This window comes from Schistocerca cancellata, chromosome 7, assembly GCF_023864275.1.
Source record: "Schistocerca cancellata isolate TAMUIC-IGC-003103 chromosome 7, iqSchCanc2.1, whole genome shotgun sequence".
In the NCBI taxonomy this organism is placed as follows: Eukaryota; Metazoa; Arthropoda; class Insecta; order Orthoptera; family Acrididae; genus Schistocerca; species Schistocerca cancellata.
Genome location: NC_064632.1, coordinates 179,930,296 through 181,083,728, shown reverse-complemented (window position 1 = coordinate 181,083,728; position 1,153,433 = coordinate 179,930,296). Strand labels below are relative to the sequence as shown.

At 42.8% G+C, this 1,153,433-nt stretch overlaps 3 protein-coding genes, 2 non-coding genes and 1 pseudogene across 5 annotated transcripts; 2 read left to right on the top strand and 4 right to left on the bottom strand.

Moving 5' to 3' along the window:
* Nucleotides 1-37,865: 37,865 nt before the first annotated feature.
* On the bottom strand, nucleotides 37,866-54,557 carry LOC126091879 (prostaglandin reductase 1-like). Its single transcript, XM_049907161.1, has 3 exons — nucleotides 54,357-54,557; nucleotides 42,662-43,018; nucleotides 37,866-38,541 (listed from the first exon to the last, which is right to left on the bottom strand). Exons 1-3 carry the CDS (start codon nucleotides 54,555-54,557, stop codon nucleotides 38,089-38,091), a joined length of 1,011 nt encoding a protein of 336 aa, XP_049763118.1. The 3' UTR covers nucleotides 37,866-38,088.
* Nucleotides 54,558-155,567: 101,010 nt separating this feature from the next.
* LOC126091875 (prostaglandin reductase 1-like) lies at nucleotides 155,568-171,281 on the top strand. The gene is made up of 3 exons (XM_049907157.1): nucleotides 155,568-155,805; nucleotides 166,469-166,825; nucleotides 170,561-171,281. Exons 1-3 carry the CDS (start codon nucleotides 155,593-155,595, stop codon nucleotides 171,011-171,013), a joined length of 1,023 nt encoding a protein of 340 aa, XP_049763114.1. The 5' UTR covers nucleotides 155,568-155,592; the 3' UTR covers nucleotides 171,014-171,281.
* Nucleotides 171,282-232,132: 60,851 nt separating this feature from the next.
* LOC126091882 (calbindin-32) lies at nucleotides 232,133-927,501 on the bottom strand. Its single transcript, XM_049907165.1, has 11 exons — nucleotides 927,315-927,501; nucleotides 608,002-608,087; nucleotides 409,845-409,934; nucleotides 392,739-392,825; nucleotides 323,470-323,526; nucleotides 319,888-319,971; nucleotides 298,120-298,175; nucleotides 295,101-295,146; nucleotides 266,530-266,586; nucleotides 243,681-243,752; nucleotides 232,133-234,290 (listed from the first exon to the last, which is right to left on the bottom strand). Exons 1-11 carry the CDS (start codon nucleotides 927,481-927,483, stop codon nucleotides 234,144-234,146), a joined length of 951 nt encoding a protein of 316 aa, XP_049763122.1. The 5' UTR covers nucleotides 927,484-927,501; the 3' UTR covers nucleotides 232,133-234,143.
* Nucleotides 429,046-429,120, bottom strand: Trnat-ugu (transfer RNA threonine (anticodon UGU)). Its single transcript has one exon. It is a non-coding gene; the product is annotated as a tRNA-Thr (tRNA).
* Trnaq-uug (transfer RNA glutamine (anticodon UUG)) lies at nucleotides 864,817-864,891 on the bottom strand. The gene has a single exon. It is a non-coding gene; the product is annotated as a tRNA-Gln (tRNA).
* A 138,187-nt stretch (nucleotides 927,502-1,065,688) lies between the features above and the next one.
* On the top strand, nucleotides 1,065,689-1,065,806 carry LOC126092993 (5S ribosomal RNA; annotated as a pseudogene).
* Nucleotides 1,065,807-1,153,433: the final 87,627 nt, after the last annotated feature.

The window sequence follows — 1,153,433 nt, the reverse complement described above, 5'->3', positions numbered from 1 at the left end:
CTGGGGGATGTTTCCAGAATGAGATTTTCACTCTGCAGCGGAGTGTGCGCTGGCCCAGGCTGTGGCTAAGCCATGTCTCCGCAATATCCTTTCTTTCAGGAGTGCTAGTTCTGCAAGGTTCGCAGGAGAGCTTCTGTAAAGTTTGGAAGGTAGGAGACGAGGTACTGGCAGAAGTAAAGCTGTGAGTACCGGGCGTGAGTCGTGCTTCGGTAGCTCAGATGGTGGAGCACTTGCCCGCGAAAGGCAAAGGTCCCGAGTTCGAGTCTCGGTCGGGCACACAGTTTTAATCTGCCAGGAAGTTTCATATCAGCGCACACTCCGCTGCAGAGTGAAAATCTCATTCTGGAAACATCCCCCAGGCTGTGGCCAAGCCATGTCTCCGCAATATCCTTTCTTTCAGGAGTGCTAGTTCTGCAAGGTTCGCAGGAGAGCTTCTGTAAAGTTTGGAAGGTAGGAGACGAGGTACTGGCAGAAGTAAAGCTGTGAATACCGGGCGTGAGTCGTGCTTCGGTAGCTCAGATGGTAGAGCACTTGCCCGCGAAAGGCAAAGGTCCCGAGTTCGAGTCTCGGTCGGGCACACAGTTTTAATCTGCCAGGAAGTTTCATATCAGCGCACACTCCGCTGCAGAGTGAAAATCTCATTCTGGAAACATCCCCCAGGCTGTGGCTAAGCCATGTCTCCGCAATATCCTTTCTTTCAGGAGTGCTAGTTCTGCAAGGTTCGCAGGAGAGCTTCTGTAAAGTTTGGAAGGTAGGAGACGAGGTACTGGCAGAAGTAAAGCTGTGAGTACCGGGCGTGAGTCGTGCTTCGGTAGCTCAGATGGTAGAGGACTTGCCCGCGAAAGGCAAAGGTCCCGAGTTCGAGTCTCGGTCGGGCACACAGTTTTAATCTGCCAGGAAGTTTCATATCAGCGCACACTCCGCTGCAGAGTGAAAATCTCATTCTGGAAACATCCCCCAGGCTGTGGCTAAGCCATGTCTCCGCAGTATCCTTTCTTTCAGGAGTGCTAGTTCTGCAAGGTTCGCAGGAGAGCTTCTGTAAAGTTTGGAAGGTAGGAGACGAGGTACTGGCAGAAGTAAAGCTGTGAGTAGCGGGCGTGAGTCGTGCTTCGGTAGCTCAGATGGTAGAGCACTTGCCCGCGAAAGGCAAAGGTCCCGAGTTCGTATCTCGGTCGGGCACACAGTTTTAATCTGCCAGGAAGTTTCATATCAGCGCACACTCCGCTGCAGAGTGAAAATCTCATTCTGGAAAGAAAAAAGTGTTCAAACAGTTAGACTAACAAAATGCCGGTATATGCTCGAGTGTTTGTCGTGGCTTTTTTTCTTCTTTCAAATTGTTTTCGGTGTATCTCATGATATTCTGAAATGGGAATACCTTTCTTTCATTTTCTTGAAGTAAAGCATCGAGAGGTGCGATCAAAAATCAAATAAGTATGTTATTTTCATGATGCTAGACAGGATTTTCGTAGATGATGATGTTCAACCAACCTGCATTGCGAAAGTCATACCACCGAAGTCTACCTCTCTTTGTCAGCCGTGTGATGTTTACTTCTTCTGACAGGTAAAGAATTTCATCACAAGACTTCCAACACATGCGACATCACAGCAGAGCTAAGATTTACAAATACGACTGGGCGGATGCTATCAAAATTCATGCTTTGCTCCATAATCAGTTGTCCGCTACAGTCTTTCAAACTGTGGTTTTATACTTGTACGTTTGGTATTCTCCCGGACTGATATCTGATAGATCTGTCTTTAACAATATTTCTCGCATAGTGCAACACACGAAATAAATCCTGCCACACTGACCCGTTTTCTGGTACATTGTTCGTGAAAATCGTATCTGATCCATGTTGTTAGAAACAGACACAAACTTTGTATTTCTCACGTATTATACTGTCAGCTACACACGTTATGAATAAGCAACAATCAACTTTTGACATTTCGCACAACTTGTAATTTGAAATAGTTGGTTCTGTGCGGTTTCATTATCGCCTTTACGTGGAATCCGATTTCCTTACTTTCACAATTTTTGCTACAATAAAGACCGTAGTACACAATTAGTCACAATACACACTCGGAATTCAGCAGTTTGAAAGCTTTCCCAGATCTCATTTAACTTTATTCTGTGGTGTAGCGTATACGTTATCAGCACTCGGCGCCATTTGAAACGTGCCTATCCCCATGAACTTAGAATGCCACCTTAACGGTACATTCAGTAGCTCTACATAGGTCTGGTAGATTTAATAGGCAAAAAGAGTACCTGTGGACCTACTGGAGGTGACAAAAGAAATTCCTATGACTTTGGAGGGATTAGTGGTTCAAGTATTACGTGCAGTTTGGCACGGCTTTTATAGACTTGGATTCAAATAAGCCGGAAAAATTAGATAATATTTCTCCATAATTTCTAAAATTTTTACAGTAAGGGGCGATCGGCAGAATTTTTTATACGGGGGATATGTTATCCACACAACGTCGAAGACGATAGGAGTAGATCTTGCTAGGTCTCTTTCAAGTAAATTTTCTACGTGTGAATATTTATTTAAATTATTGTACTTGTATGTGCTTTGTAGGAAATCTAAAACTTCCTTCTCAAGACCATAAAGAGGCATACACTAAAGCTGTTAAATCCAGTATCTGAGGTGGATGAGGAAGTGAGAGAGAGAGAGAGAGAGAGAGAGAGAGAGATAGAGATAGAGAGACGAAGTCAGAGAGAGAGAGAGAGAGAGGGGGGGGGGGAGAGAGAGAGAGACTGGATTTAGTTCTTCACAAGGAGATAAAAATAAGGGGAGCTGTCATGACGTCGAAAACCTTAAGCCGACCTCCGCCATCTTAGTTGCCCCAAAACATTACCCTCAGACGTTTCGATTCTTTTGACACATGAAACTTCGTTAATCAAAAATGCTAGCTTGTGTCGTTACTACTTGTTCTGATCGTAGTCTAAAATGTAAAGCAATTACTTTTCATTAAGTACATTTAACCAGGTCCTTTGTGGGACAGTGTTTCGTCGTACGTATAAGGTACAGATTTTCGGGACAAAGCAATGAATATTGAATGAATAAAATGATATATGCCTGCGGTAGTATACTTCACTGTTTGAGATATTAGGAAGCGAAATATCCTGCTGCTAATCTTTCTTAATCACAGATTTTCCAGACTTGAAAAATTTGGAACGTTTAATCTCTTAAGACTTGTCTGCTTTCTTCTTATGTATTTTGTTGGCGACTACCTACACAGGAAGACAAATGGTAATCATTCCTAAATAAGGAGAATCAATGCTCGTACGGAAAGATGTAACTGTTCATTTCTCCTGTCCGGTGTTCGAGAGTAGAACGGAAGAGGAACAGCTTGAAAGAAGTTCGACGAATCCTCTTCCAAGCACTTAATTGTGAATTGTAGAGTAATCATGCTGAAGTAGGTGTAGTTCATTTTAATTCGTTACTTCGTGTTTCTGCTTATTCAAAGTTTGTATTTGACTTATCTGAGTTAATTCTTTCCCGTTGTTTATCTGTAAATCAAGTTTAGAATATTCGGCTCTAAATTTGTCACACACTAAACATGTATTAGTTTTGGGATACTCAAAACTTACGTTTTAGTTAGCCACACAATGCAGTAGTTGTTCATTTGGTACCGGATTTGGACAAATATTCAGTGGTTATAACTGGTGTAACTTCCGAAATTAAGTTCTTCTGGTAAACACGAGTACAACCGTCTGCTACGATGAATGCTGTAACGTGATTAGTGGCGTCTCAGGGACGGTGTATCTCGACGCACTTTCGGGAAGCTTCCTCGTTTAAGTTTTCTTAGCCTAGTGTTATGTTTTCCAGTGGTCTCCACATGATCTCTCCCTGTAGCATACAGTGCTTTTTAAACGTAATAAGACATATGTTGGAGATGTCATGCAATTCCAAGACATACCTGACCATCCTGTATGTGTTAATCTCTGTTAATAAGAAACTTACAGACATAGGAAAAGTCATGGCATCCAGCTTCATCTGGGCGTTCTTCTTCGCACTACAGGATTTACACTGACCATTTCAGTCAGGCGAGTTTTGTACCACAGGAATGCATTTGATTGAATTTCTTCATTAATCTATTCCCTTCTGTAAATGGAACGTTCTGAAAACATCTCAATTGTATTCACTAACAATCGTTACCTGCAGCGTGACTCATGTCCCGTAACCTTTTTGAAGAATCAGAAATACAACCCGGCGCTTTTCTTTTCCTTGGACTTGTGTTCTGCACAGGACTGGGTATGTTCATCTTCATTCTTCAGCATTTCTGATGCCATCATTTCATTTAAGAAATACCTTTATGCACGATCTAGGTAACAGTGACACGTGAGTGTTAGAGCTCAATTTACAGAGTAAAACGCATTTCCATCATGCTTTAAATGCACAATGTGGCGCAACTGTGTTACTAGTTGATGTAACAGTTCTACTTCGTTTACAATGTTTGAGTGACTAATGTGTTATTGTAAAGTAAGTAACGTGAAGTTACGCCATTATAAAATGAAACGTAAAAGAAGAAGATTAAAGCTCTAAGTAGAAAATAGATTTTGATCGTGCGTCCTCAACACCGAATGGATATTTTTAAGTACATCAAAACTCTATACTTAAGCTCAAATTTTTGAGCGCCTAATTCGTTTTTACAAAAGACAAACCTTACTACGTTATAGTACTTCCATTCCTTTATAAGATGACTTATGAACTAAATAATAATATGCACTAACTACGTATCCGGCATGGATGCATAGTATTTGTATTATGATCACTTATATTCGATATTGTGTCTGACAAGTACACTGCACCGAAATTGATCTCTTTTGTTATGGATGATTGAATAAATGAAATCAGTCGTTGTGAGGCTTCCTAGTATTATCACTGGTCTATCACAAAGCTTAACGTAGGCTTACATAATTTGAAAACTTCAAAATGAACTTCAAAAGTAAAAAGAAGAAGGTTATTCATAAAAAACTGATGCAGAGAGGTCCTGGCAAAAAATACACTCCTGGAAATTCAAATAAGAACACCGTCAATTCATTGTCCCAGGAAGGGGAAACTTCATTGACACATTCCTGGGGTCAGATACATCACATGATCACACTGACAGAACCACAGGCACATAGACACAGGCAACAGAGCATGCACAATGTCGGCACTAGTACAGTGTATATCCACCTTTCGCAGCAATGCAGGCTGCTATTCTCCCATGGAGACGATCGTAGAGATGCTGGATGTAGTCCTGTGGAACGGCTTGCCATGCCATTTCCACCTGGCGCCTCAGTTGGACCAGCGTTCGTGCTGGACGTGCAGACCGCGTGAGACGACGCTTCATCCAGTCCCAAACATGCTCAATGGGGGACAGATCCGGATATCTTGCTGGCCAGGGTAGTTGACTTACACCTTCTAGAGCACGTTGGGTGGCACGGGATACATACGGACGTGCATTGTCCTGTTGGAACAGCACGTTCCCTTGCCGGTCTAGGAATGGTAGAACGATGGGTTCGATGACGGTTTGGATGTACCGTGCACTATTCAGTGTCCCCTCGACGATCACCAGTGGTGTACGGCCAGTGTAGGAGATGGCTCCCCACACCATGATGCCGGGTGTTGGCCCTGTGTGCCTCGGTCGTATGCAGTCCTGATTGTGGCGCTCACCTGCACGGCGCCAAACACGCATACGACCATCATTGGCACCAAGGCAGAAGCGACTCTCATCGCTGAAGACGACACGTCTCCATTCGTCCCTCCATTCACGCCTGTCGCGACACCACTGGAGGCGGGCTGCACGATGTTGGGGCGTGAGCGGAAGACGGCCTAACGGTGTGCGGGACCGTAGCCCAGCTTCATGGAGACGGTTGCGAATGGTCCTCGCCGATACCCCAGGAGCAACAGTGTCCCTAATTTGCTGGGAAGTGGCGGTGCGGTCCCCTACGGCACTGCGTAGGATCCTACGGTCTTGGCGTGCATCCGTGCGTCGCTGCGGTCCGGTCCCAGGTCGACGGGCACGTGCACCTTCCGCCGACCACTGGCGACAACATCGATGTACTGTGGAGACCTCACGCCCCACGTGTTGAGCAATTCGGCGGTACGTCCACCCGGCCTCCCGCATGCCCACTATACGCCCTCGCTCAAAGTCCGTCAGCTGCACATACGGTTCACGTCCACGCTGTCGCGGCATGCTACCAGTGTTAAAGACTGCGATGGAGCTCCGTATGCCACGGCAAACTGGCTGACACTGACGGCGGCGGTGCACAAATGCTGCGCAGCTAGCGCCATTCGACGGCCAACACCGCGGTTCCTGGTGTGTCCGCTGTGCCGTGCGTGTGATCATTGCTTGTACAGCCCTCTAGCAGTGTCCGGAGCAAGTATGGTGGGTCTGACACACCGGTGTCAATGTGTTCTTTTTTCCATTTCCAGGAGTGTAAATAATAATATGCACTAACTACGTATCCGGCATGGATGCATAGTATTTGTATTATGATCATTTATATTCGAGATTGTATCTGAAGAGTACACTGCACCGAAATTGATCTCTTTTGTAATGGATGATTGAATAAATGAAATCAGTCGTTGTGAGGCTTCCTAGTATTATCACTGGTCTATCACAAAGCTTAACGTAGGCTTACATAATTTGAAAACTTCAAAATGAACTTCAGAAGTAAAAAGAAGGAGGTTATTCATAAAAAACTGATGCAGAGAGGTCCTGGCAAAAAATATTCTGGGAAAAGAATATGAATCAAATAGCCTGCTGTTAAAAAGATACAATAACGTAGTGTGAAAACAAGTGGTGAAACTACATGCTCTTAATTAAATCTTTATTAAAATGTTTGTAAAACATGTGTTTAAGAAACATGTACATTCTACATAGGTACGGATAACATTACTAAAAATGAGTTTCATGTTTGTTCAAGCAAAATATCCACTTTAGAGGTAGTTATTAAGACCTTTCCTTTATTCACAGTGCGGTCTTTTTCACTAACTGATACATGAGCTGTTAGTTTTAGTGCTCATTAACACCATCAGAACAGCCCACTGGTGACATTTATTGAATCGTACATTACTGAAATCATCATCATCATAAGTCGCGGCGCTCGGTGCTGAGCCTCGTGACCCTATTAACGAAGCGTCTCCATCCCATACGGTTTCCAGCTCCTCTTAGTGCCTACTGAAGAGGTGGAACGGAGATCTTCTTTATTTGATCAATCCATCTGCTCGCTGTTCTTCCTCTTGGTCTCGTGCCCTTGATCTTTCCTAGCAAGATTATTTTCTCTAGAATTTCTCCACATCTTCTCACAATATGGCCAAAGAACTGCAGAATTTTTTCGGTGATTCGAAAAGAAAGGCGTCTGGAGATATAGAGTTGTTCAATAATGGACACATTTGTTCTTCTTTCGGTCCATTTTTGAGTAGCATCCTACGCGTGCAACAAAGCTCAAACGCATCAATGTGCTGTTTGTCTCTGGCCTTCAGTGTCCATGTTTCACAACCATAAAAGAAGACAGAAAACACGAGTGTTTCAACTAGCCGGATCTCCGTGCTATCTGTTATTGCTCTGCTCTACCAGATCTTGGTGAGTTTCTTCATAGCCACTCGCCCTAGCGTGCTTCGTCTTCTTATCTCATCTTCACAACTTCCCGTGCTGCAGATGGTTGAGACAAGACAGATGAAGGAATGCACGACTTTCAGTTTCTTTAATCGACCTGTGAGCTGTATCTGTTCTTCTCGATCACTTATCATGAGTTTGAACTTGCTGAGGTTGATGTCTAATTCATATGCTAGACTAATGTCCTTTATTCTTGCTACTAGCTCAGCAAGTTTATCTTCGTTGTTGGCTAAAAGCACAGTGTCATCAGCAAAACGGGGGTCCTTGATAGTTCTCCAACCAATTGAGATACCTTTGGTCCAACCATCAAGAGCTTTCCTAATGATATGTTCTGCATAGATGTTATACAGTTGTGGGGATAGGACACAACCCTGTCTCATTCTTTTTGATACTCTGAAGGAATCAGACGTGCCAGAACTTGTTTTTACAACTGCGAAGTGACTATTGTAGAGACTTTTGATCAATGTTGTCAAGAGGCGTGCGACACTGAACTCTGCAAACACCTGGCACAACTTTTCCCAGATAATACACTCAAAGGCTTTCCTATAGTCGAGGAAGCAGATGAAAACAGGAAAACAGAACTCTCAGGATTTTCTATTCTTTGTCTTATGTTGAGGATCGCGAGTTCCTTTCCCTTCAACAAAACCTGCTTGTTCTGTGGATATATGAGGCTGAATGTAAGGCTTCAAACGTTGGTTCAGGATGTAGAGTAAAATTTTACTTGCGTGAGATATGAGGGCAATAGTTCGATAGCTAGAGCAGTTCCTGATAAAGTCTTTCTTGTGTAAGGGTATGAAGAGACACTTTGACCGTCATCCGGCCGCTCCCCAGTTTCCAAAATTCTCTTACACAATGAATGCAGCACATCAGTACCTTCCTATCCAATTTCTTTGATCATTTCTCCAGATATGCCGTCTACACCAGGGGCCTTATAATTGTTCAAATGTTGAATCGCATTCTCTATTTCACTGCGTAAAATTGTAGGTTCCAAAGTAAGTTGTTCAGCTTCTTGATTATCCGTACTGTTGTTAATGCTAGAGTACAGATTTTCACAGTACTGTTTCCACCTCGCAACAACGTCTTCCTTGTCTCCGATAGGGTTACCCTTCTCGTCATCTACCACTCACGTACGAGGATTAAATTCACCGGTGCTACTGCTGATTTTCTTGAAGAGATCACGTACCTGGTTAAGCTTATGATACTGTTCTATTTCATTGCAGATACCATTAATGAAATGTGCTTTGTCCTTTCTACAATTCCGTTGTATTGCTCTGTACAGGTTCTTGTATTTATCTTGATCCTGACTAATGTGGATAGCAATTTTCTTCAGGTGACTTCTCTTTTGAATTAATTGTAGTGTGGACTGCGATATCACGGAATGTTTTGCACTCTGCGATTGTTCTGATGTCAGAAGTGACGAGGAAACAACATTCTTCATTCGGCCTCACATTTGTGATACTGGTGCTTCCTTTTCAAATCTGATCTTGTGAAATTTTAGTCTTAAAAGTTCAAAAAATTTGCGAATATATTCCTTGTTTGTAAGTCTTAGCTGTCTTTCTTCGCTCTTCTTGGTAGATTTAAGCTTAATGTACATTTTCATGGATAGCAGAATGTGTTCACTACCACAGTCAGCTCCAGGAAAGATTTTACAATCTAAGACTGAAGTCTTCCAACGTCTTCCCACTAGGATGAAGTCAATTTGGTTTCTAAATCTGTCACCAGGTGATATCCAAGTGTACAGTCATCTTGGGTGACGTAGGAACGTTGTGTTTCTGCTGTACATGTCGTTACTAACACTGATGTCCAGTAAGTTCCTGACTCGTTCATTTCTCGCACCAAGACCATAAAGTCCAACGACGGATCGCAAGTGCGAGTCTTGGGTAGTATCTCCAACTTTAGCATTAAAGTCGCCTTGGATTATTGTTTGCACGGGGAAGCATTCAATTTGATAGAGATGATCCTGTCATTGGTGGGTTCGTAGCCTACAACACAGTTGGTTAATTTCTAGGAACAACTATCGCAACACCGTTCTTACTGTGATCATTACTGCCTGAAAAGTGCACAATGCTCCTTCCTCTCCAGTGAGTCTCACTAAGCCCAAGGATATCCAGGCCATGCAGGTCCATTTCTCTTTTTACTATGGCAAGTTTTCCTGTCTGAATTAGCCCACGCATATTCCATTTTGCAATTTTTCTTACAGTGTGCAGGGTTAATTTGCACTGTGATTTTGGTCTAGTGTCTTCTCTCAATCCTGTCCCACCTTCCTCCCCTCCCCCCTTCCGGAGATCCGACTGGAGGACTTGAAACTCCTGATAATTTAGAACTGAGCAAAGCCATGGGGTTCTCATGGAAAAAGCATCAGTGGTAGTTTCCCGTTGGTTTCCACTGACCTCCAATTCCTGTCTGCTCACCGACTCAGTTTCCCGCTGGGGTTAGTTACCCAACCTTCCTCTTGAGTTGCTCGACTTAAAAGGAGCACCACGTATCAGTAGGAAGGTGGAGTATTGAGTTGACAGAGGCTAACAGAACTCTCTTGCTGAGTTTTTGTAATCTTGTATCAACCCCATTGTTTTTCCAGAGTCTCAAGATGTTCGCAGAGACTCCCCCAGGTCATCTCCTGGGCCCATTGCCGAAATGTGCTTTGAAAAATGTATTTGTTGTTTTTCACAATTATTGGACACTTGCTGAATTTCAGTTTGTAGGCAAGATTTTAAAGTGAGAAGATTTGTAAACCACAATGACACAGACGCGCTGAAAGTATAATAAAACGAGAACTGAAACCTGCATGGAAGTATATCTCCACGCTGTTCTGTTCCTTTCCAGAATTCAAGAATCTTTTACTTTTTTCACATCCACAAGTAGTCACAGCATGTCTTGCTCATTTCTCTCCTCATCGCACACAATTATTTACTATTTAACTGTCGCGTGCAAACTAATGAAATGACGGCCAAAACCCAGTCGTAAACAATAGTCTGTTAGTGTGTTGGGGCATCCAAAACGCCGGCGCCGGCTTCCAAACAACGTATGCCATATCTCCTTATATTTACCTCCATGGTCCTTCATTTCGTCTTCTTTAAAAAGAAAAAAAAACTGCTGTTTGTATTTTAACTGTGAACACATATTCTGGCATACGAACTGAAAAGCAGCAATTGAATGCTGTGTATCGACAGGTAAAAATGCCGCCACTGATTGTTGTTTTGCACTCGTAAGAATCGTGTTTTCTGCTACAACTTCTCTCTGCACTGTTTAATTAGAGCTCTGTACACGGCGATGGACATACTGTACAATTAACAGCTATGTTGCAGAGTGTCGCAAACGCATTTGAACAGTAGCTGAAGTGTAGCTTGCAACATACAGATGTGCTCCGTGCGTGTTTGAAATCATTATTGAGCACAAAACAAATTATATGTGCACCTTAAATAATTAACTAAACAGTTTTTGAAAATTAAGTACAAACCATTGATGTATATCAGGAGAGGTAGTGGTGTATTCCCGAAGAAGAGAACGAATTCGTATATTAAAGTGAGTGAAGTAGCGTGAAATTTTGTAAGACAGATAGATTGAATTTCTAAAATATGTAACCTTGTGTTTCCTGATAATGGCCCAGTCAAATAGCGGTTACCCGTGGCAAATTGCTAAAGTGTTTTTCTCAGTGGTTCCATATGTATTTTGGGGTGCTGATTCCGAATTTCATGATTTCTATCCTGTAGGAGGTCGGCAGCACAACGAAAAACGCAAAAAACTCAAAATTATAGCATTTTTTCGCTTATATCGCGAAATCTTGTGTTTTTTGAAGATGACAATTCCACACAAAATTAAAGTAGACAAAATTTTCTACAAAAATCATTATAAATGTTTTGTTTCCTGACTAGCGGTATCGACGCTGAAATGCGCTGAATAGCAGCGAATTTTTGGCCCTTCGGCGGTATCGGCGCTAGAATACGCTGAATAGCAGCGAATTTTTGTCCCTTCTGCGGAAACGTCAAAAACACCCGCTCCCACCCTCTACAACTCGAGAAATACACCTGTTGGCAACTAGTCCCCTACACCACGTGAAAGGAAATTTCCCACAACAGACGTCTGTAACACTCACTTTTCTCCTAAGGGGGAAGGGTGCAAAGCGAAAATTACTAAAAAGGACTTCTACGCCGTGCAGCGAAATGATATGTCCATATCTCGTCGGAGATATACTTTCGGTATATTATGCTTAAAAACGTTTGTTTTGAATGATTTGATGGGAAAACATGCTTGATGAAACCGATAACAAGTTATGCTAACAACATATTAGATAGATGACACTGAAGAGAAAGGTCAGTATAAAATCTATGTGTATCATGAAATGAGTAAATGTCGAGCCCAAGGTTGGTTCATTACTTCCAATACATTCACCTTTTGGAAATTAATTAAGGCACTTAGTGAAACAATATGGATATAAAAGACATGTAAGCTGTATAATGAACCATCGATTTATCAGGAATTCATGTCGTGTACGCATTATTTTTACTCGCTTCCTTTTGATGTGGCCCAGGACACTAGAAGGTCCAGTTGAAGGGTCTTGGACAACGGAAGGTCCAGGCAAAGTGTTAATAGCTGTGGAAGGTCCAGGCTGAACAGTTAGTTATTGCTGTTCTTCAGCTTAAAAAATTGTAACCAAATGATTGATGTTACGATAGAGAAATATGATTAGTAAAGATGTCTTAATGCTGCAAAATGTTACATGAGTACATTACGCGGATATAGACTAGCAACCGCACATAGCGTATTCGAAGTGCGTGTATTTGACAACACACTTCTACACAGAACCTCCTGGATGGTTATGGAACTGAGAAGCGGTACCTGTCTCTGAATTGAGGAAATCTATATTGGGGGAAGAATTTTGGAGGTGCGTCATTATAATCAGATCAACATCTTCATCCACAATTGCGATTTACTTGGGCGCCGAAGCAAGAGATTCTGCCTTGCGCACTATCAGTGTGCCTGCATCATGAGCTGCCTGCTTGGAGGCGATTTTACTTTCACTTTCACTGATTTCGTATTCGATAGAAAATTTGCTTTTGAAACTGTTGGTGGGTGACAGTGCTGCTTTTTGTTCGAGCTCTTCAAGCGCTCCATGGACGTCTTCTGTCCGTTCCGAGTACCCATCGAATACAGTCATCGCATTTTGATTGTATTTACTTCGTATATAATGGATATACGAGTCGCAAATTTGTTCGAGGTTATGACCATTCGACTATACGAAACAGCCCAACAAAGACACCTCGTCAATCGAATATACTGTCCTACTTGTATCCAGAGCAGTGGAGGTGGAAATTGACAAAAAATTGGTTGGCTTCCAAAATCACATGGAAACTCCTGGCTCCCAAGAGCCATCTTCAGCTTCTATCTTACAAATACAGAATAGAGTGCCAGCTCGAAGTCGGTGTAGGCAAGCACGAGTGCTCTGCACTTAACTTGTGCCAGTAGTGTGAAGTGTTGTGCTCCAACATCGACGACAATTTTAACACAGAAGACGAAGAAGACATGACTTCTCAAGCAGCTGAAGTGACAGAAGGTATTATCACGTAGTATTTTGCAGCATTAAGCATGTTTACTAATCATTTTTCTCTATCATAGCATTAATTATTCAGTTACAGGTTCTTCAGCTGAAGAACAGCAGTAACTCATTGTTCAGCCCGTACCTTACACAGCTAGTGACGCTTTGCCTGGACCCTCCATTGCCCAAGACCCTTCAACTGAACCTTCTACTGAGGACACTGAACCTTCTACTGCCCAATAAACATAATGTGGCCCACCAACATTAAACGGGAAAGAGTAAAAATAATGCGCACATGATATCACTTCTTTATACATCGGTGGTTCATTATACAACGTATATGTTTTTTGTAACCGTGTTCTGTCATGAAATGCCTTCTTTCTTTTCCAAATATAGAGTCTACTCGAAGTGATGACTCAATCTTGGGAACGCCATTTATTCATTTCATGATACATGTACATAACTACAAAGAGATTTCATACTGCTCTTGCTGTCCATTGTCATGTACCTAATACGATGTAAACTTAACTTGTTATCAGCTTCATTATATAGGTTTTCCCATCAGATCGCTCAAAACAACCTTTATTAAGTATAATGCACTGAAAGTATATCGACAATTAGATATGTACGGTTCAAGTGGGAGGGGTCATTTTTCCGCATGGTACAGCAGACCTTTTTAGTAAATTTCGGCTTGCTCCCTTCCCCATAGGAGAAAACTGAATGTTACTGATGTCTCTTGTAGGAAATTTCCTTTCACGTAGTGCAGGGGTATAGTCGACAACAAGGCTATTTCTTGAGTTGTAGTGGATAGAGTTGGACGTTTTTCACGTTTCCGCAGAAGGACCAAAAATTCGCTGCTATTCAGAGCACTCTAGCGCCAATAGTGCCCGTCAGGAAACGAAACAATACTAATAATTTTTGTAGGAAATTTTGACTGCTTTAAGTTGTGTGGAATTGTCATCTTCAGAAAATGCACAGCTTTTGAGATATAATCGGAAAACCGAAAAAAAGTGCGATAATGTTGAGGTTTTTGCGTTTTTCTTTGAGCTGCCGACCTCCTACAAGGCAGAAATTACGAAATTCTGTATCAGCACCCCCAAAAAACGTATAGAACCATAGAGAAAAATATTTCTGCAATTTGTTTCGCAAATGGCTGTTTTGAGCAACAGTTGGCTGTGCTATAAAACCAGGTGAGAATTGGAAAGTGTGGTGTAGGCTACTGTGTAATCGAAAAGTGCTTTCCAAATGTGGATCGCTGCACACGGGTCGCCTTTATGTGACATGTCGTCCACATGTGAGAATCACAGTGACGGGGCAACAGATAATGTCATCACTTAGATGTTCTGTAGATACCGCGAGAGGCCAGATTACGCTGCAGAAAGAAACAAACCGATGATGTCAGCATTACCGACGGTTTTGTTATCTGTGGTTCACTGATTTCGTGGTCTTCTGTAGAACAACATTTACACAAAGCACAATTCATGAGTTTTAACGTAAGATGAAAAATGGATTCGTTCCTCACCACATGGAAAAAGGGTTTTTATTTAAGGCTGAAAAATAAACTCCATGTAGATCCTCACACAGTCGTTTTTATTTTGAATTGGTTTTTCGCATATTAGGTTATCATCACGTGACAACTGTCTAGCATTCACAAGAGATAAGTACTAGTGCAAAGATGTATGTAATCAACATAGAAAGGCTGTCCATATGTACAGCGAAAGAGAGAAAAAACTATAGAGAGACAACACAGGCGACGAGAGGGGAACAAATTGAACATTTCTGCGCCATTTTTTGTGTTGTCAGGACAGACGGGCGTGGTGTAGGATAGTAGATTAGATTAGATTAGATTAGATTAGTACTTGTTCCATAGATCATGAGTACAACACTTCGTAATGATGTGGAATGTGTCAGGTTAATAAAAGGTGTCTATACAAGATATTACATTACACAAAATATTACATGACATTTAATATTTTTAATTTTTTTTGTGGGGCTTGGGAAATTACCCACTTACTATATCCAAAAATTCATCTAATGAGTAGAAGGAGTTGCCTTTAAGATATTCTTTAAATTTCCTTTTAAATGCTATATGGCTATCTGTCAGACTGTTGATGCTATTAGGTAAGTGACCAAAGACTTTCGTGGTAGCAATATTTACCCCCTTCTGAGCCAAAGTTAGATTTAACCCTGAGTAGTGAAGATCATCCTTTCTCCTACTGTTGTAGCCATGTACACTGCTATTACTTTTGAATTCGTTTCGATTGTTAATAACAAATTTCATAAGTGAATCTATATATTTTGAGGCTACAGTGAAGATCTCTAGCTCTTTAAATAAGTGTCTGCAGGATGATCTTGGATGAGCTCTACCTATTATTCTGATTACACGCTTTTGTGCAATGACCACTCTTTTACTCAATGATGAGTTACCCCAGAATATGATGCCATACGAAAGCAGAGAATGAAAATAGGCGTGGTAAGCTAATTTACTGAGATGTATATCGCCAAAATTTGCAGTGACCCTAATAGCAAAAGTAGCTGAAGTCAAACGTTTCAGCAGATCCTCAGTGTGTTTTTCCAATTCAGCCCCTCATCAATGCATACACCTAGAAATTTTGAATATTTTACTTTAGCTACCGATTTCTGATCGAAGTCTATATTTTTTTAATGGTGTCATTCCATTTACTGTGTGGAACTGTATATAGTGTGTTTTGTCAAAGTTTATTGAGAGCCCATTTTCAGAGAACCACTTAATGATTTTCTGAAAAACATCGTTTACAATTTCACCATTTAATTCTCGTCTGTTGGGTGTGATAGCTATACTTGTATCATCGGCAAAAAGTAACAGCTTTGCATCTTCGTGAATAAAGAATGACAAGTCATTAATATATATTAAGAACAGCAGAGGATCCAAGACCGAACCTTGCGGCACCCCACTCTTGATTGTTCCCCAGATTTTTGCATATTATGTGAACTGCTTATTTCAACTTTCTGCACTCTTCCAGTTAGGTCTGATTTAAACCATTTGATCACTTTCCCATTCATACCACAGTACTTGAGCTTATCTAGAAGTATTCCATGATTTACACATAGTAGATATGATGTCAGGTAACTGTTAGATTTGAGCATTTAGCAATGACTCTAACACATACATAAGAATACTCTAGTTCTAGACGCTGTTGCTCGATATTCAGAACAGAAGGCACGGTTTGGAAAATTCAGTTCACGATCAAACATCGTGCTGATTAGTGTACCGTTTACTATAATTAAGACACTTGCAGTACAGAAAAAATCCGAATTCATTTGCGGATGTGTGACCTTTAATTTCCGGAGAACAGTCTGAAGAGATAAACATTCTAGAAAAAGTTTACGTTAATAGAAATTGTATGCAACATATTGAAACGGATCTGTAATAATCCACTTCATGTTATTCATACTGTCCCTTTTTCGTTTCGTTTGGCAAGTCTGGCTGACGATCTTTTCTTGTCATTTGGTTGAGAAGAGGTTAAGTACTTGAGAAAAGGATGCGGTGGAGCGTCTTTCTTCAGTTTATATAAAGACGGCAACCTCTTTCCTCCTGCCCCAGCCCCTGAGTAATTTTTACGAAGTACAGTTGAGTAAATGAACGTTTTTAATGGATCGGTGGAGGTCGGAAATAATTATCCGCACAAGAAGTAGTACTAACTTGTCTTGGCCCTTGCATGCGTCCTTTCAGGGTGGTCCCACTATTTCTGTGTCTGCGTTTGCCCAGATTCAAGACAGGTAAGTTTTCCCTACCATTCGAAAATAATGTTGGACTCGCCAGCGGGCAATAGTTTACCTGCATTTCGGACACTGTCTCTGGGTGCCGACGTGTAAGCACTGCTGTTCTACGGGATATACGATGATTTAATTGTGGATGTAATATTTTATACACAGTTGCTAAATTTGATTCGGGAACAAGTTCATTCATTTAAGTTATGCGGAAGGAAACATTTCCCGAATCATTTTACTAAAATCTAAGCATAATGAGTGAACCTGTAACTGTGCTTTGTTTCTGGTCAAGATATGACCATGTGTTCAATCCTTGGTTATCTTTAATTATTTCGCTTGGTTTGATACATAAAGTATCTCGTTATGCAAATTGCAAGACCTGTGAAATAACTGATTTCTTTGCACTTTCTGAATCTCACTGAGATTCAAGATCAGCGAGTGATTGGTTTCTGCGCGATGTTCATAGGATTTAAAATTGTGAAAGATCATGAATATTTAGTAGCTCGATCACCCTCGGCAATTTTCACCTAGCATTTCTGCGCTATTTGTGTGGACCTTGAATTAGATTTGTAGTGAGTTGCTTTATGTTCCTCACTTTTCATCCTTGTGAACGTGCATCCAAGTATACTCTGATGAGAGGTTAGCTCCGTTCAACAGAACAGAGTACTGCGTACAGACCTAATCCTTATACGTGCGGTGAATTTTCACCCATTAATTTTTTTACAGATTTTTAACCATTTTCGTGCAGTCTAATTCCTTTGGGTAAGCAGATACCATAGCCAAGTGTAGTCAAACCAATAGTGTGCCAAATGGAGACCAGCTGCTTTCAGTAGTACGGATAATTTCGAGCAAAACAAACACCTTTACGAACCAAGAAATTTTCATGAGTAAGGATTGACCAGTTTTAACATAATTTTTTCTGGTTGGGTTTGAACTGTGACTGCACACTGAACCAACAGTTTTCTTGTAATGCTGTAATGAAGCAGAAACACTCGTAGCTTCCCTTGTATGAGCGATCAGGTAAGTTGTGAAGCAAAGTTACTACTTTCTTGGAGGCTTTTAAAGTCTGTAGTCAAACCCTCTCATGAAGTGATCATGCTGATGAAATAATTAATTTTAATTACATCCTACACCAATGTGTGTCAAGGGACCTGTTGTTGTTGTTGTGGTCTTCAGTCCTGAGACTGGTTTGATGCAGCTCTCCATGGTACTCTATCCTGTGCAAGCTTCTTCATCTCCCAGTATCTACTGCAACCTACATCCTTCTGAATCTGCTTAGTGTATTCATCTCTTGGTCTCCCTCTACGATTTTTACCCTCCACACTGCCCTCCAATGCTAAATTTGTGATCCCTTGATGCCTCAAAACATGTCCTACCAACCGATCCCTTCTTCTAGTCAAGTTGTGCCACAAACTTCTCTTCTCCCCAATCCTATTCAATACGTCCTCATTAGTTATGTGATCTACCCACCTTATCTTCAGCATTCTTCTGTAGCACCACATTTCGAAAGCTTCTATTCTCTTCTTGTCCAAACTAGTTATAGTCCATGTTTCACTTCCATACATGGCTACACTCCATACAAATACTTTCAGAAATGACTTCCTGACACTTAAATCTATACTCGATGTTAACAAATTCCTCTTCTTGAGAAACGCTTTCCTTGCCATTGCCAGTCTACATTTTATATCCTCTCTACTTCGACCATCATCGGTTATTTTACTCCCTAAATAGTAAAACTCCTTTACTACTTTAAGTGTCTCATTTCCTAAGCTAATTCCCTCAGCATCACCCGACTTAATTTGACTACATTCCATTTTCCTTGTTTTGCTTTTGTTGATGTTCATCTTATATCCTCCTTTCAAGACACTGTCCATTCCGTTCAACTGCTCTTCCAAGTCCTTTGCTGTCTCTGACAGAATTACAATGTCATCGGCGAACCTCAAAGTTTTTACTTCTTCTCCATGAATTTTAATACCTACTCCGAATTTTTCTTTTGTTTCCTTTACTGCTTGCTCAATATACAGATTGAATAACATCGGGGAGAGGCTACAACCCTGTCTTACTCCTTTCCCAACCATTGCTTCATTTTCACGCCCCTCGACTCTTATAACTGCCATCTGGTTTCTGTATAAACTGTAAATAGCCTTTCGCTCCCTGTATTTTACCCCTGCCACCTTCAGAATTTAAAAGAGAGTATTCCAGTTAACATTGTCAAAAGCTTTCTCTAAGTCTACAAATGCTAGAAACGTAGGTTTGCCTTTTCTTAATCTTTCTTCTAAGATAAGTCGTAAGGTCAGTATTGCCTCACGTGTTCCAACATTTCTACGGAATCCAAACTGATCTTCCCCGAGGTTGGCTTCTACCAGTTTTTCCATTCGTCTGTAAAGAATTCGCGTTAGTATTTTGCAGCTGTTACTTATTAAACTGACAGTTCGGTAATTTTCACATCTGTCAACACCTGCTTTCTTTGGGATTGGAATTATTATATTCTTCTTGAAGTCTGAGGGTATTTCGCCTGTCTCATACATCGTGCTCACCATGAGTTTTGTCATGACTGGCTCTCCCGAGGCCATCAGTAGTTCAAATGGAATGTTGTCTACTCCCGGTGCCTTGTTTCGACTCAGGTCTTTCAGTGCTCTGTCAAACTCTTCACTCAGTATCTTGCCACGGATTAAAAAGCGTGTATCAGGCGCCCTCTAATCTGCGTTGCGAGGACGCCGTCGCCGTAGTAGCAGCTGGTGTGCTCATATGGTGTTATCTTTACCCTGGCGACGGCGTTCGTTGCCCTGGCCACGGCGTTCGTTGCCGTGGTAGCGGTATGTCATGGCTCTTCATCCACAGAGAAGGTGTCACTTATTTGAGGTTAGGGAAATATTGACAATCAAGGATAACCCAAAAAATCTAAAGATGGGATAAAAGTTTACAACACGTTTCTAGTACCCATTAAAGGAATTAAAGTATGAAAATAATAAAAGAATAAGTAGCATCATTGTATACAAAAAATATTTTCGAATAGTTTGAAAATTTTTTTATCATGACTCTCTATGTGTTCATTCAGCATCGCTGCCTGATTCTGTTTATCATGTATAAAAATTTCCAGGCTCTCTAGAATATCCATCATAGGTTCTTTTTGGGTTGCATGTAGTCTCTTCAGATTTTCCCTTATATTGATTTCTGCATGTTTTTCCATATCTAAATGCTGTCCGTAGAGTGATTTATTACATGCTGTTCCAGTAGTATGTTCTTTAAATTTGGTATTAAAATTTCTCCCTGTTTGCCCAATGTAAATTTTGCTACAATCTTTACAAGTCAATTTATAAATTCCTGATTTAGCAAGCATCTTGCTTTTAACATCTCCTATGCTATGCCTAAGACTATTAGCTATGGTATTTGTAGAGAAAGCAATCATAACATCCGATTTCTTGAACAGTTTGTTTATCTTATCTGATATAGTGCCCATAGACAGAATCTTCGCAAAAGTTCTCTTTTCGGGTATTTTCGCCTGTCTGGCGTGTAATTTCTGTTGTATCGTCTCTATTTTATTTGTTATATCCATTAGATATTGCAATTTGCTTTAATATGTTAATCTCCTTCTGTCTCTGTTCCGGTATTAGTGGTATTGTATTCAATAATTGAGTTCAATGAAAAATTGAGTTCATTTGTATTCCAAACATGGAAAAATCATCTGGATTGTTCTTCAAATTTTATTCTAATTTGTCTTTAGCTAATTGATCAAGGATGACTCAAAAACTCACCAACTTTTTCCATTGTTCCTTCTTCTCCATACCAACTTCTTCCAAATTATAAGTCATATCAAGCAAATACCTTAAAGTTCCAACTCTATGTCTCTTGTTATTGACTAATTATTGGGCCTCCTTGATGACTGCTACGTCCACTGAGTCTACGGCATATATGAAACGTATGATTTTATCAAAGTTTTAACACAAGAAACCTGCGCATCCATACCTTGAAATGACAGGAAACTATGAATGGTAATCCTGCCATTTCCTGATACAACACTTTACCAGACTCTTATTCAGGGCAGCAATTAAACCATTTACCTTGCAGTAATCCTTCCTGATACTTTTGCAAACACAGCGAATATCACGCGCAATATGTGTAATGCGATTGAGGTAGGGGTACATGCCTTTCAGTTGTTGGAAAGCCAAAAGCATGCAATGTTCTTGATCATTCACCACAAGCATGACTTTTTCGTACTGTATTCCCCTAGCCACAGGTTCATACATGAGTTGTTGACTAATAGCCTTATCGTGGGAGCATTTGTCTTTTCGAGTTGGTACATTTTAAGAAGCATAGGTTTTATCCGTTCGCCAGATAATGGAATAACCGACACATTCAAAAAGTATTTTTGTAACTCATCAGTAGTTTTATCTGAAACAAATCCAACTTCCTGTTTGCTGACCACCTCTTTTATTTCCTCTAAAGCGTTCTCATGAATGAACTGCATGTAACTTTTTCTCAGAGTGCTCTCATCCAGTTGTAAGGTTGCTATAATTTTGCACTCTACAAGCACTCATCTACATACTTTGCCATGATTTACAACCGGAGTTAGGTATCATTTGCTAGGTTGTACATCGTATATATGAATATTTAAAGAAGACTGACATTGTCACGTCCACCCTGTAAATAGTTGTTAATGCTTATTGCATGAAAGGTGATGAGGTGTCTTTATTATCAAATTGGTGTAATGAATGGTTGCTTGTACCAGCAGAGGTTGGAACGCCAGAGGAAATGAAGTGGCAGGCACAACTCAAGCCATGACTGGAAAGCCCACACAGATGTGATGGTCCTGCTTGACACAGGAAGTTGCCAAGACGGATGGTCAGAGCACCTGAGCACTGAAGCACAATACAGCGGCGGCCGGCCGGTGTTGTAGCGGCGCCGGGAGGATAACTCGATAATACATCAGGAACTCTGAAATTCTTGGAGTAACGAGCAGGGAGGAACGAGGAAGCGTTACCTTGGAAATCATGCAGGCTTGGCTATTTTCAAGGATATTTACTCTGAGGAGCGTACCATTGCATGTATTAATTAATGGGGATAGGTATTTCCTCACAGACTTTCCTCGCTGGACGACAAAATACTAAAATATGATTGGTTGGCATTCGGAAGAATCTGTAGAGAGGGAGAATAATCCGTGGTTTCGAGAATATGTTTCGCCTCCTGCAGTTATGAGGGAGGGGAGCCGAGCTTTGCTGGGAAGCCAGCAGTGGAGAGAAAGTAGGCTTCCATCTTGAGCACTTGTGTTTGACGATCACTCGGTATCTGCTTTTGTTGGTACAGACGGACTGCTGTCTTTGCTCTCAGGAACAGTTTATAGTTGGAGCAGTTAGGCGATCTTACCCGATTTTGGACTTCACCTCCGGGTAGCGAGTCGTTGTTGAGTATGCAGTGTTCAGTGATTGAGAGCACTTCTTCTGCCTATACTGATGTTGAGACGTTATCTGAACTTTGTCCTTGTGGCTGAGAATTCGCGTTTCTTGTCTGTAGAACACAGAGAGGAGAAGACAATATTAGATTATAGTAGTCAGAGGACCGTCTACTGCCATCATAGTGTTTGAATGAGGGCTTTTTTTATAGTTTGTGGCTGAAGATCTTCCATCGTCACAGAGGTGTACGAGAACCATCACTCCGACACACCGGACGCAGTACATACGGTGACATCGCTAATTGCTTCCGCTTATCAGTGCTATAAAGCTAAATAGCTGTGATTACGTAAATTTTATTTTCACTAAGGTTGCACACCACTGTAGATCATCTTTGAAAGTAGTGTCTTCTAGTGTTGGGTATGTAGGTGATGTCAGTCATCTCTCATTATTTATATTAGATAGCGTAGCCATAAAAAGGGGCAGATTTAGGCAATTGATCAATCATATTACTTAGGAAATCCATTTGCTTCTCTTTATGTCAACTGGAAATTGATATATAAACATTTGTAATATATAAAGGGGTTTTAATACACAATAAATCTATAAGCAGGTACAGCATTTACCTTTTGTAGTTACTAGTTCCCTTAATTATTCATTTATGTTGATGTTGTAATTTATATGGTGAAGAGCAAGAAGGAGGAGATAACATCACCATTAAGAGATCCTAAGATCTGCTTCAGGGGGTAGTCAGACAGGGTCAAATCTTCATTTTCGTGTTCAGTATTTCCGTTGCGCACATTCATTTTACACCTACATGGAGTAGCATCTCAGACAGTTTTGAACTTAGCATGTACTTCTCAAGAAATTATTTGAATGTAGGATTGTAATCGTCATCGCCTGGAATTCGTGATTAGATTAATGTAAGTGGTGGCTCGTGAGTATACATTCTGGGTACTGACAAATTTTTAGATTCAGATAGATTTGAGAGTGCTGACTTAAATGCTTATCAACAACATTATAGAACTACAACGACTGCCAATAATAATAACAGTAATAAAAATAATATGCGTAACATATATGACAAAAGAAAGAATGGTTTTTGTGAAACTTTGTTGTTTTATACATAACTAAGTGCAGCTTAGGGCAATAATGAAATAATGTGTAAGCTTTTGCAACTCTCCATTTCGCATATCTGCGTTAAGTGGGAGTTTCGTGATTTTTCATTTTCCCCAGCAAATGTACAAACTCCCTAACAGGTATATTAGTTCGCGAATTTACTTCCAGGCTGGAAATAAGTTATTCTTGCGCTGCACCCACACAACAACTTGGGCTAACTGCACGTGTCGTTGTCAAATATTCGCTTGTCGTCATGCTTATTTGATTTCGTCAATCTCTCAATTAAAGTATTTGTTCTCGGAGGGTCTAGTTCCTTTGCGGCTAACTTCTGCTGGTAAGATACTATTCTGTTCCCCGAGTTAGAGTTTCACTCAGCAGTGGGGTGTACACTGATATGAAATTTCCTGGCAGACTAAAACTGTTTGCCAGACCAAAACTCGAACTGGGGACCTTCGCCTTCCGTGGGCAAGGGCTCTACTGCCTGAGCTACCCATCTGCAACTCACGCCCCGACCTCTTAGCTTTACTTTTCTGTTAGCATTTAAAAAGATGAACACACAAGCTCTTTCCCACACTGTAAACAACTGACTCCAAACACAAAGTGTCATTTTTGGATATGATTGAATTCAAGTAGTAATGGCTATCGACATGGTATCGACATGGTAACTATAATACGAATAGGCACTGAGATCCATAATAACTTAATATATTATAACCGATTCACAAAACCCACAAAATAGTTTTACTGTCAGTACAACTTTAACATATTCGGACATCAGTTCAAATTTTACAACGATATGTAGTGAGTGAATTAGAGTATCTGTGGAGTGTGCTTTCATCTAGCAGGATTTATGCTGAGCGAATGAGAATAAACGTCATTTATGGCCGCTCTATCCACCTCACTCCTGCCCTCAAATTCCTTCGTCTCACCCTCGACTGCCACCTCTCCTGGGCTCCCCATATCCTTACAATCCGACACAAAGCCCACAACTGACTCCACCTCCTGAAACTCTTTTACAGTTGGACATAGGGACTGCAACCTTCCACCATCTTTCACACCTACAAATCCTTGATCTACTCCATCCTTTGTTATGCCAGCATCAGTTGGGTTTCAGCCACTCCCATGTTCTATAAGGCCCTCCAAATCCTAGAACGCCATACACTCTGCCTCACCTCCCATTTCCGCCTTCCATCCCCCACATGCACCCTCTACAACTTCTTGCCCTTCCCTACCTTCTCGTTTTCCTTGAACACATCTGCATCTTGTATACTGTCCACCGACTCTATTTCCCCCACCCCCTGGTGTCCCTGTTCCTCTTCACCCCCAGCACATTGCCGTGCCTTTACCATTGTGTCCTGTCCTGCCTCCATCTCCGAACCCTCCACCTCCTTTCCCAATGCAACTTCCAACACCTACACCTCCTGGATAGTGAACAACGCCCAGACATCTACCCCTCCTACCAACTCTAACCTCACCTTCCTCCTCCCTCCTCCTCAGGGCTTCCTTTCCTTCCTTCCCTTGAGTGGCTTTCCTCCTCCTAGATCCCCTCCCTATCCCATGCTCGACTTCAGTGTCTTTGCATTTCCCCCTGTCTTGTCTTCCCTCTTCATGTCCCGCCCTGCCCATCTCCTGGCTGTTGGTGTGCCCCTTGTCCCCCCATTTCCTCTTCCTCCCACCCCAATCCTTCCCCCCTCTTTTTCCCTCCTCTCCAACCTCCAGTCCCTTGGCAGGTCTCTAACAGTGGTTTTTATTCTTTGTGAGTGTTCCGTCATTTCCAGTGGTTTTGTTTTTTAAGTATCTCGCTCTGTGTGATTTTTGTACTGTGACCGACTTTTACCTTGTGTTTAACTCCTGTGATTTTAGGTGCACAACCAATTGCCAGCTGTGTTCTTTTAACTTCATGTCGACATTTTAACTATTGCCTCTTCGCATATCCCTGTACTAGTGTATATCTTAAATCCCATCATTTCCATTTGCTGTTCTTTTTATGTCATCCTCTTATCACCCCTTTTCTGTAAGCAATCCCCTTTCATGTATGTTCTAAAACCGTTTGGCTGAAGAGCAGTGGACTGTGCCACTGCCACCAGCCCTCGCCATTACAGTAAAGAAAAGAAAAAAGAATAAACAACTGCTGCAGTGTGCTATCGTCTGGTGACACTGAAGTAAATTTCTAGTTGAGTTGCAAGGGCTAGCTGTGCACATCATTAAACGTGCACATTGTTTGTCAAATCCGTATGTTTTTGTCCCCCCAAAGGCAATTACATTGCTTGAGTCACGCATATGCAAGAGCTCCTTAAAATGTGCACAACTGAGTGCCAGAGTTTAGCGCGAATTTCAGTTAGCGACAGCGTGATCTCTGCTGGAAAGAACTGCACTCTGGGCTAGGTTTTGGTATGGTACAGACACTGATTTGCCATTTCATCACGCTTTATTACTTACTTCACTGATGTGATTACAAGCTGTTGGCTTTAAACCGTGTCATCATGAGTGTTTCGCCAACGTTACTTGCAGAATTATTTTAGAATCATATTTCTCACAGCGTAATTTATCATGTAACATTTTGTTTAAGTACTAATGGACAATGGTATTCTTTTGTGTTAGATTTGGAAGCAATGGCTCATGGAGGTAAAGATATCCAGTTGTGCCTCTCATATTCGTGGGCCCTCATGCAAATCAGACCTTCTCTCTGATAAACGTTCACAGGTAGTGTTGACCATGAAACATTTTTGCTACTGTGCTGCAATTACGAATTTGTCGTTTTTGTGTAGCATTTGTCGGCTGCCTGTGATGTTTCCAAACTACTTTAACATTTAATTGACTTTACAAGAAGTTTCAGAATTTGTCTTTTCACTATATAAAATTGCATTTTTGTGAACATCAAACAATGTTGCTTCACTTATTTACGACCAGTACTGATTTCTTCGTGCCTCTTTGTCTCGTTGAACGGATCATTTGCTACAAGTAACGCACTGGCTTTATACTGACACACACTAGGTTTTATCCTTGCAGTATTTTCACATCTCTTATATGTATTGCTGTTGCATTTTGTAACTGAATGCAGTTCCACTGGAAGCCACAGCTCACATCAGTCTTCTACGTAATTTTTTCGGTAATTGTTAGAGTCTAAAAATTTATTTTCTTGTATATTTAGGTTCAGATCGTACAAACTGCAAAGACATTGCAACTGCAAGAGTCTTCATCTATAAAATGATAGTCACTACATGAAACAATCATTTTCTAAGCAGAAATCCACGCTAAGTTAAATGTGTCAGTTTCCTTCAAAAGCACACATATAAAAGTCACATTGCGCTTGTGAAAGTTCAATGATCTGTCGATAAAGCATTCCAAGTAAGATAGAATTATCACAGGGTTACGCCTAAAAATGGCCAATAATCTGTTTCAAAGTTGTTCCAAAATTTCTATTCAGCGCTATCGTAATGTTTAAAAGACAGAAGTTAGCTTTCAAATTGCTACCACTGAAGCAAATATATCTGTGTCTTGTGTTCTCTGTCAAGACCAACACAGCTTCCGAATCATTTCTGAAGAAGAACATGAGATTCACTTTCTGCTGTTGCAGTTCCTGTCGTCGAAACATATCATTCTGGTATCCACATGAATGAAAGCCGGGCGTGGGTCAGTGCCTTCGCTAACTGAATATGGCGATAAAGAGCATGAAAGATGCCACCTGTTAAATAGAGGAAGACGAGGGGGTGACCGGCAGTGACCCCACGTTGAGGAGTACGCACATCATGGCTACGTTTCCTGGCAGGCTACTAGCCGGCCCCAAATTGAGCGTTATATAACAGCAACTTGGCGTCTGTGATGTTCTAGCAATTTGTACGCCGTCTCCACCCCTGCAGTGGACGAACATTTGAGTACAGCCCCAGAGGAAAGTTGCTAGCAGAACAACTTCTCGGGCTGTAGGTACGACTTTGTTGCCATCACAATGAGGACTGCGCCACGTTACCACTCTACGCCACATCACATCACGCCAACCATTATGTTAAGTATTTATTCTTGCAGTTGCTTAACATATCTTTAAGAAAACAGCTGGCAGCAGCATGTAAAACAAACTAATGAGAATAGCGTTCTGCGGTTGAAGTGTAAGAAAACTAACTCTCAGACTAACGAAAAAGAAACGCAGAAAGTGTAGGTATTGAATCATTTGGTCATACTACAGAATAGACTATTATTGTTGGCGAGGAAAAGAAACTAAAAATTAATAAGCATTGTGTAGTACAGCTGTCAACTATATAGCATATAATTGAAGCAGCCATCGCTAGTTGACCCTTCACTTGCCCAAAAAATTCCAAGATGGTTGAGGTGGGAAACTGAAAAAGTCAAGATGGCGGTGACAGATATTTTAAAAGTGCAAGATTGGGGTAGCAAGAAATTTAAAAATCTACGATGACAATGGCAGGAAATTTAAAAATCCAGCCGGCCGCAGTGGCCGTGCAGTTCTAAGCGCTGCAGTCCGAAACCGCGGGACTGCTACGGTCGCAGGTTCGAATCCTGCCTCGGGCATGGATGTGTGTGATGTCCTTAGGTTAGTTAAGTTTAAGTAGTTCTAAGTTCTAGGGGACTGATGACCTAAGATGTTAAGTCATAGTGCTCAGAGCCATCTGAACCATTTTTTTTTTTATCCAACATGGCAGTGGCAGGAAATTTAAACCGTGGAAGACGGTGTTGGCAGGAAATTAAAAAAAAAAGTCCAAGTTAGGGTAACTAGCCAAGCTGTGCTAGTGGCTATTATGGTACCATATTCAAAAGTATTAGAATTATCTGTATTAATCAAAATTTTTCGTGTCAAATACTGTATTTATTAACTCACATACGCAAGAAACAAAGCTTAAAAAAAGTATTCCCAGTATTACAATATTTTTCAAAATTCACTAAAAATTGTTTGTGGCAAATACTATACTGTTGAACGAGTAAATTTCATTTCATACTGCCTCATCAGTAAACTTCATCTCTCTCTCTCTCTCTCTCTCTCTCCGGTTTACACTCTACATCAATAAATTTCGTTTCTCTCTCTGTCTCTCTCCTCTCTCTCTGCCACTCACCCCGCCCCCCCCCCTTCCCTCTCTATCTATCTGTATATCTCTCTCTGTATTATATTTCAATAAAAACGTTTACGTAACATTTTATTTCTGTCCTTGTCGCTGGTTACCTGAATGAGGCTCATTAATATTATACGCTACGGAGGGGAATGGGGGGAAAAACAAAACGAAAAATTCTACGTACAAATTTTATTATAAAAGTCCAAAAAGAGTTAGATTTTACATTTTCATATATACACTAAAATCGATGACAAGCCACACTTACTGTTTTTACATTTTCAGGTGGTAGTGACTCCAAGGTAAGGGAATCACATCAATTATATTTTTCACACATACATTAAAGTCACAAGTCACATCACATTTTACAGGTAATAAGGACCTCACGCTAGAGTATTCACACATTTCGCGTCATTTACATTGTACACATATTAAAATCAGTTGCAAAACGCACTATGCACGTCAGTAGGTGCTACAACTCGTGAGCAGGACTTTCAGCCACTGATTTCATAGTAATTAGACTTACATATTAGGGCGAATAAATCAGATCAAATCAATGACGTACGTGGAATAAAATAACCTTCTCCAGCAAAATTAGCAACGATCACATAAACTTCAGTTATGAGAAACTCAGTTCGAACTCTTGCCACATAACATTATCAGCGCCACGTACAGAGGGAAACAAGTTGGTTCAGCATCACTAAACCTCTAAAAATACGCTTTTGTGTGGGGTATCTAATGAGGTTTAGAAAATTGAATAGAAATCTACCTGACAAAACTTAGCATGCTGCACTGGATTAACCCCTTACCGCATAATGTGCCAGATATGGCACATACCACTTTTCTCTTTGTCAATCTCATATCTGAGAATATATTTCCAAACTGCATGTTGGGACAGTTATGGCGCACAGTCAAGAGCAGCTGTGCAAGTAGTGTATGCCATCTGTTGGGAGAGTAAGGAATTACGTGTTATGAATCTTTGCTTTGTGGTGCTAGCTGTTTACATCCAAGTTTGGTCACACAAACAGTTGCATCAGTTACAGTAAACGATTGATTTCAGTGTTTATATTATTTGCAGAGGGAAAAGGACATCTGTGGACAGTTATAAAGAGGTAAGTTTATATACACTCCTGGAAATGGAAAAAAGAACACATTGACACCGGTGTGTCAGACCCACCATACTTGCTCCGGACACTGCGAGAGGGCTGTACAAGCAATGATCACACGCACGGCACAGCGGACACACCAGGAACCGCGGTGTTGGCCGTCGAATGGCGCTAGCTGCGCAGCATTTGTGCACCGCCGCCGTCAGTGTCAGCCAGTTTGCCGTGGCATACGGAGCTCCATCGCAGTCTTTAACACTGGTAGCATGCCGCGACAGCGTGGACGTGAACCGTATGTGCAGTCGACGGACTTTGAGCGAGGGCGTATAGTGGGCATGCGGGAGGCCGGGTGGACGTACCGCCGAATTGCTCAACACGTGGGGCGTGAGGTCTCCACAGTACATCGATGTTGTCGCCAGTGGTCGGCGGAAGGTGCACGTGCCCGTCGACCTGGGACCGGACCGTAGCGACGCACGGATGCACGCCAAGACCGTAGGATCCTACGCAGTGCCGTAGGGGACCGCACCGCCACTTCCCAGCAAATTAGGGACACTGTTGCTCCTGGGGTATCGGCGAGGACCATTCGCAACCGTCTCCATGAAGCTGGGCTACGGTCCGGCACACCGTTAGGCCGTCTTCCGCTCACGCCCCAACATCGTGCAGCCCGCCTCCAGTGGTGTCGCGACAGGCGTGAATAGAGGGACGAATGGAGACGTGTCGTCTTCAGCGATGAGAGTCGCTTCTGCCTTGGTGCCAATGATGGTCGTATGCGTGTTTGGCGCCGTGCAGGTGAGCGCCACAATCAGGACTGCATACGACCGAGGCACACAGGGCCAACACCCGGCATCATGGTGTGGGGAGCGATCTCCTACACTGGCCGTACACCACTGGTGATCGTCGAGGGACACTGAATAGTGCACGGTACATCCAAACCGTCATCGAACCCATCGTTCTACCATTCCTAGACCGGCAAGGGAATTTGCTGTTCCAACAGGACAATGCACGTCCGTATGTATCCCGTGCCACCCAACGTGCTCTAGAAGGTGTAAGTCAACTACCCTGGCCAGCAAGATATCCGGATCTGTCCCCCATTGAGCATGTTTGGGACTGGATGAAGCGTCGTCTCACGCGGTCTGCACGTCCAGCACGAACGCTGGTCCAACTGAGGCGCCAGGTGGAAATGGCATGGCAAGCCGTTCCACAGGACTACATCCAGCATCTCTACGATCGTCTCCATGGGAGAATAGCAGCCTGCATTGCTGCGAAAGGTGGATATACACTGTACTAGTGCCGACATTGTGCATGCTCTGTTGCCTGTGTCTATGTGCCTGTGGTTCTGTCAGTGTGATCATGTGATGTATCTGACCCCAGGAATGTGTCAATAAAGTTTCCCCTTCCTGGGACAATGAATTCACGGTGTTCTTATTTCAATTTCCAGGAGTGTATTTGTTCATTAGAATACATATAATATTGAAAAATTGGTCTGTGGTGGATATGGCACAACATGCAGCCTTGAAAGTGTAGAGTAAAAATTGAACATAACCTAAACTTTCCTACTAACATATAGCAGTTCGTTTTCTTTCTTTTCAGCTCTGTTACTGCAATGAATGTAAGAAAGTTTTATGGCTCTTCGCCAGAAACACTGCTCTTCCTCAGGAAGTATTGGAACTTGACACTCCAGTGGAATATTTCCAATATTTCTTCATTAAAGACATAGTGCAGTACATAGTCGAACAATCTAATCTGTATTCGATACAGTGCCGACCCAATAAATGTGTAAATGTTAGTGCTGGAGAAATTGAACAATTTATTGGTACTGTCTTGTTTATGTCAGTCATTCAACTCCCAACAACAAGACATTATTGGTGCAAATATCTTGGCCACCCTGCTGTGGTTGACATAATTAGTTGCAATCGGTGGGAAGAAATAAAGTGTTTCATACACTTCTGTGATAACAGTAATCTAGTTGCCGCTGGTGAATCCAACCATGACAAACTTTTCAAAATTCGCCCTCTGCTAGACCAACTGCGTGAAAGACTGTTGCGAGTACCAAAAGAGGAATTCATAGGTGTGGATGAACAGATTATTCCAACAAAAAGCAGATCTTCACTAAAGCAATACAACCCCAGTAAACCACATAAATGGGGCTTCAAAGCTTTTGTTCTCAGTGGAATGTTAGGCTTCAGCTATGATTATGAAATTTTTGCTGGAGCTCAGAGTAATATCATAATACCTGGTGCTATGGATCTAGGAGCTAGCAGCAATGTTGTTGTGCGTCTTACATAAACAGTCCCACGACATGTTAATTGTTGTGATTTGGCAGGAGCCAATTCACGGAGTTTGGAGGAAGCCGAAAAGCACGCGATTAAGCTCACGCAGGCGGGCGTAAGGTCTGGAACAGGTCAGAGAAATAAGACTAGCAAAACAAGAGTAACTGGTAGAATACTTAACTTTAATCCACAATTGTAGAACATCGCTCTTGTTACTGTACAGGCTTCACAATAATAATTATCAAATGCTATGGCGCCTTGCTAGGTCGTAGCAAATGACGTAGCTGAAGGCTATGCTAACTATCGTCTCGGCAAATGAGAGCGTATTTGTCAATGTAGCATCGCTAGCAAAGTCGGCTGTACAGCTGGGACGAGTGCTAGGATCTGTCTCTAGACCTGCCGTGTGGCGGCGCTCGGTCTGCCATCACTGACAGTGGCGACACGCGGGTCCGTCGTATACTAGCGGACCGCGGCCGATTTAAAAGCTACCACCTAGCAAGTGTGGTGTCTGGCGGTGACACCACATGAATCACAAGTTATTTTTTTTATAACTGGTTCACTAGTGTACCCTTGGAAGTGTATTTGCACAAGGAAAGTATATAATCACTAAGGACAGTCTGGTCCAATCGAGTAAGTGGTTGCATTTTACCTAAGGAGGCAGCAATGAAGAAGAATGGTCGAGGTAGCATGGAGGAAAAGATAGCAACAGTAGACGGCGTGCAACTGTCAGTAGTCTCCTGGTTTGATAATAAAGTAGTCAACACTTTGTCAACTTACATTGGATGCAAACCAGAAGGTGAGATCAAGAGGCTTTTCAGGAAGGAAAAAGAATATAAAATGACACCTTGTCCACACTCTGTGATGATCTACAATGACTACATGGGGGGGATGTCGATCTATTAGATTCTATGCTAGGATATTACGGAATTCAAATCAGATCAAAGAAATGGTACTTGAAGATATTCTTTCATCTAGTTGACTTGGCTTGTGTGAACAATTGGCTGTTATGGAGAAGAAGAAATACGGACTACACGCCCATTGTTGATTTCAAGGTCGCAGTTGCAGAGGCCCTCTGTAAAACTGGGAAATCCTTATCCAAGAAACATCGTAGGCCAAGCAGTGAAATACAAAAACATCTTGACAGCAAGAAGAAGAGAGGCCCTACAGCAGATCTTCCACAGCATCAGGTGCGACTGGATGGGATAGATCACATGCCTATGTGGCTGGAAAACCGTGGTCGTTGCAAGTATCCAGAAAGCAAGGGAAAATCCTACATAGCGTGTATGAAGTGCAGTGCGACATTGTGCTTGAATAAGGAGAGAAATTGCTTCATCAAGTTTCATAATAAATAGAGAAAAATGGAAACAGAATTTGGTTATTTTCTCAAAATATGTATATTGTAATGAATAGAAAGTGTAATTGTTTTATATAAATACAGTTCTGCTAGTTCATGTACGTATCTTATTGTATATTTTCCACATTGTGCATCATCAATCCCAAAACTGGTATCACATGGTATTAGTCGTTACTGCATGCTGTCCCATATATGGCACAAACCCTTCATTCTAAAATAACCACCCCTACATAAGATTTACAATTTTTAAGCATTTTTTATGAAATCAGAACATTGAACTTAACATGTAACATTTTTTTCAGAAAAATAAAAAAAATCATGCAGTATGGGCTTAAAGTCATCTACGGAAGGTATATCATGTGTGGCCTAAGGGAGAGCAACACGGCCGTGGCCGTTGTGTTTTACATTAATAACTAACAGGAAACTATTGATTGCAATATGAGGACTTTAACAGACGAAACAATTGACTTGCTATTTCTGCAGTCAGATCTACTTTGATTTTGCGGTATAGAGCTGGGACATCAAGCAAAATATAATTATATCAGTGAACATAAACATTTACTTGTGAGAAGGGACTTTTGTTTTAATAGAGTTACCAGTTTATGCTCTGATGGATTCTGGAAATTCTTTGAACCACACTGAGCAGATAATATGCGGACTATGGCGTGCTAATTTTCATAAGTGCTCTTTGCCTGAAATTACAATGGTTATTTCGTGTGCTATAGTTATGTTTCATAGCATTCTGGTATGTCATCCTGATGTGTGTATATACAGGGCTATTACAAATGATTGAAGCGATTTCATAAATTCACTGTAGCTCCATTCATTGACATACGGTCACGACACACTACAGATACGTAGAAAAACTCATAAAGTTTTGTTCGGCTGAAGCCGCACTTCAGGTTTCTGCCGTCAGAGCGCTCGAGAGAGCAGTGAGACAAAATGGCGACAGGAGCCGAGAAAGCGTATGTCGTGCTTGAAATGCACTCACATCAGTCAGTCATAACAGTGCAACGACACTTCAGGACGAAGTTCAACAAAGATCCACCAACTGCTAACTCCATTCGGCGATGGTATGCGCAGTTTAAAGCTTCTGGATGCGTCTGTAAGGGGAAATCGACGGGTCGGCCTGCAGTGAGCGAAGAAACGGTTGAACGCGTGCGTGCAAGTTTCACGCGTAGCCCGCGGAAAATTGGCTCATGCCACAATTGGAGACCGACAGCGCCGACTTCATCTTTCAACAGGATGGCGCTCCATCGCACTTCCATCATGATGTTCGACATTTCTTAAACAGGAGATTGGAAAACCGATGGATCGGTCGTGGTGGAGATCATGATCAGCAATTCATGTCATGGCCTCCACGCTCTCCCGACTTAACCCCATGCGATTTCTTTCTGTGGGGTTATGTGAAAGATTCAGTGTTTAAACCTCCACTACCAAGAAACGTACCAGAACTGCGAGCTTGCATCAACGATGCTTTCGAACTCATTGATGGGGACATGCTGCGCCGAGTGTGGGAGGAACTTGATTATCGGCTTGATGTCTGCCGAATCACTAAAGGGGCACATATCGAACATTTGTGAATGCCTAAAAAAACTTTTTGAGTTTTTGTATGTGTGCGCAAAGCATTGTGAAAACATCTCAAATAATAAAGTTATTGCAGAGCTGTGAAATCGCTTCAATCATTTGTAATAACCCTGTGTTCTTCATTCATATTAACTCTGCTTGTATGAAGAGATAGTGTTTGGGCTCAACACTCAGCGTTACTGTTAAGTCGAAAATTACGAGCCCTGCCCACTATGAGATGGAATGCCTCCCAATGGGTTTGCGGACACGTTACGCGGCATGGAAAGTATGTTAGCGGATTAGGGAAGAATGTGGAATTATTCTAGCAACAAATGGGGAAATCCACTGACATAAGTGATTTTAATAAATGCCGGATTGTTATGGACCGGCGAGTGATGGAACGGTCATCTCGTAAACGATAAAGTTGGTCAGCTGTTCGCCTACTACTGTCGTGAGCGTCTCTGGAAAGTGATTGAAGGGCGGTCGAAGCAAACACTTGTTACAGAATACGGAGTTCATAGGCTTGCTCACACTGTAAAGCAGGATAAGCCGCGATCTGTGGCAGATCTCGCGACAGAGTACAGTGATGGCGCAAACTCAGAGGTTTCTGAGCGCACTCTTCAATGCACATTCTTGAACTTGAGACTCAGCAGAAAACCACTCATACGAGTTCTTAGTTGAACCAACGATAGTCGGTTACGATTGTGCTGGGCACGGGATTATCGAGATTGAACAATGGATCAATGGAAAATTGTCGCCCTGTTCGATGAATCACGTTTCTTGATACAAGAGGTCGATAGTCTTTTCTGCATACGCCGTCATCCAAGTGACCAGCTTCTCGAAATGTGCACTGTGCTATGTACTCAGGCCGGTGGGGGCAGTATTAAGTTATGGGGGACATTCACTTAGGCTTTAGTGGAACTGTGGTAGTAGTCACAGACACCATGACAACTCTGGACTACATTAACATTACAAAGCATGCCACCTACACCCCTTCATGATGATATCTTCCCCAACATCGTGGCATCTTTCAGTAGGATAACTGTCTGTGAAAGAAGATCCGCTACACTTTCTTGAGAAACACGATAGCCACCAATTTTTCCTGATATGAGCATGGTGGAACACATCTGCGGCGCCAAAGGGCGCGAGCTCCACATCCAAAATCAATCGGTTCGTAATTGATGGAAATTTTGTGATCTGTTCGTATGCATCCGGTACGATATATCTCCAAAAACTCTCTATGGGCTTGTCAAATCCGTGCCACACAGAATCGCTGAAATGTTGCCTTCTAAAGGTGGACCAGCGCTATTAAGTTGATGGTCACTGTGTTTTGGCTATCTTTTCTAACACTGATGTTCTGCTCCAGTGCACATGGGCAGCACAAATCCACAGTCCACTCCATAACATGAGCCATTTGAAAATATTTTGGTGCTTCACATTTGATGTTTGTTCTTTGGGCCGGTGAAGTATCGAAGTGTTCAGGCAGATGGCAGATCCGTAGTGCAGCGTCAAAATAGTGTCTACACACGACTCACGTTACAAACAGCGTGCTATTTTGAATTCTTCTGTGCAGAAAAAGAAACCGTGGTGAACATCCACAAACGTTTGTGTGCCGTGTATGGCGATGCTGCTGTTGACAGGAGTACAGTTGGGCGATGGGTAAAGAAAGTTACAGCCTCAGGAAATGCAGAAACAGAGCTCCATGCATGATCAGCCACGCTCGGGACGTCCTGTCACAGCCGCTGCTCCGGACATGCTGAATCGTGCGAATACCATTATTCGTGCCGACCGCCGTATCACAATTCGACAATTGGCTCTACAGTTTTCGGTCAGTTGGAAGTGCGTCTGAAATGATCGAGACCATCTGATATTCAAAGAGATGCTCACGATGGTTTCCACGAATGCCTGCAGCGGACCACAAGAATCAAAGAAAGATCATTTCGTCCGAATTGTTAGAGTGTTTTGAGACAGACGGAGAGGCTTTTCAGTCAAGGATCGTTACGGGGGACGAAAGCTGAGCGCACCACTTTGCGCTGGAAACAAAAAGGTAGTCCATGCGGTGGCATCATCCTCATTCACTACAAGAGAAAAAAATTCAAGACAACCCCCTCTGCCGGAAAAGTCGCCGTGACGGCCTTCTGGTACTGTAATGGCGTCATTCTCGTGGATGTGATGCCAAGAGGCTCAACCATCAGTTCAAAGGCATACGTGAAAACTCTGAGTAAACTCAAGAGCCCGTTCCGACGTGTTCGATCGGACAAGAATCCAGCAGAAATCTTGCTTCAAGACAATAATGCAATCCCAAACACAAGTCTGAGAACCTAGGAACACATCGACAAATTGAGTTGGGCATCACTGCCTCATCCACTCTACAGCCCAGACCTGGCACTCTCGGACTTCCATCTCTTGGGACCGCTTAAAGATTCTCTATGGGGAACACACTTTGAAGACGACGAGAGTGCCAGTCAATCGGTGAAAACATGGCTACGCCTGCAGGACAAGAGCTTTTACCAGCATGGAATACATTCTCTTCCACAATATCGGCGTGCAGCAATAGAACGTAGAAAAAGATGACATGGACAATACATGTTGATGTATATTGTCACCAAACTCTGACTCTTAACAATAAATATGTTCTGAGAAAAAAATGTGGGGCACTACTTATTGAACGACCCTCGTATTTCATCTTGTTTCCAAAATAACCTTTAATTCACAATTCCGTAAATACTTTGACATAAATAGGCATGTCGTACATTGAAACTTCCTGGCAGATTAAAACTGTGTGCCCGACCGAGACTCGAACTCGGGACCTTGCCTTTCGCGGACAAGTGCTCTACCATCTGAGCTACCGAAGCACGACTCAGGCTCGGTACTCACAGCTCTACTTCTTCCAGTATCTGGTCTCCTACCTTCCAAACTTTACAGAAGCTCTCCTGCGAACAAATGTCGTACATAGTTTGTAATGACTGGTAATGGCAAGGTACTTGTTCCGATATATTAGATTTATCGTTTGTATTTTATTATAGGTTTCATATTTAGTCAAAACATATGACATACCTTTCAAATTTTTCACATGTTTTCAATTAAATTAATGAGGCATTTACGCGTTAACAAATAAACTTTATTCAAATCACATACGATAGGAAACTGATAGTACAATTATTACTATTTCTCTAAAACTGCGTATGATGATGTTTCGAAATTAAAGTATTAGAGACGTAATTTGTAGCGGAATAGTTGAACTAAATCGTGCACTTTACATTTCATGTTCCCCTTATAAAAAGTTCAAGGAAACTGTCTCTGTATTTGCTCTGGTATCCTCATCTACTACAAGAGCATTGTCACAATTTGACAACAGCTTTCCCAAAATTTTCACCTCGCAGCATACCGATGAAGGCTTTTGGAGCGTTGTGGAAGCCGTCGGTCACCGTCTCCCTGTACTTGAGTTTCCCCTCTCGGACCCACTGCATCAGCTGGCTGATGCCCTCGTCCCAGCGGTCGTGCCATCGCAAATAAGAGCAGCCCTCAATCCGCAGCTGATTGGCTAAAAATGAAAACGGCAGAGTGACCAGTTTTTGGATCTCTGATTCGTTGTACTGGGAGATGCCGCCAATACTAGCGATGCGGCCGCGGTAGCGCATGTTGCTGATGATCTTAGTGCTCATGTCTCCTCCCACGTTGTCGAAGTACACGTCGACGCCATCTGGAGCAGCCTGCTTGAGGGCGGTGGACACGTCTGTCGTCTTGTAGTTAAAAGCGTGATGAAAGCCCAGGTCATCTTTCAGCCATTTCACCTGAGAACAAGAGACTTAGGTCACATCAAAACCAGATACTGGATCGACTTATTTGCTCGGTCATTTAGTCTAAAGAATGAATTCTGTCTATAGTATAAAAAAAGTCTGGATATTTCAATAAACGCATTAATCCGTTTCACTTGCGAGGAAACGCTAGTCGCAAAACTAGAAGAACATTCGATAGTTTCAGTGTAGTTTTTTTTTTTTTTTTTTTTTTTTTTGGGCGGACCAACATATTTGATTGTTCTTTCATTCGAGTTGTGAAGTAGTAAAGGCTTTTATTGTCCACATTAATAAGTAGGTAGACATAGCACCTGGATTCTTTCTGACACAAACAAAGGTAAGACAAAAATACGTTCTAGAATTTTGTTTCGGTAAGTATTCAACGGATATGGCACCGCCCGTTCAGAAAGCTTTCTCATCGTTTTCAACTGAACCATGTCATGCTCTTCCCTATGTGTCTATGGCATCTGCAGTATCGTACGAATTTAATCTCCTGTTGTTACAGTTTCTGGATGTTATTCGCTTAATCTGAAGTGTGTTAATATTTGGATTCAGCTGCACTTATGTTAGCAGTTAACAGCGTAGCCTGTCATTTGTGTGACGCGCTGTTTGAAGTAGCTGACTGAACTGAGTGACTGGAGACAGTAACTCTGCCTCCAGAGCATGACTCCATTTGCTGCCAGGGGTGGGAGTGCAGATTTTAGGACACCCCAGTGGATCAGCCCATAGTTCCTCATCACTCGATAGGGTGGGCAGAGTTTTGTGATGGCAGAACATACCCGAATACGTAAGAGACGCTCTCATAAGGCACTTAACTTAGCGCCGACATGTCGAAGAGCTGAGGAAGGAAAGCAACACACAGGCAACGCCAGCTCTATAAAAATGAGAGGAAAAATAGTCTATATCGCGGTGGTTATTTTATTAAAATGACCCGTTTCGGCCTAATCTTAGGCCATTTTCAGACAGCACCATCAGCCGAAGTTGATGATGTCTAGAACAGCCAGTAGACTTTAAGTTGCTGAGCAGTTTCAGCGACTGAGGTCTACTGGCTGTTCTAGATATCATCAACTTCAGCTCATGGTGCTGTCTGAAGATGGCCTAAGATTAGGCCGAAACCGGTCATTTTAATAAAATAGCCATCGCGATCTAGACTGTTTTTTTACTGGTTTTATCTAGTTAACAAGATCTTTGTTTCCCAAAAATGGTACCAAAAATTTTGACACCTTCTCCGCCGGCTACTAAGACTCATATCAGCACTACGACAGTACCTTTAATTTGTTCTGTACAAAATGCTGGTGCACCTAGTTTTGTTAATACGACCGGAGAAATGCTGATGATACGTGCACTGATCGCTATAGTCGGTACAAAATCGATCTCTCAGTTTCGCACTGCACATATCCCAGGATTCCTGACGACTAAACTGCGCTAATGTATTGAATCATATTTTTTTTTCTTTTCTTTTAATATACATAAGCTAAATGTAAACTGAATGAGCTATAAACCTAAGACAACGCCAAAAGTAAATTAACGAGTTGTTTTGTGGCAAGGATAATGTTTGATACATCGTTAAATATCTGTATGAAACAAAGAAGAAGCTCTAATTTATTAATTAATGTATCTTCACCCTTTCGATTCTGGAAGTGGTAGCGTACGGACGTACGCTTGGATCCGTCGTACTAGCATTGTTAAAAATGTTTTTTTTTTAACCGTTCATTAAAAGTATTATGAAAAGTTATTAGAAAATGAATATTTATTCGCACGGTTATAAGTTCAACTCCTATCTATTCATCATTTCACTTGCCACCGAAATGCATCGACATATCACACTCAAGACTAAACACGATAGAACTAATGTGAAGGTAATGACTCAGACTTGATAGACACCTATTGAACTTGGTTTACTTGTACTAAAAATATTGTGCTTCTTGTGTTTAAGAACTTATAGCTAGATCGACAGTTTCAATGGTTGCAGTGATTATTCGGTACCGCACACTACTGCAAGCAGCAGCACGTAATGCGAATTATGTTTATTGATCTCGAATGTAATGATATTCAAGGTCTTTTGATATTGGTATCAGTTAAAGTTCACCCAAGATTGTTCACTGATTCATAAATTACCTTCAAAATTTTCTCAACTATGCTTTCGAACCAATTTTTCCAATTATTCAAGAAATTATTAATCCATTTCCACAGACCTATTCACTGGGTAACCTAGATACCTAACCCACAGGTATATACGAGTATCCGCAACCCAGACATTAAGGTGCTGCTCCAAAGTACCTTACTCACAAGTATATATCCGCAACTCAGGCATTAGAGTGCTATTCCAAAATGTCCAAAAATGACTATACTGTAATAGTGCTAGTTACAGAATACTAATGTAACTTTGTAGTATGTGTCAAATCGATGCTAGAGAGTACAGAAAAACAGCCGTTCGTATGAGAATGTCTGCACAAATAACTAAGAGGACGAACCCTTCATAGAAGGGCGAGAATCAAGTATAGGCGTGGCAAGAGAATAGCATGTATCAGCCCTTCCTACTTCAGCAGTCAGATGTAGATGGTAGCTTGTTTCGCTGTCGAAAATTAGTATGAAAACAACACTTCAACCAGAAGGAACACCAGACACAAATTTCAATCACACTTTTACCAGAAAGAATATGATGGTCAACTGTGGTCCTGAAAAGGACCAAGATGATGTTTCTGGTGTGAAAGGACCAGCTGCCAGAGAAACCTGACGCACAGGGTACGCCCGATTGCAAGTCTTATCTTGGTCGGAAATCATTGCAATCTTCGAGGACGCTCCTTTCATTTACCCCTTTCATGTACCCCAACATCTCTTCAACGTCTATACCAACGACCACCCATTGACCCCAGGCACAAGTAGATTCTTATATGCAGATGACCTAGCCCTTGCTACGCAGAGCTCATGCTTTGGAAGAGTGGAAAGAAACCTGACAACAGCACTTAGAACACTGTCAAGCTACTACAATCGGAACCAACTCAGACCAAACCTTTCGAAGACACAAGTGTGTGCCTTCCATTTAAGGAACAGGGAATCTAATCGTGAGCTACATATTGCATGGTCAGGTATCCAACTCCAGCATCATCACGCACCTAAATACTTGGGAGTCACTCTCGATAGAACTCTGACATTCAAAACTCACTGCAAGAACACCAAAATGAAAATCTCCGCTCGAAACAACCTAATTCGCAAACTAGCGGGGACACAGTGGGGATCACATCCAAAAACTATTCGCTGTTCTGCAATGGCACTGTGCTTTTCTACTGCTGAATATGCTTCTCCAGTCTGGTACAGGTCATCTCATGCCAGACAAGTAGACATTGCTCTCAACGAAACCTGCATGTTGATCACAGGTTGCTTAAGACCTACCCCAACTGATAAGCTCTACTGCCTGGCTGGAATAGCGCCACCATGGATACGCAGAGCAGTGGCTGCCAACAAGGAGAGACTGAAAGTGGAATAGGACAGTGCCCATCCACTGCACGGACATAATCCACCGCAGGAACGGCTGAGATCGCGAAAGAGCTTCCTGAGAACATCCGAGAAACTCACCATTTCACCAGAGAAGGCAAGGCTGGAGTTATAGAAGAAGTATACGCCTCACCTGCAGACGCCAGAAGCTGAAGAACTACCACCTGGACACAACGAGAGCTGGCTGGTGTGGAAATCTTTAAACAGATTACGATCAGGAGTTGGACGATCCAGAGACAACCTGAAGAGATGGGGCTTCACAACAGAAGATACGTCCTGTGATTGTGGACAAGAACAAACCACAAGCCACATGCTCCAGTGCCTTTTGTGCCCTACATCCTGCACGAAGATTGATCTCCTGCAAGCCCATCCTAGCACCTTGGAGGTTGCAAAGTACTGGGCACATGTAATATAAATACAATGTGTGTATATGTATGTACATATTTATTGATGTGTATGGCTAGTGTAAATTTGTATGTTTCTGATTCGAGAATAAAACCATAAAGAATCTTTGATAATCTATTGAAAAGACAATTTCAGGACTATTTGTGTGTTGTAATGAGAAATGTTACCTTCTCTATTGAACACGCACATTTTAAGTTGAAAGAATGTTGCTGCGTACCTTGGCGTCAGATCCGGCGAAGCCGATGACAGTGCACCCCTTGATGAGCGCTATCTGTCCCACTATGCTGCCCACAGCCCCCGCTGCGCCGCTGACCACGACCACCTCTCCCGCCTTGGGCTTGAGGACATCCAGCAGCGGAAAGTAGCCGCTGATGCCAGGCATACCGAGCACTCCCAAGGACAGGGATACTGGCAGATCCCCCAGGTCTGGAGCCAGCATGGGCGGCGACATGTGGAGGGGGAACTCTGCGTTGGGCCCCACGTCGGCCACGGTGCGGTCGCGCCATCCCCAGTAGCCCACCACGTGGCGACCCACCGGGAAACCAGCAGCCCGGCTCTCCACAATGCGCGCCACCTGTGGATAGGCTTGTGTGTTACACTACCACATTGCTACACTGACTCAAGACAGTTGTATCAGTAACAATTTATTTGACTATTCTTGGAAATATACACTACTGACCATTAAAATTGCTACACCACGACGATGACGTGCTACAGACGCGAAATTTAACCGACTGGAAGAAGATGCTGTGATATGCAAGTGATTAGCTTTTCAGAGAATTCATACAAGGTTGGCGCCGGTGGGGATACCTACAATGTGCTGACATGAGGAAAGTTGCCAACCGATTTCTCATACACAAACAGCAGCTGACCGGCGTTGCCTGTGAAATGTTGTTATTACACGTGTAAGGAGGAGAAATGCGTACCAATACGTTTCCGACTTTGATAAAGGTCGGATTGTAGCCTATCGCGATTGCGGTTTATCGTATCGTGACATTTCTGCTCGCGTTGGTCGAGATCCAATGGAATATGGAATCGGTGGGTTAAGGAGGGTAATACGGAACGCCGTGCTGGATTCCAACGGCCACGTATCACTAGCAGTCGAGATGACAGGCATCTTATCCGCATGGCTGTAATGTATCGTGCACCCACGTTGCGATCCGTGAGTCAACACATGGGGACGTTTGCAAGGCAACAACCATCTGCACGAACAGTTCGATGACGTTTGCAGCAACATGGACTATCAGCTCGGAGACCATGGCTGCGGTTACCCCTGACGCTGCAACACAGACAGGAGCGCCAGCGATCGTGTACTCAACGACGAACCTGGGTGCAGGATTGGCAAAACACTCATTTTTTCGGATGAATCCAGGTTCTGTTTATAGCATCATGATGGTCGCATCCGTGTTTGGCGACATCGCGGTGAACGCACATTGGAAGCGTGTATTCGTCATCGTCATACTGGCGTTTTACCCGGCGTGATGGTATGGGGTGTTACTGCTTACACATCTCGGTCACCTCTTGTTCGCATTGGCGGCAGCTTGAACAGTAGACGTTACATTTAAGATGTCTTACGACCCGTGGCTCTACCCTTCATTCGATCCCTGCATAACCCTACATTTCAGCAGGATAATGCACGCCTGCATGTTGCAGGTCCTGTAAGGGCCTTTCTGGATACAGAAAATGTTCGACTGCTGCCCTGGCCAGCACATTGTCCGGATCTCTCACCGATTGAAAACATCTGGTCAATGGTGGCCGAGCAACTGGCTCGTCACAATACGCCAGTCACTACTCTTGATGAACTGTGGTACCGTGTTGAAGCTGCATGGGCTGCTGTACCTGTACACGCCATCCAAGCACTGTTTGACTCAATGCCCAGGCGTATCAAGGCCGTTATTACAGCCAGAGGTGGTTGTTCTGGGTACTGATTTCTCAGGATGTATACACCCAAATTGCGTGAAAATGTAATCTCACGTCAGTTCTAGTATAATATATTTGTCCAATGAATACCCGTTTATCACCTGCATTTTTGCTTGGTGTAGAAATTTTAATGGCCAGTAGTGTACAAGGAAATGACTCCACTCAGCACCTCTATTGTAACATCTGCCACTTGAATTGTGTGAGCATATCCGTGACATTCCTTTTCTTGATAAGTGACTCTTTGGCGAAATGTGCTCTAGCTACAATTTCAAAGACTTTTAATCATAAACGCAAGAGACCATATCCACAAATATTGGTCGAACCTTAAATCTCCTCCAACTTCTATCATGAGGCACATTTTAATTTTTTTCTGCAAATTCACAAACAAATCACCATAGAAAATCCAACACTCTCTGTGTTCTCTATGCCCAATTCTGACACGACATAATCAGGTTCATTACCAAACTCTACATACAGTTTTTTATTTTCCTCAGGCTTTATACCCTTATCCAGGCAAACATAAATTGTTCTATATCAGATAATACTAGATAACCAGGTCAGATTTTATCTCAACTCAGGAGTCACATACTCACACGTCAGATACTTTTTGTAACTGTCTCGATCCGGCACACGGTTTTAATGTGCCAGAAAGTTGCATATCAGCGCACACTCCGCTGCAGAGTGAAAAATCTCATTCTGCATACACTTTGTAACTCTTTATCAACTTTAGTTTAGGTTACCCACTTCCCTACCCAACTTCCTATAGCTCAAATGAGGCGAGAAAAGTCCAGTGTACTTTACTGCATCTTATGCTACCTGGAAACAACTAATTCCTGATCACCGCTGTCTGCATTCATAAAATCACCCATGGATTGATTTCAAACAGAATCTTCCTTGAAACTTGCTGCAGCAGTCAGCTGGTTACCCTGTAATGTTCAACATAGTGACAACAGTCAACCAGCGGCCAGAAATGGCTTTGGTAATGTACGCCTGGTAAAATTTTTTGATTGGTTTGAGTGTGTTAAATTTCACATGTTAGATCGTAAGAATACCATCTATTCGCACCGCTTATTTGTGCTTAGGTTATTGTTACATTTGTCACAAACACTCACCATGTTTCCACAGACGATACAGCATTTAAGTACACACAGCACTTAGGAACCATTACTTTCTGTACACAGATTTATGTGTTACGGAAACATGGGTTGTCAGAAAAATTCTCAGTGATGAACCATCAGTGTTATGTTCAATGTATAAAGGTCTCAACTGTCACATTGTTCAACTTTGGTTGTTCTGTCCAGTTTAAAACATTTTCTTATCAGTTCATAGTGTAGTTCCAAATATTAGACAATGCTATACTTCGATTTATTAGACGGAATTATCTGACGCTCACTCAGCCAGTCTTGTAGGGGATGGAAATCAACGCAGATCTGAGGCAGAATAAGTTTTGATGATACGCTTTTCAATGTAAAACACCTGTCCCGTTCGCCGCGATTTGCTGCTAATTTATTTCCTGGATCCTGTTAAGAAAAGACAGTCTTGAACGACGTTCCTCTTATAGACAATACAGCGGTAAAAAACAGAAAAAGAAATTTAGGTTGTTCTCCTTCTATTTGATTATGATCGAGTAAATTTGGTTTTAAAAGCTACACTACGGATAGCAGTGTTTCTTGTCACAAAATGATGTGGACTGTCTTTCAGGGAGACCAGAGGTTGAACGATCGATCTAAGGTGTTGGGGGAAAACTTTTGCTTGTGGATGCTCCACTACTGAGGTTAAGAAAGTCACGCTCTACGGAAACTTTCAAAAAGAAAAAAATGGTTCAAATGGCTCTGAGCACTATGGGACTTAATTTCTAAGGCCATCAGTCCCCTAGAACTTAGAACTACTTAAACCTAACTAACCTAAGGACATCACACACATCCATGCCCGAGGCAGGATTCGAACCTGCGACCGTAGCGGTCACGCGGTTCCAGACTGTAGCACCTTTAACCGCTTGGCCATTCAAAAAGAACTGAAGGAGTTATATTGTCTGCAAAAACGGGTGGTGAAGAATTTTCCTGAACCTTCCAGAACTAATTCTGGGCTGGTAACAATTTTAAACACTAACGTGTAAACGCTCGTGCGCAAGATTAAATGGATATCTCGAAAATTACGGCCCTAGGCATAATTCTTAAAGTGGGGAATTTGCAAAAGAAATATCGCACTCTGGCTAACGCTCTCTGACTGGAGTAATATATTGGAGATGATTTTGAGCTGATCGCATCTTACACGATATAAATTAAAAGTCTACAACGTAATTTGTAGGGTGCGAACAGAAACAGTGATTAAAATCAGTATTGAGATTTCCTCATAGACAAATTTATGAGATCAGCATAGTAATGAATAATCAAACCCTGTGAAAATTGCCTCTATCCAAATTTATACACTGAAGAGCCAAAGAAACTATTACACCTACCTGCTACCGTGTAGGGTCCCGGCGAGCACGCCGAAGTGCTACGACACTACGTAGCATGGACTCGAAAAATGTGTGTAGTGCTAGAGAGAACTGATACTATGAATCCTGCAGGGCGTCTATAAATACGTAAGAGTACGAGAGGACAGAATCTCTTCTGAACAACACGTTGCAAGGCATCCCGGATACGCTCAAAAATGTTCATTTCTGGGGAGTTTGGTGGTCAGCGGAAGTGTTTAAACTCAGAAGAGTGTTCCTGGAGCCACTCTGTAGTCATTATGGACGTGTGGGATATCGCATTATCCTGAAGGAATTGCCCAAGTCCGTCTGGATGCACAATGGGCATGAATGGATGCAGGTGATAACACAGGATGATTACGGAGGTGTCATCTGTCAGAGACGTATGCAGATGTATCAGGAGTCCCATATCACTTCACCAGCACACGCCCCACACCATTACAGAGCCTCCACCAACTTGAATAGTCCCCTGCTGACATGCAGGGTCATGGATTCATGAGGTTTTCTCCATGTTCTTACACGTCCATCCACTCGATACAATTTGTAGCGAGACACATGCGACCAGACAACAGGTTTCCAGTCATTAACAATCCAGTGTCGGTGTTGACGGGCCCATGTGAGGCGTAAAGCTTGGTGTCCTATAGTTATCGAGGGTTCAAGAGTGGGAGTTTGGCTCCGAAAGCCCATATCGATGATGTTTCGTTGAATGGTTCGCATGTTGACACTTGTTGATGGTCCAGCACCGAATTCTGCAGCAGTTTGCGGAAGGGTTGCACTTCTGTAACGGAGAACGATTCTCTTCAGTCGTCGTTGGTCCTGCTGTTGCAGGATGTTTTTCCGGCCACAGCGACGTCGGAAATTTGATGTTTCACCGGATTCCTGCTATTCAATGTACACTCGTGAAATGATCGTGCGGGAAAAAAACCACTTTATCGTTACTTCGGAGATTCTGTGTCCCATCGCTCGTGCGCCGACTATAACACCACGTCCAAACTCATTTAAATATTGATAACCTGCCATTGAGCAGCAGTAACTTATCTGACAACTGCACCAGACACTTGTTGCTTATGTAGGCGTTGCCGAAAGCGGCACCTTATTCTGCCTGTTTACATATCTCTGTATTTGAATACGGATGCCTATACCGGTTTCTTTGGGGCTTCAATGTATAATGATCAAATGGAAGGCAGAGACACCCGTATCAGTTAATACTTCGTGTCATCGTAAGACAACTATCATATCACATAATGTTTGAGGAGAACTGTTATTGGAAGTTGGTGATTAAAAATCCAGAAGACCGCACATTTTTTAAGCTCACATATTCATTACCACTGCAAAGAAGATGAGACAGGCGAGCGACCTGGATCTCCTGTTGGAGCTGCCAATTACACTAACTCTACATAAGGCTGCAATGTGCCGAGCTGAGCAATGGAGACGTGCAGACACCTTTTGGGGTCCAGTCACCAACGGAAAAATTACGAAGCTCGGCGATCCAGCTAATAGGATTCGCTCCAACACAGAATCCCTAGAAAACTAGCGCTTTTCACAGCCTCCAATGAAATATAAAATCCTTCCCTACTACCAAAAAGAATTTATTTCAACGCTGCGATCAGACGACACTCTTCCTTACACCAACTGCAAGTTTTCCCGCCAATGTCCGTATCCTCATAAGCAGTTTCGAGAAATTCAGAAAGGACCGGTATGAGGCTAGAGCTGGTATCCAGTGTCCTGCGCTCTCTGCAAGGGGCAGATACTATTCTTTTATCCTTCAAAATAAGTCAGAAAAAAAGATAAAATGTTCTTGGTTGTTAGGCCGCGTCATGTTTCCTTCTAAAGTAATCGACGTTTCGACCCCTTTGCTGGGATCATCTTCAGGATGTCCGAAAAATCGACGTTTCGACTCCTCTGCTGGGATCTAGAGTAGTGTTCTAGCAGTAGTGGACACCAGAACACCCGAAGAAGATCCCGGCAGAGGGGTCGAAACGTCGATTATTTTAGAAGGAAATATGACGCGGCCTAACAACCCAGAAGATTTTATCTTTAGTGACAACGGCCACGAAAGCCTGCTGACTTACATAACTCAGAAAAACATGGAAAAGTCGCCCCTGACTACTGCACGCGGTGCCGCACCTCGCAGCAGTTATTGTGGGAGGGCAATGCTTGCCACTCCCTGTTGGTTCGGGCTGACCTCACTTCCAAGAATCTTACGCCACCCAGACTGCGGCCTCGAACACCTGCCACCGATCTGCTCCTCCAAAGCATTTCCTGTCGCTCCGTCTCGTAGCCTCAGCAGTTTTGCATATATCCCAGACACTCATAATTCATTAAAATAGCCTCTGAGATTAAAGGAAAGAGCTATAATTGCACACGGTACCAACTACCAGTCACCACGTTTAATGATATCAATAACATTTTTCATACCGCATTTCCCAGTTGTCAGGCTCATAAAGATAAATACACTGACGGAAAAACATCGCAACACCTAGAAGGAGTAGTCACATAAACCAATGTTGATAGACGTTTTTCTACATCTGAAAGATGATATCTATTCAAATTTCGCACCAGTCGCATAAGAGCGGCTCTATTACAGCCACTAAGACGATGCAAATTAAATGCATACTGTAAGACAGAGATTTAGGAACAAGATTTTAAATTGTAAGACATTTCCAGGGGCAGATGTGGACTCTGACCACAGTCTATTGGTTATGAACTGTAGATTAAAACTGAAGAAACTGCAAAAAGGTGGGAATTTAAGGAGATGGGACCTGGATAAACTGAAAGAACCAGAGGTTGTAAGAGTTTCAGGGAGAGCATAAGGGAACAATTGACAGGAATGGAGGAAAGAAATACAGTAGAAGAAGAATGGGTAGCTTTGAGGAATGAAATAGTGAAGGCAGCGGAGGATCAAGTAGGTAAAAATACGAGGGCTAGTAGAAATCCTTGGGTAACAGAAGAGATAGTGAATTTAATTGATGAAAGGAGAAAATACAAAAATTCTGTAAGTGAAGCAGGCAAAAACGAATACAAATGTCTCAAAAATGAGATCGACAGAAAGTGCAAAATGGCGAAGCAGGGATGGCTAGAGGACAAATGTAAGGATGTAGAGGCTTATCTCACTTGGGGTAAGATAGATACTGCCTATAGGAAAATCAAAGAGACCTTTGGAGAGAAGAGAACCGCTTGCATGAATATCAAGAGTTGAGATGGAAACCCAGTTCTAAGCAAAGAAGGGAAAGCAGAAAGGTGGAAGGAGTATATAAAGGGTCTATAGAAGGGAGAGGTTCTTGAGGACAATATTTTGGAAATGGAAGGGGATGAAGATGAAGATGAAATGGGAGATACGATACTGTGTGAAGAGTTCGACAGAGCACTGAAAGACCTGAGTCGAAAGAAGGCTCCAGGAGTAGACAACATTCCATTAGAACTACTGACAGCCTTGGGAGAGCCACCCCTGGCAAAACTCTCTGGTGAGCAAGGTGTATGAGACAGGCGAAATTCCCTCAGACTTCAAGAAGAATATAATAATTCCAATCCCAAAGAAAATAGGTGTTGACAGATGTGAAAATTACCGAACTATCAGTTTAATAAGTCACAACTGCAAAATACTAACACGAATTCTTTACAGACGAATGGAAAAACTGGTAGAAGCCGACCTCCGGGAAGATCAGTTTGGATTCCGTAGAAATGGTGGAAAACGTGAGTCAATACTGACCCTACGACTTATCTAAGAAGAAAGATTATGGAAAGGCAAACCTACGTTTCTAGCATTTGTAGACTTAGAGGAAGCTTTTGACAATGTTGACTGGAATACTCTCTGTCAAATTCTGAAGGTGGCAGGGGTAAAATACAGGGAGCGAAAGGCTGTTTACAATTTGTACAGAAACCAGATGGCAGTTAAAAGAGTCGAGGGACATGAAAGGGAAGCAGTGGTTGGGAAGGGAGTGAGAGAGGGTTGTAGCCTCTCCCCGATGCTATTCAATCTGTATATTGAGCAAGCGGTAAAGGAAACAAAAGAAAAGTTCGGAGTAGGTATTAAAATCCATGGAGAAGAAATAAAAACTTTGAGGTTCGCCGATGACATTGTAATTCTGTCAGAGACAGCAAAGGACTTGGTAGAGCAGTTGAACGGAATGGACAGTGTCTTGAAAGGAGGGTATAAGATGAACATCAAAAAAAGCAAAACAAAGATAATGGAATGTAATCGAATTAAGTAGGGTGATGCTGAGGGAATTAGATTAGGAAATGAGACACTTAAAGTAGTAAAAGTGTTTTGCTATTTGGGGAGCAAAATAACTGATGATGGTCGAAGTAGAGAGGATATAAAATGTAGACTGGCAATGGCAACGAAACCGTTTCTGAAGAAGAGAAATTTGTTAACATCGAGTATAGATTTAAGTGTCAGGAAGTCGTTTCTGAAAGTATTTGTATGGAGTGTAGCCATGTATGGAAATGAAACATGGACGATAAATAGTTTAGACAAGAAGAGAATAGAAGCTTTCGAAATGTGGTGCTACAGAAGAATGCTGAAGATTAGATGGGTAGATCACATAACTAATGAGGGGGTATTGAATAGAATTGGGGAGAAGAGGAGTTTGTGGCACAACTTGACCAGAAGAAGGGATCGGTTGGTAGGACATGTTCTGAGACATCAAGGGATCACCAATTTAGTACTGGAGGGCAGCGTGGAGGGTAAAAATCGTAGAGGGAGACCAAGAGATGAATACACCAAGCAGATTCAGAAGGATGTAAGCTGCAGTAGGTACTGGGAGATGATGAAGCTTGCACAGGATAGAGTAGCATGGAGAGCTGCATCAAACCAGTCTCTGAACAGAAGACCACAACAACAACAACTGTAATGGTCGTGAGCGATGTTACCTCTTACACTGATGTTACTTAAGAATGCGTTTAAGGTGACAAAGACCACTTTATCAACACGTCTCTGACTATGAACGAGGTCGTGTAATAGGTTATGGTAAGCAGGATGTCCCTTCTGTGATACTGCAGAAAGACTTTACAGCAATGTAGCCACTATACATAATTGCTGGAAGCTGTGGTCACGAGTGGGTGCGGTCGCAAGAAGACCGGGCTCTGGATGGACACGAAGCCCTACCGGGAGGGACGAACATCGTGTTCGGCATACGGCAACGTTCTGCATCTGGAGCAGCAATTTGGGCAGCAGTTGGCACCACAGTGACACCAAGAACCGTTACAAATCGGTTACTTCAAGGCAACTTCGAGCCAGACGCCCCTTTGTGTGCGTTTCAATGACCTCAAACCACCGCCATTAGCGACTTCAGTGGCGTCAAGCAAGACCTCACTGGAGGACAGACGGAGGTGTATTGAATTTCCTGATGAAAGCTGGTTCTCCCTCGTTCCAGTGATGGCTGTGTGGTGGTTATAAGTAGCCCAGTTGAAGGTGTGCAACCATTTGTGGTCTGATGTGCGATTTCGTATGATATGCGGAACACTGTCGTTGCTATCCCACGCACCCTGACTGCAAATTTGTACGTCAGCCTGGTGATTCCACCTGTTGCGCTGCCATTCATGAACAGCATTTCACGTTTGCAATGCCTTATTCGCGCTTTTAACCTGCAATTTTGCAATATTCATCACTTAATTAAGTATGTTTCCTGGACAAATGTATTTCTGGTGTTTTATTATTCTACATTAATTATATTCTCATGTTGATACATGTTTTCTGCCAGTACGTATTGTAATTATTAATGAATAGGCCGCGCAAAATACTTGCCGCGTTTCATTATGACCAAACAAACAGCTAAGCCATATGCGAAACTAGACAATGCTAGATGATGGACCAGATTTTCTTTTACAGCGAGGACGAAGAGTACTTCAGCTCAAAAGATCAGTCAACACCTTGTGACAAAATAAATAAATAAATAAAAATAAAACTAAAATGAAACAGCTGAAACACAAATTTGTCCAACTTAACCAGTTGCAAGTGCAACACATACATCAGAAGAGAGTGTTTCGGAGCTAGGTTCGTCATCAACAGTGCAACGTTTCAGACGTTTTGTGTTTGAGTAAAGTTACTAAAAGTTTTGACGCTGAGATAATCTTTGAACAGAAACTCGTAGAAGATTCCAACTTGGTAATTAAGTTACAAGAACTCAAACGTGTAGTATGATGTTAATTTCATAGGGGAATCATTACTGCTGAATACAGTTTGAATTGTCCTAATATTCTTGTACTGTGATGGTAGACTAAATATGGATGCGTTTTCGTTTTGGAGAATGAAGTGAATTACTCTTTTTCTCCACAATTGATTGTCTCGCCTGGTGTCTTATAACAGCGATATCGCAAGGATAAAAGAGACATGTAAAACGAAGTATCCTTCTGAGAACCCCCTAAATAAAGATTCAAGGCTGTCGGGTCAGCACTACTGTATTTCATGTCTCTCGCCACATGGACGTCACGTTAGGGTCAGAAAGTACCACTGCGTATATTAACAAAAGTTCTCTGGCTTAAATGTACTTTTCAGGGACTGTTAGTACTGTTTAAAGCAGCAGGAAGAATGATGGGCGTATTATCAAAGCAAATTATTGGTATGTAGCCGCCCTTTTAATAGCCGAAATTTGGTTTCTATAATACGAATTGTATATAAAATATTAGTGTGTTGAATTCACACAGTGGACGTTGCATATGGAAACGAAAAGTGCCTCCAAGGAAGAGAGGCCCCTACAAATGCCAGTAAACGATAAGTTTACGATTAAAACAACCACACGATTACAAAGAAGGCAAAGGTAGCAACGAGACATTTATTAGCGCCTTAATAATATATCAAATTTATTTTTGTTTTTAACGAGAACAACAGCGGGTTACCGGTAAAACCACAGATGCCAGGCGTTAATGTCAGAAATGAGGATGTTGGCCATTTACAGACAAGTATACACAGATGGGTGGTGTTTCGCAGTGTAATCACCACGCAGCAGTAGGAAGGCCTTCATCCATAGTTGAGGAAAGCTAATGGCTTCACAGACTTAAACGACTCTCGACAATTTGTAGAGTAGGGAAAGATGGAGCCACTACAAAGATGCCACCAGAATTTGCGTATCGCCTCATGAAAAGTTAGGCAACGGCCTTGCCGCAGTGGATACACAGGTTCCCGTGAGATCACCGAAGTTAAGCGCTGTTGGGCGTGGCCGGCACTTAGATGGGTGACCATCCCGGCCGCCACCATGCGCTGTTGCCATTTTTCGGGGAGCACTCAGCCTCGTGATGCCAATTGAGGAGCTGCTCGACCGAATGGTAGCGGCTCCGGTCAAAGAGAACCATCGTAACGACAGAGAGAGCGGTGTGCTGACCACACGCCCCACCTACGTATCTGCATCCTCAAGTGAGGATGACACGGCAGTTGGATGGGCCCGATGGACCACTTGTGGCCTGAAGACGGAGTTCTCTCTCTCTCTCTCTCTCTCTCTCTCTCTCTCTCTCTCTCTCTCTGTAGATGTAGTTCACCTCACGGGGTCAGATTAGGATCGAAAGCGAATCAGAAATACTTCACCTGGGCGGCTACCATGGTGTCTCCCACTTTGCGCGCTGCCCTGTACCCCCTCTGGAAGGGGTCGACGCTGAAGTAAACAGCCTCGGCCAGGATCTGTCCATCCTTGACAGGCGGCAGGTCCTCCTCCTCGACGCGGAAGTCCTCGGCTCGAGGCTCTCCCTGGAAGTCTCGAACGAGTACGATTTTGCGTGCCTTCACCATGCTCGCTGATGTTGATCTGGTGGCTCGTACCCAGCCGCTATTATAGCACTATCGCCGATGGCTTATCGAGCTGTTATCGGTATCTCTATGACGTATGTCTCTCTGATAAGAAGAGTGTCGTGTGCCTCATGACTAAGCAATACGGGGAATTACTGGTATATCTACATCATAAAATCGTTGCACCGTAGTAGAGTTGTTATCAGTGTCTATGTAGTTAACTTCACTTTTACTGTCCTGTACATTCTGATAAACTGACACTTATTGTGTCCAGTCGATAGTTGAACGTCAAGTAAGACAACTTCGCATTAAGAAGTACGATTGTACTGTTAAGCTCTCATTTTGATGAGCTCTTGTCTGTAGAAAAAGAAAATTGGATTAGTCCAACAACTGTTCAATTGATTTGCCTGAGTTCTGATGATAATGGAGTGTCCTTTCTCATGTCTCCTTTCGTTTTCTAAACTTCTTTCATCGCCGTCCAAGGGCTTAAGGTCAGCCCCAATCCTGCAAGCACTGACACTCAAGCGGGAGAGTAGATAGAGAGAGAGCAATATGGAACACCTCCACAAGTAGAAGTTGCAATATTTTAGTGACTGTAATGGAGAAAAAGTTAGCAATCTGCTCGTACACCAACTGACAGTGCTAATCAAAACAAGAAACTACCAAATATTGGAATCAAGGTGTTAAGTTCGTGAAACAGCGACTATTCCGAAGAAGAAACTTCATCACTGAAATAACTACCTCAATATAAAAGAACGCTACCTAAAATATTTGTCAAGATAACTGCTTGGGTGGTAAATGGGATACGTTTATTAAGATGCTCTTCCTGCTTCACTCGTACGCTGTAAGACAAAAAATGACACACCACGAAGGAATTGTCCGAATGTGACGGAAATCCGTAGATATAATGTATGTGCACAGACAGAGAAATGATTACAGTTTCAGAGAAACGATCGGTATCTCTGTGGCTTATGTCACTCAGACAAGGAGAGTGTGCCACATGACTAAAAATTGTACACAGCATTACTAGCATACTTTGCACAATAAAAAAGCTGGACCGTAGTAGATTTGTTACCTGTGTCTCTGAGACTAACGTCACTTTTAATGTAATGTATATTCTGATAACGTAGCACTGTAGCATTATATTGTTTAACGTCGAGTAAGACAGTTTCGTATCAACAGATAAAATTGGACTCTTCAGCTCTTATTTCGATTATTTTGATTGATTCATGTCTGTAGAAAAAGAAAACTGGATTTGTCCGCCAGAATCTCAGTTGATTTGACTGGGTTTTGATGATAATGGCGCGCCATTTCTTCTGTCTTCTTCCGTTTCCTAAATTGCTTTCATTTCCATCCAAGGACTTAAAATCAGTACCAAACCTGCAAGCACCAACCCCCAAGTGAGAAGGTCTGAAAAGAGCAACGTGGAATAGCTTCACAAATAGAATTTGGAAAATTTTAGAGTTTGTAAGAGACAAAAACTTAGTGTTCTGCTCGTGAAGTGATAAATAATGCTAATTAAAAATTTAAATTACCAAAAGTTGGAATCAAGTTATTTAGCTCCTGAAGCAACGATGATTTCAAATAAGTACCTCCATTGGTTCACTCAGCCAAGTATTTTAATAATATGGGACGCTATCTGAAAGATTTGTCATGAAAAATGCTTAGGTGTTGAAAGGTGCTCTTCCTGCTTCAGCTGTGGTTCGGCTATTACTGAAAGACATTTATCTCTCCTTTTTGTCTCAATAAATGACTTTGATTCGCGTTTCTGTAATTACTTCGTTTGATATAAATATTTGTCATTTGTATTGTCGCTAACTTGTAGCATAAAATATCACAAATTGCAACTTTGATGACCCAGCATCGGATTTGCACCCGTTTGTTACGACCTAGTCGCACCACGAGGCCATCTCTTCATGATCTGGACTGTTGATGAGTCAAAGGGACAACATGTACAGTCAAAAGAGCACAGTTTGTCCAAGCAGAAAATGCGAAGCATGCCAAAGGCATAAATTTAGACCTGCACATGGGTATTGTTGGACCATGGGAAGGTTGCGCAGACTGCTTCAAGGCAGTGGAGCGCTGTTTAATCTGGCCAAAACCAATGCTGGTGAAGGTGTGTGACTTACGTCCGTTACCAATACATTCTTTCCTGGATGGATTGTAGATGTAAACATACATCAACGCCGACAATTTCAAGTGCTCCGAATCCTGCTGAGAATACTCAGATTGAGGAGATCTGCTTACCAACTTTCAGCAAATGTACTTATACAACGCTTCCATCCTCAGTTAAATACTTTTCTCAGTTTGGATGTCTCAGAGAACTGGAGGGAGACACCGATCTTCCTATTTGGAATGCAAAACGCCATCATAGATGACAAGAATGCAACAACCACAGAGATGACCTGTGGACAAAATGTACCTCTACGAGGAGAATTTTTTTAATACCACTCTCAATAACGATTCTGAAGTATCTGTCTTTGTACAACAGGTCCGTCCACAAATCTGCTGGTTTAGACCTACAGTACCCAAAAAACATGAAACTGACCATATTTCTTTCAAAAGCTGCGATCAAGTAAGCGCATCTATGTGTCTCATAGTGGAAACATGAGGTCATTGAAACCATTCGAAGTCATCACACACAGAAGACATTTGATATTGACATGCACCAGTTGCCCACCACTATCTCAAACCATACGTTAAATCGAGTCTTTAGTCTAATGAAACCGCGTAACTACGAGCAATGTCGGGTCGGCTGACAGTGATCCAGTGGTAACACGATGCGGACATCTTTTCCGTTTTAACCTTGAATAAAACTGAAACTTTGGGGGCAGTAGTGTCACTTCGTTAACAGGCTTTTGCTTGCATAAAGCCTCTGTGATTATCGAACTTCTCCAGTAATAAATGAAATGTGTTAGTGCTAGTTGGCGGGTCATGGCCCATCGAACATAGGCCGGTGTGAGGTGGAGCGTACACCATAAAGTAAAATAGTGGTTTTGACTTTGTACATATGTACTGTTTGTGTTTTCCCTTTTTTTCATTTATAAATGTATTGCTATGGTGTTCTTTTAATCATTGACAAAGGTCTTCTTAGACACTTGTGGGTTTTATTGTTCTGAAGAAGGTGTAGTTATCTACGTCGAAGCCTAGGTTAACACTAGGTGCTTTTTTCGCAATCGAGGCGGGTTTCTAGTTTTTTAATATATTAACCAACGATTGCTGACGCGCTACGACGTTGAAGGTTCCTAGTTAACAGTATTTGTATACTGGAATATCTGTGAAAATTACAAGTGAAATTAACGTCTACGTGCCTGTTAAGTTACATCAAAACGTTTGTTTGTAACTTACTACAGTTCCCCCCTCAAAGTGCATTATGTTGCTTTCAAATGTTATGCAGTCTTTTTCAATGAAATTTTTAAATCATTTTTGTGTTGGTGTTTAAATCCAATCCACGAGGCTATTTTCGGATTAGAATAAGCGGAATCAGGATCTGATTCAATAAATTTTTATATTCAGTGTTTAATCACACATGTGATTAATTAAACCACTACAGTAATGGAAGAAATTTGATTATATAAGACTAAAACACGATATTTTATAATATTTGTGGTGTTCTATTCTTATCCGACATCAGTGGAGGGAGGTACATAAAAATAGGTTACTCCAAAATCGTAATTATCGTAGTTGCACAGTTATTTGGAATCTATTTTCTTTTATAATATCAGTCGTTTGGGAAAGAAAACTGACAATCGCACGTGACATATACATTGCAAGCTACAAGCAAAGTTAGAAGTTCTAAAAAGTTATCAGTATTAAATGAAAAAAACTGTAAAACATTTCACGAGTTTGGAATCATGTACATAAGGAAGTTTTAAAGAACCTTCACATCCCTGTTTCAGCTGAGTGGGTGATTATACCACCCAGAGACTATAGAGCCAGTGAATTTAAACGAATTAAACTATTGAGCAAACGAATGTGAGATACCGTTAGAACTTAAGATAGTGCGCTGCTGTCTCCATAGCGAATGGAGGAACTCGGCTTCTTAAGCGCTTACATACTGTACACTTCTCCATACTGATACCAAATTTAATTTAGTACGTTAGTCCTGACTGGAGTAGCTGGTAATATCTGAGGAAAAACTTTTTAAATACGTGTAATAATCTAGATGTTACTGCTAGCTTTTATAAAGAAACTAGCTGAGTACCCCGTGTTGCCCAGGTGTATATTTATTTCAATCTACTATTAGTCCGTCTCTTCCTTCCCCTTCTCGCTCTCCATCTCCTGCTCTTTCCTCTCTACCCATCTTCTGCTCCCCTCTCCGTCCATCCTGCCCTCTCCTCCCACCCCCTAGAGGTCACTCTCCTCCTCCCTCTTCTCCAGCTATCCCCCCCTCTCTCTCTATCTATCTTCGTCTCCCCCCCTCACTCTATCCATCTCCTCCTCTTTTCTTTCTCTGTCCACCTCCTCCTCTTTTCTCTCTCTGTTCATCTCCTTCTCTTTCCTTTCTCTGTCCATTTTCTCCTCTCTCTCACTGTCCTTCTTCTCCTCTTTCCTTTCTCTGTCTATCTCGTCCTCTTCCCTTTCTCTGTTCTTCTCTTGTCTTGCTGACCATTTACTTCTCCAGCTCTCTCTGTCTATTTCTACTTCTCCTCCTCCCCTATCTGTGTTCATTTCCTCGTTTCTGTCCGTCCATCTCCTCCTACCCTCCTCTCTCTTCACGTTGTCATCCCTACCCCAAAAGGAAGTTTCTGTTTATTACCCCCACAGTATTTCATTCGAGACAGTAAGAAATATGTGTACCAAGTTTGACTGAAAACGATCTAGCAATTAGGAGGACCATTTTACCCTTGCTTTGCGCACCCCATGCATATGACTAGTGTTGTAGAAAACAATGTAAAAAGTGACATTATAAAGTATAAACAAACAGGACACATTAATGAGAGGTGTCGCTTACCATCATTGTCAGTACTACAGATCTTGCCCTCTGTAGATACAGAGACTAACCTGGGCAAGTGCCATCCCACAAAAAAAGCACAAACACAGATACAAGCGTAGCAGCCTCCACCGAAGAAGATCCCATTACCGACGGGTTGTCCTCTGCGCTGGGAACACAACTTTAGAAGATCTCTACACATCTCTCCAGCTTCCAGATCTGACTTCCAACACGACAACGTATAATTTTATTCATGGCATCCCTTGTGTGGAACGTGTATTTAAAGAAGAGGCTACTATCCACCAACGAGAAGTGTGAACCAGGTGAGATGTGAAAATCATAGTGAGAACAATAAACTGTAACGATTATCATAAAACGCCTGAATCAATGGTGTATGAACTGTGAACAAGATAAAAAGCGACACTGTGTGGCCTGTGAAATTATATCCCGTTTGAACTTTTATAAGTTTCTTTGAACTGTTAGGCAACAAAATCGATAAATGCCATAATTAATCCGCGTCGCGTAGTCGAAAGTGAAAACTCGAAATCGTAAATCGAAGTGTAAAGTTATAAGCGTGTGCGCGGTCCAAATGGATTACGTTTTACTTCGCCGCTACGAGAAACAACGTTTCAGAGGGCAGTTGGCAGCAGGCGAGGCGGACTTGGAAGCAACACCTGTCACCTCCACCAGCTGCAGTCCGGAGTCAGAGAGCGGCGGCCGGCAGGGATAGGCCTCTGCGGTCGACTACGGCAGCCGAAGACACCCAACACGACGAAGACAATGCGGCGAGCAGCAACATTGTGCTGGTGAAGAAGATAGCGTGTACGCTAATCACTTTACAGCTAGCGAGAGGAAGCTAGTATTAACGACTATAGGAATTTTTAAGAACATTGTTAAACTGTTGCTTAATCATTTTCTTACCAACAAAATGTCGGGAGAAAGCGAAATGTGGTACAATCTTAGAAGTAGAGAGGCAGTGCATCCTCAGGGTAGTGAAATTGAAGAGGCAAGCCAATTACAGGGCATGCCAGATGAAATAGTAATATAAGTAAAGAGGAGAGTGTACAAAATCAAATGGATTATAGCTATTTACCAGCATCATCTGATGTAGAAACTGAAGTTTTTCAAGAAAACACAATTTCAGATACTAGCAGTAGTTAAATTAGGGAGGTGGATTCTGATGTAGATAGCATGAGTGTGGATAATAAGTTAAATAAGGTGAATGGTGATGTCAGAGGTGATGACTCTACTACCATCATTGCTAAACAATCAACAAGTAGAACAAGTAGGTTTAGCTACACCTTTCAGTTACTTCTCTACATAGTTGCCGCTCCGACTTAGATATTCGTCAGAGCGTTATACCAAATTTCCAACACCATCGTCATATGCTGGTCAATAGCACTTAGCCTGCACCCAAGTGTTGTCTTCGTATCCAGCGTTTCTTGTGAACGGAGATGATACTCAGGACCAGCCAATTAGGGCTGTGTTGTGGGTGATCGAACACTTCCCGTCGAAAAGGGTGCAGGAGCGTCTTCACCGCCTCTGCAGAGTGTGGCTGAGAATTGGCATGTAGAAGGAAGTGTGAGGTAGTTGTGTTAAGTGGGCTGCATTCATCAAGGCGGGGCCTCTCAGTGGACCCTCCTACTTGGCGGGAGACATTATTGTTCTAGGCGCCTTTACTTGCTCACAGTGCACTCACAACTGAAAAGAGCGTCTTGATGCCATCGACAGGCATACTAGAGACACTGCCCATAACGTCTGTGAAAAGCCTCATCGGATTTTCACAGTGGTTTCCATTTTGCGACCGATCGTTCCTCACTTTTGGCATAGCCCTTGTATAATGTTCAATGCAACATTGTGTAAATTGTAAAACTGTGTAACATCTGTGTATGAATTTTATGTAGGGACACATATAAGATGATATAATGTACAGTATTTATGAATTATGTGGTGGTAAACAATATACAGGGTGAATCACCTAACGTTACCGCTGGATATATTTCGTAAACCACATCAAATACTGACGTATCGATTCCACAGACCGAACGTGAGAAGAGGGGCTAGTGTACTTGGTTAATACAAACCATAAAAAAAAATGCACGGAAGTATGTTTTTTAACACAAACCTACGTTGTTTTAAATGGAACCCCGTTAGTTTTGTTAGCACATCTGAACATATAAACAAATACCTAATCAGTGCCGTTTATTGCATTGTAAAATGTTAATTACATCCGGGGATATTGTAGCCTAAAGTTGACGCTTGAGTACCACTCCTCCGCTGTTCGATAGTGTGTATCGGAGAGCACCGAATTACGTAGGGATCCAAACGGAACGGTGATGGACCTTAGGTACAGAAGAGACTGGAACAGCACATTACGTCCACACGCTAACACCTTTTTATTGGTCTTTTTCACTGACGCACATGTACATTACCATGAGGGGTGAGGTACACGTACACACGTGGTTACCGTTTTCAATTACGGAGTGGAATAGAGTGCGTCCCGACATGTCAGGCCAATAGATGTTCAATGTGGTGGACATAATTTGCTGCACACAATTGCAATCTCTGGCCTAATGAATGTCGTACACTCCGTAATTGAAAACGGAAACCACGTGTGTACGTGTACCGCACCCCTCATGGTAATGTACATGTGCGTCAGTGAAAAAGACCAATAAAAAGGTGTTAGCATGTGGACGTAATGTGCTGTTCCACTCTCTTCTGTACCTAAGGTCCATCACCGTTCCCTTTGGATCCCTACGTAATTCGGTGCTCTCCGATACAAACGATCGAACAGCGGAGGAGTGGTACTCAAGCGTCAACTTTAGGTTACAATATCTCCGGATGTAATTAACATTTTACAATGCAACAAACGGCACTGATTACGTATTTGTTTATATGTTCAGATGTGCTAACAAAACTAACGGGGTTCCATTTAAAAAACGTAGGTTTGTGTTAAAAAACATACTTCCGTGCATTTTTTTATGGTTTTTATTAACCAATTACACTAGCCCCTCTCCTCACGTTCGGTCTGTGGAATCGATTTGTCAGTATTTGATGTGGTTTACGAAATATATCCAGCGGTAGCGTTAGGTGACTCACCCTGTATATGGAAGGCCTAGTGCTGGCATAAGTAAAAAAAAAAAAGTGAGTGTCATTAGGTAAAAGTGGACGGCATTGCGCCGTTTTTAGTGAAAATAGAACAAAACACGAGTGTTATTAGGTACAAGTGCATGGTACTGCATTGAGATTAGATGGCAAACATGTGTTGTTTAAAAACGGATGGCATTGCATCGACAATATATATTGTTTAGTTCCAATCGTATATAAACATCAATAAGTGTAGTGTGTGTTTATGAGGAGATTTAATGGCTCAGGTGCCAATGTTTACTGTCGAATAACAAGACTACAGAAAACTTAAGGGACAGCTATGTGGTGAAAATCATAAATGATATTTTGTAGTAAGAAGATCATGATGTAATTTGTGTTTAGTTTAGGTTTTTTGATAGAATAAAGATGAGAAAGTGTATGTTTAGTATCAATAAGTCTATGTTTTTGGTTAAATGGGATGATATTTTAGGACCAACAACTTTCTAGCTATTTTTATAGAATTTCTATGAATGAGAGAGTATGGGAACTACTGAGAGATTGGAAACTTCAATTTTTTTTAAATATGGGGCAAAATTTCCTCATTCCCAAACTTATTAGTTGTCTTCGAGAACACGCTAATTTTGGAAATAAAAGCAGGCAGGGGATCAGTGATATTCCTGGCTGTGGCCGCCAGTATTTTATCTCTCTAGAAGCTCACCTTGATGCAGCTTGGTACACGTGAAGTAGCATATGGTACAAAAGTGGAGTGAGGTACAAGCAGCAGATGGTACAGTATGTACCATTCCAGTGAGAAGGGCCCACCAATTATACTGAACTTGCTTCTGATTGGTCGGCACAATCGGGTGTTAGGCGCCAAAACGCCTAACTTTTCTTTATAATTATTTATATACTTTTAATTGCATTTAACTCAGTTTTTGTATGACAATCTGTCATGCTTACCCTGCGAGTCTACCGTTTCAGTTTATTAAATTTCACTAGTTTTGAGAAGAATAAAAGTAATAATATTACAGCCGAAGTGCTTCGGACACCTTTGGGTCGTTTTGGCGAGTCTGGGAGACGAAGTACTTGGGCTGCGCTAGTCACTCTTTTTCAGGTGTTCTTGAGAGCCGGACCTGTATCTCTGTTTTGGAGGGACATGTCGTACTCTATATCGGAAGTTGTCAGAAAAGTTTCCTGTCTATTAAGAAAGTTATGTGTAGTGTTGTAGAAGACACAGTAATAAGTGATATTTTAAAATATAAAGGAACAGGATACATTAATGAGAGGTGTCGCCTACCATCATTGTCAGTACTACAGATCTTACCCTCTGTAGATACAGAGAGTAACCTGGGCAAGTGGCATCCCACAAAAAGAGCACAAACTCAGATTCAAGTTCGAGATGACAGCATAGCAGCCTCCGTCGAAAAAGATCCCACGACCAAGGAGCTATCTTCTGCGCTGGGGACACAATTTTAGTAGGCGACAGGTTGGTGGAAAGAATGGTTAGGGACTCTTATTCAGTCTCTACAGATCTCTACAGATCTCTCCAGCTTCCAGCTCTGGCTTCCAACAGATCAACGTATAATTTTATAACGTATTTAATATGCAAGCTTGTATTATTCAATGGTACTGACTGTCTCAGTAACAAGTTCACCCCCAAAAGCAGCCAGAAGGTATATTTAGCTCGACTGGATATTTTAAGTGTCCTAAACAGTCACTGACCCAGGACTACTTGCGAGTTAACACATTCAGTCGTTCAGTAGGCAGTACTCGCCATAATGTGTCGTAAAGTGTAAGAGGCACGCCACTCAGAATTTATACACGATATGAAAGGTTCAGACGGATGTGCATGTCTTTTAACTTGTTCACCAAGTCAAGCTGAATTAAGGGTACGATGACTAGGTTTTAACTTGGTTTTGATCTTTATCACGTCATTTACCTCTCTGGATAGTTTGTAACATGGAAATGTGAATGAAGACACCGTAGTACGGATGGGGATACTGTGATATCGTCTTTACGGAGTTTAGGCGGGCCACAAAATCTGGGAGTTATAGGATTCGTGTTGGTGAGGAAGTATGTAAAATTCTGATATTATACTTTTACACACTTTTCCTAACAGTTATAATTTTATCATTATAGGATTGTTTTGATCTTTCTGTATCTGTTAGCAGTTGGTGGCATTGAGGAAGTCTTCCACTTTGTTAACATAGTCACATATGTTCATTAAGACAATAGCATTTCGTTTACCTGATCGGATGCTATAATATCATTGCCAATCATTTTCATCTTGAAATTGTTTAATACTCATTATTCTTTAGCTGTTGGGGCACTAGAAACAGGTTAAATGTTTCCATTTCGTCGGCTACCTAGAAAGTGCATTACGTGAGGCTATCGCCACTAAATATCTAGTGGTCCATCTCATTTTTCTTCTCTGGAGATGGAGATACTCCGTACATGCATTAGTTTAATATCTTTGACGCAACGAAATTTCACTGCACCACGTACTTATCTTTCCACCCGATAATGGCTAACAGCCGAAAACTGGTTGTGTATTAAGTAATAAATGTTGTAGAACATTACACCAGTGTTGTATGTGTTTCATTCGTAACGTGCAGTTTACGTGCTTTTCAACGTCAAATATGAAATGGAATGACGAAACAGTTAATCTTCTTACACCTCACTAATTGTTCTGCATGTAAATGATTTTGTATAGTAGAACTGGAATTTAGTGAAGTAGGGACAGTCAAACGTCGGAAATGGTGACATCAACTTTTTGTTTGTTTTGCAGCGTAATCTGACCTCTAGCAGTATCTACAGGACACCTGTGGGAGCGTGAATGGTGCCCTTATCTCTGCCGCGTCACCGTGACTGTCATGCGTGGACGACAAGGAACGTACGGTCAGCTCGTGTACAGCCACCCATATTTGGGAATCATTTTTATCTTACACAACGACGTGCAACAAGGTTTCCATACAACAGTTCACATCTGACGTATAGCACGGCAAGAAAGTCATTTCATACTATTAAAATCAGGAAGCAGAGCATTACACATTTTATAAATATATTTTGTCCTTCTTACATATCGTCACGGTTTTATTTACTTTTACGAAGAAAGTACTTTCCTTGCTCGGTAATACGCCGGCTATTTTCCTGCTGTACATTAATGCTTTGCATTCAGCTGCCTAAAACTATTTCATTTGTTGTTTAACGAGCGTAAAAATTGGTTTTGTGCAAGTATTTGCAATACAGACAACCATCAGCTGTATAATGGAGTGACGACAACCTAATCAACCGCGACAGTGGCTACCATCTCAGCACAGCCTGAGAGCCTGCAATCAGGAAAATCAGAGAAGAACGTTCCGTTCCACGAAAGGCCGCGGACGGAGCAGACAGAGACGGACGCCGGGACTCGAACCCCGAGCAAGCGTCCCCCCCCGCCCCCCCTCCCCCCCCCCAACCACCACCACCATCACCACCGGCCGATCCAGGCCCATCGGGCGATTCCGCGGGCGCGTGATTGGCCGGCCACGGGAAACAGAGAGTGGTCCAGCAGAGATATAAGGCTGCGACCGACGATATCCCGACTGACTCAGTATGGCATAGAGGGCTACTCTACAAGTTGTACACGCAAGGGTTCCCCGGGAGCATAGTTAAGCTGATTAAAAGCTATCTCACGAATAGAACTTTCTCCGTCAAAGTAGAAACTGCCACCTCCACCAAAAGGCGTATTCGTGCTGGGGTGCCACAGGGACTGTGCCCAGACCGATGTTTTATCTTTTTTAACAAACTTTTACCGTTATCTTACGAACTAACGTAGTTAAAACTACAGTGTAAACTGGAAATTATTTTACACTTGATATGGTTTCTTGTATCTTGATGTTCAATACGGAGGGGAGGACCAATTACATGGACACCTCACTTTCGTGATCTCATGCATCTTGATTTTACTTATTTATTTTTCGTTTTTGCATATCAAAATCCTGATGTCCCCGCCGAATGTACACTTCCCGCCAGGATAATTGGCAGCGTTTCATAAGGTCCGTGGGATGAACGTTTTATTGGTACAGTGCGACAGAATTTTCTATGAAGGTGTTATGCCTGTACTGAGTCTGGGACTCCCCATTTTGGATACTTTCTGTATGGTTTAAAAGTGTTGAGTAGCTCGTACATTATCTTTGCTGAACTTATTATGTAGGTGCATTGAGTGTTCTTGTTGTTCCTGAGATTCCTAAATTTTTAATGGCCCAGGATTACCTCCAAGACCATAAGCTCCCATAGTAAAGTTTCTGTCTTTCGATTCCTCTATCATCCTCCAATTTTAGTGCAGCCTTTTGAAACATGCTACATATTAGTATGTGGCGTTGTTAGTTATTTCATCGCCGAAAAGCAAGTCTCTGATTCCGATCCAATTTATTATGCACGCTCAGACAAGTGTTGACTGACTTTCGTATTTTATGGTTGGAATTTGAAACATCTTTGAGCTAGAGCCCAGGATGTGATTGTTGCCAAATTAAAATTTTAAGGAAAATCAGCGAACTGGATTATATCTTCCACATAGAAAACAGATCTTGTTTCCATTAAGACCTGTATAAGCTATATTCTTATGGTATTTCTTAATTACTACATAACAAAACCTGCTCTATTCAGTCGTCGGTTTCTGTTCGTCGCCTTAGAGTCTATGATTTTAAGGACAAGTATTATGTTGTTTTTGTTGTGTCTTCATTCCGAAGACTGCTTTGATGCAGCTCTCCATACTACTCAACGCTGTGCAAGCCTCTTCATCTTCGAACAACTACTGCGATCTACATCCTGCTGAACTTGCTTGTTCTGTTCACCTCTTAGTCTCCCTCTACAACCGGTACCCTATACTCTTCCCTCCAATACTAAATGATGATCTCTTGATGTCTCTGAAACTTTCCTATCAACCGATCCCTTCTTTTAGTCAAGTTTTGCCACAAATTTCTTGTCTCCCCAATTCTATAAGTACCTCCTCATTAGTAACGTGGTGTACCGAACTAATCTTCAGCATTGTTTTATAGCACCAAATTTCAAAAACTTATATTTTCTTCTTTTTTAAACTGTTTATCACCCATATATCAGTTCCATACATAGCTACAATCCAGAGAATTACCTTCAGAACTTAAGTCTACATTCGATGTTACCCAGGGAAATCCTTCAGAACGTAAGTCTACATTCGATGTTAACAAGTTTCTCTTCTTCAGAAATGCTTTTCTTCCCATTGCCAGTCTACATTTTGTATCCTCTCTTCTTCAGCCATCATTATTTACTTTGCGGCACAAATAACAAAACTCGTCAATGAATTTAAGTGGTTTGTTTCCTAATCTAATTCCCTCAGCATCACCTGAATTAACTCGACCACATCCCATTATCCTTGTTTTGCTTTTTATGATGGTCATCTTATATCTGCCTTCCAGAACACTATCCATTCTATTCAACTGCTCTTTCAGTCTTTTGATGTCTCCGACTGACTTACAATATCATCGGAAAACCTGAAGGTTTCTATTTCTCTCCCGCAACCTTAATTCCTACTCCAAATTTTTCTTACTATTGTTGCATTCTTCATGAAGTTTGGGGGTATTTCGCCTGTCTCGTACTCTTCGCACACCATATGGAAGAGTTTTGTCATGGCTGGCTCTTCAAAGCTATCAGTAGTTATGACGGAATATCCTCTAATAAAGAGGTCTACCTGCCTACCACAGTAGTACAAGTTAATACGCTAACTAGCTCCTCAGATGATGAAGAGACTGAAGAAGTCTATGACGAGACAAAAGAAATTATTCCGATAGTTAAGGAAGACGTAAACATCATTGTGATCAGGGACTGGAATTCGATAGTAGGAAAAGGAAGCGACAGATAAATTGTTGGTGAATATGGAGGTGGGAAAGGAATGAAAGAGGAAGCCACCTCATAGAATTTAGCACAGAGCATAGTTTAATCACGCTAACACTTGTTTTAAGAATCATGAAATAAGACTGTACACCTGGAAGATACCTGGAGACAGCGGAAGATTTCAGATTGATTATATAATGGTAAAACAGAGATTTCGGAACAATTTTTTAATTTTAAGACATTTCCAGGGGAGGATGTGGATTCTGACAATTTGGTTGGGAACTACAAATTAAAACTGAAGAAACTGCAAAGAAAAAAAGGAAGTTAAGAAGATGCGATCTGGATAAGTTTAAAGAACCAGAGGTTGTAGAGGGTTTCAGAGTGAGCATTAGGCAACGGTTGACGGGTGACAAGAACCGGAGAAGACGAATGGGTAACTTTCAGAGACGAAATAGCGAAGGCAGCAGAGAACAAAATAGGTAAAATGAGACGGGTTAGTATAAATTCTTGGACAACATAGCAGACATTGAATTTAACTGATGAAAGGAGAAAATATAAAAAAGCAGCAATTGAAGCAGGCTAAAGGTAATACAAACGTATAAAAAATGAGACTCACAGGAAATGCAAAATGTCAAATCAAGAATGGTAGACTACATACGTAAGTGTTTAGAAGCATATTTAGCTCTTGGTAGAATAGATACAATCTACAGGAAAATGAAAGAGGCTTTTGAAGAAAAGTGGACAAGGCATATGATTTAGAAGAGCCCAGTTGGAAAACCAGTACCAAGCAAAGAAGGGGAAGCTGAAAGGTGATAGGAGTATACAGAGGACCTATGCTAGGGAAATGACCTTGGAAGCACTGTTATAGAAAAGATGAGATGGGCGATTGATACTGCGAGAAGAATTTGACGCTTATTGTAACAGTTTCAAATGATCGAATATTTCGATGTAAAAGCAAGTAAAACTTTGTTCAATAGAACACAATAAATTGCCTTCCTTTCTCAGTATTGGCTGAGTTTAATTTAGTTCTTAATTTCTTCTTTTAAATAAACTGTCATTTTAATTGTAACTGAAAATATAACATTATGTTCCGGCGTATCGACCAGAACCGTGGCCGTTCGTAAAAATGGTGTTTGAGACGGCGACAGTCGCAGTTTCTAGATTCGCGGTTGAACTAAAGCTGTGTATACAGGTATATTAGCACTCATGATTAATTCACCTTACATCAGCCATACGTTTAATCCCATACCCAGTCAAGAGGGGACGGCGCAGTTCAGCATTTCACGAGAATTTGGGTTTTGGCTTTGGCTTGCTTATATGTGATCGGCGCTGACTCAAGTAACTTTTAGAACGTTTGCAAAAGTAGAGACTGAGTTTGTCCTGAAAAGGCTCGTTGCCTCTCAGATTTGATATAGCATTTTACTCTTTGGCACCCCTGCGCCAGCCGAGATCCTCGAGCTTTATTGCTCTCGTAAGACCAAGTTATTTAGATTTAATAACAGTTAGTTTCGATCACATTAAAGGTACCACTTTCCTTCGCTTATTCTTTCGGAAAAGGTATAAAGATCGTGGCCGGCCGCTGTGGCCGAGCGGTTCTAGGCGCTTCAGTCTAGAACAGCGCTGCTGCTACGGTCGCAGGTTGCCTCGGGCAGGGATGTGTGTGATGTCCTTAGGTTAGTTAGGTTTAAGCAGTTCTAAGTCTAAGTCTATGTCTAACCTCAGCTGTTAAGTCCCATAGTGCTTAGAGCCATTTGAATCATTTTTGAAAAGATCGTGAGGTCGGGCTGTAACGGTATATTTGTTGTTCTGGCACAATTAATTTAGAGAAACCCTCTTAATTGTTCTGTTTTTCTTTCAAACAGTTTAATTTGAGCGTGTTCATTCATTGTTAATTTCATATTTCCGGAAAGTGGCATAAATCTTAATTTGTTTAATCTAGAATCTTTCGCACTTGTCGGTTGTATATTTTCTGTTTGCGTACATTTAAATTACATTGTGTTGTTTTTACAATAATTAAGGGCTACTGTAACTGAGAGAATGCTAAGTTCTGGCTGTAAGGGGAAATAAATAAGTTTTTACGTTACGTCATATACCTGAAGTGCTAACCTGTAGGCCTAATTTTTGCTGCTCATAAGTAACGAAAATCTGTGTAGTGTAAAGCGTGTTAATTGATTTAATTCTATTTTTAACCGTAGAATCTGTGTTACAATGCGTGATAAGTTTGGTGTTGCCGTAGGATAGTCAAAGGGAGAGTGATATGTGTAGACCGTGGGTTGGAATTTTACTTTTGTGACTGTAGTGGTGAACTGAATCGGGAACGCAGTGAGGCCCTCCCATGGAACTGTAGGCTGTGCAAGAAAGACAAGAGAATCGCTGAGCAGTAATCAAAGAATTATGCCCTTCGGACTGAATTAGATCACGCGTAATTTGAACTAGATAGGTTTAACGGGGAAAAAGGTGTTTGGAACTGGGTAAAGGTAACAAGCAATTGGTGAAAGGGGACTCTACAACTTCATCTACATTGGAGCTAACAGTATCCAAAAAAGTTAACTTTTTACCAGTAACAGGTAGAGGAAAGCCTCTTTCAGCTGTATGACACAGCAGGGTGCAGCAGACTTCTAGTGAAGAGACTCAATGCAGGTTTAGTACCGACAGAGATTAGGAAGAAAAGAGTCTTGCTGCTTACTAGTAGTAGTCATAGGAGGGGTGTAGGCCAGATGTTACAGGACAGATTATGGCAGGGTAGCAGGTACAAGTATTGTGGAGCCAAGTGCTAGAAGAATGAGGTTCTTATAGTTGGTGGAGCGGGGAGCAGCCTGGCTAAGAACATTAATTACTGCATTACGGGTGACCTGGTTGAGATAGACGTAGCAACTTCATTGAAAAATTTTAGTTTTGTGGAAGTCCTGCAGCACCAGCCCTGCTGTGAACCATGTGAATATTGAGTGGAGCTAGCTGCTGCTGACTGAAACGAAATCTCATATGAGTTCCGTGCCTGTTGTTATACTTGGGAGATGGGGACGTACCGGACATGGCTTCACCTGGAGGAAAAGATTGGTTAGCTGAACTTCTTGCAGATGATACATGGGTGGGGGGGGGGGGGGGGGGGGAGGGCACCATTACACGCAGCAAGATCCCTGTGGTTACTGTTGTCAACAGGCATCTTTTTTGGGTTAGAGTATGAATTAAGGCAATAAGGATGTGAAAATAACAGAAGAGCCCCACAAAATTCTTAACAATGCACAGAAAATTTAAGTTAGCTTATTTCATCAAAGCGTTAGAGGAAAGAGTAGTAAGGTACATGAGCTTCTTGTCTGATTGGAAAATTTAGACAGCTCTGAAAAAATAAACATCCTGTGCCTGTCTGAGCACCACATAACCCAAGGGGATAGATAAATTACATATAAAAGGTTACTCCATGCAGCTTACTCATGCAGAACGAGAAGTTGTTAAATACGTTAAGACAGAACACAAGTTCAAAAACATTGAGATAAGCAGATTTTGTAGTGATCCGCACATAGAAGTGTGTGCTTGTGAATTAACCTGAAAATTAGTTCACTTTTAATTGTAACTGTATATAGGTCCCCACAGGGGAATTTCGAACTGTTTATGAGGAATCTGGGTTCCTTATTGTACTATCTCTCAGATAGCAGCAAGCAGTTAATAGTATCAAACAGTAATTTCAGTGTAGATTTCCTAAAGGATTCTTATAGGAAATATGATCTGGAAACCTTATTTGGATCCTACAATTTTTCTCAGTAATTAACCTTGCAACATGGGTGGATAAAGACAGAACGACCCCTAATTGATAATGTTTTCTTTCCTGAAGCTCAAAGTAAGAAAGTAACTGTTTACCCAGCAACAAACGCTATCTCTGAGCATGATGCACAGTTAGTTGGGATAAATAATATAGTGCCTTACAATATGATCACTCCTCAGTGAAAATCAACCAGTTAGAATAATTAATGACTCCAGATAAATGTTTCTAAGGATAGCTGACAGACGATGAAGTAGGATGTAACATATAATGAAGAAAATGCTAATATAAAATTTAATCTATTCTATTGTAAATTCATACCATTATTTGAAAATAGCTTTCCACAAAGCTAATCCGAAAGGACACTAAAGAGACAGGTGAAAAACCATGGATCACCAGAGGGATTAAAGTATCTATCTTTCTGAAAGTAGGGATCCTGAAGTAGCTGAACACTACAAAAAATACTCCAAATTACTAAGAAAGGTTATGAAAAAAATCAAATAACACGTACATAATGTCAGAAATCAATACTTTCGACAACAGACTTAGGCAATATGGAATGTAGTGAATTGAGAGACACTAACACTAGTCACAGAACAGCACAACACCACTATTGAACTGAATGGAAGGGCTGTAAATGATGAGTCACCGGTAGCATATGCATTTATCAATCCTTTCCTAAATACAGTACAAAGCATAGAGAGGACAAACAGTCCAAGAGAAATATCACAGCAGTATGTTGAAAAGGTAATTTCCATAAAATTCAGTCATATGAATATATCACCAACGTATCCTTCTGAAATTAAGAAAATTACGGTTTTGATGGTGTTTCCGAGAAAAAACTAAAAGTTTGTTCCCATATACGAGGGTTGGAACTTAAATAGTGGCAACTATTTATTCACAACCGATACAAAAGAGTTCCTCCGCTGAGGAGGCCATTTAAATGCTCATTCACCAGATTTTCAAGCATTAAATACTAAAAAAGCACCGGTTGGTATACTCTGCGACTTCTCTAAGGCATTTGACTGTCGGAATCACTGTATCCAGCTAGATAAATTAACATTTTACGGGTCTGATGGTATAGGCAACCGAAGAATAATGTCGTATCTAACCAAAGGAATCAAGAAAGTTGTACTTAGTAATTCAAACAATGTAATTAAAGGACATCATTCTGACTAGGGAGAAATCATGTATGGGGTTCTTCAAGCTTCAATTTTAAGTCATTTACTGTCCTCATATATATAAACGGTATCCCATCTAGTATACAACAAGCAGATGACACTAACACTGTAATCAATTGAAGCATGCATATAGAAACAGACGAAATTGTAAACAATGTTCTTAAAAGTATCATTCACTGGTTTTCTGCGAATGATCTCACCCTCAATCTTAAGAATACCTGACATATTCAGTTCTGCACATCTAAAGGCACTATGTCAACGATAAGTGTAACACGTGGTGAGGAAAAAATAAACAGGGTGGGCACTTAAAAATTCTTAGTGGGTCATATTGATGAGAATGTAAACTGGAAAAAAACTCATTTTGGAATTCCTAAAACTTCTTACTTCAGCCACATTTACGCTTAGAATCATTGCAAATCTTGGGAGAGGTAAATCAGTAAGCTGACACATTTTGCATTTTTTTTCGATAATGTCATGTGGAATAACGTTCTGGGTAACTCATTTTTAAGAACGAAAGTTTTCATTGTGCAAAAAATACTGTGAGAATAATATGTTGTGCTCACCCATGATCTTAATGTAGGCATCTACTTAAGGAGTTGGGGATTCTGACTAATACTTCACAGTACGTTTATTCCATCAATATGAAGTTTGTTGTAAATAATCCACTACAGTTCCAGAGGAACAATGAGGTATTTAATTACAATGTCAGAAGGAAAAATGACATTCATTACTCCACATTAAGGTTGTCTTCAGCAGAAAAAATGGTGCGCAATGCTGCAACAGATATCTTTAATCAACCACTGATAAAAAATCTCTGACAAACCGCAAAGTAAATTTTGGTAACGAACTGGGAAAGTTTTCTACTTGACAAGTCCTTCTATGCTGTAGAAGAATTTCTATTATTGCGATGTGTAAAAGGTGGTGGGTAAAAATTACTAACTCACATCTGTATATCTTTTTCTTTCTTTTTGTATAAAAAATTAGAAATGTTCAGAATGTAACCGTCTCTACAAATTAATTTGCGATGTGAATTTCACTCGTTCCACATCATAACGATCTGTCGTGCCAAATAATCCATAGAACATGTTGCTAATTAACTAACTCTTTTTTTGTATGACATGTGCATAGATTTACATGCAGCAAGTGGGTTTCTGCATAGCATTCAAAGACTCTGATAAATGTTTCTTACCGTCACAAATCCAGTTTTGATGAGCATAAACTGGACAATTACACTACAAGATTATTCTGGGTTTTTCGACAGGCGTCCACGACATGTAATTGGTTGGCTCTGGATTGTAAACCTATAGACATCATATTCAAGATAACTAAATTTTACTTGTACAGCATGTACTGAAATCCGCACAGCCAGCAAGACAAAAACAGATTATGTTTTTTCCAGTGATTTTCAAGTAGCACCAAATATTTTGCCTGCCCCTGTACATCGAGCCGCATTGATAAATGTATTGGGAGAAGAAGTTAAAGCCCAGATTAAGTGATAGTAACTGAAACTAACGTGTAATAAGGAAGTTAAAAAGAAGAGGCAGTTTTACAGCAGGAAAGCCTTCGACTGTCACATTTAAAGCCGTAGTTTACCGCTAACAGTCTTCAGATCTTGAGTAAACACATCCAAGAAATACGTTGCAGAGTGCCACCTACTTATTTGCACATTAGTTGAATTTTGCAGCTTAGAAATATATGCAGTACAAAATCGATGTTTACAGTTACAGGCAACTGAGTTCGATCTATTAATCTATGTAAGGAAAAGAGTTGGCGTAATACCAAACAAGGGAAGGGAGATATTTCTGAAAAGTGTAAGTTCTGTTTCTTGATTTTCTTGCTGTTAAGTGACTGTCCTACCATGTTATACATCAGTTGAGTTTTATTGAAACGGTGTTGTAGATCACTGTGTAACGGGAAAGTGGTTTCCTAATATGGATGGCTGCACACGTGTCGGAGGTGCGTCCCACGTAGTCCACACGTGATATTCACAGTTTCACAGTGACGGGGCGCCAGATAACGGCACCATTAAGGTTCCCACAGATATTCTCCTCATACCGCAAGAGGCCAGATTACGCTGCAGAAACAAACAAACCGATGACGTCAACCTTCCCATCGCTTTTCTGTCCGTGCTTCACTAAACTAAAGTTCTTTTACGCTGAATAATTTACGTGCAGAACAAATAATCAGATGCAAGAAAATTAATTGGTTCATCTGTTACATTTATTAGAAGAAGATTTTGCTATTTCAGGTTGAAAACCAAATACACTGCATGTTGTTCCACTACTTCTGTTTTTATAGTGACCAAGTTTTTGGCTCATTAGGCCATCATCAGATGTGAACGAAGTTATGCCGTCACGAGACACTGGTGCGTAAGAAATCAAAGCTTTAGCTATGGACATTATCGTATGACGTAATCTTTAGTTTTTAAGTCGGCAGACAGCGTCAAATCGAGTGCTCATCAGTTGCGTTACGTATCACAAATGTTGCAACAGTTAGCAGCTTACAAGAGGAGGGTATACATCGATTTTGATCAAGTTTTGCAAGCACGTTCTATCTTGAAAATAAAAAGACGCGTGCTACGGATTTTAGCTGGACACTCCCTAGTTAAAAAATGCATAAAACGTCTGAAAGAAATCTAAAAAAGTCTAAAAGGAACATTTTTGATCAGTGTGATGAGGGGTCGAAAGTTAATAATGTGCGAGGTACCAACGTTCTTGTGTTTCCATGCTGTCTGTAGCTTGGGTACCAGTCTTCCAGTGCGGCCAACATAGCGAGGTCGGCAGACGAACTGTGTCTGCTTCCAGAACGTAGTGCTCAGCAAGGCTTATCGTCATTTAGAGGGTATGGGTTCGAGTCTCAGCTCGTTCGGGAATTTGCACCTCCCGGGATCGGGGCGTTTTGTTTGTCCTCATCATCATGTAGCCCGCAAGTTAGTTCACCTCTTTCTTCCAAAGGGCATGCTGCCCCTGTAATGAAAAACTAAGTGAAGTGTTCAACGACACCTTGACGGGGTGTCATGTGACGTCCGCCCAGACCAAACGCCGGCAACAATGATGAACAAAGTGAAGGAAAGCAAAGAAAAAAGTGGTGAAACAGTTAGACTAACAAAATGCCGGTGTATGCTCGAGTGTTTGTCGTGGCTTTTTTTCTTCTTTCAACTTGTTTTCGGTGTATCTCATGATATTCTGCAATGGGAATACCTTTCTTTCATTTTCTTGAAGTAAAGCATCGAGAGGTGTGATCAAAAATCAAATAATTATGTTATTTTCATGATGCTAGACAGGACTTCCGTGGATGATGATGTTCAACCAACCTGCATTGTGAAAGTCATACCACTGAAGTCTACCTCTCTTTGTCAGCCGTGTGATGTTTACTTCTTATGACAGGTAAAGAATTACATCGCATGACTTCCAACACATGCGAAATCACAGCAGAGCTAAGATTTACAAACACGACTGGGCGGATGCTATCAAAATTCATGCTTTGCTCCATAATCAGTTGTCCGCTACTGTCTTTCAAGCTGTGCTTTTATACTTGTACGTTTGGTATTCTCCCGGACTGATACCTGATAGATCTGTTTTTAACAATATTTCTCGCATAGTGCAACACACGAAATAAATCCTGCCACACTGACCCGTTTTCTGGTACATTGTTCGTGAAAATCGTATCTGATCCATGTTGTTAGAAACAGACACAAACTTTATATTTCTCATGTATTATACTATCAGCTACACACGTTATGAATAAGCAACAATCAACTTTTGACATTTCGCACAACTTGTAATTTGAAATAGTTGGTTCTGTGCGGTTTCATTATCGCCTTTACGTGGAATCCGATTTCCTTACTTTCGCAATTTTTGCTACAATAAAGACCGTAGTACACAATTAGTCACAATACACACTCGGAATTCAGCAGTTTGAAAGCTTTCCCAGATCTCATTTAACTTTATTCTGTGGTGTAGCGTATACGTTATCAGCACTCGGCGCCATTTGAAACGTGCCTATCCTGCCTATCCCCATGAACTTAGAATGCCACCTTAACGGTACATTCAGTAGCTCTACATAGGTCTGGTAGATTTAATAGGCAAAAAGAGTACTTGTGGACCTACTGGAGGTGACAAAAGAAATTCCTATGACTTTGGAGGGATTAGTGGTTCAAGTATTACGTCCAGTTTGGCACGGCTTTTATAGACTTGGATTCAAATAAGCCGGAAAAATTAGATAATATTTCTCCATAATTTCTAAAATTTTTACAGTAAGGGGCGATCGAAATGTGCAGAATTTTTTATACGGGGGATATGTTATCCACACAATGTCGAAGACGATAGGAGTAGATCTTGCTAGGTCTCTTTCAAGTAAATTTTCTACGTGTGAATATTTATTTAAATTATTGTACTTGTATGTGCTTTGTAGGAAATCTAAAACTTCCTTCTCAAGACCATAAAGAGGCACACACTAAAGCTGTTAAATCCAGTATCTGAGGTGGATGAGGAAGTGAGAGAGAGAGAGAGAGAGAGAGAGAGAGACGAAGTCAGAGAGAGAGAGAGAGAGAGAGAAAGAGAGAGAGTGGGGGGGGGGAAGAGAGAGACTGGATTTAGTTCTTCACAAGGAGATAGAAATAAGGGGAGCTGTCATGACGTCGAAAACCTGAAGCCGACCTCCGCCATCTTAGTTGCCCCAAAACATTACCCTCAGACGTTTCGATTCTTTTGACACATGAAACTTCGTTAATCAAAAATGCTAGCTTGTGTCGTTACTACTTGTTCTGATCGTAGTCTAAAATGTAAAGCAATTACTTTTCATTAAGTACATTTAACCAGGTCCTTTGTTGGACAGTGTTTCGTCGTACGTATAAAGTGCAGATTTTCGGGACAAAGCAATGAATATTGAATGAATAAAATAATATATGCCTGCGGTAGTATACTTCACTGTTTGAGATATTAGGAAGCGAAATATTCTACTGCTAATCTTTCTTAATCACGGATTTTCCAGACTTAAAACGTTTGGAAAGTTTAATCTCTTAAGACTTGTCTGCTTTCTTCTTATGTATTTTGTTGGCTACTACCTACACAGGAAGACAAATGGTAATCATTGCTAAATAAGGAGAATCAATGCTCGCACGGAAAGATGTAACTGTTCATTTCTCCTGTCCGATGTTCGAGAGTAGAACGGAAGAGGAACAGCTTGAAAGAAGTTCGACGAATCCTCTTCCAAGCACTTAATTGTGAATTGCAGAGTAATCATGCAGAAGTAGGTGTAGTTCATTTTAATTCTTTACTTCGTGTTTCTGCTTATTCAAAGTTTGTATTTGACTTATCTGAGTTAGTTCTTTCTCGTTGTTCATCTGTAAATCAAGTTTAGAATATTCGGCTCTAAATTTGTCACACACTAAACATGTATTAGTTTTGGGATACTCAAAACTTACGTTTTAGTTAGCCACACAAAGCAGTAGTTGTTCATTTGGTACCGGATTTGGACAAATATTCAGTGGTTATAACTGGTGTAACTTTCGAAATTAAGTTCTTCTGGTAAACACGAGTACAACCGTCTGCTACGATGAATGCTGTAACGTGATTAGTGGCGTCTCAGGGACGGTGTATCTCGACGCACTTTCGGGAAGCTTCCTCGTTTAAGTTTTCTTAGCCTAGTGTTATGTTTTCCAGTGGTCTCCACATGATCTCTCCCTGTAGCATACAGTGCTTTGTAAACGTAATAAGACATATGTTGGAGATGTCATGCAATTCCAAGACATACCTGACCATCCTGTATGTGTCAATCTCTGTTAATAAGAAACTTACAGACATAGGAAAAGTCATGGCATCCAGCTTCATCTGGGCGTTTTTCTTCGCACTACAGGATTTACACTGACCATTCCAGTCAGGCGAGTTTTGTACCACAGGAATGCATTTGATTGAATTTCTTCATTAATCTATTCCCTTCTATAAATGGAACGTTCTGAAAACATCTCAATTGTATTCACTAACAAGCGTTACCTGCAGCGTGACTCATCCCCCGTAACCTTTTTGAAGAATCAGAAATACAACCCGGCGCTTTTCTTTTCCTTGGACTTGTATTCTGCACAGGACTGGAATGTTCATCTTCATTCTTCAGCATTTCTGATGCCATCATTTCATTTAAGAAATACCTTTATGCACGATCTAGGTAACAGTGACACGTGAGTGTTAGAGCTCAATTTACAGAGTAAAACGCATTTCCATCATGCTTTAAATGCACAATGTGGCGCAACTGTGTTACTAGTTGATGTAACAGTTCTACTTCGTTTACAATGTGTGAGTGACTAATGTGTTATTGTAAAGTAAGTAACGTGAAGTTACACTATTATAAAATGAAACGTAAAAGAAGGAGATTAAAGCTCTAAGTAGAACATAGATTTTGATCGTGCGTCCTCAACACCGAATGGATATTTTTAAGTACATCAAAACTCTATACTTAAGCTCAAATTTTTGAGCGCCTAATTCGTTTTTACAAAAGGCAAACCTTACTACGTTATAGTACTTCCATTCCTTTATAAGATGACTTATGAACTAAATAATAATATGCACTAACTACGTATCCGGCATGGATGCATAGTATTTGTATTATGATCACTTATATTCGAGATTGTATCTGACAAGTACACTGCACCGAAATTGATCTCTTTTGTAATGGATGATTGAATAAATGAAATCAGTCGTTGTGAGGCTTCCTAGTATTATCACTGGTCTATCACAAAGCTTAACGTAGGCTTACATAATTTGAAAACTTCAAAATGAGCTTCAAAAGTAAAAAGAAGAAGGTTATTCATAAAAAACTGATGCAGAGAGGTCCTGGCAAAAAATAATCTGGGAAAAGAATATGAATCAAATAGCCTGCTGTTAAAAAGGTACAATAACATAGTGTGAAAACCAGTGGTGAAACTACATGCTCTTAATTAAATCTTTATTAAAATGTCTGTAAAACATGTGTTTAAGAAACATGTACATTTTACATAGGTACGGATAACATTACTAAAAATGAGTTTCATGTTTGTTCAAGCAAAATATCCACTTTACAGGTAGGTATTAAGACCTTTCCTTTATTCACAGTGCGGTCTTTTTCACTAACTGATACATGAGCTGTTAGTTTTAGTGCTCATTAACACCATCAGAACAGCCCACTGGTGACATTTATTGAATCGTACATTACTGAAATCATCATCATCATAAGTCGCGGCGCTCGGTGCTGAGCCTCGTGACCCTATTAACGAAGCGTCTCCATCCCATACGGTTTCCAGCTCCTCTTAGTGCCTACTGAAGAGGTGGAACGGAGATCTTCTTTATTTGGTCAATCCATCTGCTCGCTGTTCTTCCTCTTGGTCTCGTGCCCTTGATCTTTCCTAGCAAGATTATTTTCTCTAGAATTTCTCCACATCTTCTCACAATATGGCCAAAGAACTGCAGAATTTTTTCGGTGATTCGAAAAGAAAGGCGTCTGGAGATATAGAGTTGTTCAATAATGGACACATTTGTTCTTCTTTCGGTCCATTTTATGAGTAGCATCCTACGCGTGCAACGAAGCTCAAACGCATCAATGTGCTGTTTGTCTCTGGCCTTGAGTGTCCATGTTTCACGACCATAAAAGAAGACAGAAAACACGAGTGTTTCAACTAGCCGGATCTCCGTGCTATCTGTTATTGCTCTGCTCTACCAGATCTTGGTGAGTTTCTTCATAGCCACTCGCCCTAGCGTGCTTCGTCTTCTTATCTCATCTTCACAACTTCCCGTGCTGCAGATGGTTGAGACAAGACAGATAAAGGACTGCACGACTTTCAGTTTCTTTAATCGACCTGTGAGCTGTATCTGTTCTTCTCGATCAATTATCATGAGTTTGAGCTTGCTGAGGTTGATGTCTAATTCATATGCTAGACTAATGTCCTTTATTCTTGCTACTAGCTTAGCAAGTTTATCTTCGCTGTTGGCTAAAAGCACAGTGTCATCAGCAAAACGGGGGTCCTTGATAGTTCTCCAACCAATTGAGATACCTTTGGTCCAACCATCAAGAGCTTTCCTAATGATATGTTCTGCATAGATGTTATACAGTTGTGGGGATAGGACACAACCCTGTCTCATTCTTTTTGATACTCTGAAGGAATCAGACGTGCCAGAACTTGTTTTTACAACTGCGAAGTGACTATTGTAGAGACTTTTGATCAATGTTGTCAAGTGGCGTGCGACACTGAACTCTGCAAACACCTGGCACAACTTTTCCCAGATAATACACTCAAAGGCTTTCCTATAGTCGAGGAAGCAGATGAAAACAGGAAAACAGAACTCTCAGGATTTTCTATTCTTTGTCTTATGTTGAGGATCGCGAGTTCCTTTCCCTTCAACAAAACCTGCTTGTTCTGTGGATATATGAGGCTGAATGTAAGGCTTCAAACGTTGGTTCAGGATGTAGAGTAAAATTTTACTTGCGTGAGATATGAGGGCAATAGTTCGATAGCTAGAGCAGTTCCTGATAAAGTCTTTCTTGTGTAAGGGTATGAAGAGACACTTTGACCGTCATCCGGCCGCTCCCCAGTTTCCAAAATTCTCTTACACAATGAATGCAGCACATCAGTGCCTTCCTATCCAATTTCTTTGATCATTTCTCCAGATATGCCGTCTACACCAGGGGCCTTATAATTGTTCAAATGTTGAATCGCATTCTCTATTTCACTGCGTAAAATTGTAGGTTCCAAAGTAAATTGTTCACCTTCTTGATTATCCGTACTGTTGTTAATGCTAGAGTACAGCTTTTCACAGTACTGTTTCCACCTCGGAACAACGTCTTCCTTGTCTCCGATAGGGTTACCCTTCTCGTCATCTACCACTCACGTACGAGGATTAAATTCACCGGTGCTACTGCTGATTTTCTTGAAGAGATCACGTACCTGGTTGCGCTTATGATACTGTTCTATATCATTACAGATACCATTAATGAAATGTGCTTTGTCCTTTCTACAATTCCGTTGTATTGCTCTGTACAGGTTCTTGTGTCTGTCTTGATCCTGAGTAATGTGGATAGCAATTTTCTTCAGGTTACTTCTCTTTTGAATTAATTGTAATGTGGACTGCGATATCCAGGAATGTTTTGCACTCTGCGATTGTTCTGATGTCAGAAGTGACGAGGAAACAACATTCTTCATTCGGCCTCACATTTGTGATACTGGTGCTTCCTTTTCACAACTGATCTTGTGAAATTATAGTCTTAAAAGTTCAAAAAATTTGCGAATATATTCCTTGTTTGTAAGTCTTAGCTGTCTTTCTTCGCTCTTCTTGGTAGATTTAAGCTTAATGTACATTTTAATGGATAGCAGAATGTGTTCACTACCACAGTCAGCTCCAGGAAAGATTTTACAATCTAAGACTAAAGTCTTCCAACGTCTTCCCACTAGGATGAAGTCAATTTGGTTTCTAAATCTGTCACCAGGTGATATCCAAGTGTACAGTCATCTTGGGTGACGTAGGAACGTTGTGTTTCTGCTGTACATATCGTTACTAACACAGATGTCCAGTAAGTTCCTGACTCGTTCATTTCTCGCACCAAGACCATAAAGTCCAACGACGGATCGCAAGTGCGAGTCTTTGGTAGTATCTCCAACTTTAGCATTAAAGTCGCCTTGGATTATTGTTTGCACGGGGAAGCATTCAATTTGATAGAGATGATCCTGTCATTAGTGGGTTCGTAGCCTAAATTTCTAGGAACAACTATCGCAACACCGTTCTTACTGTGATCATTACTGCCTGAAAAGTACACAATGCTCCTTCCTCTCCAGTGAGTCTCACTAAGCCCAAGGATATCCAGGCCATGCAGGTCCATTTCTCTTTCTACTATGGCAAGTTTTCCTGTCTGAATTAGCCCACGCATATTCAATGTTGCAATTTTTCTTACAGTGTGCAGGGTTAATTTACACTGTGATTTTGGTCTAGTGGCTTCTCTCAATCCTGTCCCACCTCCCTCCCCTCCCCCCTTCCGGAGATCCGACTGGAGGACTTGAAACTCCTGATAATTTAGAACTGAGCAAAGCCATGGGGTTCTCATGGAAAAAGCATCAGTGGTAGTTTCCCGTTGGTTTCCACTGACCTCCAATTCCTGTCTGCTCACCGACTCAGTTTCCCGCTGGGGTTAGTTACCCAACCTTCCTCTTGAGTTGCTCGACTTAAAAGGAGCACCACGTATCAGTAGGAAGGTGGAGAATTGAGTTGACAGAGGCTAACAGAACTCTCTTGCTGAGTTTTTGTAATCTTGTATCAACCCCATTGTTTTTCTAGAGTCTCAAGATGTTCGCAGAGACTCCGCCAGGTCATCTCCTGGGCCCATTGCTGAAATGTGCTTTGAGAAACGTATTTGTTGTTTTTCACAATTATTGGACACTTGCTGAATTTCAGTTTGTAAGCAAGATTTTAAAGTGAGAAGATTTGTAAACCACAATGACACGGACGCGCTGAAAGTATAATAAAACAAGAACTGAAACCTGCATGGAAGTATATCTCCACGCTGTTCTGTTCCTTTCCAGAATTCAAGAATCTTTCACTTTTTTCACATCCACAAGTAGTCACAGCATGTCTTGCTTATTTCTCTCCTCATCGCACGCAATTATTTACTATTTAAAACAACTGTCGCGTGCAAACTACAGAAATGACGGCCAAAACCCAGTCGTAAACAATAGTCTGTTAGTGTGTTGGGGCATCCAAAACGCCGGCGCCGGCTTCCAAACAACGCATGCCATCTCTCCTTATATTTACCTCCATGATCCTTCATTTCGTCTTCTTTAAAAAGAAAAAAAACTGCTATTTGTATTTTAACTGTGAACACATATTCTGGCATACAAACTGAAAAGCAGCAATTGAATGCTGTGTATCGACAAGTAAAAATGCCGCCACTGATTGTTGTTTTGCACTCGTAAGAATCGTGTTTTCTGCTACAACTTCTCTCTGCACTGTTTAATTAGAGCTCTGTACACGGAGATGGACATACTGTACAATTAACAGCTATGTTGCAGAGTGTCGCAAACGCATTTGAACAGTAGCTGAAGTGTAGCTTGCAACATACAGATGTGTTCCGTGCGTGTTTGAAATCATTATCGAGCACAAAACAAATTATATGTGCACCTTAAATAATTAACTAAACAGTTTTTGAAAATTAAGTACAAACCATTGATGTATATCAGGAGAGGTAGTGGTGTATTCCCGAAGAAGAGAACGAATTCGAATATTAAAGTGAGTGAAGTAGCGTGAAATTTTGCAAGACAGATAGATTGAATTTTTAAAATATGTAACCTTGTGTTTCCTGAAAATGGCCCAGTCAAATAGCGGTTACCCGTGGCAAATTGCTGAAGTGTTTTTCTCAGTGTATCCATATGAATTTTGGGGTGCTGATTCCGAATTTCATGATTTCTATCCTGTAGGAGGTCGGCAGCACAACGAAAAACGCAAAAAACTCAAAATTATAGCGTTTTTTCGCTTATATCGCGAAAGCTTGTGTTTTTTGAAGATGACAATTCCACACAAAATTAAAGTAGACAAAATTTTCTACAAAAATCATTATAAATGTTTTGTTTCCTGACTAGCGGTATCGACGCTGAAATGCGCTGAATAGCAGCGAATTTTTGGCCCTTCGGCGGTATCAGCGCTAGAATACGCTGAATAGCAGCGAATTTTTGTCCCTTCTGCGGAAACGTCAAAAACACCCGCTCCCACCCTCTACAACTCGAGAAATACACCTGTTGGCAACTAGTCCCCTACACCACGTGAAAGGAAATTTCCCACAACAGACGTCTGTAACACTCACTTTTCTCCTAAGGGGGAAGGGTGCAAAGCGAAAATTACTAAAAAGGACTTCTACGCCGTGCAGCGAAATGATCTGTCCATATCTCGTCGGAGATATACTTTCGGTGTATTATGCTTAAAAACGTTTGTCTTGAATGATTTGATGGGAAAACATGCTTGATGAAACCGATAACAAGTTATGCTAACAACATATTAGATAGATGACACTGAAGAGAAAGGTCAGTATAAAATCTATGTGTATCATGAAATGAGTAAATTTCGAGCCCAAGGTTGGTTCATTACTTCCAATACATTCACCTTTTAGAAATTAATTGAGGAACTTAGTGAAACAATATGGATACAAAATACATGTAAGCTGTATAATGAACCATCGATTTATCAGGAATTCATGTCGTGTACGCATTATTTTTACTCGCTTCCTTTTGATGTGGCCCAGGACACTAGAATGTCCAGTTGAAGGGTCTTGGACAACGGAAAGTCCAGGCAAAGTGTTAATAGCTGTGGAAGGTCCAGGCTGAACAGTTAGTTATTGCTGCTCTTTAGCTTAAAAAATTGTAACCGAATGATTGATGTTACGATAGAGAAATATGATTAGTAAAGATGTCTTAATGCTGCAAAATATTACATGAGTACATTACGCGGATATAGACTCGCAATCGCACATAGCGTATTCGAAGTGCGTGTATTTGACAACACACTTCTACACAGAACCTCCTGGATGGTTATGGAACTGAGAAGCGGTACCTGTCTCTGAATTGAGGAAATCTATATTGGGGGAAGAATTTTGGAGGTGCGTCATTATAATCAGATCAACATCTTCATCCACAATTGCGATATACTTGGGCGCCGAAGCAAGAGATTCTGCCGTGCGCACTATCAGCGTGCCTGCATCATCAGCTGCCTGCTTGGAGGCGATTTTACTTTCACTGCATTTCCTTGATTTCGTATTCGACAGAAAATTTGCTTTTGAAACTGTTGATGGGTGACAGTGCTGCTTTTTGTTCGAGCTCTTCAAGCGCTCCATGGACGTCTTCTGTCCGTTCCGAGTACCCATCGAATACAGTCATCGCATTTTGATTGTATTTACTTCGTACATAATGGATATACGAGTCGCAAATTTGTTCGAGGTTATGACCATTCGACTATACGAAACAGCCCAACAAAGACACCTCGTCAATCGAATATACTGTCCTACTTGTATCCAGAGCAGTGGAGGTGGAAATTTGACAAAAAATTGGTTGGCTTCCAAAATCACATGGAAACTCCTGGCTCCCAAGAGTCATCTTCAGCTTCTATCTTATAAATACATAACAGAGTGCCAGCTCGAAGTCGGTGTAGGCAAGCACGAGTGCTCTGCACTTAACTTGTGCCAGTAGTGTGAAGTGTTGTGCTCCAACATCGACGACAATTTTAACACAGAAGACGAAGAAGACATGGCCATTGCAGTATCACTTCTCAAGCAGCTGAAGTGACAGAAGGTATTATCACGTAGTATTTTGCAGCATTAAGCATGTTTACTAATCATTTTTCTCTATCATAAAATTAATTATTCAGTTACAGGTTTTTCAGCTGAAGAACAGCAGTAACTCATTGTTCAGCCCGTACCTTACACAGCTAGTGACGCTTTGCCTGGACCCTCCATTGCCCAACACCCTTCAACTGAACCTTCTACTGAGGACACTGAACCTTCTACTGCCCAATAAACATAATGTGGCCCACCAACATTAAACGGGAAAGAGTAAAAATAATGCGCACTTCTTTATACATCGGTGGTTCATTATACAACGTATATGTCTTTTGTAACCGTGTTCTGTCATGAAATGCCTTCTTTCTTTTCCAAATATATACTCGAAGTGATAACTGAATCTTGGGAACGCCATTTATTCATTTCATGATACATGTACATAACTACAAAGAGATTTCATACTGCTCTTGCTGTCCAGTGTCATGTACCTAATACGATGTAAACTTAACTTGTTATCGGCTTAATTATACAGGTTTTCCCATCAGATCGCTCAAAACAACCTTTATTAAGTATAAGGCACTGAAAGCATATCGACAATTAGATATGTACGGTTCAAGTGGGAGGGGTCATTTTTCCGCATGGTACAGCAGACCTTTTTAGTAAATTTCGCCTTGCTCCCTTCCCTATAGGAGAAAACTGAATGTTACTGATGTCTCTTGTAGGAAATTTCCTTTCACGTGGTGCAGGGGTATAGTCGACAACAAGGCTATTTCTTGAGTTGTAGGGGATAGGGTTGGACGTTTTTCACGTTTCCGCAGAAGGACCAAAAATTCCCTGCTATTCAGAGCACTCTAGCGCCAATAGTGCTCGTCAGGAAACGAAACAATACTAATAATTTTTGTAGGAAATTTTGACTGTTTTAAGTTGTGTGGAATTGTCATCTTCAGAAAATGCACAGCTTTTGAGATACAATCGGAAAACCGAAAAAAGTGCCATAACGTTGAGGTTTTTGCGTTTTTCGTTGAGCTGCCGTCCTCCTACAAGGCAGAAATCACGAAATTCCGTATCAGCACCCCCAAAAAACGTATAGAACCATAGAGAAAAAATATTTCTGCAATTTGTTTCGCAAATGGCTGTTTTGAGCACCAGTTGGCTGTGCTATAAAACCTGGTGAGAATTGGATTACGGTAAGTGTGGTGTAGGCTACTGTGTAATCGAAAAGTGCTTTCCAAATGTGGATCGCTGCACACGGGTCGCCTTTATGTGACTTGTCGTCCACATGTGAGAATCACAGTGACGGGACAACAGATAATGTCATCACTTAGATGTTCTGTAGATACCGCGAGAGGCCAGATTACGCTGCAGAAAGAAACAAACCGATGATGTCAGCATTACCGACGGTTTTGTTATCTGTGGTTCACTGATTTCGTGGTCTTCTGTAGAACAACATTTACACAAAGCACAATTCATGAGTTTTAACGTAAGATGAAAAATGGATTCGTTCCTCACCACATGGAAAAAGGGTTTTTATTTAAGGCTGAAAAATAAACTCCATGTAGATCCTCACACAGTCGTTTTTATTTTGAATTGGTTTTTCGCATATTAGGTTATCATCACGTGACAACTGTCTAGCATTCACAAGAGATAAGTACTAGTGCAAAGATGTATGTAATCAACATAGAAAGGCTGTCCATATGTACAGCGAAAGAGAGAAAAAACTATAGAGAGACAACACAGGCGACGAGAGGGGAACAAATTGAACATTTCTGCGCCATGTTTTGTGTTGTCAGGACAGACGGGCGTGGTGTAGGATAGTAGATTAGATTAGATTAGTACTTGTTCCATAGATCATGAGTACAACACTTCGTAATGATGTGGAATGTGTCAGGTTAATAAAAGGTGTCTATACAAGATATTACATTACACAAAATATTACATGACATTTAATATTTTTAATTTTTTTTGTGGGTTTTGGAGAAATTACCCACTTACTATATCCAAAAATTCATCTAATGAGTAGAAGGAGTTGCCATTAAGAAATTCTTTTAATTTCCTTTTAAATGCTATATGGCTATCTGTCAGACTGTTGATGCTATTAGGTAAGTGACCAAAGACTTTTGTGGTAGCATTATTTACCCCCTTCTGAGCCAAAGTTAGATTTAACCCTGAGTAGTGAAGATCATCCTTTCTCCTACTGTTGTAGTCATGTACACTGCTATTACTTTTGAATTCGTTTTGATTGTCAATAACAAATTTCATAAGTGAATCTATATATATTTTGAGGCTACAGTGAAGATCTCTAGCTCTTTAAATAAGTGTCTGCAGGATGATCTTGGATGAGCTCTACCAATTATTCTGATTACACGCTTTTGTGCAATGAACACTCTTTTATTCAATGATGAGTTACCCCAGAATATGATGCCATACGAAAGCAGAGAATGAAAATAGGCGTGGTAAGCTAATTTACTGAGATGTATATCGCCAAAATTTGCAGTGACCCTAATAGCAAAAGTAGCTGAACTCAAACGTTTCAGCAGATCCTCAGTGTGTTTTTCCAGTTCAACCCCTCATCAATGCATACACCTAGAAATTTTGAATATTCTACCTTAGCTACCGGTTTCTGATCGAAGTCTATATTTATTAATGATGTCATTCCATTTACTGTGTGGAACAGTATATAGTGTGTTTTGTCAAAGTTTATTGAGAGCCCATTTTCAGAGAACCACTTAATGATTTTCTGAAAAACATCGTTTACAATTTCACCATTTAATTCTCGTCTGTTGGGTGTGATAGCTATACTTGTATCATCGGCAAAAAGTAACAGCTTTGCATCTTCGTGAATAAAGAATGACAAGTCATTAATATATATTAAGAACAGCAGAGGATCCAAGACCGAACCTTGCGGCACCCCACTCTTGATTGTTCCCCAGATTGAGAAATCACCAGTTTTTTTCATATTATGTGAACTGCTTATTTCAACTTTCTGCACTCTTCCAGTTAGGTCTGATTTAAACCATTTGATCACTTTCCCATTCATACCACAGTACTTGAGCTTATCTAGAAGTATTCCATGATTTACACATAGTAGATATGATGTCAGGTAACTGTTAGATTTGACCATTTAGCAATGACTCTAACACATACATAAGAATACTCTAGTTCTAGACGCTGTTGCTCGATATTCAGAACAGAAGGCACGGTTTGGAAAATTCAGTTCACGATCAAACATCGTGCTGATTAGTGTACCGTTTACTATAATTAAGACACTTGCAGTACAGAAAAAATCCGAATTCATTTACGGATGTGTGACCTTTAATTTCCGGAGAACAGTCTGAAGAGATAAACATTCTAGAAAAAGTTTACGTTAATAGAAATTGTATGCAACATATTGAAACGGATCTATAATAATCCACTTCATGTTATTCATACTGTCCCTTTTTCGTTTCGTTTGGCAAGTCTGACTGACGATCTTTTCTTGTCATTTGGTTGAGAAGAGGTTAAGTACTTGAGAAAAGGATGCGGTGGAGCGTCTTTCTTCAGTTTATATAAAGACGGCAACCTCTTTCCTCCTGTCCCAGCCCCTGAGTAATTTTTACGAAGTACAGTTGAGTAAATGAACGTTTTTAATGGATCGGTGGAGGTCAGAAATTATTATCCGCACAAGAAGCAGTACTAACTTGTCTTGGCCCTTGCACGCGTCCTTTCAGGGTGGTCCCACTATTTCTGTGTCTGCGTTTGCCCAGATTCAAGAAAGGTAAGTTTTCCCTACCATTCGAAAATAATGTTGGACTCGCCAGCGGGCAATAGTTTACCCGCATTTCGGACACTGTCTCTGGGTGCCGACGTGTGTGCACTGCTGTTCTACGGGATATACGATGATGTAATTTTGGATGTAATTTTTATACACAGTTGCTAAATTTGATTAGGGAACAAGTTCATTCATTTCAGTTATGCGGAAGGAAACATTTCCCGAATCATTTTACTAAAATCTAAGCATAATGTGTGAACCTGTAACTGTGCTTTGTTTCTGGTCAAGATATGACCATGTGTTCAATCCTTGGTTATCTTTAATTATTTCGCTTGGTTTGATACATAAAGTATCTCGTTATGCAAATTGCAAAACCTGTGAAATAACTGATTTCTTTGCACTTTCTGAATCTCAGTGAGATTCAAGATCAGCGAGTGATTGGTTTCTGCGCGATGTTCATAGGATTTAAAATTGTGAAAGATCATGAATATTTAGTAGCTCGATCACCCTCGGCAATTTTCACTTAGCATTTCTGCGCTATTTGTGTGGACCTTGAATTAGATTTGTAGTGAGTTGCTTTACGTACCTCACTTTTCATCCTTGTGAACGTGCATCCAAATGTACTCTGATGAGAGGTTAGCTCCGTTCAACAGAACTGAGTACTGCATACAGACCTAATCCTTATACATGCGGTGAATTTTCACCCATTAATTTTTTACAGATTTTTAACCATTTTCGTGCAGTCTAATTCCTTTTGGTAAGCAGGTAGCATAGCCAAGTGTTGTGTTGTTGTGGTCTTCAGTCCTGAGACTGGTTTGATGCAGCTGTCCATGCTACTCTATCCTGTGCAAGCTTCTTCATCTCCCAGTACCTACTGCAACCTACATCTTTCTGAATCTGCTTAGTGTATTCATCTCTTGGTCTCCCCCTACGATTTTTACCCTCCACGCTGCCCTCCAATACTAAATTGGTGATCCCTTGATGCCTCAGAACATGTCCTACCAACCGATCCCTTCTTCTGGTCAAGTTGTGCCACAAACTTCTCTTCTCCCCAATCCTGTTCAATACTTCCTCATTAGTTATGTGATCTACCCATTTAATCTTCAGCATTCTTCTGTAGCACCACATTTCGAAAGCTTCTATTCTCTTCTTGTCCAAACTATTTACCGTCCATGTTTCACTTCCATACATGGCTACACTCCATACAAATACTTTCAGAAATGACTTCCTGACACTTAAATCTATACTCGATGTTAACAAATTCCTCTTCTTGAGAAACGCTTTCCTTGCCATTGCCAGTCTACATTTTATATCCTCTCTACTTCGACCATCATCAGTTATTTTGCTCCCCAAATAGCAAAACTCCTTTACTACTTTAAGTGTCTCATTTCCTAATCTAATACCGTCAACATCACCCGACTTAATTCGACTACATTCCATTATCCTCGTTTTGCTTTTGTTGATGTTCATCTTATATCCTCCCTTCAAGGCACTATCCATTCCGTTCAACTGCTCTTCCAAGTCCTTTGCTGTCTCTGACAGAATTACAATGTCATCGGCGAACCTCAACGTTTTTATTTCTTCTCCATGGATTTTAATACCTACTCCGAATTTTTCTTTTGTTTCCTTTACTGCTTGCTCAATATACAGATTGAATAGCATCGGGGAGAGGCTACAACCCTGTCTTACTCCCTTCCCAACCACTGCTTCTCTTTCATGCCCCTCGACTCTTATAACTGCCATCTGGTTTCTGTACAAATTGTAAATAGCCTTTCGCTCCCTGTATTTTACCCCTGCCACCTTTAGAATTTGAAATAGAGTATTCCAGTCAACACTGTCAAAAGCTTTCTCTAAGTCTACAAATGCTAGGAACATAGGTTTGCCTTTCCTTAATCTTTCTTCTAAGATAAATCGTAAGGTCAGTATTGCCTCACGTGTTCCAGTATTTCTACGGAATCCAAACTGATCTTCCCCGAGGTCGGCTTCTACTAGTTTTTCCATTCGTCTGTAAAGAATTCGTGTTAGTATTTTGCAGCTGTGGCTTATGAAACTGATTGTTCGGTAATTTTCACATCTGTCCACACCCGCTTTCTTTGGGATTGGAATTATTATATTCTTCTTGAAGTCTGAGGGTATTTCGCCTGTTTCATACATCTTGCTCACCAGATGGTAGAGTTTTGTCAGGACTGGCTCTCCCAAGGCCGTCAGTAGTTCCAATGGAATGTTGTCTACTCCGGGGGCCTTGTTTCGACTCAGGTCTTTCAGTGCTCTGTCAAACTCTTCACGCAGTATCGTATCTCCCATTTCATCTTCATCTACATCCTCTTCCATTTCCATAATATTGTCCTCAAGTGCATCGCCCTTGTATAGACCCTCTATATACTCCTTCCACCTTTCTACTTTCCCTTCTTTGCTTAAAACTGGGTTTCCATCTGAGCTCTTGATGTTCATACAAGTGGTTCTCTTATCTCCAAAGGTCTCTTTAATTTTCCTGTAGGCAGTATCTATCTTACTTAGCCAAGTGTAGTCAAACCAATAGTGTGCCAAATGGAGACCAGCTGCTTTCAGTAGTACGAATAATTTCGAGCAAAACAAACACCTTTACGAACCAAGAAATTTTCATGAATAAGGATTGACCAGTTTTAACATAATTTTTTCCGGTTGGGTTTGAACTGTGACTGCACACTGAACCAACAGTTTTCTTGTAATGCTGTAATGAAGCAGAAACACCCGTAGCTTCCCTTGTATGAGCGATCAGGTAAGTTGTGAAGCGAAGTTACTACTTTCTTGGAGGCTTTTAAAGTCTGTAGTCCAACCCTCTCATGAAGTGATCATGCTGATGAAATAATTAATTTTAATTACATCCTACACCAGCGTGTGTCAAGGGACCTATATTGATTAAATTATTTGTAAAATATTTGGACTGTTTTTTGGAGTAGCCACTATGTGACGATGATAATAAACTGTTACTTTATTTGAATATAATAACATGGATGCTTCCGTCCTACATACACGACGCCTTCCTTAAATTCAGCATTAGATCACCTCTCCAAATAATAGATTTATTTCCCTCGCAGGTGTATGAAAATGCGTACAACTGAATGTGTTCATTCATGACGTCGTGTTAGTTATCAATACATGGTCGTAGGGAAAACAAAGTGTTATCGAGTGTGTAATTCAAAAGATGTTATCAATTTTATTGGAATAAATAAGAAAAGTTACGTAAGGTTCTTCTCAGTATTGCAATTGTAGTGATCGGTATAAAATGAAAAATCTGTGAGCAGTCCACCCCGCTGAAATAAAAAGTGGTCGAAATATTCAGATGGCCAAGTGAGTCTCCATGAGCCAAAGACTTGACAGTCAAAAACAAAACACACAGCTTTTATCTGGTAACATCTGCGTAGGGTTCTTGATATTATTCTAATCTCCTGATTAGTAGTAGGATTACAGAATGAGTAATGTAAAATTTATATCTCTGTTGAGATCATGTAGTTCTCATTGTATGTAGATTATGCCGTTGACCACAACGTTATCCTTGTAGTGTGAAAAAGATATATTGGTTCGTGTTTTTTGTGGGAAAATTTTTGGATACCCGTGTGTTTCTAATTTTTGTGTAGACATGTGAGGAGGTTACTTGAGGGAACGTTGAGAAACTCTTTTTGAGGCTCGCCACAGGAAATTAATTGCCAGTTGCCTGTGATAGGATTCGAAACGCACCAGCGATATTTTTCAGGGTGCGTCAGAATCGTGTTCGCAGTGGCGCGGCTACACAGGGTGTTTCCGAAAGAAGGTGCAAAAGTTGAACACCACATAGAGGATGCTCCACTAAACAATTTGAGCCGGGGAACCTGGGGTCGGGAAGCCAGCTTAAGGAAATAATAGAAATAAAATCACAGTACTGTGTACCTTTTTATGTAGATTAGTTAAAGTTAACTGCCACTGCAACTCCCCAATCACAGGATTCCAGGTCGTACGCAGCTGCAGTCCACCGTCTTTATTGTGGGTGCTGATCTGATATTTCGATCTTTATTGCTTCATTTTATTCCGCTACCCCAGAAGCCGTTGGTGCATTTAATAACAGAAGCATCGTCGAATGCAATTCGGTCCTCCGTTTTCAAGTGCGTGCTAGGCCACAGATGATTTTTCGGGAAGGCGTAGGTGAAAAGACCGTAGAAAGTAGGTTGTCTGTGTGTCTGAGGTAGGAGGATTTTAATAAAACTTTCTTCCGACGACGATCGTTTGAGAAGCTTCGAAGTCTTCCTCATTATTCTGGATGTCGGATCCCGAGTCAGTTTTTCTTACGGCTCTTCCTCCAGCATGGAGGATTTTGGCATCATAGCTTGCTCGTTCCATTAGAACGGCACCGTTACCCCTGTCAGCTGGCAGGACGACAGTGAATGGATCTTGCGGAGAGGAAGGAGGTTCAACTCTGGTCATGTTTGGTGCTGGTGGCTTGGATTTTAAGAGAATGCGGCTTGTTTCTCTGTAATTTCTTCTGTAGTTTCACTGTGAAACCTACGAACTGTTTGTTCAACACCACTTAATACGTCAGCGAAAGGTGGTGAACGAACAAAGTTTAGTCCCTTCTTAAGTGCCGAGATGGCACCTGCATCGAAGTTTCTTCCTATCACGTTTATCAAAGTATGTTCCGTAGTATTTCGTTCTGCCCCACAGTGTTGTAGTGAAAGCCGACTGAATCTGACTTTCTGCTTCTCCGTGGCTCTCTTCCTTGATGACGTTAGTTGTGCAATCATTGCTGCGTCGATCCAGTTCCGGTCTAAAGCCGAAAGTAACCGCATCACTTCTACCCCTTTGGCTGACATATTAAGTGGTATCACTGATCCTGCTGTGGAACTGTTTCATGATCCCGGCCTTTGCGGAAAATTTGACGACTACCTGAATGACATCCTGGTTGACTCGTGGACTGTATGAACAAGAAACTCGTCTCCTGGATCCCATGCACCTAGATGGAACTGTACGCCAACCTTTGTCGCCTCCTGTTGCCAGACTTCCTTGGGGATATGATTCACATTTTACAAGTCAGTGATAAGACAGACTGCGTCACTTGTTCTCTTGTACTTGAACGGTGGACTGCTAGAAGAAATGGCGAAATCACAGTTTACAGGAAACATTTTCTTATATGTACTACCGCACTTAGTGTCAGTGAAATAACTGTATTTGTTAATTGATATACGTGACGTAATGTAACATTCATTATGTGGATTTAAGGATCAAAGCAGTTAAAGAGAGATTATTCGCGACGAACTGTGAATACAATGGAACAGTGATGCGTTAAAAAGCGACTTGCTGAATAGTGTTATCAAGTTAGTGGTGAAAAACTGTGCCAACGCCTCTCAAGGGGGCTGTGTAGTTCAACATGTTACTGTATCCCCACAGATTTCCAACTTCAAGATATAGTAAATTGCATAGTAGCTCAATCTCTGACTCTAAGAGATGCTGTATATAACATAGAGAGGCTGCGGTACGTTGTTCACTGCTTCCTGCGATGCCACACTGCACTATTATCGGCAATACTTTCGGAATTCATTGTGTACAAGCGACTAAAATGAGGAAGTGCTGCCGCGTCCATCCGGAGTTCGGAAATCGGTCACGTGGCGTCAGTTGCTTGCGGTGTGGTGCGATCTTTGTCTAGAGCGCAATTTTACGAAAGGGTTCTTAAGGATTCGATTGCAGCCAAATGTTTGTATCAAATGAGGCTTTAAATATGATTGCTGCTCGTTTCGTTAGCAGCATTTCAAGCTGTGCTCTTAGGTTCCTTACTATCTACACTCTCGGAAATCGTAACAAATTCGGACATAAACAGCCAAGTGTTTGTGACATGCAAGAATATGAATGTCATTGCTGCTCACTTCAGCCACAGCAGTTAGATTCCTGCCTCGCTATCCCCTCTGAAATCGCGAAATATTCTTAAAAAAAGAAACCATCAACTGTCTGCAACAAGAGAGAATATAAATGCCACTGCTTGTTGTTTCACTTGCATCAGCGTCATCTTTCGTTTTTTAATCCGAATGAAGTTACGAAATCGAACCTTCGACTCTCCTATTGTATGTCTTTAACCGCATGACGACAGCGATCGGTTACAGTTTCGAAAAGTATTATAGTTTGTCTTAGAGTATCCTGAGGACTTTTATAGTCGATGTACCCTTAACTGACAAGTAATTATAAGAAATCGTACCTAAAGTGTCTTGTTCGTGATAAATCTTCAATGCACCGTTACTCTGAAACAGCGTATGGTCATAACACGCAAATTGTAATACGGAACAATGAAATACGATGAATCCTCTCCAAATTAACGAGCATGGGGTGTCATTTGACCGATTTCCGATTTCGAATGAACGCCAGTCGAAAGCGGTTGTGGCTTGCTCATTTTAATCTGTGGTTGTTTTAAAAGCGAGAGAGTAGGTGTGCAAACTTGTCAGATATGCAATTCCCGAATTTCTTTTCGAAATGATGCCTAAACTTTGCGGAGTGCAGAATTCCCCGCACAAAACAATAAAACTACGAATAAATCTCATTTCATGTGCACCAAAGGTTTATTATCTTTGGTGGTTTTATTCAGTTGTATTATACACCAGTACAGGAAGATCTTTCGAGTGGTTAACTTTACGTGAATTTATTATTTTAGGCTAAGTTTCGTAATTTTCTTACGCACTGTCATGTACCATGCACCAATGTTCTGATTTCCAAAAACATGGCGGTGACTTGTACAATTTGCTTCAATGTGATCGCGAAGTTGCCTCTCTATGGTATCTGTCTCTTTGCTCTGACTGTATTTCGTTTATTTAGTTCTTGGTTTGTTGTAAAAAGAGCAAATGCTGATGTCTCAATGCCTTTCTTTACTCTTTTGTTTCCTATCCTTCCTCCTCAACGGCTGGATTAAAAAGTGTTCTTGTGTATTGAAATAATGATTGAGTTAAACTATATTGTTATGAATATATCTTCTAATTACTCATTATTATTTAATTTACTATCCTCCTCTGATTTTTTAATGTCTTCCAGCAAATATTCTTTGTTGGTCTCTTAGTACGATGATTCAATGGATCGGCCGCCATTTCTGGAACCTTAATTGCTTATTGTACTTTCCAAAACGAATCTGTCTTCAGTAGCCAGATTACGAAGTCCGATGTCATTTTTCGAATGTCATTTTACTACAAGATCAGTTCTGATGCAAAAGCTTTTAGTTATCTTTCCACGGTCACGTGGAATAAGTACAGCCCTCACCGAATGTATGTCCTCCTCCCATCAATATAATCGCACTTCCTCTTGCTCGTCTTATGCCTTACACTCAAAATTTAAAACAACATTCAGAGGAATGATGATTGTAAGGAAATACTTCCGTTCGTTGTTTCTGATTTTGTAGGTGATATATATATAGGGCGAACATTAGTCTAAACGACAAACAACAGGAACCGATTGCTCACTGGAAACGGAGAAAAGATGGACCTATGAACATGTGACCGTAACTGGACGGTGTGCCTGGAATGACAACAAATCTTCCGGAACGCATTACAGAACTGCGTCACATCCACGTCACAACAGATGTTCGAAGTTGCCTCCGTGGGACTGCACGTACTAGGCACATTAGCGGTTGTCACACAGGATACACATAGCAGTACTTTGGGTTACACCGTGTTGGCGTTCCACTTGCTTGGAGCTTGTGCTAGGGTCCATTTCAATATCCTGTAGAGCCCGGTCCTCCAAGTCTAGTGTACGCACAGTCCGCCTCCTCCCTGCACGTTCGACGGTCTGAAAGGACCATCGATCACACGAACGCCCGAAAAGGGCTTGAAACGTTGCGTGATGTGGTTGGTCTCTGCGAGGGTAATTTCTTTGGTATAGCCGTGCTGCCTTTCGACCGTTTCCTTCTGCTTGAGCGTACTCAAACACTTATCACCGTTTGTTCCTGACATGAACATTGGACCAATCTGCCGCTTACAGTACACCTCGCCAATCACACAGCCTGTAACACACAAGGAACATGCGGCACGTGGTCAGAAAAACTCTCATTCGTGAACGACATCTACCTCGGCAACGATGCATTCCGGACATTTGTTCATAGGACCTTTTTCCCTTCGTTTGCAGTAAGGAATCCGCCCCTGCAGTTTGTCGGTGTTATTAATGCTCACTCTGTGTATTTAGCTCCGTGACAACTATCGCATTGACATCTGAACCTTGAGACGTATGCCTAAATCTGTAATAATGAAATTCATTTAACAATAATTTACAAATAATGTACCAAAATCAAGTACCATTTCCTTACACGTAACCCGATGACGGCAATTCAGCCGAAACAGGCCTCTTGTATAATAAAAGCAATCAAACTTAGCAGCGTACTTTAATTATAAATTATAATTATACAATACCATTAAAAGACGTATACTACACATGGAATCGAGAAGAATACAAAAAATAAAGTCAGTCAATTGACTCCATTCTTTAATCCTGTTGACCTAACTCCGCGTATCAACTGGAACGCGCCCGTACACACACACACACACACACACACACACACACATATATACAAACCCACACATGCATATATATATATATATATATATATATATATATATATATATATATATATATATATTGGCCACGACATCTTGGTAGGAGATTGTTGCAGTGTCTGTGTGTTTATGGGATGCATTTTTTCATATGACTTGTCAAGCCAATGGCAGCACGGCATCTCTTGCCGCAATTGTCACAAGTGTATCTGGCTGCTGAGGCAGGAGCAGTGGTAGCATTGCGAAGCTTTTTCTGCCTTAATCTGTCTAACAAGCCTTCATCATGCTTCGACATTCCAGATGATATATCGTCATGCCACTCTGGTCTCATGCTAGCCCGTGCCTCCCAGCTGTTTGTGTCGATTCCAAAGCTCTCCATATCTCGTTTACAGGAGTCCTTGAACCTCAATATAGGACGTCCTACAGGTCTTTTGGCTATAGAGATCTCTCCAAGCATCACCTCACGTGGTAATCTGTCAGGACCCATACGGTGGACGTGTCCCAGCCAGCGGAGTCGTCTCTGCTTCAAGATAGCTTTAATACTGTTGCAGTTAGTTTTAGATAGCACTGCTTCGTTGGCCACTCGGTCCTTTCACGTTATTCCGAGGATGGATCTCAGGCACCGCATGTGGAAAGCATTAAGGCGACGTTCTTGTTTGGCATAGATAGTCCATGTTTCCGATGCATACAAAAGGATGTTGAGGACGCAAGTTTCATATACAAAAATTTTGGTGGTCAAAGAGAGTTTGTTGTTTTTCCAAACACGTGTAGAGAGTTTGCCAAAAGTTGTCGCAGCTCTTCGAATGCGAGCATCAATTTCCTTGTCAACAGACATGTTTGATTCTATAGTAGATCCAAGATAGCAGAAGTTATCTACGACTTGCAGAGTAGTGCCATCTAGTGTGATATCTGGCTTTGTGTTAGCACCCTGAACCATAATTACGGTCTTACTGCTGTTTACACTCATCGAGAATAGGTGACTAAATCTTGATACAAGCTCTTGCAACTCTTCTGCGCAGTTCGCAACAATTGCAGCATCATCAGCATACAGGAGTTCACGAGCGACTATCTCGTAGCGCTTTGTCTTACTCTTCAGAAGACTGACATTGAAAAGCCTTCCATCTTTCCTAGTATGCAGGTGTACTCCAACATTGCAATTCCAAAAAGTGTAGGTGCCAAGACACAGCCTTGTCTTACGCCACAGTTCTTACTAAATTAATACATACATAGTATGTTATGAGCACAGTGGGCAGAAAATCCGTGTACAGATGTGGGACTTCCGTGAATTACTCTGTCATCATCCTTGGTATTATATTTGCGACACTGCATCTGTGTCGCATTTGATACGTTAGACCTAGACATCATGCTTTTATACTTTCTAAACAAGATAGTTTAGAGTTATCTACTGCCTCTGCATACACGCCATTAACGTGTATCAGGAAAAATAGGTAGTGCGTTACCGAACCAGCAAATCACTTGAACAAAAAAGTGAGTGTCGTAGTGTAATTACGATTTACCTGATCTTACAAAGTATGAAGTGACTTTGGTGCCATCATGTAAAAACCAATTGAGAATTTTTATATTAGGGCGGCTTGGTATGTATTGTGCAACCGAAGAGTGTTTACAAAATGTCGATGGCTGCACACGGCCTTCCGTGTCTTCTAGGTCGTAGACATACGGTCAGTCACGGTGACAGGGCAGTGTTATTTCAGATAACGACGCCATTGAAGATTCCTCAGATATATTGAGATGCCAGGTTAATCTGCTCAGACATACCTGTGATATCACGTTTTGGGGCAGTGATAAGCGTAGATCCGGTTTGAATATTTCGCTTCGTAACTGGTGTTATGAAACTCCCCTAAAGATCAAAACTGTGTGACTCGACAAAGATAAAACCATGTCTCTTACCTTTTGTTGTCACAACCCTTCTACCTTTATTTTTTTGTGTTCCAGTAGAAAAATGTTTAAATATGATACAGGCAATGCTATTCAAGAATTCTAAAATATACTTTTGTCAGAAGCAGTACCCAACACGAAATCAACTGAATTCCATGCAGTGGTCCGTCGCAAGCTTTACCGAATCATGGCCGTGGAGGCATTTTTCAACATAACTAATAACCTGTGTGAATCGACGTATTGTGAGATTATGTATAGCAGTAAGCAAGAGATGTTTTGCAGCTAGCAGAGCTTAATATCCTGGGGATTAGTTTCTCGAATGTGGACATTCAAGTCGTCGACTTGAAAACTGTCGTCCTTATTTTCAGTTTACAACTTCAACAGATCTGTTTCCGTCATGTTGTAGTAATTCCTGTCTCTTTATGACATTGTTTCATACTATTAATATACTTTTTAGCTTATCGTCTTTCTGTTTCAGAAAACTTGATTCAAATCCCACCAATTTTTCAGTGACTAACGTGAGCTGAAATATTCCTCGCTGTTAGTAGTAACGTATCTTGCATAAAATTCCATTTCCTCACAACACGATTTGAATTACTACAATTTTCTGAGAATTCTAATCACTTCGAGTTGTTGAATTTCCTCAGTGTTGTACCCGTGCATTCGGCAAGTATTGCCAACTTACAGATGGCTGTCGTGACGTTGACAGGCTTCCGCGTGTATAGACTTACAGGAGGTACGGAACGTTGACACGTAACGCAAAGTGTAGTACCACAGCAGCCGGCACTGCTGCCAACTTTCGACGGCCAGGCTCCAAGCTTCTCTCAGCTGAAAACAATTGTTTTTGCCGAGTGCGCTTTCAAATTCGTCACTCCAAATGCTTTTGTTACGATATTTCATCAAACATTCGTCTTTGTGATGGCAACGTGGCGAAGAACACACTTTTCGGTTCAATCTCTTGGTAATTTATTACAACATTTGTTCCATAGGATTATTTATTGATTTAATAGTGGCTTCTAAAGTGCATACTTTTTAGCCGTCACAAATTAAAAGCTTTTGCAAATATAAAAAAAACATTTCGCCATACTGATATATACATACATCTCAGGGCAAAAGTTTTTAAATTATTCCATAAATACAATTATTATACTACTACAAATAAGCAAACATTTATTTGTATTGTAATATCTAATTAAATCCTTTTATTAAATTCAATGTGCATTTTTCTTTCAGATTTTTGTGACTTCATGTGGTATAAATGCGGCTATGACATCATGTGCTATCCTAGTTGTATCTCCAAGAATTGGGATAGTGTGGGAGCGACAAGCAGCGACCAAAGCTCCAGAACTCTTTCAACAATTTGAACCCGCATTTCTCACTGCGTTTGCAGTGAAAGACGAAGTGATTAACATCTCTTGTTGTCAAATAATCACTTTCACAATAGGCTGTCCCGAATACGCATATTTTATGCAAGTTGTCAGGAAAAGATCCATGACTGATGATGCATTCTCACAATGGACGTTATTAGTTTCCTTGACGTTTTAATTCTGCAAACATTGGCTGCCTTGGTATGAATGGCTTGAACTTGTACATCTTTTAGCTCTTGTTCTTTAATTTTCGCTGCACTTTCTGACACAACAGAAAAAAATCTCCCGTATTCAATCCCTTGTTCTTGTTTAGTACTAGCGCGGGCTGAAAAGTAATGCCTCTAATTTCTTTTGTGAAAATTGTTAAAGCTTCTTAAATAAAACAGAAGTTATTAATGTACTACATCCTCATTCTTCATGACGATGATGATTATTTTAGGTGAGGGGCGCTCAACATTATGATTATCAGCGCTTTATTCTTCATGTCCACATACTTACAGCTCTTTGTCGCTAGACGACCCCGAATTGTAGCATGTAGCATGTCAGTAAGTAAGGCAACTACTCAGACGGAAAAGAAATCGCAACAATGTAGAGTAATAATATTTCGGGAATACATTTGCCTCGGCAACATATTTAAATGATTAACACATCAAAATCACAATTAATGTAAGTGCGAGATAAGTCATTGCAAATGTGGAATGCTGATACATAAATAACCTGTATATGCGCCAGAGTCTCAAATCCAAGCATTCAAACGTACGTGCATTGCATACTACAGTTGCTGAATGTCAGTTTGTGGGACAGATTTCCATGCCTGTTCCATTTGGTCGATCAATACAGGGGCGGTTAATGCTGTTTGGGTATGAAGCTGGAGTTGTCATCCATGGATGTCCAATATTTGCTCGATTGGAGGCAGATCTGGTGATTTAGAAGGCCAAGGCAACATGTGGACATTCTATAGAGCATGTTGGGTTACAACAGCGTTATGTTATCGAGCGTTATCCTGTTAGAAAACACTCCCCAGAATGTTGTTTATTAATGCCAGCACTACAATGGCAGCACAGTTGACTCACCAGACTGACATACACATTTGCACTCAGGGCTCATTGGAAAGCCACGAGAGTGCTCCTACTGTCATATGAAATCGCGCCCCAGACCATAATTCCAGCTGTTGGTCCAATGTGTTTACCACGCAGACAGCCTGGTTGCAGGCCCTCAACTGATCTTCTTATAACCAACACACCTCAATCAATGGCACCGAGTCAGAACCAGCTTTGATCAGAAAAAACAAAAGAACTCCACCTTGCTCGCCAGCGAGTTCTCGCTTGACACCGCTGTCATGAGTGGCGGTGGTTTGGGGTCAGTGGAATGCATGCTACAGCGCGTCTGTCTCGGAGCTGTCCTTAAAGTAACCGATTTGTGACAGTTCGTTGTGTCACAGTCGTGCCAACTGCTGCTGAAATAATTGCTGCTGCAGATGCAATGCGATGCACCACAGCAGTATTCCGATGGTCTTCCCTCTCAGTAGTACCACATAGTCGTTCAGAGTCCGGTCTTCTTGCGACCGTATATTCTATTCAGCACCGCTGCCAGCAGTCATGTGCAATGGATGCCTTCCTATCAACTCTGTCTGCAATATCGCAAAGAAAAGTTAAAGTTACACTTCTCTAGCCTGATTACACGACCTCGTTCAAGCTCAGTGAGGTACTGATAATGGCGTCTTTGTCGCCTTAAACGTGAACTTGCCTAACATCAACTCACCACGTCCAATCTCAAAGGTAACCAGCGCTCACCGACTTTACAGCTGCACAGTTAAAGGCATCTAGTGCAACAGTATATTGAGCGTCTGGGCACAGAATTACCGAAAAATACATCTCCATGGAAACATATATATATATATATATATATATATATATATATATATATATAATTTGTATGTATGTATGTTTGTTTGTTCAGCATATTCTCGTAAATCACCAGATCGATTTCAAGCAAGCTGCTTGCTACTTGCTATATGAGAATCAGCACTGTTGGAGTTAGAACTGCCTAGCTGCCGAAGTAACAGATGGGCATGAAAATGCTTCTCAACACCTGACACGCAAGCTACTCTCCGTGACAGGCGCTTTGTGCATATGGTATTGACATACCGTCCAGGGGCTACACGTGCAGATGTGAATGGCTGAGCAGGGAGAGAAGAGAGATGGAATGTGAAGGGGAGTAAGGTGAGGTGGAGCAAAAAAGGGAGGAGTCGGGTTAACAGACAGAGGTGGTGATGGACACAGAGAGGGTGAGGAGGATATGAGAGGGACAGAGAGGGCGAACAGAAGGAAATGTGTGAGGGGGACGAGAAGAAGACAGACAGAGAGAGAAGATGGTCAGAGAGATGGGTGGAGGAGACGTACAGAGAGAGGAGGTAGGAATGGGAGATGCAGAAGGTAGGTGGAAGGTGTAGGGGAGGATAGTGGGCAGGTGGAAAAGGAAGAGGGGGAGGGTATGAATGGAGAGAGGTAGAGGAGGATTTGTACAGAGAGGTGGGGAGAAAGATATGGCCAGAAGAGGGGAAAGAAGAAATGGATACAGAGATTGGGGAAGAGGAGGTGGAAATTCGTAGAGATTGGGGAAGAGTAGATGGGCAGATTGAGGTGGGAGGATATGGTGGACTGAGAGACGTTGGTAGGAAGAAATGGACACAGAGATGGGGAAGGAGGGGATGTGTGCTATATATGTTTGGAATGCGTGTGCGAGTCAGGCTGCGGGCGAAGGACTAGTTTTTCTATAAAGAACGCTTGATTGTTATTAAAGGACGCCTCAGGGTCCCAGTAATCTACAAATATACTTCCATGGAGATATACTTTCGGTAATATTGTGCCCAGACGCTCAATATACTGTTGCAGTAGATGCCTTTAGTTGTGCACAAGCAGATTTACCGTGTTCCTCCAGTAGCACTATGCCAAGCAGTAGAGAATTTAATACAATGTGTTTCTGCATTATTTGTCTTAGTTTAAGATTATCCAAAATTACATGGCTCATTCTATGTCACCAGAGTCAAATAATCTACTGTTTGCTTAGGTTGCTCCTATGGCTCACACCTTATGAGAGGGTGAATCAGGCTGACTGTTCCATCACATCAAATGCAGCCAGGGCCAATATCAATATGGTCAGAGATAATCACCATTCTCGCTGCTGCGATCACTTCCTACGCCGCTGCTGCCTGCCGTAACTCCAAATTGATTCAAATGGCTCTGAGCACTATGGGACTCAACAGCTGAGGTAATCAGTCCCCTAGAACTTAAAACTACTTAAACCTAACTAACCTAAGGACATCACATACATCCATGCCCGAGGCAGGATTCGAACCTGCGACCGTAGCAGTCGCGCGGCTCCAGACTGAGGCGCCTAGAACCGCTCAGCCGCTCCGGCTGGCAACTCCAAATTTTGCGGTAACCAAAGTCGCTCCCCAAACTACAGTGATCTTTAGAAACGGACGCGCCAGACCGCAGAGTCAATCTGCTTACTCCAGCGAAATACTCTTCTGGTGCTACCTGCTAGCCACTTTTACTACGACTATTGCTATGGAACCGTTTACGAACTGGACATTGCTTGGGGCTGGTCACGTGCATTTTTTCTGTTGTCGGCTAGGCTATTGAACGTTGATCAGTGTCAATTCTTCGAGTATATTTGCTCTTTCGTTCATTAAATATGGATGGTTGCCTTTTATAGGAAACGTAGTTAGTAGAGATATTAAGCACTGTGAAATTTTTATCATCATTGGAGACAACTGATCGACATTCTCTCAGTTTCTTTGATTTTTCCTTGTCAGATCGTTTCCTAGAGAAAAATATTTCAGCTTTTCTCTTGTGTCAGTTGTTGACTGATACCAGTTTATTTATTTCACAAACCAATCTTTTCATTTCTTCTTGGGTAGGCTGTATGTTGTCTCTGCTTCTAAACTTTCATTTTGACATTGTGCTCATCGCCGGCCGTGGTGGTCGAGCGGTTCTAGGCGCTACAGTCTGGAACCGCGCGACCACTACGGTCGCAGGTTCGAATCCTGCCTCGGGCATGGATGTGTGTGATGTCCTTAGTTACGTTTACCTAGTTCTAAGTTCTAGGGGGCTGATGACCTCAGAAGTTAAGTCCCATAGTGCTCAGAGCCATTTGAACCATTGTGCTCATCGCATACACCAGCTCTTGCGTATAGCAAAGCGACACTGAAGTCCCTACAAAATATGCCTCATTAGGGCTCGTAGCTCACTTTTATATCAGAATATTTTTCATGCTACATTTTTGTAATATTCAGTTCTTCTGAGAGATACAGTTTTGAAGAACCAAGCAAGCTATAGTGGCTGTGAATATATTCAAAAGAATTTATTTGCTAAGATACGTTACTTATAGCCTCAGCATTAAGTTTGTGGTGGTGACTGCTACATTTTCCACACATGTCAATCGGTGCACTGCCTGTTATTTGTGGGTTCTTCACGAGGTACTCAATTTTGTCCGCTTTCATTACATGTATAGTCATAAAAGCTCTGCAACATACTTGATATTCTTATGCAGATTAAGTCCCGTCTTTGTTTTCAACGAGCACGCGAACGTTGAACAAATGAGATGCACCAAAATGCTGAGAAACTATTCCTTTTGTCGGTCTGTTTAAGTGGCAACACAAAAATGAAACCGCAGGTCAAAATACTCTGGTCGCCCTTGATTCAAGCCAATTGAACTGCTTTAAAGTTTTTACCTTTTTTTTCGTACTGATTCAAAGCACTACCTCGTACATTAACAGTCATCTCCCATTTCATATAACTGTAGATTCCGTGTTTTATTCGCAGCAGACAACCTTTGAACGATTTACGTTCTTTTTTCCGGCTCCGTGCTGTATTTCATTTACACAAACTATAGGATAATGAAGTTTCACTCACTCTGCTGGAGAACCACTGAATAAAGAAAACAGACAATATTACATAATGCTAGCGAACAGAAAACAACGATGCGCTGTTACATCACCACTTGCTGTTATTATTAGAAATAAGAATGAAATAAACGATGGGCCCTTTCCTTCCTGTTTGCGTTTTTTCCTTATGTCATTTTTTCCGTAAGGAGTCCCTTTTCACAATAAGAGTAGTAAATACTGATAAACAGATTGACAGCAACACCTAAAATTTAGTTGGGCAACTCGGAAAAAAATGTCGATTAATCCCTTTCTTCCACATACCCCTCATTTGTTACAGATAGTGTTCGTAGTGTCGTCCTCAAATTCCAGTGCAGTTCTGTACTCGTCTCTGCAGTGAGCTACGAATTCTTTTGCGATCTCCCGATTCACCTCCTAAAGTTTGTGCGACTGTACAATTCTCTCTTCAGTTTATCAACCATATTAATGAAAGTACCGAACACTCCGCTGCTGAGATGACTTTGAAAAATGGAGAGGTCTGAGGTCAGGTGATCTTGAAGCCAAGGTACAAATCCCACTCCATTTATACACTTTAACACTGTTGGAGCCTTAGATGTCTGCCATGGATGGGCAAATTTTTAAAAATATCGATATATGTTGTATCGGTATTTATTAAAGACATCTATATTTTCTATATAAAAATATCGATATTTCAAAATGTCGGTCGATATTATAAAAATTTACAGGAATTTTTAAAAAAATTATGGAAGTCACAGAAATTATTAACAAACATTTAAAAATTGACAAATACTTTATTATATCCAAGATTAATCAATGAAAGACACACAGTGTATTTTAAAATCAGTTGTTTACAAAAAAATTATTAATGAAACAAATAATCATCAGTAATATACATTAACAGAACTCTTTGTTTAGTACATTCCCCTGTCAGTCGCTTCTGTTATCTGGCACAACCAAGTTCTCTAAGGAAACCATTCTTTCGGTTGAAACAGAAGAAGCTTGGCACATTAAGTATTTTTTAGCAATTCCTGACAAATAAAGTTTGAAATAATGACTAAACGTTTCAGACAATAGGGTCCATTTTCTATTAAATACCAGTGCAGAACGTGTGTGATTTTTGTGCCGAGTATACCTTACTTTTACAGTGAATCTATCATTTCTTGAGTCAGGTAATCAGGGGTAAGAGGAGCGCACATTCTGCCTCATAGCTGCGAGCAGGGGGTAAAATTTCCACAGTTTTTATACAGTGCTATCACCAAATGTATGCATTTTGCACCCGATACCTATCATTTGCAATGGTAGAAATGAAACAGAATCTTTTCGGACATGCAGTGTAGATACATTCATGTTCAAATCTAGTGCTCATTAGTAGGTACTGAATATGAAATTAAATTAAGTCTATTGTTAGATTGTAAAAATTGGTAGTAGTTGGAATGGGCAAGAAATCAGCTGATGAGAACTATAGTGCCTATGAATGAAGAAAAGACAAACATTAAAAATATCGCTTTCGATGTTCAACATTTAATATCGATTAACGGATAGATAAGACTTTAATTATCGACGACGTGCATCTCCTTTGCTTGGCCCTACTGTCTTCTTACATGGCCCCATATTGCATGTATCGTATTTCCCAACCACGGGCCATAAGTGAAATTTGATGCCATGTAGATGAGGAAATTAATAGAAAAATTTACATTTCAAACGCTCTTGTACAAAGTGGGGTAATATTTCATACTGAAATCAGTATCGTCTCGTAATCACATATTTGCAGCAATCTCGCAAACAGTTCATTTGCAGTCTTCTAAATCAAATTTTCGATTCTAACTATGGAACACACTACATACAATTTCGGATGTATAGCGATTTTTAGCGAAAACTGACACAGGTGAAAGTATGCGATAATGGAAGCAAAAATGGTTCAAATGGCTCTGAGCACTATGGGACTCAACTGGCTGTGGTCATAAGTCCCCTAGAACTTAGAACTACTTAAACCTAACTAACCTAAGGACATCACACACATCCATGCCCGAGGCAGGATTCGAACCTGCGACCGTAGCGGTTGTGCGGTTCCAGACTGTAGCGCCTTTAACCGCTCGGCCACTCCATGGAAGCAAAGTAGTTTCGGTAATCTACAGAGAGCGAACATTAATATAACTGACAAACAGCAGGCACGAATTCCTGATTGGAAGTGAAGAAAAAAGGGTCGTATGAACGTGTGTCCGGAAATGCATTGTTGCCACGGTGGATGGCGCTGACGAATGAAAGTTCCTCTGATCACGTGCCGTGTGTTTCTTGCGTGCTTCAGGTTGTGTGACTGACGCAGAGTACCGGTAAGCAGCAGGATGGTACATTATTCATGTTGGGAACAAGCGTGGATGGTGTTTGTGTACCGTCAAGCTAATGAACCGGCGAGAGGCAGCTCGGCTATACCAAAACAAGCACCTTCACGAGTAGCTACCACATCACGCAACATTAAAAACCCTTTTCGGACATTTGTTGTGATCACAGTCCTTTCAGTCAGACGAACGTGCAGGGAGACGGCAGACTGCGTGCACCGGATTTGGAGGACACGTTTCTGCCTCTCGAACGTTTCCATCTGCTTGGCTGTAGACAAACACCATCTCGGCTTGTTGTCAACATGAATCCTGGACCATTCTGCTGCTTACAGCGCGCTGCGTCAATCACATAGCCTGCAGCACACAAAGAACAAACAGCATGTGATCAGAGGAACTATCATTCGTCAGCACCTTCTACAGTGGCAACGATGCTTTCCAGACACATGTTCATAGGACTTTTTTTCCTCAATTTCCAGTCAGCAATCCATCCCTGCAGTTTGCCCGTTTTATTAATGATCATCCTGTATAAATGGTAATATCCTGTCTCACTGACTCATCACTGCCCACCACAAGCCGCTAAGGATAGAAACTTGAAATTTGAAAATGGTATTCACGTTATGCTCTAGATGTCGTTTCAGAAGGTATTTTTAAAAATTCCTTCACTAAGAGGTTGAGGCAGGATAGGAAATGTTTTTGGAAAATATGTCTTTATTGAGGCAATGTTGAAGCTATACCTATGAAAATTGATATCAGGGTTTTCGATATGAAATAAAGAAATACTTGGTTCAAGATTTTTGGAAATTCGGGAGACGAAATTTGTTTGCAAAATGTTACATTACATTAAAAAAAATTTTGAAGCTAAATCTTTAAAAATTGGGATTTCACTTCTCGGAAAGATATAAACAAATACGTGTGTTACGGGATGAAAGTTTCCATGCAAGTATCACCACAAGAATTCAAAAGGCGTGATTAAAGAAAAACTTGGACTCGAGCTACCAGAATCGCTTTTTGGTTAGAAGTAAATTCAGAAAATACCGTGCTTCTGTGGCCCCAATTAGCGTGAAAAGTGCAGAAGCCGCTGCAATTTGTGAACCACACGAAGATTCGATTAAAGGAAAAAATAGACTATACTTTCTACGCGAGCGAATCAGCAGTCGCTAAGCATGCACAGAACAGGAACAGAAGTGTGACTGGCGTGAATTACTCTGGCTGCCTCAGCGTTGGTATTACGCGCATGAGTGTGTGGATGTATGGTGTATGATAGGTTGAATTCAGAAGCAATACTCGTAAGACCTGGGTCTGTAACTGCATGCTTTTAGCATCCATAAGCGAAGCAGGTTTCGTGTTTTTGTTCTGTCGTTGCAACTACAAAAATGCGTGACTTGTTCACCAAACGCCTTTCGCTTTATTGAGATAAAGCGTCATCAGTGGCCTGGTTGATTTGCTTTTGGATCGGAAAACAGTGTGTTAAGAATTGGTTGATTTGTACTTACGGTGATTTTTCGGCTGATTTCTCACTTACATCGAGAAATGCCGTCTGCTGTCACATCGTTGTTTTTCTGTGTTCGACACTGATCTGATTTTTACATGTTCTGCAGCACTATGCATTTCTTATGTGTTTTACAACACACTTTTATACACACCACTGTATTCTGTTTGTTTTTGTACTTCAAGTATGTGCTGTTGTTTGTGTTTTGTGGTGTTGACAACATAACCTTTCCACTACTTTGTCTTTGACAAAAAAACATTTTTTTAAATTTAGATTATAGCATGTGTGTAATTCTATTTAATTATGTCTATGTGTATTTATGTAATGTGTAAGAGTAGAGAAGGAATGGCGATGGAGGGATTTTTTTTTTAGATCAGGGGACATAAAAGTATAAAGCAGTGTGGTGGAGTGTGAGTAAGAGGAGAAGGTGAGGTGCGAGAAGTGAAATGAAACTGTGAGTGGGGTAGGGGAGGGGGGAATTGTGGGAGAGTGGAGAGTGAGAGGGTGTGAAGGATGGAAAAGACTCTACTCTTTTTTCATGTAATTTCGTCATTCAAAATACAAGGCATAAACATTGCTTACAAAACAAACAATTCCATACAAAAGCACATCCCAAAACTAAAATCAAAACCAGACAGATACCAACAATGTGATATCTATCAGCTCAGTTGCAGAGATTGTGAGAAGATATACACTGGAATGACTGGCAGGACATTCGACACGAGATATAAAGAACACATCAGAGCATTTAAATACGGTACAAATCATTCAACATTTGCGGATCATTTAAAAGATGAACAGCATAGACGAAGAAAGATTGAAAACGATAGGAATATCATAAAAATCACTAAAGACCGACACCTCTTCCCTTTCCAAGGAAATTTCCACATACAAAAAGCATTAACACAAAGCAAACAGTTGCTCAATGACAAGATAAATAATGGAAACCAGACTCTAAATAGAGTAACTGACGAAATTACACGAAAAATAAAAGAGCCTCTTCCATCTTTCATCCCCTCCCACTCTCCCGCAATCCCCTCCCCCCACTCCCCACTCACAGTTTCATTTCAATTATCGCTTCTCACCTTCTCACCTTCTCCTCTAACTCCATCTTACTGCTATATACTTATGTCCACTCACAATGGTTTCCCCCCTACTGTTACAGAGGTAAATTGCTTTTCTAAAGTGTATAATCACGTGTTTCAGTGTATCCTTATTTGCTGTATATGGAGTGGCTGTTGTACATTCGTACGGAAAGAAATGAGATTTGTTTTATTGGGACTGTGTTGCAAGCATTGCGTAATGAAAAAATACTTGAGAAATATGGACAGCTACACACGGCACTCCAGTGTGTCCCAGGATGTGCACACGACACAGAGTGACTGTGTAGTATTGATTCTGATAAAGATGCTATTCAAGATTCCGCAGATACTTTGAGATGTCAGATTATGCTTATCTCACAGAACTCGATGCCATCCTCTGGCTCAGTGATAATCACGCATCCGGAATTAACCTGTAACTCTGCATCTGGAGTGTTATCATAGTGCCTTACAGACTTTGTTTGTTTTATTTGGTCTCCAGAGTTTGTACTGTATTTAGCCGTCGAGAACACAAGTTTGCACAGAACGTATAATTCTACAAAGAAAATATGTAAATGTATATTTACAGAACTGAAAACTCAAGCCATCAACTTCTTTTTCCCACAGAAAATGTTTAACGAACAGAAAGATGAGTAAATTAGACATGTATGTTACCAGTTCATACTACTTCTTGAATTTAGTAATAAGTGATACAGATTTTTCCTTACACTCTTAAGAGAATTGACACTCACTTTATATAGGCGAATATCTAAAGTCCTTTCACGTCATTTGTTACACATAACAGATATGTCCACTGCTTCTAGCTTTTGCCTCGAATCCATTCATCACCTAGACTGCTGTGGGAAAATGGCTTAAGACATGTATTGACCAAATTATCTTTGTTTCTTTGCTGTCTTTTTTCTTTGTTGCGACTTCTCAAATAGCTTGATTTCTTCAGGCGTTGGTAAGCACGATTGTACATGCGATATGATGTTCTCTACTTAACAGGCGCCGTTACTGACAAAATAAGCGTACCATTGTGTTCTTGAGCAGTTGAAGAGGCAGCTTCAACAATCGAACCACAGCCAACGGCATTAGGATCAGGCCTGTTATATACGAAGGCAAAAAGTCATTATGTATGAAAATTTCCATGTTTAGGGGGAAGATTGTTGTCACTTTCAATCCAGCCAATATGTTTCTGGGCGTAATTAAATTTTATAGCATAGTTTTCACAATGTTTCGGAGGTCATATAATGTCACTAGTCATTTGTTTGCTGTGACCTATGCATCGCCCATTGAGTTTACAAACATCGTAACGGAGCCATAAACACTTCGGTCTAAGGTCTGTAGTTTGCGACTACAGTGACGTGGGAAGACAAAATTGTAGCGCCATTTTCCTTTTAATAAAATGAAATGACAAGCATTTTGGACGGGTCAGGAAAACTGCTGGTGAATCCTGTGGATGCCTTGGGCAGATGGAGGGAATATTTTGAAGAGTTGCTCAATGTAGGTGATAATACGATCAGTAATGTTTCAGATTTCGAGGTAGAATGGGATAGGAATGATGATGGAAATAGGATCACATTTGAGGAAGTGGAAAAAATGGTCAATAGATTGCAGTGCAATAAAGCGGCTGGGGTGGATGAAATTAAGTCGGAACTTATCAAATACAGTGGAATGTCAGGTCTTAAATGGCTACACAGTATAATTGAAATGGCCTGGGAGTCGGGACAGGTTCCATCAGACTGGACAAAAGCAGTAATCACACCAATCTTTAAACATGGAAACAGAAAAGATTGTAACAACTACAGAGGTATCTCTTTAATCAGCGTTTTGGGTAAAATCTTCTCAGGTATTGTTGAAAGGAAAGTGCGAGTATTAGTTGAGGACCAATTGGATGAAAATCAGTGTGGGTTTAGGCCTCTTAGAGGTTGTCAGGACCAGATCTTTAGCTTACGGCAAATAATGGAGAAGTGTTATGAGCGGAACAGGGAATTGTATCTACGCTTTATAGATATAGAAAAGGCATATGACCGGGTTCCTAGGAGGAAGGTATTGTCTGTTCTACAAGATTATGGAATAGGAGGCAAACTTTTGCAAGCAATTAAAGGTCTTTACATGGATAGTCAGGCAGCAGTTAGAGTTGACGGTAAATTGAGTTCATGGTTCAGAGTAGTTTCAGGGGTAAGACAAGGCTGCAACCTGTCTCCACTGTTGTTCATATTATTTATGGATCATATGTTGAAAACAATAGACTGGCTGGGTGAGATTAAGATATGTGAACACAAAATAAGCAGTCTTGCATATGCGGATGACTTAGTTGTGATGGCAGATTCGATTGAAAGTTTGCAAAGTAATATTTCAGAGCTAGATCAGAAATGTAAGGACTATGGTATGAAGATTAGCATCTCCAAAACGAAAGTAATGTCAGTGGGAAAGAAATATAAACGGATTGAGTGTCAAATAGGAGGAACAAAGTTAGAACAGGTGGACGATTTCAAGTACTTAGGATGCATATTCTCACAGGATGGCAACATAGTGAAAGAACTGGAAGCGAGGTGTAGCAAAGCTAATGCAGTGAGCGCTCAGCTACGATCTACTCTCTTCCGCAAGAAGGAAGTCAGTACCAAGACTAAGTTATCTGTGCACCGTTCGATCTTTTGACCAACTTTGTTGTATGGGAGAGAAAGCAGGGTGGATTCAGGTTACCTTATCAACAAGGTTGAGGTTACGGATATGAAAGTAGCTAGGATGATTGCAGGTACTAGTAGATGGGAACAATGGCAGGAGGGTGTCGACAATGAGGAAATCAAAGAAAAACTGGGAATGAACTCTATAGATGTGGCAGTCAGGGCGAACAGGCTTAAATGGTGGGGTCATGTTACACGCATGGGAGAAGCAAGGTTACCCAAGAGACTCATGGATTCAGCAGTAGAGGGTAGGAGGAGTCGGGGCAGACCGAGGAGAAGGTACCTGGATTCGGTTAAGAATGATTTTGAAGTAATAGGTTTAACATCAGAAGAGGCACCAATGTTAGCACTGAATAGGGGATCATGGAGGAACTGTATAAGGGGGGCTATGCTCCAGACTGAACACTGAAAGGCATAATCAGTCTTAAATGATGATGATGATGATGATGATGATAAAATCCAAGGCTTCAGCTGATAAATAGGAATTATGATTGTTAATTAGTACCAAGTAACGATGGTTTTTGGAACATCGAACCTATGATACAAAATGTTGCATGTGTTTCAAGAAATTGGTTTCTGTCATTCAACCTGATGGTGAACGAAGGGCTTGAAGTTAACCCTAAGGAAGTTGAGAAATGGAGGCACGTTATCCTCAGTTGCACTAACTGCGAAAGCCATAGTGATAAGTGACTCCCTTTCAGTAAGTGTTATCCGCCCTACTTGATGTCGTCTCCGAGCTATTATTCTGTGAGGCTATATGGACTGTAGTGATTCCAGTGTCATCTTCATTCTAGATGTCACCAGGCGTTAGTTTCATTCTCGTCAAAACATTGTTCAGGTTGTCGAAAAACAATACTGTGTTGTACTTGTTGAAACTACTACATCCTGCCAAAAAAATTGTAGGAGGAGTTCGAATGGAGAGTGTTGGATGTCGTTTCAGAAATCCTGGATATCAGTAAGGTCCCGCTATTCGAAACTCAGTCCTAGATCGCGGTATTTTGCGTTGAAAGGCAACATCGTAGGTATAGACAAACCATCGAACTTCGTTTCGTGAAAAGCCAAAGTACATGCCACTAGCTTTAGTGAGATACTCTTCAAGCAAGATTACCTGATTAGGTTCAGATATCTGAAACATGGATTAGTCTTAGGAATATAGGGCCTATTTCAATACTCCTTCAACAAAAACCTTTCAGAAAGTTATTAGAAAACTTTGTTCTATACATTACTTCTGTTATATTTGATTTTATTATTAACGTAACTAAAATATTAAGTACTTCACTACAAAAGTAAGAAATCTTTTTGTAAATCCAAATCTCTCCCAATATTTCCATTGCGTTTCAGAAGGTTCTAAATGTTTCAATTTTCTACAATATCTCTCTAACGTTTTTGTAGGTATGTTGAACTCTCTGCTCACTTTCCTACTTCATCTTTCATTTCCATTTACTTGTTGCTTTGTTTTTATAATTTCTAACCATCATAAAAGCAAATGCGCAGAACTACGATGAGTAAAAACACGACTATCTTCGAAGGTACACGTGAATTTGATACTTAAAAATATATGTCCCGCAATATCACATAAGTAATGATTTCAAATTAATATGACTTATATATAATTTTAGTTGATAACAAGTTAGTGGTTTTTGTAGGAACCAAAAGAAAAATCAAATATCGAATAATGTTACCAGTTTGAAATCAGTTCAGGACACAATTTTCTTACTTTCACTGCGTTGGATTTTTAAAGTTAATGAGAGTAATCAGTTAGAGAAAAACAACGGGGTAGGTTGGCCATGTGGGCTGATGTTCTTCTATTTAAGTGGGCCATTGTGTCCCGTCGCCATATCGGAAATATATTCATTCGTTTACGAAAACGTTTTAAACATTTGTCACTGTATACAATGTCAAAATAATCCTTTATCTATGGACTACCTTTGAACTTACTTGTTTCGTGAGAACGGTACCTTGGAGTACACAACAAAATATATTGAGCAAGCAAAATTTGCTTTCACTAACAAGAAAACACTAGCGCGTTTGTAGGAAGACGGTGATCTTGCCACCAACCATCTTGGTTGGTGAGGTAATCTAAGGGAAATTTAAGGAAATAATATTAATTGCCATCGTGCCCCTACGGGCAACGTGCCCGGGTCTCTTGCTGTGTTTGAAAATAGGCTAGGTAATAATATTCCGGATTTATGAAAAATACCGGAACCGAGCTGCTGCTACGATTGCAGATTCGAATCCTGCCTCGGGCATGGATGTGTGTGATGTCCTTAGGTTAGTTAGGTTTAAGTAGTTCTACGTCTAGGGGACTGATGACCTAAGATGTTAAGTCCCATAGTCCTTAGAGCCATTTGAACCATTTTTACGAAAAATGTTCACACAAATGCAACCGAGCAATCGGGTGTACTTTTCAACGTAACTAACAATCTGTCCCGCTCGCCAAATTGTGCGCTTATATGTGACTGTAAACCAGAGAGTTTTCACTACTGCAACAGCTTAATATCCTAGGAACTGGTTTGACTAATATAGAGAGTAACATCAACTCGACGCCCGTGTCGCAAGAACGTGTTTTCCCAAAATTGAACTTCACCAGATCTGATTCTGTCATATTGGAGTAGTTCGTGTCTCTTAATGACATCGATTTTATTCATATACTTGTTACCTTATCAGGGTTCTGGTTTTAGGAGCAAGTCTTAACCCCCAGTAGCGGTAGTGGATTTGTAGAAAATCGGTTCTAATTTGGAAATACAGCACTTGCGCAGCGGCGCCTGTATATATTATGTCCTTTTACGAGCCGGCCTGGATGACCGAGCGGTTCTAGGCGTTTCAGTCTGGAACTGCGCGACCGACACGGTCGCAGGTTCGAATTCTGCCTCGGGCGTGGATGTGTGTGATGTCCTTAGGTTAGTTATGTTTAAGTAGTTCTAAGTTCTAGGGGACTGATGACCTCAGAGTTAAGTCCCATAGTGCTCAGAGCCATTTGAACCATTTTTTCTTTTACGAGATGTGCAGGATGTGTACTGGATGTCTGGCTGTACCTTTCTGTTATACCTTGAATGTTATAATTCTAAAATTAGATGCCAGCATAAAAAGCTTCGCTAACTGGGTACAGAACTGCATTTGACATCTTTATCAACATATGAACTAAATTTTTTGGATATCATTGCAAAAGGAAGGATTACAACCAGAAAATGGCCAACCACCTTCAATATCGGCCATTGTGTATCGTGCTACGGCGGACTCGGGATGAAGGGATGCCTTATATGGTGACGGGATGAGCACCACTTACAGGGGAAATGATAATGCGGTTGCGTGAGATAGGGGACTACCAGTTTATCAGCTCTTAGCACTTGAAATCGATTTGAAGACTTTGAGTAAGCTCTAAAAATAGATAACGATTACTCACTTGAGAGCTCGTAGATATTTAATCTTTTGATGAGCTGGAAAAAAAAAAAGTCTGAATTCCTATGGGACCAAACTGCTGAGGTCATCGGTCCCTAGATTTACACACTGCTTAACGTAACTTACGCTAAGAACAACACACACACCCATGCCCGTGGGAGGACTCGAACCTCCGACGGTAGGGGCCGCGCAGTCCGTGGCATGGCGCCTCAAACCACGCGGCCGCGCCGCACGGCGATGCGCTGCAAGCGAGACGTGAGGTGCCTTATTTTGATTTATGTAGTTATGATTCTGAATTACATATTCTTCCAGCAAATGACACTGCTATTTGCCGAACACGCTTAACATTTCATAGATGACGAATATTATGAACAAAATTTTATAATCTGCGCAATAGTTCCAAAGTTGAGACTCATTGTCTTCTTTGTCAAGTGATGAAACAGAGGGCCTGGATTTTATATGTCGTGGTAAAGAACCTTTGTCACTATAACGCTTTGCTTTGTTTTATTTCACATTTCTGTTTGTTGCCATCAGATCAAAAATTTACAGCAAATAGCGATTTTATACTGAAGAGAGTTTCTGCACAAGCGTGTCTTTTCGTGATAACAATATTTCACAGAGAACGCATTTAAAAACCAAAAAATGTTTGCAAATAAAAGCTGACAACTACTAATTGAAACAAAGAAGTGGCCGAGCGGTTGTAGGCACTACAGTCTGGAACCGCGCGACCGCTACGATCGCAGGTTCGAATCCTGCCTCGGGCATGGATGTGTGTGATGTCCTTAGGTTAGTTAGCTTTAAGTAGTTCTAAGTCTAGGGGACTGATGACCTCAGAAGTTAAGTCCCATAGTGCTCAGAGCCATTTGAAACAAAGAACGTCCGCTTGCCGCACGAGTTAGATGCCAGACGACGTCTCAATAACCACTGTACTATGACTGACTGCATTGGCGCGGATTTATTGTAGTTCTATATGCACTGGTGTCCAAAATTAAAGCAAAAAACGGAAATTTTGCATGGTTGCGTATGATTTTACCACAAAACAATATAAATAGGTAATAGTAAAGTAGAAACAATAAAAAGAATGCATAACGTAAATAACTGCAACATGCATAACGATAGACAAAAATGTTCTTCATATTTCGAAATTAATGGATTTGCACACACATTCCGACAACTGGTTAATATGCCTTGTACGGGGTGTGACCACCTCTGTCAGCTATACAGACCTGACAACGATGGAGTGAGCTGTGAATGAAGTCGTGAGTCTCATATTTAGGCAAAAACGCCCATTCTTCCTGCAGAGCTGCTCGCAAGTCTTGAAGAGTAATTGGTGGATGTTGACGCTGATGCAAATCGGCTCCCTAGCGTATCCGAGACATGCTCCATGGAACTGAAATCAGGAGAGCGAGCATGCTACGCCATGCGCGCAAATATTTTCCGTTTCCGAGAAAATATCAATCACCTCTGCTCAATGAGGTCGAACATTGTCCATCCGTACGAAGTCTGGACCCACAGCACCTCGCAACGACCGCGTACAAATCCCAAGATCATTTCACGATACCTGACAGCAGTTGAACACTGCCGATTCATCAGTACAATTGCGTGAAGAGGTGTTCGAGTGGTCAACATAATCATTCACAAGACGTGCACGATGGGAGCGCAAACTGTCGTCCTTGAAGCCATGAAGACGAATGCCTCGCCATTATGCTGCCGATATGGTTGCACTATCGGTCGGAGGATGGCATTCACGTATCGTACAGCCGTTCATCAATATTTACATTCTCAAGTACTTGCACTGAAGTGTGCGAAGGTTGATCTATTTTGATCTATTTGAGGGTGTAATGCCATTTCTGCATCAGCCTGCTCATTCGACTTTGCTTGCTTCTTTGGTCTAACCATTAACCATGTTTGACACACACACACACACACATACACACACACACACACACACACACACACATATATATATATATATATATATATATATATATATATATATATATATATATATATATATATTCAGGGTTATTACAAATGACTGAAGCGATTTCACAGCTCTACAAAACTTTATTATTTGAGATATTTTCACAATGCTTTGCACACACATACAAAAACTCAAAAAGTTTTTTTAGGCTTCACAAATGTTCGATATGTGCCCCTTTAGTGGTTCGGCAGACATCAAGCCGATAATCAAGTTCCTCCCACACTCGGTGCAGCAAGTCCCCATCAATGAGTTCGAAAGCATCGTTGATGCGAGCTCGCAGTTCTGGCACGTTTCTTGGTAAAGGAGGTTTAAACACTGAATCTTTCACATAACCCCACAGAAAGAAATCGCGTGGGGTTAAGTCGGGAGAGCGTGGAGGCCACGACATGAATTGCTGATCGTGATCTCCACCACGACCGATCCATCGGTTTTCCAATCTCCTGTTTAAGAAATGCCGAACATCATGATGGAAGTGCGGTGGAGCACCATCCTATTGAAAGATGAAGTCGGCACTGTCGGTCTCCAGTTGTGGCATGAGAAAATTTTCCAGCATGTCCAGATACACATGTCCTGTAACGTTTTTTTCGCAGAAGAAAAAGGGGCCGTAAACTAAACCGTGAGTTTGCACAAAACACGTTAACTTTTGGTGAATTGCGAATTTGCTGCACGAATGCGTGAGGATTCTCTACCGCCCAGATTCGCACATTGTGTCTGTTCACTTCACCATTTAGAAAAAATGATGCTTCATCACTGAAAACAAGTTTCGCACTGAACGCATCCTTTTCCATGAGCTGTTGCAACCGCGCCGAAAATTCAAAGCGTTTGACTTTGTCATCGGGTGTCAGGGCTTGTAACAATTGTAAACGCTAAGGCTTCTGCTTTAGCCTTTTCCGTAAGATTTTCCAAACCGTCAGCTGTGGTACGTTTAGCTCCCTGCTTGCTTTATTCGTCGACTTCCACGGGCTACGCGTGAAACTTGCCCGCATGCGTTCAACCGTTTCTTCGCTCACTGCAGGCCGACCCGTTGATTTCCCCTTACAGAGGCACCCAGAAGCTTTAAACTGCGCATACCATCGCCGAATGGAGTTAGCAGTTGGTGGATCTTTGTTGAACTTCGTCCTGAAGTGTCGTTGCATTGTTATGACTGACTGATGTGAGTGCATTTCAAGCACGACATACGCTTTCTCGGCTCCTGTCGTTATTTTGTCTCACTGCGCTCTCGACCGCTCTGGCGGCAGAAACCTGAAGTGCGGCTTCAGCCGAACAAAACTTTATGAGTTTTTCTACGTATCTGTAGTGTGTCGTGACCATATGTCAATGAATGGAGCTACAGTGAATTTATGAAATCGCTTCAATCATTTGTAATAGCCCTGTATATATAAATCTTTTGATGCGTTGCAAAAAAGAAAAAAAAAGAAGAAGAAAGTGTGTGAATGCCTAAGGGCCCAAACTGCTGAGGTCATCGGTACCTAGACGTACACACTACTTAACCCAACTTATGCTAAGAACAACACTCACGCCCATGCCCGAGGGAGGACTAGGACCTCCGGCGGGAGGGGCCGCGCAGTCCGTAACATGGCGCCTCAAACCACGCGCCACCACAAAATACCTTATAGCTAACACATATATACAAATAACAATAGCAAAAATGGGTGAGCACAAAATATCTACGAGACAAATATACTTGGAAATATTACACTCGCAGACGGCATACTGAAGCACTGCTACTTACCGCTGCTGTCACTGTCTATTAAATTGCTGCCAAGGTTTAAAACTTTACGTGCAACTAATGCCAATTACTTGCGGGTGGGAATGTTATCCACGAACGTCTATTCCCAAATGCCAGTTGTATGTGTGATAGAACAATATCTTGAACCAATGCTAATTGTGTGTGAGATAGAGCAATTACTTGTCTATTCCCAAATGCCAGTTGTATGTGTGATAGAACAATATCTTGAACCAATGCTAATTGTGTGTGAGATAGAGCAATTACTTGTGGGTGGGATGTTATCCAAGAGCAATTACTTGTGGGTGGGATGTTATCCACGAACGTCTATTCCCAAATGCCAGTTGTATGTGTGATGGAACAATATCTTGAACGAATGCTAATTGCGTGTGAGATAGAGCATTACCATGAACATCTGTTCTACTCTTTTGAGCTGGCCAGCACAGCTTAATTGCTCATAGATGCGATGGAACATTACCATGAACATCTATTCCTACTCTTTTCAGCCGTCCGTGGACAGCACAGCTTAATTGCTCATGTGCTCAGAGATGTTTCAAAACTTTACACGCAACTAATGCCAATTACTTGCTGGTGGGAATGTTATCCACGAACGTCTATTCCCAAGCAACGAATGCCAGTTGTATGTGTGATGGAACAGTATCTCATCTATTCCTACTCTTTTGAGCTGGACAGCACAGCTAAATTGCTCATAGGTGTGATGGAACATTACCATGAACGTCTATTCCTACTCTTTTCAGCCATCCATCGACAGCACAGCTTAATTGCTCATGGGCTCATGGATGTTTCTCGCAACATTTCAGATGACATACACATACGTACGGTGGTAACCAATGTCAATTGCATGTGTGTTGGAACATTACCAAGAATATCTGTTCCCAAGCAACCAATGCCAATTCAATGCGTGATGGAACATTAGCATGAACATCTGTTCGGACCTTTTGTCAGCCGTCGATAGACAGCACAGCTTAATTATTCTTAGATGTTTCTCGCAACATTTCAGATGGCATACACAAGTGTACAGTAAGTTCTACTGTGTCGGATTATCAATGATACATTAAAAGAAAATAACATAAATATTAATATTTTGTTATGGTACACTACACCTGTAAAGAATTACAATATTATAATAAATGTTGTGTATTGTGGCCCCACGTTGGGCGCCAATGTGGCGTGCAGAGTAATATGGTTTGATTACGTGTTGTACAATTTCAACAAGATTACAATAAAACTAGATACTTATTATCAATGTAACATGAGGTTTTATATAAACACTGTTTTTCCCGGCTAATGATAGTTATCCAGTTAAAGAAATCTTCACCTGGGAACGTGTACCAATGTTGTCTGTCAAGCAGTGTAAACGGCACAAAATTTTTTAAAAGAGTGATCTCATACAATTTAGCGAACTATTATTCCAGGTGGCAACATTTTTCCTTAAAAAAAAAAAAAGAACTATTTTCACGCACAATACCACACGTGCACAACAGTAATGTATCCTTTCTTGTGACTTTCCTTTCAAAAATTATTTCCAAAAAGTTCTTACGAAATAACCAGGGGTCATACATTAGCAGAGAATAGTTCCACCACGGAAGATGCTGTTTGGACCATATTTAAAGATAATTCATAATTTAAGTCGAATTTATGATTTCCGTGTTGGTTCTGGGCCACGAATACACAATTATTATCGCGAAAATTGACCATCAAGATTCATGTGTCTTTAGTACTGAAACGACCCCTTTGAACAAATTATACTCTACTGTGCTTAACCTGACACACAATATTTTTAGCACAACGCAATCTGACTATCAAAGATCCCTGCAAAGGAATGGCCCTGAGTAACATTAAACTATACCTTTCACAAATAACTTACCTCACAAAAATCTTCATTACTGGAACTACTGCAATACAGCGAGCGCCACTACTGCCAGCTAAATAAAAGATTCAAACTACTGAAGGCACTAACTACTGATAGGGATAGTTAGCAAATGAAAGATTTTAATAGAGAACAAACACTGTATTTACCTTAATATTCATAATTAACATCCAGTAGCACAAATCATCAAAACTCCGCCATCTCTCTCCCCACATCCACCACTGCTGGCGGCTCACCTCCAACTGCGCAACGCTACGCGCTGTTCACATCCAGCTATAGCAGTTCATGACAACAATGGCAGGCAACAATGCAAACTAGCCACATACTGCACACAGCACAGTCAGTGATTTTCATACAGAGCGCTACGTAACGTTGCCAATAAGAAAACATAAACAGCAAACTTACATAAAGAAAACATAAACAGCCTACTTACATAGAGAAAACATAAACAGCCTACTTACATAAAGAAAACATAAACAGCCTACTTACATAAAGAAAACATAAACAGCCTACTTACATAGCCCCCATGCTCCCCACAAAAAATTTTACAAATCGTGTTGAGCACTGGCCAATACAGATTTGAAAAAATTTTTCATAATTACAATAACAAAGATATCAAATGCACACACTTATTTATACAATGTTGGTCAAAAGCTAAAATTTTCTCACAGTCCATAAAGACAGTCCAGATTGTTCATCATAATAGTAATTACAGTTTTTGTTTTTCACAAAGTCTCATTAGTAAAAAAAATTGCACACAGAAGTAGTGGATTTCCATGCAGTCTCGAAGAAGTAGTGGTGTCCTTCCAACGGAAAGACAGTGCTGACTCTTGACATGTGACAGGTAATGGGCCACAACAGAGCAAACCCACAGCAGAGTCATTCGACGTTTTGAAGAATATTGTTAGGTAGGTCATCACAGAGCAGACCCACTGCAGTCCTGGTAGAGAGTATTGGTGGGCCACCAGAGGTGCAGACCCACTGTAGTCCTTGTAGAGATTGTGGACAGGCCCACTGTAGTCCTGGTAGAGATTGTGGTATTGGTGGGTCATCAAAGAGTAGACCCACTGTAGTCCTGGTAGAGATGGCCAGCAGCCATCTGCTGCGACTATGCAGGTGCACAATCACCATCGAAGAGTGTTGCAGAGAAGATAGCAAGTCCATAAACCACCACTTGTGCACTCACAAAGTTTTATGAATTGTCCTTAGAACCAGCAATGTTGTTATCCAGTACCTTGCTGAATTATTAACACACGTGCAAACACTAACAGTCCCTACTTCTCACAAATTGTCCATATACTATGACCAACATAAACGTGTGCAGTGAAATGTAACTTACAAGTTACTAATATGATGAACTGGTGTCAATTACCATTTTATAACATGAGAATACAATTACAAAGGTACAAAATACATCATTAAAGAACATAACAATACAGATAACATTTGTAGTACAGGCTTTACAACAGAATAGAAATAACATATACATCAGTGTTACAGGAATTATAACATGAGTACATACATAAAAGAACTTTTGAAACATCAACTTCACACATGAGCATTAAAGTAAAACAGAATAAATAATGTCTAAGCATCTTTACAAAGAAAATACCATATTATTAATGCACAGTATATTTGAGGATAACAGTATTCCTCATCATAGTGAATGTAGCTGAGTATTAGAAAAATTCTACAACATGTCTTATCAGATAAACATATAAAGACAGGAAAAACACAAATACACAAGGGTACACAAACATATAGAGGGATGACACAAAAGGAAAGGACAGGGTTTATTTTACTGCAGTATTTTGCATGGAGATCTCCCTTCATTCATCATTATTCTCAAAAAGTCCTATCTAAGCCTGCTTTCTGTATTCTGTTCACATCCTCTGTCAAAAATAGTTTTTCTCCACTGTACACTACCCCTTTTTTTTGCCAAACCTTTTTCGTATAGCTTCTCAATACATTTCTGCCAAGTCATCATAGTTAGTTTCTTATATAGTCTACCCCTCTTAAGCTAACTTAAATCTACTGAGCTCAGATGCTAAACTAAGGGACGAGGCAATGCAGCATCACATAACAAATTAATACAAACAGCAATGCAAAAAAAAAAATGGAAAATCGCAAAGCAAGCTACAGTAAATCTAAATTACCAAGCAATGCAACATTACAACTAATATGAGCCAATGTGCAGCAACAATAAATATGTCAGTAGTAAAACTAGCTTAACAGAGTAACACAATTTAAAATTCAGTAGCACTATGCCTGGCAAACAGCAGCAGCAACTTATATCTAAACATGACAAAGCTCAAGCAGAAAAAATATTACAGTAAAAACAACAATGCAGACAAGAGAAATGTCTATTCACATCTTAATGTCTATGTAATTAAAGTGGTGCACCATAACAACTGATTGTAAAAAAATATTACCATGTACTTGAAAAGAAAATTATGTGTTACTGTTACTAGTTCTTTCTTATTGTTCTTTCCTTTCCAAGTGCTCCTTTTTTAAAGAATGTGGATCATAAAATAATTATTTAATAGATCTGTTGACAGAAAGAGTTCACATTAGCAAATGCATCTAAGTTTATTTTATAAAACTAATGCTGCAACACAGCTGGAAACCAGATATTAAATGAAATAAGCAACTATGAAAAGCAAAGCATAAAAATATCATTCAATAGTCATGTGGCATTTCATAAGTCAGTAGCACTCAACTCTCGGAGAAAGACACTTGTCATAATCAGGTGTGCAGATGTACGAATATTTCCCATCAATTCATAAGCATTTCAATAATTAGCACAAAGTGCGAGTAATCATATGTTTTTAAGTAACGAGGGTGTCGCATTAGCGATGAAAGGCACACCCTAATGGCTTGTTCTCCAGGTGTTTGACACAGCTGTGTGCCCACAACGCATTACAAAAATCATATGTTTTCAAGTAACGAGCGTGTCGCATTAGCGATGCCCTCTACAAAGGAATGTCATTAGCGGGGGAATAGGCTTCCGGAAAGGCACACCCTAATGGCTAGTTCTCCAGGTGTCTGACACAGCTGTGTGCCGACGACGCACGTGCAGGTGGTCACTTTCTTACGGAAATATTTACGACACCAGTTTCCGCTACAGTGACAGTCTCATATACAAAATTTCACAGGTCAAGAATTAGCGTTGCAAATGTGTAGAAACAAAATCTTATGAATATAACAGTGTCCAAAAAATTCTCGCCGGCATTGTGATACATCCACGCATTTACACACATTTCATAACTCTTAAAGTACGATTCTCGGTTTCCAACATCCTTTTTCACAAGTCCGCATCCCTAACCACTATTCATTACTCCTTACCTCATTCGTCGACACTTCTTCAATATTGCATCATAACAGATAAGTAGCATAATCAAATAACTCATATAGCATCAGCCTATTAATCATAAACATACCTCAGCAGCATAATACACATCGTCGTCGTAATAATAACATCATAACACCTCAGTCACGTCTCAAAATAGTCGTAGCTTCCTCCAATAATTTCAAAACCTAAAAAAATTCTCTGCTCATGTCAAAAGTGTCATCTGCCTCAAACGTACTTTAAAATCATACTCCCTTACCAAATACATCATTCAAAGCTCTCATAGTATCACAATGGTTCCGAAAAAATATGAAGAGTTCACACAGTACAGACAAAATACAATTTCTTAAGTGTGAAATAATCCAACTCTGTAATTGCTTAAACATGTGTCACTGACGTAGTAAAAAGATGTTTGTTTCTCTGTTAAATGATCAGATAGCTGTGTAATTTATGTATTAGAGAAATATGGTACCGATGTGTAAAGTTGTATAAGCAAATACCATATTAGCTAGGGCTCCTTGTGCTTGCCAAACACATGGTACACAAAGTAGGCGTGTACCCTCCTGAGGTTTATTGTAATTATACCCTCAGGTGCTACAGATTACAGCAATGGAATTAAATGTATCACGAAAAACATTCTTTGTAATTCAAAAATCTTTAAAAATAAATGTTTTAAGTACAAAATTAATCACTCAAATACGTGTCCTGTAGCCCTAAATATGCGTCTTGCTGTAAGATAATCTCTGGGAAGTGTCGTAGTTATTGTCCTCCGAAAGCTAAGTTCTGCAGAAGGCAATGTACTTACCTCATGATACACAAAAGTGAAATGCTTTGCGTATAGATAACTTAGTTATTACGCTTATTGCCGTGATGAGGAAAGTACTGTGCTGTAACGTATTGTTGTCCTACGGAAAAGGCTGTCTCCTTGTAGCAATAGCACAAAAGTCACCACTAAAACATGTCTCACTTTATAGGAGAATTCAGAAAAAACTGTGCAGATATAAAACAGATACACCGCAAAAGCAACATTGTAAATTGTCACGCATTAGCAGCGTCGTGATAAAATCGTGTAGCTGTCACATAAACTAACCACTGTGTCATCTGGCATTTCACAGAAAGCACCTCAAATCCTGAATCCACTCTCAAGCAAACCAGAATGTTGCATGAAAATTTCATTAGCAGTGCTGGTATATGTTCTAAGTATGTAAGCCGTATATTCGTTATGTAATCGTGCAACTAACAAGGAGGAATGTATAAATAACAACACTGTGTCGTCTGTTCGCAATAACAATGCATTCGCAATTACTTGTCTAAGTTACCTATGTTCTTGACTGGATGGTTAGTTAGCTTTAAAACGTAGTTGCATGTTAACAGTTTCTCAGTGGGACAAATTGTACAAGTAGCGTGAAGTGAAAATTGCAAAGACTAAGTTAAAAAGCAGATTATCTGTCAATAAATGGTTTTACATGAGAAATGTGGTGTAAACCTTTACTCTTCCTAGTACGCAGAGTTTCAACTTCAACGCAATTATCATGTGGTATACGTCGGATTCTGTAAGGTCCATTGTAGACTAGAAAGAATTTGTGACTCAAGTGTTTCTTCTTATGTGACAATGAATGAGCTTTAATGAGAACTTTCTGACCAATATATAATTTCTTTGCATTTGCTTTACCGTGTAGTTTTCTCCTTTTGTCTGCTGCAGATTTTATATTTTTTAATGCCAAATCAATTATGTCTTTGTGTCGAAGTTTACGTGTATTCGGGAAAGGTACAAGCTCTCTGATTCTGTTCGGAGGTTCTTCATTCTTCAGTACAAGAGTAGGTGGTAAAGCAGTGGAATCATGAGGCATTTCATTCAGCACATTTTGAAATAAGTGTAAATATCTGTCCCAATGCTGATGCTTTCTGTGACAATAAAGTCTGCAAAGCTTATTGATTTCTTTCATAATCCGTTCAGACGGGTTACAGTGTGGTGAATACAATGAAACAAAAACAGGTTTGATTTTATGATTCCGAAGCATGCGTGAACAAACAGCAGATCTGAATTGCGGTCCGTTATCTGAAATGACTTTACTAACGTGTCCAACTTCACGTAAGAAATTTTTAACAAAGGCGTTGGATACAGACCGTCCAGTGGCTTTACGTAACGGAGTGAAAGAAACAAATTTTGAAGTAAGTTCAACAGCGACTAGAATGTACGAAAATCCATTCGATGTTCTGACAAGGGGTCCCAAGAGATCAACAGCAGCAAATTCTTTTAATTTAGAAGGAATAATAGGAAACAACGGAGCACGATGTGAGATAGTAGATGGTTTCGCCTTTTGACAAAGTTTACAAATAGACAAGACTCTTCGAATTCGCTTTTCCATATTGTTAAAATAACAAGTCGTTCGAAGAATATGATAACATTTTCGTGGGCCAAAATGTGCGTAGCTGAAATGAATGTACCAAATGAGCTTATTAACAAAATCGTCTGGAATGCAAAGTACCCATAGCTTGTCATCAACAGTGCAGTGTTTGAAGAGTATGTTGTTTCTAACCAGGTAATAATGCCGAATCTGAGTGTGTGTCTTTTCATGCCATTTACTTTTGATATCTTTCCAAATCGGATCTTTATCTTGTTCATGAGCAATGTCCTTTAAAGATGTGGTGATGAAGTTTTCAAACGCGACTTTCTGAATGTAAAGAATACTGAAATTTTTCTCGAGGTTGCCTTCTGTGTTACTTTTCTCAAGCCCAGCCGGTGCGCGTGACAGCGCGTCCGCAACAATGTTCTCCTTGCCGGGAATGTAGACTATTGTGAAGCGGAATTCTTGCAGAAACAATGCCCAACGTTTTAACCTATCATGATTTAATTTTGAAGACATAAGAAATTGTAATGCACGATGATCACTGTATACTTTTACGTGCTTACCAGAAAGAAAGAAACGGAATTTGTTAAATGCCCAAACGATAGCTAAAGCTTCTAATTCAGTAACGGAATAATTTTTTTCAGATTTTGTTAGCACTCGGCTAGCAAAAGCAACGGTTTTCTGAACAGTAATGTCATCTTCTATGGCTTCTTGAAATAAATGGGCACCAAGACCAACTTTGGAAGAATCAGTGCTAAGGCAGAAATCTTGTGACAGATCTGGATGAGCTAGTATTGGCGCGTGAAGTAACGCTTCTTTCAAAGAATTGTATTCCAACTGTGCTTGTTCGTCCCAGTTCCAAATAGTATTTTTTCCAGTGAGAGAACAAAGTTTTGGTGTAACTAGAATTTGCATATTCAGAAAACGACGGTAAAAATTTACGAGACCTAGAAAACTGCGGACTTGTTTTTTTGTGGATGGAACTGGAATGGCTCTGATTGCTTCTAACTTTTCAGGATCCGCCTGAATGCCTTCAGAAGAAATAATATGTCCCAAAAACTTCACCTTTGACCTACCGAATTCAGACTTTTCCAAGTTAACTGTAATTCCAGATTCTGCAAAAATACGTAACAAACTGTTGAGGATGCGGTTATGTTGTTCCCATGAAGCTTCTGCTATTAGCATATCGTCCACATATAAGGTGATGTGACGTTTTAAGGTCTCAGGTAATATGGAATTTAGCCCCCGAATGAATGCCGATGAAGAAATGTTCAAACCAAAAGGAAGTTTCCGAAACTGATAACAAACGCCGAAACAAAGGAAAGCTGTGTATTTTCTACATTCTGGATGAAGTTCGATCTGATAAAAGCTGTATCTGAGATCAATGGAAGATAACACTTTTACACCATTAAAATTTTGAAGAAGTTCTTCCATCGTCTGCGGCCTGTCTGTTTCAGAAATGATGATAGTATTGATTTGTCTCGAATCTAAAACAAGCCTGATCGATCCATTCTTCTTCTCAACAACATGTAATGGGTTGTTGTATGAGCTTACTGCAGGCTCAATAATGCCCTCGACAAGCATAGATTGTATTTCTGTTCTAACACGGTCCCTATAATGCGCCGGAATTACGTATGGTCTAACACAAAATTTAGTATGCTCACGAACACGAAATTGGTATTGAAATCCCTTGATTGTTCCTGTTTTGTGAGTAAAAACTGTGGAATGTGCTTGTAAAATCTCAAAAAGGTCCTGCCTATCAGTGTCATTACAATTCTCAATTGTTTGAATTTTAGTCTGAATTAACTCATTAATTTCAAATATGCCGTCGATATCATCCCTTTCAGTACTTGCAGAGTGATTGTTGGTGTCTAGTTCCGTAGAAAATTCCGAACTGTTGTCTAACAGAACGTAAAGCCGATTAATTTCCTCATCATGGTTTGAAAGCCAGTCTTCAAATTTCAAAGCTATTGACTTACCTTCTTTCTCTAAACTTATTTCAGCATCGTGAAAGCTTAAGATTGCTTTATATTCATTCAAAAAGTCTACTCCCAGTATAATTTCCGTCGACAATAATGGAACAATGAGGAAGTTCATAGAGAAGCTGTGGCTTTGACAAAAGAATTCTAAATTGGTTTGTTGGCGTACATCTACACTTTTTCCAAAGATTGCACCTTGTAATTTAATCTTACGTAACGGAAGTGTGGGGCAATCGTTCGCTTTGTTGCATTTGCTAAAAGCTGTTTCGCTAATTACTGAAATGGGACTGCCAGAGTCAAGTACTGCCGTAAATTTTACGTTATTTACAGTAATGTGAATCACAGGATATGCAATGTTGTTACGTGTTACGTCGTGTTCCTGGAGTAAGATGTCCCTAATGTCTTCCATTTTTACGTAATTACTAGCTACGGCAGCTACGTCATCAGTTTCATAAGTACGTCTTGTGGCTGCCAGTGGTGTGAGTCATCGCCTATTGTCTCTTTGTTGGCGCGCGTCGTTATTGGGATTTGGAGACCTAACTTCTACAAATTCATCGCGACGAGAGTGCTCTGCTCTGTTTAAATGACGCCTGTTTAAATCTCGCCAGTTCTGATGCAATTCAGGTCTGTCGTTACGATCATATCGTCTGTCGTCATGTCGGTAGATTCCATAGTTTCTTTCTTGTTGGTCACGTGGTGGAGAATTTCTCCAAGAATCGTAACTGTGCGCTGGACCGTTGCGTCTAAAGTTATTCTGTCTCCCTTGATAATAATTATTTTGGTTCCCATATTGTCTGTTTCTCTGATTGTCTCTGTGATAGTCATTACTGCGGAGAGGTGATCTTTCCCTGTAATTATTACTACTCTGCCAACGGTTGTCATATGGGTGGTGTCTATTTTGGTCATGATTTGTGTGGTGAGAATAGCCTTGTCGCGTCCAGTTATCGTTTCTGTCGTCACGGAATTGTGACGGATGTGACCAGTAGTGATTGTTTTCCTGTTTTCGCATCCCGCGACTGTCTGTGTCAATTTCTAATTCTTGTAACAGTCCCTGAAAAGCTTCAATGTCGTCTTTGCAACGTCCTGCCAAAATAATATGTCGTAAATTTTCAGGCAGTTTGATTAAGCAAATGCGGATGAGTTCTGAGGGGCTGTATGGGTTTGACAGGTACTGATTCTTGTGCAACATGTCTTCAAAATATTTGACAAGACTGGAAAATTCAGATTGTTCAAAGTGTTTCATCATCATGATGCTATGTTTTACGCGGTCTTGTGTAGCTTGAGACCAATATGCTGAGAGGAAGGCGTGGTAAAATTCTCCTTCACTGTGACAATCGTGAATGACCGATCGCATTCTTACAGCTGGTTCATTCTCCAAGTAGCCGCACATAAATTCTAACCTGTGCTCCAATGACCAGTTGGGAGGAAAACAATGAGAGAATTGATGGAGCCACGCTTGTGGATGAATGTCGTTGGCAGAATTCTTAAATGTTTTGAATTTACGTGTAGTAATGAACAGCTTATAATCAAAATCATCGTGTCGGCGAGTAGCATGTCGGTCATTGTTACGTCGTGTCGGCGGCTCGATCTCAAAATTCGGTGCCCATTGCCAATTTCTTTCATAACTTCCGAAATGCCCTGTGTTATTATTTTGTGGCTGTTCCGTATTTCTATGTCCCTCTTCCCGTATTGGAGCGCGAGTGTCCTCTGAAATATGTAATTCTTGTATTACCTGCGTCAACTGATCTTGTACTTCCCGAATTTCTCTTTTGTACTGTGTGTTGATTTGATTTTGATTTTGTTTGAATTTTCTAATTTGTTCATACTCTTCTGTGTCAGTGAAGGCTACGGGTCTTGTGTCATTCAGATCATCATCTAACTTTGTAGATAAGTTAGTGACCTGATCCGAAAGTTCAGCTACTTTCTCCGATATTGAACACATTTCCTCAGTGTGTTTTTCTGAACCAAGTTTCAGAGTGTCCATTTGCGTTGAAATCGAATCTACTGTGTTCTTTAAGTTTTCCTGAGTTTTTGCCAGTTGCGTAACCGAATCGGTAGATGCAACTGAGTCAATTTTAGCCCACAAGGTCTCATGATTTTCATGAACAATGGCTTGCAGCTCTTTTATGGCTGCTTCGTGATTCTGTAATGCATTTTCATGCCGCGAAAAAATAGGCTGAAAATGCTCACAAATTTGTGTGTTTTACGTCATTACAGACTTTTTGACATTTCGATTCAATGTTATGTAACTCAGTAGTTAAATCTTCACGTGTTTGTTCAAGTGTGGTGTCTAACTTCCGAAGATTTTGTTCCATTGTGTCTAACTTTTGCTGTGTTTGTCTCTGGTGTTGTTCCATTGTGTCTAACTTTTGCTGTGTTTGTCTCTGGTGTTGTTCCATTGTGCCTAACTTTTGAAGATTTTGTTCCACTGTGTCTAACTTTTTAAGATTTTGTTCCATTGTGTCTAACTTTTGAAGATTTTGTCCCATCTGTCTCTGATTTTGTTCCATTTGTTGCATTAATTGCAATAGTAATGTATTAGTGTCTGGAACCTGTTTCTCTATGCTTTTTGGCAGTGCATTTTCACCGGCAACATTCACATTTTGACAAGCAGAAAATGTGTCTTGACTCATTTGAGAAAAAGGTGAGGACCCAAAACCGAAGTCTACAGTATTTGCAGTATTGTGTTCTGTCATTTCGGATTCCTGAGGCAAGCTGTTGCCGACCGATCGATCGATAATGCTTCCCTGTTCACTACCTGTTTCACTGCCTACGCCATTGTTTGACGCCCGCTCCATTTCCCTATGCACAGTTACCAAATTACTACTTTGAATATTAGTTAATTCATTACATGGTGGGACCAACACACTGCTTTCGTCTACACTGTCATTTCTCAGTTTGCTTTGGAGCCGAGTGTTACGTTTTTCACATGCCATCACTGTCACAATATTTCACACGATAACACAGAAAAGCACAATTTGAATAGCAAAAATAAGAGAACACATTAACATAGCACTGAAAAATACTTGGCGCAAAGCCACATGCATGCCACAACCGCCTTACTGTACAACAATGAAAGACTGCAACTACAAAGGAGACTCTCTCTACAATTACGCACTAGCAATAAACAAAAGCTACACTAAATACACAAACTGCAAGAAAAATTCGTAGATTCCAGTGAGGTATCCTAGGCTAAGGGTCGACATATGAAACGACCCCTTTGAACAAATTATACTCTACTGTGCTTAACCTGACACACAATATTTTTAGCGCAACGCAATCTGACTATCAAAGATCCCTGCAAAGGAATGGCCCTGAGTAACATTAAACTATACCTTTCACAAATAACTTACCTCACAAAAATCTTCATTACTGGAACTACTGCAATACAGCGAGCGCCACTACTGCCAGCTAAATAAAAGATTCAAACTACTGAAGGCACTAACTACTGATAGGGATAGTTAGCAAATGAAAGATTTTAATAGAGAACAAACACTGTATTTACCTTAATATTCATAATTAACATCCAGTAGCACAAATCATCAAAACTCCGCCATCTCTCTCCCCACATCCACCACTGCTGGCGGCTCACCTCCAACTGCGCAACGCTACGCGCTGTTCACATCCAGCTATAGCAGTTCATGACAACAATGGCAGGTAACAATGCAAACTAGCCACATACTGCACACAGCACAGTCAGTGATTTTCATACAGAGCGCTACGTAACGTTGCCAATAAGAAAACATAAACAGCAAACTTACATAAAGAAAACATAAACAGCCTACTTACATAGAGAAAACATAAACAGCCTACTTACATAAAGAAAACATAAACAGCCTACTTACATAAAGAAAACATAAACAGCCTACTTACAGTACTCGTAGTTTGATTTAAAACTGCCGCTGCAATATTTCACTAAGATGGCGGCTAACATGAGACAATCAGTCATTAAATCTGGTTCAGGCGTTGTTCACTCTCAACAAATAATGTATATTAAATCTTTTCTGTACCTTAATTACATGCATTAACATTTAAAAGTATTTCTCCATGTTAATCAATCATTATTCAGCATTTTACCAGTAATCCGCGCTGTAAATCAATAGCGCTAATGGCTGCGCTCCATTGTAGCTGAACTGAAAACTTAACATTTATAGAACACGAGATTCATATTAAAACAAAGTTTCAAATACACATATTGATTACACTCACACAGAAACTCTATTTTTCAAACATTACTTAACAACATAATACAGTTTTTTACCGACCTCAGTGCTACAGGACATTAATCGCGTCCGATCATTACAACAGTTCGAAAAAGAAGGATTATTCTGGAAGAATCACTCAAAAAAAAAGATGAAGATTTCCATTATCTTTTTCCATGACTATTGTCTGAGATGTGATTTTCGCAGAAAATTAAATTATATCGCTGACAATAATTATTTATTATTATTTTAGTATCGATGAAGTCCTGTTTTTATTAATATCACGAGAATGTTCGCTCAAATTTCACACACAATGCTGTCGTGAATATTGTTCTGAATAAAATATATTCGTGGATATTACAACTGCGATAACAGTAGTGAACGTCATCCACGCTATGTCGACATGTAGGGCGCAATAACACATGCACAAATGAGTTCCATACCGAGGGTAGCTGAGCACAGCGGTAACTTGTCCCGCACAGCAAGGAACAATGTAGGAAGCAGGTAGCTGGCACCACATTCAAGTAAGTCTCTTTGTTACGGGTGACACGATTGGACACCAGGTTTTAGAGAAATAAATGCGCAGCAACAGTAATGAGGCTCTATTTGAAGACAGGATGTCATTCGATTATGGAACAAAGTCATCGCTGAGCAGCTGCATCACAACGCCGGAGCACCGCCAGACTGAGAGACGACTGGCCAGCGGCAGCAGCAGCCTCTTGTTCGAGACCAGGTTGCGTCTGTCACCACACTGGGTTCTTCATGGGACTCGGTGCCACAGCCCTACCGGCCTGCTGTCTCCGTCTGCTGTCGCCGACACTGAGGCCGAGAGAGGGACTCCACCAGAACGCCAGCCTCCGTCCACCACCCATCTGAGGGCGCAGGTCGAGACCCGCGCACAACAGCCTCTATCATCACGGAACAAAGAGCAGCACGGCCGTCGCCTGGCTTGTTGGGACTGGGGAGCGCCGCCTTAGCAACTGACCGTGGCCTCGCCTTCGCCGATGAGCTGAACTCCTGACGCAGCGTCGCCCGGCGCCGTCCTAGCAGCCGATGCCCGATGCACCGTCGAGAGCTCAAGAGAAAAGGCGTGTCTGCCTCATGTAGAATTGAAGACATGATAAACTGATACTGTAAAATTGTCCACAGCGGTGCCACTGGTTCCCTACCACCTACGTCATGACTGAGGACTCGATACACTTGTAAGTCCCACAGGGTTCCAAACTTGACTCATTACTCTTCCTCATTGTTGTTGTGGTCTTCAGTCCTGAGACTGGTTTGATGCAGCTCTCCATGCTACTCTATCCTGTGCAAGCTTATTCATCTCCCAGTACCTACTACAGCCTACATCCTTCTGAATCTGCTTAGTGTACTCATCTCTTGGTCTCCCTCTACGATTTTTACCCTACACGCTGCCCTCCAGTACTAAATTGGTGATCCCTTGATGCCTCAGAACATGTCCTACCAACCGATCCCTTCTTCTGGTCAAGTTGTGCTACAAACTCCTCTTCTCCCCAATTCTATCCAATACCTCCTCATTAGTTATGTGATCTACCCACCTAATCTTCAACATTCTTCTGTAGCACCACATTTCGAAAGTTTCTATTCTCTTCTTGTCTAAACTATTTATCGTCCATGTTTCACTTCCATAAATGGCTACACTCCATACAAATACTTTCAGAAACGACTTCCTGACACTTAAATCTATACTCGATGTTAACAAATTTCTCTTCTTCAGAAACGCTTTCCTTGCCATTGACAGTCTACATTTTATATCCTCTCTACTTCGACCATCATCAGTTATTTTGCTCCCCAAATAGCAAAACTCCTTTACTACTTCAAGTGTCTCATTTCCTGATCTAATTCCCTCAGCATCACCTGATTTAATTCGACTACATTCCATTATCCTTGTTTTGCTTTTATTGATGTCCATCTTATACCCTCCTTTCAAGACACTGTCCATTCCGTTCAACTGTTGTTCCAAGTCCTTTGCTGTCTCTGGCAGAATTACAATGTCATCGGCGAACCTCAAAGTTTTTATTTCTTCTCCCTGGATTTCAATACCTACTCCGAACTTTTCTTTTGATTCCTTGACTACTTGCTCAATATACAGATTGAATAGCATCGGGGAGAGGCTACAACCCCGTCTCACTCCCTTCCCAACCACTGCTTCCCTTTCCTGTCCCTCGACTCTTGTAACTGCCATCTGCTTTCTGTACAAATTGTAAATAGAATTTCGCTCCCTGTATTTTACCCCTGCCACCTTCAGAATTTGAAAGAGAGTTTTCCAGTCAACATTGTCAAAAGCTTTCTCTAAGTCTACAGATGCTAGGAACGTAGGTTTGCCGTTCCTTAATCTTTCTTCTAAGATAAGTCGTAGCGTCAGTATTGCCTCACGTGTTCCAACATTTCTACGGAATCCAAACTGATCTTCCCCGAGGTCGACTTCTACCAGTTTTTCCATTCGTCTGTAAAGAATTCGCGTTAGTATTTTGCACCTGTGACTTATTAAACAGATAGTTCGGTGAGTTTCACTCTGCGTATCACACACAAATAACATACCTGATATGTTAGTATTTGTGGTAACTTTGTTACTTTCACAGACGATACAATTCTACTACAGTTCTACAATTAAGGACATCTTTAAAGAAACCCTGGAAATAAAAGACAACTGCTGTTGTGGTCTTCAGTTCATTAGCTCCACTGCTCTATCCTGTGCAAGCCTCTTCATCTCTACATAACCACTGCAAAAGATATCCATTTGATATTGCACGCTGTTTTCAAGCCTTGATCTCCCTCTATAACCCCCACTAACTTTCCTATATTAACAAAGGGATGATTTGTTGATTCCTCTGAATTGGAACAATCAACTGATTTCTTGTGCTAGTGAGATAGTGCCATAAATTTCTTTCTTCCCCAATTCCATTCGGTACCATTAATTATTTATCAAGCTGACTAATCTGCATCACTCTTATGTAGCACTACGTTTCTATTACAATCCAAATTTACTTCGGTACAAGATAACACTCCGAAGAAATACCTTCAGGAAAATTTCCCAACATTTAGATTTCTGTCCAGTGGTAACAAATTTCGCTTTTACTGAAATGAGTGTCTTGTTACTGACAGTCAGCTTTTTATACCCTCTCTTTTTCCAGCCTTTTAGTCATTATGAGTTAATTTCCTGTCCAAATAGAGAAACTCATATACTGCTTTTAGTGTTTCATTTCCTAATCTATTTCTATGAGCATCATCGGATTCTATTTGACAAAAATGCACCATTCTACTTTTGCTTTTTTTTTAATATCAGTTACATAACTCCTATCGATTTCATTCAGTTCCTACTCCCATTCCTTTTCATTCTCAAACAGCTTTACTGTGTCACCAAACAAACTTGCTGTCTGCTCAAAGTAAACAGTGAATAATATCAAGGATAGCCTACATGCTTGTCTCACTCCATTTACTACTACCACTTTCCTTTCAGCTTCTTCGATTCTTATAACTGCAGTCAGGTTCCTGTATAGTTTCTAGATAATCTTTCACTTTTTCTACTATATCCTTGCTATCTTCATAATTTCAGAGTGAATGTATTCCAGCCAGTCGTGTCAAAAGTATTCTCTAAATATGCAAATACTATAATTGTTGGTTTGCGTTTCTTCAGTGAACAGCAAGGAGCTTGGTAATGATTCACTGTATGTGTGAAGATAACATTTGTTATCTCTAACGATAATCCTGTAATCAGGAAGTTTATAGTCTATTAGCGTTCCGCCTGCTTCCCCCATTCGCATATTCTTTCTGTTTACAGACACATGATATGCACAGTGTTCAATTTACAGTTACCCACACCAGGACTGAAGAAAAGAAACTATTGCCAAGAATCACACTGCATATGGAATGAATGTAACTTAAACAAAATAAGTTCCTTTCATAAAAAGTTATAAATAACAATGACAGTACATTCATCACAGACCACTGACTGTAACAAGAAGAGTCTGGAATTTGTTGGGGCCTCTCTATAAAGCGACAAAAATTTTCAAAAATTCAGTAAAACTGTCGGTTTCTAAGCAAAGAATAAACTATCACACCAGATATTAAAGATATTCCAAAACAACGACCATTTCTTTATACGTAAGTATTTTACAATGAGATTAAATGAACATCTTGATAGCTGTACAACCTATAACATTTAGAAATTCTCAAAAACAAAATTGAGCAACTCATTCGCATGCTTCACATAGGGACAGGCAGACTTACTTGCAACTCATTCGCTTGCTTCACATAGGGACAGGCAGACTTACTTGCTCAATACTTTCCATAAACTTAAGTTTAATGGACAGCACACGTTGTAAGCTGTTATTGCATGATGTCTTCTTCTACCCCATCAAGAATCAGTTCGTCAGAAAAAGTTTGCAAAAACACTCTGCACCTCTTGCCATTATGATATCTCGTAGCAGGCAGACAGCAATCTTGTTTCTCCTTTCTGTCCTACGTAAGGTGCAGAAGTATTTTCAGCAAATCTGTTTGGTTACCTAGGATGTATATTTTCAGCGCTTTCGGTTTCTTGGCGACAGAGGCGTAATGAAAACTGAACACTTACAGGAATTTCGTCATGGATCACCAGTAAAGCAGTTTCTCTCAGTACGTAAGTATTTTACACTGAGGTGCCAAAAGTCCAATATCGTGTCGGATCTCTTTTTGCCGGGGATAGTGCAGCAACTCGATGTTGATGGACTCACCAGTCTTCAGAAGTCGTCTGCAGAGGTACCGAGTCGTGATGCCTATATAGCCGTCCATAACTGTTGGGTTGTTTTTGGGGGAGGAGACCAGACAGTGAGGTCATCGGTCTCTTCGGATTAGGGAAGGACGGGAAAGGAATTCGGCCGTGCCCTTTCAAAGGAACCATCCCGGCAACTGCCTGGAGCGATTTAGGGAAACCACGGAAAACCTAAATCAGGATGGTCGGACGCGGGATTGAACCGTCGTCCTCCCGAATGCCAGTCCAGTGTGGTAAGCACTGCGCCACCTCACTCGGTCGTCCACAATTGCTCAAGTGTTGCCTGTGCAGTATTTTGTTCACGAACTGACCTTTCAATTATGGTCCATAAATATTTGATGGAATTCGTGTAGGGCGTCCTGGGGGCAAAAATCATTCGCTCAAGTTGTCCAAAATGTTCTTCAAAACAACAGCGACCAATTATGACGCGGTGACATGGCACATTGTCATACATAAAATTTCCGTCGTTGTTTAGGGACTTGATGTCCGTGAATGGCTTCAAAACGTCTCTAAGTAGCCGAACAAACAGAGTACCCAGTTCTTTTCATATAAACGCAGCCGACACAATTATGGAGCCACAACCAGCTTTCAGATTGCCTTTCTCGTTGACAACTGGTGTCCATGGTTTCGTGGTGCTGCACCACACCCGAACCCTACCATCGGCTCTTACTAACTGAAATCGAGACTCAGTTGACCCGGCCACGGTTTTCCAGTCGTATAAGGTCCAAAGAAATGGTTCAAATGGCTCTGAGCACTATGGGACTTAACATCTGCGGTCATCAGTCCCCTAGAACTTAGAACTACTTAAACCTAACTAACCTAAGGACATTACACACATCCATGCCCGAGGCAGGATTCGAACCTGCGACCGCAGCAGTCGCGCGGTTCCGGACTGAGCGCCTAGAACCGCTAGACCACCGCGGCCGACTATAAGGTCCAGCCGACATGGTCACGAGCCCAGGAGAGGCGCTGCAGGCAATGTCGTGCGGTCGTCTACAGCCATAGCCCATTAACGCCAAATTTCACCTCACTGTTCTAGTGATAAGTTCGTCGTACGTCCCACACTGATTTCGCGCAGTGTTGCCTGTTTGCTAGCACTGACAACTCTATGCAAACGCGGCTGCTCTCGGTCGTTAAGTAAAAGCTATCAGCCACTACACTGTCCATGGTGAGAGGGTGAGAGGTAACGCCTGAAATGTCATATTCTCGGCACACTCTTCACACTGTGGATCACAGAGTACTGAATTCCCCAACTATTTCCCAAATGCAATCTCCGATGCTTCGATCTCCAACTACCATTCTGCATTCAAGGCATTTTAATTCCCGTCGTACGGCCATACACCTTTCCACTTGAATCACCTGAGTACAAATAACTCCGCCAATGTATTGCCCTTTTAAACTTTGTGTACGCTATACTACCGCCATCGGTATGTGTGCACATCGCTGTTCCACGTCTTTTGTTACCTCCGTGTATAGTGCTGCATTTTTTTACTTTTTACAAGCTCGCAAACGGTTTCCATTTACATAACAACATCGCATGCTTGAGATAGATCTGCTGCCTCAGAACAAACGAAAATCATCAAGTCAAATTGAGACTGCTCACATAGAATCTTTCGCTCCGAAATACGTATCGGAAACACAAACTAAAATCATGAAATACGTGACATTCGAGTTAAATCATAAAATATATATCTTTCACCATCCCTGTATTCCATATGACGTCATTATGATTTCTGTGGAATTTGCCAAGAGCGATTTTCTAACCATTAATTTTCTAAACAGACTCACACTTGTGCCTATGAAGAGAATGGCTCACTTGAATGCATGATGTTCATCTGCAATAGCCTAGGACATATAAGACCGAGGTTAGGGGAAAAGACATAGGACACTTAATACGCAGACAGGATGAATGGAACTCTATAAACGACGTCCAAGACAAAGTATTGCGAGTGATATATGTGGCATACAAACAGGAGAGACCACACGCTAAAATAAGACAGGCTCCGCATATGACAGATCAGCAGTAGATAGTAAACGACACAGATACAAACGCAGACACTGATTCAGATACTATACCACACACAGGGAATGAAGACGAGACACACAAACACAGTAAAACTAAACTAAGGTTTACTACAATAAATCGAATTAGTCAGAAAGAGTCAGACACTATGTAGTTGCTCGTTATAACTTTTCATAACATTTAGTACTTTCTTGTATTTTTTATTACTTATTTCTTTATTTCATACTTCTTTAAATTTCAGTTAATAATTTTGTGCTGGCACTGGGTTTCACCCTCTCCCTTCTGACATCATCATCGTCATTACTACATACAAATAGCATTAAAAATTATACTAGTAAAAACATTGTATTTGAGAATGTTGTAAATATATAAGCAAAAAATACTCATCCTGTAAACAAACTAAATCACTCCATCACTCTTCTCAGCTTACATTATCTTTAGGTTTGCCATCAGACAACATAATATATAACAATCAGTGTCCTCCAAGCGCCAAAACAACAATTATAATTCTTTATTAATGTATATTTAATAATATCAACTAGAGGCATGCCACATTTGTATTGAAAACTGTCTCATGTACAGTGAAAACTATTGACTTTGCATTTTTAACCACTCAAATTTTTTTCCCTACTGTTGCACCACACTAAGCCACTAACTGTTGTAACATTTAGATACATATCAAGAGTGACAAGAACGCTATTTGACATTTCGTACCAAAGATACGATCAAACATTCTATGTATTGGTAACATCTCCAGTTAAATGTTTCATTTCTAACACAATGGTATCAGTGAACACTAGTCAGTTGTAATCCGATGATGGCCTAATAAGCCAAAAACTAACTCGTAACAAAAGCAAACACGGTTTATTGGCTTTTAAATCGTAAACATAAAATTGTTTCTTTAAGAGGTGACACACGAATCCATTAATCTTCTCCCTGAATCTCGTTGTCTGGGCTGTATGTAAATGTTTTTGTACAGGAGACCTGGAATTCAGTGAAGTGCAGACTAAAAAAACGTCTGTAATGGTCGCCTCACCTGGTCATTTGTTTGTTTCCGCTGCGTAATCTGCTCTCTCGCCGTATGTTGAGAACACCTGTATGGTGCGGTTATCTATTTCCCAGTCACTGTGGATATCACGTGATCACGTGTGGTCGAGATGTCACACAAGGGCGACCTGTGTGCAGCCAGGCATCCATACTGGGAAACAACTTTTCCGTTACGCAATAGCCTACAACACTGTTTCAGTAATGCAAGAAATAACTAGCTCTCTCAGGGAACACAGGATTACACATTTTAGGGGCGTAGGCTATAAATCTCACACAGTCTGACGCTTTTTCACTTGCTTTTACATCCGAAGTGTTTCTCTTGTTCAGAAATACACCGCTTGTTTTCCTTATATAGGTCAACGGTTTGTACTTAACTTTCAAATACTGTTTTGTTAATTACTTAAAATACAGATAAGATTTGTTTTCGGTTGGAGTTTGATTTCAAAGATACGCTGCACACATCTTAACGTTGCAAGCTCACCTTCAACTACTGTTCGTATAATTTTGTGACACTCTGCTACATGTTGTTTCTAAAGGTTTACACAAGAGCAGAGGGCTGTAGTAGTATACTATGGCTATCACTTTATACAGAGCTATACGTGACCCATGCGTCGCGGAGACATCCCTTTCCTGGTCAGACAACACGGTTCTTGCAGATGCAAACTGAAAACTGAAAATCAAGGATGAAAGTGACATCTGTTGTTACAGAGCTTTAAGAGACTACATTTTTGGTTTACCTGCCGGAAAATATGTACTAAATTGAAATAAAAGCTTTTTAGAAGAATAAGAAGAAATCGAGAAATGAATATAGTATCGACTATATTCAGAAACAAAAGGAGTTTATTGTTTTCTGTTCAATAAAGTTGATCTTACTCTTACACTGAATTAGTCTACGATGTGTCTTTGTTCTAAACTTTATACTGATAATCATAAAAAGTCGAAATAAGAGATGTGCAGATCGGGCTTTGCTGTATATTCGGTAAGAAATACCATAAAGACTTAATTTATTCACCCATCAACTAAAGCATTTTTATTTTTTTTATTTTTTTTCTACATAGAAGATACAATTTCTGTATATTTTTAACACTAGACCTAGCACATCCAAAGCTGCAGCCCACAAATAACGCACGCCGGCCGGAGTGGCCGTGCGGTTCTAGGCGCTACAGCTGGAGCCGAGCGACCGCTACGGTCGCAGGTTCGAATCCTGCCTCGGGCATGGATGTGTGTCATGTCCTTAGGTTATTTAGGTTTGATTAGTTCTAAGTTCTAGGCGACTGATGACCTCAGAAGTTAGTCCGCATAGTACTCAGAGCCATTTGAGCCATTTGAACAAATAACGTACAATAATTCCTGGCATAAGATACAGAGGTGACTCAATGCTTCTTTGCAGGTGAATACGAAGTTAAACTGGAAAAGGAAAACTGAAGGAGTAATGGGCAAATTGTTACGCTGATATACTGAAGAAAAATTATCGAATGCGAAAAACCAACGTTTGTACTGGAAACAGTTGAAACACGGCAGCCAGTTCTGCATGCCGTTTTCATCAATATTAAAGATTGATTTTGTTTTGATTTTTGAGACTGACAAAAGACTAAATCCGTATTAGAATATTTGTTGTCTTTGAGAGACCTAGTGATCTAAAAAGAGCACTAGGTCTCTCAAAGACAACAAGATCTAGACTAGTGTACCTGCTAGCGAGAGAGACATTCCTAATTGAAGACATCAGACTTCGATATATGATGCCACACACCAGGGCTTCCAGAAAGCAACTGAAGATCATGGAGGACAAACGAGAAAAAATATGGCCGGAGTTTTATGGCACCGAAGCAATGACGAACCGCTCATGGACAGCACCAAACTTCGAACAGCGACATGTTGTAACTAGACTTCCTACTCACGGCTTTCGTCATGTAATCTGCAAAAACAAAACTTACCACGACCCAACCGCAACATGTGTATGTGAACAGTGTAACGAAGCCTGTGAACGATATCACATAGAACTGTGCAGTAAAAGAGTGAAATCGATAAATGAATATGCAAAAATGTAAAATGTTAAGCAAAGTAACTGTATATGGCTATTTGGCTGCAATTTTATTAAATATTAGAATATGTGTTGATGAGAATCAAATCACAGTGACTGCAAGTGCAGTGGCCTAATTGTCATTTCGTTCCTTTATTAGCACGGCGATCAGTTCACTCGGGTGTGAAAATTTCTGGTGCACATGAGTATAAACAGCGCGTTGGTTTTGAAACGGTAAGCAGGGAACGCAACGGACATACGGAACCAGCTGGGGACAAGGCTCGGCCACCTGGGTTTTGAACACGCCCGTTGTGAGGGGTGTTCAGCTGTTGCCCACCTACCTACTCGACTGCACAGACTAACGTTCGGTAGGTGAGTAGTGCGACGCCGAGTGCGGGGGGTGGGGCGTCTTTCTGTCCTTTGTAGACCTCCTTTGAAGATAGCCATCTACCAGTTGTAGAAAGTGTGTGCTACAAGAAACAAACTCTAGCCTCATAGCGGCTTCTGCTTTATTTCTCGAGCCCTGAGGTGGGAGGCTAACGACATAATGCAGGAGAAAGCGCTATTGGGGTAGTCGTGTGTCGTGTCAAGAACGCAGGTTTGAAACAAACTTTTTTGGTGGAAGAGAAGATGTTCTTGTTGCGATTGGCAACAGAAGGAGATGCGTTATCTTGGCGGAATTCTCTATCTGGAGAGAATCTTGCGATTGGGCAGCACCCCATCTTAATTTTGCAATTGGAAACTAGCTCTGTTTTGGCGGGAAGGAGTTAGAAGGTCATAAGAGAGCGTCATGGGGACGTCACAAGGCATTTGGAAGTGGAGGTGTCCACATCGACTTACGGTTTCAGTGCAGAGGTGTCTGCATCACACTGTGCTTCGGTCGGATCGAATGTTTGGATGGTTGCTATAGAGGACATATCGACTTGGGTTTTTGAAGGACATCATCTTCACGCCAGTGACTGTTATAAGGTTTTACTACACTATTGCAATTTTTTAGCCTTAGGCCATTATCAAGTGCTGATATTATGGTTTTAAGCCATTACAACGTAATTTAAGCTGACACATTTTACATTACGTAGACATGGCTTAAAGCCATAATATCAGCACTTGGTAATGGCCTAAGGCCGAAATTGCAATAGTGTAATAAAAACTTATAACAGTCACTGGCGCGAAGATGATGTTCTTCAAAAAGTTTTTATGACTATGAATCCCAGCTACATCAAGTGTATATCGACTTGGTGTTGCATCGCAGTTGGGCCTGCAACATCTTAGTGCTGCGACAGAATGCTGACGCCTTCACAAAAGGCCTGCACTACTGCAGCTTACAGTTGGCGCAATAGCCGCACTCATGGTGAGCATAATTCGCTGCATCGGCAGCGTCGGGGGTTTACCACGCGTCTTGCCAGATGGATTTCTTGGATTAAATTTGAAACTCGATAGCTAACTAAATGAGTCTTTTTCTAGGCAAAATTCCTTTATACAAAATAGTGGTAGCAAATAGATTATTTCATCTATATAAATAGTTTTCTGAGATAATACAGACAACTCACGTCAGGACTAACCTACGTAACTTAATTCGCCATCAATATGAAGAAGTATACAATATGTGAGCTGCTAAGAAGACTCATGGGATAGTGATGAACTCTTCCACTAGCGTCTTATCTCTAACACTGCGGCTGTCTGAAATTCGTTTGCTCACTTGGTATCTGCATAGGCATGACAATACCGCTAAACAACACTGTCAGCACAAGGTATTGTTCAGGCTGACAGTGACTCGACAAAAAAACAGGGAACAGAACCCTGCAAGAGAAACCGAAGACTCGCAGTGCAATTCAATCTGCAGGGAAGCAGAAAGTACAAAATCGCATAGAGTATGGGATAAACACAACACGTGGCTGGCATGGATGGGTGACAGCTGAGCATACACAAACAACGCCTGATCCGAAGTGCAAGGCGATATCTAAAGGTTTTGAACTCAGTGTTAGAACTGGCCAACCCAGCTTATTGTCACCTCTACGTAAACACTTTCATCAGCAGGTGTGCCCATACAACGATTCACATGTGCAGCCCATTGCAGCTGTCCATGCAAGTCTACTGAGCTATTCGTGTCAGGTCATCTCCCTCGATCGCCATATCTACTGATGGACACACCAAATCCTTCTCCAAGGGAAGGCTATGCAGAACTTGAAATGGCCAAGTTGGGCCGTGTCCTCCAGTGCAGACCCAGATTCGGTGCCAGAGACCTCGACATTGGACCAACCACCAAAGGAGACAACGCCAACATTGCTGGCTCTGCTGGATGGGTGGGAAGGACTGTAGGCTGAGGGACTGGTTGGTCCACCAGCAATGGCAGAGGCGATGCCATATCCACTGGCGAGGGAAGAGGAGGCAGAGGACATGTCAAAATCCATGGGTTCCACATCACTAGGCGCGGGAGCGAACCTTGCTGGTGCCTGAGGCAGTAAGTGAAAGGAGGACAGCAGATGATGTTAATGATCTGGAAGGAGAAACACACCGCTGCAAGTGGAAGCCTGCACCTAGAACAATATCACGCCCAACTCTGACGCCTGGCCAACAAGGAAGTCAGTGCCATAGGCGACCCGATGTGCTGCAGGTGCCACTGATTTGCACGGTTGGTTAGCTGCTACCAACTGACACCCACCACAAATAACTGCTGATCTTTATGGCCGAGCACAACACCTGGCAGCCATCCCTGGTGGGACCTAAAACCTGGCACCCAAATGGCAGCAGCAGGCTGCTGTGGTCCAAGGCACAACACATGCAGGTGACGCCACTGTTGGCACATATGCAAACGTTCCGCCATTCTACACCTGTTAACAGGGATCAACATGGTATGCATCCAGGAAACCCATCAGGGCGTCGTTGTGGGATGAGGCAACACAGACTTCTTCATTTGGACCTTGAATGTACACATGAAGCACTCCACTTCCAAAATGGGTCGGTAGTTAGATACTACCAGCAAAGGGGAGAACTGGCGAGTTGACACAGCCTGGTTCTGTGCAAGCCAACACCAGATGTTCAGTATCGTGATAGGTCACTGACCAGTACAAGTCATACCACAGTCCGATGCAGGCAAAAACTGGAGTATGGGGGGGGGGGACAACCCCTTGGTACGTTTACTCCCCTGTGCTAACCAAGAAGACTTACTGGACTTCTGGACTTCGCTGAGATGATATTGGAGGGGAAGAAACATACACCGCCCTGCTGAACAAAACGAGATCCAATCTGGCCAACACATCTGGGGAACCGACGACATTTTCCGGAAAAGCGGGTCGGCGGTCATGTCGGTCGAGAACTCTCATGCTGTCAACGTCCAACGTGAACACAAGACCTTTCTGCCAATTTAACTGCAGATCGAGCCTGCCAGCGGCCGCAACAGTGCATCAGCATTTGCATGATGAGTATTGGAGTGTTGATTACTGTAACAGCAATAATTACTAAGAAAGAAGGTTTGGCTCTGCAATCGGTGTGCAGTCCTATCTGGTAGCTGGAAAACAGGGTAAAATGAGGAAACCAACGGCTTGTGGTCAGTGATGAGGAGTAATTTTTCACTATGCAAGAAAACGTGAAACATTTTAACACTGAAAACAATAGTCAGCGCCTCTTTATCCACCTGTGAATAATAACTCAACGCTACAGAAATTATTTTTATGTGTAAGCTATCAGATGTTCTGTGCCATCTGCTTTCTGATGGGACAGAACCGCACCAGCGCCTTACTGGGAGACACCACAGGCCAGGGTTATAACCGGATACTCACCTCCTAGATTAGTGAGTCTGCAAATGGGGAAGCATGTATGGGACAGTCAAAACGACACTTGCGTAAGAGACTCTTTAAAACTGGCAATCCAGGCCGCACACGACTGCCTGGGGCACTAGTGGTGCAAGTTAAGCTGATACAGTGCCAACACCACATGGGGCTTAACGTCCGAAATACTAAATAAGAAAGTGACAAAGTTCGTCAAAGAGGAGTTCCGCCGGCTCACTGTAAGGTTTCAACTTTTGCACAAGTTCACAAAACCCCACACTGCTGGACAGTAACAACATGGTATGCATCCAGGAAACCCATCAGGGCGTCGTTGTGGGATGAGGCAACACAGACTTCTTCATTTGGACCTTGAATGTACACATGAAGCACTCCACTTCCAAAATGGGTCGGTAGTTAGATACTACCAGCAAAGGGGAGAACTGGCGAGTTGACACAGCCTGGTTCTGTGCAAGCCAACACCAGATGTTCAGTATCGTGATAGGTCACTGACCAGTACAAGTCATACCACAGTCCGATGCAGGCAAAAACTGGAGTATGGGGGGGGGGGGACAACCCCTTGGTACGTTTACTCCCCTGTGCTAACCAAGAAGACTTACTGGACTTCTGGACTTCGCTGAGATGATATTGGAGGGGAAGAAACATACACCGCCCTGCTGAACAAAACGAGATCCAATCTGGCCAACACATCTGGGGAACCGACGACATTTTCCGGAAAAGCGTGTCGGCGGTCATGTCGGTCGAGAACTCTCATGCTGTCAACGTCCAACGTGAACACAAGACCTTTCTGCCAATTTAACTGCAGATCGAGCCTGCCAGCGGCCGCAACAGTGCATCAGCATTTGCATGATGAGTATTGGAGTGTTGATTACTGTAACAGCAATAATTACTAAGAAAGAAGGTTTGGCTCTGCAATCGGTGTGCAGTCCTATCTGGTAGCTGGAAAACAGGGTAAAATGAGGAAACCAACGGCTTGTGGTCAGTGATGAGGAGTAATTTTTCACTATGCAAGAAAACGTGAAACATTTTAACACTGAAAACAATAGTCAGCGCCTCTTTCTCCACCTGTGAATAATAACTCAACGCTACAGAAATTATTTTTATGTGTAAGCTATCAGATGTTCTGTGCCATCTGCTTTCTGATGGGACAGAAACGCACCAGCGCCTTACTGGGAGACACCACAGGCCAGGGTTATAACCGGATACTCACCTCCTAGATTAGTGAGTCTGCAAATGGGGAAGCATGTATGGGACAGTCAAAACGACACTTGCGTAAGAGACTCTTTAAAATTGGCAATCCAGGCCGCACACGACTGCCTGGGGCACTAGTGGTGCAAGTTAAGCTGATACAGTGCCAACACCACATGGGGCTTAACGTCCGAAATACTAAATAAGAAAGTGACAAAGTTCGTCAAAGAGGAGTTCCGCCGGCTCACTGTAAGGTTTCAACTTTTGCACAAGTTCACAAAACCCCACACTGCTGGACAGTAACAACATGGTATGCATCCAGGAAACCCATCAGGGCGTCGTTGTGGGATGAGGCAACACAGACTTCTTCATTTGGACCTTGAATGTACACATGAAGCACTCCACTTCCAAAATGGGTCGGTAGTTAGATACTACCAGCAAAGGGGAGAACTGGCGAGTTGACACAGCCTGGTTCTGTGCAAGCCAACACCAGATGTTCAGTATCGTGATAGGTCACTGACCAGTACAAGTCATACCACAGTCCGATGCAGGCAAAAACTGGAGTATGGGGGGGGGGGGGGACAACCCCTTGGTACGTTTACTCCCCTGTGCTAACCAAGAAGACTTACTGGACTTCTGGACTTCACTGAGATGATATTGGAGGGGAAGAAACATACACCGCCCTGCTGAACAAAACGAGATCCAATCTGGCCAACACATCTGGGGAACCGACGACATTTTCCGGAAAAGCGGGTCGGCGGTCATGTCGGTCGAGAACTCTCATGCTGTCAACGTCCAACGTGAACACAAGACCTTTCTGCCAATTTAACTGCAGATCGAGCCTGCCAGCGGCCGCAACAGTGCATCAGCATTTGCATGATGAGTATTGGAGTGTTGATTACTGTAACAGCAATAATTACTAAGAAAGAAGGTTTGGCTCTGCAATCGGTGTGCAGTCCTATCTGGTAGCTGGAAAACAGGGTAAAATGAGGAAACCAACGGCTTGTGGTCAGTGATGAGGAGTAATTTTGCACTATGCAAGAAAACGTGAAACATTTTAACACTGAAAACAATAGTCAGCGCCTCTTTCTCCACCTGTGAATAATAACTCAACGCTACAGAAATTATTTTTATGTGTAAGCTATCAGATGTTCTGTGCCATCTCCTTTCTGATGGGACAGAACCGCACCAGTGCCTTACTGGGAGACACCACAGGCCAGGGTTATAACCGGATACTCACCTCCTAGATTAGTGAGTCTGCAAATGGGGAAGCATGTATGGGACAGTCAAAACGACACTTGCGTAAGAGACTCTTTAAAATTGGCAATCCAGGCCGCACACGACTGCCTGGGGCACTAGTGGTGCAGGTTAAGCTGATACAGTGCCAACACCACATGGGGCTTAACGTCCGAAATACTAAATAAGCAAGTGACAAAGTTCGTCAAAGAGGAGTTCCGCCGGCTCACTATAAGGTTTCAACTTTTGCACAAGTTCACAAAACCCCACACTGCTGGACAGTAACAAGGCAGCTTTATAGATTGGATCGACCATACGCCTTGCCTGGCAGTGCAGCAAAACCCGGCGCAGGTAATTCTCCTATCTTTCCGTAGACTCGCAACCGGTAAATGGAGTCTGGGAAAGAAAACTGGACAGCGGGCACCTTGTCCATCACATATGTGGTAAGGGCGCGATGTGTTTCTGCATTCTGGTTTATCAACGCCCGTACCTGATTCTGTCGCTCCTTCTGCAGGTGCAACTGATCCTGCAAGAACTGCTGGAATGCTGGGTTCATGGTGACCCAAAATTGCCACCGTGGAAAATTAAGAAAAAGACAGGGGCGACACACTCGTAAGAACACGTTTCTTCGCCGCTTCAGCATCTGCACAGGCATGACAACGCCGCTAAGTAACACTGTCGGCACAAGGTACTGTACGGGCAGACAATGGCTCCACAAGCCCCGTGAGATGAAACGAAAACTCGCCACGCGAGTCAATCTATGGGGAAACATGAGGTTTGAAACGGTGTGGAAATGAGTACAGAACAAACACAAAAAGCGTCAGATGCGGGCGGCTGACAAATTAGTAGATGGAAATCATGCATGGTTTAAACCGCAACGTGAGCTCAGCGGTGGTTTAACTCAGCGTTAGAAGCGCTCTGCCTGGTTCATTGTCGCCAGTAGGTCGTAGTCTGCAGGAAAAGAACAATTCTGTGTGTCACATACTAGTACAACTTGCCATTCCAAAGCGACTAATTGTCTCAGAGGCAATAACTCTACAACTGCAATTATTGGGATTATATCATACCCTACATTTTTATGTTCCTTCCTACATTGAAAGTAGATAAGGCTAGAAACATCATAAATATTATACATAACTATCGCACTTTAGCTTTATAGAATCAACTCCTTTGCAGCACTGTCGGAGGTGTAAGTTTGAAAACACTGAATGTGTAAAATTTTTGAAGCCTGTTCCTGATTTCACCTACCCTAATCCCAACATACCCACTGGGCGAACTTGGGAGGCTCTGTTATAGTAATTGTCATTTCGGCACACATGCAACTTTTAAGTCTAGGTCTTCCCTTACAACATGATGTGGACTGGATTTAAAAATCAAAACATAGATGATTTTAAAATTTTACTGAAAACAAATGAAAAATGCTTGAAAGCAATGTAATATTCTCTGACGAAAAGAAGAAACTCCAATAAAATGCAAACGAGAGACCTGACGTAACCTAAAAGGTATCTAAACATCGATTTCAGTACATGGTCTGAGAGTTGTTTGAGTGAACTAGTGGAGACACTTCTTCGGAATCGTCGCTGCTTAATACGTTGATTCCAATTTTTGATGGTAGGTTTCTTGTTTATCATTTGCATTAGTTGTCGATGTGTCAGCAGATCACTACTTTCTTTGTGGCTTAAAGTCACTAAAACCTTCCAACTTCTAACTGCCGAGCTGTTCCATATTGCTGTGTCTCCACCTTTCCGCTTCTTGCATGTTTGGTACTGGCCTTACGTCCTTGGATGAAAGCAGTTTAGGAAACGGAACAAGACACAAGGAAAGGCAAAACATTATCTATGAAAATTCAATTGAAAATCCGACGGATAAATTTCATTTTCTTCTTCTGCAGATTCAAATACGGGGTGATTATAATTAAAGTTAAACTTTCAAAACGCTGTAGAAATAACACCAGTGGTCAGAATGACGTCAAATTGCAACGGAATATTGTAGGAGAAGGGGGAAAATGTATGGCAGAAGAAAAAAATAGTGTGAAAATTGATCAATGACTGGCACTGTATATGTCAGAATACTTAAATGAAAACCCCTGTCATGCGCACGACCCATTGAAGATGGTATAAACACGCCGGGTACACGGTTTTTCCTCCTTTCGCGTCTGCGACGTTCACCATGACTGTTTCAATGCAAAGCTGTATTACAAGAATGATGACTGTGCACATGTCGCTCTGCAGAAGTTCCGGACACTGAAGGGTTTGAAAAAAGGCCTTGGTCCGATGACTGCCGTGAATCTGGAGAAAATGATTCGGAAATTCTTTTGGTGTGTAACCTGGTAGAAGGAGGAAACGTATTGATTCGACGTCAGTGGAAGCAGTGGCCACAGCAATGCAGGAGGAGACAAGTGGTGCTGTGCAAATGTGTAGAGCAAGGAGAACTGCGTGAGCATTGGACATACCGTTGAGCACGGTGCATAAAATCCTACGAAACATCCTTCTTTGCAGTCCATTCAAAATTACCCGTGTGCACGAGTCGCTTGTTTTGACCTACCAGCAAGAGAGAGACCTTTGCTTTAGAATTCTTGCTCACATGGAAATGGATAATGACTGGCCGTGGAAGATTTTGTGGCTAGGTGAAGCCCACTTTCATCTGACAGGAAATGCTAATACATAGAATTGTCTAATATGGGCAACGGAAAATCCACACGCAAATCAACCAGTTCCACTTCATCCCGAAAAGTTCACTGTATGGTGCGGGTTTACGACATCATTTATCATAGGGCCATATTTTTTCGAAGAGACAGGTGTTTCCGGTCTTGTTAGCTGTACCGTCACTGGTAAGCGCTACGAGTGTCTTTTGCGTAACCACGTCATTCCAGCTCTCCAACAGCGTGGATGTATGGATGGGATCATTTTTATGCAAGATGGAGCACCTCCACACATTGCAAATCCAGTTAAGCAGCTGCTAAAGCGCCATTTCGGAAATGCTAGAATTATCAGCCGCCATTTCCCAACAGCCTCTCAGTCCCGATCACCTGACCTTAATCACTGTGATTTCTGGCTGTGGGGCTGTCTGAAAGATGTGTTCAGTGTTCCGAATGCAAACTTAGCTGCACTGAAGGCAAGCATTGCGCAACACATTCTGAACGTGACCCCGGAAACACTTCGATCAGTTGTGGAACATGCTGTTTCTCGATGTGATTGATGTTTTTTTGAGGTTTTTGGCTTCAGGTAATTAAAAACCAATATGAGTGAGGCTTTTTATGCGGTTTTTGGCGTCAGGACAGTGGAAAACCGATGATCCCCCTCCACTGTTATATGACCTTGCCGTGGCGGATGGGCTTATTGCGTAACTATCAGCATCACACCTGTACACCCATGCGCACTGAGTAGTACAGTTTGTTTGACGTCAGATGTACACCTTAGGCTTTGTTGTAGGATTCATTTGTCATTTGTAGTCGACCACTATTGAATTATTATGCTTACAGCGACGTCTATTGCTACATTTTGTAACTGTTTATTTTTCTTCTGTCATACGTTTTTCCCCTCCTCCGATAATATTCCGTTGCAATTTGACGTCATTCAGACCAGTGGTGTTATTTCTACAGCGGTTTGAAAGTTAAACTTTAATTATAATCACCCTGCATATCAAAATTAGAATTTAGGTGTGCAATCATAGCCCTTAATACGAGGTTGTCTTAAGTTCCGCAGTACTCTGAGCATTATCAGCACTATTTTAGGTCGTGGGCGACGTTAAACACAGAGACACCCACCAACGCATTTAATAGGCCCGAGCGCTTCAATATCCCGAAATATGCCAGTAATGCCCAGTACTGCTTAGTCATGGACACACAGCAAGCTCTTGCTGTGAGTTTCGCAAACCACAGAGACACCGCCAGCAATTCGACAAGGCCTTGACGGTCGTTGTATTTAAGCTGCCGCGCTCGAGTCGCCAGAGCAGCACCAGCGACCATGGCGAAGGCACGCAAAATCGTCCTCGCCAGAAGCTTCCAGGGAGAGCCTCGACCGGAGGATTTTCGCGTCGAGGAGGAGGACCTGCCACCCCTCAAGGATGGACAAATCCTAGCTGAGGCAGTCTACTTTAGCGTTGATCCCTTCCAGAGGCTTCTCGCAGGCTCGGAGAAATACGGACAGAAAGTGGGAGACACCATGATCGCGGCCCAGGTAAAGGATCTCAGATCTGCTTTCTTTCCTTGTCTGACCCAGTCTGGTAACCAGTATCTCAGTATGGCCACCCATATGCAACGATAGTGACGTCACTCAAGTGACGTCATAAAAGTTTTATGTGGAAACAGGAAGATACTGCAAGTGACGCCCTTACTGCTACTGTACTGCGTTTTAATTTTGTGATGCGTTTAGACTTCCACGGCCATCGATGACCACCGTTTAGAAGTTGCCTAGTCGTTGCGTTTCAAAACACTATCAGTCTGTTCATGTTTACGGTGGGCGCCACAATAAATGCGTGTGAGAATGTTTACTCAGGACTGCACAAGATCAGTGTTTAAGCGATCTGCTTTGAACTGTTACAAGCAGGTCTTCTATCAGAAGCTGGTGTATCACCCTGTTTCCTCTACACCTGTTGCAAAATTATTGAAATACAAGTGAGATAATTGGTGTGATTTCTATAAATATTTGATTCATTTTTACTGCTGGCACAACCAATAGATAATAATGTGAGTATTACATTTAGTTTCTCATTTCATCATCTACTTTCATCAGCATCACCTAATTTAATACAACTATACTCAGCCTTATTTTAGTTGTGTTGATACTCATCTTATAACCCATTTAGGAGAAATTATGCATTCCATTCAAATTATATCTCAAGTCATTTTACTTTTTGACAGAATTTCAATGCCGCTGGCAAACATTAGTGCCATTATTTCTCCTTCTGGAACTTTAATTGCATTCCGAAATATCTCCTTAGCTTCTTTTACTGCTTGCTTAATGCACAGTTTGAATATCATGATGGATAGCCTACAACCATGTGTCCCTCCCATTTCAGTTACGGCCTCCCATTCATGTTCTTCGACTCTTACAACAGCAGCTGATTTCTATACAAGTTGTAGGTGACCTTTCACTATATATACGATATGTCACTGCCTGTGTTGTTCCGAAGTACGATGCACATGCATGCATGTCCGAACGATTATTGCATTGTACTTCGGACCGACACAGATGCTGCAATATCGTATTTATCGGCCGAAACCGGACAAGCAATTTTCAATTAAAATGTCTCCCCTGTACGGGACTATAGTGAATGTACGACTGCAGGCTGTAGATACGTGGTTGATGACATGTGGAAGTTTCGGTCTCGCCGTGAGCTGTGCTCGCATAGCCAAATGGTACGATAGCTCAGCGTGTTCGATCAGAGGGTTAGCTGCTCTCTGAAATAAAAAATAAAAAAATCGGAGTGAACGGATCAACGACGAACCTCAAAAGATGCCATGGGACGTCCGCCCCGAACAAATGCAACGAACTATAACGAACAAAATGAGATCAGAAAAAAAAACGGCAAGGCGTCCGCTTGTGACGCGCAGGAAAGCCGGTTTCGAGTTCCTGTCCCGCACACATTTTCGCTGTCGTCATTCCATTATACAGCTGGTGTCTGACCGTATCCGCAACTGCGAATACATTTCAAGCATTTGAATAGCTATTTTTCATCCCTGGTAACTTCATAATTCTAAAGAGTGTGTTTCAGTCAACACTGTTATATGCTTCTTCCAAATCTACGTATGCAATAAATGTAGTCTATGTTCCCTTTCTACAATCCGTCTTCTAAGATACGTTGTATGGTCAACATTGTTCTGCATTTTACTGCATTTCTCCGGAGCTCTAATTCATCCTTTCTCTGGTCGGTTTCCACCAGCTGTTAAATTCTGCTCTGAGCAATTCATGTTAGTGTGCTGCAACCACTACTTATAATACTGACGGTCCGGTAATATTCACACCTGTCAGCACATTCGTTCTTTGGGCATGTCCTGTATACCAAGTGAAATAGTTTAATCGTGCTTTATTCTTCCAAGGATGTTAATGATTCTGGGAATACAGCCTGTTGTTGTTGTGGTCTTCACTCCTGAGACTGGTTTGATGCAGCTCTCCATGCTACTCTATCCTGTGCAAGCTTCTTCATCTCCCAGTACCTACTGCAACCTACATCCTTCTGAATCTGCTTAGTGTAGTCATCTCTTGGTCTCCACCTACGATTTTTACCCTCCACGCTGCCCTCCAATACTAAATTTGTGATCCCTTGATGCCTCAGAACATGTCCTACCAACCGATCCCTTCTTTTGGTCAAGTTGTGCCACAAACTTCTCTTCTCCCCAATCCTATTCAATACTTCCTCATTAGTTATGTGGTCTACCCATCTAATCTTCAGCATTCTTCTCTAGCACCACATTTCAAAAGCTTCTATTCTCTTCTTGTCCAAACTATTTACCGTCCATGTTTCACTTCCATACATGGCTTCACTCCATACAAATACTATCAGATATGACTTCCTGACACTTAAATCTATATTCGATGTTAACAAATTTCTCTTCTTCAGAAACGCTTTCCTTGCCATTGCCAGTCTACATTTTATATCCTCTGTACTTCGACCATCATCAGTTATTTTGCTCCCCAAATAGCAAAACTCCTTTACTACTTTAAGTGCCTCATTTCCTAATCTAATACCCTCAACATCACCCGACTTAATTCGACTACATTCCATTATCCTCGTTTTGTTTTTGTTGATGTTCATGTTATATCCTCCCTTCAAGACACCATCCATTCCGTTCAACTGCTCTTCCAAGTCCTTTGCTGTCTCTGACAGAATTACAATGTCATCAGCGAACCTCAAAGTATTTATTTCTTCTCCATGGATTTTAATACCTACTCCGAATTTTTCTTTTATTTCCTTTACTGCTTGCTCAATATACAGATTGAATAACATCGGGGAGAGGCTACAACCCTGTCTTACTCCCTTCCCAACCACTGCTTCCCTTTCATGTCCCTCGACTCTTATAACTGCCAACTGGTTTCTGTACAAATTTTAAATAGCTTTTCGCTCCCTGTATTTTACCCCTGCCACCTTTAGAATTTGAAAGAGAGTATTCCAGTCAACATTGTCAAAAGCTTTCCCTAAGTCTACAAATGCTAGAAACGTAGGTTTGCCTTTCCTTAATCTTTCTTCTAAGATAAGTCGTAAGGTCAGTATTGCCTCACGTGTTCAGTATTTCTACGGAATCCAAACTGATCTTCCCCGAGGTCGACTTCTACTAGTTTTTCCATTCGTCTGTAAAGAATTCGTGTTAGTATTTTGCAGCTGTGGCTTATTAAACTGATTGTTCGGTAATTTTCACATCTGTCAACACCTGCTTTCTTTGGGATTGGAATTATTATATTCTTCTTGAAGTCTGAGGGTATTTCGCCTGTTTCATACATCTTGCTCACCAGATGGTAGAGTTCTGTCAGGACTGGCTCTCCCAAGGCCGTCAGTAGTTCCAATGGAATGTTGTCTACTCCGGGGGCCTATCGCACGTATTTATATTCAGGTCTTCTTTAAATTGTTCTCCTAGTATCGCCTCCCTCATCTCATCTGCATTCACTTCCTCTTCACCTTCCATCATATTGTCTTCAAGTTTCTTCTTTGCATACAGTCCACCTACATACGTATCCGACTTCGGAGCTTTCCCTTCATTGAAGTTAAAATCTTCTGGGTTATATATGTTTCTTCTAAAATGTTCGACGTTTCGACCCCTCTGCTGGGATCTTCCTCAGGATCTTTTGGTGTCCACTACTGCTAGATCACTCTAGCAGTAGTGGACACCAAACGATCCTGAGGAAGATGACGCGGCCTAATAACCCCGAAGCTTTTAACTTCAGTGACAACGGCCACGAAAGGCTGCAGACTTACATATTTCCCTTCATTACTTGGTATTGAGTTCCAATATATATCAAATACTCTTTTCTACACCGATTCTTCAAATGTTCTATATGTAGCATCAATTTTTTTTAAAGTTATGCATATTTAACCAGTTTTGTACGAGGCGTATTTAGAAAGTAAGGTCCGCTTAGGCCGAAATGGAAACCACTGTGAAATTGCGATGTAACTTTGCACAGATGTGTTGGGCAGTGTCTTTAGTGTGCCTGCTGATCGCTTCACGTCTCACTTTGCAGTTCAGAGCCAAAGTGATCACGTAGAAATGCCTAAAACAACAGTGTCTCCCGCCAAATATATGGATCTGGTGAGAGAGCCTGAAACTATGCACATAGCATAAATGCCATGCGTTTTTTTTCTTCAAGACAATTTTCAGCCGCATTCTGCAGGGGTAATGAAGACGCTTCTCCAGCGTTTTCTGTGCGAAATGTTTGATCACCCACAATACAGCCCTTAATTGACTGGCTCAGTTGTTCATCTCTGCTCACGTGAACCTCTAGCTACGAAGATAACATTTTGTCACAAATAACAAAAGGCAGACCAGCGTAGAGAATTGGCGGAAAGGACAGGCGGCTGCTTTCTGTGAGGAGGATGCTGGAAAGTTTGTACAACGCCACGATAAATGTCTAAGTCGGAGTGGCGACTATTTAGGGAGGTAGCTGGAAGGTGTGGCTAACATCTACATCTACATATATACTCCGCTAGCCGCCAAGCGGTGTGTGGCGGAGTGCACAATTCGCACCAAAGTCATATCCCCCCCCCACTGTTCCAATCGCGCGAGGGAAAAACAACTGTCTGAACGCCTCAGTACGAGCTTCAATTTCCCTTATCTTTAAATGGTGATCATTGCGCTATTTGAAAGTTGGTGGTAATAATATGCTCTACATCCTCGGTGAAGAGCGGATTTCGGAATTTAGTGAACAGCCCCTTCCGTTTAGCGCGCCGTCTATCTGCAAGTGTGTCCCACTTCAAACTTTCTACGAGATTTGTAACGCTCTCGCGATGGCTAAATGTACCAGTCACAAATCTTGCCGCTCTTCTTTGGACCTTCTCAATCTCTTGAAACAGACCCTACTGGTAAGGGTCCCATATAGACGAACAATACTCTAATACTGGACGAACTAACGTGTTGTAAGCTATTCCCTTTGTTGAAGGACAGGATGGCTTCAGGATTCTACCATAAAGCGCAATCTAGAGTTCGCCTTATCCGTTACTTGTGTAATCTGATCATTCCATTTGAGATCATTTCGAATAGTCACACCCAGATACTTGACGGATGTTACCATCTCCAAAGACTGGGCATTTATTTTGTACTCGTACATTAATGGGGATTTTCGCCTTGTTATACGCAGTAGGTTACACTTACTAATATTGAGAGATAAATGTCAGTCATTAACTGTTAAGAATAAAGCATTTTTGATTTTTCACTGTCGTTTTCATTTCGCGACCGATCGGACCTTACTTTCCGAACAACCCTCCTATTTAGCCTCTAGCTACTCCTTGCCCCGTTTGTCAAGATCATTATTTAGATGTCTGTATTCGTTTTTCTTTGCGTCATTTGCTGAATTTTGTAGCTTCTCCTTTAACTTTTGGTAAAACGATATTGCAATAACAACATAGTCTATTGAGTAGCTCTCATCTATCATGTAGGCTATGACGAAAATGCTGCAGTTGTTAATATCCTTGTTAACTCCCCGAATTTTTGGAACAACATTTGGTAGCGGTTCTCAGCGAACAGGTAGCCTGTAGGTTTCATAAGTTTTTTGTGTTAGTTACATGGATTTCTGAAAGAACGGACACTGCTGACAATGGACAGTCGTACGAAATGGTTCAAATGACTCTGAGCACTATGGGACTTATCTGCTGAGGTCATCAGTCCCCTAGAACTTAGAATTACTTAAACCTAACTACCCTAAGGACATCACACATATCCATGCCCGAGGTAGGATTCGAACCTGCAACCGTAGCGGTAGCGCGGTTCCAGACTGTAGCGCCTAGAACCGCTCGGCCACTCAGGCCGGCAATATAAAATACTTTCGAAATTAATTCGCTGACCGGGATTCATTGACATGGCGTAGTATGTCTGTACCTAATATATCTGACGTCAGGGATTCGCAGTCGGCGAGTTTATTTCAGATTTTGTTTGTATTGCGTATTAATCATTTCTGTTTGTTTTCTACAGTGCGAGCTAGCAGCGACCAAATTGTCTCTAAGCTGCCTTAGCGCTGAAAAGTGAAAGAAATATGAATATACACTCCTGGAAATTGAAATAAGAACACCGTGAATTCATTGTCCCAGGAAGGGGAAACTTTATTGACACATTCCTGGGGTCAGATACATCACATGATCACACTGACAGAACCACAGGCACATAGACACAGGCAACAGAGCATGCACAATGTCGGCACTAGTACAGTGTATATCCACCTTTCGCAGCAATGCAGGCTGCTATTCTCCCATGGAGACGATCGTAGAGATGCTGGATGTAGTCCTGTGGAACGGCTTGCCATGCCATTTCCACCTGGCGCCTCAGTTGGACCAGCGTTCGTGCTGGACGTGCAGACCGCGTGAGACGACGCTTCATCCAGTCCCAAACATGCTCAATGGGGGACAGATCCGTAGATCTTGCTGGCCAGGGTAGTTGACTTACACCTTCTAGAGCACGTTGGGTGGCACGGGATACATGCGGACGTGCATTGTCCTGTTGGAACAGCAAGTTCCCTTGCCGGTCTGGGAATGGTAGAACGATGGGTTCGATGACGGTTTGGATGTACCGTGCACTATTCAGTGTCCCCTCGACGATCACCAGTGGTGTACGGCCAGTATAGGAGATCGCTCCCCACACCATGATGCCGGGTGTTGGCCCTGTGTGCCTCGGTCGTATGCAGTCCTGATTGTGGCGCTCACCTGCACGGCGCCAAACACGCATACGACCATCATTGGCACCAAGGCAGAAGCGACTCTCATCGCTGAAGACGACACGTCTCCATTCGTCCCTCCATTCACGCCTGTCGCGACACCACTGGAGGCGGGCTGCACGATGTTGGGGCGTGAGCGGAAGACGGCCTAACGGTGTGCGGGACCGTAGCCCAGCTTCATGGAGACGGTTGCGAATGGTCCTCGCCGATACCCCAGGAGCAACAGTGTCCCTAATTTGCTGGGACGTGGCGGTGCGGTCCCCTACGGCACTGCGTAGGATCCTACGGTCTTGGCGTGCATCCGTGCGTCGCTGCGGTCCGGTCCCAGGTCGACGGGCACGTGCACCTTCCGCCGACCACTGGCGACAACATCGATGTACTGTGGAGACCTCACGCCCCACGTGTTGAGCAATTCGGCGGTACGTCCACCCGGCCTCCCGCATGCCCACTATACGCCCTCGCTCAAAGTCCGTCAACTGCACATACGGTTCACGTCCACGCTGTCGCGGCATGCTACCAGTGTTAAAGACTGCGATGGAACTCCGTATGCCACGGCAAACTGGCTGACACTGACGGCGGCGGTGCACAAATGCTGCGCAGCTAGCGCCATTCGACGGCCAACACCGCGGTTCCTGGTGTGTCCGCTGTGCCGTGCGTGTGATCATTGCTTGTACAGCCCTCTCGCAGTGTCCGGAGCAAGTATGGTGGGTCTGACACACCGGTGTCAATATGTTCTTTTTTCCATTTCCAGAAGTGTATGTTTTAGTGGACTACGCAAGGATGAATTCTTGACGGGGAGTTGTACTGGATGAAAATCCAGTTGCGTGGAAGATGGGCGTGATTTGATTACAAATCAAGGCAGACTACAGAAATTTCACCTTAAGCAATTTCAAATAATTTTTTTATTCACTGATTTTTTATTTTTCTTAATTCATTCATCAGACGTACAACTAGTTGATGAATACCGACAATGTCAATTGAATATACATCAGAAAACATTCGTGTAGTAATCTTCTATGAATACGGGTAGAGAAATGAAAGCAAAACTAAAAATGTTAATCGGGTTTCGAACACAGGGCACAAAAAGTGTGAATTCTCTACGCTAGCCACTGTACCACTTCTTTGGTTGAAATTATTGCTCTCTAAAAGGCAGATAAAGTACCTTGACCGTCGTTTTTTCAGAAACGGTCCAGTATCTACGTATAAACTGAGACATATGTTCATTTATTTTGACCCCTCTTCCACTGAGCGAATTTTCTAGAAAATCTGGTTATGCCACTTCTCGTTTTATCCTCATAATTGGAGACGGAATTTAGTTTTCGTTCGAGTGTTAGATCAAGATACTTTTATTGAATTAGTTGGTGGATTGGACGGTTGTGATTTGTAAGGTAGAAGTCTTCGGGAGTTCATGCTTTGGTGGATTTTCCTATAATGATTCATGAGTTTCTTGCTGGTTTGTGGGATAAGTAGGTACTGTTCAAGAATGAGATGAAGATGTTGAGATGGACATATCTATTTGATGAATGGAGGGTTGGATATATGGCAAGATAGGCGGTGTCCTTTGGATAATATAGCAGCTGCAAATGGAGTGGGATAAGTAGTGATTTTTGGATATCAGCTGTGCGTACAAAACAAATGAGTGGTGACAAGACGGCTCCATGGAGCACACATGCAGTTTGATGGAGAATTTGAGAGAGTGTACTGTTGCTTGTTAAAGTGGATGGTTGGCTTTTCATAAAGAACGTAGTTATACAAATATAATTGCTTAAAAGCTTATAGAAAACAAGCTTGAATAAGTGACCAGAATGCCACACATGGATAGGAATAGGAAGTGTGAGTATGACACTTGTTCTGGTGTTCGTACAGGAAATGACTAAGTGAATGAACTTGAACATATAAAGATAAATTTTGATGCAAGACATTTTAGATTTAGGAAGAAGGGAATTTCTGAGTTTGACCGAGAATCGAGATAATGACCAATACAAAGTAGAGGGTTGCATAATCTTGCAGCGGTCTATACAAAGGAGAATGTAGATTCTTTAACGAAGGGGAATATCGTAGAGTCACTAGACGAGTGCTGTGTTGTGTTTCTTTACAATGATGGCTTCAGTATCGCTTGCTGTATTGACACATCTAAATTGGTTCATGTTATGGAGTTTATGAATTGTAACTTGGTAACTAGGCAGGTAATCGATGTTTCTATGCCATCATAGACATATGAGGTGAGATCAAATTTGGATTTTCATGGCTAATTACAGTTCTTGAAGGTAGTAGGCGAAAATATAGGCTTTAATAAGATTGCTAAGGTGAAAATGGTGACTTGGAAGCGATAGATAGCGTGGTGCAGGTTGTGAATGGTAAGCTTTGCAATATTTACTTGAGTACTTACTTGAGATTATAGTTCGTGAAGATTGCGTATACCTGCATGACTGAAGACAGTTCCAGATTCGTTTAGCATTAAGTAAATTACCCATCTGTCTCTAAAGTGCAAGTGACGTGTACCATGTCCCACTTGTGGTTCGAACTGAATGAGCGGTAGAGATTCTCTGAGAATTACAAGATTTCATGGAGTGAAAGGAGCTTGGTGAGAGGTAGTTTTAGTTAAGATTTCTTGAAAGAGAGATGCAGCATTCATTATGTCATCGGGATATTAAAAATTGTGCATGGGGGCTTAAGTAAATAAAAAAAGGCAAATAATTTTAATTTTTAGTCGCTGTCTGTCCGGTTACGCAGCCTCGTAACCGGTTGGCCCTGACTAGTATTAGTACGCAATCTGACTGCATAGAATAACAACAAAGAATGAAAGAAAACTTCCGTTAACACAATTAATTAATTAAATCCCCAGCAACTATAAAACCTACAAAACAACAAAACACAAATGTAACTGTTCTGTGTGTGGAAGTGTGATTCAACATACACATCTGGCACGGTACTTCCTCAATAAGACAAGATATTTTAGATACCATTTAGACTGAATTGATTAAATAAAACTGAAATACTATAATTGCACATAGAAACCCGAATTACAGTCTAATACATGAACACGAGCCAGATGCTTTGTTGACTGAACCTGTGACCAAGAGGCATTATTGTTTAAGACATTGAAATATTTAAAAAAAAGGAATTTTTTTACCTTCATATATATTGACGAAAAGTACACTCTAGTCCATCAAAGCAATATAACAATATCTGAACAAGCACTCTCCATGGGATATTCTCAACAACGACACGCTACTGCAACATTTCCACAAGCACTCTCTACCACCGCCTCTCGACAAGAACTCTCCACTACGACATCTCGACAAGAACTGCCAGTGGAGGAGGCTGAATAATATTCTTTGGCGCAATCTCTGGCGCTGTGACTCAGTGTAGCCACCTTTCAATTGGTAGGGTCAGATTGGTTGATCTGGGTGTGGATACACTTCTGGTAACCATTCTTAGGTAGCGGTAGTTATATTACATTAGTTTGGAAAGTACTGGGTATTTTGGTGCGAACTTTGTGTGTGGGTTGGGTCACAGTTCCAGTTGAATATAAGGCATCTGCATTTATACATCAAGGAAGTTTTCAAATGCTTTCATCAGATAAGAGTGGAGTGCCTTCTCTGGTAGCCGTTGCAGGGAACAGTAATTAGGCCACGTATGAGGAAGGCAATAAACTGGCGCTATCTGTTACTCTCGACTTTAGAGAAGCTAAGGATACTGAGGTCAGTATCAATTATACTGGTGGAGTAGGATTGATCTGCTTAGGGTAGGAACTTTTATGGGATCGATATTACGTCTTATTAACGTATTCTTACGTTTCTTATGTCTTGAGAGTTGCACATTTAGTCATACGTTCATTTGTCAAGATTGAGAAATAGGCACGGTACTGCCACTGGTGGGTGAAGTGGGACCCGATATACCATGCCACCAGCAGATGTCGCCACTTGTGCTGGTGCTTTGTGTTATGGTATCAGTGTGGTAGTGTAACGGTGAGGTCTGCCCACAGGTAGCACGGATTGTGGAGAGCCGGGCTGCAGGTTTCCCAGTGGGGAGACACATCGTGGCCTACTGGGGGTGGCGCGACCGCACAGTGGCTGATGTGGGGCCCGACGTGCCGCCCCCCGTCGTCCAGTCGCCCCCCATGCTGGTGCCAGACCTGGGGGATTTGCCGTTGTCCCTGTCCCTGGGGGTGCTGGGCATGCCTGGAATCAGCGGCTACTTCCCACTGCTGGAGGTCTGCCAGCCCAAGGCGGGAGAGGTGGTCGTGGTCAGCGGCGCTGCGGGCGCTGTGGGCAGCATAGTGGGGCAGATAGCGCTCATCAAGGGCTGCACTGTCATCGGCTTCGCCGGATCTGACGCTAAGGTACGTATGTACATTTTGTTCAACTTGCTTATATAACATGTGTGTCTAATAGACAGGAATATCTTCAGTGGATGGGAGAGTGGAGGGGATTGCAGTGCATAGGTGGACAATGGAGTCAGGGTGTAGATGGAAAGCAAAGCAAGAAGTAAAGTGGGTGTGTACGTTGTTGACAATGCGATGTGTGTGCATTGTGTCTTGTATTTTACGAGTCAGTCTGAACAATTCAGCCAGATGAATTTAGTATCAATACTGAAAAATATTAAAAATCTTCTTAAACTGTCAACTTTTTGGCTTTGTGTACGCTGTAACTCTCCAATGTGTTACACTGACGAGCCTAAGTGGGGCGAATGGGAGACACCAGCTAACACTAGTCTTAAATTTCTGAGTGACATGGCACAAAAAACTACAAGTTAGTGCATTTGGGCACTAGCTGAACATTTTACAGAGAATTGAGAGCCTTTCCTGTGGGTTGGGACAAAAGTACACTCCTGGAAATGGAAAAAAGAACACATTGACACCGGTGTGTCAGACCCACCATACTTGCTCCGGACACTGCGAGAGGGCTGCACAAGCAATGATCACACGCACAGCACAGCGGACACACCAGGAACCGCGGTGTTGGCCGTCGAATGGCGCTAGCTGCGCAGCATTTGTGCACCGACCCCGTCAGTGTCAGCCAGTTTGCCGTGGCATACGGAGCTCCATCGCAGTCTTTAACACTGGTAGCATGCCGCGACAGCGTGGACGTGAACCGTATGTGCAGTTGACGGACTTTGAGCGAGGGCGTATAGTGGGCAAGCGGGAGGCCGGGTGGACGTACCGCCGAATTGCTCAACACGTGGGGCGTGAGGTCTCCACAGTACATCGATGTTGTCGCCAGTGGTCGGCGGAAGGTGCACGTGCCCGTCGACCTGGGACCGGACCGCAGCGACGCACGGATGCACGCCAAGACCGTAGGATCCTACGCAGTGCCGTAGGGGACCGCACCGCCACGTCCCAGCAAATTAGGGACACTGTTGCTCCTGGGGTATCGGCGAGGACCATTCGCAACCGTCTCCATGAAGCTGGGCTACGGTCCCGCACACCGTTAGGCCGTCTTCCGCTCACGCCCCAACATCGTGCAGCCCGCCTCCAGTGGTGTCGCGACAGGCGTGAATGGAGGGACGAATGGAGACGTGTCGTCTTCAGCGATGAGAGACGCTTCTGCCTTGGTGCCAATGATGGTCGTATGCGTGTTTGGCGCCGTGCAGGTGAGCGCCACAATCAGGACTGCATACGACCGAGGCACACAGGGCCAACACCCGGCATCATGGTGTGGGGAGCGATCTCCTATACTGGCCGTACACCACTGGTGATCGTCGAGGGGACACTGAATAGTGCACGGTACATCCAAACCGTCATCGAACCCATCGTTCTACCATTCCTAGACCGGCAAGGGAACTTGCTGTTCCAACAGGACAATGCACGTCCGCATGTATCCCGTGCCACCCAACGTGCTCTATAAGGTGTAAGTCAACTACCCTGGCCAGCAAGATCTCCGGATCTGTCCCCCATTGAGCATGTTTGGGACTGGATGAAGCGTCGTCTCACGCGGTCTGCACGTCCAGCACGAACGCTGGTCCAACTGAGGCGCCAGGTGGAAATGGCATGGCAAGCCGTTCCACAGGACTACATCCAGCATCTCTACGATCGTCTCCATGGGAGAATAGCAGCCTGCATTGCTGCGAAAGGTGGATATACACTGTACTAGTGCCGACATTGTGCATGCTCTGTTGCCTGTGTCTATGTGCCTGTGGTTCTGTCAGTGTGATCATGTGATGTATCTGACCCCAGGAATGTGTCAATAAAGTTTCCCCTTCCTGGGACAATGAATTCACGGTGTTCTTATTTCAATTTCCAGGAGTGTAAATGTGGTGAGTGGTGGCCAGATCTAATAACGTAGACACTGGAAAGAGGAGACATCGAACAATCTCAACATGTGCTTACATCATACTAGCACTCAGATGGTGTTTAACGTCTTTTGTTAGTTCATTCGAGATTATTCCTGACAAATACATACTCAGATTACTATACAGCATTCTGTTGGGTTGTATTGAGTCCGTAGGACGCTTTGGAAATGAGGCATGCTTTCATCTTCAGGCGAAAACCGAGGGATGATGGATTGATTTTTGAGATGTATTTTTCAAGAATTCTTGGCTCTCGTTCGTCTATGGAGGGTTGGGCCTCTGGGTCAGTCCAGCAAATGCTCTCGTTGGTCCAATAACTTCATCAATTTTTCTGTGGTTCTGAAGTCGTCTATGTTTCTAGTCGGCATTTTCTCACCAATAAAAATGTATGCTCTAAGTGATAGCGTAATGACAAAAAATTGGCTAAAAAGGGTCTCAAAATGACTGAAAAGAACTTAAGATGACTGCCAAAAATTATATTGAAACTGGAGAGACTGAAAATTTAGTAAAATATTTCTTATAACATTTTTACCCTTTTAAGATGCAGATCATAATTCGCGAGTTTTCGTTGAACTGCGATCGATAACCAAAGCATACAGAAAAAATGAAAAACAAACAGTTATGTGTTAATCTATATTATTTGTTTGTTATTGATATGTATCAATGTGTGTGAATCCGTTGATAGACACAAATAGTCAAAACTTTACTGTTCTACTGATTTAGTTTTATATAAGCAGCACACGCTGCTTTAGCAGGTAAAAGTAGGAAAGCAGAGGAAAAGTGCTCGTGTCGGGGCACAAAAAAGGCGAGTATATTCCTCTTTAAAAGACTCTGACAGAAAAGTGGGGAACAGGTGTCTCAATCCTCATTCCGCCTTCCTCGCTGCAAATTCTGGCATTAGAACATAGTCTGAAAGAGAGCAGCACAGAGACGGTAACAGTAGAAGAGAGACAGTGTCAGCGTGAGAGAAAGTCAGAGGAGACAGTGATGTTGGAAGAGAGGTGGGTGAAGACAAAGGGTGCGGGAATCAAAGGGAGAGAGAGGAGATACTGATGGACAGCGAGAGACAGAGGCAGGTAAAGAAACATGACAGGAGAGAGAAACGGTAGGAGTAAAAGAGAGAGGAGAAAGTGGAAACGAAAAATACAGATGAGTGGAGACCTTACATAGACTTGGTGGGGTGGTAGGTCTGCACCCTCACAGACCGGCCAACTTCAACAAGTAGGTAAAGGGGACGACATATTTTAGATGGAAATTTTAAACTCGGGGTGTGTGCGAAGTATTAAGTTACATCACCAGAACTTTTAAGCCGCTGAGGTATGGTGGACACAATAGCAGTGCGCAAGAAAGACTAAAGGAGACAGTGTAACAAGAGACAGTGGCAGTGGGATATTGTGTAAATCAATGGGAGAAAAAGGAGACAGTGGGAAACAGGCAAATACAGACAGTCGTAGTGAGATGGAAATGAAGTATGAAGAGACCCTGATTAGAGGGATTTATAATTTTCTGTGTGAAACTGGCATGAATATACTAGCATTTCAAATTTTTTTGTGAGGAATGTATAATGAGGACTGAATCAGCTGATTCTCCACTTTATTGTAAGAATCTTTTAAAGAGGCACACGTTTTTGAGCTAGAGCATTTTTCCGCAGATAAGAATATATTTTTTTTACACAAAGACAGGAATTCATTGTTTTCGAAGCTAATATAAGCCTGAGATATGTAAGCAACTTAGCAAACAGGTTCAAGCAACATCTTGTACTGCTATGATACATGTCTCTTGTTCTCAGGTGAAATGGTTAAAAGAGGAGCTGGGCTTCCATTACGCGTTTAACTACAAGACTACAGACGTGTCCACTGCTCTGAAGCAGGCTGCCCCAGATGGTGTCGACGTGTACTTCGACAACGTGGCGGGCGACATGAGCACTAAGGTCATCAGCCATATGCGCCACCGTGGTCGCATCACTGTTATCGGCGCCATCTCTCAGTACAATGAGTCTCAGTCCCAAAAGTTGGTCACCCTGCCGTTCACATTTCTTGCCAATCAACTGCGTGTTGAGGGCTGCTCCTATACTAGGTGGCACGACCGCTGGGACGAGGGAATCACCCAACTGCAGCAGTGGGTAAAAGAGGGAAAACTCAAGTACAGGGAAACTGTGAGCCACGGCTTTGCCAATACTCCCAAAGCCTTCATCGGTATGCTGAGAGGCGAGAACTTTGGGAAAGCTGTTGTAAAATTGTGAACACTCCTCATCTATCAAAAGTGGAAAAGTTTTGCTCGATTTAATTCAAATGTTCACATCTTTAATATATGTGTTAGTATATAAGCTGCTGGTAAGAATTTCGAAGAGTTCTTGACTGATTTATTTCAAATTTTTACGCTAATCTCTAATAAATGTTTGGACAGACATAGGTTATATGTTTTTTGATATATATGTTGAATAAATATATACGAGTATACAACATGCAAACAGAAACATTGTTCACAAATACCTCGAAAAATTCTTCACAGTTTTAAATTCTTCACAGTTTTATTTCTAATTTTTACGCAATGTTCTGGTTATATGATTTTTGATATATATGTCGAGTAAATATATACGAGTATACAACATGTAAACAGAAACATTGTTCGCAAATACCTCGAAAAATTCTTAACAGCTTTATTTCTAATATTTTCGCAATGTTCTAGTAGTATTCGGTCACACATAGGATATATAATTTTTTAAACAATAATGTACATTTATTTTCTTAAAACTGACTGCGGGAAAGGAAAAGTTGTGCTGTGAAAATGTGCTGTTTCGTTCTTTTTCTCGAAGTCAATTTTAAATTAGACAGCAGGGCACTTTAACCATTAGACAAATTCACATCAGACAAGTTGTCTCTTCCACATATTTTCTTGCTCCTTCTATGTAAATTTAAACAAAATTTGTGTACACAGTATTGTGCTGATTTGTTTTCTTCGTCACATTCAGTTTCAAGAGGAAACAGGAACGTTGTTTTTATAGCTTACCGACTTATGATTTGAGTACTACTATGGAATCTGTGTCATCTGAAGGTTTGCAACCCTTCTTGGTTATGGACTAAAACTATGCGAAACACTGTCAGTGAAGCTACCGTCCCCTCTGATCCAGCAGTTTCACACATCTCTCGTGTACCCCTTACTTTAATAATTCCAACCAATTTATCAAATCATTTTGTCTTCATTTCTCTATCGGGGTTCCGTTTCTGTTAACAAGACTTAAGGTCAGAGAGAGAGGGAAAGTGGAGATGGACACAGAGGAGGAGTGCGGAACTAGTTAACTAAAAAGCAAAGATTGTGTTAATTGTGGCTACTTGTGTTTACATTAATTCCTAACAGTCACTTTGTCCCAAGCAGACATGCCGCATTTACTTAATGTTAGATAACATTTAACCCCATCACCACCTTTGCAGCCACTGCATCGATGCTAACACACCATGTAACGACACCCAGAAGCTCAAAGTTGCCCTAAGAAGATGAGTGGATGATACGAAGCTCAGCGTCTACATTGAGAACAGCCACTTTACTAATTATATCAGTGGCGAATAACAAAGAATCGCAGCTAGAGATAGCAAGTTCACAAAAAATCACGAAAACTCGTTAAACATCACAGTTCTCTCGCTGTGTCACACTCAGGTTAATGTGACGCTGCCGCTGGTTGGTGATGACCACATAAAGAGGGATTCTCAAAATGAATTCAGTGCTATTGTCAGTATACAGTACCTGCCAAGATGATTCATGTTATAAAACTGCGAGGGGATTCCAAAAAATAAGTTCCAAATGTCATCCCACACTAAGACCATATATCAAATATTCAAATGTGTGTGAAATATTATGGGACTTAACTGCTAAGGTCATCAGTCCCTAAGCTTACACACTACTTAACCTAAATTATCCAAAGGACAAACACACACACCCATGTCCGAGGGAGGACTCGAACGTCCAACGTGACCAGCCACACAGACCATATATCAACGGGAGTGGCGCATTTCCAGGAGAGCGTACATGCTCTGGGTTTCCTGTTGACACACCTTTGCTTCAGTACCGATAACATGTGTGTCACAGTGTGCGAGTGAAGTGGCGTAGCAAATGGAAGTGTATTCCAAACTTGAATAGCATGTGAATGAACGATTTCTGTGGGTAATTCAGCCAAATAGCACACAGATTCACCGTGAAAATCTGGCTGTATGTGGACTAAATGCTATGCTGCATGCAGCCTTAGAGAAATGATGTCAACAATTTGACCAAGATCGCACACCCTTGTGTGATGCTGACCAGGAAGGAGGGCAATCAACATCGACCACAGATGACAGTATCCAGGAACCGAGGAACTGATGCAAGGCAATGGCAGATATTCTGATGACGAATACCTCCCTCCACAGGATCATGTGGCCACAGTTAGACCCAAGGCTATCCTGATGCCTGCACGGTATTTAGGCCGTGGGTGATGTTGACCAGGAAGGAGGGCAATAAACATCGACCACAGATGACAGTATCCAGGAACTGAGGAACTGATGCAAGGCAATGGCAGATATTCTGATGACGAATACCTCCCTCCACAGGATCATGTGGCCACAGATAGACCCAAGACTATCCTGATGCCTTCACGGTATTTAGGCCATGGGTGATGTTGACCAGGAAGGAGGGCAACAAACATCGACCACAGATGACAGTATCCAGGAACTGAGGAACTGATGCAAGCCAATGGCAGACATTCTCATGATGAGTACCTCCCTCCACAGGGTCATGTGGCCACAGATATACCCAAGGCTATCCTGATGCCTTCACGGTATTTAGGCCATGGGTGATGTTGACCAGGAAGGAGGGCAACAAACATCGACCACAGATGACAGTATCCAGGAACTGAGGAACTGATGCAAGCCAATGGCAGACATTCTCATGATGAGTACCTCCCTCCACAGGGTCATGTGGCCACAGATATACCCAAGGCTATCCAGGTGCCTTCACGGTATTTATGCCATCGCCCTGGTTTTACCGGGCAAATTAATTCCTTAAGAGATCAGGGCCAGGCGCTCACCACAGTAGTGGTTCACTCTAACGAACCACTAGGATCTTCAGTACCGCATTGCAACCAATTCCTCCCTTGTGTGGAGCTTCACCGAGATGTGACCTTTGCATCAGGCACATGTGTGTAATTTAGTATTAGCTATCACAGCGCTACGTGTCATTAACTTTTTCATTCCAAAGAGGACTCCAGAATTAACTTTGATGTTTCCTGGGGCCAACAGTCCATCAAACAGTTGATGTGTCTTTCAAGTGCAACTCTAACCATGTACTGTCAATGTAGAAATTTACTCCAAGGAAGAGATTTGAGGTCAATGGCTGTGTGACCAAGGAGTGGGATTCTAACACCGAGGATTTAAACAATTCGTAGAGTGTTCCAGCCACTGTATACATCGACTTGGTGACTTGTCGGAAAATAATGTAACGTGTCTCGGTCAATTTTAAGAGTGATGCACAATTCAGTACACGTTACTTGGCCTGCCATCATAATGCGTGAGATACTTTTTAAAATAACCTCATATGTTAATTGAAGGAATTCGAAGGAAATTAACAGATGCCAAAAAATATTTCTCACAAAAATTACTCATGATTAGTGCCACTATATGCTTAAGAAACTAGTAATCAAGTCATCAAACAATTAAAAACTATTGTATCCTGTATGCCTTCTATTCAGGTCACCTCAGAATTTACCGAAGGAGAATTATTAGTGGCAGGAAGAGTGAGACAAAGATTCAATAAATTTAAATAAAAGATTCTTCAGGGTATTTCTGTTCTGTAGTTGCAAAAAAAAAAATGCGTGTCTTTTCACCAGAAGCGTCTCTCTTAGTTGTGATAAAGCATCATCAGTGTTCTGCGATTAAGTTATTTACATTTTGATTTGCTTTAAGATCGAAAAACGCTTCAATAATATGTTGGTTTTTACTTACGATGATTTCCGCTTGATTTCTCGCCTACATCGGAAAATGCCGTCTGTTAGCACATCGTTGATATTCTTCTTCTTTGGATACTGATAGCTGTAGTCTAATTTTTTGCTGACCAGCAAAAATACGCATTTTTTGTTTTTTTGTTTTACACAGCACACTTTTTCGCACAATCGCACACCACTGTTTTCATTTTGGTACTATACTTATAAGTAGGTATTGTGGTTTCTGTTTTGCAGCGCTGCCAACATAACATTGCCTCTAGTTTGTCATTGATTTACACACTTTTTTCAGTTTATTGTGTGTGTGTAATTCTATTTAATAATGTTGCTGTGTATTTATGTGATGTGTAAGAGAAGTGAAGGAATAGTGCTGGATTTTCTTTTTTTGGGTGGGGGAGAGGGTGACATCATCATGAGTGGACATAAGTGTATACTAGTGCGATGGACTGTGAGTTGGAGGAGAAGGCGTAGAGCAAGAAGTGAAATGAAATTGAGCGCGATTGGGTGGGAGATTGGGAGAGGTTGAAGGATGGAAAGAGCTCTTTTCTTTTTCGTATAATGTCATCAGTTATTTCATATGCAGTCTGGTTTCCAATATTTATTTGGTCATTGAGCCACTGTTTATTTTGTGGTAATGCTTTGTGTATGCAGAAATTTTCTTGGAAAGGGAGGGGGTGTCCGTCATTACTGATTCTTACGATGTTCATGTCTTTTTTAGTATTGCTTGGTCTATGATGTTCTTGTTGTAGATGACCTGCAAATATGGGGTGGTTTGTCCCGTATTTAAATGCTCTGATATATTCTTTATATCTTGTGCCCAATGTCCTACCAGTCATTCCAGTGTATATCTTTTTACAAGCTCTGAAACTGAGCTGATAGATGTCAGATTGCTGGTATCCGTCTGGTTTTGATTTCAGTTTTGGGATGTTCTTTTGCATTGATTTGTTTGATTTGTAAGCAACGTTTATTTCTTGTTTCTTGAACATGTATTTTATGTGTGAATTTTTTGTGGTAGGTCATTGTATGACCTGTTTTTGTAATAGTGCAGTTTGTATGTGTTGGTGTGGTTTGGTAAGATTTTTTCATTATTTGTGTCTTTATTTTTCCCTTTAGTTTGTCTACCATTGTTTCTTTGTGTCCATTTTTAATGCTTTTTGTATTATAATGGCTAGCTCTTTCTGATAATCAGAAGTGTTTAAGGGGATAATGTTCAGTCCGGTTAACATGTATCTGACTGCAGCCTATTTGTGATTCTGTGGGTCGTTTGAGGTTGCTTTTAAGATAGTGTCACTTGTTCTGGGTTTTCTATATATGTCAAATGTGTGTCTGTTACTGTCATTTCTTATGGTTATGATTAGAAAGCTGTGAGTTTTCTTGTTCTTCTTGTATTGTGAACTTTATGTTTTTGTGTACAGTATTTATGTCTTTCTGTAATTGCTGTATTCTGTTTATATATTCATCTACCGTACATATTATGTCATCCATGTATCTGTATCAGTAGATTATGTTGCCGCTTTTCTTTGTTATTATGTCTTCATATATTAATTTTTCTATAGGGTTAGTGAAAATATTGGTTAATATTCCTGAAATAGGTGAACCCATGGGTAAACCTTCTTCTTGACAATAACACACATAATAATAAAGACGCTCTAAGGTATCCCTTTACCAGGAGCTTAACCACTGCTCAACGCATGACAAGAAAACGTTGTCTGCGAGATTCGATAAACGAAACAGAGAAGCATCAGAATTGTAGTACCATGAAATGCGTTATTACAGACCCGTTTCACTAAGCTGTATACATTTTGAATAAAAATAAGCTTATTCTTTAACGTTTATATACTCATTCTGTTTTCCAAAATTTGTGCAACACATAAATACAAATGATTTTTTTTATTTTTTCCATACTGGATATACATATAGTAAACCGTGTATTAAACCAAATGAAGACTGATCCCCTTACAGAATTTTCCATAAGATGCCTTCTATTCTAAATATCATGCAATAGAATGCATGGTACAAGGTTATTTGTGTGTGTCTGTTACAGTCATATGTATCAAATCTTTGTTCGTCATAATGAGGTGTAATTTCTCTTCTGAGCGTAACTTCTGAATAATAACAACTGGACGATATGCCGTAATTACTTGATACCATAACTACCACTATCCTATACCACGCTCATTTATTTTGTCAGTATAAAAAATGGCGCAGAACTGTTCACTGTTCACTGTTGTTTCGATATTTCCAGTGTATAATATGCTGTCTCTTTGGCTGTACTCACAGACAGCCTCCTCTATGCTGATTACATATATCTTTGCTCTAGTATTTCCTGTGAACTTAAGTCACTTATCACCTGAAGGTACCCTGTACCTCTACAGATATACCAATTTATTGAGCGGTTCTAGGAGCTTCAGTCCGGAACCACGCTGCTGCTACGGTTGCAGGTTCAAATCCTGCCTCGCACATGGTTGTGTGTGATGTCCTTAAGTTAGTTAGGTTTAAGTAGTTCTATGTCTAGGGGACTGATGACCTTAGATGTTAAGTCCCATAGTGCCAAGAGCCATTTGTGCCATTTTGAACCAATTTATTGGCTGACCGACCAATCAAATTCCTGGCAGTCTACACACGTCCCTACCGTTGCACTCAGAGATTGCAGCGCCACCCTGTTGTGGTTCGTTTATCTTAAGTTCATTGCGTCCATGTTCTGCTAGATACCGCTTGGTTCTACACAGAAACAAAAACTAGGGTTTCTCTTGGCTGTTTTAGAGATAACAAGACCACACATAGCCGAGAGAAAGCTGTGGGCAAAGAAGTGACTAATGCAAGGAGAGAAATTCAACCATGTTCCGCTACTTAAGTAGTTGGGATCTGACGATTTTCGTAACCATCTAAAACTGGATGAATCATGCATTTCGGAACCGCTGAACATCATCAAACGACTCTTAACGAAAAAGGATACAGTAATGGGCGAGGCTGTGAGCTGCAAAGAGAGGCTGTTAGCTGCGTTAAGGTTTCTATCCACTGGCAGAAGTGAAGGGGACCTCAATTTCAGTGCTTTTTTATCCCACAACTATTAACTAGAATGATTCCTGAAATCTGCAGCGTGAAATCTGAGGAAATAGATGGCGTGGTGTATGACCGCACGAGGATTCTGGTACAGACGTCGAGATACTGGGACAGCGTTGTTAGAGAGGCCATCGAAATTCGCACCAATGACGACCTCATAAACCGTGACTGTGGCTATAATCTTAGCAAGGCTTGGGAACCAGCGATTGGGTTAATCAAGAGTAAATCGAGCAAACGTATAGTTGTGACGACCACGGCGGACAGAGCCATCACACCGACGTCATCTCAGACGCCGTCGCAATCTGTTCCACCGCGCGACCGTGGCGCGGGGCGCGGACGGCGGAGGGAGCGCGCCGCGGGCGGAGGGTATTTAAATCGGCCGCTGCCGCGACCGAACCCAGTTCCCTCAGAGCAGCCATAGCGTACGGATCTCCGTGCCGGCACGTTCACAGGAGCTCAGTCCGTCAGTTCACCTGATGATGGCGACATGTATGATCGCCGAAATATTGTGCCCGTTGGACACTATAGACCGGCAGCACACCCGTGGATATTTTGATAATCCAACGTCTGTCAAAGTGGCCACCCTACGCAACTAATCAAACTCCATATTTACCCTCCTGACAGAGGGGTTTAGTTTACTTTCCACGTAAACGTGTTTAACTGTACGATGTTGTCGAGCTTCTCATTGGTAACAGCGCAAGTTCGAAGTTCTGACACTACTCGCTCGTTGACAACTTTGGTTAGGTAACCAAGTTCACGTTTGACAGTCTAACAGCTCCGTTGTATAGCCTCTGAGGGTTTCTTTACCAGTGGGGACGAAACTCTGTGCACAGAAAAAATCCTAATAATGCTGTCAAACGACCACAAAAGGAATGTCGCCAAAGTTGTAATCACCAGTCATGAAAACCCGAATTCTATAACCAAGACGTTACTAGAGCTAAATACTGGATGAGTTGTTACTAAATATTAGATTTTTCAAAACTCTCTGTGAATAAGGTGATAAAACAGCCAAAAGTGCACTAAGGGCGCAAAATGCGACACGAAGTTACATGTTCCATGTGAAAAAGTAGGCCTGTCACTGAAAGGATACGAAATATCTGTGAACGGTTGTAAATGTGATAGATGCATACACAGAAACTGTCTTTCAGTAAACATACATTAAGTGCTTAATGATAATAGTTTCACTTCTTGTCAAAATTAAGACACCTAAATGTCGTGTGTTGCCGTGGCAGCTTTCGAAAAAGGTAGTGCTATGAACATCATGACCAGCGTAAAGCAAACAGTGCAAAACGCTCAAAACTGAAAGAGTTTCCGGCTTCATTGCACAATAATAATAAAATAATAATAAGAATCAAATTTCCGCCATTAAAGAGAGGAAAAGGGTTACATTTCAAGAAACCTGTTAAGCTCTGAGGCCGACGTAACTTATACTGTGCAACATATAATGAAGGCAGGTGCACCACTCTCTGAAATGATAAATAACATGTCCAAGCTGGCTATAGATTTCAGCCTAAAAGTATTACACTAACAGTTGTTTAATTCAAACAATAAGAGTGTTATAAACAAAGCAATTGGAAACCCTTCTGTTCACAACAAGTCAAAGACGTCATTGTTAGCTCAGTATCCAACAGACATATTACGAAATACACTCCTAGAAATTGAAATAAGAACACCGTGAATTCATTGTCCCGGGAAGGGGAAACTTTATTGACACGTTCCTGGGGTCAGATACATCACATGATCACACTGACAGAACCACAGGCACATAGACACAGGCAACAGAGCATGCACAATGTCGGCACTAGTACAGTGTATATCCACCTTTCGCAGCAATGCAGGCTGCTATTCTCCCATGGAGACGATAGTAGAGATGCTGGATGTAGTCCTGTGGAACGGCTTGCCATGCCATTTCCACCTGGCGCCTCAGTTGGACCAGCGTTCGTGCTGGACGTGCAGACCGCGTGAGACGACGCTTCATCCAGTCCCAAACATGCTCAATGGGGGACAGATCCGGAGATCTTGCTGGCCAGGGTAGTTGACTTACACCTTCTAGAGCACGTTGGGTGGCACGGGATACATGCGGACGTGCATTGTCCTGTTGGAACAGCAAGTTCCCTTGCCGGTCTAGGAATGGTAGAACGATGGGTTCGATGACGGTTTGGATGTACCGTGCATTATTCAGTGTCCCCTCGACGATCACCAGTGGTGTATGGCCAGTGTAGGAGATCGCTCCCCACACCATGATGCCGGGTGTTGGCCCTGTGTGCCTCGGTCGTATGCAGTCCTGATTGTGGCGCTCACCTGCACGGCGCCAAACACGCATACGACCATCATTGGCACCAAGGCAGAAATGACTCTCATCGCTGAAGACGACACGTCTCCATTCGTCCCTCCATTCACGCCTGTCGCGACACCACTGGAGGCGGGCTGCACGATGTTGGGGCGTGAGCGGAAGACGGCCTAACGGTGTGCGGGACCGTAGCCCAGCTTCATGGAGACGGTTGTGAATGGTCCTCGCCGATACCCCAGGAGCAACAGTGTCCCTAATTTGCTGGGAAGTGGCGGTGCGGTCCCCTACGGCACTGCGTAGGATCCTACGGTCTTGGCGTGCATCCGTGCGTCGCTGCGGTTCGGTCCCAGGTCGACGGGCACGTGCACCTTCCGCCGACCACTGGCGACAACATCGATGTACTGTGGAGACCTCACGCCCCACGTGTTGAGCAATTCGGCGATACGTCCACCCGGCCTCCCGCTTGCCCACTATACGCCCTCGCTCAAAGTCCGTCAACTGCACATACGGTTCACGTCCACGCTGTCGCGGCATGCTACCAGTGTTAAAGACTGCGATGGAGCTCCGTATGCCACGGCAAACTGGCTGACACTGACGGCGGCGGTGCACAAATGCTGCGCAGCTAGCGCCATTCGACGGCCAACACCGCGGTTCCTGGTGTGTCCGCTGTGCCGTGCGTGTGATCATTGCTTGTACAGCCCTCTCGCAGTGTCCGGAGCAAGTATGGTGGGTCTGACACACCGGTGTCAATGTGTTCTTTTTTCCATTTCCAGGATTGTAGTTTCGCATTTTGTGACTATACAGTCACGTCAGCTGTTTGCGATGCATGCAAATGTGTGCCGCATCAAGACTCAAATCAGGATCTCCCGGGTATTTCGATTAGTCACCTTAGCCACTTTGGATAACAGATCACACCTCCATGACCTATTCGAACTTCCATATGTCACGTAGTAACAACCCTTATGCTCGCACTATTAGCAATTCGCAAACAGGGAGACAAATATTATACCATCAGTTTATCCCCTCGAGGTATGAATGAATCACTGATGGATACAATGTCCGTGTTCATACAGTGTCTGTAATTTCTAAATACAGTGTCCTTCAGACACGATTGTTCTTAGAGACATTGTAACCATCAATGTTGTATCAATGCCCTCGACAGTTTAAAATGACGGTTTAATATTTGTCTCCCGGCTGTGGGAATCACGGATTGTGCGAGCAGATGGTCTGGTACTACGTGACATCCAGAAGTCTGGATTTGTCCCGGAGGCATGCTCGTCTAACTGAAGTCGTTAAGGCGAAGCTCGCGATAGCAGGAAATCCAGGTTAAAGACCCAGTCCTGCACAAATTTTCATGCGTCGAAAACAGCTGGAATTTATAAAATACCTTGCGAGTGTGGGAAAGCCTACATTGGTCAGACCACACGCACAGTACACGGCCGCTGCGTTGAACATGAGCGCCACACTCGCCTTTTACAGCCCAGTAAGTCGGCCATAGCCGAACATTATATTTCCACAGGACATACTATGGATTATTCTGCCACGAAAATCTTGGCCCCATCGAGATCCTTCTGGGACTCAGTTGTTAAAGAATCCGTGGAAATATGTTTGGCTGAAAATCTCATTAATCGTGATGGCGGCTTTCAATTGAATAAGGCGTGGGACCCGTTGATTTCTTTAATATCAACCAAAATAAAACTTTTTATGGCTTCTGACACGTCGAGCGACAAGTAATTTTAATTTTAATATTGAAATTTTGCATTTTATTGTTTTGGACACGTCTGCGTGCATGTTTTACTTGTATCACGCATTCGTTTGCGCTCCATAGATGCAGTAATATTGTAGAGGGTCTTGGAATCGACAGGTGGCGCGCATGCAACGGTAACTTGCGCATGCGCGTCTTGCGGCACTTTTACGTATAAATAGAGCGATTTACACTAGCAATCTCCAGTGTCAAACACTCGCCTGAAGATGGCTGTAAGGTTGTCAGCCGAAATATCGTGGAAAGAAGTCGACGAGATCCGGCTGCAATCCCGAAATCTTGTGGAAAAAAGTAATCATTCACATCATACAATACGTGAAAAGTAACAAATTAGAAATAACACAAACCGAACAAACTGCAGATATTCTAACTCAGATAGGTGATGGACTAGACGAGGATAAAATATTAATATTATATTCACCACAGCGTATTACAATATAATGGCCAGATCACGCAAAAGAGAGAGTAAAAATGGAGGAGATTCTGTATTTACTCATAGCAAGACAAGCTCAAACTAACTGTACACATAGTATCAAGTTCTAAAAACTATAATGTTGAAAATGTAGTAGAAGTTGTAGATGTGTAAACAAATTTTAGTGGTGTTGACTGTACATCTATATACCACGAAATCTATGCATAAGCACTTTAACTGAAAACGCCCAAAAAAAGGTAATATCATAGTTAACATCTTCAACTAAACACTACATTATATTTCATATTTACAAACCTATCTCTCAACAAAAAAGTTAAGTTAAGGAGACATCTCTGTCACACCATGAAATGTCTGCGGCTAGTGGTCCAGTGGAACCGGCTTGGTAGCTCAGAGTGTTCTGTCAGAGAGACGATGGCCCTCTGTACTAAGAAGGTGAGCATAGGAATCAACGATCAGCTTGAACGGATATCATGTGACGTCCGCCCGGACCAAACTAGACGCACAATACCGAAAAAAATGGAAAAACGTGGCTAACGTTCGTGTCTCTGGATCCCGGTATACCGGGTTCGATTCCCGTCTGGGTTGGAGATATTCTCTGTCTGGGGGCTGAGTGCTTGTAATATCGTCATCATTTTATCACCATTCACGAAAATAGCGAGACTGGACTGTGAAAAGTTAGGGACTTTGTGAAGGCGCTAATAGCCACATCACTGAGCGCACCACAAACCAAACATCTTCATATCATCAACACCACAAAGTGATAAAATTAAGTTTATATAATTTCAACAGACAATAATGTAAAAAAATAGAAAGCGTCTACACTCCATAAACAACCTTAGGCCTAAACTAAGGAAAATGAAGTGGCAAAAATGTATGAAAGTAACATATTTTGCGTATTTCATTTCTGTCTATATAGACATAACATGTACTGTCACAGAGACTAGACGAAAAGATTAACCAAACACTGGAATAAGGTATTTTAGTATCTACAAACAACATAAAAGTCTTGCACAATGCATGTAAAAGTAGAAATGATGAAAATTCTAAAGCCTGTCACACAAAATATAAAAAGTACAAAAATGTACAGCTAGAAGTCGAACAACTAAATTAAGTAGTGACAAAAATAAAGACAGTTCTTACTGGTCTATTATTTATTCAAATTTTGTGGTATCTACCTCAAGAAACAGAGTAAAAGCGAACTATTGACCTGCATTAAAAGTAGGACACGCCAACATAATATCGTAAAACTCTACAATGACAATTTTGTCGCTGTTTGTCGGAAACTAAGAGAAAAAAAAGCAATCGCTGAATATATTAACACTTGAAAAGCGTTTGTTTATCCTCATGAAAAGACTAAGACATAAATTCAAATAACAGACCAAGAAAAGCTACAGATAACAAAAAAATTAAAATAAACACGAAAACTGGGGGACCTAGCTTACTAAGACATCATTAAATGAAGGAATGTTTCCAGATTGCTTGAAAACAGCACTAATAAAACCAATTCACACAAAGAGTGACGAAAACGAACCAGGAAATTATATACTCATATCTCTCTTACAATTACATCAAAAATATTTGATGGATCATAATGAAACTTTACATTCTGTTCCCAGGCTTGAACAAAGTAATGAAGAATTAAAGAGTCTTTGCCTCCAGGCAAGAACACTAATTTTGGTTTGTTTAATCCCTAGATATAACATAAGCAAAGTCAACCCAGAGGAGAAAACGGCCAAAGACGCAAATAACAAGCTGAAGGTACAAAATAGAATGGTCACAGGAGCAGAGAAGGGGAGAGAACATTGGTTATCAGATTTGGAAGAGACTATACTCAGAAAACACTGAAGTTTGTTAACAGAACACCAAATAATAAGGCTGAAACATGACGCTACCGAAAGAATACAAAGAGACATACAAAAACTATTAAAAACATCAAATCCACCCTCCTACAAGTAAAAACCCAGAAACACCCTACAGCACCAACACTCAATAGCTTAGCAAAATTTCACAGTCCCAGTGAGCCAATCTTATCAGTGACAAATTTCAGACCTGCAAAAGCATGTCATTTTCCCAGACACATGCACACTTTCCTACAAAAGCTCTAAATATATATACGCAAGAGAAGTATAGAAACTCCCAACGGCCTAATCAACAAAATTAAAGACACAAGTATAACTTGCACAGTTACAGTACTCTCATTTGATATCTCACTATGCCAAGGATGCCAGGATTTTGTTTTGGTAACCACCTTGGCTCTACTATGGTTCATAGAGTCACTCTCTGTCAAAAACTACAGTAACTCTCTGCTTCAGAGAGTGGACGGGACTTTGCTGTGAGCCAGCCGGAGTGTTTCTGAATGCAGAGTCCGAGTGGCAAGGGTCGAAGTACTTGGCGTTTGGAATGTGTGGCTCGCTCGCGTTGTGTGAGCAGTTGAAGCTGTTATTTGTGACATATTGGGTAAGCTACCTTATTAAGAGTCACCCAAGTAAATGTATTTAGCATGTGCCTAGACATATAGTGCTTCAATCAGCTGCCATAAGTTGATATTTGGAAACTCTGCCCTCGCTTAGGGATAGTGTTTGCACCTTTGCCTTGCAGGAAAACTGGTGTAACTAGTACATGCCACAGATTACCTTACATGTTTAACGACAGCAACCTTTCAGAACCAGTTATTATTTCAGTCTGCTTAAACTGATATTGCATCTTGCGGAAACTTTTGAACTGTTTCTGGTACATCTTTGAGTAGTTAATTTCGAAGTACACTATACAAGGTGATTTGAAAAAGATCTATGACCATGTGTCCGATTTTCAATCGTTATAGAACTGGAACGGGTTTGATTACACATATCAGTAAATGATTTTGAAGACAAGCACGAATATTACTCATCGATGTGTAAGCGCTGTGGCAGACAGAAGAATGGTGGGACATATGGCTAATCCATCCTCAAACAGATGTTCAAAATGTTCCCCGCCTATCTCAACGCACTTGCGCTTTGAAGGGCTTGTTGTGTTGCTCATCGAACATCGGGCGACAGCATCGGTGGTGTGAGCGACAAGTTCTTCCCCTGTGCCTGCCTTCGTACTGTACACATCCCCTTTTAACAAACCCCATAAACCGAAGTCTTAAGGATTTAGTCAGGTGATCTGGCAGGACAGTTAATGGGCCCACCACAGCCAAACCACTGTTGATAAGATACGTTTTTCAAATACTGGTATACTTGCCTGGCACAGTGAATCAGTTATCCATAGTGACGGAGATGCACTTGCCGTCGTTTCTCTAATGTCATGTCTTTCGAAAGTGCAGGTAGGTTCTCTATCAGGAAATGTGTGTATGCCGTGGCTGTCATGTGATTTGGCTGATTTGACAAGAACACAGGCCCTTTCACCAGGTTATCAATCATACCACACCAGTCGTTGACCAAGAACCTAACTTGAAATCTTGTTCCCCTAGTGTCGTGTGGATTTTCCTTCGCCCATGTATGAGAACTGCAGGCATACGTGATACCATTGCATGTAAATGTAATCTCATCTGTAAATAAAGTGTATTGCACGATGTCTCTGTCTACAGACAACCATTCACAAAATTGTTGCCTGCTTACTGAGTGACATGGATGCAGATGTTGCACAGGCTGCGCGTGGAATGAGTACAAGATATACACCAGCCTCGTGTTTGCGGAATATCGACCTGAAGGCTAATGCGCTGTGTACTAGTTGTGGGACTCCATTGTACCACGGCAATAACGTCTTCCTTTTCCTCAACTGATTCGGCAGCCTCACGTTTTGGTGTTACATATACACAGGGTAGTGTTCCAGATTGACATAATGTTTGAAAAACCCTGTTAAATACCCTGGCACAGGGGGTTCGTCAATGAGAGAAATTTCTCTGGTATTCTGTGACAGCCGCATGGGCACTGCCACCACTGAACATGTCTGAATTCTGCAGGGATGATTGTATGCAGTATGTAACTTCCTGGCAGATTAAAACTGTGTGCCCGACCGAGACTCGAACTCGGGACTTTTGCCTTTCGCGGGCAAGTGCTCTACCATCTGAGCTACCGAAGCACGACTCACGCACGGTACTCACAGCTTTACTTCTGCCAGTACCTCGTCTCCTACCTTCCTACCTCCTATGTTGGTATTCCGGGGCACAGTGAACTTGCTCAGTTAAACAATACTCAAGCACGACAGCTCGCTGATCTAATCCACGACTGCACACTGGGTATGCTTACAGCCATTGCCTATGTACGACGTCACAGTGGTGCCATCTGTTGGAAAACCCTCACACCTCTTGTAGGATGGATCAGTCATCTGTTACACCATCATTCAGTCCACCACAGCGACTGCACAGCATTTTGGGAAGTAATATTCACACATGTCTTAGTATTCATTCATCGATGTGTGTAGTCTTCAAACCACTAAAGTTCTGTAACGTTTAAAAATCGGCCTTATGTTCATAGAATGTTTTCGGTTTATTTTCACACGCTGAATCATTTCACAAATTATGTGATATTCCTTCTGCTGAAAATGGATTGTTATGCAACCAGCCTGCATGTGTTACAGAGCCAGGTAGATGTTTAACAAGTGCCAGCCTTTAGCAATCGATTCAAACATGGAACTATTGCTGTTCTTCCCAGAATGGAAGCTATTGTTATTAATTTCTAAAACTGTGTCAGTTATTTGTAGTTTTTGTTGAGCTATATTTTAATACTTAGCGTTGAAAAATTATTTTTGGTAGTTTGTTTTTACAGTTGTTGGTGTGTTTACATGTTTCTGTCGCAAGACATTTTTAGAATTACTAAAGTCTTTTAAGCTTTTTGTTTATTTGAGCTCGAGGCTCAGCTGCTCTGAGGAGCGAACTGTTAACATTTCTTCTACTGTTACACGAATAAATGCACAAAATTTGCTATTACTAACTGAACTCAAACACTGTAATGTCGGCAATACTTTTATGTTACACTGAGATGACGAATGTTATGGGATACATCCCAATATAGTGTTGGATATCCTTTTGTCCGACTTAGTGCTACAGCTTGACGTGTTATGAACGCAAAAAGTCGTTGGAAGTCCCATGCAGAAATATTGAGCCATGCTGCCTCTAAAGTAGCCGAACATAACCATTTAAAGTCAACGATCTTTTCAGTAGGACAACAGTACTCAGTCCTTACCATGTAAGCACAGCGCACATCATTATGGAGCCACTACTAGACCGAGTCAAGAGAAAAGAAGAGGGTGTCTGGCAGGCATGGGACGTACTTATGAAATCTGATGAGTTCTGAGGTTGACGTAACTTAAGAGTGTGCAAGGTATAATAAAGACAGGTTCACGGCTCTTTGAAATGATAAACATGTTCTACCTGGATACATATTTTCGTCAAAACATTACATTAGCAGTTGTAATTCAAACGATATCACTGCTATAAACAAAGTAATTGAAATCCTTCCCGCGCTGCATGCTCGCTCATAATAACCATCTATGATGTATTCATGCACTGACAGGCTAAAATGACGGTTTAATGCTTGTCTCCCTGTATGGAAATCACGAACTGCGTGAACATAAGGGTTGTGTCTACGTGACATACGGCAGTTTGGATCTGGCCTGGAGGCGTGCTTGGTTAGTTGAAGTCGTTAAGGCGACTGCCCGAGATAAACGGGAAATCCGGGTACGAGTCACGATCCGACACAAATTTTCATGAGTTACAAACAACTGACATCGACGTTTAATTGCAGAAAGCGAAACTATTTCGTAATGTTTACCACAGCTGTAATCTTAGTGACAGGGAAGTATTTGAAGAAATATGCAGTGTATAAACCAGACATTGTAACCATCAATAATCCAACAGGCGCGACACACCAAATCTGAACACTAGTATGAGGGTATTTACAAGGTTACTTGCGTCACCATAATGTGAATGATAATATCAACAAAGACTTGAGAGCAGCTAATTTAATTAGGTAGGTTCCACTTCACTTTACGTGGGCTGCATTCACAATGTTGATGCAAGACAGAAAGATCAAAGCCCTTGTTCTTTGTTAAAAAATAAATAAACCATACAGAGAGAGAGGCCCACTACCTTCTAAACGAAAACATTTAGTGACAGGTGACTTAAGAAAAGCCATGACAAACCCTTTTTAGGCCAAACTCAGATCAGGAAAGTGCTTGTAGACAAATCACAAACAAAGCGCCAGAGCATACAAATACAAAAATAATTCATCACAACATACAGTACATGAAAAATAACAAATTAGAAATAATACAAAACGAAGAAACCGCAGATACTCTACCTCAGACACTATACTATATTAATACACTACTGGACATAAAATTGCTACACCATGAAGAAATGCAGATGTTAAACGGGTATTCATTGGACAAATATACACTCCTGGAAATGGAAAAAAGAACACATTGACACCGGTGTGTCAGACCCACCATACTTGCTCCGGACACTGCGAAAGGGCTGTACAAGCAATGATCACACGCACGGCACAGCGGACACACCAGGAACCGCGGTGTTCGCCGTCGAATGGCGCTATCTGCGCAGCATTTGTGCACCGCCGCCGTCAGTGTCAGCCAGTTTGCCGTGGCATACGGAGCTCCATAGCAGTCTTTAACACTGGTAGCATGCCGCGACAGCGTGGACGTGAACCGTATGTGCAGTTGACGGACTTTGAGCGAGGGCGTATAGTGGGCATGCGGGAGGCCGGGTGGACGTACTGCCGAATTGCTCAACACGTGGGGCGTGAGGTCTCCACAGTACATCGATGTTGTCGCCAGTGGTCGGCGGAAGGTGCACGTGCCCGTCGACCTGGGACCGGACCGCAGCGACGCACGGATGCACGCCAAGACCGTAGGATCCTACGCAGTGCCGTAGGGGACCGCACCGCCACTTCCCAGCAAATTAGGGACACTGTTGCTCCTGGGGTATCGGCGAGGACCATTCGCAACCGTCTCCATGAAGCTGGGCTACGGTCCCGCACACCGTTAGGCCGTCTTCCGCTCACGCCCCAACATCGTGCAGCCCGCCTCCAGTGGTGTCGCGACAGGCGTGAATGGAGGGACGAATGGAGACGTGTCGTCTTCAGCGATGAGAGTCGTTTCTGCCTTGGTGCCAATGATGGTCGTATGCGTGTTTGGCGCCGTGCAGGTGAGCGCCACAATCAGGACTGCATACGACCGAGGCACACAGGGCCAACACCCGGCATCATGGTGTGGGGAGCGATCTCCTACACTGGCCATACACCACTGGTGATCGTCGAGGGGACACTGAATAATGCACGGTACATCCAAACCGTCATCGAACCCATCGTTCTACCATTCCTAGACCGGAAAGGGAACTTGCTGTTCCAACAGGACAATGCACGTCCGCATGTATCCCGTGCCACCCAACGTGCTCTAGAAGGTGTAAGTCAACTACCCTGGCCAGCAAGATCTCCGGATCTGTCCCCCATTGAGCATGTTTGGGACTGGATGAAGCGTCGTCTCACGCGGTCTGCACGTCCAGCACGAACGCTGGTCCAACTGAGGCGCCAGGTGGAAATGGCATGGCAAGCCGTTCCACAGGATTACATCCAGCATCTCTACGATCGTCTCCATGGGAGAATAGCAGCCTGCATTGCTGCGAAAGGTGGATATACACTGTACTATTGCCGACATTGTGCATGCTCTGTTGCCTGTGTCTATGAGCCTGTGGTTCTGTCAGTGTGATCATGTGATGTATCTGACCCCAGGAATGTGTCAATAAAGTTTCCCCTTCCTGGGACAATGAATTCACGGTGTTCTTATTTCAATTTCCAGAAGTGTATTATACTAGAACTGACATGTGATTACATTTCCATGCAATTTGAGTGCATACATCCTGAGAAATCAGTAGCCAGAACAACCACCTTTGGCCGTAATAACGGCCTTGATACGCTTCGGCATTGAGTCAAACAGAGCTTGGATGTCGTGTTCAGGTACAGCTGCCCATGCAGCTTCAACACGATACCACAGTTCATCAAGAGTAGTGACTGGCGTATTGTGACGAGCCAGTTGCTCGGCCACCATTGACCAGACGTTTTCAGTTGGTGAGAGATCTAGAGAATGTGTTGGCCAGGGCAGCAGTCGAACATTTTCTGTATCTAGAAAGGCCCGTACAGGACCTACAACATGCGGTCGTGCATTACCCTGCTGAAATGTAGGGTTTCGCAGGGATCCAATGAAGGGTGGAGCCACGGGTCGTAACACATCTGAAATGTAACGTCCACTGTTCAAAGTGCCGCCAATGCGAACAAGAGGTGACCGAGACGTGTAACCAATGGCACCCTATACCATCACGCCGGGTGATACGCCAGTATGGTGATGAGGAATACACGCTTCCAATGTGTGTTCACCACGATGTCACCAAACACGGATGCGACCATCATGATGCTGTAAACAGAACCTGAATTCATCAGAAAAAATGACATTTTACCATTCGTGCACCCATGTTCGTCATTGAGTACACCATCGCAGGCGCTCCTGTCTGTGATGCAGCGTCAAGGGTAACCACAGCCATGGTCTCCGAGCTGATAATCCATGCTGCTGCAAACGTCGTCGAACTGTTCGTGCAGATGGTTGTTGTCTTGCAAACGTCCCCATCTGTGACTCAGGGATCGAGACGTGGCTGCACGAGACGTTACAGCCATGCGGATAAGATGCCTGTCATCTCTACTGGTAGTGATACGAGGTCTTTGGGATCCAGCAAGGCGATCCGTATTACCCTCCTGAAGCCACCGATTCCATATTCTGCTAACAGTCATTGGATTTCGACCAACGCGAGCAGTAGTGTCGCGATACGATAAACCGCAATCGCGATAGGCTACAATCCGACCTTTATCAAAGTCGGGAGGCCTCACAATAACGTTTCACCGGGCAACGCCGGTCAACTGCTGTTTGTGTATGAGAAATCGATTGGAAACTTTCCTCCTGCCAGCACGTTGTAGGTGTCGTCATCGGCGCCAACCTTGTGTGAATGCTCTGAGAAGCTTATCATTTGCATATCACAGCATCTTCTTCCTATCGGTTAAATTTCGCGTCTGTAGCACCTCATCTTCGTGATGTAGCAATTTTTATGGCCAGTAGTGTATTATTTACATTAATATTACATTTTACCACAGCATATTACAGTATAATGGCTAGATCACGCAGAAGGAAGAGTAAGAATGGAGGATATGCTATATTTACCAATAACAAGATAAGTACACACTAACTGTATACAGAGTCTTAAGATATGCAAAAATATAATCTTGAAAATATAGTAGAAGTAGCAAATTTGAAAATAAATTTTAGTAGTGCTCACTGTAGTACATAGATAACTACAGACCAATAAACAGGGTGAGTAAGCAAGTTGACTGGAAACTCCAAATAAGCTAAAAACCTAGCTAACATCTTCAACTACAAACTTCTGTCCTGCACTAGATTCCATATTTACAAACCATGTCAATACAAAAGTGAAGCTATAAAGACATCTCTGTCACACCATGAGGAGATAAAATTAAACTTAAATAATTTCAGCAGACAATAATGGACGAGAATGGAACATGTGTAAACTACATGAAGATATTCTTTTCTGTCTATATAGATATAACATATGCTTTGGCAAAGACTAGACAGAAAAAATTAACTAAACACGAGACACGGAATAAAGTATTTTAGTCACTACAAATACGATAAAAATCTTGCCCTGCATTTGTGAAACTAGAAATCTTTAAAACCTGTTATATAAAATATATGCAAACGTACTTCTAGAAGCTGTAGTGACAAAAATAAAGTCAATTCTTACTAGTCTATTATTAATTCAAATTTTATGTTACCTACCTCAAGAATCATAGCAAAAACCAGATTATGATTTGTACAAAAACTGTAACAGGCCTGAATAATATCATAAATGTCTTCAATGATCATTTTACCACAATTTGTCAGAAACTAAGAGATAAAAACTCGGAATACGATAAAATTTGGAAATCATTTTTTTGTCCCCACGAAAAGACTGTAGCATTACTTCCAACAACAGAACAAGAAACGCTACAGCTAACAAAAAATGTAAACAAACAAAAAATCGAGTGAAATAGACTTATTAAAACATCGTTCATGGAAGGAGTGTACTAATAAAGTTACTAATAAAATCAATTCATAAAAGGAGTGATGAAAATTAGCCAGATAATCATCGCCTCATACCTCTTCTTCTATTTATATAAAGAATATTTGATGCCTCATAATGGAACTTTACACTCTGTTACCAGACTTGGAAAAAAAAAAAAATAAATTAAGGATGACCTGCCTTCTTGTAAGAACACTATTTTTGTAGTGTTTGAATTCCAAACATGTTATTTACATAACAAGGCAACGACAGAGGAGAAAACAGCCAAATATATGCACAACAGACTGAAGACGCATTACACAGGGCGAATTCTTCAACTGTGTACAAACTCTACGGATTGATCGATGAGAAGATACGAAACAAAAAAGGTCTAATGAACTTATGTCCGGAAATACGTGGTTTCCATACTAGAGACAAGTTGTCCAATCATACTTTGCTACAGAACTGCTGTCTAATAAACGCTGTACCTTGCAACCACTGTTATAGTACGCATGGTTTCCACCTAAAGGATGGTACTGTTCCTCATACACGATGCTCTAGCGCCCTCTCCTGCCATAGTAGGTGGTAATGTTGTGTCCGATTCACTTCTATCGCTGACTCACTTTGTAGTGGATGTGATACAGCGCTGTACACAATGGTTCCATATTCGAATCGACAGGTTGCCGACATTACGTTTACTTACGGAAAGGCAAATGGCAACGGACGGCGGGCAACAGGGTTGTATCAGGAGAACTATCCCCACTAACAACAACCACAGCATTCAATGTTTGCAACAATGTTTCGCCGTTTCTCTGAGACAGGGTCATTTCAGGAAGCAGGAAATCATGAAGGACGTATCCAAAATGTTCGAACACCAGACTTGGAGGAAAGTATGATTAACAGTTGCGTACCAATGAGGGAAAGGAGAGGGGGAGGGGTTAGTAACTGACCTCAACATAGTTTTTCGGCTACAACTCCCATTGTGTCATATATACATGACATTTAGCCTTGTCACAGTGGTAACTCGGTTCCCATCAGATCACCAAAGTTAAGCGCTGTCCCGCTGGGCTAGCAATTGGATGGGTGACCATTTGGTCTGCCGAGCGCTGTTGTCATGCAGGGCGCACTCAGCCCTTGTGAGGCAACCTGAGGAGCTACTCGATTGAGAAGTAGCGGCTCCGGTCGGGGAAATTGATATTCGGCCGGGAGAGCGGTGTGCTGACCACATGCCGCTCCATATCCGCATCCAGTGACGCCTGTGGGCTGAGGATGACACGGCGGCCAGTCAGTACCGTCGGGCCTTCATGGCCTTTTCGGGAGGTGTTTGGTTTTAGTTTCTTACATGACGTTTACCGTAATGATTATTGCTACAGTTGATAATAAGAGCTTTAGGTTTACATTCATTGTCGAGTTGTAGCAACTGTTGTAATTGAAATAGTAGGAACTCAACAATCATCTCCCGCAGGAAACCGGTAAACAGTAGAGATGGGCAAACTGAAACACGTAACTGTTTCGAAACAAATGAAACAGTACAATGTAATGTTTCGATACGCTGTTTCGAAACAGTGAAACAGTTTGTGTTTTGTAATCTAATAAACCTAGACATTTTATCATCTTGAATGTCTACTGTATAGGTATGTCCATATAAACACCAATGAGGTGCGAGAGCGCTAATCATATCGCACAAAGTATGAAACTATCACTTAGGCGTCTTGGCAGTTTCGTATTTCATGCAGCAAATGCGCTGCTTTCATGTCGTGTGACTTTCATACTTTTCAAATGGCTGAGGACAGCCATAGCTGAAGACAGAAGAACCACCACGAATGGAACTGGAGGTGGGAGCGAACTGCAGAAACAACGGATATGGTACTGGGATTCCCACATTCCGCTAGTATGGGAATATACCTATCCTGCTAATTCCCATGCACACAAAGGGAATCATTGTGGATGATAGGCACAGTGACTATAGACTCACAAATAATGCCAAATAATTCGAATAAATAACAAAATATAACAGAAAAAATTTTGTCTTTCAAGGTGTTTCGAACCGTTACTATAAATTCACCATGCTTCCCAGCCCTTCCCGTTCACCATTACACTATCAGTGATATGTCAAACAGATTGCTTGCAATTATACCTACATTAAATTTATGTATATGTGTAATAACTGTCACTCAACGCCTTTTTTTTATTCAAAATGTTCTAGGCTTACTTGCGCTTCTTAATATGATTACTGTACTTGAACAGAGAAACGTATGTTATAAAAAAAGTGTAATTTAACTGTATTATTTTCACATATTTATTATTTTGAATGTGAATAGTATGCGTTGTTTTATTGTTTGGTTAATGTTTATAAAGCAAATGTTACGCCATTTCGGAATAGGACAGTCATCTAGAAACGAAGCTTTATTTTCGGATATCTTAAGCTTCATGCTATTGCTTGTCAAAACGATTTCGACACTCTTGAAAGTGTTTCACGAAGTGGTATGTTGTGTTTCAGTACCTGTGCCGAGCCCGAATCTCGTCCGACACAGAGCGGAATGAAACATCACTGTTTCGATACAATCAGTCCGTTCCAAGCACAGGTGGACTGAAACAGCCTTATTTTGAAACAACGATACAGTTTCTGTGTCTGGCTCGAGATCAAATCTGGTCCGGATATCCAAGACAGAGGTGGAATGAAACACCACTGTTTCGAAACAGTGAACCACAGCCGTTCCGAAACACTGAAACAGTTCCACGTATCGATATACTGTATCGAAACATAGAAACAGTGGCCAAGTCTACTAAACAGTGTGGTGAGTGGAAGCTAATATCTCTGTGGCATATTGACAGAATGTACAAAAAGCTGAAATTCACGGATGACGAAAGAAGAAAATTGCTTGAGAATTCAGACGATGAATTTCATGGGGAACTATCCGAAAGTTCAAGCAGTGAAACTGAAGGTGTGGTCGTGGAAATCCCGGATCAAATAATTTCTTACAGCAGCGGGTTGGATGGAAACGAACAGGGTAAGTATTCATTTTTATTACTTTTTGCAGGTATTTTGGAGTATATTAGGGTGCCTGTCTCGGTAGATGAGTGTTTTGTGTGCTAGGGTTCGGTTCTGCTTTCACATTTTCATAGATATCAAAGAAACAAGAAGTCAACCAGTGCCGAGAACACAAATTGATCACCTTGAAAACGACATGGTGGCCCCATCAGGTATGATATGGAAGAGAGATCGTTACGTAAATTAAAGTAGGAGGCTGCCTGCTGCCAACGTAATGAGGGGCCCAAAAGGAACTAAGCCAGGGATAAAACCTGATACGACAGGTAAAGCTTTTCTCAAGTACCTTGATGATAACATCTTAGATAACATTTTGATGTATTCCAACCAAAAGCCGTGCAATCTTAGGGAATCATCTGAAGATATTTTCGTGAAAAATTCCAAAGCATTTGAAAGGGAAGCAATTGTGTCAGCAATTGAAATTCTTTTTAACTGTGGAGTCCACAGACAGAAAAAGGGCAGTTTACGTGATATATTTAGTAAAGAAAACTTTCGGATGTACGGAGCTTCATTTCCGGAGCATGTGCTTTGATGATGCTCTAAGTCGAGCAGCTAGAAAACAGACTGACAAATTTGCTCCTATCAGGGATATAAGAAACATGACAGTAAATTTCCTGAGTTTTATAATCCTAGTGAGTCAGTTACTATGGATGAAGAACTTGTGACCTTCCACGGACGATGACCATTCAGGCTACATATTCCAACAAAACCAGAAAAATATGGAATAGAAGTGAAGCTGTTATGTGACTCATATACGAAATACTGCTTCACTGCGGATCCCTATGCTGGAAAGCACGGCAAGGAGAAGGACCATAACAGTGTCCCTGAAATAGAAGGTTGATTGAAATGGCTAACTTAAAACCATCAGGAAGATACGTTAGCATGGACAGAAAGTACACTACCGATCCACTAGCATCCGATCTTTTGAAAGAGAAAATAACTACAGTTGGTACTATTAGAAATGACAAACGCGACGTTCTTACAGAACTCCGTCCTGTTTCTATAAACAAAGTTTCACCGGGAACAGCCCAGTTTGCCTTTAGTGATGATACCACTTTAGTCAATTATGTGCCTAAGAAAGGAAAGGTTGCTACAGTATTGTCAACTCAAAATCACGACGTGAATGTGAAGGAAGAGAAACCAGACATCATACTATTCTACAACTGTACAAAGTCTTGAGTGGATATATTCGATAAGTGTGTAAGTATGTACAGCTGCCGTCGAGCAACACGTAATGGCCAGTGACGGTGTTTTTCACCTTGACTGACACTGTAGCATAACTTCGTATGTTGTATTTCAAGATACACACAAGGAAAGAGCAGATAATCATCCAACAAAGTGTTCTGGAAGAAAACAATACCTGAAAGATCTTGCTCGGGAACTTTGCGATCTCAACATGAAAAGACGCTCTCAAAATGCTGTTATCCTACACTCAAAATACACTACAGCACTATCAGCCTTTGGGTATGAGTGTAATCAACATCAAGGTAATCAGAGGAAACATCATTACAGAGTCGCAACGGAAAGTAACGCCTGCAGCTGTGGATAATCTGCCAAAGAAAGGACGCTGTTACTTATGAGCCAAAAGCAAAGACAGTAAGTACATGAAGGCTTGCACTTCTTGCAAGAAGTATATCTGCCCTGCACACACCAAGAAAGAAGAAGTAGTTCGTATTGTAAAGTATTCTGAACGTGATTCTGAGTATCCCCTGCAATTGTGAAATTAATATAAATAAATGTAAAATCATTTTTTTAAATTTATTTAAACACTTTTCTAACGAATTTATTTATAAAAACAAGTCCCAGAAACCCTTTCCCAGCAATAATAATCAACAGTTTTAATTTCTAGTCTATCAAAAATATGGAAATACTTTAGTCATATGGTTTATCCTAGATAGAGGAAGTTTAATGGTAGATGGTGAGTCACTGACCCCTCCCATTGGCGTTGGGCAGTGCAACATAGAGCATTGGTATGCAACTGTTAACACTGTGGTAGGCGACCGCCGTGTCAGTACCTGGCAGTTTCCCATCAGTACAGGGTAAGCCAGACGACTGTGTGGAACATTGTATTGACAACTGTTGCTATCCTCATCACTACAGCGTGTGCAGGGATTACTAGCGACGGACTTTCCACATCTGGAGCAGTTTTGTCAGTGGCTTCTTCACCAGGCAACCACGATTCCGGGATTTGGTCATCCATCCTATTCACTGGTGGGGCCACCTTTACGCAGAGTAATATCTCCAACTTTCATAGCAGTCATCTGTGGGATACTATGCAGAATACCCATATGGTGACAGCGAATTATCAGCATCGATGCAATCGCAATGTGTGGGCCACGGTAATTGGAGATCGTAGTTTGGGGCCAGTCTTCCGTTAACATCGCCTAACAGGCAGGAACCATCCGCGTTTCTTGCGTGTGACTTTGCCTCCCCTGCTGGAAGAAGTATACCATAGATGATTCGAAGGGTTATGTAGATGCTACACGGTGGTGTTACAGCCAACTTAGCCGTTAACATTTTTTTCTCAATCGTGACTTCCCTGGGTGATGGATCGGACGAGGGGGTCCAGTTGCATGACCCGCTCACTTACAGAATCTCAGCGCATATGATTTCTAGTTATGGGGCATCTCAAAAATATGCAGAGCCCATTCCTGATGTGGAGATACTGGAGCTGCGTATTCATGCTGCATCTGACACTGTTCGGAAGAAGCCTGGCCGATGTGAACGTGTGAGACAGAACATGCTACACCGCTGAGGCACATGGAAACCATTTTCACCACATACTGTAACATTGACTGCATGGTACAGCGCGTATTAGACCGCAGTCTCTATAACAATGTGTGACTGAATGAATGGTCTCTTGCATGGAAACCATGCGTTTCTGGACATAAGTTCATTAGACCTTTTTTGATCGGTATTCTCTCATTTTGCTCTGATTATTGCCAGCATCATATTTAAAGTACCAGGGAAGCAGGTTGCTAGCCTTACTTGCCCCGAGTCCCATTGGGTTTTACCCCTAACGGCTGAGGGACTAACCGGTGGATTTGGTAGTCTTTGCCGTATGAGCACAAAGGTGACCACGACTCAGAATATGTCCGAGATGCCCAGGTTACGGATATGAAAGTAGCTAGGATGATTGCAGGTACTAGTAGATGGGAACAATGGCAGGAGGGTGTCCACAATGAGGAAATCAAAGAAAAACTGGGAATGAACTCTATAGATGTAGCAGTCAGGGCGAACAGGCTTAGATGGTGGGGTCATGTTACACGCATGAGAGAAGCAAGGTTACCCAAGAGACTCATGGATTCAGCAGTAGAGGGTAGGAGGAGTCGGGGCAGACCGAGGAGAAGGTACCTGGATTCGGTTAAGAATGATTTTGAAGTAATAGGTTTAACATCAGAAGAGGCACCAATGTTAGCACTGAATAGGGGATCATGGAGGAACTGTATAAGGGGGGCTATGCTCCAGACTGAACGCTGAAAGGCATAATCAGTCTTAAATGATGATGATGATGATGATGATGATGATGATGATGATGATTCTCTCATCGAGCAATCCCTAAAGTTCGTACACAGTGGAGCAGACCAGGAGAGAACATTGTCCATCATAGATGAAATAATCTATCCTGAGAAAACACTCAAATTATACCAGAAAATCAATTAATAAGGCGAAAATGTGACCCTGCCAAAAGATTCCAAAGAGATATACAAAAACCATTACATAATACGAAACCCATCCTCTCATAAAGCCACACTAAAGTACAGAAACACCCTAGGCAAAAGCACACAAGAGCTTACCAAATATTGTCAATCCCAGTGTGCCAATCTGACTAGTGAGAAATTTCAGACCTGCACCGGAATGTCGTTCACACAGACACACACACACACGTTTTGATGGAAACTCTACACGTATAAAGCAAGGCAGTATAGATACACCAGCGACCTACTCCACAAAATTTAAGACACATATATATCTCACACAGTTACACTACTCTCATTTAATATCACATTTGCCAAGGGAGCCAAGATTTTGTTTTGGTAACAAGATTGGCAACACTATGGTTGATGGAGTCACTGTGCAGAGATGGTGTCTTCAGCCTCTGGCAGAAACGGTGATATCTCACTGCTCACTGCTCCAGGGAGTGCACATGACTTTGTTGTGAGCCAAAGAGAGTATTTCTGAGTGTGGAAAGCAAGTGGCATTGCGTATCAGTAGCGGAGGTAGACCTGTGTACTATCTCTCGAAGTACAGAGTTGGCATTTTGAACGTGTAGCTCAAAGCATTGTGTGGGCACGTGAGGCTGTGATTTCTGTCATATTTGACAAGCTACCTTACTGCAAGTCCGCCAAGCAATTGTGTTTAACATCTGCCTGCAGGGGTTGCACTTCGATCAGGTACTGTAAGACGATATTTGCATAACTCAACCCTCTCTTAGCAACAGTGATTGCGTCTTTTGGTTCTATAGAAACAGGTATAACTTGTTTCTTTTTATGTACTGGGCAAGTTACATGCCAAAGATTGTCTTACATGTTTAATGGTTGCAATCTTTTAGAATAAATTATGACTTAAATCTCATTAAACTGATGTAACATATTGTTACGTCTTGCGTCTAACGCAGAACTATTTCATATAAATATTTTCAGTGGTTAATATTCATGCACACTATATGTGCTGCTAATGGACAGATTTGCAACCATTCTACTTTTGTTATGGAACCAGATGGATGCGTAATAACAGCCAGCCTTGAGCAAGAGATTCAAACCCAGAACCCTCGATGTTCCTCCTAGAGGGGAACTATTGTTCTTAATTTCTAAATTTCTGTCAGTTATTCGTACTTTCTCTGGAGCTATATTTAAAGACTTGGTGTTAAGAAGTTTTTTGGAAGCTTAGTTTTACAGTTGATGTGTTAATTGGTTTCCGTCACAAGACTTTTTGTAACTGCTGTAAGTATTTTAAGCAGTTTGTATAAACGAGCTCAAGGCTCACCTGCTCTAAGGACCGTTCTTTTAAGGTTTGATATTCTCTTTGTTGAATAAATGTACGCAAAATCCTATTGGTAACTCAACTCAAACCTTCTACAGTAAAAACTCGATTAACCGTCACTCTTCAAACCGTCAGTTTCTGTTAACCGTCACTGCTGTAACAGCATAATAATACTGTAATAACAGAATGCTCTATGGTGCAGTGACGCGTTCGCTTTGTTTATTTACTCTATATTAGTGGGAAGTGAATGTACTCGCCCGACGTAGAATGGTACAAAAAATATGACCTTCAGTTGACGTGCTGACACATCTCTCCCTTTTCTTGTCTTTGTCTCACTTGTTAGTCAACAATCACCAATGGATCGATTTCCAGTTGTGGCGAGAAGACTGTAATTGTCGCAGTGTATCTAGCGAGCTGTGCCGTGTTACGTGTTTTCCACTTGAATAAGCTTTATTGACTAACATTTTACACTACCGTATTTAGTGCACGTGTGTATGATAGAGTGACTTGATAAAATGTCCGAAAAACGTAAACGTGTTGTTTTAGGACTTAATCAAAAACTTGAAATTATAAAACGCTTAAGAAAGGGCGAAACTGCGGCAAGTGTAGCGCTGATTTATGGTACAGTATTGGAAGAACAATAGTAAACGATGTAAAACGTGATGCTGATAAAATAGAACAACATGTGTCAACAATGCAGAGCATGGATGGAGATGTGCGAACAAGAAAGACAATGAAACCTGCAAAATATGATGAAATGGATACAGCAATGTACCGATGGTTTATACAAGCAAGAAGTCAGGTGATTCCACTTTCAGGGCCTATAATAATAGCCAAGGCTGTTGAAATGAACAACAAACTTGATGGTGACTCGTCTTTTAAAGCAAGTATCGGATGGCTCGACAAGTTTAAATTTCGTCATGGCATTCGCCAACTTGATATCAGCGGAGAAAAACTCAGCGCGGATAGCTCTGTAATTGCTGAGTTCCGGGAACAATTTAAAGAAAAAATGGCTGAATTGAATCTTGTTAGGGAGCAAGTTTACAATTGTGATGAAACTGGGCTTCATTGGAAACCTTTACCACAAAAGACATTAGCATCACTCTCTGAAAAAGCTGCTCCAGGTTTCAAAGTACAAAAAGATCGCATCACTGTTATGGTTTGCGCAAATGCGACCGGCAATCATAGGCTACCGCTACTTGTGATTGGGAAATCAAGAAAACCCCGTGCATTCAAGAATTTGAATTTGAATGCTCTCCCTGCACAATACTACGCCCAGAAGAGTGCTTGGATGGATCAATCAATTTTTTCTGACTGGTTTCACAAACAAATTGTACCTCAAGTTAGAGCACATTTGGCTGAAAAAAAGTTGCCACAGAAAGCGCTATTGCTATTAGACAATGCCCCAACGAACCCTATGAAAAGTGATGACGGCAAGATGTCTCTTCCTTCCAGCAAACACAACTTCACTTATACAGCCCATAGATCAGGGAATCATCGAAAACAGGAAACGTCGTTATAGAAAAGTATTTATCGCAAGTTTGCTCTCATCCGATGAATCAACATCTGTAAAACAGTTTTGGGGGTCTTACAGTATTAAATATGTCATTTTCAATGTTGCCAGTGCACGGAGTGATTTGTCAGTGTCAAATCTCAAGAACGGTTGGAATAAACTTTGGCCTCAACCTAGAGGTGAAGAATCGGAGGAGCCTGAGTGTGTGACAGTTGACGAGATGGTCAATTTGTGCAATAATTTACAAAGCAGCACAAATTTGACGTCAGCAGAAGTATCAGAGTGGTTCGAGTGTGACAAATTGGACGGAGATTTTCAAATTTTGAGTGATGACGAAATTGTTGCCAGCGTAAGTGCCACCAAAGAAGAAGAAGAAGGGGCTGATGAAGACGAGTGTTCAAACCATGAAGAAAAACAAACTATTAGCCATTCAGATGCCGAAACAATGCTGTCCAAGTGTATAGAATGGCTTGAAAGTCAAGAAGAGGCTAATCCAACGTAGGCACTACTGCTCCGAAAAATTCGAAATATTGCCGCGGTGAAAGCTCGAACATCAAAAAGGCAGAAGAAATTGACTGACTATTTCCAAGCTAGATAAACTATTTCCCCTGTAAGTTTATAGCGCAGTACAGTACTTTACATTACGTATTTTGCGACTTTTGTAGCTACTGTACGGATGTTTTTATCATGTAATAAATAGTTTTATTTGCTATTACAATCGTGTTTAATTTGTTTTCTCTCCGAAATATTATTGTATTACTGTGAGAGTGATATATGTCTATACATAAAATAATTGATTGAGGTTATGTTTTGGAGGAATACAGTGTTTCTGTTATCCATCTATTCGCTCAACCGTCACGGCCACGGTCCCGAAGATGACGGTTAATCGAGTTTCCACTGTATCGACGTCTCTTGCTCTCTTTCCTTTGTTGTAATGTCTGCACTACCTTACCACTACAGTCATATGGTCTGTTAACTTTAAAATTATGTGTGTACACGCTGCACTGTTTTCGTAGTATTTATTCTGTAAACAGTAATTTAACGCTGTTGTACACTTACTTTGGCGTTAGGTTACCATCATTCTACACAGCTTATAACAACATATCTCCTCTTAGTGTAAAAACAACAATAATAATTAAGTGTTATTAACTGCTAGCAGTTAATGCCATTGTGCAATTTGTATTGTAACGTGTATCTCAGACAAGGCAACTATTTACTTCATGATTTTGTGTCTCTCTACTTTACCACACTGTTGTGCCACACTAAGCCACTAACTACTGCAACATTTGTCACGCATAACGCGAGTGATGAGTACTCGATTTGAGATTTTCTACCAACTTCAGGACCAAAGATTACACATTTTAGAAATATAGTTTATCTGTCTAACATAATTTGGCAGTATTTCATTTACTTTTACGTACGAAGCGCTTTCCTTGTTTGATAATACATCAATTCTTTTGCTTATATACTTTAATGGTTTGCAGTAATTGCCTACAACTGTTCCGTCTATTATTTAAGGAGCATAAAAAATCAACTACTGTTCAAAAAATTGTGCTCCACTGTGAAACACATTTGTTCGGTTATATTTACTCAAAAGCAGAAGGATGTTGATGACAAATGGTTCAAATGGCTCTGAGCACTATGGGACTCAACTGCTGTGGTCATAAGTCCCCTAGAACTTAGAACTACTTAAACCTAACTAACGTAAGGACAGCACACAACACCCAGCCATCACGAGGCAGAGAAAATCCCTGACCCCCGCCGGGAATCGAACCCGGGAACCCGGGCGTGGGAAGCGAGAACGCTACCGCACGACCACGAGATGCGGGCTGTTGATGACAGACTACGGCATTAAGCATCAAAGTCAACCTCTAAAACGCCCTCTACTTTCAAGTTTCTTATTACACATTGGTTCTAGCGTTTATAGGCTAATCTGGACTTTTTTTTACGTCTTGCTACTCGTGCCCGTTTTAGCACTAACTGTACAGGTAAAATTTAGTTACTCTCAGTACGCTATAGCCGCCCGGTCGGAGGCGTCTAGACACGGTCGGCGCAGCTCCCTCCGTCGGAGGTTCGAATCCTCCCTTGGGCATGGTGTGTGTGTTGTCCTTAGCGTACGTTACTTAAGTTAGATTAAGTAGTGCGTAAACTTAGGGACCTATGACCTTAGCAATTTGGTCCAATAAGGCCTTACCACAAAAAAATCAGTACGATGTCAATAGGTTTATGTTTCAGAGCCAACTAATTACAAGTTCTTCATGGCAGTCAAATATCTCGAATAATCTTGCCATCTAGGCTAATTGTTCAGTTCATGATCATCAAAAGGGAATTCGCGGTGGTAACAAGTACTCACCACAGTCTTATGAATACTACACAAAAATCCACTTGCAGCGTGAAAAACTACGCAGATGGCATATGGAAAAGGAATAAAATGCTATTATAAATTTAGGAGGCAATGAATTATATCAGGGTAAAACCAGTCTCTACTTTTCCAAAGATCGTCAAAGCTATTCATGTCACCGATGATAAGTTGTAAGAAGCAGTAACACAACTAACAACATGAGTGTGCTATTTTTCCAGCACACACATAATCAAAATATTTTTAAAAAAATTTCGCGCACTCGAAGCTAGGGACGAGAATTTGCCTCACTCGAGAGCTTGAGAAAAAAGGCCAAATTCTCGAGAAATGATGAACTGAGTCACCCTCTTTTGACTGGGTATGGAAGTAAACGTACTGTTGGTGTAACAATAATTATTTAGGACTGCGCATTAATGTGTATACAGAGCTTTACTTGAATCATCGCTCGCGAAGCTGTGATTGTCGCTCTCACAAACGCGATTCTAACGCATGGCCACAGTTTTGAGTGATATGCTAGAACGGGTATTTTAAGTTCATGTGAAAATATTTTAGTTATTTAAAAAAAAGCAATGAAGAACTATATTCGTTTTAGACGATACTGAAAAGGAAAGGCAGTTTATTCTGTTCTGCTGCATAAAGCTGGACTTGCTCTTGCATTGAAATAGTTTATGATGTGCGTTTGTTACAACCCAGAGCTGACCAGATCAGGATTTTTTATGTGTTAATTGAGAAATTAAATAAAGCAGGAAGTAATTCTGAGCCAGTAAAAGCTTCTAAACGTTATCAACAACAAGCATAATCAATGAATCCGCGTCTTAAGTTCAGCAGATATAACGTACTGTATATTCAACAGTGTTGTGCCATACATAAGGTGTTCAAAATGGGGCGCACCACTTTCAGTACGGGCATAACATCTTTGTGTGAAATTCTACTTCTCTTTACCAAGTACGCCTTGGTCGCAGGGACCTCGTGAGACACTGTAAGGATTTTGACGAGAAGTGAGAACTGAAGTGCTTCTAATATCCACCCAAGAAAAATAAATCAATAGATAAAATTAAGAGGCTTGAAATCATGCAATTGGTCGTTGCTTTCGGGTTAAACGCTTGGAATATGTTGCACTGGGTACGTAATGTACTTGCACAGAAAAGTGTCCGGGTGCTCTGTCTAGTTGCGTCCACACCTGACGACGCTTGATAAGTGGTGCGTCGGTTGACGGTTCCGGAAGATCATGTTCGATGAAGACCTTGTATCTCACCTCCATTCAAACACTGTGACAGAAGGTGTGATCCGATCGTGTGCTCACTGATAACGCTGGCCAATACAGTCATTGTAGATCGCTGTTGGTGGTGATGTTGGATTGGGAGAAGAGCATTGGTGATGTTGGATTGTGAGAAGAGCATCGTGCCGAACGATATGCTTCTGTTACGACAATTAGAGAACCCATTTCTGATGAAACTTCCCTCGTCTGAGAACAAAACGTCGCTTAGAAAATTAAGCTCACTCTCATAATGCTGAACAACTCATTTACAAAATCAAACACTTAGTCAGAAATAATACGCACACAAACACTGAACTCGCTGGTGATGAAAGGAGTACAAGTGATTTTCATTCACAGCACGCTACATACTACTTTTGAGACATATCCACTGGATGACCGATCTCGCGCCTCCTTTTCTTCCAAGTACAGGTACTTACCATTCCATGTCGACTGTCTGAATACCTGCGGGCGAGCCACATGATGCACTGGAAGTAAGGCACTTGTTTCATCAAGTCGACTCTGAATGGTTTGAAATGTTGTCTGTTTAGATACCGGGCAAACTACGGGCGTTCAGCTTCATGTGCAACGCCAGTGGTTCTACCATACATGAAATACAGGTCTCGCTATTCTGTGAGTGTGTGCCGTTCCTTTTCGAAAAATACTGCATGCATCACAAACACAGTAACGCCACAGTGTGTTCTAACAATCCACAGCAATACTCCTAAGCTAACAACCAATTTGACTCAGAGTGCACAAATGAAAGGCAGATGTACGAAGGGCGTTCAATAAGTAATAGATCACAAGTTTTCCTTGGCCAGTTTTGTCTTGAGAAAATGCGGAATTCGTTGTGAGACATCGTGGAATATTCTCGCTTCAATCCCTCTAGTTCAATGAAGTTCCGATAGATGGGAAGGCTACACGTAGCCTTCAAAATAGCGTCTGTGACGGAGGTGCATTCCACGCAGAAAACTGTCATTCAGTTGGTGGAAAACCAGAGCATGGAAAGTATTCATTGGCAGAGAACAAAAGCACGGTGAGTCGTTGGGCGGGGCGCCTGTCATCTTCGCAACGAGATCGAGCAGGCTTGTCCGATCCCTCGCGTGCCAGCCAGGCCTCAGGAAATTGAAGAAACGAACTCACTGAGTTCGCCGCCACAAAAATACAAATGAACTTCTCCTTCTACATGACAACGCTAGGCCTCACAAAAGTCTGCGCTCCCGAGAGGATCTCACAAAACTTCATTGTACTGTTCTTCCTCATCCACTCTACAGCCTGGATTTCTCACCTTCCGACCTCCATCTGTTTGACCCAATGAAGGATGCACCCCGGTGGGGTCAGGGATTTTCTCTGTCTCGTGATGACTGGGTGTTGTGTGATGTCCTTAGGTTAGTTAGGTTTAAGTAGTTCTAAGTTCTAGGGGACTGACGACCATATATGTAAGTCCCATAGTGCTCACAGCCATTTGAAGGATGCACTTGGCGGGAAGCAACACGTGGATGATTGGTAGGTTATTGATGCAGCAAGACATTGACTCCGACATCGACCAGTAGAGTGGTACCTTGCAGGCATACTGGCCCTTCCAGAAAAGTGGCGTAAGGCCGTTGCATTGAAATTTGATAAAAAATAGGATTTGTAACCAAAACCAACCGGCTTTCAGAACAAAATGCGTTGCATTACTTACCGAACGCCCCTAATATTCTTTTGGAGACTGAGAACAGTACACTGAACAACATTGCATCAGTATATACTACACTTGCGGACTAATAATAATAGCTATTATGGTAGTATATTTTTAGGTTGGTTAGTACCGCCAAGAATGTGTGGCTAGAGAAAGCTATTAATCCTTGTTTTCCGCTGGGCAGCAGGTAAGGAGTTGAAGGAGGACGTCTGGACACGAAACAATTAGTCTATAGTGACAGGCGTAGTCGACTTAGTGGTGCAGCTACGACCATGCAGAAAACATCAGGTAGTAAATTATATAAAGTGTTTGCAGGAAGACTGTCGCACAGAAAGGTCAACAGACTGGAGTGGGTACATATTAACGTACCAATGATCACAACATCTGCAGTTATACCCCTAGACCCTGAATTATAGAATAACGGCGATATTTACTTCTTAGCCAGATTTTTTGACACTTCTTTGACTTTCTCAAAACATAATCATACGCTCTACAACGTTTCTTCTATAAAGTTTTGCGTCAAATTGGATAATTCTCAGATGATGGATGTTTTATAGCTTTTCGTTAAATGTGAAAAATTATCGTTCTCGGACGTAGCTTTCTTTGGCCGGTTCTCAGATACTAGCCGTTTTATAGCGATGAAGCAAGTGTTTTTCGAAAGGGGGCAAAATTATCGATTTCTGGTCTATACTGAATAACATTGCATCAGTGTATACTTCATCAAATAGCGAAATTTTTAATAGTCGATGCAGAATTCAATGCTCTACATATCGAGAATCTAGACTTATTCGATTTTCAGAATAAATTGGAAAAAAGAAATAGTAAGTCTAAGTTTTTTGGTTGTTTTTCATCACAGCTGGAGCCCCACTCATATGTCGGAACCAACTCAGATTGTTCATATCAGAGGCATACTTGCGTGAGCAAAAACAGTTTCCAGGATTCCCTTATTTTTTGGAATGCAACCACCTTTTTGGAACTAACAGTATTGACCTAATGGGGCGGCGGTCGTATTCAACAACCATAGGGTACGAATTCAATAAGTTAACCTTTTTATTTTGAAAGTGGCGTAAGTAAATTCTTTTAAAGCAACGAGAGATCACATAAAATAATTTTACACTAAATTAATCACAAATTATGTGTTACGGTAACCGATTCGTTCAGAAAGCTCTCTCATTGATGCTCATACAATATTGTATTCACAGCTGTCCCTTTCGCCTGGCTAATATGTAATACATCATACGTAAGAGAGTTGCTCGTAGCCTAATAGAGACGCGCGTGAGCCAGTGGTGGTACACACCGGCCGATGCGAGGATCTGTCGTGAGCCACCAGAACGTGTTAGTCGGCAACAGTGTACTTGGTTCACTGGCGGCTACACAGTCCTTTTACTTTCAACAATGGAGCTCTTGTTGCTACTTCATTTCAATATTACAGGTTTACAAAGGTCGATGAGAAAATGCCAAAGCAGATGTTCAGTTTGTCCGAACGCTTCCAATTATTTCCGATTTATGTCGACTGATAACTGTCGAGGAAGCAAGCAAAAAACTCGAATGGCGCATGCAGTTCACTAACCCCTCCAGACAGTTATTTTTCTGTGGAACTTGAGCTCCTTCTGGCGTATCGAATGTTCGAATAACTAGCGTAAATGCATCTGGGTAACGTCTTCGACCACCGGCGACATTTCTACAGACGAACCCTTTGTCATTTTCAAGGCACAACAGAAACGAGAGATTGTTGTTCAAACGGTTCAAATGGCTCTGAGCACTATGGGACTTAACTTCTGAGGTCATCAGTCCCCTAGAACTTAGAACTACTTAAACCTAACTAACCTAAGGAGGTCACACACATCCATGCCCGAGGCAGGATTCGAACCTGCGACCGTAGCGGTCACGCGGCTCCAGATTGTAACGCCTAGAACCGCTTCGCCACTCCGGCCGGCAGAGATTGTTGTGAATGCCAAATGTTGCCAGGAATATGTTTCAATAATGCTTCATTTTCAATAAACAAACACTCTAAGAAAAAAATGGGGCAACGGCATGGCCGCAGTGGATACACTGGTTCCCGTGAGATCACCGAAGTTAAGCGCTGGCGGGCGTGGCCGGCACTTGGATGGGTGACACCCGGGCCACCATGCGCTGTTGCCATTTTTCGGGGTGCACTTAGCCTCGTGATTCCAATTGAGGAGCTACTCGATCGAATAGTAGCGGCTCCGGTCAAAGAAAACCATCATAACGACCGGGAGAGCGGTGTGCTGACCACACGCCCCTCCTATCCGCATCCTCATCTGAGGATGACATGGCGGTCGGATGGTTCCGATGGGCCACTTGTGGCCTGAGGACGGAGTGCTAAGAAAAAATAAGGAAAAAATCCAACGCACCACGAAGGAATTATCCGAATGGGACGGAAATCGGTAGATGTGATGTACATATACAGACAAACTAATGATTACAACCAGAAAAACTAGATGATTTGTTCAAGAGACAGAGCTTTATAAATTGAGCAAGTCAATAACGTCTTGCTCCATCTCAGTCCTTATGCAAGCAGTTGTTCGGCTTGGTTTTCGGCTTGGCATTGATTCATAGAGCTTTTGGATGTCATGTCTTCGACCAGCGTGCCAAATTCTATCCAGCAGGCGAGTTTGATCGTCAAAATCCCAAGCTGGTTGGAGGACCCTGCCCACAATGTTCCAACCTTTCTCAGTTGGGGGGAGATCCGGCGAACTTGCTGGGAAAGGTAGGGTTTGGCAAGCACGAAAACTTGCAGTAGAAACTCTCGCGGTGTGCAGGTCGGTCTTATCATGCTCAAATGTAAGCCCAGGATGGCTTGGCACCAAGGACAACGAAACTGGGCGTAGAATATCGTCGACGTATAGCTGTGTCGCAAGGGTGCCACGGATGACAACCAAAGACGTCTTGCTATGGAAAGGAGTGGCTGAACACCACTCCTGGCTGCATGGTAGACGATAGTGAGGTTGGTATCGAAGTAGGACCTACCACTGAAGACAGTTCTACCTCGGCCAATGAGATTACAGTGCAAAGACGTCTCTGGAGACTATCCAGACAACATTGCGGTACCAGCCGCACTGTAGTTCGCCACCGTCAGACAGTTAAGAGTGATGGTCTTTGGCGCCATTTCATACCATAGCAAGACCCCTTCGATTTTCATCCGTGGCACCTTTACAATACAGCGTTACGTCGACGATATTCTACGACCCGTATTGCTACGTTTAATGCGAACCATCCTGGTCTTACATTTCAACAAAATAGTTCCCGTCCAGACACGGCGAAAGTTTCTACTGCTTGTTTTCGTGCTTTTCAAACTCTACCTTAGCTAGCGAGGTCGTCTTATGTCTCTGGAGATTATGGGCAGAGCCCTCGAACCAGCTCGAGGTTTCCACAAAGTGCCAAATGAACTGAATATGCCACGATATCCCTCAAGAGGACGTCCAACAACTTTATCAATCAATCCCAAGCCAAATAACTGCCTGCATAAAGGCCAGAAGTGAACCAACGCGTTACTGACTTGCTCAATTTGTGAACCTCTTCCTCTTGAATTATTAATTCAATTTTTCTGAAACTATAGCCATTTGTTTGTCTGTTCATATACATGTAAATCGCATCACCGATTTCCGTCGCATTCTGATAATTTCTTCGTGGTGCGTCTTTTTTCTCCTAGAGAGTATTAAAATAATTACAAAATTTGCTAAATATCTAGAAAAATAATTACCGAATGTTAGATTTATTGGGGGAGGGACAAGGGGGAGAGGGCAACAACTTTGGCAGATATTCCTATAGTGCAGGATCGCCTCGGTACTGCTCTGCCCCTCACCCCTCTCCACATCGTTTATTCTATCAGCGCTTCGCCGTCCTAGCATTCAGGCAGAACAAGGTAGGAGGAAATTAAAAACGCAAAATTAAAATTGCTTCCACACTTCATTTGACTATGAATGGTTACAGGATACATTCAGTCAAAGTGTCCAAGACTTTTTATAAAAAATACTGACGGAACTGTACTCGGAGGCTTTAACTTCCACAGTAAAGACCGTCTTACTGGTGACAGGGCGAAAGGTGGGATAGCAGTGTTTGTCAATGACACGCCCCACACCTTAACCACAACTCTGCTGTCATGATAAAGGCCCATGTTAATGTCACTGCGTACTCCGTGCCTCCTACCTCATGAGCCGATTGACGGTGAGAACCACAAATAGTTTATTGCTGAACTGCCCAATCCCTTTCTCCTCTTAGGAAAGAATGATCGTGTGGCATAGATGGCCGGGAGACCCCATCCAGGGAAGTTTAAACCAAATGGTTCAAATGGCTCTGAGCTCTAACCTAAGGACGTCACACACATCCATGCCCGAGGCAGGATTCGAACCTGCGACCGTAGCAGTCGCGCGGTTCCGGAGTGAAGCGCCTAGAACAGCTCGGCCACCGCGGCCGGCCAAGGGAAGTTCGGCCGCCGACTTACAACACAACACCCAGTCCACAAGCGGAGAAAATCTCCAAACTGGCCAGGAATCGAACCCGGGCCGGCTGCATGGTAGGCAAGCAAGTTACCTTTTGCTAAGCAGGAGGACTTTCTCTCAGGATATTTCGATGCACACATTGCGCCTCGGGACTCCAACACCACTGTCCCCAGGGGTCACTATTTGAAAATCTCATAGAAAATGAAAACATCATACTGGTAAACATTGTTCACGCTACTCATTTCAGCACTGCTATAGGATCGTCTACACCCATAGATCTCTCGTTATGCTCACCTGCCCTTTCCAGACAATGTTCAGTGGGAGGTTGATCACGACCTTCAAGGAAGTGAACCCATCACCTTCTGGATCCATCTGCCAGACAGAGCGGATCTTGTAAGACGGTCGCTGAGATGGATAGCCTGAACTGATAACGGTACACTTTACAGACAGTTGGCTGTTTATGAGTAATGTAGATGTGTCCACGACTGAATGCCTATCCCGAAGTCATCAAGGACACCTAGATAGCAGCCTGTCCCTTGCTGGAGTGATGAGTATATAGTTCCACAATCAGCTACAGGCAGGTGCCTATGCGAAGGTTCAAGTGTCTTATGACGTCCGCCCAGACCAAACGCAACGAACTATATCGAACAAAATGAAAATGAAAAAAAGGGGGTAGTGTCTTTGATTCATAATCAAAGAAACATCTTCGTTCCGGGTTCGAATCCTGCCGTTGCTTACATTTTGATTAATAATCAGCATTGGTGGCCGTAGACTTCTGTCCTATGAAGTCACCCTCGTTCTACCAACGGCCTTGTCAAAGAGGGCACAGAAGCGAACAGAGGTTCAGGGCACTCTCTAGTCCTAGGAGTGGGAAACTCCCCCTAAAGGCGAAAGAATCAGCAATGATCAACGACATGAGGATGCAGAAGGCACTGCATTAAAGACACATAATGTGTATCCACAGGACATGTGGCCTGTAATTGAAGAAGTGTCATGATAATCTCTCCATTGGAAAAAGATTCCGGAATAGTACCCCATTCCGATCTCCGGGAGGGGATTGCCAAGGGGAAGGTTACCATGAGAAAAAGATTCAGTAATCAACGAAAGGATAACGTTCTACGAGTCGGGACGTGGAATGTCAGAAGCTTGAACGCGGTAGGGAAACTAGAAAATCTGAAAAAGGAAATGCAAAGGCTCAATCTAGATATAGTAGGAGTCAGTGAAGTGAAGTGGAAAGAATACAAGGATTTCTGGTCAGATGAGTATAGGGTAGCATCAACCGCAGCGGAAAATGGTATAACAGAGGAGAAGTTTAGTGTTTAACGTCCCGTCGACAACGAGGTCATTAGAGACGGAGAGCAAGCTCGGGTGAGGGAAGGATGGGGAAGGAAATCGGCCGTGCCCTTTCAAAGGAACCATCCCGGCATTTGCCTGAAGTGATTTAGGGAAATCACGGAAAACCTAAATCAGGATGGCCGGAGACGGGATTGAACCGTCGTCCTCCCGAATGCGAGTCCAGTGTGCTAACCACTGCGCCACCTCGCTCGGTCGTGGTATAACAGGAGTAGAATTCGATATGAATAGGAAGGTAGGGCAGAGAGTGCGTTACTGTGAACAGTTCAGTGACAGGGTTGTTCTTATCAGAATCGACAGCAAAAACACCGGTAACTATAGTTCAGGTATACAGCCAACGTCGCAAGCTGAAGATGAAGAGATAAAGAAAGTGTATGAGGATGCTGAAAGGGTAATACAGTATGTAAAGGGGGAAGAAAATCTAATAGTCATGGAGGACTGGAATACAGTTGTAGGGGAAGGAGTAGAAGAAAAGGTAACAGGAGAATATGGGTTTCGACAAGGAATGAGAGAGGAGAAATACTAATTGAGTTCTGTAACAAGTTTCAGTTAGTAATAGCAAATACTCTATTCAAGAATCACAAGAGGAGGAGGTATATTTGGAAAAGGCTGGGTGATACTGGAAGATTTCAGTTAGATTACATATTTGTCAGACAGCGATTCCGCAATCAGATACTGGATTGTAAGGCGTAACCAGGAGCAGATACAGACTCAGATCACAATATAGTAGTGATGAAGAGTAGGCTGAAGCTTAAGACTTACTCAGGAAAAATCAATATGCAATGAAGTGGGATACGAAAGTACTAAGGAATGACGAGACACGCTTGAAGTTCTCTAAGGCTATAGATACAGCAATAACAAATAGCTCAGTAGGCAGTACAGTTGAAGAGGAATGGACATCTTTAAAAAAGGGCCATCACAGAAGTTGGGAAGGAAAGCATAGGCAAAAAGAAGGTAACTGCCAAGAAACCATGGGGAACAGGAGAAATACTTCAACTGATCGATGAAAGGAGAAAGTACAAAAATGTTCCAGGAAACTCAGGAATACAGAAATACAAGTCGCTGAGGAATGAAATAAATCGGAAGTGCAGGGAAGCTAAGACGAAATGGCTGCGGGAAAAATGTGAAGACATCGAAAAAGAAATGATTGTCGGAAGGACAGACTCAGCATACAGGAAAGTCAAAACAACCTTCGCTGACATTAAAACCAAGGGTGATGTCATTAAGAGTGCAACGGGAATTCCACTGTTAAATGTAGAGGAGAGAGCGGATAGGTGGAATGAATACAATGAAAGCCTCTATGAGGCTGAAGATTTGTCTGATGTGACAGAAGAAGAAACAGGAGTCGATTTAAAGAGATAGGGGATCCAGTACAAGAATCAGAATTTAAAAGAGCTTTGGAGGACTTAAGATCAAATAAGGCAGAAGGGATAGATAATATTCCATCAGAATTTCCGAAATCATTGGGGAAGTGTCTCCAAAGCGACTATTGACGTTGATATGTAGAGTGTATGAGTCTGGCGACATACGATCTGACTTTCGGAAAGGCATCATCCTACACAACATGGAAGACGGCAAGAGCTTACAAGTGCTAGGATTATCGCACAATCAGCTTCACAGCTCATGCATCCAAGTTGGTTACAAGAATAATATACAGAAGAATTGAAAAGAAAATTGAGGATGCGCTAAATGACGATAAATTTGGCTTTAGGGAAGGTAAAGGCACGAGAGAGGCAATTCTGGCGTTGCGCTTAATAATGGATGCAAGACTAAAGAAAAATCAAGACCCGTTTGCAGGATTTGTCGACCTGGAAAAAGCGTTCGACAGTGCAAAATGGTGCAAGATGTTCGAAATTCTGCTAAAAGTAGGGGTACGCTATAGGGAAAGAGGGGTCATATACAATGTGTACAACAGCCGAGAGACCAAGAAGGAAGTGCTCGTACTAAAAAGGGTGTAAGACATGGTTGTAGCCCTTCGCCCCTACTGTTCAATCTGTACATCGAGGAAGCAATGGTGGAAATAAAAGAAAGGTTCGGGGGTGGAATTAAAATTAAAAGTTGGAAGGAAATCAGTGTTACGATTCGCTGATGACATTGCTATCTTGAGTGAAAGTGAAGAAGAATTGCATGATCTGCTGAACGGAATGAACAGTCTAATGAGTACAGAGTATGGATTGAGAGTAAATCTATGAAAGATGTAGGTAATGAGTAGTAGCGGAAATGAGAACAGCGAGAAACTTAACATCAGGATTGATGGTCACGAAGCAGATGAAGTTAAGGAATTCTGCTACCTAGGCAGTAAAATAACCAATGACGGACGGAGCAAGGTGGACATAAAAAGCAGACTAGCAATGGCAGAAAGGGCATTGCTGGCCGAGAGACGTCTACTAATATCAAATATCGGCCTTCATTTGAGGAAGAAATTTCTGATAATGTACGTCTAGAGTACAGCATTGTATGGTAGTGAAACATGGACTGTGGAAAAACCGGAACAGAAGGGAATGGATGCATTTGAGATGTGGTGTTACAGACGAATGTTGAAAATTAGGTAGACTGATAAGGTAAGGAATGAGACGGTTCTGCGCAGAATTGGAGAGCAAAGGAACATGTGCAAAATACTGATAAGGGGAAGGGACAGGAAGATAGGAAATCTGTTAAGACATGAGGGAATGACTTCCATGGTACTAGAGGGAGCTGTAGAGGGCAAAAACTGTAGAGGAAGACAGAGATTGGAATATATCCAGCAAATAATTGAGGACGTAGCTTGCAAGTGCTACTCTGAGATTAAGAGGTTGGCACAGGAGAGGAATTCGTGACTCGTGGCGGGCCGCATAAAACCATTCAGACGACTGATGAAAAAAAAAAATAATAAGTGACTAAGAGAATAATTAGAGAGAGTACGAGAAGGCCGTGGCAAGAGTTCTTGAATTCCATCAATAGACACGCATCCACAAATAAAGTGTTGGAAGCTATTAGGCCGATTGCCAGGCAGCACTCACGAACTATAATAGCACCTGTATGAGAGCTTGGATTCCTCTTAACAACACTGAGACACATCGCCCAGATAATGGCTGACGTTTGTAAAAACATTACGGCCAATTACAGCCAGGATCCAGCATTCCGTCGCTATCAGGCGACACAGGAGTGGTGTCGTTTGCATCTCCCTGCCACCAACAGACCATTCTCTCTATGGCAGCTGGATTCTGCATTTTCCACTGCTCTTGATGATGAGTCCCCCCCCCCCCCCCCCATATCTGATAACGTACAACATGTTAAAGCAGGTGAACCAGCTGTCGAAGGAGGTCCTCCTCCAGCTTATTCATGAAATTTGGTTATCAGGAGTATTTTCCAACGAGTGGAAAGGAACCTCTTCAATCCCAGTTTTTGAGCCAGTGCAGAATCGTAGTAATCAGATTAGTTATCACAGCGCCAGACTCACTATCTGTGTTGGAAATACACTTGAGTGTATGGTCAACCGACGCCTTGTGTGGGTTCTCGAAAACATTTCACCACTAATTAGCACACAGTGCAGTTTCGGGAGGTATCACTCCACAGACTGACTCAGCTAGAAACGGCAGTTCAAAAAGCTTTCCTACGTAATAACACCTCGTCGGTCTATTTTACGATTTGGGAAAGATCTACGGTACTACAAGGAGGCATCAGATTTTGTTGCAGTTTCACAAGTGGAATTTCCGCGGACGTCTCCTCACTTTCAAACAGTTCCTATCAGAAAGGTTTCTTAGACATATGGTCGGCAATGTGCAAATCTGAACGTTTTAAGATGGCGAACTGTGTCCTTCAATGGAGCGTTTAAAGTTTAACAGCAATACAAATTTTAATAGCTTACTTTCCGTAGTAAGGAGTCCTGTACAGTGTACATTGAAATGTAGTGATAGTATGGCATTGATGGCCGTGTGTCCACAACTGTGGAAGTTCGGCCGCCGAGTTGCAAGTCCTTTCAATTGACGCCACATTGAGCGACTTGCGTGTTGGTGAGATGGAATGATGATGAGGGCAGCTCGACACCCAATCGTCGAGAGGAGACTTTCTCCCACTCGACCAGGAATTGAACCCGGGCCTGCGGCATGGCAGTCACACTCGCTGACCACTCAGCCAAGTGGCCGAACACAATGCTCAAATTGTTCGTGGACGACTGCTCCGTTCTTCTGTGCATCCTGTAACCTTGTAACAGCAGCTCAGCATTTGCATTTGAGGACCAGGCCATCAGAGGAACGGACAAACGCCACAGGTTCCGCTTTATCTTCGGAAAAAGCTGTCTTGTTGATTTTAATCCCTCCCGCTTTCTTTTTAATTTATATGTTTTCAAGTGGTCCATCCTGTTCACACTTTTAAGCAAAATGTGAAATATCTAGGTATCACGCCGGCCGGAGTGGCCGTGCGGTTCTAGGCGCTACAGTGTGGAGCAGAACGACCGCTCCGGTCGCAGGTTCGAATCCTGCCTCGGGCATGGATGTGTGTGATGTCCTTAGGTTAGTTAGGTTTAATTAGTTCTAAGTTCTAGGCGACTGATGCCCTCAGAAGCTAAGTCGCGTAGTGCTCAGAGCCATTTGCATGATAATATACAATCACATCTCCTTGTACATCAATTGTTCCTTCAAGTACTCCACTAATTTTACACCATACATTAAGTCTCTCATCTGCATTTATCTTCCTCCTGTTCCTGGTATACAAAGCAAATGATTTGTCTGTAGTAACAACACATGTACCATAATTCTTGTTTGGTATTACACCTATTCAAAACGTACGGAAAGCAATAATATCTCTCTCATTATAGCTCTCAAGTCCTCCCAAAGGTGTCTCTCCTCCTCGTAGTATGGCAACAGTCAACCAAGAATTACCACTTACAACCTCTGTAGTTGTACAAGAAAAATTAACTTTACATCCTACAAAAGTAATAGGTCCTCCAAGTAATTGCTGTTGTCCTGTTGGCTTTGGAGTAAATTCACTTTTAGTGAAAAACATAAGTGGTTCCCGCACCTTGAAGCCGACATTAAGACACCACAAAGCTTTAAATATTTTAAAATGTGTCAGACATAGTCTTGGAGAGCGGGCAGAGCACTTCTGTTCTCATTTTATAAAGCCTATGTGCATGTGTGGTTTAGTCATGGACGCAATATTTATGAATCATCAGGTGCTTCGTACCTTAAAATGCTGGGTTTGGGAATGTCTGGGACTTACCTCCAAGCCCCGTCTCAAGCTTGTGCGCAGAGGACGGTGAGCCCCCACTGTTACTTCACCGTCTTTTTCTCATGGTTTGCTGTGCACTTACTACTGATGAAGAAAAGGCTGAAGTTTAATAAATAGTCAGGAAGAATAATTGTGCAAAGAAGTGGGATACGGAAGTACTAAGGAATAAAGAGATATACTTCAAGGTCTCTGAAGCTATAGATAATGCGATACTTAACATTTCAGTAGGCAGTTCAGTTGAAGAGAAATGAACATCTCTAAAAAAGGCAATGACAGAATATGGAAAGAAAAATGTAGATACAAAGAAGGTAACTACGAAGAAATCATGGGTGACAGAGGAAATACATCAGCTGATCGAAAAAAGAAGGAAGTACAAAAATGTCGAGAAAAATTCAGGAATACAGAAATACAAGTCGCTTAGGAATGAATTAATTACGAAATGCGTGGAAGCTAAGGTAAAATGGCGGCAAAAAATGGGAAGAAATCGGAAATGAAATGACTGCGATTAAAAGCAAGGACGGTAACATTAAGAGTGAAATTGGAATTCCACTATTAAATGGAGAAGAGAGAGCAGACTGGAGGACAGAGTACATTGAAGGCCTATATGAGGGGCAGGACTTGCTTGATGACGTGACTGAAGAAGAAGCAGGAGTCGCTATTGAAGAAATAGGGGATCCAGTACTAGAATCAGAATTTAAAAGAGCTTTGGACTTAAGATCAAATACGGCAGAAGCGACAGATAATATTCCCTCGGAGTTTCTAAAATCATTGAGGGAAGTGGCAACAAAACGGCTATTCACGTTGGTGTGTAGAATGCATAAGACTGGCGTTATACCATCAGACTTTCGGAAAAATATTACCCACACAATTCTGAAAACAGCAAAAGCCGACCAGTGGCAGAGTTATCGAACAGTCACGTTAACAGCTAATGCAAACAAGCTGCTGAAATGAATAATATACAGAAGAAGGGAAAATAAGATTGAGGAATTGTTAGATGATGATCAGTTGGCCTTAGGAAAGGTAAAGGCACCAGAGAGGCAATTCTGACGTTGCGGTTGATGATGGAAGCTAGACTGAAGAAAAACCAAGACACGTTCATAGCCCTTGTCGCCCTGGAAAAAGTGTTAGTCAATGTCAAATGGTACAAAAAAAATTCAGATGGCTCTGAGCACTATGGGACTCAACATCTTAGGTCACAAGTCCCCTAGAACTTAGAACTACTTAAACCTAACTAACCTAAGGACATCACACACACCCATGCCCGAGGCAGGATTCGAACCTGCGACCGTAGCAGTCCCGCGGTTCCGGACTGCAGCGCCAGAACCGCTAGACCACCGCGGCCGGCTGAAATGGTACAAGATGTTCGAATTTATGAGGAGAATTGGTAAACTACAGGGAAAGACGGGTAGTATGCAATATGCACAAGAACCAAGAGCAAGAACGACGTGCTCGGATTAAAAAGGGTGCAAGGTAGGGATGTAGTCTTTCGCCCCTATTGCTCAATCTACACGTCGAAGAAACAATGACGGAAGTAGAAGAAAGTTTCAAGAGTGGAATTAAAATTCAAAGTGAAAGGATGTCAATGGTAAGAACTGCTCATGACTTGAAAGTGAAGAAGTATCACTGGGTATGCTGAATGGAACGAACGGTCTAAGGAGTGCGGAATATGGATTAAAATAAATCGAAGAAAAACTAAAGCAACGAGAAGTAGCAGAAATGAGAACAGCGAGAAACTCAGTATCAGTATTGGTCATCACCAAGTAGATGCAGTTAAGTTCAGCTATCTAGGTGGCAAAATAATCCATGAAAGACGGAGCAAGGAGGACATAAGAAATCATACTAGCACTGGCGAAAAGGGCAGTCTTGGGCAAGAGAAGGCTACTAGTTTCAACACAGGCCTTAATTTGAGGAATAAATTTCTAAGAATGTACGTTCGGAGCACAGAGTATATAATAGTGAAACATGGACAGTGGGAGAACTGGAACAAAAAGGAATCGAAGCATTTGAGATGTGCCACAAAAGATAGTTGAAAATTAGATGGACTGATAAGGTAAGGAATCAGGTATTCCGCAGAATTGGCGAGGAAAGGAATGTACGAAAAATACTTGACAAGAAGAAGACACAGGGTGACACAACATCTGTTAAGGCATCAGGGAATAATCTTTATGGGACTACAGGGAGCTATAGAGAATAAAAACTGTACGGCAAGACAGAGATTGGAGTACATCCAGCTAACAATTGAGGACGTAGGTTCCACATGCTACACTGAAACGAAAAGGTTGGCACAGGAGAGGAATATGTGGCAGGCAAACCAGTTAGAAGACTGATGGTTCGGAAAAATATCCAAGCGTACAGGGCTCTGTATGTTCCAAAACCGCCAGCATCCATTTTCACCGCCTGACCACCACTGGAACATTACTCCATAACAGTGTGTGAGGGATACCCTTGAGACTGGGATTAAGGTAGGATTGAAACACAAATTACATTTTTGTACTAAATTTTAAATCACCTCCCTGATTTTATTAGTGTCCTTTTTTTCCCACTGTTGTGCCTAAGCAGGGGTCTTTTCAGCTGCTCGGCCGTGTTCCTCGGATGTGATCAGGATGGGGCTCGCAGGGCAGTTTTCACTTGACTATGCAGTATTGTTTGCTATCCTCAAGGCACATGATCAGATGAGGCGACACAGCGGTCAGAAATTTCTTGTGATCTGAATCCCAAAGTGCCCTTCTTGTTACTGGTTAGATGTGTCCAACAGATATTAAGCCTATGGTTCAAGATATCCAGGATACTCTCCCTCTCTTTACAGTAAACCAAGATTACAAGGTTCCTGTGTTGAGTATAATTTGCAGTACCGTTTTCAGTTTAGTGAAAGGTTTGATACTAACTCATTTCTCGGAAATGTTTATTCTACTTGAAGTTATAAAGTACAGGATTCATGTCTACTGGACGAAAGCAATATGCTAACGTAGTGACGAAACTTCCATACTCTTCCAAGCTATTATGAAACATATTGAAACACAATAATATATGTGTCTTTCAATGCAAAGGTTTTGGTCATAAAAAGTAGTTAACTTATGGGTTTCACTTTATATGCGGTATAACGACGGTCGCATGGATCAGTTGCAGCAGTTATTCGGAGATTAAGAAGCTTCCACAAGATAGAGTAGCAAGAAAGATTAGCATCAAACCAGGCTGAAGACCACAACAACGACATGTAATTTACGCAATATTTCTTGTAAATTTAATGTTTACTATACAGAAAATTGTCATTGTTTTCGAAAAACTCAGTTAAGTTTTCGTAAATAATTCAGTATTTTGTAAAAGCTAAATATATACTGTGCTTTACATGTGGCATATGTTAGAATCCGAAAATTTCTGTCTTACAACTTTATAAAGTTGCTTTTACCGTTATATTATTCCATTTATTTTTACAAGAGAGGAGAGAAAATGCTTACACGAAATTGTTAATAATACATAAACCGGACATGACGTCAGTCTCCAGTTTGATGCACAGAAGCTTCTGGAGGTAATACTGCTTTATACAGGGTGTTACAAAAAGGTACGGCCAAACTTTCAGGAAACATTCCTCACACACAAAGAAAGAAAATATGTTATGTGGACATGTGTCCGGAAACGCTTACTTTCCATGTTAGAGCTCATTTCATTACTTCTCTTCAAATCACATTAATCATCGAATGGAAACACACAGCAACAGAACGTACCAGCGTGACTTCAAACACTTTATTACAGGAAATGTTCAAAATGTCCTCGGTTAACGAGGATACATGCATCCACCCTCCGTTGCATGGAATCCCTGATGCGCTTATGTAGCCCTGGAGAATGGCGTATTGTATCACAGCCGTCCACAACGCGAGCACGAAGAGTCTCTACATTTGGTACCGGGGTTGCGAAGACAAGAGCTTTCAAATGCCCCCATGTCAACACAAGCACCGAAGTCAACATTACCTCCTTCAATTGGGCCAACTGGCGGTGAATCGAGGAAGTACCGGTACAGTACACACTGACGAAACTAAAATGAGCTCTAACATGGAAATCAAGCGTTTCCGGACACATGTCCACATAACATCTTTTCTTTACTTGTGTGTGAGGAATGTTTCCTGAAAGTTTGGCCGTACCTTTTTGTAACACCCTGTATATGTACCTTGACACTCACTTCAGTTTAGCCGGCTGCGGTGGTCTCGCGGTTCTAGGCGCGCAGTCCGGAACCGCGCGACTGCTACGGTTGCAGGTTCGAATCCTGCCTCGGGCATGGCTGTGTGTGATGTCCTTAGGTTAGTTAGGTTTAATTAGTTCAAAGTTCTAGGGGACTGATGACCACAGCTGTTAAGTCCCATAATGCTCAGAGCCATTTGAACCATTTTTGAACTTCAGTTTAGCCGCTTCTTGTTATCAGTGTCGGTTAGAATTTTTTTTCGCCGCATATATATAATGTATTTTGTTACATACTATGACAAATTGTGTGTGTAACTTTGTCCCTTTAATACTAAATCTGTGTATTTTATTTTATGATCTACTAACGATATTACAATGATAAAACATCGAAATGAAAGCTGTTAAAATTAAAAGTCTGCTAAGTGCTTCATTCTTATACAACCAAAAACCAGGATGAAACATATTTTAATCGAGGTTTTTATTGGACGACATTCCCTGTAGTTGAGTTGGCATAAATTGCTCTCCGACAGTTGCAGTATGCCGTGCAGGATTAGCCGATTGGCCTGAGGCGCTGCAGTCATGGACTGTGCGGCTGGTCCCGGCGGAGGTTCGAGCCCTCCCTCGGGCATGGGTGTGTGTGTTTGTCCTTAGGATAATTTTGGTTAAGTAGTGTGTAAGCTTAGGGACTGATGACCTTTGCAGTTAAGTCCCATAAGATTTCACAGACATTTTAACATTTTTAGTTGCATTGTGGACTCGGTACGGCAGCTTTGCGTGCCTATCTTAGCCAATAGTGTATCTCCATTATACAGACTGATTCTATACTCATGATAAATATAATCTTCTCCTGGAACACTAAATGTACAACACAATAATAGTGGTGTTCACCAGAAATGCGTGCACGAAGTGATAGCTTAGCTAAGGGGGTTGTTATGTCTTGCCAAGGCAGAAGAAGCAAATAATTTTCTACTAAGTTCCAGGGCAAACAGGACTCGGGTATGCTGATATGCTGATATGGCTGCCTACGCAGCTTGCTCCCTTCAACCTCCTACTTGCTGTCCAGTCTCCCTTCAGGCAGGAACCACATACGTGGCCCCAGATGCCATGGAATGGAGTGAGGCATGATGGCTACAAGGGAAGAGCAATAATCCATATCCAGTGGAACCTAGAGTGCAACTGTGGCATATCACCTTCCAGTTACGGCAAGATGAGAAATAGCCCTTACAGAGATAAGAGTGAAACATCGCCCCATAACATGTGGCTTCTTATGGTGAAAGGAGCCACCAGATGTAGAAGATAGGGATGACAGATGTTGGAAGATAGGGATGACGGATGTTGATACATCATAATTGTGTTCTATTTGATGACCTGAACCTGCCCTCTATTTTAAATGACAGTGAGATGGGTACAGTATGCCTTTGAAGGCTTTGTATGTTCACAGGACTCCTTCCTAAAATAATGAGTGTGGCATTTAAGGGTGTTGTAAAGTGGCTGGATCACCTGTCATTTTTAAGTTGTCACTCAGCCACAGTAAAGCAGTCCCTTTACCCTGCAGTAGATGCACATGGATTGGCAGTCAGCATGAATGTATTGTTTCCTTTCCTTTTCATCTTTTCAAAACTAGGAATCACATGACCTGAGTATCTCCTTTTTTATCAGCAGTACTAGATTATTCCTTTGTTTCATTTGGATGAGATCAGTAGTGGAGAAATGATCAAGAATTGTGGACTGACAGTCTTGCATGAGCAGTGACATTGGATATAATTTGAATTGTTTTCTTTAGGAGGATCCTTAAAAGGGAAGCCATTATAGCCATATTATACTTTATTCTCAAGGGGTTTCTCATTATTGTGGTTTTACTTTCTGCTTGTTGCATTATTTTGTTAGGATAGGTCAGTTAATGGTTCCAGTTATATTACTATATTTTTTGTGACTGCAATTGCCACGTGAACTCATAAAGCCAAGTATGCATCCAGAGGGTTCAAAGCTGCCACCATCTATCCCTAATAAAAACAAAGATGTTGTAACCAGTCTCCACTATGATGACAGCATTGATGGAAAGAAGGGCAAAGCAGAAATGATAGGTATGTACAGCAAGACAAGGTGTAGACATGTGTGACAAGTTGTGTGCAATCTAGAATTGCAGAAAACAAAGTCATTGATTGCCAATGGTCATATTTAATTTCCTGCTGAAAATTGGAGGTATCAATTCTTTATTAATTCATGCTGTTGACAACACAGACAACTGCCCTAGACAAAAAGAGTTTCTGCACCCATTGTCTTATCAGCTTGTTTCAGCACACATGTGAGTACAAGTTGCAATTAAAATTTAAACATAGTATATTAGAATTAATTTTGTTAATTTTAGCTTATAAATCTACATTTATCTCCATGCAGACTGATAGCCTGCAATGACTACTAATGGTACGAATCATGACATGACTACTGCAAGAAGCAGAATTTGTCTGATATTTGTAAGTGATTTTATCTATGGTTATCCTGCTGTGTTTTTATCTGCATTGTCTTTTATGACTCTCTATACATCAATACTGTATTTAAATTTCTTGCTCATTGCACTGTGTTTGTTTATAGAACTTGATTTTAGAATTTCTTGTTGTTTTGATAGATTTTAACCACTTCCATCTATTTATTTCATGCAAGGGTACTGATGACTCACAGTTAGTAGCCTAAAACACTAAACACCAGCTGAATGAGCACTTCATACACAGTCACTTCTCTGGGCTGTAGCCTCTGGTGTGAAGTGCACCAGTGATCCATTTATGGGGACTTTATTGTTTTTAATGCTTTGACATAAGTTAAGGAAGTCACAGCATAGCTTGCCACACAACCTTTGAAGTCTCTGGTTCAAATTTTTCACTACACTCTCAGCAAGGGAGCCCCAGTTGATTCTGGGGACAATTTTTCACATTATGAATTTTACTGAAACTCTGTGAGCAAGGCCAGTCTTCACATGTTTCTGTGCTCATCAGTGTAATGCATCTAGTATGACTTTGGAGCCCAGATGAAAGGCCTCACTTGTTTCAATAGGCACCACGATCTGAAGTTAGTTATACCCTGTTCCCCAATGCTTGCTGGAACAGCCTCTTCAACATCATGCTGAATTAGGCCACCAGGAATACACAGTGCACAGCTGATCCTCCCCATCTCTTCCTGCTATTTCTTGAAGGAGTGTTGTTATTCACTGTAGTTTCAGCCTGGTGATGGCTAACTGAATCTTACCCCTTTTTACTTGCTGCCTTTCCTGACACAGGACACAGCAGGCTTCCATATGGTGAAACGTGTCTTGCTGCCTTATTTTCGGTTCCAGTGAAAGACAGCACCACAAACTTGGTTTAGTGTGTGGGTGTAATACCCTACATTCTCTTTGGTTCCTTTCTCCTCTGTACAGATACCCTTAGACACACAACTGACATGCTACTCACAGTCATGTGTGCCAACTGTGTCAGATCCCATTCTTCCAGTAGATGAGACAGTATTCAGGGAAGAGAATGGTAACATAGGTACCTTTGGTATTTCTGGTGCATGACTCTTGCAGTGTTTATCACAACACTAAACAATTAACTTTAAATGACCCTCACTGTCTGTGTTTTAATGTTAGCATTTATGCTACAATGATTGCCAGTTCATTTAAGATTTGAAGCTACAATACCCAAGAAAGTGTTTTGTGTCAAAACTAGGGAAATACTTGGGACAAAATTTACTAATTCCATTTAGATATCTCTGTGTCCTCAACTTCAGTTGTGGGTATGCTCACAAACAGACTCAAATAACCATATCAAAAACAGAGCTAGTACAGGACAAATGCTGACAATATATGGGAAGTGGTACAAATATGGAATACCATTTTGTTTTCCGTTCATAAATTTCTCAATTTTTCACATTAAGCAAACAAAATGTCTGTGGCACATACTTTGAAATATATTTTAATGCCTCCTATATTTTCGAATACATACTACATTAAGGACATTTCTAAATTAGGCTTAACTTAATGCTTGACATTTTTGGTCCTTCAGATTGTGGGATACAATTATGAAATAGTCCATTAATTTCGATTTTGTTGAAGTTAAAACCAAAAATGGAAAATCTAATAAATTCATTGTCAAAGAAAACACTATAGATCATAATACCGTGATAGGAAAACACATGAAATACACCATTTTACGTTATTAAATTCCTTACTCTAAGTAATTTCTCTTGCAGAGTCACACACATATAGTCCTCTAGCATAACATGTACATTCAGTGAGCACCCACATTTTGTGCATTAGGCACATTACCCATTCATCCCCTGCCTTGCTCTGCAAAAATTTACCTGAGCAAAAGAGACAATTTCTATCTTCATTAGTGGGCACACTATTGTCAGATTGCTACTAAGAGTGGACAAATCATCTCCCATGGTAAAAACTTAATCCTCAGAATAAGGTAATTCTTCATTCCTAGGCTTTTGTGGTGTCTGCTTCTTTTTCTCCACTTTATTTGTTGCTATCATTGATACTTCAAGAGATCTCTTGTATGGTGACGAGGTTAGGCCTACTGAAGGACCTGTTTTGCTTCCCTTCATTTCTGGCCTCTTCTTTCTTTGTGCAACAGGTGAGATTTGTCAATGTGTAATTTGAGATGTGTCAGCAGATGATCCTCCCTTCCTCTCTCGAGTTCAACATTAAGCCTTTTATTTTTAGAAGCCACAGCTGGTTCTTTGGCTGGAATCATGAGGTAAACCCTTAATTTTTCCTTCATTGCTGGCAATGAAATCTGCATCTGCAAAAATATGAAGGTTTAATGGGTATATTGCTGTCACCCTAAACTGATTGACTGCTACATCTTTCCTGTCTGGCACTTGAGGTAGACCTTCTAGGCCTGTTGTTTCTCTCATCCACGTGCATACTAGTTCAAAATAATTGGCTCTCAAAGTACTCATGAAAGGTCTATCTAGTGGTTGCATCTCGTGTGAGGCATGAGGAGACAGACACAAGGTTTTGACATGGTTTCACATGCAAGATTTATAACATCCATATTTCTAGAGTTTCCCATTTTCTTTTCTCTAAAATTTTTAATTGCTATTTGCATAGCATACTCAGCGCACTGCTTTTGAGCTCATGAGGTCATTTCTGAAGCAGTTCCTATAAGTAAAACAGGTTGTGGAAGTATGATACAAATATGGAATATTAGGATACAAGTATGGCAGTAGTAATCCATATGAATAACACAGCCAACTTGAAATTCAGAAACACAAATCAGATCGAAAATTAAACTTAAATTGGCAATAAACACCCCATTTTATGGTTTAATGTCTTAGCTAAACGTATGTTTACAAAATATATTAATAATTTTCTGTTATGACAATAATGAAACTGAAAACCAGCAACCTACAACAATTATACCTTCTAGTGAATTTGTTAAAATAGGTTCACTTACTCACAATAGCTGCCAACTGTAACATGAATGCATCTACAGTTGCTGAATGTAGTTTTCAACGAGCTAACCAAAGTACAACTCTTATTAGGCAAGAAATCATAGTATTCCTTATTACTACCCCTATTCCATATTTCTACGTCTTCCTCTACAACTGCTAAAGAAATAAACTAAATGGAACATGACATAATATTTATAACAAGTACAAAACACAATTTTTTACTGTATCAGTGGTTACTGTAAGAGTTTGTGTCATGATCATAAAGTTTCATTCTTTACCTTCATTTTTGTAAATTTAAATTATTGGTACGGCTTAAATAGCTGTAGACAGTCAAGTTAAGGAAAATATTGTGGCAGTGTATGGTAACAATTTGACAGTAGGCCTGGGGTAGCCATAAGCAAACACAGTGGCTTCATATTGTCCCGCTGAACCCTCATCCAGTAAGCAGTCAGTCTGTTGTACAGGATCTGGCAAAAAGACCTCCCATATTTCAAAAGATAGTTACAGACACAGAAAGAAAGATACAGAGATAATACTTTGACTTGTGAAGAACAAATACTATGCCATTTTACATTAGCTGGTTTTAAAAATTATGTCTAGTAAATGGTGTCCTCCATTGTTGACACATTTACAGAGCCTTCCTAAAAGGTATCCATAGTTCGTTGTATCATTTACTTTGCAATTTTGTGTGGGTACATATGAGGAATTCTGTGCAGGACTCTTTTTACACCCAGACAATCCCAGGGCAGCTGCCTGTTTAAGAGCTGAATGCTTATGAGATTGCTGCACAGACCTTGTAACATGTGCCACATTTTCTGGCAATTTTATGGCCTGAGGTTGGCCAATAGATATTTTTTTTTTAGCACAGAGCCTGAACTTTAACAGAATTATGTCAATTAAGTTCAAAACAAATACAAAATTCTTGCTGAGTAGTAATTACAGAACCACCATTATGAAGATACGTCTCCACAATACATGCACGATAGTCACCTAGCCAAACCATTGCAGCTACTGAAAATAGTATGTAAGCCACTATCGATCAACTTTCTCTCCACCTCTGTATTCTCACCACAGCTCACACAGTGACCTCTCCCAATATGTGAGGTGTTTTTTCTAGATCTAGTATAATGGCTCTAATATTTACTTTATGAGTTGGCACATTGCAAGTGGAACAGTTTGGGGAATGGTATAAAAGTATGTCCAGGATTCATTTCCATGTATCTTTAGGAATGTTCAGTCTGATTTGGATGCCAAAGGTGCTCCTTTACTGTATTAGACAGAAGGTCAAATTATATTTTACTGTCCCCAAACTCACTTAGATGTAAAAATTCTTGTAATTTTCGTTGATTCGCCAACCCTAGCAGATTTATAGCTATGTGTATTGTATTCATAGTGCTTCAGCATATAAGCATTTTACTATTTTTAATTTAACTTGCACTAGTTAACAGCAGCACTATTTCTGTAAGAAATATAATTTAGATGACCAACCTCAAAATATAATAATATTGATTTTTTAGGCATTATTAGAAATTTTAGATGATTGTGTTGGAGAAATGATACATAGACTTTTGCATATACCACCATCATATGTAACAATTACAATGCTGTTTTAAAACTTTCTGAACAATGAAAATAAAAATGCTGCAGCCTATCAGATATGGACAGTGAAGATGTGAAATCAGAGTGGTATTATTTGACAAATTGCATAATTAGGTGCAAGCAAAATAGACTCCAGTCACTTTTAAATATGACTGAGTGAAGGTCATTGGCGATCAGATTACTAAACATAAGATGATAACACTATCAAATTAAATGAAGTGTTGTGTAAATGACCCATAGAGTAAGATTTCACATAAACATAAAACAATGTCTTTGAGCACACTGTGTTTATGTTCAATGACAACAAACATTTAGATGATTTAATTTTTTAGTTTTGAGGAACAGATTTTCACTGGCTTGGAACTCTTCACAAATTTTCAGAATAAATATTTCACTCTGAGCAGAGTGTGTGCCATTATTAAACTTTCTGGCTGATTAAAGCTGTGTTCCAGACAGATTCAAACCCACTCCAGTACACTCTATTAATCTGCCAGGAAGTGTTAATAAGTTGATGTAACTATTCGTATTCTCCCAATGAAAATTATAGCTACACAGTACAGCAAACAGTTAATATGTACCAATAAATAAGTGAAACATTTCATGAAATAATAAAAGATATAACTGCAGAAACACAATCATGTGTTGTGTGACAAGGCAGTGACTAATCTTACGTTCCAGATCAACAGTATGAAATAGGTATCTTAATCTTCATACATACTCTGCAATCACCAAACGGTGCTTGGTGGAAGGTACCCTTTACCATTACTATCCATTTCCTTTCCTGTTCCACTAGTAAATAGAGTGAGGGAAAAATGACTGTGTATGTGCCTCCGTATGAGCCCTTATTTCTCATACCTTATCTTTGTGGTTGTTACATGCAATATATGTTACTGGTAGTAGAATCATCCTGCAATCAGCTTCAAATTCCAGTTCTCCAAATTTTCTCAGTAGTGTTCCTTGAAAAGAATGTAGCCTTCCCTCCAGGGATTCCCATTTGTGTTCCCAAAGTATCTCTGCAATACTTGCATGTTATTCTATCGTACCAGTAACAAATCTAGCAGTTCACGTCTGAACTGCTTCAATGTCTTCCTTTAAACCATCTTGGTTCAGATCCCAAATGCTCAAGCAGTAATCAAGAATAGGGCTAACTATCGTCTCACATTCCTAGATATCTCCAAATAAACCGAAGTTGACCATTTGCCTTCCTGACCATAATCCTCACGTGCTTGTTCCATTTCATATCATTTACAGCATTACACCCAGATATTTAAATGATGGAACTTTGTCAAACAGGGCACTACTAATGCTGTATCTGAATATTACAGGTTTGTTTTTCCTATGCTTCCACAGTAACCTACATTTTTCCACATTTAGAGCAAGCTGCCATTTATCACAGCAACTAGAAATTTTGTCTAAGTCTTTTGTATCTTCCTACAGTTGCTAAACTTTGACATGTTACCATACACCACAGCATCATCAGCAGACAACTGAAGACTGCTGCCCACCCTATCCATCACAGAGGGAAACACTCCACATGGGAAAAATATATCTAAAAACAAAGATGATGTAACTTACCAAACGAAAGCATTGGTATGTTGATAGAGACACTAACAAACACAAACACACACAAAATTCAAGCTTCTGCAACCCACGGTTGCTTCATCAGGAAAGAGGGAAGCAGAGGGAAGGACGAAAGGGTGTGGGTTTTAAGGGAGAGGGTAAGGAGTCATTCCAATCCCGGGAGTGGAAAAACTTACCTTAGGGAGAAAAAGGGACAGGTATACACTCGCACGCACACACACACACACACACACACACACACACACATACACACACACACACACACACACACACACACACACATATTATATATCCATCTCCACATATACAGACACAAGCAGACAGGTATACACTCGCACACACACCCATATCCATCCATGTGTGTGAGTATATACCTGTCCCTTTTTCCCCCTAAGGTAAGTCTTTCCACTCCCGGGATTGGAATGACTCCTTACCCTCTCCCTTAAAACCCACATCCTTTTGTCTTTCCCTCTCCTTCCCTCTTTCCTGATGAAGCAACTGTGGGTTGCGAAAGCTTGAATTTTGTGTGTGTGTTTGTGTTTGTCAGTGTCTCTATCAACATACCAACACTTTCATTTGACCCTTGATGTTCAGGAGGGTGTACTAGTTTCTGTTTCTTGAGAAGTCTTCAAGCCACTCACACATCTGGGAATCTATTCCACATGTTCATACCTTTGTCAACAGTCTGCAGTGTGGCACCATGTCAAATGCTCTTTGGAAATCTAAAATATGGAATTTTCCTGTTGCCCTTTGTCCATGGATCACAGCATATCATTTGAGAAAAGAGCAAGCTGAGTTTTGCATGAGTGACACTTTTTAAAACTGTGCTTTTTGTGGACATAAGACTCCCAGTCTCAAGAAAAAATTATAATATTCAAACTTAGAATATGATCAAGAATTCTGTGGTAAAGTAATGTTAAAGTTATTGGTCTTTGTACATGAGCTGCAAGGCTGCATTAAATCAAATCAACCAAAATACATTTTTATTTATGTGCATCTTTTTTCATGGATCAGGAAGGTGCTGGTGTAAACACAGTAAAAATTTAATATTCCTCACTGGAATGAAGGAAATTAAAAGTCATTTTGTGTATTACAATCAAGGTTTATTTTTTGTACATGTGTAACATAAAGATACAATTCTAAAAGATTATTTCTAACTAATTTTGATGGAGTACACATATATAATTCCAATTTTTTTGACTGGGACATACATTCAGTACGAATGAAGACTGGAGACTTGTTAGCAAGGTGTTCAATTAATTAACTACTAGCTTTCATATTTTATTAATCTTAAAAAGTAAAAAGCATTGCTTCTTATTGTTTTTCACAAGTAAGCAGTCAATATCATATAGAATATCTCACAAACTCCAAACATACTTTATAACATATACTGCATTTCATACAAAATATCATTTATTATAATAATTAACATCGATAAACATTCTTATACAACAATCAAAGTTCCAAGTAAACCCAGCTGATACAACACAAAAAATTATTTTTTCTGGATTTCATTGCTAAACAGCATGATTGCACTAACACCTTAATGTGGACACTTTAAAAATCACTAACAAAATTCTGTTTGGCACAGCATTCCTTATCAGTTATATTTGTATATATCTATCAAGTCATTATTAAAATTTGTGCAAAATGTTTGTGCACATTTTGACAGTAACTTTTAAAACACTTATGCAATGGATCTGTGTGTTAAATTAAAATTGGTGTTTAAAGCCACTTGTCAGGAATGTCTTTACTATTGTACCAGCAGCTACTAGATGTACAATTTTTTTTCTAAATTAATGAAGTCTTGTTCTCAATTGCTTTCAGCTTGTGTTACTTACACTATTATCTGCTTAACTCTATTTAAAGGTAGATCTGTTATGATTCATGGAATTCATCTTTTCTTATCATTACACATTAAATTTAGTTGTTTTATATTCTTGTATTAAAGTGTGTGGCTGACTAATATGATCTGAAAGTCATAATATAGTTAGCATTTTTTATAAACACTACAAAAATTGAGCATAGCAGAAAACACATCTATTGCAAGTGAAGCCAATACATAGTTCTTAAATTGCTTATTCCTTTGTGTTTAAGACACAGTTACAAGTATCCAAAAACCATTATTATACAGTAGATTGTGATGTTTAGAGGCTGCACCAAATGTGGATAGTACTGCCATACAAAAGTTTGACACTTTAAGGGAACAAATCTAGTGTTTTGTTCACAATATGCATCAGTAGTAAGATGTTTAAAAAGTAGCAAACTGACATGAATGGGAATGACACACTGTTACTTATGAGACAGCAGTGAAGTCTTTTAAAAAAATGTGCACCTGTAACTGAGCACTAGACTCAATATAACTCTTTCAGTACCTAAGACATAATAAATTGCAGTAAACATTTTATTTATACTATACTTCAATGAATGTAATTCAACATAGGCTATATCTGATGGTGAATGTGGCTCTATGAATCTTATTGTAAACTTAACTGTTATTTTTATTTTTCAAATGTAACTCATGACATTTTGTATATTGGTGTGTGATGGTGTGTTTGAAATCTGACCAGTGAAATCAAGCACATTAATGCCACTTGTTTCCATTCCTCAAGAAAAAGACACACTTTGGTTTTAGCTTATTGGTATTTTATATAACCTTGCATTAAGATGATCACTATAATACATTACTTATTTGCCCAAACAACATTGTTTTCACCCTGAGCACTCAGGATTTTAATTCATAAAATGTTTTAATCGGCATTAAAATCTATACAAAACATTCTTTCATGAAGTATTCAACCATGTATTTGTCTCTGTAAGGTTATTTTAAAAAATTACTTATATATGGGCTAGTTTTATTTGCTTCACCAAAGTCTTGCTCGACACATGGTACTATGTTCAGGTTAGCTAGATGAGTCATTACCTTATGTTCATCAAAACTGTCATTTAATAAACATTCTAACACTCTATATTACTTATCATTGTTGTTTACAGCTTGCTGGTTTTACTTGGAACATTTATGTGGAACAAATACAAAGTCAGCTCTTTCATTAGTGAACTTCATTCAGTATCTGTATCACCATTCATTTCAAAAAGAATTTTTTTAACAGAATTTAAGCAGCATCTTCCTCCTGGTTATGTTTTGCAAGAGCCAACAGTATCATTGTGAGTTCTTTCTTATTGATCTTTCCATCCTGGTTGTAATCAACACCACGAAGAATAGTTTCCTCAAAGTCTTGCAGGTCTTGAGCATCATAATCCTATAATCATAAGAAAAACATTGAAAATCAAATGTAAGGAATGTAATAGTTCCAAGATGTTCAGTCAGTTAGCTGAAAATATAAATAATGAAGCTATATTTCCACTTTGCTGGTAAGAGGAAGGAGGAGACTATACATAAAAGGGTGAATATCTACATACATGGTATTTTATTTCATTTTGAGACAACAAAATATCTCAAATACTTTGCACTGGACTAAAAGACAGAAAGTATATGTTCACATACTTAAAAGAAGGTCATAATTAGGCAAGCTTTTGGAGCCAGTGGCTCCTTCTTCTGGCAGAAGGGTTGAAGAAGGGAGAGGGGTGAAGTAAAAGGACTGGGGAGGTATACGAGTATTTCAGAAAAGTCACCCAGAACCACACGTCAGAAGAGATTTACTGGACAGGATGAGAAGGAAAGACCACTTGTACAGGACTGCACCGCACGAGATTTGAAAACCAGAAAGCTCACTGGTGGAAGACAGGGTAATATGCAAGACTGAGATTACTGCTAAAACATCAGGTACAAATTAACAACAATGAAAAACTAAGTGCACTGTATGAAACAGAGGTGGGAGGGAGACAGCAAAAAAGTAGGTAAGAAAATGAAAGTTGTAGAAAACTAAAAGGGAGTGAAGAAAGGAGTAGTTACTGTGAATAAATGTGGAGATAGAAGAGTCCATATGGTAAAGACATCCTCAATGTATCTAAACCAAACCAGGGGCTGGAGACTTATGGAACCCAGGAAAACCCCCTCCAAGTGACGCATGAAAAGGTCAGCATATGAAGGAGACATACAAACAGACCAGGGGTGCAGCAATGGGAACCTGGATGGCTCCTTCCTATGTCAACCTTTTCATGAGTCACTTGTAGAGGCTTTGTTGGGATACATAAGTCTTCAGCCTCTGGTTTGGTTTAGATGCATTGATGACATCTTTATCATACGGATTCATGGGACTCATGATGAGGCTGACCTCTTAAAATTTCTGGAATCTCTGAATACATTCTCACAAATAAATTTCACATGGTCCTGTTCTGAATCCCTTGCTACTTTCCTTGATGTTGATCTCATCCTCACTGTAGGGCAGCTACACACTTCTATACACATTGAACCTGCTAACAAACAACAGTTCTTACATTTTGACAGTTGCCATTCTCTTCATGTCAAACATACCATTCCATACAGCGTTGGCATTTGAGACAAACACATTAGGTTGGATACAGCCTCTTAACAGCAGAACACCAGCATTCTCACCTCAGCCTTCACTGGGCAAGAAGCAACTTCATAGCACACAACTGGTTACTCAGTATTATCGTGGTCTGGAATGTATTAATCAGCTACCTCAACAAGGCCATGACTTCCTAAAATTACACCCTGAAATGAGATCCATTCTTCCTGACATTTTGCCCACCACATCTAGAACACCTTTTGTCACCCTCATAATCTCCACCATATACTCATCAGACCCTATGCTCCTTCTGCACTCATCTCCCTACCCTATGGCATCTGCCCCTGTGACCATCCCTGCTCCAATACTTGCCCTATGCACCCTCCTATCATCACCTATACAACCCCTTAACTCTATCAAAGGGAGAGCCACCTGTGAAATGACATGTCATACACCAGCTGTTTTGTAAACACAGTTTGACCTTTTACAGCGGCATGACTACCACCAAATTATCAGTTAGAATGAGTGGGCATTGGCAGAGGGTGTATACTGGCAACACACAATATCCTGTTGCAGAGCATGCTCTACAGCATGATAGTTGTGACCTCAGAGCCTGTTTCACCACATGTGCTGCCTGGATTCTTCCCCCAGACACCAGTTTTTCAGAGCTCTGGTGATGGAAACTGGTGCTACAACATGTCCTTGGTTCTCGCTACCCACCTGGTCTTAGTTTATGTTAATTTCTTCTGTCTCCGCTTTTCTTCACAATAACTACTCTTTTCTTCACTGTGTTTTAGTTTTCTACAGTTTTCATATTATGACCTATTTTTCGCCATCCCCTCCCACCTCTGTCGGGTACAATACACTTAGCTTTTCACTCTTATTAACTTGTACATGATGTTTTAAAAGTAACCTGTCTTGCATATTACCCTGTCTTCCACCTTTAAGCCCTCAGGTTTTCAAATATCATGTGGTGCAGTCGCCAACAATCAGTCTTTCCTTCCCATCATGTCCAGTAAGTCTCCCCTGAACCGTGATTCTGAGTGACTTTTCTGAAATATCCTCCTTTTCCTGGACCTCTCTAGTCCTTTTCCTTCAACCCTCTTCCTTCTTCAAGCCTTCTGCCAGAAGAAGGAGCCACTGGCTCTGAAAGCTTGTCTAATTATAACCTTCTTTTTATGTGTGTAAACATATACTTTCTGCCTTTTAGTCCAATGCAAAGTTTTTGAGATATACTCATCAGTGAGTCTTATCATGGACAGCCTTTTATTTTGAATTTTAATCTCACTCCCGACTCTTTCTTTGATTTCTGTCATTGCTCCTTTGATGTACATATAGAACAGAATCAGTGAAAGCTGCATCCCTGTCTTACACCTTTTATAATCTAAAAACTTCTTTCTTGGTCTGACAGTGTTATTGTTTCCTTTTTGTTCTTATATATATTGTATATTACCCATTTATTGCTAAAACTTACCCCCGTTTTCTTCAGAATTTTGAATATTTCACATCATTTTTCATTGTCAAAAGCTTTTCCCATTTCTACAAATCCAATGAACATGTCTTGATTTTTCTTTGGTCTTGTTTCCATTATCAACCACAATGTCAGAACAGCCTCTCTAGTGCCATTACCTGTCCAACAACTAAACTGATACTCATCTAAGACATCATCAATCTTCTTTCCATCTTCTGTGTTCTACTCCTGTGAGCAAATTGTACACATGAACTGTTAAGGTAATTGTGTGATAATTCTCAGACTTGCTGGCTCTTGCAATCTTCAGAAATGTGTGGATAATGTGTTTCAAAAGCCTGATGGTATATCACCAGTCTCATGCATTCTACACACCAACATGAATCATCATTTTGTCCATTTCCCCCATCAATTTTAGAAATTCCAATGGAATGTTATCTATCCCTTCTGTCTCATTTGCTCTTAAATCTTCCAAAGCTCTTTTAAATTCTAATTCTAATACTGGATCTCGTATCTCTCCCCTATCAACTTCTGTTTCTTCTTCTATCACATCATCAGACAAGTCTTGTCCCTTATAGAGGCCTTAATTGTACTCTTCCCACCTATCTGCTTTCTCCTCTGGAATTATCTGTGGAATTTCCATTGAAATGTTAATGTTACCACCTAGCTTTTAATTTCACTGAAGGTTGGTTTGACTTTTCTGTATGCTGAGGCAGGCATTCCGACGACCATTTATTTTTTGATTTCTTCAAATTTTTCATGTAGCCATCTTAGCTTAATTTTCATGCACTTCTTATTTATTTCATTCCTAAGTGACTTGTAATTCAGTACTCCTGAATTTCCCTGAACATTTTTGTACTTTCTTCTTTCGTTGACCAACTGAAATATTTCTTCTGTTAGCCATGGTTTCATTGCAGTTGCCTTCCTGTACCTATGTTTTCTTTCCAGGTTCTGTGATTGCTCATTTTAGAAATCTACATTCCTCTTCAAGTGAACTGCCTACTGAGCTAATTCTTTGCACTCTTATTCTTACTGACTAGTCTCTTAAACTTCAGCCTGCCCTTCATCATTAGTAAATTGTGATCTAAGTCTACATATGCTCCTGGGTAAGCCTTGCAATCCAATATCTGATACCAGAACCTCTGCATGGCCATGGTGTAATCTAACTTAAATCTTCCCTTATATCCCACACTTTGCCATGTATACATCCTCTTCATCCTGTGATTTTGCAACAGAGTATTCGCTGTTACTAGCTAAAATTTATTGCAGAACTCAATTAGTCTTTCTTCTCTCTCATTCGTACACCTACTACCAAATGCCTATTCTCCAGTAACAGTTTCTTCTACACCTTCCCTTACAGTCACATTACAGTCCTCCATGACTATTAGGTTCTCATCATCCTTTACATACTGTATTACTCATTCAATATCTTCATATACTTTTTCTTCTTCTTCACCTTTTGCTTGTGATGTAGGCATGTATACTTGAACTGCTGTTGTCAGCATTGGTTTGCTGTCAATTGTGATTCACAGTAAGTATTCAAAAATGTCACTGTCCACTTCAATGCACTTATTTATCCATGCACAGAATGATTCATCACAACTAAGAAGTCTTTCCAATTCAATCTGCTGACATGCATTGTTCATATGCTGAATCAGGCTATCACATGTTGTTGGCACTTCATTATCGACTTCACTTTTCAAGTAACCTCACAAGCAAAATTCAGATGAAGTAAGATCTGGAAATCTTGCAGGCAGTCTTACTGGACCGCCTCATCTGATCCACCAATTACTGTCTGCTGTACACACAATTTAATACTTCCTGTCCTCCTACAGAATGATGTGCTGGACAACCAATGTGTTGTAATCACAGTGTTTGTTGGAAGTCCAAGTGAAGGTCTGCAAGCAATACTAGGAGATTATCCCCACAAGAATGTTTGATATTTTTCTCCATTTAAGGTGCCATCAACAAAGACAGAGCCAATGAGTTTGTCACCAATTACTCCACACCAGACATTCACAGTCCATGGACAGTGAAATTCATCTTGGCATAACCATGTAGCTTTTCCACAGTCCAACAATACACATTGTGTTGATTAATTTTACCACAGTTCACGCTGGAGCATTATCGACATTTCTGCCACTTTCTACATAAGTGTTAACTATTTCAGTTTCATTTTCTGTTGTAACAGCCTGCATTCTGACTAATAACAAAGTCAGTTTACGGAGGAACATATTTGAGAAATGGGAGTTGATGTGCCTGGAATGAGATCAGTTCAGATAATGAATGAACTAATGTTTCCAAACAGATACACAGAGAAAATGTGAATACTGAGTCATTCGCACCACACATCTGTTTTTATGTTTTTGATCCCATGAGTTTTCATTGAGACAATACTTTTTGGAACTCAGTTATGTTATTTGCCAATTACAGTGCCATCCATCATGCAATGACAAAAGTGTTACACACAGAAGTTATGTATTTTTCCCATGGAATCTGATTCTATAATAAAAATGGGACATTTCTACTAAGATTTCAAAACTGCCCCCATGCTGCCCTCTGGGGGTGGGGCAGGGGAGGTGTCAGAATTGGTATCACCAGACAGTATTTTTAAAAATGTTGAATATGTATTTTACCATTTGTTAATTTGATGCATAATTTTTGAGATATTTTGTTGTCTCAAGATAAAAAAAAAAACTATATGAGTGAATCAGAATGTGTGTATGTATGTCCGAGATCTCCTCGTAAACCCCTGGACTGATTTCAACCAAATTTGGCACACAAATAGAAAACTTTATGAGTGCCAGCACTAGAATCTCCTAGATTCCATATGAATGGAGACATAGGCAATAACATGTTTTTTTTCAGCCCCTGCTGTATAGGCTGGCCTGCATGACAGGCATGTTATGTGGGAATACTGTTTGCATGTTTCACCGACTTTCTTTGCAAGGCCACCTACATATCACAGATGGGAAACAGTGCTCCATCCCCTGCATGACAGGCAGCAGTATTGGCCTTCTTTATCAACCTTTATTGCAAGGGCTACAACTGTGGATAGACATGGCTGGGGAAAGGTCGAAATGGATAGAGGTAGGTATGACTGGAGAGAGGTGGCAGGAGAGGTTTGATAGGCAGAGAAAGCAGCAAGATGGGAAGGAGAGAGAAGGGGGGAGGAGGGAGGTGGGGAGGGACAGTGAATGAGTGCTGGATTGGGAGGATGGGGCATGAGGAAGTGAACACAGAGAGAATGAGGGAGGAGGAGAGGCCAGAGAGTGAGAGGGGGAGACGGGGAGATTGACAGAGAGACAGGGGAGGAGGAGATGGACAGAGAGAAGGGGAGGAAGAGATGGGCAGAAGGGGGCGAGGAGGAGATGGGCAGAGAGGCGGTGAAGAGCAGGTGGACAGAATGAATGTTGAGAAGAATATGGACAGACAAAGGGGGGAGGAGGAGATGAGAGGGAAAGAGATGGAAAAGGAAATGAACAGAAAGAGGGGGAGGGGGATATGAAAAGCAGGAACGCAGAGGGAGATATGTTCAAAGAGATGGTGGGGGAAGTTGGAGAATATGAAGAGACAAAGAGAGTTTGGAGAAGTAGACTGACAGATAGGGGTGGGAGGATGAAGTGTTCAGAGAGATTTTTAAGGAGGAGATGTGTGCCACAAGTGTTTGTTTAAAGTACATGCAAGCGAAGCTGCTGGAAGAGGGTCAGTACATGTGTAAAATGCACAACATGAGTAGTTAGTTGAACAGCTCATTCTACACTTTAATGTGTAGCAGATAGGTAAATGCAAGCTACTGGGCCTTTAGTAATTAAGTTTGATTAAGTAACCAATGAACATATTGTTTAGGATAAGCAAAAATAGGTGAAGAGACAATTTTTTCTTCAGGCTTTGATGTTGATTTTATGTCACAGTTAATACCTGAAAACAACTCAAGTTGGTAATGTGCTGCTTTTTTCTTTCTTTCTTTTTTATTAATGTGAACATTAAAATTATCAACAGGAGTTAAAAGGAGTAGTACCAAAGCCATTGACAACTTGGCTATATACCAATAAAAAAAAATCACATTTCAACATGATCATAATCCTCTGAATAAAAATATATTATTCAAGGAACAGGTGGATGTAGTATATAGAACTGACACTGTACTCATCAAATGAGAAATTTATTTATTTGTTAAATATATTCCTACAGTGTTTCATTTTGATATTCACGAATGACAAATGGTCATAAAATGAAGATAAACAATTAAACAATTAAATGAAATTCTACTCTCAGATAAAATAATGAGACTGATATCATTCATCCTCAACTTAAAAATAAATTTTCTTTGCAATAGAAGCAATTGTATGAACCAATAACTTTAAATCACTAAAATTTTCTAAAATTAATTGATTTATGTATGTTTTAATTCCAGTTTTGATTTTTGTAAATCAAAGAATTTCACTCACTGTGTTTAATTTGATGTACAGTCTAAGATTCCATTCCATTTATTTTCAATTACACAATGTAATTTTTTTTTAGATTTACAAACTTCAGACACATTAAAATTGTGTTGGGGACTAGATCTTAACCTGGGCACTTACTTGTGGGGAGGCACATCTCATCTGCTTTTCAAATCTACTCAGTTTCACTTAGTAACTTTGCACAACTAAGACTTTCAGAAGAAAACATATTGTAAACAATGGCTTATGCATAATATAGGTCTTGTTTCTGGAAATAAAGTTTCAATCTTTAATCTAGTGTACACTAGTGCAAAAGATTGTGATACATTAATACTTTGTGCCAGATGGAGAAAGCCAAAGATCCAGGTCTGAGCCATGGCTTACTTGGAGAGGGGGAGGGTCAGAGGAGAAGATTCTTCCATGTTTATAATATCATAAATGCCCCCAGCGTTGTTCTACATGGTAAGTATGTCAGGGATATGACTTGTGGTGGCTGGGTACACATTTACATGTTAGGTGTTCCTGAGCTGGAGTGGATTGTTAAGGCCACCAACATGCTGTTACCATGAAATCCATGTGTACACACCAACCACCATTGAGTTCTTCCTAGCTGTTAAGGATCAGTGAAACTGAAATCTCTGTCGACTGTGGCCTGGCTGCAGCAGTCAGAGAAAGCGGCCATGTTTTTGGGAGTTGTGCTTGTGTCAATGTGTGAGTGTTTTCTATTTTCAAAGGAGGTCTTTAGGCCTAAAGCTTAAACTTTTAGTAGTCTTTTCATTGTTCCTGTCTGTAACTCAGCGTCTCCTCCAGTTAGTGGGTAGCAATCTATCCTTTTCATAACACAGTGAGATGACAAAAGTCATGGGATACCTCCTAATATAATGTAGGACCAGCTTTTTCCTGGTGTAGTGCAACAGCTTCATGTCATATGTACTCAAAAATTCATGGGATGCCCCTGTAGAAATATTTAGCCATGGTGCCTCTATAGCTGCCCATAATTGCAAAAATGTTGCCGATGCAGGAGTTTTTTCACAAAATGACCTCTCAATTATATCCCACAAATTTTCAATGGGATTCATGTCAACTGATCTAGGTGGCCAATTAATTTGCATCAAATTGTCTGGGATATGCTTCAAACCAGTTGTGAACAATTGTGGTCCAGTGATATAGCGCACTGTCACCCATAAAAATTCTATGATTGTTCAGGAACGTGAAGTACATGAACGGCTGCAAATAAGCATTTCCAGTCACTGATCAGTTCAATCAGACCAAAGGACCCAATTTGTTCCTTGTAAACATAGCTTACACCATTATTGAGCCACCACCAGGTTGCTCAGTTCCTTGTTGACAATTTGGGTCCATTTTTTCATGGGATCTGAGCCACACTTAAAACCTATCATCAGCTCTTACTAACTGAAATTGCGACTGATCTGATCAGACCATGGTTTTTCAACTGTCTAAGGTCCAACCAATATCATCCCGAGCCCAGGAGAGATGTGGAGGTGACGTCATGCTGTTGGCGAAGGCAATCACATTGGTTGCCTGCTGCCATAGCCCATTAATGCCAAATTTTGCTTCACTGTTGTAATGGATATGTTCATTGTATGTCCCACATTGATTTCTGTAGTTATTTCATGCAGTGGTGCTTGTCTGTTTGCAGTGATGACACTATGCAAAAGCCGCAGCTCTTGGTCTTTAAGTGAAGGCTATCAGCCACTGTGTTGCCCATGCTTAGAGTAATGCTTGAAATTTGGTATTCTTAGTATACTCTTGACATTGCGGATCTCAGAATATTGAATTACCTAACGATTTCCAAAATGGAATGTCCTATGAATCTAGCTCCACATACCACTCGACATGCAAATTCTTTTACTTCCCATTGTGCAGCAGTAATCACATCAGAAACCTTTTCACATGAATCACCTGAGTACAAATGGCAACCCCCGCCAATGCACTGCCCTTTTATAACTTGTGTACATGATGCTATCGCCAACTGTATATGTGTATATCACTATCCCATGACCCCTGCCACCTCAGTGTATTATTGACATTTAATAAATCATTTAAGGAGAGTCAGTATTATAAGGGTTGTGAAATGGCTATTGAAACCAAATGTGTTTGGCTCAGTAGCAATTTCTGCCACAGGGTGGTCAGTTCTACACCATTAAAAAAATTGCTCTACTTGGAAAAATATCAGCTAAACAGAAATTCATAACAAATTCATCTTAAACTTTGTTACAGTTCCAATGTAATGATATTTTTCTGTACAGAATTCATGCAGTTACATTTAAATGAAAATTGTCTTACCTTTTTGACTAGCTCCAATAGGTCTTTCAAGAATCCCCTTAGTTCTTCATTCTCTATTGTTCCATTGTTATCCTACAAATAGGGAATTTCCAGATATTAGTTTAGTAATTATGTTGTAGTCTAAGGAACACTGAGATGACCTTAATGTGATAATACTTAATGCAGCTAAAAAGCAAGTCAGGCCAGTTTCAAGGTTTCAGATATGTGCTAGTGACTCTATATGAACACAAATTCATTATGTATAAGTTAAGATTTACACTTCTCATGAAAAGTGTACATCATATTCAAACCAGAGAATATCATCTGACATGATTACAGAGATAGGAACAATCCACGTTTTTAATCACTATGAAGTGAACATATAAGATGAATAATTACATGACAGGTATGAACAGCATTGAACTATTATGTAGAGACCTGTATTTACTTCTTTGTATTAAGCAGAAGGGTTAGTGTGGTGATGCTACTGAGATGAAAGAGGTTTGTTATACCAGTGGGACTAGTAGAGGACAGAGATTTGGAAACTGTGTAAATACGTAAACAGGTGAAGATGTAGGTACAAACTGAGTTTCAACAAAAATCTACTCACAGACCTAGAGGAACAATGCTTTGATTCAATTTATTTAAGTATTTGGAAGAATATGTATGTATATAAGATGCTGCCAGCCACTGTGGCCAAGCAGTTCTAGGAGCTTCAGTCCGGAACTGTGCTGCTGCTGCTACTGTCGCAGGTTCGAATTCTGCCTTGGGCATGGATGTGTGTGATGTCCTTAGGTTAGTTAGGTTTAAGTAGTTCTAAGTTTAGGGGACTGATGACTTCAGATGTTAAGTTCCATAGTGCTTAGAGCCATTTGAACCATTTTATATATGATGCTACAGCTCTCATGAAACTTTGTGTGTAGTGGGAGATTCTGAACTAAAGGAAGAGTCAGGCAAAGGCAAGTACATTCTATATCAAAAACCTATGCTCAACAAGCCTAGAGTAATGCATGTTCCACTGTGCAGTGGAGTGTGGCTGATATGAAACTTCCTGGCAGATTAAAACTATATGCCAGACAAACTCGAACACAAGACCTTTGCCTTTCATGGACAAGTACCATACCACCTGAGCCACTCAAGCGCAATTCATGATCCATTCTCACAGCTTTACTTCCACCAGTACCTCATCTCCTTCCTACTCAACCTCAATTTGGGAAGGTAGGAAACGAGATACTGGCTGAAATAAAGCTGTGAGGAGGGGCCATGAGTCATGCTACGGTAGCTCAGCCAGCACAGCAGTTGCCAACCAAAGGTAAGAGTACTGGATTTTAGTCCCAGTTTGGCATACAGTTTTAATCTACCAGGAGGTTTCAGTGCCGGCTGAAGTGGCCGTGCGGTTCTAGGCACTGCAGTCTGGAATCACAAGACCGCTACGGTCGCAGTTTCGAATCCTGCCTCGGGCATGGATGTGTGTGATGTCCTTAGGTTAGTTAGTTTTAACTAGTTCTAAGTTCTAGGGGACTAATGACCTCAGAAGTTGAGTCCCATAGTGCTCAGAGCCATTTGAACCATTTTTTTTTTTTTTGAGGTTTCAGTCCTAGAGGAATTTTTCAGGGCCTTGATTTTGGAAAGATGAAGATTCAATGAATGGTAAAGTGACAGAAATGATGACATCATACTGTTTACCTCTAGCACAAATAAACTTCAACAACAAAATTCAAAACTGGCTTAAAAATGAACTGCAAGAAAACTAAAATAATTTATAATAGACATTACAGAAAGAAAAAAGACAAATTACCAGTGAGGTCATAGAACAAGTATATAAATTTGCTGCCAGTGTAAAGCTCTCAGCTCCAGCTGAGTGAGTTCATCAAATTGATGTAACATTTTGATGAGCATCACTCCCATCTTCTTCTGATGAAATATCAGAGCTGGGATCTTGCTTATTCTTGTATAGATGCTGAAATGTGTTGGGCTGCCCACATCCCTTGCTAAAGATAAGGTGGTCATGGGGGGACTGACCACACTTGAGCCCTGAAATGTTCAGCCAGCTTCCACCTTGTGTGTCATAGGAATGTGCCTCAGCTGGGAATACTTAGAGCCTATTGTGTTCATTAGTGGGTCCAAAGAAAAACTTAATTGGTATTCGCCATCTCAGTTTTTGAAGCCACCACTAGTCCTTAATTTTATGGCTTCCTTTGTTATGTTGCCCCAGAATCCACTCTCATCTGTTCAAAATAAAACATATGGGTTTCTTCCAAGATGTGCTCAGCTACCACCAACTTATCTTTCTCCTCAGCTGAAAGTGCAAGGGGTATTTGGAAAGTAAGTTCCAATCAGCCCCAAAATGGAAACCACTGTGAAAATTGTTTTATTTGCAACAGTTAGCTACAACTTCAAGCTACTTATCTACATAGTCAATCATCTGAATTAGACATTTGTGATACCATTGTACCAACTTTCTAATACCCTCGACATAGAAGGCAGCTACCAGTGCTTTCTGCCAATTCTCTTCACTGGATCTACAGTTCATTGTCTTTAACAAAATGCTGTCTTCATAGATATCAGTTCATTTGAGCAGATGGTGGTGATGATGATGATGATGGTGATGATGATGATGATGATGTCTGGCTTGGGGGGTGCTCAACTGCTTGGCCATCAGCACCCATACAAGGCCCCAATTTTAGCACAGTCCAATTTTTACACAATCCAATCTAGCCACTGTCATGAATGATGATGATGAAATGATGAGGACAATGCAAACAACCAATCCCTAGGCTGAGAAAATCCTCAACCTGGTCAGAAATCAAACCCGGGACCCCATGATCCAGTGGCAGCAATGCTAGCTACTAGACCAAGATGAGCTGCAGACCATGTGCACAGAGATGAAGCTCAGAGTGAGCCATGTATGGGCTGTATTTTGAGTAATCAAACACCTCCCACTGAAAATACTGCAGGAGCATCTTCATTGTCCCTGCAGAATGAGACCAAGAATTGTCTTGAAGAAGGATATGCATGATAGCTATGTTATGTGGGCTGCATAGCTTCAGGCAAAATTTCTCACCAGGCCGTTGTAATTTGCAGGAGATACTATTTTCTAGGCATCCTTATGTGCTCATTGTGTGCTCATAACTGAAAAGAGTGACATTATCTGATCTATGGACATCCTAGAGACACTGTCCAACACATCTGTGCAAAGCTTCATTGGATTTTCACAATGTTTTACATTGCACAACTGATCAGAACTTACTGTCTAAATAGCCCAAGTATTTGTTCTGCCTTGAGTAGCACTGCTGGATGCAGCATTGTGTCTAACTTATGTAACTTAAATACCTAAACATTTTAATCGGACCTAATGAGGGGCACTTAACGAACTGTTTGAGACTGCCCAAGATAAGTTTACGTATACCACCTGATCCACACTGAGTACCACAGAGGCTAGGCATGTGTAGTCACACTTGATCGTTGCCCAAGTCAACTATATTTCTAATCTTCTATGGAAGTTGGAAGATTGTTTTAACAACATATGGCGTAAGTATCATCATGATCTATGCTGTTGGTTGTCCTACCTGTGGAAGAAATACCAATAGGTTGTCATCTTTCCTGTGTTATTTCATAGTTGCATCTTGTAAGCATAGCTTTTAATTTGTGTGTCACTATGACCACTCCTCTGGAAGATTTCCCTCAGGTGTTTGACTTCAGTAGACAGGTTTTCATGGCTGCTTATGGCATGTGCCCTGTGAATGAGAGTCCCCAGAACAGTGTTGGTTTGAGCTGGGTGGAGACAGTGAGATGCATACTTTATTTACAATGTGTCCCAGTGTGCCCTCTTGCTTCTTCCATACCCAGACACCCAGGAAGGGGAGACATGTTTCTATGTCTTTACAGTGAGCTCTATGGGCTCTTGTTGAAGGTAATTTGTGTGTCCAAGAAATTCATAGAGGGCCTCCCTACAATAAGGTCACCCAATGGTGATGTCTCCAAACATCTTTAGAAGTGTTTGGATTTGAAGTGTGGGGTCTCTACAGCCATTTCCTCAAAATTTATGATATATTGATTGACTGTTCCTGATCCCAGGGGAGACTCTATAGCCACACAGTCCTCAAGCTCATAAACATGCCTGCTGCACTGAAAGTAATTCATAGTGTGGTGAGAGTGACTGTAAAGTCTCACAGTTTGTGGCTCAAAACATGGTGCCATCAATGCCAACATATACTTCATGTGCACATGGGTCAATAGTGATGTTACATCAGAAGTCACCAGCAGCTAATCTTTTTTAGTTGAATATCTACCAGTAATTTCACAAACTCATACAAATTCTTCATTTGGAGAGTACAGTACCCTAGTAAGGGCTTTATTAGATTTTCCAGGTGTTTGGCAGTCTGTACATTGATGAGCTGATAGTGTTTTCTATTGGATATAGGGGTATTCCTTCCTTATGTTCTTTCAGAAGCACATACAAGTGAGGAGATGCTGACATCTAAGGTTGTACTCTTTTACCTTTCTGGCAGCAAGTCAGAGATCTACAGAAATGCAATGTCATTTTTGTCAAAGCTGCCATACCCTTCATGAGTTTGTTGCCTTGTATGCTGGACTCTAAGGTGGCATGGCGATTTTATTTTATTATTCAGCGGTAAAGATAACCAAGATACCACTGTGACACTTTGCTGAAAGGTGATCAGAGTAAAACTCATGGAAATGTTGTGTCATTACAACAAACTCACTCTGCTAGAGACCTGAGAGGTTTATATTTCTTCAGTTCACCAAGAAAGATAACTAGGGCCAATAAGTTTTTATATTTATGTCACCTGAAGTCAGTGACTGTTTGGATAGGAATGAAAAGATACAATTCAGTAAAAGCACTCTAGTATGATTTAGGTAAAGTAAACAAAGTTTTACAAACTTATGAGATGTTTGAAAGGGCAGGTTTACAATCTATGTGTGTTACTAATACTGACTTGTAACAGTGATAAATAGAGTTTAATGGAAAACCATTAAAAAACAAAGTTCATCAACAAATACTAGAGGGAAGTTGGGGATTTCTGAGAGACATATGGAAACAAACAAACAGATAAGGGAACTGACAAGAGTGGATCCTTTGTTTTCATTGCAATATAAAGTACTGGACGAACAGTTTCTTTAACAGCTGCATTTTCCTGTTGTCTTAAAATTCAGAAAGTAATTCATATTCATAACATAGGAGACAAGGTAAACTTACAGAAGTATGGACCAACCTCTTTATTAAATACACTTTGCTAAATTAAAAAAAAAAGTCTGACAGATTAACAAAATTTTTCAAAAAAAGCACAGTCTTCATTGAAGAGCAGCACAACTTCAGTAGAAATATATCTATGACTTGTGCCAGCTATGACTTTCTAGCAAATACTTTAGTAAAACTGAATAAGACACAAAATTAAATTAGAATTTATTAGACTTGAGTGATGAGTTTGACACTTCAGGCTACAAAATTCTGTCAGAGAAGCTTTAAGACACGACATTAAAGGCAATGGAAAGCCAAGGGTGGAATAACACCAATATTAAGAAAAGGGTAGATTGGTACCATATGGAGAGAATGCACTCAGCAGCCACAGTGACCAGAGACAGTGGCATGTACTAAAATGATTCACCTCATACTTAAATTAGAAACAAGAAGTAGAATAAAAACATGATACAGATGATATCACTAGTAAATCTCAAACACAGAAAATGTACATAAAAGAGAGTCCCTCAAGAACATAGTCTTGGACCCCTCATTTTCCTCCTATATATTAAATACCTAAACATTTTAATAGGACTTAATGAGGGGCACTTAATGAACTGTTTGAGACTGCCCAAGATAGGTTTAAGTATATCACCTGATCCATATTACACTCAACACAACATGTGATAAAACACCATTTGCTTCAGAATTTATGATTAGATGAAAAAGTGTACATTATGTACATGTTTCTGTATAACTAATTAGCTTACAAGCCTGTAAGGTGAAAGTAATTAGCCAGAAGTTGTATTTCTGAATCAGCAGTTTGATAATGCAGTGAACACATAGTGGGTAGTGGGGTGATCACTCTGCTGTAGAAATAATTCAAAAGCCAAGATGGCTTAAATACTGTTCACTGGATAACCGGTTTCAACACACTAAAGGTGCCATCATTGGATCTGTGAAGATATAACACGACAGGTTTGAGGGAGGGCTTACATGAGTTACACTATATACATTACTATTAGTAAAGTACCACATACCTCAATTTAGCTTAACATTTATATACCATTTGGATATAACGATTCAAGAAGCAGACCAGCTGATGTAAAATCATTGTCACAAAAAATAAAAAACAACTGTTCTCATGGTCATTCTTTTCCATCAGATATATAAAACCAAAGTCACAAGATAAAACTATTTGGTACATGATCACTGCTCAACTAACAACGGTCGGCATGAATGTGATGCCGACCTTTGTTTTCTAGGTAACATCCAGTAAGGCAATTTCTCTGTAGCTATCACAAACAAGTGGATCATTCTTCTTAAATGTGGGGCACACAATTGCAGTTTTCCATTCTGCAGAAATGGTTTCTGTCTTCCAGTGTTTCTATTAATGCCTGTATTTCTAATTCCAGTTGTGGGCCTCCATTCTTTAATAACTCAGCATATATCTGGTAGTAGTGTGACATGTAGTAAAACATAATATGAACTGAAGTTTCTTTGTCAAATATCAGAAGCTGATGTGTAAAGGTTATATACTTCCAACTATTAACACCTATGATAACTCTAAAATGTAGCCCACCCAGCTAGCCACGCAGTCTAATGCACTGCTTCCCAAGCGGGAAGGTGCACTGGTCCCTGGCACAAATCTGCCCGGTGGACTGGTGCTGAAGTCCAGTGTGCTGGCCAGCCTGTGGATGGTTTTTAAGGTGGGTTTCCATCTACCTTGGCAAATGCAGGCTGGTTCCCCTTATTCCGCCTCAGATACACATGAGACGTTCCCAGGAGGTACACTGGGGGCAAAACAACACAATAACCCTGGGTTTGATGTTGGGCGATGGTGGGGTGGGTGGACTGCTGTGGCCTGTTGTGGGATTGTGGACCACTGAGGGCTATGGTGGGATGAAGCATCTCTGTCATTTCTATGGCCTCGGTTTAATATATTCATAGATACAAACATACATACATACTCTAAAATGTGCCTCCACATCTTCTCATGACAGTGCAAATATGGTTGCTGCCAAAACAAGTCAAATCCAAATGACTCCAAATTCCATCTCTATATTCTACCATCAAGTTATCAGGAACACTGTACTCAGATCTGACTGCAGTATTCACAATAGCTTCTTTAATTTAATAATTTGCATAATGATGATATATTCAGTTGGGTAGATAGCACAGTATGTGCCACCACTTTCCTAAACTAAATTAAGGCTGATTATGAGAAGTGACTTGAGACTGGTATGCAGTTCACAATGATTTATAGATGCATCTTTGTGCAAGGTACATCATCAACTGATTATGTGTCTACTGCTTTGGCATGACAAATGTTTTCAGATTAGGCATTATATACAGCAAATGAAAAGAAAGGATGAAAGCCATAAATTGAAGGGTTCAGGTATTCGTTCTCATTACTTTGTCCAAAACATTTGTTAGAGAAACCACCAAAATTTTAGGTCACTCTTCCAGCTATGGTGGTATTTTAAACAAAGAGCTAAAATGACATAACTATGTAGGCTTCCACAAATGACTGAAATTCTTCTGGATGCTGCACCACTTCACTGCATAAAACGTAAACTAATTTAAAATATATAAACTCTAATGACATTCTGGTCATGTTACAATAGCTTACTCAGGTCAAGACTGGTTTTACTAGAGGACAGGTGACCAAATTTATTGCAACCAATCAGTGTCAATACATCGTACACACAAAAAAAAAGTTTTGCATCATCTCAGTTCGAAGAGCTCTGGAACCAATATAGAAAATTGGAAAATTTGATCAACACAAACATCATTTCCACACTTTTTATTGCTCATGAAAACCACACATTGGATGTTGTACCACCATATAGCAAGACCTTCATAGGTGGTGGTCCTGATTGTTGCACACACTGGTACCTCTAATACCCAGTAGCACTTTCTCTTGCTTTGATGCATGCCTTTATTCGTCGTGGCATACTATCCACAAGTTCATCAAGGCACTGTTGGTCCAGATTGTCCCTCTCCTCAATGGTGATTCGGTGTAGGTTCCTCAGTGTGGTTGGTGGGTTATATTGTCCATAAACAGCCCCTTTCTATCTATCCCAGGTACGTCCAATAGGGTTCATGCCTGGAGAACATGCTGACCACGCTAGTCGAGTGATGTCATTACCCTGAAGGAAGTCATTCATAAGATGTGCACGATGGGAGCACAAATTGTTGTCCATGAAGACAAATGCCTTGCCAATATGTTGCAGATATGGTTGAGCTATTGGTCGGAGGGTGGCATTCACATATCGTACAGCTGTTATGGTGCCTTCCATGACCACCAACAGCATACATCAGCCCCACTTAATGCCACCCCAAAGCAGCAGGAAACCTCCACCTTGCTGCACTCACTGGACAATGTGTCAAAGGCGTTCAGCCTGACCAGGTTGCCTCCAAACACATCTCCGACAATTGTCTGGTTGAAGGCACATGCAACACTCATCGCTGAAGAGAACATGACGCCAATCCTGAGCAGTCCATTTGTTATGTTGTTGGGCCCATCTGTACTGCACTGCACGGTGTCATGGTTTGCAAAGATAGACCTCACCATAGACATTGGGAGAGAAGTTGCACATCATGCAGCCTATTGTACACAGTTTGAGTCATAACATGATGTCCTGTGGCTGCTTGAAAAGCATTGTTCAATATGGTGGCACTGCTGTCAGGGTTCCTCTGAGCCATAATCCGTAGGTAGCTGTCTTCCACTGCAATAGTAGCCCTTGGGCAGCCTGAGGGAGGCATGTCATCGACAGTTCCTGACTCTCTGTATCTTCTCCTTGTCCAAACAACATTGCTTTGGTTCACTCTGAGACGCCTGGACACTTCCCTTATTGAGAGCCCTTCCTGGCACAAAGTAACACTGCGAATACGATCGAACTGCAGTATTGACCATCTAGACATGGTTGACCTACAGACAACATGAGACATGTACCTCCATCCTGGTGGAATGACTGCAACTGATTGGCTGTTGGACCCCTCTGTCTAATAGGCGCTGCTCATGCATTGTTGTTTACATTTTTGGGCAGGTTTTGTGACATCTCTGAACAGTTAAAGGGACTGTGTCTGTGATCAATATCCACAGTCAATGTTTATCTTCATGAGTTCTGGGAACCGGGGTGATGCATTTTTTTTTATTTTTTTATGTGTGTATTTCTGGAATCTCATTGGCCCTAGAATACAATATACTAAACATGATAAAATGGAGAGGGTAGGAAGAAGGCTATCCATCAAGTATCTGAGTTGTTAATGATTGGTGCTTGTCTGAAAATCAGCACATGACTTCTAGTGGGCATGTTTTCTTCATGGTGTGTGCAGAAATACATTGACAGTTTTACTACAGCTGTTTGTTCAGAGTGTTGCATACATGGCTGGTGAGACAGGACCCTCAGGACCACTCACAGCCCTTCAGACTGGGATGGCTAGCAGCCAGGACACTGGAAGCTTGCAGCCACTATTGTCAGGCTGTTTAAAAATTTCAATAGCCTCTTGTATTTTGCATTGGCACATCCACAACACTTTTGCCACAACAGGAGCTCCCTGGAATGTTACAGTCTCCACAAACATGGTGGTGTTCTGCTATTGCTAATTTACTGTGCTGTTCTAATAACATGTAGAATTCATATTCTGCCATACGTATGCTAACTGGTGTCCCTGTCTCCACTATGAAAGCAGCTCTGCATTCACAGTGTAGCTCATATATTCCTGCAGTATTAAGGTTTTTTACTGCAGCCTCAGAAGGGCACTGTGATACAGCCAAAATGTCATTTTTATAGTTTATACATATATTCAAGTGTTTTGTATTTTATACAATAGTGTGGTACAACAGCCTGCACAATTGTAATCATTGTAACAATGAATTAAAATCTTGAAATGATCTGGTAGCACCCCTTTCTGTTAGCTTTGTAAACAGTCAATGAGTCACATTGTATCTCCTGAAAAACTGGTAGTAACACCTCCTCTCTGAATTATTGAACATTTTTCACATGGTAATCTCCATCAGAATACTAATTTGATCATAATTCTAACTATGGCCTTTTAACAACAGCTAAGTCCACATTGTGTGAAAGTTTCTCTTCAGGGAATGCAATATATAATCTCATGAACTCAGTTCTGGTGGAATTAAAAAAGGCCATTGATTGTGTAGATCATAAAATTATTTTAGAGAAACTAAATTCATATGGTTTTAAAGGCATTCTATTGCATGCATGGAGTTATCTTAACAACAATAAAGAAAGGGTTGCATAACAGATGATATCAACAGAAAAAGATAAAATTTAGATCAAGGACAGATTAAATATAGTGCACCACAGTGTTTGGAACTGCGTTTACTTCTCTTCTTCATCTATAAAAGAGATTAACTGGGACATTGGAGTGTTCAAACTGTAATGGTTGCTGATCAAAAATTAATAAAATATCCGGTCCAAACCAAGCACAACTAAAGCAATAATTAGCAGAACAGACATACAAATGGTTCACAGACAACAGTTTAACCCCTAATCCAGCAAAAATTCATATTTTGCGATTACAGAGAGATAAAAGTGACTTACATGTACCAGGAATAGGAACACTTTGGATCAGACACTATGTGTGGAGGTTTTAGGTGTCCAAACATATAACTGACAGAGGTGACACCAGCATGTGGAAAGCAAAAGAGCTAGGTTATTAGTTCTTTTTTGCACTTAAAAATCCATAGGCTGCATTATTACCACACATCTGTATTGTCAGCACCCACCATCCTTCCCCCTCCCAAGCAGCAAAGATGGGTTTTGCTGGTGCACCACAATATTTGGTATTTTGACTTAAATAAATTGCGTTTTTTATCTCTGGCCCACTAGTGTAGCAAGTGTCACTAATTCATCTAAGTAAAAAAAAAAAAAAACCATGCATTTCATTTCACACATTTATTGAGGTATATGAGTTGAGTCTGACTGTGTGTGTTACATAAGTCTAATTTGAAATGCTAGATTATAATAAGTCATGGTAATGTTCTTGTTGCAAAATCTTTCATTAACTGTGTCAAGGCTATACAATGAAATACCACGTATTTTTCAACATTTGCAAATGTCACACAAAATTTATACATAACTGTAATTTATAAGCTATATTTGTGCTTTCTATAATCTTTTGGCTTCAAAGACAATCATCCTGAATTTCATTGTTCCTTTATGTGAGAATTTTTGGACACTTATGAGTGTTGTGCATAATGTATTCTGTACTAAACTATGAATGACAGTTGTGTGTTCAGTAAATTTTACCCATTATTGCAGTACATTTTACATGCTTATGCACTTGTTCCTTCAGAATCAGAGTTTCAAAATTGACTGTTTTCCCCCCTCTGTAATCTGAAAGAACAAATTACAGAGTAGTTATTTGCTGTGGTGATTCAAGGTGACTGATGAGTAATACAAGATTACTTATTCCATTATGGCATTTTTACCTTCCAGATAACTCATGATGGTGAAAGCATTATTTCTAAAATGTTCAGACTTGGCTTCTCTTTCGTTTTTCCACTAGGCCATGCCCATCCAGTTCTGTTTCACTGGTTAGTTTTTAATATGATTTCACCAAATAAATAAAATTATGTACATCTGCTATTGACTGCTATTATCAGATCATGTCATGCAGCAGTGAGACAAGAAAATTTGTAAACAGTGCCAATTAGAAAATCAATCCATTATTCAATCTCAGAGCATATATATATATATATATATATATATATATATATATATATATATATATATATATATATATATATATATATATATATATAATGCAATGTGAGTGAAACTTATTGTTGGATCCATTATATTTTTGTCATACGAAGATAGTGTCTGCAAAATGCCTTCCTTGGTTGCTTACACACTGTTGGAGATGCAGAGAGAAGTAGTCCATGTAACTGTGCCATATTTGCAATGGATTTTTCCTGGCATCATGTCAAATTTACTCCTTTAAATCCATATATTCGAGGTAGCTCTAGAAGGAGAAGATTAGAGATGACATGACTTGTAAAAGGACTACCTAGTAGAAACTACACTTCCTACCTATGAAGCAAACAGAAAATGCAACCTTAGTAAACATTTGCAGTATGGGCCACAGTTTGTTGTAAGACTGCTTTTTCATCCTCAAGTCCAAACAGGAAAAATGTTACTAACAAGCTTTTACTTTTGCACAAATAATGCAAATTTTGTCTGATGATAGAAACAATCAATTCAGTACAGGCTCTGTAACTCATCTCGAAGTTGGGTTCTTCCCTTCATTTAGTTGCATTAGTACTGATAACGTTATCTGCTGGCATCTACAATGGATGCTACTTTTACATCTACATACATACTTGCAATGTCACCATACAGTGCATGGTGTAGGAAACTTGCAAATAGAGTAATACAAAAATTACATTGATACATCTCTGCACAAGCCCAAATTTCTCCTGGCTCCACAGTGTTAAGCAAGTGATGTGTTGATGGCAGTCGGCTGCTAATGCCGGTTCTTCAAATTTCAGAAAAGTAACATTATCTTCTCTCCAAGTAATCCATTTTCAGTTCACAGAGTATTTCTGTAAACTAAATTGCTGATCAAATCAACTGATAACAAATGTAGCAGCATGCCTCTCAATCACTTTGGTATTTTCCTTTAATCCAATGTGGTGGGAGTCCCAAACACTCCAGCATTATGTATCACAATAGTGTCATACAGGGTGAAGCGAAATTAATGCACTCAGGTTTTGCAGCGCAACTCCCCACATGCCAGCAATAAAAAATGTCTCTCACTAAATTTCATCCAGTGAGTACATCCAGCAGAAAAAGGACATTAAAGAGTGGCAATCTAGCAACACTGTAACCACTTGTATGGTAACTACCTCTGTCAGCATGTATTAGTTGTGCTGTACAGTTGGTGCAGTGGATAGAATTTTCGGTTAGCATGCAGGAGGTCGATGGTTCGTTCCTGGGCTGAGGCATATGTTTCTTATTTGGTAAATGTAATCCAGGTGGTACAGTATCTGTCATTTTAATTATCAGCAACAATTGAAGAGGGTCATCTAGAAAACATTTGCACTTACATACTACAATCGTAGAAATGGAAGACTGGTCAGCTTTGAAAGAAACCATTTTCACATCATGAGCATGAATTTATTTGCACCACTTCATGTACTATGTGTGAAAACTATTTTCTTTGTACCCTCCTCCAGTGGTACCACAGATTAGTACCAACTATTATTCTTGCCACATTCAGGTCCATTACATTTTGTTAGGGCCTTATGTTATCCATAGGACTAGAAATGTGCTTTGCGAAGGAAGTCCAAACATGGTTACTATTTGTATGTGTTATCACCATGGTCCCATTAATTATGCCTTTCAACACTGAGTCTGGTAACCACATTCTGTTTAGTATGTATCTCAATACATTATTATTATTATAATAATAATTATTATTATTATTATTATTATTATTATTGTTATTCTATCAATGGGATTATGGAAACACCATGTCTATTACCATTAGGGAAACAGTGTAATTTGAAACCGAACATTTCACAATTAGTGGTGTTGGGATGAATCATGCAGAACAGTATCTGTCAGAGGGTAACACACATTAGATGGAACAGCATGCAGGATTGACAGCATGTTTATACTGTATGCACTGTCAACCAGACAGGGACTACCTGCATGTGTAACACTGCCCCCTTGACGGACTCTAATGTTCATGCGTATATATATTGAATTTATTCATAGTAAACCTCTAAACCAGTGTGGAAGACATATGGCATACACAAATGATGATTATATGGATATGCTTCTGGTCTTGGGTGCATCTGATAACCGCTCATGAATACACTGTTACATGTCCTTGTTGAAGACATCCAGATAAAAATGTGTTTTGTCATCTGGAGCTGTGCCTTTGGGAGTCATGTTCTCTGCTTCCACCATCGTGTCACAGAGGTCATCCACACACTTGCCATACTCCAGCTACTGAAGAAGCTATTCTGGAGGGATACACCAAAAACCTCAGCAAACTACACATAGCATAGCAAGGCAGCTGGACGTCTCACAACACACGGCCTTTAATGGGCTGCATGACCATTGGTTGCACCCCTACAATTATGTTTTCATGAAACACCTGCATCCTGCAGATCGCCATCAGCAGATGCAATTCTGTGAATGGTTCTAACAACAACAGGATGCCAACAGTGACTTCATGAAAGCCATAATATGGTCAGATAAAGCAGAATTCACTTGTGAGGGTGTCTTCAATATGCACAATGTGCACCATTGGTGAGAGGTTAACCAGCACATCACCTGTGACAGTGGATATCAAGTTTGCTTTGGTATCAATGTCTGGGCCAGAATATTGGGTGACAGGTGTTTGGGCCCCTACATGTTGCCTGACTGGTTGACTGCATGAAGGTATAGTGCATTCCTCTCACACTATCTGCCTGATGAGCTGGAAGATATCCCACTAAATGTTCACCAGAGGATATGGTTCTGTAGTGATGGTGCACCCTCACACACTGGAATTAATGTGCAACAGTATTTGGACAGAACATTTCCAGGGAAATGACTCAGAAGTGGAGGTCCAGTTGTAAGGCCACCACATTCACCTGACTTAAATCCCCTGGGTTTCTTCCTGTGGGGACACCTGAAGGAGCATGTGTACTCTACCCTGTTGGCAAATGTGGAAGGACTGGTAGCATGTGTTCATGCTGCTCTTGTTACTGTGGATGCAGCTTTGCTGTGAAGGGTCCAGAGCTGTACCATCTGGCAGGTTGCGCAATGTTTGAACACGCAGGGAAGTCACTTTGAGCATCTGTTGTTCTGAGAGCAATGTATGAGGGTGAATCAAATGAAAACCTTAAATTTATAATAACAAATTGAAATTTCACACTGTTATCCTGTAAGTTGGTAAGTGTGCTACAAACAGTGTGCAGAATGGTCTGTCATTGGCTGCATAGTGCAGATGCACACATACCGTTGCAGTATCAGTATAAAGATGGCTGCCCCACTTGCGACTTCCACCAGGGCAGAACAGCATTCTGTTATTCTGTTTTTGCATAGTGAAAGTGTGAAACCTATTGAAATTCATCAATGGATGAAGGTTCAGTATGGTGATGCATATTTGTCACAGCAGCAAGTCTATGAATGGAGTAGGAAGTTCGCAAATGGTGTGACTTCAGTGGAAGATGCTCCTCGTCCAGGTGAGGCACAACAAGTTGTGACTCCACAGAACATTGCACCAGTTGAAGCCATAGTGAAGGAAAACTGCTGAGTGACACATAATGACATTGCAGCATGTTTGCAGATTAGTCATGGGTCAGCACACCACATCGTGCATGATGTGCTCCAGTTTCGCCCAAAATGGGTGCCATGGCAGCTGACTCCTGAAATGAGAGAATGACATATTGATGCTTGTGAAGAACTTCTTTGGCACTTTGAACATGAAGGTGATAGCTTCCTTGCAAGAATAGTTACTGGGTATGAAACCTGAGTTCACTTCCAACCAACCGGAAATGAAGAGAGCGAGCAACGAATGGCGCCATTCCTCATCAACAAACCCAAAGAAGTTTTGAACAGAACCTTCAGCAGGGAAGGTTATGCTGACTCTCTGTTGGGATGAAAAAGGCATCATTTTGGAGCATTACATGCCTAGAGGGACCACTGTCACCAGTCCATCATACACAGATCTCATAAAAAATCATCTGCGGCCTGCAATAAAATCAAAGCGACGTGGATTGCTGTCAGCAGGTGTCCTTTTGCAACATAACAATGCAAGGCCCCACACTGCCCGTACAACAGTTGCAACAATCACAGACCTGCATTTTGAGCGTCTTCCTCATCCACCATACCCACCAGACATTGCCCCAAGTGATTTCCATATGTTTGGACCACTCAAAGATGCAATGGGAGGAAAGAAGTTCTGCTCTGATGAAGAGGTACACCAAGCAGTGCATGAGTGGTTGCATGGTCGACCAAAAGAATTTTTTTCTAAAGGAATTTATGCACTTTGTAAGCGCTGGAGGACTTGCATTGACCAAGGGGGAGATTATGTTGAAAAAAGATACAGCTTTGTACCACTTCTGCACAATAAATAATATTTAAAAAAATATTTAATGTGTTCACTTAACTCACCCTCGTATTCTGTTCTGATGGTCATGTGGCCATTAATATGGACATTATTATTGTCAAAGGTTGCTAGTGTGTGACATCTGAGTTTTCATATTACATGTTGTATAAATTACAAGTAGATGTTGTGTTATTGTACTGTGCTATCATCTTTAGCGTCTCGGGATTGATATTGTTTTTGTAGTTATTCTGTCCTATGACAGGTCATTTGTTTCAGCTGTCTGTTTCTTATTTGTCTAACCATGTATTTGTTATGTTCAATGTTACAAAATGTTGTAAATTTAGGATACATGTGACATAAGAAATAGTGTATATTACAGTATGAAATGTCAGAATGAAATCAGCAAATAAAAAAAAATAAATGCAGCCTAACCCAGGGTCGAACCCTCGACACCCTGCATACTAATCCAAAACTCTATCCACTGAACCAACATTTTTATTTTCTTTTTATTTAAAAAAAAATTCATTTAAGGAACAATGTTACACATTCCAAATATATGCTAAGTAGATGCAGTAACCATGCACATGTTATACATGAAATGATTTAAATAAAAACAGTTCGATCGTTGCAATTATCTGATGTTAAAGAAATACAACAGAAGATTGTATTACTGACTAAATTACCAGAAAGAATTCATTTGAATATCAAGAAAAGTTTTTGAAAGACATTCAAACTTCTTCAAACATGAATAAATAAAAAACTGCACTTTGAATTACATGTGTTACAATCTTTACAAAAGTGTAAATAGTACTTTATGGAGGATATCAGCAAGTTTATGGGATAATTTTTAATATATTAATGTACACAAGGAAATCATCTGTGTGAGAGACTGGTTAAGGGAAGAAACTAATCTTTAACGTTCTTAGCTCAGTCAGACTAGCTATGAGCATTTCACACAACTGTATGGAAGTCACCAAAACTTATAAAGAATATGGAAGATTATGCCCATCACACATAAAAACAATTTAATAATCATATTACACAATCTCTTAAATACTTAGAATGGTGGAAAAGATACATTATAAAGTTAACTAGCCTTCCAAATATGCTTTATGGACATTAATGGAATGTTAATTATCTGAAGTGATCAGACCTATATAATGTCTTTCACTGTAAAACTGACTTACACATCACAGTGCAAAAATGAACAGGGAAATTTGTCAGCCATTGAATATTACATTATATCAGAGACAGTCTTACGGTTTTAACCATTTGATGAAGACATTTCCACAAAAAATGTCAACTTTGGGTAGGGGTTGGGTTGATTTCGGGGGAAGAGACCAAACTGCGAGGTCATCGGTCTCATCAGATTAGGTAAAGATGGGGAAGGAAGTCGGCCGTGCCCTTTCAAAGGAACCATCCCGAAGCGATTTAGGGAAATCACGGAAAACCTAAATCAGGATGGCTGGACGTGGGATTGAACCGTCGTCCTCCCGAATGCGAATGTCAACTTTCATATTTATACTATAAACCAATAATGCGGCTTAAATCTTTTGTGTTTTAACACTATTTGACACCCAGTCTAACTGTACATTAGCTTAAAAAATTTCAAAAACTACTTTCTGTAGTAGAAAAAGCAACCACCAAAAATTTACAGTAAAAATTTAAAGAATATCCTTAAGGTAACTACAATACATCAACATCAACACGGGCTTCTTTTTTATATTAACCAATGCCCATTATTTCAAATATAATTTTTAACATATTACCAAAATTTTTCTTGTGATTCAAATACCTTCTAATTTTGTGGTATTCACACAGCATATGTACCTTGAACTCTATGGTGCTGTCAGATCCTAATTTGTTAAGGACATAATTAACAAAATGTCCCTGCAACCAGTGCACAGCGTTATTTTTTGCTGCTGGGAAACAGTGTGCTTCAGGCCTGTTTATCAAGGACAGTTATACACTCTTAGAGGATGTCCAGGTAAACAGAGCTATTTGCTCTCGGATCCACCTCCAACTATTCATGTGACTGCTGCAAGTGTATCTATGAATTATTGTGTCAACTAGATGGCACTGTTGACATAAATTTGTTTCACAGAGTCCAATTGCGTAGTCTTTCATTGGTGCTGACTATGTTGTTAACTATATTGTACTATGACGTTTTTATATTAGACATGAGCCCATTAGAACTAATGTTTTTCCAAATCTCAGTCCAATCAATGTTTGGAAACTGTTATTCTATTTTTTTCCTTCTTTCACTTTTCTTTCGTTCCCGCATTATGGCTCTTGATGTTAAGTGTCGTGCCTGTCTGATTTTGGTACTTACATAACTGAACTCAACATAGAAAACACTCACATGCTGTAAACAACTGTTGATATTCTGCATGTCAATCAGGGGAAGCAGGCTTTAAGGTTTAATGATCTCAAAAAGTTGGCTGGTTATGCTTTCTCACGAGTCTCTTATTAACTTGCCTTGTGATAAAAAGTGGAGAGGCTTTATCCGTTATATCAGTTAATCCTAGTCCACTATTTTTAGGATCTAAAGTGGCTACTTTAGCAGGTACTCTGAACATTTCACCTCTCCACAAAAAGTTTGTGATTTTGGGCATTATTCTTCTCATTATCATTCCTGGTATTGGAAGCAGCTGGGTGGTATAATAAGCTTTAGCAAGGATGCACAAGCTGATGTACTTTGTTCTTTGAACTTGGTTCATATATTGAGTTAAATTCTCTATAATGGCTCCTTGCACATTATCTGCTGAAACTTTCCAATTTAAAGCCATCATTTTCATGGGGCATGCTGTCAGAGTGATCCCAAGTGTTTTATGTTGTCAGATTATTTTTTCCCACTCAACGCTGATATTATCAAAACCTCTGAGATTTAACATCTTACCTTTTTTTTTCATTTGCATTGGCTCCAGATGCTCTACAGTACATATCAATCACTGTTGCTAGTGTGGTTACCTCTTCATTATTCCTTATAATGACCCCTATGTCGTCACAATAGGCTCTTATAACTGTTCTATTTCTTGATAATGGAGGAGGAGGAGATTAGTGTTTAACGTCCCGTCGACAACGAGGTCATTAGAGACGGGTGAGGGAAGAATGGGGAAGGAAATCGGCCGTGCCCTTTCAAAGGAACCATCCCGGCATTTGCCTGAAGCGGTTTAGGGAAATCACGGAAAACCTAAATCAGGATGGCCGGAGACGGGATTGAACCGTCATCCTCCCGAATGTGAGTCCAGTGTGCTAACCACTGCGCCACCTCGCTCGGTCTTGATAATGTTAAGCCTTTTAATCTAGCATAGACATGTCAGAGGAAAGGTTCCAGTAAAATAAGCAAAGAGTAACATGGACAGAGGACTTCCTTGAGGAACATCCCCTCTCTCTTTCTATTTTTTTTTTTTTTTTTAGCCTGGATTGTTTACAATTCACCGCTATTTTTGCATTTATTCCGTTTGCTGTGTTCTTTATCAACTGTATGACCCTATTGTTGAAACCTGTTTTCTTCAACATCTGTAGAAGATATTCATGATTTACTACATCAAAGGCTTTATAAAAATATAAAAAAAAACTAAAGCACACTTTATGTTTGTTGCAGAAGTTATTGCAATGATATCCCTGAATTCTGCTAGATTTTGAAAAATGGTTCTGCCTTGTATGCAGATCTGATGTTGACTAATAATTTTATCTGTAAGTCACGAAATACTCTTGTTTACTATTGTAGCTATTAATTTATAATCGGAATTTAGCATATCTGATGTTGACTAATAATTTTATCTGTAAGGCATGAAATACTCTTGTTTACTATTCTAGCTATTAATTTATAATCGGAATTTAGCAGTGAAATTGGATGAAAATTATTTAAATCTTTGTTTCCATTATTTTTTGGCACAAGAACAGTTTTATTCTCCTTAAATTCAGCCGGAATAAGTTTACCATGAATAACGTCATTTACAATATCCATTATTTTTGCACCCACTATTAGCCAGTAACAGATGTAAAACTCTGGTGGCACACCATCTGGTCCTGGGAAATGTTTTGGTGGTGAGGCGCACATACACGTCCTCTTCACTGACTACCTCGAGAAAATTTTCATTGTCATCTTCTGTCAGCTGTGGGGCCAGGATGTCAAGGAATTCTTCCAAGGAAGCATCACTACTTTGATTTACAGAATGTAGCTCACAACAATAGCAATAAATCTCGTCCATGATATCCTGCTGGTTTCTGAGAACTGAACCATTTTTTGTTTGAATTTCATCAATAAAAGTCCTTCTTCCACTTTTTGTATGCTTCACTAAGTGATGCAGGGAAGTAGTTTCATCTTCTGACACCGAATTTGCCTTCAATTTTATTTCCAACCCTTCCATTTGATTTCTCTTGATATTAAGTAACTTGGCTTTGACTTTTTTTATATCTGCTATCCGAAGTTTGGAACCTGCTGAGACCTGGCCTTATAGATTTCTCAAAATAGAATAGTAATATTCTATAGTGCATTTCATTTCTCTTGTGCTCTGGGCACTGTATTGAACAAGAACTTTCCTCAACTTTGGCTTCGCCATTTTAACCCACCAGCCGATAGCAGTGGCATATCTACTACAAGCACGCCGGAATATTGCCCATGCTTCTTTAATCAGGTCCTCTAAATTATGATTTACTAACAAGGAAATGTTCAAATTCCACTGATTCTTGGATCAGCAAACTGAGTGTCTTGTTAGATTTATGCAAGCTACGACACTTGAATGGTCTGAAAAGTACATAGGAACGGTTTCTAATTTTGTCATGGAAGTTTCAAGATTTTTAGAAATATATAATCTATCAATCCTGCTATGAGATGTTGCCATGATATAAGTGAACTCAACAATGGAGGAGTTTTTGATTTCCCATATATCCTTTGATTCTAAACCTGTAACTAGTTGTTTTAGTTCACTTGAGAAATTAAAATTAGGTAACTGATCTTTTTGATTTAAAACACAATTAAAATCACCTCCAAGTAATAACTGTCTTGGACTTTCCCTTAACAAGTATATCAGTTCATCTTTGAAGAAATGTGCCCTGTCAGCTTCCTGAAGGGGCATACTAGTTGATGATAGTCACATCATAGATATTTAGTCGTATTCCCCTTCCAGATTCCAGTCATTCCACTTCACTTACTGGAATCCCTTCCCCCAGCAAAACAGCTTCCACCACTTGTTTTGTGAGACACATTTATGTGACTGAAATAACCAGGAATAACTAAATCTGACATTAGAACTTCCTGTAACACGGCAATATCAGTTGCAGATTCGTACAAAATTCCTTAAGTGCTGATAATTTCAAACCAGATGTAATTTTATTTGTGTTTATAGTGGTGACAGAGTAAGATTGTGTCTTTGCACTGTCACTATGTAGTTGTTTTGATGAACTAATTTAGTTTCCTGTGGTTCAGGGTTCAGTTAAACTATTAACATTTTTCTCGGAAGGCTGAACATGGAATAACATTTCATCAGTTTATTAGTTACTATCCCATTTTTCTTCTACCTCTGGGGCTTTATCTTGTACTGCAAGCAAACTGATTTCCTTGTAAACTTTCTGATATTTCCTGCAGTGATTTTTATAGGACCATTACATACTGAACATTCTTTGGGCTTGGGTCGCCCTTTCTGGATTTTCCATTCTGTTGTAAACAGTCACAGATAGCTGCTCACTCTCTCTATTAGATCATCCATTCTCTGTCTCAGGCCTGACAGTACCTGATGATCATTTTCCATCCAGGGCAACATACTGTGTTATATTACATAAAAAGTTTTAGAGGCCTTCACATATTTGAGAACCTATTCCATATGTTCAGGCCTTCATTAACAGTCCACAGTGGGGGCACTGTGTCAAATGCTTCCCAGATATTTAGGAACATGGAATCTGCCAGTAGCCCTTGATTCTTGGTACAAAGGATAATGTGCAAGAAAAGGACAAGCTAGGTTACACAAGAGTGATACTTTCTAAATTTGTGCTGATTTGTTGACAGAAACTTTTGCATCTGAAGGAAGTGTAGTGTATTGGAACTCAGACTATGCTTAATAATTCTACAGCAAACTGATGTTAAGGATATATGTCTGCAATTTTACAGGTTGGACCAATGCTGAAGAAACCTTCTTGTACTTCAGTTCCTATGGCTATGTTCTAGTATGTGTGGTGTAGCTGATTTTTCGTGCTTCTTCCTTAGGCATCTTTCAGTTTACCAACGATCTCCTGGTTCTAAGCTGGTTTGGCACTATTACCCCATTGCTTTATTATTCCTGCAGTGGTTTTGAAATTTTGCATCCATGGGCTGATAGTTGATGTTTCATTCATACTACATCATTTCATACCTTTCAGCTGATTGAACAGCTGAATAAACTATTGATTCTGTTGATTGTAGGATCAGCACTCTTTGCAGAGCTTTGGATTCCAATGTCACACATAAGTACTCTCATTTTTCCACATCATCTACTCATTCATGGTACAAATATTACTTTCATATCTACTCTAAATGTGTGAAAACACAACAAATAAGAGTATTAAGTAAGATGGTTTCATATATATATCAATAATGTGGTTACGTACCCTGTCATAAAGTGAGAAGACTCGCTCTATGTCATCTTTTGTAAGTTTGGTGGCTCCCTGAAAGTAAACAATATTACATAATATTATAGTTTTACACTTGTTACATGACTGTATTCACTGATATTTCATTAACAGTAAAAAATGTAACTAATATCGAAAGTGGACAATCAAACAAGTCTCTGAAAAGATTCTGTGAATGATGAGTAATGAGAATTTTTATGAGGGTAACACAGGAGAGGAAAATCAGTACTTATGGCTAAATTCTATGGCAGTGTTTTAATTACAGGGATGTATTATGTTCATTCCCACATTCTGACTTCAAAATTCATATGCTATGATTTGAGTTCCATCCCAGATGAATTCCACAAGAATTATACAATACAGAAACATGAACACCATAAGATATAATTGCCTCGTGTTATGAGGAGACAGTAAAGCATGGTTTATTCTTTTAAGTGAAATTTTCTTGGAATATACAACATAGTATGCATTTCTTTTAAAGCAGTGGATAACTTTACTGTGGTAGAGATCATTCAGATACAGTTAGATGTGTAGGGACAGTGAAATGAAAAAGGATGGCATTAAAATGTTATATAAAGATACTAACAAAAAGATTATATCTTTAACTGTAAAGACATGTTTAGTTTGCAAGTAAATTATTTAACTATCAACCTGTAGCAATCTTGGATTACTGATAGTTACACCACACAGTGACATACACATCCTCATCTATTGCAAAATAATGTTCTTCATTATCTTTCTTCACACCTCCAAAAATATGAAAGAAATACAACAAATATCTATGTTACAAGGATGATGAAGTAAAAATGCCTTGGAGTAGAGTAAAGAAACATTATATTGTTACATAATGACACTTTTCTTCACCTTTTGTAAGTGTGATGTGATCTGCTTCAGAGTAAAGGCAACAACGTGATAGTTTACATATGGTTGCATAAATTAGTGAGAACAAAACGTCAAGTGTGTGTGTGTGTGTGTGTGTGTGAGAGAGAGAGAGAGAGAGAGAGAGAGAGAGAGAGAGAGAGAGAGAGAGATCCCCTGTACTCCTGAATTACTTACATTCTGCCAGAACATTCCCTACTATTGTAACTGAATTAAATATTCTTGCTTGGACCTGCTATTGTTACTGTCTAATTTATTTATTTCTGTGACCATTTTCCATAATATGTAGTAGTGTTTAAAAGGTGCTATTGCAATAGACTTAACATCTGGTGTTTACAACAGTAAAAGTCATGTTTATATGTACATATTATAAAAATTATAAATTACACATACTGATTTACGTGCAGTCACTTACTGAATATAGGCAATGGTACTGTAGATATTCTCTAATAGATGTTTTAAAACATTTATATTTAATATATACACTAAATCATCAGGCAACTTGTTGAAGACAGCCTGTACTTCCTCACACCAAGAATGTATTGGCTGGGACTGCATATAAGACACCTTTTAATCTTGTATTGTGACCGTGTATGTTTCTTTTATTTTCACTACTACCATTGCCAATTATATTTTTTTAACCTTATGTAGGTGAGTTGATAATATACAAGTCCATAATATACATGCATATTAATGGTAACACTTTAAGTGTTTAAAACAATGGTTTACACAACTGTCCAAGTCTGCTCCCCTTAATAACTTCCCACTCCTTTTTTTTCCCTCCTGAAGATCCCCCAAGCTGCTAGAGAATGTGCTCAGGTCATACTTCAGATCTGCATTGATATATGCACAGTCAAATACTCATTAGTGATACTCATGTGTATGGCCTTATAGGTCCCATAAAATATAACAGCATTTGCTACCCAGCATGGAATTGATGTATTCAATATTTCTCCCATTTTATGTTACTCTGTATCCAAATACCAAGAAACTTTGTTAGCTTTTTATTTACAATGGGTTAATTATTGATGGTAATACCAAGGTAAGGCAAAGTGTTATGCTGACAGCTATGAAAATTTATTGATACTGTTTTCCTGTTGCTTATTATGAATTGATTTATTATAAGTCATTTACTGAATTCGCTTGTAGTTTGCTACATGTTGGATATTTTCATTTTTTGCTGTAGGTACTGATAATGCTGTATCATTAGCAGACAGAGTTGTTTTATGTGAATCAATATCCACATCCAGATAAGAGACATAAAGCAAAAAAAGAAGTGGTCTCCTTACTAACTCTTGAGGTACCCCAACATGACTGAGTGTTGTTCTGACAAGTATTCTGAGACTATTTGTCTTTTTACTTCTGCTTGTCTGTTGCTTACATTTTGCTTGTGGTTGTTAAGAAATGAAGGAAGTCATTCATTTCATAGGTCCACAGTGCCACAGTATTTAAGTTTGTTTTGTTGAGCTCTGTGGTTTAATATGAACAAAATGATGGTGTGATGTTACTGCCCTCTGGCACGCCACATTACTGTTGAATATCAATTCAGCTGATTATGTATCTCTGTGATGAGGATGAGATGAAATGATTAGAACAATACTAGCACCCAGCCCCTGGGTGAAGAAAATCTCTGGCCTGACTGGGATTTGAACTCAGGTCTCTGTAATGTAGAGGCCTTGATACTTGTCACTAGACTGTGATATCATGGAAAAAGCTTTGATTTTCATCAGTTACTTTCAAAACATTGGTTATGCACTGATGGACAGTCATCTCAGTTGAGTTACAGTTTCAGAACACAGATTGGTAATTCGATACTATTCCATTTTTGTTGGTACACCTTATTAACTTATTGAACACTAATTTTTCAGTAGTCTAGAAAAGCAGGAGGTAATTGTCATGTGGCAATATTTTGTCACTTTATCTTCCTTAACAACTTTGAAAAATAGAAATTACTTCTGACATTTTTAACTTCTGGAAATATGAAACACAATTTCTGACAGGCAGTGTCATTGACAGAAGTAGAGGTAATTTGAAGCATGTTGTACATGCTGAATATTAATGACCTGGCAGAGAATATTACCAGCAATCTCAGACTTTTCACAGATAATGCAGTTGTCAGCAATGAAGCAGTGTCTAAAATTAAAAAAAAAAAAAAAAAAAAAAAAAAAAAAAAAAAAAAAAAAAAAAAGACCTGCAGAAATATTAATCAGATCTGGATAGGATTTCAAAGTAGTGAAAAGATAGTTAATCTGCCTTAAAGGCACAGAAAAGTGCAGAAAACTATTATCTTTTTACTACAATATCCAAGAGACACAGTTAAGCTTAGCCAACTCATACAAATACTTCAGTGGAGCAATCTTTGGGCACATAACATTGAATTATCACATAGACCCAGTCATAGATAAGGAAAGTGGTAGACTTTGGTTCATGGCAAGAAACTGGAAAAATACAATCTACAAAGGAGAGTGCTTACAGATCATCTTAGCATACCGCCAGTTGTGTGAGACTAGAAGACTTGAAGATATATTCAGTTTTTTCCACAAAAGCACAATAAAAAAATTAAAGAAACATTATCAAGTGAAGAACCTAGAGATATTTTTTAGTGCTTACACATGAGTCCCATAGGGAATATGAAAACAAGATTAGACTAATTATTTCAGTCACGAAGGTATCAAGTCATCATTCTTATTGAACTCAGTTTGAGATTGGAACAGTAAGAAATCCTAAGATGATGTACCAAACTAAGCACCCTTTACCACACACTGGAAATCTGTTTTCAAAGTACTTATGTAGATGGAGATATGTAGATACCTTATTGCAGTGAGCAACTACATAGGTGAGTGATGGGCTCAACTATATTTTGGAAGGAGAACTGTAAGTTTTACTTGGTACTGATATGCCATCAGTCCTGATGAGTATGTGGTTTTTTGTTCTTCGACAGCATGACTATTTTCTCCCTGCTGTCGTGAGCAACAGACTTTGATAATTTACAGATGCTGATCTTGATTTGTAAATAATACTGGAGAATGAGTATAATAGCATGAGAACAAAGATACAGTGTAATTCTACTAAATTATATAACTAGGCTCTGCCTATAATTGATTAGCTGTCAGATATCTGATTGAATAATATACAATATTGTGTGTTTTTATTATATTTTTTCTCTGTGTTTGCTACACAAATTAAGACTGAAAATTTCCAACTACCTCCCAAGAATGTGAGGAAACTGAGACTAATTCTATTTGTAGTTATAACATACCAAAGTTTGGTTTCATATGTTTTAATGTGGTAAAGATTTCAGTACACTTAAATGATAATACACAATAAAAATGAGTCAGGCTAGAGACTGTGCCAGCCATTTCTTATATAAATTTTCACATCTCAGTGAGAAGTTAGCTGCTGGGACAAAAGTGCTCTACTGACTGTAATTTATGACATAAACCTGTATTTACTGACTGTTGTTGGAAATCACACTGAAGTTCAGGATGAAAGTAAACTATTATTGAAATGTATGACTTATTTCTGACACCAGCACAGTTGTGTGTCATTTACTGGGTTGAGTGTTAATCTTGACTTTTTTGTGAGATCAAAGTTTCTGTTTGTAAATTACAAACACAGTAGACTGCTAATTTTTGTAATTAGAGCCTACTTAATGCTGGGAAGACTGTACAATTAAATGTTGAATAATTTTTGTGGGGAGTTATGCCAGAAGTGCTTAGTACCTTCAGAGTCCAGAATATTGTGATAATTATAGCAGAAGGCATGGATAAGGATTTATAAGGCATTCCTTGAAACATTAAACTGAAAAACAACCTTGCACCACTTCCTAAAACATTAATGTTTGTTAAACAAAATGTGACAGATAATGGTGGTATAACAAAAATTCATTATTTATCATGAGAATCAGGTTATCAGTCATCATTTCAAGCGTTTGTTCTGAGAATGTTAAGCAATTTCCTTAATCATTAGTTTTTTATTGTTGAACCACAGCCACTGAATAAGAGCAGAAGTGAAAATTACAATTAAGTATTTGTCTTACTCTGTGATAGAAGCATAACAAGCATTTGTATGAACTGGCTGCTATAGACAAGACTCCGTTTTACTTTTTCAGTGTTTTCTGGCATTCTGAACAGGATAACCTGTTGACTTTCAGTTTAGAGCTGAACCTGTTTCTATGAAACTTATGACCCATAACAAAATTGTACTATGGGATGAAACATATGCGATTTAACTTATACTGAAATGTTGGCTGAATTCATGCTAAGTTACAATGCAAGAATCACAACTTCAAAAAAATTCATGATATAGGCATTTTGTTCATACAACCACAGCTGCTTAGCTACTATGTGACATTGCATAAATTACAATGTCATTATGCAACAATAAGAATGTGTGTAATACATGCATTATTATTAAAACAGTCAGAAATGTTTGCCACATCCTATACAATATTTTGCTGTTGAGTTTGAAATGTGCTCTATAGAAGCAAAATAAGCTGCCTACTGCCTACCTTTAATGTTAGTTCATCATCAGTGAGTCTATAAAATTATTTTATAATAGCTGTGTCTTTGTACAAAGTTTTAAATTCACTCATTACACATTCCTGCATGATCTCCCACTGTGTGAGATTTACAGAGCAGCTCACATAAATGAATGAATAACCTTAGAAAGACAGGCAGTACAAGCTGAATATGATGTTAGTCCATCAGCCTGTGTAGTAGGCTAAACAGTAGTGCACCTAACCCCAGAAGTCTCAGTCTGAAGGATAAAATTTTGCAGTGTAACTATGTTACCCATAACCTTTGAAATAACACAAGTGTTTTTGTGCTTATAAGATTCTCTCTACATTTCCTTTAATATGTAGTCATGTGGTGTTAAGAAATTGCTTACTGCACCAATTTTCACAGTCGTCACTCTTTCCAGCAGTTCGCTGCTGACTTCCATTTTCTCATTTCCTCCAATTATTTCTTCATTTTTACATACCTACCACAACTGTAGTCTTTAACAGTCTATGTATTACCTATTACAACTCATCATTTCCTGCAATATAACCTACTAGAGTTTTCCTCTATTGCAAAATGTTTTCTTAAAAGACTTGTTAAAACAGGATTTTCACTCAACATGGTTATTATTTATCACAACACTTTTTTCCATATAAGAAATAACAAAGAAGATTTCATTTTTGAGTGCATGGACACTCATTTTCTGTTACTAAGCTTTACTATTGCCACATTATGTTAAAAATTATTTCATACTTATGCTACTTGCTCATCAAATGTGACATGTACCTATACACAGACAGTACTCTGCAAAATAAATGCAGCATTATTCTTACCTCAAAGTGATACATAGATTACTGAGCAAGGGTATTCATATCAACAGAAAGTAATACTGCTTAATGTTTTCAGAAATATCACTTCTGCCCATCAATGAGTATCTCATACTATGCTTAGTAGCTTTTTTGATGAGTCTACTGGACCTAGAGTAGGGGACAAAGAGGAGTCGTGGGAAAAGGAAGAGAGGAAGGGGAGGAAGCAGAATTCAGGCCGAGATGTCCCATGAACCCACTTGAAATCTAGCATCTTAATTCTCATCTTAAATACAATAAAAATTAAATGACAATGAATAAAATTTCATGTATTTTCTTTCATTCTCACATTATTGCATGCATTGTAAATGATCATACTTCATCTGTCTTAACAGTAAAAACTTACAAGCATAGCACACGTTAACTGCAATATGGCTACACTGCTGAAGCTGAAGAAAATGAAAGTAGGCTTTTAAGATATTTTTATGGTTAACAGCAATTAAAGTTGTCATCTTACTAATCAGTTCTTTGAAAAACTTATCATTTGACATAAATAAGCGCACAGAAATATAAAAAATGATAAGCCTGTTATGCATCCAGCATACATATGAGTAACTTGTGTAAGTGACAAAATAATGATTCAAAAGTATTTAAAGTAGATGAAGTGGCAAAAGAAGATTTTACATAATGCCCTGTACAGTGAAATGTAAATTCAAAATAATGGAAGAAGTAAATTTGATGTAGTTCTGTTTTTACATAGCTCAAAGATGTGATCTCAGAAACAACTGTATCCTGTGAAGTAATCTCAACTGGAAAAAGAAAAAAATATATATATGAATTGCAGAATAGTGCAGCAGTAAACAGAACAGTTTCTGTGATTTTATATAACTGAATTTTAATTGTCAAATTTACTGCAAATAAAGCAGATGTTAGACTTAGTTTAAAGCTGTGTACTTGTTATGGAATATAGTAGGTTATCAGGTGGATTATTTACAACTAAAATTTAAGAATACATGTTAATGAAAACATTTTTAAGCAAATATTCCCACCACAAAAGATCTAAATTACAGCTGAATTTTGATGCAACACTGAAAAACCAGCCATGCAAGCCACCTAATGCAGAAATTTTGTTCTAAAATTCTCTGCTCTTCTTCATTCCTGAGAAAGAAAACATGCAGATAGCTTTTTGAAAGAGTAGCTTCCACTACTTACTCCAATGCCTTCCTGATGAGTGAAAAATTTGAGAGAGTGTACAAGAATAAATGCAGGGTTTATTTAATATGTAGTTTAGATATATTTTAATTTTAAACAGTTATGAAATTTCATGAATTTGTGTCTGTGTGTATCAAAAATAGACAAAGAATAGGGAATTTGCTGTCATTGTGACTGGGTACTGTTTAAAATATATCAGAATGAGTATTTAAAGCACTATGTTGATACAGCAATGCAATATTCTTGGATGTGAATGATATCATTGTTCTGAATACCTCACTACAAAGATTTTCCAGACTGTATGAAAGAGGTAGTAAGGGACATAGTCATTATGAGTGTTAGATTATAAATGAATAAAGGTTGTGTTGATAACTGAAATGAAAGAAGTGACTTTCCTACCTGATACTATGTATTACATTTCAAACACTAATTAATGAAATACTATACAACAATAATTAAGCCTTGACATCCATTTTTGATATTTGTCCTCATGTTTCTGCAGAATAAGCTAATGTACGTCATCCAAATTATAGAGAATTTATTCTGTTCTGTCTGCTGGATAGTCTCTCTATGCAATTTCTATTACATAAATCAATTTAATGAAATATCTTTTTTTAAACAAAATTGCACCTGAATGGGAATCCAATCTATACCCCTGCCTTTCTTGTACTACACACTTCATCTCTGCAGACATGATTGAGAATGCAAATTCATAATTTAGATTCCGTAAATACCTCTCCAAGATATTAAACTTTACTGAAACTTTCCTGAGTAGCTTACTATAACTGTCTCTCTTTTTGCATGATGAAGATGACAGAGCTCTATTTTAATTTTATGTTAACAATTTGCTCTATCTTGCTGTCCTTTTTTCTGTTTGTGGTATCACCAGTAAAATAAATAAAAGTATTGATTTTATTGCATTTTGTTTTAAAGCAACTAGTACCAGTGAGTAATCCTTACATGTAGGATAGCCCAAAATGCTTGTGATCTGAGAGACTTATGAGTGCCACCTAACAGTGAAGTTGCAAGCTATCTCTCTCTACTTATAAACTGTCTTTGACAATTATTCAACACTATGTCTTTTTATATGGCAATGCAAGTCTCCTACATATTGCTAATCACACAGTAACAATTTGGATTGGTGCAAGCTGCCAGAGATAACAGTCCTGTGCATGTGAGGTGTGCTTGCTTGTGTGAATGTGTGTGTGTGTTTTCTTTTCTGAAAAAGGCTTTGGCCAAAAACTAAGTCTGTGACAGTCATTTCATTGCGCCTGTCTGCAACTCACTGTGTCATCTTTATGGTGAGTAGCAATCTACTGTTTTCCTAACATTGTTGATATTCCAATTTTGGGTTTCCATTGTTTGTTTTAAGAATAGTTTTTGCTTACCATGCAGATAATCTGTTGCATTTAGGTATTTATTACTTATTCATTACATTTCCAAAATGAAACTTTCTGGAACGGTTTTCCAAAGCCAATGAAGGGATTACAAAGTTTATGCAATAATTTTCCTTTACTTTAAATCACACATGAGTGCACATCACACTAAATACATCTATGGTATGTATCACTTGTATTTAGATAAAAATTCCACAGACAATTACTGATGAAGGGTAATACTACTTTCCATAAATTAAATCTTGATACAAAATACTACTGTGTTCTTAGCAGTATGTCATAATGTTAAAGCATAAAAACAATATCTGGCATGTGAGCCTCATCTACTGTCTGGTTAGGTTGTCACTTTGCCTATGTAATTCACCAGCACTTCCTCACACATTTGTCAGTTGATTTACATGATCACATAAAAGTCTCAGACTTAATCGTAAGCAAAGTTTAAGGTTCATCTCAAGTCCATACTCCCATTATCAACTTAACAGAAACTCCATGATGGAAACAACAAATAAAGAATGAAAAAGGAGAGACAGACAAACACCTGCAAATGTAAACCTGAGCATTAGCAATAAAATTCATTGCAGTCCCACAATTATGTAAGGCATTAGCACAAATGAACCACTTTAAATTTATAAGTAATTTTCAATAATGCATGCAATTATACATGGCCTGAGGCTGAATCAAATTAGATAGACAGTCATCAATTGTGAATGACTTTCTATGAGTCTGCTGCTAGGAGACACATATATATGATGATTAGTAAGAGAATTTTATGTAGCCTCTGTGGATGAATAATTCCACGGGCTGTTGAAAACATTTGATAAGTGAAAACTGGTTCAAACTTTTTAATATCTTATGCAAGTTTCTTGCTGTAATAAACTTTTGTTAAAATAAATTAGCTCATTGGTAATTTTAATCAATAATGAGGTTAACATGGACAAAGGGACTAAGGATGAGAGAGAGAGAGAGAGAGAGAAAGAGAGAGAGAGAGAGAGGGAGAGGGAGAGAGATATGGGAAAGGATGTCAAAAGTGGGGGAGGGCAGTGATTGGTGGTTTCTGTTTAAAGCAGTTGCTATTTGGAAGGAGAATGAAAATGACTTGGGTACTAAATCAGTTGTTAAAGTGGTGTTCTACTGCATAGCATGTTCATAAACCACAAAGATGGGTTTGTGCTGTAGTTAACAACAGTTTAGTGGCACTCATTCAGCCAAGTTGACAACTGATTAGTTCTTATATTCACAGAGACGGGTACCCAGTGGTGCCTACAGAGCTGCTAAATAATATGGAAGGTTTCACACTTACCCCTATCATTTTTCACATGGTAAATGCTTGTGGCAGGGCTGTGTCATGTATGGGACATACATTAGGTTAAAATTTGGTCCATACAGGTTTCACTATATTATCATTGGCAAAGACAAAGGGGAGGGAATTTTTAATGTGGAACAGCTGTCGATGTCAAAATGTGGAGCATGGAAACGATCAGAGAAAAGGAGATTAATATCCAGGAAGGTACACTATGTGACCAAATTTATCTGGACACCCCCAAAAAGATACATTTCTTATATTAGGTGCATTGTGCTGTGACCTATTACCAAGTACTCCATATCAGCAACCTCAGTAGTCATTATACATCGTGAGGGAGCAGAACTGGGCACTCCTTGGAACTTGCTGACTTCATACGTGGTCAGGTGATTGGGTGTTACTTGTGTCATACATATGTATGTGAGATTTCCACACTCCTAAACATACCTTCATCCACTGTTTCTGATGTGATAGTGAAATGGAAATGTGAAGGGACATGTACAGCACAAAAGCGTACAGGCCAACCTTGTCTGTTGGCTGACAGAGACTGCCGACAGTTGAAGAATGTCGTAATGTGTAAGAGGCAGACATCTATTCAGACTATCATACAGGAATTCCAGACTTCATCAGGAGTCAATGCAAGTAATAGGACATGAGGTGAGAAAACTTGGATTTCATGGTCAAGCGGCTGCTCATAAGCCACACATCTCACTGGTAAATGCCAAACGACACGTTACTTGGTGTAAGGAGCATAAACATTGGATGATTGAACAGTGGAAAAATGTCATGCAGAGTGACAAATCACTGTACAGTGTGGTGATCCAATGGCAGGGTGTGGTTATGGCGAATGCCTGGTGAAAATCTGCTAATGTGTATAGTGCAAACTGTAAAATTCAGAGGCAGTGGTATTATGGTGTGTTCATGTTTTGCCTCCCTTGTTGTTTTGTTTGGCACTATCACAGTGCTGGCCTACATTGATGTTTGAAGCACCTTCTTGCTTCCCACTGTTGAAGAGCAATTTGGGGATGGCAATTACATCTTTCAACAGGATGAGCACCTGGTCATAATACACGGCCTATGGCAGAGTGGTTGCATAACAATAACATACCTGTAATGGACTGGCCTGCACAGAGTCCTGACCTGAATCTTACAGAACACCTTTGGGATGTTTTGCAATGCTGACTTCATGCCTGGCCTCACTGACCAACATTGATATCTCTCCTCAGTGCAACACACTGTGAAGAATGGACTACCATTCCCCAAGAAACCTACCAGCATCTGATTGAATGTATGCCTGCAAGAGTGGAAGCTGTCATCAAGGCTAAGGGTGAGCCAACACCATACTGAATTACAGCATTACAGATCGAGGGTGCCATGAACTTGTAAGTCATTTTCAGCCAGGTATCCGGATACTTTTGATCACATAGTGTAGCTCATTAATATGAAGTGGAGCTATTGAAACAGATTTGGATGTTAGGCTGGGGTTCTTGAGGAAGACTGGCCTTAGAAGAAGTGCAGTTGGTGCAGATATCATAAATAAATCTGAAGCATATAAGCAGTTTAATGTATTCGGTGTACAGCTATTATTTCTCTAGATGTCTGTAAATATGTTGACACAGGAAAGGGCCATGTAAGCTCACAGGTATTTCTAGACTTAGCTTCCAAAGGGGGAATAATTCAAGATCATAATTTTGTTGGTGAAGCAAATTATGGGGGAGTTAATGTGTTTGTCATCAGGATGAAGTTGGAAAAGTCAGTCTTTAATTGCAGCAAGACTTCGAACATGATGAATGTTGGAACAGGGTGATTTAGTAACTACTGAAAGATAGCGAAGAAAGTGATTAGCATTTTAGGTGTAGGAATGCAAACTGTGATTAGTAGGTTGGAGATACTGATCAGTAGAGACAGGGGATCTTTCTTTGTGATCATTTGAAACTAGTTGTACTGGGATGATCAGTAGGAAAATAATTGAAGCCGCACTTGTGTGGCAGTCAGAGCAAATAAGTGGTTAATTTATGGGGACAGGGGTCTTATTCATGTGAAGGTGATCATAAATAAGTGAGTAGCTCTTACAACATTATGTGTCATTAAATCTTGGAGCTATTGCTCCTTTTAGACTTATAGAAATGACACTGTGGAAAAATCTAAGAATGGTTATCATACGAGGGTTATTCCAAGAGTAAGGTCCGATCGGTCGCGAAATGGAAACGACTATGAAAATCCGATAAAGCTTTGCACAGATGTGTTGGGTAGTGTCTCTAGTATAACCCCAGTTAGCATCACGTCGCTCTTATCATTTCTGAGCTCGCAGTGAGTGCGTAAAGATGTCTAGAAAATAGTGTCTGCCGCCAAGTACGAGGGCCTGGTGAGAAATTTCGCCTGAAGCTATGCAGCCAACATTACATAACTGTCGTGCTGTTTCGTCTTCACGACAATTCTCAGCCGCATTCTGCAGGGGCAATGAAGATGCTCCTGCATCGTTTTCAAATGGAAATGTGAGATTACCCACAATACAGTCCGCAATTGTCTCCCCCTGAGTTTCATCTCTGGTCACATGAACCGCTGTCTTTGAAGACAACATTTTGACACAGACAACGAGGTGTAGGCCAGCGTGGAGAATTGGCGGAAAGCACTGGCGGCTGCCTTCTATGATGAGGCTATTGAAAAGTTGGTACAACGCTATGACAAAAGTCTAAGTCAGAACGGCGACTACGTAGAGAAGTAGCTGCAAGGTGTAGCTAATTGTTACAAGTAAAACATTTCTGATGTTCACTGTGGTTTCAATTTGGCAATCAATCGGACCTTACTTTTGGAATAACCCTCGTATGTGATGCAAAGTTATTGAATAGACTAGAATTGGATGTGAACTCATTTATAAGAGCTTTAAAACTGGAGAACTGTAGTGTATACTTGATGGCATGAAGACTCAAGACAAAATGTGAACTCTTGAGTAGTGATACATTGATTATTTAGAAGTTCTTTGACATAGACAGTAATTAATTTGTGAACCTGAATTTTCAATTGGATTGTGGTCTGTCAACTTGTACAAGAAAATTTATGTCCTTCAGTTATATTACAAGACATTTACTTTAATGTTAGTGTTTTTATCAGATACAAGTGCATGGTTTTGTCAAGATTTGAAAAGTGTTACAGTCAACATTCCAGATTGGTAAATCATGCTATTTATATTATGAAATGAAAACTATATTTGATCATCTACCTAACTTAAAACAAAATTTTTGACATTACACTAAATGAGTAAAAACCAGTACACATATTCTACAAAACTTCTGATTAAATATCTTTGTTTTACTTAGCTGTAACAGTCTGCTGCCTTCGGTACCAGCACCGTCATAACTGCATAAAGCTACATAAACCCATAAGTGCCTTCCATTAATGATGCAGCATGTAGTGTCTGCCTAGACATAGGCCCCAAGCATGGGAGAGGAGTTATCAAATAAGAAACTATGTTCACCAAAGGAAAAAAATCACTGAAGGCACAGTAATCTGCACCATTGTGTTGTACTGAAAGCAGCATTATGTTATGACACGGCTGACAGTGAAGGCAGTGGGCTGTTATAAGGATAAAGACATTTGGTCTGATATTTTTTGTACTATGTGGACTGGTTTTATTCACCTTATGTAATCTGGTAAGATTTTTATGTAAGTTAGGGGTCTTCAGATGGAGATGAGAAAATACAAAATAGGCTGTTTGTTTCACAGTGTGAACAGCAGTGTTAAATATTGCGGCTGAATTTGATTGTAATAACTTCCCCAGTATCACAAGAAATATTTTCAGTAACTGTGCATTGCATAATCATTTAATGACAGATGTTTTCAAAGGAATGGATTGCAATAGAAAATGTATGAAAATTATGCAACATAACAAACTTCATGATATTGGTCACATACCAGCATGTATCTCCTGATAATTGGAAGAATGGCAATGGCTCTAATGCTTTTTTTACAACAAGGAATTAAGTACTACTAAAATGAAATGATAATGGAATTTGTTATTGTAATAAACAGCAGAACATGTAAGGAATAATGGTCTTTGGTGTGTGGTAAAATAGCTGTAACACAGGAACACCAAGAATTGCACATATGTTTCATATGAGATGACTTCATGTTGTGGCATTGATAGGTCATTTCGACCTTCGACAACATCAATCTTTGGGACTCAGGTCACTTATCCGGGCCACCATGTTAATTCAGTCTGTTCTTATGCCTTGTACTATGTGCACGTGTATGATAATTGTCAAAATATATGTATGTGCAGATATTAGTGGGGACAGTTTATTCCATATACTGCTATTCATATCCTGATCCCATACCGGTGACTCTGAAGTTTCTATGTTTTCCACAACTTCCACGCCCAGTGTTGTAAATCAACAGGTTATGTGCACACCGCCATGGCCACCTCATCCAATGCTTTGTTCGAAGATTTGGAAGCCCAAGTACGACCACCGGGCCCCTTCAATCCTTCGCTGAGAGCCGGCTCTCCACTACTCCATAGTGATTCTTGATCTCCAACCATGTTAACCTCAAACTTTGTTGTTCTAGAATGGTCGAGTGCTACACCATTAACTCAAACAATGGACTCGAGTTTTGTGTCGCCGGACTGTGCTCGCCAACATGTGAAGCATGAAGTGGATAATATTCAGAACTGTGTACCTACCAATCGATCATATAATGTTCAAAGGGATCTACATTCACACACATCCTCTGACTCTCAGCACGCCACAACAACAGTTACTGTCGCACCGTATGCAATGCCACCATATTTGCAAAATGCACCCAATCACTATCAATCGTGACCTGTTCCAGTTTTGCCTCATTTGCAGACTAACAATGGACATTTTCATGTGCAAAATTCTAGTTGTTCACCTCCAAGACCAGTTGCCCAAATTTTCGACCTTATGGGTTTCAAGTACATCTTTCGGCGTTTCGCCTTCCCGGGGCAGCTTACCACACTGCAGTGATCTTCCGCATGTTCCACCAGTAATTTATTGTCCGACCCCATGGGGCGTGTTTTCAATGTGTGTGGAGAACTCACTTTTGTCACACAAGTTACCTACACCCCCACTACTGCCCCCCCACCCCCACCCCCCCCAACCACTCGCAGGGGGCCCTGGTTCCGACCGCTCAGGTGCTTGCCTCTCCCACAGTTCTGCCTGTGTCTGCTGTGCCAGCTTTCTGTGTTATCTCCGAGATGGGCAAATTCAAATCAGTACCTGTAACCTACAGTCCAGTTTACAGGACCCCTACACATATTGCACAACTGCTCGTTCCCACGGTACCGACCGTGCCAGCCCCGTCGTGTTTTCGTGACACATCAAGGACAATGCAACCCGTTGTTGCTACGGACATTCTTGCCAGTAACACACCCACATGTAGTGTGCCGGCCTGCTGTACAGCCTCTCCTGACACTGACCAGACGGTTTTCCAAGGGACACCGAAGCCGCCTTCATCTCCTCCCCTAGGTCATCTGCTGAAGCTGCCACTTTTATACAAAGACAACAATGTATCGTGGTTTGCACTTGTCGAGCATCTTTTCAAGTTGCATCATGAGTCTAATGACAACTCTGAATTCCTGTGTCTCATCACGCACCTCCATGATAATTCAGACTTCATTTGTGATCTACTTCTCTCGCCACCACCTCCACTGAAGTACACAAGTTCATGAAGAAAATGATCATGGAACAACTCGCCTGCTCACCACGAGAATTAATCATCAAGATCTTGTATGAAGAGCACCTGTAGGACCGAACTCCATCACAACTCTGGTGCCACCTTCAGTTACTTGTGAGTGAGCATACCATGCCAGACATCACTCTGTGGATGGTGTGGTCCACCATATTGCCTACAGACTACAGATCCACCTGCTACTGCACTTCTTTGAGTCAATTGGCTTGCATCTCCACATCACAGACCAACTGTATTCATTGCTATGACAACACCAACTGCTTACTGACTGCCTGCTGGCAGAGGCAGGGCTCAGTCTGCCTCTGCACTTTCTACATCACCTGGCAGTATTCGCTCGCTCTCTCCACCGTCTGAGCACTCCAGAATCGCCTGCACACCATGTGTGCCGGTTTACATGCTGGAACAAATCAATGAGGACAAGTCTCCTCCACTGCCACAGTCACCACCACCACTGCATCCGGTTCGTCCATACTGCTGGTACCACAAGATTTTTGGCGATAATGCCAAGAAGTGCTGATTACCTTGCCAGCACCCAAACACCGATCGCAGGACTTAAAAGACGCCAAGTCCTGTGGGGAACCTCACAGGCGTCCTCATACATAGTACTCCGTCCACTTGTCTGCCTGGCCGAGTGGTCATTTGTACGTGACTGACATTTTGTCACGGTTCGTTTTCCTAGTCGACATGGGTGCTGACATGTCTATCATACCTACATCGATGGCTCCTCCCACCTTTTCACTGACAAAGTCACTTCTACAAGCTGTCACCGCATCAACATTACAAACCTCAGGCTCTGTCAAAGTTTGGTACACCTATCTCCTTCTCTATGTTTACCATGGACTTTCTACATTGCCGACATTGATGGACCAATTCTCGGTATGGATTTTTTGTCCCATTACAAACTCTCTCTGAATGTAGTTCAGATCACAGTGCTACATCATCCCACTAACACTCATGCTGTGCTCCTGCACTTATGTTCCAGGTTCTGTTTCTCTTGCGACAAGTGAGTTGGTATGAGAGTGCTCCGCCCTCGCAGGCAACATTGTGACCTGCGTCACTAACCTACTGTCAGAATACATCTCGGCAGCACAACCCCGCAGGGAAAATGACAAGCTGAAACAACGAATAGCACACACTTACAATGAGCACATCGCGGTTCGTACCTCACTGCTGAAACTGCAGCTCGTAGTCCCACCACCTAATCGTGTTTCTGCAGCAGACACCAGCTCGGACACTCATCAGGTTAGTCCAAAAACATTAATTGCATGTGATGATTCATGTCTGGTAGACTCCACATCCCCGATGCGCTCACGACATTCATTGCCCTGTGTGTCACACAGTGCTTCTAACAACAGTTGCGCATGCCGTAAGACCATGCCCACTGTGCAGGCAGCCACCCCGCGTTTTGATAAATATTCACCCTCTCTCGCACGCCAGACACGTGACTCAGCGACCATCGCTGTTACACGTTTGAAGCCAGCACTGCTCTCGCCCATGCTGGGTACCAAGTGCAAGGTTGACAGCAATGGTCCCCGCACATTCCGACCCACTCTATGCTGCATGCGCAGCTGCCCTCTCCAAACAAGTGCATGCCGCAGTCATGTACTAGACATGTGACTTTTGTGCTGCCTTTTCCCACTCGCAATAATGGCTATGCCTCATCACCCCCTACCCATCCAAAAACTTCGCGTCAGGTCATTGATCAATCTCATGTGCAGTTCTCAGTTTCTTCTGTCACTGATGGAACAACACACAAGATAGTTACCACTGCCGGCCCTAGTATTAGGCACAAGGTTAGGCGCCTCAACCCTATTAAGTTGCACACAGCACAGCAGTAAATTAACGAACATTTGGAGGCAGGTATCCTGCAACTGTCAGACAGCAACTGGTCTTCACTGATCCACCTCATCCTCAAACATGACAGTTCTTTCTGAATGTGCGGGGACTACAGACGTTTAAACTCTCGTACTGTGTGGCAGTCAGAACAAATAAGTGGTTAATTTATGGGGACAGGGGTCTTATTCATGTGAAGGTGATCATAAATAAGTGAATAGCTCTTACAACATTATGTGTCATTAAATCTTGGAACTATTGCTCCTTTTAGACTTATAGAAATGACACTTTGGAAAAATCTAAGAATGGTTATCATATGTGATGCAAAGTTATTGAATTGACTATAATTGGATGTGAACTCATTTATAAGAGCTTTAAAACTGGAGAACTGTAGTGTATACTTGATGGCATGAAGACTCAAGACAAAATGTGAACTCTTGAGTAGTGATACATTGATTATTTAGAAGTTCTTTGACATAGACAGTAATTAATTTGTGAACCTGAATTTTCAATTGGATTGTGGTCTGTCAACTTGTACAAGAAAATTTATGTCCTTCAGTTATATTACAAGACATTTACTTTAATGTTAGTGTTTTTATCAGATACAAGTGCATGGTTTTGTCAAGATTTGAAAAGTGTTACAGTCAACATTCCAGATTGGTAAATCATGCTATTTATATTATGAAATGAAAACTATATTTGATCATCTACCTACCTTAAAACAAAATTTTTGACATTACACTAAATGAGTAAAAACCAGTACACATATTCTACAAAACTTCTGATTAAATATCTTTGTTTTACTTAGCTGTAACAGTCTGCTGCCTTCGGTACCAGCACCGTCATAACTGCATAAAGCTACATAAACCCATAAGTGCCTTCCATTAATGATGCAGCATGTAGTGTCTGCCTAGACATAGGCCCCAAGCATGGGAGAGGAGTTATCAAATAAGAAACTATGTTCACCAAAGGAAAAAAATCACTGAAGGCACAGTAATCTGCACCACTGTGTTGTACTGAAAGCAGCATTATGTTATGACACGGCTGACAGTGAAGGCAGTGGGCTGTTATAAGGATAAAGACATTTGGTCTGATATTTTTTGTACTATGTGGACTGGTTTTATTCACCTTATGTAATCTGGTAAGATTTTTATGTAAGTTAGGGGTCTTCAGATGGAGATGAGAAAATACAAAATAGGCTGTTTGTTTCACAGTGTGAACAGCAGTGTTAAATATTGCGGCTGAATTTGATTGTAATAACTTCCCCAGTATCACAAGAAATATTTTCAGTAACTGTGCATTGCATAATCATTTAATGACAGATGTTTTCAAAGGAATGGATTGCAATAGAAAATGTATGAAAATTATGCAACATAACAAACTTCATGATATTGGTCACATACCAGCATGTATCTCCTGATAATTGGAAGAATGGCAATGGCTCTAATGCTTTTTTTACAACAAGGAATCAAGTACTTCTAAAATGAAATGATAATGGAATTTGTTATTGTAATAAACAGCAGAACATGTAAGGAATAATGGTCTTTGGTGTGTGGTAAAATAGCTGTAACACAGGAACACCAAGAATTGCACATATGTTTCATATGAGATGACTTCATGTTGTGGCATTGATAGGTCATTTCGACCTTCGACAACATCAATCTTTGGGACTCAGGTCACTTATCTGGGCCACCATGTTAATTCAGTCTGTTCTTATGCCTTGTACTATGTGCACGTGTATGATAATAGTCAAAATATATGTATGTGCAGATATTAGTGGGGACAGTTTATTCCATATACTGCTATTCATATCCTGATCCCATACCGGTGACTCTGAAGTTTCTATGTTTTCCATGACTTCCACGCCCAGTGTTGTAAATCAACAGGTTATGTGCACATCGCCATGGCCACCTCATCCAATGCTTTGTTCGAAGATTTGGAAGCCCAAGTACGACCACCGGGCCCCTTCAATCCTTCGCTGAGAGCCGGCTCTCCACTACTCCATAGTGATTCATGATCTCCAACCCTCTGATGGGGCAATACAACTTTCGACATCATTGTCAAAGACAGTCCGCAAACTGTTTCGTTACACCGACTCATACCAGCATTAGTGGACCTCAATGTCCCTCTGCTGGCTCAGTCTCCCCATCACCTTTTGCGGGTTTCTCAGACACGTCACCCTCCACCCTATGTGTGAGTTTTGCTGCTACCTCATCGACTACAGAGACACCCTCTCCCCTAGTCACCCTGCTCTGCAACGTACACCCACACCACGTGGATAACATTTCAATCGTCACTCTCGACGACCAAGTTCTCATTCTACTCACAGACACTAAAACTTTGTTGTTCTACAATGGTCGAGTGCTACACCATTAACTCAAACAATGGACTCGAGTTTTGTGTCGCCGGACTGTGCTCGCCAACATGTGAAGCATGAAGTGGATAATATTCAGAACTGTGTACCTACCAATCGATCATATAATGTTCAAAGGGATCTACATTCACACACGTACTCTGACTCTCAGCACGCCACAGCAACAGTTACTGTCGCACCGTATGCAATGCCGCCATATGTGCAAAATGCACCCAATCACTATCAATCGTGACCTGTTCCAGTTTTGCCTCATTTGCAGACTAACGATGGACATATTCATGCACAAAATTCTAGTTGTTCACCTCCAAGACCAGTTGCCCAACTTTACGACCTTACGGGTTTCAAGTACATCTTTCGGCGTTTCGCCTTCCCGGGGCAGCTTACCACACTGCAGTGATCTTCCGCATGTTCCACCAGTAATTTATTGTCCGACCCCATGGGGCGTGTTTTCAATGTGTGTGGAGAACTCACTTTTGTCACACAAGTTACCTACACCCCCACTACTGCCCCCCCCACCCCCACCCCCCCAACCACTCGCAGGGGGCCCTGGTTCCGACCGCTCAGGTGCTTGCCTCTCCCACAGTTCTGCCTGTGTCTGCTGTGCCAGCTTTCTGTGTTATTTCCGAGATGGGCAAATTCAAATCAGTACCTGTAACCTACAATCCAGTTTATGGGACCCCTACACGTATTGCACAACTGCTCGTTCCCCTCGGTACCGACCGTGCCAGCCCTGTCGTGTTTTCGCGACACATCAAGGACAATGCAACCCGTTGTTGCTACGGACATTCTTGCCAGTAACACACCCACATGTAGTGTGCCGGCCTGCTGTACAGCCTCTCCTGACACTGACCAGACGGTTTTCCAAGGGACACCGAAGCCGCCTTCATCTCCTCCCCTAGGTCATCTGCTGAAGCTGCCACTTTTATACAAAGACAACAATGTATCGTGGTTTGCACTTGTCGAGCATCTTTTCAAGTTGCATCATGAGTCTGATGACAACTCTGAATTCCTGTGTCTCATCACGCACCTCCATGATCATTCAGACTTCATTTGTGATCTACTTCTCTCGCCACCACCTCCACTGAAGTACACAAGTTCATGAAGAAAATGATCATGGAACAACTCGCCTGCTTTCCACGAGAATTAATCATCAAGATCTTGTATGAAGAGCACCTGTGGGACCGAACTCCATCACAACTCTGGTGCCACCTTCAGTTACTTGTGAGTGAGCATACCATGCCAGACATCACTCTGTGGATGGTGTGGTCCGCCATATTGCCTACAGACCTACAGATCCACCTGCTACTGAACTCCTTTGAGTCAATTGGCTTGCATCTCCGCATCACAGACCAACTGTATTCATTGCTATGACAACACCAACTGCTTACTGACTGTCTGCTGGCAGACGCAGGGCTCAGTCTGCCTCTGCACTTTCTACATCACCTGGCAGTATTTGCTCGCTCTCTCCACCGTCTGAGCACTCCAGAATCGCCTGCACACCATGTGTGCCGGTTTACATGCTGGAACAAATCAATGAGGACAAGTCTCCTCCACTGCCACAGTCACCACCACCACTGCATCCGGTTCGTCCATACTGCTGGTACCACAAGATTTTTGGCAATAATGCCAAGAAGTGCTGATTACCTTGCCAGCACCCAAACACTGACCGCAGGACTTAAAAGACGCCAAGTCCTGTGGGGAACCTCACAGGCGTCCTCATACATAGTACTCCGTCCACTTGTCTGCCTGGCCGAGTGGTCATTTGTACGTGGCTGACATTTTGTCACGGTTCGTTTTCCTAGTCGACATGGGTGCTGACATGTCTATCATACCTACATCGGTGGTTCCTCCCACCTTTTCACTGACGAAGTCACTTCTACAAGCTGTCACCGCATCAACATTACAAAGCTCAGGCTCTGTCAAAGTTTGGTACACCTATCTCCTTCTCTATGTTTACCATGGACTTTCTACATTGCCGACATTGATGGACCAATTCTCGGTATGGATTTTTTGTCCCATTACAAACTCTCTCTGAATGTAGTTCAGATCACAGTGCTACATCATCCCACTAACACTCATGCTGTGCTCCTGCACTTATGTTCCAGGTTCTGTTTCTCTTGCGACAAGTGAGTTGGTATGAGAGTGCTCCGCCCTCGCAGGCGACATTGTGACCTGCGTCACTAACCTACTGTCATAATACATCTCAGCAGCACAACCCCGCAGGGAAAATGACAAGCTGAAACAACGAATAGCACACACTTACAATGAGCACATCGCGGTTCGTACCTCACTGCTGAAACTGCAGCCCGTAGTCCCACCACCTAATCGTGTTTCTGCAGCAGACACCAGCTCGGACACTCATCAGGTTAGTCCAAAAACATTAATTGCATGTGATGATTCATGTCCGGTAGACTCCAATCCCCGATGCGCTCTCGACATTCATTGCCCTGTGTGTCACACAGTGCTTCTAACAACAGTTGCGCATGCCGTAAGACCGTGCCCACTGTGCAGGCAGCCACCCCGCGTTTTGATAAATATTCACCCTCTCTCGCACACCAGACACGTGACTCGGTGGCCATCGCTGTTACACATTTGACGCCAGCACTGCTCTCGCCCATGCTGGGTACCAAGTGCAAGGTTGACAGCAATGGTCACCGCACATTCCGACCCACTCTATGCTGCGTGCGCAGCCGCCCTCTCCAAACAAGTGCATGCCACAGTCATGTACTAGACATGTGACTTTTGTGCTGCCTTTTCCCACTCGCAATAATGGCTATGCCTCATCATCCCCTACCCATCCAAACACTTCGCGTCAGGTCATTGATCAGTCTCATGTGCAGTTCTCAGTTTCTTCTGTCACTGATGGAACAACACACAAGATAGTTACCACTGCCGGCCCTAGTATTAGGCACAAGGTTAGGCGCCTCAACCCTATTAAGTTGCACGCAGCACAGCAGTAAATTAACGAACATTTGGAGGCAGGTATCCTGCAACTGTCAGACAGCAACTGGTCTTCACTGATCCACCTCATCCTCAAACGTGACAGTTCTTTCTGAATGTGCGGGGACTACAGACGTTTAAACTCTCGTACTGTCATGGACAATTACCACGTGCCTAACATACATGATTTCACTCATATGTTATCGAGTGTTACAATCTTCAGTGTTATTGACTTTAAGCATGCCTACCAACAGATTCCCGTAGCGCCAGATGATTTCCCTAAAACGGCTATTATCATGCCGCTTGGTTTGTTCCAATACAACTTCATGCCATTCGCCCTAAAAAACGCAGCACAAATGTGGCAGCATTTCGTTGACTCCGCCTTATGACAGTTAGAGTTTTGCTTCGCATATCTGGATGACATACTCATTTTCAGCAAGTCAGCTGAGGAATGGGAAAATCATTTATCCATGTTCCTCCAGACCTTGAACTCCAACGGCATCGAGGTCAACAAAGAAAAATTCCAGTTGCATTAGCCTTCCGTCACTATTTTGGGTTACACCATCTCCACCAAAGGAATACAGCCTTCCAAATCTTGCATGCATGCCGTTGCTTCACTGCCGCCCCTGGCTACTTAGAAAGAACTCCGACGTTTCCTGGGCACAATAAATTACTACCGTCATCACCTACCTTCTGCCGCCGCCGTGCAGGCCCCGCTGACAGACTCACTGTCAGGTAAACAGACTTCAGGACTCAAACCCATTCATTGTACTTCACCTATGCTGGAGGCTTTCAATGCATTAAAGACTTCTTTAGCTCATGCCATGACATTCGCCCACCCAGACCCCTTGGCCGAGTTGTTCATCACTACGGATGCCAGTGGCATTGCAGTGGGAACAGTACTACAGCAATGCAAAGCATTAATGGTTTCCCCTCTTCATTTTTTCTCTAAAAAACTACCAACAGCTCAAAAGAAATACTCCACTTTCGGTAGAGAAATCCTTGTGGTCTACGAGGCTGTAAAACACTTCTACCCCGACGTGGAGGGTCGCTCGTTCTTCATCCTCACAGATCACAAACCACTCAGAGACGCTTTCTGCAAGCCTCCCTAGTACCCATCCCCTAGGCATTTCCGTCACTTTCATCTAGTCTCCCAATTCACAACTGACTTTCGCTACACCAAAGGCACATATAACATCGCTGCAGATTTCTTTTTTGTGGATCAATACTATTTCATGCATCATTGACTTATCCAACCTGGCTGCCCTACAAGACTCTGACGAGGAATCTCAAGCTCTCCTCACGGACCCTCAAACATCCCTTGTGTTTAGTAAAGATAATTTCCTTGGCATTGTGGATGAGGTGTGGTGCGACTCTTCTACTGGTACCTTCTGCGCCAGCCAGCCTTCTACTCTCTGCATAACCCCACTCACCCTGGCATCCGTGCCACTACACAGCTTCTCTCCAAGCATTTCATTTGGAAAAATATAAAACGGGACTGTCAGACCTGGGCATGCAGCTGCATCCTCTGTCAATGCAACAAAATCAGCTGCCACACCACCCCATTACTGGGCAAGTTCGACATCCACCCGGGATGATTTCATCATGTACATGTCGATCTTATCAGTCCTCTTCTATTGTCGGAAGGCCACAGATACATTCTATCCACAACTGACTGCACGTCCTGATGGATAGAGGCAGTCCCCTTACCTAACATCACTGCTGAGACCGTGGCCTCATGGACTGCTAGGTTCGGTTGTCCAACCACCATCACCATCAACCAGGGTCGGCAGTTAGAGTCTTCCCTGTTCACCATTTTATGTAACGTCTTTGGCATAAAGAAAATTCACACCACAGCCTACCACCCACAAAGCAACAGGTTAGTGGAACAGTGGCACCACTCTCTAAAAACGGCGCTCAGGTGCCACGACTGCCGCTGGTCAAAGCATTTCCATGGGTACTGCTCAGCCTCCGTTAAACTTTTAAGCCCGACTTACAGGGGAACTTATTCAGCCTCAAGTACCAGGACACTTTCCCCCCTCCCTGGATTTCATAAGTCGTATGCACACCCACTTCAAACATGCACGCCTGCACCCACCTATCAGCCACTCCCTGCCAAACACTTACATGCCAAAGACTCTCAACACTTGCTCCCATGTAATGCTGAGAGACGATTCAGTTTGACAACCTCTTCAACCACCTTATTTTGGCCCCTTTAAAGTCCTCTGGTGGGGCAATACAACTTTCGACATCATTGTCAAAGACAGTCCGCAAACTGTTTCGTTACACCGATTCAAACCAGCATTAGTGGACCTCGATGTCCCTCTGCTGGCTCAGTCTGATTGTCCTAACGACTCTCCCGCCAGTCTCCCTCCCGCTGTGGGGCCTGACAATGTTTCTCCTCTTGCTACCGTGACTTTTTTTTCACCCGACACCTCCCCATCACCTTTTGCGGGTTTCTCAGACACGTCACCCTCCACCCCATGTGTGAGTTTTGCTGCTACCTCATCGACTACAGAGACACCCTCTCCCTTAGTCACCCTGCTCTGCAACGTACCCCCACACCATGTGGATAAAATTTCAATCGTCACTCTCGATGACCAAGTTCTCATTCTACTCACAGACACCGCGGCCCCGCCACCCAAGACCAGTTAAACGTCATTGCTGTGCATAGCCTCACCCTCCCTCATGAGTGCGATCTGATGACAATTCACACTTTCATTTCACCAGACAGCTCGATTAGCATCCGGGCTTGCCACACCTACAACCCACCATCCACCATTCAACCCGCCTGCTCTCGGGCTGGCTGCTGTATTGTCCTTCCTCACTGGCTCAACGACTTTGAGGCAGACCTGCCTCCTGTCACTCCACCTCCCCACCCCGCCCCGGTTGGGGTGGAGGTCCTGGTCGTATGTCTACCAGCCTGTACAACCACCGACAACATCAATGCCTATATAGTCTTCCCTCAAGACTCATATGCGGTACTCCATACTGCAGGGGGGTTGGAGGGGGGAGGGGGTAACTGTGTGGCGTCGATAGGTTATATCGACCTTAGACAACATTAATCTTTGGGACTCAGATTACTTACCTGAGCTGCCATGTTAATTCAGTCTGTTCTTATACCTTGTACTGTGTGCACCTGTATGATAACTTTCTCAGTATATGAATGTGCAGATATTAGTGGGGACAGTTTATTCTGTATACTGCTATTTGTATCCTGATCTCATAATGTAAAAGAAATCTAGAGTGACATTTGTCATTAAAGGGTGTATGTGTTACTTAAATTATGCATATAACAGTAACAGAAAAATGTTTACAGAGGTATAATAAGTTGCTTGAATTTTATAGACCATCTTGATTTTTTGTATGTCTCTGGTGTTTTATGCTAATTTATCAAACTATAGTTTTCAAATGTAAACAAATTCATTAGAAGTAAGTTTCCTGTCCTTATGTATTTCCTGCTTGCAAACGTGCACTGTTACTGAAATCTCTCTCAAGATTTCTCAACAATAGGAGAGAAAGAAACACAGTTTAAAAGTGAAGACGTTCACAATAAAAACTGTTTCCAGTTGCTGTTTATTTGTATAGCTACTATTGAGGCAGATTTAGCTTAAAATCAGCACGTAGCACTTGAAAGTATTACCACAAGATCAATGTCTCTAATAATGCCACAGAATGGGGCACCTGTGACTGGAGATATTTTCTTGCAACTAAAAACTTTAATTTAAACATATGCAACACAATATTCATGTTTTACCTAGTACAGGTATTGACAGCAAATCCAAAATTGTTGAATTTTTGCACCAATCACTAATGCTTGAATGGTGTTACTGACACAAAAGCTCTGTGTGCAATTGTAGGAAAAGAGTGACAGATGGTGAAGTCAAACAGCGATTTTAACAGATCTAATGGAAAGTAAATGACAAACCTCACACATTGGAGACAGCTAACATCATAATAGTGCCATGGAATCATTATTTGAGATATTGAAATAATATGAAATATGTAACAATGAATAGAGAACAGTGATAAAGATCAACATTGGAAAGTTAGAGTGCCTAGCACATTTGTGAAAGAGTTAAATATGAAATTCCTTAACAACGAATTCAAAATGAACTATGGAGATACTATAGACCAATTCATTATCATCAGAGATAAATGGTGTACTGCAACAAATGAAAGTACTTGTAGCATGCTGGAAGAAGCTCAATAAGATTGTACCAAGGCCCTGAAGACATCATTGGTACAATATTGAATTGTGTATGGGTTTGGTCCTTTAATGTTTAGGTATGGACAGTTATGAGAAACTTCAAGAAATGATCAAGTGAAAATATCATAAAATGATGTGTTGTCACGGGTCTTCACTTTTAATGCACACATATCTCTTTCTCAACTATTGTGTCCCTAATTTGTTCAACATACAAAATATTTGATTTATGTTGCTGTACTGTTTTTCTTGTCAGTCTGATTTGACACAATAGATTAGAAACTGTCTGTGACAAAGGCAGTTAAGACCACCTTTTTAATCATGTTGTCCTAAAGAATTCTCAGTTATATTATGTCCTTAAATTCTTATGGATTTACAGTCAACTTTGACCAAATATTATGGTTTTTCCCCATAACTATGTGATTGTATGGAATAACTTTTTTCTAAGTACAAGCAAGTCTTAAAAATTTATGTTTAAAAGGTTTGTTTCATATTTTCACTTAATGTTGAAGATTAGAGAGGTGACACTGAGAATATTTTCACCAAGTTTGTGAACCAGAGAGCTTACATGCATAAAGTAAATGCTTAATAACAAATGGGGGTTTCTAAGGGGACTCAAGCAATCAATCAATAATCATGTACTTCAGCAAACTGGAAAGATTTGAAGCAGTACTTTAGACAGAGTTAGCACAGTGAGAAAACAGAGAAGCTTTAGTGATAATACACAGTCAAACTGCTAGCAGAGGAGGGTAACACAAGCATAGGACATTGTTTTCAGTAGTGCATGACAGTGAACAACACTGAACCAAAATAATCAATCTGTTTAAAACTAATAGAGAATGTAAAAGTTACTAAAGTATTTTGCAACTCTTACTTCTATGATAAATTTTATTTATAGTCTTTGTCTCATATTAGATGATGTGAGATAATATTACATATTTGTTAATTATCATGTTGAGCAATGGCTTTTAAGTAAAGATTTTGCACTATCTATTCTGTATAGAAAAATAAATGTGACAAAATTCATTTTTTTATTTTTTTTGCTTTTTTTTCACACACAAATGACTGAAAGGCATTCCTATGTATAGTACTAGAACTTCACTACCACTTACCAGTACTTTTAATTCAAATTACACAATTTATGAATGGCACAAAGTATCTCATTCAGCTAGAATAATATAAACTACAAATGTGTATCACACATACATCCTAACTGGCTCTTGAAAATAATTGGATTCTAGAAGTAAATGACTTTCTAGTATAAATTTGTATATCTTCTTTCCCTCCTTGTTTAAGTTTATTGTTAAACAATTCAGAGTTGTCTTTTGCGTCACATTAATTCACAACATTTAAATACTTAAATTTGTACATGTGCAAATATTTGTATGTCATACCTTGAATATCTGCCGACACAAAAAGTTCTCCTTGACAGGCAGTAATCTGCAACATAATTAATTTTTTACTAGTGTGACACACAGATTTAAATTTGATCCTCACAAAAAAGGCTGTAAAATAAACATACTTTCACAATATTTTTAAAGTGTAGAAATATTTTTACTTCTCTTTAAAACATTTCCTAGACCTCAATTTTCTGCTTGAATGAAGAAGTACATGAAATTAGTACAAATATGAGAGTATCACATTTTTTATTCTACTTTGTGATTATTTCAATCTTACGCACAATGAAATCTATATGTGAATTTTACAAAATATTCCACTCTTATGAGGAACTCATTGAGTTCCTGCATTGGCTAATAGTATTATCAGTCATCACTGTCAGTAATAATTTTACATTTCAGATTTATGTGAACATTTACCACCATATGTTGAGTATTATCTGGGAATACAATAAAGTGTAGATCATGAAATCAAAAACGAACTCTTGCATTTCACATGGAGTAGCAATTTGGTAGTAAGCATGAGTTTTCTCAGGGTGAAAATTGTGCCTCCATTTCTTCTTCCTAATATGAATTACCTGACTTCCAAAAAATCACTTACTGTTTCTTTGACTTTTTCGCTATTCCTTTTACTTTAACTACTAAACAAGTAGTGTTCTAAACATTAACATATAGAGATTTTCATTGGACTCATTTCAGCTGACTATTTAACTCTTTCTTACATTGTCTTATTAACTTTTATATAATTAGATATATGTCTGTCTTTTGATGACTAGATCAGAAAATGTGTATGCCATGAAATTAATATCTGTGAACCTTCATATTGATAATGAATTTAAGACAGAATTATTGGTCAGTACTTTCCTCCATGAGGTGAATTGTGTATTTTTGCTGATATGTATATAAAAGCAAAAGCGACACAGTACCTAGATTTTTTAAGTAATAGGTTGGGGAATGTTAGAAAAGGAAAGCAGATCACTCAGATCCAAGGAGAGAAGGGAACCACCTGTAGTGAGATTGGAGATAGATAAAGGTGATGGAGATCTTTCATTTGATACAATTAAATTCATACTGCAGTTGTTTGAAAAATGTAGTTGGTTTTAACAGAAGGGTTGAAAGGGAAGGAAGGGAGTGAAGGGAAAGGACTGGTGAGTTTTAGGAAAAGGGGGCAGTTTTCAGTAAAGTCACCGAGAATCCCAGGTAAGAGGAGATTTACTGAACTCAATCCATTTCCTAAACCTTGCCAGTCATTTTCCCTCACCCTTCCTCCTTCCCCTTCAAGCCTTCTGCCAGGAGAAGGAGCAACTGGAACTGGAAGCTTGTAAACTATAATACCGTTTACATGTGTTTTGTCCTACCACTGTTTGGGAGTGTATTTTTTCTGTGTCCAATTACTTATACTTTCAGAAATTGGTTGATGTATTTACTTTATTTATTTGCCTGTCCTGAACATTGTAAAATTTCCATGCCTAACATTTGAGAGAGGTGAATTTGTAAATTTGAGACCTTGTGGTGTTGGACAGTTCAATGTAAGGGACTCATCACTTTCTCATGCAAGTACAAGTTTTTTTCTAGTTGAGTACTAACAAAAGATTAGAGTGGTGGTCAGTTTGTCCTCCTAATCTCTTACATAATAGTTAACACTGTTATCAACTATTTTTGTGCGTAGCAAATGTTCTTCTGCAGTACTATTTTAAATCTCATGAAAGGTAGTAATTGTATGATAGTATTTCAAGAATTGACAAAAGAAGCATTCTGTTTTATTGTAAAACTAAAAGGCAATAAATTGCGTAAATTTCTGAAATATTTTTTATCAGCTTGGCCACTGATTTTCATGATGAAAGGACTAAAAATTGGTTGCTCCACACATTTTCATTCATTCATGTGATGTGCATGATGTAAATGGTAAATGTTTACAGTGTACTTGTGATGTGGGATAAATTGAGACACACAGATTGATATAAGACAGTTGTGATTTACCAAGGTGGGAAAAAGCCTCTGCATGAAAATAACAATTAAATCACTTTGTTTCTCTGGCCTTCTTACTATGAGGCAACTGCTATTGTAAAGTTTAAGTCTAGATCACAATGGAAATACAATTAGTTTTTACATAACTAGTTCCATTGACTCTTCTCTTCATTGTGCTCACAGAGAATGTTAACTTGGATTTTAACAAAAACAAGTGGTATAAAAGGGTGAGCAGATATTAAAATCTCATATACTGCACATGCACTGTAGGTCAACTGCCTTTTGTTGGCCAATTTCAGATTGTTTTCTTGCTCGATAGATCACAAGTGTCTTATATCAAACAGCTCATCTTGGCTTCTTCTACACCACTTTGATACACTGTAAAAAGTTATCATATAATAACTTCCTGAGGCAGTTCCACTCTCAGACACAAATCATACATTGGACCAAAGTATGCTGCAAGGATATTATTTGGTGTCTATAAGTATTCTTAAAGCACTTCTATGCAACAAGTTTTTTAAACAATAGGTTTACTAATAGCAGCTTTACAACAATTAGTTCTTATGAAGTTTGATGTAAAGGACCAGTAAAAGTATGGAAAAAATAGTAGCACAAGAGTACCAGTAGGAACAAAAATTGCTTCCACTGTCCTAAATCTTACTCTTCCACAGAGAGAAGAAAGTTGCAAATTAAAGGTGCTGGTCGGCAATAAAAATAAACTGAGATCATTTTTGCATGACAACTCCTTCTACTAGATTAAGAGGGAAAGTCAAAATCCAGTTACATAATTTATCAGCATGTAGCCATATCTGGAGCAATAAAATGTACCCTACTTGTAAAGCTATTACATTGTCCACAATAAGGACAGTCGTCACAAAAATAATATGATCAACAAAACATGAAAATAACTAAACTAAACTATTTAATTTATTGGTTAAAAACAGTCTTGGTTAACCAATACTGTTAAGCACTGGTTTGCTGTTAAGCCACAATTGGACTGGAAGAATTTCTATTTAATTTGCTTATAGCACTAATTTCCAATTCTTACTTTGCCATCTCTGACAACTGTAGCCGTCCATCTTTATTAGCATCAAACACCTGGAGCTGAAACAAAATGAAACAGTTATTGAAAGGTCAAAAATTGCTACATTGCAATGTATGATTACATCTACCAATGTGAATAAAATGTATGGCAGAGAGGAGATGTTTTGTCAAATGTAGGTTAAAGATGTGTCTCCTTAACAACTTATTCTACAGAGGAATCCTTGAACAGGAAATAATTAGTCACTTTTACTTAAAAAGTTGTAAACAGTCAGGAAGTGTGTAACTAACTGACTGTCTCATAAAAATGGCTTTTTACAACATTGCTAATTGAAGAGCTTGTTCATTTTGCATGATAGAACTTCTTGATGTAATGGTTGAAAGAAATAGCTACACCATAATCAAAAAGAAGTGCAGAGCTGCACTATCTGCACTGATTGGCATAAAAATAGCTGCACCCAGAAGGACCCTACCACTCCACTGCTTTCTGGGTGAGGATGTTATGCACCATCAGCTATAGAAATGATTACTTTCTCACGGTCAGCAACACACTCAGGGAGCAAAGGTGGGGCCTTGATGATGTGTGTATTGGTTGACATTAGAGGGGCCAAAATGGCCATGTCATACAGTACAACAGTGATTAACATCACAGGAGCATCACCTGAACATGTGCTATGCCTTGGCAACATCTTTGACACTAGGTTATCCAAGTGGTTGAGTTCAAGAGAGGCCACATCATGGGGCTGCAGGGGGTTGGGTGGTCCTAGTGTCATACTGGGCACCAAATCAGTTGTATGGACACCACCATTGATCATGTTGGCATCAGAAGATGCAGAAAGGCATGCATGCATGAATGACATGCAGGATCTGGAAGTCCATCACACACAATAAGGAGGGGGGGGGGGTGAGGTTACATCATGTTAATATGTACATTTCTAGGCCGTGTGGCGCAATATATGTTGTAGTCCTTTGAAGTTCAAAATGCAGTTCTTTTGTATGCACAGTATTATCTATCACTGACAGTGTTCCTAATGGACTCTATGATAGCCACATGGTACATGGATGTCCTGCAAGTGGTAGGTCTGCTGTTCATGAATATCGAATGCCCGTGCCATATTTCAACATGGTAACTCTCGTTCTCACACCACTGCCACTTCCAAAGCATGCCTTGTAGTTGAGAATGCTCTGCCATAGCCAGTCATATCACCCAATCTCTCAGCAATCGAGAGTATGTGGTTTGTTGAGGACCATATTTTCAGGACTCCACCTCCACGCACTGATCTGTGTATCTCCACACTCAGTTGCAAGCAACATGGGCTGTATGCAGGAAAACATCTGAGACCTGTCCAGCTCCATACCACACGTATTGATACTTGTATTCAGAACCATGGGGAGGTGGGGGGTTACATCATGTTAATATGTACATTTCTAGGCTGTGTGGCGCAATATATGCTGTAGTCCTTCGAAGTTCAAAATGCAGTTCTTTTGTATGTACAGTATTATCTATCTGCCTGCTTACAATGATCGCAATCTGCCTTGTCCTTCTGGGTGCAGCTTTTTATGATGATGAATTTATTATGATAATCTAAAAAAAGAGTAATATAGATATTAATTTCACAATAACTGCAAATATATATATATATATATATATATATATATATATATATATATATATATATATGATATGAATATAATAGAGGGAAACATTCCACGTGGGAAAAATATATTTAAAAAGAAAGATGATGAGACTTACCAAACAAAAGCGCTGGCAGGTCGATAGACACACAAACAAACACAAACATACACACAAAAAATTCTAGCTTTCGCAACCAACGGTTGCCTCGTCAAGAAAGAGGGAAGGAGAGGGAAAGACAAAAGGATATGGGTTTTAAGGGAGAGGGTAAGGAGTCATTCCAATCCTGGGAGTGGAAAGACTTACCTTAGGGGGAAAAAAGGACAGGTATACACTCGCACACACACACATATCCATCCGCATATACACAGACACAAGCAGACATTTGTAAAGGCAAAGAGTTTGGGCCAAACTCTTCGGCCGAAACTCTTTGCCTTTACAAATGCCTGCTAGTGTCTGTGTATGTGCGGTTGGATATGGGTGTGTGTGCGAGTATATACCTATTCTTTTTTCCCCCTAAGGTAAGTCTTCCCGGGATTGGAATGACTCCTTACCCTCTCCCTTAAAGCCCACATCCTTTCGTCTTTTCCTCTCCTTCCCTCTTTCCTGATGACGCAACCATTGGTTGCGAAAGCTTAAATTTTGTGTGTATGTTTGTGTTTGTTTGTGTGTCTACCGACCTGCCAGTGCTTTCGTTTGGTAGGTCACATCATCTTTGTATATATATATATATATATATATATATATATATATATAAAACTTTTTAACCATTTGTAATTTGTTACTGTCAAATATTTACATGCAGTTGAGTTTTAATACAAATGAGAGGTGGTAATACATGATCACATTGGTAAAGCAGAACACTGAAATAATAATAACACAGAGCCACTCATGTGTTAAAGTTGTAACAAAACCATTAGCGTGATATTTGTAAATAACAATATATGAAACTGTGGAGTATTGTATACGATCTGTCATCTGCTTAATCTTTATTGGCTGTAATTGTTTTATTCTAGGGTTTCAAAGAAAACCAATTTTTTATGTAAAACGTCAATGTATGTGATACCAACAAAATCTGATATAAGGCCTAGTTTACTAACGTTCATTGTTTGAGACTTAACTGAAATTTAACTCATGACGATGTTGAAAGCATTTTGTGCTTAAATGTTGTATTTTGGGAAGTAATCGAAATTTAATATAAAAAAATCAAATGCACTTGAAAATTCAACCACACTATTTAGTATTTGTTTCAAGATAGACATACTTCATTAGAAAGCCCTTATTCTCTTCTATGTTAAGGCGTTCTTGTATTTTTTTTTCTTAATTTAGTAATTTAGGAAAATCAATGCTACAAAGATGCACAGTAAATTTGTAATTTATTTACGTAAATTTTACACAAAAAAGCGCTATGGTACTACATTGTACCCCTACTTTTCCCACTTTTTCTGTCACATTGACATCAAATCTCAGCACAATTCCGCCCAAGGACACCATGGACGTATCACAAGATGAGAAGATTGTGACAGCCTCTCTTCAACACAATTTATTCCTTCTTTTGGGGTCTGTGCGATGGAGGTCAGAACCGCGACACCCAACATTGAAGTAACTCGGTTTGCTTATGGGCGGGCGAGAGGAACATTTCAGACACACCGGCGCTTATAATCGACGCGAAAAAGTCTCAGGGGATGGCATAAAGAGCGCCAATAGAATCCCACCGTTTCCTTGGGCGTTGATTCTCACACTTTTCGTGGTTAAAAATGCAGTGTGATGAGCAACGGGAGATGTTCTTGACGACCCTTGACACTGCTAATACTCCCGGACGCTTCAACCTTTCTGAGGACGTTATGGGCCTGAATCATAATTGAAAGTGATCGCGCATGTCACATGTGACCACAGTCTTTGCTCTCTTGCACACGTTGAAGCCAGTAGAGACCATTCAAAACCATTCGACGAAATTTGAACGTGATCCGAAGCAGGAAACAGTACTTACGGTTTTCAACCTTCCTGTTTTTCTGGCCTTATGTGGCGTGGTCATGAGGTTCAAATGGTTCAAATGGCTCAGAGCACTATGGGACTCAACTGCTGTGGTCATCAGTCCCCTATAACTTAGAACTAATTAAACCTAACTAACCTAAGGACATCACACACATCCATGCCCGAGGCAGGATTCGAACCTGCGATCGGAGCAGCAGCGCGGCTCCGGACTGGAGCGCCTAGAACCGCACGACCACCGCGGCCGGCGTGGTCATGAGGGATTGCAACATTAACATGTGCGTGAATAAAGCGCCAAAGAGTATAACACCCCCCCCCCCTTCCCCCAAGTTCTGCAACGCCCACAGAGTCATCTAAGCATCTTTCTTGAGCACGTTAGAAACATACCTTCAGAAATTTCGACACCAAATCAGACTGAAATGATACTTACATCAAGACCTTAAGCTGCCGACAGGCGTTGATATACATCAATGGGGACAGCTGAAAATGTGTGCCCCGACGGGGACTCGAACTCGGGATCTCCTGCTTACATGGCAGACGCTCTATCCTTCTGAGCCACCGAGGGCACAGAGGGTAGTGCGACAGCAGGGATTCTTCCTATGCGCGCTCCCCATGAGACCCACATTCCTAACTTAATGTCCACACACTACATTCGTGGTGCCCCTGCCCATGACACTCATTACTCGTGGCAGACAATCTTACCGAGTCCCGTAAGAGTTCGGGCAATGCGTGTGCATCTGCACAGAAGAAGGTCAATGGCCGGTTAGCCTTAACTACGTATATGAAGATGGGTTGGGGTTGTTTGGGGGAAGAGACCAAACAGCGAGGTCATCGGTCTCATCGGATTAGGGAAGGACGGGGAAGGAAGTCGGCCGTGCCCTTTCAACGGAACCATCCCGGCATTTGCCTGGAGCGATTTAGGGAAATCACGGAAAACCTAAATCAGGTTGGCGGACGCGGGATTGAACCGTCGTCCTCCCGAATGCGAGTCCGGTGTTATGAAGATGGAATCTGTTCTGCGGACATGTTAGAAAGAACAGATACCATCTTCATATATCTAAATCAGACTGGCGGCTGCTCCAGCACTAGATCGTTAGGCAACCCCTTCGTCACCCCTTGGTTGCTGTTTGCGTACTTTCAGGCGCTAGAGCAGCCAATGGGCTGAATTGTTATCGAAGTTTCTAAGAGATACATTTGTAGCGTGCTCAACAAAGTAACAAAGTAGCGTGTGTGTCACCGAGGGAGTTGCAGGACTGAGGGGGGGGGGGGGGGTGTTAATGCTTCACTACCGCATGATCACGCCGCAGGAAGGTGGAAAATAGGAGTGTTGAGGAAGCAGAAGTACCCTTTTTGTGTCCGAATCAAGTTCAAATTTCGTCGAATGGTTTTAAATCGTCCACACTAGTTCCAAACTGTAAAAGAGAGCAAAACGTGCAATCTAACTGCACTCCAGAAGGGTGCGTTCACGTTCAATGGAGATGCAGCCCCGCGATGTCTTTAGAGAAGAGTTGAAACCTTCGAGGACATCAGCAGTGTCAAAGTTTGTCAAGAACATCTTCCTGTTGTTCATCACATTGCGAACTGTCGTTTTCAACCGCAAAATGTGTGGGAATCAACGCCCCAGGGAAGGGTGTGGTTTCATTGACAACCTTTATGCCGTCCTCTTAGGCCTTTTCGTGTCCATTCTGACCGGCGGTGTGTCTGAAATGTTTTCCGCGGCTACCCATAAGAAAACCGAATTCTTTCAACGTTGGGTGCAGCGATTCTGACCTCTACTTTGGTGACGATTTGATATCATCAACCCGCCTTACAGCTAACAGGAACTACTCAGCTATGTTTTTTTTTCTCGGATGAGCCGACCGACACATTGCAGTCTGAAGCATCGCTAAACCCGAGGGTGACTTCGCGGCCTACCACACTTTCTAACATTTTAGAGTAATGTTGTATGCAGCTTTGAAAAAAAAATCGAAATCATGCGTTTCAGTGGCAGACTGCTACGGGATTCGCAAAAGTGATTCTTCAGTTTTGTTGAGCAATGTAGTTAAGTCAAAATAAGAGGCGTATTTCAAAAGTAAGGTCTGATCTGTCGTGAAATGCAAACCACAGTGAAAATCAAATGTGTTCTATTTGAAAAAGTTAGCCACACATTCCAGCAACGTCTCTACATAGTCGACGCTCCGTCTGAGACATTTGTCGCAGCGTTGTACCGACTTACCAATGCCCTCGTCATAGAAGGCAGCCGCCGGCACTTTCTCCCGATTATCTACACTGAAGTGTACGTCACTGTCTGTGCCCAAAGTGTTGACTTCATAGCCAGCGGTTCACGTGAGCAGAGATGATATATCAGAAGGAGCAAAGACCGGGCTGGCATGGAAGGCGATAAAACACTTCCCATCGAAAACGCTACAGGAGCGTCCTCATTACCCCTGCAGAGTACGGCACGAGGAAGGAAATGCATGAGAGTTATGTTGTATGGGCTGCATCAAATCAGGCGAAATCTCTCACCGGTGTTCATAGTTGGCGGGAGGCACTGTTTTCTAGACATCTTTATGTGCTCACTTTGCGCTCAGAACTGAAAAGACAAATGTGACGTGATCAACGGGCATACTACAGACGCTGTCCAACACACCTATGCAAAGCTTTATCGAATTTTCACTGTGATTTCCATTTCACGACCGATCGGATCTTACTTTCGGAATATGCCTTGTATAACTGCAATCTACATCCTTCAAGTAGTATGGTGTATAGAGTGTTCTTGTATAGTTTGTTATGATTACGTTACTACTATGCTATTAAAAAAAATGTAAGAACTGGAGCACAGAGTGTCAGAAGTTGTGGGGCAGTCTTGAGACAGTGTCTCAAGTAGTCTTGCTATGTAGATTTATCCAAGTATAAAATTTGTGTTATTAACATAAAATATCCAGATCCGCTCTGGACTATAATCGCCAAACAACGGAAATCTATAAATCTCAGACTGGTGGCCTTTCTGCAATAAGCGATTCACTTAAATTCCCGAAATAGGCAGAATGAGACTCCGTGTTCAACGTCATTATTTTTGTTGTTGTTGTTCGTCTAGGCTTGTAATACTTTGTTTGCTGTGTCTGTTCCCGCAGACATGCATGTGTGCAGACAATGTGGCATATGGAGGTTTGGATCGGTCTTAGGCGCATGCACGGATAGTCGAAATTGTTAAGGCGACCGTTCGCAATAAGTGGAATATTCGGGTTTGAATTCCGGTCCGGCAGAAATACTGAGCGACATGACGCAGTAGTTGGCAGACTGGGCTCGCATTTGGCAGGACGACGGTTCAAACCCGCGTCCAGCCATCCAGATTTAGGTTTTCCGTGATTTCCCTTAATCGAACTGTCATTGCGAACTGTCGAGATGCACGGGAATCAAATTCCCAGGAAAAGGTGTGGTTTCATCGACAACTTTTATGCTGTCTCCTTAGGCCTTTCCGTGTCGATTCTCAGCGGCGGTGCGTCTGAAATGTTTTCCGCTCCCACGTGTAAGAAAACAGAGTTATTTCAAAGTTGGGTGTCGCGGTTCTGAATTCCATTGCAGTGGCGATAAAATATGGAATGAAATGTGGGTAAGAGGGGCTGTGACGAACTTCTTATCGTATGACACTTCCACGGTAGCGTTGGGCGGAATTGTGCTGAAATTTGGTGACGATATGACGTCATGAACCAGCCTTACAGCTCACAGGAATTTCTCAGCTATGCTCTTTTTCTCACACGTGTCGACCGACACACTGCAGTCTGAGCATCGCCGAACCCGAGTAGGACTTCGCGGTCTGCCACGCTTTACACCATAGTACACGAAGGTTGTAAGTACCTTTGTACTAAATTTCAAATTCATGCGTTTCTGTGGGAGACGATCATGGGGTTCAATCTTGTTGAGCAGTGTAGTTACAAGTCAATATATATATCTGTAATCCACGTCCTTAAAGTAGTATGTTGTATAGTTCTGGTTGCACAACACATTATGATTACATTGCTACTATGTTATACCGGGTGATCAAAAAGTCAGTATAAATTTGAAAACTGAATAAATCTATCTACATTTTTCCGTGGTTTATCAAGTTTTAAAATTTATACTGACTTTTTGATCACCCGGTACATAAAAATATGCAACAACTGGAGCACAGAGAGAAGTTGGGGGCATGCATGAGACAGTGTCTCATGTTGGTAGTCTTGCTATGTAGTTTTATTCAAGAATAAAATTTGTGTTACTAATATAAATTTTACACTTTTGCTGATTCAGAATGACTAGAAATCATAAAATCAAAAACAGATGTTGACACTTGGTCTGATTTTGCCATTATAGAAGTTATTTCTAATGAGTGCAGTGGTTCGGTCTACATCTACATCTGCATGACTACACGGTAGCTCACATATATATGCCTGAGAGAGGGTTCATAGTACCACTCCAATTTCGGAATGCACTTGGGAAACATGAACACATCAATGATTCAGCGCAAGTCCTGATTACTCTTGTTTTATCATAATGGGCGTTCCTCCCTATGTAGGTGAGAACCAATAAAATATTTTTGTCCTAACCACTGCCATCCTGACTTTCTTATCATATCCGTGACACTCTCTCCTCTATTTCACGATAATACAAAACGAGATTCCCTTCTTTGAATTTTTTCAAAGTTCTCTGTCAATCCCATCCGGAGAGGATCCCTTACCGCTAGACTGCATTCCATAAGAGGTCGAGCAGGCGGGAGTACGAAAGATTTCTTGCATTTTCTAGGTCAGGGGCGGCCAAGATTTTGGCTCGCGGGTCGTGCCCAGGGCCGATTGCCAAAGCGCTAAGCCTCGCTTCACATTTCCCCCACAGCCATACCACGCTGTCTGAGAGCGAGGAGAGGAAAACTGCGAAAGCGCTGCATTTAAATGGCAGTGCAGTCGCGGTGCATACGACGTCATTTTTTATTTCCAATTTCTCAGAAACATATGTGAAACTTTCAGTAATATTTATTTATCTATGGCGCACTGAAGACATAAAATAATTTATCTGGTACTAAGTGGCGGCGTACGGACAGACGCTGACAATTTCTCAGAGTTTTGGACTTAATTTTCCATGTATTCGTGACATATTTATTTTCATAATCGAAAAAAGGACTTTTACACAAATATATCGATCGAAATAATGCAGCACTTTTGCAACGTCGTTAAGGAGACTTGGAAGCTCTACCTGAGGAAAGCAGTGTGGATGTACTGAACAGTTTTAACGTAAAAAGATTTCTCATTAAAACTGGAATTACCTGGCATGTTAATCGGTTACATCGGTACATGCACAGGGGCACTTTGAACTGAAACGGAAAACGGTCTCAAAAACAGCGAGGAAACAGATGTAAGACTGGCACTACCCTCAAACTATTTATGAATCTATCCTCGCAAATCCGTCAAGCCCACAATGAAGTCTGTAACGGCAATGAGCTCAGGGAAGTGGGCTGTCTTTGTCAGACTGTCTCTCTTCTACTCCACGATTTTCTTTTCAAATGCATCGCCCTCAAATCAGAGACAAGTTAACTTCGCAGTGTCTTACTATGCGCAGTGCACAGTCAAACCCACTTAAAATGCGATGTCTACAATCCATTCCGGATGTTACATTTTCGTTCCTGCTCTCCTTTTTCGTTCATAGTTTCCACAAAAGCCAGTTTTAAATTAAAAAAATCGTTCCAGGTATGCGCCTTGACTTAACCAACGTACTTTTCCGTAATATATGAAGTATCCATATTATTCATTCAGTTCCACTGAAAACGGTTGCAACTGACAAAGGAATAATGCGTACGACTGCAGTAACGTTATTGGTCATACGACCAATATCTTCGTCCGCAGCTCGTGGTCGAGCGGTAGCGTTCACGCTTCCCACGCCCGGGTTCCCGGGTTCGATTCCCGGTGGGGTCAGGGATTTTCTCTGCCTCGTGATGACTGGGTGTTGTGTGATGTACTTAGGTTAGTTAGGTTTAAGTAGTTCTAAGTTCTAGGGGACTGATGACCATAGATGTTAAGTCCCATAGTGCTCAGAGCCATTTGACCCATTTGAACCAATATCTTCACGCGCTCCAGGCCTGCAATATTAATGCACAGTGTTTTCTTACAGGGTAACAACTATTGAACTATATGAAATGAAATCTTCGTAACTCCTGAAAGGATTGCGTTAGGACGTTCAAACTGGACGCTTGGCCGCGGAGTTTGATGGGAATAAGTATGTGCATTATGGCTTGATTTAGCAACGGAGTCCACTTTCATTTGGATGGGTTCGTCAATAAGCAAAATTGGCCCATTTAAGGGACTGAGAATCCGCATTTCGCGATCGAGAAGTCTCTTCTTCCTCAATGGGTAACTGGGTACAATGGGTAACTCAATGTCCAGTCACCGAATAATTGAGGCGATGTTCCTTGATGGCACGGTGACTACCGAACGGTAGGTGAAGGGTTTGGAAGACGATTTCATGCCATTTATCTAAAGCGTCCCTGATTTCGACAAGATGTGGTGAAAGGTCTATGTTGGATTCCTTTCATGTTAATTTCTTAAATCTGTTGTCATTTACGGCATAAATTCCTCTTCTAAATTTACTGTGGTGTTTCTGACTATCTGGGCGGAGACTGAGCAGTGGAACGTGTTACTTTTACACATAAACAAGAACGATCTGTCACACTACTACACTTTAAAACACAGTTTATATGTAATTCATGTCACACAGTCTCATACGGAACCTACATCCGCTTTCTTTTATATACTGTATATGATAAGATACTGTCATCCCCCTTCCCTTCTGTGTGAGAGGATGAATGAGCAAATGTATTTCTAGTTGCATGCTTGAGGGTAGCAGACAAGCCTGTCTGCTAGAGAACAGTAGGACCAACGTCAGAACAGGTAGCTACACTTTCTAAAAGCAAAGAGGTTTCTATCCTTAGTATGGTCCTGTCCGTCCCTTGTCATGTTGGTATAGGAAGCTGCCCCTCTGGCCACTTCCGTTTGTATTTGTGAGCCACCCTCAGGAAGGGACCAGGGCAGTCTGTCCGTGGCGAGCGTCTGAAGTGGTAAGATCTCCGGCTAAGCGCGTGTTTGCTAAGTCCATAGGACAATGGATTTCTTAAGTTCAGCCTAACTGAAAATTTAATCACCTTTATTTCAGGTTTAGCTCTAAAATATCTAATGTTATCTTAAATTGCAACACAGTGTAATTCGCGTGTGGAGTTCAGAATATCTTCCGGTAGTTGCTTTGTCACTACTTTGTGAGTAAAGTGGAACCACGTGTTGATCAGTAACTCTAACTAAGATCATCAATCTTAAATGCGAATGTGCATGAGATTATAACGTCTCTTCTTGACAATATTTTTCAATATGGCAACTTTTCTTTATGTTCAACCCACGTGGGGTGTACTTTATGAGACCAGTACCACGTGCTTATACAGTTGTTTGACCCATCAGGTTAATAGTAAGACGATAGTAACCAGTTCGAGGGTTTTTCTTTAGTAAATTGCGTTTCGATGTAATTTATTTTAATTATCAAAATTATTGTACAGTTACACTCTTTGTGTAAACCAAGTTGACCACGTGAAACATGTGGTGTAAGCATCAACTAGCCCTCAGCTATTCTTTTCGGGAAGATTTCACAGAGAGTTAGCATGAATTTAGTATACCAGTGTGTGGTAATTTAATGACGGACAGGATTGCGCTACGAACGTAACTTCTTTGGGTGAAAATTGAATCGGTTGGTTGTGGTTAATTTCCTCTTGCATATGTTTCAACGTTCTTCGAGTGTTATTTTATGAATGCAGTGTTGTATGCAGTCCCCCAATCTTGGCTCCATATTTGATGTGTTCCGTTAGATTACAAACTCACATTGACACAGTCCTAAATAAGGCACCAGCTTACTTATGACTCACGTTTAATATGCTGAAATTTCAATGATCAATGTTAAAATAAATTTCGAAATATAAACTGATTTATTTCTTGTTATTTAAATTCTCTTTTATATCACCGGTTGTCGTATGACTATTAAAAGATTATAATTAATGTTAGTCTGGTTGGGAATTTGGTAAGCTAGACTGGATACCTGGTGAAACAGTTGCGCAGTAATGCAAGGTTAACTTCCCCAGACAGCTCACAGCTTTTAACCCGTTTTTATTGTCTATCAGCACCGGTTACACCACAAAATAAAGCAACAACGTTACAGTGGTTCATGCAAGACCGAGCTCAACCCCATCGGAGCAGGAGAATGCTTGATGTTCTGAAGGAGCACATTGGGGACCGCATTCTGTCTCTGGGGTACCCAGTGGCCACTGGCGTGGACCTCGATTGCTCAACATATTCTCCGGATCTGAACGTATGCGACTCCTTGTAGCAGGGGTATATTAAAGACGAGGAGTACAATAGCCCCAAAACCACTGCTGAGTTGAAAGCGGCCATTCAAGAGGTCATCGACAACATCGACATTCAGACACTTCAGCTAGTCATGCAGAATTTCGCTATTCGTTTGCACCACATCATCGCCAACGACGGCAGGCATATCGAAGATGGCTTGGTTGGCTCTGAGCATTATGCGACTTAACTTCTGAGGTCATCAGTCTCCGAGAACTAAGAACTAATGAAACCTAACTGTAGCGCCTAGAACCGCACGGCCACTCCAGCCGGCTATCGAAGATGGCATAGCCTAAATACGAATATCTGTAGTGACGTTTACATGTTGTATAAAGTGTTTGCACGCCGTAGTTTGTAACTGATTTAAGTTTTTTTTCATATAGCTCATTAATTGTCCCCATATATGTACAGAAAAATGAATCCAGTCTGTCGTCCGTTGTCATTTTTTGCTCTTCTATGGTCAACTAAATCTTTAAATTACTTCTGCATGGTATTGTACACTGATGGCCATTAAAACTGTTTCACCAAGAAGAAATGCAGATGATAAACGGGTATTCATTGGACAAATATATTATACAGGAACTGACATGTGATTACATTTTCACGCAATTTGGATGCACAGATCCCGAGAAATCAGTACCCAGAACAACGACCTCTGGCCGTAATAACGGCCATCATACGCCTGGGCATTGAGTCAAACAGAGTTTGGGTGGCGTGTACAGGTACAGCTGCCCATACAGCTTCAACGCGACACCACAGTTCATCAAGAGTAGTGACTGCCGTATTGTGACAAGCTAGTTGCTTGGCTACCGTTGACCAGACGTTTTCAATTGGTGAGAGATCTGGAGAATGTGCTGGTCAGGCCAGCAGTCGAACTTTTTCTGTATCCAGAAAGGCCAGTACAGGACCTGCAACATGCGGTCGTGTATTATCCTGCTGAAATGTAGGGTTTCGCAGGGATCGAATGAAGAGTAGAGCCACGGGTCGTAACACATCTGAAATGTAATGTCCACTTTTCAAAGTGCCGTCAATGCGAACAAGAGGTGACCGAGACGTGTAAACAATGGCACCCCATACCGTCACGCCGAGTGATACCCCAGTATACACGCTTCCAATGTGCGTTCACCGCGATGTCGCCAAACACGGATGGACCATGATGATGCTATAAACAGAACCTGGGTACGTACGAAAAAATGACGTTTTGCCATTCGTGCACCCAATTTCATCGTTGAGTACACCACCGTAGGCGCTCCTGTCTGTGATGCAGCGTCAAGGGTAACCGCAGCCATGGTTTCCGAGCTGGTAGTCCATGATGCTGCAAACGTCGTCGAACTGTTCGTGCAGATGGTTGTCTTCCAAACATCCCCATCTGTTGACTCAGGGATCGAGACATGGCTGCACGATCCGTTACAGCCATGCAGATAAGATGCCTGTTATCTCGACTGCTAGTGATACGAGGCCGTTAGGATCCAGCACGGCGTTCTGAATTACCCTCCTGAACCCACCGATTCCATATTCTGCTAACAGTCATTGGATCTCGACCAATGCGTGCAGCAATATTGCGATACGATAAACCGCATTCGCGCTAGGCTACAATCCGACCTTTATCAAAATCGGAAACGTGATGGTACGCATTTCTCCTCCTTATACGAGGCACCACAACAGCGTTTCACCAGGCAACACCGGTCAACTGCTGTTTGTGTATGAGAAATCGGTTGGAAACGTTCCTCATGCCAGCACGTTGTAGGTGTCGCCACCGACGCCAACCTTGTGTAAATGCTCTGAAAAGGTAATCATCCCATATGCTGTAGTTGTGGCTGTTCACATCATTGGCGGTTGGATCGATCGGCTGGTCAGTCGCGAACTGGGACAAAAGATGACTTGTCCGTGTTGAGCGTTGGCGCATTTGAGGTCGCCACGTCAGTCCAGTGGCCCGCGCCGTATAGCGAGGGGTAGTGGCTTCGCGGCCGACGCAAGAGCAACAGGAGTCACCCATGACATCGGCCTGGCCGGCGCGAGCTGCGACGCCGTGAGACGGGACATCGGCGCGCCTTCCTGCGTCCGTTGAAGCGGCTGGCAGCGGACGGTTCGGGAGAGCGTTTTGGGCGTGCTGCGCCAGGTCTTCGCCAGACATCGCGGTTTATTAAAGGTTAAGTGATTCGTGATATGTTGTTTCAGTTACTTGTTAAATTCTTCGTGTGTTCTCGGTCAGTCTCTCGTCCCCAGCTTGCTCGTCTGTCTTTCGTCCGCATTTGTTAGGCAGTTAGTGTCTGTCTGTCGGTCTGCCGTACGTTAATAGCTGCCTCTGTCATGTTTGTCGGATTCGGTGTTAATGAATTTATTGCTTAAGGTGTAAAGGCCGAATTCCTGAAATATGTTTTTTCTCTTGCCTATCATCTTGAGAGGCGGTTTATGTGTAATGTAGAGCATGTTTGTACATTTTATGTAAGACTTCATTTCATGGATTTTATTTAAATGGTCATTTTAGTGTATAAAGTTGCCACCCTTTCACAGTAAGAGTTCTCTTTTAAAAAAACCTTGCAACTTTCCGTGGGAAGTTTTTTTTTTTTTTTTTTATAATGTGAATGTTTGGTACCATTTCCATCCCTCCTACAGGTGCACAGTTTATGCGTCTGTGTGAGTTGATAAAATTTTTAGTTTAAAGTGATCTGGTGTGTTGCAGATTTGCACCAGTGTAGTTTTCAGATGTTGTTGCGAGCGGTCGTGACTACGGCCGTGTTAAAAGGGAGCGGCAAGGTTCTCAGCCCCAAAAGCTCATACTGTTTAAAAAAATAAAAAAATATAAAAATGTTATTTCTGCCTCTGAATAAATTGTAACTTGATATTAACAGGGTGCTTTCTGATTATAATCTTAAATCTGTGTTTTTTTTAAAGGGCTTTTAGGAACAAAATTTCCATTTATTGAAAAAAAAATTAATTTGTTTCATGAGTTAACCATTGGCTACTACTTCCACGCTCACATAGTGTGATTATATGTGTTAATGTTCTTGATAAATCGCTAGTAAATAAAGTAAATTCTTAAGAAAAGGTTTTGAAAGTAAATTCACGGTTCAATCTCAATAAATTTTTGTATCATTTCAGAGTTAGAGGTCCTTTCTGACTCACCGTATAGAATGAATAATAAACAAGCGATGCGTAAAACTACAGGCGACTGTAAGGACTAATTTCATTGTGTTGTTCGCGTCGATAAGCAACAGCACTCACAGTGGGACGCCCACGGCCTGTGGGAGACGCATGCCGACCGCGGCGCGCCACCGTGTACCACACGCGCTAATGGCGCGTGGCTGGCGAGCTTCGCGCGCCGGACTACGCCGCTCGGCGGTTCACGTCACACGCCGGGGCAGAACCGGTTCAGGCAAAAGCACAGTCTCTCCGCTAACCACAGGAGAAACAACGTCCAAAAGCGTTGTTAGAGTGAACTACAAATACTGCAAAGAGTTTACAGTAGAAGGGGTGTGTTTCACTGCTGAGAAGATGATCAACTTCTCCCAGCTCTTAAGTACACTACTGGCGATTAAACTTGCTACACCACGAAGATGACGTGCTACAGACGCGAAATTTAACCGACAGGAAGAAGATGCTGTGATATGCGAATGATTAGCTTTTCAGAGCATTCACACAAGGTTGGCGACGGTGGCGACACCTACAACGTGCTGACATGAGGAAAGTTTCCAACTGATTTCTCATACACAAACAGCAGTTAACCGGCGTTGCCTGGTGAAACGTTGTTGTGATGCCTAGTGTAAGGGGGAGAAATGCGTACCATCATGATTCCGACTTTGATAAAGGTCGGATTGTAACCTATCGCAATGGTGGTTTATCGTATCACGACACTGCTGCTCGCGTTGGTCGAGACCCAATGACTGTTAGCAGAATATGGAATCGATGGGTTCAGGAGGGTAATACGGAACGCCATGCTGGATCCCAACGGCCTCGTATCACTAGCAGTCGAGATGACAGGCATCTTATCCGCATGGCTGTAACGGATCGTGCAGCCACGTCTCGATCCCTGAGTCAACAATTGGGGACGTTTGCAAGACGACAACCATCTGCACGAACAGTTCGACGACGTTTGCAGCAGCATGGACTATCAGCTCGGAGACCGTGGCTGCGGTTACCCTTGGCGCTGCATCAGAGACAGGAGCGCCGGAGATGTTGTACTCAACGACGAACCTGGGTGCACGAATGGCAAAACGTCATTTTTTCGTATGTACCCAGGTTCTGTTTACAGCATCATGATGGTCGCATCCGAGTTTGGCGACATCGCGGTGAACGCACACTGGAAGCGTGTATTCGTCATCGCCATACTGGGGTATCACTCGGCGTGACTGTATGGGGTGCCATTGTTTACACGTCTCGGTCACCTCTTGTTCGCATTGACGGCACTTTGAAAAGTGGACATTACATTTCAGATGTGTTACGACCCGTGGCTCTACTCTTCATTCGATCCCTGCGAAACCCTACATTTCAGCAGGATAATACACGACCGCATGTTGCAGGTCCTGTACTGGCCTTTCTGGATACAGAAAAAGTTCGACTGCTGGCCTGACCAGCACATTCTCCAGATCTCTCACTAATTGAAAACGTCTGGTCAATGATGGCCGGGCAACTGGCTCGTCACAATACGCCAGTCACTACTCTTGATGAACTGTGGTATCGTGTTGAAGCTGCATGGGCAGCTTTACTTGTACACGCCATCCAAGCTCTGTTTGACTCAATGCCCAGGCGTATGATGGCCGTTATTACGGCTAGAGGTTGTTGTTCTGGGTACTGATTTCTCAGGATCTATGCATCCAAATTGCGTGAAAGAGTAATCACATGTCAGTTCTAGTATAATATATCTGTCCAATGAATACCCGTTTATCATCTGCATTTCTTCTTGGTGTAGCAATTTTAATGGCCTGTAGTGTATGCATTTTAGAGATCAAGTTTACTGGATACTTTTGTCTAATTTTGGTCCATACTACCTCTTCTCACTATATGGAATGCTTTTTTTAACTCCCTGTGTATGGAAACACCTGACCTCTTCAGTGCACTGATACTTCCATAATAATGTCGAGCAAATTGTCCATTTGTGTATACATGGCGTCAGCAGTTGCTATATCAATAATTTGTGAACACAGGTTTTGTATGTGCAACTACTGCAACGAGTTTTTTCCCTCACAATACACGTTTCGCTTTATTCAGTTTAAACATCGCCAATGGTTAAGGTTTCTTGTTCGTTTCTTGCTTGCAGTGCGGAGGTACTGTCTACATACACATTTCACTCCCTCTTTCTCGCTGGTGGTGTTAATAGAAAGTATACTATCTGATCGAAACTATCAGGATATCCTGAGGTAATGTGGAATTGACCACTAGATGCCACGAGTGGCCCACCCACCAACATAAAAGGATGTGGAGAGTATTGTGTTGTCAGTAGAGTAGCTGTAAGAGCAAAAATGGGTTGGTCAGTAGAGCTCAGTGACTAGTCATTGTATGTCTTCTAAGTAACAAACCCATCAGCGACATTTCAACCCTTCTGTCCAAGTCGACTGTTGGTAATGTGGCGTAGAAACGCGGAGCCTCCACAGCTAAACTAAGACCAAACGAACCTCACGTACTGACTGACCGTTGAGTGGTTGTGGCCGAGCGGTTGTAGGCGCTTCAGTCCGGAACCGCGCTGCTGCTACGGTCGCAGGTTCGAATCCTGCCTCGGGCATGGATGTGTGTGATGTCCTTATGTTAGTTAGGTGTTAGGTTTAAGTAGTTCTAAATCTAGGGGACTGATGACCTCAGATGTTAAGTCCCATAGTGCTTAGAGCCATTCGAACATTGAGTATTGCAAGGGTTATGAAACTTCCCGGCAGATTAAAACTGTGTGTCGGACCGAGACTCGGGACCTTTGCCTTTTGAGGGCAAGTGCTCTGCCATCTGATGCGAGCTGCTGCGCGGGATTAGCCGAGCGGTCTAAGTCGCTGCAGTCATGGACTGTGCGGCTGGTCCCGGCGGAGGTTCGAGTCCTCCCTCGGGCATGGGTGTGTGTGTTTGTCCTTAGGATAATTTAGGTTAAGCAGTGTGTAAGCTTAGGGACTGATAACCTTAGCATTTAAGTCCCATAGGATTTCACACATATTTGAACAATTTTGATGCGAGCTACCCAAGCACGACTCACGAGCAGTCATCACTCTTCCAGTTCCGCCAGTACCTCGTCTCCCACCTTCCAAACTTCACAGAAACTTTTCTTCGGTGGGAGACGTGGTACTGGCAGAATGGGAGGTGTGAGGAGGGGTCGTGACTCATGCTTGGGTGGCTCAGATGGTAGAGCACTTGCCGCAAAAGGCTAAGGTCCCGAGTTCGAGCCTCGGTCCGGCACGCAGTTTTAATCTGCCAGGGAGTTTCACATCAGCGCACGCTCCGCTGCAGAGTGAAAATCACATTATATTGCAGAGGGTGTTTGTGAAAAATCGCATGAAACCAGCGAAAGCAATAACTCGTGAGTTTCAAAGTATTACAAGCAGTTCAGCTAGCACAATGACTGTGCGTAGGGAGTCAAAAAGCCCAGCAGCTCTTGTAAGCGATACTTTTCTGTAGCCATGTTAAAAGGCGCTTGAGGTGGTTTAAAGAGCGACGGCACTGGCCAGTAGACGCATGGCGACGAGCAGTTTGGAGAGGTGCATCACGCTATATATTCTGTGGAAATCCAGTGGTAGGGTTAGGGCTTGGGGAATGGTTCTAAATGGTTCAAATGGCTGTGAGCACTATGGGACTTAATATCTGAGGTCATCAGTCCCCTAGAACATAGAACTACTTAAACCTAACTAACACATCCATGCATGAGGCAGGATTCGAACCTGCGACCGTAGCGGTCGCGCGGTTCCAGACTGAAGCGCCTAGAACCGCTCGGCCGCACCAGCTGGCTTTGGGAAATGCCTCGAGAAATTTCTCTGCCATCATGTGTAGTGTCAACACTGTAGTACAGAGGGAGTGGTGCTTCTGTATGGGTGTGTATTTTGTGGTTAGCGTGTGGTGTCCTTATTGCTCTTAAGAAAACACTAAATGTGGAAGGATATGAACACATTTTACAGGATTGTGTACTGAGTACAGCAGAAACGATGGCTGGATCAGCATGACAGGGCACTGTGTCATAAAGCACCATCTGTGAGGCAACGGTTGGGAGCAACAACATTTCCGAAATGCACTGGCATGCTCACTGTTCCGACTCGAACCCAGTGGAACACATTTGGGATGAGTCAGAGCGTCTACGTCGCTCCAGACCACAATGTCCAACATGACTACCTTCCCCAGTTTCCACTCTTGAGGAAGAATGATCTGCCAATCCTCCACAAACATTCAGACATCTAATTGAATGTGTCCCCAGCAGAGTTAAGGCTGTTAAAAGGTGTAGGGTGGACACATCCTATATTAGTGTCCACAAATAGGCGTCCGGATACTTTTGAATAGATAGTATAAAACAAAAAATCTCACCTCTTCAGCGCACTGATACTTCGGAAATAACGTCTGCCAAATTCTTCATTTGTGAGTACTTGGCGTCGATAGCTGCTATATCAATAAATTATACTGCAATACATTTTTGCATCATGGTACACGTTTCTTTTTATTCAGTTAAAACATCGCCAATAGCAAGGTTTTCTCATTAGTTTCTTGCTCAGAGTGTGCCAAACACGTTCCACTACAACAGTGGTTCCCAACCTTTCTTAGATCATTACCCCTGAGTGCAATTAGATATTAGTTATACTCCCGACCTCTGCCCCCCCCTCCCTCCCACCGCCCCTGCCGGCTGTTGCCCCGCCCCCCTCCTCAACGTTATCACCAACTTAAGCATCTAACTAAACTGTAGAATGAAAGACTTTGCTTGGAATACTTTTATTTTTAAAATTATGAAAGACGAATGATGTGTGTGTGTGTGTGTGTGTATGTATGTGTGTGTTGTTTATTTATCCTCCACTTCTCCTCCTACAGGTCAGACAGAGAGAGAGGGAGAGCTAACTATCCACAGTGAGGGTAGACACTTGTTACGAAACATACTTCCCGCATTAGTCCTCTACATTGCGGCACTTGCTTGTTCTGCACACTGCAACCTCATTTAAAATCAACCAATTACTGTTCGTAATTCACTTGATTGCTGCATTCCTTTCTTCTGAACTGGTAGAAAATGGAAGACTGCTTACTATTAATGCTTTGTGTCTGATCACAGCTACTAGCAGTAATAGTAACAATAATACTGTGTACAGAACAATAGCAGCCCTTATGTAGTTACTGCTATGTCTTGCCGTCAATTAATTCATTTTTCTGCTTTTAAGCGACCAATGAGGCAATTTGTGGACTACTGCAGGTACTATCTACAACATGGAGAAGACATTTTCTTGAGATATTTAGTATTTGTTACTTATACGTCTCACTTATATTATCATCGATGTACGGGACAAACCACAACATAAGTGTGTAGTGGGTGGTCTATGAGGAACCTGTAACCTCCACTGCATTAATGCCATAATTAAGAAACAGTGTATACTGATAACTTATATAATCAGTATTGGAGCCTTACAAAATCGTGATAATGGTAATGATCTTTTGAAAATAATTTCGTTTCTTGACTGAAACAGAATCGAATCGCTTCGTTTTTACCCTTCAGAAAATTTAATTTTACCTCTCAGAGTGTAATTACCCCCACTGCACAAGAAGTTACCTTTTCGTCATCGTGGTGTACATCAAAGAAATAAAAATTTGTGAGGGCACATATGGCGAAAGGTGAAACTCACAAGACACGTTTTTGACATGGATTTCACATCTTCCGAAATACCGGTTTTGACTATGTTACGATCATTAGAAAATAGATCTCCGCCAGAAACTAGTCATCGAGTGAATAAGAAAGTAAAATTTATAACTATGGACCCTCCTCCCCCCTTTTTTCCCCCTCATCTGTTCAAGTCCTCTCTCTCCTCCCCCCTCCCCCCTCCCCCCTCCCATTTGCCTGCCTTAGGCTGTGGTGTGTCAGTTTCGTATCTACTCTACAATGCACTGTTTAAGCGAGTGTTCAGTATTGTGCGTGCCCCTTTTTACGTGTTGCGAACAAAAACTATACTGTCGCTAGGTGCGCTTTTTTATCTCTTGCGAACAGAAACCAGAATATCGCCGTGTTTTTTAACTGTCTGTCTACTATCGTACCTGTCTACTCACTGTGTGTCTTAATTAGCATCATCAACCCTTTCTTTTTATACTTTAACTTCCACAACTTTCCGCCATTTTACAGCTTAATAAAGTGACCGTTTTTATCACCTGTTTTTATTGTTTGTTATCTTCTTATTACGTTTTTAACTATTCTGTAGGCTGAAGAGCGGCGTACTAAGCTGCTGCCAGCCCGCCCCCTCTGTGCGGGGATGGGGGGAATCGAAACTCAATAAAGGAAAAAAAACCACGATGGAGTGGTTTTTCGTTGCACTGATTAACAGAAGTTCCTGATCGATAGCTATTCGGCTATGTTAGAAATTCATATATATATATATATATATATATATGTATATATATATATATATATATATATATATATATATATATATATATATATATAATTACTATTGTTATTATTATTGTCTCTCGCATAACTAAAGTATATTTTTTGTAATAATTATAAAATTTCAGTGGCTTTGTTCAGGTGAATGCACTGTCATTACTTTTACTTATATTCAGTTTAAGAGTACTTCATTTGTGAGATTACACTCTTAGACATGGGCTCAGCCCCGTAACGTACCATAGTGTCAGTGTACTCTATGAGCTTGTCCTCGGAGACGTCATTCATCTTCTTAGCCTCCTTCAAAAGGTCGCGCAAGAAGTTCTGAAACAAAGTATTTTAGACACATACATGTTAAAACTGTTGCTGAGGAGAAAACAACTGCATTATCCATTGACGATCTTACTTTCAACACTGCTACACTAAATGACAAGTAAATGAGGTGTCTGAACATGTTAAAATATACAGTAAGTAACTCGCTACTTTAACTTACACTTCCTTTGATTAGCTGGACGAGCATCACTTGCAATGTGAAAAATACTGCATACAGCAAGTACAGTATACAATAAGACATTTGTGGCATTATTTTGCTTGACAGAAAGATAAACGTTCGGACTCGATCCACAAACTCACCTTTAATATAACCTATTTTTACATCAAGAGCTAAAATATGCAGTGGTTCAAAGTTTGGAAGACTTATGAAAGAACTAGTCTTAAGCGTAAGATAATTCAAGCTGTATCAAGACGCTTCATTGAACTGTGCTTCATACCTTTAATGATACCGAACCTTAAACTGAGTGCTTTGAGATTAGAAACCAACGGTCGGAAGTGAACACTTAGATTTTTATTGGCGTAAACATGTATAACCGTACAGTAACACGTTAAGCTCATACAAACTATCCAAAATAGCTACCGCCAGTCTAAGAGCATTCTTCACAACAGAATCAATCGTCAGACCTGAACTGTGGGTTTAGAATCATTTCGCCCCCTGGCTTTGTACTTCACGCTATATTCTCCAACATAGGCATTTCACGTGCAAGTTTACAAGTGGATATTAATAAAACTCTTCGCTCACAAAATCCGACACCACTCACCCTAAGTTTGTTCTGTGAACAGTCTTTTTATGTTGTGATTCGTGGGCATCTCTTTTTGGTTTAAAAGTCATGGTTACTTATAAATTTCTGCCTACGGTTATAAATTTCTTCAAATTATAATGATGCCTTTGTTACAAACATATTTTCTCTTCATTCGTTCTGCTTTAAGGGCACTTTGTATATCCGCATGTCTGCAGATACTTGTAACGCCTCTTGGACAACCAACATGGACTTTTTTTTTTACAAAAAGTTATTTAACAAATTAAACGAAACTCAGTTTCAAATAACTGTTTGGCTTGTAACATATTCATACTTCTGTATGGAAGTTGCTGGAGTACACTTTCTACTTCTTATGCAGTTTGGTTGTCATGAACCCCGCACTTTGTGTGTTTCAACGAAACACTGCCACTCTTTTTTCCCTACCTACAAATAACGTTCAGATAGTTTCTGAATTTGATTTTGTACTTTCAGCACCGTCTTAGTCTTTTGAGTTTCCATTTAATGTATTTCCTGAAGTCTACAACGACAATTTCTTGGCCTTTTCTAATTGTCAGATAGACCATAACTGCTTTTAGTCAATTTATTGCATTATTTGGAGTCCTACGATAAACTTTTCTGGTTTAACACCATCTTTATCTCAATAAAGAAGGAATTTATTTTTTGTACTATCGCTAACTTACTTCGAGTTCATAAGCAATTCTAATTTTCTCGACATACAAACTTCATTTTCTCCTAACTTATCCACTTTAAATGCAGGCTTTCTCTTTCACGAATGCTTTTGCATAGTTTAGTTAGTAGTCAATATGATTTAACACTGCTGGTGATGAGATAGTATTTGGTGTACATGAAATTTGTTTAATAGGTTATTTGGGAAGTCTTTTTTCAATTTCTTTCTTATATTTAATAATAGTGAATTTGCTTTACTTCTTACATCCATTATGTCTAGTGCTCCTACTTCTATGGTTAGTATTGTTGCTTGCATTTTGACTCCCATTTCTGTAGCGATGGTTGACGACGTTGGTTCTGTTATTGGAAATATCTGAACATTATACCACATGTTTGACGGGATGTAAGAGTTTATAAGTTTTATTTTGTCAGTGATATTTATTCCTTATGACTGAGCTTGCGTGTTGTTCGCAATTTGGTCACAACTTACCGGCAGGAGCTTGCTGTTATTTGGAGGAGATAGCGTTTTCTTTCAATCCCCAGTTTGTTATGTTCTCTGTTTGGACCGATCTGGGAAGTCAGTTGCTGGATGCAGCGACCTTGTATTGTTTTCGTACAATTTTTCTGCGGGCACCTTACTATGTTGCGACCACTCCACTGAGTTGTTTATTACTTGTTACAATGACTCCTATATCTTCTGCATGCCTACATTGGTAAACTCATATGTGAAGCTACTGTGGACGTTTTTGTTTTTATGGTTTGAAACAATTTACGGCCACTGGATCCTTATCTCGAAAGACTGACGAGGAGAAAACGCCAAGTACCATTACCCGATTTTCCAGAAACATCGCTCAGTGGAAGAGGGGTCAAAATAAGCTAACATGCATGTCGGCTTATCCGTAGATGCTCAGAATTTTCGAGGTAATTTGAGTGCCCTTAGCGAGTTGGCAATTCTGCTGAAACGGTGGCCCCTAACGTCACTGCTTCGCAGTTTGGCGTCCTGTGTTCGAAAGCCGATTATTATTTTAATTTTGTTTTTCATTTATCTACCCATGTCCGCAGAAGATTACTACATGAATGTTTGCAATGTACTCGTATACTGAAATGACGTAGTCCTTATTCGTCTAATAAATTTTGTATGTCTGGTAAACTAATTAAAAACGAAAAAAAAGAAAAAAAACAATATGATTCGAAATTGTTTTCGCTGAAATTCGTGTAGTGTATCTCGACTCATAATCAACTGCAGCGCCAGTTTGCGATAAAGTGATCCGTTATGTGTGGTATGCTGCGAAATTATTGCGAACGCATGAAATCATCAGCAATGTTAACGACGTTTCGTTTCCTTCCCGAGTGTAATTCATACGAAGAAATGTCACTGTGGCAAACCTGCCTACTGGCGGCGTTCGGAATTTCTATTTTTCGGATGTTACTACGATCGTAAGTATGCAAGGGAAGAATAAACGTAAGAATAAAATACGAGAATTAATATACAAACTTATATGAAAATGAAATATAACTATATCAGAATTTAAAAAGATTGTGAGCCCTGACAATACCATAGACACATACATTGTGTAATAAATATGACACTTATTGTGAAACCCGGTTGTTATTTTACAGTTAATACAACTTTGTTATATCCCCTAATTTGATGAGAAACGTTCGTCTAGTAACCTTCTACGGACATGGGTAGATAAATGGAAAGAAAATAAAAACATTAATCGGTTTTCTTACACGGGGCGCAAAACTGAGAGGGTGTGATTCTATTCACTGTGCCAGCATTTTAGCTCGGATTATCGTGCGCTGAAAGGCACGTACAGTAGCTCGGAGAACTTAACCGTCGTTAGCCGAGACACGTGTTCACTTATTTTGACTCCTCTTCCACTGAGCAAAGTTTAATTTTCAGTATCACTTGGAAGTGATATCTGGGAATCGGGTTATGGCACTTGAGTTCTCCTCGTGAGTGTAGGATACTCCATGGCTTGGAGTGTCGCCAAGAGCTCGCCACCGCTCCTGTATCACTTCCAAATGCCCAGAACCTGCCACGCTGCTTCGTACTCACCTTCAGCTCGTCGGCCTCAATGTATCCGCTGCCATCTGTGTCGTACTCCCGCCAGATCTGAAACAGTACAAATGCCAGCTCGCGTTACTGTTGTTAATTGGCAACCTGGCAGTAAGCCAGGCGGTTCAGGAACTCGCTGGTTTCTTTGTACACGTGTTATAGGCTTCTCCCTCCACCCTTGCACACACGTAAATCATACGTACTCACACACCCACCCACCCACACACCCACCCACCCACCCACCCACCCACCCACCCACCCACACACACACACACACACACACACACACACACACAAACAAACACACAGTCAGAGTCAGGAATGAGAAGTACCATTGCCCTTAAGTAACTCAGCATAGGTATCTTTTTGGCCAGTCGAGCACTACATAGGGCAGAGTGCTGCACTTGCAGACACTTAGACTTTGGTCAGTAGACGCAGCCGTGTAGTAGAACTTCAAAATAAGTAGAAAGTGAAATTAAATTAAACAGAAGTATAATTTTGTCAATAACTACACTACTGGCCATTAAAATTGCTACACCACGAAGATGACGTGCCACAGACGCGTAATTAAACCGACATTAAGAGGATGCTGTCATATGCAAATGATTAACTTTTCAGAGCATTTACAAAAGGTTGGCGACACCTACAACGTGCTGACATGAGGAAAGTTTCCAACCGATTTCTCATACACAAACAGCAGTTGACCGGCGTTGATTGGTGAAACGTTGTTGTGATGCCTCGTGTAAGGACGAGAAATGCGTACCATCACGTTTCCGACTTTGAGAAAGGTAGGAATGTAGCCTAGCGCGATTGCGGTTTATCGTATCGCGACATTGCTGCTCGCGTTGGTCGAGATCCAATGACTGTTAGCAGAATATGGAATTGGTGGGTTCAGGGGGGTAATACGGATCGTCCTGGATCCCAACGGCATCGTGTCACTAGCATTCGAGATGACGGGCATCTTATCCGTATGGCTGTAACGGATCGTGCAGCCACATGTCGATCCCTGAGTCAACAGATGGGGACATTTTAAGATAACAACCATCTGCACGAACAGTTCGACGACGTTTTGCAGCAGCATGGACTATAAGCTCGGAGATAGTGGCTGCGGTTACCCTTGACGCTGCATCTCAGACAGGAGCGCCTGCGATGGTGTACTCAACGACGAATCTGGGTGCACGAATGGCAAAACGTCATATTTCAGATGAATCCAGGTTCTGTTTCTATCATCATGATGGTCGCATCCGTGTATGGCGACATCGCGGTGAACGCACATTGGGAGCGTGTTTTCGTCATCGCCATACTGGCGTATCACCCGGCGTGATGGTATGGGGTGCCATTGGTTACACGTCTCGGTCACCTCTTGTTCGCATTGACGGCACTTTGAATAGTGGACGCTACATTTCAGATGTGTTACGACCCGTGGCTCTCCCCTTCATTCTATCCCTGCGAAACCCTACATTTCAGCAGGATAATGCACGACTGCATGTTGCAGGTCCTTTCTGGATACAGAAAATGTTCGACTGCTGCCCTGCCCAGCACATTCTCCAGATCTCTCACCAATTGAAAATGGTGGCAGAGCGACTGGCACATCACAATACCCCAGTCTTGATGAACCGTGGTATCGTGTTGAAGCTGCATGGGCAGCTGTACCTGTCCACGCCATCTCTGTTTGACTCAATGCTCAGGCGTATCAAGGCCGTTATTATGGCCAGAGGTGGTTGTTCTGGTTACTGATTTCTCAGGATCTATGCACCCAAATTGCGTGAAAATGTAATCACATGTCAGTTCTAGTATAATATATTTGTCCATTGAAATCCCGTTTATCATCTGCATTTCTTCTTGGTGTAGCAATTTTAATGGGCAATAGTGTAGTTATAAGAAAAATACTAAACTTGGAAGTTGAGGATATTGGAAACTAACAAATTTACGCTTTCAACACAGATAAAATTGTTAAGACATCAACGAAAGTCTGTTAATTTACAAATATTCCATGTCCCATGGTAAAAGAACTTCTTCAGTTCCAAGGTTCACGATGGTATACGACTGATACATAAATTCAGTGTGATTTTTTCCATCATGTATGAAGGATCTGCGCTAGCAGAATAGCAATGCGGAAAACAGAAGTCCGAAAACTATTTATTGGACTCTCAAAAACAAAACAATAATGCAATCTCCAAAAGAACAACCGGCTCGATCCCAACTGCGGATCGTCACAAATACAAAATAACAAATAATAATAATAATAGAAAAGACCCGGCCCTTCACCGTAAGCGAACACAATTCTACAACGTCAAGAGGTTTGTCGACTATACCCAGATATCGGCCAGCTAGAAGAGGAGTCTGGCCGTGGCTGCTGGGGCGACAGCTCTGTATCCTTCCGAGCGGTGCGTCGAACTGCGTTCTGCAGGCATGGCGCCGCCTTATAGAGCCCGTTGGCGGATGTATCTGCCGGGACTATTTGTGATCACGTGCCTGGCGTAGCAAAGTAGTTTCTAGGCTAGCTTCGACCTCTGGTGAAGCTGTTCTGCAGGCTCCGCTAATGGGTAGCGGTCTCTGGCGGCCGTTGGTGGAGACCTGGTGTTTTGTTGTGTTGTGGCCCGCCAGTATGTATTTGATTTGACATCACAGACGACGTAGGTTTTCGTGGTGAATATACACCCTCCCAACAACAACCTAGCATTCAATGTTTGAAACAATGTTTCGCCGTTTGTCTGAGACAGGGTCGTTTCAGGAAGCAGCTGGTCATGAAGGACGTACACAAAATGTTCGGACACCAGACTTGAAAACAAAAAACAATGAGATTAACAGTGTGGATGGCGACCGCCTTGTGAGTACCAGACAGTTGGTCCTCCAGTACAAGGTAAGCCAGGCGACTGTGTGAACAGTTGTTACCACCCTTATCATGTACAACGAGTGCAGGGCTTACTAGCGACAGACTTTCCGCATCGGGTGCACTTTTGTCACAGGTTTCTTCACCAGGCTACCACGATTCCGGATTTGTGTCATCCATCCTATTCACAGATGAGGCCACATTTTCGCGGAACGGTATCCTCAACTTTAATACCATTCATCCGTGGGACAGTATGCAGAACCCAAATGGTATGGTGACAGCGAATCATCAGCTTAGGGGATGCCGGAATGTGAGGGCCGGCATATTTGGCGACTGTAGTTTGAGACCAGTCTTCCTTCCACGACGCCTAATAGGCCGGATCTATCGGCGTTTCTTGCTGGTGACTTTGCCTCCCCTGCTGGAAGAAGTGCCATTGATGATTCGAAGGGTTATGTGGCTGCTACACAATGGCGCTCCAGCCTACTTCACCATAAAATCTGCTCGCATCTAAATCGTGTCTTTCCTGGTCGATGGATCGGATGGGGGGGTCGATTTGCATGGCTTGAACGTTCACTGGATCTCAACCTGTCCGATTTCTGGTTACTGGGCTATCTAAAAAGTATCGCGTATGCAGAGCTCATTCCAGATGTGGAGAAACTGGAGCAGCATATTCATGCTGCCTTTGCCGCTATTCGGATGCACCATGGCCAATGAGGACGTGTGAGACAGAACATGCTACGGCGCGTATACACATGCGTTGAGGCACAGGGAAACCATTTTCAATACATACTGTTAATAAACACACAGGGTGGTTCATTGAGAGTGACCAGGGTAAATATCTCACGAAATTAGCGTCAAACGAAAAAATAAGAACAACAAATCTGATTCTTGAAGTTTTCCCGGCGTACATAATATTACATCATCTTTCGGGCGTGCACTCGTGACAGCGACAATTCTTCTTGCGATATTTCGGCTAGAAACCTCCCAGCCATCTTCAAGGCGAATCAGAGATTGAGTTCGTAGCGTTTGCGCGTGCCTATTTATACGGAGAGTCACGTGATACAAAGCTGCTGAGAACTGAAAGCGCATGCGGCAAAGATATCAAAGTCGCCACTACTGCACTAGTCATAGATAAGATGTATATGGCAAAGATAAACATACACTCCTGGAAATTGAAATAAGAACACCGTGAATTCATTGTCCCAGGAAGGGGAAACTTTATTGACACATTCCTGGGGTCAGATACATCACATGATCACACTGACAGAACCACAGGCACATAGACACAGGCAACAGAGCATGCACAATGTCGGCACTAGTACAGTGTATATCCACCTTTCGCAGCAATGCAGGCTGCTATTCTCCCATGGAGACGATCGTAGAGATGCTGGATGTAGTCCTGTGGAACGGCTTGCCATGCCATTTCCACCTGGCGCCTCAGTTGGACCAGCGTTCGTGCTGGACGTGCAGACCGCGTGAGACGACGCTTCATCCAGTCCCAAACATGCTCAATGGGGGACAGATCCGGAGATCTTGCTGGCCAGGGTAGTTGACTTACACCTTCTAGAGCACGTTGGGTGGCACGGGATACATGCGGACGTGCATTGTCCTGTTGGAACAGCAAGTTCCCTTGCCGGTCTAGGAATGGTAGAACGATGGGTTCGATGACGGTTTGGATGTACCGTGCACTATTCAGTGTCCCCTCGACGATCACCAGTGGTGTACGGCCAGTGTAGGAGATCGCTCCCCACACCATGATGCCGGGTGTTGGCCCTGTGTGCCTCGGTCGTATGCAGTCCTGATTGTGGCGCTCACCTGCACGGCGCCAAACACGCATACGACCATCATTGACACCAAGGCAGAAGCGACTCTCATCGCTGAAGACGACACGTCTCCATTCGTCCCTCCATTCACGCCTGTCGCGACACCACTGGAGGCGGGCTGCACGATGTTGGGGCGTGAGCGGAAGACGGCCTAACGGTGTGCCGGACCGTAGCCCAGCTTCATGGAGACGGTTGCGAATGGTCCTCGCCGATACCCCAGGAGCAACAGTGTCCCTAATTTGCTGGGAAGTGGCGGTGCGGTCCCCTACGGCACTGCGTAGGATCCTACGGTCTTGGCGTGCATCCGTGCGTCGCTGCGGTCCGGTCCCAGGTCGACGGGCACGTGCACCTTCCGCCGACCACTGGCGACAACATCGATGTACTGTGGAGACCTCACGCCCCACGTGTTGAGCAATTCGGCGGTACGTCCACCCGGCCTCCCGCATGCCCACCATACGCCCTCGCTCAAAGTCCGTTAACTGCACATCCGGTTCACGTCCACGCTGTCGCAGCATGCTACCAGTGTTAAAGACTGCGATGGAGCTCCGTATGCCACGGCAAACTGGCTGACACTGACGGCGGCGGTGCACAAATGCTGCGCAGCTAGCGCCATTCGACGGCCAACACTGCGGTTCCTGGTGTGTCCGCTGTGCCGTGCGTGTGATCATTGCTTGTACAGCTCTCTCGCAGTGTCCGGAGCAAGTATGGTGGGTCTGACACACCGGTGTCAATGTGTTCTTTTTTCCATTTCCAGGAGTGTATAAGCGCAGACTGCAAACAAAATAGTGCTGCTGCGAATCCACCGTGCTTGTAAATAAATAATTAATCTTTAAAAGTGGTAGCATCTATCGGGAGTGAAGATGCAGAAATTCTTTCCGAACGAAGGTGTGAAATAAGCGGTTTCCAAGCATTGTCAAGATGAAATTCTTCGTCACGGTTTAGCAGGTTGTCGGCTAGTTGTATTTCTACAGCTTCCTTAACAACTGAGTCCCAGAAAGATGAAGCAGTAGTGGCGACTTTGATATCTTTGACGCATGCGCTTTCAATCCTCAACAGCTTTGTATCACGTGACTCTCCGTATAAATAGGCACGCGCAAACGCTACGAACTCAGTCTCTGAGTCGCCTTGAAGATGGCTGGGAGGTTTCTAGCCGAAATATCGCAAGAAGAATTGTCGCTGTCCCGAGTGCACGCCCGAAAGATGATGGAACAACAAATCTGTTCGAGCGAGATGGAGGAAAACAGATGGCGATATGGGTGGCCACTAGATGGCGCTGCCATATGTCAGATTGATAGAAACTGCATTTTTTAAAATGGGTACCGCCATTTTAATACATATTTGTATAGTATGTAAATAAATAGGAATGTTTAATTTGGAACTTTTGTTTCGCTTTGTGATGGATGGTGCTGTAATATTGTTAAAAATGTAGCAATGCATCCGATAGCACTGTGTGCAGTTCATTATTTAAATTCGATATGATAATATGCTTGTTTCCAGGCAATCATCGTAGGTTGTACCACTTGCTCCTTCTGGCTCCTTCATTTCTCCCTTGCCATCTGCGCCTATCCTGTCCGCCTCTCCCACATCCTCACCTACCTTGGCCTCACCATTGACCATCACCTCACCTGGATCCCTCATCTCCATCCAATCCAAAGCCCAGATCCCTCCTCAAACTCCTCTCTGGCCAGACATGGGGGTTGAACCCCTCTACCATCCTCCACACCTACAAATCCTTAATCCATCCCATCCTCTGTTATGCCAGTCCCACCTGGATATCTCCCCCACCCCCCTCCCCCCCCCAAAAAAAAAAATTCTATAAGACCCTCCACATCCTCGAGTGCCATGCAGTCTGCCTTACCTTCTGTATACACATCCCATTCCCCACGCAGATCCTCTATGACTTGATTCTTTTCCCACATCTGCTCCTTTTCCTTGAAGATATCCGTGTCCCCTGCACCTCCCACCTCCTTGATCCCCCTCATGCCCTGGTTGCTCTTCTCCTCTCCAACCCCTGCCCTCTGCCGCGCCTTCACCGTTGTGTCCCCCTTACCCTCCACCTCTACACCCTTCACCTCCTTCCCAAAGTGGCTTTCGTTGACTCCCCCTCCCAGATGATGCCCTCTCTCCATCCATTTATCCCTCCTATCAACTCTGATCCTCACCTCCACCTCTCTTCCTCTGTCCTTTTACCAGGCTCCCTCTCTCCCCCTTCCATCCAGTTTTTTCCCCACCTACCCTCTCTCTGCCTCCCTTCTCTCCCCCGAGTCGTTTTTGCTCTCCCCTCCACTTTCCCACTTCTTCATGCGATCGCCCAGCCCCCCCTTCTTTCTATGTCCCCACCCTTCGTTGCCTCCCCCCTTTTTTTGCTTTCTTCTCCTTCCGCCTCTTCCCCCTTCATTGGTCCGGGTCCTCCCGCCCCCCCCCCCCCCCCCACCATCTGCCCTGTGTCGCCTTTATAGCGCTGTTTTAAGTGAGTGTTCAGTGTCGTGCGTCCCACTGTCAGTGTTGTGAACAGCCACCATACTGTCGCTAGTTGTGTTTTTTTATCTCGTGTGAACAGAAACCTGTCTACTTACTTTGAGCTTTAATCAGCATCACCAACCATTTTGTTTTTATATTTTCTTCGTATCTTTTCTCCAGTTTTTAACAGTCACCGTTTTATCGCCTGCTTCTGTTTGTTTTTCATATCTCCTGATTATGTTTAACTTTTCTGTAGGCTGCAGAGCGGCGTAGTTTGCTGCTGCCAGCCCGCCCCAATAAAGGAAAAAAAAAGGCTTGTTCAGTCATAATAAATACGCGGAAGACATAATCTTGTTAAAATAGAACGCTTAACAGTCGCAGGAAAGGTAGATATGGTGTTTATTTATGGCTATTGTGATCAAAATGCCCAACAAGCTTGTACTGTGTATGTTGATCGTTATCCTGACAGACAGAATCCAAGTGGCCGTACCTTTCGTCGGATAATTATTGTATTTAAAGAAACCGGAAGTGCTCAGCCAAAGAAGAGAACGCAACCAAGAACTACAACAATGAAGATGCCCAAATAAATATTTTAGCTGCAGTTGAGGCTAATCCGCACATCAGTAGCTGACAAACTGAGTGGGAATCGGGAATTTCAAAAATCTCGGTTTTGAGAATTCTACATCATCATACATTTGACCCTTACTATATTTCTATGCACCAGGAATTGCATGGCGATGGTTTTGAACATCGTGTAAATTTTTTCCACTGGGCATAAAATAAATTACGAGACGATAACAGGCTTTTTCAAGAGTTCTATTTAGTGACGAAGCGTCATTCACAAACAGTGGTAACATAAACCGGCATAATATGCAGTATTGGGTAAGGGAAAATCCACGATGGCTGCGACAAGTGGGACATCAGCGACCGTGACGCGTTAATGTAAGGAGTGGAACTATGGGAGTACCCCTAATTTTATCGATGACAATCTAAGTGGTGCAATGTATGCCGATTTCTTAATTAATGTTTTACAGATTATACTACAAGATGTGTCACTTCATGACAGAATGGCGATGTACTTTCGAGATGATAGATGTCCAGCACATAGCATACGTGCAGTGGTAGCGGTATTAAATAGAATATTTGATGACAGGTGGATTGGTCATAGAAGTACTATCCCATCACATGAGCGTTCACCGGACATTACATCTCCGGACTTCTTTCTTTTGGGAAAATTAAAAGATATTTGTTATCTTCATCCACCGATAACGCCTGAAAACATGCGTCAGCCCATTGTCAATGCATGTGGGACAACTACTGAGGGTGATCTACTCGTTGTTGACAGGAATTTCGTTACGCGTACTGCCAAATGCATTGAGGTTGACGGACAACATTTTAAGCATTTATTTCGTTTATCAGATTATTATGATTGCTCACGCAGTAACAGCATGTATTCCCATAATTTATGACAAGGCCAAAAAGGTAAACTTGCCACATTGGAACAACAGAAATAAAGTCGAAACGTAACTGCTTTTGTGTTTTAGTTAAAAAAACGCATTGTTACCAACTGTTCATCTGAAGTGGTGAGGCATATTATGAGTGTTGGAATATTACAGCGCCATCCATCACAAAGCGAAACAAATGTTCCAACTCAAACATTCTTATTTATTTACGTACTATACAAATACACACACAGTTCACAGGCGAAGTACTGATGCTATGCCGTGTTCGCATCGACCTTCTCTTCATAATTGTGTTGTATAAATGGAGATGATGTTTTAACTACTGACGACGCCTTTGGCACGATCGTTTTATGTATCACCACTGCAGAATGTGATTTTAGTGTATTTTGCTTCTGATGAAGGTATATTTAGATATATCGAAACCGTGGTCAAGGATTTTAATAAATCTTTATCCTGCAACTGTTTGGCTGTTATCATTTACCGTGAAGATTTTCAACAGTAGCTGTTTCAGCTATGTTTAAAATCTAGAGCCATCAAAAAAAAGTTTTGCATCACCTCGATTCCGAGAGTTCCGGAACCTGTACACAAAAATGGAATAGAGATCCAACATAAACATCACATCCGCCCTTTTTATTACTCATGAAAACCACACATTGCATGTTGTTCCACCATAGAGTGAGACCTTCAGAGGTGGTGGTCCAGATTGTTGTACAAACCGTTACCTCTAATACCCAGTAGCACGTCCTCTTGCACTGGTGCATGCCTGTATTCGTCGTGGCATACTATCCTCAAATTCATCAAGGCACTGTTTGTCCAGATTGTCCCACTCCTCAGTGGCGATAGGGCATGGTCCCTCAGAGTGGTTAGTGGGTCATGTCGTCCATAAACAGCCCTTTCCAACCCATCCCAGGCATGTTCGATAGGGTTCATGTCTGGAGAACATGCTTACCACTCTAGTCGAGAGATGTCTTTATCCTAGAGGAAGTGTTTCACAAGACGTGCAGGATGGGGGGTGCGAATTGTCGTCCATGAAGACGGATGCCTCACCAATATGCTGTCGATATGGTTAGACTATCAGTCGGAGGCCTGCATTCACGTATCGTACAGCCGTTACGGCGCCTCCCATGACCACCGGCGGCGTACGTCGGCGCCACATAATGTCACCCCAAAACAGCACTGAACCTCCACCTTGCTGCACTCGCTGGACAGTGTGTCTAACGCGTTCAGCCAGACCGGGTGGCCTCCAAACACGTCTCCGGTGATTGTCTGGTTGAAGGCATATGCGACACTCATCGGTGAAGAGGACGTGATTCCAGTCCTTAGAGGTCCATTCGGCATGTTGTTGGGCCCATGTGTACTGCAAAGTACGGTGTCGTGGTTTGCAAAGATGGACCTCGCCATGGACATTGGGAGTGAAATTGCGCATCATGCAGCCTATTTCGCACAGTTTGAGTCGTAACACGACGTCCTGTGGCTGCACGAAAAGCATTATTCAACATGGTGCCGTTACTGTCAGTTTTCCTCCGAGCCATGATACGTAGGTAGCGCTTATCCACTGCAGTAGTAGCCCTTGCGCGGCCTGAGCGAGGTATGTCATCGACAGTTACTGTCTCTCTGTATCTCCTCCATGTACGAACAACATCACTTTGGTTCACTCCGAAACGTCTGGACACTTCCCTTATTGAGCGCCCTTCCTGGCACAAACTAACAATGCGGACGGGCCGCATGGTTGAACTAGAGACAACACGAGCCGTGTACATCCTCCCTGATGGAATGACTGGACCTGATCGGCTGTCCGACCCGTTCCGTCTAACAGCACTGCTCTTGCGTGGTTGTCTACATTTTTGGGCGGGTTTATTGACATCTCCGAACAGTCAAAGGGATTGTGTCTGTGATACAACATCCACAGGCAACGTCTACCTTCAGGAGTTCTAGAAACTGGGATGATGCAAAACATTTTTGGATATATATATATATATATATATATATATCCAAAAATGTTTTGCATATATATATATATATATATATATATATATATATATATATATATATATATATATATATCCAAAAATGTTTTGCATCAACCCAGTTTCTAGAACAATATTAGTAGTTTGTGGATAAGTTGACAATTATCGTATGATGGGAGGCTTGCTACGATAGTCTCTACAGCTGCAATGAATACTGTGTCCGAATGGCTCAGTGATCAGAACATTTGTCTAGTGAGCAGAAGAACTGGGTTCAAGTCCCAGGCGGGTACAAATTTTCAGCTGTCCCCATTGATTTCAATCAATGCCTACTCGCAGACAGTCTGCAATTCCATACTATCTTAAGTATAACTTCACTGTCCACATGTTATACATCTAGTTTTAAAAATACACAGAATTTTACTTGCCAAAAAGTTCTGTAACGGAAGCATTAATAATGTATTCTAAACAGATCTAATGTACTGTACATACTTAAACGCACAGAAGCTGAAATTTTCACAAATGGTGTACAAAATACTACCTCATGCCCAGCAGCAACAAAAACAAGAAAATGACGGAAGCCGGCCGTTGTAGCCGAGCGGTTCTAGGCGCTTCAGTCTGGAGCCGCGCGACCGCTACGGTCGCAGGCTCGAATCCTGCCTCGGGCATGGATGTGTGTGCTGTCCTTAGGTTAGTTAGGTTTAAGTAGTTCTTACTTCTAGGGGACTGATGACCTCAGATGTTAAGTCCCATAGTGCTCAGAGAGATTTGAACCAAAATGACGGAAAATGCTTATAGTGCGCATTCTTTCATGCGACTCTAAAATCAGTCACTAGGCGTAAGCACCGACCAAAAAGACTCCAGTGTGTGTTCCTCGGTACACTATCCTCAAGGTACAACGCCCTCCGCTGTTAAATTGAACGCTTTAGTAAGGACACTTGACAAAAAATTGGTCACTAACAGGAGAGATGGGACTCTAAACGTTAACACCGCATTGAACCTGATAATCTCACTTCTATTAGTGTTACGGTTCTGTTGTACTTGACCATTTTTTTTGTCGAACAAGATTGCAATGTTTTATTCTAGACAAAGAAAATAACTACTAAATTATTGTACTGTTCTGAACCATGCAAGGGTCTAAATTAAAAGGGCTATTTTTTCCAAGTTTCGGTAGTTCACGAAATTAAAGACACAGTGAGAATCCGACGAAGCTTTGTGCAGATGTGTTGCGCAGTGTAGCTGGTATATTCGTCGAACGCGTCGCGTCGCGGTTTCAGTTCTGAGCGCACAGTTAGCACGCAAAGATGCCCAGAACAGTAGAGTTTCTCGACAGGTGTGAAGCGCCTGCTGTCATGGCGAGGGGGTTCATCTGATTTCACGCATCCCTCATGACGTAACTGTCATGCGTGACAACAACATATGGCAATGGTGAAGGAATTTTGAAGCAGAATGCAAGGACGTTAGCGGTGCAGACCGTCAGGGAAGGAAGCGAGTTTCGACCGGCGATCCAGTTCAGCGAGTGGATCAGGGGAGTCGAGGAAATCTTCTACGAAGTACAATTCATAACAAGCGAAGAGGAACGCTGCCATCAGCCATCGCCCTTCTTTATGACAGTGCTGAACTACACACTGCGGCTGCAACAAATATACTCCTGCAGTGTTTTCGATGGTATGTGTTTGATCACCCGCCATAAAAAATGGTTCAAATGGCTCTGAGCACTATGGGACTTAACATCTGAGGTCATCAGCCCCCTAGAACTTAGAACTACTTAAACCTAACTAACCTAAGGACATCACACACATCCATGCCCCAGGCAGGATTCGAACCTGCGACCGTAGCGGTCACGCGGTTCCAGACTGTAGCGCCTAGAACCGCTCGGCCACCCCGGCCGGCAGTCCCCTAGAACTTAGAACTACTTAAACCTAACTAACCTAAGGACATCGCACACATCCATGCCCGAGGCAGGATTCGAACCTGCGACCGTAGCGGTCGCGCGGTTCCAGATTGAAGCGCCTAGATCTGCTCGGCCACACTGGCCGGCGCTACGAGGACAGTATTTTGGCACAGACAACGAAGTTGAGAACAGTGAACGAAAATGGCGGAAAGCACAGGCGGCTGCTTCCTACGACGAGGGTATTGGAACCTTGGTACCACACTACCACAATTTCTTATGACTTAGTGGCAACTACACTCCTGGAAATGGAAAAAAGAACACATTGACACCGGTGTGTCAGACCCACCATACTTGCTCCGGACACTGCGAGAGGGCTGTACAAGGAATGATCACACGCACGGCACAGCGGACACACCAGGAACCGCGGTGTTGGCCGTCGAATGGCGCTAGCTGCGCAGCATTTGTGCACCGCCGCCGTCAGTGTCAGCCAGTTTGCCGTGGCATACGGAGCTCCATCGCAGTCTTTAACACTGGTAGCATGCCGCGACAGCGTGGACGTGAACCGTATGTGCAGTTGACGGACTTTGAGCGAGGGCGTATAGTGGGCATGCGGGAGGCCGGGTGGACGTACCGCCGAATTGCTCAACACGTGGGGCGTGAGGTCTCCACAGTACATCGATGTTGTCGCCAGTGGTCGACGGAAGGTGCACGTGCCCGTCGACCTGGGACCGGACCGCAGCGACGCACGGATGCACGCCAAGACCGTAGGATCCTACGCAGTGCCGTAGGGGACCGCACCGCCACTTCCCAGCAAATTAGGGACACTGTTGCTCCTGGGGTATCGGCGAGGACCATTCGCAACCGTCTCCCTGAAGCTGGGCTACGGTCCCGCACACCGTTAGGCCGTCTTCCGCTCACGCCCCAACATCGTGCAGCCCGCCTCCAGTGGTGTCGCGTCAGGCGTGAATGGAGGGACGAATGGAGACGTGTCGTCTTCAGCGATGAAAGTCGCTTCTGCCTTGGTGCCAATGATGGTCGTATGCGTGTTTGGCGCCGTGCAGGTGAGCGCCACAATCAGGACAGCATACGACCGAGGCACACAGGGCCAACACCCGGCATCATGGTGTGGGGAGCGATCTCCTACACTGGCCGTACACCACTGGTGATCGTCGAGGGGACACTGAATACTGCACGGTACATCCAAACCGTCATCGAACCCATCGTTCTACCATTCCTAGACCGGCAAGGGAACTTGCTGTTCCAACAGGACAATGCACGTCCGCATGTATCCCGTGCCACCCAACGTGCTCTAGAAGGTGTAAGTCAACTACCCTGGCCAGCAAGATCTCCGGATCTGTCCCCCATTGAGCATGTTTGGGACTGGATGAAGCGTCGTCTCACGCGGTCTGCACGTCCAGCACGAACGCTGGTCCAACTGAGGCGCCAGGTGGAAATGGCATGGCAAGCCGTTCCACAGGACTACATCCAGCATCTCTACGATCGTCTCCATGGGAGAATAGCAGCCTGCATTGCTGCGAAAGGTGGATATACACTGTACTAGTGCCGACATTGTGCATGCTCTGTTGCCTGTGTCTATGTGCCTGTGGTTCTGTCAGTGTGATCATGTGATGTATCTGACCCCAGGAATGTGTCAATAAAGTTTCCCCTTCCTGGGACAATGAATTCACGGTGTTCTTATTTCAATTTCCAGGAGTGTAGATCCAGACGGTCCAGCAACTGAAAGCTCATGACCCGCAGCAATGTTCTGAATTTCCTCTTCGATTTCTGGTGTGGATCGAAGTTGATGACACGTGGCCGGGTCATATTTCAAGGAGTGCCGAGCTATGTTTTAAACTAGAGGGTGCAGTGCGGCGCTGTTAAACCGCGTGTTGTTCACAAAGGGCCGTTGCCCACACCGTATGTGGATCCACAAGCACCTTCATTCTGGGTCCGTTCTTCTTTGAAGACTTTTTCACGTTATGAAAACCTCCTTGTACAGTAGGTGATCCTGCTTTGGAAGAGCGCAACTGCGTGGAAACCGCTGTTTTCATGCAACACGGAGCAACACCTCGTGTCGCTCCCCCAGTGAAAGGTCTGCTTAATGAAACCTTCCACGAACGTGTTATTTCCAGAGATTTCCCAGATGCATTACCTGAAAGATCACTCAGTATGAATCCATGCAACTTTTGGTTCTGCGGATATTAAAAAAAAAATCTCGTCGAACTGCGCTTGTTGTGTATATGCAACAGAAATAACTGAAGACGAGAGAATCGGGACTGCTGCGAGCATCTGTTGATCACGTCGTTTTACGGATGTGACATCTCGTTGACGTTTCTGCTGCTCACTTGTTTGACCTTCTTTGCTCAAGTCATGTTCCAATTCCATGACATATGGAAACATTTCTATACGTCTTTCTTGCATTCTCAGCGCCAGATTTGCACCTGGTGACTAAAATTACAATTAATTATTTTCCACTGTAAATCGGTTCCCCATTGAAAAACGAAATGAGCGTATGGCATTGTTGGCCGGGAGGCCCCATGCGGGAGAGTTTGGCCGCCGTATTGCAAGTCCTTTTTAGGTGATGCCACTTCGGCGACTTACGGGTCAACGATGATGAAAATGATCATAAAGGACACACAGCACCCAGTCCCCTGCCGGGAATCGAACCCGGACCCCCTGCGTGATAAGCGGTAACGTTACCACTACGCTATTTTTTTTAATTTCATTTTGTTCGCTTTCGTTCGTTGTATCTGCTCGGGGCGGACGTCGCATGACACCCGTTTCAGTTCGTCGTTGATCCATTAACTCAGTTTTTTATTACAGAGGGCAGTTAACCCTCTGAGCGAACACGCTGAGCTACCGTGCCGGTATGCTACGGGGGATGACGGTTCCCTATTAACGCATTAGAACGCACTACAATATCAACCGAGTGCCGATGCCATTCCGTAACTACCCTGTAAGCAGCTACACTTTCATTACAACAACCCAGTTCGTAACAAATTCTGTTCCGGTACGATGCGCCCCTCGGATGTTTTCGTGAAATCGATGTTCTAAGTTCTATGAGCCTCTTGACTACCACAGGAGACGAGAAGCCCTCGAGCGGCAGCGTTACCGCTGTACGACTGATGAGAAGTCTGACCGTACTGAGTTGGAATCTCGCAATTTTTTCTCAAATACTCCACAAAAAATTTCACGCTGCAGGGAACCGTGTTTATCCGGAAAGGACCAATAATAATAACAATAATAACAACAATAATAACAGTGGTACACTCGTGGCGAAGTATAATTGAGGTGTAATTGTGATGAAATGAACAGCAACATATCGGTGAATTCATGTATGTATTAAAAAGTTGTCGCGCTGAAGCTGTATAATGCTTCATCGTCATTTGTAGGCCGACGGCCTTTGGGGCGGGACGTAAAATAAAAGCATGAAGAACGTAGTGCACATGTGCACCAAGCCCATTATATTGCCGCGTGGGTTAGCCGCGCGGTCTGGGGCGTCTCGTCAAGGTCCACACGGCTCCCTCCGTCGGGGGTTCGAGTCCTCTCTCGGACATCTATGTGTGCGTGTGTGTGTGTGTTGTCCTTAGTGTATGTTGGTTTAAGTTAGATTAAGTGGTGTGTAAGCTTAGGGACCGATGACCTTAGCTGTTTGGTCCCGTAAGAACTTACCACAAATTTTCAAATTTTCCAATTATATGTGAGTCGCTTTTTGACTCACACATTTCACGGGTAATAACCAAATCTCATGAACTTTTAAGAAGAGCTGGAAATCATAGGTAATAAACTTTTGATGTAACAGATTTTTATGGCTCAAATGGTTCAAATGGCTCTGAGCACTATGGGACTTAACATCTGTGGTCATCAGTCCCCTAGAACTTAGAACTAATTAAACCTAACTAACATAAGGACATCACACACATCCATGCCCGAGGCAGGATTCGAACCTGCGACCGTAGCAGTCGCGCGGTTCCGGACTGAGCGCCTAGAACCGCTAGACCACCGCGGCCGGCACAGATTTTTATTTCAACATAGATATGAATACCGGAACTGCTAACTGATCTAGAACCAGAAAGTGAAGAGTGTGTAATTTAGTCTTCAGAAGATGATATTTCTCTCTGACTCTGCAACAGTGTGCAGTGTCATTCCATGGTGATGTTACAAACTTTCGGGGATAATGGAGAAGACTAAATGTATCGATTTGGCGTAAGCAACCCTGGTCCGAAAACGACCGAATCGAAATTTGTAAATAAGATGGTTCAAATGACTCTGAGCGCTATGGGACTTAACATCTGAGGTCATCAGTCCCCGAGACTTAGAACTACTTAAACCTAACTAACCTAAAGACATCACACACATTCGAACCTGCGACCGTAGCGGTCGCGCGGTTCCAGACTGAAGTGCCTAGAAACGCTCGGCCACAGCGGCCGGCAAGCAAGAACCATTCTTATACGTCTGACAGTGGAGTGCATGTAGCAGTAATTACTGTTGTTCCTAAGATTGTAGGGTAGGCAATCCCGACGAGCACTTGCTGTTCGTCAATGGATGTTGTTCCAATCTGATGAAACCCCACCTCACGTTGAAGTGAGGGTTCGTGAACACCTGGATCAAACATTACCTGCAAAGTGGATAGGCAGAGGAGGTCCTGTTTCGTGGCCAGCAGGTTCACCTGATCTCACCTCACTTGTTTTCTTCTTGTGGGTCTATCTGTAAAGTTTTGTGTACGAGACGCCTGTCGACAGCAAGAGGAAATCCAGGCAAGAAAGCTCCCTGCCTGCGACTCTGTTCAAACGACAACGCGGATATTAGAACAGAAACGTCAGATGCCATGCCTGCGTTGACTCTGGCTCACGCCATTTTGAACAACTGTTGCAAATGCAGCAGCTTGTGAAAGTTGTGTGGGTAAATGGAATTCATGATTATTGTACCGTAGCCTTAGGAGATTCGCTCTGTCTGAAGTGAAATTACGTGCGCCGTTATTAGTCTGTCAACAGGGGAAATTATCCAAGGGAATTGAGGAATGTGGGGTGCAATGAAGGAGCCCCTCCGAAGATTGCGACAGCAAGACACAGACGAGAACCGCAATCGGGCGCACCCCGGGCAACGTTGATCTATCAGCCACTAGTCCTTCAACAACCGGAACGGACTTATGAGAAAATGAAGACCAATAAGACCCTACCCAAACGGTCTTTTCTAAGGCCACTTGTGATCATGTCGATAAACATTGAAGGAATATCGAGAGACAAAGAAGTTTTATTATCTGACTTGTGTAAAGAATATCAATGTGACTTCCTCCTGATTCAAGAAACTCATCGGGGCAGTACAAGACCCACACCCAAAATAGATGGAATGAAGATGATCTTGGAGAGACCACATGAACGGTACGGTAGTGCCATCTTCACCAGGCCAGGAATTAGAGTCACTTCTGCATCACTGACTGACAGGCAAGACATTGAGATATTAACCGTTCGAACTCAGCAATATAACGTTACCTCTGTGTACATACCCCCAGAATCAGATTTTGTCTTCACTGAGCCTGGCAATTTCAGTTACCAAGACTTTAATTTTGTATTGGGCGATTTCAACTGTCAGAGCACCACCTGGGGCTATAAAGAAACTAACAGCAGCGAGTGGAACTAGAGACCTGGGCTGAGGTACACGATCTACTGCTCATACATGACCCGAAACTGCCAAGCTCCTTTAGTAGTGGCAGATGGAAGAAAGGGTACACTCCCGATAACATCTTTGTTAGTAAGAAACTCGCTGGACAATGTGGAAAACTGATTGGGGAGCCAATTCCCCATACGCAGCATCGGCCCATAACTTGCACGGTCAATGCAGTTGTTAAGCCTGAACAAGTTCCTTACAAAAGAAGGTTCAATTTTAAAAAGGCCAATTGGAAGAGATTTAGAGAGCTCATTGATGTAGAAATAACAAAAATCCCCCCAAAACATGAGATGTACGACTCTGTTGTCACACTCGTTCAGAAGGCGTCTAGGAAAACAATACCGCGAGGATGCAGAACACAGTATATTATGGGACTGTCTGAGGACGCAAAGCCACTACTGGAAAGGTACCAGAAGCTCTTCGATAACGACCCATTTGATAATGAGACACTTCTAGCAGGCGATGAACTCATGTCAGTCATAGCTGAGAACCGCAAAGCCAAATGTTGTGACCTCGTGGAGAACCTGGACATGAAAGCGAACAGTAGGTGGCCTTGGAAACTGGTAAAGAGCCTTAACGGTGACGCCACAAAGTCAAATGATAAATTTATTAACGCCACGGCAGACCAAGTCGCCACTACACTCCTTACGAATGGCAAAACCCACGGCAGAAAGTACCAGGAGCCATTAGCACGTGATCCGGCAGAGGAAAATCATCACCTCAAGGCACCATTTACAATGTCAGAACTTACTGCAGCCACTTCCAGCTTGAAGATTAACAGAGCCCCTGGTATCGATGAAGTTAGAGTCGAGCAAATTAAAAACTTTGGCAGTAATACCCTACAGTGGCTGCTAGATTTGATAAACGCATGTGTAGAAAGGCTCCATATTCCAGAGATGTGGAGGAAAGCCCGATTGGTTGCACTTCTGAAACCAGGAAAGGATTCCGATGATCCAAAAAACTTCCGACCTGTGTCTCTTTTACGTCACTGTTTTAAGATCTTGGAACGCCTGACGCTAAGTAACATAGAAAGCGTCTTGGAACGTCAGATCATCCCACAGCAGGCAGGTTTCCGACCAGGCAAATCGTGCTGCGGTCAACCTGACCCAACATATCGAGGATGGGTTTGAGAGGAAAGAGATCACGGGAGTGGCATTCATAGACCTTTCAGCTGCATATGGTACTATAAACCATCGGAGGTTCCTTAGGAAAGTATATGATGTGACAAGAGATTACCATTTAACATCACTGATAGGCACTTTCCTGCATAATAGGAGATTTTTCGTCTGTCTCCAGGGCAACAAGAGCAGGTGGAGAAATCAGAGGAATGACCTACCTCAGGGAGGCGTCCTCGCCCCAGCTCTGTATAATATATATACAAATGACCAACCAGTGCCAAACATCACGCACCAATTTATGTATGCCGATGACACTGCAATTGCAGCCCAAGGTAACAATTTTATGGATGTAGAGGAGAAACTAACCAGTACCTTGGAAGCTCTCTCCCAGTATTATGAGGCAAACCACCTAAGGCTGAACCCTTCCAAGATGCAGGTCTGTGCATTTCATTTAAAGAACAGGGAGGCAAATCGTGAATTAAATGTAGTATGGAGAGGTCAACGTCTCGAGCATTGTAAAACGCCCAAACATCTTGGTGTCACGTTGGATCGCACACTGACCTATAAACATCATTGTAATGCCACAAGGGAAAAAGTCTCAACTACAGACAACATCATCAGGAAACTAACCAGCGGATCCTGGGGTGCAAACCCAAAAGTCCTGAGAACTTCAGCCCTTGCGCTCAGCATGTCAGCCGCGGAATACGCCGCTCCAGTATGGTCTGCATCAACACACGCGAGAAAAGTTGATGTCGCGGTGAATGAAATGGCACGGATTGTTACCAGATGCTTGAGGCCAACCCCAGTGCACAAGATGTACTTAATCACGGGGATCGCACCGCCCAACATACGACGTGACATCGCTGCCGAAGCCGAAAAAACCAAGCAAGAAAAGGACATGCGTCACCCTTTATATGGAAACCAGCCTGCTCGCCGACGGCTTTGTTCGAGGAAGAGTTTCCTGTCACGTACCCGAGCCCTGGAAGGGTCGGCTGCAGAGAATCGTTTGAAAAGGTGGGAAATCGACCCGAGAAACCCCCATAAAGATGTAAAAGAAGAACTGGCGCCTGGTGGAGACCTACCATACACAGTCTAGAGAACCCCAAACCGTATGAGGGAAGAAGAGCCAACGTGCAAGGCAAACCTGCAGCAATGGGGTTTCCTAAAAGAGAATGAGGACACTCTCTGTCTGTGTGGTTCTGTACAGGATCCTCAACACCTGCTTACCTGTCCGTATTTAGACCAGCCCTGCACAATGAATGACTTATGGGAGGCAAATGGCAAGGTCATATTGGCTGCTGTTTTTTTGGACGTCTGAAGTCTAGTTCCGGACACGGAAAGTAAGTAACTGTTGAGTAATGTTAAGTGAACAGGATTCGGAAGTTGGGACCCTTAGTTTGACCGCTGCACGGTGCTAAGGAGGAACTTCAGTAGATTTTTGCTTGTGTCTTTCGACGCGGTGGTTTCCGGACTAGGGTCCCTTACCTCAACTGACACATTTATACCCCTCCACCCTCCCTGAAAGTTTGTGACATCATCACGGAATCGCCCTGTAGAAGCATTTTGCATTCGCTTCCGGAAATTTTTGACCTACCAATAAAAATATACGCATAGATGACAGAAGTCATGAGATACCTTCTAACATAGTGTCGCACCTCCTTTTGCACAGCGTAGTGGAGCAACCCGTCGTGGCATGGTTTCAATCAGTGTGCATAATTACTGAGCCTTGCTGCCCTATAGCCGACCATAATCGCGAAGGTATTGCCAGTGTAGGATTTCGTGCAGGAACTGACCTTTCGATTGTGTCCCATAAATATTCAATGGGATTCATTTCGGGCGATCAGGGTACCAAATCATTCTCTCGAATTGTCCAGTACGTTCCAGTACGCATTGCCATCCATAAATATTCCATACTTGCTTCGGAAAATGAAGTACATGAAGAGCTGCAGATGGTCTCCATGTAGCCGAACATAACCATTTCCTAGCAATGATCGGTTCATTTGCTCCAGAGGAGCGAGTCAGATCCATTTAATAATAGTCCACACCATTATGGAGCCACCAAAATCTTGCACAGTGCTTTGTTGACAAGTTGGGTCCAAGGCCCCATGTGTCTCAGGCACATACGAACCTTGCTATCAGCTCTCAGCAACTAAAATTGGGACTTATCTGACCAGATCACGGATTTCCAGTCGTCTAGGGTCCAACCGATACGGTCAGCGCCTAGAAGAGGCGCTGCAGGCGATGTTGCGCTGTTAGCAAAGGCACTCGCCCTGGCCGTCTGGTGCCATAGCCCATTAACGCCAAATTTCGCCACACTGTCTTAACAGATACGTACGGCCCATAGTGCTTGTCTGTTAGCCCCGGAAACTCCACTCAAACGCCGCACTTCCCGGTCTTTAAGTGAAGGCCGTCGGTCACTGCATTGTCCATGGTGAGAGGTAATGCCTAAACTTTAGTGTCCTCGGCACACTCTTAACATTGTGGATCGCAGAATACTGAATTCCCTAACGATTTTCGAAATGGAATGTTCCATGTGCCTGGCTCTAACTGCCATATCGCGTTCAAAGTGTGTTAATTCTCGTCGCGGGGCCGTAATCAGGTCAGAAACCTTTTCACATGACTCACCTGAGTACAAATGAGAGCTCCGTGAACGCACTGCCCTTTTATACCTTGCGTACGAGATACTACCGGTATTTGCATATCGCTATTCCATGACGTTAGTCACCTGAATGTACATCCAAGTACACACCCAGTGTCATGAATCCTTCTCATTTCTCAGTTATGACGGATGAGCCAATATGATTGTCGTCATCATTATTATTATTATTATTATACTGTTCGTTTCCGAAGAAACATGTAGCGATAAAAGTTTTTGGTGGACGATTAGAAAAAACGATGAAACTGGAACACGGTGCGAAGGCCGGTTTCCTGTGTCTGGCATGCTTGTATTGTATTCAAGAGCCTCGTACACATTTGATCCTCGATTTTTCGAAGACATCCCAGAAGCACATCACACTAGAGCGGCATCTGTTACATCTCAGTATGTATTACAACCATGCGAAACGTGAGCAAAATCAGTGACTCGTTGTATGTATGCTTCCCTTGCAAGCGGAAGCGTGAAAGCACTTTTCAGTACGCCGCGTCTGTGTCAAAGGGCCCGGTATTGGCTTCTGAGCGAATTCAAACGGACAGGGAATAATATCATCCGGGAAATGATTCTGTCATATTGTCGAATTTACTCAGCAGAGCAAACGCTGCTACGGCAGTGATGCGTGTATGGAATCAGAGTGCTTCAGTTCCGGCTAGTGGACACTCATCTGCTCATAAATAAATCTAAATACACAGCGTGTTTCAGGAATACTGTTACAAATTTTGGAGACAGGTTCCATACGCCAAAACAAGTTCATACAAACATGTGTCGGAAAATCCTTGGTTTTCAAGTTATTGGTAAAACCTGACGTTCAGCAGCTGTTCAGGTACAACGCAGCAATTTTACTTATGTATGCACCAGTTTGACACATTGTATCCCAGATGGCGCCCTGTTGCCACGAAGACCTGTTTATATTTGTCATTCTTCTCTCTTCAACGTGTCAATCGTGTATATATATTGGGGGTAGTGAGTTAACTGATGATGCTCCGTCCAAACAAGACAGGATTTTAAACTTCCTGCCAGATAAAAGCCGTGTGCCAGTCCCGAGTTCGAGTCTCGGTCCAGCACACAGTTTATATCTTCCAGGAAGTTTTCTGTCAGCGCAAACTCTGCTGCGGAGTGAAAATTTCATTCTGGATGACAGGATAATCATTTTGTGAGCAGGCAAACGTGATTTTTATGTAAGACAGTGTAATGGGCAATGGACTCGAGACTGCATGGCTGTATCAGACGGTGTTGCCAGACCAAAGACAGCCGAGTCATCAACCTTTGGTGCTGTGTACCTTCGCGCTGCCGAGACATGATTCGTAGCACCACAAACTACTGACAGGAAGAGCATTTTCTGTGAGCGTTTTGTGTGGCAGCATTTTATAGTTTAGCCCTGTCTAATCTATTTGATAGACTTGGCAAGGTATCAGTTAATTTTCTTCTACAATATCTTGAAACTTCACTGAAAACTCCTTAACCGCCTCGGCATCAGCAGATAGTTTTCACCAGAAATTAAAATCAACCGAATACCATGACGGATTTTCCAGTGATGAATCCAGTCTTCATTAGCTGCGAGCTCATTTCCTGGCTATAGCTTTTTGTGCAAAGGTATTGCCTTTTCATTCATGATGGGCCCAGATATCGGAGTTTCTCTGCTTCTTTCTTGACGAAACAACGTCCACAATGCGTTGTCAAACATTTAGGTGTTTTCAATGTTTTGCGATTCTTAAGAGCGTTTATACCATTTATCGTCACTGTACTTGATTCAATGTCTTTCCGGTTTCTCCTCCAGTCTTTTACTGTCGTAACGCCTACATTGATTTCCTCGGCAACTTTTTGCAGTGATTTTCCTTCGGCAAGTTCGGCTCGAACACGGTCGGATCATCCGGAGCGGCGGGCCATCCCAGAACGGACGAGGGACTCTACTGTATTATGGAAGTGCAGGAACACTTGTGGCTGTACAGCAAATGGGACGAAGAGCACAAAAAGAGAGATGAAATGAGAGAACTATGGCGAGCAGTTACTGCGGCCATTCTGGGAGAAACGTGGATGGAATGGACGACAAGCAGATATTGAATGTACGTGAGTACTGACAGTAAATGTTTCATCAATATTTGTAATGTACACCAAAATGTATCCAGAAATAAAATGTCAAGTAGCCAGTTTTTAGGCGAAGATTTTAGAGTAACTATCTCTCCACAGTAGAGATCCTTGAGAAGAACAGAAATAATCCGCAAAATAAAAACTTTTGCCGCTATTAGTCCCTTTTGTCCCATATGCAGGAATACTTTACATTGTGAACGTCATCAGAATTGTAGCTGTCACGTTGTCTCACAGAACCGTAAAGTGCACAACTAGTTTCAGTAAAGGAAACGCCGGCCGGAGTGGCCGTGCGGTTCTAGGCGCTACAGTCTGGAACCGAGCGACCGCTACGGTCGCAGGTTCGAATCCTGCCTCGGAAATGGACGTATGTGATGTCCTTAGGTTAGTCAGGTTTAATAAGTTCTAAGTTCTAGCCGACTGATGACCTCAGAAGTTAAGTCGCATAGTGTTCAGAGCCATTTAGTAAAGGAAACCGTCACTAACATCGATTGGAATATGGAAAGTTCTCCGTTTGTTAGATAAAATGAAAAAAAGCACATTGTGCATAATGCCGTGCTCATGATAGTCTGTAGTTAAAGACTTTTTGTTTACCGGTTTGGCGATTTGTACAGTACGGCCTAATCAAGTTGTCTCTGATTGCAAAAGCCACATCAGCCACAAACACGTAAGGGATCTTCAGTCCACAAGCAGCATTTGGAAGTGGGGCTACAGCTGCCAAATACAAAGTTCGATTGTAAAGTTTTTTGCCTAATTCAGTTGCACTGAATACATTGGAGACTCATTGATGAGCAAATGCTCCTACGTCTATAATTCAAACAATCATTGCAGTCTGCTATGGCGATTACTAAAACACAAAAGTACTTTTTGTAATTATAATATTCGCTGCCTGATCTCCATGGTTTAACCATTTTACGTGATTTTCATTTCTGGATCTACATCTATATCTACATATATACTCTGCAAACCACCGTGAAATACATGGAAGAGGGTACGTCCCACTGTCACACGTTTTTAGGGTTTCGTTCCGTTCCATTCACGTGTGGAGCGAGGGAAGAATGGTTGTCCGAATGCCTCTGTGCGCGCTGTAACAGTGAGGAAACTTTACGTCTTCTCCTCCTGATCGCTGATAATCTTCCACTCTTCTGTACTTGGTGTCTTCAAAAAATGGTTCAAATGGCTCTGAACACTATGGGACTTAACATCTGTCATCAGTCCCCTAGAACTTAGAACTACTTAAACCTAACTAACCTAAGGAGATCACACACATCCATGCCCGAGGCAGGATTCGAACCTGCGACCGTAGCGGTCGCGCGGTTCCAGACTGAAGCGCCTAGAACTGCTCGGCCACAACGGCCTGCTGGTGTCTTCATATGACCAACTTCCATTACCAGCCATGAGAACGTGCATGTGTGTCTACTAAAGCCAACAGTTATACATCGGCCGAGAAAAAACTCAAAATTTAGTGAAAACATCAAATTCTCAGTCCATAGATACCTGCTAAATTGGAGTTTTCCATTAAAAATGGTTGATGAAAGCCTCAGGGATTTTCTTTTTATTTATGTTTTGCACTGCACTTTTCGGTAAATTCTTCCCATTTTCAATGTCTTATGCCATTTACTAATGACATTTTCTGTTTGTGTAGTGCTGCATACTCCTATTGCCTTTACTGTAATGGATAAAAAACACACGCATATTTTAATTAATTATAGATGTTTGTACAGAGTTAGTGGGGGAAAACTATACAAAGATGGATCATTAATTACAAATTGCACGTTCTTTTGTAAAATTATCAGACGCGTGTGGACAAATGTCACAGAAGTTAACGCAAGGACGGCATTATTATTCAATGAAATTCCGCTAGTAGTTGATACTAACTGCGCACAGTAAATGTTGGCACAGCTCGCACCGACGCACTACTGGCACAAACGCGCGTGAAAAATACCCTCGTGTGGCCGTAGCCGAATAGCGCAGCACGGCAGAGCTGCCATTCCACCCTCGACCTGACACACAACTAACAAAAAGTTACTGCCCGGTATGTTCGGCAATGGAGCGGAAGTTTGAAACACCTGTCAGGCAACTATTTGTAATTATGCCAGAACGTTAGAACAAACGAAATTCCTAGCAGAAAGTCCTTCGCTATAAAAAAAAAAAAAAATTGAAAAAAAAGAAAAAAGCCGGCCGCGGTGGCCTAGCGGTTCTAGGCACTACAGTCTGGAACCGCGCGACTGCTACGGTCGCAGGTTCGAATCCTGCCTCGGGCATGGATGAGTGTGATGTCCTTAGGTTATTTAGGTTTAAGTAGTTCTAAGTTCTAGGGGACTGATGACCACAGATGTTAAGTCTCATAGTGCTCAGAGCCATTTGAACCATTTTTATAAAAAAAAAAAATTACAGATCCTCATCCCAGGCAGGCTGCTCCTCCCACAGACAGACTACTTCCTTAGCATCGACAACTGGTAGAACTGCTAAAGAGGTTCCTCGAATATGACAACATACGGAAAGCTTCCAGTTTTTCATACGGTGGCTTACACCTTTCTCGTAAAAAAGAATGTAGTAATTCCAGTTCACTACAAGGTTGTGATGGACGGTGGGTAAAATTATTGTATATGATTTGTTCTTTACTTAGTTTAACTGAAATGTTTGGTAGTCTTGTGCGATTTTTGGATACCACAGCCTTTTACAAGGATACGAAAATTATTTATGCGAACAGCCAGCCGGCCGGTGTGTCCGAGTGGTTCTAGGCGCTTGAGTCTGGAACCGCGCGATCGCTATGGTCGCAGGTTCGAATCCTGCCTCGGGCATGGGTGTGTGTAATGTCCTTAGCTTAGTTAGGTTTAAATAGTTCTAAGTTCTAGGGGACTGGTGACCTCAGACGTAACGGTCCGTAGTGCTCAGACCCATTTGAACCATTTTTTGCCAACAGCCGGAAAACGATGGAGAACGTGCTGTTCAATAATCTTTACCCTCCGCAGGTCCACAATTTAGTTGACCGAAACAAAAATAAAATGTACGAATTCTCTTAGAATAAGGCAGAGGAACCAGTAAACACGACGATAAATAAAAGTCTACTGTCGTTTAATTGTACAGTATATTCTGCCGAAACTTCACACTGATAAGAATTAGTTTGAAAAATCATTAAAGCGTGATCTGTCGCACTCAGGATTTGACACATTTCAGAGAAGATTTCTACTATTTATTCCTAATTACGCAAAATTAATAACTTGCCTTTAAAGTGGAGAAACTCAGATACTTCCCTTGCGGTTTTCTATAATACAGTGGGAAGCACAGAAACAGAAAATCTATAACGAAACACGGGATTTCCAGTTAAATTATGAATCCAAGCAACTTTTACACGGTTTCACAAGATATACGCGATATTACATTCGATCGCAGAAAACCGTGTCAGTCGTCATTAAAATTAACCGGAGCTAACAGACACCGACATTGACAGAACCGCATCCCCTACGACTGATGACGATCGAATAACTTTTCAAGTGCAGACGTACAGGTCTTTAAATAATCTTGGCGTGGGCGGTAAAGGGAACACTCACTACCAAATTGCTTCCAGCGTTGGTTGAAAACGTACAAGGATCTCAGTTTTTCTCTAAGTAAACCTATAAATTTTTTATGTAATGTAAAGTTCTCAGACCGATAACTTCTAAACTTTAACCCCCAGAATTTTGCAAATGGAACCGAGGCTAGATAGCGGTCTCTTAAGTATATCTTTCTAATTTTCGTTAGCTTCATTAAATTATAATATCATAGCCAAAGCTGGTAAAGTGTCTTTAGTACTTATCTCAGTCATAGTGATATCATGTTAGCTTTGTATCTTATATACTAAGCTAATTCAATATAATTCCTTTTTACAGTTTTTAGCGCCGGCCGGAGTGGCCATGCGATTCTAGGCGCTACAGTCTGGAGCCGGGCGACCGCTCCGGTCGCAGGTTCGAATCCTGCCTCGGGCATGGATGTGTGTGATGTCCTTAGGTTAGTTAGGTTTAATTAGTTCTAAGTTCTAGGCGACTGATGACCTCAGAAGTTAAGTCGCATAGTGCTCAGAGCCATTTGAACCATTTTTGTTACAGTTTTTAGCACGAAAACTGCTTTTTACTTAATAATTCAAAAAGTGTATCAGGTAGCTTCATGGAAACTTCTATCACATATTTTCATAATAAAATGAATCTCGTTGCAGCAGAGTAAGTTTCTGAGTTTAATGTTATTAATATAAATTTAAAAAAAAAACTTGATTTTTTGAAGAAACTAATTATCGGATCATGCTGAGATTCCAAACCGTTGACATTGACTTATTTTACGTAATCTGGCCAAGTTTTGTAACAATATTTAAACATTTAATTTCACATAATATCATTATGCAATCTCTTCGTTTGCGGTTTTCACGGCATGCGTTGCGCGCCGCCATTTGACTTTCGCCGATCGACTGAGAAAAATCAATAACTCACTCACCACTAGATATATTGATATGTGTTCGCTTCCGCACAGTTTGTGCAACACGTGTTAATACCAGCCGGCCGTCGTGGCGCTTCAGTCTGGAACCGCGCGACCGCTACGGTCGTAGGTTCGAATGCTGCCTCGGGCATGAATGTGTGTGATGTCCTTAGGTTTAAGTAGTTCTAAGTTGTAGGGGACTGATGACCTCAGATGTTAAATCCCATACTGCTCAGAGCCATGTGAACCATTTTTTTGGTTGATACCAAACCGTCTGTTTAGTAAGTACCGATCGCAGAATACTGAAAATAATTATTTACAGATGTATGGAGAACGTACACTGGGGCGACAAGGAAACTGGTAAAGGCATGCATATTCAAATACAGAGATTATGTAAACAGGCAGAATATGGCGCTGCTGTCGGGAACGCCTGTATAAGACAACAAGTGTCTGGCGCAGGTGTTAGATCGCTTATTGCTGCTATATTGGCAAGTTATCAAGATTTAAGTGAGTCTGAACGTGGTGTTGCAGTCGGCGCACTAGCGATTGGACACAGCATCTCCGAGGTAGCGGTGAAATGGGGATTTTCCCGCACGATCATTTCACGAGTGTACCGTGAACATAAGGAACACCATAAACCATCACTCTCCAACATCGCTGCGGCCGAAAAAAGATCCTGCAAGAACGGGACCAACGCCAACTTAAGAGAATCGTTCAAGTGACAGAAGTGCAACCGTTCTGGAAATTGCTGGGCTATCAACAAGTGTCAGCGGGGGAACCATCCAACGAAACATCGTCGATATGGGCTTTCAGAGACTAATGCCCACTCTTGTACCCTTGAAGACAGCACGACACAAAGCTTTACGCCTCGCCTGGGCCCGTCAACACCGGCATTGGACTCTTGATGACTGGAAACATGTTGCCTGGTCGGACGAGTTTCGTTTCAAATTGTATCGAGCAGATGGACGTGAATGGGTATGGAGACAACCTAATGAATCCATGGACCCTGCATGTCATCAGGGGACTGTTCAAGCTGGTGGCGGCTCTGTAATGGTGTGGGGCGTTGGAGTGATAGGGGACCCTTGATACGTCTAGATACGACTCTGACAGGTGACACGTATGCAAGCATTTGATCACCTACATCCATTCATGTACATTGTGCATTCCGACGGACTTGAGTAATTCCAGCAGGACAATGCGACAAACCACACGTCCAGAATTGCTATAGAGTGGCTCCAGGATCACTCTCCCTAGTTTAAACACTTTCACTGGCCACCAAACTCTCCAGACATGAACATTATTGAGCAAATGTGGGAAGGCCTTGCAACGTGCTGTTCAGGAGAGATCTCCACCCCGTCATAGTCTTACGGATTTATGGGCAGCCCTGCAGGATTCACGGTGTCAGTACCGTCCAGCACTACTTCAGACATTAGTTGAGTCCATGCCACGTCTTGTTGCGCAACTTTTGCGTGCTCGGTGGGCCGTTGACGATGTTAGGCAGGTGTACCTGCTTCTTTGGCTCTTCAGTGTATATTGACCAGTCATATTAATGTGATCACCTATTATTCAATCTGTATATTGAGCAAGCAGTAAAGGAAACAAAAGAAAAATTCGGAGTAGGTATTAAAATCCATGGAGAAGAAATAAAAACTTCGAGGTTCGCCGATGACATTGTAATTCTGTCAGAGACAGCAAAGGACTTGGAAGAGCAGTTGAACGGAATGGACAGTGTCTTGAAAGGAGGATATAAGATGAACATCAACAAAAGCAAAACGAGGATAATGGAATGTAGTCGAATTAAGTCGGGTGACGCTGAGGGAATTAGATTAGTAAACGAGACACTTAAAGTAGTAAAGGAGTTTTGCTATTTGGGGAGCAAAATAACCGATGATGGTCGTAGTAGAGAGGATATAAAATGTAGACTGGCAATGGCAAGGAAAGCGTTTCTTAAGAAGAGAAATTTGTTAACACCGAGTATAGATTTAAGTGTCAGGAAGTCGTTTCTGAAAGTATTTGTATGGAGTGTAGCCATGTATGGAAGTGAAACATGGACGATAAACAGTTTGGACAAGAAGAGAATAGAAGCTTTCGAAATGAAGTGCTACAGAAGAATGCGAAGATTGGATGGGTAGATCACATAACTAATGAGGAGGTATTGAATAGAATTGGGGAGAAGAGGAGTTTGTGGCACAACTTGACAAGAAGAAGGGACCGGTTGGTAGGACATGTTCTGAGGCACCAAGGGATCACAAATTTAGCATTAGAGGGCAGCGTGGAGGGTAAAAATCGTAGAGGGAGATCAAGAGATGAATACACTTAGTAGATTCAGAAAGATGTAGGTTGCAGTAGGTACTGGGAGATGAAGAAGCTTGCACAGAATAGAGTAGCATGGAGAGCTGCATCAAACCAGTCTCAGGACTGAAAACAACAACAACAACAACAACTATCAAAAGCACGAATAACCACCTTTTTGCAGCAAGAAGAGAGTCATTGAGGTCCTGGAAGGTACCGATAGGTATGTGGAGACATGCTGAGTCCACTTCCGTCGCCAGTGGCGCAACGCCTTTCTGCTGATGATCCACAGATTCCCCATTGGGTTTAAATTCTGGGGTTTGGTGGCCAATGGAGTATGGTGATCTTAGAACTACAGACGTACAATGAGAGATGTATGACACCTTTCATTGTCTTGGTGGCAAATGCTATCATGCTGAATAAAAACAAACTTCGTGTAGGGGTGGACGTGCCCCCGCCCCTAGCAGAATAGATGCATACTTGTGTTGATCCTTTCAGAATCACGAGATCACCGAGGGAACTCCATAAATACATTCCCCAGACCATAACGCTCCCTCGCCCGGCCTGGACCCTTCCGACAATTTTTGCAGTGCCGTACACGGCAACAGCCATCTGTCCCATGGGGGCCGGCCGTGGTGGCAGAACGGTTCTAGGCGCTTCAGTCTGGAACCGCGCGACCGCTACGGTCGCAGGTTCGAATCCTGCCTCGGGCATGGATGTGTGTGATGTCTTTAGGTTGATTAGATTTACTTAGTTCTAAGTCATAGGGGACTGATGACCTTAGACATTAAGTCCCATAGTGCTCAGAGCCATTTTTTTAGTCCCATGGGACATAAAACGTGAGTCATCGCAAAAGGCCACCAGGCCACCTGTCGCCAATCAGTGGACGCCCAATTGCGATACTGGCGTGCAAAATTTCCGCCTTCGTTGCAAATGAACAACAGTGAGCATGGGTGCATGGACCAGGCGCCTGCTGCGGAGGCCCATACGTAGGAATGTTCGCTGAACAGTCGTCGAAGGGAGGCTGTTGGTTCCAGGTGGTTCAACTGGGTAGTCACCACTTGCTCAGCAGTTACACGTCTGTTCTCCTGTACAGATCTCGGCAGGTGTCGTTCACCCCTTTCATCTTGGGCTGTGGTGAATCACAATTGCCTCGGTGGCGATTTTGCAGAGCGCCATTTTGCCATTGATGGTATACTCTAACCATGTCGGCATGTGAACAGTTTACAAGTTTAGCTGTTTCAGAAATGTTTCCACCCTAGGCTAGAAAGCCAATGATCATGACTGCACAATTTTCATCGTCCTCCCGACACACTTTATATAGCGTCCACTGACAGGGTCGCCGTTACAAAGTCAGACACTTCAAGGTCACACCCGTCCCCGCAGATCGCCGGCGCTAAGCGCTGTGATTCGTCGCATACACACTTAACAGTGCAGTAAGTCAGCGCCAGCTGAACGTTCGAAATGGTTCAAATGGCTCTGAGCACTATGGGACTTGACATCTGAGGTCATCAGTCCCCTAGAACTTAGAACTACTTAAACCTAACTAACCTAAGGACATCACTCCTCCATGCCCGAGGCAGGATTCGAACCTGCGACCGTAGCAGTCCCGAGGTTCCGAACTGAAGCGTCTAGAACCGCTCGTCCACCGCGGCCAGCGCTGAACGTTCTGTGTTTCAACTCGATATCGCGTGTTCACGTGTGTTTTCAGTTTTCCATGGAAGGGAGAATTGGTAATGAGTGACATGCACGAGTAGGAGCCTACATGTAATGCTACTGCGGTCAGTGAGCGTAAAGGGCGAAAAGACATTCGAAAACAGTCTAAAAATGTCGTATCCAAGCTAGTGAAGTTCTTTTTCACTTTAGGGTTTTTTTTTTTTTTTTTTTTTTTTTTTTTTGCTGACCTGGGCAACAGTGAAAAATCCAGGAATAATATAAATTTCCAGGGATGATACAAATTTTTCGCAAGTTCATTAAATGATAACAAAACATTATCGTGTTTCCGAATCGACTATATTCCCTATTAACAATGCAGTGTCTCTAGATGTGAGCACGTGTTTCGAATCTCCAAGAAAGAGATATAAATCAGAACGGAAATTACGGAATTTGACTATTTTGACAAAATGGTAGTGCTTAAAACTATACTTCGGTAGTACAGCAGAGAAGAATATCCAACAGCCAGAAAAATACAGTGATCTCCGTGAAAAAATTAATTATATCGGCTCAGGGACCTCCATTCTTTGTCATCTCCGCTCACTTGGTTTTTGATTCAGAAAGTATGACGATAGACAAAATTTTTTAATGAAATGCAGAGACACTGCAGCAGCAGTGAGGAAGTTTTGTGTAAAATGCACTTACTTCCTGGTGAGGACAACAGTTTTGTAGTATACGTGATAAAATTTAGGATTCACAAAAGCACACGCGAAAACGTATTTTGCTCGACTTCAATCGAAGTAGTGGCCTGAAAGTGCCCGCAGTTACTTTTTTATGGCTTATATCGGCGTATTTGGGTGTTGAGTGCAGTGTGTAGGGGAAGTGAGAGCTGCAAATAAAACATTTTCGTCAGGCAGGTGATATTCTCGGTCGTATTAAGACGAGCCGTCGGAACTCAAATCCTGGAGGCGCATGCAAATACATGGGCGCCATCGCGCACGGAGTCTCTCGCAAATAAAATATGTTCATACGTGACACGATGCAGTTTCGATGTCTCAGCTGTTACCAAAACTTAAGAACCTTCTCGCTTTAAGTTTGTACAAGGTCCAACACAACGCAAATGCATCAGCCGCGATATTTTTCATCACACACGAGGAATAGTTTCACATCTCTTATGGTATTTTATTTTTTATCTCAGAATGCTTTTATGTCTTCTCGATAAAATATTATGATATGCATCTCTGAACTTCAAGAATGTTCATATATTATTTTTGGTTCAAATATGACAGTGTTCTCTTTTTATCACAGGTTTAAGTAACAAAAATATTATTCTTCGAAAGTTCTTGTAACGTTAGTTTTATTTTGTTTTTTTGTAGCAACTGGCAGTGCTGTAAAACGGTGAGATGACTTTGAAGTGCCTATTTTCGTGACGGCCGCTATTATGCTACCACCTGCCATCTGTGAGTGGTCGTTGCCCGTTGATGTCCAACATCGGCGGTGGTCACATTAATGGTACTGGACCGTTAAGTTAGTGTTAGAATATTTGTATGATTGCATACACATGTAATAGACAGAACACATATTGTTGCAGGCAGACCAGTACTGGGATAGTCAGTGTAAACTCAAATGCTATACAACATTTTTGTGGAGGCTATTGTCAGTGATATGTTGGTTTTAGATGCGGGTACCTATGGCAGCACTGAATCTAAACACCGCATTGAAAAGTATGTGCTCCTGTGTTGCTAACAAAAGCGTCACGTGGATTGGTAACGGATGACCAAGCTCCCTAAGTCCTTGTAATATGATTGTAGTACTTCAGTGTGGTCTGGGGCACCTAAAGATGAGGCTATCAGCATACTGCTCTTCTCTGTAAGGACAGAAAGACGCCTGTACAATGTACAGCATCTGTTCTTTCTTAGTATTCGGGTAAAAAAAAACGTATTTTTCCGGATTGAAAGCAACATTCGCTTTTGATCAAACAGTCATTAATTTATTGCTTGGTACTGCTGCATTGTCCACATGGTAGCAGCTGTCTGCCAGTCTTGTGGTGGCATTTAACTAGACGTGTCAACTACTGAACTTCAGGCAAGGATAGGCTACTTGCAGCCGTCAACAGAAAGATAGAATAAAAAAAATTTGAAGTGACGAAAATACGCCCAAGCAGTACCGGCTTTTATTCAGCGTAGGATTTTCCTATTTCTCGTTTAAAGGCAAGAGAAGAAGCTGCAGTTCGTATCAGCGAGTGTAGTAACACGACTGAACACAGTGGTCCAGTGAAGGAAACCCAACCAGGAGCTTCTACGGGAGTGCTAGAATTCAGTCCGCACACACGCCAATTTCGGACATCCCTGTCAAAAGTGTCGTCACTTGAAAGGAGCAACCGAAGGGTCCCAAAATCCGAAATTTTCTCCTCATCACTGGAGGAGACTGCTCCCGGATGGTCTGGAAAGCATAAAGAAGAGAAATATCTAAGGGGAAAGATCAAAACTAATGTGGATCTTCTAGAACAGGAATAAACTAGTTCTACAAAAAAAGGAAAATTGCTCATAGTTCCTCATGAAAGTGATTTAGCAGAAGAATACATTTGCCCAGAGTGCGGTAGTTGTTTCGATTTTGACTGACGACACGAGGAATGTACAAATTACGAAGGAGCAGAAAGGTATCTCTGTGACCAGTGTTGGACTGTTTCACGTGCGAACTCGTGACCGAATGAGTGTGCACTCTGTACGGATAAGTGTAAGCGGTTAACGCTTTTCTATCCATGCTTTCATTGTTCAAGAATAAAAGCGCATTAACTTTTACAAACTATTTTATAAAAATGAATATTTGTTTGTTCGTCTTCTATGCGTTTCTATATCATTAAAAAGATGGAGATGAAACTTTGGTGAGTTATGTGCACGCTTACGAAGATTTCTGTGCTGGCAAGACCACTTTACATCGGTAGAGGTGGTAATGAAAAAGGGGTGACATAAAAGCTTAACTCAGGAATATCTGCAAAACTTTCATTCGGTTTTTATTTGTATAATTATTCACATAAAATATTTTACGAGTAATATGCCCTAATCACCTCTAGCGGCCAGGGTGAGAAGATGTGACACGTAAAAATATTCGATAACGACCGATATTATATCAAATCCATTGTTATCCAGATCGCTGGACTTGCTGGTGACAGTCACGAAGACTTTTCATCCCTAGAGTTTGCGGTGGAAGGAGGGTGCAAAGACAGTGACGCATTAGTATTGCTCTAGAACGTCTGACTGATTATCTACAAAAATTGGCACACGAGTTACATGCTAACTGAAAAAAATTACTGTGATACTAAGACGCCCATGTAACGCTTATGGCTGAGGTTTTGGAGTCAAAAGGCATGGCATAAAACTGTGGCAACAATTTCAGCCTAGTTTATTATATAAAAGACTCATTTTTTGTAAAAAAAAAAAAAAGAACACTGCTACAGTAAAAGTAGTTATGAAGTAGACAGGAAGCGTGGCCTGGAGGATGAGACGACCAAATCAGCTGGATGAGGTGGATGACCTGCTTGAGGCTGCGGTCAGATACTGTAGCCTTGGCGACATGGTTACTAGTGGTACGAAAACCATCTACTGCTTCGTGGGAGGCGATATCCAAATGAAAACACATTCGGGAGGACGACGGTTCAATCCCGCGTTCGGCCATTCCCTAAATCACTCCAGGCAAATGCCGGGATGGTTCCTCTGAAAGGGCACGGCCGACTTCCTTCCCTAATCCGATGAGACCGATGACCACGCTGTCTGGTCTCCTTCCCCAAACAACCAACCAACCAACCAAATGAAAACACACAAGCTTCTCTTTGTCAAATTTGGGCTCTAGTCCAACGGGAAGCCTGGATAAGGCGGCTGCACTGTCATGGCACCCAATGGGGTGAAAATGGATATCGTAGTGATATTTGGGGAGGGACAATGCCCACACTGCAGTCTGTGGGCCACCTTATTTGCGGCCCGGGCAGATGCACTGAATAAGGAAACTAAAGGCTTGTGGTCTGTAATGAGTTGGAATTTGCTGTCATACAAGAACACATGATATTTGGTGACCACATAAACAATGCTCAGAATGTCCTTCCCGACCTGAGAATAGTGGACCTATGCTGAACTGAGAGTTTTGGAGGCAAATGTCAGTGGCTGCTCAGAGCCATCTGCATTCTGATGGGCGAGGACTGCCCCCACGATGTACTGCAAGATGTCTATAGCCAAAACCAATGGTTTGTTTGGATCAAAAGGAGATGGACACAGCGCTGACCTGAGGTGGTACTTCAGCATTAAAAAGGCCTGATCGCACGCTGGCGATCATACGGAGGAAGCACCCTAGCGGAGAAGAAGGTAGAGAGCACCTGTCTGGGAGTAGGTCATGACACTTCCTGAGTACATGTCCATGTTCTCTGATACTGCATTCTGCGCTGTTAACCGAGTTTGATTCCCGGCGGGATCAGGGATTTTCACCTGCCTCGAGATGACTGGGTGTTTGTGTTGTCCTCATCGTCTCATCATCATTCATGAAAGTGGCGAGACTGGGCTGAGCAAAGGTTGGGAATTTGTACGGACGGTGATAACCGCGCAGTTGAGCGCCCCACAAACCAAACATCATCATCACATCATATGCTGTTGAGCGGCAGACTACCACAATCTGGACTTTTTGTTAACACGTACAACAGACGGCCCAACGCTAGGGAAATACTGATCAATCGTGTTGGGAGTAGTAAGATGCACACGATGGCGGGATTCTTCTACTACCGCTAGGGGTGATGGTGACGATGAGAGGGGCTGACAAGTAGAAACGGCGGAAAAGGCCTGTTGCTATATCTTTAAAATAATTAGTTGATTTGGAATACTTTAAAAGTGTGAAGCGCAAACTGTCTCCTACTCGCTTCCTTCATTGCATCGGCAACATCGTTGAGAATGGGCACTGGAACGAGACAGTAGTTCTGCCAGCTTGTTTCGGCACCAAACATTATGTCGCACGGCTTGGTTCCAAAGATACAGTGAACATTCTCTCTGGAGTGACATGGTGTAAAACAACGCAAAAGCAAACAGTTGCCAGTGACACTCCCTCGAAAAGGCAATCAGTTACGCACAATTACAACTTTCCTCAGAATTCAGATCACACTGCTGGACGAAATTCGCTGAAGGTATGCATGGGCTATATGTATAAACACGTGTAAAATGTATATGACACAGGCGTACGCAGGCGATGCTATGGACAAAAAATTAGTTGTTTATATGTATGGGCTTAAACGACAGAGTTGTATATAAACAGATTACAATAAAAGAGCACGTACTTATCTACAGTTCTTTCTCTACTGTGTATTCTAATTTGGAACTTGTATCCGTTATAAATAAAAGTCAATTATCAATCGATATTTCAGTTTTCTTCTGTTTTCATTTATGATGGGTATTTCGTAGAGAGGCTCCGCTATCAGGTTAAATCGTGGAGCCTTGACGACGGAGCAACAGCTCCGAAATAGGTATCGGAAATAAAAAACTAAAAATTCCAAATACGGGTTGTCGACTGACTTTTATTCAGAAAATAGAATCTGGGTTTTATTTACGCTGACACAAATGTGCCCTGAACGCAAAAAAACGTAGGGATCACACATCAAGTAACTTTACGTTCTGTTATTGGGCCTTCCCTCTTAGCAAGCGACGGGCCTAGCACACGAATTCGTCGTAGAGGAACCTCTACCAGGTAAGTTTTTCCCCCATTTTATGTTTTATTAACTTAAAAATCATTTCTTGCGTGTTTTTTCGAAGGCCAAAGTGAAAAATGTCTCTCATAATTTTACCGAATTGTGAACGAAACTCCTTGTGTTTTAGTGTACCACACGAATAACGAACACAAAACGAGACCCTCGAGAAAGAAGAAAAGCTGTTAGGCCCACCTGAAGATGTATTTGTATTGGGTTGGTGCATAAGTTCGTAACTTTTCGTTTTGCCTGCTGGTGTTGCGGTTTCTATGTGTTTATTTATCGACTGCCGTTTTTTATTTGTACTTCACTGTTGCTATTTGAGTTAACATATTGTCATCTTGTCGCCAGTTAATAGAGCTGTGAACCCTGGAAAACGAAGTACAAAGCGGAGAAATCGGAACATTTCCGATCATGTCTTCTGTTTGAGTTCAATAGAGGGGTGATGGCAGCGGAGGTAACCAGACACATTTGCGCCGTTTTTGGGGATAATGCCATTGGACAGAGCACAGCAGGAAAATGATTCTCTCATTTTAAGAAGGATCATTTTGACTTTAGTAACTTTCCACGTTCAGGAGGACCTTCGGTGTTTGATGAAGACCATTTAAATCTATTAATCCATATGATCCACGCCATTGTACACGAAAACTGTCAAATGTGATGAACTGTGATCATTTCGCCATCATGCAACATTTTCAAACAATGGGGAAGGTTTGAAAATCAGGTGTATGGGTATCACATGCTCTGGGTGTATGGGTATCACATACTCTAAGCCAAAATTACAAGAATGAGCGGTTGGCGGGTGGCTTACGTGCATTTCTGCTTGTTCGTCAACAAGTGACTCGTGAACAACACCGATCAATTCTATCATGTATCTTTACTGGTGACGAGAAATAGCATCCTTAGGATAACATAAGGAAAAGAATGGATTGGCTGAGCCTAAATAAAGTATCAATTCCCTGTACAAAAACCTGAGCGCATCCACCTAAAATAATGCTATGCATCTGGTGGAGCAGCCACAGTGTGCTGTACTACGAATTCCCCTCCCCCCCTTAGGTATAACCATTACTGATGAAATTTATTGCCAGCAACTGAGACGTCTTGCAGACGCAATCCAAGAACAACGAGCAGGAAACCTGCCTGAAGTGATACTACTCCATGATTGCGCCTGCATACGTTCTGCTAGATCGACAAAAAGCACTATGCAGAAATTTGGTTAGGAAGTCATTCCACACTCACATTATTCACCTGTTCTTGCGCCCTCAGATTTGCACCTTTTCCGTCCTCTATCGAACAGCCTCTAAGGAATTACCTTTTTGGGTGAAAATATGCTCCAAAAATGGCTCGACGAATACTTCGCCTCAAAACCACGTGATTTCTACAGTTGCAGAATCGAAAAATTAGCCCAGCGTTGGCAGACTGTTGCAAATAGTAAAGGAGAGTACACTATGTGATCAAAAGTATCTGGACAACCCCAAAAACATACTTTCTCATATTAGGTGCATTGTGCTGCCACCTACCGCCAGGTACTCCGTATCAGCGACCTCAGTAGTCTTTAGACATCGTGCGAGCGCATAACTGGGCGCTCCGCGGAACTCACGGACTTTGAACGTGGTCAGATGATTGGATGTCACTTGTGTCATACGTCTGTTCGCGAGACTTCAACACTCCTAAAAATCGCTATGTCCACTGTTTCCCATGTGATAGTGATGCAGAAACGTGAAGGGACACGTACAGCACAAAAGAGTACAGGCCGACCTCGTCTGTTGACTGACAGACCACCGACAGTTAAAGAAGGTCGTAATGTGTAACAGGCAGACTTCTGTCCAGGCCATCACACAGGTATTCCAAACTGCATCAGGGTCCACTGCAAGTACTATGACAGTTAGGCGGGAGGTTTCATGGTCGAGTGGCTACTCATAAACCACACATCACGCCGGTAAATGCCGAACAACGCCTTGCTTGGTGTAAGGAGCGTAAACATTGGACGATTGAACAGTGGAAAAACGTTGTTTGGAGTGATGAGTCACGTGTACCGTGGCGATCCGATGGCAGGATGTGGGTATGGTGAATCTCCGGGGAACGTTATCTGCCACCGTGTGCCGTGCCAATAGTAAAATTCGGAGGCGGTGGTGTTACGGTCCGGCTGTGTTTTTCATGGAGGAGGCTTGCGTCACTTGTTGTTTTGCATGGCACTATCCCAGCACAGGCCTGCATTGGTGTTTTAAGCACTTTCTTGCTTCCCACTGTTGAAAAGCACATGTGGTGCGTGGTAGAAATCATCTCAGTGACAAATCTTAAGTGTTCAGTGAGAACAATTTACTTGTGCAACAATAAGAATGCAGTGGGAATGCATTTACATCTGCTGGACGAATTTTATGAAAACAAACACTCGAAACCGACGTTTCACGACAATTAATTGGTAAAAAACACAGCACAAGAAGAGAATAGAAGCTTTCGAAATGAAGTGCTACAGAAGAATGCGAAGATTAGATGGGTAGATCACATAACTAATGAGGAGGTGTTGAATAGAATTGGGGAGAAGAGGAGTTTGTGGCACAACTTGACTAGAAGAAGGGATCGGTCGGTAGGACATGTTCTGAGGCACCAAGGGATCATCAATTTAGTATTGGAAGGCAGCGTGGAGGGTAAAAATCGTAGAGGGAGACCAAGAGATGAATACACTAAGCAGATTCATAAGGATGTAGGTTGCAGTAGATACTGGGAGATGAAGAAGCTTGTGCAGGATAGAGTAGCACGGAGAGCTGCATCAAACCAGTCTCAGGACTGAAGACCACAACAACAACATATTGTTAACGTGGCACGAGTAACGAGCACACAATGGAAATTGACGTAAAACCAGAAACGTTTTTAAAGATCTGAAGATGACAGTTTTACGTGTAGAAACCTCTCAATAAAAAACGGTTATGAACGCAATCTTGGCTATAAAAATGTTTTTGAAGTACATACGGATCGTTCCTTCTCACTTGACATTATGAGAAACTTCATTCAAAAGAATGCCTAGAAAACCACAGAAATTTCGTTGATAGAGTTCGGGTTCTCCCTAAAGGAAGAAATTCAATTTCCTCGACAATGCGTTAGTAATTTCTGAGAAAGGGAGGAAGTAAAGAACTTATAGTCAAGCACTGAAACAGACGTGAGAATCTGTGAAAACTGATGAGAGCTAAAGCAGAGAAAATGTAGGTCTCGGCTCAGCTTCTCCCGTTTGACTGACAAATACGACGGAGCAACGCCGGCGGCGGCTGTGTCTCGGTCGATGCGTTTCTCCCTCTAGCGACGCGAGAGCCGTCCTGTCCCGCAGCGATTTTATACCCAGGAGGAAGGGCTCCACTTCTCACGGTCCACTGGCGCTTTTACAAGGCATTTCCTCAGACCCGTCTGGGAAATCGAAGCAATTTGCTTGCAGAGTGGGCCCTAGCTCCGACTCTGTGGCCTGGACGTGGCCGCTCAACAGAGGCAATACCGCGCCGAACAGCGCCTGTGTCCTGTATAAGCTACCTTCCTCCGCACCCTCGTGCCATCCAACCTCATCGGCCCATTGCAAAAAGTAGCTCCTACCCCATCAAGTCACAAAATAGAGTTGAAATTGTACACTACTGGCCATTAAAATTGCTACACCACGAAGATGACGTGCTACAGACGTAAAAGTTAACCGACAGGAAGAAGATGCTGTGATATGCAAATGATTAGCTTTTCAGAACATTCACACAAGGTTGGCACCGGTGGCAACACAACGTACTGACATGACGAAAGTTTACAACCGATTTCTCATACACAAACAGCAGTTGACCGGCGTTGCCTGGTGAAACGTTGTTGTGATGCCTCGTGTAAGGAGGAGAAATGCGTACCATCACGTTTCCGACTTTGATAAAGGTCGGATTGAAGCCTATCGCGATTGCGGTTTATCGTATCGCGACATTTCTGCTCGCGTTGGCGAGAACCAAAGACTGTTAGCAGAATATGGAATCGGTGGGTTCAGGAGGGTAATACGGAACGCCGTGCTTGATCCCAACAGCCTCGTATCGCTAGCAGTCGAGAAGACAGGCATCTCATCCGCATGGCTGTAACGGATCGTGCAGCCACGTCTCGATCCCTGAGTCAACAGATGGGGACGTTTGAAAGACAAAAACCATCTGCACGAACAGTTCGACGACGTTTTCAGCAGCATGCACTATCAGTTTGGAGACCATGGCTGCGGTTACTCTTGACGCTGCAGCACAGACAGGAGCGTCTGGGATGGTGTACTCAACTCCGAACCCGGGTGCACGAATGGCAAAACGTCATTTTTTTGGGATGAATCCAGGTTCTGTTTACAGCATCATTATGGTCGCATCCGTGTTTGGCATCATCGCGGTGAACGCACAACGGAAGCGTGTATTCGTCATCGCCATACTGGCGTATCACACGGCGTGATGGTATGGGGTGCCATTGGCTACACGTCTCGGTCGCACTGGCGGCACTTTGAACAGTGGACGTTACATTTCAGATGCGTCACGACCCGTGGCTCTAGCCTTCATTCGATCACTGCGAAACCCTACATTTCAGCAGGATAATGCACGACAGCATGTTGCAGGTCCTGTAGGGGCCTTTCTCGATACAGAAAATGTTCGACTGCTGCCCTGGCCAGCATATTCTCCAGATCTCTCACCAACTGAGAACGTCTGGTCGATGGTGGCCGAGCAACTGGCTCGTCACAATACGCCAGTACTACACTTGATGACCTGTGGTATCGTGTCGAAGCTGCATGGGCAGCTGTACCTGTGCACGCCATCGAAGCTCCGTTCGATTCAATGCCCAGGCGTATCAAGACCGTTATTACGGCCAGAGGTGGTTGTTCTGGGTACTGATTTCTCAGGATCTATGCTCCCAAATTGCACGAAAATGTAATCACTTGTCAGTTCTGGTATAATATACACTCCTGGAAATGGAAAAAAGAACACATTGACACCGGTGTGTCAGACCCACCATACTTGCTCCGGACACTGCGAGAGGGCTGTACAAGCAATGATCACACGCACGGCACAGCGGACACACCAGGAACCGCGGTGTTGGCCGTCGAATGGCGCTAGCTGCGCAGCATTTGTGCACCGCCGCCGTCAGTGTCAGCCAGTTTGCCGTGGCATACGGAGCTCCATCGCAGTCTTTAACACTGGTAGCATGCCGCGACAGCGTGGACGTGAACCGTATGTGCAGTTGACGGACTTTGAGCGAGGGCGTATAGTGGGCATGCGGGAGGCCGGGTGGACGTACCGCCGAATTGCTCAACACGTGGGGCGTGAGGTCTCCACAGTACATCGATGTTGTCGCCAGTGGTCGGCGGAAGGTGCACGTGCCCGTCGACCTGGGACCGGACCGCAGCGACGCACGGATGCACGCCAAGACCGTAGGATCCTACGCAGTGCCGTAGGGGACCGCACCGCCACTTCCCAGCAAATTAGGGACACTGTTGCTCCTGGGGTATCGGCGAGGACCATTCGCAACCGTCTCCATGAAGCTGGGCTACGGTCCGGCACACCGTTAGGCCGTCTTCCGCTCACGCCCCAACATCGTGCAGCCCGCCTCCAGTGGTGTCGCGACAGGCGTGAATGGAGGGACGAATGGAGACGTGTCGTCTTCAGCGATGAGAGTCGCTTCTGCCTTGGTGCCAATGATGGTCGTATGCGTGTTTGGCGCCGTGCAGGTGAGCGCCACAATCAGGACTGCATACGATCGACGCACACAGAGCCAACACCCGGCATCATGGTGTGGGGAGCGATCTCCTACACTGGCCGTACACCACTGGTGATCGTCGAGGGGACACTGAATAGTGCACGGTACATCCAAACCGTCATCGAACCCATCGTTCTACCATTCCTAGACCGGCAAGGGAACTTGCTGTTCCAACAGGACAATGCACGTCCGCATGTATCCCGTGCCACCCAACGTGCTCTAGAAGGTGTAAGTCAACTACCCTGGCCAGCAAGATCTCCGGATCTGTCCCCCATTGCGCATGTTTGGGACTGGATGAAGCGTCGTCTCACGCGGTCTGCACGTCCAGCACGAACGCTGGTCCAACTGAGGCGCCAGGTGGAAATGGCATGGCAAGCCGTTCCACAGGACTACATCCAGCATCTCTACGATCGTCTCCATGGGAGAATAGCAGCCTGCATTGCTGCGAAAGGTGGATATACACTGTACTAGTGCCGACATTGTGCATGCTCTGTTGCCTGTGTCTATGTGCCTGTGGTTCTGTCAGTGTGATCATGTGATGTATCTGACCCCAGGAATGTGTCAATAAAGTTTCCCCTTCCTGGGACAATGAATTCATGGTGTTCTTATTTCAATTTCCAGGAGTGTATTTGTCCAATGAATACCCGTTTATAATCTTCATTTCTTCTTGGTGTAGCAATTTTAATGGCCAGTAGTGTAGTAGGTAAAGAAATTAGACAAGGAACTCATTAAGCGCACTCTTGTTCAACTTATTAATGGCCCATATCACTGATGCCGTTAGAGAGAAATCAGGACATTAGATCGGAAATAAAATGGTAAATAATATATGTTGTGTTAATGGTGCTGTACTGATGGTAGGTAATGAGGGTGATTTGAAGAGGTTGCTTTACCGAGAAAATAAAACAGCTAAGCAATATAACCTGGAAAACTCATCTAAGTAAATCAAGGAACGGTAATACCAAAAACACTTGAAAGATGTAAACTAGAAGTAGTTGGTGTGTCAGTTGAAAGAGTGATGAGCTTTAATTACTGTAGTGGCAGTATTACTTTATGGGCCGATATCTGGCGGAGTGAATATCTGGTGAATATACTTGGTTATCAAAAAGTCAGTATAAATTTGAAAACTGAATAAATCACGGAATAATGTACATAGAGAGGTACAAATTGACACACATACTTGGAATGACGTGGGATTTTATTAGAACCAAAAAAAAAAAAAATACAAACGTTCAAAAAATGTCCGACAGATGGCGCTTCATCTGATCAGAATAGCAATAATTAGCATAACAAAGTAAGACAAAGCAAAGATGATGTTCCCAGAATGAGATTTTCACTCTGCAGCGGAGTGTGCGCTGATATGAAACTTCATGGCAGATTAAAACTGTGTGCCCGACCGAGACTCGAACTCGGGACCTTTGCCGAGTTCGAGTCTCGGTCGGGCACACAGTTTTAATCTGCCATGAAGTTTCAAAGATGATGTTCTTTACAAGAAATGCTCAATATGTCCACCATCATTCATCAACAATAGTTGTAGTCGAGGAATGAGGTTGTGAACAGCACTGTAAAGCATGTTGGAGTTATGGTGAGGCGTTGGCGTCGGATGTTGTCTTTCAGCATCCCTAGATATGTAGGTCGATTACGATACACTTGCGACTTCAGGTAACCCCAAAGCCAATAATCGCACGGACTGAAGTCTGGAGACCTGGGAGGCTAAGCATGACGAAAGTGGCGGCTGAGCACACGATCATCATCAAACGACGCGCGCAAGAGATCTTTCACGCGTCTAGCAATATGGGGTGTTTTTTTGTACTAATAAAACCCCATGTCATTCCAGGCATGTGTGTCAATTTTCACCTCTCTATCTACATTATTCCGGTAGCTAGCACGGGTTCAGTAAGTCCCACTTGTGTTTTACGTAAGTTAGAACAAATATATTATTACAGCCCACTTCTCTGTTTTTAGTTGCTTTTGTACTATTCTCCCCAAATTAAAAACATGTGATACAAATTTTCGTAGTTTGCACACGAAAGGATTGAGATCAAAAATGATTTTTTTTCAGTCACGCTTTATCCCCATAATAACACGAACCTGCACGAGAACCAAACATGTTGACAGTAATGCGCAAGACGCTGTAATGAACTTCTTAAGAAATCTAGCCCAGAAAACTAGGAGGGATAGAGTAAGAAATGAAAATAAAGGAAGAAGTTCGAGTGTACACACCCATGAAAGGGAAAGAGACAGGGGACAGTCTGACACGGTCTGACCATGTCAGATGAATGGACGAGCGATGGATACCAAATACTGGTTACACACAAACGTGATTGGTGAAAGACCGGTAGGAAGACAAGAGATGGCTAGATCAAGTGAAGGAAGATACAGTAACAGGAGGAGTATGCTAGGATACAATCGTTGGAAAAGAAGGGTACAGCGACGGTAGTAAGCTCAAGTATATCGCACCTGGACAACAAAATGCAAAACAGACGATGAAATGAATTCCCACCTGTACCATCATGTCCTTGGTTAACAATACTATCAATTTCCGATGATTACTCCTCCATCACTAGCAGTCTATCAAACTGGATAACATTTTTTAAATATTACAACCATAAGCTAAATAACAGTAATTAAAATGAATATTAATGTCATGAGAGCAAATCCTTGTCCAAAATTGTAATCGATTCAACATGGGTAATTTTAGCCCGTGACAAAACATTAGTTGTCATTCTCTAAGTTAGCTTGGGACACTGTAATTAAAAGCACAATGTAAACCATCAATTTCTATAATCTTAGTAGTTCAGTACAGAGTATTTAATTTCACTGCACTATGTCCTTTAGTAACTGTACGTCGAAAGCAGCATGCCTTCAGCGTGAAAACAGAACAATCCCAAATTGTATCATATTCCTGTCTGCACTCGTACGTTCGTGCTCAATAAATACAATATTTAATTACATATTATTACTTCCTATCTTATCGCATATCAGAATTGAAATTTTTTAAGTCACGAGTCCTCTGACTGTTCTGATTCGGCCCTCCACGAATTCCTTTCTTATGCAAACTTATACATATCACAGTAGCACATGCACCACACGATCTCAGTTATTTGGTGGATATATTCCGATCTTTGCCTTTCTCTAGAATTTTTAATACCTACAATTCCCTGGTGTCTTAAGACATGTCGTATCATCATATGACTTCTTCTTGCCAGAATGTTCTACAAACTACTTTTCTCGCTAATTCTACCGGGAACCCTCTCATTTCTCACCTTATCGTCTAACAGTCAACATAGTTCTCTAGTACCACACCTTTAGCACTTCGGTTCTCTTCTGTTCCCGTTTTCCCAAAGTCCATGATTCATTACCACACAATACTGTGCTCGAACGCAAATTCTCAGAAATATCTTCCTTAAATGAAAGTACACTCCTGGAAATTGAAATAAGAACACCGTGAATTCATTGTCCCAGGAAGGGGAAACTTTATTGACACATTCCTGGGGTCAGATACATCACATGATCACACTGACAGAACCACAGGCACATAGACACAGGCAACAGAGCATGCACAATGTCGGCACTAGTACAGTGTATATCCACCTTTCGCAGCAATGCAGGCTGCTATTTTCCCATGGAGACGATCGTAGAGATGCTGGATGTAGTCCTGTGGAACGGCTTGCCATGACATTTCCACCTGGCGCCTCAGTTGGACCAGCGTTCGTGCTGGACGTGCAGACCGCGTGAGACGACGCTTCATCCAGTCCCAAACATGCTCAATGGGGGACAGATCCGGAGATCTTGCTGGCCAGGGTAGTTGACTTACACCTTCTAGAGCACGTTGGGTGGCACGGGATACATGCGGACGTGCATTGTCCTGTTGGAACAGCAAGTTCCCTTGCCGGTCTAGGAATGGTAGAACGATGGGTTCGATGACGGTTTGGATGTACCGTGCACTATTCAGTGTCCCCTCTACGATCACCAGTGGTGTACGGCCAGTTTAGGAGATCGCTCCCCACACCATGATGCCGGGTGTTGGCCCTGTGTGCCTCGGTCGTATGCAGTCCTGATTGTGGCGCTCACCTGCACGGCGCCAAACACGCATACGACCATCATTGGCACCAAGGCAGAAGCGACTCTCATCGCTGAAGACGACACGTCTCCATTCGTCCCTCCATTCACGCCTGTCGCGACACCACTGGAGGCGGGCTGCACGATGTTGGGGCGTGAGCGGAAGACGGCCTAACGGTGTGCGGGACCGTAGCCCAGCTTCATGGAGACGGTTGCGAATGGTCCTCGCCGATACCCCAGGAGCAACAGTGTCCCTAATTTGCTGGGAAGTGGCGGTGCGGTCCCCTACGGCACTGCGTAGGATCCTACGGTCTTGGCGTGCATCCGTGCGTCGCTGCGGTCCGGTCCCAGGTCGACGGGCACGTGCACCTTCCGCCGACCACTGGCGACAACATCGATGTACTGTGGAGACCTCACGCCCCACGTGTTGAGCAATTCGGCGGTACGTCCACCCGGCCTCCCGCATGCCCACTATACGCCCTCGCTCAAAGTCCGTCAACTGCACATACGGTTCACGTCCACGCTGTCGCGGCATGCTACCAGTGTTAAAGACTGCGATGGAGCTCCGTATGCCACGGCAAACTGGCTGACACTGACGGCGGCGGTGCACAAATGCTGCGCAGCTAGCGCCATTCGACGGCCAACACCGCGGTTCCTGGTGTGTCCGCTGTGCTGTGCGTGTGATCATTGCTTGTACAGCCCTCTCGCAGTGTCCGGAGCAAGTATGGTGGGTCTGACACACCGGTGTCAATGTGTTCTTTTTTCCATTTCCAGGAGTGTATATGTTTGAGGTTAGTTCTCTTTCAGCCAGGAAAGTCCTCTTTGCCTGTGCTAGTCTGCTTTTCATGTTCTTCTTGCCTCGTCCATCATGGGGTACTTTGCTTCCAAATTAGTACGATTCCTTAACTTCGATTACTAAAAAATGTGTGTGAAATCTTATGGGACTTAACTGCTAACGTCATCAGTACCTAAGCTTACACACTGCTTAACCTAAATTATCCTAAGGACAAACACACACACCCAAGCCCGAGGGAGGACTCCAACCTCCGCCGGGACCAGCCGCACAGTCCATGATTGCAGCGCCTTAGGCCGCTCGGCTAATCCCGTGCGGCAACTTCGATTACTTCGGGGTTACCGATTTTGATGTAATCGCTAATCTCATTTTTAGTACTCATCATTACCTTACTGTTTCAACGTTTTACTCTCAATTCATATTCTCTACTCATCAGATTGTTCATTCCTTTCAACCATCCTGTAATTTTTCTTCCCTTACACTGAGGATAACAATGTAAAATCTTATAATTGACACTATGTGATCAAAAGTATCCACACACCCCCAAAAACATACGTTTTTCGTATTAGGTGCATTGTGCTGCCACGTACTGCCAGGTACTCCATATCAGCGACCTCAGTAGCCATTAGACATCTTGAGAGAACAGAATGGGGCGCCCCATGGAATTCACGGGCTTTGAACGTGTCACATGTCTGTATGCGAAATTTCCACGGTCTTAAACACCCCTAGACCCACTGTTTCCCATGTGATAGTGAAGTGGGAACGTGAAGGGATACGTACAGCACAAATGCGTACAGGCCGATCTTGTCTGTTGACTGACAGAGACCTCCGACAGTTAAAGAAGGTCTTAATGTGTAATAGGCAGACTTCTATCCAGACCATCACACAGGAATTTTAAACTGCATCAGGATCGACTCCAAATACTATGAGAGTCAGGCGGGAGGTTTCATGGTCGACCGGCTACTCAGAAACCACACATCGCGCAGGTAAATGCCGAACGACGCCTTGCTTGGTGTAAGGAGCGTAAAAATTGGACGATTGAGCAGTGGAAAAACGTTGTGTGGAGTGATGAGTCAGGGTACACAATGTGGCGAATATGGCGAATGCGCGGTGAACGTCATCTGCCACCATGTGTAGTGTTCAAAATGTTCAAATGTGTGTGAATTCCTAAGGGACCAAACTGCTGAGGTCATCTGTCCCTAGACTTACACACTACTTAAATTAACTTAAACTGACGCTAAGGACGACACACACACCGATGCCAGAGGGAGGTCTCGAACCTCCAACGGGAGGAACCGCGGGAACCGTGACAAAGCCCACTAGACCAAGTGCTACCCCACGCGGCTACTGGAAATGGCCTCCAAGTAGTTGAACATAACTATTTTCAGTCAATGATTGGTGCAGTTGGACCAAATTATCCAGTCCATTCCCTGTAAACACAGCCCACACCATTATGCGGCCACCACCAGGTTGCACAGTGCCTTGTTGACAATTTGGGTCCACGACTTGGTGGTGTCAGCGCCACAATCGAACCCTGGCATCACGTCTTACCAACTGGGATCATGACTCATCTGACCAGACTACTATTTTACAGTCGTCTAGGGCCCAACGGATATGACCACGAGCCCAGGAGCGGCGCTGCAGCCGATGTCCTGGTATTAGCAAAACTACTCACGTCATTTGTCTGCTGTCAAAGGCGATTAACGCTAAATTTTGCCGCACTGTCCTAATGGATAGGTTCGTCGTACGTCCTACATTGATTTCTCCGGTTATCTCACAAAGTGTTACTTGTCTACTAGCACTAACAACTCTACGCAAACCGATGCTGCTCTCGGTCGACAAGTGAATGCCGTCGGACACTATGTTGTCCGTGGTGAGAGAGAATGCTTGAAATCTAGTATTGTTGTTTTTCTCTTGACACTATGGGTCTTGGCATATTGAATTCCCTAATGATTTCCGAAACGAATGTCCCATGCTTTTAGCTCCGACAACCAATCCACATCCAGTGTCTGTTAACTCCCGTTGTGCGGCCATAGTCACGGCGGAAAGCTTTTCACATGTATCACCTGCGTACAAATGATACCTCCACCAATGCGCTGCCTTTTTATAATTTGTGTACGGAATACTACCGCCATCTGTATATGTGCGTATCGCTATCCCATGACATTTTCACCTCTGCGTATATCATTGTACGATACATAGATCAAGAAATACAGTGTCATGAACGCTGAGATGTTGGAAAACGCGATTTTCTTAAAACAGATTGCAAGTTACCCAGACAATATTCATACAGTGTCTGATAACAAGAGAAATTAGTAACTTCCAATCAACTTCAAACATAATTTCAAAGCATGTATCCCTGTACTTAACGTTAAATATTTAACACTTTAACTCATTTGGAAAGTAATCAAAAGTGTGGAGCTGTTTCATACAGGGCAGTTTGAATTTTTAAAGAATCGGGGTTACAGGTTTCCTAATATCTGGAAAGAAGCACATTCTGATTAAGAACTCACTATACCCTGTAGGGGTAGGAATGAAATGGGGATGACAGTGAAACGTAAACCATGAACGGGTGGAACAATTTCAACCAAATTTGTCAGTTACGTGACTCATTACTTGTCTATAAATACCGATTAGATTCCCCAGTAACAGTAGGGCTGGAGGCATGAATGAGAAGGGATGTTGTCGAAATGCTGAAAACGCTTTGTTTTAGTTGACTTGAAATATTTTAAGAAGTATGAAGAACAGCCGGCCGGTGTGGCCGTGCGGTTCTAGGCGCCTCAGTCTGGAACCGCGAGACCGCTTTGGTCGCGGGATCGAATCCTGCCTCGGGCATGGATCTGTGTCATGTCCTTAGGTTAGTTAGGTTTAAGTAGTTCTAAGTTCTAGGGGACTGATGACCTCAGCTGTAAAGTCCCATAGTGCTCAAAGCCATTTGAACCATTTTTATGAAGAAAAATTTTTCAATTATCTGTGCTGTTCAGTGTGTCAATAAAATCGTGACACTGAGTTCTGCGGCGAGCAAATAATTTTGTCAACGTGTTTCGGGACCTAAGATAGTCACACGGCTGAATACCACAGATAAATTTAACACCCTCTCTGGAGTCGTATGATGTAAAGCAGCGGAGAATCAGGTATACATGTGCGCAATATATGTCACATACCCATACGTTCAACATCTCTTAAGTCCCTGGATCGAATGTAGCATAACCAGGCACGTACATTGCCTACTACCTGGAAAGAAATACTGTGGGTGTAAAAACCACCAAATTCCCACTGAGGTGGGTAATGAAGGGCTTACCGGGGTGATTTGAGAGTGGGGCTGGAGGAGGAGGTGGACAGGCAGAGACGATGGATGCAAAGGGATGGTCATAGGAGAGAGGATGAGATGTAGAGATATATGAGGGAATAGGAGATGGGGAGAGAGAGGGAAGGAGGAGCAGAAGGAAGAGAGTGGGGGAAGGAGGAGATGGAGAGGGAGAGGAGGAGATGGACTAGAGGAGAGCAAGAGATGGACAGAGAGAAGGAGGAAGAAATAGGAGAGAAGGAGGAAATGGACAGAGACAGGGGCAATGACCAGAGAGAGAGGAAAGGAGGAGGTGGACAGAGAGGAGGCGGACACAGAGAGAGGAGGAGGAGACGGTTGGAGAGAGGGGGATGGAGGGTGGAGTAGGAGATGGACAGAGGAAGGAATAAAGACGAGATGCACTAGTAGTAGATTGTGTTCTGAGGTCTAGGGGGTAGTACCTCGGATTAGTAATCAAAATGTCTTCGGTCCCGAGTTAAAATCACGCCGCCACCTAAATTTTGAATAAAAATAATCAGCATTGGAGGCCGAAGACTTCCAGCATAACAAATAATTCTCATTCAGGCAACGGCCTTGTCAAGGAGGGTGAAGGAGCGGATAGAGGTTAAGGGCACTCTCTTGCCCTTTGGGTGGAAAACTGCCCCTAAAGGCGGAAGAATCATCAATGATCAACGACACTACGATGCAGAAGGCAATGGAAACCACTGCATTAAAGACACATAATATGTACCTACAGAGCATGTGGCCCTTAATTGGCAAAATGTTCTGGAGTACTCCCCATTTCGTATCTAGAGAAAGGGACTGCGAATAAGAAAAAGATTGAATAATCAAAAAAAGTATAACGTTCTACCAGTCGGAGAGTTGAATGTCGGCAGTCTGAACGTGGTAGGGAAGTAGAAAACCTTCAAAGAATAATGTTAAAGCTCAAGCTGTGGTAAAAAAATTGCTGTTTTGAAGATTGCGCCGCAGCGCATTGTGTGAAGCAGTCGCCCTCAGTTTCTGGCCGTGGCGCCGCTGTGGCAATCGCAGCTTTGGTGTCTCCCTCTGGTAGGAAAGCGGAAAGGTTGCCTGTTCACGTGCATTTAAGGCGCGGTATCAGCTCGTCTGGGGGGTCAGTCGGAGTGAGTCTGGGTCAGTGTCGCGTCACCAGTTGCTGGTCTGTCTCTCGTTTGCATTTGTGCGGCAGTTAGTGTCTGTCTGTCGTTGGAGTGCTAGTATGTCTGTCGTTTGGATCAAACTTTAAAGCCAGAAAATGAGAGTCTTGCGACTCCGCCAGTAACAGAACTCAGCTAGTGGTCGTCCGGTCGTGGCTGAGTTCCTGTATCTGAGTCTGCGCGTTAGGCCGCCAGTCTGCTCGAGTTGCTCGGGCAATGGTCATTGGCGGTTGGATTGGTCGGTTGGCTGGTTGCGCACTGAGCATCGGAGCATGTGAGGTCCCCACGTGAGTCGAGTGGGCAGCGCCGTATAGAAAGCGGTAGTGGCTTCACAAGAGAGCAACACTAGCGAAACCGCGGCATCGGGCTGGCCGGGGCGACCTGCGAATCCGTGAGACGGGAGATCGGCGCGCCTTCCTGCGTCCGTTGAAGCGGCTGGCAGCGGACGGTTCGGGAGAGCGTTGGGGGTGCTGCGCCAGGTCTTCGCCATAAATCGCAGTTTATTAGAAGTTAAGTGATTGGAGATAAGTAGTTTCATTTACTTGTTAAATTCTACTTGTTTTCTTGGTGAGGTCACCAGCCGCTTTGTTTTGGGGTCGTCCCACCATTCTTCCCCGTTTGCCCACCCGCGGGAAGGTGGTTATTGTGAATTGGGTGGTCCGTTTATCTCTTGTGGAATTGGGGAGGTTTAGAGGAATCTGCGGTTTGGGTTGTTTAGTAACACCCCCCCCCCCCCCTGTCAATCTGCCATACGTTAATAGCTGCCTCTGTCATGTTTGCCGGAGTCGGTGTTAACGAATTTATTGCTTAATGGCCGTATTCTTGAAATATGATTCTATCTTGCCCATCATCTTGCGAGGTGGTATATGTGTAAGGTAGAGCATGTTGTACATTTTATGTAAGTCCATATTTTATGGATTTTATTTAAATAGTCATTTTAGGTTATAAGCTTGCCACCCTTCCACCGTAAGAGTTTTTTTTTTTTAAAAAAGAAATTGCACTTTCGGTGGCAAACAATTTGAGGGTTGTACCATTTCCATTCCTCTTACGGGGTGCATAGTTTACATGTTTGTGTGAGTTGTTAAAAATTTTTATTTAAAGTAATCTGGTGTGTTGCAGATTGCACCAGTGTACTCTTTCAGAGATTGTTGTGAGTGGTCATGACTATGACCGTGTTGAAAGGGAGCAGGCAAGCGTCTCAGCCCGAAGGCTCCTACTGTTAATATTGTTCTTTGCCTCTAAATAAAACTGTAAGTTGATATTTTGAGGGTGCTTTCCTGCTTATAATTTTAAATCTGTTCTGAAAAGGCTTTTAGGAATAAAATTCTCATTTGTTAAATTCTGACTTTCTATTTCGAGGGTGCTTTTCTGCTTATAATTTTAAATTTGTTTTGAAAAAGCTTTTTGGAATAAAATTCACATTTGTTAAAAGTAATTTTCCATCAGTTACTTCCTGGCAACTACCTCCACGCTCACCTATTCTGATTAAATATGTGAATGTTCTTGATGAATCGCCGGTAAATAAAGTAAATTGTTTAAAAAATATATTTTGAAAGTAAATTCACGGTTCACTAGTTATAGTGGGGTCAGTGAAGTGAAATGGAAAGATGACATGGATTTCTGGTCAGATGAGTATAGGGTAATATCAACAGCAGCAGAAAATGATAAAACGGGAGTCGGTTTCGCTATAAACAGGAACTTAAGGCAGAGTGTGAGCTACTGTGAACAGTTTTGTGATAGTTTTGTGCTCATCATAATCGATTGCAAACCAATGTCGACATCGATATTTCAGGTATACATGCTGAAGTCTCAGGCTGAAGATGAAAAGAGAGAGAAAGAATATGAGGATACTGAAAGCGTAATTCAGTACGTAAAGGGGGATGAAAATCTAGTAAGCATGCGGGACTGGAAAGCCGTTGTAGATTTCTGAGAATGTACGTCTGGAACACAGCAATGTGTGATAGTGAAATAGAGATTGTGGTAAAATCAGAACGGAAGAATGTTGAAAATCCGGTGGATTGATAAGGAATTAAGAGAATCTATGCTGAATCGGCGAGGAAAGTAATATATGGAAAACTGACAAGAAGATGGGGCAAGATGATTGGAACATTTGTTAGGACATCAAGGAATCACTCCCGTGGTGGATAATAGGACATCTGCCATTCCCCAAGAAACCTTCCATGCTACTACAGGGAGCTGTATAGAGCGAAAACTGTAGAGGAAGACAGAGATTGGAATACATCCAGAAAATAATTGAGTTGTAGCTTGCAATTGCTACTCTGAGATGAAGAGGTTGACACAGGAGAGGAATTCGTGGCGGGCCGCATCACACTAATCAGAAGACCGATAAGAAAAATAAATATGTAAATAAATAAATAAAAAATAAAAATGCAAATAAAAAATAAAAAGGTAACCTAAATCGAGACGCTAATCGCGATAGTAATGCTACACCTATTATTACATTAGAGGCAGCTAAATTTAATTATATCAGCTCTGGCGTGTAGAATGTAAATGTACCTTTCAAAATGTTCTAGCACGTAAGATTTTTGTGTTCATAAGATACTTTACTCTTCATTTTCCGTATTTTTGTGTTTACTGTTCTCTTGTTTATATTATTGTTTTTTAATTTTTATTTACTTTTGGTATAGTAATGCTAAAAGACCTTGTGATCTTCCCTTCATGGCAGGTGTGATAAAGAAACTGCAAGCAAATACAGAGTATAATTGACGTATTTTTCGTGTATCAAAGAAAATTAAAGTTGAAAGTATGTTGTGAACAATTTAAGATGTTCTATTGGCGTCATATCCATATATACATATTAAACAGTTTTGAGTTGTAAAGTTCTGAATATGTATTTCTTGTTTGTTTCCATCCTTCAGTGTTCGCCCTTCCTGTTTCTCATGCTATTGTGTATCTTGGAAATCCGGCTTGATAGAGAAAAGCAGATGTTTACCAAAGAGTTCAGAATCACGTATTAGGTAAATCCATCCATTTACAAACCAGATGCAGACAAGTTGAAATTTGACGACTAGTGTTATTAGACCGAAGCGAAAGTACGTTGACAACAGTAGGTGCAGTGGAGGCGCTTCTCTCAAAAAAAGTACGAATTATCACAGCTATTGTAATGTACTTTCCACCGAGATGTGGTTTAGACTGAAAGCTGAAAATTTGGCTGTGAGGTGGCAAAGCTAAAGAATGTGATGCCTTGAGGTTTATGTCTCTTATTATGGAGCGACTTCTACGAACTTTTGCCTTTACGACTTTCCTTTAGATATGTATCATGCTGGCAATGTCACAATGATGTACATCGGAAGAAATTTTTTCTTTCGCTCCGACGTTTTAGTAACCAGGCACGTTAAGGCGTTGCATATTGCTACCCCATAATCGCATATTTCTATATCATCTATACGCTTTACTAAATTAATGTCCCCTGTCGCGTTTTACTCCGTTTATATGAAGGGTAATCTCAGAAACTATTGCAGAGGTTTCTATACGGTACTCAGAAATAGATATACTGATTGAAGAGGATGGTGTATATATATATATATATATATATATATATATATATATATATATATATATATATGTGTGTGTGTGTGTGTGTGTGTGTGTGTGTGTGTGTAATTTATAATTATAATAAAGTTTAGCTTTTGCCGACGACATTGCTCTCTTAGCCAACAACTGAGAAGACACGGGAAGATGCTAGAGAGTCTTCATCAAACCACAGAAAGAACTAGTCTTCAAATCTCCTATGTAAAGACAGAATATATGGAGTACAGACACCGAAGTGACAGATGCAGGGAAGTAAACTATGAGAAGATGAAGAGGCCAGGGAAGTTTAATTATCTGGGGGCATTGGTCCAACCCAACGGACTGGATGAAGAGACAAACAAAGGAAGAGCAGAGAATTAGACGCGACCCACAAGCTAACACAGACTAAGTACAGCAAACAGGCGTTATCCTTCAAAGCCAAAATAAGATATTATAACTCTGTAGTACAACTTGAAGGATTGTACACTTCGTCGTGTTATATTTTAAGTAAAGAAGGGGAACTTCAAAAACTCAGGAAGAAAGGAAGATTCTGAGTAAAATACTCGGACCACAGAAGACTACTGACGGGACTTGTAGGAAGAAGAAAAACGAAGTACTCTACAAGTACACTGAGAAGATCACGGACACAATGAGGAAGCGGAAGTTGAAGTTCTACGGACACGTAGCAGGAATGGATGAATGCAGACTGACCAAAATGACCTTAAACTACATCGTGGGGTTGAAGGCCACATCTAAATGGGCAGAAGAGGTGAAGAAGGATGCAGCGGAAGTTGCAATTATGGAACAGATGGTCCATAATAAAAGTGAGTTCAGAAGCAGAGTTAAAAAATAAAGTCAGTGGAATTCCCATTGCACTTTTAACATCGCCAGCCTTGATTTAATTTCACTGAACGTTGTTTTCACTTTTGTATGTGTCAGTCCTCCAGACGATTACTTCTATTTCGAGTTCGTCGCCTGTTTCCTGTAGCCATTTCGCTTTGGCTTCCCTGCACTTCGTATTCCTTTCATCCCTAAGGGATATATATTGTTGTATTTCTGTCATTCTCTTAAAATTTTTGTGCCTCCTTCCTTCATTGTTCATTAAAGTATTTGTTCTGTTAACCAAGTTTCTTCACTTTTACCTTTCTTGTAACTATGTTTGTCTGTCCAACGTCTCTGATTGCCTTTTAAAGATGTCTACTCAAACTGAACTGCCTACCCTGGAGTTCCTTATCACAGTGTCCACATCCCACCTTTAAGAACAGTAAACATGGGAGATAACCACTGCTGTCTCCTAGATGTTAGGCCCTCCCGCAGTACAGTTATATCTGCCGGGTTGCCTACGCAACGGACGTTGACAGCATAAGAGCAACATGTTTACGGTCAGGCTTGCGCAAGGTGCCTCTTGGTCAGGCAGTACCAACGTAGCTGCATTATTTTTTTATGCTGGGCACTTGTACTAAAATATAGCAGGACCAGTAACCTCTGCTTGGCTGATATTTAGGAGGCCACATGGCTCCATGACAGCCTGTTCCACTTACGGTTATAGTCGGATTGCGATTCTAGTGAAGTGAAGTGATATGCAAATACCTATGATTTCTCCAAGCAGTGATCCAAGAGTTGCCTAGCACCGGTCATCTAGTAATCTTTGAGCGTACATTTAGATTTCTGCTCCAGTTTGTGAAAATTTACAGAATGAAGTGCACCCACTCTGGAACTAACTTTGAATCAGGAACGTATAACTTACCCAGTTTACTTCTGAGTGATCCTAGTGCATTTTTTATATAGAAAAATCCCGAGTCATACGATACGACTCGAGTATATTTGGTGAATTTGATTAATACTGTCATTGGTAGTTACGAAGACACCTCGAAGAAGCTGACATCTATTGGTGTGAAACCCAGCACTCGGCGACCGCTGTCACAACAGTGACAAACTACAGGGCTATTACAAATGATTGAAGCGATTTCATAAATTCACTGTAGCTCCATTCATTGACATATGGTCACGACACACTACAGATACGTAGAAAAACTCATAAAGTTTTGTTCCGCTGAAGCCGCACTTCAGGTTTCTGCCGCCAGAGCGCTCGAGAGCGCAGTGAGACAAAATGGCGACAGGAGCCGAGAAAGCGTATGTCGTGCTTGAAATGCACTCACATCAGTCAGTCATAACAGTGCAACGACACTTCAGGACGAAGTTCAACAAAGATCCACCAACTGATAACTCCATTCGGCGATGGTATGCGCAGTTTAAAGCTTCTGGATGCCTCTGTAAGGGGAAATCAACGGGTCGGCCTGCAGTGAGCGAAGAAACGGTTGAACGCGTGCGGGCAAGTTTCACGCGTAGCCCGCGGAAAATTGGCTCATGCCACAACTGGAGACCGACAGCGCCGACTTCATCTTTCAACAGGATGTTGCTCCACCGCACTTCCATCATGATGTTCGGCCTTTCTTAAACAGGAGATTGGAAAACCGATGGATCGGTCGTGGTGGAGATCATGATCAGCAATTCATGTCATGGCCTCCATGCTCTCCCGACTTAACCCCATGCGATTTCTTTCTGTGGGGTTATGTGAAAGATTCAGTGTTTAAACCTCCTCTACCAAGAAACGTGCCAGAGCTGCGAGCTCGCATCAACGATGCTTTCGAACTCATTGATGGGGACATGCTGCACCGAGTGTGGGAGGAACTTGATTATCGGCTTGATGTCTGCCGAATCACTAAAGGGGCACATATCGAACATTTGTGAATGCCTAAAAAAACTTTTTGAGTTTTTGTATGTGTGTGCAAAGCATTGTGAAAATATCTCAAATAATAAAGTTATTGTAGAGCTGTGAAATCGCTTCAATCATTTGTAATAACGCTGTATAAAAGCACTGCGAACTGTGTCAGCTAGAAAGGCAGCCAGGGTGACATTGGCATAGCTAGTGTAACATCCTGCCTACAGCCATATATTTCTTAACAGTAAGTTGAAATTCGTTGCAGGGCATCCCTCTCTACATTCTTTCGGCTTTCTGGGCCCCATGTTCTGTTGCTTTACGTACTGGATGAATGTCCACTAGTTCCTGTAACGAATGGTATTCAGACTACGATAAAACTTGGTCATCCGCAGGAGATACCGCGTTATTTACCACCGTCTCTGGCCTTAATATCTGACTCATTTCGGCGAGGAGGGAGTCCACAAATTATTTCAGGTTTTCCATCCAGCTGCAGCCAGTCATTGACGGTTAGATCATCGGACGGGGATGCTGAATGCTACGTTTTAACCTGTTACTCGTAATAGTCCTAGACTTTTTGAGTAGGATTAAGATCGGTGATTTAGGAGGCCAATCGAAGGGTGCTTGGGAGCATGACTGTTGGTCAGGCTATGAACATAGTCATGCAGCCCGGAGAACATTTATTTTGCCGTCTTGATAGATGGCGCTGTGCACAGCGTACATATCATGAAGGTGTAGAAAAAATGGTTACACTTAGTCACAGAGAACGTTGAAATAAACATCTTGGTTCGTGTTCACGGTTACTGCAGTCATAGAGTGAAAGTCACAGTACAAAAAACACCCCCAAAACATAACACATCTGTCTTGAAGTACTCCCTGCACACACTTTGTTTGGAGAGCCTCATTGGTCTGCCGCTGCACTCGACACCTTGCATCGTTTGCAAAGAGGCGAAACCGCGTTTTGTCATACCACACAATACGCATCCACTCAGCTATTCATCCAGTCTGTGTTACTTGGTCGAGCGAAGATGTGAGAAAAATGTCTAAATCGCACACACAAATTCACAATGAAATTCCGGCGGTACATGTAGAAAATGGCGTGTCGCGTCTATCTGTGGTGAATTAGTGCTAACAGTTTGTACACGGCTGCACTGACGTGGGTAGTACTGACCCTGAAGAGAGGCCGTCGACATCGACCAGGAACGACGACGTCCGAGCAGTCGAGGAACTGAGTGGTAGGCCTACCAATTTCAGATTTTCCAGAGAGGACGATCTCACAGCTACTCTCGAAAAACTCCGTGACAGAGAAGCGAATTCCTATCATCGAGGAATTGACCGATTGGTACAAAGTTGTGACCGATGTTTACAGCGGCTTGGTGGCTATGTTGAAAAACAGTCAGTGTCGTATACATGGCTCGGCAGGTACGACAGGCCACACTAAATACACTGAAGAACCAAAGAAACTGGTACACCTGTCTAATATCGTGTAGGGGCTCCTCGAGCATGTAGAAGTGCTGTAACACAACGTGGCATGTACTCGACTAATGTCTGTAGTAGTGCTGGAGGGAACTGAGACCATGAATCCTGCAGGGCTGTCCATAAATCCGTAAGAGTAGTAGGGGGGGGGGGGGGGTGGATCTCTTCAGAACAGCACGTTGCGAGGCATCCCAGATACGCTCAATAATGTTCATGTCTGGAGAGTTTGGTGGCCAGTGGAAGTGTTTAAAAAGGGTGTTCCTAGAGCCACTTTGTAGCAGTTCTGGACGTATGGACAGTTGCATTGTCCTGCTGGATTTGCCAGATTCTGTCGGAATGCACAATGGACAGGAATGGATGCAGGTGATCAGACAGGATGCTTACGTGCATGTCATCTGTCAGAGTCGTATCTAGACGTATCAGGGATCCCATATCACTCGATCTGCACACGCCCCACACCATTACGGAGCCTCCACGAAATGTAACAATCCCCTCCTGACATGCAGGGTTCGTGGATTCATGAGGCTGCGTCCATACCCGTACACGTCCATCCACTCGATACAATTTGAAACGAGACTCGTCCAACCAGCCAACATGTTTCTAGTCATCAACAGTCTAATGTCGGTGTTGACAGGCCCAGGTGAGGCGTAAAGCTTTGCGTCGTGCAGTCATCAAGGGTACACGAGTGGGTCTTACGCTCCGAGAGACAATATTAATAATGTTTCGTTGAATGGTTCGCACGCTGACACTTGTTGATGGCCCAGCGTTGAAATATGCAGCAATTTACGGAAGGGTTGCACTTGTGTCACGTTTAACGATTCTCTTCGGTCATCGTTGGTCCCGTTCTTGCAGGATATTTTTCCGGCCGCAGCGATATCGATTTGATGTTTTATCGGATTCCTGATCTTCGCAATACACTCGTGAAATGGTCGTACGGGAAAATCCCCACTTCATCTCTATCTCGGAGTTGCTGTGTCCTATCGCCCCTGCGCCGACTATATCACCACGTTCAAATTCACTTAAATACTGATAACCTTACATTGTAGTAGCAGTAACCGATCTGACAACTGCGCCAGACACTCGAAGTCGTTCATAGGCGTTGCCGACCGCAGCGCCGTATTCTGCTTGTTTACATATCTCTGTATTTGAATATTCATGTCTATAGCAGTTTCTATGGCGCTGCAGTGTATATCCAGAATGAATATATACATCAAGGTGCAGTTTTTGCAATTTTATAGTGGATAATATGGAGAATTTCCTAACGTTCGCAATTAATTTTTATCTTATCTATTTGCAGATTTTTTTTCTAATGGTACTTTTCTGTGGTGTTTGAAAGAAGCTTCTGAGAGAACTTGAGCGACATAGCATGTGTAGGGCTTGACCTAACAGTATTAAGATAACAACCCCGCAAACGTCTGCCCTATTGTACCAAATTTAAGCAAACACGTAGCTCAGGTACGGTTATTGCATTTACCTGCGTTCTTAAAGCCCCTCAGTCTGTGTTCTGCTATTACTCGTATAGCTATTGAGACATTCAAAACGTATATGACAGACGAAAAAGTAAATATTGTTTATGGCGACGCCAAAGTATTGGAGCAGCGCTAGGGTTGTATGCTGAAGGGTATCCAGATCGTGTCAAGCCCTCATGATCCTACTTTGCAAACACTATAAAAAAGGTTCTATAATCTGGGAGTGTGGAGAATAAAATACGCTAAAGAAAAAGAAGAGAATCTGATTAAAGAAATGAAACTAACATTTCATCGGCAGTAACACAGGGTGAAAATGTCAGTAAGAGTCGTCTCATAAGTACGAGAGGGATTAACGAAACGAGTGTTCCGAGAACGCCACATTCCATCGCATTTCATCCTCTTCACATTTCTCTGCAGCTACTATTTCATGGAGAAGGATCTCAAGATCGGTTATATCTCTCCAAATGTTATCTATGAATTGGAAATGAGCATTTGGCGTCATTGGCCGGGAGGCCCCTTACGGGGCAGGCCCGGCCGCCTTGGTGCAGGTCTTATCACATTCGACGCCATAATGGGCGACCTAGCGCACCGCATGGGGATGAAATAATGATGAAGACAACACAACACCCAGTCCCTGAGTGGAGAAAATAGAATCCGGGCCCGTAGGATGGCAATCCGTCACGCTGACCACTCAGCTATGGACGCAGACAATGTTATGTATGAAAAGCGCAAAGTGATGCGCTATATCTAAGCAAAATTTTGTTTAAGGAAGAACCGTCATTTGTAAACAATGAGAAAGTCAATCTTCGCAATAAGCGCTAATCTTCAGTTGCAAATCGACGCTGATTCAAAGAACAGGTTAAAAACAACGCTCATGTTCTATCATCGTTTGGTGCGCGTTTATCAAGACTCCTGTTTTATTTATGGGAATCTATGTCTAGTCTAGTACCTCGAATTCCTAAGATATGATACAGTTATTGAAAGACTTTCCATTGGACGTAAGACAATCAGTATGATACCAACATGACGGTTGTGCTCCCCATCCCGCATATGTTATGACTGACCTTCTTGGAGAGCATTGGAACAGTCGTTCAGGAAACTCAAATTGGTCTGCACGCTCACCAAATTTAAGACATCTACACTTTTATCTGTGATGAAAATTAAAAGAAAATTGTATTTGGAACATCGTCGATACCCGAAGGAAAAGTATGCCTTATAATCCGGGCCCGTGCTGCCGTTAACTCCATATGAAATTCAACGTACGGTATCGTTTCTCGAGAATCACTATATAGCCTGAAGCAGTGCTCAAGCTCAACGCCTTGAGCACTTGGTATGACAGCCGTTATAATAGACACTCGAACCGTACTTGAGCTACGTATTTGATTACATTTAATATAACAGAGAAGACGTTTGTGGAACATCTTCTCCTGACGGAGGGATAGTGCTTTGCGGTCCTGCAATCTTGATACTATTCGATCAAGTCTCTTGAAGCTCTCTTAAAAACTTCTTTCCAACTTCACAGAAAAATCTATATAGTTCCATTAGAAGAAAACGTTGACGGTTTCACAATTCGGAAAGTATAAGTTATAAAAATTATATGCGAACGTCAGGAAATTCGTAATATTGTCCGCTATAACTTGACAAAATCGCACCTCGACATCGGCTACTACCCAGATTCTGAATATACCGGGTGATCAAAATGTCAGTATAAATTTGAAAACTGAATAAATAACGGAATAATGTAGATAGAGAGGTACAAATTAACACACATGCTTGGAATGGCATGGCGTTTTATTAGAACAAAAATAAATTACAAAAGTTAAAAAAATCTCCGACGGATGGCGCTTCATCTGATCAGAATAGCAATAATTAGCATAACAAAGTAAGACAAAGCAAAGATGATGTTCTTTACAGGAAATGTTCAATATGTCCACCACCATTCCTCAACAATAGCTCTAGTCGGGGAATAATGTTGTGAACAGCACTGTAAAGCATGTCCGGAGTTATGGTGAGGCATTGGCGTCGGATGTTGTCTTTCAGCATCCCTAGAGATGTCGGTCGATCACGATACACTTGCGACGTCAGGTAAACCCCAAAGCCAATAATCGCACGGACTGAGGTCTGGGGACCTGGGAGGCCAAGCATGACGAAAGTGGCGGCTGAGCACACGATCATCACCAAACGACGCGCGCAAGAGATCTTTCACGCGTCTAGCAATATGGGGTGGAGCGCCATCCAGCATAAACATCGTACGTTCCAGCAGGTGTTTATCAGGCAGGCTGGGGATGATGCGATTCTGTAACACATCGGCTTACTTCTCACCCGTCACGGTAGCAGTTACAAAACCGGAATCACGCATTTCCTCGAAGAAAAAAGGCCCGATAACGGTAGATGTGTTAAATTAAACCCATACCGTGACTTTCTCGTCGTGCAATGGAGTTTCCACGACAGTTCTAGGATTTTCGGTAGCCCAAATTCTGCAGTTGTGAGCGTTGACAGACCCTCGGAGCGTGAAATGAGCTTCGTCGGTCCACAGTATGCTACTCAACCAATCGTCATCTTCCGCCATCTTTTGAAACGCCCACACCGCAAATGCCCTCCGCTGCAATCGCCAGGTAAGAGTTCATGATGCCGATGGATTTTGTGCGGATAGCATCGGAGGGTACGCCTCAGTACCAACAAACAGCAGTGTATGGAATGCCGGTGCGACGTGCGACTGCACGAGCGCTGACTTCCCCGTGCATAGACTAACCCGCTACAGTCTCCATTTCATCCTGAACTGTCTCAGCAGCATTACGCCTTGTGCTCGGTAGGCCACTACGGGGTCTACCGTCTAAACAACGCGTGGCTTCGAACTCCGAAATCATTCTCGCCACAGCTGCATTTGTCAACGGACCTTTACCCGTTCGAATCCCCTTCTTATGGCGATAGGATCGTAACGTTGAACTAGCACGTTCCCCATTCTGACAATACAGCTTCACTAAAAGGGACTTTTCAGATAACGTCAACATGCTGCGACTGCTGGCGCATCTGATTCTCTGTCTCATTACAGCTCCTTTATTACACGATTGTCATGCGCAGTCACTGACGTTTTGCTGTCCAGCGCCATCTGTCGAACATTTTGTGAACCTTTTTTGTTTCAAATAAAACCCCATGTTATTCCAAGCATGTGTGTCAATTTTTACCTATCTACATTATTCCGTGGTTTATTAAGTTTTCAAATTTATACTGACTTTTTGATCACCTGGTACTTGGGGTGGCCTGTCTGAGGTGCTTCACCGTGTGTATGTTTCTCTCTAAAGTTTAGGACATCATTCAATGAAAGTTTCTCGCCTTGCCATAGTAATGAAGGTCTATAACTTACATTCTGAAGAATCCTCGGTAAAAAGAAGTGGCAGGACGATAGCAGGTGTAATAAGACTTCAGAATACTAGAGAGATTTTTATAGGCTGTAAACTGTAGGGGAAGACAGTGGTTGGAATACACCCAACAAATAAACGAGGATGTTGCGTGTAATTGGTTCTCTGAGATGAAGAGTTTAGTAACAGGAAATCTACCATCTTGTGGATGATGTGAAAATCGGTGACCCCTATTGCGTGTTCGATTCCCTAGTCAGTTCATAAATAATACGCCAGGGGAACTGCTGTTGACACAATTGGCACGAGTAGACGATCGAGACAAGGAAGTCGCTCATGTAAAAGGGTCTGGGAGTGTGGTCGCTCGTTACGCCGCTGCCGTGCGGACCGGCAGAGAGCACAGAGCAGATGTCGCCCGCAGGCGAAGCGGGGGAGGTGGCAGGGGCCATCGACCGCGCGTCGCTCATGAATAACGCGTCGTGCGTCCCCACTGGAGGCTGCGGCGGCGGGCGACCTCTGCTGCCCTAATCCTGTAGCTTAGAGACGACATGGCTGGATCTCTTCCAGGTCTGTGCAGCAGAAAGATACCGACCGCGTAGGAAATGGCTGGGGACCTGCTCCGACACGAGGGACACAGACCCAGACAGCAGGGATTGATGCGCCCTATCGTACTAGGATAGGTAGCCGTTGCGATATCAGACTCATGTTGCCGGCTGCATGCCTCATACACTGTATTAACAAGACATGATCTAACGTCAGGGTAACTTTGTACATGCGCACACCAACAACAGGTATCCAAATTATTAGAATTTCAATTGTCCGTGAGAGGTAGAATGACAGCGAGAGAGCATTAGAGTTGTTCATGTTTAATGTTGTTGCCAGGCCTGGCAGGGCATATAAGGGTCAACGACGGGGGTGCTGGTTGAATCGTGCTACACCAGGAAGATGAGGTGCTACAGACGGAAAATAAAACCGACAGGAATAAGATGCTGTGTTATGCAAATGATTAGTTTTTCAGAACATTCACACAAGGTTGGCGCCGGTGGCGACACCTACAACGTGCTCACATGAGGAAAGTTTCCAACCGATTTCTCATACACAAACAGCAGTTGACCGGCGTTGCCTGGTGAAACGTTGTTGTGATGCCTCGTGTAAGGAGGAGGAATGCATACCATCACGTTTCCGACTTTGGTAAAGGTCGGATTGTAGCCTTTCGCGATTGCGGTTTATCGTATCGCGACATTGCTGCTCGGATTGGTAGAGATCCAATGACTGTTAGCAGAATATGGAATCGGTGGGTTCAGGAGGGTAATACATTCTACGCACATACCTTGTAGATCCAAAAAACGTACTCCTACCACCTCTACATGTAAAGTAGAGATGTACCAGTTTTCAGTATCTCTGCCAAAAGTTTCCACTCCTTTCAGAAGCTAAACTAAAAGAAGGCGGCTTTGTCGGACTTGGCATTAGAAAATTGATGTTTGATGTTAACTCTGAATTCACAATGACCTTAAATGCGAAATAAGCATGGGTATCATTCAAGCAAGTCGTTACAAAGTTCTTAGGACATAATAAACACCAAGAACATGTTTCTATTACAGCTACAATGTTAAAGAAGTTTTAAAACTTTAGGATGTTTAATGAGCCTGAAAGTTCACTTTTTGAACAGTCGCATTGATTACTTCCCGGACGATATGGGAGATGTTAGTGAGGAGAAAGGAGAGTGTTTTCACCAGGACATTAAAGTGATGGAAAAACGCTACCAAGACCGCTTGAACATCAACATGATGGGGGACTACTGTTGGTCACTTCAGCGAGAAGTTCAGCAAGCGACTCATCGCAGAAAAAGCTACACAAGAAGCTTCAAATAAAAAAAGAGAAAGAAAATACAAATCAATTCCAGCTGACAAGTGAAACCTCTATTAACACATATCATTGTTTTAAGTAGCTTACTGTAAATACAAACCATGCTTGTGTTGTAACAAAGCATTTCATTAATTTCCCCGTTAACCGTATAGCATAGGATTTTTACACTATATGATAAAAATCATATTGCTCAAAAACTATGGGTGATACAAAAAAAACTAAGGCTAGATTTTGATTCAGCTCATAAAAGTCTATAAAGATCAGCTACCAAAGTAAAAAACGTTTTTCAAAAAAAGTTTTCGTTGGCCTGTGTTATCTGTAAAACACAGGTTATATTGGTGGATCCTCCCTTCTACGTTTTCCTTAATTCCATTAAGTACCACGTATCAGTGGTGTTTTTGCCGTCTTCTTGTTACCACATGCTGTTTAAATTTAATGCAGATATTTTGTTTCATAGTTTGTCACTTTTGCTGGTTTTTCCCATTATTTTCATTTTGGAGGCCTACACTAAGTAACTTTTTCATCCTACTGTTCACAAAAAAAGAGAGATTGTCTCTGTTGTTATAAGTTTTGTGCATCCACAATTGCTCATGTGTGTTTTATGATGTTCATACTGTGTAGATCTCTAACAATATGTCTTGTCTTTTTTACTGTTTTATGAGGTTTCTTATGATTTTTAGTATTTCAGCAATATTTCCAAAATTTCAGACTTCTGAAATTCTGATAGGATCTAATTATTGCAACTCTTCTGTCAATACTTGGCATCAGCCTTTAGAGAGCTTGTCATATTTCGTACCGTACCGTAATGTGTTATTTCTGCATGTCATAATATGCAATTTTATTGTAAACATTATTGGTTAGTTCATAAGTTTTTTGCAGATTGTCTTAACCCATTGTCTCGAATCATTCCTCCTATTTGCATTTTTTGCTTTGACCGTGAAATATTATTATTAGGTATTGAAAAGTAAGTGGACTTTTTATTTTTCATTCTGTTGTACAAACTATTTCAAGATACTTAATCGCATAACGGTATATAGCATGGTTTGTTACGTTGAATGCCCAAAAATTATAGAAAGTCACATCGTGCTGCAGAACGTCATTCTAGTTCATGTTAGGACCATCAGCGGAACGCAGTCTGCTTAAGTGAACTGCGTCTCTTCGCGAAGTATGTATGTTCAACACTCAAACTATTTTGCACAAGAGTTTATATGTAACACTGATATTATTGCTCCTTCTCTTGATGCACACGTGAAATTACTCGTGGGGCCTGCAGTCTGTTCAGTGCAAAGCACTGCTTCGCATACTTGATTAGTAATTTCAAATTGAGTGACAGCTATGTTTGTGCACTAATCTCCTCACTTGGTAGCTACAGATTTTTATAGAAATACAGATTTTTTAAAATTCGTTATAGATTCCAACACCATGTTCAAGACACAGCAAAAGCAAGTAGAACATAAACTCGAGCAAAACTCGCAGTTAGTTACGGATGGAGCCGATTCAGCTAGTATGTGTGTGTGTGTGTGTGTGTGTGTGTGTGTGAGATGGCGTGGGGGAGACACGAGTGCTTATGGATTGACGGATACCCCGAGTTGCTAGACTGAAGTTTCAGTTCTGCTTAATCTGTTCTCCTATTAGTCATTAAAAATTGACAACGATATTGACACTTTAATGTTATGCGTTTAATTATGAATAACTGGGTATGTTATTTTTTACTTTCTTGTGGTTCGTGAATGACTTACCTTCATAAATTCGACGCTGGACTCCAGCGGATTATCGAATCGGAAGAGCAGCAGGAAGTTTTCCTCCATTGGTAGCAGCTGAGCGAGCTGCAACAAAAGAAATGCAAAGTGCTGCAATGAGATTTAGAAAAGAATAAGTATTAAAATTATTGACAATGGAAATTAAAAAGGAACTGAAGACGACAGTGGAGAGGATAACTGATTTCTCACCTTTAATAGTAATCGGTCGTAATGGAACCGGGAACAGTCTGAAGCTTTTACCACTTGCGGCGCACCATGGATCTCATTCAAACAGCTCAATGCTAATGGCACTATGGGTAGATGATTTGTCATCAGCAAAATGATAGTAAATGGGACGATAAGTCGTATTTCTCGTGTTCCATTTAGGAACTGAAATAACTAAATTACGAATGGAACTGTTTAATATAATTTAATGCATTAGCAAAATTTCCGTATTAATGGATGAACCGTTTCGTTGACAAAACAGCCAGCAAAGATATTATTACTACTTGCTTCATAATTTTTAGGTGAAGTAATACTTTCTCGAGGCTATCATTCGAGGTGAGAAAAATGTGATCTCGACTGGGCAAGTTCTGGTGGACAACTAACCAATGACATGTACAGCTTTTCTAGATAAGACTGACCAGAGGAAATTTAAATAAAAAATACTGCAGGAACGAGAACACTCTGTTTTCACTACAGGGAAGAACGAAACACCTAGACCAAGAAGTTGATCTATTTTCTAGTTTATTTCTATAAAGGCTGATCTATACGACCGTCGCATGGGAAAAAGAAATTAATGTTTCGTCCTCCCAAAGAAAAAAAAACTATTAGCAACAAAGCATGACAGTAATTTACCACCTCAGCAATTAACGTCTGTCACATTTCCTAAAATAGTACTGTGAAGATAAAACTTTATCACGCTGGTAAATTTATTGTAAACCATATACTCTTTTAAAAAAGAAAACTACAATTTAAAATATAGACTATGACTTTCAATTTAATCTACTCATAATTAGATATCATCTGTCACAGGAATACCTGCGTAAAACAAGAATACCTTGAATGAAAATCATTCATTGATATAATAGTAATTAGTGTTATTTATTTGCGCTTTACTATAGCTAGTTACTAAGACATGTGACTTTTTAATTCCCAGGGGCTATATACACATACCAAATTCAAGTTACTTATTGACAAATACAGCGACTTACTAGAGATAAAAATAACTATAAAATATATAGTGTAAGGCAGCCGTCCTCAAAGCATGGGTGCAGTCGGCTGATTGCTTTGAAATTTTTATACACAACTTTGCATTTGAGTCTGCGGGAGTCTTTATATATCCAATTCTAAATCCTACGAAATACATAAATAAATATGTAATATTTAAAAGGGAACCGTTGTTACTAAAAGTCTCCAAAAGTTCTTGACCGATTTACTTCCAATTTTAATCAATACTCTATTAAACACTCAGATGGACAGAGACTATATATATTTTTTAAACAACAACGTATAGCTTTTATGTTAAAGCCGATTACTGGAAAGAAAATGCTCTGATTTTTATCTGATAAAAATATGCGGTTTTCCTTCTTTCATAGCAGGCAGTCTTAACTACGATACTGGTGCACTTAAACTATCAGACAATTTACTTCTGTCATACATATCCTTTCTTATTACAAATATTTTTAATTTTTGTACACAACAGTATGCTGTTTTGTTTTGTTCGTCAGAGAATGTTTTCACAGAAAACAGGATAGTTGTATATCGGTTTGTGATCAGAATATTACCACAGAATCTTAATTTGCAACAATAATAAACAAGGATAAAGGTGAGAGAAGGGGCAGTGGAAGAAGAGATGGACAGAGGGTTGGTAGGAAATGGATGTAGAGAGCGGAAAGGAGGAGACAGAGAGATAGATACATAGAGAGAGAGAGAGAGAGAGAGGTGGGGGGGGGGGCGTGCAGGCAGGAGGTGACGGAGAGAGAGGGGTGAAAAGAAGATGAACAGAGAAGAGGAGGAAAGAGATGATGGATAGAAACAGGGTGAAGTAGGAGGAGCTGGACAAAGAGAGTGGGAGGAGGAGATAGACGGAGACAGGGGGAAGAAGAAGATAATGTGTACTTTGTTTGGAGATTTTAACCAACGATAATTTGAAGCCCATAAAACTAAAGAGACATCTACAGACAAAACATCCAGACGATGTTGTAAGCCCATCCAGTTAATTAAGCGTCATGACCAACTACTAAAAGGAAATGTCAGAGTCCTCAAAAAACATGTATCAGTTCCTAAGAAAGCACCAAGAGCATCCGTAGAGGTAGGTATCCCACTTAATTGCAAAATCCAGATCACTACACATTATTGGTGACAAATAAATTCTTCTTACAGCCGTCAAAAAATGCGAAATCATAAATGCAGAAAGGTTTAGCAAGATTCTGAAGTCTATACCGATCTCAGTTAATCCAATGAATTGTCGTATTGATGCAGTTGCCACTGATATGAAAAATCAGTTGCTGTCATGTCTTCATGATAGCGCAAAATTCGCTCTGCAATTTATTGACAGTAATGATAACGGAAATCTTTTGCAGCTACTTGTTTTTGTATACTCTTCTTATGAATGTGAAGTGCTCTTTCTATTTCGTAAATTTTTGGAAGGGAGGTCTACAGGAAAAGATATTTTCTTTCTCGTGAAGTCCTTTTTAGTTGAGAGCAATCTGTCGTGTACAAATTGTGTTGGTACACGTACCGTTGTGGCGGCAACATTTGCCGGAACTAAAATGGGGTTCATTGCAAGAGTGTGCGCTGTTTCTCCTGTAATATTCACACATTGCCTGATATAAAGGGAGGCAATGGCTTCTAAAGTAGTATAACGGAAAGTTGATAGAGCTGAAGTATGCAGTCAGTGTTGTAATTCTTGTGAAAGCATGAGCTTTAAACAATAGGCCATTTTACATTGTTTGCGAGGAGATTGATTCTACTCATGACTGGCTCCTATAGCATACGGAGGTACTTTCGTTGTTCTTGCTAAAGTTCTTCGTGCGTTATGGAGCTGGGTGTACCCTCCATTCGTCTTTTGTTGAATCCAAAGCATTGTGCCTCCCCATGCAATGCACGTGGCTCTGAGCACTATGGGACTTGACATCTGAGGTCATCAGTCCCCCAGAACTCAGAACTACTTAAACCTAACTAACCTAAGGACACCACACACATCCATGCCCGAGGCAGGATTCGAACCTGCGACCGTAGTGGTCGTGCGGCCAATGCACATGAAATCATCCAAAAGAGACATGTGACTCCAGCATCACTCGAGGTTCAGTACGTCCTGGTGGTGTTGCGGGCACATGGAACAGTAAGGAAAGTGTGTAGGTGGAAGAGAGACAAATGGGCAGTCATTATAGCGAATATCGGGCCGCAAATGCGGAGATCTACTGATATAAGCAGTTTTGACAAAGGGGAAATTGTAGTGGCGCTGCGGCTGAAAACGAGAATCTCTGATGCGGCGAAGATGGTCGCCTGTTGGGGTAGTACTGTCGTGAGTAGCTATGGAAAGTGCTTGAGGGATGGTGAAATAACGAGTAGACCGTATGGTATTGGACGACCACGTCTTATCACAAAACGTGAACCTCTGAGGATCCTCCACTGTGTAATCCGGGATAGGCAACGATCTGAGGCTGATCTAACGACACAGGACAGTTCTGGTGCAGGAACACGTGTTTCGGAGCTCACAGTTCAAAGACCACTGTTGAACATGGAGCTCCACATCATACGACCCTTACGTGTTCCTGTGTTGCCCAACGACATCGTCATTTATGATTGCAGTGGGCACAGCATCACTGAGTTTTCACCGCAGTAAAGTGTTGTCTGTCGAATGAATCGTCTTCCTTGTTACACTGGGTCGATGCTTGGGTCCTTACACGCAGTCGTCCAGGCGAATGTCTGCATCACAGATGTAGGCCGGCGAGGGCAGAATTATGCTATGGGGTACGATGAGTTGGGCTTCCATGGGATCTGTGGTGGTAATCGATGACATCGTGATAGCACTGAACTACTTGAAGCTTGACGTCCGTCCCCGTTCCCCCGCCCTATTGTGATGACATCTTCCAGTAGGATTATTGTACGTATTTCGAGGTGAGTATCGTGCTACAGTGGTTTGAGGGGCATTATAGTCAACTCACATTCATGTCTTGGTCAGCAAATATCCCTGATCTGTAACTACCAGAACACAATTCGCTCCAAGCTGCGTGGCCGTAAACCACCATTCCGTAATTTGCGGGAATTGCTTGACTGTGGGTAGAGATCTAGTAGACTTCTTGAGTCCTGTGAAGGAATTTTAGGATCCATACCAAGCAGAAACTCTGTTGTACTGTTTTTGAAAAGTGGGACATGGCGCTATTAAACAGGTGGTCATAATGTTTTAGGTCACTGGTGCAATTAAGGTGAGCATAAGCAACAGCACCAGCATCATGCAGCATTCTTCGTACGGTGTTGTAGCATTCTGTACGGATACATGTCTCATTTTCACGCTTGGTGTGTTGAATGTGTGCTTTGCAATTAGTCACCAGTTTTGAAGTCACTGTTTTTTGTGTGGGATTAAGGAGCTTTGGGATTGCTTTTCTGATAGACCTGATGGCCGATGAATACCATTCCGTCCTATAAAGTAGCATTGATAATCAACTGAATCCACTAAACAGAAGCCGGCCGCGGTGGTCTAGCGGTTCTGGCGCTGCAGTCCGGAACCGCGGGACTGCTGCGGTCGCAGGTTCGAATCCTGCCTCGGGCATGGGTGTGTGCGGTGTCCTTAGGTTAGTTAGGGTTAAGTAGTTCTAAGTTCTAGGGGACTTATGACCTCAGATGTTGAGTCCCATAGTGCTCAGAGCCATTTGAACCATTTGAACTAAACAGAATATCCAAAGTTTGTGTTTTGTATCATTCCACATTTTCTTTTGATAAGTTATAGTGTTTAAATGAAATGTTGTTTCTGCTAGACATCTTCCATTCAAATTAAATATTCTATGCATAAATCCCTATTTTAGGATATGTAGCTAGAACCAATAAAAATTAGCGGTATGCAGTTAAGATGTGCACACTGAACTCATAACGTAGATCTTAAAGGCCTGGCCTGCTCACTATTACTTTTCTGGAATAGTGTAACTTTCCACGCGTGGAGGTTTCACAGCTGAAACGCTAGGTTAGCAGGAAGTGCGGTACATTTTTTTCCTAGTGAATTGATGAGAGAGTGGATAACGATTTTCTTTCCTGGCTTCCAACAGATTAAGAAAGACCGACATATTCATCTTAAGAAGGGAGATGGATGAGAATCAGTATCGCATTGTTCCATAGCTTTCTGTTCATGGTATACAGGGTGAGCACAAAATATTGCCCACATTATAACAATTTATTACAGAATAACCGTTTGACATAATAATTTACATTTGACCCTTCGTTACATAGGTTAGTGTTACTAGTTTTTTTAACACCACTTACGTTAGTAAACCTCAACGTGTGCTCCCTTGGTAGCTAGGAGAATGTCGTGGCGGTATTCCAGTTCCCGCCATGTGTTTCGTAATATGTGTTCTGTCACAGTACCCACAGCAGCTAATATCCTAGCCTTCAGTTCGTCGACGTCAGCACCTGGTGTGACGAAGACTCTGTACTTGGTATAGCCCGAGAAAAAAAAAGGTCAAGGGCCGTAATGTCTGGAGAGCGGGGTGGCCAGGGTGTTAGATCCTTCCTTCCAATCCACCGATCCGGAAATGTTTCATCCACGAAATCACGCACTATCAAAGCCCACTGGGGAAGGGGTTCTCCATCTTGCTGGAAAAGTATCCATGGTTGATATTCTTCTAACTGTGGAGTAATGAACTGTTGCAAAACGCTGGCTGCTGTGGCCGAGCGGTTCTGGGCGCTTCAGAACAGAATCGCGCTGCTGCTACATTCGCAGGTTCGAATCCTGCCTCGGGCATGGCTGTAGGTGATGTCCTTAGGTTAGTTAGGTTTAAGTAGTTCTAAGTTCTAGGGGACTGATGACCTCAGATGTGAAGTTCAATAGTGCTCAGAGCCATTTGAACAATTTTTGTTGCAATAAGTCTAAATAAACGTTAGCGGTAATGGATTTTTCCGCGGAGAAAAACGGTCAAAATCCCTTGTTATTCATGAGGCCGCACTAAACATTCTTTTTTTCGCTTACTCGCTGCAACTGTATAGTAGCATGTGGAGACTCCGAACCCAATATACGGACATGATGCCTATTTACCTTTCCACTGACATAAAAGGTGGATTCATCGGTAAAGCATGTGCGATTTAAGTAATCGTTAGCGCCATGAGTCCTGTTGAGAATCTCAGTTGCAAACTCAGCACGTGTCAGTAAATCATTCGGTTGCAAGGCCTGCACGATTTGCACTTTGTAAGCATGCAACCTAAGCCTTTCATGAAGAATCTTCACCACATTTGCTTGCAGTATTTGAAGTTCACGCGATGCTTCACGAGTTGATTTAGACGGACTCCGTTGAAACGATTGCTGAACACGATCAACAATTGGATCACTCACTCGAGGCCTACAACTTTGAGGACGATCTTCTAAGCTGCCTGTTCCGTTAAACTTTGCATACCATCGCTTTATTGATTTAATGTCAGGTGGGTTGCATCCATAAGAAGCCCGAAATTTACGCTGACCACTGATGGGCGATTTCTTTTCGTGAAACCAAAGCACACATTGCGCTTTCTCCTGCTTCGACGCCATTTCGCCAGTAACTAACGTGACCTAACAGACCGCGTCGGTGTTAGAGAGCCTGTATACAGAGGGAGTGGCCATAGGTGAAGTTGCCCGTGATTGGTTCATTAGGTTTGGCGCCATTTTTCTGCCAAACGTCTCTCGCTGCTTCCTATGTTCGCCGTGCTTTTGAGTTGAGTTGAAGTTCAGAGGACTTTTGGAAACGATTAAAGGGTATTTGAATTATTGAGAGACTTGTTATGCGTTGTGCATGCATGTTCGATTTAGTTGTCTATCGGTTTTCGTACGTAATTAGCGATTGCGATCTTAAATACGAGTTGAAATAATGAAGCGTTTTGTGATGAAGTCGGTAGGCCTACATGTTTGAAGTAAACACGTTAGTAATTGTACAGTATTGTTTTTGACATCTGTAATTCGTTCTGCAGACGTTCGTAAACGATGCCAGGTTGTGCTGCATTTGGTTGTTCCAATAGAGGCGAAGGTGGATTTCGCATGTTAGCATTTCCACGCAATGAAGAAAGACGAAAGCAGTGGGTAGTCGCAGTCAACAGGGCTGACATAAATCAAACAGGAGCCTTGAGGAAACCAACCAAGTACTCTTATCTGTGCGAAGTAAGTCGTTTTTGCTTTTAACTATATATAAAACAACTTGCAACATAAATAGTTAAATTTGAAAACAGACCTGTAAATTGGCTGTGTGAAAATTATTATAACAAATTATTCTTATAAACATAGAATTCAAATGGGATTGTGTATCTAATGTGTAAGAATTTTGCTAAGCTGCAGACGTCATAATTACGTCCTTCAGTGTCATAAGTTGTACTGTATTGAAGATTCATCTGACGTAATACAGGTACGTTAAAGTTTTAGCGTTATGCACTTCCGATACAAAAAAAATGCTATACACTATATTTTTTTATTTACGTAACTTTAATTGTAATATGTCTAGTAAACGAACTTTAAAGGAGATAAATGCAAGTAACGAATAATTTTTACAGTCAGTGTATCAAATTTTCCTGTGCTGTACGTAATAGGCTACTATGAGTACATTAAAGCTGTAAAGAAAAGCATTTAACGAATGATTTCGCCATGTTGTCTTGTGCTTTTGATTCAGTGAGTGTGTACTCCACTACTCCACTACTGGCCATTCAAAAGCCCCGCCCGCAATGTGGCAGAAAAATGGACGCCGTATCGTCTGGTTGGCCACTCTCTCCCTATACAGGCTCTCTAGGTGTTGTGGAGCACTAGCGTCATCTGTTGGTCACAACGACTAATAACACTAAACTATGTAACGGCATAAAATGTAATTTACTATGTCAAACGGTTATTGTTTTATAATTTTTTATAATCAGGACAAGACTTTGTGCTCACCCTGTATATTGCGACTGTACGATCGACGGCGGCCACTGTCTCTTAGAAGAAGCCGGTAGTGGAGTTATCGCGAGAAGACGCCTGAATACTGAGGCGCCAGGGAAGTGGAAAATGCCGTAAAAGCTCGACGGGGAGGAGGCTTAAATATTTGAAAAGTCGTCCGACAGAAAGCGTGGGAGCCACTCGGGGGTCGGAAGAATGCAGAGGCTTCACCTCCGCATCGCGTACGTCTCACCGTGGCAGCGCACACCGCACTGCGCTGTTCCATCCCGCAGCGCCAGCCAAGACTGGCCTCACAGATGTCTCAGATGGACTTAACTACAGATTATCGGGTAGGACGTACGCAGTGCCCAACTAACGGACACTGTTTTCCTGATGAAAGAATGGCAGTTTTCACGACGTACTCGTTGGACTGCCCAAGAAGTAAATCGCACCTAATTGCGAGGTTTGGAAATTTGGTAGTACCAGCATCCAATGTACCAATGATACAAAATAAAAGAATGACAAAACAGCTGAAGCATCCAGATTAAATGATCGGATGTCAGTATAACTTCGTTCACGTACACACTATCGGCGGGTATGTAAAAGATTAGAATTGCAATTCTTTGTGACTCATAGTTAGTTTTGTTACCAAGACTGGTATGGTACATAAGCGGAATGAACAGCGTCACATGTTGAGAGATCACCGTGAGGGACACGGAGATGTCGTGTACTCGTGCTGGACAGCGCTATCAGCGCCTGACACAGTTTCAAAGGAGTGACATTGCGTGTCTCCACTTGGCAGGCCGGCCGAATCGTGGACCATCCACATTAGCAGAGCATTCGTTTGTGACACTGGCCCAATGTTGGACTGCGAGGGAAAGTGTAGACAGGCATACTCGTCGTCAAGGTTTCAATCGACCACGTGTCACTGCCACCAAGGAAGATCGCCGCATTGTGCACCAGGCACATCATAACCCCCTAACATCTGCGTCTGCCGTCTGAGAACAAGTCATGGACTCCGTACAACATTATGTACTGTCCAGCACCGTGAGTAGAAGACTATTAGCATCTGGACTAGGTAATTACCGACCCATGCGTAGGGTGCCATTAAGCCCGAAATACAAAAGACTGCTTTTAGAGTGGTGTCGTAACCGGGAAGCATAGACTGCTAATGAATTGGTCGCAATGTGTTCAGCGATGAATATACACTGATCAGCCAGAACAATGTGACCACCGACCTACTGTCGATTATGATATCGTCCAGACGATAGCAGCGTCACCTAGTGAGGAGTGACTGCTAGACAGACACACGCACGGAGCATGTACGAAAGTCCACCGACACGCACTGAGCAGTGGCAGTGGGTTACAGAGTACGTGCGTCATGCAGTTATACACTGAAGAGCCAAAGTAACCGGTACACCTGCATAATATCGCGTAGGGCCACCACGAGCACGCATAAGTGCCGAAACACGACGTGGCAAAGACTCGACTAATGTCTGAATTAGTGCTGGAGGGAACTGACATCATGAATCCTGCAGGGCTGTCCATAAATCCGTAAGAGTACGAGGGAGTGGAGACCTCTTCTGAACAGCAGGTTGCAAGGCATCCCAGATATGCTCAATAATGTTCATGTCTGCGGAGTTTGATGGCCAGCGGAAGGGTTTAAACTCAGAATTCCTGGAGCCACTTTGTAGCAATTCTGGACGTTTAGGATGTCGCATTGTCCTGCTGGAATTGCTCAAGTCCGTCTGAATGCAAAATGGACATGAATGGATGCAGGTGGTCATTTTGCTTACGTACGTGTCACCAATCAAAGTCGTATCTAGATGTATCAGGCGTCCCATATCGCTCCAACTGCACACGTCCCACACCATTACATAGTGTCCACCAGCATAAGCAGTCCCCTGCCGACTTACAGGGTGCATGGATTCACGAGGTTGTCTCCTTACCCGTACACGTCTATTAACTCGATACAAATTGAAACGAGACTCGTCTGACCAGGCAACATGTTTCCAATCATCAACAACCAAATGTCGGTGATGACGGGCCCAGGCGAGGCGTAAATCTTTGTGTCATGCACTCATCAAGCGTACACAAGTGGGCATTCGGCTCTGAAAGCCCAGATCGATTGAGTTTTGTTGGATGGTTCGCACACTGATACTTCTTGATGGCCTGGCATTGAAATCTGAAGCAATTTTCGGAAGAGTGCACTTCTGTCACGCTGAACGATTTTCTTCAGTCATCGTCGGCCCTGTTCCTGCAGGACCTTTTTCCGGCCACAGCGATGTCGGAGATTTGATGTTTTACCGGATGTTTGATATTCACGGTACACTTAATCGCTGCCTCTGAGACGTCTGAGATGCTCTATCCAATCACTTGTGCTCCTGCTATAACGCCACGTTGAAGCTCACTGAAATCATTGACAGCCTGCCATTGCAGCAGCAGTAACCGAGGTAACAACTGCACCAGACACTTGTTGTCATATATAGGCGTTGCCGACCGCAGCACCGTACTCTACTTGCTTACATATGTCTGTATTTGAATAGGCAAGCCTATATCAGTTTCTTCGGCGCTTTAGTGTGGAAGCTATTGTCGGTCTCGAAACATGATTCCTAATGAAATGGGACGCAGGACTGTTTAAAACTTCGCACATTTTGCAATGTGATCTCTGTTTTTCTGTGTCACTTTATGTTTTTATAATCGGACGATAGAAATGGAAGACACTACCGCTCGAATGCTCAGCAAACTACTTTACTTAACGTTTCCCTCTAAACCGCCACATCAATACCAGAACCATTATAGTACAATTACAATACTGACTTATAACCTAGGTGGCCTGAACTATAAGTTACGCCAACGCAGTCCTCGAATGAAGAACTTTTAATGGGAAATGTCTTTCAGTAGGTAAGGGAGAAATTTTCCAGGGAGGGTGCTAAATCTCTATCGGTGACTGGGCTAAGTCCCCTGCCACCGCCAGCCACTGACTTGCAGGCATCTTTCACAATATCCGAGTTTTATGCCTGAGGCCGGCGCAGCGAAAGGAATTAATGGCGCGAGGAAAAGGGCTACGCCGGCGAAGAGCTAAATCTTCCGGGAGGCTACTTCTGTTGCTTCTTGATGGGTATTTGTAGCGTCGTAAATGTTTATAAACCAAGAATTTTCCTATGTACTTACGTGTAAACTATACTGATTTAACTACGATTAGATTGCGTAGTAGTTAGTACAGTTTAAGTGACCACTTGCGTGTTCAATACCTTCTCCTATTCTTTCTCGTTTTGACCATTGAGCAAGGAATTAATTCGGATCACAAGGCAGGCGGACAGTTTGGAGTTTCAAGCGACGATTCCCATACGGATATATTAGACGATGTACGAACATTCTTAGGCACGAGCTATTACGAGCACGAAGTATAAAACAATTTTTCTGACTTTACAGAATTTTGCTACTGTGAAACGTATGTATCTCTTTACCTGATTTGTAGATTTGTCCGGTCATGAAAGGTTTCGGTGACGCGTTAGAGGAATAATAATTCGACGCCAGTGACTGTATGACAGAATTTTGTATGTGTTGTCAAGTAGTAACATACAAAGCTGCGAAATCGGTGATCGGAGTTTTAGTGTTGCTACCCTGATGAGACTTCAGTGAAACACAGTGCTAATAGACTCCAGACTTTATAAATCCCACTGAATATTCACAGCTAAATAATACCGAGCAACGTTGAACATTATTAATAGCTATTTAAAGAGAAACACGTTCTGGTGTTTGTGACTCACAACATAATCGGTGACTGACTGTGCTATAAAAATACATTTTTAAGTAACTTTGAGAAATGTTAAGGCAGACGTATACTACACTTTCCGTCTAAAGTTGTGTGTGATTAATCGACTGAACTGGCACGATGCCGGTAAATGAAAGCTAATTTACGTTTTAAGGGAACATATTAACAGAGAGACTATAATCGATTAACAACAACTTACATTGTTTTTCAAAAAGTTCGGAATTATAATCCACAAGTTTTAACATTACTTTTACGTCCAGGACTGTCTATTACTGTTTTTGGTTCGAAAAAGGGACTGCAGCCCATTAATATAGAGAAGATTACATTACAAAGTGTGGGAGGACTGCCTGTTTTGCCTGAAAGCACAGCTTCCCGTGCTGCACGACCACTTGCGGCTTGCGACAACACCGTTTTAACGTTACCAAATTAAGGAACGATTAAAAGTCATTGTCCATTAGGCAAATTTGTCGCAGGTAGGAACGAACTGGAGACTATCTGGAAGGGTGAAAAGGGCAGAAGTCACCTTGTTGTAAACACTATATCTGATCAAAAATATCCGGACATATTTTAGCGCACATTAATACGAGGTGTGTCCACCATTCGTATTTATTATTGCTTGAACTCGGTTGGGGACACTTTGAGTGACGTTGATTCTTCCTCAAAGCCGAAACTAGTGTAGATAATGTTGTTGGAAGCTGAGGTCTGGAGTGAAGTCGAACATCTAATTCTTCCCAAAGTTGTTCAGTTGGATTCAAATTGGGACACTGGGCAGGCCAGTCCGTTTCAGGAATACTACTGTCCACAAACCATCGTCACACAGATTCAAAATTTCTATACACAAAGTTAAAAAAAAAGTGTTACATCTTTCTACAGAATGTAGTACTGAACAAAACCAAAAGAAATGTTTCTATCATGATATGTCTGGAAGCCAAAATCTGTTGAGAATAGGGCCGTTTATTTAGAGATGAGGTAAGATTCACAAGAGATGGCATAGTAACTTGCGACAATACGCATCTGTTAGCAGATGCAATGCTTCGAGCAATCATGGACGTGAGGCATCAGGATCGTTTCAGTAGCAGTGAATGGGCAGAAATTGTCGTGACAGACTCAAAAGCCATAGATTTTATTGAACAGGTTGAAAGGTGCTGTATATCAGCGATTTCTGCCCCACGAATTACGAGTGCCTTGAAGAAAGTTATCTCTGCGGAAAGAGAACGACTGTGGCGTATACATGACGGGGCTCCAGTCCAGTTCCTACGGATCGATCGAACTACCCCATCGCAAAGTTTCGTGTGCGAGAAATTTATCAAGGAGATCCGGTAACACCGGACCTGAATGCGTTCGATTTTTTTGTATGGGGAATTTTAAAGTTGTTGGCGTACACTCAACGTTATATCAGCCTGTGACCATCACAAGTAACGCAGTCCGAATGGAAACAGATATATTTGAAAGAATGTGTGATTCGCTGCGCAGGGTTGAAGGATATATCAAGATGCGTGGTAACGACATTGTTTATAGTTTGTTTTTCTATGTAACAGATACCTGGGAATGAAAGTACAGATTGGCTCATATCTCAGCAGGTATTGGTTTTCGGACGTTTTCTACCAATGCTACCTCCTGTAGGAACGTGTGTCACTTTTTTAAGCTGGACATCGGGGCTCATTTCGAAGCGGTATTTATCACTGGAGAAAATTCTACTCCAGTCAACGAGATTCCTGGCCGTAGACGTGTCTGGAGAGGCCGCAGACAGCAGTGTATACCAACCCGACTGTTGTCCAGAGCCGACCGTTGTGGCCGAGCGGTTCTAGGCGCTTCAGTCTGGAACCGCGCGACCGCTACGGTCGCTGGTTCGAATCCTGCCTCGGGCATGGGTGTGTGTGATGTCCTTAGGTTAGTTAGGTTTAAGTAGTTCTAAGTTCTAGGGGACTGATGACCTCAGATGTTAAGTCCCATAGTGCACAGAGCCATTTTTTTGTTGTTGTCCAGACATATGGTCCGACAACCAAGACTGATGGTCTAGGGTGCCATTATTTTTCGTAACTGGACCCTTATTGTTGTCATCCGCCCACCCCTTACAGCACAGCGCTACGTCGACGATATTCTACGTTCCGTGTTGTTGATCTTCATGGCAAATCATCCTAGGCTTGCATTTCAGCAACATAAAGGCCGCTCGCAAACGGCGAGTGCTTCTACTGGTTGTCTTCGTGCTTGCCAAACCCTACCTTGGCGCCTCGTCCAGCGAGGCCACCGGGCCACTCTCCAATGAGAACGTTTAGAGTATTATGGGCACCGTCCTCAACGCAGCTCGCGCTAATTGGACAGAATGGTTTTGGCACTATATTCCTTAGGAGGACATACAACAGCTCTGTAAGTCAATGATAAACCGAATATGGGCCTGAGGTAGAGCAATGCGTTATTGACTTTCTCAACTTGTGAAGCTTGAATAAAACATCCAGTATTTCTGAAATTGTAATCATTTGTTTGCCAGCAAATGTACATTACATCTACCGATTTCCGTTCCATTCGGATAAGTCCACCATTTATTCTTTCCTTTTTTTTAGACTGTACGGACGCGAACTAGTCATTCATCAATTATGTATTGCACGCGCCCTATGCTATTCGTTATAAATCTTACAAGTATTTTCACAGCTAGTGAAAATTCAAAGTGACAAATTTTTAGGACTATCTGTATGGTGCTTGGAGACATTATTTTAATACTTTTCTGTCCGATTTAAAAAAGAGGTTATATTAAACATTTATTTTTATTTACATAATTATTTTTTGTATTTTATTGTGTGCGAAATGTTTCAGTCGACTTCAAACATTTTGAGGAGATTGGAATTGAGGCATATGTTATATTTCAAGTTTATTTCGGTTTCTCTTCACCTGAGTCAACCAATATATTACATCCTCTTACGTATATCTCGCAAAAAGACCACGAAGACAAAAAAATTAGAGAGATTCGAGCTCACACGATCGCTCACCAGCAATAAATCCTCACGTGAGCCATTCGCGACTGGAACAGGAAGGGGAGGAAAGTGGTACACAAAGTACCCTCCTCTACAGACCACACAGGAAGGAGATTTAATATTGCACTGTGATTCAGTTCTGAGCAAGTTTGAAAATTTCAATTCTCTATCTTATCAGGAAGTTAGTCTAAACTTGCCCCCCCCCCCCCCCCCCCCCCGATTAACCGTGCGGTCTAATAACGCATGGCTTTCCGGAGTGGGAAGGAGCGCCTGGTCCCCGCCCGGCGGACTTGTGTCAAGGTCCGGTGAAGTTAAGTCCCATAGTGCTCAGAGCCATTTAGACCGCGCCGCTCGAACTGTCAACACAACTGGCACTGCGAAGAGTATCCTACGACTTCCACGTTGTTGGCAACAGGTTATACATAATGCTGGTGACTACTTTGAAGGTCAGTAAAACTTTGAAACACGTATCTATTTTGTACGAGTTGTAAATAAATAGTTGCCACTACTAAAGTTCCAACCCTCGTATGAATCGAACGAGCTGTCCCTGATTCTTTCTGCAGCATGCATTTATGCACAATGCGTCTATGGGGGTGTGATGCAATCTGGTAAGCGTAGCCATCGTGAGGAATTCCAACTGTGGTGCTCTGCGTTATGTTTCTTTGTCTTCCCGTTTTCACCCCTCCCATATGGTGAGTGATTTTTACCCCCACACTGTTGTATTTTGATCCATTTTAGGTCTATCTGATGAAGAAGTTAGTTTAAAGCCAACTGAAAAAAGTGTACTGAACAGAGAGACGCGAAAGCGACCTAATAAAAGCCTGTTAAAATATGGACATTGTCCAATATCCGTATTGCAGATGTGTTACCCTGTTGTGAGCTGCAGCAGTGGGCCATTGGTGCCATCGCTTTCCCTAATTCCTGGCTTTTTTTATACTGGGCATCAGTTGATAGATTTCTACATATATATCTTTAAGCTGTCCGTTATTATACGCTCGAGTGTTTTAAAGATATTTAGGAAAGATATTGGTCTATGTCATTGCTTGTTTGTTTCGGGTTTGTCTGGAAACAATTTCGGAAGACTGAATACATTATTTCAGTGCTCTCTCTGCCGTGCATAGTTTCGTTGCCAGTGTGATCACCAACCGACTAAATAGATAATTTTTGCACGTTTATGCCTTCAGAGTATACCGCTATGAGTCTACACACAGTTGCAGTCGTCCATTCTTTTGCTCAAAAATCCTGCACATCGTTTTCCTTTCAGTGCAGAGACGGCACCCGTCACAAGTAAATTTTTTCCGTAACTGAGCTGTTCGATTTCAATTAAATTCTTCATTACATCGAAAATATCGTTCTATTAGGTCTCAACAAATAGTTGCTAGCTGATGCGCCAGCCAGCTCTCCTATCATCTGTATCAATGTATGACTCTGCACACTCCTAATACGTTTAGAATCTTCACTATTCCGTAATATGTCAAAAATCCGCCTCAGTTGCGAAATGTTACTGGTCTTTACCCATGTTTCAGCTAGAATAATGTAGCCTTCTTCAGAAGCGTAAAATAAACTAATACATGCCAGAATAAGGCACGGTCAAACACAAAAAGTTGAAGTACAGTGGTACCATGAGTTCCAACGTAGCGTCCGCGGCTAACCGACCGCTTTCCACGAAGTGGGGCTGGGGCTGTTCCTCAGCTAAGTAACGTAGCTTGACATGGTACCACGGTACTTTACCTTTTTATGTTTGACCGTGCCTTATTCTTGCATGTATTAGTTTATTTTATGCTTCTGAAGAAGGCTAGATTACTCTAGCTGAAACCTGAGTAAAGACCAGTAACATTTAGCAGCTGAGGTGAATTTTTGACGTATTAATTTATCACAGTTGCTGACAGGGCTACAACATGTTAAAACTTATTCCGTAAATCAGTCCAAATGAAAGCTGGAACCTTTGCTTTATAAAGGTCACTGGGACTCGTACAACTGACTATAGTTAATATTGGTGTGTGATAATATTGCTATTGATTAGCAATACTGTGGTCCCAGACAATTGAAGTAAAGCCTCTTTATACCAAGAGAAAGTCTGCTAAAATGACACTAGGCGACCTTACAACTATTTGACTTAATTTCTTTAAATGGATGGCAACTGAAAATCTACTAAATTAATGTATAGGATCGTCTCTTCCTTGTGTGCTGTGTCGTGGAATGGAGCAGGTTGGAAGTCTGGAAACTGATAGCGAAAGGCTAACTTGGAGAAGAGAGCGATAGGAAGAGATGCTCCTTACCTCTCTAATGTCGATCTTCCCATCCTGGTTGTCGTCATAGGCCTCCATGAAACACTGCTTCAGTTCCACCAGCATAGCGTCAGAAACGGCCTGGAACGAGAACGATGAAATAATTACATTGTGTTAACTTATCATCCTGAGGGGCTTTCCATGTGACATTCTTGGTACTTACGAACTAGCCATCCCCCAGACTATATTGTTTAAAGAATCGAAGTCCCATTTATAAAACAGCTTCAAACGTCTGTTTACTTTATAAAGGAGTTAATGTGTTACGAGTAGATATTTTAACATTAACCGTAGAGGCGAGAGTAAGTTTGGAAAAGGTTTCATATCATGTTCAAACTTTGTTGGAAGTCGCTAAGTGCTCTCATTCTCAAATACAGATGAATATAGTCTGGATAATATGTGCGCTGTGAGTTACGCTGTCTCGAGACATATCCACAGTATCCAACCGTAATCCCTTGTCTTACTAGATTAAATCCTTAACATAAGGTGATACCTCTTAAAGAGTAGATTATGACACCTTTTTAAATTTTTAAATTCGGTCAATAATCATTTTAAATTCTGAAAATAAATTTTTTCTGGCCCTGGAAGCCGTTAGGTAGGCAATCTGCAACAGTAAGTGTGCACCACGAACCGTGAAGTGGGTTAGCAATTTAGTTACACATCTGGGCTCAGGTGAAAATTTTTGCCACGGTTCCGCAGCTGGGTTATTTCTCCACTCAGTCTCTATGTCATCATTCCACTGCTTGTGCAGCTTAATGCACAGCGCGCCAGCTTGCGTGACAAGAAGGTGGGCCAGACACGGATCCTTTCTGCGCAGTGGATTAGCAGCAACCGTTGGTCTATTACACCGCCCTGGCTGCGTGTAATCTCTAGGCGGTATTTCGCACTCGTTTAAGTCCCCAATCTCCTCTCTGAAAATACGACACACAAAAAGCTAAAAAACGATAACGTACAGAAAAAAGTATCCACGAATAATAAGTATGGCACAAACATCTTTCTCCCTTTACGTTTACTGACGAATGTGGCGGTAGGAAGGGCAGATAAAAGAAATGTAATTTACCAAATCATGAGAACAGCGGACAGCGGACTCTGTACGAAAGTTTAGCGGCTCAGAGAGAGAGAGAGAGAGAGAGAGAGAGAGAGAGAGAGAGAGAGCGGTCCGATACTTAAGAAAGAGCGCACTTAGCAATATATTTGCCTCTCACCTGTCAACGTGGGCCTGCGGTGTGAGAACTGTGCTGGTATCGTCAAATAATCACCATCGCAGTAGAATTAAACATTATCTGACAGTTTAGAAGTCTTGACTTCTTACGAAGGTGTTTAAGAATCTGTACTGTAACGAAACATCGTGTTCGGTGGATTATGTAAGGTACGTATTTCATGGCTTTCAAAATGGTTCAAATGGCTCTGAGCACTATGGGACTTAACATCTGAGATCATCAGTCCCCTAGAACTTAGAACTACTTAAACCTAACTAACCTAAGGACATCGCACACATCCATGCCCGAGGCAGGATTCGAACCTGCGACCGTAGCGGTCGCGCGGTTCCAGACTGAAGCGCCTAGAAACGCTCGGCCACATCGGCCGGCCATGGCTTTCCTCGTAACTACTAGCATGGATTTAAGAAAGGTATTCCATATTGTGTGACGTGGTCGTATAGACCAAAACAAGAAAAGATGTCAAATACACAGTGGTTCTAAAATGCATACAAGTGCTCATAGCCCTTGTGCTAAGCATTTTGGAATACCTACCATCTCTCAATATACCTAAAGCAAACAGCAGTACGAGATAGATTTTAACAGTAAAGAAGAATAAGTGGTCCTGGGTGTTGAGGTATACTTTTTAGAGCCCATGTGTACTGGAATTTTGTCTTGTTTTGGTTTTTAGCCCACTCTGTACGTACAAAATATTAGTAATATGGACGAAACTAGTTCATGACTTCAGAGACGCACAGCAAGTATGATGATTATCGTTTTTCCTTCTTTACGTCGTCACAATATACGGCCCACTGATTTCCTTCCGTACATGCTTTCCGCTTCGTTTTCAATCTTTGACTTTTTTTCTCTCCGTTGCTTCTCTAGCACTCACTTTTGTTCTTTTCCTTATCCTGGGAACCATTGATTCCTTTCTAAATATTTCATGCTGTCACAGTGAAACTGTTACCACACTGGAATTTGTTACAGAGGAATAGTTGGTTTTATCCACACAACAATTTTATTTTTTGGAAGGAAAAGAATCTGTAACATGTAACTACAAAAATATTTTGTTTTGCACTTACGTTTCAAATATTTATAGCTTCATTTTCAATGTGACTTGAAAAGTAGGGAAAGATGACAACAAGATCTCGCTTGTTCCCTCACCGTAATTAATTAGTGGTATACTTTTGGGTGTTCAGACCAGTTACTGATTCTGCTTTCCTGCACAACGTTTCGACGCCCGATCCAGTCGTCTGACTGAAGTATTGCGAAGCGTATTACTAGATATAATGGCGGGGCTATCAACATGTTGTGGAGGAAAGTGGAATCGACAATTCAGTTTAACATCCAATAGAATACGATTAAAGGATGATTCTATTTTCACGAACAAAATAATAAACAGCGATGGCTACTTTCAAAATTCTGGGGTTTGAAGTGAGGGACTTATCAAATCAATACACATTAACAACTGACGTCTACATAATTTTAACGAAAATGTGTAATCAACGCGAGGAATGCATTCTTCAATATAAATGTAGAGGCTAGCCAACCCTGCAGGCAACGTTTTTGTATTTGATGACTAACTGCGACTGCGCTTTGTCCTCAGTACGTTGAAAATGTCAATCGTGGACAGAACACTCTTCCGCGTAGGTGCGAGTGCATCATGTCTTAGCTCAGCTCATTCGAATATGGAAAAATAGCTGATGCTCGTATGGTGGGTGCTTCTGTAACCAAAGTAACCGAAATGTTTGTTGTTTCAAGAAGCACCGTATCGAATACAGGAAAAGAGGAAAAACATCATCCGGTAAGTCACAACGCGAACGAAAGTGTGTGTTCAGTGTTCGCGAGCGATGGTCATTTAGAGACTTGTAACGAAAAATAAGAGGACGGCAGCTGAGAAAGTCACCGCACAAGTGAATGTTGTACTCGCGAACTCTGCCAGCGGTGGCCGAGCGGTTCTAGGCGCTTGAGTCCGGAACCGCGCGACTGTTCCGGTCGCAGGTTCGAAACCTGCCTCGGGCATAGAGGTGTGTGGTGTCCTTAGGTTAGTTAGGTTTAAGTAGTTCTTAGCTCCAGGGGACTGATCACCGCAGATGTTAAGTCCCATAGTGCTCAGAACCATTTGAACCAAATCAACAGGAAGGAAGCTTCGTAAGCGTGAAATTGCAGGTCGACCTGGAATTCGAAAACCACGTATGAGTGATGCGAATACCCACAACAGGAAAACGTGGTCCCATAACCACGGCTATGGAGAAATGGATGCAAGTCGTTTCGTCGGATGAGTCGTGTTTGACATTGTTTCCAGCTTCCGGGCGAGATTACTTCACAAGAGCGAAACATGGCGGGGGATCGCTGATGATTTGGGCAGCCATATCGTGGTATTCCATGGGCCCCATGGGCACTCGCAAAGTAGCATTACTGCCAAGAATTATGTGACCGTTTCGGCTGATGATGTCTCTTCCATGGTGTACTGTTTGTTCCCCAACTGTGATGCTGTGTTCCAAGACGAAGTTCGTATTTTCAGGACTGGTTTTGTGGGCACAAGGATAAACTGTCGCATCACTTCTGGCCACAACAGTCACCGAATCTCACTGTTATTGAGCCTTTCTGGTCTCCTTTAGAGAAAAGGGTATCTGATCGCTATTCACGTTCATCATCGTAATTTGAACTTGCCACGATTTCGCAGTAATAACGGTATGAGGTTCCCTTTAAAACTATACAGTCCTTACATTTATCCATTCCGATAAGACCGGATGCTGTTTTGAATGCCAACGGGTGTCCTACAACGTATTAGGCATGATGTTGCGTTGTGTTTTTGTGTTTCTACACTACTGGCCATTAAAATTGCTACACCACGAAACTGAAGTGCTACAGACGCTAAACTTAACCGACAGGGAGAAGATGCTGTGATATGCAAATGATTAGCCTTCAAGAGCATTCACATAAGGTTGGCGCCGGTGGCGACAGCTACAACGTGCTGACATGAGGAAAGTTTCCAACCGATTTCTCATACACAAACAGCAGTTGACCGGCGTCGCCTGGTGAAACGTTGTTGTGATGCCTCGTGTAAGGAGGAGAAATGCGTACCATCACGTTTCCGACTTTGATAAAGGTCGGATTGTAGCCTATCGCTATTGCGGTTTATCGTATCGCGACATTGCTGCTCGCGTTGGTCGATAGCCAATGACTGTTAACAGAATATGGAATCGGTGGGTTCAGGAGGGTAATACGGAACGCCGTGCTGGATCCCTATGTCCTCGTATCACTAGAAGTCGAGATGAAAGGCATCTTATCCGCATGGCTGTAACGGATAGTGCACCCACGTCTCGATCCCTGAGTCAAAAGATGGGGACGTTTGCAAGGCAACAACCATCTGCACGAACAGTTCGACGACTTTTGCAGCAGCATGGACTATCAGCTCGGAGACGATGGCTGCGGTTACCCTTGACGCTGCATCGCAGACAGGAGCACCTGTGATAGTGTACTCAACGACGCACCTGGGTGCACGAATGTCAAAACGTCATTTTTTCGGATGAATCCAGGTTATGTTTACAGCATCATGACGGTATTAGTCATCGCCATACTGGCGTATCACCCGGCGTGATGGTATGGGGTGCCATGTGTTACACGTCTCGGTCACCTCTTGGTCGCATTGACGGCACTTTGAACAGTGGACGTTACATCTCAGATGTGTTACGACCCGTGGCTCTACCTTTCATTCGATCCGTGTAAAATCCTACATTTCAGCAGGATAATGCACGACCGCATGTTGCAGGTTCTGTACGGGCCTTTCTGGATACAGAAAATGTTCGACTGCTGCCCTGGCCAGCACATTCTCCAGATCTCTCACCAATTGAAAACGTCTGGTCAATGGTGGCCGAGCAAACTGGCTCGTCACAATACGCCACCACTACTCTTGATGAATTGTGGTATCATGTTGAAGCTGCATGGGCAGCTGTGCCTGTACACGCCATCCAGGCTCTGTTTGACTCAACGCCCAGGTGTATCAAGGCCGTTATTACGGTCAGAGGTGGTTGTTTTGGGTACTGATTTATTAGGATCTATGCACCCAAATTGCGTGAAAATGTAATCACATGTCAGTTCTAGTATATTTGTCCAATGAATACCCCTTTATCATCTGCATTTCTTCTTGATGTAGCAATTTTAATGGCCATTAGTGTATATTTTGTGCATACCCTGAACTGCTTTGAATGTTTTATTGTTTTATTTTTTGTATAATGTTTGTTCTGTACCGTTTTGTCTAGCTATGTATTTTCGCGTTCGTCATGGTAGTGTGGATCTCAACTGAGGCGGATCCGGTTATCCAGTCCACCAACCCCTGCATGAGTGTGGGTGACCACCTGAAAACTGCCTTGAGGCTGACTGGCAGAATCAACTGGGAACGACTTGGGGTTTTAACTGCTCCACGATCTCACAGTCTTGACACTGTGTGCCATAACGACATCAGGTGGATAATGAATTCGTTTACGAAAAGGAACACAAAACACAACGATTAACAGTGCTTTTCCCCTTGCTATGTAAACTGAGCACGTAAAAGTCAGTTGCGATTGATGGCTACAGTACCTTGATTAAAGTCTATTATGTTGAATAGGTAATGATTTAAAAATCAAAGTGCGTAGCTGCTGTTATGAAGTAAAATTTTATATGGAAGTAAAGCAAAACGTTAAAAAAATGTTCCACATAGCTAAATTTGGCTTTCAGGATTTCTCAGTGCCATAGAACCTGAGCGACTTTAAGCTGATCCTGGCCAGAAGACGTCAGTAGTACAGTAATCGTCCACTGATCGTCAACTGACCGAATTTGAATGAACATGATACAGTATAAGAACACTGTTAAATGCAGAAAAGCAATCGTTCACTGGTACCCCTGAAGTTTCTTACCCGGTAAGTCCAAGTAGTACAGTAACGGTCAATGCAGGCATAACAATTTCATGGGATTTGATCACGGACGTACCCAGCGAAGGGGCAGGCTTTCACAGCTCCGCTTCCCAATCCTGCCCCCCTCCCCCCCTCTCTCTCGCCTGGCCCAGAAGAAAAAGGTCGCAAAACGAACTCGCGTCCCCCCCCCCCCCCCACCCCCGCCCCCCCGAAACATATCAGCCAGTATCAGTTCAAGTGAAACTACAACGCGTAACGCATATTTACTAACAGCGTCATGAAACCTAAGCGGCATGCAAGTGACACAGAACTCCTTTTCCCGAATCCGACGTTTTGATCTGATGGTATCAGTAGCCAAAATGTCACAAGGAATGAAAATGCATTAAGTCACCTAGACGGCTTTGTTCTCGTACATATGATCGAAGAGTTGTTTGTGGAATTTGTGTGTTGACGACCATGCGTTGACGTTAGAAGCGTCTTTTAGCTTGCAAAAAATGGTTCAAATGGCTCTGAGCACTATGGGACTTAACTTCTGAGATCATCAGTCCCCTAGAACTTAGAACTAGTTAAACCTAGCTAACCTAAGGACATCGCACACGTCCATGCCCAAGGCAGGATTCGTCTCTACGACCGTAACGGTCGCGCGGTTCCAGACTGCAGCGCCTAGAACCGCTCGGCCACTCTGGCCGGCCCTTGTAGCTTGCAACCAGTGCTCTCGATATATGGTGTGTGTAACAGTAAAACTACGCGTAATTGTCGTTAATATTGATACAGCGATCCCAGTGCGTAGGATAGGAGTCGATGTCTTCAGTGTAGAAACTTCTGGATTGATAAATGTTCCAGTTTTCCAAGGTATACTGCACTTCATGGTCGCAGGTGAACTTATAACCTTTCAGAGGTTGTTCTAAGGCTCCGAAGACGTGCGAGTCACGTTGTTAGATATCGAGGCTGTAAGCAGGATGCTTCAAGACCTCTCATCGAAATCCACCTTGGCCACACAACACGCCTCATAACGCTGAGACCACCAGAATAATTGTACGCCGTGCGTGTCACTGCTCTCCGCTCACATCTTCCATCACACGATTAATTTGTGAGGCTTGTTCCCTTTCTAGGCGAAGAAATTGGGTAAGCGCTCTTTGTGCTGTTCGGGAGGACTCCGTCGTGCGAAGTACTGTGGGAACAACTTTCCACCAATGAGAAAATTGCTGCCAACTTTGCTTGTGCAACAGGGTATTTACCACCACAACATCTCTTGATAAAAACATTCACCCTCTGACATTACAAACAACGCTGCTACAGCGGAGGTTTCCTTTTCAATTGGGCACGCGTTATAGAAATGGCGGGTATTTCCCTTCCTAGGCAGATTGAAGGTCGTTGTTCTTGCTGGAGCTCAGAACCCCTGGTGTCGGTGCACCGCGAGGGCAGTGTACCTACACCGCTGATCCACCCTGGAATGGGGCGACCCCGTAGCCACGTAGCTCCGCATCGAGCCCGTCAGGCAATTCCGCCGCACGACGGTCCCTCAGGAGCTGCGGTGCTCGCCACCCTCCCCCCATCCCCCTGACCCTCCACCCATCCCAGCATCGCCATCCTCGGTCCCGCAGGACGGGCCAATCGGCTGCGCGCGCCCACGGAAACACCGATTCCATTTCCATCCGTCTTCCACCAAGACGGCGCGCCCGCCGCGACGCGACCCGATAAAAAAAAGCGATGGGTTCGCAGGCACCTCGCAGCGCCGATATTGGCCAAAATAATGCGGTCGGTGCGGCCACTGCCAATACTAGCGGAAAATAGGGAGCGAGGCTGATATCTGCAGTCCCCATCACTCTAAATGTATCGGAGTGGTGCCATGTTTCCTGCAACGAAAACAGATAGGGATAGTACAGTAGTCCTTGTGGAGAGAGAAACAGTGACATACGACAAGTGGCTACAAAAAATAACAGGACTATTGTTGAAAAGCCGGCCGTGGTGGTCTAGCGGTTCTGGCGCTGCAGTCCGGAACCGCGGGACTGTTACGGTCGCAGGTTCGAATCCTGCCTCGCGCATGGGTGTTTGTGATGTCCTTAGGTTAGTTAGGTTTAAGTAGTTCTAAGTTGTAGGGGACTTATGACCTAAGATGTTGAGTCCCATAGTGCTCAGAGCCATTTGAACCATATTGTTGAAAAACATTTTATTTCAAGAACGTCCATATTTAGCTCCCCCCCCCCCTCCCAATGAACCATGGACCTTGCCGTTGGTGAGGAGGCTTGCGTGCCTCAGCGACACAGATGGCCGTACCGTAGGTGCAACCACAACGGAGGGGTATGTGTTGAGAGGCCAGAAAAACGTGTGGTTCCTGAAGAGGGGCAGCAGCCTTTTCAGTAGTTGCAGGGGCAACAGTCTGGATGACTGACTGATCTGGCCTTGTAACCCAAACCAAAACGGCCTTGCTGTGCTGGTACTGCGAACGGCTGAAAGCAAGGGGGAACTACAGCCATAATTTTTCCCGAGGGCATGCAGCTTTACTGTATGGTTAAATGATGATGGCATCTTCTTGGGTAAAATATTCCGGAGGTAAAATAGTCCCCCATTCGGATCTCCGGGCGGGGACTACTCAAGAGGACGTCGGTATCAGGAGAAAGAAAACTGGCGTTCTGCGGATCGGAGCGTGGAATGTCAGATCCCTTAATCGGGCAGGTAGGTTAGAAAACTTAAAAAGGGAAATGGATAGGTTAAAGTTAGATATAGTGGGAATTAGTGAAGTTCGGTGGCAGGAGGAACAAGACTTTTGGTCAGGTGAATACAGGGTTATAAATACAAAATCAAATAGGGGTAGTGCAGGAGTAGGTTTATTAATGAATAAAAAAATAGGAGTGTGGGTAAGCTACTACAAACAGCATACTGAACGCATTATTGTGGCCAAGACGGACACGAAGCCCACACCTACTGCAATAGTACAAGTTTATATGCCAACTAGCTCAGCAGATGATTAAGAAATTGATGAAATGTATGATGAAATACAAGAAATTATTCAGGTAGTGAAGGGAGACGAAAATTATATAGTCATGGGTGACTGGAATTCGAGAGTAGGAAAAGGGAGAGAAGGAAACATAGTAGGTGAATATGGATTGGGGGAAAGAAATGAAAGAGGAAGCCATCTGGTAGAATTTTGCACAGAGCATAACTTAATCATAGCTAACACTTGGTTCCAGAATCATAAAAGAGGGTTGTACACATGGAAGAATCGTGGAAATACTAGAAGGTATCAGATAGATTATATAATGGTAAGACAGAGATTTAGGAACCAGGCATTAAATTGTAAGACATTTCCAGGGGCAGATGTGGACTCTGACCACAATCTATTGGTTATGAGCTGTAGATTAAAACTGAAGAAACTGCAAAAAGGTGGGAATTTAAGGAGATGGGATCTGGACAAACTGATTAAACCAGAGGTTGTAGAGAGTTTCAGGGAGAGCATAAGGGAACAATTGTCACATATGGGGGAAAGAAATACAGTCGAAGAAGAATGGGTAGCTCTGAGGGATGAAGTAGTGAAGGCAGCAGTGGATCGAGTAGGTAAAAAGACGAGGGCTAGTAGAAATCCTTGGGTAACAGAAGAAATATTGAATTTAATTGATGAAAGGAGAAAGCATAAAAATGCAGTAAATGAAGCAGGCAAAAAAGAATACATACGTCTCAAAAATGAGATCGACAGGAAGTGCAAAATGGCTAAGCAGGGATGGCTAGAGGACAAATGTAAGGAAGTAGGGGCTTATCTCACTAGGGGTAAGACAGATACTGCCTACAGGAAAATTAAAGAGACCTTTGGAGATAAGAGAACCACTTGTATGAACATCAAGAGCTCAGATGGAAACCCAGTTCTAAGCAAAGAAGGGAGAGCAGAAAGGTGGAAGGAGTATATAGAGGGTCTATACAAGGGAGATGTACTTGAGGACAATAATATGGAAATGGAAGAGTATGTAGAGGAAGACGAAATGGGAGATACAATACTGCGTGAAGAGTTTGACAGAGCACTGAAAGACCTGAGTCGAAACAAGGCCCCGGGAGTAGACAACATTCCATTAGAACTACTGACGGCCTTGGGAGAGCCAGTCCTGACAAAACTCTACCATCTGATGAGTAAGATGTATGAGACAGGCGAAATACCCTCAGACTTCAAGAAGAATATAATAATTCCAATCCCAAAGAAAGCAGGTGTTGACACATGTGAAAATTACCGAACAATCAGTTTAATAAGCCACAGCTGCAAAATACTAACGCGAATTCTTTACAGACGAATGGAAAAACTAGTAGAAGCCAACCTTGGGGAAGATCAGTTGGATTCCGTAGAAATATTGGAACACGTGAGGCAATAATGACCTTAGGACTTATCTTGGAAGAAAAATTAAGGAAAGGCAAACCTACGTTTCTAGCATTTGCAGACTGAGAGAAAGCTTTTGACAATGTTGACTGGAATACTCTCTTTCAAATTCTAAAGGTGGCAGGGGTAAAATACAGGGAGCAAAAGGCTATTTACAATGAAACCAGATGGCAGTTATAAGAGTCAGGGACATGAAAGGGAAGCAGTAGTTGGGAAGGGAGTGAGACAGGGTTGTAGCCTCTCCCCGATGTTATTCAATCTGTATATTGAGCAAGCAGTAAAGGAAATAAAAGAAAAATTCTGAGTAGGTATTAAAATCCATGGAGAAGAAATAAAAACTTTGAGGTTTGCCGATGACATTGTAATTCTGTCAGAGACAGCAAAGGACTTGGAAGAGCAGTTGAACGGAATGGATAGTGTCTTGAAAGGAGGATATAAGATGAACATCAACAAAAGAAAAACGAGGATAATGGAATGTAGTCGAATTAAGTCGGGTGATGCTGAGGGAATTAGATTAGGAAATGAGACACTTAAAGTAGTAAAGGAGTTTTGCTATTTGGGGACCAAAATAACTGATGATGGTCGAAGTAGAGAGGATATAAAATATAGACTGGCAATGGCAAGGAAAGCGTTTCTGAAGAAGAAAAATTTGTTAACATCGATTATAGATTTAAGTGTCAGGAAGTCGTTTCTGAAAGTATTTGTATGGAGTGTAGCCATGTATGGAAGTGAAACATGGACGATAAATAGTTTGGACAAGAAGAGAATATAAGCTTTCGAAATGTGGTGCTACAGAAGAATGCTGAAGATTAGATGGGTAGATCACATAACTAATTAGGAAGTATTGAATAGGATTTGGGAGAAGAGAAGTTTGTGGCACAACTTGACTAGAAGAAGGGATCGGTTGGTAGGACATGTTCTGAGGCATCAAGGGATCACCAGTTTAGTATTGGAGGGCAGCATGGAGGGTAAAAATCGTAGAGGGAGACCAAGAGATGAATACAGTAAGCAGATTCAGAAGGATGTAGGTTGCACTGGGAGATGAAGAAGCTTGCACAGGATAGAGTAGCTTGGAGAGCTGCATTAAATCAGTCTCTGGACTGAAGACCACAACAACAACAACAAATATTGAATAATTATTAAAGGAGTTTATTTGTATGTTTCCACCATTCGAATTTTTTGTGCTTTTCTGAAAGGTCAAAAGGGATTTTATAAAAGTTAAAAATCAATTTCTTTTGAGCAATATTATTATCCTCTGGGATTTCAGCCAGCACAGCCAACCTCAGTACACTTTCTATTCACTAATGTCTCACGGCTTGTGTAAGGTTTTGGTATAGAAATTCTTAGGTTGTGTTGTTGGACTACAGAGCGATGGTGTACAGCCACCAACTACTGATGATAGCAAGCCTTGCTCACAGGTAAGGGCTGTACGTCACCTACAGTCTGGTGGAATTTACTACTGCGTCGTAGTTGTTTCTATCAAAAGGGATACATGACGTGAGAAGTAGAGCAAGAATGCTGAGAGAAACGTTGTGCCTGTTCCGGGAATTGAACCAAGGTCTTCAGCTTGATAGTGAACCAGGCTCACTACTCAGCTGCAGAGGTGGACAGTAATTACAATCTGAGACGAGAAATGTAGTCATCTGAGAAAAGAGAAGGACTGTGATAGCTACTCGATGAAAAGTAAAATACGGTTAGAAAATGCTTTAAGCAGATGTAGCGCAAATACGAAAAACACGGTTGACACAATAAACGTCAGTGCTGTTCTGTCAAACTTACTTGTGCCTGCCTCGTAAATCCCTCCTCTATAAACCATGATGGAGACAGAGAACAAGATGAACCGAACAGAATATTTTTAAATAAAATTTCATATGCCTTAGGTTACTAGACGAAGTAGCCTGGCCTGTCAACTGACAAATGGACGAAGGAAAGAAGACGTGTTTGTAGCATGAGAGTGAAGAGTATATACAGGGTGAGTCGCATAAGACGTAACACCCCCTTTATTCCGGGGGCGATTGCACGTATCGGCATGCGGACTATGGGGCACATACGTTGGTACATGCACAATAATCACAACGTTTATATTGACCGAGATGATGAGGCAAGTACATGTTTTTTAAATGGGACGCTATACTTTTTTTACCATCATTCGAAAGCTCTGGAAAAGACGCGTATAGTGATGTAACGCATGTTGCTATTGCTATTGTGTTGCCTCATTATCTCGGTCAATATAAACGTTGTGATTATTATGCGTGTACCAAAGTATGTACCCCATAGTCGGCTATGATTCGCCGAACACCGCTTGTCGATACGTGCAATCGCCAACGGAATAATGGGGGTGTTACGTCTTACGCGACTCACCCTGTATATCGTCTTTACTATCCATCGGGGTGGATGGTGGGAATTGTTGTGGCTTTACACATTTCATTATATGATCAATTTCGATACCTAACGCCTCATCCTCATACGCACCTTGAACACATCTAATCGATGGCTAAGTGTTAATTTCACGGCTCACACGGGATGTGAACTGAAATATCGGTACCCACCACTATACGTTTGCTGCACGACGCAAACAACACTAGTGCAGTCTCGCTTCCATTTTCAAGTGAAAAGTCAAAAGTGTCTTTAGAGAGGTGCCTTTACCTTTCTCAAAACCAGAGTGTTCGTCTTATAACAGTTTCTCAATTTAGTTTCCACACTTCTGTATACTATTTTTACCTGCGTCTTGAACGCATGGCCAGTTTAAGCTGATTGTGCGATAGTACTTATCTGCTCTTGCTGTCTTTGGAATTGTGTGGATGATACTTTTTTCCGAAAGTCTGGTGGTATGTCTCCAGGCTCATAGATTCTACAAATCAACATGAACAGTCGTTTGGTTGCCTTATTTCACCTATTTGGATACGTCTATACGGTACGCTAAACCAGGCCGTCCAGTGAATATTACTTTTTGTTAACTAGTTAAGCCTTGGTGACCTTCCTGTGTTCCGCCGCTCGCTTCTGTACACTCACGAATATTATCGGTTTGTTTTCGAAAGCAGGTAGCGCCAGCCTGTGAATGTGGGCCCTTTTTATTTATGTAAGTTAAAATATAAATTGTTTTACAAAACGTTCTTCCAGGAGGGGGGGGGGGGGGCGGCGTGCCTGGTATAAAATAAACGCAGGGTAGAGGTCTAGACGTATAGCCTGGTCACGAAGAGATGGCTTTCTAGTTCGGCATGTGTCGATGGACGATGGTCGTCTTCGATCTGCTCATGTTTTGTGTCTTGCCGCCGCCAACGCCAGCGATCTATACAGAAATCTGCGTACATAGCCACTGCGAAGCGACTAGTGTCGTGTTCTTTTTCTTACGACAATATTTTTACTGCTGGCTCTTTTGGCTATCAAATTATCTTTGAGATATATTGAAGAAGATGGAACAACCACTATCATTCAGCATGGAACTATCAATTTCGAATTTACAAATCCCTTAGGCAATTGTTACACCATGTGGTCAAAGGTATCCGGACACTTGGCTGAAAATGACTTACAAGTTCGTGGCGCCTTCCATCGTTAAAGCTGGAATTCAGTATGGTGTTGGCCCACCCTTAGCCTTGATGGCAGCTTCCACTCTCGCAGTCATACGTTGAATCAGGTGCTGGAAGGTTTCTTGGGGAATAGCAGCCCATTCTTCACGGAGTGCTGTACCGAGGAGGGGTATCGATGTCGGTCGGTGAGGCCTGGCACTAAATCGGCGTTCCAAAACATCGCAAAGGTGTTCTATAGGATTCAGGACTCTGTTCAGGAAAGTCCATTACAGGGATGTTATTGTTGTGTAACCACTCCGCCACAGGCCGTGCATTATGAACAGGTGCAATCGCCATCCCCGAACTGCTCTTCAACAGCGGGAAGCAAGAAGATGCTTAAAACATCAATGTAGGCCTGTGCTGTGATAATGCCACGCAAAACAGCAAGGGGTGTAAGCCCCCTCCATGAGAAACACGACCAAACTATAATAACACCGAATTTTGCTGTTGGCACTACACACGCTGGCAGAAGACGTTCACCGGGCATTCGCCATATCCACACCCTACCATCGGATCGCCACACTGTGCACCGTGATTCGTCATTCCACGTAACGTTTTTCCACTGTTCAGTCGTCCAATGTTTACGCGCCTTAGACGAAGAGGAGCGTCGTTGGGCATTTGCTGGCGTGATGTGTGGCTTATGAGCAGTCACTCGACCACGAAATCCAAGTTGTCTCACCTTCCGCCTAACCGTCATAGTACTTGCAGTGGATTCTGATGCAGTTTGGAACACTCTCCAACTGACCGCGGTCTCTCTCAGACAACAGACAAGATCGGTCTGTACATTTTTGTGCTATACGTGTCATTTCACGGTTCCACTTCACTATCACATCGGAAACAGTGGACTAGGGATGTTTAGGAGTGTGGAAATTTTGCGTACAGACGTATGACACAAGTAACACGCAGTCGCCTGACCACGTCGAAGTCCGTGATTTCCGCGGAGCGCTCCATTCTGCTCTCTCGCGATGTCTAATGACTACTGAGGACGCTGATATGGAGTATCTGGCAGCACAATGAACCTAACATGAACCTAACATGAAAAACTTGTTTTTGGGGGTGTCTGGATACTTTTGATCACATATTGTATGCCACTATCTATTCACTTTCGTAGACGTACAATACGTAGCTGTTGACAACAGGTACGGCAGCCAATAGATGGCCCTGTCAGCACCGTTTGGTGTAGAAATTAACAACTGAGCGCAACTGTAGTGCCAGAACTTCATGACGTAAGCGTGATTTGTCCTCCCCCTCCCCCCTCCCTGCCACTCCCCTCCCCCCAATAGTGTCCTCGGCAGCCAATGTGCTGAGAGGTGGTCAGTCGAGCTTGCTTCCTCCAATTGTACATGTATAGGTAAACAAATGATTACAATTACAGAAATTATAGACTGAGCAAGTAAATATCACGTTGGTCCACGTCAGGCTCTTATGCAAACAGCTTTTCAGTTTGGCATAGATTGACAAAAAAATGGTTTAAATGGCTCTGAGCACTATGGGACTTAACTGCTGTGGTCATCAGTCCCCTAGAACTTAGAACTACTTAAACCTAACTAACCTAAGGACATCACACACATCCATGCCCGAGGCAGGATTCGAACCTGCGACCGTAATGGTCACGCGGTTCCAGACTGTAGCGCCTAGAAACGCACGGCCACTCCGGCCGGCGATAGATTGACAGAGTTACTGGATGTCGTCCTGAGGGATACCGTGCCAAATTCTAGTGGTGAATTAGATCGTCAAAATCATGAGCTGGTCAAAGGGCCCTGCGCATAATTTTCCAAACGTTCTCATCCCGGGGAGAGGTCCAGCAACCTTGTTGGCCAAGGTAGAGTTGGTCAAGGACGAAGACAAGCTGAAATGTAAGTCCTGGAAGACTTTCCATGAAGTGCAACTAAACGGGGCGTCGAATACCGTCGGCGTAACGCTGTGCTGTAAGGGTGCAGCAGATGACAACCAGGCGGGTCCTGCTATGAAAAGAAACTGCACCCAAGACCGTCACCCCTGATTGTCAGGCTGCATGGCGGGCAACAGTCAGGTTGGTATCCCACTGTTCAGGGCGTCCCCAGACACGTATTCGGCCTTGAATTTTATTGACTGAGGTAGAATTGTCTTCAGTGACGAGTCAGACAGTCTGCACAGCGCTGGGATACCAACCTCACTGTCGCCCACCATATGGCCCGACATTCGCGAATAACGGACAGGGTGCTTTCATGTCAGCATTCCTTTTTGTTGTCATCCGCAGCACCCTTACAGCCGTACGTCGACAATATTCTCTTTTGTTGTCTATCATGAGAAGACCACCTGGGCTTATATGTCAACAAGATAATGCCCGCCCGCACACACGGCGAGAGTTTCTACAGCTTGCCTTCGTGCTTGCCAAACCTTCCCTTCGCCAACAAGGTCCCCAGGTCTTTGTCCAATTGCGAACGTTTGGAGCCTTATAGGCTCGGGATTAAAACATCTAACGCGCAAATTGGACGGAGCTTGGCACAAATTCCCCAGGAACGCATCCAACAAATCTATCAATCAGTGCCAAAGTGAATAATTGGTCGCATATAGGCGAGAAGCGAGCCAGCGCGTTATTGACTTGCTCAATTTGTGAAGCTCTTCCTCTTGAACAAATACTTCAGTTTTTATTAAATTGTAATCATTTGTTTGCACGTTGTTGTCTACCCATTTCCGTTCCATTCGGATAATTTCTTCGTGGTACGTCGCCTTTTTTTCTTTTTCTTTTTCTTTTTAAGTGTATATGAAGCGACTGCATCGACTTTGCACATCACACACCGTTACATGATCTACACCGCCGAATCACATTTCTACCTGTAGAAAAAAAACTTTTTCAAATATTCCACATAACTGTGTTGTGGTCGAATGAATTCCTTTGAGAAAACTAGCGTTTCATTCCCATATGCAGAGGGCGTGGATATCCGATTCACATCCTGGCTCGCTACTGACAGAGCGTTCCCACACACAGGTGTGACGTCACATGCTATTAAAACTGGCCGCTCATCATTGCTATCTCTCCACGGTTAAGCGTGGAACACACACTTTTTAAACACCGAAATCCCGGTATCGTTCAGCTTCCAATTTTCGCAGATGTAAAACAGTTATATGTATATATTCTTCTTGTGCTTCGTTAGGACCCTTCAGGATCACGTGTGGCTTGTTTTTCACTTCTCTTTCCTTCCAGTACATCTTCATCCTTTCGCTTCTTCTGTCTCTTTCTTCTTCTGTTAAGACAATTTTGATTTTTATGTCCGGCCACCTGTGACCATCAACCATCCCTTTATACTTCTCCCTGTCCTGTACTACTGCCTGCAGATTTATTCCTACAGCCTTCGCCGGCCGCGGTGGCCGAGCAGTTCTAGGCGCTTCAGTCCGGAACCGCGCGACTGCTACGGTCGCAGATTCGAATCCTGCCTCGGGCATGGATGTGTGTGATGTCCAATGTTAGTTAGGTTTAAGTAGTTCTAAGTTCTAGGTGGCTGATGACCTCAGAAGTTAAGTCCCATAGTGCTCAGAGCCATCCGAATCTACAGCCTTCCAGTCATCTCTTTCTTCACCAAGTTGTTCCCTGTATGACATATTGCATTCCATTCCTTCTTTGTCAACCTCTCCTTGTCCATCCTCATGATGTGCCTAACAAATCATGACCTCCTCTTCTTAAGCCTATCCTTTTTCCTTATCATTATCAATCAAAAGTGCAGTGTGAAAAATCAACGGCTTAAGGGGCGGAAGAAGATGGCCAGTCATTTGAAAAGAATATTTGGCGAATCCCAACGGTCATCAAGGCGAATGAACCTTCTCACTAAAGAGTGACGTCTGTAATCCAGTGGAGCGGCCACAAAATGTGTCTTATCCTAGTGGGGCGGCCTGATTACATCCTCTGGGGCTAACCCCCTCTTGTAACACCGCTACTGCACATACGGTAGCCAAAGTCGAAACTTCGGCTTGTGAAGCAGTCATGAAGCATGTGATTATATATATGCTGAAAAATTTTGTTTTCGATCCTTCCACAGTGGAGCGACGGCAATCCCTCTACACGGGAGCACGCTGAGACAAAATTTGCCTACAGTCGATAGCGAGCCAGGGTATTAATCGCATCAGCATCTCCATAGAAATCGCAACATGCCTTGAAGATGTCCTACACAGATAGGGAGGAAGTGTTCCGCATCTCCAATAAAGTCATTCGACCACGGCATGACGTCACGAAATATAATAAATGTGATTACTGTGACTGCATCACATATCGTGCAACTGGCCCGGCCTGTCAAGGGTGGGCGCACCGGCGGCACGATATTACTGGCAGGCACTTGCCTTTCACCACTGCCGTTACCTTGAGCGAAGCTGCTCTACGGCACGGTCACTGCCCGTAAGTTACGTGTTTTCTTCATTGGTTTGCGTGGGGCTAAATCTTTTCAGAGTTTGTGTTTTCTTGCCCTTTGGCTTGGATCCCTCTGGTGCCGTGCCCTTTGTGTATGAAGTTTTCCGTAGTCAGCCGGACCATTTTCTGGCCCCTGTATTTACGAGGTTTGGAACTTTAGAAGTGGCAACTATTTATTTACAGCTCGTTGACAGGTCCTGCAGAAAGTGTCATTACTTCTGTCTCTAAGCTGGTCGTAGGTTGTGTTCCAAAAATGAACAGTATAGAGACAGAAGTGATGACACTTTCTGCAGGACCTGACCATCACTTTGCAGGGCAATGCTCAAACACGTACAGTGCAAGCTGTTAGTGATTTGTCTGACTGATGGGGCTGCTAAGTGCTATACCACCTACTGCACTCCCCTGACTTAAGTTCTCGTGAGTTCAACTCTATTTATAAACTGAAGGGAACACTTCACGGCATTCGCTTCAGAACTGCTACAATTTCGTCGGGCAACAGAGAGCGCCGCTCGAACTTTCAACACGACTACCACTACCAAGAGTATTCTATGACTTCCAGATCGCTGACAACGGGTTATTCACAATGCTGGTGACTACGTTCAAGGTCAATAAAACTTTGAAACGCGTATCTACTTTGTACGAGCTGTAACTAAATAGTTGCCACTATTAAAGTTCCAACTCTCGTACTTAAATTTGTCAGGTCTCAGCATGGACTGTGTTAAATATTACAATTAAATCAATACCATTACCTGCTCACGGGCGTTGATATACATCAACGGGGACAGTTGAATGTGTGCCCCGACTGGGACTCGAACCCGGGATCTCCTGCTTACATGGCAGACGCTCTATCCATCTGAGCCACCGAGGGCACAGGGGATAGTGCGACTGCAGGGATTTATCGATGGCACGCTCCCCGTGCGACCCACATTCTCAACTTATGGTAGTGCCCCTGCCATTATACCCATTACTCGCGGCAGACAATCCGCCGAGTCCCGTAATAGTTCAGGCAAATCGTGTACATCCGCATTGAAGAAGATCATCAGCCGGTAGGCCTTAAACGATATGAAGATGGCACTTGTTCTTTCGGACATGTCCGAAAGAACAGATGCCATCTTCATATAGTCTTAAATATTGGTCTGTAATTTACAACCATTTCAATACCTCGGGACATTTAAATTTGTGTAAACATTTTTACTACGTTTGTGTTAGTCCTTGTTACCTCCAACTTTTATAAATCTTGCTTTAAGTTTGTCAGGCCGCTTATAGGACCGTGTTAAACCTGGGATCTATAATCTGAAACCATTGCATTAGACTGGGTCATTAAAGGTATCATATTAGCTTAAACATTTTGCTGTGTTTGTTAAATTGGATAAGGCATTGTGCTCCTTTGAATTGAAAGCATTCCACTCACTGTCTTAAGAACGTCAAATTTCTGAAAGATTATTTAATTGTGTTTTACTATTGTTGTTGATTTTTTCAAAAATTGTACTAAATGTGAAACATTTGTATAATAATGAATGATGCCATAACCTCGGGGCTAACCCTTCCATGAATTCCCGTTATCTGGGCTTGCTGGAGCCCATAGCTCTTACACAGGTGAAGATCACATTCACAGTAATTTGTCCAGAGACACTATAGATGCCGCATTTCACTGAAAAGGCTTCACGCTTCACAGCTGTTGGTCGTTCATCTTTGGCCCATCGTACTAACTCTGTTGCAGCGTCAGTTCCGTTATTTGATAGCTACACTTCGTATGTCACGTAAAAAATGTGTTCAATGGCTGTCTAAACGCGTTGTCAACAAAAACAACTATTAATAATATCGTTTTAATTTGTGAATTTTCGTTAGGCTCATTCAAGAGCAAGCAGAGACGTTAGTCAGCTTTCTTCTTCATTATCTTCTTCTTTTTCTCTCTCTTCACGTCCTCCTCCTCCTCGTCCCCATATCTCAAGTAAAGTTCTTTATCTTCTCTTTGTCATTTTTCTGAAAAGCAACTCCTGTCACATCATTTAGGTTGTCGGCAAAGCATCATTAGTCTTTCGAGTTCTGTTCATTTTCTCTAAAATTTTCTTGTACAATCGTGAAACGTAGTTTCATGGTGTATCTACAGAAATTTCAGATGTCTCTTACGTGCAATGTAACTAAATCTTTCAGTCAGTGATAACAATTGTTTTGAGCGTTTGCGCATTCAGATGCAACCTGACACGTGCAGTCCGAAGATATTACTCAAAATCAGTCGTTCCATTTTTCAGTGTCAACGAAATCCATTGTGAATGTTATGTGCTGCGTAAAGTGCCCCTGCAAGAAGAACTGTATGGTAGTAGTGATGCTTTGTTTTTGTGGAAACGGATTTCTTGTTTCAGATGTTCCAGGTAGGCTTTACACAATTTCTACGAAAAGATTTATAGGTGACTGTCACTGCCAGTGTTCCCGAAAACTTCGCTTACGTATATTCATTTTAATTTCGTGTAAGGATTTATCATTTTAATTTTAACATCTTTTTAATATATAAATTAATTTATTCTGAACTGCAATAACACAGCTGCTGTCAGCCCGCTCCCTCGTGCGACACGAATGGTATTATCGATAGAGAAATACAACAGTACGGGTTTTGACGATTGCTGTCAACGACAAAGGAAGCACAGTATGCGACTCAAAAAAATCTTTTTTCGGCCCAAGAGAGGCAGTACTTACAATATGAGAAAGTTTTTGAAATATTCGCTTGTTTCAGTTGTAGAAGAAACGAACTTCAGCTGCGGCAATGCATGAAGGCTGGATGACTGGAACAGGAAACTGATGAAGTGGTATAGTACAGAAATTGCCTTTCGTCGCATGTCATGACGTGGCTTTCAAAGTAATAATGAAGACATAGATATGGCGCTGTAGACGTATTTTGAAAATTAGGTAGAGTAGTTGCGGTTGCTGATGTAAGAAATGAAGATGTTCGCCACCGAATTGATGAATATGTTGAAAAAAAAACTGGTAATAAGAAGGAACATGACGATAGGGTATGTGTTAAGAGATCATGGAATTAAAGGTAAAAACAGGGAAATACAGAAACTGGATATTTTCGAGAAATCACTGAGGGTGTTTGGGTGCAAGTTGTGCGATACGATAAAGTGGTTGGCAGAGAGGATGAACTCGTGGCAGGACGTTTCAAAACGGGTGGAAGATTAAAGGTACCTCCCCTCCCCCCGCCCCAAGAATATAGGTTATGGTTGGCAGAGATGATATGTTTCTACTGTAAGTTGATGGTATGAGAGCGCAGGGCAATTGAGATTTGCATCTCGTAACTTTGTGAAAGCTGTTCGGGCGATTTATGAACACTACACACACTTGACATGTTTTTTCTTCGATCAGTTTTCACCGTTACTCTTCCGTTGCCAACTCGATTTCAAATCCTGTAGGGATTTGCGAGGTTGGTCGCACTGAAAATTATGGCTACTGATTTAAATCCCTCAGAAAACCTTGCAGAAAGGCAACAACAGCTGTGACTAATCATATTGGGGATTACGAGGCTGCTGCATCAGTGTCTAGTCTTTTTACTAATAGATCACAGCCGGTATCGTGCCACTGAAAAACCGCATCGTCAGGTGACATGTAACTAAGCCATATGAGATAACACATGCCAACGAAAAATTTTTTTGAAAAATGTTTTTACTTTGATAGCTGATCTTTATAGATTTTTACGAGCTGAATCCAAATCTAGCCTTAGTTTTTCTGTATTACACATAGTTCTCATGAAATATGCTTTTTACTATGTGGTATAAAAATCCTATGCTTTACGGTATACGGGGAAATTAATGAAACGCTTTGTTACAACATAAGCATGGTCTGTATTTACAGTAAGCTAGTTGAAACAATGATATGTGTTAATAGAGGTTTCACTTGTCAGCTGGAATTGGTTTGTATTTTCTTTCTCTTTTTTATTTGAAGCTTCTTATGTAGCTTTTTCTACGATGAGTCGCTTGCTGAACTTTTCGGTGAAGTGACCAACGGTAGTCCCCCATCGTGTTGGTGTTGAATCGGTCTTGGTAGCGTTTTTCCATCACTTTAATGTCCTGGTGAAAACGCTCTCCTTGCTCCTCGCTAACATCTTCCATATTGTGCAGGAAGTAATCAAAGTGACTGTTCAAAAAGTGAACTTCCAGGCTCATTAAACATCCTAAAGTTTTAAACTACTTTAACATTGTAGCTATAATAGAAATATATTCTGGATCTTTTTCATGTCCTAAGAACTTTGTAACGACTTGCTTGAATCATACCCATGCTTCTTTCTCATTTAAGGTCATTGTGGATTCAAAGGTAACATCAAACACCAATTTTCTAATGACAGGTCTGACAAAGACGCCTTCTTTCAGTTTAACTTCTGAAAGGTGTGGAAACTTTTGGCAGAGATATTTGAAACATAGTACTTCTTTAGGCAAAGCCCTTAGAAACTGTTTCATTAGGCCTAACTTTGTATGTAGAGGTGGTAGGAGAACGTTTTTTGAATCTACGTGGTTTTTGTGTAGAATGTTCTTCTCACCAGGTTTTAAAGACTCGCTCACAGGCTAGTTCTTTCTGCACCAGTGTTGATCCCTAGGCCTAATGTCTCATTCACACAAGAAAAATGGAAATTAGGTAAAGCCACCTTGCTGACCAAGAGACATGCATGTTACTTTTAGACCGCCACATATCATCCAACCATGAGCAGAATAGCCTATTTTATTTAGCACTATTTATAGGTTTTCATAGCTTTCTTTCATATGTACGGAATGTCCAAGAGGTATAGATGTATACATGTTACCATAGTGCAATAAAACAACCTCCAAATTAGTTTTGGATGAATCAATCAACAGCTTCCACTCTTCCTTTTTGTGTTCAATACCAAATTCATTCATCAGACCAGGAATGTCTGAGCAGTATCCTAAATCACCTTCTGCTTGAAAAAACTTGGAAAATTGCTGCTCTCTCGTTCTATACAAGTATATGCTGGTTCCAACTGCCAATAAGTTCTTTTCTTTCAATCTAGAGCCAAGCAATTCAGCTTTTTCTATCATTAAGCCCAGATCCCTAACCAAATCGTTACGTTTGGTCTGAGTAAACAATTTGGGCTCTAGATTTTCTGTATTACTATGGAAATCATCATCATCATCTGCTTCATCTAAATCAGATTGTACATCAGGGAACACTTCTGTTGGAATAGAATTTGAATCATCTCGCAGCTCAGGAACCGGCAAATCTATACAATGCCCTACTGACAATGACGGACAAAAGGTTAAGGTAGCTTATTACCTTCTTGTTTTTCGAATTATGACCAGTAATATCAAAACTGCAAAAGTAGCAATCATCGGAATGATTTGTTGGCTCCCTCCATATCATAGGAAAGCTTTTTTCTCCTTTTTGGAACATTTTCTCACCACACACGTAACATACCATATGCGTCGCCGAAGATTTAACTTGATCACCAAGTTTCGATCCAAAGTATGGTAGCTAAACCTTTTTCGCGAAGTCTGTGATGTTTCCTTGGTGTTTTTTAATCACAGATTTACCACAAATATAAGAAAAACCGCCAACAGAGATTTTACAACCACGATTAGGAAACGGGGAAAGTGAGGTTAGCGGCAGGGGAATTGGCCGAGCGGTCTAAAGCGCTGCAGTCATGGACTGTACGGCTGGTCCCGGCGGGGGTTCGAGTCCTCCCTCGGGCATGGGTGTGTGTGTTTCTCCTTAGGATAATTTAGGTTAAGTAGTGTGTAAGCTTAGGGACTGATGACCTTAGCAGTTAAGACCCATAAGATTTCACACACATTTGAATATTTTTTTTGAAAGTGAGGTTAAGTTGACAGTAAACAAAGCACCATCTCTTAATACAAAAATAGAATCGACTTTTTGCCAGCAAATGTTTTTCAGCAGTGCTACCAATGTTATCTAAATTCATTACACCTCTTTTTTAGGTTATTTTAACTATATAAAAGCTGTTAAATTCTTTGAAAAATCGCTTCATTTAACTGTAAAATGTGAAGAAACGGTGGGTGATACAGTTTTTTAAGCATCATATTTGTATTTCTCACCCTAAAAAACATAAGAATAAGGTATTTTCAGCAAAAAAGTTTTTCCATCCTTGGCCTGTGTAATTAATCCAGAACATCGTGCGCATCATTCGTTGTCAGTCCAAAACAATAAACTGCTAAATGGCGGTATGTCAACGAATCAAAAGCCGCTGGTTATGCCCCATTGTGCATGCAGCGGACTTGCAGTTCCACCGACCATTTTGGAGTTGGATGTGTTCCGAGGTAACGACAAGCGCCGGCACGAAGATGAAGAACGCTACAGCAGAGAGGGCTGTGAGGCGACTTCAGCCAATGGCACCCGGAAGAGAAGAGAGGCACTAGCAGAGCCGTAACTTGTGGTCCATATGAACTTGTGCGATTAACTTGCGTGGACATTGTATATAGCGAAGGACATGGATTACTTGCATGTCGCCAATTGCTTGCGACAACTCGTTGTAAATACGAGGTATGTCCACAAAGTAAGTTCCGTCTGGTTATATAAAGCAAACGTGTACAGATACAGAAATAATATTTATTGTACAAAAATCTACAACTGTTAAACTACTTTTCTACATGGCTTCCGAAATTTTGTAGGTACTTGTTACAGCATGGCACAAGTTTTGGTATGTCTTCTTCATAGAAGGTTGCCGCCTGTGTATTCTACCATGTGGTAACATGTTCTTTCACCTCGTCGTCATCGTTGAAGTGTTGACCATCAAGGACAGATTTTAGGTGTAAGAAGAGATGAAAGTCGCTAGGAGCGATGTCCGGTCCGTGTGGATTATGATCAAACGCGCCCCAGTGAAATTCCCATAAGAGTTGTTTGGTCACATTCGCCGTGTGAGGTCGGGCATTATCGTGGAAAAAAACAACACCTTTTGACAGAAATCCTAGGCGCTTGTTCCGTATTGCGCGGCGCAATTTCTTAATGGTCTCGCAGTAACCATGTGCATCGATTGTTTGGCCTCATGGTAATAAGCGATTAGCAAAATGCATTTTCTGTGCCAAAAAATGGTGCACATGACTTTTCGAGCTGTCAAGATTTGCTTAGGCTTATCCTTCTCTGGGGATGAAGTGTGCCTCATTCCATTGATTGCCGTCGTAAACCTCGCAGATTTGCCGATGAGTTTCCTTTGGTTTAACTTTCTTTGCATTTAGAAAACGAATCACAGATCTGATTTAATACGCGGTGGAATTTCCAATTACGGCTGACATAAAGTAGCACTACAAAGCACACGTCGACAGCAGCGATCTGAAAATGGCGTACATGTCTTCTCCTTGAGTTAGATTAACTGCCCTGCATACTAGCAACTGCGATCGTAGCGCTGCCGCGGATAGAAATAGAAACGGAACTTACTTTGTGGACGACCCTCGCACAAAGTTAAGTATTGTCAATTCAGTTATGGTAATAAACTCTATTAATAAGATTTACTTGTATGTTGTCTAGCTACCCGAGAAAACAGCATCCTAGGCACCCTGTAAGACACGAGTGGTTACGTTTCCACGGTATGCAGACGTCTGGTTAATTAACTGGACTAACGACGAATTTTGGGTTCCATGTACTGCGCTCAATTCCTCTTATGACTTAGCTACAAGTCACCTGAGGTTCTGATTTTCAATGTCATAAAAGTTGTTGGCATCTGATAAGAAAGTGCTTAAATGCGGCTGAAGCGATCCAAGAGATGAAAATTTTGTCGTTTAGAAGCTGTGTTACTTCGTACGAGGTGCATTCAAGTTCTAAGGCCTCCGATTTTTTTTCTCCGGACTGGAAAGAGATAGAAACATGAGCATTGTTTTAAAATGAGGCTGCGTTCATTGTCAATATGTCCCAGAGATGGTAGCACCGTACGGCAGATGGAATTTTACCGCCAGCGGCGAGAATGAGAACTGTTTTAAATACTTAAAATATCGACGTTTTCCTTACTTGAACAGCGTGCAATCATTCGTTTTCTGAATTTGCGTGGTGTGAAACCAATTGAAATTCATCGACAGTTGAAGGAGACATGTGGTGATGGAGTTATGGATGTGTCGAAAGTGCGTTCGTGGGTGCGACAGTTTAATGAAGGCAGAACATCGTGTGACAACAAACCAAAACAACCTCCAGCTCGCACAAGCTGGTCTGACGACATGATCGAGAAAGTGGAGAGAATTGTTTTGGGGGATCGCCGAATGACTGTTGAACAGATCGCCTCCAGAGTTGGTATTTGTGTGGGTTCTGTGCACAAAATCCTGCATGACGACCTGAAAATGCGAAAAGTGTCATCCAGGTGGGTGCCACGAATGCTGACGGACGACCACACGGCTGCCCGTGTGGCACGTTGCCAAGCAATGTGGACGCGCAACGACAGCACGAATGGGACTTTCTTTTCGTCGGTTGTGACAATGGATGAGACGTGGATGCCATTTTTCAATCCAGAAACAAAGCGCCAGTCAGCTCAATGGAAGCACACAGATTCACTGCCACCAAAAAAATTTCGGGTAACCGCCAGTGCTGAAAAAATGATGGTGTCCATGTTCTGGGACAGCGAGGGCGTAATCCTTACCCATTGCGTTCCAAAGGGCACTACGGTAACAGGTGCATCCTACGAAAATGTTTTGAAGAACAAATTCCTTCCTGCACTGCAACAAAAACGTCCGGGAAGGGCTGCGCGTGTGCTGTTTCACCAAGACAACGCACCCGCACATCGAGCTAACGTTACGCAACAGTTTCTTCGTGATAACAACTTTGAAGTGATTCCTCATGCTCCCTAATCTCCTGACCTGGCTCCTAGTGACTTTTGACTTATTCCAACAATGAAAGACACTCTCGATGGCCGCACATTCACCAGCCGTGTTGCTATTGCCTCAGCGATTTTCCAGTGGTCAAAACAGACTCCTAAAGAAGCCTTCGCCGCTGCCATGGAATAATGGCGTCAGCGTTGTGAAAAATGTGTACGATGCAGGGCGATTACGTCGAGAAGTAACGCCAGTTTCATCGATTTCAGGTGAGTAGTTAATTAGAAAAAAAATCGGAGGCCTTAGAACTTGAATGCACCTCGTATAAGACGCTCGACCTTTCCATGGTTCTCTTCGCCACCGTCATCAGGAGGTACGGTCTTCTGCTTGCACAGGCGCGATAACAGCGGCTGGGGCCTAGATGACGCATGTGGGAGAGGTTGTGCCAGGCGGCTCATGGCATCTGGGACCCTCCGCGGTATCACTGGCGGCAGGTGGTGCGAGAGGCCTTACAGTTGGCATTTAGTGGGGCTGCGGTGTCCGCCGAGCCACCTGTTGGCGGCGACACCTGGCGGGATCGGTGAGGACCGCGACGGCCGCCAGGTGGCACGGGAGAGCCCGACCAGACCTCCCGCTGAAGGCTGCCTCTCTGCCCAGAGCCTTCGGCCTACCTGCGGCGAGGGGTCCGCTGCCGCTGCCGCTGCCTGCCCGCTATCGACCGCAGCTCTGCGGAGCGGAGCAGATGCGTCCGGAAGGAAGCGGGACCGTCCTGCCAGGCTCCCCGAGAGAGGGGACCTGCTCATGATATTCTCGCTATCAATACTTCGTCATTAAGGCATAGCTGACGCGGATACCTCGATGACCATTGACATCACATGTCCTTTTCTGTGTACTAAAGAAGCTTGCTAGTACCAAACAACGGTCTTAATTTCAGGAAAATATTCTCTGAATATACATTTGGATCACAACAGTGTATACAAGTGAACGATGCACTTTGTAAAATCAGAAAAGGAATCGAAGTGCTCGAGAGGTGAAAGATTTAAAAAATATACGAATAATAAGGAATGGAGAGGTTCTTCGCAGAATCAGGGAAGAGGAGAGTACACACTGACGGAAAAGTCATATCACCAAGAAGGTAAATATCTTCAACATTTCGCGGCCCTGTCAGCAAATGTATAAATATTAACTTTAATTTTAATAATCAACAGCCTCAGTTGCACCGTTTACCTAGACTTTACCTAGCTTTCAGTCGGGATAACCAAATCTTCTTCAGAATAATAGTAACTACCGTTTGTCCATAGTGAAAAGTCATATCACCAAGAAGGGGTTGTGCGACATAAACAGAAGTTGGTAGGTGCATTTCTACATCTGGAAGTTGTTGTTTATTCAGTTCCGTGTCAGTCGCATAATATTTACGCTAGTAGTACCACAGCGACGATGCGAATCAGGTTTGCTTTAATACACGTTGTAGCGCTCGTGAGCTTTATATACCTTTGATATTGGCCGCGATGAACTAGTGTTAGTCAAAAATGTCCTTAAGGTGACGAAGTTGTGTAATAGGGCTACAAGAAGCTGGATGTTCCTTTTGCGATACTGCAGAAACACCTGGCAGGAATGAAGCCACCGTAAGTGATTGCTGGCAGCGGTAGTCACGAGAATGTACTGTCGCAACAAGACCTGGCTCCAACGGTCACGTGACAGTACTGACAGGAAAGACCATCGTGTCCTGCGTACGGCTCTGGCGCATCGTACTGCATCTGCAGAAGTAATCTGGGCAGCAGTTCGCACCACAGTAGCGCAACGAACTGTTACGTATCGGTTACTTTGAGGACAGCTCTCTGACCCCAGTCCACCACCATTTGCTACTTCAGTGATGTCAAGAGAGCAGGGTGGATTCTGTTGTGTTTCCTGATCAAAGCTTGTTCTGCCTCGGCGCCAGTCATGGACAGTTGAGGGTCTGTAACCAACCTGCCTTCGTCGTAGATGCATTGGACCTACAGCTGGAGTTATGATATAGGGCACCATTTTGCGCGACAGTACGAACACTCCCGTGGCTATCCCACGTACCCTGACTGAAAATTTGTATGTCAATCTGGTGATTCGTCTATGTTGCCATTGTTGTTCTACCATTCATGAACAGCACTACGGAGAGTATTTTCTAGCAAGATAACGCTCGCTCAAATACCGCTGTTGTAGCCCAACATGCTCTTTAGAGTGTCGACATGTTGCGTTGGCCTCCTAGATCAGCTGACCTGTCTACAATAGAGCAAATACGAGACATTAACAGACGACAACTCCAGTGTCGTCCACAACCATCGTTAACCGTCCCCGTATTGACCGACAAACTATAACAGGCCTGCAACTTCATCTCACAAACTGACCTCCGGCACCTGTACAACGCAATTCATACATATCTGCTTACTTGCATTGAACATTCTGGCGATTACAACGGTTGTTAATGTACCAACTTTGTGATTTGCAATCGCTTATCTTGCGCTTATATTAACCTGTGATCTTGCAATGTTAATCACACGAATATTTTACCTGGAAAAATGTATTCCCGAAATGTTTTTAGGTGTTACGACTTTTTCCGTCAGAGTATTTATCTCAGTCAATGTGAACTGTCAAGCGTCTTTATTGCATCAAAATATTCGAGGACTAAGAACTAAAATTAATGAACTACTCATCTATATTAATGAATCGAATCAAACCGAGTTCACATAATGTACCTTACTGAGCATCATATGACTCCTGGAATATGTGTGTTAAGTCTTACAGGATTTAGGTTCGCGTCTCACGTTTGTAAAGCAGAAATCGAGAAAGTTGGAGAAGTCACATTTATCAATGAATTTCTTAGTGACGTGCATATGTTACTAATATTATCAAATCATGCGTATATTAGTACAATCTGACATCTGTACAGATTCAGTGCAGTAATGCAATCATTGTAAACAAGTGTTTTTACACTGAAGAGACAAAGAATTTGGTACACCTAACTAATATTGTGTAGGGCCCCTGCGAGCACGGAGAAGTGCCGCAACGTGACATGGCATGGACTCGACTTAATGTCTGAAGTAGTGTTGGAAGGAAACGACATCATGAACTCTGCAGGGCTGTCCATAAATCCGAAAAATATGAGGGGGTGGAGATCTCTTCTGAACAGTACGTTGCAAGGCATCCCACATATGCTCAATAATGTTCATGTCTGGGGAGTTTGGTAGGCAGGAAGTGTTTAAACTGAGAAGAGGTTCGTGGAGCCATTCTGTAGCTATTCTGGACGTGTGGGCTGTCGCATTGTCCTGACTGAATTTCCCATCCGTCGGAACGCACAATGGACGCGAATGGATGCAGGTGATCAGATAGGATGCTTGCTTACTTGATAGAGTCGTATGTAGACCTATCAGAGGTCTCACATCACTCCAGCTGCACACTCCCCACACCATTACAGAGTCTCCACCAGCTTTAACAGTCTCCTGCTGGCATACAGAGTCCATGGATTCATGAGGTTGTCTCCATACCCGTACACGTCCATCCGCTCAATACAATTTGAAACAGGACTCGTCCGACCAGGAAACATGCTTCCAGTCATCAACAGTTCAGTGTCGGTGTTGACAGGCGCAGCAGAGGCGTAAGCTTTGTGTCGTTCGGTCATCAAGGGCTCCAGAAGCCCATATCGATGATGTTTCGTTCAACGGTTCGCACGCTGACTCTTGTTGATGGCCCAGTATTGAAATCTGGAGCAGTCTGCGGAACGGTTGGACTTCTGTCACGTTGAACGATTCTCTTCAGTCGTCGTTTATCTCATTCTTGCAGGATCTTTTTCCGGCTGCAGCGATGTCAGAGATTTGATGTTTCACCGGATTCCTGATATTCATGGTACACTCGTGAAATGGTCGTGCGGGAAAATCCACACTTCGTCGCTATCTCGGAGATACTGCTCAAAAATGGTTCAAATGGCTCTGAGCGCTATGGGACTTAACTGCTGAGGTCATCAGTTCCCTAGAACTACTTAAACCTAACTGACCTAAGGACATCACAGACGTCCATGCCCGAGGCAGGATTCGAACCTGCGACTGTGGCGGTCGCGCGGTTCCAGACTGTTGCGCCTAGAACCGCTCGGCCACCCCGTCCGGCGGAGATACTGTGTCCTATCGCTCGTGCGCCGAATGTATCACCACGTTCAAACTCAGTTATGTCTTGGTAACCTGCCATTGTAGCAGCAGCAACCGATGTGACGACTGCGCCAGATACTTGTTGTTGTACATAGGCGTTGCCGACCGCAGCGCTATATTCTCCCTGTTTACATATCTCTGTATTTGAATACGCATGCCTATTCCAGTTTCTTTGGCGCTTCAGTGTAAAATGATTTCTATATTTGATGATGGATGGCTACAGTAGTCTAAGAATTATCATATGCGTCTCAGTGAACTGAACATTTACATATTTTGGGACAAGTTACTTTACTTTACTTTAGCTTATTTACTTTCTGTACATGCAAGAGGACTATTTCATTTGCGATCTGTCGTAGAAAGATTAGCATATTTGTTTTTCTTTGTGAATATTTCTTGCGTATTCTTATTTCCTGACATGTTCAATATGGATGTCCTCACTATGGATCTACTGGATCTGTTGCAATGACATCTAATCTAATCGAACACTGACAAGAAGAGGGGATAGGATAACAGAACATGTGTTAATGCGTCAAGGAATAACCTCCTAGTATTAGAGGGAGCTTCAGAGGGCAGAAATTCCTTGGAAAGATAGGGATTGAAATATATCTACCAAATAATTGAGTATGTAGGGTGCAAGTGCAGTGATGAAATGAAGGTGTTGTCGCCGGAGAGGTAGTCGTGGTGTGCGGAAACAAACCAATCATAATACCGGGTAGTTGACGTACATTAGATGTATTTTAGAAAGAGGGAGGTAGCTCTTGAAAGGTCATATCAAGAAATAAACATAATACTAAACAAGGATATAGAGATTATTGGATCTATAACAGTTAATAAGGGGTAGGACACGGGAGTAGCTCACCTCTCACAATTATTAATATCGACATTGACGACACTGCTAGAAAGTAAAAAACGGATTGATGGACAAAATACAGAATAGCCAAAGAAGAGCTGCACGTTACCTCACAGATTCGCTTAGTAAGTGGGAAAGCGTCACTGTGACGCTCATCCAACGCTAGCGTGCATCACAGTTCGGTTTGCTATTAAAATTCCGAGAAAGAACATTCCCGGAAGAGCTCTGCTACACACACCTCACGTAAAGGCGTGGTAAAATTACACTCCTGGAAACTGAAATAAGAACACCGTGAATTCATTGTCCCAGGAAGGGGAAACTTTATTGACACATTCCTGGGGTCAGATACATCACATGATCACACTGACAGAACCACAGGCACATAGACACAGGCAACAGAGCATGCACAATGTCGGCACTAGTACAGTGTATATCCACCTTTCGCAGCAATGCAGGCTGCTATTCCCCCATGGAGACGATCGTAGAGATGCTGGATGTAGTCCTGTGGAACGGCTTGCCATGCCATTTCCACCTGGCGCCTCAGTTGGACCAGCGTTCGTGCTGGACGTGCAGACCGCGTGAGACGACGCTTCATCCAGTCCCAAACATGCTCAATGGGGGACAGATCCGGAGATCTTGCTGGCCAGGGTAGTTGACTTACACCTTCTAGAGCACGTTGGGTGGCACGGGATACATGCGGACGTGCATTGTCCTGTTGGAACAGCAAGTTCCCTTGCCGGTCTAGGAATGGTAGAACGATGGGTTCGATGACGGTTTGGATGTACCGTGCACTATTCAGTGTCCCCTCGACGATCACCAGTGGTGTACGGCCAGTGTAGGAGGTCGCTCCCCACACCATGATGCCTGGTGTTGGCCCTGTGTGCCTCGGTCGTATGCAGTCCTGATTGTGGCGCTCACCTGCACGGCGCCAAACACGCATACGACCATCATTGGCACCAAGGCAGAAGCGACTCTCATCGCTGAAGACGACACGTCTCCATTCGTCCCTCCATTCACGCCTGTCGCGACACCACTGGAGGCGGGCTGCACGATGTTGGGGCGCGAGCGGAAGACGGCCTAACGGTGTGCGGGACCGTAGCCCAGCTTCATGGAGACGGTTGCGAATGGTCCTCGCCGATACCCCAGGAGCAACAGTGTCCCTAATTTGCTGGGAATTGGCGGTGCGGTCCCCTACGGAACTGCGTAGGATCCTACGGTCTTGGCGTGCATCCGTGCGTCGCTGCGGTCCGGTCCCAGGTCGACGGGCACGTGCACCTTCCGCCGACCACTGGCGACAACATCGATGTACTGTGGAGACCTCACGCCCCACGTGTTGAGCAATTCGGCGGTACGTCCACCCGGCCTCCCGCATGCCCACTATACGCCCTCGCTCAAAGTCCGTCAACTGCACATACGGTTCACGTCCACGCTGTCGCGGCATGCTACCAGTGTTAAAGACTGCGATGGAGCTCCGTATGCCACGGCAAACTGGCTGACACTGACGGCGGCGGTGCACAAATGCTGCGCAGCTAGCGCCATTCGACGGCCAACACCGCGGTTCCTGGTGTGTCCGCTGTGCCGTGCGTGTGATCATTGCTTGTACAGCCCTCTCGCAGTGTCCGGAGCAAGTATGGTGGGTCTGACACACCGGTGTCAATGTGTTCTTTTTTCCATTTCCAGGAGTGTAGATACGTGCTGACACAGATATTTAATAAGCACGCTGAAGTCATTTCTTCAGTTTCCTGAGGGTAGCACAATACACTTCCGAGTTTATCGTTGCATCACAAGGGAGAACATCAGACAGGATAACCCCTTCGAGGTTTCAGAAGACCGTTGCCATGACTTTAGTGGCTGACAGTGCCATAAAAATGCAAATGAACTTCTCCTTCTCCTTCTCCATGACAACGCAGGGCCTCACCTAAGTGTGGGCACCCAAGAGGAGCTCACAAAATTTAAATGAACTGTTCTTCTTCACCTACCTTACACCCCTAATCTCGCACCTACAGCCTTGAAGCAGCACGTGGATGATGGAAAGGTTGTTGGCTACGACGTGGACCAGCATGCGAACATACAAACCCTTCTAGTAAGGTGGCGCAAGGCCGTCGTGATGAATGGAGATTATATTGAAAAATAGGGTTTCGCAGCGAAAATAGTGGAGAAGAACGTGGTGTACTGGAATCCTGAGTAAAACCAACCAATCGGCTTTCAGAAAGAAATGTATTCCATTACTTATTGAACTCCCCTCGTACATCTACGTTTATACCTCGCAAGCCACGTAATGGCGGAGGCTACTTTGTGCATCACTACCACTTTCAAGCTTTTCTGTTCCAGTTGCGAATGATGCGTGTGAAGAACGATGTGAATCTTTTCTTCCCAGTGTTTTATGATGGAAAGGAAAGGCAGAGTTAGGAACATAAGTGGTACTGAGCTAAGGAATCAAGCAAAGCTGAATGTAACAAACAAATGGACTGCTTTTGCTCAGTCCGAACCACAACAACGTGATGTAAGTTGAAATTATTGCAATTTAACTTCTTGTAGTACAGAGTAATGAAATACAATAATGTATCGTGTATTTTTAGGTGCCAAAACTGCATAATCTTCCCATCTTAGGAAATTCTCCTCACATTCCAATGACCAACAAATTAAGCGTAGAAAAAAAAGAAGGGTCCGTTAGTCATGATCCATTTTCCTACAATGATGTACAGGAAGTTTTATTTTTCGTCGTTTCAGTGGTATCAGTACTTCATTCCTGTTACTAATCAGAAATAAGTGAGGTGACACCGTGCACATTCCATGATTCCTTGAAAGTGAGGCATAAGACTTACATCATCGCCTAATTCTCATTATATATTTTATTTAGTTCTAAAGTTGTTATACTTTTGGAACACTTTTTCTCTCAGATGATACAAAGGTCGTTCGAATAAAATATGTGACATGAAACTGTAATAGTTTTCTCCTGTTTTCTTGTATCTTGACAGTCTGCTCTTTCAGCATTTGCCATATCTAGTCTAGAGCTATGGAAACAAACGACGCAATGAAGGCGAGTGAGCTATCGAGAGAGAGAGAGAGAGAGAGAGAGAGAGAGAGAGAGAGAGAGAGAGAGAGAGAGAGAGGAAGAGAGAGAGAGAGAGAGAGACAGTTCGTGAAACGATGATCCGGCGGCAACATAAATGACCACGTGGTTTTGTTGTGGTCGTACTTTCGAACTATTATAATAATATTTATTGATCCCGTTGTCGCTATTAGTGAGGGACATGATACTTAATCAGTTTTCTCGTCAAAAACTGTCAGTCCTCTCCAAAATTCTAATATTTGAACAGTCGGGAACACAACATGGCGCCTAGACAGTTGGTCCATGTGGCCTATAGACCTTGGTTGTTGGGGAAGCGTGTGTTGACCTCACCTTTGGGATTAGGAAAGTAAGAGCCATTCGTCACGTTGGGCGCTGTTTAAGCCTCTGCTCCCAAATACGTCGACAAAGTGGCACTTCTTTTTATAGCCAACCTGTGTGTGTTTTTTAGCAGTTCTGGAGGGATCACTCTGGAATGTTAAATTGCCAGGCACTAGAGTCTTGTAACTGCCGACTTCACTTTGCAGGTGTATCCCTGCAATTTCATACAATGACGTGGTTATGACGGAAATCGACATTTTGCCGATACTAAGTAACTTGTGAATGAAACTACTTATTTCTTCGCAAAAATAAGAACAAATAACTCTATTCCTATGCATCATCATATCTCCTTACAATCACTCGACCGCCCTCAAATCACACAGAGAATTGAAGAACAAATTTGCACACTCATTACTACTGCAGTTTCTGAATTGATTGTTAGCTTCACGTTCTTCGATTCCTTTAACCTAAGTAACTATAAATGGTGTGGCATCATGGCCAATCGGACAACTGACAGATGCAGTAAGGATTTGTTCCACGAGTGAGTAGATTTTAACAAGGGAACAAGGAAATTTTTCATAAAATATCGCCAAACATTATAACGTTTGTGAAAGATACAATTCCTACATCTACATGAGTACTCTGCAACAAGACTTAACGCTTGGCAGACGGTTCTTCGAACCACTTTCGCAGTATTTCTCTACCATTCAACTCTCGAATAATACGTTGAAAAACACTTTCATCTTTATGTGCGAGTTCTGATATTTCTTATTTGGTTACGATGGTGATTTCTCCTTACGTCAACAAAACAAAGAAATATTTTAGAATTTGTAGGAGAATGTTGGTGACTGAAATTCATAAAAAGATCTTGCAGCAACGAGGAAAGCCCTTTTTTATATGAGTGCCACCATGAGGCGCGTATCCCTCCTTCGAGTTATTTTCAGTATCTTCAGTGAACTGGGTTTCATCATTTGGTGACTTTACGATACGATAAATGACAACATCATCTGCAAAAGACCTAAGAGGACTGCTTAGATTGTTTCCAAAATCACTTCAACAGATTAGGAAAAACAGAGGGCCTGTAATACTTCCTTGGGGAGCGCTAGATATCACTTCAGTTTTACTCGATAACTTTCCGTCAGTTACTACGAAGTGTGATCTATCACACAGTAAAGCACGCGTCCAGTCGCATAGCTGCGACGATACTCCATAGGTAAGCAGTTTGATTATAAACCGCTTGTGAGGAACATTGTCAAAAGCCTTCTGGAAATCTAAAAGTAAGGAATCGATTTCAGATGTCTTGTCAATAGCACTCATTACTTCGTGTGAATAAAGAGCCATTGTGTTTCACAAGAACGACATTTCCTGAATCCGTAATATGTGCCGCTACTTTGTTTTCTACTAGGTAATGCATGAGGTTCGAAAACAGTGTAGGTTCCAAATCACACATAATCGTACATTCTCACATCATGTTGGCGGACCACTATCCTGGAGCTTCTACTAAGATTCGTCTCAATATCCTGTAGAACCCGGTCCTGCAAATCTGGTGTGCGCACAGTCTTCCACCTCCCTGCACGTTCGCCTGTGTGAAAGGAGCCATGATCACACAAACTCCCAAAAATGGCTAGAAATAGTGTGAAATGGTGTGTGATGTGGTTGATGTCCGCTAGGGTACTTGTTTTAGTATAGCCGTACTGCCTCTCGACCGTTCCCATGTGCTCGGCCGCACACGAGCACTATCTCGGCTTGTTCCCAACATGAATACCGGACCATCCTGCTGCTTACAGTACGTTGCGCCAAACACACAGCTTGCAACAAACAAGAGGCGCACTGCACGTGTTCAGATGAACGTTCATTCGTCAGTGCCATCTAATGTGGCAACAGTGCATTTCATAGAACTTTTTTCCCATTTCTAGTCAGGATTCCTTCCTTGCAGTTTGTCGGTTTTATTAATTTTCACCCTGTATCTAGCAAAATCCTACTATAAATCGAAATTAGTGATATGGTTCTGTAATTCAGAGGGTTACACCTATTTCCTTTCTCCTGCCGTGGTATGCCCTTTGCAACTTACCAGGTATTCAGTACAGATCTATCATCGAGAGAGTGATTATATGTAATTGCTACATTATAAGCTATTCCATTAGCACCCTCCAAAACGAACCTAAGTGTCGCACAAACTAGACCGTAACTCTTGCCTTTATTAAGTGATTTAAGTTTCTTTGCCACAAGGAGGGCTATTCATGTTGGCAGCTATCTTTTATTCGCATTTTGCAATATTTACTTTGCATCCTTCGACGAAATAATTTCAGAAAATCGGGTTTAGTAACACCGCTTGAGTAGTACTGTCGTTGGTAACATTATCGTAACTATCGAGCAATGAAGGTATTGTTGTATTTTGGCGTTGGTGTACTTTACAGACGACCAGCATCTCTTTAGAATATCCGAAAGATTTCTAGGTAGAGCTTAGATGTGGGAACTATTAAAATTATCTTGGATTAAACCCTGCATTAGATTTCGAGATCCTGCGAAAAATCACTCACTTTGGAGTTTTTGCATTCTCTTCAATCTGGCATGCTTTTTTCGTTGCTTCTGCAGCGCTCACTTTTTTCTCAAGCATTTGCTATGAAAATATAATGGTGGGTCTTTGGAGATTTTTGTGTAAAATCTAAAAAATTAATCAGTTACAAAACCAAAGTCATAATAGTGATGTATAAGGTACTGTGTTAAACAAATTGGGACTACTTGGTAGCAATCGCAATCAGCAGACTCGTAAACATATGTGAGCTACTGTATAATTGATATGTGCATTGTAACGTGTATTTGGGATCCGTGCGAAGTGTGTGCTAAAGTGCCTTGCTAACTAACTCAAATCCGGGGTTTTAAACGACTGCCACCCCGGTTACTGCAGAGGCCTGATCTGATTTAGTGCAGTACAGCAGAGGCAGTACTGCTTCTGTTTTTAATACGACGTTTTCCGACATTTTAAACAAGCACCATAAGAATGTAGCAGTGTTCACGGATGGGTCCAAAAGCGGGGTATTCCGCTGGCTGCTCTGTTGTATTCTCTGATCGTGTCCTCAACATTCGGTTACCTCCAGAGTTCACTGGGTACGATGCCGAATTATCCGCGATCTTGGGAATCGCTTTATGCAGCCGATAAAGTGGCTCAAGATTAAAAAGGCGCCCTTTCCTACTTACAGAAGCTGAGGAGGGGATATCTTTCTTCCAGCAAGGCGCATGGATGATGTTGGGATCGAAAGCGCGCATGTAGCAGCCACGGATGCGTGTCGTCATAGTTAGATCAGTGTGCCATCACCCTGCATACTATCGTTTCGCTGTTGAGGTACAGAGTCATATATCGATGGGAAGATGGGTATCTGGAAGTGGCGGATATTGTGCTCCGTCTAGTAAAGCCCACAACGCGGCCGTGGTGTACAGTCGTGCTCAAAAGTATCCGAACGAACTGAATTGTATTTCGCATGATTCGCATGGAAAATGCATAACGCAGCTGTCTAGCAGATCCTCGAATCGCTCGTCGGTACAGTCGTTTGACTATTGAAAATGGTTCCAACAAGTCACCACTAGAAAACACTGATCTGTATCGCAATAAATCAAGATGTAAAGTAATACCAAGGTACTACAAGTATCAGGGAACCCCTTATCACAGATAATACTGCCCTTAAGGCTTGTAATCTCACATTTATTACAATAAATGACATACCTGAAATGTTACCACTCTCATTATTACGTCAGGTAGGTAATGCACGTAGTAAGTTCGTCGTATTCATGAATTCCTCTTCAAAGTAACATACCGTACTTATTATTTAACACAAAATGACATTAAAACTTTAAGTTATTCACGAGCAGCTAGTTGAGAATATTTATGAACTTCAAACGACACGACCAGCCCTGTCGTTCTGCATATGGATTCAAACCCAGGTCATGCAGACTAAGCAAAAATTTCGTGACTGACGGAAACTAACAGTCATTCCTGACTAGGCATACAGAGAGTGGTATACCTCAATTTTAGACAGTATCAATTAGCAAATATCAATTTTAAATTACATAACGTAACCATTTTTAACGGACGCGAATTCCTACCCAGCATCTATTGTCGCTGTTAACGAACTACGAGAGATGTTAAATATTGCTTCTTCACAAGTAACTTACTTCAAGTACCGTGAGGTAAAGCTTTGTGTTGGACGGGGATTCGAACCCAGAACCTAATCGGGTTGTTATCGAAGCACAATCAACTGTGACTTATCGGCAGTAGCTAGATATTTTAACTGAAATGACGAGACGAAAAATTAATATTTTCCTTCTAGGACTCCAACCCGGCAACTATCGCTGTTATATTATAGAGGAAACGAACGTCAAATATGGGTTTGTTACACCAGCAGCGACATGTGAGCATGTTTTAACTAGAAATAATATGGCTAAGAGTTCAGTGCTGACTGGGAATCGAACCCCACACATATCGTTGTTGACTACACACAAAGAGAGGTCAGCTACATAATTTTTCTCCACCAGCAGCTCGGAATAACAGCCTTGAAGTTACAGTGATCTCCCAAATAGTTCTGTGTCTCACTGTGAGTCAAAAACGTCAGATACCGTTAGTGTTGACAACGAATGAAAATATGTTAAAAATCAAAGTTATTATCCACCAGCAGATTGGTGTTCTCATGCTAGAGCTTGATAATACATAATGAAAACTTTAGTGCCGGGCCAGGATTCAAACCCACTCACGCGCAATATGTGGAGATGTTGAGGAAACTGCAGTTTTGAACAAACAATTAATTGTAGTCGAGCTGTATTATCAGGAAGGGATCAAATTCCACGTGAGGGCAGTCTGAGTTGCATTCCCAGTTCAGAACCAATTTTATCGACATACAGAAACTCAAATTTCTAGGCGCAAGTAAATGAAGAAAGGCAGCGCGTTTTTGTTATCAAGTAACGTCTTCATCAATTACTTTAGTTTTAATGTAATCTACGAGTAATTGCTGATGTTTGATATTAACATGAGAAGGATTCCGTAGACAGGGAAAGAACCTGTTCTTGGGAAGCTGCTTCTATAATGACCAAAAGGCATTAAATGATCCTCAAGCACATGTGTTCCAGCAGCGGTATGACGAAAATGATAGTAATACTGACGATAATAATCGAATTATCCGGTAACTTCACACTTCACAGTGGATTTTCTCGAACTAAGAAATTTACTGAATTAGTAAAAATCTCAAAATGGCTTCACATTGAGGCTATGGCGCCTAGAAGAGTCTTTACATCCTGCTGACATGATAATAGCATAATCTCTACATCAGAAGCTTGCTTCTACTTAACCATTTAATAGACTCGCGTTTTTTCCACCGTGACTAATTTTGTAAGCTAGGCACATCATCCGTTACAGCACACTTCTGGGGCTGGTAAATATGGCCACAACGGTCAGGTTCAAATGGCTCTGAGCACTATGGGACTTAACATCTGAGGTCATCAGTCCCCTAGAACTTAGAACTACTTAAACCTAACTAAGCTAAGGACATCCCACACATCCGTGTCCGAGGCAGGATTCGAACCTGCGACCGTAGTGGTCGCGCCGTTCCAGACTGAAGCGCCTGGAACAGCTCAGCCACTCCGGCCGGCTACAATTAATCGTTTAGAGTCATGTATAAACATGTATGCGCAGTGTGCATACTTACTCTATTTGTTTCGGTAATTTCAGCGTGGCTAGTCTCAATATACTAATCAGTTTAATAGCAATTCTACAGACCATAGCGATAAAGAATCCAAAATGACATTTCAAACAGACGTCAGTGATGAATTTTCCACATGTTTTTTATAATATACTCAAGTATGTATATATATGCTATATAGTCCTTCCGTTACTCTGGAGAAGATTTTCACAGGTTTTACATAACCTGTCATGTAAAATTACGTTTTCTTCAAATTTCCTTATACTCGTGATTTGTGGAAAAATATGACAGATGGAATTTTAAACGTCAATCTCAGAATACGTATAACAAATCCTTTTCAGTATAAGTTTTCGTGTCAAAACAACATCTTCGATACTAATATTATATATCTCATTACGGAACTACGCTGTGCAACGATGTGCATAGATGTGGCACATAAGATTTAAGAGGATCTAGTATTTAATATGCCTACATGGTACCACATTCGTTTCTTCTATTAAGAATATAATTAAATATACGCGAAAGCTTCCCCAATTAGACCTCTATCTAGGGATCCCAGGCTCTGTATGTAACAAGTAGGAGTGCTGGAGGAGTAAAATTTCCGAAAAAAATTTAAGCACTACTCAACGCGAAAACAAGCGCTGCTCCTTAACCACTACGCCATTTTACTAGACGTTGTGGGGAAGAAACCCTTCCTTACCTTTTGTACTGAAAAATGTAGACTATCATGCAGGTTCCATTGTCAAAGGGGGCTTCCATTAGATAATTGGCAAACGTGAACGATAGGCAGTTCGCTTTCGAATCAAATTTGGAAGGATTCTTGTGCACATTCTTATTCCGTACACTAGTTCATTCTTCACTCGTATTGTGGTACTAGTTTATCTTTCTCTTTAAATCACAGTCCTGTGAGTTATTTTTGTAGTGGCTAAGCCCATGACCGAGTAGCATTCATTCAGATGGTTAGATGAAACCGGTAAAATAAATCAGACAATGTAATCAGACATTCTAAGCCAGTAGCTACAGTAAATAAGGCTACTGATTCACGAACCGTGTTTCAGTGCCAATCTGGCCACTGGAGCTGTTGCTAACAACAGGGTCGCCTGCAGTTTAAGTGAAGCCCCTGTTAAGCGGACGTCAGCAGCAGCTCTACAGATGCAGGGGAAAATCCAGCGTTACGTCATGTGGCCTGCAGTGAGAGGACGTACATGGCCTGACGCTGTCGGATTCTCTCCACATACGCTTCTGAAGCCTTGAATCACTATAAAATGTTATTGCGTTGTAGGTTCGCTTTATGTTTATTACAACAGTCTAGTGCTTATTTCGAAACGGCACTGAGTACTTTGGGACTAAACATTTGAGGTCATCAGTCCCGTAGAACTCAGAATGACTTAAACCTAACTAATCTAAGGACATTACACACATCCATGCCCGAGGCAGGAATCGAACCTGCGACCGCAGCGGTCGCGCGGTTCCAGACTGAAGTGCCTAGAACCGCTCGGTCACATCGGCCGGTGCTTATTTCGAGAAAAACATCATATAATTAGAAGTAAAGTTTCATCGAGGAACACGCTGCAGTGACAGGTAATATATGGTTGTGATGAATTACCACAGAATATGGAAGGATAATTTTTATCGGATTCCGGTTATCGGTTAGAGCCGTTCTGGGAGCGAAGGAAATGAAAGTCACGGTGGTCAGTCTGCGATATGAACTCCACCTCTGCCGAATTCGAACTGTTATGTATGGCGAAGTATAGCAGATAGCTTTACTCATAAAAGGAACTACTTACAGTGCTTATTGGCGATATGTGTCACTTCTTCCTGGAAACAGCGGCGGACAATGCGTGCGTGCAGAGGAGAGCAACCTGTACCACTGGAAAGACCTCTCTGTGATATGCCTGGCAGAGGGAATACGCCGCCAGCCGTATACTCGTACTTCACTAAACCCAAATCTCCGTGAGAAACATGACAGTGGGAGGTAACCTACTTTCCGGTGTAAAACTGCCCTGAGTCATTTGCGCTTGTTTGCGACACGCCACGAGCCGTCGTTTTGCTGAGGCAGAGCTAAGCTTGCAAGACGCTTGTACGAGGAAGCCACTACACAGCAACTGTGCACAAATGAGTGTGTTAGGAACATCGTTCAAAGGTTTCATTGACGTTAGGCGCATTTCGAGATTGAAATTATCAATCGTATTAGGTGAAAAATTGTGCAGCACTGGGATTCGAACCCGGATTTCCTATTTTACGCGAGCGATCGCCTTAGCTGCCTCGGCCATTCACATACACTTCCCCTCCGACCCAAATTCCCAGCCTGTCACTCACTATTGACGTAGCGTCACCTACCCAATATCGTAAACCACTTACACACAGATCCTTATTTCCGTAAGAGGTCGAGCATGGTGTGCAGTCACAGTTTGAACATACAAAGAAACTGCTATAGGCATGCGTATTCAAATACAGAGATATGTAAACAAGACAAGAAATGCCAGGCGCAGTTGTTGGATCGGTTACTGCTGCTACAATGGCAGGTTATCAAGATGTAAGTGAGTCTGAACGTGGTGTTATAGTCGGAGTACGAGTGATGGGACACAGCATCTCCGAGTTAGCGATGAAGTGGGGACCTTCCCGTGTGACCATTTCACGAGTGTACCGCGAATATCAGGAACCCAGTAAAATATCAAATCTCCGACATCACTGCGGCCGGAAAAAGATTCTGCAAGAACGGGACCAACGACGACTGAAGAGAATCGTTCGACGTGACAAAAGTGCAACCCTTCCGCAAATTGCTGTAGATTTCAATGCTGGGCCACAATAAATGTCAGCGTGCGAACCATTAAACGAAACATCACCGATATGGGCTTTCGGAGCCGAAGGCCCACTCATGTACCCTTGATGACTGCACAATATAAAGCCTTATCCCTCGCCTGGGCTCGTCAGCGCCGCCATTGGACTGTAGATGACTGGAAACATGTTTCCTGGTCGAAAGAAAAAAAAATGTTTAAATGTGTGTGAAATCTTATGGGACTTAACTGCTAAGGTCATCAGTCCCTAAGCTTACACACTACTTAACCTAAATTATCCTAAGGACAAACACACACCAACGCCCGAGGGAGGACTCGAACCTCCGCCGGGACCGGCAGCTGGTCGAAAGAGCCTCGTCTCAAATTGTATCGAGTGGATGAACGTGTACGGATATGGAGACAAACACAGGCATCCATTGACCTTGCATGTCAGCATGGGACTGTTCGAGCTGGAGGCTCTGCAATGGTGTTGGCGTGTGTAGCTGGAGTGACATGGAACCTCTGATACGTATAGATACGACTGTGACAGGTGACACGTACGTACGCACCCTGTCTGATGACCTGCCTCCATTCATGACCATTGTGCATTCCGACGGACTTGGGCGATTCAAATGGGACAATGCGACATTCCGACCCTGCGACGACCAGAATTGCAAAATAGTGGCTCCAGGAACATTCTTCTGAGTTTAAACATTTCTGCTGGCCACCAAACTGAACAGATGTAAACGTTATTGTACATATCTGGGATGTCTTGCAACGTGGTGTTCAGAAGAGACCTCCACCCCCTCGTACTCTTACGGATTTATGGACAGCCCTGCAGGATTCATGGTGTCAGTTCCCTCGAGCACTTTAAAAAACATTAGTCGAGTCCATGTCACGTCGTGTTGAGGCTCTTCAGTATATGTATGTGTGTGATGTATGTGTGATGTGTGTGTGTGTGTGTCCTTGCGTCTGTTCTTTCGGAGATGCGATGCTGAGGCGTGCAGGGGATGTGGTGGCTGCCCGCGTGGCACCGCTGTCCGAAGGTATGCCGATGTAACAGGGGAGAGCCTCCAACGTAGTAGGATGTTCGTACTGTGGCACAGTAGTGCGTGGGACGTGCAGACAGCGCGAATTTTTTCTCGTAAATTGCAGCAAGTGGGGGGCTACATTGATTAACTTGTAAAGAAAAGGTACAGGAAAGTTCACCATTAAGAGGTTGGCTTACCTTGTATTTTATAACGTTTTGTCAATGTCCCAATTAGTCTTCTCGAAAGGTCGTGAATGCAACCATCCATAGTCATTATGATTAAAATTCATCTCGGTGTGCTCCCACGTCATTGTATAAAATACTTTAATTATAAACTGTAGACCCAACCTTTCGACATTATTACAACGGCCTTCCTCAGGGCAGACTGGTTTTGGTGGAGGAAAGGTGCCTCTATTTATTGCAGACGATCTGTGTTGATACATCATAACTGTGAAAATTTATTTGCTCTAGTCATGACGAAAGGGAGAGTGTAGGGAAGAAACTGTTGGTAGGTTGGCCGGCAGTATGATGTGCACGTTTTTCATGGTGTGCGTGGAGATGGGCTGCCAGTTCTTTAATAGCTTTTGTTTTTGCTGTCGTATCTGTGTCCGGTGAGGCTTCTGCCTCGTGACCGCTCTCGGCTTGGACGGGGATAGCCGTCATCCAGGGTGCCGAAAATTTGTAGCTGTTCTCTCTATTCATGTTGTCAGACTGCTTCATAGTTTCAATCTCTTCTCCGAATTTTTCGTTGGCGCGTCCACGACTCTTTCGTCAAGACACGGGCTTCGTGGAACAAGACAAGTAGTCCACAGTCGTGTCGTGAATACTGTAGCTGCTGCAGGAAATAGGTTAGGAACCTCGCCGACGGAGGTCTTTGCTAGCCATTCACTGACACCCTTCACGTATGGTAAATGTACTAGCGAAGACTTCTCTTTCATGGCTTCAGCTCTTGGCTATTTCGGTTGGCCTCGGTCATCTTTTTCATAATGTTGTTGTCGTAACTGTGGGCGCGAAACATATGGTGTAGCTCCCGCAATTCTTCTTTCTACCATATGTGAAGGGGGTGAAGCTTCCGGCGTTGTGGCTGCCAGCTATCCCAGTCCGACGGGCCGAAGGCGGTCTCGGGGCAGAAGCCTCACCGGCACAGTCACGACACAAACATACAGCTGAAGAGGGACTGTCAGTGCATTTCCTCGCACACGTTCAGGGAAAAGACGCCCACCAGAACTTAAGCGCTGATTTGAACACTGTCGCCAATCACTGACGAGCCGGCTAGCGCACGAATAGCTTCTGTCCTACGCCCTCTCTTTCGTCATGAGTGGCCTATTATACAAATATGACGTATTGGCACCGATCGTCTGGAATAAATAGGGGTTCCTACCCCGGTCCCCACAGACAACACACCTCCTCATCCTCTGTCCTGCCCACTGTCTGTATCCTCATTACCCGCCTCACCTTCTGCCTATTATCTCCGTAATTTCTCTAACTAACAGACCATTATCTGTTTACCCATACTGCTCAACCCTATGGAACATATTCTGTCCTCCGACAATGCTTCTCACCCAGTACAGGTCCTTCAAATTTGAATAAATGTGAAGTTCTCCAGCGCTTTTCCATAGGAGAGTATCACCCTGCTACAATTGTGTTTTTCTAATTGTGTATGTATTTTTTCGTCCTTTTCCCTGTAAATCATTAATCTTTTTAATTTAAAACGAAAACAGTCCACGTATTCTCTTTCTCTCATCCTTGTTACATTTTTAGGAATGCTCTTGGCTAAAGGGCAGAGTATTGTACCGCTGACAACCCATCCCCCGCTCATATTGTGCAGGAAGGATGATATGACAATGAAACAACTTCACTAAAACAAGTCTTGCCCAGAGGAAGGCCGTTGTAATACAGTCGAAACGTTGGTTTTATTAATGTATTTCGTACAGTTACACTGTATGACACCAAGAAGAATTTTTATCATCACAACACCGGTAGGGAAGCTTAGATAGTTATGTATACAATCAACTGGTGGAATGGCATGTAGGAAAGTCTTAACGCAATTTCCATGAATGTCTCAAAATAAAAAGCACTCCGTCTTCAGGCCACAAGTGGCCCATCGGGACCATCCGACCGCCGTGTCATCCTCACTGAGGATGCGGATAGGAGGGGCGTGTGGTCAGCACACCGCTCTCCCGGTCGTTATGATGGTTTTCTTTGACCGGAGCCGCTACTATTCGGTCGAGTAGCTCCTCAATTGGCATCACGAGGCTGAGTGCATCCCGAAAAATGGCAACAGCACATGGCGGCTGGATGGTCACCCATCCAAGTGCCGGCCACGCCCGACAGCGCTAAACTTCGGTGATCTCACGGGAACCGGTGTATCCACTGCGGCAAGGCCGTTGCCTCTCAAAATAAAGCGATGCCAATTTGTATCTTTTGATCCATTCTAATGGCAGTGCTTTAACTTAAGTTCATGAAGTCTAACGTTCATTTGTCAGGGACCTTTGCAATATCATCAAATTATTTCCACATGACTTTAATGACCATTCGAAGTCGCACAGTCGCGATGTCAACGTGGAAATATACTCCGTCCATCACACATGCCTCTCCGATAACTAGTCCAAGACTGTATAGTGAGCTAGCTTCGATGTTTCGCACATTCCTGCACGTGGCGTGTTTATGATTGGTCGGCTTATTCATCCAATGATTGTCAGTATCAAATAAAATTCTAATTATAATGAGAGCTTGATGTTGGAATTACTAAAGTCAAGGTTAGGAAGCTATCAGTGTGGATAATATCGACTGCCCAGTTTGAGTCGTGTATAAATATATATTTAAACAGCTAACAATAATAAACAAAGTTATGCGTTTTCTGGCTCTGAGCACTATGGGACTTAACATCTGAGGTCATTAGTACCCTAGAACTTAGAACTACTTAAACCTAACTAACCTAAAGACATCACACACATCCATCCCCGAGGCTGGATTCGAACCTGTGACCGCGTTTTCTGCCACGCCTCGTAGTGTTAATGACCGTGTTATCTGTCTGCTGCAGTACGACAGTCTCCTACTACGAGGGTTGGCCAGAAAGTAATGCACAACTTTTTTTTCTCAGCCGAAAACAATGCCACGAATATTAAAGGTTACGTATTTATTATTTGAATTCTCCTAAGTGAGCGCGCAAAGTTTCCGTCACTTCCGACAGATACCATAGCTGCAGGACAGTTTCAAAATGGCGTCTGTAGGTGATGTCCTTTGCAAGCAACGTGCCGCCATTGAATTTCTGCCCGCCTCGATAGCTGAATGGACACCCGACACGGTGGATTTTCTCCGCTCAGGGACTGAGTGTTGTGTTGTCTTCACCATGATTTCATCCCCATGCGGCGCGCAGGTCGCCCAATGTGGCGTCGAATGGAATAAGACCTGCACGAAGGCGGCCGGACCTGCCCCGCAGGGGCCTTCCGGCCAATGACGCCAAATGCTCATTTCCATTTTCCATTGAATTTCTGACTGCACAGAAAGAAACTTTGGGGAGTATTCACAAACGCTTGTGCGAAGTCTATGGAACATGTACTGTCGACAAAAGTACAGTTAGTCGCTGGGCACGGAGAGTGAATGCGGTTCAGCGGAGATCCACGATTTGCACCTAACATGCTGCAGCGAGCTGATGTTGTCATTTGCGAGAAAAGACGCGTTAGGGCTCGGCAGTCATCTGTCAATCAGCATAGGTAGTGTGGGTGCAATTATTCGCAGTGTTTGCAAGATGGGTCCCGCGGTGTACAATGGTGGATCACAAATCGCACAGAAAAAAAAAACATTTGTCTTGATTTGCTGCAAAGTTTTGAATCTGAGGGTCTAGCCTTCTTGTATCGGATCGTGACAGGTGCTGAAACCGGGGTTCATCATTTTGAGCCCGAAGCAAAACGACAGTCGATGGAATGGCACCATTCTCAAACCCTACAGAAGACAAAGTTTAAAGCAGCTGCTTTCTCCGGTAGGCTCATGATCACCGTGTTCTGCGAGTGTGAAGGTGTGATTCTCATTGATGTGATGCCAAGAAGCGGAACCATTAATTCAGAATCAACACATTAACAAAACTCAAGGCACACTTCCGGCGACTTCGGTGCCGCAGCAACCCAGGAGACGTTTACCTGCAACGCATCTACATCTACATGGATACTCTGCAAAGGACATTTAAGTGCCTAGCAGAAGGTTCATCGAACCACCTTCACAATTCTCTATTATTCCAATCTCGTATAGCGCGCGGAAAGAACGAACACCTATATCTTTCCGTACGAGCTCTGATCTCCCTTATTTTATCGTGGTGATCGTTTCTCCCCATGTAGGTCGGTGTCAACAAAATATTTTCGCATTCGGAGGAGAAAGTTGGTGATCGGAATTTCGTGAGAAGATTCCGTCGCAACGAAAAACGCCTTTCTTTTAATGATGTCCAGGCCAAATCCTGTATCATTTCTGTGAGACTCTCTCCCATATTTCGCGATAATACAAAAAGTGCTGCCTTTCTTTGAACTTTTTCGATGTACTCAGTCATTCCCATCTGGTAAGGATCCCACACCGCTCAACAGTATTCTAAAAGAGGAAGGACAAGCGTAGTGTAGGCAGTCTCCTTAGTAGATCTGTTACATTTTCTAGGTGTCCTGCCAATACAGTCTTTGATTAGCCTTCCCCACAACATTTTCTACTTGTTCCTTCCGATTTCATTTGTTCTTAATTGTAATACCTAGGTATTTAGTTGAATTTACGGCTTTTAGATTAGACTGATTTATCATGTAACCGAAGTTTAACGAATTCCTTTTAGCGCTCATGTGGATGACCTCACACTTTTCGTTATTTAGGGTCAACTGCCAATTTTCTAAATCGTTTTGCGATAACTCTCAGCCCCACACGAGTCTGAGGACTGCTGAACACATCGCAAAACAGGTTTTGGCAGTGTTACCCCATCCACCCTACAGCCCTGACCTAGCCCCTCGGATTTTTACTTGTTTGGGCCATTAAAGGATGCCACTCGTGGAATACATTTTGAGGACGATGAGGAGGTGATTCACACAGTGAAGGACTGGCTGCGCCACCAGGACAAGGATTGGACCGACGAGGCATACACGCCCTTGTTTCGGGCTGCTGGAAGGCCATTGAACGGGATGGAGATTACATGGGAAAATGTGTGTAGATAAAACACCATTTTTTCATGTACGTAATTGTCATTATGTTCAATAAATAATTGTTGAAGAAAAAAATACGGTGCATTATTTTCTGGGCAACCCTCGTAGCATCTCCGTTCTCACCCTCCGTAATCATTTGTCGTTTTATGAGGTGGGGACTTCTACGGATCTTATCTGCTTGCTGACGTACAGCAGCGTATGCCTCTTTAACGTATGATGAAATGTAATAATATATGGGTCACCACGGAGCATAAATGCTACCTGGTGACCCAAAGTTAGTCAGATTCATAATCGATCGTCTTTAATAAAATTAAAGAAGAACATCTGTGTATTACACGACGTGATATTACAAATGTCTACGTCTACATCTACATCCATACTCCGCAAGCCACCTGACGGTGTGTGGCGGAGGGTACTTCTCCCTTCTATTCCAGTCTCGTATTGTTCGTGGAAAGAATGATTGTCGGTATGCCTCTGTGAGGGCTCTAATCTCTCTGATTTTATCCTAGTGATCTCTTCGCGAGATATACGTAGGAGGGAGCAATATACTGCTTGACTCCTCGGTGAAGGTATGTTCTCGAAACTTCAAAAAAGCCTGTATCGAGCTACTGAGCGTCTCTCCTGCAGAGCCTTCCACTGGAATTTATCTATCATCTCCGTAACGCTTTCGCGATTACTAAATGATCCTGTAACGAAGCGCGCTGCTCTCCGTTGGATCTTCTCTATCTCTTCTATCACCCTATCTGATACGGATCCCACAACGGTTAGCAATATTCAAGCAGTGGGCGAACAAGTGTACTGTAACCTACTTCCTTTGTTTTCGGATTGCATTTCCTTACGTTTCTTCCAATGAATCTCAGTCTGGCATCTACATTACCGACGATCAACTTTATATGATCATTCCATTTTAAATCACTCCTAATGCCTGCTCCCAAATAATTTATGGAATTGAAACGGTACAGTAGTTTCCGCTCCATAAGCAGGTTTCGCTGCTCGCTCGCACCGGGAAATACAAACAGAGGCGGCTCCGCCGCCAATATTGCTGCACGACGCGACCGGCCGCGGGTGCAACAGAATCCATGTGGACGGATGGAAAGAAATGTGTCAAGCTTCATATTACGTATTTATATGTGTCATGTATTATGCATTTCTTGTACGTGAATGTGAATCTGCACATGAACTTCACTAATCCTCCTCACACATTTCCGTAAAGCGTGGCTAATCTTAGTTGGGAAGTAGTTCTGTAGTATAGTAGTGCCAACCTTACTCCTGGGTAGGGGATCAGAGAGACAGCACAGGTAGGTAAAAGTCAGATTTTCCAGTGTCACAAGATTTGGGGTGGAGAGGTTGGTCACGACCAAGTGATTCGACCCCCCCCCCCCCCCCCCCCAGCGGGGCCCAGGAAGACCTCCGGGTGCCCGCCATATTCTGGGAGTGTTACAGAAGACGGGTAAGTGAGAAGACGTGCCCCTAGTGCGTCTGTCTCAATGTTCAAGCATGGAAGAGAGGTATTTGAATATTTGTACTAATTCTTTTATTTCCAGCTTCGGATTGTGTAAGGAAATGATTGTTCTCGTTTAATTTCGGAAATTTGACACCCTGTGTTATGGTATCTGGTCTCCAGTTTGCCCGTTATCCTCCTCACGTAGTGGATGTCCTATGTAAAATATTGGGAAACTTTGGTGGTATACATTTGGCCAACGCAATTCCGTCTTGCCCGTAGAAATGTGCGTGCAGAATAGCATATAACATACCCGAGCTATAAGTTGTAAAACTGTCATATCTGTAAACTGGAACAATTGCTGCAATCGCTGTAAAATCGAATGATAATGTTTAAAATAAATAGGTAATCAATTGTCATCAATCTTTAACATACCTTAAAAATCACAAAGAAGTCAAGTTAAAGGAATTCATTTAAAATAAAATACATAGAATGCAGGGCCCCACACATCAGCGTGTGAGCCTTCCAGCCCCTTGCCTAGTATCACACAGAAAGGGCACGCTCTCTAGGTAGCGCTCTCAAGCTCCCCTCCCCAGTTATCCGCTGCGCAATTTTCATTCAGGGCTTGACGACATCAACTTTCGTCTGGCGTCCATAGGTTTGACGGTAATCTTTCAGAATTAACTGCTTCCAGTTGCTGACCTGCTATATTGTAGCTAAATGATAAAGGATCTTTTTTTCTATGTATTCGCAGCACATTATACTTGTCTATATTGAGATTCAATTGCCATTCCCTGCACCATGCGTCAATTCGTTGCAGATCCTCCTGCATTTCAGTACAATTTTCCATTGTTACAATCTCTCGATACAGTACAGCATCATCCGCCTCAGTGAACTTCCGATGTTATCCACAAGGTCAATTATGTATATTGTGAATAGCAACGGTCCTACGACACTCCACTGCGGCACACCTGAAATCACTCTTACTTCGGAAGACTTCCCTCCATTGAGATTGACATGCTGCCTTCTGTTATCTAGGAACTCTTGAATCTAATCGCACAATTGGTCTGATAGTCCATATGCTCTTACTTTGTTCATTAAACTACTGTGGGGAACTGTATCGAACGCCTTGCGGAAGTCAAGAAACATGGTATCTACCTGTTCTATTTGGTGTCATAATAAGAACGTTGCCATAAACGCTGTTGCAAATACATTTATACAGGGTGTTACAAAAAGGTACGGCCAAACTTTCAGGAAACATTCCTCACACACCAAGAAAGAAAATATGTTATGTGGACATGTGTCCGGAAACGCTTACTTTCCATGTTAGAGATCATTTTATTACTTCTCCACAAATCACATTAATCATGGAATGGAAACACACAGCAACAGAACGTACGAGCGTGACATCAATCACTTTGTTACAGGAAATGTTCAAAATCTCCTCCGTTAGCGAGGATACATGCATCCACCCTCTGTCGCATGGAATCCCTGATGCGCTGATGCAGCCCTGGAGACTGGCGTATTGTATCACAGCCGTCTACAATACGAGCACGAAGAGTCTCTACATTTGGTACCGGGGTTGCGTAGACAAGAGCTTTCAAATGCCCCCATAAATGAAAGTCAAGAGGGTTGAGGTCAGGACAGCGTGGAGGCCTTGGAATTGGTCCGCCTCTACCAATCCATCGGTCACCGAATCTGTTGTTGAGAAGCGTACGAACACTTCGACTGAAATGTGCAGGAGCTCCATTGTGCATGAACCACATGTTGTGTCGTACTTGTAAAGGCACATGTTCTAGCAGCACAGGTAGAGTATCCCGTATGAAATAATGATAACGTGCTCCATTGAGCGTAGGTGGAAGAACATGGGGCCCAATCAAGACATCACAAACAATGCCTGCCCAAACGGTCACAGAAAATCTGTGTTGATGACGTGATTGCACAATTGCGTGCGGATTCTCATCAGCCCACACATGTTGATTGTGAAAATTTACAATTTGATCACGTTGGAATGAAGCCTCATCCGTAAAGAGAACATTTGAAATGAAATGAGGATTGACACATTGTTGAATGAACCATTCGCAGAAGTGTACCCGTGGAGGCCAATCGGCTGCTGATAGTGCCTGCACACGCTGTACATGGTACGGAAACAACTGGTTCTCTCCATACAGTGACATGGTCAACGTTACCTTGTACTGCAGCAACTTTTCTGACGCTGACATTAAGGGTTATCGTCAACTGCACGAAGAATTGCCTCGTCCATTGCAGGTGTCCTCGTCGTTCTAGGTCTTCCCCAGTCGCGAGTCATAGGCTGGAATGTTCCGTGCTCCCTAAGACGCCGATCAATTGCTTCGAACCCTATCGGGACACCTTATTTCTGGAAACCTGTCTCGATGCAGACGTACCGCGCCACGGCTATTGCCCCGTGCTAATCCATACATCAATTGGGCATCTGCCAACTCCGCATTTGTAAACATTGCACTGACTGCAAACCCACGTTCGCGATGAACACTAATCTGTTAATGCTACGTACTGATGTGCTTGATGGTAGTACTGTAGAGCAATGAGTCGCGTGTCAACACAAGCACCGAAGTCAACATTACCATCCTTCAATTGGGCCAACTGGCGGTGAATCGAGGAAGTACAGTACATAGTGACGAAACTAAAATGAGCTATAACATGGAAATTAAGCGTTTCCGGACACATGTCCACATAGCATCTTTTCTTTATTTGTGTGTGAGGAATGTTTCCTGAAAGTTTGGCCGTACCTTTTTGTAACAGCCTGTAGTGCGCGAATATGATCAGCTCATGTAAATTGCGAGTTCATAATGATTTGGCAGCATCTCTGGAATACGACGTTTTGAAACTCCTGCAGGGTCATCACGATATTGCTGCGATATTTTTCTCGTGGGCGCAGGTAATGGCCGAGTAGGACGCACTTAGCGACTCGTCTAATTTAGTTACGGTCGCGGACACCGGCTTCAGCGCGCGGTCCGTCGTGCGCCCCTATCGCCGCCCGGTAGGTAAATGTTTGGTCGCCAGGGCGCTGTCCCGTTTCCGCCGCGGCGAGGTCGCCGGCTAATGGCACACACTGGCCGCTCGGTTCGCTCTGTGTGGCGCTTCCGGCCGCGTCAGCACACAATTCATCAGCCACCCGCTCGCCATCCATCACTGGCACGACCCCACAAGTGTTTTCAAATCACGCCATCGCGGGTCGGGGCGGCGAGAGGAACGCCAGAATGTGTTATCGCTTGTTTTTGGGCGCCGGAGTGGCAAAGCGGCGGAGCAATTCATCTTGCTCCCGATATCGCGATTCCGGCTCTTTCTTTCCCTTCCCTGACGTCTTAGCTGCTGATATTTCCACTCGACAGCTCCCACGGAGCGGAGAAGATCGCAACGTCGTTAGCTGTCGCCGGTCGACAAACGCATTAGGCGACCATTATGGAGCAAATTTTGCAAGAGCAAATATTTCCCGCCTTTCTTTCGTTCATCGATTTGTGCTGAATAGACTTCCCCGCTTTCCGGCTGGTGGATTCGAACTGCGTTGTACTGCTCGAGATGAAGCAAATTGTGTATCCAATCTCATCTGCTATGTTTTTCGGGCTCCCAAGATTGTCTATATTTTTTTCATAACTATGACAATAACAGTCTGATACTGTACTCAGTACCAAGTCAGTGTGTAGTAACTTCAGGTTCATAAATTACCTTAGTGCCACTCGGGATTAGCCGAGCGGTCTGAGGTGCTGCAGTCATAGACTGTGCGGCTGGTCCCGGCGGAGGTTGGAGTCCTCCCTCGGTCATGGGTGTGTGTGTTTGCCCTTAGGATAATTTCGATTAAGTAGTGTGTAAGCTTAGGGACTGATGACCTTAGCAGTTAAGTGCCATAAGATTTCACACACATTTGAACAATTACCTTAGTCCCATTGACTTTCATTGCTCATTACACACTACGTGCTAATAAACTTGCAGCTATCTAAGTAGTTATCTCAGAAACTTCGTTAATTATGAAATATGGTTAATTGAAAAGGTTAATACGGTACGACCCAACATGTATAGTGAGTGATAGGAAAAATATTTCGGCATATTAACCCCCATCATTTGAAAGTACATAACTCTTCCGTAAGCTATCTAAAATTGTTTGAACTAATTATCTTCCGAATTAATGAACTTCAAAGCTGTAGACCGTTGCTAACTTCTGCTAAAAATTATGTCAAATTTACGTTTAGACTTTGTACTTTGGCATTATAATTTTGTTCAAAAAAAAAATCAAATGGCTCTGTGCACTATGGGACTCAACTTCTGAGGTCATCAGTCCCATAGAACTTAGAACTACTTAAGCCCAACTAACCTAAGGACATCACACACATCCATGCCCGAGGCAGGATTCGAACCTGAGACCGTTGCGGTCGCGCGGTTCCATACTGAAGCGCCTAGAACCGCCCGGCCACTCCGGCCGGCTATAATTTTGTTGATGTATCTTTTTGTTCCGTTTGACATGCAGCATTTGTTAATTAACTCGCTAACTAGAAAGTTCGATATTTTAAGGGTCATAAAATATTTTAAGATGGCTGCTGTCAATAATGAGTAGTGCGAAATATATTGTTCATAGGCGAAATTGTACATAGACCCAGCACACGTGAGGTCATATAATCTACGGCTGAGACTACATTGAGAAACACCTGTGTCTCTTGTTCTGAGCTATGTGCCGTAGTCCGATAACTAACATTCTGAAATATTCGCATATTGCGTAGAGTTTGTTTTCTTCACTAGTGGGTTTAATTCATGACTTTTGTGACAGTAATCACTAATTAACTTCGAGTGAGAACTTATTCGAGGATGACCGTGAGTGCCGGCCGCTATGGTCGAGCGGTTCTAGGCGCTTCAGTCCGGAACCGCGCTGCTGCTACGGTCACAGGTTCGAATCTTGCCTCAGGCATGGATGTGTGTAATGTTCTCAGGTTAGTTAGGTTTCAGTAGTTCTAAGTCTAGGGGACTGATGACCTCAGATGTTAAGTCCCATTATGTTTAGAGCCATTTGAACCAGACCTTGAGTATTGACTTCTATGAACAATGACTGGTTAGCAGGGCAGCGTTGACGGACTTTCTAATTACTTTGTGCACTGTCTTAGTTCTTTCGAGTTCTTTAAATGTGTATAAGGACAGTGGTATGGTGAACTGATGCGCTAAAGTTTTGTCACATGTGAATAGTTTTGAAGCGCTGGACTGTATTACGTGATTACTGCATTAGGATACTTTAACAACCTATGAACTAGTGTAGTAGGTGACAATCTGCTTTCCTTTAATTCGTACTATATGTGAGACCCGAAACGGGCCGTATAAGTGCATTGTCACTTTTTAGTATTGTCACCATCTTTGTCCACAGTGTTTTCTGCTTTGAAACGAAAGCATGTACAAGTGTGCGATCGTGCAATGGGCACGGGTTACATTCTCGGCCGGCTCAAAGTATAATTAAAGTGTTTTAAATCTGCTTCTGGAGTCGATCGCAATATCGCTACAGGATATTGGTAGAACTGATGCGTTTCAACCAGTTTTGGGGCCAGCGCAGCTACCTAGAACATCACAAGTTCCAAGCTCTTGTAAATTTTTTTTGTTTATTTATAGACGTAATCACATGTTTATGACACAGTCGTAACTGGTTTCGGCCATACAATGACCGTCATCCACGTTCCAAGCTCTGGCAAACGGAGTTTGTAATCTTCTTCATTCATGTAACTGCTTCACAGCGAACATACGAGGGTCACTTTTTAATATTGTCACCAGCTTTGTCTACAGTGTTTTCTACTTTGAAACAACAGCATGTACAAATGTGCGGTCATGCATTGGGCACTGGTTCCATTCTCGGCCGGCTCAGGTGTCTTCTCCTCTCGGGACTGGGTGTTGTGTTGTTCTCATCAGTACTTCATCATTGACACGCAAGTCGTTCAGTGTGGGGGTCAACTAAAGAGACTCGGTGACCTCTCTTTCCCATGTGGGATCTCCATGCGATCAATTCCATCAGATCATTTCACTCAATTTCACAGTCTAACGCAGTCATGAGACTCATGCCCATTTTTGTTATACGCTGCGACAGCAGTGCTCTACGCTGGCAAAAAGACACACTTCTAAAAACAATATAGGACGTGTTCGAATAGTATCGTTTATATTGAAACGTAACATAGCTTTCACAATAGGGAGCACATGTAATGCCATAAAAATCAGCACTAACTAGAAAGAAACCGGACATGTACGAGTAGGGCTCGCGATCTGTTGGTTCTGTGCACACTTAATTTTGTACATAGATTGTTCATTATAGGTTTTCTTTAATGAGAATGCGAGAATTAAAATATGTTACGTTAAATGGCCGTATCTTTTGACTGCTTTGATTTAGAAACTTAATTTTTCTTTACATCATCAACGAGTCGTAGACCTTAGTATTTGACATAAATTTCAACCGTTCCTGAGAATAAAGGGACTTAAGAAACGGACGGATGGAGTTACAACAAAGTGATCTCATAAGGGTTTCGTTGTTACCGCTTTAGTAACGGAGAAACCCTAGTGACGACACATTCGTATTTATTTAGTTTCCTAAGGACCATGGGAGGAATGAAAGGGTACATTACAGGAGAGTTTACTTACGATTCTCTTGTAACTTACAGATATTTACTGAATAATGTCGTTTACTTTAGAGAACTAAGAAAGTGGTTTCTAAACACAGGAATACCTCATACCTGATCTTTTGCAGAAAGACGCCGTATAAACACTCAAAATCATAAAGTTTTCTTCACTACACTTCCAATAGAATAACTGTGTGACGTCAGAAATGTAGTGTTAACAGCCAGCCGACACAAACGCTTGCTTTGTCAAAGCTTTCAAGCAACTTCTTTAAGCTAAAACTGAAGCTATTACACGAGCTATTACACTGGAGCTTTTACACAGTCGTAAGATTTTTCGTCATAGTTGCTCGAAAACGCGTGCCAGATAGTTGACAACAGCATATGTTAGTGGCGAGTGCCACTTGGAAAGAGAGAAATGAAAACGATCGTGGATGGAACCGTGGGTAGCGAGTGGAGAAGCTCGAAGTGTTCATCAGAAGTTTCTTCGTGAGCTACAGTGCGAGAACATAAAGTACAACGAAATTTGAGAATGAGCAAACAAACATTCATTTCGCCGTCGTGAAAGTGGCCCCTAATATTTGTATACACGGTACACATTCAAGAAATGCCATTTCTTAATTTCATTCATATAATAGATGTTTTTGGAAAGCCTGCAATTGTGTAATCCATGATTAAATAATGAAACACTGCACTTGTTATTTTTCCATGTTTAATATGACGCTTTTCGAGAATTTATTCTTATTATCAAAAGGAAATATTCACATCGGTATTTTATGTGTGGCTTGTTAGTGTATTGTTCTGCCTCTCTTGCCCTGCAGTTATGTTATGTATGGTCAACTGCAGTGGGACAGATTTCTTTTGGGGGATTTTTCGAAATACCACATAAAATACCTACGTAAATACTTGTACTTCATTATGAGAATAAATGATCGCCAAGCATTGAGCAACTCGTGAAAAACTAGGTAACTGGTGCAGTGTTTCACTCTTAAATCGTGAATGCTATTTCCACTTAAGATAGTCTCACGGCTAATTTAACATTTTTAGCAACAGGAAAACGCTGTTTCGCCGGCCGGAGTGGCCGTGCGGTGCTAGACGCTACAGTCTGGAACCGAGCGACCGCTACGGTCGCAGGTTTGAATCCTGCCTCGGACATGGCTGTGTGTGATGTCTTTAGGTTAGTTAGGTTTAATTATTTCTAAGTTCTAGGCGACTGATGACCTCAGAAGTTAAGTCGCTAGTTCTCAGTCAAAACGCTGTTTCAGCTTTCAGTACAGTACTCGATCCCGCAGTATACTTATTATTCTACCCAATAAGTTATGGAGATTATGTTAGATTATTTGCAGTACAGATTAACACATTTATTTCAATTATATATACTTCGAACACACTTGTCTTACGACACCTCGATCTCCCTCTACATCCTTTCTTTTTATACGTAAGTTTGAACTCATCCACAGTGCAACAAATTCGAATGCTGCTAGTTGCTGCAACTATTTCTTTGGAAGATTGCACCCGATTATTAAGGTTTTTATAGTCAGCGTTCTTTGTGTTATGAAGAATTTGACGTTTTTCATACTTTGCAGAGATCACTGTGGTGGTAGGCTCGCACTAAATATACTTCGTCATTTTATAGCTTTAATGCGCTAAAGAAAGGGAAGTGACATGTAAACAACGGCCTGACTCTACTTTTGTCAAACATCTTTGCTAAAAGCTTCCTGCTAACCCGTCAAAGATTTGCTCAAAGGGTTTTGACATAGACATACGTATGTCTGTGGGCTTCAATAAGTATTTATCGTTGGCCACTAACACTACATGTCATACAGCCATGCGTTAGACCTATATTTATCGTAGGCCACTGCTGGATGTTGTGTGACGTCACTGCAGTCTCCGGCCTGCCATTTCACGTTGCGTAAGCCAACTGTTTTCGCCCTTCATCTTCTCTATAGCGAATTCAACGTTTACCGGTGCTGACACCCCTCATCTCGTCTCCATACAGCTTCTTCACACTTTCATGACCGCTGTTGGGTGTTTCATATTCTGCAATAAGGAATTCAGTCTCAGAGTTTGTATTATACGTCCGCCAATATCGGCTATTTTCTAATCCTATACAGTGCTGCCACCTGTTTATACAGGACGCTATTACTAAAGTGAATTGTGGTAGGATATCTGCAGAAGCACGTCAAATTCATGATTACTACATTATCAACCTAATGAGGGAGAAAAAAATGGCAAGCATTATTTTCGGCTGATCCTTCTAGGTATTTTCAAACTCGTCTCTGCAACTACTAAAAATGTCTATTTTGTCATGAACGTTTAGGTTAATTGATTTATAGCATCGTCAGTGATATCATTTTTTTCTGATTTCCGCTCACATTACAAATATCGTTTGCTCGCGCGTTTTCCAGGTTTGTTTGCATTTGGCGCTGATGCTTTTCACCTAATTTCATGATGGCATGCAGGACTACACGTTTCTTGGCGTTCTTCTGGCCAAACATTTAGTCATGAGAACGTAAATCAACACTACACTTTTCTTGGCGTTAACTGGCCAAACAGTTAGCCACGAGATCATAAATTAACACTTGTGGCGGAACATTTTGTCGTATTTCTCAGGTGCGTCGTGATTAAGAAGAAAAGTAGATGAGGGTGAAGTGTACCGTAGTAGAGGCAAAAACGTTCCAGTAAATATCGGTCCACAAAGGAGCCGTTTGTGAATGTAAAGATACGGGCAGCAGCTGACTCAAATATTTTCCAACTTAGTACAAATGTCCTACTTAGTAAAAATATATTTTAATTGCAGGCTTTTCGACTATGTCTCCATCTAATTGGGATCAAATTTCATCCGTGTCCTGCATCAAGAAGAAATACAATTTTGCTAATATTTATAGCCCTTTTCATCAGTTGCTAATGAAAACTTCAGTTGTGTTTTATCAGAAAGATGAAAGTACTTCCATCTTTTGCAACTGAGATTCATTCTTGAGTACCAGTATAAAAATAAATAAATTAAACAAAATTTACAAACAAAGTGCTCCACCATTCCTCCATCCCCATCCCAACACCGCATTCCACGCTCCCATGCTCCGTCAGCTCCCATGGTCCCTCAATCAGGTCTAAAGCATGTGACCAAGAGAGGTGCAAGTGAGTGCAGTTTTCTACAGTATAGGTTGTGTGAAAAGAAATATTTACTGGGAGAAGCCTATACTGTGTGCATTTGGCACATTGAGGACAAGAAACGGCTGTATTAACAGCGCACAAAAATGAATGAAAATGAAAAACACAAACACATAATTGTAAACAGAAATAGCTAGATCTAAACACATTGCCAAACAAGCAGCGCAACCCTCAAATCAAAATAATGCAGGGTGGACATTATTAAAACCGACAAACCGCATGGACGGATTTCTGCTCGAAGTAAAGGGGGGGGGGGGTGCAGGTCTTATAAGCATGTGCCCGGAAACGGACGGTGGGCGCTCACCGACAACGAATAGCCACGGAACGCAGTACAGAGACGCATATTATCTACGTCACAACAGATGTTCAAAGTTTTTGTATGTCCATCCTTCTGACTGGAGGTTTGAGGGTCTCCGTGGCATGCAATGTGGCGTACACAGGTTCCGTCATTGATTGCCCGTATCTTTCGCAAGTCCGGACTCTCTCTGAATATTGTCACAGGCGTCGTGGACACGCTGTTGAAGGGTCTGCACTTCAGGAACTGATTCACAGCACACCCAACGCTTTCCAGATGCCCGCAGAGGTAAAAATCCAGCGGCTGTAAGTCCGAGGAAGGCGTTGTTGAGATATCGGCGAACTGTAATGCGAAAGTGGGGTGGTGCTCGGTCTTGCATAAACCATATAACCTATCGTTACGCCAAAGGCACATTTCAAGCAGCCAAAGCAGAGTATTCCGCAGGAAGTCCAGGTGCGTTCCTCCATCGAGACGACATGGAATAATAACCGGTCCAAGTAAGCGGTCTCCAAGAATCTCTGCCTACATATTGATGCTGAATCGATGCTGATGAGACGCCTCAACCATTCCCCGAGAATTGTCTGTAGCCAAAAGATGACGATTCTGCAGTTTGATGACGCCAGTTGTGGTAAAGGATGCTTCATTGGTAAAAAAAGACTGATGACAGAAATCCAATAATTGTGACGGTCTAGTGCAAAAACCATCGACAGAATCCTTCGCGTAGTGGGAAATCCGTTGCTGATCGGGATAGCTGTGGTTCTCATGTGGGATACATATAATCGTACTTTGGCTTACGCCATACTGACAGACCATTTTCCTGGAGGTTGTACTATGGTTCGTCTCAATATCCTGCAGAGTCCGGTCCTCCACATCTGGTGTACGCACAGTGCATGTTCGTCTGTCTGAAAGGATCTATGATCACACAAACGCCCTAAAAGGACTTGAAACAGTGTGGAAAGTGGTTGGTGTCTGTGAGCATACTTGTTTTGCCTAAGCTGTGCTGCTTCTCGACTGTTTCCATCTGCTTGCCCTACACAAACGCCATCTGGGTTTGTTCTCAACATTAATGTCGGACCATTCTGCTGCTTACAGTACGCTGTGCCAGTCACACAGCCTACAGCACACAATGAACACACGGCACGTGATCAGATGTACTTTCATTCGTCAGCGCCATCTACTGTGGCAACGATGCTTTTCCGGACACATCTTCATAGCACCCTTTTTCTTCCATTTCCAGTCAGGGATCCGTCCCTGCAGTTTGTCGCTTTATTAATGCTCACCCTCCATAGTACTGCTTCAGCACGTTTCATTTTACACTCTACTGTGCACTCGCACCTATTAAAGAAGGTGCTCCGTGTGTCGTCCTTGCATCGGGATGCGTTTACTTCTACATCTAAATCTGAATCTACATCTACGTGACTACTATGTATTCCCACGTCCCCCCCCCGGTCTCCATCTCTCCACCCTCCTTACCCTCTCCCAAGGTGGCTTCCGCCAGCTCCCCCTTCCTGATGATGTCCTCCTCCCCTCCATCTACCCCTCCTATCAACTTTGACCTTCGACCCCCACCTCCTGTGTCCTTTCCTTTAGGCACCCTCTCTCCCTCCCTTCCCTTCCCTTCTCTTTCCTCTCCCCCCCTTCCTCCTCCCCTCTTCCCCCGGGCTTCCCCTCCCCCTTCCTCCCTCACCCTCTCACCTCTGCCCATGGCCTCTCTTCTCTCCCCTCTCCCATTCCCCTCCTCATCCTTCTCCTGCTCCTCCACTCTTGGCAGGTCCCCGGACTCGTACACGCTCAGTGGACTTACGCGCGCCGGAGATCATCGCCATCTGTGTGTCGTGTGTGTGCCTCGATTTGTGTTTAGTGTTCTGTCACCGTCACGCATCAACTGTTCACGTGTGCCGTCGCCGTCATCCGTGTTCTGTGCGCCATGTCACCAAGTGTTTACTGTTTTTTCGAGTCCAGCGTGAACGGCTTCATGTTTATTGTTTTTTATATCTCCTTTTTTTGCCCGCCGTTTTTACTGTAGTGTCTGTATCACCTATATGTCTTGTTATTGTTCCACTTAAGGCTGAAGAGCAGCGTACTATGCTGCTGACAGCCCGCCTGTATCAGGTGATGACAATTACAATAAAGGGAAAAAAAATACGTGACTACTATGATGCCCTCTCTCCCTCCATTTATCCCCCCTATCAACTCTGATCCTCATCCCCCTTCTTTTGCTCCGTCCTTTCCCTGGGCTCCCTCTTCCCCGTCTTCCGTCCTGTGTTTTCTCCCCGCCTAACCTCTCCCTACCTCCCTTCTCCCCCCCCCCCCAAGTCCTTTTGTATTCACCTCCTCTGTCTTCCCCACTCCCTGTCGCGTCTGCTCAGCAGCCCCCACCCCTCTTATGGGTCCTCATCCTTCATTGGCTCCTTTCCCCCCTCCACCCCCTTCGCTTTTCCTCTCCTTCCCCCTTTTTTTCCATCATCTGTCCAGTTTCCCCCCACCTGCTTTCGGCTGTGGTATGTCATATTTGTGCCAACTTTTTAGTGCAGTGTTTAAGTGATTGTTCAGTGTTGTGCGTCTTTCCAAAGTGTTGCGAACAGAAATCATGCTGTCGCTGGGTGTGAATTTTATGTCTCTTGCGAACAGAAACCAGACTGTCACTGTGTTTTTTAATTGTCTGTCTATTATTCTTCTGCTTCCTGTGTATTTTATTAGCATAATCAAGCCTTTGTTTTATGTTTTAAGTTCCACAATTTTCCGCCATTTTACCTTTAAGTCACCGATTTTATCGCCAACTTTTATTATTTATTATCTTCATCTTTTTGAAAACAAATTCTGTAGGCTGAAGAGCTGCGTACTAAGCTGCTGCTAGCCCGCCCCCTTCAGGGGGAATCGAAACTCAATAAAGAAAAGAAAAAAAAAACGTGATTACTCAGCAATTCACACTTCTGACACAGTGTTCATCAGAAGATTTTAGCGTGGTGGCTCAGTCGTTAGCACACTAGACGCATTAGAGATGAAATCGTTTCAAATCAGCGCCTTGCTATCAAGTTTTAGATTTTCTGTGATTTGCTTCAATCGCTCCAGGGAAATGCCCGGACGGTTCCTTTAAAAAGGGTACGACCAGTTTCCTTTATATACTTGAAACATTCCGTAATTGTGATCCGTTTCTAATGACATCGATGTTGACTGGATGTTAAACCATGTTCTTCCTTCCTTCTGTCAAACATTTCTCAGGCTATTTCTCTACTGTTCCACTCTCCAGGAGCGCGCGGATAAAACGAAGACGTATATCTTTGAGTGAGACCTCTGATTCATCTTATTTTATTACACAGATCATTTCTCCCCATGTAGATTGGGTTCAACAAGATGTTTTCGTATTCGGAAGAACACGTTGCTGACTGAAGTGTCACGAAAAGATCTTGCAGCAACGAAGAATGCCTGTGTTTTAATCATAACACGCGTATCATATCCGTGACACTCTCTCCCCTGTTTCGGGGAAGTACAAAACGAGGTGCCCTTCTTTGCACTTTACAGACGTTTTCCACCAATCCTTTCTGTTAAGGATACCATAACGCACAGCAATACTCCAGCAGAGGACGTACAAACGTAGTGCTGGCAATCTCTCTAGCGGATTTGTTCCATTTCCTACTAAGCGTGCTGACAATAAAATGCAATCTTTGGTTCACCTTCCCCACAACATTATCTACGTAATTGTTTCGATTTAAGTGGTTCGCAATTGTTATTTAGTTGAGGTCACAGCCTTTAGATTTGTGAGATTTATTGTGTAATAGAAATTTAACGGATTCCATTTAGTATCTACGTGGATGACACACACGTTTTATTACTGAAGGTCAGTTCCCACTATTCGTACTATACCGGTATTTTGTCTAAATTACTTTGCAAATAGGCTTGATCATCAGATCACTTTACAAGACAGAATCATGTGCAAACCATCTAAGGGGGCTGTTCATATTGACTCCCAAATCGTTTCTATAGATTAAGATCAGCAGAGGGCCTGCAATACTGCCTTGGGGGAAAGCCAGAAGTCACTCATGTTTTACTCGATGACTTTCCGCCAATTAGTATGGGCTGTAACGTTAAAATGTCTATATAAGATTGATTAAAAACCATGTGAAATCAAGCTTGAAGAGGAGTAATGTGTGCCGAAAGATGTAAAGAGGTACAGCATCTTGATAGCAGAAGTACAAAAGACGTTAAAGGAGATGAAGAATCGGAAGACACGAGGAATTGACAACTTGCCAGCAGAAGTGTTGAAGAGTTTGGAAAACAGAGAAAAGAAGGAACAGTGTACCTCTGTAATGAGGTATGGGGCAAAGGGGAATGGCCTGATGACTTTCGTGCAAGCTAATGATACCACTTGAGAAAAAGAGAAATACCAAACAATGTGAAGAGTATAGGACTATCAGCCTAATTTCTCATGCAGCTAAAGTACTGCATGGAGTGCTGAATAGAAGGCTATATGGCAAATTGGGTAGATGGGTTAGGAAGGAACAATTCGGATTTAGAAGAAGAAAAGGAGCAAGAGACGCTACTGGCCTGTTAAAAATCATTGAGGAAAGGTGAACTGAGAAAAATAGAGAAATTTATGCTGTTTATTGATTTGTAAAAATATTTCGACAGCGTACAATAGAACAAGCTGATGGATATTTTGAACAGGAAATTACTAGATTAGAGAGAGACACCAATATTTACAACAGAAAGTAAGAATAAAGATTGGAAATGAAAAGGCTGAAGAAAGCAGCGTTGGAAGGGGCATTAGACAAGGTTGTTTCCTCTTCCATTATATACCTGGAAGAAATTATTGCGAAAGGGTTAGGTGGAAAAAGAAGGATATGTATTGGTGGAAAAAGGATGGAATGTACACGATTAGCTGATGACATGTTATTACAGGCAGAAAGCGAACGATCTGTAAATAAGATGCTAAAAGATCTGAATAACGCTTGTGTAGAATATGGGATGAGAATTAATACAGCAAAAACAAAGAGTATTGCGATCGACAAAGGCAGGAGATCGGCACATATTAAGGTAGGACAAATTGTTATTAGCCATGTGTAGAGCATTTAAATACCTTGGAAGTATGAACACTGAAGACCGGAGATGTCATTAAGAGGTGAAAACTCGCATTGCTATCGCGAAAGAGGCATTCTATAGAAAGACGAGATTATTATGTGGCAAACTAAATAGAGGCCTGAGGGAAAGACTTGGCAAGAATTTTGTCTGGATTATGACACTCATGGGGCAGAAACATGGTCACTGAGACGAGAGGATGAGAAAAGGTTAGAAGCATATGAGATGTAGATGTGGAGGAGAATGGAAGAAGATAAGCTGTACGAAAAGAATAATTAACGAAAGTGTTGAAAAGAGTTGGTGAGAGGAGAAGACTGCTGCAGGTTATAAGAGAAAGGAAGAAGAACTGGATGGGACATTCGACGAGAGGAAAGTGCCTGCCTACATATGCTTTGGAAGGTACATTTGGTGGGAGGAGATTGAGAGGAAGTAGGAGATGCAAAATGATAGACGGCATAAAGTGATGAGGAAATTACGTGGATCTGGACGCCACAAGACAAGAGAACATGGAGAGTTACCTCGTGAAAACCAGCCTTCAGGCAGAACACTGACAATGATGATGACAGGGAATCACGAACCCAGTCGCACAACTGATTCGATACTCCATAGGCACACAATCTAATTAGAAGTTGCTTGTGAGGCACGGCGTGAAAAGTCTTCTGGAAATAACGCGGTACTCGTCTCTTCTTTCGAATATCCTTAGATCTTCTTGTAGAGTTCGACAAGACTGTGGAATTCGAGCCCCCCCCCCCCCCCCACACCTGTTCTTCAACTGCTTCAATGTGAGTTCTGTACTCCTTACATTTACATGCCACCAGAGGTCTGAAGATAGGTTATTTGGAGGCCAATGTATTGGCTCTGCTCGTCTAATCCATCTTTGTCCACAATTAGATGTTATCTCGCAATAGCAAGAAAATCTGCCGGTGTCTTATCACGCATACACCATGGTCCATCGGTGAAACTTGAGCCCAATTACATGGTGCTTAATCGAAGAGATTACATTTCACTTACTTTATACTAACTGGGATAATATTTCAGACTGAAGTCAGTGTCGGACTGTAACCTCATATTCACAATTATCTTGCAAACGGCTCCGTGGCGAACCCATGTTCACTGGAAACGTTTTGCTTCTGTCATCTTATACTTTCACCTGTTTCAGTTTTCGCTGTTAGCTATTATACACCCCTTATAATATGACACTCTTATGTCCAGCATGTCATCAAGTTATGTCCTTTTTTTCCGTGTAACAAATATTTGTGTGTTATAATGCGAAATGAAAACAAAAATAGTGCAGACTTAAGGCCCCAAACGCTCTGTTATGTATCGAGTTCTGCACACCAGTCACATTACTGAAAGGGTGAAACGGTGCACGGTACCAACTGCAGACGGCCTATCTAACGCATTCCAAGGCCAACAAAAATATTACTGACCTAATTTAAGAATTTTAAGTACTGTCTCAGTATATTCTTAAATTAAAACACTGAAGTGACGAATGTAAAGGGATAGCGATACGCACACATACAGATGGCAATAGTATCGCGTGCACATCATACAAAACGGCAGAGCATTGGCGGAGTTGTCATTTGTATTCAGGTAATTAATGTGGAAAGGTGTCCGATGTGACTGTGGCCGCACGATGGGAATTTATAGGCTCCAAACGCGGGTTATAGCTACACGCATGGGACATTCCATTTCGGAAATCGTTAGAGAATTCAATACTCCGAGATCTACAGTGCCAAGAGTGTGCTCAGAATCCAAAATTTCAGGCATTACCTCTCACCGCGGACAACGCAGTGGCCGACGGCCTTCACTTAACGAACAAGATGACGATGATGATGTTTGGTTTGTGGGGCGCTCAACTGCGCGGTTATCAGCGCCGGTACAAATTCCCAACCTTTTCTCAGCCAAATCTCGCCACTTTCATGAATGATAATGAAATGATGAGGACAACACAAACACCCAGTCAGCTCGAGGCAGGTGAAAGTCCCTGACCCCGCCGGGAATCAAATGCGGGACCCGTGCTCGGGAAGCGAGAACGTGACCGCGAGAGCACGAGCTGCGGACTTAAAGAACAAGATTAGCGGCGTTTGCGTAGAGTGATCAGTACTAACTCCGTATGAAACAGCAGCAGAAATCAATGTGGGACGTATGATGAACGTATCCGTTAGGCCACTGCTGCGAAATTTGGCGTTAATAGGCTATGGCAGCACACGACCGATGCGAGTGGCTTTGCTAACAGCACGACATCGCCTGCAGCGCCTCTCTTGGGCTACTGAACATATCGGTCGGAACCTAAACGACTGGGAAGAACGGTGCGTGGTCAGGGCGATTTCAGTTGATAAGAGCTGATGGTACAGTTCGAAAGTGGCTCAGACCTCATGAAACCATGGGCCCAATATGTCAACAAGATATTGTGCAAGCTTGTGGTGGCCCCATAACGGTTGGGGGTGTGATTACATGGAATGGATTGGGTCCTATGACCCAACCGAACCTCTTGGAGAACATTTGCAGCCCTTAATAGTCTTTATCATCCCAAACAACGATAGAATTTGTATGGATCACAATGCGCGATATCACCGGCCACAACTGTTTGCGATTGTTTTGAAGAAGAACGTTCTGGACAACCAGAGCGAATGATTTGGCCACCCAGATCGCCCGACATGAATCTCGTCGAACATTCATGGGACATATTAGTGAGGTCACTTCGTACAGAAAATGCACCAGCAACACTTTCCAATTATGTACGACTATGGAGGCAGCCCGGCTCAATATTTTTGCAAAGGACTTGCAGCGACTAGTTAAGTCCATGCTACGTGAGTTGCTACACTGCTCCGGGCAGAAGGAGGCTCGAAACGATATTAGGAAGTATTCCACGACTTTTGTTACCTGTTTAGCACAACAAGCAAAGCTTAAAGTTAGAAACGGTGTTTGTGTCTTGTGGCTGCGTAGCTCATTGAGCGAAAATTAACTACACTATATGCATCTAGTATTCGAGAAAGACAGCACTTAGAGACTTCCAACAACTTTACACATAATATGAATTCTTTTAGAAACCTCTGTCTCTCACATCACCCGCAAAATAATGAAGGGAAAGGAAAAAGATTATCGCTAACTACCTTTTCGCTTTTCATGCAGTAAAACTTTAGCATAAGTCATGACGTTTTAATTTATTACTTCTTTACCAACTGTCTTTACAACACATTTAGAGGAAAGTAACCACATATAGCACACTTTGCACATGTGTAATTAGTACGACACAAAGACCAAGAGACATGACTTCATAAACACTGGGATACGTAAAAAGCTATTCCTAAAACTAAGCGCACGTTACCCAGACCGTATTCATCCAGTGTTTGATAGTGAGAGCAGTTTCTGACTTTCAAGAATCTCATGTGTAAAATAATCAGATGTTTGAAGGTGTTTTGTGCACAAGAGTTCGATTATTTAAAGAATCGAGGCCTGCGGGTTACTGGTGTATAGTAATGATGTATTCCAACAACTTCGGACCACGACGCCGTAAGAACAATGAAGAACTTAACAGCATTCTTCGAGTTGTAGTAAGGAGACTTAATACGCACTATTACGTGCACAGATGAAGCAGGTATCTTTTTTTTCTTTTGTTAGTACGTGTATGGATAGCTCACACTTACTTTAAGAGTTCGGAGACACTGGAAAGTCGTTCTTGAAAGAATTTAAGATATTTTTTTACAACTTTTGAGGTTTATCGTTGGTACTGGATTATATTTTAAATCAGGTCGACTGTGACCTACATTAGTATTTTGCATCCATTATTTACGAGGGTTGAATGAAAAGTAATGCCTCCACTTTCGTTAATTGGGCATGGATGGGAATATTTTAATTTAAAAAAATGCAGCAATAATCCTTAGAACGTGATCTTTATTACCAATATTCACTTTTCCACATGATCACCAGCCAATTGGATACATTTCTGCCAACGATGAACAAATTTTCTGAAGCTGTCACGGAAGAAGTCGACACTCTGTTTCCGCAACCACACTCTCACAGTTCTCTCAGCGTCTTCATCAGAAGCATAATGATGTCCCTGCAGATCGTCTTTCATTATCGGTAACAGATGGCAGTCAAACGGTGCGAAATCTGGACTGTATGCAGGATGCCGTGCGGTGGTGAGAAAAAAAATGGCTCTGAGCACTATGGGGCTTAACATCTGTGGTCATCAGTCCCCTAGAACTTAGAACTACTTAAACCTAACTAACCTAAGAACATCACACACATCCATGCCCGAGGCAGGATTCGAACCTGCGACCGTAGCAGTCGCGCGGTTCCGGACTGAGCGCCTAGAACCGCCAGACCACCGCGGCCGGCGCGGTGGTGAGATTCAGTCTCTGAAGTTCTGCTGTGGTGACACGTGAAGTGTGTGGTTTGGCATTGTCAAGCTGCAGGAAAACATTTCCCTTTTCCTTTCCGACCCTTGTTAGCCGTCGTTTCAGAGTTCGCAGCGTTGTGATGTGACGCTCTGAATTTATTGTTGTTCCACGACCAGGGAAATCAACATGGATAACACCATCTGTGTCCCAGAACACTGTGACCATGATTTTTCCAGCTGAGGGCTGCGTCTTGAATTTCTTTTTTAGGCGAGTCTTTGTGTTCCATAGACTGACGTTTCGTTTCCGGGTCATAATGGTGTACCCACGTTTCGTCCCCTATTACAATTGAATGAAAAAAGTCGTCACCTTCATTCTCGTAAGGGAAAGGAGTTCCTGAGAAATTTCATGTCTGTGCGCTTTCATTCCAGGAGTCAGCATCCAGGGTACTAATCGAGCACAGATCTCCCGATAGCCAGGCAAAGTAATAATGTGACCTACACGTTCTTGTGAAATGCCGATTGTGCTTGCAGTTTCTCTCTAAGTGATACGACGATCGTCCTGAATCAATCTGTCAAAATTTTTCTTGTGAAACTCAGTGGTTGCTGTCCCAGGGGTCCAACTCTTTGTTTGTCACGCAAGTCAGATGTTCGCGCGTCAACATCTTCAAACTTACTCTCCCAACGACGCACAGTATTCACATCAACAGAATCACCATAAACTGCTTTCATTCTCTGATGAATCTCCTTTGGGGTGACACCTTCTGCGGTCAAGAATTCGATGACTGTACGTTGCTTAAAACGCATTGGCCGGCCTTCTGCGCAGGGTTCCATACTTCACGCTGTAACAACACAACCGTTCAATGCTCAGGCTTCCCGCAAACTGGAGCTGTAGAGAAGAGGCTACGAAACAAGCCAGTACCTGCCGCATAACAAAGCTGCCAACTGTTGAAGAGTTAGAAGGTGGAGGCATTACTTTTCTGTCAACCCTCGTATTTATGTTAATGCAGTAATGCTCTCGTCTGCCAGCAAGTCTTCTCTTTTGAAATGGAATTGAAAAGAATATTGGGTTTTAACGTACCGTCGACAACTTGATCGTTAGAGGTGGATTGGAAGCGCAGATGGGGGAAGGATGGTGAGGGAAATTGGCCGTGTCCCTCCGAAGGAACCAACACGATATTCACCTTAATCGGTTAGCAGGTCGTGGTAAAGAAAATCTGCATGTATAGGCGGGATTTGAACCACCGCCTGCGCGTCCATTTCCCTACCACTGCCCCACATTCCGCGGATTAGGGTTGCTTGAAGGCTGTAAACACTTCTTCTGTATCATATACGCTACATACCAAATCGTTGTTGAGATGGTACTTGAGAGGGAATTTCGTCAACTGCAGGTGTCTTGTTTTGACTTGGGCCTTCTTGCTGTAACACAGCCCTCATTTCATCTACATCATCTTTCTCTTTCCTTTCCATAATTCTGTACTGATGTTATCTTCCTTGCCGGCCAGTGTGGCCGTGCGGTTCTAGGCGCTTCATTGTGGAACCGCGTGACCACTACAGTCGCAGGTTCGAATCCTGCCTCGGGCATGGATGTGTGTGATGTCCTTAGGTTAGTTAGGTTTAAGTAGTTCTAAGTTCTAGGGGACTGATGACCTCAGATGTTAAGTCCCATAGTGCTCAGAGCCATTTGAACCATTTTTTTTTTGTTATTTTCCTTTACATGCCCCTTGTATAATCTTTCTGCCTTCATTTCGTTTCTTAGCACTGGCCTTCCATTTGAGTTCTTGATGTCTATACATCTCTTTCTCTTTCCTGCACTCATGCATGCTTCTACATGCACTTAATTCTCTTCAAGTCATTCTTCCATTGCACGTTCGCACCTTCCATCAATCCAATTTTTTAGGAGGTCGTATTTACTTTTCACTGCTTCAATTATTGCATGTTTTATATCTTTCTCCTTTTATCAGCTGAGTATTATGTGTGATATCCAAGCATTCTTATTCATCTTTGCCTTTTTGCTCCTCTGCTGCCTTCATTATTTCATCTCTCAAAGCAACCAATTCACCCATTCTATCCCTATTGCCTATTCCATTCAGTTGTCTGCGTCCCTTCAGCTGTACGCTGCAATTAATAACTATTAAATTATCGTATGAGCCCATATTTGCTTCTGGAAATGTTTTGCAGTTAAGAATCTATTATTTAAATATTATCTCATCATTATATAATGTATCTCTAGGTCTCGTCCAGCTATATAGATTTCTTTCAGAAGTTTTAGCTATCATTAAGTCGTGCTCCGTGCAAAAATCTAGCAGGTAGTTTCCCATTTCATTCAACTTTGTCCACTCATCGTTTTCCAACTCTTTTTCCTTCTTTCCCTTTTTCTACTATCGAATTCCATTCCCTCGACTCAATTAATGTTTCGTCCCTTTTAACGTATTCATTAATTTTTCTTGTCATCAAGAATTGTTCTCAGTCTCTTCTGCGTAAATACTACATTTACAAACTTGAACTGCTATGATGGTACGTGAATTCGTGTCTGTCTTGAATATGATGACGTGTTCAGTTGTTATTTACAATATTTTGCCACTGTTCTTTTCTTTTTATTAGATCAATTTCTGCGTTGTCGGTACCTGATTTTGTCTGTGAAATGATTGACGGGTATAGAACTGGGGAAAGATTAGTTTGTGTTCCAAATCAAAGTAGCGACACGCGAAGCAGTACTGGCCCAACGATTTATTCCTGAATGCGGATTAAAGAAAGGCAAACTTATATTTATAGCATTTGTAGATTTAGAAAAGCTTTCTACTATGTTAACTGGAATACACTGCTTGGAATTCCGAAGGTAGGAAGGATAAAATAAAGAAAGTGAAACCTTAACAACAACTTGTACAGGAAGCAGACTGCAGTTGAAGGACGCTAAAGTGAGGTAATATTTCAAATGGAATCAAGAGCGATGTAGTCTGTTCTCATAGATATTTCGTCTGTGATGAACTTTTCTCAGGTGATCAGCCGAGTGGTGACGTCGTCTTGTCGCAAGGTTTCGATGAGTTTCGTACCCATCATCTTCGCTTGAGGGTGATGGATAAGAAACTCATCAAAACGTTGCGACAAGACGACGTCACCATTCGGCTGATCTCCTGAGAAGAGTTCATTACTGGAATACGCCGAGAAAGCCTGAAATCGCGTATTTCGTCCACACAGCAAACCGTAAAGGAAACCAAGGAGAAGTTTGTAAGACGTATTAAACTTCAGATAGAAGAAAAAAGGCTTTAAGAATAACCGATGACGTAGTAATTCTGGGAGGGACGGTAAAGCTCTCGAACCAACAGTTTGAATGAAATGGATAGTGTTTTGAGAAGTGATTACAAAACGAACGTCAATCAAAATAAGTGTAAAGGAATGTAATGCAGTTAAATCTGATGACGCTGAGGCAGATTAGAAAATAAGACAATAACGGGATCGGACGACATGCACTGTTTGGACAGCAAAATGGCTGAGATACATCAAGTAACGCGGATACAGTGAGCAGACTGGCAATAGCAAGAAAGCATTTTTCGTTAAGAGGAAATTAATAACAATACAAGTGGTAGAAAGCCTTTTCCGATATACACTCCCGGAAATGGAAAAAAGAACACATTGACACCGGTGTGTCAGACCCACCATACTTGCTCCGGACACTGCGAGAGGGCTGTACAAGCAATGATCACACGCACGGCACAGCGGACACACCAGGAACCGCGGTGTTGGCCGTCGAATGGCGCTAGCTGCGCAGCATTTGTGCACCGCCGCCGTCAATGTCAGCCAGTTTGCCGTGGCATACGGAGCTCCATCGCAGTCTTTAACACTGGTAGCATGCCGCGACAGCGTGGACGTGAACCGTATGTGCAGTTGACGGACTTTGAGCGAGGGCGTATAGTGGGCATGCGGGAGGCCGGGTGGACGTACCGCCGAATTGCTCAACACGTGGGGCGTGAGGTCTCCACAGTACATCGATGTTGTCGCCAGTGGTCGGCGGAAGGTGCACGTGCCCGTCGACCTGGGACCGGACCGCAGCGACGCACGGATGCACGCCAAGACCGTAGGATCCTACGCAGCGCCGTAGGGGACCGCACCGCCACTTCCCAGCAAATTAGGGACACTGTTGCTCCTGGGGTATCGGCGAGGACCATTCGCAACCGTCTCCATGAAGCTGGGCTACGGTCCCGCACACCGTTAGGCCGTCTTCCGCTCACGCCCCAACATCGTGCAGCCCGCCTCCAGTGGTGTCGCGACAGGCGTGAATGGAGGGACGAATGGAGGCGTGTCGTCTTCAGCGATGAGAGTCGCTTCTGCCTTGGTGCCAATGATGGTCGTATACGTGTTTGGCGCCGTGCAGGTGAGCGCCACAATCAGGACTGCATACGACCGAGGCACACAGGGCCAACACCCGGCATCATGGTGTGGGGAGCGATCTCCTACACTGGCCGTACACCACTGGTGATCGTCGAGGGGACACTGAATAGTGCACGGTACATCCAAACCGTCATCGAACCCATCGTTCTACCATTCCTAGACCGGCAAGGGAACTTGCTGTTCCAACAGGACAATGCACGTCCGCATGTATCCCGTGCCACCCAACGTGCTCTAGAAGGTGTAAGTCAACTACCCTGGCCAGCAAGATCTCCGGATCTGTCCCCCATTGAGCATGTTTGGAACTGGATGAAGCGTCGTCTCACGCGGTCTGCACGTCCAGCACGAACGCTGGTCCAACTGAGGCGCCAGGTGGAAATGGCATGGCAAGCCGTTCCACAGGACTACATCCAGCATCTCTACGATCGTCTCCATGGGAGAATAGCAGCCTGCATTGCTGCGAAAGGTGGATATACACTGTACTAGTGCCGACATTGTGCATGCTCTGTTGCCTGTGTCTATGTGCCTGTGGTTCTGTCAGTGTGATCATGTGATGTATCTGACCCCAGGAATGTGTCAATAAAGTTTCCCCTTCCTGGGACAATGAATTCACGGTGCTCTTATTTCAATTTCCAGGAGTGTATTTACCTGGAGTATAGCATGATTCGGAAGTAAAACGTAGACCGTAAGCAGTACAGACCAGGAAACGAAAGAAACTTTCGAAATGTGGTGTAACAGAATAGTATTAGAGGTTAGATATGTAGATCAGATAACTAATGAGGAGGTTCCGAATCGATTAGGGGAAATTAAAACACTTATGCTACAATCTGATGAAATAAGCGATAAGTTGACAGGACACAATATCAGCCACTAATCAACAGTTAACCTGACGTGTGAAGGGGTGGCGGGGGTAGGGGAAGGGGGATCTGATGTTAGAGGGAAAACAATGCTTGACCGCTTGACTAGAGTTATCAGGTTAAAGTGGATGTCGGCTGCAGTAATTATGCAGAAATGAAGAGAATTTCAAACGATAGACAGGCGAACTGGCTAGCGTCAAACTAGCCGTTGGACTGTAGACAACAACACCAATAACAACAACGAGTACTACTACTTTCCTAGCGCGTAAGGTCCGTTTCTGTGGCGAAATAAAGGACGTTTGTTTCATGTGCGGAAGATAAATAAAGTGATGAATTTAGCTGGTATACGGCAAAAACCTATAACATAAGATTTGCTTGAGCTTGTTTTGCTTATCATGATTTTTGAAATATGAATATTTGCTACATATTCATAAATTCTTTGCAGACTACAACAAATTTATCACTTCGTCGTTGTTTTGCTGTCGAAAAACACAAAAAAATGGCTCTGAGCACTATGGGACTCAACTGCTGAGGTCATTAGTCCCCTAGAACTTAGAACTAGTTAAACCTAACTAACCTAACTACATCACACACATCCATGCCCGAGGCAGGATTCGAACCTGCGACCGTAGCGGTCTCGCGGTTCCAGACTGCAGCGCCAGAACCGCGCTGCCAGAAAAACTCATCGGTTACTTTGCCTGACATATACTCCTGGAAATTGAAATAAGAACACCGTGAATTCATTGTCCCAGGAAGGGGAAACTTTATTGACACATTCCTGGGGTCAGATACATCACATGATCACACTGACAGAACCACAGGCACATAGACACAGGCAACAGAGCATGCACAATGTCGGCACTAGTACAGTGTATATCCACCTTTCGCAGCAATGCAGGCTGCTATTCTCCCATGGAGACGATCGTAGAGATGCTGGATGTAGTCCTGTGGAACGGCTTGCCATGCCATTTCCACCTGGCGCCTCAGTTGGACCAGCGTTCGTGCTGGACGTGCAGACCGCGTGAGACGACGCTTCATCCAGTCCCAAACATGCTCAATGGGGGACAGATCCGGAGATCTTGCTGGCCAGGGTAGTTGACTTACACCTTCTAGAGCACGTTGGGTGGCACGGGATAGATGCGGACGTGCATTGTCCTGTTGGAACAGCAAGTTCCCTTGCCGGTCTAGGAATGGTAGAACGATGGGTTCGATGACGGTTTGGATGTACCGTGCACTATTCAGTGTCCCCTCGACGATCACCAGTGGTGTACGGCCAGTGTAGGAGATCGCTCTCCACACCATGATGCCGGGTGTTGGCCCTGTGTGCCTCGGTCGTATGCAGTCCTGATTGTGGCGCTCACCTGCACGGCGCCAAACACGTATACGACCATCATTGGCACCAAGGCAGAAGCGACTCTCATCGCTGAAGACGACACGTCTCCATTCGTCCCTCCATTCACGCCTGTCGCGACACCACTGGAGGCGGGCTGCACGATGTTGGGGCGTGAGCGGAAGACGGCCTAACGGTGTGCGGGACCGTAGCCCAGCTTCATGGAGACGGTTGCGAATGGTCCTCGCCGATACCCCAGGAGCAACAGTGTCCCTAATTTGCTGGGAAGTGGCGGTGCGGTCCCCTACGGCGCTGCGTAGGATCCTACGGTCTTGGCGTGCATCCGTGCGTCGCTGCGGTCCGGTCCCAGGTCGACGGGCACGTGCACCTTCCGCCGACCACTGGCGACAACATCGATGTACTGTGGAGACCTCACGCCCCACGTGTTGAGCAATTCGGCGGTACGTCCACCCGGCCTCCCGCATGCCCACTATACGCCCTCGCTCAAAGTCCGTCAACTGCACATACGGTTCACGTCCACGCTGTCGCGGCATGCTACCAGTGTTAAAGACTGCGATGGAGCTCCGTATGCCACGGCAAACTGGCTGACACTGACGGCGGCGGTGCACAAATGCTGCGCAGCTAGCGCCATTCGACGGCCAACACCGCGGTTCCTGGTGTGTCCGCTGTGCCGTGCGTGTGATCATTGCTTGTACAGCCCTCTCGCAGTGTCCGGAGCAAGTATGGTGGGTTTGACACACCGGTGTCAATGTGTTCTTTTTTCCATTTCCAGGAGTGTATGTTGCTCTCCTATAGCAATATACTGTCTTCATTCATTTTGTTATTTGACGTGCACGACTGAATTTTTATATAAACACTATTGCTTCTGATTTAATATCATGTAGCAACAGACTGAAGAGGCCATGTTGTATTCTACAACAATAATTTTGATGGTTTTCTGTGTTTCTTCTAGTAATTGCCACTTGTAATGACACATTCCGACGCAGAGACATACAATACCTTAAAAGCTGCGCCAAAGATAAATTGAGAGGCATGTATATTATAATCTTTGTAAAGTTCACATTGGATTCTCTTTTGTTTCATACTCCAAGGAGGAGCTAAGGGACACTTTTCGATTGTTGCCTCGTGGAGGATGGACGTGATTTTTGGACTGTGAGAAAGGCAGCCATGTAGTTAGTAATTATGGTTTGTGCGACGAGCAGAGCAAGTCTTATTGTCTTGTGAATAAAAAATAGTGAGAAGTATCGAAGTGTTACGAAAATTATTTAAAGCAACGTAGCATTGTATTCCCTGGTTTCCACCGTCTTCGTGAAGTGAACCGATGCCGACTTAGGAAGATACACACGGTCAACAAAGAGAAGAACTTCGATGGCGACTGATGAATTAATATTGTGGCAGAAGGACTAATTCTACGTCTAAGGTGAGAACTCTGATTAAATCAACTACGACGTAGAATTCAAAATGTAATTAATCGGAATGGTAAATTATTTTACAGGCATATTTCACGCAGCACTGTATTTGTCCGCATTCAAGCCAGCAATACGATCCGTCAAAAAGCCTTTCAAAAATTCTAAAGTTAAAAAACACAATTAAATCAAATGTTTTTTTATTTATTTCGCCACACTGGCGACCGCTGACAGGGACAGTGCTGGTGGAACAAAGAGTAAGTACTTCATTGTTGTGCTACAAATGTACTTGTACTAATTACTGTTTCTCTGTTACATGACGCACATGGAAAATGACGAATAAAGTGAAACAATATTAACTGTATAAACGGATGTCACAATAACCAGAAGGAACAAGGACAAGGATTTACAAAACTAACGTAATCGTGAGTGACGCAGCTCAGCCGTAATTAAGGTAGGAAAGCGCAAACGCATGCAGCGGCTGCACCTTGGCTTAGCTCCACTTAAAGCAGAACCTTTTCCTTTCCATATTAAAATCCTGGTAGTGTTTGTGGCAACACACAATTACACTTTGATAATTACTTTTTTATGTTCAACAATCGCAGAATTAGAAGACGTAGTGCGACATCTTGTAAATTTCCGACGCGCAACAAATAACAATCGCGAGATATTTCTATTAATTCAACTGCGAGAGAATTTAAAGATTTAGATTAACAGTAAAGTACAGATAAAAATAATATCTCCACAATGGAATCGGAGAACTTTAATTTGACAAATGTTCATGGACACGTCACCGATTCTGACAATAGTGACGTAAATGATGACGCAATTAGTTTTTCAGCACAACGTAATGTAGAAGTAAATACGATTCAGTTGCACTCTACAGGGATTAACAATAATGAACCACTTGCAAATGAAACCTTGTGCACGGTCGATGAAGCATCGATTACCAGATCAGATGAAAATATTTCGCGTGAAATCAGTGAACCTAGCCCGGTTTCGATTCAATCAGATCGTGGCAGAGAAACAATGGCAACAAATAATGGCATAAATACAAACACACAAGCTTCGTCAGTTACGCTTGAGGCGTTATATAGTCTGATGTCAAACGTGAGCGAGCAATTATCTGATTTAAAGATCAGCCACAACACAACGAACACAAAACTGGCGAATCTAGAAGTCAGCCACAACACAACCAACACAAAACTGTCGAATCTAGAAATCAGCCACAACATGACAAACACAAAATTGTCAAACATGGAAATTGGGTTCCAACAGCAGTTTTCAAGTGTAAACACGCAATTTGAAAACATGCACAGACATTTCGATCAACGCTTAAATAAACTCACCAATGAAATCGATCAAAAGATCGAAGACAAAGTCATCAAAACCGTCAATAGTGTATACAATGTATTAGCAAATGACTTAGAAAAGAAATTGTCAGATCTTACAAACAAACAGGAACAGGAACTGTCAGAAATAGTAGAAACACACAATCAAACACAAACCGTACAAAAAGAAATACATGAAAACGTACAGGCTATTCAATTAAATTTAACAAGAGTACAGTCCGCATGTGAAGAAATACCTGACCAAGTTAATAAAGTTAACGAAGAAGTCGGTTTTCTGAAACAGGAGACTCGACGTATCAACGCGGACATTATCAAAATAAATGAAACTTTAGAAAACGGTAATGTAAATGAATCAATAACTGACCGGGAAACAAAACTTTTTGAAAAATTAGGTAATGAAATCAAAGTAGCCGAGGACAGAATACGTAAGGAAATTGCTGGTAGACTAAATGTTTCAAATGATTTGCCTACGTCAAGCAACAGGCAGCCTGACACTTATTCACCCGTGCCAGATTACGATGTCAATAACGCAGAACATCACGCGCCCAGTTCGGCGTATGTGCACGCACCGGCGCAGGCAAACAATGGCTATTCGCCAAACGCGGTGCTGCAACAGGCAGTAGGCGTGTCGCCTTGCATCTCGACGATTCTAGTCGATGAGAGCCTGTTGAAACATAGACAGTTTCCAGTTTTCTCCACAGAATCCAGAAAAACTCATCCAGTCGTATTTGTAAGAGCATTTAAAAATGTCTTACCAAGAAACTGGACTGAGGCACAGAAGATTAGATATATAGTAGGCTTCACACAAGGCGACGCACTTTTGTGGGCCACAGACATGGCTGAACAGTGCGTCACCTACGAACAATTTGAACGGGCTTTCTTGGAGAAATATTGGTCTGCTGGGGTCCAAGAAAGACTGCGACGTGAGGTATTCAACCCACAACCGTTCAACCTAAAAAACGGCGGGTTGAGAAAGTATTTCGAAAAGTACTTGAATAAGACGCGCTATTGGAATAATCCAATACCGCACGTAGACGTTCTCAAAATTCTGAAAAACAGACTACCCGCGAACTTACGCGAAAAATTGGTAACAATACCGGAAAACGACCTTGAATACTTTCTTTCCGTGCTTGACTCAATTGATCTAATATACGAAGAGCCGAGCACAAGTAATCGGAATGAATATTCCGGAACCAATCAAAAGAACGGTAACGGGAATCATTTTAATGGCAATGGACAAAACCAACACAGTTGGCATCCGTATGCGACAAGGCCAAATAATGGAACCTGGAATTACGGAAATCGGAAGAATTCGGCGCCACAGAGACGTGAAGACCGAAGGTATCGTGCAGATTACGGTCCACGCCGGTATGGAAATGATAGAAATCACGTGAATGATTGGTCAGGCCCGCGTGATGAAAGGCGGCACACAAATGAAAATTACAATAGTTACAGTAATAGGAATGACAGACCAAGGAGGAATAGCGACGGCCGGTCGCAAGAAAATGTTGCACGCAGCGGTCCGGAAACTAATTGGCGACAGGATAACCACTCAGTACACTTTGTAGAGGTAACGGACAGTACTGAAGCAACGCCGTTGTCTCCCCCGGTAAACAACAATCGGTCGTAATGAGCCCCCACCGGCCGACCGATTTGACAACAAGGGGCACAAACAAGCACACATTACATCTTAGACAATTATTTTTAAGATATGATCAGGATGCGACCGTAGAAGATGATCTATGTGAAGAAGAGATGAAAGCACTGGACAAGGTAAGTGACCTCGTGCAGGCTGTAATAACAGCAAAGATAGGAACTATAATTACCAACGTAATTTTAGATACAGGCGCATCTACGAATATTATTTCTGACAGTTTATTCAAAGAAGTTTCGACAGCATTACAAGTACCAGTGTTGCCAACGGAAAATTGTAAAATCTTGACAGCTGTAGGTAACAAGTCAAAAAGTATTAAGTGGCAGACGCAAATACCTGTTACCATTAGCGATGTCACGATAAACTGTACATTCTTAATCGTTGAGAAAGTAATCGTCAATTGTATTTTAGGTATGGAAGTTTTCCGGCAGCATAAAGTAAACATCGAAACTAGTAACCAACTGGGGGCATATGCCAGCTGAACAACGCATAGTTAACCACACCTAATGAAACATGTGATACTGTGAGTCTTTAACACTATAAAATAAACCATACGGTACTTTTCTAGTCTAACTCAGTTATTTAAGAGAGAAGAACAATGCCAAATTAACGCGAAGGCCAGGGTTTGTTCGCTTGAGACGAGCAACAAGCCACGCGTCGAAGTTGCAATTCAACGCTCAGCTGATGAGCACGCGATAGCTGCATGTCAAGACGAGGTCATTGGCTGCGCTGTAGGCAGCGAGCCGGGGAGAAATCTTCCCCCTTCCCTGTCCGATCAGCTGAGTGTATACAAAGCGCGAAGGTGCATGCGCGGTCGAGTCCAGACGACACGTGACTCATATTACACGATGGCGGCTATCACGAATAATGTTCACCAACAATGCAGAGTTTTCTCCGCGCCTGCAGTCCAGTCATGGTACACAAGCGTGCATGCGCGGAACGTTTAAAAGTTTTGAGACCACGCTTACTATGAGACACAGTGACGAGAGCCATTCAAAAACAAGAAAGAAAAGGATACTCAAGTCTTGTAAATAGTAGCTTAGAAAATTTAATTATAAGCTGGTATTACGTAATAAAAGTGAACATACAAGGACATACTGGTCATGGACGGTATTGTAATATTATATTATATTGAGTAAAATCTTAGCTTGTACGGGAGGAGAATGAAAATAGAAAAAAATAAATAAATAAATAATGCAGATAGATAACCGGAAGAAAGGCTATGTACACGAGAACAACACACAATTACCTATAGGGAGAAAGCAGCAAAGAGGAAAGCAAAGAGATAACGCATACATTTACATTACACAGTAGCTAGCGATTTTTAGAATGAACAACAAGGTAAACGTGTGAATTTTTGTGACTAAGGAAAAGAATGACACAAGCGTTAAAATAGAAAAATAATAAACAGATCTATGCAGCGTGAGTAATGAACTGAATCGCTCTCAAAGCAAATACCTAGGATTTGAAACACATTAACGTTAGGAAACACCTAAAGCACTCAGCAAACAACTTTGTAGAATATATAAGCTATACACGAGGTTACATGTACGCAGGCTAAAGTGTAAAGGAGGAAAATATGGAATGATTGCGCATTAATGGACCGTAAGGCAGTTATGTATGTAAGAAGAAATATTTAGTTGTAAGTATTATTAGTATGAAGGGACGATGCTCAGCACACCCTGAACTATTTTGGAATATTGAAGGAATGGTGCAAGGTACCGAAAAAGGGCCTCACCAGCAATGTGTATATTAAGTGGTAGATATTTTTTGTGTGTATAAACGTATATATGAATGTGTGAAAGGCGAAAGAAGCTCTGTACATGTACGGAACTTAAACAACGTAGAAGTGTATAAGGAAAATTAAACTCTAAGACAAATTCGAATAAACAGGTATACCTAACGTCAAGAACCAACTTAATTAAAACCGTAAGACTCTACGAGTTTACGAGAAAATGCGAAAAACCTGATACAAAGTGCAACATTAGCGATTCTTCACTCATGTATGCAGAAGGAAGGTATGGATTACTTTACACACTTGAAACATGAAATGATAAATCACGTTAAAATTATATCTTACATACATATCACGATTTAGTCACAAAGAATGAAAATGATATTGCCGCTGTACGAGAAACAGGTAAGTAGTGTGATCGACGACCTGTAAGCAAAGGAATCGTCTATAAAATAAACTGTGAAAAAAAAAGAACGTCATACAGAATTTCATGCTGCACTGAAGCTATGCAAGTCTGATTATTCGTGTACATAGATTTTCATGACAACCGATGCATTAAAATGTCTGTATTTTTTCTCCCATGATAACACAAGGCGCCTATAAGCGTACTTAAATTGAAAATGATACACGCACACAAGGGCGTGCTGCTATTATGAAACACTGTACATATTAATAGTTGCTACACCCTGAACTTCAAGATTGTATGTTTATATGTCTATGTTAATGTAGGAAATTTTATTAGAGGTAACGATTTACAAGCACACCAGAACGTGCTTAAGCACAAAACACTGTACATATTAGGGTTACGCTGCATATAAATGATTATTTCGTGCATTTTATAGGCAAAAACCGTAGCATACACGTAGTCGTTGCCATTACCCTAAGTAGAAGGTAGAAAATTCCCTTCCCAAGGTGCAGTGGAGCGGCTACAGGTGTATTCTCTGCATGCTGAGGCATGTCGTTGCACATGAAGAATACGTAACGAAGATAAACCTTAACTTACACTCGAGTTCAAGAAACAAAACAAAGGACTTGTTCCTTCTAACTGATTAATAGAAAAAGGTGTGTGTGTCAGTAAAATCCAAGACGAAGAAGACACTATGAGTGGTCAAAAATTTTTTTCAATTTTCGTCGATAGTTTTTTCCTGTAATTAATGTAACCAATATATTGTATGTGTTTTATGTTATTCCATTGTATGTGATGTATTTTGTATTTCATGCCAAGTCCCGTGACTTACAAATTTGTGAATATTTATGTACATTGACCAGAAGTATTGAGGGGAATGAATCTCGGTACAATAGGTAAAAGGGGTTAATACGAAGAAAAAAGTGTAGTGAAAAGAAAGTTTCGATCGCAATACTCGCGGTTAAAGTGGTGTGTGTAGAAATTGAAATTGTGCAAAGTAGTGCTACGTTGCAAGTGTCAGCGAGCCTAAACAAGGGACATCGAAAAATTGAAGCTAGTATCGTCAAACGACCCATGGCGTCACAATAGGAAAGGACAATGCCAAACAAGTTTGACATGGTACGCTTCTTACCTGGAGCGGCATCGACGGGATCGTCCTCCACCTCGCACATAGTGTGGTGTGTTCTTCGGGGCACATATTCCAATGTACCTCGTCGTATCCAGTCTAAGTACTGGAAGGAACTACAAAAAGCACACGCATACTGAGGTTCGGAAGTCTTGACGGTACCCTCTCGTCGGTGTATATTCAGTGCACTGGCGCGCGCATTCAACCAACGTCGCCCGCTAACGGACGACCAAACAATCAGGCGCGCGTATCACCCGCCCATATTCAACACGGGCTTGCGAACAAAGCTCGTCGCCCCAGAATAAATACAGAAAGCAATACAAGGACTTAATTTTCACCTCTGATGAGGAAGGAAACATTTGTAAATAACGTTGTATTCATTGTATATTTTATTGTACAAACTTTACCACATGATGTTTTCTCAATATTAACCAAAACTTTGTATATTAGGATTAAGGTTTGTAAATATTAGCATAAGTATACCAAAAACTGACACACACTCAGTAATACCAAAGAATTCACAGTGCCATGAAAATGAGACAATAAAAATGAAGGTTGTAAATAAAAGACCCCCAAACCTATCAATTGCAAGGTCGACTACTGTATCCTGTCAATCAAATAAAATTTTCTAGTGACAGTATACAGTAGGGGGGCAGTTGTAATGACACATTCCGACGCAGAGACATACAATACCTTAAAAGCTGCGCCAAAGATAAATTGAGAGGCATGTATATTATAATCTTTGTAAAGTTCACATTGGATTCTCTTTTGTTTCATACTCCAAGGAGGAGCTAAGGGACACTTTTCGATTGTTGCCTCGTGGAGGATGGACGTGATTTTTGGACTGTGAGAAAGGCAGCCATGTAGTTAGTAATTATGGTTTGTGCGACGAGCAGAGCAAGTCTTATTGTCTTGTGAATAAAAAATAGTGAGAAGTATCGAAGTGTTACGAAAATTATTTAAAGCAACGTAGCATTGTATTCCCTGGTTTCCACCGTCTTCGTGAAGTGAACCGATGCCGACTTAGGAAGATACACACGGTCAACAAAGAGAAGAACTTCGATGGCGACTGATGAATTAATATTGTGGCAGAAGGACTAATTCTACGTCTAAGGTGAGAACTCTGATTAAATCAACTACGACGTAGAATTCAAAATGTAATTAATCGGAATGGTAAATTATTTTACAGGCATATTTCACGCAGCACTGTATTTGTCCGCATTCAAGCCAGCAATACGATCCGTCAAAAAGCCTTTCAAAATTCTAAAGTTAAAAAACACAATTAAATCAAATGTTTTTTTATTTATTTCGCCACACACTGTCCGTCAACTGGTTTCGTCGTCTAGTATCGGCCAGTGTTTTCATGAGTGCCAAAGAGAATCATTTTTATTATTTCCCAAATAATGACCGTCGCATACGAAAGATGTGTTCTGTACCACATTGTTGGATATTGGATATGTGCGAATAGCCAAGATTATAAAGAAAACTGTCATGGTAATGTATCTAAGATTCGTATATTATGTTCTCAAACTTGATTTATACAGGCCTTTCTTGTAAAAAAACTGCTTTTCGGGCTACTATTTTAAGTAAATGAAATTATAAGTAGAGGGTGGAAGAGATTTCCTTTATGGTCTTTGTATACTTTAACAAGTGGAATACAGTACATAGAACTGAAGAAACAGTTCAGCAAAAAAAAAAAAAATACACATTGGAAAGAGATGGCCCTTTTCCTCACTGCGGAAAAAATCTACATTATTCACCTACTCATAAACGGGATGTTAAACACAAATATTTTTTCTTATGAGAGAAACCTGCTAAATGTAGGGACAGAAGGTTGTTAGAATTTAATCTAAAAGACATATCAGAACAGTTAAAAGGTATTACCACTTATCCACAGACACAAAGAGGTATATGAAGAGTAGTAGTAAACATTAGTGTACCAGAGGTGGTGGAAACATATGCATATGGAGATGGTGTTGGTGGTACCCTACCGGCATATCACAGCTGGTAATGGAATTACAAGTTCCCAATGGGCTCCGATAGTCGTCGCGCAGAATCTGGCAGGCACAATTGAGCAAACCCACTGAGCCACGCCTCCAGAGCTCTGGAATTCGAGCGCCCACTGCCGTCACGATATACACTGAAGCGCCAAAGAAACTAGTATAGGCATGCGTATTCAAATAGAGAGATATGTAAACAGGAAGAATACGGAACACTGGTCGGCAACGCCTTTATAAGACAATAAGTGCCTGGCGCAGTTGTTGGATCGGTTACTACTGCTACAATAGTAGGTTATCAAGATTTAAGTATGTTTGAACTTGGGGTTATAGTCGGCGCACGAGCGGTGGGACACAGAATTTCCGAGGTGGCGATGAAGTAGGAATTTTCCCATACGACCATTTCAAGAGTGTACTTCGAATATTTGAAATCCGATAAAACAGCTAAACTCCGACGTATGGGCGTGTGAGCCATTCAATGAAACATAATCGATATGGGCTTTCGGAGCCGAAGGCCCACTCGAGTATCCTTGATGACTGCACAAAACAAAGCTTTACGCCTCACCTGGGCCCGTCAGCACCGATATTGAACTGTTGACGACTAGAAACATGTTACCTTGTCGAACGAGTCTCGCTTCAGATTGTATCGAGCGGATGGACGTGTACGAGTATGGAGACGACCTCATGATGAATCCGTGGACCCTGCATGTCAGCAGGGGACTGTTCAGGCTAGCGGAGACTCTGTAATGGTGTGGAGCGTGTGCAGTTGGAGTGATATGAGACCCCTCATACGTCTAGATATGACTCTGACAGGTGGCGCGTACATAAGCGTCCTGTCTGAAGACCTGCATCCATCCATGTCCATTGTGCATTCCGACGGACTTGGGCATTTCCAGCAGGACAGTGCATCACCCCACACGTCCAGAATTGGCTCCAGGGACACTCTTCTGAGTTTAAGCACTTCCACTGGCTACCAAACTCCCCAGACTTGAATATTACTAGGAATAACTGGGATGCCTTGCAGCGCGCCGTTCATAAGAGCTCTCCACCCCCTCCTACTCCTACGGATTTATGGACAGCCCTGCAGGATCCATGGTATCAGTTCCCTCCAGCACTAGTTAAGACGTTATTTGAGTCCATGCCACGTCGTGTTGCGGCACTTTTGCTTGCCCGCGGCGGCCCTACACGATATTAGGCAGGTGTACCGGTTTCTTTGGCTCTTCAGTGTAGCGACTCACCCCACTTGTGCTCGGAGCCGCTTCTTCACGTGACGCTACACAGACGCCATCTAGTCATGGTTCCAGTCCCATAGAGTATGCTTTAGCGCAGAGAGACTCTTCCTTGTGGACGTTGATAACTGATGTCTACTTTTTGCTGTATTATTTGTAATGAGTCTTCAAAGCTCGGAAGAATATAAGTTACGCAAATTTTCTGTTTGTGGTGTTATGTAGTACACTGATCATTTCTACTCCTGTATAGGTTCACTACAACGACAACTGCTGCACACGCTATCGCCCATATGTCCTTACCACTGTGTATGAAATCGTATACAACAAGATCACTATTTCAATACTGGCTATGTGAATTAATAAATGAAAATGTCGTAACAGCGAAAGGGTATTCACTCTCTTCATGAACTACTTCAGCTGTGAATCCTCATAAACATTGACAAGATGAACAAATTTGTACAACAGAAAGCTATATTTGTTCATGGGTGTGTAAAGCGGGAGAGGATATATATATATATATATATATATATATATAAGTGTGTGTCTGTGTGTGTGTGTGTGTGTGTGTGTGAGAGAGAGAGAGAGAGAGAGAGAGAGGGAAAGAGGGAAAGAAAGTGAGGAACAGAGGGGGAAGACAGAGAAGCGATTTTATTTTGTTTTAATCTGCGTCATGTTCTTTTCAGTACAGTGACATAGTTAGCGTTCGGTTCCTTTATACTTTGTTTTCACTGAGGAAGACGTTAAGTCCCACACAAAGGAAATATCCTAGCACCACTGAAAGAGACAGTGAAACTTGATACAAATTTCTCTGAGGTTCTCCACAGACACGTAACATGCGTGTGGAATGTACAAAGGAATGAAAATCTGAGCACGAAAAGAGTGTAAAAATTGCTTCTACTCCGCTCTCTCACTGCCCTGTCCCTGTTTTCCTCTCTCAGTCTCTTTCCTACCTTGCACCTCGCCCCTCATTCCGCGCCTCTAGAAGTCGGCCAATTTCATGTGAATTACGAGCACCGGCCTCTAATTTCCCAGAGCAGTAATTTGGGCCTGCGTCACCACAGCGTGGCGACCGCCGTCCGTGTCTGCGAAAGAAACGACCCCTCTGGGGTAGGGGTGGGGGTGGCAGCTGGCAGCGCGCCCGAGCCGGCGGCGGGGTCACAGCAACAGGGCGGGTCAGCGGCAGGCAGTCAACCTTCCGGGGCGAAAATGTCCCACCCAGTTGAGCTGAGGTGACGGTTCTGCCACCCAACACAGTCTTTATCCACCTCGGATACACGCAGCACAGTCGAACGGTGAATCATTGGGGATGTGTACCATTGCAAAGTGGTGCAACATACACTCTGAGACAAAAAATGGAAGCACAAAGAAGGAATTATGCAAATGGGGCATAATTCGGTAGCTGTGATGTACATGTACAGACAAACACAACATTAAAATTTCCTAAAAGTTGGATAATTTATTCGAAAGAAAGAACTTCACAGAACGAGCGAGTCAATGACATGTTGATCCAATTCTAACCCTTACGCAAGCAGATATCCGCTTTGACATTGGTTGATAGATTTTTTTGGATGTCCTCTTGAGGAATAATGTGCCAAATTCTGTCCAGCTCGCACGTTACATCGTCAAATTCTCGAGCTGGTCGGATGGCAATGTTCATAATGTTCGCAACGTTCTCAAAGGTGAAAGATCTGGTGACCTTGACGGCAAAGGGTAGGGTTTGAGAAGCCCGAAGACAAGAATTAGAAACTCTCGCCTTCTGTAGATGGGCATTATCTTGCTGAAATGTGAGCCGAGATTAGGTTGCTATGAAGGACAACAAAACAAGATGTAGTACATCGTCGACTTACTGCTGGGCAGAAGGGTGTCAAGGATGACAACCAAATGGCACCCCAGATCGTCACTTCTGGTTGTCGGGATGTATGGCGGGTGACAGTCAGTTTGTTTATATGTAAATTGAAGGTGGAGAATGGGAGAAAGGAAAGGAATCGGAGGGAATCACTGCTATCAGCTGCATAGGGACATTAGGCGACGACGAATGAAAATATGCACCGAACCACGATTCCAGTCAGAGATCTCCTGACGTCTAGGCAGGTGCGTTAACCACTGCGCCATACGGTACACACCGTTAGCTCAACTGCGCAGACTACTTCAGCACGCCACACGGCCGATCGTCATTCCCATCGAGCGCTACCTATCCGCTGTCCTCGACCATTTCCTGCATGTTGGCGAGAAATCCCCACAGGAGGTCCACTCTCAATAAGGTGGATACGTTGCCCAGCTCGGCTAATCTATTATAGGAATGCGTGGTGTCTGTTCTTTTGGACATGTCTACATTCATATATTCTGTTTGGTATCCCATCGCTGATCAGGGCGTCTCCAGACACTTCTTCACAGGTGATTGGGACTCAGTTCGAAGCGGGACTCATCACTGAAGACCTACTGCAGTCCCCACGCCCGGGTTCCCGGGTTCGATTCCCGGCGGGGTCAGGGATTTTCTCTGCCTCGTGATGGCTGGGTGTTGTGTGCTGTCCTTAGGTTAGTTAGGTTTAAGTAGTTCTAAGTTATAGGGGACTTATGACCACAGCAGTTGAGTCCCATAGTGCTCAGAGCCATTTGAACCATTTGAACCTACTGCAGTTAATGAGATTCCAGGCTGCAGAAGTGCATGGAGACACCCTGGACAGTAATGGGATACCAACCTGACTGTCGCCCGCCTTAGAGCCTGACAACCTGGAGTCTGGAGTGCCATTTCGTTGCTTGGCAGGACCTCTTTGGTTGTCATCCGTGGGACTCTTACAGCATAGCGGTACGTCGACTATATTCTACACCCCGTTTCGTTGGCCATCGTGGCAAGCCAACCCGGGCTTACGTTTCGGCAAGATAATGTCCTTCCGCACATGTGTCGTTTGTATTCCTGCCTGCCAAACCCTATCTTGGCGAGCAAGGTCGTGAGATCTCTCCGCAATGAAAACGTCTGGAGCATTATGGGAAGAGCTCTCCAACAAACTCGGGTTTTGACGATCTAAAGCGCTAAGTGGACACAAGTTAATATGGTATTCCTCAGGAGGACATCCAAGAACTCTACCAGTGCGAATGCGAATAAATGTTGGCGTAAGGGAAAGAGATGGACCAACGCCTTATTGACTTCCTCAGTCTGTAAAGCTCTTTCTCCTTAACAAATCATCCACATTTTCTTAAACTGTAATTGTTTCTTTGTTTGTAAATGTACTTCACATCATTCCGTCCCATTCGTATTATTAATTCGTAGTGCGTCGTTTTTTTTCTTTTTGTTTCTGTAAAACTTAACAACGAGATAAGCAAAGTAACGTAAGATATTATCAATTCGACAGAAATTAATGAAGGTGCGTGAGCTTGTTACCGGAAGTCTCCCAGTCGTGCACAGGAAGCTGGATGCCCCATGGTGTGACGTCAGTGTATCTATTGCGCCAAATGGGGCCAGGCCCGCAACACTATTCAGTTTAAGCGACGGGAAAAGCAGTGTGACTAAATTTGTGGGCACTTACGGTGCAGTGTGATGGTATTCTTAATTAAAACATGGCCTGGAGAGAACTTTTGGATGACTTCAAACGAGAAAATCGTCAGGATACTGGAAGAAGGTCGAAGTCTGGCGAGTGTAACACAAGATGATGATGATGATGATGATGATTGTTGGTGTTTGTGGGGCGCTCAAAGGGGCGGTTATCAGCGCCTTTAAAAATTCCCACTGTTTTCACTGTCCAGGCTCGCCATTTTCCCGAACGACGATGGAATGATGAAAGTACCCGAGCGGTGAAAATCCCCACCGGACCACGAATCGAACCCAGGACCTCGTGATTCAGAGGCAGCAGTGCTAACCTTCAGACCACGAACTGCGGACTGTAGCCCAAGAGTTTTGTTTCAAGGGCACGGGGAGTGATCCGAACCACATGCTTTGCTGCCAGAAGGAAAGGGGTCGACTATATTCAAATACAGTAGCAGATGACCGCTCCATTGTGCAAGAAGGAACACATGTCAAGGAGCGTGTGCTATTGAAAAGGAATTTAACGGACCAAAAACATTTCAGACACTTTTCTTACGTTTTCAAGTCAGCAATGGTGTGTGATTTCCCAGTTAAATAGCATATTTTTCCACTGTGAAGATGGTCCACTATCGAAACCTGTAGTGAATAAATGTTGCACGACAGCACAGCGCCTACCATACATTTCTGCAAGGACATTTAACAGCAAGACGTGCAGTCTCACGCTTCACAAAGGCACTTTGACTGGGATGGTCTCCTTACCCGACGACCCATACTTTGCGTTCCGTTGACACCCGCACTTCGGCGACACCGTTCTCGATAATGCCAAAAGCAGGGGAACTGGACCAAAGACGAATGAGGTGCGTGCACGTCACGGACGACAGCTGATTTAGTCTGAGCAGGGATTCTGGACGTCCTCTCATGTGGCGAGAGAGGTGAGTGCGTAATACACCCAGGAACACTGTCGAACGTTATCGTTTTAAATATGCAGGTGTTACTGCGTGAGGAGGCATAATGTTGCACGGGCGCTACTGACGTCCAAATCTTTGAACACGGTACACTCACACCTGTCAACGTTATTATAAAACTGTACTCCAACCCCATGTGCGTCTTTTTAGAAGTGCATTCGGCCGTGTCTTCTTTGTTGTGGATGATAAATGCACGGCAGTATCAGACTGCCCTGGCAGAGGAGATCCTGGAACTAGAGGATATTCAACGAATGAACTGGCCTGCCCGGTCCCCGCTTAAATCCCGCTGAGCACGTATGGGATGCATTGGAGTGATGTGCTACAGTCAGAAATTGCCATCTGAGCTGATGGACGAATGTGACGCCCTCGAATTCCCTATTAACCTTTTAGCCAGCGAGGGAACAAGTTTCAGAGCATGCATTACCGTTCGTAGCTATAACACATGTTACACTACTGGCCTTTAAAACTGCTACACCAAGAAGAATTCCAGATGATAAACGGGTATTCATTGGACGAATATATTATACTAGAACTGACATGTGATTAAATTTTCACGCAATTTGGATGGATAGATCCTGAGAAATCAGTACCCAGAACAACCACCTCTGGCAGTAATAACGGCCTTGATACGCCTGGGCATTGAGTCAAACAGAGCTTGGATGGCGTGTACAAGTACAGCTGCTCATGCAGCCAGTTGCTCGGCCACCATTGACAAGACGTTTTCAATTGGTGAGAGATCTGGAGAATGTGGTGACCAGGGCAGCAGTCGTGCATTATCCTGCTTTAATGTAGGGTTTCGCAGGGATCGAATGAAGGGTAGAGCCACGGGTCGTAACACATCTGAAATGTAACGTCTGTTGTTCAAAGAACCGTCAATGCGAACAAGAGGTGACCTAGACGTGTAACCGATGGCACCCCATACCATCACGCCGGGTGATACGCCAGTATGGCAGTGACGAATACACGCTTCCAATGTGCGTTCACCGCGATGTCGCCAAACACGGATGCCACCATCATGATGCTGTAAACAGAACCTGGATTCATCCGAAAAAATGACGTTTTGCAATTCGTGCACCCAGGTTCGTTATTGAGTACACCATCGCAGGCGCTCCTGTCTGTGGTGCAGCGTCTAGGGTAACCGCAGCCATGGTCTCCGAGCTGATAGTGCATGCTGCTGCAAATGTCATCGAACTGTTCGTGCAGATGGTTGTTCTCTTGCAAACGTCCCCATATTTACTCAGGGATCAACACGTGGCTGCACGATACGTTACAGACACGCGGATAAGATGCCTGTCATCTCGACTGGTAGTAATACGAGGCCGTTGAGATTCAGCACGGCGTTCCGTATTACCCTCCTGAACCCACCGATTCCATATTCTGCTAACAGTCATTGGATCTCGATCAATGCGAGCAGCAATGTCGCGATACGATAAACCCCAATCGCGATAGGCTACAATCCGACCTTTATCAAGGTCGAAAACGTGAAGTACGCATTTCTCCTCCATACACGAGGCATCACAACAACGTTTCACCAGGCAACGCCGGTCAAATACTGTTTGTGTATGAGAAATCGGTTGGAAACTTTCATGTCAGCACGTTGTAGGTGTCGTTACCGGCGCCAACCTTGTGTGAATGCTCTGAAAAGCTAATCATTTGCATATCACAGCATCTTCTTCCTGTCGCTTAAATTTCGCGTCTGTAGCACGTCATCTCCGTGGTGTAGCAATTTTTATGGCCAGTAGTGTATTAACAACCATGTCCCACGATTCGTAATGTCCAGGGGTCCATCAAAAATCGCGTTGACTTCAAAATAATTATCGCCTTTGAATAAAACTGTCATTTCTATTCTTCTCATTGCGTATTTCTTCTGTACTGTACTGTAGCAGTTCTTCCTATGTATGGTACAAACTGAGCTGTGTTACTTGGCGGTGATACACAATGGTAATGCTACTTTCGTCCCTAAGTTTCACACTCCAGTGTATTTGAAGTCGAATAACTGTATGACGGTTTTCTTCTGTGGCAGCTCTGTTTGCATGCTCAAGCTTTCAATGACGACCTGTGCCGTCTACGTCTGTAGTTACCTGGCGTGCTAATAGGCCCTGTGGTTCTTCTGAACTCCGTGAATCGAAAAAAATTAGAAAGTGGGTCAAACGGCTCTGAGCATTATGGGACTTAAAATTGAGGTCACCAGTCCTCTAGAACTTAGAACTACTTAAATCTAACTAACTTAAGGACATCACACACATCCATGCCCGAGACAGGATTCGAACCTGCGACCGTAGCAGTCGCGCGGTTGCCGACTGAAGCGCTTAGAAGCGCTCGGTCACAGTGGACGGCGAAAAAGTTTAGAGGCTGGATGAATAAAAAATAGAGATAGGCAAACATGGTGGGTTTTAAAGCTTGAGGTGTTCTACATAAGTCACCCCTCAGCTGAATAAGACGTACAGAACGTTTATGCAGCCATGTGAAACTATCAGGTAAGTCCTTCTTTGCGATGTCCAAGTCGTGAGTCACGTTGGCTTGAATGTCGGTTAAGTCGTCAAAGCGTTGATCGAATATGTAAATTCCTGCATTTTTTCATGTTGTGGTACCTCCGTGTATTCATTCAAGTTTCATCAGCTTTAATTATTGTTTGCAGAAACGAATTGTCCTCACTTTGCATTTCAATCAAGTTGCGGCAGGTGTCCACACGTCACGTTTTGTGTTCGGGAATGAAAGTGCGCGGGGCAAACTTTGCACACACTTTTCTCTCCTTCAAAACATTCGAGAGAATGTCTTGAAAACTTCACTTAGATATGTAAAGTTCTTTGCTGCGTTGCTCTTTGTCACACAACGACGTTGACACATTACGTCCACACGTGCACTACTTAATACTGCCTCCTCACAACTGACTGATCGAACGCACGTCTATTGTTTACACTTGTTGATTCAAGCTGCCGCGTAGTTAATGTGTTGACACTGATTATACGCCAGAAACAAAATCAATCTCGCAACGTTTGGACGGTCGGTGTATTTTCCGACGCATTTCCTGTTGATCATGACAGAAGCAATTATATTTACGTATCGCTTGAACTTGTTGGATAACAAATTACAAAAATTTCTTGCGATTAGAAACATAAACGCGGCTTGTTCACAATGCAATTGGAAACAAGCAATGACTGTTTGTGAAGTGAGAAATTAGTAGGGTGATATATCTTTTATTTCTGAAAGTCCACAATTTTGCATAAAATTAAAAAGTCGAGATATCAACAGGAATTTATCGTAATTCTTTCCACTCCACTGTACACTTAACCTCCTCTTCTGGGAAAGACATGATTTTGCTAAACAAGTGCTGAACATGTACCATAAACTTTTTATTTTGTCATAAAACTACATATACTGTTTTGTGATAGCTCTAATGCATTTACAACCATTGTCCTTTATTTACGAACTATTTTACCCTTCCATAAAGTCTATAAAGTGGCACAACCTAACAGATAATTACAGGAACAATCTTATACGCACTATCTTCGGAAAGCAGTTTCATAGATTTCATAGTACAAGAAGAAAGTGAAACACGCTAGGGTATTACAGAAACTCAAGACGAAAGAGATGAACTGATTTGTTTATACAGGAACGTTCATGTTACTATCTCTGACCGATAAATACGTCACGTACGTGTATTATGGCACTTTTAAAATGGAGTGGAATCGTGTTTTGAGCCGAGATAACCTGTTTGAATAGTTTATCAAAAGACTTCACCAAGAACAGTCAGCAGAGGTGGTGGGCTGATCACCAAGTTACAGCCGGCCGCGGTGGTCTAGCGGTTCTGGCGCTGCAGTCCGGAACCGCGGGACTGCGACGGTCGCAGGTTCGAATCCTGCCTCGGGCATGGGTGTGTGTGATGTCCTTAGGTTAGTTAGGTTTAAGTAGTTCTAAGTTCTAGGAGACTTATGACCTAAGATGTTGAGTCCCATAGTGCTCAGAGCCATTTTGAACCAGGTTACATGCCATGCAAACTTATTGTGGGAAAATTAAGTTCGACTCTTTTTATGCGCTAATGGGCAACACAGTGTTTCACCATTTTCCTTCCTCCCACTATAGATACGCACTAAAAAAAGAGAAAAGGGCAACAACTCACAGCAACGCAACACATAGCAAGCACTCGCCGAACCGCCCGGCGTCGCACTTGATGCTTCATCAACAGGTTGGCTGTTTGCAGCCACCAGCCACGTCAACTTTGACCTTAAGGTCGCGCGGAGAAGAGGAGTACCTGCACTAAGACGCTCTGTAACAATAATGCTCGTCATTGTTCTGGTTTAAATTTCGAGGGTATTACTGCTTTACAACATTTTCAAGCTCCCGTTTCATTAAAGCATCGCTTCGCCAATGTTCTCAGCGTGCGCGCAGACTGTCCCCGCGAATGCTACAGATACTTCTTTTAAGCGCCTCTGTTGTCAATGCAGAATCATAGATATTTCTTGTGTAATTATGTATCAAATGAGTTTCTTTTTATATACGGGATGAATCACCTAAAACTTTTGCAGAGTTTGGCAATACCTTTGAGAGTTTATTGTAGTGCCTCTTTCCAGGAAATCCACAAAAATCACGCCTTTTCTGTCCCAAAAGATGTAACCACGTGGTTGAAGGCGCAGGCGGCCGAATTTTACGACGAAGGAATTTACAAGCTCGTCCATCGTTATGATAAGTGCCTTAATTTAATTGGCAACTATGTAGAAAAGTAGTATTTAAGTGTGGCTTCCATCTATATATAATAAAAAACTTTCCAGTACTTTATTTATTTTTAATTCCAAAACGTAATGTACTTTGTGGATAGCCCTCGTATTTAGTAGACCTGTTGCACCATCTAAGTGTTCTGCCAATGAATCACAGTCTTTGATTAGCGCTACCCACAACATTATCTATGTGATCGTTCCAATTTAGGTTATTTGTAATTGTAATCCCTAAGTATTTAGTTGAATTTACACCCTTCAGATTTGTGTGACTTATAGTGTAATCGAAATATAGCGGATTTCTTTTAGTAGTCATGTGAATAACTTCACACTTGCCTTTATTCGGGGTCAATTGCCACTTTTCGCACCATACAGAGATCTTATCTAAATTATTTTGCAATTCATTTTGGTCATCTGATTACTTTACAAGACGGTAAATGATACCATCATCTGCAAACAATCTAATAGGGCTACTCAGATTGTCTCCTATGTCGTTAATGTAGATTAGGAACAATAGAGGGCCTACAACACTTCCTTGGGGAAAGCCGCATATTACTTCTGTTTTACTCGGTGGCTTTCCGTTTATTACTACGAACTGTGATCTTTCTGACAGGAAATCACGAATCCAGTCGCACAACTGAGGCGGTACTCCGTAGGCACGCAGTTTGATTAGAAGACGCTTGTGACGAACGGTGTCGAAAGCCTTCTGGAAATCTAAAAATATGGAATCAATTTGACACCCCCGTCGATAGCACTCATCATTTCATGAGCGTAAAGAGCTAGTTGTGTTTCACAAAAACGATATTTTCTGAATCCGTGCTGACTCTGTGTCAATAAATCGTTTTGTTCGAGGTAATTCATAATCTTCGAACACAGTATATGTTCCAAAACCCTACTGCACATCGACGTTATTGATAAGGGCCTGTAATTCAGCGGATTCTCCTATTTCCCTGTTCGGGTATTGGTGTGACTTGAGCAATTTTCCAGTATTTGGGTACGAATCTTTCTATGAACAAGCAGCTGCATACAGGCTGAGTCGTTAACTATTGCCACCTAGAATAACTCCGAATGTATTGAAGTAGCTGAAACGTATGTGGAAAAATGTTGCATGGGACAACGGGGGCCATAATATAACGCTGGTTTTTTGTTGCTTGGAATCCGGCTCTGTCTCTCATCAAAAAACAGAGCAGCAAACCCGTAAGTTATTTGAACATTCGATTCGCCGGGATAAGTTAAGGTCTTACATTCTTTACCTCTACGGGGAAGAAATGTATCTTTGCCTGCGGAGGTTGGATAAACTTCGCAGTAGTAGAGTAAGGTTGTAATGTGCATTATCGTTTTTATTGAAGTGTCGAAATCATAGTGTGGTTCCAACGTTTACTAAGGTTGTGCATCATATTAATTCTCCTGCCGCCAATCGCATCAAGAAACGTGCTGGTTTAGCTCTTGTTTGAGTAAGGATCCACTATACTCGCCGTCAATTAGATTTTGTTTCTAAGGAATTATTTCAGCTTCATTTAATGATGGCGTCTAATGTTTCTGAATTATCTTGGGAGTGGGTGGACGGTGCCTCTTGGTCGCAGTCTGACTGAAAATTTCAATCTATAACTGCTCGTCATTCGGCGAAGTTTGAACGTTTCCTTGGCTCAGTGTCTAATTCTAATTCTCGACGTTCTGTGATCAATCTCACGGAGAAAACGTTTGACGACGCAGCTTTGTCTGTGCTGGGGAAAGGTTTGAACTTCGCACCGACGCCTAAGGGTTTGCCAGTCATTGATTTTATTAGTTCTATCGAACAGGCTGTTTATAAACTACCTTCCGAGGCTGCGGAAGAGGTTAGGAGGGAAGCTTGTCGTGTGTTGACTGGGGCCCATCCACCCTAGTGTAACATTACAGCAGCTGAGGTGGCTGCTTTACGTTCACTTAGAATGCATCCTGATATTGTTATTTTACCTGCGGACAAGGGTAACGCCACCGTTTTGTTGAACAAGCACGATTACATTCAAAAGATGCTGTGTCTACTTTCTGATTCGGCGTATCGCAAAATCGGTGCTGACCCTACTAAGAGTGTTGAGAGAAAGACAAATAACCTCCTGAAGAAAAGTTCTTTGCCACAGGAGACTATCAAGAGTCTTCATTCTTACTGTGCTGTACCACCTAGATTATATGGCCTCCCTAAGGTCCATAAAGAGGCTGTCCCGTTGAGGCCTATTGTTTCTAATATTGGTGCTCCGACATATCGTGTGGCTAAACATCTTGCTTGTTTGTTGAGCCCACTAGTAGGTAGGTGTGAACGCCACATTAAGAACTCTGCAGATTTCTTACGTCGATTGCAGGGATTGCGCTTGAATGACTCTGATATTTTAGTCAGTTTTGATGTGGTTTCTCTTTTCACTCGCGTTCCTCTCTCCGATTCGTTGCAGCTAATTGAGGTTAAGTTTGGTATCGAATTAACAAATTTGTTTCGACAAGTGCTGACTTCCACTTACTTTTTATTCAATGGTCAGTACTACGAACAGACTGATGGAGTTGCAATGGGAAGCCCGTTGTCACCTATTGTGGCCAATTTGTTTATGGAGGACTTTGAGGAACGTGCATTGGAGTCAGCGAACTTGAAACCTGCGTGTTTTTTCAGATATGTAGACGATATTTTTGTTGTGTGGCCTCATGTTAGTGAGAATTTAAACCGGTTTTTGGAACGTCTGAATTCAATCCACCCGAATATTCAGTTCATTATGGAGGTGGAAAAGAATGGATGCCTTCCCTTCCTTGATGTGTTGGTCAAAAGGAAGACTGGTGGTACGTTGGGACATTCTGTTTATAGGAACCCCTCCCACACTGACTTGTATCTGCGAGCTGATAGTTGTCACCATCCAGGTCAGCGTGAAGGAGTACTTCGCACCTTGGTTCACAAGGCCCACGTTATCTCAGACCCTGAAAGTTTGGCAGCTGAGCTAGCACATCTCGAAGTCACCTTTCGTCAGAATGGTTATAGTGAGAGGCAGATCAAACGTGCGTTGCGCCCGTAAGTTATTTGAACATTCGATTCGCCGGGAGAAGTTAAGGTCTCACTATTCGATTGTTTCTGCAATACAACACTAAGAGGAACGGTAACAATAGTAGCGGCGAGTCAAGCGAATGTGAATGATGTACTCCTTCAAAGAACAATTCGATATGCTTCTCATTTACGGAGAATGCCAACGATATTCAGTGAGAGCTAGAGACTTATACGCTGAAAGATGTCCTCAACATACTCACCTTACACGTCTTACATTTAAATATGTGTATGATAGGTTGAGAACAACTGGATCTTTAATGCATCGGAAACATATCCTGCAAATGAAAGTTACTAACGAGGAAATGGAAATTGGTACTCTTGCCACTGTGGTTCGAGATCCTTGTGTTAGTTCGCGTCAAATCGTAAGGGAATCTGGCATGAACCACAGTAGTGTTGTTGGTGTTCTGCATCGCCATATCATTTTTACCATATCAATCTCCACCAGGAATTAACTGATACGGATTGTATGCGTCGCATTGAATGCTGCCGATGGGCTTTAACTTCAGATTCAGAGCGATAACACGTTTATTAATTTGATTTTATTTACTGACGAGGCTACATTCACGAACCACTGAAATGTTAATTTGCATAAAATGCATTATTGGGCAACTGAAAACCCATGTTGGCTGCGGCAAGTTGTGCACCAAAAACCGTGGTCGGTGAATGTATGGTGTGGGATTCTGGAGAACAGAATTATAGGCTCCTATCTCATCGAAGGAAATCTTAATGATAAGAAATACACCACATTCCCGCAAGAAATATTAGGTATGTTACTGGAAGAAATACCTTTAGGAATAAGGAACAGAATGTGGTATCAACACGACGGATGTCCGACACATTTGTCGCTGATGGCTAGAAATGAGTTGCAGAGACAATTCCCAAATCGTTGGATTTGACTCTGAGGAGATGTGTCGTGGCCGGGTCGTTCGCTGGGCTTGACATCTCTGGATTTTTTCTTGTGGGGATTTGTAAAAGAGATTGTTTATAAAGACAATAAAACTACACCTGAAGCTATGCGAGAGAGAATTATCGGAGCATGTGCTTCGATAAGTGTCGATGTGATAAGGAAGACCACTCAATCCATGATAAGAAGATTGCAGAACAACATTGATGCCAGTGGTCATCGTTCGAACACCTTCTGTAAAGGGACGTTAATGCCACCTTTTTGACTTTCGTTGACCTTCAAAGACCTTATTGTTACACATAATTTGATTCGCCTCGGTAGCTGCTATCAGAAAATAAGTGCCAAACTATAGCATCCCATTTAAAAAAACAAAATTGAACTTCATAACTCTGAATCGACCCCACCTAGCAACAAAAAGCCAACGTCATATTATGGTCCCCGTTGTCCCATGCAACTTTTGTCCCACAAACTTTTCAGCTCCTTTCATACTTTCAGAGTTATTCTTGGTGTCAATAGTTGCTGACTCACCCTGTATAATTGGATGGGTGACCATCCAGGCCGCCATGCGCTGTTGCCATTTTTCGTAGTGCACTCAGCGTCGTGATGCCTTTTCAGAAGCTACTCGACTGAATAGTAGCGGCTCCGGTCAAAGAAAGCCATCATAACGAGCGAGAGAGCGGTGTGCTGGCCACACGCCCCTCCTATCGACATCCTCAGCTGAGGATGACACGGCGGTCGGATGGTCTCGTTGGCCCGTTTGTGGCCTGGAGTGCTAGTGCTCAATTGTCAAGGATAACAGTCCAGAGGTCCAGTCTAGATAGTTTGCCCTCTGATAGATTTGCTAACTTACCCAATCCGATTATGTGCTTCCTGTCCAGTATTTCAGAGTTGTCTGATAATTTAAATTAGGTGGAGCAAATCTTGTGGCTGCTTGTGCTGTTTCACTTTCATGCTGATGCCTTACGCAAACCGCACCACGTGATTCCATCCTTGCTTTATCCTTCAGCAAAAGGGACATTGGGTACCTTAGTCTCGGAAATCTTAAGAAGTCAGGGCTCTATAGAGCAGCTCACGGCTCGTATTACAGGCAGGAAGTTGTCGTCGCGTATGCACAATGAGCTTGAATGAAAGTAATATTGGCAGGAGTCCATGGAGACGTTGAGCCAATATGTGGAGCGAGTGGGCACGACCGTGCTAGCACTTTGTATGTCCGTCATGGAGTCAGATAATGTTTCTAACATCTTAGAGGGCATGAGCCCCGAGGATCGATAACGTTTATTGCTGGTTCCCACCAGCTTTGATGAATTGCAAGAACTAATAGGAGGCCCTCACTTTTGCTGATGAGCGGCGTTGGGTAGGTGCCTCATTTCCAGGAGTGACAAGCCCCGTCTCAAATTTGATTTACCTTTCTAGACACCGAACAATATCGGTACGTTATACCTTCTTTTTGCCGGTGTTTTCCGCATATTCCTTGCCTCACTGCTTCTACGTAGAGCCTCTTATTTCACCAGATTTTCAACATTCTTTTAAAGTATCAAACGGCGTTCAATCGCTTCGCTTCTCTTCTTTATCGGGCATTCCACAGTGCACGATTCTCTCCCGTACAGTACTGTGTCCCATATCCACACAGAAATTCGTTCCTCGAATTAGGGCCTATGTTTGATACCACTAGACTTCTTCTGGCGAGGTAAGCTCTCTTTTTTCGGCGCTTGTCTACTTCTCATATTCTACCTGTATCATTCGTCATGAATAACTTTACTTGCAAGGTAACAGAGTTCCTCCACTTACTCTGCTTGTAATATACTTCAATTTTTCTTGAATTTATCGAATTAGTTACTGACAAAATACCGGGTGATCAAAAAGTCAGCACAAATTTTAAAACTTAATAAACCACGGAATAACGTAGATAGAGAGGTAAAAATTGACACACATGCTTGGAATGACATGGGGTTTTATTAGAACCGAAAAGAACACCCCATATTGCTAGACGCGTGATAGATCTCTTGCGCGCGTCGTGTGGTGATGAGCGTGTGCTCAGCCGCCACTTTAATCAAGCTTGGCCTCCCAGGTCCCCAGACCTCAGTCCGTGCGATTATTGGCTTTAGGGTTACCTGGAGTCGCAAGTGTATCGTGATCTACTGACATCTCTAGGGATGCTGAAAGACAACATCCGACCCCAATGCCTCACCATAACTCCGGACATGCTTTACAGTGCTGTTCACAACATTATTTCTCGACTACAGCTATTGTTGAGGAATGATGGTGGACATATTGAGTATTTCCTGTAAAGGACGTCATGTTTGCTTTGTCTTACTTTGTTATGCTAACTATTGCTATTCTGATCAGATGAAGCGCCATCTGTTGGATATTTCTTGAACGTTTGTATTTTTTGGTTCTAATAAAACCCCATGTCATTCCAAGCATGTGTGTCAATTTGTACCTCTCTATCTACATTATTCCGTGATTTATTCAGTTAAAAATTTATACTGACTTTTTGATCACCCGGTATTTTCGTTATTCACAAATTTTTAAAACTTTGTATGATTCCTGGTCACATCGACCAAGACTTTGTATCGCTGTTGTCAGGACATGTCCCAGCGCTTGTTTTAGAAGTGATTCTATTTTATTGCATTCCTCTTCTCGGTTGTAGTGCGCTAGTAAGCGGTACGAATTATAGCTGCTCCAGGGATTGCTCTTATTGTAAGCAAGAACTATTGGATTGTCGACTCAGGACTTGAGCTTTCAATATACGTGTACTGATGTAAAATCACGACGCAAAGTCAAAATAAATAAATCGAAAAGATTAGTTCTTATAATTTCTAGTTTACTGATGAGATTCATTGTCGATCTAATACATATTATTCAAGGTATTTATGTAGAACCAGAATAATAATCTGAGGGTGCTCGCTGCTGCTGCTACGAGAGATATTGCAGCGGAAAGTGTTGCACCTGGAGATTGAGTGAATAAGATAGCAACACACATCTACTTGTCAGTGTTTCCACCTAGCGACCAATCTTAGAATCATGTGAAGCAACGCCTCCTAAATACCACTGTACCAGTTTGGGGCATTTTCTTCTTTTGTTGTTGTTGTTGTTGTTATTGTGGTGAGACATGAAATTGTTTTGTGGGGTGGTTTGAAATATTATGACTTCTACGCATTTAATTGCGATGTAAACCTATTTGGATGATATTCTTAATTCTTCAGTTACACAGTTTTATGATGAGTAAAGCTCTGCAGATTTTTAGAAGTTGTTACAGCCCAGGAGGATAAACCATATTTCGTCGCTCAAGCACCATTTTATATCTTGAAACAGATGCTGTTCTACCATGAAACACGCGATATTTGCAAATGAACTGAATTTCTGTAATGTCTTAACAATTTTCCCTGTTAATAAAGGAAGTGAATTTCCCCATGAATCTGCTAACATCATATACCTGGTGATCAAAAAGTCAGTATAAATTTGAAAACTTAATAAACCACGGAATAATGTAGATAGAGAGGTAAAAATTGGCACACATGCTTGGAATGACATGGGGTTTTATTAGAACAAAAAAAGTTCACAAAATGTCCGACAGATGGCGCTGGACAGTAAAACGTCAGTGACTACGCATGACAATAGTGTATAAAATGAGCTGTAATGAGAGAGGGAGAATCAGATGCGCCAGCAGTCGCAGCATGTTGACGGTACCTGAAAAGGCGCGTTTAGTGAAGCTGTATTGTCAGAATGGGGAATGTGCTAGTTCAGCGTTACGATCCTATCGCCATAGGAAGGGGATTCGAACGGGTAAAGGTCCGTTGACAAATGCAGCTGTGGTGAGAATGATTTCGAAGTTCGAAGCCACGGGTTGTTTGGACGATAGACCCCGTACTGGCCGACCGAGCACAAGGGGTAATGCTGCTGAGACAGTTCAGGAAGAAATGGAGACTGTAGCGGGCTGTTTGATTGGCACTGAGGCGTATCATCTGATATTATCAGTACAAAATCCACCGGCATCATGAACCTGGAAATTTAGTGAAGCGAAGAGCATTTGCGGTGTGGGAATTTCAAAAGGTGGCGGAAGATGACTATTGGTTGAGTAACGTACTGTGGACCGACGAAACTCATTTCACGCTCTGAGGGTCTGTCAACGCCCCCAAACGCAGAATTCGGGCTACCGAAAATCCTAGAACTGTCGTGGAAACTCCATTGCACGACGAGAAAGTCACGGTATGGGTTGGATTTAACATATCTACCGTTATCGGGACTTTTTTCTTCGAGGAAATGCCTGATTCTGGTTTTATAACTGCTACCGTGACGGGTGAGAAGTAAGCCGATGTGTTACAGAATCGCATCATCCCTAGCCTGCCTGATAAACACCTGCTGGAACGTACGATGTTTATGCTGGATGGCACTCCACCCCATATTGCTAGATACGTGAAAGATCTGTTGCGCGCGTCGTTTGGTGATGATCGTGTGTTCAGTCGCCACTTTCGTCACGTTTGGCCTCCCAGGTCCCCAGACCTCAGTCCGTGCGATTACTGGCTTTGGGGTTACCTGAAGTCGCAAGTGTATTGTGACCGACTGACATCTCTAGGGATGCTGAAAGACAACATCCGACCCCAATGCCTCACCATAACTCCGAACATGCTTTTCAGTGCTGTTCACAACATTATTCCTCGACTTCAGCTATTGTTGAGCAATGATGGTGGACGTATTGAGCATTTCCTGTAAAGAACATCATCTTTGCTTTGTCTTACTTTGTTATGCTAATTTTTTCTATTTTGATCAAATGAAGCGCCATCTGTTGGACATTTTTTGAACTTTTGTATTTTTTTGGTTCTAATAAAACCCCACGTCATTCCAAGCATGTGTGTCAATTTGTAACTCTCTATCTACATTATTCCGTGATTGATTCAGTTTTCAAATTTATACTGACTTTTTGATCACCCGCTACATAAGAACATCTACATCACTAAACGAAATGTATTTATTACTATGTTCCGACACCTGCCACCAGGTATTTGCAAGTAAGACGAAACGAACATTAAGAATGACAGGCGTTTGTTACACTACATAGGGACCCAAGTATTTAACAATTTACAAATTATTTCAAATGATGCATAAGCTTTGAAATTACGAAACAAGGTTCAGTGTCAGTATTACAATCTATACCTGATCAGGCAGTCAACTATCTGGTATGAAAGATGTACAAAGACATGAGTTCTAACCGACAGGTCCTCTCATGAGAGGGGGGGGGGGGGGATAGTTGCCTTCAAATTTATATTTACTTTATTGTTAATCTATTTTTCCCTTCCATTTACAACTAAAAATGTATGGAAATGCTTTAAATTACAAATGTACACAATGAAATTATAAAACACCATTAAAATAAGTATAACTGCATACGAATGAGATCAACTTTTTAGTCCATGTGCAGTTAATCTGAACCTGACAAGTGTTCATAAATCTAGTAACATCTATACAACAGCCACATGAACATTTAGTTGATTATCAGAGTAGCTCATCAGAAGATTATCTTGGGAATTTGTCACCGTATAGGGTAGGGTAAGCATAGTCATGTGTAGGGACTGTGGTTGTTGTGAGCGGACGCAAGGAGAATTGGCCACTCTTCGGGGGCAGGTGGAGGCTTTGTCTGTTAGGCTCATCGAGCTCGAGGCGCAGGCGTCGGCTCGTAGTGGCGTTGGGGCAACTGTGGTGAGACCTATGCCTACTTCGGTGGCCTTGGAATCGCATGGGACCCCTGATGTCGCTGCGTCTTCCGGCAGTGAGCATCTTACCGGTCAGCCATCACTCCAGGGTGAATGGCGGACAGTGGTGGGCTCTCGCGTGCCTGGCCGAAAGGCGAAGGTGGGATCTGGCCGCGTGGCAGCTGCCTTACCCCTTTCCAACAGGTACGGGGTGCTTCCTAGTGGTGATGACATCGTTTCCGAGCCACCACAGGATGCCTCGCCTGTTGGGCCAGTGGCCGATTCTCCGGCAAGGTCCCGACAGTCACAGAGGGCAGGCCTATTAGTTATAGGGAGCTCCAACGTTAGGCGGGTTATGGAGCCCCTCAGGAAAATAGCGGGTAGGTCGGGGAAGAATGCCAGTGTGCACTCGGTGTGCTTGCCGGGGGGTCTCGTCCGTAATGTGGAGGAGGCCCTTCCGGCAGCTATTGAACGCACTGGGTGTGACCGGCTGCAGATAGTAGCACATGTTGGAACGAATGACGCCTGCCGCTTGGGTTCTGAGGCCATCCTTGGTTCCTTCCGGCGGCTGGCTGATTTGGTGAAGACAACCAGCATCGCACGCGGAGTGCAAGCTGAGCTTAATATCTGCAGCATAGTGCCCAGAGTCGATCGCGGTCCTCTGGTTTGGAGCCGTGTGGAGGGTCTAAACCAGAGGCTCAGACGACTCTGCGACTATAATGGTTGCAAATTCATCGACCTCCGTTATTGGGTGGAGAACTGTAGGGCCCCCCTAGACAGGTCAGGCGTGCACTACACACCGGAAGCAGCTACTAGGGTAGCAGAGTACGTGTGGCGTGCACACGGGGGTTTTTTAGGTTAGAGGGACCCCCCCCCCTTGGGCGAAACGATAAAATACCTGACGGCTTACCAGAGAGGACATTATCATCGTTGATAAAGAACGTCCGTCCTCAGAGACCAAAAACAGGAAAAGTTAACGTAATATTGGTAAACTGCAGGAGTATCCAGGGCAAGGTTCCTGAATTAGTATCTCTTATTGAAGGAAATAGTGCGCATATAGTATTAGGAACGGAAAGTTGGTTAAAACCGGAAGTGAACAGTAACGAAATCCTAGACGCAGAATGGAATATATACCGCAAGGATAGGATAAACGCCAATGGTGGAGGAGTATTTATAGCAGTAAAGAATTCAATAATATCCAGTGAAGTTATTAGCGAATGCGAATGTGAAATAATCTGGGTTAAGCTAAGTATCAAAGGTGGGTCAGATATGATAGTCGGATGCTTCTATAGACCACCTGCATCAGCAACCGTAGTAGTTGAGCGCCTCAGAGAGAACCTGCAGAACGTCGTGAAGAAGTTTCGTGATCATACTATTGTAATAGGGGGAGACTTCAATCTACCAGGTATAGAATGGGATAGTCACACAATCAGAACTGGAGCCAGGGACAGAGACTCTTGTGACATTATGCTGACTGCCTTGTCCGAGAATTACTTCGAGCAGATAGTTAGAGAACCAACTCGTGAAGCTAACGTTTTAGACCTCATAGCAACAAATAGACCGGAACTTTTCGACTCCGTGAATGTAGAAGAGGGTATCAGTGATCATAAGTCAGTGGTTGCATCAATGACTACAAGTGTAATAAGAAATGCCAAGAAAGGAAGGAAAATATATCTGCTTAACAAGAGTGATAGGGCACAAATCGCAGAATATCTGAGTGACCACCATCAAACGTTCATTTCTGAGGAAGAGGATGTGGAACAAAAATGGAAAAAATTCAGAAACATCGTCCAGTACGCCTTAGATAAGTTCGTACCGACTAAGGTCCAAAGCGAGGGGAAAGATCCACCGTGGTATAACAATCATGTACGAAAGGTACTACGGAAACAAAGAAAGCTTCATCATAGGTTTAAGAGTAGTCGAATCATAGCTGATAAGGAAAAGCTGAACGAAGCGAAAAAGAGCGTAAAGAGAGCAATGAGAGAAGCATTCAACGAATTCGAACATAAAACATTGGCAAACAATCCAAACAAGAACCCTAAAAAGTTTTGGTCATATGTAAAATCGGTAAGCGGATCTAAATCCCCTATTCAGTCACTCGTTGACCACGATGGCACCGAAACAGAGGACGACCGAAGAAAGGCAGAAATACTGAATTCAGTGTTCCGAAACTGTTTCACTGCGGAAAATCGTAACACGGTCCCTGACTTCAGCCGTCGCACGGACGCCAAAATGGAAAATATTGAAATAAACGATATCGGAATTGAAAAACAACTGCTATCACTTAGTAGCGGAAAAGCATCCGGACCAGACGAGATACCCTTAAGATTCTACAGTGATTATGCTAAAGAACTTGCCCCCTTTCTATCAGCAATTTATCGTAGATCGCTGGAAGAACGTAAAGTACCTAGCGACTGGAAGAAAGCGCAGGTTGTTCCCATTTTCAAGAAGGGTCATAAATCAGATGCGAATAATTATAGGCCTATTTCGCTTACGTCAATCTGTTGTAGAATAATGGAACATGTTTTGTGTTCTCGTATTATGACGTTCTTAGATAATACAAATCTCCTTCATCATAACCAACATGGATTCCGCAAACAGAGATCATGTGAAACTCAGCTCGCCCTATTTGCCCAAGAAATTCACAGTGCCGTAGACACTGGCGAGCAGATTGAAGCCGTATTCCTGGACTTCAGGAAGGCATTTGATACGGTTCCGCACTTACGTTTAATGAAAAAAATACGAGCTTACGGAATATCGGACCAGGTTTGTGATTGGATTCAGGATTTCCTAGAAGAAAGAACACAACATGTCATTCTTAACGGTTCAAAATCTGCAGATGTAGAGGTAATTTCGGGAGTACCGCAAGGAAGCGTGATAGGACCTTTATTGTTTACAATATACATAAATGACTTAGTTGACAACATCGGTAGCTCCGTGAGGCTATTTGCAGATGACACGGTTGTCTACAAGAAAGTAGCAACATCAGAAGACTCGTACGTACTCCAGGAAGACCTGCAGAGGATTAATGCATGGTGCGACAGCTGGCAGCTTTCCCTAAACGTAGATAAATGTAATATAATGCGCATACATAGGGGCAGAAATCCATTCCAGTACGATTATGCCATAGGTGGTAAATCATTGGAAGCGGTAACGACCGTAAAATACTTAGGAGTTACTATCCGGAGCGATCTGAAGTGGAATGATCACATAAAACAAATAGTGGGAAAAGCAGGCGCCAGGCTGAGATTCATAGGAAGAATTCTAAGAAAATGTGACTCATCGACGAAAGAAGTAGCTTACAAAACGCTTGTTCGTCCGATTCTTGAGTATTGCTCATCAGTATGGGACCCTTACCAGGTTGGATTAATAGAAGAGATAGACATGATCCAGCGAAAAGCAGCGCGATTCGTCATGGGGACATTTAGTCAGCGCGAGAGCGTTACGGAGATGCTGAACAAGCTCCAGTGGCGGACACTTCAAGAAAGGCGTTACGCAATACGGAGAGGTTTATTATCGAAATTACGAGAGAGCACATTCCGGGAAGAGATGGGCAACATATTACTACCGCCCACATATATCTCGCGTAATGATCACAACGAAAAGATCCGAGAAATTAGAGCAAATACGGAGACTTACAAGCAGTCGTTCTTCCCACGCACAATTCGTGAATGGAACAGGGAAGGGGGGATCAGATAGTGGTACAATAAGTACCCTCCGCCACACACCGTAAGGTGGCTCGCGGAGTATAGATGTAGATGTAGATGTAGATGTAGTGCTAATAACTTTTCACTCTAACAGAAAGTTGTTATTATGAACGTAGTATTTGCCGTTATACTTACACGTGGCAAATGGCCTGCCTCAGGAACCAAGTTGGTAACTCTTTCCAAGATGAAGTGGCCTTTCAAAACATTTGAATGCAACAACAAAAATGTTTTATTTTCTAAAATATATTTTACAAGTCTACATATTTTAATGTATTCTTTAGCGAAGACTGAGTTAATAAGATACAATTCCTTACATATTATACATGCCTAATAATAACAGCAATTTCCGCAATTTTCTGGTGACAAGAAAGGTACTTAATACTGAAGTTACATGCGACTGTTGTACAGATGTTAGCAGATTTAATGAACATTTGTTTTCAATATTGGCTCAACTCCACATGGACTAGAAACTCCCGTCTGAAAACTGGAGGCAAGTGCCTAAGAAATTATATCATTTTAATTGTGTTCTGCAATCTTAATGCGTATATTTGTAATCCAAACTATTTCTATAGATTTATAATTTTAAATGAAAGGGGTAAAACGGAATAATACTAAAATAAAACTAAAATTTGGAGGCAATGTTCCCCATTCCATCACCAGCTGTCAGCTAAAAGAATTTCTTAATGGCAACTCCTTCTACTAATTAGATGAATAGATGAATATTTGGATATAATAAGTGGGTAATTTCCCAACCCCACGCCAAAAAAAAAAAAAAAAAAAAAAAATTAAAAATATTGAGTGTCATGTAATAGTTTGTGTAATGTAATATCTTGTATAGACACGTTTTATTAACCTGACATGTTCCACATCATTACGAAGAGTCGTATTCATGTTCTATGGAACAAGTACTAATCTAATCTAATCTAGCTAGAACTTTCTATCTTTCTACAGCTTTTAAACCAGTTGTTAGTTGACGACCCGATAACGTATAGATTTTAATATTGTCACTGATTCTTGTTTTGCAAGTTGAGTCTCTTGTTGAGGGAACCTTTTAGAATATTGTGTAACTCTTTAAATTTTTGGATCTCGATGTATAACAAACGCCTGTCACAAAAAATATGTTGGTTTCGACTGAATTTCAGGTATCAGATGATGGCAGATTTGGAGATACAGACGACTTTATTCATAAAATTGGCCTGACTTGAAAATGGAAATTTGTTAGTTGCATGTTGCTTGTATTTCAAAATGTATTTATTTATTTGACTTACAACTGGTTTTGGTAAAACTACTTCTTAATTTGGTTTCAGTTAATGTTCATTGGTGTATGTCAGAATAATAATGTAGCACACAGACTATTAAATGCATACTGACAACGGTTCTAAATTTGAACAGAATATTTGTTCCTAGATATATGACCACCTTGTACCTTGGAAGAGTCTTCCACAAATGGTAAAAAATTACTTTTCGTATTTTTTTTTTAATTTGGGTAACGACAGCAGTACACATAGCGAGAAAGCTATGATTTAAAACTGGAGCAAGTAATATATTAACTTCTCCTTAAGGGCTGGCTAGAGGGCAAAGTCTGAGAAGTGTTCAAAGATCCCCATAGTGAACTGCAGATAGAACTTCGAGCTTTTAAGCGCTTGATAATGGCCGTGTGTCGAAATAGCTGACAGCGCACACGTGAACGACGAAACATGAAAACATTTTTCTGAACATCATGAACAATCGATATTGGGAAATTAGCGTTTAAACTTTTAAAAGTTATCATTTACTGGAATTTGGTGGACATGTATTACGACAGTATGAAACTGAAGAAAAACGTGAACCAAGCACGGATGCAACTGAACTAAAAACTGGAACTTCTGCTACGTGTGAAACCCTCTACCTTCATTTATTCCCAAGCCTAAGGAATTTGTGAAAGGAAATCATCTGAGTCGAATTAAGAGCTTATGACTGCTATAGAAAGGTATTTTGGAGACCTTCTGCAATCTGAGGTGAAGAGTAGAACACACACACTGAAAATAAAGTTAGAAAAAATGAACTGTCTTCACAGGAGTTTACGTAAAAATGAGGGCATTTCTTAACTAAAATTCCAATTTGGTTCCTGCCAAGTCGACAAATTGTCACCTTTCTCTCATAGGCAAGCACACTCCATACCATAGTGAAGGAAGACAGCTTTCAGTTGTTCTTGCCATGATAATCGTTTTAATTATTACTTTACCTCCAAAACAAATAGTGATTAAGTGGTAGAAATTTTGACACGTTTCTCTTGCCCCGTCAGCGAACTTACTAAAGAGGAATTCAAAACACAACTTTCATTTTTCCTATTTCATTAGATGAACTAGTCCTTTTTTCTGTGTTCTCTCTCATATAATTCCTGAAAAATAGAATGTTTATATGTTTCCATTGATTTCAATTTTGAAATGACTGTGTATCGCTTCGCAGAACAACTTTAAGGAGACTTCTTGTGATGTATTTGTGTGACACAGGATTTCGTGCAGCGAAAAGCGTCCTGGTTTCTGTGAAATCGTTGTTTCCTGGCTCGCTGCAACGATAATTCCTGACGACTCTCGTGTGCAACGGTAGTATGAGCACACGGGAGGGTAATTAAGGGTAGTTGTAAGCCGATCAACTTAACCGTTCATCTGTTAAGACAGCTAAGGCACGCAAATGCCTCCAGTGGAAAGTACCACTGGAGGAATGGCTGACCACATTCTCAATACACGAGTATGAAGGAAAGAATTTAGGTACACATACGCAGCTAAAATTATATGAGTAGGAAATAAATTTTCTTGTTACAGATGATAAGTATGTTATTTACTTTATTTCATCGTAAATCTCCCACTTCAAAACTCCGGAAGTAGTTTCTTCTTCTTAGTCTCATCCTACTGTGAAGTTCTCTCCGTTTTTATATTGCCAATAAATTTCAGTCAAACGCCACTGGTTATAAAAATATGTATTCTACTGTGTATTGCACAACTGCAGTTCCTGAAATGTTCCATTTCGGTATTATACATGGTATGACAAAACAACACAATAAAACCTACTTTTAAAAGTTGGTAACTTTAAACAATTTTTTTGTGATACGTTAGTCTGACGACTCCATACAAAATAATTCTATGCGAGAGAGAGAGGGGGGGAGGGGGGAGAGAGAGGGGGAGGGGGAGGGGGGAGAGAGGGGGAGGGGGGAGGAGAGAGAGGGGGCAGAGAGGGGGGGAGAAAAGGAAAAGAAGGTAATCCACAACCCTTCAGTGCGGATGTTCATTTACATCCGACCTCCGGTGGGAATCTGAAATTAGCGAGCATGGACGAGGGCTGCAGGTAGATGGCGCCATGTAAGAATGTGAGTCTGCTGCGGAGCATGCCCAGATATCCCACGCTTGTGCGCTAGACACTGTGGACGGATGTCACGCGAGGATAATGCAGATCTGGAATCTGTTTTCGCAGAGGAAGAAATCAGACTAGCGGTTAACAGGGCAAAGAAGGGATATCACCAGGACCCGACGGCCTCAGCGCTTTTTGACCAGCGATACTGGAACCTCTTTGCCCCAACACTCGTCGACATAGCGAATACATTCTGGCATTTGGAATTCACACGCAATGCTGGTATCATCCTACACTTCCTGAAAAAAGGTAATAAGAGGGAGATGGATAATATATGGCCTGTCACATTATTGAACGCCGACTTCAAAATTATTACTAGATCGATGAAGCTACAGATGCAAACAATTATACACAAAGTTTTAGGCAGTTGTCAACATAATGCATTGAAAGGCCGAAGTGTAGACTCAGCTAACTGTGACTTGAGGAACATCATCTATTCACATGTTGAAAATAAATGCCCTGAACTTTCTAGATTTTGAGAAGGCGTGTTATTATGTATGTCGTGACTTGCTCTTTAAAACTATTACGAAACTAGGTTTATCGCACTCACATCATTAATTAGCAATATCACTACAAAATCTCTTCTTGGATTCTAATTAATGGCCATTTTATAAAAGAAGCTGGCATTGGGCAGTCCAAGGATGTCCACTGTTAATGGTATTATATGCCACTGCAGTGGAGCTGCTACTGAATAACTTAGCGCGAAGTAAGATTGGGTTTCGCATCGATACTGTTACTATCCCAGCATTGCATATGCTGACGATATACGCGCAGGTGTGTCATCATTACAACAACTTATGTCAGCAGAAACTTTTTTAACGGCTTTCATGCTTCTTTCAGGAGCAAAAGAACTAAAACCACAGCCTTGCAAACAGGACGTGGTGTCAGATACATATCACAAGCTACCTGGCGCACAGAAAAGGATTGTCATAAATCTCTCGGTGTTACCTTCGAGCCCATTCCAGACATTTTGCTAACGAATAACTGATCACAAATGCTTAATAAATTACATGCTGCTTTGATACTCCACTGTGACCGCGATTTAATACAGAAAGTTAAGACCATAGTGATCGCCATTACAAGCAAAATGAAATATTTGGCGCAATTTCTCCCTACATCCGATCACCTAGCGAAGAGCATATAGCTAGATCTATGATGGTTTCTTTTTAGAGAACACATTTTCAGAGTTCAGTTTGATACATTAAATTTGCCCACGTCCAAAGGTGGTCTTCAGCTCATTATCGTACAAAAAAATTTGTCACCCTTCTTGTAAATCGTATCAGGAAGCAAGTTCGTACCCTGAGGTCCAGTATCATCACAAATCTCATCAAGCGGTAGAAGCCTCATTCCCTTGACCCACCACTTGACATCACTGGCATTCCGTTTAATTACCTACATGTACGAATGTACTAGGTGAGAATGAGCTACATTCGGCACAACTTGGTCGATATCGGAAGCATGACTAACAGGAAACTTTATGAACTTCTAACGATAGCAAACCCTGTGGTCGTATCGAAGAGAAACATCCACATACGAAACGGAAAATAGTTGGGCGAAATGTGCACAACGACATGTCACCGTCACAAATCATAGCCGACATGAACCTAACACTAAACGATAAAGTAGCAATGAATGAGAAGTTATGTAAGACTTCATCTGATGCCCAACTGTGACGCATATGGGAGAGTGGACATGGTAATTTATACGTTCACGAGTGGACATGCTGAAGTAATTGCAACATTTCTTCGTCACAGGTTCTCGGTGATAGATCGTGCGAAGACCAGTAGTGTAGACCTTTTTTGAGAGCGTTCAACCACAAAAGCTGAGATATCCATGAGCAAAGAACAACGCTTCTACGTGGATCATGGGCCACACAGCTTCATTTATCACATCCAGCGTACTACTTACATAGACGATTATTCATACATCGAAAATTGAACTCCTCAAAATCAGCCAACACGTTGACTACAGGCAGTCATTTGGAAACATGATGAAATTTATGATCAACAGTTAACTGAATAAACGCCATTCGGATAGTAAATGGCGACACTGCTCCTATTGCATGACCCCTAATATCTTCAGGGGTTTCAGTTATATTCGAATCATTAAGGAATTATTGCAGACGTTCAGCAATGCAGAAGACAGTTTTATTTTCTATTTTTGAGTTTCTTGCATTTCTTTACTCTTTCAAGGAATAGGAGAGACAACGGTCTTTCAACAATGAAGTGATAATTCTTTATGTACCATTTCGTTTTGTTGTTACGTTGAAGAGAACAAAAATATCACGAAGAATTTTCCTTTCTTAATTTGTTTAAGAGAAAATTGTTGAAAATACATACCTTTGTTAATCTACTCCTATCACAAATAGGGGTAAAATGTTCATTTTTCTTCTTCATAAATGAACTTCTGCCCTTTTTCTGAACTCAAATGTAACGAAAAAAGTGAAAAAATGTAAGTAGCAGATGCCGGGTTCAAGTCTCCCTCAGACTTTTCACTCGTCGCCGTTGATTCCGCATAAAATCGTCATGCAGCTGATATCTCCCTCCCCTTCACCTCCAACTTACATACAACGACGGTCAATTTATAACTACATATTTTATGTAATGACCAAGATACAAGAGAAATGGATAGAATAGTAGAAATGATGAAATTAAAATACCTTTAGTTTCTCAAGAGAGAGAAGTTTTAGTAATCCAGTTTGAAGTTTTTAAGAATAACTCGTCTCACTTGTTTATTAGAACAAAGATATAGTTTTCAATTGTTAAAATCTTTAAAGAGTGAAGGTAACTATTCTTTTAAATGTACTGTTTTCGTGGTAGAATAAGCTGAAGTCAGTGAACGTCATTAAAGAAAGGTAGTGCAATGGGTACGTTTTGGGCCAGAGAAAGATTAGATCCCCAGGGGTTTAGGCAATTTTCGCTTACCACAGTTTTCACCTGTGACAATGTTTTGTACTTGCGAAAAATGGGAAGTTGCGCTGTGGTTTCAAATGGGACTGAACATCTGCGGTCATCAGTCCTCTAGAACTTAGAACCACTTAAACCTAACTAATCTAAGGACATCACACACATCCATGCCCGAGGCAGGATTCGAACCTGCGACCGTAGCATCAGCGCGGTTCCGGACTGAAGCGCCTAGAGCCGCTAGGTCACAGCGGCCGGCTCGCCGTGGTTTGTAGCCTTCGTTAATGTCAGATGATGGAACATATGCACCACCTGCAATAGGAAGATGCCTAGTAACGAACTGTGTTTTCCTAAACTAGCCTTCCAACTGACAGGACTTGACGTATGTGGCGTTAACTCATTATGCATGAATTTTCATTGCAATATTCTTGTTCTTAACTGTTCTCGACATTGCTTCATGTACTAAGAATTTCAAGATATTTCGTCCTTTTTTAAATTTGCAATTTCCGAGCTTTAGCTACCCCTTTCTCTATTATTTTGAATTTCAGCCAAGTGCTGCTACGTTATGAATCTACTGCAGGTCTAGCAGTGCTTCGCGGTGCAGTATCTTGCCCCTTAATCTGCGCACACCTACTACAATGGTACCTCGCTGCTTCTGCTGCAGGTTTCTACCACCAAATGCTTCTCTTTAAAAAATTAATTACTTTAAACATTATAAACCACTCGCAAAACCCTAAAAAATTTCCCATAAACTATTCCTTCCTCTTAGCCCATATTGTCTGACGATTCTAGCCACTTTTTAATGTCGTATTGTAGTTGTACTTGAAAACTTCTCACCTTCTGTTAGATGTCGTATTGCAAATAATAATAAGCCTCTTAAATCTGAATAGTGTTGGTAATATCTAATTTTACTAAATCGTTCACTGTAGACTCTAGAGTCTCGAATTTCGTGTTACGAGTGTTTCTAACGATATTTTCAGAAAACGTCGGGAAAACGGAGCTACAAGAAAAGAGCTAAAAGAAAACAGCATTGTCGAATTCTGTTCGTGGGACACACGCCATTCATCTGTCCACGTTATACTGGCACACAGATAGTAGCATGCGCAAACTGCAGTTGTCACTCGGAAGAATAAGGACTTCGACGAAGAACTTGCTTTGATTGGTGAAGAATAAGGACGAAAATAGGCCGTATTGTTTTCAGAGGAATCGTCCAGGGTTTTATCTCAGGCGATCAGACGTATATAACAGATACCAGTTCAACTTGGGAATACATTTATTTAGGTAACACATTTAAGTGATTAACATTGCAAGATCCCAGATTAACGTAAACGCCAGATAAGCCATTGAAAATGTGAAAGCTGGTACATTAATAACCGGTATAACTGCCAGAAGGTTGAATGCAAGCATCGTATTGTACAGGTGCCGGACGTAAGTTTGTGAGATGGAGAGCCATACGTGTTGCACTTTGTCCGTCAGTACAGGGACACTTAAGGCTGTTTGTGGACGACGCTGGAGTTGTCGTCCGATGATGTCCCACAAGCGCTCGATTGGAAGCAGATCTGATCATCGATCAGGACAAGGCAACAAGTCGACAATCTGTAGAGCATGTTGGGTTACAACAGCAGACGTACAATTTTGCAGTCAGGGTGAGCGGGATAACCACAAGAGTGCTCCCGCTGTCATACGTAATAGCGCTGCAGATCATAACTCCAGGTGAAGATCCAGTATGACTAACAACCCGGCAGATAGGTTGCAGGCACTCAACTGGCCTACTCCTAACCAATACACCAAACAAAACTCCACTCTGCCGTTCAATGAGCTCTCGCTTGACACCGCTGAGGTCGCAAATGGCGGTGGTTTTGGGTCAGTGGAACGTACGCGACAGGGGGTCTGGCTCGGAAGTGATCTTGAAGTAACCGATTTGCACCAGTTCGTTGTGTCCCTGTGGTGTCAATTGCTGCTGCGGATGCAGTGCGATACGTGAGAGCCATACGCCGAACATGGTGGTTCAAATGGCTCTAAGAACTGTGGGACTTAACATCTGAGGTCATCAGTCCCCTAGACTTAGAACAACTTCAACCTAACTAACCTAAGAACATCACACGCATCCATGCCGAAGGCAGGATCAGAACCTGCGGCAGCAGCAGCAGCAGCGTGGTTCCGGACTGAAGCGCCTAGAACCACTCGGCCACTGCGGCCGGCGAACACGGTGGTCCTCCCTCAATAGTACCACGTTGCCGTCCAGAGCCCGGTCTTCTTGCATCCGCACATTCCCGTGGCTACCGCTGTCAGTAATCACGTGTAGTCCCACCATTTCTTTCTGTAATATTGCAAACGGAAAACCCAGCTCCTCATAGCTCTATTATACGACCTCGTTCAAACTCAGTGAGGTGTTGATAATGGCGTCTTTGTCGCTTTAAAGGTATTCTTGACTAACATCCACTCATCACGTCCAATTTAAAAGGTAAATAATGCTCACGACCATTACAGCGTGGTTTTAAAGCAAACGTGATTTACATCCTCGCAGTGGCGTTACTGGCACCATTCTAACGCCACTGGCTTGAAATTGGAATGGAAAAATCCATCAGATGTTGAAACACTCCTATCAACTTTCATTTGTGCCGCACACATCTTTTTGGTTTTTGTGATTTTTTTGCCGTTGGTGTATGTCATCACAATATATTGTAACTGCAATGCCACGTAGTGGCACGTAGATTTCCTGTAAACTCTAGCACATCAATGTTCTGCTTACTCTGACGCGGTCATGTTACTCTATTGTCGACTTGTGGTACGTGATTGAGTTAAATTTGTGCGCTAGTGTGTGATAAGCACTTTTTACAAGTCGGTAATAGTTTTTACACTGCTACCAGCTTTTGCATTGGGATAACGGCACAAAGATTCGTATTTGTATACGGTGTCTGTATTTTTTAAGTGATACTTAACCCACTCTGTCGTTCAGCCATTTTCTCTAAGTTCGTCTCAGTGGCAGAAACCCAACTGTCGAATAACTTACAGCTTGATATTGCAGTGCTGACTAATATCTCCAGCTTCAGAAGACAATTGACGACATATCTACTAAAGCAGCAATTCTGATTGCCATTGTCCCTGTACGCATTCGTCGCTCTTATACATCCTTCTTTCCAACCACATCTTCCTCACTTTCCAGTACTCTGAGAAGGTGCAGTCTCCTTAAAGTTCTTTTCCCCAGAACTCACTATACCAGCAGCAGTATTACAAATACTACCAGTATTAATTTTACTAGTTCTTAGTATTATTCACTCGCATTGTCAATATACACATAAAACATTTAAATCTATTTGTAACATTAAAGTTGTTATTTTACATAAAACTATAATATAAAAGAGGTATTGTATATGTGAAACCCTGCCCCAATGTACGATCAGGTTAAATAAATAAATAAAATAAATGAAAATAAACACAAATGTTCATCGAGATGTGCACGTACGAAACGGTTGGGCTATGAATGTCGTTATGCACTAGTATGTAGTTTATTGACGACGATGTCCCTCCTATGGGCCAGTTATTCGACATAGAAATGTCGGTCTTCATGGTATGTATTGGCTTTGTCCAATCTTTGCCAAAATGATAGTTTGTATGACAATACTCAACTTCATGTACAATCCCGTAAAATTCTGACTTTGAAGATGGCTAGCTCTTTTAGCTGAAACAGTTATCAATGATTATAAAGAATTTTTACGATCTTGACTATTAAAGAACGACATCCAAGAATCCATAACTTGTAAAACCCTGGTTCATGTTCGCGGTAATCTGAATGAATGCGTCCACTTCATGGTGCAAAAACACCCCATCACACAGCCACCTCCGGCATCCTCCAGTAACTCCAGGTAGACCTTCCCATTGGACCGTCGCTGTATACGAAATGTTTGCGTCATTCGAAAAGACGCACAGTCGCGACCTATCGACCTCAAAACGCACAATCTCTACTTATCGACCTCACTACGTGCCTCCAGCCAGCGTCTGCCCAATTTCTCTGCTGCGTAAAGCGTTGTACACGTGTAGCTTTATTTTCTGCTGTGAGCAACAGTCGTTTGCGAGGTACCTTGTGACAGTACCATCACATACATTGTTTTTCGGTAATGAGTAAACTTGACAGCTTAGGGTTCTTAACTGTGCTGGAGGTAAATGCATCGTTAGTGGCTTCTGGCGTAAGATTCGTGAATTTCCTTTCCATGAGGCAGTCCTATGAGGTTACAGTGACAGACGTGGGTGGTCGCAGCACTATGAACGCTATGAATACGGTATGCCTTAAGCTCCCCCCTGCTGCGCTGCTGTTTCGCAGAAATGAGGCCACAGAGTAGTCGGTTTCCGTTATGAGCGAGGAGACACAGTCTTGGCAGACAGCTGGATGACCAGAGGTCTTCTGAGCATTTCTCGTGTGACGAATCAGCATTTCCTGTAGGCGGATGCAAATATGAGACACTGACATTGTGACGTTCCCAGTGCGGTAAAATTCTAGAATCTGTTTGAATGATATCAGCCAATCAGAAGCTTCATCGGCATAGCTACAGCAGCGTAAACGTCTGAACCAATGAATGGCGACACAGAATGTACAGTGTACCAACCTCGGCCAGCTAATGGGCATACTACAAGCGATAGTGGAGAAGTTTTGACAGGCTTCCCCGACATTTCAACGTGTTGAGAGTAATTCTTGATCGTCACTATGGCGAAAGTTGTGAACCGTCCCCTCCATGCAGCAGTTTCCTGAGAGCGTAGAGGAACGTTAGTTTCTCATGGAGAGGGTACGAGAACGCGTGGCCCATTGAGGCCGTGTCCGGTCATTAATTGGCTCGTGAACAACGCAGACCATTCGTATCCTGTACTGTTACTAGCGACGAGAAATAGTGTATTTATGCTAACATGAAGAGAAGAAAGGAATTGTTGAGCCCGAACGAAGGAACAGACCACCGTGTGCATTTGTTACTTTCCCGAGGTGTAACAATCGCTTCTGACATTTATTGTAATTGACTGAGACGTCTTACAAATGCAGTTCAAGAACAACGACCGAGAAGAATGAGTAATGTGATGTTACTCCACGATAATGCCAGCCCGCGTTCTGCTAGACTGACAAAAAACACTATATAGGAGTTGGGCCGGCCGGAGTGGCCGTGCGGTTCTAGGCGCTGCAGTCCGAAACTGAGCGACCGCTACGGTCGCAGGTTCGAATCCTGCCTCGAGCATGGATTTGTGTGCTGTCCTTAGGTTAGTTAGGTTTAATTAGTTCTAAGTTCTAGGCGACTGATGACCTCAGAAGTTAAGTAGCATAATGCTCAGAGCCCTATATAGGAGTTGAGTTGGGAAGTCATTCCGCGTCCACCCCATTCACCTGATCTTGTGTACTCACATTTTCATATTTATCGCTCTCTATCTACCAACCATAAAGGAACTTTCTTTCCGAGTAAATATGCGCCCATAACATGGATCGACGAGTTCTTTGTCTCAAAATCACGCATCTCGCAAAAGACGTGGGGTCAGAAATTTATCCCAGCGATGGCAGACTGTTGTAAATTGCACAGGAGAATATATTATTGTTGACTAAAGTCTCTGTTGGGTGTATCTGTTGTGTTTATTAAACTTTTGTAGGAACACTACGAACTTATGTATCAACCTAATACACAAATTAGTACAGTCCGCAGCTCGTGGTCGTGCGGTAGCGTTCTCTCTTCCCGCGCCCGGGTTCCCGCGTTCGATTCCCCGCGGGGTCAGGGATTTTCTCTGCCTCGTGATGACTGGGTGTTGTGTGATGTCTTTAGGTTAATTGGTTTAAGTAGTTCTAAGTTCTAGGGGACTGATGACCATAGCTGTTGAGTCCCATAGTGATGAGAGCCATTTTTTTTAGTACATTTATAGAGACAGCAAAGAGGAAAAGGAATAAAATTACTGCCGAAAGGGAGGACGGGGAGAGGAAGAAACCGATGAATGAAGTCTAAGCAACACACTCCCCCACCCTACCCTTTCCTCTCCTCTACTCTTAACGTCCACATTATGACAGTTTTAGAAGCAAAAATGTTTTTGCAAGTATTGCAGCATTTCTCTCACTGACCTGAATTATAATAACAGGCAAGAAGTCCATAGTTTCATCTTGGATCGAATTGATATATTTCTTCCCCCACAAAGGACAGTTCAATTAGCAGGTTCTAAACGCATGGCATAATAAATTTTTCTATATGATACGAGAAATTTTACGGTAGATAGTTCCTTCATCTGCCTCGATATGTTTAGGAGAACAGTTCTTTTTAGTGCGTAGATTTATTTGCGAATGAATGTACTACAACGGATTTAGCAATTTGACTGGACAGTTTTACCGGATGCCACTAAGGCTGAAAAAATGATTAATTGTTGATTGTGTTAGTTTCCATGTAGTAATGCATTCAAAGCCTCCGAATATGTCTAAATAGAAGGTGGAAGAGTTGAAGCTAGCCTAGATGTTTTACGTGAGAGTCTCATCATCCATGTTTATGAAAAGAAAGCTACGCCCATCACCAGTGTGCTAATTACGTAATCCTGAAATTCGTGGGATAGTCTGTATTAAGGCTAAGCTAAAAATGTCAACGCTCATTATAGCTAGTAAAACGAATGTCTCGTAAATTGTGCCAAGCTACTGTAGGAGTTAGCTCGAAGCAACGGATTGCGTAGCTTAATTTATGTTCTCGGGTATATCGCCTGTTTACGAAGCTACCAATCGAGTTAGGTGCCCGAGCGTTAAACGCAGCACATTCCCCAGGAGCTGTTGGCAGTTTACGGCTGCGTAGACCTTTCAGCTTAATGGGAGCGACGCGACCCTTTGTTCTTAATATTCTTCTAACAACTTTCTGCAGCTCTGGGGTATTAAGGGAGCAATTATGTCGCAGTTTAATTATCTGTTGAATTTTTCAGCAGCCTGCTCCAGGAAGGTCTGGCAAATCATTTGACTACCAAATCTTTGAGGACGAAACATAAGAGGTACGTAAATACTATTTGGTGAAGAAAATTAACTGGAACTGACATTGGAAAAACTGTATGTCATACAATTATTGAGGGAAATTGTTTATATGTCCGTTTTACAGTTTATAGTTAAAATAAATTTACAGTGGTGCAGTACAGCATCCAATAGAATGTGAATCATCACGAGGCCGTCAGCGGAAGTGTACGCAGTTATATTTTTATGCAGTTTGTCATTTTCCTCAGATCATTTGTGTTCTATTTTGTTATGGCATGGGACGTGGTTACTAGTACGTACTACAATATAACATATTTTTATTTGTGACAGCATGCTCTCTATTTACAAACCGAGTATGTGAAACACTGAAGAGGCATACTTAATTACAGAAGTAATTAGTTTATTCTCTCTCACTACACATTCATAAAATGAGTTTTCAAACAGAGGTTAATGTCCCCTTGTGTAAAGCATTTCGTATCGTTCGACAAGTCATCTAATTACTACAATCCAGTCCTACCAATGCCAGATCTCGTTTAACTGTGAATAGGTAGTGTAGTACTTTGGTACTTGGTTTATGGATAACATTAATTTTTTCTTGATAGATTACTTCCAATTCACAGAATTTGTAGAATACGTAGCGTAAAAATGCCTAATGCCTCAATAAGCTTACTACAAGGTCATCGTGCGGTGGGCATCCATCAGTTTTTCTTTTTCTTTGTATTCGCTCTATTTCTTGCACATAATAGACGAGTAGTTATAGGTTATCAACCCATTAAGCATTAAGAACACAAAAAACAATTAGGTAACCGATTAACTGTGATAATAAGACATTTTATGTATTGATTTTCTCTAAAACGATTATCTACTCTCAAATGGCATAGCTGTACATGTTCTTAACTCTGACATAGTCCCATGTTTTAAATATTATACAAATCACTACAAAAATGAGGTGACAGGCGTTTTATATAATGCAAAGTGTAAGTAATCAGATATACCCGAGTGTATTAAAACTGTCAGTTGCAATAGAAAAAAAAACTCTCATGTAAATACATCCGTGCTGCAGTGCAACGGTTTCCGGCTGAAGGCTATTCTATCGTGACAGCCAGAGTGAATTACAATTGAGGAAGTTTGATATGGACGTTACATTGTTGCACCATAGTTCCACCTGGATAAGAATATGACACTCGTGATCGACACAACAAAGAGACATCGTAAGGAGGGTGTCGCAAGACAGCTGAGTAACTAGGTGCAATGACGTAAGGACCTGTATTCTGTATCCTGACATTGCGGCAGTCGCTGGCCAGTGATTCTGCAAGGAGAAGTTGTATCACCTTTTCTAGTACCACCAGGACTGTGGAGTTACTAACGTGACGGGAAAAATGGAGTAATAATATCGCTGCTCCATAGTAGATCTCGCCCCTTGACTTGTAGGGCAAACTGCTGCCGTTTATGACCGGGCAAGCATATATAGTGACAAATTTAGACAATCAGTCACAGTCTCTGAGAGCCGCTAAACACTAGGGAAAGTCCACGCCACTCTTCGAGCTGAGATGAAGTCAGTAAACTGCCAGCACCAGGCACTGCACGTGCTAAGTCTGATTGCTGCCGACTTGGCCCCTTCCCAGGACCAGGCCTCCCACTACATGACTGCTGACCATCTTCCTGATGGACTGTGGTTCTAGCCTAGGCTATCTAACTGGTCAGCCAACACCGCTAAACTGGATAAACACTGCCCATGTGGGCATACACTTCACTATTCACCATTACCTCATGTGGGCACATGCTATTCCCATCATCCATTCTAAGGGCTGTGGATCAATCACATTTGGTTCAGTACAGTCCCATTGTGGAAATTGATTTTGTTAGATTTTTGCAGAGACAAGACGCTTCTTTCCTGAGTATTAAATAAGAGACTATTCACAGATGCATTTTCAAGAAAATGTTCATTTTACTTGTCAACCAATTTAGGGAAAATAAATCTAGTATTTATAAGAACTGATTTGTTTTGTCCTTTCCCTACAACAAATTACGTCAGGGAATCAACAATAAAGAAATACGACCGATATATTCTTCATAACGGAATGATACTCTTTCTGTAATGGTTGCCCGCCTGGTTAGCCGTGCGGTCTAACTCACACCTTTCCGGATTTGAAAGGAGCTCCTGGTCCCCGGCACGAATCCGCCTGGCGGACTTGTGTCGAGGCCCGGTGAGCCGGCCAGCTGGTTTTTAGGCGGTTTTCCGTCTAATGCGGCGAATGCGGGCTGGTTCCCCTTATTCTGCCTCAGCTACACTATGTCGGCGATTGCTGCGCAAACAAGTTCTCCACATACGCGTACACCACCACTATTCTACCACGCAAACATAGGGGTTACACTCGTCTGGTGTGAGACGTTCCCTGGGGGTTCCACCGGGGGCTGAACCGCACAATAAGACTGAAAGAGTGGTTCGGTGTGGGGCGGCATAGGGTTGAAGTTTACTGCGGTAGTCGTCGTGGGGTTGTGGACCACTGCGTCTGCGGCGGGAACGGAGCTTCGCCGTTGTTCCTAGGCCCAAGGTTAACATACAGTACAATACAATACAGTACTGTAATGGTTTTCCATTGAAAAACAGGTGTCTCTATATGGAAGGTAGCAGTTTGCAGGGTTAATGCAATATAACGCTTACACCAGTTTGCATATCGTTTGTGTGACGAACACGTGAGTCTGGCAGGCAGGCAGACAGCACTTTCCACTGATGAACCCCGTCACGTCACGCTAACACGCTAACGACCCTACGAGCTGCACATTTCAACCGAAGCCCAACTGTCCACTGAATGCAGTTCCATTCGCAATATTCACTCTGAAACTGGTTGAGATGGGCTTGCATTTAGTGAGAGCACCAATTCCTGCGGGGTTTGAGACCGGCTGTGATTCACAAGGCGTCTCGAGTCCCTGTTGGTCCTTTTACGGCCTCTGTTATTATTGCGTTACGAGGTGTGAGTGGTACACCATTCCTTGTAGACACGCTGCACAGTCGGCGCTGATACACCAACAAGTCATGCAGCTTCGTTCACGGTGTGGTCATGGGCACATCCAAGCACGATTGCTGTTTTCTGAAATTTTCTTACTTCTTTATATGGACCCATCTTACTGCACTGGTTTCACACAAATCAATGGCACATTTACACAACTTCACTGCCAATGACTCGAGTCAGCGGTAGAAGACCACATCGACTGGTACCAGTTGTATGGAGCTCTTTTGAGGTGTGAGTAATATATGAGGGAAGATGGGAAAGTAACGCACAATAATTTTACTACCAAAAACTTTGTTAGGAAACAAAACAAAAATCATCGCAAATGAACTTACATCTCTTACCTAGGTCTCCACATAGTCATCAACGTTCTCAGCACATGTATCCCTTCATGGTACCAGTTTCAATATACGCTGTACCTAGAAGTCCGTTTGGTTGGAGTATAGCCACCTGCACACTGCTGATTTCACTTCCGCGTCTGTCGCAAAGCGTTGGCCGGCCAGGAATTTCTTCTTCGGACCAAACGGATGAAAGTCCAGCTGTGCGGAGTCAGGACTGTACGGTGGATGCTGCAGCACCTCCCCCCAAATTTAGAGATTTTCTCACGAACAGGAGCAGCAACATGGGGGCGAGCATTGCCATTAAGATATTTGAAGCAGTCAACATTAATGTTGTGGCGTTTGTTACGAAGGGCAAGACGCAACCTAACCAGAGTTTTAATGTTGGCTGTAGCATTCACAGTGGTCCCGTGCTCAACTAAGTCCAGCTTGGTTTCGGGTGTGAAGTGATACGCCCACGACTCATCACCGGTGATGCGTATCGCGTTAGGTGATCCAAGCTAGTCATCATTCGCTGCCCTTGTGATTGTCTGTTAGGTTGTCAGGCACCCAGCTAGCACTAACTTTGTGAAATTTCAACGTGTCATGAACAATATCGTATACTGCACTATAGGAAATGTTGAACTGCTGCGACAATTCCGCAGTTGCACACTCCAGTCGTTCAAAATTTCTGCCTCCAATGGCTCCGACATTCTGCAGGGTTGTAGCTGTTACCGGCCATCCGGAGCGTGGCGAATCACTAAGGTCCACATGGCCCTCTCGGAAGAATTCACGCCACCTGGAGATATTGCTACAGTCCATACAGTTGTCCCCACATACGCAACAAGGCGAATCAGTAAGGTTCACATGGCCCTCTCAGATGAATTCACAGCACATGGTGATATTGTTACAGTCCATACAGTTGTCCCCACATACGCAGCAAGGCGAATCACTAAGGTTCACACAGCCCTCTCGGAAGAATTCACACCATCTGGAGGTATTGCTACAGTCCAAACAGTTGTCCCCATAGACGCCGCGCATGTCCTTGCGCATTTCACTCCATTTATGCCCTTTGATCCACAAATATCGGACGACACTTTGCTGCTCTTCACAAGTTGACGACAGTAACATGCACGCCATGTTTGTTTCGTAGTTTCAGTCTTCTCTCTCTAAACCAGCGCGTTAAAGCAAAACAACCGCGGCAGCGCAAACTTCAAACTATATTGTCGTGAAATTTCAATATTCCAGTGGCACTACTAGGGAAAAAAAATATTTTGCGTTATTTTCCGATCCTCCCTCGTACAAGGCTACTATACATGATACATCCGTTTTCAAAGCTGTATATTGTCCAAAGTATTTCATGCGCATACATGATTGATCTATCAATAAAGCCGTAAGCTCATCAATATTACATTTTGAACTCTGTATATGTTCTAGGAGTGCCCCTCTGGTCACACGACACACGTCCAAGCAGTAGTCAAGTTCGTTCCATGCCTCATGTGACGACAAGCTGTCAGTGGTCATCACAGCAGAATCGATGCTTTCTCTGGTCTATTCCAGTGTTCTTGGCAGTGAGGGTACGTAAACATGGTTATTAATGTACCCCCAAAGGAAAAAGTCACAAGGCGTTGGGAAATAGTGGCCTGGGGTACCAAGGGGACGGAGAGATACCATCTTCACTACTACGCCCAATCAAACGATGCGGATATTCGTCGATTAGGTGGCGACGAACGTCGATGCTCCATTGAGGCCGTGTCCGGTCATTAATTGGCTCGTGAACAACGCAGACCATTCGTATCCTGTACTGTTACTAGCGACGAGAAATAGTGTATTTATGCTAACATGAAGAGAAGAAAGGAATTGTTGAGCCCGAACGAAGGAACAGACCACCGTGTGCATTTGTTACTTTCCCGAGGTGTAACAATCGCTTCTGACATTTATTGTAATTGACTGAGACGTCTTACAAATGCAGTTCAAGAACAACGACCGAGAAGAATGAGTAATGTGATGTTACTCCACGATAATGCCAGCCCGCGTTCTGCTAGACTGACAAAAAACACTATATAGGAGTTGGGCCGGCCGGAGTGGCCGTGCGGTTCTAGGCGCTGCAGTCCGAAACTGAGCGACCGCTACGGTCGCAGGTTCGAATCCTGCCTCGAGCATGGATTTGTGTGCTGTCCTTAGGTTAGTTAGGTTTAATTAGTTCTAAGTTCTAGGCGACTGATGACCTCAGAAGTTAAGTAGCATAATGCTCAGAGCCCTATATAGGAGTTGAGTTGGGAAGTCATTCCGCGTCCACCCCATTCACCTGATCTTGTGTACTCACATTTTCATATTTATCGCTCTCTATCTACCAACCATAAAGGAACTTTCTTTCCGAGTAAATATGCGCCCATAACATGGATCGACGAGTTCTTTGTCTCAAAATCACGCATCTCGCAAAAGACGTGGGGTCAGAAATTTATCCCAGCGATGGCAGACTGTTGTAAATTGCACAGGAGAATATATTATTGTTGACTAAAGTCTCTGTTGGGTGTATCTGTTGTGTTTATTAAACTTTTGTAGGAACACTACGAACTTATGTATCAACCTAATACACAAATTAGTACAGTCCGCAGCTCGTGGTCGTGCGGTAGCGTTCTCTCTTCCCGCGCCCGGGTTCCCGCGTTCGATTCCCCGCGGGGTCAGGGATTTTCTCTGCCTCGTGATGACTGGGTGTTGTGTGATGTCTTTAGGTTAATTGGTTTAAGTAGTTCTAAGTTCTAGGGGACTGATGACCATAGCTGTTGAGTCCCATAGTGATGAGAGCCATTTTTTTTAGTACATTTATAGAGACAGCAAAGAGGAAAAGGAATAAAATTACTGCCGAAAGGGAGGACGGGGAGAGGAAGAAACCGATGAATGAAGTCTAAGCAACACACTCCCCCACCCTACCCTTTCCTCTCCTCTACTCTTAACGTCCACATTATGACAGTTTTAGAAGCAAAAATGTTTTTGCAAGTATTGCAGCATTTCTCTCACTGACCTGAATTATAATAACAGGCAAGAAGTCCATAGTTTCATCTTGGATCGAATTGATATATTTCTTCCCCCACAAAGGACAGTTCAATTAGCAGGTTCTAAACGCATGGCATAATAAATTTTTCTATATGATACGAGAAATTTTACGGTAGATAGTTCCTTCATCTGCCTCGATATGTTTAGGAGAACAGTTCTTTTTAGTGCGTAGATTTATTTGCGAATGAATGTACTACAACGGATTTAGCAATTTGACTGGACAGTTTTACCGGATGCCACTAAGGCTGAAAAAATGATTAATTGTTGATTGTGTTAGTTTCCATGTAGTAATGCATTCAAAGCCTCCGAATATGTCTAAATAGAAGGTGGAAGAGTTGAAGCTAGCCTAGATGTTTTACGTGAGAGTCTCATCATCCATGTTTATGAAAAGAAAGCTACGCCCATCACCAGTGTGCTAATTACGTAATCCTGAAATTCGTGGGATAGTCTGTATTAAGGCTAAGCTAAAAATGTCAACGCTCATTATAGCTAGTAAAACGAATGTCTCGTAAATTGTGCCAAGCTACTGTAGGAGTTAGCTCGAAGCAACGGATTGCGTAGCTTAATTTATGTTCTCGGGTATATCGCCTGTTTACGAAGCTACCAATCGAGTTAGGTGCCCGAGCGTTAAACGCAGCACATTCCCCAGGAGCTGTTGGCAGTTTACGGCTGCGTAGACCTTTCAGCTTAATGGGAGCGACGCGACCCTTTGTTCTTAATATTCTTCTAACAACTTTCTGCAGCTCTGGGGTATTAAGGGAGCAATTATGTCGCAGTTTAATTATCTGTTGAATTTTTCAGCAGCCTGCTCCAGGAAGGTCTGGCAAATCATTTGACTACCAAATCTTTGAGGACGAAACATAAGAGGTACGTAAATACTATTTGGTGAAGAAAATTAACTGGAACTGACATTGGAAAAACTGTATGTCATACAATTATTGAGGGAAATTGTTTATATGTCCGTTTTACAGTTTATAGTTAAAATAAATTTACAGTGGTGCAGTACAGCATCCAATAGAATGTGAATCATCACGAGGCCGTCAGCGGAAGTGTACGCAGTTATATTTTTATGCAGTTTGTCATTTTCCTCAGATCATTTGTGTTCTATTTTGTTATGGCATGGGACGTGGTTACTAGTACGTACTACAATATAACATATTTTTATTTGTGACAGCATGCTCTCTATTTACAAACCGAGTATGTGAAACACTGAAGAGGCATACTTAATTACAGAAGTAATTAGTTTATTCTCTCTCACTACACATTCATAAAATGAGTTTTCAAACAGAGGTTAATGTCCCCTTGTGTAAAGCATTTCGTATCGTTCGACAAGTCATCTAATTACTACAATCCAGTCCTACCAATGCCAGATCTCGTTTAACTGTGAATAGGTAGTGTAGTACTTTGGTACTTGGTTTATGGATAACATTAATTTTTTCTTGATAGATTACTTCCAATTCACAGAATTTGTAGAATACGTAGCGTAAAAATGCCTAATGCCTCAATAAGCTTACTACAAGGTCATCGTGCGGTGGGCATCCATCAGTTTTTCTTTTTCTTTGTATTCGCTCTATTTCTTGCACATAATAGACGAGTAGTTATAGGTTATCAACCCATTAAGCATTAAGAACACAAAAAACAATTAGGTAACCGATTAACTGTGATAATAAGACATTTTATGTATTGATTTTCTCTAAAACGATTATCTACTCTCAAATGGCATAGCTGTACATGTTCTTAACTCTGACATAGTCCCATGTTTTAAATATTATACAAATCACTACAAAAATGAGGTGACAGGCGTTTTATATAATGCAAAGTGTAAGTAATCAGATATACCCGAGTGTATTAAAACTGTCAGTTGCAATAGAAAAAAAAACTCTCATGTAAATACATCCGTGCTGCAGTGCAACGGTTTCCGGCTGAAGGCTATTCTATCGTGACAGCCAGAGTGAATTACAATTGAGGAAGTTTGATATGGACGTTACATTGTTGCACCATAGTTCCACCTGGATAAGAATATGACACTCGTGATCGACACAACAAAGAGATATCGTAAGGAGGGTGTCGCAAGACAGCTGAGTAACTAGGTGCACTGACGTAAGGACCTGTATTCTGTACCCTGACATTGCGGCAGTCGCTGGCCAGTGATTCTGCAAGGAGAAGTTGTATCACCTTTTCTAGTACCACCAGGACTGTGGAGTTACTAACGTGACGGGAAAAATGGAGTAATAATATCGCTGCTCCATAGTAGATCTCGCCCCTTGACTTGTAGGGCAAACTGCTGCCGTTTATGACCGGGCAAGCATATATAGTGACAAATTTAGACAATCAGTCACAGTCTCTGAGAGCCGCTAAACACTAGGGAAAGTCCACGCCACTCTTCGAGCTGAGATGAAGTCAGTAAACTGCCAGCACCAGGCACTGCACGTGCTAAGTCTGATTGCTGCCGACTTGGCCCCTTCCCAGGACCAGGCCTCCCACTACATGACTGCTGACCATCTTCCTGATGGACTGTGGTTCTAGCCTAGGCTATCTAACTGGTCAGCCAACACCGCTAAACTGGATAAACACTGCCCATGTGGGCATACACTTCACTATTCACCATTACCTCATGTGGGCACATGCTATTCCCATCATCCATTCTAAGGGCTGTGGATCAATCACATTTGGTTCAGTACAGTTCATGCTGAGTGCTGAGTGCAGGCCAATCACCATGGGCGCCATGTACTGTCAGCTGGGCCCCAATCCACTCTGTTCCTGATCCAGAGCTACTGCTGCCATGCTGACAGCATCTCATAATCAGCTGTCACCATCGACAGAGGCTACCCATTTGCCAGGCTGCTGCTAACATGAAGACACTTCTCTGTCCTAGGCCAGTCTATATTATAGAGGCCACTGGCTACCTTCTCAGTACCGTCTTCGCTGCTGTAGCTTATTATCAGTTACAGGGATTTCCTTCCGACCAGCATCATCTGATGGGCTGAGGGTCTAAATGAGGCCCTCCTAGCCACTGAGTCACTGTAATGGTCACCAATGCATGTTGCAGCCAGACAACCACCGGTTCAGAATTCAATCTCTGGATGTCTGTGCCTGTCACATGCCACTGCCAGACTGGATTCGCATCCACATACAGCATCTGTGTCAGCTGATTGCATCACCATTGACATTAGTTGACCATGGTTCAGAACATTGACAGCGTAGTGTCGTGCTGCTTCTCAGCGAAACTAAGCTACAGGAGTCCAGTCCCAAACTCCTACAGTGGACAGAAGAGAGCGATGCGGGATACGGTGGTGAGGTCCCAGTTACGCTCGAGAGGGCCATGAAAACAGCAATCACAATAACGCATTTATTAGACAGTAATACAGGATTGCCGTCCAAAACGCCAAGCCAAAGCTGAGTCAGCAAATAGCGGCTTCGTCAGCAGCGGAAGGCCGATGTGTAGTCGACTTGCAGTTTTGCTGGTGCAGCGACATGTCAGGTGGCTGCTGTTACATCACGGGGCAGATCTCGACCTGTGGATGCAAACGGTCTCCAGCTCTACATATTGATCTCAAATGTGTTGACCATGAAGATTTGTACTCAGAAATCACTTCCCCAGGTCCATGTGATGTATTCGCCTCACTGGCTTGCAGAAGTCGGTTCTTGGCCTCTAGTTGGAAGACAGGTGCTGGCTGCATAGGAGTCTGCCACAAGAATGGGATGAGCAACAGCAGCGCCCTCCCTTTCGAAGTTGGATGACGGACAGTGCCCAGGTCACGCAGGTAAAGCCTCCAGCAGAACTGCAGGATGATGGAGGCCTCCGTGCCACACCAGCGTCGCCTAGGAAGTTGCTGTGCAGCTGACAGCAGCAGCATCCTTCCAGCCACATAGTGGTTCAATAGACATTCGGAGACAGCTAGGTGGACTGAGGGTTGACCTCCATAGCTTCTCCTCTCACTGGATACAGACAAGGGCACAGATTACCCACTGATCAGTCATCAATCCGTTGCGCTCTACGGTGGTGGGGAAGGATTTCCCTGACTGTCCACTCTCCTAGTGACTTGAGACTTTTCTGCTATTTCAACACCTGAATACTTATTACTGCATTGTGCCTAATCTTCCTTACGACACTCTGCTTTACCACTAGTCTAACGGCAATTTTCGGCTTCCATGATGTCATTACTCTTCGCTTGAACACTTGGACGCTCAGTAGTTTCCCCATGCTGTCATAGCTTCCACGTTTCCCACAATTTTCTCAGAATTTCCCCTATCTGGCAGTCTACTGGACACTGACACAGGCGGTTTGATTTCTGGGAGGATAGCAGCGGTGAAATCCTACTACGATTTTCTGCCGGGCTCAATTGGTTCGAGGACCAGCATCCAGCATTACCGATATAAAGCCAACTATAAACAGACAAATGCATAAAGGATTCACACAGCTTCCGAGTAGCTTCTGACTCGCCCTGACCCATCACCCGCCAGTAGAGGATACCATCCACTGTTACTTGTTAATTACCTGAGAAAGATTTACTTGTTGACGTACCTATCTGTAGTTTGATAAAAATTATTGCTGCAACAAATCAATCTTTTGGTACTGTGCTCCACTTTGTATTTGCTCTTTGTATTGGTACTGGAAAGTAATCTGTGAGAGAATGCTGTCGCTTATTAAAGAATATTTCTAATAGCAGCTTATGGTGTTAGGTGATAATATTTTTCAAAGATATCGAACACAACAATAGAAAATATCTCACAGTTCCTTAGTCCATTGTCACCACGAATGTGCACTGAAAGTTTGCTGCAAAGAGATTATCCAAATCACAGGCTGATATAGTTATGGAATTGTACTGGCTATGGGAGTGAATTTGTTTATTTAGGAAATACGGAAAAATAATAATCAAGTGGTGTTACAGAGGGATGCTGAAAAATAAGTGAAGTGCTCAGATGAGTCTTTCTGCAGAAGACCAACCTTTCATCTCAGAGTAGCACTTGCAATCTACGTCCTCAATTACTTTTTAGACGTGTTCCAATCACTGTCTTCCACTACAATTTTCACCCTCTAGTACAATGGTAGTTATGGTCTGACGTGTTAGCAGATGTCCTGTAACCCTGTCCATTCTTCATGTCAATGTGTCCCATATATTCCTTTACTCGCCGATTCTGGAGAGACCGTACGTATTTCTTACCTGTCCAACAAATTTCCAACATTACATCTCAAATGCTTCGACTCTGTCTCGTTTCGGCTTTCCCACAGCCTGTTTCACTACGGTACAATGCTGTCCTCCAAATGTACATTCTCAGAAATTTCTTCCTCACGTTATGATCTTTGTTTGATGCTGGTAAACTTCTCTTGGGTAGAACTGCCCTTTTTGTCAGTGACAGTAGACTTTTGATGTTATTTTGCTGCCTAAATAGCAAAATTCCTTACCTTCGTCTACTTAGCGATGATCAATCCTCATGTTAAGTTCCTCGCTATTATCATTTCAGCTACTTGTCATTAATTTCCTCTTTCTTCGCCTTTGCTCTCAGTCCATATCCTGTACTCATGACTGTTCATTCCGTTCAACAGATCCTGTAATTCTCCTTCTCTTCTATGTTATAACTTACTGAGTCATAAGACGACAGTTTTATATGGCCTTCGAGGTTCAGGAACTAACAAGTAGAAGGAGAGAGAAAGACGGAGCTTGGTTGCCGACACTGGCCAGATTCAATAGGCGGAATCTAGCCCTCTTCGTCGCTGTGCGGCTGAGTGGCTGGAAATAGCGCCGGCACTCGGCGAGTCCGGAAATTGGCGCCGTCGTCGCCATTTGGGGGCTTTCCGTCGTGCTTCGTCCCTCTTCCTGTTTAAACACTCGCTACAGGCACCTCTCACGCACGGAGTGCGCCAACGAGGTGGACACGTTTTAGGTGTCCTTCTGTAGCTGCGGCGTAGGCATGAAATGGCATGTTTCTCCACCAACTCTGTATTCTACAATAAAGTTAACTATAGGAAAAGCAAATGCTGGACTGAATTTGATCGAAATGATCTTAAGGAAATGTTATTCACCACGAAAAAAGTTGCTTATAAAACACTTCTGGGGCCGATTCTTGAAAAGTTGTTTCACCAGTCTAGGACCATTACCCGGTTGGAATAATTGATGAAATAGAAATTATCCCTCAAAGGTCGGCGAATTTTGTCACGTGATCATTTAGTTGGAGCGAAAACGTGACGACAAGATCAGCAGATGGTAGCTACACAAAGTCACAACCGACAATTTCAGTGCATGAAATGCTACGTAATGCGGCGACGGAACTCAGTTCAAATGTATCTGGCCCTACCATTCGTGAGTACTGTTTATAACAGAAGTGTGAAGATCTGCTATCAACATGGTACCCTCAGATTTGTATAATTTCTGCGCAATTTGACAGGTGGTTATTCTTGTGCCTTTTCTCATGTGTCACAACACTTTGTAACACCAACACTTTATATCAAAAAGGAATTACAGGCACTGGATGTAAGCAGGCATTGATAAAAGCTAATGGGGAAAGTTGAAAATTGGTGCTGGACCAGTATTCGAACCCATCTCCCGTTTACTAGGCAGATGCCTAGGTCACAGTTTTTATTGAAACTATGTGGACTACTCTAGCATGCCTCCAGTCAGATCCAAATTCTCAACTTATCCACACAATACTAATGTGCTAATGCAGTACCTGAGTTCGAATCCAAATCCAGCACAAATTTTCAATTCTTCCCATTGATTTCAATTAGTGCCCATATGCAGCCAATGTCTGTAATTCCTTTGCTTCTTAACTCACAATGGCTGCTGGCTCAAAATGTTGGCTATTATTTCAGACATGCTGAAAGAACAAACACCACATATATAAATAATTTATTTCATTGAGGTTATAACTTTAACACTTTTGTGCCATCTAAGCAAAAATTGATGTATTACTACTATTGCATATCCTAAAACGTATGTATTTCTCTTATTGCTGATTTATTAAGAAGTATATTTTCGTCATTAATCAAATGTAAAACATCTTTACATAAATCAAGCAGCATGTATTTATGGATATATGTACGTAAGTACGTCTGGTATTTCCTCCAAAACTCGTGGATCGATTTCGACCAAATTTGTCACATAAGCAGCAAACTTCACCAAGTATCAGCTCTGCGGGGGTAACAACATCCTAGCTCCAATAGAAATGCAGATATGAGAAAAAAATGTTTCTCATTCCCTGCTATATACGCTACATTGCACAATAGGTTTGTTGTGTAAGGACAGTATCTGTCTGCCTTATCGACCTGCTTCTCTGCATATCTGTATATTGCCTTATGGCGTAATGACGGAATCCTCTAAGCGGTCTGGCAGTGAAAAGCAGAAATTCAATAGAGCTGTTCGTATGAAGAGGCTCGGTTCTGTGTCATAACTGCAGCAGATGATCACTTAAACAAGTCCATGCAATGTTAATATCGTTTAGAACTTCAACAGTGCATGAATCAGCCATTTTATTGCACCGATTCTATAGCAATTCTGATGCAGTTGTGGAAGGAGAACATCATTGACCTACGTCACGTAACTGTCGTTAGGGTCCTGTTGCTGATCCAGAAAGTTTCTGAGTATGCGTGAAAGTGAAATTAGTTATTCAGTTTTTTGATAACGTTATTAAACAAAGTGTTTAAAGCTTTAAATCAAATTACTCAACGGCCAACGATCTCTTCGGTGTAGATACACATCAGTCTCGAACTCTTACGGGAATCGGAGAAATGGAATCAGTATTGAGGATAAAGGGCAAGGAGCACTACTTTCGTAATGTGTATATCAGTTGAGAACTTGAGTGTGACAGAAAGCGTGTTGGTGTAGCCCATGCAGTTGCAATGACCACTGTGTTGATGGCTCAGTGGACACAGCAAATCTCTAGTAAGCAGGACAGCCGCGTTAGAATCACGTCTGGCACAAATTTTCAACCTGAGCCTTTGATTTCAGTCAATTCTTGCTCTCAGCCAGAGCCTGTAATTCCTTTGTGTCTTAATTGCTAATGGCTGCTGGACCAAAATGGTGTCTGTTCTTTCGGACATGTCCGTAAGAGCAGACGCGACACGTAAACGTACTTAATGATGAGCGAGGCCACGGAAGACCACAACTTTTTTGGATTATTCATCAGTCCGGTAAAAAAGATGTCACTTTACATTACTTTAAAAGCTTCCTGCGTTAATTTTCTCAAGCTTATTTTGACTTCTTTCTGCTGTTGTCAGATTTCGTTGAAATCGGACATGAAGCCCTTTCTGCGTTCCTAGAAACATTGTAATACGGCTATAGAATCATTATGTGGCTGCCTTATGCTCCAGTGCTATGCATGGTTAATACCTGTTAATGCGTGTTGTACAATGCTCTCGAATTTTTTCCACTGGTATTTCACATTTTAGCCCACTCAGCTTCAAGTCTGACAGCACATTTCTCCTAATATTCGAAGTTTCTAAAGTCGTGGATCATGAGAAATGCCGAAATAGCTCAGCCCATAATAATGTTGACTAGAAAGGTCAAATCTCTGGTTCGGATTCCGATCCGGCAACGCAGTTTTAATCAGCCAAAAAGTTTTCATGCACTGCAAGCTCCACTACCAAGTGTGTTGTCGTATGACTAGGGCCTCCCGTCGGGTAGACCGTTCGCCTGGTGCAAGTATTTCGAATTGACGCTACTTCGGCGACATGCGTGTCGATGGGGATGAAATGATGATGATCAGGACAACACAACACCCAGTCCCTGAGCGAAGAAAATCTCCGACCCAGCCGGGAATCGAACCCTGGGCCGTAGGGTTGACATTCTGTCACGCTGACCACTCACTACCACGTGAAAAACTGTATCCACATATAATCTTTAACAGAAAATAATGAAGATACTACTAGAATTATTTGAGAAGTCCACTTGTTTAGACGGCCTGTAGTCCTCCAGGACGCTTAAGAACCGGTGTAATAATCTTTCAGTCAATTGCGAACGATGTAATGTTGAAACTACATAGATAAATCTTTTACTGTATTATCTAGATGTATAAACATGCGTATTCATAGGCAAATGAAGGAGATATTCTGCGTAGTAGCCGCTGAACCCTATTTCTCTCCAAGATGATGGAGAAAGATGAGACGCAATTACCCATACATTATTTGTGAATGGTAGATTTATATTTCTACCTTGTAGGATTAACAGTTAAAGACTCAAAATTTTGAATAATGAAACAATAAATTCAACTATTTAAAAATGGTTTTAAGGTTATACACATTTAAGTCCTAACCGAATGAAAAATCGAAATCTCGTTAGGCCTATACTTCACGATACCGACTTTTTTAAAATTAAACTAGCCAGCGAAAATCTCAGAGTAGCAGAAGATACAGTTTTCTTGAATTCAGACACTATCATTTCTGCCTCAGGATCGGAAACTGCTCTGAAGATGTCAAATAACGATTCACCTTAATGGGCACGTAATAAAAACTTCGTCCTGAAAATTGTGGTTATCAGATCCATCATTCTGATAGCCTTTGGATACTAGGCACGACTGAGGCATCAGATTGTTCCAAATCAGCAGAAAAAATTCATTTACACCTCTAACTTTTCACAACTTGTAGGTAAACTCTTACTCAAGATAATGAACACAATACAGGAAAAATAATTCAACATGGAAATTATACCCTTAGCTGTTTTAAAAAAGAAACACGACCAGAAATGGTCACAGTTTACCGTCCCATCAACGATGATATTGTTGGAGCACAACCTCAGATTGGACGTTGGTAGATCAGCAGTCACAACGGTCTTTTGTCGTTTGTGAAAACTCTAAGAAATCCTATCATAAATGTCCATATGACGACTGGAACACCACTTCTGTTGACTGTGTGTCCACGTCACATAGGCATTCGTTTATATTTCCTTTCTAGAATATACCTAGCAACCAGGCAGCCGAATACTATCTAAAACAGTCTCTTCGTGAATATGTCAACGCGGTAACGTGGACCCAACGTCGGTACAAAGTGGTTGCTGGATTCCACCATTTGTCAGCATGCTTCTCTGGAAGTCTCTGCCAACCTGTTTCCTGAAAGTTATTAATGAAGGCGAACCTAACACGACATCACGTGTTACGATGACACACAGTCTGCTTGCTCAAGGCGTCCACTGCATTCGTTAGACACGGTTAACATAGAATTCTGACAGTCGCTATGTAGTAGCCTACGCATCCAAAAACTTGTCGCCAGCAAAGCCTCGCACTTCAAGGGATAAAAAGTCAGCTCCACTACAACTAAGATACCACGAGCGATCACGAGGTGCGTTTCGTGTAACACTGTAAACACACTCTGTATTTATGTGATCCCACAGTCATACACATACTTCATAAAATGAAATAAATTGCGAGATCGGCCCCAACTGACCACTGGAAATAATTCAATGGCGAAAAGTGAAAACTTGTCTCGGACTGGGACTCAAATTCGAATTTCCAGCATTATACGAGCGGTCGCCTTAACCACTTCGGCTATCTGAGCACAGTTTCCGTCTGACCCAAACAGCTTGGCGCACACTACTTACGTAGTGCTCCCTGTAGACCATACTCATTGCTCGCCGCAAATTGGATTTCCGTAAGTGTTCAATGGAGAGAGCGCAGCCGCTACGTAAATAGTGTATAACAAGTTGGGTATTTGGGGTTAAGACGGGAAAGTGTGGTCGGATAGCCGAGGCCGTTAAGATAACAGCTCGCGTAAAGTTGGAAATCCGGCTTGAGTCCAAACCCGCAAAAATTTTCACTTGTCGCCATTGGTTTCATTTCAATGCCAAGTTGCGGTCGATGTCAGAATTTATTTCATTTCATCATATTCTGAATTTACCTCGCTCTCGTAATTGAGTTTTGCGTTGAATGCCAGCTACGTTCTGGTAGCGCGGTAAACATATTTTCTATGTGTCACCTCTGCGGTGAAGTAACTTCACGCACACAAAAGTGTTCGTGAACGCAATGTAACTAGTACTCTGATGTCAGTGTACGCACGAAATGCTCCAAGAGTAGGCGTGCGGCCTCTACGTAAACACGTGCACGAAATGGACTGGTCTGGAGCAGGCGCCACCCATGGCGTGCGTTGCGGTGTCGCTGCCGCTGACACGCACTGTGTTGTGTCAGTCGGTGCCAGTCATGCCACTAGACCGCAGGGGTTCCCCGCAAGCGATATGTGGCGTGACATTTCTCAGACAGGCCCAAGTTCTTTGCTTGACGTCGTATAGCAATAGGAAGCTATCGCTGCAGGGTGTAGATATGTGAGACATTTCATAAATAATTCACGGTTTAATACTACTTTGGATTGTTTGACGCAGGAACAATGAAAATTAGAAAATTACGTTAGATCTATTTGGGAGCTTGAGGAAGACGCACTTCCTTATTTTTTCTCTGTATATTCTAACATAAAATTAGAAATGGACCCTGCCGAGGTGATGATGATGATGTTTGGTTTGTGGGGCGCTCAACTGCGTGGTTATCAGCGCCCGTACAATTTCCCAACCTTTGCTCAGTCCAATTTCGCCACTTTCCTGGATGATGATGAAATGATGAGGACAACACAAACACCCAGTCATCTCGAGGCAGGTGAAAATCCCTGACCCCGCCGGGAATCGAACCCGGGACCCCGTGCTCGGGAAGCGAGAACGCTACCGCGAGACCACGAGCGGCGGACACCCTGCCGAGGTGTCGCGTACTGTGACTGCTGAAGACCAGAGGTCGTACATCAAGATCGAAACCCTATGCGGTAAAAACCCGACAGAAATTCACAGTGGGTTAACTGAAGGTTGTGCTGTGTCTGTAGAAGAGAAAAATTTCCGCGAGCTGAAGAGAAGCAGAAACACCTGGATATTACAACCTTGCTCAAACAGCGATTCGACCTTGAAAGTCACGGATTCTTGCGTCGAACCACCGCTATTGATGAAACGCGGATTAGAGACTTTGAACCGGAGTTGAAATCACAGTCCAATGAGAGTCTCGACGTCCAAATAGATTTCGATGCTCTCAATCAAAGGTCAGGCAAATGATGAGTTTTGATTATTGTCATCAAGGAATCTTCATGGAACAAGGGTCATAGCAGTGTATTGTCGTAACTTCGTGCAAAACCTGCGCAGAAAAATGCGCAAAACCCTACCTCAGTTGCTCGAAGCTGGACTACTCATTCTGCACGACACTGTTCGCCCTCATATCGACAGCGTTGTAGTGAACTTTTGTTTGCCTCAAGTAGGAGACTTTTTTTCGTTATTGTTAACTTTCGTTTGTATGTTCAGTCATCAAACTTGTGAACTTACGTCAATAAAGTTGTGTTTGTGAAAAATTGCGAATTGTCAGTCACAACAGTGTCGGTCACTGAGTTATGTTGGTGTTGTCCGCCGCTCGGGAGCTAGTGTCCATGTTAAACTGTGTATTCTTTGGTCTCCTGTGTGAGTGTGAGCACACGTTTGTTGAAATAAATGCTTATTTGGATTGCTGCTTGTTTATCTGTAACTGGAATCGTGTGCTGCAAAGGAATGTCATGCTGTAGTTATGAAGCTTACCACTATTACTGTAATGTTAAATATTAGTTGAACTGGCACCGTTGAGGCACATATGGGTCGGTATATGCTGTTAATCTCAGCGTGCCACTGTTTGCGTGTATAAAGTTTACTGCCCTAGTTGCGCCAACATTTGTAAACATTTCGATTTGTCTCAAGTTAGCCGATGTACATGCCATGTATGTTCTTTTGCGCAGAGTTTTTGCGTTTAAAAAAATGCTGACTGCTTATAAGATCTTTAACGATTCACAAGGAGAAGGTACCACTGATCCCTAAGTTGATATTACTGAAAATTTAGAAATTCACATTAATATTTCGTCAGTCATTGCGCCTCAGTAATGTATGTTTGTCTGAGTTTATTTTTTTAACATGATTTGCGTGAGAGATTACAGCCAGATATTTTCCTAACAGTTCTAAGATGAAAGAATTGTTGTATTACAGCCAAATGTGATGAAATATACACTGCGCTGACAAAAGTCATCGAATGAAATTATAATGAAACTCAGACCTGGTTCAATAAAATTTGTGGCTTGTTTATTGACCATGGAGAACAATTACATGTTTTATCTTCGCTACATATCAAAGGAAATACAGACGACCTTCACCCTTAATTTCACAATAACCAAACGCATAAAGCACATATAGTGGTATGGTGCCTTGATGAACGGCTGCATGCTGCAATCAGTACTTTAGATACCTTTTATTTGTGTGATGTTACTCACAGCCGCAGAATACGAGTAATGACCACAGCTACAACTTAGTAAAATGACCTTCGTAACTCATTATCGTCAATGTTCCACAAAGGAATTCAGTGCGCAGGCACAAAAGTCTTTGATAATCTGCCGAATAACTGATCCCACGACCTCCATGGCGGAAGTCTAGTTATCTGCCCTTAGACTACAACGGCCACCGACTCTATAATATGGTAATTTTTATTAAACCCACTGAATAATTCGGTGTTACAGACAAAATTTCGCACTTGCAGTCATATGTGGTTAACTTTTCCCACTTGCTCTGGGGTTACGTGCATATCAGTCCTCTTTCGAGCGAACAACTGTCGCTGTCTCAGTCCGAAGGCGGTTTCAACGTACGCACCCGAAACTCAGTATTTGAGGAAATGGCTCTGAGCACTATGGGACTTAACAGCTGTGGTCATCAGTCCCGTAGAACTCAGAACTACTTAAACCTAACTAACCTAAGGACATCACACACATCCATGCCCGACGCAGGATTCGAACCTGTGACCGTAGCAGTCGCACGGTTCCAGACTGCGCGCCTAGAACCGCGAGACCACCGCGGCCGGCAGTATTTGAGGAATAAGTAAGCTACGAACACAATCAGTTCTAACTGGATCAGAAAAAAATCATAAAAGGAAGCTTGCAAACCACAGAGGGCCGACTTCGTTTCTATGTAGCTAATCTCGCTTCATATTTGGTTTTAACTTTTTTTACTTCTTTTCTTTATAAGACTGATAGTAAAGGAAATAAATAGCCAGTAAACTAGCTCATTCCACATAATTCTGATGCAAATTGCGCAGATGAGGTATGGATCACATGATTAACTGACTGCCCCATCAGTCTCCTGTGGGACGTCATTACATTACATTCATTACTCATATTCCATGCACTGAACGGAGAGCAAAGATGTACTATGAATCTAAATTATGTGCAATACAATGAAACGTCTTAAACATTACGAAAGACTGTTTTATTGTAGTGCTAATCCGCCACGAAGCAAAATTGAAATATTCTTTAATTCAGTTTTAAATTACAGCACATTATCTGAACTACTTTTAATGTGCTCTGGCACGCTGTTGAATGCAACGTGTGTAGCAGCGTATCTGACTCCTGTGTGCATTAACGTTAACCTCTTGAAGCCGCTGTTTTTTGTTCTTATGTTACATTCATGACGTTCACTACTTTTCTTTTAGGAACTGGTGACGACAGTAGACTCTAAGTCTCTGTTCCATATTCTGGAAGGACAAGATCTGGACCGCAATTCACTGCAATTATTAGTGAAACATAAAAGGTACAAAATCTGATCAGCTAACATTGTTACATAATCCTTTGCAGTAATGCTAAATTGCAGAAGAACCATAGGTCCAATAGAATACCACGATAAGTCATCACCGACACCCGCCTGTTTCTCTCTTCAGACGTAAACTCGACAGAATTTTGAAACAGTATTCAACAAGTCTCATCCGACCAAATGACTTTCTTCCATTGTTTCGTAGCCCAGGTTTCGGCACTACGTTTCAGTGTTACGGGCATTTGCATCATTGATCTGTGGTTGTGGAATTCTAGGTCGCCTTGCAAATCCCTGCTTCTAGAGCTCGCTTCGTGAGTTAAGGTACTGACAGGTTTCAGGAGTGCGGCATTCAATTCTACAGGGACTTTGAAGCTGTCGTCCTCTTCTATTTCGATACAATCCTCTCCTATGATTGAAATTACAATGAATCCAGACCATTAGCTGCTCACAGGCGTAGATAAATATCAACGGGGACAGTTAAAAATTTGTGCCTCCTACCGGGACTCGATGCCGGCATCTCCTTCTTACATGGCAGACACTCAATCCGACTGAGCCACCGGGGACACAAACGATACTGCAACTGCAAGGACTTATCTCTCGCACGCTCCCCCGTGAGACCCACATTTCCAACTTTCTGTCCACACACTACATTTGCAGTGCCCCTGTCCACTACACTCATTACTCGCGGCAGTCAATCTACCGATTCCCGTAAGAGTTCGGGCAATGTGGGTGTATCCGCACTGAAGGAGGTCATTGGCCGGTAAGCCTTATCTATATGAAGATGGTATCTGTTCTTTCGGACATGTGTGTGAACGTGAAGCTGGAAGTGTGGGTCTTACGGGGAGCGTTCCAGAGATAAGGTCCTGCAGGCGCACTGTCGTCTGTGTCCTCGGCGGCTCAGTCAGATAGAGCGTCTGCCATGTAAGCAGGAGGTCCCGGGTTCGAGTCCCGATCGAGGCACTCATTTTTCAACTCTCCCCGTTGATATTTATCGACGTCTGTAAGCAGCTAAAGGTCTGGATTTCATTATAATTCCATTCTTCAAATGGATCAAATGGCTCAGAGCACTATGGGACTTAACATCTGAGGTCATCAGTCCCCTAGCACTAAGAACTACTTAAACCTAACTAACCTAAGGACATCACACACATCCATGCCCGAGGAAGGATTCGAACCTGCGACTGTAGCGGTTGCGCGGTTCCAGACTGAGTCCCATTCTTCGAGAGCTGCAATGATATCTGTACAGATACCAGCTTCATAAAGTCATCGGATGCTTTCCAATATTGTGTCAGACGTCCTACTGCCCCACATAGTACAACACCTCAACGTGGCATCAGAGCAACAAGTAATCAGAAGTCCCACGGAGAAATATTCAACCATGCCACCGGCCCATTATTGCGAAAGTTTTGCCGGTGCTGATTTTTGTGCACGAACTGACCTTTCAATTATCTCCTATAAATGTTCAATTAGATTCACGTTGGACCACCTGGGTGACCAAACCATTCTCTCGAACTGTCTAAAATGTTCTTCAGACCGGTAACATGGCGTATTGTCATTTAGTCCCATGTTCGTTGTTTGGGAACCTGAAGTGCATGAATGGCTGCTGATTGTCTCGAAGCAGCCGAATGTAACGATTTCAAGTCACTGTTCGGTTCGGTTGGACCAGATGACCCACTAATTTCCAAGCAAACAAGCCACTACCAGCTTGCACAGTGCGTTGTTGGGAACTTGGGTTCAGGGATAAGTACGCCCCACATTGATTTCTGCGGTTATTTCACGCAGTGTCGCTTCTCTGTTAGCATTGACAGCTCTAGACAAATGCTGCAGCTCTCGATCGTTAAGTGAAGGCCGTCAGCCACTGCGTTGTCACTGTTGACTGCTTGAAATCTGGTATTCTCTGTACAGTCTTGACACTGTGGAGCTCAGAATACTGAACTCGCTAACGGTTTCAGAAACGGAATGGCTCATGCCTCTAGCTCCAAATACCATTCTGCGTTCCAAATATGTTAATGCCCGTCGTGCGTCGGTAACCTTTTCATATGCCGGCCGCTGTGGCCGAGCGGTTCTAGGCGCTTCATTCCGGAACCGCGCGAGGTTCGAATCCTGCCTCGGGCATGGGTGTGTGTGATGTCCTTAGGTTAGTTAGGTTTAAGTAGTTCTAAGTTCTAGGGGACTGCTGACCACAAATGTTAAGTTCAAAATGGTTCAAATGGCTGTGAGCACTATGGGACTTAACATCTATGGTCATCAGTCCCCTAGAACTTAGAACTACTTAAACCTAACTAACCTAAGCACATCACACAACACCAAGTTATCACGAGGCAGAGAAAATCCCTGACCCCGCATGGAATCAAACCCGGGAACCCGGGCGCGAGAAGCGAGAACGCTACCGCACGACCACGAGCTGCGGACAGATGTTAAGTCACATAGTGCTCAGAGCCATTTTTCTTTTCATATGAACCATCTGAGTACAAATGACAGCTCCTCCAACGCACTGCCCCTTTATGCCTTGTGTACGCGGTACTCCTGACAGCTGTATATGTGCGTATCGCTATATCATGGCTTTTGTCACCTCACTTGAGTTTCTAGATCAAACTATAGTGATGAGCCAGGTTCAAATCGCTCTTGCAGTGCTGTGTAAAGTTCAGATCAGGTCTCCGTTAATAAATTCGTCTAGTGAAGCCACCAGCACTTTCCACTCCCCCCCCCCCCCCCCCCCCCGTCCTCCCTGCCATTTCAGTAGTCTTATGCCACATTTTCCGTAAGATTACTTAGCGGAGCTGGTGTAAATTACGCGAGGGAAAAAATGTTTACAGAAAAAACTGTAGTGTCTTGTATTCGCCTGTGAGGGAAGTGGTAGTGCAACCGGCTGATGTAGCTCGAGATTGGGCCAGATAACGGCCGAGGCACGCTTCGCCAGAAGACGGAAGTAGCGGACGTGCCCGGTGAAGGAGCGCGGAGCTTAGCTGGGTTGTTTGCGGAGCGCCGACCACGTCCGTCGTGACTGGTGGCCACCGCGGGGCCGGCCTGCCGGAACGTACGTCTCCTAAAATTCTGCGCCGTAAATCAGGAGAGGTGAGGGTGGAGGCGTAGGCGGATGAGGTAACACTGGGAACGGAGTAGCGGCTGGCCAGAACCCAGGAACTAATATGTGCTGCGTGTGAACAATACAGCTCGCGCAGAATACGGTGGCGGATGCACAGTAACCATTTTTCGTCCAAAGCGCCGAGCGAGTTCATTCGTTCGTTTGGAAGGGGAGGCCGACAAGGGTTTTCCACCTTTCGGGCGCTCAGTGACGACAGAATCGAGGCGCGCACCCTGCAGTCTTTCCCCAACGATTTTACAGAAATTGTTTGGTAAAAAGGATTCATTTTTGCCTTACTTACAGCTTTGCATGTCAAGTTCATGATGATGTGCCTACCATTTCCATAATGGTCATAGTTGATATTTACGTGAAATTAAGACACTACGCGAAATTCGGTAAAGTGTGCAATGAAAAATAGACTTGGCTGTGTTTTTCGTTTGGAGCATATTACATAATACGTTGTTGCATATGAAATTTAACCAACATATTGAATTTTTCTTTAGACTTGTGTAGAGCTGTCTATCTGTTACCGCTCTTGAGAAAACTGATCTGATGTAGCACACTCATTTGCGACCGCGCCGCCCCAGCAATAAAGCCAGAGTGAAATATCTACAACATTCCTCATACTTCATAAACGGTTTCAGATCCCGTAATGAGATTTCGGCAAATGATAGCACGCAAAGAGGAGAGTATTTTAGCATATCGCTATTATGTAAAACTTCATTATCTACCGTGTTACTCCAATAACTACAGACTTTTTCTGTGAAAAAATGTAATTTTTAAGGGCCATCGATAGCTGGTGAAACGAGAAACGATATGGGTTTTGGAACAACATATGTGAAGACATTACACGTTTTTTGTACAAAATATATGATTTTTCGTAACTGCTGACTTCACTTTTCCTCAGTTCCTCACTTAATAAACGTAATAAACCACTTTTACAGAATTCTCTCACAACTACGTCTGCATAACATATTAGTGAGGCGAGAATGTAAACTCCACTGTGTTTTGGCAAAAGAAGAAACTTTTGACAGGGCAACCAGAGAAATGTGTAGGTTTCACTCAAAGTTCGCTACTCGTGACGCTTCTCTGAAAGTTATAAGTGGTTAACAAGGCAGGTGGAAACAAATCACTGCATTTTCGGCGGAGTTGACAGTAGATCTTTTTGAATGGTCACCACGCAAGTGTGGGTGTGAATGGGCTCTACTTCATATTTACAAAAAATATGATCATAGGCTTCAGTTTAGAACGACATTTCTTCCCCAGAATTTAGCCTACAGCACTCTGAGCGACCCACACCACTGCCGCTCTCCCCATGCTTCCACCGTCGACTGCACATTTAGCAGCGATGGCATTTTGCGCGCACTATACCTCGCTCCTTACTCATTGCTGCAGGAGCGTCGGACGTCGCTGCTAGGGAAAGACGAGGCTGTGATGGGGGACCAGCAAACAGCTGATGGTGGTAGGTCTGCTTCAGTGAGTGCGAAATACCTCGTATAAAGTTTTATGGACAACGGTGTTCGCAACTCAGTAATTTGCTACAAAGGCAGATTGTTTGTTTCGTTTTCTTATAACTTTTTGTGTCCAGGCAGCTTCGTTTATTATTTTCCACCAACTACAGGCGATTACTAATCGATTTCATAGACAAGACTACATCTTCAGGCACATGGCGCACTAATCGATGAATTATACATATGCACATTACTAAACGGCTAAATTGGTTCATTGTACACAGTGCAGGCTGTCTATCTAATGACTTGCGGGGAAAACAAAGTTTGATGTTAAGTAATTAATATAATTATTGATCAAACTTAAACTTTTAAAATGCAGTCAGGACAATTTTACTTTACCTATCAAATATTACAGTTAGAGATTACGTGTATGTCTCGAGGCAGCTTACTCACAGCGTGGAAATAACTCATAATGTTTTCATCTGGTACTTGAAAATGAGATATCTCAGTGACTGCCAACAAACTTTACACAAAACTTCTTTCCGCTGACACCCGCCCCTCTCCCAACGTAATGAAAGGAAAAATGGTTTCCATTTACAACATTTTCGCTGTCCATGCAGTAAAACTCCATAATTAGGCGTGACATTTTAATCCATTACTTCTAACTCAATTCGCAACTCCTTTTTCAGACAGTATTATATACCAATGAACATACCTACGAAATTATATCATTGTATCATCGACGCATACTTCACTAGATATAACCTCATAAATGTTTATTGCGCTGCATGGTGGTCTAGAGCCTTGCCATGGTTCGTGCGGCTACCCCCGTCGGAGGTTCGAGTCCTCCCTCGGGCATATGTGTGTGTGTGTGTGTGTGTGTGTGTGTGTGTGTGTGTGTGTGTGTGTGTTGTCCTTAGTGTAAGTTTACTTGCTGAAGGCGAGATACAAGTGAATATATACTGTAGAATGTCTACGAGTTATGGTGAAGGTTGTTTGAAACGAGTAAATTTTTACAAGTGGGTAGAGCAGTCCAAAAATGGTCGCAACTCCTTGACTGAGGAACACCGTTGTGACCGACCACTTGCAGCTCTAACTCCCTCACTTGAAAGTCGAATTGATGACATTAATCTTGCCGACCACCGTGTGACTGTGGCAATGATTGTTGATAAGGTTCAAGTTAGTACTGGTACAGTTCATAACATTATCTGTAACAAGCTGAAGTACCGCAAAACATGTGCAAGATGGATCCCAAAGGAGTTGACGCGGCTTCACAAGGAAACAAGGTTGAGTGTGTGTACAGAGCTAAAGGAAAGTTATGAAAGAGAAGGTCAGCACTTCCTCAACAAAATTTTAACTTGTGATCAAACTTGGGTTCACTATTATGAGCCAGAATAAAAAAGGCAAAGCGTGGAGTGGAAGCACACCAAGTCACCTGTCACGAAAAAATTCGAAACCATAGCATTAGCAGGAAAAGTCATGTTGACGGTGTTTTAGGATGCTGAAGGTCAATTTTTTTGTGATTGTCTCGAAGAACAGCGTACAATGAAAAGCCAATATTACTCGGATTTGCTTTTAAACTAGGCGAAGCCAGCCGTGAGAGAGAGACGATCTCAGAGGAGAGAGGTGATTCTCCTGCAAGACAACGCACGTCCTCATACTGCTCAACTAACCCGTGAATCCATCGACAAAATGAGCTGGGAAATACTGCCTCATCCCCCTTACAGTCCTGATTTAGCACCTAGTGATTTGCGTTTGTGTAGTGCACTAAAGGAGGCGTTACGTGGGAAGACGTTCCAGGACAACGAAGGCGTGAAAAAGTTTATGGGAAATTGGTTCAAACATAAAGAGTTCTTTGTAGCCGGAATAAAAAATCGTGTAGCCAGTTGGAACAGTTGCATAAATGTTCAAGGGGATTATGCTGAAAAGTAGAAAAAGTATTGGTTTTTAAAAATAAACGCTTTTTTCTCCATACCACTTCGTCACTTTAATTATTGAATGACCTTTGTACAATTTTTGTTGCTCCGGAAGCCGTTAGATAGGCAACTTGTAACTGATATTCGGTTTCGGATTCCGGGATAATCGCTTAATAATATTCACGACGCAACTCAGTCAAAGGATCACTTTTACAAAACCACGTAATTGCCTCCCACTGCAAGGTATAAGTTTGAAATTTGGCTCAAAGGTGCCTATAACCTTCCTCTGTGACAGAGAAAAAGCGTAGTGCCCTGCGACGACTCCCTCGGGCTTGACGACGATTCAGACAGTAAACTGTTGACATATGCGGAAAGAAGACCAAAGCTCAGAAGTTCATGTGACGTGTAAGGTAGGTCAATTATACCAAACCGGCATCAAATTTCACCATAAAATGGCTCTGAGCATTGTGGGACTTAACTTCTGAGGTCATCAGTCCCCTAGAACTTAGAACTACTTAAACCTAACTAACCTAAGGACATCACACACGTCCATGCCCGAGGCAGGATTCGAACCTGCGACCGTAGCGCTCGCGCGGTTCCAGTCTGTAGCGCCTAGAGCCGCTCGACCACCCCGGCCGGCAATTTCACCATAATTCTGCCCTATGTGGCTATGGAAGTGTCACTTGATGAGAAGCTCGTCATACCCCTCTAACACACAATTCACCCCTCATTTGACACATCTGTGATGGTGACATCCAGAGCTGAAATCACGCAGTTTTTCATATGGGTGGCTGAGGAAAACATTTCACACACATTGCTGCTCAGAATAGACACGAAAAGGCCTCAGGAGGTGGCATGAAGGTCGCCAATGAAACCATCACTTTTCCTGGCCGTTGATTCCCGCACATTTCGTGGTCGAAAACGACGGTTCTCAGTGCGATGAGCAACGGGATGATATTCTTGACAACCTTTGTTGCCGCTGATGACCTCGGACGTTCCAACCCTTCTCTAAGGAGATTTTGGGTCTGCATCCATTAGAGTGCAGTGAGACCACAATTTTTGGTATCGTATGCAGGCTGGAACCTCTAGGAACCATTCAAAATCTTAAGACGAAATTTGAACGTTATTCAAAGCAACACAGAGTGCTTATGATTTTTCGGTCCTCTTGTTGCAAGCCACGCTTTGACGTGATTGCAGAGGTGTGCGACATTGACACATATGTGAATAAATCGGCAAAGGGTCCCTCTAAGGGTTCGGCAACACCATCGGTGGCAGCCCACGTTTACTGGGAATTTTAAAGAAATGCTAAGTAGTCCCCGACACCTGCAGGCAGGAATAGTCTTCAGAGGGGTGTCAAGTGGTCACACGCATGCAGGCGCCCAAGGCTACTTTGCAGGATTTCTCTGTGAAGGCAAAGTTTTAAAATTTTCAATAAATGTGGGCAGATGCCACTGAGGGTAGTGCCAAATTGGGCGCCTCAGAGGAACCCACTGTCGTGCGTATGTTACACCTCTCCATGATCACGGCACAGGACGGCCTGAAACAAGAATACTGAAGAAGCATGAGCAGCCTTTGCTGCTTTTGCTCATGTTCAAAGTACGTCGAATGGTTCTAAACGGTTCACAGAGGTTTCAAACTGTACACAAGGGCAAAAATCGCAGTTGTGGTGCCCTCCAAAGGGATGCAATCATGCTGAATGGGGATGCAACTGTACAGTGTCCTTAGAGAGGGGTTGAAACTCCCGGGGCTGTCATCAGCGTCAAAGATTATCAAGACCGTTGTCCTGTTGTCCATCGCAATGAGAACGATCATTTTCATGGCAAAACGTGCGGGAATCAACACCCAATACTACGGCGCAGTTATCTCGCATCGGACGGACGGACGGACAGATAATAATTGTCTGAAAATAAAAAACTAAACTTTTCACTCGAGGGAAGACTTGAACCAAGGACCTCTCGTTTCACAGCTGCTCGCGCTAACCACGAGACCACGGCACTCTTGGGATCATATCATCCTTCATGTTGCCTATCTTGCGCATGAACTACTCAGTTTGTATATTTTGCTTATTTTTTTTTCATAGTTCCACACAACTTCTTCCTGTTTTCTTGATTGATCTGTGTTCAGTTTTTCAAGGCCTATCCAATGTGCCATCTTATAACTAAATCTGAGGGGTGTACGATGGGGAGGTTCCCTTGTCAGTTCTGGTGTTGAAACTTTTCCCCCGAGCTCTATCACGTTGGCAACACTGAAAAGTGTTTTTGAAGAGAGTGGAGAGCTGGTAGCACCTCATGAAACTGCAGTTCATCATCGTTGTGTCGAACTACATTGTCCCCAGGCAGAATAGAAAATGGCTGACAGAAGGAAGCGTGTTTTCAGAGGAGAGGCTCTTTGTAAGTATTTTATTACTACTTTATTCTATTTTAATCCATATAATTTGTATGGGACAATGTAAATGAATAGTCAGAGAATAATTCCAATAATTTTACAATTGTCTTTGAAAAATTTATTGAAATTCGAGTGTACCCTGTAGAGGACAGCAGGACTTAGTGTAATGTATAACGTGATTTGTGAGCAAAATAGATTTCTTTCCTTTTTTTACACAAATAATATTTTAATTGGTCATTTTATAATCTATAATGAATATAAGATTAATATTAATTATGTTTCAGGAAATTGTAATCTACAGATGAACAATTTTACAATTTTTAGGCCTAATTTCGAATTTTTTTCGGATTCAGAGACATTTAAAAATTTTGCAAATGAATTATTTAAGATGTTGCTGACATGTGTACAGATCCAGATTATCATGTTAGTAATGAACAGGAATTAGATATAGCTAATGAAGATCAAGACAAAGCTGAAGACAGGAACGATAGCAGATCGGAAAGAATTTGTTCAAATCAATCTACCACCCACAGTATATTTTGGAAGAAGACTTTAGATATTTTCCTCTTACCACCTGCACCTGAATATGAGGAAAAAGTGGTAGTTATTGTCAACTTGCCACCTCATGACTATAGTAGTAAGTATCTGCCAGAAAATATTATTTGCACCCTTACCGAGTATACAAACGGAACTTATCTTAAAAATACTAGGAGAGAGCTGAAATGTACTGTAGATGAAATGAAAAGGTTTATTTATGCAACAGTGATGATGTCACACTTTTTCTATCCCAGGATTAGGTTGTACTAGGCCAAAAAGACTAGGGTGGAAGGTATTACTAAAAAAATTTGCCTTGACAGATATTTTAGAATTAAGAAACATCTGAAACCTGTTGAGGATGATGAAGTGTCCCTAGAAGTAAAACAAAAGAATAAATTTAGGAAAATACAACCTATTCTAGAAAGTGTACAGAATGGTTGCAGATTGAACTAACGTTTCTGTTGATGAACAGATGATTCCATTTTGGGGTCATAAAAGTCATAAAAGCGAAACCTAACCCTTGTGGACTAGATAATTTTGTATTGGCTGCAACTGATGGCCTTCCTTTAGATTTCTTCTTTTACCAATGGAAAGGTGATCCTATAGTGACTGACACTCAATATGAAAATTTCAGTGTAGGTGTAAAAGCTGTTATAAAACTGACAGTCACTCTTCCTCCTGGAGTGACCATATACATGGACCGTTATTTCACATCTGAGTCGCATTTAGATAAATTGCGCGGTGAAGTTGAGTGTCAAGCTACTGGAACATTACAGAACTCCAGAATTCCAAAACCTTCCAAACTATCATTGAACAAGGATATGAAGAAAAATGGTAGATGATCCATTGATAAATCAGTGAGAAGTGATGGCCAAGGTTGTGTAGTGAAGTGGAACGCCAATCGCCCTGTTATCTTCATGTCCAGTAGAGAAAGAGTACATCCAGTTGATAAACGTCGCCGCTGGTGCAGGAAAGAAAAACAGTACATTCAAGTGGGCCGTCCCGCAGTTGTAAGCACCTATAATTCAAATATGGGATCTGATCCATTATAAATGGTTTTTGGAAGCATGCGACTGTGAAAACTATAGGTTTGTTCATAAATAAATCTTCTGCCACCAGTCACGACTTTTCTTTATTTACTACTATTTATTTATAAAGAAAAATCGTGACTGGTAGTAGAAGATTATTTATATTATTATGAAATATGGGAGGGGTTGACTTTCTCCACAGGTTGATCAGCTATTGTAGAATTAGTTACAGAACTACACTACTCGCCATTAAAATTGCTACACCAAGAAGAAATGCAGTCGATAAACTGGTATTCATTGGACAAATATATTATACTAGAACTGACATGTGATTACATTTTCACGCAATTTCGGTGCAAAGATTCTGAGAAATCAGTACCCAGAACAACCACCTCTGGCCGTAATAACGGTCTTGATACGCCTGGGCATTGAGTCAAACAGAGCTTGGATGGCGTGTACAAGTACAGCTGCCCATGCAGCTTCAACACGATACCACAGTTCGTCAAGAGTAGTGACTCGCGTATTCTGACGAGCCAGTTGCTCGGCCACCATTGACCAGACGTTTTCAATTGGTGAGAGATCTGGAGAATTTGCTGGTCAGGGCAGCAGTCGAACATCACCTATATCCAGAAAGGCCCATACAGGACCTGCAACATGCGGTTGTGCATTATCCTGCTGAAATGTAGGGTTTCGCAGGGATCGAATGAAGGGTAGAGCCACGGGTCATAAGACATCTGAAATGTAACATCCACTGTTCAAAGTGCCGTCAGTGTGGACAAGAGGTGATCGAGACGAGTAACCAATGGCACCCCATACCATCACGCTGGGTGATACGCCAGTATGGCGATGACGAATACACGCTTCCAATGTGCGTTCACCGCGATGTGGCCAAACACGGATGCGACCTTCATGATGCTGGAAACAGACCCTGGATTCATCCGAAAAATGACGTTTTGCCATTCGTGCACCGAGGTTCGTCGTTGAGTACACCATCGCAGGCGCTCCTGTCTGTGATGCAGCTCTCCGGCCTGATAGTTCATGCTGCTGCAAACGTCGTCGAACTGTTCGTGCAAATGGTTGTTGTCTTGCGAACGTCCCCATCTGTTGACTCAGGGATCGAGATCTGATTGCACGATCCGTTACACCCATGCGGATAAGATGCCTGTCATCTCGACTGCTAGTGATACGAGGCCGTTGGGATCCAGCACGGCGTTCCGTATCACCCTTCCGAACCCACCGATTCCATATTCTGCTAACAGTCATTGGATCTCGACCAACGCGACCAGCAATGTTGCGATACGATAAACCGCAATCGCAATAGGCTACAATCCGACCTTCATCAAAGTCGGAAACGTGATGCTACGCATTTCTCCGCCTTACACGAGGCATCACAACAACGTTTCACCAGGCAACGCCGATCAACTGCCTTTTGTGTATGAGAAATCGGTTGGAAACTTTCGTTATGTCAGCACGTTGTAGGTGTCGCCACCGGCGCCAACCTTGTGTGAATGCTCTGGAAAGCTAATCTTTTGCATATCACAGCATCTTCTTCCTGTCGGTTAAATTTCGCGTCTGTAGCACGTCGTGTTCGTGGTGTAGCAATTTTAACGGCTAGTAGTGTAAGAAGTGGACTGTAAGAGTGATTATGCACTTCACTGATTTCGCTTTTTGTGTTTCATGGCTAGAATACCGACGTTATCCAGCTTCCTTGGTTACATTGAAGAATTACGTTGTAGTCTGCCTCCAGTTAAGAGAAAAGCGTGAGGAATATCTATGGCATGCACATGAACCTGAAGTGACATCTGATGATGGTCCTGACTTCGATAATCCAGCACAAAAGTATTCAAAATCTTGAGCTGATCACCCTCATGATGCCCTTCCAACAAAAAAGTTCTACATCTACCAGGATTTGCTCAACCGGTTACCAAAAATAGCTGTCGATTTTCAGGGTGTTCAGCTAATTAGGCACGCATAAGATGTTGCATCTGCAAAGTTTTCCTCTGCCTGCAAGATGCACGCAACCGCTTCAAGTTCTATCACGAGCTGCGAACACTAAATGAATTAAATTTGTCATCAGAAATAAATGATTACGAAAGACCTTCTGTATTCCGAATTTTTTCTAATCTGCTTTCCTTATTCAGTAGATATACCTAGGTACAACAATAAAATGTATTTTCTAGTGATTGAAATAAATAATGCATCGATGAAACTTAAAATAATGTTCTTAACGAAATATGATTAGTGGAACTTCATTACACCATGAGACCTAACGTCCACTGTGGGGGACATCCCTTTGTAGGATTGGGAGCAATGAATGATTTTTTCAAACATTTTTCTTGTGTTTCTAGTATTGCTAATAAGCAAATTATGGAAGAAAATATAAAAAGTTAAATAAAAATTTGCTCAGGACTGAGGAGGATAAGCGGGGGAGTGACACGCCCGCTATGACGTTGAGTGGAAATGTGACGAAACTTGGTGCCAATGCGACATAACTAATCCACTACACACGTTACTTGGAGCTCTGGCCTTTGTTTCGTTGCTGTTTGAAGAGTAGTCGAGCCCGATATGGCGTCTCAGGTCGCAAATCCTTCGCATCATTACAGAGGAAGATTGTAGGAATCTTTGAGGCAAATTTCAAAGTTGCACGTTGCAACTAGAGAAAATTACGGGTTTCGAAAAAGTGGTTCAAAAAATGGCTCTGAGCACTATGGGACTTAACATCGATGGTCATCAGTCCCTTAGAACGTAGAACTACTTAAAACAAACTAACCTAAGGACATCACACAACACCCAGGCATCACGAGGCAGAGCGCAAAAGTGGTCCTCGAATTGTGTTGTGCAGGGTAGCTAACGTGCAGAGCTTTTTCAACAGTAGCACATGTTAAATATTGTCCAGTTCACACGCTTTTCAGTACCGCATTCAGTTACATTAAATGGGTTACTACGTAAGACGGTTACACCTACCGCTCTGTTTCTTCCTGTCTCTTTACGCTAGACACTAACTTGGGTCGATAAATTTTGATATCAAAGTAAGCAAACTACGCTGCAGAAACGCAGCGCACCTTCCATAAAATTTTCTTCTTCTTGTGAGTTTCCGGCTAATTTTCTCTGTATTGTCACACCAACTAAGGTCTGTCGTATTTTCACTAGTCATTTATATACAGTGATTACGGTAACAAGCAAAATCAAGCGTCTATTCATATTTCTTCCGCTACGTCCGGGAAGGTTTCGTCAAGCGACTTCAAACGAGGCTGATTCAGTAGCGTTCTCAGTCAGAGTTATTTTGCATTCTTGTACGTAGCTCTAGGCTCGTTAGCGAGGCAGATATGATTATATCACAGCACTTGAGCTTTTCATGAGACTGGCTTTTCTTCGCTTCTCTTCATTTTTCGTTTACTAGCTCAATTAAGAATCTAACATCTTATTTAAGGCAATGGTGCTCCTGTTTCTCCAGTTTTTATCGTAGTCGAGTACATGACGAAGTCATAGTGAAAGATACCTTTGATTTTCCTTCAGCTGTGTTTGACGCGCAGTGGGTATGGAGGCTAGATAGGCTCGTCTTACTGTGCCCTGGTGGGACGTCTCAATCAATCGATATTGATAAACGTGCACTGTATCATACACATCTGATAATAGATTCCCGAACTACAATACTATAGTTGTATACGTTCTCGTGTATAATTTATATGTGGAGATGAGAAGTGTATACCAATTATTTGGATGTAGAAAAATGTATTATTGTAATTTTATGTCTTCTGCCATAAATTTGTCCTTTTAGTGCTATTGACAAGGGATTTCAGGTCGATTCCGTATTTCTGGATTTTCATAAGGCTTTTGACACTGTACCACACAAGCGACTTATAGTTAAATTGTGTGCTTATGGGACATCGTCTCAGTTATGTGGCTGGATTGCAGACTTCCTGTCAGAGAGGTCACAGTTCGTAGTAACTGACGGAAAGTCATTGGGTAGAACAGAAGTGATTTATGGCGTTTCTCAAGGTAGTGTTATAGGCCCTTTGCTGTTCCATATCTATGTAAACGATTTAGGAGACAATCTGAGCAACCGTCATAGGTTGTTTGCAGATGACGCTATCGTTTATCGACTAATAAAGTCATAAAAAGATCAAAACGAACTGTAACACGATTTAGAAAAGATATCTGAATGGTGCGAAAGTTGGCAGTTGACCCTAAATAATGAAAAGTGTGAGGTCATCCACATGAGTACTAAAAGGAATTCGTTAAACTTCGGTTACACGATAAATCAGTATAATCTAATAGCCACAAATTCAAGTAAATACCTAGGTATTACAATTAAGAACAACTTAAATTGGTAGGAACCCATAGAAAATATTGTGGGGAAGGCTAACCAAAGACTGCGTTTTACTGGCAGGATACTCAGAAAATGTAACAGATTTACTAAGGGCACTGCCTACACTACGCTTGTCCTTTCTCTTTTAGAATACTACTGCGGGGAGTGGGATCCTTACCAGATAGGACTGACGGAGTACATCGAAAAAAAGAAGGTCAGTACGTTTTGTATTGTCGGGAAATATGGGAGAGAGTGTCACTGAAATGATACAGGATTTGGGCTGGACGTTATTAAAAGAAAGGCATTTTTCGTTGGGACGGAATCTTCTCACGAAATTCCAATCACCAACTTTCTCCTCCGAATGCGAAAACATTTTGTTGACACCGAACTACAAAGCGAAGAACGATAACCACGACAAAATGAGCGAAATCAGAGCTTGTACGGAAAGATATATGTGTTCGTTCTTTCGGCGTGCTATACGAGATTGGAATAATAGAGAATTGTGAAGGCGGTTCGATGAACCCTCTGCCAGGCATTTAAACGTGATTTGCAGTGTGTCCATGTAGATGTAGATGTATATTGAAATCATTTCCCATACCCCCTCTCGTTTCTTCCTTTAACATCGACACATATTGTTGATCTGGGACCAAAACTATACTACGATAAAGTTTCACTTCGAAAATTTCATTAATAATTGCACTATGGACAATGTTTTCCCATTAAACGGATTTTAACAGTCAACGGATGGGGTGTTAGGTGTATAAGAGCAGATGTGATCATTGGTAGCTTAATATGTACTCACTTCAATGTCTTACTTGTTTTTATTCTTCATGTAACAGTCTTGCACACTAGCATAGATATATTTTCTTAATTCGGAATCTTCTGGACATTACAGCAATACGAACAATTAACTGTGAATGTGGAACATTATTTGAGTTACATACCCTTGACAATAAAGAACCTAAAGACCTACATTTTTAAAAGTTCAAAACAGATGATAGGCATTACTTTACTATAGTTGTACTATAGTTGTATACCTTCTCGAGTACAATTTATACTTGGAGATGTGAAGTGTATACCAGTTATTATGTATTATGCTAAATTTATGACATCTGCCACAAATGTCTCCTTTATATTGACATCATTTGTCTGCAATTTCCCATACCCCTTTCGTTTCTTCCTTGAGCTTAGACACATATTGTTGATCTGGGATACTACAATAAAGTTTCACTTTGAAAATTTCAATAATAATTGTACTATGGACGATGTTTTCATATTGCATCGATTGTAACATTCAACATATGGGGTGTTAGGAGAATAAGTTCAGATATTGTGATCATTGGTAGCTTAATATGTACTCATTTCAATGTCTTACTTGTTTTTATTCTGCATGTAACAGTCTTGCCCACTAGCATAGATACGTTTTCTTAATTTGAAATCTGCTGGATATCACAGCAAATGGCTCTGAGCACTATGGGACTCAACTGCTGATGTCATTAGTCCCCTAGAACTTAGAACTAGTTAAACCTAACTAACCTAAGGACATCACAAACATCCATGCCCGAGGCAGGATTCGAACCTGCGACCGTAGCGGTCTTGCGATTCCAGACTGCAGCGTCTTTAACCGCACGGCCACTTCGGCCGGCGATATCACAGCAATATGAACAATTAACTGTGAATGTGGAACATTATTTGAGTTACATACCCTTGATAATGAAGAAACTAAATGCCTGCATTTTTAAAAGTTCAAAACAGTTGATAGGCATTACTATAGCTTTAACTTAAACTTTAATTAGTGTCCATGAATTCTGCATTTAGTATCGCTTCATCCAAATCATCTGTGTATAGTAGTCTGACACTACTGCATTGAATAGATGTTCGCTATTCATCTTTTCCCTTCAGTCGTTGGCACATTGCATATTGCAATTCTGAAGCGGCGTATGACTTCTGATTCGTCGAAGTTTCTGTATCTTATAGCACCTACCTTAATTACTGTGAAACTGGGACACTATGCTAATGTCAGCTATGCTACAACAGCGTTTCCAGTAACGCTCTCATTCGTAGTTAGGTTTTCGGTGTTGTTGATATGTACTGTGACGGGCCTGGAAAGCGCACTAGCACAACTTTAATTTGTTTTGTTTTGTTTTTTAATGCGAGCTAATTACAATTTTTTATGAGATATTAAAGCGTGTTTTGAAATCTTAGTTCAATGCAAATAATTTTTCTATGATAAACATGGATTTTCTTGCTTTTGCACAGCCCAGAAAAAGAAAACCAGAAGAAAGCCAAATGATTGTGGAGAAAATCACACTTCCGGACCCAACTCTTTTGCTAGCTAAATAATATTAAAAAGAAGCCAGAATTATCCCTAAAAAGATGAATTGTCAACACTGTTACTAACTCCCATCCCTGCTTCTCGGGTGTAACAACCACGGTGCTGCCACCACGAGTAAATATTCATATCTTTTTGCCTGGCAATACTTGTATTACTTGTGCTACGGACCAGGGTTTAGCCTATGACAAATGTACTGTTAAAGGCTTATTGTGGTTCATTTGCAGTGCTGTTGCAATAAACAAACCTATTTTAATACCGACAGAAAAGTGATAGTACTGTAACACACGATATGGACGCATGCGCACAGACTCGCACATGACCTAACAGCCAGGAAGGTGCGCACGGCGGCGCCCGCTAAACGAAAAGGGTGAGCGTGGGCGAACGCTGATTAATTTATGCGTCGATCCACGCCGAGCCACGCAACAGCTAAATAACCTGCGACGCCTCGCGGCTACGGTCAACGACACATTATCGACGGCGAGCGCATCGAAATTCACTGAACCCGCAGGCCTCTGCACGCTGCACAGCTATCCGCCCTTCGCTAATCCGCTTGCTGCTTCTGACAGCATTTTTTTTACGCCAAGTGCATACCAAGTAGGATGGGGAAAATATTTGATATTTTGTGGCAATGAATATCAACCAAACGAGAAGTTTACATCCAGTTGCTAGCAATTTGCGAACATTCACAGCAATCGGCTGACGATGTGACGACGATATGCTGTGCACATTATCTGATCAAATTTACCTGCACTTTTATCGGTGGACGTTAACAAGGCATGTGTCCATCTTTCGCTTTGATAACGGCTTCAGGAAGGGAAATCTATTCTACCAAAGAAGGTAGTGATCTACATCTACATCTACATGATTACTCTGCAATTCACATTTAAGTGCTTGGCAGAGGGTTCATCGAACCACAATCATACTATCTCTCTACCATTCCACTCCCGAACAGCGCGCGGGAAAAACGAACACCTAACCCTTTCTTTTCGAGCTCTGATTTCTCTTATTTTGTTTTGATGATCATTCCTACCTATGTAGGTTGGGCTCAAAAAAATATTTTCGCATTCGGAAGAAAAAGTTGGTGACTGAAATTTCGTAAATAGATCTCGCCGCGACGAAAAACGTCTTTGCTTTAATGACTTCCATCCCAACTCGCGTATAATATCTGCCACACTCTCTCCCCTATTACGTGATAATACAAAACGAGCTGCCCCTTTTTGCAGCCTTTCGATGTCCTCTGTTAATCCCACCTGGTAAGGATCCCACACCGCGCAGGAATACTCTAACAGAGGACGAACGAGTGTAGTGTAAGCTGTCTCTTTAGTGGACTTATTGCATCTTCTAAGTGTCCTGCCAATGAAACGCAACCTTTGGCTCGCCTTCCCCACAATATTTCTATGTGGTCTTTCCAACTGCAGTTGTTTGTAATTTTAACACCCAGGTACTTAGTTGAATTGACAGCCTTGAGAATTGTACTATTTATCGAGTAATCGAATTCCAACCGATTTCTTTTGGAACTCCTGTGGATCACGTCACACTTTCTTACTAGACGGTAAATTACAGCATCATCTGCGAACAACCTAAGAGAACTGCTCAAATTGTCACCCAGGTCATTTATATAGATCAGGTACAGCAGAGGTCCCATTACGCTTCCCTGGGATATTTGACGCTGGGATCCGGAGAGAACTCAACGTTCTAACTCATCCCTAAAAGTATTCCATTTGGTTCAGTTCGGGACTTTGGACAGTCCAGTCCATTTCAGGAACGTTACTGTATGCAATCCAGGCTACACAGGTGCTCCTTTCTGACAGGGTGCATCATGATGGTGGTACAAACAATAGGCAGGTCCTATACTGCTCACGGTACACAATCCCGTAAAAATGTCTTCATATCCTTCCGCTTTTTACGTTTTGATAAATATCACGATGACCTCTACATTAGCAAAAGATTCCGAACTAGCCTCCCCCACCCTCTTCGGATCTCTGGGAGGTCACTACCAAGGGGAGGGGACCACGAGAAAAAGACTGAATAATCAAAGAAAAGGTAACTTTCTGGACTCAGAGCGTAGAATGTCAGAGGTTTGAACGTGGTAGGCAAGCTAGAATATCTGAAAACGGAAATGCTAATGGTCAATCTAGATATAGTGGGAGTCAGTGAAGTGAAATGGAAGAAGACAAATATTTCTGGTCAGATGAGTGTAGGGTAATGTCAACAGTAGCACAAAATGGTGTAACGGGAGTAGGATTCGTCACGAATAGGAAGGCAGCGAAAGAGTGAGTTAAAGTGGACAATTCAGTGATCTCATTCTAATCAGAATCGACGGCGAACCAACACTGACCACCACAGTTCAGGTATATATGCCGAGGTCACAAGCAGAAGAGGAAGAGAGAGGGAGAAAGTATATGGAAATATTGAAAGGATAATTCACATCGTAAAGGGAGATGAAGAACTAATAGTCATGGGGCAGTGGAATGCGGTTGTGGCGGAAAGAGCAGAAGAGCGCGTTACGGGAGAATATGAGCTTGGGACAAGGAATGGAGAGGAGAGAGACTGATTGAGTCGTGCAATAAATGGCGAATATTCTGTTCAAGAATCACGAGAGGAGGCTGAAAATGCCGGGGAATTCGCGAAAATTTCACTTACTTATCTTGCGGTCAGGCAGAGATTCCGAAATCAGATACTGGGTTGTTAGGCGTACCCTGGAGCGGATACGGACTCGGATCACAGTAGGCTGATTTAAGGAACTAGTCAGGAAGAATCAATGCGCAAAGAAGTGCGATACAGAAGTTCTAAGGAACGAGGAGTCATGCTTGAAGTTCTCCGAGGCTACAAATACTGCGATAATGAATAGCTCAGTAGATAGTTCTGTTAAAGAGAAGTGGAAGGACAGTCACGGAAGTTGGAAAAAAATGGGTACAAAGAAGGTAAAATGGGTACAAAGAAATACTTCAGTTGATCAATGAAAGAAGTAAGTACAAAAATATTCAGGAAAATTCAGGAATACAGAGTTGTATTTATTGAACTGGGCACCTAGAAACTACGGAGAGGCTTCGTCCTCGCCGTAGCCCTCAGTGGTTCACAACTCCACAACAGGCTACAGCAGGCATACCACACTTCTCTTTCCCTTCTCTCTCGCAACCCTAACTTTTCCTTCCAAATCTTTAGATCTCAGTACTACACTCCTGGAAATGGAAAAAAGAACACATTGACACCGGTGTGTCAGACCCACCATACTTGCTCCGGACACTGCGAGAGGACTGTACAAGCAATGATCACACGCACGGCACAGCGGACACACCAGGAACCGCGGTGTTGGCCGTCGAATGGCGCTAGCTGCGCAGCATTTGTGCACCGCCGCCGTCAGTGTCAGCCAGTTTGCCGTGGCATACGGAGCTCCATCGCAGTCTTTAACACTGGTAGCATGCCGCGACAGCGTGGACGTGAACCGTATGTGCAGTTGACGGACTTTGAGCGAGGGCGTATAGTGGGCATGCGGGAGGCCGGGTGGACGTACCGCCGAATTGCTCAACACGTGGGGCGTGAGGTCTCTACAGTACATCGATGTTGTCGCCAGTGGTCGGCGGAAGGTGCACGTGCCCGTCGACCTGGGACCGGACCGCAGCGACGCACGGATGCACGCCAAGACCGTAGGATCCTACGCAGTGCCGTAGGGGACCGCACCGCCACTTCCCAGCAAATTAGGGACACTGTTGCTCCTGGGGTATCGACGAGGACCATTCGCAACCGTCTCCATGAAGCTGGGCTACGGTCCCGCACACCGTTAGGCCGTCTTCCGCTCACGCCCCAACATCGTGCAGCCCGCCTCCAGTGGTGTCGCGACAGGCGTGAATGGAGGGACGAATGGAGACGTGTCGTCTTCAGCGATGAGAGTCGCTTCTGCCTTGGTGCCAATGATGGTCGTGTGCGTGTTTGGCGCCGTGCAGGTGAGCGCCACAATCAGGACTGCATACGACCGAGGCACACAGGGCCAACACCCGGCATCATGGTGTGGGGAGCGATCTCCTACACTGGCCGTACACCACTGGTGATCGTCGAGGGGACACTGAATAGTGCACGGTACATCCAAACCGTCATCGAACCCATCGTTCTACCATTCCTAGACCGGCAAGGGAACTTGCTGTTCCAACAGGACAATGCACGTCCGCATGTATCCCGTGCCACCCAACGTGCTCTAGAAGGTGTAAGTCAACTACCCTGGCCAGCAAGATCTCCGGATCTGTCCCCCATTGAGCATGTTTGGGACTGGATGAAGCGTCGTCTCACGCGGTCTGCACGTCCAGCACGAACGCTGGTCCAACTGAGGCGCCAGGTGGAAATGGCATGGCAAGCCGTTCCACAGGATTACATCCAGCATCTCTACGATCGTCTCCATGGGAGAATAGCAGCCTGCATTGCTGCGAAAGGTGGATATACACTGTACTAGTGCCGACATTGTGCATGCTCTGTTGCCTGTGTCTATGTGCCTGTGGTTCTGTCAGTGTGATCATGTGATGTATCTGACCCCAGGAATGTGTCAATAAAGTTTCCCCTTCCTGGGACAATGAATTCACGGTGTTCTTATTTCAATTTCCAGGAGTGTATTATTAATTTTTAACTTGATAGATTACTTCCAATTCACAGAATTTGTAGAATACGTAGCGTAAAAATACCTAATGCCTCAATAAGCTTACTACAAGGTCATCGTGTGGTGGGCATCCATCAGTTTTTCTTTTTCTTTGTATTCGCTCTATTTCTTGCACATAATAAACGAGTAGTTATAGGTTATCAACCCATTAAGCATTAAGAACACAAACAATAATTTGGTAACCGATTAACTGTGATAATAAGACATTTTATGTATTGATTTTTTCTAAAACGAGTATCTACTCTCAAATGGCATAGGTGTACATGTTCTTAACTCTGACATTTTAACTGTGCTGTCTGTTCACATTTTCATCAGCAGTTTCGAACAATTCTTAAACACAGTATTATATTACCTATATTATGCCATTAACTTCGCCTTTTATAATAATTTTAATTCATAGCACAAATGTCTCCTTGTTTTGTTTTTGTTTTACCATCTGCATTACAGACAAGTTCAATTGTCTGAAGAGAGGGGTTGCTTGTACTGTTGCCAGCCCACCCACCCACATGAGATGAGGTGGGGGGGGGGGGGCGAAAGAAGAATGAAGAAAAAATATAAATAACAGCTTCAAACGACTTTCTCTGAATTTTTTTTGGTCTTTCCCCATTTATTCTTCTGACTATTTTGTATCTACTTAATGCCTTATTGTAGTCTTCTTTCACTCTTACGTACTAGATGGTCTTTCCATTTTTTATGTGGTTGTATTTTATCATTTAGGTTACGTATTTGCATCTCTTCTCCAATCTCTTTATTTATAAATTGGTCTCGTTTAGATCATCCTTTAACAGACCTAAGAACGCTTCCTCCAATTCTCTAGTTTCAACTTTTACACAGTGTGGCTCAGCTGCCGCTACCAAAATGGTTCAAATTGCTCTGAGCACAATGGGACTTAACATCTGAGGTCATCAGTCCCCTAGAACTTAGAACTAATTAAACCTAACTAACATAAGGCCATCACACACATGCATGCCCGAGGCAGGATGCGAACTTGCGACCATAGCGGTCGCGCGGTTCCAGAAGCGCCTAGAACCGCTCGGCCACACCGGCCGGCTGCTGCCGCTACCGCTGGGTTTTATGCAGCCTGCAACGCCTGCAAATACAATTCGGAAGAGTTTCATATTCTCTCGCCTGCTACATGCAAACGATTAGAGCTAAAGAAAAAAATGAATAGGACCGTTTTTGGGGAAAATTTAATGTAGTTAAATTTTGTGCCGGGATACGTTTTCACTGTAGCCCAGGTTTTTAGTTATTCAAGAAAGACTGATCTGAAGCTCACTTTTGTACGATTTTATTGGATAATTATAAAACAACAGCGAACCACATTAACATTAGTTATCATCACTTGCTGACTGTTAGACTGTTACCAGTCACAGAATGCTGGCTTTTATTTTGACTGGACTAGAGATGGGAATCTTCCTACACGTCAGTCAGGGGGCCTGAAGGTGGCGTGATGTAGCGCCGAAACTGGTTGGTCAAATGAAATAACAATTGGAAATATAAATCGCTGAAAGGTGTTTTGAGCCGGCCGCGGTGGCCGAGCGGTTCTAGGCGCTTCAGTCCGGAACCGCGCGACCGCTACGTTCGCAGGTTCAAATCCTGCCTCGGGCATGGATGCATGTGATGTCCTTAGGTTAGTTAAAGTAGCTCTAAGTTCTAGGGTACTGATGACCTCAGATGTTAAGTCTCATAGTGCTCAGAGCCATTTGAACCAGTTTTTTGAAAGGTGTTTTGAGTCGAGATTCTGGAAAAAGAAGAAGCCCGACACAAGAAGTTGGAGGCAATGTCAAACTTATCCAGAGACCACTCTGGTTGCCGCTCTCGTTTCCCAAGAAGGTAATCCCTTAAGGGGATTACTTTTTCTCCTACAGTTTAGCCTATAATTTTCACCTATGGGTGAAACTGGCTGTCAGTTGCAGACGTCCCTACAGCCGGCTGCATAAGGGACTTCGTGTTCCATATTAACCGGTATAGGCCACATACAAAAGCAAGCACGCTGTTTTTGCGAAATAGGTTACAGGGCAAGCGCAAAGGGAAGTACAGCGTTTTCCAAGCTACGATTCTCTTTCGCTTGGGTTTATATTTGTAGTATCCTGCTGCAGGTGATGCGATCACAAGCAGAGGAAGGCGCCCAGGTAGCTACAGAACAACAGAGCTTAATTACCAAAACAGAAAATGCACATTAATGTTAGTATACCGAGCGAGGTGGCGCAGCGGTTAGACACTGGACTCGCATTCGGGAGGACGACGGTTCAATCCCGCGTCCGGCCATCCTGATTTAGGTTTTCCGTGATTTCCCTAAATCACTCCAGGCAAATGCCGGGGTGGTTCCTCTGAAAGTGCACGGCCGACTTCCTTCCCTAATCCGATGAGACCGATGACCACGCTCTCTGGTCTCCTTTCCCAAAGCAACCAACCAACCAATGTTAGTATCTGAAAGAGCTTCCAAGTAAGGCAACGTAAAGATCTTCCTAATCTGATGAACGTTTCTTACAAACGCAATAACAGTTCTTGAATGTACAAGCTGAGTACGCTGTCAATCACTATCGAGAAACACTGTCGCAGGCAGTCTCTCTATACGCGAGACAAGCAACGTCTCTGGTTTCACTGGCTAGCGCTGCGCTCTGACGAGTAGAGTGGCTACATTTCTGCCTGTCGAGTCGGGACGTGGAGGTCGAGACTGGAAATCGAACTCACTGGCGAGCTGGTGGGAGGAGTCCTATGAAGGCCGCCATATGTGGCGCTCACAAGTACTCCAACGGCTGTCGCAGGAGTGACGGGGTTGCCGTTGAGTTTCAGGCGCTCTGACGCTGGCAACCCGCAGACCTCTGTTCTGTGGCATTGGCTGCATCGTAAGAAGCCAGCCGTGTGGTACATTCCTCTTCCCTTCAGAGGAGATGCAGAGTCATATCGCTGAGTAGACGGCAGCCAAGGATACTGCAATATGTATTTCTTTACAATTGTATAGCAGTGTAGATCTATGTGGCAGTTCTTCTCCTGACAGCAAGACAATGATTTATGGCACAGTTATCTCGTTAGCATTTGATCACGTTCCACACATATCACTGCAGACCCCTTCGGAGGCTGTTTACGATTCCACTACAAAAAACAAAGGTCGTGTTACAATTCCGCACCTTGTTGTTGTGGTCTTCAGTCAAGAGACTGGTTCGATGCAGCTCTCCATGCTACTCTATCCTGTGCAAGCTTCTTCATCTCCCAGTACCTACTGCAACCTACATCCTTCTGAATCTGCTTAGTGTATTCATCTCTTGCTATCCTTCTACGATTTTTACCCTCCGCGCTGCCCTCCAATACTAAATTTGTGATCCCTTGATGCCTCAGAATATGTCCCACCAATCTATCCATTATTCTGGTCAAGTTGTGCCACACATTTCTCTTCTCACCAATTCAATTCAGTACCTCCTCCTTATTATCATAATCTTCAGCATTCTTCTGTAACACCACATTTTGAAAGCTTCTATTCTCTTTTTGCCTGAACTATTTATCGTCCACATTTCAGTTCCATACATGGCTACACCCCATACAAATACTTTCAGAAAAGACTTCCTGACACTTGAATCTATACTCGATGTTAACAAATATCTCTTCTTCAGAAACGCTTTCCTTGCCATTGGCAGTCTATATTTTATGTCCTCTCTACTTCGATCATCATTAGTTATTTTCCTCTCCAAATAGCTAAACTCATTTACTACTTTAAGAGTCTCATTTCCTAATCTAATACCGTCACCATCACCCGATTTAATTCGACTACATTCCATTATCCTCTTTTTGCTTTTGTTGGTGTTCATCTTATATCCTCTTTTCAAGACACTGTCCATTCCGTTCAACTGCTCTTCCAGGTCCTTTGCTGTCTCTACTGTATAAGTAAAAAATTCGCTATTATGCTAATTTTTTCAGCTATTATCGGCAAATTAGAACTGGCCCAAAAAATACTTCCACTAAGACAGTCTGATTGACAATTATTACTTAACGTCACATAAAATGCTAAAATGCTAGAGATAGCCACAATTGACGTTGATGTAGAACTGTTCTCCATTAACCAGACTGAGAGATATGCGCAGCAGGTCAACCTGATATTAGTAGCAATACCGGTATCATTAATCCGCTATAGCTCTTCCAATGTGTCAGGATTATTTGAGCACACCTGGCTCTTCGATCTCCTCTACAATTAAAAATCGCAGGTAGAGAGATTAGGCGATAGAGGTGGCCAGGAGAGTACACTGCCTTTGTTTCACTGTCTCTTCTCTCCAAACACCTCATAAGGTTGTCAAGGCGCTTTGTGCTGTTGCTCTGTGTTGCTGAAAATATGCTCACGATCTTACATCTTCTGTGAGTTAATCGACATACATGTTGAACTGATACTGGACTGAATGCTAATCACTAACAGTTTGGTGAAAGAAGTGTGTTATGATGCCGACATCAGACGTAGTGCACCAAACACCAATCTTGAGATTATGCACCAGCTCTTTGAAGTACTGGTCTGAATTTTCTGATGCACATTGTCGTATATTCTGTGAGTTCACATACGCTGACAGGTTGAATCGGATCTCATATACAGAACTGGAAATCTGAAGATCCAAAACGCTGACTCCACTTCGCTCAGAAACTAGTGGAAAAACTCAATACGCGCAAGTTCGTCTGCATGCCTTAATCCGTGCACAACAGTAAATTTTTGAGGATACAGACACACGTACTTTTTGATAATGCTTCGAGACGACAAGCTCATAATTCAAAAAATGGTTCAAATGGCTCTGAGCACTATGCGACTTAACTTCTGAGGTCATCAGTCGCCTAGAACTTAGAACTAATTAAACCTAAGTAACCTAAGGACATCACACACATCCACGCCCGAAGCAGGATTCGAACCTGCGACCGTAGCGGTCGCTCGGCTCCAGACTGTAGCGCCAAGAACCACACGGCCACTCCGGTCGGCTCTCATAATTCCACAGTCTTAATTAATTTTTATGCAACAAGCAGTCTTTCATTAGGGACATAACGTCATATTAAACAGCCAAAGGCTGATAATTTCCTTAACATAAACACTGGTGCCAACACACCAGGATAACATTACAAGCGTCCCCTATTAACTGCACAGTCATTACGTCTGTTGTCGCCGAGTCAAACTTGAGTGTTTCATTCAACTATCACAAACATTTTCCGAGAAAATACATTAAATACACTGTATGCATCAAAATGCAATTAATCTCGCAATAAGAGCAATTGTATTTTCTGTTATGGAATTATTTAGGTTTGAAGTTGAAAGGTTCATTCCAAAAGATCGTGCGTCAAGGTATGCTTGATCTCGTAATATATGCAATCAGTTTTGGTGTTGTCATTGAATTATTAACTCGAGGTATTGAGTTTAAAGTACCGTTCCGAAGTGTCACTCATTCACCCAGGTACGCTCCATTTCGTCATAAATTCCATGAATTTTAAATGCAGAGCGTCCATCTCGTTTCCCACACAGTTCTAGCGCGGTGATAAAAATCCAATTTTCGCAGCGGAGTGCAACTGCACCGTCCCCTGAACACTGCTACATCCCCCCCCCTAGTTTCAGTTATTGAGATGCGTTGAGAAAAGAGTGGAATACTGTAGTCGCTACTGGAGTACTAGCTCTCATTTTCATCCTAGTCCTGGTATTGACGTCTCTTTTTACACATTGCAGTTTTTAAAGTGGCTTCAGTATACCTTGTGGCATCGTCTGAGGACTACGCTGTGAATTAGTCAGAATTTGATTTATTAGTGGAATAGTAGTATCTTAATAAAAACAGAGTAAAATCATAAATATAATTTTCATTTTACTGTAAATATATCATTACACATCCCAAACGACGAGGAGCTTTCAGTCTAATCTAAAAATAGCTGCGAAGTATGTTTACCTGTAACTTCCTTCCCTCTCTGGCAATTCTGCTGAAGTATGTAGAAATTCTTCCCCTATTGCTGCTTAGAGAAATCTAATCATTTAAATTATTCCTGGTTGTTCTAATTACGTAAGTGAGAAGAGGCACTTCAAAGACCAGTCAGTTTCCTATGTTCTCCTTCGAAAGGTGTAACAACAGGCCTTTACATTAAATTTCTAACATGTGAATCACCGTATCTGAAAGTTAAAAAAATTATTTATGTTAGCTTTTAAATTAATGTAGCTGCACGAGAAGTTATTAAATTTCATCTCCAGAGTTACGGTTTCCTTGCCCAACAGTGAAACTTGAATGAAACGCATTTCATTTAAACCTTTATTAAGTCTGTTATCAGTGGTATAAGACACAGTTTCGATTTATACGGACGTTACAAGACATCTACCCCGCCTCACCCAAAATAAATAAATAAATAAACAAATATGTAAATGCTCCTTCCTATCTTGAGACAAGACAAAACATTACGAACAACTTCTTGATCACCTGTTGGCCACCTTTGGAATGCAATACAACAGCGAATCTGCATGCTATGGATTGCAGTATCGTCAGTGATCAACGTTTTGGCTTCTCAGGGTATTTTGGTTTATTAGATTCCATGTGAAAGTGTATGCTTCATTACGCATCGACAAATTAAAAAATTACATTTGCATTATGAAAGTTTTGTTACAGGATCTTAAAAGTGTTGATTGTCATACAATCACTCATCACTGCCACATTTCCAGAGAAACAGCTTCCAAAATGTGACCTTTCTGCGGACAGATATGACACATTTATTAAAATACTAGCCTTTTCCCAGCGTCTTCCCTCGAGTACGAGATCGACACATATATTATACAGAGCTCCTCTTCCCCCTCTCTCTCTATGTATACCTCTTACTCGCTCATCTCTCTGTCCACCTCATCCTCCCACCTCTGTCCACATCCTCCTCTCCCCTCTCCATCCACATCAACCTTTCTACTCTCTCTTTGCCTCCCCCTCTGTGAGACCACCTCTCCCTCCCCCTACCCCCCATATCTATTCCTCCATATTTCTCTGTCTGTCCACTTCTTACCCTCTCTCTGTCCATATCCTCCACTTCTGCTCTATCTGTCCATCTCATCCTTCTTCACTCTGCCCATCTCCTTTTCCCTCGCTCCATGCCCATCTCGCCCTCCTCACACTCTCGATCAATCTTCCCCTCCCCACCCAGCATGCTTGTTGTGCAGGGCAGCCTACATGTCAGGAGTAGAAAAAGATCTTTTCTGCTAATAAGTCTGATTTTATGAGCACTATCAGGTACTGACACTGACATTGTTGATTATGCTATACCAAGCAATAAGCACACCAAATTCAGCTGAAATCCATTCATTTGCTTAGGAGTGGTTGCAGGACATACATACATACATAATTTTTTATACATACAATGAATCTGGACTGTTATGCAGTGGTTTGATGAGTGTCTTACAGAAAACCAACATCTATTCCCATCTACACACTACATCTGCTACAGGGACTCTGGCTTCTGTGAAGGTGCGAGCTGTTGTGTAAATAGGACCATCACAGAAGGAACAACCTCCTTCTCTTCAACTCTCCCCCACTTGAGGATGTCGAAAGATGGGATCTAAACGTCCGTTTTCTCCAAGATTTTAATTCATTCACGGTGTAAGAGTCAGGAACATTATGTACATCCTAATCTCCTTCTCCCACCTCTTGCTGTCCACACCCTCCTTCTCCTACTCATCTCTTTATCTATCTATCTCCTCCTCCTTACCCCCCCCCCCACATTTCTCTACCAGTCGTCTCCTCCAACCTCTACCTGTCCATCACTTCTGCCTTTCTCCTTTCCCTTTCCCCTCTCCATGTTCAATTCCTCCCCACTCCACTGTGTATGTCCATATGCTCTTCCCCCCTCTCCCCTCCCCTCCGTCTCTCTGATTCCGAGCCTTGTTTATTGTTATTGCTAACGAAACCTTGCTGGGAGCTGAAGTCGCTGAAAAATGAATGAGTTAGTTATTTGGGATCATTGGTGTATGCAGTTATGACAGACTTTCGCTGCTGCTCGATTTGTGAGGATAATAGCTTCAATGATAGTATTTCACATATTTTTAATCTGCAAATGGGTATAATTACAAATTTTCGAACCATTCAGGTTGTGTATTATTATTATTCTTATCATTAGCCAATAAGCCATAAATACAAGTTTCGTGTTTTCCGTTAAAACTGGCTGCGAGGAAGAAAATAAAACAACACAGTGTTGGATTTCAAGCTTTGTTTAAAATTATATACAGGCTGTAATGTTTATAAGTGCAGATGTACCCACACCAATGTGTTGGTTATTTTGTCCCTTCATCGACCAGTCTTCCCACGAACACGTCACAAACTTTACGAGCTGATATTATCTGCACAGTCGTAGCTGCACCATTAAGTAGACTAACCCTGTCAGTATAGACTATCCATGTTGTGTGTACATGTCCACACTTCAACACCCGACCTCTTGCCCCGGGGAAAGTAAGCAGTAAAGGTTTTCCTTGGCACATTTACTTAGAGGTACTATCCAACTTAAAAAGATATGACTTTTAACAGCCATAATCATTAGTCTGCAAATACGTTAGTTCGTAAACACTGTTGAGCCATGTCGGTTCGTTCTATGTTTTTACATCTTTGCCTAGTGGTGTGATCCATCCCTGTCTAGTCGGCGGGTGGTGCTTCAGTCACCTGTTAGTTGAGTCTTAGGTTGCCGTTCCGTGGAGCGGGATGTTGACGACATGGGCAGTCAGTCGGTCACAGAGAAAGACATAGGCAGAGATACAAGAGGCACATGTGATACGTGGCGGGCTGTTCACGGAGTTTATGGACACACGACTGTGTAAGCGGCTGGTGGTAGAGTAGAGTTGTCTTGTTCGGTAATACTTGGGCCTAATGTTGACGCAGCCGGTTTACCCTGGACTCAAGGGGCATAGTTGCTGAGTGCTGTTCATTTCCTAGTCCTGACTGTTCTAGCCTTTCGGGGTAAGGTATTCATTACCTGAATAACATATGTTTTTGGGTGGGGTCCGCCTTTAGCAAAACACAGTTTTGTTTGTTGTCGCAGACATGTTTCACTGCAGTTGCAGCATCATTAGTGTTTTTTTTATTATTATGGCGGACCCCACCAAAAAACATATCTTATTGTTAAAGCAAACACAGACAAAAGAGGTTAAACGTCAAGATGATTACTCATTACCTGACTGGCATATCTGCTCCTGTGTTGAAGTTGTTGCCGCCTCGCCGGATTGTCTGTGGTTCTCCGTCACTCTCTCTTAAGTGTTAAATTTACCTTTGGGCCTCTCTTTGAAATTATCTGAGTGCCATATTTGATGTGTTTTAAAATTTCTTTGAACTGCAGCTTGTTCAGTGTCTCCTTATCTTGTCATTTGGGCTTGAAATTAATTGTGTCATATGTTCTAGGCCGCCACGTGTATTAGTAACTAGCGAGGTTGAAATTGAGTCTTATTTGTTTTGGAAGTTTTTGCTTCCTTGGCCTATGTAATGACTATAAAATTGCCTATGCCCGTAGTAAGCACACGTCAGCGGCCCAGCGAATCTTGGCTCATTTGGGTAATTAAGTTCCCTCACTCTGATGATATTTTGCCTTCTTCAAAAGTATTTATATTTATTGTTCTAAATATAATTACTATTGTAGTTGTTTGAGTGTTATCCCTCAGGATTTGGCTGTTACCTTTTAAGTCACTGAAGTTAATGTGTTGTAGACCCTGTGATTTCTTGGTTATTACATCGACTGTTGTTATATTTTATTGTAAGGTTAACGGGTTAATCCTTTTAGTAATTCTTATTGTGATATTGTTGTTGTAATACATAAGGTTTGGTGAGTGCTTCTGGTCACGCTCACATTAGGTTTCTTGTCTTAGTCTGAGCATTTTCTTATGTTTATGATTATTGCGCATGAACTGTATGTTTGTTTGTCTACTTTCGGCTTTCCGAGCTGTTCGTAGTGTGTAGCTGGGCTGTTATCTGTTACCCACGGATTCAATGGGCGCAGCCTGTTCGCGTCAGCTGTGTAAGTGAGCGCAGGCGTCGCGCCGCAACCCGCCTCACAGTAGCATCTGAGACGTAGCGGCATCCTAACTTGCAATGGCATCCCTCATAAGTTGAGTTTCTATCTCGTAGCAGTCGGGCGTTAATTTAACCAGAAGTGCCCGTTATTCTGAACCATCTTACTCAGACCTGGGCCGCCGTACCTGTCTGTTCCGTGTTATCCTGCTTTGAAGTTTGGTTTTAACGTAATAGTTTTAATATCTCTGTAATTCTCAATTTGTTAAATAGTCTTTGATTATTTTTCTACTTCAGCGTCTTGATTATAGCCAAGAGGCTTCTCTGAATGATTAAGTAGTGAACATTTGTATTAAGAACTGTTCCTATGCTTATTGCGTAAAATTTTAGTGCTTAACTGGCCTCAGCTCGTCAGATACCAGACTTGTCTAATTTTATGTTACTTCACTGCTTGTAAGTTATACTCATTATGTCAAGCACCGTCTCTGACCAGCCAAATCTTGTAATTATAATCTTTAACATCTTTGCTGTCTTTTCTTGCCCAGCGCTAAGCGCGTGTTTGACTTACATTTGATTGAACTACTTGCTTCGCAGTCCTTCCTAAATTGGTGCATTTTATTCGTTCAAATGAACTAATTCATCATCAACTGGTTTAATTGAAGAAGAACTGCCTGAATATTTTGTATTCTGCTAATGTTTTGCTATCTGTGCAACAAAATATTGTTGGACTCTTGTGAAGTAACAAATGACTTTCAGTAAATGGCCTGTTCCCACACTCGTTTAGTTGTTACCTTATCCTGGAGCGTCCACCGATATTTCAATGATAGCAGAGCACGGTTTCAATCCGCCGATATCTGGGCTAGAATCCAGCGTGCCACCAAATATCTGCACTTGACCTGTTACATACTGTAGAAGGAGAATGGATATATTTTAGAGAAACAATTTTCCTTACGGCTTAAATGCACTACTACCACAGTTAAAAATGACTTCCAAAAAGAAAATTAAACTACACTTTTTCCAAGCACAGCACAGCCACCATTTTCTTTCTTGCAGTCGGTTTTGATAGAAAACCTGTACACTGTTGATTAAAAAAATATACCACATAAATTGGTCTGTATTTTTGATAACATGTCAAATTAAAATCTGAAGAAAATTGGACAAGAATTTTCGAGAATTCTACTAGCGGTTCCAAAAGTATAGCCTGCCATACCAAGACTGTAGTTAATTTATGAGCAGAGGTACAATAGCCATCATGCACACAGCCAAACCAATTTGACAGTTTTTACCACAGCGGTGCTCATTTCATCATAAAAGCTAATATATCTGGAAGTTGCTGTGTTACACATGACGTTCACTGCAAATAGTAGTTACATATACAGGGTATTTGAGGGTTCATGTAACAGTTCTAGAGGTTGTACAGGGGACTTAGTATATCAGGTTTTACATAAGTATTCATATCCGATCCAACGCTGCTACAGATCATCAGAGTTATAGGCGCCGGGGCCTGTACAAGTATGTATACAACGAATTGATTCAGTGATGACGTTATGAGCTTTCAATGATGATGAAGACGGATAAATGCATCTGTTTGAAGTAAGGGTCCCTGGTTCGGAAACGAACAAGTCGAAAGTTGCAAGCGAAAATCAGTCTGATACCTCTGACAGTATAATACATGTACTGCTACTGTTGTTGCTACGAATGTATGGTATGTAACTTCCAGAGGTGGTAGTAAAAGACATAGAAAAGAAAAAAGACCCTGTAAACATGGCTCTAAAATACATACCCATGGAGCTGCTAGTATGAAACATCTCCTCTATTGAAGAAGTGCTCATATTATTAGGGTATGATTTAGAGACCATGTTTACTGGACTTTCTTTTTTTGGGTCCATCCTACCAACCCTGGAAGCTACCTACTCTACAATTTTAGCATCAACAGTATATGTACATGTATTCCACTGACAGAGGTGTCAGAAGGGCTTGCGCTTATAACTTTCGGCTCGGCCGTTTCCAGCACAGGGACCCGTAACTCAGACTGATTCATTTATCCTTCTCCATCCTCCTTGAAAATTTTGTAACATCACGGTGTCACCCTGTATGTACATACACTAATCAGCCAGAATATTACGAAGACCGACCTACTATCGATATAAACCCGTCCAGGCGATAGCAACGTCACATGGCGAGGAATGACTGCTAGTCAAACACGCGCACTGTGTATGTAGCATCAGTGACCGTGCTCTCCGTGTGTAGAATGGCGAATTCGCGAGGGCAGAATCTGATGGCCCGGAGTTTCGTCACGAGCATTTCGGAAACTTCACAGCTTGTCGGGTGTTCGAGGTGTGCTGTAGCGAATGTCTTCAACATGTGGCGAAACCAATGTGAAACGAAATCCAGACATTGTTGGATTGGGCGGCCACTCCTCATTACAGATATTGGACGTCGTAGGCTGGGCAGACTGCTAAAACAGGACATAGCTCCACATTGTTGGAAAACTCAGTACTGCCTTGATCCCCCGGCTAGCCGTGCGGTTTTACGCGCTGCTTCCCGAGCGGGAAGGCATCCTGGTCCCCGGCACGAATCCGCCCGTTGGATTGGTGTCGAGGTCCGGTGTGTCGGCCAGCCTGTGGATGGTTTTTAAAGCGGTTTTCCATCTACCTCGGCGAATGCGGGCTGGTTCCTCTTATTCCGCCTCAGTTACACTGTATCGGCGATTGCTGCACAAACACCGTTTCCACGTGCACGTACACCATAATTACTCTACCGCGCAAACATTTGGGGTTACAATAGTCTGGTATGAGACGTTAAGGGGCTCCGGAAAGGCTCAAAATCATGAAAAGTTCAATTTTTACTTTTTTGCGTTTTCTGAATCTGCAGACTATTACCTTTTAATAGATATATAATTTATTCAATTCCGAAGACTACAACTATTTTTAAATTTTTTTTTTGAAATGTGTTCTACATGGGCGTGACCCACTGTGGTGCCGTTAAACTGCTGTTAAATGGTGTTATTATTAACGTCCGTGTTCATCAGGTACATTTTTGTGATGTGAGATAAAGAATGTGTTGTGGCTAACCTGTGATGGTTCAATATATATCGCTGATGTGATTGTCGATTGTTTCATGTTTATTTACTCTGTCGTTATCTCGAAAATATTCGTAATTAATTCTGTTTCTTGAGTCTCTGTTTTGTTGAAGTATAATAATGAGTAAAAGTAAAGTTATTAGAAATCCTCTGAAGGCTTTTAAGAAAAGGAGAAATGTTGGAAAACCAAAGGTATTTAGAAATATGGGAATGAAGATAGGTTCTAACATGGTACGAGCGATGCTTGCTTTAGACAAGGAAAGCCTTCGGGATGCAGACAGGGCTGTAAAGAGTCTAGAAATACAAGCAAGAGTAAACAGGAGGAGGAACAAGAGGAAGCTGGAGGAGGAGTTTGCAAAGGATGAAGATAATCCATCCTATGGACCTGGAATACACGAAAAAGTTAATCCAATCTTTGTCGCTCGATTCCCAAAACTTTTATTTTCTCATACTAATTACATGTTTTCTAAGGATCTTCCAAACATATTTGTTTCAAACTTTCAGTAAATGTTACACAGTACCTTCTGCATAATTTAACGCAGCCTTTTTCCAAAAAAACTGTATATTTTTGAATATATAAATAAAAAATTGCAAAAAAATGTTGTGAATTTTCATTACAATTGAAAAAAAATCATATTTAATAACTGAACTAAAATTTCGAAAAATCCCTGTGTTAAGTTGTAGCCAATATTCCAATAAATAACCTGTAAAAAGTTCAACTTCCTACCTCACATACTTTGTGAGGAAAGATGTAATTTATAAGCGTTATTTTAACATTGCAAGTATAGGGCGTTCCGGAGCCCCTTAATGGGAGGTCCACTAGGGGACGAAAGCACAATAACTTTGATTTCGGTGTGGGGTAGCGGTGGGTTGCGTGACTGCTGTGGCCTGTTGTGGGGTTGTGAGCCAATGAGGACTAAGGCGGGACGAATCCTCTCCGTCGCTTCTAGGACCCTGGTTTAATACATACGTACGTACATACGATGGTTGGAACTTAAATAGTGGCACCTATTTATTTACAGCCTATACAGAAGAGTTACATGTTTGAACCTGTAACTGTCGTTGAAAGTAGTCACCAGCGTTGTGTAGAACCCTTTGCCAGTAATGTGGAAGATGTAGTATACTATTAGCAGATTCTGTTATGTTGATGGTGCGAATGGAGCGGTCTAAAGGTATGCTGATTCTCGTGTACGACTGTGATGGTGTTGTCCTAACGCATTACGTTCCTCGTCGGCAGACCGTCAATACACACTATTACTGTTCTTTTTTGGAGCATCACCTTCGACCAGCTTTGCGAAAGAAGCGGCGACACTTTCTGCGCAACTCACCCATCATTTTGCACGACAATGCGCGGGCACATACAGCGCAAGGTGTGGCTGTTCTGTTCGGTTGATGGGACTGGGGAGTACTGTACCATCCACCATACTGCCCGGACGTAAGTCCTTGAGACTTTGATTTGATTCCGAAGATGAAGGAACCCCTTCGTGGCATTAGCTTCAGAACTGTTCCAGAGATTCGACAGGCAGTAGACCGCTCCATTAGCACCATCAACAGAACAGGCTCTACTAACGGTACACTATGCCTTCCACATCACTGGCAACGGATTCTACAAAACGCTGGTGACTACTCTGAAGGACAGTAACAGGTGCAAACATCTAACTCTCCTGTATCGGTTGTGAATAAATAGTTGCCGCTATTTAAGTTCCAACCCTCGTACATACATACATGCATGTCCGTGACACTCTGTCCTCTGTTTCTCGACCATACAAAACGTGCTGCCCTGCTTTGAACTTCCTCAGTGTACTCCGTTAATCCTATCTGGTAAGGATCGCACGCCGTGCAGCAGTACTCCAAAAGAGGAAGAACAAGCGTAGCGTAGGCAGCCTCCTCAGTATACCTGTTGAATCTTCTAATTGTTCTACCAATAAAACGTCGTCGTTGATTGCCCTTACCCACAATATTTTCCGTGTGTTCTTTCCAATTTAAGTTGTTCGTAATTGTAATTCCTAGGTATTTAATCGAATTTACGCCTTTAGATTTGACTGATTTTTCGTGTACCCGTGGTTTAACGGATTTCTGTTAGCACTTCTGTAGATAACCTCACACTTTTTGTTATTTAGTTTCAATTGTCAATTTTCGCACCATAGAGGCATCTTATTTAAACCGTTTGGCAATTGGTTTAGATCTTATGATGGCCTTAGTAGGCGTTGTACGACAGCATCATCTGCAAGCAACTTAATACTGCTGCTGAGATTGTCTCCTAAATCATTTATACAGATAAGGAACCACAGAGGGCCTGTAACACTATCTTGGGGAAAGCCAGATATCATTTCTGTTTTACTCGATGACTTTCCATCAGCTATTACAAACTATGAGCTCTCTGACAGGGTATCACGAATCCAGTTTCATAACTAAGACGATAATCCATAAGTACGCAATTTCACTACAAACAGCTTGTGTGGTACAGTGTCAAAAGCCTCCTGGAAATTTAGAAATACAGAATAAATTAGAAATCCCATGTCAATAGCACTCAGCACTTCGTGTGAGTAAAGAGATAGTTGTGTTTTACAAGAATGATGTTTTCTAAATCCTTCTTAACTACTTGTTAATAGACCACTCTCTTGGAGGAAATTTATAATGTTCCAACAAAATATGTGTTCCAAAACACCGCTGCATGTAATGATATGGGCCTGTAATTTATTGGATTACTTATATTGCCCTTCATGATCATTGGTGTCACCTGTGCAACTTTCCAGTCTTTGGGTACAGATCTTTTGTCGAGCGAGCGGTTGTAGGATACGTAGGGGTTATAAGAACAATTACAACGTACATCAGATTTTTCCGGAAAATTATTAACTAAATTTGCGTTTAAGGTATTTGATATTCTTCTATGGGTACGACGATCCGATTGATGAAAGGTGGTCATATATGATTGTCGAATGTTTATGTTATGCTGTTACACGATTTACCCTCCCGATTGGACAAAAGTGCGTTTCAGTGGGGCTGTTCGGATAGTGGTCGAGGCTATTTGTATAGCTAAATTATGGGCAGATATAGAATTAAATAGCGTGGAAGGTTAACTGAAAACTTCTATTTAATGCTCATTACCACTAATAATACAATAATACTTACAGTACTAATTTTACATTAACGGAAATAAGCCTGTGTGGAATGTTTCTGTTCTCGTAAATCACCTGCAGTGTCCACAGAAAAATTGCTTACGCCCCCTAGCACTCGCAGAGTATCATGACACCAGGTGGTAAACTTTTGGCATTGTATTCATTCATGTTTATCTTCACCTGCAATACGTAACCATTTTCCCTGGCAGAATTGGCATTTAAATTCCATCGCCTCATCTTCATAATCATTTAGCTGTCTTCTCTAACACGCCAAAATTAGCTGTGATCATTTTCCCTGGTAGAATTTTCCCTGGTAGAACCATTAGGTTCATAAGCTTTCTTTTTAGCTACTTTTTGCATCAATAGACCACACTCCTCCTTTGCCTTCACTACAGCATTTTTTTCTGGAGCTGTTGTGTTACATGCGTTTGATACCGCTCTGGAAGTTTTTCTTCAGGCTGTTTCTGTGCAAAGGGAAGGATATCCCAAATGGAGTCTTCTGGTGTAGCTATTGACTAATTGTCGATTGTTGCACAATTTTCTGTGGTTGTTTCCGTGTCTATTCTTAGGGCTTCAGAAAAAGCAAACCGCCAGTTCTCAATCACAACTGGATTAAATGGGTAGATACCCATGCAGGAAAATCCACTTACAGCTAAGCGGACTGACACAGTTGACATCCATGTTTCACTGAATATCCAGTTAAAATGAAATTGCCCATTTTGGTGTTGGGATTTCTTTGCTGCCATTTTGTCACTATATCAAAGTAGTGTATCTTGAAAACACATCCGTCCAAGGGCTGTAGCACATGCTTAGTGAATGACGGTAAACAGGACATTACGATCTAATTCTTTCGGCAGAATTCCAGTGCTGATGGTGAAGAATGTAAACAGATTCCCGTATAAAATAAGAAGTAATTTTCCTGGCACTATTTTCTTGAGAAAGTTTGAGCCATTTCAGACATATTTACTGATTTATCCATCCACTTTCACTCATGCATGAAATGAACCCATTGGGAACGTCAGCTGCGACTTGCGTCTTTGGTCCTTCAAGATAACGAGCGGCGGTAAATATACACCAGCTGCTTTGCAACAAGCAATATCCGTAACGTTCTCACCTCTTTCAGCGCTGTTTAAAGAAAGCAGCTGTTTTGTCCCTTTCTCTGCAATGACACTCGGGAGATCTATTGTTGAGTGGCAACACTGTTTCACGGAGACAAATCTGTAAGAAGCTCATTTAAAAGTTCGAAGTGCTCTTTCACACTCTCTCCGCTTAGTGCGGCTGCTCTTGCTTTCGAGAGACCCTCTGGTTTTGTCAACGGAACAGTCTTTGTTTTACAGAATGTAACACACCAGTCCTTTCCAGATATATATTTCCAGGGCTGTTTGATGTTGTTCTTGACAGCTTGTTTGAAGGCTGCGGTATGCATATCTTTCTTGTGTCAGTCCAAATCCTCTTTCTCCCAAATACACTATTCTGTTGACTAGAGAGGTTTCCAGATCTTTGGAAAATATATTTACATGTTCAGCAGGGTCACCACATGCATATATTTTTGGTGAAAGATTGATGATGCCCATAATGCTGTATTTTTCTTTTCCATATGTCAGCAAAACCTCGTAAATTGCACGCCATAAGTTTAACTGGTTTCTAATAGTGATGTCTCTTTCATCGCTGCCTCAACTGTCTCCTTCATCGACCCCTGGTCCTTTCCTTTTATGGATCATCACCATCTGAAGAAAATGAACGAATAATTGCAGTAATATTACCAAACAGAAGATATTTTTTAAATATATTGTAACCAACATTCAATCAGTTTCCACTATCAATTCTTAAAGTCCCTTTCTTAGTTATTCATTTAGCTCCAGAGTACATTTAAACACTAACATGAAGTAGTTCCCCAATTCTCTAACAGATGGCAGCCACTTACCTTCTACATCTTAAATAAATCTTGAGTTAGTTTGTGTAGTCAGAATACTAAATAGACATATTCACCGGACACTCAAGACTTCCGACAACAACAATCTCTCACATATTGGCGTTTCCTCTTTGTTGTTATCACGGCGCATGCGCGAAAGCTTACATTTATTCAATAGCCCCTTATTTAATTAGCCCCGTTCTACCCTATATGATTGTTAAGTATGGATCTAATGCTTAGGCATACTCTGAGATCAACCTAATTGGTATACGAGGTGCATTCAAGTTCTAAGGCCTCCGATTTTTTTTCTCCAGACTGGAAAGAGAGAGAAACATGCGCATTGTTTTAAAATGAGGCCACGTTCATTGTCAATACGTCCCAGAGATGGCAGCACCGTACGGCAGATGGAATTTTACCGCCAGCGGCGAGAATGAGAACTGTTTTAAATACTTAAAATGGCGACATTTTCCTTACTTGAACAGCGTGCAATCATTCGTTTTCTGAATTTGCGTGGTGTGAAACCAATTGAAATTCATATACAGTTGAAGGAGACATGTGGTGATGGAGTTATGGATGTGTCGAAAGTGCGTTCGTGGGTGTGACAGTTTAATGAAGGCAGAACATCATGTGACAACAAACCAAAACAACCTCGGGCTCGCACAAGCCGGTCTGATGACATGATCGAGAAAGTGGAGAGAATTGTTTTGGGGGATCGCCAAATGACTGTTGAACAGATCGCCTCCAGAGTTGGCATTTCTGTGGGTTCTGTGCACACAATCCTGCATGACGACCTGAAAATGCGAAAAGTGTCATCCAGGTGGGTGCCACGAATGCTGACGGACGACCACATGGCTGCCCGTGTGGCATGTTGCCAAGCAATGTTGACGCACAACGACAGCATGAATGGGACTTTCTTTTCGTCGGTTGTGACAATGGATGAGACGTGGATGCCATTTTTCAATCCAGAAACAAAGCGCCAGTCAGCTCAATGGAAGCACACAGATTCACTGCCACCAAAAAAATTTCGGGTAACCGCCAGTGCTGAAAAAATGATAGTGTCCATGTTCTGGGACAGCGAGGGCGTAATCCTTACCCATTGCGTTCCAAAGGGCACTACGGTAACAGGTGCATCCTACGAAAATGTTTTGAAGAACAAATTCCTTCCTGCACTGCAACAAAAACGTCCGGGAAGTGCTGCTGTTTCACCAAGACAACGCACCCGCACATCGAGCTAACGTTACGCAACAGTTTCTTCGTGATAACAACTTTGAAGTGATTCCTCATGCTCCCTACTCACCTGACCTGGCTCCTAGTGACTTTTGGCTTTTTACAACAATGAAAGGCACTCTCCATGGCCGCATATTCACCAGCCGTGCTGCTATTGCCTCAGCGATTTTCCAGTGGTCAAAACAGACTCCTAAAGAAGCCTTCGCCGCTGCCATGGAATCATGGCGTCAGCGTTGTGAAAAATGTGTACGTCTGCAGGGCGATTACGTCGAGATGTAACGCCAGTTTCATCGATTTCGGGTGAGTAGTTAATTTGAAAAAAATAGGAGGCCTTAGAACTTGAATGCACTTCGTACAATCTGCTTTTATTAAGTGATGTAAGTTGCTTCACTACTCCGAGGATATCTGCTTCTAAGTCACTCATGTTGGCAACAGTTCTTGATTTGAATTCTGGAATATTCACTTCATCTTCTTTGGTGCAGAAATTTCGGAAGACTGTGTTTAGTAACTCCGCTTTAGCAGCACTGTCCTTAACGATGTTTCCATTACTATCGCATTGTTGTGTCTTGCCACTAGCATTTTTTGCGTACGTCCAGAGTTTCTTTGGATTTTCTACCGGGTTTCGAGACTACATTTCGCTGTGGATACTACACTGAAGAGCCAAGGAAACTGGTACATCTGTCTAATATCATGTAGGGGCCCCACGAGCACGCATAAGTGCTACAACGTGACGTGGCATGGACTCGATTAATGTCTAAAGTAGTGCCGGAGGGAACTGACACCATGAATCCCGCAGAGCTGACCTTAAATCCGTAAGAGTACGAGAAAGTGGAGATCTCTTCTGAACACATCCCACGTATGCTCAATAAATTTCACGTTTGGGGAGTTTGGTGGCCAGGGGAATTATTTAATGTAAGAATGGTGTTCCTTGAGTTACTCTGCAGCAATTCTGAGCGTGTGGAGTGACGCATTGTTCTGCGGGAATTGCCCAAGTCCGTCGGACTGCACAAAGGACATGAATGGATGCCGGTGATCAGTCAGGATGCTTACACGCGTGTCACCTGTAAGAGTTGTATCTAGACGTATCAGGGGTCCCATATCACTCGAACTGCACATGCCCCACACCATTACAGAGTCTCCACCAGCTTGAACAAACCCCTGCTGACATGCTGGGTCAATGGGTCCATAAGGATGTCTCCATACCCACTAATGTCCATCAACTCGATACAATTTGAAACAAGACTCGTCCGACCAGGCAACATGTCTCCAGTCATTCAAGGGTCCAATGTCGGTGTTGAAGGGCCCTGGCGAGGCGTAAAGCTTTGTGTCGTGCCGTCATGAAGGGTACACGAGTGGGCATTCGGCTCCGAAAGCCCATATAGATGATGTTTCGTTGAATGGTTCGCACGCTGGCACTTGTTGGTGTCCCACCATTGAAATCTGCTGTAACTTGCGGAAGGGTTGCACTTCTGTCAGTTCGAACGATTCACTTCAGTCGTCGTTGGTCCTGTTCTTGCAGGATCTTTTTCCGGCCGCAGCGGTGTCAGAGATTTGATGTTTTACCCGATTCCTGATATTCATGGCACACACGTGAAATGGTCATACGGGAAAACCCCCCCTTCATCGCTATTTAGGAGGTGCTGTGTCCAATCGCTCGTGCGCCGACTATATCATCACGTTGAAACTCACTTAAATCTTGATAACCTTCCATTGTTGCAGCAGTAACTGATTTAACAATCGTGCCAGACACATGTTGTCTTATATAGGCGTTGCCGACTGCAGCGCCGTATTCTGTCTGTTTCCATGTCTCTGTAAATTCGTGGTGAGGTCTTATGGGGCCAAACTGCTGAGGCCATCGGTCCCTAAGCTTACACGCTACTTAATCTAACTTACGGTAAGGACGACACACATACCCATGCCCGAGGGATGACAAACCTACGACGAGGCTAGCCGAGCGGACCGTGACAAGACGCCTCAGACCGCACGGCTACTGCGCGCGGCATGTCTCTTTATTTGAATTCACATGCCTAAACCAGTTTCTTTGGCGCTTCGACTTATTATAAGCATCTCGCATTGAAGTCTGCGCTAAATTTCGATCCTCTCTAAAAGGTTACTGACCTTGGGAGCTTGTGTTCGTTTAAATTTAGTATGGTTTTTTCGTTGCTTCCGTAACAGTTTTCTGACCTGATTTGTGTATCATGGGTATCAGCTCCGTCGTTTGTAATTTGTCTGGTATCAATCTCTCAATTGCTGTCAATTCTACGTCTTTGAACTCAAGCTACATCTCATCTACACTTGCAGTATTAATTTGGAAAGAATGGAGATTGTCTCTCAGGAAGGCGTCAACCGAATTTTATCTGCTTTTTCTAATAGGTATATTTTTCGTTAATTTTTGGTGGATTTGAGAGTTAATCGTGGTGACAACCCTTTGTTCACTAATACCCGTATCAATTTTGATGCTCGCTATTTACTACATCAGGATCATTTTTTGTAAAGAGGTCAAGTGTGTTTTCACAACCTTTCACTATACGAGTAGACTCATGAACTAATCGCTCGAAATAATATTCAGAGAATGCCTTTAGCACAATTTCGAATGATGTTTTATGCGTACCTCTGCATTTAAACGCGTGTTTTCGCCAACATATCGAGGGTAAATTGAAATCGCCACCATCTATAATTTTGTGAGTCGGCTACGTGTTTGAAATTAGACTCAAGATTACCTTCTTTCAGAAATTGTATCATCTGAGTTGAGAGGTCGGTAAAAGAATCCAATAATTATTTTATGCCGGGTACCAAGAATGATATGTACCTGTAGTATCTCACAGAAACTACCTACATACTCGGGCAATTCTGGGTACTGAGATAGTAAATGTACACTACTGGCCATTAAAATTGCTACACCAAGTAGAAATGCGGATGATAAACGGGTATTCATTGGACAAATATATTATACTAAAACTGACATGTGATTACATTTTCACGCAATTTTGGTGGGTAAATCCTGAGAAATCAGTACCCAGAACAACCACCTCTGGCCGTAATAACGGCCTTGATAGCCTGGGCATTGAGTCAAACAGAGCTTGGATGGCGTGTACAGGTAGAGCTGCCCATGCAGCTTCAACACGATACTACAGTTCATCAAGAGTAGTGACTGGCGTATTGTGACGAGCCACCATTGACCAGACGTTTGCAGTTGGTGAGAGATCTGGAGAATGTGCTGGCCAGGGCAGCAGTCGAATATTTTCTGTATCCAGAAAGGCCCGTACAGGACCTGCAACACGCGGTCGTACATTATCCTGCTGAAATGTACGGGGTTTTGCAGGGATCGAATGAAAGGTAGAGCCACGGGTCGTAACACATGTGAAATGTAACGTCTACTGTTCAAAGTACCGTCAATGCGAACAAGAGGTGACCGAGACGTGTAACCGATGGCACCCCATACCATCACGCCGGGTGATACGCCAGTATGGCGATGACGAATACACGCTTACAATGTGCGTTCACCGCGATGTCGCCAAACACGGATGCGACCATCATGGTGCTGTAAACAGAACCTGGATTCATCCGAAAAAAATGACGTTTTGCCATTCGTGCAGCCAGGTTCGTCGTTGAGTACACCACCGCAGGCGCTCCTGTCTGTGATGCCGCGTCAAGCTTAACCGAGCTGATAGTCCATGCTGCTGCAAACGTCGTCGAACTGTTCGTGCAGATGTTTGTTGTCTTGCAAACGTCCCCATCTGTTGACTCAGGGATCGAGAGGTGGCTGCACGATCCGTTACAGACATGCGGATAAGATGCCTGTCATCCCGACTGCTAGTGACACGAGGCCGTTGAGATACAGCACGGCGTTCCGTATTACCCTCCTGAACCCATCTATTCCATATTCTGCTAACAGACATTGGATACCGACCAACGCGAGCAGCAATGTCGCGATACGATAAACCACAATCGCGATAGGCTACAATCCGACCTTTATCAACGTCGGAAACGTGATGGTACGCATTTCTCCTCCTTACACGAGGCATCACAACAACGTTTCACCAGACAACGCCGGACAACTGCTGTTTGTGTATGAGAAATCGGTTGGAAGATTTCGTCGTGTCAGCACGTTGTAGGTTTCGCCACCGGCTCCAACCTTGTGTGAATGCTCTGAAAAGCTAATCATTTGCATATCACAGCATCTTCTTCCTGTCCGTTAAATTTCGCGTCTGTAGCACGTCATCTTCGTGGTGTAGCAATTTTAATGGTCAGTAGTGTATAAACGATGGTGCAGGTCGTGATGTAGAAAATGTGTGGTATAAAAAGCTTTCGAGGTGCACGTTTTTGAAACATGCAGGTGTTGTTTCGAGAAGAAAGGAGCGGACAATTCGCGTATCGGCGGCAGAGAAAGCAAAAGCGCCGGCGCTGAGTTATCGGTTATTTGTCACAGGGGCTGCTCGCTGAGGCGGCACGCTGACAGCTGTCGCGCGCACTCCGCCCGCCACACACACAAACACACACACACACACACACAAACAGAGCGGAACACTGCGGCCGCCTAACAAATGGCTCTCTCTCACTGCCGTCCGAGTGTTTACACCACTCCGGTCCTCATCTCAGTGCTTCACGACACCCACAGGTAGTTCACAGTCTCCCGCACCCCTTCATTCGTTTCAGAACCACCATTCACTTTCAGCACTTAAATACATTCGGTAAAGCCCTAATGGCACAATCCATTTTTTTTAACCATCATCACAACGTGAGCTTCAAGTAAATGAAAGTTGCCGACCGGGGTGGCCGAGAGGTTCTAGGCGCTTCAGGGATGGATGTGTGTGATGTCCTTAGGTTAGTTAGGTTTAAGTAGTTCTAAGTTCTAGGTGACTGATGACCTCAGATGTTAAGTCCCATAGTGCTCAGAGCAATTTAAACCATTTAAATGAATGTTATGTAATGGCTGATGAAATTTATAATAGTATCGCCTGAGCTGTGGCATCGTGTTGTTGTAGGGTTTTTATCTCAACCTGAAGCTGAAGAGTAGGAAACTCGTCGAAACGTTGCGACAACATGGCACCACTGACCCCCTGATAACACAAGAAGATATCATAAATGAATTTCGCCAAGAAATCCTGCATTCCCATATATTCTTAATTGTTATTTATTTAGTAATTATTTTATTTAGAATGTGGCTTAGGTAACTACAGAAAGGTGTGACACATTGTAATACTAAATTTACGAGTGCATGCTTCGCGCTGTAGACGTATCCCTTCTTCGAGCATACAAATCCAAAGTAACTATACAGGTTAATTCTTGCAGACAATATAACAGCAACAAGTCACTTTGTATAATGCTATTTTTTTATAAAAATGGCGCCGTTAACAGTTTTGACCCGCAGGTTCATCAGATGGCTTCTTCGCGTTAATATAGATTTTTGTTACTTTATGCTAATTTTCACTTTTATTCCCCAATATGATGAAATTTCCTTGCGGTGGCGGTGCCCTACAACCAAAACATGATGTGATAAAATGTTTATTTAACTGTAATTGTGCGCCGCTCCTATTTTAATCGATGTAAACAAGTTATTGTAACGATTACTTAGACATCGCTATCCCTAGTCTCTTAAATTTCAGCTTACTCTTAATCGTTACTAATCTGTGATCTTAGTCTATATCTGCTCCTGCGTACACCTAACAATCCAGTATCTGATTTCGGAATCCCATGTAATCTAACTGAAATGTTTCCGTATCTCGCGACCTCATCGGAGAATATTGCTAAAGTGAATGGGATCGATACCATACGAAACTAAGGTATACAGAGAAAAGCAGTACTAACGGCCACAGGTTTGTTCGACCTGTGGGAGAGTGCCAAGGAGATGCAAAAGGAACTGAACTGGCAAACTTTTTAAGATGACGCGAACTATCCCGAAAGCGCTTACACACTTCCGAGAACCGACCCTATGTAATGATTATAGAAATACAAGAGCCTACTACGTATCGCTCTCACAGAGATCGTGAAGAATGTATTATATTAATTACAACAGAAGCTTTTGAACAGTCATTCTTCTCACGCTTCATACCTGAATGGAACGGCAAGTTGCCGTAATAACTGCTACAATGGGAAGTACTCTCTGCCGTGCACTTCGCAATGGTTTGCAAAGATGTAATGTAGACGTAACCTGCATCAAATCATGCGAGGATACTGAAATGCTCTGTTGTCTGTTTTCCTTAGCATTGAATAATTCTCCAGTAGCTGAGCATGGAGAAATTGGTGATAACTAAAATATTCACTACAATGAGGCGTATGTTTAGCTGAAACTATCAGTTTCCGCATTTGTATGTAACCGCTTTTGTATGTATGGGGAATGTGTTTCAATCGATCAATGAATCAAAAATTTTCGAAGTAAAATCTTCATAAGAATTCTACGCATAGCGCTGTTGTAGCTCCTTGATGAATCTCTGCTTGTGGCAGCGGTTCCTCACGAAGGCCGAGAGGAATGGGATCTAAGAGTATGTTAAAGCTCGAAGTTCCTCTTGGGATAATACAGAAATAAGTGAAGGAGGAATCGAAGATCCGGATGTAACTTTTATCAACGGCGAAGTCATTAGTGGTCTATTTTGGGAATGATGAGAAAGTAAATCATCCCGGTTTAACATTTGTGGCTAATTGTCCCTTTCAGAAAATTTAACATAGTGCGATATGGCATAAACCCAAATGTGCAATACATATTGCGTCGTGATCACGCCCTGGATGCGTTGGTGGCATGAGATGACGGACAAGGTGCGTAGGTGACACCACAGAGAAATATGGTTCCTCTTCTCCCACTGGCTGTTCACTGCCCGCTTTTAAAAGTAAGCGTTGCTGCTGTTGGCCGCTGATTGTCTAAAAGTGGAGACAGATACACCAAAATAGGTGGACACAAGGTTCGTGGCATGATTTCAGTGTTGACAGTAGAGTTCCTCAGTTCATTCCTGGCAGTTAAGCTCGGAATATCACATTTGTCAGCTATGATTGTAAATTTTTTTTAGGAAGGAGGGCTAGGACAAGGACGATCTGCATGTACGCAGTGCGACAGTGTGTTATTAATCCATGCGTAGTCTTTTCATTGTGAGTGTGACGAAGTTTACTGGGTCAAATCGAACCAAGGCAATAAATTATTCTGGCGTCCAAAAAGGTTACGAAATCGCTCACGTTACTTAAAGAATTCTTGATCCTCGTTGCAGTCACGACAGGTGTAATCTGCGGACTGTAATCAGCGGACCTACAATCGTGCGAGATCGTCTGCGAGACGGACACGACTATTACAGAAGAGGGCTGAACTTGAGCGACGTCTGCTTGAAGGCTATACGTTCAACCGCAACTACCCACGGGAACTGTTAGGCTGTAGCAACCAGCCCACATCGACACGTTTTTCAAAACAATTTGGAGTGGAGATGTTGCATCGCCATTCACCTTAAGTGATTTGTGGTAATCATAGAACTCCTGGATATGAACCTCCATCTAGCGTTTTAACCACAGTGCCGCCTCGCTTGATACAGAAAGAAGGGAGGGGAAAGTAGATATTAATCAACAACCGATGGTACAGCGAAAGTGGTAGCAATACGAGAAAGTTTAAAGTAAATGACGAGAAATGAAGGCTCTGTAATAGTTACCCAGCCAGAATCGATAATGTTTGTTTGGTTCCTGAATAAAAGGCACAAGTGTATAAACACAAAGCAGATAGTACATAAGACTAGCAGAATACCTAGCGTTGTCCAGGTGTGTATTTATTCCAATATTCTACTTGTCCGTCTGCTCAGCGATCCGCTGTGGCCGAGCGGTTCTAAGCGCTTCAGTCCGGAACCGCGCTGCTGCTACGGTCGCAGGTTCGAATCCTGCCTCGTTCATGGATGTGTGTAATGTCCTTAGGTTAGTTAGATTTAAGTAGTTCTAAGTGTAGGGGACTGATGACCTCAGATGTTAAGCCCCATAGCGCTTAGAGCCATTTGAACCATTCTTTTTCCATCTGCTCCTCTCCTCTCTCTGTCCATCTCCACTACCCCCACTTTCCGCCCATTTCCTAAAACGTCCACTCTCTGTCCATCTGTCCATCTCCTGTTGACCCTCTGTCCATCTCCTGCTCTTCCCTTTGTCTGTCCATATCGTCGTTCCCCTCCTTCCATTCATCTCCTCACCCCCTCTCCATCTATCTCCCTCTTTTCCACCCCTTGAGTCCGTGTCTCTCTTTCCTTTCTCTGTCCATCTCCTCCTCTCCCATCTCTCTGCACATTTCCTCCTCCTCCTCTGTCCATCTGCTCCTCCTCCCATCTGTGCCTACATCCTCCTCCCACCTTGCCGTCTGTACATCTCCTCGTCCTCTCATCTCTCCACATTGTCACACTCACCCCAGTAGGCGGTTGTTGGTTCTTGCCCCTACAATATTTCTTTCCATATTGTAACTAATATGTGCACCACATTCGATCGAAATTGTTCCAGGGGTTTAGGATGAACTTTTTATACGTGACTTTGCCTGCATACACACCTGTTAAATATTTGAAGAAAAAAAATTGTGGTAAGGTTCTGTGGGACCAAACTGCGAAGGTCATCGGTCCCTAGACTTACGCACTACTTAACCTAACTTAAACTAACTTACGCTAAGGACAACACACACACACACACCCATGTCCGAGGGAGGGCGCTACCCCGCGCGGCATCTTAAATATATTTCACATATATCTAACATATTTCACACGTAGTTGTACACATATTTCGTCCTGCAGTTTCATTTTCACGCAGATCAATGTTTGTCATGTAGTATCCCCTGAGTTGCGTGCTCTACAATGATACATTTTTCTGGTAAATTCAGTGGCGTATGTGTATACTGTCTTCGAAATGTGTTGGAATAAAGTTACTAGCAAGGAAGTAATAAATTAAAACAGAATGAGATTTTCACTCTGTAGCACGAATAACGCCCGGTCTCACAGCTTTACTTCTGCCAGTATCTCGTCTCCTACCTTCCAAACTTTACAGAAGCTCTCCTGCGAACCTTGCAGAACTAGCGCTCCTGAAAGAAAGGATATTGCGGAGACATGGCTTAGCCACAGCCTTGGGGATGTTTCCAGAATGAGATTTTCACTCTGCAGCGGAGTGTGCGCTGATATGAAACTTCCTGGCAGATTAAAACTGTGTGCCCGACCGAGACTCGAACTCGGGACCTTTGCCTCGCAGGAGAGCTTCTGTAAAGTTTGGAAGGTAGGAGACGAGATACTGGCAGATGTAAAGCTGTGAGACCGGGAGTGGGTCGTGCTTCGGTAGCTCAGACGGTAGAGCACTTGCCCGGGAAAGGCATAGGTCCCGAGTTCGAGTCTCGGTCGGGCATACAGTTTAATCTGCCAGGAAGTTTCAATAAATTAAAACGCCATACATGAAGCCAGAGCCTACCGCTGTGACCGAGCGGTTCTACGCGCATCAGTCCGGAACTGTGCTGCTGCCACGGTCGCAGGTTCGAATCCTGCCTCGGGCATGGATGTGTGTGTTGTTCTTAGGTTAGTTAGGTTTAAATAGTTCTAAGTCTAGGGGACTGATGATCTCCGATGTTACGTCCCATAGTGCTTGGAGCCATTTCATTTGAACCACGATGGCAGAGTTTTTCACTAATCTCAGTATTTGACGTCATATCTGCTGAACTGTATGTCATACAATGACATATTTGTCTAGGTACATTCAGTGTTATATGTGAATACTATCTGCAAAATTTTCCACGATACATTTAGGAGTAAATAAGCCATTTTACTGCATGAACAGCGAAATTGTAGTAAGCGGAAACTCTTTTCCTTTCATCGTTTTGTTGGGGTCGCCACAGAGAATTTCGTAAAGGTTCGAAATTATATACAAAGCTTGTTCCAAGTCTGTATGTGCTCTCATTCACAAATATTGGATGACTAAAGTATGTATATTCTTGCGTCTTGGGCTACAGTGGTGTTTCAGATCCTCCCCCCTCCCCCCCCCCTCCCTTTTGATAGTTGGGTGGTTCTTATTCGCAAAGTGATAATTTCCAGAGAGTACATAACATGTGTACCAAGTTTTGTGGATCCAGTGGTTTAGGATGAATGTGGAACATACACTAGTACATGCATGCATACATACATATATGCATACACATACGTGAATCCTTTTACATAATTACTATGGACTGTGTAGACGTAGTAGACCACGCCGAATTCGGTAACCAAATAAAGACATCGAATGAGATTACAAGGTTTATAAAACGAGGTGGTATTCATGAGGTGACTTTTGAAAGCCTCAACTACAGCATACTCTGAATAATAACAACACTTGCTTCTTCGTGGAATGAATTGCAGATCAGATACTTCAGCAGACTAATTTCTTTTAAAGGTATTAAATTATTCATTTAGTGCGCAAGAAAAATTAATTCCGGCGTCTGCGATGGGAAAGAAGGCTTACGGTTAAGCTGAGATTGAATCTGTGCTACCTGTCTGAGGAAATCAGAGCGAACTTGTTACGACACTTGCCGCAAGCTCTTTTCCTGGAAACTCAATTCATCAGCATTTCTCTTAATGATATCTAATCTTATTGTTCGCTGCCCACGCCCTATGAATTGAGTAATTATTGTTTCTATAAAGATGACAACTTCCACCAAATGTGTTCAGAATATTTTGCTTTAGCTTAGAAGTATTCAGAAGCAGGAGACTTTACTAATCGCTAGAGTGCCTCTTGCACAATGAACTGTAAATAAGAGAAAAGTTTACTGTAATGATGCTTTTAGCACAGCTGTATCCTTTTGGTGAAATATTAGCGATTCAGCAACGAGTTATTTGAAATATCTACAACAGTAATCAGTTTTCATTTACGTAACGTGTTCCACATATCCGCTGCATTTGTTTCAAGGAATTACAGGTTTCTGCACCTAGGTATATGGTCCCCTTTCTCTGTGCTGCTTAGTTTTCCGAGTACTGAGCTTTTCTTTCGGTTAACGAAAGCTTACTCTCGAAGCTGTATCAGCCAAAGAGACACATGTGTCTTCGTAGATAGTCTAAGTAAGCTGACAATCAGAACATACCTGAATAAAATGTTTCACAAATACACGAAAACATTTCTCATTGCCGGCCGGAGTGGCCGTGCGGTTCTGGACGCTACAGTCTGGAGCCGAGCGACCGCTACGGTCGCAGGTTCGAATCCTGCCTCGGGCATGGGTGTGCGTGATGTCCTTAGGTTAGTTAGGTTTAATTAGTTCTAAGTTCTAGGGGACTGATGACCTCAGAAGTTAAGTCGCATAGTGCTCAGAGCCATTTGAGCCATTTCTCGTTACCAAGCACAATTTTGTGGAGCGTCAACGTTATTTCAAGAAATGAAAAGACTAAATATCGGATGTTAAGCCGGTTTGTTACATACTATTCGTTATGCGACAGCTACATTTAATGCACCAGATATTATAGTTGAGGAAATAAATAAGGTCGTTACTCTGCGTCGTTGATTCATACAGCCACGGTTTGTACACAGTGCTCAGTTAAGGTTTCGCACAAAAAAGGACAGTTCTCTGCAAAATAATAGTCAAGAACTACGCTCGGAATGTTAGTAACAAATACGTACTGTCCTGCAATATTAAGTATGCGAAATAATCGTGCGACAGAGCTTCTTAAGTGAATTACAGTAAATTTTGTGACTCGTAAATAATGAATACGCACAAGCAGAAAGTCCTGCTCAGTATTTTATTTCAAAGCTTACTCAGACTGATTTATTGCAACATTGTGCTCTGGAGATACGAGTATTCACGCCGTGATTCTACTCACCTCTGGACCGACATCCGTGGCATTCGCACTGGAGACGAATTCTTTGAGGAAGCCATCCAGCTCTGTGCCTTCAATGTAGCCGTTTCCTGGAACATACGAATATACGATGTAGCTTTCTCTGACATGTCAATATATGCTGATGACAAAAATTATATGTTATAATGTAATTGTGTTTCGTATAAGGCATGTAAGTATATAGAGGATTTAAGGAACCATTTGCACTCGAGCACAGACGATATTTGATTTAGTGAACTGAGAGTATATGTATCGATTTTTTAAGACAAGAGAAAGCAAAATAAAGCAATTAACACCGCTCTCTTGTCACAGCCAGTAGGAATCAACACACTCTGATGTCATTCGTTGTCTTAGAAGGACTTAATATTTTGTGCAGCTCCACGGTTAGCCATATTTGATATTTATTTGCAGAAAAGAGGCGCAGAATTAATAAGTCGCTCTCATTTGTGAATGATCTGCAATTATTTACATAAAATTTTACGTAAGTGTCATTTATATCGCAATGTATATGTTAAAATGAATGTATGTTTTATTTAATCGTATGCTTTTCTTTGTTTTAGTAATTTTAATCACTCAATTTTCATGATTGAAGCTGAGGTCAGATAGACTTTGTCTACAAAAAATATATAATGAGCCCTGGCTACGTTCCGTACATCTTCGGACGTGAGAAGCTCGATGAATTCACGGCATAAACTTTAATCTCTCGATCCGTTATCCAAAAAATAAACAACAATAATTATTTTTATTACAAATTATTATTATATTATTATTATTATTTTATTTTTTATTTGTTAAAAGGAGTATAACTCTGTCAGTAATTGTATAAGCGATTTCATACGTAATGTATACCTATAAATTTATTGCATTATAGAGTAATTTTTTCTTTGTTACTTTAATGTAAAATGGTGTTACACATCACAAGCAAGGCGTAGTTCTTACGCGCACGTATTTAGCGCCCTCTGCAGCCCAATTTTTCCTTACCGCTTCAGCCTCTACCTTTGAACAGCTGGCCTTTGTCTCTGGAGTGGCGGATACTTACGTGATGCAAATATTTTATGCTTTGGACTCCTGTTATAATTTTATGTTGACAGGAGCCTTTATCAGTGGGCGAATACATTTGTGCATTTATTCTGACGTTCGCAGAGTGTGATCTGGCTGCTGTCTTAAGCCTTGTCATCTGATGTTTCTGGTTTTTATATCAGTTTTATGTATTACAAGAGCCGCTCAGCTTCAGCTAATATTATTTGCCATATGTGGTGTAATAAGTGAGTACGCTCACCTCACAAACATTTTTCTGTTACTTTGTTATGTATGTTAATTTAATTTGTTATTTATTTACATTTTTAAGGACCCCTTCTTCTGAAGAAGACGTTTTTAGAAATGTCGAAATCTAGGTCAAGGGTTAAATAAACGTTGAGTATGCAGCTGGTTGGCGGATTCTTTCAATCACTGTCATATAGGGTGAACACAGAAAACCTCCCTGATTAAAAAGTACCTCATATAGTTTTATGTGGATTTTTTTTCAAAAAATTCCTTTTGTTTTGTTTCAGGTGTTAAATAGTTACCAGAAGTTATTGCACCTCACGCGAGAACCCAATACGTCATGTAGTAGGCGAAACGAACTGTCTCATTGTTATCCAAAGGAACTCCCAACGTGAATTTCAAAGGGAGCCACTACACTTAAGCATGATTAAGGCTTGGTATGGAAAGTGTCGAGTCACTGGCAGTGAAAATTGACAGTCAGGTTGTGGTGGATAGAGGAGATCAGAGAGCCAAAGAAGCTCACACTCAATAGTTCACAAGATGTTGCATAAGCGGCTTCTCTCCACACTTACATAGTTCAAAAGGCGCAACCACTGGAGCGAAACGAATTGCAGCATCGTCTCGAATTTTCTGTCGAGATGTTGGACATTGTCGGGAAAAACCGCCCATCTATCTCGAAAATGTCGTTTTCTCTGACGGAGCAACCATCCGCACGTTTCAGAAGGTTAGTCGACACAACATTCGCATCTGGGTTTAGCAAAACCCACACAGCTGAAAACCTTCACAATTTTCGGGAACGTGTCAGAGACAATGAAAACGATTGTGTGTGGGGTGCGCCTATGAAAGACGGCAAAATGGACCACTTCTCTTCATTGAGCAAACAGGAACAGGAACTGTGTATCTGGACATGTCTGAACAATTCTCTGTTCCTTAGCTTCCTCTACAGTGGGCCGATGCACCAACGCACTGGAGTTTACATGTTCGTGACTTGCTAGACAGAACATTTCTACAGCGATGGATGGAACGCGATGGACCATCCAAGTGGCCACCACATAACCGCTCGGGACTTCTTCCTGTGGGTTTATGTGAAGGTCGTTGTGTACGTCTAGCCTATGCGTCACCTTGGCGATCTCTACAAGGTAAATGTGGATGCAGTAGCCTGCATCACCCCAAACACGACAGTCCGGACATGGCTTGATAGACTGTCGTCTACACATTTTACGGGTTGAGAAAGGAGCTCGTGTAGAGCTGTATTAATTTTCTCTACAGAGCTTTTACGTTGACGTCTTGTACTTCATAAGAATCGTGTATTTGTGATGGACAACTTGTATCTAGAAAACAAAGAGAGAAGAGTAAATTTCATACTTGTTATTAAAAAAAATAATGAAATGCTGAATGTGAGACAAGCGTTTTTCGATGTTTCCTTCTTGATTTCTCTTTTGTTGGAATAATCCCGTGCTCTAAGGAAAGATTCTGTCGCAAATATTTTCATCTCCTTACTCGGAAGCGTACTCAGAAGTTAGAAATAAGTGGCTGGTTACTTTTCACAGTTAAACACGCCCATCTAGCCGACATTCCTGAAGTGTTTGTACATACTTCCTTCTTTCCAAACTTCACAGAAGCTCCTCTGCATTTCTTGTTGTACTAGCGCTGCTGGACATGAGGACACTAGGTAGATAGTTTTCAGACTGCAACAGATTAAAACTATTTGCAAGACAGTGATATCCTTTTTTCCTGGAGTGAAAAGTCATACAAGAGAACTGTGAGGCTTGGAACGCAGGAGCGAAATAACGGAAGAACTGTAGCTGCGAGAACAGGTCGCGAGTCGGGCACGGAAAGCTCAACAGGTAAAAGTATCGTCCACGAACAGGAAGGGTGTCGGTTTCGAGTCCCGGGCTGGCACAACATTTACATCTGATTGGAAGTTACAAGACTGTGAGCACTTCGCTACACATGGGAAGTTTGATTCAGGACGCTTCTTCTAATTTGATAAGCAATTTCTTACGGGATGTAAAATGACTTCTTGGCGCGTTCGCAGTAAAAGTTTTTCAGCATTTCTGTTACATTGCATGGCAGTCAAAAAGCATTTTAACAGTGTAGGGGTTTCGGATGTTGAGCCGACTTGTTGACTGTATTTTCTGTACAATATTTCAACGACAGATCCAGTCCTCTTCTTCAAACGCCCCGAGCTCGTTTTATTTTGGAATCAACAAGTCATGTAAACATCCAAAAGCGCATGGTTAATCATCACACCGAGAAAATGTTTTTGTGTTCTAGATATTCCATTTTAGTCCGACTTTAAATAAAACCTACAGACTTGATCAGCGCTTAAGATTGGGCTGCGCAAATGGTTTGTATATAATTTCTTTTGTAGATAATAATTTGGGATGTACTCGCCTCATTCAGAAAAGCTATCGTGTGCCTCGTCAGTTTTTGAGTAAAGAGGAGGCATGAATCGTTCCTGAATTCATCAGACAGTATTGAGAAATTAAAAGATAAAAAGAGAGGTTAATCAAAATAGTCCTTTACTAACTGATATATCAACGGTCTTGAAAAGATCTGACCACTCAGTGAAAGGATAAATCATAATAAACTCGTTACCCATCGATAATTTTATAGCCAAACATGAGCGATAATTTTACAGCCAAACTTGAGCCAATATTCGTCCATTCTTTTCGGTTTACTAGTTGCGTTAGAGTGTGACGTCTTTCACTTGATAATTCCAGTAAATCTGTAATACCTACACGCCGGCCGGAGTGGCCTTGCAGTTCTAGGCGCTACAGTCTGGAGCCGAGCGACCGCTACGGTCGCAGGTTCGAATCCTGCCTCGGGCATGGATGTGTGTGATGTCCTTAGGTTAGTTAGGTTTAATTAGTTCCAAGTTCTAGGCGACTGATGTCCTCAGAAGTTAAGTCGCATAGTGCTCAGAGCCCATTTGCAATACCTACATTTTGTTTTATTCATAATTTTCAATCGTCACTCAAGATGGGACTGAATCCACGGACCCTGGACCCGGCTGACCTTGTGGTCTCTCGAAACGAAACGGCACGCAGTGCCATGTTTCATGAGACCACGCCGACTTAGTGCTTCCCATCGTCGCTTTCTGTAGCAATGTAAATCACTAGAACCACATTGTGCAATCTTCTTTCAGTATAGTTTCAGTGATATGTGCATATAAATCAAGTATTTCAATATAGTTTCATTTCTTTTTTGAGTACAGTCCTACTGTCTAGGGAAGGTTCTTGGTCCAAGTCCTAGAAGTACTTTAATATCGTAATTATAAAGAGACTGTCAGAAATTTACCTTATTTCGAAAAAATATTTTACCGATTTAGTCTAGTTAAGTTCTGTGGTCAGTTAGCTGTACTGTGTCTTAATATAATTTGAATTTCAAAAAAAGTCAATTATCAATCTGGAAGTAACTTTATATTGATACTATTATTCAATAAACGTTCAACATAAATTTAGCATTTCATGGTTTGGAAAGTGTGCAAGTGTATTTCCATTTGTGAATACATCTGTTTATCGAACGTTTATTTCAAGAAATGCTGATTAATTTCCGTGGTTTTATTTAGATGTTGCTTAGCTCAGAACCGTACATAATATTTTCATTATGTTCAAAAAATGTGTGTGAAATCTTATGGGACTTAACTGCTTAGGTCATCAGTCCCTAAGCTTACACACTACTTAACCTAAATTATCCTACGGACAAACACACACACCCATGCCTTAGGGAGGACTTGAACCTCTGCTGAGACCGGCCGCACAGTCCATGACTGCAGCGCGGCTAATCCCTCGCGGCTTTCGTTGTGTTAATGTGAGTGTTGTCTTGATTAATTAGTGTCTCACAGTAAAATACATAAATAATATTGCACATAAAAATTGATTCAATAGCTTTCTCGTGAAATAACAAATTCGTAAAGTCCATTTGTAATTAATGCTTTGGGTTCAATTGTTTTAATTTCCATGTTCATTAAAAAGTATATCCAAAGTGAACTGGCGACCGAAATTTCACATTGCTGCAACACCTAATTACAGATTTGTGTGACCTAACAAAAATCATTTGCAATCCGAATTGCTTATATGCTGATTTTTGTACTTTTTTGCAAAAACAATTAACTTGTAATGCGGTGATCTAAATTAATCATTAGCAACATGGTCTCGGTCAAACGTTTTGTAAACTAACAGCTGCGTATTTGAATATCGTCAGCAGCACAGCGTATGGATATGGAAAGACAAAAATCTCCAGGAAACGGAAAAACTGACAGTGTATAATTCCTCTTGATATTCTAGTATCAAACACTCAAACTTCGAGACACTTTCAGGGTCGATTAACTCCGCAGGTCATATATCCCGGAGTAAACAATTTTTTTTCTGAGCACAGTGCCACTTCCGCTCTACCGTAGCAGCCACAAAATAACGCTTGTCTTATCGCTCACACAATCAATTTACACGAAGCAGAATTTTTGAGACAGTTCCAGCGTGACATTTCAGCCGATGGCAACGTCAAGCGTGACCTGGGCAGCTTAATATCGTTACAGTATATAGCTCTGCGGTTAGGTCGTTACGGCGGAAAAAAAGGTCTGCGGGGCGCGGGATAAAATTAAATTTTCACCACGGGTCGAGTAACGGTATCTGGACCTCGGTCGTAGACCTGACGAGAGATACGGTGTGCCCCGAGCTGCGTATGAGGTCAGAAGACAGCAGGGTGCCATGTTTACTGTCACCTTCCGTGCCCCGACAGCTGCCGCATGCTATTCCAGAAGTCTCCGTCCTCACACACTCGAATAAATCACTGCGTTTACAGCAGGGGCTTCCTTACACCTGGGACAGCGATCTCCCTATGACTACCTCTCCGTCTTTAGTAATGCTTCTTGACGAAAACCAATTGCGTTGCTCATAGAGGGCGCGACAACGAGATTTGATCTGAAAGACATTAAAACAGAATCGAAAATTATTTTTTTAATTTTCTATATAAAAGTGAGTGTAAATTTAATCATCTTTAAAATTGATGTTTAGCAAATTTTCTATACTATCAGTACACTGATTTAAACTAATTGTGAAGTTCGGGTCGATTCTTTGGAACTGTTGAAAATGGGCGTACGTTCCGGTGGAGGATATAGTGGGTCGGGATGAGTAGACGTCGCTTGGAGGCTGTACATTCCTTCTATTACACCCAGCAATCTTCTCCTTCTTCTTCGTCGTCTTCGTATTCTCCTCTTCAGGTATTAGGCAAATTTACTTTCTGCGGAACCCATCTCTGCCGGGGTCTGCCAATACGTCTTTTTCCTCGGTACTTCTAATTTCTAGCCTCTAAGGGGAGTCTGTCACTCTGAATTATTTTTAGGTGTTAGTTCCATTTCGTTCTGACTCTACAATTGTATCATTTAGACCGAACATATTTAGCTCTTATTTAATATCGTGATTCTTTAGTCTGGCTTCTATTGGGAAACCTTTAATTTCTCTCAGGGAATTCATTTCTTGTGCCTGAATTCGGAGTTTTTACTTTTTGCTAATCACCCAGGTCCCACTTCCATAGAGCGATGTGGAGACTGCAAGAGTTTTCTAGAATTTAATTTATGTATATTCCCTAGTTTTGTCATTAAATTTTCTGTTAATTGTTCCACATAGCTCCTTGAATTTATAAGCTTCACGTCTATACATTCGCTGGACCACATCGTAAGTACCTGAAGTGGTTTAATTGCTCTAAAATTTTCTAATATATCATTATTTTGGATCTACTGTGTTCTTCTCCTTTGAAGGACATTCTGTTAGTTTGCTCTAATGCAACGCCCGTGTCAAAGTTCTGACTTCTTTGTTTTTAGTAAATAATATCCTCTCTGAAGATCCTTTTCTTTATCTGCTACGATAGCTACATCGTCTGCAGTTTGTAAGTTATTTAAAAGAGGTCTCAGCTCTAGATACACACGTTTTTGAAATCCTACATTCCATGTATACATTATTTCATGTATGTAAACGTTGAACCACTCGTGCTCTAGGGGCACCGCATGTTCTGTCGGAGGCAGCCTGCTCTTAAAAAAAAAAAAAAAAAAAAAAGTATTCCACGATGAACTTGAATGGGTGTCGGCACAGACCAAATCCCGAGAATAATGATGAACAAGATGAAGAACAGAAAAAGGTGGTAGCGCTACGGTCGCAGATTCGAATCCTGCCTCGGGCATGGATGTGTGTGACGTCCTTACGTTAGTTAGGTTTAAGTAGTTCTAAGTTCTAGGGGACTGATGACTTTAGACGTTAAGTCCCATAGTGCTCAGAGCCATTTGAACCATCTGAACTACTCAAATTTTGAATAAAAATCATCAGCAGTGGCTGTCTGTGTCAATGGCCCTGTAGAAGCGGAAGGAGCAGTAGTCGGAGGTTTAGGGCTCTCTCTTGCCTTGGGATGTGAAACTGCCGCTAAAAGGCCCAGGAATAGTAATGCTAAATGCCATGTAGATGCGGAAGGCAATGGAAACCACGACATTAGACACACAACGTGCATCCACCGGACATGTGGCCTGTAATTGAAAACGTATCATGAAGACCCCTGCCTTGGCAAAAGGTTCCGGACTAAGCCCGTTTCGGATATTCAGACTGCAAAGGGGACATGACCATGAGAAAAAGGTGGAATAACCATAACCAACGACGGTATAACATTGTAGAAGTCGGAGGGTGGAACTTCAGACGCGGTAGGGAAGCTACAAAAGCAGAAAAATGAAATGCAAACGCCCAATCTACATTATGTGATCAAAAGTATCCGGACACCCCCAAAAAGATAGGTTTTTCATATTAGGTGCATTGTGGTGCCACCTACTGCAATGTACTCAATATCAGCGACCTCAATAGTCGCAAGACATTGTGAGAGAGCAGAGCAGCAATCACGCACTTGTGTCATACGTCTGTACGCGAGATTTCCACACTCCTAAACATCCCTAGGTCCAATGTTCCCGATGTGATAGTGAAGTGGAAACATGAAACGACACGTACAGCACAAAAGCGCACAGGCCGACCTCGTCTGTTGACTGACAGAGACCGCCGACAGTTGAAGAGGATCCTAATGTGTAATAGACAGACATCTCTCTAGACCATCACACAGGAATTCCAAACTGCAGCAGGATCCACTGCAAGTACTGTGGCAGTTAGGCGGGAGGTGAGAAAACTTGGATTTCATGGTCAAGCGTCTGCTCATAAGCCACACATCAGTCCGATAAAAATGCCAAACGACGCCTCGCTTGGTGTAAGGAGCGTAAACATTGGACGACTGAACAGTAGAAAAACGTTGTGTGGAGTGACAAATCACGGTACACAATGTGGCGATCCGATGGCGGGGTGTCGGTATAGCGATTGCCAGGACAACGTCATCTGCCAGCGTGTGTAGTGCCAACAGTAAAATTCGATGGCGGTGGTGTTATGGTGTGGTCGTGTTTTTCATGGAGGGTGCTTGCATCCCTTGTTGTTTTATGGTGCGCCTATCACAGCAAAGGCCTACACTGATGTTTTAAATACCTTCCGTGTAATGGACTGGCCTGCACAGAGTCCCGACCTGAATCCTATAGAACACCTTTGGGATGTCTTGGAACGCCGACTTCGTGTCAGGCCTCACCGTCCGACATCGATACCTCTCCGCAGTGCAGCACTCCGTGAAGAATGGGCTGCCATTCCCCAAGAAATCTTGCAGCACCTGATTGAACGTATGCCTGCAAGAGTGGAAGTTATCATCAAGGCTAAGGGTGGGCCAACACCATATTGAGTACCAGCATTACCGATGGAGGGTGCTACGAACTTTTAAGTCTTTTCAGCCAGGTGTCCGGACACTTTTGATCACGTAGTGTACATATAGTGGCGGTACATAAGTGAAATAGAAAGAAGATACAATAGCCAATGCGCATGCAACTTTGTTTTCCTTGCTCCGGGCGTTAAGGGACATCTCTTTCATTCTGATGCCGTAAGTAGATTCCGTTTGTCTTTGGCCGATCTGAGGTACAGCTTTTTTGGTGGTTTGTGTTCTATCTGTGTTTGTACTGTTCGGATTATACGGTGGATTCTGTCCGTTTCCTTGGCTTGGGATGTATGGCACTTGCCTATTGTAACCAGAGAAAGCTACACACAGCAGTGCCCGAAGAATTTCTCCTCCCTTATGTCTTGAAGGATTCCGCGGTTACTCGTTTCAGGTAAGGAGTGGAAGAAAGAGAGATATAGAGTGTTTTGCATAGAAAAGCTACAGGAGGGAGTCAGTGGGGCGCGCTGCGGATGCACAAACTGGAAAGAAGGGCGCCGTAAAGAGCTTTTATGAGTTCCGCGGCGGCGGCTTGGCTTGTGGTGGCGCTAGCGCTGCTCCCTGAAGTGGCCGCCCAAGGAAACAATACGGAGGTGTAGGGTTACGAGCCCGTGGGAAGGGGGAGGTGCAAGTCCTCTCTGTGGATAAGGCACTACACAGGCGTAGCCGACTCCCTGAGGGCCCAGGCTTTCTGAAGCGCTCTTGCGATAAGGTGGGGGCAGCGGAAGTGGACCGAAGTGTGGGAATTTAAAATTGTGTCCTGGGAGCTTATCAATATGAACGAGCAGTGGAGGCTTCCCGCAGTGGCTAGGGGATCACATAAAAAAAGTATGTGGGTGTGTCATCTCCGGAAAACATTGGTAAAATGTTGCTGTGTCATAGTCAGAGTTCTGGGGTGGGAGAAAGAGGTAGGTAAGAAAGTGAGGCAGGACACAGTAGCACAATAATTTGTGTTTCTACAATATATAAAGAATGTGGCCGATTGTATTGGGAAGATACGCGGAAGTAAAGCTTTAGAGAACTGTTTTCAGTAACCGTAAAGTATAACGCATTCGAAGACAACGAATAAGCAACGAGAACCACTGCAGGGGACTGGAGCATTAAACTAGTAAAACTGTAATGCAGTGTACGTAGGGTGGTTCCTAAAGCTTAAGAACGCTTGAAAGAAACTAACTAGATGTGTGCATCGAGCAAACCATCGAATCAGCCGCAGCTGGTTAGCAAAAATTGTGGCCAGGACACAGAATTTTTTGGTGTTAATATCAGTTTAAAAATTTGCGATGGCATTCCTACCCTCATTGGAAGTTTTTGGAAGAATTACAGATCTTGTTCAGTGAAATGATGTCCAAAATTCACAGAATGTGGAAGCTTGCTGTGCTTGATACAGTTACGACTTGTGAAATTATATCAGTTCAAATATGTGTGTGAAATCTTATGGGACTTAACTGATCAGGTCATCAGTCCCTAAGCTTACACACTACTTAAACTAAATTATCCTAAGGACAAACACACATGCCCGAGGGAGGACTCGAACACCCACCGGAACCAGCCCCAATTATATCAGTCATACGATCGTTGTGTCCCAGCAAGACACATTGCAAGAATCCTTGGAAATTTTTACCCTGGTGTAGTTTTTACCTATTCTACATTAGGACGTGGAATGAATGGTTGGGGAAGCGTGGGCATAACTTGTGTTGACTTGGTTGTGTCACCATTGCCTCGATTGCCTGGTCACATTATTTCTCGTAACTGTTGTTCAGATGTATGGTCGTACTTCCCATTATATATTCTCCAGCTGATATTTTACATTTGAAAATGACGATAGTTCGTTGAAACCGGTAATGTAACTCCGTTTTTTAAAGAAAACTTTTATGTGCTGTGACTATGGCTTCACTATCGTAGTGTCAAATAAACATTAAAGATGAAAATAAAGAGCAGTGACATAAATGAGATTATTCGTAAACATAAAAATTGGAGAATCGTGTGGTGGGCGAAGTAAAGGAGTTAATATACGACAGACGAAGCATCGCAGATATAAGAAGCAGACTAGCACAGCAAAAGAGTGCATTCCTCGTTAAAATAAATCTTCTAGTATCGAACAAAGGAAATTTCTGGTAACTTACATCTGAAGCGCAACATAGTACATGGTTACTTGTGGTTAGCGGAAAAACCAGATGGGAAAGCGTTTGAGTTTGGTGCTAGCACAACTTGGGGACCGGATGGTAGGATGTGGGTACGGCGAATTCCCGGTGAACGTCATTTGCCAGAGTGTGTAGTGCCATCAGTAAAATTCGATGGCGGTGGTATTAAGGTGTGGTCGTGTTTTTCATCGAGAGGCTTGCACCCCTTGTTTTTTTGCGTGGCACCATCACAGCACAGGTCTACATTAATGTTTTAAGGCCGCGCGGCCGAGCGGTCTAAGGCGCTGCAGTCATGGACTGTGAGGCTGGTCCCGGCGGAAGTTCGAGTCCTCCCTCGGGCATGGTGTGTGTGTTTGTCCTTAGGATAATTTAGGTTAAGTAGTGTGTAAGCTTAGGGACTGATGACCTTAGCAGTTCAGTCCCATAAGATTTCACATACATTTGAACATTTTGATGTTTTAAGCATCAACTTGCTTCCCATTGTTGAAGAGCAACTCGGGGATGGCGACTGCATCTTTCAACACGATCGAGCACTTGTTGATAATGCATGGCCTGTGGCGGAGTGGTTACACGACAATAACATCCCTGTAGCGGAGTGGCCTCCACAGAGTGCTGACCGGAGTCCTATAGAACACCTTTGGGATGTTTTGGAACGCCGACTACGGGACTTCGTGCCAGGTCTTACCGACCGACATCGATACCTCTCTTCAGTGCAGCACTCCGTGAAGAATGGGTGCCATTCACCAAGAAACCTTGCAGAACGTGATTGAACGTATGCCTGCGAGAGTGAAAGCTGTCATCAAGCTGGACGGAGACACTAACTAGTAAGTCATTTCCAGCCAGGTGTCCGGATAGTTTTGATCACATAGTGTAGCTTTAGAAAACAACACATGTGCAACACGGCGAGGATGTGTCCTTTGTTGGTGGCACAGCAGTAAATAGATAACGCGGCGCAACGGTTTCTTAATTTGTAAAGTGAATTTCAGTTTCCATTTATAGTTCTTGTGACACAATTGTTCACAGTAACTACTCCCTCGAATTTTCCGCTTATTTTACATCAACAACAGTGTCAAAAATAGGCTGCCAATTTTTTGGTTCAAGGAAGAAGGGAGAAAAAGCTTGGCCTTAATCACCCTGCAAAGGCGTTTTCGTTTCACAAAATCGGAAGTTGAATTGTAGAAATGGAAGAAAGATTTACACGAAGTACGAAGTACGCACCAAAATGAAACTATCGAAAGTGTCAAAGAAAAATTATTCGAAATATTTAGAAGTGCTCGGGAGGCTCAGTACACCATTATCGAGGGAGGCCTACAAGACTGGGCGGTCTGAAATGCAAGTCAGATGATTACTACTGATTTACAGGCATCTTCGTGCTGCTTAAAATGATCCAACAAATTATACAGAACAGGATGTCACAAAATTTCGAAGTTTAACTTAGATAACCATATAGAGAAGTGTGCGCAGTCGATGAATGCTATGATGAATTCACATACAACAACGCAAGTGGTAAGTGTCAATGGATTACTGTTTCCACCACTTTATATTTATGTTTTCTTGACACCGAATGTTACAAAATGTTCTTATGAACATGAGTGCTAAAGTTCTTCTTTGGGAAGTTGTCAAAGAATTCCCTGTAGGTGTAACTCAATCACCCTGTAACTCAAGCTACATTGATATATTCTCACAAAACTGAACACTCGTGTAGAAAAATTCAAAAAGTTTCGTTTTGATACAGCTGCACTTCAGGTTTCTGTCTTGATAGCGCAGCGGTGAGCGGTTAGATAAGACGGCGGCAGCCGCCGGGAAAACATATGTTGTGCCTGAAATGCATTTACGTCTGTCTGACGTAAGTATGCAATGACACTTCAGAACAATTTTTTGGTGTGGGGTTATATGAAAAGTTCAGTGTTTACGCCTCTTCTACCAACAAACCTACGAGACTAAGAGTTAACTTAAACTGTGCCTTCGAACAGTCTGATAGGGACATGTTGCGCCAAACGTGGGAGGAACTAGACCTACTTTCTGCAGAATCAGTTATGGAGCACATTTTGAGTACTTGTAATACGTAAAAAAAAACTTTTTGTGTTTTTCTTTGTGTGTTACAAAAAGCCCCCACTTGTACTAAAGCTCTACAAATGTCTCAGTTTAGGCAGTGAACCATTACAGGACTGGTCGTTCTTTTCCATCCGAGTTTTGCAGAGATTAAGGCAAACCATCCTAGGACTATCTCAGTGAGTCGTCGTGTAGGATTCTTTCTACGTGTTTTGCCGAGAAGCTCTCGAAGCTTATGGCTATTGCAGAAGCAGTATCAGCGTCGTCGGGTTCTCTATAAAGTTCAATTTTACTTCATGTGGTTCTAGGTAATGAAGTGGAAATCTATGTCGTTCGGAAGAACGTTCAAAAGGGATGGAATTATGCTGTGTTTATTTATTAAACACCATAATCTGATAATATCTACACAATTAACGACGATTTTCTGAAAACTAACAATTTATTACGACAGAACTAGATCGGAAGGCATCCTATCGCCGACTAAATACTATGGCGCGCAGCCTGTATCTCGTACTTATATTCGTGATGTTTCGTAGCCATTCGTACATTTTCGTTAGCTTGGACGTTGTTAATTTATTTATGATCAGTTTCCCGCACTGTAATGCTCTTGTAAGGAAGGACTTAAGTCCTACAGGCCTCTCCTGATATCTATTTGGAAAAAGCAACTTTTATTAGAAAATATTTATTAAGCTGAATTAGTCCTATTTGCTTCGCGCCTGTTGACGTAATGTCTTGTTACAGAACCTCACACCATCGTCCACTGCCAACGCCATATGGTCCACTGGCTCCTTCAGCCTGCGTAGGAACTGAAATCTTGCTCTCGACTGTGTGCGTTCTGCAGTTCCACTTTGCTCACTGAATGCTACATATCTTCAGATGTGACGCAAAATTTTAAAACTATAAAATAAGAAAATAAAATGTGACTTTAACAGAAGGGTTACCTTACAGTCTGCAAAGCTGTGTGACAATATTTTCAAAGAATAAAGCTACAGGAAATCTGTGAAATCGTTTCAATCATTTATAATAACCATGTACAGGTTTCGTCTCCGTTGTACATGCTTTTCCCAGACACTCACACACTCAGGTAGACTCACTCTATGAATACTATCGTACGCCTTTGAAAAATTTGCGATTGTAGGGGAAACTGGTTTGTTAAATTACCAATACTTTTTCCATACCTGTCTCATACTAGATAACGGTCAGTTACAGATTTTCCTGACCTGAAACCTGCTTGGTAATTCGCTACTATTTCCTCAGCGTACGGACTGAGATTTTTCCAGTACTATTGTTATGTTCAGTAGTGAGATCGCTCTATAGTTATTGTAGTCTCTTTTCCTTTCCTTCTTATTACTTGGTACAATGACAGGTAGCCTCCAATCTGGTGGCATCTGTTCTTTCTTACATATCATTTTCATTAATATGGTCAACTCTTTAACGAGGCCTTCACATCCATCCTATATCATCCCCGATGTTATTTCATTTTCTCCGCACCTTTCACTTCCTCTACGTTTGCTATGCGCTAAACAAATAAATGAAATAATACAAGTTGTTATAGTTTCCTAAGAGGACAACATGCAGACTTGGTCGCTGCTCTACTGTGAAAGCCAGCGAAGCGTTGAGGCCTACGGCCAGTGCGCGCCTGGAGGCAGGCTGACCCGCGGAACAGGGACTCGGAGCTGCGCATCTCGCTGTCCGGCGTTACATCCTGCGTCGGCGCCGTGCAGGCAGAAGTCTTCCGCCAGCGTCGCTTGCTGCCGCCGCGCCGCTCCGCACTTAATCGGTTTACCGCCAGCGCTGCCTCCGCGCCTCTCGTAACGCAATAATCTGCTCACAACATTGCCTCGCTCACCGACCTACCGCAGGAAAAGGTCCACCGCCTGCGAGTAACAAAATCAGTCTTCACCTTTCGAAACGCGCACTGGTTCGTGTCTGAATATCGCAAGTAGTGAAAGCGACATGAGTTTTGCGAATAAAGCCGTTTAAGTCGTCACTTAGATATCGTGAAGCGGCAATTGCCGCCACGCTAAAACACCTTCTATCGCACCTCTGTAAGTTGAATGGTAACGAGCAGGTATATATAGACGATGAGTCATGCTTCTAGAACGACAGAAGTGCTCTTATGAGTACTCGTAGTTACGGCTGTGGGTGAAACGAGTCAGTATCTTACGCGCTACGAAAGTTGTCAAAACAGTGTATGTTGAAACCAATACTTTAGGTTTTGTGAATATTAAGTCTTCTATTAATTATTTATGATTTAGTTGTTGTTGTTGTGGTCTTCAGTCCTGAGACTGGTTTGATGCAGCTCTCCATCCTACCCTATCCTGTGCAAGCTTCTTCATCTCCCAGTACCTACTGCAACCTACATCCTTCTGAATCTGTTAAGTGTATTCATCTCTTGGTCTCCCTCTACGATTTTTACCCTCCACGCTTCCCTACAATACTAAATCGGTGATCCCTTGATCCCTCAGAACATGTCCTACCAACCGATCCCTTCTTATAGTCAAGTTGTGTCACAAACTTCTCTTCTCCCCAATCCTATTCAATACCTCCTCATTAGTTATATGATCTACCCATCCAATCTTCAGCATTCTTCTGTAGCACCACATTTCGAAAGCTTCTATTCTCTTCTTGTCCAAACTGTTTATCGTCCATGTTTCACATCCATACATGCCTACGCTCCATACAAATACTTTCAGAAACGACTTCCTGACACATCTATACTCGATGTTAACAAATTTCTCTTCTTCAGAAATGCTTTCATTGCCATTGCCAGTCTACCTTTTATATCTTCTCTACTTCGACCATCATCAGTTACTTTGCTCCCCAAATAGCAAAACTCCTTTACTACTTTAAGTGTCTCATTTCCTAATCTAATTCCCTCAGCATCACCCAACTTAATTTGACTACATTCCATTATCCTCGTTTTGCTTTTGTTGATATTCATCTTATATCCTCCTTTCAAGACACTATCCATTCCGTTCAACTGCTCTTCTAAGTCCTTTGCTGTCTCTGACAGAATTACAATGTCATCGGCGAACCTCAAAGTTTTTATTTCTTCTCCATGGATTTTAATACCTACTCCGAATTTTTGTTTTGTTTCCTTCACTGCTTGCTCAATATACAGATTGAATAACATCGGGGAGAGGCTACAACCCTGTCTCACTCCCTTCCCAACCACTTCTCTACTTCGACCATCATCAGTTATGTTGCTCCCCAAATAGCAAAACTTTCATGTCCCTCGACTCTTATAACTGCCATCTGGTTTCTGTACAAATAGTAAATAGCCTTTCGCTCCCTGTATTTTACCCCTGCCACCTTAAGAATTTGAAAGAGAGTATTCCAGTCAACATTGTCAAAAGTTTTCTCTAAGTCTACAAATGCTAGAAACGTAGGTTGGCCTTTCCTTAATCTAGCTTCTAAGATAAGTCGTAGGGTCAGTATTGCCTCACGTGTTCCAATATTTCTACGGAATCCAAACTGATCTTCCCCGAGGTCGGCTTCTACCAGTTTTTCCATTCGTCCGTAAAGAATTCGCGTTAGTATTTTGCATCCTTGACTTATTAAACTGATTGTCCGGTAATCTTCACATCTGTCAGCACATGCTTTCTTTGTGATTGGATTTAGTATGTTTAATTATTAGAGTGAATGAAGGTGTGAATGCGAAGTAATAAGATAAACGAATATTGTTGTATATATTACCTAGGTATACATTAGCGTGAGAACTGTGATAGTCCGAGAGGTGAATCACACTCTCAGAGGAAATTGGTAAAGTGTCATTCGCCAGTTGATGCTACTTGGAAACAAGAAACACCTTACGATAACTGATTTCCTTAAAGAAGAATCTATTTCGAAGTTTTCGGATTCTATAAAGTTGCTCATTTAATAAATTGTTCATCAAAGTATATTACGTGGTGATTGGTTCAGTGTAAAAGACGTGGGACTGAGCGGTTTTCTCAGCCAGTGAGAGGACAGTACATTCGCGCGTACTTTGTGAGTTAAAGAATTGCTTTCTGAAGTCTAGAGGCAGTTTGGAGCTCAGTCTTTATGAGCTCTGACAGAGATGATAATTTTGCGAAATAATGAGTTAAAATTGACCGTGGAGTGCCGCAAAGTGAACGCGGATATATTTGAAGGACAATTACGCGCTATTTCGGTTTTTATGTGTTAACTGTGACATTTAACTAACCAAAATCGGCATAGCGTATCGTGGAACTCGGGACAGAGGGCTGAACGTGCAAAGGGATCGAGTTATGGAATATTTGAGCGCCTATTCTGTCACAGACAATCCGTTTTGTAATCTTTTTGGTAACAGGTTCGGTTGGATACCAAAAGTTGGCTATTATGAGTGAGCGTGATATCGAAAGTGTAATTTAAGCCTAGCATGGATTTGGGGTGTTTTGTTTAAAAGAAGTGACAATACATCTAAGCCGTCAGTAACAGCCTACCTTCCAATTAATAGCTCACTAAAACGTATACTAGAAAACACTTATTGCACCCTCTAGGCACGGATTCTGCGATTGGTTCCATTACAGCTTTGTTAATCGAGATTTATTGTCCGCTTTGTATCAGGGAAGGCATATGTTTAATGTGCGGAAGAAAAGTTCTCCTCAATGAGGTTGTCTGTAGGAAGACCAATCAACAGCGCCGTTGCAAAGAATAGAAAGTCAACTAAAACCGCTCATAATGGAAAGGCATCCGAACCGAATAAGATATCTATGAGAGTCTACAGAGATTATGCGAAAGGACTTTGCTCCCGTTGTAGAAGTATTTTATCCTAGGTCGGTAGACCAAGCAACGGTATTTAGCGACCATAAAAAAGACGGTCGGTTGTCATTTATATTTTCAAGAACGGTCGTGGGAAAGATGTACATAATTATGGGCCTCTATCACCGATATCTGCGGTTGATTTGTGGAACATACACTGCTGGAAAAAAATACTGCGCCTGGAAAGAAGACGTCGATTTTGATCCGATGACGGCGTATGCCACTGGGAAGTAGTAGATGCATTGATAATGGTTTCAACGTCGTCCGCCAACACATAGCGTAGTACTCGTAATATAGCTACTAGAGCGCCATCTGTGACTACCCTCGAATAGGGAATGCTCACAGCCAGAAGGTTCAATGTGGTGTAAAGGTGTGAAGCAAGAAGGCAACTATGCAATGGAGACGCACTCCTGCTTCCTACAGCCAAACGAGCGAGTTTTAAACGAGTCAGATTGTGGACTTCAGAGTGGCAGGATGGTCCTTTTGGAGAACTGCAACACAAGTGGGACGTGGTGCGTCAGTTGTGCAACGATGCTGGTATCGGTCCTCACGTGAACATTCTCTCACCCGTGGACGAGGTTCTGGACGTTCACGCAACACAGACGCCAGGATCGTTGCACTGTAAGGGCAGCAGTGGCAGATCGTACAGTTGCCACAGCACGTGTAAGAGGGCTTGTGAGCCCAGACGTGTCACGATGAACTGGTCGCAGGTTCGAACCCTGCCTCGGGCATGGATGTGTGTGCTGTCCTTAGGTTAGTTAGGTTTAAGTAGGTCTAAGTCTAGGGGACTAATGACCTCAGATGTTAAGTTCCATAGTGCTCAGAGCCATTTGAACCATTTGTTGCGCACTGTTTATTAGCAATGGGACTACAGGCACGCACACCTATAGCCCGCCTCCCCTCATGCCACACCAACGATGTGAACGGACCGACTGGTCCCGACAGAGGACCACTTTGGAAGATGGCACTGCGGGACGTGGTCTTCAGGGATACCTGCAAGCAAGTAATGTTTGTGAGTATAACGCAGAGCTGGTGAGTGCTGTCACGGTGAGTGCATTCGTCCAAGACACGCTGGCCTCACACCTGACCTTATGGTCTGGGGTGCAATAAGCTACAACTCTCGTTCATCTTTAGTGTTTCTGGAGGCGACTTAACAAGCGGTCGGCATGTGCAAAATGTTCTTAGATTCTTTCTTTCTTGCAGAAGGAATGTGACGCGTTGCTACAACAGCATAAGGCTCGCCCACAAAATCAGCGTGCTCTGCAGGACATGGAGCAAGATCCCCAGACGTGTCTCCAATGGAGCACGTGTGAGGTATGATGGAACGAAAAGTGACTCGCGCGACTCGTCAACCAATCACTATAAAAGAACTATGTGAACAGGTGTAGAGGAGGGATGGCATAATGCATCCCAGGATAGTATTTGCCATCTGTTGTGGGTTGGCAGGAGACCAACACCGTAATATTAGAGGAAGCCGAAAGGCACGCGTTTTAGCTCATGCAGGCTGGCGTGAGGTCTGGAACAGGTCAAGGAAATTAGACTTGCAAAAAAGGACGTAGCTGTGGAATAAATGGTGAACATCGCTCTTGACGGTACATGTTTTACAGCATCAATAGTAACTGGTAATGGCGCCTTGCTAGGTCGTAGCAAATGACGTAGCTGAAGGCTATGCTAACTATCGTCTCGGCAAATGAGAGCGTATTTTGTCAGTGAACCATCGCTAGCAAAGTCGGTTGAACAACTGGGGCGAGTGCTAGGAAGTCTCTCTAGACCTGCCGTGTGGCGGCGCTCGGTCTGCAATCACTGATAGTGGCGACTCGCGGGTCCGACGTATACTAACGGACCGCGGCCGATTTAAAGGCTACCGCCTAGCAAGTGTGGTGTCTGGCTGTGACGCCACACCATCGATACGATCGAATGGACGCTAGAGTAAGCGCCTTCAGTGAGGCCCGTGGAAGCTATGCCACATACTTATGTGGATATTTCAGCACGAGTCGATATCCGGTACCTCAGAACTGCTTGCTTTATTGAGATGTAAATGTAATCATTTTGTGTACTCCATATCCACTATTGATGGCAACGGCCTTGCCGCAGTGGATAGCCGGTTCCCGTCAGATCACCGAAGTTAAGCGCTGTCGGGCGTGGCCAGCACTTGGATGGGTGACCATCCGGGCCGCCATGCGTTGTTATTTTTCGGGGTGCACTCAGATTCGTGATGCCAGTTGAGGAGCTACTCGACCGAATAGTCGTGGCTCCGGTCAAAGCAAACCATCGTAACGACCTGGAGGTTGGTGTGCTGACCCCATGCCCCTCCTACCTGCATCCTCAGCTGAGGATGACACGACGGTCGGATGGTCCCGATGGGCCACTTGTGGCATGAAGACGGGGTGCTTATATCCACTTTTGCAGCAATAAATCTTGAGTGAAATGGAAACCTCTAAAAAGATGCACTGATATTTTTTCCGGCATTGTATGTTACTCTCTCGTACTTAGCGGTTATTGGAGAACAAAAACTTACTCTACCAAAATGAGCATCGATTCTGTAATCAGAGAAATTGCGAAACTCAACTCACTCTGTTCGTTCTTGAGACCCAGTAGACTGATAGCGTGTTCCTTGAGTTGAGGAAGACATTCGATATAGTTACTCATTGATGTGCACCTAGTATAGGTCACCAAACCTTTTTGAACAATTAGTTGCTGTAGCTCTCTCTGATACCTTTTTCACGACGTTTTAAATGCATTAGATTTTGCACGATACGCGACGTATGATGGAGCAATGCTATTATGCTCTCCGCCAAGTGAAGCCACCGTTAGCACATGTTCATAAACAGACATCGTAGTGTGATGAGTATCACTTCTTGGTCCGCATTGTGCCTGGCTTATTTATAACGGAGCATTCTGTTTTCTTTGATAGATTCAACATGTAGTGTGTTTATATATCCTTGCAAACGTATGTCTTCAAATGTTTAGAACGCAGTAACATCTTATGTCCGCGTAGGGGTCGGTGGACGTTCTTTGTAAAAGCGATAGCGACGATTTCTTATCTTAATTTGTCAGGCGAAGCTTTTCGCTCAGAACGAAGGGGTACATCACCCCTACTCTCATCCTCGACAGGTATTACACATGAGACCACAAGGCGTCCTATTTCCGAATCGTCCTTAACTCTGATTAATGTAACATTTAATTCGAATCATTTTTACAAAAAAAGGAAAAAAGACCAGAGCAACCACGTAAAACGAACCGGCCATAAGGCGAATACTAGCCATAAGCGCATCCTTTCAATCAGGGTAAAGCAGGCTACAGTTCTGACCTACACGGAGAATGTATAGTCTTGCAGTAGTTTCTACTATTTGCATTTCTGCCGTTTGTTGAGTTTGTTGCAAAGGAAATGATTAGCTTTTTCTACTACATTACGGAAAAGCGGCCCCCCTCTTTATCGTATGTCTGCAAAAGTAAGATTTAACCTGCAGTAAGTGTAACTAATGAGAAACAGTCTTCCGCCCGTAACGTGTTCGTCGGAAACGCGGATGACCTCCAGTAGTGGAAGCCTTAGACCAAGTGCGTACCGTCGACGGTCGAATTGAATCGGATAGCCCAATAGTACAATAATAAATTTCATTAAGATACCAAATGGAAAAATTCGATGTATTAAAAAAAGTGGCTTCGGCATAATCAGTTGAAGTTTCCGTGTTTACGTTAATCTTTATTGGTCTATCGTTGTTCGTGTATGCACTAATGGCTCTCGATATCAAAAAGTCTTCAGTAGTGGTATGTGCATTTCTTTTCCCCAAAGCAGAAAACTTCCGAGCATTTTCGTCCATCTCGTATCGTTTAGTTCATCCTATGGAAACAACAGCGATTCGAGGGGCTCTCAAGTTTCGTCGTCATCCAGAACCGCCATGGAGAGCTACATTAACATCCAAATACTGGAAATTATGCGAGAATAATCGCAAGAATCTTTTAATGGGCTCCAGCTCTGTCATGATTGATTTTCAATTAAAACTTAGACCAGCTGGCAAAAGATTCCAATGTATCTGCTCAGTCCACTATCCTCCGATTTCAAGATATTGGCATTTCAAGATTTTGGCACGGAAACACGCTGAGGATGTGTGGACAGAGGATTGATATGTTTCACTCTTCCATTAAGGTCAACACTACACTGTAGTCCAACCAATCATCAGATAATCCCCCTGGTTTCGATAATTTAAGGCGAGGGAGAGACTGATAACTACGAGTATAATCGTAGTTATTGTTCGACGCGCAAGTCGCCCAAGTGGCGTCAAATCGAAAGACTTGCACCCGGCGAACGATCTACCCGACTGCAGGCCCTAGTCACACGACATATGTTTTATCGTACTTGTACGAAAGCGTACCAGCCATGGTCCGACTAGGTACCTGTGGTGTCACCGCCAGACACCACACTTGCTAGGTGGTAGCCTTTAAATCGGCCGCGGTCCATTAGTATACGTCGGACCCGCGTGTCGCCACTATCAGTGATTGCAGACCGAGCGCCGCCACACGGCAGGTCTAGAGAGACTTCCTAGCACTCGCCCCAGTTGTACAACCGACTTTGCTAGCGATGGTTCACTGACAAAATACGCTCTCATTTGCCGAGACGATAGTTAGCATAGCCTTCAGCTACGTCATTTGCTACGACCTAGCAAGGCGCCATGTTCAGTTACTATTGATATTATGAATCATGTACAGTCAAGAGCGACGCTCATCACTAATGGATTAAAGTTAAGTATTCCACCAGCTACGTCCGTTTTTCTAAAGTCTAATTTCCTTGTCCTGTTCCAGACCTCATGCCAGCCTGCGTGAGCTAAAACGCGTGCCTTTCGGCTTCCTCTAATAATACGGTGTTGGCTCTCCTGCCAACCCACAACAGTACCCCACTTCCATTGCAAAGGCGTCACGGGTAACCATTTCTGCGACTGTAGAAGATATAAGAAGACTTAAAGCACTTGTCATTTTGCTGCAGTTGTTTCGAGAAACAGTAGGTACGTTTCTTGCAAATGTGAACATTAAAAATTTTGTGGACACGAGCTGAAAGTGTAACGAACGTTCAAAAATGGCTAAGAGCTCTATGGGACTTAACGTCTGAAGTCATCAGTCCCCTAGAACTTAGAACTGCTTAAACCTAGGTAACCTAAGGACATCACACACATCGATGCCTGAGGCAGGATTCGAACCTGTGACCGTAGCAGTAATGAACGTGAAGCTATACTGTAAGACGTCGTGGTCTCCTGACCTTCTTTGCTTACATATTCCGCTATCACAATCACATTCCGCACATTAAGAAGCTTCATTCGAACCCAAACTCGATAAGATAAAGTCAATGTTGTATGAATTCATGTAAACAATACGCAAATAACAAGTGTGCACCGCGGTTGAGATACTCGAGGCTGGTGTACACACATTCAAGACACGACGGTCACAAGATCTTTTAGTTCGGGAGAGGTAGACTGCACACCAAGAGACCGGTCCCTTCAGAGGACAATTCAGCCTATCTATGTCGGACGGCGACCGCCCGTGGAGCGGACAGCATTTGCCCGAGTGAAAGGGGAGAATGACCCCATGTTCAGCTTAAAAGCAAATTCCGCTACATTGTGTGGGAGCACCCAGCCTACGCATTCTTTGTAAACATAGCACACAGTTTCAGAGGTTTTCACAGGGAGACAGCAAACGCCAAACGCCGAAGCTACAGATTTCCTGATTGGTCGCCTTAAACGAAACGTCATTCTCCCGCTTTAGAAGAGCAATGCTGATTGGCAGACGATATTCCTGACGCCTTGAGTTGAAGGAGTAATGGAAGAGACCGAAAGATACACCCCTTCATGGCTGGCGTGGAGAGGGGCCATTTCGTTGTCGCTCTTGGAGCGAGACAACGTAACGATAGCGTGTGCGCTCATACGTGTACTCAAAGAGCGAGGAACAAGTCTCTCCTCAGTACTTCACTGGGAGAGCACCTCTGTCGAGAGTGAATCGGAGTGTGACTCTATATTGAGTCCTTGCAATTAAGCATTGTTCACTGTGTTGGCCGCCACACTTACTGTGCGGTGTGAACGGACAAAGTTATAGTTAAACGCCTGCAAGCGAATTTTTGAGTGGCACCATGGTGGACTGGTTATCTGACTGGTGTACCACTGCAATAGTTAGACTAGGGGGGAATAGGAGTCCTTGACTTCATCAAGGTGTAGGGAGAGTTTGATCGGCAAAGGTCAATCCAGATAGAACAAGAGTTATCTTATTTGTCAGCAGCGAGGGGCGCAGACAGCAGTCATCAGAGCTTACGGTATTGTGAGCCCCATATATCCTCCACAACAATACACTTCACTGCATTTCACACGCGACAGTCGACTGTACCTAGCAACATTCTAATTGATAATGATTCAAGTTGAGTAGGTGAGGCTCTCAGCCATTCTGCCATGTCAATAACAATCTTAAACTTTGTATAGAAATTTCATTAGCGAATCCTATCCTTAAGAGGTAACTTCAAATTCTGAAAAGAACCCGGAAATAACTTGTTCAGTTCATAACTAACAGTGCCATTGTGATTTCTCAGAATTTTTGCAAAATAAATAATACTTTTCGTTAGTTTCATGTTTCTATTACACCAACTAGCACTACTCCAGTACCCAAGTATCCCTCTAGTTACGTAAGAAATTTTGTGAATTTTTGTGTCATTTCCTTACTGCGGACGACTCCAGAAGATATTTATTGCTGAACGTTTTTCAGGCATTTCTCTTTAGAACGTTAGAAGCGTCTGTCTGACTTCTGCAGTAGTGTGGGGGTGGAAATTGCTTCTTGCAGGAGCCATAAGGTAAAGGGTACATCTCAGATTAATCCGTTACGCAGAATGATAGAATAGCACCCACAAGCTCACAATACCAGTAAGCAAACAAGCATTGGTATTGATACAAATACAGTAACAGTGGAATTACACTGGTTACGAAAGAATCCTTTTCACACAAAAAACTTCTCTTCCTGGTTATCCGAAATATATCAAGGAAAGACAAGTTACATTAACGAGGCCTAGACATTCAAGAACAGAAAAACGTTCGAAATTGCCTTCCTGACTCTATGTTATTCATGTAAGCATTTTAATTTTTTGTATTTAAAAGCAATTGTTAACAGTAGTCTGTTAATATTCTGGGCTATTTAAGATAGCGACAGGCTCCACCCACGCTGGCTTCAAAACGAAGTACAGCGTAAGTCTATAGTGCCATCTCCCTTCTCTTTTTATATATCCATGCAAGAACGACAAAATTACTATCTCTGAAAAATTAAACGTTGTCACTGACTTTTCCCGAAACAGAAATTCCTCTGTAGACATATAAGATCGCTGGAGCAGAAGCTGTCAAAAAATCTGTAAAAAAAAAAATAACTTTACAGGATCATGCAAATGAAAAACAAACATATAAACAACGACATCGTATCATGAGAAAAAGACAACCGGCATTTATGCTCCGACATGCCATATGGGCCACGTCATACCAGCTAAGACGTAAGCATAACATTCCACACATAGAGACAGACCAACATAGACGAGGGGATAATATCGTACGTGTTACGTTATCCTCACAGATATATTTGACGATGGCAAATCGCCGTGTAATACGTATTACTACGAGTAAATAAAGAAATCGTGCAGCAAAAACCTTGAACTTAATTTAAGTCGTCGACGTGTTATTTTCGTGTACTGTGAACACTCGGATAATTCTAATGTGAAGCCACGTAATGCTGTTATCGCCGGCGTTAAAGGGATTCAAGACTCCAGCTTGTAGTTTTTTCGTGGCCCACTTGCAAGTCGAGAGCAGGTCATACTGAGTGCTGTTAGCGGCAGAGGTAGGGGGCGCTGGCGCGCGCGGCCACGTGGCTAATCCCGCTCCGCGGCCACAGGTTACTGGCTCTGACGTGTGCGCTGGGCTGGACGGGTGCTAACCGCCCGCTGCCGACTTTCATTGGAGTTCGCCGTCGCGGAAAATCGACCGGACGGCTGCCAGTCGGCGTGGAAAGAAAAAAACCGCCGCGCCGGATGTCGCGGGCGCCCGACCGAAAGTGGTGGTTTTGGCTCCCTCTGGCGGTGCCTGGGATCCCTTCAGCGGCATAGGTGTATACACGCGGCTCTTACCGAGTCCATCACGCGCCGGAAAGCCGTGTAGAGCTACCTACCCCTGCGGTGAAGTGGGGCAGTCTGCGGATGCCGTCTGTTGAAACTGCCAGCAGTCGAATGCGCTCCCAAAAATCCCTACTACCTGTCTCCCGCCGACGGTTCGACTGGGAGCAGAGGATTTCTGTCCGCTTCGACGACTTTTGCGATGCAGTGAGGAAACACGGCAGTGCACCGCAGCCCAGATTTCCTCAGGCTTCCTTTTATCCTTGCTGTTTGCCAGACGACCTAGCCTACTGTCAAAATATTGCACTGTATTGGAGAAGATTTGTTACTTAAGACATCCCCAGCTGAGAGATATGACAATTAATTTAGAGAGATCCGGTTTAGTTGTACTAATAGTCATTGAAACCACGACCGGTTTAGAGATATTTAAAATCCCAAGTGTATGAAATTATTGTATTTGGTACCATATAACATGCGCTCGGGCCAGTTAGTGCATGAGCGCCAATCAGTGCATGCTGGTGGAAACTGCCTGTCGCACGATAGGAACGGCAACCACTACGGTTTAGTAGTTGGAGTCCCTTCTACTATGTATTACCAAGTATAATAATTTCATAAGATGAAGATGGGATTTTAAAACCTCGAAACCGGTGGTGATCTGAGTAAATATTAGTACAGCTGAAGCGCACCTCTCTAAATCCATTATGATTGCAGTAGCGCATATATATATATATATATGCGCTATATATATATATATATATATATATATATATATATATATATATATACACTTAATTTACACGAATTGGCCAACTAAGGACCGCATTAAAAATTCTATATATATACGTATATGCGCTATATATATATATATATATATATATATATATATATATATATATATATATATATATATATATATACACTTAATTTACACGAATTGGCCAACTAAGGACCGCATTAAAAATTCTATTTCATTTTCACTTTTTTTTTCTCTTCTCGCGGGCTGCTCTTCTGCCTGGTGCCATTTTTCTCAGATGTTCAGCTGTTAGTTTCCAGTTGCTGTTCGGTTCTGCAGCCTCCTGAAAAACCTCAAATTCACTTATTGCCATTCTGTACTCGTCCCCATATATTGCGTCCGTTATATATATATATATATATATATATATATATATATATAAATTGGTTTTTGTCTATGCTTCTTGTCGGCTTCGTGTCTTCGGCTTCATCTTGGTTGCCTTTTTGGTTGCCCATATTTCTTTCATCTTCCGGATGTGATCTTGTTTGCGTTCCGTTGAGTTGGTTCAGGTCGTTCTTTACCTCTGCCACCCATTTGGTGTTTCTAGTGGTTACCCAGTCGAAGATCTATTTGGTCAGTCTGTGTGATTACATTCTGTATAGGTGTCCATAGAACTGTAGTCTGCGTTTTCTAATCTTTTCTGTGATTGTCTCCGTATGTTTGTGTAGTTCCTCTGTAGGATTCTTGATCCCTGATAACTTTATACATAGTTATCGGAAAGTATATATATATATATATATATATATATATATATATATATATACTTATCAGAAAATTTTTCAAACATTTTTTATCTTGTTGATACACATGTTCCTCATGTACTGTACGCTTGAATTTTCAGCTGTTTTGGATATTTAGTTTAGTTGTTGACAGTGAAAAAGGCTACACGTGTTTCCGAGTGTTGATCAAAAAATTTTACTTGAAAGCTGGAACAAAGTTCAGCTCCGCATTCTAAATATTGCCTATGGCTTTTGGTGAATCTGCTATAAGTAAGAATGGTATAAACGTTTTAAAGGAGGTCTTAAAGGCGACGACCGCCCTGGACGCCCTAGCACATAAATTAATGACGACAATGCGGAAGAAGCTGAAAAAATGGTTCTGGAGAATTGCTGAATCAGCATCAGAGAGGTCACTGATGATTTCGGCACACCCTCCGACTCATGCCAAGCATTTTTTAGGATATTTTGAGCATGAAACGTGTAGTAGCGAAGTTTGTTCCGAACATGTTGAATTTTGACCAACAATGGAATCGCTTAAACATCGCTCAGGAATTCGTGAATGAAGTCGACAACGATCCAGAACTTCTAAAGAAGGACATAATAAGTGTAAACACGGGTGTACGGGTATGAAGTCAAAACGAACACCCAATCGTCCCAATGGGAACTGCCTGAAGAGCCAAGAACGAATAAAATGCGAGAGTTTGATCACGTGTGAAGGTTTTCGTCACTATTTTCTCCACGGCATAGTGCATCACGAGTTTCCGTCTTATGGTTGAACGGTCAATAAGAAGTGTTATCTGCAAGTTACGTGAAGCAGTCTGAAGAATACGACCAGAATTGTCGTAGAAACTGCATCACAACAACGCTCCCGGTCATATCTCAGTGCTTGTTCTTGATTTTTTGGATAGAAACAAAACCATTATGTTGCCTCAACCAGCGTATTCGCCCGACATGGCCCGCTGCGACTTCTTTCTATTCCCGAGGTTGAAGAGAACCACGAAAATATGTCGTTTTGCCACTAATGATGAAATAAAAACGGAATCGCTGAAAGAGCTGAACACAATAATGGAAAATGCGTCCCAGATTTGCTTCTAAGAGTGGAAAGAGCGCTGGTAGAAGCGTATTGTATTTGAGGGGGATTATTTTGAATGGGACAATATTGAAATTGATGAAATTGAAGATTACTTAAGAAAAACAAAAATTCTCATTAGTTTCTGATCACACCTCGTGTGTCGAATCGGGTTTATTTTTTAACATGTTTGATCTTTTATATGTACACAAACAAAATTCGCATTATTAACTTATACTGTACCATCTCAAAAATAAGATATGATTCAATCTCCATTCAAGAGCACGACTTTCGGATGCAGAGCAACAGTCCACTCCATTCTCAGCTTCAGTCCATTACACATCTACATGTATGTTAGGCTCTGCAGTTCGCACTTAAGTTTTTGGTAGATTGTTCATCGACAGCTTATCTGTCTACCGATCTACTCTCTAGCAGCACTTGGTGAAGAGAACCACTTAAAGCTTTCCGTGTAAGCTCCGATTTCTGATATATTGTTATTACGATGATAATTTTTCCATATGTAGAAAATATTTTCGCATTCGCAGGAAGAAGATGGCGACTGAAATTCAGTGATAAAATCTTGCCGCAACGAGAAATGTCGTTGTTTTAACGATTGACACCCAAACTCGCGTATCATGTTCGTGACAAACCCTCTTCTTTATCGCGATAATACAAAACGATCTTCCTTTCTTTGAATCATTTGTATGTCCTCTGTCAATCCTGTCTGGTATAGATCCCGTACTGCACAGCAGTACTCCAGAAGAGGTCGGAGATGCGTAGCGTAAGCACTCTCTTTCGTAAACCGATTTCACCTTCTAAGTGTTTACCCAATAAAAAGCAGTCTTTTTTGTTTTGACTTTTCCAGAACAATTTATATGTAATTATTCCATTTAAGTTGTTCATAATTGTATTCCCAAGGTATTTAACGGAACTGCCATCCTTTAAATTTGTATGATTTACTGTCTAACCGAAAATAACGGCTTCTTTTTAGTACTCATGTAGATGATGTATTTTGTACTGTTTAGTCAACTGCCACTTCTCTACCATACATGTACCCTGTGTAAATAATTCTGGAATTGATTCTGATCTTTTGATGACTTTATCAGAAGTCTAAGAAGGCTGCCCAAATTTCCTCCTAAATTTTACGATTAGGGACACTTCCTCGTGGAACATCAGATATCATTTCTATTTTATTCGATGCCTTTCCTTTAGTTACTACGAAATGTGATCTTTTTGACAGGAAATCACGAATTCAGTCGCAGAGTTACGACGGTACTCCACAGGATGTAATTTGATTCGAACCCACTTTTGAAGAATGATGTGAAAAGACTTTGGATATTTACAGATATGACATCAATTTGAGGCTCCCTCTGGCCATTACTACTTATTTCGTGTAAATAAACGGCCAGCGGCTATGTTTCAGCTGATTGTCTTCTTTGAGGTAATTCTTAATGTTCGAACACAGTGTATGTTGCAGAATCCTACTGCAAATTGGCATCAGTTATAAGGGTCTGTAATTCAGCAGATTAGCGGATTGCTTCTATTTCCTTCCTTGTATATTGGTGTGGCCTGTGAAACTTTCCGGTCCTTAGGTACGAATATATTGTCGATTGAGCGGTTGCAAATAATTAGTAATATTTAGCAACACATCAGTATACTCGGAAAGTAAACTAACAATTTCAACTGAAAATTACCGAGTGTTAACATCGGTCTATCCTACCCACTTCCTCAACAAGGAATAATACGCATGAATGTAGCAAAGTGGCTGCCATTGCGAAATGGCAGTTATCGGCCACCCCCGTGAGAAACGTGTCTCCAGATATGTCTTTTGTATAAGAATCCCAATAGGAGCCTTGTGGGCCATCGTTATCTTGAGAAGATACATGCAGCGAGAACAAGAATTATTTAGATTACAAATTGGATACCACAATAAAAATAAAAGAAATATTTGTTGTCTATTTTCAGCAACTGTTTTCTAGACTGGGTCCAAACTTAGCATCACTGACTTCCGCAGAGGTATTCAGAACATTATGAGGACCTTGGTATACACACCTTAGCTTGGATTCAGGCTTAACTATTGATGTAATCCAAACAATAATAATTACTAGATTAAAGCAGAAATCGACTGATAAGTTTAGGTGGCAGACACCATTTTGATCCTGCAGGCACTATGGATCAAGACACAAGGAAAAGCCATTAGCTGCCAATGAGCATTGATTTATATCAGTGGGCAAGTTGGGTTTCGAACCCACGTGTCCGGCTTGCTAGGCAAATGGTCTGACCACTGTATCATCCAGAGACAGTGGTCACCACAACTACATGGACTTACCCTAGCATGGCTCCTTTCGGACCCAAATTCTCATCTTATACAACCCTTTTGTGTCTGACGGAAGGCGTGCTAGGCTAGTCCTCGCAGTTGTGGTGGCCACTGTGTCTGGACGGTATAGTGGTCAGAGCATTTGCCTAGTAAGCCGGGGACGTGGGTTCGAAACCCAGTACAGCACATTAAACTTGCCCACTGATATAAATCAATGCCCATTGGCAGCTAATGCCTTGTGTCTTGATTCACAGTGCCCTCAGGATCAAAAAGGTGTCTGCTATTTCAGACGCGCCCAAAAGAACGGACACCACACACATATAATTAAGTTGAAGACAGTCAGTGCTCACCAGCTTCAAACCCTTACCTGTATTGGTGAGATTCCGCGACTAATGAGGCTAATCAGTGTGGGCACTATATCATTAATGTTGGTATAAGTGGAGAATTTGGGTCTGACAAGAGGCGTGCTAGGGTAGGAAGTGTGGTTGTGATGGCCTGTGACCAGATGGCGTAATGGTCAGTGCATGTGTCTAGTAAGCTGGAGATATAGGTTCGAATTCTGGTCTGGCACAAATTTTTTACTTGCCCCATTCATATAAATCAACGCTCCCTGGCAGATAATGCTTTTAATTCCCTTGTATCTTGGTTATTAATTGTGGCTTCATAATATACTTTTACTCCCTAAAAGCCTATTGACAATCTGAAGATAATGTGAAGTGTTTGAAAGTAGAAAGTAGAAAAGAAAGTATGTTCGGTGACATGACAATAACACAAATGAATAGAACTAGTACATTATTACTTTCTGATTTCATTTACCCTATTTCATAATCACCTGCATGTAGACACATTTTATTTAGAAGCGTCAGTTATCTATCTCTAACCATCATTTGGTAAAAGTTCTTCATATTCAACTTTATTTCCATTCTTCTTTCGATTTTGGCTCTCCAGGAATCACACTAAATAAGCCAATTCATTTTTTTCTGTTCCTTTACCCCTTTCCACTATATAGCAGTTTTTTGTTTTTCTGTGTGCCAAAAGTCTTTCTAATATTGTACCAAATTCTGTTTTGTTTGATGGTTAATTAGACCCATTTCTGTGACAGCCTTTATCATTACTGCAATTGACTTTTAGTGCTTTTCGCGATTCTAAACACGAATCAGAGAGACTGTTACCCATCATAAAACGTTTATCATTTTTTACTTAATTCTACATCTTTCGACACTCTAAATTGTTGTGACGATATTAATTATTTTATACGTAATTTAGCATTTTTCTGTTGTTATCGTTCCCATGAGCTTTCGTAAAATCGAACAGCCTTCCTGTATTTCTTACTTCTCTAGGTGTAAATGAGTACACACATTGTGCATCGTGAAGTCTAGGTAGTTTTATAACAAACACGGGGCTTCTTTCAGAATAACAAGACAATGGAAAGAATAGGAATAATAAAAACCGGCTAGTAGCTAGCAGTGTCAGATTTTGTTACAGAATGTCGATTCAGAAACACTGAGTCATCTTACGCTATGATTATACAGTAGGTGTAACGAACCGCCAACTGTACACTTTTGCTTCGGCGTTGAGTCAAGGTAGTGTATTAGTCAAAAAATCTTAAACATTTTTTTCGTTCAAGAAAACGTTTATATAAGAAATACACTGCGGTGCACATGATAATTCTTAGGATATTGTAGCTATGCGTCATGAAACCGAAGATCAGTTTGTAACAATTACAATGATAACATTATTGCACGCCAGACGTCTCACACATATCAGATGAGAGCATTAGTTGGCATCCATTAACTGGTGCTCTTGTGACACCATACGCTGATTTACCACCATCCTCCGTAGTAACTATGGTGTCGTCACAACATACACAGGTGTTAGGGATACGTCATCTGCTAAACACAATACTTGATCAATAAAAAAAACATTCTGTTAAATATAGGAGTAGCTATAAGACTTGGTGGTCCAGATAAAACGTTTTCTTGGCATATATCCTCTACAAATCGACTTATGCAACGTCAGTCACAGTTTTAATCTAAGTACACCAGCGGTAATACTCACAAAAAGTATATGTTCATAATTTCTGCTGGATATTTTAAAGGAACTAAATTCCTTTAGCATCTGAGATCGTTATGTATTTTCGCGAATAACACTATCTAGATCATTTAAAGTATTTATATTTATTACATCGTTTCGGCTGCTGCCATCGTTGTATCTCAAACCTGAAACTCGTAGAATGAAGTGCTATGTTAGTTTCATAAAACTTAAGTCTATCCCGTCATCATTCCCGCCCCTCCCCCTCCCCCCCCCCCCACCGCGACATACAGACAAGCACACAAAATTCCTTTCCTTGTTCAATTTGCGAATAGGAGATCATTTTTTTTTTATTTTGTCAATGTGGGCATTTAACGAGACATGTGTGGAGGAAGTATTGTGCTGTCGGACTCTTGCCAGAACGTACGCTCGCGGAATTCCAATTGTAAATCTGTCCATGATGGACAGCGCCTCCCTTTTAGCGACTGCCAGTCGAGTTTGTTGTGAGTCTCCGTAATGCTCTCTCGCCTATTAAACGATCCGGTGACGAAACGAGCGTCCTTTCTAAAGTGCAATCTGGTAAGGGTCCCAGACTGATGGCCGATGCTCAAGAATCGGTCGAAGTGTTCTGTAAGCCACTCCTTTCCTGGATTCTTCTAATTTCATTTGCTTTTTCTTACAGTTTATTTTATGTGCTCATTCTACTTTATGTAGCTCAGGATTGGAATAATCCCTTCATTTACGGTCGCAGGTTCGAATCCTGCCTTGGGCATGGGTGTGTGTGATGTCTTTAGGTTTGTTAGGTTTAAGCAGTTCTAAGTCTAGGGGACTAATGACCTCAGATGTTAAGTTCCACAGTTCTTAGAGCCATCTGAACCATCATCCCTTCAATTTTGCGGCATTAACTGTCTCCATTGATTTGTTGACAGTATTATAATCGAACAGTAATGCATTCCTTCATCAAGTCGTGCGAAGTACAATACGTTTGTTTATGTTCAGGGTGAACTGTCAGTCCATGTATCAGAAATCGTTTCTCTGTCGGACTTCCTGCATGTCGCTACTGTTTTCTGGCATTGCAGCTACCTTACAAGAAAGTGCGTCATCTGCGAATAACTGCATTGTGTTTCCGACGTTTCTACTAGAACAATATATACACTCAGGCGACAAAAGTCATGGGATACCTCCCAATATAGTGCTGGACCTCCATCTATCCGGCGTAGTGCAGCAACAGGACGTGGAATGGACTCAACATATCGTTGGAAGTCCCCTGCAGATATACTGGGCCGTGCTGCCTCAAGAGCCGTCCATAATTACGAAAGTGTTGCCGGCTCAAGCTTTTGTGCATGAAATGACATCTCGATTATGTCCCGTAAATGTGTGATGTGATTTATGTCAGGTGATCAGGGTGTCCAAATTATTCGCTCAAACTGATAGCTCGAACACAAGCGAACAACTGTCGCCCTATGACATGACATACGAGGTGCATTCAAATTCTAAGGCCTCCGATTTTTTTTCTCCGGACTGGAAAGAGATAGAAACATGCGCATTGATTCAAAATGAGGCCGCGTTCATTGTCAATACGTCCCAGAGATGGCAGCACCGTATGGCAGATGGAATTTTACCGCCAGCGGCGAGAATGAGAACTGTTTTAAATACTTAAAATGGCGACGTTTTCCTTACTTGAACAGCGTGCAATCATTTCTGAATTTGCGTGTTGTGAAACCAATTGAAATTCATCGACAGTTAAAGGAGACATGTGGTGATGGAGTTATGGATGTGTCGAAAGTGCGTTCGTGAGTGCGACAGTTTAATGAAGGCAGAACATCGTGTGACAACAAACCGAAACGACCTCGGGCTCGCACAAGCCGGTCTGACGACATGATCGAGAAAGTGGAGAGAATTATTTTGGGGGATCGCCGAATGACTGTTGAACAGATCGCCTCCAGAGTTGGCATTTCTGTGGGTTCTGTGCACACAATCCTGCATGACGACCTGAAAATGCGTAAAGTGTCATCCAGGTGGGTGCCACGAATGCTGACGGACGACCACATGGCTGCACGTGTGGCATGTTGCCAAGCAATGTTGACGCGCAACGACATCATGAATGGGACTTTCTTTTCGTCGGTTGTGACAATGGATGAGACGTGGATGCCATTTTTCAATCCAGAAACAAAGCGCCAGTCAGCTCAATGGAAGCACACAGATTCACCACCACCAAAAAAATTTCGGGTAACCGCCAGTGCTGAAAAAATGATGGTGTCCACGTTCTGGGACAGCGAGGGCGTAATCCTTACCCATTGCGTTCCAAAGGGTACTACGGTAACAGGTGCATCCTACGAAAATGGTTTGAAGAACAAATTCCTTCCTGCACTGCAACAAAAACGTCCGGGAAGGGCTGCGCGTGTGCTGTTTCACCAAGACAACGCACCCGCACATCGAGCTAAAGTTACGCAACAATTTCTTCGTGATAACAACTTTGAAGTGATTCCTCATGCTCCCTACTCACCTGACCTGGCTCCTAGTGACTTTTGGCTTTTTCCAACAATGAAAGACACTCCGTGGCCGCACATTCACCAGCCGTGCTGCTATTGCCTCAGCGATTTTCCAGTGGTCGAAACAGACTCCTAAAGAAGCCTTCGCCGCTGCCATGGAATCATGGCGTCAGCGTTGTGAAAAATGTGTACGTCTGCAGGGCGATTACGTCGAGAAGTAACGCCAGTTTCACCGATTTCGGGTGCGTAGTTAATTAGAAAAAAATCGGTGGCCTTAGACCTTGAATGCACCTCGTAGTTGCTTGGGAACATGAAGTCTATAAATGGCTACAAATGGTCTCCAAGTAGCCGAACATAACATTGGATCAGAGGACGCGGTTCATTCCATGTAAACGCATGCCACATCATCATGGACCTATCACCAGCTTGCACAATGCTTTGTTGACAAGTTGGGTCCATGGCTTTCGTGTGTATTCAGAGCACTCGAGCCCTACCATCAGCTCTTACCAACTGAAATCGGGACTCCTCTGACCAGGTCATGGTTTTCCATACATTCAGGGTTCAACCGGCATGGTCACTAGCGCAGGAGAGGCGCAGCAGGCGATGTCGTGCTCTTAGCAAAGGTTGTCACGTCGCTCTTCTGATCCCATAGCCCATTAACGCCAGATTTAACCGCACTGTCCAAATGTATTAGTTTCTCGTTCGCCCCACATTTATTCCTGCAGTTATTTCACGCAGTTTTGCTTGTCTGTTAGCACTGGAAATTCTACGCACAATCCGCCTCCCTCAGTCGTGAGATAAAGGCCTTCGGCCACTGCGTTTTTCGTGGTAATATATTAGCAAATTCTTAACCTTTGCACGGTTTTGTAGTGCTCTTGAAGATACCCGAAAGCCGTATTTTCCAAGAAGTCATGTCTGCTACTTGTTTGGTTTATACTATCCACAGTATGTGTGCATTTATTCCCGCCATGTCCAAAAATCCAAGGAATATTACCTGCGGTCACCGTTTCGTTTTTATTGAGGTCGAATAAAGCGAACACTTTTGGTCAGTTGTATCCACACCTCCTTTGGTATGGTTATAGTCTGTTATTGGGTTATGCTTTCCCGTTCATGTGTCTATGTCCTCGCAATCATGCATTTTAAATAAATAGAGGACACTTTTTTCCTTCTTTGTCATATAGGATGCCAGGGTGCAATCGTCCTGGAATCCAAATAGCGAAAAGTCCCTTTCTCGGGATATCAGGTCTAGAAAGTCTGAGGGGATTTCATTTTTATTCTCTTTCATTGTACCAAGAAATATTATACCGTTTTCCAGAAGAAATTTTGCCGATGGACAGCTAGTGTAGTAGTTGTCGGTGGTCACATTTCTATGAGAACCCAAGATGGGCTTAAATAGTCGGTTGGCTGTGTCGGACGGTTCGTTCGATGTAAAGTACCGAAGTGTATCCCAAAGCTGTGCACATAAAATGTTCTGCTGTTGCACATGGCATACAGTTTCAGGCCTAACTTTGCCAGCTTGGCAGGCTTGTATTGGATGAAACTACACTGACCTTGAAAGGGAAGCAGCATTTCAGCAACGGTCACAATTTCTGATATGGAATAATTGTATTTACAATTACTTTGAAAGTCCCTGTATACCTCCATAACGGCTGATAATTTATGTAACATTTCTCTCCCTGTCGCCCTCTCGTCAAACCTGACGCATCTCTGTAGAAACACAAATCTGATCAGGAAAACGCAGTTCTGCAAGCCATTATCCCTGTACCATTACGTTTCTAAGATCTTCGGGCGTTGTCACGGCTACTTTTTGTGAGATCGATCAAGTATACAGCTCCACAAAGAGCTTTCATTTCCGAAAATGTAAACCTAGAATCTCTATCGTTCGTATATTGAATTGTACATCTCCGTTCTGAAATATATAGATTGTGTAACCGACAATTTCGTCAAGTATATTGGTAAGAATGAATCTCAAAATGCGTCCAATGCCGAGGAAATATTTCTGCAAGCGTTGTAGGGCCTGGCAATACTTTCAAAGTGTGTTTTGCTGTGGCGTCCGAACAAGACGCAGCCAGGGAAAAAGCACCACAGGCGCAAAGGTGCGAGCTGGTGCCGGTGCCAAAGACTCGCAACTTGCGCGAGTTCCACAGCGCCACAGACGGCGCTGAGGATGAAGATATCGACTTCGCCTCGGCTAATTGCCGACCGAGTACAACCCGGCAATGACCGGACGACAACGGACAGAAGCCTACTCGGAAGATAGAAGAGCATCTCTCGTCCACTTGGTAATAGATCATCGTCCACGGCGGACATAGACAGGGAACGTCGTTTTGTGAACTCATAAAAGTGAACAGAAAGTTGTTGTAAATTGCATTTGCTATGTACTGTGAAGTTTACCTACGACTGGCTGCACTTAGCCATTGAGGGCTTTTGTCGTGTTATATTACAAGCAGTGTTGCAGAACTCGTTATTCAGCTAGTCACATTGATATGTTGTTGTTGTCGTTGTTGTGGCCTTCAGTCCTGAGACTGGTTTGATGCAGCTCTCGATGCTAATCTATCCTGTGCAAGCTTCTTCATCTCCCAGTACTTACTGCAACCTACATCCTTCTGAATCTCCTTAGTGTATTCATCTCTTGGGCTTCTTCTACAATTTTTACTCTCCGCCTTGCCCTCCAGTACTAAATTGGTGATCCCTTGATGCCTCAGAACATGCCCTACCAACGGGTCCCTTCTTTTTGTCAAGTTGTGCCACAAACTCATCTTCTCCCCAATTCTATTCAATACCTCCTCATTAGTTATGTGATCTACCCATCTAATCTTCAGCATTCTTCTGTAGCACCAGACTTCGAAAGCTTCTATTCTCTTCTTGTCTAAACTATTTATCGCCCATGTTTCACTTCCATACATGGCTACACTCCATGCCAATACTTTCAGAAACGACTTCCTGACACTTAAATCTATACCCGATGTTTGTCCGCAGCTCGTGGTCGTGCGGTAGTGTTCTCGCTTCCCACGCCCGGGTTCCCGGGAACGATTCCCGGCGGGGTCAGGGATTTTCTCTGCCTTGTGATGACTGGGTGTTGTGTGATGTCCTTAGGTTAGTTAGGTTTAAGTAGTTCTAAGTTCTAGTGGACTGATGACCATAGATGTTAAGTCCCATAGTGCTCAGAGCCATTTTATACTCGATGTTAGCAAATTTCTCTTCTTCAGAAACGCTTTCCTTGCCATTTCCAGTCTACATTTTATATCCTCTCTACTTCGACTACCATCAGTTATTTTACTCCCAAATAGCAAACCTCCTTTACTACTTTAAGTGTCTCACTTCCTAATCTAATTCCCTCAGCATCACCCGACTTAATTCGACTACATTCCATTATCCTCGTTTTCCTTTTGTTGATGAGGTAACCTTTTAACTTATTTGTGTGATTTTGTTACTAATTTGTTGGAGTGCTGTACAGGCTTCGTTCTCCTATCCTGTTACCTGTCCCTGGGGCAAAGCAGTTTAGTAGTGGCAGGGAGAAATTGTGTTAGCGGTGTACTGCACGAGAAACCGTTTCTCGAACTCAACAACAATGGCAACTCGACCTCCACAGCAGTACCAACGAGGCCATTACAAAGCTGGCGATGAGGGCATACGAAATTTTTTGATTTCGTTTTATTTGACAGAGATAAGGAATTGCTTATCCAAACCGTTTCTCCATCTCTTCGGACGAAAAAACGGTAATCATTGCATCGAATATCATCTCGTCCCATTATTGTTCTGAGTCGTTACTGCGGCAGTGCACGGCAGTGCACTTTCGTCCTCCTCTTCACTTTGCCGGCCGGTGTGGCCGTGCGGTTAAAGGCGCTTCAGTCTGGAACCGCGTGACCGCTACGGTCGCAGGTTCGAATCCTGCCTCGGGCATGGATGTGTGTGATGTCCTTAGATTAGTTAGGTTTAATTAGTTCTAAGTTCTAGGCGACTGATGACCTCAGAAGTTAAGTCGCATAGTGCTCGGAGCCATTTTTTGACCCTCTTCACTTTCATCGGTGAAGTCGCTTGGACGCTCTACCCCTTCATCTTCGTTCTCAGACAGTCCACCAAGTATTTCAGATGTAGCTTCACCGGGTATATTGTCCCTATGACTAGAAAAGGAAAAGGGAGCAAAGACGTAATATGTTCATTTCAGTTCTCGCAATACGCAGCGACGGTGAGCGCAAACAACAGTAAAAGCAAAGCGAGATACGACAAAGTAAATACGTACATGATTGACCGCATGCGGTATGAAGTGTTGCCTGTGTGATACTTTCAGTTCAACGGATATTTTCTCACTGACAGAACAAGGAAACAGGAGACAGACACATGCTGTATTCGAGGAAAACGCGAACCTAGGAGTTCCTATAATCAGAAAGTGAGAGGACTGAGGAATAACACGTACATCCAAGAACACAGGGGTAGCGGCAGTCTCTGCCGTCGCGCGCTATTTGGAGGGTTAAAATTAAATGCATTCTGTTGTGGACTGACAAGACAGCCAGTCCACAGTGACGGGTAACCGAAATGCACGCGTACACACACGCCGGCTGGCGTGACGTCTGAAACAGGATACTTAATGAATGCTATAAAGAAAAGTACGGAGCTTCTGTTTACTTAACTTTAATCCATCATTTGTATACAGCATTCTTGATGATACAAGTGAGACTCTCTATAGAAATTGTTAATGGCGCCTTGCTAGGTCGTAGCCATGGACTTAGCTGAAGGCTATTCTAACTGTCTCTCGGCAAATGAAAGGCTTCGTCAGTGTAGTCGCTAGCAACGTCGTCGTACAACTGGGGCGAGTGCTAGTCCGTCTCTCTAGACCTGCCGTGTGGTGGCGCTCGGTCTGCAATTACTGACAGTGGCGACACGCGGGTCCGACATGTACTAATGGACCGCGGCCGATTTAAAGCTACCACCTAGAGAGTGTGGTGTCTAGCGGTGACACCACACATTCAGTGCAGTAAGGTATTTTTTCCGATTTCTCATTTGTTCTACAAGTGTTACAGTACACGCCGGAAAACCTAACTGACAAATAACAAAGCCCTAAACGCTTCCACTATTTTACAGTTATTAGGAATCAGATAGCTCCACACATTAATTTAATAGAGGGTGTGCGACTAAACGAGAAATCAGAAATTAATTCGGAGCGTATTGGATTCCATTATTCAGTCGGTCCGGCGGGTTTCGGCTTAATTGGCGTTATTGTTCTGTCGTGCTGTTAGCCGTGGTTTGGGTTTGCACTGTACCCGCGTCACGGGCTGTTGGTTCTCGCCACACACACACCCACACACACACACAGCGCGCGGCGCCGCGCTAATTGCAACGTAGGAATGCATGCGCAAAGCCACACTGCCCATTCTGGTACAAGAATTGTGATCGTCGAAGCCTGACGTATATAAATACAGTTGGGCGGTTACCTTTGAAGTATCGGCTTCCTCTGCGTTCGTTTGTAATGAATATTTGATCATTAATGCTCGCATTATTTTCCTCTCAAAGCACAATAACGCAGATATTTACTGCTAACAGAGAGGAAAATGGAATTTACTTGAGTCCGGGGTTTTGCCTCGCACCTAAAAATGTACAATGGTCTGTTGGAATGAAATGTTGTTCCAATACCGGACCGTATTTGACCCAAATATTATCCTGCTGCAAAGACTAGCAACCTGCACTTAATAAAAATGGTTCAAATGGCTCTGAGTACTATGGGACTTAACATCTGAGGTCATCAGTTCCTTAGAACTTAGAACTACTTAAACCTAACTAACTTAAGGACATCACACACATCCATGCCCGAGGCAGGAAACGAACCTGCGACCGTAGCGGTCGCGCGGTTTCAGACTGAAGCGCCTTTAACCGCTAGGGAACAACGGCCGGCTGCTCTTAATACAGAGATAAATAAAGCTGAATATGAAGATTAAATAGACACTGGGGAGTTGATCCGTTGCTATAAATCACTCGTACTAATGATGAACACGACATTTCCTAAAGGAAAATCGTCATTACGTGGCAACATATTATAGATAACAGGTATAACCACTTCACTCCTGAGATTAAAATAATTCACAGGATTTTTTTTTCAAATTTTCCAACAAAAAAATTCACAAACATGACGCAATTGCAGAAGGAATATTTTCTGATAATTCACTAAGGTATAAATGGAAGTCCACGGGTGTCGACCCCCAGAAACTCTTACCATGAAAAAGTACTAGCCTTTTCTTCGTATTTTCTCTTCCTGTTACAGCAAAATATTTATTTTATTTGAAACAACTGCGTATGTTAATGTGCACAGATAATAGGTTTCTTAATGCCAACGTTTTTTAAATATTTGATTTCTGATACAAGTTTTTGTTGACGCGCTGTAATAGCTTCACAAATGCAAAGAAATAAGAACCGTGAAATAATTTCTGGCAAGAAATAATTTACCACTGCCAGGAAAAAATCTTTATTTTTTCGTATAAGCTTCAAACCAGTTGTTTTCCACAATACATCAATAAATTTCACATTTGATGTACACGACTTTTTTCTTGGAATTGCAGTTAGGTGTCAAGCATTTTGTAAAATTCTATGCCTCAAGAAATTTTAGTAGCTACTCAAAATTGTCAAGCTAAACTTCTGCAGTTGGTTGCGAAACAGCTCTTCTTCGCTGGTTATTCACATTTTCTACGTCATCGTCATCTTACTGTCAGCGAAATTCACTGTACAAGAATGTTGGGGGCATCGAAGGTAATTAGCGCATCGAAAAGGATGGTTTGGTGTGGGAAAATTGGGTTCTGGCATTGTTCACCTTCTTCATTCAGGGTATATTGTTCGCTGTTGTTACACGAAGATGTGCTGCTGTTGATGCTGTCTGAAGAGGGGACATTTCCGACATTTTTTCAGCACGTTGATTCTTCACAGGGTGACCGTGCGGGTATAGCCGGATATCCAGATTCCCCAGAGATGGATAGTAGTGATGGGAACAACCGGAAGAAAACAATCACTTCAATCGGTTGTTGGAAGAAAACGACTCATTCGGTTGAAGTTTGAGGTATCGGTTAAATTATTAATTCATTCTTTTGAAAGAAACCAGTCATTGGCAGCAACTGAATGAAAACTACCACATTCGGTCGGTTGTAGCTGTAAGTATCGATTGAAGTATTCGTTAATTTTTTTTTAGTGAAACCAGTCTGTGGGAGCGGATCAGTTGGGTGCTGTTTTACGTATCTATAGGATTATTATTCCATTCATTTCCTTCGAGTGAAAGCAGTCATTGTGAGTAACCGAATGAAAACAGTTGACGCACGGCGGAGCTCTAAGTTCTGAGCAGAAAGAACGATGGTTTTCCATTATTAAATCTTTGTTGTTGACTGCAACTTGTTAACGCGTGTCGTCACTGTTAAGCCGTTCTGATATTTGCATTCGATTGAGTGCCAATAAGTAGCTCTTAGTTTATATTTTCGTCTATATTTATGAAAAGGTGTGTCGATCAGAATGAGGAAGCACTCAGAGTCCTGAAATTTAAGAAATATTGGTACTAGATAAAAAGAAAACCTCAAGACAAATTCAATGTGTTGTACAATATTTATAATAATGATTCATATTATGAAACTGTTTTAATTAAAGAAATGCAGAGAAAATTAATGAATGATCAAAAACAATTTTCTCAAAAAAGTACTTTCGAGGAGTCTCAGCATGCGCTTAGTTACCACCAAACAAACATCAAAATTTGTAGGTTATACGTTTTCTGTTAACGTCGCCTCACCATTTACCGAAATAAAATTATCGGTGGTGGGTGCAAACGAGCGGCAAGAGTGATGATGATGATAACGTTTGTTTGTGGGGCGCTCAACATCGTGGTCATCAGCGTTCGTACAAGTTCTAAACTTTCCATTTCCAGTATCGCCACTAACAACACATCCAGTCCACGGGCGGAGAAAATCGCCGATCCGGCCGGGAATCGAACCCGAGAAGAGGGATCTAGCGCTTCAATAAATTTAAAGAAGAAAGGAACTGTTAAAATATTTTAACACAAATTTATAATATAAAACGAGTTATTAACCTTTTGAAACCCGTCAAAGATTCATATTTAATGTCAGAAGTAAGAAAAATTTATATCCAAGTAAATAAATCCAAAAAAACTGAAAATGCATTATTTTTGGAAATGTGCTTTTTATTCACCTCTCCATGAAATAAGATACGGTGTGTCTAAAAATTTTTCAACTCTTGTCATGGGTTATGTGTAGCGGAAACGGCTGAAAAAATCTTTAACTGAAACAAAAACCCGGAGACTGTGAAAACATTCATATGTCGACCATAAATGACAGAGATTTGTATCTGTCGGTTGTCCCAGATTTAGTGAAACCACTCAAACTCAGAGAGTGAGTTGAAACACTCATATGGCTGACATGGCCGTAGAGACTAGTTTTATTCGGTGGTTTCATTCAACTGAAAGAAAAAAGACAAAAGCAAGAAAAAAAAACAACTGATGGACTGGCCGTAGAGATCCAGTGGAGTGGCAACCACGTTCCGCAGATTGAAGTACATTGTATTTCTATCTGTGAAAACAAGTGAGGGCTACTGTGCACGCAGTCGGGATCAGAAGCCACTCACACTTCAGGGAGCTGACTGTTGCTGCCAGTTCTCGCATTTCGGTACATGTATTGATTTAAATCCACGAAGAATGGGTAAATCGGATAGCAAGAACCTTACAACGTGCTGGACAGCATGTCGAACACACGATAGCCTTTATGGCTTGTCCTGGACATAACATGACGTGACTCGATAGTGAATAAGATAATGACGAACTAAAGACACCGCGGCTTTTTTATTATTATTATTATTTCTCGTGGACCGCCCTCTGTGTCGCTGACCGTCAACAACAGGCTACAGAGAAGCACTGTTAGAGTTGATCTCTTTCCCATTACGTCATTACGATCTGTGGATGGTGTGAAACTCAGATTGCAAAATGAAGTGCATCGTCGTCGAGATGCACTCACGCGATCCAGACTTTCAATGTGAAACTTTATGGAGATACGTCATTGCGCGGGATGTATTGGTTTCATTATGAAGCTTGGTTGGGTCCCGTATAGTGAACTAATTAAATACCGTTCCTAATCCTGGGTATCACTACACTTGTATAGAAATCGTCATTATCGTATTGACTATGAACCGTTTATGCAGGTGTTGGGGCGTAGGTGCACATATTTTTACTAGTGACTGATGTCAGTGCACTAAACAAAATTTACTTAATTTGTAGACTGTGAGGAGTAGAATGTTTTTAGGTTGATTATTACCTCCAAGGGCTGTGGCAAGAGCAAGTCATTATATCTTATTTTCCCTGGGGAATAGGTCAATGCTAAAGTGTGTACACGTGAACGCGAAATAATATAGCCTATACCGACAGGCTAGTCCACTTACTGGTGTAATTACGACGGTGCAGAGTACATCAAGTTGTAAATTACGTGAGGTATTTGTGTGAAGATTGTTTGACGCAAAGAAGAAACAAGTGACACACACTAAAGTGGTTACATATTAAGGTCGTATGATAACAGTACCTGTATCTATACGCCTACCAGCCTATATATCTGAAGAAGCAGGAGGTAGTACTACGTAAGAAGTGTCGTCGTACATGGCGAAACCGAGATAAGGAAGCAACCTCTAGCAGTCTTCGTAGTATCAGTCCGATCGCCACAGCAAAATTATGGTGAGTGTATTTCAAAATGTTCAGTGCCGCTTTCAAAGCATGAAATCTAAATTTCCTGGCACGACAGAAAGTTTAGTTATGATTCATGGAGTGGACCACTATGTGTATAAGATTACTACGTCGGTAATGTGACCTCTGCTATAAATGTGGACAGAAATGACGCTAGGAAATCAGCTAACGCTTTCAGAAGTGACGTGAGAAAATCAAGCAGCTGGGTAAGAAATGATGCAAGAAAGTGAGACAATTAATCAAAATTTATTTGTTCATTTGCGATTAGGGAACGACATGTGAAATTAATAACTATAAATGTGAAATCCGAGTACAGCGTCAGCAGGCACAAACGAATGTAGCTGGAGTGTGCAACAGCATCCCAATTTAGATGCAAATATTCAGGAATTGGGTAATGTTATCAAAGACACAAAAGCGACGAGCAACTCGACTCTTGATGCAGATTCAATATACAAAGAGGTGACTGCAGTAATGCCAAACAGTTATAATTATAATTGTTGTACAAGCATGGTTACTGATAATTGTACGAGTAGAAGTCAGTTTGAAGAACTCTTACCTGCAGAAACAGTTACACACATGCTCACGAAGCAGTTCAGAATTGCCTCTCCATTTATTGAGAATGAAGCTGAGTATATATATATATATATATATATATATATATATATATATTATTATTATTATGCATGAACGCCACAACGGGAAGGATATCACGCTGCCAAACAGTATACAACTTTTGGCGAATATTAGAATGCAGATTCACTGCTTTTATGTATCTGTGTTTGTTGAACATTATATTTTGCTATCAACTGTCCTAACGTTTTACATGGATTGCTATTGCTTATGCTTCTTTTGAATAGGTATTATAAAAAATGCAAAGATATCGTTTGATCCAATTTACAGATACATATGTTTCGAGTGCTTTCTCTCAGTTCATTTCTTTGTGGTACAACCTTCTGTTTCACGTATCCACGGAAGGAGTAACACATTGATAATCGTTATATGTCATTGATAAGTGACGTGCCCATACTCATTGTCGTAATTAGGAATTGTCCTTTATAGCGTCACTTTCACTTAGTTCTGGATATAGCTATGCCAACTATTACTAGGGAAGACCAGGAATTCACATATTCCAAGCGTATCAGGGTTTGATTTTCTGTGTTGTTGCTAGTCAGGAGAGTAGTAGTGGAGGCCAAATCACATTGTATATTCATATAGTAAACTATCTAAAGCCCTTTTCAACTTGTATTGTAAAACGTGACAGGTATGAGAAATTGAAAAACTATAATTGAAACAATATCATCACCAACGACGTTCGGATGGAAGATAGAGTGGACTGAAACAAACTGCCTGACATTTGCAGACGACTTTGCTGTACTGCTTTAACATATGGTAGATGCAGAAACGTAAGTCAGTGTCTGGGAGCTTACAGCCACTGCAGCACGTTTTAGAATCTCCGAAGATAAAACCAAATGATAACTGTTACAGAAAACGATTCAAAGTTCTTACGAACAATGGTGAGAGAGAGATAATTCAAGAAAATGGGTCCGAGAAATCTGCCATAAATGAAAGGTATCAAGCATCGGGGAGGACAATGAAAAAAAAAAAATTAATACCTCTCCGGAAATGAAAGACAAGAACAGAATTATAAATTAGATGAATTGCAAATACATCATATGATAAAAAAATACATTAACTCCAATTGTTATTGTTGTTGTTGTTGTGGTCTTCAGTCCTGAGACTGGTTTGATGCAGCTCTCCGTCCTACTCTATCCTGTGCAAGCTTCTTCATCTCCCAGTACCTACTGCAACCTACATCCTTCTGAATCTTCTTAGTCTAGTCATCTCTTGGTCTCCCTCTACGATTTTTAACCTCCACGCTGCCCTCCAATACTAAATTTGTGATCCCTTGATGCCTCAGAACATGTCCTACCAACCGGTCCCTTCTTCTTGTCAAGTTGTGTCACAAACTCCTCTTCTCCCCAATTCTATTCAATACCTCCTCGTTAGTTATGTGATCTACCTATCTAATCTTCAGCATTCTTCTGTAGCACCAGATTTCGAAAGCTTCTATTCTCTTCTTGTCCAAACTATTTATCGTCCATGTTTCACTTCCATACATGGCTACACTCCATACAAATAGTTTCAGAAACGACTTCCTGACACTTAAATCTATACTCGATGTTAACAAATTTCTCTTCTTCAGAAACGCTTTCCTTGCCATTGCCAGTCTACATTTTATATCCTCTCTACTTCGACCATCATCAGTTATTTTGCTCCCCAAATAGCAGAACTCCTTTACTACTTTAAGTGTCTCATTTCCTAATCTAATTCCCTCAGCATCACCCGACTTAATTCGACTACATTCCATTATCCTCGTTTTGCTTTTGTTGATGTTCATCACTCCAATTAGTGGACCTTAATGTAGGTTGTGTCCACTCTTCGCCTTTATGGCGTGGAGTGTCTGCGGAGGAATGGATGCACATTTTTCCTCAAGTGTCGAAACCAGAGAAGGTAGTGATGATGGACGAGGTGGTCTGGAGCGAATTCGACGTTCTAACTGATTCCAAATGTGTTCCATTCGGTTCCGATCGGGTCTCTGGGCCGGCCAGTCCATTTCATGAATGTTATTGTCGACAAACCATTGCTTCACAGCTGCTACGTTTTGGAACGGTGCAGTGTCATACTGATACAAACAACCTTCGCCACCGAACTATTCATTTCCTATACATAGTACACAGTGCTGTAAGATGTGCTCTTAACCTGCTGCAGATAGCGTTTTCTTAAGTGCACTAAAAGGAAACCACACACGATCCACGAAGAACACCCTTATACCGTAACGCGACCTCGTCCGTGCTTCACTGTTGGGACTACACTGATAGCAGGTAATGTTCTCCAAGGATTCGCAAACCCAGACGCTTCCGTCGAACTGCCGCAGATTATAGCTCGATTTACCACACCAAATCACTCGTATGCAGTCTCCATTGTCCAGTGGTGTCCTTGTTTATACCACCCCAAGCGACGCTTCTCATCGCTACAGAAAAGTGCAGCTCTGATTTCATGCTATTTTGTACAATAACCCTCCGCAGTGCTCGATGGTCCCTGTCCGTCAGTATAAGTGATCTGTCTTGTCTTGGTTTAGCTGAGGTTGTTCCTTAGCGTTTCCACTTCACAATTTCGTCGCTAACAAACTACTTGGACGTATGTAGGAGGGTTTAAATGTCCCTGATGGATTTGTCATTCAGCGAACGCCCAAACACTGCTCCACTTTAGAAATCACTCAGCTACCCTGATCGACCCACCCTGCTGTTACTGCTTCATTACTTACGACAATATATTCCCCGCCACACTTTACACTGACAGGTCCGCCTCTCGTGACATCTAGTGATAAATTCCACATTCTGTAGGGGTGCCTGGATACTTTTTATGACACACCGTATTAGTGACAAAAATTGCGAGAAAAATTTTCGGTTGGACAAGAAGCAAAGACTGGAATGATAATTAAATCGACACTCTAACTGCAAACAGGCGTTGATATATACCATTGGGGACATGTTGAAAATGTGTGCCTCGACTGGGCCTCCTACTTGCAGGGCAGACGCTCTATCCATCTGAGCCACCGAGGGCACAGAAGATATTGCGCCTGCAGGGACTTATCCCTTGCAATATCCCCGTGAGACGAACATTCCCAACTTGTCCACACCACTACATTCGTAGTGCGCCTAATAGATGTTTGCCCATCACACCCATTACTCGTGGCAGATTAATCTAACAAGTCCCGAACGAGTTGGGGCATAGCGTGTGCGTTCGCACAAGAAGATCAATGTCCGGGTAGCCATATTTTAACTAGATATGTAGGTAGTATTTGTCCCCGAAAGAACGAATACCTTTGATGACCGTGCAGATTCTCTAGAATGAAATGATAATTAAATGTCGATTTAATTATAATTTCGTTCTAGAAAAGCTGCACGGTCATCAGTGGTATCTGTTCTTTCGTGCACAGATACTACCTTCATATAAAGAAGCAAAGAAGCCTATAAATTAAGAATCAATGACCAAATATTTCAAAATACAGAATAACAGAAACGATAAGGAAAAGAATACCGATTCTTTCTGGACATTTATGCAGAGTGTATGGGAACAGGCTCAAATATTAAAAAATACATTTGTCACAGGAAAAGAAATCAACAAGAAGCAGCATACGAGAAGTTAAATATCTAGAAATACACAGTATGAAAGCAGAAGATGCAGCAGTAGATATATTTTCAGAGAGGGTGTGTTAAATTTAAAAGGATTCCAAAGCAGAAGCAGCATTAGAACAGCTGCGAAGAGGTCTGAATGAAGAAAGAGACACATTCAAAAGATGAGAGGGTACTAGAGGAAAAGTAAACGTCGAATGAGAAGGAACTATAACCGCCACGTGACCCCTATCTGGCAATAACGGGAGGAGTACGAAGCTGTACCTATTTATCATTGTAAGTCGCAATAATCACTTAGTAAATGATACTGGTTTTGAAGCCACTGTCAGTAAAACTAACACCTGTGAAAGCAGATACATGTGTTCAGAAAATTAGGAAACGAAGAACGTCGATGAACTATAGGGCACCAGAAAGTAATCCAGTTGCTCGGTGAGACGCCGTTCGCTATCGAGGTAAGTACGAAGCAGAAGCTGCCGCAAGTTCTGAGAGAGAACTTCGGAGGCAGCGAGTTAGTTAGTAATTAATACTAAACTGCGAATCTGACGGGGATTTTGGGTCACGCATCAACGGATTTGGCGGCTAGAAACATAAGCCGGCTTTGCTACCGTCTCAAAGAGCTCGAGTACCAAGTTAATAGCTCGTTGACATCCTCTTTGAGGACCTCGGATGCCGGGATGATACTGCCTTTTGATGCGATCGCAGCACCTCCAGAATTTCAGGATCGAAGTCGAAGAGAGATGCAAGATATGTACGAGACAGATCAGAGATGTAGAGGTTTACGTTGGGACGAGTCTCGAAAAACGTAATTTATGCTAAGGTACTCAAAGAGAGTCAGACCTTAGGCATGGTCTTGATACTGTTATTGCCAGAAATTAAAACCTATGGCAAAGTCGCATAAAAGAGTACATACACAATTATGTATCAACTACAGGTTTCATCTATGGGTGGAGTCCTGAGAAATGTTATCGCAACACGTGTGTTTACTTGTTTACGCAGTCGATCAGATCACTTCCCTCGGCAGCAGGCAAGCATATTGTAGCGTGTGATTAGGAGTATCACAGGCAAGGGCTACTTTATGGGCAAAAAGAATAGTTAAAGATTTCAGACAGTGAGGTGTCTTCAAAGTTTCATCGAAAATCGAAGTTAGGTACAGCTTTCAAACTGTTCTCCTCTATCAGTCGCATTTCGTAGATGATGTCATAAAAATCCTCAGTATTATTCGTTTCTACTACGATGTTGGTTGTAGTTATGTGGCTTTGAACTTTAGGCAAATAATTCTCGTCCTAAATGTACTGGCAGGTCCTGAGTACCACTGAACACCGTGTGAGAAAATGCCATTTGCGTACTTTGTGAAGGCTTGAAACCACACGGTGTCCACATGTATTCTAAGTAGCTTTAAGGCTTTGACAAATTCTCCTGGTATTATCCCCGTACATTTCCGGAAAAATATCACGTGTTTTTCCTTAAAATCACAAGTTCAAGTTGCCAATTATGTTGTAGTATTACTCACATTGTCAGTTTCTTCTCAGTTAAGAGTCATTGTCATGTGATTCATTCAGATGTCTAAAAACGCAGTTAATTAAATGTACGAGTTCACAAGAGGTGGATATTGTCGGAAAGAGAATGGGGAGTAGGTGTAGGTGTAAGTAAGGACAATTGGGGTTTAATACGGAGACGATGATGTGGTTAGAGAACCGGCTTGGATTGGTGAAATGTGAGGAATGAAAACCGCTCGTCTTCTTTCATTGGAATACCATGAAATTTGTCTTAAGATATTTGGGGAAACCACCGAAAATTTAAATGCGTGGAAGTGGATTTGAGCCTTCATCTTCGAGAACACGTATCCAGAATCTTACCACGAACCCACCTCGCAAGCGTTTATAATTTCGTAGGAGAGATGAAATGTTTCAGGCCAAGTTTTCAGAGCGAGTAGATACTTTTCTGCACACGCAACGCACCTATTTCTTATTTTCGTATAGTGGCAGACCAAATTGGTCTAATTTTTGGAAAATAGCACGAAATTAGGTGTAAGGTTGTGGGTGTGCTAGCATACGCACGACAGAGAACAATTATGAGACATCAGGTGTGAAATGTTTGAGTGGTTTGCGTCAAGTTTTCGAGATGTGTAACACATCCGAAGGTGGTCGGGTCGGAGCGGAGGAATTAAAAAGTTGATGCAACATTGATTTGGTGGGAAGGTAGGCCTATGCGACAAGCGAGTGTTTCTGTGGGGAGTTAGGAGAACTGAAGTACACAGGACCAAAAATTTGTCACTGCCCAAGAGACAACACGCAAATACCGTGTAACACAGGCTGTAGCCGTGGTGGTTCAGTTCGACGAGGAAGGAAGTCAATAAGTTTCTTCAGGTATGACACATCATACTGAAACCACTCATTTATGATTGAATTCTGCAAAGCCGGCCGCTGTGGCCGAGCGGTTCTAGGCACATCAGTCCGTAACCAAGCTGCTGCTTCTGTCGCAGGTTCGAATCTTGCCTCGGGCATGGATGTGTCTGATGTCCTTAGGTTAGTTAGGTTTTAGTAGTTCTAAGTCTAGGGGAGTGATGACCTCAGATGTTAAGTCCCATAGTGCTTAGATCCATTTGAACTAATTTTTGAAATTCTGCAAAGCGTGAAAGTTACCAGTTATATTGTCATCTTCCGGTTTCTCCTGTTTTCCGCATCTGACAACTCGCGAGCAGTTTTTCTGATAATCGTTATCTGTGGTGATGTTTTGTCTTAACGACGATCTTTGGTGAGCAGTAAGGCTGGCCAGCAGGAATGCAATGCAGCTAGTGAGGAAGCAGTATGGTCTGTGTATGAATAAGGAATAAAAGGTTCTGCTCTATTATGTTCTGCGGTGTGTTTGATGTAAGGTAGGAGAGAGCGCCTGATAGGTATGTTGAGAGAGAAAGACAATGGTGGGTAGTTAGAACTTGTGTTAGTGTGCGAAATCTCTGTACTTTGTGGTCACGAGCGATGAGTAAATACGTTCTTCAATGTGCTTCCTCGACTGACACAGCGATGCAAGGTATTCACGTCTGCACCGATGCATTGAGTGAAACTGTGGGACGTCCAGTTTCGATTAGTGTGGATCAGAAACAGTTTTCTTCCTGCTACGCATTTGATTCACAGGATGTTCTTCATTTACCAAACGATTCCTAGTACCTTTGTCTGTTTCATGAGTACCGTATAACTAACGTCTTTGTCTTGCAGTGGTATAGATGTCACGTGGTTCATCTGACTGTAACTGTGTTCTTTAAGTAAAATGACGACGTTTTTGGGTGGCAGTAATTCATACTTAATACAAAATCTTTATATATTCATTCATGCACCTTCGCATCATGAAATTGAAAATTTACGTAACGTTTCTTTTGAAAAGTCCATGCGGTCATGGACTTAAAAGTCACTCAGTAACAGGAATCATACTGTGATTATTTGCTTTCAGCAAATTTGCTTTTTCCTAGTGCTACAGGAATTTAGGAGGCATAGAATTGCTGGCAGGATTTTTCGTACGTTTCTTCCGTGTTCCATAAGGCAAGTTTTCGTAGAGTTCATCAGAGTAGCAAATGATACATGATGTTCCATACAGTGTTATTCTATCAATAAATATTTTCAGTTCCTTTGTAGAAAAGTAATTAAATTATGATTATAACCCAAGCATCCCCAATGCACATGTTTCGCTTATATGGTGGAGCACATTAAATATTCCGCAAGACTAACAATCGTTCCCTTAGTGGGAAACTTGATCGCTTAGTTTTTGTTTACCGCGAATCTTCGCCCAGAGCAAAATCCCGAGCGACTGGGAGAAAGCACAGGTGACTTCTTTCTACGAGAAGGGTAACAGAGCGGATCCTTAATATCGATTTCCTGCAGAATTCTGGAACATATTCACAGTTCGAATATAATAAATTTCATTCAGACGGAAACGCTTCTGTTCACGAATCAGTACGACTCAGAAATCATCGTTCCTGCGAGACTCAGCTTGCTCTATTCTCACACGATAGCCGGCGATCTGTGGATGAAGAACAATAGGCAGCTTCCATTCTCCTAGATTTCCGAAAATCATTCGACATGGTACCCAGCTGCAGACAGTTAAGGAAGGTAAGAGCATAAGGAATAAGTTCCCAGATATGTGAGTGGCTCGAAGACTTCTAAAATGAACCCAGCACGTTGCCGTCGACAGCGGGTATTAGTGAGAGACCAGTGTTTCGTCAGGAGTGTCCCAAGGAAGTGCGATAGTTCGGCTGTTACTTTGTTCTCTACATAAATGATCTGCCAGAAATCTTTTCTCTTTGATGGTGATATTGTGATGTAGGGGAAGGTGTGGTCGTTGTGACTGTAGAAGGATACTATGTGACTAACAAATAAGTTCTAATTTGTATGATGAATGGCAGCCAGCTACAAATGCACAAAAATACACTCCTGGAAATTGAAATAAGAACATCGTGAATTCATTGTCCCAGGAAGGGGAAACTTTATTGACACATTCCTGGGGTCAGATACATCACATGATCACACTGACAGAACCACAGGCACATAGACACAGGCAACAGAGCATGCACAATGTCGGCACTAGTACAGTGTATATCCACCTTTCGTAGCAATGCAGGCTGCTATTCTCCCATGGAGACGATTGTAGAGATGCTGGATGTAGTCCTGTGGAACGGCTTGCCATGCCATTTCCACCTGGCGCCTCAGTTGGACCTGCGTTCGTGCTGGACGTGCAGACCGCGTGAGACGACGCTTCATCCAGTCTCAAACATGCTCAATGGGGGACAGATCCGGAGATCTTGCTGGCCAGGGTAGTTGACTTACACCTTCTAGAGCACGTTGGGTGGCACGGGATACATGCGGACGTGCATTGTCCTGTTGGAACAGCAAGTTCCCTTGCCGGTCTAGGAATGGTAGAACGATGGGTTCGATGACGGTTAGGATGTACCGTGCACTATTCAGTGTCCCCTCGACGATCACCAGTGGTGTACGGCCAGTGTAGGAGATCGCTCCCCACACCATGATGCCGGGTGTTGGCCCTGTGTGCCTCGGTCGTATGCAGTCCTGATTGTGGCGCTCACCTGCACGGCGCCAAACACGCATACGACCATCATTGGCACCAAGGCAGAAGCGACTCTCATCGCTGAAGACGACACGTCTCCATTCGTCCCTCCATTCACGCCTGTCGCGACACCACTGGAGGCGGGCTGCACGATGTTGGGGCGTGAGCGGAAGACGGCCTAACGGTGTGCGGGACCGTAGCCCAGCTTCAGCTTCATGGAGACGGTTGCGAATGGTCCTCGCCGATACCCCAGGAGCAACAGTGTCCCTAATTTGCTGGGAAATGGCGGTGCGGTCCCCTACGGCACTGCGTACGATCCTACGGTCTTGGCGTGCATCCGTGCGTCGCTGCGGTCCGGTCCCAGGTCGACGGGCACGTGCACCTTCCGCCGACCACTGGCGACAACATCGATGTACTGTGGAGACCTCACGCCCCACGTGTTGAGCAATTCGGCGGTACGTCCACCCGGCCTCCCGCATGCCCACTATACGCCCTCGCTCAAAGTCCGTCAACTGCACATACGGTTCACGTCCACGCTGTCGCGGCATGCTACCAGTGTTAAAGACTGCGATGGAGCTCCGTATGCCACGGCAAACTGGCTGACACTGACGGCGGCGGTGCACAAATGCTGCGCAGCTAGCGCCATTCGACGGCCAACACCGCGGTTCCTGGTGTGTCCGCTGTGCCGTGCGTGTGATCATTGCTTGTGTGCATCCGTGCGTCGACAATCATCAACTGAAGTACGACGATGAGTGATATTCTGTGAAGGGGCTCAACTTTACAAGCACGAAGTGAGCTAACAGGAGGTTTGCGAAGTGTGCCTGACTTTGTACATGTCCTCTCGCAGTGTCCGGAGCAAGTATGGTGGGTCTGACACACCGGTGTCAATGTGTTCTTTTTTCCATTTCCAGGAGTGTATAAGTGGATACAGATGAGTGGGAAAACAAACTTTAATATTCGAATGCAGCAGCAGTAGTGTGCCGCTTTACACAGTCACATCGAATAAATACAGTATCCAGGCGTAACGTCGCAAAGCGATATGAGATGGATGGAACATATAATGACTATAGTATGGAAGGCGGATAGTCGCCTTCAGTTTATTGGGCGAATTTTAAGAAAGTCTGGTTCATCTGTACAGAAGACCGCATGTACAAGACTAGTGCGAACCGTTGTTGAGAACTGCTGTAATGTTTTGGATCCCCTCCAAGTCGGACTGAAGGAAGACATCGAAGCAATTCGGAGGCTCGTGTTACGACTATAATGGTAAATGAGGCATTTATATTCGTGAATAGATTCTACTTTGCGTCTTCTGGGTGTGTGTAGCAGGAGGTAATGGTAATTCTATTGCGAAAGGTGTTGCCGTTAAGCATTGAAATTATGGAATAAATTCATGACATCACTTAAAGGAATACTCTTACTCATTACTGGAAAATAGACCTGCACATTCCTGTAACAGTTTTACAGCGACAATCATCAACTGAAGTACGACGATGAGTGATATTCTGTGAAGGGGCTCAACTTTACAAGCACGAGGTGAGCTAACAGGAGGTTTGCGAAGTGTGCCTGACTTTGTACATGTCCATGTTTTTTTTGGGACATTGATGCTAGACGATGTAATTCGTTGCATTAAGCAGCGCCGCAGAATACAGTTGTAGCGACTGTGAAATTGTTTACCACGCAGGCGTCGATAAGGGACGGCCATACGGCGCAGTAGTGATTCATTGGATCTAGAATATGTACTCAGGTAATGAGTAGAATCTTTCTTGGCAACATACAGTGGAGAAAAATTGTGTAGCGATATTTTAACCCTAGATAGCTGATGCCAGTAGGAACCAAAATTTCTTATGTTGTGTAGGTCGACAACGTACAATTTTTAAACTATGGAAACTTGGCACCACGCGCTCCGACTGGCCGTGGGATTGCCCTGTTGCGGTTCATCGGATCACGTGCAGCGCTGTGGTTGTCGGTTCACGCATACAAACGTCCCTCGCCCCGTCACTGCCCCAACGTGATACGCACGCGTGTCGAATAGGTCTTGCTGTTTGTCGCCATCTCACGTCAGAGGCATTCACACGTAACATTCGCTTCGGAGCACACACACGTCCCCTCCGATTTAGTCATACAGTAAGCATGGCGGCACAGTATTCGTTTGAAGAACGAGATTTGTTTTTTGTTTATGGACTAGGCGATGGTAATGAGCATGAAGCTCGACGGTTGTATGAGGAACAGTATCCAGCAAGACGCCACACACGCTCGCAAGCGTTTACAGCATTTCACCAGCGACTTGGTGAAATAGGCTCGTTAGCGCAAAATCGTGGTGATGCTGAAAGACATCGAACACGACGGGATGCTGTATTTGAAGAGACTGTTCTCAAGTGCTTCGAGAAGGCACCTACGGTTGGACACGACATGGGGGTAACTCATCGATTAGTCTGGGAGCTTTTGAGGGATGACGGCCAGCATCCATTTAGTTTCCACCCGATCCAAGACCTAAACCCTGTGGGGGACTATGAACACAGGCTAGGATTTTGCCGGTGGTTTCTTCGACGCGTTGCACGAGATCCCGACTTCCCCGCCATTGTGTTGTTTACCGACAAGTGTACCTTCCATCGGGATGGCCTTTACAAAACTTGAAACGTTCATTACTGGGCAAGGGGAAATCCTCACGTCACGTACGTTCACGGGCACCAGGAACGATTTTCGCTCAACATTTGGGCAGGCATCGTGGGTGACTTCCGACTGGGCCGGTCCGTCTACCTCCTCGACTTACCGGGCAATTTACCTTCACTTTTTGCAAGAAACGCTATGTGGCCTGCTGGAAGATGTTCCCCTGGACATACGGCTACGCATGCGGTTGCAGCATGACAGTCGTGGTGTGTGCGGATATTTAAATGAACTCTCCGACGGTCGGATAATTGGCAGAGGTGCTTATAGGACATGGTCTCCGCGATCACCAGACCTCACGCCACCTAACTTTTTCCTGTGGGGATTCTTCAAGGTTGTAGTTCACCCACCAGGCCACGAACTACCTAGAAACGAAGAGGAATTAATGAATCGTATTCAACATTCCGTCAATCACATCAGGGCAATGACAAGAATCTTTTAAAGAGTTCGGAAAAAACACCGTTAAACGTTACCAATCTTGTCTTGCGTCAGAAGGTCACCCTTTCGAGCACCTGAGGGTCACCGTTTCGAGCACCTGCTTTATGTAAACAATGTCCTAGCTACAAAAAAGACCCTTTTCAGGGCGAACACAATTTGTGAAAGACTTCCTGTACGCGAACTAACAGCTGTTGACGGGGTTGTTCCCGGCGCGTCTAATCATGAAACTACAATGGAAGTGTCGTGGCCCTGGCGGATTCGCCTCCAGGCACCCAGAGTGGAAGGCTGATGCCCTACCACCGAACGTGCGGGCCGCCTTGGATACATCGCGCTCTGCGGCAGGCAAAGCATTCACGGTCATTCGTTGTCCAGAGCATCCGGCAACAGGGCAATTCAACGGCCAATCGGAGCGCGTGGCGCCAAGTTTGCGTAGTTTAAAAATTGTGCGTTGTCGACCTACACAACATTAGTAATTTTGGTTCCAAAAGGCATCAGCTCTCCAGGGTTAAAATTTCGTGGTACAACTTTTCTCCATCCTGTATACGTAGGAGAAGCACACACATTTTATACATTTTGGCTAATTGGCCGCTTGGAACCCGTAACGTTGTGTCATGGTCACGAGCTATCAACAAGACGTGGCTATTCTCGTGAAGACAGTGTCTTCAAGTTTCATTGGAGGATTGTGGCACCATCTTGTATGGCAGCGTTGCGGTTCTTGGCCTCTGACTGTCCAGAAGTAAGAGACAGCATGCTTATCTAATATGTTTTAAAACGCCGCTCATAAAAACGGAGTTTTCCGATGCTCATACCTCGGTTTCTGTTGTTGACAAAAAGGAAAGTCAAGTGGTTTGGATACCACTTCGGCCAGGGAGCATTTGTATACCCAACAGAAAGTTCATCTTAGTGCCACTATCCTACAGTACAGGGTCAAAGTTTGAATATTACACACTCTCTCCTGGTTAGGCAAATGGAGCAGATAGGGTTGGTTCGTTTTACGTTTGATGCTGTGTACGATGGGTTTGATGGGGCTTATGGAGTCACCATTAGATCATGGACGGATCCTCGAAAAACCCCACAGAAATGGTTTTTTACTACATTTTCGCTGTCAACAGCGGACGAAAACCTAATCGAGGACTCCAAGACGGCTATGCACATAAAATGGCTGATATTTTTACCGTACACTAAGAGTTCCGTCGCGAACAACTCTGAAAATTTTCTTGGTATCTTTATCCGGCCCCGATATAAAGAAGTTCAAAGTTACCCTAGCTGTACACATAAAATTCGATGCGAGACGAAAACGTAGTTTATAAAGTAACTTAGCATGGAGAAATGTGCTCTAAAGTGTCTCCGTTATCATCTGAGGACTCCATGTTCCATTACTGAAACACATTCAATATTTTTTTTGCACGTAGAATCCGGTACGAGATGTAAAAATAATTTGCGTTATTTAATTTCAAATAAGTAAACTATCTAGATTTTGTTGACCAACACACTTCTTTTCATTTGAATTACACGCCCTGCTGCAGCGGGGAAAAGAAGGGAACCAGCGGAAAAATGTTGTCGGAGCACAAAGAAGTGCGAATATGTTTGTATACCAAATGTTTGGGAACATTTTTAATGCTGTTGAGGGAGGTAGAATGAAGCAGCTGGTACTCCACTTTTCAGTCCACGTCTTTTAAAATAAACGTGAACATATTTGTAATTATTGTTCTCCGCTAGGGGCATTTTTACTCTGGTTTAATACTAGTTACAGGAAATCCAGCAAATACTAACAACCCCATGGTACGAGGTGGTTCTAAGAAATTTTTACAGTAATGTTTTATCTTAATGTGAGGTGTGTAAAGTATTATTTAGACATGGCGTGTATGCAGCCGGTCTAGTGCTTTTCCATGTTGGTTTTACAGGTGCTTGAAAATGACAAGTAGTTGAAATTAGGTAATCGCACGTTAAGGTAAAAATCGCTTTACTGCCTACTACGGACCTAGTTTATCTTATAATTTTCGTTCCTGCAGCCCTTTTCCTTCATGCAGTAATATATAAAGTCCCCCTACTGTTTGTTCAGTTCAAAAATGGCTCTGAGCACAACGGGACTTAACATCTTAGGTCATCAGCCCCCTAGAACTTAGAACTACTTAAACCTAACTAATCTAAGGGCATCACACACATCCATGCCCGAGGCAGGATTCGAACCTGCGATCGTACCGGTCGCGCGGTTCCAGACTGAAGCGCCTAGAACCGCTCGGCCACTTCGGTCGGACTTTGTTCAGTTCCATCGAAAGCTATTGCTATTGACAGTAGAATAATGTGGCCGCTTTCAGATATTTTATTATTTGTACAACCAATTTCTTCACGTGTTCCTGGCTACAAATTTAGTACAAAGTGCTTCTTGACGTACAGAGCAATGAGTCCCGTCTGACTATCGTTGTAATTTTTTGCTCTTTCATTACCAACTAAATCTTTAAATTCTTTCTACATGGTGTTGTCATGTCATTCCATAGCAAACTTGCAGTGCCCGTCATTTTTGTGACTGCTTAATATATAGCGAAGATTCTCAGCCCTCTATTCTGCCATTGACGCTTACTTTTATAGGCTTCTGAGGATAGACTGTTAGACTGCTTCTTTTTCTGCAAACAGCCTCTGGATCTGTGAACATCGTTCATACCACGAACAAATACCGACGAGTAAACAACACTGACAGCACCATTCGGCCGAACTGAATACAGTGATTCAGACCTTAAAGTGCATACCGCAATACTCAGTGAATTGCAGTGTTGTTCCTGGTACTTCTGAGAAGGGCCGAGCAAAGCCGTGACATTCCAAGCCTTGGCCCACACACGCTGCAAGCACGAATATTGGTACGGTGTAGTTGGCTCTGTTCTAAAGAATCCATTATGTTACAAGAACTTCTTTGAGCGACATCAGCGAGAGATTCACAGAAAACGGGTAGAAGGAAATGCTACGCATTGATTCATTGACGTAATCCTGAACAGGATTAACTTACGCAGTTTGGATAGGAGAGCGATGACCATTTGTACTGTACATCACCTATATCACTTTCTAAGGACTTGTGACTAAACTGAGAATTTCTTACGGAGGTTTGGTTCCATAAGAGTATGCTGCACACTCCAAAGAGACCAGTGTGCCCGTTTAAGTGGATGACTAATACAAGTAAAATATCAGGTGAGCTTCTTTTAGTAATACTGGCGTAGAGGAGGAGAGGTCTAATAAGAGTTTTAAAGTGTGGAGGATATCTGTCCGAGTAACAGTTTCAGCGCATTGTGGGTATTCTGTTGTAGAGTTAGTAGGAGCGTCTGTGACTGCAAGTTAAGCGGGTTAAACACAGCGCTATCCCACTAGGTGAAAATGACTACGATGATGATAACGCTGATGACAGAGTGGCTCCTAGTGATGAGAGCCAAGCCGTTGTTCTACGTTTCAGAGCGGCCACAAAAGCTCATAAAACAGTGAGGGAGATAAAGGGCCTGCGGAACTTGCGGTGAGTTCGTCAGCGGGCGTGCGTGGGCCTCTCTCGGTTATTAAGTAGAGCCGCTGAGCGGGCCGGGATTACAGGGCTGTGCGCGGAATGCTGGGAAACTGCCGGCCTGGGATTACGGACCGCTACACGTGAGCCGCTCGCCGCGTGGATCGACCCGACACGAAACAGCGGCGCCGAGCCGGCCAAATATTTTGGCAGCTCGGAGGAAGCGGTGTGTCTGCGTCCGTCCAGATAAAGGCAGGGCCAGGGAGAGGCGGCCCCGTCTCGGAACGCCGCGCTGCGGCAGGTAACTCGGCTTCACGATAGTAGCTCAGATCAAATGTTGGAGAGGGATCGGCAGGAAGACAAAACAGAATAAAAGAACTGAAGAGTGGGTATACAGGGCGTTACAAAAAGGTACGGCCAAACTTTCAGGAAACATTCCTCACACACAAATAAAGAAACGATGTTATGTGGACATGAGTCCGGAAACGCTTAATTTCCATGTTAGAACTCATTTTAGTTTCGTCAGTACGTACTGTACTTCCTCGATTCACCGCCAGTTGGCCCAATTGAAGGAAGGTAATGTTGACTTCGGTGCTTGTGTTGACATACGACTCATTGCTCTACAGTACTAGCATCAAGCACATCAGTACGTAGCATCAACAGGTTAGTGTTCATCACGAACGTGGTTTTGCAGTCAGTGCAATGTTTACAAATGCGGAGTTGGCAGATGCCCAATTGATGTATGGATTAGCACGGGGCAATAGCCGTGGCGTGGTACGTCTGCATCGAGACAGGTTTCCAGAAATAAGGTGTCCCGACAGGGTTCGAAGCAATTGATCGGCGTCTTAGGGAGCACGGAACATTCCAGCCTATGACTCGCGACTGGGGAAGACCTAGAACGACGAGGACACCTGCAATGGACGAGGCAATTCTTCGTGCAGTTGACGATAACCCTAATGTCAGCGTCACAGAAGTTGCTGCTGTACAAGGTAACGTTGACCACGCCACTGTATGGAGAGTGCTACGGGAGAGCCAGTTGTTTCCGTACCATGTACAGCGTGTCCAGGCACTATCAGAAGCTTATTGGCCTCCACGGGTACACTTCTGCGAATGGTTCATCCAACAATGTGTCAATCCTCATGTGCCTTTACAAGTACGACACAACATGTGGTTCATGCACGATGGAGCTCCTGCACATTTCAGTCGAAGTGTTCGTATTCTTCTCAACAACAAATTCGGTGACCGATGGATTGGTAGAGGCGGACCAATTCCATGGCCTCCACGCTCTCCTGACCTCAACCCTCTTGACTTTCATTTATGGGGGCATTTGAAAGCTCTTGTCTACGCAACCCCGGTACCAAATGTAGAGACTCTTCGTGCTCCTATTGTGGATGGCTGTGATACAATACGCCATTCTCCAGGGCTGCATCAGCGCATCAGGGATTCCATGCGACGGAGGACATTTTGAACATATCCTGTAACCAAGTGTTTGAAGTCACGCTGATACGTTTTGTTGCTGTGTGATTCCATTCCATTATCAATGTGATTTGAAGAGAAGTAATAAAATGAGCTCTAACATGGAAAGTAAGCGTTTCCGGACACATGTCCACGTAACATATTTTCTTTCTTTGTGTGTGAGGAATGTTTCCTGAAAGTTTTGCCGTAACTTTTTGTAACACCCTGTATAAAATGTTCTACGTGCGAACATCTCGTTTGTTAGGAGAATCAGGTGAACAACAAAAAACCTCCACCTTCCTAATCGGCCTACTGGATAGCGATATAACTGACAGTGATCACGTATGCCTAATGAATTTTTACAGTGAGTACGCCATCCTTACCGAAGGAAAATAATACCGGTTAATAGGACGAAATTATACAACAGACCCTTTGAAGGAAGAATCCATTCTAAACCTAATCTAAATACTGGCCGCGCGGGGTAGCCATGCTGTCTATGGGGGTCTTACCACGGTTCGTGCTACTGGCCGCGTCGGAGGTTAGAGTCCTCCCTTGGGCATTGGTTTGTGTGTGTGTGTTGTCCTTAGAGTAAGTTACTTTAAGTTAGATTAAGTAATCTGTAAGCGTAGGGACCGATGACCTCAGCAGTTTGGTCCCTTAGAACTTACCACAAATTTACAATTTCTATGTATTGACGATAATGTTGGAATGGGTGGAATCACACAGGGGAAAAGGGTACCACGTAATATTTTAATACAAAAATACTGACACTACAAAAAAATTAACGATTAGCTAAAAAGGGATAATTAAACGGTCGCTAGCCCACTAGGGCAGTGAGTGTCCAGAATCTTAAGAAAGGTTATGGCAAAGAAATTGAAGCAAATAATCATTTGCATGGCAACGGAAGATTGTCGCATTTTTCCACAAGAGTTTCCGAGAAAATAAATGAATCAGAAAGCGCTGAGTTTGCAATTATTTATTCTGAAATGTTGGATTTTGAAAGATAAGTTAAATGAAGTTACTGGTTAAATAAATGACTAGCGCTAACTAAAACTTCGTTATGTAAAAATAAATTCCAGTAATCTCACTGTAACGTAATGCAAAATCTAAAGAAAGGCAAGCAATTTACTTTTGATTACTGAAAGACTTGTATGTATTGTATTGAATTGTATTGTATGTTAACCGGGGACCTAGAAACGACGGAGAGGCTCCGTCCCCGCCGCAGCCGCAGTGGTCTACAACCCCTCGACGACTACCTTAGTCCTCTTCACCCCTCCACCGCCCCACTCCGAACCCAGTGTTATTGTGCGGTTCGGCCCCCGATGGACCCCCAGGGAACGTCTCACACCGGACGAGTGTAACACCTATGTTTGCGTGGTAGAGTAATGATGGTGTACGCATACGTCGAGAACTTGCTTGCGCAGCAATCGCCGACATAGTGTAGCTGAGGCGGAATAAGGGGAACCAGCCCGCATTCGCCGACGCAGATGGAAAACCGCCCAAAAACCATCCACAGACTGGCCGGTTCACCGGACCTCGACACAAGTCCGCCGGGCGGATTCGTGCCGGGGACAAGGCGCTCCTTCCTACTCTGGAAAGCCGTGCGTTAGACCGCTCAGCTAACCGGGCGGGCTACTGAAAGACTTATTTGAATTTATTTTAAGCAAATGAGCAATTGATTTTCTTTTAATATAACAACAATCAAATACAACAGAAGTCACTCGCTAAGCTAAATACAGAATAAATGAAATTGTACATTCTTAATTTCTGCTGTATGTTTAGTTATTAAATTTGCCAGTGAAATTTTACGTTACTTTAAGTGAATGAAGTTAATACCCAAAATTGCAAATTAGTTAACCCTCTGTTATGCAATACAAGATTGAACATTTACTGAGGCAGGAAATTTAGACTGAAACTGGCCATTAGCAAGCACACAAAACTGGCAGTAACTAGCTAATCAATTTTCGTATTTTTACGAGCCTCGGTGATTGCGTGGAAAGGAAAAGGAGCCTTTTTGGTAATAATGTCTGAGGACAATGACAACACAGGTGCCCCAAGATTTGTGTATTGGAGGTTATTATTCAACTCAGTCATATGTTGTGAAAGAAATGTCGATGGGTGTTATAGCTGCGCGAATGGGCAACAATGTAGCCGACGACGATGCTGAGCTGACACTGTTGCTGCTGCTGTTTGAAAAACACGAATTGTCTCCAGAGCCATGGATAATTCTGAAACAGGCAATAGTTAGAATTGCAGCTTCCTCCGCCTGTCCACTCATACCCGGCTCAAAGTACTGGAGGGTTAACGAATTAGGTACGCCTAGACTAGTGCGATCATAGCTGTAAACTGCGTCTGCGAGAGCACCCAACAAACACTTCGGCACTCTTTCAGAACACAGATTATTCTGCTTCCTCTCTGCTCGCAGCGCGACGTAGACTCGACATACACAAAGACAAACAACGGGACAGCTACTGCCATTTTATTATTATTATCGATACAGTAAAGTAAATTTCCCTTGGCCGTTACCCGCAATTTACAATATTTACATTACGAGGGTTGTCCACGAGTGTTGTCGTAGTGTTGTATCAACGTTCCAATATCCTCGTCATGGAAAGCAACCGCCTGTGCTTTCGGCCAGTTATCTGCACTGGTCTGCTGCTCGTTGTCTGTGGAAAAAATTTGTCTTCATAGCCAGCGGTTCTTGTGAGCAGAGATGAGACTCATGGGGGAGCCAATTACGGACTGTATTGTGGGTGATCAAACACTTCTCATCAGTAACGCTGCAGGAGCATCTTCATTGCCCCTGCAGTGTGCGACCGAGAATTGATATGACGGAGGAACTGCTCGACAGTTGTGTTACGTGGGCTGCATGACACAGGCGAAATCTCTAACCAGACCCTCACACTGGCGGGAGACGCTATTCCCTATGCATCTTTAGGTGCTCGCTGTTCACTCAGAACTGAAAAGAGCGACGCGACACGATCGACGGGCATACTAGAGACACTGCTCATCACATGTGTGCAAAGCTTTAGCCGATTTTCCCAGTGGTTTCCATTTCGCGACAGATCGGAACTTTTTTTTCTGGACAACCCTCGTATAGTTAAAATCAGTTATGTACAGTCAGAAATAAATACACTATTACATCCTTTACATTTTAAATATAGTTTCTATAATAAAGGGTACAGATTCAGAATTAGAAGTGCAGTAGAAATTATCAATGATTATTAAACGCCGAAAAAATTTTGGATGATGCAGAAGGTATTTTCCTGCATTTCCGATGTTACAGTAATGCTTCTTATTCGTATGTCACTTGTATCCAAAAATTTCAGAAGATACTCAGTTGTAATAGAATTATGCTTCCCATCTCATAACTGTAAAAAATGAGACAAATTAGAAAATAAATGATTTATGAATAACGTTGTAGCAAGTGCCATAAGATGAAACTGACTGCTTCTAAGAGCCAACAGGAAAGTTTTTAAGGTTTATGAAATGTCTAGTCTCTTTAATGTGACCACCGTATATATTTGACGCCAACGTGCAACAACCAATCATAGACGTCAGATGGCAGCACTAGCAGTGGAGGGTATATAAAACGTGTCTTGAGGGACACGGAAAACACTACAGTAATTATCGTTATGCAGAAACGGAGCAGTTCATCTGAGGTCCAAAAAGACATGAACATTGGTTTTGGAGCAAAGGGTGGAAACATTTCCGAAACGGTTAAGTTTGTAAATCGCTCGTTTGCCGCCATTGTTAAAATATATAACGCATGACAAAATGGCACTATCCAAAGTACGGGCCGACGCAAATGTGATGCACCACACACGCTGATGACAGGGTTGAACGACAGCTGCGGACTGCAACTGTTGACCAAATAAACGCCTACATGAACCAACGGTTACCAACAGTGTCTCCTCAACAAATTCAGCAAACGTTACTGCGTAACATCATTCCACAGCAGGCGCCTGTTCATGCACGCATGCTGACTGCAGTTCATCGGCGACGAATGCTGGAATATACACTCCCATACCGCAACTGGACGCCCATTGCGTGAGGATAGGTGCCCTTTTCAGATGTGTTTTATGTTTCTCCACACAGATGACCGTTGGCGTGCACGCCGTGAAACGTCTGAAAGCCAACACCCTACATTACGGTCTGGGGAATGTTTTCGTGGCACTCTCAGTGTGAGCTCGTCGTTCTGAAAGGCACAGTGGATCAACACAAGTATTCATCTATCCTTGAGAATCATGTCCCCTCCTACACACTTTGGCATCTACCAGTAGGACAATGCAATATGTCACACAGCTCGCAGTGTACCGTTGTTCCCTGGCCATCAAACTACCAGGATTACAGCCCAATCGAGACTCTGAGGGTCTACCTCGATCGGTCTATTCGCACCAAGAAACCTCAACCGAGGAACCTATTGCAGTTTGCCACGGAACTGGAGACGGAATGGCTCCACATTCCTGTCCTGCCCTTCAGCACTTTCTTCCTGAACGTCTCGCAGAGGTCCGTAATACAATGAAGGGAAAAAGAAACTAATATAAGCACGCGTATTCAAATACAGAGATGTATAAACAGGCGGAATACGACGCTGCAGTCGGCAACGCCTACATAAGCCAACAAGCATGTTGTTTTCAATGGAGAGACGTGTACAGACGTTAAAGTAACCTCTGGCGTGCCACAGGGGAGTTTTATGGGACCATTGCTTTTCACAATATATATATATATATATATATATATATATATATATATATATATATATATATATATATATGACCTAGTAGATAGTGTCGGGAGTTCCATGCGGCTTTTCGCGAATGATGCTGTAGTATACAGAAAAGTTGCAGCATTAGAAAATTGTAGTGAAATGCAGGAAGAGCTGCAGCGGATCGGCACTTGGTGCTGAGATTGGCAACTGATCCTTAACATAGACAAATGTAATGTATTGCGAATACATAGAAAGAAGGATCCTTTATTGTATGATTATATGATAGCGGAACAAACACTGGTAGCAGCTACTTCTGTAAAATATCTGGGAGTATGCGTACGGAACGATTTGAAGTGGAATGATCATATGAAATTAATTGTTGGTAAGGTGGGTACCAGGTTCAGATTCATTGGGAGAGTCCTTAGAAAATGTAGTCCATCAACAAAGGAGGTGGCTTACAAAACACTCGATCGACCTATACTTGAGTATTACTCATCAGTGTGGGATGCGTATCAGATCGGGTTGACAGAGGAGATAAAGAGGATCCAAAGAAGAGCGGCGCGTTTCGTCACAGGATTATTTGGTAAGCGTGATAGCGTTACGGAGATGTTTAGCAAACTCAAGTGCCAGACTCTGCAAGAGAGACGCTCTGCATCGCGGTGTAGCTTGCTGTCCAGGTTTCGAGAGGGCGCGTTTCTGGATGAGGTATCGAATATATTGCTTCCCCCTACTTATACCTCCCGAGGAGATCACGAATGTAAAATTAGAGAGATTCGAGCGCGCACGGAGGCTTTCCGGCAGTCGTTCTTCCCGCGAACCATAAGCGACTGGAACAGAAAAGAGAGGTAATTACAGTGGCACGTAAAGTGGCCTCCGCCATACACCGTTGGGTGACTTGCGGAGTATAAATGTAGATGTAGATGTAGAAGTGTTTGGCCCAGTTGTCAGAGCGGTTACTACCTCCAGAATGGCAGTTTATCAAGGTTTGAGTGAGTTTGAACGTGGTGTTATAGCTGGCGCACGAGCAATGGGACATAGCATCTACGAGGTAGCGATGAAGTAGGGATCTTCGCGAACGACCATTTCACTAGTGTACCTTGAATATGAGGAATCCTGTAAAACATCAAATCTCCGAAATCGCTAGGGCCGGAAAATGATCCTGCAACAACGGAAACAACGACGGCTGGAAAGAATCGTTCAACATGAGAGAAGTGTTTGCCTTCCGAAAAATGCTGCAGATCTCAATACTGGGTCAGCAACAAGTGTCACCGTGAGAACCATTCAACGAAACATCATGGATATCGGCTTTTGGAACCGAAGGCCCACTCGTGTACCCTTGATGACTGCACGACACAAAGCTTTACACCTCGCCTAGGCTCGTCAACACCAACATTGGACTGTCGAATTCTGGAAACACTTCGCCTAGTAGGACAAATCTTGTTTCAAATTGTATCGGGCGGATGAACGTGTACGGGTATGGAGACAACCTCATGAATGCATGGCCCCTGCATGTCAACAGGTGACTGTTCAAGCATGTGGAGGCTCTGTAATAATGTGGGCGTGTGATGTTGGAGTGATATGGGAACCCTCATACGTCTAGATTCGACTCTGACAGGTGATACGTACGTAAGCATACTGTCTGGTCACCTGCATCCACTCATGGCCACTGTGCATTCCGACGGACTTGAGCAATTCCAGCAGGACAATGCGACACCCCACACGTCCAGAAATGCTACAGAGTGGCTCCAGGAACACTCTTCTTAGTTAAACACTCCCGCTGGCGCCGGACATGAATATTATTGCGCATATCTGTGATGCCTTGCTACGTGCTGTTCAGAAGAGATACCCACCCCCTCGTACTATTGCGGATTTATGGACAGCGCTGCGGGATTAATGGTGTCAATTCCCTCCAGCATTACTTCAGACATTAGTCGAGTCCACGCCACGTCGTGTTGCAGATCTTCTGCATGCTCGCGGGGGCCCTACATGATATTGGGCAGATGTATCAGTTTCTTTGGCTTTTCAGTGTACAAAAGCTGGTTATTCGTGCTTTTTGGCAGGTGGTCACGTTAATGCGACTGGACAGTGCAATTTAAACAGCAACCATTCACAACTATGGTTTAAGGAATTATACAACACGTAACTTTTCACCTCATTTCACGTCTCACTAACTGTAAAAGAGAAAAATAACTAGATCTCTCGTAAATTTTGTAGAATTTTGAAAAAAAATCTTTCTATACTAACACAGCAAACAAAGAGTGAGTACACAAAAACGGTTCAGCAAGAAACCAAGAAAACGTATAACATCCATCTGAAGATAGATTTGTAAGAAATCTGAGACCGGTCGTGGTTCGATTCAAATGAACCGTTTTTAACCCATACTTGTGGCTCGTTTGATTCCATATTTTTAGATTTACAGAAGGCTTTTGACACCGTTCCTCACAAGCAACTTCTAATCAAACTACGTGCTCATAAGTATCGTCTCAATTGTGCCATGGATTCTTGATTTCCTGCCAAGAAGGTCACAGTTCGTAGCAACTAAGTGAAAGTAATCGAGGAAAACAGAAGTAATATCTGGCGCTCCCCAAGGAAGAGTTATACGCTCCCTGCAGTTCCTGATTTACATGTAAGATTTGGGAGACAATTTCAGCAGCAACCTTAGATTGTTTGCAGATTATGCTCTTATTTACCGCCTCGTAAAGTCAGCAGATGATAAAACCAAATGCAAAATGATTTAGACGAGATGTCTGTACGATGCGAAAAGTGGCAGTTAGCTCTAAATAATGAAAAATGTGAAGTCGTCCACATGAGCACGAAAACAAATCCGCTAAATTTCGGTTACACGATGAATTACATAAATCTAAAACCTGTAGATTTAAATAAATACTTAGTGATAATAATTAGGAATAATTGGAACGATCACATAGATATTGTTGTCGGAAAAACAAACCAAGCCTTCGATTTATTGACAGATCACTTAGAAAGTGCAACAGTCCAGCTAAAGAGACTTCTTAAGCTATGGTTCGCCGCCCTCTTCTGGAGTAGTGCCGTGCGGTGTTGAATCCGCATCAAGGAATGAAAGAGGACATTGAAAAAGTTCAAAGAAGAACATTTCGTTTTGTATTATTGAGAAATAGGGGAGATAGTGTCACGGATATGATAAGCGATTAAGGGAGGCGGTCATTAAAACAAAGGCGATTTTTATTGCATGACATTTCAATCACGAACTCTCTCTCTCAGAGTATGAATATATTTAGTTGGAGGCTATCAAAGTAAGAAACAATTATTATCATAATAGAATAAGAGAAATCAGAGCTCGCACGGTAATACTTATGTGCTCGTTTTTTCCGCGCCCTTAGAGAATGGATCGGTGGAGAAATACCTTTAAAGTGGTGCGATGAACACTCTGCCAGGCAAATAATTATAATTTACAGAGTAATAATGTAGATGTATATGTAAATGAATGCTGCTTAAATTATAAACCCTATAACATTTCAACAACGATTCTCGAAGTGTCAACTTTCGACAAGGCAGCGACAAGTTTTTGATCAAATTTCCATCAGTAGCGAGATACTACGTTTTATTAGAAACAAAGAAATAACGTTTCAGCTAACAGTGCTGTAGTCAGTAAGAAGCATTTCTCATATCTGTTAATTTTTTTAGAAGAGTGTAATAGAACTGAGTTCATGAAAAAAATCTCACAGTGTTGACTTGCTTTCCTTACACACAACAATTCTTGGGATTAGCTATTTTAAAGTTTACTGTAGAACTCCCTGTGATTTTGAGGAAGAAATGGCAACATAGTCTACAGGTTTTTCCGTTTTGTAACTGATAAACGTGACTGTATCGACTGCTTTTCGATTCTTCTGCTTCAGAGTAAGAATTTTTAATAACTATTTAAGGTGGATGAGTATGAAATGCTTTGAGCATATTGCATTAGGAGATCTGGCACGCCAATATTAAGAACAATGTTTCAGCAATATCTTTATAATCAAAGAAGTCAGTTGTATGAACTGGTATTACGTAAAATGGGTTCATAGCTTTAGATAAATATCGTGTGTAAATCTTGCGGAACAATAGCCTTGATTACCACTCTCGCTTTTCTACAACTGTAAAACATCTGTTGCCTCGCAAGTACTAAAACGGTAGAGACCACTTGGTGTTGACCTGTTAAAAATATTGTAATATGTTGATTCCTCTCGCTGCCAGTTTTGGTGATTAAACGACACCGCACGCAGTAGGCTTAACGCTGTAGTTATCGATGTTTAATGCTGTGTTTCATAAAATATGATGAATTTGATAAATAATTTATAGCTAGAAGTGTCATAGATGCATGATCGCTTACGCCATTGTGTACCCGTTGCCCTGACAGATCACGTAGTTCCATTGACGACGAGGTCATTGAGGCCTCACTCACGAACCATAGATATATCGCTGGCAATCGCAGCAGTAATGTTGCCTGCAATCGGTCGTTCGCTTCGATCCCAAAACACACGAGCGATTTACCGAGTGATTTCGACCGAAATTTCGAACATCGCTATATCAGGAAGTTCTTTTGCGTAAAATTATCTATTACGTATAGCAGAACTGTGTGATAAAACTTGTAAATTTATGAAACTTTCTTTGGAATGTTGTTTCTTTTTCAGACCTAAATTACCTGCTACTTACTTTAAAAAATATTTAAACTGTCCACAGTTTTGGGACTTCCTTATTGACTTCATTACTTACTTGTAAAAAAATTCCCTATGTTCCCTTGTTGCTTTATGTGCCTCATTTTCTATTACCCTGCAAATAGTTCTTACGATTTAGTGTATGATTGTTTACTTGCGAATACGTGCGATGGTACGGCACTGGACTATTATTCTGGGATACTTATTCTGTATGCTATTCTGAATGTGTTTGTAGCTTGGGTTTTAGGAGCAATTAATCTACTTACACAGGTCAGTCTTTTACGATAACTCTTTTCAAAATAGGTAACCTGTGTCTGCCTTTTAGATTACGTCGTACTTTTCATTCACGCCAAGGCGTGACGTTCATGATTCCAGTCTGTATTTCGTAAATTCTTCTTGAACTTACGAATTCCTCATACCCTTAGCTCCAACATTTGCTCACGACTGGCTGCTTTCATTCTATAGACCTATTTCATTGATGTTCGAGTCTTAATGTAGAGGAAGTGATCGGTTCCCATAATTTACCTCTGAAAGATTTCCAAAAGCAGCTGGGATTATTTTAAAATGAGGGAAGACCTCTTCAATCATCGATTTCACGGTTTCCCAAGTTTTCTTACATTTTAACTTTTTCTTTTGTTTTCCAATCCTCGGCGGCCACAGGGCACTGCCCAGTTGCCCCGGCATAGTTACGCCACTGCGTTGTAGTGCTACGCGTAAGTTCAAATTTTAAATCTTCATTCATGTAGTGGACACAGTGTAGTGAAATCAAAAGAATTTTTTTGAAATATTTCTATAAATTTACTTTTAGTATTCCTCTATGAGGGGAGTTTGTTATACGGCTTATCACATATGGTGTCCAAAAATGCCTTTACTGTGCAGTAACATGTCCTCGAAAGAAAGTAAATCGATTTGTAGCCAATTTGAAGCACTAACTCTGAATCTTTTACTTTACTCCATCAAATATTTCTGTTTTGCAGATGCCTCAGTACTCATGAACACATGAATCAACACATCAGCCGACACTGTACATTACCTTCATCAGTGTATGTACTACTGTTGTGGCAATGCAACTTTACTATGCTGTCATCAGTCCTGCATCTGCAACTCCTCAGAAAGGAATGTAAATAAGAGTCGTTTCGTGATGAGACTCTACGAGTAGAGAGGAAAGTTTCTAAGGCTGCCTATCGACTGTAAACTGCGATGGAACAGGAACTACTCCTGACGTTCATTCATCCGACAAATTTTATTTACTACGCTCATTGCCGGCCGCTGTGGCCGAGCGGTTCTAGGCGCTTCAGTTCGGAACTGCACGACTGCTACGGTCGTAGGTTCGAATCCTGTCTCGGGAATGGATGTGTGTGATGTCCTTAGGTTAATTAGGTTCAAGTAGTTCTAAGTTCTAGAGGACTGATGAAATCAGATGTTAAGTCCCATAGTGCTCAGAGCCATTTGAACCATTTGAACTACGCTTATTTTAAGGTAGCATATCAGCAAGAGTGAAATCATCAGGTATTAGAGCTAAAGTTGTCTCGTCCCAGTAGTATTACATGCCTTTATGAAGAACACTTGTAAAATGACGAACCAATGTTTAGGCCATTTTTGCAATACAACGTCAGCTACAAACCACAAAGAATATAGGAAATCTGGCCCAATTGCAAAACCTTTCCTTTTTGGTTTAAAAGAAATACGTTTTTATCTACGTTTCAAGAATTAAAGTAACGTATGAAATTCATTTTAAACGTATAGACCCAAAGAAAAAGAAAATGTGCTTCAATTCGCCAATGCGAAACTTATGCAATTTCCCTGAGCCGTGTAGTGTAATTGTGACCAATCACTCTGGAACAAGTGATTAAGACATCCATCTCTCAGAAGGGAAGTCTGCACGAAGCGTGACACACTATAGGTAAGGCAGTCATCCAGGTCTCTCCGGAAACTTCTCCAACTGCGCTAGTATCAGTTGTGGGCTGTTATGTCTGACGAAGTAGCGAGTCGTATGCTGATTGTTGAGGTATGATGAAAAGACTGTATCACTTTTGGAGGTTGATGAACTTGTCCTTAAGGATACGCGATTTCCTTATGAAGTAGCTGATCATGTGGTTGGAACTGTCAAGGAGTACCACGTCCCATTGCGCAGGATGAATTCGACAATGTTTTCGGAACTTAGTTGTTTTCAGTAATTTGAATATTCCACTTTCAGCTGAACAGGAATAGACATTATGTCTATGTTGACAATTTTTTGTTGTACAGGTCCTAAGTTCCGTGTTACATGCCCATTTGTTAGTGCTGTCCTTTCAAAGATATTGTTCATGTTTCCTAGTGTACAATGACCAGAGAAATTACATATAATGTATCAGAGATGCATCAAGATCTGACAGTATACAACAAAGTACTTAAATGATATGATACGTGTTTATCACTAAATAAAATTAACAGAGGGTTAAATAGACTACAATTATTATACAATACTGACACTAGGACTCAATTTACTACTCAGTAGAGGGCCAAGTAGATTCAGTGATTTCCACAATATTTCAGGTTGTTGGTTTTACTACAAATTATACAACAGCACAGTGTGTGTAGGCGAGGGGCAGAGAGGGAACAAGTTTTACTGTCAGTTGTGAGGCCTCATAAACCGTATTTGCTTTACAGTTATTAAAGGTATTCGAACTCCGTCAGACACTTCCCGGAAATTAATTTCCTACATCAGCCTAACATTTTGAGCAGTTTGTCTGGTTACATTCTTAACGGCTAACTGTATTTACACTGACTGTAAATTTGTCGTTGGAAACAACAGCTATCGTTTAAGACACAAGAATAACTGTCAGAAGCGACGTAAAGTTGAATGGCCACATGAAACAAATACAAGGAAAAGCAAAAGATATGCTAAGATTCATAGGAATGACCTCACGGAAATGTAATTCCTACACGAAAGAAGTTGCTGCCAAAACACTTGCTGGATCGATTCTTGAATATTGCTTATGAGTTACGGGTCCTTTCCATGTAGGATAATTAGAAGAGAGAGAGAGAGAGAGAGAGAGAGAGAAGATCCAACAAAAAGCGGCGCGACTCGTCGCGGAGTCGTTTAGTCAACTCTAGAGCATTGCGGACATGTTCTACGAACTCCAATGACTGGAGCCACAAGAGAAAGAGAGGTTTACTAATGAAATTTCGTGACAATACGTTCCGAGGAGAGCAGGCAAACGTACTACTTACTTTTACATACTTTAAGCGAAATGACCGCAGCGAGAAGATCCGAGAATTTAGAGCTAATATAGAGGTTCACGTATAATCAATCTTCCTTTGCGCCATTCGTGAATAGAACAAGGAAGGATCAGATAGCGGAACCAGAAATTCCCTCCGTCTCTGACAACGAGGTCGCTTACCGACTATAAAAGCATACGCAATTTGGTATAAAAACATTACGTTTGCAGTGGTTGTTAAATCTTCTGGTTTGGTTGGTAGGTGGTCAGATGTGTAAGTAGGCTGTTTAGGTATTTATGTTGGTAACGTCACGTAGCGCTCTGTATGAAAATCACTGGCTGTGCTGTGTGCAGTGTGTCGCTGGTTGGCATTGTTGGAATATGCGCTATTGTAGTGTTGGGCTGTTGGAGGTGAACAGCGCGTAGCGTTGTGCAGTTGGAGGTGAGCCGCCAGCAGTGGTGGATGTGGGGAGAGGGATGGCAGAGTTTGAGAGCGGATGATCTGGACGTATGTCCACCAGAGACAGTAAATTTGTAAGACTGGATGTCATGAACTGACATATATATTATGACTTTCGAACACTATTAAGGTAAATACATTGTTTGTTCTCTATCAAAATCTTTCATTTGCTAAGTATGTCTATCAGTAGTTAGTGCCTTCAGTAGTTAGAATCTTTTATTTAGCTGGCAGTATTGGCGCTCGCTGTATTGCAGTAGTTCGAGTAACGAAGATTTTTGTGAGGTAAGTGATTCGTGAAACGTATAGGTTATTGTTAGTCAGGGACATTCTTCTGTAGAGATTATTGAAGGTCAGATTGCGTTGCGATAAAAATATTGTGCGTCAGTTTAGTGTTGATCAGAATAAGTAAAGAGCGAAATGTCTGAGTACGTTCAGTACTGCTCAGCTGTTTGAAAATCAAATAATGTAGGAGGTTTATCAGCACAGTAATTCATAAATTTTTCTAAGGGGACGTTTCAGATGGAATTTAAACATCTTCAACAAGTTTTACTTTAATTATTTCGGCAGCATTCAGGAAGCGATGAAAAAGCAGAATCGATTTGATCGTTTCTGCGTCGGTCTTTGAATGTTTTTAAAATTTATTTCTGATGTTTCAAGCCCTAAAGGTATCTCTCTCTCCACTGCTCAGTACAGTATTCGTCATGTAAGAAACTTCTATGAAGGGATTGTAAACAAACATTTGAAAGAAGTGTGTTTTCAGCATCTGTGAAGTTCCATCAGTTTTCTGCACACAGAAGTCCTTTCTTCCATTTTAGTAGAAAGCACACCACTGATTGGTGATCATACCACTTTCCACTTGCAACCATGAGAGACGGTATGTGTTTGTAGTTAAACAGAATTTCCGCTACTGACTCCATGACGTTATAGCCCCTTCGACATATTTAATCGAGTGAGATCACACGGTGATTGTGACGCCAGACTCGTACTTAGCATTACAGTGGCTCAGACCCCATACAGGCATCCTGATTTAGGCCCACGTGATTTACCTAATTCGCTTAAAGTAAGTGCCGTAATGATTTCCCCAACCTTGCTCGATTATATTTTGTTGTTCATCTCTATTGACTTTGTCGTCGATGGGAGGTTTAAACCCTAATATTTTTTTCCTCCCTCGCTTTTCTCCTTTCTTTAGTTTTGCCGCATGTGAAGCGGCAAGACATAGAGACACAGTTTGTTTCAAATAGCTCTGAGCACTATGGGACTTAAAGTCTGAGGTCATCAGTGCCCTAGAACTTAGAACTACTTTAACCTAACTAACCTAAAGACATCACACACATCCATGCCTGAGGCAGGATTCGAACCTGCTACCGTAGCGGTCGCGCAGTTCTGGACTGAAGCATCTAGAACACTCGGCCACACCGGCCGGCGCAATTTGTAAGGTGGCAGAATAAATGAAGGTCAGATTCACACCTTACATGAGAGGTTTATACATCGCAACAAGAAGGTGACCGTGAAATCTATCAGTATGTAATGCAAAAACGGATGATAGTCAATTGACGGTAATTAACACGCTGTTCCTATATAATGCATGTCTTTGAGTGGAAGGTGAAACAAGCAATGTGAGTCGGTTTTGTTTCAAAGCCAGAAGGACAAGGGCAGAAGTGAAGGCGTGCCACAGGGGTCACTACAGATACCACTTAAAGGGGTGGCAGTAGGAAAGTCAGCGACCCCGACCAGGTGACTCAGGTGGGAGAAATGTGTGTAGCAGCACATCTGCAGGGTGACAGAGAAAAAGCTTTGCTGTGTTTTGGAACACCAAAGGGATACGAATGAAAACCAGTGACACATTTCGATCATGTGTCCAGCGAGTGCAGCACACGTGAAGGTCAATGTACGCATTTAGACGTCGAGAACGGGCACAAAACGTGCGATAGAGGGAAACGTACTAGGAAGGAGAAAAATACTGAAGTTTCGAAGCAGTTTAATAGAAGGGACATTGCGATAGGTAGAGAGAGTTTCCACAAAAGAAGAGGAACGCTCCTATTGGTCGAAAAAGGCCATGACATGAAGAACGAATTAACCCAGGTCGGGAAGACAGTTCGGCCATGAGTAAGACAAGAGAGAAATTTTCGTGGACTGTTCTCTGGCATCAAGTGCAGAACGGAGTGCTTAACGCTCTGTACGGCGCAGAGAAGAAATTTGTGTGAGCACTGCGTTCACAGCGGCTGAAATCCAGCTAGAAATTAGCTGTAGCAATGTTTAGCTCCAACTGTGGAGAAACGAACCAGCCAAATTAGTTGAATGTTCTTGCGAGAACTGAGAGGGCACTATAATAAGCACCCTACTTGAACCATGCGCATGTACACTCCTGGAAATTGAAATAAGAACACCGTGAATTCATTGTCCCAGGAAGGGGAAACTTTATTGACACATTCCTGGGGTCAGATACATCACATGATCACACTGACAGAACCACAGGCACATAGACACAGGCAACAGAGCATGCACGATGTCGGCACTAGTACAGTGTATATCCACCTTTCGCAGCAATGCAGGCTGCTATTCTCCCATGGAGACGATCGTAGAGATGCTGGATGTAGTCCTGTGGAACGGCTTTCCATGCCGTTTCCACCTGGCGCCTCAGTTGGACCAGCGTTCGTGCTGGACGTGCAGACCGCGTGAGATGACGCTTCATCCAGTCCCAAACATGCTCAATGGGGGACAGATCCGGAGATCTTGCTGGCCAGGGTAGTTGACTTACACCTTCTAGAGCACGTTGGGTGGCACGGGATACATGCGGACGTGCATTGTCCTGTTGGAACAGCAAGTTCCCTTGCCGGTCTAGGAATGGTAGAACGATGGGTTCGATGACGGTTTGGATGTACCGTGCACTATTCAGTGTCCCCTCGACGATCACCAGTGGTGTACGGCCAGTGTAGGAGATCGCTCCCCACACCATGATGCCGGGTGTTGGCCCTGTGTGCCTCGGTCGTATGCAGTCCTGATTGTGGCGCTCACCTGCAAGGCGCCAAACACGCATACGACCATCATTGGCACCAAGGCAGAAGCGACTCTCATCGCTGAAGACGACACGTCTCCATTCGTCCCTCCATTCACGCCTGTCGCGACACCACTGGAGGCGGGCTGCACGATGTTGGGGCGTGAGCGGAAGACGGCCTAACGGTGTGCGGGACCGTAGCCCAGCTTCATGGAGACGGTTGCGAATGGTCCTCGCCGATACCCCAGGAGCAACAGTGTCCCTAATTTGCTGGGAAGTGGCGGTGCGGTCCCCTACGGCACTGCGTAGGATCCTACGGTCTTGGCGTGCATCCGTGCGTCGCTGCGGTCCGGTCCCAGGTCGACGGGCACGTGCACCTTTCGCCGACCACTGGCGACAACATCGATGTACTGTGGAGACCTCACGCCCCACGTGTTGAGCAATTCGGCGGTACGTCCACCCGGCCTCCCGCATGCCCACTATACGCCCTCGCTCAAAGTCCGTCAACTGCACATACGGCTCACGTCCACGCTGTCGCGGCATGCTACCAGTGTTAAAGACTGCGATGGAGCTCCGTATGCCACGGCAAACTGGCTGACACTGACGGCGGCGGTGCACAAATGCTGCGCAGCTAGCGCCATTCGACGGCCAACACCGCGGTTCCTGGTGTGTCCGCTGTGCCGTGCGTGTGATCATTGCTTGTACAGCCCTCTCGCAGTGTCCGGAGCAAGTATGGTGGGTCTGACACACCGGTGTCAATGTGTTCTTTTTTCCATTTCCAGGAGTGTATATCGCCACATTCTAAGACTAGGGCTGAGTACATGTTTTCTCGCATGACAAGAAACACAGGGAAAGTTTCTGCTGGAAAATTCAGCACAGGTTTAATTAGTTTTATAGGAATTTCAGCGGAAGAGAGCGGCCTAGCAGACGGGAGCTCGTCGCAGCTTAAGGTAAATACCGTGTGCAGAGGTGTAAACTTAAAGGTTCACCAGCTTGCGTCCACTGTAAACTCGAGCGGCCTCGGGTAATCTTTCGCTCAATTTGTCAAAGAACTAACCATCCACCGTAGACTTGATTGTCATCCTAAACAGTACCGAACATTGAACCGGAGTCGGACGATTTTCGTAGTACTGACCAACATGTAACGTATGTGTAGGAACAATTTTGTAAAAAAACTTCTAATTAAACTCTAATACTGTTCTGTTTAGGATTAATATTCTTTCTGAGAGTTAATATTTAATATTGTTGTGTAACGGATTATTTCACTTTTTGATGTTGGCGAGATGCGTTATCCGGACAGTTGTTATTATGTTGTCAAACTGTAAACTGTGTAAAAGCGTGTATTTTTGTGCTAAAAATTGACATGTCATTTCACCTTACAGGGTTGTCCTCAATCATAGTAAACAGAAATGAAATTCTAAACTCAGATTGGAATGTATACCGCAGAGACAGGCTGGACAGTGAAAGGGGAGGCGTGTTTAGAGCGATAAGAAGTGCAATAGTATCGAAGGAAATTGACGGAGATCCGAAATATGAAATAATTTGGGTGAAGGTCACCGTTAAGGCAGGCTCAACATGGTAATTGGATGTCTCTATAGTCCCCCTGGCTCAGCAGCTGTTGTGGCTGAGCACCTGAAGGATAATTTGGAAAATATTTCGAGTAGATTTCCCCACCATGTTATAGTCTGGGTGGAGATTTTAATTTGCCATATATAGACTGGGAGACTCAAACGTTCATAATGGGTGGCAGGGACAAAGAATCCAGTGAAATGTTTTTAAGCGCTTTATCCGAAAACTACCTTGAGCAGTTAAACAGAGAACCGACTCGTGGCGATAACATATTAGACCTTCTGGTGACAAACAGACCCGAACTATTTGAAACAGTTAACGCAGAACAGGGAATCAGCGATCATAACGCGGTTACTGCATCGATGATTTCAGCCGTAAATAGAAATACTAAAAAAGGTAGGAAGATTTTTCTGTTTAGCAAAAGTGACAAAAAGCAGATTTCAGAGTACTTGATGGCTCAACACAAAAGTTTTGTCTCAAGTACAGATAGTGTTGAAGATCAGTGGACAAAGTTCAAAACCATCGTACAATATGCGTTAGATGAGTATGTGCCAAGCAAGATCGTAAGAGATGGAAAAGAGCCACAGTGGTACAACAACCGAGTTAGAAAACTGCTGTGGAAGCAAAGGGAACTTCACAGCAAACATAAACATAGCCAAAGCCTTGCAGACGAACAAAAATTACGCGAAGCGAAATGTAGTGTGAGGAGCGCTATGCGAGAGGCGTTCAATGAATTCGAAAGTAAAGTTCTATGTACTGACTTGGCAGAAAATCCTAAGAAATTTTGGTCTTATGTCAAAGCGGTAGGTGGATCAAAACAAAATGTCCAGACACTCTGTGACCAAAATGGTACTGAAACAGAGGATGATAGACTAAAGGCCGAAATAATAAATGTCTTTTTCCAAAGCTGTTTCACAGAGGAAGACTGCACTGTAGTTCCTTCTCTAGATTGTCGCACAGATGACAAAATGGTAGATATCGAAATAGACGACAGAGGGATAGAGAAACATTTAAAATCGCTCAAAAGAGGAAAGGCCGCTGGACCTGATGGGATACCATTTCAATTTTACACAGAGTACGCGAAAGAACTTGCCCTCCTTCTTGCAGCGGTGTACCGTAGGCCTGTAGAAGAGCGTAGCGTTCCAAAGGATTGGAAAAGGGCACAGGTCATCCCCGTTTTCAAGAAGGGACGTCGAACAGATGTGCAGAACTATAGCCCTATATCTCTGACGTCTATCAGTTGTAGAATTTTGGAACACGTATTATGTTCGAGTATATTGACTTTTCTGGGGACTAGAAATCTACTCTGTAGGAATCAGCATAGGTTATGAAAAAGACGATCGTGTGAAACCCAGCTCGCGCTATTTGTCCACGAGACTCAGAGGGCCATAGACACGGGTTCCCAGGTAGATGCCGTGTTTCTTGACTTCCGCAAGGCGTTCGATACAGTTCCCCACAGTCGTTTAATGAACAAAGTAAGAGCATATGGAGTATCAGACCAATTATGTGATTGGATTGAAGAGTTCCTAGATAAGAGAACGCAGCATGTCATTTTCAGTGGAGAGAAGTCTTTCGAAGTAAGAGTGATTTCAGGTGTTCTGCTGGGGAGTGTCGTAGGACCGTTGCTATTCACAATATACATAAATGACCTTGTGGATGACATCGGAAGTTCACTGAGGCTTTCTGCGGATGATGCTGTGGTACATCGAGAGGTTGTAACAATGGAAAATTGTACTGAAATGCAGGAGAATCTGCAACGAATTGACGCATGGTGCAGGGAATGGCAATTGAATCTCAATGTAGACAAGTGTAATGTGCTGCGAATACACAGAAAGATAGATCCTTTATCATTTAGCTACAAAATAGCAGGTCAGCAACTGGAGGCAGTTAATTCCATAAATTATCGGGGAGTACGCATTAGGAGTTATTTTAAAATGGAATGATCATATAAAGTTGATCGTCGGTAAAGCAGATGCCAGACTGAGATTCATTGGAAGAATCGTAAGGAAATGCAATCCGAAAACAAAGGAAGTAGGTTACAGTACACTTGTTCGCCACTGCTTGAATACTGCTCAGCAGTGTGGGATCCGTACCAGATAGGATTGATAGAAGAGATAGAGAAGATCTAACGGAGAACAGCGCGCTTCGTTACAGGATCATTTAGTCATCGCGAAAGCGTTATGGAGCTAATAGATGAACTCCAGTGGAAGACTCTGCAGGAGAGACGCTCAGCAGCTCGGTACGGGCTTTTGTTGAAGTTTCGAGAACATACCTTCACCGAAGAGTCAAGCAGTATATTGCTCGCTCCTACCTATATCTCGCGAAGAGACGATGAGGATAAAATCAGAGAGATTAGAGCCCACACAGAGGCATACCGACAATCGTTCTTTCTACGAACAATACGAGACTGGAACAGAAGGGAGAAACGATAGAGGTACTCAAGGTACCCTCCGCCACACACCGTCAGGTGGCTTGCGGAGTATGGATGTAGATGTAGATGTAGATAGAATAAAGGAACCACGTTGCAAGTTTACGTTGTGGGCTTATTATGACAGGCCTCCTGTGTACTCAGAGAGATAGTTGTGAAGCCCTGTTCACGTCACCGTTTTCTACCGGGGACAGGAGCGCATTAGTCTTCTGCTTTCCGTCACCGACGTGAAGCCTATAGTGAAAAGTGGCTGCTCCTGGCCACATATAATCCCCCTCAGGTATTTCGAGAAACGCACAGCTCTGCCGGACAGACTTTGTGGAGCAGCACTTGCCTCTTCCCACGAGGACTAAAGCAGAGGCGCACCAGAAGAGGGAGTCGCGAGGGGTTCGGGCGGGGCGTGCTTCCGGCCGCTGCCCGCCCGTGCTACTGCCACGGCAGCCGCGCACGAGCCGGCTTAGCGCCTGTCGGGAGAGCCGCCGTACAGGCAGCCCGAGAAGCGGAGGCCGGGAGAACACACAGTGGCGCGGCGGGCACCGGCATCCCAGCTGCTCCACGACACGGGATTACGAAGTAACCGTCTTCGCCTTCTCATACAGGAGCAATGTGCCGCTTATGTAGCCGGCCGGTGTGGCCGAGCGGTTCTAGGCGCTCCAGTCTGGAGCCGCGCGGCCGCTACGGTCGGAGGTTCGAATCCTGCCTCGGGCATGGATGTGTGTGATGTCCTTAGGTTAGTTAGGTTTAGGTAGTTCTAAGTTCTACCGGACTGATGACCTCAGATGTTAAGTCCCATAGTGTTCAGAGCCATTTGAACCATTTTTGAACCGCTTATGTAAACAGGCAGAAAACGGCGCTGCGCTCGGTTACGCCTATGTATGACAACAAGTGTCTGACACTGTTGTTAAGGGGGGTAGGACGTCAAACGGGCCGACTTGGAGCAGGAGAGGCACCACAGGACATTTTAATTTCCACTGCGTATACTTTTACAAACAAATTCATAAAACTTTAACAGCATGACTAGGAAGGATTCATACTCATAGCAGTGGAAGCTCAAAAACGTAACAAAACACAATTTTTTACATGTGAAATTTCATCATTTTTTCATTATTACTGGCTGCATTTGTTGCTATAGGTACACTTTTCTTCCTAAGTAAGAGAGCTTCTTCGATGAAATTGGTTCAAATGGCTCTGAGCACTATGGGACTTAACATCTGTGGTCATCAGTCCCCTAGAACTTAGAACTACTTAAACCTAACTAACCTAAGGACATCACACACATCCATGCCCGAGGCAGGATTCGAACCTGAGACCGTAGCAGACGCGCGGTTCCGGACTGAGCGCCTAGAACCGCTAGACCACCGCGGCCGGCTCTTCGATGACTTTTGCACAGCATACAAACCATAGTTACAGGTGTATGAAACTCTAGAAGTTATTTAATTTATGAAAAAATGTATGAACTGTTAGATTTTAAACTTAATGTTTAGAAAAAAACTCAAGTTTTATAGTTAATTATCTCAATTTTTTCCACAGTTTTTTTAATAGATTTGGAAAAGTCTAGAGTTTCATAGACCTGTAACTATGGTTTGTATGCTGATCAAAAGTCATCGAAGAATCTCTCTTACTTAGGAAGAAAAGTGTACCTATAGCAACAAATGTAACCAGTAATAAGTGAAAAAAATAAAATTTCACATGTAAAAAAAGGTATTTTGCTACGTTTTTGAACTTCCACTGCGATAAGTGTGAGTCCTCAATCCAAGTTTTATGAATTTATTTGTAAAAGTGTAGACAATAGAAATTAAAATGTCCTGTGGTGACTCTCCTGCTCCAAGTCGCCCCGTTTGACGGCCTCACCCCCCCCCCCTTAAGCCGTTGGCACACGGACCGTGCAACCTGACGTAGAGCGTGCCGAGTTTCTGACGTCAGAACGTGGAATGGCACGTTCGGGAGTCTTTCCGAACGTGCAGATCAATATCTAGCATGTCCAGATACTCTGAGTGTGCGTCTGAGCGTGGACCAATCAGATGACACGTCACGTGCACGCCATCTCCCTTCAGTACGGAGTTGTGAGGCGCCATATTGGCAATCATTTCAAACCTATACGTATATATGCCGGCACGGTAGCCCAGCGTGTTCGGTCAGAGGGTTAGCTGCCCTCTGTAATAAAAAAACTGAATCAACGGCTCAGCACTGAACTTCACGGGTGTCCTGGGACATCCGCACCGAACAAATACAACGACCAACATCGAACACAATGAGAAAAAAAATAGCATAGTGGGTAGCGGGTAGCGTTATTGCTTCTGAGTATTACGGCGGTGGTTGACGTCTCCCCACATCCAAATTCTTTTTCCCCCCTAACATTCGCGTTTTTAATAGGTTCTGATGCTTTATTACTACACTCCTGGAAATTGAAATAAGAACACCGTGAATTCATTGTCCCAGGAAGGGGAAACTTTATTGACACATTCCTGGGGTCAGATACATCACATGATCACACTGACAGAACCACAGGCACATAGACACAGGCAACAGAGCATGCACAATGTCGGCACTAGTACAGTGTATATCCACCTTTCGCAGCAATGCAGGCTGCTATTCTCCCATGGAGACGATCGTAGAGATACTGGATGTAGTCCTGTGGAACGGCTTGCCATGCCATTTCCACCTGGCGCCTCAGTTAGACCAGCGTTCGTGCTGGACGTGCAGACCGCGTGAGACGACGCTTCATCCAGTCCCAAACATGCTCAATGGGGGACAGATCCGGAGATCTTGCTGGCCAGGGTAGTTGACTTACACCTTCTAGAGCACGTTGGGTGGCACGGGATACATGCGGACGTGCATTGTCCTGTTGGAACAGCAAGTTCCCTTGCCGGTCTAGGAATGGTAGAACGATGGGTTCGATGACGGTTTGGATGTACCGTGCACTATTCAGTGTCCCCTCGACGATCACCAGTGGTGTACGGCCAGTGTAGGAGATCGCTCCCCACACCATGATGCCGGGTGTTGGCCCTGTGTGCCTCGGTCGTATGCAGTCCTGATTGTGGCGCTCACCTGCACGGCGCCAAACACGCATACGACCATCATTGGCACCAAGGCAGAAGCGACTCTCATCGCTGAAGACGACACGTCTCCATTCGTCCCTCCATTCACGCCTGTCGCGACACCACTGGAGGCGGGCTGCACGATGTTGGGGCGTGAGCGGAAGACGGCCTAACGGTGTGCGGGACCGTAGCCCAGCTTCATGGAGACGGTTGCGAATGGTCCTCGCCGATACCCCAGGAGCAACAGTGTCCCTAATTTGCTGGGAAGTGGCGGTGCGGTCACCCACGGCACTGCGTAGGATCCTACGGTCTTGGCGTGCATCCGTGCGTCGCTGCGGTCCGGTCCCAGGTCGACGGGCACGTGCACCTTCCGCCGACCACTGGCGACAACATCGATGTACTGTGGAGACCTCACGCCCCACGTGTTGAGCAATTCGGCGGTACGTCCACCCGGCCTCCCGCATGCCCACTATACGCCCTCGCTCAAAGTCCGTCAACTGCACATACGGTTCACGTCCACGCTGTCGCGGCATGCTACCAGTGTTAAAGACTGCGATGGAGCTCCGTATACCACGGCAAACTGGCTGACACTGACGGCGGCGGTGCACAAATGCTGCGCAGCTAGCGCCATTCGACGGCCAACACCGCGGTTCCTGGTGTGTCCGCTGTGCCGTGCGTGTGATCATTGCTTGTACAGCCCTCTCGCAGTGTCCGGAGCAAGTATGGTGGGTCTGACACACCGGTGTCAATGTGTTCTTTTTTCCATTTCCAGGAGTGTAGTTTAATATAAGTGTGTACTATAATATTTTATGTTATGCAAACATAAGTTCACCTTTTTTCGAGGAATGAGTTTGTTCGATTGGCTTAATCTACAGAAAAAAAAGGAGCGAGATATCTTTATACGTTTGTAATTCATGTGTTGCAAAGATTTGTGATCAAGTAAGAATGACCTTGTGGTTTTACATCTCCGAGGTAGCAATGAAGTGCGGATTTTCCCGTGCGACCATTTCACGGGTGTACCGTGAACATCAGGAATCCGAAAAAACATTAAATATCCGAGATCGCTGCTGCCGGAGAAAGATCCTGTAAGAATGAGACCAACGACGACTAAAGAGAATCGTTCCACGTAACAGAAGTGCAACCTTTCCGCAAATTGCTACAAATGTCAATGCTGGGCCATTAACAAGTGTCAGCGTGCAACCATTCAATGAAACATCGTCGATATTGGCTTTAAAAGTGAAGACCCAGTCGTGTACCCTTCATGACTGGGCCCATCAACACCGACATTAGACTGTTGATGGATGGAAACATGTTGCCTGGTCGGACGAGTCTCGTTTCAAATTATATCGGTTGGATGGAGCCTCAATGTCAGCAGATCACCGTTCAAGCTTGTAGAGGTTCTGTAATGGTGTGGGACGTGTGAAGTCGAAGTGATACGGGACTCCTGACACGTCTAGATACGAATGTGACAGGTGACACGTACGTAAGCATCCTGTCTGGTCACGTGCATCCATTCATGTCTATTGTGCATTCAAGCAGGACAATGAGACACTCCAAACGTCCATAATTGCGACAGAGTGGCTCCAGGAACATTCTTCTGAGTTTTAACACTTCATCTGGCCTCTGAGCACCAAACTCACCAGACATGAACAGTATTGAGCATAACTGGGATACCTTGCAACGTGCTGTTCAGAAGACGTCTCCACCCCTTCGTACTCTCACGGATTTATGGGCAGCACTGCAGGATTCATGGTGTCAATTCTCTCTAGCAGTACTTCAGACATTAGTCGAGTCCATGCCACGTCGTGTTGCACCACTTCTGCGTGCCCCTGGGAGCCCTACACAATATTAGGCAGGTGTACCAGTTTCTTTGGCTCTTTAGTGTAGACGCATGACGTTATTTAGGATCCGGGCTCCTGTTTCGTTTGGACAACCACGGCTGTGGTAGGTGAGAGTTAATGGCGCCAGTTCTGAAGATACAGGTATGCAGGTATAGAGGAAGTGAAAGGGACCTGGGTTGGCACTTGCGCGAAAGCCGCCGAAGAGGACTCGGACTGAGCTACGGGCGGTCACTGGCCACGGGGCGTGGAGAGCCTGAGGGAGGGCCGCAGCGTATTGTCCCTGAAGCCAAGGAAAAAAACTGTTGTTACAACTTCTTTCACCGAGTTGCGATGCCTGCAATTGTTTCCAGTGGAGGCGAAGCAAACTCCGCTGTTTCATATTATTTCCTGCCTGTGGGGCCTTTTTTTTGTCACATAGACAAACGGGACCGTGCAGTTTCCCGAACTCGCAAAATGTGTTGATTGGAACGTGGTGCGTGACATCACAGCAGACCCATGTTCGATGCCTCGAGATGTGCGGCGATTGGGCGAACAGATTGTTCCCACCTTACGGAGGGAGGCTGTACAGTAGACGACGTGATAAGTCACTGGCGCAGGAGTGCTTTCTGAGTTCTCAATTGCTGGTTTTAGCTTGCTGGCACAAGCTCCACCTGAGTACCTCGAGTGTTTGGGATCTGTACCAGGTCGGACAGAAGGAAGATATCTAAACAATTCAGAAGTGCGCTGCTAAAGCAACAATTAAGAGTTACAGAGATTATTCGGGAAATGAAATGGGAATTCCATGGAGGGAAGGTGGCGTTCTTTTCGAGGAACAGTATTGAGAAAATTTAGGGAATCGGCATTTGAAGCTGACAGCCGAGCGATTCTGTTGGCGCAAACAGACGTTGCCCGTAAGGATCACAAAGGTACGAGAATTAGGGCTCATTCGGAGTCCATAGGTTTTGTAACGTCCGGTTAAACTCGTAGGATAGGAGTGTTCTAAGTTTATGTTCGTCCGCAATGGCTCTTTGCGATATGCAGGCAAGCAGAGACTATGTCGAAACAGTCACCCAAGTGAGGCGAGAGTTCAAGAGGCAATTGCGACTCAAAAGTAATTTCCTTTAAACCATATTTAATTGGACTAGGGATGTGGAATGAAGAATCTGAGAAAATAATGAAAGAGAAATGAAACAGCCTTTAATAAATACCTACAATACCTACACCAGAAAATCATGAAGGGTATACAAGGAAGAGGAATCAAGAAGAAGTTTTTACTTGAATAGTTCATCAGCAAGCTTGGAAGAGCTATGTAGGCGATACTGAACACGATAATCATGGCCGGCAATTAAATGCATACAAAATACTAAAAGATCTTAATACAACAGAAAAAGACGCAACAAGATTAAACGTGACAGTGAAACGTGGAAAAACTGCTACGAAAGTTTATGGTGTAGTGAAACCAAAAAGTAGAAGATAACATTGATGCAGAATTAAATAAAGTAATCCCAATAACACTGTCAGAATTAAGACACGCAATAAAAGAATAAAAAAAAAACAGAAAAGCTCGTCATTTAGTCGGATTAAGACATGAACTGCTAAAAAAGAGTGGAAATAAGATTTTCTAAATAGGTTAAGGGATGTTTAAGTTTAGACAGAAAATGTAAGGAAGACATAAGAACACACCTTAATGATTACAGTATAATGTTGGGGAAGCAGCAAACGATACAGGAAAAAAAAAAATGAAAAGAACATCTTAACAGAAATAGTGAGGGTAGAATGGTAGATTGCTAAAATGGACTAGGTCTTACGAGCCATAAGGAAGAAGATATCCTAGGAAAAGATGGGAACAACCTAGCATGTGAAGTTGGAACAAGCATTTCGTCTTCACCGTGAAGTGCAGAAGAAGAAGAGGAAATATTTGGTTCTGTACTTGCCATTTAGCGTAATAACGTTAAGAAGGTAGGTTTCGCAGAAATGTAGACTTTTTAGATATGTGGAAAATTACAGTATGAACACCGAAACTTCATCGGTTTATGGGGGATATGAATATCTTATACTCGTATCAGCTGTTAATTACCACTTGGGAAAATTACACATAAGGCATTCAACAATAAACCTAAACTATTCGTACGCTGCAGAGAACAATGTCAAAGTAATTTCATGGCAGTCATAAAACTATGGCAGACCCATGTTTCGGTTCTTTCAAACGCACGAGAGATTTCTACCTTTCGGTGTTAACTGATTATCAGGTATCTGTATTTTCGAAAATGGCAATATCGACTGACTTCCTTGAGAGAGTATTTGGAGGGTTCTTGTCTCACTCAACTTACCGCCGTATTATTGGACGGATTTTGTCTTTTAGTTCCACAACGTTATACAAAGGTTGGTCCATAATGAAAACTACTTGCAAAACTTTCTGGCCCCTATATCTAATTGAATATCTGGCTACAAATCCAGAGACAATGTGTAAGTACTGCGATTTATCGCCTTTCTCATGTATCTCAATGATTCTGTTTATGCTAAAAATGTCAAACAGCAAGTGGCATACCATCTTCAGTATGCTTGTTAATTAGTCTCATGTTCTACATATAATTTAAGCGACTGTTCAAAGAAAGGATGTGGAACTCCTCATTTTCCAGGATATGTATACATGATTAGTTTCAACGGATGGCTACATGCTAGCCATTTATATGTTCTTAAATGGAATATTTACATAAATTTAACATTAATAAATACATTTAATGGCTTTACTTACAACTGGTTTGAATCACGCTTAACAAGCTAAGTGGAAACTTCTGTGCTGAATAATTCAAATAATGCTGGAAATTTTAGTAAATGGGGAGAAATGATGAAGGTAGTCCACAGGATTCAATTGTGGGTCCACTATTATTCTTTATATGTGATGGTTCTTTTAAGAGCCGTCATGCGCATTTTCCCTGGTGCTTTGGTAGATATTCGCAACTTACTCCCTGCAATGTACAGCTGGAGCCAGACCAGACAATTACTGTTGATAACATCTTCCTTGCGATGCCTGGTGTCGACCATTTGTTTCGCATTACTAACTAAATTATTTTTAAAGTGGAGTTTTACATACTTATCCGACAGAGAGGTCCCATTCGGTTTCTTTTCTTTTCGTCATCAGTGTTCTGAATGGTTTGATTCATCCCACCACGAATTCCTCTCCACTGCCAAAATCTCACAGTAGACTTGATCTACGTCCTCAATTATTTGCTGCGTGTATCCCCTGTCTTCCTCTACAGTTTTTACCCTCTACATCTCCCTTTAGCACCAGTAAGTTATGCCCTGACGTCTTAATAGATGTCCTGTCATCCTGTTCCTTCTTCTTGTCAGTGTTTTCCATATATTCCTTCACTCTCCAATTCTCCGCAGAACGTCTTCATTCCTTACCTTATCAGTCTACCTAATTCCCAATATTTTTCTCTGGCACCACATCTGAAATGCTTTGATTCTCTGCTGTTCCAATTTTCCCACGGTCCATGTATCACTACCATACGATGCAGTGCACCAAATATACATTCTCAGATATTTCTTCTTCAAATTGAGGTCTTTGTGTGACACTAGTAGACTTTTAAAAATGTATATTAACGGGGTCAGTAAAACACTAAGAATAAACAGCAGTTGAACAGCGACAGCACAGCCCTGGTCCACGCTGATTCCTACCGCCATGTACCAACATTGCTAAGTCACTGCTGCTTTACTGGTTATTCTTCGTGTTTCACTGTCCCCGTTAATTCGTATCGATAAAACTGATAACGCGTTAATGTGAAACCCCTCTATCGAATGGGCACGTAAGATTTCGATTCAAAAATCATTTGGTTTCCAAGTGGAAACAAATCGACGCTTTCCTTCGATGCTGGACGTCGCATGAAAGATATGACCAGCAGTAATCGTTTGGGCTGATTGCAGCTACACGTTGCAAAAACTAAATCACAAATATCTGCCGAAACACCAGACAAAATGCAGAGAAGAGACACCCGCAATATGTGAATTACTTTCCACTAACATACATCAAGCAGAATTCGTGCTTTTTGTACGAAATACTAGTGTTATAAAAGGACTCTCCTCTAATTTTGAGAAAACACACCATATTGACTTCAGTAAAACAGACAGAAAGAATCACACCAATAATTGCTGTAGAAAAGGATAAGATGTCCCAAATTAAAATTGGTTAAACAATTAAGATCAAATTTTTACTTGCTCTTCCTTTAATTACTACAGTTACCAGTCTAGGAAAAACAGAAACAAATCTCCTAAGGCGTTTTGCATATTTACAAGCAAAAATGTACACTCACCCCAAAAAACGTTTTGCATCATCTCGGTTCCGAGAGTTCCGGAATAGAGATCAACATAATTTCCGCCCTTTTTATTGCTCATGAAAGCCACACATTGCATGTTGTACCACCATACAGCGAGAACTCCAGAGGTGGTGGTCCAGATTGCTGAACACGCCGGTACCTCTAATACCCAGTAGTAAGTCCTCTTGGATTAATGCATGCTTGTATTCGTCGTGGCATACTACTCACAAGTTAATCAAGGCACTGTTGGTCCAGATTGTCGATTCAGCGCATATCCCTCAGAGTGGTTGGTGGGTCACATCGTCCATAAACAGTCCTTTTCAATCTATCCCAGGCATGTTCGATAGGGTTCATGTCTGGAGAACATGCTGGCCACTCTAGTCGAGCGAGTCGTTATCCAGAAGGAAGTCATTCACAAGATGTGCACGATGGGGGCGCGAATTGTCGTCCATGAAGACGAATGCCTCGCCAATATGCTGCCGATATGGTTGCACTATCGGTTGGAGGATGGCATTCATGTATCGTACAGCCGTTACGGCGCCTTCCATGACCACCAGTGGCGTACGTTGGTCCCAGATAATACCACCTCTAAACTGCAGGGAACCTCCGCCTTGGTGCACTCACTGAACAGTGTGTCTAAGGCGTGCAACCTGACCGGATTGCCTCCAAACACATCTCCGACGATTGTCTGGTTGAAGACATATGCGAAACTCATTGGTGAAGAGAACGTGATGCCAATCCTGAGTGGTCCATTTGGCATGTTGTTGGGCCCATCTGTACCGCGCTGCATCGTGTCGAGGCTGCAAAGATGGACATCGCCATGGACGTCGGGAGTGAAGTTGCCCATCATGCAGCCTATTGCGGACAGCTTGAGTCGTAACACGACGTCCTGTGGTTACACAAAGTATTCAAAATGGTTGCATTGCTGGCAGGGCTCCTCGAAACCATAATCCGTAGGAAAAGGTCGTCCACTGCAGTAGTTGCCCTTGGGCGACCTGAGCGAGGCATGTCATCGACATTTGCTGTCTCTCAGTATCTCCTGGAAGTAAGAACAACTTCACTTTGGTTCATTCCGAGATACCTGGACACTTCCCTTGTTGAGAGCCCTTCCTAGCACGAAGTAACAATGCGGACGGGATGTAATTGCGGTATTAACCATCTAGACATGGTTGAACTACAGAAAACACGAGCCGTGTACCTCCTTCCTGGTGGAATGACTGGAACTGATCGGCTGCCGGACCCCCTCCGCCTAAAAGGCGCTGCTCATGCATGGTTGTTTACATCTTTGTGCGGGTTTAGTGACATCTCTGAACAATCACAGGAACTGTGTCTGTGATACAATATCCACAGTCAACGTCTATCTTCAAGAGTTCTGGAAACCGAGCTGATGCAAAACTTTTTTTTGATATGTGTATAACGGAGCAATTTTCTGGGATCATCAGTTAGAAAGGAAGCGTTTATTCCACAAAAACGAACAGTAAGAATAATTTCTTCTGTTCATCCGCAGTCGTCTTGTAGTTAATGTGGTTAAATGCAACTTAACAATACATACAGTCATTAATGGAACTCGACAAAATAATACATCGCAATGTACGAAAAATAACATTGTCCATACCAACAACAGTAGAGGAAAAACTATTGTTATTACGCAAGCTGCTAGTATTGCAAAATTAACTTCGGCTTGTTGTTGGTGGCATCCAAAGCTGCTTTAAAGCGACAAAGAACGTTGTAGAGACACACACAGGACTATTATGTCAATACTATTTTACATTAATGTTTGTGTCCCAATGTAATGTTTATGTGTTTTGATATTTTGTGTGTTTCTGTCTTATTTTTGTGCTTTGTACGGAGTCAGACAGAAATAGGCCACTGCACATCTGTGCAGCCAATCGATTTTCAGGTTAGAGACCGTGACTGGTTTCCAGCCAGAGAGGGTTCCTGGAAGCGTCTCTTGTCGTTGAATCGTGTTAGCGCTTGCGTGGGCAGGACGTCCGCAGCGCTCACGCTATTGCGTTTCTAAAGTAATTAGTGTTTAATTTTGGTAGCACCTCCCAAGAGTCCTCATACCTCGTAAAAATTTTCATTCAGTTTAAAAAAGCGACGCAGCACGAAGGAGTTATGTAAATTGATCACAAACTGATATTTATAAAGGTATCGACGAAAACTTCGAAACAAAACTTCGGCAGCCATGGATGATCGTGTGACGTGGCAGCGCAATTTCACCTCGAACGTTGACACCAGGGCATAGTCTTTTCAAATTTGATTCTGTGAACTCAGATGGACAGTAACAATTCCTCGCACGCAGCCGCGTGAACAGTGTACGCAGATGTCAGCATTTGAAAGAAGACGTATCGTTGGGCTCAAAGAAACCGGCTGGAGTAAACGGCAAATCGCTCGACGGTGCCGCTGTTCGACAATATCGGCAGGGATGGATGAACCATGGCCAAACACAGACACAGGAAGGAAGCGGTCAGCCTAGAGAGACGACAGAACGGGAGGAATGAGCAATCGTCAGAGAGGCACTCAGAGCCCCGAATTCGTCATTATCACCGATCCGACGTGCAACTGGCACTTCAGTGACCACAGTGACCCTTAATAGGTGGCTCAGAGAAAGGAGGGCTGAGGTAACGGCGCCATTGCGCTGACTGCTATTCACCTCTGTACCCCAACAAGTTCTTTGCAGCGGTGTCGGGCACCTTCAACTTGGAATCTCATTGAATGGAGTAGAACTGTCTTCAGTAACGAGTCCCGCTTCGAACGGAGTGGGATACCAACTTGACTGTCTCCCGATAAGCAGGCGTGATGGTTTGGGCTGTCATTTCAGAGCAGGACCTCTTTGGTTGTCACTGGCAGAACACAATGGGACGTCGACGATATTATACGCCCCGTTTTGTTGCCATTTTTGTCAAGCCATCCTGATCCGACGTTTGAGGTAGATAATGTCCTCTCACACACGACAGAAGTTTCTACTATTTGTCCTCGTGCTTGCCAAACCCTGTGTTGGCCAGCAAAGTCGCCGGACCTCTCCCCGACTAGAACTTTTAGAGCACTACGGAGAGGGGTCTCCAGCCAGCTCGGGATTTTAACGATACAACTCGCCAGTTGGACAGAATTTGGAACGATATCCCTCAAGAGGCCATTTAACAACTCTATCGATCAACACCAAACCGAAAAATTGCTGCTTTGTGACAGAGGTGGACCAACACGTTATCGACTTGCTCAATTTGTGAATCTCTTTCTCCTGAATAAAATACCGAATTTTTCTGAAATTATGATAATTTTTACATGTAGATGTAAATCATTACTACCGATTTTCGTCCCATTCGAGTAATTCCTTCCGGATAAGTCATCGTTTTAACCTTAAAATGTATGTATTGTTAAATCACTTCCACAATTAGTTACAGGTCCAGTGCGATACCTTAGGCAAAAGAGAGTACTTCTATATGTCTTACATCGATGCCCTCACATTACGGCTGTGCTGCAGGATGGCGTGTTTGGTGTCTTACTTTGGTTATTCCTTAGGCCTTACGAAAAAACCTGACGATAGCAGTGGAGAGTGAATTCCATTATTATTGAAAAATAATTTTTCCATTCGTGCTTCTTAGTGGGAGAAAGATATCGCTGCTTTGATTTTATCCATGTAACCGTGTCCTAGAAATAATTTCAAATTGCCTTTCATTAGCATGGGGGTAAGTGGTACCTTTCGTTGATACAGCCTCTTACTGTTGATACTCATGGCACTTGACGACATTCGTATATTTCTCGTGACTGCGTGTATCGATTGTTCGACGTTTCGTCTTTTCGAAATTTCATGTATTTGGTTCTTTTACTTGCGACCATTTTAAAATTTAACTTGTATAGATGTTTCTGGAAGTGTTACTTATTGTTTCATATGCCTAAGAATGACTGTTGTTTACTGACATCCAGAATTTGGCATCTGTAAGACCTGAACCATTCAAGGTTATGATGGGAATGAAGTAATCAGATCATATAACAGTTTAAACATTTCACGTGTGGATCAAAGAAAGAAATGGCGAATAGTCCGAATTATTTTAAATTGTTCTTCCAAGTTCTACTTCTGTCTCCGCGAAGAATAGCTCACAGAAAGTCAATAAATTAATCGCATTAATAGCTCTATTATTAGACGGTAAGAACTGGAATTTAAGGAAAAAGCACAAAAAGACTGTACGCCTCTGACACCTATGAACACATCACACGACTTCAGTTCATATGTACAGCTCAGTGTATACGATATCTCATCAGTGGTTACCATGAAACGCGTAATGTTAAAGACAGTCATTCACCAACTGTTGACATTTATTAAGTGACCTATTCAGCATTTGTGCAGCACTGTTCCAATCCAAGTAGTGTATTTTTCCGACTGTTTGATGCTGCTTGCCACGACTTCCTCTCCTGTGCCGGCTTCTTCACATTAGACCAGCCCTTATAACTAATATCATTCATTATTTGTTGAATATATACCAACTTCTGCTTCCCCTATGGTTTTCACCTCTCGCTCTCTCTCCCTCCCTAGAATCACTGAAGTTATCAGCCATACCTTCTTCTAGTTATAGTGCCTCTGGCCACTTATTTTCTGAACAAGTTCTTCATTTATTACTTTATACCCAATTTCTAACTCCCTCCATCCTCAAATATTATTGAAATAATAAAACAATATCACACACAGTGGAAATAACATACGAAACAAATTCGGTCCAAAAATTCGTGTTGCACGAAACACACCACCGTAGTCAAATTTTACAACTTCATGGTTCCTTATAAATGCAGGAGTACTTTATCAGCAAAAAGACCATTTCATGATTAATGTCTCTATTGTGCACAGACTCCATCAAGCAGCTGCAGTAAAGACGACGAGCATCAGTATATAAATTCGTCACTCGATGCTCTACCGCTAGTTTCTAAGACTTCGGTATGAGATTGTGCCCACCTCTGTGGGCAGATACTACTGACATAACAGTTTGATGTTTGCTGAGAGGTGGTAGTAGAGACGAGATAAAGGAAGAAAATGTCCGTTAACATGGACTCTAAAATGCATACCTTCAGAGCTATCTTCGCTACTGCGATACAGATCTCTTCTACTTAAGTAGTGCTCACACATCTTAAGGTATGAATCTTTAAGTCCATATTTACTGACTTCTTTTCCCTGTTTTGGTCCACACTGCCCCCTTCAAAATATGGAAAGGAAAGAGCTTGCAGTAGAAGAGATGTGTTTCACGATATAGGAGATGAACAAGTGCTCAAAGGGCTATAAATATTACGTGCTTGGAACGATTTATTGAACTGATGAAAAGAAGTTTCTTCAGAAGAATAATGATTTTATTTCACAATGACCTGTTTCGACAGAAGCTTGCTGGCATCGTATGATCTTCGGAAATTTTAAGTCAATACATATTAGCCACATAACGGGAACAGACAGCCCTGCAATATTCATGGTGTCAATTCCTTCCAGCACCACTTCAGACATTAGTCGATTCCATGCCACGTAGTGTTGCGGCAATTCTTCGTGTTAACGGGGGCCTACACGATAAGGCAGGTGTTTCTTTGGCTCTTCAGTGTAGAAATTGAAACTGTCTTTAATTACTTTTGCCATTTAAACACTGACCTATAGAATTTTCCCTGACAAAGACAACTCAGATTTAACCTATTCATTTATTACCCACAATATACAAGCCCAACGCAATCTGACTGCTATACAGTGACCTCATGACTTCCAATAATTAACATAAGGGAATGGCCCTGAATTTCAAGAAATCTAAACAATAATAAAAATCCAAAAAATATTAAATTAAAGAAATATGAAACTGCCTCCAACTCTGTTAATTGCCTAAACTCATTTCAATGACGAACCCAATTTTTTTATAAGTCACTTACCTCACAGAAAATCTTTATAACACGAACCACAGCAATTACAGCAAGCAGCAACTACAGCCACCTAAATAAAATGATTCTGACTCTTATAGACTCTAACGACTAGGAGGCATATGGTTAGGTAAGGAAAGATTTTGTTGAAGAGCAAACAATGTATTTATAGAATTTTACCTTATTTATGTGACGTCCAGTTCCAATAATTATATAGTTGTCAATAATTCTACAGCCCAAACATTACCAATCAAACATATGTCATCAACATTTCCTTGCGTCTCACTTTACAATTCATTTCCTACCAAATCAGACTCTCCATTAAGAAAAAACATGTCCACATACTTCTCTATCCACTCGCTAACTCTTTGTCCGTCCAACCACAGAATCTGTTGCCGAGGGCGCAGAACGCTGTCACGCGATATTAATACAGTCTATAGCGCTGCCAACATACAAACAAGCTATTTACAAAGTGAGTGAGTACGTGTTTGTACTACAAGTGACGATGCCTAAACAATAACAAACTATAATAGGAAAAACTTGTAGTAAGCTTACAGGTGTTATCGCACAAGCTGTAATAGCGCCACAAAGGTTTTACCCAGTAGAATATCCAACGCTTCTATGCAGCTTAAAATCTACCAGTCTGTACGATACACACTCGCACGCAACCCATGCCCACGTGTGAGGCACACTTTTGACGCCATAAACTGTAATCAGCCATAATAGATCTCCAGGGAATTCTTAAATACAGCAACCTGTATTTCATACAAACCTTTATTAGTCACGCATCCGTCAGAGTTTAGGTGATTAAGACGCGATTTTTGCTCCGCTTTTAGGTCGCAAAGACCACCCATCGCGCTTCCGTGTTTATCACAGGGCGATCTGAATGTTTAGAGACCACGCACCTGCCAGCCACCAATACAAGACTCTGCAGCCTCTCTGCAATGCAGAAATTGGAAAGTAAGCGGACGGCACGACTAGAGCACTGGAACACTTGTGGCTTATACCAAGAGACACAGTACGCTAACGACGTCGTAGATGTTGCGGTTGCCGGTTAGTAGCACTCGTCTACTACACTGCTCAACGAGGAAAATAATTACTCCGTCACACAATTCTATTTGCGAGTTTCCTATCTATCGCCTTCCAGGTGCAACAATAATTCCGTTTTGAAGATTTCATATGGTTATACATCTTATTTGAAAATTTAAATTCTCTAACAATCTACTCATTAAAAGGTATAGTACACTACTGACCATTAAAATTGCTGCACCACGAAGATGACGTGCTACAGACGCGAAATTTAACCGACAGGAAGAAGATGTTGTGATATGAAATGATTAGCTTTTCAGAGCATTCACACAATGTTGGCGCCGGTGGCCACACCTACAACGTGCTGACATGAGGAAAGTTTCTAACCGATTTCTCATACACAAACAGCAGCTGACTGGCGTTGCCTGGAGAAACGTTGTTGTGATGCCTCGTGTAAGGAGGAGAAATGCGTAACATCACGATTCCGACTTTGATAAAGGTCGTATTGTAGCCTATCGCGATTGCGGTTTATCGTATCGCGACATTGCTGCTCGCGTTGGTCGAGATCTAATGACTGTTAGCAGAATGTGGAATCGGTGGGTCCAGGAGGGTAATACGGAACGCCGTGCTGGATCCCAACGGCCTCGTATCACTAGCAGTCGAGATGACAGGCACCTTATCCGCATGGCCGTAACGGGTCGTGCAGCCACGTCTCGATCCCTGAGTCAACAGATGGGGACGTTTGCAAGACAACAACCATGTGTAGGAACAGTTCGAAGACGTTTGCAGCAGCGTGGACTATCAGCTCGGAGACCATGGCTGCGGTAACCCTTGACGCTGCATCACAGACAGGAGCGCCTGCGATGGTGTACTCAACGACGAACCTGGGTGCACGAATCCCAAAACGTCATTTTTTTCGGATGAATCCAGGATCTGTTTACAGCATCATGATGGTCGCATCCGTGTTAGGCGACATCGCAGGGAACGCACAATGGATGCGCGTATTCGTCATCGCCATACTGGCGTATCACCCAGCGTGATGGTATGGGGTGCCATTGGTTACATGTCTCGGTCACCTCTTGTTCGCATTGACGGCACTTTGAACAGTGGACGTTACATTTCAGTTGTGTTACGACCCGTGGCTCTATCGTTCATTCGATCCCTGCGAAACCCTACATTTCAGCAGGATAATGCACGACCACATGTTGCAAGTCGTGTACGGGCCTTTCTGGATGCAGAAAATGTTCGACTGCTGCCCTGGCCAGCACATTCTCCATATCTCTCACCAATTGAAAGCGTCTGGTCAATGGTGGCAGAGAAACTGGCTCGTCACAATACGCCAGTCACTACTCTCGATGAACTGTGGTATCGTGTTTAAGCTGCATGGGCAGCTGTACCTGTACACTCCAACCATGCTCTGTTTGAGTCAATGGCCAGGCGTATCAAGGCCGTTATTACAGCCAGAGGTGGTTGTTCTGGGTACTGATTTTTCAGGATATATGCACCAAAATTGTGTAAAAATGTAATCACATGTCAGTTCTAGTATAATATATTTTTCCGATGAATACCCGTTTATCATCTGCATTTCTTCTTGGTGTATCAATTTTAATGGCCAGTAGTGTATTTCGTTAAAAGTTTCACACAAATATTAAAGTTACAAACTGTGTAGATGTCTTGAAGCAGCGTTAATTACGATGCGATAATTACCCAGGATATATTGTCCCAGTGAAAATGAAATGAAATGTCGTGTGAGGAGGGCCTCCCGTCGGGTAGACCGCTCGCCTAGTGCAAGTCTTTCGATTTGACGCCACTTCGGTGACTTGCACGTCGATGGGGATGAAATGATGATGATTAGGACAACACAACACCTAGTCCCTGAGCGGAGAAAATCTCCGACCCAGCCGGGAATCGAATCCCGGCCCTTAGGATTGACAGTCTGTCGCGCTGACCACTCAGCTACCGGGGGCAAAATGAGAGCACTTAGGGACTTGCAATGAACTGTACACATCATTTCAAACTTTCATGAACTATTTCTCGCTGAAAACCCCCAAAAAGTAATAAAAGGAAACAAGTTTATCGCTTACTACATTCGCGTTGTTAATACGATAAAACTTCAGCATAAAGTATGACTTCTTAATTTATTAATTCTTTGCTAATACCTCTATTCCCAATACATTAGGCATACTGCATTAGAACGTACCACTGAACGTAGCTGCAAAATGATATGATTGTACAACACAAAGACCAGGAATATGACATCATAAACACTGAGATACGTGAGAACTAGCTTTACTTAAAACTGAGCTTTGTTATACATGGGACTTCAGGAATAGGGGAGTCGGGTATTGGTGCGGTGGGGTGGGGCGGGGATGGGGAGATTCGGGGAGGGATTAGAGATAGCCAGGTTAGTTGGAAGTGGTCGCTCATGCCCTCACGTAGAATGCAGTGACCTATTATATGTATGGAGTAAGATCACCACTGCGGAGAGGACCTGTGGCTTTCCGAGACAGATGTATTGCCGAAGAGTACGGTAGAAGTACATACCCTCCAAACCCGTCGATCTATTTGGGCCCTACAGCATATGTGACCAATTTTTTGAATAAAATGTCAGTAGATCCATAAATTATGTACATATTTACGTGTATTTCTAAAATTACGAGTAATTGTCATACGATTGGTAATATTAAAGAAAATAGGCCATATTCTGCAAAGGAGTGTTCCTTCGAATCTAGCAATAGGTCTAGAGGATCCAGTCGATTTTAGACTGACAACAGGTGCGGCTAGTTCAATAGAATTACGTGCAAATTCTTTCAAAAACCATTGACAAACACACTCTTGTTTTCCATATCGATCAGGAGAGTGTTTGTTCATGTGGACCTCAAAAGCAGATATCTACCATCTGTAGACATTGGAAGAAAAACAGATGGTAATTGAATTTAGTGAAACTAAACTTATAGCTGTTGTTGTTTATAGGTTCCTTAACTCTGACTTCGAGGCATTTCTTCCCAAGCTAGAGAGGGTTCTTCATCCACTTCATAGGAAGTACCAGAAATTAGTTATATGTGGTGTCTTCAATATTAATTTTGTTGATGATGGTGTAAGAAAAAGGATATTGGTAGATCTCCTAAATTCGTATAATCTGATGCAGACTGTGTTTTATCCAGCCATGGTGAGGGTAACGGTAGCACAGCCATAGACAATATTTTATTCCTTCTTTATTACTAAACAGGCATGCTGTTAGTAAAAGGGTGAATGAGCTTCCAGACCATGATGCACAAATTTTAACACTAATAGGCTTTTGTACTCAAACAAATGTCACATATAATTAGAAACTATGTAGGAAAGTTAATCCAACAGCAATAGAGAGTGTTTTAAAGCTCGTCAATGAACAAGAGTGGCACGATGTTAATAGTACTGATAACATAAATGACAAATATAATGCATCACTTAACACATTTCTCATGCTCTTTGAAAGTTGCATTCCATTAGAACGTTCTAAACTGGGTACTAGCAGTAAAAGGCAGCCTGGGTGGCTGACTAGTGGGATAAGGATATCATGAAGAACAAAGTGGACATTATATCAAAATGTTAGAAGTAGTCACAATCAAGCTATAGTAGCCCATAACAAACAGCACTGTAAGATGTTTAAAAGTGTTATTATGAAGGCAAAGAGTATGTGGAATAGCTAATTCACAGGATAAAATTAAAACCATATGGTCAGTTGTGAAGGAAGTGTCTGGTCAGCAGCATATGGTCGACCATATAAAGTCAGTTCGTAGTGAAAATATTTTTATTACTGATAAATCACATGTATGTACAGTATTTACAATCATTTTTTGAGAATTGCTAGTGAATTAAATAAAAATTTTGTTTCTACAGGAAACCATATAACTCTCTTGGCAATTGCCTTTCCGAGATCGATGTGCCGCTTTATAAAAAGGGAGAAAGGGATAATGTAGACAATTTTAGACCTATTTCTATGTTATCAGTGTCTGCTAAAGTTATTGAAAAAGGTTGTGTATGTAAGGATAATTGATCATTTTATATCACACGATTTGCTATCAAGTGTACAGTTCGGCTTTAGAAGTCACTTAACAACTGAAAATGCTGTATTATCTTTTCTCTGTGAGGTAATGGATGGATTAAACAAAAGGTTTCGAACGCTAGGTATCTTTTTTGTTTTAACAAAGGCGTTTGATTGTGTTTATCATAAAATATTGCTCCAGAAGTAGGACCATTACGGAATACGGGGAGGAGCTCACAATTGGTTCACCTCTTACTTTAGCAACAGACAGCAAAAGGTCATTATTCACAATGTTGAGAATGGCTGTGATGTGGGGTCTGAGTGGGGTACGGTGAAGTGGGGGGAGGGAGGCCAGAGACCAGTGTGTGCAGTATACTGCTGCATCCATTTTCAATAAGCTACCACAAGGATTAAAATATCTTAGCAGTAATCCACGCGGTTTCAATTCGAAACTGATAAGTTTTCTCATGGTCACTCCTTCTATTCTGTCTTTGAAAAATTAAGCTGATTCTTGTTTTATTGCGTGTGCTTAAACTTTTGGCTTGACTTTTTCAGGGTTCATAAACATTTTATTTTTAACTGTTATTACTTTTATGTTGTAATTTCATGTAATTCCATGGCCTTGGAGATTTGCTCCTCAATTTGGTCCTATGAAAAATAGAGATTCCTTTGTATAGTGGCTGTTAGAAGAATGTAATGTCTCGATACATCGGGATATTTATCGATTTCCTTAACAGTTATATAACTGCTGTTTTACTTAATACATCGCAGGATTGTGAATTTATGGGAATGTAATTTACTTTCTTTCTCGTAAGAAATCAGACGTAACGGTGAACACTTCAAGCACATGTGAGCCATCGCCTAGCTTCTAAGTGAGCTCCTGGCCTACAGACATCCCGGTGCACATACTGTGTTTGCCAGCAGCAAACCGCGTTTTTCCGGTTAAGTGCCGCTTCCACTTTTAACGGTAAGATACGTAAATGGGAAGCTCTCAACAAGTCGTGTGGGTGGATGTGTACTATAAAGCGGAGAATGCTTCCACCTGAAATGTGGTCAGCTGTTATTATACGCGAGACGTTTTTATATACGAATCGCGCTAGATGTGACACTGCACACTGGGTGGATGTGTGCTATAAAGCGTGGAATGCTTCCACCTGAAATGTGGTCACCTGTTACAACACACGAGACATTTTTGTATATGAAGTACGCTAGATGTGACAGGTGGAAGCATCCCCTTCTTTATATTACACATCCACCCACACGACTTGTTGAGAGCTTCCCATTTACGTCTCTTACGATTAGAAATGAAAGCGTCACTGAACCGGAAAAACGCGGGTTGCTGCTGGCAAACACAGTAAGTGCACCGTGATGCCTGTAAGCCAGGGGCTCGCTTAGTAGCTAGGCGATGGCCTACGTGTCCTTGTAGTGTTCGCCGTTACGTCTGATTTAAAACGAGAAAGGAAACAGACCACATTCCCATAAATTCACTATCCTCCGATGTATTAAGTAAAACACCAGTTACGTAACTGTTAAGGAAAACGATAAATATCGCGATATATCGAGTCATTACATTCTTCTAACAGCCAGTATACAAAGTAATCTCCATTTTCCTATGGAAGCACACACAGCAGCAAGGTGGAAGAGATCACTTTGCTGGAGTTCAAAGCTCCTGCTGAGGTTTCTTTCTGTTTGCGAATTAAATTTTGCTTTCTGCAAAACACAATGTGTCACCCTACATCGCATTTCCTGGAAACATAGTCAAACTATTTCTTAGGAAGACTAAGTTTCTTTACATCTAATTCCCCACAGACATTTTTTTTATTTTCACCAAATTATAATATGTGTGAGATAAAGCGAGCTGTCAACAATTCCTGTAGCAAAACGTTAAGAAAGAAACAAAAGAATATACGCCAGGATAATATATTTGATGAATCTGTTATTTAATTGCTGCAGAATATGATACCACGGATGAACGTCTTTAGTATAGGAGATTATGGATTTTGACGTGTACTCCTAGTACAGAATGAAATTTAGTTTCAGTTTGACATTCGATAATGTGTGCTCATAGTAACGAACATCCGACGCAATTTTCCGACACTTTATTAAAATTATGGGTATTTGTAACTTTTATCAACTTTTTACGACATTTGCAGCTCTACAGCAGTCCTAAATAACACTGAAACTGGAAGTCTGGCACCGGTGCTCTAAGAGATGGGAAATGCACAGGGAATTCCTCTGTCTCGAAACGCTAGCCTAAGTACCTGTCGAGAATGCAGAATCTGCAGCTGTTGCCTTCCGCTGGCGCTATTGTCCTTTAAACGGAGCTGCACAGGAACTCCAAATACGGTGTAGAGGGCGTTGTTTGAGCAAGACACCACTCTGCTTCGGCGAGTATAATTGGACATTGAATTTGCCCATGACATATTACCAGTACTTCATTCTAACGTGCATAACTTGGTTGAAATAACGGTCATTAACCGCCGAAATTCATATGTTCCAGCGCTCTTGACCTACTACGTCTCACCCAATCATAGTAGCAACTATAGTTGCTGGTGACGCTTGCTTCTTGCAGCACGGTCCAGAATCTCGGCCTTCTGCCTCTGAAGTTATCATCCACGTTACTGCAGGATGTGCATTCTAGCGAGATGGAGGCATCCGCACCGAGGTACGCTTAGCATCTCTCGGTCTTCTGGCTTAGGCCACATTCCAAGATGGTAAAATAAGTACCGATACAAGCGATGTAGTTTGTAATTAAAAAGAGCTCTCATTACAACTTAATGATTCTCGTGCTAAACATATAGCAGATCTTTACTCTGATATACACGTATGAGCCAAAACATGTCGACCTAATGCTCAGTAGTGAATTGATCCGCATGTATAATGCACTCCGCAACGGCCTTGCCACAGTAGATACACCTGTTTCCGTCAGATCACCGAAGTTAAGCGCTGTTGGGCGTGGCCGGCACTTCGATGGGTGACCATCCGGGCCGCAACGCGCTATTGCCATTTTTGGGGTGCAGTCAGCCTCGTGAGGCCAATTGAGGAGCTACTCGACCGAATAGTAGCGGCTCCGGTCGAAGAATACCATCAAAATGACTGGGAGAGCAGTGTGCTGACCACACGCTCCTCCTATCCGCATCCTCATCTGAGGATGACACGGAGGTCGGATGGTCCCGATGGACCACTTGTGGCCTGAGGACGGGGTCCTTTATATCGCACTCCAGCAGCGATCCTGTATGACATATATTCGACAAGAAAATTACAGGCCAGTGGTTTGCAAGCTCAGAACTGGCACCCGATGGTCTCTCAGATGTGTTCCATAGGATTCAGATCCATCTAGTTTGGTGGCCAGGCCATCAATGTTTATACAGTATCGTGCTGTAGAACGATTCTGATCTTGCGACACTGACAGTTATCCTGTTGGAAGAAGCCATGGCTGTCTGGGAACACATGAAGCATGAAGAAGTGCAATGATGTTCACGTAGTCGCTGCTGTCTTCATGCCTTCTATTACTGACCCAGATGAATGACCCCTATAGTACAAGAGTGCCTCCGGCCTTGAATCCGTGAAGCGGTGCATTTCTCCAGCTGTGTCTGCTTGAATGATGGCGTATCTGTGTCATCGACCTGATGTAACAATAAGAAGCCACTTCATGATTTACGTCTACATCATTAATCAGAAATACACACTTAATTGTTTAGCAGAAGTTTGTACAACCACTTTCAGACTATTTCCTAATCTCACACTCTAGAACAGCATTTGGGAAAAATGAAAATCTAAATATCCTGTACGAGAAAAAAAAAAGACGCAATACGAACGAATTATCCGAATGGGACGGATATCGATATATGTGATGTGCATATACAGACAAACAAATGATCACAGTTTCAGAAAAACTGGGTCATTTATTCAAGAGAAAGAGCATAAAAAATTGAGCAAGTCAGTAACGCATTTTTCCACCTCTGGCCTTCATACAAGTTGGTATTTGGCTTGGGATTGATTTTTGTTGGATGTCCTACTGAGTGATATCGTGTGTAATTATGTCCACATCATATCGTCAAAATTCCGAGTTGGTTGAAGGTCCCAGCTCATAACGCTCCAAACGTTTCAAATGGGTAGAGATCCGACGATCTTGCTTGCCGAGGTAGGGTTTAGCAAGCACGAAAACAAGCAGTAGAAACTCTCATCGTGAGCAGCCAGATATTAACTTGCTGAACTGTAAGCGCAGGGTAGCTAGCCATGAAGGGCAACAAAATAGGGAGTAGAATATCGTCGATGTATCGCTGTGCTGTAAGGGTGCCGCAGATGAAAACCAAAAGGGTCTTGCTATGAAAAGAAACTCCAGACCTTCACTCCTAGTTCTCTGGCCGTATGGCGGACGACAATCAGGTTGGTGGCCGACCGCTGACTGGGATGTCTCCAGCTCAGTCCGAGGTGTGACTCGTCACTGATTCCAGGCCGAAGATATGGCTGGGGACCCCGTCAGGACAGCGATGGGATAACAACCTGACCCAACCTAACTGTAGTCCACTATACTGCCCGAACGCCACGATTAATGGTCTGAGGCGCCATTTCATTTCATAGCAGGACCCATTTTGCTGTCATCAGCCGCACCCTTGCAGCACAGAGGTACGTCGACTATGTTCTACGGCCCGTTTTGTTGCCCTTTATGGCGACGCATCCTGGGCTTACATTTCAGCAATATAATGCCTGCCTCCACACGACGAGAGGTTCTACTGCCTGTCTTCGTGCTTTTTAATCCCTACCTAGGCCAGCAAGGCCACTGGATCTGTCTCCAGTTGAGAGCTTTTGGAGCGTTATGGGCAGGGCCCTCCAACCGGCTTGATATTTTGACGATATCCATCAAAAGGACAACCAACAACTGTATTATTCAATACCAAGCCAAATAACTACTTGTACAAAGGACAGAGGTTGACCAATGCGTTATTGGTATGCTAAATTTATGAAGGTCTTTCTACTGAATAAATCATGCATTTTTCTGAAGTTGTAATCATTTGTCTGTCTGCACATATACATCATATCTACCGATTTCAATCCCATGCAGCTAATTAGTTCTTGGAGTATCTTTTTTTTCTTAGTACCCGTTTTTTTACGATCTGTGACTTCTCTTATTTCATTACGATATTAATTTCCGCCGATGTAACTGGGAGTCAACAAATATATTGGCAGTTTGGTGAATCATTCTTAGTTAAAAGCTCTCGCTGCAGCGAAAAGGCTTGTGTTTTGATGCTTGCCATCCAACTCGCGTATCGCATTTGAGACGCACTCTTCCCTGTTTCGCATTAACATAAAATGAGCTGCCCTTCTTTGAACAGTTTTTATGTCCTGCGTCAATCCTATCTGGTATGCGGCCTATACCACGCAGCAATATTCAAGAAAGGACGTAAAATATTGAGTAGGCATATTCTTTAATAGATTACAAGCGTTATACCAATAAAACGTAGTCTTTAGTTCGCCTTCCCCGCAATATTTCCATTTTTTGTGTTGATTCCAATTTAAGCTCTTTGTACCTGTAATACATAAGTATTTAATCTAACCTGTAACTTCAAACTTTCTGTTACGTATAGCCCAGCCAAAATTTGATTAAATATTTTTAGTACACATTTGTAGGATGTCCAAATTTTCATTACTTAGGATCAATTGTCACTTCTCGCTCCATGGACATACATATTCTAAATAATTTTGTAAAGCATTTTGAATTTCTGATGACTTTACTGGATGGTAAACGACAGTATCGTCTGTAGCACTCTAGGAGGGTTTCGCCGTTTGTTTCCTAAATCGTTCAGATAGATTAAGTACAGGAGAGGGTCCATAAATCCTCCCTTTGGAATCCAAGAGATCACTTCGTTTTCACTAGATGACATTCCTTAAATTACTGCGAACTGCGAGGTTTCTGACAGTGAATGACGAAAGCAGTCGCAAAACAGACTCCATACTCCACAGGCATCCAACTGTTTAGAATTTGTTTGTGAGGAACGCTATCAAAAACCTCCTGGAAATGTAGAAATTTGTGATCAAGTTGAGATTCACAGTCAATAGCGCTCATTACTCCACCAGTATCTGTCTTCTACTTTCAAAACTTCACACAAGGTTTGGTTCATACCTTCCGGGAGAAGCACTTCTGAAGGAAAAGCTATTGCGGAGAATTTGCTAAGACAATTTCTAGGTAACTGGTTCCAGCCAATCACAAAACTATTGAAGAAAAATTAGCTGAAATACCAAAAAGTTTGTATTTTAGCACAGGATTGTTTCTAGGAATGAACTTTATTCCCTACTGCTCGATCTTCAAAAATGGTTCAAATGGCTCTGAGCACTATGGGACTTAACTTCTGAGGTCATCAGTCCCCTAGACTTAGAACTACTTAAACCTAACTAATCTAAGGACATCACACACATCCGTGCCAGAGGCAGTATTCGAACCTGCGACCGTAGCAGCAGCGCGGTTCCGGACTGAAGCGTCTAGAACCGCTCCGCCACAGCGGCGGGCCGCTCGATCTTCTGCTGGGAAAGATAACCAAGTATCGGGAAAAGCGATTAAACAATTGAGAAATGTAGATATATTTCCTTCCTTTGGTAGTGAGTTATGTTTCTGCAGTCTTCAACAGCAGACAAGAAGTGATTCATGTCCTTCAAAAAAATGCGTTAAATGCAGCTCCAGCTACACCCCGTGTCTCTCACGTAAACTTTATCCAATTATTGTGATTAAAGAATGAAGCTAACAAGGAAGGAACATTAAAATATTTCAAAAGTACTTTGAATCTACCTAGTACTGATACAACAAAGAAGTTACAATACAAAATGCAAAACTAACAGAATACTGCACTTAAACAGGAACTAAAGATGTACCGGAACGAGTGATTAAAGAAGTGAAAAAAGACAACGAAAAGCTCTTAAGAAAATTCGTTACTGTTTTTCTCCATTCAAAGGTTGTGGGTGTAAAGCATATATCATCAAGTATACGAACAATCCAAATCTACCTGTCACCTTAAAGATGAGACATCTGTATTTTTATGCTTACATCAGAATGCTGAACTGTATGGGGGACAAAATAATTCTGGACCTTTCCTCTTACAATGAAAATTAGAAATAACTTTCAGTTAAAACTGAAAAATGTCTTTTGCATAGCCTACATATACCAAATAATTAAATAAGAGAAATGTAAACCCAAAGCTATAATCGGCCTTAACTGCTTTACAGCAAATCCAACAACCATTTCTTACAAATCGGAATTAAGGAAAAATTTCATCGTGACAGTATTCTGAAGGAAGATAAAAGTAGACTTAGCAGCAAAATGAATCCATTCACGCTTCTCATTTCAGCATAATGATACAAAACATGTACAACAATATACTAACACTCATTAAATCAGTAACAAGCATGTAGGGAAACAAACCAACAGTAAGAACGAATAACTTCACATTTAAACTGGAGACTGTTACAGCACTAAGAGTGATACAGACTGTAATTTTTGTTGTAGTTACACTGAAACCTGCAAGTTCTGTACTATGGTAGACTACGACAAAGAAATGAAACAATGAAATGGTATTTTATACAAGCATCCTAATAATCGAACGAAACTCAGTCTGATGCTGCTAGTCTATGGCCGATCGGGAAAGTATATTACTGGGCCGATCGGGAAAGTATATTACCCTGCCGGATAACGAGGCCATAAGAAGTAAGTGTACGGATAACGAGCCATAAGAAGCAAGTGACGTCTCGCAACGACGCAAGTTTTATGACTCATCTAATGCGAGGTGTGATTCACTTTTTATGACTGTATTCGAGGCTGATCGTGAGCTGTCGAGAAATAACGATAACATTACTGGGAAATAGTTGTAAACGGTTCCACTAGATGAAGAAGCTCTGTAGTCATGGCCCAAATGCCTGCTTTTTACGACGCGGAAGTGCGACTGTAAAGGATTTTTGTGAACTAGATATTTTGAGTTATTTTTTGAACAGATGCGCCTCTTTTACATTCCAAACAAGAAAGTGAATGATGTAGTTCAGAGTGGAATTGTTGCTGTTTTACGTTAACCAAGTCAGCTTTAATATTTAGTTCCCAACAACCGTGAGAGTTTCGAAACATAATTTCTCTGTAATATTTGCTTTAAATTGCGAATTTGACATGGTCGGAGATCTGGTTTTTCTGAACAAGTAATGAATGTAGCAAAAGAAGTCTTCAGAACGGAACCAAGACTCAATGGAAAAGAATATAATCAATTTCGTTTGCAGGAGGAATTATATAGCAGAGAAACAGAGCTAGAAACTTCAGAAAAGCATTATATTACGATTTCAAAAATGAAATAGATAAAATAATTACGATACAAAAACATACTAGAAAGTGCACACGAGGAATCAGATCTGCAGAAGACTTTTTGTAACAGAAGAAAAGTGATGCGTTCAAAAGCGTTTACCTTTTTCTCTCCAGAAAGTAACGGAGAAAGAGAAGTAAAAATTTCACGAACGTAAACCTTTATGTAGGATAAATAGACTAGTATATGTGCAGAGATCGAAAATTAGCAGCAAATAGGAGGTTATGAAGAATGATATCAACCTTGGCTTAGAACTGAAGACCTGAAAACAAATTTCACGTTTGTTGAAGTAGTTGACATACACAAAAGTTTTTGTTTTTTATTAAATCTGCAGTAATATTTTCGCTGTTTGAAAGGTACATTGAAGGAAATACGTGGAAGCAATAAAAACAACAATGCTAAGAATTACGTCACCTTATAGTGAAAGAAGCAATAGATCTCAGCTTAAACAAAAACCTCACATTCAGCGAAGTTCACAGGATCAATAAATACACGTTTATAGGCGGCTATTTTGACCTTTAGGTCTACAAACCAAAGTGCTGAACGTTACAAGGTTAACTGGTTACAGAAAAAAAACAGCTAAGCCCTTCTTCGACATAAACCGAGGATGTAACACAACATCTTCTAACTCCTAAAGATCATTTTGAAACAGTCGTTTGGATGTAGACAAAGTTCCGCTTTTGCGTACCGGGTCGGCACACCGTCTGCCAGGAATTTTTGTGCAATTGTATGAATTGTCATTTTAAATAAAAGATAATGAATACGGGGCTGCGTTGAAAACTGACAGCGAAGATTTTCAGTCCAGGTGATTAAACTTTGATGATAATTCTTCATAGTTGTAATCATGATATAAGATGGAGTTAACTCCTATTTCGTGAGAGCGACGCTTGGTTCTCTCGGCATCCGATAAAACAAATTCTATCGTTGTTCCTGGGTTGTCAAATAGTAATATATATAAATAAAATAAAAGGATACAACTCTAAAACATTTTCACACTGAAAATATACGTGACTATAAGACACATGGGAAGTTTCATGGTATATCTGTGGAATAACGGAGGTCTTGCGTATTAACGTTTATCATGTGAGTGCAAGAGTGGCTCAGTCAGGTTTCTGTACGTTGGTAGTCTAATCTTTGAAATGTTTTGAAGGGGCGAAGGGAAATAGGTTTGAAGTGTTAGAAGAAATTAATTTTGAACTCTCTGCTGTATGAAGTACCTTTATTAATCACGGTAACAGTGATGATTCAACTCAGGGTCTAGTGTGCTTGCACGTCATTGTGTTGTAAAAGGAAAAGTTTAAGTTTAGTGCCTCAGTGAAATTTAAATGTTGCTCGTAATTTCTGGGTAAGGTATTCCTTTTCGAGTTACTGTTCAAATCAGATGGTTTCTGTTGATTTCTTCCTTCCTCGAGGATTTATCGAAATACACATAAAATCGAATGCCTCTCCACTTATTGACTGATTTTATCATAGAACAAATTAACCACTTTGTGAAAACCTCCGGGCAGTTTAAAACTGTGTGCCGGATTGGGACTCCCACCCAGACCCTCGTCCTTCATAGGTACACAGTTTTAATCTGTCAGGAAGTTTCTTATCAGGGTACTCTACGCTGCAAAATGGAAATTTCATTCCGGAAAGAACCTCCCAGCTTGTGGTAAGTCATGTCTTCGCAGTATCCTTGCTTCCAGAAGCACTGGTCCTGCATGGTAGGCAGATTGGGAGGTAGGAGATTATTAGTGAAATTACAGCTGTGAGGAGCTCGTTTAGTTGAGCACGTCACCACGAAAGAAAACATACCGTGTTCGGGTCCCGGTCCGGCACACAGTTTTAAGCTCCCAGGAAGTTTCATATAACGCGCACACCGCTGCAGAATGAAGATTACATGGAACTACTTTCTGTGACTCCCCCCCCCATGAACCATGGACCTTGCCGTTGGTGGGGAGGCTTGCGTGCCTCAGCGATACAGATAGCAGTACCGTAGGCGCAACCCCCCGGAGGGGTATCTGTTGAGAGGCCAGACAAACGTGCGGTTCCTGAAGAGGGGCAGCAGCCTTTTCAGTAGTTGCAGGGGCAACAGTCTGGATGATTGACTGATCTGGCCTTGTAACACTAACCAAAACGGCCTCGCTGTGCTGGTACTGCGACGGGTTGAAAGCAAGGGGAAACTACAGCCGTTATTTTTCCCGAGGGCATGTAGCTTTACTGTATGGTTAATGATGATGGCGTCCTCTTGGGTAAAATATTCCGGAGGTAAAATAGTCCCCCATTCGGATCTCCGGGCAAGGACTACTCAGGAGAACGTCGTTATCAGGAGAAAGAAAACTGGCGTTCTACGGATCGGAGCGTGGAGTGTCAGATCCCTTAATCGGGCAGGTAGGTTAGAAACTTTAAAAAGGGAAATGGATAGGTTAAAGTTAGATATAGTGGGAATTAGTGAAGTTCGGTGGCAGGAGGAACAAGACTTTTGGTCAGGCGAATACAGGGTTATAAATACAAAATCAAATAGGGGTAATGCAGGATTTAACATTTTTTAAATGTTAAGGATAATAAATTGCCGTCTCTTCATGTAAGAATAGATGATGAATGCAGCTAGCCACTAACTTTGTGTAATGTCTTGTCTGTACAGACGTGTATCTGTTGCCTTTAAGATCCCTTCACCTTCACACATAAATCTATACAGTAAAGTAAGGGCCTCCCATTTGTCGGCTGATCCGTGATAAGACAGGCGAAAAGTTAGACTAATGGAGGATTATTAGTATTTTCTCTATTTTCATTCGCTCTCTCTCTTTCTCTCCTTTATCTATTACAGTTTTTAATATAATATTTCATTACGTGAAATCAGCCAAATAGAATCTTTGGTGGAGTCCTTCGTCTTGGTAATCAGCGGCTGGCTTGCTGTAAGAGATCTTTACATTTTTTATTACTGTTAAGCACTGCATTCAGTCGGGAGAATCAATCGTGTGGACAATTTGTTCCTTTTACGAAAGATTGCGAATTCCAGATGTGTACGAAGCCTTTTTGGACGATTTAACACAGACTCAGTGATTGCAGGCTCTCTTCGACACAGCTGAAACTTCCGCACTGATTACAGGGCCAACGTGATCATCAAATGATTCAGAAAAAAACTCATTCGTTCATTCACTCCAGAACAAAAAAGTCACAAACCTTATTTATGAAGGAAATTGTCTATTCAATCCATCTCCATTACATGTCCAGATCTCCGGTGATTCCACGTCTTAATTATTTTCCGTTTACAGTCTCTTTCTCTTCAAACAAACCGCTAGCGGCACAAATGTTAATTGGCTCGCTTTAGCGAGAAGAAAAGCAAAATATGTATCTCTCAGAAACACGTCAATCCCTCAACAGATACTACAGAAGCTGTCCTAGTTACCACTCTAACAACCATGGAGAATGCATATATGCATCTCTGTTATTTCAAAGAATAAACGCACTAGAAAATACTTTGGCGTCGTCGAGCTGTCGCCGCATATGTTACGAGAAAATCAGATCAGATACTTTTCCAAAGTGAATGAATGTGGATGGTTTGATTGACAATGATTAATTGGTGCGTGGTAGAGGGTATTTTCTGTGGGGACATTACAATGCCCCTCGCAGCGAGCGAAGTTTGTGAGCCTAATTTTGATTTACCGAACACACTTCGCGAGCTATCTATTAGTGTGGGTAACCCGTACGTGATGAGTGTCAGTCCTCCGACTGAAAAAAAATAATTATGTTTAAGACAGACGAAGAAAAGAAACATTGAAAACAGAAGAAATGAAGAGACAGGTACCGCGGCTGTATTGCTTTTACGTACATCAAGGTGTTATGTCTGCTGTGCAAAACCAAGGAAGATGATCTTTCATGAAACTGTTATCAGGGTCTACCCATTCGGGAACTTTCTTAAGCAGGGAAACCTTGGAAAACCTCTTCAGCCTAGACCCCCAGCCTACGGTACACAGAAGATAGGAAAGCCTACAGAAGAGAAAAAATAATTTTGAAATTGATCTCTAAAGGAAAGATAGGGATCGATTTATATAACGATTTGGAGAAAAGTGATTTGTGCCTCTAGCTAAAAAAAAAAAAAAAATTACAATAAATAACTCGAGGTTTTTTTTTTTTTAATATATATCTTGCGGTGCTGAAACTCCCCCGGATCTTGCATGTCCCCGACGTCTACATTTGTAGTCAGTCTTCTACGCGGCCCGCAATGGGAAGAGTAGAAGGGACCGACCGAGCGAGGTGGCGCAGTGGTTAGCACACTGGACTCGCATTCGGGAGGACAACGGTTCAATCCCGTCTCCAGCCATCCTGATTTAGGTTTTCCGTGATTTCCCTAAATTGTTTCAGGCAAATGCCGGGATGGTTCCTTTGAAAGGGCACGGCCGATTTCCTTCCCAATCCTTCCTTAACCCGAGCTTGCGCTCCGTCTCTAATGACCTCGTTGTCGACGGGACGTTAAACACTAACCACCACCACCACCAGTAGAAGGGACAGGGATACCAGATTTCAGATGCAACATTCATTCCAAAAGAATTAGCAATGACTGAAAGGGAAACTCTTCCGGTAAAAGAACTGGTTAGGTTGCACCGTCCAAGATTCTCCTTTTTGAAAAGGAAATCCCTATGGCTTCATGCATCCTTTTTCTTACGATGTACTGCAAGGAATTTAGCCATTGACTTAAGGTTTCCATTTATCCATTGACTAATGCTGTTGCCAAAAACATCATAATATTTATTCTAGTTTGAATTTTCTTTTGGACTTCGCATCACCATTTGTGCTTGTAAGTCCAAAAATTCTGACACATTTTCTGTCACTGATTTATTCTTCATAATTTAAAGGATTCATGCAACTTGCAGTAGATTTTGGATTCAAATCATCGAATACTGGAAAGTGTGGTTCATTTTATACAAAGACATAATCCATCATTTCCTTGAAAAGTCATATCATTTATCTATACTCATAAAATTTTTATCCTAAATACATGTATTTCTCCGCTTGATTGCTGTAATGTAAAAGTTATTAGTATTGAGGAATGTGGATTCACTTCTTTCATTTATTCTCTGATTCATCCGACATTCATACATGCACATATATGGAAATGGATTTTCAAACAAAATTCCAAAGTGAACAAGACCCATTAAATAACTACTAATTCTATGAATATTACTTTCTTTTGGAATTCAACAATAAATTAAGAACTCTTAACGTCTAATTATGACACTTTTTTGAAGTTCAACATCAATCAGTTTTCCCTCGCGTTTGATGCGAGTCTCTTACAAAGCATATCTGTGTCGTCTATATCGATTCTAACTCTCGCGCCGACGTCAATTGTTTTGCGCGGGAAATTATCTTTGCGGCGTTAACCGTCACTCATGATTCACTGCCTAAACGCATCACTTCACACGTTTACACATCTAAGCGTGCACTTGAAATTATATATGAACATTCACTGGAAACCTCTTTTGATTATGCAGCGTCATTTTCGGGAAACATTTCTTTCTTCTTGAAGGTCATTGAGATCCTTTATAAATTTTGATGACATTAGCAGTGCTGAAGTTCCATGTTTACCCAAACACAGGTGAAGCCTATCTCAACTATCTTCTTTGCAGCACTCGATAGTAATAATTAGTCACTATTTCTACAATTTGTGTCACTGATTAATTATTTCAGTTTAAAGTTTTCTAACACTAAACACACACAGTTTATTGTTATGTTTTTACGAGCGTTCATCTCTGTCACTCGCAACACCATTCCTCCCTATCTTCTAATCTTCATTAAATTTTTTCAAGTCGTTATGGGAAAATAACCCTTTAATTTTGTTAGATCCCGGGTATGCTAACAGATAAGCCGAAGGGTTCGGAATTTGTAGAATGATGTATATGCCAGTATATAATAACTGCCATTTCTTTATACTCTTCTTTATTAAGGATGATTTGGTATGTCTTTTGACTAGTACCTTCTCTCCGACGTGGTACACCTGTACCCTCTTGATTAATTTGTCATATTGTTGTTTTCTCTGATCAGCCTTTTGCGTCATATTTATGATGGCTTGTCTTATTTTTTCTTCCCAAGGCATCTCAGTTACCTGAGTTTTGGGCATATGTTCAGACCAGAAGTTTTCTTCTTTTGCCTCGAACATCAATTCATGAGGTGTATATCCAGTGGAGGAGTGGAGCATGTTTTGTATATCTGCTCAAATTCTTCCACAAAATTTGCCCACGCAGTCTGCTTATTATGGCAATAGGTCCTCATAAATCGATTGAACTCTCTAAAAATTCTCTCAACCAAATTGCCTTGTGGGTGGTAAAATGATGTTAGTATGTGTTTCACACCGACTTGAGACAAAGCCTGTTTCCATCGGAGTCCCGTGAATATCTTAGCATTGTCTGTTATGATCACCTTAGGTATACCAACATGTGGAAGATAATCCCTTGTCAATCTTAATACAATTACTTCGGCTGTAGCCGTCTTTATCGGGTATAGCTTTACGTATTTCGCACACACATCGAGAAATGCCAACACATATCTAACACCACCTATTGAAGTAGATAACGGTCCACACAGATCGCACGAAATTAATTCTTTTGGTTCTTGGACATTACAAGGAGTAGGTTTAATAATGAATAAAAAAAATAGGAATGCGGGTAAGGTACTACCGACAGCATAGTGAACGCATTATTGTGGCCAAGATAGACACGAAGCCCACGGCTACTACAATAGTACAAGTTTATATGCCAACTAGATCTGCAGATGACAAAGAAATTGAAGAAATGTAAGACGAAATAAAAGAAATTACTCAGATAGTGAAGGGATCAGAATATTTAATAGTCATGAGCGACTGGAATTCAGTAGCAGGAAAAGGGAGAGAAGGAAACTTAGTAGGTGAATATGGATTGGGGCTAAGAAATGAAAGAGGAAGCCACCTGGTAGAATTTTGTGCAGAGCACAACTTAATCATAGCTAACACTAGGTTCAAGAATCATAAAAGAAGGTTGTATACATGGAAGAAGCCTGGAGATACTGACAGATTTCAGATAGATTATATAATGGTAAGACAGAGATTTAGGAACCAGGTTTTAAACTGTAAGACATTTCCAGGGGCAGATGTGGACTCTGACCACAATCTATTGGTTATGAACTGTAGATTAAAACTGAAGAAACTGCCAAAAGGTGGGAATTTAAGGAGATGGGACCTGGATAAACTGACTAAACCAGAGGTTGTACAGAGTTTCAGGGAGAGCATAAGGGAACAAATGGCAGGAATGGGGGAAAGAAATACAGTAGAAGAAGAGTGGGTTGCTTTGAGGGATGAAGTAGTAAAGGCAGCAGAGGATCAAGTAGGTAAAAGACGAGGGCTAGTAGAAATCCTTGGGTAACAGAAGAAATATTGAATTTAATTGATGAAAGGAGAAAGTATAAAAATGCAGTAAATAAAGCAGGCAAAAAGGAATACAAACGTCTCAAAAATGAGATCGACAGGAAGTGCAAAATGGCTAAGCAGGCATGGCTAGAGGATAAATGTAAGGATGTTGCAGCTTATTTCACTAGGGGTAAGATAGATACTGCCTACAGGAAAATTAAAGAGACCTTTGGAGAAAAGAGAACCACTTGTATGAATATTAAGAGCTCAGATGGAAACCCAGTTCTAAGCAAAGAAGGGAAAGCAGAAAGGTGGAAGGAGCATATAGAGGGTCTATACAAGGGCAATATACTTGAGGACAATATTATGGAAAGGGAAGAGGATGTAGATGAAGATGAAATGGGAGATACGATACTGCATGAAGAGTTTGACAGAGCACTGAAAGACCAAAGTCGAAACAAGGCCCCGGGAGTAGACAACATTCCATCAGAACTACTGACAGCCTTGGGAGAGCCAGTCCGGACAAAACTCTACCATCTGGTGAGCAATATGTATGAGACAGGAGAAATACCCTCAGACTTCAAGAAGAATATAATAATCCCAATCCCAAAGAAAGCAGGTGTTGACAGATGTGAAAATTGCTGAACTATCAGTTTAATAAGTCACGGCTGCATAATACTAACGCAAATTCTTTACAGACGAATGGAAAAACTAGTGGAAGCCGACCTAGGGGAAGATCAGTTTGGATTCCGTAGAAATATTGGAACACGTGAGGCAATACTGACCCTAAGACGTATCTTAGAAGCTAGATTAAGGAAAGGCAAACCTACGTTTCTAGCATTTGTAGACTTAGAGAAAGCTTTTGACAATGTTGACTGGAATACTCTCTTTCAAATTCTGAAGGGCGCAGGGGTAAAATACAGGGAGCGAAAGGCTATTTACAATTTGTATAGAAACCAAATGGCAGTTATAAGAGTTGAGGGGCATGAAAGGGAAGCAGTGGTTGGGAAGGGAATGACACAGGTTTGTAGCCTCTCCCCGATGTTTCTTCAATCTGTATATTGAGCAAGCAGTGAAGGAAACTAAAGAAAAATTCGGAGTAGGTATTAAAATCCATGGAGAAGAAATAAAAACTTTGAGGTTTGCCGATGACATTGTAATTCTGTCAGAGACAGCAAAGGTCGTGGAAGAGCAGTTGAACGGAATGGATAGTGCCTTGAAAGGAGGATATAAGATGAACATCAAAAAAAGCAGAACGAGGATAATGGAATGTAGTCGAATTAATTCGGATGATGCTGAGGGAATTAGATTAGAAAATGAGACACTTAAAGTAATAAAGGAGTTTTGCTATTTGGGGAGCAAAATAACTGATGACGGTCGAAGTAGAGAGGATATAAAATGTAGACTGGCAATGGGAAGGAAAGCGTTTCTGAAGAAGAGAAATTTGTTAACATCGAGTATAGATTTAAGTGTCAGAAAGTCGTTTCTGAAAGTATTTGTATGGAGTGTAGCCATGTATGGAAGAGAAACATGGACGATAAATAGTTTAGACAAGAAGAGAATAGAAGCTTTCGAAATGTGGTGCTACAGAAGAATGCTGAAGATTAGATGGGTAGATCACATAACTAATGAGGAGGTATTGAATAGAAATGGGGAGAAGATAAATTTGTGGCACAACTTGACTAGAAGAAGGGATCGCTTTGTAGGACATATTCTGAGGCATCAAGGAATCATCAATTTAGTATTGGAGGGCAGCGTGGAGGGTAAAAGTCGTAGAGGGAGACCAAGAGATGAATACACCAAGCAGACTCAGAAGGATGTAGGTTGCAGTAGGTACTGAGAGATGAAGAAGCTTGCACAGGATAGAGTAGCATGGAGAGCTTAATCAAACCAGTCTCAGGAATGAAGACCACAACAACAACAACAACAACAACAACAACAACACTTTCTGTAAATTTTTTGATGCCTGAGAGTTTCAGAACTAAAATTTGTTCTTGGCAAGATATACTTGGTCTGAAACCTGTTTCATATTCGCCAATTGCTTAGCACGGTCCAGGAGACACTGAAATAGAATTTTGTGCTGAACAGGAAGAAGATATATCTCTCAGTAATTCTTAACATCAGCTGTCTCCCTGTTTATGTAGTGGATGTATCAATGCAGTTTTCCAGTGCTCGGGAATTTTCTATGTTTGCTATACAATTTGCATAATCAATGTAATTTTTATGTATTTTTTGGATCACCTGATCTCAGGAGTTACCTATTCAGTCTGTAACAGATGTTTCATTATTTTAACCTTCTGATTTAAACTTCCTCTCCATTTGCTGCTCCCGAATATGTAGTGGAAACCTTTCTTTGGGATCAAGGCAATTTACAAGTTTTTAAAACGTGTACATATTATTATATCATATATATGGCTGTTCATAGCAACTTCATTAATCAGTTTCACTAAAATGAATTTTTGCAACAGTTTTTGAGTCAAGACATGTCCAAATCAGTAGTGATATGATTCCGTATTTCGCTTGAGGCCGTGCATTTGCCACTACATAGTCGTTCCCTTGGTTTACGAATTCTATTAATTCTGAAAACGTTTCTTTTGATCTCTTCGGTTCTTTTGGTTGCATATTGCCCTGTATTCGTAGCAATAGCTGATATTTCCCGTCGCCGGCCGATGTGGCCGTGCGGTTCTAAGCCCTTCAGTTCGGAACCGCGTGACCGCTACGGTCGCAGGTTCGAATCCTGCCTCGGGCATGGATGTGTGTGATGTCCTTAGGTTAGTTAGGTTTAAGTAGTTCTAAGTTCTAGGGGACTAATGACCACAGATGTTAAGTCCCATAGTGCTCAGAGCCATTTGAATCATTTGATATTTCCCGTCCTTATTCACTTTGTCCCTACCAAAACAGCCTGCTCGTTGGATCCGCTTCTACGGAACACTCTCCAGACACAGAACTAACGAACGTTTCTACACTGGACGATCTGCTTGACGTACAGTGGACACGGAAATCTTACAGTAGGACTTTTCATAACATAGTGAAGTATTAAATGTTCATTTATACTGCAATCCACACATGACTTTATTTGGTAAGGGTTCCAGGTTCGATTCCCGGCCGGGTTGGGGATTTTCTCTGCCCGGGGACTATGTGTTTGTGTTGTCCTCATCGTTTCATCAACACCATCATTTGTGAGGGTGACTAGATTGGATTGTGAAAAGGAAATGGATTATGTAAAAACTGGGACTTTGTACGGGCGCTGATGACCGCGCATTTGAGCGCCCCACAAATCAAACATTATCATCAGAATCGTTAGTAAACGCTCTAAGGAATTAGCTTTTATTTGAAGAAGCCTAGTTCTCCCTTTTGAATAACAATAATACTGCATCCTTGGCAGTTTTAAGAGTTCACTTCCAAAATTTACCAATTGCAGTTCAATAGCTACAGTCCGCATCACTACAACTCAAAGATGCTGTGGACGTGTTCTCTGAGGCGCAGATTTGCCAGGAGCAAATACCTAATTCAGTGGGTATAGTATGCGCCACTGAATTAAGGTATGTTCTTCTGAGGACTATCGGATATGAAGATATGAAGAATATGTCCGCTGTCATTCATGGGGGAAGTTGGAAAATGGATTTATTGGAACCCGCGAGCAATTGCGTCGATGAAATATGCACTATTGACATCTTGTGCTTTAGAGAGCTCTCTCTCAGCCTACAGAAATGTACTGGGAGACAATAAAAAATTTTCACGTTATAAAACTCAGATATCTGGTAAAGAGTCTACTGCATGCAAACATAAGCAATAAAATTTTTTCGTATTTGTAGCTGATCACGAACTGTGGTCATACATAGGTACACATCTCAAGCGTCTGATTTTATGTGAGTGACACATGAAAGATATTTCTTTAAAATGTTATAAAAAGAGAAAATAATTGTAGTACGGGAAAACATCTCAATTGTTTGTGCAGTTTTACGACGGCAGATACAAGAATTATTAAATTAGAGTAACGTGGTCAGAATTTTTTCTATGTTAGTGTTCGTTATATCTTTCATTAACAGTCTCCGAAAATGGTAAAATAGTTCTTTGAAGCCCAAAACGGCCCAATGCAAGAAAACGAAGAGCTGAAATCCATCTTATAGGAATCTGAAAATCCAGCCCTAACTATAAATAATTCAACAATGGAAATGTCACACTTCCTAAGTGTCAAATCTCACATTCGTCAGGAGAACAAAAAAACGGTGATAATCAGACCAATTAGTAGATAAAGAATTTATTAGGAGAGTTGTAGGTACCTTACCAGGAAACTAACTGGTTCTAAGTGCTAAATAGACAGTTTTTGTTTCAAGTACCGTTAATAATGAGATACTATGCTGCATTTGTACTAAAAAAAGTGCAGAAATAAAGCAGTAATATTTTAACTATTACAACTGCAGTCAACAAAAACTATTTCGCATATCTTTTAAATTTTTTACGAGATAATAACAGAATTAAATTTAAGAGTAAACGGTATCAATATTGGCTTCTGTTTCTTACTCAACTCCTTTCTTGGGATAGGAAGCTACGAAGTTTGCTCTAGAACTCCCTAAGCTGTTAAGGAAGAAATGACAACAAAACAGTTCCTTCTGTTTTGCATCATAAACATGGCTGGTGTTTAAAACGAAGTACGACGTGGCATACATGAGCCATGGTCTTTCATCTCCTTAATACATCGACATTTTTCCATTCTTCTCTTTCAGAGTATGGATTTTTAATAACCATTTGAGATCGGTGAGTATGTGCCCCTTTGATCATATTGCATTTGTAGCTCTTACACACCGCCATTGGAAACAAACTTTCGGCAGCATCTTTAAAATCAAAGAAGTTCCATTGTGTGCACCGGAATTACATGGAGTGATTACACAGCTTTAACTAAGTCACCAACCGTGAGTAAATCTTGCCATAGAAAGTCTCTGATACACGGCACTTGGAACTCCAAATAAACATTTATTGGCACAAAGACCTTGCGGCATCTGGTAATGGATGTTTGAAACACAGCCTCGATGATTTCGCATTTGGCGCAAGTCTAGTGAGTTACAACAGAGTATCGAGAGCACAGTAGCACAGAAAACGAGTTTTTTGAAAATATGGCACTTAAAATGTTTGTCATATCCGCTCTTCAGTTAACCGCATAACGCTTGTTTGGCCGCGACTGCTACGGTCCCAGTTTCGAATCCTGCCTCGGGTATGGATGTGTGTGTGATGTCCTTAGGTTAGTTAGGTTTAAGTAGTTGTAAGTTCTAGGGGACTGGTGACCTCAGATGTTAAGTCCCATAGTGCTCAGAACCATTTGAACCATTTGAACGCTTGTTCGCGAGGAAGGATGATACTTGTGTAGCACTGGAATATATTGAACCTTAGCTGACTGCAGTTTCATGTGTTTACGCTTCTAAAAGGGCAGTTTTGCGCATTGCAAAAAAAAAAAAAAAAATCTTTCTGATGCCTTAAAATATACAGGGTGTTTCAAAAATGACCGGTATATTTGAAACGGCAATAAAAACTAAACGAGCAGCGATAGAAATACACCGTTTGTTGCAATATGCTTGGGACAACAGTACATTTTCAGGCGGACAAACTTTCGAAATTGCAGTAGTTACAATTTTCAACAACAGATGGCGCTGCAAGTGATGTGAAAGATATAGAAGACAACGCAGTCTGTGGGTGCGCCATTCTGTACGTCGTCTTTCTGCTGTAAGCGTGTGCTGTTCACAACGTGCACGTGTGCTGTAAGCAACATGGTTTATTCCTTAGAACAGAGGATTTTTCTGGTGTTGGAATTCCACCGCCTAGAACACAGTGTTGTTGCAACAAGACGAAGTTCTCAACGGAGGTTTAATGTAACCAAAGGACCGGAAAGCGATACAATAAAGGATCTGTTTGAAAAATTTCAACGGACTGGGAACGTGACGGATGAACGTGCTGGAAAGGTAGGGCGACCGCGTACGGCAACCACAGAGGGCAACGCGAAGCTAGTGCAGCAGGTGATCCAACAGCGGCCTCGGGTTTCCGTTCGCCGTGTTGCAGCTGCGGTGCAAATGACGCCAACGTCCACGTATCGTCTCATGCGCCAGAGTTTACACCTCTATCCATACAAAATTCAAACGCGGCAACCCCTCAGCGCCGCTACCATTGCTGCACGAGAGACATTCGCTAACGATATAGTGCACAGGATTGATGACGGCGATATGCATGTGGGCAGCAATTGGTTTACTGACGAAGCTTATTTTTACCTGGACGGCTTCGTCAATAAACAGAACTGGCGCATATGGGGAACCGAAAAGCCCCATGTTGCAGTCCCATCGTCCCTGCATCCTCAAAAAGTACTGGTCTGGGCCGCCATTTCTTCCAAAGGAATCATTGGCCCATTTTTCAGATCCGAAACGATTACTGCATCACACTATCTGGACATTCTTCGTGAATTTGTGGCGGTACAAACAGCCTTAGACGACACTGTGAACACCTCGTGGTTTATGCAAGATGGTGCCCGGCCACATCGCACGGCCGACGTCTTTAATTTCCTGAATGAATATTTCGATGATCGTGTGATTGCTTTGGGCTATCCGAAACATGCAGGAGGCGGCGTGGATTGGCGTCCCTATTCGCCAGACATGAACCCCTGTGACTTCTTTCTGTGGGGACACTTGAAAGACCAGGTGTACCGCCAGAATCCAGAAACAATTGAACAGCTGAAGCAGTACATCTCATCTGCATGTGAAGCCATTCCGCCAGACACGTTGTCAAAGGTTTCGGGTAATTTCATTCAGAGACTACGCCATATTATTGCTACGCATGGTGGATATGTGGAAAATATCGTACTATAGAGTTTCCCAGACCGCAGCGCCATCTGTTGTTGAAAATTGTAACTACTGTAATTTCGAAAGTTTGTCTGCCTGAAAATGTACGGTTGTCCCAAGCATATTGCAACAAACGGTGTATTTCTATCGCTGCTCGTTTAATTTTTATTGCCGTTTCAAATATACCGGTCATTTTTGAAACACCCTGTACATACAAATTGCTCTCAAATTGTCAATACCGTTTGTCTGAAATAGCTATTATGAGGACTATATTAATCACTAACCACTTCATCAGGGCACACACAGCTCTGAAAGGAAAGTGAAAAATGAGAAGGTGTTGGTTTTCCGATTTAGTAATGAATGGTACGGTATGTTCACTGGGTTTGCAGTCGAATCCCCTTATCAATTTGATGTAATATTACGGCGTTCCAACTGGCCGCCATCTTCGGCTGGAACACTGAATTGCAAAGAGAGCTTTTATTTTAATAATTTTCATTCCCTGCCTCTAACAGCAGTAAAATTTTCGCCGTTTTATAGGTGCAGAAAGCACAATGCGCGTGATCCAGAAGGCGACAGTGCTGTCCCTCAGCAGAGAGCACAAGCAGTACCACAGGTGGTAAATACTGGGACGAACGATATATCGCAAACTGCCAATACAATCTATGGCACAGTAACGAGGAACTTGGCCCACGCTACGATTCTGTAGCCCTGAATCATATTTAACAGAGCTAAGGAAAGCTCTAGTCTTGACTGGTGGGAGGTACAAAGTCTTGATGTTTCATCATTTTAAAATTCTACAAATATTGGTGGACACGATCTCAAACTAAGAAATGGTTAACATCCATCTGATTGTGCTTCCAACGATGGACTAAAGTCGAGCGCCCAGGAAACCTGCTTGTCTAGTAAGCAATGTGGTTCTGAAGTTATCAATGAAGTCATAGAACCAGTGCATTTTTTATGGAATGAAAGTGACTGATAGAAATAAATTCTACGTTGGTAGCAAAATATGTGAAGTGAAATGACTAATTACTCTTATATACTAGGTGATTCAACTGCCCCTACCGATAGCTTTTATGCAACCTACAACGCCTTCAAAAAACCACACGCAAGATTTTCATGATCTCTCTCCTTCTATGTGCAAACTATTGTTGTTGTTGTGGTCTTCAGTTCTGAGTCTGGTTTGATGCAGCTCTCCATGATACTCTATCCTGTGCAAGCTTCTTCATCTCCCAGTACCTACTGCAACCTACTTCCTTCTGAATCTGCTTAGTGTATTCATCTCTTGGTCTCCATCTACGATTTTTGCACTCTGCGCTGCCCTCCATACTAAATTGGTGATCCCTTGATGCCTCAGAACATGCCCTACCAACCGATCCCTTCTTCTAGTCAAGTTGTGCCAACCCTATTCAATACCTCCTCATTAGTTATGTGATCTATCCATCTAATCTTCAGCATTCTTCTGTAGCACCACATTTCGAAAGCTTCTATTCTCTTCTTGTCCGAACTATTTATCGTCCATGTTTCATTTCCATACGTAGCTACACTCCATGCAAATACTTACAGAAACGACTTCCTGACACTTAAATCTATACTCTATGTTAACAAATTTCTCTTCTTCAGAAACGCTTTCCTTTCCATTGCCAATCTACATTTTATATTCTCTCTACTTCGACCATCATCGGTTATTTTGCTCCCCAAACAGCAAAACTTCTTTACTACTCTGTCTCGTTTCCTAATCTAATTCCCTCAGAATTAGTCCTACAAAAAAATTAATGTAACCTTTTTGTAGCAAATGTAATACAGTTAAACTTAGTACTGGGATACGTTTCCTCTGGCTGGCAAGGGTTTCGAATAATTTGAGAAAACCACACTCGAAGGTCACTTTCGTTTTTCTTGAACAATTAGAAAACTATGGCCTCTAGTGTACTGTATCCCCAAAACAATATTTAACTACATTAAATTTCTACTAAAGGTAGTGTTCATCTCCTCTGTAGCACTTACCACAGTTTGCGTGTAGCGTTTTAAAGAATAAGAAAATCTTTAGTGTAGTATTTAAAGGCGTTGTGGGTTGCATAAAGCCCATAGGTAGGGGCAGCTGAATCACCCTCTATATAGACGCTTCGAACAACTTTTGCGAACACCAATGGCATAGAAAGGCATAAAACTGTCTACATTATCCATTTCCCCACTTTCATAAAGCGGTTTCATCTCCATGAAGATATTCTGTATGATCTTATCTTATTAGTCGACAACGTGGCACAGTGTCGAATGTCTTTCGTAAATCAAGGAAGACTGACCCTACCTGTACACCGTTACCTCTGGTATGCAAGGATAAAGCAAACTGTGTTTCACACGCGGCTATTTCCGACTCTAGCGTCAACACGGCAACGAGCGGCGCTGCGGAGGCTGGCAGTGACGTAGCGAAGAGCCAGAGAGCCATTAAGTTTGGTTCGGAGCGCACTCTGCCCACCCCCGGCTCGCTCATTTGAGCGTGACGTGTTCTGTCTGTCGGAGCGAATGGGTCGGGCACTCTCTCTGGCGCGGCGTACGGTCTCTGTTTGGCTGGCGGCGCCAACTGGCGACCATTAAACGCCGGGAAACAAACAGCGGACCGATGGGCGAGAGCCGCGCCGCCCAGGGGCGTCACCTGGCGCGCTAAAAGCGGGCCAAATATTTGTGGGCAGTCGTCGCCAAAGGCGGCCGCCGCTACAGCTGCTGCCGATCGCTCGGCGCGCCCACACACCGCCCTATCACACGGCGCCCCTCGTATTCATCTTCCCTCCGCGATTCCCTTGTTCTGACGGTCACTACAAATATACGGCACACGAGTCACCGACATTCAGTTTGCTGTTGCCCTAGTTTCAAAAGTCCTCTTTCAGTCCCAAATACTCAAGCGATATCAAATGTGCCTAATATTATCACCATCTCTGACAGACGTCTCCATTTAAGGAAAGGAAGCGAGCGTTTCAGTCTTAGAAATGCATGGACATTACGCGAAAGACAAAACATTTCAAAAGTCAGAGAAATCGGTTTGGTACTCCATTGAGGCCTATCATAAACAGGGTGCCCAGTGAAGGAGTCCCTGATATCAAAATTAAGTATCTCAAAAACTAAGATAGATAGTCGAGTGCAATAAACGGTACCTTTATTATGAAAGCAGTGAGAATTTTATTCGGAAGCTACACACAAGTCCGAAATAGTTCGAAAAGCTGCTAACAGAGGCGCTGTAACTCCAAATATAAACAGAACGCCACAATGTCTATAATTCGGAGGCTTATTCCTATTTCCTTTCATGTGTATTGGTGTAACCAATGAAACTTTCCAGTCTTTGGGTGAGGATCTTTCGTCAACCGAGCGGTTGTCCTTGATATCAAAATTAAATATCTCAAAAACTAAGATCAACAAACGAGGGCAACAAACGATATGTTTATTGTGAAAGCTGCAAGCATTTTGCAAAAAAATGGCTCTGGGCACTATGGGACTTAACATCTGAGGTCATCAGTCCCCTAGAACTTAGAACTACTTAAACCTAACTAACCTAAGGATATCACACACATCCGCGCCCGAGGCAGGATTCGAACTTGCGACCGTAGCGGTCGCGCGGTGCCAGACTGAAGCGCCTAGAACCGCTCGGCAACACCGGCCGGTAAGCATTTTGCACAGAGATTGTACAGATGTTACGAAATACAGTATAATCTCGTTAGCGCGAACTCGTATAAGACGAACTCGCGCTTAATGCGAAAAAAATATTGGTCCCACCAGGAATATATTATTTCTTATGGTATGCCTTATCGGTGAACACGAATTTCGGTTAAGGCGAATTGCGAACTCTGTTTCAGTTCCTAGCGTAATTAAATTTCACTGTAACACAAGTATTCTAAAGCGTAATTTTTTTCCGAAATGAATGTAGGAAATGAAGCTACAAAGCTAAGTATTGTTGTACAGTTACAACCGGTACCGTAGCACGCGAAAATGGCAAAGAGGAAACAGACAGTTCTAAATGTACAGTTAAGGCTTAAGATTCTACATGTAGTGGACCGTGGTATCAAGAAAACAGCAATTGTAGGGCAGTTTGGAATATCTAAATCTACTTTATCTACGATTATTAAGAATCGAAAAAAAATTATTAATGCTGTGGCCTCAGGTTCTGGAAACAAATCTAAACGACTTTGTACCACCAAGTATGAAGACATCGAGACGTTACTGCTAGAATGGTTCAATCATATGCGTGCAGCTAACATACCTTTAACTGGCCCTGTGATTCAGTCAAAAGCAAATGATATTGCTAAAGATAAGGGCATCGAAGACTTTCGTTGTTCTGCTGGTTGGTTGTAACAGTTCCAAAAGAGACATTCAATTTCATCTGTACAAATTTGTGGTGAAGCAAATAAAGATGATGAGGAAAGTGTGAACAGCTGGTTGGATGAATTCAACCAAGCGAGGGAAAAGTATGCCACGTGTGATGTGTTTAACATGGGTGAAACTGGATTTTTCTACAATCTTTTTCTAAATCACACCCTGGGGATAAAAGGTGACAAGTGTCACGGTGGAGCACGAAGCAAACAACCTGTGACTGTTGTACTGTGCTGTAATGCTGACGGCAGTGAGAAGTTTCGTCCCTGGGTTATCGGTAAATCCGAGAACTCACGTTGTTTTAAAAACATAAATATGGACACTTTACGTTGCATCTACTCTCACCACAAGAAAGCTTGGGCTTCTTCGTTTCAACAGTCGAATGGTTGCTCAAAATAAACATATTATTCTTACATTGGACATGTACTGCCCATAACGTTCAAGATCTGAACCTATCCAACACAAAGGTTCAGTTTTTTCAACCCAACGCCCCAAGCCGCCTTCAGCCTTTGGACCAAGGCATTATCTCTCTCATAAAGAGAACTTATCGTAAGCGACTTGTAAGAGCTGCAATTCCTGCTGCTGAAAACAATAGTGCAACCACAAATTGGAATCTGCTTGACGCAATAAAAGTCATTGTAGCAACCTGGAACTCAGTGTCGCCACATCATATAGGGAAGTGCTTTGAAAGAACTTGGAGACATAACAACACGAAGATGTCCACGAGTTAGAAGATGCTACTTCACCTGATGAATGGACGGTTCTGAAGGACGTTGCGAACCCTGGGATTAGTTTCGAAGAATTCATTAGTGTAGACGACGATGTTGCCGTATGTGCTTCTGGTTAATAGGATGTGCCAAAAGCTGTGAACGACGTGCAAGAAGGGCCATCAGAAGAAAGTGAAGAGGAAGAGAATACAGATACCATTCCACCTACCTGTCAGGAGATGTTTACAGCCTTGGACTGTTTAGAACGGTTCGCTTCAACATCCGACGTCACTGCTGGGTTTGCGGACGCTATCACTCCAATTGATTGTGAAATTACAAAATATTATCGTTCCCATGAACGTCAGCGAACCATGACCGAATTTTTTCCAATAAAGTAACGTACATAATTTGTGAGTATCTGTAATTTTACCATCACTTTATAGTGTTATAAGTCTGCAATAACGTGATTGATAGTGTAGTGTATTACACATTAGTGTAATGCTGTACATGTATACTTATTAAAATCTGTGTTTTTCACTTAACACAAATTTTTTTAGCACGAACTCCTGATTTTTCGGTCCCTTCGGATTCGTGTTAACGAAATTTTACTGTACTTCAGATAACCGCTAATACATGGTGCTGTACGCTGTGCAGCTCGTACACTATCAGTGTGCATAGCTAAACTCCTCCTCTGCAAGGAGTCCTTGCAGTCACATCTCAATCTTTTCGAAATGTCCACCACTCGAACTAGAAAGGTGGGGTAAATGAAGAACGAACTTTACCCTCACATCCTGTAGTGTCTCAAACGAAATGGATTCCGCTGCCACAGGACTCTCCGATTCAAAACTCTTCCAGCGTGGTGGGGTGATCCCGATGGAGGGTTTCTTTCAATGTGGCTCACAGAAAGTAGTTATAAGCAGTCAGGTCGAGTGTATTTTGAGTGCAATCCATCCCTGTACCAGTAAATTTGCAACAATCCAACGCAATGACTCGTTTTCTGGAGTATTCATCAAGAGAGCGAAACACCTGATCGGTGCGGTGTGGTCTGGTCCCGTCTTGAATGAAACACTCGATGCCTGATCGATCCTCCAAACGTTGGCGACAAACTGTTCCAAGATTGCAATGTAACATTCACTTGTGATAGTTTCTCGCATGAAAAAAGGGCCAGTACTGCTCCTACAACATACGTCAGCCCAGACAGTAACTTTAGGAAAACAGAGTAGTTTCGCTTCGCACAACTGAGGATTTACAGTACCCTAAAACTGTCGGTTTTATTTATTCGCGACCCCGTTCGGGTGGAAGTGTGCTTCATTTGTGAACGAGATGTAGCGAACACAAAATCCTTCAGTATCAATCTCTGTGAGAATCAGTTTTGCGGTGTCAGCCCAGCTGCTACAGGTATGGTCTGCCGGCTCTGGATTCTGAATAGAAACATGTGTAGACACTGCCTCAGTATTTTCTGTGTGCTGGAACGTTTCAAACCAGTCTCTGCTGCAATTCTTCGAGTGGATTTCCTTCGGTTTTGCTGAGTATTTCAGGGAACCGTGGCGACATTTTTAGGGGTAATGACAGTCTGCCTGGGGCCAAAATTACCCGCTAGATCATCAGCCATGCTGTCTATCTGTTGGAAATTGGCTGAGAGCCTGCGAATGGAAATTTGGAAATTTGTGGTAAGGTCTTATGGGACCAAACTACTTAGGTCTTCGTTCCCTAACCTACACACGACTTAAGCTAACTTAAACTAACTTAGGCTATGGACAACACACACACCCATGTCCGAGGCAGGACTCGAACCTCCGATGGGGCGAACGGCACAGGCCGTGACAAGGCGCCTCAGTCCGTACAGGCTTGCGAATGGTTTTAGTAGCATTGTGTCCTTTCGGAACATTAAATCCTGTTTGAAAACTACGCCTTGCTGCCGCAGGTCTGTGCTCTAAACTGTGGGATTCCAGTACCGGAACAACACGTTTAACAATGGAAAACATGATTTCAACCTCTTCCTTCGCTACGCTAACCCCCTTTCACGTTTCAACGTGTGAAGGTGAGGATTTTGGAACATATGCCTTGTTCGAGATTATGAAATATCTCGATGTAAAAGATCTATTGGCAATTAACCACTGAGAAAATACAGCCTTTAGCACAGTTCTTCATATTCGGCTTCTTATCAAATTGCATGTCTATGCAGTATCGTCTCAGTCGTGCGACTGGATACCTGATTTACAGTCAGAAATTACACAATACGCAGAAATTTGTGGGCAGTCAAATAGTGAATAGAAGTGATATTTGGGATTCCTCAAAGACGTTTTATAGATCCTAGGGTTTAGAAGACAACGTGACCAGTCCTCTTAGATTGTCTGCTGATGATTCCGTCGTTATCCTGTACTTAAGTCATCACAAGACTAAACCAAGCAAAATTATTTAGACAAAACATCTTTATGGTGCCAAAACTAGCAACTGACCCTAAAAAATTAAAAGTGTGAGATCATCCATAAGAGTACTAAAAAAATATCCGTTAAATTTCCAATACACGATAAATCACACAATGGGCGGCGATACAACTAAATTCGTAAGGATTGCAATTACGAACAACTCAAACTGAAGCGGATGCACAGATATTTGATATTGTTTTAGGGCAGCAGAAACAAAGACGGCGGTTTACAGGCAGCACACTTACAAGATGCAATAAATCTATTGGAGAAATTACCAAAATTACGACTGTCCGTTCTCTGCTAGAATACTGCTGTTGGGACCCTCACCAGATAGGACTGACGGAGGATATCCAAAAACTCCAGAGAAAAGTAGCTCGTTTTGTATTATCGCGAAATAGGGGAGAGAGTGCCGCGGATATGATACACGAGTTGGGGTGGCAACAGGGCGCTTTAAGGGGTAACGACAGCGTCACGGACGAAAATATTGCTCAAATTCAGGATTTTTCCCCGTACTGGAATGTAGTATATAAATGGGGTTTGCTACAATAAATAAAGCATACACTGAACTTTTTATTGGTATTCTTCTGTTGAAAAATATTAACATTTTCACTGTGCAATGGGGATTTTCCTGAGGAAATTCTCTGAAAGGAGATAGAGTGACGGTTGTCGCTGTAAGTCCGGTTTTGGTTATCTGAAACATTAAACTAATACATCACCCTGATCCTTACAGATGTAATTTTAGCTAATAGTAGTGATTTGCCAAAAAAAAAAAAAACTGAACAAATTATAGGTTCTTGAAAACATGTCCATTTTTGGACCCTTCTTTTGTGCCCGAAGAAAGTAGTAAATATCAACATAAAGAAATCGGCTACTGTGAACTGAAGAGAGAATTCAGTTTGCTTCAAGGGAGATAAAAATTCATTAAAAGCGGATAAAAATTGTAGCTTGTGGGACGACAGCCATGCCGAAAAACATGGTTTTCAGAAAAACGCGTTTAAAGTTTGACAAGCATTTAGCATATAAAATAAGGGACAAAGCTTGAAACTTGCGGGATATCATCGATGCCTGGTTCATAATGCCTATCGCCCCGGCCAGTGGATGCCCACTTTCGGCTACTTTGACCTGATAAGCCACCATTTTCGTCTTCAGAGCCATTTTCGTCGCTGAGAGCATCGCCACTGGCGTCTCTGTCTTCACAGGATCGGCGCACTTCATCGCCGATTTTGATTTGAAGCGCATTTGCCACGTGCATTAATGCAGTATGCCCTACATTGAACTGATTGCGCCAAATTTGAAGCAATGCAGACATTTTCATTTTGGCTCGGTGTTATCTTAGGAGCGTATTTCCAAATGAGACTAATGATACATTCGTTCACACTTTGAGAAAAACCACCCAAACAACGCTCCAGCAGGTCAGATTTACTCAAATCGCTTTTAAATCGGGAGCGTGAGCGCGGAACCGGTTCTCTAACGCCGAGGCATGGCGTGCACGCTCGGCTTCAAACGCTTACAGAATCGTTACTTTTTGGAGTTTGCGCATATTATTTTGGGAGATAATTCTTCAATGTATATACATTAGAATTCCGTAATTAAAAAATTCGAGTTTTTTGGACCGTCACCCTGTTGTTTGCCCTTAAGGCCCAGGAGACAAGCAGACGCTTGGGGCGGCAAGCTGAGGGGGCCGCCTGAAGCGCCACATCTGTAATATTTCCAGATAAGACGTATGACAAGTGTAGCGGCGGCTTGGGAGCATCAAGCTGAAAAGGGCACAGTGCGTGTCGCTATTGGCAGTGTAGTGTCACCGCCAGACACCACACTTGCTAGGTGGTAGCCTTTAAATCGGCCGCGGTCCGTTAGTATACACTCCTGGAAATTGAAATAAGAACACCATGAATTCATTGTCCCAGGAAGGGGAAACTTTATTGACACATTCCTGGGGTCAGATACATCACATGATCACACTGACAGAACCACAGGCACATAGACACAGGCAACAGAGCATGCACAATGTCGGCACTAGTACAGTGTATATCCACCTTTCGCAGCAATGCAGGCTGCTATTCTCCCATGGAGACGATCGTAGAGATGCTGGATGTAGTCCTACGGAACGGCTTGCCATGCCATTTCCACCTGGCGCCTCAGTTGGACCAGCGTTCGTGCTGGACGTGCAGACCGCGTGAGACCACGCTTCATCCAGTCCCAAACATGCTCAATGGGGGACAGATCCGGAGATCTTGCTGGCCAGGGTAGTTGACTTACACCTTCTAGAGCACGTTGGGTGGCACGGGATACATGCGGACGTGCATTGTCCTGTTGGAACAGCAAGTTCCCTTGCCGGTCTAGGAATGGTAGAACGATGGGTTCGATGACGGTTTGGATGTACCTTGCACTATTCAGTGTCCCCTCGACGATCACCAGTGGTGTACGGCCAGTGTAGGAGATCGCTCCCCACACCATGATGCCGGGTGTTGGCCCTGTGTGCCTCGGTCGTATGCAGTCTTGATTGTGGCGCTCACCTGCACGGCGCCAAACACGCATACGACCATCATTGGCACCAAGGCAGAAGCGACTCTCATCGCTGAAGACGACACGTCTCCATTCGTCCCTCCATTCACGCCTGTCGCGACACCACTGGAGGCGGGCTGCACGATGTTGGGGCGTGAGCGGAAGACGGCCTAACGGTGTGCGGGACCGTAGCCCAGCTTCATGGAGACGGTTGCGAATGGTCCTCGCCGATACCCCAGGAGCAACAGTGTCCCTAATTTGCTGGGAAGTGGCGGTGCGGTCCCCTACGGCACTGCGTAGGATCCTACGGTCTTGGCGTGCATCCGTGCGTCGCTGCGGTCCGGTCCCAGGTCGACGGGCACGTGCACCTTCCGCCGACCACTGGCGACAACATCGATGTACTGTGGAGACCTCACGCCCCACGTGTTAAGCAATTCGGCGGTACGTCCACCCGGCCTCCCGCATGCCCACTATACGCCCTCGCTCAAAGTCCGTCAACTGCACATACGGTTCACGTCCACGCTGTCGCGGCATGCTACCAGTGTTAAAGACTGCGATGGAGCTCCGTATGCCACGGCAAACTGGCTGACACTGACGGCGGCGGTGCACAAATGCTGCGCAGCTAGCGCCATTCGACGGCCAACACCGCGGTTCCTGGTGTGTCCGCTGTGCCGTGCGTGTGATCATTGCTTGTACAGCCCTCTCGCAGTGTCCAGAGCAAGTATGGTGGGTCTGACACACCGGTGTCAATGTGTTCTTTTTTCCATTTCCAGGAGTGTACGTCGGACCCGCGTGTCGCCACTATCAGTGATTGCAGACCGAGCGCCGCCACACGGCAGGTCTAGAGAGACTTCCTAGCACTCGCCCCAGTGGTACAACCGACTTTGCTAGCGATGGTTCACTGACAAAATACGCTCTCATTTGCCGAGACGATAGTTAGCATAGCCTTCAGCTACCTAGCAAGGCGCCATTACCAGTTACTCTTGATGCTGTAAAACATGTACCGTCAAGAGCGATGTTCACCATTTATGGATTAAAGTATTCCACAGCTACGCCCTACTTTGCTAGTCTAATTTCGTTGACCTGTTCCAGACCTCACGCCAGCCTGCGTGAACTAAAACGCGTGCCTTTCGGCTTCCTCTCATACCGGGTTGGCTCTCTTGCCAATCCACAACAGGCAGCAAGAACTGGCTTGGGTGACAGCGTGCGAAGGAACAGTATGTGAGGGAAGAGGGCGCCAAATGGTAAGTCGCTCGTGTAGAGAAATGTTCTTGAACCAGCCCTGTCAGGCAGTAACGAAAACTAAGGCGTTTTTCGTTGTTCCAAGGCCTTTTCACGAAATTTAAACCACCAATTTTCTCCTCTGAATGTGAAAATATTTTATTGTCGCCAACCTACATGGAGAGAAATGACCATCGTAATAAAACAGGAGAAATCAGAACTCGTGAAAAAAAAATTCATTTTTCCCATGCGATTTTACGGAGTAGAGCTATAGAGAAACATTCTAAAGGCAGTTGAGTGTGAATTGCAGAGCAGTAATGTCGCTGTAGGTGTCTCCGTAGATGTATTATCGCGAAATATGGGGAGAGAGCGTCACGAATATTACACACGACCTCGGATGGCAATCATTGAAACAAAGGTGTTTTTCGTTGCGCCAAATTCAATAAACTTCAACCACCAACTTTCGCCTCCTACTGAGAAAATAATTTGTTTGTTCCTATCAGCGTATGGAGAACTGACCATTGTGGAAAATATATCAGAGTTCGCTCGGAAAGATAATTGTGTAGATTTTTCCCACGTACTGTTCGACAATGGAACGGTCGAGGAATAGTCCAGAAGTTGTTGTGTGATCCCCCTCTCAAAGCTTAAGTGTTAACTGCAGAGTAGTGAGGCAGACGTAGATGTACAAGTTCAGGAAACCACTAATGGTGCCATTATTTATCGCACTTAAAAATAGACCTTACCGAAAAATTAACAGGAACGCCGTGAAGGTAGGAAACGAGGAACTGAATGTTGAAAATAATTTTGGATGTGCTTCAAAAGTGGGTGAAAAATGAGAATTCGGTACTACTTTACATACGTGGTGATCATTTAAGCTGCCCAGCGCTCACCTCTGTACCTGCGGGATCTTTTTTGTTTTTTCCCTGGTGACTATTTTTATACGACCCACCACTACTTCCCCTCCTCTGCCAACTTATTCCTCACAGATTAGCAATCACTCCCAACGCCCTCAGTCATTTGTTTGACATATTCCAGTGTCTAGTACAATATACTCCCAAGTTTCATAACACTTGACCTGTCATCCTGTCCCTACTTCTTGCCAACGTTTTCCATATATTCCTACCATCGGCGATTCTACGGCGAACCTTCTCGGTCCTCATTTTATCTCTCAACTTCATTTTCAGCATTCTTGTGTACCACCACATTTCAAAACCTTCGATTCTCTTCTGTTTCGATTTTTCAACTGTCAAAGACTCATTTCTATACAATGCAGGGGCTGCAGACATGCTCGTACATTGTCTGATTTTCCTTGCGCAAATTAAAACCTACTTTTGACACTAGCAGATTTCTTGTATCGATGAATGCTCCATTTTCCAGTGGTAGCCTGATTCTTACACCCTTCTTCCTTCGTCCATCGCGCTATATATTGCTTACATTTCGTCTGTTATGCATGCAGAAGTTACATTTATCGCTAACCTGATTTATGCAACTTCTCATAATTATTACTCTCATTTGATTTACTCTGAATCCATATCCTGTACTCAGGAGATATTTCACTCTGTTCAAGAGGTTCTGTGATGCTCCTACACTTTCACTAACGATAGAAATGTCTTTAGCGAATTTTATAATTGATATACTTTCACGGTGAAGTTTAATCCTACTCCAGAAGTTGTTTCCGGAACAACTCGCAGCTTAGAAAGAAAGGATTGATCGAACAAATGCGAGCAGCAAAAATAATGCGTGATCACCCGCGGTCGTCAAGTAGGTACCTCTTCAAGAAGCTAGTCATTTTAATCACATAATCACAATATATATATATTTGCTAGTGTAATTCGTCATAAATAATCCATCACAAAAAATGGTTCAAATGGCTCTGAGCACTATGGGACTCAACTGCTGAGGTCATAAGTCCCCTAGAACTTAGAACTACTTAAACATAACTAAACTAAGGACATCACACACATCCATGCCCGAGGCAGGATTCGAACCTGCGACCGTAATCCATCACAATTTGGGAATAACGATGATACCATTACCTACAACACTAGAGGAGAAAATGACTTTTGTTACCCATTATTAAACGTGTCGTTGACTGATAAAGGAGTTCAATATGCAAAATCAAAAGTTTTGAGCATTTGAAAAGTAACATGAACGTTTTAGATATAAACATATCGTGTACATTCATTCGTTGCACATCATTCCGAGAAAAGGATCGTTCAAATGACCAATGGAAAATGTAACTAACTTTTATTTCCGGTATTGCTTCTTCGACGTACAGACTGAGCAGTAGGGAAGAAAGACTAAATCCGCGACTTACGCCCTTTTAAATTCGAGCCTTTTTGTCTCATTCTTCAATTGTTATTGCTCCCTGTTGATTCTTGTACATATTATATACCGCCCTTTTGTCCCCAATAGCTTATATCTATTTCTTGACAGTTGTCGTAAGATTTTGAGGACTTTTCTAGGTCGACAGATTCTGTATGAAGTCCTGATGTTTCTTGAGTGTGCCCTGTATCAGTAAATGCAACGGCTCTCTCCTGTGCCTTTACTGTTATTAAAGCCAGACTTATCGTCGTCCAACTTATCGTCCATTTTGGTTTCCATCCGTCTGGATTCTATTCTTTTCAGCAACTTGGATGCGTGAGCTTTTAAGCTTGTTGTGCGATAGTTATCAAATGTATGTGTACTTGCTACCTTCGGAATAGGGTGGCAGATATTCTTCCTAAACTCCAATGATTTGCCGCTTGCAGATCTGTTCACGCTCGACTTGGAAATTGCCGGTTTGAATTCTGATTGTGTCAGTAATTATCATCAAGGGAATTTGGTCTGTAACGACAGTAAAGACCGTGACGTGAAGTGCCTGATAGATAAACTTCACGTCTTCAATCAAAAAGCTTTCTACAGGTCACATGAAGTGACTGCACGTGACGCTGTTGCTCATTTCGTTGTGTGGTAACGGTAAGCTCAGCGCTTTCTGGTTTTTTGATTAAAGAAGCCAGTACCAGATAATACCCACTATCTTCTATCACCACCATCGGGCATCATTTATCTCATTATGCACTCACTAGAGCTATAGATACTACTATCAAATTTATAACACGTTGTTAACCAAACTCGCAGCAATTACTTTACAGTAGATGGGTGTGTACCACACAATTCGCTATACGCAAAAAAAAGTTACCGGAGAGGTATCCATATTGTTGTGTGCATGTGTGTTTGTTGCACATTTATACGCCAAATGTCGTACGCAGCTAGAAAATATGCTCAACTGTCCACTCCATCATTTGCTACCAATTTCGGATTGGAAAGTCCTGCCAGCTTTCGAAACCCAATAGCTAAATAAATTTAACAATATTATTCAGCACTGAGATTGTCTGTAGTCATTCTGGAAGAATACCCATATTTGTCTGGGTAGCCAGAACGCAATTAGAATTTCGTAGTTCCTCACTGCGGGCGCAGTATTTCTCCATTAAGCATTGTTATACTTAGGCAATGGGATACTTCCTTTCTGACACTAAACATTGGGTTCAAGAGATATGGCGCCTGAGGCGTAACGCCGTATAACGATCCTGCCTTGGAGGCGGTTAAGTGGGAGATGTGTCTCAGAGCTGGATAGTGACAGATGGTGACGCGAGACTGGACGCGCACGTAGTGACAATATTGGATAGGGGGACTGTGATTTTAGTTTCGATTGTGTCCACTAGAGTGCACTAAAGTAATAGAATGTTCTAGTAGTTTCATAAAGTGTTATTATGTCTTTCTGTGTGTGTAAAATGTTATAAACGTGTTTTAGCAGTATTAATGATGCGTGAGTTTGGTTTAAGGTTAATATGAAGATAATTGTTTAACGAGTTATGTAGTAGGCTTTAATGTGGGAACATTTCGAAGAAGTATGGATATGGACAAAGGGGATTTTTGTAGAATAGATTTGTAAAGTAATTCTATGGTAAAGGGAAAGTTAATTCAGGTATAAATAACAATAGTAAATAACTTTATGCATAAGAAAAACTTCAGCATATTAGATAATTACGTCGGTAAAAAGTGCAGTCGTTAGGTTTACTATTTTGCGATTGGTTACTGATGAAAAGGGCGGACTGACGCGGGAGAATGTTGTTATGCTATTGGCTGTTGAGTAAACTGACCAATGATAAAGCGCGCCTTTCTCTGCTGGCAGAGAAGACTTAGAGTATTCTAGAGAAGAGTGGGATCCTAGCCATGAAACAGTTTGGACGTGTGTAGTAGTTCCGATGGAAACGATAAGTTGCCCGATCTAGCAGTGTTTCACACATCAAAAGTGTGGTAAAGTGACGGCATAATTATTCCGATGGGCGTGTAGAAATTTCGGAATTTTTAAGTGAATTTTGTGACGAGAAAAGATATATTCCGCGTGGCGTATAGAGCAGGTCGGTGGCAAAAAACTGTGACTGCATTTGGTACCGACAGACTTTTGGCGAGCATTCTCAATCAAAAACAATCCGTATTTTTGTAGCTATTACGTTTTCGGGAAATGCAACACCATAAACTTTCTAACGTGAGTGAAAGGGATTGTGAGTGACTGTGTTAAGACTAGCACGGGCTTGGCAGTGATACTTGTTCACCTAAGTTTCAGGATATATTAATTGAGGACAAAATTTTCAACCTTTCATTTCGTGTGAAAACTTTCTCCCGAAACGTAGATTAGTGACCTTATTTGCAGCCTGGTTCACGTCGAAGTACAGTAGGTTTCGCTCGGCTTCCCTACTGATGATATGCTGAGACAATGTTCACAGGTAGGTGCAGGTCCGTTGTAGAGGGACGGAAAGAACCGCGCCGCCGCACGCCCCGTTAAAGAATTTAAATGACGTAATATAACTGACATAAATAATAGCTAATTAAATAATTATTGATAACAAATGTAATGAACTGTGTGTGTGCTACCGGTACGGTTCTTATGACAATTCAAGTTATTCTGCGAGGGCAAAAGTTCATTCATACTACTTACTCACGCTCTCGAAACTGACTGTCACGAAAATATCTTGGGAACATGGAGATACAATAGTATTTTTTATTTATTTTCTTGTTTAAGTGAAATTATTTTCTCTTATCTTTAAGAGCGGTCTCCACATGAAATATTTCATTTGTAATGACAAATACGAAAAAATAGCTTTCATACGTAAAAAAAATCAAAAGACCTACAAGTGGAGTGTTAGAATTTCGGAAGGATGTGTAGAACGACAGTACTGTCTCCGTAACTTAATACTCTTATTTTGTCTGATATCCTTCTTTACCTTTCCTCCTCCTGCCTTTACTATTAAGACGCTTATTTAATGTGATAATAAGCAGAAAACTGATTTTACACATTGTGTGATACTTTCTTATTTCATTCATAAGATCTTCTGTATGTTATTAATAGGGTTTTTAGGGCAAAGGCGGGTGATCTTGTACTGTATAAACGGAAATAAACGCCTTGGGCGAACTTTGGCCGCCATTCGGGCCGTCTCATTGAGACAGCTGCAGAGTGTAGTGATTATTCAGAACCTGCTTGTTATTCAATTTGTTATTTAATTTGCGAACAATATTGAAGCATTTGATATACTGAAATGTTTTCACGGTCATACAGTACAAATACTGAAGCAAACCAAAGATTTGAATTTTCTATTATTCGTCAATTTACCTGTTTGGAAAGCTAAAAACATTACATCCAATCTTTTTTTTCCTGTCCTAAACATGAGCGCAAACGTTGATATTTTGCTAATAGTTGCATGAACAAATGTCATCTACAAATAAGAAGTCGAGGTTAAAAACTTTATCTTATACGTCTTCTTCATGCAACGTCAACATTAAAAGAATGACGCGTTTCTGAGTCACTTCATATATGCACTTTTTTTTATCTATAAGTACGTTTCATTGTGTGAATGCGGGAGCAGTCAAAATCTACATCCTGCTATAATGAAAACTCAGATCAGATATTCGATGAAAAAAAGTTGCTAATGGCAAACGATAAACGCTAGATGACAGGCTAGCATCAGTGATATCACATTACAATATTAGCTTTCCACAGCATACTAGTAATTAATGAGAAAAATTTGCATACAGTCACTTTACAAAATAAATATAATAATGAACACTACTTAACACACATTACTCTCTGCGCTGCGCATTTAGCGCTTCTTTTCCGTTCTATATAGAACAGTGGATGGGTAATTAATGTGATGTCAAAGCTTATTGATACTAGATGTTGTATATATTTGTGGAAGGATCTGTAAATAAAGTCGTAAATTCACTTGAACAGCGTGAAACCGATATCTGATCGCATTACATTTCAGTGTCTCATAGTTGGCCGGTCCCTTGTAAGTAGACGTAAAACAATGAAAAGCAGCACAACAAGCTACATAAATAATATTTTATCAAGAGTCACTATTATGTAGGGTAATATAATAAAACTTGGAATACATGAATTATCAATACAATAAGACAACTGACTCAGTAACATTACTAGAGCTGCAACAGCTTTTAAAAAGCACAAAGAAACGTAAATCATCTGGCCCACGTGGATAAAAATCGAATATATGAGTGTTAAGAATAGTGGGACGCTATACGACTTAAGACTTTTACATTTATTCAATAAATCGAATTTTTTTTAAATTTACTCAAAATATTAGACGCTTGCTTGAGAGCAGTACCAGGTGCATTCCTGAGAAAAGAACAACGTGGGTTTAGGAAGGGATGCTCCCTGATCGATATTATTTTCAGCATTTAGATAATTCTAGAAAAACGACACGAAGTCAATCTAGAAACACAAATTGCTTTTATTGACTTCGACAAAGCTTTTGACTCGTTCATTAGGAACACAGTATGGACAATATTGGGAGGAAGAGGATATCCCACACATCTACACAGACAATCAGAATCTGATATGAAGATTAGAAAATAAACAGAAAAGATAATAATAAATCGAGGAGTCAAATAAGGATGTAGCTTGTCATCGACACACTTTAACATCTATATTGAGGGTCTCGCAATAAAGTGTAAGAATGAAATACACGAAGGTATACAACAGAAAAGAAGCTACCATGCGAATGCTATGCCCTATGCAGATGACGTAGTCTTTCTACAGAATAAGGAAGCAGTCTTAAAACATCCAGTGTATAGAACATAATGAACTAGGAAGACAATGCTACATTCTGAAAGTGAGTACCACTAGAACTAAATTTATGATTCACTATGGAAAACACCCAGTCTTCTCAAAAATTGTTATTGAAGACTAGGCACTGAAAGAAGTCCCTTGTTTTAGACATTTAGCTTGCGATATCTACTTCAATAACTATAATGTACAGAATGAAATCAATAAATCGTAGCACGCATGAGGACCTATAAATGAAACATTGAAGAACAAGACGAGGAAACACATAAAATTAAAATTTTACAAAACAGTGCCTGTGTCTGTCCTACTCTATGGCAATGAATCTTGTATTGCAGGAAGGGAAGAGAAAAGCAGAAAACAGTCGGCCGAAATGAGATTTTTGAGACCTCTCCAAAGTTCCTCAATGAGGAATCTTATGAGGAATGAGAATATATGAGAAGAATGAGGAATCTTTAACTTACACGACAAAGTGAAACAATGCAGGGAGAAACTAATACAACATCTTAGAAGTGTGAAAGGAGACAGAATTCCAGCCACTATAAACAAGTACAAACACTCAGAAAAAAGAGACGTGGCATCGTGAAAAAGATGGTCTTAAAAATTTGGAGTTGATACTGGAGTATTTCCTATATCTTGAAGTGAAGAAGAAGAAGAAGAAGAAGAAAAGACAAAGAGGAAGAATCACAGAAAGAGACGTTTCGTTTCCTTGTTGATTTTATGTATTTCTTTTTCACTCAGTTTTTTGACGACTAATGTAGACAGCTTCGTCACACTGTGCTCTCAACAAGCACATGTTAATCTACATCTACATATATACAGATACTCTGCAAGCCACCGTACGGTGCGTGGCGGAGAGTACCCTGTTCCACTACGTCATTTCCTTTCATGTTCCACTTGAAAACATAGCAAGGGAAAAAAGTCTATCTGTATGCCTCCATATGAGCCTCATCTTCGTGGTCCTTAAGCGCAACGTATGTTGGCGGCAGTACAGTCGTTTGGCTGTTAGTTTCAGAGTCGATCCTATAAAGCTTATCGATAGCATTTCTCAAAAACAACGTCACCTTCTCTCCAGGGATTCACATTTGAGTTCCCAAAGCATCTCCATAACACTTAACGGGTCGTTCGAACCTACCAGTAATAAACTTAGCGGTCGATCTCTGAATTTCTTCCATGTCTTCCTTCAATCCGACCTGGTACGGATCCCAAACACTCAAGCAGTACTCAAGAATAGGTCGCACCAGCATCCTACATGCGGTCTCCTTTACTTCTTTAAACCATTTGACTACGTCAAGCAGGACACTAGTAATGCTGTGTCCGAACATTACAGATCTGATCTTCCTACTCTTTTTTCCACATTTAGAGCTAGCTCCCATTCATCAGACCAACTGCAAATATTATCTAAGTCGTCTTGTATCTTCTTACACAGTAAAATTCGACGGCTTACCACACACTACGGCATCATCAGCAAACAACCGCAGACTGTTGCCCATCTTGTCCGCCAAATCATTTATGTGTACAGAGAACAACAGCCCTTCTATCACACTTACCTGGGTCACTCCTGATGATACCCTTGTCTCTGATGAACACTCGATGTCGAGGACAACATATTGAGTTCTATTACTTAAGAAGCCTTCGAGCCATTTATATATTTGAAAACTTATTCCATATGTTCGTGCCTTCGTTAACAGCAAGAAATGGGGCACCGTGTCAAATGCTTTCTGGAAATGTAAAAAAAAATGGAATCTGCCTGTTGCCATTCATCCATTGTTCGCTGTATATCGCCTGAGAAAAGGACAAGCGAATTTCGCACGAGTGATAAATTCTAAAGCCATGCTGATTCCTGGACTTAAGCTTCTCAGTCTCATGAAAGTTTATTGTATTCGAACTGAGAATATGTTCTAGAATCTGCAGCAAACCGAAGTTACGGATACTGGTCTGTAGTTTTGCGGGTCCATTCTTTTACTCATCTTATATACTGGAGTCACTCACATCTGCTCATGGAAACGGGAAAATAGATCAACAGCCTAAATCTTTGCGCAAAAGTAGATAATTTCAGCTCAGTTTGACACCAGAAAATGTGTCGTAATCAATTAAGCCGAGAACATTTCTTACGTTACCCGTGAAGAAGTGATTAAGTGAAATTGGTACGCCTGTTCGGCTTTAAGAATTAGTAGTCTCACACTGTCATCATATTTCAGTCTAGGTAGCTTTTTTCCAGTAATAAAAAAAATGTTCAAATGTGTGTGAAATCTTATGGGACTTAACTGCTAAGGTCATCAGTCCCTAAGCTTACACGCCACTTAATCTAAATTATCCTAAGGACAAACACACACACCCATGCCCGAGGGAGGACTCGAACCTCCGCCGGGACGAGCCGCACAGTCCATGACTGCAGCGCCCGAGACCGCTCGGATAATCCCGCGTGGCTACAGTAATCAGTACGTGCATTTAACTCTGATTTATAGAGATATTTATCGGTAATATTACAACAATTTAAAGGAACAATTACTTCACTAATTGTGAAACCTAATTTGAAGAAATTACTAAGTTATACAATAATTTATAACAAAGGAACTATCGCATAAAGAACGATACCCGGTTTCATCATAACACTAAAGCCCTATAAATAACTCCTCGGGTCTTCGTACCAATACTTGTGATATAAGAAAGTCTTATTTTAATCCAGAGGTTCCTAGTCGTTAGAGGACGATTTTCATCAACGGAAATCTACGTTTGACTGCTTGAACGCTTACGTGTGCTGTGAATTTCTCAAAAATACTGAAAGAACTGATTAAAATATCTAGCGGCTCATGTACCTGACATATTTAAACAGGAATCTGGATAACTGTTTAAAAGCTACATGTTCTATCTGTCAGTTTACCTGAGGGAAATACAACGGACAGCGAACTTCTGTCTCGTGTAATGAAGTCGTCAGAGAACCAACACCGCATTCTGTCAGTCTGTACGAATTTCCGCCTGTCAATCTGTCGCGATTAACACAAAACTCAATCATAGCTCCGTAACGATTCATTCTGACGATTAACAATGTGGAGCAAATTACAGGTCTCTGCCAAATCTGCATGTAGTCAAATGATCTTCCACACATAATTTGTCTGCACTAGAAGCAGTTTGTTATTACATGTGACATGTTACGCACGTAGCCATCGTCGGACATAGATTAAACCTTAAGTGGCCGGCCGCGGTAGTCTAGCGGTTCTGGCGCTGCAGTCCGGAACCGCGGGACTGCTACGGTCGCAGGTTCGAATCCTGCCTCGGGCATGGGTGTGTGTGATGTCCTTAGGTTAGTTAGGTTTAAGTAGTTCTAAGTTCTAGGGGACTTATGACCTAAGATGTTGAGTCCCATAGTGCTCAGAGCCATTTGAACCAAACCTTAAGTATAGACACAATGTTGCAGATGAACAACGGTACTCTACTCTGACTCATGAATAACTTCCGGCTACCCCTATGCAATGTAGAATTGACCCCTACATATCACTATGAAAGCAGGAGGAGAGTATTTTATTGTTAGTATTGAATCAGTAGCAGAAGAGCAGGTCGGTCAAGAGAGCTCAAAGATTTCCAAAGTGGATTAGTCATTGGATATCATCTGTGTAGAATATTCATCAGGGGCATTTCAATCCTTCTAATACCGCCCGATTTTTGGTGACGTGACTGTGACGTGAAGCGCGAAGGAACTACGACAGGTTAATGAATATCTGGCAGACCTAAAGTACTGTCGACTAGGGGCCATCGTTTACTGCGGAGGGTGACTGTTGTAGCTTTTGTGCAACCAATATGTTACGTAGCTACAACCAATATGCTTATGTTCGTCTGTGAAAATGGACTCGATAAGCAACCAGAGCTATCAGTAAACGGAATCTAACTTGCATAACACTTTGTGTGTGTGGCATGAGTGTCAGTTTCACTGCCCTTTAAGCCCTCAACAGATCGTTATAGGGAAAACTTAAAACTAACATCTAGATAAGCTATCTGACTGCGTATTTGAATGTAGAAAACTACAGGAGCAAATGAACCTGCAACAATGAATACGAAAACTGTCTGACTGCGTTTTTGAACACGAATTTACAAGTGATTCAGAATCTGACTTGTACAACGGAATTTACCGGATTAGAGTACATGATATGTTGTGGTGTGTCAGTGCCTCTGTTTTGGCCCTATGTTTCGCACTCAACTCTTTAGATGACTGCCTTTTTCCATGTGGTCTACAGGAATTCGCAGCAGCATGAAGCAGCAGCGACTAAAGTTTATTGTTACTAAGAATGAATTTAATAAAAAGGAGTTTGTTTGGGTCCTGTTAATTACTAAATAACTTGTGAGAATGGATTTCATAACTTGAGTCTGTTTAAAACTTCGGAATTTTCATAATCCATAACCAATAATAGACAATGACAATTACAGTGACCTAGGTGTCAATAATGGCTGACTGCCAGATTAACAAATTATTTCAGTTTCGAAGTTATGTTAACATTTAATAACCACAGCATATTATTTAGACGTGGAGAATAATTATTATTGTTTGAAGGGTAAGGAGGCTTCTTTAACTGACAAGCAAAACATAGAATTATTGGAAACACGGACTGACAATCATGATCCTAGCCCTGCAATTGCTTTTGCGCTTTGCTTGCGAATTTTACCTTTAATTCCATCTTCAAGCGTAGCTAAGCCATCTAAATCTTCCCTGGCTATATAAATGAAATCATGCCTTGACTGTGATAAGATCTGCCACCACCGATGTGAGGACAGAAGACATGTGTTCTGCCTCCTAGCTCTCGACCGACACCACTACTTCCTCTCTCGCAGACAGACCTCGTCTCACAACAATGCTTAGAATCGCGCTCCCGTGTTTCGCCCTTACATTGTTACCATCGATATCTGAGTGCTTACACAATGCAAAGAATAGCGTTAAGTTGGATATATTGTTTTCAGTGTAATGGAGAGTTGCGACACACTCCTTACACTGTACGAAAACGCATGAAATCAGCGGAAGGAATTACTCGCGAAATTCTGAAGTGCTACCAGCAGTCCAGCTAGAGCAATGACTGTGCTTTGGGAGTTAAAAAGAATATGATAGCATCGTCCAGCAGCTCCTCATAAGAAGCAAATTTGTCTAGTCAGTGGTAAGCGACGCTTCAGGTGATGTAAAGAGCGATGTCACTGGAGAATGGGCGACTAGAAATGATTGATTCGGGATGATTAATAACGCTATACCCCCTGGCATATCGATGGAAGGACTTGGGTTTTGCGAATACCTGGAGAACGTTACTTGCCACCATGTGCAGCGCAAACAGTGAAGCATGGAACAGGTGGTGTTTCGGTATGGTGCAGTTTTTCGTGGTTACGGTGTAGCCTCCTTACTGCGCTTAAGACAAAGCTAAATTCTGAAGTACATCAACGCATTTCACAGCATAGTGCACTGTGTACAGTGGAGGAGCAGTGCAGAGAGGATGATTGAATCAGCTTGACAATGCACCCTGTGATAATTAACTATTCTGAGGCAATGGTTTGTGGTCAATAACATTCCCAAAATGGACTGGTGGCCCAGAATCCATAAGTAAAGCGAAGTGAATACTTTTGGGATGAGTTACAAGGTCGGCTCAGCTCCACACCCCAGCGTACAACATCAAAACCTTCTCTGGCTTCTGTTCTTGTGGAAGAATGGGTTTCCATCCAGAGACATTCAGAAACCTCACCGAAACTCTCCTTAGAAGACTTACAAGAGTCACAAAGACGAAGGATGGCTCCATTCCATATTAAAGTCCACTAATAAGTGACCACATATTGTAGCACTGCACTACACCCGAAGAGTGGGGGGGGGGGGGGCATGCAGCGTTGAAAAATAAGATGAAAAGCAAGAAGATTAGTATTCTTCGCCCCATCGACGAAAAGGTGATTATCGATGGAGCAGAAGCTCGGGATGGGGGAAGATTGTGGAAGAGAGTTTCGGAAAGGAAATTGGCTGTCTTTATAAATCATGCCACTAGTTTCCGATTTAGGGAAACCACGAAAAACCTGGATGGCCAGGAGGAGATTTTAACCACTGTCACGCCATCTCGTTTAATGGAAGAGGATGAATTGAGAGAAAGGAGCGACAGTGGAGTAGGTTGGTGGAAATTGGAGATGTGTAGTGTGGGAGAATGGAGATTGAATTTGGGATATACACTGGTATCCTAAACTTAATGCCGAAAGTCACTTCCGCATGATGTGTAACTGCCAAGAAAAATAACTCGATGAAAATCTGGACCGTTTATAGAAAGGTCTGCTGCAGTACACTACAGTATAGAAGATAAATGGAACACATACACAATGAGACGAACAGAAATGGCTCTTTTATACAAAGACAATAATTACATTGAAGTCACAGCGATTTTGAAGGTCACCTGGGCATCAAAACAGGCGAGACATAGTAGGGTGTTTGATCACCACGGACGCATAGTATGCCCTGCAACGCGCTCCCACGTTGACGACAATGTAAGAAGTTCTTGTGGTAAGCTAATCCATTCCTCCACCAGCACGGGTGTGAGATGCACGATGCTCATTGCTTAATGTGGATGTGCTGCAGCAGGTCTCCCCAACATACCCCCCACATGCTCTATGGGTATTAACCCTTTCACTGCTCCAGACGTAAATATACGCTAATCGTTTCAGTGCTGCAGACGTATATATACTATTTGCTATAAAAAATACTTCAGCGGTTCCCTGCTACAGTCGTATAGCTACGTATAACGCCGACAATCAGACCAGCGAGTCCAAGGTAATTGTTGCGCAATATGCAGTTTAATTGTTGGAATACTAGGAAATACCTGAACGACTATCGAATGCTGAATTCTCTTTCTGCTGAGTTCATTCGTATCGCTATATTACCTAGTTTGTGTGCCGCTGTTTCCGCGTTACCGAATAACATGACGCGACGTTACCATCCGTCTACAGACGATGAGCTGCTGAGTATTCTAAACCAAAGTGACGACGAGGACATCATCATGCCCAATTCAGCTGATTACGGGTGGACAGATAATAACGACGACGAGCTGGCAGATAAATCTGTCACCACAAACATAAAAACTATTTGTGAACCAACAAACGTTGAACCAGTAAATGCAGATCCAGATTTTGATGTTATCTTCGATTTTTTCTCCGATTCCGAAGAAGAGCCTGAGCGTATGCCTGAAAAATCTCCTAAGAGACACAAAACAGTTGATTTTAGATGGAAAGACTCTGATTTGGACCCTAAAGTGTATAATTTCGATAACAGTGGGTCCGGTTGCAAAGTCGTCAATTTAGATGATTTATGTACTGTATGTTGTGGCGTAGCAAAACAGCCACGCCACTTTGAGGTAGCCGAAAGGCACGCGTACACACACGCCGGCTGGCGTGAGTTCTGGAACAGGATACTTAATTAATGCTATAAGAAAAGTATGCAGCTCCTTGAATACTTAACTTTAATGCATCGTTGTGGTACATCGCTATTGGCGATACAAATGAGACTATCTCCAGATACGGTTAATTACAATCACTGTAAGGCTAATGGCGCCTTGCTAGGTTGTAGCCATGGACTTAGCTGAAGGCTATTCTAACTGTCTCTCGGCAAATGAGACTAAGGCTTCGTATGTCTAGTCGCTAGCAATGTCGTCGATACAACTGGGACGAGTGCTAGTCCGTCTTTCTAGACCTGCCATGTGGTGTCTGGCGGTGACACCACACTGTATACGACTGCTTCCAAGTTTTTTTTAGCCAAGAAATTGTGAGCTACATAGCTGAGCAATGTAATTTATATTATGAACATCTTTGCAATGATGCCAGTGAAAAATCAAGACTGCGACGTTGGAAAAATACAAACACTGACAAAGTTTTTTGTTTCTTTGCTTTAAATTTTCTGATGGCTCAAGTGAGAAAAAATGAAACAAACAGTTATTGGACCAATGATCAGTTACTGTCTACTCCAATGTTTGCGCAAATCATGCCGAGAGATAGATATCTTCTGTTACTTAGGATGTTACATTTTGCTGATAACAGTAAGTACCCTGGAGATGACAAAATCTGGAAATTACGTCGAATAATGGATCACTTAAGAAAAGTATTTCCAGGTGCTTTCAACCTTTTTAAAAATTTGTGCATTGACGAAAGTTTAGTTCTCAAAGGTCGTGTCGTTTTCAAGCAGTACATTCCTTCCAAACGCCACAGATTTGGTGTAAAATTTTTTGTGTTATGTGATTGTGAAACTGGTTATATTCTTGACTTTATTATTTATGTGGGTGCAGCAACAGACGTAAAAAAAGAAACTGACTTTGGTGTAAATGTTGGAATACCTGGAAGCATTATTCTCACTTTACTTAAACGTTACCTTGGTAAAGGTCACACATTATATGTTGACAACTGGTACACTAGCCCAACATTATTTTCTTATTTGCATGACAGATTGACTAATGCCTGTGGAACTGTGAGAACAAACCGCAAAGGCATGCCAGCTTTATCAACAAAAAAAAAAAAAACTTAGAAAAGGTGAGATCGAGTTTATGTCAACAGACTTCTTGCTCTGAAGTGGCAGGACAAGCGGGAAGTGAGGATTCTTTCAACTCCTCATAGTAGCGAAATTACAGCGACTGACAAAATTGACATAACCACGAATAAAACAAAAACAAAACCAGCTTGCATCGTAAGCTACACTGAAAATATGGGGACCGTCGACAGGAGCGACATGATGCTAAGTTCAGTAGAATGTGTACGAAAAACTGTTAAATGGTATTACTAATGTAATATGTTTTGTATTTTTTTCTTCTAATAAAATACCTGTTTTGAACAAAATAAGACTTTCTGAACAAATATTCAAAAAAGGAAACGATTTACACCGATAATACTGGATTTTGCGTCTCATTTTTATCTCAATAATAACGGTAGACTGCTACAGTCGTATATATACGCACCGGGTGTAAAAAACGCGCACAGAGCGGGAACCGCTGAGAGTAAATGCGCAGTGAAAGGGTTAGGTCAGGCAGGCCAGTCACTTCAGCGAATATCCTCTCGTTCCTCCTCCACCTGCACTGTTCGAAACGGCCGCGTGTTGTCATCACTAAAATGAATTCAGTGGCGAATGTATCCCTGGAAAGTTGCACATGGGAAGGAATACAGTGTCATAATAACGTCCACCGATGAGTATACTTTGCTCAAAGATATTAACATGGAACATAATGCCTCTGCAGACCATGACACCTGGATCACCAAAGCGTGTAAAGAGTGTGCCAGAACTCTCCATTACATTGAAAACAATACAGCCAGTCTAACGCTGTTCTTTGCATTGTGTAAGATTGGAAATAAATAAGCACGCAGATACCGTTAGTAACAGTCGGAGGGCGAAACATGGGAGCGCGATTCCAAGTAGTGTCAGTCGAGAGCTCGGAGAGAGGAGACGTGTCACGCTGCCCTCACGTCGGTGATGGCAGATCTTACCACACTCAAGGCCGGATTTCATTTATACAGCGAGGACAGATTTAGATGGCTTAACTACGGTTGAACACGGAATTCAAGGTAAAATTCGCAAGCATGGCGCACAAGCAATTGCAGGGCTGGGCTCGTGATTCGTAGTGAGAGTTTACAATAATCCCATGTTTTCCTAGGAAGTTAAAGAAGCCTCCTTATCCTCCAAGTATTAATAATTATTCTCCACATCTAATTCATAAAAATGATGTCGTTATTAAATGTTAATGTAACATTCAAATTCAAATAATTTTGTTAATATGACACTCAGACATTACTGATAATTATGTCATTGTCAGGCATTTCACCATTGTTAATATTTCTCAAACTGTTATTGGTCATGATGATATCTTAAGTTTTTAAATAGACTTAATTTACGAAATCCCTTCTCACAAATTATTTACTAGTATACAGGACCCAAGCAGACCCCTTATTATTTATTTAATTATTTTATTTAGCGTATGGCTCATAACATCACAGTAAAAACTACAGAAACAACACGATTTTAATAAAAATTACATAAACAGAACAATAAATAACAGTTTGTATATAAGGACACCACCAATTTTAAATTTACACTCACAGAAAAGCAATCACAAACAAACGTCCAGCTTAGATAATATATAGTCGATTGCCTCTTGGGTCGCCATTAGGAAATCCTGTGGGTCACCCTCATATGCCCTTAGTGGGCATTCCTGCACGATGTGTTTGACCGTCTGTCTCTCAGCGCCACAGTCGCAAGCGGCCGAAGGAAGTTTACCCCATCTGTGTAAGGAGTCGGCGCATCTCCAACAGTTGGTTCTGGTGCGATTAAGAGTTGACCAAACTTTGCGAAGGCAATCAAATCCTTTTGGTTTACTAAAGATGTATGGCATACTATGGTAGTTTACTGCTGTTCTGCTCTCCCATTCAAAGAACACCTGACGAAAACTGCAGCGAAACTTAAAACACGCAACAAAATATTGCAGAAGCTCTGTGGTACCACTTGGAGTTCCACAGCATCTACCTTAAGAACATCCGCACTTGGCTTGGCGTATCCAGTGGCATAATACTGTGCCCCAGTGTGGCTCAACAGCAAACACACACACACATGGTAGATGGCCAACTCCTACAGTGTGGCTACCCGTTTTCAGTAACTTAACCCCTCCTAACCTGCGCCGAGAACACGCTCTGGTTAGAGAATTTCAAAAAATCATGACCAACCCTCAGTTTCAATTCCATGAAGATACTCACGACATTCAAGGAAACCGACTCCACTAAAGACCGCACAGGAGCTGCACCAAACCCTTTTTATTTAAGTCATTCTTAGTGACAATAATCTTTAACTGCTGCTGCTGCTGCTCCATGTTGTTGCGAATTGCTGTAAACCATATGGAGAAGGGCAGTCATCTAAAGAGTTGAATGCAAAACTTAGAGGCAAAACAGAAACACTGAGACATCACAACATGGCATGTATTCTACTCCATTAAATTCCGTTGCACAAGCAGATTCTGTATCAGTTGTAAATTCTTGTTCAAAAACGCAATCAGATAGCTTAGGTATTTATTGTTACAGGATCATTTGGTCCTGTTGTTTTTCATATTCAGATTCGCAGTCAAATAGCTACTCCAAATGTTAGTTTTAAATTTTTCATGTAACGATCTGTTGAGGGCTTCAATGACTGTGAAACTGACAGCCATAGAACACGCACACACCGTTATGCAGGCTAGATTCCGATTACTGATAGCTCAGGTTGCTTATCGAGTCCATTTTCGCAGACGAACACAGGACATATTTGTTGTACGAAAGTTACATACGTGTTGTAGGTCCATTACAAGCGACCACGTTCGACAATATTCCTGCTTGCACTACGTGTTCCCAGCACTCTCCATATCCAGGTACGTCTATTATCACTACTCAGACGGAATCTGCTCGTATCCGAGAAGAGCACGCGACCCCGTTACCTTCTGGTTCGCCCCATATGCTCTTGACACCATCACAAGCAGAGCCGCCGATGTACGGTTTCAACGGAAAACAATGCTTTGGTCTTTGGTCAAAGAAACCACCTCCAGTGCAGTCGCTGTACCACTCTGTATCGTGAGTTTGAGTGCCTTGTAGCCCTGTTAAATGCGCTTGCAATTGAACCCGCTGTTTGACATGGATCCTTTTTTGCCTGTTGCAAAATGTAGTGGTCATCTGCTGCTGTAGCTGACCGTGGTCGACCGCTTCCTCTCCATCGGGCAGCACTGCCTGTGGTTCGCAAGGCTCCCATTTGAAACAATGCTGTAAGCAATACCAGACTTCCGGACTACTCTCGTCACACTTTCATCCAGTTTTCAGGTGATTCTTCCCCGTATGAAGTCATCCACATCTCGTCTCCGGGCCTTCTAATGAAGAACACCACCGCAGCCGCGTTGAGTGGCCGTGCGGTTTGAGGCGCCATGTCACGGATTGCGCGGTCCCTCCTTCAGGAGGTTCGAGTCCTCCCTCGGGCATGGTACTGTGTGTGTTGTTCTCAGCATAAGTTAGTTCAAGTAGTGTGTAAGTCTAGGGTGGGATGACTTCAGCAGTTTGGTTCCTTAGGAATTCACACACATTTGAACACCACCGCAGTTCACCATAGCTGCCAGGTGTTTGGCTCACACTGTCTTTTCTCATTCTCTGAACTGATTCATGTTGCGGGGCCACCACCATTTGGCTTTACAGTCACGCTGATCCCTTACCTTGTGATGTCGAACTTTCTGTCCAAGACTACGTGACATCTTGTAGCTTGGTGCCGCACTTTCTTTCATTTCCACTAAGTAGTTAATACGTTGTGTTACACTTAAGCTTCGCAGAGTAGTGTAGGAACTAGCGTTGAGGCAGGCCATACTGATTAAGAGTTGTGATTTAATGTCACAATCGATTATCGAAGTGAATTCGATCGCGACACCTAATAACAAAACTTTTAACAATAACCAACATATATTTCAACCCAACTGAATTTTTACTCATACATAAGACATCTTTATCACAACAGCACAACATTGATAATTACTTGTTCATTCCATTAATGTCAAACAATCCTTCAGTAAGTCTTTTTGAGAGTGATGCAAGAAGTACAAATTTCATAGCTTGAAATCACATCCCATACGTTGTAAACAAGAACTGAATGCTTACAACGTAGTAATTAAATACAATGATAGGTTAAACGGTTAATGGGGGTTCTATTTATTTCGTTAATTCCAGAATTGCATCAAATATTAAGCCGCTGTGCGACATTCACATTAAGTTAAAAGACTATGTTGCAAAATATCACTTATTCAGCAGACACTAAACGAAAAAAGATTGTGTTTCACACATACTTAATCGAAATGAATAAGTTGAATTAATATTACTGGAACATCAACGATAATTTTTAATATCTCTACAACTTTATAAATATGACTAGCAAAATCTATCACTAGTTTTGGAAGCAGCGCTACAACTCCAGTAAGACCAGACAGATTAATATAAATTATCAGTCGTCTTAAATGATTAAGCATTTCAGTTACTTTATTTTGCGGCGACCACGGACATGTTTTTGGAAATAATAGTGGACTCAAATATTGTTACTGTGCCGTGCGTGCGTAACTGCCAGTTCTATATCGATATTTAGTGCACATACTCTTTAAGGGGAGCCGGAGGTGGTCAAATCCAAAAAATTACGATTTTTTTTTGCTACCGAAAATTAATTGGAACATTCCTCTTTAATGTAAACTTTGAATTATTGTTCTACTCGCCCTCGAAGTGGAGTTATTTCCATTTTCCCCCACGCCTGCAGAGGAAATGGGCGGCCGCTGAATGCATCTAACACCCTCTCGTGACTTCCTGGCGAACTGCTTGGGATTTTCTCGGCCTGTTACGCATACAGCGCCATATGTTACGCATAGAGCGAGTGTGCAAGGGTTGGCTACATTGTTTTCTTTGACAAATGAAGCGCTAAGAGCGCGGAACATCGTCTCCTTCCTGTTTACTGTTTCGAATTAGTTCAGTGTTGCTCCTGTTGTTAGTAGTATTATACTTCTTGTGTAAAGAGTTGTTCTGGTTACGATGCCACGTTTTAGAAGAAGAAGAACGGAGGGAAAAAGAAAATTAATACTCATACCAAGTTGCGATACTACAATTACTGAAACAGTGCGTTCTTCTGCTAAGCAACACATGGCCGGCTATAGCCCTGTGACATCTTCTAGCAAGAAGCTGACTGGTGGAAGTGACAGATTTCGTGAATATGTTAGTGACAGTGATGATATTAACGAAGTACTGAATACTGGATTATTATCTTCTGTGCTGAAAGAAAGTGTTCTGTGCAAAATGTGTTCAAGTGTAGGAGTGGGATTAGAGATAACAAAGCACTTTGGTTTAGCTTGTGAGATGAAGATAATCTGTGCATGTTGCAAGTATCAAGTGACTTTCTATAATTCACATGCCAGTCTCTTTGGTGAAAATGGACTATCTTGAGTGTTTGATGTGAATGTTCGACTTGTGTATGGTCTTCCATCCATTGGAAAAGGGTCTGCTGCTGGTAAACTGTTTTGTGGTATTATGAACTTGCCATCGCCTCCAAGCAAATTTGGGTACTACTGTGAACTGGTAGGATCCTCTGTTGAAGATGTGGCTTTGAAAACCACGAAGGAAGCAGTGGAGGAATCTGTAGAAATGAATGGTGGTTCTAGCGATTTGGTAGTGGCATTAGATGGTTCCTGGCAAAAGAGGGGTCATAAATCCCTGAATGGGGTTGTAACTGCTACTCGTGATGATAGTGCAAAAGTGATAGATGTTGCAATATTATCAAAACATTGTAGGTGCAAAAATAAAATCAAAGGAGAGCACAGTGGAACCTGTGAGGCAAATTTTAGTGGACCAAGTGGAGCAGTGGAAGTGGATGGAGTGAAACAAATTTTTGAACGTTCAGTTCCCAGGTACAACGTTAGTTACAAATACTACCTTGAGGATGGTGACTCCAAAGGTTTCAAGACTATAGAGGAACTGAAACCATATGGAAATGAATTTGTAGTTGAAAATTTGGAGTGCATTGGGCATGTGCAAAAGCGTATGGGTGCACGGCTTTGAAGGCTCAAACAAACTTTGGGTTCAAGTAAGCTCAGTGATGGAAAGACAATAGGAGGGAGAAGCAGGCTTACTGATGAGGTGATTGAACGTCTACAGAGATACTATGGGTATGCTATAAGGCAAAATACTAATAATGTTAGTGACATGCGAAAAGTACTGTGGGCATTGTTCCTTCATACTGCCTCATCCAGTGAATACCCTCAACACAGCCTGTGCCCAAAAGATCCCTGGTGCAAATATAATGCAAAAAAGGACTATGATCACAAACATGGTTTGCCAGCAGCTGTGATAAATGTAATAAAACCAATTTTTCATGACTTAGCACAGCCAGGATTGTTACACAAATGTCTACACGGAAAGACACAGAATCCTAATGAGAGTGTAAACAATTTGATTTGGAAAGTGATTCCTAAAAGGGTGTTCGTAAGCATAAAAACACTGCACTTTGGCATTTATGATGCAATAGCAACCTACAACCAAGGGAACAGTGTGAAGTGTGAACTTCTGAAGGCATTAGGATTTACAGTTGGGGTGAACACTGTACGAGCACTAAGAAATATTGACAGAGAAAGGATAAGAGGAGCAGAAAGAAGAGAAAGGCATATGAAGTATGATGGAACAACAGGCCAGAAAAGAAGACAGAAGAGGAAGCTTTTGGAGGATGAAGAAGAAGACCCTGATAATCCATCCTATAGTGCAGGAATGTATTGAGAAACTTTGATAGCCATTTCCCATCAATTAGAATTTTTCGAATGTAAGGAACATTTTGTCAAAATCCACTCAAGCTAGAGAGATGAAATTTTTATACAGCACTCCTAGTGATCAAACTTACATTGTAACACAGCCATTGGGCAATATGTTCAGTAGTTTCATTTTAGTTTAATTATAAAGCAATTATTTGTAAAAAAATTGGGGTCATTAATAAAAAAAATAATTGGAAGGAAACTAGAAAAGATACTCCAAAATCCCTCTGTCATAACTGCAATACTAAACCACTATATATGTAAAAAAAATTCAAAATTTTTTCTATTTGGTAGTTTATTCATAAATGTTCCTCAAACTTAATGATTTTTAACATGGGCAGCCGCAATACTAAACCACTCTATATATAAAAAAAATCAAATTTTTCTATTTGGTAGTTTATTCATAAATGTTCCTCAAACTTAGTGATTTTAACATGGGCAGCATAGGCACCTCTGGCTCCTCTTAATGTAACTGGGCAGAGCCTGAGGACTTACGCCAGGAGAGGGCAGTGGTGGACGGTGAGAAGCGGATTCAGTGGCACCCCGTGCCGGCTCTGAAGGAAGTCGACCCCAGGAAACAGTAGTTGGCGTTGACTAGTGGAGTTTACTGCAGGGAGATGTTGACACGGAGAAGGTCGCGTTTGAGGAGGAAAGCAGCGCCGCTGTTGTTAAGGGGTGTGTGCGGCCGGGGGCAGTGCGCAGGTGACGTTCATATGTGAAGCCTTAACCGCAGCACCTACCATTGGGGAACCTGCACTAGGTTCAATATCGAGAACACGATGAGAGTACTGGTGACTGAAGATACATTTGTTCGTCCAAGAGAATCCCTGGTGTTTTAAATCTGACACTTTGCCGCTCAATTACATTATGGCTTAAGTAGTGAGGGCGTGTGCCTTGTGCATTTTGATTAAGATTGAGATGGCCATTTATGTAACTATATCGGCCTTTGTGTGTTTAAGGGAAGTGCTGCTAGTAAATCAGGCCGGACTGTTAGTTTACGTAGATTGTTAAGCTTTGCGTCTTTTGCTAAGCTGGCAAGTGAGTGTCAACAGTATTGAACTCACAATTGTAAGCATTGCATTATAGGGCTGAACTTCTAAACGTCATGACCACCTTAGTTGAGCTGTTAAAGTTTTATACACACACAAAAAAAGTTTTGCATCACCTCAGTTCGGAGATTTCCGGAACCTGTACAGAAAATTGGAATAGCGATCAACATAAACATCATATCCACCATTTTATTGCTCATGAAAACCACACATTACATGTTGTACCATCATACAGCGAGACCTTCAGAGGTCGTGGTCGAGATTGCTGTACACACCGGTATCTCTAATACCCAGTAGCACGTCCTCTTGCAACGATGCATGCCTGTATTCATCGTGACTTATTACCCACAAGTTCATCAAGGCACTGTTGGTCCAGATTGTCCTACTCCTCAGCGGCGATTAGGCGTGCTTGGTGCGTCACGTCGTCCATAAACAGCCCTTTTCAATCTATTCAGCATTTTCAATAAAGTTCATGTTTGCAGAACATGCTGGTAACTTTACTCAAAGGTGTCGTTATACTGAAGTAAGTCATTCACAAGATGTGCAGGATGGGGGCGCCAGTTGTCGTCTATGAAGACGAATGCCTCGCCAATATGCTACCGAAATTGTTGCAGTATCGGTCGGAGGCTGGCATTCACGTATCGTACAGCCGTTATGGCACCTTCCATGACCACCAGCGACGTACGTCGGCCCTACATAGTGCCACCCCAAAACAGTAGGGAACCTCCACCTGTGGCGTCGCAACTAGTGCGCGACCGCCCATTTGTCTATTAAAAGCTTTACTTCAGAATGTATGTGGGCTGCAATGTAAGCTAGTGGAGTATTATACGGTCAGTAATGGACGAGTTGTGTCCTGCAGACTGACGTCACGACCATCTGTTGCAGCTGCGCATGTGCAAGCAGTGGAGTAGCGCTGGCAGGCCACTTACATTATACGAAACTAAAAATTTTAATAACTAATAAAGAAATAATCTGAGGAACGTCATATTTGATGTACAACCTTCTGTTGTGAAAAGAAACAATATGTCAAAGTCTGAGATCAAAAATAGTTGTATTTTGGAAGTTAGTAAAATTCCACAAAAAAAACGTGATTTTCCGACAGTCAAGAATTTAAATAAATACAGTGATGTAATAGTTCACCTTCAGTGACTATGTATGATTATCTGATAACACTTTCAGTGTTCATATATAAATTTGGAAAGTTTTTTAGTTTCAGGAAACCTCTGTGACTTTTCTATAATAATAATTTCAAGAATTCTAAGTAAATATGTGTATTGTGTGTTAGGGTGTGTGTGAACGAGAATGCGTGCATGAGAGTATGTGGGACGTTCGGCATTATTAAAAATCATTCATGTAGTTCTCTACAGGAACTGGCAAGTGTTCCAACTCTGTAACGTGGGAACGAATCCACTAGTGGTTCCCCTAGTAGTGAATGTCGGATGTCCAAGTATGTATGCTTATGTATAAGACAGCCAGAACATGAGCGACTACATAAGAAATTTCCAGATGTAGAGTAACGCTTATAGTTCATTTTGTTTTGTTTACTTAATTAGAGAGTTTTGTGTTACTTAATTTGATGACGTCAATGAGCCTAGAGAAGTGGTTGGTGCTTGCTAGATTCTGGCGCGAGCCGCACCCTAGAAGTGAGTTCTCATTGGTCGTAAGTTCTGACAGCCAATGGGAAGCGAGACGATTGGCCGCCTAGCGAGGAGATATAGTTTTGAGTGTGGGAGAGTGAGAAGGGAGTCGTCAGATAGCTTTGACTGGAGGCGGTTATGCTGGATGTGGCTTTTCGCATTATGCGTAAGATGAAGTTTTGGGATGACTTCCGCATTATGGTCCAGTGTTAATAGTATCTGGTAGTGACCAGAAACTTTTTATGAAAACTTTAGAGTGTTGTGATAATTCGTTAGGACGAAAATCGCGAGTGAACTTTGAATTATATAGCGTGGCGGTACTGAGTATATTCTTACTGTATTGTATGGCGAGCATAAACTTTAACTAAAGACAACCACTGAATATCGTGTGCAGAAGTAATTGGCCGATCATTGACTGCGTGACAAGTAACTGGTTTCGGAATTTGGGAAGGTAAAAGTTCTGGCTGTTTTAGGTATGGTGATACCTGTGAGCAGAAACTTTAGTAATTTTCGTAAATATGGGCTGATGATCTTGCTTAACGTCAATAAAGATCAATTGAAGGTTTAAATTTGAACTTCATGTTTAAAGTACGAGTGACATCCCCTTTCCGAATCGTTTCTTTAAAGTACATAGACAATTTTCAGCAAATTTTACTTATAGCGGCCTCCGGCGTGTAGCTATGAGGTTACAGTTTCCTCAACACTGCTTTTCTGTGATCTCGTAAGTAGCTGAAGTCAGGAGTTTACGTTCGAAGTTCTACCGCTATAAAGAGGTAAGTGATACAAAAAATTATGAAAGAAATTGCATTGCAGCAGCAACGTATAATCCGTCGCAATTGGTGCAACGCACGCACGCACGTAAAAAATCCGTCGCACACCTTGCTGCACTCGCTGGGCTGTGTGTCTAAGGCGTTCAGCCTGACTGGGTTGCCTCCAAGCACGTCTCCGACAATTGTTTTTGCGGCACTTAACGGTGAAGAGAACGTGATGCCAATCTTGAGCGGTCCATTCGGCATGTTGTTGGGCCCATCTGTACCGTGCTGCATGATGTCGTGGTTGCAAAGATGGACATCGCCATGGACGTCAGGAATGAAGTTGCGCATCGTGCGACCTATTGCGCACAGTCTGAGTCGTAATGCGGCGTCCTGTGGCGGCATGAAAAGCATTATTCAACACGGTGGCATTGCTGTCAGGGTTCCTCCGAGCCATAATTCGTAAGTAGCGGTCATCCACTGTAATAATATCCCTTGGACGGCCAGGGGGGCCGTGTCATTGACATTTACTGTCACTTTGTATCTCCTAGATGTCCGAACAACATCGCTTTGGTTCACTCCGAGATGCCTGGACACTTCCCTTGTTGAGAGCCCTTCCTGGCACAAAGTAACAATGCGGACGCGATCGAACCGCGGTATTGAACGACTAGGCGTGGTTGAACTACAGACAGCATGAGCCGTGTACCTTCTTCCTGGGGGAATGATTGGAACTGGTCGGCTGTCGGACCCCCACCGTCTAATAGGTGTTTGCTCATGCATGGTTGTTTACATCTTTGGGCTGGTTTAGTGACTTGTTTGAACAGTCAGAGGGACTGTGTCTGAGATACAATATCCTCAGTCAACGTCTGTCTTCGTGAGTTCTAGGTACCGGCGTGATGCAAACCCTTTTTCTTGCGTGTATAATAGCTCACGCTTTGAACCTTAGGTTCAGATATAAGGATTCGTCTTTCGTAACGAATCGTACACTATTTGTTTGCCATTTTGTTTATCCGGTTCCTTACTGGCAAGTGCGTTGAATCTGAGAAGTCTTCCTCAATTAAGATCTGTTAGGGGACTGATGACCATAGATGTTACGTCCCATAGTGCTCAGAGCCATTTGAACCATTTAAGATCTGTCATGCCGTTTGGGTAAGTAAATATTTTGCGTGACATTAGCGATAGTATAAGATCACCATAACTGCCTATTATGTATGTTACAGATTTAATATAGTTGTGTGGGAACGATTATTACAATTATGAGAATGCATTCGTTTCTCTGTCACGCCACACAGAGATGAGCATTGTAGTGCTGTTGTTTGTGTCTCACGCATTTGGGTAAGTTTGTTTTTAGTATCATCTGCTTGCCTATATGCCTGTCTGGGGCAGTACTAATCATTTTGTTCAACTCAGTGTTATTGTTTAATCAATCCTTGCGGAAGTATGCTCTTGCGGCTTTCACTCTCGCAGGCATACGTTCAATCAGGTGTTGGAAGAGTTCTTGGGGAATGGCGGCCCATTATTCACGGAGTGCTGCACTGAGGAGAGGTATCGATGTCGGTCGGTGAGGCCTGGCACGAAGTCGGCGTTCCAAAACATCCCAAAGGAATTCTATAGATTTCAGGGCTGGACTCTGTGCAGGCCAGTTCATTACAGGGATGTTATTGTCGTGTAACCATTCCGTCTCAGGCCGTGCATTATGAACAGGTGCTGGATCGTGTTGAAAGATGCAATTGCCATCCACAAATTGCTCTTCAACAGTGGGAGGCTAGAAGGTGCATAAAACATCAACGTAGGCCTGTGTTGTGATAATGCCACGCGAAACAACAGGGGTTACAAACCCCCCTCCATGAAAATCACAACCACACCACAACAGCAACGCCTCCGAATTTTCCTGTTGGCACTACACACTCTGGCAGATGACGTTCACCAGACATTCGCCATACCCACAGCCTACCATCGGGTCGCCAGATTGTGTACCGTGATTCGTCACTCCACACAACGCTTTCCCACCCTTCAATCGTCCAATGGTAACGCTCCTTACACCAAGCGAAGTGTCGTTTGGCGTTTACCAGTGCGATGTGTAGCTTACGAGCAGCTACTCGACCATGAATCCAAGTTTTCCCACCGCCCACCTAACTGTCATATGCTTGTAGTGGATCCTGATGCAATTTGGAATTCCTCTGTGATGGTCTGAATACATGCCTGCCTATTACACATTACGACCCTCTTCAACTGTCAGCGGTCTCTGTCACTCAACAGACAAGGACGGGCCTGTACGGTTTTGTACTGTATGTGTCCCTTCACATTTCCACTTCACTATCACATCGGAAACAGTGGACCTAGGGACGTTTAGGAGTGTGGAAATCTCGCGTACAGACGTATGACACAAGTGACATCCAATCACCCGACCACGTTCGAAGCCCGTGAGTTTTGCGGAGCGCCTCATTCTGCTCTCTCACTATGTTTTATGACTAGTGAGGTCGCTTATATGGAGTACCCGGCAGTAGGTGGCAGCACAATGTACCAAATATGAAAACCGTATGTTTTTGGGGTTGTCCGGACACTTTTGATCACATAGTGTATCTCCATAACACTTACGTGTTGTTCGAACCTACCGGCAACAAATCTAGCGGCTGCCTCTGAAATGCTTCGATGTCTTCCTTCAGTCAGACCAGGTGCTACTCGAGTAATACTCAAGAATAAGCCACACCAGCGTCCTATATGCGGTCCCGTTTACGGGTGAACCACTCTTTCCTAAAATTCTCCCAATAAACCGAAGTCGACCATTGGTCATCCCTACCACATTTCTCATATGTTCGTCCCAACTAGCTGTTACGACGCAAAGTCAAGAGCCGGCTCGCCAGTCGGGAACGATAGAGAAGATAAGGCTGTGAGAAGACGTCAGCCAATCACACTCTTGGACGACAACGCGACAGCAGCGGCCCCTATGTGAAGAGGACACAAGCGCCGCGACCGACTGGTGACGGCCCAGTTCAATAGCAGCTTCAAGACTAGCAACTTGGATAGCAGCCTCAACATTAGATCATTTCGCCTGTACTCTCTATGTAGCATAGGCTAAGGACCGTTTATACTGTCGCCTCCCGGCACAGCCTCACTATACCAGAATGAAGTAAGTGCGAACTGTGTAGCGCAATCGGGACGTTAACGACAATGGGTTGGTTATAAATTGCTGTCAACCTTCATATTGGAGATGAGAGGGAGAGAATCTCTTTGGTTTGAAGCAAATAAGTTTCCTGAAAATAGGTTACAGAATTGCAATAGGCAGAAAAGATTGGTTAGTTTCTATCAAGTTTATTTCACATATATTTATGTGAAGTGTTGGGCCATAAACCCCTTAGTAAGATTCAATCTATTTATTCGGACTTGCTACTTCAAAGCTAATTGCCTGTACGTATAAGAAACAAGTACAAAGCAATCACTTGTTCTTGGGTAGCACTGAAATCTCTCTAAGTAATTGAGACAAAGACTGACAGCCTCTGTTCAACACTATTACAGTGAAACTTTAAAAATCCTACTTGACCTGCAGTTCCTGAGTGTCCACCAGAGTCTATCACCGTCTTCTCGAAGTGGAGTTTTTTATTTGCTGGATATAGACTGGGAGACTCAGACGTTCATAACGGGTGGCAGGGACAAAGAATACCGTGTAATTTTTTTAAGTGCTTTATCTCAAAACTACCTTGAGCAGTTAAACAGAGAACCGACTCGTGGCGATAACATATTAGACCTTCTGGTGACAAACAGACCCGAACTATTTGAAAAAGTTAACGCAGAACAGGGAATCAGCGATCATAAAGCGGTTACGGCACCGATGATTTCAGCCGTAAATAGGAATATTAAAAAGGGTAGGAAGATTTTTCTGTTTAGAAAAAGTGACAAAAAGCAGATTTCAGAGTACCTGTTGGCTCAACACAAAAGTTTTGTCTCAAGTACAGATAGTGTTGAGGATCAGCGGACAAAGTTCAAAACCGTCGTACATAATGCGTTAGATGAGTATGTGCCAAGCAAGATTGTAAGAGATGGAAAAGAGCCACAGTGGTACAACAACTGAGTTAGAAAACTGCTGCGGAAGCAAAGGGAACTTCACAGCAAACATAGACATAGCCAAAGCCTTGCAGACAAACAAAAATTACGCGAAGCGAAATGTAGTGTGAGGAGTGCTATGCGAGAGGCGTTCAATGAATTCGAAAGTAAAGTTCTATGTACTGACTTGGCAGAAAATCCTAAGAAATTTTGGTCTGATGTCAAAGCGGTAGGTGGATCAAAACAAAATGTCCAGACACTCTGTGACCAAAATGGTACTGAAACAGAGGATGACAGATAAAGGCCGAAATACTAAATGTCTTTTTCCAAAGTTGTTTCGCAGAGGAAGATTGCACTGTAGTTCCTTCTCTAGATTGTCGCACAGATGACAAAATGGTAGATATCGAAATAGACGACAGAGGGATAGAGAAACAATTAAAATCGCTCAAAAGAGGAAAGGCCTCTGGACCTGATGGGATACCAGTTCAATTTTACACAGAGTACGCGAAGGAACTTGCCCCCCTTCTTGCAGTGGTGTACCGTAGGTCTCTAGAAGAGCGTAGCATTCCAAAGGATTGGAAAAGGGCACAAGTCATCCCCGTTTTCAAGAAGGGACGTCGAACAGATATGCAGAACTATAGACCTATATCTCTAACGTCGATCAGTTGTAGAATTTTGGAACACGTATTGTGTTCGAGTATAATGACTTTTCTGGAGACTAGAAATCTACTCTGTAGGAATCAGCATGGGTTTCGAAAAAGACGGTCATGTGAAACCCAGCTCGCGCTATTTGTCCACGAGACTCAGAGGGCCATAGACACAGGTTCACAGGTAGATGCCGTGTTTCTTGACTTCCGCAAGGCGTTCGATACAGTTCCCCACAGTCGTTTAATGAACAAAGTAAGAGCATATGGACTATCAGACCAATTGTGTGATTGGATTGAGGAGCTCCTAGATAAAAGGACGCAGCATGTCATTCTCAATGGAGAGAAGTCCTCCGAAGTAAGAGTCAAGCAGTATATTGCTCCCTCCTACGTATATCTCGCGAAGAGACGATGAGGATAAAATCAGAGAGATTAGAGCCCACACAGAGGCATACAGACAATCCTTCTTTCCACGAACAATACGAGACTGGAATAGAAGGGAGAACCGATAGAGGTACTCAAGGTACCCTTCGCCACACACCGTAAGGTGGCTTGCGGAGTATGGATTTAGATGTAGATGTCTTTATCAGCTGTATTGGCTGCTATCGGCCTACTCGGCCCCGCTGGCGTCTCGCTGCGGAACCTCCAAACTGCCGACACTGGCTCTGAATCTGCATCTGAATCTCTACTTCTAGCTATTCCGCAGCCTGGCCTTTTATTTCGTTTCTCATGTACTTGGATGCACACGAGTTAATTTGTTTCACACGACCCTTTTATTTCTAAGTGATCGGATTACACAAGAATGCCTATGGTTTCACATGACACTCTCGTTTCTAATTGGTCGGTTTGTGCAAGAATGCCTTCGGTTCCACACGACACTTTCGTTTCTAGCTGCACACAACTTAATTTGGTTCCTCACGAGTCTTTTCCGCATGTGACTGACACTCTCTCTTGCTGTATTATCGCCCTGGTGATTGCGTCTTAAATTGCGCAAGTTTGATTCATGCTGCATTCCTCTGGCAGGAAGTCAAACACTAAGTTATTTGATCAACAAGCCATACTTGGCAGCCTCCGCCACTTATCTTGTCCCTACGTCCTGGTGAACTATTTCTTAATGTCGGCTGGCTGTTTGCCTATGGAGCCTGGACTCTTATTATGGTCACGAAAGCAAGAATAAATATTAAAATTTTCTACGGTCACAACAAGATTGAAGAATATTGATTATTTAGTATGTCGCCCTTTGCTTGCGACACATCTGTGCAATTGCAAAAGTTAAGTATTGTAATTTTCTTTTCGTAATAAAACTCATTAATACGACTTGTTTGATTGTTTGTCTGGCAAACCCAGTATTCAGGCTTCCTAAACGATACACTAGCACCTTACCTGATCCCAACCCAACCAATGTCCTACTGCGTCACTTACTAATACCTACGCCAAACGTCACTTGAGAGTGAGTCGATGTTGTGATAGGTCACGCTGATCAGCAATACTTATAAACATGTTCGATGTCAGTTGTAAGCATCTAGTCCCATTGTGAGTTGCTTATGAAATAAATATTGAGCTATAGAGACGTGTTCTAATTGATCAGTATTTACGTTCCACATAGCTGCATAAAACTGACATCACAAGTCCATGAGATCAGAGACATGGACTCGACTATCGCCTTAAAATTCATCACTGAAATCCACAAATTAGATTTGTGGTATGTCATATTCCATGGGACAACAGATGCTATTTTTATCGATCCCCACCGTAGATATTGGGTCAGAGTGAAAACAGGAATAAAACTAAAATGGAGCGCCGGTCGTGGTGACCGAGTGCTTCTAGGCGCTTCAGTCCGGAACCGCACGACTTCTACGGTCGCAGGTTCTAATCCTGCCTCGGGAATGGATGTGTGTGATGTCCTTAGGTTAGTTAGGTTTAAGTAGTTGTAAGTTCTAGGGGGCTGATGACCTCAGATGTTAAGTCCAATAGTGCTCAGATCCATTTGAATTTTTGAAGATGGAGCACTGTGTGAAAAAGTAAACAGGAGAGAAAGTTACGACAGGGCAGATAAATGCCAAGACGAATTTGATGACCTTGAACGGTGTGCAAGTGTAGAGTCAGTGGGTGGTCGAGTCTTTCAGATGTATAGGACACACAAATATCTTCGTTGTTGATGACAGGACAGAAAGACGATTTGGAGCAGATGATAAATAACTGGTTACAAAGGATACTCCAGACGTATAGAATCTTCTACAAATCCCACACAGTGTTCAGCCACCAGGAGACAGTAGAAGACTCCTGGAAAAGCTCACAGCAGAGCCGTCGAAACGTCGATCGAGTATTACGAAAACTTGAAGAGGAGTAATAACTCATATTTTAATATCAGTTACCATGGATTGAAAATTCATGAAGTCTGTTTTGTTTGCTGCAGTTTTCACAAGTCCAGTGGTCAGCACACTGGATTTGCATTCGGGAAGACAATGGTTCAAACCCGCGTCCGGCCATCGAGATTTAGGTTTTCCATAATTTCCCTAAATCGCTTCAGGCAAATGCCGGAATGGTTTATTTGAAAGCAGTTTTCCGTAATTCCCATAAATCGCTTGAGGCGAATGCCGGGATGGTTCCTTTGAAAGGACATGGAGAATTTCCTTCCCAATCATTCCCTAATTCTAACTTATGCTCCGTCTCTAACCACCTCGTCGCCCTCCTACTCCTCCTCCTCCTCCGATAGTGTCCGTATAGTAACACCTATGTCTTGATCGCAGTTTTTATTAAGTTTGTTGCACCTTACGCATTTCGGCATTTCGCGTGACGCAAAAGGTGTAACAAAGTTAAGTTAATAAAAACGGTGGTCAATACAAAAATTCTGCCATAGTGCAACTAAATGGCCGTGACATCTCACAAAGCATTTATGCACCGGCTCTAAGCAACAGTGTATTTTCAGTACCTTTTCGAGCTAAAAATTTCATTAGCCTGCCCACAGGGGAGACCTGCGTCCGAAAGCACTGATTAGAAGAAGAGCTCTGCTTTCAGGTGGCGGCAGAAGCCAGGCAGGGCCCTCGTTAAGGCGCCGTGTTGCGGGATCCCGTGTCGGCGCCGCTAAGGGGCGACGCCGGTCACCGGACGCCGGACACTGCCGCCCCCACCTGCCGCCTCATTAAGTCGGCGAGGCGGCGCGCCTCCGAGCTCTCGATCACCAGGCTTCAGTGACGCGAAAAATAAGCGCAGAGACGTCAACCACCACCACTGTGACGTCTCCAGCCTCGCAATAACGCGACTCCCAAAAACACCTGCCCTCCTCAGATACAAGGTCTGCCAGTCGCACTGATAAACGTATCCGGACACCACTACATAAATCGGAATTGACCACTTGTTGTCACGATAGACGGACCCCACCAGTATAAAAAGAGGTGGCGAGTACTGTGTCGTCAGTAGAGCAGGAGAAACAGCGGAATGGGACGGGGAGGAGAGTTCAGAGATTCGAATGTGGATTAGTCATTGGATGTCACCTAAATCACAAATTCATCACGGACATTTTAACTCTTCTAAAGCTTCCAAAGTCACCATTTGGCAACCATGCTACCCTTATGTAAAAGCACGAATGAACCACCATAGGTAAACCAACACCAGGTAGACTCCATGCGCTGAGGGATAGGAGCTGTCGAGCATTGCGGAGGGTAGCTGTAAAAAATCACATGAAATAGCGGAAGGAATTACCTGGTCCTACCAAAACGTTAATAGCAGTCCAGCTCGCCCAGTGTCGGAGCGTAAGTAGTTCAAAAGAATGGTCGATCTACTTCTCATAAGCCACACAATTTTGGAGCCACAGCCATGTGATGCTTCAGTTGATGTAAAGAGCGACGCCACAGGACAGTGGAAGGCTGGAAACGAGCGATTTGGAGTTATAATGACGCTATAGCCGATAATAATCCGATGGAATGGTTCGAGTTTGGTAAATTCCTTGAGAAGGTTAGCCGTCATCATGTGGACTGCTAACACTGAAGTACAGAGCAGGTGATGTTACTGTATGTTGGTGTTTTTCGTGTTTAGGTTGTGGTCAGCTGATTGAGCTTAAGAAAACGCTTAATGCGGAAGCATACGGACACATTTCATAGGATTGTGTGCTGCATACAGTAGAGGAACAGTTCGGTTAGATTGCTGTATCAGATTGACGATGCTCCTTGACATAAAGCAGCATATGTGAGCCAATGATTCACGGTCAAAATCGTTCCTGAAATGGACTGGCCTGCCCAGAATCCCGACCAGAATCCAGTGGAACATCTTTGGGATGAGTTAGAACGTAGATTGCGCTCCAGACCCCAGGGTCCAACATCACCACAATTTCTGGTTTCAGGTCTTGAGGAAGAATGGTCTGCCATTCCTCCTCAGATATTCAGACACAACACTGAAAGTATCCACAGCAGATTTCAAGCGTCATAAAGGATAAAAGTGGACCCACCTCACGTTTATATCCACTATAAGGTGTCCAGAGTTTTTGAACAGATAGTGTATTTAAGTTTAAAGCTCCTCTTTCACACTGCTACCGTTTTCTTTTCCACCCTCCTACATCCTGCCCCCGTTCATCTTAACGATTCCTCCAGCTCCATAATAAATTCTTCAACAGTTGATGTAGACATTGATGCCTGACGTTTATCGCTGAAAAATCCTTGGTATAAAGAACTGAATCTTATCATCTACCATCCTCCAAGCCATATTATTATTATTATTTCTTTCTTTTCTCAGACGTTATGTCTGGTCAAAAATGGATAGTGACGTGGACCTTGATCAAGCGTGACTTCCTTTTAACTGTACAGTATACGTTATATTGCATTTAGGAACTTTCGGGCAATTGAACATGTATCAATAATTACGGATTTCTGTAGTTGTATATATAAGTTTGGATGTAGCTGTATTGCATTGATGTACTGGTGGATATTGTGTGGTTTGACTCCTGTAATTGATAGTGTAATTGGTATAATGTCAACTTTATCCTGATGCCTCATGTCTTTGACTTCCTCAGCCAGTTGGATGTATTTTTAAATTTTTTCTCCGGTTTTCTTTTGTATATTTGTTGTATTGGGTATGGATATTTCGATTAGTTGTGTTAATTTCTTATTTTTATTGGTGAGTATGATGTCAGGTTTGTTATGTGGTGTTGTTTTATCTGTTATAATGGTTCTGTTCCAGTATAATTTGTATTCATCATTCTCCAGTACATTTTGTGGTGCATACTTGTATGTGGGAACGTGTTGTTTTATTAGTTTATGTTGTAAGGCAAGCTGTTTATGTATTATTTTTGCTTCATTGTCATGTCTTCTGGGGTATTCTGTATTTGCAAGTATTGTACATCCGCTTGTGATGTGATCTAGTGTTTCTATTTGTTGTTTGCAAAGTCTGCATTATCTGTTGTGGTACTGGGATCTTTAATAATATGCTTGCTGTAATATCTGATGTTTATTGTTTGATCCTGTATTGCAATCATGAATCCTTCTGTCTCACTGTATATATTGCCTTTTCTTAGCCATGTGTTGGATGCATCTTGACCGATGTGTGGCTGTGTTAGATGATACAGGTGCTTGTCATGTAGTGTTTTCTTTTTCCAAATTACTTTCTTCGTATCTGTTGATGTTATGTGATCTAAAGGGTTGTAGAAGTGGTTATGAAATTGCAATGGTGTAGCCGATGTATTTATATGAGTGATTGCTTTGTGTATTTTGCTAGTTTCTGCTCATTCTAGAAAGAATTTTCTTAAATTGTCTACCTGTCCATAATGTAGGTTTTTTATGTTGATAAATCCCCTTCCTCCTTCCTTTCTGCTTAATGTGAATCTTTCTGTTGGTGAATGTATGTGATGTATTCTATATTTGTGGCATTGTGATCGTGTAAGTGTATTGAGAGCTTCTAGTTCTGTGTTACTCCATTTCACTACTCCAAATGAATAGGTCAATGTTGGTATAGCATAAGTATTTATAGCTTTTGTCTTGTTTCTTGCTGTCAATTCTGTTTTCAGTATTTTTGTTAGTCTTTGTCTATATTTTTCTTTTAGTTCTTCTTTAATATTTGTATTATCTATTCCTATTATTTTGTCTGTATCCTAGATATTTATAGGCATCTGTTTTTTCCATCGCTTCATTGCAGTCGCTGTGGTTATCCAATATGTAATCTTCTTGTTTAGTGTGTTTTCCCTTGACTATGCTATTTTTCTTACATTTGTCTGTTCCAAAAGCCATATTTATATCATTGCTGAATACTTCTGTTATCTTTAGTAATTGGTTGAGTTGTTGATTGCTTGCTGCCAGTAGTTTTAGATCATCCATGTATAGCAAATGTGTGATTTTGTGTGGGTATGTTCCAGTAATATTGTATCCATAATTTGTATTATTTTGCATGTTGGATAGTGGGTTCAGAGCAAAGCAGAACCAGAAAGAACTTAATGAGTCTCCTTGGTATATTCCACACTTAATCTGTATTGGCTGTGATGTGGTATTATTTGAATTTGTTTGGATATTAAGTGTGGTATTCCAATTTTTCATTACTATGTTTAGGAACTGTATCAATTTAGGATCTACTTTGTATATTTCCAACATTTGTAGTAACCATGAATGGGGTACACTATCAAAAGCTTTTTGGTAATCAATGTATGCATAGTGTAGCGACCTTTGTTTAGTTTTAGCTTGATATGTTACCTCTGTATCTTTTATCAGTTGCTCTTTACATCCTTGTTCTCCTTTGCAACAGCCTTTTTGTTCTTCATTTATAATTTTGTTCTGTGTTGTATGTGTCATTAATTTCTGTGTAATGACTGAAGTTAATATTTTGTATATTGTTGGTAGGCATGTTATGGGTGATATTTAGCTGGGTTTGCTGTGTCTGCTTGATCTTTAGGTTTCAGATAAGTTATTCCATGTGTAAGTGTATCAGAGAATGTGTATGGGTCTGCAATGTAACTGTTAAATAATTTAGTTAGATGTGAATATGTTGAGGTGAACTTCTTTAGCCAGAAATTTGCTATTTTATCTTTTCCAGGGGCTTTCCAATTGTAGAATTAATTGCTTGGGTGACTTCATGTTGCAAAATTATCACTTCAGGCATTTGTGGTATCATCTTGTATGTGTCTGTTTCTGCTTGTATCCACCATGCGTGCCTGTTATGTTGTACCGGGTTTGACCATATGTTGCTCCAGAAGTGTTCCATGTCTGTTCTGTTTGGTGGATTGTCTATTTTAATGTGTGTGTTATCTATTGTCTGGTAAAATTTCTTTTGGTTTGTGTTGAATGTTTGGTTTTGTTTCCTTCTATTTTCACTTTTTTTGTATCTTCTAAGTCGTTTGGCCAATGCTAGTAATTTCTGCTTCTTTTCATCTAATTGCTCTATCGCTTCTTGTTGTGAGATTTTACCTAGCCTTTTTCGTTTCTTGTCTGACTTTTCATTTCTTATAAATTGTGTTAGCTGTCCGATGTCTTTTCTCAGTTTTTCTATTCTGATCTTTAGCCTGTGTTGCCATGCTGGTTTTGTGGGTTTCTTCTGTGTGTTGGTTGGTTCTGATCTCTGCCTAGTGTGTATATTTAGTGTAGTGAGTGCTCCTATATAAACCAGTATTTGTAACTCTTCCATAGTTGTGTTTTCATTTATTTTGTTGTGTATGATTGTGTTGATAGTTGTTATTGTTGTTTCGACTTGTGGGTTATTTGGCGGTCTATGCAAGAATGGTCTAATGTCTGTATTTGTGTCTTTGTATTCTATATATGTCAGCTGAAATTTTTCTTCTATATCTAACATGTGTGTCACTTCGTGTTCTATTTGTGCTTGTTCTGGTGGCTGTCTTAAGATTTCGTTTTCCTCTGATTGTTTAATTGATGCGTGTTGTTCTTTGTTTGTTTGTTCTGGGATGTTTGACTCAATTACTGTATTTTCTTCTTCTTCTGATTGCACATTATTTTGTTCCAGTATTTGTTGTACTTGTTGTTTGATGTTTTCTAATTCTGACTGGGGTATCTTGTTATTTTTGATTATTACACAGATCTGATCAGCTAGTCGTTGTTCTGTTAAAAATTTTAATTCTGGATAGCTGGTAATAAATGTTGTTTATACTTGTGATCTGTATCCAGTTGTGTTGGTTCCTAAGTTTGTTGCTTGGTAATAACAGAACATGAGGTGTCGGTTAACTTCATCTGACCATCTCATCCTCTGTCTTTGTTTTCCTTCTATGGTGGTTGCAGGAAGCATATCCCGCAAAACACCTCTATTTGGATTTAAATCATTTTCGAGTTGGCTAGCAGTGTCGTTACCATTGTGGGCGGGCATTGGGTTCAAGCGTCGTCCCCGACCATGACGGCGCTTGTCCGAGGCTTCTTTAGTTCTGTCCTGAACCAACTAATCACACTAAAAGGGGGGTTAGCCCTATTAGTGTATTGTTCTTTTCGTCGCCTTTTACGACTGGCAGAACATACTGGAGGCCTATTCTTTTCCCGGGCCTCCACGGGGTTTATTATTATTATTATTATTATTATTATTAATAGTAGTAGTAGTAGTAGTAGTAGTAGTCAATATTAGTATATTAGTATTCGATATATATTAGGTTTTGCATATAACAGCTACTTACAAAGACTACTCAAAGTTTTTTCACCTTGTTTTAGATCTCCGTGTCTTTCTTCGTCCTTTTTGTTTGTGTTTACAAAGTATTTTAGTAATCTTGTCACTCTTTATTATACCAACGTCCTCTGTTCATTACTGTTTCGTTGTTTAATCAACTAACACTCCATGAGAACATTTTATCTTTTACGAACCCAAAAAATTTTCCCTTTCCATTTGCCGTTGGTCGCCATCAAAAAATCAATCCGGTTACCTTATTCGTCCTATTAGAAGTGGTATGGGGGACAAACCACTAGCATGCAAGACTGGTGATGTGGCAGCTTCCTGTCTAGCCCCTTCGTCTTGAGAGTTGGTATAGTGTTTCCTCCGCAACAGACGTTATGGCTACACCAATACTCGCCCACCGCAGCCCTGTCGACTAGACAGGGTACGCTACAAGCAAGTTGGGTTGACATTTGAATGCCGGCCGGTGTGGCAGAGCGGTTCTAGGCGCTTCAGTCTGGAACCGCGCGACCGCTACGGTCGCAGGTTCGAATCCTGCCTCGGGCATGGATGTGTGTGATGTCCTTAGGTTAGTTAGGTATAAAAAGTTCTAAGTGACTGATGACCTCAGTTGTTAAGTCCCATAGTGCTCAGATTCATTTTGACATTTGAATGGGAATATACACTCCTGGAAATTGAAATAAGAACACCGAGAATTCATTGTCTCAGGAAGGGGAAACTTTATTGACACATTCCTGGGGTCAGATACATCACATGATCACACTGACAGAACCACAGGCACATAGACACAGGCAACAGAGCATGCACAATGTCGGCACTAGTACAGTGTATATCCACCTTTCGCAGCAATGCAGGCTGCTATTCTCCCATGGAGACGATCGTAGAGATGCTGGATGTAGTCCTGTGGAACGGCTTGCCATGCCATTTCCACCTGGCGCCTCAGTTGGACCAGCGTTCGTGCTGGACGTGCAGACCGCGTGAGACGACGCTTCATCCAGTCCCAAACATGCTCAATGGGGGACAGATCCGGAGATCTTGCTGGCCAGGGTAGTTGACTTACACCTTCTAGAGCACGTTGGGTGGCACGGGATACATGCGGACGTGCATTGTCCTGTTGGAACAGCAAGTTCCCTTGCCGGTCTAGGAATGGTAGAACGATGGGTTCGATGACGGTTTGGATGTACCGTGCCTATTCAGTGTCCCCTCGACGATCACCAGTGGTGTACGGCCAGTGTAGGAGATCGCTCCCCACACCATGATGCCGGGTGTTGGCCCTGTGTGCGTCGGTCGTATGCAGTCCTGATTGTGGCGCTCACCTGCACGGCGCCAAACACGCATACGACCATCATTGGCACCAAGGCAGAAGCGACTCTCATCGCTGAATACGACACGTCTCCATTCGTCCCTCCATTCACGCCTGTCGCGACACCACTGGAGGCGGGCTGCACGATGTTGGGGCGTGAGCGGAAGACGGCCTAACGGTGTGCGGGACCGTAGCCCAGCTTCATGGAGACGGTTGCGAATGGTCCTCGCCGATACCCCTGGAGCAACAGTGTCCCTAATTTGCTGGGAAGTGGCGGTGCGGTCCCCTACGGCACTGCGTAGGATCCTACGGTCTTGGCGTGCATCCGTGCGTCGCTGCGGTCCGGTCCCAGGTCGACGGGCACGTGCACCTTCCGCCGACCACTGGCGACAACATCGATGTACTGTGGAGACCTCACGCCCCACGTGTTGAGCAATTCGGCGGTACGTCCACCCGGCCTCCCGCATGCCCACTATACGCCCTCGCTCAAAGTCCGTCAACTGCACATACGGTTCGCGGCATGCTACCAGTGTTAAAGACTGCGATGGAGCTCCGTATGCCACGGCAAACTGGCTGACACTGACGGCGGCGGTGCACAAATGCTGCGCAGCTAGCGCCATTCGACGGCCAACACCGCGGTTCCTGGTGTGTCCGCTGTGCCGTGCGTGTGATCATTGCTTGTACAGCCCTCTCGCAGTGTCCGGAGCAAGTATGGTGGGTCTGACACACCGGTGTCAATGTGTTCTTTTTCCCATTTCCAGGAGTGTATATAAGACTGGATCTAGTAAAACTACATACTAGCTACATCTAGCTAAATCATCACACACGCAAGACACCTCATCAAAGCCATCTCAGACTCAGAAGGGGCTTCATGGACTTTTGCTTCTCCTAGTTTTACCAGTTTCTACCAAATCCTAGAACGAAATGCACTCCACGTTTTCATATCCGACGACTTTCAGCTGCCAATTATCTGCACTAACCCTTAGTTTCAAACCTCTCCAAACATGTACAAGCACTTTTCTTATATTGCTTTAGTCTCTTATCCTCTGGACCGCTGCGTTGTTGTCAGGCATTTATCAATGCATTCTACCATCCTTCCATCTCCACACTATATACATTCCCAGCAAACTTTAATCATAATCCCTGACCATATCATGAAATTATCCGTTATATGTAGTCTTTGTTGTCACCTACCTTGCTGTGCGCACGATAATGACAAGAGTTACAGAATGATAGGAGAACAGGTGCGCCGCTAGTCCAGTCAAACGCCTAAAGGCAGAAATATGATTCTGTGCATGACAGACGCCCGTCGGCAACGATACCGCTGAGAGATGTTTTTACTGGGTACTGATTCTTGAACCTACCGCTGTGCTTTACGAATGTCGTCTGCACTCGTATTAGCGACTCGACATGTAAGCACGAGAGCTTTCCGGAGCTGCTCATTCACCTCCAGTTGCAGTCGTTTTGATAAGGGGAAGTGGGTAGCCGAAACATTTGATATTAAGATGCCGAGAACTTATCGTCCAAAAGCATTACACATCATACAACGTATTCCATTCCACATCTCTTGAAATAACTCTGTTGGGAAACAGAGACACTCGACCTCATGCAGAGGCATTACTGGCGCCCGTTCATCCCCGCGCAATTTGGTAATGGTATAGGGAACGGTGCCGAAGCACCCTCAACCGCAAAACCTAAGCTGACTTTCGTAATTTGCAGTGTTTTCGGAACTTCCCAGTTTCTGCAGTAAACCACGCAGAGTGACATAAGAAATATTAACTACCATTATAACGTGCTACAAACACACTGCACGTACCGGCTGGTTTCAACTTAAGTGCAGTTAATCACGGAGGTTCAGTGTAGGCTGTAAATATCGCATGGCTGCGAAATTTGGTTGATTTGCTAATGAGTTAATGTGGAACCGGTTTACGCTTGAAAATATTAGTACCAATTTTGCCCACCAGGCGTAAATGTGGCGTTGTGCGCCATCTCATCGACGTCTCTGGCGCTCATAATTATTGAGCAAATTGTGTAAGTGTCGATTAATAATGAAACAAACACAAGTGTCGATTAATAATGAAACAAACATTATGCTTTTCGCACTCGTCTGACTGTTCCTGCCCACATCCCGTTCCTATTCCATTACATATGACAATATTCCTAAACATCTTTCCTGCATTCAAAGCGCCAGATTTGCACCTAGTGGCCAATCTCAATGTAGACAAGTGTAATGTGCTGCGAATACGCAGAAAGATAGATCCTTTATCATTTAGCTCCAAATAGCAGGTCAGCAACTGGAAGCAGTTAATACCATAAATTATCTGGGAGTACGCATTAGGAGTGATTTAAAATGGAATGATCATATAATATTGATCGTCGGTAAAGCAGATGCCAGACTGAGATTCATTGGAAGAATCCTAAGGAAATGCAATCCGAAAACAAAGGAAGTAGGTTACAGTACGCTTGTTCGCCCACTGCTTGAATACTGCTCAGCAGTGTGGGATCCGTGCCAGATAGGGTTGATAGAAGAGATAGAGAAGATCCAACGGAGAGCAGCGCGCTTCGTTACAGGATCATGTAGTAATCGCGAAAGCGTTACGGAGATGATAGATAAACTCCAGTGGAAGACTCTGCAGGAGAGACGCTCAGTAGCTCGGTACGGGCTTTTGTCAAAGTTTCGAGAACATACCTTCACCGAAGAATCAAGCAGTATATTGCTCCCTCCTACTTATATCTCGCGAAGAGACCATGAGGATAAAATCAGAGAGATTAGAGCCCACACAGAGGCATACCGACAATACTTCTTTCCACGAACAATACGAGACTGGAATAGAAGGGAGAACCGATAGAGGTACTCAAGGTACCCTCCGCCACACACCGTCAGGTGGCTTGCGGAGTATGGATGTAGATGTAGAAGTTAGGACTAATTTTTTCCGGTATAACTGAGTTCTCGCTGCCGTATGATCCCAGCATACCACACCGCGTTTCTATGAGTAGCTGCACCTTAATTACAATCACCTGGTACTAAGCTGCTCTACACTTTGCTCTTGTTTTAAGTGTAGTATCGTACGAGTGCCTAATCTGTATTTTACCTTTCAGAGTGATTAAATAAAGTGTATAGAATGGCCTGACACCAAACGAATGAAGCGACTGATCATACACGACTTCACACAGGAAAAAGTGTGCTTGTTTGTGTGTGTTTAGAGGGAAAGAGATGTTGAGAGATGTTCGGCTAGTTATTGTTGGGGTTATGCTTTCCTTGTTTCCATTCCACTTACAGCGGCTTTTTTCGAGTTATGAACAGTGTACCATTGTGTGAGGAGTATTGTTGTATTTTTGAGGTTGATTACACATAACGGATCTTTGGTGCTGTAAATTTGAGGACCACAATTCCTTAATGAAGATGGTAACTGTCCCGAAAGAACAGATACCAATGATGACCATGCAGCTTCTCTAGAAAGATATGATAATTAATCGAACCCTCACTTGCCAACAGGTGTTGTTGATGTCCCGCAATGGGGACAGTTGAAAACGTGTGCCCCGACCGGGACTCGAATCCAGGATCTCCTCCTTACATGGCAAATCCTATGTGTGTGCCTTAATATTTCTCCAGTCTTGCTTCCATTATCTACCGCAAAGTCAGAGCTGCGTCTCTGGCCTTTTCCTTTCCTAAAACCAAACTGATCACAAAATGTACAAGATCCTTAATTCATTTATTAATTAACAAATTAACTTCCGGGTTGAAAATCAGGCATTCTTACATTGCACCCACACTACAACTTACGCTTAATATACATCTACATCTACATCTACATCTACATCTACGTGATTACTCTGCTATTCACAGTAACGTGCCTGGCAGAGGGTTCAATGAACCATCTTCAAGCTGTCTCTCTAGCGTTCCACTCCCGAAAGGTACGCGGTAAAAACGAGCACTTAAATTTTTCTGTGCGAGCTCTGATTTGTCTTATTTTATCGTGATGATCAGTCCTTCCTATGTAGGTGGGTGCCAACAGAATTTTTTCTCAATCGGAGGAGAAAACTGATGACTGAAATTTCATGAGAAGATCCCGTCGCAATGAAAAACGCCTTTGTTTTAATGATTGCCACTCCAATTTACGTATCATGTCTGTTACACTATTTCCCCTATTTCGCGATAATACAAAACGACCTGCCCTTCTGTACTTTATCGATGTCGTCCCTCAGTCCCACCTGATGCGGATCCCACACCGCACAGCAGTATCCAGAATAGGGCGGACAAGCGTGGTGTATGCAGTCTCTTTAGTAGACTTGCACCTTCTAAGTGTTCTGCCAATGAATCGCAGTCTTTGGTTTGCTCTACCCACAATATTATCTATTTGATCGTTTCAATTTAGGTTATTTGTAATTGTAATCCCTAAGTATTTAGTTGAATTTACAGCCTTCAGATTTGTATGACTTATCTCGTAATCGAAATATAGCTGATTTCTTTTAGTACTCATTTGAATAACTTCACACTTTTCCTTATTCATAGTCAATTGCCACTTTTCGCACCATACAGATATCTTATCTAAAACATTTTGTAAGTCGTTTTGATCATCTGATGATTTTACAAGACGGTAAATGACAGCATCATCTGCAAACAATCTAAGACGGCTACTCAGATTGTCTCCTATATAGTTAATATAGTTCAGGAACAACAGAGGGCCTATAACACTTCCTTGGGGAACGCCGGATTTTACTTCTGTTTTACTCGATGACTTTCCGTCTGTTACTACGGACTGCGACCTTTCTTACAGGAAATCACGAATCTAGTCGCACAACTGAGGCGATACTACATAGGCACGCAGTTTGGTTAAAAGACGCTTGTAAGAAACGGTGTCGAAAGCCTTCTGTAAATCTCAGAATATGGAATTAATTTGACATCCCCTGTCGATAGCACTTATTACTTCATGAGTATAAAGAGCTAGTTGTGTTTTACAAGAACGATATTTTCTGAAACAGTGCTGACTATGTGTGAATAAATCGTTTTCTTCGAGGTACTTCATAATGTTGGAATACAGTATATGTTGCAAAACCCTGCTGCAAATCGACGTTAGTGACATAGGCCTGTAATTCAGCGGATTACTCCTACTAACCTTTTTGGATATTGGTGTGACTTGAGCAATTTTCCAGTCTGTAGATACGGATCTTTCTGTGAGCAAGTGGTTGTACATAATTGCTAAATATGGAGCTGTTTTATCAGCATACTCTAAGAGGAACCTGACTGTTATACAATCTGGACTGGAGGCCTCGCCTTTTAAGTGATTTCTTTGTTAAATTTTCGCTTGTAGTCACGATTATTTGACTTCGTCACTTTCTCAGACAACGGATCTGGTCTGGGAGGCCCTAATTCCTTTGCGGCTAACTTTTCCTGGAATTTTCCTTTTTGTTAGCGCTTAATAAAGGTTCAACAGCGCTCCTGTTGACACTGCACAGGCAAGTCCATTCCTGCACAGTAGACAATCAACTCCAAATGCAACCTGCCGTTTGTGGAAATTATTAAATTCAAGTAGTACTATCTACCAACAAGGTCACGTGATCAAAGGCGCTGAGAGCCATAAGGGCCAAAAGCACACCGTCTTCGACGCCCCATATTCAAGTGAGTCTCAGTGAAACCAGTGAGGCAGCTTGAAACGCGTAAGTTTCATAGGCAGCGACGGCGAGCCGCAGAATCTCTGACCAGAGAGCATGTAGTCAGTTCAGTTGCGAGAGAGTAATAGCGCGCGAGAGTACAGTGCAGTTGCATGTAGCGAGTCGGTAGATGCAGTAGTGGTACGTAGCGAGTCGCGAGAGTATGTAGTACAGTTGCGAGTTAGCTGTTGTGTGAGGAGTCGGCGGGCGCCGACATGGGACTCTGGTCGAGATTCAGGACGAGGTATATTTTTCAAATAAGGTAATGAAGCAGCTTTGCGCTCAGCTAACAATGTATTGTAATGGGTCTTAAGTGTAATTAATTTGTTCAAGAATCGCCCTAATAATAATTTCGTTTTGAAACCAACCATTTTTAACAAAGAATCCCTTTTTTGAAATAATATTTTCCTTGCATTTCCTTAAAGAAAAGTTTCCCTTAAATTAAAAAAAAAATATATATTTGCGATGCATTTCCTCCAAGCTATGGCGAAAAATAAGAGCAGATGCAGTATTACTGAGGTAAGAATTTGAGTTTAATCAGGGCCTAAAGATGGACATTTCGGTCTATTTGCGCTTTCATTGTCATTGAGATTTCATTCTTTTTATTGAATTTACTTTCTTTTTTGTGGGAGGTTGCACATGGGTCAGATTGCTAGTTCTCATTTAATTGTCATTGTCAATAAATTATTTTATTTGCTGGTAGGTTACAATAGGTTCTATTCTCGTTAACATTTAAATATTGTCTTTCAAAATTCTCTGGGAAGGTTACACTTGGCGACATCCGGTCCAGGATCGTATTGCGTTGAGAATCTTCTGAAAAGTAGTCAGAAATCTGCTCTTATTTGCTTTAATATAATTAGCATTTGGCGCAACGCTTTTATTAATTTTGTGACTTTCTTTCCTCAGGTCATCGGCAATTTGTTGCTCTGTTGTATTTTGTTTGTTGCTTTTTTTGCATTGTGTTTATTTCTTTTGTGAATAATTGTGTCTATTGTAAAAATGCCCCGAAAGACAGTGAATAGTGTATCGCGAAGTATAATGAACGAAATTACAAACTTAAACAACTTTACTGATAGTACTAGTGACACGCAGTATAATGATGACAATTCACCGTTTACTGACAATCATCCTAATGATGAACAAACGAACTCAATTGTCTCTTCTGTTAATTTGACGACAATTGATGACGCGGGGCGCACTATTGTAATGAGCGCTGCCCAGCTTAACACAACCGGTTTACTAAATTCACGTGACGAACAGACAAATTTGTCTAATGAAAATAATCAGGATATTCAAAGTAGGACGGATTTATTTAATTCCGAAATAGTGATTGACAGTGTACGTTCGACTGACAAACCTTTTTGTAAATTACAGAATGGCCAAATGGTCGCACAAAACGCGACAATTGCAGATACGCAATCAAACAGCACAGAGAATAGAAATGCTGATTTGGGGTTGGATCAAATTATGACATTTTTAAGCAATTTGATAAAAAATAGACAACAATAATGAAGATCTCAAACAACTTAGTGAACAGGTCAGACAACAGAGTGAAGATAACAAGCAATTTAAAGAAGATCTCACACAACAACTTAGTGAACAGAACGAACAGTTTAATGAAAAATTAGACAACAATTCCAGACAGCTTAGTGAACAAATTAGAGCCGTTGCCGCGCAGTGCCATGACACTAAGGAACAGTTACGCGAGGAAATTGAGGCTTGTTCAAGAAAAAGTAGCGAAGAAATTAGATCTGTTGCTCAAGAATTACGGGATATGCAAACAGCTACAACAGAAACACTTAGAGAGGAAATTAGCGCAGTCGGTAAACAATGCTCTGAAAAGGCTACACAATTACGCGACGAGTTTAAAGCAATGACAGCAGACCTTTCGCGCACAATGGATGAAAAGATAGACGCGAAATTCGAACAACAGAACACTCAAATTGACGAACGTTTTAATCTTCACATGGAAAACAGTAATACACGTTTCCGTAAATTTATACAGGATCAGAATAAAGTAAAACGACAAGTAATGGAAACAATCACAGCACAAAGACAAGAAGACAAACGTAAAATGTTTGCGAAAGCAAAAACATACGTAGACAACAATATTGCTACAGTGTCCGACAAAATTAATACCATCGAACAGTTGAACGCGGAATTACGTGATGAAATTTCTGATCTTAAATCAAAAACAGATACACACATAGCAGATATTCAGACAGTGACAGATAGATTTGAACAATTAGAAATAACACAAGATTCCGATGTCGTCAAAGCTGACGTTAAAAAACTGAACGAAACTACACGTAAGTTGCAAAAACAGATTAATGCGTCTGACATTAAAACAGATGATCAGGTAAAAATACTGACTGGAAAATGTGATGAATTGGCCAGTCGTATTGACGTTATTGAAAGTAATAATGACAGCAAATCAGACGATACCTCACCGGTTTCATTTAACCAAACACGAGAATTCCAAAATTTACAGCAGACAATTAATGAGATCGATTCGTTTAATAACACGTTGCGTAGAAAATTGTCAAGTTTACAGCAAGAAGTAACAGAGATGAAAAGTATTTCAGTTAATAACACATCACAGCAGACGCCACTTCACGAACATTTTTCAGACTTTTCAATATGATTTGTACTCGTTGCCAATATACACTCCTGGAAATTGAAATAAGAACACCGTGAATTCATTGTCCCAGGAAGGGGAAACTTTATTGACACATTCCTGGGGTCAGATACATCACATGATCACACTGACAGAACCACAGGCACATAGACACAGGCAACAGAGCATGCACAATGTCGGCACTAGTACAGTGTATATCCACCTTTCGCAGCAATGCAGGCTGCTATTCTCCCATGGAGACGATCGTAGAGATGCTGGATGTAGTCCTGTGGAACGGCTTGCCATGCCATTTCCACCTGGCGCCTCTGTTGGACCAGCGTTCGTGCTGGACGTGCAGACCGCGTGAGACGACGCTTCATCCAGTCCCAAACATGCTCAATGGGGAACAGATCCGGAGATCTTGCTGGCCAGGGTAGTTGACTTACACCTTCTAGAGCACGTTGGGTGGCACGGGATACATGCGGACGTGCATTGTCCTGTTGGAACAGCAAGTTCCCTTGCCGGTCTAGGAATGGTAGAACGATGGGTTCGATGACGGTTTGGATGTACCGTGCACTATTCAGTGTCCCCTCGACGATCACCAGTGGTGTACGGCCAGTGTCGGAGATCGCTCCCCACACCAAGATGCCGGGTGTTGGCCCTGTGTGCCTCGGTCGTATGCAGTCCTGATTGTGGCGCTCACCTGCACGGCGCCAAACACGCATACGACCATCATTGGCACCAAGGCAGAAGCGACTCTCATCGCTGAAGACGACACGTCTCCATTCGTCCCTCCATTCACGCCTGTCGCGACACCACTGGAGGCGGGCTGCACGATGTTGGGGCGTGAGCGGAAGACGGCCTAACGGTGTGCGGGACCGTAGCCCAGCTTCATGGAGACGGTTGCGAATGGTCCTCGCCGATACCTCAGGAGCAACAGTGTCCCTAATTTGCTGGGAAGTGGCGGTGCTGTCCCCTACGGCACTGCGTAGGATCCTACGGTCTTGGCGTGCATCCGTGCGTCGCTGCGGTCCGGTCCCTGGTCGATGGGCACGTGCACCTTCCGCCGACCACTGGCGACAACATCGATGTACTGTGGAGTCCTCACGCCCCACGTATGGAGCAATTCGGCGGTACGTCCACCCGGCCTCCCGGATGCCCACTATACGCCCTCGCTCAAAGTCCGTCAACTGCACATACGGTTCACGTCCACGCTGTCGCGGCATGCTACCAGTGTTAAAGACTGCGATGGAGCTCCGTATGGCACGGCAAACTGGCTGACACTGACGGCGGCGGTGCACAAATGCTGCGCAGCTAGCGCCATTCGACGGCCAACACCGCGGTTCCTGGTGTGTCCGCTGTGCCGTGCGTGTGATCATTGCTTGTACAGCCCTCTCGCAGTGTCCGGAGCAAGTATGGTGGGTCTGACACACCGGTGTCAATGTGTTCTTTTTTCCATTTCCAGGAGTGTATTTGAGATTTCCTGATGTTCAATACTTCAGTGCGTATGCACTTATGTCATTTGTTACTCATTGTATATACATTTCCTGATATATTTTGTATGTGCACTTATGTCATTTGTTTTGTACTCACATTTTGTCATTGTCTGAAATGTTTTGTACTCGGTGCATGTGCACCATATTTATCTCATGTTCTATATCTGTATATTCTTTGTAATTGTAAAGTTAATTAGTTAAGAAAAAATTTTGCCGCGCTTGGCAAGTCCAAATGACTCACCATCGCTGCCAAATTTTTGCCCCCCCCCCCCAGTGGAGGGTTATGAAACGCGTAAGTTTCATAGGCAGCGATGGCGAGCCGCAGAATCTCTGACCAGAGAGCATGTAGTCAGTTCAGTTGCGAGAGAGTAATAGCGCGCGAGAGTACAGTGCAGTTGCATGTAGCGAGTCGGTAGATGCAGTAGTGGTACGTAGCGAGTCGCGAGAGTATGTAGTACAGTTGCGAGTTAGCTGTTGTGTGAGGAGTCGGCGGGCGCCGACATGGGACTCTGGTCGAGATTCAGGACGAGGTATATTTTTTAAATAAGGTAATGAAGCAGCTTTGCGCTCAGCTAACAATGTATTGTAATGGATTTTAAGTGTAATTAATTTGTTCAAGAATCGCCCCAATAATAATTTCGTTTTGAAACCAACCATTTTTAACAAAGCATCCCTTTTTTGAAATAATATTTTCCTTGCATTTCCTTAAAGAAAAGTTTCCCTTAAATTAAAAAAAAATATATATTTGCGATGCATTTCCTCCAAGCTATGGCGAAAAATAAGAGCAGATGCAGTATTACTGAGGTAAGAATTTGAGTTTAATCAGGGCCTAAAGATGGACATTTCGGTCTATTTGCGTTTTCATTGTCAATGAGATTTCATTTCTTATTAAGTTGACTTTCATTTTTTTGTGGGGAGCTTACACATGGCTCAGATTGCTAGTTCTAACATCTAAATATTGTCATTCAAAATTCTCTGGGAAGGTTACAAGCTTTTCGTGAATGTTCATATGTACGTACAATGTGCGCTTAGAGAACAGGTAAACTTAACCCACCCGTAGGGTCAACAGATGTCAGAAGCATGAATAAATGCTAAAACCTGACCCACCATAAGATCAACAGATGTCAGAAGCGTGAATAAATGCTACAGTCTCACAGTCGACGATAACGTCCTTTATGGTTCTCAGCGCCTCAAATGATAAAATCCAAAACTTAAGGCACTATATCTCATTCAGAATCCCACAAAATAGGTTTTTCTATCAGTGCAATTATAACAAATATTGATGGTCGACCTAATTTTACTATGTACTCAGTGAATTGGCATATCTGTGGAGTGTGCTACTGCCTAGCGGCACTTTCGCCAAGCTAACGTCGATAAAACTCCGCTGCAGTGTGGTACCACATGGTGGCATTGACGTAAACATGTAGATGAGTGATAAAGTCTACCAGTGCATGCCGTGAACCGTGCACATCGTTTATCAAATCCGTAGTGTATTTGGCCCGTAAGTCAACCACGTCCGGCAAGTCACGCATGCGCAGAAGCTCCATCAAAATGTGGATAAGTGACAGAGTGCACGGATACTGATGCCAAGTTTCAACGCGTCTGGAGGAGCAATGTAGCTCAGCGCTGTATATTTAGTGCCGTGAATTTCAGATTACCGCGTCTACATTACATTTAACAGCTTACAAAGAAAAAGAACCAATAAATCGACAAGGTGTTAAAAGTTAGGATGTTCACGTGCTCTTACACAACAGCGGTCACTGTGCACGATTTCTGACTTCTGCACTACAGCTTGAAGAGACACCAGGTTGGATGGAGAGCCTATACCAGAACATGCTTCGTAGGTACAATGTCAATAAAAATGCTGCTGGTCGCCACATGGTGTCGCTGTCGTAATGCATCAGTACTGTTTTGTAGGCACAGTATGTTGGGTTCTTTATTGTTTTGGAATTATGTAAACATGTAATGTTCGCGTGTTAATACAAACAAATGTGCTTAAGTGATTAGTGGATGTCTTACGTTTCCTTTCGAATTGTTATTTAATAACTGTACTGCGTCATGTTTAATTCAATTCCTGGAGCAGAAGTGGATGAGTTACAACTGAATTGAAACTGTCATGGAACGTAATTTCCGAACGAACCGTAGGTACAGCGAGTTTAAATCTTTGTCCAGTTTCTGCTCTCTTTTTTTTTTCGAATTTAATAATTAAGTCGGTTGATGCTGAGGGAATTAGATTAGGAAATGAGACACTTAAAGTAGTAAAGGAGTTTTCCTATTTGGGGAGCAAAATAACTGATGATGATCGAAGTAGAGAGGATATAAAATGTAGACTGGCAATGGCAAGGAAATCGTTTCTGAAGAACATAAATTTGTTAACATCGAGTTTCTGAAAGTATTTGTGTGGAGTGTATCCTTGAGTGGAAGTGAAACATGGACGATAAATAGTTTAGACAAGAAGAGAATAGAAGCTTTCGAAATGTGGTGCTACAGAAGAATGCTGAAGATTAGGTGGGTAGACCACATAACTAATGAGGAGGTGCTGAATAGGATTGGGGAGAAGAGAAATTTGTGGCACAACTTGATTAGAAGAAGGGATCGGTGGGTAGGACATGTTCTGAGGCATCAAGGGATCACCAGTTTAGTACTGGAGGGCAGCGTGGAAGGTAAAAATCGTACAGGGAGACCAAGAGATGAATACACTAAACAGATTCAAAAGGATGTAGGTTGCAGGAGGTACTGGGAGATGAAGAAGCTTGCACAGGATAGAGTAGCATGCAGAGCTGCATCAAACCAGTCTCTGGACTGAAGACCACAACAACAACATTTATTTTGGTAAGCTAGTGCCACTTCCTCAGCGTATATAGACGCGTATATATCTGAAACATCCGCCGTGTACAAGTTAAATACTGGTAATAAAGACATCCCTTCAGGAGTCAATTGTTGAGCACTAAGCATTTGCTGGTCTTGCCGTTACGTGGCACTTATTTTTATTCCAGTTAGAACGTTCTTCATTACTTTAAAAGTTTATTTGCATTGAGTTTCTTCTATCAGTCTATTTTATAAAATATGCCATCCCTCCACACTGCATCACATGCTGATTTTAGAGCTATCAATATAACGCCCGCTTTCTTCTTATCCTGGTAGTCCTTCTTGAGAAAAGTTGAGAAGACAAGGATTTGATCAGAGCAATTTATTTACCTTATAATACAATAGGTTGCTAACAATGTGTGCCACGTACGAAATATATATATATATATATAGCCTTTTGCAGATGGAGACAGCTACATTACTCCTGTTGCTGCGCCGGTATTTGGCATTGTACTCAAGAGGATGTCGTTATCAGGAGAAAGAAAACTGGCGTTCTACGGATCGGAGCGTGGAATGTAAGATCCCTTAATCGGGCAGGTAGGTTAGAAAATTTAAAAAGGGAAATGGATAGGTTAAAGTTAGATATAGTGGGAATTAGTGAAGTTCGGTGGCAGGAGGAACAAGACTTCTGGTCAGGTGACTACAGAGTTATAAACACAAAGTCAAATAGGGGTAATGCAGGAGTAGGTTTAATAATGAATAGGAAAATAGGAATGCGGGTAAGCTACTACAAACAGCATAGTGAACGCATTATTGTGGCCAAGATAGATACGAAGCCCATGCCTACTACAGCAGTACAAGTTTATATGCCAACTAGCTCTGCAGATGACGAAGAAATTGAAGAAATGTATGGTGAAATAAAAGAAATTATTCAGATAGTGAAGGGAGACGAAAATTTAATAGTCATGGGTGACTGGAATTCGAGTGTAGGAAAAGGGAGAGAAGGAAACGTAGTAGGTGAATATGGATTGGGGCTAAGAAATGAAAGAGGAAGCCGCCTGGTAGAATTTTGCACAGAGCACAACTTAATCATAGCTAACACTTGGTTTAAGAATCATGATAGAAGGTTGTATACATGGAAGAAGCCTGGAGATACTAAAAGGTATCAGATAGATTATATAATGGTAAGACAGAGATTTAGGAACCAGGTTTTAAATTGTAAGACATTTCCAGGGGCAGATGTGGGCTCTGACCACAATCTATTGGTTATGACCTGTAGATTAAAACTGAAGAAACTGCAAAAAGGTGGGAATTTAAGGAGATGGGACCTGGATAAACTGACTAAACCAGAGGTTGTACAGAGTTTCAGGGAGAGCATAAGGGAACAATTGACAGGAATGGGGGAAAGAAATACAGTAGACGAAGAATGGGTAGCTTTGAGGGATGAAGTAGTGAAGGCAGCAGAGGATCAAGTAGGTAAAAAGACGAGGGCTAGTAGAAATCCTTGGGTAACAGAAGAAATATTGAATTTAATTGATGAAAGGAGAAAATATAAAAATGCAGTAAATGAAGCAGGCAAAAAGGAATACAAATGTCTCAAAAATGAGATCGACAGGAAGTGCAAAATGGCTAAGCAGGGATGGCTAGAGGACAAATGTAAGGATGTAGAGGCTTATCTCACTAGGGGTAAGATAGATACTGCCTACAGAAAAATTGAAGAGACCTTTGGAGATAAGAGAACCACTTGTATGAATATCAAGAGCTCAGATGGAAAGCCAGTTCTAAGCAAAGAAGGGAAAGCAGAAAGGTGGAAGGAGTATATAGAGGGTTTATACAAGGGCGATGTACTTGAGGACAATATTATGGAAATGGAAGAGGATGTAGATGAAGATGAAATGGGAGATAAGATACTGCGTGAAGAGTTTGACAGAGCACTGAAAGACCTGAGCCGAAACAAGGCCCCCGGAGTAGACAACATTCCATTGGAACTACTGACGGCCTTGGGAGAGCCAGTCCTGACAAAACTCTACCATCTGGTGAGCAAGATGTATGAAACAGGCGAAATACCCTCAGACTTCAAGAAGAATATAATAATTCCAATCCCAAAGAAAGCAGGTTTGACAGATGTGAAAATTACCGAACAATCAGTTTAATAAGCCACAGCTGCAAAATACTAACACGTATTCTTTACAGACGAATGGAAAAACTAGTAGAAGCCGACCTCGGGGAAGATCAGTTTGGATTCCGTAGAAATACTGGAACACGTGAGGCAATACTGACCTTACGACTTATCTTAGAAGAAAGATTAAGGAAAGGCAAACCTACGTTTCTAGCATTTGTAGACTTAGAGAAAGCTTTTGACAATGTTGACTGGAATACTCTCTTTCAAATTCTGAAGGTGGCAGGGGTAAAATACAGGGAGCGAAAGGCTATTTACAATTTGTACAGAAATCAGATGGCAGTTATAAGAGTCGAGGGACATGAAAGGGAAGCAGTTGTTGGGAAGGGAGTAAGGCAGGGTTGTAGCCTCTCCCCGATGTTATTCAATCTGTATATTGAGCAAGCAGTAAAGGAAACAAGAGAAAAATTCGGAGTAGGTATTAAAATCCATGGAGAAGAAATAAAAACTTTGAGATTCGCCGATGACATTGTAATTCTGTCAGAGACAGCAAAGGACTTGGAAGAGCAGTTGAATGGAATGGATAGTGTCTTGAAAGGAGGATATTAGATGAACATCAACAAAAGCAAAATGAGGATAATGGAATGTAGTCAAATTAAGTCGGGTGATGCTGAGGGAATTAGATTAGGAAATGAGACACTTAAAGTAGTAAAGGAGTTTTGCTATTTAGGGAGTAAAATAACCGATGATGGTCGAAGTAGAGAGGATATAAAATGTAGACTGGCAATGGCAAGGAAAGCGTTTCTCAAGAAGAGGAATTTGTTAATATCGAGTATAGATTTAAGTGTCAGGAAGTCATTTCTGAAAGTATTTGTATGGAGTGTAGCCATGTATGGAAGTGAAACATGGACGGTAAACAGTTTGGACAAGAAGAGAATAGAAGCTTTCGAAATGTGGTGCTACAGAAGAATGCTGAAAATTAGATGGGTAGATCACATAACTAATGAGGAAGTATTGAATAGGATTGGGGAGAAGAGAAGTTTGTGGCACAACTTGACCAGAAGAAGGGATCGGCTGGTAGGACATGTTCTGTGGCATCAAGGGATCACCAATTTAGTATTGGAGGGCAGCGTGGAGGGTAAAAATCGTAGGGGGAGAGCAAGAGATGAATACACTAAGCAGATTCAGCAAGATGTAGGTTGCAGTAAGTACTGGGAGATGAAGAAGGATAGAGTAGCATGGAGAGCTGCATCAAACCAGTCTCAGGACTGAAGACCACAACAACAACAACACTCTCCTGGCGTTGCTGTGTGCTGTATCCACGCGGTGTAGCGGCTGTCAAAAGACGCCGCCGCCTGTGTAGTCGCCGCTGACACGGCGGCGTGCGCCAGCGGCCCGAGGCACGCGTCCATTGTTGCCTTTGTCACGGCGGCAGCCATTGTGGCCTGATCAGCACACAATACCTGTAATGGCCCGGCCACAATGAACGCGTGTTTTCTGTCCTTTTTTTCCTACCCTCCCGTGCTTCCCTCCCGCTGCCACTCGTGCACATTAGCGCGCACAGAAGCTGGTAAACTCCGGCCGTGGAGCGCGTCTGACCCGCCAGGTCGCCGTAATGGCCCGACACCCGCAGCCGGGCTGCGTTATTCAGCGCCCCCGCTTTGTTCTGCAGATTTCCCTGTGACGCACCGCACTGACGGTGCTGTGGCGCGCCTCGGCATCTTAGCACAGGCTTGCAGCCACCTTCGGTAAACCGCAAGAACCGAACGCGTTAGTCCTTTGACAGTGACAAATTGCTAGTATCGTTGTCGCTATTGTATCAGCATGCAGACGAAATTCGCAACTTCGGAGCTGATTCCAGGCGTATTATTTATCTGGCATTGTTTGACCTCGGTTTTTTAGTTTTGCCTTTTATAGAAAAATACTGGCTGAAGGCGTGAATTTAAGTTCGTCTTACATGTTTCACTACCATACAGGGCTAGAGTCATGCCAAATGTCTATGGAACAGACTTCTTTATACTTCAATTTGCCGGCAGGGGTGGCCGAGCGGTTCTAGGCGCTACAGTCTGGAACCGCGCGACCACTACGGTCGCTGGTTCGAATCCTGCCTCGAGCATGTATGTGTGTGATGTCCTTAGGTTAGTTAGGTTTAAGTAGTTCTAATTTCTAGCGGACTGATGACCTCAGATGTTAAGTCTCATAGAGCTCAGGGCCATTTGAACCAACCATCAATTTGTATTCGATTTGATAATTTTTCTTCTTCAGAAACGCTGCTCTTGCCATTGAACAAGTCCACACTTTATATTCTCTGTACTTCAGTCATCATCAGTTATTTTAAAGCCCAAATAGGAAAACTCGTGTAGTACTTCTAGTGTCTCATTTCCTTATCTCATCCCCTAAACATCACCAGATTTAATTTTACTACATTCCATTACCCGTGGTTTACTTTAGTTAATGTTTATCTTTCATCCTCTTCTTCAAGACACTGTTCATTCCGTTCAACTGTTTTTCCACGTCCTTCGCTGTCTCTGAAAGAATTACAATGTCATCGATTATCCTCAAGTTTTTATTTCATGTCCCTGCTCTTTAATTCCTGCTCCAAATTTCCTATGGCTTCCTTTACTGTTATATCAATGTACAGACTGAATAACATCAAGGGAGGGCTACAACCTTGTGCCACTCCCTTCTCAAACCCTGCTTGCCTTTCATGCCCATACAGTCTTAAAACGGCCGTCTTGTCTCTGTACAAATTGTAAATATACAGGGTGAGCACAAAGGCCGCCGGAGTGGCCGAGCGGTTCTAGGCGCTACAGTCTGGAACCGCGCGACCGCTGCGGTAGCAGGTTCGAATCCTGCTTCGGGCATGGTTGTGTGTGATGTCCTTAGGTTAGTTAGGTTTAAGTAGTTCTAAGTTCTAGGGGACTGATGACCTCAGAAGTTAAGTCCCTTGAAAGAAGTTAAGTCCTTGAAAGTAGGTCCTGGTGTCAGTACTGCCTAATGTGGTCCAACATTTCTCCGTAAAACAAACTGATCTGCTGAGGTCTGTCAGGCTTAGTAAGTTTGAATAAAAAGCGAAGAGTCTACCTCCTACTGATTTGGAACTGTGTGTAAATGCTATAAACTCGGAATAAGGTTATGAAATCGGTAAAACAATAGTCGCCAGCGTAGCCGGTGATGGCACTTTTGACGATACTTGGATTTGCGTATTTCCACGCGGACGAGTCGCAGCGCGGGGTTCCCTCATTGTGCGTGTTGTGTGTGGCTCTGGTTCTCTCGCAGCCGGCCACCCGCCTGTTGTGGCGACCCGTCAGCGCCCCCGCCGGCTGCATTGTGCTGCCGACACATGCAGAGCGCGTCGCCGGCAATTAAACTCCGGCCCTGCTGCAGTGACACAGAAAACGCGAAAAAAGGAGAAGAGCTGCCCTCCCCCGCTCCACAACAGAAACCTGATAAACGTCGCGCCGCACCGCCCAGCGCCGAATGATATGTTGTCTCGCTGAATGCAGTGGATTTACTGCCGCCGGATGTGGACGTCTATAGCGCACGAAATATTGTCTGCCGGCGCTCGTGCAAAAATATTTCAGAATTCGAAGCCGCTTCCCCGTGCGTGAATGTGGTGCATTAAACGTTCTGAACCTGCATACAGAGGATGCTACAAGAGAAAATCCAATAGAGAAAATAAAAAAAATATAGCAATGTCATAATATTAGACATATAAAGTGGCCCAAAAACTAGTTCTGTAATGACAATGCCAGTGCTGTTACTTTACAACGAATTTCCGCAATTTTTAGGTTAAGACACACTACTGATTTGTCTTACATCCAACCAGACCTCATTAGAAGGTAAATAAGCTGCATGTAATAAGCTAATGCAATGAGAATAACAATCTGTTTATATGTGGAATGTATGTGTGTATGTCTGGCATCTCCTCCAAAACCAATGGATAGATTTCAACCTAACTTGGCATATAAACAGCAGGCATCACAGTTACCAGCAGTGTGAGTTTTATAAACTTCTAGGTCCAATAGAAGCGGAGATACGGACAAAAACGTGTTTATTCCAGCCCTTTATATATAGGCTGCCGTGCATTACAGACTTTTTTATCAGCCTGCCAGGTGAACTTTCTTTGCAGAGCAGGCCGCATGTCAGGGACAAAGCCTGGCATGTAGGCTGCCATGCATGACAGACATGTTGTGTTGAAGTAGTATCAGCCTATTTTTCGACCTGCTTTGCATGCGGCCTGTGTGGCCCTTGATGTGTAGGGTGCCCTGTATGAAAGGCATGTTGTGGGAGTAGTGTTGTCCTTTATTGAACTGTATTGTGAGGCTGCATATGCTGATGAGTATGAATGGGGACAGGTTGAGAAGGATAGATAAGTGTTTGGACAGAGGTAGGCTCTGAGCACTATGGGACTTAACATCTATGGTCATCAGTCGCCTAGAACGTAGAACTACTTTAAACCTAACTAACCTAAGGACAGCACACAACACCCAGCCATCACGAGGCAGAGAAAATCCCTGACCCTGCCGGGAATCGAACCCGGGAACCCGGGCGTGGGAAGCGAGAACGCTATCGCACGGCCACGAGATGCGTACGACAGAGGTAGAATAAGGAGGAAATATACAGAGAGAGGGTAGGAAGGCGAGATGAATGTCACAGGTTTAAGGTGTAGAGGAGTAGTGTGTAAGTAGGAAAGGAAGAGGGGGATTTGATGATGGAGATGGAAAGAGAGAGGGGGGGACAATAGAGTCAGTGGGTGGAGGGGGGAAGATATGGTCAGAGAGAGGGGATGGTAGAAATGAACAAAGGGAGAGGTGAGGAAGAGACAGAGAGAGGGGTAGGAGGGGAGTGTGAGGTCAACAGTCAGAGTGAGGAAGATGTGGACACAGGAGGGGGAAGTGTGATCACTGCATGTGTCGAATGCTTAAGGGGGTGAAGCTGTGGGGAAAAGAATAACAATAACAATAAAATGGTTCAAATGGCTCTGAGCGCTATGGGACTCAACTGCTGTGGTCAGAAGTCCCCTAGAACTTAGAACTACTTAAACCTAACTAACCGAAGGACATCACACACATCCATGCCCGAGGCAGGATTCGAACCTGCGATCGTAGCGGTCGTGCGGTTTCAGACTGTAGCGCCTTTAACCGCTCGGCCACTCCGGCCGGCGCAACAATTACAATAGTAATAATAACAATCTTCAGGGACCAATGCTGTGACCATGACTGTTTTTATGTATTTGAATGATATGCTTTTAACTAAGACAGGTTGTTATAACATAATTCTGTTTGCTAATGACGCTAGCTTGGTACTGAAGGATATTGGGTGTAACATAGATAATGTATGAAATGGTAGGAAATAAATTGACGTTAAATCATTGCAAGAGTCAGCTTTTATAGTTTGGAACACAAAATTCAGGTAAAACTGGCTTTCCGATTACTCAGAATAGGCATGTGATCCGTGAATTTCAACAATCAAAATTCCTGTATGTCCAGATAGCTAGTAAACTTAATGGAAAGCCCATGTTCAGGATCTCGTTAAAAAACTGAATGCTGCTATATTTCCAGTAGAATAATAGCTGCAGCAACAGTCCAACATTCAAATTAGTCTGCTGTGCTTGTTTGCATTCATTTATGACATACGGCATTGTATTCTGTGGTAACTTACCCCATTCGCACGTGGTATTATTTGCTCAGAAACGATTAGTTTGAGCAGTATGCGGCTGAAGTTCATGAACCTCTTGACAGCCCCTGTTTAGGAATCTGGGAATTCTGACACTGGCCTCTCCATATATATATATATATATATATATATATATATATATATATATATGTGTGTGTGTGTGTGTGTGTGTGTGTGTGTGTTTTCTTTAATGTCGTTTGTCCTTAACTATATGATCTTATTCCAAAGAATCAGAAACTTTCACTCAGTTAATACTAGTCAGAATTTGCATTTGTATTTAGATGCCACCTCCTTGACTCTTGTGCAGAGAAGAGTAGAGAATTTTCAGTACGGTACCATAAGAACAGAAAAATCTTAGCGAAAACACGCAATTTCTAGTCTAAAGTGAAGAACTTCGTTATGACTCACTCCTTCTACACTGTTGGGGAGTTCTTGTGAGAAAGTTAAGCAAATTCCTGTGTTGTATTGCTCATTATGCTAATATACAGGGTGAATCACCTAAAGCTTGCACCGCAAATATTGCTGAAAACGGAAGCGCTTTTTATATGCGGTTTTCACAGAATGTATTGGTAGTCATGGGCTCGTATTTTTGGCAGCCGATACACAGAATGTAATAATATGTATTTTCGTGCAAACATACACTTTTTTGAATTAACTATGCATATTGACATTAACAAACTAAAAGTAGGGTAATTAGAATGTCAGTGGTACTTGTTGCAGGATTCTAGTGCGAGTCTTTTACACCCGCATCTCGTGGTCGTGCGGTAGCGTTCTCGCTTCCCACGCCCGGGTTCCCGGGTTCGATTCCCGGCGGGGTCAAGGATTTTCTCTGCCTCGTGATGGCTGGGTGTTGTGTGCTGTCCTTAGGTTAGTTAGGTTTAAGTAGTTCTAAGTTCTAGGGGACTGATGACCATAGATGTTAAGTCCCATAGTGCTCAGAGCCATTTGAACCATTTTCGAGTCTTTTACGAGATATCTTATTTTGAAACGTTCCCACACCGACACTTGTACAGTACCTGTGGTAGCACGCACTAAAGAACAACACGAGTGCATACGCTAGTCATGTGGATTTCGACCAGTAGCGAGACAGTTGACCATCATAGGTTGTGTTCAAAATGACCACCGGCACTACGCTCTTCCAGTTCGTATGGAATGACAGCTGCACACGTGCTAGCATTTCAGTGGATATGTCCGAGCAGGATGTAGTAATATGACTTCCATTTCAAAGGGTGAAGACAGCGTGTTTTAGTTTTCCTCTCAGAAAAAAAAAATCTGCAGATGTCAAATCAGGGGAACGGGTCAGCCAAGGCACAGGTCCTCTGCATCCATCCAACGATTTGAAAACAATTCGTGAAGTCATGCTGTAGTACTTCATGCACTTTGGACTGGACAGCCATCGTGTTGGTACCACAGGTTCCTCCTAGCAGAGGAACCCGGAAGATGATGTGTTAGGAGGTTGCCATTATCACGCGCGTTCAGTATTCCGTCTATGAGCTGATAGTTTACTATCCCACGCCACACGTTTAGTCTCCATGAGCGCTGACGTTCCACCTGACGAAGCCGGCGGAGATTTTCAACAGTTTACCTGTTCATAATGGGTAAATTTGGCTTCGTCACTAAGCAAGATACATCTGAAGTATCCTGTCATAATGCCGATGTACAAAAATTAACACGATTATCATGATCGTTTTCATACAGATCTTGATGGAGAGAGAAGTGGTAGGTATGGAACCTATTTCGAGGGAGTACGCATAAGACACTTGGCTGACTCACCCCACTTCCTCGTGCGATCGTGCAGGAGCTGTCTTGCTGATCACCCTGAACAGCAGCAAGAACATTAATTTTCCCGTCTTCTGTCATGACATGTCTCATCCTGTTACGTTGTCTAGCTGTTACAATACCACTTTCACGTAATTGGTTGAAGAGGTTAATAAATAACTACACAGATGGTTGACATCTACTAGGAACTGCATTCTTCCTCTGCTCTCCATACACCATGAACATGTCGCTTTTTCTGCATTGGTAAATCCCATTGCTCACTCACAATCTACTACTTGGACTCCCACACACTAACTGACTAGCAAGTGGCAAAGCACTCAAGGAACACAAAAGCATACTCTAAGCAAACATAACAACATCGTACCTAGCAACTGCGCAGGCTGAATGGCACAACAAAGAGGCGGTGTTTAAACTTTTCAAAATACGATATCTCGTTAACGACTCGCACTAGAATCCTGCAACAAACACCACCGACATCCTATTTACCATACTTTTAGTTTCTTAGTGTCAATAGGCATTGTGTTGCTGGAGGCTTTCCCGACGGACTAGTTGTAAATATGGTTCTCGCTCGAGACGGCGGATGTCGGTGTGAAAACACAATATTTTGTCGGCGCAACTTCGGTCACAGCCTGAGCAGTGTGTTCGCCGCACCTGAAGATGTCAGTGAGTTACACCACCGAAATATTGTGGTGTTTTCACGTCAATAGACATTGTTTCACTTAAAAAGTCTATGTTTGCACAAAATATACACTGTCTGAGTATTATTACAATCTGTGTATTGGCTAACAATACGAGACAATGACAAACAATCCATTCTGTGAAAACCGCACATCAATAGCACTTTCCATTTCCGCAATATTTGCGGTGCGCTTTTAGGTGATTCATCCTATATACCGAGCAGAAAGTGGAGACATTGAAGCTCACTTGAACACAGTAAAGGGTACAACAGAGGTGTTGCAATGTAGTCGAATTAAATGAGTCGATACTGAAGGAATCAGTTCAACCTAGGAGGTTTGCTAATATAGGGAATAGGTAGAAATAGTAGAAGGAATTACGAGATGTTATGGAAGAAAAAGAAACAAATTGGATGGGATGAGGGAGTTCAGTTGTGACGAAAGTACTGGATAGCTACCTGGCAGAAGTAAGACAGTTTTGGATATGCCAAGTGGAAAAAAACGCCTATAGTAACAGGAGAAACCTTAATAATTTTACGAACTTGCAGCACGCTGCAGGTGCGCAACTTGTCTAATAATCGAAATAAATGATTGTAGCTCCGTCATAGGTTGCATCGAGAAGTATATTTCTATGTGTTGGTAGTGAAAAGTTTAGGACACCTTTGTCTATGTTCAAACCATCCCACAAATAAGATTACGGTTGACATGACAAATTTATTCAAAAGACGTACATATTCGTAATACAATTTAGTACAGTAATATACGTATAAGCTATGCAAATGGTTCTATTTTACAATTTACCTTACTAGTTACATACCGCGCTGTAAGTGTGACAAATACAGGCGATAGCCCATGTGCAGAATCTAGAATCTGCCCCTGCAGTAATCAGAGCGGTATATAGCCGACTTAACAACAGCAAAATGCACCACATATTGTGGCCATTAGAGAAGTGGTTTACAAAGACACCAGTGGTTACCAGGTAAAAGTCTAGAGGTCGCCGACAGCGGCGCGCGACGAAGATAAAATGTTTACTGACTAAACAATATATTCTTTTTATTACCTTAATATAGATTTAAAAATCCTACAATCCCAAAAATTCTTTTTCTAAGACCACTCGTTGGTCTCCAGTGGGGTTTAGAAAAGATGATGTTCTTGATAACAAATACTCAACATGTCGGCCCTCATTCAACAATACCTCTACACCGAGGGACAACTTTGTGAACAGCACTGCACAGCATATCAGTGGGTACGGTGAGAAATTGCCGTCAGATGTTGCCTTTTGGTATCGCTAATCATGTCAGACGAACGCGGTACATTTGCGACTTCAGGTAACTCCACAACCAATAATCACAACAAATGAGGTCTGGGGACCTGGGGGGCCAAACATGTCGGAAGTGGCGGTTCAGCACACGATCCTCACCAAACGATTTGCGCAAAACGTCTTTCACGTTGTAGTAATATGGGGTGTAGCGAAAACCTGCAAAAAAGTCGTACGTTCCAGCAGGTGTTTAACAGCCAGGCTAGAGATGATGCGTTTCGGTACCATAGCAGCGTACCTCGTACGCTGGAAGGTTGAAAAGCAGCACCCTGCATTTCATCGAAGAAAAACGATCCGATCACGACTGATGTGTTAAATCCACACCACACCGTGACTTTCTCGTCATGCAATGGGTTTTCCAAGACAGCTCAAACGCTGCAGATGTGCGTGCTGGCCGACTCACGGAGCGTGACATGGGCTTCGTCGCTCCACAACACGCTACACAATCAACCGTCATCTGAAATTTTTAAGCACCCACACCGCAAATGCTCTCCGCCTCGCAAAATCGATGGATAACAGTTCATGATGTCGCTGGATTTTGCACGGATACTGCTCTCCAAATAGTAGGGTTTGGAATGCCGGAGCGACGCGTGACTTCACGAGTTCGGACTTCACCATGCCGAGACGAACCAGCTAAAATCTACAGTGCTTCCTCAGCTGTCCGAGCAGAAGTGACACTTATGTCTGGTCGTCCACTATGGGGCCGATCGTCTAAGCAATCTGTGGCTTCGAACTTTCTGATCATTTTCTTCACAGCGACACTCGTCATAAAACCTCTACCCGTTCTAATATCCTTCTTATGGCGACAGGAACGTAAAGTTCCAGTAGCGGATTCTCCACTCTGATAGTAAAACTTCGCTACGGGAAACGTAAACCTGGATGGCGGGATAAGAATACGAACTGTCGTACTCCCTAATTCTGATCCAATGTGATAATGTGCTAATCGCTGCGGCGACTCGCTCGGTATGCATGTATACAACTAAGATGGTGGACTTATCACATCTTATACTCTCCTTTTCCGTGGATAAATGTCTGATGTGCTTGGAGAAATGATGAGAATACCAGTCATGTGTTGTGACCGAGAGTTGCAACTCCTGCAAGTTAGACTTCACTCAACAACCTAAGTTACACAGGACGGCTGACTCATCGGGCGAAACGAATCCGAATTCTAGCGGTTTGCCGCAGAGGTCGCTGGCAGAGGGGAACTACGCACATTCCACGTCATTTATCACGTTGTGCTCCTTCACTATGTTGTCGATGGGATATTAAACCCTAAATTCTTACCTTTCTAACGTAACTGAGCACTGAGTATATTTCATCTTTCAGTTTCTCACTCCAACCTTACAATGCAGGTTCAAATGGTTTAAATGGCTCTAAGCACTATGGGCCTTAACATCTGAGGTCATCAGTCCCCTAGACTTAGAACTACTTAAACCTAACTAACCTAAGGACATCACATACATCCATGCCCGAGGCAGGTTCAAATTGTTCAAATGGCGCTGAGCACTATGGGACTTATCTGCTGAGGTCATCAGTCCCATAGAACTTAGAACTACTTAAAGCTAACTAACCTAAGGACATCACACACATCCATGCCCGTGGCAGGATTCGAACCTGCGACCGTAGCGGCCGCGCGGTTCCAGACTGTAGCGCCTAGAACTGCTCGGCCACCCTGGCCGGCGCCCGACGCAGGATCCGAACCTGCGACCGTAGCAGCAGCGCGGTTCCGAACTGAAGCGCCTAAAACCGCTCGGTCACAGCGACCGGCTTACACTGCAGGGAAAGCTACTTTTATTTCAAGATGCCACTTTTGCTTTGAGTGCGCGACATTTACGCTATTAACAGCCTACAACGCAGAAGTATCTTCTCAGTCACAAACAGCATCCAACACATCTTCAGCCAGTCCTTCTGAACCACTTACGTCACCATCGCAACCATCATGGTCCCTTCTTCAAATGCCTCCCACCCTGCATATTCATACACTCCACGTACGCTGCCACCCGCTGCCTCCTCTTCTGTCTCATCTTCATCAAGGATACCTGATAAATTTCAGTATTTTGTCTTACAACTAACGTGTTATAATCTGTGACAGGGGTTCATATTTCATCAACACAGACTTATCTTGATTGCCCAGAACTGTCAGCTTCAGTAATAGCATCCGGAAGATCCACATAGTCGGATTGAGTTTTGTTTGGAGTTCTACATTCAGACTTACGTGATGAGTTTGAACAGGATGCGGCTGTTATCGTAATTATGTTTACTTATTAAGCTTCTCAGGCTACCATAAAAGAAAAAGCAAAACAGATGAAAGGCTGCGCTAATTGAACGATAGGACAACCCGTAGGCGGATGCGTAACTTCTTCCCAAGTGGCGGACTACCATTACGCTTGGATGACCCAAGTAAGATAATGGACTTCCTCAACCCTCCCAGTTAGCCGCGCGATCTAACACACTGCTTTCAGGGCGAGAAGGTGTGCCGGTCCCCGGCACGAATCCGCCAGGCGGATTAGTGTCGAGGTCCGGCGTGGATGGTTTTTAAGGTGGTTTTCCCTCTGCCTCGGCGAATGCGAGATGGTTCCCCTTATTCCGCCTCAGTTACACTATGTCGGCGATTGCTTCGCAAACGCTTTCTCCACGTACGCGTACACCATGACTACTCTACCATACAAACATTTGGGTTACACTCGTCTGGTGTGCGACGTTCCCGGGGTGGGGTGGAGGGAGGTGGGGGGGGGGGGATTCAACTGCGGGCTGAACCGCACAATAACTGTGGGTTCGGTGTGGGTCGGCGGTGGGGTGAGTGGACTGCTGTAGCCTGTTGTGGGGTTGTGAACCACTGAGGGCTACGGCGGGGACGACGCCTCTCCATCGTTTCTAGGTCCCCAGTTCCATACAATACAATACAATGGGCTTCCTTACTAGATATGGGGTTCTTACCACCATCCACCTGCGCAGAATACGTAGGTTGGCAACAGTGCTTTGCGACTGTGGGGAAGTCGAATGCCTGTGGTACTTCACTGTAATTTATACGAAACAGAAAAGGGTTTGGAAACGGATGGCTTGAACTTCGACACAACTGGTCAGGATACCGAAAGATGGAAGTTACTTAGCTCTGCTACCAATAGATCATTAAGAGCACTGCATTATAATTTTCACAATAGTGTATCTAGGAATATAAACGCAAAACTACGTGGTAACGTATCTGGTAGCCAAATGAGACAAGATCAGTGAGGTTTGAAGCGTACGTGAGTACAAGAAGAACAGCAGCAGCTTCAGCACAGCCTCAAGGAAGAGTTCAACAAGGGAGTAATGAGGAGAAAGCTTATCAAACGTATTAAGTTCAGATAGAGACGATCATGAGGAGTCGGATCTGGGTACATTGATATTTGGATTAATTACTGACGATATGTGTTCACTCTGAGTAAACAGTTGTCTCAATTGAACATGTGAAAATAATTTAGATGTTAGAACCCAAATGGTAATGCGAAGACTCATGTGTTCCCGAGCCACGCAGGATTTTTCGACAGTAGCTTAGTATAGTTGTAAAAGTAGATTTAGGGTACTGTATGGCTAGAAATCCTCAGCATTTCCGAGGTAGCAGATTATCATTGTATCAAAACAGGGACGGAGGTTAGTGTGGTGAGGATTTTTCTTTGACTTCTACTTCACTCTCTTTGCTTTATTTCATTTCTGCAATTTATGTTAATCAGCCTGTAGAACTTAGTTTTAGAAGACTAATATTATATTTTCACTGTCATACCAAATACATACAGAATCTACAGAATATGACAACGAGCCTTAGACTTACAAGACAGCAGAGTCAGCTGTAACAACAATTAATAAACAAATAAACAAAAATTTCTTCCTTCCATGTCTTACTCATATGAAATAAGCAGCACCAGTTTTTATATATTTCTCTTGCAAAGCAAACGTTCTCGCACATACTGTAATATGTGCTTTATACGCTGTGTGGCATAATAATCTTAATGGGCCCTGGAAATGTGCTAGTGGCTGAAACTGTAAGCCGCTATCAAAGCGGGAAAGGATATTTCATCTGACATAGCTCCACCATGAAAGTCATTTATCCTAGTTTGTGTGTCGAAGTGCTTTCCCGTTTTAATCTGTCGTAAAGTTCTTGATATTAAAAAATTGTTATCCCTCATGACTGCATTTTCAGATTGCTCCTTTTTTGTATTCCTATGACGGAGAAAACAAATAATGAATACCAGGATCATCTCCAAGGCGTTTGTGTAATACTCAATCAGAAATATGTCGAATGATCATGCATAAATTAAAACAATTGTACCCTTCGCATGAAGCTGTTATTTGAAGATGATACAGAAAGCGAACGATGAGACGGTATCCGATTAACATTGCAGTGCAGTTAACGCACTGCGTTATTTTTAATTCATGATTTTTAAAGTGATACCTTTGTGCATTTTTAAACGCATCTCGATGAAAAACGAATCAGTGGGTTTCACTGTGTAAAGCATTTGGCAGCGGTGAGTACACACCATAAATAACTGATAAGATTCCCTGCTCTCTATGCACTAACGTCGCACAATGTATGAGGCTGCTAAAGCGCATATTTTTAATTTATAAGCACGCAAATACACGTATTTTATCAGCAGCAGGAACAACATGACACTGAAATATCTGCAGATAAATCCGTATCAATAGACAGAAAAAAATATTACTGTGAGCGTAGTGGTTCTGTTGAGCATGTTGGCCTATATAGTTGTATTTTTATCGAGTGTTTTCGACTATGTATTGCTTTAAAATGCATTGTTCATTTCCTTACTTTTTCTATCATTAGATATGCATCTAACATTTTAAATCTTTGCATATGACTGCGTTTTGACACTGATGTCATTATGTAAATCCTCTGGTCTCAGAAACTTTTATCTTGGAATCTTCTTTCTTTCTTTATGCATAACGTCCAATTTTCACTGCTTCTGTTTACTGTATTAACTTGTTCGCTAATCATTAGTGCTCCTATCCAACTTTCCTACGACGACAGTTGCCGCACTACTCTATAGCCCACTTCTCCTTACTGTCGTGTACGAAGTCACACACAGCAGTATGTATATGTCTTAGAGCATTGCAACTCATGTCGCGCAAACCACCCAGATTATATTCATCCAATATTTGAGAATGAGAGCACTGAGCGACTCCGAACAAATTTTACTCGTAATTTCAGACCTATTCGAAACCTTTTCTCTCATGAGAACCCTCACAAAATAATGGAAGGAGAAAAACTTTATCTCGTACTACATTTTTGCTATTCATACAGTAAAACTTCAGCATCACTCATGACGTTGCAATTCATTACCTCTTTATTACTAACTCTAGTCGCAACAGTTTTGCAGGCAGTATCCACGTCATATCTGAATGGTGCGAAAAGTGGCAGTTGACCCTTAATAACGAGAAGTGTGAGGTCATCCACATGAGTGCTGAAAGGAACGCGCTAAACTTCCGTTACACGATAAATCAACCTAATCTAAAACCCGTAAATTCAACTAAATACCTAGGTATTACGAAGAACATAAGTTGGAAGGAACACATAGAAAATATTGTGGGGAAGGCTAACCAAAGACTGCGTTTTATTGGCAGGACACTTAGAAAATGCAACAGACCTACTAAGAAGACTGGCTACACTACGCTTCTCCGTAATCTTTTAGAATACTGCTGCGGGGTGTGAGAACCATACCAGATAGGACTGACGGAGTACATCGAAAATGTTCAAAGAAGGGCAGCACGTTTTGTATTATCGTGAAATATGGGAGAGAGTGTTGCATAAATGATACAGGATTTGGGTTGTAAATCGTTGAAAGAAAGGCGTTTTTCGTTGCGACGGAATCTTCTCACGAAATCCCAATCCCCAACTTTCTCCTCTGAATGCGAAATTATTTTGTTGACACCGATTTACATAGGGAGGAACGATCACCACGATAAAATAAGGGAAATCAGAGCACGTACGGAAAGATATAGGTGTTCATTCTTTCCGCGCGCTGTACGAGATTGGAATAATAGAGAATTGTGAAGGTGGTTCGATGAACCTGCCAGGCACTTAAATGTGATTTTCAGAGTATCCATATAGATGTAGATGTACCACTGAATCTACCAGCAAAGTTATATCATTGTACGACTCATAGTTCATGAAGTATTGCATCATAAACAATGAGATGTGTGAAGTACTAGCTAGTCTTGAAAAGGAGGATCACAAATTAGGCAGTCTACACTCATCCAGAGTTTCACAATGAAAGTTCTTAGCGATTATCAACATACTTTAAATATGGAGCTGGTTTATATATTTGAGTTCGATTCTTTCAAGAACTGGGGCAGAGGGTGTTATTGGTTTCATCTGAAAGCTATTAACTTAGTTTTCTAACGAGATATTTTCAGATCGATCGTAGTCACCACGTAAAGTCCTTATTTTAAGTACCTCTCTCTGATAAGTTTCTTTTAATTGTCTGTAAATCTACAGGGTCATCAGCAAATAGCAAGCAGTCTGTCACGCTGTCAACAGTTATTCTTGTACTGTACGACAGAACAGATATGACACACACATATACAGTAATATCTTTGAGCATATACGACGCACGGTAATTTCGACATGTCCGGCAGACCAGACACCACACATACATTCAGTAAAAACTTTTTTATTTTCTCCCTTATGCTTGTTGCCTCCGGCGTTCGGAAAAAGTGTCTGATGAATAATCATAATTTTTTACATTTACTTATGATGCAGAAAATGAATTTATCTCAAATTTCAAGATTTTTAGACCTGATAGAAATACCTGATACCGTGAACTAAGGATGTGTTTGTAACAATATATGAATCGTAATGATGCCTGGAAGTGTGTATTCTTTGTTTTGTTTATGCTTTGGCGTAATTTATTGTTGTCGTATGTATATGTGACTACATAAAATACATCGTTGTTAAAAGTGTTATAAAGTGTCCTCTATATGTCTTCTGCGACCCTGCGTTTTCAGCAGTCTGCAATAATGTGTCCAACATTCTTGCAGAACATACACCGACCTTCTTTCTTTCTTTCTTGACTTATTTCTAAATTTCTTTGTTTTTGCTGTTGCTTGTCCAATTTTGATTTTACGTAGAAAGCGCCAACCGCTTGAGTCTTTCCATGTGAGACTGCCTAATTGTCAATGGAACGAAAATTAATAGTAAGAAGCTTTGTCGTCTGCTCATATTCAGGCACGAGATACCTGGTCGACCTATAAGACTGATACCTAATGTCTTCAAATATGATGATGAAGCAGCAAAAGAGGCAACGTTACATTTCTAATACTTTTCCTCAGTTCACTGCGTAAGTCATTGAATAAGGAATAAGGCTACAGTCAGAATTTATCTTACAACGTCTACGACAAGACAAAGACAAACTCCCGTGCGGAAAAAGGTAGGAACCCTCACTGGCAATGATAATCTCAGAAACAGGTATAGTACGGTAAGCTAAGATCTCCCTAGTTTCAAAAGATTCCAAACCTGGTCTACCTGCATTGTTACAAGCAACGAAAGCTACAGTTAGCCACCCGTTACCCAAACTAGAGGAAGAAGATACTTTCATTAAAGAAAAATTTAACCTCGCACCACAAAATAAAGTACGTCCATTAATAAGAACAAATTGAGTAGTTTTACCAACTCCTCCCATAGCTGTTACCCAAACTAGAGGAAGAAGATACTTTCATTAAAGAAAAATTTAACCTTGCACCACAAAATAAAGTAGGTCCTTTAATAAGAACAAATTGAGTAGTTTTACCAACTCCTCTCGTTTCGTTCTTTTTACCCTTCGCAGAAGATGTCGAAGCACCTAGAGTGCCATCCACATTGACAAGTGATTTGTAAATAAGCATTCGCGCCAAAAACACGTCAGACCACTCGCCTTCACCCATAAGTGAACGCTACAGTCAGAATTTATCTTACAACGTCTACGACAAGACAAAGACAAACTCCCGTGCGGAAAAAGGTAGGAACCCTCACTAGCAATGATAATCTCAGAAACAGGTATAGTACGGTAAGCTAAGATCTCCCTAGTTTCTGAGATTATCATTGCTAGTAAGGGTTTCTACCTTTTTCCGCACGGGAGTTTGTCTTTGTCTTGTCGTAGACGTTGTAAGATAAATTCTGACTATAGCGTTCACTTATGGGTGAAGGCGAGTGGTCCTTCTTCTTTGGAAGATTGTCGCATTGTGGGTGATTGTACTTTATATAATCATTGAAAGTAGTAGTTCTCAACAAACGGCCCTTTTAAGGGCCACAAATACTACACATTGATCTTGCCAAAAGCCGAGAAGCGATTCTTCTTGGTGTTGTAGCTCTCTGGGGCACTCTGGGATACTCTCTGGGAACTCTGCGCTGCTCTCTGGGATGATCAATAGATGTCGAGCACAGTCTCTGATTGGCTGACGTGTTTTTGGCGCGCGATTCAAATTGTTCTGAGCGACACGCAAGTATGTTTTCTTACAAATGCGGTGTCATCTCTTTTTGTTTCAAATAAAACAGTCGAACAGCATATGTAATTGTTGTAATACAGATAGCTCAAACAGTAATGAGAGGGTGTCGAGATTTATTTACATCGGTCTTTTCTCGTGTATGACTAGCAGGTTCCCCCTCTCTACTGTTTCAGTGATACGAGCTGCCCGTGCGATGTCCTGTTGCCAGCGTCGAAGTGCGTCTTACAGTTCATCTCCTTCTGTTAATGATTGACACTGACGTGCGTACCACCTACAGACGAATAAAGACAAGGTTCCTTCAAAGAGAGTAAAATGTGCCATTTCCATGTTTACCACTGATCTTTGCTTGACAACTTGCGAAATGTTTGTACGACAACCGTCATAAATCTGCGGAAGTGTCATGTCGGCTGTACTTCACAAATATTCCAGTCTCTCCAATATCCTTAGTAAACAAAAAAATACTCCAGCTACCAGTTACTGTAATAGTCGCAACCTGAACAGTTCAAATGTGGGCCCATAGCCTGCTGTAGCGAAGTGAGGACATATTTGTAGCAAGGAATACACAAGATACTCTATTACACTTTTACGAACGGCGCATTTTATGTATCAACATCGACATACAACAACGAACTGCTCCAACGCATAAGCAGAACAAATGTAACAAACATCTAGATCATAGAGGTTTTCATAGTGTTCTACGAAACACAAAACGAGGTGCCGCAGCAGGAGAGAACAAAAAACACATCAAAACTTCTTGTATCTACTTCAGTAATATAATGTATTTCAAAGTTCGCACCATGACACCAAACGTGTAGAGAACCTATTAACAAAAGAGGATTACAAAGAAGGATTACAATAAGACGATCGAGTTTCTCTCTTTGCTACCGGGAGGAACACTGTTCATGTGCGCAGATCTTTATAGCCGCCATCGCACCATACTTGCGATACTTTAGTCTGCTGCTCTCAGTGGGCACTCTGTGTTATTGGGGCTGCCTTCTTTGCGTAACAGAGTAAAGCTGAACAGCCTCCGTGGCGAAAGGCAGTCAGAAAGCCTCTAAATTAATATCCTGCGGAAGCGCTGGCGATCGGCGTATTGCTGGTTTGCTTCAGACGCTGTCCGTGCGTAAGCAAAGCCATCGGCCTGAGAAATGCCAGGAGCACATATGGGCTCGCGAAAGAATTTCGGAGAATCGGCCGTTTCTGATGCAACGCCCTTACCACAGTTGCGGTCCAGTGTGGCCACACAGTCTCCTGGAAACAACGTTACACTCGAAAACTGTATTTATCATTTCTGTCTGATTATACTTCTATTTAATACCTGACCGCTCCTAGCAAATATTTTGATGTTGTAGTCAGATACTCACGCAGTTGTTAGTGGATGCGGCCAGGAAGTTCTGGCTCAACTTCACACAATAACAGTAACAACAGTAGTAATAATAATAATAATAACATTAATTTCTTTCTACATTTATTAATGATTTCTGCCATTTTATTCTCCAAAATGTCTCCATGAATTCACTGTATTGTTTCTTCCGTTTTTCTGACCGCGTTTGTCGATCTTATTTTTGATTTTCTCTGTGAATTTATGCTTCGTCACTATAAAATTTATTGTATTTTATTCTGTGATATTCATGGCTTATAGATCTTACCGCGTTTCTTCTAACCAGTAGATTTTTACCTTCTTTCATCCGATAATGTTGATAAGTCCCTTTATGATTCTATACTTGCCCATTCTGTAACTTAAATGTGGTCACAGGAATTAAAATGGCTCTACACCCATATTCCATTTTCTTGTGTTGGTCCAAATGTAAGAATTTTCACTTGTTGTTTCTCAGTATCTAAAAATGTAGAGTTCCTTCAAAGAGTGAAGATATTTAATGCATATAGTCTTACAGTCTAGCAATTTCTCACTGCTTGGTGTAACATTTTTTTGTTTTATTTGCGTGAATTTATTGAAGATTCATAGCTCTTCCTACATTTGCATTTTATATACTGCCCATTTTTGATGCCAACATCATCTCTGCAAAGTATTTGAAGTAGGAAATATGTAACATGGTCCTAAATTAGACGTTTAGTTGCCCTTTTACGATGTTTTCTGTAGACTTAAAATGTAATGATTTTTCTCGTAAGATATCTGAAGGCCTGCCTTTGCCGCTGTCTTGTGTAGTTTTCTTATGGCATAAATCTACATTTACATACTGTATGTAATCTGCAAAACACCGTATGGTGCATGGCGGAGGGTACCAAATGGTTCAAATGGCTCTGAGCACTATGCGACTTAACTTCTGAGGTCATCAGTCGCCTAGAACTTAGAACTAATTAAACCTAACTAACCTAAGGACAGCACACACATCCATGACCGAGGCAGGATTCGAACCTGCGACCGTAGCGGTCGCTCGGCTCTAGACTGTAGCGCCTAGAACCGCACGACCACTCCGGCCGGCGCGGGGGGTACCTTGTACCACTACTAGTTACGACGTTTCTTGTACCAGCCACAAAGAGAGCGAAAGAAAGAATCTATATGCATCCGTACTAGATGCAATTTCTCTCATCTTGTTGTCGCAGTCCTTAAGCGAAAAGTGCAATGGTGGCTATAGAATCGTTTTGTAGTGCGCCGTTAACAGACAGCCGTAAACATGTGCTCTGAACTTATAAGTAGAGTTTCACGTAAACAATGCCATCTTACGTCAAGAGATTCTCATTCGAGTTTCCGAAGCATTCCCGTAACACTCACGTGTTGATCGAGCCTGTCGGTAAGAAATCTAGCAGTACAGCCCTGAATTGCTTAGATGCTTTCTTTTAATCTGACCTGGTGCGGATCCAAACACCAGAGCAGTATTCAAGAACGAGTCGCACTAGATACTATGCGTCGTCTCCGTTACTGACGAACCACACATTCCTAGATTATTTCCAATAATCTGAAGCCGACCAATCGCCTTTCCTACTACCGACCTTAGAACCAACTACAAATTCTGTCTAGACGAAACTTTCCGTGCACTACAGCGTCAGCAAATAGTCGCATACTGCTGCCAACGGTATTCGTCAGATCGGTCATTGATATATAGAAAACGAGTGCTCCTGTCATACAGTATACTATTGTTATTAGTGTTTTTATAGTTTCAATTACGAAGAACATCAGTATCGTCATCATCATCGTTACTTATTTCCATCTGATGATATAGCAATGAGAAGCAAGCACCTGGGCAGTCATTTGTCGGTGTCTACAAAATAATCATTGATTCTGACTTACTAGCAGCAGCAGAGATATGGGTCAAACATTTAGTTTATCTTACAAACAACTGTATGTGAAAGTGTGAAATGATAGTGTTGTGTTTATGCTTGTGCTCCCTGTGTCACACTAAGACATAACTAGCGAAAATGAACATAACTTCAACTGGAACACCCAACAAATACTTATATAGGATCTGGAAATACAAATTAATGTGGTCCCATCAGACCTTACCACCACCACTTACAAATTAGTGTGCCTGTAACTGTAATGTACCTGATGATGGCAGTATGATGCCGAAACGGGTCATGTGAAGAAATATTGGTTAATAAAAAGTGAATGAAGCTAAAAATCTATTATTACAAGCAGTAACACAAACTACTCGGACCCCCACCTTCGTATGTGGCTCCACATTGACTAAAACAATAGAGCTGGGTCTGATGTCAGTTCGGGTTCCCCTTTTCACGTGACTTGTGAGTCCAGTAAGTAAAATAATTCTCGACATCGTAAAAAGTGATAAATTTTGATTTCTGTTATGTTCCTATATGTTTGGCACTAATTTAAATAAGTGGTCCCCTTTTACAGATTTTACAAGGTAAATACATAAACAAAAAACATTTTAGTAGAAAACATTTATCTTACAAATGTATATATTTTAAAATTCATTCGAAATATTTCGGAGAACCCTTTTTATATGCTGTTTGTAAACAGCATATAAAATGTCCCCGACCCGATAACTGAGTGGTCAGCGTGACGGATTGCCGTCCTACGGGCCCGGATTCGATTCCCGGCTGGATCGGGGATTTTCTCCGCTCAGCGACTGAGTGTTGAGCTGTCTTCATCATCATTTCATCCCCATACGGGGCGCAGGTTGCCAAATGTGACGTCGAATGTAATAAGACCTGCACCAAGGGGGCCGGACCTGCCCCGTAAGGGGCCTCCCGGCCAATGACGCCAAACGCTCATTTCCACCTCAAAAAATATGGGTTCCCTGAGGTGATGGAAGTTGTTGTCAACGTGTATTCTATTAGATATAATATAACAAACAGTAGTTATGTGATAAATCTGCTGAATACGGACATTCAGGCTGTAATTTGGTTATTATGTATGTCAGACAGCTGGTATTAATGTGATGAACAGATGCAACATTTTCTGATGTTTTTCCTGATTTCATCGAGGGCTTGCTAAAAACAAACTTTTATGTACCATTCAGCTTTATTCCGATCTGTAACGGATATATGCCCTCGTCTGTCGACATGCGCCGCGCGGGATTAGCCGAGCGGTCTCGGGCGCTGCAGTCGTGGACTGTGCGGCTGGTCCCGGCGGAGGTTCGAGTCCTCCCTCGGGCATGTGTGTGTGTGTTTGTCCTTAGGATAATTTAGGTTAAGTAGTGTGTAAGCTTGGGGACTGATGCCCTTAGCAGTTAAGTCCCATAAGATTTCACACACATTTGAATATTTTTTTGTCGCCATGCGGGGTATATAAAATTTCGTCTACTCGTGGCAAAGTCTATGTCGGAACTACCAAGAAAAGCATGACAGGGCTGAAAGAACAGAAAAGGAAAGAAAAAATCTTGCTGATTAGTCAGGAAATAACGAAGTGAAGTTATCTACGATACCGAATTATTTTCCACGGGTTTACAGAGAAATATATGAACATGAGGATAATTTTAACAGAAAAGAAGAAGTCGTAAAACAGACTACAACAGATCGTTAAGTTTTATCCATGGCGGTGTAAAAATGGGGGACGGCGATTCAGGTTTTATTCCGTACGTTGCGTTGAAGCCGCTGACTACTGTTTACGATCGCTTCATGTCCTTAATTTTTTGTCATGAGCACGCAACAGTCGTTTTAAATAGAAATGTTATAGTGCTTCCGTGATTAACACCGCGTTATGACGATATTTTCAGATGTTAACCTGTTCTTAAATGCATATTCCACCCAGTAATACTACTCATTTCACCTCGTTAATGTAACTTTTTTTCGCTATACCCTTTGACTAACCAAGAAGAGATGCATGTGATGTAAAAAGCTGCTTTCGTAATCAGCATCTTCCTTAATCGGACTGACGAAGCTGATGTGCGGTCCTTGTCCGAAAATGCTGAGAACATATTTTGCTATGTTTGGTCGGTTTCCAATCAGTATTCCTCACAGCCTTCACCCGGAGAGCTTTTCGAGTTGGAATGATGGGAAATGACAGAAATAAGACCACTGCAATGAAAGTTAACAACGCAGTCAAAATTCGCGTGTATAAAAGAAAATATAGATTAAGCGAGTCGACTTGTGAATGACATATGCTTTCTTTAGACTACGATCATAATGAAACTTCCTGGCAGATTAAAACTGTGTGCCCGACCGAGACTCGAACTCGGGACCTTTGCCTTTCGCGGGCAAGTGCTCCACAGGAAGTTTCATATCAGCGCACACTCCCCTGCAGAGTGAAAATCTCATTCTGGAAACATCCTCTAGGCTGTGGATAAGCCATGTCTCCGCAATATCCTTTCTTTCAGGAGTGCTAATTCTGCAAGGTTTGCAGGAGAGCTTCTGTAAAGTTTGGAAGGTAGGAGACGAGGTACTGGCAGAAGTAAAGCTGTGAGTACCGGGCGTGAGTCGTGCTACGGTAGCTCAGATGGTAGAGCACTTGCCCGCGAAAGGCAAAGGTCCCGAGTTCGAGTCTCGGTCGGGCACACAGTTTTAATCTGCCAGGAAGTTTCATATCAGTGCACACTCCGCTGCAGAGTGAAAATCTCATTCTGGATACGATCATAATGATTAGTACACCTGTAAAGATTCTACAACAGATAGGTATCAATTATATTGGACGGTAGTTTTGTGAATCATTTCTGCTAACCCTTTTCTGGACGGGCGTGACCTGTGCTTTTTTCCAACTACTGGACACGGTTCTTTGTTTGAGGGATCTTTGGTAGATTATAGTTAGAATAGAGGCTAACACGGCCGCAAATTCTGTATGCAAACTGATAGTGATGTCATCGTGTTCTGAAGCTTTGTTCAGTTTTAGCGATATCAGCTGTTTCTCAACACCACTGACACTAATGTCTACATGATTCATCTTTATAGTTGTGCGAGAATTAAATCGAGACAATACCCCTATATTTTCATTTACAAAGGAACATGCGAGAATTGAACCTAGGCAATACTCATAGATTTTAATTTCCAAAGGAATATTTGAAAAATACTCTGCCACCTCAGCAACCAGCGACGAATCAGATGCGGACAACGATTGTGGTCTGAAATTTAATAGTTTTGATTTGTTCTTACAGACTTTGTGTGTGTGTGGGGGGGGGCGGGGTCTTTTTTTCCTTTTGCGAATGTCTGAAAGTAGTTACCAAATTGCTCAGGAAAGGGACAAGAATATTACGGTCCTGTGGGGTGAACTATATACCGCATGTTAAAGGGGAACAGATCAACGTATTCAGTACGAACTACACAGCTGCCGCTGTTGGAGTCATATCGCACTTGAAAATAGCGGCAAACTGAGACCAACCCCTCTTCCACGTTGGCTTGTTATTGTGGTCCAGATAAGGCACTGTAGACGTTCATTGCCCCCGATAATATTTGGTAAGAGTTCAACACACTAGAGCAATAGTGTAGAATGGGTCATACAAGTGTTTTGTAGATAGGCAGCATTTTCCCAGCATTCTACAAATCAGTCGAATTCTGATTCCTGTTTCACCTACAGCTGATGCTACGTGATTTTTTTTTCATGTTCAACAAATAGTTCCACTACGGTATATGTATGGTTTGGCAGATGTCAGTTGAGACTCATTGATATTGTGGTTATAAGACATCGCACTAAGTTTTGCTCTGTGAGGTGCACAGTTTTGAAAATTTAAAGCGAGTTACCAGTTTTTGAATCACTTCGAAATCTCATCCAAATATGACTATACATGGTGAACGTTGACCAAACAGCAAGGGAGGAGTCCTGGCTGGAAATGGTGAAAAAAAAGGTCCTGTGGATATATGTCCGGAAATGGACGTGTGCGTCAAACGGCAACAAATCTTCCCGGAAAACAGTTAAGAGCTGCATCGTATCCACGTCACAACAGATGTTAAAAGTGCCCTCCATGGGATTGCAGGTGATAGAGAAAATAGCGGTTGTCATGCAGGATAAATATAACAGAATTGGACTTTGATTTACATCATGTTGGCAGGCCACTTGCCTGGAGTTAGTGTTAGGGTGCGTCTCAATACCAGATCCAGTTTCTCCAAATCTGGTATACACACAGTCCACCACCGCCTCCCTACACGTTTGAAAGGACTTTTGATCACACAAACAAAATGGCTTGGAATGTTGTGTGATGGGGTTGACGTATGCGAGGGTATGTGTTTTGGTCTAACCGAGCTGCCTCTCCACCGTTTTCATCTGGTTAAAAGTACACAAACACCATCTCGGCTTGTTCCCGACACGAATATCGGACCATTCTGCTGTATGCAGTACGCTGTGTCAATTGCACAGCCTCCAACACACAAGGAACACACGGCACTTGGTCACAGGAACTGTCATTCGTCAGCGCCATCTGCTGTGGCAACGATCACTTCCGGACACGTGGTGATACGACCTTTTTTCCTCTATTTACAGTCAGGACTCCGTCCCTGCGGCTTGTCAGCTTTATCAACGTTCACCATGTATATTTGTGAAGTTTCTTTTGCGTGGCACTGCATTAGAGATATAACTGAATCATCTGTAAAATGTTTGAGTTTATTATTAATATTATCTGCTCGATTAATAATATACAAAATGAAAAATAATGCTTCCGAACACACTTCGTAGGGCAGCATGTATGTGGACTTTTTAACTGTTCCACATGAGAGTCTCCGTGTACGTGTATATTTTAAAACCCAATGTCTCCCCTTACAACGTTTTCATGTTCCCGTTTATCACCCTTAAGGGGGTCATTTTCCTCTTTTTATTAAATGTATCACTCGGCTGAAGAGAGGCAAACTGTGCCGCTGCCAGCCCTCCCTTGCCCATATGGGGCAGGGGAATGAAATCACAATAAAGAAAAAAATCCCACACCTGACATTACTTCCACTGCTGTCGAGGACTCTCCATCGAACACGCTATGCTGCCTTCTTCGTACCAGTAAATCCGCAGTCCAGTAGTTTGACAGCCCATATGGTCTATTAATAAGCGTCAGTGTGCTAGTGAGTTAAATACCTTTGGAAGGTCAAGGCTTGGTGTATCTATCCAACTGACTTAATCCAAGGATTTTAGGATATCGTGAGAAAAGCCTGAGTTGGGTTTCTCATGAGTAATATTAACGGACATTACGATGGTTGGCATGGAGGAGGACTTGCTCTTTGAGATACCACGTTAGTTGTTACATTTGAGCTCAGAATATTATTCGTAGAGTAAAGTACATTTTACATGCATGAGTCACAATGTGAAAACCAAGTTGGAGTTGCATTTGTTCAATATTTATGTAAAAGCAGATTCGAAAAGGAATTTTTCAGGATAATACGGAATGGAATCAATCTTTCAATCTGGAGCGGAGAGAGTGCTGTTTTTTAAACTTCGTAGCCGGCCGGTGTGACCGAGCGGTTCTAGGCGCTTCAGTCTGAAGCCGCGCGACCGCTACGGTCGCAGGTTCGAATCCTGCCTCGGGCACGGATGTTTTATGTCTTTAGGTTAGTTAGGGTTAAGTAGTTCTAAGTTCTCATATAGTGCACAGAGACATTTGAACCATTTTTTTTAAACTTCGTGTCGGGTAAAAACTGTGTTTTGGACCTGGCTTCGATTCCCAGATCTTGCTTGGGGAGGAACAGTGCCCGGACAAGGCAACATTTCGGATTCCATTTCCAATCTGTTACATAGTTTTAATCTCCAAATAACTTACAAAACAGCTCACACTCTGCTACAGGGCGAGTGACATATTCAGGGAACAGTTCTCTAGGCTGAGGCTAAGCCGTTTCTTCCTAAAAACCTTTCTTTCAGGACGATAAGAGCAACTAGGTTTGCGTGAGAGGTTCTACGAAGTCTGGAAAGTAGCAAAGCGAATCTGGTCAGTGAAGCTGCGAGAGAAGGTGTTAACTCGTGTGCGGACCTGGAATTATACCCGCAAGAATCTCGCTTTCATAACAACGTCAGTGCCACAAGAGATATCGTTCAAAACGAAATCATCCCCCTATTCCGCATTCAGTTGCCAATTATTTCTGTTATTCTGGTGCAAGTACAAGCTGTACATATTGAGTGTCTCCCGTATGCCTTCGTCCCTGTACCTCTTTGTTACCAACACAACTGATAAAATAAATTGCTTCGACTACTTTTCTCCTCGCTCGGGGCGATTCATGCTTCATCCCATAATAAACCTGTTGGTGTAGCCATAGTTTTGTACAATTTCAGAATTATTTCCTTCTTTACCTTGTTTCTTAGCGTCCTACTTACTTTAAAATATATTTTACAAATTTTTCAATTTTCTTGGCAGAAGCTAGTTCTTCAAAACTTGATTGTGCAGTTAAGGAGAGTAAATCGGCTGATCGGTTTTATGACAGTTTAAATCATATGTCGAAGTAAAAGGGGTCTTCAAAGAGTACGTTACACATTATTATGGCGCACCAAGTAACTTTCATTGATTACCACACAACCCTTCAAAGTGGCATCAAAATGTTATTAACTGACGTTTAATTATATCAAATCCTAACAAGAACGACACGTTTTCAAGAATCTTCAATTAATCATTGCCTTAAAATCGCTCACTCTCATAACACTCGAGCGATAATGCTAAAATAACAAAACACGAAAATTCTTTATTCAGCAACATGACCTTTCCCGTAATTTTGGTTCAAATGGCTCTGAGCACTATGGGACTCAACACCTGAGGTCATAAGTCCCATAGACTTAGAACTACTTAAACCTAAGGACATCACCCACATCCGTGCCCGAGGCAGGATTCGAACCTGCGACCGTAGCAGCAGCGCGGTCCCGGACTGGAGCGCCTAGAACCGCACGGCCACCGCGGCCGGCTCCCATAATTTTATTACAACAAAACCTATCGATAACGATTCGTTCTAAAGTCATTCAATGTGCTGGTACTTTTTAGAAACAATATAATATATTCATAGGGTGTAACTTTTAACATAAAACCAAGGAAACTTGTGCTTCTACAACACGACAAAAACAGTTTGGCGCGTTCCACTCTGCTTGTGGCGCAGGGTGGTTTCTTGATTCCAATTGATTCTACTTTAAGAGCCGTGTTGCCGAAATATCGCAGAATTTGTTTTGTGTTTCACGAGACGAAATGGCTTCTCAACTTGAAATACTTGGAAGAGACGTCACAAAACTCGTAGAACACCACATAGACGTTAGGCGACTCGTCCGGTTTAGAATGGGGTGGAATATGTAACTGGAGTCCGTACGCAGTTCATCATTGCAGTACTATGTGAAAGTCGGCAAACCAGAGCTGCATTTATGTCACTGTCAAAATCGAACACCAGAACTTCCCATTCTCGAATGGCGTTAAAAAAAATTAAGTTAAATTTGCGGCAAAGCTCAGCCTTCTCGTATGTATCTTGTGCTAAGAAATCATGTGACACGAGATCCTGTTCAGATATAAGGAGACCTTTATAGCCTATGAGCTACCGCGAGTTTAGGCTGGCTTATTTTCAAACGTATTCATATATTTCCAGGAAGTGGTTACAGAGATTGGGCGCGCCAGCTGTGGACCGACTTACCATCTGGCAGTGGAACTGTGTTTGTTTGTTTGTTCTGTGATTGGCTAACAAACGAGAGCTCACGCGCTGCGCCACGACAGGTAGTGAGGCTCCGGCATCCTGCGGGCGATTAGCGCGACGACAAACCCTCCACAGGCCGGGCACCGCCACTACGCCACCAGCCAACAGGCGCAAGAGTACGCTGGCGTGCTGGAAAAATGGCTCGGAACGTCGGAAATCAAACCGAACGCCGCTGAAACCCATATATAGTACTGAGCAACCACAGTAAAGCAACAAGAATAAAGAGACAAAAACATGCGACAGTTACACCATGAGGACAGACAATCAAAGCTAAAAAAGAGGACAAAATATCTAAGACTAACCTTAGGCACCCCCCATGAACCATGGACCTTGCCGTTGGTGGGGAGGCTTGCGTGCCTCAGCGATACAGATGGCCGTACCGTAGGTGCAACCACAACGGAGGGGTATATGTTGAGAGGCCAGACAAACGTGTGGTTCCTGAAGAGGGGCAGCAGCCTTTTCAGTAGTTGCAGGGGCAACAGTCTGGATGATTGACTGATCTGGCCTTGTAACATTAACCAAAACGGCCTTGCTGTGCTGGTACTGCGAACGGCTGAAAGAAAGGGAAACTACGGCCGTAATTTTTCCCGAGGACATGCAGCTCTACTGTATGATTAAATGATGATGGCGTCCTCTTGGGTAAAATATTCCGGAGGTAAAATAGTCCCCCATTCGGATTTCCGGGCGGGGACTACTCAGGAGGACGTCGTTATCAGGAGAAAGAAAACTGGCGTTCTACGTATCGGAGCGTGGAATGTCAGATTCCTTAATCGGGCAGGTAGGTTAGAAAATTTAAAAAGGGAATTGGATAGGTTAAAGTTAGATATAGTGGGAATTAGTGAAGTTCGGTGGCAGGGGGAACAAGACTTTTGGTCAGGTGATTACAGGGTTATAAATACAAAATCAAATAGGGGTAATGCAGGATTAGGTTTAATAATGACTACAAAAAATAGGAGTGCGGGTTAGCTACTACAAACAGCATGGTGAACGCATTATTGTGGCCAAGATAGACACAAAGCCCATGCCTACTACAGTAGTACAAGTTTATATGCCAACTACCTCTGCAGATGATGAAGAAATAGATGAAATGTATGACGAGATAAAAGAAATTATTCAGGTAGTGAAGGGAGACGAAAATTTAATAGTCATGGGTGACTGGAATTCGTCAGTAGGAAAAGGGAGAGAAGGAAACATAGTAGGTGAATATGGATTGGGGGGAAGGAATGAAAGAGGAAGCCGCCTTGTAGAATTTTGCACAGAGCATAACTTAATCATAGCCAACACTTGGTTCAAGAATCATATCTCCTGGAAGAATCCTGGAGATACTAAAAGGTATCAGATAGATTATATAATGGTAAGACAGAGATTTAGGAACCAGGTTTTAAATTGTAAGACATTTCCTGGGGCAGATGTGGATTCTGGCCACAATCTATTGGTTATGAACTGCAGATTAAAACTGAAGAAACTGCAAAAAGGTGGGAATTTAAATAGATGGGACCTGGATAAACTGAAAGAACCAGAGGTTGCACAGAGTTTCAGGGAGAGCATAAGGGAACAATTGACAGGAATGGGGGAAAGAAATACAGTAGAAGAAGAATGGGTAGCTTTGAGGGATGAAGTAGTGAAGGCAGCAGAGGATCAAGTAGGTAAAAAGACGAGGGCTAATAGAAATCCTTGGGTAACAGAAGAAATATTGAATTTAATTGATGAAACGAGAAAATATAAAAATGCAGTAAATGAAGCAGGCAAAAAGGAATACAAACGTCTCAAAAATGATATCGACAGGAAGTGCAAAATGGCTAAGCAGGGATGGCTAGAGGACAAATGTAAGGATGTAGAGGCTTGTCCCACTAGTGGTAAGATAGATACTGCCTACAGGAAAATTAAAGAGACCTTTGGAGAGAAGAGAACCACTTGTATGAACATCAAGAGCTCAGATGGCAACCCAGTTCTAAGCAAAGAAGAGAAGGCAGAAAGGTGGAAGGAGTATATAGAGGGTTTATACAAGGGCGATGTACTTGAGGACAATATTATGGAAATGGAAGTGGATGTAGATGAAAACGAAATGGGAGATAAGATACTGCGTGAAGAGTTTGACAGAGCACTGAAAGACCTGAGTCGAAACAAGGCCCCGGGAGTAGACAACATTCCATTTGAACTACTGATGGCCTCGGGAGAGCCAGTCATGAAAAAACTCTACCATCTGGTGAGCACGATGTATGAGACAGGCGAAATACCCTCAGACTTCAAGAAGAATATAATAATTCCAATCCCAAAGAAAGCAGGTGTTGACAGATGTGAAAATTACTGAACTATCAGTTTAATAAGTCACAGCTGCAAAATACTAACGCGAATTCTTTACAGACGAATGGAAAAACTGGTAGAAGCCGACCTCGGGGAAGATCAGTTTGGATTCCGTAGAAATGTTGGAACACGTGAGGCAATACTGACCTTACGACTTATCTTGGAAGAAAGATTAAGAAAAGGCAAACCTACATTTCTAGCATTTGTAGACTTAGAGAAAGCTTTTGACAATGTTAACTGGAATACTCTCTTTCAAATTCTGAAGGTGGCAGGGGTAAAATACAGGGGGCGAAAGGCTATTTACAGTTTGTACAGAAACCAGATGGCAGTTATAAGAGTCGAGGGGCATGAAAGGGAAGCAGTGGTTGGGAAAGGAGTAAGACAGGGTTGTAGCCTCTCCCCGATGTTATTCAATCTGTATATTGAGCAAGCAGTAAAGGAAACAAAAGAAAAATTCGGAGTAGGTATTAAAATTCATGGAGAAGAAGTAAAAACTTTGAGGTTCGCCGATGACATTGTAATTCTGTCAGAGACAGCAAAGGACTTGGAAGAGCAGTTGAACGGAATGGACAGTGTCTTGAAAGGAGGATATAAGATGAACATCAACAAAAGCAAAATGAGGATAATGGAATGTAGCCGAATTAAGTCGGGTGATGCTGAGGGAATTAGATTAGGAAATGAGACACTTAAAGTAGTAAAGGAGTTTTGCTATTTAGGGAGTAAAATAACCGATGATGCTCGAAGTAGAGAGGATATAAAATGTAGACTGGCAATGGCAAGGAAAGCGTTCCTGAAGAAGAGAAATTTGTTAACATCGAGTATAGATTTAAGTGTCAGGAAGTCATTTCTGAAAGTATTTGTATGGAGTGTAGCCATGTATGGAAGTGAAACATGGACGGTAAATAGTTTGGACAAGAAGAGAATAGAAGCTTTCGAAATGTGGTGCTACAGAAGAATGCTGAAGATAAGGTGGGTAGGTCACGTAACTAATGAGGAGGTATTGAATAGGATTGGGGAGAAGAGAAGTTTGTGGCACAACTTGACTAGAAGAAGGGATCGGTTGGTAGGACATGTTTTGAGGCATCAAGGGATCACAAATTTAGCATTGGAGGGCAGTGTGGAGGGTAAAAATCGTAGAGGGAGACCAAGAGATGAATACACTAAGCGGGTTCAGAAGGATGTAGGTTGCAGTAGGTACTGGGAGATGAAGAAGCTTGCACAGGATAGAGTAGCACGGAGAGCTGCATCAAACCAGTCTCAGGACTGAAGACCACAACAACAACAACAACAACCTTAGGCAAAAGACTGAGGGAAGACATCATTCCACAGGGCTGTACTATAAAATCGTAGGGGAGAGTGGCGTTATTAGAAACTAGTTTAATATACACACGTCAAAAAATGTTTTGCATCACCTCGGTTCCGAGAGTTCCGGAACTTGTACAGAAAGCTGCAATGGAGATCAACATAAATATAATTTCCGCGCTTTTATTCCTCATGAAAACCGCACATTGCATGTTGTGTAACCATACAGCGAGACCTACAGTGGTGGTGGTACAGATTTCTGTACACACCGGTACTTCTAATACCCAGTAGCACATTCTCTTGCATTGATGCATGCCTGTATTCGTTGTGGCATACTATCCACAAGTTCATCAAGGCACTGGTGGTCCAGATTGTCCCACTCCTCAACGGCGATTAGGCGTAGATCCCTCAGAGTGGTTGGTGGGTCAAGTCGTCCCCTAAACAGCCAGTTTCAATCTATCCCAAGCATGTTCGATAGGGTTCATGTCTTGAGAACATGCTGGCCACACTAATCGTGCGATGTCGTTATCCTGAAGGAAGTCATTCACAACATGTGCACGATGGGGGCGCGAATTGTCGTCCATGAAGACGAATGCCTAGCCAATATGGTGCCGATTTGGTTGCACTATCGGTCGGAGGATGGCATTCACGTATCGTACAGCCGTTACGGCGCCTTCCATGACCACCAGCGGCGTACGTCGGCGCCACATAATGCCACCACAAAACGGCAGGGAACGTCCACTTTGCTGCACTCGTTGGACAGTGTGCCTAAGGCGTTCAGCCTGACCGGGTTGCCTCCAAACACGTCTCCGACGGTTGTCTGGTTGAAGGCATATGCGGCACTCATCGGTGAAGAGAACGTGACGTCAATCCGCGCTGCATGTTGTCGTGGTTGCAAAGACGGACCTCGCGATGGACGTCGGGAGTGAAATCGCATCATGCAGCCTATTGCGCACAGTTTGAGTGGTAACATGACGTCCTATGGCTGCACGTAAAGAGCATTATTCGACATGGTGGCGTTGCTGTCAGGGTTCCTCCGAGCCATAATCCGTAGGCAGCGGTTTCCCACTGCAGTAGTAGCCCTTGGGTGGCCTGAGCGAGGCATGTCATCGACAGTTCCCGTCTCTCTGTATCTCTCCCATGTCCGAACAAAATCGCTTTGGTTCACTCCGAGACACCTGGTCACATCCCTTGTTGAGTGCCCTTCCTGGCACAAAGTAACAATGCGGACGCCATCGAACCGCGGTATTGACCGTCTAGGTCTGGTTGATCTACAGACAACACGAGCCGTGTAGCTCCTTCCTGGTGGAATGACTGGAACTGTTCGGCTGTCTGACCCCCTCCGTCTAATAGGCGCTGTGCATGCATGGTTGTTTACATCTTAATGCATCTCTGAAGAGTCAAAGGGACTACGAGCCGCTTGCATGGTACAGTGTCAACTGCCTTCTGAAAATATAAAAATACGGGATCAATTTGAAATCCCTTGTCAATAGCACACGACATTCGTGTGAGTAAAGAGCAAGTTGTGTTTCACAAGAACGATGTTTTCTAAATCCGTGTTGACTGTGTGTCAATAAACAGTTTCCTTCGAGGTAATTCATAATTTTCGAACACAATATATGTTCCAGAATCCAACGGTACATCGAAGTTAATGATATGGGCCTGAAATTTAGTTGACTACTCCTACTGCCTTTCTGGAATATTGGTGTGATCTGTGCAACTTTACAGTACGGATCTTTCGTCGAGCGAATGGTTGTATGTGATAGTTAAGTATGGAGCTATTGTATCAGCATACTCTGAAAGCAACGTAACTGGTATACAGTCTGGACTTGAAGGCTTCTACGCTTTTCATGTTGGCAGCTGTTGTTGATTCTAATTCTGGAATATATACTTCGTCTTCTTTTGGGCAGGCTGTTTAGAGAATGAACTTCGGAAGGGTGTGTTTAGTTACTTTGGCAGCAGAAATTGTGTCTTACCGCTAGGATACTTCACATAGGACCAGAACTATTAGCATTTTCTGCCAGATTTCGAGACAAAGTTTCGTGAGGAGGAGGGAGGAGGAGATTAGTGTTTAACGTCCCGTCGACAACGAGGTCATTAGAGACGGAGCGCAAGCTCGGGTGAAGGAAGGATGGGGAAGGAAATCGGCCGTGCCCTTTCAAAGGAACCATCCCGGCATTTGCCTGAAGCGATTTAGGGAAATCACGGAAAACCTAAATCAGGATGGCCGGAGACGGGATTGAACCGTCGTCCTCCCGAATGCGAGTCCAGTGTGCTAACCACTGCGCCACCTCGCTCGGTAAAAGTTTCGTTTTGGAAACTGTTATGAGCATCTCGCATTGAAGCTATGTTTTATTGTACTGATCTTTACTATTCAATACCTTCACAATTGTAAGTCTCAGAAAATCTCTTCTTGCTCTGCGACGTTTTAGTTAGAAATCTTTGCACCAAAACTCATGTTTAGATAAATGCTATATGCAGTTAAAACTCAGTTCAAAGCAACTACAACTTTTTTATACCAATTTTGGCTTAAGAGGTTCATACTTGCCGCTGATCCCGTACTTCATAATCAACACAAAATAGCCCTGAAAAAGCTCCGTCGCCAACTGATATAATCATCGGACGATGTTATCTTCCTTTCTGATCAGCTACTAAATCCTCGATATAAATTGTAAATAGCAACAGGAGTACGTTACAGCTTTGTCTGATTCCACAGTTCGTATATGTTTCAAGTAACAGCGTTCGTCAAGTTTATACAAAATTTATTATGTGAATATAAACACTTGGGATAACATTAAAAACACATCACATGTATCGTCTTTTCCACCTTGCTTGCCACAGCGAATTTCTGTCTATGTGGTTGAAAGCATTCACAGCCGGCCGGTGTGGCCGTGCGGTTAAAGGCGCTTCAGTCTGGAACCGCGTGACCGCTACGGTCGCAGGTTCGAATCCTGCCTCGGGCATGGATGTGTGTGATGTCCTTAGGTTAGTTAGGTTTAATTAGTTCTAAGTTCTAGGCGACTGATGACCTCAGAAGTTAAGTCGCATAGTGCTCAGAGCCATTTGAACCATTTTTGAAAGCATTCACAAATTACATTGTTGCTTGATATAATTCACATTATTTATTATAATGATTATTAAATGGACATCTGAAACCAGTCAATAATTCGAAATACGATCTGAAATTTACGTTGGTATTTGGAGGAGTGATTGAGTCATCTGTTAGCTCTGTCGTTGTGTTTCACAGGCTTGGCGTAATAACTAGTAGGACTGGAACTATGCTGTGGAATACTAGTTCACATATCATGATTTTAAAGTCGTAACATTTTTTAATTCCTCACGACTAAGGAGCTATAAACTGGTTACAGTTCTAACCGAACACACTACATACCGTAATTGAATGTTTACGTCTGCAACGGTGTGGCGCCGCTGTAAAACCTCACAGATACTGAGTGCCGAATGAGGACTGTAACCGGGATCCTAGCTTTGTGCCAGTAATTACCTTAAAGAGAAGGGATACTGGCAGCGCAAGAAAGAGCCGTAAATCGTATCTGAATAGCTGACAGGACAAGCCCATTACCAGCTAAAACGTTTTAAAAGCAAGTGCATGAAATGTTACTAACGCAAGCGCTACATTGTGCGCGTTTCTGGCGCAAACATTTGTGTTCCAGTAGCTAACGTTGTGAAGTGACAAATTTTCCGTCTAGTAACGCTGAAGTCTTAACAGATTTGTTTCATACACAGGAACTCCTCACGAAAATGATGACAAACCTGAACGGGCAGATCGTCGAAGTATGGCATCAAAAACCCGTCGAAAACAGCACTGTCTGACAAAGAAGGTGAAGCACGCAGTATAGGAGGAGGAAACGAAATAAACGTCATGGGCTGGGAGGATACGTGATGCTATTTCAGAGTCAACAAATTCTAATAAACTTTTCCAATTATTAATATGACGTTGCACCCTCCCTGTCCTGTATGCATGCTATTATTCAATTTTGAAGAGTGTTATCAGCCCCTCGTAACCTCTCTTGTAACTAACTGACTCACAGTTACTGCAAGAGGTCCTCTGTATACTGGCACAAGGAAAGACTTGACGACCGAACTGGTTCCATGCATTTTCTGTCAAGAACATATCTGGGAACGTTTCTCGTCACAGGAGTACCTCAAAGTCAAGCAGACAGTTCATGGAGGCACGTGCCATGTGTAGATTATTGTCCAGTTCAAAATTGGCAGCCAAGTACTGTTGCATTAGAGATATGAGGAAACAGGATGTCCGTGACGTGTCGTTGCGCCATCAAAGTCCCGTCAGTTACTACCATCTGTAAGTTAAGGTCACGTTCAGTGGCTTCCCACGCCATCACTCCAAGAGGAACACGGCTGTGCCTCTCCAAAACTTTGTATACTCTCCAACGATGGTGACTCACCAGCCGCGCGTGGTAGCCACGTGGTCTCGGGCACCTTGACACGGTTCGCTCGCACCTCGCGTCGGAGGTTCGAGTCCTCCCTCGGGAATAGTTGTGTGTGTTGTTCTTAGCGTAAGTTAGATTAAGTAGTGTGTAAGCCTAGGCACCGATGACCTCAGCATTTTGGTCCCGGAGGAACTTACGACCTATCAGTGACTCACGATAGTATCATTGCAGAACCCAATGCGACGGAATTCATCAGCTTCCCAGTCGTAGCAACAGTCCAAACGCAGCCATTTGTGTTGTTGCGTCGTCTGCAGCCTACGCATGAGACGGTAATTCCTTAGTTCGAGCCGGCCAGAGTGGCCGAGCGGTACTAGGCGCTACAGTCTGGAACTGCGCGACCGCTACGGTCGCAGGTTCGAATCCTGCCTCGGGCATGGATGTGTGTGATGTCCTTGGGTTAGTTAGGTTTAAGTAGTTCTAAGTTCCAGGGGACTGATGACCTCAGCTGTTAAGTCCCATAGTGCTCAGAGCCATTTGAGCGTTAGTTCGACTCCTGTTAGTCTTCGACCAGTGGCGCGGGACGACACATGTTGTAGGGAGTCCGTTTCCTGTTTTCGGGGTGGTAGTCGAGGATGTGAAAGGGTTACGATGTGCTTGGTACACAATAAGGCCATTGTCCATCACGATGGTCAGCGGAAATTTGACGACGAATATGACTGCCCTCTAGTTTTCCATGCAATCCAACATCGGGCCACGGTCACATTGAAACTGCAGTTTGAGCCAATCTAAGCTGCATCCCTTATTCTCCCTATCATAATTCTAACAGCTTCATTCCTGTGTGTTCTACGCCATTTTCTGGAAGGGAGTGCTGAACTACGGTAAATCGCCGCTCCCAACAATTGCTAGTCCTGACTAACCAAAAGCCGTCACACCAAACTTTCTGTAAATTTCCTTTAGCAATGCATGATACAAATACTTGCCTACGGAGGCATCCTGTGTCTCCCTCACTACAGCGAGATGATATCTTTCCTAGACAAACAGCACTATGCCGGTGTCGAAAAGATTTACGGAGAAACTCTGTAATCACATTCGCCACTGCGACAAGATGTGAGTGGTCACTCAACTCACAGAGAGCAGGACCGTCCCCCGCCAGCATCGCTAGTCCGGTGAAAGGCCCACGTCGATGCCGAGGGCCTGGGCCACAGCTTCACTCCCAACTAACTACCGAGGAAATGAACTTAATAATCTCAGAATTAAAAGACAAAAATGAAATCCTCAACAACCATCACGCCATCTCTCCGATGATACCGCTCTATGTAGCATAGACATGGAAGAGCCAAAATATTATCGCCATCTGCTTACTGGCTTGTTTCTCCGTCTTTAGAACGAAATACATCACTGATTCTGCTTATCAGGGATATTACAGTTTGTCGGTATGTTTGTCGAGGTATGTGGAATTAGCTGTCTACACTACGATCATGTAATTGGCTTAAATAACGGGCCGTTGATTTACCTGCGCGATGACGGCGGCGATATCGACCCAGATGGGTTCCGTAGGATTTATATAGTACGAATTTTGTCGCTGAGACGTCAACTTGAGTTCACTAAAATGTTTCTCAAACCATTGTAACTCGGTTCCGGCTCCGAGACACGGAGAATTATGAAAGATGACATTGCCGTCGGGCAAGACATCAAGCATTAAGATAGGCGGTCCGCAGCTGTCAGCGTGTTTTCGATTACTATCACAGGTCCCATGAAAGCGCAGGAGAATGTCTCCCATAGTATAATACCGCTCCCACCATCCTCCGTCGGTGACATGCTGCACGTTTCGAGCCGCCGTTCACCTCGATGACGGCGTTTGTGGAGACAACCAGCGACTTAGTGTAGCAACAGTGTGAATCACCGGAAGAGCCGACAGTTTCCATTGATCGACGGTCGAATCACGATGGTCTCGTCCCCACTGCAGTCGTAACTGACGATGTCGTTGGGTCAACATGTGGACACGTAGAGGTGGTCTGCTGAGGAACTCCATGTTCAGCAACGTAAGACGAAAGGTGTTCTCCGAAAGACGTGTGGGTGCACCACCATCGTGCTTTTTCAGCAGAGGTGTCACAGATCGCCATCTGTCTTGCTTTGCAGAGCAGAGAGGCCTGCGAAACCCACATTTTCGCCGGCCGCTGTGACCGAGCGGTTCCAGCCGCTTCAGTCCAGAGCCGCGCTGCTGCTACGGTCGCAGGTTCGAATCCTGCCTCGTGCATGGGTGTGTGTGATGTCCTTAGGTTAGTTAGGTTTATGTAGTTCTAAGTCTAGGGGACTGATGACCTCAAATGTTAAGTCCCATAGTGCTTAGAGTCATTTTTGAACCCACATTTTGTGAAGAGTCGTGGACCTTTTAGCACCTAGTGGTAGTTTCACTGTCCTTCTACCTCTTTGCGCAGATGCTCACGACAGTAGCACGTGAACATTCTACCACTTTATCATTTTCGAAATACGCATTGAAAGGCTCTGCGTAATAAAAATTACTCTTGTCAAAGTCACTTATCTCAATGGATTTCCTCATTTACAGTCCATACCTTCGCTGGGGTGATCCTCCGTCAGTGTCTGTTCCTCTTAGATATTTTTGTTTGTCACGTGCCCGCAACGCCACCTGGACGTATCAAACGTCGAGATGGGCACTGGTGATGATGTTTTTGCTTATCAGTGTCCACCTGATACCGCGCGAGAAATTGCCCTGCCATATCAAGGAATTAAACCTGCTGGGTGAAACTGAATGAAACACGAGTCTGACAAGTCTGACGCGTTTCAGTGCCCTTCTACATTTTCCTTTTGCGCGTTTTCAGCGCCCAGGCAGAGACGAATGTACCTTCATCTTCTGCCATCTGTCACAACTCTACATGTCCCTATGCATGAGCCAACGAGGTCATATAAAATGTTCCCCACATTTAACGTACTAAAGGAAATAAATACCGTAATAACGTTCAGTAAAATAGAGATACAAATATATAAACGCAAAAACATTCACAATTAACTGATATTTAGATAAATAGTGCAAAATATAAGCGTGGAAACATCTGTGGTATAAAGCATTGGGTTACAAATCGAATTGTATGACGAATGCTAAACATCTTTTGTTGTTCTACTGTAGCCATATCGATTTGACACTCGTTGAGAAATGAACTAGAGATGAGTAGCTGCACCACGTGGACTCTACTTGCAATCACATGAACCACATGAATTGGCACCAAGATAAACTTTTAATTTCGAAGCATAAGTTAGAATTCCTCACAATGTACTATCTCCATTCGTCTGTAAAATATGATCTTGTGAAGTAGCATTAATCTGTTGGAAACACTCTGTGCTATTGGTAAATAACTTCAAAGCACGGTAGAAAATCATTGTTATATTTTAACTGGATGGTGCTTTGGTGTCATTGCAATACAGGTTGGCTCAAAAGACCGGGATATTTTGGAATGGAGATGAGCACAATTACTTTACACATATGTCCTTATGTCAACATATGGCCCAGAGTGTGCCATTACTGAATGTCACAAGCATTTTTATTTCTTGAAAATCACATCCAACACACGAGGTCCCCCTCGGCGTACACATTCTTGCAGCCTGATAAGAAAGTTAAGCTAATATTTCAGAGCTGAAATGCTGGAGATTTCCTCTCGTATCCTCGCTTTAAGCTCTTCGGCGGTAGCAGCTCGAGTACGGTAAACTGCACTATAATGTGGTCCCATAAGAGAAAATCATACGCTGTCAGGTCAGGCGATCTTTTGGGCCATGAAGTGTCATCGTGCCTTGAAATCATACGGTTACAATCGATTTCAGTACCGTATTTGTCGTTACTGCGTGAGGCTGAAACGAACTGCGGCTTATCCCGGCGGAGGTTCGAGTCCTCCCTCGGGCATGGGTGTGTGTGTTGGTCCTTAGGATAATTTAGGTTAAGTAGTGTGTAAGTTTAGGGACTGACGGCCTTAGCAGTTAAGTCCCATATGATTTCACACACATTTGAATTTTTTTTTTTTTTTTGAAACGAACTGTTGGCAGGAAAATGGGGCAGTTCATGTGCAACAAAACTTCCCATCATGGCAAGATAGCGAACAGATCTAAGAGCGGATGCGCACCCACAATCATCTTCGGAAAAGTAGTGGCCTGTAACTCCCACCATACAGTAACGTGGCTGCTGTGGAATGGACGCTAGTGTAGCTGGCGTGGATTTTACTGGGACCAATAGCGAAAATTCTGTCAATAACAAAGCCACTAAGGTGGAACTGAACTTCGTCCGACCCCACAGGCTGTTAACGAAATTATCGTCGTGCACTTTTGATAACATTCGTTCAGCTTATTGTCTACGCATTAGTAGATCATTAGGTTGAAAGTTGCTGAACGATCTGCAGCTTGTACACATGGAACTCTAAACCCACTTCATGTTTTCGTTGAACACTCTAATGATGCAACTGTAGGGAATCTGCGTCACGTCGATCAGAGAGCTGGGGTCCTATTACGAAAGCAGTTGGCACAGTCTCGATATTGTCTCCCGTACGAGCGTTTCAGTGCCCCCCTGCAGGTTGCTTCTCCAACACATTGCTTCAGGATTGATGACCCAGGTGACAATTGCATGCACTGACGAACAAGACCGTGCCGTCTAATGTTGAAGTGACGCCGAAATGCTCAATGTGCAGCCTCCACACTTCCATTATTGTAATACGCTTTTACCGTAAAGGAACGTCGCAGGCCCTTCCATTGCTCCGTTTAGTAAATGGCAAGACAGTGCGGGCAGCTTTCTATGTGTCATTTGGCGCCACCTACCTCGCACTTTTGAGTATCACCCTGCAGATTTACTGATGCAGGAAAGTACTAGAAATCTTTTTTTATTCTGTCTAATGATGAGCTGATGAACGGTAATTTGCGTCCCAACTGTGCGTAAACGCCGCTTCGAGTTCAGTTGTTGACAGTGAAGGAAAAGCGAGTTCTCCGAAATGCCGCCGATCTTGAGACTCCCTAAACCGGAATTGATTTGTTGTCCGTTTACAATCGAGACCAGCTGTTTAATTAAACAACGGGTATAAGGAGATAACAAGCAATTAGCACCGGGGACGGTGACACGGAAACAGGGCCGCATTTTCAGTCTTTTCTGCATTAGGAGGCGAAGCAAGGCGCAGACGATGCCGGCGGGGCTACGCAGCTGGCCCGCTAACGAGCGTTATTCCGACGAGAATAATGAGAGCACAGGAATGAGAACGTAATTACACGGAGGGAGACCGTCTGCTCACTGCTCGCGCGTCTGCCGTAGCCTGCAAGGCAGGCCCTAACTGCCCGCGTGTAGTCTGCCAGACACTGCAGCCAAGCAGCGTGGAATACTTTGAATGTTCACTAACAAGCACAGGACCGGGTGCAGGTCAGCGCGTTTAACACAGCGTGATTCATCTGACTTCACAAGAGTGGAAGGTCCTGATAGAAAAAACGTTATTCAACCCTTTAAAAGAGCACCCAGATCGCTTTTGACCACTGTAGATTCTGTAGAATTGGTACTAGGCAGATTTGTGTCCACCCATGACGGAAGTCGTAGAAGTGGAATGGTGTTTGTGGTAATGATCAAAAGTTCCCAGAAATCTCTGCGTGCTGCCGTGAAACGTCTCTCTGGAGTCGTCTCATATTACGCTTGTCTCACTGGATTCTGTGCATCCTATTCTGTCCACCGCCTGATGGCGGTTTAATTTATTAATTCTCCCAGAAAGACTGAGCAATTAAACTAAGGCTTGAAACTTCCTGGCAGATTAAAACTGTGTGCCCGACCGAGACTCGAACTCGGGACCTTTGCCTTTCGCGGGCAAGTGCTCTACCATCTGAGCTACCGAAGCACGACTCACGCCCGGTCCTCACAGCTTTACTTCTACCAGTATCTCATTATTTTTGTTCGCAGGAGAGCTTCTGTGAAGTTTGGAAGGTAGGAGACGAGATACTGGCAGAAGCAGAGCTGTGAGACCGGGCGTGAGTCGTGCTTCGGTAGCTCAGATAGTAGAGCACTTGCCCGCGAAAAGCAAAGGTCCTGAGTTCGAGTCTCGGTCGGGCACACAGTTTTAATCTGCCAGGAAGTTTCATATCAGCACATACTTCGCTGCAGAATCAAAATCTCATTCTGGAAACTAAGGCTTATTAAATGATATTATGTTTGATTTTCTTGTGTTCCATAGGAAATCATTTCCTGTATTTATTACATTTTTCCCTTCACCCTACCCTAAGTGTGCGTGAATGTGACTGAATGAGTGTTTTTACGAGTGGTTTCGGGTTTCTTTTGTGGGGGACGCTGAGTTTGTTGTCGTCTGCTAGGAGCAGGTGATGTTTGCTTCTCGTTTGGAGGGTAGCACAGGATGGCCAACTTAGGATCCCAGTACCTGCACAGAGAGGTTTACCCCTTTTAGTCTGAGGTTGGTTTGTCTGTCAGGTTTGTGGCGGAAGCCTACCCCTCTGGTAGCTTTCGTTTCACCGGTAGTTAGGCGAAGCTCGGTGGAGAAAGGACACACTGCAGCTAGCGGTTGGTGAGTACAGTTCGTAGCTCCTAGACAGGGTTTCTGCCTTGCCGAGCTAATTTTATTTCGTGACGGCAAAATAATTCTGCGACTGCACCATTAAAATTTCTTACATTTGTGCCTGGTTTAATGTCTAATTTCTGAACAGTTATAGTTCAAGTATCGTATAGTTCGGAAACTTACGTTTAGGGGGTAGCGCGCAGTTTATGAAGTAAAGCCGCCACGCCCGCGCTAACCCTTTCGCTGCTACAGAGACGTGCTCCCCGCATTCCGCGCTGTGCGCGATTTTGTCATCACTGCGCTGCTCGCCTGTGCAGACACATGGTGTTCCGACTGCTTTGAAACATGAACTGTTGCAAAACATCTACTGTTATTAAGATGAAAATTAATGTTGTTCCAGTTGAGCAGCGAGGTGTTTGATTGTGGTCCATCGATCACCTCCACTAAGAGTGTCCGCACGTTCCATCATTGGAGGCACGCGGGACGTCGGACAGGTTTGCGCTATCTTGGTGCGATAACGAGAGAGGCCTCACCCAACGAGTTGCATGGGGGCTTATTTTAAATAAAAAATGCAAATATTTTTTGTTTCTGTAAGTCCGATTACGCAAGTCTCGTAAACGGCTGGCCCTGACTAGTTTTAGTACGCAATCTGACTGCTTAGAATGACAACAAGAATGTAAGAAAATTTCTGTTAGCACAATTAATTAATTAAGTCCCCAGCAACTATAAAATCTACGAAGCCAACATAGCACAAGTGTAGCTGTTCTGTGTGTGGAAGTATGACTCAACGTACACATCTGGCACGGTTCTTCTTCAACAAGACAATAAATTTTAAATACCATTTATACTGACGTGATAAAAGAAAATTAGAAATACTATAACTGTGCAAGGAAACCAAAATTACACTCTAATACAAGAACACACGCCAGATGCTTTGTTGACTGAACCTGTAATGATGCATTATTTAGGTCACTGAAATAATGAGAGAAAAAAATAAAAGAAGTTTGTTACCTTAATTTATATTGACGAAATGCACTCTGATCATTACAATGTCTCCATTAGAATAACATCTGCTATCTCTCCCATCAAATAGCTGCATAAAACATCACTCACTACTACCCCATCTCACTCCAACTTCACGACAAGCAGTGTCCACCACAACTTCTCGGTAAGAACTGCCTGCCGCTACGTCTCAATAAGCACTGCCAGTGGAGGCGGCGGAACAATACTCTTTGGCGCGATCTCTGGCGCTGTGGCTCAGTGTAGCCACCTTTCATATGTGTAGCCACCTTTCAGAGTCACCGTGCTTTTGTTCACTGTCAGCTCTCCGTAAACATTTTCTAAGTGCCTATGAATATCCGCGATGCTCTGGTAACCTCCAAAATAACCTCAGTGACAGCTCTGTGCTTGAAACGCACTCCCGTTACAGAATCCTTTATTGAAGACTGCGTATAGGGCAGCCATCTATTGGAACTTCATGAAACTATAGGAGCTGAAACGGGTATATTCCATGATGTCCCAAAAAAACTGTGCAATTTTTTAAGCGAAATTGGCCGAGAATAAATTAGTTATATTATTTATTGACCGCCCCTTGTATGTGCAACATAGAGCAACAGTAAAACAAGCTTCTATTGCTACTTCAAGGTCTTGAGTCAGTCCCCAGTTATCGGTGGTCTATGATTCATCCAGTATTATTCGAGTTTGTTATTCTAGGTTATGGTTGCGTCTTATACTATTATCGTGAGAAATAAGATAGTGTTTTGTCTCTGAGAAACGTGGGCTAAATAGGAACATACAACCTAGAAGGGGATAATACGTGTAACGTACGCCGTGTAAATTCAAGAATTTTGTTATTCAATCCATTAGTTGGCCGTTGCAGAATGATGACCAGTGAAATACCATGAAACTTACGTTGATGAGACTCGAAGTATACCCTTATTAGACCCCAATATCGTCGGTAGATAATCGATGTTTTATTATAGTGATTTGTTTGGTTAATCTTTGTTTTGCCCTTGAATCTGTTACATCTCTGGGCAGAAAACAATTGCCAGATGTTGTCAAGAACATTACTGCGGCTACGCCAAACTAAACTGCGTTACAGAAGTTAACGTTAAAGCATTCACTCGTGAAGGACTGTTGATCTAGTGCCAAGATTGGCATTGGATTTAAATTGTTAGTAAACGACAAATGAAAATTAAATTTGTAACTGTGATGAGTGTACCCAAATTGTCAACCAAAAATACTGTCTGTGGTCCGAAACTTCACACTTACACAGACTGAAAGTGTTTTTTAACATATATGTTTAGGGATACCTTTTTTTTCTGCCACTGGAGGAACATATCATGACCCTTTCCATTCCCTTTACAGAAAAAGCCGCTGACAATTAGGGTCTCGTGTGGTTCATCGCAAGCGTTCCCGCTCTGATGATCACTTTGTTCACGATGATTTGCTAGATATCTTCACACTTCCGGACATATGTTACTGCGTTCGCTTTGTACTTACTTTTTCCTCAGTAACTGTACTGTAAAATTTGTCACGCTGGTTTTGAAAGTTCTTGTAGTTCTCACACTAGTCAACCTAATATACCATCCCGCTCGGTCTACATAATATCTAATGCACCAAACGTCATTTATGAACGATGGAGAGCGAGGAGTGAGTATAAAATGGCCGCCGACATTCTTAGAATTTCATGTACTAGAAAGTCGCGTGGGTGATTATGTGTTATTAATATGGAAATTTAAATCCTACAGTAATAGAATGCTTTAATACGGATTTGTTTAACGATGATACATTCATGCTTAAGAGGAAGGGGCAACGCGTACAGAAATTTTATTGTGATTGCTATACTCTCTCTCTCTCTCTCTCTCTCCCTCTCTCTCTCTCTCTCTCTCTCTCTCTCTCTCTCTCTCTCTGTGTGTGTGTGTGTGTGTGTGTGTGTGTGTGTGTGTGTGCGTGTGTGTGTGTGTGTGTGGATCGTGCTCGGAGATCGCGCTTACATCTGGTTGAGAAATATTCCGCCGCTATTGACTCTGCCTGTCCCCGTACAGTCAGCTGTTCTCTTTCTGCAGAATGAGCCGCCTCCATTCGTTCGCAATGACGCGACTTAACGATACATCGCCGAATTTAGCGCGCACTGTTTACGACTGTTGCTCCTGGGCGGTAAATTTAGGTAGCCGGATCCACTTGCCTGAAACCTATACTAGCTCGGCGGAAAGGCGGTCGGACATCGCCGGTTCTCATGCTAGGGAATTCGTAGGTGAAGCACGCACTTAATGATCAAGTAAATTCTCGGCTCGCATCTTATGCTGAAGAAAGACGTATTCGCATACTATCTCGTGGTATCAGTAAGAGGAAAATGGAAATAACAAATGTAACAGCTGTCCCCGTTCCCATGTGGTAACCTAAATATACAATTAACAGAAGAAAGCTGTTTTAAATATATTAATACAGGGTGGTGAAGATAAAAGTGCACTGGAGAACAGAGTTCCAGGGTACGAAGAAACATAGCTCAGGAAAGGAAATACGGTACTAACCTGATTATAGCAGAGGTTGAAAACAACCACATGACGCTTCTAGACCCTGGTCAGCAAGTTGCTGAAGGCGGATCGAACTGAAGTGCTGGAATTGCTGCAGTGTCTGCTGCAGTTTTTTTTTTAAGACTATGAGGGTTTTTGCGATACACCTTAGATTTGAGGGCTCCTCACGCAGAGTAATCACTCACTGACAGATGAGGTGGCCTGAGAGGCCAGCTAGGACCGCGACCAGAATGACTCTGCTAACAGGTCTGGCAGGAGTGAAGATTGTGTAAATGTCCTCCAAGGTTCGGTCGGTAATATGGGCTCTATCCGGTTGGAAGTAACAGTGGGTCTTTTCCTCCTCCATTAATGCTGCCACAAATTCACATCCTATCGTACCCACTCGTCCGGATCCCTTTCATTTGACCCACCCTGTATATAGAGCCACCACTCGTTACATAGTCCACATGCATTAAGAGACTAATCGTTTGAAACACTTGTTCCAAATGAGTGGCTGTGGGGTACGTTAGCGCTCTCCAAGGAATGGAAACACGAAAACGTTGAACAGTCGCAGGACGATCTACCAGTTGTATTTCTTCTTTTTTGCGATGTTATGTCTAACAGAGTAGTTAAAGTCCTTGGAAGAAGAGGCATAAGACAGACTTTGCGATTGCACAGGAAGATAAAGGAAGTGCTGCACCCGGTTTGTGTCAGTTTCGGTAACAGGATCTTGGATTTTATAGGATTCCAAAAAAAGTTTTGCATCACTTCGGTTCCGAGAGTTCCGGAACCTGTACAGAAAACTGGAATAGAGATCAACATGAACATCATTTCCGCCATTTTCATTCCTCATGAAAACCACACATTGCATGTTGTATCACCATACAGCGAGATCTTCAGAGGTGGTGGTCCAGATTGCTGTACACACCGGTTCCCCTAATGCCCAGTAGCACGTCCTCTTGCATTGATGCATGAATGTATTCGTCGTGGCACACTATACACAATTTCATCACGACACTGTTGCTCCAGATCGTCCAACTCGTCAACGGCGATTCAGCAGTAGATCCCTCCCAGTGGAGGCGGGTCACGTTGTCCATAAACAACCCATTTCAATCTATCACAGGCATATTCGATAGGGTTTCATGTCTGGAGAACTTGCTGGCCACTCTAGTCGAGCGATGACCTTATCCTAAAAGAAGTGATTCACAAGATGTGCACGATGGGTGCGCGAATTGTCGCCCATGAAGACGAATGCCTCGCCAATATGCTGCCAATATGGTTCCACTATCGGTCGGAACATGGCATTCTCGTATCGTACAGCAGTTACGGCGCCTTCCATGATCACTAGCGGCGTACGGCGGCCCCACATAACGCCACCCCACAACAGCTGGGAACCTCTACCTTGCTGCATTCGCTGGACGGTGTGTCTAAGGCTTTCATCCTGACTGGGCTGCCTCTAATCACGAAAAACGCTCATGATTGATAATACACGATTAATTATTATTTGTCTGTGCATTTACGTTACCAGAGAATCTTTTTAGAGGTATGATTCTCTTGATTTATAATTACAAAATATTTCAGGTGAAGGAGCATTTTATAATTTAGAGGAGGCGGTTCTGCTGAATTCACGTCTGATCTCTGTGCAGGTGAAGTTCACTTCAGCTATCTTACTGGCCACAAAACAATGCCTCGCACATGCTGCTTTATTATAGGATGCACTATCATGCTGATACAATCATCGATTCAAGACTGTTCCTCTATTATGCGCTGTGCACAATGCTTTGAAAGGGGTTCAAATCCTTCCGTTTTTAGCGTTTTTAAGCGCAGTAAGAGGACGTCACCCTAATCACGAGAAACGCTCCCCTACCGTAATCCCATGTCGTCTGTATTTCGATGCTGGCAGTGCACGTATGACAAGTAACGTTCTACAGGTCCGCCCGGTTAGCCGTGCGGTCTAACGCACGGCTTTTCGGGTTGGGAAGGAGCGGCTGGTCTCCGGCACGAATCCGCCCGGCGGACTTGTGTCGAGGTCCGGTGAGCCGGCCAGTGTGTGGATGGTTTTTAGGCGGTTTTCCATCTGCACGGCGAATGCGGGCTGGTTCCCCTGTTCCCCTTATTCCGCCTCAGCTGCACTATGTCGGCGATTGCTGCGCAAACAAGTTCAACACGTACGCGTACACCACCATTGCTTTAACATGCAAACATAGGGGTTACACTGGTGTAAGATGTTACCTGGGGGGCGGGGAGAGGGGGGGGGTCCACTGGTGGCCGAACCGCATAATAACCCTGAAAGAGTGGTTCGGTGAACCGCATAATAACCCTGAAAGAGTGGTTCGGTGTGGAGCGGCGGAGGGGTGAAGTGGACTGCAGTAATTGTCATGGGGTTGTGGACCATTGCGGCTGTGGCGGGGACGGAGCCTCTCCGTCGTTTCTTGGACCCCGGTTAACATACAATATGATACAACGTTCTACAGATGTTCTCCACCCGAAACCCTGACATCGGATTGCCACAGGGTGTATCAAAAAGAATCACTCCGAGTCACTCGTTTATAGTCATCCACTGACCAGTGGCATCGCTTTTTTACATTATCTCAAGTGTCGGTTAGCATTAAGTACGGAAATGAGTGGATTATTTGGAGCTGACCCACCTTTATACCCCACTCTCTGTTAACTCCTGTACTACAGTCATTATGCTAGCTGGACTGCTGGATTCCTTCTCTATACTTCATGCCATATATATGACTACCCCCCACTATGCACAAGGGTCCCTGTACGCAATTATATGAGGTCCTCCTGTTTCCCGTTTACCTGACGTGTTTCTTCGCCTTTACGCTTCACAATGAACAGTCGACCTGTGCGACTTTAGAAGACTAGAAATGTCCTCATGGACTTCTTATGCAGGCGACATCCAGCGACAAGTCCACATTGTCACCGAGCTCTCCGGAAGGACCCATGGTGCCGTTACTGCTTCTCTACTGTCACTGCTCCCCACCTCTTTTTATACTGGCGGGTCTGACTCCTGTGACACTTAGTGGTCAATTCCGCATTACACAAGGCGGTCCGGATACTTTTGACCCACAGTAGTTTAACAGCCGTGTTAGAAAACTGCTCCGTAAAAAAAGAGTGCTTCATCTCAGATTCAAGATATGTCAAAACCTAGCTGAAAATAAAAGCTGAAAGAAGAGAAAATGAGAGTCAGGAGAGCAATGAGAAAAGCGTTCAGTGACTTTGAAAGTAAATTTTTTTTAACCGCTCTGAGTAAAACCCATAAGAGGTTTTGGTTGTTTGCAAAATCGGTAAACGGTTCGAAACCATTTATTCATTTACACAGAGACCATATTGATACCGGAACGGAAGATAAAAGAGAGCTTGCCGAAATACTGAATTTGTTGTTCCGAAATCGTTTCACTCCGTAAGATCGTAATACGGAACCTCGTTTCAATCATCGTACGAATGCCGAAATAACAATTGCGGAATAGAAAAGCAACTACAGTCATTGGATGAGATACCTATAAGATTCTACAAAGGTTGTACGAAAGAATTCGCTCGCATTCTAGCAGAACTTCATCGTAGAGTGCTTGAACAACGAAGGGTGCTTAGCAAGTGAAACAAAGCGCAGGTCATTCCTGTTATTAAGACGGGCAACAGGATAGATACACACAATTATAGACCAGTATCGTTGACGTCAACCTGTTTTAGAATTATGGAACATGTTTTACGCTCAAGAATTACAACTTTTCTGCAGAAAGAAAATCTCCTCTATAAAAATCAACATGCGTTTCCTAAATAGAAATCTTGCCAAAGTCAACTCGCTCTGTTGGGTTGGGTTGTTTGGGGGACGAGACCAGACATCGAGGACAGGGAAGGAACTCGGCCGTGACCTTTCAAAGGAAACATCTCGACATTGGCCTGGAGCGATTTAGGGAAATCACGGAAAACCTGAAATACGATGGCCGGACGCGGGATTGAACTGTCGTCCTTCCGAATGGGAGTCCAGTGTGCTAGCCACTAAGCCACCTCGCTCGGAGCTCGCTCTGTTCCTCCATGAGATCAACAGCGCCGTAAACAGCGGCGCTCAGGTTGATGTCTGGCTTCAGGAAGGAATTTGACACCCTCGCGGACTGCCGTTAAGTGAAAAAATACGAGATTACCGGGTATCGGACGAGATTTGCGACTGTATTCAAGACTTTTTTCCAGAAAGAACTCAATACGGCGCTCTTAACGGAACAAATTCGACAGATGTTAAGATGATTTCCAGAGTACACCAACGAAGTGTGATAGGACCATTACTGTTTACGATGTACGAGTATAAATTATAGATAGCGCCGAATGCTCTAAGACGATTAGAAGATGATGTAGTTGACTATAAAAAGTAGGATCGCCAGAAGATACTATCGATTTGCAGAATGACCTGCATAGGATTGATGAATGGTGCAGGCTCTGGCAGTTGACACTGAACGTAAATAAACGTAATGTATTGCGCATACATAGGAAAAGAAACTCCCTACTGTATAACTACACTATTGATGAGACACTGATGGAACTAGTATCCATCATAAATACACCGGAAGAATTATCCTAAATTGAATGACCGCATAGAACAAATATTAGGGCAAGCACATGCCAGACAGAGACTCAAAGAAATAATATTAGGAAAATGTAACTCAATCATGAAGGAAGTGGCTTATAAGGCACTTGAGTACTGTTCTTCAATATGGGATCCTTACCAGGTAGGATTGCTAGAGGAGATATCGAAGATCAAACGACGAGCGGCGCGTTTCGTTACGGGATTGTTCAGTTGGCGTGAAAGCGTTATAGGTGTGCTCAACAAACTTCGCTGGCAGGCTATCCAAGACAGGCGTTTACACCGCGGAGAGGTTTCCTATTGAAATTTCGAGAGAACACTCTCCAGGAAGAATCATACATCGTATTACTTGGAACTTCATGGCAGATTAAAGAGATTAAAGCTGTGTGCCGGACCGAGACTCGAACTCGGGTCTTTGCCTTTCGGGGGGGGGGGGGGGGGGGCAAGTGCTCTACCATCTGACCTACCCAATCACGACTCACGACCGGCTGTCACAGCTTTACATCAGCCAGTATCTCGTTTCCTATCTTCCAAACTTCACAGCAGCTCTTCTGCGAACCTTGCAAAACTAGCTCTCCTGGAAGAAAGGATATTGTGGAGACATTGCTTAGCCACAGCCTGGGGGATGTTTCCAGAATGAGAATGTCACTCTATCAGCGCACACTCCGCTGCAAGGTGAGAATCTCATTCTCAGATCGTATTACTTCTTCCTACATATATCTCTTGTAATGACTACGACGACAAAATTCGACGAAATTAGAGCGAGCCAATACGGAGGCTTACCACCAGTCATTCCTCGCACGCGCCATTGGCGAGTGGAACAGTTAGTGCCACTAGTCCAAAGAAGACTTAAAAATAGACTGTAACGGACAAATAATATTTTTTGAAATTAAATTTTATTAGCTTTCTTCTGGAAACAATCCAGCCATTACAAATGCTTTTTAGTTTTAGTGAAGATATTTAAATTCGAAATATATAGTTATTTTGTGGGTATATAAATTTAAGAACGCAAATGTCTGATACGTCTGCAGGGAAAGTAACTTTAAACTGTTCATTTCGAGGTAGTTCTGGCTGCTTAGTGGTTTAATACTTGGCAAAAGAATCCATGTTTCTTCAGGTTTCTTTCACAGTTTGTTTTGGAGAACATGTAGAGCATGCCAGTATGGTGAGGTTAAGATCTCCAAAGGTCTCCATCGTGGTCTGGATGTTCCCTGCATATGGGATAGTCTGTTACTACGATCTACAATAATTTACAGCCGCATACATCCTCACCAAGTCGCCGTGCAGTGCATGACGAAGTACCTTGAATCACTACTAGTCAGTCCCCATTCTACGTATTTCACTCGCAAACAGAGCGAGTAAAAGTATTTATACGTCTCCGTACGAGCCCTAACTTCTCTTACTTTCTCCTCACGTTCCTTGCGAAATGTACTTTGACAGCAGTAGAATCTCTCTGCAGTCAGCTGCAAATGCCGATTCTCTAAATTTTCTCAGTATTGTTTCGCGAAAAGAACTTTATCTGTCCTTCGTTTCACGAAGCATCTTTGTAATACTCTTGCAAAGGACTGCAGGAAAACACGCGGGTCCCAGTCTCATTAGAATTACATCTGTTACATACCTCCCTGAAAGATTCAACTCGCTGTGCCACTGGTTTCTTGGAAGGGTACGAATAGCGCGCGGGATCGAAGCGATATTTGGCACTGCTGTTACCTCTGCTGGTAACGCTTTTTTTTTCTTGAAACATGGGGAAAGTTGGAATATAGACGATGTATAAGTAGCGGATTGTTAGCATGATGCTACTTTTTGCTAGACGATACACAGTTTCTTTGTACCGATTGCCTGAGTATCCCAATAAAAAATGAACGGCTTTCGTTTCTTTCCTACCTTTCACGATTAATTCCACTACACGTTATATACAGCTTTCGTCTTATGAGATCGTGCTGAAAACTAGTGCTTGCGAATGTTTTATGTGAAGGCACTTAAAGATTTTCAGATAAAACGACCATTATCAACCATCTATATCTTTATTCTTCATTTATAGATTTTTGCAACCCTCTGCTGCTAGGGGGCTCTGATTTTTCGTGTGTAATATGGTGGCGTGTAACGTAACTATGTCGGTAGGAGAGAGTCTCTATGAAACAAAATTTCAGTCATTACTTCTCACAGTGGACAAAGCAGTGACAGCAGGCCTTCATTTAACAACCGAGAGCAGCGGTGATGGCGTAGAGACGTTGAAAGGTCTCTGTTGGATTCCTTTCATGTTAATGTCTTAAATCTGTTGTCATTTACGGCATAAATTCCTCTTCTAACTTTACTGTGGTGTTTCTATCTGGGAGGAGACTGAGCAGTGAAACGTGTTACTTTTACACATAAACAAGAACCATCTGTCACACTACTACACTTTAAAACACAGTTTATATGTAATTCATGTCACACAGTCTCATACAGAACCTACATCCACTTTCTTTTATATACTGTATATGATAAGATTCTGTCATCCCCCTTCCCTTCTGTATGAAAGAATGAATGAGCAAATGTATTTCTAGTTGCGTGCTTGGTGGTAGCAGACAAGCCTGTCTGCTAGAGAACAGTAGGACCAACGTCGGAACAGGTAGCTACGCTTTCTAGAAGCAAAGAGGTTTCTATTCTTAGTATGGTTCTGTCCGTCCCTTGTCATGTTGGTATAGGAAGCTGCGCCTCTGGCCACTTCCGTTTTTATTTGTGAGCCACCCTCAGGAAGGGACCAGGCCAGTCTGTCCACGGCGAGTGTCTAAAGTGGTAAGATCTCCGGCTAAGCGCGTGTCTGCTAAGTCCGTAGGACGATGGATTTCTTAAGTTCAGCCTAACTGAAAATTTAATCACCTTTATTTCAGGTTTAGCTCTAAAATATCTAATGTTATCTTAAATTGCAACGCAATGTATTTCGAGTGTGAGGTTCAGAATATCTTCCGCTAGTTGCTTTGTCACTACTTTCTGAGTAAAGTGGAACCATGTATTGATCAGTAACTATAACTAAGATCATCAATCTTAAATGCGAATGTGTGTGAGATTATAACGTCTCATCTTGACAACATTTTTCAATATAGCTGATGATGATGATGATGATGTTTGGTTTGTGGGGCGCTCAACTGCGTGGTTATCAGCGCCCGTACAACTACCCAATCTTTGCTCAGTCCAATTTCGCCACTTTCCTGGATGATGATGAAATGATGAGGACAACACAAACACCCAGTCATCTCGAGGCAGGTGAAAATCCCTGACCCCGCCGGGAATCGAACCCGGGACCCCGTGCTCGGGTTCAATATAGCAACTTTTCTTTATGTTCAACCCACGTGGGGTATACTTTGTGAGACCAGTACCACGTGCTTATACAATTGTTTGACCCATCAGGTTAATAGTAAGACGGTAGTAACCAGTTCTAGGTTTTTCTTTTGTAAATTGCTTTTCGATCTAATTTATTTTAATTATCAAAATTATTGTTTAGTTACACTCTTTGTGTAAACCAAGTTGACCACGTGAATCACGTGGTGTAATCATCAAAGTAGCCCTCAGCTATTCTTTTCGGGAAGATTTCACAGAGAGTTAGTATGAATTTAGTATACCAGTGTGTGGTAATTACATGACGGACAGGATTGCGCTACGAACGTAACTTCTTTGAGCGAAAATTGAATCTGTTGTTTGTGGTTAATTTCCTCTTGCATATGTTTCAACGTTATTTGTGTGTTATTTCATGAATGCAGTGTTGTATGCAGTCTCCGTCTCCCAATCTTGGCTCCATATTTGATGTGTTCTGTAAGATTACAAACTCACATCTTCACAATCCTAAATAAGGCACCAGTTTAGTTATGAATCAAGTTTAATATGCTCAAATTTCAATGATCAATGTTAAAATAAATTTCCAAATATAAACTGATTTATTTCTTTTTATTTAAATTCTCTTTTACATATATATATATATATATATATATATATATATATATATATATCACCAGTTGTCGTATGACGATTAAAAGATTATAATTAATATTAGTCTGGTTGGGAATTTGGTAAGCTAGACAGGGTACCTGGTGAAACAGTTGCTCACTAATGCAAGGTTAACTTCCCCAGACAGCTCACAGCTTCTAACCCGCTTTTATTGTCTATCAGCACCGCTTTCATAACAAATTAAAGCAACAACATTACAACGTCAGTTCTAACAAACAAGCAGAACTGCGTGAAGTAACGGCAGAAATCAATGTGGGACGTATTCATTAGCACAGTGCTGCCAAATTTTTGGTTAATGGTCTATGGCAGCAGACGACCGACGCGACAGCCTTTTTTTCCTGCGCTCGTGACCATGTTGGGTGGACCCTCGCAGACAGGAAAACAAAGGCTTGTCAGATGAGGTTCAAATGGCTCTGAGCATTATGGGACTTAACATCTGGGGTCGTCAGTCCCCTAGAACTTAGAACCAATTAAACCTAACTAACCTAAGGACATCACACACATCCATGCCCGAGGCAGGATTCGAACCTGCGACCGTAGCGGTTGCGTGGTTCCAGACTGGAGCGCCTAGAACCGCATGGCCACTGCGGCCGGCTGCCAGATGAGTCAAGATCTCAGTTGGCAATAGCTGATGGTAGAGCTCGAATGTGGTGTAGACCCCCACGAAACTATGGACACACCTTGTGATCAACCCACTGTGCAAAGCTGGTGGTAGCTTCATAATCGTGTGGGCTGTGTTCACATGAAATGTACCGGGTGACTGATCGGAAATAGTTATGTTCGGCTTCTTGGAGACCATATGCAGCCATTCATGGACTTCATGTTCCCTTGACAATGTGCCATGTCACCGTGCCACATGTGTTCGCGACTGGTTTGAAGAGCATTCTGGACAATGTGGCTACCCAGATCTCCCGACATGAATCCCATCCAACATTTATGGGACGTAATCGAGACGTTAGTTCGTGAACAAAATTCTGGACGGGGAGGACTTTCTGGACAGCTATACGGCCAGCATGCCTCAATATTTCTGCAGAGAATTTCCAGCTACTTGTTGAGTCCCGCCGGCCGCTGGTGGCCGAGCGGTTCTAGGCGCTTCAGTCTGGAACCGCGAGACCGCCACGGTCGCAGGTTCGAATCCTGCCTCGGGCATGGATGTGTGTGATGTCCTTATGTTAGTTAAGTTTAAGTAGTTCTAAGTTCTAGGGGACTGATGACCTGAGATGTTAACTCCCACAGTGCTCAGAGTCATTTTGTTGAGTCACTGTGACGTCGAGTTGCTGCAATACACCGGTAAAAGGAGTCCGAAAACGACTTTAGGAGGTATCCTATGACTTTTGTCACCTCAGTGCATACTGTGCTGTTGCTCCGTGCCACCGTACGAAATATTGCCAAAATGATAAATGGTGTAGCGGCGATGACGGAATACGGCCACCCAGACAAACGTTATACAACCGTCGTTGGGATTTCGCTGAGCAGTAAATTCAGCAGGGGCTCTTACGATTTTCTCCGAGTGACGTGCCTGAGTTCATTCCGCAGCGACTCTGGAGTAGCAGTTTAGTGCCGGCGAGCAGTGAGCTCGTTTAGCGGGGACACGTCCGCAGGAAGGCGTTTGTTTATTTTCGGGAGCGGTCGCGTTTCGCAGGCGTGCGTCGCGTCCAACCCACGGCGGTCTAAATACGAGAGTCCGGGAAGCGCTGTGTCAGCCGGTGGCTGCTGTCTTCATCAGCGCGGGCCTTGTCTTCAGCTTCAGCTTCAGTTTCAGTTTCAGTTTCAGCTGCAGGTGCAGCCAGCTTACTACACACGCGGGCTGGCGGCTATCTCTCCATCCAGCCTGCCTCTGCCGCCCAGCTCCATTCGACTTAACGCGTCGGTCGAGGATTATTCTTATCAGCGTAGCTACAGCGCGCCAGCGCAGCACGCTCCGCTCCGTAGCAGAGGTTAACTGTGCGGGGGCGCCAGAATAGAAGGTAGTCCGTTCGAATCTCGACGTTGGCAGAAATGTAGCAACGTACAAGTATTTTAAATGTTCCACGTCGACCTTGAGGGTGCCGGGGAATCATAAGAGGATGTCTGTTTCGCTGACCATCGAACTAGTGACTGGAATGTTGGGGCACACCACGATTTCCAGTTATGATTGAGTCTCTACAGTGTCCTGAGTTAGTTGCCAGAAACACCTGAAGGTTTTTAAACTTTCTTTCGCAGGGGATCCACCACGCAGCGCTGTAATACTACGAGCCATGTTGGGCACTGTTCTGAAGGGTTTCGTTAAGATGGAGCGAGGGTCAGTAGAACACCGCAATGCGTCGGTAGAGGAGTTTACAAAGACAGGGCCTATCACACCTGCACGACACAACTTTATAAGCAGGTTTGGTCGACCTGATGCACCTAGTCGCAATACTCTGTTGCTGCAGGTATCGATAAGGTGTCGAGATGGATCTGTGACGGACAGTAGACCGGTAGGACGTCCTCGTTCGATATGTACGACGGAAAACACTAACGGCGTCAGCTGGGCTGAAAGCTGTCGCACTTGGGTAGGCGGGTTCCAGCGTTCGCCGTATCCTGGGCAAAGATCTTCACTACCATGCGCACAAGATACAAGTTGTTCATAAGCTTACCGAAAGGGACAGGACGACGAAACTTCACCTTTCAGTGTATTTTTGGAGTTTCTGCAAGTTTAAGAGGGCATTATGAACAGGTTACTGATGTCAGATGAGGCCCATTGCCACTTGTCTGTGTATGTAAACGAACAGAACTATCGGTTCTGACGTGCGTACGCTCCGCGTGAATTGCTGCAGCATCCTATTCATACTGCAAAAGGGACATTATGGTGCGCCATTTCCTCCAAGAACATTTATCGGTCGGTATTTTTTTGTTTTCTTTTTTTTGAAAATGACGGCAATACTTTAATAGGAATTTCTGAACGCTACGCAGCCATGTTGCAGACATTTCTGCGCTATGAAGTCAATCCTTATCGTCACCTTTGCTTCCACCAAGATGGAACGAAAACCCACACTGCATATGTCTCCATAGGCGCCCTGAATGAAGCATTTTGAGAGAGAGTCATTTCTCGATTTGGCAGCATCGATTAGCGTGCTAGTTTACGCGGCGTGACAGCATTTTATTACTTTTGATGGAGCTATCATAATCTTCAAATTTATGAGGAACACCCATCCAGTATCGACGAGCTGAAATATCATTCGGAAGATTCCAGCAGGAACCAAACACATGTCTGACAACGTAACAACCTGTAGCAGCTGATTTAACTCCATATCGACCCTCCTGACAGAGCTGTTCAGTTTGGGATGATCATACTGCCTGAAAGCAGGAACCAAATCAACGTTTGTACGATTCGTTGCAGATGCTGTTTTTACCATGTTACTCCCAGTATTGCAGCCCAGATCCCTATCAATTTCCCCTCCACCCACTATCACAACACGATTCTGTTTGTAAAACCCTTGCACAATCATTTTGCATCCTCTGTTGCGTGGCTAAGACATCCATTCGGCTTGAAAAACCTTGTGACCTGGTACCTGGCACCAACTTTTTTCCTGGCAGATCTGGCTCTCACCTCTTTTATGCCTACTACCTAGGAACAGAACTTTTCTGCTACTTTCTACGCTTTTCTTGAAACAGTTGGTTTCCTGATGAAAGTCTGTTGAGTATTAACTACATCTATCGAGCGTTTTTCTTAGAGAAATGTGGTAGCAAGGCATATCTGTTGTTTGTGCCAATGATGAAACTATCAAATACTGTTCTATTTTGGCGGCCCATGTCCTTTGCTGTCACTTCCCACATGTCTTCATCCTTCTTCTCCCCTTTAATCTCATCAGTTCCTCCCTAGCACTACCCAGTTCGGCCTAAAGGGCTCTAATCTTAAATGATCAAGATTCCGTCGGTAGGGCTTTGTATGTGATTTCCGGGAGGCTGAATGCACTCAATGGAGCGGCCCCCACCGGATCACGTTCGTGTTAAATCGGGAACCATTCCTGATTAAACGTGACGATCACTTCTAGCTACTCCCACTAATTTGGAAGACAAAGGTTTGGTGACCGGTACTGTGTTAACTCGAAATCATGTCAGCGTAGCGTAAATGATCAGCGCTACGAAAGACTAATGAGAGAAGGAACGAAATGAGCGAACTGAACTTGGTGAGACTAATGATAGGGAATCAAATTAGACTCGTCCTTTAATTACCTCATTCTTGGTCCAGTAATGTAAGAACTTATTCCCTCCAGCGCGTCTCAGTACCAACTGAACTGTTGGGTCGTAAAAGATGGCGCCCTTTTTTCTTTATGTATGGACAGTGGTACTGTGTCTGCTTTCCGTGTTTGGTGCACACGCGCACCCACAATTGCGCGAGCGCCTGAGATTCATTCCTAAAACAATGAAGAGGTATGAGAATCTTCGTTCTACGCACCCCAGCTCATGTAGAATTGGTTTACAATGGCAAAGTCGATCAGTTGGCGAAGGAAACTAGTGTTTCTGGTTCTATAATGAACGTCTACTGGTCTCTTATTAGAAGATATGGGCACGGAAACTGGCCGATAAAGGATGGGCAGAGGACTTAAGCATTTCAATCTGCCATGAGAGAAAATACTACGCTCCGATTCAGCCAGTAATTAGAAGCACCCCTCGCTTTGCAAATTTCATACGAGCAGAAATCTGATAACTGCCTTGCTACTTACATCGTATGGACATCAAGGGTAAACCTTTAGGCAACAGTCAGAAGGAAGAAAAAGGTGCAAACCACTTTCTGTTTTTCTTGCAGTTTCTTCGAAGGACAGCGAAACCGTTAACTGCGAAACCTGGTGAAATTGAGGGTGTCTCTTCCAACATGAGCACCTGTTTTATTGTATCATACAAATTCTCAAAATGCAAAAAGCCATGTTTTTTCAACGAATTGTAACGCGTATATATGAAATTTGGTGTTGTATCAGTTGTTGCGTAATCACTCTAATCTTCAAGTATATGTTGCCTAGTCTTTGTTCCGTTTCATTTTCTGTATTCTATTTTATCTATATTTGGTATGTCAGGATACCTTAACAAATATTGAACCCCTGTGACAGTTGTGAAGTAATTAAAAATCATTGTTGAAACTGTCTATATTCTGATTTCTCTGTATATACGATTTCATATTTGTACCAAGCTGTAGGCAATATCTTTCAATAAACCCGAGCCAAATAACAAAAATAAATTAGAACATCGAAAACGCCCAAGGATCCCGTAACTTTACAGTCTTTTTGGGGTGTCCTAGCGTCAACAAGGAGAATTTTTTTTTAAATTAATTGTCCATCGTCTTACGTAATTCATTACATAACTGAAAGTGTAGTGATAGGTGTTCAGAAATCTGTAAGAGTTACAGTTCCTTGGGATCATAATGATATGAATAATCGGATTATTAACCTTTCAGTTTATTGCGAATTTGCCTGTCGGTTAGTATGAATGTTCATCAAATAATTACTCAACATTTTAGTATAAATAATTTGTTCCAAATCTGTTCCTCAGCCACTTCTTAGTTGTTATTCCTCATTCCTGCTCGGCTCTCCATATTTCTCAAATAAATGAGGTTGCACAACTGTATTTGTGAAATGATACAGTTTATGAAATGCTAGCACATCTCTGTGTAGAAATATATCTTCAGTGGACTAGCGGCGCCATTGTAAGAGTGAGCACTGCATCGATGTCCATGGTGGACTACTATTACGGCGGCTCTGTTGCTGGACAACACATAGTGGTTGCTAACAAATGCCAATACAGATTTACCTGACACACACGGTTGTTCAAGGTGATAAGCCAGACTATGACAAGAAAGAACGAATGATGGGCATGGATAAGGAAATGAACTTTTCGAAGCTGATGGGGAGAATCAATAGGTTGTGACAGTGGTGGTGAACGATGGGTGCGAAGATTTGTCAACGACTGACAACAATCATTGAAGCTTTTCCTATGTCGTATATCTTTTTCTGTACGGATTAATCACATTGTCTGTTCCATCTTTAGCCCACCTCCTTCTCGGTCTCCCCTGTCCATTTCACTGCTTCCTCTATCCCTGAGACGTCTGTATTTTTCAATCCCATTTCTACTGGATAAACTCTCCGTATGTCTTTCTTGCTAGGTATCCACACTACCACGCAATAAAAATACCATAGAACGTGAGGAGAGTAATGTATCGCACCTCCATTTAAATTTTATTACTATACTCTCACTCTCTCCTGGAAATCTTGGATTTTTTAGAAAATTTCCCTGTCCTCTGCACAGGGTGTTTCACAGTTTCTATTGAAGCAGTGGTTCGCAACATGGGGATAATTACCTCCTAAGGGTAAAACGAAATATTATGAGGGGTAAAAATTAGACGATTCCGTTCTGTTTCAGTCACGATACTAAATTATTTTCGAAAGATCTTAAGTATTATCACAAGTTCGCAAGACTCTAATACTGATTACAAAAGTGACCAATAATTACCTGCCGGCTGGAATGGCCGAGCGGTTCTAGGCGCTACACTCTGGAACCGCGCGACCGCGGCGGTCGCAGGTTCGATTCCTGCCTCGGGCATGGATGTGTGTGATGTCCTTAGGTTAGTTAGGTTTAAGTAGTTCTAAGTTCTAGGCGACTTATGACCTGAGAAGTTAAGTCCCATAGTGTTCAGAGCCATTTGAACCAATAATTACATTTTTCAATTAATAGTATTAATGCGGTGGAAGTCACAGGTTTCTCACGTAGCCCATGCATTGCACACATATGTTATGCTTTGCCCCGTGCTTCACTGATGATAAATGTGAGACATGTACATAACAAATGCTAAATATCTAAAGAAAGTGTCTTCTCCAAGTTGTAGATTGTAACTGCTATAGTCCATTAATTGCTTTATTACTCTCTTCGAGATAGATAAATGAATTAACATACAGCACGACACAGCAGTAACTACAGAAGGGCTACTGTAGTGCTGTACACATTATTATTATTATTATTATTATTATTATTATTATTATTATTAAAGTGGTTAGACACAAACCATTAACAGCCTGAAGTCGTCTGGTTTCTGCCAGTTCAGAAGTAAGGAGTGCAGCAATCAAGTGATTTACAAACAGTAACTATAGCGCACACGTCTGAACCTGTTTCCTTTTAATTGGGGTTGCAGCGTGGAGGTCAAGCAAGTGCCACAATGGAGAGGAGTAATGCAGGAGAAGTATGTTTTGTAACAAGTGTCTACCCTCACTGTAGGTAGTTAGCTTTCTTATCTGAGAAGGAGTTGTTAGTTAGCACTTGCGATGCACCACGAATTCCTTTGTCTTTCGTTCTAACACACACACACACACACACACACCACACACACACACACATACAGACACACACACAAACAAACAAACAAACTAAATAACATTCACCCTTCATCATTCTTAAAACAAAAGTGTTCCAAGAAAAGTTTTTCACTCTACAGTTTAGATACGTGCTTACGTTGGTGGTATTGCGGGGGAGGGTGGGGAGGGGGGCAACAGGTGGCGTAAGGGGGGGGGGGGGTTAATGTCTGATTGCGTTCAGCAGTAAAGGTCTAAGAAAGGTTGAGAACAGCTGCATTAAAGGCTTCTAGGGGCTTAGATAACTTTTTGACAAGGAACTCATCTCCAGGAATGAGGAATGTACCCTTTCGATGTAAAATGAGTTTCAAGATCGCTTCACTTTCAAATCTCTAGCTTACACAATGAGCTCTGACCTGTGTGCTCTACACGAGCCGGCGACATGCGCAATGTTTGGCGTACTCGTCCTCGGGTTCTCTTCTACGTGGCGAAGGGCGTCCTCTCCAAAGTCGATTGTGCGGCGCATCCGTGGGGACCATAGACAACAGTTCTACATGAGAACGCATCAGTTCTCGCAGCCTTGTTGCAGTCACACGAAAGTGGTATGTGACGTCACATTTACAACATAGCTGATGACGGCACCCTCTTCTCAGTTTGTGAGCCTACCCTGAAGCGCAATACTTTAAAGTGATGTGATCTTGAATCTTATTTTATATCCAGACGTACAGAACTGGACCTGGGTTCCAAACAAAAACTTTAGCTACAAAGTCCCCGTCTACAATCCCTATAACGCTTCAATAGGAATTGTGAAACATGCTGTATATGTTACTTCACATAACAAATATTTAAGTTCTTTTGCAGAGATTTAATTTTGCAGTACGATCTTCCTGTTTTTATATTCTTTGCCTCAAAGCCCGCACAAGACCCATTCTATCGTGAAATTTGTATTGTCTAAAAAAACGTCTGCAGTCTATAAATAGGTCTTTGCATATGCTATTTGGTCAAAAACTGACATTTTGTGCCCATATATATATATATATATATATATATATATATATATATATATATATATATTGACTCTTACACAGAAGATTACAGCAGCCAGCCACTTTTTACAATACTATTTACAGGTGCATCTTCGGAAGGCTAGTTCACATTTTACATTATATTTCGCCTTTTGTTTCCCCACCTGACGAAATTCCCTTGGAGTGGTGGTGCTGATGAAGAAGCAGGGCCATTATGTTCTAGTGCAGGTTGCTCATCATCATGTAGCAGCGAAAACTTCATAATGCAAAAAAAGTGCAGCCGGTGTCCGTTTTGGAAAGTTAAGTGACAAAGTCGTGAAAACGGCGTGGTCAGTAGTGTGCTGCTGCTCTTTGTTAAAGTGCCAGAAAAGAGTGCTCGATTCTGCTCTCTCGCGATGTCTAATGACTACTGAGGTCACTGGTATGGAGTACCTGACAGTAGGTGGCAGCACAATGCACCTAATATGAAAAACGTATGTTTTTGGGGTGTCCAGATACTTTTGATCACATAGTTTATGTTCTCCATATCTTAGCTTCGTAGAACGTCATCCATATGTATAAGATTATCAAATGGGGCTTCTGCTCTTCTGATTCTCGTAACATCGCTGTTGCTGTTGTCGTAGTAGGAGTAATAACAGAAAATACACTTCTCTTAACTTTAGCGACACTGAGAATACTCTGACAAATTACTTCGGCAATGAATTCACAAGTTTATCCTTGTCTGTCCTGTTCGTACGTAGAGCACACAAAACTGGAGTGGATTAGAGGAGTATTGGGAGGAAGCTGGTGGCGGCAGCGTAATAACGGGCACCGGAATATTCATGAGAATGATTCGCGCCGGCCCGGACGTAATGTTCGCCGGAATATTCAGAAGCGCCGAACGGGCGCCTAGCGAATGTGAAGGAGGGCTCTAGACGCCGCGCACCAGATGCGACAAGACGTTCGCCTGCACTTCGCAGTCGCCACGGCTGGTGGACAGCCGTTGTGCGTTCTCAGAACTCCAGTGACGCGCTGCCTGTTGATCACGTATCTGCTGACGTTGTGCGTTCCGCAGAAGATCTCTCACCACCGTACCTACACTGGCGTCTGCTGTGTGTCTACGCTCTAGTTTATTCCCAGCGCCAGCGAAACGATGTCGAAAACATCACTGTGACCTCAGCACTGCTTGGCTATGATGGTTGTCGTAATATATGAATTTATTACATAAAATGTTGAAGGCGCTCTGGAGCAATAGACATTGCACAACTGAATTCATGACTCAATCAAACTTTTGAGGGCATTCAGTTTTTTTTTTAGTTATCGCTCGTTCGACTGTTTGATGCTTTTCCTAATCTGACATGACCAAGTATTGATAGTAAAATCAAGACCCTACGCTGTCGACAGGCGTTGATACACATCTACGCGGACAGTTGAAAAGGTGTGCCCCGACCGGGACTCGAACCCGGGATCTCCTGGTTCAATGGCAGACGCTCTATCCATCTGAGCCACCGAGGGCACAGAGGATAGTGCGACTGCAGAGATTTATCCCTTGCCCGCTCCCCGTGAGACCCACATTCCCAACTTAATTGCAACACACTACATTCGTTGTTTCCCTGCCCACTACACTCATTACTCGCGGCAGACAATCTGACCGAGTCCCGTAAGAGTTCGGGCAACGCGTGTGATTCCGCACACAAGGAGGTCATGGCCGGTTAGCCTGAACTACACTCCTGGAAATGGAAAAAAGAACACATTGACACCGGTGTGTCAGACCCACCATACTTGTTCCGGACACTGCGAGAGGGCTGTACAAGCAATGATCACACGCACGGCACAGCGGACACACCAGGAACCGCGGTGTTGGCCGTCGAATGGCGCTAGCTGCGCAGCATTTGTGCACCGCCGCCGTTAGTGTCAGCCAGTTTGCCGTGGCATACGGAGCTCCATCGCAGTCTTTAACACTGGTAGCATGCCGCGACAGCGTGGACGTGAACCGTATGTGCAGTTGACGGACTTTGAGCGAGGGCGTATAGTGGGCATGCGGGAGGCCGGGTGGACGTACCGCCGAATTGCTCAACACGTGGGGCGTGAGGTCTCCACAGTACATCGATGTTGTCGCCAGTGGTCGGCGGAAGGTGCACGTGCCCGTCGACCTGGGACCGGACCGCAGCGATGCACGGATGCACGCCAAGACCGTAGGATCCTACGCAGTGCCGTAGGGGACCGCACCGCCACTTGCCAGCAAATTAGGGACACTGTTGCTCCTGGGGTATCGGCGAGGACCATTCGCAACCGTCTCCATGAAGCTGGGCTACGGTCCCGCACACCGTTAGGCCGTCTTCCGCTCACGCCCCAACATCGTGCAGCCCGCCTCCAGTGGTGTCGCGACAGGCGTGAATGGAGGGACGAATGGAGACGCGATGAGAGTCGCTTCTGCCTTGGTGCCAATGATGGTCGTATGCGTGTTTGGCGCCGTGCAGGTGAGCGCCACAATCAGGACTGCATACGACCGAGGCACACAGGGCCAACACCCGGCATCATGGTGTGGGGAGCGATCTCCTACACTGGCCGTACACCACTGGTGATCGTCGAGGGGACACTGAATAGTGCACGGTACATCCAAACCGTCATCGAACCCATCGTTCTACCATTCCTAGACCGGCAAGGGAACTTGCTGTTCCAACAGGACAATGCACGTCGGCATGTATCCCGTGCCACCCAACGTGCTCTAGAAGGTGTAAGTCAACTACCCTGGCCAGCAAGATCTCCGGATCTGTCCCCCACTGAGCATGTTTGGGACTGGATGAAGCGTCGTCTCACGCGGTCTGCACGTCCAGCACGAACGCTGGTCCAACTGAGGCGCCAGGTGGAAATGGCATGGCAAGCCGTTCCACAGGACTACATCCAGCATCTCTACGATCGTCTCCATGGGAGAATAGCAGCCTGCATTGCTGCGAAAGGTGGATATACACTGTACTAGTGCCGACATTGTGCATGCTCTGTTGCCTGTGTCTATGTGCCTGTGGTTCTGTCAGTGTGATCATGTGATGTATCTGACCCCAGGAATATGTCAATAAAGTTTCCCCTTCCTGGGATAATGAATTCACGGTGTTCTTATTTCAATTTCCAGGAGTGTATATATATTGAGATGGTATCTGTTCTTGTCCCAGCTGCCTGTGGAGCTCAACGAGTGCCGCTCTGCTTTCTGCCCACTTCATCAAGAGCAGATGGCCTGGAAACATCGCTTAGCCTTCAATGTGTGTTAGCTTGCTATTGAGACTTCGTGCTATTTACGACGGGAATACGGCTTCGCACCTACGTGCTCATCACAGCAAAGTTATGTTGCCATTTACTAACTTGTTTTTGCTTGTGGTAAACAACTTTAAATTTACAAGCAGTACCGAAGTGCTTTACCTCTCCTGCTCCTACTCGCTTCCTGCATTCGGCCTATTTTGCAGATAACAGGAGCAGACCCAGGCGCTGCCTTCCAGGCGGGATGCAAAATCCTCTTTCTTAAGAATACCACATGGTCGCTTTGGAGCGCTATATGTAGAGCACAACTGGTAACAAGCAATCTATGCGATTTCCACCGTATCTCACGATACTGAAGCGGTGTGTGTGTGTGTGTGTGTGTGTGTGTGTGTGTGTTTGTGCCGTTAGTTTCATGGAAACAGTGAAGTAATATCGGTCAATATGGAGACGAAGCAGCCAGGAGCTATGTATCTGCAGGTGCCTGTGAAGATACCGCAAACGATGTTGCCCAATTAGTTGGTACAGCAACGCAGACTGTCCAACATGTCCAAAGGAACTGGTATACCACTCACAGCCAAGCAACACGTTGTAAGAACAGTGGTTGTGAAAGGATCGTAACCGACAGGGACTGAAGACGACAGCAGATTTCAAACCCATCAATTTCTGCCACATTTGAGTGCATCGCATAAAACCACTGCTCACACTTGCGCACAAAGCTGCATGAGTTCAGTTAGCCAAACAAACATACACCGCACAGTAGACGACTGGAGGCGTTTAGTGTTGTCCGACCAGTCACAACTTTTCCTCCTTTCAGATAACGTAAGGCATCAAGCCAGCAAAGAACCAATGAGCCCTTTAACTGTCAGAGTGTTGAGGGCGCAGTTCAGACTGGAGATCGCTCTGTCATGTTTAGGGAGTGAATTTTGTACCGTGACTTGGCCTCACTTATTCTCATTACCGTGATCATGAACCAGGATGTTTACGTCTGTATTATCGGTGGCCAGGTCTTGCTATTCCTTCTACATCTTCATTCTGAGTGAGCGTTGTACAATCACTACTTTCTAGACGACAAGATCCGTGTTCATAGGGCTGCAAATACACGTTGTTGGTTTGACGTAAGCATAGACAACCTATCTCATCTCGAATGGCCCGCTAATTCGTCGGACGTTAAAGGCATAAAAATGTCTGGTATTATTTGGAAAAGCGTGTGAAAGTTACCAATAAAAATACCCGCAATGTCGTAGTTGGTATGTGTACAGTGTCTAGTCATAAATGAGCGGGTCTAGCTGGATGTGGCATACCTGAAGTACCTGTGGACTCTGTTACTCGTTGAACTGTTAATGCTAGAGGCGGTATTTTGCGATATTAACGTGATGTTTCTGTGGGAAGGTTTCACTAACTTTTTGTCTAGCATGCTGTCTTCTAATAAGCATCACTCCTTAACTGCCCCTCCTAATGCCATCTATAATATCTTTCGTATATTCCAATCTTTGTATCCTACTACTCTTCCCTCTACTGCTCCCTCCACCATCAAGTTAATTACTCCGTGACGGACGTCCCACCAAACCTACCAAATAATACAAAGGTCATCGGGCCCATTTTTCGCATGATGTTGCGCAAGATCTTAAGAATAGATTCCTTGGAAGATGCTCTCACACTCGTCTCATTTAACACTAGTAGATCTCTTTCTGTGGGGGTATCTAAAGAATCGCGTTTATGTCACGGAAACCATAACACTAGATGACTTTAAACAGCCCATCGAGAAATCTTTTCGCCCCATGACACTAACAAATTTACACCCCTTCCACCGGTCCTTCAGAAGGCGCATTGCATTGTGCGTTAACGAAACTGTTCACTCATTAGGACACATTATTTACATGACCATTCCACCAACAGAACATCCTTCTGAACACAGCCAATTATGTTGGATTCACCCATAAAACACTGAGCGTTCCCAGCTCCCTAACTAAAATTGAGAGAAATCTGATTTAAGCTTACATGTTATAGGAAAACCGTTATCGATATCGTTGACAGTGAACCACCTACCAGCGGGTGCTAGCTGTTGGGCCTTTGCTTCTGGAACACTCTGCAGTCCCCCGGACCGGACGCTGCAATGTTACGAGGGCTATGCGGAATAGTAGCGAGCACGTGACATCAGTATCGAGGCAGACGCGGTCGAGTGAACATATACTGAAACAGCTGTCAATCACAAATATGACAAGTTGCATTATAAAATGGTGAACACTGCATTGAGGGAAATATTTCGTTTGAACAGAGATGTTGAATTGACTGTCGCTTTTTTTGAGTGCCTGAAATTTAAAATCATTCATTATCATCAAATGAATGAGTGCAACATAGATATGTTTTCCATTGTTCGAAAATGAAAATAATAATTTAAAGGACGTTACGCTTATTGCAGTGGAACCACACCACCTTTCATGATTACTTTAGTAGGAAGCAATTACGAGAGGCATTCAATAAGTAATGCAACATACACTACTGGCCATTAAAATTACAACACCAATAAGAAAGGCAGACGATAAACGGGTATTCATTTGACAAATATGTTACACTAGGACTGACATGTGATTACAGTTTCACGCGATTTCGGTGCATAGATCCTGAGAAATCGGCACCCAAAACAATTACCACTGGCCGTAATAACGGCCTCGATACGCCTGGGCATTGAGTCAAACACAGCTTGGATGGCGTGTACAGGTACAGCTGCCCATGCAGCTTCAACACGATACCACAGTTCATCAACAGTAGTGAATGGCGTATTGTGATGAGTCAGTTGCTTGACCACCATTGACCAGACGTTTTCAATTGGTGAGAGATCTGGAGAATGTGCTGGCCAGGGCATCAGTCGAATATTTTCTGTATCCAGAAAGGCCTGTACAGTACCTGCAACACGCGGTCGTGTATTATCCTGCTGAAATGTAGGGTTTCGCAGGGATCGAATGAAGGCTACAGCCACAGGTCATAACACATCTGATATGTAACGTCCACTGTTCAAAGTGCTGTCAATGCGAACAAGAGGTGACCGAGACGTGTAACCAATGGCACCCCATACCATCACGCCGGGTGATACACCAGTATGGCGATGACGAATACACGCTTCCAATGTGCGTTCACCGCGATGTCGCCAAACAGGGATGCGACCATCACGATGCTGCAAACAGAACCTGGATTCATCCGAAAAAATGACGTTTTTCCATTCGTGCAACAAGGTTCGTCGTTGAGTACACCATCGCAGGCGCTCCTGTGTGTGATGCAGCGTTAAGGGTAACCGCAGCCATGGTCTCCGAGCTGATATCCCATGCTGCTGCAAACGTCTTCGAACTGTTCGTGCGTATGGTTGTTGTCTTGGAAACGTCCCCATCTGTTGACTCAGGGATCGAGACGTGGCTGCACGATTCGTTACAGCCATGCGGATAAGATGCGTGTCATCTCGACTGCTAGTGATACGAGGCCGTTGGGATCAAGCACGGCGTTCCGTATTACCCTCCTGAACCCACCGATTCCATATTCTGCTAACAGTCATTGGACCTCGACCAACGCGACGAGCAGTAATGTCGCGATACGATAAGCCGGAATCGCGATCGGCTACAATCCGACCTTTACCAAAGTCGGAAACGTGATGGTACTCATTTGTCCTCCTTACACGAGGCATCACAACAACGTTTCACCAGGCAACGCTGGTCAAGTGCTGTTTGTGTATGAGAAATCAGTTGGAAACTTTCCTCATGTCAGAACGTTGTAGATGTCGCCACCGGCGCCAACCTTGCGTGAATGCTCTGAAGAGCATATCACAGCATCTTCTTCCTGTCGGTTAAATTTCGCGTGTGTAGCACGTCATCTTCGTGGTGTAGCAATTTTAATGCCCTGTAGTGTACTTTTTTCTCGGCCAATTTCGGCTGAAGGAAATGAGACATTTGCTGAGGAACATTGCGGAATATTCTCGCTTCAGCACCTATAACTTCACTAGTTCAGATAGGCTGCAGCGCTGTACGTCGCCCTCAAAACGGCGTCTGCAACAGAGGTGCTTTCGAAGCAGAAAGCTATCGTTGGCGGAAAACAAAAGAATCACAGATATTCATTAGCGCTTGAAGAGTATGTACGGAGACACGGCAGTGAACAAAAGTACGGTGAGTCGCTGTGCAAGGCATCACTCACCATCGCAACTAGGTTGTCCATATCTGTCCCACCTCCCGTGTGCCGGTCCGCCACACACAGCTGTGACTCTGCAGTGTTGGAATGTGCGGACACTCTTAGTCGAGGTGATCGATAGACCACAATCAATAACATTCTGCTGGATAACTGGAAGCCTCTGTTGGTATTGCTGACACACTCGTCCATCAGCTGTGTGCCCACTGGGTTACTCGCCTCGTAACAGAAGACCATAATCAGAAACTAAGGACCATATATACGGTACTGCTTCCGCGTTACGAGGCTGATCGTAACAATTTTTTGCCGAAGTTCATCACAGGCGATAAAAAATTGGTTCATCACTTCGATCCCGACACGGAATGGCAATCCATGTAGTGGTTTCAAATGGTTCAAATGGCTCTGAGCACTATGGGACTCAACTGCTGTGGTCATAAGTCCCCTAGAACTTAGAACTATATAAACCTAACTAACCTAAGGACATCACACACATCCATGCCCGAGGCAGGATTCGAACCTACGACCGTAGCGGTCGTGCGGTTCCAGACTGTAGCGCCTTTAACCGCTCGGCCACTGGCCATGTAGTGGGGCTACACCACCTCTCCTCTGAAGAGAAACTTCTATGCTGCACCCTCAGACGGTACAGTCATGGCGACAGTCTTCAGGGACTCTGAAGGAATTATTGTGTTCAATGTCGTCTCTCATGGTGCAACTATCAACTATGAAGTCTATTATGCCACCCTAAGGAAATTGAAGAAACGGTTTCAGCGTGTTCCACGCCACAAAAATGTAAACGAACTGATTTTAATTTTAAATTAACAACAGCCTCAGAAACTTCTTGACAGATTAAAATTGTGTGCCGCACCGAAACTCGAACTCGGGACTTTTGCCTTTCGCGGGCAAGTGCTCTACCAACTGAGCTACCCATTACGTGATAAGGATCTCCACATCCAGACATTATCTTCCATGGGCTATCACGACTCACACGATGAAAAGTCTTCTCAAGGTTGACAAAGATCATTTGGGTTTTCACATTAAATTCTCTGTGTTCTTCTATAATGCTTTTAATTACAAGTACACTGTCTGATATAAATCCATTTTTTTCTTCAGAAATAAAAGCTTCTGTGATATTCTTTATCCGCTTATTGGTTATCTTTGAGTACAGTTGTTTAGCCAGTGTTTAGAAAACTGATACAACGATATTTTTTTATAATCAGTACGTTCCCGTTTTTTGGAAAAAGAGATTACTTCTGCTGCATACCATGGGTCTGGGACCTTGCAGTTTGTCCAACATCCACTTATTAATTGTAAAAGTATTTGGTATATAGTGGTAAAGTTTTATGTTTAATTAGTTTTTTTTATTCCATCTATTCCTGTAGATTTTCTGTTCTTCATGCCTTTCAAAGCCTTCTGTAGTTTCACCATAGTAATTGGACGTACTGTTTCATAGTATATACTTTCTCTAGTGTCATCTTCGGCCTTCTGTGTACACCACAAGTCTGTATAATGATTTATCTATTGTTCATTGGGTATAATGTTCAGTGAGGCAGTGTCTTTTTCTTCCTTGTTTAGGGCTTCCATGACCTTGTATGCACATTGCTGTCTACAGCGTACTTCCTGTTATATGGCGCTTATGGATGAGCCCCACGAATTTTGGTGCGCTTTAGGTGGTGGTGGTGGTTAGTGTTTAACGTCCCGTCGACAGCGAGGTCATTAGAGACGGAGCGCAAGCTCGGGTTAGGGAAGGATTGGGAAGGAAATCGGCCGTGCCCTTTCAAAGGAATCATCCCGGCATTTGCCTGAAACGATTTAGGGAAGTCACGGAAAACCTAAATCAGGATGGCCGGAGACGGGATTGAACCGTCGTCCTCCCGAATGCGAGTCCAGTGTGCTAACCACTGCGCCATCTCGCTCGGTGGTGCGCTTTAGGACTAATTAACAAAATATATTTTTGAAGCAGCAGTACACATTTGCCCTACACATTAGATGCCATTTCTTTTACAATCAGCTCACAGTAATTAGAAACTTAAAGTGAACATGAATGGAAAATTAGGTTAGGGGGCTGTTAACTGCGCCCAGGCTAAATGAAAGAATCTGTACATCGACCATCTAACTACAAGCTCTCGAACGTAAGTCAAGTATATCTCAGTTTCTTTCTGGTGAATTGCAAGTTCATGGAGTAAATGCCACAATGCAAAGAGCGATAATCTATCTCGAAGGCGAAACCGCAGTAGCCGTCACGTATTTCTGACGATTAACGCCCGTTGATTACGTTACGTTATCCAAGCAGCATTCAGAATAACAAGACAATTTCAATTGGAGAGATACAGACGCAATAGTGCACAGCAAACACTGATTGGTCGTTACAGCGCCATTGTATTGTTCACGTAATCCATCCAGCATTCGCAATGCTAAGGCGATCAGTCCCTCTCGGTTGGACTGATACAGACGCGGCAGTGCGTAGCGATCACTGATTTGTTATTACACCGTAATTGCATTGGCTTGGCTTCTTGAACCTGTTCATCTTCGTATCACCATTGCACTGAAAACATCTGAACATCTCTCCTAACGCGAGGTGTCCTGTTTACAAACAAATGTGATCCATTCATTCACTGTACTTGCTCTTGCCAACAGTAATGTACACTATAGTTTGCCCTCAAGTTTGCATTCACTACTGCTCCATTCTCTATCGGATTCGTTTTTTTCTTTGGCAGCGTTAGTTGTACGTCAACAGTATGGACTGCGAACTGACTAATGTGTGGTGGATATGCACCTCGTGTGTGGAACGACGCTCTGCAGTGCTAATCCTGCAGCGACGTAAATATATCACAGGAGTACTGCATCTCAGAGCTCTGTTTTGTGTTGTATTTTTGGTGATAAAACACAACATGATTTTTCACTGTCATGACGCTATTTTTCCTGAAAGACAGATAAATGCCGTAAATAACTCAATGGACCATAATTATGTCGATAGCTCAGAAGAATGTCACTGAAAAATCTTTGCTATCGGTAATCATAGATGTAAATGGTACAAGACTTATGTTATGTCTATGGCGCAACAGACTCACGCATTTTTGTTTTCCGAAGGCGCCATACGTCACTGTGCAGTTTCTCTATGTAACAGTTTTAGGACGTGCTTCACAGGGATAATTTTCAAGAGCAGCCCCACTATTGACTCCCAGTTGTCCATTTCGTAACTATTGAAAAATGTAGCCATATTCTCCTTATAAACTTTCACTCCGATAGTACGCATTTCTGTTAGCCATAGAGCAATCAAAGTACAGAATGTCATAACACGATAATCCAGTTTATTATTTTGAGCGAAAGGCACTCAACATGGCTATTGTCAAACTCCACAGACTGCGTACACTTAATTTTCGTTACTGCGCAAAGTATAGTCGGGCAACATAAAAAAAAAAAGATATCGTTAAATGTCGACAATCTTCTACAACGCCCATATTCTGAGATCCCCGCACAGTAAGTGGCGGTGTAAGCACCTGCAGTATCTGAAATATTGTCTATAAACGCCCTCTAGACAAAGGCGGAACTTTCTAGCAAGACATTATGGCAAAGCCGTAGACGCGAAGAAATTGGTCCAAAGTTATAATACGCCAGACGGCGGTCGTAACTCCTTCGATTGTCTCATATCGCCGCTATAGTTCAGTCTCCGATCGGTATCGTTTTGACGCGACTAGCAGACGATACCAGAGGGTGTAATTCAGCAGCAGCGAACGGGGCTGCGGAATTATTGAAACTCCATATCGAGGCCGTGCCAGGCGGGGCTTATTGGATCGCCAGAAGACGTCATCGACCTGCCGAGGGTGTGTGCCGAGCGAAGCAATATGGGTGCCGCTGCCACTGCCGGGCCGTTGATTCAGCGTCTCTCACCCCAACCCGAAAACCTGCCCCTCCCCCAAGCCCTTCACTGACAGGACCACTGCAGACGTAGCTACAGAGGTCTCTTGCAGACAGGGGGTATCGACTCATCTCTGTCATCAGGGAACTGACAGGTCCGTTAATCAAGGATCTTGATAGGTCCAGATATGTTAGAGGCACCTGTACTGAGTACGTGGCTAACGGATTTCAATGCGACGGGCCTTAGTTTCCGAGAAAATCGATGTTGAAGTTTTACCATACGACAGTGAGTCAAATGAAAACCTTAAATATATATTTTAAATATTATTTATTCTGCAGAAGTGGTACAAAGCTGTATCACTTTTCAACATTATGTCCCCCACGCTCAATGCAAGTCCTCCAGCTCTTACAAAGTGCATAAATTCCTTTAGAAAAAAATTCTTTTGGTAGACCGCGCAACCACTCATGCACCGCGTGGCGTACCTCTTCATCAGAACGGGACTTCTTTCCTCCCATTGCGTCTTTGAGTGGTCCAAACATATGGAAATCACTTGGGGCAAGGTGTGGTGAGTTTGGTGGATGAGGAAGACACTCAAAATGTAGGTCTGTTATTGTTGCAACTGTTGTACGGACAGTGTAGGGCCTTGCATTGACATGTTGCAAAAGGACACCTGCTGACAGCAATGCACGTCGCTTTCATTTGACTGCAGGCCACAGATGATTTTTAATGAGATCTGTGTATGATGCACTGGTGACAGTGGTTCCTCTAGGCATGTAATAATCCAAAATGACGCCTTTTTCGTCCGAAAGATAGTCAGCATAACCTTCCCTGCTGATGGTTCTGTTCGAAACTTCTTTGGTTATGGTGATGAGGAATGGCGCCATTCCTTGCTTGCTCTCTTCGTTTCCGGTTAGTGGAAGTGAACCCATGTTTCGTCCCCAGCAACGATTCTTGCAAGGAAGCCATCACCTTGTCGTTCAAAGCGCCGAAGAATTTCAAATGGTTCAAATGGCTCTGAACACTATGCGACTTAACTTCTGAGGTCATCAGTCGCCTAGAACTTAGAACTAATTAAACCTAACTAGCCTAAGGACATCACACACATCCATGCTCGAGGCAGGATTCGAACCTGCGACTGTAGCGGTCGCTCGGCTCCAGACTGTAGCGCCTAGAACCGCACGGCCACTCCGGCCGGCCCCAAGAAGTTCTTCACAAGCATCTACACGTCGTTCTCTCATTTCAGGAGTCAGCTGCCTTGGCACACATCTTGCAGACACTTTGTGAAACTGGAGCACATCATACACTATTTGGAGTGCTAACCCATGACTAATCTGTAAACATGCTGCAATGTAATTCAGTATCACTCGGCGGTATTCTTCACTATGGCTTCAACTGGTGCAGTGTTCTGTGGAGTCACTACTCGTTGTGCCTGACCTGGACGAAAGCACCTTCCACTGAAGTCACACCATTTGCGAACTTCCTACTCTATTCGTAGACTTGCTGCTGTGACAAACATGCATCACCGTACTGAACCTTCATTCGTCGACGATTTTCAATAGGTTTCTCACCTTCACTACGCAAAAATCGAATAACAAAACGCTGTTCTTCCCTGGTGCAAGTCACAAGTGGGACGGCCATCTTTATACTGATACTGCGACGGTATGTGTGCATCTGCACCGTGCTGCCATCTACAGACCGTTCTGCACGCTGTTTGTAGCACGCTTACCAACTTACAGGATAAGGGGGCGAAATTTCGATTTGTTATTACAAATTTAAGGTTTTCATTTGACTCACACTTGTACAAACCCTCTATAACGGTAACTTTAGCCATGGTTCCTATAAGCATAACTAGCGCAGCAATTAAAGTTCACAGCTATCACGCCGATGGCAGAAGCTCGAATCCATTAATAAATCAATCATTGCAGCAAATTATCTCCAGATGTGCATTCGGGGTGTTACAGATAAGATTACAGAATCATCTTTCTCACTATCTCTTGCATCGCTTGCTGTGGCGGGTCGGAAATCCGGATGTTATTTGTCTTAGAGGCAGCCGAAACAGAAATTCGGAGAGAGCTACGAACACTTAATGAATGTCGCTGCCTTGCAGGCGTTACTGGAAAACACAGATCATTTCTGTATAAAAAGATCGTTCTTACTTCTGTCAATTTAGATGTGAAACAAGCGCATTTAATCATTTCTATGAATACAGGTGCACTAAATTGAAGTAGAATTAAAGAATATGCTCGTATTTTTATGGAATTTTTTCTCGAACCGATTTCTCCTTTGGTAGATTGGCACCTTCCTGAATTGCAAATTTTAACCTGCCTGTAACAATGAACATTGCGAGGTTGACAATGTGGAGTACACTTGGATGAGATAATTTTTACGGTGCTTTCTTTTTAACCTTAGATTACCAAACCTTCGTAAAATTTACGATTGCAGGAAGTAATACAACAGGATAATTTGTACTTAAATTGGTATGTAAGATACTACTGTAGATCTGATACCGGTAATTAACTAATGCGTGACTTATATAATATGACTTACTTTGAATAAAATGTGGAGTAGTTAACTTCACGATGGTTTAATAGCAATTTAACATTCCCCCCCTTTAGTGTTCTAGGCTTAATTCACAAAGATATTATGGTAAACGGCCTGAGCAGTTTGGCGTTCCCACGAATCAGGCGAACGTTGTCCGAATATCTGGAATTTGAAGAAAGTTTGTTGTAATCGTCTATTTCTTAATGAAACTGCGTGACTTCTACCATTTAATGATATTCTGTACGATGAAACTGAAAAAAAATTACACAGGCAGTATTTGAACCTGTACTGCCCGCATGATAGCCACGAACTTCAGCCGTTCCGCTTCTTTATACTGATCAAAACATGACTAACGCTACAGATATAGAAGGTGCGCATAGACCTGCAACATCTATTTTCGGAAAACTAGGGGCCGTGGCTCGAATAGCCACTAGCCACTCAGGACAGGTCGCTTTGTAACGTACGCAAGACACATTAAAATCCATGAATAACAGCTCTTATGATATCTTTGGCACGTAATACGTCCGTCTATACAAATTAAAGTATCAGATAAAAAGCTGGCAATGAGTTTATGCTTTTGTTATTAGAGCCACATAAAAACTCGATAAGACACTGTACATAGCGTGGCAAAATCATCGATTTTGTTCCCTAACTGATGCCCGTACTCATTGGGGAGAAAATCTGTATGCCTCTGTGGATGTCATTCCCTTTCCTATCTAACTCTAATGATCCCTATGCGAGAAATACGATGGTGGCAGTACAATGGTCACACAGTCTTCTTTAAATTTATCCAATAGGATTTCACGATAATTACGTCCTTCTTCCAAGGATTCTCATTTGCTTCCGTTCGAAGTTGTTACAGTCCAGAATCGTATGGCAATCTGGCAAACACCCCGCGAGTATTGAGACAATCATTCCAACGAAGCACCAGGTTGAAGATACCCGTTTGGTAAAGCACCGTGTCCTGTTGCACAGGCGTGATAATCGCAGCCGCTCGTGTGTCTCCCACTTGAGATACCGTAAATTTGTGGTATGGGGGCGTGCGTTAAGATAAAACAGCTGAATGGAATTTAGCGCACCATTTCATAACGGTGGTTTTCTACAAATATTCTGCCCCAAACGCACTCTTCATTCTCCGATGGATATCTACAGGTGTTTGTTCTTCGGCCGCCAAGAAAAGAATAACAACACGTTAGACCTGTTTGGAAGCATTTGGTAATAACTTCACTAATAGTTCACGTTTCTGCATTTAGTGCAGGCACGTGTGGAAGACGAGGTCAACGGCCTTGTTGCAATAGTAACACCGGTTCCCGTCAGATCACCGAAGTTAAGCGCTGTCGGGCTGGGCTAGCACTTGGATGGATGACCACCCGGTCTGCCGAGTGCTGTTGGCAAGAGGGATGCATTCACCCCTTGTGAGGCAAACTGAGGAGCTACTTGATTGAGGAGTAGCGGCTCCGGTCTCGGAAACTGACACACGACCGGGAGAACGGTGTGCTGACCACATGACCCTCCATATCACATCCAGTGACGCCTGTGGATTAAGGATGACATGGCGGCCGGTCGGACCTATCGGTACCGTTGGGCCTTCATGGCCTGTTAGGGACGAGTTTAGTTAGTTCACGTCGGGAACACAGAATTGCCATACTAATCCCCTGCCTACAAGTCAGTCCTTACACCCTGAGGTGACAAAACTCATATCTCCTAATATCGTGTCGGAGTCCATTTGCCCGGAGCAGAGCAGGAACTCAACGTGTCATGGACTCAATAAGTCGTTGGAAGGCCGCAGCAGAAATATTGAGGCATACTGCCTCTATGGCCGTCCATAATTCTGAATGTGTTGCGGTGCAGGATTTTATGTACGAACTGACCGCTAGATTGTGTCGCATAGATGTTCCGTCGGATTCATGTCGGGAAATATGGGTGGCTAAAAACTTCGCTCCAACTGACAAGTGTCTACTGACACACAGGTAACACGGATTTAGAAAACATTGTTATTCTGAGAAACAACTAGCTCTTTATTTGCACGAGTTGTTGATTGCTATTGGCAAGAGGTTTCAAATGGATTCCAATCACGAACTTTCTCCTCGGAATGCGAAAATATTTTGTTGACTCCGACCTACACAGGGAGAAGCTATCACCACGATAAAATAAGGAAGATCAGAGCTCGTCTGAAACATATAGGTGTTCGGTCTTTCCGCGTCCTATACGATATTGAAATAATAGAGAATTGTGAAGGTGATTCGATGAACCCTCTGCCAGGCACTTAAATCTGATTTGCAGAGTATCCATGTAGATGTAGATGTAGAATGTTCCTGAAACGAATCGCGAACAGTTATAGCCCTGTGACATGACGCATGGTCATCAATAAACGTTTCGTCGTTTTCGGTCTTCAAGTAGGCGAACGTAACCACTTCCACTCAATGATCGGTTCAGCTTGACCAGAGGATCCAGTCCATTACATGTGGAAGCAACCCACGCCATTATGGAGGCACTACCAGCTTGCACAGTGTCTTGTTGACAACTTGGGTCCAGGGCTCCGTGGGATCTGCACCACACTCGAACCCTGCAATCAGCTCTCAATAACTGAAATAGGGACTCATTGTACCAGGTCACGGTTTCCCAGTAGTCTAGGGTTCAATTGGTATGGTCACAAGCCTACGAGAGGCGCTGCGGTCTATGTCATACTGTTATCAGAGTCACTCGCGTCGGTCGTCTGCTGCCATAGCCCATTAAAGCAAATTTCGCCGCACCGTCCTAAAAGATACGTTCGTCGTACGTTCCACATTAATTTCTGCGGTTATCTCATGTAGTGTTGTTTGTCTGATAGCACTGATATCCCTTTGAAAACGTCTCTACTCGCGGTCGTTAAATAAAGGTCGTCGGCCACTGCTTTGTCCATGGTGAGAGGTAATGGTTGAATTTAGTATTCTCAGCACACTATCGACACTGTGAATCGCGGAATATTGAATCCCTTAACGATTTCCGAAACGGAATGTCCCTTACTTGTACCTCCAACTAAAATTTCACGTTCAAAGTTTGTTCCTTCCCGTTGTGCGGCCATAATCATATCGGACACCTTTCCACATAAGTCTTCTGAGTAAAAATGCACTGCCCTCTTATACCTTGTTTACAAGATACTACCGCCATCTGTATAGGTGCATATCGTTATCCCATGACTTTCGTTACCTTAGTGTATACTCGCATCGGAGTCACGCTACGTTGCATACATGCTGCAGCAACGTCTCCAAACGGAAACTTCTTCCGCCCATTATATGTTCTTCGAACATTTCTTGCCAGACTTTTGTATAGATTATACCGTCGTGTTACGATGCGTCGCTGAATTCTTTCGATCTCTATTGCCAGATCTGTCTGAGGAGAACTTCAAGCGCTGGTGTCACTCCAAGTGTACTGACCGTCCATGTGCTTTTCTCGTATTCGCAACCTCGTAACTAGACTATGGTGATGTGAAGAAAAATATTTTGGAGTGGTAGAATAAAGGTGCAATTGGGGGACTAAATTTAGTACCAGTATTTCAGATAAATGTTATAGTAAAAGTAACACGCCGGCACATAGGAATTTGTATCGCTGGGGAACACAGTACCTGCCCGTAAAAGCGTACGTTGAGACGTCAGTAATACATTGGGCTACCGATGTGGAACGTCCGGAGTCCAAGGTACGGGGTGTAAGACAGCTTGATGAAGAACTGAAAGACATTCTGTACGTATCAGTCTTATCCGTAAGTAAGAAGCAGACCGACTTAAAGATATAAGTCGCGTCAGGCCAGATTATTTTAGTGAAATGAATGTTTTACATCTACATCTACATCTACATGGTTACTCTGCAATTCACACTTAAGCGCCTAGCAGAGGGTTCATCGAACCATTTTCATACCATTTCTCTACCATTCCACTCTCGAATCGCGCGTGGGAAACAGGAACACCTAAATCTTTCTGTTCGAGCTGATTTCTCTTATTTTATTATGATGATCATTTCTCCCTACTTAGGTGGGTGTCAACAAAATATTTTCGCATTCGGAAGAGAAAGATGGTGATTGAAATTTCGTAAATAGATCTCGCCGCAGAGAAAACTGCCTTTGTTTCAGTGACTGCCATCCCTATTCGCGTTATCATATCAGTGACACACACACTCCTATTGCGCGATAACACTAAACGGGCTGCCCTTCTTTGCACTTTTTCGATGTCCTCCGTCAATCCTACCTGGTAAGGATCCCACACCGCGCAGCAATATTCCAGCAGAGGACGGAAAAGTGTAATGTAGGCTGTCTCTTTAGTGGAATTGTCGTATCTTCTAAGTGTTCTGCCAACAAAGCGCAGTCTTTGTTTCGCCTTCCCTACAGTATTATCTATGTGGTCTTTCCAATTTAAGTTGCTCGTAATTGTAATTCCTAGGTATTTAGCATTCGGGAGGACGACGGTTCAATCCCGCGTCCGGCCATCCTGATTTAGGTTTTCCGTGATTTCCCCAAATCGCTCCAGGCAAATGCCGGGATGGTTCCTCTGAAAGGGCACGGCCGATTGCCTTCCCCGTCCTTTCCTAACCCGATGAGACCGATGACCTCGCTGTTTGGTCTCTTCCCCCAAACAACCCAACCAACCTAGGTATTTAGTCGAATTGACAGCCCTTAGATTTGTGCGATTTATCGTATACCCAAAATTTATCAGATTTCTTTTGGTACCCATGTGGATGACCTCGCACTTTTCTTTGTTTAGTGCCAATTTCCACTTTTAGCATCATACAGAAGTTCTTTCTAGGTCATTTTGTAATTTGAACTGACCGTCTGATGATTTTACTAGACGGTAAATTAGAGCATCATCTGCGAACAATCTAAGGGGGCTGCTCAGATTATGACCTAGATCATTTATGTAAATCAGGAACAGCAGAGGGCTTATGACACTACCTTGCGGAACGCCAGATATCACTTCTGTTCTACTCGATGATTTACCGTCTATCACTACGAACTGTGACCTCTCTGAGAGAAAATCACAAATCCAGTCGCACAACTGAGACGATGCTCCAAATGCACGCAATTTGATTAATAGTCGCTTGTGAGGAATGATATCAAAAGCCTTCAGGAAATCTAGGAATATGGAATCGATCTGAGATCCCTTGTCGACAGCACTCATTACTTCATGGGAATAAAGAGCTAGATGTGTTGCACAAGAATGACATTTTCTGAATCCGTGTTGGTTATGTACCAATAAGTCATTTCCTTCAGGATGATTCATAATGTTCGAGTACCGTATATGCTCCAAAATCCTACTGCAAATTGAGTTCAGTGATATGGGTCTGTAATTCAATGGGTTACTCCTGTTTCTTTTCTTGAATATTCGTGTGACTTGCGCTACTCTCCAGTCTTCAGGAACAGACTTTTCCACAAGTGAGCGGTTGTATATGATTGCTAAGAATCGACCGGAAGACTTGCCTTTCTTAAGTAATGTGAGTTATTTCGCAACACCTAAGATATCTACTTTTATGTCACTCATGATAACAGCTGTTCTGGTTTCGAATTCTGGAATATTTACTTCGTCTCCTTTCGTGAAGGAATTACGGAAAACTGTATTTAGTAACTCCACTTTAGTGGCACTATCATCGGTAACATTTCCATCGCTATCGCGCAGTGACGGTATTGACTGCTTTTTGTCGCTGATGTACTTCACATACGGCCAGAATCTCTTTGGGTTTTCTACCATATTTTGAGACAATGTTTCATTGTGGAAACTACTAAAAGCATCTCGCATTGACGTCCGCACTAAATTTCGAGCTTCCGTGAAACTTAGCCAGTCTTGGGGATTTTGCGTTCTTCTGAATTTGGCATGCTTTTTTCGTTGCTTCCGCAACAGTGTTCTGACGTGATTTGTGTTCCATGGTGGATCAGTCCCGTCTCTTATTAACTTATGCGGTGTGTATCTATCTATTGCTGTATCTTTGAATTTGAGCCATATCTGGTCTACACTTACATAATTAGCTTGGAAGGAATGGAGACTCTCTCTTAGGAAGGCATCAAGCGAATTTTTATCTGCTGTTTTAAATAAATATATTTTGCATTTATTTTTAGTGGTTTTGGTTGAGATGATTTTGAGCCTCGCTACAATGACCTTGTGTTCACTAATCCCTATATCTGTCATGACGCTCTGTATTGGATCAGGATTATTTGTGGCTAAGAGGTCAAGTGTGTTTTCGCAACCATTTACAATTCGTGTGGGCTCATGAAATAATTGTTGAAAGTAATTCTCAGAGGAAGCATTTAGTAAAATTTCGGAAGATGTTTACTGTCTACCACCGGCTATAGTTTTGACTATATTGTTTCAAGAATTGATATGAAATTGCGTGGGTCAATTTTACATGTTGTTTCAGCAATACGGCCAAAGTTTTGTTGTCCCTATATTTCATCATTGTCATTAATGGTTTGGAAAGGTAAGAGTGGATTTTTATCTTTATTACAGGCGGTGCAGGTTTTTATTTTATACTAAGAATATCACGTAAAATCATAGCACAACATTCATTCTGTGGAATTTACAGAAGCACTCTGAGCTTCAGATTTTTAACGGAGACCTGCATACTAAATGGATTTTGATGCAGGGAAGAACTCTTTGTTAGCACGCAGTCAACCGTATATTTTAAGCCGCAAACAGATAATTTTCACCATTATCCGCATATCCGAGGATTTAGTGTAATAGGATCCTAATGATGGACGTTTAACCTAGGCCGCAGTTTAATTACCCTTTTACCACCCAGGAACGGGAGTCTGGAACAGATAGCAGTTATACACAGTGTGTTAACCAACATGTTGAAAACCTCTGAGTAATGCTGAGAGGACCTAAAAACAACCAAAAAGTTCGTATTTACATGTGATCAAATTGTTATTCTTTTCCCCTCTCTCTCTTAGCCTGACGCTTTTCTATTGTTATTGTCCCGACGTAAAGTCAGGCGCCGGCACGCCAGTCGCGAAGCACTGAGCAGAGAGGGCTGTGACAAGACGACAGCCAATTGCACGTTGACCCACCCTCTCTAATACGACAAAGAGACAGCAGCGACCTCTAAGCGAAGGCGGCGTAAGCGCCGCGCCGACTGGTCGTGGCCTAATTCCGATAAGCACGTTTCCTAGGCACCCCATATTTGACGAGTAGGCAGTTATGTTTGCTTCTTTTCTGTCTTGTTGTTTTCAAATTTCCAGCTTGGTTCTACATGTATTTTCTTTCATTTTATATTTTGTCTTCTGATGGACAAATGAAATGTTCAAAATGTCTACCATTAGCTCTAAAACAAACTTCCAAACACCGCATCATGAACTGTCTTACTCGAACCCATATTCCTGGTGTCTGCTGTATCTGCTGAAATCCTCCTTAAACACGCTGGCGTAGCATGTCAGCATTCTCATTACATATTGAATGCAGTGTGCTTTTTAAATGCCTCCAAGACTAACAATTCCATGGCCTGAGATGAAGAGGTCGAGAAGGTCAAGTTGCTGCCATCTTCGAGCTACACGTTTATATGGGAAACGCAGATACAAAATGGTTCTAGTTTGCAGAGCATGAAATTCATGTTCTGACGTTAGCGTTGTGGAACGTCCTTCAGCAAAACATGTAAATACTCTATTAAAAGGTCACTGTATGACGCCGCCGTCAGTATTACTACACTCCTGGAAATTGAAATAAGAACACCGTGAATTCATTGTCCCAGGAAGGGGAAACTTTATTGACACATTCCTGGGGTCAGATACATTACATGATCACACTGACAGAACCACAGGCACATAGACACAGGCAACAGAGCATGCACAATGTCGGCACTAGTACAGTGTATATCCACCTTTCGCAGCAATGCAGGCTGCTATTCTCCCATGGAGACGATCGTAGAGATGCTGGATGTAGTCCTGTGGAACGGCTTGCCATGCCATTTCCACCTGGCGCCTCAGTTGGACCAGCGTTCGTGCTGGACGTGCAGACCGCGTGAGACGACGCTTCATCCAGTCCCAAACATGCTCAATGGGGGACAGATCCGGAGATCTTGCTGGCCAGGGTAGTTGACTTACACCTTCTAGAGCACGTTGGGTGGCACGGGATACATGCGGACGTGCATTGTCCTGTTGGAACAGCAAGTTACCTTGCCGGTCTAGGAATGGTAGAACGATGGGTTCGATGACGGTTTGGATGCACCGTGCACTATTCAGTGTCCCCTCGACGATCACCAGTGGTGTACGGCCAGTGTAGGAGATCGCTCCCCACACCATGATGCCGGGTGTTGGCCCTGTGTGCCTCGGTCGTATGCAGTCCTGATTGTGGCGCTCACCTGCACGGCGCCAAACACGCATACGACCATCATTGGCACCAAGGCAGAAGCGACTCTCATCGCTGAAGACGACACGTCTCCATTCGTCCCTCCATTCACGCCTGTCGCGACACCACAGGAGGCGGGCTGCACGATGTTGGGGCGTGAGCGGAAGACGGCCTAACGGTGTGCGGGACCGTAGCCCAGCTTCATGGAGACGGTTGCGAATGGTCCTCGCCGATACCCCAGGAGCAACAGTGTCCCTAATTTGCTGGGAAGTGGCGGTGCGGTCCCCTACGGCACTGCGTAGGATCCTACGGTCTTGGCGTGCATCTGTGCGTCGCTGCGGTCCGGTCCCAGGTCGACGGGCACGTGCACCTTCCGCCGACCACTGGCGACAACATCGATGTACTGTGGAGACCTCACGCCCCACGTGTTGAGCAATTCGGCGGTACGTCCACCCGGCCTCCCGCATGCCCACTATACGCCCTCGCTCAAAGTCCGTCAACTGCACATACGGTTCACGTCCACGCTGTCGCGGCATGCTACCAGTGTTAAAGACTGCGATGGAGCTCCGTATGCCACGGCAAACTGGCTGACACTGACGGCGGCGGTGCACAAATGCTGCGCAGCTAGCGCCATTCGACGGCCAACACCGCGGTTCCTGGAGTGTCCGCTGTGCCGTGCATGTGATCATTGCTTGTACAGCCCTCTCGCAGTGTCCGGAGCAAGTATGGTGGGTCTGACACACCGGTGTCAATGTGTTCTTTTTTCCATTTCCAGGAGTGTATAAAGAGCCAAAGACTGATACACATGCCTAGTATCGCGTAGGGCCCCCGCGAGCACACAGAAGTGCCGCAGCTCGACGTGGCATGGACTCGACTAATGTAAAGAGATGCTTGATGGAACTGACACCATGAATTCTGCAGGGCTTTCCATAAGTCCGTAAGAGTACGAGTGGGTGGAGATTTCTTCTGAATAGCTCGTTGAAACCGAACTCATATGTGCTCGAATATTTATGTATGGGGGAGTTTGGCGTCCAGCGAAAGTGTTCAAAATCAGAGGAATGTTACTCGAGCACACTGTAACCATTCTGGACGTATGGGGTGTCGCAGTGTCGTGCTGGAATTGCTCAAGTCGGTCAGAATGCACAATGGACATGAATCGATGAGGTGATCGGACAGGATGCGTACGTACCTGTCACTCGTTAGAGTCGTATCTAGACGTTATCAGGGGTCCCATATCAGTACAACGCACACGCCTTATACCACTACAGAGCCTCCACCAGTTTGAACAGTCCCCTACTGACATGTAGAGTCCATGGATTCATGAGATTATCTCCATACCCGTACACGCCCATCCGCTCGATATAATTTCAAACGAGGCTCGTCCGACCAGGCAACATGTTTCCACTCATCAACACTTCAGTGTCGGTGTTGACGGGCCCAGGCGAGGCGACTATAAAACCACATTCAAACTTACGCAAATCTTTATAACCTGCCATTGTAACAGCAGTAACCGGAACGAAATTTTGACTCTGGAGTGGAGTGTGCGCTGATATGAAATTTCCTGGCAGATTAAAACTGTGTGCCGGACCGAGACTCTAACTCGGGACCTTTGCCTTTCGCGGGAAAGTGCTCTACCATCTGAGCTACCCAATCACGACTCACGTCCCGTCCTCACAGCATAAATTCCATCAGTACCTCGTCTCCTACCTTAAGTTGGTACAGCACTTGCCCGCGAAATGCAAAGATCCCGAGTTCGAGTCTCCATCCGGCACACAGTTTTAATCCGCCAGGAAGTTTCAGTTCAGCGCACACTCCGCTGCAGAGTGAAAATTTCATTCTGTAAACATACCCCAGGCTGTGGCAAAGCCATGTCTCTGCAATATCCTTTCTTCCAGGAGTGCTAGTTCTGCAAGGTTCGCAAAAGAGCGTCTGTGACGTATGGAAGATGGGAGACGAGGTACTGGCAGAATTGGAGCTGTGACGACGTGTCGTGAGTCGTGCTTGGGTAGCTCAGAAGGTAGAGCACTTTCCCGCGAAAGGCAAAGGTCCCGAGTTCGAGTCTCGGTCCGGCACACAGTTTTAATCTGCCAGGAAGTTTCAGCAGTAATTGATCTAACAACAGCGCCAGACACTTCTCTTATATAGGCGACCACAGGGCTGTGTTCTGCTTGTTTACATATCTCTTGTATTTGAGTATTCATGCCTATACCAATTTCCTTGGCGCTTCAGTGTACGAAGAAAGTGAAAGATCCAGTTTATCTGTCTCCAATTATGCCTGCGCATACATTAATGCTAAACTGTTGATGATGCCTTGTTTCCAAAATCTTTCGGTAAATGTGTGTTAGGAAACATTTCAGCATAAAAAGCCTGCCTTCAAAAGCATTGCAATTTGCGAGTCCATACATCAGATGCATGTCTGCCATGTTCTGAATGGAATACATTTTAGCCAGAAATGTGCACTGCACACTAGTCGAATCAGAACAGAGCCGAGCAGTCGCCACGTCCGCGACTTGTAGTCAGACACAACACGTCCTTTCCCAACTGAAATTACTGAAGTACGCTTGTTTGATGGCTCTCCTCTCGGAAATACCCGATTCCAATCCTGGTGGGGCAAGGATTTCCAGTACTCACTAAACACTGCCTAACAACTATGGAGTAAGCTTCCACTATTGATTCTGTCCTCAATACTAACAGGATTTGTTTGTTTACTAGTGCAAACAACATTTGTAAAGAAAAATACATGTAGAACGAAGCGGGAAATTTGGAAACAAAAAATACAGAAACGAAGCAACATGTAACAACGTAAAATTTCAGCTAATAAAATGAAAAATATCATATGTACACAGGAATTTTCCCGCTTCTTGTTAAGCCCATTCCCCAGAGGTCTCCAACGCTCAAATAGAGAAACGCCACACATCAGTACTATAGAATCGGTCGCAGTAGCGTCTTGTACGAGGTCTTCTGCATTGTATTTTCACAAATCACATCCGGAAAATCTAAGTATTTCATTCTCCATCTCCAATAATGATTTTCTGCGATCGTCCGATTTTATCTCATTCATTACCATTAACCCTCACAGTTATTTTGCGTACTCGAGATGTTCACCACTACTCTTGTCATCAGGTAACATACGTTTCTTTTTCCCTGCTGTATTGCATTAATGCACGTTGAAAGAAAGTTATCAGTCGTTAAATCAAGCTTCTAAATGTATTCAGTTCTTTCTACATTTCCTTACGATCAACTAACCACCCTATTTTCCTGTACACAATACCACTGTCAGCGACAATCTTACTTCTATCTGATAAATCGTTTCTGTATATAGGAAATATTACACAGAGAAGACAAAAGTCACGGGGAACCTCATAATATCCTGTCGGAACTACTTTTGCCCGATGTCTTGCAGCAACTCGAAGTGTCATGGACACAACAAATTGTTGCAAGTCCCCTGCATAAATATTGAGCCATGCTGCCTCTACAGCCGTCCATAATTGTGAAAGTGCTGTCGTTGCAGGAATTTGTGCAAGAGCTGACCTCTCGACTACTTCCCATAAATGTTAGAGGTGATTTATGTCTTGCGATGTGGTAAGTCAAACCATTCGATCTAACTGACCAGAATGTTCCTGAAACCAGTCGCAAACAAATATGGCCCGGTGACATGAAAAACCTTCATCCTTAAAAATTCCATCGTCGTTTGGGAACATGAAGTCCAGGAATGGCTGCAAATGGTGTACAAGTATCCGAACATCCAGAAGACGCAGTCCGTACCATGTAAACACAGCACACACTGTTATGGATCCACCACCAGCTTGCACAGTAGCTACTTGACAACTTGGATCCAAGTCTTCGTGGGGTCTGAACTACACTCGAAGACTGCCATCTGCTCTTTCCAAGTGAAATCGGGTTTCATCTGAGCATGCCATAGCGTCCTAGTTGACTAGGGCACAACCGATATGATCATGAGTGCAGAAGGGGTGTTGCACGCTATGTCGTGCTGTTAGGAAAGGCACTCGTTTCGGTCGTCTGCTGCCATAATCCATTAACGCCAGATTTCACTACACTGTCCTATAGGATACGTCTGTTAGCACTGACAATGCTACGCAAACGCTGCTGCTCTCGGTCGTTAAGTGAAGTCCGTGGAACCCAGTGTTGTGTGAGAGGTGATATTTGTAATTTGGCATTCTCGGCACAGTCCCGGAATATTGAAATCTATAACGATATCCGTAATGGAATGTCACATAAGTGTAGCTCTATTTACCATCCCGCGTTAAAAGTATGTTAATTCCCGTCGTGCGACCATAATCACTTGGGGAAGATTTTCTAATGTATCAAATGGCTCTGAGCACTGTGGGACTTAATATCGGAGGTCATCAGTTCCCTCGACTTAGAACTACTTAAACCTAACTAAACTAAAGATATCACATCCATGCCCGAGGTAGGATTCGAACCTGCGAACATAGCAGCAGCGCGGTTCCGGAATGAAGCACCTAGAACCGTACGGTCACAGCGGCCGGCTTTTACGCGAGTCTTCCGCTTTCTGTGTAAGTATATATCACTATTCCATGACGTTTTGTCTCCTCAGTGTAGTTGCCCTATCACACTTCCTTGCCACGAGAAGTGGCCGCGTATTTTGAGGAGCAATGTCACGGATTGCGCGGCCCCTCCCACCGGAGGTTCGAGTCCTCCCTCGGGTATGGGTGCGTGTGTTGTTCGTAGCATAAGATAGTTTAAGTAGTGCGTAAGTCTAGGGACCGATGACCTCAGCAGTTTGGTCCCTTAGGAATTCACATATCACTTCCTCGGACCATACCGGCGTTAGTTTCGTTTCTGTAGAATACTTGCCGACTGATACAACGTATTCAGTTGTATTAGTCAAATATTCCTCAGGCCAATCACATTTCTGCGAAGACATTCCGCATGATTGTGTCCTGATTAATAGTTGATGATGTGGTGCAATATAGAACGCCTTTCGTGAATCTCGGGCTCGAACATTAGTGCGGACTTCAATGCGAAGTGCTTTTAATAGTTTCCACAACAAAACACTGTCTTAAAATCTGGCAGAAAACTTAAAGAGATTCTGATCGTATGTATAGTAGCGGCAAGACACAATGAATGTCTTCTCTGCATGATAGCAATGGAAATACTATCGATGACAGTGTTGCTAAAGCACAGTTACGGTTTTCTAAAATTCTTTCACCAAAGAAGACGAAGTAGGTGTCTCAGAATTCGAATCAAGAACTGCTACCATCATGAGTAACTTAGAAGTAGACGGCTTCGGGCAGCGAAACAGTTTAAAGGACTCAATAAAGACAGCTCCTCCGGTTCAGATTGTATACCAATTATTCAGAGTATGCTGCTTACTTAGCAATGATATACAACGGCTAGCTCGTCGAAAGATCCGTGCCTAAAGAGTAGAAAGTAGGATTAATCCGATGAATTACAGACTCATATCTTGACAACGGTTTGCAGTAGGATTTTGGGACATATATTGCGTTCGAACATAATGAATTATCTAGATAAAAACGGTCTGCTGACACACAGTCAGCACGAACTTTGAAAATATCGTTCTTGTAAAACAACTAGCTTTTTATTCTGACAAAGTAATGACGCTGTCGACAAGGAGTATCAAACTGATTCCATGTTTTAATATTTGCAAAAGTCTTTTGATACCGTTACTCGCAACCGCCTTATAAGTAAATTCCGTGCCTGTGGAGTATCATCTCAGTTGTGTGACTGGATCGGTGATTTCCTGTCGAAAAGTTTACAGTTCGTACTAACTGAGGAAAAGTCATCGAGTAAAACAGAAATGATATCTGGCGTTCCCCAAGGAAGTGTTACAGGCCGCCTGCTGTTCCTAATCTACGTAAAGGATTTAGGAGACTATATGAGTAGCCCTCTTAGATTGTTTGAAGGTGATGCGTCATTTACTGTCTAGTTAAGTCATCAGAAGATCTAGACCAATTGCAAAAGGATTTAGACAAAAATACGTACATTGCGAAAAGTGGCAATTGACTCAAAATATGGAAAGACGTGAAGTCATCCACATGAGTGTTAAAAAGAAACCTTTAAATTTCGGTTCAACGATAAATCTCACAAGTTTAAAGGCTGTCAGTTAAGCTAAATACCTAGGATTTACAATTGGAGCGATCACGTAGATAACGTTGTGGAGAAGCAAACCAAAGACTGCGTTTTATTGACAGAGCACTTAGACAACGCAACAGACATTGGAAACGTAGAGAAATATTGTGAAAATCGTTCGATGATCCTTCTACTAGGCGCCTAGAGTATGGATTTCAAGAGGAGCCATGTAGATACGGAAAGTGGTCTACGTAGGTCGGTGTGCTTAGGGCTGCGGTAGCGTGAAAGTCACAGTGTTTCTCGTCCGTCTAGAGCAGCCGTTGAAAACGAACGTATCGATGAAAATCATGCCAAATGTGAATCAAATGTATTCAGTACTACAGTTTCTAGTGGCAACAAATCTCGAATTAATTATTGAAATTAATCGAGGAATTCATGCCGAATACGGACAGAAATTTGTGAACTGATGGCGTCCTATTTTTAAGAGTAGAAGGACGAATTTTCAGGATGGCGAGGGAAATGACCACCAGTCCGTAATCAACAAGGTTCAAATGGCTCTGAGCACTATGCGACTTAACTTCTGAGGTCATCAGTCGTCTAGAACTTAGAACTAATTAAACCTAGCTAACCTAAGGACATCACACACATCCATGCCCGAGGAAGGATTCGAAGCTGCGACCGTAGCGAATCAACAAGGAAGTGGTGCGAAAATAATTATGGAAACAGGTGATTCGATTCATGCCACAGATTTACATAATTAAAGAGGGGGACAATCATTGCAACGACTGGGTTGGAAAAAGATATTCTAGATAACTGAGGGGATGTTTAGTAATGGCACGTCAGAAAACTGTGACTCGCGGAACACACTGCGGCGGTTAACATCAACGCGATATTTTTATGACCAATTTCTAAGTTTTCCAAAGTGCGTTATCTGTTTGGTGTGTTAAATAGCTGAAATGATTGCCAGTACGTATCACTTGAACAAATTAACGATTGTGTACTGCTGTTGCGAGTAATTGGTTCAGTGCACCATTAGTGGCTAATTACAGATTGTAGAATGCGTATGCCATAATCCTCCAATATTGCAGTGGGCGGAAAATTTTTGTTCTGTTTTGTATGAATTGCTGTTAATAAAGCACCAGCACTAGATGCCTGCAAAATAAAATGCATAAACGTTATCGACGTCTGGTCGCAAAAAAGAGTTAAAAGCATTTTCTTTTGTTCGGTAAATTTCGCAGTTATAATGATGTGTATTGCTCACTAATATGACTATGGAAAATTAAAAGGTTATTTAAAAAAAAAAGTGTAATGAAACGTACACTTCGGAATGTATTCTAGTACCGTTTTAGTGCGGCTGCAGTTGAAGTTTGTACTTGAAATTCGTTACCAGGCTCGTCCAACATGCATGGAAAAACGAGGTTTTGTAATCGTGGACACTATCGACAACTGTATATCCATTCGTCATTGTAGCGGTTTTATAAAATTTGCAGCTGTTGGAAGTTTCCTGGATTTAAAAACGTGCGTTGTCGCTGACACTCATTTATTTATTGCAAGTTGCCAAGTAATTCTGATGGACAGTGCCCTTATTAATTACATCTGCTAAATGTGCCGCATAGTTCGGTAATGTATGCATATTTTTGCTACATAGATTGTGCATATAATACCACTAAACCTCGTGTAGGACTATGCTAAAAGTCATGAGGCGTGTCTGATTCTTAAACTACTTCCGGTTTCCTGATTATAAATTCTCGCTATGATCTCAATTTTCTGTACGCTGTAAGAATTTCTGCCACATGCCGGCTGATCTTCAGCATAACAGCAATCAAAGCTAAGAGTTAGGCTTAAGAATTTATTAATTTCTTCACTTCAGTCGCTATGAGTGAAGACAGAAACTCCGTAAAAAAAAAAAAAAAAAAAAAAAACAGCTGTGACCTAAATGCGAGAAGGTAACTGATGCCGTGTCAAACTTGCCAAAGAAGACAGCGCCAGCTTTGTCTGATATCGGATGATTGTCGCGTCTCTCAGTTGATGGTCAGCTGTCGTAATGATTGTACACGGAACTTCTGTGCTTTTATGCAACTAAAGCAATTACTTATGATGCAAGCACAATTTACATGTTCAAACACAATATATAGTATATTGTTACCTTGCACTTAGTGGAACGTTATTCTTTACGATCAAAGGCAAGAGTTTCCTGCTATTATTCATAAACTTTAAAGTTGTTTATTAATAAAAGAAAATAGTTTTATATAAGTTCGACGAAGAATTGAAGCGATGTTTGGTATATTCCTGTTGTGGGTTTCTTTTACACTGAAGAGCCAAAGAGACTGGTACACCTGCCTAATATTGTGCACGCGGAAGTGCCGCAACACGACGCGTCATGGATTCGACTAATATCTGAAGTAGTGCTGGAGGGAACTGACACCATGAATAATGCAGGGCTGTCTATAAATCCGTAAAAGTACGGGGGGATAGAGATCTCTTCTGAACAGAAAGTTGCGACGCATCAGAGATATGCTCAGTAATGTTCATGTCTGGAGAGTTTGGTGGCCAGCGGAAGTTTTTGAACTCAGAAGAGCGTTCCTGGAACCACTCTGTAGCAATTCTGGACGTGTGGGCTGTCGCATTGTCCTGCTGGAATTTCCCAAGTCCGTTGAAATGCACAATGGACATGAATGGATGCAGGTGATCAGACTGGATGCTTATGTTCGTGTCACCTGTAAGAGTCGTATCTAGACGTATCAGGGACCCCATGTTTGCGTTGTAGAGCTATGTTGGTGTAAGCGTACGTGGATACAGAGTTTTGCGCAGCAATCGTCGACATAGTGTAACTGAGGCGAGGTAAGAGGAACCAGCCCGCTTTCGCCGAGGCAGATGGAAAACCGCCATAAAAACCATCCACAGACTGGGCGGCACACCGGAGCTCGACACTAATCAGGATTCGTGTCGGGGTGCCTGTCCCCGCCTTCCCGTCCTGGAAGCAGTGCGTTACACCGCACGGCTATCCGGGCGGGCTGTGGCTGAATATTCTCTTCAGTCGTCATTGGTCCCATTCTTTCCGGATCTTTTTCCGGCCGCAGTGATGGTGGAGATTTGATGTTTTATCGGGTTCCTGATATTCACGGTACACTCTTGAAATGGTCATACGGGAAAATCCCCACTTTATCGCTACCTCGGAGGCGCTGTGTCTCATCGCTCGTGCGCCAACTATAACACCACGTTCAAACTCACATAAATCTTGATAATCTGCAATTGTAGCAGCAGTAACCGATCTAACAACTGCGCCAGACAGTTTCTTATATAGGCGTTGCCGATCGCAGCGCCGTCTTCTGCCCGTTTACATATCTCTGTATTTGAATACGCCTGCCTACACCAGTTTCTCTGGCGCTTCAGTATATTTTACATTGCTGTCGAGGAAATTGCATTTTATGGCGCTATATGATAAATCTTTATTGTTTCCTTTATTTTTACTTCAATATTCCTTGTTTCATCTTAGAAATCAGTTTTTGTTAAAATCTAAATTAAATTTTGTCAGTTTAAATTGTTCTATAACTATTGTTTTTCCTTAGGTAATAAATGGTAAAACAACTATGTATAACAAAATTGTTCTGTACGTTATCCTGCCCTTTATATATCCTAACTCAGTTTCTAGACAGTTGAGCGCTTTCGCTTTTTAGGGGAATCTAGCAAGACACTGATCGCATACGTAAAGGAAGACATCGTTATTAGGTAATCCCCAATAGGTATACCACATACCTAATGTACAGGTAATGCGTGTGTGATCATATGTGGTCAACCCTACTATGAAAACTACTGTAGTCTGCACTTCAAATGGTTCAAATGGCTCTGAGCACTATGGGACTTAACATCTGAGGTCATCAGTCCCCTAGAACTTAGAACTACTTAAACCTAACTAACCTAAGGACAACACACACATCCATGCCCGAGGCAGGATTCGAACCTGCGGCCGCAGCGGTCGCGCGGCTCCAGACTGTAGCGCCTAGAACCGCTCGACCACTCCGGCCGGCTGTCGTCTGCCCTTACTTAATACAGTCTACAGTAGCCTTACAACTCTAGTGCAGATACGTGAGCGCGCAACCCTCGTCGATAACATTATTTCTCTCTTGAGTGTGCAGCTTAAACTAAAGTAAAACAGAACATTTCTTGTTGGTGACAATCACTGAAACCTCCATTGACAAAGATCTCGGTAGATGTATCTCCCTTGTAACCCATATCCAGCCATTTGTCCATCTACATCTATGTATATACTCTGTGAACGACTGTCAAGAGCATGTCAGAGGGTATGTCCCATTGTACCAGTTATTAGCGCTTTTTCCGATTCCGTTCACATATGGAACACAGGAAGAATGATAGATCAACTGCCTCTGTAATAAATCTAATCTTGTCTTCGTGATCTCTATAGGAGTGATACGGAGGAGATTGTCATATATTCCTAGATTTATCGCTTGAAGTTGGTTCTAGAAACTTTCTAAGCAGGTTTTCATCGAAAAGTTTCCGTCTATCTTTGAGAGTGTGTCAGTTCAGTTCATTCAGTACTTTCCTGACACTCTACCATGGACCAAACAAACCTATGATCATTTCTGCTACTCTTCTCTGTATACGTTCAATATCCCCTGCCAGTCCTACTTGGTACCGGTACCACACATTTGAGCAATATCCTTGAAAGGGTTTTTACGCAGTTTCCTTTTCACTACGACTGCATTTCCCTAGTATTCTAACACTAAACCGAAGTTTGCCAAGTGATTAAGTTACGACTAAGCTTATGTGCTCGTTCTATATTATATCCGTAAAATGTGTTACACCCAGATAATTATTGTATGAATTGAGCGAATGCAATTGTGACTCATTCGTGTTACACTGTACTACGTAATTTCGAGTTTTTGAAGAGCACAGTTTCAAATTTCTGGAGATTTAAACCAAGTTGCCCATCTTCGCACTATCTTGACATTTTATGATGATCTGACTAACATTTCTGCAGTTTCTCTCACAGTCTTGTTCATTGTAGGAAACTGCATCATGTCCGAAACGTTTGAGGTTACGAATTATATTTCCTGCACGATCATTAATTTAGAATATGACGTGCAAGAGTCCCAACACACTCCCCTAGGGCACCCACGAAGCTACTTCTTCATCTGTCGATCACTCTCCATCCAAGATAACATGCTGCATCTTCCCTCACATAAAATCCTCAATTAAGTTGCAAATTTTTCTTAATACCTCACACGATCGTACTTTTCTAATAAGCGTAGATGTGCTACCGAGTCAAATATTTTTCGGAAATCAAGAAATACTGCATTTACCTAACAGCCTTTATCCATGGCTCTCAGTACTTAAGTGAGAGAAGTGTGAGTTGGATTTTTCGGAATCCATGCTCGGTGGCATGCAGGAGGTCATTCTGTTCGAGATATTAAGCTGAGTTTGGGCTCAGAAAGTATTCCAAGATCTATAAAAAATGGATGTCGAGGATAGGCACGATGGTTTTGTGCATCACTTCCGCTACCTTTCTTGGAGACAAATATGACATGTACCTTCATCCGATGGTCGCGGTTTTTGAACTCTGTTGTTCCTTAACCTCTCAAGGGTCTTTTCCTGCAGTTTGTCTCCTATTAGAAAAATCACCCTGCAGAGATACATGGTATTTGTACCTTCACTCAACTTATACACTACTGGCCATTAAAGTTGCTACACCGGGAATTTGACGTGCTACAGACGCTAAATTTAACCGACAGGAAGAAGATGCTGTGATATGCAAATGATTAGCTTTTCGGAGCATTCACAGAGGGTTGGCGCCGGTGGCGACACCTACAACGTGCTGACGCGAGGAAAGTTTCCAACCGATTTCTCATACACAAACAGCAGTTGACCGGCGTTATCTGGTGAAAAGTTGTTGTGATGCCTCGTGTAAGGAGGAGAAATGCGTACCATCACGTTTCCGACTTTGATAAAGGTCGGATTGTGGCTTATCGCGATTGCGGTTTATCGTATAGCGACATTGCTGCTCGCGTTGGTCGAGATCCAATTACTGTTAGCAAAATATGTAATCGGTGGGTTCAGGAGGATAATACGGAACGCCGTGCTGGATCCCCACGGCCTCGTATCATTAGCAGTCGACATGACAGACACCTTATCCGCATGGCTATAACGGATCGTGCAGCCACATCTCGATCCATGAGTCAACAGCTGGGGACGTTTGCAACACAACAATCTTCTGCAGGAACAGTTCGACGACGGTCGCAGCCGCATGGACTATCAGCTCGGAGACCATGGCTGCGTCTACCATTGACGCTGCATCACAGACAGGAGCGCCTGCGATGGTGTACTCAACCACGAACCTGGGTGCACGAAAGGCAAAACTTCATTTTTTCGGATGAATCCAGGTTCTGTTTACAGCATCATGATGGTCGCCTCCGTGTTTGGCGACATTGCGGTGAATGCACATTGGAAGCGTGTATTCGTCATCGCCATACTAACGTACCACCTGGCGTGATGATATGGGATGCCATTGGTTACATGTCTCGGTCACTTCTTGTTCACATTGACGGCACTTTGAACAGTGGACGTTACATTTCAGATGTGTTATGACCCGTGGCTCTACCCTTCATTCGATTCCTGCGCAACCCCACATTTCAGTAGGATAACGCACGACCACGTATTGAAGGTCCTGTAAGGGCCTTTCTGTATTCAGAACATGTTCGACTGCTGCCCTGGCCAGCACATTCTCCAGATCTCTCACCAATTGAAAACGTCTGGTCAATGGTGGCCGAGCAACTGGCTCATCACAATACGCCAGTCACTACCCTTGATGAACTGTGGTATCGTGTTGGAGCTGCATGGACAGCTGTACCTGTACACGCCATCCAAGCTCTGTTTGACTCAATGCCCAGGCGTATCAAGGCCGTTATTACGGCCAGAGGTGGTTGTTCTGGGTACTGATTTCTCAGGATCTACGCACCGAAATTGTGTGAAAATGTAGTCATATATCAGTTCTGGTATAATATATTTGTCCGATGAATACCCGTTTATCATCTGCACTTTTTCTTGGTGTAGCAATTTTAATGGCCAATAGTGTAGAAAAAGTCAGAAAATTGGTAAATTCGAGGGACGTTTAGTAAGTAAAGCACCACATCTTTTTTCTCGGACAGTTTGCATTGAAAAATTGTGAAATTTGTTGTGACACATAGCGGACTATTCCCGCTTCAGCCACTATAGTTTCATGAAGTTGCAATAGATGCCGGGGCTATACGTAGCCTTCAAAACGGTGTCTGTAACGGAGGTGCTTTCCAAGCAAAGAACCGTCATTGAGTTTCTTTTGGTGGAAAACTACACCATGCTCATAGACGCTGCCGGAATGTCTGTGGAGATCTAGAAATGACAAAAGCAAGGTTAGTCATTGGGCGAGACCATGTTATCGCCGCAAGAGGGTCGCGAAAACCAGTCTGGCACACTTGCAGTGTTGGAACGTGCGGACACTCTCACTATAGGTGATCGATCGATTACAGTCAAACGCCTCGCTACTGAAGAGGACATGTCTGTTTCTCGTTGCGAGGCTGATCGAGACAATTTTTGTGTAACGTCGTCGCAGGCTGTGAAAGATGAGTTCAAAATTTCGAACCGGAAACAAAACGGCAATCCACGATGTGGCGGCACATCACTTCTCCTCAAAAGGAAAAGTTCAAAAACGCACCCTCAGCCGATAAAGGCATGGTGACGATCTCCTGGGACTCTGAAGAGGTTTTTTCTGTTTGATGTGCTCTCTCAAGGTGCAACTATCAACTCTAAATTGTACTGTGCTCTCCTCAGGAAGTTGAAGAAATTATCTCAGCGTAAATGTAAACGAACTTCTCCTTCTCCAGGAGAAGCAAGGCCTCACATGTCTGCGCATACAAGAGGAGCTCACAAAACTTCATCGGACTGTTCTTCCTCATCCGCCCTACAACCCGAGTCTCACACCTTCCGACTTTCATGTGGTGGGCCCAATGAAGTATTAGCTCAAGGGTTACTTTACGCGGATAATGAGGAAATTAGTGACTCAGCACGACATTGGCTTGGACGTCGACCAGTAGAGTGGTACATGTCGGCATAGAGTCCCTCCCGGCAAAACGTCGTAATCCTTCCTCGGGCATGGATGCGTTTGATGTCCGTAGGTTAGTTAGGTTGAAGTAGTTCTAAGTTCTAGGGGCTGATTACCTCAGAATTTAAGTCTCATAGTGTTCAGAGCCATTTGAACCATTTTGAACCGAAGCGCAATGAACGGACTTTGTGTTGAAAAATAGTGTTTTGTTGCCATAAGAGTAGGGAATAATATGGTGTATAGGAATCCTGACTGACATCAACCTACTTTCAGAAAAAAAAGTGTTGCATTACCTATTGAACGCCCCTCAAAACTGGGACAATCCATGCACACGGGTTCTGCAGTAAAGTTCATTGAAGACATCTGTGTCACGCGCTTAACACATTGGAACTGTCGAAAATGGTTCCAGAGAAACATCTCTCTGTTGAAGGCATCATTGCAGTTCATTTGGTCCCAGTCGAAGGATTCGCGGGTCGGTGCAGGCAGACTGAGAAGAAAATTGCCGCCCCGCCCCGGTCCGTTATGCCCCCTCCTCAGCCATTGGCCGCGTCGTCGTTTGCCGTGGCTGGCGGGCAGCCACTGGCAGCGGAGGCGTCGGCTCGTTAACCGCCGGGCGCTACGCCAAGACACGCCGAGCTAGAAGGACCAGCCGGCGCCACTAAGATATGGCCTAATGGCCTCCGGGTAGCGCTCAAGTCTCTGCCGTCAAAGTCATAGGCCCGGTCCGCCTCGTGTCCCCAAGACGCGAAATTCGCCGCACTGCGTCATCCTCGCACTATTATTTCGACAGATACATCTACAAGAGGCGTTCAGAATGTAATGTGGCTAATTTTTTTCTGAATGTACGTTGCTTTATTTCAGGATTTCAATACATCATACCTTTCGCTACAAAAGCCTATTTATCAACGTAATTTCACAGCAATGCGGCGGCCTTACGCCACCTTGAATAAAATATTCTCGGGTTTCCAACCGCGTCAGTTGCTTAAAACTACACGAGCCAAGCACTCCTTGGCCATTGTCAAGTGGTATGACTGCCAGTGGGCTGTTGGTGCGCCCTTATATACGCTACCTGCCGGCTGTGACGTCACTGGTGCCCGTGACATTGTCACATATGGGCATGTTTTGAGTCGGCGTTCGATGTTCCCTCTTCAACCGCGCGATCGCTAGATCCCACGCAGCGCTGAGCTGCAAGCCACCGTCTCTGTTCAGGGTGTTTGCGGTAATTTTTATTCCAATAGGTTCCTTTATTAAACTGTCCCAGAACCGTTAGTGCGAGCCACGACAGAGGTATCGTCAAATTTTTTGTGTTGACCGTTTTCTAACGCATGCTCAGCTAACGCAGATTTCTCTGGATAGCGTAGGCGATAATACCTCTCATGTTCTTTCCTGCGTTGTTCCACAGTGCGCACTTTTTGTCCAATGTACTTCTGGCCACACTTACAAGGTATTTCGTAGACTCCAGGTGTTCTGAGACCTACTGCGTCTTTAACTAGTCTCAGTAATTGACGGATTTTCGTTCAACGCCTGAAGATTGATTTGACATTGTGTCTTTGCAACGGGCGGCTTATCTTGCCCGACACAAAACCACAGAATGGCAGCAAAGCCAGTTTCTTTTCCTGCTCTTCGTCGGTGGTCTTATTCTGATATTTTCCAGAAATCACTTCATTCACTTGATGGGGGCTTTAGCCGTTATTCCTGAAAACCTTGTGTAACACCGGAAATGCATATCCTCGTATTTCCATCTATTGCACTGCAAATTTTTTTCCTTATTTTGTCACCTGAAGATGTGACATTTCTGTCTCTTTATATATTGTAATTGTTTTACTGTTTGTATATATATATATATTTATGCATTTATGTTGGTTTGTTTTGTGAATATTATTTGTATTTATACGCTGGGTCTGGCCTAGGGAAAACTATGCTATCGAACGAATACATCGATAGGTCGTGTGGAGAACCTGAGTGTTTAGGATCTTTGGTAGTGTTAACTCGGTCGCGTGGACCGCGGGCAGAGAGAGAGCCTGGCGGGAGTAGTGCAGTGGAGCAGGTGTGTTGTGTAAAGCTCCCGCGAGATGCCGCGCTTTCGGGGTTTGGCAGAATGTAATTGCACTCGACTTGCGATGATAGTTTCTGACATGGTGTCGCGGACGGAAAGCATTAGCTGGCGCACATCAAGAGCCCGTTTCGTCTGGTGACCGTGTCGAGAAGAAGGCACGCCAACATCCAGCTTCTGCAACAGCGACGGCCGACAATGAGTGACTGTCGCCACCTCCTCGATCGACGGCTTCAAACCTTCAATCAACCAACAAGGTGGACTGAAAGCACGTAAAGTTTTAGAACTGTATGGCAGACCTCAGATTTTCAAACTTTTAAAATTGTTGCATCACAAAATTACAGCAACGTAGCATGAACCTTTGTTGCTCATGGTCCCAATTGCATTACCAAGCAGGGTCCCTTCCCTTTCCAGAATGTACCCCAGTGTCGTTGAAATTCAGACGCCAGCATTAAAGTAGAATCATACCATTTCACTACTTTAATTTCAAAGTTCAGTTAAGGTATTCATAGCCGGCTACAATATTCAGATTACACAAGCACAAATTAAGAGTGCGAGTTTTGTTACCGTATTTTAGCTTACCTGTGACTGCAGCTCAGCTTGGTACGTACTAAATTTTACTACTGTTAATTGTTCAGAATCATGTAATTCAAGTTCAAAGTTAAATCCCTTATTTCTAAATTGCGTAGATTCAAGTAGCTTTTGAAATGATTGTTGAGGTAGTCCAAGACTAACCCTATTTTACTGAATTTCGATGTGCTTCAGAAAGAAAGCTCACTATTAACTTCAGTCACTAAATTAACTTTCGATTTTCCTGTTTTATTAATTCTTTTGCTAAATTAAGTCAGAGTGTTGCGAAATTTATTACTTCTGACAAACTTTCAGTTTTCACGCTGCACGTGTCAACCTTCAGTTGCCACGCTTCTAGTGCTAATTATATGTGTAATAACCTTTCTTTTTCAGTTACTATAGTAATTGTCCTTAGGACTGGCGACCGTAATTTCCCCCAAATCTCAAATATCTAATTAACGCCAATTAATTGTTAACGTGACGACCGCACATTTACTTTCTTTATTAACTTTACCCCTTTTCAAAATTAATTTCCAGCAGTTTCATTTGCATTTTTCCTTTCATTTAGATGTAACCCTTTCCTCCCTCTTTCCCGACAAATCAACTTCGGTGACGATTGCTTTTCCCAAATTTCCATTAGGTACACGCTGTTTAATTTTTCACTGTCATTAAGGTCGATAAGTGAGGGAGAGGTTACACTTGCGTAGGTGGCTCAGTTCATGGGGCAGGTTATCGCCGTCTGATATTACTCTTGCACGATGGACCAATGTTTGTAATAATGTGCGCTTCTGTGCTGGATGACGATGGCTGGTTTTCAGGAACTGTTTATGTTCAACTGGTACTTCTCACAGTACGCATATATCTTGTGAAAAAGGTTTCGCAGTTTCTTCTGATCTTCTCCTGTCTTTACCAGACGGTAAACGACAGTATCATCTGCAAACACTATATGAGGTGCCTGATGTTTTCTAGGGCCTGATGTATCATAGAAGTTTTGTCTGTTGCATTACCAATACACTGAAGACCCAAAGAAACTGGTACACCCGCCTAATATCGCGAGGGGTCCCGGCGAGCATGCAGAGGTGCCACAACACGACGTGGCATGGACTCGACTACTGTCTGAAGCAGTGCTGGAGGGAAATGACGCCATCAATCCTGCAGGACTGTCCATAAATCCGTAAGAGTACGAGGGGGTGGCAATCTCTTCTGAACAGAGCGTTGCAAGGCACCCCAGATGTGCTCAATAATGTTCATGTTTGGGGAATTTGGTGGCCAGCGGAAGTGTTTAAACTCAGAAGAGTATTCCTGGAGTCACTCTGTAGCAATTAAGGACGTGTGGGGTGTCGCATTGTCCTGCTGGAATTGCCCAAGGCCGACGGAATGCACAGCTGACATGAATGGATGCAGGTGATCAGAGCGGATGCTCACGTACGTGTCACCTGTCAGAGTCGTATCTAGACGTATCAGGGATCCCATATCACTCCAACTGCACACGCCCAACACCATTTCAGAGCCCCCACCAGCTAGAACAGTCCCCTGCTGACATGCAAGGTCCATGGATAGATGAGATTGTCTCCATAGCCGTACACGTCCATCCGCTCGATATAATTTGAAACGAGACTCGTCCGACCAGGCAAAATGTTTCCAGGCATCAACAGTCCAGTGTCGGTGTTGACGGGCCCAGGCGAGTCGTAAATCTTTGTGTGGTGGAGTGATCAAGGGTATACGAGCTGGCCTTCGGCCCCAAAAGCCCATATTGATGATTTTTCGTTGAATGGTTCCCATGCTGGCACTTGTTGACGGTCCAGCACTGAAGTCTGCAGCAATCCGCGGAAGCGTTTCACCACTGTCAAGTTGAACTATTCTGTCCAGTCGTCGTTGATCCCGTTCTTGCAGGATCTTTTCCCGACCGCAGCGATGTCGGAGATTTGATGTTTTACCGGATTCCTGATATTCACGGTACAGTCGTGAAATGGTCGTATGGGAAAATTCCCATTTCATCTCTTCCTCGGATATGCTGTGTCCCATCGCTCGCTTCCCGACTGTGACACTATGTTCAAACTCACTTAAATCTTGATAACCTGCCATTGTAGCAGCAGTGACTGATCTGTCAACTGTGCCAGACACTTGTTATCTTATATAGGCCGTATTCAGCCTGGCATGCTTTTAGCCTACCCTCCTGGCGCGCGCGACTCTCTTCAACAATACCTAGCGCCATACGCTAGGGGATGAGAACATGGGTTGTTATGTAAAATATGCTTGTTGTGACCTATTCTACCAGCCCTTTCATTCTCTACATTGATTTGAGAAACACCGTGTTGTGAAAAGATATGGTCCAATAACATTCACTTTCTCATCGCTCCAGGGCTCACTTTCACCGTCTCTTGGACGTATCTGCAGGACTCAGCACGGGCTGGGATCCGGAGTGTGCGAGACAACTGTAGCGTGGTAGCAGCATTAGCAGTGCTGGGATCGTATCTGTATTTGAATACGAATGTCTATATCAGTTTCTTTGGCGCTTCAGTATAGATACATAGAGACTTTATGTTATAAACTAATTTCGGCTTATTTGGGGACTGGGACAAACATTTCAGCGGTGTACATTGTACTACTGTATATTCTCCAAAACTGTGCGGCCCAGTTGTCAGCGTGTTTGGAAAAACAGTTGTATGATGTGCTACGCGTTGGCAATCCGCACCGGATACCGACCTGTCATAGCGGGTCACAGCGTGTAACCGCCAATTACAAGCTCGCTCCGATAAAATGAATAGCGGAAAATAAACGAAATTTCAGACTGGGCAACGCTTGTTAACGCTCTTTCAGCGGCTCCCTCAGTCCGGCTATAATGAACAAAAGAAGTAAAAAAAAAGCAGTAAAATGTACCACAGTGCGCTGTCGCCGGCCTGTGGGGTGACGGGCGGTGACCCGTGGCGAGCTACTGTGTATGGCCGGGAGTTGCGATGCTCGGCTGGGGAGCGCCGAACGCCTGTGACGTTCGTCGCGGGCAGCCTTGGCACGTGTCGTACTAATTCTCTCGTGAGATAAACGCGACGCGCGGTCGATCCCAGCACTGCTAATGCTGCTGCCACGCTACAGTTGTCTCGCACACTCCGGATCCCACCCCGCGCTGAGTCCTGCAGGTACATCCAGTAGAGGGTGGAAGTGAGCCCTGGAGCGTTGAGAAAGTGAATGTTATTGGACCATTTCTTTCCACAATTAACACAATGTATCTGAAATCAATGTAGAGAATGAAAGGGCTGGTAGAATAGGTCATAACAAGCATATTTTCCATAACAAACTTAGCGTACGGTGCTAGGTGTTGTTGAACAGAGTCGCGCAAACCAGGGTTTAGGCTGAAAGCATGCCATCCGATCCGTCTAGGTAGCAGGTTTGCGGGGCAACGTTTTCAATGTACGAGGGTGGGTCAAATGAAAACCTTAAATATTTTTTAAATATTATTTATTGTGGGGAAATGGTACAAAGCTGTATCACTTTTCAACACAATCTCCTCCATGCTCAATGCAAGTCCTCCAGCGTTTACAGAGTGCATAAATTCCTTTAGAAAAAAATTCTTTCGGCAGTCCGCGCAACTACTCATGCACCACGTGGCGTACCTCTTCATCAGAACGAAACTTCTTTCCCCTCATTGCATCTCTGAGTGGCCCAAACATATGGAAATCACTTGGGGCAAGGTCTGGTGAGTATGGTGGATGAGGAAGACACTCAAAATGCAGGTCTGTGATTGTTGCAACTGTTGTACGGGCCTTATATTGTCATGTTGCAAAAGGACACCTGCTGACATCACGTCGCTTTGATTTGATTGCAGGCCGGCAACAATTTTTTGGGAGATCTGTGTATGATGCGCTGGTGACAGTGGTCCCTCTAGGCATGCAAGGCTCCAAAATCACTCCTTTTTCGTCCCAAAAGAGAGTCAGCATAACCTTCCCTGCTGATGATTCTGTTCGAAACTTCTTTGGTTTTGGTGATGAGGAATGGCGCCATTTGTTGCTCGCTCTCTTCGTTTCCGATTGGTGGAAGTGAACCGAGATTTCGTCCCCAGTAACTATTCTTGCAAGGAAGCCATGACGTTCTCATTCAAAGCGCCGAAGAAGTTCTTCACCAGCATCAACACGTCGTTCTCCGACTTCAGGAGTCACCTGCCGCGGCATCCATCTTTCAGACACTCTGTGAAACTGGAGCACATCATGCACAATGTTGTGTGCTGACCTATGGCTAATCTGTAAACATGCTGCAATGTCCTTCAGTGTCACTCAGCGGTTTTCCTTCACTATGGCTTCAACTACTGCAGTGTTCTGTGGAGTCACAACCCGTTGTGCCTGACCTGGACGAGGAGCATCTTCCACTGACGTCACACCATTTGCAAACTTCCTATTCCATTCGTAGACTTGCTGCTGTGACAAACATGCATCACCATACTGAACCTTCATTCGTCGATGAATTTCAATAGGTTTCACACCTTCACTACGCAAAAACCGAATAACAGAACGCTGTTATTCCCTGGTGCAAGTCGCAAGTGGGGCGGCCATCTTTATACTGATGCTGCGAAAGTATGTGTGCATCTTAAATATGTTGCCACCTACAGGCAATTCTGCACTCTGTTTGTAGCAACGGCCCGAAATTTCGATTTGTTATTACAAATTTAAGGTTTTCATTTGACTCACCCTCGTGCATGTGACATCAATGTAAATGAGAAGTCTGGGTGAAATTTTAAAATCTTTATTTGAAAGCAGTCGCAAGAAGTGCTCCGAATGACGGGCCTCCTGCTTGACTGCACGCCGTGCAACGGCGATGGAATGACTGTCACACTCTTTCAAACACTCCTGGCAAATTCCATCGGAGGCTGCCATACTGCGCGCTGTCAGCTCTTCATCAGTCTCAATGAGTGTTTCAGAGACAAAAGACTTCAGAAGTAAAAAATTAATGGGCGTCAAGTCGGAGGAACGTGTAGGCCATGCCACTGGTCCACCGCGCCCGATTTAGTTCTCATCAAAGGCTTCATCTAAATGTATGTGCGAAGTGCGCAGGTGCACCATTTTATTGGTATCAAATTCGCTGTCGCACGTTGAGTGAAACATGTTCCAACAACTCTTGCAGACTTCCTCGTAAAAAGATTAAGTATTCGTTTGCGTTCAGTTGCCAGGGGAACGTGTATGAACCGATCATAGCATCGCCTACCAAGCCGGCCCAAACTGTTGACAGCGAAGCGATCTTGGTGACCACGAATCAAGGCGGCTTGAGGATTCTCCCGTTCCCACCAGTGTTGGTTGTGGTTGTTGAACATATCCTCTCGCGTAAAGGATGCTTCATCCGTAAAAAGTGCATGGTTCGGAAAATCTGGCTGAATGGCACACCTTGCAAAAACCACTGGCAGAATTCATTTCGACGTCGAAAATCGTATGGGTTAACGGCGTGATCTTTCTAAATATGGTAGGGATGCAAATCATTTTCACGCCACAGACGTCAACTTTTGGAATGGCTTACACCCATTTCCCGCCCAGAACGCCGTGAGCTTGTTGACGATGTGTCTTCCAGCAATGCTATTGTCTCCTGTTTAAGCCCTAGTGTACGCCCTGTACCTTGATGACAGGCACTCGCACCGGCAAACAACAGATTTCTAACCAGGTCTTAAATGGACATGTGCTATTGTGAGAATGTGATATGGCCAGGTGGACGGTAGAAAATGTGGGTGAACCTGCACTCGACGATTCGGTAACAGCCGAACGTACATATGTCGGACAGAGTGTTTATTTCCATCTGCCGCCCCGTAAACACAGTTCATATAACCCCTTTCCTCCCACGAATAGCGCTCTATATCCTGTCCGGTCCATACAGTAACAAACACAAGAGTGTCCTCGTTTGATGACACACTGACGCAGTGTGAACCAGACTCCACAGTGTGCACTGGTGCTGACTTTTATGCAACACCTATCAAAAAGGCATTCGCAAAGCCAAACAACGCGTTGACGTCTCAGTAAGAGGTGAAAACCCCGTAGTGATGTCCAGCCGAGAATATCCACAACTGTGTCGACTGCAACGTTTGGAGATAAAGGTCATCAAACTTTAACCCGACTTCTTTACCTTTTGTCACAAAATATTTAAACCTTTGCCATACAGACCTGCTGCGATGACGGCTCGGGCAGCATGTTGTCTGCCTACCCTTTTGGCGGCGTGCGACGCTTTTCAACGACGCCTGGCATAGTACGCTGGGGAATGCGGACATGGGTTACTACGTGAAATATGCTTGTTATGGCCATCTCTACCAGCCCTCTCATTTTCTACGTTCGTTTCACAAATTATTAATAAATGAACCGGTGTAATGATGCGGTGAATCCTCGAGATACGTCCAAGAGAGGGAGAATGTGAGCTCTGGAGTGTTGATAAAGGGAGAGTTACCGGACCATCAATATATATAAATGACTATATATAAATGACCTGGTGTAATGGTAGGCTGAGTCGTCGAGATGCGTCAAGGAGAGGGCGAAAGTGAGGCCTAGAGCACTGAGAAAGGGGTTGTTATTGGACCTTACTTTCCACTACGTGTGTAAATGACCTGTTGTGATGATTTGGTGGTTATGGACCGTATCATCAATGATTTTCTGACACTCGAAAGGGGTTAATAAATTGCGTAATATAAGGAACGGTCAAAAAGTTTCCGTTCGAAGGCCACACACTCCAGGAACGGTATGCGAATCAGTCAGAATAGCCGTGAGTATTGAGGCAATCAACCCACCAGCGCTCCAAGTTGAAGATCCCAGTTTGGTAAAACACCGTCTCGTGCTGCGTGAAGAGGTCCGTAACTGCCTTCTGCACATCCTTCTTCTAGGCCCCTGTTTAAAGGTTCAAGGCGCGATACTGTCATGGAAAGTGATCAAGGATATAGATCGGGTGCTTGAGTGCCTACCACTTGAATTGACGTAACTTCTGCATTACGACATTTGCGAGATGGCGACGTGCGTTACCATGAAACAGCAGCACCTCTTGACGCAGAATACCACAACTTTGGTTTTCGACAGATTTACTGCCCATAGACAGTCTTTATTCGTCGATGGATGTCTAACGGTGTTTGTCCTTCGGTGGCAAAGAAAGGGGTAACATCACCTTGGTCCTGTATGGACAAATTTGGAATTAACGTCACCACAGTTCACGTTTCCATAGTTAAATCAGAGACACGAATACTACACTAACATTTGCCTATGTGTCAGTGCTTATATGCCAACATCGTACTCGCACTACGTTGCATATATGCTGCAGCAACGGAAACTTACTGATCGCCCCTTATATTAATAGAATTTGTTTGTTTCAGTATGAACATGTGATGCTGTTATACCGTATTTTATTTCTTATGTCTGATGTTCCTCATGTGAGGCATGGCGGTGGCGGAAGGTCCAGTTTCCACGTCCAGACGAAAAGGCCATCGTCAGACCTCTGTGGTCGCGTCTACTATACAACGGACCAACAAGACCATGATAACGCAATAAAAATCCTGAAATTATTTATTGCTTCCAATAAGAAGAAAGCTTAAGCTCTCGACGATCTGCGAAACTAGTGAAAAACATCTTCGGAACAATAGTGGTATGCATCTGGCATTCAAGTTACACTATGTGATCAAAAGTATTCGAACACCTGGCTGAAAATGACTTACAAGTTCTTGTCGCCCTCCATCCGTAATGCTGAAATTCAGTATGGTGTTGGCCCACCCATAGCCTTGATGACAGCTTCCACTCTCGCAGGCATACGTTCAATCATGTGCTGGAAGCTTTCGTGTGGAATGGAAGCCCATTCTACACGGAGTGCTGTACTGAGGAGAGGCCTGGCAGAAATCGGCGTTCCAAAACATCCCAAAGGTGTTCTATAGGATTCAGGCCAGGACTCTGTCCAGGTCAGTCCATTACAGGCATGTTATTGTTGTGTAACCACTCCGCCACAGCCGCGCATTATGAACAGGTGCTCCATCGTGTTGAAAGATGCAATAGACATCCCTGAATTGCTCTTCAACAGTGGGAAGCAAGAAGGTGTTTAAAACATCAATGTAGGCCTGTGCTGTGATAGTGACACACAAAACAACAAGGGGTACGAGCTGCCTCCATGAAAACCACGACCACCCCATTTTGCTTTTGGCATTACACACGCTGGCAGATGACTTTCACCGTTTTATTGGCAGAACACTTAGAAAATGTAACAGACCTACTAAGGAGACTGCCTACACTACACTTGTCCGTCCTCTTTTAGAATATTGCTGCGCGGTGTGGGATCCTTACCAGATATGAATGACGGAGTACCTCAAAAAAGTTCAAAGAAAGGCAGCACATGTTGTATCATCGCGAAATGTGGGAGAGAGTGTCACAGAAATAAAACAGGATTTGGGCTGGAAATCATAAAAGGAAAGGCGTTTTTCGTTGCGACGGAATCTTCTCACGAAATTCCAATCACCACCTTTATCCTCCGAATGCGAAAATATTTTGTTGACACCGATCTACATAGGGAGGAACAATCACCACTATAAAATAAGGGAAATCAGAGCTCGTACGGAGAGCTATACGAGATTGGAATAATAGAGAATTGTGAAGGGCGGTCGATGAATCCTCTGCCAGGCACTTAAATGTGATTTGCAGAGTATCCATGTAGATGTAGATGTAGATTCGCCATACCCATACCCTGCCATCGGATCGGCACATTGTGTACAGTGATTCGTCACTCCACACAACGTTCTTCCACTGTTCAATCGTCCAATGTTTACGCTCCTTACATCAAGCGAGACGTCGTTTGGCATTTACCGGCGTGATGTGTGGCTCATGAGCAGCCGCTCGACCATGAAATCCAAATTTTCTCACCTCCCTCCTAACTATCATCGTACTTGCAGTGGATCCTGATGCAGTTTGGAATTCCTGTGTGATAGTCTGGATAGATGTCTGCCTATCATACATTATGACCCTCCTCAAACCTCGGCGGTCTCTGTCAGTCAACAGACAAGGTCGACCTGTACGCTTTTGTGCTGTACGTGTCCCTTCACGTTTCCACTTCACTATCAAATCCGAAACAGTGGACCTATGGACGTTTAGGAGTGCGGAAATCTCCCGTACCGACATATGACTCAAGTGACACCCAATTACCTGACCACGTTTGAAATCCGTGAGTTCCGCGGAACGCCCCATTCTGATCTCTGGTGACGTCTAATGGCTAATGAGGTCGCTGATATGGAGTAAATGGCAGTAGGTGGCAGCACAATGCACCTGATATGGAAAACCTATGTTTTTGGGAGGTTTCCGGTACTTTTTTTCACATAGTGTACTTATTACAAAAGCAAAAGCTCGTAAACATCAGTGTAACGTATCCTGGAGTGGTGTACTAAGACGCCCATGCCACTGTACTGCTACAAGATAAATCCTAAGAATATAGAAATTGGAACCAAAAAGGACTTATATTTACTACCTAATAACATACAAGATGGTAGAAAACATATAAGAAACCTGTAACGTATAGCGCAAGAAAGGTGTCTAGATAAAATTAAAAAAATCTGAGATGACGGTAACAGATGAACTAGTAATAAATCTCGTAACAGAAAAAAAGACCAGTCAAACACTTTAGGTTCCAGAGAGAAATTATAATATAAAACTTGAATTAAAAACCTGTTTGGAAAGAAACATCTGATAAAACGATAAAGGCTCAAAACTAATATGGACTACACACAGATGAAAAATATGTGTCACTCAAAACAAAATTAAAGCATTGCAAGACGGTGGTTCAGTCACAGGCAACACACCAAAGTGAAATTCTTTAAAGTTCCTCAGAGAAACGGGATCGACAAAATCATCAAAGCAGAGAGAAGAATAGCTAGAAAATGTATGTTTCAAATCCATGAAGAAGGAGAACTATGAAAGACAAAGCAAAATGAAGCGCTGTACAGGGAAATGGAGTCTACTACAAATACAGTCCATAAGAATACGATTTTTTTGTTTGCCCACATCATGGGGACACCAGAAACCAGATTAACAAGAAGAGTTATAAACTCTGGAATGTGAAATAAATAGAATGGATCAAGAAACTTAGTGAAGATATGGAACAACTAGAAATAAGCTAGGATGATTTATAAGACAGAACAGAATATCTCAACGAATTAAGAAACAAGAAAATAAGATTTGAATCGAAAATAGAAAAACGAGACACAGTGAAAAGAGTATTTACTATTGAGGAGAGACAGGAAAGGTCATTTATACGCTTTGGTGTGAATATGACAAACTTCCCAGGTAACATAAAATGTAGCACGTCAGAAACACATATTTCGAGGTCGTAGATGGAGAAAAGAAAGGAAAGAAAGAAGAAGGAAGAGATAATTTGCTGTGTCCAAGGAAAACTTTAAAACAAATGTTGTAAAAAATTCAAAGTAATTGGAGTTTGAGTGGATAACATAGAGCATCAACAGTGGATTTCGGGAACATAGTTCTTTTGCTGATCTGTCAGAAAATGCACATATCAAAACGTCGTAAAAGAAGCAAGACGAGAAAATATTAAAAACATTTGAGATAAAATAAAACAATATTTCTTTTGCAATCATTGACAACCTCAACTTAAACTGTTAAAAGTATATAATAACTGACACTTCAGTATAAATATTCGAAAGCATAATACCTGTCCTCAAAAAGTACTTCCATGTTTCTATAAACAAGAGAAAATGAAATTCGAATATATATCCATAAGGGTCTATTTAAAATAGGCTCACAAATATTGGTAATCATGCACAGAGGAGTTACAAAGTACTATGTACATGCTTTATATTTATTTTTCAGCAATAAGATAAGTAAAGCAAATAAACAGCCGGTATCAAAGAAACAGCAAATATTTTTATACTGTGAAAGCTAATAAAGACCTGCGTAATCTGTATGAAAGTAACCTTAGGGAGCTACATGTACCGTTTAATATTTTTGTTAATTTTGATAATATTTACATTCTCTGAGGAGCAAGCACAATTCAGTTCCATCGTTGGTGGAAATTCAGCGCTTGGTGCGTAAATATTTTCAAATTCGTAACTACGTTTGTCAACCGTATTATTGTCCTTCCTCGCCTCGCTGCCATAAAAAAAGCAAATCGGGAAATGCAGAAAACTGCACTACGAGTAAAGGTGAGAATTTACTGAATATCTTCTTCTGCTTTTATGTCTAATCTTTTCTCGTGGCGAAAGACTTTTCGTTGGTTTTACGCTTGGACATTTACGCATGTTTTATTGGTGAGGTGGGACATTTGTAACACAATGGCCTCACGTTCGGGATTTGAGAATATTTATTCCTTTCCTCATTTTCAGAAGTCTTCCCCAGAAATACAAATGCAATGTACGTCCCCATGTTTGATCTATCTAATACACTGATAAACAATATACGTGTATATATGTTTTGATGTTAACTACTATGAGGTGTTCTACATGCTGATTTCAAATACGGAAACCGTTTTGCACTACCACGTCGCGTTTTAACGACACAGAAAGAAACAACCATGAAATCTGACGGGAAGGAAGGTTTCACAGTACAACTGAAGGAAATATATCCGAAACCTGTCAATTTGTAGTTATATCACAAGAAAAAAAAATTTTTGTCATTAGTTATTCGATTTTCTGTCTGCCCGTCCGTTCGTTAAGTGCCCTGTTTCTGAGCAATGGGTAAACGCATTAAGCAAATCAAGTTGACATCTATGTCACATGCTACGGTCTACAGTCCCTTGGTGGTGTAAAAAATTGAGGCTTCTAAGTCAACGCATTCAAAAGATACGCCCCTTTATGTTACGTATTTTGACACTCGTAGACTCACTCATCAATAGGTGATTTTCCGTTGACAAAGAATCAAGAAATTTGGCAGAAGGCAAATTTTCACAGAACAGGTAAAATAAAAATTCCGATAATGTTTAGTTTTTAACTATACCGGTACCACAGGAAGAAATATTTCTTTATTACCCGACTTTAAAATTGAAATTTTGATACTAATGTCGACAATAGGGCAAACATTCTCGGTTCCTAGTCGCACCTGGCCAATTTTTCTTTTCTTTTTTTTATCCTAGATCATTACTTGTCCTAGTTTTGGAGTTGATCTCAGAAGGAACTCGCTTATTTCTTCATTGTTTACGAGTGACTGGTGGAATATATTGTAGCGCTTATGATGACATGAGGGAGGTGGGGGGAGCTGTATTTACTGAGTTGTGAACAGTTGAATGTGTGGTGTCACCGCCAAACACCACACTTGACAGGTGGTAGCCTTTAAATCGGCCGCGGTCCGTTAGTATACGTCGGACCCGCGTGTCGCCACTATCAGTGATTGCAGACCGAGCGCCGCCACACGGCAGGTCTAGTCTAGAGAGACTTCCTAGCACTCGCCCCAGTTGTACAGCCGACTTTGCTAGCGATGGTTCACTGCCTACATACGCTCTCATTTGCAGAGACGACAGTTTAGCATAGCCTTCAGCTACGTCATTTGCTACGACCTAGCAAGGCGCCATATTCAGTTTCTATATGTCTTTTGAACAGATAATATTGTGAATCATGTACCGTCAAGAGCGACGTTCATCATTAATGGATTAAAGTTAAGTATCAAACTAGCTACGTCCGCTTTCTGAATACTCATTCCTTGTCATGTTCCAGACCTCACGTCAGTATGGTTCTTCCCTCCTCACGCCAGCCTGCGTGAGCTAAGACGCGTGAACTTCGGCCTCCTCTCGTAACACGGTGTTGGCTCTTCTGCCAACACAACAGAGTGCACTAGGTTCGTACTGAGGCAGAGATTCCGTGTGTCCAGCGTACTTTAATCTGTCGATTCCATATCTAGCGCACTGCTCCTTGAGTCTGTCCTTCCTTTCTTCCTGTTGAGAGTTTCATAAAACGAGGAAGTATAGAAGTCGTATAGTAGGTCTCCTCCTATTCGTAGCGTGGTCTTTTCAGTAGACGCCGCATTCTTCGTTTGACTGGGTGACATTACCCATGCATGCATTCCATATTGAAGTATAGGGCGAACGCGTATGTTATACATTAACACTGACACTACTTTTTGCTATGACACTGGCTAGCAAACGAAGCGTTTTCTTAGTTAGCGCCGAAGCGAAACTAGACAAAGTAAGTGGCCATCGTTGTTCGGTATTTAGTTTCGGAAGCAGGAGGAATTCAGCATCGGGCGCAATGACTGCAGGCACGAGACACATGTGAGCAACCTTCTAATTACTACAGTTGGAAGATTTCGGAGTTCGATGGGTAGCTGTGCTGACTTTAGAGGCGACCCTGACTACTTTGTAGTAAGTGTTGCTCTGCGAGGTGCCTTATACGTTTGAGTAGATTTTGTTCACTCCAATATGTGAATTTTTGTCAGATAAATTTCAGTAATCTGAGTACGTTTCTGACACTGGCGCGCGGGGTAGCCGTGCGGTCTGTGGTGCCTTGTCACGGTCCGCGCGGCTCCCCCCGTCGGAGGTTCGAGTCCTCCCTCGGGTATGGGAGTGTGTGTTGTCCTTAGCGTAAGTTAGTTTAAGCTAGATTAAGTAGTGCTTAAGCTTAGGGACCGATGACCTCTGCAGTTTGGTCCGGTAAGACCTCCACAAATTTCCAAAGTTTCTGAATCTTGGTTCACAAATGGATTGCGGATTAGCTCCTAGTATTCCGATGCTGTTATCCCATAAGCTGCTCATACAAATGCCTTATGGGTAGTTTTGACTTCATGGCTAGTTAACCGTCTCTTAGGTACAATATGATGATCTGTGCCATTGCTTCTGATGTTATATGATTATAAGAGTTAACTACTGGAGAGGAAAGCGTCTCATTTCTTTTCCCTCTCCCACTTTCCCCGCACGCGAGAACTGTACACATAGTAGCGATCCCATATGGACAGTGATCATCATTTGATACTGTGTTGTATATAGGTCAGTGCTCGTTAAACTTAACCAACTTTGTTTCACGAGGAAGTCTTGTGCACAGTGCAATAAGTTGCGATTGTGAGTGTTGGTTAGTTCAGCGTTGTGCATAGTTGTGAGTGCATTACGCAGGAGCTCAGTGAATTCGAACTTGGGCAAATTTTTGGTCCTAGTGTGGTTGGTTCTTCTGCATCCAAGATAGCCGTATTGTTTTGATACCCATCATCCTAAGCAAAACAAATTACTACACTGACGGAAAAAATCGCAACAGAAAAAATAATTAATGTAGACTACTGAAATTTAAGGATTACATTCATCTAGACAACGTATTTAAGTGATTGAGATCACAAGTTAATTTACGCGCGAGATAAGCCATTGGAATGTGAAATGCTGCTACATTAATAACCTGTGTAACCGCTAGACTGTTGTATGCTAGCATGCAAACGCGCGTTCATTGTCATACAGATGCCGAATGTCAGCTTCTGCGATGGAGCTCCATGCCTGTAGCATTTGGTGAGTCAATACAGGGGCGATTAATGCTGTTCGTGGATGATGCTGAAGCTACCGTCCGATGATGTCCCACATGTGCTCGGTTGGGGACAGAACTGGTGATCGGACAGGCGAAGGCAACTTCTGTAGAATATGCAGGGTTACAAAAGCGGTGTGTGGGCGAGCGTTATCCAGTTGGAAAACACCCTGTTGGAATGCTGTTCATGAAAGGCAGCACAACTGGTCGAATCACAAGACTGACGTACAAATTTGCAGTCAGAGTACGTGGTACAACCACGAAAGTACTCCTGGTGCCATACGGAATCGCATACCAGGTGTATGCCCAGTATGTTTAACATGGAGTCAGGTCGGTTGCGTGGCCTCAGCTGGTACCCTTACTACAATGTGCTCTCGTTTGACAACACTGAAGTCGCAAATGGCCTTGGCCGTAACCGTGGTTTGGGGTCAGTGGAATGCACAGGGCGTGTGGCTCGGAGTTGACCTAGAAGTACCCGCTTTGTAACAGTTCGTTGTATTGCGAAATGCTGTTCAAATTGCTGCTGCAGATGCAGTAGGATGCGCCAGAGCCTAACGCCCCACACGTTGGTCTTCCCACCCGGTACTGACACGTGGCAGTCCGCAACCTGGTCTCCTTGCGACCATCGATTCTCGTGACCGCCGCTGCCAGCACTCATGCACTGTGGCTACATTCCTGCCAAGCCTTCCTGCAGCATCGCACAAGGAACATCCAGCTCGTCGTAACCTTATTACACGACCTCGTTCAAGCTCAGTGAGATGCTGATAATGGCCTTAAAGACATACTTGACTTACATCAACGCCAAGTCCAACCTCAAAGATAACTAACGCTCCGGCGTTACAACGCGTATTTAAAGAAAACCTGATTTGTATCCTCATAGTTGCGCCACTAGCGCCACTCTTATGTGACTGGCGCGAAATAGACGTCGTTTTTCAGATGTAGAAACACGCCTACCAACTTTCATTTATGTCGCACAACTCATTTTTGGTGCAGCGATTTTTTTCCGTCAGTGTATATCTAATGTGGATTAAGAATGTTATTTCTGTAATTATTACATTTCTCTCTGTAATCAGTTAACAGAACATAGTAGATGCCAACACTTGCTAATGCAGCGATCCCTCTCTCCTTCTCAACTCAAATATACAGAGTGGTCAAAAAAATGTATCCACTGTTTAAAAGTCCATAACTTGCAAGCTAATTGACGGATTTGTCTCATTTTTGGTGAAAGTGTAGCTTTAAGTCCAGCTTAAAGATATCACTGTAGGTGTTCGAAATGGTCACCATTAAAATCCACACACAAACGATGCCGCCGAACTGCAGCACGAACTATTAACTGCAACGTGTTCAGTTGGATATTTGCACATGAATGTAGAATGGATTTTCGAAGTTCATCCAATGTGCGTGGCTTTTGTCGATAAACGACGTCCTTTAGTGTTCCCCACAGGCAAAAGTCCAGAGGAGTTAGGTCTGGGGAACGTGGTGGATACTCTACAGCACCTCTACGGCCTATCCATCTTCCTGGTAGATTTTCGTCGAGATACGCCCTAACACGATTTTGGTAGTGGGCTGGTGCACCATCTTGTTGAAATTAAACCCTTCCGTCTCCATACAAGTTTCAGATGGCAGGCAAAATGGATGTTTGAAGCTTCTGAGGTACACCTCACAGGTAACTGTGCCGTCAAAGAAGAATGGCCCAATCAAGCCCCGGTAAGACAACCCACACCTCCCATTTACTTCTGGAAAATTCACGGCTTTGTCTACATGGACGTTCGGATTTTCAGCGGCCCAGTAGATGCAATTGTGGCTATTTACTGCACCATTGAGTTTGAACTGTGCCTCATCAGACCACACATTCTACAAACTCTTCATAGTTGCCCAACATATTCTACGATTTGGGTCGTCCTCGTTCATTGCGTGTAGCAATCGTGGGATGTAGCACTTCCACTTTGCTGTCTTCAAAATTCGCCGAACACTGGAGCGACTCACTCCAGTTTCACGGGCACACTGTCTCACAGACTTCTGTGGTGAGCGAGTGAATTGTTGTAACATACGAAGGGAGTTAGCTGGACTTGTTACTGTTACAGGTCGTCCAGATCGTTGTTTGTGTACATCTTTAACACAGCCACCGGCCGTTGGTGGCCGAGTGGTTCTAGGCGCTTCAGTCTGGAACCGCGCGACCGCTACGGTCGCAGGTTCGAATCCTGCCTCGGGCGTGGATGTATATGACGTCCTTAGGTTATTAGGTTTAAGTAGTTCTAAGTTCTAGGGAACTGATGACCTGAGATGTTAAGTCCCATAGTGCTCAGAGCCATTTGAACCATTTTTTTTTCACACAGCCTTTGGCTTCAAATTTGTCTCGAATGCGACGAATCGTTAAACGTGTCGGTGGCTCTGTTTGATACTCACTTCGCCATTGCCGTTGAACCTCATTAATGTTTTCGTACTTAAAATACAACTTCCAAACTGACTTCCTTTCATCGAATGTAAGCCTTGCGCCAGCCATGTATACTCGAGTAACACGGTGCAACTAAGAACAAAACACTGATTATCTGGCGACTGTCATCTGAGAAAACAAAACAACGCAATACAACGCTTGTGTGGCAATTGCCGGAACTACAAACTATTACACTACCAAAGATGAGACAACTCCGTCAATTAGTTTGTCTGTTATGTACTTTTGAACAGTGGATACATTTTTTGGACCCTAGGTGATGTTCATCATTTACAGCTGTTGACAGTGTGTCACCGGCGACAACAGTCGCAGTAATGTAATCCAGTTCGGCAACGACTTCCTGTTCTGACAATCCTTTTAGCCGTAAACTGACAGAGGTACATGGTCTAACCTAGAGAGGACACTTCGAGGAATACTGTCAGACTGGCCGTGTACGCACTCAGCGGTTCACGACTGGAGACACTACACGTTCTGTGGAATGCCACTGAGGATACAGTGCAATAGAGATGTGGCTGCACGTAGCGATTACATTTGATCAAGTGAGTCTCGACAAAGAGGCTTTTTTTATATACATGGGTTCGACAAAAATACGATAGCACCGCAAGAAATGCATGCTTGTATATAAATGAAGATGACTGCCAAGCCAGCAGGTTGCTTTGTTATATTTGACCACTAATGGCACCTGTACAGTGTTTTAGATAGTTTGCGAGTGTCAGTCGTTGTCAGTAATGTGTTGTGTACAGTTTTGAGTGTATTATGTAGACGCTTAGTGAATTCGAGTTTGAGAAAATTGTTGGTGCCCATATGGTAGCTGAAGTGTATTATATTCCTACAGGCACTTTATCGAACATTTATACCTTATACGGGAAACGCGGGAAAGGATCATCCGCTTAGTCACAACACAGGTGAAAGTGAATCGATCATGAGGATGAGAGGAAGAGAGCTGAGAAAGTCACTACAGAAATGAACGTCGCATTCGCGAACTCAGTGAGTACAAAAATATTACAGGTCGGAACATCACGGAGAAATGGAGTTCCAAAATCACTCACCACTGATAGAAATGCCTGTAACAAGAAAACTTGATGCTGAAGCCATAAATTCTAGGCTGTGGCAGAATGTCTTTTGTTGGATGAGTTTAGTTTCATACGATTCCCAATGTCTGACTGAGTCAAAGAATGGCACATTTGGGACAAATTGTAATATTGCATGGGCCCCATGGTTTCTGTCATTATTGTTAAGGATTACTTCACCATTTTGGTTGATCAAGTCCTTCGCATAATACTGTGCTTGTTCCCCAAAGGTGACGCTGTGTTCCAGGACACACAGCTTGCATCGGTCAGGACTGTTTTCGTGAACACAAAGGTGCCTCGTGACGTCTCCTCTGGCCTGGTCAACAATCTCCTAGTACTGAGACTCCGTGGTCTACTTCAGAGAGAAGGGTGCATGATCACGAGGTACCTCCATAATCGTTATCTGGACCTACCTCCATCTTGCAGGACGAGTGGTGTGACAAACCCTTGACAACCACAAAGGACCTATATTTATCCATTCCGTGACAAGTGGAACTGTTTTGAAAGCGTTCTTCTACACTGTAGTACGGATGGTAATGTACTGTGTTTTGGTGTTTACATATTTTTGTCCACCGCAATGTTTTTCCAAAATTGGTCAACCGAAAGCAAATATGTTGCTGTTGTTGTTGTTGTGGTCTTCCGTCCAAAGACTGGTTTGATGTAGCTCTCCATGCTACTCTATCCTGTGCAAGCCTCTTCTTTTCCGAGTAACTACCGCAACCTACATCCTTCTGAATCTGATTACTGCATCCATCTCTTTGTCTCCTTCTACTATTTTTACCCCCCCCCCCCCCACATTTCCCTCCAGTACTAAACTGGTGATCCGTTGATGCCTCAGAATGTCTCCTACAACCGATCCCTTCTTTTAGTCATGTTGTACAACAAATTTCTCTTCTTCTCAGTTCTGTTCAGTACCTCCTCATTAGTTAGGTGATCTGCCCATTTAATATCAGCATTCTTCTATAGTACCACATTTCAAAAGCTTCTATTCGCTTCTTGTCTAAACCGGTTTCCGTCGATGTTCCACACATGGCTAAACTCCATACACATACTTTCCGAATCCATGATGGGATTTACACTAAAATACACACAAACAAACAACTACAAATACACAAAAAATAGATAAAGTATCTTTCATCGTTTTTTGTGGAAGATTGAAAGATGGTATTCATATTCTGAGAGATTGATGCTGTGTAGAAAATCAATGTGGGAAGCTTCACTTATGTAGGAAATCTATCAGCAACAAATAGCGTACGCGGGAATACTGTCAATAAAGAGAGACGGCGCTGAGAATCCTTCGCAGCTATTGGAAACGGAGCGAGCGAGAGTGCGCCCACACACACACACACACACACACACACACACACACACACACACACACACACACACTACAGCAGGGCGGGTATAGGCACCGGCTGTGTGTAGCCAGCCACCCCCGGCTCCCCCAGCGTCAACACGGGGCGACGAACGCCGTAGCGCGGCGTGCCAAATAAGCAGCGCCGCCCCGCCTCCGCCCCCACCCTACCACCGCCTCCACCGCTGTGTGGGTAGCGTCTGACGCTCACCTCCCACGCGCAACAGTATGCAATCCTGGCTCAGAACCGCCTCACCACCTGAATTCACAGCCCGCCGGTTTATTTTACCAACAGTGATTACTTCGTCTCAGGGGAAGTGTGGATCGCCACTGCTTGCACTCGTATGGACACACGCTACAGGAGATGGCGGAAAGAGATGGGAAGAAGAGTTGATAAAATGGTTCATCCCAAAGGGTGTTTGTTGTTTTACCTTTTTATGAAGTCGTACATGTAAACCACAATTGGATAGGAATATCATTTTCATGATTCAAAGATAAATAAACGGGATAATCTTATCCGTTATGTGATACTGTATGTAGGACACGTTAATAGACATCAATAAAGTTTAATTACAAATAACTGCGACCAATCATGTATCAATTATTTCTTCGCCTCCAGTATGTAGTTTTCGATCCTTTTCAAGCTCATCTTCGGAAGGGCCATGCAGAAATCGCATATTTATTTTCGGAGCGTGATGATGGGTACAGGCTCTATGACAAGACGACATGAAACATTTTAATGTTCTGCAATGGAGATAGCTACGTGGCGAGTTGTGCGAAACCAAAAATTTGTTTACTTACTGCAGGATTATGCGCAGTATTGTCGTTAATACCCAGTTGGCAGTGTCAAATTCATCGACTATTAGCCGTACAGTTCTTCACTATTCACAGTAAACACTGAGTGTCACTATAAATCCGCCAGAGTCCAGACTTTATTGGAGAAAACTTCTCAGTTTTAAGGTTTTCTTATTGAAAATCACTCTATCAATTTACTGGGGTTGGTAGTGTGCCGATGCTACTTCAGCGTAATATCGCATTACCAGCACCGGCGAATCGAATGTAAAAACAACTACCGTCGATGGAAAGTATCAACAAACATTTTGTCTCTAACAAAATTTGTTCCTTAAGGCGTTATCACCGTCCCTAGGCATTTGACGCAAGGACTTTCAAACACCTGTATACATACAAGGTGTTGGTTTTCACGTGAAACAACTAAATATCTGGAAAACGAAGCACCGCACGAAAACAAAACAAAAAATGCTCTATGTGAAAAGTTAATATTATTAAAGCGGAAATCTGTCTGTGCTACAACTGGACATCTCTTAACTAACCCCCTGCGTGGGAGGGATCAACTTCGTATTTTCAAATGGAAACCCCCTCAATTTTTATTGTATATTGAGATTCTACGCCGCAGATACGTACTGTTTACCCATACCATTCCTTTCCATTCGTGGTAGATGGAGCTGTAACCGACAATTATCAAGTGTTACTGCTTTTTCAATTAAGAGCCGATCTATTTCATACTACATTTCATTTACGATGTAAATTTAGCACTTCGTATTCTAGCGGTGGATATGTATGTTCGGAATTTACTTCTCTCTGACCAAGGAGCGGTTCTATATCGTCGAGGAATTGAACAGGTGTAAAACTTGCGAGGATTTTTCACAGAAACAACTACTGTTGTGATTTAATTGTGTGCGTAGCAGTGAAAGCTTCTTTATCAAATGGCTCTGAGCACTATGGGACTTAACATCGGAGGTCATCAGTCCCCTAGAACTTATAACTACATAAACCTAAGTAACCTAAGGACATCACACATATACATGCCCGAGGCATGATTCGAACCTGCGACCGTAGCAGTCGCGCGGTTCCAGACTGAAAGGCCTAGAACCGCTCGGCCACAGAGGCCGACTTCTGTATCCACAGTGATAAAATGTAACCGTAGGTGAGAAACTGAACATAGCCCGGATATTTGTTTATAGTTATTCCTGAGACTTCATATACATGATGTTCATTTTTTACTTCTTTGTGTACAACGTTTCAAGTAGTATGATTGGGGACATGAGCGAAGGGCTTGTTTGCTTCAATAACACGTGAGAAAATCACGGAGAATTGACCGTACGAAAACCAATTGACACGCCGGCAACACGCAGCGTCTGGCCTTGCGCTTTCCTTACATAAGCTCACCCGCAACTGTACACGTTTAAAGCGTAATGGTAAACTGTTACGAATAAGCGGGATTCGGGGTATAAAAAACCACTCACTTGTGCCATTTCCCTTTAGAATTACCGCTCGTGTGATGTTACGTTGGAGAGAAGTAACTTAAAGCCTCTGTGAATGAAGTGTTCTGAGGAGTGAGACAAAGCATGACGCTCTCGATAGGTCTATAAGAGCTACATCGCGCCTGTCATCAGAGAGAATTCCAAAGAATATGTCGAAGCTACATTTTCTCGGGACGCAGCAAGACTCCCCTTACGGTCTTCCTTAGAAGCCTGGTATCATGTAGTCCTCAGTTCTGGTGTATTCAGAAAGACTAGACCATGTTGTAAGCATTTTATTTGTAAACAAAACGAAATAAAAATCCAATGAGTGGGCACACAATTATAAAGCAAAAAATCCGTTTTTCCTAGAAATGTATATAAATAAAAACTTTCAAGAGAAGCAAAGAAATTTCTTTAAGTTTTTAATGCACAAAGCGAAATCAGTAAATCTATATGTCCTAGCCAAGTAAATTCGCTGTCAGTTTCTGTACGTAAAGTTACACTGATGAGCCAGAACATGATGACCACCTAATAACCGGTATGTCCACTTTGGGCACGGATAACAGCGGTGACGCGTCTTGGGATGGAAGGAATGAGTCATTGGTACCTCACTGGAGGCTGTTGGCACCATATCTGCACACACAAGTCACCTAATTCCCGTAAATTCCGGGGAGCGAGGCGATGAGTTCTGATGCCACGTCCAATCACATCCCGTCCTTGGAATATGAAAATATTTTCTTGGCATCCACCTACATAGATACGATGACTGTAATTACATTACAGAAATCGGAGCTCGCTTGGAAAGATCCAAGTGTTATTTTTCCCCAAGCACTGTTCGAGAGTGGAAAGGTAGAGAAATAGTCTGAAGGTGGTTCGATGCGCCTTCTGTCAGTCACTTAAACACGAATTGCTGAGTAGACGTGTAGGTGTAGATGTAGATCTCCAACCGGTTAAGGAAATGTTGTTATGCTAACAAGATGAAGCACTCCTAAATTATGGAGAAACTGTGACAAACTTCCAAAATGCAAACATTGATGAATGGGTTGGCAGACGGGGTACTATTGATAGGCCTGCGGGACCCCCGTATAAAACACCCACGGATTTTTCAGTGCGTCGTATATTAAAAATTAAATTTATTCCGTCAAGATTTGTGATTTTGACCATTTGAAGGAACGAACGGAATCAGAATTAGAAAATCTACACTCCCGGAAGATTTCTGACGCATTTTGTAAGATATTGTTGAAAAAAAGCAATGTTTGGTTAGAACTGCGTGGAAGCCACTTTGAGCAACGTTTGGAGGTACATTGAACTGTACATGTACTTCTGTGTCAATAACAAATTTGTATTTCCCTTTTTTTAGCAACTGACATATGGCCCAACCTGTACAGTCGTAGTAACAAATTTTAGAAGAAACAGCCAGTGCCTAAATTCTCGGCGGAAGCGACTCGCTTTCGAGCCAGCTGAGGTTTAGGTTTCGGTCTACTGCTTTCCACACTAAATTAATTGTAATCAGAATGTTCATGTTGGCCGAGCATATTACAATAGATGAATTACACGTAAGATACGTGTAAGAAGATTCACAAGTTGTGCTGGCGTGTAGTGAGGCAGACTGCTGAAGTATATCATTCCACAATGTCACCTGCTTTGTGGAAACCAGAGTAGTTAATGTGCTGAAGTCGCAGTATTAACCCTAGCAATACTAACACATGTTGAATAACGCTCATTACCAGGGAAGGGTAGGGTAGGGAGGCGCGGGAAAGTACGGGAGTAATCCCAAAAGTAAGGTCTCCCATTTTTTAATAAGTACATAGACCTGTTTATTTCCACAATGGTTTACATCAGTTTACAGCTTGAACATTTAGCTATTTTTCGACATAACTGCCATTTCTGTCGATGCATTTTTGTAGACGCTGTGGCAGTTTTTGTACGCCCATGTCATACCAGCTCGCCGCCATGCTGTTCAGAGAGTTATGAACCTCTTCTTTCACCTCGTCGTCGGAGCTGAATCGCTTTCCGGCCAAATGTTCTTCTAACCTAGGGAACAGGTGATAGTCAGTGGGCGCCAAGTCAGGACTATAGGGTGGAAGGGTGATTATGTTCGACTGAAACTGTTGCAGGAGAGCAACAGTTTGACGAGCGATGTGTAGGCGAGAGTTGTAATGGAGAATGTGTACGCCCTTGCTCAACATTCTTCTTTTTCAGTTCCGAATTGCCCGTTTGAGATTTTTCAGAGGCTCACAGTACCTGTCAGCGTTAATTGTGGTCCCAGCTATTCAGCTCCGACTACAGGGTGAAGGAAGAGGTTCATAACTTCTCGAACAGCATGACGGCGAGCTAGTATGACATGGGCATACAAAAACTGCCACAGCTTCTATAAAAATGCATCGACAGAAATGGTGATCACGTCGAAAAATAGCTAAATATTCAAGCTGTAAACTGATGTAAACCATTGCAGAAATAAAGAGGTCTATGTACTTATAAAAAAAATAGGAGACCTTACTTTTGGGATTACCCTCGTACTTTACGCCTAGTATTGAACAGTTTCAAAAAATTCATTAAGTGTTATTGATTTATTTCAGCTACATGTTTTTTTAAAGAGGTACTGATGTCTAAGTAATGACCTGAACCTCAAAACAGTGTATGACATTCACTGTGAAAGTGACATCTAGTACTAAGACATAAATTTTTGGGTTAAGTCTCAGTGAAAAATTGAAAAGATTTATGGAATCTGGAAGAAGAATTCATTAAAAACAATATTATTTTCAGAATTTTACAATTTAAATTAACATCTTAGATTACAATATTTTCAAAAGGTGAGCATAAAGTACCGCCCCCCCCCCCCATCTTAGCATTGGTAGGGTTCAGGGGTTGCTATCGTTAGTAATCTGTAACTCCACTTAGTTTTCTGGAATCATAACTGAGAAGGCAGTAATGTATTAGAACTCTGATCTAAAATGCGAATCTTGCAGGGAAGGCTATAAAGACGATTGCTTGAGTTAGAAGCGCGAGTTATGCAATTCTGTAACGGAGTAATTCACAATTGTTTGACTGATTACTGCACGAGATTAATAAATGATGGTCATTCTTTATGATGAGATAACTCAAAATTCTCGTCTTAATTGATATTTCACATTGATTCTGATTCATGTTATGCCAATATTTATATCATCTGTTGATGATTGTTGGCTTGCGGTAAAGAGCAACAGAGCCTGCAGAAACTTCGGTGACGATTTTTAATTCATTCATTCATAACTGCCAACTAACGGGACGACAATTACTACATTCACTAGCTGATCAGTAAGAGCCCATTGCACTACGCTGAACTCTGTAGCAGCCAATGAAAGTAACTCGCTTTTTTACCTTGAAACAAAAAGTAAATGTCTCGGAATCGCTTAACTTCTAAGGTTTTTTCAGATATATGAAGTAATAAGTGAAGAATTGTTGTAGTGCGGTGAGAGCGAGGTGCCGGCGACTTACCGTCTTTGTCGTAGTGGCTCCAGACTTCCATGAACTGGTTGGCGGACAGCTTCTTGAGCTCCCGGCTGTCGGGGTCGCGGAACTGCCTCATGAAGTTGGTGGCGCGCTCCAGGTTGAGCTTCTTGGCTTTGGCAGCGGCGGCGGCTGCGGCGGCGTCTGACGCGCTCATGGCGGAGGGCGCGGTCGTCTGCGGAGCACGGAGAGACACAGGGCGGGTCAGCGCGGGACGTTCGTCTCAGACGCCGTGAGCGCTAAGTGCGAGTCATAAAGTTGGTCGAATAAATTAATTTAAAAGCTCTCGGGTTTTCGGCCCGTAACGCCTCAGCATAGTGTCAGTTAGCAATCGTTTTGTTTCTCAAGCAGAATTTGACACAGCTTCATAATTTCCAGGGAATTTTCGATGAAGTGCAAATGGCTCTGAGCACTATGGGACTCAACATCTTAGGTCATAAGTCCCCTAGAACTTAGAACTACTTAAACCTAACTAACCTAAAGACATCACACACACCCATGCCCGAGGCAGGATTCGAACCTGCGACCGTAGCAGTCCCGCGGTTCCGGACTGCAGTGCCAGAACCGCTAGACCACCGCGGCCGGCCGATGAAGTGCCCTTTAATCTAAATGTTCAATGCCAGTGACCTCATAACGTAACTACTGTACTCAATGGGATACGATACGATGATGATGTGGATGATATGTGGGTTGGGCGCAACGTAGATGTAACCACAAGGAAATATAAATGGCATCCTAAGAACACACACACGCAAACACACAAAAAGCTACGAAGACCACAAAGAGGACATTGTTACACCTTGGTACACTTTTAGAACACTTCGCTTATACCCAGCCCTGTAAAAGAAGATTAACATACACTACTGGCCATTAAAATTACTACATCAAGAAGAAATGCAGATGATAAACGGGTATTCATTGGACAAGTATATTATATTAGAACTGACATGCGACAACATTTGCACGCAATTTGGGTGCATAGATCCTGCGAAATCAGTACCAAGAACAACCACCTCTGGCCGTAATAACGGCATTGATACGCCTGGGCATTGAGTCAAACAGAGCTTGGATTGCGTGTACAGGTACAGCTGCCCATGCAGCTTCAACACGGTACCACAGTTCATCGAGAGTAGTGACTGGAGTATTGTGACGAGCCAGTCGCTCGACCACCATTGACCAGACGTTATCATTGGTGAGAGATCTGGAGAATGTGCTGGCCAGGGCAGCAGTCGTACATTTTCTGTATCCAGAAAAGACCGTATAGGACTTGGAGCATGCGGAAATGTAGGGTTTCGCAGGGATCGAATGAAGGGTAGAACCACGGGTCGTAACACATCTCAAATGTAACGTCGTCTGTTCAAAGTGCCGTCAATGCGAACAGGACGTGTGACCAATGGCACCCCTTACCAGGACGCCGGGTGATACGTCAGTATAGCGATGACGAATACACGCTTCCAATGTGCGTTCACCGCGATGTCGCCAAACACGGATACGACCATCATGATGCTGTAAACAGAACCTGGATTCATCCCAAAAAAGGACGTTTTGCCATTCGTGCACCCAGGTTCGTCGTTCAGTACACCATCCCAGGCGCTCCTGTCTGTGATGCAGCGTCAAGGGTAACCACAGACATGGTCTCCAAGCTGACAGTCCATGCTGATGAAACTGTCGTCGAACTCTTCGTGCAAATGGTTGTTGTCCTGAAAACGTCCCCATCTGTTGACTCAGGGATCGATACGTTGCTGCACGATCCGTTGCAGCCATGCGGATAAGATGCCTGTCATCTCGACTGCTAGTGATACGAGGCCGTTTGGATCCAGCACGGCGTTCCATATTACCCTCATGAACCCACCGATTCCACATTCTGCTAACAGTCATTGGATCTCGACCAACGCGAACAGCAATGTTGCGATACGATAAACCACAATCGCGATAGGTTACAATCCGATCTTTATCAAAGTCGGAAACGTGATGGTACGCATTTCTCCTCCTTACACGAGGCATCACAATAACGTTTCACCAGGCAACTGCTGTTCGTGTATGAGAAATCGGTTGGAAACTTTCCTTATGTCAGCACGTTGTAGGTGTCGCCAACGGCGCCAACCTTGTGTGAATGCTCTGAAAAGCTAATCATTTGCATATCACAGCGTCTTCTTCCTGTCGGCTATATTTCGCGTTTGTAGCACGTCATCTTCGTGGTGTAGTAATTTTAATGGCCAGTAGTGTACATCCTTAAGACAAAAAAGAAAGAAAGAGAAAGACGACACACTACGAAGGAATTATCCGAATCGGACGGAAATCGGTAGATGCGATGTAAATGTACAGACAAACAAATGATTGCAATTTGGGATAAACTGGATGATTTATTCAAGAGAAAGAGGTCAAAAAACTTAAAAAGTCAATAATGTGTTGCTCCACCTCTGGACTTTCCGCAAGCAGTTCTTCGGCATGGCACCGATTGATAAATTTGTTCGATGTCCTTCTGAGGACAATAGATCGTCAAAATTCCGTGTTGGTTGGAGGGTCCTGCCGATAAGGCACCATAACCTCTCAATTGGAAGAGATCCGGCGACCTTGCTGGCTAACGTTGGGTTTGGCAAGCATGGGCTCCTCTTCAGTGGTATTCTTGGCTTAGTTCGATGCAGGACTCATTACTAAAGACAGTTCTACTCCAATCAATGAGACTCCAGGCCTAAGACGTATCTGGAGACAGCATGGACAGCGGTGAGGTACCAACCTGTCACCGGCCGTGGCCTCAAAACCAGGAGTTATGATCTGGGGAGACATTTCGTTTGGTTGTCATCTGTGGCACCCTTACAGCACAAAGTTATGTAGAGCATACTGCACGCATCGTTTTGTTTCCATTCATGCCAAGCCATCTTGGGCTTACATTTCAGCGAGATAAGCAAAACGAGAGTTTCTCCCCCTTCCCTTTGTTCTTGCCAAACCCTACCTTGGCCATCAAGATCTCGGAATCCCTCCTCAGTTGAGAACGTTTCGAGTGTTATGGGCAGGACGCTCCAACCAGTTCAGGATTTCGACGATCTACAGGGCTAATTGGACAGAATTTTGGGCGATATACCTCAGAAGGACATCCTACAACTCTGTCAATCGGTGTCAAGAGTAATAAATGCTTGCGTAGGAATCGGAAGTTAACCAAAACTTTATTGACTTACTCAATTTATGAAGCTTTACTCAATTTATGAAGCTTTGAATAAAAGATCAAATTTTGTGATATAGTAAGCATCTGTTTGTCTTACACGCACGTCACATCTGACGTGTTTCGTGGTGTATCGTTTTGTAAGTGTAATACAAACCGGATACAGGGCAGTGACAAGTGACTAAATTTGGGGCACACATCAATGACCGAGCTGTTGCGAGACAAATATGTATCTAGAAGCGTGTAGTCCTTGATGCGTCGTTCTTTTTTCCTTAGACCACATAATAAAAAAAACCATTTACAGGTTAAATATATTTTGAAACAGAATCTATTGGAAAGTAACATATATTCCCATATTGAAGACAGATCGGATTGTTAAGGCATTAAAGAAACTTAGCACATTTGCAAGTACGATACGTTCCGTGGTATAAATCCTGTGGTGTCACCGCCAGACAACACACTTGCTAGGTGATAGCCTTTAAATCGGCCGCGGTCCGCTAGTATACGTCGGACCCGCGTGTCGCCACTGTCAGTGATTGCAGACCGAGCGCCGTCACACGGCAGGTCTAGAGAGACGTCCTAGCACTCGCCCCAGTTGTACAGCCGACTTAGCGAGCAATGATTCACTGACAAAATACGCTCTCATTTGCCGAGACGATAGTTAGCATAGCCTTCAGCTACGTCAATTGCTACTACCTAGCAAGGCGCCATTTATCCTTTGCTATGTACCTTGTGAAGCATGTACTATCAGACCGATGTACACCAATTATGGATTAAAGTTAAGTATTCCAGCAGCAACGTACCTTATTGGCTATATTAATTACATTGTCCTGTTCCAGACCTCACGCCAGTTTGCGTGAGCTTAAACGCGTGCCTTTCGGCTTCCACCAAACTCCGTGAATTGGCTCCTGCCAATTCACAACAAATCCTACCTCCGTTCCTTCCGTGCACGAACGATGAAGCATGGCGCAACCATCCACACGTCATGTAGCTTTCAAATACGCTCATTTCTACGCCACAAAATTTCTGTCAATGAAGAATTAACAATACTTTTGAAACAGCTTTAAAATATTATACAACACTTACACATGTACAACGCGACATATTTACAAATGCTCTGCAAAACACAACTTTGTATCTAAGAAAAACAGAAAATGTAGGAAATGTCGGAAACTGCTTATGGCCGTCTATAGTGAGCATTCCTTTACGCCATTCTAAAATCAGGTATAAGTGTCAAGTACTCATTTTGATCAAGCATTTTTCACACATGATATCACTGATTTTGTAATGTCACATCCAGTTGTCTGTCATTATTTAGTAAACTGTCTACCCATTTTACTGCATTGTTAAACCATATTTTGTAAGGAAAACCTCTTTGCTAACAGAAAAGTCTTCTTCCAATCGGAGCATTTCCATGGAACACGCGTAATAACTTCTGTATGAGTTTGATGAAATCATGGTTCACACTTTGCACTAAATTTATCAGAAAGGCCTCAAGCGTCCTTAGGAATTGAATTGTTTCAGTTATTTTTCGTAATATTAACGTTGTAACATTGCTCGTACCACGCTCAATTGCATGCGTTCAGCTTTTGTTTGTCAACAAGGTTTTTAGATAAATAGTTCTCAGTTTACATGCCATGTCCAATTCCTATAAAACCACAAGCTTTCATTTCTGCCTGCATCGTCAACATCAGGGACTAAGTCACTCAGAATCTATCGAAGGACTCTGTGGCGAAATGCTTCATAGCCAGCAAGGTTTTTACTTTGCTTAAATCTATGTCGTATCTCTCTTTGCTTTCGTAGCAATTATCTAACAGCACTAGTGTACCGCAGCGAGGCTTTACCATCCCATGAAACTTTGCTCGACGTGGACAGGTCTAAGACGTAACCCACAATGCTTTCGAATTTTATACATTGCGCTCCTAATGTTCCTCTCCCGAGTTACGGATATCAGTATTCATTATTGAGCCAAAGCTCATTTTCCAGAACAAAACCCCATTGCCGGCTGCAGGGTGACAACGTCATCTATCGACGACGTCCTGAGCTGAACTTCTGCGCCGCCCCTTCCCGCTTGGCTGCTTCATAGGCGCCCATGTCCAGCGCCTGGGGGGAACATTGGCAATTTCGGCGTCCCACAACTTCTGAGTGCCAAGTTGTCATCTCGACGGCTTCCATCAGCGGTTGCCACCGGCTGCGGAAACTCTGCAACACAGCAATGCCAGAGGGGTCGCTGTCAACCGTCAAATCCTCAGCTACGGTTCAGTTAGCAGCGACAAGTTCGCTAATTAGCTGTCCATGTCGCAATTCCTGATAGCCCCTGAGCTCTAGCAGTCGGATTGCCGAATTCGGGGCATGTCAATAACAGGAGGGAACTTCCGAGCTCTGAGGGAACTAAGTTGTAAACTGGTACCTGGATTAGACGCTATCACTTCACAATTGTTGAGAGCTATGGGAGAATCAGCCATGACGAAACTGTTTCGCGGAGTTATGCGAGATATATGTGCCCTAAGACTTCAAGTAGAATGTAGTAATTCTAATTCCTAGGAAGGAAGCATGTGAATATACCAGACCATCAGCCGAATAAGTCATGCCTTTAAAATATTAAAATAAGTCGAGGAATATCGCTTGGATGTCTAAGAAATGCCGGAACACGCGAAGCAACATTGACCCTGCGACTTACCTGAGAATGTAGACTGGAAAAAATGAAAACCCAAATTTGTAGAATTTTTAGATTTAGATTGAGATTTTGACATTCTGCACCCTTTGATATCTACAACCTGTACGTAAACCAAATTGTAAGTAAAAGGACATGAAATGGAGTCAGTAATGCAGGAGTAGGACAACTTTCTAGCTCAGTACACGGAGCCAGCATTAAAGCAAGCCAAGAAAAATATTTGGATGGTCATAATCCAGAGGAAGAAATAAACGCCCGCATCTCGTGGTCGTGCGGTAGCGTTCTCGCTTCCCACGACCGGGTTCCCGGGTTCGTTTCCCGGCGGGGTCAGGCATTTTCTCTGCCTCGTGATGGCTGGGTGTTGTGTGCTGTCCTTAGGTTAGTTAGGTTTAAGTAGTTCTAAGTTCTAGGGGACTGATGACCATAGATGTTAAGTCCCATAGTGCTCAGAGCCATTTCAACCATTTTTTGAAGAAATAAACACTGTGATGTTTTATCTAAATTGAGGGTGAAGGGGTAGAAAGGAAATGAAAGGCGGAGGAATTACTGATGTCAGCTGCATCGGGGCACTAAGCGGAATCAGTGGTGACGAGTAAAAGTATGTAGAGAACCAGGATTCGAACCTGATATCTCCTGCTTGGGAGGCAGATGCGATAACCATTGGGCCTTCCGGCCATCCGGACTGACTGCACTGACTATCGTGACACGCCTCTAGACCGATACAATTTCCCAACGAGCGCCACTTATTTGCAATCTCTATCCATTTCCTCCACGCTCGCTACGTTATAGTTCCCACAAGACGTCGGACGCATTTGTGCATCCGCAATGAAGAAGGTGGATCCATTGGCCATCCACGCAAATCATTTATATGAATGCACGATATCTTTTGTTTCGTTTTCCTACATACTGAGCCAGCCGCTGTGGCCGAGCGGCTCCAGGCCCTTCAGTCCGGAACCGCACTGCCGCTACGGTCGGAGGTCCTAATCCTGCCTCGGGTATGAATGTGTGTGATGTCCTTAGGTTAGTTAGGTTTAAGTAGTTCTAAATCTAGGGGACTGATGACCTCAGATGTCAAGCCCCATAGAGCTTAGAGCCATTTGAGCCTACATACTGTTAGCCATGGTAACTTTTGTGAAACCCGTGTAGGCTACAATAGTTATACACAGATGAACAATCTTGCTCTTGATGTATTAGCGTGGAGAGCCGCTTCAAACCCGTCTTCGGACTAAAGACCATAACTACCTCACGTTCGTTTAGCGTTCATTACGCTGGCGTTCCACGTAATTCTGCTATCTGCGAGAACTAGGTTAATTTTGATGTGACAAGAAAGTAGTCGACAGTTTGGAAGGCCGAATCTGCTCATGCTACTGAAAATGACGCAGTTTTTGATGGGAATAACAAATCTCTGTAACATAACTAGTTCACTTTACTGTCCATCATCAAGAGGCGCTTACCACGGTGACGCTATTTTCCTTTGAGAGTGGCGTAGCAAACATCAATGCGGCGCACCATTCAGATGGTCGTGACAACAGCAGAAAAGTACCCATTATATTCAATATATTTTAACAATATTATTTCTTTAATGAGATTTTCACTCTGGAGCGGAGTGTGCACCGATATGAAACTTCCTCACAGATTAAAACTGTGTGCCGGACCGAGATTCAAACTCGGGATCTTCGCCTTTCGCGGGCAAGTGCTCTGCCAACTGAGCTACCCAAGCGCGACTCACGACCCACCCTCACAGCTTCAATTCTGCCAGTACCCCGTCTCCTACCTTCCAAACTTAACAGAAGCTCGTCTGCGAACCTTGGTAAAGCACTTGCCCGCGAAAAGCAAAGGTCCCGAGTTCGAGTCTCGGTCCGGCACACAGTTTTAATCTGTCAGGAAGTTTCATATAATTTCTTGTCAGAACTATAATTATTTCATCGAAATATCTCTCTTACAGATCTGCTATTCTGGTCTAAAACTACAACAGCCGATTAAAAGAATGTGATAGACGGTGTATTAGTTTCCTCGCTTAAAAGTTCAAGTGATTTTCAGTTCCATAAGCAAAAAGGGCCTTCGAAACGAAATAAATTGAGCGGGACGTATTTTGTTTTCACATGATTAGTCCTTGTAGTAGCCACGTTAGCTGGAAGACCCAATGCATGTTACTTCCACGTCACGAAGGAGCACGCTAATTACATCCCAATTCGCCTGGAATGTGTGCCTTACACTAGTATTTGTAAATTACAGGAAAAGAATCCGGAAAATAACGAGTAATTCAAATGCTCATACAGTGTCTACTTAACAAAGAAATTGTGTACTAAACAGCTGGCAGCAAGTAAAAGTTTATGGTCTGCTTACTTAGTCTGCACAAGGCAGGAAGCAGAGCATTTGTGAGGAGACAGACAATTGGTTCATTGGGAGGTGGAGGAGAACGGCTCGGCTAGCTAGGAAATGCAGCGTGTCGTCATTCGCGGATCGAATGGATATCTAAGGTCCTTCCAACTGGAGAAAGGTGATCACGAAATGGATCCGGCACGCTCGCGAGTTATCGTCTTGAATCCCTCGGCGAAATATTGACTGTCACGACACTGCACTTAATACCGATGAGAATCGTCGGTCATCTATCTGTACATGACAGCTGCCCGAACGCGAATAACCGATGCTCCTGCTGGCACTTGTAATCTCGCTTCCTCTACACATTTTGCACATGCTTAACTTCAACAGTTTAGTTAGTGGCGATGGGATACAGGTAAGGGAAGGTCAACAGGGACAACATACTTCGTCGCGAGATCTGACGGTGTTGCCTAAAACTGAAAGGCGTCTCTTTTCTCAAATTAGGGTGTTAAAATGTTACATTGAAAGGTTAACAGTACACAAAGTTTTACTTCGTCTATTGATATTGTAAGTAACATACTTCATAGCAATGTCTAAACTCAACCATGCTCGAACTAGCAGTGAATTTTTAATTCCACATTCACAGCGAACTTTGTCATGCTGTTTTGCTTTTCCAGCTTCATATTCGACGCTGTTACAGTCTAACTGACAATATTTCATACTTGCTACTTTTATTTTTGTGATTAGGACCGAAAACAATGGTGGTAGGTCTACTTCTTACTGCCATTCTGTGCGAAGAACATTTATTAGATGCATCCAGATGAGCCAAAACAGTATGGCCACAGCCTAGCGCTACTTTAATGCCTCCTGGTGGTGCTACGATCTGCTGACTCAGTAAGGAAAGAATGTAAGCGGCAGAAAGGCGAATGACCGATCATTATAGCAAAGATAATGGCCGCAAATGCGGAAATTCACTGATGTAAGCAAGTTTGAGTGAGGGCACATTGTTGTGGCGCTGTGCCGGAAACGAGAATCGCTGAAGCGGCGAAGCTGGACACCAGTTGGTGTGCTACTGTCGTGAGCTCCTATGAAAAGTGGTTGAAGGATGATGAAATAACGATTGCACGAAACATGAACCACGTGAGAGATGCAGGTGTCGGCAGGTGTCGGCGGTTCTAGGCGCCACAGTCTGAAATCGCGCGAACGTTATGCTCGGAGGTTCGAATCTTGCCTTGGGCATGGATGTGTGTGACGTCCTTAGGTTAGTTAGGTTTAAGTAGTTCTAAGTTCTAGGGGACTGATGACCTCAGATGTTAAATCCCATAGTGCTCAGAGCCATTTGAACCATTTTGAGATGCAGGTGACAGATGCTGGCCAGTGAGGGCTTCCATGGACTCTGTGGTGCCAATCGAAGTAATCATGACTGCAGTGAACTACGTGAACATTACTGTGGACCACCTGCATCGCTTCATGCTTGAAGTCTCCCCCTACGGCATGATATCTTCTAGCACCATAACTGTCCGTGTTGCAAGGTCAGACTCCCACTACAATAGTTTCAGGGGCATTATAGTGAATTCACACTGACATCTTGGCCAGAAATTGTGCCTGATCTTTGCCCATTAGAACACGTAACGAGCGCCATCTTCGTGCTCATAAACCACAACTCGTAATTTGCTGGAATTGCTTGACCTGTGCGTAGTCAACTGGTGCCACATACTTCTGGAATCCTGTCAAAGACTTGTGGAATCCACGCCAAGCAGAATCTCTGTTGTACTGTGTTTGAAAAGTCGAATAACTCTCTATTAAACAGGTGGTCATAACGTTATGGCTCATCGGTGCGTAATACTCGTAACAATTCTACATCTAGTGCATGTTCTTAGCACAACGTTACCAAGTCTCACGGCCGTTCGCTACCAATGGCGCTATAATAGAAACAATGGGCGGGGCTTCCGCTATTTAACCATTGGCAGCAGAGCGGTATGTAGGAGTGTTCTGCAAGCCTGCACAGATGGACCTGCTCCACGCCAGCGGTTCCTACGGTCAACAAAGGTACGTCAGCTGCGGTTTTTTTTATTGCGTTACTTTATTTCAGTGTCCGATTCGATTGCAACTGAGCATTATATTGTTATTTTATTCCTCTTCACAGAACGAAAGATCCGATGATCTCTCAGCAGATCGTAACCGGCCATCCAAACATATAAATAGACACCTTAAATGCGATCACAACTGAAATAAGTTATACCACTCAGAGTAGGTAAGACATATTCCTATGAGGGTATTAAAAAATCAAGTTTGGTGTAAGTATACTTCTCGCTGCTTGCAAGAGGGATACTGAATATTAATAGAAGAACTGCAGTGACTAAATAAACCTTCCGAAATAAAAATAATTTATTAACGGATTATCGCCTTTGTACATAAATAAGAAAGAAGTTCATCAGGAACTTTGTTTGAAGCAATTGAAGGTATGGTTGTGAAGGATGGACTCTGGGGATGCTAGAAAAGAAAAAAATGAAAAGCGGTAGGGGTGTAGATACGGAGAAGAGACACAAAAAGCATCCTGGAGTGATAGAAAATCTGATAAACGAGTATTAAAAGTAATTAAAGAGATCAAAACAATACGGAGCAGAGAAACTAAATTAACTGGACACCAAATTCGATCTAACAAATGTTTCAAATGGCTCTGAGCACTATGGGACTTAACATCTGAGGTCATCCGTCTCCTAGAACTTAGAACTACTTAAACCTAACTAACCTAAAGACATCACACACCTCCATGCCCGAGGCAGGATTCGAACCTGCGACCGTAGCGGTCGCGCGGTTCCAAACTGAAGCGCCTAGAACCGCTAGGCCACTCGATCTAACATATTAGGAGGACAAATCCTGCAAAAAGTTACTAGACAGTCCCAGAATATTCGTATTACGAAATGCTAGATGTAGAATTAGCTGCAGCAACTGCTACTCAATGGTAAAGACTGCGAGCGACAGAGATGGATACCGGTGTCAACAAGGCGTTGCCTTCGGCGTCTTATGACGATGACCACATGTTTAATTCAGCCCCTCTCCCTCACCTACATCCACCCTATCACTCAAAGGTTTAGGGCTTCCCGTATGGTAGGTGCCACTCAAATTTGTTGAGTAAGAAAATGAGAACTGGGAAAAGAAATAAGAAAAGAAATGCGCATTCTCAAGAGTGCGTAAGACGAAGAGCTTGTAACAACAACTCGAGTTCCATATTTTTTTTCGAGTCGCGCCTGCTTCTGTTTCCCCTCAGCTTCTTTCGCTTCCGCCCAGGAGCTAAGGATGGCCCCAACCCCCGCGGCCTGGCCGTCGGCCAAATGCGAATGCTGCAGGATACCGCCATACGTCTCTGCCACAGACTCTTAAATCGACCAGATAAGTAGGAATTTAAAATGGCCATCTGAAACCGCCCACCGACGACGAGACGGCAATTTACTGCAGGCCCATCACACGCTCCACTTAGCCTGAAAAATTTCGGGACGCATTAGGGTGCATTTCTGAATAAAAGAGGAGAAAAAGCAGCACTAAATTCCATTTGTGTAGGTATATTAGTAAAAAAGTGAAGCCACGCCTACCATCCACAAATTATGTGAGAGCAATATCCATACAACTTAAGAGGTGAAACAATCACTCGATCACACATTTGCTAAAACAATCACCCCATCGCACAATGACAGTTGCAGGTTGTCTTTGTAGAGGCATACGGTGGCAACCAATACTGTTTTGCAGCATTTCATGCAATTACTGACAAAGTTTAAAAATTTTAAATGCTGTCATAATCTATTCATGAAGCAACTGAACTTAGGGCGTACAAATTACCCACACTGTATTAGTCTCGTATTTGAGAATGAGAACACTTAGTGACTTCCAACAAACTTCACACATCATTTCAAAACGTTTAGAAACTTTTTCTCGCTGAATCCGCCCCCTCTCCCCCGCCCGCCCACATGCACACACACACACACACACATACGCACAAAAAGTAATGAAAGGAAAGAATAAGTTTGTGTGTTACTGCATCTCGCCGTTGATACAGGAAATCTTCTTCATCAGGCATTACGTTTTAATTCGTTACTTCTTTACTGCTAACTCTATTCGCTATGTTTTTTGCAGACTATGTGCACATAGAACGCAGAATGTACCAGCAGAGTTACATCATTGTACGCCAGATATTTTAGTAGATATGAAGTCATAAGCATTGGAATGTGTGAAAAACTAACTTTTCGTAAAACAGAGCGCAAATTACCCGCACAATATTCATTCAGGTAATAAAATGAAACACCTACACTCATCTTTACGACGTTATTTATTATTTGTCTACCAGTTTCAGTGCTTCAGTACACCATCTTCAGGCCTTAACTGACGCTGACAAGGTTAACTCCAGTCGTATACACGATTCCATAAGTGGTCAACACCTATGACGTGGTTTTCGTAGACTCCCTGTAACAACGATGCTGTTTCTCCAACTACCAACTCAAGTTTATGATTGGAGACACAACATCGTTGTTTCAGTTAGACCGCGAAAACCAGTTCATAGATGTTGACCACTGATGTAATCGCTCCACGATTGCAGTTAGCTCCGTCAGCGTCAGTTAAGGCCTGGAGATGGTGTGCTGAAGCACCGAAACTGGTAGACATATATTAAATAACGTCGTAAGAACGACTGTAGGAGTTTCATTTTATTACATAAGTGAACAATCTAAATGCCTAAAACCTTCAATGAGAATGATGGACATACAAAAATATTCATTCAGTGTTTGATAATGGAAGCGGTTAGAGACTTCTAACAAATTCTAAACTTAATTTCAATCTATTTTTAAACTTCACCTCACTTACAACATATCCATTTTTTGTCTTGAATTTTTCAGCACTCTATAGGTCAGTAATCCGAAAGTAATAAAACCAATAATCAGGGTTTTGCGTCTTCAGACATAAAGATTTTCCAATCTTAAAGTGAAATAATTGACACATTATTTCATTATAAAGACTTTAGACGTTTGAAGTTATTTTATATATCACAGTTAGATTATTTACAGAATAGGTGATGGGGAAGGGGTGAGGGGGAGTGCTGGCTGGAGAAAGGAAGTAGAGAGGATACGGACATAAACCCAAAAGTCTTTCTTCGTTACCACCTTGCAATTATTTTTTAAAGGGTTACTTCAACAGATAGCCGTACCGTAGGTACAACCACAACGGAGGGGTATCTGTTGAGAGGCCAGACAAACGTGTAGTTCCTGAAGAGGGGCAGCAGCCTTTTCAGTAGTTGCAGGGGCAACAGTCTGGATGATTGACTGATCTGGCCATGTAACACTAACCAAAACGGCCTTGCTGTGCTGGTACTGCGAACGGCTGAAAGCAAGGGGAAACTACGGCCGTAATTTTTCCCGAGGGCATGCAGCTTTACTGTATGATTAAATGATGATGGCGTCCTCTTGTGTAAAATATTCCGGAGGTAAAATAGTCCCCCATTCGGATCTCCGGGCGGGGACTACTCAAGAGGATGTCGTTATCAGGAGAAAGAAAACTGGCGTTCTACGGATCGGAGCGTGGAATGTCAGATCCCTTAATCGGGCAGGTAGGTTAGAAAATTTAAAAAGGGAAATGGATAGATTAAAGTTAGATATAGTGGGAATTAGTGAAGTTCGGTGGCAGGAGGAACAAGACTTCTGGTCAGGTGACTACAGGGTTATAAACACAAAGTCAAATAGGGGTAATGCAGGAGTAGGTTTAATAATGAATAGGAAAATAGGAATGCGGGTAAGCTACTACAAACAGCATAGTGAACGCATTATTGTGGCCAAGATAGATACGAAGCCCACACCTACTACAGTAGTACAAGTTTATATGCCAACTAGCTCTGCAGATGACGAAGAAATTGAAGAAATGTATGATGAAATAAAAGAAATTATTCAGATAGTGAAGGGAGACGAAAATTTAATAGTCATGGGTGACTGGAATTCGAGTGTAGGAAAAGGGAGAGAAGGAAACGTAGTAGGTGAATATGGATTGGGGCTAAGAAATGAAAGAGGAAGCCGTCTGGTAGAATTTAGCACAGAGCACAACTTAATCATAGCTAACACTTGGTTTAAGAATCATGATAGAAAGTTGTATACATGGAAGAACCCTGGAGAAACTAAAAGGTATCAGATACACTCCTGGAAATGGAAAAAAGAACACATTGACACCGGTGTGTCAGACCCACCATACTTGCTCCGGACACTGCGAGAGGGCTGTACAAGCAATGATCACACGCACGGCACAGCGGACACACCAGGAACCGCGGTGTTGGCCGTCGAATGGCGCTAGCTGCGCAGCATTTGTACACCGCCGCTGTCAGTGTCAGCCAGTTTGCCGTGGCATACGGAGCTCCATCGCAGTCTTTAACACTGGTAGCATGCCGCGACAGCGTGGACGTGAACCGTATGTGCAGTTGACGGACTTTGAGCGAGGGCGTATAGTGGACATGCGGGAGGCCGGGTGGACGTACCGCCGAATTGCTCAACACGTGGGGCGTGAGGTCTCCACAGTACATCGATGTTGTCGCCAGTGGTCGGCGGAAGGTGCACGTGCCCGTCGACCTGGGACCGGACCGCAGCGACGCACGGATGCACGCCAAGACCGTAGGATCCTACGCAGTGCCATAGGGGTCCGCACCGCCACTTCCCAGCAAATTAGGGACACTGTTGCTCCTGGGGTATCGGCGAGGACCATTCGCAACCATCTCCATGAAGCTGGGCTACGGTCCCGCACACCGTTAGGCCGTCTTCCGCTCACGCCCCAACATCGTGCAGCCCGCCTCCAGTGGTGTCGCGACAGGCGTGAATGGAGGGACGAATGGAGACGTGTCGTCTTCAGCGATGAGAGTCGCTTCTGCCTTGGTGCCAATGATGGTCGTATGCGTGTTTGGCGCCGTGCAGGTGAGCGCCACAATCAGGACTGCATACGACCGAGGCACACTGGGCCAACACCCGGCATCATGGTGTGGGGAGCGATCTCCTACACTGGCCGTACACCACTGGTGATCGTCGAGGGGACACTGAATAGTGCACGGTACATCCAAACCGTCATCGAACCCATCGTTCTACCATTCCTAGACCGGCAAGGGAACTTGTGTTCCAACAGGACAATGCACGTCCGCATGTATCCCGTGCCACCCAACGTGCTCTAGAAGGTGTAAGTCAACTACCCTGGCCAGCAAGATCTCCGGATCTGTCCCCCATTGAGCATGTTTGGGACTGGATGAAGCGTCGTCTCACGCGGTCTGCACGTCCAGCACGAACGCTGGTCCAACTGAGGCGCCAGGTGGAAATGGCATGGCAAGCCGTTCCACAGGACTACATCCAGCATCTCTACGATCGTCTCCATGGGAGAATAGCAGCCTGCATTGCTGCGAAAGGTGGATATACACTGTACTAGTGCCGACATTGTGCATGCTCTGTTGCCTGTGTCTATGTGCCTGTGGTTCTGTCAGTGTGATCATGTGATGTATCTGACCCCAGGAATGTGTCAATAAAGTTTCCCCTTCCTGGGACAATGAATTCACGGTGTTCTTATTTCAATTTCCAGGAGTGTATATTAGTTGTTTCTGACTAGGTCACTGCGCGCTCATCTGAATTGACACGTGCTTTAATCTAGCACAGTACCGTTTTAGGGCCTTTTTAAAATGTTGATTCCTTTTTCACTTTTAGAATCGTGCTTGCTTATTTTGTCATTCCTATGGGTAATTTGAAGATGGCCCAAGAAGGCGATATGCGCTGTTAATAAAAGAATAAATTGCAAGCAAGACTGTTTTTAATTCAAATAGTAACTTTTACGTAGGTATTGTTAATTTACTCTGCATAAACTACTTAATATGGCATTATTAGAGCCAAGAATGAAAGAAAATGCTATTATGTATTGAGTGTAGTATAAGACCTTAGACACAGAAGGATTTAGGTTGTCAGAAAACAATAAATACATCTGTTGTACTGTTAATATGTGTATCGATTTCCGTAGCCGAGATCGCTAACGCATGCCTATGCTGTTGCGCTCGACTCGGAGGCAAACCATTTCGAGTTCTGGTGGTGGGTAACTTACACTGCAAGTGTCTGACCGACAACGAGAATAAAGATGGTAGCGTAAGGATCCTAATCAACAGTTTTGCACCAGTGTCCTGGATTATATTCCAAACCACACTGTTTCATGAAGTGAGGGCATGTGACATTTCTGCTCGTGATTAGTCCGTCGGATGGGGACGTTAAGTTCGGTCGCCCCACTGGTGCTACAGGAGAGGAGTAGGCTCTGACAACTGACATTAGTGGCTGGGAAACTGGAGCGTTACATTCAATAAACCCCCTCTTCGCCGACCATATATTAACAGCCATGCATACCGTAGGTAGAGACCGACATAGTTGTCGTTCAGTTGGTCCTGATTCGAAAATTATATAAATTTTGTTATTTGTGGGCCAATCGATGGAGTGTATCACAATTAAGTTTATTATAAGTCTTTTAAACAGAGACTCAAATGAACAGCAACACACAGCTGTTGTCGTCAGCAATGAATTCAGTACAAATCTGAAATTAACTATCTGCCTTTGTTTTGTGATCTTTTCTTTCTTTTCAAAAATTTAAAATGGAAAGAAGACCATCCAGATACTCTATTATAAGTGTCGGAATGATGTACCTGTTATACATCATACACTGTTCCTGTAAGAATCATTAACTAGAAGTTACACTCCACGCTGTTATTAAATAAATCACTTTCGTTTTCAACTATTTTAAGCAGATTAGTAAAAACAAAACTTTTAGCTCTAGACTGGAGATATGTGACATCAGTTCTAAAAGTAGTCGAACTTCTCCTAATTCACCTAAAGCGGTTTCAATGAAAGTGATTAATTCAAGACATGCTCGAAATTTCGATATCATTGGTACCCCGTACGCAAGGATTCTGAGCTGAACACTAGAACTGGCAACTGATGATGGAGCGAAGCCTCTGAAACTTATCATAAATAAATGATTAAATTTTAGTGACTGGGCAAGTTATGTCTATTTATGTATTACATAAAAATTATCTCTTTTTACTTCCGTCAATTCTTTTACGGACCTCTTCAGGCTCTTTTTCAGGTGAGGCACGGAGAACTTATACATTTATATTCCTAGCAAGATGCTGTGTACTTACTCTATGATTAGAAGCCAAGAAACATTTTAACGGCACGCGATGAGTGAACACTGTATACGACATTGAGTCAAAAAATGTATCTATTTACTTAATACAGCAGTATGAGCGGGATTATTGTTAAGGTCCATTTTCATTGCCTGTTGAACACGTAATTGTTTTTGAGTATAAACGCAGAGTGTTTCCTGTCTTCTCGTCAAAAAGTCGGTGCCCAACATCACTTTGCGAAGATAAATATTCAATTTCTGCACGCCTGTCCTGAAGATGAGCCTCTAAAGGGAAGAAACCTACAAAATGAATAAACACTGAGATAAAAATGTCTCAGGATACTTCCTAATACCGTGTCGAATCTCTTCTTGACCGGTGTAGTGCAGCAGCCCGACGTGGCATAGACTCAAGAAGTCGTTGGAAGTCCCCTGCAAAAATAATGAGCCATGCCGCCTCCATAGCCGTCCAAAATTGCGAAGGTTTTGTAAGTGCAAGAGTTTGTGCGCGAACTGACCTCTCGATTACGTCACATAAATGTTCGATGGGATTCATATCGGTCGATCTGGGTGGTGAAAACATTCGCTCGAAATGTCCGTTCTTCAAACCAGTCACGAACATTTGTGGCACGCTGACATGGCGCATTGTCAAGGGAACGTGAGTTCGTAAATGGATGTAAATTGTCTCTAAGTAGCCGAACATCCAGAGGACCCAGTCCATTCCATGTAAACACAGCCCACACCATAACCGAGCCACCACCAGCTTGTACAGTGGCTTGTTGATTATTTGTGTCCAGAACTTCGTGGGGTGTGCGCCACACTCGAAGCTCTCTCCAACTGAAATCGGGAATCATCTGAGCAGGCCACGGTCTTCCTGTCGTCTAGGATCAAATCGATATGGTCACGAGCCCAGGAGAGGCGCTGCAGGCGTTGTGTTGTTACGGAAAGCACTCGCGTTGTCTTCTGTTGCCACAGTTCATTAACGCCAAATTTCCCCGCAGTGTCCTAACTGATACGTTCGTCGTACGCCCCACATTGATTTCTGCAGTTGTGTCACGCAGTGTTGCTTGTCTGTCAGCAGTGAAAACTCTACACATTGTAAGTAGGCTGTTTATGTTTTCTTATTGGCAACGTTACGTAGCGCTCTGTACGAAAATCACTGGCTGTGCTGTGTGCAGTTTGTGGCTAGTTTGCATTGTTGTCTGCCATTGTAGTGTTGGGCAGCGGCAGCTGGATGTGAACAGCGCGTAGCGTTGCGCAGTTGGAGGTGAGCCGCCAGCAGTGGTGGATGTGGGGAGAGAAATGGCGGAATTTTGAAATTTATAAAAAATGGATGTCATGATCTGCTGTATATATTATGACTTTTGATGACTATTAAGGTAAATACATTGTTTGTTCTCTATTAAAATCTTTCATTTGCTATCTATGGCTATCAGTAGTTAGTGCCTTCAGTAGTTTGAATCTTTTATTTAGCTGCCAGTAGTGGCGCTCGCTGTATTGCAGTAGTTCGAGTAACGAAGATTTTTGATGAGGTAAGTGATTTGTGAAAGGTACAGGTTAATGTTAGTCAGGGCCATTCCTTTGTAGGGATTTCTGAAAGTCAGATTGCGTTGCGCTAAAAAAATATTGTGTGTCAGTTTAAGCACAGTCTTGTATAAATGTTTAAAGGGGACGTTTCAACATGCGCCGCTGCTCTCGATCGTTAAATGAATGCCTCAGATGTGGTATCATCGGAACACTGTTGACACTGTGGATCGCGGAATGCTGAATTCCCTGACGGCTTCCTACATGGAATGACCCATGCGTCTAGCTCCTACCAACATTCCTCGTTAAAAGTCTGTTAATTACCTCCGTGCTACCACAATCACGTCGGAAACCGTTTGACGTGAATCACGCGAATACAAATGACACCTCCGTCAATGCACTGCTCTTTTATTTAAAAAAAAATGTTCAAATGTGTGTGAAATCTTATGGGACTTAACTGCTAAGGTCACCAGTCCCTAACCTTACTCACTACTTCAATTATCCTAAGGGGAAACACACACACCCATGCCAAAGGCGGACTCGAACCTCCGCCGGGACCAGCCGCACAGTCCATGACTGGAGCGCCTTAGACCGCTCTTTTTTTGTGCATTTGTGCATGATCGTTGTGTTTGGTCATTGCGGACGTCACCTGACATCCGTTCAAGTTCGTTTGTTGTTCTTTCCACTCAGTTTTTTTTTATTACAGAGGTCAACCATCTCTCTGACCGAACACGCTGAGCTACCGTGTCGGCAGACCGCTCGGCTAATCCCGCGCGGCGCTCTTTTATACCTTGTGTACACAATACTTCCACCACCTGTATATGTGCATGTCGCTAGCCGATGACTTACGTCACCTCAATGTAGAGAAATCATTACTAACTAACTGGTCGCAGTACTTTGTATTTATTTTCAATCATCGCCCAGTCACGTGTTCTGCAATATGATACAAGCTTAGTCTATTTAAGTAATGGTTACTCATAACCTACGTTCTAACCAGTGCTTTTCCTACCAGAGTGTGGGTTACATCTACGACTTAGTAAAAAGGTAAAAGAACTAACAACTTGGAGAAAAAACGATTTTATCTACTCAGCTCCCCATCTCTTTCGGCCCCCTTGTCTAGCACGTGTACATACGAGAACAAGCGGTAGCGATCTGCACTTTCCCTGAGACAGAGTAATCACAGACGGTTAAATAAACTTGCACGCTGTGAAATCACGTGTTGAGTCGTACCTCTGCCGGGATAACAAACTGTTGCACGAGGAGAGGTGAGCGCCAGACGCGGCCCCACAGCTCTGGAGGCGGCGCGGTTCTGCTTATTTGTCATGCCGCTCTACGGTGCTCGTCGCCCCGTGTTGACGCTAAGAGGAGAGGGGTGGGGAGGGAAGGGGGGTGGGAGAGCCTGCTACACAGAGGTAGGTGTGTGTGTGTGTGTTCGTGTGTGCACGCGTGGGTGGACGGCGCGCTAGCGCTCTTTCCAATAGCTGCGAGACATTTTCACGGGCTTCTCCTACATCTATACTCTGAAAACCATCGTTAAGCGCGTGGCAGAGACTACGTCCCATTGCACCAGTTATTGGGGTTTCTTCCCGGTCCATTAACGTATGGACACGGGAATAATAATTGCTTGGATGCATGTATGGGTGCAGTAATTATTCTAATCATATCCTTATGATATGTAGGGGACTATAATACACAACTGGCCATTAAAATTGCTGCACCACGAAGATGTCGTGCTACAGATGCGAAATTTAACCGACAGGAAGAAGATGCTGTGATATGCAAATGATTAGCTTTTTAGAACATTCAAATAAGGCTGGCGCCGGTGGCGACACCTGCAACGTGCTGACATGACGAAAGCTTCCAACCGATTTCTCATACACAAACAGCAGTTGTCCGGCGTTGTCTGGTGAAACGTTGTTGTGATGCCTCGTGTAAGGAGGAGAAATGCGTACCATCACGTTTCCGACTTTGATAAAGGACGGATTGTAGCATATCGTGTTTGCGGTTTATCGTATTGCGACATTGCTGCTCGCGTTGGTCCAGATCCAATTACTGTTAGCAGAATATGGAATAGGTGGGTTCAGGAGGGTAATGCGGAACGCCGTGCTGGATCCCAACGGCCTCGTATCACTAGCAGTCGACATGACAGGCGTCTTATCCGCATGGCTGTAACGCATCGTGCAGCCACGTCTCGATCCCTGAGTCAACAGATGGGGACGTTTGCAAGACAACAACCATCTGCACGAACAGTTCGACGACGTTTGCAGCAGCATGCACTATCAGCTCGGAGACCATGGCTGCGATTAGCCTTGACGCTGCATCACACACAGGAGCGCCTGCGATGGTGTACTCAACGACGAACGTGGGTGCACAAATGGCAAAACGTCATGTTTTCGGATGAATCCAGGTTCTGTTTACAGCATCATGATGGTCGCATCCGTGTTTGGCGACATCGCGGTGAACGCACATTGGAAACGTTTATTCGTCATCGCCATACTAGCGTATCACCCGGCGTGATGGTATGGGGTGTCATTTGTTACACGTCTCGGTCACCTCTTGTTCGCACTGACGGCACTTTGAACAGTGGACGTTACATTTAAGATGTGTTACGACCCGTGCCTCTACCCTTCATTCGATCCCTGCGAAACCCTACATATCAGCAGGATAATGCACCACCGCGTGTTGCAGGTCCTGTACGGGCCTTTCTGGATACAGAAAATATTCGACTGCTGCCCTGGCCAGCACATTCTCCAGATCTCTCACCAACTGCAAACGTCTGGTCAATGGTGGCCGAGCAACTGGCTCGTCACAATACGCCAGTCACTACTCCTGATGAACTGTGGTATCATGTTGAAGTTGCATGGGCAGCTGTACCTGTACACGCCATCCAAGCTGTGTTTGACTCAATGACCAGGCGCATCAAGGCCGTTATTACGGCCAGAGGTTGTTGTTCTGGGTACTGATTTCTCAAGATCTATGCACCCAAATTGCGTGAAATTGTAATCACATGTCAGTTCTAATATACTATATTTGTCCAATGAATACCCGTTTATCATTTCTTCTTTGTGTAGCAATTTTAATGGCCAGTAGTGTATTTATGGAGTCATCATTTACAGCGGGCTCTTGAAACTTTGCTAATGGAGATTCTAGTAATAGCTTACGTATGTTTTGAAAAATCTGTCACTTCAGTTCCTTTAGTATCACTGTGTCACTCTCCCACAGGTCGAACACAACCTGTGGCCATTCATGCTGCCCTTCTCTGTGCATGTTCAAGATCCCCTATTCTACTTGTTATGGGTCCCGCACACTTGAGCGATATTCTAGAACCTATCGCACTAGTGATCTGTAAGCAATCTACTTGTAGACTTAACTGCGATTCCCCAGTATTCTACCAATAACTCGAAGTCTGAGACATGCTTTATCCGTGACTGAGTCTGTGTCATCATTCAGTTACACACAGGTATTTCTATGAGTTGGCTGATTCCAACAGTAATTCATTCATATTTTAGTCATAGGATACTAGGATTTTCTCGTTTTATGAAGCGTAAAATTTTACATTTCTGAATATTTAAAGAAATTTGCCAATCTTTGCACCGGTTTGAAATGTTATCAAGATCTGAATGAATATTTATGCAGATGTAGCTTCTTTCAGAGAGTACTTCATTATAGATAACTGCAACATCTGCAAAAATTCTGAGGGTACTGTTCACATTGTCTGCAAGTCCATTAATATATGATATGAACGACAGGGGTTCCAACACGCTTCCCAGGGACACATCGGAAGTCACTTGTACATCTGACACTGACTCTCCTTCCAAAATCACATGCTGCGTCCCCCCTACCAAAAAGCCTTCAATCCAATCATAAATTTCACTTGATGCTCCATATGATTGCACTTATGACAATAAGCGCAGGTGTGATACTGAGTCAAATGCTTTTCGGAAATCAAGAAGTATTGCATCTACCTGACTGTGTTGATCCAAAGCTTTCAGTCTGTCTTGTGAGAAAAGTGCTAGTAGGGTATGCATGATCGATGTTTTCGAAATCCATGCTGGTTCGCATTGAGGTGGACATTCTGTCAAGATACCTTATTATGTTTGAGCTCAGAATATATTCTAAGTTTCTACAACAAACTGATGTCAAGAATGTTGCACGGTAGTTTTGTAGATCACTTGTACTGCCCTTCTTGTATATGGATGTAACTCGTCCTTTTTTTTCCAAGAACTGAGCACGGTTTTTGTTCGAGGGATCTACGACAGATTATAGAGGGACTAACTCAGCCGCAAATTCAGGATTCCATCTAACAGGGATTGCATCACGCCCTGGAGTTTTGTTCAGTTTCAAGGATGTCGGCTTTTTCTCAACACCACTGATACTAATACTGATTTAACACTCTTTTCACTTGCACGAGGATTAAGATGCGGATAATTACTGGCGCTATTCCCTCATACACTTATCGCATGTTTACATTCGTCAGCCGTCCGACAAATTAGATGCGGTCATCACTGATTTTCTATACTGGATCAATATCTCAGAAAGCGAAGACAAAATTTTAATTTTTGTTAATTTTATTTGTTTCTGTAAGTATGAATCGCATTGTTTCTCAAAACAGCCGCTTTTAAATTATATACGAGGGTAATCACAAAAGTAAGGTCTCCTATTTTTTTTATAAGTACATAACGTGTTTATGGTTCAAATGGCTCTGAGCACTATGGGACTCAACTGCTGAGGTCATTAGTTCCCTAGAACTTAGAACTAGTTAAACCTAACTAACCTAAGGACATCACAAACATCCATGCCCGAGGCAGAATTCGAACCTGCAATCGTAGCGGTCTTGCGGTTCCAGACTGCAGCGCCTTTAACCGCACGGCCACTTCGGCCGGCAGACATGTTTATTTATACAATGGTTTACATCAGTTTACAGCTTGAACATTTAGCTATTTTTCGACATAATCAACATTTCTGTCGCTGAATTTTTGTAGACGCTGTGGCAGTTTTTGTATGCCCATGTCATACCAGCTCGCCGCCATGCAGTTCAGAAAGTTATGAACCTCTTCCTTCACCCTGTAGTCGGAGCTGAATCGCTGGGACCACAATAAACGCTGACGGGTACAGTGAGACTCTTAAAAAACTAAATGGACAATTCAGAACTAGAGAAGAGGAATACTGAACAATGGCGTACACAACTCCATGACAACGCTCGCCCACACATCGCTCGGCAAACCGTTGCTTTCCTGCAACAGCTTCAGTGGAACATAATCACCAACCTACCCTATAGTCCTGACATGGCGACCAGTGACTATCACCCGTTCCCTAGGTTAAAAGAACATTTGGCCGGAAACCGATTCAGCTCCCACGACGAGGTGAAAGAAGAGGTTCATGACTTACTGAACATCATGGCGGCGAGCTGGTATGACATGGGCATACAAAAACAGCCACAGCGTCTACAAAAACGCATCGACAGAAATGGCGATTATGTCGAAAAATAGCTAAATGTTCAAGCTGTAAACTGATGAAAACCATTGTAGGAATAAACAGGTCTATGTACACTACTGATCATTAAAATTGCTACACCACGAAGATGACGTTCTACACACGCGAAATTTAACCGACAGGAAGAAGATGCTGTGATATGCAAATGATTAGCTTTTCAGAGCATTCACAGAGAGTTGACGCCAGTGGCGACACCGACGACGTGCTGACATGACGTAAGTTTCCAACCGATTTCTCATACACAAACAGCAGTTGACCGGCGTTGCCTGGTGAAACGCCGAAGGAGTGGCCGTGCGGTTCTAGGCGCTACAGTCTGGAGCCGAGCGACCGCTACGGTGGCAGGTTAGAAACCTGCCTCGAGCATGGATGTGTGTGATGTCCTTAGGTTAGTTAGGTTTAATTAGTTCTAAGTTCTAGACGACTGATGACGTTAGAAGTTAAGTCGCATAGTGCTCAGAGCAAAGCCATTTGAACCTGGTGAAACGTTGTATGGAATCGGTGGGTTCAGGAGGGTAATACGGAACGCCGTGCTGGATCCCAAAGGCGTCATATCACTAGCAGTTTTTATGACAGGCGTCTTATCCGCATGGCTGTAAGGGATCGTGCAGCCATGTCTCGAGCCATGAGTCAACAAATGGGGGCGTTTGCAAGACAACAACCATCAGCAAGAACAGTTCGACGACGTCTGCAGCCGCATGGACTATCAGCTCGGAGACCATGGCTACGGTTACCCTTGACTGTGCATCACAGACAGGAGCGCCTGCGATGGTGTACTCAACGACGAACCTGGGTGTACGAATGGCAAAGCCTCATTTTTTCGTATGAATCCAGGTTCTGTTTACAGAACCATGATGGCCGAATCCGTGTTTGCCGACATCGTTGTGAACGCACATTGGATAGTACAGGGTACCATTGGTTACACGTCTCGGTCGCCTCTTGTTCGCATTGACGTAACTTTGAATAGTGGACGTTACAATTAAGATGTGTTACGACCCGTGGCTCTACCCTTCATTCGATCCCTGCGAAACCCTACATATCAGCAGGATAATGCACGACTGCATGTTGCAGGTCCTGCATGGGCCTTTCTGGATACAGAAAATGTTCGACTGCTGCCCTGGACAACACATTCTCCAGATCTCTCACCAATTGAAAGCGTCTGGTCATTGGTGGCCGAGCAACTGGCTCGTCACAATACGCCAGTCATTACTCTTGTTGAACTGTGGTATCGTGTTGAAGCTGCATGGGAGCTGTACATGTACACGCCATTCAATCCCTGTTTGACTCAATGCCCAGATGATCAAGGCCGTTATTACGGCCAGAGGTGGTTGTTCTGGGTACTGATTTCTCAGGATCTATGCTCCTAAATTGCGTGAAAATGTAATCACATCTGAGTTCTAGTGTAACATATTTGTGCAATGAATACCCGTTTATCATATGCATTTCTTCTTGGTGTAGCAATTTTAATGGACAGTAGTGTACTGATAAAAAAATAGGAGACATTACTTTTGGGATTACCCTCGTATATACCATATCTTTCTGCGAAAACCAATAGTGTAAATACAGCAGGCGGACAAGAACATGGAAACACGAAGAAGACAACTCATTAGCATTCCTAATACGGTGCACTAGCTGTTGGTAAAAACAGCTTCCAGTCGTCTCGGAATGGATAAATGCAGGTCTTTTCTGGTCTTCAAGGGAGTCTTACAATTCCTGCAAGATATGGAAATTTCAGGCAATGACGGTAGTGCCGGATAGCGATCGCACACCCTCCTCTCCAAAGCAGACCACAAAGGCTCAATAGTATTGAGATCCGGTGACTGGTGGCCGAGAGTGATCAGACAGTTCATCATCGTACTCACGAAACCAGTTCTGGACTATGCCAGCTGTGTGAGTAGCGGTCCTGCTGTCTTGGAACACAGAATCACTATTGGGGAACGAACTCCTTACCATGGGATGGACTTGATCTCATAATCCTTGGCAGTAATGCGACCTGGCACAGATACCATGGGGCCCATGGAATAGAATGATATGGCCGCCCAATCACCACTGAAACTCCGCCTTGTTTCATTCTTGGGAAGTAAACTCGGTAAGAAAATGAAAACTGTTTCCAACAAGATCCATCCGACTTCTTTCTACACTCCTGGAAATTGAAATAAGAACACCGTGAATTCATTGTCCCAGGAAGGGGAAACTTTATTGACACATTCCTGGGGTCAGATACATCACATGATCACACTGACAGAACCACAGGCACATAGTCACAGGCAACAGAGCATGCACAATGTCAGCACTAGTACTGTGTATATCCACCTTTCGCAGCAATACAGGCTGCTATTCTCCCATGGAGACGATCGTAGAGATGCTGGATGTAGTCCTGTGGAACGGCTTGCCATGCCATTTCCACCTGGCGCCTCAGTTGGACCAGCGTTCGTGCTGGACGTGCAGACCGCGTGAGACGACGCTTCATCCAGTCCCAAACATGCTCAATGGGGGACAGATCCGGAGATCTTGCTGGCCAGGGTAGTTGACTTACACCTTCTAGAGCACGTTGGGTGGCACGGGATACATGCGGACGTGCATTGTCCTCTCGGAACAGCAAGTTCCCTTGCCGGTCTAGGAATGGTAGAACGATGGGTTCGATGACGGTTTGGATGTACCGTGCACTATTCAGTGTCCTCTCGACGATCACCAGTGGTGTACGGCCAGTGTAGGAGATCGCTCCCCACACCATGATGCCGGGTGTTGGCCCTGTGTGCCTCGGTCGTATGCAGTCCTGATAGTGGCGCTCACCTGCACGGCGCCAAACACGCATACGACCATCATTGGCACCAAGGCAGAAGCGACTCTCGTCGCTGAAGACGACACGTCTCCATTCGTCCCTCCATTCACGCCTGTCGCGACACCACTGGAGGCGGGCTGCACGATGTTGGAGCGTGAGCGGAAGACGGCCTAACGGTGTGCGGGACCGTAGCCCAGGTTCATGGAGACGGTTGCGAATGGTCCTCGCCGATACCCCAGGACCAACAGTGTCCCTAATTTGCTGGGAAGTGGCGGTGCGGTCCCCTACGGCACTGCGTAGGATCCTACGGTCTTGGCGTGCATCCGTGCGTCGCTGCGGTCCGGTCCCAGGTCGACGGGCACGTGCACCTTCCGCCGACCACTGGCGACAACATCGATGTACTGTGGAGACCTCACGCCCCACGTGTTGAGCAATTCGGCGGTACGTCCACCCGGCCTCCCGCATGCCCACTATACGCCCTCGCTCAAAGTCCATCAACTGCACATACGGTTCACGTCCACGCTGTCGCGGCATGCTACCAGTGTTAAAGACTGCGATGGAGCTCCGTATGCCACGGCAAACTGGCTGACACTGACGGCGGCGGTGCACAAATGCTGCGCAGCTAGCGCCATTCGACGGCCAACACCGCGGTTCCTGGTGTGTCCGCTGTGCCGTGCGTGTGATCATTGCTTGTACAGCCCTCTCGCAGTGTCCGGAGCAAGTATGGTGGGTCTGACACACCGGTGTCAATGTGTTCTTTTTTCCATTTCCAGGAGTGTATTTCTCCATGTGCCAGATATTATGGCTTCGGTACCACGTTTCCCTGTTACGCGCATTTCCATCACAGTTGAGTTGTTTTGCAGTTCCAGCTCGCCGTACAATTCCCTGCTTATCGAGCTCCTTCGCATTGTTTTGGTGCCGACAGGGTACGCCACTGCGACATTCAGTTCTGCAGTGACTTTTGCAGATGTCCTCTAAATTTACGTCCCACTCCTCTTCAGTCACCTCCTGTCACGGTCACTCGACACTCACTTTTATCCGCGTTGGTGCTTAGCGGACGATGTTTTCCCGCTTACCCTGTCTGCGGTATAAATTTTCAATACTGTGTCTCTTGAAACAACAGACAGTTCCGCTATCTTGGCAACAGTAGTGCCCACCATGCGGGCACCAAAATTTGCCCACGTTCGAGTTCACTTAGTTCCAGCATACAGCATACACAACTACACACCCCACAGGTGGGACCACGAGTGACTAAAACTAAAAACTGAACACCTCCCGAACAGACCATGAAGGCCCAACGGAACCGGTCGGCCGCCGTGTCATCCTCAACCCACAGGCGTCACTGAATGCAGATATGCAGGGTCACGTGGTCAGCTCACGTTCTCCCGACCGTATGTCGGTTTCCGACTCCGGAGCCGCTACTTCTCAGTCAAGTAGCTCCTCAGTTTGCCTCACAAGGGATGAGTGCACCCCGCTTGCCAACAGCGCTCGGCAGACCGGATGGTCGCCCATCGAAGTCCTCGCCCAGCCCGACAAAACTTAACTTCGGTGAGATACATGTACATCCACTGCAACAAGGCCGTTGGCACCACGAGTGACGTTCCAACATAAACAGGACACTGCACAGGTGCCGCTCGTTGTCAAATACAGCGTCGCAACGTGCATGTACGACTAGCATCTGGATTCATGTTCAAGCAAACATTTCTCGCAATGTTTCCTTTTTTTTCAGCTCCTGTATTTTTTTCCTTTCTGGTGGTCGTACCGCACCTTAAAAAATTTTTTTTCGGAAGAATTCAACAGCGCCGTGAGGTAGTGAAATTTGCTATTCATTAACATTCAGGACCAAAGAGAGGCGTTAGGCGAGGAATCTGATCAATACGTGCAATGGGACATTGTTACGTGTGTATTTTTTTAAAAATTTTCGTGAAGTAACAGTAGTATCATAATCTAAAATGAACAGATAATCATCTTTAATTTGCACATCGCGGAATTCCGGCATCGCACAGCCATTGCTATTACGGAAGCTTGGAATATAGCCACAAAATAAGCATACTGTTTATTAATTGTTATCTACTTAAATAGGTTAGATATTTCTTTTGTAATAAATCAAAAGTAGTGTGTTTCAATATTGTTGACTTCGTTATTAATAAAATACACTTTATATCCCGTCATCCTAAAGCGGACTGCCTTAGCCACGTTTATTAATGTTTCCTAATGAACCCTCTTAATTTATCAGAGGCTGTTGTAGTACAAAGAACTTAATAACAGTTTGGCTATCGAATTACTCTATTTCTGTAATCTGAAATTCACCTACATTAATTTTTTGAGTGAGTACGTCTTGGTTGTTATTACGCACTGCAACAACAAAGACCACTTCGAAATTAATTTTTTTCCCTTGCTTGCTTTCCGACAATTTTTCTGGTAAAAACATAGACGTGCACATGAACTAAGATTCAATGAATATTACGAAATAATTAGAGGTTGAAATTTTGCGCATTGTAAATACAAACATTAAAAAGAGTATTCCATCACCCCGGTTCCCAGGACTCCTGAAGACACAGCCCCTTTAACTGTTCATAGATGTCACTAAACTCACCCAAATATGTAAACAACCATGCATGACCAGCGCCTATTAGACGGAGGGGGTCCGACAGCCGAGCAGTTCCAGTCATCAACCACGAAGGAGCTACACGGCTTTTGTTGTCTCTAGTTCAACCATGCCTAGACGGTCAATACCGCGGTTCCATCGCGTCCGCATTGTTACTTTGTTCCAGGAAGGGCTCTCAAAAAGGGAAGTCTCCAGGCGTCTCGGAGTGAACCAAAGCGATGTTGTTCGGACATGGAGAAGATACAGAGAGACAGGAACTGTCAATGACGTGCCTCGCTCAGGCCGCCGAAGGGCTACTACTGCAGTGGATGACCGCTACCTACGGATTATGTTTCGGAGGAGCCCTTACAGCAGCGTCACCATGTTGAATAATGTTTTTCGTACAGCCACAGGACGTCGTGTTACGATTCAATCTGTGCGCAATAGACTGCATGACGCGCAAGTACACTCCCGACCTCCATGACGATATCCATCTTCGCAAACAAGATACGAAGTAGCGCGGTACAGATGGGCCCAACAACATGCCGAATGGACCGCTCAGGATTGGCGTCACGTTCTCTTCACTGATGAGTATCGCATATGCCTTCAACCAGACAATCGTCGGAGACGTGTTTGGAGGCAACCCGGTCAGGCAGCCAGCCGCTGTGGCCGAGCAGTTCTAGGCGCTTCAGTCCGGAACCGCGCTGCTGCTACGGTCGCAGGTTCGAATCCTGCCTCGCGCATGGATTTGTGTGATAGCATTAGGTTAGTTAGGTTTAAGAAGTTCTAAGTTCCAGGGGACTGATCACCTAAGAAGTTAAGTCGCATAGTGCTTAGAGCCATTTTGAACAGGTCAGGCTGAACGCCTTAGACACACTGCCCAGCGAGTGCAGCAAGGTGGAGCTTCGCTGCTGTTTTGCGGTGGCATTATGTGAAGTTGCGTACACCGCTGATGGTCATGAAAGGCGCCGTAACGGCTGTACGATACGTGAGTGCAACCATATCGGCAGCATATTGGCGAGGCATTCGTCTTCATGGACGACAATCCGCGCCCCCATCATGCACATCTTGTGAATGACTTCCTTCAGGATAACGACATCGCTCGAATGGAGTGGTCATCATGTTCTCCAGGGATGAACCCTATCGAGCATGGCTGGGATAGATTGAAAAGGGCTGTTTATGGACGATGTGACTCACCAACTACTCTGAGGGATATACGCCAAATCGCCGTTGAGGGACAATCTGGATCTACAGTGCCTTGATGAACTTGTGGATAGTATACCACAACGAATACAGGCATGCATGAATGCAAGAGGGCGTCCTACTGGACAGGTACCGGTGTGTACAGCAATCTGGACCACCACCTCTGAACGTCTCGCTGTACGGTGGAACAACATGCAATGTGTGGTTTTCATGAGCAATAAAAAGTGCGGATATGGTATTTAAGTTGATCGCTATTCCATTTTTTCTGTACAGGTTCCGGAACTCTTGGAACCGAGGTGATTCAAAACGTTTTTTGATGTGTGTACTTATTTCTAAATTCGAAGCCGCTCGCAGTGGCTGCGTGGTTAGAGGCGCCATGTCACGGACTGTGCGGCCCCTCGCGCGGGAGTTTCGAGTCCTCCCTTAGGTATGGGTGTGTGTGTTGTTCTTACCATAAGTTAGTTTAAATAGTGTGTAACACTAGAGGCCGGTGACCTCAGCAGTTTGGTCCTTCAGGAATCACACACATTTGAACATTTTTCTAAATTCGAAGTGAACGAACCAGCTTACCATTAATTCAGTATAATCTGTGACTAACTTTCACTGGCGGACATTATAGAAAACACAGAATTCAAACTTGACCGTTGGTGGACGTATGTTTTGCTGTGTGGTGTGGAAATTTACGATGTCAGTGTTTCCTGGTAAGCTAACGCACCTTGTGGGTCCATGAAATCATACTATCCATGAAAACTTGTAGCATAAGCCTATGGGTAACAAAATTTAGTGTCACAAAAGAATGTTTGTTTGGTTCCACATTTTCATATGCGATGAATTCTTTTCGCTGCTTCAGTAACAATAAGTGGTCCCAGGATATGAGTTGGACAATAAACGATTATTATTTTGTTTTGTTTTGTTGCACTTAGGATGATATCCGTTTTGAGTAAAATTTCCAATAGCAAGATTTCATGCAAAATGAGTTTAGACACCAAATTTCCTATAGGATCAGCTCTACTTTTAAAATATTTCGACCATCCACATTCTTTCACAAATAATTTTCTTGGGAGCGTTTCGCGTACGAACTCCTTAGTTTGGTTTCAGTCCACCTTGGTCATCCCAAATAATTTCTTGTTCCTAAGCTTCCGAATCGTACGAAATTGAAAGAGTTTCATGTTTTATGTTGATTTTGCATTTCCTAGTCGAAGTGAAGTTTTGCCGTAAGTTTCTTTTTCCCCTTTCCGTTATTTGTTAGTTGATCTACCCATCAGCATTCTGCAGTAGCAACTGATTTCGAAAGCTTTTATCTATTCTTGTCTGAATTGCTTACCGGTTCACTACAGTTCAATGCTACACTCTGTAAAAAACCTTCAGAAAAAACTTCCTAATACTTAAATTCATATTAGATGTTAACGAACTCCTCTTTTTGAAAACGCTTTCGGTGCTATTGACAGTCCGCATATTATATCCTCTCTTCTTCGGCTATCATCAGTTATTCTGTTGCCCGAATAACAAAATTAATGTCTGTATTTAGTGTCTCACTTTCTAGCCTAATTCACTTAGCAATGCTTGATTTATTCGACTACATTTCATTAACCTTGTTTTTACTTTTATCGACGTTCATCTTAACACTGTGTTTCTGGGTGTCATGCCGAGTTATTGCTTCAATTTTGTGCACACTGTTTCGAAGACAGGCTCAGCCGTCGTCTTCAGGTGCTACGAGTTTGATGTTATGTGTGCTCGTTGCCTGTTCTCCAACCACAATGAACGATCCTTAATCTGGCGCCGGGTTTTATAGCCGAGTTCGATCCCAGACGGCTCTTACGCCCTTTGATACTCTGATTTTTCAGAAGTCTCATTGCGCCTTGAAACGGAGCTCAACAGAGTGAACGGACGATGCAATCAAAATCAAATGCCTGATAAAGAGGTTGAGACTGAGGAAGATATGCTAAAAATCGCTTACCTACCAAAAAACTTGCGTGCCTATGGAGTATCGTCTGAGCTGTGCAACTGTATTCGTAATGTCCTGTCCAAAGGGTAACAGTTCGTAGTAATTGACTAAACTTTAACGAGTATAACACAAGTGATATCTGGTGTTCCCCAGGGAAGTGCTATACGCTTTCTGTTTTTTCTAATATACATAAATTATTTAGTAAACAATCAGAGCAACTATCTTCGATTTTTTGCCGACAATTCTGTTATTTAGCGTATCCTAAAGTCATGAGAATATCAAAACCAATTGCAAAATTATTTAGACAAGATATCTGTATGGTGCGAAAAGCGGCAACTGACTGTGTTTAATGAAAAGCGCGAAGTCATCCAAATGAGTACTAAGAGAAATCCGTTAAATTTCGGTTGCACGATAAATCACACAAATCTAAAGGCCATCAAGTCAACTAAATACTTAGGGACTATATTTACGAATAATTTAAATTCGATCTCGCAACCGCTACGGTTGCAGGTTCGAATCCTGCCTCGGGCATGGATGTGTGTGATGTCCTTAGGTTAGTTAGGTTTAAGTAGTTCTAAGTTCTAAGGGACAGGTGACCTCAGATGTTAAGTCCCATAGTGCTCAGAGCCATTTGAACCATTTTTTTTCGACCGATCTCGTAGACGATATTGTGGGGAAAGATAACCACAGAAATCGGAGTGGCTTCGCGGTTTGAGACGCCATGTCACGAATTGCATGGCCCCTCCCACCGGCGGTTCGAGTCCTCGTTCGGGCATGGGAGTGTGTGTTGTTCTTATCATACATTAGTTAAAGTAGTTATTTACTTATTATTTATTTATTTCATTAACAGTACAGAGTAACCTACCGCGCCGGCCGGTGTGGCCGAGCGTTTCTAGGCGCTTCAGTCTGGAACCGCGCAGCCGCTGCGGTCGCAAGTTCGAATCCTGCCTTGGGCATGGATGTTTGTGATGTCCTTAGGTTAGTTAGGTTTAAGTAGTTCTAAGTTCTATGGGACTGATGACCTCAGATCTCAAGCCCATAGTGCACAGAGCCATTTGAACCATTAACCTACCGCCTTGAAATGTAACGTGGGGCGGATGCTTCTGAATCTAATGGGAAAGACTCCTCATTGTTACAGTCTTATTGATATACAGTTGTTAATGCTTTTTTTCAAAATAATATAAAGAACATAATATATAAAGATTTCTCTGAGGTTACAGCGAATTGAATGCTTAACGATTGTTAAAATGGTTCCATATAATTTGTTACTACCTAGTTGATGAGAATATAATTTATACAATGCAAATGTCAAAGAAAATAATGAAAAAGAAAATGTAACACAATGAGCGTTGATAAGAATAATTTGTAATATATAGAGGGAAGTGATATGCTGTATTTGGATGAGTAATACAGTCTAAGCAGCATGTTGGTTAGTAATGGCCTATTTCTATCTATTTCAGATGAGAAGGTCTCGGTACAACCTCGAGCTATTCTCATCTGAAATGGTTTGCGCTAGTGTTTAAGCAGTGTGTAGGTCTAGGGACCGATGACCTCAGCAGCACGGTTCCTTAGGAATTCATATACATTTGAACATTTTTTAAAATCATTTTGTCGTCAGAACACTTAGAAGTTGCAGATGGTCTACTAAAGAGACCCTAACATTATGCTGGTCCTAATTCTTCTAGAATATTGCTCTGCAGTATCGGGTGCGTATCAGGTGCACTCACAGAGGTCATCGAAAAATGACAAGGAAGAGGATCTAGATTCCTATTATCGCAAAACAGGGGTGAGAGTGGCGCGGATATGATACGCAAGGTGGGGTGACAATCTCCAAAACGAAGTTTTTCGTTGCTGCGAGATCTTCACGAATTTTCAGCCACCAATTTTCACCTCTGAATCCGAATATATTTCGTTAACTCTAACCTCGATAGGAAGAAATGCTCTTCGAAACAAACTAAGACAAATAAGAGCCAACACGGAATGATTTATGTGTTCGTTTTTCCCGATCGCCGTTGGAGATAGATCGGCAGAGAAACTGTTTGAAGGTGGTTCGCTGAGCCCTCTGCCAGGCATTTAATTGTGAACTGCACAGAAGTAGTAATGTAAGTGTACATGAGTCTACCTTATCATGGCCCAATATTCGGAAAGATGGGTACACTACTACGAAAACATAGCATCCTGTGTTTTTCGCTCCCTTCAACTCAGATTAAAGGCATTCTTTGTAATGTTGAAAATGATCTAGGTCCCCCAAAGTCTCATGTGTGTCGCACTGCATTTCAGTGTGGCGTGTCTTACGTGGGTCAGACTATCACACCAGTCGAGGAGAGATGCAATGAACAGCAGTGACATTTCATACTAAACCAGCTAGGCAAATCAGCTGTTGCCGAGCACTCAAAAATGGTTCAAATGGCTCTGAGCACTATGGGACTTAACTACTGAGGTCATCAGTCCCCTAGAACTTAGAACTACTTAAACCTAACTAACCTAAGGACATCACACACATCCATGCCCGAGGCAGGATTCGAACCTGCGACCGTAGCGGTCACGCGGTTCCAAACTGACGCGCTTAGAACCGCACGGGCCGAACACTCTCTCGAATATTATCACGGAATGCAATAGGGTGAGATCAGTACCGTAGTGCAAACACCAAGTTTCTGGGACGGCATAATTACAGACTTATAGAAATAAAGATGTCAGAAAACCTTATAAAACAGGGGCGGCGGTTTTTATTTCAAATAACGCTTGGGATACGGCGCTCTGTTCAGGGTACAGTGGAGTTATTCCACTCATTTCAGCTTTAAGCCCTGTATAATATGACATGAAACCTTTTATTAAAAAATGTATCAGTGTGAAACAATTACGGTATGTTAATTGCGAATATATTCCAGTACGTAAAAGGTTTAAATTCCTTTACACGAGCAAATTATTAGACAAACATCTTAAGAAGGCAGAAGTCAAGGTGGGTAAAAATGGTGGGGCTACTGCACCCAGTCAAGAGGATATTCCGACCAGCGTATTCCTGTGTCAAAATCACAAGCATTTAGCAGAAGTAAACATTTTTCTTCCTTTTGCACCTATACACACTTCGTGAAACAATATAGCACATTGCTGACTCTTTATCCATCCAGAGGAGCTATCTACAACACGTGTTACTGCTTGTTTGATATCTTCCTCGGACCACGAATCACTTGGCTGTTTTCGCTTTGAACATAGGGCCATCTGAAAACAGACCAAGGAAACGTGTTCTCTAGAATTTCGTAGTAAACCATTAATTAAACTAATAATTTGACTGAGCAGAAATAAACAGACCTGTAAGGGGCGAAATAGCCCCATGTGCTGACATTTCGAAAGAAGCAGCAAATCAGACCTTTGCGGAAAAAGCCAGCAATATTTGTTGATACACACCCTATATAACCTGTGTTCTTATGCAAGTAACAATAATAGTTAAAAATTTCACGTTATTATGCATGGTGCACCTTAATTCGTTAGGTTGTGTTCTTTAACTGTGGCAATAAACCACCACAGTTCGTTTGCCTTTAGAATTTATTCTTCTTTCAATAATGTAGCAGAAAACACCCTTCCTACAACACATGTGGCGACAGAGAGATACTGGCACAAACGTAAGGCAAAAGACCTTGACTCTGCGAGGAACTAATGCACTATTGCAACATTCTTATTTCAGGATATTAGCTGCTTGAGTGGAATACCCCGCTGTACCCTATTAAAATCTAGCCGGACAGCACATCCACTAGACTTGAAAGACGTTGAGAGAACTTGCGTTTCACGAAATATCAGTGAGTTCTCTGCAAACCAAGAGTGTCAAAGAGCGTAGTGGTCGTCTGGAACCAAAGTCGGGTGTGAACAGTGATATGAGAACAGCAGTAGTTCACAGTCTGGTTGGAGTCCAGGCAGCGAGTACACGCAACAGCAAAACTTCGCAGCACCTGAAGACGACCGCTTGGTGCATAAAACGGAGACAACAATTAGACGGAACACCCTGTAGAATACCATTAATCAATAGTGTGAGATAATCTGAGATACCACAATGTTCATCTTATAACCTCTTTTTGAAATACTACCCGCTCCGTTCAAGCGCTCTTCCAAGTCCTTTGTCGTCTATAACAGTACTACAGTGTCACCGGGCACCTCAAATTTTACTACTTGCTGTTTATTGTTATTATTATTGTTATATAATAATAATAATTATTATTATTATTATTACTGCAGGAATAATTAATACAAAGATCAGTTAATAACATCATTCTGCTGTAATCGGCCGGCCGGTGTGGCCGTCCGGTTCTAGGCGCTTCAGTCTGGAACCGCATGGCCGCTACGGTCGCAGCTTCGAATCCTGCCTCGGGAATGGATGTGTGTGATGTCCTTAGGTTAGTTAGGTTTAAGTAGTTCTATGTTCTAGGGGACTGACGACCACAGATGTTAAGTTCCATAGTGCTCAGAGCCATTTGAACCATTTGCTGTATTCGTGTTATCTTCTACCATGCGTGATTATTCAGGGGATTCTCCTTAGGCGCACTGCGATGCTCTGTTGTTTCGCTAATGTGGTCTTTCCAGGAACGTCGAGGTGTGCCGCATTTACGTTCGCCACCAATCATCTGCCATTCTTAACTAATGTTCATTCTTCTTTAACCATTTTCTCTCAATTCTATCACTTGAAACACAATAATCGATATTACTTATAATTGTGTTATTGATTTCTTTGTCTATTTGTATTTAAAGTGACTTTTGTATCACCAGGCTGTTCGAAGTAACATCTTCCCCAATGTGTGATTCATTATGTATGACCACTTATGTAACTGTAATTAATCTATCGATCAAATTTTCGAAAGTAATATGGTATAAAAGAATAGAGATGTTAAAAACGTTACTTGTAATACTGGTTCATGCATATGGCATGTTAGTTTGTAATAATGCAAAACATGGAGGGAAGCTCCTCTGCAACCAAACTGGCTTGGCGGGAATAGAAAAGGTGGATCTGGCGGTCGAACTGCGGAGCTGCTTTGTGGCATGAGTCAGTCGGTGGTTATCCGTCAGTTAGTGCGTATATTGTGAACTGAACGAGGCAAGAAGAACTGCAACAGCCTCGGATGTGGACGTAATTTGGCGTATTACTCATGACATATTTGACTTGCTGTGTACCACGAAAATCCGACACTAAGGAGAGAATTTTTGGAGCTGATTAAACAGCAAGAGCCACGAATACTTTTCCGTCTTTTTTTAATACCGCAGAGACCGAGACTGCCACCATCTTCAACTAAAACTATAGGTTGTGTACAACATAATTGTATGGATCAGTTATGCGTTTTCGTTTTTAATAATCGGTTTGTTTTCTGTAAACTTTTTGTTGAACACCCGTATTTTACCCTAAGTCGTTTATCTAGACAGGGCGTATCCCAAATGCTACGGTATTTCCGAGTATCGTATTTTATTGTGCTGAAAAGTCATTTCAGTACATTTTCACTGCAATTAATACACTTCGTAGAGTAATAAATTTCATAATAATTCACTGAGCGTAATCTAGTAGCATAAAGATTAATTATTTTGCAGGTTGCGAAGTAAAAGTGTTTGAAATTTCAGGTGTATATAATTAATTGTCTTTCTCATATTGTGTTGTGACTGAAGTGTTCAACCTCTATCTTAGTTTAATGATAGATTATTTTCTGGGTTCCCAAGCTAATAGCTGGACCAGATTTAAATTTCATATTACAGTAACAGTAACCCAGAAGTACAACTTAAATTCTTACATCTTTGATCTCCTATAGTAAGCAAATAACTACAACTATTCAAACTGTACGAGACTCGGGAGTCACACGTCTTATCTGAGCTAAATATATGTGAGGAAGTGAATGCACCGGCCGGAGTGGGCGAGCGGTTCTAGGCGCTTCAGTCTGGAACCGCGCGACCGCTACGGTCACAGGTTCGAATCCTGTCTCGGGTATGGATGTGTGTGATGTCCTTAGGTTAGTTAGGTTTAAGTAGTTCTAAGTTCTAGGGGACTGATGACCTCAGAAGTTAAGTCCCATAGTGTTCAGAGCATTTTTTTTGAAGTGAATGCTCCTTGAGAATACAAATAATAATCGGTAAAAATTATTCGAGAACTATTTCAATCGCAGTGATTTCCAATACTGAAAGTGACAGAAGAACGCCTTGTCCAAGTTATAAGTCTTCCACTAATAACAACCACTTAGGTATAATGATTATCTTCCTACTGTAATGTACAGATAATAAGCGTTACTGAGATCCAGTTGTTGCCTAAACTCATTTATACTCCTCCGTGTAGTTCACGTCAAACCACTGTTACATTACTCGTTAAATTGCGCCACTGTGTTGCATCTCATCAGCAAAACATAATTTAAATATCATGTAAAGTCAACCCCAATAGCTAACTTCCTTTATGCGCCATGCTAGTACTTCGTATAACTTTACCTAACTAGGCTGGCGACAGTTCTGTTTTACGTAAGTGCAGTTTACTTTATTACTAATAGAACCTTGGTTCGACTCCCGTTTGTCCTGCTACTGCTTCCCTTCGATAGAAATCTCTAGAGAACCAAAAACAGTCCGATATCTTTCCACTATGCAATATCACGGTCAAATAAGTATCCTTTCACAGCAGTAACATTATCAGTGTATTGCTAATTTGGTAGTACTCGGCAGTGCTATAAACTCTTTTATCTTACTTCATTCTACGTCTTACTTCATCTTTTTATCGTTTATTGATATTCTGGTACTCCTTCGCAATTAATCCACTTCCACAGCTGTTACTCTTCCTTTTAGGTCAGCGTTTAAATCTATAAAACTGATTCATAACGTAGGACAGATTCAAACATTAGCTTACCCACTTATTTCTGATTATAGGCCCGCGAAAAAAAAATTCATACAACCTATTACTTTTGTGATTTGCTGTATTCTGTATTCACTTCTCTATTACCCGATCTGCTTTAGTCAATATGTACATATATTCCTGTCTCGTAACAGCTGGGTCATTGACGTTTACCTCAAATTCAGTCACTGGTCACTGCCCGGTATGGTTTGTATTAGACATACAAAACGACGCACCACGAAACTCAGTGGGTGTGATGTGCATGTACAGACGAACAAATGAAAACAATTTTTAAAAAATGGATGATTTATTCAAGGGAAGCTTCACAAATTGAGCAAGTCAGTGACGCGTTGGTCTATCTGTGACATTGATCGACAAGACTTGTTGGTTGTCCTATTGATGGATTTCATGTCAAATTCTGCCGAAATGGCGAGTTAGGTCAACAGATCCCGACCTGGTTGAAGGGTTCTGTCCATAATGCCCGAAACGTTCCCAGTTGGGGAGAAATGCAGCGAGCTTCTTGCCTAGACAGACTCTAGTGGGCACAGAGTAGAAACTATCGCCGTTTGCAGGCTGGCATATATTGCTGAAATGTAAGGCGCAGCATGGCTTGCCATGATGGGCAACAAAACTGGGCGTAGAATGTCGAGACGTACCAAATGGTTCAAATGGCTCTGAGCACTATGGAACTCAACATCTGAGGTCATCAGTCCCCTAGAACTTAGAACTACTTAAACCTAACTAACCTAAGGACATCACACACATCCATGCCCGAGGCAGGATTCGAACCTGCGGCCGTAGCTGTCGCTCGTTTCCGGAATGAAGGGCCTAGAACCGCTCGGCCACAGGCTCGAGACGTATCGCTGTGCTGGAAGGGTGCTGCGGATGACGACGAAAGGGGTCCTGCTACGAAAGGAATTAGCATCCCAGCTCATCAGTCCTAGCTGTCGACCCATATTGCGGTCGAGAGTCAGGCTTTTATACCTACGCTGTCCGGGTCGCCTCCGGACATGTTTTCTGTGGTCATTACGGTTCAATTCGAAGCGAGTCTCATCACTTCAGTCAATGCGTTTCCAGGCCGAAGACGTGCCTGAAGACGCTCTGGATAGTGGTGGGATACCATCCTAATTACCTGACACCATACAGCCTTACAACAAGGACTGATGGTCTGTGGGGAAAAGGGGCTATTTCTTTTCGTAGGAGACTGGGGGCTGTTTTGGGGAAGGAGACCAGACAGCGAGGTCATCTGTCTCATCGGATAGGGAAGGACGGGGAAGGAAGTCGGCCGTGCCCTTTCAAAGGAACCATCCCGGCATTTGCCTGGAGCGATTTAGGGAAATCACGGAAAACCTAAATCAGGATGGCCGGACGCGGGATTGAACCGTCGTCCTCCCGAATGCGAGTCCAGTGTCTAACCACTGCGCTACCTCGCTCGGCTCGTAGGAGGACTCCTTTGGTTGTCATCGACGGCACCCTAGCACCACAACGGTATGTTCACCATACTCTACGTCCCGCTTTGTTGCACTTCATGGCCAGCCATCTGGGCCTCACATTTCAGCAAGATAACGTCCGCCCACACACAGCAAGAGTTTCTGATGCTTGTATTCGTGCTTTCCAAACCTGCTTTGGCAAGCAAGGCCGCTAGATCTCTCCCCAATTGAGAAAGTATGGAGCATTATGGGTAGGGCGATCCAACCGTCTCGACAGTTTGGCGTTCTAACACATCAGTTTGGCAGAACATGGCGCCTTATCGCTCAGGAGGACATTCAACAACTTTATGAGGCAATGCCAAACCGAGGAAGTCCTTGCGTTATGGCCAGAGGTGGACCAACGCGTTACTGATTCGTTAAGTTTGTGAGGCTCTTTCTCTTGAATAAGTAATACAATTTTTCTGAAATTGTAATCTTAAGTTTGACTGTAGATGTACATTACATCTACCAATTTTCGTTCCATTCGGACGATTCCTTCGTGGTGAATTTTTCCTGTCTTAGAGTGTACATGACCAGCGTTCTCTTGCTATGTGAGAGACGGCGGTTCACCTGGCAGGGCGTGTTTCGGCCGCGGGAGGTCGGCCCGCCTAGAAGGTCGAGTGGGCGAGCGAGAGCACGAGGGCGCCCAGGGGAGCGGCGGCAGCCCCAACAATGTGCGGAGACAAAAGACGGCGCGACACCGAGGACTGGCCGCGCTCGATACCGCGCAGCGCCGCGCCGCGCCGCGCCGCGCCGCGCCTCGCCGTAGCCTTCACGGCCAGCCGAGCACCAGGGGCTGAAGCCGGACGAAGCAAGCGTACCGTCTCTGCAGTCTTATCTGCACAGGGCACTGCTAGCCATTAAAATTGCAACGCCATGATGGCGGCGTGACAGAAAGGCCAAACTGGCGTGAAGCGTGCTACATTAAAGCGCCAAAGAAACTGGTATAGGCATGAGTATTCAAATACAGAGATATGTAAACAGGCAGAATGCGGCGATGTTGTCGGCATTGCCTGTATAAGACAACAAGTGTCTGAGGCAGTTGTTAGATCGGTTACTATTGCTACAGTGGCAAGTTATCGAGATTTAAGGGAGTTTGAACGTGGTGTTAAATGGTCTGCGCAAGGAACACAGCATCTCCCAGGTAGCGATGAAGTGGGGACTTTCCCGTACGACCATTTCACAAGTATACCGTGAAAGCAGGAATCCGGCAAAACATGAAATAACCGACATCGCTGCGGACGGAATAAGATCCTGGAAGAACGGGACCAACTACGATTGACGTGAATTGTTCAACATGACTGAAGTGTAACCCTTCCGCAATTGCTGCAGATTTCAATGCTGGACCGTCAACAAGTGTCAGCGTGCGAACCATTGAACGGAACATCATCAATATCGGCTTTCTGAGCTGAAGTCCCACTTGTGTACCCTTAATGACTGCACGACACAAAGTTTCCCGCTTCGTCTGGGCCCGTCAATACCGACACAGGACTGTTGATAACTGGGAACATGTTGCCTAGTCGGACGAGTCTTGTTTAAAACTGTATCGAGAGGATGTCAGCAGGGGAGTGTTCAAGCTGGTGGAGGCTCTGAGGTGGTGTGGGGAATGTGCAGTTGGAGTGATATTGGACTCCTGATACGTCTAGATATGAGTCTGACAAGTGACACGTACGTAAGCTTCTTGTCTGATCATCTGCATCCATTCAGGTCCATTGTGCATTCGGACAGACTTGGGCAATTCCAGCAGGACAATGCCACACGTCCAGAATTGCTACAGAGTGGCTCCAGCAACACTGTTGTGAGTTTAAACACTTCCGCTGGCCACCAAACTCCCTAGACATGAACATAATTTAGCATATCTGCGATGCCTTGCAACGTGCTGTTCAGAAGAGACCTCCACCCCCTCGTACTCTTACGAATTTATGGACAGCGCTGCAGGATTCATGGCGTCTGTTCCCTCCAGCACTACTTCAGACATTAATCGAGTCCATGCCACGTCGTGTTGCGGCACTTCTGCGTGCTCTCGGGGGCCCTACACGGTATTAGGCAGGAGTACCAATTTCTCTGGCTCTCCACGGTATATGATAGGATAAAAAATAGTTAGCATTTCAACGCAACCATACGAATTACGTAGCAGTAACACCATGTACATCCTGTCCGCAGAAATGTTTCCAAGAAGGGGCAAGATTCCCATATGTCAATTTTTTTGTTTGAGTCATTCTATGAATCTGAAAATGTCTCGTATCCAAAGAACTAAATTTGACAAGATCTTCATATACCTTGCTGTACACTGACAGAAAAAAATCGCAACACCAAAAAATAATTAATGTACAGTAATGAAATTGAGGGAATAGATTTGTCTAGGTAACACATTTAAGTGATTAACACCAAACGTCACAAGTCAATGTAAGCGCGAGATAATCCGTTGCACAAGTGGAACGCTGCTGTATTAACAACCTGTGTACCCGCCAGAATATTAAAGCGAACATGCAAACTCGCATGCATTGTGTTGTGTAGGAGCCACATGTCAGTTTGTGGGCTGGAATTTCATGCCTGTTGCACCGCAGCCACACCAACGGATCAGTGTAATATCGTGTGACCGTAGTCACAACTAAGAAAATGATTATTAAAGCTACAGTGTTTTTCTTGTCGGTCGGTAATGGAAATACGCAGTTTAGCGGAGTCTCAGCAGACAATGATTCTGTGAACTTGTAGAGAATTCCGTAATGAATAAAAAGTCTGTACGCAGATTCCAGGACAGAGCAAGTACACCCTCTGTACCCCCCCCCCCCCACCCACCCTTCCCGAACCCCGCCCTAGCTCTCACCTTTCTTTCTGGGAGGTTATGAACTGGTATTCAGGGTGTAATTATTACGTTTTACAACGTACCACAGTGGTTTAGTAGAGGGAGTCGAGACCAACAAAGTGATACAGAACACTTGCGGTCACTCAAGCCGGCAAACAGCCACAAATTGCTCTACAAAAGAAGTTAAGCTACAGCGCATGCATGCTCCATGAGATTTTCAAGCCGGCCCGTGTGGCCGTGCGGTTCTGGGCGCTTCAGTCTGGAACCGCGTGACCGCTACGGTCGCAGGTTCGAATCCTGCCTCGGGCATGGATGTGTGTGACGTCCTTAGGTTAGTTAGGTTTAAGTAGTTCTAAGTTCTATGGGACTGATGACCACAGATGTTAAGTCCCATAGTGCTCAGAGCCATTTGAATCTTTTTTTTTTTTTTTGAGATTTTCAGTACCCTCTCGCTCTCTTACGCCACTTCGTCATCATTATTAATATAAACTTTCCCGTGACGGTAAGACTTCTGTAAACGTTATGCAAATACTAATTACATTGCACAGCAGAATTAAAGTATCACTGTTTCGAAACCCTTCAATTGCGACCCATTGCGACGCTTTCGTTTGAGATTCGGCTCAGAGGTGTGAAAACCCTTCCTCTGTAACGGTGCAAAAGCAAGGCGCCCTTCTACGTCTACCTCGGGCTTGTCAATCCTTCAACCAACAAGGTGCCATCACGTGCGGAGAAAAGGCCACAGCTCAGAACGTACGAACTGTCCCAGGCGCCTGCAGGCAGAGAACGCTGTTGGTCTTTCACCGCTACGCTGCTGCTCTTGCGCTTCACTGTAGGCCATCCAGAATCAGCCGGTGTCGAAGAGAGTGAAGGTCCGCAAGTGACTAAGACTTCGTCACGGTTTCTGTCTATACAGATACATTTGTGAAATTCTCAGTAAATGCGGACAGGAGCCGCCGAGGGTTTGACCGAATTGGATGGTCTGAGACAGACCTTTTGCGATTTTATTCGCATGTGTCAGCGTCGCATACTCTCGTGATCACGCCAACGGAGAAGACGCAGAATAAGAGGGATGAAAAAGCGTAAGCAAAATTTGCTACTTTCTATCACGTACGAATTTCGACGAATGGTTGTGAACGGCGTCTGGTGGTTCCAGCCTAAACACAAGAGCAAAAATTTTCAGACGTGCTCAACTCCAACTTAGTGCGAGCACTCGATGAGGATGCAACCCCACAACGTCCTTATAGGACGGTTGATCTCCCGAGGATGTCAGGCAGTGTCAAAGGTTATGAACAATGTCTTTCTGTTGTTCATGGCATTGCGAACCGTCGTTTCCGACTGCAAAGTGTTTGGGAATCAACGCCCTATTGAAAGGGGTGGTTTCATTCACTCCATTAAAGCCAAGTCCTGCGGCCTTTTCGTGGCGATTTTGAGCGGCGGTGTGTCTGGCATGTTCCAAGTTGCTGATAAGGAAGCCGCGGGGTTTCTACGCTGTGCGTTGTGGTTGTGACCTCCATTTCAGAGGCGTCAAAAGAAGTTGTGAAATGTGGGTTAGAGGAGGTGTGACGACCTTACGATCGTGCGACCCATACACTATAGAATTAAGTAGAACTGTGATGAAATTTGAGGCCCATGTGACATCTTACAAGCTAAACTGTGGCCTTTTTTTCCGCATCTTAAGTTCTTCCTTAGTGCTTACTACGACCAGTTCTTTCTGTACCACTACACCCATTTTTTCAGAATCATTGTGTGTACTCATAATACACTTCGGTATTTCCACAGCCAAAACATCGTAAAACCTAGTTTCAGTGTCTGTGAAGGACATTTAAATGTTGAATGTAGACTGAAACGTGACTTTCAATTTGGCAGTCTGTCTGTGAAAAACTCGGAAACTAGAATAATCCGCACCGTCCAGTGTTTTGCTTCATTAGTTTAATTCTGGAAAGAAAAGCTGAAGTGATGGATTTAGTTTTTCTCAAATTTAGACCGTCGCCTTGTAGCTTCAAGTTAACCTCACAGGATTTGGTAAAAACATCTGTTAAATAAGCAGTGTATGGTTTCGTTTTTATTAAATTTTCTTTTCACAATTGATCCTCAGCATCCGGAAACTCTAAAAATCCAATCTTCCTTTCGTTATATACAGCGTTTAAGGGGTATAGGTACAGGTATGGTGACAATTGGTACGTTAATATGTCCCTGTCGAAATATCGGCGGTGTTCGACGACGTCACCCGACAGCAAACCCGTAAGTTATTTGAATATTCGAATTCTGCAGAAACTTCGGATTTAAGATCATGAGTACCCAATTTCAAAAACCTGCACATAAATAACCATATGGAGATCACCCAGTCTTATAGCGAGTGAATACCAAATTGACCATTTCGCAATTTCCAAGAAAAACATAAAAAAATTCTAAATATCTGAACCCGGAAAGGTGTCTTTGAATCAGATCATCATTTTCTCCAAATAAAAACAAAATTCCAAACCAATAGAATGCTAAAAAGGCTACCCAAAAGTACCAAACCAGATCCGAAATATCTGAACCTCAACAAAGAAAAAAACATCATGCAAATCAATCAGGAAAAATCAACAGACTGTAAGAAACTAGCAGAGATAATTCAGGAACTTACCAAATTAGGACAACCCCCTCGCGCCAGGAAATATTGCTGGTGGAATGCAACCTGCAATCAGGCAGTCGACAACAGAATAACTGCGTGGAAAAAAATTAGCAGTCACAAAACTGAAGAAAACTGGGAACACTTTCTCAAAACCCAAAAACGGACTTCAAAAATAATTAGAAAAGAAAAACGGGGATATGTCAACAACAAACTCTGCGAAATCCAGCAAGATTTCATCAAAAATAATAAAAGTAATTTCTATAAGACTTTCAGAGAAAACGTACAGGGATACCAAGCACCTAGCTTGTGCTTCGAGAAACACTATGGGTCTTTGAAAACTAACACGAAAAAAAACTGCAGAATCTTAGCCCAATATTTCAGTTCCCTCCTCAAATGCTAACCACCCCAAGAAAAACTTATCTTCTCTTCTCCAGTATTCACATGCCCTGGATCTCGAGGAAATTATGGAAATAGTCAAACAGTTGAAAAATGGAAATAGTCAAACAGTTGAAAAATAACAAAGCACCAGGAGAAGATTGGATCATTGCTGAATTCTGGAAACTAAATGATCCTATACTAATGCAGAAACCACATCACCAGACATATGGATGACGTATCAGACGTATCAGACGTATGGATGACGGGGAAAATACCAGAGGACTGGAAATGCGATCTAATTCACCCTCTGCACAAAAAGGGCGAAAAGACAGACATCAACAATCACAGAGGAATTTCCCTGCTCACAGTCGCTTACAAAATCCTTTCCAAAGAACTTTTAGACAGGATAGAATCCCAAGCAGATCCACTAATTGGTGAATACCAGGTCGGATTCAGAATAGTGCGGAACAGATCTGGTGCTTAAAGACGATATTACGAATGAGGAAATGCAGAAACACAGTAATTACATTCATAGACTTCAGGAAAGCATACGATTCAGTGGACCGTGAAACCCTGTTTAAAATCATGGAAAAATTTGGGATCGACCGAAAAACATGAAAAATCACACAACAGGTACTTATAGGAACAACATCCAAAGTGAAATTCATGGGCGAAACATAAGAACCCTTCGAAATCAAAAGTGGAATCCGACAGTGGGACGGGCTATCCCCAATGCTTTCCAATATTGTTCTAGAAAATATCATCAGGGAATGGGAATGTCATGTAAAGGGCATCCAAATTGGTATCAAAAAAAAGGACCGAATTAAAGTCAAGTGCCTTGCTTTCGCTAACGATATTGCAATTATCACAATAACATAACAGAAGGGAAAAACTACATGAAATTTCACAAAAAGCGGACTGCAGATATCTTATGAAAAAACCAAATACATGGAAAGACAGCTAGAAAATAAATCCCCTATAACCACAATATATGGTAAAATTGCACAAGTCTGTCATCTTAAATACCTCGGAGAAACTATACAGTCCTCAGCATTAAACCGTATCGCCAATGAACAAAGAATCACCAAGCTATAGAAGGCATATCATGGACGCAATACGACAAGAAGTGCATTTATTAAGACGCAAAATTAAGAACAGTGATTCTTCCAGAAGCAATCCAAGCAACTGAAACAACGGCGATTGATGGTCATTCAAAAATTAGGGAAATAGAAAGTCAGGAAAGAAAAATTCTCCGGATGATTTACGGGGCAATCAACAAAAACGGCATTTGGATGAGGAGACCACAAAACGAGCTCTATATAAAGACCAACACAGTAACAGACTAAATCAGAAAACGCCAAGCCAAATTTTATACATATATCTACAGGAGGAAGACTTCAGGATAGCAAGGAAATTTTTCAATATTATAAATGGCTGAAAGAAGTCCAGAGGGTTCTGCAGCAGATCAGCATAAAAAATGTCGAAGATCGCACTCAGTGCCGGAATAAAATCACAAGTGTGAATTTTGAGTAAAGAACATCGCGCCAGTCTGGTAAGAAATGGACAGCATTCTGAGAGGATGAAGAGATTTGGGAAGCAAACAAGAAAAACGTCCGGAGATGAAATTATGAATTCAAACTCAATCGTTCTAAAGGGGAACAATCGTTATAATAATAATAATATGTAGTCGCTAATGGAGTAAAACCACATTAAAATTTACTACGGTCGTTCTAATAAAAGGACAACAGTGCCGATCCGAATATTCCACATACTTCTAATGAAAGATAGTGCTGCACTTTCGGTTACAGTGTGTTTACACAATTGGTCGAAAGCTCAGAGAAGATGGTACGACGCAGACGGCACAGGATGGAATTACATTGTAGACTGTTGGCGCATTTGTTCCGGCTACGATATGTTTTCGTTAAATGGGCAGTTGCGTGTGGTTTTATCAGCAATGATTCATTTAACAACGGCTTAATAAACATATGGGACGGACAACTTGTCATGCTGAAGAGATATCACACTTATACTTCGTGCCACCACTTGTGGCCTGGGTGGCACGAATGGGAACAGAAGAAAAATGGTTGAAATGGCTCTGAGCACTGTGGGACTTGACATCTGAGATCATCAGTCACCTAGAACTTAGAACTACTTAAACCTAACTAACCTAAGGACATCACACACACCCATGTCCGAGGCAAGATTCGAAACTGCGACCGTAGAGGTCGCGCGGTTCCAGACTGAATTGCCTAGAACCGATCGGCCAGAAGAGAGTCTGCAAATTGCTTCAGGTGTACCGTATCTAGTTGAAAGCATTCACATGATCAGACCTCGTACAGATACCGCCGTTCCTAATAGTGCTAGACAGTTCCTTTGGGATAAGCATCAGACGATTTAGGAACCAGTCAGGTGCGAAAGGATACCCGACTGTTCATGAAACCAGAAAAATCTATGCTTGCAGTTCTGTGAACACAGCTGTCATCACCTTGGAACACGAAAGTGTCCACGTCACACTCATCAAGACGTAGAAGAAAACCTAACACTTTGTCTCCTTGAATGTTTAAATAAATGTCCGCGTTGGTATTGACTGTAACTTCAATGAGTGCACCAGAACTCCTGATGTGAGACATTCTCACCAAGCATCAAACACCACCTCCCAGCAGACGTACATTCTAAGCACTACGCGGAATAAGAAATCCCACAGCACGTGTCATAATAGTGGAAAAATATGTGTTACCGTGCGGAATGGATCGTTCATCTCTAGGAGAGCTGGCCAGGGTTCTAAACAGAAAATTAATCGCATTATAGAATTTGAGAAGATATTTGAACTTGCGAAAAAAAATATCGATAAGCATTCCTCAACTTGTCCGTGAAATGCATGCTACTAATAATGCAGTCTTAAGACTACTGATAAAGCAGCAGTTTGTAACGCCGGAAATGCGTATCCTCCTATTTCCATCTATTGTACTATAAATTTGTTTTCCTTATTTTTGTTACCTGAATATATGACATTTCTGTGTCTTTACATATTGTAATTGTTTTACTATTTGTATATATATATATATATTTATGCGTTTATGTCGATGTATAATTGGTTTGTTTCGTAAATATTATTTGTATTTTTACGCTGGGTCTTGCCTAGGGAAAACTGCCATCGAACGATTACATCGATAGGTCGTGTGAAAAATCAAAGTGTGTAGGATCTTCGGTAGTGTTAACTCTGTCGCGTGGAGCACGGGCAGAGGGGGTGTCTGGCTGGAGTAGCGAGTGGAGCAGGTGTGTTGTGTGACGCTCCCGCGATTTGCCGCGCTTTCGGGGTTGGGCAGCATGTAATTGCGCTCGACTTGCTATGATAATTTCTGACACGGTGTCGCGGACGGGAAGCATTAGCTAGCGCACATCAAGAGCCCGTTTCGCCTGGTGACCGTGTCGAGAAGAAGGCGCGCCAACATCCAGCTTCTGCAACAGCGACAGCCAACAATGAGTGACTGTCGCCACCTCCTCGATCGACGGCTTCAAACGTTCAATCAACCAACAAGGAAGACTGGAAACACGTAAAGTTTTAGAACTGTATGGCAGACCTCAGCTTTTCAAACTTTTAAAATTGTTGCATCACAAAATTAAATGGTTCAAATGGCTCTGAGCACTATGGGACTCAACATCTATGGTCATAAGTCCCCTAGAACTTATAACTACTTAAACCTAACTAACCTAAGGACAGCACACAACACTCAGCCATCACGAGGCAGAGAAAATCCCTGACCCCGCCGGGAAGAGCTCACAAAATTACAGCAACTTAGCATGAACGTTTGTTGCTCATTGTCCCAATTGCATTAACAAGCAGGGTCCCTTCCTTTTCCGGAATGAACCCGAGTATCGTTGAAATTCAAACGCCAGCATCATTAGATTTCACTGCTTTAATTTCAAAGTTCAGTTAAAGTATTCATAGCTGGCTACAATATTCAGATTACACAAGCACAAATTAAGAGTGCGAGTTTTGTTACCGTATTTTAGCTTACCTGTGACTGCAGCTCAGCTTGGTACGTACTAAATTTTACTATTGTTAATTGTTCAGAATCATTTAATTCAAGTTCAAAGTTAAATCTGTTTCTAAATTGCGTAGATTCGAGTAGCTCTTGAAATGATTGTTGAGGTAGTCCAAGACTAACCATATTTTACTGAATTTCGATGTGCTTCAGAAAGAAAGCTCACTATTAACTTCAGTCACTAAATTAACTTTCGATTTTCCGGTTTTATTAATTCTTTTGCTAAATTACGTCAGAGCGTAGCGAAATTTATTACTTCTGACAAACTTTCAGTTTTCACACTACATGTGTCAACCTTCAGTTGCCACGCTTCTAGTGCTAATTATATGTGTAGTAATCTTTCTTTTTCAGTTACTATAGTAATTGTCCTTAGGACTGGCGACCGTAATTTCCCCCAAATCTCAAATATCTAATTACATCTAGTTGATTGTTAACGTAACGGCCGCACATTTACTTTCTTTATTAACTTTACCCCTATTTCAAAATTAATTTCCACCAGTTTCATTAGCACTTTTCCTTTCATTTAGATGTAACCCTTTCCTCCGTCTTTACCGACAAATTAACCTCGGTGGCGATTGCTGTTCCCAAATTTCCATTAGGTACACGCGGTTTAATTTTGCACTGTCATTAAGGTCGATAAGTGAGGGGGAGGTTACACGTGGCGACCTGGTGACAGGACAATCTTCGGATTTGAGGTTGTTCTGGACACGAATTTTGCATTGAGCAATTCTCGTAACAAATTACTGGTTACGTACAGGCCGTTACATCAGCGAGAATAAGTAGTGGGAGTAATCCTAATTATATTTGAGATTTGGCATTTATATTGAAAATTATTCAAATGAGTGAAGGCAAAATTGCCAAAATTTGGAAGACTTGGATACGGAACAATCGGTCGAACAGTGGGAAACGCGCACCGCGGTACCCATTGTTCAGGGGCAGGCGGCTGGCATGAAAGACGCGACCGCCGAAACGCAACAAAGAGCAGAAATGGAATTCCAAACTTTAGAAAATGTTTCGGTATCGGAAGTGAAAATCAAATCTCAATCCCTTGATGACGAATACGGGGGGACAATTAAATAGGAAGCCGCTACGGAAGTAAAACCGGTAGTTTCCAGGAATTTAACTGATTTATTGAATGTTTTGATTAACGAAATCAAGAGTCAATCGGCCAAGCAAGAAGCTCAGGCTGCCAAGCAAGAAGCTCAGGCTGCCAAGCAAGAAGCTCAGGCTGCCAAGCAAGAAGCTCAGTCTGAAAAAATTGAACGGATGCTAGACAATCAGAACAAAGCTATTAACGTTGTTAACAACAATGTTGGAGTTGTTAACACAAAAGTTGATAAAATGAAAGAAGATATTGTTGTAATTAATACCGAAATCGGTAATCTTAAACAGGAAATGATAGGCGTTCAGGCGGAAATTGCGAGCATAAATACTCGTTTTTATTCCGAAATTAGCAGAATCGAGAAAAGTGTAGGAGAATCAGTTGCTCCGATCATCGAGGATAAGGTGACGGAACAAATTCAATTAGTGAAAAAAGAGGATCAAAAGAAGGTGGAAACTTTAAAGGCTTTAGTATCCGAAGTAGATACCAAAGTGACGAAGCAGGCTAATACCTGCGAAGAGAAAAAAAGGGAAGTAGAAACGCTTGCGACAACCACTTGCCAAGTCATTACGAGAGTGTCGGAATTAGAAAAGAAACTTGACGAAAAAAAGAGCTATGTGCCAATCTATGCACATAGTTCGGAATTGTTGACGAAAGAGGAGCGGTTCGACCCCTTGAAAAAAGGCGGTATACACGCGACGGATTTCATTAAGAATTGTGAAAGAGTTTTACCCAGATCATGGACTAATGAGAGAAAAATTAATGCGGTTATTGATGTGTTGGCTGGTGATGCCAAGCGTTGGGGCTTAAACCTCAACATTACGAAGCTGACTTTTGACGAGTTTAAAAATTTGTTTCTGGCTGAATACTGGTCAGAGCAAAAACAGCAAAGTGTCTGGCGCGAATTTGTCGTATCGAGGCCTTTCGATGCGAATTCGGGCGGTTCGATGAAGGAGTTTTGTGAGGGCTGGATCCGCAAGTTGGAATATTTGCGTGATCGCCGCACGGAATCCGAAATAGTCTGGGAACTCTACAAGAAGCTTCCAGATGATACAAAACGATACGTAGGAAGCAATTACAGGACAATCAATGATTTCCTGGAAAGAGTTGAGGACGAGGACTATTGGCGCAATAATCGCGACAGTGGTAGAGGCCATGGTAACAACAACGGGTACCACAACAACGATAACTATGGGAATAATGCATACCGCAATCTTGGCAGCAATAACAATAGTGGTTCGGGCCGTAATGACAATCAGTACAATGCAAATAATAACAGGAATGACGGAAACCAGTATCATACTAACGTGATACGGGCTTCACAGAATAGTAATAACGCCAGAGGGTGTGATCAGCCGCCTCAGTAGCATCCGGGGACCGTATCTGCTGGGACGAGACAGGGAAACCATTAGCCGCGCCGGTGAGGAGCCGACCGGGCGTGGAGAAATTTTGGCGGCCCAATAACAGGAGAAAACCCAGGTGTCGTCGTTATGAAAATTCCGTGTGGAATAATCAACGGCGGGAGAGTGTGCCAGTGTTAGGAGAAAGGAGTGCGCCCACAAGTAGTAGATCAGCTATATACACGGCAGTAGGAAGTACATTCACTGTCAGTGAGAACAATTTAAGTAGTGTTCCGGAAATCGATTATAAAGTGGCAGCTGTAATACCCACAGCGGAACTGGAGATTGAGTTTAAGAATGATTCGCAAGTGTTGAGAGAAGATCAGATGTCGGATAAAACGTCCGTCATCGAGCGAGGGGATGCAGAGAGGGATGAGGTCTGGTTAAGGCAGTTCGGTCGCTTATACGACGAAGAAGTGTTTATGGGGAGCGCGTGCAGGATTTGCCGCGTCTCGTCCCGCAGGAAGATAGTGTTTGTGAAGTGATAGAAAGTTCTGGACCTAACCGGCAGACTTTACCAGAAATAGTTCATGTTAATGGGGAGTACGAGCAAGATTCGTCGTGTTTCGTCCCGCAAGAGTTGGATTTTGAAGTAGTAACGGAAAGTTCTGGCCCTAACCGGCAGACTTTACCGAAAGTTATAGTGGTAGAAGTAGCCGACCCATCCGACGCAAACCTCCAGTTTAAACATTGCGAGAGTATTAAGGAGAAAGATTACGAACATTTCAGTGATAGCCGGACACGATTGGTAGAAAATCACATAGATTACAGCGTGTATGACGTTAGAGCTGACATTATACGGTCAGACGATAGCAGTGTGCGTTGCGCAGGTCCAGAGGAAGTAATTGCAGATACTACTGGACACATTCCTCCAGGTAGATTGGCAGATGAGATCAATCTGACCAAAGTGGAATCAACGAAGGTGACAATTAGTGAACTGATAGCAAAGCAACACCCACCAGTTGACGAGTTACAGGAAAAGGTTTCGGTATTGGAGGCGAAGCTACAGACTAAGCCTCAGGACAAACGTGTTGAAATTAAAACTGTATGTGAACAGAGACTGAAAAAGCCGCCAGATAAGCAGTATTTAGGATCAAAGCCGGATGGTTTTTTCTGGAATGACCTGGATATACACGAGGATTTACTGTGGGAAAATAAAGAAACAGTCGAGGACAAGTGTAGACAGATAGTAGTGTCAGTTAATATGCACGACCTACAACTAAACGTGTTGATTGACACCGGTGCAGAATTGAGTGCTGTATCTGGGAAAATATTTGAGTTACTGAAAGACAGACCTGGCATCGTAGTTATGCCAGTAACAGGAGTGAAAATTATCGGTGCTACTGGGAAGGCCAGTAAACCGGTCACAAAACATATTTTTGTCAACTTCGAGATATGTGGGGCACGATTTGAACAAGAGTTTGTCGTCGTGCCAGACTTAACTACGGAAGTAATTATCGGGTTAGATTGGCTATTAAAGTACCGTGCAGTGATTAATTGCGAAAGCAAAACTTTGACATGTACGTCACAAGATAAAACAATAGTAGTTAGTTTTGACGAGTCAGGAGACGGTGTGCATAGGCAATACCGGCCTATACACATTGTTAACTGGCCGGATGCCATTGACGTCGGCATGAATTTGAACTACGGTAACGTGAGGAATCTCCGCATTGACAAGAGTGTAGAAAGTGAATTGGAAAGTTTTGTAGACGGTGTGTCAAACGTAACACACGAACAAAGACGAGGCCGATTTTGCCGTACCTATTGCCATCACAACCATAGGGCATGGGGCAAATATGTAGCAGTATTTGAGAGAATTATGAACACCATGAGACATGAATCGACGGGATTTTCTCCAGAGGAAATCCTGTTGGGTGACAGAAGTAAAAGTTTAGTGGAAGAGATAATCAAATTCCCTCCACGGATTAACATTAGTATTGGTGTGAAAAAAGATCGTTTGCGAGAAGTAATGTAGCTAAAAGCCGATGCTCGCATACGTCGTCATGACGCTAAAGCGCGTTTTGCTAAGTTTGCAATCGGAGACTTAGTACTTGTAAAAGCTCATGAGAAATCGAGCGAGATAGACAATGAAATCTCTAAATTTAAGTTTGTTTATAATGGACCATATAAAGTCATTGGTATACCTCACACAAATGCTTATTGCTTAGAGTATCCAAGCTCTGGAAAGCTATTAGGTATACGGAACATTGTAGCCCTGAAATTGTGCCAACCAAGGATTGATTAATACCACAGAAAGGGTAATTTGTACAGTATGTAAATATAGAGTGTAAGATTTAAGGATGTGCCATGTTGCGATGCTTTTGCCTGACCTATAGGTCATTAAAGAAGTTGTAATTAATAAGTAATTAATGTTGATTAAATGATTTAAGAGTTACTGAATATTAATCAATTTTAAAACCAAGCTGCTAGTTTAAGTTTTCAGCTGAGTCACGGTAGATTAAGGAATGTAAATATGATTTTGTAACTTGCTGTAAGATTTCATGAATGTGTGTTTTACTAATCATTGCCGATGTACTTAGACGCTGTTTTAAGTTTCAGGCTAGTACATGCGTATGATGATGGACAGTGTTGAGTTATCCACTGTGATAGTGTTAATGGAGTCCTTGAGATTACTCGGGAGTGAGTTTTTCCGAAAGAATTCAGTGAAACGAACATTCTGGAAATACCGTTACACAGGCTAGTGAGATCAAGCGTGCCGCACAGGCGGGCGCAACAATACTGGCGAGGCGGAGCCGCTGTCGGCTCTTGTGCCACTGTCGGCTCTTGTGCCGCTGTCAGCATTCTTTGTACTTGCGAGTACGGAAGGCGGAGTTGTTTTTCTTCCCGGACAGCTGATGTGAAAGAATTCTGTTGTCAATATTTATGTTTTTGTCGATCTGCTGTATATTATTTTCTTGTTTAGCGTTAAGTGCACACTCATGACGAGAATATTAATTATGAAAAGTTTATATTAAATACGTATTCTATGTAATTAATTATTAATTTGCGTATTTTGATATACCTGTTTTCTATGACCGTGTAATCTGATTAATTTTGTAAATAGTATTCCATTTTTTGATACTGCTAGGAATTTTGATTTTTAGAATAGCTAAACCATTTTCTATGTTTTCAATGAATTTTAATATGTTGTCAACCTGTTTTATTTTTAGCAAGATGACAGAGTGGAATAAGATTAGGAGTGTCTCCACTCAATTATTATCGTCTAAAAATTCGTTTACAGTTAATTAGACGAATGCTAAATTTTGTTGATGTTTTAAGCATATGCATTTCCGCTGTTTCTTTTTTGGGACATTTTCTGAGTCTGTTTAGGTTACACGAACATCCTCAGACAATGTGGAGCACGTGTAATGCCGGAAATGCATATCTTCCTATTTCCATCTATTGTACTATAAATTTGTTTTCCTTATTTTTGTTACCTGAATATATGACATTTCTGTGTCTTTACATATTGTAATTGTTTTACTATTTGTATATATATATATTTATGCATTTATGTCGATGTATAATTGGTTTGTTTCGTAAATATTATTTGTATTTTTACGCTGGGTCTTGCCTAGGGAAAACTGCTATCGAACGATTACATCGATAGGTCGTGTGAAGAATCAAAGTGTGTAGGATCTTCGGTAGTGTTAACTCTGTCGCGTGGAGCACGGGCAGAGGGGGAGTCCGGCTGGAGTAGCGAGTGGAGCAGGTGTGTTGTGTGACGCTCCCGCGATTTGTCGCGCTTTCGGGGTTAGGCAGCATGTAATTGCGCTCGACTTGCTATGACAGTTTCTGACACGGTGTCGCGGATGGGAAGCATTAGCTAGCGCACATCAAGAGCCAGTTTCGCCTGGTGACCGTGTCGAGAAGAAGGCGCGTCAACATCCAGCTTCTGCAACAGCGACAGCCGACAATGAGAGACTGTCGCCACCTCCTCGATCGACGGCTTCAAACCTTCAATCAACCAACAAGGAAGACTGGAAACACGTAAAGTTTTAGAACTGTATGGCAGACCTCAGCTTTTCAAACTTTTAAAATTGTTGCATCACAAAATTACAGCAACTTAGCATGAACGTTTGTTGGTCATTGTCCCAATTGCATTAACAAGCAGGGTCCCTTCCTTTTCCGGAATGAACCCGAGTGTCGTTGAAATTCAAACGCCAGCATCATTAGATTTCACTGCTTTAATTTCAAAGTTCAGTTAAAGTATTCATAGCTGGCTACAATATTCAGATTACACAAGCACAAATTAAGAGTGCGAGTTTTGTTACCGTATTTTAGCTTACCTGTGACTGCAGCTCAGCTTGGTACGTACTAAATTTTACTATTGTTAATTGTTCAGAATCATTTAATTCAAGTTCAAAGTTAAATCTGTTTCTAAATTGCGTAGATTCGAGTAGCTCTTGAAATGATTGTTGAGGTAGTCCAAGACTAACCATATTTTACTGAATTTCGATGTGCTTCAGAAAGAAAGCTCACTATTAACTTCAGTCACTAAATTAACTTTCGATTTTCCGGTTTTATTAATTCTTTTGCTAAATTACGTCAGAGCGTAGCGAAATTTATTACTTCTGACAAACTTTCAGTTTTCACACTACATGTGTCAACCTTCAGTTGCCACGCTTCTAGTGCTAATTATATGTGTAGTAATCTTTCTTTTTCAGTTACTATAGTAATTGTCCTTAGGACTGGCGACCGTAATTTCCCCCAAATCTCAAATATCTAATTACCGCTAGTTGATTGTTAACGTAACGGCCGCACATTTACTTTCTTTATTAACTTTACCCCTATTTCAAAATTAATTTCCACCAGTTTCATTAGCATTTTTCCTTTTATTTAGATGTAACCCTTTCCTCCCTCTTTACCGACAAATTAACCTCGGTGACGATCGCTTTTCCCAAATTTCCATGAGGTACACGCGGTTTAATTTTGCACTGTCATTAAGGTCGATAAGTGAGGGGGAGGTTACAAGTTACACTATAATCAAAATTTATTCAAGCAATTCATTTTGAGTCGTAGTTCTATCCCTGGTTTACCGAGGACTGTAGCGCACTGCTGCATCCTGTATCCAATTGATTTTGAAGTCAATGGCTTATCGGGGGCAGTATTGCGCCGCTGAACGTTCCACCGGAAGTGGATGTTGAGGTCGCAGTTTAGTTCTATGAATGGCTTATGGAGCGCGATAGGGAACTGCTGAACGTTCTACAAGTTACGTTGTTCACAGATAAGGTGTCTTTCAAATACGATTATGTTCTCACCTAACATAATAGCCGTGTTTGGAGCGGAGAGGAGCACGGTCTCTCAGTGGTTACCACACTGGACTCGAATGTGCGAGGATAACGCTTAAAACAAGCGTCCAGTTGTCCTGGTTTCGGTTTACGTGAAGTCCCTAAATCGTTCCAGAAAAAAGGCAGGGTTTACCCCTTTGAAATAGCACAACCGATTTCGTTCCCCACAGTGTCATAATCCGATCTTATGACCCGTCTCTAATGACCTCGTTGTCGGCGGGACGTTAGAGAGTAATCTTCCTTTCTGAACACCTTGAAGTGGTTAAACGTTGTAAGCAACGCTCGTTTTATATCGCAGCCCGGCAGGAAAAGTGACACGTCAAAAATGGCAATTTTTAGTTTTTGTCACTGAAAAATATGTGTGAAGTGCTCCAAGTTGCACAAGAAACGTCACATTTGTGTCTCTCAATTTGTCCACTTCACAGCATCTATGTCAGTTTTGATTGAGGCTACCTGTACTGCATGATTCGCCACGGCAAGAACAGCCCCACTTTAACGTTGCTACTGGCAGGTTTGGTTGGGTCATTCAAGAAGAGCGGCACATTCTGAGTTGTGAAACTTGTCACGTGTAAGGTAAGTTGAATGTAATTTATAATATCGTTGATTATCGCAATGTCTGTGTTTATACAGTGTCTGTTCTTCACACTACAATAATCTTCACACAAGCATGCAATTCTGAAGGAACAGACACTTTTATTTTGACGACTACAGCTGTTATAAATATTACGAAAGTTCGTGCGTTGCGGTGTACAAGAAAAATATGGAACAAGATCATATTGAACCTCTTTTCTCGGTGAAAAATATCCCTACATTATGTAAGCCCATTTATGATTCTATATACTTTCGTAAATTGTGTCCCTTAAATTGTATCCAACTGATGTTCGGTATCGTCGTTGTTGTTGTCTTCAATCCTGAGACTGGTTTGATGCAGCTCTCCATGCTATTCTATCCTGTGCAAGCTTCTTCAACTCCCAGTACTTACTGCAACCTACATCCTTCTGAATCTGCTTAGTGTATTCACCTCTTGGTCTCCCTCTACGATTTTTACCCTCCACGCTGCCCTCCAATGCCAAATGTGTGATCCCTTGATGCCTCAGAACATGTCCTACCAACCGGTCCCTTCTTCTTGTCAAGTTGTGCCACAAATTCCTCTTCTTCCCAATTCTATTCAATACCTCCTCATTAGTTATGTGATCTACCCATCTAATCTTCAGCATTCTTCTGTAGCACCACATTTCGAAAGCTTCTATTCTCTTCTTGTCCAAACTATTTATCGTCCATGTTTCACTTCCATACATGGCTACACTCCATACAAATACTTTCAGAAACGATTCCTGACACTTAAATCTATACTCGATGTTAACAAATTTCTCTTCTTCAGAAACGGTTTCCTTGCCATTGCCAGTCTACATTTTATATCCTCTCTACTTCGACTATCATCAGTTATTTTGCTCCCCAAACAGAAAACCTTATTTACTACTTTAAGTGTCTCATTTCCTAATCTAATTCCCTCAGCATCACCCGACTTAATTCGACTACATTCCATTATTCTCGTTTTGCTTGTGTTGATGTTCATCTTATATCCTCCTTTCAAGACACTGTCCATTCCGTTCAACTGCTCTTCCAAGTCTTTTGCTGTCTCTGACAGAATTACTTGTCATCGGCGAACCTAAACGTTTTTATTTCTTCTCCATGGACATTAATGACTACTCCGAATTTTTCTTTTGTTTCCTTTACTGCTTGCTCAATATACAGATTGAATAACATCGGGGACAGGCTACAACCCTGTCTCACTCCCTTCCCAACAGCTGCTTCCCTTTCATGTCCCTCGACTCTTATAACTGCCATCTGGTTTATGTACAAATTGTAAATAGCCTTTTGCTCCCTGTATTTTACCCCTGCCACCTTTAGAATTTGAAAGAGAGTATTCCAGTCAACAATGTCAAAAGCTTTATCTAAGTCTACAAATGCTAGAAACGTAGGTTTGCCCTTCTAAGATAAGTCGTAGGGTCAGTATTGCCTCACGTGTTCCAACATTTCTGCGGAACCCAAACTGATCTTCGCCGAGATCGGCTTCTACCAGTTTTTCCATTCGTCGGTAAAGAATTCGCGTTAGTATTTTGCATCCGTGACTTATTAAACTGATAGTTCGTTAATTTTCACATCTGTCAAATTGTATTAATTTTCATATATGGCAATTCCGCATATTGTTATTTCGAATACAATAAATTCAACTTGTTTATCGTTCCTTATTTTAACTTACGTAGTAACTCTGCCTGATGTAAAATCGAACTTCGTATTATATTACAGGAAGGAAAAAAAAAAGAAATATGTTATTTTGCGTGGAAAATGAGCGAAAGTATTACATCAACGGTCCTAAAAAAAACAAAAAAGGTTTCAGAGAACCAAGAAAAGTGATACAGTTCAAAAAATATAGTAGTACTTACCTGATAACACATCAAATTCGATGAGAACGGAACTAAATGTCTGTATCACTGTTCTATATATTGCTATGGAATTTAATAGCAAAATTAGTCATCTGAAATATAAAGGACGCTTATACTATTTCAATACACGTTTTACTGAATTCTTTAAGTTGATTTTTCCACTATTGCGTTTTCGAGTTGGGTCATTGCTCTTACCGGAGTTCGATGTCACCAGTGTATATTTGCAAATTTTTAGCTCTGGGGCGCCTATATAACTTTTATTCATTATATTTGCTAATTAACGTAATTACATTTAAATAAATCTGAACGTAATTTTTTTCTATATATCATTGCTATAAGAGAATCTGTTCAGACTATCGAAAGTGAATCGAGAAGTACGGTCGACGACAAGAAAACGATCATATTTGACGCGATGGCATGATTGATGGGCTGACTTTCGCGTGAGAGGACATGGACAAAAAACTGACAATACTGCAACAGGCAAGACTTAGGAGAGACTCTGACCAGAGAGCAGTATGTAGTTAGTTGTTGCTTGTCGCTAGTCGGCAGTAGTCGACAGTAGTCTGCATTAGTCTTCAGTAGTCGACGGTAGTCTGCGCGTGTCGGCAGTCTGCTCTGGTCGGGACTCTGGAGGATGAGTATTATTGTACAAGGTAAAGAAGCAGCCTTGCGCATATCTAGTAATGTATGTTAACTGTCATCCAATTTCTTTAAAAAAATGCCCCAATAATAATTTTTTTATAATATAAAGTAATTTTTTTTAAAAAAAGCATTCATTTCAATTTAAAGATTTTATCCAATGAATTATTAATTCCTTTCACGAGTCACAAAGCATAGGCCAGTATTGCACGGAGCTGTGCCGAAAATTTCTTAGGTAACAGCAGATATATTGGCAGTTTTTATTGAGGTAAGAATTTTTGCTTTGTTATTCAGAATACAGGGCCGAGGCGCAGCGCTGCTGTCGTCATAAAATTTACCAGGTTACTGAATTTTTTTTATTATTTCCGGGTTTAGGAATTGAATTTTGTGGTTACATTAAATGTGAATGCATTTCTGCACGGAGACTATAAATGGGAACCAATTTTGTTTAGAGGTTACAATATTTAAAATTCATTTAATTATTATTTCCGTGCGGAGGTTACACAAAAATTCATTTTTTATTATTATTTCCGTGGGAGTTTACACTTGGTAAATATTTTAAAATATAAATATTTCTGTGGAGAGGTTACACTAGGTTCATGGTTCATAATTAAATATAAAATATTTTGTGGGAAAGTTACAATACATATACCATATCGATGGGAACTCCAGGAGCACATTGATTACTATGACTGTGAATTGTGGTTTCATTCCTGAATGAATTAAATCAGTTCTCGCGCTTGTTCAAAGGATGTACATCGCTGGCGAAACAATGTATGTGGATGATGTTCGATTTGGACATTAAAAAGATTATTGCTTTTCTATTAATAAGCTTTGAACTATGTTGTGTCTCTCAGTGAGCTAAAATTGCTTCCCAGATGGAGTAGAACATCGTATAGACAACTACACTCCAGAAACACATTAGTGCCCCACGTTTCAAGTTGTGGACACAATGGAACTGCATTCTCGCGACATCAAGATCCCGACGACATCTGTGATAGTACGGAAGTCGTTCCACTGCCTGGAACAGACGAATAACGGATCTGTAGACATTATTTGGAACGCGGAATCGTCAGGTACCTGTATCGTAAGTCGTCGTCGACACACCGTCTCTGAACCTTGCAATGACTTGAGCTGCAGGTAAAGAGGAAATTTTTTAAACAGACTACTAAACAGTATCAGGCTCTGAGTTGAAAAAGTTGTCTATTGTGTGTTATCTCTTTAAAATAAAATGTTGCTGCTTGTCATATTGTCATACATTTACATCGCCGCTATTACCATATAAACGTAGTGTTTGCTCCACACCCCTACTAGTAAATTTTCTGTTCATTTATAAAATAGTTGTCACGCGTCCTCCCATTTATTCACTGCATTTACCGGGTACCACAGATTCTGATGTTGACGTAATGGAAAATTCAGATTTTTAAGTTGCCATATTTGCAAACCGCCATTATGCGGCATGCGCACGAACCTGTCATAAATATGCTTTACCTGATTGATCGAGAACCGCAGCAGGCGTTGCATTCAAATCCGTCAGCTGGTGTACATGCGTTTGGGACTGTTCATTTACAATATTACGTGACTTGCATGGCTTGCGCACGTCAGGAGGAGGAGGAGATTAGTGTTTAACGTCCCGTCGACAACGAGGTCATTAGAGACGGAGCGCAAGCTCGGGTGAGGGAAGGATGGAGAAGGAAATCGGCCGTGCCCTTTCAAAGGAACCATCCCGGCATTTGCCTGAAGCGATTTAGGGAAATCACGGAAAACCTAAATCAGGATGGCCGGAGACGGGATTGAACCGTCGTCCTCCCGAATGCGCACGTCAGTGTATTGCGAGTAACTGGGTGCTAGAGAAGCGTTGCGTTTTGGTACAGTACATAAATGTCGCAGTAAATGGTAGGATTACCGGTAATATTCGTAGAATTGGTAGAGAAATAAATATAAATGAATGTTTAAAAGAAACTGGGAGCCGACCATTTCTCTTTGTTTTTTTTGTTTGGTTGTTTGTTTTGCACAGAATTAGAACCGCACGTCATTAAGTATTAGTCCATTGTGTATTTTATATCCTCACAGAATATAAGTTGCATTTTATAAGTAATAAAAATTAGCTGATTGCGTAACTTCTGGCTTTTGTGTAACCAAAGCAATTAGTTTTGATGCAAGTGAAGTTTACATACACCAACACAAAAAATATATAATTATCATCGTTATTCTGTACTCAGTAGAACGCTCTCCATCAAGATCAAAGGCAAGAGTTTCCTGCTATTATTGATGAATGTGAAAGTTGTTTATGAATAACAGAAAGTCGTCTTCTAAAAGTTAGATGAATTATTGATTCGATGTCTGAATTTTTCTTTCATAACTCAGTCGATGAAAACGGAACCATCGTAGAATCACTTTGTTGTCTGTCGGTCTGTTTGTTGGACTTTGCAAAACCATTTTTCTCAGGAACGTGCAGAGGTAACAACTTGAAACATATGTCATAATATTACGGTCTACTGTCCCTTGGGGACGCAAAAAAGTGAAACTTCTAAAACAATGGAGTCAAAAGATGCAGCCATCGTTGTCACGTACCTCAAACTCGCAAATTCGCTCATCAACACCTACAGGGTATCTCCCTTTCACCTTGTTAATTTCCAATTACATGAAACGAAATTTTTTTTATTAGGTTTGTTATCAGATTTTCTGCCTGTCCGTCCGTCTCTTAACACACCTTTTCTTGGAAACGGTTACGCTTATCAAGTTCAAATTTTTGCCACATACTAAAGTTTGTCGCATCTTTGCGATATAATAAACTTTAGCTTCTAGGTGAATGCTATCAAAAGATACGGCCATTTATGTCACATGTTTTGATACTCGAAAACTCACTCATTCGAAGCTACAAGCTACTTCCCATTGACCTAGAATCATGAAATTTGTCAAGGAGCAAGGTTTCACACTACAACCAAAGCGAAAACTCCAAAAGCCGTTAATATGTAACTACATAACACGAAAAAAATTTTTGTTGTTTGAATAGACTGTCTGTCTGTCCGTCTGCTTTGACCGGTTTTTCTCAGAAACGGGTGACGTATCAAGTTCAAGTCTGTGCCACATGCTAATGTCTATGATCCCCTGGCGGTATTATAAACAGTAGCTTCTAAGTCAATGCAATCAAAAGATATAGCGGCTTCATTGTACTTACCCTTGGGTAAAATCATGAAATTTGGGAAGGAAAAATGTTTCATTATACAAGTAAAGCTAAAAATCAGAAATCTATTAATTGGAAATTATATCACATGGATAAATACTCTTTTGTCATTTTATATCCGTTTTAATACATTCTCGACAGACTTAGAATTCCTGAGACAGACATCTTGCCGGTATCAATGTCCATAAAAGGCAAATATCGTCGAGATTCCTGGAGTGGATGAATTGTCTACATACATAATTAACTTTGTACGGAAACCTGGCCAATTTATTTATTTTACGTCGTTCTAACTGTGTGTGATAAAACTTTATTGTTTTCTTTATTTTTACTGCAACATCCCTGTGTTTCACGTTACGAATCAACGCTTTTCGAATAAAACCTGAATTAAACACTGACAATTTCAATTTGCTATAAATACTGTTTACTCTTAACTAACAGACAGGAGGATAACTATTTAGAATATAAATATTTCATAGTTTACTTGGTCCTTTATATACCCTTACTCAGTTTACAGACTTTTCATCGCATCTGGCATCTAGCGGAATCTAGTAAGACACTGATTGCATACGTAAAGAAAGCTATCGTTATGAGGTAACACCCGACATGTACGCAACACACGCAACCTGCAGGTAATGCAGATACGAGCTTAACTGACCAAAGCTTTTAGGAGAAATACTTTAGGAGAAATACTTACGGTAGTCTATGGCAGCCTACGATAGTTTTACGACTCTACTGAGTGCATTTCTGGGTATATGCATAACAATTATTCAACAAAATTGGTACTATTATACTTGTGGGAAACAATTTCAGAGATTGATGTTTATTATGTATCGTTGATCCTGCATTTTCCAAGCTTCATTTAACGTACATGGCGTGTATATGAGTACAGCGGTAATATTTTCAGTTGGACAGATTTTTCCTTCTTATCTCAAAATGCCGCTTTTGACGAACACTTAAGTTCATTGAGTGTAAGGTAAAGAGATTTGGTCACCAATAGACCACTAGATTACACGGTCAGTTTTGATTAATTGTCCCGTTGTGTTATAGATTCTCTTTCTACTTTGGACTGAAATTCTTGACAATCAAGTAATAGGGCCTTATTCGTTGCGCCCCCCCCCCCCCCCCCCCCGCCGTTAGAATCGCAGCGGAACATTATTGTTTCAACATTATGACACTTGTACGAGTATATCAATGTCAGCGAACATCTAATGAGTAGGTGCCCTCACTGATGGACTGGAGGTCGTTTACCTTATAGCCAGAAACCCACGTGGTCTCTTTCTCCACTACCGCATACTTTCCTGCGAGGTAACGTAAAACTTTGTTGTATGCGGTTCGAATAAAAACTCTCTAAGGGATGGCTGGTAGAATAGTAACTGCCTGTCTCATTGTGCTGCAGACAAGAGGGAGGTTTGAGAGAATGTTAATGCGGCTTTATAGCGCATCAAACGACGTTAGCGGTTATCACTTTGAACCGTTGCTAGGAGTTCAAGTATTTGCTACGAGCTAGAAGTTGTTTAGTTCAATAGAAAACTAAATATCCATTTGAGACCATTAGCCCCTTTACTCAGTATAGACAGTTTGGGATCCTTTATCGTTTGAATAGTTAAGACCCTACAGATTTTGCACACGCTGTATAATAGGAGGTCTACTTACGTGGTTGAATTCATTTCCGAATGAAAGAACCCTCACTAACATTACTGCAAAACACAAATCATAACCAGTACTTGTTATGCGTCTCCTTATCGCTGGATACAACTAATATGGGTTCGTCCTGAGGCGTTCTCCTAATACCAAACCCCATAGATGCAACCTCTCATAGCTGCACGCTGAGGGCTGGCTGTCACGACTTTGGCGGGTTGATGATGTGCGACACAGTGTGGAGGAAACGAAATGCCCCTCCCTCCCCCGCCCCCCCTCTAAAGGCCCAGCGTACCCACGGACACTGATCAAATAAACATGAAACTAGAAATGCTCCCCAAAGATCTTCAACTGACAGTTGCAGACTAACTAACACTTAGCTTCAGTGCAGCACTGTTCGCCATAGATGCAGGATATCTTTTCAGTAAATATAATGCCGTGTTTTGAATGTGCAACGCTATTATTATGATTACGCAGTGTTGATTAAACGATTCATGCTCATATCCATGTTTTATAGTGATATAAACCGTACACCAACTGTTAATGTGAACAAGGCTACTTGCTTTATTACGTGCTTTCGTAAGTTTCATACTTTATGCTGATTTTGTTCTTTAGATTTTTTACAGTATTTAACTTTTCTATGTTTAGTAGATCTTATTAACTAGACGTAGGCGGGACTGACGGCTATTTTTTATGCTCGTGTATCTATATTGTAATCCTGAACAATACAGGTTGTCCATTTACGGAAACGTTATGTGTGAGCCAAAACATGTTAATCTTATGGGACTTAACTGCTAAGGTCATCAGTCCCTAATCTTACACACTACTTAACTTAAATTAGCCTAAGGACAAACACACACACCCATGCCCGAGGGGGACTCGAACCTCTGCCGGGACCAGCCGCACAGTCCATGACTGCAGCGCCCGAGACAGCTCGGCTAATCCCGCGCGGCCATATGTGAGCCGTGCGTGGCTCATGTTCCCGCCATCATGTATTTTACACCCTGTTTTTAACATACTTCCACCGCACTACGTTAATTTAAATTACTGGTGTCACTGAGTTGCTGCTTTGCCTGATGTGAGGGGCGCTAGCAACGAGTATCAATATACAGTGTGGTCCATTGATCGTGACCGGGCCAAATATCTCACGAAATAAGCGTCAAACGAAAGAAACTACAAAGAAAGAAACTTGTATAGCTTGGAGGGGGAAACCAGATGGTGCTATGGTTAGCCCGCTAGATGGCGCTGCCATAGGTCAAACGGATATCAACTGCGTTTTTTTTTTAAATAGGAACCCCCATTTTTTATTACATATTCGTGTAGTACGTAAAGAAATAAGAATGTTTTAGTTGGACCACTATTATCGCTTTGTGATAGATAGCGTTGCAATAGTCACAAACGTATAAGTACGTGGTATCAAGTAACATTTCGCCAGTGCGAACGGTAATTGCTTCGTGATACATTACCCGTGTTAAAATGGACCGTTTACCAATTGCGGAAAAGGTCGATATCGCGTTGATGTATGGCTATTGTGATGAAAATGCCCAACGGTCATGTGCTATGTATGCTGTTCGGTATCCTGACGACATCATCCAAGTGTCCGGACCGTTCGTCGGATAGTTACGTTATTTAAGGAAACATGAAGTGTTCAGCCACACGTGAAACGTGAACCACGACCTGCAACAAATGATGATGCCGAAGTAGATGTTCCAGCTGCTGTCGCGGCTAATCCGCACATCAGTAGCAGACAAATTGCGAGAGATTCTGGAATCTCAAAAATGTCTGTGTTGAGAATGCTACATCAACATCGATTGCACCCGTACCGTATTTCTATGCACCAGGAATTGCATGGCGACAACTTTGATCGTCATGTACAGTTCTGACTCTGGGCATAAGAGAAATTACGGGATGATGACAGATTTTTTGCACCCGTTCTATTTAGCGACGGAGTGTGATTCACCTACAACTGTAAAGTAAACCGGCATAATGTGCACTATTGGGCAACGGAAGATCCACGATGGCTGCGACAAGTGGAACATCAGTGACCTTGGCGGGTTAATGTATGGTGCGGCATTATGGGAGGAAGGATAATTGTCCCCCATTTTATCGATGACAATCTAAATGGTGCAGCGTATGCTGATTTCCTACGTAATGTTCTACCGATGTTACTACAAGATGTTTCACTGCATGACAGAATGGCGATGTACTTCCAACATGATGGATGTCCGGCACATAGCTCGTGTGCGGTTTGAAGCGGTATTGATTAGCATATTTCATGACAGGTGGATTGGTCGTCGAAGCACTATACCATGGCCCGCACGTTCACCGGATCTGACGACCCCGGATTTCTTGCTGTGGGAAAAATTGAAGGATATTTGCTATCGTGATCCACCGACAACGCCTGACAACATGCGTCAGCGTATTGTCAATGCATGTACGAACATTACGGAAGGCGAAGTACTCGCTGTTGAGAGGAATGTCGTTACACGTATTGCCAAATGCATTGAGGTTGACGTACATCATTTTGAGCATTTATTGCATTAATGTGGCATTTACAGATAATCACACTGTAACAAAATGCGTTCTCAGAAATGATAAGTTCACAAAGGTACTTGTATCACATTGGAACAACCGAAATAAAATGTTTAAACATACCTACGTTCTGTATTTTAATTTAAAAAAACCTACCTGTTACCAACTGTTCGTCTAAAACTGTGAGCCATATGTTTGTAACAATTACAGCGCCATCCATCACAAAGCGAAAAAAGTGCTCCAACTAAAACATTCATATTTTTTTACGTACTACACGAATATGTAATAAAAAATGGGGGTTCCTATTAAAAAAACGCAGTTGATATGCGTTTGACCTATGGTAGTGCCATCTAGCGGGCTAACCATAGCGCCATCTGGTTTCCCCCTTCAAGCTAGACAAGTTTGGTTCTTTGTATTTTTTTCGTTTGACGCATATTTCGTGAGATATTTGGCCCGGTCACGATCAATGGACCACCCTGTATATCCCCTCTAGTAGTATCTTTGCTCGACTGCTATTACTTCCCGGTCGTTGTCTGTCGTAAGCGAGTTCGGGGTGCCAGTCAGTTGGAACGCGTCTGGAGCGCAGTCCGGATCTGCCACTCGGGGAGTTGCAATGCGACACCAGTGCAGTCGGACTGGAGCAGCAGTGAGGTCTGCTTTGACATGGCTCGCCCGACCATTGCAGCCACGTATCACTTGAGCCGGGCCATGGTCTTGGTGGTATGTCGGTCGGTCGTCCTATGGGACGACGCATTTTGGCTCGCCGACCGCTCATGAGTCGGCTGTGTGTGTGTGTGTGTGTGTGTGTGTGTATGTGTGTGTGTGTGTGTGTGCCTGTGTGTACGTGCGTGCGTGCATCGACTCCCGGTTTGTCTTTATGTGCGCTTCGTTACTGTTGCGTATCGTTCAGGTCTTCGTGCAGTGTTTGTCATGTTGTGTTTGTACACTCCTGGAAATGGAAAGAAGAACAGATTGACACCGGTGTGTCAGACCCACCATACTTGCTCCGGACACTGCGAGAGGGCTGTACAAGCAATGATCAAACGCACGGCACAGCGGACACACCAGGAACCGCGGTGTTGGCCGTCGAATGGCGCTAGCTGCGCAGCATTTGTGCACCGCCGCCGTCAGTGTCAACCAGTTTGCCGTGGCATACGGAGCTCCATCGCAGTCTTTAACACTGGTAGCATGCCGCGACAGCGTGGACGTGAACCGTATGTGCAGTTGACGGACTTTGAGCGAGGGCGTATAGTGGGCATGCGGGAGGCCGGGTGGACGTACCGCCGAATTGCTCAACACGTGGGGCGTGAGGTCTCCACAGTACATCGATGTTGTCGCCAGTGGTCGGCGGAAGGTGCACGTGCCCGTCGACCTGGGACCGGACCGCAACGACGCACGGATGCACGCCAAGACCGTAGGATCCTACGCAGTGCCGTAGGGGACCGCACCGCCACTTCCCAGCAAATTAGGGACACTGTTGCTCCTGGGGTATCGGCGAGGACCATTCGCAACCGTCTCCATGAAGCTGGGCTACGGTCCCGCACACCGTTAGGCCGTCTTCCGCTCACGCCCCAACATCGTGCAGCCCGCCTACTGTCGCGACAGGCGTGAACGGAGGGACGAATGGAGACGTGTCGTCTTCAGCGATGAGAGTCGCTTCTGCCTTGGTGCCAATGATGGTCGTATGCGTGTTTGGCGCCGTGCAGGTGAGCGCCACAATCAGGACTGCATACGACCGAGGCACACAGGGCCAACATCCGGCATCATGGTGTGGGGAGCGATCTCCTACACTGGCCGTACACCACTGGTGATCGTCGAGGGGACACTGAATAGTGCACGGTACATCCAAACCGTCATCGAACCCATCGTTCTACCATTCCTAGACCGGCAAGGGAACTTGCTGTTCCAACAGGACAATGCACGTCCGCATGTATCCCATGCCACCCAACGTGCTCTAGAAGGTGTAAGTCAACTATCCTGGCCAGCAAGATCTCCGGATCTGTCCCCCATTGAGCATGTTTGGGACTGGATGAAGCGTCGTCTCACGCGGTCTGCACGTCCAGCACGAACGCTGGTCCAACTGAGGCGCCAGGTGGAAATGGCATGGCAAGCCGTTCCACAGGACTACATCCAGCATCTCTACGATCGTCTCCATGGGAGAATAGCAGCCTGCATTGCTGCGAAAGGTGGATATACACTGTACTAGTGCCGACATTGTGCATGCTCTGTTGCCTGTGTCTATGTGCCTGTGGTTCTGTCAGTGTGATCATGTGATGTATCTGACCCCAGGAATGTGTCAATAAAGTTTCCCCTTCCTGGGACAATGAATTCACGGTGATCTTATTTCAATTTCCAGGAGTGTAGTTGGTGTTATTTCCACTGACTACTACTTTAGATGTTGCCGGCATTCTGCGGGCAGTCGGTCGGTTGGTGCCGACCAGGGAGGATATCTCCGCGAGCTGCAGTCGGCTGGATCCGCTGGCGCTCGCTGCCCAGTGTTGGAGCGTGTGTGGAGCTGTTCGATCGCTACGAGCTTCGTGGCTCACCGACCCAGGAAGTCAGAGTGTGGTGTTTTAAGTTTCCCAAGCCACGTTGAGTAATGTTCTGTCGTTCGCTTTTGTAGTTTCGCTGTTGTGAAGTTTTCCTGTGAGGAACACCGAGTGTTTGTATTGCTGGAATTTAGCCGCCTTGCAGTGGATTTAACTATGTTGGTTGACTACAATTCAAGTGCACCAGCGGAATTTTCTGCCTTGTGGCCGTTAGGGTTCCAGTTAACTGCCATGGCCACTAACGTAATTTCAGGCAGTGTCCTTTTCCTCATCTGTTGTCTCTGTCCAACACGATGTGTAGTTTTGACACCTTAATACATATACATATTTGATTGTAGATAATTACGTCCGTAACATTTTGTTTGAATTCTCAAGTACCGATCGGTGGCTAGCAAGTCGTTTTGTCGGTCGGTCTGTGGCTGTCCCTTACTTGGGTTCCGACGGCTCAAGTGTAGTTGGGCTCACCACGTGTCTCACCAAAGTTAGCCGGAACGGTAGCTCAGCGTGTTCGGTCAGAGGGTTAGCTGCCCTCTGTAATAAAAAAACTGAGTTAATGGATCAACAACGAACTTAAACGGATGTCTTACGACGTCCACCCGGAGGAGATGCAACGAACAAAAGCGAACAAAATGAGATTAAAAAAAAAAAAAGTGAACGAGAGCAGACCGACCCCCTGGAGGCTTATGAGTGACGTCGTCTTTACTGTCTTTCTCACCGGTGTTTAATTATCTGTTTATAATCTACCAAATCCAATGATAAAATAATTTTTGGTTTTACTGTGTTTTATGTAAATTAAAGGTCATCACCCGCGTATAAGTAAGTTTGAATTCCAGCAAGTGGATATTTGCTGAAAGGTTATTGCCGTTGTGTTGTCATTTCCTTTAGTGCGGTTTCAGCTAATTAAACTTAAGGCTTATGGTTATATATTTTTTTTTTATTTTGAAAAATTAATTGTGGGTCTTCAGCCACCTTTCAAACTTAAACATTGCGGCTGTCTGCCCTTAAAATTTATGGTAATTTTAAAATAAATCTTGAAAATTTTATTGTGGGTTCAAAACAATGGCTCAAATGGCTCTCAGTACTACGGGACTTAACTTCTGAGGTCGTCAGTCCCCTAGATCTTAGAACTAATTAAACTTGACTAACATAAAGACATCACACACATCCATGCCCGAGGCAGGATTCGAACCTGCGACCGTAGCGGTCGCGACGTTCCGGACTGTAGCGCCTAGAGCCGTTCGGCCACATCGGCTGGCGAGTGACGAGCAGTTCCCAAGTATTTGTCAAATGAGGCTTTATAGTGGGCCTTCAGCCGTTTGTATTGCATCTTGTTTATGTTTGTCTATCCACCTTTGCCTTGAGGCTTTCAGCCTAGCTGTGTATATATACACTCCTGGAAATGGTAAAAAGAACACATTGACACCGGTGTGTCAGACCCACCATACTTGCTCCGGACACTGCGAGAGGGCTGTACAAGCAATGATCACACGCACGGCACAGCGGACACACCAGGAACCGCGGTGTTGGCCGTCGAATGGCGCTAGCTACGCAGCATTTGTGCACCGCCGCCGTCAGTGTCAGCCAGTTTGCCGTGGCATACGGAGCTCCATCGCAGTCTTTAACACTGGTAGCATGCCGCGACAGCGTGGACGTGAACCGTATGTGCAGTTGACGGACTTTGAGCGAGGGCGTATAGTGGGCATGCGGGAGGCCGGGTGGACGTACCGCCGAATTGCTCAACACGTGGGGCGTGAGGTCTCCACAGTACATCGATGTTGTCGCCAGTGGTCGGCGGAAGGTGCACGTGCCCGTCGACCTGGGACCGGACCGCAGCGACGCACGGATGCACGCCAAGACCGTAGGATCCTACGCAGTGCCGTAGGGGACCGCACCGCCACTTCCCAGCAAATTAGGGACACTGTTGCTCCTGGGGTATCGGCGAGGACCATTCGCAACCGTCTCCATGACGCTGGGCTACGGTCCCACACACCGTTAGGCCGTCTTCCGCTCACGCCCCAACATCGTGCAGCCCGCCTCCAGTGGTGTCGCGACAGGCGTGAATGGAGGGACGAATGGAGACGTGTCGTCTTCAGCGATGAGAGTCGCTTCTGCCTTGGTGCCAATCATGGTCGTATGCGTGTTTGGCGCCGTGCAGGTGAGCGCCACAATCAGGACTGCATACGACCGAGGCACACAGGGCCAACACCCGGCATCATGGTGTGGGGAGCGATCTCCTACACTGGCCGTACACCACTGGTGATCGTCGAGGGGACACTGAATAGTGCACAGTACATCCAAACCGTCATCGAACCCATCGTTCTACCATTCCTAGACCGGCAAGGGAACTTGCTGTTCCAACAGGACAATGCACGTCCGCATGTATCCCGTGCCACCCAACGTGCTCTAGAAGGTGTAAGTCAACTACCCTGGCCAGCAAGATCTCCGGATCTGTCCCCCATTGAGCATGTTTGGGACTGGATGAAGCGTCGTCTCACGCGGTCTGCACGTCCAGCACGAACGCTGGTCCAACTGAGGCGCCAGGTGGAAATGGCATGGCAAGCCGTTCCACAGGACTACATCCAGCATCTCTACGATCGTCTCCGTGGGAGAATAGCAGCCTGCATTGCTGCGAAAGGTGGATATACACTGTACTAGTGCCGACATTGTGCATGCTCTGTTGCCTGTGTCTATGTGCCTGTGGTTCTGTCAGTGTGATCATGTGATTTATCTGACCCCAGGAATGTGTCAATAAAGTTTCCCCTTCCTGGGACAATGAATTCACGGTGTTCTTATTTCAATTTCCAGGAGTGTAGATGTCGGACGTCGTAGGCTGGGCATTCTGAGAACTGTGGCAGAACTAACATCAGACTTCAGTGCTGATCAGAGTACAAGTGAGTCTGAACACACAGTGCACCGAACTCTCCCAACGATGGGCTTCCGCAGCCGACGATTCACATATGTACCAATGTTAACAGCACGACCTCGGCAACGACTCAAATGGGCATGTGACCATAGGCATTGGACGATGGTGCAGTAGCAGAGCATTGCATGGTCTGATTAGTCCCGATACCTTCTTCATCACGTCGATGGGACGGTGTTAATCTGTCGTCTTCCAGGGGATCAGCTTCTTGACACCTGTACTGCAGGACAGAGACTAGTTGGCGGCGGTTCTATAACACTCTGGGGAACATTCACTTGAACATCCACGGGTCCAGTGGAGCTCGTGCAAGGCACCATGGCGGTGAAGGAGTATCGTTGCAGACCATGTACACCCCTTCAAGACGATCATGTTTTCCGACGGAAGTGACATTTTTGAACAAGATAATGTGCCACTTCACAAGGCCACGAGTGTGGTGGAGTGGCTCGAGGAACACAATGGCGAATTCTATTTGATGTGCTGGTCCACCAAATCGGCAAATCTGAATCCGATCGAACACATCTGGGATGTGACTGAACGCCCCCCTGCCCTGAATTGACGTGCTTTAGGTGACTTGTGTGTGCAGATAAGGTGCCAGCTTGCCAGCTCTTTACCGGCCGCAGTTGCCGAGCGGTTCTAGGCGCTTCAGTCTGGAACCGCGCGACCGCTACGGTCGCAGGTTCGAATCCTGCCTCGGGATTGATGTGTGTGATGTCCTTAGGTTAGTTAGGTTTGAGTAGTTCTAAGTTCTAGGGGACTGATGACCTCAGATGTTGAGTCCCATAGTTCTCAGCGCCGTTTGAACCATTTTTTGCCAGCTCTTCCCCGCGGCCTACCAAGGCCTCATCGCTTCCACGTCGACGCTGTTATCCGTGCCAAAGGTGGATATACCGGCTATTAGGTAGTTGGTCATAATCCTCTGCCTGATCACTGTACCTTACGGTTACACCGTATATCATAAAACTGCTACTACGGAGAGAACACATTTTGTAAATGTTTCTTACATTATATTGTTAAGTATGTGCTGTGATTTGCTTATCATAAGATGGGCTGGGATAGTGCTATGCACCGAAACCGGTAACTGGTATGGAAAATGGGAAATTGCGACGATAGACAAAAACAAATATTTTTTCCGACTATTTGTTGTCGGATAGACTGACATACTGGAAATATTTGTATGCTGCTACACACTGTAATTTATCTTTAGGTAAACGAACCTCAAACTGTCCAATAAAGCGTACCTATGCGCTCACGGCCTTCTTCCACGGTAGTTTCATAATTCTCGTTTTTATTTACCTGCAGAGTAAATACAGGGACGCGGGACAGCCGACTTCAGCGCCATCACATTTTAGCGCGCTGCCGGCAGCTGCCGCCGATACGTTATTAATGCCGACACTTTGTTGCCGGAGACACGTTGGCGGATAGGTGTGCGTAAACGTAATTCACGCAGGGCGCGGCGCGCGGCCGGCGCTATAAACGTATTTCACGATCACTATAAATCCCGCCTGCAAAGACCCTCCAGCAGGCGGTGTTGTGTGCGGCTGGACGCCGGATCACCGCCTGTAAGTACAGCACTAGGGCCGCACTGGTGTTCGCCGCCGTCACACGGCAGCCGTAATCAAGGCCCACTGTCACCTGTAAGCTATTTTTACGATTCTCCTTTCAGCAATTTTGTTCTCGGTGAGTCAGAAAAATTGCATTTATTTTCTCTCAACCCTAATTATTTATCGTTGTACAGTGGTTTCTCTCAAAAAGTTTCTGGAATGAGTGAATTATTTATTCTTCCCGAATCAGGAAAAGTGTGGACCACCCACAATAATTACTTGAAATTTGAAATTTCTTATTTCCGACGATGATTACTTTTACCCACAACTTTTTCAGTTTTTCATTTTGCCGTCTTCTCCGTTTCTCGCTGAAGATCCGTTTTCAGTTCATTATATCCATCGTGTATGATTAACTACCAACTGTGATTTAACTTGGTGGTTATGTGTAGGTACGATATTTATCCAGTCGCTTTCGGATTTTGATAAGATTTTTTGTGCCATTAACCAGTTTTCGAAACGTTGCTGGTTCGTCATCAGATGAAGGCGTTACAGGAACTTTATTTTTTATTTTTAAATCTTATGGGACTTAACTGCTAAGGTCATCAGTCCCTAAGATTACACACTACCGAACCTACATAATCCTAAGGACAAACACACACACACCCATGCCCGATGGAGGACTCGAACCTCTCCGGGACCAGCCGCACAGAACTTTAATCTCTGGCCGATATGCATTTAGACGCTAGGGTCTTCGCACTGGTGAAGATAACGGAAAATAAAGCGTTAAGTGAATGATATTGTACAGGTGCTGGGACAGGGAGGTTGTTGCGTTCCCCTTCTGATGACGATGTGCAAGTGGTCGATCTGTCGGGACTCTCACCAGATGAGCGTCCAAGGCTGACGTTACGTGATAGAACAGAGAAAATATTTCAACACACGGGATACACGAGGCGTGCCTAGCGTAGGGAGTGCAGGCCAATCTAGGACGTCGAAGAAACTAAATAAAGTTGGCAGCGGCAGGCGTTTCATGTTAAACTCTGTTGCTGGCAGGTCGTAGGGCGCAGAGCCACATGCTCTGCCTCCCAAACGACGTCACTTCTGGTCGAGGTCTGGATCACAAGGGAGTGAAGCAACTGTGTTCCGCCCTGCAGAATCCTTCACCATCCATACACGTGACCTGAGTTCCACGTACGCTGTCAAATAAACCGTTGATGTTATTTCGCTAGCAATTTCAGCAGAGAGCTGAGACGTCTCTTGTGAGCAGCTTTAACGAGGCAGAAGTGCCTCGGTTCTGAAAGGCACGCATTGTGTCACATAGCCAAAGCTACTTTGGGAGAAAACTTGCAAAAAATAGTCTGGGGCATTTGAAGTAATTCTCTTTTAAATCAATTCCCTCAAATATTCTTTGACTGGCTGCCACGCTGTACAATATGTTTACGAAACGAAAATATCGTTATGTCGCAGATGTTCAAAACGGCGCTCCCCACTTTTACGCAGGCCTTTCTGGTGTTCTAATAGCGTTATAGGCAGCGATATTTCTTGAATCTTAAGAGATCCACCTAAATCACGACATGCTCCCGCATGCGAAACTTTTGTTTTGACCCTTTAGACCCATAAGGATCAAAGATGGTAAAATTAAAGCAATAGCGGCCCTCGATCGCAAAAAGAAGTCTTTTGACCTACGTTTCGGCATTACTATGAGTACCTCCATCAGAGGTAAAATACTCAAACTGGCCTATAACATAATTACAAAATTATAGGAAGAACATTATAACTGTAAGTACTAACTAGTAGATCAAAAAAGAAACAGTACTTACATGTCACGTATAAAACTAAATATCAAGCGATAAAGTTTTAGTCACAAAATTTTTAAAACAGAAAACATAGAAGGCAAGCCACTATGGGCTGCTCACACGTGTCGAGTTACGGTCGAATCAGATTGAGACGTTGCGGATAGGTAATCATTACACCAAGAGTGCCATCTAGCAGCCGCAAATACAAACAGGCTACTTAACATTCAAAATATTGACAGACGAATGTTACGATGGATATTATTTAGTACATGAAGTAAAAGGCAATAATTTTATTTGACAGCAGCAGACATGGTAACAGCTTCTCTACATAAGACCGCAAAAATATAGTTTAAAGGCTGAAAACGATATTTTAGAAATACGAAGGGAGCTGAAGAACTCTTAGAGCAGAAAAATGGTATAACATGAAATGTAGTTAATATAAACCATTTAATAAACAAAAAATTATAAGTCAACTCATTCGACTTATTTCGGCAACTGCACGAAATCAAATATCAAGTAACGGCTTGATACCAGTGAAGAAGCTTTTATTGCGTAATTATAGCTGCTCATTCAGAATGCTGTTAAGGCACTGGAGACTTCAATTTGTCAAGGTGGTGCAAGTATTCGAAAGCTTTCACAGAAGGAGAGAGAGAGCTAGTCAAGAGGAGGGATGAGACCAGCATTCGCTATCATACCCGTAATGGTACCATGCAGAGAGTCATGATTGCTGGCACCGAAACGAGGTCAGCCAGGCACGGGAATTGTAAATGTTCATGACCTAAGTAGCCGGTCTGTTAGGACGAGCCAACAGAAAATTTTTGGTTAATTAAATCGAATAAAAACGAGAGAGGAATGTTGCATTTGAGTTATAGCAATTCACGAATTTAATTGTGAATGTCGCAACAGTCAGCGAAGTCAGGATAGAAAGTTGCCTGTTGGGGGAAATGGAGCCTCCTGATTGCCCCTTTTGTAATATATTCATGGGAAGACGAAAGGGCTGTTTCTAACGGTATGAACGAACTTTTGACGTGCTGGTCGGGAAGGGGTAGGACATGTTTCAGATTTAACACGAAATCGTAACAATGGCTCTGACTTAATCATTTTGACTGTCGAAACTGGTGGTATTCCCACGGATCCTATGGTATTACTGATATAGTCAAGCTCCTAATGATTCAACTAATTAAATGATTAAATACATCCTTCCATGCCGCACCCAGTGAAGTCACTGGCAAAGGATCACACGGTGAACGTCGGTCCCGCCTGCGCACGCACTTTACATTTAGCTTGACGTCCACTCACTTGATGGCATGTTCGGCTCCCCTCACGATGCTTTACTCCATGGTGACTTATTCCGTTCGACAGTTATTTAATGATAAACGGGGTAATATAATGTAATTTTGTTTTGAAACAACGTTCTCGATGTGGGATACTTCCTAATGGCAACCTTACAAGTGATCGAACTGTTCCAGCATGATTTTACACGATTATAGTCGGAACTCTCCAGTTACGTACTTTTTCGTAATGCCGTTGAAGTATCAGTTTAAAATGCAAAGGGAATATAATGATACTGAACTATTGCTGACTGATGGAAGAAGAGCCACAGACCTTTTACACTAATCTCTCTCTAAAAATGCGTTGCGCGTTGCAGCTGGCAAAGAGCGTTCGAGCCAGCAGCCAGCAACGCATTCTGATGGGTCGGGTGCCGGGATGTATGGTGTGGCATGTTATGTGTAGATCATCAAGACTGGGCTATAACTACTAAACGGAGCATGACAGGAGCTGGAGATTCCAATAAAAAGCTTCCACCTTTGCTGAACGTGCTCTGTATGAATGACATTATTTTTTATGTTATCAAGTGTGAGGTTTTCCATATAGGAACTATAGGCAGAAAACTATCATTACTATAAATCCAGGCTACCAATAAACACTAATCAAAGAATGCTGACCAAACACAGTTCCATTATTCACCTATGCAGCAGTAGCAGCAGCAAGTTAACATTTTTCGCATCATTAAGTAATATGCTTGTTATAAATACCATAATTGTTCCCCACCAACATTCCGCCGATTCATGTTTCCCCTCTGCCCCAACGTTTTTGGCCTGCTCATCACATTCATGACTTATTTTGTCAAACAAACATACTAATCTGTGCCAATACTCAACTGGACACTAATTTTGAACAATACATTCTTATACCTTCAATCTTTGGCTAAAAAATAATATAAAATTTATTTGCTCAAAGCTTCTTTTTCAATTATACTACCCTTGTTTTTGTATAGATAAATAATTGTAAAATGTCAAATAGCTATATAAAAGCAAACCTTTTACAGCTTTAGACTCTCGCTGATGTGTGCATTCGGCCACACACTTCCACTCGGATTACAAATCCATATTTACATGCCGACTCCGCCAAGACAAGGGCAAGACTAGGGGAAAGAAAGTTACTTCTCAAGAAAAATTCCCGCTACCAGTCGCTTTACGAATTTTGTTTTATTTTGATAAGTCCGATGTGGCTATTCATACACATTTCTATATATCATCATGTAGTTATGTGTTATTCCTTGAGGGAGCTACCGGATTTTACGTTTTGCTTCGTCTTTATTACTTTTACAGCACAGCGGAGATTAAAACAAAATTTATTACTTAAAACTGTATTTTAAACATTATCAAACCCACAAATTAACATGCTTTACCGTGTAGATACGGGATAAAGACCAGCAAAAAGACGAAGACATTTTACAAACAACGTTAGACACGCTTTCGAGGTTCCGCTGGCTCGGTTATCCGACAACCTTGTGGATGACATCGGAAGTTCACTGAGGCTTTACGCGGACGATGCTGTAGTGTATCGAGAGGTTGTAACAATGGAAAATGCAGGAGGATCTGCAACGAATTGACGCATGGTGCAGGGAATGGCAATTGAATCTCAATGTAGACAAGTGTAATGTGTTGCGAATACATAGAAAGAAAGATCCTTTATCATTTAGCTACAATATAGCAGGTCAGCAACTGGAAGCAGTTAATTCCATATATTATCTGGGAGAAGGCATTAGGAGTGATTTAAAATGGAATGATCATATAAAGGTGATCGTCGGTAAAGCAGATGCCAGACTGAGATTCATTGGAAGAACCCTAAGGAAATGCAATCTGAAAACAAAGGAAGTAGGTTACAGTACACTTGTTCGCCCACTGCTTGAATATTGCTCAGCAGTGTGAGATCCGTACCAGATAGGGTTGATAGAAGAGATAGAGAAGATCCAACGGAGAGCAGCGCGATTCGTTACAGGATCATTTAGTAACCGCGAAAGCGTTGCGGAGATGATAGATAAACTCCAATGGAAGACTTTGCAGGAGAGACGCTCAGTAGCTCGGTACGGGCTTTTGTTGAAGTTTCGAGAACATACCTTCACCGAGGAGTCAAGCAGTATATTGCTCCCTCCTGCGTATATCTCGCGAAGAGACCGGGAAGATAAAATCAGAGAGATTGGAGCCCACACAGTGGCATACCGACAATCTTTCTTTCCACGAACAATACAAGACTGGAATAGAAGGGAGAACCGATAGAGGTACTCAAAGTACCCTCAGCCACACACCGCCAGGTGGCTTGCGGAGTATGGATGTAGATGTAGATACGTTTGTACTCGTAGCTTTCTACTCAGCCGCCTCTGTAGCAGTACTCCAAAAGTCAAACCTATACATTTAATCTTGTTTATCATCCCAGAACGTTCGTACCATCATGGCGCAAATACTGTGAAACTATAATACAGATTAGCTACTTAAACTCTTTTTGCCAGGTTTGTTTATTGTAAATATGATGTACATTTTTCATTTTGTAAGCTTTTAGATGCTATGGTAATAAGAAATATAATATGTATTATAAATACTGGGTTAATGTCGTTAAGGAAAATTAGGAAAAGTAACATCGTTGGCAGAGAGCAGAAACGTTTGTACGAACACTGTCTCTGGATGCGAGTGTGACGTCAGAGCAGAGCGAGCAGAACGAGCAGAGCGAGCAGAATACTTGGTTGAGGAACACGCGCCTGTGTGAGCCGGAATTATTATTAGCGTGGCACCAATTGCATGACAAGTGGGAGCAGGTGTAAGAGGCTCCAATGATAACAATATCCTACCCCGTTATTGGTCATTACTGATGAAGGTGTAACCGCAGTGTCACACTCTCGACGTCATGCAAGACGACGGCTTAGCGTCTGTAACGAACTATAAGATCGTTTCATTTTCGTTCACGTTTGAAACTTTGTGACGTATTACCCAGTGGCATAATTTTAGAGATTTTGATTGAATAACAAGTAACATACGTAGAAGCGTTAGATAATAATCTTTTCACTATCCTCACTCATTGTCACCTACATAGGGCCCAATTCCTTTCCAGTTATTGAATACCGGAATGTTGTTGTTTAAAGTTATAAGAAGACTAAAACAAGACTGTCATTGCCAACTTTGTTTCCTTACAGAAAAGATAACAAAGTAATTAATACTGAAACTTCAATAAGTTAACTTTGTTGTTCGGTTAATGTTCAGAGGCAACGTTATTCCTGTTAATTAAATGAAGACAACGTAAGGTAAAATATCTTAAAGTAATTCTGGCAATCTCAAAACTAGGCGAATAATTTAAGTCAATATATTCCATCTCTGTATCAGTTGTAATAATGCTGTTGTGTGCCGGCTTGGTTTGTATTTCGGCGCTGCCAATCTGTTGTAAACCAACAGTTGGTTATTCAAGCCAGTACATTTTCATGTTATATAAAATCCCTTCCAAATAAATAGCTTCCAATACACGGGAATCTGGTGCATTTAAGTAAACGGTAATGTGAGTTTACGTACATTATTGTCGCAAAAAAAGAACTAAATCCAGTTAATAATTCACTTTCCACTAACGAGTTTAAATATGCTTTCCAAATGAACATACCTGAGTACTAAGGATATAAGACAATTGCTTTCTTTGTTCATTATTATTTAGTAACGTGTTGTGTTGTCACAAAACGTGGGTCAATCTTCTGTTGCCACAAGTACCCTCAAACAGTTTCGTATTCAGTTCTGTTCACCGTATGTCCCAGATATTAAACAGACACTGCCCAATTCGACTGGCGACCGTGTTAATTAATTTCTGTATTAGGTTTTTGTTTAGTACTTTATGTGAGTGACGACACTCTTTTAAGTATTAAACAAAATTAAAGTAAGCAGAAACAGCAGCCGAAGAGTAATTTGTACGTTTCTATCCGCTTACCGGCAAAATTTTTCCTGAGGTGAGAGCTTTGGCCAAAATAAAGTTCATTAGGCATACGCGATCACAGTCGTATTATTGCATTAACCGATTAGTAAGGGGAAGATTACAAGTATAACGTAAACGACACTTTGTGGCAACCTTATAGCATACGAATAGCATTAATTATGCTTTGATACTTAAAGAATTCATGCATACGGATGCGCGTACCATGTTATCCTAAATATTTTATGCAGACGTAACAATCCCAACATCCTTCTACACACCTGCGAATCCCAAATCCAGATCGTACCTGACATGAAAACCGATACACATTTAGTATGTTTTCCTCGGAGCTTCCATAACTGGCTTTCGGATACCTGTTTCCCAATACCGCTTTTGATTTCTCATGCAAACACTCCAAGTATGGAATTAGCTGGCGGGTTTCTCTCCCACAATAATTTTTCGCCAACTTGTAGACATTCACACGTTTTTAAAACGAGCGTGGGTGGTCGGGTTCCGACGCGCTTTCAAAAATGTAGGCTATAGTGGACGGATTAAACGTTTTGTGAAAAGGAGAAGAAGTGTTACATTGAGCAACAAGTTATCACTTTCTTATACTCTGCTGAATAGTAACAGCTATGGTGCGGACTAAATCGAAAACCGGAACAGCCAATTTCCAGAAGGCATACGTGTAATAAGACAACTGATGATCGATAATTGTTATTTTATAGGGGTTTCAAAATCGATGGAGGCCTTAAAATTCTGGTACGACAAGAGAAAACTGTTCTCGAAGGGTTAGTCTTCGTTGTGTCTCGAGTAAACGTAGCAATTACGAGAGATCCAATGCGACGTAATATGGTCTCTGATGGCTTCGAATACTACTGAAACACAAAAGTAGCAAGACAACATCTATTTCTAATGTAGCTGACTGATTCGATAGTCAGTTCGGTCTGCCACTAATCCTTATGACAACATTTCAACTACTACTATCTGAATATTTATTTTTTGGCTGAAATTAACACATTCGCAGCTGTTTAATTAAAACGAAGGTTGTTATAACATGATTTTGTTTATATTGGATACTGCAGAACGTGTACGAGTTTCTATTAACATCAGGTCCAGTTTAAAATATTTATTCATCGAATTTGATAATATGCTTCGAACATTACTTGTAAGACGATATATACTAGTGAAATGTATGTGCTGAGTACACAAATTCATTGCACCATTCGCATTTTCTTTTTCCTTTCCTTTCTTTTTAGCTGTGTGACGTTTCGTATACTGTTTCATATTTAACTAACCGTTATAAATGTAGATGAAAAAATGTGAAGTACTTTTTGTTCTGTAGACTATTACAGCCACATTCCTCGCTCAGAAAGCCGTGCTTATGAATTCTTTTCATACCAACGCAGTAATAACAACAAAAGCGCATTATGAACTGTCGTCAGTCTGGAAATTTAGTCTGTTTATCCTACGGCGCATTTCAGCGCCAGAAGTGTTCGTTTAGTCTACCACGACGCAACTGTCATTGTGGACGTGATCGTTAAATACTTAAAAGCCACCATCGAGAAGTTCTTCCTTGATAGATCCTTAATAGCATTTAAGAACGTTTACTGGATCTGTTTGCTAGAGCAGAGTGGCTCATTCACAGTCAAGTGCAGACATGTCTCGCATTACGTTGACATCCAAGTACGCAAGAGTGGTGATTACGTTGGAACCGTCCATCACGGCAAGTTTTCTGGTTTGAGAACCTACGACAGAGGGTGCTTCACTCTCCGTTGAGTGACATGACGCATTTATTTGCAGACACGCGACGATAAAAATGCAGAACGTAAACGTTACCTGCTGCCCGTCTTTTATGACTCTCCATTTTTCAAGGCGCCGAGAAAGAGCAGCAAAGACCCTGTGGAGCGATACTGTGAACTGGATGACTCCTAGATATGACGAAACTTTTTCATTCTTCAAAGTCCCGTTGCGGCAACCCGACGCCATGACTCGGCTCATAAACCTGGGAAAATTTCGTCAAAGTGGAGCAAAGTTTACACGATTCAGAGATGGTGCACACGACACCCCTTACTATCCTTAGGTCACCATGCGAATGTGTTGATGGGGAGCCCCCAAGTTAAATAAAATAATATTGGAACGTTGTGACTGATTGTTATTATTAATTCAGATCAAACATCCATGGAAGCAGAAAAATTCATTTTTACTATAGTCTAATACAGTAGGCGGCAGTTTGCACGTTAGTACTATCAAATGATACACTTGATCGACAGGGCAGCACTAGGGCAGAAGTGTGATATCAAAACAAGTAGTAAGAAATGACTTCTATTATGACTTACGATACAAACTGTACTTAACCTTGGTAACATTGTGACGCATTGTACTTGATGTCCTGTATCAGATACACTGAAGTTGACAGAATGTAGGGGAAATGAAATCAGTTTACAAAGGAGATTGCTTAGAAATCACTCATGTGATCAATTGTAGAATACCGATCAAGTGTTTGGGACTATAACCAGATAGGACTAACAGGGAATAGTGAATGTGTACAGGGAAAGGCAGTGCGAATGGTCACAGGTTTGTTCGACTCGTGGAAGAGTCTCACAGTGATGCTCAAGAAACTGAACTGGAAGACTCTTGGAGATAGACGTAAACTATCCTGAGAAAATGTACTTACTAAGTTACAAGAACTGGCTTTAATGATGACTCTAGGAATGTACTATAACCCCCTACATATGGCTCCCCATAGGGCTAGTGAGAACAAGATTAGATGGCTTATAGCACGCATTTATCATGCATTTCAACAATCTTTCTTCCTACGCTCAGTACTTGAATGGAAAAGGAAAAACCCTAAGAACTGGTGCAATGGGATGTATCCTTTGCCATGTACTTTACTGTTGTTTGCAAAGTACAGACATAGATGTACACGTAGAAATCTTAATAACTTGGCTCTCTCTTGGCAGTCTATGATATCGTCACCATTACTGCGAAATTGATTTAGGACTCTCGTACGACTGTATCTGTTGCTCTGCAAATCGTCGGAATGACGATGACGATGAATTGAACTTGCGAAGTTTTGCTTCGTAGCGTAATTATAGAAAACGCTGGCACAGTGGGATCAGCTGAACTGTCGGAAATGAACTGAGCTGGGTGCAGGCATCGGACTTTGAGAGTGTCCATGACAGAGCACTGCATACGCGTGGCGAATCCGCGTGAGTAGCGCTCGTCTACGTCACTCGCTACGCACGCGCTAGCGGAAGCACACAGCCGGCAGTTCACTCGCTCGGTATCACGCGGCACTCACTCACAACGGCCAGGTGGCCTTGCCAGGCAGGTAAGGAAACGTAGACTCTACATATCACCGAAACCACATGGCGGCATTAATGGGCCTGGCAAGCGTTCGAAAACATTTAAAATGAGAATTTCTTATTAGCTGCCGATTTTCCTTGTTTTCTGTGGAGAATGTGAGTGCTTTACACATGAGATTCACCAAGAGTTACCGTGGTATAATGAAAACTGAAGTGATAACCGAATATTGAACGTTATTGAAGGTCATCGTTTCAGCCGTAGAATTGTATATTTACATTAAATAATAGCTAATGAATTAATGACACCTTTCAGTCAGCTGCTAAGATCACACTGACATTTACACATGGTTTGAACAGAACAAATTGAAAAAAATTATTTTGAGGATTGTCACAACAGACTATAATAGTAAAAAAAAAACCTATAATCCAGCTACATTGTAGGCTTTCGCGTTTAAATCGAGCACATGAACAGCAAAAGGAAGGACGAGTGAGGCATGGTGATGAAAAGTGATAGCAATTATTCGTACAGATTTATAGCTGAATAATTATTCGAATAAGAAGATCACTGAAACACATTTGTTCTCCAGTAAACGAATGACATGTAATGCCACCATAATTTCTTTGTTTGATTCTTGTACAGAATTAGTATGTGTTCCCTTGGCTCTCAGTGCAGTATGTGTTTGATAAATAACTTATTAATTTTCCTGAATGTATGTTCCATCCTTGCAACTATATAAAAGGCACCTAGTTTTTTACCGTACGTTTTTCACTTCTTTTATGTATTAAGCATCTTCATTGGAGATTTCCAGTGTGGCTACTCCATGTGTGTGTTCCTGGAGATGTGTTTACTCGGTCCCCATACTCCACATGGTCAATTTCCGGCAAAATGCATATGGTAGAGAAACAAACTACATTCCATTTAGTTGCAAAGGGGGAACCTATCTCCAGGAATTTCGAAGCAACTAAAGAACGATGGGAAAAATGAAGAACTTATCAGTGGGTTGTCCAGAAATTTTCCTTTGTGGCTCGGTGTCTTAAGTTCCGAATTACAAAACTACAGGCTTTGGATTCGATCCCTGGGTCGTCCTACGATTTTCTCTGTTAGGTATCGCTTGTTTCGCCTATAATAACGCCAAATCAAGCTGCACCGAATTTTGGGGTATAGATCCCCTTCTTACTGGCTGCATAAGTCTGTTCAGAGGCGAGAGGAACTCAAGGACACCCCCCCCCCCCATTCCTATAAAGCAATGCAGTGCTGAAACCAACCTCTGAGATGAGCACAGCTTCACTTGATTTACAGTGTAACAAATGAAACATAAAAAAGCTTGCAGGGGGATGGCCTCAGCAATGTGGGCTATAACGCACTAGGCAGTCGCAATGTTGAGCAGCCAGTTTATTCAGTTAGCTGACAATCAGTCATGACCGATCAAATGGCTTTGAGCACTATGGGACTTAACATCTGAGGTCATCAGTCCCCTAGATCTTAGAACTACTTAAACCTAACTAACCTAAGGACATCACACACATCCATGCCCGAGGCAGGATTCGAACCTGCGACCTTAGTGGTCACGCGGATCCAGACTGTAGCGCCTAGAACCGCACAGCCACAGCGGCCGGCTCATGACCGATCAGCCGAACAAGATTGACGCGTAATATGTTATGACTGGAATGTGTTATGCCTCTTTTGTCGTAACAAAAGTACTGTACTATAATGATAAAAATTATTATCTGTCGTTTTACGTACTCCTAGAGCCGCGTATTATATGTTCAGTTACATAGATGTTGGATCATACGGAAAATCTAGTGACTTACGTAACACACGGGAAATATTGTGACTCATCTGTTTTCCAGCAATCAATATTGCATGATAAACTCGGTAGCAAAAACTGACGAATATCGGAATGAAGCCCCATATCAAAGGCGCTGTGCGTCATTGTCAAAGACGGCGAGAAAGCCCCATATCAAACAAAGGAGTACCGACGCCGTGCATCATTGCTGGAAACGAGGTGACTCATAGTGGGGAGAAGTTATGGCACAACGTTACCAAAAGAAGGGATCATTTGATGACGTAACATGAGACTGCGAGGAATCGTTAATAGGTAATGGAGGGAATGGTGGGGGGGGTAAAAATTGTGCAGACAGACCAAGCGTTCACATCCATAAGCAGGCATAAATGCAGGTAGCCTGCAGCAGCTATTCAGAGATGAAAGTAGACTTGTATGGAGTGCTGTATCAAATCAAACTTCGGACTGATAACAACAACAACAATTGTAAGTAGGCTGTTTATGTTTTCTTATTGGCAACGTTACGTAGCGCTCTGTATGAAAATCACTGGCTGTGCTGTGTGCAGTCTGTGGCTAGTTTACATTGTTGTCTGCCATTGTAGTGTTGGGCAGCTGCAGCTGGATGTGAACAGCGCATAGCGTTGCGCAGTTGGAGGTGAGCTGCCAGCAGTGGTGAATGTGGGGAGAGAGATGGCGGAGTTTTGTAATTTGTCATGAACTGCTATATATATATAATGACTTTTGATGATATTAAGGTAAATATATTGTTTGTTCTCTATTAATATCTTTCATTTGCTAACTATCCCTATCAGTAGTTAGTGCCTTCCATAGTTTGAATCTTTTATTTAGCTGGCAGTAGTGGCGCTTGCTGTATTGCAGTAATTCGAGTAACCAAGATTTTTGTGAGGTAAGCGATTTGTGAAATGCATAGGTTAATGTTAGTCACGGACATTTTTTTGTAGGGATTTTTGAAAGTCAGATTGCGTTGCGCTAAAAATATTGTGTGTCAGTTTAAGCACAGTTGTGTACAATTTTTCTAAGGGGACGTTTCACAATGTTACTATCACATTTACAGCCAGCTTCCTCTCATTATGTTCTAACAGCTGCATATACATGGTGAGTCATCTGCCCTTACCAATAGGTTTTATGCAATCCACACCTCCAAAAGCCATATGTTTTATTTTCATATTCTCTACGCACAAACTATTAGCCCCACAGAAAAAATGAATGGGCTCTTTTTCTAGGAAATTTAATCTAGTTAAATTTTGTGCTGAGATACGTTTACACTGAAGGCCACAATTGTCATGTCCAAGAAAATACATTTGTCTTGAATAACTCGAAAACTACGGGCTCTAGACAAATCATTTCCGATTACAAAGTTTAACTACATTAAATTCCTTACATAAAGGCCCTGTTCATTTTCTCTGTAGGACTAATAGTTTGCGAATAGCGGGCAACAGACTTTAAAAATCTTGTGTGTGGTATCTGAAGGCACTGCGGGTTGCATAACTGGATTCGTGACTTCCTGTCAGTAAAGTTCATAGTAATAGACGGAAAGTCATCTAGTAAAACATAAGTACGGCGTTCCCCAAGGAAATGTTATAGGCCATCTATTATTCCTGATTTATATTAACAACGTGGGAGATGATCTGAGTAGCCGTCTTAGACTGTTTGCAGTCTTGTCTTGTAAAATCATCAGATGATCAAAACGACTTGTAAAATGATTTAGAAAAGATATCTGTATGGTGTGAAAAGCGGCAATTGACCGTGAATAAGGAAAACTGTGAAAACTGTGAAGTTATTCACATGAGTACTAAAAGAAATCAGCTACGTTTCGATTACGCGATAAGTGACACAAATCTGAAGGCTGTAAATTCAACTAAATACTTAGGGATTACAGTTCAAAAATGTTCAAATGTGTGTGAAATCTTATGGGGCTTAACTGCTAAGATCATCAGTCCCTAAGCTTACACACAACTTAACCTAAATTATCCTAAGGACAAAGACACAACACACATGCCCGAGGAAGGACTCGAACCTCCGCCGGGACCAGCCGCACAGTCCATGACTGCAGCGCCTAAGACCGCTCGGCTAATCCCGCACGCCAGGCATTACAGTTACAAATAACCTGAACTGGAACGAAGACAAAGATAGTGTTGTGGGTAGAGCGAACCAAAGACTGCGATTCACTGGCAGAACACTTAGAAGGTGCAACAGGTCTACCAAAGAGACTGCTTACACCGCGCTTGTCCGCCCTATTCTGGAGTATTGCTGTGCGATGTGGGATCCGCATCAGGTGGGAGTGACGGATGACATCGAAAAAGTACAAAGAAGGGCATCTCGTTTTGTATTATCGCGAAATAGGGGAAATAGTGTCACAGACATGATACGTGAATTAGAGTGGCAGTCATTAAAACAAAGGCGTTTTTCGTTGCGACTGGATCTTCTCATGAAATTTCAGTCACCAGTTTTCTCCTCCGATTGCGAAAACATTCTGTTGGCACCCGCCTACATAGGGAGAAATGATCATCACGATAAAATAAGAGAAATCAGGACTCGCACAGAAAAATTTAAGCGCTCGTTTTTCCCGAGTGCCGTTCGAGAGTGGAACGGTAGAGAGACAGATTGAAGGTGGTTCATTGAACCCTCTGCCACGCACTTTATTGTGAATAGCAGAGTAATTACGTATACGTGGATAAATTCCTGTGTCATCCTGTATAGTCTTATGCATACACTGACGAGCCTGTACATTATGGCCGCCTACTTAAAATCGTGTAGCTGCACATCCGGAACGAAATTCATCAGTGACTCTGCGTACAACGGAGTCGACAAATACTTGATATGTTTCCAGAGGTTTGAGGCACCAGATGACCTCGCACAGGTCAGACACTTTCCGTAAATTACGGGCGGTGGGTTTGTGGGAGCAGAAATGGTCCCTGGGAGCGTGCTAGTTGGACTTCATTGGATTGAGATAAGAAGAATTTAATGGCCAAGACACCAACGTGAGTTCGCTATCATGCTCCTCAAACCATTGCAGCACGATTCTGGCCTTGTGACGTGGACAGTTATCCTAATGGAAGATGTCATCGCTGTTATGGAAGATGTAAGCTGCGTGGTCGCTATTAATATTCACATAGTCCACAGCTGTCATGGTGTCTACGACTGCTACCACAGGTACCATGGAACCCCAGGTGAATGTCTCCCATAACACCTGTTCCACGGCGTGCTGCATGTTTCGAGCAGACGCTTGTCTGGATGGCGGCGTATCTCGACGCGGCCATCCATCTGATTTGACAATAAACATGATACATCCGACCAGGTGAAACTCTTGATCCGCGGTCCAATCTACACTACTGGCATTGAAAATTGCTACACCAAGAAGAAATGCAGATGATAAACGGGAATTCATTGGACAAATATATTATACTAGAACTGACATGTAATTACATTTTCACGCAATTTGGGTGCATAGATACTGAGAAATCAGTACCCAGAAAAATCACCTCTGGCGGTAATAACGGCCTTGATACGCCTGGGAATTGAGTCAAACAGAGCTTGGATGACGTGTACAGGTACAGCTGCCCAAGCAGCTTCAACACGATACCACAGTTCATCAAGAGTAGTGACTGGCGTATTGTGACGAGCCAGCTGCTCGGCCGCCAATGACCAGACGTTTTCAATTGGTTAGAGATCTGGAGAATGTGCTGGCCAGGGCAGCAATCGAACATTTTCTGTATCCAGAAAGGCCCGTACAGGACCTGCGAGAAGCGGTCGTGCATTATCCTGCTGAAATGTAGGGTTTCGCAGGGATCGAATGAAGGGTAGAGCCACGGGTCGTAACATATCTGAAATGTAACGTCCACTGTTCAAAGTGCCGTCAATAAGAACAAGAGGTGACCGAGACGTGTAACCAGTGGAACCCATTACCATCAAGCCGAGTGATACGCCAGTATGGCGATGACGGATACACGCGTCCAATGTGCGTTCACCACGATGCCGCCAAACACGGATGCGACCTTCATGATGGTGGATTCATCCGAAAAAATGACGTTTTGCCATTCGTACACCCAGGTTCGTCGTTAAGTACACCACCGCAGGCGCTCCTGTCTGTGATGCAGGGTCATGGTTAACCGCAGCCATGGTCTCCGAGCTGATAGTCCACATGTTGCTGCAAACGTCGTCGAACTGTTCGTGCAGATGGTAGTTGCCTTGCAAACGTCCCCATCTGTTGACTCAGGGATCGAGACGTGGCTGCACGATCCGTTACAGTCATGCGGATAAGATGCCTGTCATCTCGACTGCTAGTGATACGAAGCCGTTGGCATCCATCACGGCGTTCCGTATTACCCTCCAGAACGCACAGATTCCATATTCAGCTAACAGTCACTGGATCTCGACCAACGCGAGCAGCAATATCGCGCTACGATAAGCCGCAATCGCGATAGGCTACAATTCGACCTTTACCAAAGTCGGAAACGTGATGGCACGCATTTCTCCTCCTTACAAGAGACATCACAACAACGTTTCAGCAGGCAACGCTGGTCAACTGCTGTTTGTGTATGAGAAATCGGTTGGAAACTTTCCTCATGTCATTTGCATATCACAGCATCTTCTTCCTGTCGGTTAAATTTCGCGTCTGTAGCACGTCATCTTCGTGGCGTAGCAATTTTAATGGCCAGTAGTGTAGATGATCCCATGCCCACTGTAATCATGATTGACGATGTTGTTGGGCCTATGTGCGAACAAGTAGCAGTTCGCTGATGCAGAATACCGTGTTCAACACTGTGCGCTGAATGGTGTGTTTCAATACACATGTGCCCGCGCCAGCACTGTACTCCGTCGCCAGATCTAGCACAGATCGCCGCCTATACTGCTTTAGAGAGGGGGCAAGCCTCTGATCCCTATGCTCTAAATGGTTCAAATGGCTCTAAGCACCATGGGACTTAACATCTGAGGTCATCAGTCCCCTAGACTTAAAACTACTTAAACCTAACTAGCCTAAGGACATCACACACATCCATACCCGAGGTAGGATTCGAACCTGCGACCGTAGCAGCAGTGCAGTTCCGGACTGAAGCGCCGAGAACCGCTCGGCCACAGTGGCCGGCTCCTATGCTCTGTGCTGAGGTACTGACGTGCAACTTCTTGTCGCCTACTCGTGGTTTCAGCATTCTTCAGCCACTTTCCATAGATGCTCACGACAGTATCAATTAAGCGTTCGACCATCATCGCCATTACCTAGATCCTTGCTCCCAGACACTGGGTCATAACAATCTGGCTTTTGTGTAAGTAGCTGAAGTCAGGGAGTTTCTGCTTTTGCGCCACTTATCGTCTTCAGAATCAGTCCCCATTCGTCTGTGCCCCGCTCAAACACTTCTCTTGTCCCATCACATGCCCTCAGCGCCAGCGTGGAGCATACAGTCTGGCGGTAGAAGTGCTCATATTCAGAATGAAATGTTCACTCTGCAACGGAATATGCGCTGATATGATACTTCCTGGCAGATTAAAACTGTGTGCCGGATCGAGACTCGAAATCGGGACCTTTTTCTTTCGCTGGCAAGTGCTCTACCATCTGAGTTACCCAAGCACGGTTCCAGTTTGGAAGATAGGAGACGAGATACTGGCAGAAGTAAAGCTGTGAGGACGGGGCGTGAGTCGTGCTTGGGCAGCTCAGATGGTAGAGCACTTCCCCGCGAAAGGCAAAGGTCCCGAGTTCGATTCTCGGTCCGGCACACAGTTTTAATCTGCCACGAAGTTTCTATGAACATATTGTTTTGGCTCACCAGTGTATATACTCTGGCTGCACAGTAAACAATGTGTATCCACTTATGCATCTCTATTAAAGCAATTTTCATTGCGTTCAGTGGCTCTTTCATTTATGTGTCATAGCGGTTTTGGTAATTAGTTTTATGCAACACGCCCAGGAGCACTAATTTTGCCTCGGGCGATGTGTGTATCGTGGTAGTACGGACTCTTGCGGCAGTGGTTCACTTTTCTTCCGGGAGCGAGTGCGAAGACGGCGAGCCCTCATAACCAATTGCCGCTGCCCGAGCTTGTGCCCATGCTGAAGCAATTAGCGCGGATTGCGTATCGAGCGAGCAGCATGCCTTGGCCCACGCCGCTGCCGCAGCCCGCACGTAATGAGAAATTCGCCAGAGATGGCCGCCGGCGTCTGGGGGCGAGCGCGGCGCCCCCACCGCCCCCGCCACCTCCGCCCCCGGCTCTGCAGGTAATGGCCATTAGGCGAGCCGGCCGTGCTGGCGAGGGCACGGCGTGGCGCGCCGGCCGGACGGGGTTGTTAATTAGATCGCGACGAGGCCGAGCGCCTCGGGGAAGTCCCGGCGGCAGGCGGGGAAGTCCCGGCAGCAGGCTGGGCGCTCCACACTACGCACTGCAAGTTAGTGTTAGTGCGACAGGGCTTCCGGTTCTAAGACCGGGTTTCCTCTAGGGATGGGAAAAAACGACCTTTTACAACCGGTACCGGTATTTTAGTTCTCAATAACAAGTATTTTTCAGTATTTATCTGGTCTCGGCTGTAATTTTTTTATTTTTTACTAATAACGGCTAAAAACTGGGATATCACTCTGCTACAGAAGTGGTGCTAAAATGTTTCGGTTTTAAATAAAACTTAGAACAAAAGGAGTGAATTTATTCGTAAAATTTTCATTGCTTTGAAATACGGGTTATTATAGAGATTGGGAAAGCAATCAGTACCATTTTTACAACAACGGCAACTGTGAAGAAAGAGCAACAAACATATGACATGAGGATCGGCACAGTGCCGCTGAGCAATAATGCGCCCGTTGACGTGCACTAAGCAGTATCAGACGGTGTGCATACAAGTGCAGCGTGTGAGACTTACCCACACCTGGTTAAAAAGTAAATTAACATATTCGACGACAATACGGGTTATTCATTTGAAATAATTAAACAAAAGGAGCAGTAAAAAAAATCTTTCACTTAAGCTTGTTATTTGTCTGCATTCTCCATGAAATAATAAAAGAGCAAAGAAATTATGGCAACAGTAGTAAATCAGAAATTTGACAATTCATTCATAGTTAATAACAAAAATGGAATGCAGTTGTCTTTTGCTACGTGGCTGCGTCTAGTCTTTGGAAACAAATAACTTAACACGAAAAATTATAGTTACCTACCATCTGGTTTCACCCTTTAGCATTGACTATTTGCAGTGCCCAAATAGTGGTTTGATCTTCGATTACAACATGAGTTTTGAGTATAGTTTCAAAAAATTAGGATCAGTAAGAGAATACTATTGACTTTTCGTAGTATTCAACTCCGTCATTACTTATCGAGAGAAGCAGCTTATTAACTTTCTTTCTACTTACCTACTTAATCTGTTATTTTGATTCTACTTTTCTTGAAACGTATACTGCAAAAGTCTGAAGTAGTCTTAGAATTTTTCAATCTTTTCCGATACCTACATTTATTACTAGCAATAAGAGTAGTAAGAATCCGAAAACTGGTTGTTTCCGAAAACGGTAACGCTGACTAGATTTAACAGGCAGGTTGAACTAGGGATGAGACAAACCTATATAACCGAAAACAGCTTTTCTCAGCGATAACGGCCATCCCTTTTTTTCCACTTGTAACTAAAGTGACGCCATAGGAAGTGGCATGACGGCTTCACCGATAGTGGCGCCTTGTGCTGCTGTTTACAGACGCTTATGCCAAAATTCTGCCGGCCGGGGTCACCGAGCGGTTCTACGCACTACAGTCTGGAACCGCGGGACCGCTACTGTCGCAGGTTCTAATCCTGCCTCAGGCATGGAAGCGTGTAATGTCCTTAGATTAGTTAGGTTTAAGTAGTTCTAAGTTCTAGGGGACTGATAACCTCAGAAGTCAAAATTCTAGTGACATCGCTTTCAATATAGCGTCAACCGAGATTATTTGCAAGGACATTAGAGCTGAGATTCATATTATGGCATTAGAACTGAGCTAGGAATCGAATAAGAAGGGTAGAAAACATAAATTGTGGGTTTGGAAGTGGATTTTGTGCAGAAATAACAAGGTGGCATCAAACGAACATGTGAAGGAAGTGCTATCACTTGTGAAAGAAGATCCATTCGCAAACCACTTTTGAATTACAAGAGAAAATTCAGATAACTTATTGTGCTACGTATTGAGGTATACAAAAAATCCAGTGCTCACATTAGAGATGCAATACTGGATCGACTAAAGGTAAATGTGGTACTTTTAAATTTCACTTCTGACGATTATCTGTCATCTCTCCGATTTACATGGTGTCTGTCTAACTTCAGACAACATCATATCTCGAAAAGGACGCATCGTAAAGAAACGTTCTAGACGAGAAGTTAATGGTAGTAAAACTGACATCTGTCTGTGTTACAGCTGACCATCTCCTAACCAACCCTCCTACGCGGGCGGGGTCAACTTTACATTTTCGAACGGGAATCACCCCCCCCCCTCCCGCAATTGTTATTCAACATTCGGATTCTACGCCCAAAAATATGTAATATTTACTAAAACCATTGCTTCTCATTCGTGGCAGATGGCGCCGTAATCGACAAATCTCAAGTGCGCCTGTTTTGCGATTATGAACCAACGCAGTTTATTCTACGTTTCATTTACGATGTTAATGTAAATCTTTGTGTTCTAACGACTGATACTGACGATTGAACGTTATATCAGTGTTGCAAATGTGATCGTACAGTACAAACAATATGGCTGGACATTAATATATCTGTCAAATGAGCTATTTGAATGGTGCCGTAGTTTTCTGTTCCCTGCGGGGTTGACTGTGATGAGTCCCCAAACCATCGGAACGCTTGATTTTGGTGGCCGCCCTCGCACCCTGTCCTCATGGCGATTGATTTCTGTGCTTATTTCCATCCAATCGCTGTATCTCTCTGTTGGCCGCTACGCCGTTACCGGCGAAATACAAACCACAACCATTTTTATAGGGTCGAATGTCCATAACGGCACACCCACCATAGATACTCACCGAAATCAGGCACTCCAATGGTGAGAGGCAAGGGATATCACCGATGTCGAGCATTACATCCACATCGTTGTTCCTGGACTAAAAATAATTTCTAACCAGACACTGAGACGGCTAATCACACGGCAATGTACAATCAAATTTGCAACGCTAAAATAAATTTCGAACCCAAGTATCAACCGTTAGAACACAAAGGTTTACATTTACGTCGTAAATTAAATACGGCGTCAAATGCATCGGTTCTTAATTATAAAAACAGACACACTTGACATTTTCTCGGTTACAGAACCATCTGCCACGAATAAAAATTATTTGAGTAATCCGTACGTACTTTCTGGCGTAGAGTCCGAATATGGAATAAAAATGAAGGGTTCCCATTTGAAAATGCAAAGTTGACCCCACCCACGCAGGAGAGGTGGTTGGGAGGTGGCCAGTTGTAGCACAGTCAGATGTCTCCTTTACTAATATTAACTTTTCACCTAGAACAGTTTTCCGTACGATGTGTCGGTTTCCAGATATGTAGTTGTTTCAAGTTAAAAATACACCCTCCATAGTAGGCTACTATAACTGATAGATTCGTTTTCAGAGCTATATATGTCCAAAGTATTGCATATACAAATATGTTCGATTCGTGAATCTCATTGCGAGACAGAAGGTAACGAGACAGGAGGTAATGTCACAATTGCGTTTTTTTTCACGGAATCGTTTAGAGATAGCGAGAGCGTTACGGAGGTGCTCAATAAATTTATGGTCAGTAGACATACGTAGTCGGCGCTACAAGAGAGAAGCGTTAATCATCACGGAGAAGTTAATGGTACATATTCCGAGAATGTGCTTTTGAAGAAAACTTGGGCAACATATATCTTCCTCCCACAAATGTCTCAAGAAATGACCATGGGCAGAAAAGTCTTGGAGTTTTGTAAACAGTCATTAATTCGCGAATGAAACAGGAAACACGGGAAAACGATAGAGGATACAGACGTACTCGCCGTCACTTACCGTTTTGTGGGCTGTGCACAATATAGGTGTAGACACACAATTTTTACACTTTGCTGCATAGAGGTTATCTTTCTCTCTTGCTTTAACATATAAAATAATAGTGTCTTGGTCGATCTGTTTCTTAACAAAGGAGTATGCTTGTGATACCCGCTTCTTAACACTTTCGCAATCGGTTTGTTAGAGTGGCACAACACAGAGGCAACACGCTCAACTCCTGGTGATCAACTGAAATTTTTTTGGGATGAAGGGAGGTGGAACTGTGTCCTCTGAGCCTCCTACGGTCAAACGAGAAGTTGCTTTAATAGGTAAGTGTAGGTATCGAAATCGATTCAGAAGCTACTAAAGTGGCGGCAAATCTAAAGGCTTTCACCAGGCGTTGAGCGTGTATGTTTTCATTTACTTATTACTTACTATCACTATCAAGTTGCTTGTATACTTTATTACTTTCTTTTTCCACTGTAGTCTCAGTACTGACGAAATTTAACAGTTTATGCTTCTTCTGAGATTTCATTCACACAACAGCCGCACGTTAGGTGACAGAAAAAAAATTCGCACTTCTGTGGTGCAACCAGAATAGACCGGCCCTTAGGGGGGACAAAGTAGGGAGCCTCAGTTACATTGCATAGTGAATTGAAAAGAGGTTTTAAGATAAAGATCAACATAAGTAAAATAAAGGCAGTAGAATGTATTCTAATTAAATCAGGTGGTGCTGATACAGGTAGATTATAAAACGAAGACGGCAAGAACTGAAAAGTGCGAGAATTATTGCACAATCAGCTTAACAGCTCATGCATCCAAGTTGCTTACAAGAATAATATTCAGAAGAATGGAAAAGAAAATTGAGGATGCGCTAGATGACGACCAGTTTGGCTTTAGGAAAGATAAAGCCACGAGAGAGGAAATTCTGATGTGGTTAATAATGGAAGCAAGACTAAAGAAAAATCAAGACTCGTTCACCGAATTTGTCAACCTGGAAAAAGAATTCGACAATGTAAAATGGTGCAAGATGTTCGAAATTCTGAAAAAAGTAGGGGTAAGCTACAGGGAGAAACGTGTCATTACAATATGTACAACAGCCAAGAGGTAATAATAAGAGTGGACTACCAAGAACGAAGTGTTCGTATTAAAAAGAGTGTAAGACAAGGATGTAGCCTTTCGCCCCTACTGCTCAATCTGTACGTCGAGCAAGCAATGATCGAAATAAAAGAAAGGTTCAGGAGTGGAATTAAAATTCAAGATGAAAGGATATCAGTGATACGATTCTCTGATGACATTGCTAGCCTGAGTAAAAGTGACGAAGAATTACATGATCTGCTGAACGGAATGAACAGTCTAATGAGTACAGAGTATGGATCGAGTGTAAATCGAAGAAATACGAAGGTAATGGGAAGTAACAAAAATGAGAACAGGGAGAAACTTAACGTGAGGGTTGATGGTCACGAAGTAGATGAAGTTAAGGAATTCTGCTACCTAGGCAGTAAAATAGCCAATGACAGACGGAGCAAGGAGGACATCAAAAGCAGACTAGAAATGGCGAAGAGGGCATTCCTGGCCAAGAGAAGTCTACTGGTGTCAAATATCGGCCTTAATTTGAGGAAGAAATTTTTGTGAATGTATGTCTGGAGCACAGCATTGTATGGTAGTGAAACATGGACTGTGGGAAAACCGGAACCGAAGAGAATCGAAGCATTTGAGATCCGGTGCTATAGACGAATGTCGAAAACTAGGTGGACTGATAAGGTAAGGAATGAGGAAGTTCTGCGCAGAATTGGAGAAGAAAGGAACATGTGGAAAACACTGATAAGGAGAAAGGACAGGATGAGAGGACATCTGTTAAGACAAGAGGAAATGACTTCCATGGTACTATAGGGAGCTGTAGAGGGCAAAAACTGTAGAGGAAGACAGAGATTGGAATATGTCCAGCAAATAATTGAGGACGTAGGTTGCAAACCAGTCAGTAGACTGATGATCGTAAAGAAGAAAATCGAAACGTAGTCTACGAGTTTCCTTATTGGAGCAACAAAGTAACTGACGGAGTCCAAGAAAGATAAAATATAAAGCGTAGAATGGTAATAGCAAGACAAGATTTTCTGAAAGAGAGAAATTTGTTAAAAGCCTTTATAAATTAAACTGTTAGCAAATCCCTTCTGATGGTATTTGCACCGTAGCGCCAAAGAAACTGGTATAGGTAAGAGTATTCAAATACAGAGGTATATAAAAAGGAAAGATACTGCACTGCGGTCGGCGCCTATAAAAGACAACAAGTGTTTGGCGTAGTTGTTATCATTCACTGCTGCTACAATGGCAGGCTATGATGATTTAAGGGGCTCCGGAACGCCCTATACTTGCAATGTTAAAATAACGCTTATAAATTACATCTTTCCTCACAAAGTATTTGAGGTAGGAAGTTGAAGTTTTTACAGATTATTTATTGGAATATGGGCTACAACTTAACACAGGGATTTTACAAAATTTTAGTTCAGTTATTAAAGATGATTTTTTTTTCAATTGTAATGAAAATTCACAACATTTTTTGCAATTTTTTATTTATATATTCAAAAATATACAGTTTTTTGGGAAAAGGCTGTGTTAAATTATGCAGAAGGTACTGTGTAACATTTACTGAAAGTTTGAAACAAATATGTTTGGAAGATCCTTAGAAAACATGTAATTAGTATGAGAAAATAAAAGTTTTGGGAATCGAGCGACAAAGATTGGATTAACATTTTAGTGCATTCCAGGTCCATAGGATGGATTATCTTCATCCTCTGCAAACTCCTCCTCCAGCTTCCTCTTGTCCCTCCTCCTGTTTACTCTTGCTTGTATTTCTAGACTCTTTACAGCCCTGTCTGCAGCCCGAAGGCGTTCCTTGTCTAAAGCAAGCATCGCTCGTACCATGTTAGAACCTATCTTCATTCCCATATTTCTAAATACTTTGCACCTTACAATGTTGCCATCATTGAAAGTCGCAACAGCATCATACACACCAAAGTGAAGTGTTTCTATTCCAACAAATACAGTCTTGGGGATTCTCGACCATATAACACTATTTACACTTTCATTGGGGTTTTGAGTTTTTCCGTGAATACACTTTTTCAACAGTTCAGGTGCTGCTAAGTCTCTGAAAATAGGTTTTATCACCTCCATTATTGCATGAGGCAGACTATGCTTATGAGTGTACACTTCACCAGTTAGCAATCCTTTGTTATATTTACACCAACTGTCTTCTTCTTTGGGACACAAGCTATGTTGGGGATTTTCATCGGTTGAAGAAGTATGAAAAAAATAGCCCAAACAGCCTTCTTCATTTCGTCGACACTTTGTGTATTTTGCCTAATAGCCATTCCATAATAGTTCTGTACTTTGTCAATTACACTGTCAGTTAACCTTCCCTTCCCATCCAACCCTTTACCATCACTGAGTTTTTGTTTTTTGTACGAAGCTTTCAGTCGCCGAAGTCTTGTTCCCATTCGCTTCTGTACGTGTCCAATACACTCAAATTTCTGCACTACAACATCATCACCATAGGGCTTCCGTCCTTGAACATGTTTGAAACTTTTAAAATCACCGTCACCAAGGTAATTAACATAACGCAAAGCGCCACAGTGGGTCACGCCCATGTAGAACACATTTCAAAAAAAATTTAAAAATAGTTGTAGTCTTCGGAATTGAATAAATTATATACCTATTAAAAGGTAATAGTCTGCAGATTCAGAAAACGCAAAAAAGTAAAAATTGAACTTTTCATGATTTTGAGCCTTTCCGGAGCCCCTTAAGTGAGTTTGAATGTGATGTTATAATTAGCGCACGAGCGATGAGACACAGCATCTTCGAGGAAGCGATGAGGAGGGATGTTTGCCGTACGACCATTTCACGAGTGTACCATGAATATCAGGAATCAGCTAAAACATCAAATTTTCGACATCGCTGCCGTCGGAAATAGATCCTGTAAGAAAGAAATCAACGATGACTGAAGAGAATCGTTCAATGTGATAGAAGTGCAACCCTTCCGCAAATTGCTGCAGATTTCAATGATCGGCCATCAACAAATGTCAGGGTGCGAACTATTCAACGGAACATCATCGATATGGGCTTTCGGAACTAAAGGCCCACTCGTGTCTTCACGACATTAAGCTTTACGCCTCACCTCGGTTCGTCAACACCAATGGATACATGGACTGGATACATGTTGCTTGCGCGGACGAGTCTCGTTTGAAACTGTATCGAGAGGATGGACGTGTACGGGTGTGGAGACACCCTCATGAATACACGGACCCCGTGTATCAGCAGTGAACTGTTGAAACTGTTGGAGGCTCTGAAATGGTTTGGGACGGGGTAAGGGGTGCAGTTGGACTGATATCTGATATGGGACCCTGATCCATGCAGATACGACTCTGACAGGTGACCTGCGTCCATTCATGTCCATTGTGTATACCGACGGACTTGAGCAATATCGTCAGGACAATGCAACACCCCACACGTCCAGAATTGCTACAAAGTGGCTCCATGAACTCTCTTCTGAGTTTAAACACTGCCGCTGGTCACCAACCTCCACAGATATGAACATTATTGAGGATGTCTGGGATGCCTTGCAATGTGCTGATCAGCAGAGATCTCTACACCCTCGTACTCTTACGGAGTTATGGACAGCCCTGCAGTATTCATGGTGTCAGTTCCCTCCATCACTACTTCACACATTTGTGTAGTCCATGGTACGTCGTGTTGCGGCACTTCTGCGTGCTCGCGGGGGCCCTACACGACATTAGGCAAGTGTATCAGTTTATCTGGCTCTTCAGTGTATATGGAGTGTGCTCTGGAATGTAAGTAAAACTTACTATTTATACAAGAAAAGAACGAAAGTTTCTGGAACGTGGTGCTACTGAAAAATACTGAACATTTGGTCTTTGGATCCCATAAATAAAGAAGAGGTACTGAATTCAACTCGAGAAGAAAGAAATATATGGCATTACTTGGTTAAAATAATAGCGGTTGGTAAGACACATCCTGAGCTGTCGAGGTGTGGTTAGTTTGGCAATGGAGTGTGGGGGAGTAAAAATTGTAGAGCGAGGCCCAGAGTGGAACACAGTAAGTCGGTTAAAGTGGAGGCTGCAGAAGTTACGCAGAGATGAAGAAGTTTGCACAGAACAAACTAGCGTGGAAGGATTTGTGAAAGCAGTCTGCGGGCTGAGGCCCACGACAACGACACAGCCGACGCAGCAGAGGGGAATACTGTGGTATAGCGAACAGGGAGATTTTCCTCACGCAGCTCGAAACGACTGATTTTTTTTTCAATATCAACATACACTACTTGCCATTAAAATTGCTAGACCACGAAGATGACGTGCTACAGACGCGAAATTTAACCGACAAGAAGAAGATGCTGTGATATGCAAATGATTAGCTTTTCAGAGCATTCACATAACGCTGGCGCCGGTGGCGACACCTACAACGTACTAACATGAGGAAACTTTCCAACCCCAACCAATTTCTCGTACACAAATAGCAGTTGACCGGCGTTGCCTGTTGAAACGTTGTTGTGACACCTCGTGTAAGGAGGAGAACTGCGTACCATCACGTTTCCGACATTGATAAAGGTCGGATTCTAGCCTATCGCGATTGCGGTTTATCGTATCGCGACATTGCAGCTCGCTTTGGACGAGATCCAATGACTGTTAGCAGAATATGGAATCGGTGGGTTCAGGAGGGTAATACGGAACACCGTGCTGGATCCCAACGGCCTCGTATCAGTAGCAGTCGAGATGACAGGCATCTTATCCGCATGGCTGTAACGGATCGTGCAGCCACGTCTCGATCACTGAGTCAACAGTTGGGGGCGCTCGCAAGACATCCGCACGAACAGTTCGACGACGTTTGCAGCAGCATGGACTATCAGCACGGAGACCATGGCTGCGGTTACCCTTGACGCAGCATCACACACAGAAGCGCCGGCGATGGTGTACTCAACGACGAACCTGGATGCACGAATGGCAAAACGTCATTTTTTCGGACGAATCTAGGTTCTGTTTACACCATCATCCGTGTTTGGCGACATCGCGGTGAACACACATTGGAAGCGTGTATTCGTCATCGCCATACTGGCGTATCACCCGGCGTGATGGTATGGGGTGCCATTGGTTACACGTCACGGTCCGCTCTTGTTCGCATTGACGGCACTTTGAACAGTGGACGTTACATTTCAGATGTGTTACGACCCGTGGCTCTACCCTTCATTCGATCCTTGCGAAACCCTACATTTCAGCAGGATAATGCACGACCGCATGTTGCAGGTCCTGCACGGATCTTTCTGGATACAGAAAATATTGGACTGCTCCCTGGCCAGCGCATTCTCCAGATCTCTCACCAATTGAAAACGTCTGGTCAATGGTGGCCAAGCAACTGACTCGTCACAATACGCCAGTAACTACTCTTGATGAACTGTGGTATCGTGTTGAAGCTTCATGGGCAACTGTACCTGTACACGGCATCCGAGCTCTGTTTGACTCAATGCCCAGGCCGTTATGATGGCCAGAGGTGGTTGTTCTGGGTACTGATTTCTCAGGATCTATGCACCAAAATTGCGTGAAAATGTAATCACATGTCAATACTAGAATAATATATTTGTCCAATGAATACCCGTTTATCACTTGAATTTCTTCTTGGTGTAATGGCCAGTAGTGTAGATACCCCGCAAGCCACCATACAGTGCGTGGCGTAAGGTACCCTGTATCATCACCAGTCATTTCCTCTTCCACTCGCAAGGAGAGCGAGGGAAAAACTGTCTACACCCCCCCCCCCCCCCCCCGTATATGAGCCCTCATTTCTCTCCTCTTAACTTCATGACCTTTGGCGAAATGTATGTAACCTTTGGATTCTCATTTGAGTTCTCGAAGCATCTCGTAACACCGTCGCGTTGTTCGAACCTACCAGTAACAGATGTAGGAGTTCGCCTCTTAGCTACACCGATGTTTTCCTTCAATACGACTTGCTGCTAATCCCGAACACTCGAGCAGTACTCAAGAATAAGCGACACTGGCGTCCTATATAGCGTCGTATATGCGGTCTCGTTTACACATGTACCACATTTTCCCAAAATTCTCCCAATAAACCCAAGTCGACCATTCACCTTCCCTTCTGCAATACTCACATTCTCCCTCCTTTCATATAGCTCTGCAACGTTACGCCCAGGTTACGCACAAGGTCTTCTCGGTCCGAAGAAACTTCGAGCTGAAAATACGTTCACTGATTCAGCAGCAAACCAATGTTAGGTACTCATCGGTAATACTGCGGGTCCGTTCTTTTACACTTATCACATAGTGCAGTCACCTGCACTTTTTTCCAGCCGCTTGGGGCTTTGTGTTAGGAGAGGGATTTGCGCTAAATGCAAGCTAAATAAGAGGCCAAAGCAGTAGAGTAGTTCCTGTGAAACTGAACTGGGATTCCGTCCAGACCTGGTGATTCATTTGCCTTAGGATCTTTCAGTTGTTTCTCTACGGTAGGGATGCGTTACTATTTCGTCCATACAGTCTGTCCGATGGTCAAATGACGATATGTTTGTATGATTCTCCTACGTGAACTATTTCTTGACATTTAAAACTTCGGTTTTCGTTCTGCTGTCTTCAACTGCCACACCAGACTGGTCAACAAGGAGTTAAATGGAATCCTTAGATCCGCTTAGCGATCTTACATAGGACCACAATTTTCTCGGGTTCTCTGTCGGATCTTTTGCTCAGACAAATGGAAATGCCGTGTGGCTAGGGCCTCCCGTCTGGTAGACCGTTCGCCTAGTGCAAGTCTATCGATTTGACGCCACTTCGGCGACTTGCGTGTCGATGGCGATGAAATGACGATGATGAGGACAACACAACAACCAGTCCCTGAGCGGAGAAAATCTCCGACCCAGCCGGGAATCGAAACCGGGCCGTTAGGTATGACATTCCGTCGCGCTGACCATTCAGCTACCAGGGCCGGACTTTTGCTAAGATGTGGAGTGGTAGCTGCATGCTTCATGCGTAGATCTTTTCACAGACGCGCGAATGTCTACTAATCTCTGCTCGTCGTCATTTGTGCGTTCTCTTTTGAATTCAGAGCGCAACAGACTTTGCATCCTCAGCGTTTTCCGGATTTCTTTGTTAAACCATGGTGGGTCTTTTTCACTTACAGAAGAGTTGGTATACTTTGTTTACCTTCTGCATTTTAGAATCTCCTCTACACTGATTTATTGTTTTCCATCCCAGAACCACTTCTGTTTCAGTCAAATAAATAGTTAAACTTGGCATCATCTCAACTATTGATTGATGCAACGCATTGTAAAATCGCTGCTTTTATTATCACATGTTATTTGACATGTTAAACATCAGAGATCTTCAAAAAACTGGCTCTGAGCACTGTGGGTCATCAATCCGCTAGAACTTAGAGCTACTTAAACCTAACTAACCTAAGGACATCACACACACCCATGCCGGAGGCAGGCTTCGAACCTGCGACCGTAGCGGTCGCGCGGTTCCAGACTGTAGCGCCTAGAACGGCTCGGACACTTCGGCCGGCCAATTACCGAGGTGATTTGTGTGAACAAATGTGCCGTTTGTCTTGAATACGTGGTTGCTACACTCTATTTTGTACTAGCGTTGTATTCGCATAATGTATCCAAAATCTGATCTAAGTATTTTGGAGATGAGCAGAGCTCGTGAAAGCATATTTTGTGTGTTCCATGAATTTTAGCCATCTTTTGACTCGGCCCTTGTTCTGTCGACTGACGTACTGAGTGATCAAAAAATAAGTATAAATTTGAAAATTTAATAAATCACGGAATAATGTAGATAGAGAGGTAAGAATTGACACACATGCTTGGAATGACACGGGGTTTTATTAGAACAAAAAAAAAGTTCACAAAATGTCCGACAGATCTCTTGCGCACGTCGTTTGGTGATGATCGTGTGCTCAGCCGCCACTTTCGTCATGCTTGGCCTCCCAGGTCCTCATACCTCAGTCCGTGCGATTATTGGCTTGGGGTTACCTGAAGTCGCAAGTGTATCATGATCGACCGACATCTTTAGGGATGCTGAAAGACAACATCCGACACAAATGCCTCACCATAACTCCGGACATGCTTTACAGTGCTGTTCACAACATTATTCCTCGACTACAGCTATTGTTGAGGAAAGATGGTGGACATATTGACCATTTCCTGTAAAGAACATCATCTTTGCTTTGTCTTATTTTGTTATGCTAATTATTGCTATTCTGATCAGATCAAGCGCCATCTGTCGGACACATTTTTTGAACTTTTGCATTTTTTTGGTTCTAATAAAACCCCATGTCATTCCAAGCATGTGTGTCAATTTGTAACTCTCTATCTACATTATTCCGCGATTTATTTAGTTTTCAAATTTATACTGACTTTTTGATCACCCGGTATTTGACACTTGCAGCGTTGCTTGTGTGTTAGCACTGACAACTCTACACAAACGCCGCTGCTCTCAGTCATTAAGTGGAGAGAGGTAATGCCTGAACTTTTGTATTCTTGGCACAGTCCTGACACTGTGAATCGTGGAATATTGAATTTGATAACGATTTCCGAAATGCAATGTCACATATGTCTAGCACCAACTACTATTTCGCGTTCAAAGTCTATTAATTCCCATCGGAAACCTTTGCACGTGCACCACTTGAGTACATATGACAGCTGAGCCAATGCAATGCCCTTTTATCTTCGTGTACGCGTACTGCCACCATCTGTATATGTGCATATCGCCATCGCATGACTTATGTCACCTCAGTGTATTTAAGTACTACTCCGGAATCATCATCAATTACACGTATGTCTTTTGATGGAAGAGCACAAAATTAACGACGCGAGAGGTACGAGAAGCATTGCACGGATCGGTATCCACATCTACAGTTTTTCCGTCATCCCTGTACTGCCCACGATACAGCAGCGAACTTCCAGCAGTACGCCTGATTGGCTCTGAGGTCTGTTTGGTTGCGACACCGATGGGCGCAGACCAGTGCCGCCTGGCGGTAAGTGCCGCAACGACGGCTGGGGGATTCCCCGTATCGTTCCGGGTGGCCGCGCAGCGCCGCGTCCCCAGAGAGGCGGCGGCGCGCCTGTGGCTGGTGTAGGGGGCTAATTGTGCCGGCGTCGCGTCTGATTAGATTCCTCCCGGCGGCTATCGGCGGGCAGCCGGGGGCCCAGTAACCGCGTTAGCTGCCGTCGGTGTCCAGGCTACTGCACACTGTGTGTCCCCCAGTGGACCGGCTTGTCACCGCGCACAGAGTGGCGCCAACTGGGGTACAAAACTGCAACTACATCCGCGTTATGGAGACCACAATGAAGTGCAAGGCAGAGGGCTATAGCCACTGTACTTTGTTAAATCCCTCTGTGTGTCCGCTGAATTCGTCAGTTTCCTAATCTTGTGTTTGTTTTACATATACATGGTGAACGTTAATAAAACCGACAAATTGCAGGAACGGGTTCCTGACTGGAAATAGAGGGAAAACGCTCACATCTACATCTACTTGATTACTCTCCTATTGACAATAAAGTGCCTGGCAGACAGTTCAATGAACAACCTTCAAGCTGTTTCTCTACCGTTCCACTCTCGAACGTCACGCGGGAAAATCGAGCACTTAAATTTTTCTGTGTGAGCCCTGATTTCTCTCATTTTATCGTCATGATAATTTCTCCCTATATAGGTGGGTGGCAACAGAATGTATTCGCAATCAGAAGAGGAAACCGGTGAGGTTCCATGAGAAGATCCCGTCGCAACGAAAAACGCCTTTGTATCAATGATTGCCACTCCAGTTCACGTTTCATGTCTGTGACACTATCTTCCCTACTTCGCGATAACACAAAACGTACTTTTTCGATGTCATCCGTCAGTCCCACCTGATGCTGATCCCATACCGCACACCAATACTCCAGAATATGGCGGACAAGCGTGGTGTGAGCAGTCTCTTTAGTAGACCTGATGCACCTTCTAAGTGATCTGCCAATGAAACGCAGCCTTTGGTTTGCCCTACCAACAACATTATCTATGTGTTCGTTACAATTTAGGTTATTTGTAACTGTAATATCTAAGTATTTAGTTGAATTTACAGCCTTCAGATTTGTGTGATTTATCACGTAATCGAAAATTAGCTGATTTCTTTTAGTACTCATGTGAATAACTTCATACTTTTCTTTATTCAGGGTCAATTGCCACCTTTCACACCATACAGATATCTTATCCAAATAGTTTAGCAAGTCGTTTTGATCATCTGATGACTTAACATGACGGTAAATCACAACATCATCTGCAAACATTCTAAGACGGCTACTCAGATTGTCTCCTACGTCGTTAATATAGATCAGGAACAATAGAGGACCTTTAACACTTCCTTGTGGAACGCCGGACATTACTTCTGTTTTACTCGATGACTTTCCGTCTTATTACTACGAACTGTGACCTTCCTTACAGGAAATCACGAATCCAATCGCACAACTGAGGCGATACTCCGTAGGCACGCAGCTTGGTAAGAAGACGCTTGTGAGGAACGGTGTCGAAAGCCTTCTGGAAATCTAAAAATATGGAATCAATGTGACATCCCCTGTCGATAGCACTCATTACTTCATGAGTATAAAGAGCTACTTGTGTTTCGCAAGAACGATATTTTCTGAATCCGTGCTGACTATGTGTCAATAAATCGTTTTCTTCGAGGTATTTCACAATGTTCGAATACAGTATATGTTCCAAAACCCTACTTCAAATCGACGTTGGTGATATAGGCCTGTAATTCAGCAGATTACTCCTACTTCCCTTTTTGGGTATTGGTGTGACTTGAGCAATTTTACAGTCTTTAAGTACGGATCTTTCTGTGAGTGTCCGGAAGTGCACCGGTACCACAGTAGATGATGCTGACGAATGAAAGTTCCTCTGACCACATATTTTATGCTCCTCGTGTGTACAGGCTGTGCGAATAATGTAGGCTACCATAAGCGGCAGAACCTGTAACGCCGGAAATGCATATCCTCCTATTTCCATCTATTGTACTATAAATTTTTTTCCTTATTTTGTTACCTGAAGATACGACATTTCTGCGCCTTTATATATTGTAATTGTTTTACTATTTGTATATAGATATTTATGTTGGTTTGTTTCGTAAATACTATTTGTATTTTTACGCTGGGTCTTGCCTAGGGAAAACTATGCTATCGAACGGATACATCGATAGGTCGTGTGGAGAACCAAAGTGTTTAGGATCTTTGGTAGTGTGAACTCGGCCGCGTGGAGCGCGGGCAGAGTAGAGTCTGGCTGAAGGAGGACAGTGGAGCAGGTGTGTTGTGTGACGCTCCCGCGAGTTGCCGCGCTTTCGGGGTTTGGCAGCATGTAATTGCGCTCGACTTGTGATGATAGTTTCTGACACGGTTTCGCGGACGGGAAGCATTAGCTGGCACACACCAAGAGCCCGTTTCGCCTGGTGACCGTGTCGAGAAGAAGGCGCGCCAACATCCAGCTTCTGCAACAGCGACGGCCGACAATGAGTGACTGTTGCCACCTCCTTGATCGACGACTTCAAACCTTCAATCAACCAACAAGGAAGACTGGTAGCACGTAAAGTTTTGGAACCGTATGGCAGACCGCAGCTTTTCAAACTGTTAAATTTTTCTCACTAAATTACAGCAACGTAGCTTGAACCTTTGTTGCTCATTGTCCCAATTGCATTACCAAGAAGGGTATTCCTTTTCCGGAATGAACCCGAGTGTCGTTGAAATTCAAACGCCAGCATTAAAGTAATATCATTCGATTTCACTGCTTAAATTTCAAAGTTCAGTTAAGGTATTCATAGCTGGCTACAATATTTAGATTACACAAGCACAAATTAAGAGTGCGAGTTTCGTTACCGTATTTTAGCTTACCTGTGACTGCAGCTCAGCTTGGTACGTACTAAATGTTACTATTGTTAATTGTTCAGAATCATTTAATTCAAGTTCAAAGTTAAATCTCTTATTTCTAAATTGCGTAGATTCAAGTAGCTTTTGAAATGATTGTTGAGGTAGTCCAAGACTAACCGTGTTTTACTGAATTTCGATGTGCTTCAGAAAGAAAGCTCACTATTAACTTCAGTCACTAAATTAACTTTCGATTTTCCTGTTTTATTAATTCTTTTGCTAAATTAAGTCAGAGTGTAGCGAAATTTATTACTTCCGACAAAGTTTCAGTTTTCACACTACACGTGTCAACCTTCAGTTGCCACGCTTCTAGTGCTAATTATATGTGTAATAACCTTTCTTTTTCAGTTACTATAGTAATTGTCCATAGGACTGGCGACCGTAATTTTCCCCAAATCTCAAATATCTAATTACCGCTAGTTAATTGTTAACGTAACGGCCGCACATTCACTTTCTTTATTAACTTTACCCCTTTTCAAAATTAATTTCCACCAGTTTCATTTGCATTTTTCCTTTCATTTAGATGTAACCCTTTCCTCCCTCTTTACCGACAGGTTAACTTCAGTGACGATTGCTTTTCCCAAATTTCCATTAGGTACACGCTGTTTAATTTTTCACTGTCATTAAGGTCGATAAGTGAGGGGAGGTTACAAACCGTCCAGGAATCACATTCAGAACGAGATGATGTTTGTGCACAGCCAAGCATATGGAAACGGTCGAGATGCAGCACGGCTACACCAAAACAAGTACCCTCAAAGACATCAACCACATTACACAACATTACAGGCCCTTTTTAAGCGTTTGTGTGATAGTGGGTCCTTTCAGATAGACGACCGTGCAGTGAGGTGGCCGACTTTATATACACCAGAGTTGGAGAATTGGTTTCTACAGGATATTGAGACTAACTCTAGTACAAGCTCCAGACAAGTGGCCAACCAACACGGTGTAACGCTAAGTATGATTATGTGTATCCCGAATACCAACCTTTGCTATCCCTGTCACCCGCAATTAGTTCAAGGACTATCAGCAGCGGATTTCCCTCTACACGAAGAATTCTCTCAAGGTTTTTTGTACCAGACCATCACACTTATGGGCAATATCAGTCTGCATAATCATCATCTGTGGGCTGCAGAAATTCCTCGGTGAATGGTTGAGACGTCTCATCAGCATCGGTTCATCATCACTGCGTGGGCACGAATTCTTAAATGCCACATAATAGGACCAGTTATTATTTCACAACACCTCGAACTTATTGTGCCTGGACTGCTTGAGAACATGCCTTTGGCAATATGACAGGTTATGTTCTTTATGAATGACTGAATACCACCCCACTTCCACATTACAGTTCGCCGACACCAAATCAACATCTTCCCCGGACGGTGGATAGGACGCGGAGGCCCTGAAGCATGGCCTGCCAAATCAGAGGACTTAAACCCCCCTGGATTTCTGCCCCTGGGGGCGTCTGAAAAGCGTTGTGCACACTGAACTAGTTCTTGATATGCAGACCCTTCAAGAGTGTCTTCGCGACGCCTGTGACGCTACTCGAAGAGAGGCTATAGCGTGCGAAAGAGTGTAGCAATCCATGATGCGACGTGTGAACGTTTTCGTTGCATCCCATGTAGGCCGCTTTGAACATCTGTTGTGACGTGGACGCGACGCAGCTCTCTACTGCTTTCCAGAACGGTTTGTTGTTGTTGCACGTACAACGTCCAATTCCCTACACATGTTCATAGGGCCTTTTCCTCATCCATTTCCAGTCAGGAATTTGTCGGAACAGTTTGACTGTTTTATTAATGTTCACCCTGTATAAAATGAATTTCTCGAAGTTGTTCTTTAAATTTTGAAAGAAATGAAAATAGGGTCGGGCCAAGTCGGGACCCTAGAGAGCGTGATCGATGGCAGTGAACCAATATTGTCGGATTGTACCAACAGTTGCAGCGCTCATGTGTGGTATGGCGTAGTCATGCTGAAGGACAGGATGCTAGATGTATGAATGAACTTTTCTAATTCGAAACTCGATTACAGCACACTGTTTCTCATGCACTAACATACTTAAGTGACAACCGCTACGGTACACCCTACAACTCTGAGCCCTCTAGTGGCAGAGGTCTAAAAATATGTAGATATGAAGAATAAAGATGTAGAATATTAATAAAACTCGTTTTATTTAAAAAGGTTTAAGAATTATTACTTTTCAGCACACTCTTGTTTATACTGGGTCTCTCTACCCAAGGGCGTCAGGTGCATTTCTTTCTGGTGTTTCAGCAGATATTTTCAATTTTGTTCTTGCAATGTGTAGCTGGAGTCGGCCCAAACAAACACCGCTCATTAAGTCTCCCTTGCGTCTCCCAGTTTCGGCCGAAATGTCGGTGTGTTTCCCATTACAAATAAAATGATTTTTAAATAGGAATTTTATGTGCCCTTACGACAGACCGGTCCCATATCAGTCCAATGCGATATTCGTTTCGTCGCTATGTATTAACATGGACAGTAAAACATGAAGGATAACGAGTACTCCAGCAGCAATTGAGCAGCGCTGCTATGTAATGGTAGCAGTCAGTGACTGCCAGGGCAGCGCTGTCGCTGTTGCAGTACTGTTTATTCTTCCTGTTTTATTGTTCCTGTTAATACATATCGATAAAACGATTACTGAATTACACTGATTTGAGACCGGTTTGTCTAATGGGCACGTCAAATGAGGATTCAAAAATCATTTTCTTTTTAATGGGGAACAAAGAGACGCTTTCTGTCGAAACTGGCTCCAGCTGCATGAAGCAAACGTGCGCTTTACGACTGTTAGAAGACACACCGCATACATTGAAACTCAAAAGAAACTGGTATAGGCATGAGTATTCAAATACAGAGACATTTATACGTAAAAAACACGGCGCTGCAATCTGCAACGCTTATATAACACAAAAAAGTGTCTGGCGTAGTTGTTAGGCCGGTTACTGCTGCTACAATCGCAGGTTATCAGAATGTAAGTGAGACTGAACGTGGTGTTATAGTTGGCGCACGAGCGATGGGACACAGTAGCTCCGAGGTAGTGATGAAGTGGGGATTTTCCCGTACGACCAATTCACGAGCGTACCATGAATATCACGAATCCGGTAAAACATAGAATCTCCGACATCGCTGTGCCGGAAAGAGATCCTGCAAGAACGGGACTAAAGACGACTAAAGAGAATCGCTCAGCGTGACAGAAATGCAACCCTTGCGCAAATTGCTGTAGTTTTCAATGCTGGGAGAAGTGTCAGCGTGTGAACAATTCAAAGAAACGTAATTGATAGTGGCTTTCGGGGCGAAGGCCCACTCGTGTACCCTTCATGGTTGCATGACACAAAGCTTTACGCCTCGCCTGGGCGCATCAACACCCACATTAGACTGTTGATGACTGGAAACGTGTTGCCTGCTCGGACGAGTCTCGTTTCAATTTGTATCCAGCGGATGGACGTGTACCAGTATGGAGACAACCTCATGAATCCAGAGACGTCTAGATACGACTCTGACAGGTGACACGTACGTAAGCATCCAGTCTGATCACCTGCATCCATTCATGTCCATTGTGAATTCCAACGGACTTGGGCAATCCCAGCAGGAATTGCTACAGAGCGGCTCCAGGAACACTCTTCTAACTTCAGACACTTCCGCTGGCCACCAAACTGCCCAGACATGATCCTTATTGAGCATATCTGGGGTGCCTTGTAACGTGTTGTTCAGAAGCCCTGCAGGATTCATGGTGTCAGTTCCCTCTAGCAGTACTTCAGACATTAGTCGAGTCCATGCCACGTCGTGTTGCGGCACTTTTGCGTGCTCGCAGCGGCCCTGCGCTATATTCACATTTCAAGGCTCTTCCATCAAAACATCTAGGGATGATGGAGTACGTCGTGGGGAACGAATTTCTTCCCATGGTCTTGTCCAGTGCCATTTCCATTTCTTTCCATGTTAGACCTCGTCCCCCCCCCCCCTCGCCCAACACCACCCTCCTCCACAGTTTACTTTAGTGTATTATCCTCATCTGCAAGTCCGTTCGGATTTAGTTAATGCTCGAATCACACCTTCCACATCACGAAAGAGTAAGCTTACGAAAACCTTCTTTCTCCTGTTCTGGATTATTTACCTCCAATCTTCCACCATAACAAGGTAGGACTGTGAAAGTAGATCGGCAGAATAGCACAGTGCAATAAGTCATATCTCAGTTCAGCAAGCGCGAGAACATTACGGAGATGTTCATGCACTTGTTACTTTGAGCATGCGTATTCAGCTGAGTAAATTCACTCGGCAATCGGTTAGAGTGGAACGTTTGCTGGAAACCTAAGTAAGATAGTTAGTTGTAATACTTATTGAGTTTCTAGCTTCAACTGTTGTCGCTGACAGAAAACATAAAGAAACTGTTAGATAGGTAATGTTTTGCTACAGACTGTTAACAGACGACTATCCATTTAATGCCGCTTTAAATGACGTCAGCCGCGTTGGTAGCCGAGCGGCCTTGGACGCCTTGTCACGGTTCGCGCGGCTCCCCCCGTCAGAGGTTCGAGTCCTCCCTCGAGCATGGATGTGTGTGTTGCCCTTAGCATAAGTTAGTTTAAGTTAGATTAAGTAGTGTGTAAGCCTAGGTACCGATGACCTCAGGGGTTAGGACCCATAGGTACTTACCACCACCACCAAGTGACATAAACATGAAAAAGATTAGGTCTCAATTCCCCACGTCGAATAGCCAAAAACTTGGCGAACAATGACTGAAAACTCACAAGTCAATCCCCGTTACTGGTAAGGAACTTTTATATTACAGACGTATGTAGTGACACTAGAAAGCTCGAACTTGACCGCAGTAAATCGAAATTAGCCTGCATATCGCCTTCGGAACAGATGTTAGCGATATTAGGCAGATTGGCTATTCCTGTTTAACCCTTCCAAAGCTAATTTGTAGTCTACAATGCTTGTGTATGCCCGCCTTTGGGTGTAGATAGGGCTTCGCTTGTCAATTGAACAACGTGGTCCAATGCTTGGTTGGCAAATCTTCCGAGAATGAAGCCATGCTGTTCCCAGGGTATCACAGTCGCTTTGTTGTCATCGATTGTTTTAAGAATGATGTTGTTCATTATCTTGAGTGCTGTACATTACAACGCGATACGTTGTATCGCACGTTTATAGATGCTCGACAATGACGTGTCACCGAAATTGCAATAAGAAAATAAAATGTGTTGTGTCTTCAAGTGGTGAAGTTGGAGGTACGCGATCTGTAATTTTTTTACAGTTTTTGAATTCAGAACAAATCTGTTATCAGTCAGGACCGCAATTAAGGGGGCCGTATCCGATGTTTCAGTACTTTAAAAAAAACTTAGAAAATCCAAAGTTTTCAAAGCAGTGTAACTAAATTTGGCACAGTTGTTTGTTAACGAATGCTAAACGGATACACAGATAAGTTTTCATATTACTTGAGGCTATAAATATTTAACTACAAACAATTTTATTTTTCAACGAAGTGGGTAAAAATGTTCCTTTTCTAAAAAAGTTTGTCAAAACGAAGTTAATGTACTTTTGCACGGAGTTTGCTATAGCATTCTTACAAATATCTATGGAACAGAATATTGATATCTTCTTTTGCTAGATTTTTCTTTTGCTAGATTGGTATCTTCTTTTTCAGCTCTCCAAATTTCTGTGCAAAAAATCTACCATATCCTCCACAGAATATTTCACTATAGTACTGATTAACTTCAAGCCAAATTCAGGTAAAGCCGGCTGGTGTGGCCGTGCGGTTCTAGGCGCTTCAGTCTGGAACCGCGTGACCGCTACGGTCGTAGGTTCGAATCCTGCCTCGGGCATGGATGTGTGTGATGTCCTTAGGTTAGTTAGGTTTAATTAGTTCTAAGTTCTAGGGGACTGATGACCTCAGAAGTTAAGTCCCATAGTGCTCAGAGCCATTTGAACCATTTTTGAAAATTTAGGTAACATAATGTCAGTGGTTTGTGAGGAAACGATGGATAAAGTTGTCAAAATGTACGTTACGGGAAACCCGAATCAAAGTTTTGACAGTGTATGTATTAGGCCATACTGCATCTGAGTGGTCTAGTGCAAACCATAGCGATTCTCTTCTTCATCCTCAAGCACTCTTTTCACTCTTTTCTTTGCTTGTCGTCGTAGGTTAAACTAATTTTCAAACAACAATGTTAGCTGAATCAATTCTCCTGTAATCGATTTCCTCCACTATCGACAATCTGCAAGCTTCTGGTCAAAACCTAGCGTCTGTAGCCTTCGTATTCTGCCAAAATTAGGTCAGGAACTAAAGAAGCATTATACTCTACAGCTTCATCAGCAGTTGTGAAAACAAATGTTGTCTTGGTTAATGGTTAATGGTTAATGGTTTTCCTGTCAGACAGTTGTAACTTTCATTAGGATTTTGAGTTTTTCCATGCACACATTTTTGTAGAAGTTCTGGATATGCTAAACACCGAAATAATCCTCACATTGTGAGTGCATAAAACTGGAAGAAAACACCGCAGGAATAAATAATATGAAGAAATACAGGATAATAAAGGAGCGTTGCCCCGTGCAACCTTTTGTTATTATTTTTATCACGCTTAGGAGTGGAGTTGAAATTTCAATACCATGTAGTAAATGAAGTTCCAATAAAATTCTTTTCACAACGTCATTCGCTTTCGCGTACGCCTGTCCTTAATTATTTTTATTGATAACTAGTTCCAGCTGAAGTTGTCAGGCATTTTCAGACCATGGGATACGAAAAAAGAGAATTCCATGTGAAACCAATCGCTGGGCATCGTCATAAATGCAACTATGAAATATGAATAAAATCTATAGCGATGTGTCCTACCGACTGGTGATTGTGCACGGAACTTGTTTTTCCTTATCCTGTGATCCAAAGATGGGTAACAGCTTCAGCCGAAACAAGTAATAAATAAAAATAATAATTTTCGATCTTGGCCAATAAAAGACTTTTTCAGAATCTGGTAACAATAGAAACTGAAATCTTCTGCAGCCATAATCGGAAAATGACGTCCTTTAAAAAAGGTTTATTTTCGTGTTTCTGTTTTTATGCGTTTCCTGGTTAGCCGAGAGCAGTATTGCGCTGCTTCCTGCACTCGGGTAGGCGCGCCGGCCCGGAATCGAATCCACCCGGCGGCTTAACGACGGAGGCCGGTGTGCCGGCCAGCCTGGATGTGGTTTTCAGTCGGTTTTCCACATCCTCCTAGGTGAATACCGGGCTCGTTCTCACGTCCCGCCTCAGTTGCACAGCTAGCAGACATCTGACCAAATTCGCACTATTGCATGGATTACACTAGCCACAGACAGCTGGGGTACACTAATTCCGTCCCGGCGGGTACAGGGTGGCGGCAGGAAGGGCATCCGGCCACCCCTTCAATTAACCGTGCCAAATCCAATTAACCTTGCCGACCCTGCGTCATTGCTGGAAAAAGGCACAAGCAAAAGAAAGAAAGAAAAAAAAGAAAGTTTTTCTGCGTTTCGGCCAGTGAGGCGTCCAGAAAACGGCAGTGTTATGTATCGGGGTAAGTGGGCCTGTAGTGGGACGTGTTTACTTGCACACAACCTCCGCAGTGCGCACCCGTCCATTCTGTTGTCCTGCGCCAGCGCCCATGCCTCCGCCGCTGGTATAACGGACAGAGAGAGACAGGGAGGCGCTGCGCGTTATCTCTGCTGCGCTGTGCTGCGCCGTGCCGCCCGTTGCCTCGCCAGAGGCGGGGACGCGCCCGCCATTCATTTCCGGCCCTGCACGGGAAGCGCAGTCGGTAATGGCGGCATTTCGCATGCATTGGCTGTCTGGCCGCGCCACGCCGCCAGCTCCCGGCATTCACTGCGACAGCTGAAAGGACCGCCACCGCCTTGCCAACCTGAGCCGCATTATAAACGCCGCAGTGACGCCCACCACCGAGATTATTCACGCAGCCCTGTCACAAACGTGCAGGTGCAACAAACGTGACTCAACACAAATATGAATCTGATTAAGCAGGAATTGTGCATTTTATTATTTTTTTAGTCTCGTATCAATGAATTGGGCTCGGGTAACTTTTTAACATGTATTTCCTAGGGTTCTCCCTCGTCTCTCTGTGTGTTCAGCATACATTTTGCAGTTATTTTATTCTAACGTCCTGACGAGCTAGAGACTTGAAATTTTAAACATAGCTCAGAGCTTGTTGGTCTGGAAATGAAAAAGCCTGATAACTCCTGACATCTCGGCTGCCTTACAGGACCAGACCACTCTGCGAGTAGTATCTGAATGTATGCCAGGCAATATGTGAATGGATGGGCACGGCTGGGTAGACAGAGAGAGTGTGCAACATATGCAATATATGTGACACACACACAGGTAAAAAGCTAGTATACACTGGATGCCCGTCCTATGGGTGGTGTTTCAACAGATATTTGCACATTAGTTTTGCAATGTGTAGCTGGTCTCAGGCCAAACAAATACTGCTCGTCACGTCATTCATACGACGCCCAGCCTCGACAGAGGGCTTTGATCTCTTTCCATTTACAAACAAAATAATTTTTAAATCGTAATTTTACATAACCTGTTCGACAGACTGCTCTCAGATTGCTCTTGTGCGTTATTCATTTTATCTGTATGTATTAATGGGGACATAAAACAAGAATAATAACCAGTACTCTAGTTGCAACTGACCAGCGTACTACTGCATGACGGCAGCAGCTAGCGCAGGTCATGGCGGTGCTGTCCTGGCTGCGGTACTCGTTAAGCCTCGTGTTTTACTGTCACTGTTAATACGTAGCGGTAAAACGAATATCGGGCTAGACTAATTTGGGACGACTTCAAAAATCGTATCATTTGTAATTGGAAATAAACCGACGCTTTGCATCAATCCTCGGCGTCGTATGAAACCAGTGATGAGCAGCATCTATTTGGTCTGGCACCAGCTGCATGTTGCAGAAACAAAATTTCGAATATCTGCAGAAACACCGGAGAAAATGTGCCTGAAGACTCTTAAGTGATATAATACTTATATATATGCAAAGGGTGCAAATTTTAAGTTGACAAACGAGAATAACTCGGAAAATAAGGTTCACACGAAAAAATGTGTACTTCCTCTCTCTCAAACCACACCCTATGGGGAGAGTGGAAGAGTTGCAGTTTTAGCGAATCAAAATTTACGAAGTAAATAAGTATTTTTTATCTATCCGTAACCATTTTCCACTCAAAATGAGAACATGGATTTTCTTGAATTGCAGCGCCAACTGCCAAGAATCAAAACAAATGTTTAAGGCAAAATGTATGTAGCTTTTTTGTAGAATTTGATTCTGTAATAAAGAATGGGGGTTCCCATTTGAAATTTTAAAGTTGCCTCCCGCCCCACCCCCAGGGGGCTGGGGTGGCGGGCTAATTATATAACAAGCAGATGTCCTCCTCGAAAATAATCAACTTTGGATTCTACACATTTTTTCGTGTGAAGCTTATTTTTCGAGTTATTCTGGTTTGTCATCTTAAAATTTACACCCTGTGTATCACTTAAGAGTCGTCAAATATATTAAATAAAGATAAGTTTCTTCAGAACGTTTACAATCTATTGAGAAATTTCATACACATTGATATTTTATCAGTGCCAGTGGTTTTCAGGCGCCAATTAAGATCTTTTGGTACTGCTCCCAGTTTGCTGAGAACCACTGTTCTTTAAATTAGATTCTGTGTAGTTTGACAGTAAAGTTCTTGTCTTTGGCAAGTCCTTCAAGTTGTTTCTCGTCGATTTTGCTGTCACCAGGCATCCACATTCTTCCTTTTTCTCCATAAGTGTGATATCAGGTGTATTCTGTTCCCACATTTGTTATGCTTGAAGTCGGAAGATGCAGGGTATTTTGGTATGTTCGTTTTCGATGACTTTTTCTGGCTTCTGGTCCACCAGTTCCGTACAATCGGCAGATCGTAGTTTCGGCATAAGTTCCAGTGGATCATTTGACCCACATCCTTATGCTTCAGCCTGTAGTCGGTCTGAGTTATCTTTTATCAACAGGTCAAAATAGCGCCAGTTGTTTCGTTAGCCTCTTTGCAGAGTCCGCAATTTAGGCCTTTTACTGATTTATCGTTTCTGGCTTCGATGGCATTAATTCTTGTTCCTATGCATCAAGATCAGTCCTCCAGTTTCTTTTTTTCCTGATGAGTGTATTGCTGTTATTATTATTGTTATTACTATAATTATTAACTTTTAAAACCTATTGGACCTAGTAATGTACAACAAAGGGTACTCCAGAGTCTTCTTTCAGCCTGTGTGTTAATATTACAGGCATTCCTTCATAACACTTTCTTTTTTGTTATTTTTGGGCATTGTTGTTACGGGCTTCTTAGTGTTTTCTCTCTGACCAACTGCCCCAACTTGAATTTTCTTGATGTGTTTCTTTTGTGTACTTCATACTGACTTATCACTGTTTCTTTCTGGCTATTTTTCTTTTACTGGGCTCAGAGCTATTGAACCACGCTGCCAAAGATTGTTGGAAATATTATACACAGAAATCACAATATAAACAGTCTGAACAGTGATTTACCAATATTTTACAGTATCCACATATGTACAGTTCGTACATTTAGGAAATCGTAACATGACACCAACTATGGACGAAGTTGAATGCACGAAAAAATTTGTCATCAAAGTTTGGGGGACGTACACTTGTCGATTAAAGTAATAGTACACCATACGTCAGAAACTGACGTTACTAGCTCGCATTAAAAAGAGTACTTGGTATATTTTATAATTTTCATAGCACACTAAAACAGAAGCACTTGTTAGAAGAACACTTACATTTCCAAGAGTGTTTGCAGTAACCGCTTTTACTATGCTTCGAAGAAAAGGCATCCTTTTTGTTGGTACACATTTGTATCGGAGTGACCGTCATCTTTCAGTTGTCCTGAAATTTCAGAAATCAGGGGCACTTTCTAATTATGGGTTGGATCGTGGTGTATAACAATTAAACTTTGTGGCAGACTGAGAGACGCCAGTGGATCTCATTAATTCCTCTGTCTGTATATTTCTTTTTCAGTACGATTTGAACGCAAAATGGTATATTTTATTTTATTCCCTGTGTCTGACATACCATTTACAAAGTATTTTGTACAGCATTAGGTACATATATTGCACTGTTGTCAGTAAACTTTTGTTTTCACTATGATGAACAAAATATCAGTGAAGAGTCAATTTTAATGGGGGTTAATTTTGTTAATACGGATCTCAAACTATCTCCCATATGCAGGAAATGAGTGGTAGAGTCAGATGTCTGGGTCCTGTATTGTTGCCCTGTGTGAGGTCTTATGGAAATGGTTTGCCGTTGCATACCTCCGGCCACTTAACCAACAAAAAGGTGACACTCTACGAGTTGGATCTTGGAATGTAAGAAGTTCGGACATTGTAATGAAGCGAGAAAAGTCTGAAAATTGAAATTCAAGGGCTCAATCTGGATGTAATAGGAGTCAGTGAAGTGAAAGGAAAAGAAGATAAGAATTTCTTGTCAGGAGAATATATTGTAATATCAATAGCAACAGAAAATGCTATAACTGGAATAGGATTCGTTATGAATAATAACGTAGGTCAGTTCTCATTAGAATCGACAGCAAACCAACACAGACGATAATAATTCAGATATACATTTCTACGTAACAAGTGGATGAGGAGATAGAAGTTGTGTATGAGAGCAATAAACTGGCAGCTCAGTTCGTAAAAGGAAATGATAATCTCATTAACATAGTGGATTGGGAAGAAGGAACGGGAAAACATGGGATCAGCAGCAGTAACGAGACAGGAGAAAGACCAACTTCATTCTGCATTTTAGACAGTAATTGCGACTACGCTGTTCTAAAATTACAAGAGGATCAGGTATACTCAGAAAAGGCCTGCAGAATCACTGTGAACCAGAGAGTCAGAACTCAGGAACGGGCGTACCCAGGAGCAGACTGACACCTCGACAGCAATAATTATGAAGAGTAGACTGAAGCTTGAGAGAATCTTAAGAAAGTATCAACATGGAAAGAAGTGAGATACAAAAGACTGAGGATTGACGATGTATGTTAGGAGTTCTATAAGGTAGTATTTACTGCGATAATGAATGCCATAGTATGCAGCTCAGTAGAAGAGAATTATACATCTCTAAAAGGGCGTGGTAGAAAAGTGGGACACATAAATGTTGATGCAAAGAAATTAACTGCGGAGAAACGTTAGAAATGTAAGGGACAGTCAAACGAACACCAGACTGCTGAAAAAAGCTAAGTAAACTATTTACTATTTCAAAAGTAATCGCCATAACTCTTCAAACATTTATCCCATTGTGAGAAAAGATAGTCAATCCCTCCACGGAAAAATGTTTGCGGTCGCATCCGGAGATATGATTGTACCCAGGCGTGGCCTCTTAGCCCGAAGTAAATAGACAGCTGCGAATGGCTATCTTCAGGGCTCCAAAATTAGGGAAATTACACGGGGAGGAATCGACACTGTATGGAGCATGCACAAGGGCTGCCCACATGTTGCCAAAGTAGTTTAGAGTGTTCTACAGAATTCTCACAGGGAAGCCCTTACACATCGTCCGTACAGTCCCGTTTTCTCCCCGTGTGACTGATTTATTTTTGGTGCCCTCAAGTTGACATTTGTGGCCGCCGATTTGCTTCAGACGAAGAGTCGCACTCCTGGTTTCATAGGCGGCCGCAAACATTTTATCATGAAGGAACTGACGTTTAATTTTGAAATAATAGTTTACTCAATTTTTTCTGTCTGTTTCGCTTTGATTTGACTACCCCTTGTACTTCAACTGATCAATGAAAGAATAAATTTCAAAAATACTCAGATGTTCGAGAAAAGACGGGAATAGAGCACGGTAAGACAGTTAGGAATGAAATAAATAGGAAATGCAGGGAAACTATGCCCAAATAGCTGCAGAGAAAATATGAAGGAATTGAAAAAGATGTGGTCGTCGGAGGGACTGATTCAGATTACAGAAAACACAAGACAATTTGCTTTGAAATTAAGCGGAAATGTGTCAGTATGATGACTGCAGGAAAAATTCCGTTGTTAATTGTAGATGAGAGAGCGGAAAGGTCGATAGGACACATTGAAAGTCTCTATGAATGGGAGGAACTGTCTACTGATGTGACAGAAGAAGCAATGTAAATCGATTAGGAAGATAGAGAGGAATCAGTATTACAGTCAGAACTTGACTGAGCTTTGAAACACTTGAGATTAAATAAGACAGAAAGTATACACAAAATTCCTCTGGAAATCCTGAAGTCATGAGGTAGCCAAACAACCACTCATGTTCGTGTGTAGGATCTCTCAGACTGGTGACATTCCGTCAGCTATCCGGAAGAATATCAACCACGCAATTTCGAAGATAGTTATTGGAAGCAAGTGCGAGAATTATCGGACAAACAGATTATGCATCCAAATTGCTGATAATATACTTTATAAAGGAATGGAAAGGAAAACTGAGTATCTCTTGTGTGAGGATCCGTTAGGCTTTAAAAATGTAAAGGCACCAGAGAAGCAGTTCTGACATAGTGCGGAATAATGGGAGAAAGACTTATAAAAATTATTTCATAGGATTTGTCAACTCAGGAAAAGAGTTCAACAATGTGAAATGGAATACTATGTTCGAAATTCTCCGAGAAATAGGTGTAAGCTATAGGGAAAGAGGAGTAGTATACAATATCCATAATAACCAAACAGGATCAAAAAGAATGGAAGACTAAGAGCGAAGTGATCGGACAAAAAAGGTTGTAAGACTGGGGTGCAGTCTTTATCTCCTACTGTTCAGTCTATGCATCGAAGAAGCAATGATGGAAATAACAGACAGGTTCACCAGTGGGATTGATATCGAAGGTGAGAAGAAACAATGTTAAGATTCGCTGGTGATATTACCATCCTCACTAAAGGTGATGAGGGATTACTGGATCCGTTGAAAGGAAAGAGGAGTCTAGAGAGTACAGAATTTGGTCTAAGAGTAAACCAAAGGAAGACGAAAGTAATGGAAAGCGACAGAAATGAGAGCACTAAGAAATATAATACCAAAATTGGTGATCATGAAGTAGACGTAGTCAAGGAATTCTGCTAACTAAGCAGCGAAATAACCCATGACGGACAAATCAAAAGGATACTAAAAGCACAAAGAGGGCATTTCTAGCAGACAGAAATCTACTTTTACCAGACATAGGCCGTAATTTGAGGAAGAAATTTCTGACGATCTATGCGTTTGGACTACAGAATTGTATGGTAGTGAATCACGGACTGCGGGGAAACTGGAACAGAATGGAATCAAGGGGTTGGAGATGTGGTTCTACAGAAGAAAGTTGAAAATCGGGTGAACTGATAAAGACTGAGGAGATTCTCCGTAGAATCAGTGGAAAAAGGAACGCTTGGAAAATGCTGACAAGAAATGTGTTAATACTTCAGCAAGTAACTTCCTTGGTACTACGAGGGCGTACAGAAAAGCAATGCCTACGAACTTTTTATGTGAGAACTCTTAACGCTTTTCAAATAAAACAAACGTTATTAAGGTTCTAGATCTTTATTATTCATCTCTACATATTTATTCCTGAACATAGTTACACTGGCTGGGAACACATTTCTCCCAACGGCAGACAAGTTTGTTGACAGCACCACTGTAGAAATCTTGACTGTGTTGACGGAGCCACAACCTCACCTCTGCTTGCACCGCTTCATCGCTATCAAAGTGAAGTCCTCAAAGGTGTTCTTTAATTTTTCGGAACAGATGCAAATACGATGGCATCAGATCTAGACTGTATGGCGGATGATCGATGACAGTGAAGCCAGTGCGTGGGATTGTTGTAGATCTCGCAGCGCTCGTGTGTCAGCTTTGTCAAGCTGAAAAGGAGCCTGATCCACATATGGCATGTTTCCTGTGGTTAGAAACTCGATTACAACACGTGGTTTCTCACGCACGGACATAATTACGTTACAGACCGCTATGTTACGCTTTACTATTTCGAACCATCTAACGGCAAATGATTACAACTCGCGACAGCGAAGAGGGAAAATTCACCGATTAATAGACTGTAAGACAAAAAGCGGCGCACTATGAAGGAGTTATCCGAATGGGACGGAAATCAGTAGATGTGATGTACCGTACATGTACAAACAAACAAATGATTAAAATTCAGAAAAATTGGATGATATATTCAAGAGAAAGAGCTTCAAAAATTGAGGAAGTCAGTAACGTGTTAGCCTACCTCTGGTCCTTATTCAAGCAGTTATTCGGCTTGGCACTTGTTGGTAGAGTTGTTGGATGCCTCTTGAGCGACATCATGCCAAATTTTGTTCAGAGATTTTCGGAGGTCCCTGCCCATAATGCTCCAAAATTTTTTGTACCGGGGACAGATCTTGCAACCTTGTTGGGATGATGATGATGTTTGGTTTGTGGGGCGCTCAACTGCGTGGTTATCAGCGCCCGTACAATTTCCCAACCTTTGCTCAGTCCAATTTCGCCACTTTCCTGGATGATGATGAAATGATGAGGACAACACAAGCACCCAGTCATCTCGAGGCAGGTGAAAATCCCTGACCCCGCCGGGAATCGAACCCGGAACCCCGTGCTCGGGAAGCGAGAACGCTACCGCGAGACCACGAGCGGCGGACTGCAACCTTGTTGGCCAAGTTGTTTGGCAAGCATGAAGACAAGCAGTAGAAACTCTCGCTGTGTGTGGGCAGGCATTATCTTGCTGAAATTTAAGCCCAGGATGGTTTTCCATGAAGGGCAACAAAATAGGGCGCAAAATATCGTCGACGTGTCGCTGTGATGCAAGTGTACCGCGGATGAAAACCAAACGGGTGCTGCTGTGAAATGAAATGGCGCTCCAGACGATCACTCATGTTGTGAGGCCATATTGTTGGGGAGAGGATGGTGTCCCACCCTCGTCCAAGATGTCTACAGACGCATTCACTGATCATCGGGTCTCAGTTAGAAGCGGGATTCATCGCCGAAGATAATTTTGTTGCAGTCAATGAGATTTCAGGCTATCTTCAGGACTCCAAAATTAGAGAAATTGCACGGGGAGGAATCGGCACTGTGTGGAGCATGCTTAAGGGCTGCCCACATGCTGCCAGAGTAGCTTAGAGTACTCTACAGAATTTTCACAGGAATGCGTCCCACATCACTGAAAATGGGTTTGTTGGTGTACAGAGTTCATCGGTAGTCGGAGCAAGGAACATCGTGAGCCCAGCTCCCTTTCTGTGAGCCGCCTGTGAATGGTCCTTGTTGTCACTGAAGCACCAGGTGCACGTCGGATCGATGATAATGGTGAATCCTGCGTTCTGAGTGCTTTACTTTCCAGCCCGTTCTCGTAGGAGGAGCTACATAGCATAAAACCCGTAGCGGAAAATACAGATTGTCATAGGGTACTGGATTTCTGAGAAGAAGTAATTGGTGCGGGAGAGCTGCGTCGCATGAGTCAGAGGACTGTTTCAAAGAGAGAGAGAGGGAGAGAGAAAGAGAGAGAGAGAGAGAGAGAGAGAGAGAGAGAGGGCGTTAGTGCAGCACTCAGCACTTTACGCCACCGACCCAAGTGTGACCAAAGCAGCTGTCGAAATACTAATTTATTAATACGATTCGCCTACCCACAAAGACGCTTTCCTAAGGGGAGGAATGAAATGTGTGAAGCACGATCTATTTCATCGTGCACTTAATTCATGACATTTTGCACTTATTGTCATTTATCTTTCATCACATCTGAATTAGTATGTAGCAAAGGCTTTGAGGTTCTTGGGAATACCTGGAAGGCATTCTGATAGACTCGCACAACACTCAGATTCTCCAGGGCAGCCGAGATGCCAGGAATTAGCAACCTTTCTCAGACTCTTCCCCACACCTATCGAATAGACAAGAAAACTAATTAATATTGCATTGTAATTCAGTTCTGAGATATATTTAAAATTTCAGGTCTCTAGTGTATCAGGAAGTGTTAAACAAGAAAAGAAAAAGTGATTAGTGTCACTGCCTCTACACTACGAGGTCCCAGGTACAACTCTCGGCAGGTCGAAAGTTTTCTTCGCTCCAGCACTGGATGTTTGTTTTCTCCTAACCATTGCACATCAATTTCCTCGCAAAGATCACAAAGAAACACAAGTCACTAAAGTGACTTCAAATAGAAAGAGTTGCACGAGGCCTCCGAAAGACCTCAGGTGGGAGTCTACAGCAGCATAAAATTTGTGAAATTATAACATTTTCCAACTTCGGTTTTAATTATTATTTATTTCCAACTTTTAACCACTTTTAGCTACTATCTCATTTTCAAGCGCCAGTTGACGCGTGTAGCCACAGTATCCAGTGGCCAGCACATGGCCGACAAACATTAAAATATCAATCCTCCATATCAAAGAGAACCTCTGGATTTCAAATCATTGCTGAAGTAATTCGAAACTTCAGATTTCCGAGAATCACCAACCAAAATTGCAGCCCATTTCGGAATAGTCTTCTACGAGATGTTTATTTTCGTGAAAATCCGCTGAGTAATATAGAGCGTCGATGTACGAATAATGAATTGGCAGGAGATGGAACTGGAAAGCCATTTTGCGCTGCAAAATCTGGAGCAAATTCACAGCTAGGTCGCGTCGGTGCGGAAAATTGGGAAGGCATTGATTTCACGTTTTTAAATGGAGAGCAGCAGCTGGAATAACAATACGCTGCTCCGCATTACCATACGGGCTGAAAGATACTGCAGTTCGCTACTGGGAAACGGAGAGCTGATCAATTTCGATCTTGCTACAACGAGGTGTTATTACGCTTTGGAGCACTGGAACTGTTCATATTAAATCCCGGATTCCGAGAATAACAAAATGAATAAATAAATTTAAAAATCTTGGAATGGATAAACCTCGGTAGAACTTGTTTTTTTTCTGTTGGTCTACAATATCAGTTTTCTCACTGAATAAAAGAATAACCTACATACGCTTTGGAGACACGACTCGGAAGCAGGCAGCTCCAATCCTGCTCATAGAAGAAACCTTCCAGACTTTATGGCACAGTGCAGTGCTAGATTCTAACCTACCCCGTAGATAACGGTTAAGAAAGTCACCCTAGTTCCTTTCAAGTAACTCAGCCTGGCGATGGCAATTATCTTTTTACTGAATCCGCCTGCTACTACCATGCTAAACCTCCACGACTGGGCAGTGATCTAAGTCGCTCTTGTCAGGAAAATGAGAAGAATCTACACCTAGTTAATGTATTCCAGTCTCGGTTTGCCTTTTGTGTTCGCGCCTTCTACTGTCCTGTCAGTGGGTCTTTTAATGGCACTATCACATCTCAACAGATGAACCGCCGATGGGTCCCTTCTGTATTTAACAAGCTTCCAGAGGCGTGGCTTCTTTCACTCCATCCTGTGGAGCTCTACTTAATTTGATACCATGTTTACCCAGACCATCTTTAAACTTATGACGTAGCAGCACAGTCCGAAGGCTGTTATTTTGTTTTTCTGCTTCTCCGAGTATTCGTGTTTCACATCGCTACAGCAACACACTCCAAAAAGCTTTTTATGGCGTCTTCCTGGGTGATTTGTCTACATAACTGGGTGTGGTAAGGTTTAGCAACGGTGTTTTATCCACTCACCAATAAGATTTTTGATTTAGCTTTATTAATTTCCATGTTACTGCAAGAGCTAAGGGTGATTTCCATCTGAGCCAGCACTGCTTTTAATCGCGCCCAGTCTTCACTTGTGCAGAGACTGTACAGAAAAGAGGTGTGTGTTGTATGTTTGTCCTGCCAACGGTCACCGATAAACTTAACTTACAAGATAGTATGTACCATATTAACATTATTTGCGTGCTATCGCGTAATACACAAATTTTTCTGTTTGGATGATTTGAGAATGGGTTCTGATACCCGAAACCAGACATCAATTAAATTAAAGGAAACTGAATTTCGCAGATTTGGCTGTTTTCTACATCAAAGTGGTTAACACAAGTCGCTGTCCTATCATTAACACAGCATGATAGAAATCCAAAAATCTCAACAGGTATATTTTTCAACCTTGGACTTTGATTCCTCCCGTAGTTCCTAGTAATGAAAAGTAGCAGAAATGAGTGTAGCGAGAAACTTAACATGAAGCTGGTGATCCATGATGTAGACGAAGTTAAGGAATTCTGGTAAACGGCCTCTGTGGCCGAGCGGTTCTTGGCATTTCAGTCTGGAACCGCGCTGCTGCTACAGTCGCAGGTTCGATTCCTCCCGCTGGCATGGATGTGTGTGATGTCCTTAGCTTAGTTAGGTTTCAGTAGTTGTACGTTCTAGGGGACCGATGACCTCAGATATTAAGCCCCATAGTGCTCAGAGCCATTTGAACCATTTTAATTCTGCTACCTTGGAAACAAAATATCCCATGACGAATGAAGCAAGGAGGACGTAAGGAGCACATTAGTATACGCAAAGGCAGGATTCCGCGCCAAGAGAAATCTGCTAGTATCAAACATAAGCCTTAAATTGAGGAAAAATTTCTGAGAAAGTGCGTTTGGAGCACAACATTGTATGGTAGCGAAACATGGATTGTAGGAAAAGCAGAAGAGAATCGAAGTGTTTCAAATGTCGCGTTACAGAAAAATGTTGCAAATTGTGTGGACTGATAAAAAGTGAGGAGCCTCTCCGCAGAATCTGTGAAGAAAGGGACATGTGGGGAACATTGACAAGAAGAAGGAACAAAATGAGGGTACGTTTGTGAGAACATCATTAAATAGCCTCCATGGAACTACAGGCAGCTGCTCTGTCGTATACTCTTCTGTGGTAGCATCTTCTTGACGTTCTCCGCTTCTCATCACAGCCGCCTCCTCTCTATAAAGTCCCTGCACTACTCTTCTGTCCCCATACCTTACGCTACTCTCCCCCAGAATCTCAAAAATGTGACGCCATTCTATATTCTCAACTGATTTTTCTAAGTCGACAAAGGCAGTTTATGTGTCCTGTGCCTCCTTTACTCTTTTCTGAAATATTAATAGTAAGTCTAGTATTACGACTCGTGTTTCCAGAGCTCTTTCTATGCCAAATAGATGTCAATGTCTAACATTCTGCGTGGTGTCTGTCTGTTCTAAGTCGTGTCTCCCTACCACTTTCGCGCAACAACGCTCTGAGCGTGTTTTTTTAGGGAATTGACTAGTTTGAATCTGGGACCTGTTGCTGGTAAGGAGACGCCTGACCACACATGACATGTAGAGTTCAGAAGAGTTCAGTGAGACTAGCGATGATATAATCAAATACTTAATGATTTCACCGTCAGCTCCACTGCACTCCCTGTAAAAGAATCTTAATACTAACTAAATTTAGTGGAAGGGGTTCAAGGCTTTCCTATTTTTAGTTAGCTGGTAAAATAACGTCGAAAAAGCAGTTAAGTTTACCACTGGAAATTTTATTCTACTCACAAAACATTGTTTATAAATTGTACTATTGATAAAAGGAAATGTTTTAATACAGGATGATAAAAACCAACTGCGTTCAACAAAAATGTGAACGAATATTCCCTGAATGGTTTTCCAAGTTCTACAATGGATCGAAGGATGACCTATGCCATATTACATCTATAATCTACATTTAAGTTAAGTTTCATAAAAGAGAAAACAATCAAAATGGTCTACAGTGACCCTCAATTATCTTTAATTACTTATCTAACTTGACGTAAATTAGAGTGGCTGATGTGGATTCTGAATAAGAAAAATCATCGCTTTTCAGATTTTTAATTCAAGTAGCAAATGTGAACACCATGAGATTTAGTTGACGATCGACACTAGTATTACGCAAAAAGGGGATGTAACAGATGAGACTTCTGCAGTTCTGAGTGAAGCGTTAGGCGCTATTATGTGGCATCGCGTGTGTTCATTACCTTGACGGTGTCTAGGCAGCGTCAGGGGGCGGCGGGCGGCGGAGCTCCATACAGCTCGCCGTCTCGGAAGCAACTCTCTCCTAGCTTCTCCTTACTACAATTTACCGAAGTTGGTTTAAAAAAAGTTGTCTGGATGTGTTTTCAACTGACCAATCAGGGTCTCAATGTTAACCTTAAGCTCCGCCTACAAAATTCTGTCTATCAAATGAGAAACGTTATACTTTTCGTGGTGGAGCAATGTTTTTAACGTTTGCAACGTAACAGAGATGCGAAAAAGTCTCACGCTAAAACTTGCAGCTGGTGTGGCCCTTTTAGTGTTATCGTAAGATCTTTACTGTTCTTCTGGAGCGCTCTATCTTTTAAGATGGGCTGGGGGTGATTTTGGCGGTCGGCTGGCGACGTGGGTGTCCGTCCCTTATCGTAGGGCCTCGTAGCCTACACGATTCTGCTCTCGGCTTCTGTTCTCGTTTCTCCCCTCAGAACTGCGTCTGTTTCACGGTGGGACGGTATGACATGCATTTAGGAGATCTTGTGTTAGTCTGTGGTATTCCATTTGCTCACTCGTTAATCGTATTACTTTGGTTAATTTAATGTCAGGATTTATTTGGAGCTATGTGACATACTGCCGGATTTGCTATCATGTCAGGGTTTTCATGGAAGGTATTGGATTTGCCTGACACCTTACAAATGATCACTGCATACGACTCATCATTGTGAGAGAGGAATGGAGATCACTAAGTCATCAGTGAGCTCATTCTGGCCGAAGAGCTGTTTCCGATGGACTGCTATGGAGAAAGAAAACCCCTGATGTAATAAGGAAGTCTGCACGTAACCTACATCAAGATCACCGTCATTGCCATATAGTCGGCACATAAAGTTAAGAGCGAGCAGCGCTTATGGTGGAGGAAATTGTGTTTCCCGGAAGCACCCCTCAACTGCAGTACGGGATAAATAAGAATCAGTTTTTCTTTTAGCGGTGATTTCAGAGTGTACTGCTTTACGCATAGTCTGTTGATGTTCATTTCTTGCGTTATTTATGTTAGTAACTTCTATAGTCTATATATTTTTCATAACGTCTCATCATTCTGTTGCCACTCGTGTTGCGAAAGGTATGCTAGAACAGAAGGAAATAGCCTGTAGGTGTCCTTTTCGAAGTAGTGAGGTAGAGTGAGTTAGACTACACATTACGCTCGGTGATTGGAATGGCTAAAGAAAGAAGACTGGGGTTTAACATTCTATCGACGCTGAATCCGTCAGAGACGGACCATAATTTCGCACTTAGGAATTAGAGGGAAGAAAATTCTCGGAGGAATCATATCGCTATGTAACTAAACAACTGCGTGGTCGGGTGCTTTTTTGTAACGTAGTCCTCCCCAATGCGGGTCCTTGTTATCACTTTGTCACCTCGCTCGTTGGAAGTAGAATAGGAAGGGGCAGACTATGCTCTTCTCCGCCAGACGCCGTTTCGTTCCATATGGAGTAGCTGTTACACGAAGAAGAATAGTGGACGTCCCTTGTCCGCGTTGGAGAAAAGGCCCCTTCCAATAATTTCGTAGCAATGACGCCTTGCCGAATAGCCCCTCCTCACAATCACGTCATCTTCAGAGCGCTCTCCAGAACGGCTCGTCCGAAGTCAATCTCCTGGAGAGTCTCAGGCAATTGTGTCTGGATTTTGTCCCCAGGGTACGGAAGAGCCAGGCAGCCGTGGATCGATGCTCTCCTTCCGCGTGAGCATTGATGAGGGTCTCTCAAAGCGAGGGTCGTTCTAAGCCCTGGCACTTCCCACGAGCCCACGGGTAGCGGACAAGAAAAGGCCGTAAGAATTGGACACTGATTCTTAATAAGAGGAGCAGCTTTCGTATGTTCTCACACAATCTGGAGAAAGTAGTCAATATTTCCGCAGAAGACACGTCTCACTGCCTCGTAACTGCCTCCTACACATACTTCTGAATAAATAAAAAATTCTATAAAGTGAATGTCTTACCAATTCACAAAGCTGCCACTGTATTACTGTTCTTGAAAGTCTCTTCAGTCCGCAGTCAGGATTCCCTTGAATCTACTGTTGCCAAAATGGACTTATATGCCTATTACTCCTCAGCACTAGGTGAATAAAACTGTTCTTTAAATTTGAATGTTCTAGTGTAATAGTTTCTGCCAGCAGCCTTCTGTACAAATAATATCGTTACCGTAGATAATTGCATATGAATTGTTTTGGGGCATTTCCCGCCAATTAATGCTACAGAAAGATCGTCGTTCATATTTAAAGTTATCTTCGCTAAATTTACCTGAAAGTACTACATTTCTTGCTATGCCACTCACCGTTAGAAGATTTTCCTGATTCGTGCTGTCTTTCGCTCTTCTGACTACAAAGCTTACTGTCCGTTAGTGATTAACTTAAGGACGTCAGTTACTTTTATTTCCAATAATCTTTGTTTACTAATTGTAAATATGTACCACTGTTAACTGAATTCTCCGTTGAAGCTTGGTAGTAGGTAATAAACGCTTACTCAGTGTTCTATGACAGGTTTTGGTTATTCACGAACCGTTTTTCTCTTTCTTAGACCATCCTCGGGTCTACTTCCAATAACCCTACGATAGAAGCCGTGTATTGCGTTGTACGAGGTGTCCCACCTAACTTTGCACCTCATATATTTCCGAAATTAACAAAATGTGAAAAATCCAATCGACCAGGGACTCACACAATGTAAAGAAACGCACAGCCCCTAAAAGTAAACAAATGTCACTTTAAACTCGAAGTTCCGTTTTTTAAATGGCACATGTATATTTTATCTGCCGAAATGAAAACTAGAGCTACAGTTAGTGATGGCAAACTTGGTTTCACTGCTCCAAACCGTATGTCTTCCTTAATACGTAGACTTTAAATAGTGGAAAGACTGCCGCAGTTTCTGGCGTACTGCTCTAGTGCCGTAATGCGGGCTGCCTGCACTGTTCTGAAAATTGCCGCAGGCAATCCCTGCTCTGTGTATTGCGGCAGAAACTGTGGCGCCATTGCCATCCTTTAAAGTCTACCAGCTTCATAACGTACGAGGCTTAGAATAGTGAAACCATGTCTTTCATCACTAACTGTACCTCAATTTCCTGTTTCCGTAGAGAAAGCTTACATGTAGCATTAGAGAGAGGAAAGAAAAAAGAGAAAAACATAACTTTGGGTTGAAACTGGTTTTACATATAGTGCATGCCTGTCCACAGTGTGAGACGCTGACGTAGGTGTATCTCTGGACAACTGAATTTTTCACATTTTGTTTCGTTTAGGTAATATATGAGCTGGCAGAGTTAGGTTGGACGCCCTGTATAGACGTTATGGTATTTAAAACTGAAAAGTTGACATTATGTTCTGATTTTGTGTATAATAAAGTGTTAAATTAAAGGAACAAAACGGATTTTAATATATTTTTCTAGTTTTCCTATAATTTTGTAAGTGGAACTTAAAAGAGGGAAAAGGAAGTTACTTATTCATTTAAAAAATAAACTAGCATTCTGTCACATTTTTAAAGACACGATAGACGCACTACGGAGTAATAATGTCACATAACGTCGTAAGAGAATGAAGTTTTGTTGAAATAGATGACGGACTGAGTAAGCATTATCTTTAGAAAGCCCTTGGCGCCAATCACGGGAAATCTGAACTGGGATCAATTTCGATGTCACTGCTGTCATTAGAAGGACGATTGGTTTCTGTCACTGTGTTTTAAAAGGAGCAATTGAAAATATTATCCTGTAAAACAGGGTACGTAAAAGTGGCGCAATGCAAGTAAGTACAGCGTGGGTTGCGCCCAACGAGAGGCTGAACAGAACGTACGTAGTGCCTTACCTTAGCAGCACTGACGTCACATACGACAGCCAACGGCATCATCGAGTCAAGGCAGTCAACGTTACTCCCGTGGTCGAGAAGAAATAACAATAAGAAGGGAAGTACTGCGGCTCGAATTGCTACAACTGAATACAAGTAATGGGGGCGTGTTTATTGCACAACCCATCAACGTTATTTATCGGGTAAAACTGTACATTTCATTTGCCTACAATCGATGCTAGAAAATTAACGAAGGAACGTTAACACTTGCGGTTCTTGGAGTCATTTGTCCCAAAATGGAAGCTGCTATATAGCCTTACGTTCTCGCCTTACTCGTCACAAAAGTACAAATTTGGAATTTCACTGAAGTGTTTAGAACTCAACGGAATGGAACGCTTAGTGGCAGAGATGTGGATAATTTTATCAGTTGACCTGTGATATTTAATTATTGCAGCGCAGATGCACTGAAAATAATCTAAGATGTTCAAATTTTGTTAAGCGTGCATGCTGTTCCATTCTGGTGTGTTGTAATCACTTCATTGAAACGCCGTGTTTACACGTAGGTAAGGAATAAAAGAAGAGCATACGAAAACACAGCAATTTCTATATGAAAACAATGACTATGTAAATATTGCATGTGATAACTTAGATTGTTTCAGATAGCTGTTGGGTTTCTCCCAAATGATACCCTATTTATGACTCTTGTGAATCTACTGTTCATGATTGCCTATTACGCACTTATTTTTCTTTATTTACTTGTGCTTCTGTTGTTTTTATTCACACACAGAATACACTCTTTTTCCCTTTCCTTTTTCGTATATTGGCCTTTGAGTGAACCTCATACAGCCACCCATATAATTACATACAGCTGGTATAGATAACAAAATCAGGTGAATAGAACAAACACTAATGCTGATGATATAGACCAAAGGATTAACGTTCTTTACACACTGCTGATAATGTCGGCACATATGTTGGTAACTGGTATTTCTTAGTCACTACATTCCTTAGCAACTATGATGTGAGGTCCCATAGGGCGATGCATCTAGAGAAAATGTGATTCGTGTCTTCCACTATGTCACTGTCACAAAGCAGAGATGGTTCTATGCTTACGTTGTGTAGGTGCTGTGCAAAGCGGCAGTGACATAATTTTAGCCGCGCTACGGTAAATGCAAATTTTCGTCTACACGTCAGTCCATGACACCAAGGTGCGGTTGGTAACACTGCATTTATTTGCGCGTAGTATTTTCCATTAGTTGTCGAATGTACTCTAATGCAGAGTTTAGAAAAGACATGTCTCCGTATTTTAAAAGCATTTATTTAGCCTTTAATCAACGACAGCCTCAAGTAAGATTCTTGAAAAGACAAAACTGCATACAACAGTGTTAAAACTTCACTGTTAATGTAAAGCAGATTCAGTAAAGATGAATGTAACAGCAGCGAGAATGGATAAGGAGTACTCGGCGGAAAACTTGTGGGAATTTCACTAATTCATATCGCCGCTCGGATATCTCCGTCCAACAATCAGTCACATGTTGAAGTACCCTCATGACGTAGAAATGTAAGATACCGTGCCACGTGTATTCTATTTGTGGAAATGGCGCGCAAATAAAGTGTGAAAATTTGCACTCTCTTAACGACGTACACGCAGTAATAACACTGGAGAACGCGCTTAAGGAATTGCTTCGTTTGTCCGACGCGCACGGGCTTCCATTAGTAAATTAGTTTACCTCTAATTGCTTTTATAAGCATAGTGCCACCCATTCAGCTAATGAACAAATGGATCGGAGCTCTATTTTAAACAGACTGGTTGAACAGTGACGTGATACGGTGGAGAACTGCGACAGAATTGGGGAGTATTTTATTCTTTTCCTAAACAAGAACCTTCAAGTGTGTTTACGAGAACGTACTCCTAGATTTTGGGTGTTTCACCGAGAAACTACGTAGCTCACAACAGTGACAAAGATGTGTGATCCATTCCGTAGGCAGCAAACATACGAAATTCAAAATCAAAGCTTTTTTTTAATCTCATGCCTCCTAAAGCTCGGATATCGCGCCTTTCCTGTGCTCTTTCAGGACATTGACGTTAATTTATCTTCTCGATCGTCATCAGCACTGGTTTACTTAAACGCACTGTAACGTACGACCTCTAAACGCCATTGATGTAATGGGGACCAATGAAATGAAGATAATGCAGAGTAATTATGTTAATTTCCCCAAGAAATAGAGACTGTATACAGTTCGATGAAATGAAAATTTAAACACTTGCAGCTGAATCTTTTGCCTTTTTAGTTTATTTACGAAACCAGTTTCGGTGTTTCATTACACCTTCTCCAGCTCCTTGACCAACGTAAATTGAGAGGAATCTAATCTCACTGCAATAACAAGGGATACTGTCGTGTAAACCAGATATCTGCGGATACCAGTTATTTAATACTGGCTTTTGTTACGACTGGTGGCAACGGTCTTGCCGCAGTGGATACACCGGTTCCCGTCAGATCACCGAAGTTAAGCGCTGTCGGGCGTGGCCGGCACTTGGATGGGTGACCATCCGGGCCGCCATGCGCTGTTGCCGTTTTTCGGGGTGCACTCAGACCCCTGATGCCAACTGAGGAGCGGCACCGGTCACAGAAAACCATCATAACGACCGGGAGAGCGGTGTGCTGACCACATGCCCCTCGTATCCGCATCCTCAGCTGAGGATGACACGGCGGTCGACTGGTCCCGATGGGCCACTTTTAGCCTGAAGACTTAGTGCTTTTTTTTCTGTTACCACTGCACTCGAGATAGGATTCTCCCCAATTTACATTGGTCAAGGGGCCTGAAGATGGTGGAAAAGAGACTCCTGCAGGTGTTTTAATTTTCAATTCATACTGAACAGCTGAAGTACTTGCAACCAACTATCGCAAGGATGGATATACAAAGATTTATGGACAATTCTGTGGCTGTAGCTTACTTTCGTAGTCAGCCACCTTTCCGATATTTCCATGTCAGTGACGTGGTGAATAAATATGTTAGTTCAGCACTTAGCGTTTATCAATATCATCAGAACCACCACCACCACCACCACCACCACCAACAGCACCACCACTTCTTTCTGGGCCATCAGTCATCTGATTGGTTTACGCAGCCTGACAAGATATCCTCTCCTGTGCCAACATCATCATCTCAGAGTATCACTCACATCCAACTTTCGCAATTGTTTGTTGGATGATGAATTCCCATCTCCGTCTTATCCTGCAGTTTTCCCATCTAAATCTCAATCGAGTACCATGGAAGTTATTTCCTGTTGTCTTAACACATTTCCTGTCATTGTTTCCCTTCTTATTGTCAGTGTTTTATACATATTTATTTCCTCGACGATTCTGCGTAGAACATCCTCATTTCTTGTACGAATGGAGTCTCTCGCGGCGGTAACATTCAACAAAAGTTCTCGCGTTTCCAGCCGCGGCAAGAGAGTTAGTTTCGTGAAGGAATGAAGTAATTTCAAGCAAGAATCACAATAAGACCACCGACGATGATCAGGAAAAGAAACTTAGTTTCTTGCCGTTCTGTGCCTCCATGTCGGGAAAGATAAGTCGCCTGCCGAAAAGACACAAGATCAAATCGATCTTCAGGCCTCCGATAAAAATTTCTCTAGACTAGTTAAATACGCAGTAGTTCTCAGAACTCCTGGGGTCTACAACATAACTTGTGTGTTTGGTCACTCTTACGTCGGACGAATGGTCCGCTATGTGAAATAACGTAGGAAGGAGCATGAGAGGTTTTATCGCCTGCACTACCCTGAGAAATCTGCTTCAGCCGAGTCACCTTTAAAAAACGGTCACTGAATAAAATTTGACGAAACATCCGTAGTAGCTCTCACTAACTGTGTCTAGGACTGCGTAATTATGGAAGCCGTTGAAATAAAAATCACCGATAACACTCTAAATAGAGACGGTGGTCTGCAACACAGGACGGCTTGGGTCCCGGAGATCGTGTGGTGGAAGCGGCCACATCGAACGCCGAGTCAACGTATGCCCATATATGGCGATGCCGCGATCACCAGTGACGTCACAGTCAGCAGCTGATGTACAAAGAGCGTTCTAAAAACTTTGCACATTCGTCTCTAATTTTTTATTTATTGCAGGAGGAGAATGAAATTTTTTGTGAACATACTTGGAACATTTAGCTATACATTGAGCCTATTCAATATAGCTTCCACCACCTGTGTCGCATTTGGCCCAACGTTCTTCCGATGATGTAAATGCACTTTGGTAAAATTCTGGGGATTGACTTTTGTACCTTTTCTTGACACAGGAATGTTTTACCGCGCAGGTGGGCCTTCAGACGACCAAAGAGGTAAAAATCAGGCAGAGCCAAGCCTAGACTGTAAGGAGGATGTGGAACAATTTTCCAACCCATTTTCCAAATTTTCTCCTGCGTCATAAGGGCTGTATGAGGATTGTCATTGTCATGGTGTAGTATGATGAGCTGACCCTGGTCTTTTGGTCTTGGTGGCAGGTCGCAGCTTGTCCAATGACAAACAATGACGGTCCTGGATAATTGTGGAGCCAGAGTCCAAAAAGTCAATTAAAATGACGCCACACTGATCCCAGAAGATTGAGGCCATAACCTTTCCGCCTGCTGTTCGTGAAAGTCTTGGTTTCTTCTTCCGAGGGGAACCCGGATGACACCACTCCAGGAATTCGGGTTTGCGCTGAGTAATGACGCCGTCAAAATTCTGCCTCCACTCTTCAGTAAAGGTCTTCATAAGACCCTCGCAAACATTCATTCTCATTGTTTTGATTTCTCTTGCCAATCATGTGGGCACCGAACGGGCACAGATTTTCTGTACTCTGCTGACTGTAGCTGTGATACCACACTATCCAATGACAATAGAGTCGTTTCAGCAAGCTGTCGTGTCGTCACACATCTGTCATTTTGGATGACTTGATCAATGGTCTCCTTATTCACATCACTCACTGCCGTCCATGGTCTACTGCATCGTAGATTGTCCAGTAAAGAGAAATCACCTTCTTTAAACCTCTGAAACCACCGCTGGATACTGCTGCAATCCACTGTGTCGTCCGCATAAACCGGGAGCAACTTCCTGTGAATCGATGTGGCAGAGTCATCTCCGGTCTTGAAGAGGAACTCCATCACCGACCGTTGTCCGCCCCCGGTAGCTGAGTGGTCTTTCTCAGTATCAAATGTTTTACCGCGCAGGTGGGCTTTCAGACGACCAAAGAGATAAAAATCAGAGCCAAGTCCGGATTGTAATGAGCGCGACAGAATGTCAATCTTAAGGGCCCGGGATCGATTCCCGGCTGAGTTGAAGATTTTCTCCACTGAGGGACTGGGTGTTGTGTTGTCCTAATCATCATCATTTAATCCACTTCGACGCGCAAGTCGCCGAAGCGGCGTCATATCGAAAGACTTGCACCCGGGGACCGGTCTACCCGACGGGAGACCCTAGTTACACGACCAACCGTTGTCGCAACCTGACCTCTATTTCACGGTCCATTATGGCTCACCTGTAAATAATAGAAAATACTTTTATATACCAATTTATAGCTAAATGTTCCAAGTATGTTCACAAAAAATTTCATTCTCCTCCTGCAAAAAAATAAAAAAAATAGAGACGGCTGTGCAAAACTTTTTGAAAGCCCTTTGTGTATAAGGGGTGTACTAGCAGCCAACTGGTAGTCATACCACATGACGATGGCCAATAAGTTCGTGGCTGAAATCTCGTGTACTTCTAATCATTTGACGTGGCTGGCAACCCAGGAACATTTTATTCGCTGTTTCTTATCTTATCAGGCCACCTTGTTTTCAATATCCTTGTAGAGCACTACATTTCAAACGCTCTGACGGCCTTCTTTTCCGCTTTCCCCCACAATCCACGACTTACTTCCCTACAGAGCTGTGCTCCAATCTTACATTCGTAGAAATTTTTTACCCCAAATTAAAGCCAGTGTTTGATACTAGTCTTCCTTTGGCCAGGAACACCCTCTTTGCCTTCTCTCCTCTGCGTTTTGTATCATCTTTGTTTCGTCCGTCATACGTTATTTGACTTGCAAGAGAGCTGAATTCCTTAGCTTAATCTACCTCGTGGTCCACTGTTTTGATGGTAAGTTTCTCACTAATCTGGTTCCTCCTACTCGTCAGTATTTTCATCTTTCTTAGGACAACTCCGAACCATATTCTGTGCTCAGTGGACTTATTTCTTCACCCTATAATTCTTCGTCGCTGTCTTTGAGAATTGCAGTCCCATCAGCGAATCTTATCGCTGATATTCTTTAATCCCGAGTTGCAATTACACTACTGAACCTATCTTTTATTTCCGTCATTGCTTCTTCCATTTACAAATTGAAGAACTATTGTCAGTTCTTTTTCTTCCATTCTTGTTGTCCTTTCTTCGTTTTTTATAAGTATTTTATGTGTTACCAATCTTTCCCTGTAGTTCGCACCTATTTATGATAATGTCGAACTTCTAGCAACATTTTAGGTTGTTGAGCACCTTTCGTAGGTCGACACATTAAAGGTATCTTAACTTTTCTTAAGCCTTGCTCCCAGTATCAATCAGGACAACAGACCTGTCTCCGTGTTGCCTTTACCTTTCTTAAAGCCGAACAGATCAATTTTCTTCCTCAATCAATTCCACAAGGTAACCGTCTCGGTCAAATCTTAGCTCGCACCCAGTGTTTAGTGCAGTGGTAAACCACTTGACTTGCATTCGGGACGACTCTGGTTCAGATGCCCAGCCAACCAGCCAGATCTACGCTTTCTGTGATTTCCTTAAATTGCTGAAGGCAAATTCCAAGTGGCTTCCTAGTCCTCCGTTTCCCAATTTCAGCTTCTGCTCCGTCTCTAATTATCTTGCATTATTTGGGATACTAAATTCTAATCTTCTTTCCTTCATTCTCCAAGCTCTAGGAATCAGGCATGAACTTCGTACACGAGAAGCAAGGAAGTGTATGCCTTTCGTGCGGCTTCCTTCCTCTGAAAACAAATTTGAACGTTACAGTGTAATTAATGATGCATACCACTCGTGTCAGTCATAAACCTGTAACCACTGTTCCAGTGCGTAAGTTATATAACTCAGTAGATTTAGTCTATATCGTTATAAAATGTCACAGATGTTAGGTGATGAATAATAATCAAACCGTCTTTGTTCTTCAAACATAATAACCGTGGCTAGCGTCGCTGTTACTACAAAATCTCACTGTCCATGCTAATCAATTTTAATTGAAGCTGAAGGCTATGGATGACGACAATTATGGTTGATACCTAAATGACGAAGGCAATTTTAACATTTACATGTAATTTTATTGTTGTTGTTGTTGTTGTGGTCTTCAGTCCTGAGACTGGTTTGATGCAGCTCTCCGTGCTACTCTATCTTGTGCAAGCTTCTTCATCTCCCTGTACCTACTGCAGCCTACATCCTTCTGAATCTGCTTAGTGTATTCATCTATTGGTCTCTCTCTACGATTTTTACCCTCTACGCTGCCCTCCAATACTAAATTGGTGATCCCTCGATGTCTCAGAACATGTCCCACCAACCGATCCCTTCTTCTAGTCAAGTTGTGCCACAAGGTCCTCTTCTCCCCAATTCTATTCAATACCTCCTCACTAGTTATGTGATCTACCCATCTAATCTTCAGCATTCTTCTGTAGCACCACATTTCGAATGCTTCTATTCTCTTCCTTTCTAAACTATTTATCGTCCACGTTTCACTTCCATACATGGCTACACTTCATACAAATACTTTCAGAAACGACTTCTTGACATTTAAATCTATACTCGATGTTAATTTTATTAACTGAAGAAAATCAAGAAACTTTTTACTTTGATAAAAGCAACATAAATTACAAGAATGTCTGCTGGACTATAATTAGTAGTTTCCTGACTAATGTATGGCACAAAATCATCAACTTTTCTTCCCTTAGCGTGATTAACAGTATCTTCGACTCGTACTAGTGCATATACTGTACAACCAGCACTATTAGTGTAGAAATAGCTGGCCGGCCGCAGTGACCGAGTGGTTCTAGGCGCTTCAGTCTGGAACCGCGTGACCGCTACGGTCGCAGGTTTGAATCCTGCCTCGGGCATGGATGTGTGTGATTTCCTTAGGTTAGTTAGGTTTAAGTAGTACTAAGTCAAGGGGAATGATGACCTCATATGTTAAGTCCCATAGTGCTGAGAGCCATTTGAACAATTTTTAGAAATAGCTACTGGTTTTGCTGGTATACTGCAGTTTTGCAAATATGCTGCCTTCAAATATAAGACATCTTGTAACATGTGGATCATAACTGAGGTAATGTGTAGTAAGTAGCACACATAGTTCGAAGTAAGACAGAGCGTTTTGTCCATAATCTCGCAAGAATAAATAAAATAAAATTCTTCCAACAGCTAGCGGAATGTTGATATTTGGCATTACTCAGAAAAATATTCCATCTATACTGTTTCAACAGGAAATTCACCTGCCGACAGCCTTTTCTTTGGTTCATCAGTCTTCTCACTTGTTTGATGCTACCTACCACTACTTCCTCTCCTGTGCCAATCTCTTCATCTCAAAGTAGCATATACGTCCTATGGCGTCGATTACTTATTTGGTATGGGTATTGTCCAGTAAATCAACTGATGACGGCAGAAGTAGAGAAGATATAAACTGCAGAATGTCAACAGCAAGAGTATCGTTTCTGAAAAGACTAAAATATTAACATATAACATAAATTTAAGTCTTAAGATGTATTTTTTGAAAGATTTAATCTGCATTGTAATCTGGTGCGGAAGTGAAACGTGGATGATAATCAGTTCACACAATAAGAGAACAGAAAGTTTGGAAATGTGGCGCTACGGAAGAACGCTACAGAAGAACAAGAAAGGAAAAGACTGGCAGTGGTAGAAGGAACCCTCCGCTATCCACCATGCTGTGGCTTGTGGAGTATGTCTGTAGATGTAGATGCATTAAGTAATGAACGATTGAATCGAATTCGGAAAAACAGAAATTTATGGCACAACTTCAGCAAGAGAAGGAATCAGGTCACAGGAAATAAACGAAAGCATCAACGAATAGCCGGTTTGGTAACGGAGGCTAAAAATTGTACAGATAAACCAAGACATGAATACAATAAGCAGGTCCAAATGGATGTGTGTTTCAGTAGATATGGACTGATGAAGAGGCTTGGGCAGCATAGAGCAGCGTGGAGAGCAACAAGGAATTGAAAAAGAGAGAGTTGAGAAGGAGAGGGAGTGATGTAAATACGAGTGTACAATAAACCCTTTCCCACAAAAATATTTCTCTTCTTCCTACTGCCTCTGTGTTACCTCAGATGACGTGTCACTGACCTCGCCGGCCGCGGTGGTCTCGCGGTTAAGGCGCTCAGTCCGGAACCGCGAGACTGCTACGGTCGCAGGTTCGAATCCTGCCTCGGGCATGGATGTGTGTGATGTCCTTAGGTTAGTTAGGTTTAAGTAGTTCTAAGTTCTAGGGGACTGATGACCACAGAAGTTAAGTCCCATAGTGCTCAGAGCCATTTGAACCATTTTTCATTTCACTGACCTCATTTGCACTAAGATTGCAGTACACGCAAGTTGCTTATTTGCTTCCACCGCTCTGAGTGAAATGCGTAAGTTCTAACAATTGTTCACCAATCTGCAGTCGTCTGTAGTTGTTGTCTCCTGCGCAGAAAACTGCACGTAGGTCGGGAATCCGTAATCTTGAGGCTGTGAGAAACTCTTAGCGAGGAACTGTTGTGTTAGAAATAATTAAATTTCCAATCAGTTTGTTTACACAGGATGCCACTTGCTTTTTATTGGCTGAACACGAGAAACCGCATAATTACATTCCTTTTTAGAGTCACAAATGACTTTTATTCTTCAGAAAATTGCTGAACTGCGTATTTCCGTAAATGGTATCACACTGTTCTCAACTATTTGTCCAAATAACCATATATTACTAATAAAGTCTTTACTAATACTGACCGCAGCAGACTACATATCTGTCTTCCGATACTACCAAATCAGCTCTGATTTACACACTAGACATTGCTAACTAAGTCTTAACTGATACCGTGGCGGACAACATGTCCGTTCTCCGAGATTGCCGAACGAGCTCTGATCTTACAGTAGAACCACTCCGCCCGCCATCCAAGTTAGGCGCTATCCGAAGATCACCGAAGCGCTTCGTCTGCCTTTTCCTTTTGCAGTTGTTTACTGTTCTGTTGGTTATTAATATTTGTGAAGTAATGGAAAGGTAGCAAGCTATTGAGAGACACTTTAATTTGAAATTCAACTAATTACGCTGTTTAATTCTTCAAATATTAGTAACAGAGGATTATCATTTTGGCGCGCAACTTCCGAACGCAGCAGCCAATCGCGGAGAAGGACCACAATGTAGGCGGTCTTTCTCACGATACCCGTACCGAACAAACCATCTCTCATCGGTACCTCACACCGCATTACGTCATTTTGCCACAGCTGCTTTCTCAACCGCAGTATAAAGCGCTTCTTGTAGCCGAATATGATGGCTGCAAAGCCAGAAACATTACAGAGCTCCAAACAGACCAGTTTTGACTGAAGACCTCAATAAAACATTTCAATCTGTCTTCCCATACCTATCATGGAAATTATTCCTTGATGTTTTAGCACATGTTTCATCATCCGATCACTACTTCAGGCACTCAATTCTCATTATTTCACTTATTTTTCTGTAATTTTCTACAACACATCATAAACGTTCCCTTTTCTATTCTCCCGTTTCCCCACAGCCCATGATTGACCTCAGACGGACATTATAAAATACTGCTTTCTGACACTGAGTTCTGTGTTCCATACCACTACATTTCTTTTAGCGACGAATTCTCTGTTTCCCTGCGGTAGACATCTTCACACATACTCCTTGTTTATGCCGACCTCGGTGGCCACGCGGTTCTAGGCGCTGCAGTCCGGAACTGCGCGACTGATACGGTCGCAGGTTCGAATCCTGCCTCGGGCATGGATGTGTGCGATGTCCTTAGCTTAGTTAGGTTTAAGTAGTTCGAAGTTCTAGGGGACTGATGACCTCATATGTTAAGTCCCTTAGTGCTCAGAGCCATTTGAACCATTTGAATTCCTTGTTTATCAGCCATACGTTACTGCGCTTCCGCCGTATCACAGTTCCTTAACTTATTGTTCTGCGTGGCCCCCAGTTTTGTAGGGAAGTTTATCGCCAGTCTCGTTTCTCCTACATCTCACTATTCGTCTTTCTTTGGTTTACTCTCAGCCGGTATTCTGTCATCATTAGGCAGTTTATTCCATTGAAGAACTCCTGTAATTCTTCGTCATTTTCGATTAGGATAAAAATGTCATCATCGTGCCAGCCGCTGTGGACGAGCGGTTCTAGGCGCTTCAGTCCGGAACTACACGGCTGGTCCGGTCGCAGGTTCGAATCCTGCCTCGGACATGTATGTCTGTGATGTCCTTAGGTTTAAGTAGTTCTAAGTCTAGGGGACTGATGACCTCAGATGTTAAGTCCCGTAGAGCTCAAAGCCATTTGAACCATTTTGTCATCAGCTCTTATCACTGACATGCCTTCATTTTAATTCCGCTCCTCAATCTTTCTTTTACACTGTGCAATTAAAAGTATCCGGAAGTCCCTACGCAAAGCGTAATTGACTTGTCACCAGAGGCGAACACGCCACTGCGACAGGAGGCGGACAGTATTGAGATGTCAACAGAGTAACGGTAACAGCAGAATGGGTCGTTCAGGAGAGCTGAGTGACTTCAAATCTGGACCCATCATTGGATGTCACTTGAGTAACATATCCATCACGGATGTTTCAATCCTTCAACCATGCCCAAGTCGACTGTTGGTGATGTGACTGTGAAGTGGGCACGCGCAGGAACACTCACAGCTAAACCAAGACCAGAGAGATACGTACCGACTGACACAGACCGTCTAGAATTACGGAGGGTGATTTGTAAAAAACTGCATGAAATGACCAGAAGGAATCACTCGTGAGCTCTACACGTTCCTACAGTCCAGATAGCACTGTGTGTACGGTCGTAGAAAGGGTACGGTACAATGGTCGTGCAGCTGCTCATAAACTGTACTATAACTGATAACAGAGAGAAAGCCGAAAGGGGACTGATGACCATAGATGTTAAGTCCCATAGTGCTCAGAGCCAGAAAGCCGAAATACTGAATTCGGTCTTCCGAAGTTGTTTCACCGCGGAAGATCATAACACTGTAGCTCCATTCAATCGTCGTGGAAATGGCAGATATTGAGATAACCAATCGTGAAATTGAAAAGCAGCTACAATCGTTTAATAGTGGAACGGCGTCAGGGCCAGACGAGATACTTATAAGATTTTATAAAGATTATGCGAAAGAACTTGCTCCCCTTCTAGCAGTAATTTAACGTAGATCGCTTGAGCAACGAAAGGTACTTAACGACTGGAAATAAGCGCAAGTCATCTCCGCTTTTAAGAAAGTCTGCAAGACAGATCCTCACAGTTATAGACCTATATCGTTGGCGTCAATATGTCGTAGAATTATCGAACATGTTTTATGCTCAAGAATTATGACGTTTTTGGAAAATAAAGATCTCCTCTATAGAAATCAACATGGATTCAGCAAACACAGATCCTGTGAAACTCAGCTCGCTCCGTTCTCCCATGAGATCTACAGCGCAGCGGACAACGCCGCTCAGGTTGATGCCGTGTTCGCTGATTTCAGTAAAGCATTTGACACCGTCCCGCACTGCCGTTTGATGAAAAAAATACGAACTTACGGAGTATCGGAGCAGACTTGCGATTGGATTCAAGACTTTCTTGCTGATAGAACTCAACACTTGTTTTGTAAATAAAACCGCATTTTCCTACTGCCACTTAATTTATCTACCCCAGACGCGTTTCGCCTTTTTCTAGTTCTAAAGTATCATTAGTGGGATCTATAACGATACAGTGTTGTTAGTTTTAGATTATTAGAAATCAACACATCGGTCTTAACGGAACCAAGTCGACATATGTAAAGGTAAAATCCGGAGTACCGCAGGGAAGTGTGATAGGACCGTTGCTGCCGGCAGGTGATACTTGAAGTGGTCACTGCAACAAATATCTACTAATACCAGTATTGTTGGCCCCTGTTTTGATCCAAGCGAGGTAGGTAATTCGTACAGGTCGGTTAGGGGCCTGAAGATGGCGCAGTAAAACGCTGAAGCTGGTTGCCCAATGAAATAAGGTTGAAAATTGACGGCTGAAAGGCGTTTAGTTTGTCATCCTCATCACTGAAAGAGTCACCTGTGGATTTCAAGTATTCATCATGAATGCGGTTGATGTACCTCTTAACAATGTCGACTAAGATGTGGCCCGACATTTTTGATCAAATAGCTTACTGCTGTTGACGTACCTATATTGAGGTTTTGTAGTTCTCTTTTTAGTACGACCCTGGAGACCATAATGAGGGCTGGTCGGAATTGTGATACTTTTTCCAGTTACGAGGTACATGTCCTGTGGATACACATTATGTGTCGTTAATGCAGTGGTTCCCATCGCGTTTTACATCCACAGGGCTTTATGAGTAGTTTCGGACGCCAAGGCACAAGGGTGCCCTCAACGTCTACTCGCTCCTCCGCCCACGCTGCCTAGGGTAGGAGACCTCAATCGGGATTCTGACCACTACTAGAAAGCGACAACAGCCGTCGAAAACAAGTACAAAACAGTACGACTTAGCCTTGAAAGTACCGGTTCTTAGTTTGGTGCGTGTCACGCAACGAATAGCTCGTTGCCCGCCGATGGCGGCCAAGGCCCCGCCTTACGCATTCCACGCTAACGTTCGACCTCCGGCGATAGTCGATCCATAGCTCTAAATACGGCATGAGACCCTGCCTGCTCCCACAGAAACACAGCGGCCTTCTGCCTGTTAGGCACACAGCAGCCGAGCTGCTACGAGCCGTTACATCCTCACTCCACCAGTCGCTCAGAGATGGTGATGCTTGTAGCCCAACTGGTGATGTATGCATGGTCCTTCTGGCTCACCTCTCTCTTTAATAGGAACCATATTGTCAAAATGACATTTTCTACATGGACTGTTGCTACAGTAGACGTAGAGGTTATTGATACAAAACAGACAAACACCGTCCGATCGGCCGCCGTGTCATAATCAGCCCTTAGGCGTAGCCGGATACAGGGTTACAGGAGGTGGAAAAACAATATGGAAACACCAAAAGCACAACAGATTACAGTCCCTAATATACAGTAGGAAAATGGGTGGCATTCAAAACAGCTTGCCCTCGCCTCGGAGTGTATAAATACAGATCCTGCTTTTTATTGAATATCATATTACCCTACCTCTAAAATAGTGGCAAGTTCACATAACGGTAATGGAGATGGGTAGCGACACTTTTCTCCATAGTAGACTACAGTGACTCAGTATTAACGAGATCCTGTAACTCTGGTAGCCATGGCAGATGCGACAACTCATCTTCGAGCTCACAAAAACAGTCGTGGACGATGTGAGGTGTGAGAGCAGGGGCCCTGTCGTCTTGGAAAACAGCATGACAATTGGCGAACAAACACTGTTACACGTGATGGACCTTGTAATGGTACTTGAATTACATAAACATTACGGAACCTCACCTCAACCTCTCGATGCCAGCAAGTAGCTAACATATTTGTGAGACAACATTCAGATTTGATTTCATTAATGTAGAGGTACTTTGATACATCGATATGTTTGTATTGCATTGATATTAGTCTTATGTGAATTCTTTCTTTTGTCACTATGATCTTTGACGTACTTGTAAGTCTGATTTTTTGGCGCGTAAGCGGTTATTAGAGAGTCAAGTCTTGGCCGTCATGTTGAAAAGACGCAAATTATAGTCAGTTTATGAAATGTGAACTTTAACAGTGAGAACGATATTTTCAAGTATGTTTTGTATTGTGAAGTTATATTGCTACAAAAATAATAAAAAAAAGGAGTGTAACTTAAGTTCGGAGTGCTGATTACATTTTTACATCACCATCGTCCTAACATGCAAAAGTTTAATCTTCAAGAATGGTTCGTGAAGCGCATCTATATGACTTTTGAATATCGCAGAATAACACCTTGGCCTTTCTGCATCCGAACTTGGAATCATCACCACATAGATTTTCGACGATTGAGCCATGAGGTGACAACGAGACCAGCGTGGGAAACACTAAAAGATGAGTGCCTAGTTTATCCATTATTTCAAGAAATGACTTTATTAACTGTGCTCTAATGATACCTGCCACATAATATAACTTTGTTGTTGCCCAAAAATGCAACATTTAGCAGCATGAGCAACACTACAATCATAATTAACTTTTGACCTTTGTTGTGGTAGGGTTGTTAGAACCTGACCAGTCAAAATAGTCACAAAAACTTGGTAGTACCACAAATTTGTTGAGTACCCATGGGGCCCATGGAATATCACGATTTAGCTGTCCAAATCATCACCGAACCCTCGCCATGTTATATTCCTGGGACGTAAACTTGGGCAAAAGTTAGCAAGCGTAAAACATGACTCATTCTACCAAATGCCCTCCTTCCATCTGCTCCAGTGTCCAGGTTTATGGATTTGGCACCATTTTACCTCATACGGGCATTTGCAACTCTGATGTGCGGTGCTGGAATTTAGCTCACCCTGCAATTCCCTGCTTATGAAGCTCTCTTCGTGCTCTTTTGATGCTGACAGGGTCCGCAAACGCGACGTTCAGTTCTGCAGCGACTTTTGCAGCTGTTGTCCTCTTTTTATTCATCACAATCGTCTTCAATAACCGTCTATTGCGATCACTCACCACACACTTCCGCCCACTCTGTGACTTAGCGGATGATGTTTGCCCACTTTCCTTGTATGCGCTATAAATATTAACACGATGGCTCGTGAAACAACTAAAACGTCGGCTAGCTTGTGTACGGAAGCACCAAGCACACGATCACCAATAATTTGCACACATTAGGACTCACTTGGCTTCCACAAAATGCACTCACAATTACGCAGTACACTGTCGTGACAACAGCAGACACCTGTAGCGTATTGACTACATTGAACAGGTGCAGTTCGTGTCCAAATACTCCAGCGCAACATGCTGTCTTGGCTAGCATCTGCATTTATATCCAACAATTCCTTACTCGCGGTGTTTCCATATCTTTGTCCAACCTCTCTTCCTCTGATGTTTCAAAAGACAACAGCAAGGGGAAACTGCAGGACACCAGCACACATTTCAGTGGATAAAGCCTCTTCCCAAGCTTTCAAATCAGATCACAAGCGCTAAATATGGGCGCAGTTTACTACGTGGCAAACGTCAGTACGGGCAGGAGACCACGTGCATGGTATTAACTGAAGACACTGAAGCCGCAGCGGCTGCGGCTCGTTTCGCAAAACTGTTCACTGGGTTTCCTGTCCTCATGCTGGTGCGAGGTAATTCAATGGGAGCATACAGAGAGGATGATTTGTCAACAGGTTCACATCAATGACACTTGTCTGGAGCTTGTACTAGCGTTAGTCTCAATATCCTGTAGAAACCACTCCTCCAAATCTGGTGTATAACCAGTCTGCCACCTCACTGCACGTTCAGTCTGTCTGAAAGAACCCACTATCACAGAAACACCTAAAAAGGGCTTGAAATGTTATGTAATGTGGTTGGTGTCTTTGAGGATACTTGTTTTGGAGTAGCCGTGCTGCATCTCGACCGTTTCCATATGCTTGGCTGTACACAAACATCTCGTTCTGAATGTGATTCTTGGACGGTTCTGTCGCTTACAGTATCCTGCATTATTCGCACAGCCTGTACACACGAGGAGCATAAAATATGTGGTCAGAGGAACTTTCATTCGTCAGAATCATCTACTGTGGTACCGATGCGCTTCCGGAAACTCACAGATAGATCCGTACCTAAAGACTGGAAAATTGCTCGAGTCACACCAATACCCAAAAAGGGAACTAGGAGTAATCCGCTGAATTACAGGCCCATATCACTAACGTCGATTTGCAGTAGGGTTTTGGAACATATACTGTATTCGAACATTATGAAGTACCTCGAAGAAAACGATTTATTGACACATAGCACTGATTCAGAAACTATCTTTCTTGTGAAACACAACTATTTCTTTAAACTCATGAAGTAATGATTGTTATCGACAGGGGATGTCAAATTGAGTCCATATTTTTAGATTTCTAGAAGGCTTTCGACACCGTTCCTCACAAGCATCTTCTAACCAAACTGCGTGCTACGGAGTACCGCCTCAGTTGTGCGATTGGATTCGTGATTTCCTGTCGGGAAGGTCACAGTTCGTAGTAGTAGACGCAAAGTCTTCGAGTGAAACACAAGTAATATCCGGCGTTCCCCGAGGAAGTGTTATAGGCCCTCTACTGTTCCTGATCTGTATTAACGACATAGGAGACAATCTGAGTAGCCGTCTTAGACTGTTTGCACATGATGCTGTCATTTACGTCTTGTAAAGCCATCAGATGATCAAAACGACTTGAAAAATGATTTAGATACGATATCTGTATGTTGCTAAAAGTGACAATTGACACTGAATCAAGAAAATCGTGAAATTATTCACATGAGTACTAAAAGAAATCAGCTAAATTTCGATTACACTGTAAGTCACACAAATCTGAAGGCTGTAAATTCAACTAAATACTTAGGGATTACATTTACAAATAACCTAAATTGGAACGATCTCATAGATAATATTGTAGGTAGAGCAAACCAAAGACTGCGATTAATTGGCAGAACACTTAGAAGGTGCCACAGGTCTGCTAAGGAGTCTGCTTATACCACTCTTGTCAGACCTATTCTGAAGTATTCCTGTGCGGTGTGGAATCCGCATCACGTGGGACGGACGGATGACGTCGAAAAAGTTCAAAGAAGGGAAGCTTGTCTTGTATTATCTAGAAACAGGGGAGATAGTGTCACAGACATGATACGTAAATTGGAGTGGCAATCATTAAAACAAAGGCGTTTTTCGTTGTGACGGGATCTTCTCATGAAATTTCAATCACCAGTTTTCTCTTCCGCTTGCGAAAACATTCTGTTAGCACCCACCTACATAGGGCTAAACGATCATCACGGTAAAATAAGAGAAATCAGGGCTCGCACAGAAAAATTTAAGTGCTAGTTTTACCCGTGCGCTGTTCGAGAGTGGAACGGCAGAGAGACAGCTTGAAGATGGTTCACTGAACCTTCTGCCAGGCACTTTATTGTGAATGGCAGAGTAATCACGTACATCTACATCTACATCTACATCTATACTCCGCGAGCCACCTTACGGTGTGTGGCGGAGGGTACTTATTGTACCACTATCTGATCCCCCCTTCCCTGTTCCATTCACGAATTGTGCGTGGGAAGAACGACTGCTTGTAAGTCTCCGTATTTGCTCTAATTTCTCGGATCTTTTCGTTGTGATCATTACGCGAGATATATGTGGGCGGTAGTAATATGTTGCCCATCTCTTCCCGGAATGTGCTCTCTCGTAATTTCGATAATAAACCTCTCCGTATTGCGTAACGCCTTTCTTGAAGTGTCCGCCACTGGAGCTTGTTCAGCATCTCCGTAACGCTCTCGCGCTGACTAAATGTCCCCATGACGAATCGCGCTGCTTTTCGCTGGATCATGTCTATCTCTTCTATTAATCCAACCTGGTAAGGGTCCCATACTGATGAGCAATACTCAAGAATCGGACGAACAAGCGTTTTGTAAGCTACTTCTTTCGTCGATGAGTCACATTTTCTTAGAATTCTTCCTATGAATCTCAACCTGGCGCCTGCTTTTCCCACTATTTGTTTTATGTGATCATTCCACTTCAGATCGCTCCGGATAGTAACTCCTAAGTATTTTACGGTCGTTACCGCTTCCAATGATTGACCACCTATGGCATAATCGTACTGGAATGGATTTCTGCCCCTATGTATGCGCATTATATTACATTTATCTACGTTTAGGGAAAGCTGCCAGCTGTCGCACCATGCATTAATCCTCTGCAGGTCTTCCTGGAGTACGTACGAGTCTTCTGATGTTGCTACTTTCTTGTAGACAACCGCGTCATCTGCAAATAGCCTCACGGAGCTACCGATGTTGTCAACTAAGTCATTTATGTATATTGTAAACAATAAAGGTCCTATCACGCTTCCTTGCGGTACTCCCGAAATTACCTCTACATCTGCAGATTTTGAACCGTTAAGAATGACATGTTGTGTTCTTTCTTCTAGGAAATCCTGAATCCAATCACAAACCTGGTCCGATATTCCGTAAGCTCGTATTTTTTTCACTAAACGTAAGTGCGGAACCGTATCAAATGCCTTCCTGAAGTCCAGGAATACGGCATCAATCTGCTCGCCAGTGTCTACGGCACTGTGAATTTCTTGGGCAAATAGGGCGAGCTGAGTACATGTAGATATGCACCCCCCCTAATGCAATTAGGTCACCGCACGCCTCACGAACCGAAACTTCGATACATTCTCTGTTCACTGATGTGCTTAATCTTTTTTAGTTTTCCGAAGTCGGGTTTTGAGGCACAGGAGGTACTTATGAATAATCCTGTATTAGTAAAGGATCAGTGAGTGAACGAGAAAAGGTAACCTTCTGATCGCAAAGTCAGTTCGGCTAACATATTAGGATGTAATTTTACACATAGGACAACTGTACTTGGTATCTTCGTGGTCAGGATACCTGTGACGTGATCATCAACGCCTGTAGGGCATCTCTGTGTGGTACAGTCAAGGTCAGTATGTAACCTGAAACTCGGACTATCCACCTTGGACAACTGCGCGACGTCCACTGAGGTGACCAAAAATCATTAATTTGCGATATGCAAATATATAGATGGCGGTAATATCGCGTACACGACGTATAAAAGGGCATTACGTTGGCGGAGCTGTCATTTCTATTCAGGTATTTCATGTGAAAAGGTTTCCGCCGTATAGGCGCTCAACGGGAATTGGCAGACTTCCAACAGCCGGCCGGAGTGGCCGTGCGGTTCTAGGAGCTACAGTCTGGAGCCGAGCGACCGCTGCGGTCGCAGGTTCGAATCCTGCCTCGGGCATGGATGTGTGTGATGTCCTTAGGTTAGTTAGGTTTAATTAGTTGTAAGTTCTAGGCGAGTGATGACCTCAGAAGTTAAGTCGCATAGTGCTCAGAGCCATTAGACTTCCAACATGGATTGGTAGTTGGAGCTAGACACATGCGACATTCCATTTCGGAAATCGTTGAGGGTTTCAATATTCCGAGGTCCACAGTGTCAAGAGTGAGCCGAGAATACCAAATTACAGGCATCACCTCAGTGGTCGACAACCTCCACGTAACGACCGACAGCAGCAGTGTTTGCGTAGACTTGTCAGTGCTAACAGAGACGCAACACTGCGTAAAATTACTGCACAATAACCAATGTGGGACGTATGATGAACGTATCTGTTAGGCTAGTGTTGGAAATTTGGCGTTAATGGGCTATGGCAGCACATGACATACGCGAGCAACGAATCACCTGCAGCGCCTCTCCTGGGCTTGTGACCGTGTGGGTGAGATGACTGGAAAATCGTGGCCTGATCAGATGAGGTTCCATTTCAGTTGGTAAGAGCTGATGATAGGGTTAGAGTGTGGCACAGACTCCACGACGCCATGGACCAAGTCGTCAACAAGGTACTGTGCAAGCTTGTGCCTCCATCATGTGTGATCTGTATTTACATGGAACAGACTGCTGTCTCTGGTCCAACTGAACCTGTCATTGACTTCATGTTTCCAAGCAACTATGGAATCTTTTTAGATGACAGTATGCGATGTGAGCACATTCTCGACAATTCGAGGGGATGATTTGGCCGCCCAGATCGCGTGACATGAATCCCATCAAATATTTATGGAATATAGTCGAGAGGTCAGCTTGTGCGCAAACTCCTGCACTAGCAACAGTTTCGCTGTTATGGACGGTATGGATGGCAGCACGGCTCAATATTTCTGCACGGTCTTCCAACGACTTGTTGAGCCCATGCCACGTTACCTTGCTGCACTTCGCCGAGCAAAAGGAGGTCTGATACGATGTTAGGAAGTGTCCCCTAACTTCTGTCACTTTAGTCTAAAACTGGCGGGAAAATGGAGGTCACGCATCTCAATCCCATCTCTCTCTGAGTGAAAGGGAGAACATTAAAGTGGCGGGAATCCACTCCCCCTACTCCTTTCCTCTCTAGTTCAATTGCAGGACCCTCATCACTCAATGTTTGTTTACCACAGTGAGAGGAGCACCTTTGTTATGAATAATAATCATAACAATAATAATAATAAATTAATTGCTGAACTGTTAACAATAATTTTCAGTTCCTCCTTCTCTCTCTCTCGTTCAATTGCATGAGCTTACTCAGTTGTACTCTAGCGAAAGAAACAGATTCTTTTGTAAATAATAACGCTGATACAACAAATTAACTTGCACAGCCAGGCGGGTCCACACGCCGGGGGGCCGTCGCCACACGACATTACATTACATAACTTATTGTTTATTAGCAACAATGTACTTTTCATCAACACTTTTGTTAATAACTATTATTCATAGTTCTTTTAATTTATAGTTTATTTATAAAATATTTGCAACTCTATGTTATAATAATTTGTTATGGTTGCCCTTCAAATGTGATGCGCTTCTGAAGATCCGGGAATTGTGAACCTACATCTCACAAGCACAATTTTGTAAATATGTTTTCCAAGTTCGTTAGTTCTCTCTTGAGACATTCATCATGTTCATCTGTCCTATCGGCTTTGAATTTTCTGTAACACTCCCTCACAGCATCATCACTCATACGTCACACACAACACCATCCCAAAATGCACGACAAAATCGATGATGAATCTCGGGGGCCTGAAATCATTTTGCTTCCAAGAACTGAATGGCAGAACGCACTTCGCTGTTGGAGGGAGACAGAGTAACACTGTCCATTTATTATAAAACATCTCCCACTCCATCTGGCCGATTGCTACAGCAACTGCGTAATGATTAATCTTGAAATGACTTGTTTCGCCTTTGTAGGGCATCATAAGATTATCATCGATTGAGAGACATTCATAAAGCTCTAATGTTGTGTAACAGGCATACGCTCAGATCAGAGGCACATGCCCCAAGATCGATCTGAACGTATACGTTTTCCACATTAAAATAATTGTAAGAATGTCTCCAAATCCATTCTTTTGCTGCTTATGCAATGATGAACGCTGAAAGCCAACGTAACCTCAAAAGTGACCAAGCATTTGTGTATTTTTAATATCCTGTAGAAGGTTGACTCCTGAACAGCCCTCGCACCACAGACTGTTTGAGTGTAGTGCAGGAAATTGCGATATCGCTGCGGTTTTCGGAATGGCGCCAAAGTTATTGACGAAAGTTACGTAAACGTAGCACTCGTGACCTGGTCAGAGGTAAAATGGGGAGGGAGGAAGGGGTGGGGCGGTGATGAAAAACTTCCTTGGAAGTTACGGATGGCGGGTGGCCTCTAAAGTGCTAACCTGCACGTCCTACGGTGCTCACAGAATTTAAAACCCACCCAGGCAGTCGCCAAGAATTTATGTGTCCAAGCGGAAAAGTTAGTTACGTGCCGTTTGAGTTATGCAGGACTGAACTCATAGGTACACAGACAACATAGCACGATTTCTCGGAACTCTAGAGATAAATTACGCAAACAGTTAACAGGAATAAAATTTAAGAAGTTGAAGTACGAATGTTAATTCGATTCAGGCACTACCGGGAACATCAGATGCCATTATGAGCAAAATTAAAAAAAAGTTTAACTCATCCGATGAGGGAGGCAGCAACCGAAAAAGAAACTGTTAATAAGGTTTTTTAGAGAATTAAGAAGCGGATTTCCGTAAATGAACTTTTATTTACTACCGGAAAGAATGGTAGAATGAGAACTATATGTACTCATTTCTGTACAACAAAGAGGAGAATATAGATCATTAATCCACAACAGTCATTGAATATGGTAGAATGCTTCAAATTTCTGGATGACTATACTTGTGAAATACTGCACTAGTAAAATCATGCTATAGAGTATACAGCTTCTCACACAGGTAAGTCCTCCAACTTTTGCTCTTGGCATAAGTTCTGGACTTGAAAATAACGCATTTTGTCTGTTTCCACTCATCATTATCTAACGGCACAATTAATTCATCACAAAATCCAGCAGTGGGAGTAATGCGTGGTGTCTCCCTATAGTCACTCTGTTAGCGCAGCTCCATGGGATTCTTACTGCATTCTAACTACAGCTTCTCAATATACGAGAGTGGTTTGATAAGTCTGGTTAATTTCCATGAAAATTTTGATTGTTTTTGTTGTGTCATCATGGTTGATGAGCTTGATTATTCCAAGGATCGTATAAGGAATTTCAACAATGCTCTGTGAACTGGCCAGTGTGTCGATTGCGATTGAAAACGGAGAAAATAAAGTTTCTTACCGTTAGTAAGCATTTTCATTTGAACAGTTTGACGGCCGCACAGATTAAATCCGAACTGGATGAAGTTCACTGAGACACAGTACCATCATTGAAGAATATTTAGTTTTGGATTAATGAATTTAAACACGGCTGGATAAGCAACGAAGACGAATCATGCTCCGACCGTCCAATTGAGATCACCATTAAGGGAACCATTTACAAAACCCGTGATATAATAATTCAAGACCCCCGAATAAGGATTCGTGAGATTGCTGAGACGCCGGCCGGTGTGGTCGAGTGGTTCTAGGCGCTACAGTCTGGAACCGCGCGACCGCTACGATCGCAGGTTCGAATCCTGCCTCGGGCATGGATGTATGCGATGTCCTTAGGTTAGTTAGGTTTAAGTAGTTCTAAGTTCTAGGGGACTGATGACCTCAGAAGTTAAGTCCCATAGTGCTCAGAGCCATTTGAACCATTTTTGGATTGCTGAGACCAGGTACCTTAACTGAGCGAGTGCATAATATCCTGCACGGAGAATTGGCTATGAAGAAGTTGTGTGCGAGGTGGTTGCTGCGATTGCTCACAGTCGACCAACAGAGCATCCGGCACAACATTTTACTACGAGGGTCGGTCAAAAAGTAATGCCTCCCATTTTTTTTCTACTTAAAGAAATTAAGTTAAGTGAAAAATTTGAATTTGGCGCCATTCCTCAAACCTTCTTCTGCAATCCACTGCAGTAGTAACTTTCTGTGTCAACAGGTGGCAGCACAGCAGAAGTTTGTAAGATGGCCGACATCGATGTTCGTTTGAGACAGCGTTGTGTGATTGAATTCTTGAATGCAGAAGGTGAAACGCCCATACGCATTAATGAAAGACTGAAGAAGGTGTATGGTGTTGTGACAGTGGATGTCAGCACTGTTAGACGATGGGTTCGTCGTTGTAAGGAAGCTGAAGGGCAAACACCGTTGACTGACGAAAAGCGGAGCGGCAGGCCGGTGAGTGCAGTGACTCCACACAACATTCAGCAAGTTGATGACATCATTCGTGGTGACCGTCGGGTGACTGCAGATGAAGTGTGTTGCATTATTTCTCTTAGTAAAGGCAGTGTGATCACGATTATTAAACAATTGGGGTACTCAAAAGTTTGTGCACGGTGGGTTCCAAGAATGTTAACCGATCAGAATAAAGAGCGCTTCCGTTTGGAGGGAGATGAGTTTCTGAAAAAAATTGTGACCGGGGACGAAACATGGGTGCATTTTTTTGAACCCGAATCAAAGAGGCAGTCAATGGAGTGGCGTCACACAAGCTCGCCGAGGAAGAAAAAATTCAAAACTGTGCGATCGGCAGGGAAAGTTATGGCAACAGTTTTCTGGGATACAGAGGGTGTGATTCTAGTTGATTTTTTGGAGCAGGGATGCACAATAAATTCTGTTCAATACGTCACAACCCTCAACAAACTTAAAGCACGTCTTCAGCGAGTTCGCCCAACAAAATCAATGGCAGATGTTCTTCTTTTGCATGACAATGCAAGACCACACACCAGTCGTCACACCTCTGACGAGATTGTCAAAATTGGATGGGAAGTTTTGCCTCATCCCCCATACAGCCCTGACCTGGCACCATCAGACTTCCATCTGTTCGGGCCACTAAAAGAAGCTCATCGTGGGATTCATTTTGAAGATGAGGAGGCCGTCAAAACATCCGTGCGTCAATGGCTTAGGAAGCAGAGCTGTGATTTTTACCGTGCTGGGATACATGCCCTTGTTCAAAGATGGACCAAAACTGTAGAGATGGGCGGAGATTACATTGAAAAATGACAAAATGATCCTCAATATTGTGGTTTTCAACCTATGTAATTGCATTTAAATTTCCTGACAATTAAACGTAGAAAAAAAATAGGAGGCATTACTTTTTGACTGACCCTCGTATAATGCCTGGCGATGTTTAATCGCCACCCGCAAGAGCTTTTGTGCTGATTTGTGACTATTTATGAAACCTGGGTCCATCATTATTCATTAAAGTCAAACGGTAGTTAAAGCAAAGCACAATGGCTGCTGAAAGCGCACCGAAGAAGGCAAAGACAATTTTGACAGCTAGTAAGGTGACTTCCACTGTTTTTTTGGGGTTCCCACGGAATAATCCTCATAGATTGTTGGAAAAAGATGCTATTATGCTGCATTGTTGGATCGTTTGAAATTTGCGTTGGCTGAGAAACGTTCAACTTCGGCAAGCAAAAATGTACTATTCACCAGCATAATGCACCATCTCACACATCGGCGAGAACAATGGCGAACGTGCATTTCAATTTGAATTGGTTACTCATGCACCCTGCACACCAGACTTAGCCCCAAGTAACGTCTTTCTGTTATCTAATTTGAAACTTTCTCTTTCTGGGGAAGAAATTTTCATCAAGCGAGAAAGAGATAGTTCCAGTCAATGAATATATTGCGGAGCGTGACAAATATTTTTTCGATGGGATAAAAAAGCCGGAGGATAGCTGGACAAAGTGTATATCGCACAAAGGAGACAGTCGCGAAGTAAGACGAGTTGTCTGCCAAACAATCGTTTTTATTTTTATTTCTTTTTTTTTTGGCAGATTTATCCAACCGCCCTCGCACAGGGTGTCCCTTTCAGTCCTCCATTTCGAAGGCCCAAGAAAAAACCTGCTGAGGTATCGTACTGAAATTGGACCATATGCTAGAGCACTCCGTCAGACGTGTCACCTGTTGTCACCAGAGTGAAGTATAATTGCATGAGATTAAAATGGCGACTCTACAGGAGCAACCAGTAGTGTGGTTTGAAGAAAAAGATCGCCAGTTGCCAGAAATTATCGGATGTTGTATGGATAGTGTTTCACCTGAGGTGAAAACAATTAAAGAATGGTTTCTTTCAATTGGAAGTGTTCTGAAACATTCTGGTGTTGCGCATGTTTTTGAAGGGAGAGTGGAGGAAATTTGACAAGCATTCCTCAGAAGCCCACGTGAGTCAATTCAGCAGGCATTTAGGGAACTTAATGTAGCCTGAGCAACATTCCGTCTTATGGTACGCCAGGACGTCGTTTCTATACTTACAAAGTGCCAATTCTGAAACATCTGATGCCGAACGATAAACCTTGTTGACAACCATTTGCGACGGAGATACTGCAACGTATATTCATGAATGCTAGCTTTACGGAAAGATGTTTATTCTCAGATATTTCTCGGGAACAGTTAACCGACAAACACTGAGGTGACAAAATTCATGTGATACTTCCTACTATCGTGTCGGATCTCCTTTCACTCGTCGTAGTGAAGCAACTCGACGTGGCGTGGACTCAACAAGTCGTTGCAAGTCCCCTGCAGAAATATTGAGCCATGCTGCCTCTATAGGCGCCCATAATTGTGAAAGCGTTGCTGGTGCAGGATGTTGTGTACGAACTGACCTCTCGATTACTTCTCATAAATATTCAGTGCGATTGATGTCAGGCGATCTGGGTGGCCAAATAATTCGCTCGAATTGTGCAAAATGCTCTTCAAACAAATCGCGAACAATTGTGGCCCGCTAACATGCCGATCGTTGTTTGGGAACATGAAGTCCATGAATGGTTTCAAATGGTCTCAATGTAGCCAAACATTACCATTTCCTTTCAATGATCGGTTCAGTTGGACCAGAGGATCCATTTCATTCCACGTAAACATAGCCCACACCATTATGGAGCTACCATCAGCTTGCAAAGTGCCTTGTTGACAAACTGGGCCTATTTCTGCCTGGGGTTTGCGCCTCACTCGAACCCTACCATCAGCTCTTACCAACTGAATCCGGGGCTCATCTGACCAGGTCATGGTCTTTCATTTATCTAGAGTCCAAGCGATATGGTCACGAGCCCAGGAGATGCTCTGCAGATGATGTGTTCCCGTTAGCGAAGGCACTCGCGTCAGTCGTCTACTTCAAATGGTTCAAATGGTTCTCAGCACTATGGGACTCAACTGCTGAGGCCATTAGTCCCCTAGAACTTAGAACTAGTTAAACCTAACTAACTTAAGGACATCACAAACATCCATGCCCGAGGCAGGATTCGAACCTGCGACCGTAGCGGTCTTGCGGTTCCAGGCTGCAGCGCCTTTAACCGCACGGCTCAGTCGTCTACTGCCATAGCCTATTAACGCTAATTGTCGCCGCACTTTCCTAACGGATATTTTCGTTGTACGTTCCACATTGATATCTGGGCTTATTTCAAGCAGTGTTGCTTGCCAGTTAGCACTGACATCTCTACGCAAAAGCCACAGCTCTCGATCAAAGTGAAGGCGGCATTGTGACATAAAAACGTAAATATTTACAAAAATAGAAGTAAGTCATCTAACTTTCATTTTATAATTTGATACGAAACAAACTGTACACCGTATATTGCAAGATAGAAAATGGCAAACTGCCGAAACGGAACTCATCGTGTATGTAAATAATGAGCAATTAAACTCATTCTGTAATAGAACGCAGGAAAATATTTAATATGTCATTCATTGACATAATGTATGTTGTGGGCCATCTGAAAAGAAGCTTTTGATGTTGGTTGTTGAACCACGCTTTCCTTTCTTGGAAAGTTAACCTGAATATGCTTACAAAATTTTAATAAAGAAAGGAAGATTAGAGTGTAAGTTCCCAATGATTACGGGGTCACTACAAACGAAATATTAGCGCAGACTGGTGAATGATGGGGAAGGACATCAGCGGGGCTAAGGAAGTATCCGTTTTTACGTTAAGCGATATACGTAAATAACGGAAAAGCTAAATCTGGATGACTGGAAGGAGATCTCATCCGGTTTCTTCTGGAATGCGAGTCTTACCATTGCGCCGCCTTCGTCAGTAAAATCTCTTGAATTGGTGTCACGTTTTATTCAGTGCCCAAGTTGTTGCCCATACAGAGTGTCCACGATGATTTCCAAATGCAATTAAAAAGCTATAAGATAAGGATTCTTGCGGTTTTAGGCATCATGCAAAGCGACTAGAACAGTTTCGTGTAGATTTTTCCCTAAAAGACTCCTTTTTATTTTCTGCAGGAGCTAAATAGCTATCAGCAACGACTCCATGGAAACACAGAAGAAGAGAAGGAAGATTAGAATTCAACGTCCTGTCGACATTGGGGCCATTACAGACACAGCACAGGCTTGGATTACTATAATATGAGTAATGAAATTGGTCGTACCCTGTCAAAGAAAATGTCCTGGTATTTGAGTGAAGTGATTTACGGAAATGAAGGAAAACGTAAATGTGAACAGTCGTCTTCTAGAGGTTGAGTCCAGTGTGATAACCACTGCGCCACCTCGTTTGGCCCTCAAATTAGAGCGCAGTGCTTGCTGTGGCAGGCTGAAACGAAATCACCGAAATTTCCAACATGGAGTTCAAAGGGAGCCACCAGACTTTGGGACGATTAATGTTTGTTATGAAAAGTTCCAAGTCACTTACAGTGTAAACGAACGGTCGGGATCTGGCAGAAAACGCATATTTCATTAAATGGTAGACGAGATCAGAGAGACCTTTCAAAGAAGGCCATCAAAGTTTGTTCGCCTAGCTTCACGAGAGCTAAACATCCCTAGCTCGGTATTTCACAAGGTGCTACTTAAAGACTTTGCTTGCACTCTTATACGTAAAAATTGTGCAAGCATTGAAGGTAAATGACTTGTAAGTTCCTAACTAATGTGCCATTGATATGTAGGACCCCACTGGAGAAAACGCTTGTCTACCTAGAAAATGTCGTTTCGTATGACGAAGCAACATCCCTCACATGAGGGAAAGTTAACCGGCAAAGCATTCGCATCAGAGGTTCAGAAAACACATATCTTCGGTAAAGTCTGAGACAGCGAAAAGGTGCATGTCTTGATGTGCGCTGATAAAACAACACATAGTTAGACCATTATCTTCACCGCGCAAAGCAGTAACAGTTTGTTGAGCAGTTTGTTGACCCTCAGATTTTTTTCCCCTTCACCCGCCTACCTGCAGTGATTCATGAGGTTGTTTCCATACGTCGATCCTCTCGATACAATTTGAAACGAGACTGCCGGACACTGTGGCCGAGCGGTTCTAGGCTCTTCAGTCTGGAACCGCGCGATCACTACGGTTCCAAGTTCGAATCCTGCCTCGGCCATGGATGTGTGTGATGACGTTAGGTTAGTTCGGTTTAAGTAGTTCTAAGTTCTAGGGGACTGATGACCTCAGATGTTAAGTTCCATACTGCTCAGAGCCATTTGAAACACACTTTTTTTTTTTTTTTTTGCAGTACGTTGACGGATAGGGCGTTATGTATCAACCAAATGGTCACAGCGTTCAAATGTGTGTGACATCTTACGGGACTTAACTGCTAAGGTCATCAGTCCCTAAGCTTAGACACTACTTAACCTAAATTATCCTAAGGACAAACACACACCCATGCCCGAGGGAGGACTCGAGCATCCGCCGGGACCAGGCGCACAATCCATGACTGCAGCGCCACAGACCGCTCGGCTAATCCCGCGCGGCAATGGTCACAGCGATCTCTAGACATAACCCCAGCAGATTTATTCCTTGGGGTTATGTAAAAGACATTATTTATTCCTTGTCTGCACATGACCTAAGCGATTTCAGCAGAAAAATTGTGGATACAAGAGCTTCCATCAGCCCACAGATGTAAGTGCGCACGTGAGTTGAGAGACTGTCTACAAATTTTACGGGTTTCGAAAGGAGCCCATGTAGAAGTGTATTGATCCTGTGTACAAAACTTGTAGGAGCTACTGTACACATGCCGTAAACCCCAAGTATGGACACTGAGCAGCCAAAGCATTATGACCACCGACCTGCTATCGATACAAACCCGCCCATGTGATAGCAGTGCCACCTGGCGAGGAATGACTGTTGCTGAGACACACACACGATGCATGTAGCTTCAGAGCATTGTCGGCGTGTAGGACGGGGAAGGCGGGCGATTCATCTATGTTTGAGCGAGGGCAGATTGTGATGACCCGGAGGTTCGGCACGAACATTCCGGAATCTGCACGACTTGTCGAGAGTTCGAGAAGTGCTGTGGTCAGTATCGTCAACACGCGGCGAAACCAAGGTGAAAACACTTCCAGATGTCGTGGGTTTGGGGGTCACTCCTCTTTACAGATGTCGGACGTCGTAAGGCTGGACAGACTGGTAAAACTGGACAGGCAGTGAACTGTGGCGGAAATAGCCTCAGACTTTAATAATGGCCAGAGTACCAGTATGCCTGAACAGACAGTGCACCGAACAGTTCTAACGATGGCCCTCCGCAGCCGACGACCCACGTATGTGCCAATGTTAACACCACCACGACATCGGCATCGGCAACTATGACTGGATCGAGCATGTGACCATCGGCACTCGACGTTGGTGCATTGGCACAGCGTTGCGTGATCTGGTGCATCCGATCCTTCACCATGCAGATGGGATGACGCGAATCTGTCGTCCTCCAGGGCAACAGCTCCCTGGCATCTGTACTGCGGGATGGAGACAAGCTGGCGGCAGCTACAGTGGAACATTCACGTGGGCATCCATGGTCCACTGGAGCTCGTGCAAGACACCGTGACGCCAAAGGGCACCGTACACTGGTTGCAGACCACTTACACCCCTTCACGACGATTATGTTTCCCCGATGACAATGGCCTTTTTCAGCAAGATAATACTCCATGTCACTAGGCCAGGAATGTGATGGAGTGGTACGAAGAACACAGTGGCGAGTTCCAATTGATGTGCTGGCCCCCAAACTCGACAGATCGCGCACATCTCGGATGTGATTGAACGTGACGTCAGAGCTCATTCACCCCCCACCCCGAAATTTGCGGAATTAGGTGACTTGCGTGTACAGATGTGGTGCCAGCTCCCTCCAGCCACCTACCAAGGCCTCACTGCTTCCGTGCCACGACGCGTCGCTGTTATCGTGCCTAAGATGGACATACCAGATATTAAGTAAGTGTAATGCTCTGGCTGTTCAGTATACGTCTTATAGGTATACGTCTCATAGTATTTTTGAGTGCGTTTGGAAATCAAAGAGTTTTCATATGGACAACCTATATTTTCAAGCAAAGTACCGTATTTATATAGGGTGATTAACCATCCATGAACCCTAGTAGCCTGTCGTAGTAATTTTGAATCATTCCGTAAATGTGCCAAGTCATTATTTTTCTGTACGTTTAATCTGAATTGCCAGAGAGACTGTGAAGACAATATTTAAATACTTCAGTCAATTCTCGTTAAACGAGATACTTATTGTCAAACTGAGGTTAGGAGTAGTGTTAGAATACTTGTCATAAAAATAATCGGTTAACTTATTTATCGATAGTGACTGCCTGTAGCATATTCCTGGTAGCCATTTGAACTGAATCGTGTTCTTTCAGCGAAGTTTTGGGATCAATATTTTATCTTAATCCGTTCAGAGCTCATCTCCTAGGGTACGTAAACTATCATCGACGAGTAAAGTGAACCAAGCAAACGTGAACTTTGTTTAGTGCGGACGACTTATTAAGCGAGACTGCCCGCTGTTGCAGATGTTCGCGATATGTACGTAATCCAGTGAAACCGAAAAGCAGTTTATCGGTGTATAGCTGTAGCCTTAGTTTGGATTTTAATAATAGCAAAAGTGTGGACTAAATTTTGAATGTTTTGTTGCTGATTTATTCGGTGTACAATTTATTGCCTGTGAGGTAAACTGTCGTTTTGCTCTTATGGTCCACTCATTGCTTAACTAAACTGGCGACTGCAGTATAGTGATCATTCGTTCATTGCCTCCTATTGTATTATCACTACTGCATAAGAGGCAATCATATGAAAAGGTGACAATGGAAAAGACTCAAGTAAACTGTTTATTATTTCAAAAGTAATCGCCATTACTGTTAATACATCTTTCTCACTGTGAGACAAGGCAGTCAGTGCCTTCGTGGGAAAAGCGTTTGCCGTTGCTTACGAAAGAATGGTTCTCTCCAGGCGTGCACTTCTTCCGTCCGACGCATACTGACGGCCATGATTGTCTTTCTTCGGGATACCAAAAATATGGAAATAGCAATGGGAGAGACCAGGAGAATGTGTAAGGGCTTCCAAGCGAAACTTCATCATCGTAGACGAAACGTGCGATCTGGCCCACATGTTGCGAATGTTGTTCCGACTTTTCTATGAAGACATTTGCCGTCTTGTCTTAGACCGAGATAAATGTATTAACAGGTACGGCGATTATTTTTGAAATAATAAAACAGTGTATTGACATTTTTCCATTTGACTCGTTTTCAGTGTACTACCCCTTTTCCGAGGAAAAACTGATTGTTAGTAGAAATTGTTTCAATTAGTAATAGAGCCACAAAATTTTGTGGTAGCCAGTGGTGGTCATCACAGGACTATGTAATAGCATACAAAGCAAGCCGTGAAATGAATCTAAGATTGTTATCCCAAGAAAATAATAGAAGTATGTTATAGCTACATTTGTAAGTTTTATTACTGTATGTGGCTGCATTCAATGATGACTGTTGTGCTGTTTGATCTCCTTCCTTAGGCAATTTAGAATTCGCGACATCGCGCCACCTTGTACAGTCCCTCTGTATTCCACGGAGTGTTCGACATCCAACGTCAGCGCGTTTCGGTGAGGTGGCGCTAGCGGGGTCCGCGATGGCCGTGAGGTGTGGTACACCCTTGGGCCGTCTCTTACACTATTGGCCATTAAAATTGCTACACCAAGAAGAAATGCAGATGATAAACGGATTTTTAGGACAAAAATATTATACTACAACTGACATGTGATTACATTTTCACTCACTTTGGGTGCATAGATCCTGAGAAATCAGTACCCAGAACAACCACCTCTGGCCGTAATAACGGCCTTGATACGCCTGGGCATTGTGTCAAACACAGCTTGGATGACGTGTACAGGTACAGCTGCCCATGCAGCTTCAAGACGATACCACAGTCAATCAAGAGTAGTGACTGGCGTATTGTGACGAGCCAGTTACTCGGCCACCATTCACCAGACGTTTTCAATTGGTGAGAGATCTGGAGAATCAGTTGGCCAGGACAGCAGTCGAACATTTTCTGTATCCAGAAAGGCCCGTACAGGACCTGCAACATGCGGTCGTGCATTATACTGCTGAAATGTAGGGTTTCGGAGGGATCGAATGAAAGGTAGAACCACGGGTCGTAGCACATCTGAAATGTAACGTCCACTGTTCAAAATGCCGTCAATGCGAACAAGAGGTGACCGAGACGTGCAACCAATGGCACCGCATACCATCACGCCGGGTGATACGCCAGTATGGCGATGACGAATACTCGCTTCCAATGGGCGTTCACCGTGAAGTCGCCAAACACGGATGCGACCATCATGATGCTGTAAACAGAACCTAGAATCATCCGAAAAAATTACGTTTTGCCATTCGTGCACTCAGATTCGTCGTTGAGTAAATCATCGCAGGCGCTCCTGTCTGTGATGCAGCGTCAAGGGTAGCCGCAGCCATGGTCTCCGAGCTGATAGTCCACGCTGCTGCAAACGTCGTCAAACTGTTCGTGCAGATTGTCGTTTTGGAAACGTCCCCATCTGTTGACTCAGGGATCGAGACGTGGCTGCACGATCCGTTACAGCAATGCGGATAAGATGCCTGTCATATCAACTGCTAGTGATACGAGGCCTTTGGGATCCAGCACGGCGTTCCGTATTACCCTCCAGAACCCACCGATTCCACATTCTGCTAACATTCATTGGATCTCGACCAACGCGAGCAGCAATGTCGCGATACGGTTAACAGCAATCCCGATAGGCTGCAATCCGACCTTTATCAAAGTCGGAAACGTGATGGTAAGCATTTCTCCTCCTTACACGAGGCATCACAACAACGTTTCACCAGGTAACGCCGGTCAACTGCTGTTTGTGTATGAGAAATCGGTTGGAAACTTTCCTCATGTCAGCACGTTGTAGGTGTCGTCAGCGGCGCCAACCTTGTGTGAATGCTCTGAAAATCTAATCATTTGCATATCACAGCATCTTCTCCCTGTCGGTTAAATTTCGCTTGTGTAGCACGTTAACGTCGTGTTGTAGCAATTTTAATGGCCAGTAGTGTAGTTTCCGACTGCCCGTGTCTACGAGCACAGCTTTGAATAGGGGCACTACGGCAACCAGGTAGAGTTTGTGTTGAATAGGGTTGCGGGTTTAGCTCGACTGTAGCCTGGTGGTAAGTTCAGCGGTCTTGTGGTACTAAGCGTGTCGTTGTGTGTGGAGTCCCACCGCTGCTGCTCGCTGTTGTCCTTTGGTTATTGTATAGGCCACAGTCAAAGTACAGGCTTGCGTACTTTGTAGCCAAGAGTGGTGGTTATTAAGTGGTCGGTAGATATCTGTTGTGTGTAGCTTCACTATTGTCAGCAAAGTGGTAACGGTGCCTTACAGCTGCGAATGACGACTCGAAAACGTTTACTTCAAGTTAGAAGAAGGAAACATCGATATAGCATGCCGCCGTCAAGAATTTGTTGTGGAGTACTGTAAGGACTGCCTACGACAGCAACGTTGGTTGTATAGTATCTACAAAGGAGTACTATAACGCCTACCCGCCCTCGTGACGTGGCGGAAATGGCCGTCACTTTGCTGGTGGTCACATCTCATCTCAGGAGTATGGTATGGGTCGGATTATCGAAAAAGGGAAGAATTGGTGGGCTACCGCCTTGGAGTGGTTTGTGGAACGGTGTAACTTGGAGCATGGAATATTGACGCATCCCTGTGGTGTGTTGCCAGATGTTGAAACTGTTCCCGACGGTGCATGGCGTTGTGAAATCAGTTGTATTGTTAGTTAAGTTTAAGTAGTTATAAGTCTAGGGGACTGGTTACCTGAAATGTTAAGTCCCATAGTGCTTAGAGCCATCTGAATTTGAAGTTGTTTTGTTCGTGATTGGCATTGGTTTGTTGAGTTGATTTTAGAGCTTGTCATAGATTTGTTGGCGACTGTTATTGTGGAGCACGTTCGTGTAAAGTAGGTCTCATCGCTTTTGTAGAATAGTGAAGTTGTGTACCACATTAGTTGTTTTAATTAAGGATACTTGGCCGTAGGTATTAATCTGCGTACGGTCGCACTGTCTTACCTGGTTTGTTCTGCACAGCTCCCATGGGTCGGTAGTGGTAAAGCTGTGCGGTGTTTGCCCTTTCCGCGGCCACGTCGAATTATTGATAAGTTTATCGGCGTCTGTAACTGATTTTGTGATTCTCTGGGCGTATCGCTCACTCTGTGCGGAGTAACTTAATTGCATTTGAACAGAGTAGTTGTGAGCTTGGCCAGCCTTAGGACTTTTTTGAAGTATAGTAAGCTTTAAAACTTTTGTTGCTGAAGCTTCAGCTCTGCTTCTCATGCAGTTTAAGCTGACTGATAAAATTAAGCGCTGATCTTTACGTTGCGTGGCACCCTTGAGGTCTGTGACACACAAACACATAATAGTGTTAAGTCACTGGGTTCCTGGCGTTGGTATTGCACAGCAGAGGCGTTAAGGGGCGCACTCGTGCCGTTAAAGGAGTGCAGTATAAATAATATTTGTTTATGTCGGAGGAACTTTTGTAGTTGTCGTCGTTGCTGTCTGTGCTAAGTCACTTGCAGGACGCATGTAGTAATTGAGGTGGTAGTTTCAGGGGTCATGCCGCAGCGGCGGCGTGTTGCGATTTGGGCCACAGAGTCAATCCCACGAGCCGGTCCTGCGGGATGTCTCCCCGAATTCCACCAGCAGGACCGAAAGGACGCCTTCCATCTTCCCATCATTCAGAGGGTGTCGGGTGCCAGCAGTCCTGGAAAGCTTGATCTTTTATTACACTACTGGCCATTAAAATTGCTACACCACGAAGATGACGTGCTACAGACGCGAAATTAAACCGACAGGAAGACGATACTGTGATATGCAAATGATTAGCTTTTCAGAGCATTCACACAAGGTTGGCGCCGTTGGCGGCGCCTACAACGTCCTGACATGAAGAAAGTTTCCAACCGATTTCTCATACACAAACAGCAGTTGACCGGCGTTGCCTGGTGAAACGTTGTTGTGATGCCTCGTGTAAGGAGGAGAAATACGTACCACCACGTTTCCAACTTTGATAAAGGTCGGATTGTAGCCTATCGCGATTGCGGTTCATCGTATAGCGACATTGCTGCTCGCATTGGTCGAGATCCAATGAATGTTAGCAGAATATGGAATCGGTGGGTTCTGGAGGGTAATACGGAACGCCGTGCTAGATTCCAACGGCCTCGTATCACTAGCAGTCGAGATGACAGACATCTTATCCGGATGGCTGTAACGGATCGTGCAGCCACCCCTCGATCCCTGAGTCAACAGATGGGGATGTTTGCAAGGCAACAACAATCTGCACGAACAGTTCGACGACGTTTGCAGCAGCATGGACTATCAGCTCGGAGACCACGGCTGCGGTTACCCTTGACGCTGCATCACAGACAGGAGCGCCTGCGATGGTGTACCCAACGACGAATCTGGGTGCACGAATGGCAAAACGTCATTTTTTCGGATGAATCCAGGTTCTGTTTACAGCATCATGATGGCCGCATTCGTGTTTGACGACATCGCGGTAAACGCACATTGGAAGCGTGTATTCGTCGTCGCCATACTGGCATATCACCCGGCGTGATGGTATGGGGTGCCATTGGTTACACCTCCCGGTCACCTCTTGCTCGCATTGACGGCACTTTGAACAGTGGACGTTACATTTCAGATATGTTACGACCCGTGGCTCTACCCTTCATTCGATCCCTGCGAAACCCTATATTTCCGCAGGGTAACGCGCGACCGCATGTCGCAGGTCCTGTACGGGCATTTCTGGACACAGAAAATGTTCGACTACTGCCCTGGCCAGCACATTCTCCAGATCTCTCACCAACTGAAAACGCCTGGTCAATGGTGACCGAGCAACTGGCTCGTCACAATACGCCAGTCACTACTCTTGATGAACTGTGGTATCGTGTTGAGCTGTATGGATAGCTGTACCTGTACACGCCATCCAAGCTGCGTTTGACTCAATGCCCAGGCGTATCAAGGCCGTTATTAGGGCCAGAGGTGGTTGTTCTGGGTACTGATTTCTCAGAATCTATGCACCGAAATTGCGTGAAAATGTTGTCACATGTCAGTTCTAGTATAATATATTTGTCCAATGAATACCCGTTTATCATCTGCATTTCTTGTAGGTGTAACAATTTTAATGGCCAGTAGTGTAATTGGAACTGTGTACAGAAGTAATTCAGCCTCGACAATTAATACCAAGTCCTCCACTTCCACCAAATTTGGGTTCACTGTTCGACCGAGAGATTAACAGCACTGAGCTCCGTTGAAGTGCAGACCCATACGAACAACCTGAAGTCCGTGAAGTGTTCTTCAAATTATTCTGCATTGTTCAGGAGCGACAACAATTTCCATAGTTGTCCTGAAGGTATAGTTCATCTGCGATGTGGTATAAAAAATGGCTCTAAGCACTGTGGGACTTAACGTCTGTGGTCATCAGTCGCCTAGAACTTAGAACTAATTAAACCTAACTAACCTATGGACATCACACACGTCCATGCCCGAGGCAGGATTCGAACCTGCGACCGTAGCGGTATCTCGGTTCCAGACTGTAGCCCCTGGAACCGCACGGCCACTCCGGCCGGCGCGATGTGGTATATCAAACAGACGTACGCATACGACGAAATTGGACGGCGGCAAACGTGTCGAGGTTTGTGTTCATCCACCAAGTGGGATCTGCCCAAACGGAACCCCACTGCCAAGCACAGTAGAAGGATGTATCACACCCTGTGACTTTCGATGTACTCGTGTCCTGTCATCGTCATACGCTAGCGGCTACCATAACTCTTTAGCCCATGCGATCTTCCTGCCTGCATCAAGTGTATACTGGTGATGTCTTTTACTCACCCTAATCTCTGCCTAAGATATAAACAGCCTGAAGCAGGTAAATTCCTTCTTTAAAGAAATTTGTAATGGCCATGAACCCAAGCGCAAAAAGCCTGTAGACACCATTTCACAGCCGTTGTTCAGAGTGTAGGCGGGAGGTCTCAGTGTATGCATTAGAACGACGCATATTGAGGGTATCTGTTGTTCAGGTGCTCCCTCACGGGTATTAATACCCAAATAAAAAAAGATCGGTTGTTTTCATGTTATTTAATTTTAAAATCGGGGAGCCCATTGCTGGACAGCCTGACCCCCCCCCCCCCTCACCCTCCCAACCCACTTTCTCTCTCTCTCTCATTTCATTAGTTTTTGCTTCATTGAAGTTGCGAAATGCCACAGAACACTCATCGGCCTGTCAGGAAAAACAGGGCGGCATTAACAGAACAGCAGAGCTACGCCGACGCTGCCCTCTACTGGTAAAGCAGCGAAGGCACAGCCACGCCGCAACCCCGTAGCTCCACTGCTGCTTCCCAAGCGAGGCCTCCAAACTTCCGCCCCTTCTCGCCCTCTAACAACCTACCTCTTCTGCTCCAACCCTCTGTGGACGACTAATCAATGGCTGAGCCGCTGTCACTGTCTTAGTTACAAACTGTCCGACCTACATGTTCCCTCTTGAACGAGCACAATAGTTTTAAGGCAAGATACACCATAGTTAGTTACATGTTCCATGGATCATTTTGACGGTAAATCATAACGATGTGGAACGAGTAATTTTTCATTCACATTGCAAATTAAATTGTAAATGTGGCTACAAGCTGAATATTTATAAGGTTTCCCCTTTTTTTAGTGCATAGCTGAGATTTAAAAATTCCTGTCACACCTCTTACACATTGTAATAATATAAATTCTTGAACAGAATATATAGTTGTCTGGGAGAAACATTTTGTTCGGTTTAAAATTTTACTCCGCTGTTTGTCAGACATTTTATTACTTGCTAACTGATCAAAAATTTTGGTTGCGGCGTTGTGCACAACTTCTCTAGCTTAAGACAACCGTAGTGTGGAATAATGAGCGTCAGTTTTCCTTCTGGTTTTGTAATTATGTACATAATTCTGCCTTTTTAATTGCAGGAGATTATTTTCAACAAACTTCACTAGGGAATAAATAACTTTTTTAAGGAGTTGGACGTTCTGACTACTGTAATGCAGTAATTACAGACAAAGTTAGATTAAGTAGTGTGTAAGCTTAAGGACCAATGACATAAGCAGTTTATTCACAGAGGATCTTGTCTAAAATGGAAATAGAATTCTCTTAAGATTTGCAATGATTCTAAGTGCAAATGAGGTTGAACTTGAATGTTTTGGGAGTTCCAAAATGTGTTTTTTGCAGTTGCTCGGCCACCTTTGACCAGACGTTTTCAATTGGTGAGAGATCTGGAAAATGTGCTGGTCAGGGCAGCAGTCGAACATTTTATGTACCCAGAAAGGCCGTACATGACCTGCAACATGCGGTCGTGCATTATACTGCTTAAATGTAGGGTTTCGCAGGGATCGAATTAACGGTAAAGCCACAGGTAGTAACACATCTGAAATGTAACGTCCACTGTTCAAAGTGCCGTCAATGTGAACAAGAGGTGACCGAGACGTGCAACCAATGGCACCCCATACCATCACGCCGGGTGATACGCCAGTATGGCGATGACGAATACACGCTTCGAATCTGCGTTCACCACGATATCGTCAGATACGGATGAGATCTTCATAATGCTGTAAATAAAACCTGGATTCGTCGGAAAAAATGACGTTTTGCTATTCTTGCACCCAGGTTCGTCGTTGAGTACACCATCGCAGGCGCTCCTGTCTGTGATGCAGCGTCAACGGTAACCGCAGCCATGGTCTCCGAGCTGATATCCCATGCTGCTGCAAACTTCTTCGAACTGTTCGTGCAGATGGTTGTTGTCTTGCAAATGTCCCCATCTGTTGACTCAGGGATCGAGAGGTGGCTGCACGATCCTTTACAGCCATGCGGATAAGATGCCTGTCATCTCGACTGGCCGTTGGGATCCAGCACGGCGTTCCGTATTACCCTCCTGAACCCACCGATTCCATAATCTGCTAACAGTCAGTGGATCTCGACCAACGCGAGCAGCAATGTAGCGATACGATAAACCGAAATCGCGATAGGCTAGAATACGACCTTTATCAATGTCGGAAAGGTGATGGTACGCATTTCTCCTCCTTACACGAGGTATCACAACAACGTTTCAACAGGCAACGCCGGTCAACTGCTATTTGTGTACGAGAAATTGGTTGGGGTTGGAAAGTTTCCTCATGTTAGTACGTTGTATGTGTCGCCACCGGCGCCAGCGTTATGTGAATGCTCTGAAAAGCTAATCATTTGCATATCATAGCATCTTCTTCTTGTCGGTTAAATTTCGCGTCTGTAGCACGTCATCTTCGTGGTGCAGCAATTTTAATGGCCAGTAGTGTATTTCCTCACCATGTGTTACATTTACTGTTGGTGTATTAACCATCGACGTGTAGAACCGCATATTTTGGGACTTTTAAAATTGAGGGTGAGAGAACAGGTTGGATACCAGTGAATGATACTTTTAAGAACATTGTTTACCATTTCTTCAGTATCTGTATGTATATTTGCATTAATACCAATAGTAATGGCATCTGCAAGAGAACTAATTCTGCTTGTTGTATATTAGATGAAGGATCATTTACATATACGAGGAACATTAGTGCATCTAAGACTAAGCATTGGAGACTGCCATATGTGATTTCTCCCCAGTCAGGATTATTTCCCCGGACTACACTGATTGAATTATTAAGTACAACTTCCTGCATCCTTTTGGTTCAATATGGCATTTTCATAGTACCATGAAGCTTCAGTTTGTCCGTAAAATACAGGCATGTAGCATGGAAGAGGAAGAAAGGAAAATTAGGGTATAATGATCCGTCTACATGGAGGTCATTAGAGATGGAGCAAAAACTTGGATTGTTGCGAAATGGGAAAGAAACTTGGTCGTACCTTTCACGGGAACCATCCAGCACTTTCCTGGAGAGATTTAAGGAAATTACGGAAAACCTAAATGTGAATGGCCAGACGCGGATTCGAACGGTCATCCTCCCTACAGTGAACTAATCATGGTACCACCTTACTCACTGCAAGTACCATTACGCTCCACGTAAAATTATATCTAATGAAACCGTTTTCTTGTGTACCAGAGCACATTTCAGGCTCAGAGATATCTGACACCTGAGGATATTCATTGAACATAACCGGTGTTGGAAAACAAAGCATTTCCAAACAGCAGCCTGGGCGACGTTTATATCTTCACAAGGATTATAGCTCACAATTCTGTCTGCATTAGAATTGTACAATATCCATGTATGTGAGTTGAGAAGCATAAAAAGTTTAAAAAAACTTTGACTCTTTCCATATCCCAGAGACTCCTCTCCAAGGGATCCATGGAAAATGATAAATGTAATGTAATGCAGTGTGTCTTAAAGTGTTGGCAGATGTGGCAGTGCAATGTGGAGCAAGCATTACCGTCCTGGAGCACCATGACATCTGAGTCAGGCAGCTGTACTTTGGAATTACACTTGACCACAGGTAAATACGATCAATAAGTAAAGGCAAAAAATATTTAGAGCACATGATTAAAAATACACATTTGATACACTGAATACAGGGATAAAATAATGAGCCATACACAGCTTGTGTTCATGCCATTTATTGTTTGTCATCTTCTATTATGGTACTGCCACCTCGTTTTCTTATTCCGTTTACTGGCGTCACTAACTTCCTGCCTTACTTGTCAGTGAGTGGCAGCAGCAGTGTGTATCTATAAGTGCACTGTCATACCATATCTGGAGTGACTGATAGTATTTCTGGGTCGATGTGTGTAGGTCACTCAGTTGGAGACGGACCAGCAGTGCAGGCGAGACGCAGCAGCAGTGAAGTCGGGGACAGAGCGCCGGTGAGGCGCTGACAGCCAGTGCTCCCCGACCGCTGGTGACACACATGAACTGTCCGACGGAGGCAGATTGGTGCGAGACGACCGTCGCTCGGTCGTTCAGTTGGTCGTCTCATCGGCCGACGTATATTTGGTCCGTTTCCAGACCTGGGCAGTTGGTCGGTTGGCGCAGAGCAGTGAGGGAATCTCCGCAGCGCTTAGTTTGGCCGGACCTACTGGGGGCTCTACGCGGTGTCGGAGTGTGTGGTGCTGTTCCCATTGCTACGAGGTTCGTGGCTCACCGACCATAGACATGAAAGTTGAGTTTTGACTTAATCTACCAGCAAGTCACGACTGTTCACATTGTGTCGTTTGGAGTTCGTTGTCGGCTGTTGGAATATTCCCGTGAGCAACAACATGTGTTTTCAAGTTGGCAAATTTTAGCCACCCTCCAGTGGAGTTTAACTGCACTTGGTTATTTGAACTGAAGTGAACCAGCGGAATCTTCTGCCTTGTGGCCGTTAACGTTTCGGTTACCTGCCCTGGCTGTTGACGTAAATTCATGCAGTGTATTTTCCTCACCGTGTTGTCGCTGTCCAGCACAGTGCGTAGTTTGACAGCTCAATGTATGATTGGTTGCGGGCGCCAATACCTTCTACGTTGTTCCATTGAACTCCCTGTTGTGTGCTGGTCGGGTGAAGCACAGGTTATCTTGTCGGTGGGTGCGGCGACTGTCAGTTGGTTGGACCGACTGTCTGTCTCACCTAAACGAGTGTTAGTGTTTCAATTCCAGGCCGACCCTTGGAACATCTGAGCGCCCTTGGGTGTACTGCCTTTTCTTGTCTGTTCTTGTTGTTAGTGCTTGTATGGCTTCAAGCCGATTTTTAGATTACGTTTGTTTGCCCTTAAGGTGTCACATGGTTTGGGCCTTCAGCCTAATTTAAGAACTGTTTTACATAAAGCCTTTGGCATCTTTAAAAATTAATGTTATTGACTCTTACGTGCTGGGCCTTCATCCGATTTTGAATTTAACTTGTTTTGCTCTTAAAGTGTCAGATTCCTTGGGCCTTCAGCCTAATTAAGAAACTGTTTTAAGGTAAGGATTTGCCTTTTAAATTTCTGATTTTGGTTGAGCTTTACGTTATTGGCTTTCAGCCGTTTTCAAATTAAAGTGTTCTTGCCCTTAAGGCATGAAATTGCACGGCGCATTCAACCGCTAATTAAGTTCAAAAACTGAAGCTGTGTTTTTTTAAAAACATAATTTCTTGGCTCTTGTAATGTTCGATCAAATAAAAGGTTGTATGTTCGAGTGTAGCTGACAGCCGCGTATATTGGCCCCTTTCCACAACTTAAACTACCTGTGCTGTCCTGTGGGTTTAGCAGGGTGACTCAAATATATTGATCAAAAGCTTACACACAACTTTTACAGAAAGGAGAAGGCAGTTACAAGAATGAACGGGAAGTAGTTGATGAGAACGAAGTGAGACAGGATTCTTGTCTGTCCCCAAGTTACTGAACCTGTACATTGAGTAAGGAGTAAAGGAGAGCAAAGAAAAAAATTGTCATTAAAGTTAAAAGAGGAAAAATAATGAGCCGATGACATTATTATTCTGTCAGAGACAGCGTAGAACTTGGAAGAGCATTTGAACGGAATGAACCCTATCGTGAAGTATGATATGGGATGAACAGTTACAAAAAAAGACAAACGAGCTAATTGAATGTAGTTGAATTAAATCAGGGCATATAGTAGACGAGTTTTGCTATTTGGGCAGCAAAATAAATGATGGCTGAAGTAGACAAAATAAAATGTTGATTGGTGATGGCAACAAAAGTGATTTTGAGGAAGGGATATTTCCTAACACTAAAGCTATTTTGTAAAGGTATTTGTCTGCAGTGTACCCATATAGGGAAGTGAAATGTGGACAATAATCATTTCAGATAAGAGGGGAATAGAAGCTTTGAAATGTGGTACTACAGAAGAATGTTGAAGATTAGATGGGTAGATTACGTAACTAATATGGAGGTACTGAACGGAACTGGCGAGAAGAGAAATTTGTGGTATTACTTGACTATAAAAAGGCATTGGTTGACAGGACACATTCTGAGACATCAACGGATGACCAATTTAGAACTGGAGGAAAGTGTGGGTGGTGAAAATTGTAGAGGAAGACCAAGAGATGAATACACGAAGCAGATTCAGAAGGATATAGGTTGTAGTAAATATTCGGAAATGAAGAGATTCAATCAGGATAGAGCAGCATATAGAACTACATCAAACCAATCTTCGGACTGAAGACCACAACTACAACAACAGTGAATAGTAACTCGCCTTCAAAGCCAATTTAAGCGAACATTTTACGCTGTATTTTTCATTGCCCTGTACAAAACGTCCTCACTTTTTAACAGAGCATTTATCACCACCATCACAACATACCGTACTACATGAGAATTCAAAGATGAAGACCCTATTCGCTTGTACCCCACGTGCTCTCCTAAGCAACTTATTTGGGGATCGGAAGGGACTTCATAAGTAATTACACATTTTATGTCGGGCCAAATAACTTTCATTAAATTCTGCACGACACTTCAGAGTGACATAGATAGATCACGCTATTTTTCGACAATGGTCTGATTGTACTGCCAATCGTTCACTTCCTCGAGGATAAAAATCCTCTTTGGCCACATCGTCATCGTCATCGTTGTAAAATCTTTTCCTCCCCTATTTTATTTCATCTTGCCTAAAAGCGTAACCCACATCTGTGAGGCCTTGATCGAATAGTTACAACCAGTCGCTTGCTTTCTCATAAGCGGATGTCCAAGTGATGCTAAATGTTATTATCTTTACGTATAGAAAAGTATTATCTTCTCAACAATCTTCAAATAGTGAGGTACATCCTCAATTTTTATATATGAAATTAATGAATTTACTAGTAGCACTTATGTTGCCTTTGTCTGTGGTCACATTCAGAATTCAAAATAGTCATCAAAGTAACTAATTTAGTACAACTGCATTCTGAATTGCTGGTGTATCCACGTATGACCACAATAAACTAAGAACAGTGAAAGGCTGGGGCAGTATGAATGAGAACAGTGGCGTATTTAAGTTTACAAAAATAGTGACACGATTTTATTCATCCTTTTATAAGTACAATCGAGCTGATAAACCTTACAAAAAAAGACATATATAAATAAGAAAAGGAATGATGGTTGATTGGCAAAGCATTCATAGGGGTGGAGACTATACAAGTGCTCCCCTTAATTAATCCATTTTACAACCAACTATGGTTCACGGAGAACAGGGAGCTATGAATACCATCAAACAATCCCACGCCGGTGCAGCAATAATTCACTCTCTCACCTTGATTCAGGCGCAGCAGAAAACGCCACGCCATGGCGGGAGAGGGGGGGGGGGGGGGGGGGGGGGGAGCGGAGTGTGGCGGCAGACGTAATGCTCTGACGCGTCCACGAAAACTTGTTGCAAACTACGCAGACTGGAGTCCTTATTACTAAAGCGCGCGAAACTTTCTCATCAGAGCCCTGAAATTTCGGCATATTTCAGTGTGACGTGCACCCGTTCGCTGATCTAGCCAACCAATTTGGCTCACGGGCACGACGGTGCATGCTGGAATTGTCAAATGTCAGACGGTCGACTCAGAATGAGTGAGTTCACCCTCAAGACGCATGATACGTCAGAGATGATGTGCAGTTCCACTGTCGATACTGTTGGAAACTGCTACTGGCTCTTAGTCCTCCACAAGTTGCTACCACAAGTCTCACCCACTACGGAAAAGATCTGAAGTTCTCCACCAGGGGAGGAGCAAAAGACGAAAAGGCAAATAATCACAATCACTTTCCACCAAGCCTCGTACAGGAGCCAAATTGGCAGAAAAATCCCACCTCCAAGTTGGACAAGCGAGTCGAACTATGCGTCACTCATTGAATCTCCCCTCTTGACTGTTCTGATGGCCTGGTAGCCAATCCAGACACAGCACCGAGGTCCTCACGCTTTGCGTATCCTGAGGGTGAGCCCATTAGCGACTCAAAATATCTCTTGTCTGAAATAAGATTTTAGATTAGGGGGACGTTGTCCTCACGGTAAGCATGGCTACATTCCAGCAAAAAAGGTCTACCTGTACGAGACCGGAGTCCAGCATTTACGAAGAGATCTAATCTTACCACGCCGACGATTTCCAATTTCTGAAAGAAGCCTGTTAAGATTCCCAGACGGTCGTGCCTGTGAAATATGTTTTTTTTTTCGTTCGCTAAAAGATCCTGTCGTCAGGGGAGTTACAGTCTTGCCTCAACTAAACACGAACACCAGCCGTTCTGACCCTATCGTCCCAGCTTTTAACATGAGAATGCTTATAGTTAGGACTGTCCGCCGTTTGCCCAAAGGTCAGATTACAGCAGTCTGTCTTAAATGGCTTCCTCCACAAACTTTCGGACATCTGGCCGCCTTCGCGATGGATCGTCGCCGGTCCCAGATAAAATGTTTTGCGAGCTGGCGCCCTCCTACTCCGACCGTAATTGGGGAGAGCAGAGTGCCATGGTCCAAGGTCTCCCTCCAGGTACATTTCACAGAGCGCTGCTTCCCCGAATCACTCGCACAGCCAGGTTGCTCGACTTACCATTTATCGCCCGCAATCCATCTTTCTCCCTGTTCTCCATCGCCTCCACTACGGGCCCTCGGGTACAAGTTCTCTACAGGCTAAACATGCAGTCTGCTCACACTTCCCCCATGTAAAAAGTCGTAAGCCTCACATACCAAAGGTAGTATTGGGGAACAATGAGATCATGACCAAAATTATATTAATCTGACCAACAGAGTAGTTAAAGTGAGAGAGTAGATTGCCACCTTTCATAGTTAGCACCATTTCACTAAGGATGAGAGCGAAATTGCAATTTTTCCCAATGAATCAGTGTCCAATTGAGACAGAGTTCCATCAAGAATCGTACTGTTCTACGTACATCAGCTTTGAACTAAATTTTCAATTGCTGCGCCATTTTAGTCGCGTGCTGTGATGCATCTGTTGTTCGTACCACAGCGTAATTGTGTCTGCAAGAAATCCGGAATATGACTTCCTTCTGACAATGGGCTACTCTTGTTGCGCAGTGGTCTTAGCAAGAGAAGACATTTGTAAATTTCGAGGGCTCATTTTATCCAGAACCAGTGGATCGCGAAACGGCAACTGCAGCGAAAGTAAAAAAAATTGCAACATTTAGTTACTCCCTCCATCCACTTCTGTACATATTCGACACTCCGGCTTAGGCATTTGTCCTGCTTTCTGATAACTTTCTACAATGGTTAGCAGCCCATTGTCTGTGCCAAAATGCTCTCCTCATAGGCAGCGGTTCGTGTGAGAAAAGAGTAGAAAATCGGGGAGTCCGGTTCGGGCTGTGTGGTAAGTGATCAAACACTTCCCATCGAAAATGCTACAGGAGTGTCTTTGTTGCAGCTGCAGTGCGCGGCCGAAAATTTCACGAAGAGGACAATGCCTGACGACAACATTCTTTTTTGATTGTTCTGAATTGACGTTCATAGACGATTTTCTCGAATTACATATTCAACTCACTGAACAAGATCATTGGTTGACACTCTCTACGTTCCGTGACTGCCTGTAATGTGAATAACTGTACGTCCTGCTTCAAAGATCCTGCGTCAAAGCTACGCTTCCCTGTCAGGTATGACAGTGACGTTACATGGGCTGCATGAAATCAGGCGTAACCCATCAAAGGAAGACATCAAATCGCAGTACGCACTTAACACTTGCCGATAGACTTCGTTGTTCTGGCCATCTTTACTTTCTCATTGCGTGCTCAGAACTGAAAAGTGCGACGTGACGCCATCGATGAACATACTAGAGACACTGCATAACACATCTGGGCAACGCTTCATCGAATTTCCACAGTGGTTTTAATTTCGCGACTTTTCTTCTTTCCTCTTCTTTCCTCCCATCGCGTATTTGAGTGGTGCAAACATATGGAAATCACTTGGGGCAAGGTCTGATGAGTATGGTGGATGAGAAAGACACTCAAAATGCAGGTATGTGATTCTTGCAACTGTTGTACGGGCAGTGTGGGCATTGCATTGTCATGTTGTAAAAGGATAACTGCTGACAGCAATACACGTCGCTTAGATTTGATTGCAGGCCACAGATGATTTTTAGGAGATCTGTATATGATGCACTGCTGGCAGTGGTCCCTCTAGGCATGTAATGCTCCAAAATGACGCCTTTTATCCTCCAAAAAGAGAGTCAGCATAACCTTCCCTGCTGATGGTTGTGTTCAAAACTTATTTGGTTTTGGTGACGAGGAATGGCGCCATTTCATTCTCGCTATCTTCATTTCTGGTTGGCGGAAGTGAACACAGGTTTCGTCCCGAGTAACGATTCTTGCAAGGAAGTCATCACCTTCTCGTTCAAAGCACCGAAGAAGTTCTTCACAATCATCAACACGTCGTTCTCTCATTTCAGGAGTCAGCTGCCGTGGTACCCATCTTGCAGACACGTTGTGAAACTGGGCCACATCATGCACAATGTAGTGTGCTGACCCATGACTAATTTGTAAACATGCTGCAATGTTATTCAGTGTAACTCGGCGGTTTTCCTTCACTATGGTGTCAACTTCTGCAATTTTCTGTGGAGTCACAACTCGTTGTGCCTAACCTGGACGAGGAGCATCTTCCACTGAAGTCACATCGTTTGCGAACTTCCTGCTCCATTCGTAGACTTGCTGCTGTGACAAACATGCATTACCGTACTGAACCTTCATTCGTCGATAAAATTCAATGGGTTTCACACCTTCACTACGCAAAAACCGAATAACAGAACGCTGTTCTTCTCTGGTGCAAGTCGCAAGTGGTGCGGACATCTTAATACTGATACTGCGACGGTATGTGTGCAACTGCTCTATGCTGCCACCTACAGACCTTTCTGCACGCTGTTTGTAGCACGCTTACCAACTTACAGGATAACGGCGCGAAATTTCGATTTGTTATTATAAATTTAAGGTCTTCATTCGACTCACCCTCGTACTTTCTGAAGCCCCTACGAATCTGCCTGCTTGTAGCACGTTTCTTAGTCATGATGGATCAACCGCCGCCCCTTCACGCCAACAGGTGAAAACTGGATCTAATTATAGGGAAGGTGAACGGCCGACTATATTGGGGGAGTTGTGCGCAAGTACACTGATATCACAAGGGCAATGGGATTTCTGCTAATATCGTGTCGGACCTCCTTCTGCCCAGATTAGTGCAGCAGATCTACGTAACATAGCCTCGACAAGTCGTTTGACGTTCCCTTCAAAAATGTTGAGCCATTGCTGCCTCTATACCCGCCCATAATTGCGGAAGTGTTGCCAGTGCAGGATTTGTCTCTCGAACTGACCTCTCGATTATGTCCCATAAATATTCGATGGGACTCATGTGAGGCGATTTGGGTGGCAATGTCATTCACTCGAATTTTCCAGAATGTTCTTCAGGTCAATTGCGAACAACTGTGGCCCGGTGAAATGGCGCACTATCATCGTAAAAATCCCATCGGTTTGAAAACATGAAGTCCATGAACGGCTGAAAGTGAATTCTTAACGGTTCAAAATCTGCAGATGTAGAGGTAATTTCGGGAGTACCGCAAGGAAGCGTGATAGGACCTTTATTGTTTACAATATACATAAATGACTTAGTTGACAACATCGGTAGCTCCGTGAGGCTATTTGCAGATGACACGGTTGTCTACAAGAAAGTAGCAACATCAGAAGACTCGTACGTACTCCAGGAAGACCTGCAGAGGATTAATGCATGGTTCGACAGCTGGCAGCTTTCCCTAAACGTAGATAAATCTAATATAATGCGCATACATAGGGGCAGAAATCCATTCCAGTACGATTATGCCATAGGTGGTAAATCATTGGAAGCGGTAACGACCGTAAAATACTTAGGAGTTACTATCCGGAGCGATCTCAAGTGGAATGATCACATAAAACAAATAGTGGGAAAAGCAGGCGCCAGGTTGAGATTCATAGGAAGAATTCTAAGAAAATGTGACTCATCGACGAAAGAAGTAGCTTACAAAACGCTTGTTCGTCCGATTCTTGAGTATTGCTCATCATTATGGGACCCTTACCAGGTTGGATTAATAGAAGAGATAGACATGATCCAGCGAAAAGCAGCGCGATTCGTCATGGGGACATTTAGTCAGCGCGAGAGCGTTACGGAGATGCTGAACAAGCTCCAGTGGCGGACACTTCAAGAATGGCGTTACGCAATACGGAGAGGTTTATTATCGAAATTACGAGAGAGCACATTCCGGGAAGAGATGGGCAACATATTACTACCGCCCACATATATCTCGCGTAATGATCACAACGAAAAGATCCGAGAAATTAGAGCAAATACGGAGACTTACAAGCAGTCGTTCTTGCCACGCACAATTCGTGAATGGAACAGGGAAGGGGGGATCAGATAGTGGTACAATAAGTACCCTCCGCCACACACCGTAAGGTGGCTCGCGGAGTATAGATGTAGATGTAGATGTAGATGTATCCAAGTAGTCGAACATAACCATTTCCAGTGAACGATCGGTTCAAATGGACCAGAGGACCCAGTCCGTTCCATGTATAAAAAGCCTATCATTGTAGAGCCACCACCAGATCGCACAGTGCCTTGTTGACAACCTGGATCCTTGACTTCGTGGGGTTTGCGCCACACCGAACCCTACCACCAGCTCCTACCAACCGAAATCTGGATTCATCTAACCAGTCCATGGTTCTCCAGTCGTCTATGGTCCAATCGATACGTTCACGAGTCCAGGGGAGGCTCTGCGGAAGATGTCGTGCTGTCAGCAAAGGCGCTAGCGTTGGACGTCTGCTGCCATACATCGTTACGGCAAAATTCGTCTCACTATGCTAACTGATTTGTTCGTCCTACGTCCCACATTGACTTCTGCGGTTATTTCATCCAGTGTTTTTTGTCTGTCAGAACTGACAACTCTACGCAAACGCCGCTGCTCTCGGACGTTTAGTGAAGAGCGTCGGCCACTACATTGTTCGTTGTCAGAGAGAATGTTTGAAAATTGGTGTTCTTGGCACCCTCTTGACACTGTGGACCTCTGAGTATTGAATTCCCTAACTGTTTCCGAAATGAAATGTCCCATGCATCCAGCCCTACAACCTTTCCGCGTTCAAAGACTGCTAATTCCCGTCGTGTAGCCATTATCACGTCGGAAACCATTTACACATGACTCACCTGAGTTCAAACGACAGCTTCACCAGTGCTGTGCCCTTTTATACCTTATCTTCACGGTACTACAGCCATCTGTATATGTGCATATCGCTATCTTTGGACACTTGTGCTGACCATTACTGAGTACTGCTTCATGGTTGAGCATCCCAACCAGGTCGGTTATATCAGTACAAGTGTTATGGTATGGCTCATTTTTAAAGTTGATATATCTTGAAGAGATACTGAGGAAGTATAGAGAACTTGCATTTGGGAAAGTCTGTAGAACGTTTCTAACGTCGTGAACGTTCATCACTCGTAAAGAGCAATCATCTTTTTTCTTAGCCCCGCTTACGAAATTATTAGCAACGGTAGAAATTACTCACCGCCATGCAGTGTACAGTGGCTAGCGCAGAAGGTGAATACATCTGTCTCGATGACAGTTCAGTGGGAAAGAGCTCATGTAATCTGGGCTGGTATGGGAAAGGGAGGAGGAGAATTGCATTAGGGAGGGCAGAAGACACACAGGCACCATCACGCCTACAGGTTTGGTCATTTCTTTGCCAGGCTAGTTGTTTCCTGTTGACCACTATATTAGGATGTATATCATCCACCAATACACTATTCAAACTAGAGACGATCAAGACGCATCAGGAATACCACCCAAGTGCGTGCAGACATTTCTCATTCGAATATATCTTCATCACCCTCCTCAACGGTGCCCGTTTGTCAGGAGGGATACTCTCCTGACACGGTTTTCCACCTACTCTATCCCTTCTCTCGTCCTTGCAACAACGAGTAAAGCAATGTATCTGACCACGTGACTTCCTTCCAGGTACCGGTCGTCGAACGGTGCTTTCCTTATGTTCATACTACTTGAGGTGGAGAAGGTCGTTTGTGTCCCAATTAAATATTTTTATTTTTTTCGCAGATGATTTGAGCGTAGTTTGGGGCAGCATATAGTCTTTGTTTCATCAAATCGGATCACGAAAATATCTGAACACTACCGGCATCACTAGCTATGTTTATTGCAACTGGCAGACACGTGAGGGCAGCTGATACTATTGCACGTACAACAGCTTACTTACTCAGTGTCACTCGTCATAAAAAACTACTGAGATCCGAGCACACCTTTGGTAAGCAACTACTTTGACATACTTCAATGCATGTACATCATATGGTGACATGACGATATGTCATATGGCAATATGATATACAACTCTGTGGACTATTAGGTTTGTGTGTAAGTTCGTAGTGTTTTTCCATAAATTTAATAAACATAACAGATACCCATAACAGAGGTTTTCGTCATCAATAATATATTCTCCTTTACTACTTACAACAGTCTGCCAATACTGGGGCAACTTGTCGATTCGGCGACTACAGAAATCACGTGGTTGTGAGGCGAAGAACTCGCCGAGCCGTTCGGAAATCATTTTCATCAGGAAAGCAAGTTCCTTGAAGAATGTTCGACAGAGAAGGGAAAAGGTGAATCTGAGGGCGCAAGATGACGTGAATAAGGTGGGTGTATAACGACCTCGCAACCCAACTCCCGTATACTGTTTTTCGCCACTCTATCATAATGTGGGCGGGCGTTAGCGTGGAGTAGCATCACTTCACGCATTCTTGGTCGTTGTTACTGGACTGCGTCTGCAAGACGTTTCAGTTGTTGACAACCACTCCCTTCCTTACGTTAGCGTGCAGACATCGCTTCTCGTCACCAGTAATAATACAAGACAGGAATTGTCGGTGCTGTTCACGAGCCAATTGAGAACGAGCAAGCAGAGATGCACACATGGCTACCCACTGAATTTCGTGATTTCGTCTTAGAGCATACGGTACTATACACCCGATTTTTGAATCTTCTCTATTGCATACAAATGTCGCACAACGGTGGAATGATGACAGTTCATCACATTTGGCAGTTACCGAGTACATTGAGGTGGATCATTAAGGATTAATGCATTTCTACATCTACATCTACATGATTACTCTGCAATTCACATTTAAATGCTTGACAGAGGGTTTATCGAACCACAATCATACTATCTCTCTACCATTCCACTCCCGAACAGCGCGCGGGGAAAACGAACACCTAAACCTTTCTGTTCGAGCTCTGATTTCTCTTATTTTATTTTGATGATCATTCCTACCTATGTAGGTTGGGCTCAACAAAATATTTTCGCATTCGGAAGAGAAAGTTGGTCACTGAAATTTCGTAAATAGATCTCGCCTCGACGAAAAACGTCTTTGCTTTAATGACTTCCATCCCAACTCGCGTATCATATCTGCCACACTCTCTCCCCTATTACGTGCACTCTTTCGATGCCCTCCGTCAATCCCACCCGGTAAGGATCCCACACCGCGCAGCAATATTCTAACAGAGGACGAACGAGTGTAGTGTAAGCTGTCTCCTTAGTGGACTTGTTGCATCTTCTAAGTGCCCTGCCAATGAAACGCAACCTTTGGCTCGCCTTCCCCACAATATTATCTATGTTGTCTTTCCAACTGGAGTTGTTCGTAATTTTAACACCCAGGTACTTAGTTGAATTGACAGCCTTGAGAATTGTACTATTTATCGAGTAATCGAATTCCAACGGATTTCTTTTGGAACTCATGTGGATCACCTCACACTTTTCGTTATTTAGCGTCAACTTCCACTTGCCACACAGCAATCTTTTCTAAATCACTTTGCAACTGATACTGGTATTCGGATGACCTTACTAGACGGTAAATTACAGCATCATCTGCGAACAACTTAAGAGAACTGCTCAGATTGTCACCCAGGTCATTTATATAGATTAGGAACAGCAGAGGTCCTAGGACGCTTCCCTGGGGAACACCTGATATCACTTCAGTTTTACTCGATGATTTGCCATCTATTACTACGAACTGCGACCTTCCTGACAGGAAATCACGAATCCAGTCGCACAACTGAGACGATACCCCATAGGCCCTCAGCTTGATTAGAAGTCGCTTCATCAAACCCTGAAAGTCTTCGCAATTATAGAGAGTCAATAATGTGAAAACGATCCTCCTTCAAAAGAGAAACCATCTGCTTGACGTGCTCTGTCCAATGGCGTTATCCCCCTCCACGTCGCGAATGTTTCTGGCTGCCTCCGCTGCAGTCACCCCTCTACTGAAAAACAAAATTGCCGTAAATGTTCCGATTTCTCCACTTGGTGCTCTATTTTCTGACCTCCACAACTCCACTCACTACCTCCAAATGACCAAATGACAACGTTAGCTCCATTAGCAACACTGATATACAAATAAAAAACAAAAATACGAGCGTGAGTAAAATGAAAACCTCAAACATTTTTAAATGTTATTTATTGTGCAGAAATGGTACAAAGCTGTATCACTTTTCAACATAACCTCCCCATGCTCAATGCAAGTCCTCCAGCGCTTACAAAGTGCATAAATTCCTTTAGAAAAAAATTATTTTGGCAGACCGCGCAACCACTCATGCACCGCGTGGCGTACCTCTTCATAGAACGACACTTCTTTCCTCCCTTTGCATCTTTGAGTGGTCCAGACATATGGAAATCACTTGGGGCAAGATCTGGTGAGTAGGGTGGATGAGGAAGACATTCAAAATGCAGGTATGTGATTGTTGTAACAGTTGTACGGGCAGTGTGGGGCCTTGCCTTGTCATGTTGCAAAAGGACACCTGCTGACAGCAATCCACGTCGCTTTGATTTCATTGCAGGCCGCAGATGATTTTTTAGGAGATCTGTATATGATGCACTGGTGACAGTGGTCCCTCGAGGCATGTAATGCTCCAAAATGACGCCTTTTTTCCTCCAAAAAGAGAGTCAGCATAACCTTCCCTGCTGATGGTTGCGTTCGAAACTTCTTTGGTTTTGGTGATGAGGAATGGCGCCATTCCTTGCTCGCTCTCTACGTTTCCGGTTGGTGGAAGTGAACCCAGTTTTCATCCCCAGTAACGATTCTGGCAAGGAAGCCATCACCTTCTCGTTCAAAGCACCGAAGAAGTTCTTCACAAGCAACAACACGTCGTTCTCTCATTTCAGGCGTCAGCTGCCGTGGCACCCATCTCGCAGACCCTTTGTGAAACTGGAGCACATCATGCACAATGTGATGTGCTGACCCATGACTAATCTGCAAACATGTTGCAATGTCCTTCAGTGTCACTCGGCGGTTTTCCTTCACTATGGCTTCTACTGCTGCAATGTTCTGTGGAGTCACAACTCGTTGCGCCTAACCTGGACGAAGAGCATCTTCCACTGAAGTCACACCACTTGCGAATTTCCTTCTCCATTCGTAGACTTGTTGTTGTGAGAGACATCCATCACCGTACTGAACCTTGATTCGTCGATGAATTGCAATAACTTTCACACCTTCACTACGCAAAAACCGAATAACAGAACGCTGTTCTTCCCTGGTGCAAGTCGCAAGTGGGGCGGCCATCTTTATACTGATACTGCGACGGTATGTGTGCATCTGCGCTATGCTGACACCTACAGGCCATTCTGCGCGCTGTTTGTAGTACGCTTACGAACTTGCAGGATAACGGCGCCAAATTTCGATTTGTTATTACAAACTTAAGGTTTTCATTTGACTCATCCTCGTGGATAAATAAAGTCGTAGTATCCGGAATATCAAGCAAAATAAAACCCTATACCAATCTAACACCTCTGTGAACTACGCGTTTACTCATAAAATGTATGAAGCTGTCCTAGTAAACGAAAAGCCGACTCACAACGAACTATAAAATAAATATTATTTTCGAACGCCAATACAGTTTATTTCTGTTTGCAGTATATAGTAATGTTTAACAACTGCTCTTTAAATGTGGTAAACAGTAAAATTCCTGTAGTCTGTTTTGACTTGAGCGTCTGATGCTGATCTTCACCTGTTTATTGCAGAGTGATAGGCGAACAGTGTGTGACAAATCATTCAGAAGTACTCTGTTCAGAGATTCACGTTGTCGTATCTGAGTCCCCTTCGTTACGGAAAGGACAGAAAACGGAGGAGTTTATCGTCAGAATTACAGCTGCTCCTTTGTATGTTACCATGATAAATGATGTAAGTAACAAAAGGTTTGTGTTAAATGTGAAAACATTAAATTAATGCTGGTCTAAAGTATTATTCAAATTGGTGTTACTGGTTCATTTCAGCTTCATACATTTGGTTAACATATGGGACTAACTGTAAAGATTCGTGTGTGATGAAATACGGGTGGAAAACTTCATGAAACAAATATTAAATAGCCAATCAAATTGACTTCCTTCGACTGTTAAATCGTTATCAAAAAGTAACAAAAAAGGGTAAGTTTGATACTGATCGACAGTAGGACGACCGAGGCATTAGTTTATCGGCTGTAAACATGGAAATGAATTGAATTCCGTGAACTGTCAACAGCGTCTTCATTAGTATACGGCCAACAGTGTTGCTGGAAATGCGTACCTGCGTTTCAAATTAACGGCCTTGTTTGCCTTCCGTGCTGCTACGCAAACCATTAGCCCGACATGTCGCGAAGTTCCGTTGATTGATTAAACATGAAAATGGAATCCAGGAACTGATTCGTACTGCGTAGCTCTACTTTACCACTTCAGTTCCTCTGAAAATGACCTGAAGTGGAGAAAAAACAGTGCTAAATCATTAAAATGGAGTTGAAGTCTTGGTTAACCTAAAGAAACTTCTTAAGGTAATGCTCCTTTCGTATTTGTCATAATTAACACATTATGTACATTCAAAATTTATTTTAATACAGCATACGAAACCAAAGATTCACGGTGAATGAGGTCCTGAAAATTATATAAAGTCAAGAATAAAAGATTTGTAAACTAAGACATTTTTAAAGAACTCTTAAATACTTTGCATGATGAGCTAAATACTCACAAAATTCGCATTCCAGTTCTTTGTATACAGTCCGCAGCGTGACAGGTTTATTAAATATAAATGAATATTTGACCCGTGTCGTAGTTCAGAACGACACTAGAACTTTAATTCGAAAACAGAATACAGAATTAAAAGTTTCATTACTAAATCTTGCTTTGTATGTAATATTTACATCATAGTAAGAGACTGAAACGTACTTTAGCTTGATACCTTGAGGCGTTGTGTCACTTCCTGCAGTGTCATCAAAGTACTGTTTCCTAATTTTTGCTAACGATGGGACAGGAATAACATTTTTTTGTAGTCTGCCTTACGTAAATTTCAGTAGTTTTACTCAGATTCTTTCTTACAGGGTGTGGTGCTTAAAGGTAGCAAATTTCAATTTGAATTTCCCGCCATATCATAGTTCCCCCAGAAGTCGCGATTGGGGTGCTTGAAAGACAGTCATTTAGTAGACAATCAGAACCTCAAAATGGCCGAGGTCTTACGGACAGATTACAAACGAAGAGCCGCAATTTATGAAAGTCATAGCCCTGGACATTCGCCCTCTGAAATACGAGGGTCACTCCAAAAGAAACGCAAACAATTTTTTTTAAACCCATCTTTTATTCTACACGTTTGAAAGTTTTACAGTGTGTAGATACATCCTTTAGGATCAATGTTTTCATTTATCCACATAATTTTCATCCCTCTCAACTGCCTTACGGCATATTGGTACCAGCGCCTGTATACCCGCACGGTAACATTCTGGACCAACCTGTTGAAGCCACTGTTTGGCAGCGTGCACAAGGGAGTCATCATCTTCAAACCTTGTTGCACGAAGAGAGTCTATCAGTTTCCCAAGGAGATGATAGTTACATGGAGCCAGATCAGAACTGTAAGGCGGGTATTTCAGTGTTGTCTATCCGAGTTTTGTGATCGCTTCCATGGTCAAACACTGACATGTGGCCGTGCATTGTCGTGCAACAGCGAAACATCCTGCTTTTGCCGATGTGGTCGAACACGGCTCCATCGAGCTTGAAGTTTCTTTAGTGTCATCACATATGCATCAGAATTTATGGTGTTTCCACTTGGCATGATGTCCACAAGCAAGAGTCCTTCGGAATCGAAAAACACCGGAGCCATAACTTTTCCAGCAGAAGATGTGGTTTTGAATTTTTTTTCTTGCGTGAATTTGCATGATGCCACTCGATTGATTGCCTCTTCGTCTCTGGTGAAAAATGATGGAGCCATGTTTCATCACCTGTCACACTTCTTCCAAGAAATTCATGTGCACCATTCTCGTACTGTTCCAAAAGTTCGCTGCATACAATTTTTCTTGTTTCTTTGTGAGCCACTGTCAACGTCCTGGAAACCCACCTGGCACAAGCCTTTTTTAACGCCAACACTTTCAGTATTCTGCAAACACCTCTTTCCCCTATCCCAGCGTAGCGTGACAATTCGTTCACTGTGATGCGTCTGTCAGCAATCACCAATTCGTTAACTCTCTGCACATTGTCTGGAGTGTGTGCAGTACGAGGCCAGCCGCAGCGAGGACAATCCTCAATATCGCCTTACCCGCTTTCATCACGTAACCTGCTTGCCCACCGACTAACTGTACTGCGATCGACAGCAGCATCTCCATACACCTTTCTCAACCTGTTGTGGAGGTTTACCACTGTCTCGTTTTCACAGCACAGGAATTCTATTACAGCACGTTGCTTCTGACGAACGTCAAGTGCAGCAGCCATCTTGAAGACAAGCTGTGACGGCGCCACTCACGGGAACAGGTTGAACTAAGTTTGAAAACAAGCGCGAAGGATGTATCTACACAATGTAAACCTTTCAGAATGAAAACTGTATTTTTACAAAAATAGTGTGCATTTCTTTTGGAGTGACCCTCGTAGATTCTTCGGGTACCCGAATTCGACTGTTGACGCTGCTAACCCGGTGGGGAAAAGCGTGTCACGAACTGCCTGCGGCAATCATCGAGAAGATACGGGCGCTGGTTTCAGAGGGAGGACGCGGGGCATTCGCTGAGGAAACTGGCGTCAGTATTGAATGTCAACAATGCGTCAGATGACAGAGGAGGACCTCACACGAGCCATTAGTCCAAAACTGGCTCTCGGATAACGTTGACATGTTCTGGTCAAAGGAGTTCTGGACCCTGAAGGAACCGGATTTGAAGCCCCTCGACTACTATTTCCTGAGCGTACTCGAAAGAGTTACCAATAAGACGAGGCGCCCCATGTCTCATCTCTACGCACCGCTGTTAGAGCAGCATTCGCGAATATGGACAGCGCTGTTCTAAAGAGTGCGTGCGATCGCTTCACGAGAAAGTGCGGCTGAAGAGGGCTACATCAAGTAATGTTGCTCTTGAAAGATACCACTACATATGTGTAAAATGATTTTCATTTTTATTTTGTTTTACTAAATTTGCTTTTTAAAAGAAGATTCATTTGTCCGGATTTCAGCGCCACACCCTGCAGATGTTTGTTTTTCTCCTTGTAAGCTAACACATACCATTTGTTGTACGTGGCTGACTGTATGGTTGCAGAAGAGAGAATTTCGTTTTTTCCGTTTGTGTTCTTGGAACATGTGAATTACTATCGCTTAAACCGATTTGAAATGCATTTTATGTTAATTGCATCTGAAGTGAGTGCACTGAGAAAATAGAGATTCTGTTACTGAACTACCGGGAATCGATATTGTTATTGGTAAAGGTGATAAAACTAAAGCATTGTCAACATTGAGCACTCTATCACTAACCGAGAGCAACTGCCGACAATTCGGGGAAGAATATGTTACATTTCTTTGCTTACACCCACGCGACAATAAAAAAAATATTTGCACAAACACTTTCGTGACTTAATCCGCATTGTCGCAAGCCATACATTCATTTACAGTTTTACGTGTTATGGAAGATTCGGTAGTAATTAAGGGATGTTTCGGAAAAAAGGATAATGAATGCTGAACGCCCTGCCAAGAAGACCTAGTGAAATGGCCTAGGAAATTGGTCGCGTCTTTTCAAAGGAACCATACTACCATTTACACACAGCGACTTAAGAAAGTCATGGAGGATATGTTTAGTGCTTCCAGATTCCCTATTGGTCCCACTGGCTCCATGGTACAAAATCTTACGCTTGTAGGTCGCCTAACCAGTCTGACTTATTTCATATTTTTCGTTACATTATTAAATTTTCCTTTTAATGTTCTGATGGTAGAGTATAAGTCATTGTGGCGCACGTGTCGAGTAGGAGCACTCCTTCGGAAGAGTTTCTTAGCGCTGTGGAATGCGACCTGCTGACAATCTGCCCACTACCTACTATGCACTTATTGTGAGTAGCCAATAGAGAGCATGGGAGAGAAGTCACGTGATGTGTGCTGGTCCCCACCTGGAGCGTCGGATCCACCTTGGACGCTATCTCTGATACGGGCTTCCAGTTAGCAATGACGTGATACTTTCCGTGCGCCTTCCTTCGGATTTTGTTGCGGCCCTAAATTAACTCCATCTCTCTGCTGCCAAGCTGATGGCCTCGAAGACCGACCTAGGGGCGCAGATCTCTGTTCCGTACACAGAATATATCGCAAGTCTTAAATTTTTCAGCCAGTTTTATCGTTTACAGGAACCCTCAAGATGCCCAGGACAACGTGGCGAGGCTCCATCCACACCTGTACACACGTATACGTACCATTTCTTACTCTTTCAACGAGCGAACGACCCACTGATTAAACCAATTGCACCGCTTGCACATTGCGAATACTTCTTATTTTTTGTCTTGGGCATCAAATGGTTCAAATGGTTCTGAGCAATATGGGACTTAACATCTGAGGTCATCAAGCCCCTAGAATTAGAACTACTTTAACCTAACTAACCTAAGGACGTCACTCACATCCAAGGCCGAGGCATGATTCGAACCTGCGACCGTAGCAGCAGCGCGCTCCCGAACTGAAGCGCCTAGAACCGCTCGGCCACAGCAGCAGGCTCTTGGGCATCATGATGAAAATATGAGAAGCTTACTGACGACAGAGCTTTACAAATATATCACTGAATATTATACTATTTAATCTAATTACCCTAACTAGGTATCAACGTCTGAAATGTCTTTTGCTGCAGATGATGAATGCTGTCGCCACTGGTTGTTTTTCTTTGTGCTAATGCTCCAAATTGGTTGTCAGAAAAAAAACCTTTTCGTCATTATGGCCACAAAGGAATTACTAAATAATAGTAATGTCGTGTGACTAGGGCCTCCCGTCGGGTAGACCATTCACCTGGTGCAGGTCTTTCGAGTTCGACCTGCGACCTGCGCGTCAATGGGGATGAAATGATGATGATTTGGACAACACAACACCCAGTTCCTGAGCGGAGAAAATCTCCGACCCAGCCGGGAATGTAACCCGGGCCCTTAGGACTGACATTCCGAGGCGCTGACCACTCAGTTACCAGGGGCGGACATAGGAATTACTGAGTTGAGTATACTGTGTGAACTGTGACAGCTTCATACAATTGATTAAAAATTACTGGTAGCGATAAACCTTCATAATTTGAACATAATAAGCGACCTACATTGTTGTGTAAGTAAACACATTTCAACAATAAACAAGCAAAGAGCATCACTGTTATAAGAAAACAATTTTGTTCTTATCTCAGGCACGTACAAACAAAATATCACCAGTAGTTGTACATGTTGTAAATCTTTGAAATCCAAGTCATATCAACCAAGGAATACAAGTGGAATCAAGTACGTTACGAGAGGGAAGAGAAAACCTGCGTTTTTTTATTTGAGCTACGTAGAAAGCATAGAAAAGTTTCGAGCGCTAGAGTTTAAACTCGGAAGGTATGGAAGAACAGACTCCTTTGTGGGTCACAGTGACTAACCCCGCTGCTGTCTTTAGGTCAATAACGCACAGTATCTGCAGTGGCGTGACCCCTTCCGTGTTACCCCAATTCCTTTTTCAGGGCTGTGTACACGAGAAGCATGGAAGAAGCAACTGGCAACCGTGACAGGACTTCAGTGTATTGAGGCAGAGGCCGCGCAGTGCATAGCAACCTGCAGAGATAGCCCTGCCAGCTCTGCTTTTGTGGGTCGGGGTCGGCAGCTAGCGACGCAACGGGAGGGGCGATTTACTGCTTCCAGACCCCCGAGTCACCCGGCGTATTCCGGATGCAGCCGATATCGCACTGGCTCTGAGCCAGAGAGGTGAAAAGGTCCAGGCAGTCGCCGCAGGTGACGGGAAAAATGCATTACCCTCTGCGAAGGATTTATTTCGTTCTTGGGAGTCAAGCTGAAAGCTTGTAAGGCTTACCCTGGAGAGAAATTTGAAAATATATAACTGAACATTATGCTATGTAATTCCATAGCAAACATTAAATTTTTTGGGGATATTAGAAAAATCAACATCGTTCCTAAGTCCAGAAGTAGAAAAATACAAATAAAATAATGAAATCTTAGTACACCTTGGAAGCCAGTCACTTCATTACACTTTAACCTGTAAATTCATAAAATGCTATGGTCGGGATTTTTATGTCCTGAAACATTCCCATGCAAAAGAAACCTGACTTATAAGTGAGCAACAACGCGGTGTGGCTAATTTTGGCTTATATACTATAGCGATCAGGAAGTTAATTGTAGCGCAACAGTATAGTGAAAGGGGGATTTAACACAAACTAGACCAAAATAACTTGAAATCGTAACCTTCGCAATAAATCTCATGTAGCTACTCCCTATCAATATTCGTCGAATTGTTTTGTCCCATACAAAAGGACTTGTACACTGTATCCTACAACACTTAATAATTTCAGAGCGTATGATTGCTAAATCTCGACATCTTCGTCACTGAAAACACATGCTTCGGCTCTCTACTGCCAATCGCACTTACTTCATTCAAAAACAGAAGTATCCTCTCTGCTGAAATCAGATCAGTTTTCTTTCGTCTTGAAATATAATGGAACTGAATGTAATTATCTTCTGAGTGAAATTCTTAGATGAGCGCATGTGAGGATTTGATGATCAGAGTAGTTGATGATCAGAGTAGTAGAAAGTCACTTTGTAAGAACAGCAGATTATATGAACAGTGAATAAGTGGGTATATATTGTGCAGAAAATGAATACAAAATATGGTGCCTTAGATGCAAGAACCCGTAAACCTCGATACATTTACAAACGGGAGAAAAGTAATCCTGTGTTAAGATCAATGTCTATCATATTACTTAATGAGTGGAAAAGCAAGTGAATAAATAACCTGAAGACCCAGATGACTGAACAAAAGGAATATTCAGGGTGCTGCAGAAGAGTTGCGACAGGCTTCAAAAAAATGGTTCAAATGGCTTTGAGCACTATGGGACTTAACATCTGAGGTCATCAGTCCCCTAGAACTTAGAAGTACTTAAACCTAACTAACCTAAGGACATCACACACATCCATGCCCGACAGACTTCGACGGGTTGTAGAGAGCGTCTTACGCAACAAATCCGGGTTAGGACCCTGTATCTGGGGTGTATCTAGAAACGTCATCCAACGTCGCCACAGACCGTCGAAGTTATAGGTAACGGCGCCGGCCACTAGGCCACAACTGCGGCAACGAACATGATTTTGTACGCTGCCGGACCACAGGCAGAACGTCTCGCAATGTTGTTTGTTATTCAGTAATCACCACGTTGTCACGGTCGCCAGTGGAGAAGATGGAGTTCGCTGCTGTATAGAAAGGCCATGTCTCCTGTTGCCTTGCTGGATGACGGTTTTGGACAAGAATTTCCATCGGTAGCTCGTTTTCCTCCTGGAGCCCTCGGAAATCTCTTATGGTTTTTGGTACACAGGAGAAAAATTAACTGCAGATGGAAATCTGTGACCAAAACCATCATCCATCATGGTAATAGAGTATAGCATTCATATGAGACAAGATCTTTCTACGCAGTATCTTCTCCACTGGCGATCGTGGCAATCAATCGTGATCACTGAATAACAAACAACATTTTGATGAGACGTTCCGTCTACGGTCTGTCAGGGTACACAATCACTTTTGCCGCCGAAGGGGTGGCCAAATGGCTGGAGCCAGCGCCTATAACTTCGACATTACGTAGTGTCCCTGCATGACGTCTGAGGACACGGGTTCCTATCTTCGATTTGTTCCTCAAAAAACCCTCTACTACCCCTCGAAATTTGTCGCAACCTTTCTCGGACGGACTGTATATTCCCACGTTTTCCATCCAAGTTGTGAAGCTAAACAAAGAACTAGCATAGCTCACGTAAAATACGACTACAAAGTACCTTGGACGATGTTACTGCAGTGTGTCCTTTTTCAGTGTCACAAGAGAAAGCAGCTGCACTAAACAGTTTAGCAAGTCCACCCAGCAAGGCAGAACGTGTTCTAGGAAGCAGGTGATTATTCGTGTCGAGCAATACGACTGGCTGCTTACTCTTAGTGTTCACGCGATTTGCGGAAGTCGCGTCATTGCGATTCCAAACCAAAAATAAAGCAACTATGGCAGATGGATCTCGTTGTCTATTAAGCCGGAAAAGTGTCTCAAATTAGCCTACAAAAGCCCCTTTAGCTATAGTGCATGAGGCCACGTACTTTCTTCCTAAAATCGTCCTTGAACATTAAAAACCCCTTCTTCTTGCAATTAGAAAATGTAAAATAGACGTTTGTGTAAATTTTACCTCACAATATTTTGAATTTTAACAGCATAAATTAAAAAATTATGTCGTATTGTTTTCCTGGTCTTCTTACTCCAAAACTAATTATCTTTGAAGGGCTGATTTTAGATGGTAAAGGTAATTAGTTTACAAAAAGTAATTTTCTTTCATTATCCGCACAGGAAATTTTAAATTGATAGTGTTAACGAAGTAGCCGACTAGGCAGTTGTCCTAATAGAGCAAGACGATACTGAAAATCTCGCGCATTCACCATCGATAAGGAGCCTTTGTAGGCTTTTCCTGCTTCATAGCGCACAAGTGTCCTGGTTCAAATGGTTCAAATGACTCTGAGCACTATGGGACTTAACTGCTGTGGTCATCAGTCCCCTAGAACTTAGAACTACTTAAACCTAACTAACCTAAGGACATCACACACATCCATGCCCGAGGCAGGATTCGAACCTGCGACCGCAGCGGCCGCGCGTTTCCAGACTGTAGGGCCTAGAACCGCTGGGCCACTACGGCCGGCTCAAGTGTCCTGTATTAAACTGTTAGTCTCTACTTTGGCTACACCTCTGTGGTACGTTGCAAACAGTTATTGTTTACATGCGGTGTAAGTGATTCAGCTGCCCATACTGATTTAGTTTTTGCAACCCGCAATGTTGTTTCTGCCTTTCAAAAAACGCGAACGAGATGTTCACGTTTTCCCGCTCTCTATGCGCCAACTATTAGTTATTCGAAAATAATTAACACGATCTTTTCCTAGGATATCTAAGTAGTTAAATTTTGTAGTGGAATATGTTTTCGCTAAAGGCCATAGTTTTCGTGTTAAACGTACCCCCATTTCTACATTCAGCCCCCCCAAGGTTAGGATTTTTGGTATGTTGTTCATGGCACTCCCTCCTATCACTGTGGAAAAATTTGCGACTGAACGAATTATTTCTCACGTTCGCCCGGTTTTGGTCTTCATTGACTGGCCTCATTACGCCACACGCTTAGTTGAGCACTTACGAATTGTAAAACTGACGATCGTGTGAATACCTTACAGTTTTGTGAATTTGAAAAGGATAAAATAAACATTTACACCGTTCTATTCGTCAGGCCTTCAGACTACAAAACTACTGTGCATATAAAGACTAAGATTGGATTGATTGTCAGCGTAATTAGTTTTAGCGTAACATCTACAAAAGTCGTTTTTCCTTCTTACCCTAAGAGGCACGTTGAAATTAAAAGTGTTTACGAAATAGTCGACAATGCTGGCAACGTAACAGCCAAGTCAATAGAGACTCAAGAAGGTCGAATATCGAGAATATTTCGTGTAGTCGGTAATTTTTGTACAGTGCTGGGAGGGAGTGGCACGAACAACATACTAGAAATACTGACTGGTGAGGTACGAGTTGTGGGTGTGCAAATGCGATTGAAGTTCACTTTTGTACTTCATCCTTGAGCAATTCGACAACCATTGCCTCCAGCGAAAACGTATCCCAGTACAAAATTTTACTACATTAAATTTTCTACAAAAATGCCCTCTTAATTTTGTTTTCTGTAGAACTAGTAGTTTGCATGTGGCGTGGGGGGAATATGAAAATCTCAGATACTGGCAGATATTGCACTGGGGGTTGCATAAGACGACATCTCCAGGGGCAGCTGAATCACGCTGTATGTACCATTTAGACACCTGGAACGCTCCATTCATTGTGTGGCTCAACGTTAACCGCTAATCCTGCTTCCTTTTCCCACCAGTGTCGTGTCCGATGCGTCCTGGAGCGGTCTGAGGGAGGGAGGGTGGAAGGGGGAGGAGGAGAGGGGGTGCGGGCTAATCGATGATGCTGCCGCAGCCTACTGGGTCTATCCTACTCTATGTCTGCCACCCTACCCTATCCTATCCAAACCTACCCAGCAGGCGGACACCGCGATTATTCTGCCGCAGGGCGGGACGCTGGCAGAAGACAGGGCGATGCGCTTCGTCAGGCCTTTCTTCTCTCCCTCTCTCTCTCTCTCTCTCTCTCTCTCTCTCTCTCTCTCTGTCCCTCTCTCTTCTCTCAGACCGATAGCCCGTCTCGCTCCCTCCGAGCGCTCTCGATGGCTCTCCTGAGCTACTACGGATTTTCCGATCGAGTGTCTCGCAGGAGCCTCTTCCGACGGCCTACATTTCGATATCTGATGCTCTCGTCTTTTGACGCCTCGTTCTTTCTTATCTCCATATACAATGCTGTTGTAACCGAATACCTTATTTCGTACGCCGAAGCTCACACTTTCGTGCTATGAAGGGTGCAAGACAGGACTGTAACTCATTTGCAGCTATACTCTGCAACCAACTTATTGCGGAAAGTGCTTGCGGGGAATGATCGATTGTTGGTGAGCTCGAATATCTCTAATTTTACCTTCGACTGCTTATCAGGAGATACGCGGGATGAAGCAGTATATTGGTTCACTCTTCTATTAACGTACACTCTCGAAATATTAACAGGAAACCGCACCGCGACGCACAACACCTCTCGTGTAGTGCCTACCACAGCAGTTTGACGAACATTTCAGTAGCACTTTCGCATTTGCTAAATGAAGCAGTAACGAAACCCGCGGGTCTTCTTTGAATATTCTCCATTTCTTGTATCAGTCCGTCCAGGTGAGAGGGACGAGCAAAAAAATGGCTCTGAGCACTATGGGACTTAAACTTCTGAGGTCACCAGTCCCCTAGAACTTAGAACTGCTTAAACCTAACTAACCTAAGGACATCACATACATCCATGCCCGAGGCAGAATTCGAACCTGCGACCGTAGCAGTCGCGCGGTTCCGGACTGAAGCCCCCTAGAACCGTTCGGCCACATCGGCCGGCGAGTGACGAGCAGTTCCCAGGTATTTGTCAAATGAGGGTTTTGTAAGTTAGCTCTTCCGTCGAATCCTCGGGATTCTTCCAATGAATCTCAGTTTGGTATAGCCTTTCCTGAGACAGGTTTTATATCGACTTTTCACTTTACATTGTTCGGTTAGCATACTCCCAGATACGAATGAATGTGACTGTGATTGTTTGGAAGATGTTTAAACATACAATAGCAGATCTTTAGGCCTATTTATTCGCAATACGGTGCGTTTCTGTATGTAGTGTCAGCTTTTAATGTCTGCAACAACCGCCAATTCTCCGCATATCTCCCGGCATATTGCGACAATTTTAAGCAGTACTGAGATACTTCGAATTTCAATGAGGCAGTTCTCGCGTATATACAGGGTACGGCCAAACTTTCAGGAAACGTTCCTCACATACAAAGAAAGAAAATATGTTATGTGGACATGTGTCCGGAAACGCTTACTTTCCATGTTAGAGCTCATTTTATTACTTCTCTTCAAATCACATCAATCATGGAATGGAAACACACAGCAACAGAACGTACCAGCGTGACTTCAAACACTTTGTTACAGGAAATGTTCAAAATGTCCTCCGTTAGCGAGGATACATGCATCCACCCTCCGTCGCATGGAATCCCTGATGCGCTGATGCAGCCCTGGAGAATGGCGTATTATATCACAGCCGTCCACAATACGAGCACGAAGAGTCTCTATATTTAGCACCGGGGTTGCGTAGACAAGAGCTTTCAAATGCCCCCATTAATGAAAGTCAAGAGGGTTGAGGTCAGGAGAGCGTGGAGGCCATGGAATTGGTCCGCCTCTACCAATCCATCGGTCACCGAATCCGTTGTTGAGAAGCGTACGAACACTTCGACTGAAATGTGCAGGAGCTCCATCGTGCATGAACCACATGTTGTGTCGTACTTGTAAAGGCACATGTTCTAGCTGCACAGGTAGAGTATCCCGTATGGAATCATGATAATGTGCTCCATTGAGCGTAGGTAGACGAAACTAAAATGAGCTCTAACATGGAAATTAAGCGTTTCCGGACACATATCCACATAACATCTTTTCTTTATTTGTGTGTGAGGAATGTTTCCTGAAAGTTTGGCCGTACCTTTTTGTAACACCCTGTATAATAGTATATTGTGGACGCTCTTTGTGTAACTCTGCTAGGACGGGGTTTATTTTTTTCCATCGAGTTTCCAGTAAAACCCTAGCTGATTTTCTTGGTTACTTTGGATGATTTTGTTGCTGGTATTCCTTGAAACTATCCTCGACTCTTCTAAGAGTCGTATCCACTTCAAAAAAAGTGTGATAAACCTTTTAGATTACCTGGGCCGCAGTGGATGTGTTGTGTAAGACTTAATTCACAAGGACAGATGGCCTACAGAGTGGTGCGTCAACTGTCTGAAAGCTGAACACGAAAGGAATGACTAGAACAAACGACAAGCGAAGAGTTAACTTGTATTTCTTCAAGCACATGGAGACTCATAACAAATAATACAGCTCATACAGTAGCAACTAGGAGGGGCTCGCTGTACTAAGCACGAATGATAGTGCTGTAAAAATGAGGCTCCAAATGACAGTGGCTGCCGCTGGCTATCCCATATTACAGCGACAGAAAGTGCTCGTACTTCAAAGCTGCAGGTGGCGTGGATCAGCAGGCACGGACCATTGGTTCCCACAGATACTGCGTGACCAGTATCAGTGTCAGACGGAAACTTGGTATTCCATTACCAACTGTAGAACGCTAGTGTGATGGTATCGATACGTCATACCACAGGAAGAAAAGCAGTATTTTTTAGCCACACATAATGTACTTAACACTTACAGTTACTGCAAAAAAAAAAAAAAAAAAAAGGATAGCCTAATGACAGGGTAGCATCATATGGCTGGAGTTTCGCATTGATAATATTCAGTTTGTCATAACCTTACATAACAGGGATTTTATCGGTTCAAATGGCTCTGAGCACTATGCGACTTAACTTCTGAGGTCATCAGTTGCCTAGAACTTAGAACTAATTAAACCTAACTAACCTAAGGACACCACACACGTCCATGCCCGAGGCAGGATTCAGGGATTTTATCGGTTTTTTACTGATCTTGTGATGGATGCTCACTTCTTGGGCCCCTTTGCTACTCGCTTTGAGCCACATGCAGTCCGCGAGCTGAGGGTTGCACGCCCTAGACCTAAGATAGGCCACAATTGCGTGGGATGCAATAAACACTGGACCGTCGGAGACCTCTATCGTCTTTAAAAGGAAGACTTGTTATTCTCGCTGATGCTATCGAAGTATTCCTGATGCGACGTTTCTGCAAGAGTCTACTGAGTTTTCCGGAGATTGGGCCATCATAAGCAGATAAGAGATTCTTGGCTTCTCTTTCCGTTTCTCAGTGTCAACCTCTTCCTCGAACGTTGTGCGTTTTGACTGCAACTTCTGCTCAATTTAATGATCTACGTACCCTTTTTTCCGAAAAACCGGCACACCCAGCGTTGATTCGCGAAGCTAATGTAGCTCTTTCTGTAATGACTGGTGACCGTTTCATTCACTTTATAGTATACCTACTAGTTTTCGAGAATCTTATAACATGAATTTATTTAAAAGTCAGATCAGATTTAACAAAAAAATATGGATACGATCCTTGTGAAGCCTAATATGCTTCAGTGTTCAAAATCGTGAGCAGTACTCTTCAACATTAATTTTCAATAGTCTTCTCTTAGATACGAAAGATGTGAGTGACAACTGGAGACGACTTAATTATGTTTAAGGTATGTAATTCACTGAAACGAAAGGAACAGTGGACAACATAGTCCAGATAAGAGTCCTTTATTCTCTAATTGTATTTGCAAGTCACTAAACTGGATTCAGAAGTAGGAAAGCTGTTCATTTACGAAGCTTCCACGTTTCTTTACTTGATCCACCAACAGTGTTTTGGATTTTCCATGGTTTCCTGAAAAATTCCATTCGACTGCCACGGACGTTCCTATTCAAGAACGAAAGACTCCACGCCAGTTCGTCGATCGTTATAAACATTTGCAAAATGATGTTAATAGTTGCACTGAATGTTTGTTACTATCATTATTATAACTACAATTTTCAGTTTTGTTTCCAGTTGGGAATTTCATAACTTCGTGTATTTCATTCCGTTGTATTTTCTTTCAAAATGTTCCTTTACGTTATGACTTGTTATGACACACAGTGTCTTTTACACAGTTGTCCATTCCAATAAATATGAAGTAAAATAATTCATGAGAACCAGTGGAAAGTCATCGTGTTTCTCGTCATAATACGCTGTGGTTACAAGTGATCAATCCAGTTTCGGAATACATGATATATTTAGTTTTCACATGAAGGTCGATCAGAAAGAATCAGAGAATCCTCGTAGGTCGATAATAGTAAGTGCTATTAATATGAAATTTTGTAGATCGAAAAATTCCCCCCTGGAAACGTCACCCATTTCAACTAATTCACTGACCTGTAGGATTTTTTTATATCCACAACACGAATGTACAGGCTTAGATCTCTTGATTTTTGTTATTGCGCCACTTTTTTTATACACGTGATAAGGTGGTCGCCACTTTCAAACTGTGTGGATTATTGAACTTCATCTGTATGGACAACAGACATCCGATAATTCTACACTGATGTCCAAAATTAAAACAACAAACGGAAATTTTTCGTGGTTGCCTTTATTTTGCCACAAAAGAGTATAAACAGGCGATAGTAAAGTAGAAACAATGTAAAGAATACATAAAGCAAACAACTGAAACATGCATAACGGTAGACCAAAATGTTTTTGTTTACTCCAATTTAACGGATTTTCACACACATTCCGACAACAGGTAATTGTGCTCAATATGGGGTGTTACCACCTCCGGTAGAAATACCGGCCTGACAACGATGGGGCGTGCTGTGAATGGTGTTATTAATCTCATATTTAAGCAGTAACGCTCATTCTTCCTGCAGAGCTGGTCCCAAGTCTTGGGGAGTGTTGGTGGATGCTGACGCGTTGCAACCTGTCTCCCTAGTGAAGCCCAGAGATCCTCTATGGGATTCAAATCGGAAGAGCGAGCAGGCCACGCCATCCGTGCGATATCTTCCGTCTCCAAGACAATATCAACCACCTGTGCTCTATGAGGTCGGGCATTATCGTCCATCAGTACGAAGTCTGGGCCCACAGTGCCTCTAAACAACTGCACATGAGGTTCCAAGATCTTGTCTCGATGCCTGACAGTAGTTAAACCATGCCAATTCAACCATACAGTTTCAAGAAGATGTATTCGGGCGGTCAACGTAATCCCTGCTCACACCATTAGGGATCCTCTTCGATATTGATTTCTTTCCATAATGTCTGGATCCCGAATCGTTTTCCACCTTCCCTCCAGATGCGAATCAATCGAGAATCACCTCTCGGACGAAATCGGAAGTCATTTGCGAAAAGAACATTGGCCCACTTTTGGACGGTCCAGATGACATACTGACGGCTCCACTCTAGACGTTTCCTTCTGTAAACACGCGTCATGAGCACACATATAGCAGGTCTCCGACAATAAAGGCCGCTCTGCCGAAGCATTCTGTACACCATTTTCCTCGATACAATGCGTCCAGTGAATACTGTAAGGTCAGATTCCAGTTGCCGTGCAGTACTAAGGGGGTACCGTCCTGCCTTTGCAATCAAATAACGGTCCTCTCTAATGTCACAAGTGGTCGAACCTTCCGTGGTTTTCCGGATACAGTCTCGGTTTTTGTAAACTGTCGCCACTCCCAAGAAACAACAGAACGATTCACATCAGTTAGTGACTGTCCTCCTTCCATTCTTCCCGGGCCCTTCACCGCAAATGGTCTGGTAGGCGTCTTCTGCGTGCAAATGCTCACCGTCTGTGACTGTGTACACAGCAAATGTCGGTATGAGACTAACGGACAAGCGCTACCCAGTTTGACAGGTGTCCTGACATCATCGGTGGTGTGGTTGTCCGTTGATCTGAATGTCAGCTTCCGTGCAGAAGATTATCGTACCGACACCTGTTAGCAGTCTGATTATATCGTGAATGGAAGACAGGACGGGGAAATAATACTTTGTTGCTCTGTTTATTAGCACCGTTGATGGCTGTGACATCAAAGTCCATCCTATCTGACCACTATCTGTGCTGTTGGAGATTATTGTCTCTTGAATGTAGCTTCGGCGTGCAGATTTTATGATAATCTGATTCCCTTAAAATGTACTGCAAACTGACCAAAGGCGAGCATTGTTATTCGTTTATAATGTTTGTCTCAGGTTCGAGAAAGTCAACAAAAGTAGTCACCCCTCCCAACGTATCAACTTCAAAATCCCTGATCTATATGTTGCGTAATCTGGAAATTACGGGCTTTTTAGACGCGATGTCAGAGTGCCTCCATTCATATGCTGCCTTTCGCTCTCAAAATGGACGTCAAGCAATTTTTAACATTTGGTGATACTATGAAAACATTTGGAAAATCATATTTTTCTTTAGAAAATACTTACACATTTCTTGAGGGAGAATCCTGCGAAGATGATATACACACAGTTTTGGGTGCATCCATTAGTGACGAATGATTTTTCATTGTACGTGATCGACGACGACTTACCTAGACGAGTCCAGCCTTCGATACGCCAATCACAACGCTGAAAGCTCCAAAGATACAGAAGCACATTACCGTGAGTCGTACTGTTGTCCTATAGCCCAGTAGCATCTTAATATGCATCTGCTCCCAAGCGAGTAACGCAAGAGAATTCGCACACGGTGGTGTAGAAGTGAGTCACCTTGATCATCAGAAGCGGCTTACCTGAAACAACGAAAAACAAAGATTAGATTCACGTCAGGTGGTAACAGACATGCTTCTACTCACAAGCTTTCGTTTCCCTAGTGCTAGGCAATACTGACCCTACGGCTTATCTTAGAAAATAGATTAAGGAAAGGCAAACCTACGTTTCTAGCATTTGGAGACTTAGAGAAAGCTTTTCAGAATGTTGAATGGAAAACTCTAATTCAAATCCTGAAGGTGGCAGGGGTAAAATACAGAGAGCGAAAGGCTATTTACAACTTGTACAGAAACCAGATGGCAGTTATAAAAGTCGAGGGGTATGAAAGGGAAGCAGTGGTTGGGAAGGGAGTGAGACAGGGTTGTAGCCTCTCCCAGATGCTATTCAATCTGTATATTGAGCAAGTAGTCAAGGAATCAAAAGAAAAGTTCGGAGTAGGTATTAAAATTCATGGAGAAGAAATAAAAACTTTGAGGTTCGCCGATGACATTGTAGTTCTGTCAGAGACAGCAAAGGACTTGGAAGAGCAGTTGAACGGAATGGACAGTGTCTTGAAAGGAGGATATAAGATGAACATCAACAGAAGCAAAACGAAGATAATGGAATGTAGTCGAATTAAGTCGGCTGATGCTGAGGGAATTAGATTAGGAAATGAGACACTTAAAGTAGTAAAGGAGTTTTGCCATTTGGGGAGCAAAATTACTGATGATGGTCGAAGTAGAGAGGATACAAAATGTAGGCTGGCAATGGCAAGGAAAGCGTTTGTGAAGAAGAGGAATTTGTTAACATCGAGTATAGATTTCAGTGTCAGGAAGTTGTTTTTGAAATTATTTATATGGAGTGTAGCTATGAATGGAAGAGAAAAATGGACGATAAATAGTTTGGACAAGAAGAGAATAGAAGCTTTCGAAATGTGGTGGCACAGAATAATGCTGAAGACTAGATGGGTAGATCACATAACTAATGAAGAGGTATTGAACAGAATTGGGGGAAGAGGAGTTTGTAGCACGACTTGACTAGAAGAAGGGATTCATTGGTAGGACATGTTCTGAAGCGTCAAGAGATCACCAATTTAGTATCTGAGGGCAGCGTGGAGCGTAAAAATCGTAGAGGGAGACCAAGACATGAATACACTAAGCAGATTCAGAAGGATGGATAGGGACTGCAACTGCTGTGTTCGGATGCAGGCTGAGTTGGCATCCCTTCGCTCCCAGCTTCAGGCAGTGTTGGCTTCGGTCACACAGCTTGAGGCTGTTGCCAATGGTCATCACTGTGGGGGTCCGGATGGGGGTTTGTCGGGGACAGCCAGCTCGTCCCACGCATCCCCCGATCGGACTACGACTGTGGTTGCCCGGGATACTGCCCGCATTGAGGCTGATCCCTCACCTGTGGTAGAGTGGGAGGTCGTCTCAAGGTGTGGCAGGGGGCGAAAGACATTCCGGAGGGCTGAACGGAAGGCCTCTCCAGTTTGTCTGACGAACCGGTTTCAGGCTCTGTCTCAGGCTGATACTGATCTTCGGCCTGACATGGCTGCTTGTCCTGTTCCAGAGGTTGTCCCTCAGTCTGCAAGATCTGGGCAGTCGCAGAGGGTGGGCTTACTGGTAGTTGGGAGCTCCAACGTCAGGCGCGTAATGGGGCCCCTTAGGGATATGGCAGCAAGGGAGGGGAAGAAAACCAAAGTGCACTCCGTGTGCATACCGGGGGGAGTCATGCCAGATGTGGAAAGGGTCCTTCCGGATGCCATGAAGGGTACAGGGTGCACCCATCTGCAGGTGGTCGCTCATGTCGGCACCAATGATGTGCGTCGCTATGGATCGGAGGAAATCCTCTCTGACTTCCGGCGGCTATCTGATTTGGTGAAGACTGCCAGTCTCGCTAGCGGGATGAAAGCAAAGCTCACCATCTGCAGCATCGTCGACAGGACTGACTGCGGACCTTTGGTACAGAGCCGAGTGGAGGGTCTGAATCAGAGGCTGAGACGGTTCTGCGACCATGTGGGCTGCAGATTCCTCGACTTGCGCCATAGGGTGGTGGGGTTTCGGGTTCCGCTGGATAGGTCAGGAGTCCACTACACGCAACAAGCGGCTACACGGGTAGCAGGGGTTGTGTGGCGTGGGCTGGGCGGTTTTTTAGGTTAGATGGCCTCGGGCAAGTGCAGAAAGGGCAACGGCCTCAACGGGTGCGGGGCAAAGTCAGGACATGCGGGGACCAAGCAGCAATCGGTATTGTAATTGTAAACTGTCGAAGCTGCGTTGGTAAAGTACCGGAACTTCAAGCGCTGATAGAAAGCACCGAAGCTGAAATCGTTATAGGTACAGAAAGCTGGCTGAAGCCAGAGATAAATTCTGCCGAAATTTTTACAAAGGCACAGACGGTGTTTAGAAAGGATAGATTGCATGCAACCGGTGGTGGAGTGTTCGTCGCTGTTAGTAGTAGTTTATCCTGTAGTGAAGTAGAAGTGGACAGTTCCTGTGAATTATTATGGGTGGAGGTTACACTCAACAACCGAGCTAGGTTAATAATTGGCTCCTTTTACCGACCCCCCGACTCAGCAGCATTAGTGGCAGAACAACTGAGAGAAAATTTGGAATACATTTCACATAAATTTTCTCAGCATGTTATGGTCTTAGGTGGAGATTTCAATTTACCAGATATAGACTGGGACACTCAGATGTTTAGGACGGGTGGTAGGGACAAAGCATCGAGTGACATTATACTGAGTGCACTATCCGAAAATTACCTCGAGCAATTAAACAGAGAACCGACTCGTGGAGATAACATCTTGGACCTACTGATAACAAACAGACCCGAACTTTTCGACTCTGTAAGTGCAGAACAGGGAATCAGTGATCATAAGGCCGTTGCAGCATCCCTGAATATGGAAGTTAATAGGAATATAAAAAAAGGGAGGAAGGTTTATCTGTTTAGCAAGAGTAATAGAAGGCAGATTTCAGACTACCTAACAGATCAAAACGAAAATTTCTGTTCCGACACTGACAATGTTGAGTGTTTATGGAAAAAGTTCAAGGCAATCGTAAAATGCGTTTTAGACAGGTACGTGCCGAGTAAAACTGTGAGGGACGGGAAAAACCCACCGTGGTACAACAACAAAGTTAGGAAACTACTGCGAAAGCAAAGAGAGCTTCACTCCAAGTTTAAACGCAGCCAAAATCTCTCAGACAAACAGAAGCTAAACGATGTCAAAGTTAGCGTAAGGAGGGCTATGCGTGAAGCGTTCAGTGAATTCGAAAGTAAAATACTAGGTACCGACTCGACAGAAAATCCTAGGAAGTTCTGGTCTTACGTTAAATCAGTAAGTGGCTCGAAACATCATGTCCAGACACTCCGGGATGATGATGGCATTGAAACAGAGGATAACAAGCGTAAAGCTGAAATACTAAACACTTTTTTCCAAAGCTGTTTCACAGAGGAAGACCGCACTGCAGTTCCTTCTCTAAATCCTCGCACCAACGAAAAAATGGCTGACATCGAAATAAGTGTCGAAGGAATAGAAAAGCAACTGGAATCACTCAACAGAGGAAAGTCCACTGGACCTGACGGGATACCAATTCGATTCTACACAGAGTACGCGAAAGAACTTGCCCCCCTTCTAACAGCCGTGTACCGCAAGTCTCTAGAGGAACAGAAGGTTCCAAATGATTGGAAAAGAGCACAGGTAGTCCCAGTCTTCAAGAAGGGTCGTCGAGCAGATGCGCAAAACTATAGACCTATATCTCTGACGTCGATCTGTTGTAGAATTTTAGAACATGTCTTTTGCTCGAGTATCATGTCGTTTTTGGAAACTCAGAATCTAATATGTAGGAATCAACATGGATTCCGTAAATAGCGATCGTGTGAAACCCAACTCGCTTTATTTGTTCATGAGACCCAGAAAATATTAGATACGGGCTCCCAGGTAGATGCTATTTTTCTTGACTTCCGGAAGGCGTTCGATACAGTTCCGCACTGTCGCCTGATAAACAAAGTAAGAGCCTACGGAATATCAGACCAGCTGTGTGGCTGGATTGAAGAGTTTGTAGCAAACAGAACACAGCATGTTGTTATCAACGGAGAGACTTCTACAGACGTTAAAGTAACCTCTGGCGTGCCACAGGGGAGTGTTATGGGACCATTGCTTTTCACAATATATATAAATGACCTAGTAGATAGTGTCGGAAGTTCCATGCGGCTTTTAGCGGATGATGCTGTAGTATACAGAGAAGTTGCAGCATTACAAAATTGTAGCGAAATGCAGGAAGATCTGCAGCGGATAGGCACTTGGTGCAGGGAGTGGCAACTGACCCTTAATATAGACAAATGTAATGTATTGCGAATACATAGAAAGAAGGATCCTTTATTGTATGATTATATGATAGCGGAAAAAACACTGGTAGCAGTTACTTCTGTAAAATATCTGGGGGTATGCGTGCGGAACGATTTGAAGTGGAATGATCATATAAAATTAAGTGTTGGTAAGGCGGGTACCAGGTTGAGATTCATTGGGAGAGTCCTTAGAAAATGTAGTCCATCAACAAAGGAGGTGGCTTACAAAACACTCGTTCGACCTATACTTGAGTATTGCTCATCAGTGTGGGATCCGTACCAGATCGGGTTGACGGAGGAGATAGAGAAGATCCAAAGAAGAGCGGCGCGTTTCGTCACAGGGTTCTTTGGTAACCGTGATAGCGTTACGGAGATGTTTAACAAACTCAAGTGGCAGACTCTGCAAGAGAGGCGCTCTGCATCGCGGTGTAGCTTGCTCGCCAGGTTTCGAGAGGGTGCGTTTCTGGATGAGGTATCGAATATATTGCTTCCCCCTACTTATACCTCCCGAGGAGATCACGAATGTAAAATTAGAGAGATTCGAGCGCGCACAGAGGCTTTCAGACAGTCGTTCTTCCCGCGAACCATACGCGACTGGAACAGGAAAGGGAGATAATGACAGTGGCACGTAAAGTGCCCTCCGCCACACACCGTTGGGTGGCTTGCGGAGTATAAATGTAGATGTAGATGAAGGATGTAGGTTGCGGTAGGTACTGGGAGATGAAGAAACTTGCACAGGATAGAATAGCATGGAGAGCTGCATCAAACCAGGGTCAGGACTGAAGACCACCACGACAACAACAATAACAACAACAACAATATTGCTTATCACTACTTTTTACTACAGGACATTGCGCATTGCATTCTGACTTAGCTTTGAATTAAAATATATTTAAAATAAATAGATTTTTCATTTAATGCAATGATGTAAATATACCATCGAGTTTCAAATAAATGCATTTTCTACACATAAAATAAACGGATAGTCATTTTACTGCCAGTCTTGAAATTACGCTACAAATGATTCATGCAGTTTCTAAGTACTGTGTTTCATACAGTGCCACACATTGAAACACAAAAAATACAAGTTAACTGCAGCGAAGTTCGTATCGACCCGTTAGCAACAAACCAAAAATTCAAGAACAGGAGACCCTGATGATTTCTTCTTTACAATATCCCACTGAATTATCATAATGACATTAACACATTTCTGCAGTCCAGCTAGTAATTCCAGGAGTGAAGATTACGGTGTCGCAATACTTGGGTGGGAAAGACAGTATCTCGGCAGATATTAACGTTCCAGCAACGTTGACTGGTTGAGAGGGGTAGGGGAAGAGAGGATTCTTGGTTGTTTGACCTTCCTATGAGTGGCGCGATAGCTGTCGAATCATGGATCACAAGAACCCAATAAAGAAGTAGCTTACAACTTTATCCCTCAACAGGTCACAGAGTTGGCAGATTCTGAGAGAGATAGCGGAAAAGCAAGGATTACTCTGGATGTTTTTAGTATGGAAATGTTTAGGCGTCTCCTGTAATTTTAAAAAAGGCTATAATCAAGAGGAACGGAAGTTGCTAACAAATAATACGGCTGAGAAGACAGAGAATCTGTGCTGGCTAGTCAACCATAATAACTTGCCAATGGTGAACTTTGGTCACTTATAGAGGTAGGAGGTACTATGGATGCTTCGAGATTGGGGCAGTTTGCTGCTATAAGCGATCTGAGACAGTACAGCATCATGGCTGAGTAAAATCTAATTTTTCATTTTCTCCCTTTTTCATTTTTTGTATATGACTTTCGAATCTTTCTTGCAGTTAAACTTCAGTTCTAAAACTTTTATGTTAGTAATTAAAATTAGTTCTGTCACATAGAAGAAATATCTACGAAAGAAAGTTAAAAGATAGACTAAATGTAAATCTCATCGCAACGTCTGTCGCACGTCGTCAACCGAACTATTAGCAGTACCCGACCGATGATAGAAAAGTCACAATGTTGTCACGTGCCGCTCGCGTAGCGTAAAACAATGAATGCGAAGTTATTGCTTTGTTTCAGGTACATTCATTAAAATAAGTAAAACAAGTCAATTCGGTGTGAGACCCCTCCTACACTCATGGAATGACCGCAGGGGAGCAGATGCAGGAACCCGGGTCGCCTTTCTAGGCGAGGTCTTAGTGGAGGTGGTTTTCCATTGCTTCCTCCGACCTGTTATGAAATGTCAGGTGTGTGTCTGCATTATGTGAATGACTATGATGAGCGCTTCTACAGTGTAGTGTTGGTTTTGTGTTGTCAAGGACAAAGGCAAGGGAGAGGGTGAAATCCGTTGCCGACACATAACCTACTCCTCTCCTATAGCAACAAGGTGGCCACAGAGCTTAACGAACCCCTTCCGACGGACGGATCGTCAACAGCGTCACATACCCTCTCTTCGGAAATATTTGGAATTGAGTTCAAGACACTGGCGCCAAGACTTCAAAGGATAATTTACGCCACTATCTCTCTTCCCGTTGCGGGCCAAATGCTGGCAGAGAAATTTTCATCCAACCACCGGGATTCGATTCTCCTGAGTTGAGCGCCACCGCACGATCGTGAATTTCCTGCTTCGATTACGGAGGAAGGTAAAATAAGGCAAGTGTGATTTAAAATGCTAAAAGTTTCTACTTCAGTAAAACCAGTTACAATTTTTGCAATTGCGATGGTGTGTATTGTCGACTACGATCTTGAAATTATTGGAAGATTAAATGGAGGAAAGTTACGGAAGTCATAAAATAAAACGAAATAGGAAATGAAAATGGGGAGAAAAAAAACAACACAAAAAGTAAATTTGATTTCATAATTATTGTAGAATCGTTGGTATTTCAGTGCCCGACTAGCACAGCTTTGGTTCGGTCGAGTGTGTGGATCTATCAAGCTTGGTGCGTTCCATCTGCGCAAACAGCGCGCTGTGTGTTACACACACCACCAAGACAAACATACCACCCCAGAGGTAAAAATACATCTTCTACCAGCGTCTCACTGTCATACGTAACATCCGTATTAAGTGATAATATCCCTTTAAATATTGATATATGTGATTTGTTCAAACTCATCCTGATTGTTACGCTTTAGTTCCGTTTTGTTTATCGTGTTTCAGTCTCTTCCAGTAGGTTTAAGAGACTGCCCTCACCTTCATAAAGCTAGATCGCTAAGATTTTGAACGCAACGGTTGCTGTTGAAAATGTGCACCACAAAGGTTGTTTAATTATTTTGTATGGTTTTGTTCACATTGTAACCCATCTCAAAATTCCAACCTATCTGTAAAATATATTCCATCCCACAGTCTCCATACGTTACGTTGTACACCCCCGGTCATGTGTGCTTTTGTTGTTCATATCATCGGCTAGTTTCATCGTAGTCCTGACTGTAGTGTGTTATTCGTTTGGAAGGAAATTTTTTTCAGATTTGCAGAACAAGTTGGCAAAATATATAAGTTTCAAAAGATAAAATGGACATGATAACGAAAAGGCTCTATAGCCATTGGTAACGTTACCAATGAGAGCGTTTATATGGAGAAATTACTAGAAACAGTTTTCGGAAATTCTTTCAGAGACGAAGATGCAGAAAAATCCATAATTCTGAAGATCCATACGTAAAGACTGGTTAGTTCCACAGGTCATACCAATACGCAGTAAAGAAAATGGAAGTAATCGGCTAAATTATAGAATATCATTGACATCGAATTGTAGTAAGATTCTGGAATATACTGGTATACTCTCTTTCATTATACAGTACCTCCAAGAAAACGATTTCCTGGCACATAGCCCCGTGGTTTAAAATTATATCGTTCTTATGAAACACTATTGGCTCTTTATTCACACGAAGTAATGAGTGATATCGAGAGCTAATCTCAAATGGATTCCATATTGTATATTTCCAGAAGGCTTTTGAGACCGTTCTACAAATGTGGCTTCTAATCAAATCCTGTGGCTGTAGAACATAGTTTCAGTTGTACAACTGTTATTAAGGGCACACTTCATAGTAACTGATGGGAAGTCATCAAGTGAAATCGAAGTGATACCTGCCATTCCCCAAGGAAGTGTTGTAGGTCTTGTTATTAATTTTTATAAATGATTTAGGAGACAGTTTAAGAAGTCCTCTTAGATTGTTTACAGATGATGCCGTCGTCCACTGATTACTGAAGTCATGAGAAAATAAAAACTAATTACAAAATTATATAGCCTGTGAGAAGTCTTCCACATGAATACTAAAAGAAGTACATTAAATTCCGATTACATTATACGCCTCCCGAACAGGCCATGAAGGCCCAAAGGTACCGACCGGCCGCCGTGTCATCCTCAGCCCACAGGCGTCACTGGATGCGGATATGGAGGAGCATGCGGACAGCACACCGCTCTCCCGGCCGTATGTCAGTTTCCGAGACCGGAGCCGCTACTTCTCAATCGAGTAGCTCCTCAGTTTGCCTCACACGGGCTGAGTGCACCCCGTTTGCCACCAGCTCTCAGCAGAAGGGAAAGCCACCCTTCCAAGTGCTAGCCCAGCCCGACAGCGCTCCAAATGGTTCAAATGGCTCTGACCACTATGGGACTTAACGTTTGAGGTCATCAGTCCCCTAGAACTTGAACTACTTAAACCTAACTAGCCTAAGGAAATCACACACATCCATACCCGAGGCAGGATTCGAACCTGCGACCGTAGCGGTCACGCGGTTCCAGACTGAAGCGCCTAGAACTGCTCGGCCACCTCGTCCGGCCCGACAGCGCTTAACTTCGGTGATCCGAAGGGAATAGGTGTTACCACTGCGACAAGGCCGGTGGCCAATTACATTATAAGTGACACAAAATTAAAGATTGTTGATTGAACTATATACTTAAGGATTACAATTAAAAATAATTTCACCTGGAACCGTTGTATAGAAAATGTTGTTGGGGCAGGGTGGGAGGAGGGGGGCGAAGGGGGGGGGGGGCGGGGACACACTGCAGTTCAATAGCAGAACACATAGAAGATACAACAGCCCTACTAGAGAGACTGCCTATTCTACGCTTCTCAGTCCTCTTCTGGAGTACTACTGAGTCTTATGGGGACTTCACCTGATAGATCTAGCGTATGACACAGAAAAAGTTCAAATAAAAGCAGCTCTTTTTGTTGTAGTTTTGTTGTATTGCGGAAAATGAGAGAATCATCGATATCATAAGTAACTTGCAGTGGCTATCATTGAAATAAAGGCGCTTTTCTTTGTGTCATGAAATTTTCACGAATTAACAATCGGCAGCTTCCTCCTGCGAATGCCAAAACTTTGTGCTGACGACACGTACATACGGTGAAACGACGATCCTGCTAAAGTAAGGGAAATCAGAGCTTGCACAGGATGATTTTTGTTCGATTTTCCCAAGGGGTAATGGAGGCTGAAACGAACAGAAAAATTACCAAAGCGGTTATGTGTTCCTCCTGTGAAAAGTGTCAATTGGAGAGCAGTCATGCGGATGTATATTCCGGTATCCAGTAGCAGTAGTTACACACAGTTACGACAGTTAGCTCTTCTATTCGTGGGGATGCTGGAAGAGACAACGCAAGCACGTAACTTGCAAATTGTGTGTTGTACGCAGTGGGCTAGTCGCGGGTAGGCGCCACAGGCATTACCGTGCACACTAGACGCGCTTACCGGCAGAGTGGAGCGCGTTATTCCAGTGGGGCGGCGCGGCGGTCGGGAGGGCACGTTGCGCCGGCGTGCTGCGCCAATTATCGGAACTTGCAGGCGATTAACGGCAGCAGATACGCCGATAGCTCTGCTCGCCAACTCTCCGCTCTGCCCCGTGTCCGCAGGGCGCAGCGTCAGCCAATCATGTGCCGCTGCAGCGAAGTGAGCAGCCCGTCTACTGGACCTTTAGGCGCAGTCCACTCTCCACTGGTCTATTCTCGGACGATCTGCTCATCAAGTTTCAGTACCTCATCGCAAACGGAGAAACAATAGAAACAGAGAGAGCGACAGAGGGAGCAAGACAGAGAGCGACAGAGAGCGACAGAGAGAGCGAGGCAGAGAGAGCTAGACAGAGACAGAGCTAGTGAGAGGGAGAGACAGGGAGAGCGACAGAGAGAGCAAGACAGAGAGAGCGACACACACACACACACACTGAGAGACAGAGAGAGAGAGAGAGAGAGAGAGAGAGAACACACCAGGGAGAGGGGGAGGGAGAGACACAGAGCAAGGTAGAGACACAGAGAAGGAGCGACAGAGAGGATGGGAGGGACAGACAGAGGGGAGGGAATGGGGGGGGGACAGAGAGGAAGGGAGAGCACGGATTTGGGGAGGGAGAGAGAGCGACATAGAGAGACAGAGAGAGGGAGAGGTGGAGGGAGAAGGAGTTACAGAGAGAGGGAGATATGGAGGGAGAGGGAGACAAAGAGAGGGAGAGATGGAGGGTGAGGGAGAGACAGAGAGAGGGAGAGGTTGAGGGAAAGGGAGAGACAGAGAGAGGAAGAGGTGGAGGGAGAGGGAGAGACAGAGAGAGGGAGAGGTGGAGGGAGAGGGAGAGAGATGGAGGGAGAGGGAGAGACAGAGAGAAGGAGAGGTGGAGGGAGAGGGAGAGACAGACAGAGGGAGATGTGGAGGGAGAGGGAGAGACAGACAGAGGGAGAGGTGGAGGGAGAGGGAGAGGGGTTGAGGGAGAGGGAGAGGGAGAGACAGAGAGAGGCAGAGGTGGAGGGAGAGGGAGAGACAGAGAGAGGAAGAGGTGGAGGGAGAGGGAGAGGGAGAGACGGAGAGGTGGAGGGAGAGGGAGAGAGAGGGAGAGGTGGAGGGAGAGGGAGAGGGAGAGACAGAGAGAGGAGGAGGGAGAGGGAGAGACAGAGAGAGGTGGAGGGAGAGGGAGAGGAAGAGGGGAAGGGGAGGGGGACAACAAGTACTTTTAAGTCTCGATCGATATCTCTCCATAGCTCTAAAGTATTTCTATGAAGTCATTTTGCAAGAGCCCAGTGAATGCTGACGTGTCGTCTCTCAGCAGTTGGAATGGTCCCAACATGTTCGGATACGTAATTCAAAATTTATTTAGTTAGTCAAATGAAACTACATGATTCCAGAGACCTTTTCAAGTCTCAGACATCTATGATGTATATAAACAGACTTAAGCAACGAATGAAAATTTGTAGCATGACGGGATTCGAACCTAGGTCTTTTACCCACTAGAGAGGTGCACTAACCACTGCGTCACTCTGACACAGCGGCTTTTCATAACTGCATGGTCTACCCTGGCACGCCTCCCTCCTCAATCCATATCCTATTCACGCCTCAGTCCCCTTCCTATTCCCCCTAAACTCGGACTGGATTGAGGAGAGAAGTGTGCTAGGGTAGTCTGTGCAGCTGCGCAAAGGCACTGCGCCACTCTAACATCTGCCTAGTGAGGAGGAGACCTCGGTCCGAAAAAGCAAATTTTCATCCATCTCTTTAGTCTACATATGTACAGCGTAGATGTTTGAGACTTAAATAGGTTTCTGAACCATATTGTTGCATCTTATTAAAGTACCTACGCCTCGGTTTCCGGCTGGGTCCTCCATTTAGTTCGACGCTGAGGTGCTGTTCCAATACAGCTGAAGAGCCTCTGCAACGCTGTTTGAGTTTAGGGAGAATACCAAGTGGGCTGAGGCATGAATGAGAATTTGGAGTCAGGAGAGAGGCGTTCTAAGGCAATCCGTGCCATTGTGCAAACTCAATGCGCCACGGTGGCACAGTGGCTTACGCATCTTCCTAGTGCGCAGGAGTGCCTAGTTCGAATCCCAGCTTTCGAACAAATTTTCAATCGTCGCGTACAGTCTGCAGGTATACATTATTTAGTTAGGTACATGTGCCCTGGAACATTTACACGATAAATCGTAATGACGTGGAACGAGTCATATTACATTCATATAACATATCAATTTATAAATATAACTACATGCTAAAAATTTATAAGCTATTTCTTATATTTTTATTTCTTTGTGTTCTTTCTCAAATATACAACATACATATTTACAACAAGCACTGCGAGAAAATAAGTATACCGTCAAGTAGTAAGCGAAATGCCCAACTCCTCAAGCAAACGTCTAGAAGATTAGCACGACCGAGCACAACATATTATTATTACAGTGCGTTTTCCAGCAATGAAGACTTTCTTCCTTAAAGACGAGTTACCCCACAACTTTATTCTATATGACGTTATTTAATGAAAATATGCAAAATATGTCAACTTACTGATTTGTCTCTCTCTGAAGAAGAGAAAAGGTCCACTCAAGCCCCACCTTATCTGTTACAATGTTTACATACGTGGAAACTGCACGCAACTAGATACGAAACGTCATTTAAGTCGGATGAATTACACTTTAAACCACTTATGAATGTACGAATGCACAACTTCGCGGCGATACATACTGATAAAATCTTTGCGAGCTTCCAGCCTCGTCCACTGGTTTAAACCACTAGGTTTTAAACCACTGGACACGGCTGGAAGCCCGAGAAAATTTTATCACTTTTGAATGGACTGCAGGGTAAGAGAGAACGAACGAATTATAGCGTAAGCAATTTACTCTCAAATATACGAGAGCGTGTTGAAAAGTAATGCCTCCCTATTTTTGTTATGTTCTCGATATCGGTTGAGGTATTACATATCACAAATATTGCCCGATCGACTTTCCTACTTCGCTGGCGCAACTTTGCACCCTCTGCCTTAAGATGATTCCGAATTGTAGCATACAACATGGCTGAGTGTAAGTAACTACGTCGGTACTTAAGAAAGAACGTGCTGTAATCGAATTTCTAGCTACAGGAAACGTGTCTCTAATTTAAATCCGCAGAAAAATGCAAGTTGTGTACGGTGACAGGTAATAAAATCTGGATTCACCAATTCGACATCGAAAACAAAAGAATACCAATGAAGTTCCGTTACAAAAGATCACCGACACCAAAAAAATTGAAGAACATGCCATAAGCGGGAGTGTCATGCTCACATTGTTCTGGAATGTTCAAGGTGTGGAACATTTCGAACTCGTAATTAAAGGCATCGCCCTGAACTCTACAATGTACTATAAGGAAACTGGAAGCAAGAATTTGAAGAATTCTTCCACACATGGAGCACCCTCTTTTTCAGCATGACAATACCTGACCACACATGGCCGCTATAACATTTGCAACAATCCAACGCCTTGGATTCACTGACATCGATCACCCTCCATAGACTCGCGATTTGGTCCCATCCTACTTTCATCTGTTTTCAAAACTTAAAGAACACCTTCAAGGACTTTGATGAAGTGGCGCAAGCAGAGACGAGATTTTTGCCCCGTCAACAAACATTCTGCACTGACGATATCAGCAAACTGGTCTCTCGTTGGGAGAAATGTGTTCGTCGTCAGGGTGACTATGTTGAGAAATAAACATGTAGACATGAAGAATAAAGACGTAGAATATTAATAACGTTTGTTTTATTCAAGAAGGTTCAAAATTTTTCACTTAAAGAAGGGGGAATTACTTGAATTACTTTTCAGCATCCCATCGTAGTTCCGTTTATTGCACAGAAATAGTTGCAAAGACCATGCTGGCGGTAAAGGAGACGCACCCACGTGGCTGCTGGCATCATTGTCGTGAGTCATCAGTTCGTGTAAAGAAAGTGAGGTAATCACGTCGTAACGAAACAGAAAAAGTTACACTGTACATCTAAATGTGTACAAATTCACGTGGGTAATCTCCATGTCCACAATAAAAATTTGGGAAGTGGTTGCATAAGAACGACCTGATCTCCACATGCTGTTGTGTGCGATTATGTAGCTTGTTACACGTCTTCTGGATGCTCAAAGAGACCCAAGAAAAATTCACGAAATAGATCACAAAAAGAACCCGAACAATTTAGTTAATACAAAGATAACTGACTTTAAAAGAAAGAAAGTGATGACAAAATTTAGATAGCGACATGAACGACTGTATAACACTCTCCAGCAGCATTAGAGCGCGATGCACAAAAAAGCAATGATTAAATTGGAATCAGGAACAAAAATTACTGACGGAGATGGTTTTAATCAAAAGAAGAGTTGTTACTGTAGGAAACATGAACCGAAATGATTGAACTATCAAGAAACTCTGAAAAATCCGTTCTCACAACCGTGCACCCTCATCACAGAGGATAACCTAGTACCGACAAAAATATAACATGCGGAGCAGTCTAAAGTGAGATACAAAAGTTAATTCACTGAAAAGCCGCCCATATGAAGTACCCCGTCGGCCCTATAAAAACAGTGAGACCCTACAAGTCCACTGAACTACGTGCAAGTGAGTGCACAAAGAGAAATCGAGAAACTGGGGCACTATTAGTTCGAAAATCCCCAAAAATTGATAATGCCGTATTAATCGAATGAAAAACCATTCAAAAAATTTACGGATTTTGAAATTCTCTTCACCTTAACCGTTGGAGGGAAGCAAAATTTATCTCGTTAGTTTGAGGACTCTACAAAGCCAACATCCGAAAGTGACAACTTTGCCCTTGTTCTCGCGGCATCATGCGCAAAAAGAGCGCCTCAACTCGTAACGGTCACGCGGGGTACTGACGTCAAACTACGCGCACGTGGGCTCACAGACATACACGCACACACACGCACAACACACACACACACACACACACTCACACACACACACACACACACACACACACACACCGCATAAAAATTTAATTTTAGACTGACGACTGACAATATTACTCATAAATTAAAGTAGTTCAAATCCCACATATCTGCAAGAAGTTCCTGGGTAATTCCGTCGGTTATCAGGCGATTCCTGGAACAGTAAGCCCTCTCCAACATTTTCGCTATTGGAAATTGCTCCGCCTCACTCCCAGCCTACTGCGATATCCATGAGCCTATAGCCCGACTCACAGACGGTGGTGGTTCGAGCAGGTCGTGGCACGGTGTGAGACTGCAGTATTGGCGAAGCCAACAACAGTGGCAGAGCGGTTCTAGGCGCTTCAGTCTGGAACCGCGCGACTGCTAGGTCGCAGTTCGAATCCTGCCTCGGGCATGGATGTGTGTGATGTCCTAAGGTTAGTTATGTTTACGTAGTTCTAAGTTCTAGGGGACTGATGACATCAGATGTTAAGTCCCATGTTGCTCAGAGCCATTTGAACAATTTTTAAAGTATTGGCGATTCCAAGGGGCCGTTGTGGAAGGCACATGTAATACTTTGCACCTGAAGATAGCGTGTATCCTGCAAATGTGTCTCTCGTTTGCTTATGTCGAATTTCTCACTTACCACCACTATCAGCTGTGACACATCGCAACAAATGCAATAAAATTTCACCAAATAACTCTCTGTGATCACGTTTAATGCTCACATCGGTTACGACATTCATAGGAAAAAAAATTATTTTCAGTATGTCATCTAAATGCTGACAAAATTGAGAAATTTAAAATTCTGACGTATGCTCACTGAGAGGTATAATCTTACTTGAAAGGTTTAACACAATATGTGAACTATTAAAGTTAGAAACTGTTTATACATCTTCTCACGCCAATAACCCAGACTATTTTCAAGCATTATTTGAGAATGAAAGCACGTTGTTACTAAGAGGGGTAGGACGTCAAATGGGTGAAGTTGGAGCACGAGAGGCACCATAGGAGATTTTAATTTCCACTGTCTATACTTTTACAAATAAATTGATACAACTTTGTCAGCAAGGATTTACGATTCACACTCATAGCAGTGCAAGTTCAAAAACATAGCAAAATATATGTTTTTAGCATGTGAAAATTCATCACTTTTCACTTACTATTGGCTGCATTTGTTGCTATAGGTACACTTTTCTTCGTAAGTAAGAGAGATTCTTAGATGAATTTTGCACAGCATACAAACCATACTTGCAGGCGTATGAAACTCTAGAATTTAATTAATTTATGAAAAAATGAATGTGCTGTTACCTTTTAAACTTCATGTTTAGAAGAAACTCAAATTTTATATTTAATTACTTCAATTTTTACCACAGTTTTTAATATATTTGGAAAATTGTAGAGTTTCATACACCTGTAAGCATGGTTTGTATGCTGTACAAAATTAATCGAAGAATCTCTCTTACTTATCAAGAAAAGCATACCAATAGCAACAAATGCAGCCAATAGTACGTGAAAAAATGATGGAATTTCACATGTAAAAAAAATTATTTCGTTTGGTTTCTGGACTTCCACTGATATTAGAGTGAATCTTGCGTCCTTCCTGGTCATGCTGACAAAATTTTATGAATTTATTTGTAAAAGTATAGACAGTGCAAATTTAAATGTCTATGGTGCCTCTCCTGCTCCAAGTTGGCACGTTTGACGACATATCCCC

What these genes read in the sequence shown, in the direction of transcription:
- LOC126091879 (XM_049907161.1), bottom strand. Translation starts at nt 54,557, where the DNA reads ATGGTGAAGGCACGCAAAATCGTACTCGTTCGAGACTTCCAGGGAGAG. An exon ending in ACACCATGGTAGCCGCCCAG is followed by an intron (nt 43,019 to 54,356) that starts GTGAAGTATTTC and finishes GCCTATCCACAG; the next exon opens with GTGGCGCGCATTGTGGAGAG. An exon ending in TCGCCGGATCTGACGCCAAG is followed by an intron (nt 38,542 to 42,661) that starts GTACGCAGCAAC and finishes TCTTGTTCTCAG; the next exon opens with GTGAAATGGCTGAAAGATGA.
- LOC126091875 (XM_049907157.1), top strand. Translation starts at nt 155,593, where the DNA reads ATGGCGAAGGCACGCAAAATCGTCCTCGCCAGAAGCTTCCAGGGAGAG. An exon ending in ACACCATGATCGCGGCCCAG is followed by an intron (nt 155,806 to 166,468) that starts GTAAAGGATCTC and finishes GTCTGCCCACAG; the next exon opens with GTAGCACGGATTGTGGAGAG. An exon ending in TCGCCGGATCTGACGCTAAG is followed by an intron (nt 166,826 to 170,560) that starts GTACGTATGTAC and finishes TCTTGTTCTCAG; the next exon opens with GTGAAATGGTTAAAAGAGGA.
- LOC126091882 (XM_049907165.1), bottom strand. Translation starts at nt 927,483, where the DNA reads ATGAGCGCGTCAGACGCCGCCGCAGCCGCCGCCGCTGCCAAAGCCAAG. An exon ending in GAGCCACTACGACAAAGACG is followed by an intron (nt 608,088 to 927,314) that starts GTAAGTCGCCGG and finishes CGTATGTTCCAG; the next exon opens with GAAACGGCTACATTGAAGGC. An exon ending in CAGTTGTCAGAGATGGCAAA is followed by an intron (nt 295,147 to 298,119) that starts GTAAGAATTGGA and finishes ATTATGTTGCAG; the next exon opens with ATTACTGCCTGTCAAGGAGA.